The 1153433-nt window shown below is 43.5% G+C and overlaps 1 long non-coding RNA gene, 2 other non-coding genes and 1 pseudogene across 3 annotated transcripts; 3 read left to right on the plus strand and 1 right to left on the minus strand.

Moving 5' to 3' along the window:
- Positions 1–39207: 39207 nt before the first annotated feature.
- On the plus strand, positions 39208–892123 carry LOC124805286. The gene is made up of 3 exons (XR_007017430.1): positions 39208–39442; positions 630712–630767; positions 892011–892123. It is a non-coding gene; the product is annotated as an uncharacterized LOC124805286 (long non-coding RNA).
- On the minus strand, positions 537628–537744 carry LOC124709327 (annotated as a pseudogene).
- A 154278-nt stretch (positions 892124–1046401) lies between the features above and the next one.
- Positions 1046402–1046473, plus strand: Trnat-agu. Its single transcript has one exon. It is a non-coding gene; the product is annotated as a tRNA-Thr (tRNA).
- A 90700-nt stretch (positions 1046474–1137173) lies between these two features.
- On the plus strand, positions 1137174–1137248 carry Trnat-ugu. The gene has a single exon. It is a non-coding gene; the product is annotated as a tRNA-Thr (tRNA).
- Positions 1137249–1153433: the final 16185 nt, after the last annotated feature.

Genomic DNA, 1153433 nt, shown 5'->3' on the forward strand with positions numbered 1-1153433 from the left:
CAGCAAAGGCGGACACGACCGCCGCCTGTGTTGTGTGGTGAACACCATCGGAGGTCGTGATGTTGGGGACGAAAAGCCGACGTCGACGACTATGGTCGGATGCGGCATGGATTGTGGATGGGGTTTCGTCGTGGAGGAGGTCTTGTCGTCGGGAACGCACCACGACACCATGCAGTCGTGCACGTTGAAGAGAGAGGAGACGAGCTTTAGTACGTTGTCGTTCCCTGTGGGTGTCAGGTGATGGAGGGAGCGCATCGACCTCACAGAGGACGGCGTAGTGAAAATTTGTGGTGTCTCGATGCCATGCTGCTGCTTCCTTGCCACATTGTATGAAGGCCTTTCTGATTGCAGGTTTGGCACATTGGAGCCACCAATGGAACGTGGATGTGTACTGCGGAAGGTGTCTTTCGCAAGACGCCCATGTAGTGGCAATACATTGTCGGCAGTATGGATCATTAAGGAGGGAGGTATTAAGCTTCCAGTAACCTCTGCTGCGCCACACTGACTGAGGTGGCAGAGCCAGGGAGCAAATGACGGCGCAATGGTCCGAAAATACAAGGGGCCATCGTTCAGCTTGGGCGACTTCATTGCCGAGGTGAGCAGAGACATAAAACCGGTCCAGTCTGCTCGCAGAATGTGCTGTATAATGGGTAAAACCGGGGGTATTGCCATGAACTTTCTCCCAAACGTCCACTAGATGAAAATCTTCGATTAAGGTGAGCAGCGCCGGGCATGGCGAATAACCAGGTACTTGGCCCTGTGGATGAAGGACACAGTTGAAATCGCCTCCCATGATAAGGCGATCATAGCGTCCAGAAAACAGGGGCGCCACGTCATGTCCGAAGAAAGTGGACCGCTGCCGACGGTTGGTGGAGCCAGACGGAGCGTAGATATTGATGACGCGCGTGTCGAAGATGGTAACAGCCATGCCTCTTCCACAGGGAAGGATTGTCGTGTCCGTGAGTGGGATTCCTTCGCGTATGTAGAAAGCCACTCCACGCCCTGATTGATCACATGTGGACGTGTATGACTCGTAGCCGTAGACTGGTGGTAGTGTGGCAACGCGTACTTCCTGAAGAAGGGCGACGTCGACGTCAGAGGCCCGAAGCATGTCACATAGGAGTTGCAGCTTGGGTGCAGTGCCGATCATGTTGATGTTCAGTGTGGCAAACCGGTACGTTTGTTTCAGTGGTGGTGGACGCGCATCTACCATCACCAAGGGAAGTAAGAGGAGGGCACCGACAGGAAGTCCCGTCCCATCAGCTGCAATGCCTCGCTTTTGATGTTAACAGGTAGCCTCGTCCGGCGGAGGTAACTCATCCGGAGGAGGGGGCGTACCTTCCTCAATGTCGTCGGCCCATGCTCCTGTGCCGTGGGTCTGCCCAATGTCCATGGGAATTGCGTCGTGGTGAGAGAGATCTGGAGTTGTCGGCGGGGAGACAGACGTCTCAACCGGCGCACCGATCGTTACATTGTGCGTGGCGACCTCCATAGTGGTCCCGTCCTGCGAAACGTCTTGTTCATCGTGAAAGTTGTCCGCCGACCTCTGCGTGGAAATGTCGGCTGCTTGGGTGTCGTCTTCGTCGTCGCGGGTGGCAACGCTCTGAGAGCCCGTGGGTGAGCGGCGATGGCGTTTGCGCCTACGTGGCGAGCGCTGTTTGCGCACGTGTTCCTCAGCGTCGACCTGGTTCGAAGGCGTCGGTGGGTACAATGAAATTGTCAAACCGGTGTTGTGAAGATGTACTGGTCTCCTCAGCGTCCGGTGCGGGAGCCTGTTCGGCGGCAAGGTTGTCAGATGGGACGTCTGTACCGTCCGTTGGTGACTGGGACGGTGGGACGTGCCGATCGGAAGGACCGGGCGACGGACTGGACGAAACTGTAGACGTGGCAAGAGCCGCTGCGTAAGTGACCGGTAGGGCGGTCATCGTGGGTGTGACGGACGCTTCCGACAACGGGAGCTGCGCGACACGTCGTTGAATGCATTCAGACCGTAGGTGACCTTCTTTCCCGCAACCGGAACAGGTCCGAGGTTGGCCGTCGTACATTATAATGGCACGGCAGCTTCCGATACGTAGATAGGAAGGCACGTGTTTCTGCAACTCGATGCGGACCTGTCTAACACCGTTTAAAACTGGATAGGTCTGAAATTGGACCCATCGTTCGGCAACATGTTCCAGAACGTTGCCATAGGGACGGAGCGCCTCGATGACGGCGTCTGCAGGTAGTTCGAACGGCAGTTCGAAGATCCTTATCGTCCGTGTGCCGAGACCTGCGTGATCGACGGTAACGTGTCCGACGTTGCCGTCGGAATGACAGAAGCGCAGTCCACGTTTTGCCTCTTGAAGCACCTTGTCGCACGCCGCATCGTTGATCATTTTGACGTAGACGGTACTGCTAACTATGGACAAGTGGATACCAATTAGATCCGTTGGTGGTATTTTAACTTCATCGCGTATAAATCGTTCTACCTCCAGGGCCTTGGGTCGGGCGAAGTCGGAACAAAAGTTGAAACGTAATGTCTTCTTCCGATAGTTGTGCGCCATGGTGGTCTAGAAGGAAAACGGCACTTACAGCGGCCGAAGTAAACACAAACACACCGTGCGCGCCTCGCCCGCAGCACTCTGGCGCGTGACCGCCTCGCAGCACTGCCGGCGGCAGACTGACCGCTCGGCTAATCTGGCGGGCCATCACAGGCGTAAGTGTCAAGATGATCCTACTCCCCTGGCAGTACTGTTGAAACTGCACACTGCAATGTATCGAGGCAAACGTATACCGAGGTGACGGATGTCATGGGATAGCGATAGTCACATATACAGATGGCGATAGTACCGCGTACACAAGGTATAAAAGCAGACTAAATTGGCGGAGCTGTCATTCGCATTCAGCTCTTTCATGTGAAAACGTTTCCGGCGTGATAGAGGCAGCAACGGAAATTAACAAACTTTGAACGCGGAACTTACGGAAGTCACTGTTCCGAGATCCACAGTGTAAAGAGTATGCCGAGAATACCAGCTTTCAGGCCTGACCTCTCACCACGGACAACGCAGTGGCCGATGGCCTTCACTTAAGACCAGGAGCAGCGGCGTTTGCTTAGAGTTGTCAGTGCTAACAGACGAACAACACCTCTTGAGATAATAGCGGATATCCATGTGGGACGTATGACGAACGTATCGTTAGGACAGTGCGGCGAAACCTGGGGTTAACGGGGTACGGCAGCAGACGATCGACGCCAGTGCCTTTGCTAACAGCACGGCATCGCCTGCAGCACCTCTCCTGGGCTCTTGACCATATCGTATGGACCCTAGACAACTGCAAAACCGTGGCCTGGTCAGATTAGTCCGTTTCAGTTGGTAAGAGCTGATGGCAGAGTTCGAGTGTGGCGCAGATCTCACGAAGCCATGGACCCAAGTTGTAAACAAGACACTGTGCAAGTTGGCGGTGACTACATAATGGTGTGGGCTGTGTTCACGTGGAATGGACTGGGTCCTCTGAACCGACCAAGGACTTGGAATGACTATGTTCGCCTCCTTGGAGATCATTTACAGCCACTCATGAACTTCGTGTTCCCAAACAACGGTGCAATTCTTATAGACGACAATCCACCAAGCCATCGGTTTGAAGAACATTGTGAACTATTCGAGCGAATGATCTGGCGACCCGTTCACCCGGCATGAGTCCCGTCGAACATTTATGGGACATAATCGAGAAGTCAGTTTGTGCACAATATCCTGTATCGGCAACACTTTCGCAATTATGGACGGCTGTAGGGGCAGCGTGGCTCAGTATTTCTGCTGCCGACCTCCGATGACTTGTTGAGTCCACGCCACGTCGAGTTGCTGCACTACACGTATGTCGGGCAAAATGAGGTCCGACACGATATTAGGAGGTATCCCATGACATCTGTCACCTCAGTGTATATTATGTACCTTTCGATACCGGTATCGTTCACTTCATTTTTCGTAAATCGATTTCTATGTAAGCGACATACTACTACAGCTTTCATTTCATGTGAATTGATGATTTTTTCCCGTAGTCAACAACAAGGTGTTACTCTTATAAAATTATCCACAATAATTTTCCTCTACATTATGTAACGACAAAAATATTTTGTAGTAATTAGGCAAAGCTTCGTGTAAAATAAATTTAAATACTTCCGTTGCCAGTTATGTAAATGATTAGATTGTTTGCTTAGCCATTGTACTACGTCTGTTTTCCTCTTCGCGCGTGGCGGGACAAGATGTAGTTTTTATGTTAGTGAGTGACATGGAGTTGGTTGAGAGACAAGGACACTTGTAGGGACTTATATATTTCTGACATCTCGTTTATCGTGGTGTAATAGTTTTCACGTTCGCTCGAAAAAAAATACAGAAGGCAAAACCTATCGATCTCTTATTATTCACGAGCAGAACGTGAGTCAGATTAAACTTCGCTGGTAATTTCTCAGAAATGACAAAGCCTATGCCAACAGGCATACCCCAAAGAACACAACGAAGCCAAGATAAAACCAGTTAAGTACCAGATATATAATTTATCAGTGTGGGAAAGACTACTTCCAGTTTTATACAAATATCTGTGAAGTTGATTTGATATACAGTTCTTATTGAAACAGTACGTCAGAACGGTCCCCCCCCCCCCCCCATGTCCTCCCGTACAACTACGACCCTGCATTTATTTCTGGACAGATTTAGCAATTTTGTAATTCTGCAAATAAGTTTAATAAAAAGTAATCACTATTACAAAATATTGCTTAAGAGATCTACATTGATGAGAAGTATTGTGCAAAGAAAATTCAATGCATCTTTCTAATAAATAAATGATAAACTGTATAAACCTTCTAAAAAAATTAAAGTAAAAAAATATAATATTATACTGTTTATAGCAGTTACTCTACATTCGTTATAGTGTGATGTACAATAAAAACATATTTTATTTGCTCATCGTAATTGATTAATAATGCATAAAGCATCAATTAGAAATAAATGCAAAGGCTGTTATTACGAAATGAGAAAATATCCCCTTCCGGTAATTACGTTTTTATTTCTTTGTAACAATTTTTGTTGATCATTTCATTGAAGTCAACTTTATCAGTCTGAGCATCACAGTTGACAATCAGTGGCAGAACACACCACTGGTTACACGAGGGTTCAACTTAGATGACGGGAGAACAGCTGTCAATAGGCAAAACGATGAACAATTCCCATAACATTATTAATAGGCCACGGAGAGAATAATTAGTCTTGAAGTCTCTTTTATTCACACGGCAATTCGCACGAGCCGAAAACTGGGAGCAGCAAAAGTACTGGCAAATAAATAACATGTCTTCTACAAATATTTTGCTTGCCATCTCCACCGTTATGTCTCGCTCCAGTCAATCTACAGGAATCGGAAGCCCTCTGTCACATGGTGTATTTGCTCGAGCATCCACTCGCTAATGGTTTAGAACGATTGTACAACATTGTAGCGAAGTAGCAGCAAGAACTCCATTGTTGGTGATGAGCGAGCCGTGTAGGCGGTGACTGTGTGACGCAAGTGCGCCATCGCGGCATAAACCATTCTCTCGTTGGTCGTCTTTGCAGCAGTGGTAGTTTCTTTGTGATGTTACTTGGAACAAGTGACCAGCACGCTCTGAATATCGCAACAAAATTATGCCATTTCTCTTCGAATGCGAGCCGGAAATCGCACAAAAGTTACACCATTTCTCTTCGAAAGAATGATGATATGTAAATAAAACGGGCGAAAACACGTTTTTTAGTGCTCTCTCTGCGATAACTAGAAACCAGTGTCGAGTGCTGAAATGATGGTCAACCGCATTATGGTCGACTCAGACAAGGGATGTACCTGTCTATTTTCGACTGCGCCTGCTCTAATGTGACTTCCATCTCTTCCGTCAGTACGAGTGCCGCGATGCTCACAAAACCAGGCCAGTACTTTTCTTTGAAGTTCTTTGTAATGTACTGTGAAATTGCAGAGTATTGGGGGTTTTTGAGAGGTGGTTACAGTAATGGCTTCATGGGCGCGTAGTCAGCTGAACTGACTGGTAATTTGTTGGCCGTGGTTCGAATTTTGCTGCTGGCAACTTTTTCTTCTATTTTACGTTATTCGTCTCAATGTTAAACAATTGATTCCAAAATTCAGATATATTTAAACAGTTCAACTTATATAATTTTCAATTTAGTTACGAGCAGTACCCTTGCAAGTCAAAAGGCTATGTGCCACCACATTGCAGCCCCCTGGTAAAATTTTGCACGAGTCGTCACTGCAAATGACACTGTAGAGATGCCATTATGATGACAGAGTGCTTTTACAGCTACAGATCGAAGGAAAGACTTTTTCTCGTAAGCGGAAGATGTGTACAAGAGGGGTACAAGAACTTGCGTACCTAACGTGGTTAATCCTCAAACCGCATTTCTTTCTTCTTTTTTTTTTTTTTTTTTTTTTTTTTTTTTTTTTTTTTTTTTTTTTTTTTTTTTTTTTTGCCCAATCTGTGGCTTTGCCTTGGCAGAGGGCTCTCTCGCCACCTCTTCGGTGGTACCCTGCTTGGCGCCCAGCTGCATCTATGTCCATATACATACATACTCTGGAAACTGTGAAGTACGTAGCAGGAGGTACTTTGCATGGGAGAGCTCTCGTAAAATAAAGTGGCTCCGATGCAAAGACGCATTCTCGTCCTGAGGACCGGGCGAGTCCACTCCCCTGTTGTGAAGGGGTGGCTGCCTCACTTGTCTGTAGTGTGCCGACCTGCGGGTTCACCTTCTCATTGCTGACTCTTTGCTACATAGCATGACACCAAAGTCTTTGTACATGGTAGGTACAGCGAAAGTTCTTCATAATTAAGCACATGTGATTGTATGCACTGCCACTAAATTTATGGTGAAACAGCCAGACGAGAAAGCAAAAATATCATTAAGAAGATTTGAGAAGCCGTTAGTTATTCCAGTCGCATTATAAAGACAACAAAGGACGAGAGGGAAAACTAGCTACAAGTGCTTCCAGAGTCTTCACTACTTCATAAAAGCCAAGGAAGAAGACGAAAATTTTATATTTAGGTAATATTAGAGGACCGGACTCAATTTCCTCGTGTCATCTGTTTTTCTTTTTTTTTTAATTTTATTTTACATGTCACATTAAACGACGTTGTCCACCATGCTACATTTTTATACCCATTCTTGTATTACGAGACGTTTATCTGGCTGTGCATCGCTGTACTCGTTTTGCTTTGGTTGATTCTTTTTTTTATGCGACTACGAAATTACTACGTCCGTGGAAAGCCGCCTTCATAAACAGTGCGTCGTAATTCTCGATACATATACATAGTCCAACTACTTAATAGGTCTGCAATCTGCAACCCACTGCAGTGTGATTGATGATGGCTACAGCTAACCTTCTTACAGTTACTGGCAACTTTCCACTACAAAAACACTACACACATAAAATTATTGCTTTAACAGAGTAATATCACAACATTTTTGAAACTGACTGCCAACAGCAGTCAAATATTTTATTAAATACATGACTCGCAATCGTTTGTGTGTTTTTTACTACATTTAACGGTTTCAATTAATAACAGTCGTCACAGTGTGAAAGTTTATTTGTTAATTACGTATCATGTCATGTCATGTTATATTAACAAGGCAAGCTGTTGACAGAGCCGCGTCAAAACCGCTCAACATCAATAGAACTAACAGGTATTCGCACTCAGGAAATGCCGTGTCACATGTGAGAGCACAGTGTGTCCTGTTCATTCTTCTTTCAACACACCTTGAAGAGCAATTTCAGTCTTAGATAGTGCGTTTATTGTTAATTAATGGCAAGGAGGGTTGCCAGTATGGCATTAGCCCACCTAAGAGAGGTGTGTCACTGCGGCGTCATACCAACAGTCATCATCTGTCTTGCAACACAAAACATTGGATGTCTACCTCATAGTGGTAGCCCGCTGTCAATAACACTAGCTGACGATCGCTACATATATACTTATCATTTATTTATTTATTAACATTACGGAGTGACCCAGCACCTTGGTAATTATGGTGAGTTGTTTTTTGCTAGCCCGCATCTCGTGGTCGTGCGGTAGCGTTCTCGCTTCCCACGCCCGGGTTCCCGGGTTCGATTCCCGGCGGGGTCTGGGATTTTCTCTGCCTCGTGATGGCTGGGTGTTGTGTGATGTCCTTTGGTTAGTTAGGTTTAAGTAGTTCTAAGTTCTAGGGGACTGATGACCATAGATGTTAAGTCCCATAGTGCTCAGAGCCATTTGAACCATTTTTTGTTTTTGCTAGTAAAAGCTAGTAACAAGTCTTTTTCTGCAGCTTCTCTCAGTGCTGTTATTTTTCTTGCCTTTAACATAATTACATTGTAAATTTTAAAAAAATCAGGTGAGACATAAAGCACATTTTTCAGTGAAGAAAACAATTTCTACTATATTCTTAAGAACAATATTAGACGAAAGGAAATTTGGGGATAATAAGAGGTCACTTTTGCTGGATAATTCAAGTGGGGTGGCACGTCTGGTAGTTATGTCACCTATCGGCTTCAGGTATGGGGTGCTGTGCGTGCTGCGGTGCCACGTGCCAGGTGCGCAGTTGTTGGGTGAGTACGCCACAGCTGTGGTCACTTGTCTACGATAGGCTGGCGTGAGGAGAGACGGTAGCATGGCACAGTCAGATCTCAGTTCCTCGGGAGCCGCACCGACTCGCTACCGAAATGCTTACGAAACTGCATGGCGGAAATAACGCTACCATTCAGTCCGCTTGCCTACCGACCCAATGGGGATGCAGGCTTCGACGACATCCTCCGTGATGGCGTTCTGAACTGTTCCACTGCGGTAACGACGCCACCTCCCCTGGACCATCTCCAAGTCGACTGGTGCAGATAGTAAATCCCTTCCCCCTGAATAAACCACATAGGGACGTAAACAACCTGGTTTGGGCCGTGGCCTCTGTCACAAAACTGGAGAGAGCACGAATTTATCTGGCAGCAGATTGATCACAGAAGGAGACAACGCCGACTCTGCTTGTTCAGCTGGAGAGAAGGGTGACTGCAGAGGCTGGGATAATGGATGGTCCGCCAGCCTAAGTGGAGCCAAATATTCTGCCCCTGGCAAGCCAGGAAAGACAGCACCGATTCAATTTCAGTGGGTTCAGTAAAGGCAGTAGGTGCAGGAGCAACCCTTGGTGGCCCTGGTCTGCAGTCAGAGGTAGAACATTGGAGAGAAGATGGGTGCAGTAGCAGATCAGCACACTGTCACCATTGCGACCGTCTTCCCAAATCAACTCGGGAACCAACTCCATCGCCCAACTGCTCTTGGAGGCGGCGGTGTGGTGGTCCAACAGGTGGTGGTCACAGCCAGCAACAACTCTCCTGTCAGTCAGGAAATCGGCCCCAAACTGTAGGCCACTGATGAGGCAGACACAGACTTCATTTGGGCCTTGAATGTACAGTCCTCCAAGTTAGATGGTGGATGAAACAGGGCAGTAGTCATATACTGGATACTGCTGCATATACAGAAGTCCACAAACTCCTGTGGCACAAATTGCTGGCTGTTTTAGATTCGAGGATCCATGGGGAGTTCTCAATTGCAAAAATGATCGATGACATGAGAACAGCTCCCATCAACGTCTGAGAGGACAGCTTAGTGACATTTGGGACATTTGGCAATGCATCAACCACGAACAACCCCGTCCTTCCCATGTGCATCCGCCCCCGGACTCTTTGAGACTGGCCATAAGGGAAAATTATGTGGCAGCACAGTGTGATTTTGTGCACAGGCTGGGCAAGTCCATTATTAAGATCGATCGCCGACCAGTAGATGTGACGACATGCCAAAGCGTTCATGCAAGTCATATCTTAGTGCAATGCATACAGAGCCTGGCGTATGCAAAAATGTAACGCCAGAGGGACGATAACTCCATAGTGTTGCTCATTAGCCCCAAGCATGAGGACCTCCTGAACAATGCTGAATTCATGACTTAGGAGAAAAAAATCTGCTCCCAAAGTGACATACTCTTGCCAGCCCACCTCGAGAATGGAAACGATTTTCCAGAAAAGTGGGTTGGCGGCCGTGACAGCCGTGATCTTCCGCACCATCAAAGGAAATTCTAGCAAAATTTGCTGCAACACACCTTCCAAGACGAATTCTAGATCCGATCCCACTGGCAGTCACGATAATACATTCATATTTCTTGCTGGGTGGTGAACTGGTACCGAACGTCGTAACAATAATTGCTGAGGAAGAATGCCCACCTCTAAAGTTGGTTGACAGTCTGATCTGTCAGCTTGGAATGAGAGCAAACTAAGGAAACTACTGGCTTGTGGTCGGTGATCAATAGGAACATTGTCCCAAATAAGAAAACATGCAATTTTTTAATTTCGACGATGACAGACACTTGTGAGTAATTGCACTGCATCGCGGAAAGTGTCTTTGATGCATAAGCTATGTCCAGGATTCATAGCTACAGGACCAAATTAATGCCTTACTGGGACGCATCACGTGCCAGTGTTAAAGTCTTACCCGCGTAAAAGAAACCAAACAGGGAGGGATCGCAAGCGCTGCGTGAGAGAGTGAAAAGCCCATTGGCAATGCAGATGTCATCTTGGTAGTTTATACAACAAGGGAAGTCCTGACTCAGCTGCTCCAAATTTCGTTGATAAGTTACAGATGTATGCAAGTTTCCAAAAGGGAAGCAATTAAACTCATAATACCCAAAGGGGTTGTTGAGCACTTAGAAACTTGGAGATTGGCAACTGCATGCACGTTTCACCCAAATTGATGGATGAAAACTAGTGTCACCCCCCCCCCCGCCCCCCCCACCTCCTGACAGCTTTGCCAACAACTCCTCCAGTCATAAAATCGGATACAACACACTGCACACTGACTATTCAAAATCGATGCAAACGCGCACAGTGCCATCTGGCTTCTGAATCATTATCAAAGGAGTGGCTCGTTGACTTGATGTAATAGGAGAAACAAGGCTGAGGTCCTGCCAATGCTGTAAATTGGCCCTGACCTTGTCGTGCATGGTGAAGGGAATGATGTGAAGTCAGTTAAATTTGGGTATTGCAAATGGTTTAAGGGAGATATAGGCCTCGAAGTTTTCTTTCTGTCCCTAGGTGTTCTCAAACAGCTACTCATACAATTGTAGTAAAGAGCCCAAATCGTGGAATGTGACAGGCAGAGACACTAAATGTTCTTTGTCAATTATCTGGAAACCAAAAACAGAAAAAACGTCTAACCCAAAGATATTTTGCGCCAACTGTGAATTAACTATTAACAAAGTGAGTTGATATTCCACATTCTCATAACGAGCTGAAACAGATAATAGTCCACTCAAAGGAATACGGTGTTTGCTATAAGACATAAAGTGATGTGGGCGTTACAACACAGTGGAAACCCAAGAGCCAGTGTGGATCTAAGTTAATGAGGCAGATCGTAACTCCTGTGTCTACCTGAAACTCGACTGGTTGCCTATCCACTACCAAATTCAGTAGAATATGCTTGTGGGGCATCGGAGACCAGCTCTGAGTGATGGGAAAAAACTTGGTCCACCGATGACTGCCATGGGTCTCTCCTGCCATCACAAATCGTTGCCAAATGGCTTTTGCTGCTGCATACCCTACACAAGGCGTCTGCGTATGGACAGATCCATCGAATATGCACCAAATGATAACTGGGACAGGACCGTTTACCTGCGCATTGGGTGGAAACAGGAACAGAAGGGGAGCGCTGCCGAGAATCCAGAAAACGTCATCAGCTGTTACAAAACTTTGTTTTACCCACCTAGCCCAACGCACGTAAAGACGGGCAGCGCCATGATGTCACTACACTCTAAGCAGTGCTTCGTTGGCTGTCGAGGAGGGCACCCCTGTTGCTGGTGGTTGTCGTTCCACCACTTCTGGTGTTAGTCCTACGCCCACATACGTTTGTTTGGCATGGATGTGACCCCTCTTGACCGACCACCAGACTGATATACATTTATGTTTCCATAAATATTTGGTTGCACATGAAGATGAAACTTCGGGCTTAATTATCCTCTAGCGATGGCAGCAACCGCTGCGACACTTGCCTACAGCTAGGTGCAGACCACAATAGTACAAAGTGGCCAACGGCCTCACTTCCGTGAAACTACCCGTCTCCCTTGTGCAGTCTCGCTTCTAAAGACGTTCACTGACTGCCTTCTGCGAACAGTAGCATGCAGAGACCACACCTGCAGTCCACCTCAATGCAACGCTTTCCTCCCTGGTTCACGTGTCCAGTAGATACAACATAATAATCACGAAATAGTGTCTAAAAATAGACATCATCACAATGTTAATAAAGGCAATAAATTCATCGAATTCATCTGCAAACATTATCAATTTTTACGATTAATAAAACGAGATCCTCCAAGCGGTGAAGACCCAAGAGGTATCTACCTGCTGCCGCATCACCCTCTGAATCGTGTGGGTGCAGTGTGGAGGGGCATGTGGTCAGAACACACCGCTCTCCTGGCTGCTCTCCCGACCGTTCTGCAGACTTTCCAGACCGTAGAACGGCTACTGCTCAGTCAAATAGCTCTTCGATTAGGATCACGAGACTGGATGCACAATGTAGCCGTCCTCCCACCACGGAAAAGTCTTTGATGGTACTGGGAATCAAAGCTGTGTCCTTTTGACAGCCATCTACACTGACCGCTCAGCTACGGAGGAAAACCTACGGTTAATAATATGTAGATAATTATGTATTTTGACATGGTATTTTCATGAGATAGAATTTTCATTTATTGTGACTTTTCCGTTACTGCTGTCATCAAACCAAAACTTAGAACTTGTTAAACCAAGTTCAGTGCTAGATACAATTAAACATACGTGATTATTCGTAAAAATCCCTTTAATCAAACGTCTGAGGATACGCACGGTAACTTCCACCAACGTAAAATTGGTAAGAAGTGTTATGATCCTCCATTCGAATGCTGACAGTCTTACTGTTTCTTTTAATTATACTATGTAAATGAAATGGTCTTTCGGAACCTAAAATACATGGGCTTTTGCGTGGCAGTTTCATTGTTGTTTACGCTCTGTTTCTACCACAGACAACCCCCCCCCCCCCCCCCCCGGCAACATCTGTTTTAGAACTGATGGAGGTAACTTGTAGTTCCTCAACATTAATTTTCATTTCCTAAGGCTTACACAGTCGCGAAAGATGCTCACGGTGTATTTGAAGGTTACTGCGATTCATATGCCTCGGATAAATAATGCTATTGAACACAAAAAATAAGATGAATGTGTATATAATTAGTAGAGCCTCAAACTAAGAACATGCCCTACACAAAGTTGTGCTAATATCCTTCCGGAATTCCTACGCTTAGAATATCGTAATGTTTATATTTCTCTGGCCCCTTTTCTTGAGATACGATTGCAGCGTGTTCGGAGTCTCTCGTACCGGAAACAGTCACTCATCTTTTTTACGTCTAAAAATATCAAAACATCCTACTCTCTTCGTTGCCTCCACGGTGTTGTGATCATTTGTATGAGCCTGAAATGTCACACGACTGGTCTGGCGAACGCCACGAAAGCTAAACTATTCGCATTTTATTTTAGTAAAGTCGAGTAGAGCAGATAACAAACGGCGTTTCACGATTTAGCTCTGACAATAACTCATCTTTCAATGGCCTTTTGCTCTCAACAGTGTTATATGACTAAAATAAAAAGAGTTAAAGCTGTTCATTACTCGAATGCAGGCTTGAACACCACAGTGCGTTACTAGGCGTGGTCCCACTGGGGTGGCACGCACTGCAAACTGACTTACCAGACAGCTATAGGACACCGAACTACAGTCCAACCTCCCACTTTTTGTTATACTCTAACCATTGTCAGAAGGGAAAGACGGGATAAGTGACGGCAAGATAACAGAGCTACAGGGTTCTGCGCACCGAATCTTTCAGTTTGTATTCTGACTCTTAGCCAGCGAGCCACTAAGACATAGCGAGTTGAAAATACAACCGGTGTTGGCTCATTGGTTGTCCCCATATAAGGTCGCGTAATACGAGAACAAAGCTCCCTGAACCTTTGTGACAACCTTCTCTCCGTCCTGTCTAAGGTTTTAAAAGGCAGTATGAATGTGTCTCAAACTATCTAGCACGTACTTACTAGACTGGCGATCAGCTAGTCACTTGTAACAGTTGTACTAAGCAAAGTGTCCGCCCGCGGTAGCTGAGTGGTGCCGGCACGGTAGCTCAGTGTGCTCGGTCAGAGGGTTAGCAGCCCTCTGTAATAAAAAAACTGAATTAACCGATCAAAGACGAACTTCAACGGATGTCTTACGACGTCCGCCCCGAGCACATACAACGAACGAAAACGAACAAAATGAGAATTAAAAAAAAAAAAGTGGTCAGAGCGACGGAATGTCAATCCTAAGGGCCCGGGTTCGATTCCCGGCTGGGTCGGAGATTTTCTCCGCTCAGGGACTGGGTATTGTGTTGTCCTAATCATCATCATTTCATCCCCATCGCTGAAGTGGCTTCAAATCGAAAGACTTGCACCAGGCGACGGGAGGCCCTCGTCACACGACATTATTATTATTTTACTAAACAAAGTGGTGCAGACTATAAGACACAGTAGAACAATTTGTTCCTCGTCTCTTATCTGCTCGAAGTCTCTAGAGCGTTGCCCGCCCCCCTTCCTCTCCCCCGTGTACATCCATCCGATCACTGCGGCTGGCGCGATCACTCTACGTGACGTAAATGCATCACAGCGAACTCATAATAGACAACCTCGTATCAACACTCGGCACTTTACCGTAGCAGTGTTCCGCGAGACAAGGTTAAGAAGCCGACACATACATACTTACACAGCTCTGACGCTACTGCATCACAGCATTGCTGTAATTTGGTTACACTGAGAAAAATTCCAAGATCTAACCAACGGATTGGAAGAAAACCATACTTCAGTTTAACTTTCAAAGGTTCTTCGGAATATTCTCGCCAATTTCAGAAGAGAAAAAGTCTCACGCTAAGGGTTCAAAGATATCAAGATCGGACAGCAGCATCAAATTCATAAAACGTTGTTTCCACGGAAACAGTAAATTTTACCCCAACTTTAATCATTTTCATGGCATCTTTTTCCTTGGTCAGCACTTCATTCACTTATTAGCGTCTCAATTAAACACAAATCTGGAGCCGATGCATTGAATTTAGAAGTCGCAATTGTCGATCAGTTAACACTATACCAAAGCTACTCTCATTAAATGAGAAAAGAATGTGGTTAAATGGCAATGATCATCTACGATACTGAGAATTGCTCATAAAACTCCTCCGTCACCGGATACCTTTGGGCCTGTCTTCTGCCATCTACCTGTGCTCACGCCTGCATACTCTTACCTTCAGAGTCCAGAACAGCTATAAATCTATTTTATACTTGTAACGTTCTTAGCCAGTCAGCTCAGTGGGAACTGACAAGTGGCTCATTTTTCACCCATGTGCTTTCTTACTGGTTCGACCCTTGTACAACTAGAATCATCCATTTTCTCCTTAAGCTGCCACCTGGTACAGCTCGTAGCCTCAATTGGAAAATAATGTCCAGAGATACTCCTGTGGCATGATAATCTAGCCAAGGGATAGAACCTAAACTCGAAATAAGTACTGTCACGAGTGTCACACTGAAGTTGGATCGGTACGAAGCTGCAGACAAAGGGTGTGTCTCAGCACTCATACATTTTGGTTTGTTCCTCGAAAACTCTGAGGAAACTAGAGGTTTCTCAGAGGCTGCGACCTACTGTCGAATAAATACTTTCTCGACGACCTGTCCCTACAATCTTGGAAACGATATTTTGCAGTCAGAGTCGCATTTGAAAGCAACAGGGTTCGTTCACTAGTCCAGTCATCCTTAATTAGGGCTCCTGTGGCTTACGGTTAAAGATGCGGTCGACTCTTTACTACAACTTTGTCTGATTATAGATTTTGCTCCATCCTTAATAACTCGGTGTGGTTGGGGCGTCAAACTGAAACCTTCCTTCCTTCTTACAACCAGGTTAGTATCTTATTTTGTCTTCATTTGCCGTTCTTTTACAGTAAATTTTAAAAAAGAACAGCATGTTTGCATGTGTGTGTGTGTGTGTGTGTGTGTGTGTGTGTGTGTGTGTGTGTGTGTAAGAGAGAGAGGTTTCCGGAATTGGTTTCATACAGGATACATTAAAATTTTAAAACGTTTTCATGGATTTTAGGCACATTTTAGGCTACGTGCTAGTATCATGATGTGGGATGACATAGTCACCTAGAAGATAACAGTTCGCAAATATGGAAAAACGAAAACAGTCAGTGATCACAAGTATCTTGTTTTATTCAATGATGCTTATTAATTGTAATTATCATCTTCAGACTGATCTAAAAAAGAATGTGAATACGAGCATCATGATAAGTTATCAACATTGTAAGCAGTACCGTAATTAACACTGTCTGAGAAGCAACTAACATTCTTACGTGTTTCCTTCAAGTTAACAAAAGAGGAAAAGGAACAAAAATTTACCATAAATTTTATTTGCCTCGTTTGTTAACTTCAAGGAAACAGGTATGTTTGTTAGTTTCTTCTCGGGCAATGTGACTCACGCTATTACTTATAATAGAGATAACTTATCTTCTTTTTTAACACAATCTGATGATGATCATTACGATTGAAACTGATCATTGAATAAAACAAATACTTGCGATCACAAACTGTTTTGGCTTTTACATATTGAAACCACTGTCAAATGCACTACCAAAATAAGTCAACCAGTCTCGCAGGCATGTTCCGTTTACCTTCCTCCTGGGCAATGACACACTAAGCCCTGCAGACAGAAGTAGGGACAGCTGGTGTTGACGTAGGACTCCTGTGACCTTAGGCAAAACTAGCAACATTGAAACGTTCTGTGAAGGGTGAATGAATTTCAAATCGCGATTGCGCCAGTGCATTGTAGTCGCGGAGGGGCTCCCCTAGGCCGTACGGTATGAATCATCTGTATACACACAGCGCTCGTCCCCCGTGTGGCTTCGATGTGAGGCAACAAGTTAGCGTCGAGCATGCCATTGTCATCGTAATTGTCATACAGAGGAGCAAGAACCGAGGACCCTTACCGTCTGAATCAGAACAACATTCTGGCGCACCCACTTTACGGTCCCACCGTGTGCTCTGGTTGATGTTGCTCACCACATATTCTCCCTCTGCACTACGTTTCCGTGGACTACAGACAGGATCTTGCGACTTAAAGAACGGCATCATGGAACCGAAAAAAACTTTTGCTAAGAGCATCTATTCACAGCAACTATTTTTGATGAAGCGATCATCTTCAAGTCACCAAGAGCAAAAGTCGACACTCTCTTATAGAGTGTATACGTTTACGATAAGACTTTGGCCAGACAGTATATGTAAGCCTGCGACGGCGTGCAGCTTTTTGCTCTTGCTGACTGGTGGGAAATGTAACAGATAATAGACGCTTGTGTGTGTGCTGCAACTAAAAACAGTTATACATTTGATGAGTGGTGATCTTACTTAAATTTGATGTCGTCTTGATCTGTGACTTTAAGATGGTTCCTTGACCAAAATTAGTTGTCTGTGAATAAACACTCTTTATAAAAGCTTTTGTTGGTTCCACGATGCCACTCTTTACAAACGTACAATGCATCTGTGCAGTACAGCCTACAGAAAAGTATTATAATTAACACAACTGAAGCTTTTCATTCGTCACGGAAAAAGCTAATATGAACAGTTTAGCTCATGCTGATGCCAAAATAATAATCCTTACGCTGCAAGTTAGACCAGACGCAAACATATAACTTTCAATCGAAAAACGTTTTAGTAGTTACATCTACATCAAATTCCACAGCCACCTAATAGTAAGTGGCGGAGGGTACTTTCGGTAGCACTATCTGATCCCTCCAACCCTGTTCCATTCGCGAATAGTGCATGGGAAGAATGCTTGTCGGTAAGCCTCTGTATTGGCTCTAATTTCTCGAATTTTCTCCTCGTGGTCAATATGCGAGGTGTATGTGGGGGGAAGTAATATGTTGTCCGATTCCTCCTGAAAAGTGCTGTCCCGAAATTTCCATAGTAACTCTCTCAGTGATACACAACGCCTCTCTTGTAACGTCTGCCAGTGGAGTTTGTTTAGCATCTCCGTAACGCTCTCTCGCCACCTAACGATACCATAGCGAAACAAGCCGCTCTTCGTTGGATCTTGTCTATCTCCTCTATCAGTCCTGCCTGACTGGGATCCCAGATAGATGAACAATACTCAAGAATCAGGCGAACAAGCGCCTTATAAGCCGCTTCTTTCGTGGATGAGCTACATTTCCTTAAGATTCTTCCGATGAATCTGAGCTTGGTCGCAGCTTTTCCCATTATCTGTTTAATATGGTCATTCCACTTAAGATCGCTCTGGATACTTACGCCTAGATATTTTAAGGCATACGCTGCCTCCAGCTGTTTGTCATCAATATGTAGCAGTACAGTAGTGGATTTCTTTTCCTATGTATGCGCAATATGTAACATTTATTTACGTCCAGGGTCAACTGCCAGAGCCTGCACCAATCATCAATTCTCTACAGGTCGTTCAGCAAATTCTTACAATCTTCTGGCGTTGCTACTTTGGGATAGATAACTGCATCATCTGCGAATAACCTTAAAGAGCACCCGACGCTTTCTACTAGATCATTTATATATATTGTAGACAGCAACGGTTCTATCACACTTCCCTGTGATACTCCGGATATTACCTTTACATCTGTCGATTTAGTTCCGCTAAGAGCGACGTATTGAGTTCTGTCTGCAAGAAAGTCTTGAATCCAGTCGCAAATCTGCTCCGATACTTCGTAAGCTCGTATGGTTTCACTAAACAGTAATGCTGGACGGTGTCAAATGGCTTCCTGAAGTCAATGAATACGGCATCAACCTGAGCACCGTTCCCTACGGCGCTGCGGATCTCATGGAGGAAAAGAGAGAGCTGAGTTTCACAGAACATCTGTTTCCAGAATCCATGTTGATTTTTATAGAGGAGATTTTCATTCTCCAAGAACTTCATAATTCTTGACCATAAAACATATACCATAATTCCACAAGAGATTGACGTCAACGACATATGTCTATAATTGTGTGGATCTGTCTTGCGGCCTTTATTAAAAACGGGAAAGACTTGCGCTTTTTTTCCAGTCTTTAGGTACCTTTCGTTGCTCAAGCGATCTACGATAAGTTACTGCTAGAAGGGGAGCAAGTTCTTTCGCATAATCTTTACAGAACGTTATAGGTATATCATCTGGTCCTGACGCCTTTCTGCTCCTAAGCGATTGTAGCTGCTTTTCAGTTCCGCGATCGGTTATCTCAATATATGCCATTTCAACGTTCGCACGACGATTGAAAGGAGGAACAGTGTTTTACGATCTTCCGAGGTGAAGCAACTTCGGAAGACCGAATTCAATATTTCGGCCTTCTCTCTGTTATCTTCCGTTTCGCTGCCGGTGTGGTCGCTGAAATAATGAACAGATGATTTTGACCCACTAAGCGATTTTACATACGACCAAAATCTCGTAGGGTTTTTACTCAAGTCGGTTGACAACCTCTTAGTTTCAGAATCATTGAACTCTTCTCTCATTGCTCTCCTTACGCTCATTTTCACTTCGTTCAGCTTTTGTTTGTCAACTAGGTTTCTACTTCTCTTGAATCTGAGTGAAAGGTTAATGGAGCTCTATGGAAGTGGTACAGTCGACGCAATAGTCGCTCAATGGTATGTCGTGTAGCCCCACGAAAGAATATAAGACCCCAATGACCGTATTTTGTGTATAATGCCGCCAAATACACTGTTGATCAAAAAGTGGACGTTAATATGGGGCGTGTCCACCCTGCCGGCCAGAATTCTACTAGTGACAATTTCAATGAGGTGTCTGAATGTCTGTGGAGGAATAGCAACACATTCTTCCTCAAGGTGGAAACCAGAGAAGATAGTGATTCTGCATAATGGGGTCTGAAGCGACGCCTGCGTTCTAACTCATCGTAAAGATATCTCACTGGATTCAGAAAATTGATCGTCAGTGTTATTGCTGGTCTCAAAAATTGTACATTTGTGGTAAGGTCTTATGGGACCAAACTGCTGAGGTCATCGATCCCTAAGCCTACACACTACTTAATCTAACTTAAACTAACTTACGGTATGGACAACACACACACCCATGCCCGAGGGAGGACTCGAACCTCCGACGGGGGCAGCCGCACGGACCGTGACAAAGAGCCCAAGACCACGCGACTCCCCCGCGTGGCCTTGGATTCAGACTGGTATTCTGAACAGGCCAGTCCAGTTCATGAATGTTATTCGCGCAATCCATTGCCTCACTGACTTTTTATGACAGGGTACATCGTCATGCTGACATAAACAATAATCATATCCGAACTGTTCTTCTATCATATGCAATGCACATTGCTGTAAAAAGTTTGCATATTCTTCCGCATTTTGTGTTTTCTTAAGCGAAATAATGGGACTGCACCCCAACTACGAAAAACACTGCCATACCGTATCGCCATCTTGTCCGTACTTCACAGTTGGCACTACACATGAACGCAAATAACATTCACCAGGCATTCACCATATCCAAACCATTCCATCGAATTGAGAAAGGCTATGGCATGATTAATTGCAGCAAATCACTCATTTTCTGTCATCCACTGCCCAGTAGCCTCGCTCTTTACGCAACCTAAAGTGCCATTTAACACTGATTACAAAAATATGTGCCTTATGTGGAGTCAGGGACAGCAAAGAACTTGGAAGAGCAGTTGAACGGAATGGACAGTGTCTTGAAAGGAGGATATAAGATGAACATCAACAAAAGGAAAACGAGGATAATGGAATGTAGTCGAGTTAACTCGGGTGATGCCGAGGGAATTAGATTAGGAAATGAGACACTTAAAGTAGTAAAGGAGTTTTGCTATTTGGGGACCAAAATAACTGATGATGGTCGAAGTAGAGTGGATATAAAATGTAGACTGGCAATGGCAAGTAAAGTGTTTCTGAAGAAGAGAAATTTGTTAACATCTAGCATTGATTTAAGTGACAGGAAGTCGTTTCTGAAAGTATTTGTATGGAGTGTAGCCATGTATGGAAGTGAAACATGGACGATAAATGGTTTGGACAAGAAGAGAATTGAAGCTTTCGAAATGTGGTGCTACAGAAGAATGCTGAAGATTAGATGGGTAGATCACATAACGAATGAGGAGGTATTGAATAGAATTGGGGAGAAGAGGAGTTTGTAGCACAACTTGACTAGAAGAAGGGATCGGTTGGTAGGACATGTTCTGAGGCACCAAGGGACCGCCAATTTAGTATTGGAGGGTAAAAATCGTAGAGGGAGACCAAGAGATGAATACACTAGGCAGATTCAAAAGATGTAGGCTGCAGTACGTACTGGGAGATGAAGCAGCTTGGACAGGATAGAGTAGCATGGAGAGCTGCATCAAACCAGTCTCAGGACTGAAGACCACAACAACAACAACAACATGTGGAGTTCCTCCGCCATTGTACGCCATTCTATTTAACTCCCAACGTACTTTGGGATGTCGCGCGGATTTTTACACCCTCCGCAATGCTGGACGGCCCCTGCCCATCAGTTCATGAAGTCTGTATTGTCTTGGTTTACCTGTGTTTGTTCCGTCGCGTTTCCATTTTACAATCACAACACCAACAGGCGACTTGAGTTGTTGTAGAAGGATTGAAATGTCCCTGATGGATCTGTCACTCAGATTGACGGTCCTGCCCACTCGTCGCGCATATTGTGCCTAAAGGATGCTCCGTTCTCGGAATGCTATACAACAATTCAAGCAAATAACATTAATAGTTTTTATTACAAATAAAAGGATCGACAAAACTTAACTTTGAATTTTTAATGGTGTCGCAAGTGAAGGGCGACATGCAACATAAATGCGAGTCCTTTGCTCTACAATTCATGCAAGTTTGACACACAGTTCGCGGATCACTAATAACAGCTATCGTAGCGTTCTCTGCTAGGCCTGTTCGTCTACTGCCCGAATACTGAGCCGATACTGAGCGGCAGAGGCTGGCAGGTGCGGCGCTTATACTCTCTTCTAGAGGCCGCTCCTGTCGTGGTGCGGTCCTAGTCAGCGCACCAATGGCCGCCGCCGTCTCATCGCCTTCTCTTTTCTTGCATTCTTCATCTACGTTCGGGCGCTTGGGGTTACGCAGAGCTCAGATGACATCCAGTGACTAGTGCACGTTGCAATTCACTGAGAGCACACTGACTTGGAACGTGACCGACTCATTCTGCTGTTAGTGCTGCTCTGCAGTCAACATACTAACCCCCGCCGATACTGAGCGGCAGAGGCTGGCAGGTGCGGCGCTTATACTCTCTTCTAGAGGCCGCTCCTGTCGTGGCGCGGTCCTAGTCAGCGCACCATTGGCCGCCGCCGTCTCATCGCCTTCTCTTTTCTTGCATTCTTCATCTTCGTTCGGGCGCTTGGGGTTACGCAGAGCTCAGATGACATCCAGTGACTAGTGCACGTTGCAAGTCACTGAGAGCACACTGACTTGGAACGTGACCGACTCATTCTGCTGTTAGTGCTGCTCTGCAGTCAACATACTAACCCCCGCCCCCTTTTATGCTGGCGGCTCCGCCTCTTGTGACATGTGAATGAAAGTAATCCTGGCATGGGACACCACAACTTAAGTTAACCCGTGGTGCTGACTATACAGGGTGATTCAAAAAGAATACCACAACTTTAGGAATTTAAAACTCTGCAACGACAAAAGGCAGAGCTAAGCACTATCTGTCGGCGAATTAAGGGAGCTATAAAGTTTCATTTAGTTGTACATTGGTTCGCTTGAGGCGCTGTTGACTAGGCGTCAGCGTCAGTTGATGCTAAGATGGCAACCGCACAACAGAAAGCTTTTTGTGTTATTGAGTACGGCAGAAGTGAATCGACGACAGTTGTTCAGCGTGCATTTCGAACGAAGTATGGTGTTAAACCTCCTGATAGGTGGTGCATTAAACGTTGGTATAAACAGTTTACAGAGAATGGGTGTTTGTGCAAAGGGAAAAGTTCTGGACGGCCGAGAACGAGTGATGAAAATGTAGCACGCATCCAGCAAGCATTTGTTCGCAGCCCAGGAAAATCGACTCGCAGAGCTAGCAGGGAGCTGCAAATTCCACAATCAACTGTATGGAGAGTCCTACGAAAAAGGTTAGTTATGAAACCTTATCGTCTGAAATTGGTTCAAGCACTGTCTGCAGCTGATAAGATTAAAAGAATCGATTTCTGTGATTTTATCCTTGCTCAAATGGAAACAGATGAATCTTTCGTTTCAAAGATTGTGTTTAGTGATGAAGCAACTTTCCACACTAACGGGAAAGTCAACCGTCACAATGTCTGTATATGGGGCACTGAGAATCCGCGGGAAACAACTCAGTATGAACGTGACTCACCTAAAGTGAACGTTTTCTGTACCATTTCAGCCAATAAAGTTTTTGGTCCCTTTTTCATCGAAGGTGCTACTGTAACTGGACTACAGTATCTGGAGATGTTAGAGAATTTGCTGTTCCCTCAGCTCGAACAAGAAGCACAACAATTCATATTTCAGCAGGATGGAGCGCCACCACATTGGCACTTATCTGTCCGTAACTACCTGAACGTCAACTACCCGAGGCGATGGATCGGCCGCCAGGCAGCCCGTGACAGAGCACTTCATCACTGGCCTCCAAGAAGCCCTGATCTTACCCCCTGCGATTTTTTCTTATGGTCGTATGTTAAGGATATGGTGTTTCGGCCACCTCTCCCAGCCACCATTGAAGATTTGAATCGAGAAATAACAGCAGCTATCCAAACTGTTACGCCTGATATGCTACAGAGAGTGTGGAACGAGTTGTAGTATCGGGTTGATATTGCTCGTGTGTCTGGAGGGGGCCATATTGAACATCTCTGAACTTGTTTTTGAGTGAAAAAAAAACCTTTTTAAATACTCTTTGTAATGATGTATAACAGAAGGTTATATTATGTTTCTTTCATTAAATACACATTTTTAAAGTTGTGGTATTCTTTTTGAATCACTCTGTATAAAATGATTGAGAATGTAGTAAAATTTACCAACAACATTTATTTTTTAAAAGAAAAACAGGTCTAAATTATAGTTATTGATTGAATACAGTATACAACTAACAGTTGGGTTAAGAGAACAATGGACAAGAATCCTGGGTAGCAAAGTGAGTCAAGTACTCTGGCCCTAAAAATGACGCTGAGCAGACTTTGAATGATAATCTACAGAAGTCTATATAGGTGCAGCTGAGAGAAAGTGGCGATTGAGATCTTTACAACCTGACAAGGCCGGAGCAGCATCACATTACCCTGTTTGCTTCGTGCAGCGATGTAATTTGCAGCTGGCGAGATGTCTGCGGTGGAGTCGAGGCGTAAGGCAACACCTTGAATCGATCGCAGCCGTGAAAGAAATGGAAAATCTCACGGTCTAGCGATCAGGCAGATGGATCGCAATTTACTGTCTACCAGAGCCTTGGAATCACGTTAGAGTTCAGTGTGTGACACACCCGTTCGCTGGTCATAGCAAGGACCAATTGGGCTCACTTATACGACAGAGCACACAAGGATACCAAACGTCAAGACTGGTAAAACCTCAAACGAATAAGTGTGCCCTCGGCAAATGAATAGCCCGAGACGTTTGAAGTCACACTGTCAGCACAGTAAGAACTTCACCAAAGGCTCTCCAGTCTAACTACTTGCAAGTGAAGTCAGTCTCAGGACAGGTCCCAAGCACCAACCACACATGCCAGAGCTTGGAACAGAGAATCCATTCCAGACCGAAGTCCAGAACCCGAGTGCCTCTCACTTATCCAGATAAAAAGATTCCGTTTTCCCGCGAAGTGCACGAACGACACCGCCTTCACCCCGTCTTGAGCCAATCGCCTCTCCTACACAACAGTACAAACTCATGTCCAACCAGGGCAAGAGCTCAAAAACCTGCGTCTCTGGAAAAAAAAGGAACCGCCAATTTCTGGCTTTTTTAAGTTTTCGTGGAGGGAGAAGATGTTTTTCTCTGAAGTTGCATCACTTCCCATGGCAACAAGTAAACAGATACAATCTTAAAGATCTTTATCTAAATCTCCTGTGCCTTGGAGCAGTCCTAGCTATGGGGTGTAATAAAGATTCTATCTCTAAATGTTTCTTAGATGCCGGAGTTTCTTATACAACCGAGGTGGCCGATGAAGTGAGTCACAGACCTATTTGGAGTGCCGCCGAACAAGAAACCTTGTGAATTTTTATTACACGTGACTCTGCACATTATGCCTGGTTTACGAATCCACTGTGTAGAAGCGTCCCTTCAGTCCGTTGCCCCCTGCCCAGCCTTCGGCTGGCACCAATGCAGGTACAGCGGCATTGTCCTGCTGGAGACCTGTCTCAAGTATGGGCTGCTCTGTCTGCCCTGTACAGCTGTGGGCCTGTCTGGCAAGATTTAGTGAGAGATGGGCTAGCCACCAACTGCATTCAACTTCCAACATGCCGTTCTATGAACTAAGAACCATAAAAATACCTCATGCTTTTAGTGCCCTACTAGGCTCCATCAACATCTGCTCAGGCCGTTAACTTTCTAGAGTCTCGCTGAAGGTGCATAAGGTTGTAACAAAATCTTTAATAATTTTCCATATACGAAAATAGGCGAGAGAGTAACTTGTCCTCTCTCATGGTGACGAATTCCGCGTTACAAAGAGTGTCCAGAGGCTTTAGATCAGATAGTGCAGTTGAACAGCTAGCAGCCGAGTACAGGCGATCGCATATACTGCACAAAAAAGTCGGTCACCGAGCTTTCAGACGCATTTTAGTAATCAGAACGGAAGGTCCTATTCTCTATTAAAGCTGTGAAAATGGTGAGAACTGTCATTCATAATGCTGAGTATTTTATTGAGTACAGTAATGGCTCGCATTGTACATAAAGGAAGATCTCTACTAAGATACAAATTTTGCTCCTACATTAAAATTTATTACTGAGAACCAGAAGTTTCAATCTTTAAGCGATATTCTTAATGTACAGGGCGGATAGAAACAGTCTGAGAGCTTTTAAGGGTGTTGCAGGATAGGTTGTTCTGAGAAACAACTGTTATGAAGAAAGAAATTGATGCGTTGCTCTATTTCCGAGTAGCTGGCGTTTAAGTTAGTCAATCAGGGCGTTGCACGGGCAAATTCAAGCGGCCCGCCAGATATAATAAGTGTTAGCAAGGTATTTAGAAAAGGATGTCGGCCATTCCAAAAAGAGGAGGTAGGCCTTCCCGGCTGCCGCGAGACTAGCCGACCAGGGCCTTGCATGAGGAATCAGGGATCCCCATGGTAAGGGGTCGCATAAAACAAACTGCCCGACGGTTCTGTGAAACGTCGCGACAGTCTAACAATCGGCTAGTTTCAAGTCTTGGAAACCAGCAGCACTGGCGACGGACCACCAGCTGGCCTGACCTGTTTCGGCAGTGAGCTGGGCTCGAAACACACGAGTCAATGCTCACGACGCAGAGACGACAAGTAAAACAGCTAGGTGAACACAAATACTTCCGCGCCTTCACATCACTTCGAGGACTCTCATCGCTGTGCATTGGACGCAATACGGAAGTCGTAGTGGGCATGTAAATAAAATAACTTTTTTCGCGTCAATCAAGAGCAAGGGTCGCCGTAGTTACGCTGTGGTACAAAATATTAATATTGTTAGAAATACGACAACTTTATTTAATACGGTTTTCTCAAAGATGAGGACTTGCAACGTGAATCGATAGTTCGATGCAACAAGCAGAGGGAGTGAATATGAAAATTGCACGTGTGTCTTCAGTTTATTTTTGGTCTGAAAATTATGAACGAGATTTCAGAACCGAACTTTCAGGGTTACCTTCAAGGAAGAAGCTACCACCCACAGCATTCCCCAGCGCAGACATTCCAAACTGGAATGGAGAAGAGATTACAGAAAGCACAGATGAAAACGGAAAGATAAGAAGTCAGCGCATAAATAATACTCAAAATAGTTTTGACTCAAAAATTACCTTAAAATAAATTGATTCACATAAATTTAATGCTCTTTTCACGTGGTGTGAATTACTCTACAGCAGTCAGTGACTTGCTATATAGTGCAAGAAATAAATAAACTATGTTGCTCTGGTTTATTAGCTTTTGCTCCCGGATACTTTTCGCGTCCTGCTCTAAGACCTTAATAATAGCAACATCAGTGGCACTGGCTGTGCCGCTAAGTTGATAAGGTCTGTGCCTCACATGCCAACAGTTGAGAGACCGATACCAGCCGAGCACCTGATATTTTATCTTTAAATTCTATGGAAGTAAGCTATTGCTTTTGTCTATTATTTATTTGCTTAACAATGCGAAATAACGTATTTGTACAGTACTTAGTAAATAATTCCAGGAATAATAAAAGTAAAGTCATTCCTTAGAGATCTAGAAGTCGTACACGACACTGCGAAGCCAGAAGCTTGCAAAAATGAGCTTTGACGACTTTAGAAACAGTGTCATCGAAAAAGAAGGAAGTCGGCCGGAACCCAGCTAGAGATCCCGCTCATGAGGTCAGTGAAGCAGTGAATAAGGATCTAGAAATTAAGGAACTGAGGGCCAAGACTGAACTTTTAATAAAATTAAATGCAAAGACAGATGCAGCATCAAAGGAATGTGATGTAGTTTTGTAAAATAAAACAAATGGTCTCAACCGCCTTCTTTCGTTAAAGCGGACAAAAAGGTTGTGTGGCACAAAATAAAAAACTAAATTACGCAGAAGTATGAGCAATGCGTTGTCAAAATATTTTACACCGCCGCAAGTACTTTGTCTGTTGCACGAAAGCAGTAAAGTGGAATTCAGAGGACATTGTCCATGCACAGACTTCAACAGCTCAATCGCAAAAGCATATGCTTGTTTGCGAAAGCCTGGCCTGGGCGGAAATTTCAGGGGGCGCCAAATTCATGTTCTTGAAGAAAAAAAACTTGTTTCACAAAGGGCCTAGCATCCAACGCATGGTGGTCTACCGATTATTCACACGAATATTTTTGAACACATTCTAAGTTGATTTCTGAACGAATCATAAGTTGATGTTTGAATGCGAGCGTAGTGTACGTGACGTCTCTCCCAGGAGAATCCCCGTCAGATCTAGAAATAATAGACTTTCCCACAGTCAAAAGGGGACGTGGTTATAAGATCTGAGTCGAATAAACCCGAACGGGTGAATGCCAATCGCTGTTTATTTATGTGTTTGACGGGGTGTGCGAATGATCAGCTTTGTTATAACTGTTAGCGAATTCCATAGATTCAGACTATCAAGTTTTTGCCCCGGTGCGGAAATATATATATCGTTGATCCGGGCCTGTGGAGTAGTAGTTGTAGTGCAGTTGTAAGGAATGTGTCAGAACTCTCCTTTACATTGCAAACAATGTAGCCTACTTAACGCCATTCTTTGCATTGTGTAAGCACTCAGATACTGATAGTGACAATCTGAGGACGAAACATGAGAGTGCGATTCTAAGCATTTTTTGTGAGACGAGGTCTGTCTGCGAGAATGTAAGGAATGTGTCACAACCCTCCATTACATTGAAAACAGTATCGCCAACTTAACGCTATTCTTTGTATTGTGTAAGCACTCACATATCGATAGTAACAATCTGAGGGCACAACATGAGAGCGCGATTCTAGACATAGTATGACACGTCTTCTGTCTCCGAGCCCTCGACCGACATTACCACTTCCACTCTCGCAGACAGACCTCGTTATCTTTCTGCAAAACGTCTTGAGAACCCCATTCTTTGTGTTTTGGTGCTTTAACTGTTCATATGTTGTGTTGTTGAAATAGGGATGAAGAATCCATAACGAGTTTGTGAAAGGAACGTGGAGGACCACCTCAAAGCTAGAACCAGACTGGTCTGAGTGCCAGACAGGTAGTGGTTAACACGACTATGAATTCGGTCAATGTTTGATGGATACTGATTGGCTTGTTATTATGTATTTCAGCTTTCCTCGCACATGATCAGGGGCTAGGTATTATCTTCTGCGTATTGTGGTGGAAGATATTCTGATTTGATATGGCTTGATTTGTTAATTTTTCCTAGAAATGCCTGCACTCTTATTCACACTCTTTAAAATAAAATAAGAAGTCAAAAGTAAAGCGGAACAAAGACTTCTTTTAATCGAGGTTTTATGTTCGGGGACCCAAACATAACGAAAATAATTCAGATTTTTCCTTCCGATATGCTAACTTTGGCATCCGTGGATGTGGTAACTAAATGCAGTTGATATAGATTTCAGAAGTGAGTTTACTCTAACATAAACGGCAATAGGTTAAATAGTTTTGGTTAGTCCCTCTACTACGAATCACTGAAGCCTCAATTTATAATTACATTTTTGTACATTTCTGTCAGAATTGATTAAGAGTTATGCCGTTCTAGTTACCTGTTTCTGTTTATTAAATACTTCGCTATTCTAGGATTTTATTTCGGCAGCTGGGACGCACAATATCTGTGGAGTAATGTTTTCCTTTTGAAAATAGTATGAAGAAACATGGCGGTATCTGTTACATTGGTGTGTGTGTGTGTGTGTATGTGTGTGTGTGTGTGATATCAAACACTGGATCTCTCACCGAAGAACGTGTCTGTGATAAGTGGATTTATATAACAGTGCATCACCCAAAGGGCTTGCAAGAAAACTGGTAGTCTTTTATCAAGGTGAAAATTCTTTTTGAAAGGATGAATTACACTTCCTTGGATCAATCTTTCTATTGTATTCAAGAAGACTCTACGTAAACGGAAGCTGTATATCAGCTCCTATACTCCGCAAATCATTATAAGGAGTGACCCATAGGGTGTTTGTTCACATAATGTAGAGCAAAGGTTTGTTTCTGTTCCAGACGAAAATATAAGATTTCTTTCGCGTGATATGTGCACCTGTCTTCAATAGTAAAAAGTTTCCCACTGGTTGAAAATTTGGTAACGCTATCAGAAATGCATTTTAGTACACTTCATGTGTATTAACTTAAACATTTTGTCTCGTAAATAAGAGTAAAATGAATGCATAACACACTCCTTTTGCAGCTCACTGACGCCGGTACCAACTTTGCACACTGAACAGCTTGCGAATTTGCACGAGATGAATGACGTACAAGATTACGCGAGTTTTCTCGTGGCATGTGGCAGCTCTTTTCGGCGCCTCCGCGTGTTCCTGTCGAAGTGTCAATCCTAAAGTTATTTTGAATAGAAATAGGAAAATTCAGAAAGAATATAGCGAGTACAAAAGACTACCACTATTTAAAACGTAGTGATACATCGACATAAAAGAAAGAAAAAAGTTTCCATTGTTGCGCAAGCGCAGTGAATCGGAAGATACACAGATTTTTAAGTCAACGTCTTCCAAACAGTTGGTTCCATATTACTGGAAATCATGATGGTGTGTTCCACTCTTGGTCATCTTCGTCTCCGGACTTAACACCGATGGATTTATGTTTATGGTTTACGTGAAAGATCCTGTGTATGCGCCGCTTTTGCTGAAGAGAATTCCAGAACTGAAAATGCGCAGTTCCAATGCGCTCACGGTCGTTAACTCCACACTTGCTTCAGAATGTGTGACGCTAAGGGGAATGTCTATTAGATGATGTCCGAGCGACCAAGGAGATTCATACACATGGTCTAGTCTGCGACGGTACCTAACGGTTACTGCTGAGTGGTTGCTCTTCCCAAACAACAGTCCATACCTGCAAACTAGCTGCGCCTTTACCTACAGTTACTCGTACTTTTTAGGTACATGGACTATGCACGGCTCTGTTTAAAAATACGAGTAATAGCTCGATGTAGTCATAGGGAGGAGCCACGTACGTCAGCTCTCATGCCCTGCAGCTAATTCAGCGCAAATAATAACCTGTATCTGTCTGTGACGCTGTAGTCAAATAGTCTATGCACTGGCTAGAATGGGGAGTTAATAAAAACGACATAAATACAAAATAAAGTTAAATGAATAATTTAATAAAAATAGTTCTGTTCTAAAGTCTATAACTGCTGTAGACAATAAAGAACTATGTTGAATAATGTTTATTCGATATAGGACATCTGAAATAAACGAGAAGTGGTCCTACGGTATTCTGTTAAAATACAGACAGAAATACCCTTACCAAATGCAGTAAAGTTACGTTGAGAGCATTATGAGAGTGGCAGCAAAATCCCCAAAGCAAATGGTCACCAAAGAGATATAAAAACTAAATCACATTTATGTGACCATCGTCTGTGTACGACGTCAGGGTATATAAACCGCGAGGGAAGGCGGAGGGGGGGGGGGGGGGGGGGACCGGGAAACAGTGAAGTCTAAAATGTTCACGTGCCGCTGTGATTAAAGTACACTCCTGGAAATTGAAATAAGAACACCGTGAATTCATTGTCCCAGGAAGGGGAAACTTTATTGACACATTCCTGGGGTCAGATACATCACATGATCACACTGACAGAACCACAGGCACATAGACACAGGCAACAGAGCATGCACAATGTCGGCACTAGTACAGTGTATATCCACCTTTCGCAGCAATGCAGGCTGCTATTCTCCCATGGAGACGATCGTAGAGATGCTGGATGTAGTCCTGTGGAACGGCTTGCCATGCCATTTCCACCTGGCGCCTCAGTTGGACCAGCCTTCGTGCTGGACGTGCAGACCGCGTGAGACGACGCTTCATCCAGTCCCAAACATGCTCAGTGGGGGACAGATCCGGAGATCTTGCTGGCCAGGGTAGTTGATTTACACCTTCTAGAGCACGTTGGGTGGCACGGGATACATGCGGACGTGCATTGTCCTGTTGGAACAGCAAGTTCCCTTGCCGGTCTAGGAATGGTAGAACGATGGGTTCGATGACGGTTTGGATGTACCGTGCACTATTCAGTGTCCCCTCGACGATCACCAGTGGTGTACGGCCAGTGTAGGAGATCGCTCCCCACACCATGATGCCGGGTGTTGGCCCCGAGTGCCTCGGTCGTATGCAGTCCTGATTGTGGCGCTCACCTGCACGGCGCCAAACACGCATACGACCATCACTGGCACCAAGGCAGAAGCGACTCTCATCGCTGAAGACGACACGTCTCCATTCGTCCCTCCATTCACGCCTGTCGCGACACCACTGGAGGCGGGCTGCACGATGTTGGGGCGTGAGCGGAAGACGGCCTAACGGTGTGCGGGACCGTAGCCCAGCTTCATGGAGACGGTTGCGAATGGTCCTCGCCGATACCCCAGGAGCAACAGTGTCCCTAATTTGCTGGGAAGTGGCGGTGCGGTCCCCTACGGCACTGCGTAGGATCCTACGGTCTTGGCGTGCATCCGTGCGTCGCTGCGGTCCGGTCCCAGGTCGACGGGCACGTGCAGCTTCCGCCGACCACTGGCGACAACATCGATGTACTGTGGAGACCTCACGCCCCACGTGTTGAGCAATTCGGCGGTACGTCCACCCGGCCTCCCGCATGCCCACTATACGCCCTCGCTCAAAGTCCGTCAACTGCACATACGGTTCACGTCCACGCTGTCGCGGCATGCTACCAGTGTTAAAGACTGCGATGGAGCTCCGTATGCCACGGCAAACTGGCTGACACTGACGGTGGCGGTGCGCAAATGCTGCGCAGCTAGCGCCATTCGACGGCCAACACCGCGGTTCCTGGTGTGTCCGCTGTGCCGTGCGTGTGATCATTGCTTGTACAGCCCTCTCGCAGTGTCCGGAGCAAGTATGGTGGGTCTGACACACCGGTGTCAATGTGTTCTTTTTTCCATTTCCAGGAGTGTATACCGCGAATGGCAGAACGACGCTACCCAAAACTGGCGCTGAGGCAACTGTGAAACACCACGGGCCATAATGAACGACGGCTGCGGAGATATGTGAGAGCGATTGTACGTGTAACTTTTGAGCAACTGACCGCCCAGGTGAACCATCGGGCTACCAACAGTGTCTCATCAACTACCGTTCAGCGAGCGTTGCTGCGTATGGGCCTCCACAGCAGGCGCATGGTTCATGCAGTCACGCTGACAGCTGTTCATCGGCGACGAAGGCTGGGATTTGTACGCCAGTGCCTCAAATTTGCGTCCACTGAGTGGCACCATGCGGTCTTTTCAGACGAAACACGTGTTATGCTCCATCGGACAAATGGCCGTTGGCATGTACTGCGTGAAATGTCTGAAAGCAAACAACCTGTGACAGTCATCTAGAGGGTCCAGGCCTGAGAGTATTCCCTGGGTGAACTGGTCATTGCGAAAGGCACAATGGATCAACACAAGTATGCGTCTGTCCTTGGGGACCATCTCCACCCCCCCCTCCCCCTCCCCACTACCACATGCATTTAGTTTTTCCTCGACACGATGGCATCTACAGGCAGGACAATGTAACGTGACACACAGTTCGCAGTGTACGTGAGTGGTTCGAAGAGCACCAGGATTGGTTCACCGTACTCCCCTGGCCACCAAACCCGATTTAAATCCAATCGAGAACCTGTGGGACCATCTCAGTCGGGCTATTCGCGCCATGGATACACAACCGAGAAGCCTAGCGCAGCTGGACAGATAACTGAAGTTGGTATGGATCCACATCCCTGTCGATACCTTCCAGAACCTCTCTGACTCTCTTCTTGAACGTCTCGCAGCAGTCCGCGCTTTTGACAGGTAGCCACATTAATGTGACTGAACAGTGCAGAACACCCACAAAGCACGTCAAAAAATTGTGTTTTTAACTTTGACTTGCTATGGCATTCATATCGGTGTATAGCTATGCATAAATAGTTATCGAGCAAGGTGGTGCAGTGGTTAGCACACTGGATTCGCATTTGGGAGGACGACGGTCCAAACCCTCATCCGGCCATCCTGATTTAGGTTTTCCGTGATTTTCCTAAATTGCTTCAGAAAACGCCGGGATGGTTCCAGTGAAAGGGAACGGCCGACTTCCATCCTATCATTCAGTAATCCAGTGGGACCGATAACCTCACTGTTTGGTCCCCTCCGCCAAAACAACCAACGAACCATAAACAGTTACAGCCGTTTGTAATCGGTTTATTATTTTTGAATTGGCCCGTACAGTTGCAGAGTTATTATTATTATTATTTTATTATTATTGTTATACTCCTTTAACTTCCACCATAGAGCCAGTTTTTGTGTGCATGTGCACTCACATGAACACACACACACACACACACACACACACACACACACATACACAAAGACAAACGCACGTGCGAGTGTTGTAGACAGAATATACAGTACGATCATTCTAAATGCAAAGCTTATAGAACACTTCCATCTAGTCCACTGTCTATAAATTAGACTTAGCTGCGGATACCAGCGACAACAATGAACTTGTACATTGCGTTGAAAATTCTGTGAGAATGTGTCATTTACCAAGCATCACACCGGTTGGCAAGGGTTGACCGATTTTCACAAGTTCTTGTAAAGAGATTGTGGTACTTTCATGTAGATTGGGATACCCAAAGAAAATGTAATATTTATTCTCTTCTTCTCCATAGGAACACAATGTTGTCTTCTTTACGATGTACGGCTGTGGAAATGTTTGCACAGACATAACTTGGTTAGATTTGAGTCTGTCCATTAGAGAGGCGAGGTACCCATCGTTGAATTTGTATGGAGTTCGTAGAATAGGTACCGACTCGTGGATTATTAGGTACTCCTCGCGGTTTCTGTTTTCTTGTTTCTTATTTCCAGTCTTCTATCATCACTCTGTATAGTCAGTATCATCACCATCTTGAATAGTTTCCAGCTAAAGGCTGCCTCTTTTTGGAACATACTGTTCGCCATCTAGTCCTGTTTTCCCACTACCTTTATGTCTTCAGTCTGGTCCAGTCCTCGCCTTTTTTTCAACAAACTCCTCCACACATTTCTGCCATCCATTCCTTGGTCTACTTCTTGGTCGTTTCCTCCGCATCTCCATTTCATTTATCTTCTTCGATTGCAGATTGTTGGATGCATATTGGTTCCTTTTCCTTTTCTCTGTTTTATTTTGTTTATTATCAGCCATTCAATAGGTTTCGATGCAACAGGTCCTGTCGACATGTAATGTATAGTTAATAGTACAGCTTTATGAGTACTTAAAAGTTCGATTAAGTCGAGAACAATGCAAATTACTAGTACAATTTTTAACACCTATATGTAGGTTACTGGGACACTCGTTTACACACAGATTAATGCATAATTACAATGGTATACTAGTTACATATATTTACTAAGTAGTGTAGAATACTAGTACGCTTATTTATATGTATATACATGCATAGTAATAATTTCATGATTATTAGATACGATTTCACTGGTAAGTACAATTACTCAAACCACAATTCCTGAAAATCACTCTCCATAAATTCATCAGTTGAGTAAAAGTTTCTAAAACGTATACTTGTGTAAGGGAGTCAAGTGGGCTGTTTTTTGGCAATTTGTTTAACAATTTGACGCTCATGTGTTTATGGATGTTGCGTTTGTGTGTGTGTTTGTGTGAGAAAATCTCAAGTATCATAAAGGTATCATGTGGCTATTTGTCGTATTGTGCAAATGAACATTATTTTTTAGCGTAATTTTGGTCAAAGTTTCTTTGTCATAAATTAGAGAGCTATAGATGTAAAGGTTGGAGAATGTCTTTTTGTTTCGTGATCTGAACTGAGTTCTGAAAGTATCTCTGGAATGCAAACCTATAAGACATCTAACTGCTTTCTTCTCCCATTGAGAAATGTACGAGTGAGTTGACTCTGAAGAATTTCCCCCATAACAGTGTTCCACATTGCAGATGTGAGTGGAAGAATGTATAACCAGAACATAATAGCAGATAATTACTAACATATTGTTTTAATTTGCGTAACAAGAGTAATCCAACTACTAGTTTGCTGATTATTTGTCCACTCCACGACAGTCTTTCAGCCTTCACAAGTCCAAGTACTTCCACATTCATATTCTCAGACTTCATTACTCTGAGACTGAAACAAAGTTCTATCGTTTTTATTTTGTTGACAGACAGCTGGTTTATCAGACATCGTTAATATCTCCTCTCAGTTGTTACTCTTCTGTAGTTTCGAACACTTCGTAAGCTTCGCCTGTTTTTCAAAATGGTTCAAATGGCTCTGAGCAATATGGGACTTAACTTCTGTGTTCATCAGTCCCCTAGAACTTAGAACTACTTAAACCGAACTAACCTAAGGACATCACACACACCCATGCCCGAGGCAGGATTCGAACCTGCGACCGTAGCGGTCGCGCGGTTCCAGACTGAAGCGCCTAGAACCGCTCGGCCACCCCTGCCGGCTCGCCTGTTTTTATCAGTGTGTTATTATCGTCGTAGAGTACATTCTCACCTCGTATATGACTTGAGAAACCTTTTGTATAAACAATGAAGAGATAGAGTCCTGTGGTACTCCACGTTTTATTTTCAGCATTTGTGATTCTGACTATTTGCATACACTTACTGTAGGCTGTCAGTGCCTACAGTACAGGGAGCGAAAGGCTATTTACAATTTGTACAGAAACCAGATGGCAGTTATAAGAGTCGAGGGACATGAAAGGGAAGCAGTGGTTGGGAAAGGAGTGAGACAGGGTTGTAGCCTCTCCCCGATGTTATTCAATCTGTATATTGAGCAAGCAGTAAAGGAAACAAAAGAAAAATTCGGAGTAGGTATTAAAATTCTTGGAGAAGAAATAAAAACTTTGAGGTTCGCCGATGACATTTTAATTCTGTCAGAGACAGCAAAGGACTTGGAAGAGCAGTTGAACGGAATGGACAGTGTCTTGAAAGGAGAATATAAGATGAACATCAACAAAAGCAAAACTAAGATAATGGAATGTAGTCAAATTAAGTCAGTGATGCTGAGGGGATTAGATTAGGAAATGAGACACTTAAAGTAGTAAAGGAGTTTTGCTATTTAGGGAGTAAAATAACTGATGATGTAAAATGTAGACTAGCAATGGCAAGGAAATCGTTTCTGAAGAAGAAAAATTTGTTAACATCGAGTATAGATTTAAGTGTAAGGAAATGGTTTCTGGAAGTATTTGTATGGAGTGTAGCCATGTATGGAAGTGAAACATGGACGATAACCAGTTTGGACAAGAAGAGAATAGAAGCTTTCGAAATGTGGTGCTACAGAAGAACTTCAAGGTTAGGTGGGTAGATCACGTAACTAATGAGGAGGTATTGAATAGGGTTGGGGAGAAGAGAAGTTTGTGGCACAACTTGACTAGAAAAAGGGATAGGTTGGTAGGACATGTTTTGAGGCATCAAGGGATCACAAATTTAATATTGGAGGGCAGCGTGGAGGGTAAAAATCGTAGAGGGAGACCAAGAGATCAATACACTAAGCAGATTCAGAAGGATGTAGGTTGTAGTAGGTACTGGGAGATGAAGAAGCTTGCACAGGATAGAGTAGCATGGAGAGCTGCATCAAACCAGTCTCAGGACTGAAGACCACAACAACAAACAACTGTAGGCTGTCAGACATATGTTCTAAATAAGCGTAATGACTTATCTTTTATTCCACAGTGACCTAATTTTATTAAAACAATATTTATGGAATTCTCCGTCAGTTCTTGGAGGAACATAGAAATATTAAAAACTTGAACACACAGTTTTCATGTTCCACAATAAAATCTGTTCGTAACGAACTATTAAATAAACATATTGTGGAACTTTAATACTTTATTAATATAACAGCATGTGGCACCGAGTGAAAGGATTTGCTCAAGTGTGTAAGCGTAGCATTTATAGTTAACTCACTTCAACTCCAGACATACATAATATCTATCAGAGTTTCTATTTCAAACATCACTCATTTATTTTTCACTCTGAGCTGCTCATTTTTTAAATACACGACTTGTTTCGATCTCTGTGTATCATCTTTAGATCTATGTAGTTGCGTTAGCAACACGTCGTGTATGTGTCAACAGCTCATATCAGAGTACAGTACTCTGACACGAGGTTTGATCCAGACATGACGTGTCGCTGCCGGCCGGAGTGGCCGAGCGGTTCTAGGCGCTTCAGTCTGGAACCGCGCGACCGCTACGGTCGCAGGTTCGAATCGTGCCTCGGGCATGGATGTGTGTGATGTCCTTAGGATAGTTAGGTTTAAGTAGTTCTAAGTTCTAGGGGACTGATCACCTCAGAATTCCCATAGTCCTAAGAGCCATTTTTTTGTTAAGTCCCATAGTGCTCAGAGTCATTTGAACCATCATTGCCCGTCGACGCGCATCAATTATATGAATGCGTAGTGTCTATTCTTTCGGACATATCCGGAAAAACACACACCACGCATTCATATAAGTCATATATTTGGTTGTGCATAGAGATTTGTATTTTTTTTTTTTTTTTATAGAATTTGAACATTTGAGATCGACCTGTAGCTACTAGGAAGGTATATTTCTCGTTTCTTTAACAGCTTGTACTTGGTGTAGAGATAGCGACAGCATACATGGATTGGAGGTTAATGTGCTTGCGGAAAGAGTGGGCCGGTGGGCGTGGAGCGCATTGCTCTCGAGCAGGTAAAAGTTGGGAAGTTCGTGGGAGCCGGGTGTGATGACCGCAGCGTTGCAGGCGGCCAGCTGTGCCATTCAGTGGTTTCCGAACCGGGGCAGCTATTCCCCCAGCGCCGCTCGCTCCCCCACTCCACGCGCCACCGGCGCCGCCGCTTCCCCCCTATCGGCGTCCCATTACCTCCGCGGTTGCGGTCGCGAATCGCGGTGTCATCCATCTCCGGTAGCTCGCGGCAGTGTAAATAAGTGGTAGAGGTAGTGAGAGGAGGGGGCAGCGAGAGAGAGAGAGAGGAAGCGGCTGCGGAGGCAGGGGGAGGGGGTCGGCGCGTCTCGCACAATGGCAGGCGGCCGCTACGTCACACACGCGGCGGCCAGGTAAACCTTGCCTCCGAGACTGGTTTCAGTGCGCGAGCCGCTGCCGGCCGAGCGAGAGCGAGCTAGCGAACGAGCGAGCGAGCGGCGCGCGAACGACACAGGCGAGCCGCGACTGCGAGCGCGAGTGACGCCGCCGGCACCGCGACGGCGACGGCGACGCCGAGGACGCGCGCCAGCGAGTGGGGGTGTGACGTCACGCCGGCGGCTGCGCCCCTGCCGGCGATGTTCGCGCGCGCGACAGTGCCGCGTCCCCGGTGAACCTGTTGCACTTTCCGCTGCGCTAGTGGGGGAGAATAGGGGGAGGAGGAGGAGGAGGGGGAGGAGGAAGAAGAAGAAGAAGAGTCGGCGGCCCAGTCGACGCCGCGTTGCTCTCGGCTATCGCTGAAGCTCTGATAACGGGACCGGAGCGTTCGCGTGATGTGCACCTGTGGCAGGAATGTGGCGCGGCGCCGGTGCGGTGCGATGTGAGTGCTTCTGCGACGCGACAACGACGGCGGAGATGGCGACGGCGGCGCGCGTGGCGTGATAGCGCGAGCCTGCAGGGCGCCGGGGCGCCTGCGCAGAGCCGGCCTCACGGTAAGCGTCGCGGCGCCCACATAATTGGTTCCGGAGGGTGGGGAGGGGCGGCCGCAGGTGGGAGTGGTCACCGGCGTGCCCGAGCCGCGGCCCTGCCAAGTGCCATTTGTCGCCACTCTCGATGCACTCGACCGTCCTCCGCACCATTATGCAACGCCTCGCTGCTCGCCGATTTTTGCCGCTAAAGTGACCAGCAACCACAATGATAAATGTGCTGCTCCGATTCCCCCACTATTCACAACCCTGATACATGACGAGAATATTTCGTACCGACCAATAAAAAGTGAACCGCGGGACGCCGTCGCTGGAAGCCTTCTGACATTGTGTACCGCAGTAATTAAACTTTTGGAGGATGAATATAAATACAGATAACTGCTACTAGTCAGTTTTGAAACATTTCTTTATTTCCGTAAACTACTGCAAAAGTGTATATTTTTGTCTACAGCCGCAATTATTTTTTGCCTACTGGTTTCGGTACACAGTATCATCCTCAGGGCATCCTATGATTAAAAAGTACAATTACATAGTTGGGACAGTAGCGCAAGAGCCGTTTACAAAAATATTAATCTTTATGACAGCAAACGCATGTTGTCTGGTGAACAGGTAGCCTCTTACCGCTGGCACGCAGTCATCACGATTGCTTCCCAAATAGGTGTGTTAAACACTAAAAGAAAAGGCCATCGTTAAGCTTTAAATAAATCTAAACTGCGGCCAGCAGTGATAAGAGAGCCCCTATGAACAAAGTTTATTTTATCTATTATTATTTTTTTACCTCATAAAAACAGTTACAATGTAAAAAGTACCTAAAAATAGCATAAAATTTGAAAATAACAAATTACATAACAAAATAGTCCCCACTGTAATAAAAGATTAAAAGAAAAATCGCAGATATGCTAAGTCAAGTTTACATTATATTGAGTTTTCGAGCCTTTTTACCACCATACACAGTTTATGAGTCTTTTCAGCCTCATATTCACACGAGGCTGCATACTAATTTCCGCAGTGTGAAACTGACTACTGGCTTGCGGTTCTGTGGATGGTACAGTAAATAACCACATGGCAGCTGCCATTCTCGTTGTCTGTTGGCTGTAAACATCATTTGTGCTGCACATTCCGAACACTCGCGGTTTTATGGTAACTATCAATGTTTATAGTGAAAAGTGATTCATTTTGTTGCAAACAGCCAATAAAATGGAAACTACCAGGTGGATATTAACTACACTACTGCCCATGCTGCAGTATGCCAGCACCCAGCTTCACACTTTGGAAATTAATATGCAACCCCATCTAAAGATGAGACTGCAAAGACTCAAAAACCAGTTTAGGAAAACAAACAAATATTTCAAAAGTGATTAGTAGCGGTCTTCTGTATTTATAGTCAATTAATACACAGCCACGTGGTCTACGATGTCCATCTTTTCAAAATGAACTCTTTCGTATTTCTAAGTGCAAATTTCAGTAATTAATGACAATGACCTTCGCACTGCACTTTTCGGAGAATCACACACCACCTGCAGGTGGACTGTTTTAAATTAATAAACAAAGAAGAGAGGGAGATTAAGGTTCAACTTTCCGTCCATTACGAGGTCGTTAGAGACGAAGCACAAGCACTGTTTTGAAAGGATATCGATCCTGTCTTCTCCAAGGAACCATCCGGCACTAGCTTTAAGAGATTGGGCAAACATACTAATTCTGGGTGACAAAAACTTTTCGTCCTCGGACTACCGGGTTCGGTCAGCAATGACCATATTTAGATCTGTCTTATAACATGTAATAATGTAATAAAGGCATAGTGGCATCGTCACAAAATATGTACAAAATCAGCTTAGCATCGTCGTACATATTTAGAGTATGGTGTAAACTTGGCTGCAGAGCCGACGGAGTCTCACCGCCAATAGCGCCATTGTTCGTAACAAATTAATCATACTTTAAATACGTGCGACAATGCTAAGCTGATTTTGTGCATATTTTGTGACGATACCACTAAGCCTTTATTATATTAGGACATGTTATAAAACAGATCTGAAGATGGTCGTTGCCGACAGATACCGGTAGTCTAAGGACCAAATGTTTTTGTGGTAATTGTGGTAATTGATGGAAATAAAAGAAATCTATTCTACACTTCCTAGATCAGTACTTTAACTCGCGAAAATGCCTAGGCAGGGCTAATAACCGCTGTCCTCACAAATATGAGCCCGGCGTCTTTAACTACTCCGCCATCTGGTTCAGTTCAGATTCTTAAGACGGCCGGAACATATTACTTTTCTGGCCGTCCAATGGCACGACCTTTAACGATCACAGGCTGCTATTCGAGTACTGTTTTCATTATACACCAATGCATTTTTAGCCCCTAATACACAATCTTTGCTTCATTTAATTTAGGGAATGTTTATATGACGTAAATAAGACGCGGAAAGTAACCTGCGACCACTAAAGCCACTGCCACATGTTGCCAACAAACGTCATATGTACAATTCATTTACGTCTTATTAATTTAAATAAAATCACATGGTAATGAAATATATTTCCTCGACACGCACAATACAAAGCTCAATAAACGCGTCTGTTTATATTTCGTATTTTGAACTGATATTCATAGCAGTCACACAAACTTAAATTTTCGCATTTAAATTTCTGTACTACGGTCGCAGGTTCGAATCCTGCCTCGGGCATGGATGTGTGTGATGTCCTTAGGTTAGTTAGGTTTAATTAGTTCTAAGTTCTAGGCGACTGATGACCTCAGAAGTTAAGTCGCATAGTGCTCAGAGCCATTTGAAATTTCTGTATTAGTCAATGCACTAACTTGATTACCAGCTGAAGTGTGGGTAAGGCTCTGCATTCTCAGTTGCCTTATTTCTTCTCTCTGTTCTCCATTTTTATCAACGCGATAGTAAACACACAACGTAATATCATTACGACGTATCAAGTGTCTGTGCGGCATATAAATATATTCGCAGCACATAGACAAAACAAAATTACCCCAAACATATTTTGGATGTGTCGCTCCGATCACAGCAATCACCTTTGTAGTAATCTATCAAGTAAAACAGCGATTTAAATAAATAAATGTGATCAATGGCGCGGTCTACAAAAATAGGTTCACCTAACTTGATTCAGTCTTGTCACTGAGAAAGGCAAAGGGAAATTCTTACACTAATTTCCATCTAATGTCAACGTGTCGCATTACTTCACGCATACCCCCGCGGCACAATTTAGTATTTCACTTTTTAAAAAAAATCGTAATTAAGTAGAGCTCTTAGAAAAATGACAGGAACATCTTCGTATTTAATACTGGTGCCCGGTCAATCCTCAGCTCCTAGAAAAATTTTATTAACGATCTTGAAGTTATGTCTACCTGGAACTGTACAAATGCAGTATATCTTTTACCACAGGCGGTTCGCCTCTATTTATTAAGCAGAATCTTCAGTGCGAGTGTGTGTTTGTGGACTAACTATGGGCTTGATTTTCTGCTGGGGAAACGGTTCTTCTACTTAGTTATTCTGATCAATAACTGTGTATGGATCTTTCTAGTGCCAAGTGGATGTAACGCAAATTGTCACTAGTCGCGGCACATTCATTACATTGCAGGTTTACACTGCTAAATAGATTTCACTGATATCACTTAATATCACTGCATTTCGTTGATTTCTTCCTCATGATTCCGGGCTCTTAATACAATGAATTTTATCCAGCTGTGGCAGGTAGAGTTAAGTCACTACACTTGATTACCACATGAGGTTGACCTTATTTGTTGTCCCTGTTTTCCATTTCCTATCCTGTGCTAAATCCCTTCCAGCTAGTGATGGAATGTTTGCGACAGTGAAAATGTGATAACGGTAGACAGAAAATTGTTGTAGAAATCGGTAACCATGACGAATCATTTATAAAAGTCAAAGTCCTTGAATCTGGCTTGGAGGCGTTCTAGGATAGCATTAAGGTTAAGGTAACTGCTAGCAAATGCAAGACACTACGGTTCGTGTCCCGGTCTCGCATAAATTATCGTTTCCCACGAGAAATTAGGTTGTTGGAGCGCTGGAAGTAGAACAGTTTCAAGAGCAGGAAATGTAACATAAACGCCCCAGTACCGGAGATGCTTCTGAATAAATTTCGTAGCACACTGGACTCGCATTCGGGAGGACGACGGTTCAATCCCGCGTCCGGCCATTCCGTGATTTCCCTAAATCGCTCCAGGCAAATGCCGGGAAGGTTCATGTGAAAGGGCACGGCCGACTTCCTTCCCCGTCCTTCCTTAATTCGATGCGACTGATGACCTCGCAGTCTGGTCTCCTTCCCCAAACAACCAAACCAATAAATTTCGTCAAAATATCTACAACAAAATGCAAATTGCACTTATTCGGTTAGCCACGGACGTAATATCAAAACTAGTTACATAATAATATTTACTTGCGAAAATGTTCTACTCCTCACCGTTGTAATTCTTACTACTGCGATAAAAACTTTGGGAATCCTCGATCTGAGATGCCCTTCATATTCAAAGTGCTTATCACGATAAGATTAATTTTTTGTTTTTATTTTTATTACTGAGACCGTCGTGATGGAAGGAACATAGTGGCGCAGATCAGGATACAGACTGCCTCATACCACTATTGGAAACAGGACAGCGACACACTGGCCCCGAACTGTCATTCCTTGAGCAATTAAGCTAACTCTAGTCACCAGTTCGCAACTCGTTTCCTTCACTAGATCCCCGTAAGTCAATGTGCAAGAATACTGATTGTCTGCAAGGTAAACGTAGCCTATAAACAGTAATTTGTTCGATCGAGGGGCAATGCGGGACCAAAAAAAGTTAGAATGGCTTACTACGGCGTATGGATTTCTTGTAATACCACGATCGTACACAGACAATACGTGTACTGTCGTGGTATCACGAGAAATCCGAGGAGCCGCCAGCACCAGCCATAGGGGGCCAAAAACTCTGAAGATGGCTTGACATAAGCCGAAACCGGTAAATAGACAAATCTTATTTCTATCTCAACTGTTCATTTCACCCTAAATATAGGACCAGGTCTCTGCTCTCCATAGACAATGTTATCCAAATTTATGCAGAAAAGATGGCAAGTGAGACGCTCGTGTAGGTGAACTCTAAGACTGCATTGCATTTATGAAGTAAAAGTTGTTTTTCACGAATTCGACGTGCATTTCGTTCAAATCACCATTTACTTCGGAATACGAGCTCCATTGTGATCCGTTCTTGGTTTTCCAGTTTCGTTCCATCATATTTTTCTTGGTGAACTTAGAATAGGAAACGTTTTACATAAACGCCTGAATCTGCTTACTCCTTTAGAAACGATGAAATTAAGATTTTTTGAAATGACCGAAAGTAATTTGTTCACATCATCTGCTAACAAGTTTTCCGTTGAGCCCCGAAAACCATAAGCACGTACTGTCAAATCATCACTCTTCAACATAGATTGTCACTGTTTGAAGAACCTGGAAGTATTAGACGTGTAATACGATCACATTGTACAGTTTCTAAGTGAAATAACGTCAATATATGCCATAAGAAAAATTCCTACATCAGTAAAAGAATTCTGTAGTCAGAGTCCGGATATAATAAATTTCACTGTATGCGTGACCACATTAGCAATGACTTTTGTCGTACAAGCACGTGAATATTATTCAGAAAAAAATCGCACTGGGTGAGAACTGCTGCCGATGTGTAGACGTGTGTAGTGAGCTAAACTTGGTTATTGTCGGTGCATGAATGTATGTCGTCGGATTGTGTGTGCGATAGTAAAAGAAATTACGTTCTCCTCATTTTAATATATTACAAAAACTTTTCCCCCACATTCTATTTGCGACAGCGGATACTATAATGTTTCAATAAAATATAACACCGGTGAACGTTAGTAATATTCAGCTATGTTTCTCTGGATTGTAATTTCATAAACAGTATCATCAGTGAAGAACATTTCTTTATTGTAAGGAATATTCCGCAAACAGAAAAGAAATTAATACTGCTTTGCTTTAACTGAGTTACCTACAGATTCGTGCTGCAACTGTTTGGAACCAGGCGCATATTTATCCAGTGTTGTCTTTCGGTGTTCTCGAAATTATTACGAGAACTCTGCAGGAGGCCACATTAACGGAAGACTAAGTGACTGTATTTATTTAATCCAATTTATTTCCTTCTGTGAAAGAAGTAAAATGAACGGAAATGTAGCTGCATCAGACACACCACCGCCATGAACTGGAATTAGTTTTACGAAAGCGAAAAAAATAGCTAAAAACAGGATGACACAAATTTTACGCGAACCATTATAGAAAGAAGTGAGCGGTTTAGATACGTAGTGGTCAACAAATAGAAATAAATGTGAGCGTTACATGTGAAGGTAGGACGTTGAAAATTTATAAAATCTCGTAAAGAATGTTTTAGGGGGATGATATTGTTTTCAAAGCAATACAGTGCACAACTATGTACAGCATTTATGGCGATGTCAACGATATTAACAGTTAGGCCATACGATTCTCAATAACATTTTATCATATTCCATTACTGATTGTTTTAACTGTTTTATTCCTACACATTTTACTGCAGGAAAATAAACGAAAAGTGAAGGACTATTTTAGATTTACTAGCCTACTATTAAGGTATTTCATTCAGTAGATCTTATCTGTATATATTCGTGTACTCGCAATACAAACGGTGCGAAATAAGAGTAGGATATAAAATTACTGCCATCATTGTTATGAATGAAACATATATACAGGTACATTGTGTAAGTGAAACAGAATGGTACTGGCCAAATACGCGCGTTAATAAACATAGCATTACCATTAAGCGTAAAGCAGCGTCAGTAAGCAATATCGTATCTCCTACATATTTCTGATATTCGGAGATTAAAGTGCTTCGCGAGTGCGAGAATTCAGGAAGCGGTAGGCAAAGCGGCCGAGACATTACGAGATAAATTTAAAATTTGCCCTTGCGCCAGAAATAGGCTGTTTTCCTACGTCGCAGAACTAATAAGCGTCGAAATGTTTCCGCCCGGCGAAACAAAATTTATTTTCGGATGGCGCACGGGCACTGGAGTTGTGCCGCGAAGCACACCTCTTTCCCTAAAACGAACAGAGGGGAGTTGACGTGTTCAGCTCAGAGTTCGACAAGGTTTTGCTTCTGCTCTCATCCAGTGTTCCCGCACGCAGGCAGAGGCCTACGCCGTTCGACAGCCGAGAGAATCGGTGTGGAGCGGGGTGCGATTTCGGCGGGTCGCGCGCCGGGTCTTAATCGGCATAGTTCCGCCGAGATGGCTGTCGAAACTAGTAATTGTGTTGCACAACAGCGGGGCCGCCGTTCGCGAATGTGTTTTGCGAAATTGGATTCTGCCCTCCGCCCCCGCCGCCGCCCCCATCCGCTCGAAGCGGCTGCCTAATTCAATGGCACCGCGAATAAACTTATCAGGCGGTGGGTCGCCGCCCAAGATTTGTAGCTGTTCTCACGACAGAGGTGATCGCGGCTGGGTACACGTTATGCTCCAGCCGGAGATTTGTCCCACGGGCCACACCGCATTCCTCCAAGTGAACTGTGCCCATGCAAGGTGCCACACCGTACGTCATATTTGGCGCATTCCTTCCGCAAAAATCGAAATAAATAAGTACGGAAACATACACCAAAGAGGCTTTTTATCGCGCAACGAAGGAGAACTCCAGTTCCTTGGCTTAAATCTCCTTCTTCCTTGTCGACTCAGCGAATAGGAAGTGGTCCTTTTTGATTTCTTGTGTCCTCGGCACTGTCGTCGTTCCGAAAAGCGGAGACGGAGTTCGAAGCGATCCAGAACATGGACGGAAATTTTAAATGCACCGTTACTGAGTGTGTTCCGCGGTAATGACAAAATGATTACATATTGGTATTGTGTGTGTGTGTGTGTGTGTGTGTGTGTGTGTGTGTGTGTGTGTGTTGGTGGATGAAAGGAGAAATGCGTGTCACGAACACGTAACATGTTATAGCAAAAAGAACTGAATTGGCTATACGGCCTCGTAATTCGACGTCAATTGAAAAATGAATTTTTTTTCGTACATATTCGCAGTGTTTCGTGTAAATTCTCTGTTCTAGTAGGATTATATTCTGACACCTGATTTGATAACGTCCTCCAAAACACTTGCTCGATGTCTGTGTGTCCGTTTCTACCATGTATAGATCAATGTTCAATTCATTTCACTAGTTGAACGTTTTTATTCTGTTTTCCGGGGCCAAATTTTAAAAAAATGATGACTACTGGCATAATGATTTTTATTACTTTCTTTCCTCTGTCTAAAACACAAATAAGATAGTGTTGTGTACTGAAAATAAAATTCTGCATCTTTTCGTAATTTCTTATGCCAACTTAATTTGTGTCACTTTTCTCGGTCCTCTTTTGTTGGTGGGTTTTCATACACGCTCTTTCGTCTTCTTGACAGGAAACTGTAGTCGTGTCAGCTACACACGTAACGCATACTCTTTCGTTGGTGTTGCCACTGTCGGAACTGTGAATGGATATTTTACACAAGACTGTTGAAAGTTGGTATTTGTGTGTTATCAATATATCTAGTTAACATTAGAAATTTAGATTAACTTTTGCCTTTCCTTCCCCTATCGATTTTTCGTGTTTTATCCTTATTTTAGGTGCCTGGTTATTTTATCTACAAGTTTACATCAATTTCACACCCTCCGTATGTTAGTTGATGAGGTTGTTTCGAAATTGTTTTCTCTACTCCATACTAGACAAATAAGAATCGAATACTGTGTCTACTAATGAAGCGCCTCGTTTGAGTTGAGGGTTAATGACACGAAACTAAAGACGGCACGTGAGGCAACAAACGGAGTTGATACCTTTACACGGAGCCTTGGCACAAACTGTGAATTCTGATACATCTGAGAAATTCGCCCGCGCTGTTCTGTTTCTGTATTCGTAAAAGTATAGAGGCTTCCTTAAAATGTTCGTAAATATTATTATTCTCGGGTAATGTTGATACGAAGGTCAGGAAATAAATAAACGACTGCAAAACCGCATGCTGGTGATGCATTGAAACAATGAAAGCCAGTAATTAGTCATGAGGGCGGACACTCAATTGCAGGTTCTGTACAAAAACCAGCGTGATTGATTTTTGTGAATGGGTGGGGCTTACAGTCTTTCTACTAAAATAAAACCAATAATTTTGCCTAACAAACATCTGTGTTTGGAAAATTTCGTATTTCATCAAATTAAAAGTGTTCTTTAGATTAACAATAAAATTTCGTTAACCCCAAACAGGGTGTTAATTATTTCAGAAGTCAGTAATAGGTGTTCCGAATCACTTCTCAAAACTTGTTTCTTTAGAAAGAATGTCAGTGCAAACTGAGAAATAAAAGATTTACATCAATGTCGTATACCTTCAAACGCAGTAGTGCCTATGTGTACTATTCAGATGAGGTTAAAATTTTTGTAACACAGAGGTCTTTTAGTCATATGAATGAATTACGTGTGCACTACACAACACACAGAAAACAACAATTTTACATACAGTTCTCGTGTCGTACTGAAAATCGAAATAAAAGAAACTTCTTTGACACTGAAACTCCATCGAAGATTATTAGCTATTAATGACGTTTGTATTCAACCTGGAATATATGCAAGTATTGATTATACATCCTCTAATCTGAAAAATATTTTAATCATTGTTACGACATGTAAGCGCACGTCGTTGAACCTACACGGTAACAATTGGTTCAAATGGCTCTGAGCACTATGGGACTTAACGTCTGAGGTCATCAGTCCCCTAGAACTTAGAACTACTTAAACCTAACTAACCTAAGGACAACACACACACCTACACCCGAGGTAGGATTCGAACCTACGACCGTAGCGGTCCCGCGGTTCCAGACTGAAGCGCCTAGAACCGCTTGGCCACAACGGCCGGCCACGGTAACAGCTGCCCTATGTTAGAACATTAGGTTTTTCATTTCTCTCCCAAATGTCTCTCCTAATAACTCCAGTCCGTATGTCATTTTCTTTAAAAAGAATAAACCACCTAAACGATATTTTTACAGAACTCTAGAACAATTCAAATGTTCAAATGTGTGTGAAATCTTATGGGACTTAACTGCTAAGGTCATCAGTCCCTAAGCTTACACACTACTTAACCTAAATTATCCTAAGGACAAACACACACACTCATGCCCGAGGGAGGACTCGAACCTCCGCCAGGACCAGCCGCACAGTCCATGACTACAGCACCTAAGACCGCTCGGCTAATCCCGCGTGGCTCTAGAACAATTGCACCTGTGATTATTATCATATTTATAGCAATTAATATGAAGAATTTTCATAATTATAGGTACAATTTACAGATTGGGAACATGATCATTTTCATTATTTAACGTGGTTCTGAAATTGTATTTTTATATCAGAACTGGCTACTCAATCTTGCAAACACACACAAACGCACGCACGAAGTCATGAACGCAAAACATAAGTGTAAAATTAATCCTTTTACTACCTTCAAAATAAATTGCTTGTACATTTTACACAAATGTGTCACTCACTAGCATTCTTTTAGAACATATAACATATCGGTTTAACTATAACGCAAAATATGACTATATTTAATATGACTGGGTCAAGTGACGGCTAGAATCTAGAGCTTCCAACACCAAAATTAATCTTTAGGCGAAGTGTTATCGGCTGTTCCGTACGAAAGACTCAACATACAATTATTTTGGGTTTTAAAAACTTGTGAATGTTCTTACAGGAAACAGAATTATTTCGACGGCAAAGAAGTCCTGAATATCTGAGAATTTACAATAGCCTTAACGCCAGATACGTATTTCTAATGGGTAATTCTCCGTTGCGTGACGTTTTAGGACAAATAAGTTTTCTTCGCCTGTGAGTCTTTATCGACGTTCGTACTGACAGCGTGTAGTGAGGCGGTTCATTTACATTGAACATGAACAGAAGCGGACTGAACTCTTGTCTGTGTTCAGCGACGATAACATTAGTAGATTTTCTGGTAAACACTTTTCTTCTCTGTTGAAAATAAGTGTTCTTCAATAAACAAAGTATGTTCTCATTTTAAAAAATCATAAATTTCCATGTCTTTTGTATGATTTCTTTTTGTTATATTATCTATTGCCCAAATTTCCACAGAGATAGTGTTTCAAACGCGTCATAATCTACCTTTTTCTTAACATTCTGGAAACTTCGTTTGGGCAGTGATACGCTCTAGTGCAGGGATTACGGGAAATATGCATGAATTATTTTAAGAGAAAAGGTGTATGGTAATCGTAAAGCGTTGATTGCATTTAATGAATGGTCTTTCTCTACACTATCCTTCGTCAAGAAAGAATGTCGCGCCAATCTTTCAGACTCAGTAATATCTGTACCCATAAAAAATGCAACTGGATATTGTCCGCATTCGTAAATCTTCATAAGTAGAATTCTAACGTCGTCTTCATAAATACCAAGTCTATATTTATTTCCTCCATTTCCCGCCCCAAAAACCGAATAAGGTTCCAATGTTTTATTCGGTGGAATTTCAATAGTTACATTGTTTGCATTCTTCTATTTTCATTGATCAAGTGAAAAACTGTCCGTGATGTCGATAGCCATAGGCAAACCACTACGGCTTACTGAAGGGAATAACAACTTACCGACTGTCACGAAACAGTTGCCCATGCTCTGTACACCAATACTCTTTCTTTCCTCGTACCACAGTAAATGGTACGATATTGTTCGTTCTGATAAATTGTTCTTCTGCTAAACTGTGTAAATTTCGTGGACTTGTTAGGTTTACTTTGGTCAACACGCTCGACAGCAAACGCCGGGAGGCCAACTGATGGAATCGTATTGGTATCTTCGGGCTTATCTCGGTGAATTTGGCCCTTGACCGCCAAATCAGTTTGCTTCAAACCCCCAGTAAGTATAGTAAGATTAAATATAACTGAACTTGCTTGTAATTTTTGCAGGAATACGAAGCAAATTCTATCTTATATCTTTCCATTATGTAGCACCAATTAGTTTAATGACGATAGAAATATTCAGTATCTTATATATAAACCCCTTTTACCCTTTAAAATTCTGTGAACTAAGCCATGCTTCGCTTCAGGAAGTCTAGACGGCCCCTTCCCCTCTTTTGTAAGACCTATGAGAGTTAATTCCTCGTTATCTTAAGTCTTCCGTGTGAATAACGGTATGCTAGGTGTTAAATTTTCTTTTCGAAATCGACCAACTTTTGATATATTGATGCTGTCCAACTCTGTCTTCACCTCGGTTTGCAAGATGATGCAGCATTTTCAGTAATTTATACTAGCTGTTACAGAAGATTTGTCCTTTCTGTGGATAGCAGGCCAACTGTTGTTGCTTTCATAAGTACCAACTTCGCCACCTCTGAGTGTATTGAAGCGAGTAACCAACGCGAGTGACCAACACGTTTCTTTTCCAATTATTGCTTCATAAATCGACTTAACTTTTCAATTCATTCTGAGCAACCGCACCTTAAAAACCTAGCAAAGTTTTTCACTATGCTTGCGACGCTGTACTCAACTTGATATTTTACCTATTTCTAGATAAATATATAAACTTCTCCTGCTGACAAGAAAAATTCGTTTGTTGGGTTAAGTTATTTCTACTTCTACTTTATAGAAAAATTTCATTTTTAAGAGTGCAGAAAAAACTTTTTTATATTCAATCAGTGCGAATATATGTCATGCAAAGAGGAAATTCTTGTCTCAGTGAGCCCCATCCATAGACTGAAAACATCACTTTTTGTTCAGTTATTTACATTTTCTCACATAATTCTGTTTACGTGAATGACATCCCTTTCAGCATTGATTGCATCTTACATGTGAGACGATCGATAGTCTACGTAGAAATAGTATGTAACAGAGTTTAATCAATTAAATTTGGTAGCTGCAGAACTTAAGTTTAATTACGTTCGATACTTGATAGTCTAAGAAACCTAATCTATAGTGGCAAACGTGAATTCTTGTTGCGTCACTTGCCAGGTTGACAGCTTTATATAAATTAATATCAGCCGTCTTCGTAGCATAGGTCGCTAACGCAAGCCACAGTAGTAGAATTCGGTCCTGAAGTATCTGGCTCGGGACTCTGGTAGTGTAAGGAGTTTTCATCGCTGTTATTGTATTCGGCGTCATTGGGAAGTGGTGGCGTTCCTAGTTACCAGACTGAGCCAATATCTGGAGTTACTCCCTAATCCTGTCCGCATTCTTTCATGCAATAAGGCAAGTGATACTATTTGTGATCCGTCCGCCGGGCGGGGACGTCAGTTTCGACGACCTCTTTGGTTTTATTCGAGCGGATCAAGATACTTACCAACAGCAGTAGTATTGTATCACTTCATACCCGTCAACAAGCACACGAACTCTACACAAGTCACAGGATACAGGTACACAAATGACATACGTACATTTCCCTCGAATTCTGAAGTTATCGGGGATAAAATAAAGCGAGTTCTCTATAGCTCGAACACATGACAGTTTTATGAGTGAAAGGACATAAAAATGAAACAGTGATGAAGAAAGGAGTGAAACAGATATGTAGCTTGTTCCAATTTTATCCAGTTTGTACACTGAGCAAGAAGTAGACAAACGCAAGAAAAAATTCAGAAAGGAAATTAAAAATCTGGGAGAAGAAATAAAGATTCTTAGGTTGGCCGATGACAATGTAATTCTGTCAGAGATAGCAGAGGACTTGGATGATAAACTGAACGGAATGGATAGTGTCTTGAAGAGACGTTATTAAATGATCGTCATCACAAACCTAGGATAATAGCATTTTGTCGAAGGTGAGATAATGATTACGGAATTACATTAGGATGAGACACTAAAAGTAGTAGACGTGTTTTAGTATTTGGACAGCAAAATAACTGACAATAGTAGAATTAATTAGGATGAAAAATGCGTAATGGCAATAGCAAGAAATGCTTTTTTGGAAAAGAGAAGTATGCTAACATCGAATATAAATTTAAGCGTCAGTCTTTTCTGAAGGTATATGTCTGGAGTGTGTCAACATATAGCAGCGAAAGGCTGATTGTGAACAATACAGATAAAAAGGAATCAGAGGCTTTTGATATGTTGTGCTACTGGAGAATGCTGAGGATTTGATTATTATATTGAGGAACTAATGACACGGCACTGAATTAGATTTGGAATGAAATAAATGTGTGGCATAAATTTATTGAAATAAGAGATAGTTTGTTATGGCACATCTTAAGGCATCAGGGAAACGTTAATTTGGTTTTGGACGGAAAGGTGGGGGACACAAAAATTGAAGAGGGAGAGCAGGGCTTGATTACAGTAAATAGGTTCAAATGGGTGTAGCCTACGGTAGTGATGGGGAGATGAAGGGTTTTGACCAGGACAGACTAGTACGGAGGGCAACAGGAAACCAGTTTTCATACTGAAGGTCGCAGCGGTAGCAACTTATAATAATAGGTCATCAATGGCAAACTGTCTCCATAAGCACCTTGTCCAGTGCAACAATGGAGGACTGGCAAACTTACTGCGATCAGTCGTTGACCAGCCCACATCCACATGACTGCTCTGGAATTCACAATTAGGTGCTTGGCAGAGGGTTCACAGTGCCACTTTCACACTATTTCTCTATCGTTCCACTGTCGAACACCGCCCATGTTTTTCCGTGCGAGCTCTGATTTGTCTTACTTTATTACAGTGGTCATTTCTGCCTACGTAGGTGGGAGCCAACGAAATATTTTAGTACTCGGAGGTAAACATTGGAGATTGAAATTTTGTGAAAAGATCTCGCCGTAGCAAAAACTTCTATGTTTCAATCATTGCCAGTCCGGCTAGCGTATCATATCCGTGACAATCGCTCTCATATTTTGCGACAACTCAAAACGAGCTGCCAGCTCGAAGTCCTTCGTCAGTCCTATCTGGTAAGGATCCCGTACCGAGCGACAATTAAAAGAAGACGAGCAAGAACAGTGTAGGCACTCTCTTTGGTAGATCTGCAGCATCTTCTAAGTGTTCTGCCAATAAAACCGTAGTTTTGGTTCGCATTCGCCACAACATTTCTGTTTGACGGTTCCAATCAGAGTTGTAAGTAACTGCAATCCCTATGTTATTCCGTTGAATCAATAACCTTTAAATTTGTATTAATTATCGTGTAACAGGAATTTAGCGAACTGTTTTTAGTAGTCGGTAGTCGTACGGAGGGCAAGACTTTTAGACTTTTTTTTTTTACGTACCACTGCACCATACAGATATGTTGACTAAATCATTTTGTAATTTGTATTGATCTCCCGACGACTTTACTAGACGGTCAACGATAGCGTCATCTGCTAACAATCCAAGGGGGTTGTTCACATTCTCTCCCAGTATTAGACAGGCTTCAGTTTTGGAACAAATGAGTGAAGAAATTATCCAAGAATATCCAAGAGAGAGGAGTCGTTCAGGTAACCAGCTGTGCTATTTTGGGTGGCATGTGAGAGAATAGAATGGAGTCTTTGGCCGCACTGTGCGTCTTTGGCCGTAGATGGCGGCAGTCGAAGCCGGGACGCCCGGGGAGCGCGGCGCGGGCGGGTGCGGTGTGGCTCCCGGAATAGAGCACCAATAGAGTGCAGGAGATTTGCGCAACGAGACGAGCGCTCATGCGCGCGCGGCCCGCATGGCGGTGGCGGCTGCCGTTGCGAGTGGTCGCTATTCCGGGATTTGAGCCCCGGCGGGGTCGCTGAGGCTGCCCACACGGGGAGGCCCTGGCCCAGGAGAAAGCGAAAGGGAAAGGGAAAGGGCAGGCAAAGGGAGAGGGACGGCGGCAGGGCGCCCGCCGCTGTGTCAACACCGGGCCTCTGAAGGGCTTCCCCTGCAGCGGGGCTGTCAGTGGCCGCACACCTCACTGAACACGGCCACAACTCGGGCTGGTGCCTAAGGCCGGTATTACACTATCAAATTTCTTTGTCAAATATCTTTGTCCAATATCTTTGTCAAAGGTATTTAATGGTGTAATAAGAAACTTTGTCAAATGTCGTCCAATATTTGATCAAATCTAGGGCGTCGCTGTAGATTTGATCAAAGAAGTCACTTCTCTTCTGTTCACTGCAACGTGACATGTTACCATATGGAGCGCTAGCATCGCTGCATTCTGTCGTCTGTAGTGTTTTTATAAACATTGCGGGTAAATGCAATTGGTGTGTGCCGACGACTACAAAATTAATATAGATGTATGAAGCTGATGAGTCGCTTTACAACGTGAGGCACGCTGAATACAAAAATAGACTACGAAGGTTGGAGACCTGACCTAACCTAACCTAACCTCTCCTGTAGCAAGGAATCGGAGTGTTACAGTGAGCCTGTCTTCTGCAGAGGTAGCAGTTCTTAAGTGAATATTGTGCTTTGTGATATGAGGATACACTTCATTGAGCACATACAGAAACGTATGCTCATCCATTCTTAAGTAACTGATGTACGACTTGACGTCCTCCACTATAAGCTCACGTAACAAGTTTTGTTGAATGCTTTTATCGTGTCGTCGTAAAACCCACGGCTTCATCCAGGTTCCTTTCCTTTTTTCCCCCCGCTTCTCTTCCGCATATGCACACAGTACAATTGTGGCACATGCAACTGCTGCGGTTAATTATAAGTTGTTGTTGTCCGCCATCTTGAACTTTGACGAAAAATATGATGACAGAGTAATACCCCTTCTAGCGCTACGTCAAAGATCTTTGTCAAATATATTTGACGGAATATTTGATCACATCTTTGATCAAATCTTTGACAAAGAAATTTGATAGTGTAATACCTGCCTAACGGCCTGCGTGTGGTGCTACAGATTAAGAGTTCGCGATTAAGGCTACACAAAGACCGGGAGAAAAATAATGCAACACCCTTAGCGTAGTACATGTCGAAAGCTGCTTACTGTTACTCTTTTTGTCACCAAATCCTTGTAGGGATCGTCGAAAGAAAGTGGGGTATTAACGGCCTTGGCGAGTGTAACTGTTCCACACCGAGCAGCAATACTCTAGAAGAGGACGAACACGTGCAACGTAAGCAGTCTCTTTGATGGATGTGCTGCATCTCCTAAGGGTTCTACAAATAAGACGCCGTCTTTGGTTCGCCTTCCTCACAAATTTTCTATGAGACGGCTCCAACCTAAATTGGTTGTAATTATAAACCCTAAGTAGTGCGACAAAATGAAATACTGGTTCCTCAAAGGCCAGTTTGTTTTTAGAAAACCTTTCAGATACAATAATCACATCATTATCACTGCAGAAAAGACCCATAATCGAACTGAGGTAAAATTTTTGTTAATAGTTTCAACTGCTCTTCAGCTCTGTAATATCAGCCTCTCCAAACTGACAGTTTCTTATTCATTTTCTGAAATATGGGCTAGAAACTCACATACATAGTAAGATAACTAAGGTTATAGACAATGAGCGTAATCACTTGAAAGTTTGGAAAGATACCGTTCTGCTGGCGTAAAAAGGAATTACTCTTCGATATTGCAGTGGCTGTTTTATTCCGAATTACGGTGCAATGCCCCTTCAGACAAGCTTGCATGTCCGAAGGAACAGTCACTGCGGAAATTACGGCCGTTATGAAATACGTGAAATGTATTCGCAGTTGCGTATATGGACAACCATTATCCGTATAATGGAATGACGACAGTTAAAATTTGTGCTGGACCGGGACTTCAACCGAATTTGCTGCTTAGCGCGAGCGGTCGCGTTACCATTGGATAATCCGAGCACGAATATGTCAGACTCAAACTTCCATACGCCGTCAACCAAGTGTCTACAACCTGTGCGGGTACATCCATTACGTATATTCTCCTACAGGTGAGACATTTTACTTGAAAATCGCTTGTCCAGTGTCGGCGCATAAATACGAGATTGCAGTGCCTGTGTTTTTCCGGTTGACGACATGTGGAAGTTTGGCTCTGGATGTGAGTCCTGCTTGGATAGGTTAATGACGCCGGCACGGTAGCTCAGCGTGTTCGGTCAGAGAGATTGCAACCCTCTGCAAACAAAAAAAGAAACAAAAAAAAAAAACTGAGTGAACGGATCATCGATGAACTGGATCGGGTGTCATGTCGCCCGCCCCGAAAAAATACAACGAACAATATCGAACAAAATGAGATTAAAAAAAAAAAAACAACAAGACGACCGCTCGCGGCAAGCAGAAATCCGGGTTCGAGCCTCGGTCCGGCACAAATTTTCACTTTCGTCATTTCATTATACAGCTGATGGTTGTCCATATTCGCAACTGCGAATACATTTTACTAATTAGCTTTCTCTTCTTTGCCATTAAAGTAAGAAAATGACATAGTCAACAACTGTTGAGAGACAGTAATCAAAATGGGTGACAACGGCAGCTGAACGAACACAGGAATAATCCCTGAATTAAACTAAATAAACTATCCATATGGATGAAAATTGCTGAACCATTATCAGGCTTGGCAAGGCTCCTAGCAATTCGTATTTGTAGCCAGGATCGCGTGTTATCAAAAAAAAAAAAAAAGGCTCTGAGCACTATGGGACTCAACTGCTGAGGTCATTAGTCCCCTAGAACTTAGAACTAGTTAAACCTAACTAACCTAAGGACATCACAAACATCCATGCCCGAGGCAGGATTCGAACCTGCGACCGTAGCGGTCTTGCGGTTCCAGACTGCAGCGCCTTTAACCGCACGGCCGCTTCGGCTGGCCCGCGTGTTATCAAAACACGTAGTACCCACGTACTCTTTAGTGGTGCGGATTGAGAAAGAGCGTAAAAGCCGGCCGCTGTGGCCGAGCGGTCCTAGGTGCTTCAGTTCGGAACGACGCTGCTGCTACGGTCGCAGGTTCGAATCCTGCCTCGGTCATGGATGTGTGTGATGTCCTTAGGTTAGTTAGGTTTAAGTAGCTCTAAGTCTAGGGGACTGATGACATCAGATGTTAAGTCCCATAGTGCTTAGAGCCGTTTGAACCGTCATCGTAAAATTAGCTCATTATCGCTCGAGTACAAATGCGTTAAGCTTCATTTGCAATATCACGTATTTGATCTGGATGCAAACAGAGTACCTGTGTGAAGTGCAACGTGAAGCCAACTACAAGAACCTTGGAAGAAGTCACGAGCAAATGACACGTATCGTATTTCGTGCAAATCTCTTTGTTTCGCGGGCGGAACTCTCGAGACAGCGTAACCAACGATCAAAGGGTTGGCCAATTCTTTTTGTGTACTATAAGCTTTGCAAAAGCATCTGTCCATGCTGCGGGAGTCGTTCTCTCGGCAGACGAGTGGCAGAGACATACGCGCGGAAGACCAGCGGACCACAGCTTGCTGGAGGACGAACGAAATAATGAAAGGCAGCGGAGTGTACAGCCACCTTCCAAAGTTTTCTTATTAATACGGAGCTGCACATCGCTTCAAACAAAAGCGTGGATCCATTTCAACATCTTGCCAATAGAGAGGTCAACGACCATACACATTGTTTAACCCTAGAGTACTAAAGGGAGGAAAATATTACATTGTTACTAAACCATGGTACATTTCACTACCCCAAAATTTATTGAAATAAATTCGTATTTTACAGATTACGCACTAGTCAATTACAAGTACTAGATCTTCATTGGTACGTTACGTATCAAATAAATACAAAATGTTCTTTTCATGCCCTATAATGAAAACTTTTACTACTCAAAATGTTATCGAAAAAAAAGTCAGAATTTATGTTATGCACTAGCCCCAAGAGTTTATACACACAAAATGAATAGAGAGTCTTCTGCTTTAGATACTATTATTACAGTCTAAGCAAGGCCTAGCTCGGTGTTCTGCACACCTCTTTTGCAGTGGTTAAAAACGGTCTTCGCGATTCTTCGTTCGATCGAAGGACAAAATGAACATACTCCCTTGAGGTTGTTGTTGTCTTCACTAAATGCTCCATTGTCTATGTCTTCATCAGACGCTTCAACCAAATCACCCTGCATTTTAGTGAGAAAATCGAAGTCTGTTAATTACAGTAGTACACGACGAGATTAGCATTACAAATATGATATAAACTACCACTCATCTAATTGTGGCTTCTTTATATTTCATCTAATATGCCACACTAACACAAATTCTCAGCAATAAAAACAAATATGCCGATTATTACAAAACAGGCACAACATTACGAAACATTCGTAATATTTACAAGAAGAGCGCCAGCACTAGCAAATCGCTGGAGTCAGGCAATAAATAGTTGAACCTTTGTTAATAACGAGGTACCCAGGAGTATGTGTCGTTCATGTGTCAATACTGGCGGGATCAACAGAGAGATACCAAGTGCAATCGTAAATTTTAGAAAAGTCTAGTAATCTTGGGTTAAGCTGGAGCTGCGTGGCCTTGTAGAAAGAAACATCTTGTCTGAACACCATAATGCGCGTTTTAAGCTGTTATATATTTTAATCTTAACTGTTATTGGCGGATGGTTTTAAATTTCCAGGTGGTATAATGAATGGCAGCTTTCTTTAAATGTGGATAAATGCAAGACAGTGCCCCAATGGCGACTATCCGCACCATATCACATGCTTTAAATATTCAAGGGTTATACGAGTAGGCGATATGCAATCGGACAACCGTGTAAAAACAGTATTACGAAACGTCAATGGCAGATATGTTGGAAGGATTCTTAGAAAACGCAGTACACCTGTAAATGAATGTGCATTAGAGAAACAAATTCTACAGGGTGAGCACGTACCAGACCGACCGTATTTCGGAGGTCTTTCACGGATATTTTCTGAGCATTTTGGTATCACGCACCCGTGGTCGCCAGTGGCTCTTTGCAGAGTGATAATTTGTTTATGGTTTATTCTGTTATCCAAATTGCCTATATGTCTCTTAAAATCATCACAACAATGGAAAACCCTATAATATGCAATTGCTTCACAACAGTGAAAAATTCTATAATACCCAATCGCAAAAAACTAAAACACAGAACTCGAAGTAACGCAACAATCATCAGATGGATGAAACAGTGATGCAATATGGTCGCTGTCGTTGCAGGAACAACTCAACATAGCGTCGTTGCACTGCTGTTACATTGCATTCGGGGAACCTTTACTCGAGATGCATATCGGCCAACTCTCCATTAGTACACCTGTCCACATTGCTGTTTATCACTATTAACGTTCAACTAACACTGCCGGAAAAACAAACCCAAGAGAGAACGGAGCAGTACTGAATGCAGGCGCGAGCGCGAAGAGTATAGTCGGCATTAGTGCTGTCAACAGCAAGTACCGTGAATGAATAGCACAAGTTTGTTTCCAAATACGACACGCAGCGCATACCGTCGATATTTGCACTGTCGTGCAGATATTTTCTCTGCAATACAGATAAGTGGAGAGCAATAAATCAAATGTAATGTAATTACTCTGTGACCAGCCTTCGGAGACTACGGGACACTCATACCAAAGCACTCAGAAAACATATGCCCTACAACGTCCGAAAAGTTTTCTGTGGACTTCGGATTCACGAGTCAGGAAGACAGATACATGTTTCGAGGAGTGATAGTATATGTTATTCTGAACAAAAAACTTCAAATGAATATGTGCCCTTTTCTTAACCGCATCCGACAGAGAGAGATTTGAAAATTACGAGTGTCAGTCACGTATCCTTCTTCACCAGCACTCACATACGAATATAACCAAAGCGACATTAGGATACGTAGGTAACTCCTCTGAAACCACGCGTTTTTCCCACATTCATATTGACATAGTGAACCCGCTGCTTCCAGCAGTAGGGTTCCAATATATTTTCACGGTAATTGTCTTGTGCACCAGTTGAGCTGATGCTATTCCAATTATGGACATTTTGACGCAAACATCAGCCAAAACGTTCATTACTATATGAAACTTCTCGCTCGCAATTTAAGGTGACAACTATTGAACTGTATGAAGAGAAATATAAATTAGTTACAAACTACGGCGTGCACACACTTATTCGTCATGTAAACCTCACTACAGATATTCTGATTTAGGTTATGACATGTTCGATATGCCTGCCATCAATGGCAACTATGTGGCGCACACAAATAGCTAAATTTGCGTGACCCGCTGAAGTGTCGGAACATCGATGTTGTCGATGATATTCTGATTGCCTGCTTTCAGCTCAGTGGTGGTTTTGGGGTTATTACTGTGCACATAGTTTTAATATAGTCCCACAAAAAGGAGTCGCATGTGTTCAGATCCGGAGAATATGGCAGGCAATCGAGGCCCATGCCAGTGACCTCTGGGTACCCCAGAGCCAGAATGTGGTCCCCAAAGTGCTCCTTCAGGACATCAAACACTCTCCTGCTTCGGTGGGGTGGAGCTCCGTCTTGCATGAACCACATCTTGTCGAAATAAAGGTCACTTTGGATAATGGGAATGAAATCATCTTCCAAAACTTTCACGTACTGTTCGTTAGTCGCTGTGCCATAAAGGAATAACACACCGATGATTCTGTGACTGGACGTTGCACACCTCACAGACATCCATTGACGGTGAAGAGTCTTATCGACTGCGAAATGTGGATTCTCAGTCGCCCAAATGCGCCAGTTTTGCTATTGACGAACTCATCCAAATGAAAGTGGGCTTCGTCGCTAAACCAAACCGTACTTGCGCATACTAATTTTCATATGCCCCGCGGCCAGCCACGTAGTTTGAACGTCCTAACGCAAACTGTTTAGAAGTTATGACGATTTTATTTCATATAATTCAATAATTGTCACCCTGTACGTACGTGTGTTCCAGTAACGCACCGTACGTATGAGCTCAGATGAGCAGCACAACAGCTGTCTACAAGAGCTGCAGAATGCATTGCAGTTGTCAGTGGACTTTCTGAACATACTGTATGAGGAAATATACAAAATTAAGCCAAACATTACATCACAATGTTGCATTTATCCTGTACCCCTTTGTTTTCATCAGTTTTCATATCACGTTTCTTCTTCAGAATCACGATACTACCGTCCCTCACAGCGTGTAACCTTCTGTCTTATTTACCTCGTATTTTTTTTTTATCATTATGCACTGAGGTGACAAAAGCGCATATAAGATGACGCTAGCATCGTGAGGACGGTGGACTAGCGGAGCCGTGATTTTCCCTCAGGTGATTCATGTGAAATGGTTTCCGACGTGATTATGGCCGCAGAACAGGAATTAAAAGATTTTGAACGCGTGGGAAACTCCATTCCGGTAATCGTTGGAGAATTCAGTGTTCCGAGGTCCATAGTATCGAAAGTGTGCCGAGAATACCAAATGTCAGGCATTATCTCTCACCACGGACAACGCAGTAGCCGACGGCCTTCACTTAACAACCGAGAGCAGCGGCGTTTCTGTAGAGTTGTCAGTGCTAATAGACAAGCAACATTACTTGAAATAACCGCAGAAATCAATTTGGACGTTCGACGAACGTATCCGTTACGACATTTCGGCGAAATCTGGCGTTAATAGCGTACCAGCAGACGACCGACGCGTGCGAGTTGGTTAAACTGCATGACATCGCCTGCAGAGCCTCTCCTGGACTCGTGACCATATCGGTAGGAGCCTTGGTGACTGGGGCTCACGACTATATCGGTTGGAGCCTTGACAACTGGTAAATCGTGGCTTGGTCAGATGAGTCTCGATTTCAGTTGGTAAGAGCCGATGCCAGGGTTCGAGTGTGGCACAGACCTCACGAAGCTATGGACGCAAGTTGTCAACAAGGCACTGTACAAGCTGGCGGTGGCTCCGTAACGGTGTGGGCTGTGTTTACATGGAATAGACTGGGTTCTCCGGTCTGTTCAGCTACTTGAAGTTCATCTGCAGCCATTCATGGACTTCATGTTACCAAACAACGATGGAATTTTTGTGGATGACAATGTGCCATGTCATCGGTCCACAAATGTTCGACATTGGTTTGAAGACCATTCTGGATAGTGCGAGCGAATGATTTGGCCACGCATATCAACCGGCATGAATTCCATCAAACATTTATAGGACGTAATCGAGAGGTCAGTATGTGCACAAAGTCCTGCACCAGCAACACTTTAACAGTTATGAACGGCTATAGAGACAGCATGGCTTAATATTTCTGCAGGGGACTTCCAACAACTTGTTCTCTCCAAGTCAGTTCGAGTTGCTGCACTACACCTCGGAAATGAAGACGCGACACGATATTAGGAGGTATTTCACGACTTTTTTCACCTAAATATAATGTGCCTGGAAGCGTATGCTTTTTATAGTGCTGTACATTTTTATCTCTTCTCTTCTTGACGGACGGTATTAAATTTCCACTCAGTAAAATCATGGCAGCTGTCTTTAAATATAGATAAATGTAAGACAATGCCCTCAGGCCTAATGGCCAACTTCCAGAGGACATAACATTGTTTAAATATTTCAAAGTACTACTGAGATGTGATATGTAATGGAAGGAACACCTCAAAATCAAGTTCGCTAAGGTGAATTGCAGATTTAGATACGCTGGAGGAGTTCTCACAGAGTGCAGTTCATCTGTAAAGGAAATAGACTAAAAAGCGGTAGTATGGTCAATTCCAGAGCATAGTTCCAGTCTTTGTAGTCCTTATCGAGTTGGCGTGACAAAAGACGTCGAAAGGATTCAAAAGCGTGCTGCCAGGCCCGTGACGGGTCTGTAACGTCCATGAGAAAGTGTAACAAATGTGCTCGGGGAAATTAAACTGGAATCTTTTGACAAACTGCGACGTTATTATCGTGAAACCAAGTTGGGTAAATGCAAAGAACTGGTATTTGACGAAAACTGCGTGACAGTTCTGCCGCCACTATCGAGTATCTCGCATACTGGTTACGAGAAAAAAAAGTAAGGACGCCTACAGACGCACACCTACTCCTTACGTATCTGGGATGAGATAGAAAATCGCTAATAATGGTAGGAAGTACCGTCCGCGGAGCACTACAGTGACTTGCAGGGCATGTGCCTAGATTTAGATCTAGATAACTGAAAAATATACATCTACTCTACTCTGAATATCGGTTCTCGGGACTTTCTTGCTAGATTTTCCTAAGATATTAGGCAACTCCCTTTTGAGCGGTTGTCAGTGCAGATTCTTCAGCTTTGAGCGACACTCTTTCGTGAGGCACAAAGTCCTAAACACATCAGCGCTGCCCCTTTGTGGATACTCCAGATAACACCTGCTAGTGCAACTAGCTATTGATCCGACACTGGTGTGGATCTCACAGCTCTACAGGCTACTTCGGATATTTACGAAGCAGTACTTTTCTGAAGCAATATTATTTGTAAGAAGATAGTCCCTCGCTATGGATATAAGCGTTGCGGATGGATGCGGGAATACTGCCTTGTCGTCCTGGGCATGGTCTAGCGCAAGTGGTTTGCCATTTCCTTCCTCCGACCTGGTATAAGCTATCAGGTTTGTATTCGTGTTTTGTGAATAACGGATGACTGCTATCACATTGGATTAGTGCAACGAAGAAAGTAATACCCGGTGCCGCCAAGTAACCTGCTCCTTTCCAGTAGCGCCGGCCGGGGTGGCCGAGTGGTTCTAGGCGCTACAGTCTGGAACCGCGCGACCGCTACGGTCGCAGGTTCGAATCCTGCCTCGGGTATGGATGTGTGTGATGTCCGTAGGTTAGTTAGGTTTAAGTAGTTCTAAGTTCTAGGGGAAGGAAGACCTCAGCAGTTAAGTCCCGTAGTGCTCAGAGCCATTTGAACCATTTGAACCTTTCCAGTAGCGCCAAAGGGTTCGCCTACATTTCCCCATTTGACACAATCATCTCTAACCGTGCAGTTACCATGATTTCACGAGCCACCATTCAGAAGTTTGTATTGTAACTCAGGATGTTGCTGCAAAAACTGGTGATCAGAAAGTAGACGCCACCACCTCTCTTGTCCTCCCCTTGCCTGCCATCACTGACAGTGAATATTTATTCGGTCAGCAGAATTCAATCGGGCTACTTCCGATTGGAATGCTACTTCACAAGCGAGCGCCAACGAACGTCACTGTGGAGATGGGTTCTACTAAATAAATTACGCTTCCAGTGATGCAAAAACACTTGAAGAACGTTAAATGGGATGACCGCACACCCGTTCAAGCGACGTTTCTTTCCTGATGCAACTCACAAATCTTCTCGAGGAAATCAACTTTGAAAATTTCCGCGTGTCAGTATCATTGTAAAGTAAGGTCCGTTTTTCAACAGGCTGTTTCGCTCTGCGGTAGGATGCTTGTCTGCCAAGTGGGGAGAATGAGTTCGAATCATGGCCAATTCAAATTTTTAAGCAAAGTTGCACGTTCTGCGATCATTTCTGTACATAGTAAAATACATGAATACGAAAGAAATTACTTTATAACGTCTTTTCTATTAATTTTAACAATCTTTTACAAAAGATCGATAGTTAAGAATTTATGATTGCAGTGAATACTAGATTTTTATGTGATGTATAATTATAAATAATAAGATGTGAGTCTTTCATAAAAATGACGATATGTTTGATTAATTTTATGTTCAAATGACGTAGGTATTCGAACTGAAGTAAAAAACAAAAAAAAAAAATAATGGCCAAAATGTGACTGGAACCAATGATCCAGCTATTACCAGTCTCGAACGCTACCGATTTTTTTCCAACTTTTTGTATTTTCGCTTCACGGTAATGCTCGTAAAACACGAGCCTTTGTTTCAAAATTCACATTGGCCGAGAATAGAACACAGGCTGCCCTCTTGGCAGGCAAGCGTCTGCCGTCAAAAAAATCAATCACACTTAACAATGTTAAACACGCACAGAAAATTTAAAAATCGAATTTCTCGAGAATTTTTGAGAGTTGGTTTGAACAGCTGTATGAGATTGGTGTTCGAAATCCGGACTTCACGTACCATAAATAAAAAAAATTCCATTGCCATATTGTCTCCTTGTCAGTCAAACTGTGATAAGTGTTGCTGGGATATGATCGAGAACATTGGCGCTTGGCTCTTACAAAAATAAGTAATACTTGAGCAGTTAAAAAATGTCGTCGCAACAGTAGTAGACAAGTCTCCATCCCTTACAACAAAGAAAAACAATCCGTTTTCTGCATACGTGAACCATTCTTATTATTGACGGTAAGGTGGGACAGCTAACCACACCATTTCTTTTGTAATCATTAACAGTACGTATTTCATTCTCCATGCAAAATTTCTTTTGCCCAAGAAGGCAGAAACTCTACACTGAGATGCCTGTATTTTTCAGTCCTGTCCTAGGTTTTGCTCTCCTCTCGTTGTCTCGAGAAACCTAGCGGAGCTCCACTGGCATTGTACTGTTTATCATTTGTTGTGCTTATTGTCTCAAAATTTGGCGATAAATCTCCCATAAGTATTTCATGTAGCGTAAATTACCAGTCCGTAGCGTTCTGTTACTCGTATAACGTAAGGCATTGTGTCTTGGTGCACTGAAGAGTTTTCCGGTATTTGTAACGAAAATTCCAATTAGACGCATCAGGTTATGTGAAGTTTCACGTTACACAATGACCTCAAAGGATGTGCTCCACACTATAGCTACAAATTCATTGTATAGAGCAGTAAATATCTGACTAAACATTTTTAACAGTTTATGTTATTCTATAATATTAAGCAATGGATACAGTATTCTACTAAACATGTGAATTGCATTGCTGAGTTTTTTCTAGATACATTACCGTCAAATAAATGGGATTCAAACAATTCATTTTTAGGAAATTTGATCAATTCAATAGTGTAAGAGTAAGAGTGTGATATCAATGATTGTTTACGGACCGGTCGCGATACTGTAGGGCAGAACGCCGGTTTCGTCACTGAGAGGAGAACGTCATGTTTTACGTAAACGGTTGTTTCGTTAAATCTCTTAAACCGAATTCTGGAATGTTTCAGAGGACACTGCCACGCTTTATTCTTTCCCTTTCCTTCACGTAGCAGTGCTGCGTGAATACATTCCTTACACTTTCATAACTGCGAGTGACTTAGAGCCATTAAAAAAAATTAACGTTTATTAATGATACTGTTTTATCTAGCGCGTATGGTGGTGTTCGCCAGTACTGAAAATTTTATACAGTATTCAGTTAAAAGCTTTGTTTAGTCAGCTGGCTAAATGGCCAATGCCATTAATCGCACAGTCTTTCATAAAAGATATCATTATTTCCAACTAGGTGTCATTATCATCATTGCCGGCTTCGTATCCTCTGTATGCTGCACTTCCATTTGCGAAATTTCTTTTGTCATTTCCTACGAAACACGATACTTCTCTATATGTCAGGCCTTCGAATTCAGCAAAGCAAAGAAAACTTTAATTTAGCTGCATTTGTTGCAATCAGATATGTACGCGCAACAAATTTGATTGATGACACACTGTAAATAGTTTTTTCTCATTCAATCCGACACCACAAAGGTCACCACGTGTCATTAAAGGCCACCTGGCTAATTGCGTACTTTCTAACTACGAATGACCAGAAAGATGGCACAAAGTGTTTGCTTGCTGCCTGTTATCTAGATTTTCTTGTAACAATGTCTGTAGCTACAAGTGTTGAAGTTTTCGAAGATTCCAGTGTTATCGTTAAATGAAGTAATATTATTGTCAACAGGTAGTCAATTTTCAGAATGAAAATTTCAATTTTAGGGACGAAAACTTTCTTAATTCTGTCGTACGCAAACGAATGTAACTAAACAGAACATTATCTAAAAATACAGAAGCGTGGGAATTAAACTTATTTATCGTTAATAAATCATTCAGCATGTGTAGCAAAATGAGTAACGCAATTTAAAACATACGCAAAGCAGATCTAAATTCAGAAGAATTCCTATGATGTTAAACAAGCAGGAACGAAACCATACTTTGAAACCGTACTGTGGCGTTCTTTTTCACAGTTAGGTTTTCGCGACTGTGGGCCACTACGATACTGCTGCATCAAATATATTTCGCAGTGTTTGAAAACTATATTGTATTACAGCATCAGAAAATCGAGTACCTAGACATTATTTTTTCCGCATTTAAAAAGCACTACCTTCTGTTGTTCGCTTTAGTGCTAGTAGACACAAGAAACTGCAGACAAGGTTACAAAATTATTCTAAATTTTGTTCCACTGCACCACTGGAGGACCATAAAATTAAAATTGAATGATGTACTACATCTTGATTATCGTTATGTCATTGATCATCTATAGCTCTCGTTTCATCCACATTTTATTCGTATAAACGTGAATTGTTACAAGAGCAAGGAGGATATTTTTCAATATAAAGAGCAGAGTCTGGTTCCACTCAACACCGAATAAGCATTCTTCCAAAATAGCTCTCCGGGAGCGGTTTGCAGGTCTATATCATTTCCAACGCGAATACAAGGCACTCCATTTTATCCAGACATATTATGACAGCTACACAATTAGAAGCGTCCAGCAACTGCTTTATTACTGTCTCGGTTACCGTGTACTACACCTATAAATATATCCACATATTTCGTCGTCAGTTAAAGTCTAGCAACTAGTGCTGAAAATCTCTTTTCTTGAATGAATTTACTTCGCTTCCGCTTGAAAATGACCTCTCGCAGCAACAGATGTTCTTCAGAAAAAGCTTCAAGGACTATCACGAACATACGCCGTTGTTCTAATTGCTAATTACTGTACGCAAGAAAAGATAACTCACACCAGCTGCACGTAGTTTTATACATTAATCACCCATTTTTTTGAATGACACACAAAGAATGAAAGTGGCGAAAGTAATTAATACAAGAGAGTTAAGTGGTCAATCTAAAGCTCATACAAAATTAATATTAATGACAATAATGTTTTTTTAGTACGTATGCTGGACTGTTTCGACACCTTGTCAACGACTACACAATAACATTATCATCAATCCCTTCTTTTTTCCTTTTGTCTCTGCGTTAGCAGACCGATAGTACTTATATTCGTGTCGAGGCACATGTTATTCCATGCTTGATACAATTTCGCATTCATTTTTCTCAATAGTTAGCGCTCACCAAGATGTTTAGCAGCATAGATGATATTTCTGTTTCCGTAGTCACAAGATGAACTATAAAAGACCCCGACAGAGCGCACTGGGAGTGTGAATACGTCTTTTTTTTCAAAATAGTAAAAAATACTATAATCCGATACGTATATTCGACAGCTTTCACTCTACTTCCTCAGTTTCTGATCAAATTTCGTTTTCTCTGCCTGCTTGGTACATGTCCGTATCCTAGTCATGTCATCAGACAACACCACTGCCTAGACAACAGGGTTCCTCAGAACACCATATTTCGTCTCTTCATACACTATAGACTATTTTTCTCGTTTATCATGTTGTAGGCCCGCTTAGTTTTTAACAACCATCAGTGACTTGGCATTTCAGATACATCTCGCCTCTCACCTTGCGTTACTGATAGTTAAGATTTGATTGTCGTACGACTCTAAGAAAGAGCTATACAAACAAGTTGTTTAATGCTGACCATGTCATGAATTTTTAGAATGAAGGCTGCCATCAGTTGTTTAGAAGTTATCTACTGAGTATTTATTTGCAAATAGCAGATTTCTAGTAGAGTTAATGCTGTGTTACCTCAGGCTTTAATCGTTATCTGCGTACCATTCTTATTTATATCGCTCGTAGAGACATTGCCCCTGCAGCGAATTGTTATCTAAGTAACACGTTCAAAGCACGAACCATTTTGTCAAGAAAATGTGCACAGTTCTCTGAAAACGAACAAACTTTCTATGTACGTCGCTCCAAAGTGTGTCTTTCATTCCTCATTTTAATCCCTGAGTGTATAAATTAAAGAGGGGAGCAAGTAACTTACAGTCTTGTTTAACTTCGCATTCATATATAACTAAAAGAATATTTGTAATCGCTGCAAGAGAATCATATACAGGGTGAGTCACCTAACGTTACCGCTGGATATATTTCATAAACCACATCAAATACTGACGAACCGATTCCACAGACCGAACGCGAGGAGAGGGGCTAGTGTAACTGTTTAATACAAACCATACAAAAATGCACGGAAGTATGTTTTTTAAGACAAACCTACGTTTTTTTAAATGGAACCATGTTAGTTTTGTTAGCACATCTGAACATATAAACAAATACGTAATCAGTGCCGTATGTTGCATTGTGAAATGTTAATTACATCTGGAGATATTGTAACTTAAAGTTGATGCTTGAAACCTCCGACGTTCAGTTGCGTGTTGTAACAAACACGGGCCACGGTCGGCGAGCAGCATCTGCAGGGACATGTTTACGATGACGACCGTGTTTACGAGTGTGGCTGTAGTGCACTGTTGTGGTTTCGTCTAGCTGTCGCAGTGTCCGCATGTAGCGCTTGCTGCTATTGTTATTCTGCATTCGTCTCCGCACGCAGACCAACTGTAGTACACCGTGTTACCAGACGTCTGTGATAGTGTAGTGTTGTAGGAACTGTGACCATGGTGTATTCGAACTCTGAAAAGGCGGAGATGATACTCATCTATGGCGAGTGTCGACGAAATGCAGCTGAAGCCTGCAGGGTGTATGCAGAACGGTACCCGGACGGAGAGAATCCAACGTGCCGCACATTGCAAAACATCTACAACCAACTGTACGCAACAGGTATGGTCGTAGCACGCAAACGGGTCCGTAACAGGCCCGTCACAGGAGAAGCGGGTGCAGTTGGTGTGGTAGCTGCTGTTGCCATGAACCCACACATGAGTACACGGGACATTGCGAGAGCCAGTGGACTGAGTCAAAGTAGTGTCATGCTCATACTGCATCGTCACCGCTTTCACCCGTTTCACGTGTCGCTACATCAGCAATTACATGGTGATGACTTTAATCATCGAGTGCAATTCTGTCAATGGGCATTAACAGAGAATGCGTTGCAGTTCTACCTGTTTACCGATGAAGCGGGTTTCACAAACCACGGGGCAGTGAATCTACGGAACATGCATTACTGGTCCGTGGACAATCCTCGCTGGCTCAGACAGGTAGAGCGACAGCGACCGTGGACTGTAAATGTATGGTGTGGAATCACTGGCGACCACCTCATTGGTCCTCACTTCATTGCAGGGGCACAAACAGCTGCAACATACATCGCGTTTCTACCGAATGATCTGTCAACGTTGCTCGATAATGTCCCACTGGAAACGCGTCGACGTATGTGGTATCAGCATGATGGTGCACCTGCACATTCCTCAATTAACACTAGGCTGACCCTTGACAAGATGTTCGACGGGCGTTTCATAGAACGTGGAGGACGCATAAATTGGCCAGCCCGTTCTCCTGATCTTACACCTCTGGACTTCTTTCTGTGGGGTACGTTAAAGGAGAATGTGTACCGTGATGTGCCTACAACCCCAGAGGATACGAAACAACGTATTGTGGCAGCCTGCGGCGACATTACACCAGATGTACTGCGGCGTGTACGACATTCATTACGCCAGAGATTGCAATTGTGTGCAGCAAATGATGGCCACCACATTGAACATCATTGGCCTGATATGTTGGGACACACTCTATTCCACTCCGTAATTGAAAACGGAAACCACGTGTGTACGTGTACCTCACCCCTCATGGCAATGTACATGTGCGTCAGTGAAAAAGACCAATAAAAAGGTGTTAGCATGTGGACGTAATGTGCTGTTCCAGTCTCTTCTGTACCTAAGGTCCATCACCGTTCCCTTTGGATCCCTACGTAATTCGGTGCTCTCCGATACACACGATCGAACAGCGGAGGAGTGGTACTAAAGCGTCAACTTTAGGTTACAATATCTCCGGATATAATTAACATTTTACAATGCAACAAACGGCACTGATTACGTATTTGTTTATATGTTCAGATGTGCTAACAAAACTAACGGGGTTCCATTTAAAACAACGTAGGTTTGTGTTAAAAAATATACTTCCGTGCGTTTTTCTATGGTTTGTATTAGCCAATTACACTAGCCCCTCTCCTCACGTTCGGTCTGTGGAATCGATTCGTCAGTATTTGATGTGGTTTACGAAATATATCCAGCGGTAATGTTAGGTGACTCACCCTGTATACTGGCCATAATGTACAATGTCACCAGACGTAATAACATGTTAAGCGTTAACAAATCAAAATCTCAATTATTTTACCCTGAACATTTATATCCTTAAAATAACGTCGGAGCTATTTACGTGAAATTCCTCTGTGTCATTTATCGACGCACTGACTTAGCTAAAATTGAGGACGAAGAGTAACTACGTGAGAACCGTATGATCACCTGAGTAAATTTGTTTACTCGGTCCTAGCAGCAGCTGTCATTGTTTGATGATATATGGGTAACCTAGTAATTATATAAATATAATGTGAGATAATAGCAAAGCAGTACCCCGAACGACAGAACATGTGCTAGGGATCGTATGTTGAGTAGTATTTCAACCGAGACGGTTCTTACAGCCGTTAAGACGTTTAAACCCCGTTAGCCTATCCTGTGTTGGGTTATCCGTGGTTTCCGTAAATCAGGTGAGCTCGAAAGATTCTTGCAACAAAACGTCGAGCCGCTAACCTACATCAGCTTGTTATAATTTAGATTCCTCGTAGACTTGATAACCAACTTTAGGCGAATAACAGGAAGGAGCCGTAATCGAGGCCACAGTCTATGCGACCACGACACGTACCGGCTCTAAGGTCCCGTCTCCAGTGACCTCGCTACCGACACGAAAACAAGGAAGCGATGACCACCAGGCATTTCGTTAACGTTTACATGACCGAAATCCTGAGATATAACTATTATTGGTACAGCCGAAAGGGACCACTAGAGGTCAATAAACCAAGCAACAAGTAAATAATTCTAATAAGCGTAAGCCCGGAAACCAGTGGTTTCCCCAGTACGTCTCATTACGATTTTATGTAAATAGGCGAAGTGGCAAGTGAAAACTTGTACAAAGGCTGGGAATCGAACCAGTGTTTCCTGCTTAATACGCAGGTACAAGTTTTCACTCGCCGTTTCAGTCTGTATACATAAAATCATATCTGTGTGAGATTAATGAAGTCTCTGAAATTGTGTCATTTAATTTGCATAAGTATCTGCATCTGGGTTTCATGTTGGATCCCCCATTTATGTTCGATGCTGAGGTGCTATTCCAGAGCATGGAGAGTCTCGGCAATTCTGTTCGTGTGTAAGGGAGAATTTAGACTGGGGCGGTAGTGAGAATTTGGACCGAGGACGGAGGTGTGCCAGGTAATCCGTGCAGTTCTGTGAACCGCTGAGCCAAGGTGACTTAGTGACTGACGCACGTGCCCACTAACCAGGAGACCCGGGTTCGATTCCCAGCCTTGGTAAAAATATCCACTTTCCACTTCAGTCTATATACATAAAATCATATCCGCATGTGACCAGTAGAGTATCTGAAATTGTGTCATTTGACATATTACGACGTAAGTACATGTTCCCATTATAACAGACTCCCCGAGTATCATAACTGCACCTGAGGATTCAAACTGCAAGTGTTCCACATGACCACGTTCATATGAGGCAGGCTGCAGCACCGTCTGCTCGTCGATGCTCGTACACGCTCAAAAATCCCAGGAGTCAAATGGCTCTGAGCACCATGGGACTTAACATCGGACGTCATCAGTCCCCTAGAACTTAGAACTACTTAAACCTAACTAAACTAAGAACTTCACACACATCCATGCCCGAGGCAGAAATCGAGCCTGCGACCGCAGCGGTCGCGCGGTTCCAGACTGAAGCGCCTATAACCGCTCGCCCACAGCGGCCGGCTCCCAGGAATCTTCCAAACGCTTTGACTGCCATCGACAAGGCGTTCTCAGAGTTCATCGCCACTATCAATAGGTCTTGAGTGCACAAAAGCTTCTAAATATCCCCCCCACACAAAAACCCCTGGGGTTCATGTCGGGTGATTGGAGGCTACGGTATTGGTGAACCGCGACAGGTACACTTGTTATCGAAACACCGTTAACTAGTATTTGGGTATCCAGAATGATGATAAAATCAAACAAGGACTATTTATCACATTGTAAGTTCCACCTGACTTGCGGTGTTTCGAAACAAACCTAGCCCATCTCAGCCTAGCCTTTACAGGGTTGTAGCACAGGGGTGTCTGAACTTGTGTATACGTCGTATTGGGGGGACCATTGGATTCCGGGTCTATATTTATCAGGATTATTTGCTTGTTTGCTGCTGCTGAGTAAGCGTTTAAGGAGACCAAACAGCTAAGGTCGTCAGTCTCCTGTTCACCCCCTGGAATGAAGCAGTGTACCCACTCTGTCTGCGTATGGAGTAAATTCTGTGTGCAAGTGGGAGAAAGTATATTAAATATTTGGGTAACGTATATCCGAGACGGAATATGGGAACCAGCCCAGTATTTACCTAGTGAGTTGTTCGATACTGTCTAAAAATTACATCGACGCTGGCCGGCGTACGGGACGCCGGGCAAGTTCGATCCCCGTCCCGGAAGCGGTCGCGTTAACGCGCGCAGCTACTCGGGCGGGCATTTGCCTATTTTATTGGCCTCTGCTCCTCCCCCCCCCCCTCCCCTCTTTCCATTTGTACCTGTGACAGTCAGCCATCCTGTGCACAGGCTGTACTCTGTCACTCTGATACTTACAAGAATTAAGTTAATTTTAATATTACACGACGATGTCTGATTTCAAAACCCCTGTCTGTTTACGGTTTTGAAAACCACTGCATAGACATTCTGAAATGTAAAACGATCACTAGCATTTTTGAAGTGTTTTGTGACAACGTTACGGCTGTCTAAACGGCTTACCGCCCGAAAGTCTTCTCAACCTACCAAAGAAATATTTGCCTCCATGGCAAGCTATACGTCTTGTTTACGTTGCTCTCTACGGGGAATGGAGTTCACGGCTAGGCTGGGACACTATATGTTTTGAAAAAGGGATTGATGTATGTTTTTCCATCAACCAGTGATTTTGCACAAGAGCCTTGGCTACCTAATTTTTCGATTGTAAGAAATACGAATATTCGTCAAACATAACATTTACATTAGCTGCCCTTAACTTTTTAAAGAATACGTCAGCGCAGCCTTAGATCCATAGCTGAAATCTCTACTTTTAATTTTTATTAAGATTGATATTTATAACACTGTAATTGATGTTTGAGGAGGAAACTGAAATGCAAAGGTGACAGTACAGAGTTTGAACGGGAAACATAATACAAACAATTTATTTTGTTGCTTACGGCCGGCGCTCCACGCCGAAGTTGTCAGCGCATATTACAAATTTTGCCCACCTTCGTAGCCGATGGCGCTAACGCACGATTGTAGAATGGTGCTGTATCAGAAGAGTGCCGAATCGCATCCAGTAAGTGGAAGAACTTTTCATTTTAAATATTGTATGAGTGGTGGAAGGAAAATGGGATGACGTGAAGTTCCTGATCGCCAAAATATACAGCCAAATGCACGATTAAATCATAAACCTATCCGTATTGTCTCATAGAGCTATCTGACGTTTCTGTTAATCACCCGGGCGTTGAATATGACGTTTGTCTCAGCAGTTCACTTGGAGCTGTTTTACTCTTTGGTGGCATTAATGAAGAAATGTGACCAACATATTATGAATGTGAATGTTACAAATATGAAGTCAATCTTGATTGTCAAGGAAATGAAGGTGAATGTAAGAACTGAGAAAGAGACTGTTTTCGGCGTTGGATGAGAAAAGGCAGTACAATATAGGATCCTCAGGAGAAGCGATCAACAGATGGAAAGTAAACGGACAGAAAGAATACCAGGTAACAGACGACATTGGAATAAATGCTAGTACTAAAGGACTAAAAAAGAATGGCACAAAAATTGTTTCGGCAGAGAGCGTACGATGATTTTATTTATCGCTATATCGCTTCACTTATTCGGTCATTTCTACCATCGTCAACAGCAACACAAACACCACAGTACACTCCAATTCATCACAGTTACGTACATTAAACAGTTATACTTCACGGAAGGAGAGGGATATAGGGATATCAGTGGTGATGACCGTAAGAGGGATCTCTAGAGAACGGTGAGAGCGTGTAGACGGCTTTTGCGGCTGGAGGCGCCAATGACGAGCGCCTAAAGGTTCCGGCACGGGAGAAATACTGGAACTCAATTTGCTGCTAACTAGCAGAGGCCGCGGGACGGATGAAATCAGCGCGCCCTTCTGACAATTCCGGGCGCCATCTCTTTAAGCTAATACGCCGTTCATCTTCGGTTCGCCGCGGCCGCAGTATTGCCGACTTGTGCCCGGTAACTGGAACGTAATATCTTTTAATTGGAAACGGTAACGACCGCGGTATTTCACGTCTGCATAAATGGGCCAGAACCTCCTGCTCTCCCTCTTTCTTTATTTTGTGGGAGCGGGAATAATGTCGGCGGCGCCAGGTCGGCAGACGCCGGCGTCGCCGCAGCTTCCGGCGCCGGTCGCCCGCTTCCCAGAAACGCGATCGGGCCGGCCCGCGGTCCACGCTAATGCGCCCTAATTAATAAGCTAATTAATCCGTTAATGAGACGCAATCAGGAAATTGAATCTTTGTGTGTATCCGCGGTCCCCCCCGCTCGCTCTATCTCGGGCACGGGGCGAGACGTGTCCGCGATAGCATCGCTTTCTTTCCAAACACACGGCTAATAAGTTGCGCGGGCAGAGGGGCGTCCGCGGCGGCGGCGGTAGGGCCCGTAACGAGGGCGGCGATAGCGGCGCTAGTTTCACGCCGGATTGCGGCCTCCGTGTTTCCGAAAAAGATGCTGCGCCGCGTAATGGCGCGTGGCTAAGCGGGGCTCGCTTTCATTCCGGCCGCAGAGCTGGCCGCGTCGCGATTGCCGTTAAGATTGGCCTGCCGGCGCCCCTGCAGTCTTCGCCGGTCTGCCGTGCGTGCCCGGCCAGCGGGGCAGACGCCTGCTCCCGGCAGCACGCGATGCGCTCCCCGCCTCGCTACCGTGCCCCGAGACAGCCACTGGTCCGGCGGTCGACTCCCCCCCCCATCCCTACAGCTCCCACTTGTCGACTCCTACCTTCCCCCTGCTACGTACTCACAAATGATATGCGAGGTACGTCAATCTAAAGCCGTCGTTATTCGAACGTCAGCGTTGAACGGGAACGTACAGAGTCCACTGTACTGCTGAACGATCAGAACCGATGCCGATACTTGCGCCTCAACGAGGTATACGGTCAACCGAAGGGTTCCGTGTTGGATTAGCCGAGCGGTCTGAGGCGCTGCAGTGATGCACTGTGCGGCGGAGGTTCGAGTCCTCCCTCGGGCATAGGTGTATTTGTTCTTAGGATAAATTTAGGTTAAGTAGTGTGTAAGCTTAGGGATGATGACCTTAGCAGTTAAATCCCATAAGATTTCACACACATTTGAACTTTTTTTATTGGTTCCGTGTTTGATTCCCGGTTGGATCAAGTTTTGTCCGCTCGGGGACTAAGTGTTGTGTTGTCCTTACGTAACTAACAAGGAAATCGTCTCCAATGCGCTATCGTATCGTTACTGAGATGGCTAAATGGGTATGACGCGAAAGACAATACACTCAAATTGGAATAAAAACGTGATATACCTGATCACAGCACGCTCCAGTCGCAGCTGTCGGCTGTATATAGGGTTGTCAGGTCCAACAGAGAAAATCCGGACTCAGCGCTATGTTTAGCCGGACATATTACCCTAAAACCCGGACTACCAATTTTAAATAGAAATACAGTTAGTTCGGTACTCCCAGTCGTTTATTAATAATCAATTGCAGTCAATATTTTGCTGGAGATCAACCTTAAACGTGCTTAAACTAGAAAACAATCAGTAAACGGATTTACAATATGTCAGTAACGATACCGACTATGTCTTCTTTCTAAGATACCCTTGCCGGCCGCGGCGGCCGAGAGGTTCTAGGCGATTCAGTCCGGAACCGCGCGACTGCTACGGTCGCAGGTTCGAATCCTGCCTCGGGCATGGATGTGTGTGATGTCCTTAGGTTAGTTAGGTTTAAGTAGTTCTAAGTTCTAGGGGACTGATGACCTCAGAAGTTAAGTCCCATAGTGCTCAGAGCCATTTTTTTGTGCCGTCGTATTGAAACGGCATACTTTCACAATACGCAACTTACAATAATCCTTTAACCACCGATATGACGTTTCCCATCATTTTATTACAGCGAATCAGACAATTAACAATGGGTTTTCGAGATACCCTCAATTTGCTGACGCTTAGAAACGTCATATGTACATATGGAATTCAACTGAAAGCCAATATGGCGTACCGCGACACTGTACTGAAGAGAGATCACACATAGGCCTATGTGGTGTAGGTGGCGATCTTCTACCTCAGTAGTCAGCGGTGAAATGCATGTTCAGAATACCTGTCATGCTAGATATTGCTTTTTTCACACTGTGACGTCAGAAACTTGGTACGCTAAGTACTCAGTGTTTGAATGCACGGCCCGTGTGCCGACACCTCGGCTTTATTTCTCTCGCAAAACACACAGTTTGTTTTCTGAAGTGGACGAACGTAAAATTTCTACGTTACTTCTATTACAACGCACATTTCCTCCCTTGTCGAAGTGCTAGTAACGTTGTCCTATCTGTAGCACACATAAATAAAAACGTCAGTATCCGTGAACATGTAGTAAGACAAAATGGGAAGATACATGTCCGTTCAGTAAGGACATCATTTATTAAATGTTCTTAAAATCGAAAAAACTGACTCCTGAAAGAAAGCGCACTTATTTTTACATAACATCACATACTATAGACGTTATTTCAACTAACTTAATAAAAGAGTCTCACAACCTTTTATAAAACGTGACAGTGAAAAAAAGTCTAGATATGGTGGGACATGAACTCGTTTTTCGGGACTTCGTAACATCGCACCCTTCCAATTACTCTATGCTGGAGTTCTGCAAAGAGCGATCTTGTGTTTCATATTACGGTCTTCTGAAGGCTGATACGCTATTAATTGACTTTTAATTACAACAAATCTTGCTAGGACCACACGTTCTTGACAGTCTTCAATGTGCTATCGCTTTAAAACGGCGAACTTTCACAATGCGCAAGCTATAACACGAAAAGAACTAAATCAGAAAATTTTTTAACCACTCATATGACGTTTCCCGTCATTTTATTACAGCAAATGGTACTAATTACACACGACCTCGACAGATTCAGTGTGCTAGTGCTTCGAAACAGCATATATTTATAGGGTGCAAGCTATAACATAAAACCCGCTAAATATGGGCTTCAACTGACCACGACAAATAGAATATGGAGTTTCGAAAGTCCTGCATGTGAGGCGGAGGGCGTTCTTGCTTCTTATTGTTTCTCCTTTACGTAGAGCGTTGCCGAAATATCACAGAACTTATTTTGTGTTTTACGTGCCGAAATGGCTCCTCAACGTGAAGCAGCAGAAAGCGACGTCACAAAACTCGTAAAGCGCCACGTCAACGTTAGCTAACTCATGCAGTGGACAAAGTCTTAAGGACGCAGAATTGTTCGCAGAACTTGACACGTGCGGTGCCAGCTTGACGGGTACAGAGGCTTAAACCGTCATCGACATGCGCAACGTACCTGGACGAGGAGCTAGTGACGTCACAGCGTGCATTTACACGATCCACTACATGGCGTAGCATCAAATGAAGGCTCTTCCATGTAAGACTTTTACCTCGTGGAGAGGAACGTGGCCAGTGAGATGTGGCATCGGTTTTACGCTATACTTTACTCCATCCGAAAAGGTCATGAAGGCCCAACGGTACCGACCGGCCGCCGTGCCATCCTCAGCCCACAGGCATCACTGCGGATATGGAGGGGCATGTGGTCAGCACACCGCTCTCCCGGCCATACTTTAACTATATTCAATTTAAAACCGAAATGAGATGGAGACTCAGTCGAGTTAACGAATAACTTCTCCTAGTGTGTGTTTCAGATCGTTGTGCAATATTATGTATTGTTCTTCTGCCAGCAATTTGCTGTTCAAGCCATTGACGAATCCTGAATTTCTTCGCGATTTTCTGCGCTCTTCTTCGACGATCGTTAGCAGAGTGAACACAGTTATTTTACTTGCGAACATTTTCGTAAAGAAGCTCTGCGATTTTCAGGGGAGATGCAGCCGAGAACCAGCAGCCACGCCGGACACCACGTCTGGCTTGCTCCGCGATGATAACCACGTCTCGTGTGAGGACGGTTTTAGACATATGCAGTCTCACTTACGACGTGAGAACGTCTATTCATCGTCGGTCGGACAGTCTTGTGTGACAAAGTACCGTCAGATTTGAATCCCTAATAACTACGAGACTAGCAATCCGTAAACAGTGATTGAGTCGACAAAGGTAGATCACGTCTGTACGTGCTCCTCAAAATGGCAAATGGCTCTGAGCACTATGGGACTTAATATCTGTGGTCATCAGTCCCCTAGAACTTAGAACTACTCAAACCTAACTAACCTAAGGACATCACACACATTCATGCCCGAGGCAGGATTCGAACCTGCGACCGTAGCAGTCGCGCGGTTCCGGACTGAGCGCCTAGAACCGCTAGACCACCGCGGCCGGCTACGTGCTCCTCGAGCACTATTTGTTTTGCCTCTGACGTCATCGTACCAGTGTATACGCATGCTCTTGATGGTTACGGAATAGTTTTGTGTAACGTTATAAACTGGTGTAGCGTGGAAATGAGTCTTTCTTGGACAATGATTCGGATCTCGTTGTGAACAGATACCGAAGAACTACCAGGGCCGAAAAATGAGAAGATAAGAATGTTCTCCAGAATATGAGTGAAAATGGGAATTACATAGAAAATTATGGAAAATGAAAGATAACGTCTCGTATGACCACTAAATATCCTCGGAACTACAGAGAACGCAACACAAAGGGGAACTCGCACCAAAAGGAATCTACAAGGTCTAAAAAGTCCAGTGTCGAGAGAATGTGAGAGCTATGAAAACGTCCTGATCCATCGGGCGTATGAGTGCGCATTACGCCTATTGCAACGAGCCCACACAAGCTCATGACAAATGCGTCTGTAATCCGCTTCAGGTGCTTGTCCATTTCATGAAAGACGAATGTGCTGACCATACCGTCTTCGTCGATGATACTGTGCGCCGCTAAACGCCCCTCAATACACTGGTTCAACTTCACGAGCCCACAACCCTTGTTACATGCGATTGAGTAGAGATACCACTAGAGGCAGTATTCTCCTTAACCACTGTATTAAATATATTGATAATTAAATTACATATTAATGCGAAACACTTGTTATGATTTCACTCCGATTGGAACGCGAACTGCGCATACAGAATTTTGGCACTTCTCTCCTCTGAGGTGGGAAGAGCGGACTGTTGCTATTCTATAGTCTGTTTTGTTCCTTTTAGGCACTGGGTTACATTTAACATTTATTTAATGTTTATTGGAATTTTATTTTTATTGTGATTGCATACAGTCCTAATGTACTCACTTTAAGGTAATACAATATAACCACTTTATATAAAGAGATTATGAGGAAGATAAGGGAATAACAAAATGTTGTTACAGAGCTAAACAATTACAAATAAACATAAGTTACAAATTGATAAATATACTTTATACTTATATTATCTGTTGGAAGTACTTCAGTCTCTGTCTTCCCTTATAGTTTTTACTCTGTACAGTTCCCTCTAGAGCACATCGCTCACAGATTGGGTACACAGTATTCCACCGCCTAGATAAAGTGACGCTCTGATGTTAGACGGAGCTTGTGGCTCTGAAACATGGACCGTATCAGTGGTCAGTAGAGCCCCTGCAGTTGACAGGATAGCGTCTAGAAAAAAGGTGGAAGAAAAAACGCACGAAGAATTGTAAGCGCTCGTATAGAATAGTCCCAAATAATGTCGACACACAATTTTTTATAAACAGCGAATATACCAAACTAATTTTTTCCAGTAGATGAGGGTGTGCTTAACGTTTTTCTGTTATGCTGGTGTACTGCAGTTTTTTATCTGCCAGTATACTGAAGCTATTAACAGTCTACTAAAATAAACGTGTAGCAAGTTTTCTTGATATTGAGAGTTTTATGATGTAAAATGTGCAGCTGTCCTAGTAGAGGTTATATGCCCCTGTTTTCCTCCGACCCTTTAACATACTTACCCATCCAGTTATGGGAGGGACTTACAGTTTAACGAGAACACCGAAGCACAGTGTATCTTAGTATTTTTCACGCACGACACCTTCGTTAAGGATGAAAAAAGCAACAAGTAAAGAAAAATGTACCTGGACCTGCTTAGGATTGTGGTCGGACAGTTTTTCACTTAGCCACCGTGCAGCATATTGTGAAACAATGTTTGTAGTGACACTTTTAGCCATTAATGATGGAATTTACTAAATCCTAAAATCAAGAATGGTGTCCTGGAAGTGTGATTCTTCTAGTTTATACCACAATGTGATAAGTTTCACTGGTAACATTGCCATGCGTTATATTTCTGCGGAGCTCTCAAATGCTGTTGAATTAGTTCATAGTTCATTCTAAACAAACCATAGTTGCCCCAATACCTTTCTAGGAAAAACGTTAGGAGTAACACGTACACATTAAAATAGTCAAAAAATTTTAATCCATGTGTTCAACCCTTTATGATATGTGGAAAATGTTCTAATTTTTTCAGACAACACTCACTTTAAGAAATGAATAGATCTTTAAATACACGACCAGTGAAGTACATGGGTAACTTGAGGTGTTGACACATTGATGAAGTTTCTAGAACATCATAATTATTCCGCTTAAACTAGAGAAGGTTATGTTCACCTCCGCGTAATGGTAGTTTAATAATGAATCAGTAAAAGTGGGGTAGTTATTCGGTGGTCCGAGTCGGTTATCTATATTTAAATTGCGCTTCGAATTTTCTGGTTACTGAAGCCGATAATTCAATATGTCTGGTCTACATTCCTCAGAAAATTCACGTTTTTCGTGCTCTGCTAGAAAATATTAACTCGTTACTGGTTTTCATGCTACTATACTTGTCTCTAAAGTAAGTGTTAAACCTACATTACAGTAACGAGTTTGTTTGCGTGGCCATATTCCTCAGCAAGTACAGAAATATTCGTTTTGTAAACAAAAAAGCCTTTGCTTGCTGTCTTTCTACAGCAAGAAAAAGTGGTTTTAATTTACAAAACAAGTACTACTTTACAGAGCCTGCTTTATAACACCAAACTTTTTTTAGCGTCCCTCCTATCAAGTAGTCCGAAAACAAACAGATGCAAAAGTGGCAGCAACAATGATTGCCTCATTTTGCATATGTACGTTGTTATCCAGTTTTTCAGTAAACCAATACTCTGTTTACAAAAGTAATTACACCAAAATTTTAACGTTACTTACTATGTCTTAACTAGACAAATTAAATAAACCATACTTACGTACAATTTCTATATAGTCATAGGTAATACGTGATCGGTCCCAGGCTGTTAAACCGTACTTGTTTCCTACCAAATGTACGCAATCAATTTACAGACCAGTGTATCGATAGCATCGACTAATATGTTCAAACCGTACCATACAAATAAAAAATAAAAACAAAAAAATCTTTTAAATCTGGATCTGAATGCCAGAAGAAGATCGTCATAAAAGTTGCAAAGCGTTAGCAGAAATGAGCATCAGTACCACAGAGAAATCCCTTTAGATGAAGCTTCTGGACGGTCCTTTTGAAAACTTGAGCACTACCCTAAAATAATCAGGGTTGTTTCTCGGTCGCAAATCACTACACTCGGCCATATTTCTGAAGAACATGCTTCGTTATAGTCACAAGGACGACTTGTCAGTTGATATAAACTGCTTTGTCTATTAAACTATAACTATAGATGAAACGCTTGAAGAAATGGGATATCAGGTCATGGTATACGAGTATGTTCGTGTCAGTAGATCACAGTGCAGGAGAAGTCATGTGACACTGCAAATATCTTAAAATTCTCGTTATTCTGGAGTACATCACTGAATGTGCCTTTAAACCCACATGAGGAATACTGTTCGGTTAATATCTTACTAATTTGCTAATGGAGCATTATGCTATGATAAACAGTACTACGACCACTGATTGTATTCCATTGGATCACTAGGATTATGACCTAGTGACCGCAATATCATTTTTTCCTGTGAGATGTTTTTATGACATTAGATAACAGGCACGAGAAGTACGGTCCATTCCCCATGCGTAATATGGTAATGAGTGAGAATCAGAAGGATTATAGTTTAACATCCTATAGACAACTATTAATTTGAAACTGTAAACGCGTAACACAATCTGAACTGGAGACAGATGCGGCCGTAGGAAACATCCAGGTGTTATTTAAATAATTTAAGGGAAAACACGGAAAATGAAGATGTGGATGGTTAGACGGATATTCCAGTGCAGTAAGGTGACGGAAGAAATCCAGAAGGGCGACTAATGGGAGATGCAGGTGGTTCAGTATTCATGCTTAATATCTTAGTGATCATAAATTATCGGAAAATTAACATACATTTTTAAAGCACTTATATTAGGTATCTGAGGCTATTGGAGTTACAATTAAGAAAAATGGAAAATATGTGTCGGGTTTACACTTAAATCGAAGCAGGAAGGTAAATTACATAATCAACTGTCCGAACGCACAGGGCATAGCGGCAAAATGTAACCAATTAGATTCTAAAATATCACAGTTGCAATCCAGCATTAGTAATTGTTTAAACCAAGTACTCTGATACATTCTGCTTTAGAACTGTTTCATAATACCTGCTCGGGGCAACACTTTTCCGTTATATTCTATAAATTTTTGAAAGCTGTAAATACATATATTTACAACGTAACGTAAAACAGTTCACATAGCATACGTCAGCTCCACGTGTACGTTCCATTGCGCGGCCATTTTTAATTTTAGCGAAGCCGCTACCACGACGATGATTTTTTTATCATGTTTCTGATTATATGGGAATAGCAGGTGAAACACTGTTCCAGTAATGACCGGTGAACAATCATACAGGAAACTTTAATCGTATTAACAATATCAGCAAATAAGGCGAAATGTTTAGGAAATATACCACTCATTTAGTGTTTCTGTGAAGGCGAGGACGACAAAATAGCATTTAAGTGGAATTTAACATTGCAGTTCAGACTTACTTAAAAGAATGTGCATCAGTTTACTCCCTTTCTGTAAAAAAATCAAGTCTTTCTTTTTTGTTACTTTGTTTCTTCCGTAGTCCTTATGAATATGAGTTTTTGTAAATGGGTAGATTCCTGCAACTGGCCACAGAGTTTTTAATACTTCGCCAAAACTTTCGAAGTTGCCCTATTTTTCTGTAATATATTATGGAATTCATTTGCGCTCAGCAGGTGAAAAATGTATCAATGCAGTTACAGCCACAATTATGGAAAACTGTTTCTCGCGATACACTAAAAGATGGACTCAGTAAATAGATTGCAAATTGGTTAGAAATGTAGAGAAATTTCGTTTAAAAGATTAAGAAAATTACTAAACAAGGGCGCGGTCATATTAGCCTCTGCGTAAAGCTGTGTAGAGTGCATGGAGCCTATCAATGCAGCTTAATACGCATGTGAAAATAAAATGTATTGGCGATGAATAAAAATGTAGAATTTTGTTAAACGTGCTGATGTAAGACGATAATACTAACAACGCTGTAAATGTATGTTTAGCGCCCTACATAATTTCAAAGCAAAGTGACAAGCTCGTGACATAACCTTTGTGAAAGCTGTTAAATAATTTTCCTCTGCCTATTAATTTGGATTACGAAAGAAACAATGTTTTACGAATTACTTTATTATACAAACGTCAAAATAAGTGATTGTTTTAATGGCATCAGAATTGCAGTCCAGTCTGAATCGCGTGTCGCGAACCTATCACGGTAAGAACCAGGTAGATGCTGACCCATTAGTAGCCGTGTAGCTTGAATTCCCAGGAGCTGCTCCATCTCTTCTTCACTAATGACCTCTCGTTAATATTCAGACGAGATTCTGATTTTAAAACTATTTATTCTTCCAATTTAAATTTCCGGCAATTCTTGTTTTTCCGTGGCTCCACTAAGGACACTGCTTAGACGAGCTTTTGTCTTATCTGGAGCAGTGTATCTCCTGAGACATGCGACTGGTTTAGGACTGTCATTAAACAAACTGACGCAACACTATTCGTCAGACTAAGGTGTGGACGCATTTAGACCGGCGTTTCCACTGCTCGAAAGATCGTCGTAGTTAGATTTCTGCTGGCTGTGTAACAACGTGAACAAGAATATCTTTCATTACCAGATCACAAATAAGGGTACAGAAAAAGTAGAATCAGCATTCGTTATACTTCAGTGTCTAACATTAAACTAATAGTTAAATATTATTGTATCCTTCAGTATCTCATTCAATGAAGATTTTTTTGCAAGATAGAATAAATAGTGGTATAATGACACCATCTACGTATTATGACACGTACATTCCCTGCTAATTTGGTCAGACGCGTTAATTTATCACGAAAACTATCTACGGCAAATGTGTTGTGATATATCGGTGGATTTTACCGGGTTTATTTTCTTGAAATGGATTGTACTGCCTATAAGTTGCGACAACTGCTATTTGCTCATACGCTCACGACATCTGAACATGACATGGACACGCTGCTTCAGTGCCATGGCGTAAGACATCTAGATACTGGCTGTACATTACACTCTGTTTGTCACGACCAGAGAACATGCTGCTTGTCATTAGCCCAATGCTTAGACCAATAGTTGAACGTCGTAAGTAAACTCAATAGCGAACCGCAAGAAGCACAACACAAAACGTCGTTCTTGTACCCGAATAGCACTGGATACCAATACGAGTCTTGCCACTTTTATCGAGACTTCACGTGAGGTACCCAAATCATTTTACTCAAATACTGCCATGATTCCTTGAACTAACGTATATTTCTTTCTCAATTCGACCTTGTCCAGTTCGGTAACTGCCACGTTTTAACGGGCCCAGACTACACGGAATGTCTAACAGAAAGAAAGATCAGTTTTATATTGAAGGAGACAGAAGTTATATTTAAAATTTAATTTAAATTGTGAACCGCAACGGCTGGGTTCTCAGAGTCATTTTGAACAATACTTTATATCACAGACCTCTATCCCAGTAATCTCACCATAAACTTCAGGAACTTGATCGCCTTCACTTGTTCGGGGTCGGCCGCGGTGGTCTAGCGGTTCTAGGCGCGCAGTCCGGAACCGCGCGACTGCTACGGTCGCAGGTTCGAATCCTGCCTCGGGCATGGATGTGTGTGATGTCCTTAGGTTAGTTAGGTTTAAGTAGTTCTAAGTTCTAGGGGACTGATGACCACAGATGTTAAGTCCCATAGTGCTCAGAGCCATTTGAACCATTTTTTTAACTTGTTCGGGGAAATGTGAGAATTTTAAAATGATGGTGTAAAAATATAATGAACTCATCAGTGGCAGTTTCTTACGCTTAGTCCTCGAACAGGTGTGTTCTTAACATATGAAAAGTTTACCTAGACAAGTACTTCGGGACACAGGTTTTAGTGTCAACTAAGGTATTTACTTTTATATTTTGTTCTTTCTTGATTTCCATACCTTTACCATAAATAATGCACCTTGCAAAGAATTTACGTCTTTGCTGAAACTGGTGTGTCACTTTCCTATAGTTATTTCTACAAATTATCTCAGGCGCGATCAGATAGTCTCCACTGGTAGGCCGTATAGTCCACAGTCCGTACGCCAATCAGGTACTGAGGCTACCATCCCATCGACTCACCAGGGTGAAGATACCCGCTTGGTAAAACACCGTGTGTTAAATGGCCGCTTCTGGGGCGGGCGATGTGCCAGCCTAAATCGAATCCACCTGGCAGGTGAAGGGCGAGCCTAGATTTGGTTTTTAGACATTTTTTACATTCCTCGAGGTGAATTTTGGGCTGGTGCCCTAGCTCCGCCTCAATTCCACGGTTCGCAAATATTTAGAAAAGGCCGTAACTGCCTGCTACACATCGTCATCCGACAGGAGTCGTTGACCCATGAAGGCTTTTTTTAAGGGACCGAAGGTGTGATAATCGCAAGGGGCGGAGATCAGGATTATAGGGCGGGTACTCGAGTGTCTCTCACAGGAGGTGGCATAAATTATGCTTTACAACATTTGCAATATGGGGACGTGTGTTGCAACAAATTCGGCGCACCGTTCCACAACGGTTGTTTTCCAATGGATGTCTACCGGTGTTTGTCCTCCGGCAGCCAAGAAAGGAATAGCAACACGTTGGTCCCATTTGGACGCGTTTGATAATAACTCGCTCCCACGTCGGACAGACACGGGTGCCACATTAATCGCTTGCTTACATTTTGGTGCTTATATACCCCCATCGGAGTCGCGTTCACTGCATATACATTGCAGCAACGACCCCAAAGGAAAACCTTTTGATTGCCTCTTATAGTTACTGGAGAGCAGCACAAAATACACGACAGTAATCGGTCCTCGACTTCTAAATCGGCTTCTTCAACATTAGTTTACTGGCAAGTTTCCAAATGTTCGGAATAGCACGACGTTAGATTTGCATTACTACTGGTTCATGAATTATGTGGAATGGACTACATACCGCAGTCTTTGATAATATCCGCAATGCAGTACTAATTTCACATTCTATCAGAGAAACATTAAAAAGTTCTTTTTTAGATGTAACAGTTCCTTTTCTAATAATATGTTCGGTTGCAATCGTTTAAACGTATAGGGGTATAATTTTCCGTAAAATAAAAACATTAATTATTGCTCTTTTTGCTCTGGATTAGCGCGCTACTTTTGATAGCTGCTATACAACTTCGCCTACCTTACATACTGTTAGTACTGTCCTACACGAAGAGAATACACCGCGCGCGCGCGTGTGTGTGTGTGTGTGTGTGTGTGTGTGTGTGTGTGTGTGTCTGTACACAGGCAGTCAAATCGTTGTGCTAAGTTTGTGAATTTGTGGCGTTGTACGCTTACGCTGCTCGTAAAGTGATAATGCATGTTGCAGTACTTGCGAGAAAGATGATCTCAGTCTTTCCGTCCTGCAGCCCATAAATCCCTCTTCCTCTCTGACAAGATGGCTGGGCTTCTGGCGTCAGATCTTTTACGGGGCGAGCGCTTGAGCTGTGACACAAACATATCAAAGAAACACTGTTTTGCTAGATTGATGCGATTGCCAATCCCTGACAGGGTCATATGAAAAGAGCGAGTAATATAAATGACGTCATGAGAGCAGATGCATACATAAAAACCCTGATGAAAGTTTTACTGACTACGGCAGGAGAAGATATCGTAAGGTACTTGAGACCTCAACAAAAAGAAAAATTCACGTAGTGGCAACGTCATTCCTTCGACGGGAAGTGTGTGTCTTATGCCGTAAAAGTCTTTGTTGAATGTAATCTAGGCGGCTGTGATGGGTGCGTGAGAAGTTTTACGCCCGTGTCTGTGCTGAGTTTTTGTTTCAGTTAGTAGGCTGTACGGGAGGATTTTAAAATAAAAAATGGAGAAGATTGTAAATGAAGTGGAAGAACAGAGAGGTAATGCTAAGACAGATCATGAAGAAGAGACTGGAAAGAAACTTGATGTTCATAGATCTTGAAAAAGCATATGACACAGTGCTAACACAGCTATTGTTAGCGGCGCTGTGATTAGAGGAACTGCCAAAAATTTATGTAAGAAGTATCGTAAATCTCTGCAAGTCGCCAGAATGCGTCATTATAGTTAGGAACCAAATTTCTAGAGAGCCCTTCAGAATAATTATTGAGCTGACGCAAGGATGCTGTCTGTCTTCCACTCTCTTTAAGATGTACACCCATCAAAAAATGTTTTGCATCACCCCAGTTCCCAGAACTCCTGAAGATAGACGTTGACTGTGGATACTGTATCACAGACACAGACCCTTCGGCTGTTAAGATATGTCACTAAACCCGCCCAAGACGGCCGCTGTGGCAGAGCGGTTTTAGACGCTTCAATCCGGAACCGCGCTGCTGCTACGGTCACAAGTTCGAATCCTGCCTCGGGCATGGATGTGTGTGATGTCCTTAGGTTAGTTAGGTTTAAGTAGTTCTGAACAGTCAAAGGGTCTGTGTCTGTGATACAGTATCCACAGTCAAAGTCTGTCTTCAGGAGTTCTGGGAACTGGGGTGATGCAAAACATTTTTTGATGTGTGTACATCTTAAAGAGAGTGGAAGATAGACAGCATCCTTGCTTCAGCTCAATAATTATTCTGAAGGGCTCTCTAGAAGAAAGGATCGGTTGGTAGGGCATATTCTGAGGCATCACCAATTTAGTATTGGAGGGCATCGTGGAGGGTAAAAATTGTAGAGGGAGACCAAGAGATGAATACACTAAACAGGTTCAGAAGGATGTAGGCTGCAGTAGGTACTGGGAGATCAAGAAGCTTGTACAGGATAGAGTAGCATGGAGAGCTGCATCAAACCAGTCTCTGGACTGAAGACCATAACAACAACAACAACAACAACGAGTCTAGGGGACTGATGACCTCAGATGTTCAGTCCCATAGTGCTTAGAGCCATCTGAACCATTTGAAAACCGCCCAAAGATGTAAACAACCATGCATGTCCAGCACCTATCAGATGGAGGGGGTCCGACAGCCGATCAGTTCCACTCATTCCACCAGGAAGGAGGTACACAGCTCGTGTTGTCTGTAGTTCAACCATGCCTAGACGGTCAATACCACGGTTCGATCGCGTCCTCATTGTCACTTTGTGCCAGGAAGGGCTCTCAACAAGGGAAGTGTCCAGGAGTCTCAGAGTCAACCAAAGCGATGTTGTTCGGATATGAAGGAGAGACAGGAACTGTCGATGACATGCCTCGCTCAAGCCGCCCAAAGGCTTGGATGACCGCTAGCTACGGATTATGGCCTGGAGGAACCCTGACAGCAACGCCACCACGGTGACTAATGCTTTTCGTGCAGCCACAGGACGTCGTGCTACGACTCTGTGCGCAATAGGCTGCAGGATACGTAACTTCACTCCCGATGTCCATGGCGAGATCCATCTTTGCAACTATGACACCATGCAGCGCGGTAAAGATGGGTCCAACAACATACCGAATGGACCGCTCAGTACTGGCATCACCTTCTCTTCAGCGATAAGTGTCGCATATGCCTTCAACCAGACAATTGTCGGAACCGTGTTTGGACGCAACCCGGTCGAGCTGAACGCCTTAGACACACCGTCCAGCGCGTGCAGCAAGGTGGAGGTTCCCTGCTGTTTTGGGTTTGCATTATATGGGGCCGACGTACCCCGCTGGTGGTCATGGGAGGCTCCGTAACGGCTGTACGACACGAGAATGCCATCCTCCGACCGATAGTGCAACGATATCGGCAGCATATTGGCGAGGCATTCGTCTTCATGGACGACAATTCGCGCCCCCATCGTGCACATCTCGTGAATGACTTCCTTCAGGATATCATCGCTCGGATAGAGTGGCCAGCATGCTCTCCAGACATGAACCCTGTCGAACATGCCTGGGATAGGGCTGTTTAAGGACGACGTGGCGCACCAACCACTCTGAAGGATCTACGTCGAATCGCCGTTAAGGAGTGAGACAAACTGTACCAACAGTAGCTTGATGAACTTGTAGAAAGTATGCGACGACGAATAGAGGCATGTATCAATGCAAGAGGTCGTGCTACTGGGTATTAGAGGTACTGGTGCATACAACAACAATGGACCACCACATCTGAAGGTCTCGCTGTGTGGTGGTACAACGTGCAATGTGTGGTTTTCATGAGCAATAAAAAGGGCTGAAATGATGCTTATGTTGAGCTCTATTCTAATTTTCTGTACAGGTGCAGGAACTCTCGGAACCGAAGTGATGCAAAAGTTTTTTGATGTGTGTATGTGCAGAAGGTAAAGAGCTTACGTACGTGGTTAGTATCCTATGACACCTTCCAAGATGTGATTGAGATTTACAACAACGGGCAAGGCAGAGAAGGGCAGTTTCCAAAAATTAAATCCTGTACATTGGTCCTCATACATGAGTTTAAACGTTAAAATACATTTGCAAAAGTCGAGCGTGGATGCAATAACAAGGTATGGGAGCGAGTGCTGTGAACTCACAGAAAGAAATGGTAAGAAACTTTGAACTTTAGAAATGGACCACCTCGAAGAGGATGTAGAATTCACCGACACGACCACGTAAGAAATGAGGAAATAAGGGAATTGACACAGATTGATAATATAATTACGTATAGAGTAAAAGAAAGACAGCTAGGGTGGCATGGGCATTGCCAAAAGAAGGAATGAAGGCAGGTGGTCCAAGAGTGTGTTTTCCTGGCAACCTCCTGGAAGGAGAGGAAGAGGAAGACCGTGGACAGTGTGGGTAAGTGGTATCCAAGAAAGCAACGGAGAGAAGGGGAACAGAAGAGGATGAGGAAGCATGGCAAGATCGAGGCGTCTGGAGATCGAGATGCGGAACGCGGCGGTAGCTGTTAAGACCCTCGCAACAACAGGTGGTAGTTTGCGTTGTAGGTGAAAGAGACTGGAGAGGATGAAACCCAATGGCGGCACATAATACGCTCCTTTCGAATAGCGTCAAGAAAGTCTGACATACGGATCGTCATCAACAGTATCATGTATCCTTAATGCAAGAGAAACTGCTGAGGGATCTGGAATTTTATATAGCGGACTGGCGCTAATAAAGGATGACATGGAACAAAAAATATCTTATGTGGACATATGGCGAGAATTGCGTTCTTAGGTAGGTACACCCACCTGAAGATAGAGATCAAACATCTTTGACAGTGTATGTTTGACTGACTGAAAGCACACGTGAGAACAAACCGAGGACGTGGAATTATTCTGCCTGTTCTAGTGTTTTAGCTCCACATTCAAAAGCGCAGGCATGGTGCATACTCTATAGGGTCGCCGTACGGGGGCGAGTATGTGTGAGGGAAGGTCAATAAGTAATGCAATACATTTTTTCTCGGCCAATTTCGGTTGGAAAAATGCGGAATTTGCTGTGGGATATCGTGGAATATTCTTGTTTCAGTGACTGTAGCCTACAAAACGGCGTCTGTAACGGTGGTGGTTCCAAGCAGAGAGCTGTCATTGACTGCCTTTCGATGGAAAACGAGAGCATCACAGATATTCAGAGCCGCTTGCAGAAAGTCTACGAAGAACTGGCAGTGAACACAGTGAGTCGTTGGGTGTGGCGTCTGTCATCATCGCAAGAACGTCGCGGAAATCTGAACTCCAGCGCGCTGGTCGGCCAAACACAGTTGTGACTCCTGCAATACTGAAAAGTGTAGATGCACTCATTCGAGTAGTGTGACACACTCGTACACCAGTTGTGGTGTGTGTATTGTGTACTGAACCGGGGACCTGGAAACGACGGAGAGGCTTCGTCACGCTGTAGCCCTCAGTGGTTCACAACCCCACAACAGTCCGCCCACCTCACCGCCACCCTACACAACCCAGGGTTATTGTGCGGTTCGGCCTCCAGTGGTCTGCTTCCCCCCCCCCCTGCCCCCATCCCCCGCTGCCCCCCCCCCCCCCCCCCCCCCGCCCGGGGAACGTGTCATACCAGATCTGCGCAACCCCAAATGTTTCCGTCGTAGAGTAATTATGGTGTACGCGTACGTGGAGACAGTGTTTGCGCAGTAATCACCGACATTGTGTAACTGCGTAACCGGACTTTGACAGTAATCCGCCTGGCGGATTCGTGCCGTGGACCGGCACACCTTCCCGATAGGGAAGCAGCGCGTTAGATCGCGCGGATAGCCGGGCGGGCCCAGTTGTGGTACTCAAAGCTGTGTGCCCGCTGGTTTCCTTGCCGCCCTAAATAATAAACAGCAACAAAGGACCATCGTGGCGGAATCACTTGCGCGTTACAAGGCTGATCGTGACAATTTTTTGCTGATCATCGTCACAGGCGATGAACCATGCGTTCATCACTTCGAACCGGAAACAAAACAGCAATCCAGGCAGTGCCTTCAGAGCAGTTCACGTGGTGAAAAATGGAGTTTTGTGGCCAAAAGAGTGGACAATAATACGGTGCTTTGGAATCCTGAATAAAACCAACTAGCTTTCAGAAAAAAAGTGTTGCATTAATTTGAACACCACTCGTAGGTAATAAGGCCTGCATGCGTTGTGATATGGAGAGCGGCAGTTGTCATAGACAACATCACTGCTGAGAGTGAAGCTAAAAGTCTAGTGTAGACAGAAATTCCCACTTGTCTAGTGAGTTCTCAGGCGTGCCCCCAATCATTGAAATCTACAATGTCAAAGCTCGCTTATCCCCGCAAGTCGGTGTACTTCCCTTGGAACGGATTCCCAGCCATGTGTCCACATGAAAACTTTTTTGCTCCTTATCTTGTCAGAGATGGTTCCTGCAGTTTGTCCCGTGTTAGGCTAGGTGCTTCAGTCCGGAACCAAGCGGCTGCTACGGTTGCAGGTTCGAATCCTGCCTCGGACATGAATGTGTGTGATGTCCTTAGATTGGTTAGGTTTAAGTAATTCTAAGTCTAGGGGACTGATGACCTCAGATGTTAAGTCCCATAGTGCTTAGAGCCATTTGAACCCGTGTTAGGAAAATCAGCCCGTATAATCACAATGTAATACTGTCTAACCAGTGTCCGTGTTCATTCCTGATATCTACTAGGTTATAAGACATTTAACAGTACCGTTAACAGAAAGTGGAGTATTTTCTTTGAGACATCGGCTCGTATATGGCACTACACAATTTGCAATTTTCTGTAGATTTTCTCTAAATAGCACTGTCCTTTTTTTATGTATTGATTACTTCACTGCCATCGCCGCTTCGCACTGACTGGTTCGGGTTAATGGCAGTTACAAGACGTTTATAAATTAGTTACACAAAAGTAACCTTTAATTCTTATAAGGGCAAATAACTGACAGAAATGTTTGATAGAACGTTGAAGCAGCGTACCTTCTAGTTTTATTCCCGCCTAACACTGGTAATTCCCGACGTTCCCGCTAGGTGAGATGCGCGAATGACTTACAACAACAGTCATCAGGAAGTCACATAACGGTACAGAGCGTGAGCAGTGTTGTTTACGGTTTCGTGAAGGCAAATCCGCTACTACAGTTCAGACATAATTCATTACTAAGTATCGCAAGCCACCACCTCAAAAACATAATCTAATGCCTCCACTGCAACAGATATGCGCACAGAACTTACAATGGTGTGCCACCACATTATCATCGTGAAGTTGTCTCGTATCTCTGTCGGAGTGTGCCGACTTGGAATAATATACTTGTGACCACGATCAGCTGATTTAACCCCAATGGACATCTGTGCATAGGGTTACATTAAAGACAGAGTACTGGTTTCTCCGCTTCCGGGAAACGTCGACGAACTGCGACAACAGATAACACAAGCAGCTGCCACCATACATAAAAACTTGCCTCAGAGGATTTGGTAGGAAATTAATTACAGGTGGGACACTTGTCGTGTTGCAAAAGATAGCTGCATTGAATATTTATAAATAAAACTTGAAGGTATACGGCATATATCGCTGAATCAAACATTTCTGTGAGTTATTTACCTTTTTCCCAATTTAAGGTTACTGTGGTATAACTGACTTATAGACACCCTGTATATTGCTCTTCATTAGTGTAATGTAATTTAAAATACTGTTAATAAGCATGAACGGTAATTTCTGTTGATGACATTTCGATAAAAAGCGTAGACAGCGATGACGTGGCTGGTGCTGTGATATCGATGTAACAGATGGCTGTTGTTACACTTGATGGTCGAATCCCGGCAAGGGTAACGGTGGTGGGGGAGAGTTAGGGAGAGGGAGGGATGAAGAACCAAATGAATGGCACTCACACCGAGTAAAATTAATAGCAGATATAGTCAAGATCCTTCGAAGAGTGGTGCGTTAATTCACTGTATCGTTTATATTGTGCTCAACAAAATCCAGCGGCAGACGCTACAAGTGAGGCGTTGAGCGTCAGATAGCAGTAACTCCGAGGGAATGCGACCTGAAAAGAGTCGGACAACATATTACTTCCTCCCACACACGTCTAGCGGAGTAGCGACAACGAAAAAATACGAAAAATTAGAGCTAATACGGCTGTTTACCGACCACCGTTCTTCCGCCCGCTAATTGAACAAGTAAGGTGGCGGTACAAGATGTATCCTCCGTCACACACTGTCGGGCGGCTTGCGGAATATAAATGTAGACGTAGACACTGTGCCAGTGGGTGGAGGTGGCTTTTGAATATTAGGGAATGTGCGAGAAGAAGGAGGGAGCTTCAATAGAGAGGCGTCAGGATCATGCTTTCTTTATGGAAGGGTGGGTAGGACATTGGAAGAGAGTAAAGGACAAAGGTTTTCCAGTGGAAAAACGCTCCTATCGGGGTACAAAAAGGCAAATATGCTCTTGTTTATTACAAGAATGACTGAAAAGTTGGGTAGCAGCTGCCTCATACTACCTTCCTCAGTACCTTTAAGATTTTTCCCAAACATTTTGGCATGCGGACGTATTCGCGGTCTTTTTAACATGCAGCTCACCTCTCACTGCCACAAGCTCCCCTAACTGTAACTCACTTAACACTCACTAGTTCACCGCTGTAAGCTGCTCATACTCATTCGCTTCCACTAGTCCATTCTCACTCACTCGTTCAGCCTAACTCATTGGCATTGTTTCTCTGCGTGTCTCTGACTGTCACTGTTCTCTGTTTCACAGTAACAGTCGTTCTGACATACAAATGCTCTCTCCTCTGCCGGCCGGAGTCGCCGAGCGGTTCTAGGCGCTACAGTCTGGAACCGCGCGACCGCTAAGGTCGCAGGTTCGAATCCTGCCTCGGGCATGGGTGTGTGTGATGTCCTTAGGTTAGTTAGGTTTAAGTAGGTCTAAGTTCTAGGGGACTGATGACCACAGCAGTTGAGTCCCATAGTGCTCAGAGCCATTTGAACCATTTTTTTTTTTTTGCTCTCTCCTCTCACTGTCACTGTCTGCCTCTTCCTCTCTCTTACTGCTACTGTCTCATTCATCCTTTACCGTTGCTGTTTTCTCATCTCGCTGTCACTATCTCGCTTTTCCTCATTTTCAAAGACTGTCTCTCATTATCACTGTCTCTTACCCATTTCCATCTTCTCCTTCTCCTGTTTATTCCTCTCACTAGCAATGTCTCCTTCACTCTTTCCTAACACTGTTCTGTCACTGTAAACTATGTTCCATTGTCACTGTGTCCACCTACTGTCTTCCAGTATTTACTACTCTTCCATCTCTCCCATTGCCTCTGCCTTCTTCTGTCTCAGCATAAAAAGTGCGAATATATTTTGCATGGCAAAATTTTTAATGGTGCTGAGGAAGGTAGAACGAAGCAGCTGGTAACCCCACTTCTCAGTCAGAGTCTTTTACTAAATAGAAGCATATTCGCGTTTTTTGTATTCCGATATGAGTATTTTTCCGCTGGTTTCCTTCTTTTCCTTGCTACAGCTCGCCATGTTACTCATATGAAAAGAACTTTGTGGGACGGTAAAATTTTGACAGTTTATTTATGTGAAATTGAAATAACGCAGCGCCGGCCGCGGTGGCCGTGCGGTTCTAGGCGCTCCAGTCCGGAGCCGCGCTGCTGCTACGGTCGCAGATTCGAATCCTGCCTCGGGCATGGGTGTGTGTGATGTCCTTAGGGTTAGTTAGGTTTAAGTAGTTCTAAGTTCTAGGGGACTGATGACCACAGCAGTTGAGTCCCATAGTGCTCAGAGCCATTTGAACAATTTTTTTTAAAATAACGCAGCGCTATATAATTTTACACTTCAGATCGGATTTTATTTGCATAAAAATTTTGCATGTGCCTCGGTAGTACAAAACATGGAGTTCTCAGAACACTTCTGGTGATAATGGAGACACACAGCATATTCCTTCGTGGCGTATTGCGTACTTATTTTACGTGTACAAGCAGGGTAAATTGGAACCTCTTTATCTCGTAAACTGATAATGATGTCAAGAAAATGTTCAGGTTTGTTCGATATTGCGATCTTGGGGACATATCTAAAACATTTCAGCCATTTGCTGTGCGTAGGTGTCTTAGAATCCGCGGCTCGGTTTAGGTGCCCGAAAACCTATCTTTTTTGGCTTTTCTCACAACCGTCAACGGCCTAGCCGCAGTGGATTAACCGGTTCCCGTGAGATCACCGAAGTTAAGCGCTGTCGGGCGTGGTCGGCACTTGGATGGGTGACCATCCGGGCCGCCATGCGCTGTTGCTATTATTCGGGGTGCACTCAGCCTCGTGATTCCAATTGAGGAGTTACTCGACAGAATAGTAGCGGCTTCGGTGAAGAATACCATCATAACGACCGGGAGAGCGTTGTGCAGACCCCACGCCCGTCCTATCCGCATCCTCCACTGAGGACGACGCGGCGATCGGATGGTCCCGGTAGGCCATTCGTGGCCTGAAGACGGAGTGCTTTTTTTCTCACAACTACCCATGAACTACGTGGTGCCTCCATAAGCCCCTTAAGGCGAATCGTAAATCACATCTAATGTAAAAAGAATCAACTGAGTTGCTGCATTTCTCTAAGCTGGAGGTAGCATGTAGTATTCAGACTTTTACCCTATACTGAAGGATACTTGCAGTAAAACGATCCTTCCGTTGGGTATACGAATGATCTCTAGCTGTCCATCATACTTGAACCATACGTTTCTGTCGCCAGTAGAACCCGAGATATGTTCTAGGGCTGTTAATATTTTTAAAAATATCGGGAATCCGATATATCGATATTCAAAGAAACATTAATATCGGCTCTAGATATATCGAAAAAAGTACCGAAAGATCGATATATCACCGAATAAAATATCGACGTACCAACCTATAAAAATATAGGCGGCACATTGTAAATATACTGCCAGTTTCAGAGCTGTGTATTTAAGTATAGATTTATTGTTAGATATTTCGTACATCAACAAGCTAGCTGCCTGCTTATCCCTTTTAGAGCAAGAATTGAAAGGAAAACGTACACGTTCACGATTGGCGATTACACTTTGCTAACAATGGTTACTGCATGTAAGTGGCACAATAAAAGGTGTCCGATGGGTCCGTCGTTCGGTTTCGTCATACATCGAATTCGACCAGAGCATCTCATGTCGACTTCCCTGTTTTTTGTTTTTTTTTTTTCATTTCTGGAAACCCCAGGAATCTAGCAATTGTGTCAAAATTGCGTGGTGAAGTTAAACGTTGCAGTTTTTGTTAGTAGCGCCGAGCGCCGATTATGTCATTTCCCCTTTCACGTCTCCACCCACCGCAGAGACCAGTCTTGTCATTTAGATTTTGGTTCATCATTTCCAGCAACTGTTTTCGAAGAACGCCGATGTGAAAAAATAGCACATTAGTTGCGTTAATTTTTTTTTTTTTTACACAAATGGTGTGGCATTTCTTCACATCGGAAATCCTGTTACTCCATTCACACCTCCATTCCCCAGTGCAATCGGTCTTCTTCTTTGTGTCACCTGCACTTGCTTCAGACAGTCAAAGAGAAAGACTGGAAGTGATGAAAGCTCAAAAAGTATTATGACTCCTTCACACAACAAAAGTAAAATTATGTTTTACTGCAATTTCAAAACAACAATTTGAAATATTTACCGAAAATTGAGAAGAAAAGTATAATATAAAATAAAAACGTCAGCACTCGACATTGCCATTTCGATATCGATATATTGATATTTGCGAAACCCGTCAGGGTAGCCGCGAGCGCTAACGCGCTGCTTCCTGGACTCGGGTAGGCGCGCCGGCCCCGGATCGAATCCGCCCGGCGGATTAACGACGGGGGCCGATGTGCCGGCCAGCCTGGATGTGGTTTTTAGGCGGTTTTCCATATCCCGCTAGGTGAATACCGAGCTGGTCCCCGTGTTCCGCCTCAGGCGCGCAGACATCTGAACACATTCGCACAATTCCATGGATTACACTCGACGCAGACAGTTGGGGTACACTAATTCCGTCCCGGGGGGTGCGGGGTGGCGGCAGGAAGGGCATCAGGCCAGCCCTTAGCCATTAACATGCCAAATCTGATTAACGATGGCTGACCCTACGTAACTGTGGGAGAAGGCTCAAGTTATAGAGATAGAATAGAGAATATTGATATTTGTGAGGAAACGAATCCCCGATACATATCGATGTTTTTCGGAAAATATCGATAGAAGACACATTTTATCAACAGTCGTACTATGGGCCCCGAAAAAATACCCGTTTTTTTATGTGTCGCTTACCGATAGTTGGTAGGATGGATAGACACCAGTACAGAATACTGAGTCAGGAAGGACAAGCCTTTAAAAGTTTCCTTGACACAGATGGCAGACGGCAGAGGGTCTGCAGGTGGATGGAGACGCTGATTGTAAACTAGTGACGGAACAGTGGTGTTTTAGTTTCGAATTCCCGAGATGTGTAAGGTTTAAGGAGATGTTGCTGGAAATAAAGGAGTGGAAGGAATCTAATCAGTAGGCAGTTTTGTTTTTTTCAGCCGATTTGCGAAACTGCCGAGGAAAAACCATTGGGTAGAGCACCACCGAGCTGTGGTGCCTCCTTTTTAAGTGTTTGCTTCTGTCTGATCTTTTGCGGAGAGGAGAGGCTGCCGCTGCGGGCAGACAGGCAGACTTTGCAGCTGAGGGAGGAGTAATTAGGAACAGCAGACGTGGCTGAACGGGCGCTGCGGCCGGCAGCGTGCCATGCAGTGTCTGGTGGCTGGTGGTGGCGTGCGGCAGACAAAGGCGGCGGGCGGACCTGTGGGTGAGAGAGAGGCCGGCGGCTGGCGGCTGGTGGCTGGCGTCGCGCTGCCGGTGTTGCGGGTCGCCGTAATAAATACTAATTAGAAGGGCAGCGGCGGCCGCGCCGGTAGCCGTGAGGGAGGTGGCGGGGGCGGGGGCGGCGGAGGGTCACGTGCTTTGCCGCCGGGGACGGGGCACCGGCCGTAACTCGTCCGCCGCCGGCCGATGCCTCCAGCTCCGCCGCTGTGGGTGCCGGGGGCGCCCATCCAGTCGGAAGCTCACATTTCCATTTCCCTGTAGCGACTCCAACAAGAGTAAAACACTATATGAAGACTTTTCGGAACATCCATAACTGCTGCAAAAATTTTTCATTATGAATAAATCCGCCGCAGTTGTAATTGACTAATCATTTATTTGGATAAAATCGTACCCACGATCGGGGTCTCAAGATGTAAATCCCATCTTCAGGCGTAATCAAGTGCCTGAAGAGGGATTTCCATCATGAAACCCGCGTCGTGTGGACGATTTTAACCAAATAAATGCGATTTTATCCAAATTAATCATTAGTCAAATAAATGATTAATCAAGTACATCTGGAGCAGATTTATTGACCATGAACGGTATGAAGACTTATCTCATTTAAATAAGCGCCTGAAGATGGGATTTACATCCTGAAACCCGTGTCGTGTGTACGATTTTATCCAAATAAACACGATTTTATTTAAATAAATGATTAGTCAGGTGCCAGCCGCGGTGGCCGAGCGATTCTAGGCGCTTCAAACCCGGAACCGTGCGACTGCTACGGTCGCAGGTTCGAATCCTGCCTCGGGCAAGGATGTGTCTGATGTCCTTAGGTTAGTTAGGTTTAAGTAGTTCTACGTTCTAGGGGACTGATGGACTCAGATGTCAAGTCCCATAGTGCTCAGAGCCATTTGAACCATTTTCTTTAAACTTCCTGGCAGATTACAACTATATGCCAGACCGAGACTCGAACTTGGGACTTTTGCCTTCGCGGGCAAGTACTCTAGAGCAAGTGGTAGAGGACTTTCTCGCGAAAGGCAAAGGTCCCGAGTTCTTCGAGTCTCGGTCCGGCACACAGTTTTAAGCTGCCAGGAAGTTTCATATCAGCACACACTCCGCTGCAGAGTGAAAATTTCAGTCTGCTTTTTGTTATTATCATTATTAGTCGGGTACAGCTGGAACGGATTTATTCATCATGAACAGCATGAAGACATAGTTAAATCTTCCTGATAACAATAAAAACCCCGGTGAGATATAAATTACGCAAGACAGCAGACTTCGAACAAATTTGACATACCAATGCTAACAAGGGAACCTCACATATTGGCTCCATTCCATTTCCTTCATACTTACACAACCTGAAGGTCAGTTCCCAAACATCAATTTTGTAAAGCAGTAAGATGCAATTTAGAAAACAAAGCGCCTTTGAAGGTTACAATACTTCCGAACGCCATCGACTAACAACATTTCTACCGCGAACATTCTTAGAAGAGTGAACCAATGCATTGCTTCCTCCTACGAATATCTCGCGAAAACAACATGAACAGAAAGTTAGAGAGATTCCAGCTGAGACGGCGGCTTGCCAAGAATCGTTATCCCCGTGGGTAATTCACGACTGGAACAGGAAAGGCTCGAAGTGACAGTAGTACACAAAGGACCCTCTGCCATACACCACAGTGCAACTTGCGAAGTACAGATGTAGAGGATATTCCGAAGTAAGCAATTTTTCTGCCCGAAGTTTCACATCGACTCTCCACTTTCAAAAATGGTTCAAATGGCTCAGAGCACTAGGGGACTTAACTTCTAAGGTCATCAGTCCCCTAGAACTTAGAACTAACTAAACCTAACTAACCTAAGGACATCAAACACATCCATGCCCGAGGCAGGATTCGAACCTGCGACCGTAGCGGTCGCACGGTTCCAGACTGCAGCGCCGAGAACCGCACGGCCACACCAGCCAGCGACTCTCCACTTTACTTACTCCGTTTAATGTATTTGTGCCTTCCTGTCCAAATCTCAATAAAGGAATGAATTTTATGATGTCACTGTTGTCGTGCTTAACAGTGCTGAAGAAACAAAAGCAAGGCAAGTGAAATTCAGTCCCATACTCAGGAAATGATTGTTGGGGACAGAGGTGGAAATTCCGCACTGCCAACCAGGCAAACATCCCAGTAGAAGTAGCTTGCAGTTCCCTTCCTCCGACTTGTTATGAAGTGTCGTGTGTATCTCGTGTAGTGTAGATGACTGTGACAGCCGTAACTGTATTTACAGCACAGCGTTGTGTCTTACCTTACGCAGCCTACTGCTCTCGAATAGTAGAAAGGGAGCCGCCGAACCGAGCGTCCGTCTGTCGGACGGATCACCGTCAACATGTCATATGCCATGAGACCATGAGATTGAGTGCAGCCGTTAGAAATTTAGTCCAGTAATTGGATGCAGAAAATGATGACTAGTATCCCGACGCATCCAACTCTTCTCCTGCAGGTCAAATAATGGCAGTGGAAATTGTTCGACTACAAGGTCAGAAACCTGCTACCCCGAAATCGATCGCCGCTACATAGACGTGCGTTTACTCCCTGGGCTACACTTATTCATGTTATTTTTGGTTTTTAGTGCCTCCTATCTTTCCTACAGTTGTGCCTCGCGCTCGTCATAATCACGCCTTCGCCGAACTAAGGGCGTTCAAAAAATGGTTCAAATGGATCTGAGCACTATGCGACTTAACTTCGGAGGTCATCAGTTGCCTAGAACTTAGAACTAATTAAACCTAACTAACATCCATGCCCGAGGCAGGATTCGAACCTGCGACCTTAGCAGTCTCTCGGTTCCAGACTTTAGCGCCTAGAACCGCACAGCCACTCCGGCCGGCGAACTAAGAGTGTACTTGTGAAAATTTTCCTTGCGGCAATTCTCCAAAACCGTCGTACGCACTAAGCTACATATTCGAAAACTCGACTTCGTCGTGAAAAGAAAGCAACTTCTTCAATCATAGAATATTTTTCTTGAAAAAGTAATGGTCTTGTTGGAGAACAATAAAACTGTTCATTGATAGACAATGAATCCGATCGTGGACCAATAAATAAATAAAAAATAAACCTATTCTTAAGAAAGGTTATATATACAGTTGTACAGTGACAGAAAACATGTATATGATCTATTGCTGAAGATGACTAGAAATTAACACTAAATTCTCTTCTTTGATAGAGCAAAACAAGTTTCTAGTCACGGCTGTCACTTAAGTCATCCTAATTTGAATTTCCTTCGGTTTGATTTTTCAAGGAAAGTCACCTCTCCGATTCTGAAAAATTCCATGTACGTAGAGGTGAGCAAGGAAGAATGTTATATTCATTACTTGGCACAAGAAAAACCAGTGTTACGTAATCTCTCGAAGACGTCCCGTTTGTGTTGTTTATTTGCATGTTATGATGCCGATTTTTAACTGTCAATTTTTACTGCTGTAGACACAAATAGAAGTTATCCTCACAGACGTCAGACGACTCCTTCCTCTAACTCACTTCTTGCAATACACTCGACTATCCTGTGCTCAGTCAAAACGCTTCGTTGTTCCACTCCGCAGAACGCGGCAGAAATGGTCATTCCTTTCTTAATTTCCACGGGAGAAGCGCTGACTGATCGACGTGGTCGAGCTAGCTTACACACTAAAGCGTTAGCATAATATTTGGTTTTAAACTATACTGCGAGGTCAACCTAGTGTAATGCTGAGTACTTGCGCTATTTTATGCAGCAGCTAATAATCAGAAGACGAAGGCAGTTTAAGACTGCTCTCTTTGGGCTGTATATGTCACTGTTTTCATTCCCACCGGAGTATATTTGCAACGGGGGGTGAGCGTTTACGACTGATAGTGACGATGTATTCAAAATCTAATCCCACTGCGTGCACCGTGACATGGAAGAAATTTTATGAAAACTTGACAGATAGGAGGAGAAAAATCCGCGAGAACTGAATTATTATTCTAATATTTTTATTTTAAATTATTAGAGCTATTTGATAACCTGTTTCATTCATATTCCGATCCGGTAAAAAAAATAAAAGATATGCTAAGTCTGATGGAACAGAACTCAAAATAACTCTGAGCACTATGGTACTTAGCTTCTGACGTGATCAGTCCCCTAGAACTTAGAACTACTTAAACCTAACTAACCTAAGGACATCACACACATCCATGCCCGAGGCAGGATTTGAACCTGCGACCGCAGCGGTCGCGCGGTTCCAGACTGTAGCGCCTAGAAAAGCTCGTCCACTCCGGCCGGCGATACAGAACTAATTTTAAACAAATATAATAATGCATACAATATCCACTGCAGTTGTAGACAATCCGTCAGTCTTATGTGCTGTGCGCAGCGTCCACAGGTCATTAATATGCATCATTTATGATGTCAGGGCTATAAAGGAGAGTGGGACAGCATATTAGGAGATGACGCCCTTTATGTGTATGTGGTGCATCAAACTTATAGAGTCATTTTGTTAAAGCAAACAAGTTACAAAGATAAAATTATGTTCAGTATATAAAGGTAAAACTAGAAAGAAAGATAATTTCGCAGTTCACAGCTCACACACATTTTCTTGAGTCATACCTCTCTAGTGTGCTTCCTTTTGCGGGAGTTCCACCAGAAAGCGTTGTGTTCCGTAGCTCCGTAGCTTCAAATCTGCCGCTGGGCTAGTTTCATCAGAGTCGGGCTAGTCCCATCGGTCGGTGCAAACATAGTAGCGGCGTAACTGTTTCAGCGCGTAAATATGGCTGTATGTGTCTATAAAATGTCTTTATGAAACTCAAAACAGCTGTGCATCTGAAAATCGATTTACTCAAGGAGCAGTTTGTGTGGTTCCTTAAATTCATTCGTGAAACTTTAAGTTCCCCATTACGTTAATGAAACGACTCTTTGGGGTTGCGTGCAGTACGTCTCAGAGATTTAATACGTAAATATGCCCTTTGTGGTGAAAACACCTTCCGAAAAACGTTACAGCTTGTTCCTAGCCTATAGTAAGTAGGCCCCGAAGCTGCCACTATTTCAGAATTCCATCTTCGGAAATGGTTTATGTATATGCTACCTCACACATGATGAGTAGCTCTTTGTTCGGTGAATTGTTCTGTCACTCAACCAACACTCTGTTAGGTCAGTCCGACAAGCACAGCTGATTTTCTTCTAACGGTGATACAAATATCCTTCCTTTGTGTAAAGGGTAATTATCAATCTGATACAAAAAAATGTCTCATTCTTAACTGTTGAACTCATGTGCGAAGCGTACTATTTACTACAATTATTTCGTAAATCCTAACGTTTACTGTGTAATAGATAAAAGCTGGTGATCTTGACTCAAACCAGATTTTTTTAAAAAAAGTGCTGCAAGGTATTCGGAAGGTATTCCGAACTTCAGCCGGCCGGTGTGGCCGTGTGGTTCTAGGCGCTTCAGTCTGGAGCCGCGTGACCGCTACGGTCGTAGGTTCGAATCCTGCCTCGGGCATAGATGTGTGTGATGTCCTTAGGTTAGTTAGGTTTAATTAGTTCTAAGTTCTAGGCGACTGATGACCTCAGAAGTTAAGTCGCATAGTGCTCAGAGCCATTTGAACCATTTTTTGACAGTCCGTCAAAAACGAAACATATATCAAGCATGACAACAGGAAGAAGATGTATTGAACTGTGTAAAAAGAAACAGTGTAAAATAAAAACAGAGAACGGTCCAAGATCAAGATGTGCAACATCGATCGAATTTAAATATCCATTTTACTTCTTAATCTAAGAGGGGGGGGGGGGGGTGATGGGTAGTTTCCCTTGTTGGTGCTACCAGTGCGATGTCAGGTCGTGTCACTAGTTATTCAGAATTATTCTAAATGTAACTGTAACTCTTGTTTTAAGCTAAGTTTCCTTTGTCTTTGTGGTCATAAGATGTAACTGACCACATGATTATGGCCTAGAGACCAAAAATTGGAAATTTGTGGTAAGATCTTATGGGACCAAACTGCTGAGGTCGTCGGTCCCTAAGCTTACGCACTACTTAATCTAACTTAGAGTAACTTACGCTAAGGACAACACACAAGGGAGGACTCGAACCTCCGACGGGGGGAGCCGAGCGAACCGTGACAAGACCAAAAACTGCCGTGGAAATAAATATCTTTTAATGTAGCTGGAACCGCTATTTAATCAAACTGATAACTATACCTGCGGATGGCCAAAACAAATAAGAGGTGACTTATCCACTGCTTGGATCTTAAAATGGGTACACTATGGTCTATGTTTATGGGCTGTGGTGAGTTCTGTTGGAGTTGTAGAATCACCCTTGTCTAGATGTTTAAGGCAGGGCTGACGGCTATTATCAAAAATTAGTTCATTAATACACCACTGCGGATAATTCACCCGAGTCAGTTTTTACTTTTTTATTTTATTATTTTTTTCCACCCAAAGTAGTGCAATGACATCGACATCGCGTAGCGGGATGGCGTCACTCGCAGGAGGACGTGGAACGCGGCACGTACCAACCTGCCTGACATCACTGCTCACTCTTCAGAAAGCGCCGTGAATGCCTCAATAAACATGCTCAAAACCGCGTTATGGGGATTGATGTTTCTTGTTGTGTTCATCGCTCTGAAAACTTCACTGATACAGTTCCCCACGCTAATCTGTGTTGTGTAATTTTTTCCATACCTGCATAATTACTGTTACTCTGTGGCATAACGGGTAGTTGCAGATTACAATTTCAAAGTCGTAGGGTTCGATCCGCAATGCAACCTAGAATTTGTGTCTGTCAATCATCATTGACTTCAGCTCTAGCAACGATTTAATAATGTGAAAAATTGCTAAGCTATACCATGATTCGGAGTCTGCGTTAATCTATAGATCCCTCTGCTGGTGTAAGGTAGGTCGGAGGAAAGAAAAGCCTTACTTCCTCCAATGGGACAACGCCCAGCAGCAAAGCGCTCTGGTCTTCAAACCAACCTGTGGGTTGAGAGCAGATTCACTTTTTTCGTGTAACTACTGCACCCTACATCCATTTCAACCTGCTGACTCTATTCAAGCCTCAGTCTATCTTCAAATTTTTACCCCTCAACGTTTTCCTCCATTACTAATTTAACTGCTCCCTTACGTACCAGGTTGAGCGATATGGTTCAAATGGCTCTGAGCACTATGGGACTTAACATCTATGGTCATCAGTCCCCTAGAACTTAGAACTACTTAAACCTAACTAACCTAAGGACATCACACAACACCCAGTCATCACGAGGCAGAGAAAACCCCTGACTCCGCCGGAAATCGAACCCGGGAACCCGGAACGCTACCGCACGACCACGAGCTGCAGACTCGAGTGATATCAAGTGGACCCTCCTTATAGTCAAGTTGTGTCACAAATCTCTTTCTACCCATTTAGATACTTTAACTTTTCATTAGCTACTCGATCTACCCACCTAATCTTCGGCTTTCTTCCATAACACAACATTTCAAGAGGTTCTATAAGATGTACATATAGTTCCGCTATCATATCAATAAAATCAAAACCTTGAAACTATTACAACTGTGCTTCGTGGTATTATAAAACGTTTAGCACCTCTCAAAGAGTTTTTAGTTAAGCCAGAACGTCAGTTCGTGTCCCATTCTTCGCTCTTAGAACACCATGTACATGTCTGAGCTCTGCCCAGCATTTCAGCATCAACAGTTCTGATTGCTTCATTGATTCGTGCACGAAGCGTGGCAATGTCATTAACTGATGTTGTGTACACGCGATACTTGACGCGATCCCACAAAAAGAAGTCTAATGGCGTGACTTCTGGAGAGCGCGGGGCCATGCGATGGGACATCACGACACAGCTACTTCCGAGAAAATGCGTCATTCAGCACAGCTTGTACTTAGGAACACCAATTCGGAGTGCACCATCAGGCTGTGAGGTGATGGACGGCTACAGCACGTCGACCTGTGCCAGCTGGAACAGTTCGGGCATGTCCAGGTAAACAATACCCGGTACGGAAAATTGCTTCATGTGAAAACAGGCACTTTGTCAGCTTAGCCGGCCGCTGTGGCCGAGCGTTTCTAGGCGCTTCAGTCTGGAACCGCGCGACCGCTACGGTCGCAGGTTCGAATCCTGCCTCTGGCATGGATGTGTGTGGTGTTCTTAGGTTAATTAGGTTTAAGTAGTTCTAAGTTCTAGGGGACTGATGACCTCAGAAGTTAAGTCCCATAGTGCTCAGAGCCATTTTTGAACATTTTCAGCTTGTATGGAACACGCGAATGCGTACCGCAGAGGACGATCTTTTGGCTTGAGTGCATGGACCACTCGCACTTCATACTCAAAAAGGCGTAACTGCTTAAATAACATTTTACGGACAGTTTGTCTTGCTTCCTGCAATTCGCTTGATGCGTAACGAATTGACTTCTGGGAGCAGTAGCTTGCAGTCTGTCAACACGTGCCTGTGGCCCGAGAGGACGCCCATTTCGAGGAAGGTTTTTGACACTGTCTGTGGCTTTAAAGTTTTTGAACCACCTCGTTAAATTTTGTTTTTGCTGGTGGTACCTTCCCATACTGCCGATAATTTCGCAGTACCGTTGTCATAAATTTGAGTCCTCCATAGCAGATTATACATTAGGCTTCTGGTCCTTTCCCAATTTGATGCACTCGAAGTCAAATCTATAACAAAAGACAAGGGATATAACGATTTGAGAGATGTTAAACGTTTTGTAACAAACCACGATGCTCTCTTTGTAACCGGTTTAAATTATCATTTTTTTGAAATCGTAGCTGGACTTTACGGACGCACTGTATTTTCACCTCGTTTGTTCATCATACGTGTTTTACTTCCACAGGAAGCTACATTGTACATAAATACTTCCAGAAGTGAATACTTCCTAACACTTAAATTTATACTTTATATTAATGTATTTCTCTCTATCAAAGGAGCTTTCGATGCTATTTATGGTCTGCATATCATACCCTCTTTACTCCTGACATCTTCCATTATCTGGCTGCTCAATAGAAAACTCTTCTACTACTTTCAGTGTCTCAATTCCTATTCTAACTGGCACGACTTGATCTGACTTAATTCAGTTACACTCCATTACCCTTACTTTACTTTTATTAATGTGCATCATATAATGTCTTTCTGAGACACTATCCATATCATTCAACTAATTCTCGTTTGGCACCAATAAAAGAATTTCAGTTTCATCAGCAAACTCTGAAATTTCTATTTCTTCATTCTGAACTTAAATTGTCTTACTGGATTACTTCTCAGTTTCCTTTACTTTTTGTTGAATGAACAGACTGAATAACAAGTGAATCAGCTACAACACTGTTTGGATCCCTTCTCAATAATAAAAATAATCTGTCATACATTTAAAGCACAATGGATATTTGTATGTCTGGAATCTTGGCCCAAATCTCTAGATCTATTTGAACCAAATTTGGTACAGAGACAAGAGGCCTCACGAGTATCAGCACCATGATGTTTATAACCTCTTAGTTCAAATAGGAGCAGATATATGGGGGGATATATGGTTTTTTTTCTAAGGCCTGGCGTATAGGCTGCCTTGCATGACAGACATCTTGTGGGAGTAGTATCAGCCTGCTTTTTTGAACTATATTGCCTGGGCTACACATGTCAATGGGTATGACTGCGGATGGGTCAAGATGGATAGAGGGGATGATGAACAGAGTGAGGGGAGGAAGAAACGGACAGAGAGAGAGGGCAGTAGGGGAGATGCATGAGGTAGTTGAAAGGTATAGAGAGGTAGTGGGCAGGTGGAGAAGAAAATGGAGGAGGTGGAGATGGAAAAAGAGAGGAGAAGGCGATATGGGCAGAGGGATGGGAAGACGATATGGTCAGAGAGAGAGATGGAGGGGGGATGGAGGGAATGAACAGTGAGAGGGGGAGGAGGAGATGAAGTGACAGGGAGAGCGGGGAGACGGAGATAAACGGATGAGCTCGGAGAATGAAGTGGACAGACAGAGGGAGAAAGAGGTGGACACAAAGAGGGGGAGGAGAAGGAAGTGTGTTCAATACATGTAGAACACATATGTGGGCGCAGGCAAGGAGAAAGGCCTAGTAAGCCGGCCGGAGTGGCCGTGCGGTTCTAGGAGCTACATTCTGGAACCGAGCGACCGCTGCGGTCGCAGGTTCGAATCTTGCCTCGGGCATGGATGTGTGTGATGTCCTTAGGTTAGTTAGGTTTAATTAGTTCTAAGTTCTAGGCGACTGGTGACCTCCGAAGTTAAGTCGCATAGTGTTCAGAGCCAAAGGCCTAGTAATAATAATAATAATAATAATAATAAATGCGCGTGAGTCAATGGAGTGGTGCATGTCTTTCAATTTGACGACACTTCGGCAACATGTGCTTCCCTAACATACCACAGTAATCCAACAAGGGAAAGGGGACCTCCAGTTGAATACAGACCCTGATCCGCACATCGTTCCTGGCGACTCCTCACATCGTTGAGAGATGGTTAGATTAGACGCAGACTAAAAATTTCTGTAGTCCGACCAGAATTCGATCCCACGATCTCTCTGTTTCCCGACTGTGCTTCACCACTACAGCACCATGCCGAACACTCGCTTCTGAATTACTGGTTCCGTTTCAAGTCTTTCAACTCTTTGAGACGTGGTCTAGTTTCTGTACAAATTTAAGACACAATCTCGAGCCCTCTATTTTATGCCCGTTAGCTTTAAAATTCTAAATAGTATATTCCCGTCGACATATTTAAAAGTTTTTTTTTTTAATGTCTACATGTGCTATTTTGCCCAAACCCAGACTGGTCTTTCCCCAAACTATTTTCTACCAGCTTTCCCATCCTCGTGTAGATAATTCGTGTTAGCATTTTCAGTCGTTAGCCGCTAAACTGATGCATTGGTAACATTTGCATCTGTCGGCTCCCAGCTTTACTGGTAGTGGGAACATTACATTTGTTTTAGAGTTTGAAGGTATTTGCCTGTGGTACAAGTGGCATTTCTGGAAGGTGCCGAGTTCTGCACTAGAAGTCGGTTCTCGTGGTGACTCGCAGACAGAGAGCAGAGATTATCTCGTGATTGGAAGGTGTTGTCGTAGGCTCGTTGTGTGCAGCCGGCGTGCGCACAACATTGGCCCCCTCCCTTCACTCCACCGGCACGCGTACGAGGCGGCTCCGCTCCCACCCTCGGCGCGCGCCAGCGGCCGCTTAATGACGTGACAGACGCAGGCGGGCAGACACGGCTAAGAAAGCGGCGAGGTCTGCCCCGACAGGCCGCTTTCTCGCGGGCGACGTACCGTAGGCAGGCGGGCGATCTGAGCCGGCCATCCCTTCACCGCGGGACCGCCGCCGCTGGCTCTGGCGCTCTTACGTGATCGCCGTTTTTGCATTCAGCCGGTCTGGTCGCGAACAATCGCGAGCGCCGTCACTGTCGCCCCGGTGAACGCTAGAAAGGTAGGAATGCGGGCACTCGGCAGCGCCGTCCCACGCTCTTCACAGCGGTCTCGACTCCGGCAGTATTCCTCGCTGCCCCTTCCTCCGCTCGTTCCAATTTGATTCGTCTTATTTAGTGTCCGACAGCGACTCGGATTTCCCGCCCAGCCCTCCTATTTTTACGGAGGAAATGTCACATATACTGTGGCTTTAATACGACGGCCGCAGCTTGCTCCAATGTAGAACGCTGCTGCAGTCGCGGGCATTTAACTTGGGCACGTCCGCTGGGAAGAGAGTGTGGTCCCAACTTGTTCGCCAGTTGTCGGTGTTCTCTGAAGTATTCAATGGGGGCCACTGATATTAGAGCGATTGACCCTGCCTTTTTTTACGTTTTTCGATTCGGATTGCTTTCTGTACCGTTTGTGCACGCTTTTGACGACTTTCACTGTGCTCTGGACTTCATTTCTGGATATACGTTCCCTTCGTGAGCCGGCCGGTGTGGCCGTGCGGTCTAGGCGCTTCAGTCTGGAACCGCGTGACCGCTCCGGTCGCAGGTTCGAATCCTGCCTCGGGCATGGATGTGTGTGATGTCCTTAGGTTAGTTAGGTTTAAGTAGTTCTAAGTTCTAGGGGACTGATGACCACAGATGTTAAGTCCCATAGTGCTCAGAGCCATTTGAACCATCCCTTCGTGATTTCCGCCGTCATCGACCGCAGGAACTGCCTGTTTGTTCCTTTGGCCTCACCGCCACTTCGAGTGATCGTAAATTAACTTCTACTTACTTAGAATAGGATCGAAAATGTTACATCTCCCACCTTCGTATAAGAAATTGCAACTTTGAGGTGAAATACAATTATTGTGGAGAATAATGAACTACTAACAGGGCGTGCACAAAAATATGGAAACACACAGCACATTACCATGCCTAATATCGTGCAGGGAACCGTTGGCATTCAAAAAACCTTCCAGTCATGGTTCAAATGGCTCTGAGCGCTATGGAACTTAACCACTGAGGTCATCAGTCCCCTAGAACTTAGAGCTAATTAAACCTAACTAACCCAAGGACATCACACACATCCATGCCCGAAGCAGGATTCGAACCTGCGACCGTAGCGGTCGCGTGCCTCCAGACTGTAGCGCCTAGAACCGCTCGGCAGCTTCCAGTCATCTCGGAATGGATAAGTATAGGTGCTGTATGGTTTTCAAAGGACTCTTGTGCCATTCTTCCTGCAACCTCATGGCAAGTTCAAGCAATGATGATGGGTGTGGATATCTACCACGCACCCTTCCTTCCCATGTAGACCATAAAGGCTCCATAATATTAAGATCTGTTGACTGTAGTGGCCAACGAAGAAGCAACAATTCATTATTATGCTTACAAAACAAGCCATGGACGGTGTGTGCTATGAGATAGGAAACATTTTTCCTTGGACCACAGCATCACCATTGGGGTCCAACATTTTACCATGGAATCGACCTGATCAGCCACAATGGCTGCAAAATCCTTGGCAGAAATGCGACCTTGCAAAAGAACCATGGTGCCTACGCAATAAAGCGAATGGCTGCCCAAATCATCACCTAACCCCTGCCACATTTCGCTCTTTGGAATGTGAACTCGGCCGGAAGTTGGAAACATTGTGAAACAAGACTCATCCGATCAAACGACTTTCGTCCATTGCTCCATACTCCAGGTTTGATGGTTTCGGTATCACGTTTTCCTTTTACGGGCTGTTGCATCAGTGATGAGTGGTTTTGGAATTCCAGCTCGCCTGCAGTTACCTGCTTATGGAGTTGCTTTCGTGTTGACTTAGTGCTAACTAACAGAGTTCGCGAGTGCGACATTCAGTTCTGTAGCAACTTTTGCAGTTGTCGTCCTTTTAATTTGCGTCATAATCCTCTTCAATGACCGTCTGTCACCGTCATTCAACCCAGTTTCGTCCGAGTTGTGATTTAGCGGATGACGTTACTCGTCTTTCCCTGTACGGGGTACAAACCTTCGATATGTTGCCTCTTGAAACACCAAACAGTTCGGTTCCCTTAGCGGCGGAAGCACCCACTATGCGACCACTAACAGTTTGCCCACGTTCTAATTGACTAAGCTCCAACATAATGCAGTTACAACTATGCAGAACGCTGTTCTTACCTCGACTGATACTAGCAACGTATTGAGGACGTTGCACAGGTGCCGTTCGTGGTCTAATAACACAGCGCAACCTGTAGGCGTGGTTAGCATCTACATTTATATTCAAGTATGCATTTCTCGTCTCGTTTCCATATTTGTGTCCAACCCCTGAATTTTCTGTGTTAGGATGCACATTTCGTGCAGTTAATGTTATTTATTAATCGCAGTCGATTTCGAAGCGCTGAGTCCTTCATCATGGCGCACACATGGTAACCATCGGGCGTACTGAGTATCCGCAAATTACTTTACTTCATAATCATGTATTATTATCAAGTACGGTCCCACTTAAAAAGATGCCAAACTTGATCACGTGAAGAAATGTACTTTGCACTTGGTCAGTATGTTGATGGTGACCACTATACGTGTGCGTGATGATGAAGTCTTGAGAGCTAAGAAACCGAAGGCGATTAGTATACGTCCTCAGACACAGCTTGGTGAAACGCGTATCATAATAAAGAGCACAAATAGTTCATTGTTCTTTCCAACAAATAATTTGATTCACTGCTGTGTGTTAGCTGACCACCATCTCCGTTTACCTGACGTCTGTCGCCGATTTGTATCATACAAGAAGGACAAGTATGGGGTCTCTAAAGCGTATGGTAAGAATAATGACGACGATAAGAAACCCTAATGGAAGTGAAATGTGAGGGATGAACAATACAGACAAGAGGGGAAGAGAGGCTAATGAAATGTGTTGTTACAGAAGAATGGTGACGATTAAGTAGATTGATAAGTAACTAATGAAGAAATTAATGATTCGTATTGTGGATAAAAGAACTTTGTGGCAAAACTAAAATAATAAAATAAGGGATACATCAATTGGACACGAGTTGAGACATCAAGGAATTGCGAATTTGATAATGGAGGGAGCTGCGGAGCGTAAGAATGGTAAAGAAAGAACAAAACCAGACAACAGTAAGCGTAATTAAAAGGATGCAGGCTGCAGCAGTTACACAGAGATGAAGAGACTCGCACAGGACAGCCTAGCGTGGAGAGCTGCATCCAACTAATCTTCGGACTGAAGACCGCAAAAACAGCAACAGAAAACCCTAAACTGTGTGTTGTGAGGCGAGGAGCTAATGGTCGGAAACGAATATCTAGTTCTTCCCTGACAGAAATAAAACGTATAGACCAAGCTAAGCTCATACCAGTAATTTACAACGACGACGGTCATCCTCAGTGCATGCATTACAACGTAGTCCACTAATGCAACTGATACTTTAGAACTGACAATTACGAAGTAAGTAGTGGTGTGTGGATCACAAGGAAGGTACGATTCGCGTTCAGAGCCGTGCAGCAGCAACAAACACTCGCTGTTCCCATAGTTTCACCCCCACCACTACAGTTATGGTGTAACTGCGAGCGGCTTGTTTTCCGGTGGGATCGTTTTTTGCGCCCTGGGATTTTTTTTTTCATTTTCTACAGTTACAGGTTTCAGATTTTATCTGTAACAAGCGTTATTTGATGTGTGTTGTGTGACTCCGAACAAACTCAGAAGCAAGTAGCAAAAAGTAGGTGATTGACTTCAACGTCGAAGTAAGTCATAATCTTAAAAAGGTGGAGCTTGTGGAACTAATATCTGTGTATAAACTACGACTCCTCAAGTACGAAATCGACGAGTTGGCAAAAACATAACGGCATAAACTCATTCAGCTGTCGCACTGTTACTGTGATTTCAACCCAGTAGTACTGACATGGACCCGAATTAAAGTTTACGATGCCAGCAATAAAAATAAATAAAAAAAATCGCTGTACGCAGTCGAGACACTCAGCAACGAAGCTCTTAGGAAACTTAAGTCTGAAATCTGTAAATAATCCGTGTAACACACGCAGCACATTCTTTTTCACTATTTGTAATGTCTATTACGTATCTGTATGTGTACCATCTCTGTAATTCTTTGACTTAAGTTCCTCGAACACAGCCTCTGTTTTCCAGTGTAAACATGTTGGAACGTTGTGGGCGCATGAGCTTCTAAAGTGCCACTACTCTATCAAACAAATAATATTGAAACACTGATAATTAACACAATGACTAATGTACAGTTAATGTGTTCAAAACGAAATATTTTTCCAAAGAATGTGATAAACGCCATGTAAAGTGATCCATACACCAGCTATATGTAATTACTATAATATTTTACAACAAATGTTGCTTAGCCACTTCCAAATGTTTCATTTTTGTCAATTCAATCTTCATCATATTATTTGTTTGTGATTTAAACAGTTATCTCCAACACTGAGTATCGAAACATATAGACTGAAGAGCAAAGAAACTGGTACACCTGCCTAATATCGTGTACGGCCCCCGTTAGCACACAGTAGTGCCGCAACACGACGTGGCATGGATTCGACTAATGTCTGAAGTAGTGCTGGAAGGAACTGACACCATGACTCCTGCAGGGCTGTCCATAAATCCGTAAGAGAACAAAGGGGAGAAGATCTCTTCTGAACAGCACGTTGCAAGGCATCCCAGATACGCTCAATAACGTTCATGTCTGGCGAGTTTGGTGGTCAGCGGAGATGTTTAAGCTCAGAAGAGTGTTCCTGGAGCCTCTCTGTAGCAATTCAGGACGTGTGGGGTGTCGTATTGTCCTGTTGGAATTACCCAAGTCCGTCGGAACGCACAATGGACATGAATGGATGCAGGTGATCAGACAAGATGCTTACGTATGTGTCACCTGTCAGAGTCGTATCTAGACGTATCAGGGATCCCGTATATCTCCAACTGCACACGGCCCATACCATTACAGAGCCTCTACCAGCTTGAACGGTTCCCGTCTGACACGGAGGATCCATGGATATATGAGGTTGTCTCCATACCAGTACATGTTCATGCGCTCGATACAATTTGAAACGAGACTCGTCCGACCAGGCAACATGTTTCCAATGAACAGTCCAATGTCGGTGTTGATGGGCCCAGGTGAGGCGTAACGCTTTGTTTCATGTAGTCATCAAGAGTACACGAGTGAATCTCGGCTCCGAAAGCCCATATCGATGATTTTTCGTTGAATGCTTCACACGCTGACACTTGTTGATGGCCAAGCATTGAAATCTGCAGCAATTTGCGGAAGGGTTGCACTTCTGTCACGTCGAACGATTCTCTTCAGTTGTCGTTGGCCCCTTTCTTATAGGATTTTTTTCTAGCCGTAGCGATGTCTGAGATGTGATGTTTTACGGGATTCCTGACATTCACGATACACTCGTGAAATGGTCGTACGGAAAAATCCCAACTTCATTGCTACCTCGGATATGCTGTGTCCCATGTCTCGTGCGACGACTATAACACCACGTTCAAACTCATTTAAATCTTGATAACTTGCCATTGTAGCAGCAGCAACCGATCTAACAACTGCGCTAGACCTTGTTGTCTTATATAGGTGTGGCCGACCGCAGCGCCGTATTCTGCCTGTTTACATATCTCAGTATTTGAATACGCATGCCTATACCAGTTTCTTTGGCGCTTCAGTGTACATGACTGAAAACCAACTGAAGATGGGCACAAGCTCGAAACTGGTTGTAGCTGTTGTTATTCTACACCCTATCCATTATGGATAAAATACATTAACAGCTGAATTTCTCGTACTGGCAACCTTCGCAGTGGCAGTTTTAAGTGAACCACGAGTGCATTAGCGGTGACAGCAGAAAACCCACCACGAGGAATTGGCGCGTGGGGGTAGGTAACGTGCCACCGACGAACTGAGCCGTCCAGAGCGGTGTGCGTGCGGCCACTGAGCTGCGCGTGGCAGCAGCGGACACGGGGCACCGCTAGCCGCGCCTACGTCACCCGGCGGCCGGGAGCTGTGTGCCGACACGCACAATTACTGTGCTCGTCACCGTGGCGGCGAGAACAGCTGTAGATGCTCGCCGCGATACGTACGATTCGCAGTCTGCCTTATCAAAGGAGCCTTCTCAGCTAGTTTGGTAATGAGGTTGTACCCACAGAACAGCTGCAAGCTTCGTATTTCCCCACTGCGCAAATCGTAACCATCAGGTACAGAGTAAAAAGAAAAAAAGGAAGTGAACTTTTGTCTCCCAATGTAATTTGTCAAGGCAGTCCCACATCTGATGTGTTAGGCTGTTGTCTCCCCACTTGGTCTTTTCACTGCGTCTTTGACTTCTTTTGCAAAAAATCGGAATGTTATTTATAGAAATACATAAAGGGGATGCTACGGAATAGCCCTCTTCGACTGTCTCCACAGTTATGGGATTTATTCGGAAAAATCCTCTTTAAAGATTAGAAGATTCAAAAATGGTTCAAATGGCTCTGAGCACTATGGGACTCAACTGCTGTGGTCATCAGTCCCCTAGAACTTAGAACTACTTAAACCTAACTAACCTAAGGACATCACACACATCCATGCCTGAGGCAGGATTCGAACCTGCGACCGTAGCAGCCGCACGGTTCCGGACTGCGCGCCTAGAACCGCGAGACCACCGCGGCCGGCGATTAGAAGATTTCCAAGCGCTGTTAAGTACGAAGCCTTTCTACTTTATTCACATAGTGGCCGGCAGCTGAGTATGAAGAACAACTTTTGTAATCGTAAAGTCAAAGAATTAAATCTCACTAGCACATTTTTTTCATATTTTGTAGTTAAATTCTATATTTGTTAACAAATCTAAATGTTATGTGACAAATATAAAACCATAATTTTTAACAGACGTGACATGTTACTAATATTAGTCACTAACAGCCAGAAATTATAGGCATTCACAAGACATCAAAATTTCGTACAAAAATGTAAAATATAAGCTAAAAACTAAAATACTTTTTTCTGAAGAATTATGTATTTCACATGTCAGTACCAAGTTTTGCTTTCGCACTACCAATAATGAAATATACAAATATTTGATCAAAAAATTATGATTCACTATTGTTAATGAACAAGTATGGAATTTAAACAGAAGTGAAAAAATTGCCGCGCTGGATTAGCCGAGCGGTCTGAGTCGCTGCAGTCGTGGACTGTGCGGCTGGTCCCGACGGAGGCTCGAGTCCTCCCCCGGGCATGGGTATGTGTGTTTGTCCTTAGGATAATTTAGGTTGAGTAGTGCGTAAGCTTAGGGACTGATGACCTTAGCAATTAAGTCCCATAGGATTTCACACACATTTGAACATTTTTTTTGTAAAAAAGTTGCTACTAGTGAGATTCGAACCTGCAACTTCACGATTACGAACCTCTTCTTCTACGCACTCATTTACCGGCAGCATATACTCGAAATGTTTTTTATGCTTAACAGCGCATACATTATTGTAATTGTGCGTATGATGTCTTGCCACTGGTATTCTGTAAGTATGAAGAAAATCGTAGAAGATCCAGTCCTTTAGGTCCCCTTGTTTTTATGAACCTCCTACTTGTTTTACGAAATCTGGTATAAACTACTTGCGGAAAAGCTACTGGTCAGCAAACCCGTACATCATCCTTTTATACTGTCGTTTTTCCTTTTTCCGTTGTTGTTTCAGCCTAATTAAGTGTGTATCTCTATCAGCCACCGAAAACATGAAATGTTAAAAACAGAAATAAAGAAGAATTAAAAATGAAGTGCTTTTGAACTGAGAGGGTTCTTCTACGAGATTTGACAAAATAATTACACCTCTGGGCATAACGTTAGTAACTATCCTGATAAAAGGTGAGGGTATGCCGGGTTTAAATTCTCCAGCAACCACCCACATTTAGATGTTCCCTAGTTTACTAATATCCATTTAGGCACTAAATTAAATGCCGCGAAGGTACGTTTGCAAAGGAGACGGCCGGTTTCTTTTCCCAGACTGGCCCTCTACCAGCACTGCTCCAACTCTAATGACCTCGTCATGGGCAGAACGTTAAACGCTTGGATTCCTTTTTCCCTTGATCAGAAGAGACGGCACACCTGTGTTTACGTCGAGTGACATCTCATAATTATTCTGATTCTTACGAAATCTACCGTATTCAACCGTTTCAGACACGCGTTTCTCAACACAAATACAGTAGTCAAAATAAATGTTGCATATTGCTTTATTGTCAAAACTGGACATAATAGGAAACAAAATGAATTTTTTCTGTCACATACAGTCATAACAAAACAAAAATAAAACAGGTAAACTCATTTTCACTTAATAAACACAAGTATGAAGGACAAAGGTTCCCTCTGTTTGGCTGTGAAAGAACTAAGGCGATATCTTTCACCATCTGTGTCTAAGGCAGACCACGCTCTTGCTTAACGGACTGTATGCACTTTGGGGTTATGTTTAGAACTACAATGTTTTTGTTTTCAAAGGAACCACCCGATTTTACAGGGGTATATCTTTGGTATGTACGAGGTGCATTCAAGTTCTAAGGCCTCCGATTTTTTTTCTAATTAACTACTCACCCGAAATCGATGAAACTGGCGTTACTTCTCGACGTAATCGCCCTGTAGACGTACACATTTTTCACAACGCTGACGCCATGATTCCATGGCAGCGCCGAAGGCTTCTTTAGGAGTCTGTTTTGACCACTGGAAAATCGCTGAGGCAATAGCAGCATGGCTGGTGAATGTGCGGCCACAGAGAGTGTCTTTCATTGTTGGAAAAAGCCAAAAGTCACTAGGAGCCAGGTCAGGTGAATAGGGGGCATGAGGAATCACTTCAAAGTTGTTATCACGAAGAAACTGTAGCGTAACGTTAGCTCGATGTGCGGGTGCGTTGTCTTGGTGAAACAGCACACGCGCAGCCCTTCCCGCACGTTTTTGTTGCAGTGCAGGAAGGAATTTGTTCTTCAAAACATTTTCGTAGGATGCATCTGTTACCGTAGTGCCCTTTGGAACGCAATGGGTAAGGATTATGCCCTCGCTGTCCCAGAACATGGACACCATCATTTTTTCAGCACTGGCGGTTACCCGAAATTTTTTTGGTGGCACTGAATCTGTGTGCTTCCATTGAGCTGACTGGCGCTTTGTTTCTGGATTGAAAAATGGCAGCCACGTATCATCCATTGTCACAACCGCCGAAAAGAAAGTCCCATTCATGCTGTCATTGCGCGTCAACATTGCTTGGCAACATGCCACACGGGCAGCCATGTGGTCGTCCGTCAGCATTCGTGGCACCCACCTGGATGACACTTTTCTCATTTTCAGGTCGTCATGCAGGATTGTGTGCACAGAACCCACAGAAATGCCAACTGTGGAGGCGATCTGTTCAACAGTCATTCGGCGATCCCCCAAAACAATTCTCTCCACTTTCTCGATCATGTCGTCAGACCGGCTTGTGCGAGCCCGAGGTTGTTTCGGTTTGTTGTCAGACGATGTTCTGCCTTCATTAAACTGTCGCACCCACGAACGCACTTTCGACACATCCATAACTCCATCACCACATGTCTCCTTCAACTGTCGATGAATTTCAGTTGGTTTCACACCACGTAAATTCAGAAAACGAATGATTGCACGCTGTTCAAGTAAGGAAAACGTCGCCACTTTAAGTATTTAAAACTGTTCTCATTCTCGCCTCTGACGGTAAAATTCCATCTGCCGTACGGTGCTGCCATCTCTGGGACGTATTGACAATGAACGCGGCCTCATTTTAAAACAATGCGCATGTTTCTATCTCTTTCCAGTCCGGAGAAACAAAATCGGAGGCCTTAGAACTTGAATGCACCTCGTAAGCACAGACAACTTTGGGGTATTAACTACAATTACATTTACGACCAAAGTTTTGATTTACCTTTCATAAACGTTCAATGCTCCATCCACTAGACGCACGACGAACTTTCAGGCGATAGACAAACTCATCCCAAACAGCACAAAAGTGTGCAGACTCGTATTGGTGGACATTAGTATGAGACGTGTCCACACTTCGCCTTTATAACGGCTTCAATTAGATGTTGAATGACTGTGGGGAAACGGCAGCTCATTATTCCTCAACAGACGAAACCAGAAGAGGTAGTGATGTTGGGCACTGTGGTATGGATCGAAGTCGACGTTGTAGCTCCTCTCAGTGGTGTTCACTGAGTTCAGGTAGGGACTGGCAATACATTTCGGACAAATGCTGCTTTATGACACGGTGCAATGTCATACAGTCACCATTTTCGGAACTGCTTCTCTACTGTACGGAGTACACAGTGGTCTAAAATGTCTTCATATCCATCCGCATTTAGCGCTTTCCTAAACGCAATAAAGGGATCACTCCCTATCCACGAAAAACAACACGTGATAGCAAGTAACGTTCTCCAGGCATTGCCCAAATCCTAACCTTTCCATCGGACTGGCACGCGGTGTAGCATGATTCAACGCTCAAAATCACACGTTAACAGCCATCAACTGACCAGTGGCGTCGGTCCTTACTCCAACTGAGGCGTCACTTAGCCAGTCGGTGTGGCCGAGTGGTTCTAGACGCTTCAGTCTGGAACCGCGAGACCGCTACGGTGGCAGGTTCGAATCCTGCCTCAGTCATGGATGTGTGTGATGTCCTTAGGTTAGTTAGGTTTAAGTAGTTCTAAGTTCTAGGGACAGTTGGTCGCGCCGCTAACTCACCTCTTCAATGAATGCCTCCGACAAAGAAGGTTTCCCAAGAAGTGGAAAACCGCAAACGTAATTATAATTAAAAAAGGACCAGAGAAAGATCCAACTGAAGTCAAATCTTACAGGCCAATCTGTCTATTAGACCTATTTGGGAAGCTCTTGGAGAAACTGCTGGCTGACAGATTGACGGCTCACCGGATACTGTGGGGGATGAGCAGCAGGCAGTTCGGCTTCAGGCCGGGGCGGTCGGCATCTGATGCCATCGCTCTGGCGGCCGAGGTCTGCGGCTCGACCCCGCATAAGTATGTCGTCGGCATCATGGTGGACATCAGTGGCGCCTTTGACAACCTGTGGTGGCCTTCGCTCTTCTCCTGTTTACGGGAGAAAGAGTGTCCAGGGCCGCTATATGGGTGTCTGAGGAGCTATTGTAAGGATAGGGAGATTTGGCTATCATCCCCTAGCGGGAAAATTGGAAAAATAATCACTAAGGGATGTCCCCAAGGTTCTGTATTGGGGCCCCTGTTTTGGGACATGCACATGGAACCCTTATTAGACGAACTGCAACAAAGTGAAGAAGTGCTAGAGGTGATGGCCTACGCAGATGACCTCCTCCTGCTGGTCGGTGGTCGTAGCCGAGAGGACATAGAACCGAAAATCGAAAGGGCCATTGACAGACTGCACCAATGGTGCCTCAAAACGAAAATGAAAGTTTCCCCGACTAAGTCTACTTATCTATTACTAAAAGGTCAGCTTATTAGAAATCCCACTGTGAGAATAAATGGCTCACCGGTTCTTCGGCGACGTGAGGCGCGATATTTGGGAGTCATAATTGACGAGAGATGGAACTTTGGAAAGCACATAGAAACCGTAACACAGAAAGCCTTACAGTTATTAAATAATCTCATTTCCATTGTACATAAATGATTTCATCTCCCCCCTCATCTCATCAAACTTTATCATAATAGCATCCTGACATCAGTAGTGGGTTACGGCTCGGGAGTCTGGGCGCACAGGCTCACGCGGGTCGTGCCCGCCATGATAGTGAGAAGAGTCCAGAGAAATATGATATTAAGATCAGTAGGGGCCTACAGGACATCACCAGGGGGAGCTCTGTTAGTTATAATGGGGCTCTGCCCGTTAGATATTAAAATAAGAGAACAAGCCGCATGGTATTGGGCGAAAAAGGGAGATGGGGGAAAAATAACAGATATCATGGGTGTGAGAGTAGAGGATAAGAGGGAGATAAGAAACAGAGGGGAGGAACTGTGGCAGAGGAATAGGGAGGAAGATGAAACGGGGAGAAGAACATTCCAGTTCCTACCTAATGTTAAAGAACGCGGGACCATGAATTATTTCAAACCCACACGAGGACTCATCCACTTTCTCACTGGTCATGGACCCTATCCGACATACTTATGTCGGTTTGGGAAAAGGGCAACCCCCGAGTGTGACTGTGGCGCAGCGGAAGGAACTCCCGAACATGTGGTTTTCGAGTGCCCTCTCTTCAACGACGTGGCGACAACATATAGAGATAGACTTCCACACAACGAGACATACGACCTTCTAAGACAGGAAGACACTTTTCATACCTTGAATGCTCTGGCAGAAGAGGTATCACGAAAAGTTCTAATAGAGTACCTAAGGGATCAAGAGTAAATACCAAATTTTCAACCAAGCAACCGATTAAGACCTGATCCCAATCCCATACCGCCTGTGCGTGGAATGGCCGACTTCCATCAGTTGGAAACCGCCACGTACGGGATTAGGGGGATGGGATCAATCACACCGACCATGACAAAGCACCAACTATGACGTAGGTTAAGTTAGTAGAGTAGGACGTAGATTAGAATACTAACATAGGAAACTGCAGCGATTACTAACCTTGGCCGGCCCAGTGCCAGGGGCACGCTCCTCGGGGTTAGCTCGGGGAGCCTGGCCATTCCAAGTAGGTTTGTACTTACTGGCACACCTGTGACGCTGCAGTTAGTAGTCATTCTTAGTTTAGAAGTAGGTAAAATTAACTGCCCATTGCTACCGTAGGAAATTAACACTAGATCAGGAACTTAACAAGTAGTAGTTCACTAATACAAATTGTAGGTAAATTAAAGTGTCCATAGTTACTGTAGGAATTCAACACTAGCTTAAGAACTTAAATTTAGCTCACTAACACAAATTGTAATATTAGCTGCAAAAATATTCTTCAGATTCATGTAACAATTATGGCCCACTAATCATATCAGGAGGTGGGCTAAATATGTATAATTAATATTGTTGTTAATAAAGAAATTTTTTTAAAAAAAAAAAAATCTAAAAAAAAATAAAAGTTCTAGGGGACTGATCACCTCAGGTGTTAAGTTCCAAGGCGTCACTTAGTATTTATTACAGAAATGTGTAGCTTATGAGGAACTGCTCTATCACTGTACCCCACTATTTTAACTCCCTATGGACAGTCATTGTGCTATTGGACTGCTGGTAGCACTTTACAACTCACAAGTGGTTCCTTCCTCTGATTTCATGCAGTTTATTACAACCACGGCGTTCAGATTTGATTTCTTTCTCAGATATTCTCATTTTTATAGCGCAATACGTATTCGTATGTGTGCCACTTGGAGTTCGGAATTTTATTTAGTCAATTTTGGTACGTAAATTTACAGGGCAATTTTGACAGAAGCAATTTGGATAATTATTCTTTCAAAGTTTCGTTTGCAATTTGTATTTTTTCTGTCAGTTCAGTGCGTTGGAACTGTAAGACAAGCACAGTGATGTCATGCATTACTATTCACTGCACTGCACGATACTGAGTTTGACAGGGTAGCTTATATAGTATAAATTCTTACGTATTCTAATAATTTTTGTAAAAGTTGAGAGCAGTGCAGTTATACTGTTTCAGATGGATTTGGCAACTCTATTCACCACATAGCGTTTACATGATCACATCATTTGCATTGTTCAGGTTCGCGTTCCAACACAAAAAAATGGTTCAAATGGCTCTGAGCACTATGGGGCTTAACTTGTGAGGTCATCAGTCCCCTAGAACTTAGAACTACTTAAACCTAAGTAACCTAAGGACATCACACACATCCATGCCCGAGGCAGCATTTGAACCTGCGACCGTAGCGGTCGCGCTGTTCCAGACTGAAGCTCCTAGAACCACTCGGCCACTCCGACCGGCACAACACACACACACACACACACACAAATACAAAGATTAAGAAACCAGTTCTCGTACATAAAAAAACAGTTACAAAATGTTTGCGAATCGTGTAACTGAGGCGGAAGTTGGGTACCGACCCGGAATTCAGCTAGTCGGATGTGAGAACCCGTGAAAAAACCAGAGCCAGGGTGGCCGGCGCCCTGACCCTCGTTGTTAATCCACCGGATTGATTCGATCCGGGCCAGCGCACCTCCCCGTCCGTGAAGCTGCGCTTTAACACGGACGGCTGTTCGGGCGGGTATCCGTCAAGATAATGTAGTCTTGTAAAGACGGAAGAATCTCTCAAACGCCCTGTAAATCTAGAAACTAATATAGTTTCTCTTTAGTTAATACTAATAAAAATCGGATACACGTCGTAGTTCCTTTCCTGCAAATAGATTAGATGTTCCACGGACGTGTACAAGAAGTGACCCTCCTTAAGTATTTCCTATGCACCTGACTTCCACTCCCCATATAATCGTTATAATCGTCGTAGTGCGGTGCAGACGTCGGTCGGCGCTCGGTCCCACGACCGCATCCTCCAGGCATTTTACGAGGCGTAAAACTGGAGACCTTTTACCTCGGCCTACCTGTTCCCGCTGTCCATCGCGCGTCCGCCACGATGGCGGAGCGATAAGCAACAGGATCCGGCAGCTCGCACACATTCACTCCGATACTCTTTTCTTTCTCCGGCGGCCGCTGTGATGCAGTTCTTCGACAATGGCCTTTCATTTGTGAGGATCCGGCTCGGGCGCCCGCTCTTTTCCCCACGGGCCACCTGTATGGCGAGTGGTGGAGGGTGCTGTGTACCGGCGGTAGAGGCTTTTCTCCTCGTCCCTTTTATGCGTAAGGCATGAGGGGAAACGTTTGTCTACATGCGTCGCTGCTGTCCGTAATTACCCTTATACAGCACGAGACCGCTGCTCTGCTCGTGTCCTTGCACCGACGCGCCACAGTTCTGCGATTGTCTCCGACAGACAAGAGAGGATCATTGTCTTTCTAGGAATTATACTGCTGCCCTGTGATACCCGTTACCTTTGTCGTTACAGCAGAGCCCCACCGATGTTATCTGCTAACGTTCAAATACTTTCTGTTATTCGTACACTGCTTTCAACGCATTATCACCAACACTTACTAATAAGAACAGCTTCATGTATGCTACAGCATTCACGTACTTAGTGATCTAGTTGCTGTCTTTTATCTACTTGGTAGCCACTGTCACAGCTTTCATAAAGCATGCAAAAATAGTTTCGAAAGTCCTAGAAGACACATTTATGCAACGGATCATATGGCCCAGAGAATTCAAATGCATCACATTTCCTACTAAGGAGGAGTCAAAGATGCTTAATTTTCACACAGAAACCAATTTGTTATGTGTCGCGATAACATACGGAATCTTAAGTTCAAATGGTTCAACTGGCTCTAAGCACCATGGGACTTAACATCTGAGGTCATCAGTCCCCTGGACTTAGAACTACGTAAAACTAACTAACTTAAGGACATCACACACATCCATGCCCGAGGCAGGATTCGAACCTGCGACCGTAGCAGCCGCGTTATTCCGGTCTGAAGCGCCTAGAACCGCTTGGCCACCGCGGCCGGCGGAATCTTAAGATGTATGTGTAATATGTTGTGTTTGTGCTTGTGTGAATACTTATTGTATTTTATGAACATCCTGGATGCCTAGGGTAAGTGGACGGGTTCGTCAAAAACATTAGTAAAATTTTAGATCGTTTACTGTCGTCAGACTGATTTTATTGACCATTGTACTTTAGAAGACCTTCAGATTTTTTCGTTTCTTCTTTCTAGACTTTCATTGTCTTCTACCCCTTCTCCTTCCTGTTTCTTTCTTCCTTTTCTTCATAATATGAACAGTTTCTAGTAGTTCTGTACTCTAAAAAGAAAGTCAGTAATACTTCAGACACAATCTCGCATTTTTTTCTCTTGATAGAGTGACGAACCGGCCGATTACTCAAAACAAAAAGTACAGTAACTGGAAGATGACAGAAAAGGTCAACAGGCTGCCAAAGATCTCTCATGTCGCTTCATGGTGGATTGAGACGGTAAAACATATTCTTCTATGTGTCAATTTTCAGATGCATCGCATTCCCACTGGAGGTCCTTAAAATGCGATATTTTCCACAATCATTTGAATGGGAGGCCTTCACGAGTACCGTCGGTACCAAAATACCTCAACTGACGGCTAACCTTCGTAGACAGTGTCTCAGTCGAAGGCCGGAGTTGTGTGGCTTAGCCCAGGGTAGTAGGTTTGAATCGTGTGGTGGAAGAAATATTCACCATCAGTAAACGGCAGACAATAGAGAAACATGTATTGGCGTAGAGTTCATGATCATCAAACTATGTGGTACAATTTTGCATTGGCCGGGAGGCCCCTTGCGGGGCAGGTCCGGACGCCGTGGTGCAGGTCCTATTACATTCGAAGCCACATTGGGCGACCTTCGCGCCGGATGGGGATGAAATGATGATGAAGACAGCACAACAAGTGGAGAAAATCCCCGACCCAGCCGGGAATCGAACCCGGGCCCGTAGGACGGCAATCCGTCACGCTGACCACTCAGCTATCGGGGCGGACTATTGTGCATTACATACGTCTCTGTATTGTGCTAAAGAAGCTACTTGCTGGCTCCAGCAGTCACCTTATCCCTAGCCTTCATTTCCACACAGAGCGAAATAATGCAGTGGTAAGGTACTGCTCTCGTATCTGGATAAATGCGGTTCAAATCTCTCTTCGAACCACCCGTCCAAATTTTGGTTCCGTAGTTTCGTTAAATGACTTGCGATGAATTGTGAGGTACTAATAAAGACAAGGACAAATTCCATCCTCATTCCTAAGATGTTACCTGTCTTTAGTGTCCTAGACGTCGAGGCCGTGTCAAACTCTAATATTCATCATTCGTTTGGACAATGACCTGATTGCAACATAACATTTCTTGGCCAAGCGAGTGTTTGTGTTGTTCGGTATTATGGATGCCAAGACGAATTTTCGGTATCCGGGAATGGGATGTTCTCCAGTCTGCAGGTAATGGGTTGGTCTTTCCCTAATCTTCCTAAATGGGTTGTGGCTGGAGCCTATGTTGTTGCCTTAAAGGCATTTGACTTTCCATGGTGGCACCTATTTTTCGGAACCCTTGGGAAGGAAACTTCTAAAGTCCTATCAGGGAGCGGCACATAGTGCTTTTAATGGGAGAAGGAAATCGCCAATTTGAAATGCTTACACTCTGTTGCTGAGACTGATTGGTTGAAATCGCCAAGAGTTAAATAATGTTGTGGAGCATTTAGGAACTGGAGAATTTGGGGAATAGGCCGGCGGCCCTCGTGAGGTTGAAGCGGTAAGCCGCGGGCCCTGTACGGTGGAGCAGGTTTTTTTTTAACAATGTTTAACTGATCTCAGGAGATAGTCATAGTGACCAGCAAAGTTTCCTTTCAAGCATGAAGAGATGACAAGTATCGGAAATGCGTTCCTGTGTGCGGACATGCATTTCTGCCTCGGAAGTGCTCGACAGGAATAAGCAACTTATATCAGAAGCTCAAGCAGTTTGCTAGCTGGAGGTAGTGTCCACTGGCCGAAGCGGACTGGGTTAGGCTTAATTAAAACAAATAAATTGTACCTGTTCCCACGAAAATACCAATGTAGGTTTTGGAATGTCTTTCGATCTGTTAACGCTGAGTTGTATCCCTTATTAATTGTTGTGGAGATGGACGGCGGAAGTTTCTAGGAAATAGTTGGATGCGTTGTATGAACTGTTAATAAAATACATATTCAAAATCAGTGGTCAGATTTCGGAATCTTCCTGAGACTAGTTACACTGTTGCAGGATTTTTAATTACTGACTTTCGATTAGTGAGAAGTTGAACCCTCACCCGCAGGTGAAAGCGAGGTTAGCTATCATTATTTAGACTCATTTAACAGTGCAGTAGTGCAGAGAATTAATGCTGCTTCGCCAAGAAAAGGACTTCGAGTAAATCTACGGCACAGTATGCCGCGTAAATACACTCTAAGAAAAAAGAAAGGAATTACTCGAATGGGGGCGGAAATTGGGAGATGCGAAATACATGTACAGATAAACAATTGATTACATTTTCAGAAAAACTGAGTAATTTATTCAAGAGAAAGAGCTTCACAAACTGAGCAAGTCAGTAACACGTTGGTCCACATCTGGCCCTCATGCAAGGAGTTATTCGGCTTGGCATTGATTGACAGATCTGTTGGATGTCCTCCAGAGGGATATAGTTCCAAATTCTCTCCACGTGACGCATTAGATCGTAAAAACCACGAGCTAGTTGGAGGATCCTGCCCATAATGACCCAAACATTTTCAGTTAGTGAGAGATCCAACGGTCCACACACGGCGACATCTTCTACTGCTTCGTTTCGTGTTTGCTAAATCCTACTTTGCCTGTAAGGTCGGCCTCTCTCTCTCTCCAATTGAAAATGGAAACGTTCGGAGCATTACGGGCGAGGTCCTCCAAACACTTCGGAATTTTGACGATCTAACGCGTCAGATGTATAGAATTTGGTACTATATCCCTCGGTATGACATCAGCAACACTATCAATAAATTCCAAGCAGAATAACAGCTTCCATAAGGACCAGAGATGGACCAACGCGTTATTCAGTTGCTCAACATGTGAATCTGTTTCTCTTGGAAAGCCAGGCGGTCTGAGGCGCCTTGCCACGGTTCGCGCGGCTGGTCCTGTCGGAGATTCGAGTCCTCCCTCGCGCAAGGGTGTGTGTGTTCCCCGTAGAGTAAGTTAGTTTAAATTAGATTAAGTAGTGTGTAAGCCAAGGGACCGATGACCTCAGCAGTTTGGTTCCATAGGAACTTACCACTATACTTTCCCTTGAAAAAAAACACCCATTTTTTCCGAAATTGTAGTAATTTGTGTGCCTGTACATGTACATCACATCTACCGATTTCTGTCCAATTCGGAAATTCTTTCGTGGTGCATTATTATTTTCTTTTTAGTGTACATGTAGTTTTGCGTGCCGCACACCGCTGTAGTACTGTTCAAGTAAGAGGGCATGTGCGCGTTGCGTTCTGCGCAGACACACAGACTTTATGGCGTCGTCATTGTCTCTGTCCCACACAATACGCTCCAGCCGTCGCCTACCGTAGTACCTGGAAATACTGGGATAACTGCCACATTTGGCCACTGTTTGTGTTTCTGACTCTCCGTAGATAAATCTGTATGCTAGGAAAATCTTTCTTAAGGGAATGCTTGTCGTGTATGATTTATGGTACTCATAATGAACACTATAGTGGCTAAGTACCTTCACCATACCTGAACTAACATGAAGACCACCTCTTAATTACCTACACACACACACACCCAGGAACACATGACTCGCCACTTAAAGACACGGCAAAACGGACGTCTTTGGCGGGCGCCTCGTAAAGTACAGTGCCGCTTGCTTCTGCGCATCACCCCATCACGGGCACACCGCTACGAGATTGTGTGGGTTTGTTACCACGGCAGCGAGTGGGATATTACTTGACGCCACTGAAGCTCCGAGGATGGGTGAAATGAACGTTTCACGACGTAACTCTTGAAAAGTGTCTGGTATTAAGTAATATATATCCCAGCAGGATGAGCTAAATGAAACGTGTCTGTTAATACGGATAAACAAACCAGGCAGGATGACATAAATGTACCCGTAAAGTATCTGTTAATGTGGGTACAATATAAAAGAGAAATATCCTTCATATGAAAGGATAGTTATCATTTGGATAAGTGTTTGCACGACGGAATTCTGAAAGAAACATGTCCCTCATACATTGTAACATAAAGATAACTGCGTTCAGAAAGAATTCGTCCGAATATGATGGGAATAGTTATGTCTGACTTACATGTACAGTAAAACAAATAATTACAGTTTCACAAGAAATGATGATGATGATGATTGGTTTGTGGGGTGCTCAACTACGCAGTCATCAGCGCCCGGGCAAAATCCCAATTTTTACACAGTCCAACTTTTTTACACAGTCCAATCTAGCAACTAGCACGAATGATGATGATGATGATGAAATTATGAGGACAACACAAACACCCAGTCCTCGGGCAGAAAAAAATCCCCAACCCAGCCGGGAATGAACCCAGGATCCCATGATCCAGAGGCAGCAACGTTAGCCAATAGACCACGAGCTGCGGACTTCACAAGAAATGGATGATTTATTCAAGGGAATGAACTGCACAGACTGAGCAAGTCAGTAACGAATTGATTCACCTCTGGCCCTTATGCAAGCTGTTATTCGGCTTAGTAATAACTGATACTGTTGTTGGATGTCCTCCTGAGGGATACCTCGCCAAATTCTGTCCTATAGGCGCGTTAGATCGTCAAAATCCCGAGCTGGTTGGAGGGCCCCACCCATAGTGCTCCAAAGTTTCTTAACTGGGGAGAGATCCGGTGACCCTGCTAGCCAAGGTAGGATTTGGCAAACACGAAGACAAGCAGCAGAATCTCTCACCGTGAGCGAGAGGGCACTACCTTGCTGAAATGTAAGCCCAGTATGGCTTGTTACGATAGACAACTAAACGGGGCGTAGAATATCGTCGATGTACCACTGTGCAGTAAGTCCTCCTGGATGACAACCAAAGGTTGTCGAGCCGTATGCCGGGTGACAATCAGACTGACTCCCATCGCTATCCGGCGCATGTCTAGACACGTCTGTGCTGGTCATCAGCGCAGAATTCAAAGAGGAACTCATCACTGAATACACTCTTACTCCAGTCTGGAGGCGCCCCAGGCAGTGGTTGGAGACCAGCCTGACTGTTGCCCATCACACGGCGCGGCGACCAGAAGTGAAGGTCTGCGGTGCCGTTTCTTTTCGAAGCAGGACTCCATTGCTAGCCCCATCGGCACCCTTACAGCGCAGCGACAATATTCTACACTCTGTTTTGTTGTTCTTCAAGGCAAGCCATCTTGAGCTTACATTTCAGCAAGATAATGACCGCCCGAACATGGCGAGAGGTTTTACTGTCTGTTTTTGCGCTTTTGAAACCCTACCTTGGTCAGCAAGGTCGCCGGATCGCTCACCAATCGAAAAAATTTGGAGCATTACGCGCAAGGCACTCCAACCAGATGGGGATTTTTACGCTCTAACACGGCAGTTGGGCAGAATTTGGCGTAATATCCATCACGAGGTCATCCAACAACTTATTCAGTCAATGCCAAGCCGAATCACTGCTTATGTAAGAACCAGAGATGGGCCAACAGGTTATTGACTTGCTCAATTTGTGAAGCTCTTTCTGTTGAATAAACCATCCAACTTTTATGAAATTATATATATATATATATATATATATATATATATATATATATTTGCTTGTATATCACATCTACCGATTTACATCCCAATCGGATAATCCTTTCGTGATGCGTCATTTTTTTCTTTCTTTTTCGTCTTCAAGTGTATATGAGCATGGCTGATGGCCCTTTTTAAACTATAATCAAAGTGACAGAGGCTGGTAACTACCGAAATGATAGTAAAAGATCAATTACTGCACATTTGCTTCACAATAATTTATGCACACGGGGATAACGAAATACAAAGAACATCTTCTTTCAAAGTAGATACGATGCACATGAAGCGTTAAATTGTCTCAGTTAATCATAATAAACACACGCCTGGACCCCAAGGTACTGGGAAACATAGCACAAAAGAGATGTTACTTTCAGAGATCGCGACTGAATCGACTTTAAACGATATGGCAGAAATAATTTCTTTACCCGTGGTAAAAGCAGATATGATATTCATACATACACAAATCTAATACGTGCACGTTGGAATTTAACAAGCAAGATACGGTAACATAAGAACAACTCTCATAAACATCAGCTACCGAGTGGCGAAATAACTGAAATAACTAAAATAAAAGTCATGGCTTCAACTAACATCCTCCGCTACAAACTTCACGTGGATCGCGTAGTATGTATGTAGATGTATATCGTGGCGTTCGTAAAATTCACACGATGCCAGTCTCCGTTAAATACAGTCGTCGAAGCGAGAGCACTTACCGGCCTTAACAGCATCAAAATCGGAACCCCATTGCCCCGAAAGACTCTGCACCTCTAAGCAGGCTGCAACTCGCCAAAGATGGAGCCTCAATCGTCAGTCTCGGACTCTGAATGCTTTTTACCCCAATATCGAAACCTGAATGTCTGCTTCACCAGTATCAGACACAAAATGCTTTCTGAACTTGTCGTCTCTTTAATTCTGACGTCCCACCGAAAAAAGAGACTGCCAAAACACATATTAGCCAACCAGGGCCCATGGTGCTTATTGACACCTCAGAGAAAGGAAAATTGTTGTCGGAAATCCCCTCCTCTCTTCCGAAGAGTAGCAGAGATCTAGTCTCGTCGTTAACCTCTCAATAAAGAGGGAAACCTCCCGCCTTCCCCGTAGATTCGGAATATTTTCGAAAAGTCTGAGCTAGAGCCCGAAAATGCGTTGGCTTTCGCAAGGTTCACAAGTAACCACCGCTGACGCCGCCGAGGCGATACTCCATTGTCAGTTACAAGCATGTCCTTTCCAGAGCATTCCAGTGGAATTCTAGCTTGACGGACCACTGGCTTGCTGGAAAAGCGTGCGCAAGCGACCGTAGGACACGGTGCCGCCTATATACACTCCTGGAAATGGAAAAAAGAACACATTGACACCGGTGTGTCAGACCCACCATACTTGCTCCGGACACTGCGAGAGGGCTGTACAAGCAATGATCACACGCACGGCACAGCGGACACACCAGGAACCGCGGTGTTGGCCGTCGAATGGCGCTAGCTGCGCAGCATTTGTGCACCGCCGCCGTCAGTGTCAGCCAGTTTGCCGTGGCATACGGAGCTCCATCGCAGTCTTTAACACTGGTAGCATGCCGCGACAGCGTGGACGTGAACCGTATGTGCAGTTGACGGACTTTGAGCGAGGGCGTATAGTGGGCATGCGGGAGGCCGGGTGGACGTACCGCCGAATTGCTCAACACGTGGGGCGTGAGGTCTCCACAGTACATCGATGTTGTCGCCAGTGGTCGGCGGAAGGTGCACGTGCCTGTCGACCTGGGACCGGACCGCAGCGACGCACGGATGCACGCCAAGACCGTAGGATCCTACGCAGTGCCGTAGGGGACCGCACCGCCACTTCCCAGCAAATTAGGGACACTGTTGCTCCTGGGGTATCGGCGAGGACCATTCGCAACCGTCTCCATGAAGCTGGGCTACGGTCCCGCACACCGTTAAGCCGTCTTCCGCTCACGCCCCAACATCGTGCAGCCCGCCTCCAGTGGTGTCGCGACAGGCGTGAATGGAGGGACGAATGGAGACGTGTCGTCTTCAGCGATGAGAGTCGCTTCTGCCTTGGTGCCAATGATGGTCGTATGCGTGTTTGGCGCCGTGCAGGTGAGCGCCACAATCAGGACTGCATACGACCGAGGCACACAGGGCCAACACCCGGCATCATGGTGTGGGGAGCGATCTCCTACACTGGCCGTACACCACTGGTGATCGTCGAGGGGACACTGAATAGTGCACGGTACATCCAAACCGTCATCGAACCCATCGTTCTACCATTCCTAGACCGGCAAGGGAACTTGCTGTTCCAACAGGACAATGCACGTCCGCATGTATCCCGTGCCACCCAACGTGCTCTAGAAAGTGTAAGTCAACTACCCTGGCCAGCAAGATCTCCGGATATGTCCCCCATTGAGCAAGTTTGGGACTGGATGAAGCGTCGTCTCACGCGGTCTGCACGTCCAGCACGAACGCTGGTCCAACTGAGGCGCCAGGTGGAAATGGCATGGCAAGCCGTTCCACAGGACTGCATCCAGCATCTCTACGATCGTCTCCATGGGAGAATAGCAGCCTGCATTGCTGCGAAAGGTGGATATACACTGTACTAGTGCCGACATTGTGCATGCTCTGTTGCCTGTGTCTATGTGTCTGTGGATCTGTCAGTGTGATCATGTGATGTATCTGACCCCAGGAATGTGTCAATAAAGTTTCCCCTTCCTGGGACAATGAATTCACGGTGTTCTTATTTCAATTTCCAGGAGTGTATATACGGTCCGGCCACAATGATGATACCACCTGTCAAGATCCTGACTAACCTTTTTCTGCAGCGCGGACGTGCAGGAAGAGAGCGAGTGAGGTTCTGCAGATACCGACAGGCGTGTGGAGTCATGCCGGCTCCCGTGCCATGGCCAGCTGTGTTAGGCTTCTCGGTTGAGGATTCATGGCGGCCGCGCTGAGTGGCCGCGCGCTTTGAGGCGCCATGTCGAGCATTGGTGCGTGTGTTGTTCTTAGCATAAGTTACTTTAAGTAATGTGTAAGTTTAGGGACCGATGACCTCAGCAGTTTGGTCCCCTAGCAATTCACACACACACACACACACACACACACATTTTGAGATATATGGCGCAAATGGCCCGATCGAGTGGTACCACGGATTCTCGATTGTGTTTGAATCCGGGAAGTTTGGTGGCGAGGGGAGTACGGCAAATTGATCTTGATGTTCTTCGAACCATGCACGACACTGCGAGTGTGTGTAACACGTTGCATTCTCATGCTTGTAGATGTCATGGTGCTGAGGATAAAGCAGACTGCATCTAGGGGTGGACATGGTTCCCAAGAACAGACACCTGCTTGTGTTGATCCATTGTGCCTTCATGAACGACAGTATCACCCAGACAATGCCACGGAAACGTTCCCCAGACCATAAAGCTCCCTCCTCCAGCCTGGACCATCCCGACGATTATTGCAGGGCCGTACACGCCAACGATGGAGCATAAAACTTGATTCATCTGAAAAGGCCGCATGACGCCATTAGGTGGACGTCCAGTTTCTCTATTGACGTGCAAATTCCACGGCGGTCTGCGAATAGTTTACAGACTTGGCCGTTTCGAAAATGCTTGCTTTCTTGAGCCGAATCCCAAGGATCATGTCTCCCTGGACGTCACATAAAGCACTCCATTTCCTCATTAGGACAACTACTGCACTGTTTTCCACATTCCCCGAGCCCCTGCCGCTCTCCCTTCCTCCCCCCCCCCCCCCCCGACGCTCTTTTCATACCATCCACTGCTAGTGCTGCCACCTCTGTGAGTGGTTATTGCGCGTTGGCATAGAACTTAGGCGGTGATCACATTAATGTAATTGGACCGTATATTAAGCGAGTGGGACACCTTGAAGTAACTGCCCAGCAGACTCACGATTCCAGTGAGAATTCTATTATGCTCAATGCTACTCTAGAGGAAAAATAGTATTATTTTAATAAAATACGAATTGCTCATTCGTTGTTACGTTAAGAGTTGCAGACAATTATATATATATATATATATATATATATATATATATATATATATATATGTGTGTGTTATATATATATATATATATATATATATATATATGTGTGTGTGTGTGTGTGGGTGTGTGTGTGTATTACTCAAAAGAGGCCTAGCTATTAGGTTGATTGCAATTACTTCAGCTCTGCTTATGCTTACCTTGAAGTAACTGGTGGAAATTAATCTTAAACGAGTCTTCATCACAGCAGGGAGTTCTCTTACTCAATGTGCAAATAGTGAGACATGCGCCATCATCTTCATATGTTCCCTTTATTAATTTATCTCTTCGTTCTCCGTTGTGAGACTGAATTTCCATATTAACTGGTTTGGGAAAAATAATAAAACCTACGAATGAAGTGACACTTCTCTCCGAGAGGCTGATAACACCCGCAGACAGGTACCAAGCGGCGAAAGCCCTGAACGGTGAAGAAAGGCATGGAGATATGAGAGTTATCTGACAGATTTCACTTCATCTCCAAATAACTACTGCAAACTACAATCATTCGAACTTGCTTACTGCAAACTGCCTTTACAATTTTTACCTCTTGTAATCCATTGCCAAATCGACTATTCATTGATGTCTCAGGTTGTGTCCTAACAAGCGATCCCTTCTCTTAGTCGCCGGCCGGTGTGGTCGTGTGGTTCTAGGCGCTTCAGTCTGGAACCGCGTGACCGCTACGGTCGCAGGTTCGAATCCTGCCTCGGACATGGATGTGTGTGATGTCCTTAGGTTAGTTAGGTTTAAGTACTTCAAAGTTCTAGGGGACTGATGACCACAAATGTTAAGTCCTATAGTGTTCAGAGCCATTTTGAACCTTCTTTTACTCAAGTAGTGCCGTAACTTTGTTTTCAGTGGCTCCCCATAAGTTTCTTGGTTTACCCATCTAATCTTCAGTATTCTTCCGTAGCACCACATTTCAGAAGCTTCTGTTCTCCTCTTGTCCAAACCACATATCGTCCACGTTTCATTTCCGAACAAGGCTACATTCCACGCAAATATCCATATAAAATACATCTCAACGTGTAATTTATACTAAATGCTAACAAATTCCTCTTTTTCAGAAATGCTTTTCTTGGTGTTGCCAGTCTACATTTTATATCCTCTCTACTTCGGCCATCGTTAATTATTTTACTGTCCAAATAGCGAAACACATCTACTAATTTTAGTGTCTCATTTTCTGATTTAATTCGTCTGAATGCCATTATCCTTGTTTTACTATTGTTGCTGTTGTTCATAAGATATTTTTTCGAGGCACTATCGATTCCTTTCAACTGCTTTTCCAAGTAGTTTTCTGTCTCTAAGAGAGTTATAGAGTCATTGGCAAGCATCAAAATTTTTATTTCTTCTCCCTGAATCTTAGTTCCTACCTCAAGTTTTTCTTTGACTTCCCCTTACTACTTGTACAGATTGAATAACATCGGAGACAGGGTACAACCCTGTCTCACTTGCCTCTCAACCAATGCTTCTCTTTCGTCCCTGTCGTCTCATAACTGCCGTCGGGTTTCTGTACAAGTTATAAATAGCAGTTCGCTCCCTGTATTTGACCCCTGCTTCCTGTATTTTATTCCTGTATTTCAGTCAACATCTCAAACTCTCTCTCTAAGTTTAGAAATGCTATAAACATAAGTTTGCCTTTCTAAGATAAGACATAGTATCGCTTCAGTATTGCCTTCAGTATGAATGTATTTCATTTGTCCCATATAACTTGCAACAAGCTTGTTTAGTTCTGTCATAGCTTGCTTTCCCAAGGATTTCACAAATTTTCGCCTACTCCAGGGGCCTTGTTTTAATTTAGGTCTTTTCGTGCTCTGTCTGATTATTCTCGCAGTAGCATTTCTCCTGTCTCATTTTCATGTATTTACATTTCTCTTTCTATATTGTCTTATATTATCCCTTACACGTTTCTGCTTTCTGTTTTTTGCTTAGTACTGGTTTCCATTTGAGCTCTCGATATTCATACAGCTGCTTCTGTTATCTCCAGAAGCCTCCTTAAGTGTCCCATACGTGGCATCTACCTTTGCCCTACTGATGCATGTTGCATCAGCGTTGCGTTTGTCCCATAGCCACTGGGACTTAGCTATTCTTATTTCCCGTCAATTTCATTTTTAGACGCCTATATTTTGGTTGCTTCTTTTGCTGTATTTTTAAAGTTTAACCTTTGATCATTAAAGTCAATATCTCCTGTTTTATCCAAGAAATTCCACTAGGCCATATCTTTTTATCTGTGTCGTCATTAGCTGCTTTAGTATTTCATCTTTGAAAGCTACCCATTCGTCTTCCAGTCCACCGTAGCGTAGTATTCCCTCTGAAACTCTCAGCAGCTTCTCGTTCTTTCAGTTGATCCAGGAACCATATCCTTAAATTCCTATTGTTTATTTCAGTTTCTTCCGTTTCACTCTACAGTTCATAACTTATAAATTACGGTCAGAGCCCACAATTGCCTCTGGCAATGTCTTGCAGTTTAAAATCTCTTACTTCTATATAATCAATATGAAATCTCCCAGTGTTCCCAGGTCTCTTTCACGAGTTTTGAACCAATTGTTAGCCATGATTAAATTATATTCTGTGCAAAATTCTACCACATGGCCCCGTTCTTCTATTACTTTTCCGACTGTTGAACTTCATCATCCATCGCAATTACATTTCCGTCTCCCTTAACTCTCTGAATAACTCGTGTTATCTCATCACACATTATTTCAATCTCTTCATCTGCGGAACTAGCTGACATAGAAACATGTACTACAGTGGTTGGCGTTGACTTTGTATCCATCTTGTTTACGATACTGTGTTTACTACGATGTTCATAGTCGCTAATCTCAATCCCTATCTTCTTATTCATTCCTAGGCCTACTCCCTCATTACGCCTGATTTTGTGTCGATGACTCTGTAGTGACCTGACCATAAGTCCTGTTCCTCCTGCCACTGCATTCACTAATTTCCACTATGTCTAACTTCATCCTATCCATTTCCTATTTTAAATTCTTTAATATGCCTACCCGAGTAAAGGATTTTTTATTTAACCCTCCGACGCTTAGAATGCCATTTTTTTCTGATAACAACACCCTCCTCGTCCCCGCTCGGAGATCCGAATTGTGAACTGTTTCAGCCCCGGAATATTCTGCCCAAGGCTTGCCATTGTCATTTAACCATACAGTAGATCTGCATATACTCAGGAAAAATAGCTGCTATGGTTTCCCTATTGCTTTCAGACGTTTGCAGTACCAGCATAGCATGGCCAAATTGGCTAATGTTACAAGACCAGATCAGTCAACCGTCTAGATTGTCGGCCCTGCAGCTAATGAAAAGACAGCTGCCCCTCTTCAGGGCCACGGGTTAGTTTCGCCTCTCCACATATACTATAGATCATACTCGCTTTAAATTCGCCAGCGATTCCTGTGACATCCTCTCCGAACTCGCCGTCTGCGTAAACCCGTAGACTCGCCCGCGAGTCTCCGCCGCAGCCCACTCTTTACTTGGGTCTGCTGTCGGGTACAAGTCGACTCGACTCGATCAGAAAGAAAGCCACTACACGAGTTCGTCAGTATAACCGCGGAATCGCGACGCTCCAGCTACATACGCAACCGATTTGAAAGAAATTTTCACCATTAAACTCTAAATTATTATTCATTTATTTCACACAGTCATGATTTCGGCCTTATAGCCATTCTCAAGCGCAAGTCCAAATGTCACAAAATGCCCGCTCTGCCTAAATGAGAAAGCAAGTTGTACAGGGTGGGGCAAATAACAGTCGCCCGGAGAACAGAGTTCCACGGGACAAAGAAACACAGTAGGAAAGGAAATACAGTACCAACCTGACTACAGCAGATGTTGAAGTGACCACCATTCATCTATTAGTATTTTTGGGCCGTGGTCAGCAAGTTGCTGGAGGTCAGCAAGTTGCTGAAGGCGGACCGAAGCTGGACTGCTGGAATTGCTGCAGTCTCATGGAGATGTTCTGTTGCAGTTCTTGAAGACTATGAGGGTTATTGCGATACACCTTAGCTTGAGGGCTCCCCACGGAAAGTAATCTCACACTGACAGATCAGGTGGCCAGCTGGGGCTGCGACCAGACTGACCTCTGGTAACAGATCTGTCAGGCGTGAAGATTTTGTAAAAGTGTTCACAGGTTTGGCTCCATTCTGTTGGACGTAACTGTAGGTCTTTTGCTCCTCCATTAGTGCTGCCACAAATGGCTTCAAAATGTTGGTAGTGTAACACGCCGAAGTCAGCGACTGATGGTAGTAGATGGGACCAACAATGCGGGATGCAGACACTGTACACCAAACCCCAACCTTCTGATCATGTAATGGTGTTTCGTGGAAGTGACGCGGGTTCTCCGTAGCCCAGAACCTGTGATTCTGTGAGTTGACATAACCGCAGGCGAAACCAGGCTTCAGCAGACATAAAGAACAGATCCATGCCCAAGCCATTCGTTGTTATCTCAGTGAACAGCCATTCTCAAAACTGAAGGCATTAAGGAGCATCTGCTGGTTTCAACGTATTACTAACAGTCACTCAATTGGGATGCATGTGGAAGGCCAGGCGAAGTATTCGTCTGCATGATCGTTGTGATACGCTGGTCTCTTGCGACAGGCTTGGAGTTGATCTGGTAGGACTCTGAAGCATTTTCTGGTGAACTGCAGCCATTGCGGACTAAGCGTTGGATGTCACTCTTTGCTGGCGCTCTGGCACCATTAAACTTTTCAATAAACAACTGACCACACCGTTTCCACGACTTGTAGTCACCTAACTTTCCACAACAAACAGCCGCTGCTCCACTGTGATTTCCATCGTCCCCTTCCCACTGTTCCACTCACACTGACACAGCCCGCACTACGTTCTGAAGCTATGTGGATCACGTGGCTGGTGTACACGTGGTATGCGCGTCACGGCGTGTGTTTGTGTGCATATTTTCACGTCCAATCGTTTCCACTCGTCCAGTCCACTTTTATGTGCCTCACCCTGTGTAACAATATGACTGCTCAGTCAGCAGTGAATATTGTTCTGTTTATACATACATTTATATAGATAAAATTTTTCGAAGACTGCTGAACATTTACTTTAATTTTTAACATCTGTTCAGAGCATGCTTAGCAATTACGTTGATGTACACACATTTTCGAAACGTTACCGAGTCTATAACGACATGACATGAGGATGAAGTGCAATCTCTCAACGGTGATTGATTACTAAAATAAATTACAGAAAAGAATGAAAAGTTGGATGAGGAATTCCGCCTTACGCAAGACACCTTTGGAGCTTCGTTTTAACCAGACATGTTTCAATAATTTTTGTGCTACCTCCCGTGGGTTACTTTATTTCCTTTCTTACATGAAGCTGTTGCATGTTTCAATTGGCAGCTGCAAGTTTGCTACACAATCCCCAACTTGTCGTGGTTTTGATGTCTAGGTGTTTGTCTCCATTGTTTGTGGTGTGGTAACACTCTGATTCCTACCACTTTTGTCGTTTCACAGGCTTTTTCTTCCATTACGTGTTGTTGTCCAATGGCGACGAAAAAGCCGTGCAAGTTCGAAAAATCACAGAAAATGCCTGTGAAACGACAAAATTGGTAGAAATCAGCATGTTACCACACTACAAACAAAGGAGACAAATACCACAGCTTCAAAGCATTGACAAATTGTCGATTGTTTAGCAGACTTACAGCTACCAACATAAACATTCAATAGCCTCATGCAAGAAAGGAAATTAAGTAACCCACTGAAGTTCACACAAAATGTGCTGAAACATGTATGGCTAAAACAAAACTGCAAAGATGTCTTGCATAGGGCGGAATACGCCGTCCAATTTTCTTAGCAAGCAGGGAAATAAGAAGAACTGTAACACCACAAAATGATTAAGAATGATAAGCTACACAACTCGCCGTGAGCCTTTAATTGCAAGTAGCCATGATCAAATGAATACAGAAAAAGCGCGCGTTTTTGTTGCAGGGATGTAACAGTGACGTTGTTCTATACCAAGTTTTTGTTTGACGCAGAATATATATTTTCTCTTGGTGGAGGTGGAATACACAAGAATACAGCCTTATTGATTGCATTGCATGGAATTTGTATGTTTTTCGTCTGAAGCGTGAACAGTAGTGTAAACTTAATCCAGATGTCGCTCCTCCTCAAATTGAACAGATCTGCAATTGTGTACTACAATTTAATTTCGTCTTACGCTCTCCACAGCCTCACAAAATGCAGGTTCGTTAAAGATCATCAGATTCCGACAATCGGTGATTTCGCTTTGTCGGTGCTACTTTACAGCAGTAAAATCGTGTACTCGTCTACCGTGCTAGCAATAAGTCACGCTGCTGCGGGCTTCAGTAAGAGAGAACAAGTCGACATGTATGAAGTGACCGCAGCGCCACAGTTCACACACTCGTCGTACTTGTGGAACTACAGCAACGAAGGAAGCCCTTAGTACTAATGTCAGCAGTGGCGCCTTGAATTGTGAAGTATGCAACCCACAACATTAAACTAGTAATCGCATCGTTTCTTAACAGATACCGCTCCGTTGTGGTTGCACCCTAATTCGGCAACGTCCTTGGTTCATGGGAGGACATCATCCTAGCAGTACCGCTCGGGAAGAGGCATAGAGACACCAGCGACACCTTAATCGCTCGGCGCAAGGATAATAGAATCTGCCCAGTACGTTGTCTTCGGTGGCGAGTATTTACCAGAGACGAAGGTACCGTCAAAAAAATGGTTCAAATGTCCCTGAGCACTATGCGACTTAACTTCTGAGGTCATCAGTCGCCTAGAACTTAGAACTAATTAAATCTAACCAACCTAAGGACATCACACACATCCATGCCCGAGGCAGGATTCGAACCTGCGACCGTAGCGGTCGCTCGGTTCCAAACTGTAGCGTCTAGAACCGCACGGCCACTCCGGCCGGCCAAAGATACCGTCAGGACTGCCCTTGGGAAATATAACAGAACCGCTGTTGTTCTGTATATACAAAAATGATTTGGCGGTTGGGGTGGGCAGCAATCTGCAATTGTTTGTTGGTGATGCTGTGGTTTTCGGGTAGCAGTTAGCACTAAATGTAGAAAAATGTAAGTTAATGCGGATAAGTAGGACGATCAGATCTGTGATGTTCGGATACAATATCCTGCTTCACACAGTCAAGTGTTTTAAATATCTGGACGTAACGTTGCAAAGCGACATGAGATAGAATGGGCGTCTGAGAACTGTGCTAGGTACGCGAATGGTCGACTTCGGTTTATTGGGTGACTTTCAGAAAAGAGTTGTTCACCCGTAAATGAGACCGCATTTAGGAAACTGGTGTGACCTATTCTTGAGTACTGCTCGAGTGTTTGGGGTCAGTAACAGATCGGATTTAAGGAAGACATCGAAGCAATTCAGAGGTAGGTTGCTAGATTAGTTACTGGTAGGTTCGAACAACACATAAGCGTTACCTAGATGCTTCGGGAATAAAAGTGGGAATCCCTGGAGGGAAGGCAACCTTCTTTTGGAAAAATACTATTGAGAAAATTTAGAGAACCGGCATTTGTAGCTGACTGCCAACATGCATTGCGCTTAAGGACCACGAAGATAACGTACGATCAAAATGGCTCTGAGCACTATGGGACTCAACTTCTGAGGTCATTAGTCCCCTAGAACTTAGAACTAGTTAAACCTAACTAATCTAAGGACATCACAAACATCCATGCCCGAGGCAGGATTCGAACCTGCGACCGTAGCGGTCTTGCGGTTCCAGACTGCAGCGCCTTTAACCGCACGGCCACTTCGGCCGGCTAACGTACGATCAATTAGGGCTTATACAGAAGCATATAGATAGTCGTTTTCCCCTCGCTCTGTTTGCGGGTGGTTCAGGGAAGGAAATGACAAGTAGTGATATAGGCCACCCTCAGCCACGCACCATACGGTGGCTTGCGGAGTCTCTCTGTTGATGTAGATACCTGCAGACTCGACTCGAGGCTGAGTGCGGCAGTGCCCCTTGGCGAACAGGAGCGATCGGCTGTCGGAAGGCGCATGTTGCGGCGAGACCACAGCGCGGTCGGCGGCGGCAAGTGGAGCACGGAGCTGCGGCACCGCGCCGTGGCGGCCGGAAAGTTCTCACCGGCAGGCAGATCCTGCCTCAGCGGCGCCGCGGCCCACTTCTCGCCTCGCAAAAACGGCTGCTGCGCTGGCCCGCCTGGACAAATTGGATGCCCGCCTGGCGCTTCCTGCTGGTCGCCGATGGGAGGCAGGAAGCCCACGTTGGCGTCGTACCGCTGCTCATCACTTGGGACGGCAGCGCCTCCGCGGTTGCGACGCAGAGCGCCTAATGTCGACCCAGATATTACGCAAGCTTGACCAGGAGCCCGCCAAAATAACTGCACCAGTGCACAACTTGTGGGATCTACATCTAGCCAACACTGAGGTGATAAAAGTCTTGGGATAGCGGCATGCTCATATACGGACGGCGGTAGTATTGCGTACATAAGATATAAAAGGGCAGTGCATTGGCGGGACTGTCATTCCTCCTCAGATGGGAATACCAAGTTCGGGCATTACCTCTCACCATGGACAACACAGTGGCTGATGGCTTCCAATTAAAGACCGAGCGCAGCGGTGTTTGCGTAGAGTTGTCAGCACTTCGTGAGAAAATAACAGAAATGAGTGTGCGACCTGCAACGAACGCATCCGTTATGACAGTGCGGCAAAATCTGGCGTTCATGGGCTATGGCAGCAGACGACCTACGCGACTGCCTTTTCTAACAGGACGACATCGCCTGCAGCGCCTCTCCTGGGCTCGTAACCATATCGGTTGAACCCTGGACGACCGGAAAACCGTGGCCTTATCAGATAAGTCCCAATTTCAGTTGGTAAGAGCTGACGGTAAGGTTCGAGTGAAGCGCAGACCCCACAAGCCGTGGACCCCAGTTGTCGATGAGACACTGTGCAACCTGTTAGTGGCTTCATAATAGTGTTGGCTGTGTTTACATGGAATGGACAGGATCCTCTAGTCGCAGGTTCGAATCCTGCCTCGGGCATGGATGTTTGTGATGTCCTTAGGCTAGTTAGGCTTAAGTAGTTCTAAGTTCTAGGGGACTGATGACCTCGGCAGTTGAGTCCCATAGTGCTCAGAGCCATTTGAACCATTTGAACAGGATCCTCTGGTCCAAATTGAACCGGTCATTGACTGGAAATAGTTCCGTTCGGCTATTTGGAGACCATCTGCAGGCATTCACGGACATGATGCTCCCAAACGACGATGAAATTTCTGTCGATGACATTGCGCCATGTTGCCGGGCCACAATTCTTCGCGACTGGTTTGACGAAGATTTTAAGCGATTCCAGCGAATGCTTACATGAACATTTAGGGGACATAATAGAGAGGTCAGTTCGTGCACAGAACCCTGCACCGACAAGACTTTCGCATTTATGGAAGGTCATAGCATGGCTCAGTATTTCTGCACGGACTTCCAACGACATTTTCAGTCCATGGCACGCTGAGTTGGTGCACTACGCCGGGCAAAAGGAGATACTGGGATGTATCCCACGACTTTTGTCACCTCACTGTATACTGAAAGTCAAACACCAGTCCCTGCATCAAGCGTCTATCTTGTGCAAATCTTCCTCGATTTCGCTACAATTTCCGAGCGTCCCGATTTCTCTGTATATTGAAAACTCATCAGCCGCGAAAAGTTTCGTGAAATATATATATATATAGTTTGTGAAAGTGATGGTTCTACAGTACAACGCCCTCATAAGGTTCGCCTGAAATTACTTTTCGTTTTTGGGTATCTCTTCATTAAAAGTGAATATGCCGTGTTCTGTGTACTGGAGACGTTTCAGTCCAATCTCGCAGCTGGCCTGATACTCCGTTTTTGTTTATTAGGCTGCACTGCGGAACAGTATTGATCGCCTTCTGGAAGTCAAGGACCACAGCGTCAACCTGACCGCCGGTGTCCACTGTTCTCTGGTCCTCGAGGAGCCCCAGAGATAGGTCGGTTTCAGAAGATCGTTGTTCCCGGAATTTATTACTATTTCACTATAAAAGTATGTATGAAGTGTGAAATATCTATTACAGGCAAAAGTAAAGCCGGCCGGAGTGGCCGAGCGGTTCTAGGCGCTGCAGTCTGGAGCCACGCGACCGCTACGGTCGCAGGTTCGAATCCTGCCTCGGGCATGGATTAGTGTGATGTCCTTAGGTTAGTTAGGTTTATGTAGTTCTAAGTTCTAGGGGACTGATGACCTCAGAAGTTAAGTCCCATAGTGCTCAGAGCCATTTGAACCATTTGAAGGCAAAAGTAAACAAAATAAAGAAAGCATCAAACTAGATTTGAGCGTACCGTTTATGGCCGCTATTTCTTCATATCTAATGGTCATCCTTTTGGAATGGATAAATGTAATACTATTTTATCGTTGTAATCTGAGAAATCTATACTATCTATTGAAGACGCTATTTGCAGATGACCAGGTAATTATTACTAAGAGTGAGAATAAAGTACTAAAAGCAGTATATCAACAACAAAGAATGCATGTCTCGGTCATCTTGCAAATATCTAACAATAAAACAAAAGGTGGTACCGTTTCATGGGAGAAACAAAATTGATCCAAAATGGTAATAAACTATAGTGAGTTGGAGCAAGTAAATAATTTTAAATGGTATGCAGTGCACCACATGGGGAAGAAATTGATTTTAAACATAATATACAAAATACACATAAATTTAAAATATACAGAGAATCCACTAGAACATATGTCACCCACTAGAACAGATGTCACCCTGAGCAATACAAAATGGGGTATTACAGGGCAATGCTCAACAGAATGGAAAAAATCCGTTTGGGCATCACAGATAAACTACAAGAACTAAGACCAGTCAGACTAATAGTCCACAATCATGGTTACAGCTCTCACTTCGTCACTAAACTTCTTAACAGAACTGAAAACAAATACAGTAACAAAGTCCAAATTAAACAGACTTACTTTTACGCAAACAGCTCCTCAGAATTCTACAAAGTATGCCTGCTTAACAGTCATTGGTAAAGTGTAATATTGGATTGCTAACTTATTCCATGGCAAAAATATCAAAATTAGTTTTTACACAGAAAATAAAATAATAGAAAAAATCCAGAAGCGTGCCTTATCTGTATACATATCACGTTCTTCGGCACATAACATCAGCAGCCTATGTAAACAAATATTTTGTGTATTGCACAATCACAAAAACTTTTTTATACTTTAGGACACAAACGTAAAACTTACAAAGAAGTAAACGCTACCAACTGACGATGGGCTCGGGCATGAAACTAGAACGGTACGATAAAGTCGTTCCAAGAAAGATTGTGGCTGGTTGTAGTATTTTCTACAGTGTAATACACGAAACAACTGCTGTGGTGGCTACAGCCTGGAACCGCGCGACCGCCTCGGGCATGGATGTGTGTGATGTCCTTAGGTTAGGTAGATTTAAGTAGTTCTAAGTTCTAGGGGACTGATGACCTCAGATGTTAAGTCCCATAGTGCTCAGAGCCATTTGAACCATTTTTTTATTATAGAAGTACAAAACAAGAGAACGACGAAGCATAGTTCGTGAAGATCCAAATCCAGATGGAACGACTTAAACTAATTTCTGTAAGTAGGCGTAATAGGCAAAGCCTAAAAAGTGAAGATTATCATAATAGAGGATGATGATTAAAGTCATAAGGCAGTATCGATTAGTTCTCTGAAATGAATTTCACTCAAGCAATTGAAGAAGTATTGCTTTTTTCGCATTCACTGACACGTTTAACGAATCTTCAGTTTATCTGAGCCATTTGCTTTTCTTCTGCTAAAGGCTAGAATCTCCAACCAAGGCAAAGCTGCTTCGACGAGGATATTTCATTTTTATTTAATGTTTTGTGATGTTTTCAATAATCCACTTGATATAATAATTTATTTTACTGATTTACATATTTATTTATGTAATTCACTCAGAATTGAAACATTTTAACGTTACTAGTGACAGTTAAACACGTCGATTCTGATTTTATGCGAAGCAGATCCGTTAAGAAATGACAAAATGTATGCATTCCCACAAAAGTGAATTGGTCTCATTTTGACCTATTTCCTTTTGTGTGGTGCCCGATGCGATAGTCAAAAATTAGTTTCTTGAATTAAATATCTAAATTGCATGGAAAGATTGCCGTATTTCTTCCAAAGATGCCTACGTAACATAAGTGACCATCTTTGTAACAGTGTCGAACCAATTTTGAGGGTCACTTACCAGATTGTCTCATTATGCAAAGTTTACCATCGGTATTCCTTGCACGTACTGAAATATTGAGATGATTTCCTTCTTACGTCATGGAGTTGTGAGTCATGGGTATATCTGGGTCGTATGAATAGTTGTGACGTTCAACTGTGACGCTCAGTATGACTATGGAAATATACGGAGGAGATAAGTTGCCTAGTTGACCACACAAAGTCGGTGAAGTCCAGACCCGGTATTGGATGGATGTAGGGCACCGGAAGATGTGTATATTTTCATTCAATAATGTCGTACGAAATAATATTCTGCGGCAACTTATTGTCACGGAAGGAAGTTTCCGTTGCTCAAAAACACGCATTAAGAATAAGATGTGGTGCTCATCCATTATCATTGTCTCTTGAGGCGTTAGGCATTCTGACTATAGCGTCACGTCATATTCTCTCATAAAGTTTGTTGTCAGTAACACACTACAGTTAAGAAGGAACAATGACGTATATAATTAAGAGGGTAGTTTGATAAGTTTGGTAAATAAACAAGAAAAAATTTGTTTCGTAAACAACTCACCTTACTTCTCGACACTGTCTCCTTTGAAGAATATACAGTTGGTCCAGCGATCCTCCAGCTGGTGAAAGTACAAAGAAGAAGGCAGAGATCATTTTGTCATCGGGTAAGGTGACGGCCACTGATTTTTGGGAGTCCCAAGGAATAATTCTCAAAGATTACCTGAGAAAGGTAGAACCATCACTGGACCCTAGTTCACCACACGAAGTCCCAAGGAATAATTCTCAAAGATTACCTGAGAAAGGTAGAACCATCACTGGACCCTAGTTCACCACACAAAGTCGGTGAAGTCCAGACCCGGGATTGGATGGATGTAGGGCACCGGAAGATGTGTATATTTTCATTCAACAATGTCGTACGAAATAATATTCTGCGGCAACTTATTGTCACGGAAGGAAGTTTCCGTTGCTCAAAAACATACATTAAGAATAAGACGTGGTACTCATCCATTATCATTGTCTCTTCCATAAGAAAAATAGATTCTTTCAAACTCTGCAAAATACTTGATACTGCAACAACCACTTCCTCATTTGCTGAAAATTTCTTCCCAGAGAGAGAAAAAAAAGCCAGAGTTTCAAGTTAGGAACAGAAAAAAATCACTTGGGATTAAGTCTAGTAAATAGGCTGGATGATGAAACAATTCTGAGCAAGTACTTTCCTGCGTGCCAGCCTTGGTCTCTTTTTAGTCAATGCAAATTTCAAACGAGCCAACAATGAAGCCTCATAGGGTCCAGTGATGGTTCTACCTTTCTCAGGTAATCTTTAAGAATTATTCCTTGGGACTCTCAAAAATCAGTGGCCGTCACCTTACCAGATGACAAAATGATCTTTGCCTTCTTCTTTGTACTTTCACCAGCCTTTTTCCATTGCTTTGACTGCCGTTTTGACTCTGGTGTGTAATGATAGATCCTGATTTCATCAACAGTCACAATCGGCGCAGAAAGTCTTGCAGATTGCGATTAAACATCACCAGACATTGTGTTGAAATGCTGTGCCGGATGCGCGTTTGGTCGACTGTCTCCAAACGCGGCACCCACTCGCTCACAGCTTCTTCGTAGACAGTTCTCCGTGCAGGATATTATGCACTCATTGAGTTGAAATGCATGTAGTCTCAGCAATCTCACGATTTTTTACGCGACGGTCTTGCATTAGCGTATCATAAATTTTGTGAATGGTTTCCTTTGAGGTGATCCCAGTTGCACAGCCGGAGCCCACTTCGTCATGGTGCTTGTCCGATCACGTTTAAATTTATTAATCCAAAAATAAATAGTCTTCAATGATGGCGCAGAGCCCGCGTAAACTTCATCAAGTTCTGTTTTGATTTGTATGGCTGTGCAACCCTTCAAATGAGAACGTTTAGTAACAGCACGAAACTCGGTTTTCTCCATTTTCACTCGCGGTCAACACAATGACCAATTCAGGTGGCTGTCCACAATGGACATAGTTGAAATTCTTTATACGATCCTTGGAATAATCAAGCTTACCAAACACGAAGGCGCAAAAAAATTGTTCCATTCTTTCATGGAAATTCACCAGTCTTGTCGAGCCACCCTCATACAATACCAGAAAAAGTGGCGGGCAGTATTCCACAATGAGATAGACATTAGCCGGAAAAGGGGTGCAAAATATTGCAACCGGAATTTTTTACTGCCTACCAAATGATATAAAATGTGTGGTAGACACTAAAGGGAAATTTGAAAACAAACTGTGAAAGTTTAACATTTGCAACTGCTTCCATTCCGTGAACTAAGGTCTATTTAGGTAATACGTAAAAGATGATTTTTAGGCAGTACTAACTCACACATTTTAAAATAAAACATAAAAACAAAAACCACTTCCAAATGGTCAACATGTAGCCATTTTTACATGAATTTATAATATGAATATAAAATTATTCCTTCTACACCATTTTAGTTCATCGTACAAATGATTCATGGAGCATGAAACTAAGCTCAGAGAAACGAAGGTTCTTTCTGTTTAGGTCAGTTACATAACTTGCTGCTGCTGAAACTCGGAAAGCACAGTGGATGACAATACTGCGGACAAATGCACACAACAGCATTTTGTGAGGTAACATTAGAGTCCACATCCATAAGTTTATTTTCGGAAGAACACATTAGCCCAAAGTACCTCTTCGCGTTCCTCGGACACTTCTGTTGGCGGGTGGGCGTACTTCGCACCGGGGGTCAGGTTTCCGAGTTTGCGTCACATGGCGGCCGCTGAATACTCAATTCTTCATATAAGTGCCTCGCCGAGAATAGTCCTGGCAGCAGATGCAAGCAACAAGCGTGCGTCCGCTGCAGGCCGCACGCTGCTAACGGCCTGTAATAAGCGCTCACCCCCACACAAAGTAATAAATATTTCAGGCATTTACTTCTTCACGTTAATACGCCGACTTCGGCCGTGTCCGGCATTTGTTCAGTCTCTGTACAGTCGTTATCTCCCACCGTCCGTCTGCCTAAAGCCAAAATAATAGCCAACCAACTGCACCACTTGCAATATTTTTTACTGCTGCCGCTATTTTTGAATTTCCACGTAACAAATTACGGTCAAGCCCATTTTTTAAATTTCCTGTTTCTGACTTTTCACGTATCTTTATCATCATCAGCCATTTCATATCTACGTCTAAATAAAGACCTCCAGATTCATCCATGTACACTGCATTGACAATTGCTAAGGACCAAAGACATTGTTGAACAGGAATAATCACAGGCAGTGACGGACGACTTGAAATACAGTACATACGTTATAGAAGTGGGCTGTTATAATTAGAACGAAAAATGGTACAGATTTCTCCAGTTGGGAAAGCAGGATAACGGATATAAATAACGTTCGTTTTTGACACACGTCAGACCCTAAACGTAAAGGTCGATATCGCACTCTCAGTAAGGAACATGTCCTCCTCAGGCACTAACCTGCACCTGTAATTCATGTTGGCTACCAAACTGATGAGGATAGGGACGCCCGTACGATAGCTTGGCAGCGATGGCCCTCGCAGTCTGGTCCCTTCATTCCCACAAACCGACCAACCAACCAACGATAGCGTGTGGGGTGGAGGGGGAGGGGGTGAATGGGGCAGACCTGGAGGTGTGGAGTATTTGTAATGTTTTGGAAAACGAATGTCGACTTGTAAGTAGCCATAAAACAGTTCCACTTTGCAACCTGCTAAAAACCTATGTTTTATTGAGTTTTAAATCATTTTGTTGAAACGAAGATATCTGACTAAACTATACTTTTTCCTTTGTGTGAGAGCTTTTGGGGCCGCCCCCACCCCCACTCGCTCCCTTGGCCACAGGTATGGGCGCCTTGCTTGAGGAACCCTAGGGGGTGGGGAGGGGGGAGGGGATATTGTCCCACTCATCACTCAAGACGTTTTTCAGTTTTAGCACGGTTCGGGGAAGGGATGTTCGTTGAGAAAAACGTCTATCAAGAGCATATCGGCCATTCTCTATGGTTTAGGTCCGAGAAGTAAGCAGGCCATTCCATACGTTCAATATCTTCATTTTCCAATATATCGTACACCTCAGTAGTCCTTTGCGGGTGGGAACTGTCGATCATAAACAGAAAGCCGGGACCTACTGCATCCATAACCAGATGGACGTGGTCTACAATAACCTCTCTGTAATACCATAGTGCTGTTACGATATGTCATGTAAAGATATGCTGCGGTGTTCGGCCACTGTACATGATTCCCGCCCACATCGTAAGGCCTAGGCTGTTCGATGATGATCAAGGGCGCTTCTGTGGAGCGTATTGTTTTCCCCACCCTCTCTACATTAACTGGTGAGCAAATCACTTACTACAGTGAAGCAAAATTCGTCAGAGAAAATCACTCTGGACCACTGTTGCTCACGCCAAGCAACATGCTCCTTACACCAACGAACTCTTTTTCGACGATGGCGTGGATGAATTGGGATGTATTTAACAGGCTTCCGAGCATAAAAACCAGCCTGATTTAATCGCCGCGAAGTAGTTCTGGCAGCGACACGTGTACGGGTATCGGTTGAATGTTTGCCGCTATCTAGGGGTGAGACGTCTGCCCCTTTTCGCCATTAGGGCTACCTATCGATCCTCTTGCGGTGTGATGGTCCGTCTACAATCACCGACACGCTTTCCCATAGCATTTTTACCTCCAGCGGCCTTATTTTTAATGGCGAGATGTCGCATTTGTACTGTGGCCGCAGTAGTGGCCCCTCTGACCGGCTTCGAGCCGTCCGACTACTTGTCCACGAACGTAAGCACTCAAATGCTGACTTGCAAACATGTTGCCCTACCACAAGGAATGTCGCACTAATCGGTTCCATAACGACTTTCGTCAAACTCTGCACTGCGTGAACTGTTGAATGCTTACAGAGCGTTCGTGCACAGGCTTTGCTGCAGTTAACACTTCCTACCCTCTACATTTCCTTTTATTATCATTGGTCGAGATTCTGTACCAATTGTCGGTTGTTCCGTAGTAACTGGCAGTTGTTCCTTAGCAAGTGTGACTGTTCGCTAGCAATTGCGAAGCAGTGCATTGCAGTCTTCAGCTGTAAGCTAACAAATATATATGGTGCTCTTGATTTCCGAGAACAAAATTCCGGAGGTTGTTCAGAGATGTTTCCCGAGAGTTCTGGAGAAAGAGACCCTTAATCTCCTGCAGCGGCTTGTTACAGAGTAATTGCATTTTGTTTGATAAGTCACCATGTCATAAGTCCATGGTGACAAATCACCATTTACCTTTATATCTACACTGCAGCGAATATATCTATGCAACACATTAAGTATCGACGGTATGCGCTGTGTGTCTTGGGAAACCAACTTGTTCCATTTAGCCACGGCACTGTCTGACAATAGTAATATCCATACACGGCCTCAATAAGTTTCGGTATTTCAAAAAAATCATAATTTGAAGGCTATTAGAGATAGAGCATCGTGGTTTGTTATAAAACGTTTAGCAGCTGTCAAAGTTTTTTCTGTTGTGCATCCTTTCAGTTTGTGTCCCATCCGTCCCTCGTAGTACATCAAGGCGATATGAAGATTCTGCCCATGTACGAATCAGCATTGAAGTGTCAACCGTTTCGTTTCATTGATTCATGCACGAAGAGTAACAATGTCAGTGACTGATGTGTTCACGCGATACTTGACGTAACACTACAAAAAGAAGTCTAACTGCGTGACATCGGGAAAGTGCGGGGATCATGAGATGGGACCATTACGACCTGTCTACCCTTGAGGAAGTGTGTCATTTGCAGTGAATGATAGGAAATCAAACTGCAGTGTGGGTGCACCATAGTGCTGCAAGATGATGGAGTGTTACAGCTCTTCGATCTGCAATATCAGCAACTGTTCGAGGGTGAGCTGCGTTTCCTCACGCGTGTGTGCGGCAACTTGGCTGTAACACCGCGAGTAGGGAACACTGCATGACGGATCTCTCAGTGTGATGTGGTCTAAGTTACCTTTGACTGTTCTTCTTTCAATACGGTCGCCTTTTAATTTGGTCTCGTGTTGCGGCTGCTCCGTATCACGTCAGAGCGCGAACTTAGTCTTCTTAACTTCGTATCAAGGCAGGATGATTCTGTAAGAGTGTGTCCCACTGCTTCCAACTACTGAATGACAAATACGTCTTGAACGATAATCTTTTGTATCGTTCCAACTATTTACGTCAGTTGTGAAGACAGATTCAATTGCCAATAGCTCATAACTCCAAATACATCATTCAATATATCAGACCACACCGAATTCAACTTAAGATCTAAGATTAATCTTCATTTTTGCCTTTAGCGTTTACATTTCAGTATGTCCATTTTCTCTGAGATGTTCACGACACCTTCAAGAGGAGTCACCAAGGCAGAAATGTCCACGTCCGGGAAGTGCTACGGCGCTCACCACGTCGCGACTTGCCCCAGTTGTGTTACGACACCGCCTACGCACCATCTGCACAGATCACAACTCGGGGTGATCGCAGTCGACTGTTCCCACTACATAAAATGTTTATAGGAGACACAGCCATCTTTCGCCAGCTAGAGCGTCCTGAGTGGGAAATAGGTAATTTACACGAATAACACATGTTGAACTGCAAATGTCCAGGTGAATATTTCCCGTTGTGGTTTTCTCTTCGAAGAAAAATGGTCCTATCACCCTGTCGTTCATTAGGCTACATCAAACATTAAGCTTCGGGCTATCACGGATGCGTTCGCGTGTGTTGTGCGGATTTTCAGAGCTCCAAATGCTAATGTAATGACGATTCACAAGTCCGTAATGTGAAATGTTCCTTCATCTGAAAATGGGCACGTCATCAAATGGTCATTGTCAGCATATATGGACGCCAAAATGGAACACGTGATACATACCTCAGAGGACGACCGTATTGGTGCAATATGTGGACCATTTGCGCTTTGCACACAAAATGGTGTAACCGCTTAGGCAACACTTTATGGACAGCTGATCTTGCTTCCTGCGGTCTGCATTGAGATGCAGCATGCACCCTGTCAACACGCGCTTGAGAAACAGGGGAAGTCCACTTCGAGAAATGCCTTTGACACTACCTGTTTCTTTAAACCTTTGGAAGCACCTCATTATGCGTATTTTTCCCTGTGGTGCTCTCCCATTACGGCGTTGATAATTCCGCAGTACCATAGTCATAGTGTTGGATGCTACGTACCAGAGGACACATTGCGCCTTCTCCTGATCTGCTGCCCTTTTGAAGCACCCAAAGTCAAATCTGCAACAAATGAAAGACGAAAAAAAAAACTTTGAGAGCTGCTAAATGTCTTACAACAAACCACTATTCTCTGTCTCCAATAGTTTCCACGTTATGATTTCTTGAAATGATAGCGGGACTTTATGGACAGCCTGTATTACTCCTCGTTCTCTGCCTCGTGATGACTGGATGTTGTGTGATGTCCTTAGGTTAGTTAGGTTTAAGTAGTTCTAAGTTCTAGGGGACTGATGACCATAGATGTTAAGTCCCATAGTGCTCAGAGCCATTTGAACCATTTTTTTGTATTACTCCTCGCCCTGAAGCTAGCGTTCATTACGGTTTCGGGTTTGTTTTTCCGGCAGTGTAGGATTTACGTTAGCAGCAACACACACCAGCGCGGATACCCTTTACTGACGAAGAGCTGGTCGATATGCACCTCGTGTATGGGTTCACTGAATGCAATGGAAGAGCGATTACGCCGAGACGTTCCCGTGGCGCCGGCAATTACACCAGAGTAGTTTTGCACCTGTACATAGACGACTACGACAAACCAGATCCTTTAGAGTTATGACGATCGTGTATTACACACTTTCTCACCGTTTTGTGTTTGTTTTCACAGCAGAAACGACAACTGTGGTAACAAACGGAATAGATAATAGTCGCTACAGCTCGCAAGCGCTCTAACAAAATACGTATGAAAAGGCTGCGCGCAAAATCGCTGCTCGGGATGACTTGGTGCTGTTTGAGCTAGAAAGATGGGATAAAAAGATTTTGGGTTAGCCCGGACCATCGGCCATTTGTATAGTCATCCGAACTTCTGTCTTACTGTACCTGTGTGACAGCATGTTAGGCAAGGTTTCAACCACGAACCGTAGTTGGCATTCAGGCAAATTGTGCAAATCGATTAATTCCTTTTGCAAAAAATTTTAATTCTGCTGAAATTAATGCTCAGCTAATGGCACTATTGATCACCCTCGTTCGGATTTTACGTACAAATAAACCTTCAAATAAGTCCGGACTAATGGCTTAAAATTGGTCCACCAGTACATCGGTGATCTGAGATAAGTTTTAACTGTCCGCAAAAAATCTTGCTTAATTCGGGTTTTATGAACAAAAACCACGATAAACAGCAGCTCCACTTTCCCCGATTGGATAACTGGTGTAGCTGAGGCACAGGTAAGTCGCCGAAATGGCGTCCAAAGAAAGATTGTACCAGGCCATCGCGCCACACGACGTTATTATTCTTATTATTATTATTATTACGTATCTTGAATCGCTTTGAAGTGTAGGGCAACCTTCAGTAGAAGTTACTTGGCCTGCCATAATAATTATTTTTTGAAGTCCTCTCGTACATTATTTCACTCTAATTGCAGTTGATTTTCAAGCCTGTATACAAACTCGTGCTACCAAGTTCCTCAGTTCGTTGCTAAAGTTTATTTGCGCTAGGGGAAAAGAAATAATATTTTAACATTTTCCTAAGCATCTGAAAACTACCTGGGGATGCTGAAAATATTTTTACTGGTGTTGAAGATATTTGCTGGACATTTATTTCAGTTCTGAGTTTCTCACTCTCCTAAAGAAGTCTAACGGAAGGTTTGGCACTCACGTACGTGTTCTTCAGTATACTAACTTAGGTGAAACAAGAGCTATTACTACAGAGTTATTAGTACAGATTCGGTTGAAACTGAATAAAAAGTTTTCTCAAAATGTAAAACTCCGAGGAGAAGTGGTCAGTGATACTCATTTCTCCATTTCATAGTTCCGTTCAAGGTTCTCAAATAGCCTCCTGTGCCATATCCGCTTCAAAAAACCAGCTTGTTCCCCCGCCTCTTTCAAATCCAAAATTTTTTATATGGTATTAGTGAAAATTTTAGCGAATATCATGCATACTACAGAGACGGGACTGATGTCTGCATAGTTTTTCGTCTTATCTGATTCCAACTACATTTTATTCTGTGTTCTCAGTACATTCTCTATACACTACAATAATTACTAAAAATGTCTTTTCGCTCCAGTCTGAAGGAAAAGTAAGTGATGTTGTCAGGTTCAGTGGGAGATCACGGACTAACATAATATTTAGATTTTGTTGAAATGCAAAAGGAAAAGCCCTCTCAGTGATCAGGTAGGCAGTGCTTTCGATGTTGATCGACCACCGCCGCTTAGGAATCGAACACGTATGTTTGATATTCTCTGACCGCTCATCTAAAAAGGCGGACTCGGGTGAAATAAGGTTTCTCAAAACGCTGATTTTAGAACTCATCGCAAGATCTAGTTACTAGACCTTTGGAAGAGTTAATTACTTCGAGGACACTACGGGATTATTCCTTTTGAAAGACCAACTACTATCCTTTCGCTACACTGATCCTACTTAATGCTCAAGGACTGCCGAATAGTCTGCAGGAATTCCGTTCATATGGATTCATTTATCGACGTGTTACTTAGCTGCGAAGAGTATGTGATGAATGTGTGCTTCATTTTTAAATATTTCCAGTAGCAGCTAGTGTATGTGATGAATGCGAACTTCTTTTTCTAATATCCTCGGTAGCAGCAGTTCTGAATGCTTAATGAAGTTTGTCGTTTTTCCTGTGACAACGCAGCTGATTATATGCCTCTCTCCAATTATCAGAGCACGTCATTTCACTAACAGATCATCGACCTTGACGCAAATAAACAATAGCTGAAGATTATACTAGGGAAAGAAAATAAATGAACAATAATGAAAATATTTACACAATTCTGCTGAGAATTACACGACCCAGTCACATTATTGTGACCGCCGCCTGTCAACGAGCAATAAGCAGTCACAGATGGCAGCTGTTAGCACTAGCAGTGGAGGGTATATAAATCGTATCGGGGGGACGCGGAAAACAGTGCAGCCATTATCAAATGGTTCAAATGGCTCTGAGCACTATGGGACTTAACATCTGAGGTCATCAGTCCCCTAGAACTTAGAATTAGTTAAACGTAACTAGCCTAAGGACACCACACACACATCCATGCTCGAGGTAGGGTTCGAACCTGCGGCCGTAGCGATCGCGCGGTTCCAGACTGAATCGCCTAGAACCGCTCGGCCACAGCGGCCGGCCAGTCATTATCGTTATGCGGAAACTGAGCGATTTATTTGACGTCCGAGGCTTTCGGGCCAAGGTTGGAAGCATTTCCGAAACGGTAAGGATTGTAAACTGATGGCCAGCCACCGTGATTAAAGTATACTGTGTGCCGGCCGCGGTGGCCGAGGGGTTCCAGGCTCTTCAGTCGGGAACCGCGTGGCTGCTTCGGTCACAGGTTCGAATCCTGCATCGCGCACGGATGTGTGTGATGTCCTTAGTTTAGTTAGGTTTACGTAGTTCTAAGTCTAGGGGACTGATGACCTCAGATGTTAAGTCCCATAGTGCTTAGAGCCATTTGAACCATTTAAAGTATGCTGTGCACGGAGAAATTGGGCTATCCAAAACTGGCGCCGAGGTAACTGTTGTGCATCATGGGCCATAGGGTGACAAGGGTGAACGATGGCTTCGGAGATTTGCACGGGCGACTAGATGTGCAACTGTTGAGCAACTGACCTTCCAGATGAATCGAGGGGCTACCAACAGTGACTCCTCAACGACCGTTCAGCCAATGTTGCTGCATATGCCCCTCCGCAGCTGGCGCCTGGTTAATGCATCCATGCTGTCTGCAGTTTATCGGGAACGAAGACTGTAATTTGCATGTCGATACCATGTTTTATGTTCCAACGCCGTAGCATTATCGTGTTGGAAATGTTTACCTGGATGATCTCGTCATCCTGGAAAGCACAATGAGTAAATAAAAGCATGCATCTATCCTTGAAGAACATGTTCACCTCTACATGCCGTTTGTTTTTCCTTGGCACAGTGGCATCTACCAGAAGGACGATGCAACGTGTCGTACATATGGCAGGGTACATGAGTGGTTCGAAGAGCACCAGGCTGCGTTTACCGTACTCTCCTGGCCACCAAACTCCTCGAATTTAAATCCAGTCTGGAATCCGTGAGGCCACCTCAATCGGGCTGTGGATGCCATGACTCTTCAACCGAGAAACCTAGCGCACTGAAGTCAGTATGGTTTCAGATCCCTGACGATACCTTCCAGAACCACATTAACTCTCTCCCTACACATGTCGCAGCGGGCAGCGCTGCAGAAGGTGGTTATTCAGGCTTTTGACCGGTGGTCACATTAATGTGATGGGCAGAGAATATGACAAGACAAAACATGGAATTATGTTACTAAGTGGTACTCTTTATCATTTAGAAAGTATTAAGATATCTGCACCATAACTATAGATGGAAATGCGGTGTGGCCAGGGCCTCCCGTCGGGCAGACCGGCCGCCTGGTGCAAGTCTTTCGAGTTGACGCCACTTCGGCAACTTGCTTGTCCATGGGGACGAAATGATGATGATAAGGACAACACAACACCCAGTCCCTGAGCGGAGAAAATCTCCGACCCAACCGGGAATCGAACCCGGGCCGTTAGGTACGACATTCCGTCGCGCTAACTACTCAGCTACCAGGGGCGGACTATAACTGTTGATAAACAACAGCGAGAATGCTCGAAATGGACGTGTACATGTGTTAAATAATATCAAATAGTGGGGTTTAAATTTGCTACGTATCGTAACATATGTAGCATTTGGATGTATGGGGGCCGAACTGCAAATTCGGGGGTTGTGCACTCATGAGTTTCACATTGATAGTACTCGACGCATGCAACAAATCAAGTTACGGCGTTGTTCGTATTGCAAGTTAAACTGTTTGGATCTTGTGTAAGTGGCTAGAGAGACATAAAGGCAAGAGCATACGCCCCTCAATAGTATCACGATTAACACACCACAGTGATATTTTTATGAACCATCTGGTAGATGACTGACTTACTTTTTACGATTTCTGTATACGTAGATGAACAATAAAATATTGTCGCGAATGTGAGGGTTCACACCGTCAGCTGCAAATAATGAAGGCGAACAATTTGCTTCTCAGACAAATGGAATCGTAGAGCCCCGAAAACTGCTGCTGTTTCAAAAAATGGTGATGAGGTGCTGGCGAAAAACTGTTTCGACGTGTTTGGTACGTAACACCCCACTGTGATCAGAAACTTAACTCAACGAAAGACTTACGCGACCTTCATTAAGAAATGATTCCACAACCCTCTCTGACTTAATCTAAGAAATTAACCGCTATACTATATCTGCATAGGCAGAAGGGATTTGAATAGGTGCCTTACTAATCAGGGGAGTAGAATAAAATGGAAATTTGATGAAGTGAAAGAAGGAAGCGAGAAAGTAACCGAAAAATATTGCGGACACTGAAATCCATATGGAGTGTTGAAGATCGTGGAATTTATCTCCTAATGGAAATAACGTTTTCCACTTTTCAGTCTTCGCAGTACTTTTGTTTCATTCAACCACGTGACTGAGCAAAGAACAGTTGAAAAACCTCATCGCACTGTTCAGAAAACATTTGACGAATTTCTGCAAAAGATACTCCGTAATGTATCGCACATTAATGTAGAGGGCGCTACATACGACTTACAGTTTTAAGAAATGAGCAAGTTTCTAATTATTAGTACCCAATGGCGCCTTACATTGTACGCCCATGATATCATAAGGCATGTTTCCGATTCGCTAATACGGTTGTCACGGAGACATTAAGTAGCACAGAGTTATGGAATACGCGCTCCAGATGTTCAGAAAGAGATTGCATGATTGACAGCGTCGGAGAAAATCATTTTCATAGCTTCCAGGTTTACACGGACAATTAAAAAAACTAAACACAATTTTCCTTTTTTAATACTAGCTACTTTTGTTTCATAACAAATTATGCAAATGAGTCGAACGTCAAGCGTAATATTATTTTGCCCAGTATTACTTGCAGATATATTGGCGGTGTATTCTGTTACTGTCATATTTATGTGGAGCTGTGATATACGCAAGAGCTGACAATGATTTCCTCCCCTCCTGCCCTTCCCTTCTTTAATTAACACCAAAATCACCGTCATTATAACGTCGGCAATAGTTAATAAGAAAAGGTTAAACTGATTAAACTATCTTTCTGGTTCTAAAATACCTCTCAAAACCAATTGCCAGTACCTCATTTTCTCTTATTTAGACTAATAAAAAATCTGCTTTGATTCAGTGAGATACGCATAATTCTATATTGCTGCCTCATCAGCGACTGAGGCAATTCTAGCATACCGTATTTGCTCCAGCAACGCGGGACTTTTGTGAAATATGTCAGACGAAGAGAAATTCTACCATTAAGTGCTCCCGACAGCATCAATTTGTTTGCTACTGGAAATCAATAATTACAATTTTTCAATAAAAGAAAAAATGATAGAAGTACTTCAAACCTGAACGGATCTAGCTGTAACAACATTAGCAGTAAACTTGTCTTCTAGACATCGTCTAACGTCCTATCAGTTAATGGGAACTAAATATCTCCAAGAGTAAGATTTATTTCACACTACTGAGTTTCTACCAGCAGTCAATTTATTTTAATATGCGCTTAATCCAATCATCTTCTGAAAGTCGGAGCTATAAACAGTTAAGATTTCACATTCCAGTTAGCCAAGGTCAAAACATATTTCTTACCGCAAATAAACTTTCTCCGACATGACGTAATGCTCTGAAGACTCGCGTACGCTGAAAGAATAGCGACGAATGTTTTTACAGTAAGTTCTGTGGTCGAAATTCTATCAGTCTACATCTTCATCTCCATGACCACTCTGGAATTCACACTGAAGTGCCAGGCAGAGGATTCTTCCAACCACCTTCAGACTATGTCTCAACCGTTCCGCTCTCTAACAGCGCGCGAGAAAAAAGAACACTTAAATCTTTCTGTACGAGCTTTGGTTTCTCTTATTTTATTATCATAATCATTTCTCCCTTTGTAGGCTGGCGACAATAAAGTATTTTCGCATTCAGAGAAGAAAGTTGGTGATTGAAATTTCGCCGCAACAAAACACGCCTTTCTTTTAATGATTGCCATCCCAACTCGCTTAACAGGTCCGTGACACTCTGTCCCCTGTTTCTGATAATAGGAAACGAGGTGCTATTTTTTCATCTTTTTCGATGTACTGCGTCAATACTCTCTAGTAAGGATCCCTTATAGCATAGCAGTACTCTAGCAGAGGACGAACAAGCATAGTATAGGCAGTCTCTTTAGTTGACCTGTTGCCTTTTCTAAGTGTTGTGCAGATAAAAGATAACCTTTGGTTTACCTTCCCCACATTGTTTACGTGATCTTTCCAACTTAAGCTGTTGGCAGTGTCTAATTTTGTGCGATTCATCGTGTAATCGAAATTCAATGGATTTAATGTGGATCACCTCACACTTTTCCTTATTGACGTAGAACTGCCACTTTTCGCACAATCAGATTCGTATCTAAGTCGTTTTGCAATTGGTTTTGTTCATCTTTATTAGACGGTAAATAACAGCATCATCTGCAAAAAAATCTAAGAGGGCTGCTCAAACTGTCTTTTAAATCGTTTATGTAGATTAGAAACAGCAATGATCCTATAACTCTTCCTCGAGAAACGCCGGACAGCACAACTGTTTCACTCGATGATCTTCCGTCGAATACTATGTACCACAACCTCTCTGAGCAGAAATCTCGGATTCAGTCGCACAGCTGAATCGATATTCCTTAGGCGCACAATTTGGTTAGAAGTTTCTTGTGAGAACTGTGTCAAAAGGCTTGTGTAAATCTAGAAATATGGCATCAATTATACACCCCCTGTCGATAGCATTTATTTCTTCGTGTGAATAATGAGCTAGTTTTGTTTCACAAATCCGTGCTACCAGTGTCAGTAGATAAGTTCCTTCGATATAATTCATAAAGTTCGAACACAGTGTATGTCACAAAATTCTACTGCAAATCGACGTTAGTCCAGAGTGGTTATCTTCTCCTATTCATTTCAGGTCCCATATTGACACTGCTTTTGAAAATGTGAAAACAAAATTCATTTTATGGTCACATAATATGCAATATGTTTATTGCTCAAAGAACAAAAGCATTCTGGAACGAAATAGAAAGCAATAGCGGAGTGAAGGGAAAAATATTCACACGATTCTTCGCAAATAACCCTGAAAATTTTAATGCTTTAAATTGGTAATCATTTTATATAACGTAGGCAACTGTCAAATACCTATTAAAATCATATAAAAATTACCTCTGACACAAAGAAACGCCCTTGCGCCTGGGTTTATGTATTCATCGTCCAAAAAATTATTACTGAGATTATGAAATCAAAACTTAAGTGGTTAAAAGCCATTTCGAAGCATATCATTTTTTAAAAATGCATCACACATTACGGGAATTGCATCAACGAAGGGGAGACACGAGAAAGGAAATGTAGGTTCTTGAAGGAACTCAGAAACGGGTCGCTACTTCTAAAGCCTAATAAGTGAATGGTAATGCTGAGGCGTTTATTCCTTCATCGGTGTCTGATGCCGTAGTGGAGCGTGCATCTCAAGGGCGTGCATGGACGGAAAGTATAGTTCTTTTAGCGATGCGCAGTGCGCGATTCAAATTATTAGACATATTGCTCGACTGATTAGCAAGAAGACGTTTGTCTGCCGACCCGGATCATTCCCCGCAGCTGCTACCCCTGCGAAACAGTCTAGATAACGACTGCTAGCCTCGCTTTGACCTGCGAAACAATATTAAAACAGCCATCGCTTCTTTGTCAGTGAAGTAAGCCCTGAAGCAATCTAACTGCTGTTAGAAAGATGCGAAGGTCCAGCCTATAGACGGGAACATGAAACGGCTAACAGTTTAAAACTCGACAAGAATTCAAAGCTACATAGGTTAAGAGTCATACCAAAGCAGCTCTACCTCTCAGGAAACAAAAACAGCTTACTAGCTCTAATTAAACCTCCTCAGGTAAGTGTTTTCAGTCGATCTCATATTCAGCTATCTAACGGCTTACAGTAAAATTTTCATTTAGTGTTTTAACTTCGCTTAGTGTTACAGTGGTCGTTTTAATTTTTTGGTTTTAGCAAATAATTTTGTGAAGTTTTGCTGGTATTGGTATCGGCTGTGTTGTAGTAGTATTAATAGAAGTAGCTGCTTTCTTAGTAGGCAGAGAATTTCGAGACCATTATTGTTAGTTCTTAAATAGTTCTACTGGTGTAACTGAACTTAGGTAACGTAGACGTATAGTTTTTTTCAGTAACTGTAAAATTTTACCATGAGTAAAAAGTGTGGGCTCTGTCGTAGGTTTGTGAGTAGTGGATTACGGTGTGGGATTTGTTCAAAGTATTTTCATTGGGGGGAATGCAGTGGGGAAGCCAGTGGTCATTTTAGGGAGATCCTCTCCTGGGAATGTAGAATCTGTAGTAGAAACAAGTTAATAGAGGAGCAGGAGCGTAAGATCTGTGCCCTTCAGGTGCAGTTACAATGCGCAAAGGAGGGACTAGATAGGTTGAGGAGGGTGAAGGGTGGTGGGGAATGGGAACTGGCAGTTGGCGAGAAGGTAGCTAGGAAGAGGAGGTATTCAGACAGTTTCACTTTGCATACATGCAATAGATACGACCAACTGTCAGAGTTGAGTGGAGAGCAGCCTCGTGTAGCCGTAGATGTAGGTAACTTGCAGCAGTCCTCAGCAATTAGGAGGCCTAGGTTAGTTGCGAAGTCTAGCAGAAAGAAGGTTCTGCTGCTACGTAGTTCCCAGTAGAGCTGTGGGCCAGCAGTTGCAGGAAGTGTTGGGGAGTGAGTACCAGGTCACCAGCATTGTGAAGCCTAGTGCAGGGTTGGCTCAGGTGACTGAAAGCATAGGGGAGTTATGTAAGAATTTTACGAAAGAGGATCAGGTAGTGATAGTGAGTGGAGCAGGGAACAGTCTCGATAGGGACGGGGAATATGATGTCAGTGGTGACTTGGTTAAGATAGCTACTCAAACTGGTGGCACTAATGTGCATTTCGTGCAGCTGTTTCAGCCTCATGATCGGCCTCACCTTAATGCGGCTGTTAGGCGCGTTAATGTGGGGCTGGGGAGGGCACTGATGGCGGAGGGTGTGGATCACATCTCAGTGGTGCCAGTTGGGTCTATCAGTAGATGGGGTTTCACTAGGCATGGCCTGCACCTCAATAGGTATGGGAAGGGGAGGCTGGCTAAGCTTATAGGTGACAGTGTAGTGGGTGGTGGTGGTGGTAGTGGTATCACTCATGGAAAAATTCCTGTAGTAGTTGGTGTTAGAGCTGCACCTTTTTTAGACTGAAGTCAGCTGATAGGTATACCAGCTTAAAGGAAGTGCCTCTAACTAAGGGCTCACCTCCAGAGGATGTAATGTTTCCAAGTAGAGAAGGAATTAGCATATTTCATCAAAATATAAGAGGTATTAGAGATAAAGTTAGTGAACTGCTACTACATTTTAACTCTGAAATTACTGGTATATCAGAGCACCACTTAAATAATTTGATAATTCAGAGGCTTCCTCTACCAGGCTACAGATTAGCTGGCTGTTTCTCAAGGAGTTCCTTGCGGAGTGGGGGAGTGGCTCTGTACGTAAAAAACAGTATTACATTTGAGTCCATAGACGTATCACGACACTGCACTGAACAGATATTTGAAAGTTGTGCAGCATTAGTTGAATTTAGTGAAACTAAACTTCTAATTGCTGTTGATTATAGGTCCCCTAACTCCGACTTCAGAGCATTTTTGCTTAAGCTAGAGAGGGTTCTTGATCCACTTTGTAGGAAGTACCAGAAAGTAGTTATATGTGGTGACTTCAATATTAATTTTGTACATTATTGTGCAAGAAAAAGGATGTTGGTAGATCTCCTAAATTCATATGATCTGATGCAAACTGTGTTTTTCCAACTAGGGTGCAGGGGAACAGTAGCACAGTCATAGACAATATTTTTATTCATTCTTCATTACTAGATGGGCATTCTGTTAGTAAAAGGGTGAATGGCCTTTCAGACCATGATGCATAAATCTTAACACTAAAAGGTTTTTGTACTCAAACCAATGTCGTATTTAATTACAAACTACGTAGGAAAGTTAATCCAACAGCAATAGAGAGTTTTTCAAAACTTGTCAAGGAACAAGAGTGGCAAGATGTTTATAGTGCCGATAATACAGATGATAAATACAATGCTTTCCATAACACATTTCTCATGCTCTTTGAGAGTTGCTTTCCATTAGAACATTCTAAACGGGGTACTAGCAGTAGTGGACAGCCCCCACTAGTCAAGTGGGATAAGGATACCATGTAGAACAAAGTGGGAATTATATCAAAATGTTAGAAGTAGTCACAATCAAGCTACAGTAGCCCATTAAAAACAGTATTGTAAGGTGCTTAAAAATGTTATTAGCAAGGCAAAAAGTATGTGGTATGCAAACAGAATAGCTAATTCACAGGATAAAATTAAAGACATATGGTCAGTTGTGAAGGAAGTGTCTGGTCAGCAGCACAAGGTTGATGATATAAAGTCAGTTCGCAGTAATACTATTTCTGTTACTGATAAATCAGATATATTCACAGTATTTAACAACCATTTTCTGAGCATTGCTGGTGAATTAAATAAAAACTTAGTTTCTACAGGATATCATATAAATTTCTTAGCAAATGCCTTTCCGAGATTGACGTCTGAAATACTCCTCTGTGATACAGACAAGAGGGAGATTGAGTCAATAATTAAATCACTGAAGACTAAGGACTCTCATAGTTATGATGGAGTGTCTAGTACATTATTAAAGTACTGTGCTGCACATGTTAGCCCTGTATTTAGCCATATTTGTAACTTTTCCTTTAGGAATGGTCAGTTTCCTGAGCGATTAAAGTACTCAATAGTAAAGCCGCTTTATAAAAAGGGAGAAAGGGATAATGTAGATAATTTTAGACCTATTTCTATGCCATCAGTGTTTGCAAAAGTTATCGAAAAGGCTGTGTATATAAGGTTAATTGATCATTTTATATCACACGATTTGCTATCAAATGTACAGTTCGGCTTTAGAAGTCGTTTGACAACTGAAAATGCTATATTCTCTTTTCTCTGTGAGGTACTGGATGGGCTAAACAAAAAGTTTCGAACGCTTGGCGTATTTTTTGATTTAACAAAGGCATTTGACTGTGTTGATCTCACAATATTGTTCCAGAAGTTGGACCATTACGGAATAAGGGTAGTAGCTCACAATTGGTTCACCTCTTACTTTAGCAACAAGCAGCAAAAGGTCATTATTCACAATGTTGACAACGGCTGTGATGTAGGATCTGAGTGGGGTACTGTCAAGTGGGGGGTGCCCCAGGGATCAGTGTTAGGACCGCTCCTGTTCCTTATTTATATAAATGATATGCCCTCTAGTATTATGGGTACCTCTAAAATATTTCTGTTTGCTGATGACACTAGCGTGGTAGTAAAGGATGTTGTGTGCAACATTGACTCGGTTTCAAGTAGTACAGTACATGACCTCAGTTCATGGCTTGTAAAAAATAAACTAACGTTAAATCACAGTAAGACTCAGTTTTTACAGTTTCTAACACACAATTCAACAAAACCCGACGTTTTAATCTCACAGAACGGGCATATGATTAGTGAAACTGAACAGTTCAAATTCCTAGGTGTTCAGATAGATAGTAAGCCGTCGTGGAATGCCCACGTTCAGGATCTTGTTCAAAGACTTAATACTGCCATTTTCACTATTCGAACGGTATCGAAAGTGAGTGATACTTCGACACGTAAATTAGTCTACTTTGCTTATTTTCATTCACTTATGTCGTATGGTATTATGTTTTGGAGTAACGCTTCCCATTCTAGAAGGATATTTTTGGCTCAGAAACGGGTGGTTCCGGCAATAAGTGGTGTGAGTTCACGAACCTCTTGTCGACCTCTGTTCACGAGTCTGGGTATTTTGACATTGGCCTCTCAATATGTATATTCCTTATTGTCGTTTCTTGTTACCAATATTAGTTTATTTCCAACAATAAGCAGCTTTCACTCGGTTAATACTCGGCAGAAATAAAACCTCCATTTGGATCGGACTTCCTTAACTCTTTTGCAAAAAGGTGTGCAGTATACTGCTGCATCCATTTTCAATAAGCCGCCACTCGAATTCAAAAATCTTAGCAGTAATCCACGCGCTTTCAAATCGAAACTGAAGAGTTTCCTCATGGGTCACTCCTTCTATTCTGTCGAGGAGTTCCTTGAAAAATTAAGCTGATTCTCATTGTATTGCTGATAGCGTTTGCTTAAACTTATGGACTGATTTTCTTTCAGGTTCATGAACATTTATTTTTATCTGTTATTACTTTTATGTTGTAAGTTCATATACTGACACGTTCCATGACCTTGGAGATTTGCTCCTCAATTTGGTCGTACAGAACTTGACATGTAAATAAATAAAAACAGTAAAAATATAATACGGGGGATGACGTTGGCGGGAGGACGATAGCGTCGTCTGTTAACATAGGAAATTAAGCCGTCCCTAGTGCGCTCGCTTACGTTTCAGGAGCGAACTTCCTAATTTTGTGCCATCTTACTCTTTAGGCCATCTGTCGTGTCAGACGCAATTTAGTGACAAATCGTTTCACCAAATCAGTCTCAAACCAGGTAGTTACTTTTCTGAGCCCCCCCAACTCAACTGACCAGTGAAATATATGCTGTATAGCGATCAGTCGCATTAACCTGAATAGCCACCATTTGCAGAGCGAGACGTGTAGCAAGAGAGTCAGTGAGGCTACGGAAGTTGCCGACAGGGATGTGGAGCCATGCTGATTCCAGTGCCGTGGCAATCTGCGCTAGGTTTCTCGGTTGAGGATCGACGGCACGAGCTGCCCGATCGAGGTGTTCCCACAGATTATCGACTGGGTTTAAAAACGGGAAGTTTGGTGGCCCGGGCAGTACGGTAGACTCATCCTGGTGCTCTTTGAACTATATACGTTTCTTGTCACGGTTCGCACGGCTCCCCCCGTCAGAGGTTCGAGTCCTCCCTCGGGCATGGGTGTATGTATTGTCCTTAGCGTAAGTTAGTTTAAGTTAGATTAAGTAGTGCGTAAGCCTAGGGACCGATGACCTCAGCAGTTTGGTCCCCCATAGTCCTTAGCACAAATTTCCAATTTTTTTTCCATATACGTACACTGCGAGTTGTGTGACATGTTGCGTTGTCCTGCTGGTAGAAACCATTGTTCCGAAGAAAAACATATTGCATGCAGGAGTAGTCATAGGCCCCATGGATATATGTATACTTGTGTGGATCCACTGTATCTGCCAGAATGACGAGATCACCTAGAGAACTTCATGAAAACACTCCACAGACCATAACACTCCCTCCTCCGGCCTGGACCCCATGGTTTTCGCACTTTCACGCCGTACACAAAATGGTTGAAATGGAAGCACCATGGGACTTAACATCTGAGGTCATCAGTCTCCTACACTTACAACTACTTAAACCTAACTAACCTAAGGACATCACACACATCCATGCCCGAGGCAGGATTCAAACCTGCGACCGTAGCAGCAGCGCGGTTGTGAACTTAGCGTCTAGAACCGCTCGGCGACAAGGGCCGGCTCACGCCGTACACACCAAGGGTCGTCTGTCCAATGGAGCGTAAAACGTCATTCATCTTAATGTGCCACATGTCACCCCTCAATGGACGTTCAGTTGCGGTGTCGGTGTACACATTCCAGTCTTCGTCGCTGACGAACAGGAGTCAGCGTGGGTTCGTGAACCAGATACTTTCTGATGTAAGCGTCGGCCGGAGTGGCCGTGCGGTTCTAGGCGCTACAGTCTGGAGCCGAGTGACCGCTACGGTCGCAGGTTCGAATCCTGCCTCTGGCATGGTTGTGTGTGCTGTCCTTAGGTGAGTTAGGTTTAATTAGTTCTACGTTCTAGGCGACTGATGACCTCAGAAGTTAAGTCGCATAGTGCTCAGAGCCATTTGAACCAATCTGATGTGAGAAAGACCTACGTCGAAAAGTGTGTAAATATTTCAAATCCATCGATATTAATACAAATTTCTTTTTCTAGGACGATTACGCATTTTCTTATTTTCTTTAATCTCTACTGAAAAACGCGGGTCACATTAATTGTTAATATAGCAGCCGTTGACTTATGATAATCTGTTTAATTTAAACAACGTCTCCATCTCATTTGACACTTTAACTTCTCTGTTAATAGGATTGAGACAGTCGAGTAACAGCAACAAAAACGCCTGAACAAAAGTACAGGGAGGGGAAAACAGAGTTCCAGGTAAGAAGAAACAGCAGAGAAAAAGAACTATAGTATAACCTGACAAAAGCAGATGTTGAAACTGACCACTTTTGGGTCCTGGTCAGCAAGTTGCTGAAGGCGGATCGAAGCTGGACCGGTGGAGTTGCTGCAATCTCATCCGAAATGTTCTGCTGCAGTTTTTTAAAACTATGACGGTTGTTGCGATACAGCTTAGACTTGAGGCCCCCCCCCCCCCCCTTACAAAGTAGTCGCATACTGACAGTTCAGGTGACCTGGGTGGCCAGCTAGCGCCGCGACCAGCCTGACCTCTTCTAACAATTCTGTCAGGCGTGAAGATTGTGTAAATGTGCTGCAAGGTTCGGCCGGCTCTATGGGTTGTTGCTTCATCCTGTTGGAAGTAACTGTTGGTCTATTCCTCTTCCGTTAATGCTGTGACAAGTTCTCGTCCAGTCGTATCCTCTCGTCCGTGCCACTTTTATTTGCCCGACTCTGTATATCCATTCGCACAACGTACATGTTTATTCCGCAAATTATGCACGATAGCGCTGATGACCTCTCCGTTGAGCGCCCATAAGATCCAAACACACTTGTACGATATGTGGCGAAGTTGCTAGCATTATTTACCGCTCCCCCTTGCTACAAGTACTTTAAGTGGGAAAAAGCACTTTCAGTCTGCAAGAGCACTTAAGAAAGATAGCTACATTTAGGCAATTGAGAAATGAGAATTTAAATAGGAGCAGCATTAAAAATGATAAAACGCACGTGTTATTTCCAAGAAAATTACTGTAATTTGCAGTGTCGTACCATAAACTTCAGCAGACTAGTGCAGGACAGTTGAAGGAAGAATTAGACCTCAGCCCTAAAAGAAGATTACAACTTAAAGTGGCACTAACGTAGAAGTGTTTATAAACGTTGTGCTAATTCAGTTGGACAGTGATCAGCGAGGGAATGTACTTGGCTGTCTTAGAGAAACCATTCCCCTAAGTGACTCTCGAGTAAGAGGCCAGTATCTTCTAATTACTGTTCCAGACAGGTCCGTGTTCTCACTCTACATGGAAAAAGAAGATGCAGGAAAAATTTGCGGTACGGAATAGTAAACTTCAGTAGGTCTTTACAGAAAGAAATAGCAATTAAACTTCTCCATACGCTATTCAATGGAGAAAGAAGTTTAAAAGTAAATAATCCCTGTGGGAAAGAAATAGTCGAGTGACGTGGCACATATTTTTCCGTCACATCCATTTTGACAACGTCGACCAAAGCACGTACATGATATTCTTCAAATGACCCAAAATTTATTATGTGTTTTAGGCAACTGACGTTCCGTAAAGTTCATTATAAAATCGTTAACAGTTAACGCGAGAATGTTTGCGAGTACTCTTGAAGCTCAAGTAATTTTTCCCGTCTGTGACACCCAGACCACCGCAGACAACAGCATCTAGGTTGATGCAGTGTTCTTTTCCTTCCGGTAGGCATTCGACACACATCCGCCCAGTGAACAAAATACTAGCTTACGGTGTATCGGACCAACTCTGTGACTCTATTCAGAGTTATCTATAGTATAAAACTGGGGAACTCAATCTTAAAGACGCTAAATTGTCAGACGTAAAGGCAACTTCAGAAGTAGCCTCAGCTCACTGATTGTTATATACAGGGTTCTCCAAATAACGTGTTGTTCTCTGTAACTTACAGAATAATAAGTGAAAGGAATGTTTATTTAGACACGTCAACGTGAGAGAGATTAGTCTTTCTGCGCTGTTATGAACATAGGTTACTTAGTTATTTTTCATAAAAGTACCTCTACGGGTAGCTGATGTGTCTATCCTAACTGTGTATAAATCAATTTAAATCAAATTTCTTTCAGTTTTAGTTAAGGAGCAAGTAATGTCGAAAATTTCAGGGATGAATGCAATAGGTTGTGTATAACTGGATGTGCCTAGATGGGTGATCGTGTGGCGAAATGTTCATTGAAGTGAATTTTCAAACGAGTGCTCATCTATATGCGCCTTCTAAACGACCTGTCGACGAGTGTAAGGTTGCTGGAGTCACGGAGCGCCAAGCCTCCACGATGCGCTGTTTAAAGTCATGTTCGATTAGACTGTACAATGTGTCATTACACAGCCGTATACAACGCCGGTCGGAACGCACGAACAAATGAGGTTCGGTCTGCCGCGGATGCTGACGTGGATTAAATATGCGTTGCACACACAACGAGTATGTTCACGTGTAGCTCGGCAAAAATCGACACGTAGCCAAAGAAGCATTCACGGCTTATGCCGTAAGGCGGGGCTTCCATCTGCCAATACGTTCTTAGGTGCTGAACGGCGACTTTGATAAACTATTATTTTGTGAAAGCGCGGCGGTAAAAGACGAAGACATGCAAATAGTAAGGCTATAGAAGAGTTTGCTATAGCTGTAGCACACCACGATCCTTACGAGAATCTGTTTCGGTCACTGGTATCAGTTCTAAATCTGTGTGGCGAATAGTACACGGTCACAAGTTTTACCCGTACCACCTGTGACTGACACAGGAGCTGCGTGGGAACGATTTCAGTCGGGGAGTTACTTTCTGTTGCCCACTCGGAAAGCCGAGCGTGTTGAAGTGCCCGTTTCCGGGATGCGGAGAGGCGCGCCAGCTACGCATCCAATCCACCATGCGGATGAACGACGAGAACCAGTGTGCCGACTAGCCTGGATGTGTTTAAGTGGTTTCCCAAATTTAACTAGGGGAATGCTGAGCTGGTACCCATGTCCTGCGTCAGTTACATGCTACTTGAAAGTGAGATTTACATCTACATCTACATGGATACTCTGCAAATCACATTTAAGTGCCTGGCAGAGGGTTCATCGAACCATCTTCACAATCCTCTATTATTCCAATCTCGTATAGCGCGGAAAGAACGAACACCTATACCTTTGCGTACGAGCTCTGATTTCCCTTATTTGATCGTGGTGATCATTTCTCCTTATGTAGATCGGTGTCAGCAAAATATTTTCGCATTCGGAGGAGAAAGTTGGTGATTGGAATTGTTGTGGACTGGCAAGACAGCCAATCCACAGTGATGGGTAACCGAAAGGCACGCGCTTAAACTCACGCAGGCTGGCGTGAGGTCTGAAACAGGATACGTAATGAATGCTATAAAGAAAAGTACGTAGCTGCTGGAATACTTAACTTTAATCCACAACTGGGGAACATTGGTCTTGTTGATACAGTATTATCATTTCAATATAACTTGGTGATGGCGCCTTGCTAGGTCGTAGCAATTGACTTAGCTGAAGGCTATGCTATCTTCTCGGCAAATGAGAGAGTCTTCGTCAGTGTCTGTTGCTAGCTACGTCGGCTGTACAACTGGGGCGAGTGCTAGTACGTCTCTCTAGACCTGCCGTGTGGTGGCGCTCGGTCTGCGATCACTGATAGTGGCGACACGCGGGTCCGACGTATACTACCGGACCGCGGCCGATTTAAAAGCTACCATCTAGCAAGTGTGGTGTCTGGCGGTGACACCACAGGAATTTCGTGAGAAGATTCCGTCGCAACGAAAAACGCCTTTCTTTTAATTATATCCAGCCTAACTCTAGACTCAGACAGAACTACCACTAACAATGGCAAAACTAACGTAACATGTCGACCCCGTAGAGACACGAAACAAAAAAGAACAACAAAACTTACTGTTATTGGCCAGAATTAATTTCACTCTAAACGTCTTACAAAGTGTCATGTTATGAAACCTGGTGCACAAATTGTGGTGCGACGTACTATCATAATATGCACTGCTGGGCCCCAGAATATCACATCGCTCCAAAAAAGGAGGTGGTCCAATTGTGTGCAATCAGTGAAATGAAATCCTCGCTCCACACTTCTCCGCGGGTCTCTGACAGGTTATCAGCTTCGATTCCATGTGGAACGGGTGTGCTCAGCGACTGTGTTTATTTAGAGTTGAGAAAACGTACAGCAGTCAGACCCTAATGAGCTGTTCATTGCAGATGCAGATTTCGACCGCTATGTGGCTGTCATCGATGCTAAAAACATATAAGAATACATTTCAGTAAGTCACATGGTTGAATTAAAACTAAATATAGTTGTATTAACTTTGTACAAGGGTAGGTGATACTCTGGTAGAAAGATTATACAACTATATTACGCTTTTATTCGTGCATGTGTCTTATTGTAATATATTCTTGTATGTTTTTAGCACTGAAGAGAGCCACACAGTGGTTGAAATCTACATCTGCAATAAACAGATTATTAGCGAATGATTTTCGTAAATTTTCTCAACTCTGACAGGGGATGTGTATCAAGCTTTTATCGTGGGTAACTGAGAAGTTCTCCTTGAAAATGGCGGTCTAAACATTAGAGGCCATATGTGGATGTATCGCGATGGTGACCCAGCCCATCTTCTGCGTGAACTGAACCATAGCTTTCCTGAAAGACTGATAGGATGCGTGGTGCTCACGAATGGTCCGCACTGTCGCCCGGTTTAACGCTAAAAGCTTTCTTTTTGTGGAAATACCTAAAGTATCGCATTTGACATTGAAGCCAAAATCCCAGATGACTTGAAAAAACACATTCAGGAAGCTTCACGCTCCATGATACTATCAACCTTACACCTCCTCCACTGGTTGTTTAGAAGACACACTGAGTTGTGTGTTCAGGAAAATGGGCCCTCGCCTGAACACCTCACTTAAATAAACATTTTGCCAGCAGAAGATCTGTCTGAACACAGTCAGTTATGTACAGCATGCTGCATCCGATCCTCAAAGCTTCGATGTTTCTAGCTCTCTAACTACAATTGATAGAAATCTGATTTGAATTGATTTGTAGACATCTGGTTTAAATATATCAGCTTTACATAATGGAAAAAGATATTGTATTTAAAAAATGTAACTCGTTTCTGCATCTCTCTAGAAAAAACACTCTAAATAAACTACTCAGGAAGAAAAACATTTCTTACCTTTATACATCTGAATAAATATTTCCTTCAGATATTAATTTGTAAATTCCAGATAACAGCACTTTATCTCAAAAGCCATATGTACAAGGCGTTTTTAACGTCTAACAACTTCGAAAACTACGCGTCGTAAGGAACAAATGTGCCAGATGAAAAGTTAATATTGTCATTTGTCATGGGGGACATTTATCTATGCTGGAACTGATCTCCACCCCCTCCTCCCACGGGGGTCAACTTTTTTATTTTCATATGGGAATCTCTCATTTTTATTGCAGATTCGAATTCTACTCCGAAAAATAGTTTTGTTTAAAAATTTACTTTAATATTACAAATTTGATTGTACAGTAAAACTTTTACTTTTAGACGTTTAAAATTCAGGCAAAGAAGTTACATTTGACGTAACGAAGTTTATGGTTCCCTTCGGGGTTGATTTCGTTGAATCACCACACCACCAGGATGCCCGATTTCGGTGAGTCCCTTCGAATCCCACCACCAAGATGACTGATTTCGTTGTGCTCTTCCGTCCAAGCGCCTCATCTCACACGCCGATTACAGCGCCATCAATACGAATGAAAAAATTGTTTCAGATAAACATAGGTATTTTTTGCAATAGAATCCAAATCTACATTAAAAAATTGAGTATTCCCATTTGCAAATAAAAAGTTCATCCCGATGAGGAGTGCAGGGGTTAGGGGGTGGTTTTTTTCATATGATGAGTATTTTTCGAGATATTTAGCTGTTCAGGCTTTAAACAAACACCGTGTATACAGAATGAGATTTTCGCTCTGCAGCGGAGTGTGCGCTGCTACGAAACTTCCTGGCAGATTAAAACTGTGTGCCGGACCGAGACTCGAACTCGGGACTTTTGCCTTTCGTGGGCAAGTGCTCTACCATCTGAGCTACCCAGGCACGACTCACGCCCCGTCCTCACAGCTTTACTTCTGCCAGTACCTGGCCTCCTACCTTCCAGACTCCTTCTTTCAGGAGTGCTAGTTCTGCGAGGTTCGGAGGAGAGCTTCTGTAGAGTCTGGAAGGTAGGAGACGAGGTACTGGCAGAAGTAAAGCTGTGAGGACGGGGTGTGAATCGTGCTTGGGTAGCTCAGTTGGTAGAGCACTTACCCACAAAAGGCAAAGGTCCCGAGTTCGAGTCTCGGTCCGGCACGCAGTTTTAATCTGCCAGGAAGTTTCACCCTATATACAGTGTGAACGTTAATAAAACCGACAAACGCAGGGACGACTTCCTTACTGGAAATGGGGGAAAGAGGCCCCATGAACATGTGTCCGGAAAAGCATAGTTGCCATGGTAGATGGCACTAAGGACTGACAGTTCCTCTGACCACGTGCCGTGTGTTCCTCGTGTGTTTCAGGCTGTGATACTGGTGCACCGTACTGTAAGCAGCAGGATGGTCCGGTATTCGTGTCGGGGACAAGCTGAGATGGTGTTTGTGTACGGCCAAGCGGATGGAAACGGGCGAGAGGCAGCACGGCTATACCAAAGTGCCCTCACAAACACCAGCCACATGACACAACACTTCAAATCCATCTTGTGAGTTTGTGTTATCGTGGGTCCTTTCAGACAGACGAATGAGCATGGAGGTGGCGGACTGTGCTTACACCAGATTTGGAAGATCCTACTACAAGCTCCAGGCAAGTGGCCCGCCAACGTGAAGTAGGCCAAAGTACAATTATCTGTGTCCCGCGTGACAGCCGCTACTGTCCCCATTAGCAGCAACGAGGCCACTTTGAACATCTGCCTTGACGTGGATGCTGTTCAGCTCTGCACTGTGTTTGGGATGATTTGTTTTCGTTGTACGCAGAGAGTCCAATTTTGGACTCAAGTTCATCGGACCTTATTTCCTACATTTCCAGTCATGAACAGTCCCTGCAGTTTGTCAGTTTTATTAATGTTCATCCTATATAAATGATCTGTGGATAGCTTAGGAATCATTGTGAGGCAGTTTACGGATAAGGCTGTGGTATACAGGAAATTTTCAACGTAAGAAAACTGAATCGAAACCCAGGAAGACATATAGAGGGTCGACGCTTGGGAGAGGGAAAGGCAGTTCACCCTCAACGTAATCAAATGTGACGTGTGGCGCATAAAGCTACGGAAAGACCCATTACTGTTCGAATACACTATTGCTATAAATAACTGAAAACAACCGTAAAGTGTCTGCTCAAGTACCCATCAGGAGAGATGTAAAGCATAACGACCGCGTAAGGCTTGTGTAAACACCTCACGACAGACGGAGATTCATTGTAACAGTCTTAACAAAATGTAATTCACTCACGGAAGAAGTGGCCTGCAAAACACTCGTTCGATCTGTTCGCGAGTACTTTTTGTCAGTTTAGGATGTTGCCAGGAAGGAGATCGAGACGATACAAAGAGAGGCGCATTTCGCCACGGGGTAGTCCAGTCGACGCGAGAGCGTTACGCAGATGCTGAACAAATTCCGATCGCAGACGCTACTGGAGAGGCGTTGTGTAGATGTAAACATTTATTGCTGAAATTTACGAGGACGGACATTCCACTAAGAGCCAGGCAGCATATCACTTCTTCCCATGTACATTTGGCGGCATGACCATCGTGGGAAGAATCATAGAAATTCGAGATGGGACGGAGGCTTACGCGCACATTTCGCGAATCGAACAAGAAAGAGAAAATGTTTGTGGCAGGGAAGTGCCTGTCCCCTACCCGCCTAGTACCGAAAGGCGCCCCGAGCATTACAAAGCGTGATTCTTATTAACGTTTAAAAACTCGCGAAGCAACGTAGATGACGCTAAGACAAGTAATTTAATATGAGACACTTGGGGCCGCAAATGTCGGGAAACACCCCAAAAATGGATGAGAAGTATCGAACACGTTACGCCACCAGATGTACCTCGCCGCACGTGCAGCGGTTGGGCTTCGGCGTGACTGAGTGATGGATACGTGCATTCGAACAGTCAATGCAAATTTGGAATATATTTTGTAAATGTGATATTTTGCAAACATAGAAGTTACCCCCATTACTGTACTCGCCCTAACCGTGTAAAAGCTGTTCTTTTTTGTGTTTCTTCATTTTGAGCCTTTTTTTTGTTTACAGGCATTATTTAGTAAAGAAAACGCAGGTCATTTGCTGGCATCAACGCAGTTTGAAAACTTACCCTTTTTTACTTGTGACGCAATACGGTAGGTTTTTGCTGTACCGCATTTTGCAATAACCAGCGGAGGCTGCGAGGTTAGTAAATAAAATTATAAATATCACCTCAATCTAAACACATAATTGTCTGATGTAGTGAAAAAAATACTGCCTGCGAGACGCAAGACTCGAACCCTGATCTCCACGCGCAACAGTTGCGCACACAGGCCCAGAACCACGCCGACGTGAATACTTCACTTGCGTTGAAATTATCAGGCCCGACAGACCGATAGGCTAAACAGCTGCACGTGCGGCGAGGTAGGTCATCTGGCAACGTTACTTGTTCATCTTTCATCTGCTTTTGGAGTATTTCCCAACATATGCACGATATTAAATGACTTGTCTCAGCGTCATCTAATTCGCTGCGGAGGTTTTTAAACCTTCATAAGAATCACCCTATAGTGTAAAGGTGGATGTACGCGCGCCGAAAACTTCTCCACCTTATCATCCTCGAAGAAAGTAAACTGCAACAGTTGTCCCTTCTGGTCTCACATGCTGTCCTGCAATAACGCTTCTAAGATGATTCACGCCATGGCTGAAATTTGTATGGGTGGTTACTTGGTGGCACCTACGTAGGTATACACAAATACACACACACTCCATACATCATAAAGTATTATTGATCAAATTAAAATCGTAATTTTTTTTTGCACAAAAAACAAAATGTCATCACCATCGTTTTCAAGGATTAGGTCCTTTGGCCTGGTCCACCTCAGAATTTTTCACGCAGTCTCTTTAAGGAACTTCCAATTTCCATTCTTTTCTTTCCTATTGGGTTGCATAGTGCTGCAGTTTTAGTTATCCTGTTTTAGACATACGTTGGACATTGTCTTCGCTCCTCAGTCCGTATTTCTCAATTATAGTTTTAATGGGTTCTACATTTAGTTCTTGTCTAATATCGCTGTTTCTTTTATGGTCCAGTGACGAATATTCCTCTACAAAGTGAAGGAACTTCATCTCTGATTCAAGTCGTCGTAATTGATCTGATGTTAGGATCCAACATTCACTACCATATAGTAACAAAGGCAAGGCTATTGTTTCGTAATGTTTAATTAATATTACTTTCCATGCATTATATTTTAGTGTACGTTGTATTGTCCCACAGAAATTTCTGAATGTGGTCGATTTCTCGCTCTGGATCATGTGAGTTGGGAAATTTAAAATGCACCTTAAACATATAGACTCTCTTACTTGTTTAATTATTTGTCCGTCTCCAGTCATTTTGGCTGTAGGGGTTGCAATCGATAAAATTCCATCACTTTTGTTTTCTCTGTCGATATTCTCATTCCCAGCTGCAATTTAACTCATGTGCTGAAATTTGAATTTTTCTTCATATTTTCTATTGTAAGCTGATCGTCAGCAAACAGCAGCGTCATAAAATTAAAATTATTGCTCCTTAATGTGTCGTTTAATACAACCAATCATTTATGAGTGATATCGTCAATATAAACAATGAAAATGGTGGCGGTCAATGGACCAATTCCTTACAATGCGGTTATAGCATTTTCCGTTTTAACTTGTAAAACGGCATTTTCATTAGCAATAAAAAGAAAAAAATGTAAACATAATATAGTGTGAATACATTCAAATGAAATGAAGTTGGTATAGAAGCACCAACAACTAACGATAAGAAACCAGATGTGGATATTGTAACCTCCCCACCGAAATTTTTTAAAGAAAATATAGCAATACTTAATAGAAATGGGAGCCAAGCGTAACCTCCCCACAAAAATTTGAAAGAAAGAAACACGACAATATTTAATTATGAATGCTAATGGACACTGCTCTAAGCGTAACCTGCCCACAATCAAATGTACTGACAATGGCAACAAAAATGTGAAATTCGCAATCTGACTCAAATATAAATCCTTCAAAAAATTAAAGTCCATTCAGTGACAAGAAAATTCAATTAAACCGAAATATCGGTCTTTGGCCCTGTGTAAAACAATCAGAATTAAAGTCTTACCTCAGAATAAATGGATGTCACATATCTGCTCTTGTTGTTGCGCACCGCTTGGAGGAACTGCATTGCAAATAATAATATTCTCTTTTTTTGTGATTTTACTAAAAATTTTCTTTTAAAGAAGTGGAGTGAAATGGGAAATGCAACGAAATCTTTAGTTCAATAAAAATTAAATTTTTTGAAAAAAATGCTTTTGAAATAAAAATTATTATTGGGGTCTTGTTGGAGAATAGTTACAATAAATAAAATTTTTCATTATCTAATAACTATATTAATTAACAGTATACCTTATTCCTCATCTTGACCAGTGTTGCCGACCGCCTACATCACACAACCGCACTGGGCTGCTACTACTGACCGACCGCTCTGCATGACGACTATAAGCGTACTGCACGCGACGACTACTACTGACAGACTCGCCACGACAGACTAACTGCTACTGACTCGCAAAGACTCCTACTGACAGAGAACCGCTCGCAACACTCGCGCGGTCAAGCGCATACTCTCTGGTCACAGATGCTACAATGCCTCGCCATCGCTGCTATGTTACATACGTGTTTCATAACCCTCCACTGGGGGGGCAAAAATTTGGCAGCGATGGTGAGTCATTTGGACTTGCCAAGCGCGGCAAAATTTTTCTTTAATTAACAAAATTCTACAACTTACAGAGTATTTAAATGTTGTGCACACGCACTAAGTACAAAATATATCAGACAAAGACAAAATGTGAGTACAAAACATAGTAGCAAATCAGAAAAATGTATATACAAATAAAGTGCACAGGCACTGAAAAAATTCTTTAGCATATTCAGAACAAATAAACAGACTGGCAAGAATAATTAGATGTAATACATAAAGTATATGTTGTGCACACGCACTAAGTACAAAATATATCAGACAAAGACAAAATGTGAGTACAAAACATAGTAGCAAATCAGAAAAGTATATACAAATTTTTTTGACAGATAAAGTGCACAGGCACTGAAAAAATTCTTTAGCATATTCAGAACAAATAAACAGACTGGCAAAAAATATTATGTTGACAAGTGACATAAGTGTACTCGCATTGGAGTTCAGCGGATCGAAAAATGTATAACCTATGAACATAAATGATGTTACCAAAAAAATTTTTTTTTTTTTATGTGACAAGAATCAGGATAGGAAAGGGAAGGATTGCATCATGGTTGTAGCACTTTAGATTGCACACAGCTGCTCTGAAAGTCCATATCTTTCCACAGGAGTACAACACCAAGTGACACAACTTGAAGATCTTTTCCCATCAGAATTTATCAGTGTAGCCAAGACACTGAACTGTCGTAGTAATGTTCCATGTTTTCATTTTGGCAGTACATTACGTACACCAAACAGTGGGACCATAATAATGTCTTCATCGCTCACGGTGGTGGACAGCATGTCGTGTCAACACCACACTCTTACAAGGCACACCAACGTAGAATTAGTGCAAAACCAAAGATAGTGCTCCATGATCACTAGGATAAACAGGACAAATGGACATTGCAGTAATTCAGGGTAGTCAGCTTATGAGGTGAAGGACATCAAGTCACATAATATTGACAATTACAGACTTAATTAGTAGTTTGTGGCATTCATAGCCCAGTTATTGAACATTTCTGTACCAAGTATGTAGTATTACAGAAAAATGTTCATTAATTGTTGTACATAGAATCAGTAGCCTTCTTTTCCTGGTTACAAAGCATTATGAAATAATCGCATTCTTTTCAGTTACAGAGTATAATTAAGAATCATTAACCTTCTCCTAATTACAGTTAATTAATCATTTGTCATTCCAATAATCATTAGCCTTTTCCTAATTACAGTTAATTAATCATTTGTCATTAATTAATCATTTGTCTAATTACCGTTAATTAATCATTTGTATAATTCCAGTTAATTGATCATATTAATCATTTGTCTAATTACAGTTAATTAATCATTTGTCGTTAATTAATCATTTGTCTAATTACAGTTAATTAATTGATCATTTGTCATTTCAATATAGTAAGAATTATTAGCCTTAATTAATTACAAAGCATTATTAAACAGTACCATAGTTAATTAATTATGTGTCATTCCAATCTATTAAGAATCATTAGTCTTTTCCTAATTACAAAGCATTATGAAACAGTCACATTCATTTCCAACAACAAAGTATCAACATTGGAAACAAGAGCTAATCAATGGCATAATTAATAACAATTCGTGGAGTGACATTAATTATTGGCACTCAGTGGCCAGCAAGTATTGAATAAAATCATCATTCAGTATTATTCAGATTATTACGAAGTCATTATTAAAAATCAGTTAATTACAGTCATAGCATTAATAATCATGGGCATTACAAGTACTCATTACAATAAACAGTGTTCCTCATTCAGTAGTATTCAGATCATCACAAAGGCATTATTAAAATCAGTTAATTACAGTCAAATCATTAGTAATCACAAGCATTATAAGTGGTAACATTACAATAAACAGTGTTCCTCCTTCAGTAGTATTCAGACCATTACAAAGTCATTATTAAAATCAGTTAATTACAGTCAAATCATTAGTAATCACAAGCATTATAAGTGGTATCATTACAATAAACAGTGGCAGTTATTAGCTAGTGACAAAGCATCATTTTGAATATAGTCTCATTAAGAGGTCATTAATCAAGTGACATGCTATTCAGAGTTGATCAGTATTATTCAGAATTTTCTCAAACTGGTATCACTATTTGGGACTGTTAATACATTTTATATTTTTTTTTTTTTTTTTTGTTAGCAATGCATTGCGTTGGGATCGATAATTAATTGCTGAAACATAACACTATTTGCTTTTGACCTATTGCAGCAAATGAGGATAGGTAACGTCATTCGTCATGAGTCAGCTGTAGCAAGATTATGTAACAAGGCAGTACATGTGATCACATTTAGAAGTGATAAACACAAATGGGTAAAAAATAAAAATGCAAGTTCTAGAACAGGTATAATAACTAACAGGTTTAGTAAGTGTCATGAAAAACTTCTCCTGGAAAAAATACAAAAACGGATTATTGACCTGAAAGAAGAAACGCACACTATGCTGAAAAGTAGTGAACTTCGAATTAACAGGTAGTGAAATGTGTATAAAAATGTGTTTCATAGCTGTCCTTTCCAAAACTTTCAGTCATCCTACTATGCAATGTAACACCTGCTGTCAAAGCAAACTGCAACAAATACTTAAATAACTACGTAGCATAAATACATTACTTCAACATTATCCTCATCTGTAAAGAAAAAAAAAACTTCATTATCCATATCATCATAACCTCACCATTATCATCACCTGTAAAGAAAAACTTCACTATTCATAATACAATTTCCTTCATCATTATTCATCAGTATTCATTATCATCTGCAAAAAATCACTTCATTACTCATTTCATAACTATTCCTTATCTCTAGCATATTTCATCACTAAAACTAAGATGTGTAGTTCTCTCTGACAGCCTGCATCAATCACCTTGTATTCTGAAAGAAAAAATTAGTTAAGACTGCTATTCTGTGATGAGTATAGTATAGTCTTGTTAATGCTTGTTAATCCTGATCCATTTACTCTTCCTCATAAAGTTATTGCATCTCCTTTCGTTTATTCCGTAGGTGAAATTCCATTTATGTTAAATTTATTTCTTAGAATCATCATTCCTTTCTGAAATTGATGAACAAAGATTAATGTCCTGCATTTAAATCATATACCCACTAGATAATGACTGGTTTATGGTAACATAATTAACCCTACAGCATAACATGACAGAAAACGTAATATGTCAAAAACATTGACAGTGTTCAAAAACAAAGATATACACAGAATAATACAATGCAGCAGCAAAAAAATGTGAAACAGTCATGATGTTGAGATGTCATAAGGCAAAAAAAATGTCAAAGTCGACTGGTGTGTGTTATATCTTAACTATTTCATAGTCCATACAAACAAAACTGGAGAACAGTCACATACACAAAAAAATGGAAAATGTGCACGGTCTGATGTGTAACGACAAGAAAAGCGACCTGCTAACCTTACCTTGCCGGGCACTTGCCAAGAAAAAATACGATAATCATCAATAAGTAGTCACATAAATATAATTGCAGAAATAGTCATAAATGTGTAAATTCATCTGGAAAAATATGTACGGTCTGATGTGTAACGACAAGAGAAGCGACCTGCTAACCTTACCTTGCCGGGCACTTGCCAAGAAAAAATACGATAATCATCAGTAATTAGTCAGGTGAATTAATTGCATTAGTAAATGGCATCATAGTGTGTTGAATCATACAGTGGTTTCACTCAATAAACGGTTTAATGTTTGAGATATGGTGATTGCCTTTCGATTTTCTGGTTCTCAAAGTTTCGACGTGTACAACATTGGGGTGAGGGATGCTGCGAATCCGATATGGACCTGCGTATAGAAGTTCAAATTTACTGCACTTACCTTTTAATTTACTGGATAAATAGTGTGTACGTATCAATATCTTCTGTCCAACGTGAAAGTCGCGGCGTGTACAAACCTGTTTTTGCTGTCTTCTCCGGCGCTCTGCGGCACGTTTGATGTTGTTCAGCGCAATGTCAATTATTTCGTGGTGTCGTAGGCGACGACTTTTGGGAAATTCTATTAATTCTTTAATTTTGTTCGGTGGTTCAACGTTTTTCAGTATAACAGTCGGAGATAGCATAGTGGATTCATTTGGAATGGAATTAATTACATCTTGGAATGAGAGTATGTGTGTATCCCAATCAATATGTCTTTTGTGGCAGTATATTCGGCACAGCTTACCAATTTCTTTCATTAATCTTTCACAAGGGTTCGAAGAAGCGTGGTACTTGGATATATAAATCGGAGAAATGTTTCTGGCTCGTAACATGCGTGTCCATACGCTACTACGAAATTGAGATCCATTGTCAGAAATTACTTTCATTACATGCCCTACATGAGATAGAAAATGTTTTACAAATGCTTTCGAAACAGTTTTAGCAGTAGCTTTGCGTAATGGAGTGAAAGTAACAAATTTTGAAGTGAGCTCAACAGCGACAAAGATGTAGCAAAAACCTCTGTTAGTTCTCGGAATCGGACCAAAAATGTCTACAGCGGCCATGTGTCTTAATTTAACAGGTATAATGGGATATAAAGGAGGAATATGTGAAGTGGTGTCTGATTTAGCTTTCTGGCAAATTTTACAAGACGCTAACACTCGTCGTATACGTTTCTCCATGTTAGAAAAATAACAATTCTGTCTCAGTATAAGAAAACATTTTCGTGCTCCGTAATGTGCGTAACATAAATGAGTGTACCAGATTAATTTGTTGACCAGTTCGTCAGGTATGCATAATAACCAATTGTTGCTGTCAGGATGAGAGCGGCGAAACAGAATGTCATTGCGTACAGTGTAGTGGTTCCTAATCGTAACATTATTCCTATCTTGCCAAAGGTGTTTAATTTCTTTCCACACATTGTCTTTATTTTGCTCCTTTGCTATGTCCTGTAATGACGATGAAATAAAGTTTTCAAATGCAACTTGCTGAATGTACATGACACTGAAATTTGCTTTGCAGAAGTGGGTTGCTACGTCTTGCTGATTGTTGCTGAGAGAACGCGATAGTGCGTCTGCTACAACATTTTGTGTGCCGGGAATGTGAACAATCGTAAAATTAAATTCCTGTAAATACAGCTTCCATCTACTTAATCTATCGTGAGTGAATTTGGCTGAAAGCAAAAATTGTATGGCTCTATGGTCAGTGTAAACGGTGGTGTGTCTGCCATAAAGAAAATGCCTAAATCTCGTGAAAGCCCATACAACACATAATGTTTCAAGTTCTGTAACAGAATAATTTCGCTCAGCAGGTGACAAAATGCGGCTTGCAAATGCGATGTTTTTAATAACTGTTGAACCATCTTCTTCTATTTCCTGGAAAATATGTACGCCTAAAGCGGTGTTGGAACTGTCGGTAGCAATGGAAAAATTTCTAGTAAGATCTGGGTGCGATAAAAGTGGAGCATTCAACAAAGCATGTTTCAAATAACATTCTCGTGAACAAAATTCTGCGTGTCAAAAGTAATGTTTGCGTTACTGTAATATGCAATCTGTGCTGTATCTGGTTAAAATCTATCGTACGTGTTATAATTTACGGGAGAATGTTGTGGCATATCCATTATATGAACTGTTCTGTTATTTCTTACTGACGTGTTACGCTATAGATGACACCTATTGTCTGTTTCATTCATCATAATATGTTGTTGCTGATGTTCTTGCTGCTGAAAAGATCGACTGCTATTAAATGTACGCTGAAAATTGTGCTCGTTATTTTTACGTCTGTCATGATAGTAATTTCTATACGGCGCATTGCGATAGGAATTGAAATGGTCTGTTGTCTGTACGTAGTTATTTTTGCTGCCATGCGTTACTATTTGTTATACCAGGGACTATACGTGCACGCGGCGAAACATTAAAGTTTGGTTGACCTTGTAGACTGCATTGTTGGTTACGTATGCTAAGCGGCTGACTTTCATGCTGTTGCGGTGAAAAACATCTATTGTTACAAAAATATGGTTGCGACTGCTGAAAATTTTGTACATACTGATGATTACGATTTTATCTGTAATTAAAATTACGGCGGTAGTTGTCATTACGGGAGTGCCTACTGAATATTGTCACATTCGGTAAAAATTTGTCATATCCGGTTTTCATTACATATTCTTAATCCTAGGTAGAGCAATAGTTAAAGAGCAGTTTGGATAGATATAAAGGATAGTAGAAGAAAAGGCAGCAGTGCAGAAAACTAAAGATGAAACAGCACTACTACAGCTCGGGGCCCTATGCTCGCTACGGCACATATTCATTAAAGCGTAATGAATCCCCTGAGGTCTATTACGCACTGCAAATAAATTTTGGCTTTTGCGTTACAGGCAATTGCGGTATAAATTCAAAAGTAAATCGCTGTATTCTTGCTAATTCCAGTTTCTGCATAATACGTAATGCTGATGAAAATACAATAGCAAATTGTCGCCTCTGGTTCAAAGCTAGTTTCTGCATTACAGGTAATAGCGGTGAATGTGCAAAGATAAATTGTCGTATACAGTGCAAAGCGTGTACCTGTACGCTGTCATTATTAAATTCTTTACATTTTCTGGCGGATAAAATTTGCTCGTAATCTACATTCTCGTCATTGAATTTGAAAACACGTTCGGGTTTGTGTGTGAATCTGTTTGTCTGTGTCATTTCGGATTTCAAGTTGCGTAGCTTTTCAGATTTTAATTCGCGTAGTCTCTGTAAATTGCTCACATTATACACGCTGCGTGACTCTGATAAATGCTCGCAACGTGGCGGATTCTGTGACGTATTGGTGACTGAAATAATTGTTAATTCTGTTACTTTAATACTTTCGTCAATCTGGTTATTGTGTCGTTCACTTTTCTCGTCAACTTCCGTATTCGGAGTGTATGAAACTTCCACTGACTCTAAATTAACTTCGTCGCGAATCTGTACTTCGTTTTTAGGACATTCTTCAGTGACTGCATTAATTTCGTGTATCAGTGTTTCGTTTGCTGAACATTGTTCAGTGACTGCAATAATCTCGTCTTTATGTGATTCGGTTGTGCCTACACGTGTGCTACTGAATTCTTGTGCAACAGTGCCAACCTTTTCATTACTGTTATTAGCACAAGTCTTAGTATCATCACGTAGTTGTTCCTTACTGTCCTGACATTGCACGGTAACAGCTGTAATCTGCTCACTAACTTGTTTGTTCTGTTCTTTACGGTCGTCTTGTTTTTTGTTTGTGAGATCGACACTTTTATCAATTGTTTCGCTAAGTTGTTTGTAATGGTTGTCAAAAATTTCATCAAGTTGTTGTCTGAGTTTTTTGTTATCTTGTTTGATATCTTCCCTAAGTTGTCTAAAATTTTCATTTTGTTGTTTGAACATTTTATTTAGTTCTTCACTGAGTTGTAGTAAAAATGCGATAGCTTGAGCCTCAGTAACATTACCCATTTGTTGTGCCAATACTCTAATTTCATTCTTAGTAACATCACCTACTATATTCTCTGTGCTGTTTAGTGGTGGATCTGGAACTTTCTCGCTTACTGTAACCATTTGGTTATTCTGAGATTTAGAAAAAGGTGTGCCAGTCGAATGTACACTGTCGGTCATTATTTCTGAATTAAATAAATCCGTCGTACTTTCAGTACACTGACCATTTTCATTCGAAAAATTTGTCTGTACATTACTTAGATTTTCTAAATCGGGTGTGTTAACCTCGGCAGCGCTCATTACTATAGAGCGTTCCGCGTCATCAATTGTCGTCAAATTAACAGACGAGACAATTGAGTTCGTTTGTTCATCATTAAGGTAAAAGTCATCATTAGTGGTTGGAATGCACTGATTGTTAGTGAACGCAGGATTGTCATCATTACGCTGCGTATCACAATTACTATCGGTCACGTTGTTTAAGTCGGTAATTTCATTCACAATACTTCGCGATACACTATTCACAGTCTTTCGCGGCATTTTTACAATAGTCAAAATTTTTCACAAAACAAATCAACACAATGCAAAAGCAACACACAAATACAACAAAGCAACAAATTGCCGTTGACCTGTAGAGAGAAAGTCACAATATTATTAAAAGCGTTGCGCTAAATCCTAATTATATCTAAGCAAACAAGAGCAGATATCTGACTGTCGCTCAAAAGACTCTCAACGAAATTCGATCCTGGACTGGGTGTCGCCAAGTGTAACCTCCCCACCGAAATTTTTTAAAGAAAATATAGCAATACTTAATAGAAATGGGAGCCAAGCGTAACCTCCCCACAAAAATTTGAAAGAAAGAAACACGACAATATTTAATTATGAATGCTAATGGACACTGCTCTAAGCGTAACCTGCCCACAATCAAATGTACTGACAATGGCAACAAAAATGTGAAATTCGCAATCTGACTCAAATATAAATCCTTCAAAAAATTAAAGTCCATTCAGTGACAAGAAAATTCAATTAAACCGAAATATCGGTCTTTGGCCCTGTGTAAAACAATCAGAATTAAAGTCTTACCTCAGAATAAATGGATGTCACATATCTGCTCTTGTTGTTGCGCACCGCTTGGAGGAACTGCATTGCAAATAATAATATTCTCTTTTTTTGTGATTTTACTAAAAATTTTCTTTTAAAGAAGTGGAGTGAAATGGGAAATGCAACGAAATCTTTAGTTCAATAAAAATTAAATTTTTTGAAAAAAATGCTTTTGAAATAAAAATTATTATTGGGGACTTGTTGGAGAATAGTTACAATAAATAAAATTTTTCATTATCTAATAACTATATTAATTAACAGTATACCTTATTCCTCATCTTGACCAGTGTTGCCGACCGCCTACATCACACAACCGCACTGGGCTGCTACTACTGACCGACCGCTCTGCATGACGACTATAAGCGTACTGCACGCGACGACTACTACTGACAGACTCGCCACGACAGACTAACTGCTACTGACTCGCAAAGACTCCTACTGACAGAGAACCGCTCGCAACACTCGCGCGGTCAAGCGCATACTCTCTGGTCACAGATGCTACAATGCCTCGCCATCGCTGCTATGTTACATACGTGTTTCAATATACTTATGAGGCTTCATTGTTTCTGTTCCTAAGTAAAGTACACTGTATCTGATGTAACCTGTACAGTACAGCTGTTGCGTGTCTCGACATTACTCAAATGTCTGGAAGTCCTTATCGACTGTTGGGCATTTAAACTTAAATTAGCTTTTATCACTAGGAAGACATCAGTCAAGAAAGTTATGAAAATCCACTTTCGATACTTTGCCAATAATTGAAAACCAATATAAAAATCCTTTACTATTCCTTAATGAGGCAGGAAGTTTAAAATTCTTCTGTTATCAGCGACGACTGAAAATCGTCTCAAATTCAGACAATAATAAACCCGTCTCCGATGAAAAATAGCCAACTCAGTTGTACACGACTTAGAAAAAAATATTTTCTTTCTTCAAGCAAGGATACGGCGCGTTTTCTATCCATTTTGCGGCCTTGCAGTAATACAACCAGAGCGGAAGTGAGTCCTTTGTTTTCTTTTTAAATTTTTAAGATCAATAGTATTTTTTGATCTCTCATGTGTGCTGGCTACACTGATAAAATTCAATATTGCTAATTGATAAATTGATAGAGCAAAAATGTACGAAACTAAGCTGGTTGCCTACCCCCCTCCAACCCCCATGGCCCTCCCATGTTCAAATGTGTGTGAAATCTTATGGGACTTAACTGCTAAGGTCATCAGTCCCTAAGCTTACACACTACTTAACCTAAATTATCCTAAGGACAAACACACACACCCATGCCCGAGGGAGGACTCAAACGTCTGCCGGGACCAGCCGCACAGTCCGTGACTGAAGAGCCTTAGACCGCTTTTTTTTTCGGTATTGTTCGTTGCGTTGGGTCTGGTCGGACGTCACAAGACATCCGTTCAAGTTGTTCGTTGTTTTCTTGACTCAGTTCTTTTTATTACAGAGAGCACGCAGCCCCCTGACCGAACACGCTGAGCTACCGTGCCGGCTTCCGCTCGGCTAATCCCGCGCGGCCCCCTCCCATGCCACCCTCTGTTGGTGGTGATTATTACTGAAGATCGTAGCCCTGGGACTCTGAGAGGTTACACAAATTTTCTGAAGAAATTTATTCCCTAACGTCTACCATTAAGTCGGCTAAGTAAAATACTAGTTGCAGTCACAGTATTTTAATTGTCATCTTGAAAAAAATTAAGTTCGTTTGAACTGCTGCGGAAAAGGAATTACCGCACAGTATTCCACGTTACCAACAGGTCGCACCATTTTGTTTTGGCGCCTCTAGCAGCGCACTACGGTACTGTGGCGCAGGACTGAAGACATGAACCAAAAAAACAACCAATGAATGAATTACAAAACTTTATTTTATCGAGGTGATAATTAAAACTTTATGACCAACCTCGTACTAGCTGTGTAGTCTCGATCTGCCAGATTAGAGATTAGATTAGATTAGTACTTGCTCCATAGATCATGAATACGACACTTCGTAGTGATGTGGAACCTGTCAGGTTAATAAAAGGTGTCTATACAAGACATTACACTACATAAAATATTACATGACACTTAATATTTTTAATTTTTTGTGGGGGAAATTACCCACTTACTACATCCAAAAATTCATCTAATGAGTAGAAGGAGTTGCCATTAAGAAATTCTTTTAATTTCCTTTTAAATGCTGTATGGCTATCTGTCAGACTTTCGATGCTATTAGGTAAGTGACCAAAGACTTTTGTGGCAGCATAATTTACCCCCTTGTGAGCCAAAGTTAGATTTAACCTTGAGTAGTGAAGATCATCCTTTCTCCTAGTGTTGTAGTCATGTACACTGCTATTACTTTTGAATTCGTTCGGATTGCTAATAACAAATTTCATAAGTGAATATATATATTGTGAGGTTTCAGTGAAGATGTCTAGCTCTTTAAATAAGTGTCTGCAGGATGATCTTGGATGAGCTCCAGCAATTATTCTGATTACACGCTTTTGTGCAATGAACACTCTTTTACTCAATGATGAGTTACCCCAGAATATGATGCCATACGAAAGCAGAGAATGAAAATAGGCGTGGTAAGCTAATTTACTCAGATGTATATCGCCAAAATTTGCAATGACCCTAATAGCATAAGTAGCTGAACTCAAACGTTTCAGCAGATCCTCAGTGTGTTTTTTCCAGCTCAACGCCTTGGCTACCGATTTCTGATCGAAGTCTATATTTAATTAATGGTGTCATTCCATTTACTGTGTGGAACTGTATATACTGTGTTTTGTCAAAGTTTAATGAGAGCCCATTTGCAGAGAACCACTTAATGATTTTCTGAAAAACATCGTTTACAATTTCACCAGTTAATTCTTGTCTGTTGGGTGTGATAGCTATACTTGTATCATCGGCAAAAAGTACCAGCTTTGCATCTTCGTGAATGCAGAAATAGCGGTTAAAGGCGCTACAGTCTGGAACCGCACGACTGCTACGGTCGCAGGTTCGAATCCTGCCTCGGGCATGGATGTGTGTGATGTCCTTAGGTTAGTTAGGTTTAAGTAGTTCTAAGTTCTAGGGGACTTATGACCACAGCAGTTGAGTCCCATAGTGCTCAGAGCCATTTGAACCATTTTTGAATGCAGAAGTCAGCGACGCGTGAAGAGTGTCCGCAGCCGACTCTCGCGACCGGCTGTGCGGCGTGTGGGAACGGGAACTGGACATATCGCACGGCTGTAGGAAGCCTCCGGTCGGCCGCGCCGCACCCAGATGGCCCGCGGGGACGTGGGCCGCAGAGGCGCGAAAGAAGCGGCCAGCCGTGTGTGTGTGTGTGTGTGTGTGTGTGTGTGTGTGTGTGGAGGTGAAATGAGCGGCGGGCAGCAGCGGCGGCCGGCGGCGGAGCGGTCGCTGACCGGCTCGCCGCTCTCACACGGCCCACGCCGGCCGCGGCGCAGCACACACCGGGGAACACAACACAACAGAACAGAACAGGTCCGCTAGCGGGACGCGCCGCTGCTCTTCCCCCTGACGAGGCACACGTGGACAGTGACGACCAGCCCGAGCACGCAGCTCTGCACGTGCGCTCCCCAAAACTTGTCCAGAGTACTGTCACGCTGGACCGCCTGACCCACAGCTTGGACGGAGATCGACACTTTTGGTACAAAGTCAATAATATGATTTCTCTATCGTACTACATGGGTTTCATTTCTAATAATATCTATATCGTATGTAATTCTGCAGGCTTTCGTGGCCGTTGTCACTGTAGTTAAAATCTTCTGGGTTATTAGGCTCAGTTTGCCTCACAACTGCTGAGTGCACCCCGCTTGCCAACAGCGCTCGGGAGACCGGATGGTCACCCATCCAAGTACTAGCCCAGCCCAACAGCCCTTAATTTCGGTATGTGACGGGAAACGGTTTTACCACTGCTGCAAGCCCGTGGTGCTTTAACATGCGTGCCTGAAATGCCATACCGTAACACCACCCCTTCCGTACCTGTCTTTTTGCGATACCCATGATGGCTAGTAATGTTCTCCAGGCATTCGCCAAACCCAAACCTTTCCGTCGGACTGCCACAGGGTATAACGCGATTCTTCACTCAAAATCACTGATTTCCAGTCATCTGCTGTCCAGTGCCGTCGCTCTTTGCCCCACCTTAAGCGCTGCTTAGCATTCACCACAGAAATATGTGGCTTAGGAGGAACTGCTCGGCTGCTGTACTCCATTATTTTTAACTCTTTAACCACACTCATACTGATAGCTGGACTGCTGGTAGCGCTCTGGCACTCAAGAGTGATTCCTTTCGGTGGTTTCATGCGGTTTTTAGACCACTCTCCACAATGCTCGATCACCCCTGTCCGTCACTACATGAAAGTTGCTCGGTTTTGGTTTGTTGCTTCACGTTTCCACTTAAAAACCACATCACCAAGAGTCGACTTCGGGAGCTTTAGAAGAGTTGATACGTCCCTGATGTATTTGTTACTCAAGTGACATCCAATGACTACTTCCCTAGCCGTGAGGAGTGGCCGCGCGGTTAGAGGCGCCATGTGACGAATCGCGCTGCCCCTTCCACCGGAGGTTCGAGTCCTCCGTCGGGCATGGGTGTGTGTGTGTGTGTGTGTGTGTGTGTGTGTGTGTGTGTGTGTGTTTGTGTTGTTCTTAGCATAAGTTAGTTTACGTAGTGTGTAAGTCTAGGGACCGATGACCTCAGCAGATTGGTTCCATAGTAATTCACACACATTTGAAAGTTTGAACTACTCACCTCACTGAGACACTGGGCTCTCTTGACCGACGCATTCCGCTGTTAATGCTTCTCTGTTGTCAGCACAATACTGCTCGCTTCCTTTTATACTGAGAGAGTGAGGGGGGGGGGGGGGGCGTGTCTGCTTCTTGTGATCAACTCATTCAGTTGTAGTTTTACGTGTCGGTGGAATTGTTGCTTCATTCCTTTGAATGAAATCGTCTATGGGAGCAACCGAATGAAAACAGTCATCGCATTATGACGTATTGAGTTCTGAGAGGAAACATTCGATCGTTTCGCCATTGTTAAATCATTTGTTGACAGCACTCTGTTACCGCCGATCGTCAGTGTTATTGCTGGTCTGAAAAATCGTAAATTTGTGGTAAGTTCTTATGGGACCAAACTGCTTAGGCCATCGGTCCCTAAGCTTACACACTACTTAATATTACTTAAACTAACTTACGCTAGGGACAGCACACACACCCATGCCCGAGGGAGGACTCGAACCTCCGACGGGGCGGAACCGCGCTGCGGGTCTGATATTTGCATTTTATTGAGTGCCAACAAGTAGCTTCAAGTTCGTAGTGTACTTTGCATCTGGGTCATACGCAGAAACGCTCAGTGGCGTGAGAATCGTTTCTCGTGATAAATTCAATACGATATACAGTATCTGGAAGGATGATTCATATTATGAAACTATATTAATTAAACAAATTAAAAGAAAATCATCGAATGAAGATAAATATTTTTTGCAAAAAAATACTGCCAAAACGCAGCAGTATATGCTTGAAAAGCAATTAAGTCACCAGGCAATTAAAAAAAATTGTATCCTATTTGCTTGCTGTAACAGAAGAAGTTTTTCATTTATTTTAACATAAATTTCTGATCTTGAACCAATTATTAGTTTTTTAAAACCAACCAAAACTCCATATTAAGTATGAAAAATTCGTGTTAAATAAATAAATGCAAGAATTTTGAAAATACTTCCGTTTTAGAAATATATTTCTTATACATCTCTTCTTCAAATACGACGCGTTATTTGTCTCTTAACATGTTGGGACTCCTAATCATGGTTCTTGTATAACTGAAAAAGCTGAAAAAGAAGCATGTAAATGAAATCAGTCAACTCTAGAGACTGCATGGAAACATTCACGTAGCTCACACGGCTGGAGAGCCTGGCTTCATTCGGTTGTTTCATTCGACTAAAAAAACCGTCTGAACTAAAAAACAATCTAATGTTCAGTGGGTTGTTAAAACCAGTGGGTTGACTCTTTACTAATCTATTGATCAGATCTGCAGTACTTAAGCAGCCCAGATACTTTTTATCACATCGTCTATACTCAACAAGCTATCTTGCTGTGAGTGGTGGTGGGTACATTTGGTTTCATTCCGTGTGTCTTAAGAACAACTGCCTATAAACTTCCGAATGAGCTCTTAATTTTTCTATTGTTTTCGTCGTGGTCTTTTGCGAGACACGTATGGGAGCAAGCAATATTTCACAAGTCCGGGTAGCCGCGCGCGTTAACGCGACCGCTTCGCGGACAGGGAGAGACAACAGCCCCGGATCAAGTATGCCCGGCGAATTAAAGATAGGGAGTCGGAGTGCCCGCCAACCTGGATGTGGTTTTTAGGCGATTTCCCACATCCCACTAGGTAAATACTGGGCTGGTTTCCATTTTCTCCCTCAGATACACGCTTCACACACATTCCGAACACATTCTCTCACTTGTGCACAGAATGTACTCTATACACGGACTTAATGGGGAACACTGCTTCTGTCCTGGGGGCAGTACAGGAGAATAGAAGACTGACGACCTTAGCTCTTTGGTCTCCTTAAAGGCTTAACCAACATAGTGCAATAATATGTTCTCAAATTATTCTTCGATCGTACGCTCGCGGAATTTCACCAGTAAACATCTCCGTGATACAAAACGCTTCTGTTGTGAGACTACCAGTGGAGTTTGTTGAGCATCTCCGTAAAACTACGCGTTTACTAGGCTCTCTCTCTCTCTCTCTCTCTCTCTCTCCCTCAGTCTATCTATCTATCTGTCTATCTATCCGCTGTTAATCCTTCTTGATAAAGGTCGCAGACTCATGAAAAAACTGCAGAATCGGTAGAATAAGTGTGTTGCAAGCCACTCTTTCGTGAGTGTATTACACTCCCTTAAAATTATCCGATGATTCACGTGGCATCTTCTTCTCCTATGTTTATTTTACTTGCTCATTCCAGTTTAGGTCACTCTAGGGAGGAACTGGGGAACGAGGAGAAACAAACTACATCAAAATTGCTTAGTTTTCTACATAAAAAATTTGAGAATATCATAATTTTACTATTTTAAATTAACATTCTACAGATTCTGTTTTAACGAAACTGAAAGCCGACTGCTCCACATTTCTTCTGAATGGAGGATGAAATTCATTCTACATACGAAGTTACGTTAGGGATTCTTGCAATACTCCCAAGATCATGCTGATCGGTTACAACACTCAGTTTTCAGGCGAATTAAGAACCACAATACCATACTTTTCCACTTAACTGCCTCCCCTCTAAGTTTTAGATCGCCGGTGGCTGTACGACACGCGCGGTGGACATGGATATCAGCAGTAACAACATTCTCAGCTTGAAAGTAGCGTCGCTTTGACGGTGTGATCCTCGTTTATGGCGTACTTGTCCTGATGGAAAAATGTAGGGTGCGATTACCTTTGAAGAGCCACTCTACATTATAGCGCTACCATTTATGAAAAAAACAGGAAATTTTTACTGCCATGGTAGGTGCTCTGAAGAAGACAAAATACACAGCCATTTGAACTCCGTACCGAAGAATCAGATGTGCCTAATATGAGTACTTACACAACGCCACCAGTCCAATAACAAGTCCCACAAATGTATCTAAGAAAACAGCCTGGTATCATTTGCTGTGTGAAACTCTGTAATTTCTCCTTTCACTTAATAGCAACTTGTCGATCGTCAAAGAATGTTCATTAAGTCACTGTCTCTAATATTTCCAAAAGAGGATCCAATTAACCTTAATCTTCGGCAGTGTGGGCAACCACTCTCCAGAAAGTGTAGCAAATGGCCGAAACGCGGTAGCTTTCTACTAATGCCTAAGGGCAGACAAGAACAGCAGAAGGGCTGGCTGCACTGCGATTACCTCAGTACAACGCGTTATGTAGCCCGCGCACGCGAAAGCCAGCCGTGTTCCACGAGAAAGCCTTGTTCTCGTGAGAAACAGGAAACAGAACCATTCAGCTGTTCCAAATGCTGCGGTTTAATGTTGCGAAAAGCTGCTAAGGAAGCACTCGTTTTTCGTTAGTGAAATTTTCTGCTGTTCACTGACCACGTTTAGACTGTTTAGAATTTTTTCTAGATTTATTTAGACGAAATGCTCTCTTGCACTTAATTTCATTTGGAGCTTTTGCCAACTGAGCTTTATGTATGTGTAGTATTAAGAACCACCCTAATAACGCAGTAGGTCTTTAATCGGTAGTGGGTGCATCTGAAAGTATTTGGTGCGGTAAGAGACCGAAAAAGAGGAAGGACAAGCATAATTTGTCGAACTTTTAGAAATCTCGGGGCTCCCTAGTTCGTAATTGGCAAAAGTCGATAGTTGTCGGAAGACGACGAGGCATCAGAGTTTCGTGTCTGCCGGCCAGAGTGGCCGAGCGGTTCTAGGTGCTACAGTCTGGAACCGCGCGACCGCTACGGTCGCAGGTTCGAATCCTGCGTCGGGCATGGATGTGTGTGATGTCCGTAGGTTAGTTAGGTTTAAGTAGTTCTAAGTTCTAGGGGACTGGTGACCTCAGCAGTTAAGTCCCATAGTGCTCAGAGCCATTTTGTTTGGTGTCTGGCTGCCACCAACGTTATAGGCCTGACGGTAACAACGCTGTTTACGTTGTAATAGCCATTACAGTATGTAGTGAATGTCGTGTTGAGTTAACGGGTCTGCTTGCTTCAAAAAGTCTGAAAAAGCACTTCCAGGTTCATTGTGGCAGCTACCTACGACTCATCAGAGAGGGATTGTTAGAACATGGAGTCAGACATGGAACGTAATTAACAATTTGTTAACTGAAAATTCATTTTCGAAACTTTTTTATTTGTTCTTCATTTATATCCCCTCCAATTGGGATCGTGTTGGAAGCAGCTGTGTTGTTGCTTTTTTGGGTTTACTTAACAAAAATGCAAGTAATATAACCAAAAATTTTATTCATGTGAAACAGGGATGAATTCATAATATACACTCCTGGAAATTGAAATAAGAACACCGTGAATTCATTGTCCCAGGAAGGGGAAACTTTATTGACACATTCCTGGGGTCAGATACATCACATGATCACACTGACAGAACCACAGGCACATAGACACAGGCAACAGAGCATGCACAATGTCGGCACTAGTACAGTGTATATCCACCTTTCGCAGCAATGCAGGCTGCTATTCTCCCATGGAGACGATCGTAGAGATGCTGGATGTAGTCCTGTGGAACGGCTTGCCATGCCATTTCCACCTGGCGCCTCAGTTGGACCAGCGTTCGTGCTGGACGTGCAGACCGCGTGAGACGACGCTTCATCCAGTCCAAAACATGCTCAATGGGGGACAGATCCGGAGATCTTGCTGGCCAGGGTAGTTGACTTACACCTTCTAGAGCGCGTTGGGTGGCACGGGATACATGCAGACGTGCATTGTCCTGTTGGAACAGCAAGTTCCCTTGCCGGTCTAGGAATGGTAGAACGGTGGGTTCGATGACGGTTTGGATGTACCGTGCACTATTCAGTGTCCCCTCGACGATCACCAGTGGTGTACGGCCAGTGTAGGAGATCGCTCCCCACACCATGATGCCGGGTGTTGGCCCTGTGTGCCTCGGTCGTATGCAGTCCTGATTGTGGCGCCCACCTGCACGGCGCCAAACACGCATACGACCATCATTGGCACCAAGGCAGAAGCGACTCTCATCGCTGAAGACGACACGTCTCCATTCGTCCCTCCATTCACGCCTGTCGCGACACCACTGGAGGCGGGCTGCACGATGTTGGGGCGTGAGCGGAAGACGGCCTAACGGTGTGCGGGACCGTAGCCCAGCTTCATGGAGACGGTTGCGAATGGTCCTCGCCGATACCCCAGGAGCAACAGTGTCCCTAATTTGCTGGGAAGTGGCGGTGCGGTCCCCTACGGCACTGCATAGGATCCTACGGTCTTGGCGTGCATCCGTGCGTCGCTGCGGTCCGGTCCCAGGTCGACGGGCACGTGCACCTTCCGCCGACCACTGGCGACAACATCGATGTACTGTGGAGACCTCACGCCCCACGTGTTGAGCAATTCGGCGGTACGTCCACCCGGCCTCCCGCATGCCCACTATACGCCCTCGCTCAAAGTCCGTCAACTGCACATACGGTTCACGTCCACGCTGTCGCGGCATGCTACCAGTGTTAAAGACTGCGATGGAGCTCCGTATGCCACGGCAAACTGGCTGACACTGACGGCGGCGGTGCACAAATGCTGCGCAGCTAGCGCCATTCGACGGCCAACACCGCGGTTCCTGGTGTGTCCGCTGCGCCGTGCGTGTGATCATAGCTTGTACAGCCCTCTCGCAGTGTCCGGAGCAAGTATGGTGGGTCTGACACACCGGTGTCAATGTGTTCTTTTTTCCATTTCCAGGAGTGTATATTGCCGATAATTAGTTATTTGTATTATACGGAGTTAATGATGGTGGGAGCTCCTTGTAATATAAGGTAAGAGGTTGACGGTTGTTTGATTGGAAAGAAAATAAGAAAGATATTGAAGGTGTATAAGGGAAAGAATTAATGGGTAGGATGCAGGTATTCACAGGCTAGAAGGATTCCAACTTTGTGAGGAAACCACGAACTGTGACCATTTGGGCGGACTGAGTAGGATGTATTATAGCTGATAGGAATGTACATTGTAAGTTATAGCGAAATACTGATGATATAAAATGTGTACAAAAACAAAAGGAAACAGTAAGTCAAAAATTAAGAAAGTAGTGTTTGGATTAAAAAGAGCGTAAAGCAAGAACGCAATCTTCCTCTTCTAATGTTCAAGCTGTACGTCGTAGAAGCAGGGACGGAAATAAAACAAATGTTCAGGAGTGGGTTAAAATACTTAGTAAAGGACTGTCAGTACTGATAATGTTGAATCGAATGACGTTTAATTAGTACAGAATATGGACTGAGAGTAAACCACAGAAAGACAAAAGCAGCGAGTGATAGAGGTGATATTAACGATACGTTTGACAAAAAAACAGGGGACCGTGTAGTAGACGAAGTAAAGAAATTCTGTTATTGGATAATCTGCAATTATTTATTGACAGTTTTTAGCTCACACGATTTATTTCGAAATTACACTACTTCATCTTCAGAAGTGATTGTGGCAGTCCAACTCAACCGAAAGCTTGAAGCGCATAAAGGGATTCAAAATGAAGCCTTATCGAAAATCAGCAGCATACAATATGACAGTTCTAGCGTGCACACAGTAAGAAGGGCAAACGCACCGTAGCAGAAGTTTCATGGCTGCCCAAACATATTGGGTGCGCAAGAACTGGCATGTGATTTTAAGAGGCAGTAGTGAACGTGTATCTCTCACACCAGTGACAGGGGGTAAGTTGGTGGCGGGGGGAGGAGCAATAGGCTCTTAATTTTCAACTTTTATTGCATTTTAAACTGAAAGAAACGAAACGCAACAAGTAGATATCGATAAATAACGTTTACCTCATGAGTTATGGCCAAGTGAAGGGTATACTAGTGGAAATGGGAGCTTTTCTTCCCTTCAGCTGTCTACTACCAATTACAGTACTTCCCAGAATGTAAGTTACCAATAATTATTATTATTTGCTTCGTCAAACGGATAAGCTTAGAGTTGTTCTGATTCAATTAATTATTCTCTTTTTGCATATAATTAACTTTTTTCTCGCTGAAACGAATTTGCAGATGCCTCGAATGATCTATTTTTAGGGTTCCATATTTCAACTGGTAAAGGCGGAACTTCATAGGATCACTTTGTTGTCTGTATGTCTGACTGTTAAAAACCCTTTTTCTCAGGAACGAATGGACTTATCAAGTTGAAATTTATGTCACATGTTAGCGTCTACGGTATTTTGGCGGTGTTAGAAATTAAAGATTCTAAGTCGAAGAAATTAAGAGATACGGCCATTTATTTTGATCCTCGCAAACTTATTCATTAAAACCACGACCTAAAAATCACTAAATTGGAGAAGCGAAGTTATACAGAATGTAAAAAGGAAAAAAATCAAAAAATCGTTAATTTGTAATTATGTCACACGAAAAAATATTTCTTTTTTCGTTTGTTATCTGACTTCAAACTTAAAATTAAAATATTTTCGAAAGTCTCGGAATTTCGGAGATATCTTTCGAGTATCAGAGCAGACAATAGGCAAAAATCATCGACATTCTCGATTCCTAGGATGTATGAAGCGTCTAGATATATAATTCAATTTGTATGAAACCTACACAGTGCGAGTCCAGCTAGCACCTAGCCAGTTTTTTCGCCTTCTCCAGCCTATGGGAAACACACTTTTTTTTCGGAGATTGTTGTGAGACAGTAGTTAATGAAGACCTGTGCATGGCTTTTTGGTAGATACTGAACACATCCACACACATTCTGTTCAAAAAATGTTCAAATGTGTCTGAAATCTTATGGGACTTTACTGCTAAGGTCATCAGTTCCTAAGTTTACACACTACTTAACCTAAATTATCCTAAGGACAAACACACACACCTATACCCGAGGGAGGACTCGAACCTCCGCCGGGACCAGCCGCACCACACATTCTGGTAGCGTTTCCTATATCTCGCATATCACTCTTTGCCATTTGATTTCTGTAACCTTTTAAACTTCTTAGTGCCGCTTGAAAATATTTCATGATTTAATCACATCGCGTAGTTTAGAGAGATTGGCTAAATGCCCAGCGATGTGTTTCCACGGATAATTTAGACAGATTTGCTGCCCTTCTCAGAGAGTAGATAGCACGTGTCGAGTTATCGTTCAAATGTTTCTCGTCAATCTTAGTTTGGTACAGCTTCCCGCATTCGGCGAGGAACGTTATGGAGAAGCTCAGAATGAAACTTTAGCGCATTAGTGGACAGTTCGCGGTAACTAACCTCAGTGCCTGATCACTACTGTAGAACGGCCGGGCCTCGGACGTGCGTCATTGACTTAATACTAGGATTACCAAATCATATTCATGAAATTCAAGGGACGGTGCGAAGCGACATAGAGGTAAGACACTTGACACATATTTAGGAGGACAGCAGTTCAAATCCCCCGTTCGGCCATGCGGCTTTAGGTTTTCCGTGGATTCCGTAAATCTACTCTATGTCTCACCAATTCCGAGAAAACTGATCATGTAGCGCACTCATTAACGATCGCGCGCCAGCGATAAAGCCAGAATGAAACTTCCATCACATTCTTCATATCTCATAAATGGTTTGAGATATCAAAATAAGATTTAGCCAAACGACAACACGCGAAGAGGAGAGTATTTTTCCATAAAGTTATTATGCGAAACTTCATTATCTACTGTGTTATTCCACTAACTACGGACTTTCTCGGTGAAAGAATGTAATTTAAAGGGCCATCGATAGCTGTTGAAATGATAAATGCTGTGAGTTTCAGAAAAAAACATAAATGCAGACATCACACTTCTGTTTTTGTACCGAAGTCGTGAATTTTCAAAAGCTATTGATCTCATTTTTCCTTGGTTTCTCACTTAATAAACCACTGTTTAAGTATTCTCTCGCAATTGCAGTTATACAACATGTTAGCGAGGTGACATCGTGTGAACTCCACTGTGTTTTGACAAAAGAAGCAAATTTTAACATGGTAACCAGAGAAATGAAAGTTTTACTCAAAATTCGCCACTCATGATCCTTTTCTGAAAGTTGTAAATGGTTAGCAAATGAGGCGAAAATAAATGGCTGCTTTCATTGCGTTTTTACCGGAATGCTTTTTAGATACTAACCGAAGCACAGGTGACAGTAGATCTTTTTGGATGGTCGCCATGTAAGTGTGGGCATGGAGGGGTTCCACTTAATATTTATAGAAAGTGGTGAGTAGGCTTCAGTTGACAACGGCACTTCCCCTACAGCGCCGGCATTCCCCCTGCAGTAGGTTGACCGCCTGCCCGCAACCACCACCAACACCGATCTCCCCAATACTTACAGCTGCCAACCACTTTATTCTGAGCCCACTAACTAACTAATAAGTGAGAACATTTATTCAAAGTACATCGTTTATTAGTAAACACAGTTCACAGCAACAACAATCGGCCATGTATTTTCATTGTTGCCATCTTAATTTTGGCGGGACTTCACAAAAACAAAGTAGAACTGCCTGTGGCATCTTTTAAAAGTTCATTTATACCCATGCCTTTCCCCAGCAAGCTAAGGGTTGGGAGGACATAAAACCGAAGTCTCAATGGAAAGTACCACAGCCAACCGGTTGCAAATAATTTAATACAGTGACCAAGGTTCCGACACCTCTAAGGGTATCTTCATCAGAAGGAAATTTTAACAACTCTATAAAATAAATAGAAAAATAAGTTTGAACAGGAACATTAACAAAACCGAAGTGTAAATACATGTTTTGTAGAAGAATTAAGTTACCTACTGGCAAGCACTATTTTAATATATAATGTTTTAACATAAAACACATAGTTATTTCTATATTAAATTAGCCAGAATGTACAAAAATGTGGTAGCACCAATATTTGAGTCAATTATTCCTTCCACGACTCATTCTGCAATCTTACTGAAGAAAATAAATGTATTTTTCACGAACTGTAGAATGGAGGTGAAACGATGTGAGAAATATCTCATCTTAAAGCAACTGCTACTCTGATTCCAAAACTGGTCTTAGATTTTCCAAGACATCCAAATTTTTTGATTCAGTTGTACTCTATGTGATAAAAAGCATCCGGACACCCCTCCCCCCCCCCCCAAAAAAAACATACGTTTTTCATATTAGGTGCATTTTGCTGCATGCTACTGCCAGGTACTCCGTAACAGCGACCTCAGAATGGGGCACCCCGCGGAAATCACTTACTTCGAACGTGGTCAGGTGATTGGGTGTCACTTGTGCCATACGTCTGTGCGCAAGATTTCCACACTCCTAAACATCCCTAGGTCCACCGTTTCCGACGTGATAGTGAACTGGAAATGTGAAGGGACACGTACAGCACAAAAAGCCTACAGGCCGACCTCGTCTGTTGACTGCAGAGACCGTCGACCGTTGAAGAGGGTCGTAATGTATAACAGACAAACATCTATCCAGACCATCACACAGGAATTCCAAACTGCATCAGAATCCACCGCAAGTACTACGATAATTAGGCTGGAGGTGGGAAAACTTGGATTTCATGGTCGAGTGGCTGCTCATAAGCCACACATCACGCCGGTAAATGCCAAACGACACTTCGCTTGGTGTAAGGAGCGTAAACATTAGCCGATTAAGCAGTGGAAAAACGTTGTGTGGAGTGATGGATCACGGTACACAGTGTGGCGATCCGATGACAATGTGTGGGTATGGCGAATTCCCGGTGAACGTTCATTTACCAGCGTGTGTAGTGCCAACAGTAAAATTCGGAGGCGGTGGTGTTATGGTGTGGTCGTGTTTTTCATGGAGGGGTTTCCACCCATTGCTGTTTTGCGTGGCAACATCACAGCACAGGCGTACATTGATGTTTTAAGCGCCTTCTTGCTTCCCACTGTTGAAGAGCAATTCGGGGATGGCGATTGCATCTTTCAACACGATCGAGCACCTGTTCATAATGCACGGCCTGTGCCGGAGTGGTTACACGACAATAACATCCCTGTAATGGACTAGCCTGCACAGAGTCCTGACGTGAATCCTACAGAACACCTTTGGGATGTTTTGGAACACCGTCTTCGTGCCGGGCCTCACCTACCGACATCGATCTCTCTCCTCAGTGCAGCACTCCGCGAAGAATGGTCCGCCATTCCCCAAGAAACCTTCCAGCTCCTGACTGAACTTATGCCTGCGAGAGTAGAAGCTGTCATCAAGTCTAAGGGTGGGCCAACACCGTACTGAATTCCAGGATTACCGATGGAGGGCGCCACGAACTTATAGGTCAGTTTCAACCAGGCGTCCGGATACTTTTGATCACATAGTGTAAGTGTAAAATATTGTCTTTTATCCTCTAACACTAGTTGAGTGAACTTTATTTTTGAAAACAGTTTGTAATTGACTTTTGATATTGCATAACAGGTTTCTCTTCCAATAAATGAAACAGTTTTGTAGTTAAGCAAAAGGGTAGTTCCTCCATGAAACCTAACATCTTGTCGTGATTTTTAGTTGTTATAGAGCTTCAGTTCATGGTAGCAAAATATTGGGAAATAAATTTATCTTGTTTCAATATTCGAAATATGGATTTCTTACAGGAATCTGAAAAAAAACAATTTCATAAGGATTGTATGTTATCTGCGAAATCAGCAAAGTTGTGTAGTTGTTACAAATGTCTAGCATAAAATAAAAGTAGAATTTACATAACGCCAAGTTAGATTAGGATCAAAACGTCTGTTGCACGGTGTTGCGATGTAATTTGCAACGATACTCGATAATCAATTACTTAAATTATACCTCAACGTAAATCATTGGATTATGAAAGTGATTTATCCAGGTGTTCGCTGATGCAATAATCTCAGAAGAACAATCAGAGAGGGATGTTCGTGTAATGATAATATATTTATAAGACAAATTATTGAATAACGTCGGAAATTTGGCTAAGGAACGCATTTAACATTTATTTACTTTGAGAAAGCCTTTGATATGGCAAAAAGACCCCTTTTGTGGAAAACATTGGAAATAGAATATTTGTCCAAAACACATTCGTACCACAAAAAGTCTATGTGTAAATAAAAATAGTTCACGTTCGAAAATGTCAGCTGAAATGTTAATATATCAAGATATTCGACAAGGGTGCTGTCTATCGCCCACTTGATTTAATTTTCTATATTGACGACTTATTTATGAAGTGGAAAGATGAAGTACACTTAGGAATTAAAATAGGATCTAGCGTACCACTAAATACTCTGTTATATGCTGATGACCAGGAACCAGAAGATAATTTACAAAGCCTAATATATAGATTGAACCAAAATGCAACTTATTACGGGGGTAATCCAAAAAGTAAGGTCTCCTATATTTTTTGAGCACGTAGATGTGTTTATTTCTACAATGGTTTTCATCAGCTTATGGCTTGAACATTTACCTGTTTTTCGACATAATCACGATTTCTGTCGATGCATTTTTGTAGACGTTGTGGCAGTTTTTGTATGCCCATGTCATACCAGCACGCCGCCATGCTGTTCAGAAAGTTATGAACCTCCTCTTTCACCTCGTCGTCGGAGCTGAATCGCTTTCCGGCCAAATGTTCTTTTAACCAGTCCAGAAAGTTGTCCTGTTCGGCTGCAGTGCGGTGAAGAAATGCGCGGGAAGCATCAACTCGTTGCCACATATGGTCTTCAGTCACTATATGTGGCACCCATCTTGCGCACGCCTCCCGGTAGTTCAATGTTCCAGTTAAAATTCTGTGAGCGGTGCTTCGGGAAACCTCAGGAACCAACGTGCAGAGATCATCCAGGATGATCCGCCAATCTTCACGCATGCTTTGCTCAACCTTCAACACTGTCTCCTCGGAAACTGACGGCCTCACGTTTCTTTCTTCGTCGTGAATTGCGGTCCGACCAGCCGCAAACTCTCTACACCACTTACGAACATTTTTGACATCCATGCACGACTCACCATACACTTACGTCAACTGGCGATGGATTTCAATCGGCGCAGTGCCCTTTGCGTTCAAAAACCGAACAACAGCGCGCAATTCACACTCGGCGGTAACATCCAACGGAAGCTCCATTCTCAACGGCTGCCAAGACAAGACTGAGCGCCTGAGCGCGGCGTGCGAATGTTTACACACAGCGCGTGAAGCACTCTTCATAACAGTGTGACCAACTGCCACACAAACAAAGTTCTGTACCTATAAAAAAAATAGGAGACCTTACTTTTGGGATTACCCACGTACAACTGTATCAACAATAAGACAAAGATAATGGCTTTCAAAGGAGAGAATGCAGTCAGATCGAAAATAATAAGAAATGAGAAAATTTTAGAACAAGTATCCCACTTTAGTTATCTAGGATGTGATTAGTTTTAACTATGGCAAAGACATTGAGAAAAGGCTAATAAAAATCAAGCTGTCTGCTGAACAGTTGAAAGAAATTTAGGACGAGAACCAAGTAAAGAAACACAAATGGAACTACATAAAGTTTGGCTGTACCTACTGTTGCATATACTTGAATTATGGACAGTAAAGAGAAAAAAAAGTCACCATACAAGCAGCACAGATGAAATTGATGCGATACGTAACAGGCTGTAATGAAATGACTAGAATAAGAAATGAAGCAATATGAAGAGATTTAAAAATCTTTTCATTTAATGAGAAGATAGAAGAGAACAGAATGAAATGGAAGGATCGTGTTGATAGAATGACAGAAAATACACTACTGTGCCATTAAAGTTGATACACGAAGAAGAAATGCAGATGATAAACGGGTATTCATTGGACAAATATATTATACTAGAACTGACATGTGATTACATTTTCACGCAATTTGGGTGCATAGATCCTGAGAAATCAGTACCCAGAACAACCACCTCTGGCCGTGACAACGGCCTTGATACGCCTGGCATTGAGTCAGAGCTTAGCCGGCCAGATGGCCGTGCGTTTCTAGGCGCTACAGTCTGGAACCGGGCTCCCGCTACGGTCGCAGGTTCGAATCCTGCCTCAGGCATGGATGTGTGGTATGTCCTTAGGTTAGTTAGGTTTAATTAGTTCGAAGTTCTAGGCGACTGATGACCTCAGAAGTTAAGTCGCGTAGTGCTCAGAGCCATTTGAGTCAGAGCTTGGATGGCGTGTACAGGTACAGCTTCCCATGTAGCTTCAACACGATACCACAGTTCATCAACAGTATTGACTGGAGTTTTGTGACGAGCCAGTTGCTCGGCCACCATTGATCAGACGTTTTCATTTGGTGAGAGATCTTGAGAATGTGCTGGCCAGGGCAGCAGTCGAACATTTTCTGTATCCAGAGAGGCCCGTACAGGACCTGCAACATGCGGTCGTACATTATCCTGCTGAAATGTAGAGTTTCACAGAGATCGAATGGAGCGTAGAGCCACGGGTCGTAACACATTTGAAATGTAACGACCACTGTTCAAAGTGCCGTCCATGCGAACAAGAGGTGACCGAGACGTGTAACCAATGGCACCCTATACCATCACGCTGGATGATACGCCAGTATGACGATGACGAATACACGCTTCCAATGTGCGTTCACCGCGATGTCGCCAAACACGGATGCGACCATCATGATGCTGTAAACAAAACATGGATTCATCCGAAAAAATGACGTTTTGCCATTCGTACACCCAGGTTCGTCGTTGAGTACACCACCGCAGGCGCTCCTGTCTGTGATGCAGCGTCAAGGGTAACCGCAGCCATGGTCTCCAATCTGATAGTCCACGCTGCTGCAAACGTCATCGAACTGTTGGTGCAGATGGTTGTTGTCTTGTAAACGTCTCCATGTGGTGACTCAGGGATCGAGACGTGGCTGCACGATCCGTTACAGCCATGCGGATAATATGCCTGTCATCTCGACTGCTAGTGATACGAGGCCGTTGGGATCCAGCATGGAGTTCCGTATTACCCTCCTGAACCCACTGATTCCGTATTCTGCTAACAGTCATTGGATCTCGACCAATGCGAGCAGCAATGTCGCGATACGATAAACCGCGATAGGCTACAATCCGATCTTTATCAAAGTCGGAAACGTGATGAAACGCATTTCTCCTCCTTACAGAAGGCATCACAACAACGTTTCAGCAGGCAACGCCGGTCAACTGCTGTTTGTGTATGAGAAATCGGTTGGAAACTTTCCGCATGTCAGCACGTTGTAGGTGTCGCCACCGGCGCCCACCTTGTGTGAATGCTCTGAAAGCTAATCATTTGCAATTCACAGCATCTTCTTCCTGTCGGCTAAATTTCGCGTCTGTAGCACGTTATCTTCGTGGTGTAGCAATTTTAATGGCCAGTAGTGTAGATTGCCAAAAAAGATAATGAAATATCGGCCGACTGGGAAGAGACAACTAGGTAAAGAGACGGGTGGATGGATGATAGAGACCGGACAGGTGATTACAACATCTAATCCTTGGAATGAGATAAAGTTTCCGTAGTAAAGTTGGGAGGAACCAACCTTGATGAACTTGACGATTATCGGTTAAAAGCACCTGCACGAGGGCCTCTGGTCTCTAGGGTCGGCAAACACCACAGTGAGGTTGTACCTGGCGTCAGATGTGTCTGGCAGGCGTGACGGCAGGGCGATTGCGGACCACGCCCCGCTACTCCACTCGAAGCAGTATGAGCGGCGCAACATAGCCGACACGGAGCTACCTCTGGCGAACAGCATCGGCGCCGAGGACAGGTAATGCCGGTGTCTGATTACGCTCACATCAGCAGGACGGACGGACAAGCGACCACCTGCGGGTGCGCGGCCCAGGTGTGGGGCGCGGCGCGTGGCGTGATTTACGCGCGGGCTCACCTGCTCTTCCGCCTCAAGCGACTTCCGCCGGCTGACCGCTAAATCTGGCGCCGGTAGCCGCTGGCCGCCGCCCGGAATACCCGCGCCCACCGCCCTGCCCTGCGATTAGTAGCCCCGCGTTTCTGTTTTAAATAAATCTCCATAGCTCCAGCGCGCTGTTATTTATTCTTAATCTTCCGTGCGCGCTTTCGGACTTCCTGTGCCGGGGCGCGCACATGTTGGCCGCCGAGGCCGCTCCGAGGCCCCTGACCCCAATTATACGCCTCGTGTTTTCCGTACCGCGACTCGGGACTGTGAAAGTGACACTGTCGGTCCGCGGTTTCCCAGATTCTGTGTAGCAGCCGACCAGGTTACAGATCCTACGTTCAGTCCTTCTCATTTATTTGTTCCAACACCTGTGTCATTACACATTCCTCCTCTACACGCTATCAACTTTGGCCAACAATGGGCCGTGTGGAATTTAAGACTTTCTTATCAATATCTTCTCTTTCTGACCCTACGAGGAAAGGCAAGCCTACGTTTCTAGCATTAGTAGACTTAGAGCAAGCTTTTGACAATATTGATTGGAATACTCTCTTTCAAATCCTGAAGGTGGCAGGGGTAAAATACAGGGAGCGAAAGGTTATTTACAATTTGTACAGAAACCAAATGGCAGTTATAAGAGTTGAGAGGCATGAAAGGGAAGCAGTGGTTGGGAAGGGAGTGAGACAGGGTTGTAGCCTCTCCCCAATGTTATTCAATCTGTATATTGAGCAAGCAGTAAAGGAAACAAAAGAAAAATTCGGAATAGGTATTAAAATCCATGGAGAAGAAATAAAAACGTTGAGGTTCGCCGATGACATTGTAATTCTGTCAGAGACAGCAAAGGACTTGGAAGAGCAGTTGAACGGAATGGACAATGTCTTGAAATGAGGGTGTAAGACGAACTTCAACAAAAGCAAAACGAGGATAATGTAATGTAGTCGAATTAAGTCGGGTGATGCTGAGGGAATTAGATTAGGAAATGAGACACTTAAAGTAGTAAAGGAGTTTTGCTCTTTGGGGAGCAAAATAACTGATGATGGTCGAAGTAGAGAAGATATAAAATGTAGACTGGCAATGGTAAGGAAAACGTTTCTGATGAAGAGAAATTTGTTAACATCGAGGATAGATTTACGTGTCAGGAAGTCATTTCTGAAAGTATTTGTATGGAGTGTAGCCATGTATGGAAGTGAAACATGGACGATAAATAGTTTGGACAAGAAGAGAATAGAAGCTTTCGAAATGTGGTGCTACAGAAGAATGCTGAAGATTAGATGGGTAGAACACATAACTAATGAGAAGGTATTGAATAGAACTGGGGAGAAGAGGAGTTTGTGGCACAACTTGACTAGAAGAAGGGCTCGTTTGGTAGGACATGTTCTGGGGCATCAAGGGATCGCCAATTTAGTATTGGAGGGCAGCGTGGAGGGTAAAAATCGTAGAGGGAGACCAAGAGATGAATACACAAAGCAAATTCAGAAGAATGTAGGTTGCAGTAGATACTGGGAGATGAAGAAGCTTGCACAGGATAGAGTAGCATGTAGAGCTGCATCAAACCAGTCTCAGGACTGAAGACCACGACAACAACAACATCTTCTCTTTTTCACATAGCTTCTTCATTCTTTCATTGTTTATCTTCCTCTGCTGCTCCGTCTGTAAAAGCTTACAAGGGATGGACAAAAATATGGAACCACTAGACACACAACACATTATCATGCCTAGTACGCTGTAGGAAACCTATTGGTATTCAAACCAGTTTCCAGTCGTCTAGGGAAAGCATAAATACAGGTCCTGTAGGGTTTTCAACGGAATTCTATTCCATTTTTCCTGCAAAATAGTGGCGAGTTCAGGTAAGGACCGTCGGGGTGGACAGCGACCGCGCAGCCTTCTCTGCAAACTAGACAACAAAGCCTCAATAACATTGAGACCTGGTGATTTTGGTAGCCAGGAGAGTTGCAACAATTCATTCTCATGCTAAAAGCCAGTCCTGGACCATAAGAACTGTGTGAACCGCGACTCTGTCGGCTTGGAAAACGACACCACCATTGGGGAACAAACATTGTATCATGGGGTGGACCTTATCAACCAAAATGGTCATAAAATTCTTGACAGTAATAATATCTTGCAGAGTAAACCATGGGGACCTTGGAATACCACGACATAGCTGACAAAATCCTCAACGAAAACCCACCATGATTCACTCTTGCGACTTAAACCAGTCCAGAAGTTGTAATCAGTGTTAAAATGACTATACCAATGAGTTTACTAATAGGTGACAACAGCGAACATTTCATAGATTTTGTAATCCGGGGGGAGGGAGGGGGGAGGAGGTGGGAGAGTGGTGGCGTAAGTGTCAGGAAATGAATGTGGCCCCTGAATGACACTAACACTAGCAAATGTGATATACGACAATGTCGATTTCGTAGGGAAGTGCGAAAAGGCAACAGGAAAAGAAGAAGACGAAGATTACCTTCTTCAAGACCTGAATACAAACTCTTTTCTACCACGTCCAGCCTCGTATTGACATCGAAAAACTTCAGTGAAGCATAGCTCATTTTATACTATCGCGGAATAGGACAGACAGTATCACAGATATGATGAACGATTTTGGTGGCAAAAATTAAAATAAAAGCATTTTTCGTAACTGCGAGATAATTTCACGAAATTTCAATCACCAATTTTCTCCTCCGAATGTTAAAATATTTTATTGTCTTCCGTCTACATAGGGGCAAACGCCCATTGTAATAAAATAAGAGAAATGAGAGCTCACACGGGAGGACTTCGGCGCTCATTTTTCTAACATCCTATTCCAGATAGAAACGATCGAGAATGGTTTGAAAGCAGTTCTATGAACTCTCTGCCAAATACTTTATTGTGCATTGTAGAGTAATCACGTACATATAGATGTAAGTGTACCTGACCTGATATGATAGAAAACAGTTTGTATTCAGGTCTTGAAGATGATCATCATAGACCGAAATTAATTACCTATTGTGAAATATTGCGGTCGGTAACTGGAATAAAAACATAAACGCTTTCCTGGATCACTGTGAATTTTGCTGAAACTATGCAGCAACGCATGACAGTTCTTTTATATGTGTGGCCTGACCTGCTCTACCCATTTTGAAGACGTTCTCAATCCGGTTCGATGTGAGAAAGGGCCTGATGGTTCTAATTTTGCAAGTTTAAATAGATCAATGAATACATTAAACAACCAATGCACTGGAAAAATCTTCTGGTCTTTTTGTTTGCGTCCGTTCTCGAAAGATCTTCATAGTATTTGGGCACCTGAGTCATGAGATTATGCCATTTTCCTCTTCTACTCGTACTTCAGCTCGACGCTTCTGACAACGAAAACAGATAACTGATTATATTTCCCAAGCACACTCAACATACAGTGACACCGAAAAGGTGGCTCAGTGAATGAGACGTCAGACTCTTAACCTAAAGACAGCATCCTACCATCTAAGTTTAGGTTTCCTATGATTTCCCCAACTCTCTTAAGGCATATTCTCGAATGGTCCCATTGAAAGGACACAGCCGGTTTTTTCCCTATTTGCTCCAGCTCCCATCGTCGAAGGGAGGTAAAAATTCTAATTTTACCTTTCGTTTAAATACAAACGATATGTTCTACGGTCGACGAAAAAGAGAGTATGTAGCTGTATAAGATCTATAAGTCCGTAAGTTATATAACCAGGAACTTCCCTCGCTCAGAACTCTTAACCATTGCTGCCAGTTAGCAATAGGGTTGAAGAAGAAAAAGAGACAGCATTGTCTCCCTGTTTCTGAGCGAAGTTTTCGGAAAGTTTTCCTCGGTTGTCAGCCGAATGCCGGAACTGTAAATCTCATCCCAAATATTCCCAATTTAGAAACACTGTTCCCCATTCCAACCGAAAATCACGACATTCTACAACCACCCACCCAGCTCCCATGAACACAGAATGCAAGATTTAAGACATACATTTTAAAAATAATTTGTGCTGTTATTCTAGTCATTACATCTAAGCTGAGGCGAGAGATTTGGAGCACTGACTTTTCAACATATAATACAACCGTTTGTCTTCGTATGACATAGGTACCAGAATTGTCAACCTAGTTGATGAGCTTACACGAGGAGCAGAGTTGAAATCCGTGACCAAACTATCTTTAACTAACTAATACTTAATAATTATTGTTTAATAATTATTATTCTCTACATTAAAACATGTCAACAAAATAATTACAACATAGAGGAGGAGCCAGTTCTGGACAGTACAGCCACTAGTCCGTGTGATGCTAGCAAAAGGTGATTTTCATATAAGGAATTCCTCTAAGAAAGGAATCCGGTGCATAATACCTAAATCAAGGGCTGTCAATGACATGATTGTATTGTCCAGTTAGGTGTTTTTATTGGTTATTCTTCTGAAGCAACTGCAGCTGTAAATAAAGCAAAAATCAAGAGTACATCCCCAAGAACTTAAACTCTCAGATCAGTATCAGTTATCGTTGGCTTGTCAGATAGGTAGCTAGCAGCAATGAATGAAAAACATGCAGCATGAAATACGTAGAGTTTTATTTCTTTTCCTTAGAGGAGGAAGGAAGTATAGCTTTAATGTCCCGTCAAAGACTGAGTCATTGGAGACAGAGCAAAACTCGGACTGACGATTTAAGAAAATAATGAAACATGTAAATCTGGGTGGCCAGCGGGGATTTGAACGCCAGTCCTTCCAAATGAAAGTCTAGTGTACCAACCACTGCGCCACGTCTCTCGTTGTTTCTTCTTCTTAAAAACCGACGTCTGTTGTAGAACAAGTAGAGCGAAAAGTACATCTACTAATTTCCCCCTAGGATTATATTCGCAAATGGTGCTTCGGAGCCCGCATCTCGTGGTCGTGCGGTAGCGTTCTCGCTTCCCACGCCCGGGTTCCCGGGTTCGATTACCGGCGGGGCCAGGGATTTTCTCTGCCTCGTGATGGCTGGGTGTTGTGTGCTGTCCTTAGGTTAGTTAGGTCTAAGTAGTTCTAAGTTCTAGGGGACTGATGACCATAGATGTTAAGTCCCATAGTGCTCAGAGCCATTTTTTGAACCTTCATTATCAGACAACAAACGCTTTGGGTGTAAGAACCACCTACCTATTATTGTTCAGAATATTTGAAGTCATAAACAGTAAGATGTGTCAAAAACTGAGACATACTTTATGACGTTCAAATTTTTCACTTCTTCGCTACTGACACTATTCGTGACATATTACGCTGAATGTACATACAAAAATATATGATTGTACGACACAGTTCAAGAGGTATAACGTGATAAGCACTGAGATATGTGTAAAAACGCCGCATCACGCCTACTTCTATACTGTACTACTAAAGCACAGCTGCAATCGAGGAAACTTACTGATGCCTGGCAGTGCCTTTGACAGCTTTCACCTGTGAAGCGGAAATGGCTGTACACGCAAATGATAGCCGTATACAGAGCTGTTGTGCATTAAGCAAATTTCTTTGAACCATTGTTTGATAATTTCAGGGGTGTTTTCATGAATAAAAAAGAGGGAGGACCCAGAAGGAGAGCAGGAAACAAAACGGAACTTCCCGGTTTGAGAGGGCATGTGACGTTAGTTCAGTGATCACAGAATCGAGTCAAATTTACTGTCCCCCAACTCGGTCGTCCATCTTCCAAAACGGCGGCCCAGGTCAGCGTGTACGATCGCGGTTCGCGTCCGGGCTCTTCAATCTGGGCTTGACTTTTTCCCTCTCCAACCTCTTTTCCGGGTCCATATACGTATACGGCCGTGGTGTGTGCCCTGCCCACGCCTTCGGCTAGATTTGGCACAGGACCCGAAGACCTCAGTCCCTCCTGAGGCCCTCCGCCGACGCTTTCTTTCCATCCATGTCGCGTTTCACACCTCTGACGTGGCCTATACCGATGGTTCGATGGTTGCTGGTCCAGTTGGTTATGCTATTACTCTTGGAGATCATTCTGAAAAACGCTCATTGCCGACTGACTGCAGTATTTTCACTGCAGAGCTTGTCGCCATCTCTCGCGCCCTAGAGTATACCCGCTCCTGCTCGGGTGAGTCCTTCGCTATCTGTAGTGACTCCCCGAGTGGTTAACGAGCAATCGACCAGTATTTCCCTTGCTCTCGTTTTGTGATGGCTATCCAGGAGTCCATCCATACTCTTTCCCGTTGCGGCCGCTCCGTGGTCTTTGTGTGGACCCCGCGTCATGTCGGCAACCGGGTAACGAACGTGTTGACACGCTGGCCGAACAGGCTGTCGGTGAACCGGCCTTGGGGATTGGGCTTTCGCAGTGTGATCTCTAATCAGTTTTGCGGCAGAAGGTCCTTGGTACCTGGGTTGATGAAAGGTGCACCCTGCCTTCACCCAACAAACTTCGGGTCGTCAAGGAGACTACAGGTGTGTGTCGCTCCTCCTTGCGAGCCTCCCGCAAGGACTCAGTTGTTCTCTGCCGGCTACGCATTGGCCACACCTGGCTGACGCACGGTCATCTCTTGCGCCGCGAGGACCCACCTCTCTGTCACTGTGGATCAGTGTTGACAGTGGTCCACATCTTGTTGGCCTGTCCGCTTTCAACTGCGCTCAGGCAGACGTTTGCGCTGCCTTATTCGCTCCCTGCACTTTAACTTTTCTTGGACTTAGGTTTGAGTTTTATTCGTGCAGGGGGCTTTTATCGCTCGATCCAAATGTTTGTCTTTTTTTTTGTGCCGAGTCTGGCTTTTGGCCTACGGTTTTAGATTGGGGTTTTTAGTGTGTCTCTTGGTGGTTGCTTTTCCTTTTCTTGTTTCCTTGGTCAGCCAACCACTGTCACACTCTGTATGCTTTTAACTCCTTTTGTCTAGTCTTTGTCTGTGTCTTTCTTGTTCTGTGTCATCCCTTGTTATCTCCGTTGCTTGTTTTTTGTGGGTGCTTCATGGTCGTGGAAAAAGGGACCGATGACCTTTGCAGTCTGGTCCCTTCAACCCCAACAAAGCAACCAACCAACCATCCATCAAACTTACAAAGAAGTTGGCAGTATGAGCCCTTTTATCAGCGTGTCGTTGCACTACCTCTGGTCTTGATATGTGTACTGATACGGTTAGGTAATCATGGTACCCACTCCTGAGGCAAACTGCCCCACAATTGTTTCAAGTGGTTCCTGATATCCTGGGTACTTGTACTGTGACAGACCTGATCCTACACATATTCTGTCGGGAACAGATCTCGGAATCTCGTCATCCCTGTGTATACCTCAGTATTACGCAGACACGTCCATGTGTGGACGAGCACTCCCAACCAACGGAGCGGGATGGCTCAGAATGGTGCAGGGGGTCCATTACTTTTTCTTGGACAGCAGATGCAGATGTGATGAGGTTAGTTGTGCTTGGTGCACCATGATAGCGTTGGATGAGGGGTAACAAATAAGAGCGCTTCAAGTCTAAGATATCAAATTATATAGGACTTTTTGATAGTTTATCGACGTCCATTCCCTTATGTTGAGTGTGAATTCCAGGTCTTTGTACCAAGAACCTGAAGGATTCTCATTGCTTACTGCCGAGTTACAGTTCTTATCTTCCTCATAAATTCTTTCGACAACCACTCTTCAGAGTGCTTGCATGGTTCATCCAAACCTGCTTCAGACGTCACTACACGAGGCACCTCCATGAGCTAGTTCAGTTGGTTCAAATGGCTCTAAGCACTATGGGACTTAACATCTGAGGTCATCAGTCCCCTAGACTTAGAACTACTTAAACCTAACTAACCTAAGGACATCACACACATCCATGCCCGAGGCAGGATTCGAACTTGCGACCGTAGCAGCAGCGCGGTTCCAGACTGAAGCGCCTAGAACCGCTCCGCCACAGCGGCCGACCCATGAGCTGGTATTTTATACTTTCTGACTGTATCAATGTGCCTCTTAGTCATGATATGTAACAAATCACATACAATCTAACACATTGTTGGAAGAGAGACGGTGATTCAAAACTGCGTTCGAGCGTACTCCAGTCAGTACGTTGACAGTGTGTGTTGCGCGATTCTACTTCGCCGCTGTAGCTGCGCGCGGTACGGGTTGTAACCAAAATGACCATCTTTGCTGCTCCGAAACGCTGTTTACTCCATTTGTGTTCGAGATTTCTGCAGTACGATAGCACTGAAAAGTTGAAAAATGCAACCAGTTGGTACGGAAACTGCCGCTAGAGTTCTGTAGAGATGTGCTTGCCAGGCACTCAAATACATTACATCAAACTTTTTAGTTTTCGCCGATAGGAAGGTGTTGGCTGTTCTATCTTCTCATACCTCTAATTTGGCATCTTGTTAAGTACACCACTGTGCTGCGTCGTAAAAAATAGCGATAAAATGTAATGGTTAACAAGATACGACTTCCTGAATCCTGCACTTTGCCATTGTGTAACCACTTGCTTACATCACAATGGGGCGGTGAGTTATGACAACTGATAGTCGTTATTACGCGTGATTAGGCATTCGATGGTTCATTAGGCGCTGGATGGTTGCATTACCCGACGCCGGAACGTCAGCAAATTGCGATGGTGCGATGTGTTTTGCGGGATGTGCAAATGCGGCGCTATCCCTCCGTCTTCCAATCCGCATCTAATGGCAGCAGCGTGATTAGGCCCGTCAAAACGACGGCAGGAGCCTCATTATCGCACAGAGGCGAAACCTGCCACAGCGCTGCGCACCTTACAGAGATCGTCACGACCAGATTCCGTCCCATCACATTCAAGAAAAGCTGCTTCCGCGTGAGAAGAGCACTTATCTCTATGTACTGGAGTGACAAATGTCATGGGATAGCGATATCCACATATACAGATGACGGTAGTATCACGTACACAAGGTATAAAAGTGCAGTGCATTGCCGGAGCTGTCATTTGTACTCGGGTGATTTATGTGAAAGGGTTTCCGTCGTGATAAAGACCGCACGACCGGAATTAACAGATTTCGAACATGAAATGGTAGTTGCAGCTAGACACAGAGGACATTCTTCCGGTTATTCTGCCCTGTCCAGTCTTTATCTCGTAATACGCACATCTGGCGTTTTCTGTCTAATTTATTCTGATATCATCCTCTACTGAGAAGCATTTCTTCCTCTTTTCTGGTCAGTGCCTTTCTGCGTTTCTATTTTCATACTTTTTTTTACCTTTAATTGTGTCCTTATACTGTGACAAGTTTCAGCGAAATCAGTGAGACTGAACGAGCCGTTTGCTACGGCTGTGATCTTACTCTTCGCCAGAAGGAATAATACGGCGCAGCTCCTGCAAAGCTGAACGGAAACCGAAATGTCTAAAAGTTTTGAGGAGTGAGAGGAACGCTTGCAGACGAATGTACTCTGAAATATATCCCACTGTCAAAGCGATTATCGCCAACAGTACATACTTGATGGGTATACAAAATCAATAGCCTCCTTTTGTGTGAGACTTCCTCCATGAATTTTTTCGGCCGGCTACAAAAGGCGCCTTCGGTAATATCCTCGTGCACTGGAACTGAATTCATTGATTTTCATGAAAAGCTTTGGCACCTAAAGCAAGGTTAGGAAACACTCACTAACTAATACGACACAGAAAATGTTGCCTTAGTTTCGTGTCTCGTTCCTTGCTGGCAGTCTTCATAATATCTCATTTGTTCTCTAGTTGTTAGGCACAATGCATTCCCAGGGTACGTCTGCTACCTACAGTGGCCTTACTTTACATTTTTTTTATAGATGTGACTAAAAGCAGAACGTGAAGTAAGCAGGATCACGAGCCACAACCTATTGTACATTCAGAATAGACTTACGAACATTTAAACTGATAATAGATGTTAACAAAATCCTCCTTTTCAGAAATATTTTTTTTGCTACTGCCCGTCGGCATTTTATATCATTTCTATTTCCCCCGTCGGCAGTTACTTTACTGCCAAAGTAGCAAAACTCAACTCCTGCTTTAGTTTCTCATTTCCTAATCAATTCTCCTCAGCATCGCCTGATGTAAGTCGACTACTTTCCATTACCCTTGCTTTGCTTTTGGTAATGTTCACCTTATCTCCTATCAAGACACTGTCCATTCCGTTCATCTCGTCTTCCAAGTCCTTTGCTGTTCTGGCATAATTACAATGTCATCGGAAAACCTTAAACTTATTTTATTTTATTTTTTTATCAATGAACTTTAATTTCTTTTTGAAATTTCCTCTTGCTTTGCTTTACTTTCCTCTATGTACGGACCGAATAACAGCGGGCATAGGCTAAAACTTTGTCTCACTCCCTTCTCAGCTACTGCCTCCCTTTCACGTCCTTCAGACTTATAACTTCAATCTGGCTCCTACACAAGTTGTACATGACATTTCGGTCTCTGTATTTTATCCCTGCAAAATTTTGAAGGATGTAGTCCAGTCAAAGTTGTCACAATATTTTTCTGAATCTAAAATTGTTATAAACGTACACTATGTGATCAAAAGTATCCCGACACCCTCAAAAACAAACGTTTTTTTTTATATTAGTTGCATTGTGCTGTCATCTACTGCCAGGTACTCTGTTTCAGCGACCTCAGTAGTCATTAGACATCGTGAGAGAGCACAATGGGGCGTTCCGTGGAACTCACGGACTTCGAATGTGGTCAGGTGATTGGGTGTCAAACGCCTGTACACGAGATTTCCACACTCATAAACATCCATAGGTCCACTGTTTCCGATGTGATAGTGAAGTGGAAACGTGAAGGGACACGTGCAGCACAAAAACGCACAGGCCGACCTCGTCTGTTGACCGCCGACAGTTGAAGAGGTTCGTAATGTGTAATAAGCAGACATCTATCCTGACCATCACACAGGATTTCCAAACTGTATCAGGATACACTACAAGTACTATGACAGTTAGGCGGGAGGTGAGAAAACTTGGATTTCATGGTCGAGCGGCTGCTCATAAGCCGCACATCACGCCGGTAAATGTTAAACGACACCTCACTTGGTGTAAGGAAAGTAAACACTGGACGACTTAACTGTGGATAAACGTTGAGTGGAGTGACGTATCACGGTACACAATGTGACGATCCGATGGCAGGGTGTGGGTATGGCGAATGCCCGGTGAACGTCATCTGCCAGCGTGTGTAGTGCCTACGTAAAATTCGGAAGCGGTGGTGTTATGGCGTGGTCGTGTTTTTCATGGGGGCACCTGTTCATAATGCACGGCTTGTGGCGGAGTGGTTACACAACATTAACATCCCTGTAATGGACTGGCCTGCATGGAGTCCTGACGTGAATCCTATATAACACCTTTGGGATGTTTTGCAATGCCGACTTCGTGCCAGGCCTAACCGACCGACAGCAGTACCCCTCCTCAGTGCAGCTCTCCGTGAAGAATGGACTCCAATTCCCCAAGAAACCTTCAAACACCTGACTGAAGGTATGCCTGTGAGAGTGAAAGCTGTCATCAGGGCTAAGGATGGGCCAACACCATATTGAATTCCAGCATTACCGATGGGCGGCGCCTCGAACTTGTAAGTAATTTTCAGACAGGTGTGCGGATACTATTGATCACATAATGTAGGTTTGCCTTTCTTGAACCCTTTTAGTAAGATAAGTCGTGGGGTCAGTACTGTCTGACGTGTTCCTACGTTTCTACAAAACTAAAATTGATCTTCGCCGAAGTCGGCTTCAACTACTTTTTCCCATTATTCTATAAATAATTCGTGTCAGTGCTTTGCAGCTGTGACTTACTAAACAAATAGTCCGTTAGCATCTATTCCTATCAACATTTGTCTTCTTTGGGATCGTAATTATTACATTGTTCCTGAGGATTGATAAATGCACTACACTTTACAAAACAACATTTAAAAGAGAGTCCCACTGTGCTCCATTTCGTTTTCTGCATTCAGAACCGGTTTTCTCGTGGTTTCTTGTCATGAAAAGTGTGAAGTTTAGACAGACAGATAACGCCAAACACTAAATTCTATCCGGTAACAAAAGCTGATATAGTCCATCTACCTCGTGGGGATAGGCTGCAAAGTAATTTTTCTGTGACAGAGCTTGGTAATGCTCCAAGGAGCGAAAATAGCTAATCGCAAATGAAATGTTTATGTAAAATAAAGACATCTTCCAAGTGGTCTATGATATATCAAAAGTCTAAAGGAGACCTATGTCCAGAATTGCATGTCGAAACGGAGAGATTCATCGGAGGAAACCTCAGAAATTGTAGTCTATCCAAACCCTTGTTCCACCAATACTTGGACTCTACTCATCAGTCCGTGATCCGTACCAGACAGGGTTGACGGAGGAAATAGAGAAGATCCGTATCAGAGCACCCTGCTTCTCCACAGATTAATTTAGTGGCCGTGAAAACGTCACGGAGACGCTCTTCAGACACTAATGGTAGAAAGTTCCTAGAATGGCCACTCGATATACTGCTTCCTATTACGCAAATTCCGCGAAAAGACCGTGAAACTAAAATCAGCTACATTCAAGCCTACACAGAGCCTTACCAACAATCACTCTTCCTGCACATCAAACGCAAGGGGAACAGCGAAGGGGGACGTGATACCGGATACACAAAGTACCCTTCACCACACATCGTATAGTGGATTGCGAAGAATAGATGAGGATGGAGATGGAGGTGAAGAAACTGAATAAAGCCAGAAAAAATAGGCGACTGTTTTTAATAAGTCAAAAGTTCAGTGTTAAAAACAATCAAGCAGGGAGTTTTTCATCTAAGTTTCGATCGCTTCCTGTATTTATCACATTTGAAAAACATGTCGTGCGTTTTTCTTTACAATGTGTGGCTCCTCTTATTTCAGATACCACTTATTTGCTTTTTTTAAAATAAGTTGCTTTCTTACGATGTGATACGGATCACTGTAGGGACGAGTACGAAGGGTTGGAACGCAGTCAGCGAGGCTGGTAATGCCTATATTTACGCTAGTGGGATGTGGGAACGAGCAAGTATCGAGAGCGTTGCTGAGTTAATAATCTTGAACGACGGGGACCTCAGGACATTTAGGCCCAAAACTACGACCTTTAATATATCAAATGTCAATTGTTGGAATCCACTTTTAACATAATAAATGCTTGGGTCTAAGTCTAAGATTCATTAATGCTTCTATCAGTATGCTACAGAATTAATTAATTGCAACATGAAACAAACAATGGTATGCTACTAACAATTCAGGAATATTTCCGATGATACACCAAGTTTGTCACAGATTTCTGTTTTGCGCCAAGGAATTCAGTCGGCGTTAGATTGTATTACAAGACCGATAGTCGTGTCAACCACACTCTTAATTTTCCGTATTCTGTCAACTTAACTGTGTCGGTCTGAGTGCCACTTAATTATTTTACGATGTTTCTCAGTAAATGCACCGTAATGTCAACCTCGAGTATTATTTAAAGTAGATTAGCTACGCACACATCCAGTCATAGCCACGTAGTTAAGACAGCTTGTAGCTTCCAAATACACCGACGGAAAAAAATCGTAACACCAAAAAAGAACTTCTGTAGAGTAATGAAATTCCAGCAATGCATATGTCTAGGTAGCATATGTAGGTGATTAACATTGCAAGATAACAGTTTAAGCCACTGCAAATGTGAAATGCTTAGATTAGATTAGATTAAATTAGTTTTTCGTTCCATAGATCCATGCTGAGGAGATCCTCGTGGATGTGGAACATGTCAACTTTTCTTTTTTAGCTGAAATAACGATACTAATAGGATGAATATGTACTCGTATATCATCTGTTTATATTAAAAAATTCGTCAATGGAGTAGAAGGAGTTGGCCACTAGTAAGTCTTTCAGGCTCCTTTTGAATTGAGCTTTATTTGTAACTAAATTTTTTATGTTTGCTGGCAAATTATTGAAGATGAGTGTTCCTGAGTAGTGGACCCCTTTTTGAACTAAAGTCAGTGCTTTTAAGTCTCTGTGCAGATCATTTTTGCTCCTGGTATTGTATGCATGAACTGAGCTGTTTGTTGGAAAAAGAGATATATTATTTAGGACAAATTTCATTAAGGAGTAAATATACTGAGAGGCAGTGGTTAGTATACCCAGTTCTTTGAAGAGGTTTCTACATGACGTCCGTGAATTTACTCCAAAAATAATACGTATTACACGCCTTTGGACTCTGAAAACTTTTGTTTGACTTGAAGTGTTACCCCAAAATATTATACCATATGACATTATGGAATGAAAGTAGGCAAAGTAAGCAAGCTTTTTTTATGTCGCCTATGTCTGCTAACACTCGAATTGCAAATACAGATTTGCTAAGGCGTTTCTGCAGTTCTGTGGTGTGCTCCTCCCAACTGAATTTATTATCAAGTTGTAATCCCAGGAATTTTGTCAACCTCTTCTATCTGCTCTTCTTCATACTTTACGCATATGCTGGGTGGAAACCTCTTACAGGTTCTGAATTGCATGTAGTTAGTCTTTTCAAAGTTAATGTCAATGAGTTGGCTTTAAACCATTTATTAAGATAATTAATAACAGCTGTAACCGCCAGAATGTTGAATAAGCATGCAAACGTGCAAACATTTTGCTGTACAGGTTTCGGATTTCGGTTCGTGGGATGGAGTTCCATGCCTGTTGCACTTGGTAGGTCAATAAAGGGACGGTTAATGCTGATTGTGGATTACGCTGGAACCGTCGTCTGATGATGTCCCATATGTGATCGACTGGAGACGGATCTGATGATCGAGCAGGCCAGTACAACATTTAGATACTCTGCAGAGCAATTTGGGTCACAACAGCAGTATGTGGGTGAAATTTATCCTATTGGAAAACACCCTCAGGAAAGTTGTACATGTATGGCACCACAACAGGTCGAATCACAGAGTGGTCTACACATTTGCAGGCATGGTGTATGGGATAACAACGAGAGTGCTCCTGCTGCTATATGAATTCGCACCGCAGAGCATAACTCCTGGAGTAGATCTAGTGTGTTTAGCACGCAGACAAGTTGTTTCAGGCCCTCAGTTGGCCTCCTAACCAACACTCGCTCATCACTGGCACCGAGGCAGGACACACTGTCATCAGAAAACGCAACAAATCTTCACTCTGGCCTCCAGTCAGCTCTCGCTTGACACCACTGAAGTCGCAATGCCGGTGGTTTTGGGTCATTGGAATGCACGCTACAGGGCGTCTGGCTCGAAGCAGACTTGTAACAGTTCGTTTTGTCACAGTGGTGCCAACTGTTGCTCAGATCGCTGCTGCACATGCAGTACGATGCGCCAGAACCGTACCCCGAACACGACAGTCTTCCTTCTCGTTAGTGCCGTACAGAGCCCAGTCTTCTTGCAACCGTACAGTCTCGTGACCAGCTCTGCCAGCAATCATGTAATCTGTCTATATACTTGCCGAGTCTTTGTGCAATAGCGCAGAAGCAACATCCAGCTTCTCGTAGCCCTATCACACGACCTCATTCAAACTCAGCGAGGAGTTGACAATGGCGCCTTTGTCACCTTAAAGGTATTCTTGATTAACAACAACTCGCCCAATCTCAAAGTTAACTGACATTCAGGACCGTTACAGCGTATATTTATAGCAAACCTGATCTGCATCCTCATAGTTGAGGTACTAGTGTCACTTTTATGGGAGTGACTTGAAAGCTGAAGAGACATCATTTTTGAGATGTAGAAACACGCCTCCCAACTTTCGTATATGTCGCACAATTCTTTCTTGATGTTGCTACATTTTTTTATTATTTATTTATTTTGAGGCAGTGAATTTCAATATTCTACGACATATGTTGTCAGGGACTACATCAGCGACAACACTGCACGGAACAGTTAGGGGCCGGCCGGTGTGGCCCTATGGTTCTAGGCGCTTCAGTCTGGAACCGCGTGACCGCCACGGTCATAGGTTCGAATCCTGCCTCGGGCATGGATGTGTGTGATGTCCTTAGGTTTGTAAGGTTTAAGTAGTTCTAAGTTCTAGGGGACTGATGACCACAGATGTGAACTCCCATAGTGCTCAGAGCCATTTGAACCATTTGAACAGTTAGGGAAAGTTCTAATCACCGATTCACAGAATTAACTCAACGACTGCTTGTCTTTAATTTTGCACTGTTAGGCGGAAAGGATCAACCAGTACGTCGCTTGTATCAGCTTCTACAAACCTTTAGGTAGAATGAGAATGTGCTGTGAAGTTTTAGTGCATGAGAGGATTTTGCACCAGTTTGTTTGTGTTTTAACGACTGTGGGTGGTCATCGTAATCCGCGACTCGTTACGCGCGCCAGCACGTCTCAGAATGGGAATCCGGCGCTATAAACGCAGCCGTCGAGCAGGTGAACGACCTCGGGAGACCCGCCGAGGCGCGCCCGCTAGCTCACCCCGCGGCCTCCCAATTAGCTTAATTGATGCGCGGAGACCGGCTTCTTTACGCATCTCGCACGACAACAAACAACCCTGCCGCGCCGCTGCCCCCAATACCTGCGAAAAACTAGCACTCGGAATGCCGCAAACGGCGCAATTAAACGTCTCGGAACAAGGAAACGCCGCGGTCGCCGCGGTCTGGCAGATTTCCCAATTCGGCGGCGAGGAATTGAGATGGTAATTAACGCCGAGACCGAGGGGACGGGGGGAGGGGGGTAGACGAAAAAAGAGTGGAGGAGTCGAGTCGACGCGAGCACGAAAGGCGGCGCTGCGGAATGGCGGGAATAAACTGCGGGCGACAGCGTGATAACGGTGCTGGGGCACCTGGCCGGCCGGGGCTGAGGTCCGCGCAACCGGCCGTGCGTGCCCCGCGTCCCGACCCGCCTGCTCCTTATATGTCGGCCGCGTCGCCGCCGCTGACCGCCGCCGCCGCCACCGCCACCTTCTGGGCGGGTCGCCGGGAGCCCAGCCGCAGGGAGGCCGCCGTCCGGCCCCCATCTTCTAGACGTGAACTCCCCTCCTCCTGGTTATCGGTGAGGCTTAACTTTGGGGGCTGTCCCTTCAGTTGGTCGACGTCCACTTCTACAATGACGGAAAAAAATCGCAACACCAAGAAGGAGCAAAACACAGTTTTTCTCAGTACCCAAACATGTTTCGACACCACTGTGGCATCATCAGTGGGTTTTCGTTTTTATTTATTCTGCAATGTGAACATTTTTGTTATACGATTATAAAATTATGTGTATTTTTAGTTCAAACAACAGATTGTTTCTTTTTGTAGATACCTTTGCATTTGGTGAGCATGAATTTTCTGGACCACTTTTGTGTTAATTATTACAGGTAGCTTGTCATCTGCAACCAAACGATGTTGATGAGGAACTTTTTTTTTGCTCAGAGTTAACCTATCTTCTAGAGTGTAATTTAGTTTTTCACGATGTTTTCACGCCTATTTTCGTATTTACTTACGTTTTCGCGTGGCAAGCACTTCCATTCTCCGCATCATGCTGAGAAGTTGCCAGAATGAGATTTTCACTCTGCAGCGGAGTGTGCGCTGATATGAAACTTCCTGGCTGATTAAAACTGTGTGCCGGACCGAGACTCCAACTCGGGACCTTTGCCTTTCGCGGGCAAGTGCTCTACCATCTGAGCTACCCAAGCACGACTCACGCCCCGTCCTCACAGCTTTACTTCTGCCAGTACCTCGCCTCCTACCATCCAGACTCCTTCTTTCAGGAGTGCTAGTTCTGCGAGGTTCGCAGGAGAGCTTTTGTAAAGTCTGGAAGGTAGGAGACGAGGTACTGGCAGAAGTAAAGCTGTGAGTACAGGGCGTGAGTCGTGCTTGGGTAGCTCAGTTGGTAGAGCACTTGCCCGCGAAAGTCAAAGGTCCCGAGTTGGAGTCTCGGTCCGGCACACAGTTTTAATCTACCAGGAAGTTTCATGCTGAGATGTTGTGATGCATACGTAGTTATAACAAGTATTTTCCACAAATAACATCTCAGCATGATGCGGAAAATGGAAGTGCTTGCCACGTAAGTAAATGCGAATACAGCCGCGAAAACATCGGGAAAAACTAAATTACACTCTAGAAGATAGGTTAACTCTGAGCAAAAAAAAAAATTTCTCATCAACATCATTTGGTTGCAGATGACAAGCTACCTGTAATAATTAACACAAAAGTGGTCCAGAAAATTCATGCTCACCAAATGTAAAGGTATTTACAAAAAGAAACGATCTGTTATTTGAACTAAAAATGCACATAATTTTATAACTATGTAACAAAAATGTTCACATTGCAGAATAAATAAAAACGAAAACCCACTGATGATGCCACAGTGGTGTCGAAACATGTTTGGGTACTGAGAAAAACTGTGTTTTGCGTAACTGGTGGGCCACAAATCCCAAAATTTTAACTGCAAACACGGCCAATACAAGGAGCTGAAAATCAAAAGATGGATACCAAGAAGGAGTTATGTAACATAAACGAAGTTTGGTAAGCGTGTTTCTGCATCTGAAAGACGATATCTATTCAAATTTCGCGCCAGTTGCATACGAGTGGCGCTAGTAGTGCCACTATGAGGATGCAAATCAGGTTTGCTTTCAATAAACGCCGTCACGGTCATGAGGGTTAGACGTAGTGAGTTGATGTTACTCAAAAATGCCTTCATGGCGATAAAGACGCCTTTATCGACAACACCTCACTGAGTTTCAACCCGATCGTGAAATAGGGCTAGAAAATCTGGACGTTACTTCTGTGATATGGGAGAAAGACTTGGCGGGAATGTAGCCCACCATACATGACAGCTGGCATCAGTGGTGACGAGAATGTACGGATGCCAGATGATCGGGCTCCGGACGGTGAAGTGACACTACCGACAGGAAAGACCACGGTGTGCGGTGTGTGGTATCTGCAACTGCAGCAGCACTTTGAGTGCGGTCGGCAACCACAGTGACACCACGAACTGTTACAAATCAGTTGCTTCGAGGACAACTCCGAGTGAGAAGCCCTGTAGATTGCATTCCACTGTTATTGGTGCCTGCAGTAACGTCAAGTGAGAGCGTATTGGAAATCAGGGTGTAGGTCTGTTGTGTTTTCTGCTTAAAGCTGGTTCTGCCTCGGTGCGAGTGACGGCCGTGTTTTGGTTAGCAGGCCAACTGAGAGCCTGCAGCCAACTTGTCTGCGTGCTAGACACACTGAGTCTACAGCTGGAGTTATGATCTGGGGTTCAATTTCGTATGACAGCAGGAGCACTCCCGTGGTTACCCACAAATCATGACTGCAAAACTGTACGTCAGTCTGATGATTCGACCTGCTGTGCTGCGATTCATGAACAGCATTCCAAGTGATGTTTTCCTGCAGGATAACGTTCGCCCACATGCCGCTGCTGTAACCCAATATACTTTACAGAGTGTCAACATGTTTCCTCAGCTTTCTCCATCAGCCGATCTGTCTCAAATCGAACACATATGAAACATCATCGGACGAAAACTCCAGCGTCATCCTAAAACAGCATTAACCGCCCCTGTACTGACCGACCAAGCGCAACGGCACGAAACTCCATCCCGACACCTGTACAGCACAGTCCACGCACATTTGCATGCTTGCATTCAGTGTTCTGACAATTACACCGGTTATTAATGCACCAGCATTTCACATTCGTAATGACTTATCTCGCACTTACATTAACCTATGGTCTTGCAAAGTTAATCACTTTAATATGTTATGCAGACAAATGTATTCCAGAAATTTCCGACTGCTGCTGTGAGCATGCAATGAAGTAAGAGAAATTCACTCTAAATATTTCCATTGCTGGTGCTGCGAGATGCTCACCATACGCGTGTAGAAATCTCGAGATGCAGCGCCCAATGCGTCAGGCCAAACGGCAGATCTCTGTCTCCTTCTCTCGTGCTGATCCACCTTTGCTCCCAGGCTCCGAGTCCAAAACTTAGTCCCTCCTACAAGACCAGATAGACTACTCTCCTCCACAGTTCCCCTTTTGGTTTCCACACACATTACATCCAAGTCCGCCAAAAGCTCCAAGTAGGGTCTGCGCCAAAAAAACGGGTAAAACACTACTGCGCCAATCGCATATCACTTAGTGTACCGTGCAGCCTGCCTCCGTAAGACGGCAGAAATTATTCCTCTGATCATAAAACGTCTCGAGTCATCTAACAAGTGTCCGCTGTTATGTTTTCTGATGACAAGGTCCACTGTTATTTTGCGCACGCAGGAAACGGCGCTGCTGGTGTGTCTATCTGACCTCAAAAAAATGCCACTGCTCTCTCGGCCACCCAGTGTCGCCCCATATCGCCCATTCCGGCGAAACGTTTTTGCCAGCCTAGCTGATACCGATCTTACAGGAAGCTTCCCAGGAAATAACACGAGGACCTCTGCCGAATCGGCGGAATGCGGTTCGCCTCAGCTGGGAACAATTGCCACACCGTAACTCAACGAAAGCAATCGCAAGAAGTTTTGCCTCTGGCCTCGGGGCAATACGCTGTGGTCCCGCTCAGGCACTCTGCTCCCTACGGCCAGTGACACCCCACGGCTTAGACCAAGTCCTCTGCAGCCGCTTCTACTGTGCGAAGACGCCGGCCCAGGTCTTCCATCACTCTCTCTCTCTCTATTTATGACCTCCTGTATTTTCGAAACTGGCATCATTAAGCCTCACTTGCCACAGCCGAAACAAATACTCGGCTCCTCCACCTCTAATTACTATATGCATCTAGCTATCATTAAATTCAGCATCACCACCGCTGTCAACCCTCTCTAATAGTCTCATTGTGTCAAAAGTGACTGTTGTCTTTCAATGTTATTTTGTCAGCAAGTGTGGCTACATGACGGCCCAGCCGGAAACTATACCCGCCGTAATACCGTATAATTATCGAAACACGCTGCTGCTGCCACTCACGGAGAGGACCGCAGGCGAAACAAAACCACAGGACTGCAACCAAGGTTTAGCCCAAGACATGACTCGAGCCAGCCACGGCTCATGCCTTGTGCCCAAAAGGACCAACCTCCTGGTGCAAATACACCGTGCTCTAGCAGCTGGCGAACAGTACAGTCATAGGTACTCATTGCCTGGTGAAGTGTGCAATGTAATAAAGCCAAGTTTTATAAGTTTAACTGATGAAAACCTGTTGCGTGGAGAAACACAGAACCTAAATGAATCATTTAACAGTGTCATGTGATCTAGAATTCCTGAAACAGTATTTGTAGGTACAGATACATTGAATTTGGGTGTTTATGATGCAGTTCTTTCATTTAATGGTGGCAATGTGGGGAGAGTTAGGTTGCTTCAGAAGTTAGTCATACAACCTGGGGAAAATATGGTGACGGCATGTTCCGAATTGGATGCTGTCCGTGTGAAGAAAGCAGATTATGAAGTAACTATGATAGCTAGGAAGGCAAGAATGTACCCAAGGACTGCTAAGAAAGCCGGGGAGGTTGAAGAAAATGCAGATGACCCAGGATGTGATGCAGGAATGTTCTAAGGTCAATAACAAACTATATTCATCTTTAAATCCGGATTCCTGAGATTTTATTTTTTTAATGATTAGATATATTTTTTTCAGGAACGGTGAAACTTTCACAGCTTATAGAAACTGGTCTGAATACCAATGAACAATTTTTAAAAAGAGTTCAGTTTAATATTGTAGAAATTATAAATTAATAAAGCTTAAATATGTGAAAAAATTTTTAGAACTTGCAAAAAATTTCTTTAAAAAATAAATTATGCAAGCGACTTATTTACAAAAATAGGTCAATGGAGAGAGACTCTTCCTCCACCAGCCATTAAAATTTTATATTATCACGAACCATTCAGGAGATAAATGTACCTAAAATTGCACCCTGGTGATTAGGTTGCGGATATATCAGTTCTGTGACCTATATTTCCCACGCTGGCTGTTGCAGAAACGTTTCTTAATGTCCTGTCAAGAGACGGTACCTGACGGAAGTGTTGTAAGCAGGGGCAGGAAACGGCCGATGACAATGCCTACATTCTGCTGCTGATTCTGATTTCCCTAAAGGTCTGGATGTTCATTAATTTTGTGGAGCGTTTTTGTGCTCGCGATTGGGAGAAGACGGCCGGCAGCCCCCGTATGGTTGAAGTGAAAAGCGATGAGACCACTCCAGCAGAGTTTGCGTTTTAACGTTTTCATCATTTCGGAGTTTTAGAGTTAGTGATCCTCCGTGATCAACTACATTCCTTTCATGGTACTGAAAGCCTACAAAGCGTACGGAAGTGCATTCCCGTGCATGGGTGTCGAATGTTGCTTTGCCACTTTCCTACTTTTCCTAGCAAGTCTTGTGGTTTAGTGAGCGTCGACGTTTTCGTTAAAAACGGGCCTCAGAGCAGACAGCGCAGCCATTAACTAGAGGGTACTGGATGAAAGTGGTGGAATTGTCTGGGGTTAATTATTACCAATAAACTTCGTTGGTTTCCGTAGAAATTTGAGACTTTGTCCGTATTGACTTTTAACTGTGTTCCTGTTTTGTTGTTGTGATTAACGGCCGGACTCGCTAATAACCAGTTGGAGGCGGTGAATGTATTCCGGCCAGCTGGTTGGAACGAGGAATCAGCTGAAAGCAGATAGCTGCAAGGCTTTAATTGTTGATCTTGGGGCTGTGAGAAATGTAACCCCGTCACGCGGGTCATAGCGAGACTGGCGATCATTATTTAAAGGTTTCGCATATGCAGCGGTGCAAAAAATAAATCCCAGTCCTCCAAGAAACGTTTCCCAATAAATATACATTGCAGTACTTCGCATAATTTGTCTGGCACGCTGCACATGGATTCCGACCATGGCAGCTGGCGTGATTTCTCGCGGAGCCACGGACGCTTAGATGCGCGGACGACAGGGGCGTCACGAAGGAGTGTGGCTGTCGGCCTTAGCAGCGGTCATAGCTGGCGCCACCTCCCTAATTGCTTTTCCTCTCACTTCTTCGACATGTTGCCGCCACGTAAGCGGGCTATCGAAAGTGCCACCCAAAAACGAGGCCGTGGTTCCTCATTGCACAACTCCAGTCAATATGTCTCTCTCCCCTTAAGGGGGGTAGGACGTCAAACAGGCCGACTTGGAGCAGGAGAGGCATCACGGGACATTTTAATTTCCAGTGCCTACACTTTTACAAATAAATTCATAAAACATTCTCAGCATCACCAGGAAGGATTCAGGATTCACACTCATTGCAGTGGAACTTCGAAAACATAACAAAATAATTTTTTTTTGTAAGTGTGAAATTTCATCATTTTTTCACTTACTAATGGCTGCATTTGTTGCTACAGGTACACTTTTCTTCATAAGTTACAGAAATTCGTCGATGAATTTTTCACAGCATACATACCATACTTCCAGGTGTATGAAACTCTAAAATTTATTTAATTTATGAAAAAACGAATGATCTGTTGTATTTTAAACTTCATGTTTAGAAAAATACAAATTTTGTAGTTAATTACCTTAATTTTTACCACAGTTTTTAATAGATTTGGAAAATTCTAGAGTTTCATACACCTTTAAGTATGGTTTGTATGCTGTGCAAAATTCATCGAACCATCTCTCTTACTTATGAAGAAAAGTGTACCTATAGCAACAAATGCTGCCATTAGTAAGTGAAAAGAATGATGAAATTTTACATGTAAAAAAATTACTTCATTATGTTTTCGAACTTCCACTTCTATGAGTGTGAATTCTGAATCCTTCCTGGTCATGCTGATGAAGTTTTATGAATTTGTTTGTAAAAGTATAGACAGTGGAAATTAAAATGTCCTGTGGTGCCTCTTCTGCTCCAAGTCGGCCCGTTTGACGTCCTACCCCCCTTAACTCCATGTGGATGGGTGAGCCTTGCTACGGCTTCTTCGGTCTTCGTTGCATTGGAGGCCTACCTCCATTTCGGTTCCCATAATTCTGGGCCGTCGTAAGCGGTCTAGGTCTGTGCTGCTTACCCTCATGCTGCGCGTATATGGCGCCGTGTCGTTGGCGTAGAGTGAGGGTATGCGTAGACACGATGGAACGGATAGCAGGGGTCCGAGCCATGATACCGGGAACATTTGCTTCATTGAAGAAGATGCAGTTTTGAACGTTTAGATATCAGGAACCAATAGCCGGAAATGTGAAATTAAGCTTATACAGCCACCACTGGGCTGCTGAAAATTGAAAACACGCTCTCTACCTGTACGAAAAGGTACCAGGCGAGATTCTCTGTGAACATTTAAGCTGGAAGTCCAGGAGATCGCCTTACAGGATCACATATCATACTAGATCGTTTGAATAGTGGATGGTATTCGAACTTTCTGGACAATGCCTTGCTTTAACGTCTGTAGGACGTTCCCTTGCAACTTCACACTAGTTTTTTGTTTCAGAAAAATGATACTCGAGTGCAGTTCGCTGGTCGGGGCAGATCCTTCAGGCAGAGAGTAATTGGAAGGAATGTCCACTCCGTTGGCCTGTGCACTCCGCTGACCTCACCGCTCTTGACTTTTTCCTATGGGGTTACGTACAGTCCCTTGTGTACTCAACACCAGTAGGAACAATACGTACTTGAGCTTATCGAGCACATCTTTACAACGTTTGATACGCTCACAGTGGAGCGCAGAATTTTACAGAAAATCAGACAAAACATACTTCGTCGTTGGGCATTATGTAACAATGTTGATGGACGTCTAACTGAGCATAGTACAGCCACATATCTGGTTCACAGAATTTGATTGTACTCTACTGTCAATAAACGTTGTCCCAACTAAGGTATTCTGGTGTTTCATTTAGCCTACGGTATGCGTCGAAAGTGCATAATTCTGTAGAAACTTTCTTTCACATTTCCAGTTATAGACACCTAACAAATTTCGTCCTCTACGATCTCCCAAACTTTTAAAAAATGATTCAAATGGCTCCGAGCACTATGCGACTTAACTTCTGAGGTCATCAGTCGCCTAGAACTTAAAACTAATTAAACCTAACTAACCTAAGGACATCACACACATCCATGCCCGAGGCAGGATTCGAACCTGCGACCGTAACGGTTGCTCGGTTCCAGACTGTAGCGCCTAGAACCGCACGGCCACTCTGGGCGGCCCCAAACTTTTAAAACGTCATTCTGTTTCACCCTGTGTAACGCATTGTTGTCGGCGTACGGAGCGAGATGCAAGAGTGGACACGGTGGCAAATCCAGTGTGTACAGAATGGACAGCAGAGGACCAAGTACTGAAACCTGCGGAACCGGTGGGATCCGGCGCTCTGAGGAAAGGCCACCTTGTGCCCTGCACGTGCCTTCTAAGTAGGATTTCAAGACGTGCACTTGCGGCTGTTTGCCGTGCACAAAGAATTTCTACAAGAGATCTTCTTGTCACACAGAGTTGAATGTACGAGGGTTGCCCAGAAAGTAATGCACCGCATTTATTTTCTTCAACAATTTTTTATCGAACATAATGAAAATTACACACACGAAAGAATTATGTTTTATTTACACACCCTATTTTTCCACGTAATCTCCATCCCGTTCTATGGCCTTCCTCCAGCTTGAAACAAGGGCGTGTGTGCCCTCTCGGTACCAATTCTTTCTTGTCCAGGTGGCGGAGCCAGTGCTTCACTGTGGGAATCAGCTCCACATCGTCCTCAAAATGTCTTCCACGAATAGCATCCTTTAATAGACCAGACAAACAAGTGGAAGGCCGAGGAGGGTAGATCAGGTGCGTCAGGCGTGGATGGTCTCCCCGAGCACAGCAAATCGTGGATCCCCGCCGAACCGCCTTCTCATGACGTCACCCCCCGTGCCCAGCAACTAACTGTACTTCTGTCGACAGGAGATATACCACAGAGTTTGCTCAAGCGTTTGTGATTATACCCCACAGTTTCTTTCTCTGCAGTGAGAAATTTAATGACGGCACGTTGCTTGTAACATTCATCACCTACAGACGCCATTTCGAAACCGTTTTGCTGCTATGCTATCTGTCGCAAGTGACGGAAACTTGGTTCGCTCCCTCAGGAGACTTCAAAAAATACATACGTAACGTTTCGTATTCGTATCATTGTTTTCGGCCCATGAAAAAAACGCGGTACTTTCTGGGCAACCCTCGTAGGTGAAACGTGCAGGAAAATCGGCCCTGAAGTATTCCCGTCGCTTCTTCGACAAAGTGGGTGGTGGCAGTTGGTTAGTAGTGGCGTGTCCTTTCCCGAAGCCAAGCTTCTCCTCGAGGAGCAGACGGCAAACTCTCTAGCAGTCTTTCGTTTGCTGGCGGCATATTTCGGCTCGCCTGAAACGGCTCGCGCGAGCGCTCAGCCGCGGCCTTCGCGTGTCCATTGAACGTGCCACTCATGACGGAGAGAAAGTCGTAGGCATTGTTACAAGGCAGGCTGGGCAACTCGTCCTCAGCGCTGCATTTTTTCCGTGCATTCTATAGGACACAGATAGGGATTGGTGATCTCAGAAGTATCTGAACACCACGCAGACTATTCTCAGAGATACGTGCCATTTGTGATCGACGTCTTGATGAAAAATGTCATCAGAGGAGTAACACATGAGGACGCAGGATGTGTGTGATATACCGTTGTGCCATATGAGTTCCTTCAGTCACTGCCAGCTGTGACCTAGAGTCATACCACATGGCCACCACACAATGACGATAGGAATAATACTACTGAGCCTCTCCAAAACTTTAAAGGAATGGGATCTGTCCTCAGGTCGCCGCAGTACTCCCCGACAATCGTCATCTGAGGCAGCGCAGAGCCGCCATTCATCGCTGAACACAATGCGGCGTCATTCATCGACAAACCGTGCTTCCAGGTCGCGGCACCACTCCAAGTGCTAGCGTTAGTGTTGTGTTAACGGCAGTCTACGCACGGGACGGTAATTCCCTAGTCCGGCAGCTGATGTTTTCCAAGAAATGGTGCAGGACGACTCAGAATGTCGCAGGGAGCTCGTTACTTGTTCTCGGAGGGCAATCGCAGATGTGAAGGGATTACGACGTGCTTGGTTCACAGCAGGGCGATCTTCCCTGGTAGTGGCAGGCGTCATCGACAGGAACCTTGACGACCAGTATGCCTGCCCTCACGTTCCCACGCGGTCCTACACACTGGGCTACTGCTACATACGAATGCTTCACATATCTGGATATCGCACGATTGAATCAGCTGGCCAAATGGAGATCTACAGCGAGGCCCCTTTCAAAGTGTCAGCTTCTGATAACGCTGTCTCACACGAGTACGGGCAACTGCATGTCCTCCATAGTGATTGCTCGACATCTGACACTGTTTACAACCCTTACGTAACCTGTACTCCAAAAGAGGAGACAAGCGTATTATAGGCATCTTTTAAGTGTTCTGCCAATAAAATGCAGTCTTTGATTCGCCTTCCCCACAACATTTTCTACATTTTCTTTCCAATTTTAGTTGTTTGTAACTGTAATTCCTAGATATTTAGTTGAATTTATGATCTTTGGATTTGACTGATTTGTCATGTAACTGAAGTTTAACAGGCTTTTTGTAGCACTAATTTGAATGACCTCACACTTGTCGTTATTTACGATCAACTGCCATTTTCACACCATACAGATATCTTATCTAAATCGTTTTGCAATTGATTTTAATCTTGTGATGACTATACTAGATGATAAACTACAGCATCATCTGCAAACAACCTAAGATGGCTGCTCAGATCGTCTTCTAAATCGTTTATATAGATAAGGAACAACAGAGGGCCCATAACACTACCTTGGGGAACGCTAGAAATCACTTATGTTTTAATCGAAGACCTTTCGTCAATTGTTACCTCTCTGACAGGAAATCACGAATCCAGTGGCGTGCTACGTGGATGGTTTCCACTATCAAGTTTACTCTCTCATAGAGAACTCAGTGCAAATCTAGTGTTTCTGCTTGGAGTATACTACCCCTGCGGCTCCTACATCATGATCATCGTGGTTGTGACCCTCATCATTAAAATCATCATCATCATCGCCGCTGGCATCTCACCAGTCAGAGCCACCGGCTGTTCCGGTTGCCTGGCCGAGGAGGCGCGGGGTGGTGTGGAAGTGATGTACTGCGTAATGAGAACGCGGCCGCCGTGGGCCCCGCGTGAATTATAGGGTCGTTGCATCTTTACTCGACCATCTCCTTATGCGGCCTAACAAGAATGACTGGAACCCGTTTCAGACCTGTCCACGCCGCAAAAATCGAGAGAAGTAACGGTATTCAAACCCGCTTCCTCCGCGTCTCAAGACTCACCAGCACTAGACTGCAGAGGTAGCTCGTTGAGAGCCTTACACCCAACAGCTGGACGCGTAGGTCGAGCAGCAACTGCCAACCTGTCATATTCGTCGAAAACCCTAGGTTCGGTACAAAATTTCTGATCAGTCTGAAAACCAAGTATTCAGAATCTTTTTATACTTCTGCTAGGTTTTACAGAACGGACGACCTTTGAAAGCAATTCCGAAATGTTCCTTGAAATGAAAATGTCTCTCATGTACAATGTTTAGCCCCGTTAATTGACTAGTAACCCAAACTGACCGCAAAAGTTATAGAAAATCACCTAGACAGAGAAGGCTGAACTCGCTGAACGATTTACAAAGGACATAGCAAAAAGAAACTAAACTTAAGTGAATCAGAGTAGTCGTAATAAACATCTGACTTTGTGTCAAAAGCGTGTAAGCAATTAAAGTACCATGGCGTGCAATGAACATGTAGACCCAAACTGTTAATACAGCACAAAAATGAGAGACATCAAATAACCACACTTCGTATCTAACGAAGAAACTACGACTCTGCCACTTGTGTCAGACTCCGTCACCCACCTTTGTGATGAAAAATCATGCACAGGAAAGGGACGTACGTTCACAGTGTTAGGTTTTAATGTTAAGATAAACCATCGGAAAGATTCTAGAAAGCTATTGTCATTGTTGAAGGCAAATGGCACACCCTGCATTGAGTGAAACTGAGCTGACTGCTGAGGTGTCAATTCGTCAAGCAGGAAAGTGCTGACAGGGAAAAATAACTCATTTGAAAGATAGTTGAATATAAATCCATATAATTGTCTGGAGAAGTAGGTAAAACGCAGAATACGTGCAACAGCAGTGATGATATAACACTTGGTACACATGAAAAAAGAGAACAAAACAAAAGGTACACGAAGTGGAAAACTTTGAACGTATCTCATTACTACAGGGTGCAACAAATTTAAAAGTACTACCATGTACATGGCTTGCCAGCAACAGATTCTGTATCTTGCATCGAAATGTACTTGGCTCACAAACACAATGTCTCCACATGGAAACTACGCTTTAAAGTCATAAAACTTTCCACCTTGATTTATAGATGTTGCCCATTGTGTGACACAACAACGTTGACACACTACGCCGGCATCTCGAACACTTAAAACGGCCTGGTCACAAGTGATTGATCGAATACACTTCTGTTGTTCACAGTTTTTAGTTTCAGGTGCCACCGTAGCCGCTGCGCTGGTGTCGTTTATGCAGTGAGGTGACAAAAGCTATGGGATAACAACATGTACGTACACAGATGGTGATAGTACTGCGTACGCGAGGTATAAAAAGGTAGTGTATTGACAGAGCTGTCGTTTGCATCAGGTGACTCGTGTGGAAAGGTTTCCCACGCGAGTGTGGACGCACGACGGGAATTATCAGACTTTTAACGCAGAATGGTAGTTGGATCTAGACGCATGGGACATTCCACTTCGGGCCGGCCGGAGTGGCCGAGCGATTCTAGGCGCTTCAGTCTGAAACCGCGAGACCGCTACTGTCACAGGTTCGAATCCTGCCTCGGGCGTGGGTGTGTGTGATGTCCTTAGGTTAGTTAGGTTTAAGTAGTTCTAACTTCTAGGGGACTGATGACCTCAGATGTTAAGTCCCATAGTGCTCAGAGCCATTTAAACCATTCCACTTCGGAATCGTTGGGGAATTGAATATTCCAAGATCCACAGTATCAAGAGTGTGCCGAGAATACCCAGTTGCTGCCATTACCTCTCACCACGGACAACGCAGTGGCCGACGGCCATCACTTAATGACCGAAAACAGCGCCGTTTGCGTAGAGTTGCCAGTGCTAAGAGACATGCAACCCTGCGAGAAATAACAGCAGAAACAATGAAGGGCGTACGACGAACGTATCCATCAGGACAGTGCGGTGATATTTGACCTTGGTGGGTTATCGCAGCAGAGGACCGACGCGAGTACCTTTGATAACAGTTACAGCGCCTCTGCTGCGCTCGTGCCATATCACATGGACCCTAGACACCTGGTAAACCGTGGCCTGGTCGGATGAGTCCCGATTTCAGTTGGCAAGAGCTGATGGTAGGGTTCGAGTTTGGGGCAGACACCACGACGCCAGGGAGCCAAGCTGTCAACGGGGCACTGGGCAAGCTGATAGTTGCTTCGTAATGGTGTGAGCTGTAGTTACATGGAATGGACTGGTTCCCTGGTCCAAATGAACCGATCATTGACTGGAAATGGTTACGCCTGTCTACTTGGAGACCATTTGCAGCCATTCGAGGACATCAAGTTGCCAAATAACGATGGAATTTTTATGGATGACAATGCACCATTTCACCGGGCCACAGTTGTTAGCCCTTGGTTTGAAAAACATTCAAGACAATTGGAGCGAATGACTTGGACACCCAAATCGTCCGACATGAATCCCATCGAACATTTATGGCGCGTAATCAAAAGGTCAGCTCGTGCACTAAATCCTGAATTGGCAACACTCTCGCGGTAATGGACGGCTATAGAGGCAACGTGGCTCAGTATTTCTGTAGGGGACTTCCAACGATTTGTCGAGTCCACGACACATCGAGCTGCTGCACTACGCCAGCAAAAAATGAGGTCCGACACGATGTTCAGAGGTATTCCATGAGTTTTGTCATCTCAATGTATGCTAGGAACAAAATGAGCTCGGAACATTGTGAACTGACAGTGCAGAACGCCTCATTTTCCCGAAGTATAATTTCCGTGCAGGTACCTGTAAGGACACCTGTAGCGACATCTACTTTCCCCAGGCCACCTTGCGGTGGGTGGTGGAAGCTACCTCTATCGTCTACCCCTCTTCTCTGTTCCAGTGGCAAGCGGGACATGGGAAGGATGATTGTCGCTAAATCTCCGTATGAGCTGTAATTTACCGTTTTCTCTCGTCGTGATTATTTCGCGAGACGTATGTGGGAGGAAGTAATATCTTGACAGACTCTCCTTGGAACGTACGCTCTCAGAATTTAAACATTGAAGCTATTCCAAGGCCACTAGTGGTGGCTGCCGCAGAAGTCTGTTGAGCATCTCCATAATGCTGTCATGCGGGCTAGACGATGCCGTTATGAAACATGTCATTCTTTGTTGGATTTTTCCTATCTCTTATATTAATCCAGTTTGGCCTACACTGATGAGCAGTACCAGACAATCGGCAAAACAATATTTTGTACATTAAGATGGGAGGGTAAGATGTGAAATAAAAATTCTGAAGCATTAAGGACAATGCAAGAAGGTATACATGAAACAGTCTGCAGCGGCCTAACATGCTTTTATCGACGGTGATTAGATTTATCAGTTTCAATGACATGCAGTTACAGCTCTCATTTATTTATAGAAACTATCGAAAAATGAAATTCCTCACATGCCAATAACTTAAACGGGAAAGATGATATCTTCTGTGTTACCGTTATAGAAATTCTCTGCCGCAGGTTTACTTCGAAGATACGCTTCTGTACTTAGTAATCGGTTACTACCGACATGGTTTGTTCTTGAAACAGCCTGTAGGGTGTTTAATGTGTTTAGGAAGAAAGAGATGCGGTTTGGCGGTCCATTCAGGTCACAGCCCGCCTCGTGACGATCAACGGATGGCGTGTCTGAAGACACAATATTTCCGGAGAGTCTGGTGCTGCGGTTCGACGTTTGCGGCGCGAGTGTGTGGCACGGTGTAGTTTGCTTGTGTGTAAGGTTGAGAACATTTGCAATAGGACCCTGCTAATCATTTACACGCTACGGTCGCAGGTTCGAATCCTGCCTCGGGCATGGATGTGTGTGATGTCCTTAGGTTAGTTAGGTTTAATTAGTTCTAAGTTATAGGCGACTGATGACCTCAGAAGTTAAGTCGCATAGTGCTCAGAGCCATTAATCCTTTACAGAGATAGTGTAGCTCACGAATAAGGTTCCAAACATTCTCTACAATGTTTTGAAGAAGAGAAAAGTGTGTGCAAAGTTTGTTCTGCACACCATGACTTCCGAACAAAAACATCAATACACGGGCGCCTGTCGCGACTTGACTGAAATGCAAAACAAGGGTAGTTTTTTTCTATTAATAAAAAAAAACAGTTGCGGGGAACTCCACTTGGCGGTATCATTACGAACGCACCACCAATTGATGATATCCAGAAATTCACATGAAGAGTCAAGTCAACGCTTTGACGACATAGCCCGCATCCAAGTCAATGTGATTCTCGAGTTGAACCACATCTTAAAGAAGGATATTGCTGAAGATCTCACTTCTTTGTATGAACTGTACGTCGTACCTAGATGGGGTGTGATTATGTCGAGCACGTGAAGCATTAAAACCACCAGCTTTTCTCTGTTTTTTAGTAGTCTACTCTCGAAACTTTATGGACTAATGGACAACAGGCACTAGAATTGTGGATCATAAAGACCAGTGGTGTGGCCCGCTGGGTTAGTGCAAAAGGGATGGACTAGTAATTTTAACGCCTGGCTTCCAATCCCCAGTCCGACTTCGGATTTCTTCTACCACTTGCCGCCTCTTTAATTTCTGTCAGCGGTTTCTACATGTGAAAAGTACTGAGTTATGTCGTGGTTCGTTGTCCACGTTGAACCGTAGATACCCCTGTAACTGGCTGGGAAACACTGTTCAAAGCTCTGAGAAAGGCGAGTGTGCACCACCTGCAGTAGGACCCTGCTTAGTAAAGCTTTGTCGTATTCAAACCAGCTGTCGGGCTGCAGTTAGCTTTACGGTATCTTAAGGGCAGTACAGACGGGCAAATACAAAAAAGGACACCAGTGCGTCTAACCACTTAACGAAATGTAAACACAATAACGGTTAACACTCCCTCATTGTGCCAACATAATTTCCATCCGCGGAGGTGTCCTCATCTCACATCAGCTGTACCTCATTAGCTTTTGACAATGCTCAATCACCGAACACCATCTGAACTTTTTTGATATGAGTTTTGTTAGCACCTGGTCTGGTAAGAATTTTTACCTGTTTCTTAACGCAAAAACTGATAAAAGCAATATACCTTAAAAGCAAACAATAGTACACTGAGGTGACGAAAGTCATAGGATAGCGGTATGCACATCTACAGATGGTGGTAGTATTGCCTTCACAAGGTATAAAAGGGCAGCAGTGCATTGGCGGAGCTGTCATTTGTACCAGGTGATTCATGCGAAAAGGTGTCCGACGTGATTATGACCGCATGATGAGAATTAACAGACTTTGAACGCGGAATGGTAGTTCGCGCTAGACGCATGGGACATTCCATTTCGGAAATCTTAGGGAATTCAGTATTGCGAGATCCACAGAGTCAAGAGGGTGCCGAGAATATAAATTTCAGGCATTGCACCTCACTCCGGACAATGCAGTGGCCGACGGCCTTCACTCAACGACTGAGAGCATAGGCGTTTGCGTAGAGTTGTAATGCTAATAGACAAGCAACATTACGTGAAATAACCGCGGAAATTATATGGGACGTACGACGAGTGTATCCATTAGGACAGTGCGATGAAATTTTGTGTTAATGAGCATTGCCAGCAGACGACCGACGAAAGTGCCTTTGCTAACAGCATGGCATCGCTTTCACCGCCTCTTCTGGGGTTGGACCCTATACTCTAGATGACTAGAAAACTGTGACCTGGTCAGATGAGTCCCGATTTCAGTTGGTAAGAGCTTATGATCTGGTTCGAGTGTGGTACAGACACCACGACGCGATGGAACCAAGTTGTCAACGGGGCACTGGCCAAGATGGTGGTTGCTTCGTGATGGTGTGAGCTGTAGTTACATGGAGTGGACTGGGTCCTCTGATCCAACTGAACCGATCATTGAGTGAAAATGGTTATGCCTGTCTACTTGGAGACCATTTGCAGTCATTCATGGACTTCATGTTCCCAAGGAACGGCGGAATTTTTATGGATGATAATGCGCCATGTCATTGGGCCACAATTGTTCGCGTTTGGTTTGAAGAACATTGTGGACAGTCCGAGCGAATTATTTGCCACCCAAATCGCCCGAAATGAATCCCATCGGACATTTATGGAATGTAATCGAGATGTCAGTTTATGGACAAAACCCTGCACTGACAATACTTCCGTAGCTGTGGATAGCTACAGAGGCCCCGTGGCTCAGTACTTGTTGAGTCCAAGCACATCGAGTTGCTGCCCCGCTCAAAAGGAGGGCCGACACGATATCAGGAGGTATCCCGTAACTTTGGACATCTCAGTATGGCGTTTCTTTAAGAAATTAGAAGAAACCTAATGCTTTTCGGCCCAAGACATAACACAAACGGTTCGTGCGGTTGTGCCTGTCGGAGGTTCGAGTCCTCCCTCGGGCGTGTGTGTGTGTGTGTGTGTGTGTGTGTGTGTGTTTGTGTTGTCCTTAGAGTAAGTTAGTTTAAATTAGATTAAGTACTGTGTAGGCCTAGGGACCGATGACCTCAGCAGTTTGGTCCCATAGAACTTAACACAAATTTCCAATTTCCATAATACAAAAACTACTCTCAAAATGTGATCAAAAACCATCAAACTGGCCATTATCATTTTCTCTATTTTCAAAAACTCTGTGGGTGACGAGATGGCGCAGGGTTTACGGCTCTGGCCTAAAATTCGGGATGAGCCTCTTTTAATTCCCCGTCCGACGAACTAGATTTAGCTTGTCCTTGTTTTCCTTTGCCTATTAAGGCTGAAGCCGGAATCGTTCTTCTTAGAAGGACTCGCCAGTTTTCACTCCCGCTCTTGCTCCATAAATGTCTAATCACCTCAACGTCGCCAGTAGGTTAAGCACTAATCTTAATTTTCTCTTCAGAGTTCCTCGATTCATTACGACAAATGAAGCAAAGAAACAACGTACCTGTCCTTGTGAGTATGCACAGACAGTTATTAAAAGGGGAATATTTTATTTAAAGTGAAAAGGGGTACGCTTCAGTGTCTTTCTAGAATACAGAAACTTTGGAGGGATGAAGAACTTTTAACCAGTTGCGCGGAAAACTTAATACAACCTTTGAAACACAATTCGATTGATAGCACTTTCATTGAAGAGGTTCTACCTTCAGTCTCAAATCTGATGGTACGTAGTTAGCGCTACCTACCGTCTCAAAGAATTTTAATTTTCACATGAATATTCCACTGAACATGAGTCATGGAAGACTGCTCAAGTGAAATCTACTACCCGTGTCGTCAGGAGAGGCCGAGGGAAGTGTAAGAAGACCGCTCTCACTGTCTGCATAAATAAATGACCTGACGCGCAGGGTGAGCATTAGTCTGCGACTTTTTGCTAACGGCGCTGCTGTGCACGTCACACTGTCGCCGTTGAGCGCCTGTAGGCTATTTGGTGTGGAAAGTAAAACGTGTTTCTTTCAATGGTTTGTTCGTTATTTCTATTGTGCATATCCTTACAAATGTTTCAACAAAGTTTCATCGTCCTAAGATCTCTTTTTTTTTTTTTTTTTAGTGGGGGTCCTCTCAAACAGCGAAAGCGAAAGTTTAATTACAGCCACCACAAGTCCGAAACTCTCCTGCCTGCACCAGCACTCGACCTCCAGATCTGCCCCAGTGGCGAGGCACGATAGTCCAGCATCCTTTCGCCTACCCGTGTTCCCGCAGTCGTTCAACCATTTTTAATAAATGCTCACGATAGCAGCACGCGAACAGAGAAATGCTTCATCATTTCCGAGATTTTCGCTCCCAGGCGTAGGGCCGTAACAGCCCGTCCTTTGTCAACGTCGCTTATGCCAGTGGACTTCCCCATTTACGGCCCGTAGCGTCGCTAGAACGTTGTTGCATTCGTCCCTGCTCGTACTATACAGGGTGGTCAGAAACATCCTAAAGGCACGTTAGCGTATTGCAAGGTACGCTGTGCTGAGAAATAATTTTTAAGCAAAAAATTCGATACACTGCACCCTTTCCGAGTTAATTAGCATTGAAGTTAGCCAATCAGGTCGTTGCTCGTAGATTCGAGCGGCGCTTCAAAAACAATTGCGACAGTTGTTCTCATAGCGTAGATGATAGCGCACGAGACTGCTCAGCCTTTGGTTCGATCCTTACTGCCGTCCCACGTCCAATTACTGTATCGCTCTCTTGCTCGGTTTTAGGAAATCAAACGAAGATCGCGTTTGGAGACACCATCTCTGCTGGGCCGCTTGAATGTGTGCGCGCAACGGCCTGATTGGCTAATTTCAATGCTCATTAACTCGAAGACAGCGCAACGTGTAGAATTTTTTTTTCTTAACAATGATTTCTGAGCCGGCCGGTGTGGCCGTGCGGTTAAAGGCGCTTCAGTCTGGAACCGCGTGACCGCTACGGTCGCAGGTTCGAATCCTGCCTCGGGCATGGATGTGTGTGATGTCATTAGGTTAGTTAGGTTTAATTAGTTCTAAGTTCTAGGCGACTCATGACCTCAGAAGTTAAGTCGCATAGTGCTCAGAGCCAATTATTTCTGAGCACAACCTTTCCTATAACACCCTTACAAACTTTCAGACTGTTTCTGACCACCCTGCACACTTCCTTTATTGCATCACGTGTCCACAACAGGCGACATTGAATCTCGGGACTGGCACTGGTAAAGATTTTTCGACTAATCAGCGTATACCGTGCACAAACGATTCACGTTTACTTGGCATAACCGACAAATATTTTCACTGCAATCAAAGGAACAGAGCGTACTGCGACTGATGATCGGATTTCGCAAGTTGATAGAAAATATCAGTCTAGTAAAAATGACGAAATCAATGTCTTCCGACACTGAGAAAGGTTCTTAGGATTGAGACGAGCGGTAGAGATGGGGAGCGCCAGATGACGTGCTGCTTGTGTGGAAGAATGTTTCCGAACCAGAACTGCATATGTGTAGTGCTTATTTTTATAGAGCTGTTGGTAATTAGTCTGGAGAAACCGATGTAGCCACTAAGAAATTTCATTAGCATAGCCTGAAATAAAGTCTAGTGCAATGTGTTCACAGACGAGTTCAGCCAAGAAAATGACAAATATGGATCAATAATACACTCATGCTCATAAATTATGGATAATTGCAAAATGAGGTGCCACACAACGTGGCACTATACAAAACTGGCATTAATAGCATAGGCACATAGGGAACACACACGACACAGATCTGTAAGTCCACGGTATTGGTGATAAGTTGAGAAACCATCCCGAACCACAGGGTACTGACGTGCAAATTCCAGCCTTCGTCGCCGATGAACAGCAGTCGGCATGGCTGCACGAACCAGGCGCTCGCTGCTAAGGTCCATATGCAACAACGTCGATAGGCCCTTGGTTCATTAGCGCGATCAGTTGATCAGCAGTTGCACGTCCAGTCGCCCGTACGTATCTCCGCAGCCGTTGTTCACCCCTGTGATCTACGGCCCGTGGTGCACCGCAGATGCCTCGGTGTTGGTTCTGGTGGCACCATTTCGCCATGCGCCGTATACTTTAACCACAGAGGCAAGCGAACTTGGCAGTTTCGGAAATGCTTCCATCCTACGCCAGAAGGCCAATGATCATGCCCTTTTAGGCTACAGATAAATTGTTTCGTTTCCGCATTACGACAACGACTGCACTGTTTTCCACGTTCCTTGCCAAGTTTTATATACCCTCCACTGCTAGTGCTGCCACCTGCCGTCTTTGAGTGGTTACTGCATGCTGCCGTCGAACATGGACAGTTGTCACATTAATGTGAGTGCACCACGTATAAAGGGGCTGGGAAAGGATTCGAGCACAAATTTGTTCATTAGAGCCGTGCGTCTTCCATATCCGTCTCCTCGCAAGGTTCAGATTATGACAGAGATGGTATTGTGTAGCAGTACGGTAGTAACATTTCAGTGGGTTAAAAAGATATTTATGAATAAGGTGATGTAGTCATAGCGCTAGAACGACGTTTGGAACGGCACGAGAGAGTGGGAGTCGCTGAGTAGGCTACGGATGCTGGACACAAAAGCGTGTTTAACCAGCTTTCTGGGAGGTGACGTCCGATGGGCGACGCAAGCCGCACTGGCAGAGTGTTTCGCTGCGTCACGGAAGGAGCGCCGCCTCGGCCGTGGTGTCGTCAGCGCAGCGCGAGCTGGGCTGGCCGATGCACAAAAGGCGGCGGCGGCGGCGGCGGCGGCGGCAGCGGCCAGCACACGGCAGCCTTTCGCCTCCCCGGCCTCCAGTACTTTCGCCAGCCATTCGCGGAAGGCAGGCCTCGCAGCCTCTGTTTGCCGCTGCCGAGCTCTACTATTCACTCCGGCACAGCTGCCGACAGTCCCCAACTTGTCCACTCCTCGTGAAGCACCGCTACGCTCTATTCTTCTCTAATTCACCAGAGTCGTGCGCTTTAGTTGTCTGGTTTACTTGAAGGTGACAACTCGCCTGACAGGCAACTCTGTTTGTTTCCTCCTGGAGCCAAGGTGCGCTCTTGAATTCACTTTGCTCATTGTGGAACTAGCGGTTCTTTTTCTTTTTTATGTCGTCGGGTGTCCTTCCCCTAACAACATTGTCGTCTTTATCTAAAGGCAAGTGACATCACGTACACTACCCGTCGCGAATCTCGCAAAGTCTTTTCTATCTGTGTTCTTGCTTCTAACTGTTTGTGCCGGCCGGAGTGGCCGAGCGGTTCTAGGCGCTTCAGCCTGGAACTGCGCGACAGCTACGGTCGAAGGTTCGAATCCTGCCTCGGGCATGGATGTGTGTGCCGCAATTAGGTTAGTTAGGTTTAAGTAGTTCTAAGTTCTAGGGGACTAATGACCTCAGATGTTAAGTCCCATAGTGCTCAGAGCCATTTGAACCGTTTTCTAACTGTTTGTTTGTACTTTCGCGCGGAGACTGGGCATTTGCCGAAAGCAATGTGGCACACTACTTCCTAAAACATAGATCGTGCGAAACCCAACTCGCACTTTTCTCACATAATTTATTGCAAGTAATGAATCATGGTAGTCAGGTAGATATAGTATTCCTCGACACAAGTACCACATCACCGCTCATCATCAAAAGTACGATCATAAAAGGTTTTACTGAAATTTGTGCCTGAATTGAGCATTTTTTGGTAGGGAGGACGCAGCAAGTTATCTTCGGAGGAGTGCCATCGAGAAATGTAGAAATAACTTCGGTTATGCCCCATGGATGTGTGTTGGGACCATTGCTGTCCATGTTATATATTAATGACTTTACGAACAATATTAACAATAACTTCAGACGTTTCTAAGATGATGCAGTTCTGTATAATGAAGTACCGTCTGAAAGATGCTGTGCAAGTATTCAGTCAGATCTCGAACGACTTTAAAGTGGTGCCAAGATTAAAAACTTGCTTTAAGCCTTCAGCAATGGTAGACTGTGCACTTCACAAAACGAAAAAACGTGATGCCTTACAGTAACAATGAGCCAGAGTTGGAATCTGTCAACTCATACATCTGTGTGGCTGTAAAAAGTTGTATGGATGCGAAATGGAACGACCAGATAGTCTCAGTCGAACGTGAGGGAAGTGGCAGACTGTGGTTCGTTACTAGACTGCTAGGAAAATGCAGTCAGTCCACAAAAAAGACTGCATACGAAACACCCGTGCGATACGTCTTGGAGTATGGCTCAAGTGGTTGGGATCCGTGCAAAATAGTGCTAACACGAGATTTTGAACTCATCCAAAGAAGGGCAGCACGAATGGTCACAGGTTTTTTCGACCCGTACGAGAGTGTCACAGAGATACTGAAAGAACTGAATTGGCAAACACTTGAAGATAGAGCAAGCTATCCCGTAAAAGACTACTTAGAATGTTTCTAGAACCAACTTTAATTGATGAATACATAAATGTATTAAAACCCACACACCCACATGGATCGCGAAGAGTCTAGACTACTTACAGCACACAGAGAGGCATTTAAGCAATCATTCCTCCCAAGCTTCATACGGAATGGAAATGAGAGAAAGTTCTAATAAGTGATATTCGGTACAATGCGTCTTACCTGCTACCATGCACTTCACAGTTTGCGGAGTATACGAGTACAAAAAATGGTTCAAATGGCTCTCAGCTCTATGGGACCTAACATCTGAGGTCATCAGTCCCCTAGAACCTAGAGCTACTTAAACCTAACTAACCTAAGGACATCACACACATCCATGCCCGAGGCAGCATTCGAACCTGCGACGGTAGCGGTCGCGCGGTTCCTATACGAGTACATGTAGATTGCGATATAGATACGGATGTACATTACAATGGATTATTTTGACCCATTACGGATACTATGCACAACCAGCATCTTGTATGGTGTTCTCGTTGACTGAAGACATTTTCCTGTTTGTGACGGCTGGGTATCTTGCTGATAGAAATCACAGAGTTTTACGGAAACATTCGGCTAAACGAATTTTTAAAATGTTTGTGTCCGTGACAAGACAACTGCGAAAATTACGCACTGATAAAATCTAGCCACTGTACTTCAAAATCTTCTGCATATACATTACCGCTTATGAAAAATTTAAGTTCAAAAATGTTCAAATGTGTGTGAAATCTTATGAGACTTAACTGCTAAGATCATCAGTCCCTAAGCTTACACATCCTAAGGACAAACACGTACACCCATGCCCGAGGGAGGACTCGAGCCTCCGCCGGGGTCAGCCGAACAGTCCATGACTGCAGCGCCTTAGACCGCTAGGCTAAGCCCACGCGGCAAAAATTTAAGTCGCAGAAGAAAAATCATATGTAAATCCAGCACTGAAGGACATGCAGAATGCTGAAGCCCAGCTTCTGTTCGCCTCGTATGGCAGGCACTAGCCCGGACATACAAAAAGAAGCGAACAGGGCACGCAGACATACAAAAAGAAGCGAATAAGGCACTTCAATTTACGTATCTAGAGAGAAAAGATGTAACAAAACATTAATTTACTAAAACAAGACTACAGTAGTGTTCGTCTATTATGCTTTTGACGCTTGATGAATGCTACATATTTTCAAATGGCAAAAAGATATTTTCATGTGATATAATTACAGTTAAACAAGTTCAGATTTTTTACTTTACTTGTACTGTGAAACCTTATTTCCATCTGAATTTCATGACTGTAGGTCAACAGGATTTACCCTATAGGTTTTGATGAGTGAATTTGTGATTATCAAAATATGTGACACAAATGGCCGTATCTTATGATTGATTTGATTTAGAAGCTTAAAATTTTTACACCATCAAGAGCCCATAGACTTTAATATGTGACACAAATTTAAAAGTGATAAGTTCCTGAGAAAAGCGGTTCTTAACAGAGAGACAGATGAACAGCAAATTGATCCTAAAGGGTTCCGTTTCTACGGATTGAGGCACGGAATTCTAAAAACAGCAATAACCAAAATGAAGGCAGTCTGTTCCATAGTACACATCTGCGTAAACCACGTCCACAAGTCCTGGCGGGCCCGTCTGAACCGACCGACCGCCGTGACATCCTGAGGCGCGTGGGGTCAGCTCACTGCTCTCCCTGACGTTGTCAGTTTTCGTGATCTGGAGCCGCTACTGCTCGGTCAAGTAGCTTCTCAGTTGACATCACGAGGTTAAGTGCACCCTGTCCCACTCGTCTCACCGTGAACAACACTCTGGCAGTGCAGGGTTGGTTCAAATGGCTCTGAGCACTATGGGACTTAACGTCTATGGTCATCAGTCCCCTAGAACTTAGAACTACTTAAACCTAACGAACCTAAGGACATCACACAACACCCAGTCATCACCAGGCAGAGAAAGGCAGTGCAGGGAATCGAACCTGGGGGACCTCACCACTTGGCAGTCAGCCGCGCTGACCACTCAACTATGGAAGCGTAATATGCTTGAATTCTCCTTGACACGCTTCCCACAAGACGTTCGAGACGAGACTTTGTTGCTCAAACCTTTCCTACTCTTCACAGTTCATCCTATTTAGTCAGTGATGTGTGTGAGTAGGTTTCCTGTGACAACTCGATCTAGACATTCAGCAAGCCATTCCTAGTAGTTCATTCCTGCCTCGTGCAGGAAGATGCTAACCAGCTACGAGCGGTATGCTCGTGCATCATCTTTTTTAAAGACGAGCCTATTACGGATATGTTGACTGTAAAGCTGGACAATATGTTAGCTATACTGCATATTAGTGCGTTTCGTTTTTGCAAAGATATGATTTTCATGTGACCTTGCTTACGCCCGCCTCGAGCCTCAGGGATGTAAAAAATATATAAGCCACATTTCAAAAACATTGGATAATATGTAACTGTTGCACGCAATAATCAATTTTATCTCGAACTAGTAAATTTCTGATATTGAAGTACTTTGCTCTAATGGGATTCTAATGTATTTCTTTCATCTTTTTCAGGTAAATGAACTTTAAAATGGGAACCTAAAGAAGGATTTAGCTGCTAGAAAAGGTGCCTAGTGGTGAGTTTTTACGAGCTCGAATCCCTTCTAAGGAACAAGTATTTTTAGACACAAGTGAATCATTGACATTTAGTTGCTAGCATTGATTTACGTCAATGACGAAAGTTAAAAATATGTGCCCGGCTGAGATCCAGACCCGGGCCTCCTGCTCAGTTTCTTTTATTCCCTTTCCGTATCTGCCTAAAAGCTCTAGCACTTTTTTTTCATTGTTAATGCTCCTACCTCCTTATCTAACTAAGTTTAATCTACAAAAAAATCAAACCTACCCCTACTTGGCACCGCCATTTTTACCCTACCATAAAAACATGAACTGTCCTTCTTCAGGCGTTGCCCTTAACTACCACTCCCAAAAATTCTCCCAGGGCAATAGGATCCACGGAGCTATAATTTATTTATTTATTTATTTATTTTTATTGCATGATTATTATTAGTAAATGTGTACAAATGAAAATTCTATAAAACAGACTATTACAAAAGTGTGATTCAAAGGATACACTAAAATAATTTTTTATATTACTTGTGCTACTTCAGCTAAAAGAATCTTTCTTCAAGAAATGGTGCAACTGGAGTTTTCTTGTCCAACGTCATTAGCGTTTGCTATCTCCAACAGTGCCGTCTAAATTATCTACAACAGACTCATTCTGCTTGCTAACGCCTCAATGAAATGAGCTTCCCATGAATCAGCCAGTCTCTTTCCTTCCCCAGCGCTTACAATTCAGGTCATTCTGTCTCCGAATTGATGATGCGCAGAACGTCACACTGAGCCTGGAACTACGCAACGAGAGAGCGGTTTACAAAAAATTTGCAGAGAGCGTGCGCTACCTCGGTGTCTGTTCAAGAGCATTGTGAGCGTTTTGCAGGAACCACCAGTAATCAGGCGCCATTTTCTCCCCTTCACCGAAGGTGTAGTCGATGGTCATTCCCTTGACCCATGTAAGCGCATGATATTTTGCGAGGCGAAAGTAATAGTCATCCGGACACAGGAGGGCCCGAGGTTCAATCACGTTGGGTGTGACACGGAGGTAACAAGCTAAGACCTTCTGTGTCGGTCGCCAAACGCTGGATGACGACACGCGCTTGTAGCGATGTTCATCGGTGACCAGGAGGCTACGGTCAGGGCAAAGTGGGGAGTCTGTTAATCCGACAGCGTGGAGTCGGTGTCTCGTCGCATCTTTTTTGGTGGTGACTTGATACCACATCGCGTGCACGATGGTTGGCAGAAAGTGATGGTGCATCTTTTTCCACACTCGTGGCCAGTTGACAATCGGATACTTATTTATTTCAAATTTCTCCTAGCAGTCACTTTTTATTTTATGCTTAATCTAACGTAATTAACGCGTTTTAAACATGTTCTGTTCATCTTCAAGCGTTTATACAAACATACATATATAGAGAAATGTTACTTAAAAGTAAACAGTCTTAAACTAGATTAATCTGGAACACTTTTTCCATTGTATTTTACTGTAGCTGCTGGTGTGGCATTTGGGGTGAAGGAGGGGGGGCAGTATATATCTAGAAATCGAAATCAGTGATGTCTTCTGCTGGTTTTCTTCTTTGTTGTTGACTATGTACAACACAGCAATTTCATGATCTTGCTGCTTCACTTGCATCACTGGTGTAATGGCGGAGCTGTTGATTGACATTACACTATTGCATATTATATTTTGTCACTGATTGCCACTGCACAAATTGCTTCGATGTATAAATACACCAGCAGAAGACATCACTGCTTTAGATTTCTAGATATACACTGCCCCCGTCCTTCCCTCCAAATGCCACACCAGCAGCTACAGTAAAAAACAATGGACAAAGTGTTCTAGATTAATCTAGTTTAAGACTGTTTATTTTTAAGTAACATTTCTCAATGTATGTATGTATGTATAAACGCTTGAAGATGAACATAACAACTTCGAAACGCGTTGCATTACATTAGATTAAGCATAAAATAAAAAGTGACTGGTAGCAGAAACTTCAAATAAATAATTATCCCACACAGTCACGGTTCACAAACATAGCCATTATGGCTGAAAATAATCGGATACTTGGTTTCTACCACGTTGCGTGGAACAGCCCACGGAAGGGTGGTATAAAAAAATTTTGCCTTCGGCGGGCGCGTTGCGGTGTGATCCGAAGTCACATAGCTGCATTCGAGAATGAATGTCGATACATGGGACGGATGGGTCGCGACGTGCGCCACTGGTTCCGGCGGACGTGAGAGGCCGGCATCAGGACCTCGAATAGACGATCCTTGAAGGAGGCACGTTGACTGGCCCATCCTTCCCACATATTGCTCGTGTAAAGGGCAGCTGCCTGTTCCCGGACTTTGTCCTGTGGATAGGAAATAAGGGAAGGCCGCCTCAAGCCTGCAACCCATCACCGCCAGCAGCTGGATGACCTGTGCCACGTGATTGAGTTTTGACGCCATGTTGACGTCCGGGTATTCCACACGTTGCAGCTAGTTGAAATCCCAGAGCAAGTTCTGGCACGCCATCGCGCGTTCATTCGCAAATGTGGCTCCCAGATATATCAGTTCAGTAGCTGGTAGGAGGCGGCCACAGCGTCTGGCCCGAGTCCGAGCCCGATTTCCAGCGCTGCCGACTTGTTGATGTCCGGAAGAGTGCCCGCATCTTGTTCATATCGCTCGATCCAGTTTAGTACGCTGCATACTTCATTGGTGGAACAAATCAGCAGTAGCAACTCGTCGGCATACGCCCTATAGTAGAGGGCTGATGTCAGATAGCCTGTGGTTGAGGCTCCCGAGGAGTGGCTCGAGCGCGATTGCATAAAGGTAGGAATAAAGCAGGCAGCCTTGTGGCAGAGACCTCGTATTGCTATTGTGCCCACCTTCCGTCCGTTTACATGGACGAGAAGGTGCCGCAGGGTGTCGATGAACCTCGGGGTTGACCCACGCCGTCCGTCGCCTGTAGTACGAAGTTAGGGTGCACTCTATCGAAGGCCAGATTCAAATTGATGGGGACGATCACCTCTTGGGCGGCACACCGAGGTGATCGCTATTAATGCCCTGCAGTCGCCGGTAGTAATTTGTATGTTGGTATCTCCGCCCTGCGAAATCTGTTCTGTGGCAAGAATCATTGGCAAAATCTTCTTAATGCGGCCTGTCAGAAGCCTGGAGAAGATCTTGTAGTCGGCGTTCAACAATGTAAGTGTGCGATAGCCATGGACCGATTGCCCTCCAGCCGGCTTGTGAACCGGTATCATTTGCAGCCTCGCTTTAATAATATGTGGTGTCTGTTCTTTCGTGCATGTCAGAATGAACAGACACCACATGCGAGGGCTGGAACTTAAATAGTGGCAACTGTTTATTCATAACCGATACAAAAGAGTTACATGTTTTCACCTGTTACTGTCGTTCAAAGTAGTCACCAGCGTTGTGTAGAACCCGTTGCCAGCGATGTGGAAGGCGTAGTATACCGTTAGCAGAGCCTGTTCTGTTGATGGTGCGGGTGGAGCGGAGTGCTGTCTGTCGAATCTCTGGAACAGTTCTGAAGCGAATGCCACGAAGTGGTTTCTTCATCTTAGGAATCAAATCAAAGTCACAAAGACTTAAGTCCGAGGTGTATTGTGGATGGAACAGTACTTCTCAGTCCCATCGACCGAACAGAGCAGTCACAGCTTCCACTGTGTGCGCCCGCGCATTGTCGTGCAAAATGACGGGTGGGTTGCGCAGAAAGTGTTGCCGCTTCTTTCGCAAAGCTGGTCGCAGGTGATGCCCCAAAAACGAACAGTAGTACTGTGCCTTGACGGTCTGCCGTGGAGAAACGTAATGCGTTAAGAAACACCATCACAGTCGCACACGAGAATCACCATAACTGAGGCACTTTCGACTGTCTCGGCGACCCATAATGACGCCATTCGTTGGATTGGCGTTTCAGTTTTGGCTCGCACGATGTGGCACATGTCTCATGTCATGCAATACGGCGTAAGAAAGCCTCTCCTTCGCGCTCATAGTGCTCCAAGTAAGTCTGAGCAGCGTCGTAACGCATCCATTTCTGCATTTCCGTCAAGTCATGCGGAACCCACCGTGATTCAATTTTTCGCATGCCCAGGCGTTTCTTCAGGATGCGAAGCACAGTCGTATGCGCCAATCCGGTTTCATGGGCGAGCTCACGAATCGCATGGCGTCGATCACTGTCCACTAACGCGGCAACAGCATGCACTTCTTCTTCAGAGACGCTAGGACGACATGCCTCATGTATGTCTGCCACAGTTTGCCGACCTTCGTTGAAGACTTTTACCCAACGTGCCACTGTTCTCTACGGCAATGCCGTTTCCCCGCAAGCCTCTTGTAGACCTTGATGACACTGTCGTGCTATACGACCTCTGGCACATTCAATCTTAATTCAGCTCCGTTGTTCCTGTTCTGAAAACATAGTGACACCGTTACGTTAGACCGCTCGCTCACAAGTGACTGTGTTTCCCTAAATTGTGCGCACGCCAGTGAAGTGAGACGGGCGAGTCCATTTGCTCGGAGATAAGGTAGGTATGTCAACAACGTGTGCTGTCAGCAACAATAGTAGATTCCATTGCATAGCGTCTCCACAACAGTGTTGCCACTATTTAAGTTCCAGCCTACGTATATACAAACGGAGACGAGGACGAACAATGATCTCTTCAGCGCAGATGCACATCAGACTCGAACTTTTACAGAAGTCGGCGAAACGCCGCGAGTAATGGGGCATTATAGTAGTAGTGAGTGGAAAAGCTGAGAATATGGGTCTCACGGAAGACGTGCTAGGATAGTCCGTGCTTTTGTGGTGATCACTGTACCTGGTAGGCGAGGCAGTCAGCGCGTCAGCCTAAAAAGCAGGAAACCGAGGTTCGAATCCCGGTCTGGCATAACTTTCCCCATTGATTTAAATTAATGCCCACTAGCAGCCAATATCTATAATTCCTTTGGGCCTAAAAGTGTAATTAAAATACAGTTTTCAAGTTCAAATTTTCAATTGGCACCTCATTTACTGTACATGATTTCGAAGACATTTCAAAGGCGCGTTGAATGTTTCTCCAATCTATAAGGGTGCGATCAAAAAGTTTCCGTTTGAGTCCGTTGCTCAAAAAAATGGTTCAAATGGCTCTGAGCACTATGGGACTCAACTGCTGTGGTCATCAGTCCCCTAGAACTTAAAACTACTTAAACCTAACTAACCTAAGGACATCACACACATCCATGCCCGAGGCAGGATTCGAACCTGCGACCGTAGCAGTCGCACGGTTCCGGACTGCGCGCCTAGAATCGCGAGACCACCGCGGCCGGCAGTCCGTTGCTCCAGCGAGCATGAAGAGTAACGCGATACCGAACAAGATACACGAGCAACGACATGTTAAAGGTTTAGTTTGATATTCGTGTATTTCCGACAGGCATGTGGTAAATGCGCAAGCGTGAACTATGGCGACGCTATTACCAAATGTGTCCAGACAAGCCAAAGTGCTGTTATTCTTGTCTTGGCTGCCGAAGGACAAACACAGGTAGACATTAACTGGAGAATGAAACAGTAGGTCTGTCAAAACGACTGTTGTGGGATGGTGCGACCAAGTTCCATGCTGGTCGCGGTCCGACAAGAGACGCCGGTCGGTTTGGGAGGGCAGCGTCGACCACTACGGACAAGTGGGAGACACGCGAGCACGCCCCTATTGCCCTTATCTCTCGCCATTTGATTACCATGCATTCGGTCCATTAAAAAAGTTCTTGAAGAGTCGACAGTTGCTGTCTGACGATGACGTGCAGCAGACAGTTGCGGACGTCTTCACGCAGCAGGGAGTGGTGTTTTCACTAAACAGTATCTTCAACCTGCTGCGTCGGCAGGATGAGTGTCTCAATGCACACGACGACTTTGTTCAAATGGTTCAAATGGCTCTGATCACTATGGGACTTAATATCTGAGGTCATCAGGCCCCTAAACTTAGAACTACTTAAACCTAACTAACCGAAGAACATCATAGACATCCATGCCCGAGGCACGATTCCAACCTGCGACCGTAGCAGCAGCGCGGTCCTGGACTGAAGCGCCTAGAACCGCTCGGCCACAGCCGCCGGCGACGATTTTGTCTGAGTGGCATACCGGTTCTGGACTCTACGACCTTCGAACGGAAACTTTTTGATCGTCCTTTATATTTTAATCCTCACTTCTAGGCAAATCAGTTCTCAAAACAGTGGTTTATTTTCAAGTTTTGCTCAGAAAGCATGGAACATAATACATTTAAATGCCGATCGGTATTCTATCAACGATGAATATATAAATCATGAGAAAGCAGCAAGGTTCACATTACGTTGTGATCTTAGGTCTTTTGACACTTCATTTATTTAGCTAGCAGCAACTGACAATGATCTTTTTTACCGTGATTTTTTTTTCCAAAGCTAGATCTCACTCTGGTCAATCTGATACCCCATTTGTCTATCTCCTGTTCTTCGTTTGGCTGTGGAAATTCGGACAAAAATTCATTGTGTAATTTGTAGGGAATCTTGTTGTCACTCCGTTTAAACGTTTGATCGAAAAACAGAACCTATGCAAGTCATGGGATAGTGAAAAATTTATTTTGAGCAGTTTATGTCACTGAAGCCCGTTATGGTCATTCGCCCTCCACGACGTGGGTTGTAATGAATGCGCGAATAACGAATGCGTAAACAAATGAAACACATCGCCCACTATTCTACCTTCTTTTACTTTTAGTGAATGAAGTGAAAGTCTACGTGGCGTAGAGTATTTATCGGTAGGTAGCTTGAGACTTAGGTTACATTTACAGTAATGACTGCTGATAAATCATTTGTGTGTACGTTTTTAAGGACTTTAATATCCTTAGCTTACCCGTGCCCTAAAGTTGCTAATTACAACTACCTAGCTAAGTCCGCCCCAATAGCTTAAGGGTTTGCCGGCACGGTAGCTCAGCGTCTTCGGTCAGAGGGCTGCTTGCCCTCTGTAACAAAAAGACTGAGTAAAGGAATCAACAATCAACTTGAACGGATGTCTTGTAACGTCCGCCCAGACCAAACGCAACGAAGTATATCGAGCAAAATGAAAATAAATAAATAAAATAAAATAAACGGTCAGCGCGTTGGAGTGCGACGCACGGGGGCCCGGGTTCGATTCCCGGCTGGGGTGGGAGATTTTCTTCCCTCAGGGATTGGGAGTTGTGCTGCCCTCATCATCATTTCATCCCCACTGTCGACGCGCAAGTCACCCAATGTGGCGTCGCACTCAATAAGACCTGCACTTGGCGGTCGACCTTCCCGCCTGGGAACTCCCGGCCACTGATGCTATACGATCATTTCCATTTTTACAACCAGCTCAGACACAGCCGTATTGCCTATTTTACGATTACCGCTATTGCTGGATACCACACACCAGTGATGAACCGCAGCAAAGAGGTATTCATGAGGAGTGGCGTTCAAATCGCCGTCTGCTCATGTTCATTTAGTTTTCTTATGGTATCCTAAATCACTTGATGGGAATGACAGGATGGCTCCTTCAGTAAGGTTGCAGTCTATTTTCCCCTCATCCTCGTCCGTCAAACTTGGCACACCCTTTCTAACATCAGCTAAATCGACGAAATGTTAAGCTTTAACACTGCCATTTTCCGTCATTTCTATTCAGTGTGAACTCAATATATTCAATGAACTTACACGTGGTTTTCTCAATTCCTGTCGTTTGAAAGGAGAATAGACTTCTGCCTTCATTGTCCTAAAACAATACGTTCGCGCTGGTCGTTTGTGAATAACAGTTCCGAAGCATCCTGCTTTAGCCTTCAAGTACTTCCCCAGACGAGCACACTTGGATGACGACAAACACATTAGGAAGGCGGAACGCCAGCCGCAGTGGAATGCTCAACAATAGGTCTGTTGTCGTCTTCTGCGACTCCTTTACTCGCATGGCGACATCACGGATACTGGCGAAGAGACGAGCTCCGAGTTTTGGACCCCACTTAGCCGTGCGGCTGGAACTGATAATATAACGCCGTATGGCCACCCGGCCTGGTGCATGTCTTTCAGTTGGACGTCGCTTTGCCGAATGATCCAACGACACACAGCGTGCCCTGCTGGTCACCCAGCCAAGTAGTAACAGCAGCCGACGCTGTTTAATTTGTTGATCGGGTGGGAATCTGTGTGTCCAATGTGACAAGGGTGTTGGCTCTAGATATGATGAAAGATATCAATAATTAAGGCCAATAACTAAATTTCTTCCTCTTTCAAGCGTTTATTCGGCTCAGTCAGTTCAGTTAGAAGGACTTTAAGGTTTTCTCAGAATGATTGCTGAATGTATGTTTTCCTGAGCCTGAAGAAGGGAGTTCAGTCAGTTATCGAAGCTTTGTGCATAAAATGGAATCCTCAACTCTCGTCGAAAGCCGAAAACAAAACAGCAAAGTGTTTGGTATCCTGCGGCCGTAACAACGAAAGAAAATGTTTCTTTTTACAACCGATGCTCAAACACACTGTCCTATTGCTGTTAGAGAACAAGTAATAATTCGCATCTAAGAAATAGTTTACTTGTCATATACAATGAACCATCGAAAAAAATATAAATAATGTACTACACTTCTAGATGTAGTCAGGGCAACTTTTCTCCGGAGATTGTAACATTACCCTATTTATCTGTGTTAACATATCTCTGGTGGCTGCGCCTCAGTCGAATCCAGCTGAAATGTGGCTGCAAAAATTTTACAGTCCAAAACACTTAAACTGCACTTTGACATTAAATAACCTACCGTTTATGGACAGATCGAGTCTCATTTACTATTATTTATCCACAGATAATGGGTAATCCACAGAGTCCATGCGACTGATGTCCCATTATGGTGGGAGTGCAGTACCCTAACATAAACGAAGGTTCACAGTAATTAACGTGTGGCAAATGAATCACTTACACATTCGCTAATAACACTGTCCTTCCAAGTTCATGGTCATATCAAAACAAAAACGACGTGCACAGTAAGCATAATTCGGAAGTAGCACAATTCACAGTTCAATACTATTGTTACTGTTGGCAGAATGCGTTATCGAAGTTTAGCACAGTTCTTGAGATTAACTGCAAGTTTCCACTCAATCACTCAAAACAGTCGCTAGATTTTAGTAAGATCTCCCGGATCTGAAATGTACGTAAAACTCGGCACATTGTACGAGTTGTAATGAGTGCTAATTCGTCTGCAGTGCATTGTGCAATAAGTTCGGTCACAGATCTTGCTCACGTTATACTCTTCCGCAGACGGACTGAAATGGCTTCCAGCAACCTCTCTTTTATAATATTATAATAATCAGCAATACATTCAGCTATTGTTGCTTGCTGTCTTTTTACAAATTACAATTACAGATTTACATTTCTGATTAACAGAATAGTGGGGAGAGGTTCTTCTGAATGTCAACATTTGGTTGCAACAATAAGTGTTATTGAATTATGTTGTCTAGTTAGTCAAAACGCGGTATTATGTTTCAGTAACAATGTTTTAACTATAAATGCTGATTACTGTGGAACTAAATGAGTGCAGAAGTTACTACCACGTCTCCAACACTAGCTGTATGTACTGTATAATTATTCACATATACTTTTGATGTACTTCATCCAAAAGTTAGTAATGAGATATATGTTTACATATGAGCATTCATAACGAAGTTTTCAATTACTGGTATTTGCCATTAGCAAAGTTTTTAGGTAAATTAATTACACAAACAGACTCTGATTAACTAAACGATTGTACTGGAAAATAAAGTTAAGTTCGCTAGGCACTGAGCTAATTTTTGAGATTTTTGGTATTTTGCACATGCCGTACAAGTGATAGCTCGAAAGTATTTGAAAATAAGGGGTATTGTGCATATGCCATTCAAGTGTTAATCTCGAAGATATTTGCCAAAAAATGGGGGTGGGGGTAGGGCGAAAAACGTAACAGGGTTAAAGAATCCACCTGCCTTACGACATGGTACAGTTGCAGTCTGAGGAGTCTTTAGTTATTCCTTGTCGCCATTGCAGAAAGTATGGAGACTGAGACGCCCTATTTAATTATCTGCTTTCTTTGAATTCTTAGGATTTATCATTTTCATAGCGTAAACATCGTGTCTCAAATGTAATGGTGTCCTGAATCCAAACGTTGGTTTGGACGCTTTGCTAGGCAGCGTACTATTTGGAGGCGGTAAGCCTTTGCCATCTTCCGACTCTTGTCAATCATAGGAGGACATAATGTTTGAAGTGGACTACGGACCAGAGATGAAAGAAACCGAAAGTCGCATAGAAAAGTTCTACGTCACACTAAGGAATGAACTGTGAACCATTAGATATGTAGTCTCACACTTAACCACCGAGCCACAGTGGCAAATAAAAATAGCAGTTGAACGTGAGGACTGGGAAATTCAGCATTACTACTACGTAGATAAGCCTCTTTTCCAAAACATTATTCTATTAGGATGAAAATGTTAAGCATGTGGCACACCATAAATTTTGTAATGCCATCTCATTTCACTGCTAGAAACTACCATAACTACATACGGAACGTTTGTTTGACTTTCTTACTGTTGAAACATCTAGCTAACAGGTTGAGAGATATTATTACTTTGCTATTAAATACTGACACCCGATAAGTAGTTACATTCTCACACTGGATATTTACTAGTTGCATTTTGGGCACTCAGTAGCTGTTAGCCGTCCAGTTACCAATCACAATACGGAGTTTCTTCTCGCAAAGCCAAGCCGATTCGGCTGGGGCTATGATGAAAGAGGATCCATATTGTACGTTTCTTCTTAATGTACCTCTAATGTGTGTCAGTTTAAAAGGAAAAACCAACAGTTCGTTTATAAATGGTGTCTATAAGTAAAATAAGGTACTTAAGTGTGGTTTAATTTCTATCGTGGAATTAGCAAAAATGTTATTGAGAATAAAATGAGTTGGGCTAACTCTTCATTCGCAAAGGAAGGCAAGCCAGCAAGGAATTTATTAAACAATATTAATTCTGAGCAAAATTCTCCATATCCCAACACATGAAGAGAAAAAGTAAGATTAAAACTTATTTGTTCTGTATTTAAAATAGTAGTAATGTATTCTGTTTTGCTGTAATTATCTATGTAAATGGTAAAGCTGGGATAAAGTCAGACTTCTATCCCGGGTCTCCGAAATTTCAACGCTATAAACGATTTGCTGAAGAAACAGTTACTGAGAAAACCGCGACTTGTAGATTCTCAATTAAACAAGAGGCGACTCAGCAAAGTCTGTCCCAGTATTTTTCTGAACGATTTCCTAGTCGGTTACCAACATTTTCACTGTAAATTTCTATCGATATATTCCTGATACACATCCACAGACATTAAATTGTGCGAACCACTTTAATTCGTTCGGTATGCTGGAAATCCTACGACAGGCTTACGCAAAGCTTTGATCACGTAAAATTCGTACACTCGCTTCTAAAGCATTATTGTTAATTAAAGACTGGACGTTCCTGAAGGTCAAATTTGAACCTTTTATTTGTTGTTTCTAACAGCGAACAAAACTTTTGTATTTACTAGGATTTAAGACATTATGGGGAGAAGCAATATCGTATCCGATTTTGTACGTACCGTGGACAGAGCTAGTAATTTACATTTCGACTAATAAGAACATACACACTGATCATGACTAACTTTTCATGCAGCAGAGATTTTCTCCTTCCCATTAAAGTATTTACGCCAAATAGTCGATTTTGTTCTGGTTTTTCCTTTTTGCATATATGTCTTGTCGTACGAAATTTGTTCCATTTTTAATGTTATTGATACCCTCTCAGTAATATGCACTCCGATGCTCACTTAAGCCTGCCTCTCAAGCACCAAAACGCATCATCTGAGTGTAGCAGGAACTTTCCAGTTCATATATCCTAGGTAGCTGATGGCTACGAATATCTTCGGTAGCTTGCTTCACAGACTGCACAAAAAATTTGGTCTTGGCACAAAAAAATTAGCTTTCGCAGGAAACGTGACCGTAAATAGATGGTAACAATACAGGCCATCTTTCCCTTACACCTGGGCCTTACAAGTATTCCGAGAACACCCGCAGACTGCAAGTTTTCAGCTAACCCTACGACTTGGCGCAACTTCATGGCGTCCTGTGCATCCTTCGCGTGCGGTATAAGCCAGTACAATTAGTTTCATATTAGTACTGTCGTTGAAATTTAGCACAAAGCAATTATTACTGCGAATGCCCACGTATGGGGAAGTTTCTTAATGACATTATCCGCGTAAATACCCCGTCAGTCCAAAACGTTTGTAGACTAAGTAATTAATACACGCCGCGCGGGATTAGCCGAGCGGTCTAGCCGCTGCAGTCGTGGACTGTGCTGCTGGTCACGGCGGAGGTTAGAGTCCTCCCTCGGGCATGGGTGTGTGTGTTTGTCCTTAGGATAATTTAGGTTACGTAGTGTTTAAGCTTAGGGACTGATGACCTTAGCCGTTAAGTCCCATAAGATTTCACACACATTTGAACATTATTAATACTCAAAGAAACGTCAATATGGCGGTTTTAATGTTTCAGATGTTTTACAGTCTCCGCTCACTTGAGTACAATGCGCAGAACGTTCTCACCATGAGAAACTGTCAGAAAGGACTTTCTTTGGATGTTGTTCTACTCGGGTGTCAACGTGGCTTGAATGTCGGTTATATCGCCGAAGCATTGACCTTTGATGTGAGTTTCTGCACTTCGTCGTGATGCGATATGTTTCAGTTAGTAACACCAAATATCTCCATCAGAGATGATTTCTTTTTTCAGAAAAAAACTGTACGCTCTTCTCATTCGGCAAGCATCTAAGCGTCGTCGTTTTTCTTCGTAAGTTAAGGTGTGCAGGACGAACTTTGCACACACTTTTCTCTTTTTTCAAAACGTACTGGAGAATGTCTAACACTCAATTTAGAGATGTTGCTCCACTGAGGTTTGTGACACGACACTGCTGACACACTATGGCCGCTCGTCAACTATTTAACACTGCCTGCTCACAACTGACTGATCGAATGCACATCTCTTGTTTACATTTGTTGGTTCAAACAGCCACCGTAGGTACGGCGCTGACGTCGTTTATATGTCAGAAATGAAATGAGTCCCGGCACGTTTTGGACGGACGGTGTCCGCCAGGTTACCAGCTAGTCTGTGCAGGGGCTGTCTGGGGCGCAGTCTTTTGATTTGAACAGCAGGTATATTCTCATGAATTGGCAGCTGCTGGTTATTGCAGATTTCTTTATTCCCTGAGAAGCTCATTCTTTCTTTTCGGGTTAGGAGGTGGACTGCGGCTCAAAGCAGGTGCCCAGAATAGTGAGTGCACTTGATTGTGCCAGTAACAGCTCGCATTGTTTGATTTAGTAGCGTATCTACCAGCTTTATGTGGCTGCCGTTTACCCACACAGGGCTGCAATACTCCTGAGTAGATAAGGCCGAGGGCGAATGATCCTAAGGTCGAAGCTGCTGAACCCAATATTGCAGCACATAATTTTTGCTGAATATTTCTTGGCCTCAATTTAGCTACAGTCTTTTTTAGATGCTAGTTAAATGACACCGTTCTGCCAACCATAATTCTGTGGTACCGTGTACATTTTTTATGGCCAGGTGGCTACCCTCGAAAAATATGTCCAGTTCTCCGTTGGCTGGTATGTTATTCAGATGAGAGTATGCGGATGAAGTTTCATTAGGTTTCGATTCAAGCCCCCATTTTACGAAAGTATTGTCCGATTTTACTTATGTGTTTTATTACCATATCTTCGGTCACTTCGATTTGTTTGTGTTGTGTTGTTATCACTCAGTCATCGCTATAGACAAACTTCTTGGACTAAATGGCTAGCGTATCTGCAATGTACAAACTAAATAGTAGCGGAGCTAGCACAGAGCCTTGAGGTAGGCCATTGTTGAGGGCCTTTTTGTCACTAGCGGTGTTGCCTGTAATTACCTGAAATGGTCTGTCAGTTAGCATATAGTTAAGAAACTGTGCCACTCTTCTACAGGGTATTATACTGAGCAGCTATAATAATTTTAGCGTACACTTTATACGGTACCGTTAATAGATTTATGCACCAATGATTACCACCATTCATTCCTGTTACCCTTCTTGTAGATGTGTATCGTAAGTGCTATTTCCCAGTCTTCTGTTACTGTCTTCATACTCTGGCATATATTAAGGACACTTCCAACTGCATTTGAGGCATACTTAACGAGCTCTGTAATAAGTCTAATGCAATCAGGGGCTTTCTTATTTTTCATACATTGTAACGCTTTTATATCAAGATTAAATTATTCAGATCATTTATTTTCCTAATTTTATGGAGATAGTCTCGTAAATTGCGCCGTTTCTGCGCTGATTTCATTATACTGAATGTCCTATACAAAACGAAAACTTAAGAAAAATTCTATACTCGACAGGCAATACATTACAAAACAAAACAGTATACGAAGCGTAACATAAAATTTTAATTATCACCTCGGAAAAATAAAGAATTATACACTTATTTCTGGCACACGTCCGTAGTCATGATACATACTGAAACGATACGCTGCAGTACCGTAGAAGGCCGCTACAGGAGGCCAAATGAAATGTCACTCTGTCAGTGAGCTGTGCCATTTTGTTTGTCTCCTCTAGCGGCCTGCTGCTATACTGTTGGGCGAGGTCTCAGTATATATTAGCACTGCAGAGATGTACCAGCTCTAAAAAAGGTTAACTGAGCAATTTTATTTTTTGAGCGGATAGTTAAAACATTACGAGTAGACCTCGTATTTACACTGCAGTCTATACTTCACGTCGACTGTTTTTCGCAGACAATTGCTTCTACATAAAAGAAAGCTCGTATCTTCATACCGGTAGGTCGTTAGTTACGTATGTCAATGTCATCATCCACTACTTATTCATCGAAGTATGTAAGAGAAAGCAGAATTTTTGAAGTTTTTGAGGTAGTACTTTTATTCTAGCAGTTGAAATGAGCCCTGAGATGTTAAGAGTACTGAGATTTTGGTGTTAATCACGACTACCAAATATTCAAGAACCTTTATGTGTGTGTGTGTGTGTGTGTGTCTGTGTGTGTGTTTGTGTTTGTGTGTTTGAAAAGGGAAAGTAATTTTTTTAGATTTGTATATCCTGTAACGTAAATGCGCTAAAGATTCAATAGCTTCAGCGTTTACGTAATTTTTATACGCCGGCGTGCAAAACTTGAGGACGAAAGTAACTTTCGAATGATATGTCACAACAAAGTAACATAACTAGCCGAAACTTGGACCATACGTAGAAATAAATTCTACAATGTTCTGCAGAAGGTATCTGAAAGAAATACGCAATGAGACGAACAGAAATGACACTTTAATTCAAAGACAATAATTATCCTGAAGTCACCGCGATTCACTATGCTTCCCCGGACATTACAAAAGGCTGGACATGCTTTTTGATATCGTGTGTGATGCCCATGGACGGAAGTGCATCCTCTGCAACGTGCCCCCATTCCTCCACCAGCGCTGTTGACAGCTGTTGTATGGTCGTTGCTGTGTGTGGACGCCCTGCAGTACGTCTACCTCAACGCATCCCACACGTGCTCGTTGGGATTTAAGTTCGGGGGAACGGGCAAGCCATTCCATTCGACAAATGTCTTCTCCTTCCAAGAACTCCTCCACCTGCGCTGCTCGATGCGTCCAGCACTGTCATCCATAAAAATGAAGTAAGACACAAATGCAGCCCTGAAAAGAGGCACTTGGGGAACGAGCACAGTGTTGCAGTGACGTTGACAGGTGGATGTACCTTGTTCAAAGATCTGGAGGTCAGTACGCCGGTGCAAGTTATTATACCTCCTTACACTATAGCACCTGGACCACCAAAAGGATCATATTCGAAGGTATTCCTTGGTGCATTACGTGTTCGTAACTCTCGTCACATGAGCATACGTCCAGAGTCACTAGTCAGACTGTATCTACTCTCATCCTAGAAGACCACGCGACACTACTCCTGCTGTCCTTTCTGGCCGAGCGGTTCTAGGCGCTTCGAATTCTGCCTCGGGCATGGATGTGTGTGACGTCCTTAGATTAGTTAGGTTTAAGTAATTCTAAGTTCTAGGGGAGTGATGACCTCAGATGTTAAGTGCCATGCTGCTCAGAGCCATTGGAACCATTTTTTGACACTACTCTTGGGTGGTTCAGTCGCTATGCTCTCGGCATCCATGTGCGTGCGTCATCGAAACACAACGCACTGCTCAAAGTGCAAAGAGACCACCCCAACGCAGTCACAGTGCCACTGTAGATTGTGAGATTGCGTGCCTTGCAGTCCTGTTAAATATGGTTGCAACTGCACTCACTGTTTGACTTGGGCCCTTTTCGCCTGCCACGTTACAGATTATTATTCCCCGTGTGTAATCATCCGAATGCTGTCTCCGGCCCATGATGCTATAAAGAACATCACCGCAGTGCACCGTGTGCTGACTGACTGGCACACAGTGTCTTTTTCCTGTTCCTTCAACTGCTGCCTGTTGCGGGGCGAGCCCCATTTTGCACTATAGTCACGCTGTCCTCATGCCGTGTGACGTCCAACTTCCTGTGTACGAATGGCAACATCCTCGTGCACTTTGATTCATTGCCACTGAGTTGTTACTATGTTATGTACTTCATCTATCTCGTCCTTGTGTTTTGTACACCAGTATACATATGAGGGAATAGCTATGACCAAGCTCGGCATAAGCCTACTAAAGCGACGGGAAATACCAGAAAGCATAAGAGAGATGATCTTACTAGGATGACAAACAAGCTTCCAAAAGCGTTTTGACACAAATACTAGGAGGAAGTGTTAGGTTCACGCACAAGTTCTTAGCGTTTTTCCATATCAGATACACAAAAAAAAAGACTTTAGTCATCAATAATATAATCTGCTTCACTATTTACAACAATCTGCCGATCTTGGGTAGCTTTTCGACTCTGTGACAATAGAAATCAAGTGGTTTTGAGACGAAGAACTGGTCAAGCCACGTTCGGAGCGCATTTTGATCCGGAAAGGAAGTTCGTTGAAGGTAGTTCGATAGAGAGCGAGAAACGCGAAAATCTGTGGGCGCAAAATCATGTGAATAAGGTGACTTCTCAACCGCAACCCTTATAGTGTTTTTTGTCAGTCTAGCAGAACGCGGGCATACTTTATCGTGGTGTTCCGTCCTTTCACGCAGTCTTGCTTCTCGTTGTTCTTGGACTGCATCTGCAAGATGTCTCAATTGTTGACAAAAAATCTCATCAGAGACGGTTATACCCCGGGGTAGCAATTCTTAGTACACCACACAGTCGCTGATCTGCAGGTGCGTAACATTATGTTCCGTGGTTGCGAGCAGCTCTTTGTACGGGGAGTTGCTGCTTTGTTTGGCTCAACGATTTCGTTCTTTTCCTTACATTAGCATAAAGACACCACTCCTCATCGCCAGTAACGATATAGGACAGGAATGGTCGGTGTTGTTCACAAGGCAGTTGATGATGAGCAAGCAGATATGCACATATGGCCACCGCTGATTTTTGTGGTTTTGTCTCAGAGCGTGCAGTAGCCATATACCCAGTTTTTAAAACTTCCCCATTGCATGTAAATGTCACACGACGGTGGAATGATCGTAGTTCATCACATTTGCCAGTTCTCGAGTACACTGACGTGGATAATTGTGGATTAACGCTTTTAAACGATCTTCATCAAACCGCGAAGGTCTTCCTGAACGCTTCCCACGCCCGGGTTCGATTCCCGGCGGGGTCAGGGATTTTCTCTGCCTCGTGATGGCTGGGTGTTGTGTGCTGTCCTTAGGTTAGTTAAGTTTAAGTAGTTCTAAGTTCTAGGGGACTGATGACCATAGATGTTAAGTCCCATAGTGCTCAGAGCCATTTTCTTCCTGAACGTGCAGAGTCACTAATGTCAATACGATCCTCCTTAAAACGGGAAAACCATTTTCTTGCCTTACTCTGCCCAGCGGCATTATCCCCATACACGTTGCAAATGTTTGTGGCTGTCTCCGCTGCTGTCATCCCTCTACTGAACTCAAATAGAAGAATACGTCGCAAATGTTCAAATTTCTTCACTCGGCACTCCATTTTCCAACGTACACAGCCCCACTCACTATCTCCAAATGACAAAATGACAATAGCAACAGTGAGCTACAAATAAAATAATGACGGTCTGTAAATAGACCCATAGCAGCTGGAATACCGACATGCAAAACAAAAACCCTACCGGCTTGTGCACCAACCTTGTATTTAGGGAGGAATTAGTGGGAATTTACTGTGCAGAATTGTCTTCTTTTGCAACAACTCATGTTTTACGAGGAGCGTGACGGGCTCGATGTGTGGAGCTGCAAGTGATGAGTGGAGGCGCTGGTATCGTCGCCGGTGACCGCAGCTGTGGCGCGCGCGCGTCTCCGGCCGCATGCCGGGCCGTCCAGCCGTCCAGCCGTCCACCTGCCGGGCCGCGCGGCGCCAACCGGCTCCAGAGGATGGTCAGCGGCGGCGGCGGCGGCGGCGGCGGCAGGTTGATTGGCCTCGCCGGCCGGCCGCAAGAACGCGCCAGCTGCGCCGGCCCGGCGAGTCCAGTCTCGGCAGCCCGTTACCGCCGCTGACCTCGTGAGGCCATTGGTCGTCCTGCCCGCACCGCGTGACGTCACAGCCACCTTCCGGGGTCGCTGCGGGGTGAAGGTCAGCCGCCGGCAGGGGCGCTAGGTCCCCGGAGGGTGGAGAATCGCGTGCCGCGCCACTCGTCACGTGGCTCCCCACTCACCTCCCCCCCCCCCCTCCCCTCCCTTCCCCTCTCGCCGGCCCACCTTCAGCCCCCAGCCCCGCAGCTCGCGTGGGATGACGACTGCGAGGGAACTTAATCACTAAATTTGTTTCAGTGTCAGTCAGTGTTCTGGAAAGGAAGGTTATCATTACCATAAGCATTCGTTTACTCGGAACTCTTTTCTGTTCACCAAGACTGCACGAGATATACTTGATAAATATGAACCAGAAAAACTCCGCTGCATATTCAGTGTTAACTTTTCCAAGTCGTCCTTCAGCGGCTGGTGCCTTGTTCAGGAGGAGAACACGGCAAGTGCCATCACCTGATTTCCCAGAAACTTTGCTCAGTGGAAGAGGAGTCAAAATGAGCGAACACGTGTCTCGGCTTTTCCGTAGATACTCGACCGTTTGCGAAAAAAAAGACGGTCATAGTTTTAAAAGTATTTTGAAGTACTTTATGTGCATTTTACCGCGCGATATCCTCAGACCTAATGATGGGGCAGTGGTTGTCGCCGGGGCTTTTTAATTTTCCGCATCGTGTTCGAATCTCGAATATTATTTTTATTTTTGTTTTTCATTTCTACAGCCATATCTGTAGAAGATTACTACACTATGTTTTCCAGTGTATACTGAAATAACATCAACATTATGCGTCTACTAATTGTATGTCTCCAGAATGATTTTTTTAAAAAAAGGATGAAAAATTATTTCAAATTGTTTTCGGTGGAATTCCTATAGCGTAACTTAATTCATAATCGGTTGCAAGTGCCAGTTTTCGGGGAAGTGATACGTTGGCCGCGAAATTCTTGTCAACGCCTGAGAACTTCACCAATGTTAACGACGATTCTCTCCCGAGAGATAATTCGTACGGAGAAATGTCACTGTAGCAAACCTGCCGTCGCTCGATGCTTGTCGTGTTCGGAGTATCTGTGATTCGAATGTTTCTAAGATCGGTATCATCCAAGAGCAAGAAACAAATCTTCCTGAAGACTGAACAAATGAATAAAATATACAGGTAAGAACTGATACAAGAATTGATACGAGAACGGAATGTCCTAATATGAGAATGTAAGAAGATTGTAATCCCTCAACACACCATACACACATCTATTATATATCAGATGTGTGATACTTATTGTGAAGTCCACTTGTAATTTTGTAGTTAATATAACAGTCTTGTATTCCCTAATTTGGTAAGAAACATTCGTATAGTATCATTCTACGGACATGGGTAGTTAAATGAAAACAATAAAAATAAAATATAAATAAATTATCGGGTTGCGAAGCAGGGGCACAAAATTTAGATGCCACGACGCTAACCACTGAGCCACCTATTCGTTTGCGGGTATTGCGAGGTAAGAGACACATAAAGTGGCTCAAAAACTTTGGCCGTCGTTTTTTCAGAAACGGTTGAGTATGTACGCATAAACCGAGGGAGGTGTTCGCTTATTTTCACTCCCCTTTCACTGAGTGAAATTCCTGGGAAATCGGATGATGGCACTTGGTGTGTTCTCCTCATCAGTTGGTTTTCAATACCGATGGCGCTTAATTCTATACCTCTAATTTGGAAAGAGTGTAGAAGTTGCAGTTATTTAGAGTACGACCAAGAGACACAATAGCCAGTGCTCTTTCTGTAGCATAGCAGGGGTCCGAGCAGGTCAGTCAAGAATCTGCGCAATACAACTTTTATTTGTTTAGGTTGCGGTTTAATAAAATAAGATGGGTGTCGATTGTGCTAGCAATTATCTCCAAATCTAAAACAGACAGAAATAATATTATTCATAGAAGGTGCTACCTACTTATAATATATTCAACATAAAGAAATGGTATGTTAAATTTTTGTAAAATCTTTATTAGCCAAGTTCGCATATAGGAAAACAGATAATTAGTTTCGACCGTTTCCGGTCAGCTTCAGATCGGAATATAAGATAAGAGGACATTTTGCCAGTTGGCCGTTAACAACGTAAGGGATGCACGAGCTCTAAGTTGACTTTCCCTTTCGTTGTTAACAGTCAACTGCAAAGTGTCTTTTTATCTTAGAGACGGCATGTTATATTTCGATCTGAAGACAACGCGAAACTGTCGAAACTATTTACGTGTTTTCCTATGTGCGATCTTGGCTACTAAAAAGTTTACAAAAACTCAACATTCATTCAAATTATAGATCGTTGTCTCTGTACTGACAGTGTCAGGTAACTATAAAAAGAAAAAACCAAACAACATACCATAAAACCATAAAACACGTCACATGTTGTACAATTAAGTACTGAGTCAATAAAGCTACTGTCGTTTTCGTGATACTGCTGTTGAAGATAAAGGAAAAAAGTTCATCTACTAGAAGGCACCACTATATGCGGAATTACGTAATAAAATTTACCATATCAAAAAGATTAAATAATATACAAAAGAATGGTGGCAGGTTAACTTACGGTATTAAAAGAGGTCAGTAACTGAAAATAATAAGATGTAGGTAGATTATTTGAGAAGACAAAACAATAATTCTAATGAGTAGGCTGCTCAGTGATGTGCTCCTTAGTAAATTACAAAGTAATTCAACAAGTAAAATAGAAAGGTACAAAATAAGAATGTTCTTCTATCAAGAGGTTCATTGCACATCAGCATATTAGGAAATAATTTAACAAACAAAATTAAGAATAGAGAAGGTCAGAGAGAGAACTTTGTGCTACCAATGATTTCATTGCAACCACCGGGGTTTGCTTCCTTCGGGAGCGCTATGTGATGTTGTTGGCTCCAGTCGCCGATGTACCGTGAACGAGTGCAGGAGGACCGATGCGAAAGCAGTCTCCACCGTCTTCAAACGAGGCGGTAGGCGTCGTAATCACTCCTGTTTCCGCATATCATTATATCACGTTTTAACATACGACGTTAGAATCAGATCACTAGAGCAGTTGCTCAAAATTGTACATTAGTCAAGACATTTTTAGTGTGAAATGGAGTGTGTAGTCTTGGATTACGTGGTTTTGACGTCCCATTTGCTACCATGGTCATGAAGAGTACGACGACAGCTTGTACTATTCTCGCCACAAACTGGCGAGCATTCGGCCTCCGTTCAAAAATTACCGAATTAGTGCTGTTGTCATATCCAGTAACCTGGGACAGGAGAATTTCGCGCAAAAACGATAAAGCAAAAAATAACGCGAAATTAGCAGTTTTTAATGAAAAACGAGAAATGTGCGATTTTTAGAGATGTAGCGAAATTGGTGATTTTTGCCGTTTAAAAATGTTTTAAAAATTAAAACAGCATTTTATTAATATCCGTAACTGGTAGTTATTGATTGTTAAAACAGTAATTTGACTTCTAGTCCTCTCAAGGCTGAGGTTCGTTTATAACCTTAAACAGATAGTTGATATACCGCGTAACGAACTATGATATGCCGACAATACCAGCACCGAAATTAGCAAAAATAATACAAAATTTGAGAAAAAACAACACCGAATTTGGCAAACTGAAAACACCGAATTTGTCAAAAAAATAGGAGTTTCGCCAAAAATACCGGACATGGCAAAAACACATACTTTGTACAAAAATAAACACCGAATTCGGTTAAAAAATAAGACAAAAAACACCGACTTGTGAAAGAAATAACGCCTTAATTGGCAAAAAACACCAAAAACGACACTGAATTAGACAAAAAAAATTTGGTTAATAATAACACCAAATTTGGCTCAAAATACCATAAAATTCGGCTTAAAAAGCATAGAATATTTCAAGAAATTAACAACACATTTGGCAGAAAGTTATAGAATTTAGCTACAAGATACACTGCATTTGGAAAAAAACAAACACCAACTTTAGCAGTAAATTATACTAAAAGTGGCTAAAATAGACCGAATTTGGCAAAAAATACACCAAATTTGGCAAATAAATAATAACGCTTTTGGAAAAACTTTAATTCATTTCCAAAAAGTAATATCTTGTCATCTGTCTGTGCGTCGGAGCCAGCCATGTAAAGACCCATGCCCAATCTTGTTGACTGACTGTTGTCATGAGTCAATCTCGTCATCACTTTCCACTTTTTCTGTAGTCATTGCACTATAGCCAGCTGTCTCTGCGATCTGTTGCTATGATGCTCCCCTGACCCTCACGCCAATGATTCGTTGTCAGACGCCGAAATATGACTTTAAGGTGTACTTGCGCGTCCTCTGGCCAGGCTGTGTCTCATCCACGCCTGGAAAGTTCCAGTCATGTCAGACACGCCCAGTGTACATCATGCACTAAAGCCATTGTCCATCCGAGGAAAAGGCTCTTTTCCGTATTGAAAATAAGCTCACATAAAATGAAATTTCGGTCAAAATATCACAGGCATGCAATTACTGGAGCATATGGTTGGTAGTGCTCGCTCACGGTGTTCATTGTGTATTACTTTAAACTACCGTCTGGCACGATTTAATTATAGCTGAGAATCACTTGATGTAAAGGTGGCCCCTGTCCTTTGTAGGAGATCTCAAATGTTTCCACCGCGCGCCGAACTCGCGTCGGCAGCAGGAACGTGTGTGTGAGCTGCTCTCAGAAGCTGTTTGCCCGGAACCGCGGGCTCGCGTGTTTGCGCTCTTAACGGACGCCGGGCCGCCGCTGCCGGCGCTCGGTGTTCGGGTTGAGAAACCCCCGCGCCCGTCCGGCCACGGGTCATTCGGGACAGCCCCAGAGTCAGATGACTAACGGCCTTCGCCAGAAACACGCCCAGGCGTGTCTACCGTTCCGTACGCGTCAATGGCCTGCGGCAAATTTCCATATCGCCATTGTGCATTTATTTTATTTATGAATTCCCATTGTTTAAGGCCGTAAGCTGATACTTTTGCAATATTTCGCAACTAAATACACTCTAAGATAAAAAACGACGCTTCACGAAGGAATGATGCGAATGGTATGTAAATCGGTAGTACATGTACAGACAAACGATTACAACTTCAGGAAGACTGGACGATTTATTCAAAGCAAGTCAGTAACGCGTTGGTCCTCCTCTGGCCCCTATACTAGCAGGTCGGTGTCGTCCTGAGAGATATCGTGCGAATTTCTGTCCAACTGGCGCGTTAGATCGTCAAACTCCCGAGAGGTTTTGAGGGCCCTGCCCGTAATGCTCCAAACGTTCTCGGTTGGAAACAGATCTGGCAACCTTGCTGGCCAAGGCAGGGTTCGGCAAGAACGAAGACAAGCAGTAGAAACCCTCCCCGTGTGTGGGCGGCCATTATCTTGGTGAAATGCAAGCCCAGGATGGTATCCCAGACCCTCAATCCTGGTTGTCGTGCCGTGTGGCAGACGACAGTCACGTTCATGTCCAACCGCTGCCTGGAGCGTCTCCAGACACGTCGTCGCTGGTCGTAAGGGTTCAGCAGCTCGAAGCGGGATTCACCAATGACGACAGTTTCAATCCAGTCAATGAGAGTCCAGGGCGAAGATGTCCGACACCACTGCAGACGACCTTGATGGTGTACAGAGGTCAATGGCAGTCAGCTCAAGGGGTGCCGCGAGCTCAGCCTCCTTTCTATGAGCTGACTATTAATCGTCCCAGTTATCACTGAAGCACCAGTTGCGGTCGGATCGGTGATAAGGATGAATCAGGGGCTCTGAGTTCCTCTCTAACGATTGCTGGATCCTCGCGCTCTGTCGTCCCTCTAGGTCGCCGCTTCCTTCTTGTCGCTGTGTTCGGCCGTGGTTCATCCGTTCCTGCCACCATCGCCGAATAGTGACATCACCCATATTAAAATATGGAGTGATTCGCCAACACCCAATCCGGCTTCTTTGAGTCCAACTACACATCCTCTCTCAAATGCTGACATCTTCGTGTGCTGTTCACACGCCTTTCTGCGGGGCACTGTTACTGTCCAACTGAGTACACGGAATGAAACTCACAAGGACTTTATGTCCTGGCATCGACATGTCTCTGTTCATTATCTTTGTAAGATGCTCGGTGAAACTGCGATGCAGCGTCACGCATTCACCCATCGGGTGCCAAAGTTTACAGTTTTGCATTTTCGGTCGATATCTGTGTGAATAAAAACTTGTGACCAATGTGCATATCTCCTTCACGATGCGTCGTAATTTTTCTTCTTCTTTTTGTTTTTGTTTTTTGTTAGAGTGTCTTTTAAACAGTACACCCTTCCGAGATACTTTTCTCACGATATCTGATCAATCAGATCTACGAGCCCATGCAAAAGATCGGAAATAAAAGATGTAAGGACATTGGCGTGCAAAACGTAAGGATGAAAGTAACTCTCGCATGATGTGTCACAACCACATAACATAGCTCCATGAAATTTGGACCTTACATAGAAAATCTCCTACAGTGTTTTGTATAGTACAATACGGTACAATACAGTCAAGTAGGTAACTCAAAGAGTTACGCAATGAGACGAACAGAAATGAACTTTAATTCAAAGACAATAATTACACTGAAGTCACGGCGATTCGTGGACATGGTTCTTAACAGGATATGTGAGCACCTCGGACAGCAATCAATGCCTCCAGGCTGGCCACGAGATTGGGCAGGCCAGTCCAGTAGCAGAGTATCTTCTCGTTTCAAGAGCCCCTCCAAAATGAAACAAGATCCACAGGCACTTCTAAAAAGACGCACATGGGGAAGGAGTATAGTGTCACGTTGACCCGTGGGTGTACCACGTTCAAAGATTTGGATGTCGGAACGTCCAAGTAATATTTTGCCTCTCCACACAATAACATCTGGCGCACCGAAACGATCATGTTCGACAATGGTGGGTGTACCCTCGTATGACGAGATGCGGGATCAAGTTATGCACCCAGGAATCCCTTCCTCCTCCCTCTCCTTCTCACCCTCCCCCTGCTCCTCATTCTCCTCCTCCTCCTCCTCCTCCTCCTCCTCCTTCTCCTCCTCACCCACACCTCTAGAAACTCCTATCGCCGATACAAGTATACCTTTGATATCAATTTTACCGACTAGTTAAAATTTAATCGATCAATTAATTAAACCCTCCCCCTCTGGGAAACCCCACAGCTCTGCCCCTCCCCTCCCCCACCTGAACGTTGGCAGGAGAAAGACTCAGTTTATTGACCATTTGACGAGAAATCGAGTGTAGTGTATGGAATACTGTTTAAAAAATTTTTGGCAGACAAGGCAAGGTACAGAATATTGTTTATTTAAAAAATTTATGGGATACAAAGCTGTGTATGGAATATTTATTTATTTAAAGAATTTGGTGGGAAATTGATTGCAATATATGGAATACTGTGTAAACAATTTCTAGTAGACAAGGCAATGTGTGTAGAACACATGCGTCTTAGCTGACCACCAGTACCTCCCATTAAGCGAAACGGCTACCCATTAGTGTAAACAGGGAAAAAAGTTCCGATTTGTCAGGCTCGAATTTGAAATTTTTACAAGAAACATGGAACAAATTTTAGTTGGTCGCCTTTTAAATGTTTAACGTCTCAGTAATTATCTGAAATTACAGTTTTATTTCATCATAGCAGATGTGAAGGTTGATGATTAAGCGTGTCTACCACGGCAGTCGCTAAGACCAACATTTTTTCTCCTTCAGTCCAAGGAAACATATAACTAAACTTTTCCCTTCAGTTTTAACCAACTAAACACCACCTCACAATTTCTGTTCCTTCACATTTCTCTTCCCTTTAACTTCAATATGCTTTCATGGTTTCTCTGAGGCTCTTTTTTCTTTCTTCAGACAATTTCACACGTGTTTTCTTATTGCTTCGGCCTCGGTAGACTTTTAAATTTAACATACTTATCTTGATACTTTTCTATTGTGTATTTCTAAATCTTTTTTAACTTCTTGATTATATTTTGCCAAAGATAATTGACATTTTTTCAGCCTAATATCATTTATAACGTAAAAATGTCCAAAAAAACCATGAGTCTTCTTTTTCTTACTGTTTGTTATTTTTTGTGTATTTTCATATAATTCTTCATTCTTCGTAATTTCCATACTTATCAAGCTTTTATTCTGATTATTCTCACTAATATTCCTGCTTCTTCTTCTTTACTGCTACTTCTTCTTCTGCTAATACAAGATTAGGCCTTCTGGCCTCATCATCTCTTCCTCGGCCTTCCCAAACTCCGTCTTCAAATAGCGTTGTGTTCCACCGCTTTTGAAGGATTTGTCTGCGGTGACGTACGTAATACATGCTCTTTCCAATCCTTCTTTCGTTTGATTAGTTTTACAGTTAATAGTTGCATCTTCAGTTCTTTTCTTATTTCTCAATTCTTATTTTGTCTTCTCTTGGCAGACTTTTAAATGGTTCAAATGGCTCTGAGCACTATGGGACTTAACTGCAGTCGTCATCAGTCCCCTAGAACTTAGAACTACTTAAACCTAACTAACCTAAGGACATCACACACATCCATGCCCAAGGCACGATTCGAACCTGCGACCGTAGCGGTCGCGCGGTTCCAGACTGTAGCGCCTAGAACCGCTTGGCCACTCCGGCCGGTCGGCAGACTTTCACAGATCTAACAAATTTTGTTTTGGGTGTTTCAAATTGTCTTTAGTTCTCTTGATCTGAATGTCCAGTTCTATGCTCCACATAGTAATGTGGGTAACACCTTGACTTTTAAAAAAATACTTTTGCGTTTCTCTTCCCGTTTTATCCTTCAATGTTTTTATCGTGCCACATATATGTTGATGGGAGCTCATTTTTTTTATTTATGTCGTTTTTCTTCTTCAAATGTTATACGACACCGTAGATATTGGATATGGGACAAATGTGCTATTATTATGTTGCTGGTGATTGTTGGCTCAGTAGCAAACGTTCCTACAACAGCAGTTGTTTCTGTTGTTAATGTCTTGGGCTATAATTTAGGCTTATATAGTTTAATCTATATATTACTGTTTGTAACTTGTCTTCATTGTCCTGCGTAACTATCTGATCGTCAGTTGAAAGCATCTTATATAGAAATTTATCGGCTTCAATTCTTACACCTTGAGATATTCTGTCCTGCACCCATTCCCCGACAACATCGTCGACGTTGATGTTGTGAATAGTCTAGGAGACGTACTACAGCCTTCCCTTAGTCTCTGATTTAGCTCTATTTCTTGTGCAAGCTTGGCCAGTATCTATTCTTATTTCAGCATTTTTTAAATAATTATTGTCATTTATTGATCAGGTGTATGGTGAAACCTCATTTCTCCACTGCTGATAAAAGTTTTTTTTTTTTATATGGATGCGGTAAAATGCAATTTCACGGTCGATAAATGGTAGGAGTATTTCCCAGCTAAATTCTCGTCTTTTTCGTATAATTTATTTCAGAACGAAAGCAACCTCGGCCCAGGGTCGTCCTTTACGGGAGCCTGCTTGCTGTTCTAATAAAATTTAATCAGAAATGTTTCGAAGCCTTTCATTAATTATTTTAACGCAGATTTTAAGAGAAGCTTTAAGAAGAGTGATTGTTCTGTAATTCGTTTTTACTTCTCTCTCCTCCTTCGAATAGTGAAATAACTTTAGCGCCTCTCCATTCGCCTGGTTTTTCAACAGTAAACCGACACATGTTATAGAGCTGAGACACACTAAATTCTAGAAATTTTGCACCACGTTATATTCCTAGTTCATCTACAGTGATTGAAAAAATTCGAACACCAAGAAATAATCAGCATAGACTACTGACATTTCGGGAATACAATTGTCTGGGTAATATATTCAAGTGATTAACTTTGCAAGTTCACAGGTTAATGCAAGCTCGAGAAAAGCCTACGCAAGAATGTTGAATGCAAGCATGCAGACGTGCATGCATTGTGCCGTACAGTTGCCGGACGGCAGTATGTGGGATGGAGTTCCATGCCTGTTGTACTTGGTCAGTCAATACAGGGAGCGTTATTGCTGGTTGTGGATGACGCTGGAGTTGTCGTCCGATTACGTCTCATATATGCTCGATTGGAGACAGATCTACTGATCAAGGCGGCCAAGGCAACATGTTGACACTCTGTAGAGCATTTGGGTTACAACAGCGGTATGTAGGCGAACGTTATCCTGTTAGAAAACACCCTCTGGAATGCTGTTCATGAATGGCTCTACAACAGGTCGAATCACCAGACTGATGTACAAACTGACAGTCAGGATGTGTGGATGATAATCACGAGAGTTCTCCTGCAGTCATACGAAATCGCACCACAGACCATAGTTCCAGGTGTAGGGACATTGTGTCTAGGCCAAGCACAGGTTGGTTGCAGGCGCTCACCTGGCCTCATTCCATCCAACAATCGGGCATCACTGGCACTGAGGCAGAACCGACCTTCCAATGAGCTCTGGCCTCACACCACTGAAGTCGCAAACGTCGATGGTTTGGAGTCAGTGGAATACGCACAACAAGGCGTCTGGGCCGTAGCTGTCCATGAAGTGACCGGTTTCTAACAGTTAGTTGTATCACTGTGGTGCCTAAACTGCTGCTCGAATTGTTGCTGCAGACGCAGTACGACGCTCACCGCCATACGCCAAACACGATGGTCTTTCCTCTCGGTAGTACTACATGGCCATCCGAGCCTGGTTTTCTTGCGACTGTACCGCCACTGCCAGTCACTTACAGTGGCTACATTCCTGCCGAGTCTTCCGGCAATATCGTGGAAGAAACATCCAGTTTCTCATAGCCATATTACAGGACCTCGTTCAACCTGGCGAGCTTTTAATAATGGCGGCTTCGTCGTCTTAAAGGCATTCTTGCTTACATTAACGCACCACGTCCAATGTCAAAGGCAACTATCGCCAACGATCGCTACGGCCCGAATTTAAAGCAAACTTGATTTGCATTCCCATGCTGGCGCTACTAAAGTCACTTTTATCCAGCTGGCGCGAAATTTGAGTAGACATCTCTTCCTTGGTGCCGTGATATTTTTCTATCGTTGTAATTTCGATTCTATGTTAGATATTCAGCAGTAAGACTGTTGGTATTTTTTTAAAAAAATGGGAATCCATTATATGGATATTTAAAAAATATCGTTATCGTCTCTTGTTATCTCGAAAAGAACGATAGATATGTTGATATATAGTAGGAAAAAACATCGATGTACCGGTCAAAAAAATATGGGTTGCGCATTGTAAAAATACTGCAAGTTTTAGAACCATATATTTAGGTATTGATTTACTATTATATATTCTGTATACCAACAAGCTAACAGCCTGCTTGTCCTCCTTAGAGGAAGACTTGAGAGGAAATCGACGAATGTCGACGCTTCGAGATAACCACTTTGCTAACAATGGTAACTGGAGGTAGGTGGCACAATAAAAGATGTCCGATGGGTCCGTAGCTCGGTTACGTCACATAACGGATTGTTCTGGAACACTCCATGTCGACTTCACTGTTTTTGTCATTTCAGTAAACGCCAACGACGTAGCAGTTGTAGTGTCAAAATTGCGCGGTGAAGCTAAACGTTGCAATTTCTTGGTAACACCGAGCGCCGATTATGTCGGCATTTATCCTCACACGTTCCTCCTCCCCCCCACCCTCCTCACCACAAAGACCAATCTACTCATTAAAATTTTTGTTCATCAGTTTGAGCAACCGTTTTTGAAGAATGCCGGTGTGAAGAAGTAGCACACTAGTTGCATTAAAAATTGTTTTTCAATACAATTGATGTGTCATTTCTTCATGTCGGATATCTTGTTATTCCGTTCATACCGCCACCCCTCCAGTGCAATCGGACTTCTTTGTGCCATTATACTCGCTTCACACAGTCGAAGAGAAAGACTGGACGCAATGAAAGTTCAAAAAGTAGTAAGACTCCTTCGCACAGTCAAAGTAAAATCATGTTCTACCACAGAACGACTTCAAATATTTATTGAAAATTGCGAAAAGAATAAAAAATAAAAAATTCGGCACTTGATAAAGCTATTTCCATATCGATGTTTATATTAAACATACAATCGATACATATCGATCTTTTTAACAGAGTCTACCTTTTGATATATCGATATTATTTCAGCAGTCCTATACAGCAGTGTAGTGCCGTCCTCGTTTCACTGCCATACGAAGCTGCACTACTCTTGCATTTCTTGACACGCACTGCGTACAGTAAATATTTTCATTATTAGAGAAAAAGTTCGTGCGAAGCATTTGACTAGGCTGAGTTTACATTTCTTCCAGGAATGAAGTATTCTACGACTGTACGCACGCACCTCACGTTCCCAAGCAACTAAACGAGACAAGCGGCTTTTCTACTCGGTAACCACTTGAGGAGAAACCAGTTCGGTGGCTGTGCTTCCAGACTTGCGTCATACGCTGCCGAAAGCCTTTATTTCCCCTCGGCGGCCAGCGCGCCGGGCTTTCTACGTGTAGCGCGCAGGCCGGCCGGCAGTGGACAGGTGCGTGTGGGCGCTAAGTAGGCTAGAGAGGGACGACGGAGGCAGCGCAGCACGAGACGGGACAGGGCAGAGCAGACCGGCGCGGCGTGGCGGGCCGCCGCAACCGGGTCACGAGTTCACGTCCCGCTGCGGTCCGGCCGGCTGCTGTGTGCCGGCTCTCTCCGTGCGCCCGCGGCTGCTGCCCGCGCAGCGCCACGTGGTCGCTGCGGCGCCGGAAACGCCTGCCGAGGCGTCGCGGTGACCTTGAAATAATCTCCCTCTTCGCTCTTCTCATCGGAAGAGAGCGAGGCTGGATTTCAACGCCAAGTCAGTGATGAGGGCACCAAAGGTCGGCCCCGGCCTTACTGTCCCTGACATGGGGATAGAGAAGGGAAGGGAATAATAATAATAATAATTGCTGTTGTTATTATTATTACTATTATTACTTATTTGCCATCGTAAGTAAGGTTTGACGTTTAGCGACTCTGGCAAACCATGCTTTCTACTATATAAAAAAGACAAACCATAGTTTACAGCTTAATATATTGCGCACAAACTACCCTGTTACCTATCTTGCATCTATCGTGAATCTCTTGTCCAGCACAAAGTTCCAAGCGACTGGAGAACAGCGAAGGTGACTCCTGTACATTGTTGTTGTTGTGGTCTTCAGTCCAGAGACTGGTTTGATGCAGCTCTCCATGTTATTCTATCCTGTCCAAGCTTCTTCATCTCCCAGTACCTACTGCAGCCTACATCCTTCTGAATCTGCTTAGTGTATTCATCTCTTGGTCTCCCTCTACGATTTATTCCCTCCACGCTGCCCTCCAGTACTAAATTGGTGATCCCTTGATGCCTCAGAACATGTCTTACCAATCGATCCCTTCTTCTACTCAAGTTGTACCACAAACTCCTCTTCTCCCCAATTTTATTCAATACCTCCTCATTAGTTATGTGATCTACCCATCTAATCTTCAGCATTCCTCTGTAGCACCACATTCCGAAAGCTTCTATTCTCTACTTGTCTAAAGTATCTATCGTCCACGTCTCACTTCCATACACGGCTACACTCCATACAAATACTTTCAGAAGCGACTTCAAATGGTTCAAATGGCTCTGAGCACTATGGGACTTAACTTCTAAGGCCATCAGTCCCCTAGAACTTAGAACTACTTAAACCTAACTAACCTAAGGACGTCACACACATCCATGCCCGAGGCAGGATTCGAACCTGCGACCGTATCGGTAGCGCGGTTCCAGACTGTAGCGCCTAGAACCGCTCGGCCACTCCGGCCGGCAGAAACGACTTCCTGACACTTAAATCTATATTCGATGTTAACAAATTTCTCTTCTTCAGAAACGCTTACCTTGCCAATGTCAGTCTACATTTTATATCCTCTCTACTTTGATCTTATACCCTCCTTTCAAGACACTGTCCATTCCGTTCAGCTGCTCTTCCATGTCCTTTGCTGTCTCTGACAGAATTACAATGTCATCGGCGAACCTCAAAGTTTTTATTTCTTCTCCTGTACATTCTAAGGGTAAAAGAACGAACCCGCAAAATTAATGATCAGCTTCGGTTTGCTGCAGAATTCTTGAACACATTCTCAGTTCGAATATAATAAAGTTTCTTGAGGCTGAGACCCTAATGTCCATGAATCAGCATGGTTTTAGATAGCTCACTCTTTTCTCGCATGATATACTGCGAACTGTGGATGAAGGGCAACAGGCAGATTCCATATTTTTAGATTTCTGGAAAGCATCTGACACGGTGCCCCATTGCAGGCTGTTAAACAAGGTGCGAGCATACGGAGTAACTTCACAGACGTGTGGATGGCTCGAAGACTTCTGAAGTAATAGAACCCAGTATTTTTCCTCGACGGTGAGTGTTCGTCAGCGACAACGGTATGGCCAGGAGTGCCCCAAGGAAGTGTGATGCGACCACCGTTGTTCTCTATTTGCATAAATGATTTGGTGGGCGGCAATCTGCGATTGTTCGCTGATGGTCTTGTGGTGTACGGTAAGGTGTCGAAGTTGAATGACTGTAGGAAGATACAAGAAGACTTAGACGACATTTCTGACTGGTGTGATGAATGGCCGCTAGCTCTAAATGTGGAAAAATGTAAGTTAATGCAGATGGGTAAGAAGAACAAACCTGTAATGTTGGAATGCAGTATTAGTACTGCCCTGCTTGACACAGTCAAGTCGTATAAACATCTGGTCGTAACGTTGCAAAGCCATATGAAATGGAACGAGCATGTGATAACTGTGTTAGGGAAGGCGAATGGTCGACTTCGGTTTATTAGGAGAATTTTAGGAAAGAGTGGATCATCTGTAAAGGAGACCGCGTATAGAGCGCTGGTGCGGCCTATTCTTGAGTACTGCTCGAGTGTTTGGAATCCGTACCAGGTCGGATTGAAGTAGATATCGAGCAGTTCAGAAACAAGCTGCTAGATTTGTTACTGGCAGGTTCGAACAACATGTAAGTGCTACGGAGATGTTTCGGTTCGGTAGCTCAAATGGGAACCCCTGGAAGGTAGACGGTGTTTTCTTTATTTCTTCTTTTTTTTTTCGAAGGGCACTATTGAGAAAATTTAGAAAACCGGCATCTGACTCTGACTGCCGAACGATTCTACTGCCGCCAACATACATTACCCGGAAGTACCGAGAAGATATGATACGTGAAATCAGGACTCATACGGAGGCATATAGATAGTCGTTTCTCGATCGCTCTGTTTGCGAGTGGAACAGGGGAGGGGATGACTGGTAGTGGTACATGGTACCCTGCGCCATGCGCCGTAGGGTGGCTTGCGGAGTATCTATGTACATGTAGATATACTGCACAGACAGAACAAAACCCAACTCAAGACAACTGCAAAAATGAATTACAGACAATAAACAAACAGGTATAGAGAATGGGTGCGATTCTAACATTATATAGAAACTGAATTACAAATTAAAACAACGAAAAAGGGGCACCTAGCGCACAAAAGCAAACTACCTGTCACCAACTTACAAACAAACACACAGAACATAAACACATAGAATACAAACACACAGAACACATACACAAGCACACAAACAAAAAATGATACAGTCTCACTTATAACAAACGAAAAAAACAGCCCATAGAATAGGCAATGTACTAAAAAAACTAGGGCTAAAAATAACTACAGGACAACAAAGAGAAAATGAAAGTCAACCAATACAAACGTAACATCTGGTGTTTACCAACTGACAAATAGGATAGACATATAGAATAGATAGGCAGAAACTTTAAAACCAGATACACAGAACACAAGAGCATTAAAAATAATACCTGTCATTCTACATTTGCTGTATGTCTTCCGGACATGAAACACAGTCCAACATACATCAACACTGACTTTAAAATTCTCAAACGAAGCAATAGCCCCCCACAAAAACTAATAATTGAAGAAAACTGTCAAACATAAAAAGCCATAACTGAAGGAAAACAAGTGATAAATGAATACACAGTTCTCTGCAACGGAGATCTATACGCTGCCCTCAAACTACTATTAGACAACCCCCAACCCATAAACACCCGAACCCCCCTTTACACACACACACACACACACACACACACACACACACACACACACACAAGCGGGAACAAGAGCGCACACACGCAGAATAAAGAAAATTAAATAAAAAATTAACATGAAAAATAAAAAAATTGTAATTAAAAAACCCATTACATCACTAAACATAAGATCACTTCACAATGTTTTACAAAAGGTATTTCTTTACAAAACAATGTGTAACAGATCTTTTTAGCGGTCGAAAATAATACAACGCAAGAACGCGCTGACTGGCGCTGGGGCCAACTATCTCTTAACTAGTAATTTTTTTTCCACAACTTACAATACTTAAAGCACTAGAACAGTGCAGTATGGTACACTGGCAATTTGTGCTGCCCTACATAATTTGTTTCCCTTTTACTCATGTTACATGTCGTAAGTTGCTGGTTTCTTTTTTTCTCAGTGAATCAAAGAAAACTATTACAGAAATAGGTATAAATATATCACAAACATAAGCTATGATTATACGGAAGATAACTGAAAAATTAAAAAAATTAAAAATATCAGAGATTACTAGAGTGTGGGAAGGGAACTAGTTAGAACTGGCACACTTGAAATAACGTACATGAGATCTTCTGTGGTTCTACGAACGTAAAACTGTTTTCGTTGAATAACAAGCACTGTAACACGCCACGACAAAATTAAATAAAGGTAGAGAGGAGGATAAAGGAGTACACAACATTAATCTTGAAATACTAAAAAATCCCATAAAACAGTTTGTAATACTGTGACTAAAAATGACAACTTTCAATATACAAAGCGAAAGCGTTGTGGAATATCTATAGGAACGCTATTGTCAAGAGTTTTCAACTTGGGCCATGCGCTGAGCAACCGCTCTATCTGCCTATGACCAATACAGGCAAAAAGTGCACAGTCTTGGGGGTAAAATACAGAATGGTACGTCTTTTATCATAAAAAGAATAATGTGTAGCGTCGAACTGTAGAGCGTCGCCATCTACCGAGGCCCCAGGATGGTGGCAGTACTGTAAGTGCTCCGTAAATAGATTTAAAAACCAGTTCTTGATGACAGCTATTTGTTCGTTTAGTATTTCTGACGAAAATTTTGTTTTACTCTGAAAATCTCCAGTTCCTCAAGAGTATATAACAGCACAGTGTCCCAAAGGGGCTTTTATTGCATTTTATTTGTATCGTTTTTTTTTTTAAATTGATTGCATCACTTGGCTGAAGAGCGGAGGATTGTGCCGCTACCAGCCCATATGGGGCAGGGGTATTAAATCACAATAAAGAGAGAGAAAAGAAAAAAAATGGTTCAAATGGATCTGAGCACTATGGGACTCAACTGCTGTGGTCATCAGTCCCCTAGAACTTAGAACTAATTAAACCTAACTAACCTAAGGACATCACACACAGCCATGCCCGAGGCAGGATTCGAACCTGCGACCGTAGCAGCAGCGCGGCTCCGGACTGGAGCGCCTAGAACCGCACGACCACCGCGGCCGGCGAGAAAAGAAAAGCTCAGCGCTTGACGCTTGCGCTTCTCAAATTGTTTGATTTTTGTCTGTAGACATGCATTTGCTCCCATTGGCGGAAATAACAACGCATGGGCACTACCTGTTCCTCGTAAGTGAATGCTTCATGCCTCAGATGGTATTAAAACACATTGTAAATTCTTATAACTGTGATATTTATGAACTTTTAGCGATTCTAGTAATTTATGTATTGTAAGTTGTGAAAAAAATTAGCTACGAGACAGTTGGCCCCAGCGCCAGTCAGAGCGTTCTTGCACTGTATTATTTTCGACCACTAAAAAGATCTGTTACACATTGTTTTGTAAAAAAAAAATACATTTTGTAAAACATTGTGAAGTGATTTGCATGTTTACTCATGAAACTGTTTTATACGATGTAACGATGAAAATCGTTGTTGTAAACGAGACAAAATGCAGTGTGTACCAAGTATCCAGCGCCGCCGGGCGGTTTAGTCCCATTGGTTCCCAAATTTTCAAAAAAGTGTTCAAATGTGTGTGAAATCTTATGAGATTTAACTGCTAAGGTCATCAGTCCCTAAGCTTACACACTACTTAACCTAAATTATCCTAAGGACAAACACACACACCCATGCCCGAGGGAGGACTCGAACCTCCTCCGGGACCAGCCGCACAGTCCATGACTGCAGCGCCTAAGACCGCTCGGCTAATCCCGCGCGGCTCAAAATTTTTCCTCGGTAGCAGCTTCCACTTGTCTCGTGACTGAGAATGTTGACGTGATACAATGTATCTAAAGAATAATTTTATATGACTGACATAACATTGTTAACCTAGAAAGCCACATGCGAGTCGTTGTAGTTTGTCTCTTACCAACGGTGAAATATAACATTTTCATGTCTTCTGATACCAGTTTTGTGTTGTATTTTGTAGCCTTTGAAAACGATGGACTGTCGAAACGAATAAGGAGTTTCTGAAAATAATAAAATTGTGGTCAAGACATACGAAAATTTATTGTTATAGTGCATTCAAGTGGCCGCTTCGTCTCACAGCATTTTCATGCAAAGTGCAGTCCAGGCAGTTCAGTGCCCGTCGAAACGGCCCGTCTCCAGATTGTCTTCTTGCCTGCAACGGTCCGCATTCCCGGTAAAGGGCGATTAATCTCGTTATTGCTGAATTCTTCGGCACTCGAGCATATGGATATTTTGCACAAAATGTGTCTACAACAAACAGGCAGAATACTGTGCAACAGTGAAAACTAGTGGCTCTTGGGAAAACGAAATGTTTATCAAGAGATGGGCTGTGGTGTTATCTTACAGCATCTGATCGAACGAGTGCAGTGCAACTCTTATTTACGGACGCATTTATTTTCATGTGCTCGACTTTTCTATGGCACTGTAATTAATAAACAGATTCGACCCAGCTGTCGTGTACTAACTGTACTTTTTGAATAGCGTCGTGCTTCAGAGGCGATCATCTTCAGATAGTCATTGTATGGGTCGCAATATGTTAGAGGTTTGAAGCACCGTTCGGTACGATCGTCAACACAAAGTGGATCTCCAATGTTTATTGCTAAGGTCATTGGCTGGGTGAATAACGCAAAACATTAGTTAGGACTGGTCCCTGCGTTGGAGACTGCAATGTGAAAGTGACAGTTCATGCAGACAATTTCCCACTGCTGTGGCCACTCACGGTTTTCTTCAGTACACGAAATTCAAACCTGTGTAAGAAAGCGCGGTAGTCGCTACACCGCAAGTTGTAGACTCTGTCGCTGCCCTCTCGTATGTATTCCTTAGCGCCTGTCGCTGTACGGTGGTAATGATGAAATGTGTAAGCCGGGATGAGGACACTGTTTATGAGGTTGTGGCGCGGTTCCGAGCAGTCTGTGCTATCGCAAATCCGGCTGCAGGACAGCCATCTGCGTGGGAACGCAGCCGCCACTGCCCTATTGTGCAGGTCCCTCACCTGCTCCCCCTGTGCTCTCTGCCGCTTTGTGCGGGGGTGGGTCGGGCTATTTCCACGAGCTTTTGTGCCCGCCAGCGGCCGCGGCGCGGTATTAAGCGCGAGCCCTCCTTACGCTGACCCTGGGCGGTGCCCGGCTGTGGCCGCCATCCGAACGACACCGCCAGCGATAAGCGACGGCGCGGCGATATCGTCCGGAGAACTTGCTTACTGGCCCTACACTAGCGGCCCCTCCCGAGGCCTGCGCGAAAGGAGGCCTGCGTCTGCCTGTAGTGACGTCACAGCCTGAGTGCTACGTACAGGCACAGGCGATGGCGCTAGCAGTTCAAGGTACGATTTTCAGTATCAAATTTCGGTGCAGACGTACAAACCGTCATGCATTGTGCGTTTCACGTAGATAACACTGGAGTGACAAAAGTCATGGATGGCGATATGCACATACACAGATGGCGGCAATACCTCTTATAAAAAAACATTAAAGGGCAGTGCAGCTGTCATTTGTAGCCCGGTGATTCGTGTGTGAATGTTTCCCATTTGATTCTGGCCGCACAGTGGGAATTAACAGACTTAGAACGCGGAATGGTAGTTACAGGTAGAGGCATGGGACATTCCATTTCGGAAATGGTTAGGAAATTCAATATTCCGAGATCCACTGTTTCAAGAGTGTCTCGAGAATACCACATTTCAGGTGTTACCTGCAGTGGCCGACGACATTCATATAACGACCGAGAACAGCGGCGTTTGAGTAGAATTGTCAGTGCTAACAGATAAGCAACACTGCGTGAAACCTGGTAGTCGAGGAAGACAGGATTCTGTCACGATTTTGGACGGGGCCGTAATCAGTTATTGTTGATTTCCTTTCGCAATTACACCCATTTATTTTAAAATGGTAATTCCAGACTCAGCAACAAATAAAGATATCACACGTTATTAATGAAGGAATAAACAACTGTGTGATTAATAGTGTTTTCAGTGCGATACAATTTACCAAATGAGCATAAAATACAGACACAGCAAATAATGTTTTAAAAACAAGCCAATGTGATCCTAATTAGAATTTTAAGGCAAGTAACCACAGTCACGGCTGAAGGCCTTTAACGCCAAAAACGGCAAATATAAAAAAAATTTAACAAACATGCCGTAAAACAGCAATTCAATAGCAAGATTAATTTACAAAGGCACGCAACTGATCACCAAACGGGTGAGACAAAATGATGGTAAACTTGGTAGTACACTCATTTAAACCCGCTGTAGTGCCAAGAACGGCAATTATATAAAAATTTGAAAAAACATACAGTAAAACAGCAAATACAATAGCAAAGGTTAATTTAAAAGGACAAGCAAGTTATCACCAAACAGGTGAGACAAAATGATGGTAATTTTGGTAGCACAATCATTTGAAGCTGCTGTAACGCCAAGAATGGCAATTATATAAAAAATTTAGAAACATACAATAAAACAGCAAATACAGTAATAAAACACAAGGGTCAGTCACAGACGGTGCACCAGAAATCGACCTCTGAGTAGGTCCGACCAAAAAAAGCGCTTTCGCGAGCGATGAGATAGTATGGCAAGAGTTACATTCACTTCACAAGATGGTAACTCAGACTACGGGCAGTCTAACGAACGACTAATGATAATCTTGCTGAGATTACCTGAGATCCAATAAACCAAATGCAAAGATGTAAAAATACGCCAAAGCCGGAACCGGCAGTCTGGACTCCGCCCACAGAATACTGTGCTTAAAGCACTCGGAACGAGAAAGGAATCATACCTCCAGAATAGAAAAATTGCCAACCAAACTACAATCAAGAAAGCTGTCAAAACTACACACCTCACCGGACAGCAGCGGCAAGGCGAGGAAACGTACAGTGTCGTTACATACACTAACCCTCAGGGCAGGTAACTGTGGCGTTAGCAGTCACGGGGCAGGAAAAATACCGCTGCTTGAACTTAACAAATAGTAACAAACTGAACGCAATAAATAGTAATTAGAAGTCCAGGAAAGCTAATCAGATCCGCCATCCCCAAGCACTCCACTCGCTGCTCTTCGCCTCAGCAATACTACGAGCAGCAATGTGAACCCAAGTCACTGGAGAATCGGAAGGTCTCACAATGGTGGAGGTTTCTCTACTTGAATCCAAATGCAATCAACTCAAAACTTGCAGGATCCAGCTTACGACGAGGGCTGCACCCTCGTGACCACAGGCCTTCGATCCGGCAGTCCATGTGCGCTGCCAGCAGTCCAGGCACGTTCTCACATTGCGCGGACCTGGTTCCTCTTGAGTCCCCAACCGAACTGCACCCTGACACGACCTGGAAGAGCTACGACGTCGCTCCAAAGATACCGCCACAGTTACTACATATCGATAACCGCCGCTGCTGTCACTAACGGACAGGCAACGCTTGTGAAACTAAGTGGCGCCAGTCAACACGAGAAGAAGACAAACAACCGCAACCATGTCAACTAAACGATACGGTCTGGCCTCCAGCAGGGGACAGAAACCTACAAACAGCCCCAACGCGAGCCGCAGCACGGCTCACTGCGTCAAAAAACCGTCGAAATAAATGTGGGACGTACGACGAACGTATCCGTTAGGGACAGTGCGACGATATCTGGCGTTAATGGGCTGTGGCAGCAGACGTTCGACACGAGTGCATTTGTTAAAAGCACTTCATTGGCTGCAGCGCCTCTCTTGGGCTCCTGACCGTAACGACTGTACCCTAGGTGACTGGGAAACCGTGACTCATCAGATGAATTCCGATTTCATTTAGTAACAGCTGTTGGTAGGGCACGAGTGTGGTGAAAACTCCATGAAGCTATTGAGCCACGATGGCAACAAAGCACTGTGCAAGCTCATGATGGCTCCATGGTGGTGAGGGCAATGTTTACATGGGGTTGGATCCTCTGGATATTCGGCTTCTTGGAGACTATATGCAGCCATTTACGAACTTCATGCTTCCAAAAAACGATGGCATTTTTATGGATGACAATCCACCATGTCACCAGGCTCCAATCGTTCGGGACTTATTTGAAGAACATTCTGGACAATTCGAGCGAGTGATTTGGCCACTCATCGAAAATTTATGGGACGTGATCGAGAGGTGAGTTTGTGCACAAAATCCTGCACCGGCAGCATTTTCCCAATTATGGACGACTAAAGAGGTGGCATTGCTCAGTATTTCTGAAGGGGACTTCGAACGACTTCTTGAGTCCATGCCGCGTCCACTTGCTTCCTACACCGGGCAAAATGAGGTGCGACACGACGTTAGGAGGTATCGCATGACTTTTGTCACCTGAGCGATCACTATCGTGTGAAGGATATGAGAACAGGCGCCACGTATTCATATAATTTGTTTGCCTCGATGGGCAGTGGTCCTACCATATTCAGTGCGGATGGACAATTACGTCCGACATTCTGCGGGTATCTCAGTGTAGCGAGCATGGAGGACATGGACAGGGGACACGTGGCGCTAGTTGGAAGTGTGGGTCGGCCGAGAGGCTTGCTGAGGCAGTCCGCACAGTTGTAAAAATTCAAATGGCTCTGAGCACTATGGGACTTAACATCGGAGGTCATCAGTCCCATAGACTTAGAACTACTAACACCTAACTAACCTAAGAACATCACACACATCCATGCTCGAGGCAGGATTCGAACCTGCGACAGTAGCAGCAACACTGTTCCGGACTGAAGCGCCCAGAAGCGCTCGGCCACAGCGGCCGGCTCGCGCAGTTCCGAAAACACTGCATCCGAGTGGCGAAGTAGTTAACGCAACTGCCTAGCGAGCAGGAGATCTCAGGTTCGAATCCCGGTCCCGCACAGATTTTCTCTCGTCACCGCTGATGCCGCACGAAGTCCTGGCGCAGATGATATCAACAGTGCCTTTCGTTTCCTTTCCGCCCCCTCCGTCAAATGTCACAGTAGGCCGCGACGGCAGGCTATCGTTGTGGTTTGCATCAAGTTGGCTGGATACGGGTTTTGAAGTCAGCAAGTAGGTAACGGCCGCAGCACCATTGTTCATCTTGTCGTGGTTTCATTGAAACTCAATAGACCGTCATTCTCTCTGTGTCTAGTGACACAGAATGGCGACGCGGCTGGATATGACTCTGAGTTCCGAAAGCCTCGTTATTTAAAGAGCCGAGCCTGCGTATACGATGCAGTGGCTCTGGGTGCATGATCGAATTCGCCCTCTTTATTGGTGCTGTCAGCGCTCCTTACCTCGCTGTGGTGATTCAGTAATTATGCTAGGTCCCAGAGCTTGGGTGTTTCTGCAACGTTTGACTATTGCAGTGAAGTTACCGAGTGTAACTTCATACTGCCCTCTCATGTAGCACTGCGGCGATTGCGCTTCTGCTTCTTTCGCTGTGTGGCAGTGTCTCCCGCATGCCCCGCCATTCGCTACATCGGCGGTAGCCCTTGTTGAAATTCCGACTGGCATACCGGCCCCTAACTAGCTTCCTCGGCTCTGAGCTCTCCAGACAGACCTTTAAAAAATTTAAATATATACAACGAAACTATTTCCCGGCATAACAGTACAGGCATCTGTAATTTCAAATAGTCTAGGAATCCTTCAATGAAATTTTGAAATATTAATAAAATTGTGAAGCTGCTCCAAGTCGGATACGAACTTCTTTTATATTCTTTAACAGCCAGTGGCTACACGTTAGTAGTAACTGGCTGCGTACAGCGCTTGCGTCACACACGCTCCCTGTTTCAGACGTCGGCGTTGTACACGACAGATACATAGGCTATAAACATTGCAATATTTGCAACGCACAAACACTGACAAGCGTCGAAAATTCTCAAAAATATAGCTTTTTTCGCGTAAACATAAAATGGAAATTATGGAACGATTGGTTTTTAAAGCGAATTCTATTGCTAAAAATTACTAAAAAGAACAAATTATATTTACAAATGGCGATATAGTACGTGATTTTTGGGGGACTCGCAGATGTTCGAAAACACACTATGAACGACTGGCACAATCAATGAAAGAGTGTATGAATACGAGACTAATAGTAAAATATTAGAATCTAGAATTTCGAATCGCAGCTATTTCGCATACGCTGTTACACACGAAGGAAAATTCGCGAGTCGGGTTACATACCCATATGTAAGTCCGAATGGCACGGTTTTTTTATGAAGCTGAATTTGTGACACCTTCTTATATGCTGGTGTGCCAAAGATAAACACTACAGTGTTAAAAAATCAGAGTCAGAATTGTGAAAATTGTGGAGCACCAACAAAGTACTTCTTCCGCTTGGGGCAGCTAATAATGCAATGCAGATCTGCGTCGCTAGGTTGAAACGTGAAGTCAATGAGACTCATCACAAACCTGGTCGACGTAGACAGTGGTACCATTGTAGTTCAATCAAATCCTCTAAAGGGCGAACACCTGTAGTTGACTGGACGGTGCACATTTCTATCGCGAGTGGTGTAAACATCATGTAACGCCTGCCTCTGTGGGCACTAATTTCCGTGGAGAGTGGAACAAGCTTCTGGGTGGTACGCCCCTCAAACGGCAGCAACAGCACAAAATTCTTATATTCAACATACTTTTATTCGGTAATTGCTTGTCGGGCTTGTAAAAAAGGTGTATCTGCCTCGCTCTGAGCTGCTGTCCTGACCAAAGAAAATCTGTCCCTTTGTTAGTTAACACGTAGTTCTTCATTTTCTTAGCTCGTAGTCACTAACTGCTTAGGTGAAAGGAGAATATAAAGCTTATATCTGGAACAAGTCAAAAGTTACTTGAACTGAAGAAAATTGTTTGTAAAGGAAGCATAATTCACCAATAAAAGAAGGATGTCGCTTACAAAAAGGGCGTCCGTCAAATTTTTTAGTACTGACGGTCAGTCTGAAACTCTTGGTACAAAAAAAATGGTTCAAATGGCTCTGAGCACTATGGGACTCAACTGCTGTGGTCATAAGTCCCCTAGAACTTAGAACTACTTAAACCTACCTAACCTAAGGACAGCACACAACACCCAGCCATCACGAGGCAGAGAAAATCCCTGACCCCGCCGGGAATCGAACCCGGGAACCCGGGCGTGGGAAGCGAGAACGCTACCGCACGACCACGAGATGCGGGCACTCTTGGTACACTGGGTTAATGCAAGAAGCAGAGAAAATTCTGAGCCCTCTCCATGGTTTTCTTGAGGCAACGTGGCAGCGTCAGAGACATGTTAACGAATTGCAGTGAGTGACTCTGCAAAAAAAACTTTTTAAATCACGAAGAGAGCTAGTCATCAAATTCTGAGAGCATACGTTCCAAGACTCTCCATCTCACACACAAGCCACACAAATTTCACGACAAAATTAGGAAGATATATGCTTTAAGTGCGAATACAACAGGATTAGAAAAAATTATTCTGGTGCCCTTTGATGTGTACCGTTTGATAATGAAATATTGATAATAACAGTGATGCAGCTATGAAAATCTGTTTTGTTGTAGCACATGAACAATGGTAGGCTGAGATGAACGTAGATAAATGATTTGTATCTGTGTTAAAACCAGTCAAAAATAGACAATTCTCTGTTTAACTGTACTCAGAAACTACTTTAAATCTTATGTTGTTGTACCAGAACCTTTTTAAGTATCTGCACCAAGCATTTTTCAGTTCTTATTTATCACTCCGTATATTCTCTGAAACTCTGAAGGTAGCGAGAAAAAATATATGGAACGAAACGTTATCTTCAGATTATGCAGGAATCAGGCTGCAGTTGCAAAAATCGAAGGACATAGAATAGGATCAGTAATACAGAAGAGAGTAAGACGAAGTTGTAGTGTATCCTCGGTGCTATTTAATTTGTATATTAAGTGAGCAATAAAGAAAACCAAGTAGGATTTCGAAAGGGATCTAAAGTTCAGGAAGAACGAATAAGAATTTTGAGGTTGACTGATGACTTTACAATTCTGTCGGAGATGGCCAAAAGCTTACAAAACCAGGTTCAGGCGTGTGGATGTGTCTTGGTTCAAATGGCTCTAAGCGCTTTGGGGCTTAACATCTGAGGTCATCAGTGTCCTAGACTTAGAACTACTTAAACCTGACTAACCTAAGGACATCACACACATCCATGCCCGAGGCAGGATTCGAACCTGCGACCGTCGCAGCAGTACGATTCCGGACTGAAGCGCCTAGAACCGCTCGGCCACAACGGCCGGCTGGATGTGTCTTGATAAGTGGTTATGAATATCAGAAAAAGTACAAGGGACGTTCAATAAGTAATGCAATATATTGTTTTCCAGAATCGGCTTAGTTTTTTCGGGATTTTAATGCACTATATTATTCCCCACTCATTTGGCTGCGAAGCCATATTTTTCAGCATAATCTCCGTTCAGTGCGACGGCCTTACGCAAGGCCGGCATGGCTGCGTGCTACCACTGTACCAGTGGACGCCGACGTCGGGGCCGAAGTCTTGCTGCGTCAAAAACGTCCCCATCCCCGTACTGATTCCCTCAGAGTGTGTCCTTCATTGGGCCAAACAGGTGGAAGTCGGAAGATGGTAATTCCTAGCTGTGGAATGAATGATGGAGAACAGTCCACTAGAGTTTTCTGAGCTTCTCTCGGGTGCGCAGACTTGTGTGAAACGTTGCGTTGTCATGGAGAAGACAGTTAGCGTTTTTCTGGCGACGAACACATTGAAAAATTTCTTTATTTTCCTGAGGGCAGCACAGTACTCTTCTGAGTTCATCATTACAAGATGACGGAAGACATCAAACGGAATAATCCCTTGAGAGTCCCAGAAGCCCGTCGCCATGCCTTTACCGGTTGAGGGCGCGGCTTTGAACATTTTCTTCGATGGAGAGGTGGCATGGCGCCACTCCGTGAATTGCCGCTTTTTTTCCGGTTCGAAGTGATGAACCGACCTTTTATCGCCTTTGACGATGTTCAGTAAAAAAAATTGACACGATCAGCCTCGTAACCCGCAAGCAAATCCGCACAGACTGTCCTTCGTTGCTCGTTATTGTCTTTTGTTACGTGGCGATGAACCAGTTGACATACCTCTGTGTACCCCAACTGGTGGACGAGTGCAGCAGTACGAACAGAGACGTGCTGTCCAGCAGCGAGGTGTTCGATTGACATCCGTGGATCACCTCGAATGAGTGTTTCCGCAGGTTGTAACACTGCACGAGTCACCGATATGTCTGGCCGGCCGGCACGCAGGAGGTCGGATAAGTTTGAGCGACTTTGTTGCGATGATGACAGACGTCTCGCCCAACGACTCAGCGTGCATTTGTTCACTGCCAGGTTCCCAGAGACATTTTGCAAGCGCCTATGAAAATCTGTGTTCCTCTGGTTCTCCGCCAAAGAAACGCAATGAGAGCTCTATGATTGGCAATGCACCTCCATTACAGAAGCGATTTTGAAAGTTACCTATAGCGCCGCCACCTATCGGAACTTCATGAAACTACGGGGGTCCCAAGTTCGAGTCTCGGTCCGGCACACAGTTTTAATCTGCCAGAAAGTTTCACATCAGCGCACACTCCACTGCAGAGTGAAAATCTCATTCTGGAAACTACAGGGGCTTAAACGGGAATATTCCACGATGACTCATAACAAATAACGCATTTCTTTCAAACGAAATCGGCCGAAAATATGTGCTGTATTACTTATTAAACGCTCCTCATAAAACAAAGATAATAGAATGCAAGTGAATGAAATATTCAGGAGGAATTCGATTAGGAATTAGACACTAAAAATATTTGATGAGTTTTGTTATTTGTGCAGCAAAATAACTGACGATGGCCGAAGTACAGGCGTTAAAAAATGTTGAATATCAAGAGCGAGAAACGCAATTCAGAAAACGAAGAATTTGTTTGAATTACAAATTTAAATGTCAGGAAAGTCTTTTCAGAAGCTGTCTAGAGTGTAGCCTTGCAAGGAAGCAAAACGAGAACAATCAGCATAAAGACTATTAGCAAACTCAAGTTTTGAAATGCATTTCGACGGAGGAAGGCTGAAAATTGAATGGGTAGACTGAATAACTGATGAGTAGGTACTGAATGTAAATAGGTACAAAAGAGATTAATGGCACAACTTGAGTACAAGAAGGCATCGGTTGATGGGAAACACCCTGAAGCATCAAGAAATAGCCGATCTAGTAATGGAGGAAAGAGTAGGAGGTGAAAATTTCAGAGGGAGGCCATGGCTTAATTACAGTAAGCAGAGTGAAAATGACGTAGGTTTCAGTAGTTACGTAGAGATGAAGAGGCTTGCACTGTTACACAGGACTAACTAGAGCTGCATCAGAATATTCTTTGGGCTGAAGACCGCAATAACAATATACGTAAAAATACACGTCTATTACCTAAAAACACTACTGGAATGCACTGAGGCGACAAAAGTGAGGGATACCTTCTAATAACGTGTCGGACTACGTTTTGCCGCAGTGGTGCTGCAATTCGGCGTGGCATGGACTCAAAAAGTCGTTGGAAGAAATACTGATCATTCGCTCGAATTGTCCAAAATGTTCTTCAAACCAATCGCGAACAATTGTGGTCGGATGACATCCATAAAAAATCCATCGGTATATGATGCAAATGTTCTCCAAGTAGCTGAACATAACCATTTCCTGTCAATGATCGGTTCAGTTGGACCAGCGGACCCAGCCAATTTCATGTAAACACAACCCACACCATTTTGGAGGCACCACCAGCTTGTGCAGTGCCTTGTTTACAATTTGGGTCCATGGCCTCGTGGGGTCTGCACCACACTCGAACGCTACCACGAGATCTTACAAACTGAAACGGGAAGTCATCTTACAATATCACGGTTTTCCAGTCGTCTAGAGTCCAACCGATATGGTCACGAGCCCAAGAGAGGAGCTGCAGGCGATGTGGTGCTGCTAGCAAAGGCACTCGCGTCGATCGTCTGCTGCCATAGCCCATTCACGCCAAAATTCGCCGAAGTGTCTTACGGATATGTTCGTCGTACGCTCCACTTTGATTTCTGCGGTTATATCGCACTGTGTTGCTTGTATGTTAGCGCTCAACTACGTAAATGCAGCGGCTTTCGATCGTTAAGTGAAGGCCGTCGGCCACTGCGTTGTCCGTTGTGAGAGGTAATGCCTGAAATTTGCTGTTGTCTTGACTCTGTGGATCTCGGAATACAGAATTCCCTAACGATATCCGAAATGGAATGTCCAATGCGTCTAGGTCCATCTACAGTTCCGCGTTGGAAGTCTGTTAATTCCTGTCGTGGGGCCACAAACACGTCGGAAACTTTTTTCACATGATTCACCTGAGCACAAATGACAGCTCCGCCAGAGCACTGCCCTTTTGTACCTTGTGTACGCGTACTACCGCCATCTGTATATCTGCATATCTCTATCCCACGATTTCACGATTTGTCACGTCAGTATAAGTGAAAAGCTATGTATATCGACAATATGTTGTAGATTCTAAGTAACCATTAAGCTAAAACAAAATTTTTCAGCCGTTGTTCGGCTTTGGTTCTCCGCTGCTGGCCAGTTTGAAGAAGGGCCGCTGTTACACGTGTTATACTTCCAAAGAGGGCGGCAACTCTCTCAAGAAGCAGATGCCGTCTTTCTACATGGGCGGTCAAACAGTAGCCGACCGAGATGGATATCAATCAGAGAGGAGGCGCTCGTAAAAATGAATGAACGCTCTATGCATTAGCTGTCGGTGCATTTATTACGACGCCCATAGTTATTGTTTATTACGGATGCAAATGAGCGGGCCGTATAATTATCGTCCGGGCGCCGTCGCTCATCTGGGGTCTGGTATGCGGCCGCGTGGGCGCTGCAAGTAGCCAGCGACCCCAAAACAGCCCAGGGCGGTCTGTGCGTGGGCGGCGGGCGGCGGAGGTCTGCGTCCGGCGTGTCGCCCGCGCCGCCGCCCCGCTACCAGGTGGCAGCACTGGCCGCCCCGGCTCACATGTCCTAACTCATCTTCTCGTGACTAGGAAGGGAGCAACACATAAGGGACCCGCACGCCATAACACAGCCACAAACAACACAACTGGCAGTAACAATCCCAAAAGCAACAAAGCACCGCACAAGCAGTGACTTCACACGCTAAGACTGTAGTGGCAAGGTAAACGTCGCTTGGGAGGACAAAGCTCGAGGAACTTTTATTCCGGGGCTCCTCCTCCCCAAAGACACATTACATTGTAGTACACTGCACACAAGCAGTAATGTATTATTCGTCTTATTATATGTAGGAAGAAGTATATCCTTTTCTTTATGTAAAGCTACAATCAGTGTATTTTATATATCAAATGTATTTTCTGTATAAATCATGTGTAAAACTAAAAATTTAATGTATTAAGTTATTTAAGGAGTACTTCACTCAGGTAGCAATGAGCTACATTCTATTTCTACTGATAAATTTACAACCAAAAGTTTATTCTTCCTGTAAAGAAAAAATTCATGTATTGCATGTATCAAATGCGCAGTCACTGCATAATCTGTATAAGACTATGTGTGTATGTACGAGAGTAATCCCAAAAGTAAGGTCTCCTATTGTTATTAATACATAGACCTGTTTATTTCTACAGTGGTTTACATCAGTATACAGCTTGAACATTTAGCTATTTTTCGACATAATCACCATTGCTGTCGATGCATTTTTGTAGACGCTGTGGCGGTTTTTGTATGCCCATGTCATACCAGCTCGCCGCCATGCTATTCAGAAAGTTATTAACCTCTTCTTTCACCTCGTCGTCGGAGCTGAATCGCTTTCCGGCCAAATGTTCTTTTAACTTAGGGAACAGGTGATAGTCACTGTGCACCAAGTCAGGACTATAGGGTGGGTAGGGGGTTACGTTCCACTGAAACTGTTTGCCGAGCGATGTGTGGGCGAGCGTTGTCATGGAGAATGTGTACGCCCTTGCTCAACAATCCTCTTCTCCGGTTCTGAATCACCCTTTTGAATTTTTTCACAGTCTCACAGTACCTGTCAGCGTTAATTGTGGTCCCAGTGGGCATAACGTCGACCAACAATACCCCTTTCCGATCCCAAAAAACGGTTGTCATGACTTTACCGGCAGACTGTGTTTTTTTTTAATTTCAGCGGCTTTGGCGAAGAAGGATGCCGCCAGTGACGTGATTGTTGCTTGGTCTCAGGTGTAAAGTGGTATGCCCAGGTTTCGTCACCCGTGACGAGTCCAGAAAGTTGTCCTGTTCGGCTGCAAGACGGTGAAGAAATGCGCGGGAAGCATCAACTCGTTGCCCCATGTGGTCCTCAGTCAGCATGCGTGGCACCCATCTTGCGCACACCTTCCGGTAGTTCAATGTTTCCGTTAAAAATTCTGTGAGCGGTGCTTCGGGAAACCTCAGGAACCAACGTGCAGAGATCATCGATGGTGATCCGCCGATCTTCACGCATGCTTTGCTCAACCTTCAACAATGTCTCCTCAGAAATTGACGGTCTCCCGCTCCTTTGATCGTCGTGAATTTCGGTTCCGACAAGCTGCAAACTCTCTACACCACTTACGAACATTTTTGACATCCATGCACGACTCACCATACACTTCCGTCAACTGACGATGGATTTCAATCGGCGCAGTGCCCTTTGCGCAGTTCGCACTTGGCGGTAACATCCGACGATAGCTCCATTCTCAACGGCTGCCGAGCCAAGACTGAGCGCCTCAGCGCGGCGTGCACATGTTCAAACACAGCGCGTGAAGCACTCTTCATAACAGTGTGACCAACTGCCACACAAACAGCGTTCTGTACTTATAAAAAAAATAGGAGACCTTGCTTTTGGGATTACCCTCGAATCAAAGACATCACATAGAATACACCATGACTACTGAATATCGTGTAGTGCTCTGACACGCAACACTCCATGTAATATATCAATACACATAAACGCAACAAACCTGCATAAACACACAATATTTCCGGTGAGAATAGATCGAAATTCTACCGAGACCTTCTTATCTGAAATACACTCCTGGAAATGGAAAAAAGAACACATTGACACCGGTGTGTCAGACCCACCATACTTGCTCCGGACACTGCGAGAGGGCTGTACAAGCAATGATCACACGCACGGCACAGCGGACACACCAGGAACCGCGGTGTTGGCCGTCGAATGGCGCTAGCTGCGCAGCATTTGTGCACCGACGCCGTCAGTGTCAGCCAGTTTTCCGTGGCATACGGAGCTCCATCGCAGTCTTTAACACTGGTAGCATGCCGCGACAGCGTGGACGTGAACCGTATGTGCAGTTGACGGACTTTGAGCGAGGGCGTACAGTGGGCATGCGGGAGGCCGAGTGGACGTACCGCCGAATTGCTCAACACGTGGGGCGTGAGGTCTCCACAGTACATCGATGTTGTCGCCAGTGGTCGGCGGAAGGTGCACGTGCCCGTCGACCTGGGACCGGACCGCAGCGACGCACGGATGCACGCCAAGACCGTAGGATCCTACGCAGTGCCGTAGGGGACCGCACCGCCAATTCCCAGCAAATTTGGGACACTGTTGCTCCTGGGGTATCGGCGAGGACCATTCGCAACCGTCTCCATGAAGCTGGGCTACGGTCCCGCACACCGTTAGGCCGTCTTCCGCTCACGCCCCAACATCGTGCAGCCCGCCTCCAGTGGTGTCGCGACAGGCGTGAATGGAGGGACGAATGGAGACGTGTCGTCTTCAGCGATGAGAGTCGCTTCTGCCTTGGTGCCAATGATGGTCGTATGCGTGTTTGGCGCCGTGCAGGTGAGCGCCACAATCAGGACTGCATACGACCGAGGCACACAGGGCCAACACCTGGCATCATGGTGTGGGGAGCGATCTCCTACACTGGTCGTACACCACTGGTGATCGTCGAGGGGACACTGAATAGTGCACGGTACATCCAAACCGTCATCGAACCCATCGTTCTACCATTCCTAGACCGGCAAGGGAACTTGCTGTTCCAACAGGACAATGCACGTCCGCATGTATCCCGTGCCACCCAACGTGCTCTAGAAGGTGTAAGTCAACTACCCTGGCCAGCAAGATCTCCGGATCTGTCCCCCATTGAGCATGTTTGGGACTGGATGAAGCGTCGTCTCACGCGGTCTGCACGTCCAGCACGAACGCTGGTCCAACTGAGGCGCCAGGTGGAAATGGCATGGCAAGCCGTTCCACAGGACTACATCCAGCATCTCTACGATCGTCTCCATGGGAGAATAGCAGCCTGCATTGCTGCGAAAGGTGGATATACACTGTACTAGTGCCGACATTGTGCATGCTCTGTTGCCTGTGTCTATGTGCCTGTGGTTCTGTCAGTGTGATCATGTGATGTATCTGACCCCAGGAATGTGTCAATAAAGTTTCCCCTTCCTGGGACAATGAATTCACGGTGTTCTTATTTCAATTTCCGGGAGTGTATAAATAGGCTACTATCAACCAATAAGCTAGTTAGGCTATATTACACATCTATCACTACCCTTTACATTTTGCAGCTTATTTCTACAACACTTCTTGTACTACATTATTTAACATTTGCATTATATGAATAACATTCTCCTCAATCACTTTAACAATAGTAAAGCGTTAAATTCTCTGTAATCTTAGAGAAATTTTTATATATTGTGCACTTCGTATATTTAAAATAACATTAACAATTGCATACCAGTAAGACTGTAACAATAAGAAGTCTCTGCCATTAGATTTAGGAGCATCCACCCACCTTATATTTCAAAGTGGTGTGCTACTCCGTACTGTTAATGAAATACGAGTAAATAAATAACTCGTCTTCACCATCATCATGTCCAGTGACTCAGCTGTCTGGTACTTTCTCCTCAAGCATCGCGATAGGTGTCTGTGTTTCTTAAAATGAATTACCGGGGAGAACAGGGCAAGTTCCAGAAACCGATTTCCCAGAAATTGCGCTCAATTTAAGACAGGTCAAAATAGGCCAACACCTGTCTCAGCTTATCCGTAGACACTCGAATGTTTCTGACAAAAAGACGGTCCGAGTTTTCGAAGTACTTTATGTGCCTTTTAAGCGAGGAAACGATTCGTTCGAAGCGGTGGCACAGTGGCTAGCGTCGGGGGTTAACGGTTCTGAGTCCCTTGTCCGAAAACCGATTATAATTTTTGTTTTTCATTTATCTACCCATGTCTGTAGAAGATTACTACACAACTATTACCAATGAAAATTGAAATAACGTTGTCCTTTTTTGTCTGCTAGTTGTATGTCTGGCGAATAAATTTTTAAAAAAATTTATGGAAAATTATTCGAAATTGTTTTCGATGAAATTCCTATAGTTTATCTTGGTTCTTAATCAGTTGCAAGCGGCAGTTTTTGGTAAGTGATCCGTTATGCGTGGTCTATAGAGAAATTATTGCCAATGACTGAAATCATCAGCAGTGTTAACTACGTTTCTTTTCCGAGAGAGATTCATACGAAGAAATGTGACCGTGGTAAACCTGCTGTCGCGCGACGCTCGTGGTGTTCGTAATTTCTGTGTTTTCAAGGTTTCTACGATCTGTATCATCCAAAGGAATGCGCCAAAGCGTCCTGAAAAATAACGATAAGAATAAAAATAAGAAGTGAGAACGAAATTTAAGAAAATGAGAATTTAAAAAGATTGTAATCTCCAGAATTACATACACACATTGAAACGTCCCCTTTTGAAAAATTATACATGACTGTGCTTAAGCTGACACACAATATTTTTTTAGCGCAACGCAATCTGACTTTCAGAAATCCCTACAAAAGAAAGGCCCTGACTAACATTAACCTATACCTTTCACAAATCACTTACCTCACAAAAATCTTCGTTACTCAAGCTACTGCAATACAGCGAGCGCCACTACTGTCAGCTAAATAAAAGATTCAAACTACGGAAGGCACTAACTACTGATAGGCATAGTTAGCAAATGAAATATTTTGATAGAGAAGAAACGATGTATTTACCTTAATAGTGTTCAAAGGTCATAATATATATAGCAGTTCATGACATCCAGTCTTACAAATTTCAAAACTCCGCCATTTCTCTCCCCACATCCACCACTGCTGGCGGCTCACCTCCAACTGCGCAACGCTACGCGCTGTTCACATCCAGCTGCCCAACACTACAATGGCAGACAACAATGCAAACCAGCCACAGACTGCACACAGCACAGCCAGTGATTTGCATACAGAGCGCTACGGAACGTTGCCAATAAGAAAACATAAACAGCCTACTTACATAATACAGAGCGCTACGTAACGTTGCCAATAAGAAAACATAAACAGCCTACTTACAACATATATACTGTGTAATAAATGATATGACACTTATTGTGAAAACAAGTTGCAATTTTACAACTAATATAACACCGTTGTCTCCCCTAACTTGATATGAAACATGCGTGCAGTAACCTTGTAGGGACATTAGTGGATGAATTTAAAAAATAAATAGAATAAAACAAATAATAACCGGATTTCGAACACGGGGCGCAACACTGAGAGACAGAGACGCTAACCACTGTGCCACCAATTCTGCTGACATTAGCGCGCACTGAAAGGCACGTAAAGCACCTCGAAAACTTCGACCGTCGTATTCTCAGAAATGGTCGAATACTTACTGATAAGCCGAGACACATGTTCGCTTATTTTGTTTGACTCTTCTTCCACTGTGCGAAGCTTCTGGTAAATCGATTTATGGTACTCACCGTGTTCTCTTCGTGAGTAGGCCTACATAACCCTACAAAATCTTACCGTCAGGAAAACGCCCTCTTTTTGTCCAAGTATGTTTACACACAAAATTGTTTTACTGCACAATCTGGCTTCAGAAATGATCTTACCACAGGGAATTTTACATAGCACAACGGATAATTTGACATTATTTGTTACTAAATAATGTACAAGTACAGTATCGCAGAAACCAACGCGTGATCCTCTAAACATTTCTTACACTACACCTCACATGGAAAGCAAGTGTAATGAGCATGCTTAGCTCTTACGCATAAGAGAGTACATCCTTTTACAGCATACCTGGGAATATAAAATTTTTACAAAACAGTCCATCGAACATTACAACACCGCTGTTGATCCGAAGTTCTCGACGTAAAATTATCTTCTGGAATCTGAAATAAATCTGCTAGAACACTGTAAATAATCTTTCGCTTGTGAAAAATCTAGGTAGTGTTAGAATCGTTCTCATGGTGGCACAAAATCGTAACTAGTTATCGATACTCCTCGATGCAAGTGCATTTATCCACATGTCTTTCAAAAGCATTTTTTTAATGTGCTTTCGTAATTAAATTACTGAGAGAACGACGTGTAACTGAATAATGACTGATTATTGAAAACCCACAACATACACATATGATACTTCACAAGTAACACTGTAGTGACAACACAAAAGCCACTTGGTATCCATAGCCACTATCAGCCAGTGACTTCACTCACTGAGTAGTTGCAAAACAAATAAAAAGCAAGAAAACCTTGGTGAATGAAATACCTATTTGTTCAACTCGATTACGAATCAAATACCACAATGTAAAGAGAACTTAATTACCCTGCATTATTCGGAACTTTTAGTTCCGCACTGTTATTCATACTTCTTCAATAGTAAAGGAAATTCCTTTTCCAGTATGGCTCGGTAAGTTCGTAATTGTAGAAAGCTACCACCTTGTCATTCAGAGCAGACGCATGGAGGTATACTGTATGCAGTTCTCAGCATAAATTCATATATATAACCCCAGGGCTGCGTACATACATCACTCTTCTTCTTTCTCAGTATAATTCAAAGCAGCCACGCTCATTACCATACAGTATACAAACAAGCAAAATGCACACCACTGACCGCCAGAAAAGCATCGAATAGAACAGGACGAAGAAAGCCTTATTTCCACTGAAGCTGCAAGCCATGCTGACAGTAACCGCGCCTTCAGTTCCCATTGGCCTAGCCATCCTTCGTCTCAGAGATCTTAATCAAGACAAACTGGCGAAACAGAAGCGGGACCGATAAACGCGCAATCGACTAGTGGTGACAGGAACAATAGCAGAGATTGCTCACGAGTAACAGACGCGTAAAACATGATACATGGAAGTTGGAAAATCATAACACACAACTTTCAATTAGTTATCTATTTAACAGCGACGAGCAGCCCTCTTTAGTTGCTCCAAGGACTTTGTTCCTGTATCCTTTGTCGAATTGTTGATTAATGTAAATTTTAATGATACAATTCTTCCATGCAGCTATTAATGTTATTAAAAAATAAATTAAGGACGCTAGGCTGGGCCGGAAGGGTGGTGAAAGTGACTCGCGATGGGTGTGGGTGGTCTTCTGCAAGGACACCTAACAGTGGCTGTCAAAGCTGCGTACCATATACAAGAATAGCAAGTCAGAAAACAGACACAGAGTAAAATAACAACAATTCAAACTGAAAGTTGTAAGACAGGAATATTAGCTTGAGATCTAGACAAGACTGACTGATACAGGAAAACAATATTTTAAAATGAGTAAATGTTAAAATAATGTCAAAACTAGGCAGCTCACTTGGATGGCCGCCAAGTGAACGGTTTGCGCCCTTTTGTATTTCTGTTATAGGTATGAGATGTTTGTGCGTGGACTTTCTATGAGATAAATATTGTGTCAGCTATGTACGATTTCAAATATCTGCGTAACCATACTGGTTTAAGTCTTTCACGACCCTTCAGTAGCAGATGAGGGGGAGAGAGAAAGATAAAAACTGGTATATTCCTTAAAAAAACCTCACGGCTCATATCCTTTTTTTCTCCCCGTCCACCACGATTTTGTGCTCCGTCTCTAATGACGTCAAAGTGGACAAACGTGAAACTATGCTTCCTCCTCTCCATTCTTCGATGTTGCTTTCCTCCCGACCAACCCTGCACAGCGGCATGCAGAAAGCCTCGCTTTCACAGTGTCTACCCAGTCCAGGAGAGTCCTCCTAGAGTGAATTTTCATATAGTCCTCTTTTTCTCCAACGCTACGGCGAAGTTCCACAGTTGACAATGCTGTCACATTCCAATAATTTGGACGTAGTTTGCAAATTTCATTCTCTGTTAACATCTTTCCCTGTCCAGGCAGCTACTTAGACTGAACTTTTCTTAGTTCGAGGCTCAGTGCACCATTTATAGTTATCTTATTATATTTGCGAAATATTGTTGTCGGCAAACCAAATTGTCCAGCATCCTACTGAGAGTACGTAGCTTCTGCTATGGCTTTGCCAAAGTGTTTCAAATGTTTATGTGCTACCTCTATATCTTCTAGTTACCTCATTAAAGCTAGACGTTACATTTTTTCAGGAGTTGCCAAATGTGTATTTTCGGCTTCGCCTCAGTTATCTTCATTCTATATTTCCAGGAACGTCACATATATTGTGTGTCATCTGCAAACGCGAGGTTGGGTTGCAGACTCCGTTTTCTCTATCGATGTACATGGTTCTATAATATTCTCGATTTATAAGTTTAATCCTTACAATAAGTATGTCGACGAACTGCTGATTATATTGTCTCCGTATCGTACATTCATTTTACTGTAAGTGAAGGACATCGGTGCCCGTTGCTCTCGCCTTTCGATGAATTTCACATCTGCTTCCCCACAATATATCTTGTCTGCTGTTGCAATGTGTTCCCATTCAGTTCCGCTCTGGTAAAGAACTGCCATATCTGTTCTTCCTCTTCTTCTGGCTTTTCAACTGCCTACGTTTCGTCTCATGTGCAAACCCTCGATTTCAGAAGTATTTATAAATAAAAATGTAAATGTTAGTTTGTTTAAAATCTTAAATCGCCCAAGTTCTTCGCCGACGGCTTTGAATTTTTGACACAACGCTGCATTCCAATACGCGCGTGTTATATATTTACTGTAGCGTCTTATGGTACACATAAATGTACTTATGGTACATATTAAATCTCCGAATGTCCTTCACTGATTTCTTTGAAATTTTGACTCAATGATGCTTACGAATATATATTACGTAGATACCGTATGGCGCTCCCGTAGATATATAAAAATACGCGCGTGTTCGTATGTAACATTGAGTCAAAATTTTAAAGAAGTCAGTGAAGGACTTTCAGAGAGTTCAGATTCTGAACAAGGAGACATTTACGTCTACAGTGTATAAAAAAAGAAGGTAAAAGTTCGTTTGTTCAAATCGTGATCTCCGAAGGTTCTTCATCGGTTGCTTTTGAATTTTTACGCAACGTCGCATTCGAATACGTTACTGTAATAAACGTTCGGACACGTATATGCCATATATATATATATATATATATATATATATATATATATATATATATATATATATATTAGAGAGAGAGAGAGAGAGAGAGAGAGAGAGAGAGAGAGGAAATTGAGTCAGAAAGCAGGAAGTTGTAGATGGACAGAAAGAGGAGCATGAGAAGATGGACAGAGAAAAAGAGGAGGCGATGGGCAAAGAGAGGGGCAGGGACAGGAGCAGGAGGAGATAGAGAGAGATGAGGGAGAGGAAGATAACTCGAGAGATGAGGGAGAAAGTGATGGACAGAGAGAAGGGGAAGGAGGAGGAGGTGGACAAAGAGAGAGGCAGTGACAGGGGAGAGAAGGAGATTAGTACGTATATCCAGTTTCCATGTATATGATTATTAGAAACATTTTTAATGAATGCAGATTCTTTGTTGTCCGCTTAACCGGACTTACTCACAGCAACGCGTGGCCGGAAACAGATATTTTCTTAATAAATCATAAGCCAATGGTTTTTCCCTAATTCCCCTGTTTTATGGATTTGGAAATTCTCCACTTGAAAGAGAACATCCGCAGAACATTATACTGGAACTTTTTCGCTCAGAGCGATCACTCCAAAGAGCTGTGAAAAAGCAAGTGAAAATTTCAAACGTTAGAGATCTCGCCTTCTAACTATAGTGTACTCGTACTGCCATAATAATTAATAACTTCTATTGAATAGCATGTTGATCTTCGGTAGATGAATTTCGTAGACCTTTGTCAAATATGGAGGTAGCAAGCCGACATCATCTTTGAAACAATGTAGAGAATATGTCAAAAGTTAAATACAATGTTTTGAGGGCTAGTACGACAGCCCTTACGATTTTGTAATAAAAACCTTTCAACCGAATAAGAGTATACGCAATTCATGCATGCTTTAGAATGCATTCTCACAGTCACTTACATGTCACGTAGTATGTATGAATTATTAGCACAAGTGCCTCATTCTAAAACCTAGATCTGAATTTATAATAGTAGCATTAAGCTTCACATGGATAATCAGCCAATTATTATGTAAATTAATGGTGGAGAAAGATTTCAAACAGCAGTGTTAAGCATCATATAGACAATCAGCTAATTATAATGGAAATTGAAGGTGGAGAGGGGAGAAAGGAAAGAGAAGGAACTGTTGTCAGCTGCATCGGGAATTGGAACAAGCTGTTGTTGTCAGCTGCATTGGGAATTGGAAAGAAATGTTGATGTCAGCTGCATCGGAAATTTACGAAGAATCAGCGGCGCCGGATGAAAATACGTGCCGGACCGGGATTCGAACCCGAGATCGCCTACTTATTCGGCAGTTGCGTTAAATACTGCGCCATCTGGACATATTCTTTACCGTTATTTCGTGGACTGTATCGGCACGCCTCTCGGCCGACGCATGCTCCCATCTAGCATCATCCTACGACAGTCCCCGTCATGTCCGCCATGCTCGCTACTTCTAGATTCCCAAAATAGGTCGAACGTAATTGTACATCCGCACTGATCGTGGTGGATTCATTGCACATCGAGGCGAATCAGTTATATGAATGCGTGGTGTCTGTTCTTTCGGACATGTCCGAAATCAGATAAGCTTCTAACATAAAAAGTAAAGAAATAATTCCTTCACAATTTAAGAAGAAGGTCGGACAACATCTGTAATTCCGAAACGGTTATAACGCTCGTCTCTTCATTACCTGCAGCAGACTACATGTAGTTAGTTACATGTTCCACAAACCATTTGAACGATTCTTTTATCGATGATGTGGAACTACCAGTTTACAGGTATACATGATACGTGTCAACATTAATGAATGCATGTATTTTAGTCCTACTCATGGCACTACACTTAGTACTAGTTTGAATTTTTTTTACAGACTACCAATTTTTAAACAGAAATTCCTTCATGCAATGGAAGGAGCTCTCCAGGAGAAATGGTTTTAGGTTAGATTCAGAACTTGCTTTGCAACATGTCAGACATTTTATGGTATTGGTCGAATGATCAGAAATTTTTGTGTCTGTGTACCGAATTTCTTTCCGAGCCGGTGATTCCTTTACGATACGCGGTTGAACACCACATACTATTCCTACTGCTCGCTTTTGCGCAATTAGTCCTTTTTTTTCTAAGCGATGAGTTACCCCAGAAAATTTTTCCGCAAGACACTACTGAGCAGAAATATGACTAAAACGTTTAAGCAATATCGGTTAAATTTAATTACACTGGCACTTGTCGTCCCCTAGTGTGTCGTAGTGATGGGACCTCTCGCCGCAGTAGGAACACACACGTCATAGACCACACGACTGTGCGATGGCAGGTTTGGCCAGTTGGTGCGACACAGGCGTCGGAAGGATGTAGTCTACAATTGAACTAAACTCAGCCAGTTTTCACTACCCTACCGACAATCTCCAGCGAAGAGACGGCATTGTGCTGTTACGTGTGCCTGTCGGTTTTGTTAACTGAGTTCTATGATTTCGACGTACTCTGATACATACCAGAATGACAGATCATTCTCCTGCATCTGCTGTTGGAAAAAAGGATCGTGTGGATATTCGGAACTTGTTACTCCGCTAGGAACCTGTTTTGAACACCTCGAAGGGCGCTGTGGGAGTCAGGCAAGAAGATAACATCTGTGGATGTGCCCTCAAGGTTGCATGTAACTTGCCATTAAATACAGAGAAATCAATTACACTCCTGGAAATGGAAAAAAGAACACATTGACACCGGTGTGTCAGACCCACCATACTTGCTCCGGACACTGCGAGAGGGCTGTACAAGCAATGATCACACGCACGGCACAGCGGAGACACCAGGAACCGCGGTGTTGGCCGTCGAATGGCGCTAGCTGCGCAGCATTTGTGCACCGCCGCCGTCAGTGTCAGCCAGTTTGCCGTGGCATACGGAGCTCCATCGCAGTCTTTAACACTGGTAGCATGCCGCGACAGCGTGGACGTGAACCGTATGTGCAGTTGACGGACTTTGAGCGAGGGCGTATAGTGGGCATGCGGGAGGCCGGGTGGACGTACCGCCGAATTGCTCAACACGTGGGGCGTGAGGTCTCCACAGTACATCGATGTCGTCGCCAATGGTCGGCGGAAGGTGCACGTGCCCGTCGACCTGGGACCGGACCGCAGCGACGCACGGATGCACGCCAAGACCGTAGGATCCTACGCAGTGCCGTAAGGGACCGCACCGCCACTTCCCAGCAAATTAGGGACACTGTTGCTCCTGGGGTATCGGCGAGGACCATTCGCAACCGTCTCCATGAAGCTGGGCTACGGTCCCGCACACCATTAGGCCGTCTTCCGCTCACGCCCCAATATCGTGCAGCCCGCCTCCAGTGGTGTCGCGACAGGCGTGAATGGAGGGACGAATGGAGACGTGTCGTCTTCAGCGATGAGAGTCGCTTCTGCCTTGGTGCCAATGATGGTCGTATGCGTGTTTGGCGCCGTGCAGGTGAGCGCCACAATCAGGACTGCATACGACCGAGGCACACAGGGCCAACACCCAGCATCATGGTGTGGGGAGCGATCTCCTACACTGGCCGTACACCACTGGTGATCGTCGAGGGGACACTGAATAGTGCACGGTACATCCAAACTGTCATCGAACCCATCGTTCTACCATTCCTAGACCGGCAGCCCGCCTCCAGTGGTGTCGCGACAGGCGTGAATGGAGGGACGAATGGAGACGTGTCGTCTTCAGCGATGAGAGTCGCTTCTGCCTTGGTGCCAATGATGGTCGTATGCGTGTTTGGCGCCGTGCAGGTGAGCGCCACAATCAGGACTGCATACGACCGAGGCACACAGGGCCAACACCCAGCATCATGGTGTGGGGAGCGATCTCCTACACTGGCCGTACACCACTGGTGATCGTCGAGGGGACACTGAATAGTGCACGGTACATCCAAACTGTCATCGAACCCATCGTTCTACCATTCCTAGACCGGCAAGGGAACTTGCTGTTCCAACAGGACGATGCACGTCCGCATGTATCCCGTGCCACCCAACGTGCTCTAGAAGGTGTAAGTCAACTACCCTGGCCAGCAAGATCTCCGGATCTGTCCCCCATTGAGCATGTTTGGGACTGGATGAAGCGTCGTCTCACGCGGTCTGCACGTCCAGCACGAACGCTGGTCCAACTGAGGCGCCAGGTGGAAATGGCATGGCAAGCCGTTCCACAGGACTACATCCAGCATCTCTACGATCGTCTCCATGGGAGAATAGCAGCCTGCATTGCTGCGAAAGGTGGATATACACTGTACTAGTGCCGACATTGTGCATGCTCTGTTGCCTGTGTCTATGTGCCTGTGGTTCTGTCAGTGTGATCATGTGATGTATCTGACCCCAGGAATGTGTCAATAAAGTTTCCCCTTCCTGGGACAATGAATTCACGGTGTTCTTATTTCAATTTCCAGGAGTGTATTTTGTCGGGGAATCGACATATGAAGGCACGATGAAGGAAGAATATGCAGCAAGAAATGTAGTTCGCTGCTTAGACCCTGCCGTACCTTGCGTTACAGTAGTCCCATAAAAAGTCTTCAATAGGCTAAATAAATACACGCACTGTTTTGTTCAACAATTTAAAGCTGTTTTTAATATTCCAGTCGCTTTCGAGCAGGAAATCGAGAATTTGTTGCAGTAAATTCCTAAATATCAGAAGCAGCCGAGCAGTGAACAATGTTCTGTTAGACGTTATTGGAAAGCACAGTGTACATTAGTTAAAAAGTTGTCCAGTTATTCAGATATATATATATCTCTAGTCGAGGATACCTGGTACTATCATTAGTATTTTTTATCCTGTTATATTTGTGCATTGAGCGAGGAATAAACAACTGTCTGTATACCTGTTTGTTACCATATTATCTCGATCGCCATGCGAGACGTACAGCGGTGACAATATAACTGTACAGTCATCCACAAATAACGGTTCTCAAAACGTAAACGACGTGGTTTCACGGGAACAACGTCACCATTTCACAAATATAACACATTAAACTGATAGAGCCGCACTGTTACTTTTCAGTGGACTGTATCTATCTGTTAAGATCCTAGCACCACGATTCAGAATCAGTTCGATGTCTGCCGTTATGGGTGCTTGATTACTGGAACAGTAGTCTACAATTATTCACGCTAGTGTCTCATGTACGAATTCCGTTAGAGGTGCACTACAAATTCCTATGATTCGTCTTTTCTGCCACTGATGTTACGAGTTAGACTTGTTTCATGTTGCTTCCTAGTGATACCCCTGAATATTTCAACAGAGTGATACGCTCCAGATATCCGCCATTAATCCCTTAACTGGATATTGTCACGTTCGTTCTGTTTGTTATGGGAATTACCTTGTATTTATACGCATTTGGAGAAAACTGCCATTGAGTGTATCAAGCTATTCTTTCCCTCCAGCCTTTCTCGGTTTCGTCACAATCGCCCCACTACCATACTTTCCTATGGATAACACTGCATGGGGGCTTACTTAAATATAATGCTAATAGTTTTAATTTAGTAGCTGTATGTCCGATTACGTAGTGTCGTAAACGGTTGGCCCTGACTAGTTTTTGTACGCAATCTGACTGCATAGAACAACAACAAAGAATGAAATGAAATTTTTCGTTAACGCAATTAATTAATTAAGTCCCCAGCAACTATAAAACCAACGCAACAACAAGCAGAAGTGTAACTGTTCTGTGTGTGGAAGTGTGATTCAACGTACACATCTGGCACGGTTCTTCTTCAATAAGACAAGAAATTTTAAATACCATTTATACTGAAGTAATTAAAAAAAATAGAAATACTGTAATTGCGTAAGGTAACCAGAATTACACTCTAATACAAGAACACAAGCCAGATGCTTTGTTGACTGAACCTGTAATGACGCATTATTCAGGACACTGAAATAATGAGAGAGAAAAGAAAATTTTTTTTTACCTTCATTTATATTGGTGAAAAGCACTCTAATCATTACAATATCTCCACACCGACTCGCTACTATCACATCTCAACAAGAACTCCTTACTACGACCTCTCGACAAGAACTCTTCACTACGACATCTCAGCAAGCACTCTCTACTACGAGTTCTCAACCAGCACTGCACTCCACTACTTCTTAATCATCACTGCCTACCATGAGTTCTCCACAAGCACTGCCCTCCGCTACTTCTCAATCATCACTGCCAGTGGAGGCGGCGAAACAAAACTCTCTGGCGCTGTGGCTCAGTGTAGCCACCTTTCAACACTAGACTATGATAAATTGCTTTACATACGTATACTGTGGCCTTTAGTATTGCGGTAAAGTGTATTTTATTAAAAGACATTTTACTCTTTTTTTTTTATTAAGGAACTTTCCAATAGCAAAAAGTCTTGTGTCGCTAGTAATATATATAATGTCAGGCTACTTCACAGACGTCAATGAAAAATTGAAAGACTATATTACGAAACGTAAAAAGGAAACCTCTGTAAGAAAAACTAAGTTCATTATTCCAAAGAAACAAATAAGTTGGTAAGGAAGTGCACACGTCCTTGTCTTGTGATTGACTTCTGTTTAGACATTCGATGACTAAGAGGTATTTTGTCGAAATCCTTGAGTTATAGATTTTATTATAGAATAATAATATTTTTAGTCATACATATCGGTGTCTGCAATTATTGTAGCGAAACTGTTAATATCACCTTATTGAATTTCGTTAATGATTTTACATTTTTCGGGTAGATGTATCACGAAACTGCGCTCACATTCTTTGAAGGCAAAGGGACCGATTGCTTACAGCGTCGTGTTGTTTAAGTATTTTATACTCCACAAGTGGAACAAGCAGATATATTTTTATGAAGTCCGATCGAATACTACTATCACATTTGCGTGAAAGTCATGGTATTTTACGGTCAATGAGCCTTCGAACAGTGACCGAGCTCAATGACGACCAGAATCTGACACGTCGAAAGAATATAACAGCGGTGACCTAAAAGCTTCAAAAATAGTGATGGTCCAGTATTCTAAACGGATTAATTTACGTACATTACAAGCCAAAAAAACCGACGCACCACGACTGAATTATCCGAATTGGACGAAAATGGGTAGATATGACAACAAAATTGGAAAAAAATAGGTGTTTGACTCAAGAGAAAGAGCTTTGTAAACTGAGCGAGTCAATAACGCTTTGGTGCACTTCAGCCCTTACGTAAGAAGTTATTCAGTTTGGTATTTGTTAATAGAGTTGTTAGATGCCGTTTAGATTTAGATTATATTTACTTTCATTCCAATTGATACGTGGTGAGGAGGTCCACCAGGATGTAGAACATGTCAGAAAAACAATAATACATGACAAATATTTACAATTGAAACAAATAAGCTAATGTATCTTCCACAGGTCCCAAGTGGAATGATCGTCATTTTTTTTAATGAACACTATATGAAAGAAACATTTTACAGACACTAATAAACTGAATTTAAAATAAAAAAGTTTTTATTTATTTATAAGGTAATAAACATGTAATAGAACTACTGTAATACTTATTTACAATGAACACATTATACATACAGGGTGAGTCACCTAACGTTACCGCTGGATATATTTCGTAAACCACATCAAATACTGTCGAACCGACTCCACAGACCGAACGTGAGGAGAGGGGCTAGTGTAATTGTTTAATACAAACCGTACAAAAATGCACGGAAGTATGTTTTTTAACACAAACCTAGGTTTTTTAAATGGAACCACGTTAGTTTTGTTAGCACATCTGAACATATAAACAAATACGTAATCAGTGCCGTTTGTTGCATTGTAAAATGTTAATTACATCCGGAGATATTGTAACCTAAAGTTGACGCTTGAAACCTCCGACGTTCAGTTGTGTGTTGTAACAAACAGCTGCAACATACATCGCGTTTATACAGAATGATCTGCCAACGTTGCTCGAAATTGTCCCACTGGAAACGCGTCGACGTATGTGGTATCAGCATGATAGTGCACCTGCACATTCCGCAATTAACACTAGGCTGACCCTTGACAGGATGTTCGACGGGCGTTTCATAGGACGTGGAGGACGCATAAATTGGCCAGCCCGTTCTCCTGATCTTACACCTCAGGACTTCTTTCTGTGGGGTACGTTAAAGGAGAATGTGTGCCGTGATGTGCCTACAACCCCAGAGGATATGAAACAACGTATTGTGGCAGCCTGCGGCGACATTACATCAGATGTACTGCGGCGTGTACGACATTCATTACGCCAGAGATTGCAATTGTGTGCAGCAAATGATGGCCACAACATTGAACATCTATTGGCCTGACATGTCGGGACACACTCTATTCCACTCCGTAATTGAAAACGGAAACCACGTGTGTACGTGTACCTGACCCCTCATGGTAATGTACATGTGCGTCAGTGAAAAAGACCAATAAAAAGGTGTTAGCATGTGGATGTAATGTGCTGTTCCAGTCTCTTCTGTACCTAAGGTCCATCACTGTTCCCTTTGGATCCCTACGTAATTCGGTGCTCTCCGATACACACGATCGAATAGTGGAGGAGTGGTACTCAAGCGTCAACTTTAGGTTACAATATCTCCGGATGTAATTAACATTTTGCAATGCAACAAACGGCACTGATTACGTATTTGTTTATATGTTCAGATGTGCTAACAAAACCAACGGGGTTCAATTTAAAAAAACGTAGGTTTATGTTAAAAAACATATTTCCGTGTATTTTTTTATGGTTTGTATTAACCAATTACACTAGCCCCTCTCCTCACGTTCGGTCTGTGTAATCGATTCGTTAGTATTTGATGTGGTTTACGAAATATATCCAGCGGTAATGTTAGGTGACTCACCCTGTATATATACAAAAAACAGTTGGTTCTACTGAGAAATTCATCAATGGAGTAGAAGGAGTTGGCCACCAAAAATCCTTTAGGCTTCTCTTAAACTGAATTTCATTGGTTGTTAAATTTTTTATGGTTGCTGGCAAGTTATTGAAAATGTGTGTTCCTGAATAATGCACGCCTTTTTGTGCAAGAGTAAGTGAATTTAAATTATTGTGGAGATTATTCTTATTTCTAGTATTGATTCCATGAATTGAGCTTTGTGCGGGCAGAAATGTAATTCGAGGATGGCTTGCCATGAAGGGCAACAGAACAGGGCGTAGAATATCGTCGCCGTACTGTTGTGCTGTAAGGGTGCCGAGGATGACGATAACAGGGGTGCTGCTGTGAAAAGAAGTGACACCTCAGACTATGACCCCTGCTTGTCGGGCCGTATGGCGGGCGACAGTCAGGTTAGTGTTCGACCGTTGTGTAAGCCGTGTCCAAACCTAACCCAGTACTTAGAGTGATCGTATGTTGCCCTGGCCAGCGTGTTCTCCAAATCTCCACACTTTGAAACACCCGGTCATATGAGAGGCGTTTAATAAGCAATGAAACACACATTTTTATAGCCGGTTGCTTTTATGCAGGACACCAGCACATCATATTATTCCCCATTCTTTTGGCTACAAAACCCTGTTTTTCAACGTAAAGTCCGTTCAACGTGGTGGCCCTTACGCCACCTTACCGGGAGGGCCTGTATGTCCGCATGGTACCACGATAGTGGTCGACACCGGAACCAACGAAAGTCTTGCTGCATCAGTAACCTCCTCACCATCCACGTACTGCTTCCCGCGGAGTGCACTGGGCCAAACAGAAGGAAGTAGGAACTTGGGAGACCTGGGCTGCAAGATGGGATGAGGAAGAACAGTTCAATGAAGTTTTGTGAGCTCCGCTCGGATGCGCAGACTTGTGTCAAGTCCTGCGTTGTCATGGAGAAACAGAAGTTCATCTCCATATTTGTGGCGACCAACACGCTAAAGTCGTTTCTTCAGTATCCTGAGAGAGAACAAAACGTTTCATAGTTGATCGTTGCACCATGAGGGAGGACATCGAACAGAATAATTCATTTAGAGTCCCAGAAGAAGGTCGCCATTACTTTACCGGCTAAGGGTACGGCTTTGAACTATTTGTATGGAGGAGAGCTGGTGTGGCGCCACTATACGATTGCCGCTTTGTTTCTGGTTCGAAGCGATTAACCCATGTTTCATCGCCTGTGACGATGTTCGAGGAAAAATTGTCACGATCAACCCCGTAATGCGCAAGCAATTCCACCCACATGGTCCTTAGTTGCTCTTTATAGTCTTATCTTAGAAATCGAGGAACGCAGCGGGCATACACCTTTGTCTACCCCAACTGATGGACGAGTGTGTCAGCATTACCATCAGAGACGTCCAGTTGTGCAGCGAGGAGTTTGATTGTGGTCCAGGGATCACATCGAATGAGAGTGTCCGCGCGTTCCAACACTGCAGGAGTCACAGCTGTGAGCGGCCAGCCGGCAGGCCGGGGATCGAACAGGTTTGCGCGTCCTCGCGGCGATGATGCAGACACTTCGCCCAACGACTCACCTTGCTTTTGTTCACTTCTAGGTGTCCGTAGAACTTCTGCAAGCGCCTATGAATATCTGCGATGGTCTGATTTTGCGACAAAATAATCTCGATGACAGCTCTCTGCTTGAACGCATCTACGTTACAAGCTCCATTTCTTAGGCGATGTATAGCGCCGCCATGTATTGGATCTCAAAGAAACTATAGAGGCAGAGCAGGAATACTGCACGATCTCCCACAACAGATTCTGCATTTTTTTCTGAAATTTTCCGAGAGTAAAACAGTGTTGCATTTGTTACCGAACTCCACTCCTAATTCCCAAGAGATACTCGCTGCATTCACCAGCCGCAAAGAACTACTGACTCTGCCATAGAGTTGAATCAACGTCGAACTACGTATCGTTGTCTGCAATCGAAACTTAGTTCGACTCGATATCTAGCCGCGTCAAAGACACTATTGCTTCCAAACGTGGCGGATTTGTGCTGTAAATTTCGTACCATGTACACTGAGGTCAGGAACGTCAAGGGATAGCGATCTGCACATGTAGAGATGGCGGTAGCATCGCCTACACAAGGAGTAAAACGGCAGGTCATTGGCGGAGCTGTCATTTGTACTCATGTGATTCATGTGGAAAGGTTTCCCAAGTGTTTAAGGGCCCCACGAAGAGAATTAACAGATTTTGGACGCGAAATGGTAGTTGGAGCTACATGAACGTGAAATTTCATTTCGGAATCGTTAGGTAATTCAGTACTCCGAGATACATAGTGTGAAGAGGGTGCCGAGAATGGCAAATTTCGGGCATTACCTCTCACCGCAGGTAACCGACGGCCTTTGCTTAACGATGGACAGCAGTGGCGTTTGCACAGAGTTGTCAGTGCTAACAGGCAAACAGCACCTCGTGAAATAACCACGGAAATCAATGTACGACCTACGACGAACGTATCCGTTAGGGCAGTAAAGCGAAATTTGCCGTTAATGGGCTGTGTCAGCACACTACCGACGTGAGAGCCTTTGCTAACAGCACGATATCGCCAGCAGCGCTTTTGCTGGGCTCGTGGCCATATCGGTTAAACCATAGATGACTGGAGAACAGTGCATTGGTGAGATAAGTCCCGATTTCAGTTGGTAAGAGCTGATTGTGGCATTCCAGATGGGCCTAAGTTGTCAACGAGGCACTGTGCAACCTGTTGGTGGCTCTGTAATGGCGTTCGGCTGTGTTTACATGGAATGTACTAGATACTCTGGTCCAAATGAACCGGTCATTGACTGGAAATGGTTATTTTCGGCTACATGGAGACCATTTGCAGCCATTCACGGACGTCAAGTTCCAAAGCAACGATGGAATTTTTATAGATGACTACGTGCTATGTCACGAGGCCACGGGGTTGAAGAACATTCTGGACAAGTCCAGCCAACGATTTGGCCACCCATCGAACATTTATGAGACAGAATCGAGAGGTCAGTTCGTGCTCAAAAGCCTGCACTGACAGCACTTTTGCAGCTATGGACGGCTATGGACGCCGCATGGCTCAGTGTTTCTTCAGGGGAGTTGTTGAGTCTATGACACGTCGAGCTGCTGCATTACGCCGGGCAAAATGAGGTCGAACAGTGTATTGGAAGCTGTCCCATCACCTTTTTCTTCTCAGTGTATAGCCGCAAGTAAGTTACAAATTTAACCACGTATTCTCCCCGCTAAATTGTGTAGGCTTGCGCACAGTAAGCACGATTTAGTTATTTTGTATCCTTCGTAGTGTTGCAATTTTAATGGCCAGTAATGTACAGTGAGAAAATTATTGGTCCAACTAGCCTTGGAGTGCAGCCAATATTATTTTTGCTACTACTAAACATTCTACGTCTATTCTCCGCACACAGAGCGCCGCAATTACGTCATCAGCGCGAGCAGAACAAGAGGAAGCCACTCGCGATGAAGTGAGGAGTCGGTGACCAGAAACACGGAATCCGATCTGGCCGGGCGCAACCCGAGCCTGGGCGCGCAGCGGCGGCGGCGGCAGCGGCAGCGGCAGACGCTGACGGGTATCGCTGTTTGAGATAATCACCGGTCCCCGGTCCTGGTGCCGGGCCGAGCCGGGCCGGGCCGGGCCGCGGTACATTCTTGTCCCCGGAATGTGGCCCTCTCACAATCAACGCCAGCATCGCCGGGCCGACCACTTGCCCCTGCCGCTGCTGCCGCCACCAGCTCCGCCGGACATCGTTAGCAGTCCTGCGGCAGAGGCCTGAGGCCGGCTCACTGCACCCAAGCACAAGTAGGCCGCACGCCGCTCCCAGATCCACTTCGACATCCACACACTTCAAGCCACTGTGAAGCTCATCGCAGAGGGTACTTCCTACTGTACCATGTGTTACGGCTTTTTAGGACTCCATACATCAGTAGGTGAGAACGGAACACTGATAGGATCACGCTGTTGCCCGTCTATCTACACTACTGACCATTAAAATTCATACACCACGAACATGACGTGCTACAGGCGCGAAATTTAACCGACAGGAAGAAGATGCTGTGATATGCAAATGATTAGCTTTTCAGAGCATTCACACTAGGTTGGCACCGGTGGCGACACCTACAACGTACTGACATGAGGAAAGTTTCCAACCGATTTCTCATACACAAACAGCACTTGACCGGTGAAACGTTGTTGTGATGCCTCGTGTAAGGAGGAGAAATGGATACCATCACGTTTCAGACTTTGATAAAGGTCGGATTCTAGCCTACCGCGATTGCGGTTTGTCGTATCGCGACACTGCTGCTCGCGTTGGTCGAGATCCAATGACTGTTAGCAGAATATGGAATCGCTGGGTTCAGGAGGGTAATACGGAACGCCGTGCTGGATCCCAACGGCCACGTATCACTAGCAGTCGAGATGATAGGCATCTGATCCGCATGGCTGTAACGGATCGTGCAGCCACGTCTCGATCCCTGAGTCAACGGATGGGGACGTTTGCAAGACAACAACCATCTGCATGAACAGTTCGACGACGTTTGCAGCAGCATGGACTACCAGCTCGGAGACCACGGCTGCGGTTACCCTTGACGCTGCATCACAGACAGGAGCACCTGCGATGCTCTACTCAACGACGAACCTGGGTGCACGAATGGCAAAACGTCATTTTTTCGGATGAATCCAGGTTCTGTTTACAGAATCATGATGGTCGCATCCGTGTTTGGCGACATCGCGGTGAACGCACATTGGAAGCGTGTATTCGTCATCGCCACATTGGCGTATCACCCGGCGTGATGGTATGGGGTGCCATTGGTTACACGTCTCGGTCACCTCTTGTTCGCATTGACGACACTTCGAACAGTGGACGTTACATTTCAGATGTGTTACGACCCGTGGCTCTACCCTTCATTCGATCCCTGCGAAACGCTACATTTCAGCAGGATAATGCACGACCGCATGTTGCAGGTGCTGTACGGGCCTTTCTGGATACAGAAAATGTTCGACTGCTGCCCTGGCCAGCACATTCTCCAGATCTCTCACCAATTGAAAACGTCTGGTCAATGGTGTCCGAGCAACTGGCTCGCCACAATACGCCAGTCCCTACTCTTGATGAACTGTGGTATCGTGTTGAAGCTGCATGGGCAGCTGTAGCTGTACACGCCATCCAAGGTTTGTTTGACTCAATGCCCAGGCGTATGAAGGCCGTTATTACGGCCAGAGGTGGTTGTTCTGGGTACTGATTTCTCAGGATCTATGCACCCAAATTGCGTGAAAATGTAATCACATGTCAGTTCTAGCATAATATATTTGTCCAATGAGTACCCGTTTATCATCTGCATTTCTTCTTGATGTAGTAATTTCTGTCCGGCTGTCTGTCTGCTTGCCTGTCCGTCTGAGTGTCAAACACCGTTTTTCTCAGCAACGGGTAGACGCATCAAGTTGAAATTTACGAGAAAGTCACTTACTAAGATCTACGATCCCTTGACAGTGTGACACACTGAAGCTTCAAAATCAGTGCACTCAAGAGATCCGGCCATTTAAGACACATATTTTGACACTTGCCAACTTACTCAACAAAACCTGAGAGGTACTTCCCATTGAGCTACAATCATGAAACTTGGAAAGAAGCAAGCTTCCACAGTACAACCAAAGGAGAAAGATAAAAACCGAAAAATTTTGATTTGTAATTATATCACACGAAAAAAAAGTTTGTTATTTGTTGTCGGACTGTCTGTCCGTATGTCTGATAAAACCCCTTTTTCTCATGAACGGGTAGACCTATAAAGTTGAAAATTGTGTCTCATATTAAGATCTATGGTCCCTTGGTGGGATAATTAACCTCAGCTTCTAAGTCAATGCAGTCAAAAGGTACGGCCATTTATGACACTTATTTTGATACTCGCAAACTCACTGATCAAACCATATAGGTTTTGATCAGTGGTCCACAACACACTGAGGTGACAAAAGTCATGGGATAGCGAAATGGACATGTACAGAGATATCACGTACACAAGCTATAAAAGGGCAGTGCATTAGCGGAGCTGTCAATTGTACTCAGGTGATTCATGTGAAAAGCTTTGTGATGAGATTATCATCTGTGTGGTGGATTTCATGTTTACTAAATGAAACTGTAACGAAATGCACTGCTCTTCTTTGGATCTCGATGCCCTAGAGTAATGAAATTTGGAAAAAAAGCAAGATCTCCCAGTACAAATAAAGGGAAAATGAGAAAATCGTTAATTTTTATTTATATAACGCGAAAAAATTGTTATTTGTTATCTGACTGTCCGTCTGTCCATCTGCTACGCGCCGTTTTCTTCAGGAACGGGTATACGTATCAAGTTAAGATTTATGTCACACACTGAGGTCTATAGTCCCTTGGCGGTGAAATCAATGTAAGTTTCTAAGTCAATGTAGTCGAATGATACAGCCATATATGTCACATATTTTGATACTCGCAAACTCACTCATTAAAAAATGTAGAGTACATCCCGTTGACGTAGAATTATCTAATTCGGCAAGAAGCAACGCTTGACAGTACAAGTGAAGGAAGGAACTCAGAAAATTGTTAATATGTAATGACATCATGCTAAAAACATATTTCTTTTGTCATTTAGTATCTGACTTCAAATTCGAAATTGAATCCCTGGGACCGATATCTTGCGAATGGCAATGTCGATAGCCCTCAAAAATCGTGATTCACAATTCCCGGAATGGATGAACTGTCTGTACACGTAATTAAGCTTATGCAGAACCCTTAGTGCGCGAGACCTACTCGCACATTATCAATTTTTATTCCTCTTCCATTCGTTTACGATTTGCGACAAGAATGATTCCTGAAACGCCTATGTGCGTGTGGTCTTTCTGGCCTTTGTGGATGTGGAACGTACTTGTTGTACGTTCCTAGATTCCCCACTTAATCTAGGAGTGTGCGTACAGAGCGATCTGAAATGGAATGATCACAAATAAGTGCGGGTGAGGCATATACCACACTGAGATTCACTTCGAGAATCCTCAGGAAATATAGTCCATCGACGAAGGTAGCAGTTTACAAAACACATGTTCGACCGATGCTTGAATATCGCTTGTCAGTATGGGGTCCATACCAGACGAGACTGATAGAGCAAATAGAGGAGATCCAAAGAAGAGCAGTACATTTCGTTACAGGTTCATTTAGTAAACATGAAAGCGCCACAGAGATGATAATCTCATCGGAAAGCTTTTCACACGAATTACCTGAGTACAAATGACAGCTCCGCTAATGCGCTGCCCTTTTATAGCTTGTGCACGTGACTGTATATGTCCATTTCGCTATCCCATGACTTTTGTAACCTCACTTGCATACCTTCATGCTTGATACTGTCTCCCCTGACGGTGAGGATCTCCCAGTAGGATAACTGTTTACGTTACAAGGCCATAATCGTGTTTCAGTGGTTTGAGGAACGTACCAGTGAACTTGAACTCACGTCGGTGCCCTGCCCACCAAATTCGCCTAATCTTAGTCCGATGGAAGACTGTATCTGGGACACTATGGGGCGACATTTCCACGCCCACAAACCACCCTTAATTTATGGGAAATGCGTGACTTACGCGCAGACATCTGGTGCCATATTCTTACAGAAACGCACCAGTGACTTGACGAATCCATTCCACATAGAAATGCTGCTGTTTTGCGTTTCGGAGGTGAGCCAACAAGCTATTAAGCGGGTGATCGTAGTGTTTTGGCCCAGCAGCGCGTACACAGGAAGGCAGTAAAGTGAATGTCCACCTGCTGCTCGCCAGAATCGTGCCCGAGTACAAAACTCTTATGCAACGTTACAACCTGTGTGAGAGGTACTGAAAAATGCAAATACCTACCTATCAAACGACTTGAAAATCGAAAAATGATTAGTGATCCGAAAGCTTCTTTACCGCCACTGATGTTACAGAAAGCATTATAAGATTAAAATAAGTTATGGAAACCTTGGCAGCCCAAGGAACTGGAAACTTTGTTGTATGATAATATCATGTCGCATGAAACACCAAGTGTCTTGTCGTATTTTCAAAATAAAAAAGCGAGCGGCCAGGTGATAGATTCGCACACAGAGGGTTCAGTACACACTTACGTACACAGACAGCTCATCCCTTCCCAGAATCGAGGATCTCGACGATTTTTGCCTGTTATACTGGCAAGATATCGGTCCCAGGGATTCCAGGACTTAAGAAAATGTTTTAATGTCAAGTCTGAAGTCGGATAACAAATGACAAAGGAAATACTTTTTTCACCTGACATAATTATAAATTAACAATTCTCTGATGTTTTCCCTTTAGCTGTACTGTGAAACCTTTCCTCTCAGCAAAATTTCACGATTCTAGGTCACAGGAAAGTGCCGTACGCGTATGACGTGTGGGTTTGAGAGTATCAAAATATGTGACACAAATAGCTGTATCTTTTAATTAGAAGCTAAAGTTCGTTATACCGCCACGAAACCATAGACCTTAGTACGTCACATAAACTTCAACTTGATACGTCTACTGGTTCATAAGAAAAAACGGGTTGTAACAGACAAACGGTCAGACTGACTGTCTGATAACAAAAGACGAAAAATATTTTCCATGTGATATAATTACAAATTAACAATTTTCAGATTTTTTCCTTTGGTTGCACTGTTAAACCTTGCTTCTTGGCAAATTCTAGATCGAAGGGAAGGACCATGTGAGTATCAAAATATATGACATAAATAGCCGTATCCTGTGACTGCACTGACTTAGAAGCTACAATCTTTTCCAATGTCAATGGACGGTAGATGCAAATACGTGACATAAATTTCAACTTGATACGTCAAGCCGTTTCTGGGAAAACCGGTTTTGAACAGTAGGACAGACAGACAGACAGAGGGACAGCAAAGTGAAACTTACAGGATTCTCATAGTGTTCCGTTTTTACCAGTTGAGGTACGGAACCCAAAAAATCGGCACCCGAAACATTACTACCGTCGATTATTTAAGCTGATATAGATTAAATGCGTAGTAAACTAAACGAATGATTGTGTTTGTGTCGGAAGAAATTTCATTTTACCAGAATTTCTCTCTCTCGAAAAGGAAAGCAAATGGCGTGGATTTCCTCATCTAGAGATGGTGCCTCTGTACTTGAATTCCAAACATGTATAATGAATCAGAGATGCAAGAGAATATTGCTGATTATTTGTCCGGTGTATGATAACGCCCAGCAGTCAGTGACGTTCTTGCTAACTTAGGGCAGTAGCCTAGCTACCAGCACAAGATTTCACCTTCTCCACAACACTGTACTTCAAAAGTTACTTAATTATGATTCTGACGCGTCTTTCTACGAGTGGTATCCCACCTCAAATCTGTTCTTTGCAAGAAAAGAATGTGGCAGCTCACATTGCTCTTGAAGCTCTTCTCCTTCACTGTCTTTCCAAACACTGCACCGAGTGAAATTCTATCACACAGAAAAAAAATGTCGCAATCTCTATTGTTTATGTAATACCCTCTTTTCTCTGTTCTTTACTTGCAGTCTAATGTCATACTTTTGCACGAACTTGTACAGCTTTTCTTACATGCGCTATCGTTCGGTACACGGTGAATTAATACGGTCTGTTACCGAGTAAGTGTTGTCTTGTGAAGCTAAATTCCTTCGAGAGGTTCTCGTTGTGAGTAGTTAGTACTATTAGCGCTCTGAAACACGGAGAAAATTTATGATGAACTTGTGGAATGAACGTTCAACTACATCCGGTAGAAACAAGGAACGTTGTCAAATGGTTCAAATGCCTCTGAGCACTATGGGACTTAACTGCTGAGGTCATCAGTCCCCTAGAACTTAGAACTACTTAAACCTAACTAACCTAAGGACATCGCACACATCCATGCCCGAGGCAGGATTCGAACCTGCGACCGCAGCGGTCGCGCGGTTCCAGGCTGAAGCGCCTAGAACCGCTCGGCCACTCTGGCCGGCGGAACGTTGTCGCAGTTGCGTTTGTTGAGGACTTAACGGTGCTCACAGGCAGTACGGTAACTGATGCACCACAATCACGTGAGAGTGTAAGCGAGTACAACCTTAGCGGGCTTGTTATTCACACTTGCATCCATTCCACCGATTCCTAACACGCTTTCTCGAGAACGAAGGAGTGGCATCGCCAGTTGTAAATTACTTGATTATTTGCCAACGCCGTCCGCGCTGCGGAATGTGGAAGCTCTTTACTGCAATCAATGAAAAAGTGTTCCCTTAACACGGCAAAAAGGCAAAGGCAGATTGAAGCTGTTTCCAACCGAGACTGTCGCGGCTTCTGGCACCTGGAACGCTATAGGATAAAGATTCAAAAAATGGTTCAAATGGCTCTGAGCACTATGGTCATCAGTCCCCTAGAACTCAGAACTACTTAAACCTAACTAACCTAAGGACATCACACACATCCACGCCCGAGGCAGGATTCGAACCTGCGACCGTAGCAGTCGCGCGGCTCCGGACTGAGCACCTAGAACCGCTAGACCACCGCGGCCGGCGATAAAGATTACTTTTATTTTGCTGCACTTGCTAAAATAGGAAACTGGCTATAACACAGCAGCAGTTTACCATCGTTTACTTTGGTACGACTGCTGTTGCGGCGCGAGTTGTGTGTACTTGCAAGTTGCATCGCGGCACGGATATTTTTTGCATCTTAGGCTGACGTTACGTCCTTCCAGGGTTACGTCCTTCTACAGTGAAGTGGTGTGTTCGAGCTGTCCAGTAACTGTGCAATTAGTATCAATCTTACAGCACACTTCAGAGCAGAAAATAATCGTTCAGTGCTCCAAAGACACTACAAGGCTACTTTGCTATCGTTTAGTGCTCTGAAGACATTACAAGGTTACTTCGATAATTAGAAAACAAATGCTTATCGTCCAACAGCAACAAAAAACTTGTCCATTGAAAATATGTTTACTCGGGCTTATTCCTCGTAAAAAACCTCCAGCTACCACGGGAAGAAAACGTTATGAAAGTAAACCTGCAGAGGCAGGCAAGGTACGCTCTCGGTCGCAGTTAACGATATCGAGTAGCTCAAGATGAAATTCTCGGCTCGACAGTAGTCAGCAAGTGTCTCTGTACAAACAGCAAAATTTATTTAATTAGAAAGTGAAAAAAGTATGATTTGCATACAACTCGTTCATCCGCATTTCAATTAAACATGTCGTTTCAATAGGATCACGACATTAGCGGAATACATTCAGTTCATTAGAAGCTTATGACTAGGGGTGAACGATGGAATTTAGAAGTGACATGGAAGTTAATTATGTGAAGAAAGTGAGCGATGCGGCGTGTGTTAGCAGTGCTTATTGAATATGGTTTAGCATGTATGCAGGCTTGTCCGAACTATCTGCAATCAAACAAAATCTTAAATATTAGAATCAAATTTATAATTTGTATCTGATTGTTGATTAAGAATACTGCACAGCTTTTACGATTAACTACTAAGTGACCAAACATTGCAGAATATATATCCAGGCTATTACAATAAAAAAGTATATATCAGTCTTTTTTATTTCTGAAGAAAAGAATTTCATTTATGTGTAATGAACCTACAAGTTCCTTCCCAATTCACAAAATGAAGACACATTCTTGCTGTGGGCTGTGGCCTATTATGTATTTTGAAATATCACGATAGTTGACCTGAGAGGTAAGCGTAATTGTAGTAATGAAGTTATGAATAAACACAAGTGTACTGGTTTTTTCACTTTGAAATCTGGTCAGCCTGTGCACGATTAACAAGTTAAAGTGATTATTCACTGACATAAACACCGAGAAACAGTGTGGAAACGATAGGATAAGCTTGCATATCAGATTTGGGCTTCATAAAAATTAAATTATCGATCAACTGTGCCGTGAATTTTATCACCAGTGCATAACAATGTAACCGCAAAAACAACATCGGTATTCGACCAGATTAAATTTATTTCTTCCAAATTCAAAGCATAGTAGCATAGATATGAACTACAGCAGCACCACAAAACAGGATTGCCTTTTTGGCATAACATACATGAAAGAAGCACTGTGAACTGCGAATCAGTGGCTGCAAGATGATATGAAAAGTAATCGAGTTATTTGTACTCTCGTCCGCTAAAACGAGAAACAGGCTCAAAGTCGTTCAACGTCTCGCATAACGATATAGAGTTTCACCAGATTCCAGACCAAGCGACGCAGTTGACGCGTGCTTCCTCATGTGTTCAGGTAGGGCAGGCAGTCACTCTTCCGCCAAGACGCTGCAACAAGTGTCTGCTTACACAAACACATACACCTGCTTTGCGTTGGGAGGAAAGCGACGTCACGTCAGCTGACCACTCTTACAGACAGAGAGCAACCTAACACGTGCATGTCTCAGTGTGCTCAATACTGATCTGGACTGACTACTCAAAGGCGTCACACTGGATTCGCATAAGGTAGGGCGACGGTTCAAACCTACGTCCAGCCATCCTGTTTTAGGTTTTCCGTGATTCCCTAAATCGCTTCAGCCAAATGCCGGAATGGTTCCTTTGAAAGGCTCGGCCGACTTTCTTCCCCATCCTTCCCTAATCTGATCTCGCTGTCTGGTCCCCTCCCCCAGATCATCCAACCAACCATCAAAGACGTCTTCGCATAGAGAACTGGATCCGCAGTTCGTAGTCTAGTGGGTAGCGTTGCTGCCTCTGGATCACGGGCTTCCGGGTTCGATTCCCGCCAGGGTTGGGGATTTCCCCTGCCTGGGGACTGCGTGTTTGTGTTGTCATCATTCGTGACAGTGTCTAGATTGGATTGTGATAAAAACTGGACTGAGTCAAAATTGGGACTTTGTACGGGCGCTGATGACCGCGCAGTTGTGTGCCCCACAAGCCAAACAGCATCATCATCACAGAAAACGGGATGTCGTTTGGCGGGTACGCTATATTGGCGAAGAGCATTTTGAGTTGTTAGTAACCTTGTGCTTACGGATTCCAAGTGATTCATTCAGCGAACTACAAACTCAACCCAGATAGCGTTGCGCATTATCAGTAAAGAGTGAGTTTAATTTTCCTGCGTAGCAAAACGATTTGACAGCTCGTTCCGACATAAGATGGCGGCTGTGAGGTCTTGCGTCATGCCTGTACTTCGTGCTCTAGTCTATCCGCTTTATTATTGAGCTCATTGACTTCCCTTGACCGAGGTCCAGAGATGTTCCTGCTTTGACAAGCGCGTCTCTAGGGTTCGGTACTGGCGGTGGGGGGTCACAGTGCGTTAATGTTACTGTCCCCCTCTCCCCACTCCGAAATACAATTTGCCGCCCACGTTTAACGTGCTCTAATAACACACGACGCAGTCACATTAATGAAACCACCGACTATGTTAGGCGCCAACGTGCGATAACGACTCACAGGCGGCAGCTGGCAACACTAACAGAACGGGGTATATGAAGTGTGTTAGAGGACACGGAAATCATTGCAGTCATTGTAATGCAGAAAAGGAGTAATTTAGCTGACATCCAAAAAGGCATGATCATTGGCTTTCGGGCCAAGGGCGGAAGCATTTCAGAAACTGCTAAGTTTGTAAACTGTTGACGAGACGTCGTGGTTAACGTATACCACGCATGGGAAGATGGCGCGACCAAAAACTGGCGCAGAGGCAAGTGAGTGCACCACGGGTCGTAGATGACAGGGGTGAATGACGGCAACGGAGATGTGTACGGGCAAGTAGTGCAACTACTGAGCAACCGACCGCCCAGATGAATCAAGGGATTACCAACAGAGTCGCCAGAACGACTGCCCTGCAAACGTTGCTGCGTTTAGGCCTCCGCAGCCGGCGGCTTGTTCATGCACCCATACTAACTGCTGCCCAGCGGCCACGAAGGCTGGTATTTGCACGCCCAGTACCACAACTGGGCGTCCACACAGTGGCGACAGGTGTCCTTTTCAGATGAATCACCTTTTATGCTCCATAGGACAGAAGCGTCTGAAAGCAGAGGGTCCAGGCCGGACGAGGGAGCTCTGTGGTCTCAGGAACGTTTCGTGGCGTTCACTGGGCTACCTCGTCCTTCTGAAAGGTACAGTGGATCAACACATCTATGTACCTACCTTTGGGGACCATATCCACCCCTACATGCAGTCTGTTTTTCCTCGACATTATGACATCTGTTAGCAGGACAATGCAACGTGTCACACAGTTTGTTCAGCGTGGTTCGAAAAGCACCAGGACGAGTTTACCGCACGCCTCTGACCCCCAAGCTCTCCGGATTTAAACACACTCGAGAATCTGCGAGACCACATGGATCGGGCTATGCGCGCCATGGATCCTCAACCGAGAAACGTAGAGCAGCTGCCTGCGGCGCCTGAGTCGGCAGGCTATCCATCCCTGTCCGTACCTTCCAGAACCTCGCTGACCCTCTTCCTGCACGTCGCGTAGCGGCCTGAGATGCAAATCCTGGCTACTCAGGCTTTCGACAGGTGGTCACATTAGCGTGACTGTACAGTGTATTATAACAATAAAATGTTTAACTGCCGTAAAATACATATAATATTTTAATTTAATAACAATAATTTGTTTACATTCAAGAAATTGTCTTTTGAAAAAATACGTCTGAGAATTTGGCGAGGCCACGAGTCAGACATTTAATTTAAGACCGTCCGCAGCTCGTGGTCGTGCGGTAGCGTTCTCGCTTCCCACGCCCGGGTTTCCGGGTTCGATTCCCGGCGGGGTCAGGGATTTTCTCTGCCTCGTGATGGCTGGGTGTAGTGTGATGTCCTTAGGTTAGTTAGTTTTAAGTAGTTCTAAGTTCTAGGGGACTGATGACCATAGATGTTAAGTCCCATAGTGCTCAGAGCCATTTGAACCCAATTTAATTTAAGAACTGCCTTCCCGTTCTTCTTCCTTGCCTCGTACCGTTCGACTACGGTGTCGGCATTTTTATCATGGGTTGAGGCAATGTTAGTGACAATAGGGGGCTGGATGTCCTTCCTGAAGCCACCCCTTCGCGCGAGATGGAATTCGTGTCAGTGTTTAGAGTAAAGCTCACGTTCAAGTGTGAGATAGGTTCCTATATGTTTGCGCACCGTGTATTTGAGGCGGCACGTGGGAAACCAGTCCGATAATTACCTAGCTGGGTGACGAAAACCGCGTCCTAGCTCGCCGACACATTGACCCTCGTCGTTAATCCACCAGGCGGATTCGATTCGAGATCGACGCGCCGACGCGAATCGTGGAAGCGGCGCGTTAACACACTCGCCTATCCGGATCAGTAATTAATTTAAGAACTAAAAGAGCAACAGAATCTCATATCTTTGACAACGTCGTAATGTAAGCATTTTAAAACTTGAGTTTGAACTCGCAATCACCCCTACTTCACGAGTCACTACGACTATGAATGCTAGTTTGCAGACTACGGCTACACAAATAAATGAGGGCAATGTTGGTCTTTCGCTTATCTCTGCCTACGTGTAAAGACCTTAAATAATTTTAACCTATAATGCTGCTATAATAGTATTTGATTTTTCTCAAGAATAGTGCTTAGCCACTGCAAAGTAACAAAACGCCATCAACTGATTAACATCTAACTAATTCCGACAGCACCAGCGATAACGATGTGCCAAGGACGTAAGTGCTACTAAACGAAACAATTATAAAGTAATTTATAACTAATGGAAACGTACAAAAAGTATTTACCAACATCTCATATGTTTTGCAGATACCTTGGAAGTGACCGTGGGTCCGAAAGGAGCTCATAACCATAACAACAGCTCAAAAAACTACTATTATAGCTGCTTTACTGGTTGCAACTGAAATTATTTTATGTTTTTCAAGAAATTACAGCGCTACAGACCCACGAGAAACAAAAATTTTGTGGCTACGTTCGAGAAGTGGGAGTCGTTTTATTGGGAGGGGTGAAGGGGAGGGAGGTAGGTTGCCATTCCCCTCTTGTCTTGCCTTCCTCATCGTACTGTGGTTTGTCGGGTCTACCTGTGGATCAACGAACCGTGTCGGATTTGTTGTTGGCAGTAGCTGCGGCCAATCTGTGGATGTCCGCCTTTACCTAAATGGAATGTTACCAGTCGAGCCACAAGAGCATCCACGTGAGCAGACTCTCGCGCAAGCAACTGGAAAGTACCCTCAGCTAAAGTAGCTTGTAAGTTCTAGAATTCCTTCCCATTTACGATACTGTTAGATTCCACGCCTCTTTATTATTCGAGAGTTGGCTATCAAACTTGGATATTTAAACGAGGGGGCTTCGAAATGTAAGTTGCACATGTCGTCCCACACTGAGATAGTTTCGCAAGAAGAGTTGCGCATTGTCAGAAGAGACTACACGTTCTGGCTCTCCTGCAGATACCGTTCTGCTGCGGTACGGATAACAGGTGCGTCACAGTGTGGGAGCGGCAACTGGAAGTGTGCTCCAAAGTTGAAGTATGCGGGATAGTACGATTCCTGTGGGTAAAATGTCTAAATTGAATACAGATGCACCCCGAAATTCTGGAGGCAAATGGAGCAGATGCAGTACTGCGTCGAGGCGTAATGAAATGAGGCCGTCAGTTTGACCAGACTACACGGACGTTGGCGAAGCTGATCTTGCACCGGGCAATTTCCATCTTTTCGGCAAGCTTACAGAACATCTGGAAGGGAAAGCGATTTTCCAACGCCGAGGATGTTCACACAGCATTTCTCCGTGACCAAGAAGCGGATTTCTGCCGTCGAGGAATTGAATGACCGATAGGACGTTCGGGTTGTGCATTTCAACAATCATTCTTCCCGCGTTCCGTATGTGAATGCAACGGGAAAAAAGCCCTAATGACTACAACAGTGAGACGTAGTTTCTGCTGTGCACTTCACAGCCGTTCGCAGAGTATAGATGTAGATGTAGACGGTTGTTTACAGAGATGTGGTAACTACGTTGAAAAATAGTGTCATGTATCTGTTTACTTTGAAGTGTAAAGCAACATTCAATAGATATGTCAAAGCGTTAATGCAGATCCGGTTTACGCTGGAAAAAGATTAGTTCCGATTTCGTCCATCAGAAACAAATCTGGCACTGTAAAGCATCTCCTCGACATGTCCGGTGCTCATTCTTTTTTTTTTTTTTTTTTTTTTCGCCAGTCTACTGACTGGTTTGATGGGGCCCGCCACGAATTCCTTTCCTGTGCTAACCTCTTCATCTCAGAGCAACCTACGTCCTCAATTATTTGCTTGACGTATTCCAATCTCTGTCTTCCTCTACAGTTTTTGCCCTCTACAGCTCCCTCTAGTACCATGGAAGTCATTCCCTCATGTCTTAGCAGATGTCCTATCATCCTGTCCCTTCTCCTTATCAGTGTTTTCCACATATTCCTTTCCTCTCCCATTCTGCGTAGAACCTCCTCATTCCTTACCTTATCAGTCCACCTAATTTTCAACATTCGTCTATAGCACCACATCTCAAATGCTTCGATTCTCTTCTGTTCCGGTTTTCCCACAGTCCATGTTTCACTACCATATAATGCTGTACTCCAGACGTACATCCTCAGAAATTTCTTCCTCAAATTAAGGCCGGTATTTGATATTAGTAGACTTCTCTTGGCCAGAAATGCCTTTTTTGCCATAGCGAGTCTGCTTTTGATGTCCTCCTTGCTCCGTCCATCATTGGTTATTTTACTGCCTAGGTAGCAGAATTCCTTAACTTCACTGACTTCGTGACCATCAATCCTGATGTTAAGTTTCTCGCTGTTCTCATTTCTACTACATCTCATTACCTTCGTCTTTCTCCGATTTACTCTCAAACCATACTGTGTACTCATTAGACTGTTCATTCCGTTCAGCAGATCATTTAATTCTTCTTCACTTTCACTCAGGATAGCAATGTCATCAGCGAATACTGAACAAATTGTGTAAGCAGCGGTTAATAAAAAATCGACATTATGCCTTTCTCAACTGATTGAACTTTCCTGCCCATGTCTCATTTCTAATCCATTACATATGGGAACGCTTTTCTACTCTTTTCTTGCATTTACAGCCCCAGATTTGCAACTGGTGGTCAAATTGGACTAATTTTTTCCAGCGTAAATCGATTTCGCATTAACGCATTACAGTATCTATAAAAGTTTGCTGTCATACGATAATTGCAGCCCACACTAGACCTCTGTGAGCATCTGAACTTTAATTATAACGACCTGGTTCTAATTCTTTTTTATGAAGGAGCCAAGGGGTGGACGGGCGTAATGGCCGCCGTTAGATCAACGCCTGTGTTTTTAGGACATCGATACTGGCAGAAGATCTGCCCATACATACACATCAATGTGTTACAGTTCGAGGAGCAACGATATGTCCACGTAGATGCTGCCTATGTTTTAATTCAGGACAAATACACGAAGAACCAAAGGAACTGGTACAGCTGCCTAGTAACGTGTGCGTCCCCCGCGAGCATGCAGAAGTGCCGCAACACGATGTGGCATGGACCCGACTAATGTCTGAAGTAGTGCTGGAACAAGCTGACCCCATGACTTCTGCAGAGCAGTCCATAAATCCGTAAGACTACGAGATCACTTCTGAACAGCACGTTCCAAGACATCCCAGATATGCTCAATAATGTTCATGTCTGGAGAGTTTGGTGGCGACGGAAGTGTTTCACTCAGAAGAGAGTTCCTCGAGCCACTCTTTAGCAATTCTGGACGTGTGGGGTGTCACATTGTCCTACTAAAATTGCTCAACTCCGTCGGAATGCACAATGGACATGAATGGATGCAGGTGGTCAGACAGGGTGCATACGTACGTGTCACCCGTCAGAATCGTATCTAGACGTATCAGGGGTACCATATCACTCCAAGTGTACACACCCCACACCATTACAGGGCCTCCACAAGCTTGAACAGTCCCCCGTTGGCATGCAGGGTCCATGGATTCATGGGTTGTCTCCACACCCGTAGTCCTTTCGCTCGATACAATTTGAAACGAGATTTGTCCGACGAGGCAACATGTTTCTCGTCCTCAACAGTACAATACCGGTGTTGACGGGCTAGGCGAGGCGTAAAGCTTTGTGTCGTGCAGTCATCAACGGTACACAAGTGGACCTTCAGCTCCAAAAGCCTACATGATGTTTCGTTGAATGGTTCGCAAGCTGATACTTCATTATGGCACAGCATTGAAATCTGCAGCAATTTGCGGAAGAGTGCACTTCTGTCACGTTGAACGATTCTCTTCAGTCGTCGTTGGTCCCGTTCTTGCACGATCCTTTTCCAACCGCAGAGATGCCGGAGATTTTATGTTTTACCGGATTCCTGATATTCACGGTATACTCGTGAAATTGTCGTAAGGGGAAAATCCCCACTTCATCGCTACCTCGGAGATACTGTGTCCCATCGCTCGTGCGCCGACTATAACACCACGTTCGAACTGACTTAAATCTTAATAAACCATCATTGTAGCAGCAGTAACCGATCTAAAAACTGCGCCAGACACTTGTTGTTTTATGTAGGCGTTGTCGACGGCAGCGCCGTATTCTGCCTGTTTACATATCTCTGTATTTGAATACTCATTCATGTCTATTACCAGTTTCTTTGGCGCTTCAATGTATTAGGATGATGAGAGGTTGTGAACGTTCAGCCACTATCCACGCTGAGTACACATGCGCGCCCTGTGAACGGAAGTGACATCGTCTGTGAAGAAACGGAGTGAAAACTTTTTCGGGAAGGGATCGGTGAGAGGCGTGTATCCTGAGGAAGAGACGGCAGCGTCCATCCTGCGTGAGCGTGGGAGCGCAGCGGGCAGCGGCAGTGGTGTGGGCCTGGCTGGAGCCTGCAGCCTGGAGCCGCAACCTGTTCTCCGGTGGCAGAGGCGGCATTCTGGTCACAGCCCGGCCGTCCAGTCCCACCGCACCGCCGCTTGCGTCAGCGGGCCGAGCCTCGCCTCGCATCGCCTCGCCTCCTGGGGTGGCGTCCATCGTCTGCCTCCCGGTCCTTCATCCCTGTGCGGACCGTAGTTTCTACCCCAGCTGTTCGCAGCCAAAGCGTTATCGAGCACTTCTTGGCTAGAATCATCCCGAAGGTAAACACTTTCAGGGTCGCCATACAACAGCAAATAACGGTTTAATAACAAGACGTAACACCGATGTAGACATCAGTCCGAAGACTGCCTTGATACAGCTCTCCGTGATACTGTTACGCGATGAATCAGTAAGGAAACGGGGACAGTAAAATTTAAGTTCGAACTGGTGGCATTCCTCAATCACGCGGAAGTATCAACAGCTGCCAGCCGGGAAGCGTAAACATTTCAGGCGCTGAGAACCACAACGGACGAAAGAAAACCGTCACTGATTTTGAGAGTGTAGCGTGTTTGCATGCTCCTGGTATCTGTTAACCTTATGGTAAACCAGCTTTATCTGTATCTGTAGGCCCACGTTGTATACCTGAACATTCACGAAAAGCTGTTTCACCGAGTTCTCGGATATTTATTTCCATATGTGCCCAAAGCACAAAGCGTAATTTAGTTGCTCTGCTCTGCTCAGTTGTTATCTAGTAGTTGCCAACATAATTTAGTGTCTACAACATTAACGTAGGAGGTATAACGGCAGTTTTATCTGTACCTCAAGCCGCAGAATGTGCTTGATGAAAGTGATGTTAACGAGAATCATCAGCTGTTGGCATAGCTTACAATTGTGTGTTTGGTGCACTTAGTATCTGTTCTTGACCTTCTCATTCTAGTTGCAAAATGTTTGTGAAATCTTATGGGACTTAACTGCTAAGGTCATCAGTCTCTAAGCTTACACACTACTTAACCTAAATTATTGTACGGACAAACACACACACCCATGCCCGAGGGAGGACTCGAACCTCCGCCGGGACCAGCCGCACAGGCCATGACTGCAACGCCTTAGACCGCTCGGCAAATCCCGCGCGGCTTCTAGTTGCATATCAATAACAAAATATAAAACTGTCAAAAACACGATATATGGAAATTTTGTAAATTAACATTAATAATAAATTTAATCTTAAATAATCTTGATTAATTTTTCATAGCATAAAGTGTATACATGATTATTCGCGGGAAACATAGAATGTTGATGCCTGGTTACAAAAAAAATTAGACCTATCAGACGGGTGCTTTGCCTACAAAATTGATTTTCACAGACGTTTATCCTTACAGTTCTCAGTGCCTCATTTAAATACCATTACTCGGTCAGGAAGACAGCAACATCGACACTCTTGAGCGAGACTGCGAGGGAGCTGAGCGGAAAAGTGTGAGAAGCCTACAGACCGAACTGCTTTCGTAACGATACGTAAGAGACACTAGCCAGGACGCAACATCGCCTTGCAGGGGCTTGACTAAACTTTAAAGACACTGTAACAAACTCCTTAAGCAAATGTAGCGAAACTGAAGACCGCTGACGAAAAGGGCAGGACCGATTCATTCATTGCGAATGTCGTCATAGAGCGGAGTCTGTCCTCGACAACATAAATACTCCAACGCTACTAGCCTAGAGTACTCGATCAGTAGGATGGAAGGCGTTCATGTCCTTGGCGCTCGATTCTCTGTTTATGGTATGGTAAGAATTTATGTGTGCGATTATTCTGGAGTTGGTCTTACAGTTGCTGCCTTACGAGAACACTAGTGATCATTAGCGACAGATAATGGTGTCCAGAATCCAGGAGTGAAGTCAGCACAGCAGCCAGCACAGATGGGCAGTCCAGGGGTTTACCAACACGGTTCTGGTCCAGGACAGAAGCTGCCCTAAAACTCCAGCATCACACGAGTCTGACTATCTACCACAGCGGCGGGCCAGGTTCAGCATTCAGCACGACGTCACGGTATCCGACATCGCAGTCCACCTGATGGGACAACGCGGGAAGTGATTTGGGAGGAATTGAGTACTCCGCGAAAGGCCGTGTGAATCAAACATCCGCGATCACCGTCTCTAAGCAGGGCTAGCAAGGAGGCGTGCCTACCTCGCCAGCGGGCGGCAAACTGCCGCACCAGGGTGTAATCGACTTCCACTCCAAGGTGATGCTGCGTCTTCGTCAGTGTGGAGTCCACTGCTGGATTCAGCGGATTGCTCTCCGGATTACGCACACACCAGCGTCGCAACAGACACGGCAACGACTTGTATTCTGAGTAACAAATGGTATAATCTTGAATGCTGTATTATTGTGTCTAACGACGTCACACAATTCCTCGTTCTGCATCCTGCCAAAAGAGAAGAGGTTTCCAGCCCAGCAGTGCGCGATCTCTGCACTGCTCTATCTTGGGCAGGTCGCTTCATGTCTGTATGGCTACTGCAACCTACATTCACTTGAACCTTTTTCGCGTAGCTGATCCTTGGTCTATATCTACAATTTTTACCCCCCACACTTCCCTCCTTCACCAACGTGAGAGGGACAGTGAAAAGTTTTACTAACATCTCGAAAAGATAAAATTACGTAGTTAATTTTGTGTTTACAACATATTTATTCCAACAATGTTATTTTACCCACACTGGTTCTCCTGAACTCCGCAGCCGTTAAGGATTGTTGGTGAATAAGGCAACCGTCCACAACTACTTTTGAAATGCTTTATTTCAATGCTATAACCCGTTTCGGGCTATCATGCCTATCTTTAAATGGATAACGTTTCGAATTGCTTGATTCTTTTCGTCAGCAACATGTTATTGCACTACAGAAAAATATTTGAATATTTAGCGCCACTTTATACGTTGTTTCTATAGTAGAGACATGCCAGCATACCTGTATTTGATCAGATTTCAGGCGGAACAGTTGTATACGCTTACATATGTTCCAGTGGATGATGATTTGAGTTGCTATGGTCCTTGTGATTTTTCAGTGAAAACAACACATATTTTGTAAATAAATCACAGTGGCACACCACACTTCATAACAGTCAGGCAGTTTCAGGCTCAGAAATGTTCTTTAAGTTCGAGGTTTTTGTTTGCAACGCAAAGAGCATCCAGTAATCAAAGATATCATTCATTTTCTTTTGAGCAAAGATCTAAATGCAACAAAGAAACACCACTGATCGTCGTTAAAAGACCACTGTACAGCTCTCATTTTGCAGCTTATAACGGACTTTTGATTAACTGGCAAAAGTTTAACATTTTTAAATATTTTCAATGTACTTGAAAAGATACATAAGAATATTTAATTTTTATTTATAGATATGAAGAGCATTCCTAAATGATTGTGTACTTTATCACATACACACTCTAAGACTCACCATGAAGATATTATCCGAATGGGACCGAAATCGGTAGATGTGATGTAATGTACAGACATACAAATGATAACAATTTTGGAGAAATTGGATGATTTATTCAAAAGAAAGACCATCACAAGTTCTGAAAATCAGAAACGCGTTGGTCCACCTCTCGCCCTTATGCAAGGAATTATTCGGCTTGATTGATCAAGTTGTTGGATGTCCTCCTGAGAGCTGTCGTACCAAATTCTGTCCAATTGGCGCATTAGATGGTCAAAATCCCGAGATGGTTGGAGGGCCCTGCTCAGAATGCTCCAAAAGTTTTCAGTTGGCAAGAGCCCCGGCGACCTTGCAAAGTAGGGTTTGGCAACCAATGTCACAAGCAGTAGAAACTCTCACCATGTGCGGGCGGGTATTATCTTGCTGAAGTTCAAGTCCAGGATGGCTTGCCATGAAGGGCAACAAAATGCGGCGTCGCATATCGTCGACCTACCACTACGCTGTAAGGACGCCGCGGATGACATCCAAAAGGGTTCTGCTATGAAATGCTCCTAATTGTCGGGTCGTATAGAGGACGACTGTGAGGCTGCCAGCCCACCACTATCCAAGGCGTCTATGGTGACAAACGACGAGTGTTCAATAAGTAACGCAAGCCATTTTTTTTCTCGGCCAACTTCCATTTGTCACCATTTATTAATTTTTGTTTGTTTGCAGGTACATGTCTGCACTCGTGGTACCCACAGAAATCTCCTAGTAATAATACCGGATCACCTCACTATAAGAGCCAAAAGAAACTGGGGTAGCCCATTGATTAAGTAGAGTATCGTGAAATATTTCCTTTTCGGCAGGAGCGCGAGCATTACAGCTGTGCCAGGCTCATCCGCGTGGTTTAAGAAGTGACGTGGGTGAGCCTGATACAGTGGCGACATTCCTGTTGCTACTAAAAACGAATTACCGAACGATACTCCAACGTATCTATGAGCTGCACCCTTTCGTTTTGGCTCCTGTAGCGGCGTACAATGTTTGATTCCTTATCGTCATTTATCTTTGTATCTCTATCGCTCTAAAAATATTCGAACAGCAGTTCGAATACTTACGGTCTGCGTTATGTGTCTTGTTTTGGAATAAACTTGCTCCATTCACTCACGCTGCCTGTTGCTGGCAACAGTAACGTCCACTTTATTCTTTGCGATCATGCACGCATCCAGCATCAGGCGGTTTCGTACTGTGTTAGCTTTTCCGGCATTATGTATGTTGACAGTCATACACAAAGAATGCATAGGTTTACTGATGACCTGACGATAAGAGCCTCGTGAATGACTTCACTGAATGCAGTGCAAGAACGGCGCGACGACGCTATGCCCCAACTGTTCCCGCAGTGGCGTCAGACACATTATAGAATTTACGCATCGGTACATACCCCAATCTTAGCATGAAACAAATCAAGCTTTTTTACAACTGTAAATGTTCCTCTTCAGAAACGAAAGTATTTGAATGGAATTGGAATAAATCGGGAGCCACCTGAGACCAGCGTTCCCTTGTACCAAAACACTCAACAAATCCCTGAAATGTTATAAGTGGGGCTCCCGTTGGCCCAATACAATTCCATGAAGGCCATGAATTATGTTGACGGAAGAAGCAGCCATATTTACCAGAACGATTTAGGGGGACTCAAGATGGTAGACCCCACTGACACTGTACTTCAAGTTAAGAGATACTCGTTGCACAACACTTGTCGTTTTCTGGGCATCGGTGAATCGGTTACCTGGAGTCGTTCCGTTTTGCACGGAAATGAGGCCTGTGTGTGGTCCCGGCCATACATATGCAGATGAAAGCATTGGAACTGCTATAGAGAGCCCGTCCAACCTACCTTGGCCTTTATAAGCCGTAACGCTATGGTACAGTACTCCAACCGCGACATTCTATTCACGTTGTGAAACCGAACTTTATGAAATCATTACGGATAATGTCACAGGCGTAAGCAGAAACGATTGCTATAGACACTCAAGCAGTAAACAAAACAAGATCGTGGGAGATGTTACCACAGTCTCAATCTATATGGTCAACTGAACGTGTACAGAAACAGAATTTCGTGTCCAAGTGTATTATGCTAAGATAGTGTTTGACGATACTTGTTTTTCACACATTTCTGTCAGTCTCTATATAAAAATAAACAATCTTCTGGCATATTATACCAGGCTACAGATTTACCGACTATTATAATTCATTTTCGATCTGATTGTATTAAAATATCTTGAGCACAAGTTTCCATAAAATGTATACAATTTTATGAGTAAATATAATTTAATTGTGTATTAAACTCTACTCGGCGTTACTTCTTTGATAAAAACTCCGTCCACAGGCTCTGGCGGCCCGTCGGCACCGACCGACCACCGTGTCATACCTGGCAATGGCGTCGTTGGATTCGATATGGAGGAATGTGGGGTCAGCACACCACTCTCCCCTCCGTTGTCAGTTTCTTGACCCTGAGTTGCTATTGTTCGGTCCAGGAGCTCATCATTGGCAGTCATTGGCATCAAGAGGCAAAGTGCACCCCGTTCCTGAATTCGAACACGAGTCGTCCGCATGGCAGTCAGTCGAGCTGACCACTCAGCTTTGGAAGCGAACAACTTCTTTGATAGTTGCTTTTCTGCCGAAGACATTGGTGGTTGTTGTCAAGAGCACAAATCTTCGGAGAGAACTGAAGCGAAAGATGCACCGAGAACTGTTTGTACAGCAAATCCGTCGCGAAAGACTTCGTGGCTATAGTGTACAACATTTTTTTTTCCTGCGCCAGTTAGATTTACTCCCTTAGCCCTGTTACATATGCAATTACGTCTTCGAGGGCTGTTCAATAAGTAATGCAACACACTTTTTTTGGCCAATTTGGGGGGAAAAATGCGGAATTTGTTATGGGACATCATGGAACATTTCCGTTTCAGTCCTTATAGTTTCATGAAGATCAGACAGATGGCGACGTTATATGTGGCTTTCAGATGGGCGTCTATAACGGAAGTGTGTTCCAAGCAGAGAGTCGTAACCGAGTTTGGCTGGTTCATATGGCTCTGAGCACTATGGGACTTAACTTCTGAGGTCATCAGTCGCCTAGACTTAGAACTACTTAAACCTAACCTAACATCACACACATCCATGACCGAGGCAGGATTCAAACCTGCGACCATACCAGCAGCGCGGATCCAGACTGAAGCGCCTAGAACCGCTCGGCTACAACGCCCGGCTAACTGAGTTTCTTTTAGGGAAAAACCAGACCATCGTAGATATTCATAGGCGCATCCAGAATGTCTACGGCGACCTGGCAGTGGAAAATAAAGCATGGTGAGTCGTTGACTAAGGCGTTTGTCGTCATCACAACAAGGTCGCGCAAATCTGTCCGATGTCCCGGTTACCAGCCGGTCGCATGCAGCTCTGTCTCCTGTTACGTTGGAATGTGCGGACACACTCGACGGAACACGATCAAACACCTCGCTGCACAAATGGACGTCTCTGCAGGTAGTGCTGACACACTTGTCCAATATTTGGGGTACTCAAATGTGTGTGCCCGCTTGGTTTCTCACCGCCTAACAGAAGATCATAAACAGCCAGGGTACATAGACTATAAAGGTAGGCAATGCCGGCGAGTATGCTCTGATTGCTAGCGACACGTTACATCACTTGGCAGTCATAGCTAGCGCTGTCGCTGATGGGAGTCTCATACAGTGAAACAACTTTTCGCATACTACGGTATATTGATAAATTTCACTTATGGACCGTCTGACAGCAACTGAATAAAACACAATTTTAGTGCCATACGCGTTTCGCCTTTATTTTCTGCAAGGCATCATCAGTGGCCTGGAATATGTACATATGTTAGCTATTTTATTTACATTTTTTTCACTGTGCCTATAGGTTATAAACAGTTCTGGTGGTTGGTATTTCCTATTAAGTAGTAATGTTTTGAACTGTACTTACAGGTTGCGTAGAGAGTTTCTTACGTATTACGCTCCTGTTGCATTTTTGGTGTTGTTCTTCTTCTTATGAGCGCTAATTTGCTGTTTTTCCACATTCCACAGCACTATGCACTGAACGTTTGTTTTTATGCAATGTTTGGTTTCTGTTGCCGACTGTCAAATGTTTTTGTCAAAGATCGAATATTACTGCCAAACTTATGAGTGTAACTATTGAAGTATCTGTGGTCTGTTCGTGTATGCATTTGTGTGTGCGTTTGTGTGTGTGTGTGAGTGTTTTTTGGTGTGGTATTAATTTAATTTAATTTAATTTTATTGTATTTATTTATTTTATTTATTTTTTTTGGGGGGGGGGGGCGGGGTCTGTGTATGTGTGTGTGTGTGTGTGTGTGTGTCTGTCTGTCTGTATTTTGGTGTTATATATATATATATATATATATATATATATATATATATATATATATATATAACACCAAAATACAGACAGACACACACACACACACACACATACACAGACCCCCCCCCAAAAAAAAATAAATAAAATAAATAAATAAATAAATACAATAAAATAAAATTAAATTAAATTAATACCACACCAAAAAACACTCACACACACACAAACGCACACACAAATGCATACACGAACAGACCACAGATACTTCAATAGTTACACTCATAAGTTTGGCAGTAATATTCGATCTTTGACAAAAACATTTGACAGTCGGCAACAGAAACCAAACATTGCATAAAAACAAACGTTCAGTGCATAGTGCTGTGGAATGTGGAAAAACAGCAAATTAGCGCTCATAGGAAGAAGAACAACACCAAAAATGCAACAGGAGCGTAATACGTAAGAAACTCTCTACGCAACCTGTAAGTACAGTTCAAAACATTACTACTTAATAGGAAATACCAACCATCAGAACTGTTTATAACCTATAGGCACAGTGACAAAAATGTAAATAAAATAGCTAACATATGTACATATTCCAGGCCACTGATGATGCCTTGCAGAAAATAAAGGCGAAACGCGTATGGCACTAAAATTGTGTTTTATTCAGTTGCTGTCAGACGGTCCATAAGTGAAATTTATCAATATACCGTAGTATTACGCGCAACTGAGGAGGACAGGACCACAAAAGTTGAAGATGTCAACTTTTCGCATCTCTGTTCATTCGATTTTGAGCTTATGGAGTTCAAGATGATTCGAAAGAATTAGTTTTTGAAATATTCGAAATGAAATATTAAGCGGTGAAAACACTGATGGCAATACTCCAATACTTGTTAATAACCAAAGCTAGCTGTAGATGATCGTCACTAAAACTTACGACTTAAGAACGTGACCACATAGAATATTTTACAATTTTAAGTGTTACTTTAGTTCAGACAATTGAGAGAATATTATGATGGAGATGACGAAACTTACCTGATGATGCTGTCGCGGAAAATTTAATTCGAAGTTACTGAAGAAGACGCATTCAGCGAAGATTTCTTCACGCCGACGCCCACTTCATTTTATCAAGTTTGCCTCTTTTATTCAAAAGTCGAATGCGGTTGTAAGTTTTCGTTCATACATACAAATCTTCGAAAGTACACTTATCCAGTTTTGTTTCGTTCTTAATTTTGCATCGACATGGCATTTTGATGCTGCAATTTCTAGTGAACTTTCGATGTTTCTGCTTCTGTAATGCTATGTATCCTGCCACGTATTTTGAGGCATCATGAGTAACGTCTTCACTGGAGCTCGCCGAATCACTGAGCTCGCAATCTCAAATCAAGTCTCCGTCACAAGAACTATCGTGAGGTGACATGTCAGCTACTTTGTTGCACAACTCGCAGGAAGTAAAATTCTCAAATTCGCCCACTGTTTCCTCTGCAGATGTCTGATTTGCGTCCTCTTCAGTGGGAGCACCAAAGGACAAAGGCATACTTGTCGCATTGCCCGTCAGTGTTACCAGGCGGATTTCGTTTTTAACGCCGAGGGGTGAAGGATTATTGTAAAATGCGCCAAGACCACGAGTTCAGGAAAAGAAATTTTCGAGAAAATCTTGATTCAGTCTGACAGTCAGAATGTAGGTCACCGTAGCATTATTCAGGCCTGTGAAAAGTCCAAAAAGTGAATTTATCGATATAAAAAATCCTTTTTGAAACGGGATGGGACTGTTTCTTTTCCCTACTCGCATATCCGTGCAAATTTCCTAAAATCTCTTCAGGGAAATATGTTGATTTCTAAGTTTGAAACCATAACCACTTCTAAGAGGTGCTTTCTGATGTTAGGTGTACATCGAGTTCAGCACACCGAGAACGTCGTTTAACGATTCAGTGCAACTTCATTCGCCATCCTTGTGGAGCACGTATCTCACAACTTGGTCAGCGCGAAGTGAAAATAGCTGTGCAATTATTCAACATACTGACGTGCACGTCCATTCATATCCATGTGAGCTTCCGATATGTGACAGGCGATCAAAAAATAATTTGAGTGAAGCTGCAGAAAATCTTCGGGTGTTACAGTTTTTGTGAATACGGTACCGACAGGAAAGGTGATTCAGCCGTCAAGAAGTTGATTTCTTAAGAATTTAAGCAAATCCATATTTTACCTGTATTATCCACAAGGTTCGAAAAATACGTCTTACTTGTGGACACATCAAGCTGTTTCCACATTTTCGAATTTTTCACTACCTTACCCCGATACAAACGAACCTCTACCGCTTAAAGTTCTGTAATGATTGCAAAAAATTGCTTGTCATTGTTACATCACTTTCGTAATATACTGGCTATTTCCACTGTGAAAATAATCTTTTTATCATGACTACTTGAACTTCCTTGTGCGGTCCAAGTATGGCATCGTCATATGAATCGTAGTTCACACGACTGTCAAAGTTAATTCCATCATAGCTTAGGACCGTCATGGCCTCAAATGGTGCAACATTGCTAATCTAACCTTAATTAAATCTAGCGCTTCCTGTAAAATGCCTGATTGTCACTTAAACTGCTTTGTCCATTTTTGGAGACTTGATCGACATGGCGAAGAGTTAGAGAAGCACATTCGTTTGGAGACAAAGCTCTCAAAGTCAGAGCTTTTGCAGTGTCTTCCAAACTCCACTTTACAATTCTTTTGCCCTCATCCGACACCGAATTTGACTGAAAGGCTGAGACAGTGTAGTTGTAACTTCCTTACTTTCTCTTCCCGTTTCTTTCTAGCTGGAACAGATGTTTTGAGAGGTACACCTTGTTTCTTAGCTTTCTTCATAGCTGCAACTTTTTTCTACAGTAAAGCTCTTCTGCTTTTTACAATAGCCAATTCTTTTTTCAGGTCCTTAATTTCGTGGTGTTTGCTTATAACGATCGGATCAGAAGGAATTTCTGTGTTAACTGCTTGTCTAGTTTTGTTTTCTTGGCAGAGAAGACTTCCAATGTTTTGAGAGCCCACTTCTGCAGTGCTCTGATGTTACTACGACGTTCTATTTCTGTTACGTTGTCTTCTGTTTAGGCATAAATTGCCTCACCAGTTTTATTTTCAATCCAGTTTGGTGTTGTCTTGGTTGGAACTACATCTGACATCAGAAAATTTTTGTAGGTAAATTCAACAACTCATTTTGCGTGTCCCGTTTATCTTATGCACGAAAATTTTCTTAACATATCCTTTCATTCTGAAAATTGATCTTATCATCAGGTTTACACCGAGGCAACCATTCACGTTCTCGGAAACAGGTGGTAAAGAACATCCTGGGTTCTACGTCCAGAGGTACTGCACCTAGTAACAGCACCGTACGAGGTGTTTTCGCTCATTTCACTCGAAAAGTACTGCGAAAAACTCGAAGGAGTACAAAATGGTTCATATGGCTCTGAGCACTATGGGACTTAACATCTGTGGTCATCAGTCCCCTAGTACTTAGAACTACTTAAACCTAACTAACCTAAGGACATCACACACATCCATGCCCGAGGCAGGATTCGAACCTGCGACCGTAGCAGTCGCGCGGTTCCGGACTGAGCGCCTAGAACCGCTGGACCACCGCGGCCGGCCGAAGGAGTACAAAAGATACCACTTCGTACCGGAATACGCCACAGGTTACGGACTATACTCGAAGAAGCGAGGACACAGCTCTACCACAACCTCGCGAGTCCCGTAAACACTGTGTAACAGCTGCTCAGTGACGTCACGCCGAGCCAGGCCGGGTGAACAGCAGACGCGGGGGGAGGTTGTATGATGGGGAGGTTATTCATGCAGCGACGTCCACCCAAGGAGAGGTACCTTGCGGTCATACAGGCCCTCACAGCAAGGCGGTGTGATCCCGTCGCAATGAACGGAGGTTATGTTGAAAAACAGGTTAAAATGGCTCTAAGCACTATGGGACTTAACTTCTGAGGTCATCAATCACCTAGAACGTAGAACTACTTAAACCTAACTAACCTAAGGACATCACACACATCCACGCCCGAGGCAGGATTCAAACCTGCGACCGCAGTTCCGGACTGTAGCGCCTAGAACCGCTCGGCCACTCCGGCCGGATGGAAAACAGGATTTTGAAGCCAGGAGAGTGGGGAATAATATGGTCTACTTGAATTCTGAATAAAATCAACCTGCTGTCAGAAAAAAAACGGTATTGCATTACTTATTGAATTTTCCTCGTATTTCTGAACTGTCACAATTTCTACAGAACAGTGGAGAGTACCTACGTTCCTTCGCTTTCACAGTGAGTAATCTGAACATCCGTGTCTCATCCAGGTTCTGCGCTGTTATATGGAAAGCCCGGTAGCGAAACGTGGTCAGATTTGCGACTCCTAATTGGTGGTCTGCGACTGTCGATTCTAATGGTGCGTTTCGCTGCAGGAGCACAGAGAAAGCGCTGCAGGCGTCTTACGGACTCGTTCCTCCTCGACTCCTCTGGACGCGAAAGCGACGCGGCTGCAAAGCCCGTCCGCGTTCGCGCTCTGGAGCGGCCTTGTTCTTGTCCCGCTCACAGACACTCTGTGTGTCTCGCGTAGCACCCGCTCGAGAAAAGCGTCGTAACGTACGACGTGCCCGGGATGGAGTTATTGTCCCGCGAGGAGCGTAAACGAAAAAAAGAAGGCGGCTTCCGGCAGAGTGATAGCTGAATCTAGCCGGCGCGGCGAGGTGCGGCGCCTTATATAAGAGCGGTTCTGCGTCGGGCTGACGCCGCGCGGCTAGGAACATGATTTATGTAACGTCTCCGCGTGCTCAGCTTGCAAGGGGCTGGTGTTTGTCCAACTACTCACTGCACAGCACACTAACGGCCATCTGCCAAGGGGAAAAGCCGCTACGGCCTTCCGAGGAAATTATTTGCTGTCGTTTAGTCATTTCTTTTCTTAAAAGGTTTGTAAGAAAAGAACGCAAAAGACATTTTTATTGTCAGACAGCGGGTAAGTCATTATGACTAAAGTGTTAACAACATTGACTCGAGCTACGATGACGTCAGATGTGCGAACCTGCTAAGTCAAACACACGTGTAGTGACATAGCACTCGTGGGACGTAGCGATTTGATTAGGATGGCTCCGAGGGTAACTTGTACTACAGTGTTATACGGTATACGCTGATGGTGACTGCTATGAAAGTGAAGCCATCCACATTTACATCTACTGTATTTCTGCACCCCGCAAACCAACGTACTGCGTGTGGTAGAGGGCAGCTCCAGTGCGACTTTAATTCAGCCCCTATCCAATCCACTCGCGAATGGTGCTTAGACGCTAGACCTCGGTATAAGAAACAAATTCTTCGATTTTTGAGTCATTGCCTATCCGTGGGATGTATGTGGGAAGAAATAAGCTGTTGCCCAACTCCATACCTCTTCGAAACTTCTCTACTAATCCTGCATGGTAAATGGTCCAGATTGAGGAGAAATACTACAGAACGTGACGAACGAGAATTTGGTAGGCCACTTGTTTCGCCAATGAATCGTATTCCCTCTGGTTTGTGTCAGCGAATTTCGGCCTGTTCTTAAAACTTGCGTGGTCTTTTCGCTTTATGTTGCCTGACAGTTACTCCCAGATACTTTATGGTTGTTATTGTTCTCAAATGATTTATTGCCAAAAGTGTCACCGAACATCAATGGGTCTTTCTGCACGTGCGGTGTTAGAAGCTGAGCCGGGAACAGTTACCTTGTACAAGGTGTACCAAACTGGTCTTATGGAGAAGGTACTGATTTAGGAAAGTCACGAATGCCTAAATTAGGATGGTTAACAGAGAGTAGTCAAATTATGTGGATCGCTGTATCAAATGAAGTAGATCTAAGGTCTCTCGTAATGATAATGAGAGTAAAATTAGATAAAATCCCGTACTCCATCTACGTATGGAACAGGAAAGGAGGAAAATTATTTCGGCATATAATACAGATGTATGTGATACCTGTGCGGGGAGATGTGTGAAGGATGGAGGTGTAGTACCAGGATTGGCAGTTCCTCCTCGACTGGGCAGCAACGGCTCCGTAGCGTTAGCTGATGTACTCCCGAAATTATCAGTTATCTTTACATCTTAAGATCGTGCCCCTTTAGGAACGACGAATTGAGCTCTGTTTGTTGTACTTTCTGAATACAGTCGCGAAATTGGCCTGCTTTTGAGAAATAAGTCGAGAAAAAATTCTAACAGCGTGAATAAGAAGAATTACTTTGCATTACGATCAGTCAGCATGCTTCCCAAAATTTGAGATTTGTGTTATAGAATAAGTTTGTAAGTAAGTGGTATATCGGCCGTAACTTCCTGTCAGACTGTTATTAAAAGTCCCAGGGAGTCACAGATGAAAGTTACACGTAATACAATGCTACTACGCTACTGATATGGGTGGGAGATACACGCGGTACTTTCGTCGAGTAGTCTGTCTGTGGTAAACAATGTATCGTGAGACAACCATTCCTGCAATAGATCCTCTCTTCTAACTAAACAATTAGTTTCCTCCAATCTTTAGTACAATCACAATGTTCCCGTGGCCACTGCATCTACATGTATATCGTGTAAGCAATCATATATGATGTAGCGGAGGGCATATCATACGCCAAAATAATTTTCCTCTTTTCTTGTTCAGTTCGTGGATGGTGTACGGAAAGAACGGCTATCGTATCCCTCTCTTATTTAAGTCTCATTACCATTACGTGAGACCTTACATTAACTTTATTTAAAAGAGCAATCCGAACAATCTGAAGGCTCTCTGTTAACCATTCTAATTTGGTCATTCGTGGCTTTCCTAAATCAGTACCTTCTCCATAAGACCAGTTTGGTACACCGTGTGCAAGGCAACTGTTCAGGCTTGTAACACCGCACGAGCAGCACGCAGTTTGTGTTCTACTGGTTAACGTAGCCTCTAGATCGCGGGGTCCTGGGTTCGGTTACAGGCCCGGGTCGGAGATACTCTTTGCTCGGGTGTGTATGTTGTCCTCATCTCATATAAACATCTACGCTCAACTTACGGGGGTGATGTCAAATGGTAAGACTTGCACCAGGCGGCCAATAATGCCGTACGATCATTTCATTTCACCGCACGAGCGTAGCCGACGTTACAAAACCCGGGGTCGTGAGAAATGGCGAAGTTGTGAAAACGGCCTACTATCGATGCAGTACTGGGTCAAAGAAAATATGAGCTGGGAACGTTTTGACTTTGATTGTCGTGATGAAGTATTGTAATTTATTTCCCTAGACGTTCACACATCGCTGGTCTGCTGTAAAGGTGAGAAGTCTTTCTGATTTGTTATCGTCGGAACATTATTTAACGATAGCGTTAAGTGTTTCAAGCCTAATAATAAACTGCATCGACGTAACACGTTAGTAAAAATTGGTGTGTCATTTGTAATAAACATGTATTGTAGTTAATTAAATAACATTTTTCAGATGCTGGCCAAATATTGCAACCCAGATTACGTAATCAGTTATCGTTATAGCGGTGGTAAGAGCTTCAACGTGGTTTTCCTGTTCCCGGCAGATACGGATACACACAGAGCAATTCCGAGGAAAGATTGGATAATTTGCTATAGATCTATGCTCTGTGCGAAGCGTTTTCAAGAAGGAGCTATAATAACAGTTGATATTTCCAAAGATTTGCAAGGAAATGAGCAGAAATATCCACGAGTTCGACCTGAATTACATGAATGTGCGATTCCAAGAATTTGCCCCAATCTGGCACATTACTTAACTAAAACAACTAAATTTAAGCCTGAGAAAGATGCAAATGAAAGAAGACTGAAGCGAGAAGAAAAAGAGAAATGAAGACTGGCTTACAGAAAATGTGACTAAAAGCATAACTGATATGTCTGAAAAATGTAGGTAGAACTGTAGCAAGTGAGAAATGGTACCGTACTGTAATACGCGATCCATTCATTTCTGTAGTTTCTCTGTGGAAGATATTCCGAAAATTCAAAGTAGTCTGCAGTTTGGCAGCCACAAACATGTTGCTTACTGTACTCATTTCGGCTGAAAATAGTCACATAGACCTTATCCAAGTTATCTCGTACTTTGCTTTCATATCTTTGGTCGTAGATTTTACATGTTGGTTTCTCTGAGCAAGAAGAAGAGGCGATAAACCAACATAAAATAAGGACTGTACCAATTTCAAAAACATGATACAAAGCATTATCTGAACACAAAACTTTTTAAAAGTTGCTTAAGTGGGGGATGGATTTATTATTTGTATTTTTCTGATACCAGACACATTAATTTGGTTTATGCTTAATTTAACACACTGTAGCGTAATTCGAGTATGTTTTTCTAATCATCAGGAGTTTGTGCATAAATGACTGAATATGAGCAAGTCTTGCTCGAAACGTATTTCAGTGTGTTAAATTAAACATGAGATAAATAAATGTGACTGTTAGCAGAAAGAAACAGTTATTGCACGCAGTCACGGTTCCTAAACTTAGCCAGCATAGCCACAGTTGATTAAAAAGTTGAATTCACATAGCGCATTTTTCGTGCAGTCTCTAATATTAGAAGCCGGCCTCTGTGGCCGAGCGGTTCTAGGCGCTTCAGTCCGGAACCGCACAGCTGCTACGGTCGCAGGTTCGAATCCTGCCTCGGGTATGGATGTATGTGATGTCCTTAGGTTAGTTAGGTTTAAGTAGTTCTAAGTCTAGCGGACTGATGATCTCAGATGTTAAGTCCCATACTGCTTAGAGTCATTTGAACCATTTGAGCAATGTTTAGTTTACGTTTCTCAATTTTCGACATTTGTTCAAAGTCTATTTCTAGCTATTTAAAGGCGGATACATCAGTGCATCACTGTTTCGTTCTTGTGTGTGTGTGTGTGTGTGCTGTGAACATACAACTGGGCTTACTACAGAGTAAAGCAGTTTTGTTTTTAACATGCAACGAGACATCCCCCCTCCAAATTCGGCCGTGTCTTTGAGAGCTGCGCTACCTTGTCACACTGAAGGCTGCAAGCGCTCACACGAGGCGCCGGCGCGGTCTGTGGCTGACTGCGCCTGCCGGTGAGCCCGGCGGTGTCACGGTGGTTAACAAGGCGCTGCGCCGGCCGCGCAGTCCGGATTAATACGTGGCAGCGGCACTGCCGGCCTGAATTACGGAGCTGGCCGGCCACGGCGCGCCGATGTTGCCGTGCTAATGAAACAGGTTGCCGCGTCCCGCCGGCACCCAGCGGCCCTCGTCCTCCACGGCTCGGACACCGGGCTCCAGGCTCCAGGCGTCTACTGCACACCTGCTAAATGTCTGCTTCCGTGCAGCGCGCTGCTAACGAAACAAACTGTGGGATCGGCGCGATCTGAATCGACCACGAGTACGGTCCCCGTTGGCGAGGAATGCAACCAAACAAGGCAATTTCTTATTCGGATGACGAAGTACATTTGTCAGCAAGTTAATACTAAAGCGCTTTATTAACCACGTATGTATTACATACTGTCTAGCGAGTCGTCGACTTTATTTTGCATATTCAAATACAAACACGGGGTGATTCAGGGCCAATGCCACATAATTTGTGAGATAATTCTACATGTGAAAATAAACCGAAAAAGTCAAATGGCTCAAATGGCTCTGAGCACTATGGGACTCAACATCTGTGGTCATAAATCCCCTAGAACTTAGAACTACTTAAACCTAACTAACCTAAGGACATCACACACATCCATGCCGGAGGCAGGATTCGAACCTGCGACCGTAGCGGTCGCGCGGTTCCGGACTGAGCGCCTAGAACCGCTAGACCACCGCGGCCGGCCCGAAAAAGTCCTATGAACATATGTCCGACTGTCCATTGTTATGGAACTGGAGCTGGTTGAAGACTACACACATCCATGAATGATTATTAAAACAAGTGTGAATATCGCTTACCGAAATTTTGTGTAGGCGCTGTGGTGGACAGAGTAATGGCGTGGCAGATGACTGATCCATCCTACAAGATATGGTTCAAGGAGTCACCCACCCTTCTCAGAGCACTTGTCACCACGTTGGAGAATGTGTTGTGTTGCACATCGGATATCATCTCGTCGGGCCTTAATGCGAATAACAGCGTCGGTTTTTCACGTGTTTTCACCTTCGTAGCATACACATCCCCCTGTCACCAGCCCCATAAACAGAAGTCTAATGGGGTTAGGTCGGGTGATCTGGCAGGCCAGTTAATGTGTCCGCCACGGCCAGACCACCGTTGAGAAAACGTGCAGTGAATCGGTGATCCATGTATGTGGGGCATGGTGGTATTCACGGACACAATTGACTTGCTCAATTAAACAACACTCAAGCACGACATCCACGCTTGCAGCTGCTGCCTCAGTGCGACATCATAGTGCTGCCATCTGTTGGAGAGCCATCACATCTCTTGTAGGATGGATCAGCCATCTGTCACACCATTATTCTGTCCAACGCTGCACCTATACAGTACTTCGGTAAGTAATATTTACACTTGTTTTCATATTTATTCGGGATGCGTGTAGTCCTCAACCCTCCCCTGTTCTGTAACAATTGAAAATCGGACACATGTTCAGAGGACTTTTTCGGTTTATGTGGAATAACCTCACTAATTGTGTGACATTCCTCTTGAATCACCCTGCATACTGTCACATACAATTCCTCTATTTCTTCTATTCCTTTTGTGTTTTTCCTGTTTCCTGTCGAGGTAGGCATTGTTATACACAGTTTTGGCAGTGCTGGTGGCATTTGGTGACTGGGTACCCATCATGACGCCACTGTTCCCAGTTGGGAAGGAATTACTGTACCCCATTTGTCAGCGCCTAGCATAGATCCATTGATAAACAGTGATAACATGTTCTAAGTGTTTTAATAGCGTGTACATGACGCGGGACGTGGATAACAGCCCCGTATTTACCAAGCTAGATGCGGAAAACCTCCCAAAAACCCACATCCAGCCTGTCTGGTCCAACAGCCCTCGTCGTTAATCCACGAGGCGGGTTCAATCTCGTATTGGCTCGTCTCACCATGCTTTGGAAGCGCGCGCGTTAGCGATCCCGACTTTCCGGGTGGGTCGCACTATGACACACGCTAGGCTCTCAAATTTTTAGTCTGGGGCTCATCGACCCGAAATAAAATTAAAAATAGTTCCCGTCTCCCAGGTCTGGCTAAGGCTTGGCGAGGTTTCCTTTGATTCTAAACCAAATGCTGGAACTGGAATTTCCTTCCAAACTGGAACTCCTTCTTCCCTACTGTCTGTTCGTCTGGCATTTGGCTGAAAAGACTGGTTCTACCACGGGCCATTACTTGAGCAGCCGAACAGCAGCATCTGCCGAATAAGTAGGAGACCCAGGTTTTATTTGTCGCTTCAATCTGCTTTACACTTAAGTTTGATTATGTTGGGTGTTAATACATTTCCAGCCATAGTCACTCATTTTTGTGCCTGAATAGCAAAAGTCGGTTAACTGCCTTTAGTGTCTCATTTCCTAATCTAACTGGCTCAGCGTCATCTGATTTAATACGATTACACCCCATACCACTGTTTAACTACTGTTGACATTCACATTATTACTTCTTGTCGAGACACCGTCCCTTTAGCGCAACTGATCTTGCCAGCCCTTTGCTGTCTGTGAGAAAATTACAGTTCGATCTGATTTTTCATGGCGTATTTGTAAGGCACGGTTCTCACTGAAGTAACACAATATGCGGTACGACAATGAAGGTAGTGCGACACGCTGGTTATGTATGCTACACTGATGTTCTCACAGAAGCATTATGACAAGCAACAAGATACAGCAGATGGCAACAGCCTTGCATGTAGCGTGTCGCTGCTACTCTTGTCGACGACAACTTCCAAATACGTCGCGTATTTACTCGAGATTAAAAAGGGGTATGGCTCCTTTTACAGAGTTAAAAACAGTTTCAATATGTTACCTACAGTTTGGTACACAGCCCATAAACTGGACAGCGACGACACTTTTTTTAATGCAAACTTTTCAAAATGTACGCGATATTGTATCTAATTTCAAAGTATCACAATAACTGTAGGTAAGAGCGAAAGGAAAACCAGTTCCACAACAACTGTGGGTAAGAACGAAAGGAAAACCAGCTCATTATCAAACTGTGCTATCAGACGATAATATAAAAAAATTCCATGTTTTCATCCAATTGTTTCCTGAAAGTCGAAAGAGAGAAACTGCATAGCGGAGAACACACGCAAATCCCAAAACTTTGGTTTTTAATTTTTATACGAGAAACTTAAAAGTTTTTCTGAGGAACTAACTATAGATGCGGATCTAGCATTGCTTCATCTACATAAAACAATTTTTTAAGGCACATCAGAAGACTTTAAACGTCTCTCCTGTGTATCATACGACACAGATGCATGAAGCAAGTAGGACACCGTGTCGTGCCTGGCGATAAGGCAGAGAATCGTGTCGAGGTTGTATCGCTGTCGTCGCAGTGTGAACCGGTTAAGTCGCTGCAACTACGTTTCTATGAGCTCCACCAATACTGGTTGCTTCTATGTCGAATCGCGAGTTCCACTGCTTGACTTACCGTATCGCCTCAGTAAGATCCGCGCCTAACTTGTGGAATTCTCGGAAATTAGGGTCTAAGACAGTCTAATTAACAAAGACAGCGACCTACCTGACGTGGGACCCCTGAACTAGCCAACATGAAGCGTAGCGTTCGCCAGCAGAGAGGTCCGCCCCCGACTCTGGTAGCGCAGAGACGCAGGTTTGTAGGCGCACCCCTACCATTGCCACCACCCACCGCTCTGGCTGGGACAGGGACAAGAGAAGAAAAATGGAGGGCCAACTTATATAGGGCGCCTACACGATAGAGCTAAATATCCCCAGAACGCCGTTTCCATCAAAAATTATCTGAGCAGGAGATGGAGAGTCATTGGCACACTATTTGTTCTAAGATACTAAAGGTTTTTAAATCAAGCCAGTTAGACAGCGTGTTTGAGCAGCAGTCATCAGACATCAACTGATCGTGATGACTGGGCGTTATGTGATGTCCTTCGGTTAGTTAGGTTTAAGTAGTTCTAAGTTCTAGGGGACTGATGACCATAGCTGTTAAGTCCCATAGTGCTCAGAGCCGTTTGAACCATTTTTGAACATCAACTGAAGAAGGCAACAAGTCTGTTTGCTAAAATATCCTGCAGAATCCGGGCGGACCCCCGTGAACTGGACAAAAATTAGAATGTTATTGGGTAACATCATCTTTTTTTACTTTTGGGTTCCCCAAATTTCCTTTCCAAATTTCTCCTTGTTTTCGTTACTGCTTATTCACTGTGCGGATTAAATACACGACTGGCCATTAAAATTGCTACACCAAGAAGAAATGCAGATGATAAACGGGTATTTATTGGACAAGTATATTATACTAGAGCTGACATGTGATTACATTTTCACGCACAGTACCCAGAATAATCACCTCTGGCCGTAATAACGGCCATGATACGCCTGGGCATTGAGTCAAACAGAGCTTGGATGGCGTGTGCAGGTACAGCTGTCCATGCAGCTTCAACACGATACCACAGTTCATCAAGAATAGTGACTGGCGTATTCTGACGAGCCAGTTGCTCGGCTAACATTGACCAGACGTCAGCAGTTGGTGAGAGATCTGGAGAATGTGCTGGTCAGGGCAGCAGTCGAACATTTTCTGTATCCAGAAAGGCCCATACAGGACCTGCAACATGCGGTCGTGCATTATCCTGCTGAAATGTAGGGTTTCGCAGGGAACGAGTCACGGGTCGTAACACATCTGAAATGTAACGTCAACTGTTCAAAGTGCCGACAATTTGAAGAAGAGGTGACCGAGACGTGTAACCAATGGCATCCCATACCATCTTGCCGGATGATACGCCAGTATGGCGATGATGAATACACGCTTCCAATGTGCGTTCACAGCGATGTCGCCAAACACGGATGCGACCATCATGATTCTGTAAACAGAACCTGGATTCATCCGAAAAAATGACGTTTTGCCATTCGTGCACCCAGGTTCGTCGTTGAGTACACCATCGCAGGCGCTCCTGTCTGTGATGCAGCGTCAAGGGTAACCGCAGCCATGGTCTCCGAGCTGATAGTCCATGCTGCTGCCAACGTTGTCGAACTGTTCGTGCAGATGGTTGTTGTCTTGCAAACGTCCACATCTGTTGACTTAGGGATCGAGACGTGGCTGCACGATCCGTTACAGCCATGCGGATAAGATTCCTGTCATCTCGACTGCTAGTCATACGAAGCTGTTGGGATCCAGCACGGCGTTCCGTATTACCCTCCTGAACCCACCGATTCCACATTCTGTTAACAGTCATTGGATGTCGACCAAAGCGAGCAGCAACGTCGCGATGCGATAAACCGCAATCGCGATAAGCTACAATCCGACCTTTCTCAAAGTAGGAATGGTGAAGGTACGCATTTCTCCTCCTTACGCGAGGCATCACAGCAACGTTTCAGCAGGCAACGCCGGTCAGCTGCTGTTTGTGTATGAGGAATCGGTTGGAAAATTTTCCTCATGTCAGCACGTTGTAGGTGTCGCCACCGGCGCCAACTTTGTGTGAATGCTCTGATAATCTAATCATTTGCATATCACATCATCTTCTTCCTGTCGGTTAAATTTCGCGTCTGTAGCACGTCATCTTCGTGGTGTAGCAATTTTAATGGCCAGTAGTGTAACATAACCGAATACTAGGAAACGAATACTCAACATATTATTGAAATAAATAAATTTTACCCAATAGCAACAGCTAAATTTCATAGTATCTGTTCAAAGTGAAAACCACCACTCCCAACGCAAGCCTTATCACATTATACTTTGAAATGAACTCTGCGATCCACACCATTTGGCACAACTGCTTGTACATTTTGCTTATCATGGGGATGTAATTGCTGTTCTTCCGGCACTGTCCACTCTATAGTCTTCGAAGGGTGCATATCATGGGCAAATTAACGTGAGCTTCCGCAAAATTAATTAATGTCCTGGCTTTCGACCTATCAATAGCTGCATGGAGGCAATTTCATTGGCCGTTCCCCCTTGCTCTAATGACTCCTCTGCAAAATACCGCCAGCTGCCAGAGCTTTACAAACGTTTATTGCCCAGCAGGTGCTCGGGAACATCTACCATCTGGTAAAATCACTCGCCCTTGAACCAGCATCGTAGGTTTCATCCGCAACCCATTTAGGAGGGTTCGGGAAACAGCGACTCATCACCTGGGTGGCCGGCTCGTCACCTCCAGACTGGAGAAACTTTCTTCCCCGTATAGCCCCGTACAGCTACAGGAGGAGCAAACAGTATCGGTTAGAAATGATGAGTTTATTATTGTGAAACTTGGTACACATATCACTTACTATCTGGAAAGAAATACTGTGGGGGTAAGAACCATCTATCTGTCAAAAGGGTGGAGGTGGGAGTTAAAAAATATCGTAATTTACGACATGCAAATAGCAAGACTATATTCATCCACGATACGATACTGCCGTGCCTGTGTTATTAAGAGGCACTACGGGAAGTTCGTTCGGACGCGCGTGCAGCTTGTCTTCGTGTGTGAATTCACCGACCAACATGGCGTTTTCCTATCGACAAACCACGATTAAATTAACGTTTCCTTGGGCTCATGAACGACCAAAATCCTATGAAGCTGAACAGTTTATACGGGACGAAATGTGTCTTCCGCCGCAAGATGTTCTCGGAATTCATTTTTCGATCCTTCGTACCACTGCGTACATCAAGGTGGCGAACGAAGAGCTGTGCGCCGGAGTTGTACGGCGCTATGCTAACGATCTAAGTTCGGATACTCTGACGGCCATATAGGAGATGCCGTAGTTGATCACGCTGGTTTTGACCACAGAGAGTTTAGGGTTTTCGAACTCCCGTTTGAGATGCCGTCGGACTTTGTGATGGCAGTCTTTAAACCCTACGGCAACGTAGTCAGTCACGTTGCTGAAACGTGGAAGACGTCGAAACGTACCCTGTCCTCTCAGCATCTATTCAGCTTTCGGACGTCCCGCCGGCCTTCTTTTACTTCCGCCAGTTTTTTCTCGAACTGAGCTACGTCCGTACTGAGACAATAGCCACGCGCTTGGCATCCACGAGGGCGATTTACGGCATTCTTCAGCAACGGAGGTTACCGAATGTGGTTAAGAGGAAGCATCTGAAATAAGCAATTCTCGGTTTTTTATTCGTGTTATATCCTGTAATGGACGTAGAAACCGAACCAAGATTGAAAAATTTTGACTCCCTCACTTTCAAAATTTATAGAATCAGAATATTAAATTAAATAGACAGAAAAAAGAAAACTGGGGCCATCCACTATTTCCTGCATTTCTCGAAAAGTGATAACTGGTTGAACACTACAAAAAATCGTCAGCAGTCTCCTACTGATTCTAATGTTTTGAAATTCTACTCAAAACCCATGTTGTAATCGAGGATCATACCACTATTTGGGCATTACGAAGAGTCAGGGCTAAAGGGTAAAAACTGACGTTGGTAAACTCCACTTTTCGTGTAAATTTGTCCGTTTTTAAGGGCTACAAGCAAATAAAGGCATATAGTGTAGACACAGTCAACAGATCAGTTACTTCCTATTTTTATTCTAAACTGTAAATGAACTGTTAATCTTTTAGTTATCTCCCTTGATGATGCCGCAAGTTATTGTGGCTCCCCCTGCTCATAATCTTTTAAAGCAAACTGAGCGTTGTACTTCACTGGTACGGCTCTTCCTAAAATACTTTCCAGACAATGGATGGTGCAATTCCGTAATACAACTAATGTTCGACAACGAAGCGTGAAACTACCATATAGACCAGATGGGGCAAGTCTCGCACACTTGTACACTCGTACCATCCAATAGGCTATGCCACGTGGTAACAGGTACATTATTGACTCAGCAATGTTGTACTAACTCTTGAGTTGTTGTGGTCTTCATTCCAAAGACTTGATTTGATGCAGCTCTCCATGCTGCTGTATCCTGTCTGGGCTTCTTCATTTCCGAACAGCTACTGCAATACACATCCTTCTCACTCTGCTTGCTGTATTCATCTCTTGGCCTCCCTCTACGATTTTTAACCCCCACGCTTCCCTCCAATACTAAACTGGTGATCCTTTGACGTCTCAGAATGTGTCCTATTAACCGATCCCTTCTTTTGATCAAGTTGTGTCACAAATTTCTTTTCTCCGCAATTCCGTTCAGTACTTCCTCATTAGTTACGTGATCCACCCATCTAATCTTCAGCATTCTTCCGTAGCACCACATTTCGAAAGCTTCTATTCTACTTTTGTATAAACTGTTCATCGTCCATGTTTCACTTCCATATATGGCTCCACTCCAGACAAATACCTTCAGAAAAGACTTTCTAACACTTAAATCTATATTCGGAGTTAACAAATTTCTTTTCTTCACAATGCTTTTATTGCCATTGCCAATCTACATTTTATATCCTCTCTACACCGGCCATCATCAGATATTTTGTTATCCAAATAGCAAAACTCATCTACTGCTTTGTCTCATTTCCTAAGTTCACTCTGTTAGCATCACCTACACTCCATTCTCCTTGTATTGATATTGTTGATTTCGATCTTGTATCCTCCTTTCAAGACACTTTGCATTCCGTTCAACTGCTTTTTCAAGACCATTGCTATCTCTGGTAAAACTACGTCATCAGAAAACACAAAACTTTCATTTCTTCGCCCTGAACTTTAACTCTTACTCCAAATTTTTCTTTTGTTTTCTTTACAGCTTGCTTCCCTTTCATGCCCCTCGAATCTTGCCTTTCCTTAACCTATCTTCTGCGATACGTCCTAGGGTCAATAATAGATGAATATGATTGGGGGGAAAGGAATGAAGGAGGACGCCGCCTGGTAGAATTTTGCACAGATTTAATTGTACCAATTCTTATGTCAAGTGTTCCTTCTACATCTACATCTACATCTACATGATTACTCTGCTATTCACAATATAGAGGGTTCAATGAACCACCTTCATGTTGTCTCTCCACCGTTCCACTCTCGAACGACACGCGGGAAAAACGAGCACTTAAATTTTTGCGTGCGAGCCCTGATTTCTCTTATTTTATCGTGATGATCATTTCTCCCTATGTAGGTTGGTGCCAACAGAATGTTTTCGCAATCGGAGGAGAAAACTGGTGATTGAAATTTCATGAGAAGATCCCGTCGCAACGAAAAACGCCTTTGTTTTAATGATTGCCACTCCAATTCACGTATCATGTCTGTGACACTATCTCCCCTATTTCGCGATAATCCAAAACGAGCTGCCCTTGTTTGTACTTTTTCGATGTTATCCGTCAGTCCCACCTGATGCGGATCCCACACCGCACAGCAGTACTCCAGAATAGGGCGGACAAGCGTAGTGTAAGCAGTCTCTTTGGTAGACCTGTTGCACCTTCTAAGTGTTCTGCCAATGAATCGCAGTCTTTGGTTTGCTCTACCCACAATATTATCTATGTGATCGTTCCAATTTAGGTTATTTGCAATTGTAATCCCCAAGTATTTAGTTGAATTTACAGCCCTCAGATTTGTGTGACTTATCGCGTAATCGAAATTTAGCTGATTTCTTTTAGTACTCATGTGAATAACTTCGCACTTTTCATTATTCAGGGTCAATTGCCACTTTTCGCACCATACAGATATCTTACTATTACTTCTGTTTTACTCGATGACATTCCGTCCATTACTACGAACTGTAACTTTTCTGACAGGAAATCACGAATCCAGTCGCACAACTGAGGCGATACTCCGTAAGCACGCAGTTTGATTAGAAGACGCTTGTGAGGAACGGTGTCGAAAGCTTTCTGGAAATCTAAAAATATGGAATCCTTGGCCGTTATTAAACTAACACTAATAGCTTTTCCTATTTTCTGTAATAACGCAACATTTCAAAGCAACGAAAATTTTACGAATAAAAATTACTAGTTTTAAAAAAAAGGTTCATTTAAAAGCCAAAAAATTTGGCACAGCTGCAATGGCTAATTGATGTTTCGTTTTTTTTTTCACCTGCTTATTAGCAAAAGATTAAAAAAACGCTTGCTACAATCGAGACCAAACAAATACCGAAAAATACCGGTTGTTCAGAACTAAAACACCGGTAACGGATTTAACCTGTTGTTTTATCCCATGCCTATAGAGAAGGAGTTGGACAGGGGGAGGGGGTAGGAGGACTTAGACAGAGAGGAGGAGGAGTAGGAGACGGACTTGGAGGAACCGGAGGATATGTACAGAGTGGAAATGAGCGAACTGACGGAGGAGGAGCAGACAGAATAACAGAGGGGGAGAGGAGAAGATGGTCAGAGAAAGGAGGGGAGGCAGATGGACGACGAAAGTGCAGGAGGAGATGGGCAGACACTGAGGGAGCGGAGGAGGTGGCCAGAGAGAGGAGGGGGAGGAGGAAACGGACAGAGAGAGAGAGAGAGAGAGGAAAGGAAAAGTAACACACTACTAGCCATTAAAATAGATACACCACGAAGATGACGTGCTACAGACTCGAAATTTAACCGACAGGAAGAAGATGCTGTGATATGCAAATGATTAGCTTTTCAGAGGATTCACGCAACGTTGGCGCCGGTGGCGACACCTACATCGTGCTGACATGAAGGAAGTTTCCAACCGATTTCTCATATACACAAACAGCAGTTGACCGGCGTTGCGTGGTGAAACGTTGTTGTGATGCCTCGTGTAAGGAGGAGAGATGCGTTTATCGTATCGCGACATTGCTGCTCGCGTTGCTCGAGACCCAATGACTGTTAGCAGAATATGGAATCCCTGGGTTCAGGAGCGTAATACGGAATGCCGTGCTCGATCCCAACGGCCTCGTATCACTAGAAGTCGAGATGACAGGCATCATATGCGAATGGCTGTAACGGATCGTGCAGCCACGTCTCGATCCCTGAGTCAACGGATGGGGACGTTTGCAAGACAACAACCATCTGCACGAACAGTTCGACGACGTTTGCAGCAGCATGGACTATCAGCTCGGAGACCATGGCTGAGGTTACGCTTGACGCCCCATCACAGACAGGACGACTGCGATGGTGTACTCAACAACGAACCTAGGTGCACGAATGGCAAAACGTCATTTTTTCGGATGAATCCAGGTTCTGTTTACAGCATCATGATGGTCGCATTCGTGTTTGGCGACATCGCGGTGAACGCACATTGAAAGCGTGTATTGGCCATCGCCATACTGGCGTATCACCCGGCGTGATGGAATGGGGTGCCATTGGTTACACGTCTCGGTCACCTCTTGTTCGCATTGACGACACTTTGAACAGTGGACGTTACATTTCAGACGTGTTACGAACCGTGACTCGTTCCCTGCGAAACCCTACATTTCAGCAGGATAATGCACGACCGCATGCTGCAGGTCTTGTATGGGCCTTTCTGGATACAGAAAATGTTCGATTGCTGCCCTGGCCAGCACATTCTCCAGATCTCTCACCAATTGAAAACGTCTGGTCAATGGTGGCCGAGCAACTGGCTCGTCACAATACGCCAGTCACTACTCTTGATGAACTGTGGTATCGTGTTGAAGCTGCATGGGCAGCTGTACCTGTACACGCCAGCCAAGCTCTGTTTGACTCAATGTCCAGTCCTATCAAGTCCGTTATTACGGCCAGAGGTGGTTGTTCTAGGTACTGATTTCTCAGGGTCTATGCACCGAAATGGCGTGAAAATGTAATAAAAAAATGGTTCAAATGGCTCTGAGCACTATGCGACTTAACCTCTGAGGCCATCAGTCACCTAGAACTTAGAACTAATTAAACCTAACTAACCTAAGGACATCACACACATCCATGCCCGAGTCAGGATTCGAACCTGCGACCGTAGCGGTCGCTCGGCTCCAGACTGTAGCGCCTAGAAACGCACGGCCACTCCGGCCGTCAAAATGTAATCACATGTCAGTTCTAGTGTAATATATTTGTCCAATGAATACCCATTTATCATCTACATTTCTTCTTGGTGTAGCAATTTTAATGGCCAGAAGTGTAGAAAATCGGAACAGATACATACCCGGGCAACGCTGGGTACTTAACCAGTTTGTAAATATTTCCATTCCTTCTAAGATATGAGCTGTGTTCTCATTTGAAAGACTTCGTTTCTTCACGCAAGTGCGTGGACACTCAAGGCAGTGGGCGTCAGTGCTGCGCCGTGCAGAGATCGTCCCCGGCAGCAGGTGCAGCGGCTGCATGAATGGGCTGCGTGGGTCTGGAGCGGTCGCGGCACTCCGCGCCCTGCCTTGGCGACAGCAGGCGGCGGACAGCCTGCCGCTGGCGTGGAGGGGGTCGGCCGGGGGCCGGGGGGCCGCGACCGGCGATGTGGCCGCCCGTCCAGACCACAATCGAGTTACCGCCGCCAATAAGAGCACCAAGCCGACAGACCACAATAGCGAGCCTCTTCAATTGCCCCAGGAAACGCCGAGCAGCAAAAAAGGCCTCCACAAAAAAAAAAAAAAAAATCTGCGGCAATGTTCGCTTAACGGGACACGGGCGGGGTATTATTCGTCCGTGCGAACTTCCAACAATCCCCGAGTGCGGCATTCTCTGTTTCTTCTACGATGCTGCTGCAACGCTTGTTCTCGCAACTCTCGGAATCTGCTAACCCCCTGTGGCTCAAAGGGGCATATGTGCTGCTTCAGCTGAATACAATTCGAGAAATTTATCTATGGGAATATTTCAGTGATTCCCCCTCCTGAACAATGGAATACTTTCCATACAAGCCTTTTCGTTGTTAGGTCTCGTTTCCGCAGCCGCAGCTGTTTAGTGAAGGTAGTAAAAGTCTCTTTTTACAGACCATACACGATTCTATTCATTTCAACATATCTTCAGTGGTGAACGTGACAAGGTGGTTTTTCTTACTTACTTACTTACACACTCACGCACTAGTCAAAAACAATAAACACAAACACAGAGGAATAGCATACAACTACCACAACCACAAAATAAAAAATAAAAAAAAATCGGCTCCCGCAACATCAAAACGAAGCACACGAGAAGTGCATCTACACAACATGAGAACGAAAGGGGCTTATAGTGTGCTTGTTTCACCGTTTCTTGAGTAGTGTTCATCAATATGGGATCTTTATCAGGTAGGACTGATAGAAGAGATACGTCAGATCCAACGAAGATCGGCGCATTTCATCACAGGATTGGTTAGTCGGCGCGCGATAGCGTTACCGAGATGTTCAGCAAACTCCACTGGTAACCGTTACAAGAGAGGCGTTATGCATCACAAATAGATTTACTATTTAAATTTCGAAAGAGGGCTTTCCAGGAAGAATCGGACAACTATTACTTCCTACTACATACGTCTCGCGTAAAGATCATGACGAGAAAATTCAAGAAATTCGAGGCAATACATAGATTTACAGATAATCATTCTTCCCACACGCCATTCTCGAGTCGTCCAGGGTGTGGAGGATTAGTTAGTGTCACCAGACGTACCCTCCGCCACACACCATTAGGTGGCTTACATAACGTGATGTACATGTACAGTATTTAGTGTCAACGAAAGTGCACTGTACTAAAATCGAGCTCCTATGTGTAGAAGAACATTAGGAATGAAGTAAGAAACAAAATATTGTGAGTAGTAATTGCAATTTCATATTGATTAATGGTAGCAGCTTAAAACACCAGAACTGTTTACGATCTTGGAAAACAGATTTGTAAGACAAACCACATCGTTACAGAGACCAGTGAAGATCCTTTGAAATGCAACAATCAAGCGAATGGTCCTTATAAGACTTTTATTACTGTCGCAAAACACGATATAATTTACAGTCTATATTATTAGAATAGTTTCTACTTAACACTTCTCTATTTTTCTTTGCTGTTTTTTCCGTTTCAACGTACATTAACTATTCGACTCGAATGTCACAATTTTCGAAACAAATGTTCTATTTTCATCATCGGATGCAAACTACTTTCTGTCGCCAGATTGGCCTAAAATGACATCCTACATAGAACTACACACGCAAAACTCTTCTGCGTGGTATTCAGGGCACATAAAACTGTCGAAATATTCTCTGTCTCCAAGAATAATGATACAATCCTGACACCAAAGAAGGCAGATACTAAAATACTGACACAAATTATCTACAGAAGAATGACTCGTACCTGGCGGAAGATTACTTTGTTATTTTCATTATAAAAGATATTTCTCAGAACAGTCGCTGATTTTGTTAAAACAACACAACTCAGTGTTTTAGGAACATTTTCGAAGCCCCCTGTCATTCCAGCTTGCCCAGTGACCTACTTGTTGCTGGCGTTCTGGCATTGGGCGTGCATACTGTATTGGGGGGCTGTGCTTCTTAGTTTGGCTGTCTTTTCCTCTGGTACTAGTTTTCGAAAAAAAATGTGTAGCAAAGTTTATTTTACCCCAATTGTAAAAAGTTGTAATTTCACAAATGACTAATCAGTCATTACATTAAAACGATCGTATCTGATGACTTTTAACACTTTGAAATCTGCACAGATGTGAAGTCCCTTCCAAAACCAGTGACGAATACTCATTACAGAGCCACCTGCTTTCGTTTGCGGGAGTTATTGCCGGCAAAGAGAATGGCAGAACTTCTCAGCACAGGGAACTAAACGCCAAAAGATTTAAGGCTAAACAAATATAAAGATTCAAAATTACAGCTGAATGGTACTAACGTCTTTATCCTATGACTTGCAATGGTGGGTAAACGAATAAAACTAACCTATAAAAATATCTGCATGACCTAAGTAAATGAAATTATTGTTCGCTGAATTTATTGTACATCTGCATCTTCGTACGCCACACTACACATTCAAAGAAAGATAAGCCTCTATGGAGTTGCGCTCCGCATTCTGTATGACAGCAGAGAGATTAAAGACAAAAAGATTGAAATACAAGCCTAAGCATGCAGCAATATTCTAGAGCAAAAACTTTTGAGTAATGGTATGAATTTAGGTTTCAAACTCACAGAATTCTCAAAGATTTTTCATTAAGATATGTTTATCTTTCGGCTCATTATTTGAACTCATGCTCTAATAATTGAAGGGTTACCGTGCAGTGTAGGTTAGGGTTTACAGGAGACAAATAAGGTCAGCATGTTTACAAAATATTTATTTCGTATATGCATTTTCCAAATTTGAATAAAGGGTTTATCTGTCTTGCATCAGTTCTTCCCCAGAGTACTTTTTAATGAGTTACAAATTACAATTTGACATGTCTTACAAGACATAGTGAAACAGGTTCCGTATTTAGTCGTCAAGCATTCTTATTGACTCTTTACAGAGGTATTCATAGAAACCATTCCAAATCTGATCACATTCATGCCATTGTTCAGCGAAGCATTCTCCTGAGCATTCGGGACTGTGCAAACTAAAGATAAAAATCTGTTAAAAACAAAAGAATGTGCTTCTGTGGACAGACTGAAAGAATATCGTAAGAAATAACGATCAGGGAAGCATAGGGTCACATGGAGAACATGAGAACACAAACTATCTAGTTACAGAGAGCCAAAGAGGACAATGAATAAAATAAGGTACTATAGGACCAAGTCTAAACACACAGTGTTATAGTAAGACCATCAATGAAAATGAGATATTCCGAAATAATATGTGCAGAAAGCAGAGAAGTTGCAGTTATATTCTGAGGAAGAGGAACATGTTGATTTACTGACTAATTTTTTGAGATGAGGGAAGAGACTGAAGTAATTTGAGAAGACTATTTTATTATGCTTATTTTGATGAGCAAAAGAAGAGGGTTTAATTTAAGGTAACTGATTCCAGATTTTGTGCTTTCTTGCGACAGCTTGTGGATTGGTTCACACACTCAGACTAGAGTATAGCGAAAGATAAACAACCATGCATAACTGTCAGTTTGAATTTGTGGATAGGAATAACTGTTGAATATTTAATGTCATCTTCAACTTTTGTATATTGTTATTTTTTTTACTTGTTGACTGTCTAACTTCAAGTAAATGAAACACAATTTTTGTGCCATACGCGTTCTGCCATTATTCTCTGCAAGGCATCTTTAGTGGCAAGTTCCGTGGATGAGTTTCATCTTGCACATTCAGCTTCTCTCTCTCTCTCTCTCTCTCTCTCTCTCTCTCTTTCTCTCTCTGCCCACTTTCCCCCTTTTGGTCACCTACATACAAGAAAAAAATTACACTCGAAAGTTGGCAATAACATTCGATCTTTGGCAATAACATCCAACAGTCGGCGACACAAACCAAAACATAGCATCAAAATAAGTGTTTTCCTAGCGCTGTGAAGCGTAGAAGAGAAAAACCCAAATGGCAATTTTAAGAAGAAGAACAGCGCCAAAAACGGAACTAAAAAACAACATGTAGAAAATTATACACGGAACCTACCACTGAAGATGCCTTGCAAAGAATAAAGGCGAAACGCGTATGGAACGGAAATAGTGTTTCATTTAGTTGTAGTTAGACGATCAACAAGTAAAAATTAACAATATACTGTAATTTAATGTTATTGCATTTTTGAAAAGATCTCGTTTGATATTAAAGGCTTCTTACGTTTATCCACTCAAGAACCGTAATTTTCTGAGTATGTGAGTATGTTAATGTTTGTGAAGCAAAGAAAGAGATAATTTTTCAATACAGAGCTTTTCTAATCAGGGAACTAATGACGTTTGATGTTATAATTTATCTCAAGTCATTGTCCGCATCCACAGTCCATGCCAAAGTACGATTTATCATTTTTACTTATTCAGATTTCTTATTAACCAAGTATGCTTCACTTCTTTTCTTAAAGAGAGCGCATTGCACTTGACGCATCTCAGTAGTTAGCTGTAGCTCAGTAAATGCGACGCGCACTCAATACAAGAGTAGGGCGAAATTACAATGAAACGAATACCCTTAGCTGCATACAGGCGTTGATATAAGTCAACGGGGACAGTTCAAAATGTGTGCCCCGACAGGGACAAGAACCCGGAATTCGTGACGGACGTCCGATGACACTCATTCAGGTTGTTCGTTGATCCGTTCACTCAGTTTTTTTATTACAGAGGGTAGCTAAACCCTCTGACGCTGAGCTACCGTGCCGCCAGTCCATCTGAGCCACCGAGGACACAGAGGATAGTACGACTGCAAGGACTTCTCTGGCACGCCTCCCGCGAGACCCACATTCGCAACTTATTGTCCCGCACTATATTCATAATGCCCGTGCCCATCAAACTCATTGCTCGTGCCTTTACTGCCGATTCCCGTAAGAATTCGGGCACTGTTTGTGCATCCGCATAGAAGAAGATGGTCAAATGGCCAGTGAGCCTTATATATGAAGATGGTATCTGTTCCTTCGGACATGTCCGAAAGAACAAATACCATCTTCAAAAATTTAGTTAAGGCTCATCGGCCATTTGACCATTTCAGCCGGCACGGTAGCTCAGCGTGTTCGGTCAGAGGGCTGCTCGCCCTCTGTAATAAAAAAACTGAGTAAAGGAATCAACGATCAACTTGAACGAATGTCTTGTGACGTACGCCCAGACCAAAAAAGAAAAAAAAAGATGGATAGAGCGTCTGCCATGTAAGCACGAGATCCCGGGTTCGAGTCTCGGTCAGGGCACACATTTTCAACTGTCACCGTTGACTTATATTAAAGCCTGTGTGCAGCTAAGGGTATTCATTTCATTGTAATTTCATTCTAACGAGCTGCATTGTCGCCGATGGTATCTGTTCTTTGGGACATGTCCGAAGAACAGGTACCATCTTCATATATACAAGAGTAGTGCCACGGTGTTTCCATTGTGCAGTAAGTAAGCCAAAATTAAATAATAAAAGAAGGGAACATTGAGTTTCTGCAGGGCCAGTTTATCGGTTTAAAAGTTTAGTGACTCACAGTGTTGAATTCAGACAGTATTCTCGCCATTGTGAATGTTTAAACACACAGGGAACTACATAGGCACTTTCAAGTTACTTTCTCGCAGTCAGATTTTTCAGTACATTATCGCAGTCGAATTCTTATGTTCAGATTCTACGGATTTTTATGTAAGTTTACAGACAGCTTACATAGCCAGCAAGCAAATCTTTTACATGACTCATATTATTTTCATTAATACAACTTCCAAGGCAGTTCAAATGTAAGCAACGGTATACCACCTTCAACAGGGCCATGCCTAGTACTGAGGAAGCTCCACACCAAGATTTTGGTTCATGACAGGTTAATTTTTTTATCTCGAATTGCTCTGTTTGGGATCCTGTGTCATACGTATTGCGTCGATCGTCGAGGTTCCGGCAACCGTGTGTCGCCAGCTCACGGAGCAGACACTTCTCAGCCTTGCTCTCCTCCGCTGGAAGCGCGGCGCAGCGGCGGACAGCGTGGTGGCCCTGTGCTCGGTTTGGCTCCGCGCGGCGGGGCGCCGAAGCGACGAGAGGACAATTACTGCGTAGCCCGCGGCCGGCGTCACGTGACCGGTGTTTTTCGACGTAACGGTGAAACGGGCGGCCGCCGCAGAGGTCAGCCCAGCCCGCACCTGTTACGGGCATTCGCCGCCGCCGCGGCCAGCAGCCTACCCCGCATTAGGACAACACTAGCTCCAAAACGGTCCGTCGTCCGCCAGCGTTCGTCGTCAACGAATGTTAATAAGCCTCGGAAACCAATTACTGCGCTTCCGATCACAGCAGTACAGTAGAGCCTCTGTAGGCAAGTATGCAGCCCACATGTCTGGCAAAATCGTTTCTGTTGTGAGACTGACTGAGCTTCACGGTTAGAAAGGGAAGTTGGAAGACAGCTACCAGCTTCTAAACAGATGGAGCAGTTGAACAGCGTTATTCTCGGTTAATTGGTTGAGACATAGTACGTGTGGCATCTTTCCTGAAAACAAATAATATAAGGACGTGCTGTTTGATTACATGCACGCGTTACTTCGTCTACAGCACCCCGTTGGATTATGTCAGATCTACAGTAGAGATTAACATAAATGCTGAAATCTGTTCCGAAAAAATTTTATGGATCGTGGACCGTCATTGATTGGTTAAATGTGAACCCAGAGTATTCTACATTATGTGGCTTGACGAGTCGTTTCTGCCATAAACATGAATGAGAACGATACACACAACTTAGGGGTGTCTCACATGTAACTGCTTATCGCGTTACATCGTTTCTGTAGTACTGCTGTTTCACCTATTCTGCAAATGCTTCAAATTCCACGGGAATTGGAGAATCAAATACATTCGAGTCGTACTCTTTTCATGCAGTCTGCCTGAATGCATTTTCATCAGTGCACCCGAATATACGAGGCGTGTTTTCTAAGTAAGATCCGTTTGAACATAAATACGCAACGAAAGGTTATTTCAAAAAAGTAAATTTATTTTCAGGAAGTACATACTTCACTCTATTTTTCGACACAGCTGCCAAGTTTGTTGAAACACGTTTCGTACCTCTCAACCAATTTTAAAATCCCCTCTTCATAAAAACTTGCAGCCCGCATCTCGTGGTCGTGCGGTAGCGTTCTCGCTTCCCACGCCCGGGTTCCCGGGTTCGATTCCCGGCGGGGTCAGGGATTTTCTCTGCCTCGTGATGGCTGGGTGTTGTGTGATGTCCTTAGGTTAGTTAGGTTTAAGTAGTTCTAAGTTCTAGGGGACTGATGACCATAGATGTTAAGTCCCATAGTGCTCAGAGCCATTTGAACCATTTGAACCATAAAAACCTGCCGCCTTCTCCGATAACCAAGAGTTTACTGCCGTTTTCTCGTCGTCGTCATCATTGTAACGGTTGCCACCGACGTGTTGTTTGAGGTGGAGGAACAGATGCTAATTTATTTATTTATTTATTGATTTATTTAACCTGGTAATCGCTCGGCGCAAGATCAGGACTGAAGGGTGGTCTAAAACTTCCCAGCCAAAACAGTCCAATAAATCGCGGCTCTGACCTGCAGTGTGACGTCTTGCATTGTCATGGAGAAGGACAATTCCTTTTGTCAGCATGCCGCGTCTTTTGTTTTGAATCTCTCTGCGTACCTTTCTCAGGGTTTGCAGTATGCTTCTGCATTGATAGTGGTTCCTCGTTGCATGAAGTCGACCAACAAAACACCATGCCTATCCCAAAACACCGACGCCATGATTTTGCGCTGGGACAGAATCTGTTTGGCCTTCACCTTTACAGGCGAGTGTGTGTGTGTCTCCATTCCATGCTCTGTTGCTTCGATTCGGGCGTGATATGCGAAACCCATGTTTCGTCTCCACTTACGATCTGACTCAAGTAGCCGTCACCTTCTTCGTGATAACGAGTCAAGAACTACATCGCACACTCAAATCTTTGGTTTTTGTGGTCCTCTCTTAGGAGTTTCGGGACCCAATGGGAGCACAGTTTCTTAAACTTTAGGTGTTCAGAGACAATGTTGTAAAGCACTGATCTCGACACGTCAGGAAATTCGTTTGAGAGACCTGTTATTGTGAAGCGCCTGTGCTCACGAATCCTCACTTCCGCTGAAGCCACCGAATCGTCTGTAATCAAAGAAGGGCGACCGTAGCGGTCCTCATCATGGACGTTGTCACGGCCATCTTTGAATTCTCGTACCCACTTACGCACTTTGCTTTCACTCATAACAGTATCACCGTGCACTTTGCAAATCTGTCGATGAATTTCTGCAGCAGACAGGTTCCTTGCTGACAAAAACCCTATCACTGAGAGAATCTCACACGCGGCGGGCGAGTTGATAGTCTTAAACTTTTTGAAAGCACAGAACAGAACCGTACAGGTTAGCTACAGACCTGAAACTGAGCACAGTTGTTCCTGAGGCACGCCGGTACACGACGCACGCGCTCGTTGCGGTATGCGCGCGAACTGCTAGTGTCTATAACAAATCGGACCTTACATAAAAAAACACGCCCCGTATTTCTACAAACCATACTTTTACTTCGACTGTCTAACTGTTTTGTTGAGGGTAGTCCACATTATCAATGAACATTCCAGGCATCAAACCGTATTGAAAGTAATAACATCCATAAATATGAATATGATGTTTATTAACTATACCATTGTACAAAATAATTACATTTCCACTTTTTTAAATAAAGTGAGGCTGGTTAACTTTCTTCTTTACTGTATTGGTACCTTTTTCCGTGAGCTGCTACTTTAGCGATGATACAGTATCCACAGCTGTTTGGTGGTTTAGGTGACGCTGATATATTTTTTTCTCAAGCACCGCTATTACAGTTCTATCTGTTACTATTTTCTTAAAACTCAGAAGAGAATGCTCCAATCTGACATGTCGTAACATGCACTGAATTCTTTTTTCCACAGGAAGAATACACCGAAAGAAAGACTGTCAAAATTACGGCTGCTTAGGCGCACTGCAGGTACTTGTTTAAAATGTTGAAAATTGCCTGCGGCGGAATAAACGTACTTTCCTACCTGAGCTGCAGCGGACTGTGCATATGCTTGATTGACGGCGCCTTGATAAACAGATATCAAGACTCGGTGCGATTGTAATTTCTAAAGCGAATTTCACTTTTAGTTGATAGTTTCTCTGCAACAGTTGTCCGCAGCTACTGTTCACTCAAATTTGTATTTCATTTGATATCCAAAGTAATTACCAGTAGCTTTTGCTTGCATAAATGTCAACAATGCAGATATAATTCAGTTAACATTCGTTGTGTTGAACGCTTAATGTTAAGTAGTGTGCAAACCCGGTTTTGGTTCGTAAAATCTAACCGTGAACTGTATAAACGGAAGAAAGATTTACTCGTATTAATAAATACGTGCCAAAATGAATCTCGTAAGAGTATGACAGAAAAAATTGTCGAAAAGTTTCACTGTGCAGGGTGACAACATAGCTTCGTCACCTCCTTTAATAACCAACATAAACTCCTAAACTTAAACGAGTAACATGAACGGCATTTCTTTAGAGGAGTTTTCCTGAGATATGAATCATGTAGAGCCACTCGGAAGAGGCAGTACACCGTTACAGAAGGACATGTACGAGACTAATGTAATCTCTCTGAATCGTCACTGAGATAACATTGCTGATTGCAAGGATGCTTCGACCCAGTTAAGCAATTTAAAGAAATCATACAACGTAGCAAATCACAAACAATAAAGTTTACTTCAAGTGAAGGTGTAGAGGAGGTGCCATAAATTGTTGGCTAAGTTGAAGACGAAGCTTGCCGTTGTCACCACATCTGTTGTGCCCAACGCCGATCAGTCTGGTTTCGTAAAATAGCTGTGAGAAAACCGCACTTTTGTCTTTTTAAAGTAAAAAGAGTATGTAGTGCACTCGATTAAAGCTATGACAGATTCGTGTAAACAGTGCCAGTCTTAAGCGTGAGTGGATTACTGTTTCCGCAGCTTTCTATCTGTCTTCATCGACCTCAAGGCGTATTAAGACTAAAAATAAAAAAAGGATCGCTTAGTGGCAAAAAATCTTGTAATCGACCTGTCAGTATTCAACATTTTATTCGAAACAGTTTCAAACAAATTGCAGAAATTAATTTGGACTCTTGGCATGGACATAACGACGCCTCCGTCTTTGAGGACGACGACTGAAAGACTATAAATATACTTAAGACTCCATATAGGACAACCAATGTGACTTTTGATAAAGAATTTTTTTTCAAAAGGGGAGAATATTACTAAGGTTTTTTTACGGAAGCTCTGTATAATTTGAAATTTATCGTAAATTTCAGTCATTATTGCATTATCAGTTTGATAGACACGTTTTACGAATTGCTTTAAGGAAGTCAGGTATGCAGCACAATAAGAAGAGCAAAAGCCAGGAAGCGTTATAAAATGATGTACGTGTAAAAAAAAAATTATTTCAGCAAATTAAATACATCGTTAAATGGAAGTTGTCTGTAATGTAACGCCAAACACTGTCTTGCTTTATTTTCCTCTGCTAGTCACCTTTGTATGAATTACATCTGCAACAGTTTAGCTGTCGGTATGAACTGCCTCTTATTCAAGAAATTAATGATATGTAACTTTTTTTGTATGGTTTAGGTGCTTCAGATTCGCGTGTGTCACTCTGGATATTTGAACTAAGCGGCTCTACATTCTCTTGTCACGGCCGATCACGCACTAGGCAGGAAGGGCAGTACAAACCGCTGCCATAAGCGGTTCTTTATACGAAAAAAAAAAACCAGTAACTTCAACAAGTTTTAAAAATATTTGCAGTGCGTTTTAGAAGCTAAAATTTTTGAAGTGAATTTCTTTTGTTGTATTCTTCCTGCATAGAAAATATCAGGGTAGGTTTCGGATTGGACCATCGCCTTGTTAGTACATCTCTTTTTCATGTATCATGCGATGTCCAATTTAACGTTTTAAATGTTAAATAGCAAACTGTTACTATGAATAAACAGTTGTACGAACAGCAGGAAAAAATATATCGATGAAACCGTAAAATATTCCAAAAGTAAGGCCTGGAACAACTGACTTATATCCTACCCAAATCCTCATGGAAATCATTAAAAAGTCTGTTCCATTGTATTGTATTGTATGTTAACTGGGGGGCCTAGAAACGACCGAGAGGCTCCGTCCTCGCCGCAGCCGCAGTGGTCCACAGCCCCACGACGACTACCGCAGTCCACTTCACCCCTCCGCCGCCCCACACCGAACCCAAGGTTACTGTGCAATTCGGCCCCCGGTGGACCCCCAGGGAACGCCTCACACCAGACGAGTGCAACCCCTATGTTTGCGTGGTACAGTAATGGTGGTGTACGCGTACGTGGAGAACTTGTTTGTAGCTGAGTTGGAATAAGGGGAACCAGCCCGCATTCGCCATGGCAGATGGAAAACCGCCTAAAAACCGCACGGCTAACCAGGTGGGCTTTGTTCCATTACAATGCAAACTGCACATGTACAGGTGGTGGACAAAAATTTAGAAACTCCAAAAGCACAACACATTACTCTGCTTAACGTGGTGCAGGAAAACAGTTTCCAGATGCCACGGCATAGATAAATACGGGGATCCTGTATGGCTTTAAAGGCAGTCTTATACCATTTTTTCTGCAAAACAAGGAAAAGTTCAGGTAACAGTAACATAGGTGCATAGCGATCACGCATCCTCCTGTTCAAAGTAGACCACAAAGGCTGGCTAACGTTGAGATCTGATGACGGTGGTGGCTACGGCAGTGCGACACTTCAAACTTGTGCTCACAAAACCAGTCCTGGAAGATGCGAGCTATGTGAACAGGAGCCCTATCTTCTTGGAACACAGCATCACCATAGGATGGGCCTGATCAGCTCAAACGTTCAAATGTATGTGAAATCTTATGGGACTTAACTGCTAAGGTCATCAGTCACTAAGCTGACACACTACTTAACCTATATTATCCTAAGGACAAACACACACACCCATGCCCGAGGGAGGACTCGAACCTCCGCCGGGACCAGCCGCACAGCCCATGACTGCAGCGCCCTAGACCGCTGGCTAATCCCACGCGGCGCCTGATCAGCCAAAATGGTCACGTAGTCCTTGGCAGTAATGTGACCTTGCAAAGTAATCATGGGGCCCATGGAGTACCACATATATCATCACCGAATCCCCGCCATGTTTCATTCTTGCGACATAAACTCGGGCAGAAGTTGGAAACAGAGTAAAACAAGACTGATCCGATCAAAAGACTTTCGTTCGTTGCTGCACAGTCCAGGTGTTGTGGCTTCGGCATGACGTTTTTTTGTTACGGGCATTTGAATCACTGCCGTGGATTTTGGAAGTCGCCCTGCAATTCTCTGGCTATGGAGTTCCCTTTGTGTTGTTTTTGTGGAGACAGGATTCGCGAGTGCGGCATTCAGCTCTGCAGTACCTTTTGCAGCTGTCGTCCTCTTACTTTTCGTCATAGTCGTCCTCAATGGCAGACTATCACGATCACTCAAAACACACTTTCGTCCGCGCCGCGTCTGTTTTTCCCCCCCTTCCCTTCATGCGGTGTAAGCCTTCGATACGGTGCCTCTTGAAACAGCAAACACGTCGCCTCCTGTGGTTACGGACGCACCCACAATACGGGCACCAACAATTCGCCCACTTTCGAGTTCACTTGGTTCCGACAGAATGCGCTGACGCGACAGAATGCGCTGACGACTGCTCAGAACACTGTTCTGACCACGAGTGACACTTGCAGCGTGTTGACTTCGCGTAGCTGCCGTCCGTGGTCAGACAGAACAGCGCAACCTGCAGGCTTGACCAACGCCTGCCCTTATCTTCAGACATGTATTTCTATCGGTGTTTCCGTATTTTTGCCTAAATGCAATATATTTGTCTAGTCTGACTACATCTGTTTCAACATCAGCCACCCTCGTGTAGCAGCGTAACACAACTGCACTATTTTGTGCTTCACACTTTTCTGAGAACTCAGGCTATTGTTCCTGCTTCTTCTTAAAAATCAGATGTGTGTTCACGATTGTTGTTTAAATGATTCTTAAGTATGTTGCTGCAAGACGTGTGGCAAGACACAGCAGGTTCCGTTGTGAGCAAGCACTGCATCATTTATGCATTCCGTCCGCTAGGAAAGATGTGGATAAGGAAGGAATATTAATGACTAGAGAAAATATAATAGCAATCGATGCCGGGTAGCGATTTTTCCAATTATTCGACTGCTTGTTAACTCCACGGTGCGAGGAAACCTTTTATCTAGACTGCAAACTTAGCCGCCGTTTGACATTGAGGAATCGCTTATAATGGCGGTGTTATCCTAAGCCTGAAATTACGCTCCACAACAACGTCAGTCATTGCAGAGCAAAGACAGCAGTGATTGCAGCTTTAGTTTTCTCGCAACACGCTGCAGCATGAGGTGATCCATTATTCACAGTCCGCAGCTGACAGCAAGCGTGTTTCGTGACTTGTGCGCTGTCGAAGTAAAAATGCAGAAAGAACGCAGTGTCGAATATGGAGAAGGCTGCCCTGCGGGTAATGTTTGTTATATTTACGCAGCTGCTATACGGAGGTTGTATTTGAAATGTCTGCATGTGAAGGGCGACAATATTAGGTCTCAAGGTGAGTACAAAAGGTGATGTAGGTGTAAAATGTTGTCTTTTATTTGCTGTCAAAAATACAACAGAAGCGGCAGGATCTCTCACACGCAGAAAGAGACTACGTCTAAAGATACAAAGCTGCAGAATTTTAGGCTCTCTCCTTATTCAATATTGAGTTTGCCTTTACTTCAGCTTTCAAGTGCGATTTCTGAAAAACTACTTATTTTTCAAATGTTTTCCATTATCTCAGAAACTACTTAAGCTAAGGATCTGATATTTTTACAAATTTGTTATCTTTATGTGGATCTACAATGCTAGAGACAGCATTCATAGTTTCAGCACATTTTTTTAAAAAAATTGCATAAATTTTTAAAGAAGGCATTTTCAACTTTTAGCGGCGTCATGAATAGTCCACTACATTTGGGGCATGCAGCCACGCAAATAAAATTTTTTCCACTGATATTTCGGCCGCGTATCGTCCGGCCATCCTTAGAATAAGTCGGAAGGCTGACGACAATGTGCCAAGCGCGACCTTATATGCTGCAGCGCGGCGGCGCAGTTCGGCTCTTGGCATAATTAAACTGCAGAGAAGTCGTCATGGTGTCATCGCCACCGAACATACATCGATAAGCGAATCGGATGTCTGTACGCCTTCGCCAACCACCGCGGTGGAGGATATAACGCCGCGCCTCTCATCTTACGCATTGGTTCGCGTCGTTACCTGTGGATTACATGGCGATAAGCGACGGAAATGCCTGTGGGGATATATATTTCATTTTGCAGCTGCATGCCAGATATTCTGTGGAGTTCGATACTTGATTGTAAATCAGTGAAAGGATAAGAAATTTTGTATATCCAGCAAAGTTTTATTTTGTGTAACTAGAAATAAATATGTTAAATTCAACATTATCAGGCTAGGATATTGATACACCCCGTAACCTCCCGTCGATGATATTAGAAACGGATTAAGGCGGATAATGTATTCCCTTGCGCATGACGCGGCAGCAGACACATAAAATCTCCACACTTTGAGACAAGATAATGGATAGATGATCGATACTACTGCGCCCAAACGGAGGACATGTTATTGCTATCTTCATATTGTTACATCATAAAATCTAAGAAAACCTTTTGGCAATAGTGGAGTTCGTCGTTGAGTACACCACTGCAGGCGCTCCTATCTGTGATGCAGCGTCAAGGGTAACCGCAGCCATGGTCTCCGAGGTGATAGTCCATGCTGCTGCAAACGTCGTCGAACTGTTCGTGCAGATGGTTGTTGTCTTGCAAACGTCCCCATCTGTTGACTCAGGGATCGAGACGTCGCTGCACGATCCGTTACAGCCATGCGGATAAGATGCCTGTCATCTCGCCTGATAGTGATACGAAGCCGTTGGGATCCAGCACGCCGTTCCGTATTACCCTCCTGAACACACCGATTCCGTATTCTGCTAACAGTAATTGGATCTCGACCAACGCGAGCAGCAATGTAGCGATAAGATAAACCGCAATCGCGATAGGCTACAATCCGACCTTTATCAAAGTCGGAAACGTGATGGTACGCATTTCTCCTCCTTACACGAGGCATCACAACAACTTTTCACCAGGCAACGCCAGTCAACTGCTGTTTGTGTATGAGAAATCGGAGTGTACCCTGTTTGTGATTGTACATTTGTGGGCTGTATACTTCAGTCCTCAGGCGTTCTTGAATAGCCTTAGACCAGTATCTGTCTAGAAAAGATTTTTCAAATTGTGCCAGGCTATGGCAATTTTCTATGACTTCATTTGCCCATAAAGCAGCGTCGCCTTGTTCCCTATGACCACGCGCAGGAGGAAGAGACCAACTCCTCTTGCTTTGGTATCTGCATTTCTATAACTCGCGGTTGCGAGGAAAAAGTTGACGCATGTGATACTCTACTCATACCCTTGCGTGACGTAGGCAGTCCGCCCAGGCTACGGCAAAACCGGAATGCTCCTCGTAGCATACGCATCAAATTGACTTAGTCAACGTTCCTCTTTTGTCGTTGCTGTAGTGACCACTGCTCATAACTCCCGCCACCACAGTCGCAGTTACGTGGTCGATTCAGAATCGCACGTTCGATATGTATCATTTGGGGCCCATGCGGAAATAACAACTTAATATGCACAAATGCACATCAGAAAACAACTAGTCTGCGCTACTACTCAAAAGTACATTTCATGTGGTGCGATTCTGAGTGTATCAAGGATTTGTAAATATAGAGACAACTGCATCTCTGGATCATCAATATAAGATGGTGCTCCTTCAAGTTCATTAAATTATGACCTGATCATGAAACAAATGCAATAAACAGAATCATGTGGGGAAAATCCCATCCTTTCTAATGTCCAAAAAAGGAGTTTTGATTCATAGGACATGCGACTATGTTTGTCGAGCTCTGAAACTTAAAGACGTGTTCTCCATTTTAAAGGATTTTATCTTGCTTTTAGTGTTATAATTTTATTTTGCTATTGAGATTTAAGTATTAAGTCATTTTCAAGCATCTACAAAACAGAATACAACGTACTGAGAACAATTTACAGTGGAATTAACAGTAAGTACAACCAATTTTGCACTTTTTTGACATTCATACACAGAACTTGTAAGATTTTTGATTTACAGTTAGAGATAACAACGTAATACGCACAACTGCACGTCAAAGAACAACTAGTCATCGTTACTAGTCAATATTCAATTATATGTGCTGCGATACTGAATGGATTATGTATATAAATATATATATATATATATATATATATACATCAAAAAAGTATTGCATCACCTCGGTTCCGAGAGTTCCGGAACGTATACAGAAAATTGGAGTACAGATCAACATAAACATCATTTCCGCCCTTTTTATTGCTCACGAAAACCACACATTGCATATTGTACCACCATATAACGACACCTTTAGAAGTGGTGGTCCAAATCGTTGTACACATCGGTACCTCTAATACCCAGTAGCACGCCCTCTTGCATTGATACATGCCTGTATTCGTCGTGCATACTATCCACAAGTTCAGCAAGGCACTGTTGGTCAAGATTGTCCCACTCCTCAACGGCGATTCGGCGCAGATCCCTCTGGGCGGTTGGTGGGTCACGTCGTCCGTAAACAGCCCTTTTCAATCTATCCCAGGCATGTTCGATAGTGTTCATATCTGGAGAACATGCGGCCACTCTAGTCGAGCGATGTCGTTATCCTGAAGAAAGTCATTCACAAGATGTATACGATGGGGGTGCGAATTGTGTCCATGAAGACGAATGCCTCGCCAATATGCTGCCGATATGGTTGCACTGTCGGTTGGAGGATGACATTCACGTGTCGTAAAGTCGTTACGGCGCCTTCCATGACCGCCAGCGGCGTACGTCGGCCTCACATAATGCCACCCCAAAACATAGGGAACCTCCACCTTGCTGCACTCGCTGGACAGTGTGTCTAAGGCATTCAGCCTGACCGGGTTGCCTCCAAACACGTCTCTGACGATTGTCTGGTTGAAGGCATGCGACATTCATCGGTGAAGAGAACGTGATGCCAATCCTGAGCGGTCCATTCTGCATGTTGTTGGGCCTATCTGTACCGCGCTGCATGGTGTCGTGGTTGCAAAGATGACCTCGCCATGGACGTCGGGAGTGAAGCTGCTCGTCATACAGCCTATTGCGTGCAGTTTGAGTCGTAACACGACGTCCTGTGGCTGCACGAAAAGCATTATCCAACTTGGTGGCGTTGCTGTCAGGGTTCCTCCAGCCATTGTCCGTAGGTATCGGTTATCCACTACAGTAGTAGCCCTTGGGCGGCCTGAGCGAGGCATGTCGTCGACAGTTCCTGTCTCTTTGTATCTCTCCATGCCCGAACAACAAGGCTGTGGTTCACTCCGAGACCCCTGGACACTTCCCTTGTTGTGAGCTCTTCCTGGCACAAAGTAACAATACGGACGCGATTGAACCGCAGTATTGACCGTCTAGGTATGATTGAACTACAGACAACACGAGCCATGTACCTCCTTCCTGGTGAAGTGACGAACTGATCGGCTGTCGGACCCCCACCGTCTAATAGGCGCTGCTCATGCATGGTTGTTTACATGTTTTGGAGGGTTTAGTGACATCTGTGAATGTTCAAAGGGATTGTGTCTGTGATACAATTTCCACAGTCAACGACTGTCTTCAGGAGTTCTGGGAACCGGGATGATTCAAAACTTTTTTCTATGTGTGAATATATAATCCATTCAATATCGCAGCACATATAATGGAATATTGACTAGTATCGCCGACTGGTTGTTCTTTGATGTGCAGTTGTGCGTATTACGTTGTTATCTCTAACTGTAAATCAAAAACCTTACAAGTTCTGTATATGAATGTCAGAAAAGTGCAAAATTGGTTGTGCTTATTGTTAATTCCACTGTAAATTGTTCTAAGTAATTGTATTGTGTTTTGTAGATGCTTGAAAATGGCTTAATACTTAAATTTCAACAGCAAAATAAAAATTATAACACTAAAAGCGAGATAAAATCCTTTAAAAATCGAGAACATGGCTTTAACTTTCGGAGCTCGACAAGCATAGTGGCAGAGTCTGCGAACCAAAACTCCTTCCTTTGCCTAACAGAGAGGCTATTAGAACAGGCCAATTAGATTAGATTAGATTAGATTAGATTAGATTAATACTAGTTCCATGGATCATGAATATGATATTTCGTAATGATGTGGAACGAGTCAAATTTTCTAATACATGACATAATTAGGTTAATTTAACAACATACTTAAGTTAATATAACAACTTTATTTTTTGTGTTTTTTGTTTTTCTTTATTTTTTATTTTTATTTTTTTTAATTTCTAAATATTTTTTTCTCTTTTTTTCTTAATTTATATCTAAAAATTCCTCTATGGAGTAGAAGGAGTTGTCATTCAGAAATTCTTTTAATTTCTTCTTAAATACTTGTTGGTTATCTGTCAGACTTTTGATACTATTTGGTAAGTGACCAAAGACTTTAGTGCCAGTATAATTCACCCCTTTCTGTGCCAAAGTTAGATTTAATCTTGAATAGTGAAGATCATCCTTTCTCCTAGTATTGTAGTTATGCACACTGCTATTACTTTTGAATTGGGTTTGGTTGTTAAGAACAAATTTCATAAGAGAGTATATATACTGAGAAGCTACTGTGAATATCCCTAGATCCTTAAATAAATGTCTGCAGTATGATCTTGGGTGGACTCCAGCTATTATTCTGATTACACGCTTTTGTGCAATAAATACTTTATTCCTCAGTGATGAATTCCCCCAAAATATGATGCCATATGAAAGCAATGAGTGAAAATAGGTGTAGTAAGTTAATTTACTAAGATGTTTATCACCAAAATTTGTAATGACCCTTATTGCATAAGTAGCTGAACTCAAACGTTTCAGCAGATCATCAATGTGTTTCTTCCAATTTAATCTCTCATCAATGGACACACCTAAAAATTTGGAATATTCTACCTTAGCTATATGCTTCTGATTAAGGTCTATATTTATTAATGGCGTCATACCATTCCCTGTACGGAACTGTATGTACTGTGTCTTATCAAAATTCAGTGAGAGTCCGTTTACAAGGAACCACTTAGTAATTTTCTGAAAGACAGTATTGACAATTTCATCAGTTAATTCTTGTTTGTCAGGTGTGATTACTATACTTGTATCATCAGCAAAGAGAACTAACTTTGCCTCTTCATGAATATAGAATGGCAAGTCATTAATATATAATAAGAACAACAAAGGACCCAAGACTGACCCTTGTGGAACCCCATTCTTGATAGTTCCCCAGTTTGAGGAATGTGCTGATCTTTGCATGTTACGAGAACTACTTATTTCAACTTTCTGCACCCCTCCAGTTAGGTACGAATTAAACCATTTGTGCACTGTCCCACTCATGCCACAATACTTGAGCTTGTCTAGCAGAATTTCATGATTTACACAATCAAAAGCCTTTGAGAGATCACAAAAAATCCCAATGGGTGGTGTTCGGTTATTCAGATCATTCAAAATTTGACTGGTGAAAGCATATATGGCATTTTCTGTTGAAAAACCTTTCTGGAAACCAAACTGACATTTTGTTAGTACTTCATTTTTACAGATATGTGAAGCTACTCTTGAATACATTACTTTCTCAAAAATTTTGGATAAAGCTGTTAGAAGGGAGATTGGATGGTAATTGTTGACATCAGATCTATCCCCCTTTTTATGCAAAGGTATAACAATAGCATATTTCAGTCTATCAGGGAAAATGCCCTGTTCCAGAGAGCTATTACACAGGTGGCTGAGAATCTTACTTATCTGTTGAGAACAAGCTTTTAGTATTTTGCTGGAAATGCCATCAATTCCATGTGAGTTTTTGCTTTTAAGCAAGTTTATTATTTTCCTAATTTCAGAGCGAGAAGTGGGTGAGATTTCAATTGTGTCAAATTGCATAGGTATGGCCTCTTCCATTAACAGCCTAGCATCTTCTAATGAACACCTGGATCCTACTATATCCACAACATTTAGAAAATGATTATTAAAAATATTTTCAACTTCTGACTTTTTGTTCGTAAAGTTTTCATTCAATTTGATGGTAATACTGTCTTCCTCTGCTCTTGGTTGACCTGTTTCTCTTTTAATAATATTCCAAATTGTTTTAATTTTATTATCAGAGTTGCTGATTTCAGACATGATACACATACTTCTGGATTTTTTAATAACTTTTCTTAATATAACACAGTAGTTTTTATAATTTCTGATAGTTTCTGGGTCACTACTCTTTCTTGCTGTCAGATACATTTCCCTTTTCCGGTTACAAGATATTTTTATACCCTTAGTAAGCCATGGTTTGTTACAAGGTTTCTTACGAGTATATTTAACTATTTTCTTGGGGAAGCAGTTTTCAAATGCATTTACAAAAATGTCATGAAATAAATTATATTTTAAATTGGCATCAGGTTCACGGTACACCTCATTCCAGTCTAACTGCTGTAGGCTTTCCCTGAAATTTGCAATTGTTAAATCGTTGACTGAACGTACTACTTTGGAGGACTGTTTAGTATTGCTGAATGGAGCTATGTCATATATTGTAACTAGCTGTGCACCATGATCAGAAAGACCATTCTCAACAGGCTGAGCATTTATCTGGTTAAACTTATCTTGGTCTATAAAGAAGTTATCTATCAGTGAGCTGCTATCCTTTACCACCCGAGTAGGAAAATCAATAACGGGTGTCAAATTGAAAGAATCGAGTAATACTTCGAGGTCATTTTTCCCATTACCCTCTTTCAGAGAATCTACATTGAAGTCCCCACAAATAATAATTTGCTTCCCCCTATCTGACAGATAGCACAACAAGGAGTCCAAATTTTTCAGAAATAGATGAAAATTTCCTGATGGGGACCTATATACAGTTACAATTATAAATGTGCCTTTATTTAATTTAAGCTCACAGGCACATGCTTCTATATGTTTCTCTACACAAAACTTTTTTGTTTCTATACTTTTTGCACAATGATAACTTTTGACATATATGGCAACTCCTCCTTTCTCCATATTTTCTGTCATTACATGTGCAGAGAGCTTATATCCACTTACATTTACCTTATCCATATCAGTAACAATGTGATGCTCAGACAGGCATAGTATATCTATTTCATTCTCAGCTTCTAAATCTTCTAAACAAACCAGAAGCTCATCTACTTTATTCTTTAAACTCCCAATATTTTGATGAAATATACTTACATTATTTTTAATTATACTTTTATGAGAACCTTTCCTTATTCTAACATTTGCAGTACTCTCCTGTCTGAGTTTCTCATTGTGCTTAGGCCTAGTTCCTATACCAGTGGTCACATGGTGTTCAGAGAGGCAGATTATGTCAACTGGGTCGGGTGACTTTAATTCATCAATGCAATTACCTAGGACTGAGATACAACTTGGTGGAGATAAAATTTCTGGTGATTGGTGAAAATTTATAATTGATAGCTGTGATTGGTGATCAAATGTGCTAGAATTGTGCTGTTTAATTTCTTTCCTAAACTGAAGATTTGTTTCAATCCTGACCTCTCGTAGAACTTGACATCTTTCTGTCTTACCTATCCTGAAAAAGGTGCTGCTCCAACACCTGTAACCACTGGTATTTTACCATTCATGGCAGTGCCTCCCCCCCTTAAATTTCCTGCTATTACCCCAGCCAGTTTCCCCTTCCCCTTCCTGTTGAGATGTAGGCCGTGCCTGGTATAGTCCCACCTACTGAGATAATCAACAGGAACCACACCAATATGAGCCCCCGCACCCGACCCAAGCAGCTGTTCCAACTCCAAATTAACTCTCCCAACAGAAGAGTTCAAATGATGCCGGTCATGGCGTCTCAGGACAGATACAAATTCAACATTGGTGTGTCTCGATGCCGACGCAATCTTTACCAGGTCACACTCTATACTGTACCCAGGATCTCTGTCGATGCTGTTCCCTGGCCCTCCCACAATAACCACGGTGTCTTCCCTGGTAAATCCTTTACAGAGTGAACCTAAATCCTCTGTCGCCTGATCCAGACTAGCACTTGGTTTGAAAAAGTTTGTGACCTGGTATTCTGGTCCTAATTCCTCCTGCAGAAGTTGGCCTACACCTCTGGCATGAGAACTGCCTAACAACAAAACTTTCTTCCTTTTTGATGACTTTCCTACATTCTTTTTCAATTTCCTATTGAAAGTTTGTTGTGTCCTGTCTACACCTACCTCTGCTTGAGGCTCATCAGTTTCTAACTGAAGCAACAGGTCAAACTTATTTTTGACATCCACCACAAAACTGTCAGACTTAGTTCTAGGCCTGTTCCTTCTGCTACCTGTTGCCACTTCCCACCTCTCTTTGCCCTTCTCCCTCCTTAAGCTGTCCAGATCTTCCCTAGCCCGATCTAGCTCAGCCTGAAGGGCAGCAATTTTCCCCTCCTGTTCCACTATCTTCCTATCTCTGCTGCAAATCCTACATAACCACTGATGAGCCTGATCCACTTTCCCAACACCCACGCCACTGCAGTCCCCCCAGTGAAAAAAACTACTACATCCATCACACCAAACCCCGGAACTAACAATTCTACGGCAAGTCAAGCACTTCTCAGTCATGGCAAAAATAATACTTTAGCTAGAATAAATCAATTAAATTGCCGAAAATCAAAAAAGACGTTACAAGAATTAAGCCTATTCACAAATGTATATAAGCAAGTTTCTGATTTAAAATTCCGCTGTTTTTCTGAGATCTGTATTAAAACAATGAAGGTATACGCTATTTATTATATATTTCACTCGATAGAATGAAAAAAAAGGATAATTAAACGAGATACTTTAACTTTGATTCTCCAAAAACGTTACGAGAATTAGGCCTATAAACAAATGTATATAGGCAAGTTTCTGATATAATGTTACGCTGTTTTTCTGAAATCTGTATTAAAACAATGAAGTTATACGCTATTTACGGTAGTTTACTTATTTGTTTCCGAGAGACTAGTTAAATTACCGTGAAACAAGAAACAAACACGTTTACAAAATTTAAGCCTAAGCGCGACTTCGCGAAGTTACGATCTTTTCGTGTTTTCTGAAAAAATACGCAAAGAAAAGTCAAACCTTTAATGGCAAGACTAAACGATACACTAATGCACGTATTTAATTTGTTGTCGGCGTTAAACTAAATAATTTTCCTGTCTAAATCACTTAACTTTCTGGAAATGGTTTCTGGCGTCACTTACTCGGCGGCCATCTTGGCTTCTCTGGGACTTTCCCCACCTAATCCTGTTTTTTACATTTATTTCATAAGTAGGTTATAATTTAATGAAACTGAAGGAGCACTAATTTATACTGAGGATCCAGAGACGCTGGAGTCATATCTTTCCATCCATTATATTTACAAATCCTTACAGTCATATCTTACTATAAAAATTTATTTGCAGAATTTTAACAATAAGAATAACGGTTTCTAATTGGTGTTTCAAAATCTGGTAGCGAATAGTGCCGCGACACTTAAATAATGAGAAACTTGCTGTCTCGTTTTTGTTATTTCTACAATTTATTGTGTTACATACCCTTCTTTTTGTAGGAACCATGTTACAAATCGATGTAAACGACACCATTCCCATCGATTGGATATCGTATTCAACACTGTAGCTTACAGTCCGCTTGGCGCGCTACTGTCGCAGTGCACAGCAAAAATATACAGGAGTGTCGAGACTACGAGCGTAATCATAAAGTTCTAATTATCACCTCGCAAATATAAAGTTACGTAATTAATTTTTTGTCGGTTGGGGGTACAAGTTTACTGCTTCAGTACTGATTGAAAGCCCTGTGCCACAGAACCGTAGCACGACCCTAGAGGAGACAAAACATAATGACGGGGCCCACTGGAAAAGCGTAATATGGTGCAGTATCTGTTCTTCTTTTTTTTAGGTTGGTGCATAAGTTCGTAGCCTTTTTCCGTAAGTTTACTAAACACAATAGATACACATAACAGTGACTTCAGTCATAAATTATATGTTCTGCTTCACTATCTACAGCAGTCTGCCAACGTTGGGGTAAATTTCATTCCGCGACCGTAAAAATCACTTGGTTTTCTGGCGAAGAACTCATTGAGCTATGTTCGGAGCACATTTCCATCCGGAAAGGAAGTTCCTTGAAGGTTGTTCGGTAGAGAGCGAAGGTGAAAATCTGAGCGCACAAGATCAGGTGAATAAGGTGTGTGCGGAATTACTTGCCAACCCAATTCCTGTATAGTGTTCTTTGTCAGTCCAACACAATGCGGACGAGCGTTGTCGTGGAGTAGCATCACTTCACGCAGTCTTGCTGGACGCTGTTCTTGGACTGAGTCTGTGAGACGTCTCATTTGTTGACAATAAATGTGAGCAGTGATGGTAACACCTCGGGGCAGAAATTCGCAGTACACCACACCGTCACTGTCCCAACGCGTGTGTTACATTGTCTTTTGTGGACGCGCGTAGGTCTTTGTACGGTGAGGACTGCTTTGTTTGGACTCAACGATTCCCTTCTTTTCCTAATGTTAGCATAAAGACACCTTTTCTCGTCACCATTAACGATACAGGATAGGAATGGTCGGTGTTGTTCACGAGCCAGTTGATGACGAGCAAGCAGATATGTACGTATGTTCACTCGCCGACTTTTGTGATTTTGGCTTAGAGCACTCAGTACCCATACACCCGATTTTTGAACCTTCCCCATTGCATGCAAACGTTGCACGTGGTATAATAATCACAGTTCAGCACATTTGCCATGTCTCGAACATATTGACATGGATCATTGAGGATTAATGCGTTTAAAGGATCTTTATCAAGCCCCGAAGGTCTTTCTGAATGTGGAGAGCCACAAATGTCAAAACAATCCTCGTTAAAACGAGAAAACCATTTCCTTGCCGTGCACTAACCAATGCCATTATCCTCATACGCGGCGCAAATGTTTCTGGCTGCCTTCGCTGCTGTCACCCCTCTACTGGACTCAAACAGAAGAATGTGTCGGAAACGTTCCGATTTCTCCACTTGGCACTCCATTTTCTAGCGTCCACAGCTCCACTCGCTATCTCCAAATGACAAAATGACAATATGTATACTCAAATAGCAACAGTGAGCTACAAATAAAAAATGACAATCGATAAATAAACCCATGGCATTTTCAACTTTTTGCGGCCTAATGAATAACTCATTAAATTTCGGGCATGCAACAGCGCAAATATCAATGTAAGAAATTTTATTTGCGCGGATGCATGCCCGAAATTTAACGACTAAGCCCTTAGCAACCTGAATACCAATACGCAACACAAAAATGCTACAAACCTACGCATCCACCTAATAAAACTTCATGACTACCGCTGTGGTATTACAGTAGAACCTCGTTTACGCAGCATTCATTATTCTGGATCTCCGGTTCACCTGAATTTTTTTAACACAGTAATTGTACATCATTTGACACGGGGGAAGTAGTAGCATCGACAGTCAACGAGGATAATAATTAAATTCAACCAACTGCCATAATCGTATCTTGGCATGGTGTCAGTTAACAAGGTGATGTTGCGTTGTACAGTGCATTGCCCCAGAGCAAAGAGGAAGAATAAGACAGGAACATGGACAAAATGTTTGGTGCACTATAAAGAATTGTAGAAAAACTTTGCTACTGAATTTCGAGTCAAAGCATTTGCAGAGATTCCACGAAGCTCAGACATATGTATCGCTGACTTAAATGACTGGTAAAAAATGTAAATGTCATACGCGACTGTTGGATGAGATATCACAAGGGGTGGATTCAGCTGCCTGTCGGACAAGCTGTTCTTCGTCCTCGCACACTGGCCCCTTTCCTTGCGGATATGTGAGAGATGCGTCAAATGTCTATTTGTAGAATGTTTGCGAGTGTAATTGTTGAGTGTATAGTGTAGTTTTATGTTTGTGTCTCGCGAGTTTGGTGACATTTTTTGAACTAATTTTACATTTGTAGCAGTGCAAAAAAATTAATCCGGGACTATATCTGTGGAGCAATATGTCACGTATTCTATGTCGTGCGCCTAGCATCTCCAAGCGTAAGTGTATTCTTCAGGCCGGCTGGTGTGGCCGAGCGGTTCTAGGCGCGTCAGTCTGGAACCGCGCGACCGCAACGGTCGCAGGTTCGAATCCTGCCTCGGGCATGGATGTGTGTGATGTCCTTAGGATAGTTAGATTTAAGTAGTTCTAAGTTCTAGGGGACTTATGACCTAAGATGTTGAGTCCCATAGTGCTCAGAGCCATTTGAACCATTTTTGATGACCTCAGATGTTAAGTCCCATAGTGCTCAGAGCCATTTGAACCATTTTTTGTATTCTTCACCACGGCCGCGAGTGAAATTTAGCGCGACACCACGGAGGCTTCGAGAAACAGATGGAAGGAACGTTTTCAAGGAAGCAATGGTTCCAAATGAGCATTTCAAATGGTATGAGGTCTTGAATGAGCAATGCGTATGAGGCACGCTTTTTCAAGGTGCTCGTTTTCCGTAAGATACAACTGCCTGCTGCTTCGACGTTGGAGGCAGGTGGCACTGCCTTGATAAACAGCAGACTACCAACCGAACACTGCTTCTCTCGCAGCACAAAAAGCGAAGTAAAGTATTAAAATTTCACTGACCCATAAAACAATGTTTGCTGTAGCAGGGGGATAAAAGAAAACTCGATCACGAAAGTGAGGTACCAGCCACGCACCCTTACAAGTATTCTGTGAAAGAAAACTCGGTCACAAAAGTGAGGTACCAGCCACCCTGCTCCACGCTTCTCAGCACCCTTACAAGTATTCCGAAAAATGTTTGCATGCGATTATTTCACGCTCCTTTCAACATGGAACTTTACACATCTCTCACTCCCACAATCTCCCGCAAATGCAACTCGCTCACACCCACCTGTCAGTCGCTCATACGCATCCACTCCCACTTGCCCATTCTCATTCACTCTTTCGACCCAACTCATTATCATTTGTCTCTTTGTGTCTCTCTAAATGTCTGTTTCCTCTGTTTCACAACAACAGTCTCCTTCACGCTATCCTACTAACACGGTCTCCTCTGCTGTCACTGTCTCTCTCTTACTCCTGATATCTCATTCATTCCTTCCCACTGCCGCTCTCTCTTCTCACTGCCTCTATCTCTCTCTTCCTCCTCATCATACATCTGTCTGTCATTATCTCTGGCTCTCACCCACATTCTCTTTCTCTTTATTCTTCTCTCATTGACTCTGTCTCCTGTACTCTTTTCCTAGCACTTTTCTGTCACTATCAACTATGTGTTACTGCCACTAAGTCTCTCTCTCTCATACTGCCTTTATCTCCTTCGCACTTTCTATACCACAACCGCTGTCTACTATATTTAAGTATTTATTACCTTTCCGTCTCTTTGCGAATGTCACTGTCTCCTCCTCTCTCCTTCCGTTCGCAGCCCAAAATTCTTGGGAAAATTTGTAAAGATGCTGCGGAAGGTAGATTGAGGTAGTCTTTTAATTAACAGGAGCATATTCGCCTTTTTTGTGTTCCGATAGGAGCATTCTTCCGCTGGTTCCCTTCTTTTCCCTGCTACAGTAGAGCATGTCACTCATACGAAGGGTATCTAAAATTTTTATGGTTCACTTGTATGCAATTGAAATAACGCGAAACTGCTAAATTTTACAAATCATCCTGATTTTACGCGCATAGAAACGTTGCATGTGCTTCTGGATTACAAGAACATGGGGTGCCCTGAACCCTTCTGGTTATAATGGATACAGTTTATCACATACTTCTTCGTGCTATGTCACTTTATAAACTATGTTTGCCTCACGCCGGATTTTACGTGAACATATAAGGTCACTTTGAACCTGTGTGTCTCGGTAACGGATAAAGACATCAAGTAAACTTTCAAGTTTGTTCGACATCGGGAACTAGGAAAATATCGAAAAAAATTCAATTTGCTGTGCATAGGGTTTTGGTACGCAAAGGCATGTTTCTCGTGTTTTCTCAGGAACTGCCCATGAACTAACTGGTGCCTCCATAAGCTCCTTAAGGCGCACCATAGACCACATCTAAATCAAAAAGAACCAACCGACTTGCTCCATTTGCCTAAGCTGGAGAAAGTGTGTGACATTCAAACTTTGACACTGGACTGTAGGATAGTTACAGTAAGACGATGGTTCTCTTGGGTATACAAATGGTCCTTAGCCCACGGACTACCCAAAACACTTGATCGTACGTTTCACTGCCTATAGAACTCGAGGTATGAGCCCCGGCAAAATCCCGTTTTTTGCGCGCGTTTTGGGCGCCATTTCGGGGACTTGCTTCTGCCTAATTTATCCCAACTATCCAACTAACGAAAGGCGACCTACAGTTTAACACAGAATCCGAACCATGTGGCGTTTCTGGACAACCTCCGCACCTTTGAGAGGTGAATGCTAGGTTAAAGGAAGACTGAAAAAATCCGTAATCCGACCAGGAATCGATCTCAAGACTTTTTACTGCAAAACCCCAGGCTCGACGCAAAGAATAGTGATCAGGAATTTTACCTTTCCTCCTCTTCCCGGTCAAATATTGGCAGTGATAATTTCATCCACCACCAGGATTCGAGCCGGTTTGCATCCGATTCGAGCGCCAACGCATATGCATACGCTAGTGACCTCGAGAATACGGAGGTGGGTTTAATGACTGGTTGCTGAATAACAATGATAACATTAATTTTCTATTTAGGGAAATGCGTCTCACCTGGTGCAATGAGTTCCATGTAGAGAGGTATCTCCCGCCATTTCTTCATAGAAGTGCTATCCGTTCCTTATTAATATTCCAATATTGCTTCAACCCCTGCGTATAAATCGATGTATTAAAGAATCCACAAATCAACATAGACATGTAAATTAAATCGGTCTGTCATATGACATTTTACGTCCATTTGTAGGTATAATACTAGTGGACTTCAAAAAGGAAGATACTGATGTCGCCGCACGCAAAGACCATTAGGCCGCAGTGGCGGATTGTGAGAAGATAGCACATTTTCTGAGTTTCCTGCAGACACCATTCTACTGCAATACGTTTCACAGGTACATCACAATGTGGGAGTGAAATGGCGCGGCAACGTACCCAAAGTTGAAGTACGCGGGACAGCGCCGTTTTTGCGGACAAAACTTATAATTTACACACAGAGTCACCGTGAAAGTTTGGCGGTATGCGGACCAAATGCAATACCGCGTCCAGCCGTGTTGAACAGCTGCCAACAATTGAACCAAGGCCTTACAGTCGCTGGTGATGACCGTCGGGAAGCCCAGATCTTGCACCAAGAGATTTCCAACTTTTCGGCAAGCTAAAAGAACTTTTCGGGTGAAGAGATTTTCCAACAGATTGGACGTACACGCAGCGGTTCTCGAATGGCTCCGTGACCAAAGAGCGCATTTCTACCGTCGAGGAACTGAACGACTGGTAGAATGTTCCGGCCATTAATCAAAGAGATTTAGTGACTACGATGAAAAATAGTATGTGTTTTTGTGTCACCTTGACTGGTGGTGCAGCATTCAATAAAAGTTGCTTGGCCAGACGTAATACACTGAGGTGGCAAAACTCATACAATAACGATATGCACGTATACCGATGGCGGTAGTATCGCGCACGCAAGGTTAAAAAGGGCAGTGCATTGGCAGAGCTGGTTTGTTTTCAGGTGATTCATGTGAACAGTTTACGATATCACTGTGGCCGCACGGTGGGAATTAAGACTCTGAACGAGGGTGGTAGTTGGAACTAGACGCATGGGACATTCCATTTCGGAAACGTTAATGAATTCAATATTCCGAGATCCACAGTATCAAGAATGTACAGATAATACCAAATTTCAGGCATTATCTCTCACCATGGGCAACGCAGTGGTCGACGGCCTTCACTTAAAGACCGACAGCAGCAGCGTTTGCGTAGAATTGTCAGTGCTGACAGACGAGCAACACTGCGTGAAATAACCGTAGAAAGCAATGTGTGACGTACAACAAGCGTATCGGTTAGGACAGTGCGGCGAAATTTGGCGTTAATGAGCTGTGGCAGCAGGCGACTAAGACGAGTTCCTTCGCTAACAGCACGACATCGCCCGCAGCGCCTCTCCTGGGCTGTGACCATGCCGGTTGGACCCTAGGGAAAACCCTTACCTGGCCAGACGAGTCCCTATTTCAATTGTTAAGTACTGTTTAAGACTTCGTACACATCTCTTTGCAGAGGCGGGGGGCTACATAGTGGTGCGGCAACCGTCGTCGTAGGAACGCTACAGGCAGAAATGATCAGTGAACAAGCAAGACAGCAAACAAGATTTGCTTACCATGTATTTCTCCAAACGTACAAAGACTCGTTACAAATGAGGCAGCAAGACACAGAGTCCAGCTATCACAACGTCCACAAGGAAAAATCTCTCTGTACTACAGCACAGACGATGGAGACGGAGCCGCCACCAGGCAGCATCTAGGTAGCGTCCCAAAATGCAATGTGGCTGTGGACGCGAGTGGACTGAGCTTGTGCCACCAGCCCTCCTATACTGCAGCGGCAGAGGCCGCTACAGACGTGGCTCAGTGGGCGTGCTCAGTTGGGTCATAGATATCCCCTACGACTGATATTGGTGTGTCATGTAAACTCAGAGTTCCGTTGCAATGACGCCCGTGGGATGGTACATCTACATCTACGTGAGTACTCTGCTATCCACAATAAAGTGCCTGACAGAGCTCTCTCTCCACCGTTCCACTCTCGAACGGCGCGCGGAAAAAACAAGCACTTAAATTTTTCTGTGCGAGCCCAGACTTCTCTTACTTTATCGTGATGATCATTTCTCCCTATCTAGGTGGGTGCCAACAGAACGTGTTCGCAATCGGAAGAGAAAACTGGAGATTGAAATTTCATGAGAAGATCCCGTAGAAACGAAAAACGCCTTTGTTTTAATGATTGCCACTCCAATCACGTATCATGTCTGTGGCACTATCTCCCTTATTTCGCGATAATACAAAACGAGCCGCCCTCCTTTGAACTTCTTCGATGTCATCCGTCAGTCCTACCTGATGCGGATCCCACACCGCACAGCAATACTCCAGAATAGGGCGGTCAAGTGTAGTGTAAGTAGTCTCTTTAGTAGATCTGTTGCACCTTCTAAGTGTCCTGCCAATGAATAGCAGTCTTTGGTTTGCTCTACCCACAACATTATCTATGTGATTGTCCCAATTCAGGTTATTTGTAATTGTAATGCCTAAGTATTTAGTTGAGTTCTCAGCCTTCAAATTTGTGTGACTTATCGCGTAATCGAAATTTAGCAGATTTCTTTTAGTACTCATGTGAATAACATCACACTTTTTTTTCAGGGTCGATTGCCACTTTTCGCGCCACACAGATATATTATCAAGATCATTTTCCAATTCGTTTCGGACATCTGATGACTGTACAAGACGGTAAATGACAGCATCATCTGAAAATAAGCTAAGGGGGCTATTCAGATATTCTGCTATGTCGTTTATATAGATCAGGAACAATAGAGGGCCTATAACACTTCCTTGGGGTACGCCGGATATTACTTCTGTTTTACTCGATGACTTTCCGTCTATTACTACGAAATGTGACCTTTCTGACAGGAAATTACGAATCCATTCGCAAGACGCTTGTGAGGAACGGTGTCGAAAGCCTTCTGGAAAACTAAAAATATGGAATCAATTTGACATCCCCTGTCAATAGCATTCATTACTTCACGAGTATAAAGACTTAGTTGTGTTCCGCAAGAATGATGTTTTCTGAATCCGTGCTGTCAATAAATCGTTTTCTTCGAGGTACTTCGTAACGTTCGAATACAGTATATGTTCCAAAACCCTACTGCAAATCGACGTTAGTGATATGGGCCTGCAATTCAGCATTACTCCTAGTTCCCTTTTTGGATATTGGTGTGACCTGAGCAATTTTCCAGTCTTTAGGTACGGAAATTTCTGTGAGCAAGTGGTTGTATACAATTGCTAAATATGGAGCCGTTTCATGAGCATACTCTTAAAGGAACCTGACTGGTATGCAATCTGTACCGGAAGTCTTGCCATTATTAAGCTTTGCTACACCGAGGATATCTACATCTATGTTTCTCATGTTCGCAGTTGTTCTTGATTGGAATTCAGGAATATTTACTTCGTCTTGCTAGTCTTGGGGATTTTGCGTTCTTTTAAATTTGGCGTGCTTTTTTCGTTGATTCTGCAACAGCGATCTGACCCGTTTTGTGTACCATGGGGGATCAGTACCATCACTTATTAAGTGTTACTGATACATGGAAGCACAGTAAGAGCTGGTGGTGAGATTCAAGTGCAGCGCAGACCCAAGTTGTCGACATGGCACTGTGCAAGCTGATGCTGGCTCCATAATGGTGTGGGCTGTGTTTACATAGAATGCACTCGGTCCTCTGGTCCAACTGAACCGATCATTAACTGGAGACGATCACGTTCGGCTGCTTGGAGACAGTTTGGAGCCAGTCATGGACTTCAAAAAATCAAATGTGTGTGAAATCTTTGGGACTTAACTGCTAAGGTCATCAGTCCCTAAGCTTACATACTACTTAATCGAAATTATCCTAAGCACAAACACACACACCCATGCCCGAGGGAGGATTCGAACCTCCGCCGGGACCAGCCGCACAGTCCATGACTGCAGCGCCTGAGACCGCTCGGCTAATCCCGCGCGGCATGGACTTCATGTTACCAAACAACAACGTGCCAAGTCACCAGGCTACAGGTGTTCGCGATTGTTCTGAAAAAAAGTTCTGAACAATTCGGGCGATTGATTTGGCCATCGATATCGCCTGACATGAATCCTATAGGACATTTATGAGGCGTAATCCTGCACTGGCAACACTTTCGCAATTGTGGACGGCTATAGAGGCAAAGTGGCTCAGTATCTGTGCAGGGGACTTCCGACTTGATGAGTCCAAGCCACATCGATCTGCTGGATTACGCTGCACAAGTGAAATCTGACACGATATTAGGAGATATCCCGTGACTTCTGTGACCTCATTGTTACGTGAAACTTACTTTTTGAAGTCCCTTCGTACCACTGATTCGTCTGTTCCAAGCAGACCATTTTTACGGTTCTGGCAAGCGACGTTCCACTGGGTCTGACCGCACCTTTCCCGGTTGCTGACACAACGGAGACCACCGTGGCTAGGGACGCAGCGGAGACAGAAGTGGGGCGGTAAGAGGGCCCGCCAGACAGCTCCCCGCGGAATTTAATGGAATTTTAAATGCAGCCGCGATCATTAAAAGGCCCCGGAGCGCTGCGGTGCGGACCCTGGCGGTGGCGCTGCCGCCGCGTGTCCGGCGCCGTCGTGCCGTGCCCCGGCCGGCTAACGCCCTGCACTCGGACGCGCCAAATAAATTAAACACCCTCGCCAAACACAACAATCGGCCACCTGCTCCTTGCGCGAGCGGCCGTCGCGGCTCGAGCGTAAGGGGGTGTGGCGTCGCGGCGACCAAATGGAATTTTCTATTTCGCCATTGACGCTAATTATCAATTCCGTTTTTTCCCGCGAGGGCACGCCGTCGCCGGATTGACGTTTGAATAAGATGAGCGCCAGATTCAGAGGGGAAGGTAGCGTAAATGGCTTTGCCTGCGGCGAAAGGTGCTTTGGGGGAGGTGTGCTCGCCGCGGCGCGCAGGCAAAAGGCTGACGCCGGGACCCGGCCGCCGGCCGGAGTCAAAGGGTTGTGTATAAACTGCTGATCTAGAAAATTGCGAGCGGGCTCGACGAGTGAATGAAAGCGCGCGCGGCTGAAAAGGGACAGAGAGAGATGGAGAGGGGGGGGGGGGGGGGGCAGAGAGGGAGCGAGAAAGAGCGGCGCAAAGGAGAAGACTTCCGAGCGCGACACGGCTCCGTCCTCTCTTTTTCGCCACCCCGTCCCCTCTTTCCGTCAAACAATTTTAAATTCATTCCGAGATATGCAAGTGTTAATTAATTTTGCAGTATGTTTTTGCGACACAGAAATATTCATGAATCGGCGCGAACGCCACACGTGTTTAGCGCGTATAGGCACGCCGTCGGCTTTTTTTTTTTTTTTCCACCGCTGCGGCGGATCTTAGCAGTCATTTCAAACGGGATATTCTCCGGCCGGGCAAAGTCGGCAGAAAGCAAATTTCACGAGGCGGGGCGTCAAAGGCCAGCGTGACCTGGCCCGCCGCCGAGCGCTAAACAAATTTGAATCGGACCGCACGCAGCCCGCCAGCCGGCCGCTCGTGAAATAATAAAATTACAGCTGTTGTGTGTTTACTTTGAGACGATCATCTTTATTCCTCGCGGGACACGTTTTTAATTACGTAAAACTGCCAACGGCCCGCTCCGGCGAACGCGCGGGGATGGAATTTAATGCTGCCGGTCCAGTCACTGGCTGCAAGCTCTTTGTGCAACTCTGGCTACATTGTTATCACAACGACAGCAAATTTGTACTACAAACACAGCGCGCCGGCTTTGCAGTCCGTTTGAAATGTTACTGTCGCGTATTCTCCTCGTCCTGCATGCTAACAGTTTTCCACTCGAATAAATATTCATAGCTCCCGACACGAACTAAACCCTACTGTGAAGTTTATTGCACCGCAGGATTGTTCTGAATCGCAGTCATTGCTTCTGTCGCGTATAGGTTACCTTGCCTGTGATCCAGTGTGTCAATTTTTTGTGGACTCGTCGAAGAGCTCCAGCGACGTGGCGCGGCGGTTAGCACAATGGACTCGCATTCCAGAGGACGACGGTTCAAATTCCCGTCAGGTTATCCAGGTTTAGGATTATCAGATTTCCGTAAATCTCTTAAGACAAATTCTGGGATCGTACCTTTGAAAGAATGCAGCTGATTTCCCTGATCCGAATTTGTGCTCCTTCTCTAATGACCTCGTTGTCAAAGAGATGTTATATTCTAATCTTCGTTCCCTTCTTCATGTGAAAGAAATCATACTGCACATTCTTGCCTAGCTATGATTAGAACCTGTGCGAACAGGATGTTGCGTACGACGTATGAATGGGATTAATTGTTTTTCTTAAAGAATCTTTATTTCTTCATCACCAACATCAACTTTGTCCCCTTCAAAGTAATCTCCCTAGACATAATACAGCAGTGCCAGAGCTTTTTCCAATCTTCGAGGCACTTCCGGTACTCACTTTTCGTTATGATGTTCAGCTCCTTTAGCGGTTCTGTTTTTATCTCATCAATGGTGGCAAAACGACGTCCTTTCGTGGTTCTTTTCAGCCTTGGGAATAGATAGAAGTCGCATGGGGCCAAGTCCGGCGAATACGATGGCTGAGACAACACAACAGGTTTTTTTTTTTTTTTGCCAAAAAAATCACGGTCAAGTATTGAGGTATGAGCGGGAGCGTTATCGTGATACAATTTCAACGAGCGGTTTTGTCACAATTCTGGTTATTTTCTTCGGATTGCTTCACTCAAGCGGCGCATAACTTCCACCTACTATTCCTTCTTGACTGAACGACCGTAAGGAAGGAACTCACAAAGCACTATCCCATTGTAATCGAAGAAATCAGTGAGAAGAACCTTCACATGTGATTGAACTTGTCGACTTTATTCGGTCTGGTTATTCAGGCAGTTTCCATTGAGACAATAGAGACTTAGTTTCGACATCATACCCTATACGCATGTTCCTTCACCTGTTGTAACCTTCTTTCGAAGTTCTGCATCATTCATCAATTACCGAGCTATGTCTACGCGACGTCGTTTTTGGTAGAAATTCAACAGTTTAGGAACCAACTTTGCCGTTGCACGTGTCATGCCAAAAAATCTGAAAAAATTGCTTGGCATGAGCCAAAGGATATACGAACATTGTCAGCAACCTCTCTGATAGTGATTCGGCGATTTTCCAGAACCATTTTCTTTGCTGATTCCTCAGTGCCGTCAGCAACTGATGCGCCAGGGCGCCCTGGGTGGACGGCATCTTCAACTCTTCTCGACCCTCTGTGAAACATTAACGCCACGCGTTAACTGTTGTCTTACTCGTAGTAGATTTGTCAAAAGCCACAGATAACATTTCCAGTTCAGTGCTGCAGTTTATTCCATTTTTCAAGCATAATTTTATGCGAATTCTTTGATCCATAGAAGTAAAAATTCGCCGACCACTGGAAAATACATATCAGCTTTCCGATAGTCAACAATAAACTATATATTCGGAACAGCTGAAAATGCAAACGTACATCAGGAACCTTTGTACAGCAAGACAAGAAAATTTGAAAATTCAATGTATAAAGTCCGCGAAATTAAAAAAATTCCCGTTACTTTTTGATCATACCTCGTATGTATGATCCATTATGTCCTGTATAAATGGTGTTGTTCCTACCAGAAAGGAAATTCTACTAACTGCTACGGTAATTACAATGGTATCTTGTGGTGAATTTTTGCAGAAAATTAAATACACTGTCAGTCCGTCGACTGGCTGTATTTCGATTTTAGATTTTTATTTCCAATACGTGTTTCGGACCGAAACTCTACCATCAGGACTCTCAGAACTCACATAAGGCTTTCCGTCTTGAACTGGTCAAGCATCGCACCTACATGTTATAAGAAACTGCTTCAGTTGAAACTTTTTTAATTTTTGTTTCTGTATTTGGCCCTCAGCGTCAGAACACTATTTCGCCATTAAGAGCTACAAACGGTTGAAATTTCAACGTATTTCTTTAAAATAACTAAGCATTGTTTCGCCACTACTGGGTACACAAAGACAAGCTTAATTTCTGAACATAGAGGTATTAATTAAATTTTTCTATTTAAAAAAGTCAAATTTGTAAAGATACGACTGTATCAGATATAATCGATTTTATTAGTTACACCTAAAATTGTAATTGTATCCCGTTTATAATTCTGTGGTCAGATTTGTAAAATGCTCTATCGTTCTTTATCAAAAGACTAGTAATGCTTGTTGGCAATGGACACCTAAGATTTCTAAGGTCTTAGAGGAATTGTTTATATTAAGGGCACCTGGGATAGGCAAAGAGTAAATGATTGATGTTCCCAGCATCTGCATCTGCAGTCAAATGCTTATGAATTCCTAAATTATAAAAGAAAGAAATGAGAAGGAAAGCTTCCCTGATTAAATCTCATCCTCGTGATGGTAGAAAGAGGTCTGCGATGTAGACATGTTGCGGAACTGCGGTAAGCTGCATATGTGAGGTTGTATCCAATCGTAATATTTTCCTTTAGTTACAGATGATGTTTCACATTCCTCTTTCCATTTGAATTTTGTAACCTCCCCACAATAATAAAAAATAATATAAATAATATTCACATTTAGTGTAACCTCAAAACAGAAAAATTCCTAAACCTCTCAACAGTAAAAAATATAATTATGTCGTTCACATTCAGTATAACCTACCAACAGGAAAATTGCGTAACCTATCAATAATAAAATGTGACTAAACTCTCAATTAAATTGCGACTCACTTAAATAACCTTTCGATAATTGACTGTCAATTTAACCTGGTAAATTTTGGACGTCAGCAGTGCTGCGTCATGCCCCTGAAAGATCATACTGAATAAAAAAATGAAAATTCTTACCTCAATAAGGTCGCCGGATAACGCGTATATATCTGCTCCTATAAGAAATTTTTTCTGGCACAGCCCTGTGCAATGCTGGCCAATAGATTTGTCATGTATAAAAAGAACAACTGATTTTTCTTTGCAATAATCGGGATGACCAAGGATTGGAGAAATTAGTAAATTCTTTAAATTGAAATGAATTATTGTCAAAAGTTACTTTTTATGAGAAAGATTATTATTGAGAGATTTTTTTAAACATTTACTTGGGACTTGATACAACAATACTACATATGCGCGAGGCTGCTTTTACCTTATATTATACCGCTCAGGAACCGCCATCGCTGCACACGACCGGCCCAGCCAACACGATACACCAGACTGTTCGGTAGCAACTACTACTACAACTGCTACACAGTTCGTACTGCAGTCAACACTGCTCTTTGGTCTCAGATTCTCTTATAGCTTACATATCGCAGGCAGCGCATGAGCAATCCATCGAAATTACATCTGCTCGAGTGCACTAGCAACAAATTCCTTAATCATGGACCTCTTACAATCCGTCTTTCATTTTTACTCGATGTAAGAAAGCGGTGAAATGTAACTGGCCGCGCGGGGTAGCCGCGCGGTCTGGGGCGCCTTGTCACAGTCCGCGCGGCTCCCCCCGTAGGATGTTCGAGTCCTCCCTCGGGCATGGGTGTGTGTGTTGTCCCTAGCGTAAGTTAGATTCAGTAGTGTGTAAGCTTAGGGACCGATGACCTCAGCAGCTTGGTCCCATAAGAACTTACCACAAATTAAAAAAAAAAAAAAAAAGTAACTGGATATCTGGATAGACTCCCGATACAGCAGCTGTTTGGCAAATTGTTCATAATACCTGCGTGAACTTTAATCCAAAGAAAATAAATATATTTATTTCTTCGAGAGCAATCAGTTATTTCATGAGCTATGTCAATGATAAGTTTACTGCTGTATGTACACCAGTTCCTTCCCTCTGTGGCACTAAAAACGCTTTTTGAACAGATCTTTGGTGAAATTCCTCGGGACTGTTTGCTTTTTATTGCACACATAGTTTTCTTCCTACGTTTGCGACTGTATATGTGCAATAAAACACGATCAGTCTTAAAGAATTTCGCCAAGGGGCACTTCTGAAACAGTTTCTCGGAACATGCAAGTGTGACTGCTTCCCCAGTCCAAGACGTAAAGCGTCATGTTGATGTTTAAAACCTTGATGATGGAGATTTTGCTCCGAAATATGAGTCGAAAAGAAAAATAGGAAAACTAAATACAGCCGACAGACGTTTATTCATGTTTTACTGACTGTGAACGTACCACGTGAAACAATCTCGGTTTCGTTAAAATAAATGCATTTAATCTCCACAAATTGAAAGATGAACTAATTCCCGTAACACTATTGTGAATCAGTTGTTCTCTTAGAATATTTATCGTCAGAGACTAAGGCCATCTTTACAATCTAATATGTTACGTTATTATCATGGAGTAAGAATATCTATGGAATAAAAATATATATGGAATAAACATTCATGTGGGCAGATCAGGATTTTTGTCACCAGTATACATTGTCCCAATAGTCACGTGACTGTGGTATTTCCCTAAGAAAAGTATCTGTTACTCCTTTCTCAAGTATTTCGAAGCAACAACAGTTTTCCACGGTCGTTGGCGCTAATAGACAAATGTCTTAAAAGGACAAATACGTCGTAAATTAAGTTTCGGTCTTTTTCTCAAAATGTAAACTGTTAAGTCACGGGGCATTTAACGTTTGATACCGGTTACATGAGCAGTACCCTATGCACCCGACATAGACACTCCTGTTGGTGACGAAAATCCTGTTCTATGCATCTGAATGCTCATTCCATAGATATTCCTAATCTATGGGTACCGCCCAGCGCTTACGTCATTGCTAAGAAATTGTTTTTGAAACATGATACATTTGGCATAGTCTCTCAAGGGTAGTGCCATGCTGCGTCTCGCAAAATTTTATGCTGCATTAGTACGTACAGTCTTCTCCATTGCAAGATCAGGAAAACGGCAACGAGAAACTCAGTTCCGCTGGCAATCAGTGTCGATTAATGAAACTAATGAGGTAAGATTATCTTTGACTTTGGTCATTTTTAAAATAAACTGTTCTACACGTGTTTTTATTTTATTACGTTGGAAGCATACGTAATATATGTAGCAATCTTCAGATCAATTAGCTTTTGGTTCACTAAGTTTTTAAAAATATAGCGTTTTAAAATCAGACAATTATTAACTTACGGATGACAGTACGAAGTCTGTCATGTTAACTTTATTTTCTGCAAAACACCTTATAAGGAGCTTGGAGTACGTAATTAAATATGAAATCGCTGAAGGAAATAGGCTGCACATTAAGGTTAAAATAAAAGCAATTCGCTTTACTGTGTTTAATTTTCTGATAAGGACAAAGAGTTTCCACATTCAGAGCAAACTGAAGGTGTTCCACGACCCAATCTGCGGGTGCTCTGTGTACTTACAGAACACTAGTATTTTTTTCTTGTATAATAAATTATAGTTTATGCCCATTAAATGCCTAGGAATGCTTAAAACGAAATTTTCCGCAGATATAATATGTATTTGTAACATGTTGTTGTTGTGGTCTTCTTTCCGAAGACTGGTTTGATGCCGTTGTCCATGGTATTCTATTTTGTGAGAGCCTCTTCATCTCCGAGTGCCTACTGCGATCTACGTCCGTCTGCATCTGCTTACTGTGTTCATCTATTGCTCTCTCTCTACGATTTTTGCCTTCCACACTTCCCTGCAGTACTAAATTGGTGATCCTTTGAGGTCTCAGAATGTGACCTACCAACCGATCCCTTCTTCTAGTCAGGTTGTACCACTATTTTCTTTGCTCCCCAATACTACTCAGTACCTCGTTAGTTACATAATCTACCCATCCAATCTTCAGCATTCTTCTGTAGCACCACATTTCATAAGCTGCTATTCTCTTCTAGTCTAAAATATTTATCGTCCATGTTTCACTTCCATAGATGGCTACACTCCATACAAATACAACAGACTTCTGACACTTAAATCTATACTCGACGTTAACAAATTTCGTTTCTTCAGAAACACTTTTCTTGCATTGCCATGCTACGTTTTACATCCTCTCTACTTCGGCCATCATCAGTTATTTTCTGCCCAAATAGCAAAACTCATCTTTACTACTTTAAGTGTCTTGTTTCCTAATCTAACTCCTTCAGCATCACATTCCCTTATCCTCGTTTTGCTTTTGTTGATGTTTGTCTCATATCCTCATTTCAAGACATAAACTAAATATTTAATTTGATATACAGGAACTGCTCAACCGCTCTTCCAAGTCCTTTGCTGTCTCTCTACAGGATTACAATGTCATCTCTAATTACTATTCCAAATATTTCTTTTTGTTCATTTATTGCTTCCTCAGTGTACAGACTGAATAACATCGATGATAAGCTACAATTCTGACTCACTCCCTTCTCAAACACTGCTTCCCTTTCATGCCCTCGACTCTTACAACTCCCGTGTGGTTTCCGTACAAGTTGTAGATAGCCTTTCCCTTCCTGTATTTTACCACTGCTGCCCTCAGAATTTCAAAGAGAATATTCCAATCAACATTGTCAAAAGCTAAGTCTATAAATGCTATAAACGTAGTTTTGTCTTTCCGTAACCTGTCTCATAAGAGAAGTCGTTGGGTCAGTATTGCCTCGCGTGTTCCTACATTTTTCCAGAATCCAAACTGGTCTTCCCCGAGGTCGCCTTCTATCAGTTTTCCCGTTCTTCTGTACGGAATTCGTGTCAGTATTATGTATCCCATGATTTATTCAACTGATCGTTCGATAATATTCACACCGTCCTCACCAGCTTTCTTTGGAATTGGAATTATTATATGCCTCTTGAAGTCTGACGTTATTTCGCCTGTCTCACATCCTGCTCACCAGACGGAAGTGTTTTGTCATGGCTGACTCTCCCAAGGTCATCAGTAGTTGTAACGGAATATCGTCTACTCCTGGAGACTTGTTTCCACTTAGGTCTTTCAGGGCTGTGTCAAATTCTTCTCGCAGTATAATATCTCTCGTCTCATCTACGTCGCCTTTCATTTCTATAGTATTGTCCTGAAGTACATATTCCTTTTGTACTCCTTCCACCTTTCTGCATTCCCTTCTTTTATTATGACTCGTTTCCCATTTGAGCTCTTTATATTCATACAGGTGGTTCTCTTTCTCCGAAGGCCTCTTCAGTTTTCCTGTAGGTATTGTCTATCTTTCCCCAAGTGATATATGCTTCTAAATGCTTACATTCGTTCCCTAGCTATTCGTGCTTACCCATTTTGCATTTTCAGTCAATCTAATTTTTTAGACTCTTGTATTCCTTTTCGCCTGCTTCATTTCCTGCATTTTTATATTTTCTCCTTTCATCAGTTAAATTAAATATCTCTAGTATTTCTACTAGTCCTCGTCTTTTTACCTACTTTACCCTCTGCTGCCTTTACTATTTCATCTCTCAAAGCTACTGTATTCCTTTCCTCTGTTCTTTTCAGTCGTTTCCTAATGCAAGAAACTCTACCTGGACATAGGGCTACGCATGTGGTTGCAGCATGATGGAGCGGCCGCACTTAACAGTCGTGCTGTGCGCGGTTATTTCAATGAACTCTACGACGGCCGGCTAACTGGCAGAGGTACTCGTAGGACATGACCTCCGCATCACCAGACCTCACGCCACCGGACATTTTCCTGTGAGGATTCTTCAAGCTTCTAGTTCACCTACCCAGACGTGACCCACCTAGAAACGAAGAGGAATTAATGGACCGTATTCAACATGCCACCAATCACATCAGTGCAATGCCAGGAATCTTCGAAAGAGTTCGGCAAGATACCGTTCGACGTTACCAAGCTTGTGCCGCGTCAGAGGGTCGCCAATTCGAGCACCTGCTTCAAGTAAATAATGTCCTAGCTACAGAAAAGGTCCTTTTCAAAAAATGGCTCAGAGCACTATGCGACTTAACTTCTGAGGTCATCAGTCGCCTAGAACTTAGAACTAATTAAACCTAACTAACCTAAGGACATCACACACATCCATGCCCGAGGCAGGATTCGAACCTGCGGCCGTAGCGGTCGCTCGGCTCCAGACTGTAGCGCCTAGAACCGGACGGCCACTCCGGCCGGCGGTGCTTTTCAGGGCCGACACAATTTGTAAAAGACTTACTGTAGGCGGAGTAACAGCTGTTGAAAGGTCTGTTCCCGGTACGTCGTATCATCAAACTACAATGGGTGTGTCGGAATCCCAGCGGATTCGCCCCTTCAAGGCTGGCGCGCTACCACCGAGCACGTGGGCTGCCTTGGATACATCTTGATCTGCGGCAGGCAAATCATTCGCGGTCATGCGTTGTCCAGAGCATCCGGCAACAGGGCAATACCGCGACCAATCGGAGCGCGTGGCGCCAAGTTTCCATAGTTTAATAATTGTGCGAAGTCGACCTACACAGCATTAGTAATTTTGGTTCCTACTGGCATCAGGTATCCAGGGTTAAAATTTCGTGACACAATGTTCCTCCACCCTGTATAAGAAATGGTGGTATTCACTGGGTACGATTTACAAATCTTATGAAGTATACTCAGAATTTCCTTTAAAATAGTCTCGATATGTGGGCAATAATATACGAAGGCATATTAATTTGAACAATAATAAATCTTAACGGATGACTATGATGTACAGTCTGTGTGGTTTAATTATGGGACGGGGGCCGTTGTTCCAGTCTGAACAGTGTCGACCAAAGAAAGAAGCTTTTCTTTATGATAGGCTAGAACCTCAGTTGTGATTATGAATAAAGTTGGACCTGAAACTTGCATCACCTCTACGAAAAAAGTAATCTTAGTGCGATACTTTCAGCGCGATTGTCTTCCTGGTGGCTTGGCTTCCACTTCTGTCATGATAACGTGTATCGTAAGTGCTTTCGCGGAACTCAAAACAGTCATACAACATGTTTTGAACCTAGCAACTGGCGATAATGTTTATGTTCACACTTCGTATAGCTCGCCAACGAACTAATAGAACGACAATAGCCTAGTGACAATTTGAAGTTTACGTAACATAAGGGCAATAAGATGCCATTTCACGCGTCTGACTGTCTTAATGTACTTAGGGGGATTTTTAGATTCACACTTATCTGAATCAGTAGGTCTTCGCCGGCCGCGGTGGTCTAGCGGTTCTAGGCGCTTCAGTCCGGAACCGCGCGACTTCTACGGTCGCAGGTTCGAATCCTGCCTCGGGCATGGATGTGTGTGATGTCCTTAGGTTAGTTAGGTTTAAGTAGTTCTAAGTTCTAGGGGTCTGATGACCACAGATGTTAAGTCCCATAGTGCTCAGAGCCAGTAGGTCTTCGCGTTCCATCTCGTATGCAGCAACCTCTAACGGTTTCAGAAACGGTAAGCATTTATATACAGTATCCAACAGCTCCACGAATTCAGTGAAATCGCAGTTGCGAGTGATGTGTAACGTGTATAGTTGCACATGGGTGACTCCCGATAATTGATTTGCAGTGTATTGTTACGGGCGTGCTGTCATAAGTAATGACAGAATGAGAAGTAGAAACAAAGTAAAATGAAGTCTCAGCAGCGAGTGTTTCAACGAACGTAATTCCCACATCAGACTGCCAGTTCACCACCTCTTACGATAGGGGATTGTAACGCAGGATATTATGTCATTGTTGCATGCGACTTCTTGATCTACTGCTACATAGGCACTCTCCATGAAAATTAGTTTCGATGAAGGAATTAGTATGGGCAACCCGCCAAATGGGCATTAATTCAATTAATGCGACTTATTACTTAAATGTGGAAATTGGTTTCACTACGTGTGGTGACTGTAATCAATTTATGGTTACCCACCTGCTGTTGAATGCTATATTTTTCTGTCTCTTGGTCGCCACTGCGATTTTCGAACTGCTTTATCAGATAAGGCAGGCATAGGCAACCTTTGGCGATCCACGGACCTCATACACCCATTTGCGAAAGCTCGCGGGCCTGGTCGTCAGGTGACGTGACAGCAGCACTCCTAACGCACAAAATCAAAGCTATAACACACGGTTCGTCAATGTTTATGGGACCATGCCGATATGAATGGTACCCCTTTCATGACACGCTACGCTAGCAAATTATGTCTCAAGACTCACGTTTTTTAGAGAAAATTCAGTTTATGTTCATCTCTTCTTCAGACGTTTACATTCGTCTACGTGTAGTGAACATTGTGTTTTTTACTTACGACGTATTACAGTAGATGTCTTAAAGACTTCCATATCAAAATTCTACAACGCCGTTAGTAAGGGAAACAATGTTAACGATGTGTAAATAAATGTAAACGTTTATTTATTAACGTTAATACGAGTAAGAACATGAAAACAAAATTCGGTGATGAGCCAGGCACTATCAGTCGACAAGCAATTAGGAGTAACTTCGCAATTTTTGGCCACAGGTTGGTTGTACAGCGGTTGAAATTTGGTTTGTTAATATCCACCAACGTTATTAGCGTGCATTTTCTGAAATATTTCTCAAAAAATGCTTCTGGCGACTGATGACATAGGCATGGATTGTTTCTCTAGCAGCCAAAATTTCTTAGTTCATTTTAAAAAGTTTAAAAGTCTAAACCACTTGAACTTATCATATATCAACTGTATTATACAGAAGCCAAACGGAAGACGAGTACCCTAAAATGCGACATTGGTGGAGTTCAAGGTGAACGCCTCGCTCTCTCCCGCGAATTTCTTCCACAGGCCGGATTGAAATCAATTGCGGACCGGGCATGCGTACGCTATCCCAAAGGAATTGTAACTGCTTTCAGCGTATCCACCCACTCCTCACCCGTTTCCTTAAATAGCTGATTGTTTGTTGCTGTTATCTTGTTACTTGGACTGGTTTCATTTCCAGTAACAATTTTTTTTATTAATGTACTGTTTATACCAATATTTTATATGTGATATTCCTTTAACTTGTACTTTCTTATTGCAGGTAATTTCACGTCATGACTGGTTCTGTTTACTGCTATGAATCTACGCCACTTCGAACGAAGGTTTGTACTGATCTTCGTCCTCTTTCGTTAGGTTTTATGTTTTTTATTTGCTTGAACGATCTTTTGAGAGATGCTTACTTTGATCGACAAATATTCTGAAAATAATTTTGCACAAAATGAGTTCAGCAGCTTCGTCCTATGAAATGACTTATCGAGAAATATAGAGACTAGCACGCGATGTCTTGAAACATGTAATTCAGGAGAGCCGTAAACCACTTAATTTTCAGTTACGGTTATTAGTGAATTGTTCGTGTGTGATCATTAAAGTCTCTCCGACGATTGTACTGCTTAGGAGAGAGCGTTCGATCTTGGATCACTTTTCAAACTTTCGCCTCTTGCCAGCCTGTAACATTAAGTTTAATATATTTTCTTATTCCATTTTGAAATGATAGCGTTTCCTTAATAAGTGCTGGAGTCTTTTGCTGATATTACAATAATTACTCCGGAGAAGAACGTTTTTTTTTCCAAATTTGAAAAACTGTTCGAAGGCACAACACCGTCATGTACCTAGGAACAGACATACTATTCAAATTTTAAAGTGTTTCAATCGAAAATGTCTTGTCAATGTTGTATTAAATAGTCTGTATCTTACATTATTACTCTACTACATACCAATAATCAGCAAGTGAAATAAATTAAGAAGAATTATTTTCGAAAATCAATTATAAGTTAAAAACATTTTGAAATAGAAGCTATAGGGAACTACCACAAATTTCCATTTTCGAGAGAGGGAAAACTGTTCAGACATTAAAGAAGCTTAGTTCCTTTGTAAATATCACATGATCCAAGACAAAACGACCTTCTGTTTCAATGTATAAGATGGTGTTCGACTAACGATGCATGGATTAAGCGTCCACGCGTAATGTTACTAGTTTTAAAACTCTGTAACTGAAGAATTAACAATATTTTCAAACTGCTTTCATGTATTATAAGGTACGTAAATACGTAGAACTCGTAATAGTCACGAACACTGCACAAAACATGATCGCATGTCCCACAATAGAAGCAACAGAAAATTCTGTGGTTCTAAAGCCAGTCACTAGATTGAAGCACTGATCAGGTAACGTCAGATGTTCCTACGTACACTGTCCATCGGGTACAACACTCTCCTCTACTTAAAACCAGTAGTGGTTTTAGCAATACAGTGCTTCCCGATCGCTTTCATAATATTCTGTACAAAAAATGTAAAGCAAGTATACGTATTCCCGATCGCTTTCATAATATTCTGTACAAAAAATGTAAAGCAAGTATACGTATTATAATTACTGATTCTACCCCAATGTTTGACCGAAGTCGGCTGAAACATGCTGATATAATACTCAATTTGTTAAACGTGCTGTTATGAGATTCCGAATCGAGAATACACTTTTAATACCCTCCGCGTTGTCATGACAGTTGTGCTAAAAAGGTATACATGTATTATCAATTTGTGTGCCCGTGCAACCACAAGAAAGTAGCTATTTTGGTCACCTATCGTGTATCGTTTTATTGATAAAAACATCGTCAGTGATTCGTAATGAAACGTATTTATGATTTTGCTTGCTGTCTGGATCTAAAAACAGTCCGTTATAGAAGGTGTTGAGATGTGATTATAGTTACGAAATTTATTTCCGATTCTCGCTGACATCAGGAAGTGTCGTCTATGCGCACATTTTTGATGTATCCCCTCATTTGGCACTTATTTTTTGCCTAATCTTGCACCCGTTTGCAGAACTACACATTTCTTGATATGAAATTCGTCACAATACAGCATCCCTTCTGTTCCTTTGCATGCTTCTGGGTAAACGTGCCCCTGACCACACAAAAACACACAGCGTTGCCAACGTAACCGCTATTTTTGGCTATCAATCTGAAACTTTTCCCTTCGTCTATGGTTTGTCGTTAAGTGTATTGTGTCTTTTAATTATGTTAATATGTATTTATTTAATATGTACTTGAAATGAAGGATCAATGATGAAGATGTATTGTCGAGTAGGTAAGGAGGGGGGGGGGGGGGCGCTGGGGAGGGAGAGAGATGAGTGAAGATAGTGAAAAGTGAGTGAAGAGTAGAGGATCTTGGAAACCCATCTGGCACAGAGTTTGTGGAATTGAAGAAGTCTCTCACTCCAATGCAATAGAGATCTGACCACGAAATTTCGAGAAACGAATCACTCTACACAGAAACTGTGAACCGACGATTTTCTCGAATCACCTGATCCACTAGGTCAACAAGATCATCGGTTGACACTCGCTTTCTATCCTGCCAGCCTGCTTCATGAACGTCTGTAAGCCCTTCTTCAAAGTACCTGTACCATCACCGCACTTTACTGTCACTCATCAAAGTTTCACCGTATACATTACTCATTCGTCGACGAATTTAGGCTGCATTGCTCTCCTCAGCATGAAGAACGACATCACGCACTTCAAACTTGGCCGGAGAATCTATTGTTCTAGGCATGTTTACGTGCTCTCTGCGTGCTTAGAACTGACAAGTGCGACGTGACGCGAGCGACTGGCATACTAGAGAACACTGCGCAACACATCTGCCTAAAGCTTCGCAGGATGTCCACTGTGATTTTAATTTCGCGACTGATCAGACTTTGGAGAAGAAAATAAGAGCCCTCGCATTTTTTTATGTTATTTGTTCAATGATATTGTACAGTGTTGGCTTACAATATTTGTCTTTTCGTTAAGTAACTACTTATTGTGTGTTCGTTGCTTTCATGTGTGAAAGTCTTTGAGTCGCTTCACTGAGCAAAAGAATTTGTCATTTTAGAGGTGTTGCTCTACATTGTTCTAAGCTATCGGTATGCGGCCTATACCTCTATCTCTTTTCTATGTATTTTGCATTTTAATACACTCCTGGAAATTGAAATAAGAACACCGTGAATTCATTGTCCCAGGAAGGGGAAACATTATTGACACATTCCTGGGGTCAGATACATCACATGATCACACTGACAGAACCACAGGCACGTAGACACAGGCAACAGAGCATGCACAATGTCGGCACTAGTACAGTGTATATCCACCTTTCGCAGCAATGCAGGCTGCTATTCTCCCATGGAGACGATCGTAGAGATGCTGGATGTAGTCCAGTGGAACGGCTTGCCATGCCATTTCCACCTGGCGCCTCAGTTGGACCAGCGTTCGTGCTGGACGTGCAGACCGCGTGAGACGACGCTTCATCCAGTCCCAAACATGCTCAATGGGGGACAGATCCGGAGATCTTGCTGGCCAGGGTAGTTGACTTACACCTTCTAGAGCACGTTGGGTGGCACGGGATACATGCGGACGTGCATTGTCCTGTTGGAACAGCAAGTTCCCTTGCCGGTCTAGGAATGGTAGAACGATGGGTTCGATGACGGTTTGGATGTACCGTGCACTATTCAGTGTCCCCTCGACGATCACCAGTGGTGTACGGCCAGTGTAGGAGATCGCTCCCCACACCATGATGCCGGGTGTTGGCCCTGTGTGCCTCGGTCGTATGCAGTCCTGATTGTGGCGCTCACCTGCACGGTGCCAAACACGCATACGACCATCATTGGCACCAAGGCAGAAGCGACTCTCATCGCTGAAGACGACACGTCTCCATTCGTCCCTCCATTCACGCCTGTCGCGACACCACTGGAGGCGGGCTGCACGATGTTGGGGCGTGAGCGGAAGACGGCCTAACGGTGTGCGGGACCGTAGCCCAGCTTCATGGAAACGGTTGCGAATGGTCCTCGCCGATACCCCAGGAGCAACAGTGTCCCTAATTTGCTGGGAAGTGGCGGTGCGGTCACCTACGGCACTGCGTAGGATCCTACGGTCTTGGCGTGCATCTGTGCGTCGCTGCAGTCCGGTCCCAGGTCGACGGGCACGTGCACCTTCCGCCGACCACTGGCGACAACATCGATGTACTGTGGAGACCTCACGCCCCACGTGTTGAGCAATTCGGCGGTACGTCCACCCGGCCTCCCGCATGCCCACTATACGCCCTCGCTCAAAGTCCGTCAACTGCACATACGGTTCACGTCCACGCTGTCGCGGCATGCTACCAGTGTTAAAGACTGCGATGGAGGTCCGTATGCCACGGCAAACTGGCTGACACTGACGGCGGCGGTGCACAAATGCTCTGCAGCTAGCGCCATTCGACGGCCAACACCGCGGTTCCTGGTGTGTCCGCTGTGCCGTGCGTGTGATCATTGCTTGTACAGCACTCTCGCAGTGTCCGGAGCAAGTATGGTGGGTCTGACACACCGGTGTCAATGTGTTCTTTTTTCCATTTCCAGGAGTGTAGTTTGTTTTGCCATTCCAACGGCAACAACCAGCTCGTTGTCACATTGACAACCATAAGGACAGCAATTGCCTGTGCCATCTCAGTAGGAGCTGACCAACGTGAGAGAAAACATACAAAAATTTGACCTGTTATAGCGACACCTAGAACGTCACTCTGCTCTCTGAAAACTCGATCGCAATTTCTGCTGCTGCATGAAACTGTCAGATATTCTTTCCACATCAACTGAAAAATAAAAATTTGAAACATCCTTCTTAGTTGTTCCCTTCCATTTCACTTATCTGTACTGTACAATAACAAAGACTGGGCTACTAAAGCAATGGAAGCATCTGATGAAGAAGAAGTGGAGAGATGATGGAGAAAGAAAGAAATATGGTGGTTTAATGTCTGGCCAACGTCGAGACCAGTAAAGGTGGAGTACGAACTCGGAATGGACAAGAACCTGAGAGGAACTCGGCCGTATTCTTTTCAAGGACTCAATAATACACGGATTTTTAGGGAGACAACGAAAAATATAATTCGCATGGTTGGACGGTGATTTGAACTCCAACGGCAAATTATTTAGCTGTGGTCGCTGCTTATTACGAATATGTTCATATTCGAGGTTTCCCCACTCATTTGGCCTCCACATGTATAATATGAGCATTAACAAAACGTTACGTTCAGAGCTAAGGAAAATACGAGGGCTATTCTGAAGTAAGTTCCGATCGCCTGCGAAATGGAAATCACTGTGAAAATCCGATGAAGTTTGGCACAGATGTGTTGGGTAGTGTCTCCAGTATTCCCGTCGATAGGATCAAGGCGCTCTTTTCAATTCTGAGCGTACAATGAGCACTTAGAGATGCCTAGAAAATAGTGTCTCCCACCAAGTACGAGGGCCTGGTGAGAGATTTCGCCTGATGTCGTGCAGCCCATATAACATAACTGTCATGCATTTCTTTCTTCATGACAATTCTCGACAGCACACTGCAAGGGCAACGGAGACACTCCTGCAGTGTTTTCTGTGGGAAGTGTTTGATCATCGACAACACAGCTCGTAACTGTCTTGTCCTGAGTTTTATTTCTGCTCATATGAACCGCTGGCTATGAAGACAACGTTTTGACACTGACAGCGAGCTGCAGACGAGCGTAGAGATTTGGCGGAAAGCACAGGAGCCTGCCTTCTATGACGAGGATATTGAAAAGTTGGTACAACGCTACGACAGATATTTAAGTCGGAGCGGCGACTATGTAGAAAAGTAGCTGGTAGGTGTAGCTAACTATTGCAAATAAAACTTTTTGATTTTTACAGTGGTTTCCATTTCACGACCGATCGGAAGTTACTTTCCGAATAGCTCTCGTAGTTCTATATTCATGAAAAAATCAGTAATGATAACAACAACTTAATTAAAATACAGGCAAATTTCACGTCGTATTGTTAGTAACGTAATTAAGTAAAGTTTTTTGGGTATCCTTCAAATATGGTATTCGAGGAGTTTTCCCCTTCCTATAGCCACCCTTACAGCAGAAGTTTCAGTTTCTGTTCAACACATTATGCAATAAATTGACCTGTATTTTGGTGAACCTGAGTACATTGTTTTTGGCGATGTTCGTCAATCTAAGGCTATTTTCTTTCGCTTTCGACGAACGTTTTCGCCGTATCATAGCACATTTGCAGTAGTAAGTGACTTGCTGAAACAGGTAAAATGGACGTTTTTGTAACAATTATCCATCGTGAGTGAACAAAATTTTTACTGAAAACGAAGTGCGTGATTTCTGATACTATGTTAATCCTTACGATGAGTTGAATAGCTCTCTTCCCGGACGTAAATGTAGGACATACTCACTGCAGGAAGTCGCTGAGTGATCTGAGTTCGATGATTCTTTTTGCAGAAGCCTCTCTGAAGCACGCCATCGCAATATGTTTTATTACTTGAAAGATTATAGAGTAGGCCTACCTCAGGCTGCACTTCAGTGGTTTTCATTATTCATACAATGTACACGACCTATTTAGGAATGATGGAATGTATCTTATACCCTACCTGAAGAGCGTGGAAGACATGGTCTGATATCAGTCTACCTTCGTACACATACGCTCCGCCCCTGGGTATGTAGACGTACACATACGCTCCGCCCCTGGGTATGTAGAGCGCAGTTTCTCTGTCAGGTGGAACAGCCACCAGACTGTGTTAGCATCTATGTATCAGATACCGTTATCAGCAACTGACAAAGTTTGAAAAGGGCCTCGTTGCGCGTCTCCATTTAGCAGGCTGCTGAATGGTGCAGTATCCACATTTATCGAACACAGTCGACCACAGCACGGGAGGTTTGCCGTATTGTGCACCAAGCGCAACCTAAAGCTTGACATCTGCGTCTGATGTCGGACGGCAAATAACGGACTACCTGCAACATTCTGCGCCATTCCGCACCATTGGTCGTAGACCAGCAGCTGGCGGCCTAGGAAATTACTGTCCCACGGGTAGGTTGCCGTTAACACCACAACACAAACAGCTGCGGCTGATTGATGCCGTGACCTGGAAGCATGGACTGTTGATTAATGGCAGTGTGCTCGCAATCAGTGACGAATCACGGTTTCGCACTACCTTGGATGACCATTAACGGCAAGTATTTAGGCGACGTAAGGAGAGGCCCAGTTCCTCCAAGGTTTTGGAGAGTATCGGCAGTATTACTCCCGACGTCATGGTGTGGGAAGCCATCGAGTATGGCTGTAACGGATTGAGGGAATTCTGGCGGCACAATGATACGTCACGGACATCTGCGTCCTCATGTGTTATCTCTCATGTGGCAGTATGGAGGTGGATTTTTGAACAGAACAGTGCTCCTGTCTGTATGGAGTTACTGAGTGATGTTGAGGTACTCCCATAGCCAGCAAGAGCCTCAGATCTGTTCCCGATAGAACATTTCGGACGTCAATTCTGTCCCTGTGCCAGTATCAAGGATACCAAGAACCAATTACAACATTTATGGGCCAGCTTATCTCAAGACACCCTTCCCAGCTGTACTAGTGCATGCATCCTGACCGGAAGGGGTGAAACGTCATACTGATAAGGGTTCTCAAACTGCCAAGTTCCTAATAGATTTGAATCGATTTTGCTATCACTGCAGTAACGTCACATGCCCTCTCAACACGTGAAGTTTCATTTAGTTTCCTTCTCCCCTTCTGGTTCAAATGGCTCTGAGCACTATGAGACTTAACTTCTGAGGTCATCAGTCCCCTAGAACTTAGAACTACTTAAAGTTAACTAACCTAAGGACATCACACACATCCATGCCCGAGGCAGGATTCGAACCTGCGACCGTACCGATCTCGCGGTTCCAGACTGTAGCGCCTAGAACCGCACGGCCACTAGAGGCCGGCAAGCGCGTAGATCCCCTTCTTAGTCTTCAGCTGTTTCGTCAAACAGAGAAGATTGTAAGAATAATCAATACCAATAAAGTTCAGCCTGGGGAAGTCTGAAACGTTTCATATAATAAGATGATAACGGATTTGTCTTACTCATACACACTCCCTCCCTCCGACAAACACACAAAGAAATACTACAGTAATAGTTCCCAAGAACTGGGACACTGTAATTATTAAACTTCACACTGATTGAGACCTAAAAGGATTTTAAGTTACCCTTCTCAAAAATCTGGAGACGAAGAAAAATGATCCTGACTTAGAGCTCACTACAGTTGACAGCTGATTACTTCCATCCGGAACTACGCGGCTGCTACGGTCGCAGGTTCGAATCTTGCCTCGGGCATGGATGTGTGTGATGTCCTTAGGTCAGTTAGGTTTAAGTAGTTCTAAATCTAGGGGACTGATGACCTCAGATGTTAAGTCCCATTGTGAAAAAAAAAAGACAGCTGATTACGTAGGAAAGTAGTGGAATATTTTCTCTCTGAACTTTTTTCTCTTTATGTTTTAGTTGTGGAACAATATTGGTGTTGAAACAGTACCACGTAACCAACTACAACGATTTGCATTGTAAAGGCAAAAAAACCGCACAGAACCACGCCACACAGTTATTGCTTGTTACGTATCTCTTAGTGTTAGAAGGCAGTTCTTGAGTTAAGATGTGAGTTGATAGCAATGGACAGCGTTTCACAAAGCATTATTTTCACTGAGGGGAAGTGGAAGTGGATACTTGGTTTTGGAAAGATTGACAGCTGCCAGGTATTGCTATATTTGTCGATGCTCTGCAGCTCTTCCTGCATGTCGCTAGTCTTCTGGCGTTGTTGTGACTTCCCTACAGACAATGTCATCATCAGCGAATATCCTCGCGGACGTGCTGATGCCGCAGTTATTTTGTAGTTACATGGGATGTACAGTTAAACAATGACAAGAGTTAAAGTGAGAGAAAAATAGATCAGTCTGGTTAACACAAAAGTAATGATTAAATAGGAAGCGAGGTTACCCCTAGTATTTTCGTTGACAAAACTAAAACAAAGTTGTAAAATGACATCTATTTTGATTAACATTCATTTGCAACAGGCGCTGAATGGCTTTACAGAAAATGCTCAGGTGTGGGAATAAAGACTGGTAAAGATACTGTTCACTCTCCTTTATTTGCAAATGACCAGGTAATATTTTGTCAAGATGAAGAGGATATGAAACACATGCTGAGGATGCTTAAAGAGGAGCACAGCAAATTGAGTTTGGGAATAAATCTGGGCAAACGAAGTATGTGTATGGTACAAGGTTTGCGGAAAACTAGCACATAAGAAGCAGAAGTATAATTCTGACGAAGTTACAAATGTTTGAGAAAAATGCTAGACAACAGACAGCATCATCGTCAGCGAATACCTTCGCGGACCTGCTGGCGCCCCATTAATTGTGTAGTTACACGGAATTTACAGTTTTCGTTTAGCGTATTAAAATGCCCTAGAATACAATTATGAGAAGCAATGACAAGAGTTGAAGTGAGAGAAAAATATATTAGCCTGGTAAGTACAAAAGTAATGATTAAATGGGAAACATGGTTATTAGTTCCAGAGTAGTAATGGGGAACAGGGTTACTAAGGCTTTGCATGGGATAATGTGGAATAATATTATTCGGCAGGACACTACAAAAAATGTGTCTTAATGTGTTGGAGTACACATTTTTGAATGGAGCTGAGCTGTGGCCTGAAACAAGGGAAGGGGGAGAAAATTACGAAAGTGGAAATGAATTACGAGGCGCATTTGGAAAGTAAGGTCCAATTTGGCGCGAAATCGAAACGACTGGGGAAATCCGATGAAGCTCTGCATAGACGGGTTGGGCAGTGTTTCTAGTATGCCCACCGATCGCGTCACGTCACTCTTTTCAGTTCTGAGAGCACTGTGAGCACGTAGAGATACCTACACCAACAGTGTCTCCCGCCAAGTACGAGAGGCTGGTGAGAGATTTCGCCTGAATCTATGCAGCCCACATAACATAAATGTCATGCATTTCTTTCTTCAAGGCAGTTCTCAGCCGCGTTCTCCAGGGGCAGTGAAGACACTCCTGAAGTGTTTCCGATGGGAAGTGTTTGATCACCGAGAATAGAGCTCTTAATTGCCTCCCTCCGATGTTCATCTCTGCTCACATAAACCACTGGCTACGAAGACGACATTTTGGTACAAACAACGAAAGGCTTACCAGTGTACTGAATTGGCGGAAAGCAAAGGCGGCTGCTTTTTGTGACGAGGGTACTGGAAAGTACAACGCCATGACAAATGTCACTGGAAAGTTTGTACAACGACAAATTTCTAAGTAGGAGCGGAGACTATTTATAGGTAGCTGGAAGTTGTGGCTAACTGTTGCGAACAAAAAATTTTTGATTTTCGTAGTTGTTTCCGTTTCGTGGCTGATCGGGCTTACATTCCCAACAACCCTCGTATAAGACAGGCGAAGTAGAATACTCTAGCGCCTGAGGGCTAGGCAACTTCTTCGACAAGTTTTGGATGTGAATTGCCTACCTTCAGGTCGCAGAGCGTCGAAATTTCTGAAGGTACTTTTCTAATGTGCTCAAGAAAGGTGCGTGGCCGGCACTGAGGGTGTTGCCGAACTGCGGGTCAAGGAGGAACCCCTTGCCATTTCTTTCACACACAAGTTGATGTTAAAATACCGCGTGATCACGCCACAGGAGGGCAGAAAATAGAAGGGCTGAAAAAGTGTAGGTACCCTTCACTGCTTCAGATCAGGTTCAGATTTTGTTGAATGGTTTTGAATGGTCCCTAGTGGTTCCATTCTGCACACGAGAGTAAAAATTGCGGTCACGCTGCACTCCAAAGCTGTGCGATCACGTTCAATGGGGATGCAGCCCCACAATGTCCTTAGAAAAGAGTTGAAATTTCCGAGGTTGTCAGCAGTGTCAGAGTTGTCAAGAGCACCTTCCCGTAACGTGCCCACGGAAGCACTGAACAGAAATGTGGTGAAATTTCGTGCCAATGTGACATCGTTAAATCACGTTACAGCTTACATGAACTTCTGTGCCGTGGCCTTTCTTCCGCATATCTCGATACCTTGCTGTTTGAAGCGTCTCTGAGCCCGAGAGTGACGTCACATGGCGCCAGGGAGGGGAAGATTGTAGGCAATTTTGAGCCAAATTTGAAACTTAGGCGCCGCAATAGAAGGCAATTACGGGGTTTCGAAAAAGTGATCCATAAATTGTGCTGCGCAGTGTACTGTGCACACTCTCGTCGTGTCTAGAAAACTACAGCATAAAACACAAGTGCTTGTATACCGACCAGGCTCCAGTGTGTAATTCGTTGTATCGTGACGTAATAGCGGTCTCCCTAATACTGACTGACAAACCGACGGGCGCGGGTGGTTGCACGGCCGCAGCGCAGTGTGGCAGGAGGAGGCGGGCGGCGCCGCCGGGCCGGCGAGGCGACCGCGACGCGCCCTGCGAGCGGCCCGTCCCCAGGGGCCGCCTTCTAACTCGCTTTGTAGCCCGCGCAATAAATGCAGCTCAGCATAAATATTTGAGCGCGCGGCTTGGCCCGGAGGGCCGCATTAAAAGAATGGCCCTTTGCGGACACGGCCGGCCTGGCCGCCGCCCCCCAGCCTTCGGGGACGCCGCCTGGCCTATATTTTTAACGCGTTTTCTGTTTTCCCTAAAGAAGAATTCGTTTGCGACCGGCGTCTGCTTTTATTGTGCGAACGCGCCCTCAGGCGTCTTCTGCTGAAAGTTTGATGAGCCGGGATGGAACTCGGCAACCGCGGCCCGCCTCTGCGTCACATGCAGCGTTGCCTAATCCAGTAAAAATTCATCCTTGCGTGGCACTTCTCGCAACCTTATCGCTCTGTAACTGAGTTAAATTTTACGTAAGAATGTGATCTGTACGCTATCGAAAAAATAAATAAAAATAGAAAAACAAATTGGATGATTCGGATACTAACCAGCAACCTCCTCATTACAGACTCTTTAAAGAAACGAACTCCCAATATAAAACATACGTTTTACGCACCTCAGCGTTTATGACATTCTGTAGCTCATTCATGATGTGTCGTACAGTGATATAATTTTGATCGTACGTGCAGTAGCATATAGAGCTGCTGTCTACTAAATACATTGCGAATGAAATGAGTACTAGAGAAATAATAAATTTAAGCGAAAATGTAGTAATCGATAACCTTTTCTTCCTTTCTTGTAGGAGTTGTCAGCGAGAAAAAGTTTCGAACAGGTTGGAGATTTAAGGCAAAGACTGTTGGAAAGCGCTAAGTGCTCGCATTCTCAAAATTTCCGAGCTGTGAGTTACTTTACCTGAAGATATGTATACAGTTTCGAACGTTTAGTACTTGACTTACTGTATCAAGCCTTTAAGGTGAGATTATAACTCTTAATGAGTATAATATTACAGCATTTTAAATTGATTTTAAACGGTTGATCCACCCGAAATTGCCGGCCGGTGTGGCCGAGCGGTTCTATGCGTTTCAGTCTGGAACCGCGCGACCGCTACGATCGCAGGATCGAATCCTGCCGCGGGCATGGATGTATGTGATGTCCTTAGGTTAGTTAGGTTTAAGTAGTTCTAAGTTCTAGGGGACCGATGGCCTCAGATGTTAAGTCCCATAGTGCTCACAGCCATTTGAACCATTTTGAACCACCTGTAATTGGGTGGATGAGCCACTTCACTCTTCGGAGGAGGCTGAGGGCATACAATCTCCAATATGATTGTTTTTGTCAGAAGACTAGTTTGACGCAGTTCTTCTCGCTAGTCTGTCCCATGCAAGTGACTTCATCTCAGCACATCTATTGCAACCTACATCCGTTTGAATATACTTACTGCATTCAAGCCTTGCTAATCCCTTGCACTACCCTCCATTCGCCAATTCACACTGTTCCTTGATGCCTCGGAACCAATTAAGTCAACAACCTATCCCTTATTTTAGTCAAATTGTGCCAAACAGTTTTTTCTCCCTAATCCGAGGCAGTACCTCTTCATCAGTTCCTCGCTTTACCTATCTCATCTTCAGCGACTGGTAGCGACTGTAACAACTCGCTTCAAAGGCTTCTGTTCTCCTTTTGTGTGGACTTATTATCGTAACTTTTCACTTCCATATGAGGCCACACTCCAGAATAATACTTGCAAGAAAAGAGTTCCTAATACTTAAATTTTCAGTAAAGTTTTCCTGCTATTGCCGGTCTGTATTTTATATCTACTTTACTTTTGCCTTGGACACTTATTTTATTGGTCGCCTAGTACATTCAGTCTTTTCCAAGTCTAATTCCCTTAGGATCACATGAATTAATTCGACTGTCCTTCATTATCTTTGTTATTATTTATCTTACAACAGTTTTACAAATCACAAATCACTCCTTTCAACTGACCTTTCAAGTCTTTTGGGATCTCCTCCAGAATTACAGTGCCACTGGCAAGCCTTGAAATCTTTATTTTGCTCCCTGTAGTTTAATTTCTTTTCCAAATTTCTCCTTAACAAACCTTGCTCAATGTACAGATTGCCTCCCTTTCATGTCCTTCGGTTCTCGTAACCTTAGTGTGTAGAAGCTGAAGGTAGCCCGTCGCTTGCCGTATTTTATCGCTGATAATTTGGGAATGTCAAAGAGCGTATTCCAGATAGAATTATCAAATGACTTTTGTAAATCTACAAATACATTATTCAGCTTAAAGCGAAAATATCTTCTAAAATATCTCCAGAACGCAAACTAATCGTCCTCGCATCAACTTTTACTGGTAGCCCCATTCTTCTGTACATAATTCATGTTAGTATTTTGTGAATGTGACATATTAACCTACAGGATTAAGCCTAACAAAGCATTGTGGAGCTATAATCATCTTCTCTGTTGATGTCAGCTTTATCCTTTTCTTTTTATGTCAGACTTTAGCATATGGTGCACGTGATTCCAATGTGACTGCCTACTGTCTCGGCTAGAGCACGGTACGTTATGTTAGTTATTTATGGCCTTGATGGGCAGATTTTAAGATTACGCCAGGCTTTCGAAGAAAAAAATGCATTAATACAAGAAGAAAAAGAATCAGAAATCAATGCAAATGAATCTGTAAAGATATCTCCAAAGGACATGCAATAGCGATAAACGAGAACTGCACGGAGAATAGCATTGTAATGACATAGCTAACAGCCGCACCCACGAATGATTAAAGAGAAATGCGTGTAATACCATGAAATTATACACACTAGACACTGCAAATTACGTAGCATAGACGGCATCCCTTCGTGACTTGCCCCTGCCAATCCTAAACAGGACACAGAAGCATATCGCTACTTCGCCGACGCTTTATGTTCAAGAAAAGATATTCCAAGTACATTTTTTTGATATATTGGTACACCCTATGCAAACAATAATCATATCCGTCTCAGTTAGAAGGCTGTGGCATCGAATTGTTGACTACAATAAATCGACCAAGCTCCATGTCAGGAAATATTCAGAACGTTCTCTTTCATAAGGAGGTAATGTCAGTGTGTAGTGGAAGATGAAATAGACACATCAGATAAAAAGTTAACCTGTACGATATATATTTATGCATTGGAGCACGAACATCATTAGGTAATCCATCATCATTGTTGTCATCGTCGGATTTTGGACCAGATACTGTGTTCTAACGTAATGAAATATCTTGAAGAACACAATCTGTTGACATGCTACCAGCAGGATTCAGAAAACAGAGTTATGGTGAAACATAACTGGCTCTTTATTCGTACGATGCAATGAGGTCTATCAAAAAGGGATTTCAAGTTGATTCCATATTTTTAGATTTCCAGAGGGGTTTTGACACCCTTCCTCACAAGCGTGTTCTAATCAGATTGCGTGCCAATGGAGAATCGTCTCAACTGTGCGACTAAATTTGTGATTTCTTGTCAGAAAGGTCACAGCTCGTAGTAGCAGACGGGAAGCCATCGGAGAAACGAAGATTGGCTTTAATATCCCTTCGACATCGAGGTAGAAACGGAGCACAAGCTCGGATTGTGTCAAGGACGGGGAAAAATCGGTTGTGCCCTTTCAAAGGAACCATCCGGCATGTGCTTGGATCGATTTAGGGAAATCCCGGGAAACCTAAATCTAGATGGCCGGAGACGGATTTGAACCGTCGTCCTCCCGAATGCGAGTCCAGTGTGCTAACCGTTGCGCCACCTCGCTCGCAGTGAAACAGAAATATCAGTGGTTCCCCGAGGAAGTGTTATATAAACGACTTCGGAAACGACGTGAGTAGCCTTCTTAGATTGTTGGGATGATGCTGTCCTTTACCGTCTACTATAACCGCCAGAAGACCAATACGAATTACAAAATGCTTTACTCAAAATATCTGAATATTGCGAAAAGCGGCGATTGACACTGGACAATAAAAAATGTGAAGTCCTCGACAGGAGTACTAAAAAATTCTGTTAAATTTCGGTTACACATTCCATCACAGATATTTAAGGGTTGTCGATTCAACTAAGAACCTAGGGATTACAATTACGAACAACTTACATGGAATATTTCGTGACGAAAACGAACCAAAGATTGCATTTTATTGGTATAATACTCAGAAGATGCAAGATGCCTACAATAGACTTGCCCGTCGTCTTTTGCAGTAGTGCTGCACAGTCTGGGATCCCAGCCAGATAGGACTGACGGAGGACATCGTAAAAACTCAAGAAAGGGCAGCTCATTTCATATTATCCTGAAGTAGTATAGAGAGGGAGACGAATGTGATATGCGAGTTGGGATGGCAATCATAAAAACGATGCTGTTTCCCTTTGAGGCAAGATCGTTTTATTAAATTTCAGTGCCGAAGTGTCTCCTCCCACTGTGATAATATTTTGTTGACTCCTACCTACATCGTAATAAAATAAGAGGAGTAAGAGCTCGCACGGAAAGATTTTAGTATTCATTTTTCCCACTTGCTAGACGACAATGGAACGGACGAGCACAGTGTGAAGGTGGTTCTGTGAGCCGACTGCCAAACGCTGAAGTGTGAATTGCAAAGGAGTCGCGTAGATGTAGTGTAAAGGAGGAGATTAGTGTTTAACGTCGACGACGACGTCATTAGAGACGGAGCACACGCTCGTATTAGAGATGATGGGGAAGGAAATCGGCCGTGCCCTTTCAAAGGAACCATACCGGCATTTGCCTGAAAAGATCCAGGGAAATCGCGGAAAACCTAAATCAGGATGGCCGGACACGGGACTGAACCGTCGTCGTCCCGAATGCGAGTGCAGTGTGCTAACCACTGTGCCACCTCAATCGGTGTGTAGTGTAGACAGACACACAATATTTTTTGACAAGGCATTTTCTGCCATAAGACCTAATAGATTCTGTAATCAAGGAGGCAGTGGAGAGCCCTTTGCGCCCTGGAAATTTTAATAGACATAGCGGATGTACCGAGGTACTTAAAGTGCACCGTGGAACAGTACAACGTTAACACCGTATTGGCGCTGCACTTAATACATACCCAGAGCCGGAGGAAGTTGCTGCAGTCATCCATGAGAAGGCGCAGCTGATTCGTAAGACCTTGAAAACACCTAGTAGCGGTAGCAAATACACCAACGGGGGAAAAAAATACGTAAACGGAAGTTGAAATGCCGGTTTCTACATCTGAAATGTAATGTTTGTTCACATTTCAAGCCAGTCGCATAAGGGTGGCGTTTGGAGCGCCACTATGAGGGTATAAATCAGGTTTGCTTTAAATACACGCTGTAACGGTCGTGAGGCTTAGTTACCTTTGATATTGGGCGTGGTGAGTTGATGTTAGTCAAGTATGCATTTAAGGCAACAAAGACGCCATTATCGACACGTCACTGAGTTTAAACGAGGTCCTATAATACGGTTACAAGAATCTGGATGTTCCTTCTGCGACACTGCAGAAAGACTTGGCAGGAATGTAACCACTGTATTTTATTCCTGCCAGTGGTGCTCACGAGAGCGTACGGTCGCAAGAAGACCGGGCTCTGGACGGCAACGTGGCACTATCGAGAAGAAAGGCCATCGCATTCGGCGTACGATTGTGACGCATGGTACTGCATCTGCGGCAGCAATGTGAGTACCAGTTGCTACCACAGTGACACAATGTATTGTTACAAATCGGTTACTTCAAGGACAGCTCCGAGCCAGAACCCATGTAGCGTGCATTCCACTGGCCCCAGTCCACCATTTGCGACTTCAGTGTCCTCCAGCGAGAGCTTATTGGAGGCAAAGGTGGAGGACTGTCGTGTTTTCTGATAAAAGCTGGTTCTGCTTCGGTGCCAGTGATGGCCGTGCGATGTTTAGGAGGAGTCCAGTTGAGGGCCTGCAACCAACCTGTCTGCGTGCTGGACACACTGGACCTACACCTGGAACTATGGCCTATGGTGCGATTTCGTATGGCAGCAGGATTTCGTATGACAGCAGGAGCACTGTCATGGTTATCTCGCGAACCCTGACTGCAAATTTGTACGTCAATCTGCTGATTCGACCTTTTGTGCTACCATTCACGAACAGCATTCCTTGGGGCGTTTTTCAACAGGATAACACTCACCCGCACACCGTTGTTGAAACCCTACATGCTGTACAGGATGTCGACTCGTTACCTTGTCTGCTCGATCACCAGACGTGTCTCCAATAGAGCACAAACGGGACATCATCCGACGCCAACTCCAGAGTCATCCAGAAACAGCGTTAACAGTTTGCATTTTTATCAACATTCTGGTGGTTACAACGGTTATTAATCTACCAGATATTTTCAATGTTTTATCTCGCGCTTACGTTATCCTGTAATACTTGAATCACTTAAATACGTTACGTAGGCAGATGCATCACGAAATTTCATTACTTCACATTAGCTATTTTTTATGTTGTAATTTTTTCCCGTCAGTTTATACATTTTGTGATTTTTAGGGGGCGTGAATTAACAGAATAGGGGCGATGGCGCCAGTAGTGGAGTTTCTCGAAACCTGAAATAATAATTAATTTCTACTTGACACAGCAAGAACCGAAACCTTTTTGTTCATGCTTTCCATCTCCAAAATCTCCTCTGCCAAATCATATTTTTGACTGAAACGCCATTCCAGTGTGGCTCTAGAACTTCTCTCGCCGTTACAGATTGGTTCCAAGGAGTCCCCGTGGAGTTCATTTGTCTAGAAGCGATTGTGTGAGGTGTGGTGGCAACCGGCGGCGCCCCCATGCCACGCCGCCGTCAGAAGTGGCGCGGGAAACGTGATATGTGCTGGCGTCGACGTCCGTTGGGAGCGGCTGCAGAATAGCCTGATTGCATTGTCACTTCCCGTTCGTCACGCCGCGGCCTTCCCCCGGGCGAGGGTTGGAGGGGAGGGGCCGCTGCTGTCTTCTGACTACAAGTGTCTGTCGTAGTCCTGGTTTCTGTCACCAGCAAGTAGCACAGTCTAAGGACCGTTGCAGCCACCACCGATCACCGTTACAGCGAATTACGGAAGAGGCGGTTTGTGTGTGTATAGTACGCAACCAGTTGCATTTTTAATTTCATACGATTTATTGTATCGTTAAATAGGTTTCGAGCCGCGGTATGCTCATCAACAGATGGAGGTATTACCGAGGTATTATCTTCTGAACCACGTGCAACTTGGCGCTTGGGCAGTGTTACTGGCGAGAATAACGGAAATTTAGACGTAAGTTAACGAAATGTGTTTTAGGATACTTACATCGAGCAAAGTGGCGCAGTGGTTAGCTCTCAGTGCTCGCATTCGGGATGGCGACGGTTCAAACCCTCGTTCGGCCATCCAGATTTCGCTAAATCCAAACTTCCTTTCTTCCTTAGGGTACTTAATTTCATTGCATCTTGGTACCCATGACAAACTGTTGTGAGCCCTCTGGGTCGGAGTTAGTGCTTTAAAGTACTTGTTATTTCAAAAGTATGGAGCTGACGATCCTTCGTGATTAACGGGACTAATTTTCTGCTACTGAAAACCTACAAAGCGTTCGAAAGTGCGTTCCTGGGCGCGGGCGTCGAATTCTGTTCATGCGCTATCCTGTACTCCCCCCCCCCCCCCCCCCCCCTGCGAGTGTTGCGGGTTAGTGATGACTTCTTCAGTTAAATGTTTCAGCAGAGCATAACGCGTAGTCATCAGCTAGCTGGAGGTGATGTTGGATACTTGCGGTGGACGTGGCTACTTCTAAATGAATCCAATAAATTTCATTCATTTCCTTGCAAATTAAGTGTAGTGTACTTGTGTGGCTTTTCCTCTATCGGTTTTGAAGTGTACTCCTCTTCTGTCGTTATGGTGATCATCAGTGGGAATTGATACACTCCTGGAAATGGAAAAAAGAACACATTGACACCGGTGTGTCAGACCCACCATACTTGCTCCGGACACTGCGAGAGGGCTGTACAAGCAATGATCACACGCACGGCACAGCGGACACACCAGGAACCGCGGTGTTGGCCGTCGAATGGCGCTAGCTGCGCAGCATTTGTGCACCGCCGCCGTCAGTGTCAGCCAGTTTGCCGTGGCATACGGAGCTCCATCGTAGTCTTTAACACTGGTAGCATGCCGCGACAGCGTGGACGTGAACCGTATATGCAGTTGACGGACTTTGAGCGAGGGCGTATAGTGGGCATGCGGGACGCCGGGTGGACGTACCGCCGAATTGCTCAACACGTGGGGCGTGAGGTCTCCACAGTACATCGATGTTGTCGCCAGTGGTCGGCGGAAGGTGCACGTGCCCGTCGACCTGGGACCGGACCGCAGCGACGCACGGATGCACGCCAAGACCGTAGGATCCTACGCAGTGCCGTAGGGGACCGCACCGCCACTTCCCAGCAAATTAGGGACACTGTTGCTCCTGGGGTATCGGCGAGGACCATTCGCAACCGTCTCCATGAAGCTGGGCTACGGTCCCGCACACCGTTAGGCCGTCTTCGGCTCACGCCCCAACATCGTGCAGCCCGCCTCCAGTGGTGTCGCGACAGGCGTGAATGGAGGGACGAATGGAGACGTGTCGTCTTCAGCGATGAGAGTCGCTTCTGCCTTGGTGCCAATGATGGTCGTATGCGTGTTTGGCGCCGTGCAGGTGAGCGCCACAATCAGGACTGCATACGACCGAGGCACACAGGGCCAACACCCGGCATCATGGTGTGGGGAGCGATCTCCTACACTGGCCGTACACCACTGGTGATCGTCGAGGGGACACTGAATAGTGCACGGTACATCCAAACCGTCATCGAACCCATCGTTCTACCATTCCTAGACCGGCAAGGGAACTTGCTGTTCCAACAGGACAATGCACGTCCGCATGTATCCCGTGCCACCCAACGTGCTCTAGAAGGTGTAAGTCAACTACCCTGGCCAGCAAGATCTCCGGATCTGTCCCCCATTGAGCATGTTTGGGACTGGATGAAGCGTCGTCTCACGCGGTCTGCACGTCCAGCACGAACGCTGGTCCAACTGAGGCGCCAGGTGGAAATGGCATGGCAAGCCGTTCCACTGGACTACATCCAGCATCTCTACGATCGTCTCCATGGGAGAATAGCAGCCTGCATTGCTGCGAAAGGTGGATATACACTGTACTAGTGCCGACATTGTGCATGCTCTGTTGCCTGTGTCTATGTGCCTGTGGTTCTGTCAGTGTGATCATGTGATGTATCTGACCCCAGGAATGTGTCAATAAAGTTTCGCCTTCCTGGGACAATGAATTCACGGTGTTCTTATTTCAATTTCCAGGAGTGTAATATCATTTGGATAGAGTATATAGAACTGTTAGTGGTGTACATATTCTACTCCAGTGGTCAGTCTCTGAATCTTTCATTCTGGTAGTAGTTGGACTGCTACACGGCTTTTATTGTTGACATTGGAGTAGTGAGAATTCAATACTGTCTGGCAGGTCAAAGAGAGGCTGGTGACCTTTATTTATATTGACTTGGTAACGTAGCAGTGCAGAGACTTACTCCAGCTCCATCAATAAACATTTCCAATTAAATTTATTCAGAAGTACCTCCCAGTAATTTGTCTCGCACACCGCACAGCGCCAAGAGGACCCGGAGTTTGGATGCTGTGACTTGTATCATACCAGAATTATATTGATAGAGAGGAAGAAAGTGCTATGTGGTCGTTTTTTCGGAAGCCATCCGGTAACGTAAGTAAAATCATAATGCAAAGACCCACTTGATTGGAATAATTAATCAGCAGGGAGATCGTGATGTGTAATAGTACTGGTGATGGTCGGTAGCTGACTACTGTAATTTACTCTTTTATTGTAATTTGCGTGCTTATATAAATGAGAGGGCGCTGAAATCATAGTGAGCCAAGGCGACAGCGCTGTGGCATGACGTAGGCCCCCGGCCTGAGGATGGGGTGCCGGGAGGCGGCCAGGTCAGTGGCTTGCAGGCCGCTGGACAGATTTTTGTTATTGCCACTGCTGGGCATCCGAAGCATTGCAGCAAAGTCAGATAAGATATCCTGTGCATAAGGACCCTGAAGCGAGCATTTTTGCAACCCAGAAGTGTAATGAGAAGGACCACTGTTTTTACTGACTGATTCCGGCGGAGTTTCGAGTCCTCCCTCGGGCATGGGTGTGTGTGTTTGTCCTTAGGATAATTTAGGTTAAGTAGTGTATAAGCTTAGGGACTGATGACTGCAGCAGTTAAGTCCCATAAGATTTCACACACATTTGAACATTTGTTTTTAGTGAAGTCCAAAATGGCGCTATTGTAAAGCGGAGAAAGCTGTATTTCCTCCGGAAAGAGAGATACTGTAGAAGGTACCTCAAAATTGGAGTGGGGATCTGCAGTTTTGGGACGCTTTGAAAGCATGAAACTCAGCGACGAACGCTGACTTCACAAAAACCAAATGTTTATGCTACATAAGAACTTCCAGATTAAAAAGAGAAATTCGATTGTGCAGTCTTAAATGGTAGGACGCGTGTTACTGGTTAAGTGCCTAAAGAGTAACCCAGGGAAGGGGACAGCGTTTTCTAAGGAGCATTTTTACCAGTCGGCATTCTGAAGATTTATAGCCCAGCCAATACAAACACACTAAACAGCGAAAATGCGGAAATGCTAGTTTTCCTTTTAGCGAAGACTTCGTACAAAATTACTTTTCTGTAGGTATCTCATGTCGCTTCTTCGCCTAGAGCCTCCACCGCTTAACTTCGTCTCTGCTAGGCCAAAATGGCCAAAGAAGATGTATCGAGGGGCTTAGAGAGATTTCAGGCTGATCTGCACTTAGCCATTGGCGACGGTCGTTGGTGTGCTGCCAATGACTGATTCTGCATCCACTTCATCCACCAGCTACAATTTACCATGGTGAAATTGATCTGCAACCGTGAGAAGATGATTAGGCACATTAAAGCCATTTTATAGAATGTTATGGCTTCAAGCGTCACTTTGAAGACTGCATTCAGATTCAATGACCAGCTTGCTTTCAGTTCCAACCACAGGTTCAACTCACTCCCTTCTTTGCTACTATCAATTGTGACTGTCACACACCAACTTCACGACTGCAATTGTTTCATTTACTTGGGTAGTAGCTTCTTACACCAGACACTTTTATCAGATTTGCAAAGATTTTACTGAGATAAGATTATCATTGTTTGTCAAATTTTCTCTTTAATGGAATAAATCGAATTCATTATGAGTTTTGTCACGTTTAATTCCTAATTCGTTATTTTGAACGATGAATAATCAAGAAATGGTAGATACAAGGCCCAATTTCCACATCTCCAGCTCAAATCACGCTGCTGTAAACTAGCAAAAGCTTTCTTCAATGAAAGACCTCTCCTGTTGTCAGATATCGATGTGGAACTGAAGAAGAGGCCCTTCGAACTGCGTTTGAAATATGGTGTTACCGAAAAATGTTACAAATTATGTGAACAGATAAAAGTACGAATAAAAAGAATAAGTGAGGAAAGAAGCCTATGGAAGATGCTGAGCAGAAGAAGGGACAGGTTAGTGGAAGATATGGTACGCACCCAAGAATGAGCATTTGAGGGAGAAGTATGTAGTAGGAGTGCATCAGAACTAGAATATACAAAACAGATTGCAGAGGATGTTTTGCACAGTAGTTACGTAGAGGTGTAAAGATTAGCACCATATAGCAAGAAATGGAGAGCATCGTCAAACTTTACTTATCTTACTTTTTTACTTGACCTTCGGCTTGAGTACACAATTAAGCTATCGAAAATTACAATATTCCATGAATTTTCGAGAGAACTGCCGTATGTCAATAAACTGCTGCCACGGTATTTCGGCACGTAGTGTTTTGGCGATATTCAGCTGCTTACTGGTTACACAATTACGCTATGCAACCTTAAACTATCACACTATTTAGCTATTAACAATTACAAAAAGACTGAATATATTTTTAAACATAGAAGTGAACATAATACTTTTAAGTAACCAAACAATATTCCTCCACTTTTGGCAGAAAAGGAAAAGTTTTTTAATTTACAACCACAGATGTACTAATTAAATATTTTTCTACAAAAAGTGATCACAAACAGGTTCGTGAAGTCACTACTCTGAAACGCAAACAGTTTTATAATTAATGGTCATGTCGTAGTCATATTTCAAAAATGCTAACTAAAACTTGTCAGACACGTAAGAATTGTCTTAACATTCTTTTATTAGAAGACCAGCAGTCCTTGTAGGGAATGATACTGTTGCCTTCATTTTCTATTTCATGTGGCTATGATGGATAGGTTACGCATCCCTCTACCACCACACAATCTAATGATGTCCCAAGAGGGTAAAGTGCGTCATTGATATTAAATAATTTCTTAACCAAGATTGTTTTTATTCTGAAATAATTCGAAACTGGTTGCTGTAGTACTCTTCCACACTGGACTGCACTAATTTTAATGCCCTAAGCTTTTTCAGTTCTGAGAAGACTTGATCTGTAGGTCGCTGGCACTCAGAACAAGCGGAGATAAAATGATTAATATCTTCAACGTCTGAATTTCTGTAATCATAAGTGTTTGAAGTTTTTAGTATTGAGCGAGCAGGGAAGCGGCCGCGATTAGCTCTCAGCCCAGTGAGCGTAGAGATAGCTCTGCAGTGTAAGATTTACTTTCGGTTGGTTTTGATTTGTCCACGGAGTTGTATACTGAGCATTTTCGGCTTCGACTCTAAAATTGTTTTCTTTTGTAATCCCTTTTCCAATAACAGAAGCAGCCAAAAGGAAACAAAATCGAGGGCGCTATTTTCGCCAGCGGCGGACAACGAGTGCGCAGGAAGCTGCATCAGCCGTCAGATAGGCTGGGCCGGCGAGCGTGGAGCTCGTAAATTGGAAGGATTTCCTCCGCTCACTTCAGTTTTCGCTTCCCCCAAACCCCTGGCCGAGCGCCCTCGATCTTTTTCGCCGCCCGTCCTGAGAACAGCCATCAGGTATCAATTAGTGATTGTCATTTTCCTGCGCATTTCCGATTCGTATTTCGTTTTCATATCAGTTTTTAGATGGGGTTAGGCTTTTGCCTAATTTTCTCGTCTGCGACGCACGGCGTGCGAGGCAGGGGAGAGGAGGGAAAAAAAAGAGAGTGCGAGCCAGGGGGATTGCGAGAGAGGGCAGACAGGGAGCGGCGCTGCGACAGAAAAGAGTTCCCCTCATATCAGGAGCGCCAGAAAGAACGGCTGATTGTTGCTGGTGATGAATCAGAATTGAATATCCTTCGCCGGACGGAAATGAGCGCTATACAGAGGACGTTGCCGCCGAGCTCCTGGGCCCGTATTTAACCGGCGGCAGGGGGGCTGCCGAGCAAGGACACTGCGCTGATATTTTTGCGCGCCCCAGACCTAAGAACGAAATTGCCCCGACGCAGAGAGGGTGCCCGCCGCTGAGGGGCGTTGCTGCATTCCCGGAAACGACGATAATGTTTCATTACGGGGCCTCCCCAACGGCCGCATGGCCGCTCTGAAGGGGGTCACTGATTGTTTCCTTGGGGTTGGCTCGCGCGAATTTGTCGTGGCGCAGTACTTCATCGCTTGCACCGTCATACAACAGCGCCTAAGCTTCAAGTATTACAGTGTCGGCAAAAAAGATGAATCACCCATTAGACACGGTCGGATGTTAACGTAACATCTTACACGTTCACACCATCGGCGGGGATCTAAATGATATGAGTTTGTAGTTTTCTGTGACGGATAGAACGGGAACCGGAGTGCGCTACTGTTCGTCTTTGGTGCTGTTACCAGGCCTGGTTGGGTATACAGGAGGAGTCAGGAGGAAACGTACACACTGGGTGATGATGGTACTGGTGATTCTGAAGACTAAGAGCTTCAAATGAACGAACGCCCTTATCTTAACCGTACCAGACATATAGCTGTTTGAAAATCATGGGAGTCAGTCGTGCTGAAAGTACATACGACGTCGTATTGCCAGAGCAATATCCTCTCGGTATTGTGGTATCACATTTTGATACCATACTCCCTTAAGACGGTTATCTGGAGCAACTACACCGATGAGTTGGTCATCAACTATACCGCACTACACGTTCACTGAGAAACGTCGGTGAAAATTTGTTCCCACAGTAACGTGCATTTTCAGTTGCCCATACGTGAGAGTTGTGCGTGTTATTGATGCCGTTGCGCGTAGATGTTGACCCGTCAGTAAACAGAATACGTGGAATACAGCGTTCCATGCGACTGAGATCAGCTACACAGTAGCTGTCTGCAAGAGCTGCAAAATGCATTGCAGTTGACGGTGGAATTTTGGAAGATTTTTGTGAGGAAATACACACAATTTAACAGTGTTAGATCACGGTCATTGCATTTGTGGAGGAGGAGGAGGAGATTAGTGTTTAACATCTCGTATTCAGCGAAATCATTGTAGACGCAGCTCAGTCTCGGGATAGGAAAGGATGGAGAAAGAAAGGGGTCGTGGCCCTTCGAAGGAACCATCGCGGTATTTGCCTTAGGCAATTCAGGGAAATTATCGAATACCTACATCGGGATGGCCGGACGCGAGTCTGAAACGTCGTCCTTCCGAATGAAAATCACTGTGCTAATCACTGAGCTACCCCACTCGGTCAACATTTGCCCTGTTCCCCACCGCTTTCATTATTTTCCTCTGAACCTGTTAAGAACGGGACAGACGTTCATACGACTTTTTTGTTCAGAATCGCTAAAATTATCACCCCTCGAAGTATGTATGTACCCTTTCTTCCTGACTCACCCTGTATAAGGGACGCGAACAACGTTATATGATGAGTGATCACTTTGAACGACACGTAGATGCCGCTCACTTGGGTGAGACACTGACATGACCAACTGACAGAGTCTGAAAGAGACCTCCTTTGGTTCGACTGGTCGAATCTTGCAGTAATCAGACATACGGAGCATTCGGTTGTGACAGTGGCCCAATATTGGACTGCAGGGTAAGGTGAGGTCAGACGTACTCTTCGTTAAGGTTCCGGTCGACCACATCTGACCACCACAAGAGAGAATCGCCACACTGTGCACAAAGCAATGTCTTCATAACTGCGCCTGCCATCTGAGAAAATGTACTGGATTCACTGCAACATCCTGTGGCGTACTACCATCATTGGTCAGAGGCTAGTAGTAGCTGGGCTATGGAATAGCCGTCCCATGCGTAACCTCCTGTTAACACCAAACGCAGACAGGTACCTTCAGAGTGGTGGCGTGACAGGGAAGCATGGACTATTGATGAATGGCGTCGCATTGTGTTCGGCGATGTGTGGCGGTTCTGCACAACTCCAGATGACGACCGTCGACTTGTATGGCGATGACCAGTGGAGAGGTCCCGCACTTCCAACGTTTTTTAGGGGCACGACGGTGCCGCTCCTTACGTCGTGAAGTGGTGAGCAGTATACCTCCAGCACAGGGTTGGTAGTGACTGAGGAAACTCTGTCGGCACACTTGTACGTGACTCGACATCCAGTGTTAGCTCTCACGCGACAGCATCGTAATAGCATTTTTCAGTAGTACGGTACTCGTCCGCACATGTCACGTGCCTCTATGAACTGTCTGCGTGATGTTGAGGTACTCCCGTGACCAGCGAGATCTCCAAACCTGTCACCGGTAGCTCATGTGTCCGTCCAGCTCGCACGTTATTGCGAAACATCAGATACCCTATCAACCCGTGAAGCTTCATTTCGTTTCCTCCCCCACTTTTAGGTTCTTCACTTTTTTGTCAGGCAGGATATTTCTCAAACGGTATATCGAGGGCGTTAGACAACAATGTAAGGCCTAGTCATGAAACAATGGGCTTACAAGTGTGTCCACTACAAGTGCGGGAAACGAAAGGGAACAGTTAAAGAAAATGAAAGAGAAATGCAAAATGCTTGTCCACAACAACAAAACAACGAAGAGAGTGGCAGTCGATCAGACACTGAAGGTCACACCCGCAGCATGCAGCCCACAGGCGCTAAGCGTTGTGATTCGACCGCCTCATAGCTTTGTTGCCACACTGCTGGGCGAGCTGCGCCAGCTGAATGTTCAGTGTGTGTAACCTTGCGGTATTTCGGAATCGACTTTATTCCATACAAAGAGTGCAATTACGTCTGCAAAATCTCTAGACCTGAGCATCTGTTTTGATTCTCGAAGAAAGGGTGTAAATGAAAACTGAAGTCTGCGGAATTTGACGATTTTAACAAAAATTTTGTGCTTAGAACTGTACTTAGACACAACGACCGATGAGAGTATCCGACGGCTAGAAAAATAGAGGGTGATATCGGTGAACAAATTAATTCTTTTCCTCCATTCCTCCGGTCTTTCTCGTCTCTGCTCATGTGGTTTTTAATTCAGAAAACATAATGGTGGACAAAAAATTTTAATGGGTTAATGGAATGCAGAGACATAGCAGGTGCAGATACGACGTTTCTTGTGTAATTCACGTTTTGCTTGCTGAGGACAACAGTCTAGTTGTATACTTCGATAAAAGTTGGGTTTCACAGACCATAGCCGCCGGCCGGGGTGGCCGAGCGGTTCTTGGGGCTACAGTCTGGAACCGCGCGGCCGCTCCGTCGCAGGTTCGAATCCTGCCTCGGGCATGGATGTGTGTGACGTCCTTAGGTTAGTTAGGTTTAAGTAGTTCTAAGTTCTAAGTTAAGTCCCATAGTGATCAGAACCATTTGAACTATTTTTGGAGAACCATAGCCAAAAACATATTTTTTGCGACTTCAACGGAAGTAGTGGTCTTAAAAGTATCTACAGTTACATTTATGTGGTGTATATTGGCAATTTTGGAATTAATTGCCTTGGCGAGGTGTCAGTAAGAAAAGCAAATAAAAAATTTCGGGAGGTAGGAAATATTCTCGGTCGCATTAAGAGGAGCCGTCGGAACATAAATTCTGGCGGCGGCACGCAAGCACTTGCGCACGGAGCCTCTCGCAGATAAAATGCATTCACGGGAGACAAGAATGATGTTTCAGATGTTACCAAAATTAATTTTGTACTTTTATTAACAACTTTCTCGCTGACATTTTTCGTTACACAGGAGGAAGAGTTTCACGCCATATAATATTCCACTTTTTATCTCGAAACAATTTTATGTTTCCACAAGAAAATATGTATCAGATGCATATATAAACTTTCGAAATGTTCGTATATTTTTTTCGATCGAAATATGTCAGTGGTTATGTTTTATCAACAGATTGAAAATTTCTTCGAAATTTCTTGTAACGTTAGTTTCTACTTTTTTCTGGTTGTAGCTGGCAAAAATACTGGCTACTGGAAAGTACAGCGTTAAATTCCGGGCTAAAAACAGTGATTTATACTATTTTTTTTTTTTGAATAATCACAAACCGGCAATGTCCTAAGACAGTGAGATGACCTTGAGCTGCCTCTTTTCGTGACAGCCTTTTACAGCAGTCGCAATTCATACTGAATAATAATCCGGAAATTTTAGATTAAACAGCAGTTAATTCCATGTGCTTGATAGCAACACGATATCCTAGGCCTAAGGGCAGAAAGATATATTGCCGTGGATGGACGTTACTTTTACTTTTCCTATGAACAAGCTGTCCAAATTTCAGAAAGTATGCGTTTCCGAACTGTTGTTTATTGGCCCTTTTTATCTTGTTTCGATTAGTAGCAACATACTTCAAATTATTGGACACTTTTTAACACCTTGTATATGCACCAACGGGAAAAGCGTCATAACATGTTACCTCATGGCAATACGTATTCGCGAAAGAGTCCTCGGTTAACAAAATTTGCGTACCGCTAGCGCGGCAGCTGTGTATGTTCGTGACGTCAGAGAATAAACAGAGGGGAAGTGTGAGCAATTTTCGCAGCCTATAAGCCACGCTGTGCTAACGCCCCCGCCTCTCGTCTTGGGAAAAGGAAACACAAGCCAGGACGCCAACGACAGCGCCACTTGGCGAGAAACGCCCGCGAGGACAAGGAGAATAATAGCGACGAAAGGGGCGGGCTCTTTCGGCGCCGGAGGAAAGAATGCCGGCAACAGTTTAGACGTTTAGAACAACAAAGGCGGCCGTGCGGGTGACAGGCCGCAAATTAAAACAGCGGCGCCGGGGCCCTAATCTTTTCCCCGCGGCCCCCGCCCCCGCCGTCAGAGCCGGTTCATTGTTACCGTGGCGAGTCTTTTGTCGCGGTCTGCGAGACGCCATTGTGCACGCTGATTGCCGCGGTCACCGCAAATTGTCCTCCGTGCCTCCTGCGTGCCGCCTGCGCTGGCCCGGGTCTGCAAGTAGCTCCCGGTGCTCCTCGGTCGTATAAAGGAGCGCATGTATCTGCCATCTACACAGATACTCCGCAAGCCACCGCACGGTGCATGGCGGAGAGTACCCTGATACCTCCTGCCACACAGCTCGCTGGAGACTGATATGTGTAGGACTGGCAGGCCCGGATCAGGGGGAGAGGGAGGGGGGCAAACCGGGGTATCTGCGCGAATGCGGGACATTTGCCACCCCGGACATTTGCCGCGCCAGACATTTGCCACACTTGCCCCTTCGCCAGGTAGCTTGAGTAGCGATCCCTCAGGTAAGGGACGCCCTTCCCCGCACTACCTCTGTCCGCTTTCAAACCGCCGTCTCCACATCTTACTCGATACAACCAGTACGTAAGGGACCTTCTTCTTCGACATCTTGGTCTAATACAGAGCTTCTTTTCCGAAATCGAAATATTTATAACTTTTGGGAAACGAAAGCAATACCGCCAAGAATAAATATAGATTCCTCTGTCTGTTCGGTAGCTTCCTTTCACGCTTACTGACTGCGATAGAAACAGTCCATCGGCATGGGAGCAACAAGAAAGGAACGATGAAACGAGAATGCAAATGTACGTTAATCATTTCTTTTTTATCACTGCATTTGTGCCTACTTTAATTACTACAACTGCATACCCAAAAGACACTAGGGAAAGAATAAATGGGTTTGTGAATGTTTGAAAAGAAGAACGACATACTCCATATTAATTTACTCTCTAAAAACATTAGTTAATAAAGTGTAGTGGGACAATGTTCAAAACAACTGAAAACACGTTCACTAAATAGAGGTAAGAACGTCTATGATTGACATGTCATCTAAAGTCGACTTACAATTTTAAAATGTTAGAAATAAGGAAATGAGGTAATACAGAATGCTATGCTTTGTAATGTACGTTGTTGTTCTACATTGTTTAGCTCTGGTATTTACAGGGTCACAGAGAAAGCATCTTAGGTTCTGGAGGGAAAAGCCGTAATTGTAATTATCTGCGCTACAGCAGAAACAAGAAGGACAACTTAAGGAAAAATAACGTGAGCTCACTATCGACTTTGAAGCAGATAGTTCCCATACTAAGCCTAGTATGGGCAGAGGCTATACTCGACAACCGGAATAAATTAATAACTGGCTCCTTTTACCGACCCCCTGTCTCAGATGAAACCGTTGCTGAACAGTTCAAAGAAAAGAAAACTTGAGTCTCGTCACAAATAGGTACCCTACTCATACAATTATAGTTGGCAGTTACTTCAATATACATTCCCCATGATGACAAAAATACATTTTCATTCCCTATTGCAAATAGAAAACAACTTCCGTAATTGTTCTAAATGCTTTTTTAAAAATTATTTTTAACAATTAGTTGATGAGGTCATTCAAATTGTAAATGGTTACGAAAACACACTTGACCTCTTAGCCACAAATAATCCTGAGCATCACGACGGATACAGGGATTAGTGAACACGCAGTCGTAGAGAGGCTCACTTCCGTAACAAAGAAATTCACGAAAACTAAACGCGAAATATATCTATTTATAAAAGCAGCTAAAAATTCAGCTGACGTCTTTCTAAGAGATAGTCTCCAATCCTTCCAAACTATGTAAATGAAATCGAAATATCCACGGGTATGCTGCCGGTCTATAGTGTCCAACGGGCCCGTTGGACACTGTAGACCGGCAGCATACCCGTGGATATTTTGATTATCAAATACGCCGGGAGAAACTCAAGAATAATATGTAAATGAAGACTATATGTGGCTTAAGTTCAAAGAAATAGTATCAACAGCACTCGAGATATTCATACCAAATAAATTAATAAGAGACGGAATTGATCCCCCATGGTACACAAAACACGACAGAAAGCTGTTGCAGGAACACCGCAAAAGGCACGTATAATTTAGACGAACGCAAAATCTCCAAGACTGGTGAAGTTTTACTGAGGCTCGAAGTTTGGTGCGGATTTCAATGCGAGATGCATTTAATAGTTTCCACAACGAAACTCGCTCTAGAAATGTGGCGGAAAATCCAAAGAGATACTGGTCCCATGTTAAGCAAACCAGTGGAAAGGCTCAATAACCTACCTTTACTGCGCGACAGGGACGGTAATGTTACTGCTGACAGTGCCATTAAAGTGTAGTTAGTAAATGCATTTTCCGAAGTTCCTTCCGAAGTTCCTTCACCAAAGAAGACGAAGTAAATGTTCCAGAATTCGAAATGAGAACAGCTGCAAACATAATTTAGAAGTAGATATCCCTGATGTTGCAAAGCAACTGAAATTACACTGTCAGTGACAGAGGAAATGATCAAATATCTTTTCAAAAAGTCTCTAATGTATAAGAAAAGTAGGTCTAATACTTTTGTTTCTGATGTTCTTTAGTAACAATTAATTTTCAGAAGTAAGCTCCTTGTTTTTACTGACCTGTTTATAGATAATCAACAATTTAATCAAGAAATTTTAATTTTTAAAGGACCATATCTAAATGTACTTAAGTAGATTTACATCTACTATAAATGTTTGCAGCTAAACTTAAATAAAAAATATTTGAGGTGCCAAAATGTCTACCTTAGCATCAGATCAGTTTTGGGATGTCAATTTTAGGGGCAATTCAAAGGTTCAGTTCCCATTTTCTTTTACGAAGGCGTATACTATCAGTTTAACAAACCATGATATTTTAGGTGATAGTTGCGATTCTGAAGCTTCAGAAAATTATTTTAGAACTCACAATTATTTAATAGTATGGCCATAATATTGGAAGGCAGAAAAAAGTTATCTTAACGTGACAACAATAGGGATACTTTTGTGAGGCTTGAAACACTTCTTAATTTTTACATTAAAGGCTGATTCGCATCACACTTTGCACAGGCTTTGGACAGTGAAAATGATAAATGACCCTCTACCATTCTCGCGTGTAAAATCAGCCTAAACACGCTGAACTAATGTACAGTCTATTTACAATTACAACTTAATATTAGCTCCGATAATGCTGCTTCAATGTTTTAATAATTTTATGTCAGTAACCTGCGAGGACTCGGTGGTCTTCATAGTTTTTAATACATTATTTTCAACGTATTTTAGTCCAGTTTCTGAATATGGGCAATGGCTTTCAAGCAAGGCCTAATGTTGCCAGTCTCTTCATAATTCTTTATGATTCTCTCTATCCTGTCGTCCAGCTTCAAGTACTTCTTCTTTCTCTTCTTACCTTCAAGATTCATTTCCAATTTCATGTACATACAGTCTGTGAGCTGTGCTTCCTTTTTCAAGCACTCCACCAAATAGTTGATTTTAGGGTGAGGGTTTCCAATAATACTATTTATTTTGTTGTGCCGCCCTTCAACAGCATTCGTCGTTCGGTGCCTTTTTCCGTAACAGTCCCACATTTCTATAGCGATATCCTCATTCTCTAGCCAGTTATCCACAAAGTAGTCAAAAAATTGAGAGAACCTTCCGTTATCAGGAGCTTCTGCATGAATCTCAATCCATCCATTGCTTACGTCCTCCAGTTTTACAACTGCCAGCGCTGCACCACACATGCTGACGTGATGTCTTAAATCCTCGTTCTAGCGGTACTGCTCAGTTAGACCGAGAACTCGAGTTCTTCTCCATAAACTCTTCTTCATATGGAAATAGAAGCCATTTATTTCAGTTGTGGGAAAAACTTGACGAATGGCCGATATCGCAGCTGCCTCAAAGTCCATCTTTACTTGTTTAGGACACCACTCAGAGACTGCCTGTTTTATCAAACGAAACAGACTAACATATATTGTCTTTCTTCTTATTAGGGAGCAGTGCAAATACAGTAGGAAGAATGTCTGTTTCTTTAATCGGGCCTCCTAAGTCTACGTGTATGGTGTAGATCTGTGCAAACTACTTGCTGCATCTCTTAAATGTTCCATTCATAAAAAAATGGGAACATGTTTTTAACCTTTCTTTTCCTTTGCTTCCACTAAAAATCATTATTCTCACCTCTAATCTATCGTCTTCCAGAAGAAAACTACTTCCATCTCCCCTTTTTAATAGATCGTCATGAAGATCCATTTCATAAGAGTTCTTAGGCTCTTGTTGGTTCCCCCACTCTTCAGTCCATTGACGACGCACGGTTCTCTTCATAGATTCTGAATAAGGCATCACTGTAACAATGTCATAAACTTTATTATGTAGATTTCCCATTTCATCCGCGTATATCTCCGATAACTGTGTACTTTCTTCTCGAGACCTTCTCTTCGCTCTTTCCACTTGCTTTCTCACTTTCAGAGCCGCATTGTCAGGTGGTCCACAGAGATGTTTACTAATACGTTCAACACTTCTCCGTTGCTCGAAAGCAGCTTTCCCTTGCAATGATCCGCTTTTCGGCGTGAGCACATCCATGTAACAGCGCCTTCTTTAGATTCCCTCTGTTTAAGACACATGTAACCTTTGTAATGAGCAGGAGGCCTGCCCTTGTTCGTTGTAATAACTTCCGTACTGATGGTCACGTTAGGAACTTCGAAAGCAAACTGGGCGGGCGGGTGAGGAGGAGGAGGAGGAGAAGGAGGGGGAGGGGAGACAAGCGACCGAACCCTTCGGAGCAGGTAAAACCGTGGCAAATGTCCGGCGTGGCAAATGTCCGGACACCATCTGCGCCGGGCGGCAATTTCAGGGGCGCCAAATTCATATTCTTGAAGGAAAAAACCTTTTTTTTTCAAAAGCGCCTAGCATCCAGCGCACGTTGGTCTATCAGTTATTCATATGATGTTGTTTTAGAACATTTATGAACGCATCCTAAGTTAATTTCTGAACGAATCTTAAATTGATTTTTGAATGTGTGCATGGTGTACGTGATGTGTCTGCCAGGGCAAGCTCTGTCGCATCAAGAAATAAAAAACTTTCCCGCAGACAAAAGGGAACGGGATCTATACGAGCTGAGCCGAATAAACCCGAACAGGTGAATATCAATCGCTGTTTCTTTATGTGGTTGATTGGGTGTGCAAACGAAGAGATGTTACGATTATTAGCGAAATCCGTAGATTTAGACTGATACAGTGGAAATAAACGACTAAAAGGATTAACAGGTACTTGTAAGGAAGATTACAAATTATCTTCCAGGTGTATTCAAGAAAATGAAATTTTGACAGCCAATTTTTGCCAGATCGCTACACTACTAAGGGCCAGTTGTACAGTCCCCTGTTAGCAGCCGCTTAATTTCTATTCTCGGAATAGCACGGAAAACGCGTTGTACGAACACGTAATAACGCCTAACCGGAGAATAAACGAGGGATAACTGAAACGGTGATTATGGCAGGGCTCGCGACCCTTTTCAACCCCCTGGGGTATATAACATTGCGCGCAGTTCTCGTAACGTTTATATTGGGACAAAGAAAAGAAGTGTTAATACCCGCCTAACTGAACACAAACGGACACACCGACAAATCGGCTGTGGCGGAACATATTTTTGAAGACGGTGATCAGGAAATAAAATTTATTGAGACAAGCGTGCTAGCCAAGGTACCGCATTATTATGCACTTATGCACAGAGAAGCCATACAGATTTATAAACACCACAATAATTTTAACATAAAAGAAGTCTTTAAGTTAGATAAGATATGGCAGTCGACTTCGTACCAACGATGTGACAATCGATTACCTTTTATGAAGAGTAATGATGTTAGTCAGAGGTAGTTTTACTGTCGACTGCACGTGACGAGCTTGAGTTTCGTTCTTTGTAGTAGTTTTTTCGTTCGACGCTTATTTCGTGAGATATTTGGCCCGGTTAGTATCAATGGAGCACCCTGTATATAAACGGGACCTTCACGGCTCAGCAGCAAGTCGTTGATTCACCTCGGAAGATGTTACTAGCAGTTGGCAACGAAACGTCAGGAGGAAGAATTTCTACTGTTCGACCACGGCCTCTTAGCCCGGAATTTTAATTAATCTAGCGGATAATGTTTTCTTGCTTTCCCTGTATGCGGTGTAAATCTTCAATATGGTACCTCTTCAAACACAAACACTTCGGCCACCTTGGTTACGGAAGCACGACCTTACGTGCACCAGCAGTTTGCCACGTTCAAACAAATTATCTCCGACATAATGCACTCACGACTGTGCAGAACGCAATTCTGACCCGGACTGACACTTGCAACTTATTGAGGACGTTTCACAGGTGCCTTTGATGGTATAATTCACAACGCAACGTGCAGAATTGACTAGCGTGCATTTCTCACGGTATTTCCACATTTTAGTCCAAAATGGAGGCTAGCTCTTCTAGGCTTGGTGATGCTGTTAGACACCGGTGTCTCCTCAAGTGGTTAAGTCCTAACAATAAATCTCTTTCTAGATTTCACTCGACAGTCTATGAGTACAGATTGACGCTCGTACAGGGAATTTTATTTTATTTAGCCTATGGCTACATCACAAACAAATAATATTACTATTGTCTCAAACTACAAACTAATATCCAGGTCACCAATATAGTCTACTGGTCTCTCTGTAATCAACAGGAACTCTGTTGGGTAGCCAGGGAAAGCCCTCAGAGGACATTCTTGAATTACATGATGAATAGTCTGCTTTTCAGCACCACAGCCACAACGTTTTTTCTTCCACTTTTGGAAAGGGGCTGCACACCTTCCAGCATTGATTCTCATTCGGTTAAGAACCTTCCGGATCTTTCGTGGCAATTGAAACCCAGGTGGCTTGGTCGGTATGCACGGCATCTTAAGTTGTTCTGTCGTAGCTTTAATCGGAACCAACTCCCTTGCGGTTTCCGTGGAACATGGATGGGGGGGGGGGGCAGGAGCAAAGTCTACATTTGCTCATCTTGGCAACTGTTCTTAATAGATTTCGTTTGTAACCGGGCAATCAGACAACTCTGGAGATCTCTTCGTAAATATTACATCACATGTGAGAACATGAATGAGTATAGTGCATGACGGGGCATCGGCAGCAACGGCCCTCTACACCTTGGTGGTAGCTAATCCAACAATTGGGTAGAGTTTGTCGGCGGGAGTTGGCTTCACACATCCCCGATAGGATTCTTTGACTGTTGTATCAACTTGGTTTGTGTGAGCAGATGCAAGCCGCACAGGTGGGCCTGACACTTGATAATACGTGTAGTAAGTGTTTACGTGTACACTGCAGGAAACTACACTTCTCATTTGTTAGTGAATGCAGTACTCTTCTATAAAAATACTTTCGTCCTGTTCGGAATATTAAAAGCACATTGCACCAAGCACTAGCAGAAGCATTACTATGTTCCACATAACGCTATTTACATTGCGATACGGCATTGTTTTACTACTTAGCCGTTCCCGGCAAGCGCTGACTGTCTCATATCCTTGCTGGTGAAATTGACCAGCTCGAATAAAATTATAATCGCTGGGCGCGCTACTTAAATTTTGAATACCGCGTAAACAGGATGACAGTACGCTCACAAAGTGACTGACATAAACGTCTTCGGCAGAGTCTGCAAGCACATGTAACACAGGGATAAAATGTTCTCGGTTAACTTGATGCGTAAAATCCTGATAAAATCCGATGCTTTCGAAGACTGTCTCCACTGTCGTCTTCTGGGACAAAGCCTGTCTGTCGTGAAATCCGTGAGAGGCTCGTTCTTATGCTCAGAGGGCTGGTACATACGGAAACAAAAGTAGCAGAAGAAGCCTTCACACAGTTTGATCGCCTGTTACGAGTGATAGCGCTGCACGTCTTTCTGGACGCTACAATAATCGTAAACTATGGCAGCAGAGGACCGTGCTCGTCCAGTCGGATGCCGTCCTCTGGGCATAAAACAACGTTCCACTTCATGTAATAATTATTATCTCTATGATTACAGTCCGATTCACGAACGCTGGTGGTTTGCGCAGGCCAGAGCACGGGCGGAGCTGTTGTCGGTTTCAAGTGACAGTTAGCTACACGCATACACGTGCTTTACGCCTGAAGAAAGCGTTTATCCTGCAAATTATTTCTCTCGCTGGTTTATTGCAGAATGTCTCGCTCTCCACCACCGTCAGCGGTGACAACTCGCAACAAAGGGAATAAAAACTATCTAAATAACTCGTACTGCCTACGATGTTCGCAGAAGAGCTCTCAGAACACAACTGAAAGCTCATTGGCTATTGGAGAAAACGACGTGCGCGAAACAACGTTAAACTCGACCGCCATCGTTCGTGACTTCCATTATAGGCGACTGTGGCGGGGCACGGTTGACTATGTAATGGCTTGGAGGGACATCAAAACTTGATTTTCAGTGTTCACATAAACAGTGACCGAATTTAAAAATCTAAAATGCTGACATAATATACTCATTTAGAGGTACAATCTTATGTGGAAGGTGTAACACAGTAAACAAGTATTACACTTAAAAACTGTGTATAATTCTACATCTACGTCTACATGGGTACTCTGCAAATCACGTTTAAATGCCTGGCAGAAGGTTCATCGAAACACCTTCACAATTTTCTATTACTCCAATCTCGTATAGCGCGCTGAAAGAACGAACACCTATATCTTTCCGTACAAGCTCTGATTCCCGTTACTTTATCGTGGTGATCGTTTCTCGCTATGTAGGTCGGTGTCAACAAAATATTTTCGCATTCGGAGGAGAAAGTTGGTGATTGGAATTTCGTGAGAAGATTCCGTCTCAACGAAAAACGCCTTTCTTTTAATGATGTCCAGCCCAAACCCTGTATCATTTCAATGACCCTCTGTCCCATATTTCACGATAATACAAAACGCGCTGCCGTTCTTTGAACTTATTCGATGTACTCCGACAGTCCTATCTGGTAAGTATCCCACAACGCGCAGCAGTATTCTAAAAGAGGACGACAAGCGTAGCGTAGGCAGTCTCCTTAGTAGATCTGTTACATTTTATAAGTGTCCTGCCAATAAAACGCAGCCTTTGGTTAGCCTTCCCCACAGCATTTTCTATGTGTTCCTTCTAATTTAAGTTGTTCGTAACTGTAATCCCTAGGTATTTAGTTGAATTTACGGGCTTTAGATTTGACTGATTTATTGCATAACCGAAGTTTAACCAATGCCTTTTAGCACTCATGTGGATGACCTCATACGTTTCGTTATTTAGTGTCAACTGCCAATTTTCGCACCATTCACATATCTTTTCTAAATCCTTTTGCAATTTGTTTTGATCTTCTGATGGCTTTATTAGTCGATAAACGACAGAGTCATCTGTAAACAACCTAAGACGGGTGTTCAGATTGTCTCCCAAATCGTTAATATAGATAAGGAAAAGCAAAGGGCCTACAACACTACCTTCGGGAACGCCAGAATCACTTCTGTTTTACTCGATGACTTTCCGTCAGTTACTACGAACTGTGACCTCTCTGACAGGAAATCACAAATCTAGTTACATAACTGAGGCGATATTCCATAAGCACGCAATTTCACTACAAGCCGCTTTAGTGGTACAGTGTCAAAAGCCTTCCGGAAATCCAGAAATACGGAATCGATTTGAAATCCCTTGTCAGTAGCACTCAACATTTCATGCGAATAAAGAGCTGGTTGTGTTTCACAAGAACGATGTTTTCTAAACCCATGTTGACTGTGTGTCAATAGACAGTTTCTTCGAGGCAACTCATAATGTTCGAACACAATATGTGTTCCAAAATCCCGCTGCATATCGACGTTAATGATATAGTTCTGTAACTAAGTGGATTACTCCTACTACCTTTCTTGAATACTGGTGTGACCTGTGCAACTTTCCAGTCTTTGGATACGGATCTTTGTGGAGCGAATGGTTGTATATGATTGTTAAGTATGCAGCTAATGCATCAGCATACTCTGAAAGAAACCTAATTGGTATACAGTCTGGATCAGAAGACTTGCTTTTATTAAGTGATTTAAGTTGCTTCAGTACTCCGAGGATATTTCCTTCTACGTTACTCATGTTAGCTGCTGTTCTTGATTCGAATTCTGGAATATTTACTTCGTCTTCTTTTGTGAAGACATTTTGGAAGGCTGTGTTTAGTAACCCTGCTTTGGCAGCACTGTCTTCGATAGTATCTCCATTGCTGTCTCGCAGAGAAGGCATTGATTGTTTCTTGCCGTTAACATATTTCACATATAACCAGAATCTCTTTGGATTTTCTGCTAGATTTCGAGACAAAGTTTTGTTGTGGAAACTGTTATAAGCATCTCGCATTGTAGTCCGCGATAAATTTCGATCTTCTGTAAAAGATAGCCAATCTTGGGGATTTTGCGTCGGTTTAAATTTGGCATGTTTGTTTCGTTGTTTCTGCAACAGTGTTCGGACCCGTTTTGTGTACAAAGGAGGTTCAGCCCCGTCGTTTGTTAATTTATTTTATATAAATCTCTCATTTGCTGCCGATACCATTTCTTTGAATTCAAGCCACATCTGGTCTACACTTATATTATTAATTTGGAAGCAGATAGTCTCTGAGGAAGGCGTCAAGTGAATTTTTATCTGATGTTTTGAATAGGTATATTTTTCGTTTATTTTTGGAGGATTTGGGGGTTACAATATTCAGTCTCGCTGCGACAACCCTGTGTTCACTAATCCTTGTATCCGTTTTGATGCTCGTTATAACTCAGGATTATTTGTTGCTAAGAGGTCAAGTGTGTTTTCACAACCGTTTACTATTCGCTTGGGCTCATGTACTAGCTGCTCGAAATAATTTTCAGAGAATGCGTTTAGCACAATTTCGGATGATGTTTTATGGGTACCTCCGGAATTAAACATGTCGTTTCGCCAACATATCGAGGATAAATTAAAGTCACCCCCTACTATAATCGTATGAGTCGGGTACGTGTTTGAAATCAGACTCAAGTTTTCTTTGAACCTTTCAGCAACTGTATCATCTGAATTTGGAGTTCGGTAAAAGGATCCAATTATTATTTTATTCCGGTTGCCAACAATGACATCTGCCCATAGTAACTCACAGAAACTATCTACTTCAATTTCGCGACATGATAAACTACTTCTAACAGCAACACACAACCGCCAACCGTGTGTAGCCTATCCTTTCGCACCACCGTTAGGTTCTTCGCAAAAGTTTTGGTTGAGCTTATATCCGGCTTTAGCCAGCTTTCAGTGCCTATAACGATTTGAGCATCAGTGCTTTCTATTAGCGCTTGGAGCTCTGGTACTTTCCCAAGACAGCTGCGACAATTTATAACTGCTATACCAATGGTTCCTGTATCTACGTTCTTCCTGTGTTCAGCCTGCACCCTTTGTGACTGAAGCCCTTCTTGTGTTTTTCCGAGACCCTCTAAACTAAAAAACTGACCAGTCCACGCCACACAGCCCCTGCTACCCGTGTAGCCTCCTCCTGCTTATAGTGGACAACTGACCTATTCAGCGGAACCCGAAATCCAACCACCCCTTGGCGCAAGTCGAGGAATTACAGCCTGCACGGTCGTAGAACCGTCTGAGCCTCTGATTCAGACCCTCAACTCGGCTCGGTACCAGAGATCCGCAATCGGTCCTGGACTATGCTGCAAATGGTCAGCTCTGCTTTCATCTTACAAACAAGACTGTCAGCCTTTACCACTACTGTTAACCGCTCGAAACCAGGGAGAATCTTTTCTGATCCAAAGTGACACACATCATTGGTACTGACGTGAGCAACCACCTGCAATTTACTGCCCCCTGTGCTCTTCATGGCATCTAGGAGGACCCGTTCCACGCCTGGTATTCACAAGGAGTGCACATTGGATTTCTTTCCCTTCTTGGTAGCCATGTCCCTAAGGGGCCCCATAACGCGCCTAACGCTGGAGCTCCCAACTATCAATAATCCCACTCTCTGTGATTGTCCGGATCTTGCACGCTGAGTGGTTTCCTCTGAAACAGGACAGGCGACAGCGTCTGGCTCAGCGACAGTGTCAGCCACAGAGAGCACCTGGAACCTGTTTGTCAGACAAGCCGGGGAGGCCTTACGTGCGGCCGTCTGGGAAGTCTATCGCCGCCTGCTACGCGCCAGGGCGACCTCCCACTCGACCACAGGTGATGGGTCAGTGCGAGCAGTAACTGGGATGGCCACGGCTGAGGACCGATCGGAGGACTCGGACGTGCTGAACGTCCGTTGGATCCCCACGGCCGGCCCACAACAGGGTACCCATCCACTGCAGCCTCAAGCCATCACAGCCTGAAGCTGAGAGCGAAGTTTCACCAACTCGGCTCGCATCCGCACACAACAATCGCAGTCCCTGTCCATAATAAAGACCGTGGAAAACTAAACAATGCAGATAAACGGACTATCGGCACGTGCTGCGCAACTCTACTGTAGACCCTGACGAAAGTCTAATAAATTTTTGGATACCCAGACTACATTCATTCAGTCACACTTGGTGACTTGCAACAGACTTTACACATAACTGCAAGTCTTCATGAAACATTCTCTTGCTGACACTGCCTCCCCTTCCCCCCCCCCCCCCCCCACACACACACACACTGTTCATGTAGTAAAACTACCACATCAGGCATGACGTTGTAATTTGTTACTTCTTTACCAATAACTCTATTACCAACGCATTTTGTAGACAGTATCTACATATACCAGTGAATGAAACTGCAAAATTATTTCATTCTACGATATATAATTTAGCAGATGTATTATTATGGTTTTTCAGTCCGAAGACTGGTTTGACGGAGCTCTTCATGCAGTTCTATCCTGTGCAATCCTCTTCAGCTTCGAATAACTATTGCCACGGACATCTTTCTCAATCTGCTTAATGCATTCATCTCTTGATCCCCGTCTACAATTTTTACCCCCACACTTCCCTCCAGTACTAAACTGGTGAGCCCTTGATGTCTCAGAATGCAGCGTACCCACCGATCCCTTCCTGTAGTCGTTTTGCGTCACAAATTTCCTTTCTCCTCAATTCTATTCAATATTTCCTCATCACTGCAGTTACGTGATCTAAGCATCAACTCTTCAGCATTCTTCTGTAGCACCACAGTTCAAAAGCTTCTGTTCTCTTGTTGTCTAAACTGTTTATTGTCCATGTTTCAATTCCATACTTACCACACACCATACAAATACCTTCAGAAAAGATTTCCCAACATTCGATATTAACAAATTTCAGAAACGCTTTTCTTGCCATTGCCAGTCTACATTTTATATCATCTTTACTTCGACCGACATCAGTTACTTCGCTGCCCAAATAACAAATCTCATCTATTGCCCGGTTCCCTAATCTAGTCCCCTCAGCATCACATGATGAAATTCTACCATACATCTTAAACACTGAAATGGCTGCTTCTGCTTGAAACGTAGCGCAAATTACCTAGACTATACTCACCCTGTGTTTGATAGTAAGAACACTTAGCGATTTCCAACAAACTTTAAGCAAAGTTTCAAACCTTGTGGTTCCTTCTTTCATAGGTGAATTGAAGTATTTCTTCTATTACTCAAAGCTTCTTCGCAGTTACCTTTCTTGCACATGTATCGATATCTACATCTATAAACAAGTTCTGCAAGAAACCGTACGGTGCGTGGCGGAGGGTACCCAGTACCACTGCTAATTGTTTCCTTTCCTGTTCCAGTCGCAAATACAGCGAGGGTACGATATTGCAGTGCCTATGTTATTCCGAATGCGATGCAAAGTTCCTTTGGAAGAACTTTGCATCGTTTTCGGTATAATACAGGTACTGCAATATCGTATTTATTCTCCGACACAGGGTGAGCGGCATTGAAGTAAAATGTCTCACCTGTACGGGAATATACATGATGGATGTTCGAGTACCGGTTGCCGACACATGGTTGACGACATATGGAATTTTGCGTCTGGCCGTCAGTCGTGCACAGATAGCTAAATGGTAAGGTGAACCTATCGCGATTAGCGGGAAGTCCGGCTTCGACTCCCTGTCCCCCACAAATTTTCGGTCTCCGTTACAGATGAACCACGCTTTCCTAAAATCCTCCCAATAAGTCGACCATCAGCCTTCTCTACCACAATCCTCACATGATCTTTCAATTTCACATCGGTTTGCAACCTTACGCCCACATATTTAAACAACGTGACTGTGCCAAGCAGGACACTACCAAAGCTGGTCTACGAACATTACAGTTTGTTTTTCCTACTCACAGGCAATAACTTACGTTTCTTCTACATTAACAGCCAGCTGCCATTCATCTCACCAACTAGAAATTTTGTGTAAGTCATGTAGTATCGTCCTACAGTCACTCATCTTCGACACCTTCCCATACATCACAGCATCATCAGCAAGTAACCGCAGATTACTACCCACCCATCCTGTCTGCCAGATCATTTGTGTGTATAGAAAATGATAGCGGTTCTGTCACACTTCCCTGGGACACTCCTGACGACACCCTTTTCTCTGATGAACACTCGCCATCGAGGACAACATTCTGGGTTCTGAAGTGTGCGAGCCACTCACATTTCATACCTTTGTTAACAATTTGCACTGTGTCAAATGCTTTTCAGAAATCCAGAAATATGGAATCTGCCTGTTGCCCTTCATCCATAGTTCGCAGTGTATCACGTGAGAAAAGGGCAAGCTGAGTGCCACAGGATGCTTTCTAAAACCGTGCTGATTCGTGGACATAAGCTTTTCGGTCTATAGAAAATTTATTATAATCGAACTCAGAATATGTTCTAGTATTCTGCTGCCAAACGAAGCCAGGAATATTCGTCTGTAATTTTGTGGGTCCGTTCTTTTACCCTTCTTATACACAGGAGTCATTTCCGCTTTTTTCTAATCGCGTGGGGCTTTGCACTGGGCAAGGTATTCGTGATAACTGCAGGCTAAATAAGAGAACAATGCCGCAGAGGCCGCACAGTACTCTTTGTAAAACCGAGCTGGGATACTATTCGGACCTGGCGACTTGTTTGTTTTTAACTGTTTCTGTTGTTTCTCCAGGCCAGAGATGCTTAATATGTCGTCCATGCGGGACTCTATGCGATGATTAAACGACCCAATGTTTGCACGTCTGTCCTGCATGAACGATTTCTTAAATGCGAAGTTTAAAACTACTTCAACTTCCTCACCAGACTGGTCAACGAGTGACTGGATCGAAGCGTTCGACCGGCTTAGGGACCAAAACTTTCTCAGGTTCTCTGACACATCTTTCGCTAAGATATGATGATGGTAGGAGTGGTGTGCTTCGCGTATAGAACTTCTGACAGATCTCTATTAAGCTTTGCTTGTCGTAATTTGCGCATTGTCTTTTGAGCCGAGAGTGCAACAGCCTTTGCTTGCTCAGCATTTTCCGAATCACGGTCTTTTCCGTCCTTAACGCACTTACTAGGCACATACTTGTCCAGAGCGCTATTTACAATCTGTTTAAACTTCGCCCATAATTCCTCTATATCCATGATACTGCAACTAAATGATTGCAGTTCATTGTCTAAGTGAGATGCTAACAGCTGCTCATCTGCTTTTTGTTGCAGAAACAATCTCCTAGCTTTCTTGACCAATTTGCTAACTTTCATTACAATAGAAGCTACTAATATCATCATCACTAATCGTCGTCTCTACACTGATTCCATCGATGAGAGTCGGGCTGTTTGTAGCTATAAGGTCTAAGACACTTCCATTGCGTGTAGGCTGGCTGCTAGCTGCTCAACACAGTTCTCGGAAAGCTTATTCAAAAGCACTTCGCAAGAGTGTCTGTCTGCACCCCCTGCAATGAATCCTTAAGCGTCCCACTGTAAACTCCGTATTTGTCAGTCCAACTTCTGTGAGCGCCCTTTTCAGAGATTTCCACGCTCTTCAACTGAACTGCCCATTGTGGTATCCATTACCACAGTCCCTACTGTAACGCTATGGGAAATCTAAATCTGCCTAACGGGACTGGTATTTGAGAACGTGTCTTTCCAAGAGTCCAGAGTCGCCTCTACGCATCGTTACAATCAAAATAGTTTCTTTGCCTACTGAATGCCGACGGATATCACGTTTAGGCTAACACGTCAAGGGAGTGCCGTCCCGGATTGCGACGGCAGCCATCCGGGGAGATTATTACGGCAGAATAAGATTTGCAGCCGGAGCGGGGGGTCTCCGCTTTGCCAAGTTCCGGAGTGCGGCGTGGCGACTTGCGTACGGGACGGGACAGGACGGCCTTCCGGACAGCCACAACCGCCTCCTCCTCCCTTCCCCGCCCCCTCCCCCTCCCCCACCCCCAGCCACCTCCTTTGCCCGGCCCCCATCACTCACGCCCACGCAGACACTCGACGTCATCGCGCGCGCCAACTTGGCGCAGCCAATTTCCCTGCCACAGTGGCAGCTGTCACGGGCAAGCCATGCAACTTGCCTCCCCTTCCCTCGGCCCGCGCCGCCTTCCCTTCTCTTCTGCGTCTCGAGACTCCCTCTGGCGCGCGTCTCGGCTGTGCAACTCCGCAGACGCCGTACTTCTTGTTCGACTTGTTCAATGGCGCGCCGGCCCGGGCCGCCTGGGGCGGGCACATTGTACGCTCAAAGTCCCGCACCCCCTCCGGCCGTGTTTAGCCTCACATTCATAGAAAGCCAGCCGCGATAATTAACTGCTGTTTTGCCCCTCCTTCCGCTGTTTAATTCTCCCAATTATTGTTGCGACCTTTTCTGTTCCCTCCATTCACGAGAGTTATTTAAGATTACGCAACTTTCGCGGGAATTACTTCCTCATTTGAGACTACTGTTCTCCGGGCAGTTCTCCGGAGAGATTGCTTGGAAATTTCTTGCCCTGTCTTCATTACTTGTGTCATATCTCACTGTAATTTTTATGTTGCATCTAGAAGAAACTCCAGGTGTGCCCCAGGGAAGTGTGTTAGGAACGCGCTGTTCATGTTTATATTAATTACTTTGCAGACAATATCAATAGTAATCTCGAATTTTTCTGTTTGTGAAAAGGTGAACAAATATTCTATTAGATTGGATTGGATTGTTTTTGGGGAAGGAGACCAGACAGCGAGGTCATCGGTCTCATCCGATTAGGGAAGGACGGGGAAGGAAGTCGGCCGTGCCCTTTGAAAGGAACCATCCCGGCATTTGCCTGGAGCGATTTAGGGAAATCACGGAAAACCTAAATAAGGATGGCCGGACGCGGGATTGAACCGTCGTCCTCCCGAATGCGAGTCCAGTGTTTAACCACTGCGCCACCTCGCTCGGTATTCTATTAGAACTTAGTCGGATTTCAAAGTAGTGTAAAGATTGGCAACTTGGTTTCAATGTACATAAATGTATAATTGTGCGCGTTATAAAACGAAAATTATGTTGTGTTGTATATTACATTCAGGTGCATAATTGGAACTGGTCAGTCTCGATGTAAGTATTTATGGCGATATGGAATGGGTACAATCGCCTAGGTTTACATGTAGGTAATGCAGGTGGCAGACTTCGATAAAACACTCAGGAAATGCAATCGGTCCACAAAAGATTTCTTGCAAAATATTTGTGCCAACCATCCAGAATAATGGTGAAGTGTGTGAGACTAACAGGAGATCAAATGAACTATATGGTTTCAGAGACCTTCTCAGGTCTCAACGATCTATGATGTGTATATGCAGACTGAAGCGATAAATGAAAATTTGTACCGAGGCCGGTATTCCGATGCAAGTCGTCTGCTCACTAGACAGATGCGCTGACTGCTATGCCACCCTGGTACAATGGCTTTCCACAACTGCGTAGACTACCCTAGCATGCGTCCCTCCTCAATCCAGATTCCCATTCACGCCTCAGCCCACCAACTCGAACAGCACTGCAAAGACTTTGCAACTGTTTTGATGAATAGCACCTATGCCCGGGTTTCAGACACAATCCCCAGTTTCGTTCGATGCTGAGGTGCTATTCCAGTACAGTAGAGAGCCTCTGCAATTCTATTAGAGTTTAGGGGGAATACCACACGAGCTGAGGCGTAAATGGGAATTTCGATTGAGGAGGCAGGCGTGCTAGGGTAGTCCGTGCAGTCGTGTAAAGCCACTGTGCCAGGGAGATTTACTATAGGAGAAACGTCCGAAGAACTTAATCAATTCGCTATCCAGCTTGTAACTGAGAATTTTTGTCTTAACTTTTCGTGATGTGCGGCAATTTCTAACTCCTCCATTAAATGCATATCTGGAAGGACGGATCATCTTCCTCTATATTTCTGAGTGACTGTCCAATGTTTTTAAATGTGTTGCTATGGCTGATTTTGTGAACTGATTATATCTGCAGTACTTAATGTGCATCTGGTACGAAAATCGATTCGTGTCTCTCCTATGACTCTTCTTGACCAAGTTTTATATGTGATTGTATATGCTACTGAATCTAATCATGTATGTTTAATTGCTTAAGGTGTGATTTAATATCAGTCATTATATGTAAAACATAATTTTCATTTATAAGCTGTGAAATCTGTAAAGTCTGTGAGAATAAGGATTGTTTATTTGTCTCTGAGCCCAAGTTGTTGTTTGTCCTACTTCATGTTCATCGTCTCTAAAACGTCCACAAGTAGAGAATTGTAATCATATTTTCTGCCACGAAAGCACGGTTTCCTCTAAGCCAGGATCACAAGAGATGCAGTGTGTGCCTTTCTTACAGTGGTGGCACGTTAAGATTTGCCAACATCTCTGTTATACACTCTCGCAAATCACGAACTTGTGTGGCCATTCACGCCACTCTTGTATGTATCACACGGATTTTGTAGGTAATACTGTTGTATGAAAAAAAGTCAGAATGGCATAAAACCGTGAATGCAGTAAGCATCAGAGAGGATCGATGCTTGGTGCAGCGACTGGTAGATAACCCTCACCATAAATAGGTGAAAGATGTTGTACAGAAACAGGAGGAAAATTATTGTTAGACTGGAAGCTGATAATCAGAAATTGGCAACAATAACACCCGTAAAATATCTGGTAGTAACCATCCGGACAAACTTAAAAGTGCATTGACAACATAAAATTAGATGTAAGGAAGGCAGACGCCAGGATGAGATTCGATAAAAAATTTTAAGGAAACATAATGTGCTTACGAAAGAGATTGCTTACAAACAAATCGTTCTACGACTGGAACCGTTAGCATTAGCACCGGAGATCAATCCAGGGAATAGGTGCGGCCTTCGTCATGCATTCGTTATGACAAGCGACAGAGCCTTACGAAGACGATCATGAAACAGCTGTGACACACGGTGTAAGAGAGGCGTTGTTCATCGTGCAGGAGTGTATTGCTAATATTCCGAAGCGTACGTTTGAGAAAGAGGCAGACATGATATTATGTCCAGTTACTTACATTTCGCGAGATGGCTATGACGGGGAAATCACAGAAATCCAAGCTGATATGGAGGCGTCCTCCAGTTTTTGTTCTTGTGGTGTGGCTTGCAAAATATACACAGATGGGCGAATACATCATGACGACTTCACATCGCGAGACTGAATGCCGCCTTATCAAATGCGGGCACGTGATGTCGAAGGAAAGTGTATAAGAGGAACAGAGAGGAATAGCGACGGGCGAAGATACGGGCCGCTAAACGAGATATACGCTAACATAAACAATTTTGCCATTAGCAGACTGTCATAGCTAGCCGCCTGGGAACGAAGATTTCGGAAACGTCAAAGCTGGTATCTGTTCGTAAGCTGCTGTCGCCAGCATCTATGGAAACGGTCGAAGGACGCTGAAACGACGAGTAGGCGACGAAGTATTGGACGTCGACGCCTTATCACAGAACTTGGAGAACCGCTCTGTAGAATAGGACAGGCAGCGATTCGTGGCAGGTCCGACTACAGTGCACAACACTGCTGCAGGCATAAATATTTCCGAACACGCTGTTCGGCGCACTTTGTTGATGCTCCCCAGCAGACGATCCGTACGTGTCCGAACGTTGCCTCGACTCAATTACGATTGCAGTTATCATTGGATGGCGTCATCCAGGTGAACGGCTGCTGTTCGATACATGCACCGCGCCACATACGCACAAAAGCGAGGGCAGTGTTATGCTGTGGGGTACACTCACCTGGGTCGCCATGGAAGGCGCAGCGACAGCAGTGGGCTACGTCAACATTATTGCGGACCACCTGCAAACCTTCATGCTAGATGACTTCCCCGACGGCGTTTATATCTTCCAGCAGGATAACTGTCCTCGACTTAAGGACAGAATCGTTTTATTCTGGTTTCAGGAGAATAATGGTGGAACACGTCTGGGACGCTATCAGTGCCACTTCCGTGCCCTCAAACCAACGACCCGTAATTTACGAGAACTGCGTAACCTCTGTGTGGACATCTGGTGCCACATACCTCTGGGGACCTACCAAGGACTTGTCGAATCCACGTATAATATCCAAAAGGACTCAGTAGCTTATTTAAGGAATTGTTTCTCGCATTTTGCGCGAGGTCAAGGTAAGAGTTTATTCTCAGTGACAGAGACGCTATTGGCGCCAAGTTTTTGCACGGCTGCTGTTTAGCTGTCCACTACTTTCTCGTAAGAGAATGTTATCGATAAAAAAGAGCTCTTGCTGATCTGGAGGCGAAACTGGAGAAAGGGAGACGTTTTGTTCTTGAGTTCACGGCCTTGTATCGTACGAGAAATCCACAACTGTCACCATCTTTTAAAAAGGTGACCTATGTAATAACGGGTGGCTGGTAAAATTTTGCTAGAATTCTGTTCACACTCTTTCCGAGACTGTACTTCCTGAATCTCAGTGCAGATTTCGCCCCTCCAGAGGAACTATTTATATACGGTAATCTTCCGTGCACGACAGCTGAAGGAGGAGTGCAGAAACAACAAAAGCCACTACTATTTGTGTTCTCTAACCTAGTAAAGGGCTTCGATACAGTGCCCAGAGACGCTGGTGGAAGACCTTAAAATGTTTTGACTACCCTGAACACTGTGGTCAACTGATTCAAGCTTTCTATGATGACATATATAAGCAAGTGCTGTACCAGAATGAAATATCTGACAAATTCCTTATTACTAATGGACAAATGGTGTTTGTTTACTCTATTTTCTCTATCCCTAACAACCATGCTTCATGAGACATCGACTGTAAACAATGCGGGAGTGGACCTTAAATCCAAAATTGAAGGAGGGCTATTTAATTAGTCCAGGCTACATGCTAAAAGGTCCATAAATCTAATTTAGGTAAATGAACTGGTGTTTGCTGACGACAATGCTTCTCCAGTTCACACACTGTCTGTATATTTTTTCGGTATAGCATGTAAACGGTTTGGCCTGACCGTCAACATCCAAAAAACAAAGGTACTAGCACAGCCATCTCCTGCAACAGGATGCATGCCACACATGTCGCTTTTGAACGTCTTCTACATCGGATCTTCCTGCATAAAGATCTGACACTATGCAGCAGACTGATGGTGTATCGAGCAGTTGTTCTATCTACTCTGCTCTATGGTTACGAAACCTGGACACTGTATTGCCGTTATCTTAAGAAACTAGAACGTTTCAACCAACACGAGCTTAGATACAATACGAACTTCAAATGGGATGACTTCATATCAAATACTGCTGTTCTTGAGATGGCAAAGACGTGCAGTACAGAAGCTACCGCCATTGATCATTAAGTCAGATAGACTGGGCATGTCCAGCGGATGAGGAAGAACAGACTTCCTTGACAAATTTTGTGTAGTGAAGTCAGGAAAGGTAGAGGGCCCCGTAGTGCTCCTCTGAATCGCTATAAGGATTAATTCCAGAAGAACCTAAAAAGTATAAACATTGACCCAAGTAATTTGTGCGCCGCATCAGAAGACCGTAAACATTGGTGCACAACAACCTCAGCGGCTGTCTTACATTTTCAGGAGGCACGCCGGAGACTTGAAAATCATCAGAGAAGCAAACTTCGCCAGGCCCAGCCACTCCCTCCACGCTCTGTTATGTCTAATGCATGTGGCTACATGTTTCATGCCAGAACTGGTCTTATAAGCCATCGAAGCCACGTTCATACCAGTACTGCGATGGAAGAATGGAAATGCGGGATTTTAAATGAAACCTCGGATACGAGTATCGGCTGTCGACGACGACAATCGTTACGGGACCTGCAGCTAAAGGTGTGAGAATCTTTGTAATTTACTCTTCTCATTACGTAGTTAGAAGTGGTCGTACTTAATTACTGATAAGCGTATCTCTGTAGGTTTCACATTTGGTGGGGTGTAAAATGTTTAGTGAATTGTTTGTTGTGCGCTTCGTGCCTGCAGTCTTCGTGTGATTGCTTTTTCACAGAGTAATTAAAAATAAATAACGGTACTAACAGTCAATCCGATAAATAGTATACCGCATTGCAAATCGCTGTAATATGTAACCAAACACAATAAGAAGGCAGGTAAATAACTAAAAAGATAATACGAAAGAAATATCCAACACTACTGCCACAAATACAATATCTAAATTCGTAACTTACGATACTGTCCGCTAACATATCATGCCGCAGCGCTGCTGCGTTACGTTCCAAAGGCGGACCAGTACTATTAACGAGGTGGTGACAATATTTGGGATAATCAGCGAAGATGCAGATGCAGGCGTAAATTTTTGCCTTCGAGTACAGCTCCCATCCCAGTGCAACGTAGCCAGCTCCCGTAGCGATATTATTGAGAACAGGTAGTTGATCAAGGCATTTTAGAGCAAAAATCATCTATCTTGCATTACGAACTAATTTGGAGAGGAGTAGATCCTACATTAAATTAATATATACTTAGACAGCGTTATCTCGACGATAGCATCGCCTGTTGACCTGGTGTTGGTAATGGTTTGGGTTTTTATCATTCGCCTGAATAAAACACAAGCTTTCTTTGGCTCTTTATTCAATCCAAGAAAAATATGTTGCTGTACTGTTGACATAGACGATACATTCCATTCTCATCATAATAACAGTAAAACCAAGATAGGCTTCCCAGAAGTTACAGTGATACGGAAATATAAATTTTTGTACATCAGAAGGTAGTAGCTCATGCGGCAATTCAAAATATGATGTGTTAATACGAAGGGCGTTCAACTAGTACTGGAACACATTATTTTCTCGACCAATTTCGCTTGAAAAATGCGGAACTTGTTGTCGTACATCGTGGAATATTCCCGCTTCAGCCCCTGCAGTTTCATGAAGTTCCGATAAGTGGCGGCGTTATAAGCAGCCTTCAAAATGGCCTCTGTAGCGGAGGTGTATTCCAAGCAGAGAGTCGTCATTGAGTTTCTTCTGTCGGCACACCAGAGCATTATAGATATCCATAGGCGCTTGCAGAAAGTCTACGGAGACCTGGCAGTGAACAATAGCACGGTGAGTCGTTGGGCGAGGCGTCTGTCATCATCGCAGCAAAGTCGTGCAGACCTGTCACATCCCCGCGTGCCGGACGACCACACACAGCTGTGACTCCTGCAATGTTCGAATGTGCGGGCAAACTCAATCGACGTGGTCGACGGATCACAATCAGACACATCGCTGCACAGCTTGAAGTCTCTTTTGGTAGTGCTGACACACTCGTCCACCATTTGGGGTACTCAAGGGTGTGTCCCATTGGGTTCCTCGCCGCCTAAGAGAAGATGTTAATGAGCAACGAAGGAGCATATGTGCGGAACTACTTGCGCGTTATGATGGGGAGATTGTCGATGGAGCCACGCACTGGTTCCGGCGTCGATCAGTAGAATGGTACCATGCGGCTATACCGGCCGTCGCTGTAAAGTTCCTGGATGATTACTCTTTTTCTGAACGTATTAAAAAAATAATCAGATAAATTTTAAATAAAAAACGAGCCTGCAAATAACCGAAAGCTAAGCATAAATAATAAGCTCCCGTGCCAAAGCCGAAAGAAGGGCAAGTTCACATGAAAACGGTACCATAATATTCGCTTTAGGAGTAGAGGTACTGACATGTTCGATAATGGGCAGAAAGCATCAGCTTTTGATCGTTGTAATAGGCAATAAGGATGACATTTTATTTTGGTAAAAACGTCAAGAACATAAACAACTGTTTCACAATACCTATTGCTTACCTTCAGCATGTTACAATTTTTTCACTTGAATCTCATCTTGCTACAGCTGAACAGGAAAAAGGTTTCGCGCAGAAGAGACAACCGCTTTCTCCCGCCGGCTTTGTGTAGTCAGGACACGACATGGTCGCGTCTAATGACCTGGTTGCCACAGGAGACGCAGGTTGGAAGGCAGTGCAGTGCAGTGCGGCGAGGCGGTCGGTGATTTACGAGAGGAGAGAGAGACCAGGCCGCGCCGGCCTGGGAGCGCAGCGGCGGAGCTTGGAGCCAGGGGCGCTGCTCGCAGGCGCACACTTGTCCTCGGCGCGGGACACAATGCTAACAAGTGTCGAACAATGGCGACGACAAGTGTTCGCTTCCCTTTGTCTCCTCCGCGCTACCTGCAGCGCTCACGATCGGCGTTCCAGTCCGACGCCGCCTTTGTTGAAAGACAGCCGTGCACTTCAACGCCCGCCCTTAACTGCATCCGTTCCGGTCTACCGCGATACGACGCACTGGGTGGCTGTTAGGAGTCATATCGAGTTACGTAGCACTCCAGACATCCATTGAAAAGGTTTGAACAAAATACCATTATTTATATATTCAGCATAACGAATTTTAAGCTCTGTTCCAGTGCTCCCGGAAAATAATAGCGAGTAAATTAATTACAACAAAAGGTGAATTTATTCAACCTCTGACCATGCATTCGACGGACGTAAACTCTTATTCTGCAGAAATACAAGTAACTAAAATTTCCTATTGGAAAAACACCAAATAATGAAGCGGTCTGACATTTTTCCAATGAAAACATATGCTGTCAGCGCACATATCGTGTACATTATTAAATGTACTGGCTGCTATGATCAGGTTTTGTCAAAAAAGTATAGTTAAATTTCAAAAATAAAACCAATCAAATAGAATGTCACGTCATGTTACGACTTACGGCGTGCAGTTCGTAACATGAGGTGACATTTTATTTGATTGGTTTTATTTCTGGAATTTAATTATTCTTACTTGACAAAACCTGATCATAGCAGCCAGCATATTTAATAATGTACAAGATGATATGCGCTCACAGCATATGTTTTCATTGGAAAAATGTCAGCCGGCCGCTGTGGCCGAGAGGTTCTAGCCACTTCAGTCCGGAACCGCGCTGCTGCTACGGTCGCAAGTTCGAATCTTGCCTCGAGTGTGGATGTGTTTGATGTCCTTAGTTTAGTTACGTTGAAGTAGTTCCACGTCTAGGGGACTGATGACCTCAGATATTAAGTCCCATAGTACGTAGAGCCATTTGAACCATTTTTGAAAAATGTCAGACCGGTTCATTAGTTGGTCTTTTTCCAATGGGAAACCTTAGTACTTGTACTTCTCAAGAATAAGGATCTACATCCGTCGAAACCATGGTCACAGGTTGAATAAAACCACCTTTTGTTGCAACAAGTTGGCTGCTTTGGATTCATTCATGATTTCTAACCGTTGCTGAAACGCAGCAACGTTCAAAATATTGAAAAAAAAAATACTGAATTGAAAGGTCCGTCTTCTTGCAAAAACACCATTTTGTTTGGTTCCCCAAATTCCTTTCACCGCAGTCGTGCAGCTTTAGTAGGTGTATCTTTTATTGTTTCTGGAAGATAACACACATCATTTTGTCCATGTTATGAATTCTTTTCTTTTTTCCATTACATGGATCAGTTAGATTTTACTTTTTCGTGCATTATATGTCCCGTGCGGCTGTGACACGAAATCAGCCACAAGTCAATGAATATCAACATAGTATGTCATGTGGATCACAGGGATGTTAAGGCAACGTCTGTATTTAATTTTTGCATAGAACATAACCTCAAAAACTCGTTGGAGAATTCTGGTTGCAAGCCACAGCACTAAAATAACAATCAGAATTCGGCAATGACTGCAAAAAAAAAAAAAAAAAAAAGTAGTAAACTCTGCTAGGAATCACACTATAGTCGATAAATAACGTATCGTACCAAACAGTTCTTCAAATTCAAAACTCACGATATTTTACTGACACCCACAGGTCACTGTGAGCACAAAAGAAACAACAGCAGTTTGTTTAGCAGCCAAATACTAATCAAGTGAAGCTCACAATAGATCACCTGTACGAGTGGTAAGCATCAAGTTGTCCAACTTTTCTACCTGAACACACAGATTTTGAGGTTATGCTCTTCTTTTTCCTTCTTTTGCTGGTGCCTTTGTCCCGCACCGGTGTAGGATCCGCATTATTACTAACGGATTTGGCGTGTTTAGTTTAAGGAGGTGCCAGGTAACCTTCCCATCGGCACCTCGCTGCCTCTTGGGTGGAAATATTTGTACCCAAATTTCTGCATCAGCGTTATTCACGTGAAAGTGAGCGAGAGTTTGCTAAACGTTTGCGAATCGTTTAACTGAGGTGGGACTTGGGTACAATCCCGCTGTTCACATAGTGGGATGTGGGAAACCGCATAAAAGCCGCATCCGGCTGGTTGTCACACCGTTCCTCGTCGTTAATCCACCAGGCGGATTAGACCCGGGGCTGGGGCCCTTCCGCGGAACGGCGCCTTAACAAGCAGGGCCCACCTAGCGGGTATGGAAGTGTAGTCTCCTCTTAAGAGAAAGTTATGTTTTGAATTGTGGAAACTTGAATACTAAATCGAGTTGGAAAGCAAATGGAAAATACGAAATTGTAAAAGAGACGTTCCTCAAAGGTAGTAGAATTGATTCCAAAGAATATAAAGATGTGTAACTGTAACATCGAATAATACAACACTTCATCACGACACTTCATCTTTCGCAGAGACCTGTACACACACGCACGTGCGCACGTACACACTAACTAACTAACCATATATAGGGTGAACCTGAACTCCACCTACAAATGTTCAGAGGTTGTTCAGGAAAACCCTCTGAGTATTTTGGTATAAGGGAGGCACGGTCTCGGACAGTTCGTTAAAGAGTAATGATGTAATTATAATGTATTAAATATGTTACCCAGATTACATTCGTTTCCGTGGAAATAGTATCGCAACAATGAAAAAGACTGTAATATGCAACCACCAAACCATACAACTCATCCAGCACCTCGTGGAAGTCTGTGTACAGGAGCAAAAGGACTGCGGTGTGCTCGTCGTCGCTGCGGGAACAGCTCAGCACAGACGTTCAGTGAAACCATACACCAAGTGTTCACTGCCGGTCAAAAGTTTTCCGCCATTCACGATTAAAAACTGTATACTTTATTTTAGTATTCAAACACACTGTACAAATTAAGTAGACCAACAAAATAAGTGTTGTTTCTCTCTGTCATCAAGTACAGCACCATATGGTTTAGATTTTAGCAGTAGAACAACTGCACAAATTATTAGCAGTCTAGAGATAAGATTTCGAAGTGTTTCTGCATATATTGCAGTCCAAAACGTGTACAAATTAATCAATAGATGTCCTCACTTTCCTGACTTCCCTATCAAGTTCATCCCGTAAGAGTTTAATGAGATTAAAGTCAGGTGACTGACTTCATCAGTTGCCCACATTTTTCTGTTTACATGCGCTCTGCATGATTTAGGAGCGTGTATGGATCATTTTCCTGCTGCAGAACACACCCATGACTACTAAGTCTGCTGCCAGATGGAACTGCATTATTGATCAGTATCCTGTGATATTCTACCTTCTGTAAAGTTCCGCGAATTCTCACTAGATCGCCGACTTTATCACCCGCAAGTACATCCTCACACTATGACCGAAAGTCCATCACGCTTCACCGCTGGCGTCACACACTGACTCTTCATACCGTCTCTACGAACTCGACGCAAAACATTCGACGATGGCTTGCAAATACGTCGAACTTAGATTCGTCCGTGAATAACGTCTTGGACCATTACTGCACGCTCCAGCTTTTATGTCGCAATTGTTTCACCTTATTTTATTTCCATAATAAAGGTTTTTTGACCGCTATGCAGCCCTTTATACCTTGTTCAGGATGACGGCGTTGCACTCTTGAAACAGATGTTGGAGCTGCTCCCATACTGTTCTCGCGAATTTCAGGCACAGTGCGAGTTCTCTGACGTTTACTCTCTGCACATATGAACTAATCTTGTCTGTATGATGTTACTCAGCGTCTTCCAGTTTGTGAAACACTTGTAATGGTACCAATCTGTTTGAACAGCTATAATGGATTCACCACTATAGCTTTCGTTGTTATTATCCTACTAGAATAGCCTTCCTGTCGCAGAGCTACAACTACAGCAAGTTTTTCAGTTCCAGTCTCCTGCTTCCGTCCCATTGGGAGGTAATATGTTATGAACTTGATCACGTATACAAACACACTGCTAGACCCACACGATGTATTGTAAACTAATGCGAACTGATTACTATACAGACAGCTGAAGGAATGAGGCCTCTTAGAACGGAACCGTCTTAAGTAAAGGATAATCATCGCCCTCCCCCCCCCTCCCCCCCTCCCCCCCTATGCTGACAAACAGGCAAATAGCCAGCAGAGAAGCTTAGTCTTTACATACCTGTACTTTCTTTATTATCAGAGAGAGAATATGATGGAATATTCAAAACGAAATCTCTGTTTTAATCACAAATCCATAGTTGTGTTAGATGAACGAAAGCTTTTGACCGGTAGTGTATATCAGCCAACTGTTCATCAGTACTGCTGGATTCAAATGGTTCAAATGGCTCTGAGCACTATGGGACTTAACATCTGTGGTCATCAGTCCCCTAGAACTTAGAACTACTTAAATCTAACTAACCCAAGGACATCACACACATCCATGCTCGAGGCAGGATTCGAACCTGCGACTGTAGCAGTCGCGCCGTTCCGGACCGAGCGCCTAGAACCGCTCGGCCACCGCGGCCGGCATCAGTACTGCTGTGTATCACTGTGGACGTAAAAGTAATACTGGCGGAAAAACAAATGTCCAAATGTGTGTGAAATCTTATGGGACTTAACTGCTAAGGTCATCAGTCCCTAAGCTTACACACTACTTAACCCTAAATTATCCTAAGGACAAACACACACACTCATGCCCGACGGAGGACTCGAACCTCCGCAGGGACCAGCCGCCAAAAACAAATCCGAGACAGAACAGTTCAGTACTTAATGCAAGCTTGAGGGCGAAGAATAAGGTGGACATCGTTGTTCTGCCGTGGAGTGAATAGAACAAGTTTGTTTCCAAAAGATACACGCAGCACATACCGTCGACATTAGCGTTGTTGTGCACTATTTTCAGGCAAATACAGATTCGAAGCTAACTGGGGTAAAGAACCAAACGCAATGCAATAACTATGTAACGCACTGCTAACATATATAGAATACAAAGACCCAAATACAGACATTAGACCATTCTTGCATAGACCACCAAATAACCCACAAATCGAAACAACAATAACAACTACCAACAGAATCGTACACAACAAAATAAACCCCGGCGGGGTCACGGATTTTCTCTGCCTCGTGATGACTGGGTGTTGTGTGATGTCCTTAGGTTAGTTAGGTTTAAGTAGTTCTAAGTTCTAGGGGACTGATGACCATAGATGTTAAGTCCCATAGTGCTCAGAGCCAACAAAATAAATGAAAATACAACTATGGAAGAGTTACAACTACTGGTTTATATAGGAGCGCTCACTACACTAAATATACACACTAGGCAGAGATCAGAACAAACCAACACATAGAAGAAACCCACAAAACCAGCATGGCAACACAGGCTACAGATCAGAATAGAAAAACTGAAAAAAGACATCGGACAGCTAACACAATTTATAAGAAATGAAATCTCAGACAAAAAACGAAAAGGGTTAGGTAAAACATCATAACAAGAAGCAATAGCGCAATTAGATGAAAAGAAGTAGAAAATACAAGCATTGGCCAAAAAAAGTGAAAATAGAAGGAAACAAAACCAAACATTCAACACAAACCAAAACTAATTTTATCAGACAATAGATAACACACACACTAAAATAGACAACCCACCAAACATAACAGACATGGAACACTTCTGGAGCAACATATGGTCAAACCCGGTACAACATAACAGGCATGCACGGTGGATACAAGCAGAAACAGACACATACAAGAAGATACCACAAATGCCTGAAGTGATAATTTTGCAACATGAAGTCACCCGAGCAACTAATTCTACGCACAATTGGAGAGCACCTGGAAAAGATAAAATAGCAAATTTCTGTCTAAAGAAGTTCACCTCAACACATTCACATCTAGCTAAATTATTTAACAGTTACGTTGCAGACCCATACACATTCCCTGATACACCTACACATGGAATAACTTATCTGAAACTTAAAGATTAAGCAGACACAGAAAACCAAGCAAAATATAGCCCCATAACATGCCTACCAACAATATACAAAATATTAACTTCAGTCATTACACAGAAATTAATGACACATACAACACAGAACAAAATTATAAATGAAGAACAAAAAGCTGTTGCAAAGGAGCACGAGGATGTAAAGAGCAACTGATATTAGATGCAGAGGTGACATATCAAGCTAAAACTAAACAAAGGTCGCTACACTACGCATACATTGATTACCGAAAAGCTTTTGATAGTGTACCCCACTCATGATTACTACAAATATTGGAAATATACAAAGCAGATCCTAAACATAGTAATGAAAAATTGGAAAACCACACTTAATATCCAAATAAATTCAAATAATATCACATCACAGTCAATACAGATTAAGCGTGGAATATACCAAGGAGACTCATTAAGTCCTTTCTGGTTCTGCCTTGCTCTGAATCCACTATCCAACATGCTAAATAATACAAATTATGGATACAATATTACTGGAACATACCAACACAAAATCACACATTTGCTTTACATGGATGATCTAAAACTACTGGCAGCAACAAATCAACAACTCAACCAATTACTAAAGATAACAGAATAAATATGGCTTTTGGAACAGACAAATGTAAGAAAAATAGCATGGTCAAGGGAAAACACACTAAACAAGAAGATAACATATTGGATAACCACAGCGACTGCATAGAAGCAATGGAAAAAACAGATGCCTATAAATATCTAGGATACAGACAAAAAATAGGAATAGATAATACAAATATTAAAGAAGAACTAAAAGAAAAATATAGACAAAGACTAACAAAAATACTGGAAACGGAATTGACAGCAAGAAACAAGACAAATGCTATAAATACCTATGCTATACCAATATTACCTACTCATTTGGAGTAGTGAAATGGAGTAACACAGACCTAGAAGCACTCAATACACTTACACGATCACAATGCCACAAATATAGAATACATCACATACATTCAGCAACAGAAAGATTCACATTAAGCAGAAAGGAAGGAGGAAGGGGATTTATCGACATAAAAAACCTACATTATGGACAGGTAGACAATTTAAGAAAATTCTTTATAGATCGAGCAGAAAATAGCAAAATACGCAAAGCAATCACTCATATAAATACATCGGCTACACCATTGCAATTTTATAACCACTTCTACAACCCTTTAGATCACATAACGTCAACAGATACGAAGAAAGTAAATTGGAAAAAGAAAACACTAACTACATGGCAAGCACCCGTATCATCTAACACAGCCACACATCGATCAAGACGCATCCAACACATAGCTAACGAAAGGCAATATATACAGTGGGACGGAAGGATTCATGATTGCAATACAGGATCAAACAATAAACGCCAGATATTACAGCAAGCATATTATTAAAGATCCCAATACCACAACAGATAAATGCAGACTTTGCAAACAACAAATAGAAACAGTAGATCACATCACAAGCGGATGTACAATACTAGCAAATACAGAATACCCCAGAAGACATGACAATGTAGCAAAAATAATACATCAGCAACTTGCCATACAACATAAACTAATAAAACAACACGTTCCCACATGCAAGTATGAACCACAAAATGTACTGGAGAATGATGAATACAAATTATACTGGAACAGAACGATTATAACAGATAAAAGACCACCACATAACAAACCTGACATCATACTCACCAATAAAAAGAAGAAATTAACACAACCTATCGAAATTTCCATAACCAATTCAACAAATATACAGAAGAAAACAGGAGAAAAAATTGAAAAATACATCCAACTGGCTGAGGAAGTCAAAGACATGTGGCATCAGGATAAAGTTGATATCATACCAATTATACTATCAACTACAGGAGTCATACCACACAATATCCACCAGTACATCAACGCAATACAGCTACATCCAAACGTATATATACAACTACAGAAATCTGTAATTATTGATACATGTTCAATTACCCGAAAGTTCCTAAATGCAACGTAACATATACCGTACAGTTAAAAGGAAGTCACGCTTGATCAAGGTTCGCGTCACTTTCCATTTTCAACCAGACATAACGTCTGAGACAGGAAAGAGAAATAATAATAATAATAATAACAATAAACGAAGAGAGAAGGAATTAAATTTGTATTTATGGCTGTACAAAAGGATGATATTAATGACAGAGAGATTCCGAAGTGAGAGTGGTCAGATAGTCTGCTCTAGACACGGATTCAGGGTTAGTTTCTGGGGAGGTGGACTCATAGGTCTCTAATTTTTGTGCTGTTGCGTTGTTCTGACATCATATCGGGCTTTAAACTTCAAAAGAGGGCAAATTTTCGGTCCCACCGCAGCTTTTGCACCCGTGCCATTAAGCAAAAATGTACTACTGGGATCTGGAGCTATTGTGTTTACTGCATCAGACTTCATAGAAAAGGTTCATTTAGCAAACCCATCAATGGAAGAACCAAATAACTGAGGCAAGATACATTAAAGAGATTTGTTATTATCAATAATTATTGGTTTCTCCTTCTTATTGCTTATAATAAAAACTAAGTCAAGGAAAACAGTACGACTTTAGTGCACAAATCGCTTCTAAACAAGCTCAATATAGAAAATAACCTTCAGTGGTGAAGTGTATACACTGCTCCGTATTGCAAGACCCGTTCACGCATGGAGAACACCGGTGGAAGCATTCTTGCAGCTAGGAAGTGAAGCGAAGTTTTTAGACATGGTTTGCCTGACATTTCATTGTTTTCAGAGAATATTATGGTGGCAATGCAAATTATGGAAACTGCAAAGATTTATGAAAACACTTACTAGGACTTGTTCATTTTTTTAGAATAAGTATTGGCTCCACAAAGAGATTGCTTCTTATAGGCTAACGGTGCCCCATTCCGATGGTTATAGATGTGGTCAATTGAAATGACCACAACCGTCGTATCTGCATATTATCGAACCATTGTTGTCTCTACTGCAAAATCTATTAGTCGTTTTTTACCCATGTCGAGCATCTCTAAAGAAATCCTTTTCTAGGGGACTTCTTTTGTAGGGTTTACATGAAATTCCATTGAGTTCCAGTTAAGATTTACATCTTCGGTCGTGAGGAAGGACGTCAACGTTGTACATCTTTATAACAGCAATGCAGTGAAATTATCAAAGACTCAGAAATATCATTGTACTAAAACACTAATGGTAATTAGAAAATATAAAATTTAATTTTAAGATGATCTGTGGAAATATTAATGGAGCAAAAGAAGTTACTTAACAGAATTATCTTTAATTCATTCTTAAACTTCGCCGCATTACCACAAGCCTTATAATGTGTTCTGGCAGTTTGTTCAATATCTGGAAGGTTGTTAAATACATGTGTACCCATGTACCTGCCACATTTCTGTGTTAGCGTTAAAGGGTGCTTTTGGTCTCTCGGTTAGATTAATACCTTGCACTATTTTGGTAAAAGTGGAAATCTTGGCAACGACAAAAACACGTTATGTATATATATTAAGTGAATCGGTAGTCAAAACACCATAAAAAATGAAGAAGATTGCTCCAGACTCGCAGTACCTATTGCTATCTGATTGCCAGGCAACTGGTACGCTCTTCTTTCTATCATGCTGTTTTCAATATTCCGAAACATGCCTCCATTTACTTATCATTGAATTTTCCCCAATGCCTGTGAAAGACAGACATCGGGATTCCATTTCGGATCGTCCATATAGTCATGGCTTGTCACACACACTTGAAAGTACTGAAGGATATTTACTTTCATAAGACACCAAGAAAATTCCTATGTCTGGAGAACAGAGGGGGATGGGAGGTTGACCAACGATCGTCTAAATGCAGGCCGCGAATAATTAATAATTTATTTCGTGTTATTTATTCGCATGAGATACTGTTAAGTGCTACACGATTATTCACGCCTGTCGCAAACAGGAATAAAAGCTCACGTTCGCTTCATACATCAGATAACGTCTGATTGTGGAGAAGGAGAACTTGCCGCGACAAATGTAAAATTTTTGGCATGTTTTCAGAAATGTAGTGCAATGGAACGAGGTGACTTTTGTGGCCTTATCAAAACGGAAAGCTACCGAAAATAGTATAATCTGTTACAGTGTGTTGCGCGGAGTTACAATCGAGTGAAACTATGACTCTGTATGGGAAAGGACGGAAAATAAACGGCACTGACTAAAAAGAAAGCTAGAGTTTAGCGTTCTATCGTCAATACAAAATATTGTCACACTGAGTAATAGCTCGCATTTGAGATAATTTATATTGAATGCACGAATTACCCATATGTCCACATTTCCCAACGGCAACCTTTAGGTACAATGGTTACATATCATCCGTAGTGTGGCTGTTCTGTGTTTCTAGTGAATCTCAATTCTGAGGAGTTATTGGCAGACATTAGTATCTGCGTAGTTTGTCTGTAGCTATTTGCCATTTGTAATTATATGAAAATATTGTGTTCAAAGTGGTGACAGTTGTTTTTTTACCCCCATAACGGTTCACTGAACCATTTAAGTGCAATGTACATGTTGGTATACTTTGTCGATTACAGGCAACATTGGTAATAGCAGAACTAGTAAGAGAGATAAAAAAGTTTTTACTACTTTGGTAGTTTTATTACGCTTGTACACACATCAAAAAAAGTTTTACATCACCCCGGTTCCTAGAACTCCTGAAGATAGAGGTTGACTGTAGAGATTGTATAACACAGTCCCGTGGGTGTATGGTTAGTTGGCATACCCCAGGATGAGTTGGAATAACCTGATCTAGATAAGAGTACTTAGGCAGAACACAGCAATATTCGAGATAAACCATTTTATCAAAACTCCAGGTAATTTACTTTTCGGAAAATAAACTGTTCAAAAAATAAATTCCCCATGGAAATACTTACACAAAACTATATTCTGCTTAAAAGTATACATAACAGTAAGAAATTAAATGTAAGAACAAACAATGAGTATTTCAAGTAAATTAAGTCCTGTTTATTATTATGGCTATGGGTATTATTTATTCAAACAGAATTCATTCAGTGTTTTAAATCAACAACAAACGCAAGAGGTGGACGCTCGTTTATTTGAATAGGTGGGTTCTACTTCTAGAACAATTTTACTTTGGTCGTAGCAAACCGAGTCATCCTCGTCAAGCCATCTCCAGTTTTCCCCTTTCTGACCATCAGGAACAAGTGAATCTCGTTGTCATCGTTTTCGACAGTTTCCCAGGGTAGTGACGGGCATAGTACTTCACCAAAACAAGGTCATTTGAATATATTCAGGATGATCAGTCAGCCCTTGACATTATGGGTGGTATGCCTTTTGATCTTCATCGCGTGGCCTGTTGGTATATCCAAGCCAGAAGGCACCATATCTAACTACGCCAACTAGCTGAAAAGGGATATCAGAAACTAAAGGGATACAGTCCAATCTCATACATCGAAAATAAAAGATTATGATACATGCATGTAACTACAGCTAACCACTCTTTCGAGAAAATGCCATCAGCAGCGTCTCAATTCGATCTGCTGCTTCACCAGAACAAAAAAAGTTACGATCGAAAAATTTGCTCATTAGTCAGGAAAAGGTTGAACAGAGATCCTTACTTCGTGACGTTTTCGAGCAGACTGAAATTACGGTGGATGGTGCACCTTCACATACACTCGCTACTAGCACGTCGCTCTAGCTTTGCGGTGGCAGGGAAAAAAAAAGAATGAAATGAGCGTATGGCATTGTTGGCCGGGAGGCCCCATCCGCGTAAATTCGGCCGCCAAATGCAAATTATTTCAGTCGACGCCACATTGGGCGACTTTTGTGCCGTTTATGAGGATGAAATGATGATGGGGACAACACAACACCCATTCCACGAGCGGAGAAAATCTCCAGCCCGGTGGGGAATCGAACCCGGGCCCGCTTGCATGGGAGGCGAGCACATTACCACCCAGCTCAGCGGGCGGACGCGGTGGTAAGAAATAGTAGCCGTATAGTAAGGAACCCCTTAAGTCAAGTAAGCTCGGTCTACCCTACACGGTGTAGATCACCATGTCTCTCTCTGTAAAACTCAGCAATTTAAGAAACGCCACTCTAGATCAGCCGCAACCGACTTTATTCACAATATCTACATCTACATACATGCTCCGCGAGCCACCATATGATGTGTGCCGGAGGGTACCCTGTAGCACTACTAGTCATTTCCTATTCTGTTCCACTTGTAAACAGAGTGAGGGAGAAACGACTGTTATATACCTCCGTACGAGCCGTAATCTCTCTAATTTTATCTTCATGGTCCTTATCCGGAATGTACGTTAGCGGCAGTAGAATCGCTGTGCAGTCAGCCTCAACTAGAAATTTTGTCTAAGTCATTCCGTACACGCCTCCTTCGGGAAGCAAATCAAAAGTGTTCACATTACGCTGTAGCGGCAGAGGGAAATTCACGATGGGAAGGATCTACGACGAAACGGCTGCCGGGTGGTCGTGGTGGGGGGGGGGGGGGAGGGGGGGGAGGAGCGTGAGGTGGGAAAGGGGGGGGGGAGGGGGAAGGCGGCGGGTCAAGAATTAAAGCAGAATACGAATGTATTAGATGTGCGTCAGGACACGGTCGTTGAGTTACGTTCCGAGGAGATTAGCCTACGTTACCTACGCGCAGCCGTAACAAATTAGTTTCTTTATAGCTTTGGCAATCCTGGTGGTATCAAGAAGGAAGTCGAGAACTTGGCACCGAGGAAAGAAAGCGCCTACCCGACAGGCGCCAGCGAACCCATTCAGCATGCCGGAACGCGGGCGTGAGAAACAAGAGGTTAGCGAAGAGAGTGCTCGGGGCAGCAATCATAGCCGCTGGCAGGTCGGCCCCGGCCGACAAGTTCGCGACTGAAAACCGAGCGACGCCGCATTAAGGGAGAAGCGGCCTGCGAGGACGTGGTCCGAGTACTAAAGCAGCGGCGGCGGCGGCCGTGGCGGGGCTGCGGGCTGTTGTTTTTTGTCCGCCGATAGAGTCTTAATTCGCCGAGATGCTGTCACTGGTCGGAGATTAGCTGCTTCTGCCGCTGCGGCATCGCTCATTTGCATTGCTAATTCGCGGCTAATTATGTCCGGCGAGCAGGGTTAGCCAACACAACAGGTTTGCCCGGCCGCCCGAGATGCCGCGCTCTCCAGCAGAGTGACGTCACGCCGGTCTCCGGCGCCGGGTAGCGCTCTCGGCGCAGACAGCCTTCACTGCGGACGATCCCTCAGTCCGCTGACAGACGGAACGTTGCTTCTAAAGGTTTGCAACTACTGACACGTATCTCTGGCGCCACAGAACTTGCCCTCTACCACGAGAAAGCGCCTCCGGAAGATGAAACCTTCTACTCGTGTGATCAGTTTTGCTTCTGAGTTGCGTCACTTCTAATTCATCAACATCACTTACATAATAGTTTCATTAAAATTAACGCTATTAAATGTTACTACAAAATTCAAGCAGCATACAGCTAAGCTATTGACATGATTTCTCTGCTCAGACAATACTAATGTAGATAAATTCAAGCGATGCCTAGCACATTAACAGTACGAAAATGTCTGCTAAAATTACGTCACGTGCACATTTTCCGTAGAAAATGGAAGTCAAAGAAATACAATTTCGCAACACTGAAATCACACGTGTGACAAATATCATCGTTCAGTACTTTATAACTGTGCTACACAGTTAATGCAATGGGCATAGTTTTCTGTTAGAATACTTGAGTTAGAATACTATTTGTTATTTGTTTTATTTTCCAATTTTACACTGGCTCCTTTTTTGTTACACAGCTTCTTCTTCTTCCTCTTTTTCGTGTGCCTTTGTACGGCTTACGGTTGGCATGATTTATTTGTTTATTTATTTTATATTTTTATTGGTTTTCGGAACGTGGCCATACAACCATCTAAACACTGGAATGATACACAACAGTTGTTTTTGACAATAAATAGTATATGTAAGTTTATGGCGTATCCTGGTACGTAGTTACATAGGCTTAACAAGGGACAGATTCCGAAATAAAACAAATTTTAGATCCTTGTATATGGAAACGAGTAAATAAGACGAAAATGTAGCCCCGGATACGCAGAGGTAATATGCTACAAGAACCCTACTGGTAACACAACTGGTAACACAAAAATAAATGAAAAATCGTCGTTGGTACACATCTGGGATATTCCCATTTCAATCCATATTAATGGCTATTTATATAAATTAACAATAAAATGTTCTTTTGTACGCCCTGCAAGAACTGCTTCAAAATATACTGATAGAGAATTGAATATTTGTGTGTGTCTTTTAAGTACCATGCAGACAGAACATGAGAATAGTATACAAGAAACAGATTCGAGGATTACAGCCATACGTATAGTTATACCAGGTTTCAGACACTTACATATAGGAGGTACTTAGTGATGTATATTTATAGAGTCAACGTTCCACACACTGCTGAGTGGAACGTGGGAATACAGTCAATTAATTGTTCGCCATGGTTATTAACGGATGTTACATGGTTAATTCAAGGGATGGCCGGGTGCCTTCCTGTTGTCACCCCGTTAACATGTCCCCCCGCCCCCCTCCCCTTCCTCCTTCACGGGGCGGAATATGTGTAACCCAACTGTCTGTCTATTCATATGAAAGTGAGCGACAGTTCGCTAAATGTTTACGAGTCGTTTAAGTGAGGTGGGACTTGGGTACTAGCCCGTTATTCACCCAGGGGTACGAGAGAAACCGCTTAAAAACCACATCCAGTCGGACCGGCACATCGACGCTTGCCCTTATGGGCCAAGTGGACTCGAACGGGGGACGGCGCACCTACCCGTCCCGGAAGCGACGCTTTATCACGCACGGCTATCTCGGCGGGTAACTGTTACACGGCAACTGCAGCAAGTCTTATACAAAAATCTACTATTATTTAATAGCAACATAGAAATTAGAATAAAATCGTTTATATCATTCCACTTATAAAGAAATATTCTGCTTTTAAATGTTTACTGTGTTCTCTTCCACACTCCACATTCCTCCATGTTTTCCGGTCCATTGATATTCTGTTACTGATAGTGTGTTTAAAATGTTACAACTTACCCCTTACTGAATGTAGTAGGTATGTTTAACGTATCGACATTAGTAAGCTTTTTAGTTATTTCCGTCCTAATGCACGTAATTTACTCCTTATGGCTATTTCTGGTATTTTTTGACCAATGATTGTTAAGTTCAGCGATAAAAAATTATAGTTGCAGGATCTGTATAGTTTAAGAAGCAGATTGTATACTACATCAATACTGAGTAGTCAAAATTACAAATACACCATACTCGGAATCGAGTTCGAGCAATTCTAACGCAAAACTCACGCACTAAATGCGTAGTACAGCTATTCAGTACTCAAATATGCGGGTGAAGTACGGGTCTGAATGTCGAACTGCCTATGAGGTGCACTTCTGAGCCGCGCGGGATTAGCCGAACGGTCTCAGGCGCTGCAGTCATGGACTGTGCGGCTCGTCCCGGTGGAGGTTCGAGTATTCCCTAGGGCATGGGTGTGTGTGTTTGTCCGTAGAATAATTTAGGTTAAGTAGTGTTTAAGCTTAGGGACTGATGACCTTAGCAGTTAAGTCGCATAAGATTTCACACACTTTTTTTTTGTGGACTTCTGAGATGAGCAACTATCGCCCAAGCAGAGAAGCAGAGAATCCCCCCCTCCCCCCTCCGCGCGCGTTTTTAATGCTCTCAGCATTAGTGGTCGTTTGGTCTTTTACGTTATGACTGGGCGTTAAGAATGAGAGAAGTTAATTCAATACGAAATACGCATTTGCATCTAAATCTGTGCTGACAACCAACTGCGTGCATTATTTTGTTGTATATATACTGTAATGTGTTGTCCTGCTTGATCGTTAATTGGTAACCCAAAAATTCAGGTAATTCCCATATCGTCCCATCACAATTGTGTTTGTATATTTGTCAGTATAGGCAACCAAGTAACCAAAGCGTTTAATGTTATAATATGTTATGCACTTGGCAGAGTACAATGATCTCTGATTTTAAACAGCACACAGGTGATCGACAGATCTATGATGACATAAAAATTTGCTGTAAATTGCCCGGTATTATCTATTTAGTTGAAGCCAGTCTCATACTAAGGAAACTAACGTTAGGCGCAGATGCAAGAATAACACAATGCCGTCCTTGGCATGGTCCCAGTGAGGTGTTATGCCCTTACCTGCATGGTATGAAATGTCGAGTGCCTATCTTTGATCTGTGGCGTGTGGATGTCTGTGATCACTGCTTGTACTGTGCTGTGTTGTTTGCCTTTATTGCGGATGAACGGAATGTAGAGGAGTGAAACTCGGACGTGACGCATTGCCTACTCCACTCGAATAACAGCAAGCGTCGAGCTTAACTAGCCGTTCAACGGACGAGTCGTCGTGAACAGTGTCGCATACCCTCACTCTGTGAGAAACTCCGAAGGGATTTGGAATGTAGTCGTGGACACTGGTGAGAAGTATGGTGACCTGTAATTTGACGCCACAACCTCTCCTCGTCTTTCCGGCTGAACAAAGACGACGAAACCGAGTTTTCTGAGCCACTAAAAGTAGCAGAGAGCACATGCGGATGTGTTTCCACCATGCATCCCTTTCATGTCAGCATCGCTACAGGAACAGTAGATGCAAGGCAGATACTATATTTTCTTTCATTACGTTGGAAGGAAACGTTCGAGAGTCTGTGGGCATGTTTTATTTGCTTTCCTGTTGTCAAAACAAATAAACGAAATACAAGAAAAATGATCTTAACCTCATTAGTTTCGACCTTGCCACTGATGAAGAATTAGTATTTGTAAGCTACGTAACGTAGTGAGTTAATCTGATCTTACCAGGTGTTTTAACTTATTCCTTTTTAATTAATTAAAAGAGGCCTCAGGCAACCTAGTCCAAGCGCAAATTTATTATGTGACGCCTAGTTTCTATGCAACCTGTTACAATGTAATGACCAACGGGAGGTATGAAATGGGCGTTAGTAAGGTAGTTTCTTCTCGTTTTGTTATGTGAATTAGAGCTCGGCTCAATCAGAGGGCTGGTTTGAACACAGGAATGTCTCGCAGGGACGGCATGGTCCTGTCCTCCTATCTTTACAATGACATATGCAGGCAGTTGTAGAAAGACCAGGGCACCGAACAAGTGCAATTCGGGAAAAAATAGTGCATCCACCCTTGAACTGAACACCGTGTTTGTGTGGAAAGAAAAATAGTGGACCCAGCCGATAATTAAATTCCGTGAGTGTTCGTGTGTGTGTGTGTGTGTGTGTGTGTGTGTGTGTGTGTGTGTGTGTGTGTGTTTGTGTGTGTGTGTGTGTGTGTGTGTGTGTGTGTGTTTTGCGCTGAGTGCTTCCAGGCTGACATTTAGGAAGAACAATGTAAGAGAAAATCTGAGCAGCCCTCTTAAATTGTTTGTCGTCTAACGCCTAATTAATTCATCAAAAGATCAGATCGTTTTGAAAAATGGTTTAGACAAGATATCTGTATATTGCTTAAAGTGGACATTAATCGTAAACAATAAAAAGTGCAAATGGCTCTGAGCACTACGAGACTTAACATCTGAGGTCATCAGTCCCCTAGACTTAGAACTACTTAAACCTAACTAATCTAAGGACATCACACACATCCATGCCCGAGGCAGGATTCGAACCTGCGACCGTAGCAGTCGCACGGTTCCAGACTGAAGCGCCTAGAACCGCTCGGCCACTCCGGCCGGCAATAAAAAGTGTAAGATCTACCACATGAATACTAAAAGTTCCGTTAAATTTCGGTTACACGATAAATCGCATAATTTAACGGTTGTCGATTCAGTTACATACCAAGGGATCACATCACGAAGAAGATATTGTGGGGAAGGCGAACCACAGACGGAGTTTTGTTGGCAGAACACTTATAAGATGGAACAAATTTATTAGACTGCCTACACTACAGTTGTCCATCGTCTTCTGGAATATTGCTGCGCGGTGAGAGATGCTTACTAAAAAGGATTGACGAGACTTTGAAACAGTTCAAAGACGGGTGTTTCGTGTTATCGCAAAATAGGGGAGAGAGTGTCATGGATCTGATAAGCGACTTGAGATGGCAGTCATTAAAACAAAGCGTTTTTTGTTGCGATAAGATCTTTTCACGAAATTACAATCACCAGCTTTCTCCTCCGAATGCCTAGACAACGTGTTGACTCCCAGCTAGAGAGAGAGAAACGATTGTCGTGTTAAAATACGAGGACGTAGAGCTCGCAGGGAAACACGTGCTGTTCGAGAATGGAACAATAGAGAAGTAATCGGGAAGTGGTCCTGTGACTCTGCTTCGTGCTGATACAGCGGGATCTCGTGGAACAGGGGATCAACGTTGCAATTATCGCTCTCGGAACGTTTTCAGTGAGTTTGACGTCATGTGACCTTGGAGACAAAAGCGAATATCCACAAGTATAGGCTCCAAAAACCATTTTGACACATTGTTGTAAATATCAATGCTGAACTTCGATTTGCAGTTAGGACTACTGCATACAATCGGATGCACGTGTTGTCCTGTTTAGCAGACGATGTGCAGAAATCAACGGAAACTTGTCAGAGCTGAACGCTTCTAATAATGACAAAATTCTGACAGAACAAAGATCGTGGAATGTCTCAACACAAATTGCTGTATATTGAGTTTCTTCCAGGAACGTGGTTGAGTGATTGTATGTTTCCAAGTTTCTAGCCTAGTTCACCATTCCAATTTGCGAATAAGGTTTCGAAGGTAGACCTGTTTGACATAAAAAAGCGCTGAATCCGGAGGTTACATGGAAGCATTATTTTCTTAAAGTACTAAAACAGCTGCTAAACCAAGCATCATCAAGACAGTGTTGAATGTCAGATGGATTTATACTGAAAATAAAAGACAAAGCTGTTGGCTAACCATAAGACCAATCTCTACTAGCTACAATGCGCACTCGGCCACGTTTCTTTAAAGCCGCCAACACTCTCCGTGATGGCGAAAATGGGGTGCAGTCAGCTGTGGACTGCGGCAGTGCCATCTCCCTACCATACTCCAGGCTAAACGGGTAAAAATGTAACTTAATCCCTGTGTTGCTATTCTGCAGTCAGTATATATCTCGGTCATACGTGTCAATGAATTTTTCTACCGTTTCCACCCACTTTGCTTTCTGCTTGCATGTCAGTCTGAGAAGCTTAAATTGAAAACATACTTTTGCTTCCTCACTTTAGATTTAAAAGTCAAAATGGCTGTGAGTAGAGTCATTTTCGAACAAACGAAAAATACATGAAAACTCGAAATTCGATGTTAGTGGCGAAATAAATGTAGAGACATAAGCTAGCCACCCTACAACAGCCAATGTCACAGTGCAATCCATTCACGTAACTGAAGTGGAAAACTCTCTGACTGGTCCTTTTCGATCATAGTTACAGGATTTGAAGCTCAGTATCGTGACATCAATTTCCTAAAGCAGTAATGTTCAATTCTCATAAAAATTCGATAAAAGTACAAAATGCTTCGAGCCTATTGACATAGTCACTGGTGGCTGAATGTATAGTGTAAAAGTCCAATTATCGTGATTTCGAACCTCGCTACCGAGCGTGGTGGCGAGATAGTTAGCACATTGGACTCAAGTTCGTAAGGACGACGGTTCAAATATGTGTCCGGCCACCAGACTTTCCGTGATTTCTCTAAATCGCTTCAGGCAAATGCTTGAATGTTTCCTTTGAAAGGCACGGCCGACTTCCGTCCCCATCCTTCCCAAATCCGACGGGACCGATAACCTTGGTGTTTCATCCCCTCCCCCAAATCAACAAACCAAACCACCAGATATAGGTTTCCCGTGATTTCCCTACTTTGTTCCAGGCAGATGCCGCGGAAGTTCTTTTGAAAGGGCACGGCCGAATACATTCCCTATCCTTGAAACATTCCTAGCTTGTTGCCCCGTTTCCGATGACCTCGATATCGACGGGAGGTTAAATCGTAACACTTCCGAATCTCGTTATTAGCAATTTTTATTACCAAATTATGTTACGGAATTCGTTAATTAACATTTCCATTTAAGTATAAAAAGTTTCTGCCTCAGATATTCGAACCAGCAGCTTTACGATCTAAAAACAAACAAAAACTTGTTCGTTGTGCAGTCAGTTACTGGCGATTATGATAAGTGGAAGCTCGCATGTTTTGTACTTAACAAGGTCTTGGAATTCTTCTAATCTTGAATCGTGATTTTTTTGAATTTCTTTTCTGTGTATTCTCTTTTTTTTTTTTAAAAAAAAAAGGAGAATTGCATCGCTCTCATTTAGGAAATTTATGTTGGGCCACAGAGATTCAAATTCAATAAGTATGAAAAAAATCTAGGATGTTTCAAAACTTCCAAAAACTGCTTTCCGGGAGGGGTGGTATATCTTTCGGTCTCTTAGATTTCAATCCCGTAAAGGTTTGTGAGGACAAAATTAGAGTAGTATTAGCTTGCATAGATACGCAGAAACAGTTTTTCTTCCCAGGCGGCGTCCACTCAAAGAGCGGGAATAAAGCAAATATGCTGAAATAAAGGGAATCCTCTTAACAAACTTCGTGGTGTTTCGCACAGTAAGTTGTGTCGAGTCGTCGCTCGGTGATTAAGTTGCCAGACTACGGTTCCAAAGCTCTATGGTCCGACCTCCGGTCAGTCACAAGATTTTTGCCATCTTATCCCTTCTGTCATTTCTCGAAATGTTTGTGAGACACAGGAAATTGTGGCATACTGTTCGATTGCGTTATCAGTAGTGCTGACCAAGAGCTGATAGGAAAAAATTCGACACTCTACGAGTTCTCCATGCGTTCGGAGGCACGCCTCGTTTCAGTGCCTCAACGACCGGAATACGATTCGCGAACCGTCTCATTACGGATCCGGTGAATTGCCGCCCACTCATTGGGTGCAGCAGCGCGAGAACGTAGGTGACTGACTGCCCTGGCCCCACTGCCTCACGCTTTGTGCCTTAAAGAATTGTTAGCGCCTCCCCGCAAGAGAGATAATTGTGGCGGCTATAAAGCCGTGTTACTACCGCGGGTGTTATTTATACGAGCCCTGGCCCAGGCGCGGTATTCGTTCAACACGAAATGAAATGTTTGTATTGGTAAGTGGCACACAATTGTTACCTGAGCACCGTTGCCTCGAATCCCACTTCGGCGCTTTTGATCCCCTCCGCTCCTTTTCGTCTTGTTTCTTCGTTTCCTCCGAGGGCTCCAAAATTTTCACGCGTCTTCCTCGGCCCTGCGCGTTGCGGCAGCAAATTGCGCCGCAATTAAAACAGTTCGTGGCCACAGTGCTCGGTTTATGGCAGTCGTTAATGGCAGCTTTCACTCACGGAACAGCTGTTTACAACCAGGCGATGATTTACGGCCGCGGGCGGCGAGCCGTCGGCGCAATGGGCAGGAGGAGTGGGCCATCAAACTGCCCGCGCCTAACGTCAACACCGCCCCTCCACGTCAGGTGGCTCATCGCACTGTTTCCCGGCGCTTGTCATCCCGCAGCCATTCGCTCCCGTCGTCTCTGAGTGGCAGAAACGGACGCCCAAGTGATATCATCGCTATACACACGGCGCAGCGCGCCTTTGGGCAGAAGTTCAAAGCGCCGGATTTATCAATGAGCAGGAAACGCGCAAGAATGGTACACACGCTTGTTTTCTCGGCGTTTAAATATTTGTCGCCGAGCCACTGTTTCGTTACGAGAAACGTTAGCCGCTAGTACGCGAGCATGTGCACGGGACTGGTGTCATGTTTATGACACAGTCGGTGTCTGACGGGAAATATTGCCTCCGAGACGTCCCGGTCCAGCAACAAAGCGGTGGGCGCTGCTCTTCACAAAGACGGCGTTATGCTACACAGGAGTTACTGGTCTACAATGTGGACAGCGGACCATGCACAGCTGGTGCCCAGACTAAACACGGGCGTGCTAGTAACAGAAGGAGGCCCCATAACCACGTACCCGTTTGGTCGAAACATACCCACTATCTGATCAAAAGTATCCGGACCTCTGTTAGTGGACATTAATAAGTGGTGCGTCTAACCTTCTCCTTTATGACGGCTTGAACTTTACTGGACTACTTTATGAATGGATGCACTACCATGCTGATACAAACAATAAGTAAGTTACGAGTGATTCCTTACGGTGATTTCATACTTTTATTTCTTTCTTTCTTTTTTCAACCTCCCTCTACAATAAAGACGGCCCCTGTCCGTCAGAATATGAGCTCTGCCTAATCTCGGTTTAAATGTGTTTGTTTAACTGTGGTTGTTCTTTCCCGTTTCCACTTCACAATCAACATCTATTTCTACGTGCATACTACGCAAGCCACCGTACGGTGCGTGGCGGAAGATACCCTGTATCATTACTTGTCATTTCCTTTCCTGTTCCACTCGACTCGCAGATAGAGCGAGGGAAAAAAGAATGTCCGTCTGCCTCCGTATGAGCCCCAACTTATCGTATCGTATCTACGTGGTCCTTACGCACTGTGTATGTTGGCCGCAGTAGAATCGTTCGGCAGTCAGCCTCAAGTGCCGGTTCTGTAAATTTTCTCAGTAGTGTTCTCGAAAAGAAAGTCGCCTTCCCTCCAGGGATTCCCATTTGAGTTCCCCAAGTTTCTCCGTAACACTTAAGGGTTGTTCGAACCCACCGGCAACAAAACTAGCAGCCCGCCTCTGAATTGCTGCGATGTTTTCCTTCAGTCCGACCTATTAGTAGTACTCAAGAATTAGGTCGCACCAACGTCCTACACGTGGTGTCCTTTACATAAGAATCACACTTTGGTAAAATTCTCCCAATAAACCGAAGTCAACGAAGAGCCTGTTCTACCACAGTTCTCCCACGCTCGTTCGACCTAATATCGCTTTGCTACGTTATTTAATCGACTTGACCGTGTCAAGCAGGACACTAATAATACTGTATCTGAACATTACAGGTTCGATCTTCCTACTCATCCGCATCAACTTACATTTTTCAACATTTAAAGCTACCTGTCATTCATTATACCAACTGGAAGTTTTGTGTAAGTCGTCTTGTACCTTCCTACAGTCACTCAACTTCGACACCTTGCCGTACACCACGGCATCATCAGCAGTCATTGCAGATTGCTGCCCACCCTGTCCGCCAAATAGTTTATGTATAGAGAGAACCACAGCGGTCCTATCACACTTCCTGGGGCACTCCTGACGATACCCCTGTCTCCGATGACCACTCGCCGTCGAGCTCAGCATACTGCGTTCTGTTATTTAAGAAGTCTTTGAGACACACATCTGTGAACTTATTCCATATGCTCGTACCATCTTTAGGAGCCTGCAACGGGGCACCGTGTCAAATGTTTTCCGGGAATCTAGAAATATTAACTCTGCCAGGTGCCTTTCATCCATAGTTCTCAGTACATTATGTGAGAAAAGGGTAAGCTGCGTTTTGCACGAGCGATGCTTTTTAAAACCATGCTCATTCGTGGACATAAGCTGCTCAGTCTCAAGAACGTTTATTGTATTCGAACTGAGAATGAGTTCAAGAATTCTGCGGCAAACAGAAGTTAGAAATGTTGGTCTGTAACTTTCCGGGTCCGTTCTTTTACGCGTCTTAGATACTGGAGTCTCGTGCGCTTTTCTCCAGTAGCTTTTTTTCCATCATCAACAGTCCGCTTGTGCAGCGTTAGAAGGGTTGAAATGTCCCTGATGGAGTTGTTACTCAGTTGTCATCCAATGATTGGTCCACATTCGAAATCAGTGAGCTCTCCTGATTGAGCCAGTCCGCTGTTACTGCTGCTCTACTGACAACACAACAAAGCACTCCTCGCCTTCTTTTATACGGGCGGGTCCACTTCTCGTGATATCCAGTGGTCGATTCCGCATTACATAGGAGCAGCCGCATATTTATGATCACGCTCCGTTGTAATTTACACCAAATAGAAAAGGGGAACGGACTGGAGTATCTGAATTTGGACAGAATTCGTCAAGATAACGAAGGATGGCATCTAATTGCTAATAGGATATCAAAAGCAGAACTGTATTAGTTTTACAATACGGAACATAGGGATATCGTGAGAAAAAGATTGAATAATCAACGAAAGGATGTTCTACGAGTCGGGGCGTGGAATGTCAGAAGCTTGAACGTGGTAGGGAAACTAGAAAATCTGAAAAGGGAAATGCAAAGGCTCAATCTAGATATAGTAGGGGTCAGTGAAGTGAAGTGGAAGGAAGACAAGGATTTCTGGTCAAATGGGTATCGGGTAATATCAACAGCAGCAGGAAATGGTATAACAGGTGTAGGATTCGTTATGAATAGGAAGGTAGGGCAGAGGGTGTGTTACTGTGAACAGTTCAGTGACCGGGTTGTTCTAATCAGAATCGACAGCAGACCAACACCGACAACGATAGTTCAGATATACATGCCGACGTCGCAAGCTGAAGATGAACAGATAGAGAAAGTGTATGAGGATATTGAAAGGGTAATGCAGTATGTAAAGGGGGACGAAAATCTAATAGTCATGGGCAACTGGAATGCAGTTGTAGGTGAAGGAGTAGAAGAAAAGGTAACAGGAGAATATGGGCTTGGGACGAGGAATGAAAGAGGAGGAAGACTAATTGAGTTCTGTAACAAGTTTCAGCTAGTAATAGCAAATACCCTGTTCAAGAATCACAAGAGGAGGAGGTATACTTGGAAAAGGCCGGGAGATACGGGAAGATTTCAATTAGATTACATCATGGTCAGACAGAGATTCCGAAATCAGATACTGGATTGTAAGGCGTACCCAGGAGCAGATATAGACTCAGATCACAATATAGTAGTGATGAAGAGTAGGCTGAAGTTCAAGACATTAGTCAGGAAGAATCAATACGCAAAGAAGTGGGATACGGAAGTACTAAGGAATGACGAGATACTTTTGAAGTTCTCTAACGCTATAGATACAGCAATAAGGAATAGCGCAGTAGGTAGTACAGTTGAAGAGGAATGGACATCTCTAAAAAGGGCCATCACAGAAGTTGGGAAGGAAAACATAGATACAAAGAAGGTAGCTGCGAAGAAACCATGGGTAACAGAAGAAATACTTCAGTTGATTGATGAAAGGAGGAAGTACAAACATGTTCCGGGAAAATCAGGAATACAGAAATACAAGTCGCTGAGGAATGAAATAAATAGGAAGTGCAGGGAAGCTAAGACGAAATGGCTGCAGGAAAAATGTGAAGACATCGAAAAAGATATGAGTGTCGGAAGGACAGACTCAGCATACAGGAAAGTCAAAACAACCTTTGGTGACATTAAAAGCAACGGTGGTAACATTAAGAGTGCAACGGGAATTCCACTGTTAAATGCAGAGGAGAGAGCAGATAGGTGGAAAGAATACATAGAAAGCCTCTATGAGGGTGAAGATTTGTCTGATGTGATAGAAGAAGAAACAGGAGTCGATTTAGATGAGATAGGGGATCCAGTATTAGAATCGGAATTTAAAAGAGCTTTGGAGGACTTAAGGTCAAATAAGGCAGAAGGGATAGATAACATTCCATCAGAATTTCTAAAATCATTGGGGGAAGTGGCAACAAAACGACTATTCACGTTGGTGTGTAGAATATATGAGTCTGGCGACATACCATCTGACTTTCGGAAAAGCATCATCCACACAATTCCGAAGACGGCAAGAGCTGACAAATGCGAGAATTATCGCACAATCAGCTTAACAGCTCATGCCTCGAAGCTGCTTACAAGAATAATACACAGAAGGATGGAAAAGAAAATTGAGAATGCGCTAGGTGACGATCAGTTTGGCTTTAGGAAAAGTAAAGGGACGAGAGAGGCAATTCTGACGTTACGGCTAATAATGGAAGCAAGGCTAAAGAAAAATCAAGACACTTTCATAGGATTTGTCGACCTGGAAAAAGCGTTCGACAATATAAAATGGTGCAAGCTGTTCGAGATTCTGAAAAAAGTAGGGGTAAGCTATAGGGAGAGACGGGTCATATACAATATGTACAACAACCAAGAGGGAATAATAAGAGTGGACGATCAAGAACGAAGTGCTCGTATTAAGAAGGGTGTAAGACAAGGCTGTAGCCTTTCGCCCCTACTCTTCAATCTGTATATCGAGGAAGCAATGATGGAAATAAAAGAAAGGCTCAGGAGTGGAATTAAAATACAAGGTGAAAGGATATCAATGATACGATTCGCTGATGACATTGCTATCCTGAGTGAAAGTGAAGAAGAATTAAATGATCTGCTGAACGGAATGAACAGTCTAATGAGTACACAGTATGGTTTGAGAGTAAATCGGAGAAAGACGAAGGTAATGAGAAGTAGTAGAAATGCGAACAGCGGCAAACTGAACATCAGGATTGATGGTCACGAAGTCAATGAAGTTAAGGAATTCTGCTACCTAGGCAGTAAAATAACCAATGACGGACGGAGCAAGGAGGACATCAAAAGCAGACTCGCTATGGCAAAAAAGGCATTTCTGGCCAAGAGAAGTCTACTAATATCAAATACCGGCCTTAATTTGAGGAAGAAATTTCTGAGGATGTACGTCTGGAGTACAGCATTGTATGGTAGTGAAACATGGACTGTGGGAAAACCAGAACAGAAGAGAATCGAAGCATTTGAGATGTGGTGCTATAGACGAATGTTGAAAATTAGGTGGACTGATAAGGTAAGGAATGAGGAGGTTCTACGCAGAATCGGAGAGGAAAGGAATATGTGGAAAACACTGATAAGGAGAAGGGACAGGATGATAGGACATCTGCTAAGACATGAGGGAATGACTTCCATGGTACTAGAGGGAGCTGTAGAGGGCAAAAACTGTAGAGGAAGACAGAGATTAAAATACGTCAAGCAAATAATTGAGGACGTAGGTTGCAAGTGCTACTCTGAGATGAAGAGGTTAGCACAGGAAAGGAATTCGTGGCGGGCCGCATCAAACCAGTCAGTAGACTGATGACCAAAAAAAGGGATATCGTGCCGAAGCAGAAGGCAATACACCTGGTAAGAAAATGGGTCAAAGTCAGACTTCGGTGCGTATACGCACTAGAAGAACAGCAGCAGCAAAACCACCAGTAGAAGCTCAACAAGAGAACAATGAGGAGGAAAGCTCATCGGGCATTCTATGTTCAAATTGTGATGATGATGATGTTGATGACGTCTTATAATGAGTTACTGATGTTTGGGCTAGTTACTGATGTAATTTGTTGATTTCAGTTACACATTTGTTTAAATTGCACGTTAAAAAGTTAATATGTACGAACCCAAATGGTAAAGCGAAGGCTCGGCTATTGCTGAGCGACACAGAATCATTTATTTGGCAGTAGCTTAGTATAGATATAAACATATGTGTAGAGAACCGTATGACCAGCAGTCTTGAGCAGTTCGAAGACGGCTGATTACCACTTACAGAGAATCCTGTGGTGGTGTGCTTTTCGATCTCTTCCACTTGCTTTCTTTCAGTTCTACATTTTTTTCCGTTAATAAGACTGTAGCATTTACGTGTAGGTGCGTAATGTTACATATTAAATGTCGTATTGAAATAAGTATAGAATGTACAGAAATTATATGATACTTCAACACAAAAATCAATCTACTTCTCATATTTTTATTCGCTTATGACTCTTCTGACTCACTAAGGGTATTTTTGGCTCACAAACGGCCAGTTCGAGTGATTTGTGATGTAAGTTCACGAACAACTTGCCGAGCCCTAATCAGGAGTCTGGAAATTCTGACGTGGACCTCTCAATATTTGTTTTGGTTAATGTCGTTTGCTGTTAACAGTATGAGCTTATTGCCAATAATTAGAGGCTTTCACTTAGTTAATGTTAAACAGATATCTGTTCTGCGTTTGGATCGCATCAGCGTGACTCTTGTGCAGAAAGGCTTGCAGTATTCTGCAGCATCCGTTTTCAGTATCCTACGATAATAATTAAAAAATCTTGGCAATAATCCTAGCACTTTCGAGTCCAAACTGAAGAATTTCCTCACCGCTCACTCTTTCTGAACCTGTCAGGTAGTTCCTAGAAAAAAATTCAGATTATTCTTTTGTTTTATTTTGATTATGCCAACACATACTCTCAGCATGTCATCTGCATAGGATTCGTGTACATTATATTTGATCTGTTATTATTTTTCTGACGTTAATTTCATGTACTGACTCACTCGCTCCATGACCATGCAGATTTGCTCCTAAATACGGTCGTACGGAACTAGACGTGGCGTCTTAGAATCACAGGACAGTAGAGTCAGTTGTAAAAGCAATAAATAAACAAATAAACATATACAGGGTGAGTCAAAAAAGACTTTACTACCTTGGAACGATACATAAATTTATTGAGATAACTTACAGAATCGGTAGGTGTATCATTTCGTAGCAAACAACCTCAAATTTCACATGAAAGTTCTAAGTGTCACTTTGGTTCGATTTGGCTATCATTTGTGATGTGAGTAATATGCCATCAGTAAACCTTTTCTCTCCACATGGGTTGCAGCAAATCGGTCGTAACTTGTGCAACGGCAGCGTAGATTAGATTTTTCAGTTCGGCTAAACTGTTTGATAGAAGACGAACGTACACACGGTCTTCAATAAAACCCCACAGAAAGAGATCCAGTAGCGTCAAGTCTGTAGAGCGAGGCAGCTATAGGATTGGTCCTTCATGACCAGTCCATCCATCTGGGAAGCGATTATCGAGGAACTTTCAATTTACGTGAGGAAGTGAGGTGGTGCACGGTCTTGCTGGTAGTAAACCATACAGTCTCTGTCATCTTCATCGATCTGAACCGTTGTTGCAGAGTTCGCTTCAACAAACCAAAACACACAGTGGAAGCAACCTTTTTAACTGTGCAATAGGCCGGCGCTCCTGGTGGCGGAATGCGATACAATTCCATTATGTGAGTCAAATTTGAGGTTATTGGCTACAAAATGACGTATCTACCGGTTCTGTAAGTTATCTATAAATTTATATGTTCCAAAGTTGTGAAGTTATTTTTGACTCATGCTGTAGTTTTGGAACTGAAAGGTAAAGCTGTCGTACACCTGGAGATTAATTTGAACACCACAGTACGTTACTAAGGCTGGTGTATTGGAGAAGATATGCCCTTTCCTTAGTCTTGCGTATCAGTTGCCTTACCCGCACTATTATAAAAAGTCCTACGGTTTAACATTGGCTCCGAATCACAGAACACCTAGCACTTTCGACAGTAGCAAGCATTTACAGACATGAAAAAAGTGACAAGCGACTCATAAGAGTTCTTGTACTGACCAGCGATCAGACCTAAAACTTTAGAACCGTAATCCATTGGCGGGCCGTGCGAGTGAGGCGTTTCCCATATACACTCCTGGAAATGGAAAAAAGAACACATTGACACCGGTGTGTCAGACCCACCATACTTGCTCCGGACACTGCGAGAGGGCTGTACAAGCAATGATCACACGCACGGCACAGCGGACACACCAGGAACCGCGGTGTTGGCCGTCGAATGGCGCTAGCTGCGCAGCATTTGTGCACCGCCGCCGTCAGTGTCAGCCAGTTTGCCGTGGCATACGGAGCTCCATCGCAGTCTTTAACACTGGTAGCATGCCGCGACAGCGTGGACGTGAACCGTATGTGCAGTTGACGGACTTTGAGCGAGGGCGTATAGTGGGCATGCGGGAGGTCGGGTGGACGTACCGCCGAATTGCTCAACACGTGGGGCGTGAGGTCTCCACAGTACATCGATGTTGTCGCCAGTGGTCGGCGGAAGGTGCACGTGTCCGTCGACCTGGGAACGGACCGCAGCGACGCACGGATGCACGCCAAGACCGTAGGATCCTACGCAGTGCCGTAGGGGACCGCACCGCCACTTCCCAGCAAATTAGGGACACTGTTGCTCCTGGGGTATCGGCGAGGACCATTCGCAACCGTCTCCATGAAGCTGGGCTACGGTCCCGCACACCGTTAGGCCGTCTTCCGCTCACGCCCCAACATCGTGCAGCCCGCCTCCAGTGGTGTCGCGACAGGCGTGAATGGAGGGACGAATGGAGACGTGTCGTCTTCAGCGATGAGAGTCGCTTCTGCCTGGGTGCCAATGATGGTCGTATGCGTGTTTGGCGCTGTGCAGGTGAGCGCCACAATCAGGACTGCATACGACCGAGGCACACAGGGCCAACACCCGGCATCGTGGTGTGGGGAGCGATCTCCTACACTGGCCGTACACCACTGGTGATCGTCGAGGGGACACTGAATAGTGCACGGTACATCCACACCGTCATCGAACCCATCGTTCTACCATTCCTAGACCGGCAAGGGAACTTGCTGTTCCAACAGGACAATGCACGTTCGCATGTATCCCGTGCCACCCAACGTGCTCTAGAAGGTGTAAGTCAACTACCCTGGCCAGCAAGATCTCCGGATCTGTCCCCCATTGAGCATGTTTGGGACTGGATGAAGCGTCGTCTCACGCGGTCTGCACGTCCAGCACGAACGCTGGTCCAACTGAGGCGCTAGGTGGAAATGGCATGGCAAGCCGTTCCACAGGACTACATCCAGCATCTCTACGATCGTCTCCATGGGAGAATAGCAGCCTGCATTGCTGCGAAAGGTGGATATACACTGTACTAGTGCCGACATTGTGCATGCTCTGTTGCCTGTGTGTATGTGCCTGTGGTTCTGTCAGTGTGATCATGTGATGTATCTGACCCCAGGAATGTGTCATTAAAGTTTCCCCTTCCTGGGACAATGAATTCACGGTGTTCTTATTTCAATTTCCAGGAGTGTACTTCCAGCGAAATGATCACAGCGAGAAAATCGGAGAAATTATAGCTCACACGGAGCTTTACTGACAATCATTTTACGCACACACTATTTGCGTATTTGCGAATGGAACAGGTAGGGGGCGGAGGGAAAGACAGTGGTGCCAACACTACCCCTCCCCGCGCCACACAGCATGAGGTGACTTTGGGAGTAGGTAGGTGCAGAACTGGGCTGTTCTGGATAGAATAACGACGGACTATGCTTCATCTGAACTTTGTTTGTGGACGCTCCGCGGAGTCTTACTGTGTTTGCTACTTACAAAAGCTCACTACAGTGAAATATTCGTTACTGAGGAAGGTTACACTGATAAATAGGAATTAAACCCCAAAATTAACGCAAAACACAGTATGACACTGTTAAGAAAATATGCATTATTATAATCCTCCTGTTTCATCATCCATCATTAATCTCGTTACGTCCCTTCTAAAATTATTTTGCAGCGTTTGCTTAAAACGATTTGAACGAACACAATTAAAGGCCTTCAGTCCTTTATGTCGTTACAGTATGTAGTAGACACAGTTAAATATATCTACTGCAGTTTAATCTTCATAACGTTATATGTCTGTACATCAGTGCCACATGAAATGAAAATTTTTGGCTGCATAAATCGATGTTCTCGTGTATCCGTCTATTTCATGTTAAAAATGAATAGAAAAACACAGTAGTGTAATTTATTTATCATTTAGTTTTAGATTTAATTCTAGTAATTTATCACATGTCTTTACTTACAAAATAACTGCCCCACAAGTTTACAACAGAATTCCTTCAAAACAGCTCCGAAAATAGAACTTCTATTGTGGAATACTCACAGTTTCAGTAAACAGAGATTTCACAATATCAGTTGAAACCAATATAGGTTTATTAAAATTTTGTCGTGAGTACTTGATCGTCAGGTTACAAACACTTACAAATAATTGAACTGAGCACCTAAATCTACACTGAAGAGCCAAAGAAACTGGTACACCTGGCTAATATCGCGTGGGCCCCCGCGACCACGCAGAAGTGCCCTAACACGACGTGGCATGGACTTGACTAATGTCTGGAGTAGTGCTGGAAGGAAATGACACCATGAATCCTGCAGGGATGTCCATAAATCCATAAGAGTACGAGGGGGTGGAGATCTCTTCTGAACAGCACGTTGCAAGGCATCCCAGATATGCTCAATACTTTTCATGTCTGGGGAGTTTGGTAGCCAGCGGGAGTGTTTAAGCTCAGACGAGTGTTCCTGGACCCACTCTGTAGCAATTCTGGACGTATGGGATATCTCATCGTCCCGCTGGAATTGTGCAAGTCCGTCGAAATGCACCATGGACATGAATGGTTGCAGGTGATCATACAGGATGCTTACGTACGTGTAATCAGTCAGAGTAGTATCTAAACGTAACAAGAGTTCCATATCACTCCAACTGCACACTCCCCACACCATTACAGATCCTCCACCAGCTTGAACAGTCCCCTGCTGACATACAGGGTCCATGGATTCATGAGGTCTCCATACCCGTACCCGTACACGTCCATCTGCTAGGTACAATTTGAAACGAGACTTGTCCGACCAGACAACATGTTTCCAGTCATTAACAGTCCAATGTCGGTATTGACGGGCCCAGGCGAGGCGTAAAGGTTTGTGTCGTGTAGTCATCAAAGGTACACGAGTGTGCTTTGTAGTATTACCCTCTCACACATCACTAGTAAAATTCTCTGTCTCTGCACAAGTTTTGAAAGCTTCGTGAGGCGTAAGATATACAAAAGAAAAACTTTTCACTTATCTTCATTTTCTCTAGTTATTGGCTCCAGTTCTTGCGTCTAGGAGTACATTCTTGCGGCTGAAATTTTGATTTTGTAGGTTCTCGATGAACTGAGTAACTGATGGAATTCTTTCTGTTGCTATGCATATGTTTTTATTTTATCCCGTTCTTCTATATCACACTGACATCACAATCGCCATTTTCATAAAATCAACAATTACATTGTTGTAGACAATTAAAAAAAACACGCGCGCATCCATCAGAGGCATGCCCAGTACTCCTAACTATCTGCGGTACTCACAATATTCCAGAGAGTTTGCAAAACAAGAGAGTTAACAAACTTTCTTGACAAAAGAAGAATCTTCGCTAAAATACATCATTATTTTGTAAATGAATCCAGAAATAAATTTAATAATTAGCGTTAGATTATGCAATTAATAATATGAATTTTAAGTATCCCAGATTTTTCGTAATTTCAAATATTTCTACAAGAAGAACAATTTTAGCTGTATCGATTGTAACAACTTAATTTCTTTTTATACATACATAGTTATAAATAACTTTTTATACATCGTATGCAAAATTCTTTCAGGGAAACAGCAGAGAATGTTCACCTAGACTAGATTCGGGATTAATCCTGGTATCAGCTACTTCTATAAAAAAGATAATGTTAGAAAAGGGTGTCCTGTTACAGCCTTCGGTTCCGAAAGCCCATATCGATGATGTTTCGTTGAATGGTTCGCTCGCTGGTAGTTGCTGATGGCCCAGCAATTAAATATGCAACAGTTCGCGAACGGTTGCGCTCCTGACACGTCGAACGATTCTCTTCAGTCGTCGTTGGTCCCTTTCTTGCAGGATCTTTTACCGGACGCAATGATGTCGGAGATATGATGTTTTACCGTATTCCTGATATTCACGATACACTCTTGAAATGGTCGTACGGAAAAATCCTCACGTCATCGCTACGTCGTCCCATCGCTCATGCGCCGACTATAATACCACGTTCACACTCTCTTAAAACCTTGATAACATGCCATTGTAGCAGCAGTAACCAATCTAACAAGTGTGCCAGACACTTGCTGTCTTACATAGGCGTTGCCGACCGCAGCACCGTATTCTGCCTGTTTACATATCTCTGTATTTGAAAACGCATGGTTATACCAGTTTGTCTGGCGCTTCTGTGTGTGTTGAGACCACAAACTGTGTAGTCTTCCTGAGTGAAAACCTCTGTCTGTGGATTCCAACGCTAATCTCATCGACTTTCTTGGTTCTGATATGGCTGCCTGCAACAGCAGCTGAAACGTTGGTAGCTTAGCACATGCGACATGCTCACACATCTATACTCCTGGAAATGGAAAAAAGAACACATTGACACCGGTGTGTCAGACCCACCATACTTGCTCCGGACACTGCGAGAGGGCTGTACAAGCAATGATCACACGCACGGCACAGCGGACACACCAGGAACCGCGGTGTTGGCCGTCGAATGGCGCTAGCTGCGCAGCATTTGTGCACCGCCGCCGTCAGTGTCAGCCAGTTTGCCGTGGCATACGGAGCTCCATCGCAGTCTTTAATACTGGTAGCATGCCGCGACAGCGTGGACGTGAACCGTATGTGCAGTTGACGGACTTTGAGCAAGGGCGTATAGTGGGCATACGGGAGGCCGGGTGGACGTACCGCCGAATTGCTCAACACGTGGGGCGTGAGGTCTCCACAGTACATCGATGTTGTCGCCAGTGGTCGGCGGAAGGTGCACGTGCCCGTCGACCCGGGACCGGACCGCAGCGACGCACGGATTCACGCCAAGACCGTAGGATCCTACGCAGTGCCGTAGGGGACCGCACCGCCACTTCCCAGCAAATTAGGGACACTGTTGCTCCTGGGGTATCGGCGAGGACCATTCGCAACCGTCTCCATGAAGCTGGGCTACGGTCCCGCACACCGTTAGGCCGTCTTCCGCTCACGCCCCAACATCGTGCAGCCCGCCTCCAGTGGTGTCGCGACAGGCGTGAATAGAGGGACGAATGGAGACGTGTCGTCTTCAGCGATGAGAGTCGCTTCTGCCTGGGTGCCAATGATGGTCGTATGCGTGTTTGGCGCTGTGCAGGTGAGCGCCACAATCAGGACTGCATACGACCGAGGCACACAGGGCCAACACCCGGCATCGTGGTGTGGGGAGCGATCTCCTACACTGGCCGTACACCACTGGTGATCGTCGAGGGGACACTGAATAGTGCACGGTACATCCAAACCGTCATCGAACCCATCGTTCTACCATTCCTAGACCGGCAAGGGAACTTGCTGTTCCAACAGGACAATGCACGTCCGCATGTATCCCGTGCCACCCAACGTGCTCTAGAAGGTGTAAGTCAACTACCCTGGCCAGCAAGATCTCCGGATCTGTCCCCCATTGAGCATGTTTGGGACTGGATGAAGCGTCGTCTCACGCGGTCTGCACGTCCAGCACGAACGCTGGTCCAACTGAGGCGCCAGGTGGAAATGGCATGGCAAGCCGTTCCACAGAACTACATCCAGCATCTCTACGATCGTCTCCATGGGAGAATAGCAGCCTACATTGCTGCGAAAGGTGGATATACACTGTACTAGTGCCGACATTGTGCATGCTCTGTTGCCTGTGTGTATGTGCCTGTGGTTCTGTCAATGTGATCATGTGATGTATCTGACCCCTTCCTGGGACAATGAATTCACGGTGTTCTTATTTCAATTTCCAGGAGTGTATAAGGGTTTTATTGAAATGGACTGGGGTTGCGAAAACTTCCGCTTTTATAATCCTTGGAGAAGCCATAGTCGCGTTTCGCCATTTTTATCACTCGTACGAAGCACAGTACTCTGTTTAGAGTCCAGGAGTTATGTAAAATACATTATTGCAGGTGCCGTGGAGAATGCGTAGCTCAGTCGATAAATGCGGTAGCGCACCACGCGATACCTCAGAGAAGGTTTTCTGTATAGTTCTGTCACCTACGATCACAGCCGGACTACATAATCGATGAAAGGAGTAGGTGACGCGCAGTTTGGAATTAAGCTAATATAATCGTGTAAAATCGTGGAGGTGCGTTGAGGTTAAATCCGCGGTTCTAGTGGCGGCGCTTTCATTGCTGTAGGCATTCGAGGTAATTTACGATGCACCTGCCCTATTCGACAGATGGCAACTCGATCCGGATACGCACTTTAGCAGACATTTGTATGTTGCGAAAGACTTTTACCTGCATTTAATCTTCTAACTTACGCTCCTCAACAGGTTGTAGAAAACAAGTATAGTTCGTTGTCAGATATCATTAAACTTCGCGTTACCTCCTTCCCGGTCTCCCCGTCTTTTCTCGTAGGAGTTCGCCTTTTCCTCCTCCTCCTCCTCCTCCTATTAATCAACTCGAGGTCCGTAGGCTCGCTTGTTCTCTGTCGCTACTCATAGCTAGTGTCTTAATGTTGTCCTATTTTCTACCTCGTCCATGAATTCCCGTCCAAGCCGTTCTCTGACGTCTTCTCTCCCCATTCACTCGATGAGAATAGTTGAATGGCTCTGAGCACTATGGGACTTAACTTCTGTGGTCATAAGTCCCCTAGAACTTAGGACTACTTAAACCTAACTAACCTAAGGACATCACACACATCCATGCCCGAGGCAGGATTCAAACCTGCGACCGTAGCAGTCGCGCGGTTCCGGACTGAGCGCCTTAACCGCGAGACCGCCGCGGCCGGCACGATGAGAATAGTGAAATGATGTCAATAGCTAGGTAGGTGACTAACCACATTGTATCTTCTGTGGATGACGCTCTCTCCTATTTTTCTCAGTACTTCTTTCCTAGAGACCCTGTGTAACGGTATCTTCTACATTCTCCGCGAGTGCCAATTCCCCGTGCCCAAGTGATATAAGCAAATGCACAAAAATTAAAAAAAAATGTTTTCCTAGGATCTATAGAGACATTTATGTCAGTGGCGATCTTAACTGTAATCGTGATTCTTTTACCAGTGCTCTTTATACTTTCATTCATGTTGCACTGCCAGCGTCCTAGGCACTTGGGCGCACTTATACGTGTTAAGAGTATCACATTCAAGCTAGACAGCCGAATTTTCTCCATCTCTTGCGCACTTCATAATTTTTATTTTGCTTCTATTGATCTTAATATCGAAAAAATTGGTCAAATGGCTCTAAGCACCATGGGACTTAACATCTGCCATCAGTCCCCTAGACTTAGAACTACTTAATCCTAACTAACCTAAGGACATCACACACATCCATGCCAGAGGCAGGATTCGAACCTGCGGCCGTAGCAGCAGCGCAGTTCCGGACTAAAAGGCCTAGAACCGCTCGGCCACAGCGGCCGGCATCTTCATATCTATCTTTATAGTTATAAGCATCAAAGTGAATAAACCATTAGGTCAGAAGTCATAAAACCCAAATACTGTCATTCGCATCTCCTGAACGAAGCAAGGTTTTACTTCCGTAAGACGAGTTTACGATACGCAAATAGATCTCACATCAGTTGCACAGTCAGAAATCGTGGAAGAGTTCCTCAAGGTCGAACGACTAAAGAAACGTTTCTTGTAGTGTTTTCCTGCAATTCCTTTTACGTGCAAGATACAGGGTCCAGAGGAGTGCTATTCTATATTGTTAGGCAGCTGTCGGATGGGACTGGAATGAGGCATTTCCAGAAATGCAGCAAGGGCTTTCCAGTTCATTTGCTACCCTTTATGAGCGTCAAATTTCTATCTTGTTTCGGAAAATCATAAATGTAGCTTGATGCATTTTCAAAATTAGTACACAAAGTCAACAAAGTAGCTCTTACAAGATAATTTCCTGAAAACTGGTGAAGTAGAGCGTGTAAGTGTCATCAGTATTTCTCGAAAAATATTTATAGAGGTCCACAGGCTAGGGGCACGTGGTGAACGCCTGACGGCGCACAACGGTTCCAGCCTTCCGCAAATAAATCCTAGAGTCCCAGAGACAATGAAGTGAAGCGTTCATTAGTAGGCTTAGCGTCAGCAGATCATCTAAAACCAATCCTTTAAAAAGCATAGCATCAAGGTAAAATCACCAAGATGTTGTTTCAAATGTCATCAACCAGATCAGTCTAATTCTGGCATATTACTTTTATTAGACAGCACATGACAATTTTCCGTGTTTTAGCCCAATCTGTCTGAGGATGACACGGCGGCAGGTCGGTACCGTTGGACCTTCCAAGGCTTGTTCGGACGGAGTTTGGTTTAGAAGTAATCTGTATCTTCGTTCACAGATGAGCTATGAAGCCAAAAACTAGTAACGATATTTTCAGCCGAACAATGTGCCGTTTTCCATGTCTGCCATAGACAGTAATGACGTGGGAAATATTCTTTTCCAGGGTGCACCCGGTTGTAACGGAGACACTTTTCTCCCTAGACTTGACACAACCAAGCACCAAGGCAGAGTATGCTGTGCAACCAGCGATAACAGTACCGTAGCCGAAAGGCGGTAAAACTACTCCGCCGATGTTGAAGATTTCCATCGGAGCATAGAAAACTGATCATTAAATATGCGATATGTCAGGATCCTACCTCGGGCATGGATGTGTGGGATGTCCTTAGGTTAGTTAGGTTTAAATAGTTTTAAGTTCTACGGTACTGATGACCTCAGACGTTAAGTTCCATAGTGCTCAGATCCATTTGAACCGTTTTTTTGATGCTACATAAATACGTAAATGTAGCCGACAAAACCTGAAGTAAATAAGTGCTGGTGTTCGCAAAAATACGTTTTCCGCGTCAGAAGGAGGAAAAAGATAAGGCGAAAACTTGGCTAAAGAGATATGTACCACCGCTGCTTCTAAATACTTCTTTTAGTCAGTAACGGAACACGTTTGGGTATATTCGAAGAACGTGATATTAGAAGAGTTAATCGTATTTATTTGTCATTGTAGCACTGTGAGACGGTTCCATACGAAGACAACACACGTGTTAATGTCTCTATTCCATTTACAGACTACACTATTGTACAACAGGTAATTCATTTCGGTATGCGATGACCACCTTCAAGAGCCGAGTACAAACGCTTTTCTACCAAATCCAAGCAGCGTATGTAAGTATGGCACAGTCATACGCCATAAAAGCTGCATCGTTTCATGTAAAAGTGTGAATACCATACGCAACATATTCGAACAGGCATGTTCACTTTACACGACATCTCTTAGCAGGCTGTGTGTGGTACTCTCATTTTTACATGAAGCGGCGAAGCTTTTCTGGTTTATTAGAAACTGCCTGTACCATGCTTACTTATGTTGACTGGATACGGCAGAAAAACGTTCTTACTCAGGTCTTGAAGACGGTCATCATAGACAGAAATTAGTTACCTGATTTAAGACTGGGACTCTAACTGAAAGGAAGACATAAACGCTTTCCTGGACAACTGTGAATTTCGTTGCGACTGCGTCGCAATTCGTGACATATGTTAACTGTACTGTACACGAAGAGATGTTTTAAAAACAGAAACTGCCGACCTACACTTCCGAAAAAATAGAACACTCTTTGGATATTTATGTGACGACTGAATATTGTGTTGATGTGAACAAATTGTTGGATTTATTGAGCAGTAAATTCTGATCTTCGATGACACAGCTCCGTCTGAAGTACATTTCCTACTTCACGAATTCTTAGCATGCTCTACTTCAAAGCTAAATAATTTGTACTGCCACTGGTCATTAACCCGAAATATTCGCAAAGAGCGAAAAAATATGCAAATACCGTCGAAAGTGGGACTGATTTTCTATATCTTTCCTTTTTTTCTCAGGAGATTAGTTCGGATTCAGGAGAAAATTAGGAAGATGACAGAAGTTTTTGTCACTGAGGTTTCTACCAGAGAAATAACTGTACAAAAATAAACCAACTTTGTCGGTATTGTAGATCTGGAAAGGCATTTGATAATGTTAACTGGCAAAAGATGTTCAAAGTGCTAATGAAAGCAGGTCTAAAATACAAATACATGCAGTGTGATACTCATCTTCTATAATAACAAAGTGTCTGTGATTGCAAATTTTCGTAAGAATCAAAAAGCAAAAATTAGAAAAGACGTGAGACACGGATGTGCTCTCTCTCTCTCTCTCTCTCTCTCTCTTCTTACTTTCAACGCTTACATGTAGGATGCTGTAGAACAAGTTAGCTGACAAAGTAATCAACAGAAAACAGACATGCTCCGATATACCGGTGATATTGCTGTGCTCATTGAGACGAAAGAATATCCAGACAAGGTCATCAAACAATGGAAACGATTTTCTACAGCCAATATTGTAAGAGACTAAACGGTCTAAAGACAGAAGCGATGGTATGCAGTACTAAAAAAGAATATGACCATATAAGAATGAGAACTGGAAGAGAGGAGATAGAAGTAATAGAGAAAGTTTACCTATTTGGGAAGAAGGATCACAAGGCATGGTAGAAGCCGGAAAGAAACTGATCAGAATAGAGCAAGTCAAATTTAGATTTAATTTGAGAGAGAACAGTCTGGAAATAAGGAAACGGATAATGAAACTATTTGTCTGGGCGGGAGCCTCATACGGTTGTGAAACTTGGATAAGAGGAAAGCAAGAGAGATGAGAACTAGAATCTCGGGAGATTTAGTGCTACAAAGACTGTTGAACATCGGCTGAAGAGATAGAGTTCCCAACGAAGGGGTGCTGAGGAGATTATGGGAAACCGGATCTGTCATTTTGTAATGGGTGGGCACCACAGCCTCGCTAAATTTGGAGAAAGACGTTATTCCAACTGGCTGTAACTTAAAATACATTACTGCGCACTACTATTTTTGGAATGACCCATTCGCAAGTGCATCTGTAGCAACAGACGTTGGGCGTGCGATTTATTGACGAGACGAGGTGTATGTATCCACGTCTGTTGCCAGATGTTCTAGAGAATGGGCCGTGCCAAAATCCTTGGTGCATAATAGAGTATTTTAAAATATAGCCCGGTGGAGTAATGTGTTTCTTCTCGAAACCAAATCTCTCTGGAGGAACAGCCCGACAGGAAGACACAGACACGTAGTACACATTTCAGGACACATTAACAGCACTGGAGCAATAGCAGAAAAGGAGCTACTGAGGGAAGGAATCGCTGGGGACGACCAAAGACCCACCAAATTATGAGTGATGTAGGATGTGCTACTTACTGGCAAATAAGAGACAGACAGACGAGTGGAGTGGTGTACTATTGCAAAGCAACCTCGTGGCTGAACACTGAGGAAGAAGAGAGATTGAAAGTGGAGACGGCAGTAGTGATTGGGTCCTTGAGGTAAGAGGAGAATGAGAGAAGAGTAAACAGAGTGACAGCCAGCCAGCCAGCCTGCTGGTGTTTGGCCACTGTGTAGTAGTCGCTCCCGCAGCATCGGCCGATGCCGCCAGAGCGCTGAGGTGTGAGCGGGCGCGACCGCAAGCCGTGGCCGCACCGCCGCGAAAATGGACTCGTGCCGGGGACAATGGGCCGCCTGCATGTTTCATGCGCAGCCATTACGGCGACAATGCGCCTGCGCAAACACCACCTGCTCGTTGTCTCGCGCGCTCTCGGCTCGCTTATTAATTATTGTGCAGCAGCGTCGTGTTTGCTAGCCCTCGTGTTCCCGGCGGCCCAACGGCAGATCAGAATGGGGGCGTCTACCCGGTGTGGCGACGGCTCCGTTCTAATCCGAGGGCAGCGCACCAGCCCAACCCCAGTGTAGACTGCGCTCTTTCCCAGCGTTATCGCCAGCTCGAAGCGCTGATCTATCTGAGCGGTATGTAACGAATATTAGTGTCGGTGGTGAAACGTAGTCTCACAGAACCGCGAATTTGACCCCATTAGCTACACAGTGGGTTGCAATACATGAAACTTTCCACCTTAAAGATGTGCCGAGATTCACCACCAGGGTGGATTTTAGCAAGAAATATCTGCGATCACTTTCCCTAGCGCAACAGGAGGCAAATTGCTTACCTCGCGTCTTCTAAAACATCCCGTAGCCGTTGTCCCGCTTAGTTTCTTCTCCGCCGGTCGCGAACTCTAACCCTTGTGCCACAAACTGTGCTTAATAATGTGGCAAGTTGGTAGGTTTGAATGCTAAGCGTAATAAGAATCGTAAAATGTTAGCATACCAACTAATTTTGTTTTATTTCATTAATCGAAACAGTAGTAAAGCGAAACTTCCTGGCATATTAAAACTGTGTGCCGGACAGAGACTCGAACTTGGGACCTTTGCCTTTCGCGGGCAAATGCTCTACCAACTGAGCTACCCAAGCACGACTCACGCCCCGTCCTCACAGCTTTACTTCGGCCAGTACCTCGTAGTAAAAAGATTTCTAAAGCCAGTCTATCACTAATATTCATAACAAGATTCCCGGTCATTAATCAGTAGTTTAAGAGCACCGCAAAAATCACAGAAATGTTTCACACGATCTTAGAATCAACAGAGATCGCACAAATGCGTTTTCCGAGGCAACTTTAAAAATTAATTCCGTCTTTATGCGGAGTTGCACTTCACACACTATTTCACTTGTTGCCACCTCGAATACTGAACGCAGATTGGTTTGAGTTAACAACATCGCACAAGAACATCCGAGGCAATTTCCTAACAAACTGTTCCGTCATCACATGACAGATTTCATACACGGATTCATGTATAACCTCCTCGGAAACCGAGCATAGACTAGTAGTCAGCTATCTTAGCAGTTTGGCGCCTGGCCTCTGAGGGCGCGCTTGTGATTTGTCCATCCTTTTCATCAATAAGCACTGACAACAACTAAAATTTTTAATGTGCAATTCTTGATGAACTGAGTGGCATTGAAAATATTGCTAAAAATATCTTAGTGAAAGTAACGTCATCATCACTGTTGGAGATGTACGTTAATATTTAAACAGTAAATATAAATAATAAATGATGTGCTTCTTGGCGTCCAGCGTGGTAGGTGAATCGCCACCGTCTCTTTCTGCTCAAGTGCGATAAGACATTGCTCGCCCGACCCTTCTCGCGCTGTATGATCATCTGGCGCGTCGCTCGATGACTCTGCCGTGTGGTCCTACCTACATCTACATCTACATCTACATCTACGTGATTCCCCTGCTATTCACAATTAAGTGACTGGCAGAGGGTTCAATGAACCACCTTTAAGCTGTCTCTCTATCGTTCCACTGTCGAACGGCACGCGGGAAAAACGACCACTTAAATTTTTCTATGCGAGACCTGACCTCTCTTATTTTATCGTGATGACCATTTCTCCCTATCTAGGTGGGTGCCAACAGAATGTTTTCGCAATCGGAGGAGAAAACTGGTGATTGAAATTTCATGAGAACATCCCACCGCAACGAAAAACGCCTTTGTTTTAATGACTGCCACTCCAACTCACGTATTTTGTCTGTGACGCTATCTCCCCTATTTCGCGACAATACAAAACGACCTACCCTTCTTTGTACTTTTTCGATGTCATCCGTCAGTCCCACCTAATGCGGATCCCACCCCGCACAGCAATACTCCAGAATAGGGCGCACAAGCGTGGTGTAAGCAGTCTCTTTAGTAGACCTGCTGCACCTTGTAGGTGTTCTGCCAGTGAATCGTGGTCTTTGGTTTGCTCTATCCACAATATTATCTATGTGACTGCTCCAATTTAGGTTATTTGTGATTGTAATCCGTAAGTATTTAGTTGAATTTACAGCCTTCAGATTTATGTGACTTATCGCGTAATCGAAATTTAACTGATTTTTTTTAGTACTCATGTGAATAACTTCACACTTTTCCTTATTCAGGGTCAATTGCCACTTTTCGAACCATACAGATATCTTATCTGAATCATATTGCAAGTCGTTTTGATTATCTGATGACTTTACAAGACGGTAAATGACATCAGCATCTGCAAACAATCTAAGACGGCTACTCAGATTGTCTCCTAAGTCGTTAACATAGATCAGGAACAATAGAGGGCCTATAACACTTCCTAGGGGAAAGCCGGATATTACTTCTGTTTTACTCGATGACTTTCCATCAATTACTACGAACTTTGACCTTTCTGACAGGAAATCACGAATCCACTCGCACAACTGAGGCGATATTCTGTAGGCACCTACTCGCTAGCCTCCCGTGGAATGCAGCTACAGGAAACAACCACAGTTGAAACTGAGTCAACTAATGTGCCGCAAGTACGATTATGAAGATGAATGGACCATACATTACTTCTGTACACAGTACCTGTGCAATGTGTCTTTCAGGCGTGCTCAATTCACTTACAGATTGAAATACTGTTTTCAGAAGACGGTTCAAACCAGCGTCTCTTTCCATAATCCGAGCTTCAGCTTCGTCTCTAATGGCCTCGTTGTCGATTGGACGTTGAACACTAATTTCCTCTTCCTCGTCCCTCCTCCTCCTCCTTCTTCGCTTCAGAACCCAGAGTCCAAAATCACTACCTTATCTGGTTTCAGCCCTTGATGAGAAATGGCTTGCCCTTCCTCTACAAACATTCAGATACCTCACTAAAAATATCACCAACAGAGTTCAAGCTATCGTACCGCGCGGGGTAGCCGTGCGATCTAGGGCCCCTTGCCACGGTTCGCGCTGCTACCCCCATCGGAGGTTTGAGTCCTCCCTCGGGCATGGGAGTGTGTGTTGTCCATAGCCTAAGTTAGATTAAGTTGTGTGTAAGCCTAGGGACCGATGACCTTAGCAGTTGGGTCCCATAGGAACTTACCACCACAAATTCTCAAGCCACCGTGAAGGCGTAGCGAGCTAAACCCTATGTTAATGTCGACTAATAGGTGGCCATATAATTTTGGTCAGATAGTGTAATTTGCTGTAAGACTCTCAGTTGGGCTTCGGGAAGGGAGTATCCACAGAAAACGTTATTTATTATTTTGTGTGCGAGGTACTAGCGAGACTGAATGGTTGAGGACGGTAGTATTTTCTTTCATTTAATAAAAGAATTTCATTGTGTGGACCATTACTTTTACACGAGTTGGAATATTAACGGATGAGAAAAAAATCACAGGTATGGTTTACTTCGTATCTGGAGAGCAGAAAGCATAGGGTTGTCCTCCAGTGTCAACAAACAGGGCTGAGGTTTGAATCTGACTGGGGTCATGTAGGTGCTACAGGATTCTGTTCCAGGTTCATTGCTTTTATTGATGTATATAAATGATCTGCCTCTAAAGATGACAGATGACATAAAAATTGTTATCTTTGCAGACGAAGCAAGTATTATTGTAAAAATATTGTACGCAATTACACGATGTATCTCATAGGATGGGCAGAAAAGCCAGCGCTTGGCTTTTTGAGAGCAGAATTATGCTTAATTTCAACAAAATGCAACGCACAGATCATCTGACAAGGAACTCTTGTAAAAACAATGTTTTATCATCCGAAAGTAGTCAAACAGTCAGTAAATTAGACCATTTTAAATTCTTGGGATTGATCGTAGGTTAAATGATTTCTTGGAATCGTCACTTTCATGATCTTGCGAAGAAACTGAATGCTGCTATCTTCACCATAAAAATAATTTTGACTCTCTCTGGAACTGAAACACGAAGGCTTGCTTACTTGCTTCCTTCCACTATGTTATCTATTTGGACTGTATTATATTTTGGGGCGGTTTGTTCTCTCACCAAGAATATTCTCAGCCCAGAAGCGGACGGTCAGGCTGATCTGAGGTCAGAGTTTGTGATCTTCGCGTATGCCGTTGTTCAGGTGTCTTGGAATTCTAAATCTGCTGTCCTTGTACATGTACTTCATTACCGTACCTGTTGTTGACAAAAGCTACTCATTCAGAAGAAACTGCAACATTTATTTCGTGGACACCAGATGGAAAAAGCTATACAAGTGGATAACACTTCCTTAAGTATTTTACAAAAAAATAGCTTACCATTAAGCGGGTTTTATTTGTTTCCTTTTCAATAGGCTTCCAGAAAAACTGAAAAAATTAAGTGACAAATCCAAGTTGAAAGGTTTCGTTGCGGCACACTCCTATTACGTACAGAAATTCGTCGCAGTAGTTGAGAACTTTTCTCCGTACGTTTCTGTGGCCATTCTTATGTCCTGCCACTCAGTTATGTTGATTGTATCCTCCAGAAAATAGCAAGCTGGAAAAAGGTTAGGTAATACTGGAAATGTACTTCAAACGAAGGTGTCCCCTGTGAGGTTCGAGGCTACTACTTATTAAGTGGCACATTTCGCCCATCGCAACACTATATTTCAACAACATTTATAGCTGCAACACATGTGTTATCTGTTTGTAAAGCCATTTCACAGTGTTGTAATGACGAAGCAATGCAGTGCACGGAAGTCCTGCTTGCTTGCGACCAACTGAACCGCTTAGAAGTGGCTGTGGTACACATCTTTTTGACCAAACGTTTGGCTTTTCTAGTAGGGACGTGGATATTCTTTCAGAGCTATGGTTTTGTTTGCAACGAAAACAGTACTTTCCTTTCAGACAGTCAGCAAAACTACTTAAGACATTTTGAAGAAGAGTCTGTGTGATTACTAAATTTTATTGCTGATACAGTCGTTAAAACAAGTTTGCGCGTATGAACTCCGTCCGGTGATGACAATTTCGTATTTTGGCGCTGTAAAAAAGAAAAAAATATATAGTCTGCAACCAATAATTTATGAAAACATTTTTTCGGTAAAAATAAAGTGTTTTAAATCTTAAACTTGTACACAATGTCTCATGTTATGAATCCATCTGATGCTGTCTCTAAGATCCATGTTTACGATTGGGACGTTAGCTCTTCTGCGTCGTTGGTGTTATTCGAGACCACGCGACCTCTACGGTCGCAGGTTCAAATCCTGCCCCGGGCATGGATGTGTGTGATGTCCTTAAGTTAGTTAGGTTTAATTAGTACTAAGTTCTAGAGGACTGAGACATTAGCTCCTCTACGTCGTTGGTGTTATTCGAGACCAAGCGACTGCTACGGTCGCAGGTTCGAATCCTGCCACGGGCGTGGATATGTGTGATGTCCTTAGGTTAGTTAGGTTTAATTAGTTCTAAGTTCTAGAGGACTGATGACCTCAGATGTTAAGTCCCATAGTGCTCAGAGCCATTTGAACCTTTTGTTATTCGAGAAAAGTTGGCCATACGTCAGCACCGAGTGTCAGCCTCTACCTTCATTTCATATCCATCACAATAGAAACACATCGCAATATTATCTCGTGAAGACACTCAGCACGTATGTGCGACTGCAAACTTTGCCGAGGTACGCTACTGATGGAAAGCTCTCGGCTCTCCAGCCGCGTGACAGTGTTGAGCTACTGCTATGTTTCGACGAGTGTCATTTACATTATCTTCTGAGGTATATTGACATCCGCAAAGCACACAGTACAGAAGGATAATACAAGTCGCAAGAAGTTAGTAGTGAATCACCTCCGCTATGAAGCTGCTCGGGATTCTATAGGGTTGTCGTGTTGCGGGCAAAGCCGGTGGTTACCTTAGAAATTGAATCGACTCTTTATTGCAGACAAATATTTCACAAATAGATTGACACGACACACTTTTTCTGATCTGAAATCTGATGTGAGGCCAATGTACTCATTTACAGAGCTGATGCGTCAACAGCCCGCTGAAATTGTACTACCTACCCATTTTGTAAATGGGGTAATGATAAAAAAAATCAGTTTATTTTGAGACTATCCACTCATGAAGACAGTTTTCGAGATCGTTAAAAAGTGGATTGTTCAAAAAGGCTGTACTGCATGGACCGAAACAAATGGTAATCGGAAGAGTCGATGTCTAGTGAACATGGTGGGTGGGGTAAGGCATCCTTTCGAAGCCCATTCAAGGTTTATTTCATTCGTTTTGCAACATATTATTTGGCACTGACATGAATTGGAATGGCTTTTTCATGTCTTTGAGCATGTTGGGGGCGTTTATCTTTAATTGCGCTATTCAAATTGAGTAATAGTGCTTCACACTGTTCAGCATTCACCTTTCGACCGGCTGCAGCAGCTCATTGTGTTAGGTGGCTATAATTTCGCACCTTACAAGCACCCTCCACATACTTTGCCGTGACCTACAAACAGAATTAGGTATCATATGACAGGTTGTACATAGTATATATGAATATATAAAGAAGACTGACATTGTCACGTACGCCTTGTAAATAATTGTTAACGCTTATTGCATGAAAGGTGACGGAGTGTCTTTCTTATCATATTAGTATAGGTTGGAACGACAGTGGAAATGAAACGGCAGGCGGAACTCAAGCCCTGGGTGGAAATCCCACACAGGTCTGTTGGTCCTGCTTAAACACAGGAAGTCACAGGGAGTAACAAGACGGACGTTCGGACACCTGAGCGCTGGGGCCTAATAGAGTCGCGACCAGCCGGTTGTGTAGCCGGACGGGAAGGATTATACTTCGGAAACTACGAAAATCTTGGACGCAGCTGAGAGGAACGAGGAAGTGTCACCTCGGAAACCACGCAGACTGGGCTGTTCCCAAGGGTTTTTACTTTTACGAGTATAGGTTTTTTCCTCACAAATTTTCCGCGCTGGCCGACTAACCATCATCATCACTTCGACGCACCGGACGTAGTACATACGGTGATATCGCAAATTGCTTCGGCTCATTAGGGCTATAAAAGCTAAACAGCTGTAATCACGTTAGTTTATTTCCACTGAGGTTCCACACCACCGTAGATCATCTTTGAAAGTTGTGTATTCTAGTGTTTGGTACGTAGATGATGTTAGTCATTTCGCGTTATTGATATTAGATCGCGCAGTCATAATAAGGGGCCGGCCCGAGTGGCCAAGCGGTTCTAGGCGCTACAGTCTGGAACCGCGCGACCGCTACGGTCGCAGGTTCGAATCCTGCCTCGGGCATGGATGTGTGTGCTGTCCTTAGGTTAGTTAGGTTTAAGTAGTTCTAAGTTCTAGGGGACTGATGACCTCAGAAGTTAAGTCCCATAGTTATCAGAGCCATTTGAACCATTTGAACCATAATAAGGGGCAGAGTTGGACAACTGATTAGTAATTTTACTTAGGAAATGTAAACTTTTTAATGTAAAAGGTTTTGTTTAATCTACAATAAATATTTAAGCAGGAACAACATTTATCATTTGGTAGGATAGTAGTCTCCTTCATCAATCATTTATGTTTAGATTGTAATTTATAGAATTAACAGATCCTAAGATCTGCTTCAGGGGTAGTCAGACAGGGCCAAATCTTCATTTTAGCGTTTATTATTTTCCGTTGCGCACATTCATCTTACACCCGCCTGGAGCAGCATCTTGGAATTGCACACCATATCGACCCGGACACATTTTGTAACTCAATACAAGATCGTTGTCTTTGAATCGTCGAAACCGATTTCTGCAAGTTGTTTCCGTCAAAGCATGTCCTCCGAACGCTTCCACTGGCAAACGATAACTTTTTGCAGCAGATTTCTTAATATAAAAGCAGAAGAGTAGCACTTCAGCCAAACGCTGTTTTGTAGGGATACATTCTTTTCATTCCAGTCGGAAGTTACACACAGTTCAGAAAGCCTAAAAAGGTCTCGCGTCGCTGTCTGCTATGCTGCACATGTGCAACTGCTGCTTCTCCTCGACAACAGCGAGATCTAATTACAGCTCCCAATAGATAAAATAGTTCTGGCTCAGCTGAAACGTCCATCAAACAGGGAACTAACAGAAAATCCCTGATAATTGCTACACATAATTGCTTACAAATCTTTTTGGTGGCCCTAATGATCATCTGACTGTGTACAGAACGTAATACTTTCCGTCGTAAAAACTTCATTAGTCAATGAGTTTACAGCTTTTTTTCAGAATGAACGAATCTCTCCACTACTTAATATTCTCCAAATGAATTACTATACTGTACTGCATGTAATAAACTGGACGTTCTCACAGGCACTCGTACCTTCTCACAATATCAAGAAAAACGACAAACTACTGGAATGACACAACTTCAGCGAATGTTCTGAAAAACGTCTGTACACTTTCTGCGCCTCGTAATTCCCTAAGTATCTTTCTTTAATTCGGGTCCAGTTAATAACGATTCCATCAAATGATCTGTCCTGATGCAACCAACATCATTACGGCAGCCATAAATGGATACAATTTAAAGACTGACGTGTACATAGTTTGAATCAAAAGTTCTTTAAACTGCATTGGCTCCCGGAAGTTCCTTGGCTGTTTTTCGACTATCAGGTTACCACTACTCTCACGCTGCTTACCACCAGGTGCTACGTTCCCCGGAGAGTCCAATTACTGCCTGGCGGCCCCTAACGACACTAGAACACTTCTTCAAACAATTTAACACAACAATAATACCCCACTTGCAGCCTTAACTCGTTCGCTTACCAAACCTTTTTTCTTTCTTTTCCCTTTTTTTTAACATCGCCTGAGCCTTATAACTTTGCATGACAAATTAAAAATAGCGCATAGACAGTCGATGTAGTCCGACCGTCTCAGTTCCTTTGAAAAGGAGATGTGTTAATTCCATCTGCATCGTTCCTCGTGTCTTCTGAAACGTAAGTGGGACATTACACCCTAATCTGCCTCGCTTTAGAATATTCTTGAAGAAGGCAAAATATAGCATCTAATTCCTGATAGTTGCGCTGTAACATCTGAAATTCCGAGGAAATGGGCTCAGTCTTCACATAGAGTTGACCTGGAAGAAAATATTATTTCAGGAGGAGGAAGTTGCTTTTCGGTGACAGTATCCGTTCGACGCCGGCCTGTGCCTGACATTAAAGCCTTCACCTCCCGGCGTCGCCGTTTGATACACTGGAAATCAGACGGCTGTGCGCGCAGTTAATGACTCAACAAGCGGGGAGCAGTGTTGCTCGCCGACGGCTCACCGACCGCCGCCGCGCTGCACGGGAATTTTTCTGTAGGCAATTTCCGGGCGCGGCCCGCTAGCCGCCAGGCGGATAACGGCACGAGCTTCTTTCTTGTGCTAGGAAATTGCTAAGAGATTGGCTGCTGCTCTGCGAGTGACAGTAAATGAGGGGCCGCATCCTGCCCCGCCAACTTCCTCCAGTTTACACCTCGCGACCGGAAACTGGCCCGTCCGAGAGCTGGGCGCCGCCACTGCCGCCGGCCGGCGCTCCGCGTGGCCGCTGTCAGCCGCGGCGCGCGTCAGACAACTACAATGCGCGATCGATGGCGACACCTGTAAACCGACAGGGCCGGCCGTATCAGAAGCCTTAATCTGCCATTAAGCCAATACACTTCCTGACCAACCGCTACGGTCGCAGGTTCGAATCCTGCCTCGGGAATGGATGTGGGTGATGTCCTTGAGGTTTAAGTAGTTCTAAGTTCTAGGGGACTGATGACCTCCGAAGTTAAGTCCCATAGTGCTCAGAGCCATTTGAACCAAGAAGGGGAAGAGGAAACAAGACGTAAATTCCATAGTTGAAGAGGGTATCTGATGTTATTTCAGTTATTAAAAAATCGTGTCATATTTGCGAAGAACTTGGCAGTATATGACCATTTACCAGTATGACGTTTCACTCCCTCTGGTCTGGATGGGTATACTGATTCGATTGGGAAGAGTGTCATAAAGCTGTTGTAGTATGACCTCACGCTAGCTGACTCACAACTGGTTCTTGACATACTGGATACTAGCACTGAGACGGAGTTTACGTCCGAGGTGGGTTCGCAAATGTCTTATCGGGGGCAGATTTGGGGATCTGGCAGGCCACGGAAGTACATGATGACAATTATTGAACTATATGAAAAAAAATGGAAATTAGTTACAAGCTACGGCGTGCACACACTTTATTCACTATGTGACCCACTAAAAATGTTCAAATTTAGGTTATGACATTTTCGCTAGACCCGCCACACTGGCGATGATGTGGCGCAGACGAATAGCGAAATTCTGCATGATCCGCTGAAGAGTCGGAACATCGATGCTATGGATGACTTCCTGAATAGCTGTTTGCAGCTCAGCAATGGTTTTGGGGTTATTGCTGTACGCCTTGTCTTTAATATGGCCCCACAAAAAGGAGTGGCATGTGTTCATATCCGGAGACCCATGCCAGTGGCCTCTGGGTACCCCAGAGCCCGAATGCGGTCCCTGAAGTGCTCCTCCAGGACATCAAACACCCTCCTGCTTCGATGGGGTCGAGCTCCATCTTGCATGAACCACATCTTGTCGAAAGCAGGGTCACTTTAGATAACGGGGATAAAATCATCTTCCAAAACATTCACGCACTGCTCTGTAATCACCTTGCCACCAAGGAATATCGCACCGATCATTCCGTGACTGGACGTTGCCCACCAGACAGTCACCTTCTGAGGGCGAACAGACTTCTCAGTCGCGAAATGCGTATTCTCAGTCCCCCAAATGCCCTTTAGTTCAGTAACTGTCATCCTGTATCTCAGACTGTTCATAGGGACACGTGTCGTGATTTGTGGACGAGCACTGCCCTGCTCAAAAATGGCATCGAGCTACTGTCGCGTGAGACGTAACAGTTAAGGACGCAGGATGTGCTTATGTCCGCGGCGTAGCGTTGAGCTGTCAGAGTTCCCTCAGCAACTTCCATCCAGAATCTGAAGTCACACCCGAAGCCTTCCCACACCATTGCACCAGGAGTAACTCAGCTGCACCCGTCCATTGCAAGAAAGAGACAGCTCCCCAAGTCGCCGACATACTCGAGGACGCTGGTCATCCGGGTTGGTTCACAACCGCGATTCTTCAAATGTGTGTGAATTTCTAAGGGACCAAACTGCTGAGGTCATCGGTCCCAAGTCTTACACACTACTTTAACTTATGCTAAGAACAAAACACACACACACACACACACACACACACACACACACACACACACATGCCCGAGGAAGGACTCGAACTCCGGCGGGAGGAGCCACGAAGCCCGTGATATGGCGCCTTAGACCGCTCGGCCACTCCGCGCGGCTCCGCGATTCTTCGCTGAACGCAATATTGACTATGATGTCATTCAGACAGAGCAGTAGAGTAGATGTGGAATTGAATGAATGTCGAAACTGATCAAAATCATTATTTGAATAAGGCGACAATGCTAACCGCTCAGACCTGAAACAAATACGTAGAGGGTGTTCTTTGGTCTAGATGTCTTCAAGTTGGAAAGAACGAAATACCGTATAGAATAGAAACAACAGATGAATGTGTCTGTTGCTACAGGAGTACGAGAGTGAATCAAAAGGAAGAGCAAATCTATTTTAGCGTTGTATCTGGTCAATATCTGATTAAATATGTTACCGTTCCATACAACTCATTCCGATAGAAGAAACTTGTAATGACCAACGAATTCCAGCAAATTTCTACACGTGTTTCTTGCATTCACAGCGCCAGATTTGCACCTGGTGGTGAAAATTGGAACTAATTTTTTTCAGTGTCAATCGGTTCAGCAATAACGCATTAGACTATCTACCAAGTTTCGGTGCCATACGATAATTACAGCCCACACTGGAGCTCTGTGAGTAGCTGCAATTTGACTGTAACTATTCGGTACTTGGGATAGGACTTGTCAAGGACGACATTTCGGGACTCCCACACCGCCACCTTCCACCCCCCACCCCACCCACGCCACCGACGCTCTTATCCTGAGTATGGGAGTGCCTTTGACTTTGGCTACGCCTTGTTCTATTAATTTGCTCCTGCGTACGCCATGTTGATGCGACCACGACACCTTTAATCTGCCTCAGGTTTTCTTCCTACGTAAACTATTCGAGTGGCACGTATACCTCCAACTGATTCATCGTGGTGACTTAATATTGCTTCGCCAACCGCCGCTTTCACTCTGTCTGCCCACAGAAACAGCAAGACAGCACGTCGCCCGCAGAGAGTGCGCTCTCGCAACGGAACATCCGTGTTTGCGTTGCTATATGTGCCACTCTTGTACAAACCGAGTATTCCACTGTCCGCCAGAGCGCTACAACCGCCACTATAGTTACGTACTCTCACCGTGGTTCAACCGATAACATTTAGGATTCTCCTTATTTACAGTCTGTGATGATTAAATTGGAGAGCACGTAGGAGACGATGTGAAGATTGTTGCTACCTAGGGAGCCAAATAGCTCATTGTTGTTGTTGTTGTGGTCTTCAGTCCTGAGACTGGTTTGATGCAGCTCTCCATGCTACTCTATCCTGTGCAAGCTTCTTCATCTCCCAGTACCTACTGCAACCTACATCCTTCTGAATCTGCTTAGTGTATTGATCTCTTGGTCTCCCTCTACGATTTTTACTCCCCACGCTGCCCTCCAATGCTAAATTTGTGATCCCTTGATGCCTCAAAACATGTCCTACCAACCGATCCCTTCTTCTAGTCAAGTTGTGCCACAAACTTCTCTTCTCCCCAATCCTATTCAATACCTCCTCATTAGTTACGTGATCTACCCACCTTATCTTCAGCATTCTTCTGTAGCACCACATTTCGAAAGCTTCTATTCTCTTCTTGTCCAAACTGGTTATCGTCCATGTTTCACTTCCATACATGGCTACACTCCATACAAATACTTTCAGAAACGACTTCCTGACACTTAAATCTATACTCGATGTTAACAAATTTCTCTTCTTCAGAAACGATTTCCTTGCCATTGCCAGTCTACATTTTATATCCTCTCTACTTCGACCATCATCAGTTATTTTACTCCCTAAATAGCAAAACTCCTTTACTACTTTAAGTGTCTCATTTCCTAATCTAATCCCCTCAGCATCACCCGATTTAATTTGACTACATTCCATTATCCTCGTTTTGCTTTTGTTGATGTTCATCTTATATCCTCCTTTCAAGACACTGTCCATTCCGTTCAATTGCTCTTCCAAGCCCTTTGCTGTCTCTGACAGAATTACAATGTCATCGGCGAACCTCAAAGTTTTTACTTCTTCTCCATGAATTTTAATACCTACTCCGAATTTTTCTTTTGTTTCCTTTACTGCTTGCTCAATATACAGATTGAATAACATCGGGGAGAGGCTACAACCCTGTCTCACTCCTTTCCCAACCACTGCTTCCCTTTCATGCCCCTCGACTCTTATAACTGCCATCTGCTCATAACGGACGAAATAAGGCGAATACAAGAAGCAGCTTAGCACAGGCAAAGAGAAATTCCTCGATAAAAGGAATGTACTAGTATCAGAAAAAGACTTTAATTCGAGTAAGAAATTTCTGAGACTGTAAGTCTGTAGCACAGCGTTAAATGGAAGTGAATCATGGACTGTGGGAAATCCAGAACACTAAGGAATCAAAGCTGTTGAGACTTGGCGTCACAAATGGAGACGTAGAATAAAGTGCACCGATAAGATAAAAAATGAAGAGAGGCTGCGCAAAATCTACAAGTAAGGGAATATGTGGAAAAAATCGACTAGAAAGAGGAACTGGGTTATAGGAAAAGTAGTAAGACATCGCGGAACAACCTCTATGGTACTCGAGGGAGCTGCGGAGAGCAAAAACTGTCGGGCAAGACAGAGATTGGATTATATCAAACAAACATGCGAGGACGTTGTGTGTAGGTGCTACTCTGAGATGGCACAGGAGAGGAAGTACCGGCAGGATGCGTCAAACTACTCATAAAACTAAAATATTGCTTACATGTGATCGATTTCAGTCAATATTGCCCCCCCTCCCTACCCAAAAAAAGATAAAGAAGGAAAAAATTTGGATATCAATGTAAATTTCAAAAAGGCAAACAAGTTACTTAATACACAAGAGCTGTCTTTGATAAATATTAAAACAGAGGCCCAGAATCATGAAGAGTTATATGAATACACAAAAATGGAGCAGTTTTTAAAGAAAGTCCTTAACCTATCCAAAGTTCCATCGTCATCAAAAAATGTGCACTGTCAGAATCACATCACCGAAGAACTTGACAAATACGCTGCAACTCCAAGAAAATGAATAGATTGGAACTGAAGCCCATTACTACATAAGCAAGTTATCATAATAACACAGAAATAAATACCTTACAGAAATATTAAGAACAATGACAGTTTGTGATATCAAGTACGACACAACTGGCAAGTGTAAATAACTGGAACAACATACCTACCCATAATACACACACTAAGCGGACGGTTGCCAAGACCTACATGAAAACAATAGCCATTAAAGAGTGAACACCAGTGAGACATCGTGAGAGAGGGTGAAGATTTCGATTTCTGAAGGCGTTAACAGCCAAATTGCGGTGTATGAACGTTTATTGAAGTGGCATCCTGCCACTGCTAGAGAGCTCAACCAGCCCCGAAAGAGAGCAGAACACGGGAATAAGACCGTAATCTGATAGCCTAAACAATAAAGGACAGGTACGGGAGAACAGTCCAAACAGTAACTAGAGACAACATCCATGTGGTGTGATCAGATGTGGAATACCAGTATAATATAAAAATCATTAACAGGAGGGCCGTTACCGTTTGTGATACAACAACGCGCAGACTGCAGTTACTGCGCCCTCCTGTCTCACTAGAAGCCGCACAAAGCTAAAACTTCTTTTTAACGACTTGAGAATGAATAAACTGGCATACGAACGAAAGGAAGGTCGTCGTCGTTATACACACGCTTGCCCTGCTGCTTCTAGTCTTATAAGTTTCTATTTCTTCTGATACGCTGAGAGGGCGTCCTTTGTACTCGATGTAGAGATTTCTCATGCTGTCCTCAGTGCTCCCTATCGAATGCTTACTACCGGCTAAATTGATTCCATCGTAACTGGTACATAATAAAACAGAAACACAAAATCCTCGTAGTACATGTCGAAGCCAATATTCAACAAAAGGCAGCTTACAACTACGAACAATACCACATTCTATGGAAGCACTAATTACAGCAAATGCAACAAAATATCTGGCATCGACAGAGAAGGTGAAGTCAATAAACATGTTTTACCGTCAAAATCTTGGAGTATGCACCAACTTCTAAACATAATCAAAGGAATGAGACGAACTAAAGTATAAATGGTCTCCTGGCTACGTGGAGACCTATTTAAGGTTGCATACACCACAGAAGAAGGAGGCCTCGGGCTAATCGACTTAATGCCAAAGTGCGCTGCTCTGCTGATACACAGGACATCCGAAATCGTAGAAAACAACCCGGGCAGTCCGATAGCGGCCTTGTTCAACAAATACCGACCATAATCAGCAACAGCGCCCATGGACCACACACACTCGGCTACAAGTGACAATAATACATGCGGAAGAGCAAATAACAGGAGCCGCCCTCAGAGAAAAAGCTGCAAGAAAGCTATACAGCGCTATTTGAGGCAACCCACTCAACACCACCACTGAGTTCAAAATGGTTCAAATGGCTCTGAGCACTATGGGACTTAACTTCTGAGATCATCAGTCCCCTAGAACTTAGAACTACTTTAACCTAACTAATCTAAGGACATCACACACATCCATGCCAGAGGCAGGATTCGAACCTGCGACCGTAGCGGTACCGCGATTCCAAACTATAGCGCCTAGAATCGCTCGGCCACCCCGGCCGGCCCACACCTGAGTCTGTATTTCCGTAGTATCGGTGGAATATCGCATAAAAAAAAAAAATGAGACGGCGCATCTATTACCACCAGAAGTCCGCAGAACGTGGTGCGAGGTTGCTAACAGGACGATACGGACAAGTGTAAAATTGGCAGCCATGCACCTTATCCGGACAAACGCATGCGACATGCGCAGTGAATAGACACTCTGGAGGACATGATTTTGTGTCGAACGGTTGCAGACGTTGTTAAACTAGTAAACAATTACTCACACTGATCGACAGAACAGCCATTTCTACACAACAACCATCACGGCACGATACTCGAGGTCATTTCCCGTATGCAAGAGATCAGTCATCAGTTAGGTAGTCACCCAGTCAGCGCACTTCGTCTTCCACACTGAGAAATTACATTTCTAACTTACCTATGAGAGCAAAATGTAAAACAAGGAAGATACCAAACTATAAAGAAATCTTTTAAGAACTTTTTAATCGTTTCATTACACACAGCTTTCAAAAAATTTGTATTGCTTCTCTATGATGCCATTGACTGGATTTATTTGTGCAGACATCGACATGTTTTTCAAATGTAACACAAAAGTTTTATATTAATTATGAGACTGAGAGAGATTTTGAAATCATGGTGGATACTTGGCGGTAGGAACATTACATCTCCAAATTTGTGTCTACTGGTTGCTCGTCGACTTGCACGCTTCGAATACTGCTTTAAAGTGACAACAATCAACCAGCGGCAGCGTAAAAGGTAGTAACGTTTACTTCAAAATCGTAACGTCTAGTAAGATGGTTCAAATGGCTCTGAGCAGTATGGGACTTAACATCTATGGTCATTAGTCCCCTAGAACTTAGAACTACTTAAACCTAACTAACCTAAGGACATCACACAACACCCAGTGTCTAGTAAGAATTGCCCAAAGCTAAATGCAAGCATTTTGTGGTAAGGATATATCACAATCTAATGTAGGAATTAATGCATGCATATCTGACACTGCAGTGAGGCAAACGTTTGCTCTCACCTGATACGCAAACAGTAGGCCCCCTAATGTGTCCTTTTAAAGCTACAGAAAAGTATGCCGCGTCTTGTTGAACCACAGAAGACTATAAACATACGATTTATGAAATGAATTACTATAAACATTGCTTAAAGCTGGTGATCGGATTCAGGTGTGTTGTCGTGCTGCGTCCGTAAGGCACTGTGGTTTCTAATAATTCACGAGTCAGTAAAATTTCCATATATAGTTTCCAGTACGATTTTAATGTTTGGTCCATTAAAAACCTAATTATTGCCTCAATTATAGAAGATTTTAATATAATCTTTTAAATACAAAACTTTTCTGGCAACTTTTACTTTATTTCCTTATTAGTGTTCTCCCATTACTCAGCTTTACTTGGATGGCAAAATTGCGGCCGAAACAAACATATTAACATTCAGATATATGATATCGACCATTGTAGAATTATCTAAGTTTTGTTCTGCTAGTTGACGTCCTAAACGTCATAAATGTGTTTATTATTCGCTACAAAGTTTCTTTATTAACCTACAGCCAAGACAGTTTCTATGATCTGTAGACCGTCATGCAAAACACATTAATTATAAGAACTGTTCAAGTACCTTACTGTCGTCTGCAAAAATGTTTAAAAGCTGATGGATTCATTACTTATGAGAGGGAAGCCCTTAATCTGTACAGGGCTGCTATAGTTAAACTTTCGCTACTTGAGCCTGTGTAGACGGAAAGCTATTTACCGTATGGATACTCAATTTTATAGGAATGATGTTCAGGCTGTGCGCTGCAGGATTTGCGTTGTTAGTAGAGTTGGTGTCATGACTTGCCATTACACGGGTCTTAACAATGTGAGCAAGGCTTTGCTAGTAAAGCTGTTTTATCAAAACATCAGCAATAGTGCTGCTCCTGTTCACGAGTATCGAAGCATTACAGTAATACGGAGGCGTCCTCTTTCCGCACCTGGCCTGAAGGACATAGTTCGGAAGTTCGAATTAATTACCGATTTGGGATTTGCTCTTGGAGAAGCCGGGGGCCAATTGCGCCACAAATTGTTGAAGGATTTAAAGTTATCGTGGTTGAGAATGCTGGACGCAATGTGCGATCTTCAAGCAGTGCAAGGGCTGTGTCACTACAACTGAACATTCCCTAATCCACCGTTCAAAAAGTGCTACGAAAAACTGCAAAATGGTATGTCTAGTGCGGTTCCAGGCTGTCATGGATTCAGTTGGTAGTCGCACTAAGCAACGCTTGTAACCCGAAACGTAAACATGGTACGCAATTAACAAATGTTACTCTCTCACGTGGAAAATAAAGTGTGTTTCTTCGGTGATTTAATCGTTGTTTCTCTCCCGCATGTCCTTACAGCTGTTCCCATGAAGTTGTATTGTCCAGAGATCACTAGTTTTTCATGGAGCCCCCTCAAGTAACGAAAGTCTAATTATAACTATATTGTACATTGGTTCACAATATAAATTCTTGTTACACTTTGAGCGCACTGTGACTCTGTATATTTTTGATTCACTTCTGCTCAACATTTTCTGTGGTCAAAGATGTATGCAAGTAAGCTGTGTCCACCTAGAATAGTGATGTTGCAACTCTGAAGCTATATCCAGTATGGCGACTCATCTTTCTTGAATATTACATAATTCGTCGTTTAAGTTACTGATAAAGCTAAATGACTCATGGATCGCTGTATTATAGCTTTTTATTGAAATAAAATGCACGTGGAACAGCTTATGGGAGGTTGTGCGGATGTGATGGAGATTAGATGCACGCAGATAGGATCCCAAACTCCGTTTTCATTTAAGCAAACTGACTATCGTTTGTTGTGTATTAACCACGAGTAATTAGCTTTACTGTGCCCACACTGTTTACGCAGAAGACATTCCAGACCGTATCATACCTTCTCTGAATAGGTCCAGCCAACTGTAAAGCACGGTCTGTAGCACCTACTTATAAACGTTAAAACTTAACCTCCGGCAGTCTGTTATACCATTTTCCACACCGATAATCAATTCTTAGTCTCCTCTGATGGACCTTTTTTTTGTTTCTCGCACATCGTACGGCCAACTACCGCCATTACGTGTCTCTCTCTATTCAGTTGTCCTTCAGCTGTCTCCCTATTCCTCTGAAATACATTCATTTCAATTTATCTGGGCACAGTACTCATACAAGAGAAAAAGCTTGTATAGTATTTTTATATGCAAGTTCACATGTGGTACTTAAAGTAGATGGCAAAAATGAAACAAAGAGAACAAATAATAAATCATTAATCAAAGAAAATTCGGTCACAGTGCTCTGTCTCATTTTCATGTAGTAGTACCGCTTTTTGTACATCACAAAACATTAAACAGTGCGTCTTTTACCACTGTTTAGAGCTTTTCGAAGTAAACTAGTATTCGTCCATCCTATTTATATCTTTATAAGAAATGGAGGAAAGGTTGGCAGTTACAGAAGTTGCTTATTTCTCCATTTGTGCCTGCTCGTCTTCAGGACACGAGTCGTTCGTTTAAAGTGAAAATGCGAAGAAATCAGCTACCGGTTACTTACTTTTTCCTTTCTTTTTTTTTTTTTTAGTAAATAATGGTCACCTATTCGGAGGTATGTCTGCTTTCACGTTGGGTGCATGCACATTTGGAGTTTTTTGTAGACCATGACGTATTCAACGAAGTCTTATCTTTTATGCTTTGCCTGAAATACTAGCTTATATCTGGTCTTCTTTTTGGATGCCTGGTGTTTCGAGAACTTAGAAAAGTGCAACTTCCGCATTGCAGTCGTTCATGCAGAATGAAGGCAGGTATAAGTCGTGGTCAGTGGAAGGGTCGAAAAGCACGAGACGTGACGAAACCTCTCCTCGTTAAAGGAGCCCTGTTGAACGTTCGGAAATGTTCCCAAACGTTTACAGTGCACTAAAGTTGTGAGTTATTTCATAATTAAATTTGAGAATTTCGCCGACGCCGTCTCGGGGGAGGAAGAATCCGCGGTACTGCGAAAGCGGAATGCCGGGTTCGTTTGGCAGCAGCAGAAGTCGTGAAGCGCTGCCGAGACAACTCGCTCGGCCTAATAGGACAAAAAATATGGCGGAATAAAAGGGAGGACGCGGCCGCAGTCCGCTGTTAATGAGGCGAACCTCTTGCATTAAATATCGCTGTTAAGTGCGTCACAGGTTAATCAAACAAAAGGATTTCCCCCGTGTCCAGGACTTGTTTACGGTGATTATTAAGAGAGCGCCGGAGATACGGCGACGTCGGTCATTAAGTCTCGGATTTAGGTTATGGCAGCCCGGAGAAGGCAGTTGCACGGTGGCACGATTTGCTGTTACGACTCGAGTTGTACGCCATCCCACCTTTATAGTTTCTTCCATTGCGTCGTGGTTTACGATAGGTGGCCAGCTTTTATGTGAAACCAGATCAGATCTTGGAATGTCGGGCTGGCCGTTCCGAGGCTGACGCTGCGGCGTTGTGCCCCGCTCCGGTCGCTTAACATTTACACTTCCGTGAGTGTGGACAGCTACAGTCTTCTCGGCGATGGCTCTAATGGAACTGCCGCTTAATGCTGAGCCGGTGTCGAAACCTTTAGAGGCGATTTACAATTAGGTGGTAGCGAACAAAAGTTTCACGACACGTCTCCGTATTTAATTAGAGGAAACTGGCTCGAAAGTCGCTACATTGGTCTGTAATATTGTGGAGAACAAGGATCGTAGTTCTGACTCCCCAACAGGGTATCTCAGACAAGCCCTCAAGCGTTTGTCTCGGGTTGTGAACATCCACAATATTTGTAAACGTTGTAAGATACAGCAGCCGGATTTTCCAAATGTGATGAAACGCAAAGAAAGAACTATTTTTCCTTTAATCGCCCGGTACAAAAACTTAGCCATCTCTATGGAAAATGTAGAGAATATCGTGTAATATAGCGTCGATAATGGTGTGATTTTGCCGAGTGATACAGACGATAAATTTCTTCAGCTATCCCCTATCCAAATGCAGCGACTCAGTGATGATTAGCACTCCAAAGCCGCCAAACTGCGATGTTGTTGACTGCTACGTTTCACCCGCTGCTCCAAATAGTGGAATACGGTTTTTATAGGATAAGGATCGGCCGATTTAGCTGCTAGCCCAGGTCCGATGGCGAGCCTGAGTGTTCGTCAGACGAGGAACGTATCCGTGCAGCAATACGAACACATTTTTTTCTCGTCTTGGAAGACGGGGTGTCCACAGCGTATCTGTCATGAAGATGTGGAGAAAACGGTAATACGTGCTCGCGAAAATTCAGAAATTAAAATCTTGGTTCATGTTCACGGTAATATCAATGAGTTGGCTAAAGTCAAGGTACGATAAACGCGCCCAAAACATTACAGAATTATCTCCGGCCTCAACTATACCTTCTGAAACACTGCGAGCTAAAGGCCTGATTGTGCCGTCGCATTAGCGCACAGTATTCCGCCAGTCAGCCATATCATCTCTGAGAATTTACGCCTGCCAGTAATCTTGTAGTTGATGAACACCATATCAAACTTCCACTAAAATTAAAATAAAACATCGTGTAGCATTGTCGGCTGGGATATTCAAATGGCTCTAAGCACTATGGGACTTAACAGCTGAGGTCATCAGTCCCCTAGACTTAGAACTAATTAAACCTAAGTAATCTAAGGACATCACACAAATCTATGTCCGAGGCAAGATTCGAACCTGCGACCGCAACAGCAGCGAGGTTCCGGACTGAAGCGCCTAGAACCGCTCGGCCACAACGGCCGGCGGCTGGGATATTCGACCGGGTGTACAGTATTCAGCCGCATAGCATAAAAGGTGTTTTTCCTCCTCGCACATTGGTCCTTTTCCTTGAGGATACGTGAGAGTTAGCCGGCCGGTGTGGCCGAGCGGTTCTAGGCGTTTGTCTGGAACTGCGCGACCCCTACGGTCGCAGGTTCGAATCCTACCTCGGGCATGGATGTGTTTGATGTCCTTAGGTTAGGTTTAAGTAGTTCTACGTTCTAGGGGACTGATGACCTGATATGTTAAGTCCCTTAGTGCTCAGAGCCATTTGAACCATTTTTTTTACGTGAGAGTTACATCATTTGTATATTTGTGGAGTGTAGGTGATTGTAATAAATACGTGTGTAGTGTAACGTTATGTTTGTGTTGATGATTGTGAAAGAAGGGTGACGGTGAATTCAGAGTTTGCACATAGCTTCTCCTCTCGAAGAGCACAAACGGACCGCCATCAACTGTGTCCCATGCCCTCACTTCATGAGACACTGCGCACAAGTTTGGAATTCAATCCAGGACATTCACACAGAACCTCTTTTCTCATTGCCGGTCATATACTGGCAGCAAAAGTTTCATCCATCACCGGGATTCGAACGTACTTGACTCCGCAAAGGCGTATGTTAGCAGCCGCGGCTACGGAGTCGGCTAGCTTGCAGCTGTTATGATCCAATAAGCCTTACACAAAGTATGCGCCAAAGGCAAGTCAGAATGAAAACCATCACGACCACGAGCTTTCTTATAGGATGCCCGAAACATAGCATTTTTCTAGACGAAGTCATTATCTACGCATTTTTGCATTAACATTTGATGCACAAATTTGTCACCATGTATACTTTCCCTTATCTAAAAGGAACGGAACCACCCGTGGGTTTAGATATGAGTTCTTAGAAGCATTTGTGTGGTGCGGGAACAGGAGTTTTGTGGGGCCCTTCCTACGTGATTTGAAAAGTTGCAACAGTGCCTGCATCTTGGAGAGTAGTGTCAGACGAAGTGAAGATAATTTTTGGGGAAAAACTAATATAATTTATTTTTAAGCAACATTCACAGCAAACCCCCCGTCAACACTTCCGCTGAAGTTTTAGCAGTACTTGTTATTGTTGCGCTAAGAGCAACATTGCTGCTCAAAATCACTCGCACGTCGTCGTCACAAACCGAAGGCCTATGGCAAAGATTTTTCTGTAACAGGTTTTTCAATTATGACCTTTTTCGAATCATTATTTTGCCTGACATTCCTCACTATTACGTGCTCATCTTCTCGCCATTAGCGTCCCGCACTCAGTTACCACATTTACCACATACCAAGCTTCACATCTACGTGTTGCACTTAATTGCATACAATTTTCTGCAAGTTATGTGGTCTGGCAATCTTCTCAAGTCGCTTTGATCGTTTGTGCCTCCTGTTAGTCTATTCCTATCATTTGTTTTCGGTACACTGGACGGACGAACGCCCGACTACGAACTCACGTGGCGTCTCGGATACTGCAGTTAACTGTCCGTCAAGTGACATACTTGTCACAGCTTTCTCCATGCCGTACTCTCGAAGAGCTGTTCACGTCGAATACAGCGTAACATGCACAACTGATTCTCCAGAACCTACTCTACTCACACCTCTCACCTAGTGACTTTGTCTCGTACTACGAGCGTGCTGCACTTCGACATAGTACTTTTGTTACGAAATTCGCCTCGAAGTACGACGGTCTTAACAAATTTTGGAGTCGTACATCCTAAAGTGATCACAATAGTCTAGAGGAATAGCGGAACAGTCCTTCCGACTTCAAAATTAGGTTGTAGTATGTGAATCTGCGTTGTGCGCCTCGCCGGAGCACTTGTGTGTGTGTGTGTGTGTGTGTATGTGTGTGTGTGCCTGTATGACGTGAAGGGGCGAGGGGCGGCGGGGGGCAGGGGTCAAGGGCCGGGGGGGGGGGGGGGAGGGTGGTATTAATGGGCTGTAAACACGTTGAAAGTATCACCCTCACATTTAACATAACGTTTAAGTCTTATACACAGGGGAATAAGTGATGGGGAGAAGATGGAGGAAACATACATCACCGTTCTGGGCATGGTACTAGTGCAGATGGTTTGCCATTGCCTTCCTCGAACGTGCAATGAAGTATCAAATCTGTATTTGTGTCGCGTAGATGACTATGATGAGTGTAGTGAAATGTTGCTCTCCTGTTGTTTATGAATAAGGGAAGGGTGCCGGCACACAGACTACTCCTTTGAATAGCACAAAGCGGACCACCGATGTCAACGTCCCCATCCGACGGACAGATCACTTCATGGGAATTCAGTCGGACATTGGCACAAAAACATATCATCAGGAAATTTACGCCAGAACCTTCCTTCACTTTGCTGTGCACGTAGCGGGAGTGAAAATGTTCCACCGCCAGGATTCAAACCAGCCTACCTCCGAGCCAAGCGACACCGCACAAGCGTGCGTTAGCGACCGCCGCTGCGGAGGTGGGTCATCCTGATATTTGTCCGAAGTAATTTAGAAAAACTGCTAATAGCCTAAATGGGATCTTCCCCGCAGGACGAAAAGGAGTACATAAAGAATTGTGAATGACCCGTAGCTCGCGTTTTCTCAGGCGTTTGTTGGAGCTTATAGGCAACTTAGCTTTGTGGAATCGTGGCAGTGGAATTATTTCCACCGTAGTTACTTGGCCCGTAGACCAAAATGCTTTTCATCGCCGAATTTTGAGCCAGAAATCAAGATAAACTTCCGAATCTCCACGCTATGCTACAATGTCAAAACCTTAATTTTATACATATGTATGGCGATTTGAGGTAACAAAGTCCGGTCACTCTCTGCTCTCCCGACGAATTAGGGCTACGCGCTGGTCCTTCTCATACCCAGTGTCCCTTTCACTCCATCACTGCGCAGTAAATACGAATGTAATACCACAGTATTTATTTCATAGACTTTGGGAATTATCCATTGTTTATAAATCGATGAAATGCTGAGCACCAAAGCGAAAAATGCTCTACGATTCAGTACCTAAAAGTAAAAAAAGAAGTTATAGATAAGCCAACCCTGCTCCATCAACCAATACAGCGCATTCCACATTGACATCCACGCTCGCAAACTAGGACAATAAATTATTTATTTATTCGTCTATGTTTACCTTGTAGATAACAAATCAGTCTTACGCATCTGAACGTCGTATTTCGTTTTTGGTCCTTCTCATACCCAGTGTCCCTTTCACTCCATCACTGCGCAGTAAATACGAATGTAATACCACAGTATTTATTTCATAGACTTTGGGAATTATCCATTGTTTATAAATCGATGAAATGCTGAGCACCAAAGCGAAAAATGCTCTACGATTCAGTACCTAAAAGTAGAAAAAGAAGTTATAGATAAGCCAACCCTGCTCCATCAACCAATACAGCGCATTCCACATTGACATCCACGCTCGCAAACTAGGACAATAAATTATTTATTTATTCGTTTATGTTTACCTTGTAGATAACAAATCAGTCTTACGCATCTGAACGTCGTATTTCGTTTTTGGTGAGAAAGTTTGGTGAAGATGATTGCAGTGGGAGAATATAGGGTGCAACTTTGCATTTTATGTTATTGAAGGGAAGATCGCATGATTCGAGTTTAAGGTCCCGACGAAGAGGCGGTCATTAGAGACGGTGCACTAACTCGGTCTGGGGAAGGAAGAGGCACGGAAATAGAACTCGTTATTCTCAAAGGAGGCCTCCCGGACTTTGGTTTAAGCAGTTTAAGGAAACCACGGAAAACCTAAATATGGATGGCCGGACGGGGATTTGCATTTGTGTAGTCCGGAATGCGAGTTCGGTATCTCACAACAGCGCCACATCACGTGTTTTCTATTGGTGACGATGACGGAGAGGGAAGAGGACGAAACCCGTTGCCGGTCCATACCTCACTGCTTTCGAATATCAGCGAAGGGGTTGTTGAACTTAGTGTCGAAAGTCGACATTTATGAAGAACGCATATTTCACACATTGTGTATACCGATAAAGCATTGGTAAACAAGCAGTTGATACCCCAGTTTGTCGTTTGGAAGTACAGGGGACTCGACATAAATAGAATCTTCTTTTCATTTTTTATTTATAAGTTACGTGAACAGTCGCTACATGTAAATGAATAGCCACATTACTATAGAAGCAGTTCGTTCGTAGAACTGCAAGCTAGATTCGTTCACTTGTATTGATCTATTCAACAAATGAAAAGTTTATGAAACTGAAAGGCAAACGAAGAATTTGTATCGCTCTCACATTGATTGCCAGAGGGACATGAACTCCACCAAGATACTCGTACAGCGTTAAAAAAATTTATAATCTGAATCTGCAACTGCATCTTCTTCCAGAGCTAAGTCAGAAAAGTGTGAAATTAGTGATTACGAAACCGTTTAATGTCTAGAAGGAAATAATGTGTAGGCAATGTATGACGCAGATAAAAAATACTGACTATTATGACGGTGCCTGAAATTAACTTCATGTTGTCTTCGAAGAAGAAAAAGCAATGAGAAAAGCACGAATAATATTCGCAAACCAATTACTGTGTCAAAGTGTCTCGTAAACTTAACCCGCCAGCTGCTTGCGATTACTGTGGTATTGCCTAAGAGATTCACATTCCTTACGACACTCAACTAATAAAACAATTGAAAATTTCCTTTCCCCTGCACAGCTTCTTCCCAGTCGATGCATTAACGTTCTCGTTGACATCGGTCTAGGGACTACACAGCACTCCATCCCGTCCCTCTTCGGTTGTTTCAACGTCAGAATCCGTTAAGTAAGCTACTTGTCATGGGACACATGCCAATTAGCCTAGTATCATTTACTTGTGGTATCTCAGCTCTTTCGTTCTGTCTGTATGCTGTTTCCAATTCTCTACGATATTTGTAATCTCATTATTTATAAATTAAGCATTCAACTCACGCCAGTCTTCGTTTCTGACATTCACTCTGAGCACCCCTAAAGAATTTCCTGGAAATCTCATCTCGGATGACTGGATCTTTGATTGATCTGTTGCTGAGAGAGTCCAGTTCATACATCCGTAGAGTAGGGCAGGATCTGCCATCACCAAATAAAATTTAATTTTCATCTCTCTGTACGTCACATTTTTCACAGAATACAGATTGTGCCACGTATATGTTGAAATATATTGGGATTTGGGGTGAAGTCTTCTTCACGTTGGTTTGTAATGTCAGATTCAAAATATCTGAAATGTGATACTTCCACCCAAATTAACCATTTATTGCAATTTTACAGCTGAATGGTACTTCCCCTTTGAAAACAATGCCTTTCATCTTTCTGACTCCATTTTCTACATAACTTAGATTTGTGCTGAGGTAGGGCCTTGCAGCTGTCAGATAATTGTGAAACTTCATTGTACATTACCGTCAGCTATTTATTTTTATGCTCAGTGCTACCGGTTTCGATCTGTAGACCATTATCAGGCCAAAGCACATAATGAATCTAAATTGATGTTAGTTATTGCAGTTTACCTTCATCACCCTGGATAACCGTTATGTCATCTTCGTTTCAGTGTCATTCCTGAACGGACGTAGTTATGCCATTCCCAAATCACGAGAACAAAGTTGATAATAAGTGTTATAGGTATCAAACTTCACCCATGTCTCACTTCTTACACTGTCTGGATAAATTCTGTTAATTCTCAGTCAGTATTTACTACCACAACTGCGTTGTTTTAGAGACTGCGCTATGCTGACGAAAACACCGTCCGATCAGGTCTTAGGCCCAACGGTACCGACCGGCCGCCGTGTCATCCTCAACCCACAGGCGTCACTGGATGCGGAGGTGGAGAGGCATGTGATCAGCACAACGCTCTCCTGGCCGGATGTCAGTTTACGAAACCGGAGCCGGTACTTCTCAATCAAGTAGCTCCTCCGTTTGCCTCCCAAGGGCTGAGTGCACCCCGCTTGCCAACAGCGCTCGGCAGACCGGATGGTCACCCAACCAAGTGCTAGCCCAGCCCGACAGCGCTTAACTTCGGTGATCTGACGGAACCGGTGTTACCACTGCGGCAAGGCCGTTGGCAAATTTTGTGCTTACTAGGCAGGTGCGTTAACCAATGCGCCATCCGGGACACTACGCTGATGAGATGCTGACAATACCTAGCTGCGTCCAGAGTATTCGGTAGGAACTCTCTACCAGTCGTGTAGAAAAGTCATTTAAATTTTCTAAAGCAACGTAAGTCTTTCGACTGAATTCTCTGCGTTTGTCTATTAATCGCCTAAGAGTGAAGACGCCACCAGATGCAATTCTCCTTTTCCGAAACCGCTTTTGTCTTTGGGGAGGGTTAAGGTCACCTTTTAAAAATCTGTTCTTGATTATTGTATTGTCTCTCTTGTGACCTCACTCAAATAAACTAATACAGCGGTAGGTTTTGCACCTATTTATCTTCTATTATTAAAATAGTTTGTTAGTTGCTAATTTGAAACTTTTAAGTACGCATCTAGTAATGAGCAAAACATTATGACTACCTGCATAATAGCACGTTGGTCCATCTTTTTAAAGCAATACAGTTGCGATTTTGAGTGACATGGATCTGACAAGTCCTTGTTAGGTTCTCGGAGGTTTGTGCCACCGGATGTCTCCCGTAAATTACGGGACGGTGATTTCTGGATGAGGAGCTGGTTCTCGATAGCGTCCTAGATGTGTTGCATCGGGTTCACATCAGCCGAATCTCGAGGCCGCGACATCACCGTGACATGCTCCTCAAATTACTGTAGCATACTTCTGGCCTTGTGACACGGGCAGCCGCGCGGAGTGGCCGCGCGGTTTGAGGCGCCATGTCACGGATTGCGCGGCCCCTCCCGCTGGAGGTTCGAGTCCTCCGTCGGGCATGGATGTGTGTGTGTGCTGTTTTTAGCATAAGTTAGTATAACAGGTGTGTAAGTCTAGAGACCGATGACCTCAACAGTTTGATCCCTTAGGAATTCACACAATGGACACGGGCAGTTATCCTGCTGGAAGATCTCATCGTCACTGGTTAAGACATGAAGCACGAAGGACGATGCGCAACAATGGTCATGAAGTCAACAGCTGTCGTGGTGTCTCGGATCAGTACTACAGGTTCCAAGGAAGCCCTCTGTAGCATAATACTGGTCCCACCAGGCTACGTCCATGGCGCGATGCACATTTTGGGCTGCCATTTGCCTCGATAACAGGGTATCCGCACACGACCATCAACCCGGTGTAGCAATGAACGTGCTTCAATCCGACCAGGCGACGCGTTTCCACTGATCGCCGGTCCAGTCTCGATATAAGGAGGAGATGAACTAATAGATGATTGGAATAAATACGTGCTCGGGTAATGCCGGATACTCAGCTGGGAGAATCATATTGTAGCCTATCGTCTGTCATGTCGTCCTTTTTCTAATCGTCCACCAGGCGTTGTTATGTGTGTGGGGCAGCACAAGCGCATTTGAGCGTTGGCCGACAACCACCAGCCGCGGGTCCTAGGTGGGACCAGTTCGCGCTGGCCCCATGTTGGCGGCCGCGCCGTCTTTTACGGTTGGCAACATAAAAGAGGTGGTGCGGCAATTACGGCGCCGGTTGGCCAAGACGCAGTAGCGGCGCGACGCGCGGCCGTTCCGCGTTTATCGCAGCTGACCGGCAGGGCGGCCGCAGACGACCGCTGCGCTGCGCTGGGACATCTCCAGGGGGAGGCGCGTGACCGCCGTCCAGCTCCAGGGAAAGGCGCCACTGCTCTGCGCAACACATGTGTGACTCTGTTTAGGTTATACACGCCACACAAGCAAGTGCCATCGATGTGCATTATCGTGACGTTCATCCGTACTAGAACCAGTAAGCCAATGATCCTTTGCTTAAGCTCCCTATTGACTGATGTTGCGGTGGCGACCGCTAGAAAACATTCTATACAAATCTCCCATGTATCTTGACCACCCCAAACAATTTTTTATTCAGAGGCGAAGTAAAAAAAAAAATGTATCAAGGAAATGTTGTTTAGCTGCCAGAGAATATCAACCAGCGTGATTCCATTTCTATAGTGATTGAAATTGCTTGTTAGCCGAAGTGTCACTTGCCGCTACAGTGTTGCCACATCGGCTGCCACTCGGTTGAAGGCGATTCGCAAACACCACGGGCCACTTCACAAGTGCTGAAGTGGTGTCCTCAGGTATGACGGGAGCGCGAGATGTTCTGTCCGCAGCCGATTTATGTTACCAGTGACTGAACTGCAGCAGACGACGCATTTTGTAGCTCCGAATTTACACTCATGTCCTAATTTAAGCACAACCTAACCTGAGGCACAACTACTGATCACGCTCACTTTGTTCACGGCGATTAAAGCTGACCGCTACGAGAAAACTCAAGAAAGAAAAGATTCAGTTCTAGCACTAAAAGCGAACTGTAATTTTTCACTCTCAGTGGTTACCTCAAACTATCTTCACACTGGTTACACGAGCAGACGCGATACCAAGCGATGAGCAGACCTGTTTGGCACTCGGTTACAGGTATATGCGACCCAGGCAGATTCCAAAAGAGAAAAGTATGATAGGAAGAAAGTGAAAGAGCAAATAGAAAAAGTCAATAAGATTAAAATGACGCAACGAAATACTAAAAATAAAAAATACATGTAAATCAATTAACTGAATAAAAATGGTAATCAAAGTCATATTGATAGAGAGTTAAAAACAAAAAACTGTATTACTTGGCGAGATTCGAATCCACGACCTTTAGATACGAAGAGTAAATTAAAGTCGTATGGCATGAATTGCACCTTTCCTTCGAGAAGTATGGGGGCTTTGTGCTTAAGTGTTTCTGTGAAGTGTAGATGACCTATGGTGTGTATGGGTCCAATGCAGGGTACTGTTCGTGTTGGAGATGGTATGAGAAGGGAGAGGGTGTAAGCCTATGCCGGCACATAGCCTGCTCCTCTCGAAGAGCACCAATTAGGCTGCCGAGCTTGACGTCCCCATCCGACGGACGGATCACTACAGCGTCGCATGCTTTCACTTATTTGACACTGCGAAGAGGTCTGGCGCGAAGGTGACCACGGACTTCACGCCATTATCCACAGTGTTCAGAAATGGCTCTGAGCACTATGGGACTTAACTTCTAAGGTCATCAGTCCCCTAGAACTTAGAACCACTTAAACCTCGCTAACCTAAGGACACCACACACATCCATGCCCGAGGCTCCACATTGTTCCCTCTGCCGTAAAGGCAAAGGAAAAATTGTCAGTAGCATGTGGCGTACCCGGACGGTTACTCATCCAAGAAACGCCCACGCCAGATGGTGCTTAACTTTGGTGATTGGACGCAACCTGGTGTGTCAACCTTGGTACAACAATACCTAATTTTAAATTGTACCCTACATTTTTTATTCGTCAGTCCACTTCCTCTCTTCAAGACCTGTTCAAAATCGCTTCACCAGTGTGCCACTGCTATAAACACAACGCTACTAAAAACGTCACACAAAACTGACTGACTATACTGTATTAGTACACTGTGCAAACACTGTGGGTAATGTATGATGTGCACAAGCTGGAGTTAACAGTAAACTAGTGGAAACTCAAGAAAAATGGACAGTGTTCACCATGTTAAGATGAAAGTTTATATGAGTACAACATATACAAACGAAGAAAAAGCACACATGGTACTCACCTGTGGAGAATGTAAGTTACCAGAGAAGATGGTTGACTGAATGCTTAGTGTTCGTTTCTGTGCGTTTTCTTTTGGCTACTGTCGACTCCAACATGTGGACCTGCGACTACCTGCACTGTGCACTAGTTCAGGACAGTCAGTCTTCTCTTACGCTTCTAATAATTTAGTAAATGGTCCACTGTGCTAAGTTTTTGAACTGGTCTTGAGGAAAGGAAGTGGATTACCGAATAAGAAATAATGTGTGATATTTAAAAAAGACGATCTGGTATTCTCATCATCATAACTAACACAGTCACAAGCAAGGCAGTCGTATTAGTTAATGTCCCTTTGGTAGCTAAACAATATTTGCTTGATACATTTTTAATTTTGCTTCTAAACATAAAGCTATTTGCAGTAGTTATGATAAACAGAACACTGTGTGTTCAAATGTGTGTGAATTCCTACGGGACCAAACTGCTTAGGTCTTCGGTCCCTAGACTTACACACTACTTAAAGTAACTTAAACTAACTTATGCTAAGAACAACATGCCCAAGGGAGGACTCGAACCTCTGACGGGAGGTGCCAGCAGTGTGTGACATGCCTCCTCAAACCGCACAGCCACTCCGTGCAGCACTGTGTGTGTATCAGCAGTTCAGCACAGGCTATGTAGGCCATGTAGGCAACGTACATGACGTTTTCATATATTTTCTCGACATTATGCCAGTGATACCACAGTATCACACACTTTTAGTTTGTTTATAAATTTTAAAGTTGTAAAAAGTTTCTAGATCCTTGTTTTAATCTTTTATTTGTAATGGTTAAGTCTTGTTAAACTAACTTACATTCCCTGTAAGGTATAGGGAGTGTAGCTAGGCCTTTACAGCTGCCAGACCTCTGCTATTTATTCAGGAGGCTGCTCAGCTCGTAACTGATACAATTCAGTATGACAATTCACTGCTGCCTCAAATGTTACACAGATTCAAGTTCTTTATCACTTCTTATTGTATTGTGCCATTATTATTCTGTTAATTTGTTTCTGAAGATCAGTTTTTATATTCAAAAGTTGTCTATTGGTGGTCTGCTGATCGAAAGCGCAAAAAATTTGTTACATAAAGCAGAGAGTGTGTATAAAACAGTCTGGGATATCCTCTCAAACGCCTGGATCAATTTTAACCAAACTTGGCATAAAAGCAACAGGCCTTCCAAGTATCAAAACTGTGAATTTTATAAGCTCCTGGCTCCGACAGGAGTGGCGGCATGGACAAAAAATGTTTTTCCAGCCCCTGACATACAGGCTGCTCTGCACAACACATATGTTATGTGGGAACAGTGAATACCTGCCAAGTCAACCTACCTTGATGGGGGGCCTGCCTCCCAGGGGCAAGAAAGTTTTCTTGCCCCCAACATATAGGCTGCCCTGCATGACAGTTGAATTTGAGTAGTATCGGCCTGATTTATCGGTTTGCTTTGCATGACAACCTTTATGTAAGGTGCAATTAAACGATTTTCAAGCCTTGATCTGCAGCCTGCCCCACAAGACAAGTGTATTGTATGAGTAGTATTGTACTGCAGGGGCTCTACGTGCTGATGAGCATGATGGGGGACAGGTTGAGATGGAGAGAGGAAGTGATGAATAGAGTATGGGGGAGGAAGAAATTGACAGGGAGAGAGTTGGAGGGGGAGATGCATGAGGCATGTGGGAGTTGTAGTGGGATAGTGGGCGGGTGGAAAAGGGAGAGTGGGTGTCAGAAATGGAAAAAGAAATGGAGAGGAGGATATAGTCAGAGGGAGGGGGAGAAAGATATAGCCAGAGAGAGGGGGTGAAGATAATGGACAAAGAGAGATGAAGAGACAGAGAGCCACAGAGGAGACAGAGAGAAAGAGGTGGGAGGATGAGACTGACAGACAGAGGGAGGAAGAGTTGGAACAGAGAAGGAGAGGAGGAGGTGTATTTAATATATGTTTCGAATGCACACACGGGAGAAGCCACGGGGAAAAGGCTAGTATTAGATAAACATGACTGAGATTGCTTTTCACAAACCAGGGAAAGAGCTGAGAATCTGCCCACAGCCTCACTTTGTAATGCCATTTCCTTTATAGAATATCTATCATTTCTAGAGAGTGAAGAAAACTAAGGTACTGCTGGCAGGTCTAAGGCGCAATGAACTCAGGAATGCTATGGCGCGGACGACAAGTAGCGACGGTGTGGCCAAACAACAGTATGAATAGTGTCAAATGCACTGACGAGACAAAATATTCACTGCCCTCCGAGGTCTGGTGGCGCTGCAGTCACGTGGCATGGCAAGGAAACCAGGAAAGTACATAAGTGGAGCAGAGACGAATCGGAAATCATTCTAGCGACAATACGAGCCCTAGATAGGGGGATCCACTGACGTAAACGACTTTGATAAACCGTAGACCGTTATGGCTCAGAGCCTGGGGATTAGTATCTCGGAGACGGCGAAGCTGCTCGGCTTTTCGCATGCTATTGCCATGAGCATCTACAGAAAGTGATTGAAGGACGGTGAAACAACGAGTAGATGACAATGTATTGGACGTCCACGTCTCATCATAGGACATGGACGTTAAAGGGTGACTCTCTCTGTAAAGAGACATAAGAGGCGACTTGTATGCTCGAAACATGCACCGCGCCGGGAACGCAGGCCGCTGGAGTCTATATAGTGCTATGAGAGACATTCACCTGGACTTCCTAGGGACCTGTGATAGTAATCTAACGCACCACGACAACTGTGTACTACTGGGACATTATTCCAGATTACCGCATCATTCCATACTTGATGTGTTCCATGACCAGAATAGTGCTACAGTGGTTTGGACAGGAGGGCAGTGAACTCACGTTGATACTATGGGCATCAAATTCATCTGATCTGAACCTGTTGGAGACGCTGTCGGGTGCAAGCTTCATGGCCACGTACCACCGGTCTGTAAATTGAGGAAACGCGTGAGTTTTTCGTAGACATCTGGTGCCATATATCTCTGGAAATCTACCAAGGATCTGACGAATCCATGCAATGCAAAATCGCGGCTTCGTTGTGTTCCACAGGTGCCATATGGAGATCCACATTGCGGCCCCTTTCAGAAATTTTGTGATTTGGTGATGACGGTGTCTCACACAAAGGCGCAGCATCTCCGTGCACTTCACAGTGGTCACTCAACATCTGCGCTCTTCACGCTCCTCATATACCTTACCATGCCGTATAGAAAACACTAAACACGAACAACAGTAATGCATCCTGGTGTCCACTTTATCTGTCACAGAGTATTTCAACTACAATCATTTACATATCCGACAATGGTAGTACGAAGTCGCAGAGTCGTCTGACCATGTCTTCCGGATACTTCACTTTTATGTCAGGCAGTGTATAGAAAAAACTTAGCACTTCATGTAATAATAACTATCGAATCAATGTCATCTGCGCACGTAATTTCCACTGTACGTCCATCAGGTGTGATATTTGTGAAATGCACTGGCACTGGAGGTGAAACTGCTGCTCCACCAGGCCACTACACACTCTGTCTGTAGGAGAGTGCACTTCATGATCATGTTGATGGGTGTTTATTGAAGAATCATCTTCTAAACGATCCCACACCATCTCTTAAAGTTCCAGTGTGCGAACAATTCCTTGTCAAGAACAGCTACCTGCTCACAGTCATTTGAATGATCAAATTTCACGTAACTTCTGAAATTTTCCCGGCATATTTCTTCTACTAATAATTTACGGGTATGCAGCCGGATCCCGTCGACATTCTGCCACGATATTTCGGCCCAGAGACGTCCGGCCATCATCAGGTGAGTACACAACTACTGAAGAGCACAGGTGCAGTCGCGATATTTATGCCGAATCTCGCGCATGCGAAATGTACTGCCATCCTACAGCGCATGCGTCAGGTGTTGACATGCGCGGCATAGCCGAGTTGTACGTGCTGCCCTCGGTGGTGAAAATAAAAGATCATCTAGTCATTGAGTATCGAATGACGCTGACGATTCCGCTGTGATTGTATAATTTTAATCATAGGATTCTAACTTTTATCCAGCTGAAAGCCGTTATCACGATTTATAAGATTATCGGCAAGACGTATTTCCACTGATTCTTTGACTACGGAATCCCAAAATCCGGAAACCGGAGCTAAAATTTTTGTTCCATTGTATTGCATTGAATGTCCCAATGAAATACAGTACTCTGCTCTTGCTGATTTTGACGGTTGCCGCAGACGGGTGTATCTTTCATATTCTGTACATCGTTCATGGACAGTTCTTGTCGTCTGTCCAATATATGCAGAGCCACATTCACAGGGAATTTTGTAGACGCCTGCTTTCTTCAGTTGTAAATCGTCTTTAACGGATCCAGTAGTTGTGTACTCACCTGATGATGGACGGACGTCTCTGGGCTGAAATATCGTGGCAGAATGTCGACGGGATCCGGCTGCATACCCGGAAATTATTTGAAGAAATTTCACGTAATTTTCTAAACACAACGATAATTATTGTTTCCAATTAGGATGTCCTCTGAGGCTAAAATTTTCTCTGTATATTCGATCGGCTTTCTAGATACCACAATCTGCTGCACCGTACATTAAATGCGTGTATGCAAGTGCTGTAAAAACAAATGCTCCATCTTCGACAAGCAGTCGTGAACTACAAACAATGATGAAATCCATCCTGGAAATTCGTAGTGCATTGTTTTCCAAGGTATCGCCTCTAATTTCAATGCAGAATGACTTTCTTTTGGTAACGAAACATGGGGCTTTCACGCATTAGTCATACAACAACTTCCACCGTCTGAAAGATGCATTTATGGACAATGCTTCCTTACATCATAGTACTTTGTGTGTGATCCATCACATTCTTCATAATTGTATCTAGTAGTTTGTGATACTCTGTAAAACATGAACTTAATGCTTCAGCACTGATATGCCGGTTGTCGGCATTCGTTATAAAGAATTTCTCCATATTCTCTTAATTACCTGAGCCACTTTAAGTACTCCTGGATTATGTAAGTGCAGCAAACAGCGTTTATTCTGTATGCATCAGCTGGTGTTAATTAGAGCCTTGAAAGTAATGACTAAATTTTCTACTCTATGTATTCGGTATTGTCGATATATGTATCCAGTACTAAATATTCCTTATTCATAATTTTCTCTACTGAATGTTATTATTTATAAATATTTGTTGTGAATATTCTCTGCATGAATATGATTGCGTGCAGCAATCACACATTGAGTTATTTCTGGCTGTTCCCTGGAAAAAGGCTGCACCATTTGCTTCTTTTCCGCTACATGATGATTGCACTAAACAATGAGAAAAATACTAAATGATCGTTAACAGGAACTCGTGTGAATCGTAGACATCCGAGTCGTTGTAAAATAGAAGTAATCCCTCCATCAAATAAGATCACAGTTTAATTTTACAATCTCTCTGAAAACTTTGTAGGCGCTACACTCTGGAACCGAGCGACCGCTACGGTCGCAGGTTCGAATCCTGCTTCGGGCATGGATGTGTGTGATGTCCTTAGGTTAGTTAGGTTTAATTAGTTCTAAGTTCTAGGCGACTGATGACCTCAGAAGTTAAGTCGCATAGTGCTCAGAGCCATTTGAACCATTTGAACACTTTGTAAGGAACATATACAGGTCGAACTAATTTACTCGTAGACATACCCTAAAGTTCTCTCACAAACCACTCACGCCACAGATTGCTTGTTCACGGATTTCGAATTCACGAGACTAATGAAACCTTCCTGAGAATAAGGAATTAGAGGCTTTCGAACTCTACTGACACGAACGAAGCTGGACGTGAACAGCATGCGGGAAAGAAAACATGTAACAAAATACATTCAGCACTTCGTGTCACTGCCGAAAAGGTTCACTGAGAAAATGAAATAGGAAGAATTCGACAACTGCAGAGTCTGAAAGAACTATGTGCGGCGAAGAAGACACGAGGTCAACGATAGGTTTGCCTCACTATGAATCCGCTGAGAATAACGAATCGGATACGGAAACTACCGATTCGGCCTGATTTGAACACGAATTGTGTGCGAGGAAGAAAACATGCGAGGAACAACATTCCAGGCACTAACGAAAAGGTACTCAGAGTGTAGTGACATATCCACAACTCAGTAATGAATTCATGCGATATGCAATAGCTCTGATCAGAATGACGTAATCCGACCATTCTGTAGCGCCGGTAGCTGCAGGTTCCACGCACCGGCCGTAGATGGAAGCACTTGCCCAGGTACTTCCTACAAATGGGAGTGAATTTGCTTCTTTTTGTTAATGGTGAAACGACACGACAACGTTACATCGCTGTTTTGGAATTTAAAAACTGGCGTTGTTCATTAGTGACTTTTCGCCCCCCTGTGAATCCAGAGATCCGAAGAATCTGGGTTGAATTCTCAGTTGGATGTAGAAGTTTTGCGAAACTTGAGGTGACTCGCTTTCATCAATGATTTAGTTCGTAAAAAATGACCTGTTGTAGTTCGCTCGAAAGTGTCCATTTGGAACTATGTTAGAGGACAAACTGTTCATCACAGGTGTTTTGGGCAAGAAAAAGAGCGGTGGCGATGTGCAGCCTTTGTACCGGTATTACAAGTTAATGTCCTGAGTTAAATTTTCAAACCTCTTCGGCGACGTCTTGAAAAGCATTTTCAGTGTGTAGAAGTGCAACCAGAAGTACAAGGGTTGGTTATAAAGTTTTCATTATCACCTCGAAAAAAATCCACCTGATCCCCTGAATTTTCGTAATGGTGTTAGTCCTTCCGTACATATTCACCACTAAACGCGACACACATTTCCCAACGATAGATGGATAGCAAAGATGTTGGATGTAAAAGTTTGCATTTCGGATTTTCAGGAAGTGTTCCGCCTTGAAATTCACCTCATGGTTACTCAGGAAATGCTTGCCACGCACTGAACGCCGTATCAGAAGAATAAATGGTCAGGCAAAATTACATAGCCAAAAGAAGCGTTGTCCTCTGCAGACTGAGCTCGGGCGTTGTCATGGAGTAAAATCACCACTTTGGACAACTAGCCGCAATCCTTGGTCTTCACAGCCCCCGTAACCTCGTCAGGATATTTCGGTAGCATGCTGCTGTGACCGTTTACCTTCTATGAGGCTAATCTGTTAGCACAACACCGTGTCAATCCCAAAAAAAAAAAACATTCAGCATCGCTTTGCCCGATGATGGTACGGTCTTCGCTGGTGAATCCACCTATTTCCATTGCTTGCTTCACTCCTTTGTTTCGGAGTCATAATGCTACACTCATCACTCGTTCATTGTCATTAGACGGCAAAAAAAGTCAGGCAACGACTTTTGTCATGTTCTAAATGTCGTGCAAGATGTTGAAAACTGATCCTTCACTGATTTTCATATTTTACATTATGACCTCGATTGTGACACGCCAGTCTTAGAGCACCACGGGCTCCACTTCCCTCATCGTATCTGGTTCTTCACAGAGGGATGGTCTACAAATTGGTTGTTCCTCTTGCAGATTGTGTTAAGCCCGATGACCGTGCCATATCTTCGAGATCTCTGTGATATTCTCTTCCAACAGTGTCCACATTCTGGCCCTAATAGGCCAGTCGGGACTGACCGACCGCCGTGTCATCCTCTGCCAATGGCGTCATTCAATGCGGTATTGAGAGGCATGGGGTCAGCCCATCGTTCTCCCAACAGTCGACGACTTTCTTCACCTTGGAGACGCTGCTTATCATTCAGGTAGCTCCTCAATTGGCATCAGTAAGCTGAGTGCACCCCGTACGAGCCCTCCCACAAAGAGAATATCCCTGGCAGTACCGGAAAGCGAAGCCGGACCCTCCGTATGGCAGCGGAACACACTGATCTCTGAGTTACGGAGGTGGCATTTTAATGGCGAACCTCAGACTCCAACACAGTTAGATGGTTCATGTTCCACAGTTCATTTGAAGGATTTTTTTTTGTCAAAATTATGTGGAACTACTCAGTTTATAGGATATGTACACATGGTTAGCTTCAGTAGATGGTTACATGCCACCATTTACAAGTCTCTAAATGGCACAATGGCCTAAATTTAAGATTTACCACCAACATTAACCCATTTATTTTTCAGTGCTATCCATTCATCTACATTTAAAACTAGGATATCCTTTCTGTGCATCATTCTTTAAATAAAACTTTGCCTGTGAAATAGAAGGAATGGCGAGAAGATATGATTTCAGTTTAGAATCAAAACTTGCTTCTTTGAGTGTCTGACATTTCACGTTATTGGGGAAATCATCAAAATAAAATTTTTTAATGCGTCTTTAACTGCTTTATGAGTTGCTGAAAGTTTTAGTAATCAGTAATAAAGATCTTTTTTTTTTCTAGTGTTGTAGTTATGAACATCGCTATTCTTCTCAAATTCTGATGGATTATTTATGATGAATTTCATTAGCAAACGTATGTAATTGTAACTGTGCAGTGAAAATGACAAACTCGTTAGAGAGAAAACTTAAAGACGACTTGGAGTGAACATCACATGATATTCTTAATTCTCGCTTTTGCTATACGAATACTCTATTTCTAAGTGATGGGGTACCACAGAAAATTATTCCATAAGACATTCCTGAGTGGAAACATACTGAATACCTTAGAAGACTAATACATTTGTTTAAAAGAATAGCAATTATACGAAGAGCGACGTAGCTGAACTTTGTAATATTATTCTTGTAGCTCAAGTTTTGACAATATGTACACTCAAAAATTTGATACCTTGTGTCCTACTTACTGATTCCTGTTCATGTGCTGCATCAATTGCTGGTACGACTATTTTTTGTATAGACCTAAACGTTCTGTTTGCTCAAAATTAAGAGACAGTTTTCAGAGAACGATTCAATAATTTTCTGAAAAACATCGTTGATAATTTCCTTCGTTACTTTCCCTCTACTGGGATTTATGACTACACTGAAAACATACACAATCTGTTTGATGAATGTTAAGTGAAGGTCTTTCACATATACAAATAGTAAGAGTAGATCCAAAATTGAACCCTGTGGGACACCTTTCGTGATTTTCTCGCCTTTCAGTAGTGTCTAGATTCTTCAGTACAACTTGTTGCATCCTGGAAACTTTTGAAAAATTGTGGTAAGTTCCTATGGGACCAAACTGCTGATATCATCGGTCCCTAGGCTTACACACTACTTAGTCTAACTTAAACTAATTTACGCTGAGGACAACACACACACCCATGTCCGATGGAGGACTCGGACCTCCGACGGGGGGTTTGCATCCTGTTTGCTAAGCATGATTCCAATCAGTTGCTTGTAAAGCCGCCAATTTCATTAAACTTAAATTTTTCTTAGTGGAGATTTACGCAGTCAAATACCTTGGGCAGATCACAAAAAATACCGTTTGGCGATATTTTAATATTTAAAGTTTATAATACGTGGTGAATGAATTTATAAACGCAATTATCAGTCGAACAACCCTTCTGGAATGCCAACTGTGATGTACTAAGTAAATTGTTTCTACTTGAGTACGTTAGTAAGAAAACTGCAGGATAATTATTTAACTTGATTTTTCCAGACGGTTATACTTGTTCCTTTACGCCGATGAGGTCATTGTCCCGTTTTCTGTACCTTTCTGCGAAGGTCGAGCGGAACTGCTAGCTCAACAGATCCCCGCTAAGAACACTGGCAAGTTTCGGGCGCAGTGGCGCCAGCGCGCGGTGCGCGGCAGCGGCGGCGGCGGCGGCGGCGGCAGGTGGGACGGAGCCGGAGCGCTTGCAGGCAGGCGCAGCCGCGGTACTGTTATGCAGTCGCCTGTCTTTTTGTCCGGACTGGAATTTTCAGCTGGTTTTTTGTGTGCGCCGCGACGCGGCCTATAAATAATACCCGCAGGCGCCCAGGGGTGGGAGGCCAACAAGTGGGCATTCAGGATTATACGCCGCACAACCTGTTGTCCGGTCTGGCCGCCCGGCACCGAAAATTAATGACATCCATCTTGGACGTCCAATTTCGGAACGCGCCACTTATTCCGTGTCTGTCGAGACGCGGACGCATTAAACGGCGGCGAGCAGCGACACGTCTCCGCCGAGCTGTCTCCACCCCAGATGGTGAGTGACGGCGCCAATTCCGCTGTGCTGTGGACCCGACGGGAGCCCGCGTCCTCTGAACTGCCGTACAGAAGCACGCAGGAGCCCACACCCGCTAGATGTGCGCGCAAACAGCGTTTCCCCTCTGCAACACTCTGAGTTGTGGCGTGTTTAACTGGGGAATGCTTCTGGTTTCTTTCTCGTAATTGCTGTCACCTCAAGAAAAATTCTGGCAAGGTACCTCGTTTATAAAGCAGGCAAGGGAAGGAATGTTTTGCTGAGTGTTGGGAAGTTTGTGGCCAGTTTCTTTAGTGAAAAAAAAGCTATCCTTTTATGGCTGTACACGTTTTTATTGATAAGGTGGAGGGATATTGGCGAAATGCCGAATTGCAGTGCTTCAGTCTATAACAAGAGAGAAGAAATAGGTTTACATTTAATAGAGCAAATAAATCCTTTTCCTTTCTTATGGATTTTCTTTTATTTCATGGCTTTATTTGTGAGCTCAATACGACGTAATACATTCGTGTAGCCCATCCTAACTGTCATAGAAATGCTGGGGAACTTGAATCGGAGTTTTAAAAAAAGGCGGCATAGTACTCGAACAACCCTGGCGGGTAGATTTAGAAAACCGGTATTTGGGGAAGATTGTGTGACCTTCCTATTGCCTACCGCCTCCACAGCACAACTCGTATCGTGAGAATAAGGTAGATTAGGGTACATATAGAGGCATGCACACAATCGTCTTTCTCTAGTTTGTTTTACCAATGAAATATGACAAAAACTGAAAATCTTGCCATGTTCTACCTCCACCATCATTCCACAGTACACGGTACTTACAGGGGTTGGACAAAAATATGGGAACACAAAAAGCACGACACATTACCACATTGTCATGCCTAATAAGGTGGAGGAATACCGTTGGCTTCCATAACAACTAGTTGTCTCGAAATGGGTTTGAACGGTTTTGAAGACACTTACACCATCCTTCCTGCTAAACAGTGGCAAGTTCAGGTATCGATGATGGAGGTGGATAGCTATCACACACCCGTGTCTCCATCGTAGACCACAAACATTGAGATTTGTTGACTGTGATGGACACGAGAGGTGCGACAGTTCATCCTTGTGCTCACAGAACGAGTCCTACACGATGCAAGCTGTGTAAACAGGAGCCCTCTGGCCTTGGAAGAGAGCATCATCATTGGGGCATAAACCTTGCACCATGTAATTGACCTGATCAACCAAAATGGTCACATAATCCATATCAGTAACGTGGCGATGCTGAGTAATCATTGGGCCCATGGATACCAAGATGTGGCTTCCCAAATTATCACCAAACCCCTGCCATGTTTCACTATTGGTACGTAAATTCGGTCAGAAGTCGGAAGCAGTGTAAACCAAGGCCCACTTGGTCAAATAACTTTTTTCCATGGTCCCACAGTCCAGTTTTTATGGCACCATGTTTTCCTGTTACTGGCATTTGATCACTTATGAGTGGTTTTTTGAATTCCAACTAGCCTGCGATTATCTGCTTCTGGGCGTCCCTTTGTGTTGTTTTGGTGGTGACAGGATTCGCGTTAAAATACTCTTCACTCCCTTCCGTTATAATCACTCAGCACACACTTTCGTCCGCGTTGTGACTTAGTGGATGATGTCTTCCCGCTTTTCCTGTGTGCAGTATAAATCTTCGATATGGTTCCTCTTGAAACATCTAACACTTCGGTTCCCTTGGTTACACAAGCACCCTCCATAAGAGCACCAATCATTTGACAATGTTTGAATTCAGTTAGCTCCGACGCAATGCTCTCACAGCTACACAGAACACTGTTCTGACCATGACTGACACTTTAAACGAATTGAAGACACTACACACGTGCCGTTTGTAGTCAAATACATCAATACAACCTGCAGGCTTGGTTACCATTTGTTTCTTTGTTCAAACATGCATTTCTTGCGGTATTTCCATATTTTGTCCAACCCTGGTATGTAGATATAGATAGAAATGACGCAGATAATATGTAACACAGGTTTTTAAATCTGAAATTATTTTATTTATTCAGTAATTTAATGCTTCAGTCGACGTGTCTAACAGATTCGATTATGTGCCTCTTAATGTATCCGCGGCATAGTAATTGATCTATAAAGTTTCGGAAATGCAGTCGCATAAGTTCTGTTTCTTCTCTTTCTAACATCTCGGCCCTCTTCACAGTGAGCGGACTGATTGAAGTTGCAGTAGGCCTACTCGTTCCGTCGTTTTATACAACAGATACACAAGCGCCAGAGATATTAATCGGCAGAAAAGAATAAGCATAATTATTGTATCTGAGGTTACGTGGTCGATCCATGCTGAGATATCGATGTATCATTATTAGTTGCGCTGTAGTGATGCCTTTGCGATTTTATTACGCTAGATTCCATGAGTTGTCCTTGTTGAAACCACTGTCTCTGTTAATTAAATTCCCCGCAAAATGAATTTCAACTGCTTCTTCCAATACTGAGTTCCAAAGAGATGAAGTCAACGCTAGAATTTCGACATTTTCATAAAGCATGGAACGATCGGTGCTAATGCAACAGTCAATTTGTTGGGCTGTAAGAACCGGTTATATCTACGGTGTGTCTTCCATGAACCATCGAATCGTCTGTTCGATGCACGAAAGGCCAGTTCTCAGGGAATCTTGTAAACTTGAGCCTTGCGGAGCGTCAAGCCCTCTTTACCGGATCCCAAAGCTGTAGCCGTCGGTGGTAGAGAGCGAAAAATTTTGTTAGGTGATGGTCCGACCTACTTTTAACGTCAGGTTTTCAACATACGGCAGGAAAGCCATGCATTTAAATATCTCAATGTTCTCTCCCCATTCCTTAAGCTCATCTTATATTTCATTCGTAGCGACTTATGTATTTGCTGTGGTAAGCACCCGCTGGCTTCAGAAATTCTTAAATATAGAAGCCCATCCTGCAGAGTTCTCTCGCTAGCGATGATGTGTTTTCTGCGAACTTAATTTCTGAGAACAATCCTCGTTTGGGAAGCATGGTGGCAGCTATTTGCACATAAATACAAATGCGTATGCGTCGGCTTTCGATAAACTGCATGTCCCAAGGAGCCATCATCATTGTAACGAACCAAACAACCAAAAAAGGACAGCTTCCTTCCTGTTCGATTCCAATTATAAACTGGATTTGTCTGTGGATGGAATTTAGGGGTTTAAAGTTCTTGTGATTTATCCTTACCATGAAACTACGCTACAAATGTGTCGTCAGTACATTTCAAAAATACTGTAAGATTCAAACTAGCAGATTTTAAATTTTTTTCTTTGAAGTACTCCATAAAAAAATTGGTCACCACGAGCGACAAGAGACTGCTCATGGCGACACCATCAGGCCCACTCATCATTAAATAAAAATAACGTCGAGGTCAGGACATATTAGAACAAAACTGAACCTTTTTATCAAAACTTTTTCCAATAACATCCTGGCACTTGTGTTTCTGTGTGTGATAATGACGGAAAGAGTACTGTGGCGCGAGTCTGTCGGCTCACTCTGAAACTGTAAATCTGAAATATTAGGAAAAGAAGAAATAGAACTTATGCAGCTGGATTCCCGAAATTTAATGGATCAGATTCAATCATACTTATACAGCCTCTTTTCACAACATTATCCATTTCGTTTACCTAGCATTGTGAACGAATAGCCAAAAAGAAATTACTTTCTTTTTGCGAGTCATGAAATGGCACACCGCATTTTAACAATAATAATGATATCTTGTCTGTTTTCTGTATTTATGTACAGATTACGATTACACTGAAATGCGGAATCTTCTCACAATGTCGCTCACCTAAGCAGGAGCGGATCCAGTGTCACGTTTAGGAGGGAGCGAGGAAGAAGACTGTTACTAAAATATTTAATACAGTAATAGTAATAATAAAAACAATAATAATAATTTGTTCAGATCAGTGCTTAGAACATTCCTTTAAAGTAACTAAAAAAATCGAAAAGACCTGTCGAATGTTTTGTGAAATTATTTTCCCAAAAATAACAAATAAAATAAATTATAGAAACATCTGGCGTGCCTTTTAATGATAGTCGAAATCATGTACAGCGGATGAGGTGCGTCAGATGTTTCTCTAATCTATGTAATTTTTTACTTTTAGACAAATCATTTCACAAAACATTTGACATTTTTTATTTTCAGGTGTTGTACAGAAAGCGTTAAAATGATGCATTTAAATACCGATCAGTATTATATTTTTATTAGGAGCATATAGACCAGGAAAAAGCAAAGAAGTTTCGATTTAGGCTGTAATTTGCTGTTTACTTTTTTTAACACGGGAGAAGGAATTGCGCAATAACTACACGAACGTAACTTCTTGTGCGGAAAAGGACTTCAAGAGATGAACTTACTGTCATTTTATTTCCATAGCATAGCACTTGCTCGCGAAATATTTCAGTTCTCCTTTACATCACTAGTTGTTTCTTAATCAAGCTGATTACTTTCAAACAATTAAATCTTTTTCTTCTGTGTTTGCAAAATTTGACTTCATGCTTCCTGGCTATGAAAATTCGGTCAAAAATTTTCCCTCAAAGCACTAATTAACTCTTTCTAAATTACCTTGACCACTTTCAAGCTGTATACCTTTTTCTGCAAAACAAGACCGCACACTGGTCTGCTTGATATCCCATTTATCCATTTTACATTCTGCGTTTGACTATGAAAATTCGGACAAAAGTCAATTGTGTAATTTCTATAGAGTGCTCAAACATTTGACTAAGAAATTGCAGTTCAGATATACACTCAATTTGAAACGGATTCACCCAAAAAATTGAAATTTTCACGCATCATACAATTGATTTAAGAACTGTATTAGTCACAAACTCATACAACTTTGACAGTACCGCGATCAGACGGTATGAAATCGACGTGTGTACTCGCCGTTGTCAGCTTTTCAATAACCATCGTGACAGTAAACACAGGTCTGTAGATTGTTATTAAGCGAACCTGTAACTTAGGGAAATGCTGTTTCTTTCAGTTGGTTCTGCCTTCGTTCGGGAAAGCCAGTCTATGTTATTTTTTTCATAGGGGAGTGTCTTTCCCTTTTTTCTGGCCTTACTCAGCCCGCTGTAGATGGCCGGTTCCACCTATCGACTCTAGCAGGGTCACGGGTTTGTTGTTGAAAGCAGCTGTTGCCAACCTATGAATGTTCTCCTTTACCTGGCTAGAATGATCTCTGCAGGTAGTCAGGTCGCAAGCGCATGCACGTGAGGAGGTCCTCAGGCCAGCAACAGGGAAGCAGCTAGTAATTTTCTACAATCCATGCTATTTTCGAGTGTCCTAGTTTCCATTCTACTTGATTCTCCGACAAATTTGGACATCGATACACATGAAAATATGAATGCTTACTGCAGAATTTTCTTTGGGAGTATAGGAGGGAGTTTATGGCATAATGGACTTCCTTGTCCCTTCCTCCTTCCCACTGGATCCGCGCTTGCACATACGATATGAAACGCAAAATAGAGTTTCGCGTCTACGAAGTCCTTCGCAGCGGCATCCTTGGGTAACTAGTTCTCGGTTTACTTGTCGCGTCAAATTCGGATAAAATCCCAAGCTTTTGACGATTTCCTCCATGATGGTTGTCAGGAGCTAAGTCAGACTGTCTTGAAGCTATCGAGACTTCCACTTTAATGCCCACAGGACGGCTTCTTACTGACTTCGTTACATCGTGGACACGGCACAATGCTGAAGTGGCGCCATCTGAGTCTACAGATTGTGTTTGTTCTTGCTGCACAGCGTCGCTTAAATCAGGCGGTGAACTCTGAAAAGTTTTCTCCTTTGCTCTTTTTTAACAAGTGCAGGATTCCATGGATTGTTGCATAGACGGTGTCCTGTCATTTTCAAGGCACTAATTCAGCAAGAATACGCTGTGCAAGGGAATTTAAAAGCTCGATATGCAGAGTACTTTCAGGTTCAAAAATGGTTCAAATGGTTCTGAGCACTATGGGACTTAACTTCTGACGTCATCAGTCCCCTAGAACTTAGAACTACTTAAACCAAACTAACCTGCGACCGTAGCGGTCGCGCGGTTCCAGACTGTAGCGCCTAGAACCGCTCGGCCACTCCGGCCGGCAGTACTTTCAAGAAGATAACACACAAACTGTAAACACTAGTGTCACCACACAACCAAAGATGACCGACGTCAGAAGTTGTCGACAGCGAATATTAACAACAAATAGGTTTGGTAGCATTAATGCTTCCCATCGCAACTCCATCTGTCTGCTCACAGTACTGGTCACTAAATGAAAAGCAAGTGGAAGTCAACACATGTCGAAATATGTCAGTCAGTTCAACAACAAACCCAACCTTAATTAACCGTGACGAACCAGACAGAGGAGCGCGAGTGGAAGAGGAGAGACCAGTCAAAACTTAATAAAATAGCAGAGTTATTCAAATTCAAACGCATTCCCTTTAATCGAAGTCAGAAATCCGCCGAGTTGTTAATGTGATGCTCACACAGACCTACTAATGGGTTCAACAGAGTTGCAAAATATTTTACTACACGATACGTCGGAGCACCAAGCTTACTCACTATCGGCTTAAGTGGAAAGCCTTTCTTGTGGATCTTCGGAAGAGAATGTACACTTTGGTGACAATAGTCGTAGGATAGCGATATGTACAAATATAAATGGCTGTAGCATGGCGCACACACGATAGAAAAGAGCGGTGCATTGGCAGAGCCGTCATTTGTACCCATTGATTATGGCCGCACGGCAGGAGTTAACAGACTCTGAACGAGGAATGGTAGTTGCAGCTACACCCATGGAAATTCAGTATTGCGAGATCCACAGTCTCAAGAGTGTGCCGAGAATAGCAAATTTCAGGTATTACTTCTCATCATGGATAACGCAGTGGCCGGAGACCTTCACTTAACGACTGAGGGCAGCGGTGTTTGCGTAGTGTTGGCAGACAAGAAACACTGCGTGAAGTAACCACAGAAATCAACCGTTAGGACAATGCGGCGAAATTTTTCGTTACTGGTCTATGGCAGTAGATGATCGACGTGAGGGCCTTTGTTAATAGCACAACATTGCTCGCATCGCCCCTCTTGGACTCGTGACCATGTCGGTTGGACCCTAGGCGAATGAAAAACCGTAGCCTGGTCAGATGAGTACCGCTTACAGACAGTAAGAGCCGATGGTAGGGTTCGAGTGTGGCGCAGACCCCACAAAGCCATGAATCCAAGTTGTCAACAAGTCACTGTGCAAGCTGATGGTGACTCCATAATGATGTGGGCTGTGTTTATATATAATGGACTGGATCCTCTTGTCAAAGTGAACCGATCGTTGACTGGGAACGGTTATGTTCGGCTACTTGGAGACCGTTTGCAGGCATTCATTTTCTCAAACAACGACGGAATTTTTATGGATGGCCAGGCGCCATGTCACCGTGCCACAACTGTTCGAGACTCTCTTGAAGAACATTCTGGACAGTTCGAGCGAATGATTTGGCCACCCACAACTGTTCAAATGAGTGTGAATTTCTAAGGGACCAAACTGCTCAGGTCATCGGTCCGTAGACTTACACACTACTTACACTAACGTATGCTAAGAACAACACACACACTCATGCTTGAGGGAGGACTCGAACCTCCGGCGGGAGAGGCCGCGCAGTCCGCGCATGGCGCCTCAAACCACCCGGCTACTCCACGCCGCTGGCCACCCACATCGCGAGACGTGAATCGCATCAAACATTTATGGGACATAATTGAGATGCCTGTTCGTGCACAAAATCCTGCACCGGCAACACTTTCGCAGTTATGGGCGGCTGTAAAATCAGCATGGCTCAGTATTTCTGTAGAGATCTCCGAAGGACTTGTTGGGCCCATGCCACGTCCAGTTGCTGCACTACGCCGGGAAAAAGGAAGTCCGACAAGATAGCTGGAGGCATCCCATGTCTTTTGTCACCTCGTTGTCATCTAGAGGGGCAGCAGAATTACGTTTAAGACCCTTGGAGTCTCCTGCGACAAGGAACTTTTCTTCGGGATGCTGTTAGTCTTTCTCCCAACACTTTTTTGTGGGGCCAGCATTGATCCTGCGATACTCTGAATCACGCGCGGTCTGAGGAGTCTTGTCACTATCCGTGCGGCTCCCTCCGTCGGGAGTTCGAGTCCTCCCTAGGGCACGGGTGTGTGTGTGTGTGTTATCCTTAACGTAAGTTAGTTTAAGTTAGATTAAGTAGCGTGTAAGCTTAGGGACCGATGACCTAAGCAGTTTGGTCCATAAGATCTTACCACAAATTTTTTTTTACTCTGAATTAGAAGCGAGAGCTTTCTATTCTAGTGTATCGTTTTTAACTGACAGTTCGCTTGCATGTGACTTCCCCTGTTTCTCTGCGAGTGATTGTTGAAGGAATCGAGTGTACCTGTTTTTTAGTGCGCCCTTGTAACAACAGAGCGGAATCCTTTCTTGTGGGCCGCAGAGCTGCCCGGCGGGACCGACCGCATGTCAGCCATCAAAGCGAAGCGACCTGCGCCGTAGGCCGGCTCCCGGCGGCCGCAGTTATTGGGTCGCTCGCTGTGCGCTGTTTATAATGCACCCGGTATGAATTTGCTGAAATATGGCGCCGGCGATGCGGCGCTGTTTGCGCGCGGCCCGGAACGCAAACACGGCGGTACGTGTGGAACAACAAGTTTAATTTCGACAACCGGCGCTGCATTATTTGCAGATTCACAATGGCCTTTGATGTGGCGCGCCCCGTGATTGTAGTCAGCAAATAATAAAAGAGATGAACTGGAAATGTAATCGTCGCCGTTTGCTCTGGCTGTTTGCCTCTGCGGGCGCCCCGCAAATGTTCCCCGGCGTGTAATTAGTGCCGACATTATTGCCGCTCCGCCGTGTTCGGCACGCCCGCCTCCTCGAGCCCATTACACCCACCACTGTGCGGAGCTCGCCTTGCTGCCTTCCGCGTCGCAGCCGCGCCCCTTCACTCAGCGTGTAGCGATATTCTCTAGAGGCGTTCGTGCGCATAGCGAACATTGAAAAAGAAAGGAAGGTTAGGATTCAATGCCTCATCTACTGCGAGGTCATGAAGACCCTTTTCACACTAGCGATTCATTTGTCTCGTGCTCATGCTAAACAAATCCGACACATTTGTAAAACTCTTCGTTGCCCGAAGTGTTTCACGACAACAGTTGGTATAAGCTACTATTATTTCGGGGTCTTAGCCTCGTAACGGCACGGGTGTCACAGGCTCTCTGTATTAGCCGTTGAGTTCAGATACATCTGATGATGGGGCTAAGACCCCGTAACCGTGGTAGTGTATAGCAATTTCTGTCGTGCAACACATTGGTCAATAACAAATTTAACAACTGTAGCGACTCTGTTTACCATGTCCATGTTGCAGAAGAATTGTGGGTATCCCAACAGAGAATTTTACAACTGTAGCGGACCTGTTTACAATGAACATATTACAGAACAAAAAAAAAACTGTTCAAATGTGTGTGAAATCTTATGGGACTTAACTGCTAAGTCATCAGTCCCTAAGCTTACACACTACTTAACCTAAATTATCCTAAGGACAAACACACACACCCATGCCCAAGGGAGGACTCGAACCTCCGCAGGGACCAGCCGCACAGCCCATGACTGCAGCGCCTAGACCGCTCGGCTAATCCCGCGCGGCTATTACAGATCAAAAATGGCTCTGAGCATTAAGGGACTTAACAGCTGAGGTCATAAGTCCCCTATAACTTAGAACTATTTAAACCTAACTACCCTAAGGACATCACACACATCCATGCCCGAGGCAGGACTCGAACGTGCGACCGTAACGGTCGCGCGGTTCCAGACTGAAGCGCCTAGAAGCGCTCGGCCACTCTGGCCGGCTTTTGCAGAACGGTCGTGGATGTCACACGTAAAAATTTCGCTTTTGTCCGAATCTAGGACCTGTGACAAATAAGTCTACTGCTGCGCACCTGGGGTTTTATTACCTTACTGTCTCGCCTGTCGCGAGAAGTCGTGTTGGTTGTGTACGACTTTGTACACAACGATAGGGAGAGGTGGGCTACGGAGTGGTATGGTAACTGTACGAAAGCTGCGCAGGAGCAGAAATGATTAGTAAAGAAGAACGCATCAAACAAAAGATTTACTTAAAATGTATTTGCCCAAGTGTGTGAAGACTCATTACAAATAATGCAGTAAGAAATAAAGTTCAGCCATCACAGTGTCAACAAGGAAGATACTCCCTGCACGAGGCACGAACGATGGTGTCATAGCGATGAGGCTCCAAGTGCAAGTGAGTCGCTGCCGTCAGCCATCCTATATCGCGGTTGCAGACCGCGCTTCAAGTCCAGAGCCGCTGGAGGCTTGGCTCAGCAGGCCGCTGTCAGCGTCTAACGGAATCTTACAATTTCCTTACCAACTTCACCCCTGTGGTGTGCTATCGACATGTGATATTACAGTTTTGGTTTACATGTACATGTAAACACCACTCACAGGTTAGGCCTCAGGCCTGTTCTAGCTGGCTGACTGCTGTCTACAGTGCAGCACAAAAATCTATGGTTGTCAGACATGTGATCAGCACGTGGCCCATCCCTCCAGCCTTTCGTGGCAGAAGATGAATCCTATACATGTCACTGCTTCTTTTTTCAAGCAGCTTCCCATCTGGGCTCACCAGTGTTGAGTGGTTACATCGACATCCGATCACGTTCTGGGTGCTTCACATTTTTTTTTCAAGCAGTGTATTACTAAAGTTCCCCGCCTCGTTTTTTCTGTCTGTGTGTTTGGGATGAGCTCAGAAAAGACTGTAGGGGGCTGATAAGGTTTTCACTAATGGATAGACTGGCTCGCAAGGAATGTTTATCGTTATGGCAGACAAGTCGCCGGGCTGTAGATCATTTTTGATATCCTTTCGAGGCCGAGGCGGGTCGCTAGAATCTTAACATATTAAAGTGAATCCAAAATCACACTTCAGAACGTTCCACGTTGCCCTTACGAACCAAAGTCGGAGCAACAGAAGGGTCGTCTTGCAAGGGCGGCGTAGCGTCAGTTTTCAGTTAGACCTAGAGATGGTGGTAGTCAGTCTAGGAAATACATCTTCTGCAGTGACACAAGAAATAACGATGATGATGATGTTTGGTTTATGGGACACACAACTGCGCGGTCATCAGTGCCCGGACAAAGTCCCAATTTTTACACAGTCCAATTTTTTTTATACAACCCAATCTAGCCATAGTCAAGAAACGATGATGTGCAATGATGAGGACAACACAAACACCCAGTCCCCAGGCAGAGGAAATTCCCAAGCCGGTCGGGAATCTAATCCGGGCCCCCGTGATCCACAGGCAGCAACGCTAGCCACTATACCACGAGCTGCGGACGGGAAATAACTATGGTTTGTGTTTAATATTACTCTGAAATTGATAATCTTGGTGGAAAGAGTTAGGTTGTGTGTGACCATCATCCATAGCAAGATTTAGCAGTTGAAACTGCACAAAAAATTCTTGAGCTTTAAAGCGAAGGAAGATTACGGTTTGGCGTCACGTCGCCAATGTAGTTGTCGAAGACACAGTACTAGATAATAACGGGAAAGGGGAAAGAAACCGCCCATGTCCTTTCCACATTAACTCCGCCGCTATTCGCTTTAAATTATTGGCAGAAACCACTTCTGGATGGCCATAGAAAAATAACTGACTGAAATTTATCAACTGAATAAGAATTACGAGTAATATCAGCTCTACATTTATATGACGTATGTGGTGGATTGTTATTTGAACGACAAACTATCGCGTCCGTATTTAGTCACGCACAGGATCTAGGAATACGTACAGCGTGACAATGTGTAACGTGAAGAATTATTTAACTTTCAAAACAACTGCCGTAGCAGCGACTTGGTGGTGATCTCATATAAATTAAATGCGCTTACATTTGCTTTAATGTACGTTACATAACCTGTCACAGTGGAGCGCACGTAAGTAATTGACAGAAAAACTTGAAATTGATGTTATATGTGACAGAAAAACGAATTAAGATCATACAGTATTTCTGAATCGGATCCCTTGAAGGACTGTTCGGTTTCTTAATCCTTTTGTTCAGAAAACCTATGAGTGGTACATTCAGGTAACGATACGACAGAATCACTCTTGCTCAAGGGGAAAGAAAACCTCTGAAATAGTGCTAAATATTAAGTACACTATTTGTATTTTTTATTTCCCACACTGAATTATTAATATCGTGAGACAGAAGCTTCCCATGTAATGGCATTCAGATGTCTTTACAACCTTCTGAGGATGAACAACGTAACTCACCACTGTTTGTGTCCGCTGTAAGCATACCGAACCTGGAGGCGCGCACCCTGTTTCTATGCAACCTAACTGAGAGCGTCAGGGAGCGGGGTGCCTAACCACCAGGCTTCGCCCCGGAGGGCGGGGACAACGTTGCAAGTACATAACCTCCGTCACAGCGTCCACGACGCTCCGTTTTATAGACCAGTGTACTGCAAAGCAAGTCAAGTAGAGTCAGTATCTTACCAGTCAAACTGAATAAATCGTCGTAAAATTATGGGTCGTCAGATTAATATGCAGGGAATCTGAATCGCTGAGACAAGGTGCCCCGCAAACTAGCTTGCCGAAGATGCTCTGCTCTGTTCTACATGTTTACCGATAAACCTACACAGATGTTATTAGTATCTTTACCTTATCTTTTTTTCTAGTGGTATTTCAATTGGTTCTCAAGGGGCATTGTAAGATAAAAGTTCTGAGATATAGCATGTGTTGTGTGATTGTACAGCTCAACTGGAAGAGTACTTCCCGTGAAAGGGAGCGGTCGAGATTGGGACTCGTTACTGCTCCGCAGTTGTAACCACTTGCTTACGTAAGACTTAGAGAATTCATAGCCGTAGGAAGAAATTTTATGCCAATGCTATTCTATCTGATTTGCTCGAATTACGGAAAGGGCTGTATTTATGTACTTGGAATAAGATCGAATTTTGTAGAAGGTATCCACTGCAAAATATCTTTCTTTTTACTATTATATGGAGGTAAAAAAAGTGAAGTTTTCTCCTAGAGAATGCAGAAAACCTCCAAAGCAAAATTAGCTAGAACACATTAGCACTACCGCGCACAATTTGTCTACAAAGCACTCTTAAAATTGTGAGGTACGTCAGTGGTTCAGTGCATACTTTTTCAGAAGAAATGTAGCAAGAGAACTATGTGAAGCTAAATTATTATTTCATAACTGAGAGTTCTGAAAAAGAAAGGACGGTGATTAGAGTTTAACGGCCCATCGACATGACGTTCGCATTAGAAACGGAGCGCAAGCTCACATTATGAAAGGATGGGGAAGGAAATCTTCTGTGCCCTTTTCACAGGAATCATATCGGCATTTGCCTGTAACAGTTTCGTGAAATCACTGAAAACCTAAATGGTGAGCGTTCTATCGAGTATTTTAACTTTGTGCAATTCGGCAAAAAAAAAAAAGATACACTGCGTCAAGGGTTACATATAAAAGTAGATCTTAAAAACATTGAACAATTTTATTTCGTCTGCCTCTCTCTCTCTCCCTCTCCCTCCCTCTCTCTCTCTCTCTCTCCCTCTCTCCCCCCCTCTCTCTCTCTCTCTCTCTCTCTCTCTCTCTCTCTCTCTCTCCCTCTTTGTTTTTCTCTTCCTCACGATAGTAAAAGAAAAGAATCTGACATGGCTATGTTTATGACCGTCTCGTCTGTATCTACACGGTGCAGCAAAGCAAGTATACCCCTATTTTGATGGATACTAATCATCGCTATAGTCAAGTCCCAAAATTTTCACTACGTTTTAATTGGATAAGCTATAACATGACTATTATCACATACACATTGAGTAAGCAGCCACATGCGAAAGAAAGTTAAGTTATTTGGTATGCGGCCTTCATTTTCATCTTCAAGCAGCAACATTTTTGCTCTGTCATAAGTGATGGAAGGTAATGGACGTCGATATACCAGTACTTCTTCTGTATTGGTTAAAGCTAAAGTGTCGTATGTGCTTCCTGACTTCGGCTCTCCTAAATTTTTCGATAGTTGTCAAAGGAAAACTCGACAAGATGTAGTGGAGATGTTAGTATAAACTGATGAATCTTTAAGCGGCTGGAGTTCACAGCCATTTAAAATTTGTTAAACAACGTCATGGTCGTCTTTGACTGTAAAATTATTTATTCATAAATTACACTGTTGCGGTTTCGGCAGCCTGACCATTATCAAATGGAATACAGCGAAAATTTTCCTTCAGCACATGTGAAAATTTTCCAAATTTGTGACATGTGAATGTCATCGTCACAACCACATACTTAGTTTTTAATGTTATCGTCATCCTTTACGTAATTAACATTAAACCAGTACACATTTTCGCTGTTTCCATTAATACTGAGTGAAAAGGTGACAACAACGACAAATAATAACCATCATATACAAATGTTAGATATTTTTTATAAAGTTTTCACTTGTGCCGATCCACAGTTTTCACAGTACTGCACTTGATAATGGCTACACGGCTGAAATACCAATAATGGCTTTTACCAATAATAACTTTACAATCGAAGGCAAACATGTTGTGCTTTAAGAAAGTACTAGAAAGTTTTCGAACATCACGGAAACGCTTACTCTTAGGATTCCGAAATAGTACGCTCCAGAAAGAGTTGAGAAATCACCAAAATCATTCCATATGCAACTCACGTAACATGATCATAGCAAAACTAGAGAAACTAAGCGGTCTGTTTTGGGGAGGAGACGAGACAGCGAGGTCATCGGTCTCATCGAAGGGCGGGGAAAGAAGTTAGCCGTGTCCTTTCAAAGGAACCATCCCGGCATTCGTCTGGAGCGATTTAGGGGAATCACGGAAAACCTAAATCAGGATGGCCGGACGCGGGCTTGAACCGTCGTCTTCCCGAATGTGAATCCATTGTGCTAGCCACTGCGCCACTTCGCTCGGTAGAGAAACGGATGTTAATACGGAGGCATACGGACAATAGATTTTCACGCACACTATCCGTACATAGACGGGGAAGGACGAAAGTTGCACCAGTGTGGTACGTGGACTTCACGACAAGAACAACACGGGAGCATGTATAGAGAGGATACTTTTGATTGTACGTGAATGAGGACAATGTCCATTACGAGGCCTCATTCGATGACAGTGGTTCTCGATAACGGCTGACACTTGCCAAGACGGAAGCGGCGGGGCCACGCGGTAGAGACAGATAAGACTGGGCGTCGCCGAATCGTCGCTGACTGGCGCAACTCGCCCTGTGTTGACTGCGGGCAAACAATCCGCGCTATCGGCAGCCGACACAATGCCTTACGTAACGACCAGGCGTGCCTTGCGTAAGCCGGCTGACTTTTGGCACACGAGTATCACCTGCAGATACAGCCGGAATCGGTATCGCAGAGAATACTGGTACCAGTACCACTCACCTCTCTTGTAACGCCCACAGCAAAATTTCGTTTGTTTTGCTTCACCAGTTACGTTACGTGTTATTATACATAATGAACCTGAAACAGACCAACAAGATTAGAGAGTTTGTTCAGAGCTATTTTCTGAGTATTTTACTGTTAGCGGCCTGTGGTCTCCGGTGGCTCGTTACAGAGGAACAGCATTTCCTTCGATTTCTTACCATCATAGACTTGTGTATCTATATCCATAAGACGGATAGGGGGAGCAGTAATCTCCGACTGCTTGCTGATGGCGTTGTCGTTTACGTAAAAGTCTCGTCTTTATGTGACTATAGGATGATTTGGATAGAATTTCTGTTTGCTGTGATGAATGGCAGTTTGATCGAAGTACAGCAAAATGTAAGATAATGCATATGAGTAGAAAAAACAATCATGTAGTGTTCGAATACAGTACTAGCAGTGAGCTGCTTTGCACCGTCACGTCGACTAGACATCTAGGTTGCAAAACAAGATGAAATAGAACGAGCAGGTTCGGTCGGTTGTAACGAAGGCGAATGGTCGACTTCGGTTTACTAGGAGAACTGAAGGAGAGTTGAGCTCGTCTCCACAGTAGAGCGCGTGCGCAACACTTGTACGACACATTCTTGAGTACTGATGGGGTGCTCGACTGTTTGGAATATGTCCCCATCTTGTCTGATTAAAGAACGACATCGAAGCAATTGAGAGGCGTGCTGTTAAATTTGTTACCGATAGGTTTGATCAATAAGCGAGTGTTACGGAAATGTTAAGTGAACTCAAATATAAATCACTGGAGGGCAGAAGACATTTGGTTCAAATGGCTCTGAGCACTATGGGACTCAACTGCTGTGGTCATCAGTCCCCTAGAACTTAGAACTACTTAAACCTAACTAACCTAAGGACATCACACACATCCATGCCCGAGGCAGGATTCGAACCTGCGACCGTAGCAGTCGCACGGTTCCGGACTGCGCGCCTAGAACCGCGAGACCACCGCGGCCGGCTAGAAGACATTTCTTCATGAAATGCTATTGAGAAAGTTTGGAGAACGGGCATTTATGGTTCAAATGGCTCTGAGCACTATGGGACTCAACATCTGAGGTCATCAGTCCCCTAGAACTTAGAACTACTTAAACCTAACTAACCTAAGGACATCACACACATCCATGCCCGAGGCAGGATTCGAACCTGCGACCGTAGCGGTCGCGCGGTTCCAGACTGTAGCGCCTAGAAGCGCTCGGCCACCTCGGCCGGCGGGCATTTATGACTGCAGGACGATCGTTCTACCACCAACACACATTTCATGTAATCACCGGGTGCTCAAGTTATGGCTCGTGCCGAACCATATTGCACCCCGTCAAGAAAAATTACACAACTAAAAAGTGCAGTACTTGAAAAAACTCGACGTAAAGAATTAATTCTATAAAATTTATATTGAAGTAGTATAGGCTTCCATTAAACTTCAAGTAAATATTATCGGCAGTAAATTCCATTATATTTTTCGTGCACGTTGGGGCACTTCACAGATATTTTTCAGTGACATAAACTACAGACTTGTCACTTTTCTTGCCGGGGTGCGATATAAGCAGTCGTGGAAGAGGAGATGGCGTGTCCAGCAGTGATAAAGGCGACTTGTCAGGTTTCGTGCGGCTCCTCTCGTCGGAGGTTCGAGTCCTCCCTCGGGCATGGGTGTGTGTGTTGTCCTTCGCGTAAGTTAGTTTAAGTTAGATTAAATAGTGCGTAAGCTTAGGGACCGATGACTTCAGCAGTTTGGTCCCATCAGACGTTACCACAAATTTCCAACCTTACATGCAGTACCGCTCGGGTACAATTTCAGTTGTACGTTAACAGCGATACACAGCAGTATGGATAGTTTCACTGATGAAGAGTTGGCCGATTGGTTTTGATGTATGGTAATAGAGGTTAATAACGGTGCGCGTAGAATCAATGGAAGGACGGGGTTTTGAGAAGTCCATGCATAATTAAAAAATTAGTTTTCCCCTACACTTGCTACAGGAGGCAAACTGGTATCAGATTGTTGAGGTTAACGGGAAAGCACATTAATAAGACTTCAGGTAAGCACCCTTGGAAGCATGTAGCATCTACTCAACATTCAAGTTACGTCCATGAATTAGCCAAGATAACAAGTGGTGCAGCTACTGTCGATAACATTTTTTTAAACTTGCATTTAGTAGAATTCTCTTAGATACTACTATAAAGGGAAGCTACCTAATGCCTCTATGTCAAGAGAACTTGGCAGTCATGGTGGGGGCTCATAACGACTCATACGTTGTCCAGAAAAATATCGAGGTAGAGACACATATTTACGTATATTCCAACAAAAGGGTACACATTACTTGTTAGAAATAACATCTGGGTAATACCATGGTAATTTACCAAAAGCAAATAATTTAAACATTTCAAGATGCACTGGAAATATCCTCGGAGGAAAAGTACAACGGGTACAACAATTTTTCCTGATAATTCGAGCATCAATCGTGCACCTTTCCGCAGCCTCTGGTGCAGTCTATAACTTCATAACACTAAACTCTAAATGCGCGAGCTATGCCGATACATCACATGCCTAAATTAAAAGACTGTCTTTCAAAGAAGAGCTAAAACTCTGAGATACCCATTATCATCGTCCATACGTGGTAACATTTCGAACGACAGCGTCACTGCACAAAAAGGCTGGTCACTGCAGGTTTTGTATGCCGCGAAACCACAAAATTTTGTGTGAGATATGGGACGCAGAAGTTTTTAAAATCTAGTTCACGCGAGTAGCTAAGAACTTGTGTTTTGAGACGGCGATTTTTATTCTTTCTATAGAACTGTGACGACCGGCTGGTCCCCGGCAAGTCAGTGACTAAATGAGCATTTCTGAGCTTCTTAGGCCACGATTTAATAAACTAGACATCTGCTGTCGTACTTCCCTTACCAGTATTATTAGTAACCAGGTCTGGTGCCACCTCAGGAAACACAGGGGATTTTCTCTGAATTGGTATTGTTTTTGGTTTCCTGAAGACTATAGTGATAATGACACCTTTGTACTCCAATAGTTTGACACTAGCTTCTCAGGTTTATTTTAAATATTGCTTGCAGTGTATCGTAAATCTTTCAGCATTAAATTATGTACATGGTAGAAAACTCTGAAGACAGTCAGGTGACAGTAAAGTAATATTAAAGGTAGTGAGACGTCTGTAATGGGATATGCGTTCAGCGTTGGTTTTGGCGTCGTATCTTGGAAGGCAATACATAATCGTCAGTGATGTGTAGGTAGTGGGAATTATCGGTGTTTGCAGTTCATGACTAATTACTGAAGACAGGGCACTATTCGTTACAAGAATATGAAGCCACGCATATACAGTGCTCCGAAAGCCGAGACAGCGGACACAGAGAAGTTTCGCTACAAGCGTTGTCTTAATTGGAAGAAATTTATTACCACTGGTACACTTACTTGACAGCGATTCAAGCATTAGAGAGCTGGTCTCTCGCTGAAGAATTGTTCGGACAGTACAATTCGAGCAAACTGCATTGGACGTGTCATAAACGACATGTTCAAGCAATTAGGCCCAACGGTTTTGAACCCAAGTTCAGTTTTGCTAATATATTACGTTGTATTGGAAGGTGTGAGACTGCCGGTCGTCACTTCGGACAGTTGTTATGACGAAAAGCTTCTGTCGTAAGGTCTCAGTTGTGTAGGACATTAAACAACTAAAAATCCGCGTCCGGCCACTATTCCATAGCCTCATACTACTCACAAGCACAATGGGTGACCTCGAACGCTCAGAATCGCAGGAAAATGTAGTTAGAATATAAATGACTCATCCGAAAAGCTATGGTATGCGTCATTCGCATGAAAAACTGCGCGTTTTATCTCCAGAGCCATTTCAGTGTTCAGGTGTTCAAAGTTTAATGAGTGGAACTTTGATAACGCGAATAAACAGAATACTGATATAACAGAACCAAAAAACACACATATTTCAATATCGTCGGTTATTGCAATAGCTTCATCTGATTAAAATAATTGTTATATCTCAACAAAAACTTTTTCTACTGATCTGGTAGTGTTGCAAAGTTATTCATTTTCAAAGAGCAGGTGTGAGATTTCAATGGAGTAGCCAAGGCAAAGTGGAACAGAACAGTATGCACATCTGACTAAAGCCACTTTTTACATTGAGCATCACTTCTGCAATCAAGCAGTCCAATATCAAACGCCAAACTAATTACGTTTTCAGATGGTGGTATTAGTAGCTTTTTGTCAGAACCTGTCTTTCGCTAAGCATATTGTAACACAGGCTTGTACTTCGGTGCAGAAAGCTCTGGCGTGTGTGTCTTCGTAATTCTTCTCCTCGTAAATGACTTGCTCGATTATTATTATCATTATTATTATTATTATTGTCATTATTATTATTGTTATGCTTATGGGGTTATTTGCATAGTTCTTAGTTATAGCTGGACACTGTAGGTTGCGCCGATGTCGAGATTCAGCATTCTTTTAATTTTCAGACCAATTTTTTTTAGCTATACTTTGGATTTTTTACATACGACAACATATAATCCCAAATTGTTAGTCTCCCAGCACATCTCAGTATTGACCATTGTATCATAGCTTGACATTGTTTTGACATTTCGATTTCGGATTGTTAGGTTATGATATATTTCGTGTATTTTAATTGCGTGCGTACTTAGTGAATTATTTATCGATTAATTCGACATTGCTATAACAAAGGAAGTGTATTTGGAATAATATTTTGTGAAAATTTGAAAGGTGTACCAATTCAGTTCAAGCGCTTACAATTTCCTTTCGTTTGACCTTTGCAATGACCATAAATAAGGCGCAGGGCCAAACATTGGCCACGTGTGGACTGAATCTGCAAAACCCATGTTTTCACGGGCACAACTTTACGTTGCGTGTTCATGGGTCGGCAAACCGTCAGACTGTACATTTAAACACCCGAAGAAGGAATAACCAAAAGTATTGTACACACATTAGCATTAATATAAATTCATTTCAACACATATTATTACTTACATTATATTTTATAGATCAACAACACTCGCTATTTAGATTTAAGAGAACGATTTTTCTTAATTTTGTTCTTCGTTACCTAATTACGTTAATATATTTGAGGTATTTCAGTTACGCTGCGACGTCTGTGGCAGAACCACGTCTGCCTACCAGATCCTCTATATACCTTCGTGGTTTTCCACAGTGTAGCACATCTTCGCTATTGTGACCTACATCTCTTCGACTGAGAGCTCTTTGCTTTCCTTATTTCTAAAGGTGGTAGTATGGGCCAAAACAAGAAAAAATGCCAACAAATTTTCAGAGGTGACAGTATGGACCAAAACAAGAAAAAAAGTAAACATGGCCTCATTAATGGTTACGTTAAGAGCTGTTAGCACTTATTCGGTAGAGGAGATGTGTTTCAAACTTTCGGCATCGAAGTACAAGCCTTGGTTACAACGTGTTTGGCAAAAGACAGGTTACGGTAGTGACATACTATTGAAAACTGAATTAGTGCAGCGTTTGATACCGGACTACTTGAATGCAGATGCGGTGCTGAATGTGAAGAAGTGACTTTAGTCAGGTGCACGTATTATTCTGTTCCGCTTTGCTTTGTCCACTTCACTGAAATCCCGCAGCTGTACTTTGAACACTGAATAACTGTGCAGCAGTATCAGGTCAGTAAAAAATAGTTTGTTCTTCAGTATAGTAACTGTTTTAAGCAGGGAAAAATATTGCAGCAAGATTTTTGGCCCTATTATACCGATGTTTTGTTAACTCGCGTTGTAATGTTCCTGGGTTAGATCTGGAATAGGTGATTAACAAATATCTCCCATGATAAAACGAGAAGTTTTGCCTGTAAATGGCTCATACCATTGTTTTCGGGATGAATTACAAAACTTCCTTTCTTATAAGGCAATTGTCCATTCCGACATACTGAAACGGGCCCTGACATTTTTTATACAGGAAAAATACACCGTAAGAAACACAGTATCAAAATTTTAGCTGATAAGAAAAGCTGCAAGTATTTTTTTTTATGTTAAAATTCGCCAAATTCCTAGCTCGCCAGGCGGCTGAAGAATTGTACACCACTACCATAGCTGTAGCCGACAGCGCATGCGCAACACGGCGGGCACGTATCCATGACTGACGGCACATCGGTAAACACGTAACACGGCACAGCGCGATAGTAACTTGTAAAGGGAATGTCCCATACCGCTGTTTTTGGGGTGAGCAATTTGCATTCTAAGCACATATTCGTTAGGTTTTGAGTGTTTGAGGCAACGCACTTACCTAGCCAGTTTAGAATCCTTCAGTTTGCGCCTTATGATGCGGGAGACGCTGTGTGTTAATGAAGTTTCTAATCGAAGAAAGGCTTTTGGCAGACCCTAAAAAATGTTTTCGACATAGCGGCAATATAGAGATTTAAATTTAGTGGTGACAGGACAGTGTCTTGCGGAGCACCACTCATCGGTATTGGAAATTTTCTTCTGTCATTGCCTAGTGTTACATTACATGTGCTCCTCTAATATTGAGCAGTGAAATGGAGCAAGCGTGTGAGGAGAGTCTTTGATTATAAAGATTGCAGAGGGCGGAGCAGGACCTCCTGAGGGATGGCGGCAAATTACGAGCAGAGGCTCCCCGGGTTCGCCGCCCCCCGTGACCGGCGATCCATACGGAGTGGCCGGCACCGGCGCGGGGCCGCGGCAGTTATTTTAAAACGGAAGCGGGGGCCCCGGCCCGCGTGTCCGGCCGTGAGTTATCGCGCCTCGGACGCCCTAATGTCTTCTCGGCCGGCAGCGCCGATAAACTGCAGTGCGGGCCGCCGGGCGCGCGTAAATAAAGCACGCATTCGCGCGCTTCCTCTTTTCTGTTGCTCCAGATCTTTCTCTCGTAAATTTGGAGCAGTTCTCGGGGAGATGCGGCGAGCAAAAAGGGCCCGCTCGGGATAGAGAGGTGGGCCCGGCGATAGCGGCCGCGAGGCGGAAGGCGAGATACTGCGGGAAGGAAAGGGGCTAAAAAAAAGGGAAAAAATACGTGGGAGGAGGGGGAGAACTCTGGGGAGGCGAGAGAGAGCGTGGACGACCCCATGTATAATGTATGGATTCCCTGACGACATAAACCAGGCGCGCTGTATAGCGAGGAATTTGACACGGATAATATGGGCAGTGGCCGGGAGGTCGCCAGCTCCGTCCCCCCGCCCACACACTTGGCTCGCCTCCCTCCCCCCCCCCCCCCCCGCCCCTCCACAACCCGAGTCCACGCTGGCCCGGCTCGGCCCGTGCATCTTACATGACTCCGGTAAGGGGCCGCCATCCCCTCGGTTTTACTCCTATATACATGTATGCTATAAAATATAACGTGATACATTCTTGTGGAGCAGAAGGCGTGCCACCCCTGCTCTATTCCCTCGCAGACTGTAATTCATTTTTCAACCGGACTCCGGTCAATTATTCAAAAAATTGCCTGCCCCTCGATACGTTGTATATAGATAGGCCGACGCGTGGCACTTCTTCGCTTTATCTGCTCTCCTTCGACCCTCTCTCGTTAGTCTCCTTCTTTCTCTCTCTCTCTCTCTCTTTCCCTCACTCTCTCACTCTCTCTCTCTCCCGGTCCTTCTCCGAGGGTTGAAAGCACGCAGCGTGACTTGATCCTCGTCATTCGAGCCGAAGACGTATATGTCACTCGATTGTGCCAGAATTCACATGTGACATCTCCTGTCACATCAACATCTCAGCTATAATACAGTATGTTCCCTGATAAAAAAAATACTCTAAAATATCGAATTAAGGCGCTTAATGATTTTGCTTCCGGGCAGAATCCATGCGTACATAAAGAAGCATACGACAATAAATTTTCAACCTTTGCAACACACTGTAACGGAAAGCTGGAGCACCGTTTAACTGTACTTAACGATACAAACTACTCCAGTTTATATATATATATATATATATATATATATATATATATATATATATATATATATATAAACTTTGCTTTGGTTATTTCACGCCAGTATTTGAATGTGTACACAGCATAGTTGAAATTTCAATCTTAATGACTGTAAATAAAGCTAACAGTCAAACGCAAAAATTTTGTCCTTGAAAAGAAAGGAAAGTATCCATCTTCTTTCTGAATATCTTCTACATTTATTGATTAGGGAGCACTAAAGGCTAAATAGCGAAGAATATAAGTGGAGATGACGGATCCCACCTTGACGAGGGATTCGTCCAGTCTGTTTAATTGATTTCGGGTGCAGCTTTGAAGATACGTCAAAATCGTTGAAGGGTCTACTCTGCCTAAAGAGAGTGGCGTTCGCTGTTCTTACTTTTAGTTGGAAATTCTGTGACAAGAAGAAACGTTTTGCTTATACACTACGTTTATACAGTGTGTAACGTCGACGGTAGCACACGAAAATGATACTAATGTTTTGAAGATGATAGAAGAACATTGCTAAAATTTCTGACTAAAGGTGACATTACGAGTAGAGAATGATAAAAGGAAACAATAACAAATATGAGTATGTATTCGGAAGGATGCACGAGAGGCAACTAACTTATTGGAAGAGGTTATGACGACTAACTATATGTTGGCCAGAACATAACTGTATATAAAAGGAATTTTCTGTCAAAAAATCAGTGTGAGTTAAGGAAACAATTCGCGTGAAAGATCGGATGATTTTTTCACACGCTCATCTTGTAAACAATACACACAGGTGAATGTGCAGATTTCATCTTCCTAGATTTCCGAAAGGCTTTCAGCATGGTACCTCAATCGTCGGATACTAATGAAGATACGATTATATGTAGTGTGTTCTTAGTTATATGTTGGTCGCATAGGATTTTCGACTGGTAACACCCAGTGCAATATACTATATGGCGACTGTTCGCTAGAAACGAAGAAAATGTAGTGCGTGTTCCAGGGAAGCAAAATTAGACTTCTAATGTTCTCACTATGCATAAACGATTTATTAGATACTATTAGTGGTAATCTCAAATTGTTAACAGATGTTGCCGATGCATACAGCAAAATATTGCAGCTGAATAATTGTAAGAAAATAGTTTTTGACTTGACAATATGTCAGTTTTGTAAAGGGAATGGTAGCTTTCTTTCGAGACAGAGAAATCCCCAATTATGTCCTAAACAAGAGAACGACCCAATTATATTCCAGGTGCAAGTTAAGTGGTAAACTGGAACTATTCACATGGTTTAATAAAGTAGAGGGGACATTAGCAGCCAATGTGAAACGAGACAAACACGTGAAACCTGTAATATACAAAACGCTCAGCGAAAGTGCGGTGCTTCTGTGAATAACATACCGGATTAAGACGTTGCTGGAATCAGTTCTTGACAGAGAAAGAAGGATGAGTATTTAATGTCACGTCTACGTTGAGGTCATTAGAGACGGAAATCGGTTTGAGAAAGAATAGGGATGGAACAGCCATGTCCTTTCCAAAGGAACTATCCCAGCATTCACAGTAAGCGATTTAGGGAAATCACAGAAAATCTCAAACTGGTTAGTCGGACGGGGATTTGAACCATCGTCTTCCCGAATGAGAGTCCAGTGTTTTACCAGTGCGCCATCTCGCTCGATTTTAACTGCTGAGAACTGCTCCAGCAATTGGAGTCCTTATCAAGTACATCTACATCTATATGATGAGTCCGCTATTCACAGTGAAGTGCCTCATCGAACCACCTTCAGTCTACTTATCTACCGTTCCACTCTCGAACAAAGCGCGGGGAAAAAGAACACTTAAGTCCTTCCACGCTATCTCTGATTTATCTTATTTTATTATGATGATCATTTCTCCATACGTAGGCTGGCGTGAACCAAATATTTTCTCATTCGGAAGAGAGAGTTGGTTTGTTGATTGATTATGGGGAGGGAACCAAACAGTGAGGTCATCGGTCCCATCGGATTACGGAAGGATGGGGAAGAAAGTCGGCCGTGCCCTTTCAAAGGAACCGTCCCGGAATTTGCCTGAAACGATTTAGGGAAATCACGGAAAACCTAAATCAGGTTGGCCGGACGCGTGTTAGAACTGTCGTCCTCCCGAATGCGAGTCCGATGTGCTAACCACAGTTCCGTGGAATGATCTCGCCGCAACGAAAAATGACTTTCCTTTAATGATTGTCACCCAAACTCGCCTATCATTCCGTGACACTCTCCCCCCTATTACGCGATAACAAAAACGAGATGCACTTCTTTGAACTTTTTTGATGTTCTTCATCAATCCTGTCCGGTAAGGATCCCATACCAAGCAGTAAAAATGCAGAAGAGAATGGACAAGCGTAATGTAGGAAGTGTCTTCAGTAGATCTATTGCGCCTTCTGAGTGTTCTGTCAGTGATACGCAGTCTTTGGCTCCGCTCCGCCAGGCATAAGAATGTGTATCCATGTACATGTAGAGTATCCATGTACATGTAGATGTAGAGCAGTATTCATGTGACCGTTCCTGATCAAGTTGTTCGTAATTGTTATCCGTTGGTGTTTAGTGGAGTTCAGCAGCAGATGCCGGAGGAATTCACAAATGGATAGATACGATCGTAGCTGGTGTAGCTGTCGGAAAAAATGCCATTAGAAATTAGAGCAGAGATGTTCAGGATAATGAAAATGTGGGTAGAAAGTTGGCGTTGCTTTGAGAAAATCTACTTGTTAAATGCAGACCCTTGGTATCCAAAGCAGGCTGTGGAATATCTATGGCGTACGATTCGTATATACTGCGAAGGAATGACTATAACAAGACAAAATACGAGGACATTCTGAATAGTAATGTGTTCGAATTTTTATGTGAAAACTCTAGATGTGTTTCAAATAAATTTCTCCAAACGAGAGACTAGTTTGTTGATACCGTCACTGTATAATGTTTGACGTTGTTGATGGAGCCACAATCTCACTTCTGGTTGCATCGATTCATCACTGTCAAAGTGAAGTCCTAGAAGGTATTCCGTAAGTTTTGGAAGCAGATGAAAATCGGATGGGTCCAAGTCGGAACTGTGTGGAGGATGATCGATGACAGAAAGATGTCGCAGTGCTCGTGTGTGACCTGGCGTTGTCATACTGAATCGGATGGTGCTCCATGTGTGGAGAGTCAGGAACTCGTTTACAGTCCTCTGTTTCTAACGCAGCAACATAGTTACGTCACAAACTGCCATGTTACATTCAGAACCCTCTAGCGACGGAGGTTGCAACTTGCATCAACGAAGGGCGAATGGCGACAGAGTAATGTGCATGACATGTAATATCCAATATTGGGAACAAAATAAACAGTTCCGAGACGCCCATGTATTTACTTAAGTAAAATATTCTACAATTCGTTAATTTCCTGTTGATTTCAGTACCAATCTATCACTAGAAAAAAAGAAAAAGTTGTAAAATAATTACTGACATTTTAAGCTGTAATCTACACACACACACACACACACACAAACACACAAACACACACTCACACACATCAGGGTGTATCATAATTAGTAGCAAAAACTTACTCTGGTAATATTACCAGATAACAGAAGCAAAAACGTCCCTGTAAACATGTGCTCGCTAACGAGCTGTTTGTGAGATAACTGTGAATGTATGGTTATGAGCCGCCTCTGTCTTCAATATCAATTTTTTCCTAATTACTACGAATCTATTTGGAATTGGCTTACACCATGTTGGCGGGCCACTTGCCTGGCGTTTGTACTAGGGTTCGTCTCAATATCCAGTGGAACCTGATCCTCCAAATCATGTGTACGCACAGTCCACAGCCTCCGTACACATTCGTCTGTCTGAAAGGACCCATGATAAGACAAACGCCAAAAAAGGGCTTGAAATGTTGTGTGATGTGCTTGGTGTCTGTGAAGGTACTTGTTTTGGTCTAAGCACGCTGCTTCTCGACCGTTCCCATCTGTTTGGCTGTACACAGATACCATCTCGGCTTGTTTCTGCTGCTTACAGACGCCGCGTCACTCACACAGCCTGCAACACACAACACACTGTACGTCGTACGAGGGACTTTATTCCTCAGCGCCATCTACCGTGGCAACGATGCGTTTCCGAATACATGTTTATAAGACCTTTCTTCCTCCATTCCCAGTCAGGAATCCGTCCCTGGAGTTTGTTGGTTTTATTAATGTGCACCATCTATAAGCACCGACATGTAGGCAAGATCTAAGTGTGACCTTCGAATGGAAACCGTTTGATCGTCTCTCATACGTTGTGCCAAGTATATCAATTTTTCATACTGAAGTCTGTGGCGGCTTACAACCATACATTCGCAAATATCTCGCAAACAGATCATTTGCGATCCATGTTTACTCGAAATCTTTAATTCTGTTATGGTGTACTTCCACCCGTAACAGTTTTTGCTATTAAACGTTATGCACCCTGTATAATAACACTGACTCGTCAAACCATTTTGACCACTGCCCAGGGCGAGGTTGAATGCCTGGTGACTTTGCGGCCACTTGAAGCGGTAAAGAGCAGAGGCGAATGGGAAATCATTCTAAGGACGAAATGGGTCGCAAATGGGGCAGTCTACTGACCTAAGTGACTTTGGCAAAGGGCAGAATGTTATGACCCGGCACCTGGGTAAGAGCGTCTCATGAGCGATGAAGTTGGTCAACCATTCGTATGCTACTGCTATGAGTGGAAACCAGTTAAAGGACGTTGAAACTCTGAATAGGCGACAGGGTTTGGACGTCCAAACACCATCATAGAACGTGGAGTCAGAGGCTTGCTCGCTCTGTAAAACAGGAACTGCGACTATCTGTATCATATTTGATGACGGAGTACAACGCTAGTGCAGGCACATGTGTTTCGAAGCATACTTCTCAGCACGCGTTGTTGAGCATGGGGCTCCGCAACAGAGGGCCCGTGCGCGTTCCCATTTTAAGTCAGCGACACCGGCAGTTGCGACTGCGTTGGGCACGACATCATCAAAATTGTGCTTTGCTCAATGGAAACGTGTCGTTTGCTTGGGTGAATCACGTTTCTTGCTACGCCATGTCGTTGGCCGAGTCGGGATAAGCCGTCATCTAATTCGTGTACTGCGTCACGGACGCAGGCTGGCATAGGCAATATTATGCTATGGAGGACATTCGTCTGCGCTTCCGTGGAAACTGTAGTAGTAACCTAAGGCACCTTGACAGCTGTAGGCTATGTGAATATCATTGCTGACCACCTGCATCCTTTCATGCTTGATGTCTTCCCCGGCTGCGATAGGGTCTTTCAACAGGATAACTGTCAACGCCACAAACCCAGAATAATACTACAGTAGTGCATGATAATGACCTCAGTTGATGTCTTGGCCACCAAATTCACCTGATTAGAATGCGATGGAGACGCTTCCGGCTGCCAGCTCCAAACCCAAAATTACTGGCCCGTAATTTATGGAATGTGTAAATTTCTGATGCCACACACCTCAGTAAAACTACAAAGGACTTGGCTAATCTATGCCACGCAGAACTGCTGCTGTATTTCGCTCCAAAGGTGGACCAAGACTTGAAATTGCTCGTCATTATCGGTTCCCGACCAGATAGGACTGATAGAGCTAATAGAAAGGATCCAGAGGGGAGGAGCACGTTTCGTTTCAGATTCATTTAATAAGCGTGAAAGCGTCATGGATGAGCTGTCAGCTGCGGTGGTAGACGCTGCAAGAGAGACATTCTGCAACACGATGTGCTTTACTGTTCAGATTCCGAGAGCGTACGTTCGTAGAATAATTAACCAAGATACAGCTTTCTCCTTTGCATATCTCTCGAAACGAAAGTATAAAATTACAGAGGGCGAGCCCACAAGGAGGCTTACCAACAGCCGTACTTCCCACGACTAGCTCAGGAAGAGAGGGAGCTGACACTGGTACACGAAGTACCCTCCGCTACCCACCATATGGTGGCTAGTGGAATATAAATGTCGATTAAATAGGTGATCATATTGATTTGCAGACACCCTTGTTAGGTCCGAGCGGTCGCGAATTGGAAATCACCGTAAAAATCAATAATGTTTTTTTTGGAACAGCTGGCTACTCGTTCCGGCTACTTCTCTACATAGTCGCCGCTCCGGCTTCGACATATGACGTAGCGTTGTACTAACTTTCTAATATCCTCGTTATAGAATGCAGCCGCCTGTGGTTTCCGCCACTTCTCTACGCTGGTCTGCAACTCGTTGTCTGTGCAGAATGTTGTCTTCATGGCTAGCGCTTCATGTGAGCAGAGATGAAACTCAGAGGGAGCCACGTCAGAGCTGTATGGTGGGCTATCAGACACTTCCCATCGAAAAACGCTGCAAGAGTGTCTTCGTTGCTCTTGCAGTGTGTTGCCGATAATTGTCATGAAGAAGGAAATATGACAGTTACGTTCTGTGGGATGCATGAAATCAAGTGAAATCTCACAAGAGACACTCATACTTGCCAGGAGACACTGTTTTCTAGATATTTTCACGTGCTCCTTGTGCGCTCAGAACTGAAAAGCGCAACGTGACACGATCGACGGGCATGGTAGAGATGCTACCCAAAACAGCTGTGCAAAGATTCATCGGATTTTCACTGTGGTTTCCATTTCGCGCACAGTCGGACGTACTTTCAGAATAGCTTTCGTAGATAGGGTAACAAAAGATATGAGTAATCAAACTGGGTATTAATAAACCGCTTCAGCTATATTTTGTTGCCGGCCGCTGTGGCCGAGCGATTCTAGGCGCTTCAGTCCGGAACCGCGCTACTGCTACGGTCGCAAGTTCGAATCCTGCCTAGGGCATGGATGTGTGTGATGTCCTTAGGTTAGTTAGGTTTAAGTAGTTCTATATCTGGGGGACTGATGACCTCACATGTTAAGTCCCATAGTCCTTAGAGTCATTTAAACTATATATTTAGTCCTTTATTTTTAGATCACTACCGGTTAAATGGTACTAAGAGCCACATCTTCAGATGAAATCCTTAACTCCGTCCGAACAGGCTTCGGAAGGCCCATCGATACCAACCAACCGCCGTGTCTTCTTCAGCCGATATCCGTCATTGGATGCGCATAGGAAAGGAATGTGGTCAGCACGCCGCTCTCCTAGACGTAGTCAGTTTTGATGACCGGGGCTGCTACTTCTCAGTCAACTAGCTCCTCAATTGGGCTCACAAGGACAGAGTGCACCCCCCTTGCCGACAGCGCTCGGCAGACCCGAAAGGTCACCCATCAAAGTGCTAACCAGCCTCGACAGCGCTTAACTTACGTGATTTGACGGTATCCGGTTTTACCACTGCGGCAAAGCCCTTGGCAGTTGCAAATCTGCATAACAATGAGGCAAGACGGAATAACAGCCCTGAGACGTCCACTGATATCATAACTTCCTAACATTTATTTAAGCTTTTTTTGAGTTTTTGTACTTGTTATGCCAATATTTCTCGTTCTCACCCACTATTAGTGAGTTCCCCAAAAGATCAATCATCATTTGATTGTGCCCGCGCATCATCAGGCAGGAGCGGACCGTCTATATAAACTGCTTACCTCCATGCCGCCTGTAAGAGACAACACACACTCGTGCCCTCTGTTACGCTATTGTATATAGACCGGAGAAGCGTTTTTCAGCTTCTACTTTTGTGAGTAGCTATATACTTCACGAATTTTATCCGAGTTACTTAGAATATCCCTCCATTTAGCAGCAACCATTCTTGATTTTTCATGCTAGCCGCAAATCAGATGTTAATATGGAATGGTTCTCGGGATGCGCCGTCTAAAAGCCGCGATATTTTGGCAGGCCGACTTCTTGCCCTCTTTAGGGGTTACTAATGACTGAGTGAACGTCTGAAGATGGCAAGAAGTCGGCTTGCCGAAATATCGCATTTTTGAGACGACGCCATAAGGCTGAATACCCGAGAACTATTCACGATTTTCCTATCTAATCTCACATACGTGTCAATAGTTTTCGATATATTTTCACCTGACCAGTGGATCATTATGGTATGATTTGTTTGAACCTCAACCACCATATGCGACTGGAATCCATGCATCCGACTGTCATTCAATGACATGACGCCTTTTAGCGCTGTTTTGTTCTGACTGACAACGAATCTAGCATACAAAGATCCGAGACTTTTAGCTCTAATGTTTAAGGCACAAATATCATAATACTCTTCTCTAAAAAATTTTAAAGTTTTTTTAATTTTTAAAAAATCTGAAAATAATTTTAGAAAATTATCATATCAGTGGATGTCCCAAGGATTTTATTGCTTCTTGATTTATTGTTGCACAGATTTTCACCTGAAGATGTGGCTCTTAGTGTCATGAAATCGGTAGTGAAGTAAAAATGAAGGTCAATGTACGGCTGAAGCGGTTTTTTAATACTCAAGATGACATAATGATTTGGCATAATAGTGCAGATTTACACTGAGCTGTCAGAAGTAATAGAACAGCGATATCCAAATATACAAATGGCGGTAGTATCGCCGCGTACACAAAAGACTTCCGACGTGATTATGGTCGCACGACGGGAATTAACGGTCTCTGAACGTGGAATGGTAGTTGGAACTAGACGCATTGGATATTCCATTTCGGAAATCGTTAGTAAATTCAGTATTTCGAGATCCACAGAGTCAAGAGTGTGCCGAAAATACCACATTTCAACCATTATCTGTCACGATGTACAACACAGTAGCCGACGACCTTCACTTAACGACCAATAGCAGAGGCAATTGCGTAGATTTTCCAGTGCCAACAGACAAGCAGCATTGCGTGAATAACCACAAAAATCAATTCGGGACGTACGACGAACGTATCCACCAGGACAGCGTGGCAAATTTTGCTTTAATGAGCTGTGGCAGCGGACGACCGACACGGGTGCCTTTGCTGACACCATGGCATCGTCTGTAGCACCTATCTTGGGATCGTGGTCGTACCGGTTGTATTCTAGACGACTGGTAAACGGTTGGCTGGTCACATCAATCCCTACTTTAGTTGATAGGAGCTGAAGTTAGGGTTCAAGTGTAGCGCAGACCTCAGGAAGGCATGGACCCAAGTTGTCGCTAAGGCACTGTATAGGCTGATGGTGGCTCCACGAGGGTGTGATCTGTGTTTACACGGGATGGACTGGGGCTTTTGCTTCAACTGAACTGAAAGTTGACGAGAAATGATTATGTTCCGCTGCTTGGAATCGATTTGCAGTTGTTAATGAACTTGTCACCGGGCCATAATTGTTCGCGATTGTCTTGAAGAACATTCTGGAGTATTCGAACGAATGATTTGGCCACCCACATCGCCCGACATAAATCCCTTCGATCATTTATGGGACACAATCGAGAGGTCAATTCCTTATACAAAGCTCTGCACCGGCAACATTTTCGCAATCACGAAGAGCGATAGAGGGAACATAGATCAATATTTCTCTAGGGCACTTCCAACAACTTGTTACGTCCATGTCATGTAGAGTTGCTACACTACGCGAGGCAAAAGAAGGTCCGACACAATATTGGGAGGTATCCCTTGACTTTTGTCACCTTAGTGTGTATCTAGCGAAAAGACCACCAGGATAAAATGTGACAGATCCGAGACCATACGGAAGCTTACCAGCAATCGTGCTTCCCGCGACTTGCGCAGGAACATGGGGAAGTGAGTCTGATACACAAAGTACGCTCTGCCACACACCGTGAGGTGGCTGCCGGAGTACAGATGTAGATTAAGTAGGTGGTCATAATGATTTGGCCTAGCAGTGTAGATTCACATGTACCCTATGTCGTGTGGCGGAGGTTAATTGTGGTACCCCTACATTATTCGCAGTGAACGGAGAGGCAGACTATTAGGGTAGAGGTAGAAAACGTTGTCTGTGGGTATAAACCAGAGGAAGCAGCTTCTGGAGGTAGACGATGCGCTGAAGAGTGCGGCTGAGTCGCGACGCGTCGCGTGCCACTCGGGGGCGTCGCGGGCCCTTAATTTGATCTGCCGCCGCGGCGAGGATTCCGCCGGCCATCCGCTCTCGCCGCCTGGCCGCGCCGCAGCACACCGCGCCACGCCACGCAATGCCTTCATTAAATATCGTAACTGGACCGCGTGATTCATGTCCTCACCTGGCATGAAAAGCTAGCCCGACTTTTACTAACACTTATTCCTACTTATGAGAGTTTTATGACGCCATAAATTATGTTTATAAAATACGCCGGGACCTCGCGGGGCGGCCGCCCTTTCGTCGTTAATTTTAAAGTCTTTATTAAGCCCGGTCCTTACAGCACCTTTTTCTTCTTTTATTTCCGTTTTTGTTTCTTCTTTTTTTCTGCGCTGTTCTCCAGCAGTTAACGACTCCTTCTCCGAGAACCGAATGAAGACGCGCCAAATGGTCTAATGAGGCAAGAGTTTTCGTTTGGAAAGGAACATTTAATTATGGCAGAAGCTCACCGATTCTGACATCGTTCACACACCTCACTGATACCGCATTTTTAGCGTATTATAAAAGAATTTAACTTCAATTTGACATAAGTAAGAAGTTAGTAAGTGTTACACTTACCGTCACATGGTATTTCTATGACGGAAAACAGAGTTGGATATTTATAAGGAACAGAATAGTCCATCACATTGTAAAAGAAATGACTCTAGCGATGATTTAGGGAAATCGCAGAAAACTTGATTACAGACTGACGCGGGGATTGGAGGGGTGGACGGAGGAGGCGGAACTGGAACCTTGCGCCACCCAAAAACATGTCCTTTATCTTAAGCTCCTATTACAATGTAAATTTCTTTGAAAATTTTTTTATGTCTCATGAAAGTAATAACTACCCTCTACATCATGAAAGATTTTACAAAACTTCTTTTGTGAAATATTTTTAACAAATTTATCTTGCAACATAATACGGACATGAAGTGTGAAAGTGATTCCCTCTCTTGCCTGTATTTGTTTTCCTTAGTGGTGAGAGTGACTTTCGCCTCATGCCGAGGACTTTTGTAGCTGAGAGCTTTCGGTTGCACAAATAGCCTACTCAACATTGTCTACCTGGCCCTGAATGCCAGATAGTCTGAAGTTTCGTGAATATTAATTATTAGCCCTAGTCTCTAACCTAGGGGGAAAACTGTGCGACGGAAATTTAATTAGTGAACTCCAAAACGATCGATATGGGTTTAAACTATTTCAAGTACTAATTTTCTCTCACTGGTTACATGAGGTTAGATATTACAGGTGGAGGAAAAGCGTGCTGTTGTACACTTTGTGGCAAAGTTTAACGAACTAAGTAGCTGCACAATGAACACTTATTTAACAATGTAAAAAAACTCCCAAAACAGAAGTTACATTATCCAGATCACAGTTGATATACGTCCTGACAACTAGTATCAGCAAAGTTCTATTGCCATCTTCAGTTCATTGGATGCGTCAATTACAAAGTCCCTATGCGTGGCCATCTGGCCATCTGGCCATCGAAAACTGGAGTTAAACTCACAGGAAACACCCTCACATCCAACACTAAGTACACTAAAATAAAAGACATAACTGTATCAGCAAGGCAAAAAGTTGTCAAATACACCATGTAGAGCACATACACTGTTGTCATACGTGTGTATGTTGATAACGGGCTTCGGCAACATACACACATCTGACAGCGTTGTATGCGCTCCACATGTTGTATTTGAGACCTATTTGCCCTGCTGATACAGTTAGATCTTTTATTTTTCACACATAGGGATTTTATAATTCACGTATCCGATGAACTGAAGACAACTTTGCTGAAACTAGTATTCAGGACATGTATCAACTGCGATCTGGGGAATAAAACTATTTTGGAAGCTTTTTTACACTGATATAGAGATCGCTCGCCTTCGGACAGTGACAGACAATAACATTTATTTAATAGGTACAGCGTACTCCTGAATCCGCATTTGCATGGAACACTGAACCTATGGCTCCGTGTGAGCTACCGACAGTAACGTGCTGATCATTATCAGTTCAAAATGGTTCAAATGGCTCTGAGCACTATGGGACTCAACTTCTAAGGTCATCAGTCTCCTAGAACTTAGAACTACTTTAACCTAACTAACCTAAGGACATCACACACATCCATGCCCGAGGGAGGATTCGAACCTGCAACCGTAGCGGTCGCAGACTGTAGCCCCTATAACCGCTTGGTCACACCGGCCGGCCATTGTGAGTCAGCAATGATTTGTGGATTAAGGAAATGCAACATGGGCGCACAGTTATTCACGCACAAAGATTCAACTCACCGATTAATCGAAAGCAAAGTTCACTACTTTCCATTAATAAATGACTCGTCAAAGCCGGTTCGTGACTCACAGTGGAAACAACTTCCAAAGTTAACTGTGCACACGATACATGTAGTGAATCGTGACCTTTTAAGGACAAAATTGGGTTCGATCTGAATTTATTTTATTTAGGTATTCCTCATTTAGCCTATCAGATGAGGGGCTTAGGGGCCGCTCTTACATCTGTCCAGGAACAACACAAACAAACAAAAATTACATAACAATCACAATAATGTTAATTTGCATTATTAATAAAAATAATAATTGGCGGTAATAATAACAGTAATGATAAAATAACGAAGGAATTAAGAATCATACTGATTAGTTATTACTCAATAATAATAATTTACATTATTAATTAAAAGCAATAATTTGCAACAGTAATAATAAAATAGAAGCATTAAGAATGATATTCATTAGTTTATCCCTTTTGAAGCCTTGTTTGGTATTAAAAGAATTGGAAAAGATAATGAAAGAGGAGAAAATTGAAATGAAAGTGACAATGGCTCGGCTGATCCCGGCGGAGGTTCGAGTCCTCCCTCGGGCATGGGTGTGTGTGTTTGTCCTTAGGATAATTTAGGTTAAGTAGTGTGTAAGCTTAGGGACTGATGACCTTAGCAGTTAAGTCCCATAGGATTTCACATACATTTGAATTGGCAATGGCTACTCGGAAAAAAGAGAATTTTATACAGAACTCCGTATTCAAGGGGAGGGAAAAGTGGTAGGGAAGGGAGAGTTAACGAGAGTGAGTTGTAGAAAAAATAGCAATTGTGGCAGAAGGTGGGCCAGTAGCTGTCATCACAAGTTTAAAACGATTTTAATTTCTCAGATATTTTTGAGGAAGATTGTTCCGAAGTCGGGTTCCTGATACACAAAATTATTTAGAGAAGGTAGCTGCGTTGTGTAGTAGTATATAGAGGGTTTTACTTTTCTGAGAACGAGTATTTCTGCTGTGTTGTTCATATGGTGATATGAGGGTTGGAGACAACTAGAAAGGAGTGCTGTGAGTAAGAAGACGATACAGCAAACGCAGAGTATGATAATCTCTACGCTTTTCGGCAAGTAGCCACGATAATTGTTCATAGGAAGTAGCGATATAGTCTAACTAGCTTACATCACAAATGTCTCGCACACAAGCACTGTCGCCAGTTCCAGTCGACGTGAGCTCTCATACGAAAGTCGCGGGAGAATAGGATCACCATCATCATGGATGGGGAGCATTAATGACTCTACGAGTTTCTTCTTAAGCTCGAAAGGAAACACATTTTTGTATTTCTGCAGTGGAAGAAGTTATGCTGACACCTTCTTACAGACGCCAGTTGTGTGTTGAATCTAGTCTAAGTGATGGCCCAGACTTATCCATTAATTTCTTACAGAAGAAGATGCGTTATTTCTGTGGTCTTTAGGATTAAGGATGTGAGATTCTGTAACCTATGGAGTAACAGTTCTTTTGTGAGCGACTAAGGTTTCTTGCGTTTTAGATGGGTTAAGTTTCCAACCTAAGTCCTGCGCCCATTATGGTAAAGTAAGTTAGTATTTACCTTCTGGATGGCTGTGCGCAGATTCGTTGGGCCTCCACTTAGGTATAACTGAAGGTCATCACCTTATAAATAATATTTGCAACGGAAGATAATGGTCGACGCATCATTAATGTATAATGAGAGCAGTAATGGGCCGAATACTGATCCTTGTAGGACCAGTGATACTACATTCTTCCAATGTGACCCGCTTGTTCTGATCTTTACACATTGTTGGCGGAATGCATGGCATGAGTGGAACCATTGTACAGCACTTGAAGAAAAGCACATAGTGGTCGCCTCTTAGTTGTTATAGATTTTTACAGTTTGTCATTTACTTTTGTAAGAGCAGTAGTCGTACTGCATTTTATCGGGATTGGTTTTCATCCACAAGATTATTTGATGTTACGTAACTGGTAAGCTTATCGTGAACTATATATTCTAAAGGCTTAGAAAGTGCTGATAGAATGCAAATGGGCATGTAGTCAGAAGGTTCTTTGGCATATTCCTTTCTGTGTAGAGGTTTTGTGAGTCCCTTTCCCAGACTATTGGGAACATACTGGAAGTCAGAGAATAGTTTAAAATGTCCGTCATTATGGGCAGTAATGGATGGACGAGGAACTTGATCATTTGCATTGTAATATTGTCGTGCTCTGCAGCTGCCGAAAGAATTTGCGCAATTAACTTCTGATTATACTAACGCTTACCGTCTGCAGAAAAAAGTTTTCGTTTGCTTCGAGGGAATCGTTGGTTTGCGGCCTTGTGTGGTGTGCTCAATTAGAGACTGGTTTAGACCTTCAGCAGGAACTAGAGGTTCAGCTGCAGGTTGAGGTTTAATTCCTAGACCACGCAGATTTTTCCAAAAGACGGAGGACCTGCGAAAGTCATCAGTTAACGAGTGGTCATACCTGAATTTTGCATTTCTCACATATTGCCTACTCAGTTTCGTAATCGTTTGTAAGCTAGTTGTTTCTCAGTGGTCGGGTGCCGTTTGTACCAGCAACATTGATTGGGAGGGCGCACTGACCAATCACCAAGATGAGTTTGACAGTAAGAGCAGGCGCCTCCTCCAATCAGAAGATACGAGAGACCACGCCCGGTTCATTAGGCCTAGAAGTTTCCACTCCTGAAATTCTGAAGACGGCGTCCCAAAGCTGGATTCTAAAGGTCCACTCGCTTGGCCGCACGTCTAGGGACGCGCTGCCGAATATGGCCACAGAGCTTAGCGACAGACTGTCGACATCGCAGCTATTTTCGATGATTACATTCAACTACCGTTCCACACTACAATTGAAAAGCTAAACCGAAAACTTCCACCTGAATTTAACTAGTTGGTTGCATTTGTAGTTACACTTACATTCATTCAAAACGGGCAATGATCCCTGTAGGTAAATATTGTAGTGACTACCAGTTGTAGTTAAGACGAGAATAAAAATACACAGTTTAGGTTCCCAGCGTCATCTTCCTCTCTGGCACGGAAATAATGAGCATGGAAAACATGAACAAATGCAGTCAGGAAAAAGATCTCTGTCGAACTTGATAAATCAAAACTATAAAAGTATGTGAGAGGCGAACTGATTGACGCCTTTGAAGCGATGCAGCTCTTTCTCGGTGCTCTAACGTCAGTGTGTTTCTAACCGACACACGGCAATCACTGTTACCGAATCAGAACCAGCTTTCATGAGAAAACACAACAAACTTCCACCCTGGCCACCAATAACCTCTCCTTCACATCACTGTCGCAAATGGGCGGTGGTCTGGGGTCATTGGAATGCACGCTACAGGGCATGTGGCTCGGAGCTGTCCTCGAAGTAACAGATTTGTAACACTTCGTTGTGTCACTGTGGTGCCAACTGCTGCTTAAATTGCTACTGCAGATGCAGTACCATCAGCGAGAGCCATATGCCGAAGACGATGGTCTTCCCTCTAGTTAGCGCGACATGGCCGTCCGGAGCGCTGTCTTCTGGCGACCGTACATTCTCGTGACTCCTGCTGCTAGCGGTCACGGACAGTGGCTACATACCTGCCAAATCTTTCTACAATACTGCAGAAGGAACATCCAACTTTTTGTACGCCTATTACACGACCTCGTTCTAAATCAGTGAGGTGTTGATAATGGCATCTTTGTCGCCTTAAAGGCATTCTTGAGTAGCATCAACTCACCACGTCCAGTCTCAAAGGTAATTAATACTCACGGGCGTCATAATGCGTATTTACGGCGATCCCATAGAGGCGTTACTAGCGCCGCTTCTTTGCGACTGGCGCGAAATTTTACTAGACATAATCTTTCAGATGTAGAAACACGCCTACCAACTTTCGCTTATGTCCCACGAGTCCTTTGTGTTCCACTGTTACTGGTATGAGTGCAGATATTTTTATATATGGTACCTTCATATGTACACATCAGTGTGCTGGTTGCTTTTTCTCTGCGTCTAACAATCTTCCCACAAACACGCTAGATAATTTATTACCTGATGTTTTCCATACAACTGCACTGTACCACCAAGTGGACTACACCTGTCGCTATAGACTAACCGTTTTGCGCCCACGTATCCACAGTTCAACACCTGACCTGCTGCCCAAGGGGAAAAAGCGTTAACGGCTTGCTCTTGCCACGTACTAACGAACCTAAAAATATTCGACTCGAATGGCTATAATTATTCTTCAGGTTAGGAATGATGATGAAATGTGTGTATGTGTTTGTGTGTGTGTGTGTGTGTGTGTGTGTGTGTGTGTGTTTGTATTTGTGTATATGATTGTTTATGTGTGTATGTATGTATATCTCTGTTAAGTTTGTATAACTGTATGACTATGCAGGTATGTGTGTATATATTTATGTATATTTATTTATAAGTGACTATACATGCATAAAAATATTTTGAAGACTGTTATAAATTTGTTTTGATATTTAATCTCTAGTGGGAGAACATCTAACAATCACATTGTTAAACACAAACTTTTGACACTTTATCGAGTCTGTGACGTCAGTAGATGAAAACAGGACATGAGGTTGCAGCGTATTCTCTAAATGGTGTTTATTAACATAAATTTACAGAAATGAATGATGAGCTACAAATTCGCTATTAACCCACAAAGGCAAGTCACCATGACTACGCATATAGCGTGCCTTCTGGTCGCAGGGACTGTGGTTTTATTTAATGGAGGAGTTATGCTTTCTCATGGGGGAGATGGTATAAACAAGAACAGAACCATTTTCTTTGCACAATTTTGGTAAACATTTTTGGAATACAGTGATCAATAGATTATTATATTTTGACTAAAGTTCAGTCTTGATCACACCATTTATGTTTCAATGATATATCACTGAAACATAAATGGTGTGATCAAGACTGAACTTTAGTCAAAACATTTTCTTTGCGTTGGACGAGCTTTATATGTTTTCCTTCTGAAGGACGGGCTACATCTTCGATTTTTTTCCCAGGCATCACTCTTCCTCTTATGGAGCACATTTGCCATTGTATGCGCTGCATCACTTAATTTTCGTCTTTGCTAGAGGCCATCTGATCGCTCAAAAGAGGAAAGGCCGCTGGACCTGATGGGATACAAGTTCGATTTTACACAGAGTAACCGAAGGAACTTACCCTCCTCCTTGCAGCGGTGTACCTTAGGTCTCTAGACGAGCGTAGCGTTCCAAAAGATTGGAAAAGGGCACAGGTCATCCCCGTTTTCAAGAAGGGACGTTGAACAGATGTGCAGAACTATCGACCTGTAACTCTAACGTCAATCAGTTGTAGAATTTTGGAACACGTACTATGTTCGAGTATAATGACTTTTCTGGATTCTAGAAATCTACTCTGTAGGAATCAGCATGGGTTTCGAAAAAGACGATCTTGTGAAACTCAGCTCGCGCTGTTCGTCCACGAGACTCAGAGGGCCATAGACACGGGTTCCCAGGTAGATGCCGTGTTTCTTGACTTCCGCAAGGCGTTTGATACAGTTCCCCACAGTCGTTTAATGAACAAAGTAAGAGCATACGGACTATCAGACCAATTGTGTGATTGGGTTGAAGAGTTCCGAGATAACAGAACGCAGCATGTCATTCTCAATGGAGAGAAGTCTTCCGAAGTAAGAGTGATATCAGGTGTGCCGCAGGGGAGTGTCATAGGACCATTTCTATTGACAATATATATAAATGACCTTGTGGATAACATCCGAAGCTCACTGAGGCTTTTTGCGGATGGTGCTGTAGTATATCGAGAGGTTGTAACAATGGAAAATTGTACTGAAATGCAGGAGGATCTGCTACGAATTGACGCATGGTGCAGGGAATGGCAATTGGATCTCAATGAAGACAAGTGTAATGTGCTGTGAATACATAGGAAGAAAGATCCTTTATCATTTAGATACAATATAGCAGGTCAGCAAATGGAAGCAGTTAATTCCATAAGTTATCTTGGAGTAGGCATTAGGAGTGATTTAAAATGGAATGATCATATATAAAGTTGATCGTCGGTAAAGCAGATGCCAGACTGAGATTCATTGGAAGAATCCTAAGGAAATGCAATCCGAAAACAAAGGAAGTAGGTTACAGTATACTTGTTCGCCCACTGCTTGAATAGTGCTCACCAGTGTGGGAGTACCAGATAGGGTTGATAGAAGAGATAGTGAAGATCCAACAGAGAGCAGCATGCTTAGTTACGGGATCATTTAGTAATCGCGAAAGCGTTACGGAGAGATAAACTCCAGTCGAAGACTCTGCAAGAGAGACGCTCAGTAGCTCGGTACGGGCTTTTGTTGAACTTTCGAGAGCATACGTTCACCGAGGAGTGAAGCAGTATATTGGTCCCCCCTACGTATATCTCGCTAAGAAACCATGAGGATAAAATCAGAGAGATTAGAGCCCACACAGAGGCATACCGACAATCTTTCTGTCCACGAAGAATACGAGACTGGAATAGAAGGGAGAACCGATAGAGGTACTCGAGGTACCCTCCACCACACACCGTCAGGTGGCTTGCAGAGTATGGATGTAGATATAGATGTAGACATTCAGTCACTTCGCCATATCGGCCGTACATCACAGCAGCACGACAGTGCAGCCAACTTCCGTGCTAAGTCACGACTTGCCTTATACCCCTGCATGCTTCAGTAAGAGAGAACCAGTCGACGGATATGAAGCGATCGCAGTGGCGCCGTTCTCAGCCTCGTCATACTCGCAGAACCGTAGTGGGGAAGAAGGAATCCAGTATGGCACTGACTAACAGTGGCTTTTTCATTTGTAAGATATGCCACCCTCAACACTGATCTTGAATTCACTCCGTTTCTGATCTGTAGTTCGTAACCCTCAGGTGTATGCGGCGTCTCTATCTTCCACATTTGTCGCGCTGGACGTCCGTATCTTCTGGTGGGTAGGCGGTCTGCAACGGATAATACAGAGAGACGCGCTGGGCCGGGTCGGGACGGGAGTGTGTTACAGCGCCCTCGGGACCTCTGCCGCTGGCGGCCTGTCTTCCGCCGTTTTGTTCCAACAATCCAGCGCGCCCGTACGTCTTCCTTCGGCGGCCGGAGCCCCCAGAGCCAGAAGCCCGCCTTTCCGCATCGCCACTCTCATCCGAGTCCGATAGCCCTCCCCCCCCCCCCCCCTCCCGGCCTTCTCCTCACCGCTACCAACGACCACGGCCATTTTTCCCTTCGCGCGTGGCATTCTTTCCGATGCAGTAAATTCTACAGTTTCATGGCCAGCCCCCGCAGGCGGGAAGGCGCCAGGGAACGTGCGCCTCGCGGCGCCAACTTCTGCGGGAACAGAAAGAGGGACGGGAAATACGCGCACCGGCGGAACGGGACTGCGAGGAGGAGCTCTTATATTTTTCAGGGGGAATTATTTGGAAAATGGAAGGCGTTTTGCGAGCAGCGGCGCTGGTGCGAGAGTCCATCTCTTGGGGATCGGCTGCGCCGCAAGAGACAGCGGCCACGCTGGCTGGCGTCTCCACACCACCACCTCACACCGCTAAGAGATTGCTTCCCGCTAGCCACTTGCGGCGCACCAAGTTGTTGTACCAGAGTATAAATCACAGAGCTCCTTTTGCGCTGCAGCTATCTCAAGTAAGAGCACAGAATCCCTCATTCTCTCTCCGTGCATTACTACATATTAGTTTGATGCATGAGTTCGGAACTTTTTGTTTTCCATGTTGATATAAAGGTCCTATGGGTTTATTTATCGACTGTCATTTTATATTTGTAGTTTACTGCTTCTGTTTGTGTTTACATATTGACATTTTGTCATTTGGAGATAGTGAATGGAGCTGTGGACGCTAGAAAATGGAAAGCTAACTGGAGAAATAGGAACATTTCCGTCATATTCCTCTGTCTGAGTTCAGTAGAGGGGTGACAGCAGCGATGGCGACCAGGAACATCTGGGAATAATACCACTGGACAGAGAACACTCGTTTTAAAGAGGATCATTTTGACATTAGTGACTCTCCACGTCGAAGAATATCTTCGGGGCTTGATAAAGAACGTTTAAACGCATTAATCCACAATGAGCCACATCAGACTACTCGAGAACTGCAGATGTGATGAACTGTGATCCTTCCACCAACGTGCGATATTTGCGTGCAATGGGGAAGGTTCAAAAATCGGGTGTCGTCATACTTGCATTTCTGCTTGCTCATCGTGAACTGACTCGTGAACAACGCAGATCGACCATTCCTATCCTGTATCGTTACTGGTGACAAAAAACGGTGTCTTTATGCTAACATAAAGAAAAGAAAGGAATCACTGAGTCCAAAAACAGCAGCAATTCCCCCTACAAAAAGCTCGGCGCATCGATAAAAGATGTTATGCATCTGGTGTAACAGCGACAGCGTGGTGTACTACGAATTGCTTGCCAGAGATGCTGACATTTATTGTCAACAACTGAGAAGTCTAGTAGACGCAGCCCAAGAACAACGACCAGGAAGACTGTGTGAGGTGATACAATTCCACAATAACGGCAGCTTACATTCAGGTAGTCACAAAAACACTATAAGAGGAGTTGGTTTAGGAAGTCGTTCCGCACCCACCTTATTCACCTGATCTTGCACTGTCTCTGTCGAACACCCTTCAAGAAACTTCCTTTCTGGATGAAAATGCGCTCCGAACACAGCTCGACGAGTTCTTCGCCTCAAAACCACGTTATTTCTAGAGCCACGGAATCGAAAAGTTACCCCAACGTTGGAAGATTGTTGTAAATAGTGAAGTAGAATATATTACCGGTGACTAAAGTCTCCGTTAAGTGTGTTGCGTTTATTAAACTTATGGAAAAACGCTACGAACTTCTGCACTAACCCGGTATGAATCTACATCCATATACACACTCTGCAAACCACCGTGAAGTGCATGACAAAGGATATTTCACATGTTACCACATTTTAAGGTTCCTTCTATTCCAGTAGTGTACAGAGAGTGGTAAGAATGACTGCTTAAATACGTATGTGCGTCCTGTAATCAGTATAATCTTGGCTTCGCGGTTCCATGCGGGGGTGATAGATAGGGGCCTGAAAAAAATTTCTATATTCTTCACCAAATACTGATTTTTTAAAGTTTGTAATTAGGCTTTTGCGCGATTATTGATGAGTTGAAGTGGGAAAGGTTCTAAGTGCAAAATGTCACATTTGTCAAACAGAACCAAAAAGTAATGTATCTCTATTTGTACATAAACCATTTGTATCCAAAAAATTGAGACGGGATTCTGACACACAGAATTATGCTGTCCACCTCAGCAATGCAAAAAATAATGAGACATATTACAGAATGAAAATTTATTAAGAACGTCCTAAGCCCCATACCGCGAAATTGACTGGCTTTTAATGACAGTACGATAGTTTTTATTCCATGTGCCATTAATACAGAGACACTAGGCTATATTTGTGATATTACATGTACAGATAGACCTTTTGTCATTTCTTCTTCATTTTTTACAAGAGAATAACAAAATTAAATTCATGAGAAACGTCTCTCAGAAAAATTTTGGTTTTTGTATAAGTCCATGGGTTCTTAATATTTTACGAATGAAAATGTGGCTCTTTGTAGGCTCTGTGTTGTTGTTCTTTATTTACTTTGTGGGACTAGCTAATTTCGACTTTGCGTCATTTTCAAGCTTATGCGTGACATCAGCTTATGTAGGCCTACTTCACGTTTTATATTGTTTAACTATCGAATTCATGTATGATCATACATGTATGACCGAACCCCATAATCCATAAATACATGTGGACGGAATTCAGAACTAAATAAAGATCATTAACGTACAGCCTACAACGGACCGTGTTGCCGTTTGTAAATTTTTTCTATGTTGACATCTATTTCTTACACAATTCCAGTCTTGGGATTAGATGTTGCAAAGTTTACCTCAAAACTCGCTGTGCTGCTGAGGACAAATGGCAACATCGTCAACAGGTCTCTCTGTTTTGCAAGCTATAAACCTGGCTGGTCTTTCAGGTGAAGTACTGCATAGGATCTACGTCTTTCCTCTTCTGAACACAATGAGATTTTTCCATACTGCAGATCCAAAGTAAGAATTTTTCATGACTGTTTCAGATGGATGAGTATGAGATACTTCGCTCATACTGCATTTAGAGACTTAACACGCCTGCATTGACAACGCTGTTCCAGCAGTATATTCAAAATCAAAGAAGTCAGTTGTAGGCATTGGCATTACATGGAAATGGTTCATAGTTTAGGCGATTCAATACTCTTGTGTAAATCTTGCGGCGCGTAGACTCTGAAGCATGGTACATGGAACTCCAGAGGGAAGCAGTGTTTGGCACGAAGACCATGCACCATCTGGTAATGAATGTTTAAAGCATTTTATACGTGACTTGGCCCTTGGAACAAAGGTAGGAAGATGTAACAGAGTGCTGAGAACACAATATCACTTGTAAAGTTTTCCATTTTCTCTCTACAATTGGCGTCTATCTTCACACGATTGCCAATTCAGGTTTTGAGCAATTCCGTGCGGCGCTCTCGTGAGTCAAACAAACCGGTGACCAATTTGTGCCACCCTTCTTTGCATACGTTAAATATTCCCGGTTAATCTTAATTGGTATGAGACCCACACACTTGAGCAACATTCTAAGATGGGACGCACAAGTATTACTAAACAGTCTCCTTTCTAGACTTTTTCCAGGATGCTGCCAATTTTTTGCACGGATTTTTAATCGTATCAAAATCTGTTTGGATGTTTGTGGAGCTTTTTTCAGATAGTATTTCACTGTAGATCACTGCCTTCTGTGAAAAAAGTGTGAGGTTACTATGAATACCGTCTGCCAGTTCGTAAAGATGCAACGCAAACAAGAGTGGAGCCAAGATACTTCCCTGGAACACTTCCTCAGGGAGTCCCTGACAATAACAGAAACCAGAAATCTGTAACGAACAAAAGCAGCTTAAACAGGAACAAAAACACATTCAATCATTTTATATCGGATTTGGACAAAGTTACGTGAACACCTGTGCAATTACAATACTCACAAGGGAAGGCCACACGCTAGGATCACGGATTTACTTCAAACTTCGTACAGCTTTTAATAGGCCATTAAAACAACAACATGTGCAAGTAGTAAGGTGCACTACTCGGGCAATTCCAAGAAAGTCGCAAGACAAGTTTTACGCGTCTCTTATGTAACTGATGTATGTGTGCGTAGGTGCCGAACGTTAGAGTTCATGATGGTCAAGTAGTCAGCGTTCGAGCTTCGTAAGGCGAACATTTATGAGGCGACAGTTCGACTTCTGCTCAAACCCTCATTTCTGTACTAAAACTGTAAATTGTGTGATATTCAAAAAATTTGCACCTACACTAGTCATTCTCACCGCTACGCCGGTTAACAGCCAAATGGGGCCTGCCTTCGTGTCTGCAGCTCGAAGCGTCGAGGTGCAAAGTAGTTCCGGCTACCTTACCAGACTGCATGTTAAGGGATTTCGCAATTCACAACAGGCAGACATTTTCAGGAAAACTCTGTGCGTTTCTTCATTTACTTGTCGATGTTTATAAATATGTTTGTTTTAATAATAAAACTTAATTAAAAATAGTAAGCAGTCAAATAACATGAAACTCACTAAAACTTCAGGCAAATACATGTGGTTTTTTTAAAAATTATGTTATGTCTCAAACGTCATATAAATTAAATAACATGACCAATGATGGGAAAAATATAGATTAAAAATTAAGTTTGAGCAAGAGTCTAACCGTCGGCTCATACACAGTAAATTTACACAGCTCGAACGCTAACCACTTTTTTTTTATTTCCAGTATCGTCGCAGTGAATTCTGCAGTTAACCTCGAAATCGCTCTTGTAGTGAGCCACATATTAGGTAGTAGAGGGAGTAAAACAAGTATAATGATCCCTGTTCCTGAAGGCACTGTTGCCAGCACTTCCATTATTAGCTGAACTCGATACTCTGACTGCACACTTGTTTAGAACAAAAAAATTAAAAAGAGAACCTTGATTAATGTGTGCATTTCTTATGCACCTGACACGTTGCACATCGTAACGGTTACCGTGAGATAGATTAATGGAACACGTAACTAACTAGTGCCCACCTCTTTATACACTGTCACATAAAATTATGACACAGGACAGTATTGGGTGAAAGTATATAAGCAATCCCCCGGCGCCAGACGCCGCTCTTAATTTTTCACAAAGATGTACGACTCCTATACATTTCGACGAGTTTGGCAATGAATTCTCTTAAGCGTTGATGTGTATCCGCCATAATACAATTCACGGTGCGGACACAGATTAGAAACACTACACTCAGCAAACAGCCGACTCAAGATTCGCGCGCCCGATTTGTGGTGATCTCCTGTTCACACGCTCCAACTTGATGGACTTGATCGCCATGAACTGCAACCTACGCACAGATACATCAGTTACGTAGTAGACGCGTAAAACTTCTCTTGCGATTTTATGGGAGTTTCCAGCGTAGTGCACTTTACTACTTGCACATGATGTACCTTCTAAAGGTGCACAAAGTTTGAAGTAAATCTTTGATCCCAAAGTCGTGGCCTCCACTTGTTAGAGGAAACCTAACGAATAATCCCTCCCTGTAGTGATGAAATGTGTCACGTAGCTGGCGAGTATGTATACATCAAACTCGTTCATTAGTACTCATCTATGTATTGACTGGAAGAAACACGGATGACTTCTACTCATATACCAAACATTACACGAAATCTCTTTTCTTATCTACAAAAATGGAAATGTGCGTATGGCATCGTTGGCCGGGAGGCCCCTTCCGGATAAGATCGGCCGTCAAGTGCAAGTTTTATTTCATTCGACGCCACATTGGGCGACTTGTGCGCTGTTGATGAGGAGGAAACGATGATGAGGACAACACAACATCCTGTCCCCGAGCGGAGAAAATCTCCAACTCGGCCGGGAATCGAACCCGGGCTCGCTTGCATGGAAGTCGAGCACGTTACTAAATGGTACAAATGGCTCTGAGCACTATGGGACTTAACATCTGAGGTCATCAGTCCCCTAGAACTTAGAACTACTTAAACCTAACTAACCTAAGGACATCACACACATCCATGCCCGAGGCAGGATTCGAACCTGCGACCGTATCGGTCGCGCGGTTCCGGACTGAAACGCCTAGAACCGCTCGGCCACCTCGGCCGGCAGCACTTTACCACGCAGCTAAGCAGGTGGACTGGTTATCTATAATCCTTTGCTTTCTTTCAAATGAAACGCTATATTTTATTGCATTTCAATATTGGAATCTCATCAGCGGAATGAGGATGAAACAGTTAGGCTAAACTGGTGGATGGCAGTTTCGGTTTTCTCAAGCGCAAGAAAAAGACCAAAATCTAAGCAGCGTAAAAGCGCTCATGTCGTAACAACATCTCCTCGATAAACCACTGTTGGTACTACGCATGATGGCAAGTGACGTTCTCCAGGAATTCACCAAACCCAAACTCTTGCATCGGGTTGCCATAGGGTGTACCGTGATTCATCACTCCAAATCACACGTTTCCAGTATTCCACAATCCAGAGGCGTCTCTCTTTACATCACCTCAACTCTCAGTTGGCACTGACCACAGAAATGTGTGTCTTATGAGGTGGTGGCCGCCAATGTACCGCACAGTGGGTCTGCTAGCCGTAGTGCCGGCAGCCCGCGAGTGCTCCCTTCTGCTGATTTTACGTGATTTTTTACGACCACCTTCCGCAATGCTCGATGGCCCCTGTCCGCCATTATGTGAGGTCTGAATGGTTTGGTTTAGCTGTGGTTGTTCCTTCGCCTTTTCTCGTTACAATCACGTGTCAAGCAGTCGACTTGAGCAATTTTATAAGTGTTGAAATGTCCGTGATGGATTTGTTGCTCTGGTGACGTCCAATGGCTAGTTCACTGGACTCTCCTGGCCCTTCGCTCCTGACAACATTATCCTCTTCGTCCCTTTTTTATACTGGTGGGTCCATCTCTCGTAACATCTACTGGTCACATCCATATTACACGGCGGTGTTCAAATACTTTTGATCAGGCAGTGCACATTCCTGAACGCGTGTCGTGTCTGCCACTCCTGCTGGCACCATTCAGTCTTGTGGTGAGCAGTTGCCATAACGTTTTCGTTTGTCAGTGTATGTATTCAGGCTGGCAGCCGTTACATTGGACACCTGCTATGAACTTAAATTAGAGTTATAAGATGTATGTTGTAAAATGTGGCAATAAAACTAAATATTCATCTGCAGTCACTAGTTCCCTAGTTAAAAAAAATCATTTTAGTATCCTCTATCGTCTGCACGATTTTCACCCAAAATTTTTGGGACACTCAGCGTTTGGAGCGAAAGAAACAGGAACATAAGCTACACAAATATGGTAATTAAAGGCAGCTTCACTGTAGCCAAAATCCAAAAACATTTTTTATCAAAACTAGCTAGTCTGTAATTATTTGCTATAAAATCTCTAAAAATTGCAGTCAAGAGGAATTTTATTTTATTAGTATACGCATATATGTCACCACTCGTAGTATATACACCCTTGAACATTGCAGAAATATGACATCTCATTACCGTACCAAACGACAGCTTCTGTGTTACGTTACTGCAGACACCAGAACACACCCATGTCAGTCGAGTCACTGTAGCGGAATGCGAAACGGTGCGCTCGCCTGTCACCTGTCACATGGCCAGCCACTGTCTTACTTCTTGGCTCATTACGAATTCACTTATAATGGCTACGTGTTTCCACTTAACTACAGCAGGTGAGCAGAAAATCGATTTACTGTTGTCACTGACCTCCAGTGCTCTAAGCTCTTGCACAGAGGCACAGAGCAACTGGCGTCGTCTCTTACTCTCTTATTGAACGGTTACGCGTTTGCTAATAACTTTTGCAGGAAACAAAGAAACAGTGCGTAGAGTAAAAGGAAATGACCACTCTATTTCCTAGCGTTTTTTTCCCATTGTGCGGGTGCGCTGTTTTCATTATTTGGAAAATTTATTTTAGTTTTAACTTTCTACTCTTCTTTTAACTTGTGCATCGTGCTTTTTGGGGCGGAGATTTGGAATCAGCCTAGTGTTTGCTTAAATAAGCGTGGAAAACTGCTTAAAAAGCACACTCAGGTTGGCCAGGGTACCAGCTTAGTGGTGGTTGATCCGCCGCGTGAATTCAATCCGGTTCTGGCTCACATCATCGTCTTGCAACCTAGCGCGCCGAGTATTGCGAGTCGGAAGCAAAAAAAAACTACCGCACAGTGTGGAACTATTGTTAATTCTCCTTATGGCAAGTGGCATTTGGCACGAAAGCAGTGATCACAATAGTCGATATGCAATACCGCAGTTTCGTTATTGCATCTGACAAATAATTCAACTTTCTTTGTGCCTGCATCAGATGTGCTGCTTCACTTGTGGTCCAATTTCCAGAGAAAATGGCTGAATTCGTAACTCATAACTGCCTTAAGAAGATTTCAACCGATCTCTCCAAAATGCAGTTTGTTTGTCCTATACCAGAACGGCACTTTACCTGATCCCTACACCCCTATGAAGGAGGAGGAGGAGATTAGTGTTTAACGTCCCGTCGACAACGAGGTCATTAGAGACGGAGCGCAAGCTCGGTTGAGGGAAGGAAGGGGAAGGAAATCGGCCGTGCCCTTTCAAAGGAACCATCCCGGCATTTGCCTGAAGCGATTTAGGGAAATCACGGAAAACCTAAATCAGGATGGCCGGAGACGGGATTGAACCGTCGTCCTCCCGAATGCGAGTCCAGTGTGCTAACCACTGCGCCACCTCGCTCGGTACCCCCTATGAAGTGACTTCTAACAGAATGAGGTACATTATTGCTCACATATATAATCCAGCAGCGTTGTCCTGGTGCTAAATTTTTCACTCAATAAATATACTGACGCAAAAAAAAAAAAAATCGCAACATCGAGAAGATGTGCGACATTTACAAAAGTTGGTTGGCGTGTTCCTACTTCTGAAACATGACGTCTTTTCACATTTCGTGCTAGTCACATTAGAGCAGTGTTTGTAAAGACACTATGAGGGCGAAAATCAGGTTTGCTTTGAACACTCTCTGTAACAGCCGCGAGAGTTAGTTACCATTGAGTTTGGACGTGGTGAGTTGATGCTACTCAAGAACGCCTTTAAGGCTAAAAAGACGCCATTATCAGTACCTCACTGAGTTTTAATAAGGTCGCGTAAAAGGGCTACGAGAAACTGGATATTCCTTCTTCGATATTGTAGAAAAACCTGGCAGGAATCTAGCCACTGTACATGATTTCTGGCAGTGGTTTTAACGGGTCTGTACGGTCGCAAGAAGACCAGGCTCCGTACGGCCACGTGGCACACCTAGAGGGAAGACCATCGTGTTCGGTGTATGGCTCTGGCGCATCGTACTGCATCTGCAGCAGCAATTTGAACAGCAGCTGGCACCACAGTGACACGACAAACTGTTAAAAATCGGTTACTTCAAGGACAGGTCCGAGCCAGACGCCCTGTAGCATGCATTCCACTGACCACAAACGACCAATTGCAACTTCAGTGGTCTCCAACGAAAGTTTATTGAGGGCAAGGGAGGAGGGAGGTTTGTTTTGTTTTCTGATGAAAGTCGGTTCTGCCTCGGTGCCAGTCATGGCCGTATATTGGTTAGAAGGTGGTCAGTTGCGAGCCTGCACCAACCACTCTGTGTGCTAGACATATTGGACCTTCACCTGAATAGTCGGGATGCGATTTCGTACGACAGCAGGAGCGCTCTTGTGCGTATCCCACGCAACCTGAATGCAAATTTGTACGTCAGTCTGTTGATTCGATCTGCTGTACTACCATTCAAAAAATGGTTCAAATGGCTCTGAGCACTATGGGACTCAACTGCTGAGGTCATTAGTCCCCTAGAACTTAGAACTAGTTAAACCTAACTAACCTAAGGACATCACAAACATCCATGCCCGAGGCAGGATTCGAACCTGCGACCGTAGCGGTCTTGCGGTTCCAGACTGTAGCGCCTTTAACCGCACGGCCACTTCGGCCGGCTACTACCATTCATTAACAGCATTCCATTGGATATTTTCCAACAGGATAACCCTCGCCCAACATGGTCTATAGAGTGTCGACATGCTGCCTTGGGCTGCTCGGTCACTAGACTTGTCTCCAGTTGAGAACATACGGGGCATCATCGGACGACAACTCCAGCTTATCCACAGCCAGCATTAACCGTCTCTGTATTGCCCGACCAAAGGCAACAAGCATGGAACTCCATCCCACAAACAGACATCCGATACCTGTACAACTCAATGCATACAAGTTTGCATGCTTGCATTCAACATTCTGGCAGATACGCCAGTTATTAATGTACCAGCATTTCACATTTGCGGTAGCGTACCTCGCGCTTACATTAACCCCCGATCTTGCAATGTTAATCACTTAAATATGTTTCAAAGAGAAATGTATTTCCGAAATTTCGTTACTCTGCATTAATTATTTTTTGGTGTTGTGGTTTTTCTTCGTCAGTGTACTATTTTTCTTATGGTCGAGTTTCCAGAGAAAATTACTGAACTCATAATTAATGGCCGCCGTAAGAAGATTTCAACCCACCTCTCGAAAATGCAATTTGTTTATTTTGACTGAACGACACCACACTTAATCCCTACACCTCTGTAATGACATCCATCACTGCTCACACATATAATTCATCAGCGTTAACATGTTGATAAATTTTTCAATCAATAAATATATCAGAAGTGATTGGATCCTTATGACTTTGCAAGAAATATTACAGGAAACAAAAATTCCTTTATTTTCGAAAAGAGTACAGTGGAACTTTATTTCAGCTGCGTTGTTGACTCTCCTAACCTTATACTGACGTGTGTATGAATTTCAGCCGCATTTCCACTTTTGGGCAACATGTCATAGAGAAGAGTGAAATCATGGAAGCTATTGAATATTTTAGTACTCAGTTCTCTGAAATTACTTCATGATTTGATTTACAGTCACAACCTTTAAAGCTTTCAGATCATGTCAAGAACGTAAATCACTAATACTTTCTGTTAAATTTTTCATTAAAAAGGCAACAGATATCGGCTATAATTTGCAAAGCTTGCTGAAGCGGCAGTGACACTGATATCATTTCAGTATTTACTTTGAAGGAAAGACGGTTTTAATATCACGACGTCGATTTCACTAGAGTCGGAGCGTGAACTTGGACTGGAGAAGGATGGAGAAGAAAATCAGCCCGACGTTCACCTGCAGCAATCTAAGCAAACCATGGAAAACTTAATTGTGAATGCCGGTCGGTGTGGCCGTGCGGTTAAAGGCGCTTCAGTCTGGAACTGCGTGACCGCTACGGTCGCAGGTTCGAATCCTGCCTCGGGCATGGATGTGTGTGATGTCCTTAGGTTAGTTAGGTTTAATTAGTTCTAAGTTCTAGGCGACTGATGACCTCAGAAGTTAAGTCGCATAGTGCTCAGAGCCATTTGAACCTTAATTGTGAGTGATTGCACGGGGATTTAAATCCCGCCTCTCCCAAATACGAGTTCAGCGTGTTAACCGTTTCGCCTTTTGGAACTGGGTATGGATACAGTCACAGTCTATGGACTACTGTCGCCAGTGAAACATTTTACTGTAAAACCGTGCCTACTCCTTGCATTGTTTTCTGCTATACGCCGGAAGTATAGCTTTGTGATCAGCCCTCTACATGACGAAGGTTACCTGTGATATTTACATGAGTAAACTGTTAGCGTGTTGCTGTTTAATTTGAAAGTAGCTAACTTCTTCTGAAAACGTGTCCAAGACCTACAAGATTGCGAATGGAGGAAGATATTCGTTAACCTTCTAATCCAGTTCGGCTGCCTTTCCTGCAGGCAGTACGTAAACAAGCGAGCAATTCACACAGAGCGTAAAAGAATTACATATTCCAGAGGGTCCCCACGACAAGGCGAGTTGAGAATGTAATGCCTTACATTTTCGGAACATCTCGCACGCGTTTCTCTTACAAGCGCGGGAGAGGACAGTTCTCGCTACGCACGAAAGCTAAGGCTACTTTACTAGCGCTACAAATTGATGCCTTGTAGATGACGCTACAGATACGAAATAATTTAAAACTACGCGCGTATTGAAGCTCGGCGTAATATTTTCACGTGCCTCTCTCAAACAGTGCTGCCCATTAGTCTTGGCGGCACAAAAACCTCGACGGAGATTATATTGAAAACTGGTTTGGGCATGTAACCGTCTGACAAAGTTCTCGGACAACAGGCCATGAGGTTTTCTTCTTTTTCACAAAATAAACCGGGAATTATTCGAGTGAGGGCTTGTTGCTTTTCACTTATAGTCTACTACGCGACTCGCATAAGGCATGTCCATTACAGATTAAAGACCGAAGCTCACGAAAGCTATTTATTCGCTCGCTAATAGCGGCGAGCTGCTGCAGTCCTGAAACGCTTTCATTATACCGTGTGAACGGCGGGGTGCCTCCGACGCGGTAAATGTGTGACGGCCTGTTCCTCTGACCGCGAGTTTTAGTGTAAAACTGGACACCGTACTACTATACTGCATGCGAAACTCGCGAATTATTGTACACCGCGTTTTTACCATTGATATGTGCGATAGTTTATAATATTTTAACTGAGAGACATCCACCACGCTCACGTAAAAGAGAAGCTCGATCATAGGCACCTGTCCAGTAGTGTCTTGCTCCCCATTTCACTACAGTGAATCCGGAGATCGTCGTGACGTGGACGGCAAAGGATTAAGGAAGTGTCGGTGATACATGTCGATATGCGAACACAATAAGAGCAGAAGAGTGAGGTGCTTGGATTAAATAGCGTATAGGGCAGGGACACAATCTTTCTCTCTTTCTGTTTCATTGTGCATCGAAGAACCAATGATTGAAATGACAGACAGGTTCTGAAGTGGCACTGAAACACGGGGTGAAAGGATATCTGTGGTAAGATTTGATGATGACACTGCTATCCTCAGTGAAAGTGAACAAAAATTACGAGACCTGAGGAATGAAATGAACAGTCTAATGAGTACAGAATGTGGATTGAGAGTAAACCGTAGGAAGATCAAAGTAATGAGGAGTAGAAGAAATGGGGCAAGCGACAAAATTTAACTGTGGAGTTGGGGAGCACGAAGTGGACAAAGTGAAGGAATTACCTTGGAAGTAAAACAATACAGGACGGACGAAACAAGGAGGAAATAAAAAGCAGACTAGTACAGGCAAAGAGTTCATAGGGCCAAAAGATGTCCGCTAGCCTCTTTGCCTTTAATCCGAAGAAGAAATTTCTGAGACTGTGTGTTTGGAGGGCAGAGTTGTGTTGAAGTAAATCAAGGACAACGAGAACACTGGAAAAGAAGGGAATCGAATTGTTTGAGTCGTTTTGTTGTAGAAGGATGTCGAAAATTAAGTGGAATCAAAACGAACAAGGAGGTTCTCTGCAGAATCGGAGAGGAATACGTGGAATACACTTCCTCCAGCAAGGGACGGAATGGCAGGATGTGTGTTAAGACATCAGGGAGTAGTACTCATGGTGCTATACGGACCTGTGGAGGTTAACAGCTGCAGGAAATGACGTAAACTGTAATATATCCTACAAGTAATTGAGAATGCTGGATGTGAGTGCAACTCAGAGATGAACAGATGGCGTAAGTGAGGAGAAGAAGTAGTGGCAGCTGCATAAAGCCAATTAGAAGACTGATGACAAAAAATAAATGCATAAAGTTTCCAAAAACTCGATGTGATTCATCGAAACAGGATTTAAAGTGTCCAGACATTTCTAGAGGGCTTAACAGCTAGGTGCTCAACTGGGTCATAGCCAGCTGACGTTGAATCCAGGAAAATCGCCATACATTAATATAGTGTTCATGTAACTGCCCTAACAGTATTTGGGAGCGCTCAAACCGTGTAGTGCTTTGTCTAACATAAGGATTCTCAGTAGAAGCTGTAGGAGACCTGGCGCATGGAAATGTTCAGCTGATAGCTCCCTGAATGACAACATCAGCACCCCGTTTGAAAATTCTTCTCGGCTTGAAATGTATCCTCAGTTTCGACATGGTTGAGACACTGGACATGCGTCCAGGAGAATCGGGAGTTAATAAGCGCATTTGACAATCCAGATTAATGTTTCCCGCGTTTTCCCTGAAATATTTCAGACGATTGCTTAGCTGATTCCGGTAAGGTGTTCAGAGCGGAATTTCTGATTTATCATGTTCCAGGTCAGCGGCTGCTCCAGCTGAAATGCATAGACGAGAAGGAAAGAAACGCTAATGTGCCACTCCTCATTCATATTCGGTGATACACAGTTACCCAGTCATGGGCCTCTACCAAATGATTCATACCTCATCTGACCTTTTCCAACTTATATCGTGCTTCGGGCTCCAATGGCAGTGTTATTGCACCTATGCTCCCATGTTGTTTCATTAGCAAAGATACCTTTGTGATAAGGTGGCATTGTTCCCATAATGACGAGATGGTAGAGTTGATCAGAAGCGAAAGGAGTAGGTGCTGCCAAAGCGAGTGGTGCAGCAGTAAAATATAACTACAGGTCAGAGGAAACTCAGCAAATGGTTGGCATTTCCCACAAAGTATTCTGACTACCGTGGACCACGACACAATTCAGAGCCTGCGCCCAGAGAAGACTTTCTGCGAGGCAGGGAGTTGCATGTGGACTGTGTACACGTGTTACTCCGTGCCTGTTCGCTAGTGCCGACTGCGAAGCTTCGTCCCTCGCGGTCCTGTCCGCGTTCGTACAGTCGCGAGCGGCACTGTTTTGTGCAGATTAGTTCCCAGTTAATTACTGCGCTTTGCATTCTTAGCAGCCAATAAGCAGCTGCAGCCCCCGACACGACTCGGTGCCGCTGCCGAGTTTTGATCTTTTCCGACTCGACGAACGTTTTGTCGGAACGCTCGAAGAGCGAAAGAATGGACCGAAAACAAACAAAAAACGCGGGGAAAAAATGGAACGCCGGGGAAAAGGGTGGAAGCGAAGGACGGGGAGAAGTTTGAGAGAAAGAAGCTGAAACAGACAGTCCCAAACGAGCGCCCCGGAATTGAAAAGCAGTTAGCCCGTGCAGATGAGAACGGAGCCACCGGTCCGCGCGTGCTCTCGACGAAAAGGGGTTATGAGCAAAAGCCGACAAATTGGTGAAGTTGGTAATTAAGGAACGGGGACTGCAGGGAGAAGACGTGCGAGACAGTGGCGGCACAATAATGAGGGGAGTCTTTCCTGACGGCGCCTAATGAACCGCACTGCCGTAATAATAGCGGGCGTGACGCCCCCCGCCCTGATTGCAGCGAGAGCGACTTGGCATTCTTGGCGGGTGTCCCGTGACGGGACAGGACGGCACGTGACGTGGCGTGACTTGACGCGACGTAACGCGTTTGTGGGAACCCGGCGTCCAAACAGGAACTGGACCGTGCTGCGGCGTTTTGCACGACTCACGCGGAGGTAGCCCAACAGTGGACGTGAAACTCGACCCAGGTGGCAGTACAAACCTCACTGTTTACCTCTCGTGAGACAGATTTGTTCAACACATGCTTTTTGTAGGCCCTGTAACATCCTCAGACATGGGCCCCATTCGAGAAACTTATTCACGAAATAGAATCGCTTTATTTTTAAATGTGAAAAGCGGCTTTCCCTAAGAATTATTGAGATCTGAGATCCTTGGGAGAGGCATCCATACGTGCGGTTCTAGGCGCTCCAGTCCGGAGCCGCGCTGCTGCTACGGTCGCAGGTTCGAATCCTGCCTCGGGCATGGGTGTGTGTGATGTCCTTAGGTTAGTTAGGTTTGTGTAGTTCTAAGTTCTAGGGGACTGATGACCACAGCAGTTGAGTCCCATAGTGCTCAGAGCCATTTGAACCATTTTTAGAGGCATCCATAGCAGAAATATTCCACCTTGTGTGCAAGATGTATAAGACAGGCGAAATAAGCTCAGATCCGCCTCCGTAGCTGAATTGTCTGCGTAAGTGGCTACGATTTGAAGGACCCAAGTCGATTCCCGGTGCTGCCAACGACTTTTCCTTGCTGAGTGAATGGTACGGACTGCACACAGCCTCTTGATGCCTACTGAGGAGCTACTTGACCAAACAGTATCTGCTCCCCGGCGCTAACCACAAGCCCCTCCGTACTGTGTTCGCGCGACGCGGCAAGACAGACACAGCGATACGACTGCCGGACGACCTCCCTTGGCCCTTCACGGCCTGAGCGAGGAGCTCGTGAAAGGAAACTCATTCAGGAAGGATGTAATAATTCCAAGTACAAAGAAACCGTTGGAATGACAGGTGTGATTACTACTGAACTTCAGTGTAATAAGTCATGGTTACGAAGTAATGAAATGATTATTTACAAAAGAGTGGAAAAACTGGTAGATGCCGACCTCGGAGAAGATCAGATTGGATTCTGGAGAAATGTAGGAACGCGCGAGTCAATGCTAACCCTAAGACTTATAATATAGGTTAAAGAAAGACAAACCTACGTTTATAGCATTTGTTGATTTGAAGGAAGTTTACGACATTGTTGGCTGGAATGCGCTTTTCAAATGGATGTAAGTTGCAGTAATTATGCACAAATGAAGAGGCTCGCACAGGACAGACTATCGTGGGGAGAGGCGTGAAATCAGTCGTCAAACTGACGAACACGTGAACGACTATTCGCACACTACGAGGTGTATGCGAAAAGCATGGGTCGGTTGCTTATATTTAATATTGGCAGCCCAGAAAAAATGTACCAATGCAGTGCATTGTTGTTTATGGATTTACAGAAGTCATTATTTTCATAAAGTAGCCTTTTGTCTGAGTGTTAAAATGAACAACAACCGCCACGAAAATCATTGCACCAGCCAGTTGCGAAGAGCTTACTGTAATTTGATTATTGTGCGCAAAATGATATACAGCTGCTCAGATTCACAAGGAGTTGTGCCTAGTTTATTGACAGACAGTTCTGAGTGTAAGAAGGATTAGACGATGCTGTCAGGACTTAAAAAGTGGCCTTACAAATGTGGATGATGGGCAGTAAAGTGTTAGGACTACTCACTATACATACCGACGAAATCCTGCAAGTTGAGTCAGAGCTGTGGTCTGATCGACAGTTTACGATTGGTGTTCTGATGAATACGCGAATGGCGAGTTGATCTAATTAAATTGTAGTAGGCTTGTAAAAATAAACAGCACCATAAAACATTTTTCTAACGATTTTATAGGGTGTAACTAAATTCGCGCAAATGGACGCCACAGCGTGATTCTTTGAGTACTGACCACAAAAAAAGGTTTGTAACAAAATTCCTTTCTGCAGAAAATGAATGTCGAGAAAAGGCAATCTGGTAATACTGTAAACATGTTTACGAGAAGTATCTTCGTTCAGTATTGTGCAACAATCGTTCTTAATTAGTACAAAAAAATGGCTCTGAGCACAATGGGACTTAACATCTGAGGTCATCAGTCCCCTAGAACTTAGAACTACTTAAACCTAACTAACCTAAGGACATCACACACATCCATGCCCGAGGCAGGATTCGAACCTCCGACCATAGCGGTCGCGCGGTTCCATACCGAAGCGCCTAGAACCGCTCGGCCACTCCAGCCGGCTTAATTAGTACAGTGGATGCAGTTTTGAGAGTTCGATTCTGGATCCAGGCGTATCTTTTTTTATTTTCTGATTTTATACTGGGTGACATGGTATCTGGCTTCTTAACTGTCACGCACCAATTGCAGCAGATCTCTTTTTTAAAGATGTATTTTGCTTTTAAACGTTCACTATGTTTCCATGCACTACTTCCCTCCATGCTTTCCCGTCTGTTGTCAGCACTACTTCCCTTTTCTACAGTTGTACTCCCTACCCCCAAAATAAAACACCACCGACTCCATCCCTCTCCTTCTTGATCTATTATTGCTTCTGTTACTCTAGATAGGTTCCCTGCAACCATGAAACGTCGTTTACGCGTATTGCTTCGCACTACTTCATCAACAACATTCTAGCCCAATTATCACGCTTACTATTTTGACGTCCATTACATTTCTTTAGGACATTAGTTCACCAGTAGGTCTAGCAACCTTCTTCACAGGTAATATCCGAACTCTGTTGCATTTATTGTACTCCGCAAATGGTTTTGCAAGAGTTGATAGCACGCTTCTTTGTTGTTCTTATTAACTATGGATGCAGCTGTGCTACAAAGAAATCAGAGAAATACGATCCCAGTGAGTCGCTAAATGTTGATGACGCAAGGATGCGTGTGATAATCTACTCTGCAGACTGTATTTTTTGTCACTGGCACTGCATTTAAAACTTTACAGACGGCCACTCTTATTGAATGTAGCATTTATGTTTAATACCTGCATGTCATAAATTTCTGTCCCTTGGCAGGTAATTTATCTTTAAGTAATTGTTATTCTTCATAAACATTTCTGACATATCTGACGAATAATTGTTACGTTCAGTGGACAAAAGTACGGCAACATAAAAATCACATTACCGTGCCTAAAACTTCGTAGGAAAACAGTTGCCATTCAAAATAGCTTCCAGCCGTCTAGGAATGGTGTAACGTATTACTATCTTTACGACGTTGCTCATCGAGCCATATACGTTATCTCGCATTTCTAGCTGCTTCTCTCACACAAATAATGATAAAAATTCAGGAATTCAGGATCGCCACCAGCCCAAGCCCTTCCTAACCATTTATAAAAAACGGAGCTGGAACATTATTAGCTTAATTACTTTAATAATTTAATTACAAGTACGCAAATTTCTTTAAGCAGCCAGATAAATAGCACTCCATGTCGTGCATGAAAAATGGTTCAAATGGCTCTGAGCACTATGGGACTCAACTGCTGAGGTCATTAGTCCCCTACAACTTTGAACTAGTTAAACCTAACTGACCTAAGGACATCACAAACATCCATGCCCGAGGCAGGATTCGAACCTGCGACCGTAGCGGTCGCGCGGTTCCAGACTGCAGCGCCTTTAACCGCACGGCCACTGCGGCCGGCTGTCGTGCATGAAGCAACTTGATTAATTCAGGAATGGAAATCAGAGTAAGGGGGTAAGATCGACACCAAAGGATTTATCTTTCACGTAAATTATTTATTGTAACTAAATATTTGGTTGCACATCATAACTACACATAACTGGTGCCTGATTCGAAATATTTAAGTAAGAATTACATCAGAATGAAACGGAGCACACTTTAACTACAGCAAGAAGAAATACAGAAGACGGAGGTGGGAGACAACTGTACTACCATCTCCTTTGCACTAATACCATAAAAATATCTAAGTGAGATTTGCATTACGATTCTACGCATGCTCTATTCTGGACAGAGGTTTAACCAATACACAAGGCTGTGCGATAGTTATTTAACATACTAACTGCGTCTGCTGCTTGCAAACGGCCGAACTAGAGCTCGTGGTGCATTATGACTCAAACTGTTGTGCTGCTTTGTAGAAAGAGCACGAAAGAACAGATATTCTTGCAGAAATTGTAGCTCATTAAACAAGCAAACTGTTAAAAAAAAGCCTATTGCGGTGCCGTGGTGAACCAGAAGGGTCCAAACACGTGGCACAAAATCGACACACAAACACAAAAGCAATTTCCACAAAATAAAAGATTAAAAATCATTAAAAAAATAGCTCGCTTCACACTCTTCAGATAAGCTAAAGTTCTTAGTATTTCACCAGTTAAAAATTACGAAGTCCTAACTCAACCTGATTCCTAACACCTGAAACCACCCTTAAGAGCTACGATCCGTACTCACCAAGCGTTCACCGAAGAGTGCCCCTTTCTCCTTCCAGATTACCTAGCTCCCCGTGCAGCGGAAGCTACCAGAGGGGTAGCCGTCCGTCACCAACCTCATACACAAAAATAGCCTTCGACTAAGATGGATAAACCTCTCTGTTCAGGTATTGGAAACCTAAGTTGGCCATCCTGTGCTTTCCTTCGAACGAAAAGCAACATCGTCTGCTCCCAGCAGACGATGACCAACTCAGCGTTTCCCACAAAACAAAACCGAAACCCCACATTAAACACACATAATATTCAATAGGCCGTATTTGAGTACTCAGTCTTTCTGGAAGAGTTCATGAATTGAGCTAAAATCAGGTAGTAAAGTAAATAAGTTGTACCGAATTCGACAAGCGTCTTACGAAACGACTTGACAGAGACGTTTCAATGGATAGAAAGCGGCTCTGTGTGGTTTTCAATACAATCTTACACCATCCTTCCTGCAAAATAACGCCAAATTCAAGTAACGATGATGGAAGTGCATAACGATCACACACTTATCTCTCAAAAGCAGACCACAGAGGCTCAATAACAGCGACATGTGGTGACTTGTGGCAACTTGCGGTGTTCACAAAGCCTATCCTGGATGATAGCTCTGTGAACAGGGCTCCGCGTCTTGGAACACATCACCACCATTGTAGAACAAACGGTGTATCATGGCGTGGGCTAGATCCAAAGTGGTCCCATAATCTTTGGCAGTAATGTGACCTTGCAGAATAACCATGGGGTCCATGGAATGCCACGATAAGGCTGCCCAAATCATTACCGAACCCACGCCACGTCTCACTCTTGGGCCGTAAACTAGTACATAAATTGGAAACAGTGTAAAACAAGATTTATACGACCAAATGACCTCCTTCTATTGTCCCATCATACAGGCTTTGTACGAGTGGTTTTGGAATTGCAGCTTGTTCTGTGGTTCCCTACTTAGGAAGCTGCCTTCGTGTTGTTTTGGTGCTGACAGGGTTCGCGAGAGCGGCATTCATTTCTGCAGTGACATTTACCGCCGCCGGCTCCTTAGCTTTCGCCACAACCCTCTTTCAACGACTACCTATCACAATCAGTCAATATAATGTTTGTGCGCGTTGTGACTTAGCAGATGACATTTTTCCACTTTCGCTGTATGTGGTATAAATCTTCGATGCGGCGCCTCTTGAAACATCAAGCACCGGCTGCCTTGGTTACCGAAGCACCTACCATACGAGACCAAAAATCTGGCCACGTTCGAATATATTTACCTCCGATATAACGCATCCACAACTACGCAGAATTTAACTCAGGACAATGGCGCCAATTCTGGTAACCAGGAAACGTACACCACCGCCTCTCTTGCTCGTGTCCGCCAAATACGGCGGTGAAAATCGCTTCCACCTCCGGGATTGAAACCAGATAACTTCCACTTTGGCTACGCAGGTGGTTTCTTTGCATGTACGAGACGTTTTCGAAATCTAAGCGTTGTTTTGTCGTAAGAAACATACAGGGTGAATTAAAATTGGTGCTGTGGAACGCCAGAACAAGATTCCCTGCATACTAAAAGTGCACAAATGCCTGTTAAAAAATTTCGTTCCGTGCATATTTTCGGTCAGAGTAAGACATTCTGACAACAGTAAAACTACGTGTACTAAAAGTAACTCCATTCAATACCACACACCTGCGCTGCGCAGTGATGGGTGAAGTTTCGCGTCAGAGCAGTCGAGTTCAAGAGTTCTATTCTGGATCTAGCTCTAATTTTTTAATATCTTTATCTTGTATTTTAATCTGCGCAGTAATGCAGTAGAATACACTGTCTCTTAAACGATACATACAGGGACTGAACAAAAATATGGAAACACCGCGAGAAATGGACAACTCAACGTAAATGAAGATTCTGGGCAAGCCCGCAGGTCGCGCTGTTGCATTTGATAACGAATGACACTTGCGTATTGTCCTCAATACGTTGCAAGTGTCAGCCATGGTCACTGAGGACATGTGATCGATAGCCCCCTTGGTACCGTTCGGGAGGTGCAGGATGTGTGCCAGCTGTACATGGTAACGGGTAAAAATGGTAAAAACTTTTAATGGATTCTACTGCCATTATTTAAACTTAGCCTCAGGCAGCGACGTGAGCAGTTACGTAAAACTACTCCGCAGTACTTGTGGTTGGTGGCCGAGCGTTTCTAGGCGCTTCAGTCTGGAACCGCGCGACCGCTACGATCGCAGTTTCGAAACGTGCGTCGGGCATGAATGTGTGTGATGTCCTTTGGTTAGTTAGATTTAAGTAGTTCTAAGTTCTAAGTTCTTGGGGACTGATGACCTCAGAAGTTGTCCCATAGTGCTCAGAGCCATTTGAACCTTTTCTTTTTTTTTTTTTTTTTTTTTTTTACTCGCTATGAATAGAAAGGTAGTGAAGAGTGCAATTTACTGTGAACAGTTCAGCGATAGGGTTGTTCTCGCCAGAAGGGATGAAGAGAGGAACGTATAAAAAACACTGACACGAAGAAGGACCAGGATTATAGGACATGTGTTAAAACTTCCACTTTATTAGAGGGTGCTGCAGATCGTAAAAACTATAGGAGAAGACAGACATAGAATACACTCAACGTACGGCGGGACATACGGCGTCATAGCTTCTCTGAGATGGAGAAGTTGGCACAAGAGAGGATTCGTCGTGGGCGACATCAAACTAAAAATCAAAAATTAATGACAAAAAGAAAAGACCTTTCTCAAATGTTTAGTCAAACTCTCCCATACCTTTGCCAGCATACCTGGAGGTAGTATAAAGGACGATCAAAACGTTTCCGTTTGAGGGCGTTGTTGCAGTGTGGCAACTGTGTCTTTCCGACTTGAGGTAGTTCGGAAACGTGAACCATGGAGACTTTATTACCAAACCCCTCCAAATGGAAAGGTGCTTCAAGTTCCGTGCTGATCGCGGTTCGTCACAAGACGCCGACGTAAAGCGGAAGTTAGGCTCAGGCGAAAACCACTCTAACAACCGCCCTACGGTTAGGGATTTCTTCACGCAGCAGGACACGGTGTTTTAACAAAAGGGTATCTTTAACATGGTGCGTCGGTCATATAATTGCCTCATTGCTAGCGGCGATTTTGCCTGCAGCCTTCGAACGGAAACTTTTTGATCGCCCCTTATAAATTCAGTATTGTATTAAGCAAAAATTATGACTTCAGCCGCCGACAGGCATTGACATAAATCAGTGGTGAAGGCTGAAACTTTGCGCTGGGCCGAGACTCGAACCTGGATGCTCCGCTCTTCTAGAACGGCATTAATTGCCTTGGCCATCCGCACACGCTTCCGGTCCAACCCAAATTTTCAACCTGTTACGCACAATTAGCGCCGCCATCCATTGGCCCCACTTCTCGTACTGTACATTCAGTGCTGCTACTAAGCAGTGTCGCAGTTCACCCAAAGTCGTTGAAAGGGAAGCGACATAGACAGTCTTCCGCACAGTCCCACAACAAAATCACATAGCGTGTGCTCAGGTGACCCTGAATGAAATGGTGCAATGCTAGATTAGTACACCTCTTACGGCCTATCCATCTTCGAAGCGGTTCACTTTAAAGATAAACTCTTGTAGGCAGATTCCAGGACTGTGACGTTTCCTCCTGGTGACAAAAGGAAATTTTCGACTTATTCTCGCAGTTGTCATCCCCATGTCTAATCGGCGCACATTGCGTGATGAACGAGTGAGCTTGCTAGATGCACGAAGGAGATCTGCACCAGCCACCACATGAGTCGGTAACTGACAACTGACGCCAACGTAAGCGTTAACTTTCCATACATATGTTAAAATTCATCCCAAGTTCTTATGATTATTCTTGTACATGGTATAATCTTACCAAATCGGAAAATCTTTTTGAAGCACCCTTCACTAAGTCTTCCCCTGTCACAGATCGTTCGCCTCCGTAGCCGCGAGGTCAGCGAGTCTGACTGCCATGTGGAGGGTCATGTTCAATTCCCGAAACTGCCAGGGATTTTTCCTTAGTCGAAGGACTGGACCGGGATGCACTCAAGCTCGTGATGCCAGTTGAGGAGCTAACTGAGTGAGGAGTAGTGGCAACAAGGTCTGCAAATCCGACAACGGCGTGCTGACTACTATGCCCCTCCATACGGCACCCGCGTGACGCAATTGGCTGAGGATGACACGGCGGTCGATCGGTTCCGAATGACCCGCCTGTGCCCTGAACAGCAGTGCTTTCCATTTCTCCTTTACCACCATAGATCCATTCATTTTGTTGCCCCTTCGCTTCGTGATATTTCGCAGAATTCGTTTCACTATTTCTCATTGTGCAACACCCTAGTCTTGAATATCATTTAGATGGAAACATACCGGCTTAAGATTTGTCAGCAAGCTTTCTGTTGACTTGCTGATGTGGTAACTTATACCTCAAACGATATCAAACATATTTAAAGATGACGCTTATAACCAGAAGTAAGCTGTTTCCCCTACTGTCGGAAAAACTAGCGCTATCGTGGTACTACTCCTCCTTGTGGGGGTCGGTTGATCGTAGCGATGCAAGGTGGCGTCTTTGATCTGTGACGTAATGATTTTGTTGGATGTCACATCAAACTTGCGCAAACGGAAATAAAGTAGGACACTGAAAATATTTATTTGTTCCTGTATCAGTTTTTGAAATATAGGTTGTAGTGACTGATTTGTGGTGTGTCCCGAGATTTAGCTTAGGTTGGAAGGTGACGATTTGGTTGTAAGTGAAGGCAAAGAAACTATAATTCTTATTGTGGCGCGCGTATTTCAAATGTTGGATGTCAGTTGTTTTATGGTCGTGATTTTCATGAAGACTGATATCTGTGACTTCAATATTTCCTCCTTGCTTCAGTGATGGGATTAGACAACCTTTTAATCGTGATACGTTTGATTTGGTGGTGGAAAGGAATCTCGGCCATTTAGAGCAGGACCGAACTCCTTAACGACGGCACTGCATCACAAGAAAAACAATTCGTCCGAACGAGGTGGCTCGAGGAGGCAGCACGCCAGCTCCGGCGACACCTAAACTGTTTGGCGGCGCGACCTGCGCCGCCGAGACCTTTGTGGAATCCTGACCGGAGGCTGTAGGCACAGCCTGGAGCTGGACCTGGTCGCTGGAGGCTGGCATTCCAGTCACGTAGGCCGCCCGGCCGCCGGCCTCTCCCTAGTAATGGCCTCCTGCCATCTGCCGCACACGCGCCCAACTACATACACTAGGAGTCGCGTACCTCACCCCACCGACTCCGAGCACCACTGTCCACTTGGATTAACTTCGTCTAAGCTTTCGAATCATTTACGGTAGGTGGACCGCACCATTCAATCATCACATACACTAATTCGTTTAGATGCTGATGTGGGACTTCGCGTGTATTAAAAATTGCGACTGTAGGGTTGTACCGGCTCTCAAAAGGAAGTTTGATATTAGCTTGAGGCACCAAGAAAAAGTTTGTTGTTCTGTCACTTGTCAATAACACTGGTCAGCAAATTTTTTCGAACTCTCAGTTGCATGAGATTTTTTTTACTGATTCGTGACTTTTTTTGATTTGCTGATTTATAATCTAAAATCGGTTTTGCTCTCCATGCTCTAGTTTTCATATAATTATAACTTTTGCCTTCAGATAAATTACTTACGTGTTTATGTTATTGACAGCGTTATAATATTGCACCTTCTTTCTCTCATATGTGATGTCATTTCATCATAGAGACGTCAATGTAACAGTCTTCCAAAGAGTTTCTGTTACTTTATAGATACTACTCCCTTATTCGTCAAAGACGCAATATAACGCCCGTTGTGAGGCAAAATTATGAAGCATACTTCGAATTTACTCTTGGCGACCAAGACGAAGCATGGGCCCCACATACTGTATGTTAAAACTGTGAGGAAATCCTACGTGACTGGACGAAACGAAACCATAAGGATTCGCCTTTCGCAATTTCCATGTCCTGGCCAGAATCAGTACATCACACATGTGATAGCAATTTTTTGTATCGTCAATACAAAGGGAATTGGTACGAAAAACATATGTAAAATATCGTATCTAATATTCCTGATTTATCACAAAAATGAACATCAAGGAAAGAGCTGCACAGATGTTATTCGTGGCGGTTATGGAAAGCTTCCTTGGTATTAAAAAAAAAGGGCTGACTGTGAAAGTCTCATAGCAGATACGTTGTCAGCATTTCATATCCTGGGTGTAAGATAAGTTTGAAACTCCATTTCCTATGTAGTCATCTTGATAAATTCTCTGAAAAATTAGCAGAGGGCAGTGACCAGCAAGGCGAACGGTTCCATCAGGACCTCAAGACTATGGAAGAGCGCTATCAAGGGAAGTGGGATAAATATATGATGGCAGATATTGCTGGGGTATTTTACGAGATCTCCTTCAAGTAGTCTACAAACGAATGCGGCTGGTCCCGGCGGAGGTTCGAGTCGTCCCTCGGACATGGGCGTGTGTGTTCGTCCTTAGGATAATTTAGGTTAAGTAGTGTGTAAGCTTAGGGATTGGTGACCTTAGCAGTTAAGTCCCATAAGATTTCACACACGTTTGAACATTTTCTGCAAACGAAAGAGACCGAAACGAAAATTTCTGCCTGAGAGAAAGTGTTAGTTACAACTCAACTGTATCGAAATATACTCTTCTTGATGGCGTAATGTATTTCAATCACTACCACTGAATAGATTTACACCGTGTTTCTGCTTGATTTTAATTTAATTTAATTTGCTTTACCATTTAAGTTCAAGAGACTTAAATATTTGTCCACCTACATTATGATTTAATGATAAAAACATGACATACTGTTGTTTTGCAACTGCAAAAAAACTAGAGCTTTCAGCAAAAAACCGACCTCACATCTGAAATCAGCACCCTTAAATTTGATAAGAACAACTGCTGACAGCAATGCAACAAAAATGTTGCTGACCAATGTATTTGTGGGACGAATCATCTGCAGTTTCCGCCCCTCTGACTTCACGATTTATAACCGTTCTAACCAATTAACTAACACCTATTTACATATTACGCAAGTCACGTTACGGTGTGAAGCGGAGGGTGTTTCCAGAACCACTATCTTCTCTGTCTTTCACTTTTCCATCCGCGAATGGCGCTTGGGAAGACTGACTGTCGGTAAACTACTTTCACTGATTTTTCTCCGTTATGGCCATTTCGTAATGCGACTGTTAGTGTTAGTAATATTCTGCCGCACTCTTCCTTGGAAGTACGCTCTCGGAATTTCAACAGTCAACATCTCTTTTTGTTTTTGGATAGGTTCCGTATTAAGCAAACACATTATTTCTTCCGTTCTCCAAGATCTGTTACGGTGAAGTTACAGCATCGTTAATGGGTTATTTATTTCCTTTCTGTTAAATAACGGGAACTTGCTGCTTTCCTATTTGTGCTTACAGAAATTTCAGTTTATAAAGAGTATTCACAAATTTTATGTGTGGTGGATTTGCCTTACTTTGAGGGCGATCTAAAAGTTTTCCAAGATCGCTAGCAATTCTTTTTATTACTATGACCGGTTTCGACAGATTTTCGCCGTCATCATCCGATCTTGTGACATCATTTCTACATGCTTGTTACTATACTGAAGTCATATAGTGATGTCGAGTCAAATAAAACGTGACAGGGAACATCAGCATGTCATCGCTTAACATCACAATGGCAATTTTCACATACAAGAGGAGGGAGTTGGTGATTGAATTTCGTGAAAACGTCTCGCCGCAACGAAAAGCGCCTTTGTTTTAATGATTACCATCCCAGCACGCTTGCCACATCCGTGACACTCTCTCCCGTATTCGCGATAATATCAAACGGGACCTTCTTTGAAGTTTCCGATGTCCTCCATGAATCCTATCTACTTAGGATCTCATAAAGTAGAGCAGTACTGTAGCAGAAGATGAACAACCGTAGTGTAGGCAGCCTCTTTAGTAAACCGGTTGCATCTTCTAACTGTTCTGCCAGTTAAACGTAGTGTTTGGTTAGCTTTCCCCACAACATTCTTTACGTGATAATTTCAATTTATGTTATTTGTATTTGTAATTCCTAGGTATTTAGTCGACCTGACAGTCTTTAAATTAGTGTCATTTATAGCGTAATCGAAATGTAATGGATGTCTTTTCGTACTCATGTGGATGACCTCGCACTTTTCCTTATCGAGAGACAATTGCCACTTGTCACACTTTTCAGATATCGTGTGCAAGTCATTTTGCAGTTGGTTTTGACATTCTGATAGCGTTACTATACGATAAATGACAGTATCATCTGCATCGAAGAGGGCTGTTCAGATTATCTCCTAAATCGTTAATGTAAATTAGGAACAGCAGAGGGCATGTAATAATGGCGTACAGAAAGAAGTACACGAATATTAGAAGCACAAAAGTCTCAGTAAATATGGGCTCTAAAACGCATACCCTAAGAGCTATGAGCATTTGTTCAGTAGAAGAGATGCGTTTCACAGTAGCGAAGGTGAAGAAGTCGTCATATTTCTTAACGCATGCACTTTACAGCCCATGTTGTTGCTAAGACCTTTTTGCTTCTAGTATCGTGTACATTCAACTGCATACGTATGCGCCATTGATTATGATACTCCCCGTTCATATACTACGTACGGCGCTTTTTGTAGCTTTCTGTATTATGCGTTATTGGTGTTATTTTGCGATGTAACTGTTTTTCTTTAACCGTTTGTCTTTTGCAACAACAGAGAACTTAACGTAGAAAGTTACTTACATCGAAAATTTGCGTCTAGGAATATTAGTCTTCTGTTGTTAACAATATAATGGTCAATCAAATGAGAACTAGATACATAGAAAAAAAATTATGTAAAATGCTCATCATTTGAAAAGTAATCTCAATAAGTACATGTATCCCGCTGAGAGATAAGACGGTCAGTGCCTTGATGGAAAAATGTCTGCGGTTACCTATGGAATCATGACTGTATCCAAGCGTGCGCCTCGTCCTCCGAAACAAATCAACGGCCACGGCTATCTTTCTTCAGGGCTCCAAAAATGTGGAAATCGCATGGGGAGAAGTCACGACTGTTCGGAGGATGTGTAAGGGCTTCCCGGCGAAACGTCTGCAGCGTTACAGAAAGAACAGGCACGCCAGCTACGAAAAGTCATGATGGTCTTTTTCTTTGACTGCGAGGTCCCGCTGCTCCTGACTTTTTTTTATAACATGGCACCACAATTAACGCACAACAACACGTGAAAACGCCGCGAAAACTGAAGCGCACCAACAAGTCCAAACGCCCAGGAATGTTGACGGAATGCGTGATTCTGTGGCAAGATAGTTCAAAAATGGCTCTAAGCACTATGGGACTCAACTGCTGAGGTCATTAGTCCCCTAGAACTTAGAACTAGTTAAACCTAACTAACCTAAGGACATCACAAACATCCATGCCCGAGGCAGGATTCGAACCTGCGACCGTAGCGGTCTTGCGGTTCCAGACTGCAGCGCCTTTAACCGCACGGCCACTTCGGCCGGCGGCAAGATAGTGCTCGACCACATTTTGCCAATGTTGTTTTGATAGTGCCGCAGAAGTATCGTTGGCAGGCCCTCACACATCCTCCATACAGTCCCAATATCTCGTCACGTGATCTCTGTATTTGTGGAGTCCTGAAGAAACACGTTCGTTGCGGTCGATTTCCTTCGAAGAAGGGGTGCACGTCAGGGTACAACCACAGTTCCGTATGCAACCACACACATTTTCCATGAAGGCATTTAATAATTGCCACCCCAACTCGCTTATCATATCTGTCTCACAGAGGTATAAATGTAGTAACAGTTATGGCGATTACTTTTACATACTATTTTTTTGTATATCTCTGTCCTCATTTGGTTGCCACTTACTCGTATATTTTCTCTATGTGGAAGTTTCTCTCTGTCTCTCTCTATCTATCTCTTGGTGTGTGTGTGTGTGTGTGTGTGTGTGTGTGTGTCTGCGTGTGTGTGTGTGTGTGTGTGTGTGTGTGTGTGTGTGTGTAATACGTTTGACGCGCAACTATTTTTTAGTGTCCGCAAACAACAGTTCATTGAGCGTTTCGATAACGATCTCGCGATTATTAAACGATCCACTTACGCTCTTCGTTGGACCTTCTGTATCTCTTCTATCAACTAAACCTGGCAAGGGTCTCGGCTACTGAATATTAATATCCGAAAGAAAAGAAAGTTTTGTAATCCACTTCTTTCGTGCTAGAATTACATTTTCTCCAGAGCCTTCCAAAGAATCTCACGCTGGCATCTGCGTTTTCTACATTACTCTTCCGTGGCCATGTCACTTTAGACCTCTCCATATACAGTGGTTGGCCAAGAATAAAAATTCGACATAAAAGTAGACGCTATTCAAGGCAGCAGATTGAGCTGATTTATTTAACCACTAACGGCATCTGTGAAATGTCCTAAACGCGTTGTGAGTGCAGTACGTCGGAACTAAGAAAATTCGAACCTGGCCAAATTATTGGTGCTCGTATTGTAGGTGCCGAAGGTAGCCGAAGTGTTTGATGTTTCAAGAGACTTCGTATCGAAGATTTATACCGCAAATAGGGAAAGCGAAAAAACATCGACTGCTAAGTCACAACACTGACGAAATTTTGAGTTGAGTGTTCATGAAGGACAGTTATTGAAGAGGATTGCCACGAAAAATAAGAGGACGACAGCTGCAAAAGTCAGTGCAGATCTGCATGTGGCGCTCGCGAACTCTGTCATCACCAAAACAAAACCAAGTCAGCTCCATAAGCTGGGAATTTCAGGGCAAGCTGGGGTTTCAAAATCACTCATCAGTGATGCAAATGCCCGTAAGCCGGAAATGTGGCGCCGAAACCATAAAACATCGGTTTTGGAGCAATGGAAGAATGTTATTGGGTCGGGTGGGTCTTGTCTCTCACTGTTTCCAACTTCTGGTCGAGCTTACGTCCCAAGAGTGAAGTACGGCGTGGGTTCGGTGGTGATTTTTGCTGCCACATCGTGGTATTCCGTGGACCCTATGGTTACTGTGCGAGGTCGCTTTACTGCCAAGGGTTACGTGACCATTCTGGATGATCAGGTCCATCACACTATACAACGTTTATTCCAGAATGGTGATGACGTGTTCGAAGAAAACCTGAGCCTCTGCTCACACACGTTACATCGTACTGAACTGGTTTTGTAAACAGGAGGATGAATTGTCACGTCTCACCTGGCAACTAGTCAACAGATCCCAGTATTATTGAGTCTTTGTTGTCTCCTTTGGGCAAAAGTGTGCGTGATCGCTATCCACCCCCACCATCGTTACCCGAACTTGGCACTATTTTGCAGGAAGTGTGCTGTAATGTACCTACATGTTTAGTTTGACGTTCATACTACATCACAATATTTTATGATCTGAAGATGGCAGTAGCCGAAACCGGTCATAGTGAAATGTAAAAATTTATGTGATCAAGACGGACCTGTAAAATAAAGTGCCAAAAATATGACCACGGACTCATTTTCAGACTTTATGTCTTGAATTGATATGATATAATATTCGCTTGAAAAGCGTACAGGACGTTTATTTATCAATTCCGAGACAACTGGAAGTGTTTTCGAATGCCAACGGGTTTCCTACGCCGTATTAGGCATGGTAATGTGTTATGTTTTTGGTGTTTCCTTATATATGTACAAACGGTGTAACTAACCAGTAGTTGTTGTCTGCAGTCTTCTGTCGCCGATAGTATAACGAATAACTACGGATTTCTTCGCCTGTTTCTGCGCCATACTTTACATATACATTTACACTCAGGAAGAACTGCCAATCCTTGCCCCAATTGTCGAGCCACAGCAGGTATTCCTGCATTTCGCTACATTCATCTTTCGTTGCAACGGTAGCGTCTGCCAACAGTCTCGTGGAGCTTCTTGCTTTATTTACTTTCAAGTATATTGCGAATACTAAAGGCCCTATCACACCCCTTCTGGTACTCTTGATATTACCTTTACACCTGTAGATTTTGTGCCGTTAAGAGCATCGGATTGAGTTCTGAAGTGTAAGTAGGCTGTTTATGTTTTCTCTATGTAAGTAGGCTGTTTATGTTTTCTTATTGGCAACGTTACGTAGCGCTCAATATGAAAATCACTGGCTGTGCTGTGTGCAGTCTGTGGCTGCTTTGCATTGTTGTAATACTCGCCATTGTAGTGTTAGGCAGCTGGCTGTGAACAGCGCGTAGCGTTGCGCAGTTGGAGGTGAGCCGCCAGCAGTGGTGGATGTGGGGAGAGAGATGGCGGAGGTTTGTAATTTGTCATGAACTGATATATATATTATGACTTGTGATGATATCAAGGTAAATACATTGTTCGTTCTCTATTAATATCTTTCATTTGCTAACTATCCCTATCAGTAGTTAGTGCCTTCCATAGTTTGAATCTTTTATTTAGCTGGCAGTAGTGGCGCTCGCTGTATTGCAGTAGCTTGAGCAGCGAAGATTTTTGTGAGGTAAGTGATTTGTGAAAGGTATAGTTAAATGTTAGTCAGGGCCATTGTTTTGTACGAATTATTGAAAGTCAGATTGCGTTGCGCTAACAAAATATTGTGTGTCAGGTTAAGCACAGTCCTGTATAAATTGTTCAAAGGGGACGTTTCAGAAGTTCTGAAGCCAATTACTACTACCGGCCGACACTTAATACTAAAATACTTCGGTTTAACTCTCGGCCGTAACCTATCACAGGAATAGTTCTTACTAACCACACAATAAAAAGCCTACAATAGCCTAACACTATTAACTGGCCTGACGTGGGTATACTCGACATCTACAAAGCGTTAGGGGACTAATCCAACCAGTCCTCTCTGTGGCCAATGTCGCCTTGACTTCCGTTCCATAAAATTGTTACCACACCCTCCAAACTCCAGCGTCCATGCACTCCTTCCCACCTTCTGTATCCATCAACTCACATCTACTCGAATTCTCTACGATTAATTTCTCCCCTGTCCTCTCGCACACTGAACATCTTGCAATTTCCTGCACTTCTTGCAAATTTGACGCCAACACAAGCTATTGTTTCATCCACGATTATCAAATTTCGTGTTCATTATTGTACGACGTGGAGCTTGTTATTAATATTCAGGACGGACAAAATGAAAGTGACCCAGAAAATATTTCGTGCGCTTTAAGATATGCACCTTTATCCAAAGCGGATGATGTAAGGTGGCTTGCCTATTGAAGGTGCAAGAAATATTCCCCGGACCACTCTCATTTTGGCCACCCTGTACAAACGGTTGCAGCACCATCATGACATGTTTAACTGACACAAAACTTCATAGCACATATTAGATTCATGAAATACGCAGATGTTTGAGATTAAAGACTTTTATATGATTTATGACTTTGAAGATTCAGCTCTTCTAAATAGCGGATGGAATGACAAGGGCAAGAGTGAGTTTCTGCGTAATCTCTCTTTCGCGCCTTCCCTCCCACTCCCGCCCCCTGCCCCCCGCCAAAAACACTCACAAACACGCACAGTCTGAGTGAAAGTCTACAAAGCACCTACAATCAGCTACAGTGGTTGCTTCAGTATTGCACTGGTCAAGTAACAGATGAACCACATTCCAAACTTATTCAGTGGGTAAAATGTCGGGCGAAAGCGCACCTGTATCATCTTCGTTTTTTGGACGAAGATTGTAAGTCTGTGCGACATTTTTCCTGTTGAAATATGGCATGCGGGATTGCCAGACTGGGGTGGATCCAAGGGGAGGAGTGTGCGGGTTGTGAAGTTCACGGACATCCCCTTCGCCCACCAAAAACGTTTGTAGAAGCATTTATATTTTCAGACAGATCAATTTTCAAATTTCATAGAATTCTTTCGAAGAATGGAGTAGCATGAAACTTAAGTGTCTTGAAATTTGCAAGGAATAATAGAATTTACAAGGCACGTTTAACGCAAGGCACTTTTCAGTTGCTTGCTTGACAACGTGCTCACGTGGATGGGCTTTCGAGCTAATTGGTAACATTACAGCCAGGTAAAACATACCTGACGTCAGCAACGAACTCTATGCGGGTTGTATGCCCTCATGTTGAACCACAGGAAGTTGAATAAGGCAAGACAGAAAGAGAACGACCAAGAAAAATAAGAAAAGAAGTAAAAGAAAGGCTGCCTTCCCGAAACTAGGTAGAAACTACTGAAACAAACATTCTCCTCATTCCCATTGTCGTATAGCTGTTGTCTGCAGGTAAGGGTTCACAGTCATAGTGCGTGCTGAAACACTGATGGTTGAAATGGCTCTGAGCACTATGGGACTTAACACCGGAGGTCATCAGTCCCCTAGAACCCAGAACTACTTAAACCCATCTAACCTACGGACATCACATACATCCATGCCCGAGGCAGGATTCGAAGCTGCGACCGTAGCAGTCACGCGGTTCCGGACTGAAGCGCCTAGAAGCGCTCTGCCACCGCGGCCGGCAAACATTAAAGGATGTAGCTGCGCTTCTACATCTGTGTCTACATAAATACTCTGCAAACCACACTTAAGTGCCTGGCAGAGGGTTCATCGAACCACATTCACAGTAATTCTCTGTTATGCCACTCTCCAACTGCGCGCGGGGAAAACTCACACTTATTATTATCTGATTTCCTTTATTTTATTATGATGATCGTTTCTCCCCATGTAGGTCGTCTTCAACAACATATTTTGGCGTTTGAGGGAGAACGTTGGTGATTGAAATTTCGTGAGAAGATTTCGCCGAAACGAGAAACGACTTTTTTTTAAAGATTTCCGCCCAAATTCTGTATCATGTCAGTGACCTATCTCACATGTTTCTCGATAGCACAAAATGTGCTGCTCTTCTTTGAACTTTCTCGATGTAAGGATCCCAGATAGTGCAGCAGTACTCCGAAACAGAACGGACAGGCGTAGTGTAGGCGGTCTCTTTAGTAGATCTGTTCATCTACTAAGTGTTCTGCCAATAAAACGCAGTCCTGTATTCGCCTTCCTCACCACATTTTCTGTGTGTTTTTTTCCATTTAAGTTGTTCATAATTGTAAGTCCTAGATATTTTATATGAATTTACGGACTTTAGATTTGACTGATTTATCGTATAACTGATGTTTAATGGATTACTTTTAGCACTCATCTGGATGACCTCACACTTTTCATTATTTAGAGTCAATTGCCAGTTTTCACACCATACACGTATCTTTCCTAAATCGGTTTGCAATTTTTTTTTTAAATGTTCTGATGACTACCAGACGATGAACGACAGCATCATCTGTTAACGCCCTAAGACAGCTGCTCCGATTGTCTCCTAAATCATTTATATAGATAAGGAACAAAAGAGGGCCTATATAACTATATTCAGTTTCAAATAGTGTATCTATTAATGATATCAATGTTGAAAGAATTTCTTATTATTCTTTCTCCTTTCTTCGTTATTCCCAGTTAAAGAGCGCGTTTGGACTTGGTAGCTTCCTTTCCTTCTTCTCCTTGCAAAATCTCTTCATGAACTCGCTATGTGATTTCTTGCTTACCAGCGTCCATTGTTTTCAAGTGGTCTTTTTAGATTTCTGTGGGAATGTATGATTTGGAACTTCGATTCCACAGCCTTTTGCGTTCTCTGATGGTATTTTCAGTGACGTTCATTTCTCGTAAGTGCTGCTTATTTCTTTTAACCAAACAGTTTTTACCTGAATAATAAGATTTCCACTCTGCAGCGGAGTGTGCACTGATATGAAACTTCCTGGCAGATTAAAACTGTGTGCCGGACCCAGACTCGAACTCGGGACCTTTGCCATTCGCGGGCAAGTGCTCTACCAACTGAGCTACCCAAGCTTGGGTAGCTTGGGAAGCTCAGTTGGTAGAGCACTTGCCCGCGAAAGGCAAAGGTCCCGAGTTCGAGTCTCGGTCCGGCACACAGTTTTAGTCTGCCAGGAAGTTTTTACCTGTTTTGAATTCATGATATTAAGTAGCTTTTTCGTTGCTCTAGATGCGATCATAGAACTTCAAGCGTCAGCGATGTATTTTCAATGAAGTTGACCATTGGTGTGTAGGTTTGTAGTTTTGCGTTTAATCTATTTACCATTCATAATAGCGGGCCCGTAAGTTTTCTGAGACTTTTTCGCTGTTTCCCTTGTCGTTTTTATTGTTTTTAAATTAATTATATAATACTAGCACTTATCAAATTTTTGGACATTTGCTTCACAAAGCCTACATTTTTCTGACTCGCAGTTTCCTGGACCTTACGGTAAATCAGTGTACTGTATAATGATCTAAACAAATTATTGTTAGAAAAGCATAGTTGGTGTATTTTATGGTAACTAAACAATTTGTTAGTATTATATTAAATATTTTATATATTTTATTGTTGTTATTAAAATCATACACATCTGGGGTACGTTACAGGTGAAGTTGACATACTACATATGAGGAGGAAGTGGAGGAGACAGACAAGGGAGAGATCCTTGGATCTGTGCCTGGACGACAAAGCATTTAACCCTTCACCGATAGCGCATTGCATTCGGTACAACAACCAGGCATGTACTGACTAAATTGTTTATGTACCCAGCAACCAAGGCGTGGGGAGAGGAATGTAGCAAGAGAATTGATATTATGAATAGCTAACGTAGTATCCCGAGAAGCTGGCCAGAAAAGATGGGTAGTTAAAATAAGCCAGAGTTTGTATAATATACAACGGTGTGACCGGTGGTAGGTTAATGTAATACTGCATTGCCATGTCGAAGAATTCTAAATACGATAATGCTATCTATCCATTATATTATGGTGATAAAATATTAGATACACATTTCTGATGACCGTCTAAAACTCTTCGTTTAAAGTACAGAGGCAAGCTTTCCTGTAATAGCTTGCCGGTATCGTCAAGTCTGCAGACATGCGAGCAAAACAAAGCAGAGAGGTTGCACGTTCTGTGAAAGACCGCTAGAAGGCGTGCAGCGGTGTTAAAAAAGTATAGCGTTGCCCGCTGCCTGCGCTCTCGCGACAACCAGCGCCTGGCGCAACGCCACCACGAGACGCCGTGTGCTCAAAACATTGTTGTTGCTTTGTTGCAGGGAGTGCGAGCGGTAGACGGCATGCAGCCAGCCGCGCGTGCCCACACGTTGCACAGGTAAGAGCCGCCGCCCCTCAGCAGCGTTCTGTGTATGTGTGTGTGTGAGGGAGGGAGGTGAGTCCCGTGTGCCACCCTCCCAGCGGCTCACAAGTGTCTGCCCGACTGCTCTCCCGTATGTACACTAGAAAGGGAGAAGGCGCGCAGCCACACGTGAAGTCTCACGCTCTTCAGTCGTCATCCTACGACAGCCCAGCTTATGAAAAAATTTTTACTTTGTTTTCCTCCTTGGCACCGTGGATTTCCGCGTTTCAGTGTATTGCTGGCTTCCACGGGGCGCTTACAGTTAAAAAAAAATGGCTCTGAGCACTATGGGACTTAACATCTGAGGTCATCAGTCCCCTAGAACTTAGAACTACTTAAACCCAGCTAACCTAAGGACATCACACACATCCATGCCCGAGGCAGGATTCGAACCTGCGACCGTAGCAGTCTCGCGGTGCCGGACTGAAGCGCCTAGAACCGCTCGGCCACTGCGGCCGGTTGCTTACAGTTGATCGGCCTTTTAGCAATACCGCGGAGGTACGCACGTAGTAGAACTGTCTTCAGAGATGAGCCCCAGTGACCAGCTCAGACACGTCTGGAGACGCCCCAGACTGAACTGGGATAGAAATCTCAACTGTCGCCCGCCGTACGGCCCGACAACCAAGAGCTATGTTTTTGGTTGCCGTTTCTTTTGGTAGCAGGATCCCGTTAATTGTCATCAGTGGCAGCATTACACGATATTCTATGTACTGTTTTGGTGCCCTCCATGGCAAGTCATCCTGGACTTACATTTCAGCAATACAATGCCCACCCGCACACGGCGAGAGTTTCTGCTGCTTCGCCAGTAGCCAATCCGTTACTGCCTTGCTCAAATTATGAAGCTCATCCTCTTGAATAAATTATCCAGTCTTCCTGTACATGTGCATCACATGTATCAGTTTCCATCCCTTTCGGATAAGTGCTTCAAAAAATGTTCAAATGTGTGTTAAATCTTATGGGACTTAACTGCTAAGGTCATCACTTCCTAAGCTTACACACTACTTAACTTAAATTATCCTAAGGACAAACACACACACCCATGCCCGAGGGAGGACTCGAACCTCCGCCGGGACCAGCCGCACAGTCCATGACTGCAGCGCTTAAGACCGCTCGGCTAATCCCGCGCGGCGATAAGTGCTTCGTGTTGCATCGTTTTTCCCCTTAGAGTGTAATAATGTGAAGAATGAGTCACCATCAGGACAGAAATCGCTGTAGCCCTTTGTGAATCTGAACAGGGTTTTGGTGGCAGTCCAGCAATGAGCGTAAGTAGTGTTATCGAGTGTATTGACTGGAGGGATGCCGGACACGCCCTCTCGTCAGATGAGTGAATCAGTTGTGCGCTCTCCCCACCCCCAGCCCCCGAAACGGCAGCCGTCCGCGGGGCAATATTTGTAATGAGACGCGGCGGCGGCGTCCCCAGCTGGCGCGCATTATCCCCGTGACCCCGCCGGTCCGTGCGGCGGCCTCTTTGATCTCGCGGCTATTCTCATGGCGGGTTCCTCCGTGCCGGTAAGCACATAATGCCGGCCGGAGCAGGCTGCTTAATTACTGCCCACTGCCGCTGAGAGCCGCCCCCGCCTCGCACACAACCTGTCCCTTCTTGACTGCTCTGTCGGTCTGTGCCCTACGCCGAAAGAGACCTCCCGGGCGGCCGTCGTGCTCTGTTAGGCTGATGGACGTTCGCCCTCTGAACTATCTCTTGGGATGGAAGCGACATATGCTGCTGATATGTCCTTCAGAATAGGGAGCAGCGGCAGATAGTAATGCAATGCACGCGTCTCTCGTAGAAGAACGACGGGTACAATACTACTCACGACCCAGTGCCCAGTCAGACAGATGGGGATACAGGCAGCTCCAAATATCGTGTCGTAGATTCTTTTACCCGGCGTAGTGCAGCAGCTAGATGTGGCACGGACTCATTAAGTCGCCGGAAGTCCCCTGCATAAATACCGAGCCATGCTACCTCTACAGCCGTCCATAACTGCGAAAGAGTTGCCGATGCAGAATGTTGTGCACGAATGGATCTGCCGATTATGTCCCATAAATGTTCGATTCGACTCACGTCAAGCGACTGGGTGGTTAAAGCATTCGCTCGAACTGTCCAAAATGTTCTTGAAACCAATCTCGAACAATTGTGGTCCAACGCAATGACATCCATAAAAATTCCATTGTTGTTTGGGAACATGTAGTCCATGAATGGATGCAAATGGCCTCCAAGTAGCCGATTACAGCCGTTTTCAGTCAACAATTGGTTCACTTCGACCACAGAGCCCAGTCCATTCCTTGTAAACACAGCCCACACCTTTATGAAGCCACCATCAACTTGCACAGTGCCTTGACAACACGGCCGGTCTTAGATGGCGCGGGGCCATGTGCAAAACTTCCGTTCGCCGCTCTACCGCATCCCCAACCCCCTCCCCGCCCCTCTCCAGCACAGGTTCTACACCTTCATCAAACTCAAAAAAATTCTAAGATTCGTTATCGACATACCACCATTATATCAAAAGACTTACTTCAGCAGACCTACAGTTGTGATAGGAAAATAATTAGTCGCGTAAGGAATCTTAATAGGCATGGTAATTGCTAAAATGTTTATAATAAAAAGTAACTTAGCTTTGGGAATCCTTCCAGTGTAATGAAATTCCAAATCAAATTAGGTTCGAAAGTGTTGTTCAGGATATACACTTAAATGTTTTCATCACTTGACTATGCTCTATATTTACAAGAAATCAAATGAGTTGTAGGTTATAAACACTAAGGATGTGGGAAACACCTGCTGGCGGAAGAATGTACTGCTTGACTGGTAGCCACAACAATGAGTAGAAAGGGTGCGAAGATACGCTCTTAATTTACGCATGAACACTAATCGTGTCGACATTGGAAATTACTGTAGCGCGTTAGTATTATAGTCCCTCGTTCCTTCGACTCTGATGAAGGCATAATTTTCTGAAACGTACTCAGTGGCCATAGTCGTGTCACAAAGTGTATATAATTGAATTACATTAGATAAAATGTCGTGTGGCTAGGGCCTCCCGTCGGGTACACCGTTTGCCTGGTGCAGGTCTTTCGATTTGACGCCCCTTCGGCGACCTGCGCGTCGATGGGGAAGAAATGATGATGATTAGGACAACACAATACCCAGTCCCTGAGCAGAGAAAATCTCCGACCCAGCCGGGAATCGAACCCGGGCCCTTAGGATTGACAGTCTGTCACGCTGACCACACAGCTACCGGGGGCGGACATTACATTAGATAAAAAGTAGTTTTAGAAACACCTCACTTTATTTTTTTAAATTTATCTGTAATAACAAAATTACGGGTGACAGTTTGCAAATTACCTTCTAATGTTTTGCACGCGGCCACTAGAAGCTGGGGACCTGTGCGGTTGCACCGTTTACACATACCTAAGGCCGGTCCTGGTTGGCAGCTTGGGTCCATGCCTTCATGGAGTCCACCATCATCTCCCATGGGTCTACCATCAGCTCTTACCAACTGAAGTTGGGACTCGTCAGACCAGGACACAGTTTTCCAGTCGCCTAGCGTCCAATTGAAATGATCACGAGCCCAGGAGAGATGCTGCAGGCGATGTCGTGCTGCCGTATCCCATTAACACCAAATATCGCCGCATTTTACTAACGGATACGTTCGTCGTACATCCCACATCGATTTCTGTGGTTGCTTGTCTGTTAGCAGTGAAAACTTTACCCAAGCGCCGTTGCTCTCGGTCAAAAGTAATGACCGTAGGTCACTGCGTTGCCCTTGGTGAGAGATAATGCCTGACGTTTGGCATTCTCAGCACACTCTTGACACTGAGGATGTCTCAATATTGAATTTCGAAACAGAATTTCCCGTGCGTCTATCTCCAACTACCATTCCGCGTTCCGAGTCTGTTAATTCCCACGTCCGGCCATAATCACATGGGAAAACGTTTCTTGTGTGAGCGATAAAAAAAATTGTTCAAATGGCTCTAAGCACTTAACATCTGAGGTCATCAGTCCCCTAGACTTTAGAACTACTTAAACCTAAGGACATCACACACATCCATGCCCGAGGCAGGATTCGAACCTGTGACCGTAGCAACAGCGGGGTTCCAGACTGAAGCGCCTAGAACCGCTCGGCCACAACGGCCGGCTGTGTGAGCGATAGTACCGCCACCTGTGTATGTGTATATCGCTATCCCATGACTTCTGTAGATGGAACTGTATATGTCTCTTCATATGAGAGACGCAGAACTTCGTCTTCGGCTCACTATGGCGGCAGTGTAGCCTGTCAAGTGAACCACCGCTACTCGCTTTACTGTTTCACTGAAGAAGATCGTACTTTAGTTTTATTTATTTATTGCATGTCACATTCTCTACTCCAAGAAGCAGAGCGGGCTGTTTGAAATCGACCCGTTAAAGAGTCGCGCATCTTTTCAACCAAATATTCCATCAGGCTGGATGTGGGGCACAGAGGTTCCTGACAGTAAAAATGTTATGTTGTGATTTGAGAAGCGAAAAGGGGCAGGGTCAAATGCAAGCATGTCCCGTAAGCCTGGCGTTCTCCTTTCTCGTAGACATCAGGCACTCCATTACTCATACACGAGAAAAAGATTTACACAGGGAAATTATAAAGAGCAAAAATGTCCCTCATATACACAGCCGCAAAAAATTAGTACTCCACTTCCAATTCACTCAAGATTTATCCAACAGTGTGACTAGGGCCTCCCGTCGGGTGCACCGTTCGCCGGATGCAAGTCTTTCGATTTTAGTGGCAACGTGATCGAGGGATACCTGCTGTATACAATCAGCATAACGTGACGTGTAAGCTACAAATTTCTAGACTTCGCCTCTGTGCGCCGAAGGCCGACTGCAGCAAGCGGAGAAGTACATCCAGATGTAAGACCTACCGTGCGAAAGGGACCTTATATGAACTGATCGGTAAAAAATACGTCAAAAAATGCTGCTCCTCAAATGAGAACGCCTTGTCTACAATTCGTCGGCTAGGGTTACGCACCAAGGAAATTGTCATGTCGCTCAGTGTGGTGCTGAGATCTTTAGTCCGTTTGCCGTTTGATGCAACTCTCCACGCTAGCTATCCAGTGTAAGACTCTTCATCCCTGCACAGGAGCTGTAGCCCCCATCCGTTTGAACCCGTCTGCTGTATTCAGCCTTGGTTCCCCAATACAATGTTGAACCCCTAACCTTCCTTACATCACCAAGTTGCACTTCCCTGATGTCTCAGGATGTGTGGTAGCAACCGACTCCTTCTTTTGGTCAAGTTGTGCTATAAATTTCTATTTTTGCTATTCGATTAGTTACTCGACCTTAGACTTCGTAAACCGTTACGACTAGATGGACAAAGAAATACACGATGAGATCATTCGAGAATCTGTAACCAAAAACAAGTTTATGGTTTTAAGCAACGTCCACTGAGAAGTTTCTGGAAGAAATCTCCCGATGTTTGATATTTAAGAGAGGACTCAGACGACGTGAACGGTTTATGCCATTACTATTCAGCTGCGTCCTACGAAAGATTGTGAGAATCAGGAATTCAGAGTGTCATCCTGAGAGAACGACATCTGCTTAGCAAAAAAGAGTCAATAGAGATAAGAGTCGGATTCATGGCTTTTTCTGGTGAGTCTGTCGTATTACGATGGAACGCCGAGGAAGCAAGTATACAAATGAACTTGTATGGAGAACTCGCCACACTGACAGAGTTTAGAATTTCTTCAGTATACGACACACTTATTTGGTTTAAAGAGATTGACTACTGCCAACCAGGGTACGGTCTGATAATACTATTGGTACCGAAACTCGTGGTTAGTACAGAGAATAAAAGTACGACTGCAGACTAAAGGAAATAATTTTTCTTCAGAAAAGATCGAATTCACGGGGAACTAGAAACATGGATCAAAATTCCTTGAGAACGTAAGACAGACCGAAACTCTTAAGAAATTCAGATCCCTTTAACTGACTATACAGGACATTGCCCTTAAAAAACCCTCTCTCAAACACAAAAATAGCATATGTCGAACAAAAACTGCTTTTAACAAAAAGTCAAATTATGCACAGTTCAAAAAATGGTTCAAATGGCTCTGAGCACTATGGGACTTAACATCTGTGGTCATCAGTCCCCTAGAACTTAGAACTACTTAAACCTAACTAACGTAAGGACATCACACACATACATGCCCGAGGCAGGATTCGAACCTGCGACCGTAGCGGTCACGCAGTTCCAGACTGAAGCGCCAGAACCGCACGGCCACACCGGCCGGTCTATGCACAGTTATTCAGAGTTGAAAACAGAATACATCTTCGACTGCAGCTTGAAGGAGTTAAGAGTTCTTGAATATGACTATCCCATAAAAATTATGGGTGCAATCCCAATAATACCTGATGTAAACTTTCAAGCAATAGAGAAATTCTCCAGAATGTAGAGAGAAAGACCGTAAGGGGAACAAGACTCACGATCCTGGCATACTTGTAAGGATTCATGGAAGTAGGTCAACACCAAACATTTTAGCTCAAGAGTCAATGTTGAATTGGGGGGGGGGGGGGGGAGGGGAGAGGCGGGGGCGGGACCTCGGGCAGTAGAAAAACCAATCTTATTATTAACTGGTCGCCTACCTAAATTAGTATGTTCAGAGTACCCAACAGACCATATGTAATAACGATGTGATAACCAACAGAACGAAAAACGAATCCAAGTGGCAAATATTTTATTTTTCATTCGATGACTAGTTTCGGGCTAAGACCCATTTTCAAATCAACATAACAAAGTCGAAAATGGCACTTCCTAAGATGTCGAAAAATGTGTAATGTACATTACCGTGCAGTGCGATGTTATCTGTATGCACTGTGATGTACATTACACATTTTTCGACATCTTAGGAAGTGCCATTTTAGACTTTGTTATGTCGACTTGAAAATGGGTCTCAGCCCGAAATTAGTAATCGAATGAAAAATAAAATATCTGCAACTTGGACTGGTTTTTCGTTCTACTGATTAACAGAAGCTGCTGACCCAAGTTACTCCAGCATGCCGGAAGTTCGTAAACGGTGTGATATGTTAGCCGCCTGGCCTCCAAGTACTGATCTTCAAAAGTTGTCACCATTCGGAACACTCCGTGTTCACAGTTCTCTGTTTCAAACCGCTGCCCTCCGCGACCCCAAATTTGTGACACTATAATTGCCTGACGAAGGGTTGTTGTGTTGTCTATGTGAGCAGATGATTAACTGATTAACAACAGTAATTGTACTTGTATTGAAATGCATTTTGCAATAGGAGATACGATCTCAGATGTTTATTAAATGTTCTGAACGGCATTTCTATTCTACTTGTTGCATTGCATTGCAACAGCCTTAATTAATTTTACGTTCCTTGGAACAAATGTGTACCGCATTTGCAGAGGACCATCGCTATAATGCGCATTCACTAACCCATGTTGCTCCCACGTCAAAATTTGTCCCATAGCAGGTGATCGGTACCGAGCCACGCACTCCCGTGAGTCGGCAGTACTAGAAGACAAAGAATTAAACATCCCTTCTCTCACGTGCTCTAACACCGCAACACCGCAGTGGTCGCCTTACTTACCTCTCCATCCCTGAGGTAAGCTGGCAGCTTTACTTAGCTCACAGCAGAATCCATGAATGTCAGTTAAAACTAAGCTCATATTACGTAAGCCGGCCGGAGTGGGCGTGCGGTTCTAGGCGCTACAGTCTGGAGCCAAGCGCCCGCTACGGTCGCAGGTTCGAATCCTGCCTCGGGCATGGATGTGTGTGATGTCCTTAGGTTAGTTAGGTTTAATTAGTTCTAAGTTCTAGGCGACTGATGCCCTCAGAAGTTAAGTCGCATAGTGCTCAGAGCTATTTGAACCATTTGAACCATATTACGTAAAATATTACTGTCTCTCTATTTTTGTTTCTTACTAAGAAGGAAAACTACCCTCTTATGAAATTCTTAACGTTATTCGACTTTTCTGGAGTCGGGTGTTAATTTGCTAGATGCATACTATAGAATACGGCTGAGAACCGCGGGCCGCACGAATTCTTAGTACCCGGACGCATACGACTGGGGCCAAGTCTGACGGCCACTGGCTAAACTAACAGATATTTGACTATTTCTTGAAGGAGCATAAAACTGCACTGTTATATAAAACTGGTTTACATATGAGCAATATTTCACAGTCGGAAATATTAGGAGGAGTTTCAAACTGAGGGAGAAACCACGAAGCTACGGACGAGCATGGACAAAGCAAGCAGGCCAGAGAAGGCATGGGGTGCCGCCGACAGGAAACTGTGGGCGAGGGAAAAAGACTTTGAGCTGTCGCGTGACTCTAGGTGGATGCGCTGAAACAGAAAAAGAGGAACTTCCATTTCCTGGAATCTCTGCAGTGCGTTTCGCTTTCGGCAATATGAATGTGATTAGAAACTGAGCGTAAGCTCAGTTGAACATTTCAGCCGGCCGGAGTGGCCGTGCGGTTCTAGGCGCTACAGTCTGGAGCCAAGCGACCGCTCCGGTCGCAGGTTCGAATCCTGCCTCGGGCATGGATGTGTGTGATGTCCTTAGGTTAGCTATGTTTAATTAGTTCTAAGTTCTAGGCGACTGATGACCTCAGAAGTTAAGTCGCATAGTGCTCAGAGCCATTTGAACCATTTTGAACTCCCCCTTTTCGCGGATTGCAACACTCACAACGTGAACGAAAACAAACGAACAGAGAGAAACACTGTTACAGCGCAGAGTGAGAAACACGTGTAACTTCAGTTCAGTTTACAAAATTGAAGTATAAATAATGCAGCGCAAGAAATACTGCACAATGGCAAAAATTGCCTTGTGCATATGTGAATCGAAGTCTGTCGATGTCAACCGCGGCTAGAAAGGATGAAGACGCATTGGTTTGGAGAATACGCAAAGAAACACCGTAAGTAACATGCACACCAGTTTAATAAACAAAACACTGTTTTTAACCTAAGACAACCAAAAATGTACAGACGTATGTATCTAATTCACAGAACCACTACGGAAGACGCTTTATAAATAAAAGCGAAAAGCGTCTGATGTTATTCTCTTTAATTAAATTGCAGTAAGGTCAAGATGGAAAATCAATAATAACTGAGTTATAGGTAAGACTTCCTCCAGTGTACAGTGAACTTCTTATAACGTCTCACACCGCAGTTTGTTGAACTTATTTGCTATTTAAACTCGCATCTGGCGTTCCTGAAATAAATACAGCACCGAACATGATCCAGCATTCCTATTTCTCTGCGGCCACACTCACCGTTAAGACGACGTTCTGTTCACTTCAGATACCAGGGATAAAGATCCAGGCCCTGTAAGAAAACAAATCGTACCCTTTGAGAGTAGACTTTTCTTCTCCCGCTCAGAGGGGAGAGAAGTTAAAGACGCGCCGTCCTGTCCTTCCAGCTGCCAATCCTCCTGGAATTTTCCCGACTTGTAAACAAAGTGATTTCCTGGTTGATGTTTGCTTTTTGCCACAAGATCTACGTCTTTTTCTGGCTGAGATCTTCTAAACCAGTATTGTACTTTCTTACTTTAAATATCTTTTTTTTACGAAATGATCTATCACTTGACACAATAAAGAAAAAAACATTTATGAGAGTTCTTTCAATTTTCCATGTTCATTATCCTTGTCTGTCCATTGTGGTTGTGTGATTCTGGGATACATCTCTCGTCCGGCTGCTGTAGCTTTCTCCAAGCTCTCGACGCGCTGCGTATTGACGTTGATAGGAGCCCGCCAGTTTTGTTGTTATTGTTGAGCAGTTTTTTGGCCACCTTGGTCTTCTAAAGGCTGAGTCTAATGCAAAGATTAAGAGGTTCAAAAAGGCTTCTTTATATTTTGGTATTTTCCTTATTTTTAGGTTCCGTAGCACCTCGATCGGTAAAAACGGAACCCATATGGGATCACTTTATAGTCTGTTCGCCTGTCTGTCTCTCGGTCCGTTTGTTTGTCTGTGCGCCTGTTAAGACCTCTTTTCTCACGATAGGGTATAGGTATGAAGTTGAAATTTATGTCAGGTAGTAAGGTCCAGGCATCTTAGCGGTGTGAAATATTAAGCATCTGTGTCAATGTAATAAAAAGATGCAGTCATTTACGTCACTTATTTTGATCCTCATCAAAACCAGTAGCTGAACTGTTTATATACGTACATGTCGGACCTTGTGGTTTAGCGATTAAGCGCGTGCCTGGAAACTGAGAGGACTTGGTATAAAATCTCGGTCGGACCTACGGGTTTTACAGTCTTCGTTCTAACCCAGTTTTCATCTCTTAACGATGTGAAGGGCCCTCAGAAACAATGTGATTCGAGTTCTAAGATGAACTGTAGATACCCTCTCCCCGGTTGATTAACTGGGTCGCAAGTCGCCGAAGTGGCGTCCAACATTAAGTCTTGCACCAGGCTATTGAGCCATGCGAAATTATTGTTATTATTATTATTATTATTATTATTATTTCTTTCCTTTCTCAGACGTTATGTCTGGTTAAAAATGGAAAGTGACGCGGACCTTGATCAAGGGTGACTTCCTTTTAACTGTACGGTATATGTTACGTTGCAGTTAGGAACTTTCGGGTAATTGAACATGTATCAATAATTACAGATTTCTGTAGTTGTATATATACGTTTGGATGTAGCTGTATTGCGTTGATGTACTGATGGATATTGTGTGGTATGACTCCTGTAGTTGATAGTATAATTGGTATAATGTCAACTTTATCCTGATGCCACATGTCCTTGACTTCCTCAGCTAGTTGGATGTATTTTTCAATTTTTTTCTCCTGTTTCCTTCTGTATATTTGTTGTATTGGGTATTGATATTTCGATTAGTTGTGTTAATTTCTTCTTTTTATTGATGACTATGATGTCAGGTTTGTTATGTGGTGTTGTTTTATCTGTTATAATCGTTCTGTTGCAGTATATTACTATTATTATTATCTTGGTTTGGATCTGAGCACTATGGGACTTAACATTTTTGGTCATCAGTCCCCTAGAACTTAGAACTACTTAAACATAACTAACATAAGGACATCACACACATCCATGCCCGAGGCAGGATTCGAACCTGCGACCGTAGCGGTCACGCGGTTCCAGACTGAAGCGCCTAGAACCGCACCTCCACACCGACCGGCTATTATTATCTGTGCACGTAATTAATCACGTATGGGCGGAACATTCAGAGCGCAAGTCGTCCTCGCACTTGTCGGTATTTTGTTCTTTTGGTTTTGTTTTTTCTTTTCACGTTGGTCCCATATTAAGCTGGAAGCTGCAGGCGTGCAGGTGCACTGCTTGGGCGACTGTACGCATGATAGCTGATCTGTTGAATGCAGGGAATGGCTTAAAGTCTAGTAATGCGCGGTTGTGTTGATGAGGGTTGAGTATTTGTTCACAAAAAGACGACTGCGATCGTTCACTGCATGTGCCGCAGGCGTCTGTCCTTAGAAGTGGTCTTGTAAGTCTAAGTTATATGCTCCTCCGTCGACGGCAACAACAGTAGAGACGCAGAACGAGCTCTGACAGGTGATGGATGAGTAAGGAAACTAGAGAAGTCATCTATAAAAAAGCCTGCTCCACTATTTGCCACATCTGATGTACGGAAACAACGGAAGAACTGGAGGAAGATTCGGATCAGGTGCAAGAACCTGGCATTAGAATGAAGCCGACAACAGCCTAGTGTGCTCGTACGGCGCCTTTGTTCCCGTATTCAGACATCCCCCGGACGTCTTCCCCCTCCGCTGTGGGCGCAGCCATAATCTGCTTAAGACTGGGTCCCGGCTGTCACTGGCCGCTCCGACCTGCCGCCGAGCTCGCGCGGAAACTATAAATTCATGGCAGCGGGATCGTCGCCGCTGTTTGGACCGGAGGTAGCGCGGCGGTAACAATGGGCCCGCAGCCATCCATCAATGTGGCGCGCGCACAAAGGGAGCCGCCTTGTAGCCAAACTTTGCGGTCATCTCTGCGCTGCCATTCTTTACCCCCATTCCGTTCCGACAGCCGGCCGCAGGGGCGCTGGCGGCGTTTAAAAATCGTCCGCAGCTGCTCGGCGCGGCGCGATCGCCGGGGTAGATATTTATTTAGAGATGGCTGCACGTGGGGTTCATCCCGCAGCCGGCCGCCGCCTCAACCCTTTCTTTCCCTTCCGCTCACGGCGAGTAATGCGCGCCGCTCCTTTTGTTTGCATATTTTAACAGCAACTTTTCCCACGCTTCCGTACCATTATTCTTGCTCTCTTCTTATTCTCGCCTTGTGTGCCTGTGTGTTCAGCGTGCGGTTGTTGTCGAGGAGGCCTCCTTGTCCGCCGGGACGCCTTCCCCCCTCCCCCCTCCCTTTTGTGTTTAAATGCAGGGCTCCGTAGCGCACAATGGCGTCCGGTTTCTGACAAGAATGGTGCGAGCATTTAGGTAAGAATAAAAAAGGGAGACGCGCCTGTGCGCCAGGGTACGAGCGCCTTGTGTGGGGCGAGGTGGTATCTCCAGCAATAATAAAAGTAATAATACAACACCGGGGGCAGCCGCGCGCACGGGGGGAGACGGGAGACGGGCCCGAGCTCGGCCGGACGGGATTGTATCCCCGCGGCATCGATAATAAATTAGTGATACTTAATCTTGCTCCGCGGTGACAATGCGGACTGGTTTCTTGCGGCCCGGACTGGCCATTGTGCGCGCAATCATTGTCACCTGCGCGCATTCTCGACGGGTCCCGGTCGCGCCGTAATTGATGGCAGCGCATTGTTGCCGACCCGGGCCCGGGAGGCAACAAATTGTGGATCCTGCCGGGGAGGCGTGGAAGGACATGCACAAGACTCGCTTGGGGGGGGGGGGGGGGGGGGGGGGCGCTCGGCGGACAGCACAACGGACCCGGGCGGCTGTCCATTGGCCGCGCGAGCTGTCGCCGCGGATGAGATTGTCATTTCTCTTGTTGCAGGAGCCGGCTCCCAGCGGAGCTTGATGACTTCCCGGGGCAACTTTAACGCCTCTGCGCTTCAGAGTTCGGGGATCCCCTCTGTCGTTGCTGGGACCACTCCTCCAAGTACCCAAACCTGCACGAGGCGTTCGAGATTGTGGCGCCGATTCTAACGGTTGCTGCTGAGAAAAAAATAATAAATAAAACCGTCGCCTTGTTGTCCAGCATCGCCTGCGGTGTGAAGGTGTAGCAAAATGTAACCATTCATATCAGAACAGCTGGAAACTAACCCTCCAACAAAACAAAGGGAAATGTACAGTCACCAGTTGAGAAATTTTTAAAGTACAATTTTTATTAATAAACAGGAGAAAAATTAAAAAAAAATATGCACGTATTAAATATACGAGGGCACTCAATAAGTAATGCAACACACTTTTTTCCTCTGCCAATTTCGGTTGAAAAAATGAGGAATTTGTTGTGGCACATTGTGGAAAACCCACTTTAGTTTCATGAAGTTCCTACAGGAGGCGGCGCTATATGTCTTCAAAAAGACTTCTGTAACGGAGGTGAGTCCCAGGCAGAGAATGCTATGAATGAGTTTCTTTTGGCGAAATCCAGAGCATCGCAGATTTTCATAGGCGCTTACAGATATCTACGAAGACTTCACACTGAGCAAAAGCAATGTTAGTGGCTGGCGAGGCGTCTGTCGTCATCGCAACAACGTCGCACATGCCTGTCCGATCTTCCGTGTCCCAGCCGGTTGCATATAACTGTTATGGACGTGCTGACACTGTCTTTCGAAGTGATCGACGTATCACAAATACGTCTCAATCCGTCACACCTATCTGCACGCCCGAGAGTAGTTCACAAAACATCATTGGAATGTTCTTTATCATCCATCCTACCGCCCACATCTCGCACATTCTGACTTTCATCTGTTCGGCTTCTTTCTTTAATCTACTGAGACATTATTAAGAAAAAAACTTTTTCAGTGTTCACACTGTGTTCTGAAATGGAAAAATAGGACAATCGGATGATATGACTTCGTTAAGACATCTTTGAAGAACTTCCACGAGACCTGAGGGAGCTGCAGACTGCAAAAACTGTAGGGGAATACAGAGATTGGAATACATTCGACAAATAGTTGAGGATGATGAGTAAAATTGCTACTATGGGATGCAGAGATTAACACAAGAGAGGGAATCGTGGCGGGCCTCATCAAATCATTCACAAGAATAGCTAGAAAAACACCAGCTGTATAATTTTGACCCTACATGTTTGGGATACAGTGTGTGTGTGTCTCACAGACAGAACAACGAAACAGAGATAGCACTCTGGTCGTTCAGTACAGATGGATTTGGTCTTGTATCGTCTGGTGCCAGGAAACGGAAACGAGGCATGTGATGGCCCCCATGGTGGACGCAGTGCGGGAAGCTGAGAACTCCAGCGGCATGGCGGGCGCAGGGCAGCGCTCCGCGGCCAATTAAGCCGGCGAGCAGCTAATGAGCGCTGGCCGGGTTCCTTATCGGGCGCGGTCCCTTGTCTTATGAATATTCCCGGCGCGCCGCCTGACGACTCACTCGCCCCCAGCAGTAATTGCCCCATTGTCGCCGGACGCTGTACCGCTGCTCCTGCGCTCAAATCCCCGACTTCACAGGACCTAACGTCCACTCCTCCGGGGACAGCCAAAGTCCATCTACCGCAATAAAGACAGAGTCCTTAGATCTGTTAAGGATGTTATTCTTTCTTCTCTTTACTCCAGTGCTGGCTACAGTGACAACAGTAGCGTCATCAGCACAGTCAAAGGCGTGTTCGTGTACCTGACGTTTCCTGTCCTAATTCTGGAGGCATCCTCGTAGGCTATAAGGACTTCACAGAGACGTCATAGGAACTGAAAAACTAAAAAACCACTTTAACAGAAAAGATTAAGGATTGAAATTAGAGAATTTGTGAGCCTCAGTGCCATATGTAGCCAACAGCACCAAATGTTCTGCTGGACATTGCGATCAGGACACAACGGCGGTGGTGGAATTGAACCACGTCATACTGGCGTGTATCAAGTACTGGACGCACACGCGGTCTTACAAAAAATTTGTTGCGGGGGCCTCCTCTTTGCAAATGCAACTGCCTTACTTCACTGGTTCGATGTATACCGCACAGGTATTATTTGCTCACGAACTATTTGAAAGACACCAGTATCCAGCTTTGACCCAGTTGTGTGGAAACAGGGACGTTTGCTTGTATCTTCACATTGCATTATGAACTTATGTTTTTAAAGTACACCATTGTCCAGTTTTTAATTATAATTTGGTGTGTATGTCATTCTCGAAGCGGCCCGGTTTGAACCTGGGTCGTAATTTTGTGTTTTTCAATGTAGATAACTGACTTATCTTTATACTTCATACTCTTATCATTGTTCTATTGCATTGTTGTAACTCCTGATGCCAATCTGGTGACTATCTTTCTGTGTTTTTATTTTACATTAAAAATATATTTGTACAGGAACTATTTTTACTGTTCTATTGCGGAAATTGCAGTTGTGTTAACATGGAATTTTGTAGCTGCTGTTGGCTGTATGGCCTTTGCTGTCCAAAGCCACACATAAATAAATTAAAAAAGAATTTATGCTGTACATGCCCCATAACACACATCGGTGCGACTCATCGATCTTTGACAACTGTCGAATGAAGCCATCACCCACTGTTGCACAGTTACGTATAAACTGTTCGGCTTGCTGACCTTATTTCAGTTCGAAAATAAAAGTCTTCTTAGCCTTTAAGGATGTCTCCAACATCAGGAGACGGAACGTCAAGGTACTTCCACAGTGTCCATAATAAATTCACATTGCCGATAATATAGCCCAGTAATGTTGTCCGGCAACATTTCTGCCCACACGAAATGCAGCCACATGTTCCATAAAGTTGCCTATCACTGTTGCTCGGCAAAGTTTGCGGCAGTACACTTTCTGCCCAGACTTGTTTATACGGCCTAAACGATGGCCGCGAAGTGGATGCAAGCGAGGTAGTGGAAGTGAGTGCGTCTCTCCTGCAATTCCATTCCACAAAGAAAAAAGTTACCATGAAAAAGAGAGATTGAGTTATGTAGCAATATTCTTTTTTTGAATAAGTGAACTTCTTCCGAAACTTCAACTCGCCAACTGATTTTGCATCATATCATTCTCGGAATGCTGAAACACGATTTTGAATGTACGAGTATGCCTTAGACCATGACCTAATGTCCATATAACTAAAATCGCCACCAGTACTGTCAGTTTGGTCTCATCTTGTCAACCGCTTTAGGCATTAATGAAGGGCTACCATTTTCGGGCGTCCATCATTTTCTTGGTCTTCACAGGCCTTTCTGTTCCACAGTCAACTAAATAACACAAGCTTGAGTTAAATGGTTACCCAACTTTTTGTTTCATCTATTGCTTTCCCAAATACACCGTACGTATTTAAATCAGTCCGCACGTCTTCGTACGTTATTTCACGTCATAGAACACCTCTTAACAGCTCGACGATACCTTATTTTAATCACCTGCACTCTCGAAAGTTGTCTTTACGTTACAATTATCATTATCCATTTCACATTCAATCCTCTAGACCTGTCCATGCATCATAATCTGCAGCTATACGCACCCCTCCCGGGGATCCGCGCGCGTTAACGCGACCGCTTCCGGAAAGGGGAGGTACGCCAGCCACGGATCGAATCCGCGCGGTGGATTTACGGTGAGGGGTCGATGTGCTGGCCAGCATGGTTATGGTTTTTAGAGATATCCCACTAAGTGAATACCGGGCTGGGCCTCGGTGGCCGAGCGGTTCTAGGCGCTTCAGTCCGGAACTGCGCGACTGCTACGGTCGCAGGTTCGAATCCTGCCTCGGGCATGGATGTGTGTGATGTCGTTAGGTTAGTTAGGTTTAAGTAGTTCTAAGTTGTAGGGGCGTGATGACCTCAGATGTTAAGTCCCGTAGTGCTCAGAGCCATTTTTTACCGGGCTGGTTCCCACGTCCCGCCTCAGATAAGGATGCGTAAACCTTCAGAACACTTTCTTCCACTTACACACTGAATTTACTCTTTACGCAGGCAGATTGGGTACACTGCTTCTGGAGGGTGAACAGAAGACTGACGACCTTCGCTGTTTGGTCGCCTTAAACACTTACTCAGCATCAGATACACGGATGCACATTTATCTTGCATATTTCGCAATGTCATCTACCCACCTGCCGTTTGGTCTTCGTCTTGGTCTTTGCACTGCTCCAGCAAAACACCTCCCTGGCCCATCTATCATCCGCCCGTCCACTTCCGTTTCAGTTTCATTGTGGTCAGAATCACGTCTTCAACTATATTCTGTCCCCTGAGCCACATGTTTGGTTTCTTGTCTCTTCTTGTTATTCTCAACATACATCTCGAAACTGATTCGTAATTATTATTATTTTAACTTATTGTTTATTCTGCTGAAAGACGAACGGAAATATGTGACGTTGCATCTCTGACAATAATAGAATTCTGACTGAGAACAAAACGAAACAGAAATTAATCACTCCTCCAAGTCACAAAGAAACCAACTGTCAAATATCTGACTGCGAGTTTTAAAATGTTCTCTAACACCTCCTAACAACTGTTCTGCAATGCTCCTGTACGCAATGGTCAACTTACCTCATCTTGCCGCTGCAACTGCGTGATCAGCAACATCTTAAAAATATGTCAAAAGAAATTCTGCAATCCATGAAGAGTGCAGTGCATGGTCATAATAATTACAACAACTACTGCCATTCTTTTTTTAGTATAGAGAAACTAAATGATCGGGAGGGGTTTGGTCAACTAGCCTTAGCCGGGGGGTAGCCGCGCGGTCTAGGGCGTCTTGTCACAGTCCGCGCGGCTGCCCCCTGTCGGAGGTTCGAGTCCTCCCTCGGGCGTGGGTGTGTGTGTGTGTCGTCGCTAGCGCAAGTTTATTTAAGCTAGATTAAGTAGTGTGTAAGCTTAGGGACCGATGACCTCAGCAGTTTGGTCCCATAAGACCTTACCACAAATTTCCAAACTAGCCCTAAACGGAGTAAAGAAAATGAAAGAAACCAATAAAAACTTTAAATACTATATTCGCAAAATAGATCATTTAAACACTGACAAACTTTACCCTGACTTTACCACAATGTCCATACTCAACAGACACGTCTTCTCAATTAGTACCCAAGTCTCCTCCGGCGCTACTAGCACGGTCACGGCAGGCTGTGACCTCTCATGTCGCGCAGCTTCTCTCGACAGCAGGCTGCGTCCGACCACTTCCGACACCTCACAACAACTGTTCGCTCGCTACTACTCGCGATAACAATATCTGAAATTCAGAGTTTGTATATGCACAGCACACCAGAATCATTGGTCACTTTGCAAAGAAGAATTTAAATTCAACATTCAATCTTTCTAGTGCAGTCGAGCAAAGTTCATATTTTGAATGGTTGTCGCATTAAAAGCCCATATGGGTCCGAAGACCGCCGAAGTTTTTCTACAAGAGTGGAGAGTCATTTTTCGTGGTTGCTTGACGTACTGTACGATGCTATTAAATTGTCGGCAACTGGGAAAATAATGTGCGTAAAAATGGATAACAGCAGCTTACGTAGAGACAGGTGCTCTCTATGTAGGCAAATATTTCTGTACTACAATCAGAGCATAAAAACAATTTAAAAAGTATTTGCACATAGTTGAAGTGTACACTTCTCTAATGTTTAAGCTTTTAGATTAACAAAACAGCTGCTTGCTATTTCAGTAAGGAAAACCGTATCACTGCTGAAAGAAATTCATCTTTTGAGTGGTTGTCGTTACTGCTATAGGAGAAGAGTGGCTGCTTTGCTCCATCGTTTGCTGGACAAAAAGCGAATAAAATAACTTTGTTGTTGACGGATTGCATTGCCGACGGGCAGTATTCCGAGCTACGCTTGAGAAGGCCCAGGTCAGGCAACACGGCTAGCACATGGCCAAAGAGGAACTGCCTGGCGTCTGGCCGCTACCACTCGAGGCGTTGAAAAGTTGATCACAAACTTATTTTAATAGAAGCGAAACTCAGTTTTACGCGAATGAGAGAAGGTGGCATACTTCTATATCTAAGGAAGCTTTCTGGCATTTGCCTGAGATGATTCGGGGAAACTGCATAAAAGATAAATCAAGCTTCCAGAACACGGTATGAACCCTGCACCACATTAATGGGTGCAAATATATGAGTTCAATATGAGAGTGAAGAATGGTGGGGCTGTATAGCTAGAAGCAGATAACGCATCTCTGAAGGCGTCATATGCATCGTCACACTTCTTCAAGCGCAGCACTTAAAACTTTAGAAGGCTGGCAATAATTAGTTCGGATTAGTATTAACGCCAATTGTTTCCCCAGGTCTCCCACCAGCTTCCTCTGTATAAAGGAGAGACAGCAATCACAAATGAGATATATGTTGTGCAGTGCTGATATCAGCACTTCAGATATGACAGGGATAGCTTGATTTTTTTCCTGTGACAACCAAAGATCCCCAGTCCCAGATCTCTGCTCCGAATCGAAGAAAGATCGATGATGTGGTCATTTGACACTGAGTGCAAGCGCGAGTTGTGTAAGGCGATTGGACTACCTCGTTTTGATGACACATCATGTCAGAAGAACCATCAATTTTTTCTGCCTGACACATAAAAAGCCATGGTTTTAAACTGTTCATTTTATTATTTTACTTCATTAATTAACCACCTGGGGAACAAGATATGCTTACAACCAATATGACAATTTTTCTCAGTTTTCCTTTATTCTGTATCTGCAGCCACATAATCAGCCCGTAAGACATCGTACAATGCTTGACAGAGGGTACTCCGTACCACTACTAGTCACTTCCTTTACTGTTCCACTCGCAAAAAGACCGAGGGAAGAACGACTGTGTATATGTCTCCATATGAGCCCTAATTTCTCGTATCTTGTCTGCGTGGTTCTTACGTGAAATGTACGTTGGCGGCAGCAGTCGTTTTTCAGTCACCTTCAAATGCTGGTTCTCTAAATTTTCGCAGTAGTGTTCCTCGAAAATAACATCGCCTTCCCTCCAGGGATTCCCACTTGAGTTCCCGAAGCATCTCCGTAATACTTGTCTGTTTTTCTAACCTACCGGTAACAGATCTAGCAGCCCGCCTCGGAATTGATTTGATATCTTCGTCAATCGAACGTGGTGCGAGTCCCAAACACTCGAACAGTACTCAACAACGGGTCACACTAATATCCTGTATGCAGTCTCCGTTGCAGATGAGCCATATTTTCGTAAGCTTCACCTAATAAACCAAAGTCGACCATTCATCTTCTTTACCACAGTCCTTACACGTTTTTTGGCTCTGCAACATTATACACAAAATATTTAATCGACCTGACTGTGTCAAGTGGCACGATACTAATACTGTGATCGAACATGATGTTTTGTTTCATTTTTCCCTACTCATCTGCATTAAATGACATTTTTTTGCATTTAGAGCTAGCTGCCATTCGTCACGACCGCTCGAAATTTTGTCAAGTTATTGCATTATGTAAGATATTCCTCTCTTTTCCTTTTAATTCTGCTAGTACACTTTTCTTAGAGACAATAAGGCACCTGGGTGCATATAGACACAATCGCTTTATGACAGAGTTGTAATGATGAATTCATTTGCTAATGGAAAAGCAGTTTTTGTACTACGTATATCGTGTGATTTGGGAAACTGTTTGTCTGGTTCTTGCTTTCGATACTTCGCCGTGTAGTCCATGGCTGTAATGAAATCGCCAAGGAATATAAAGCTATTTACGCATGTTATTGTTCAGTACTGGTGTTTAAATGGGTTTTTTACCATTTTCATTTTTGACATTACTCCTGTTTTTTTTTTAAATTTGCAAACCAGTTTGTTGTCTCTTTCAGTAGATCAATTTGTTCTACTGTTGTTTCAAAATCTTCTGTCATTATATCACCATGTGGCCGAGCGGTTCTAGGCGCTTCAGTTCGGAACCACGCGCCTGCTACGGTCGCAGGTTCGAATCCTGCCTCGGGCATGGGTGTGTTTAATGTCCTTAGGTTACTTATGTTTAAGTAGTTCTAAGTCTAGGGGACTGATAAACTCAGATGTTAAGTCCCGTAGCGCTTAGAGCCATTTGAACCATCATTATATCATGCGCTAGTGGTAAACAGTTGTAACCTCCCCACCGTAATTTTTAAAAGGAAAAAAAAAGACAATACTTAATACAAATGGGAGCCGAGTGTAACCTCCCCACAATGAAATGTACTGACAATGGCAACAAAAATGTGAAATTCGCAATCTGACTCAAATATAAATTCTTCACCAAAAAATTAAAGTCCATTCAGTGATAAGAAAATTCAATTAAACCGAAATATCGGTCTTTGGCCCTGTGCAAAACAATCAGAATTAAAGTCTTACCCCAGAATAAATGGATGTCACATTTCTGCTCTTATCTTTCCGCACGGCTTGGAGGAACTGCATTGCAAATAATAATATTCTTTTTTTTTGTGATTTTAGTGAAATTTTTTTTCAAAAGAAGTGGAATGAATAATAACAATAATAATAATAATAATAACGATGATGACGATTGCACATCTGATAGCGACTAGTCTGCTATATCTGGTGCCCGATATACAAAAAGGAAAAAAATATGAAAAATTATCCATTCTCGTTAGTTTGTGAACAGGCATGGCAATGCTTTTGCACCTACTCAGATATTAACCAGGCAGGTATAGAGCATAGTAAAGTGATCTGCTCGGTCGTTCACTCTACCGCCCGTCGCCCGATTCGCGCGTACGTTCTCGGCAAAACCACTTTTCGGATGGGCCGAATTCTCCCCCCGCGCAGTGAGCAGGGAAAGTGGCGGCCGAGCGCGTGGCGCCCGCGACCGGACTGTACCCGCAGCTAATTACCGCGCATACCAGCGTGTAGCGGCGCGACGGGGCCGCGTCGCCGGGCCCGGAGCATTTGTTGCGAGCCGAGTGTAGGAATGCAGGTGTACGAGTATCTGGTGAGTATCGCGAGCTACCAGTGGCCGCATAAATAATTTATAGGCGCTCGCATCGCAGCGTTTAAATAAATTGAAGTCGAATTACGAAGGGCGTTCACGTCGACGAGTCCAATTAAGAGTGGTACAGTGGCGCGCAGCCGAGGCCGGAGACAAAGGGAGGACGCGCAATCAGGCTCGTACATTCAAGAGTGCAGCCCTGCTGCGCTGCCGTACATTTTTCGTCGTCACACGCAATCTGGCCAGACATTTTTTAAGCGAGAGATTTCCTTAGTACAATGTTACGAATCTTTTTAATGTGTTTCTTAGCGCTGCACAGTTTTTCCGTCTCTTTACCTCGATAACAAGACAAAACACACTTTTTTATCCACCAGCTGCGACATAGTCGCGAATATGAACAGTGATCCAATACTGTCAAATGTTATTTATTCCAGTCTTTAATCGCAATATCAATTCTTTTGACGATGACCGGTTTCAGTCCGTAATGACCATCCTCAGATCTGCTCTACACAATGTCCTAATGTGATAAGGCCGTAATGGCATCATCAAAACATATAAATATACTCAACACAGCTTCGTCACATAGATCTAAAATAAGGTGTAGAGTAGGCCACATCGTCCACACAGTCATTTTTGCAACTGGCTACACTTTTCGATGCCCCACTTTTCATCAGTACTTTTCACTCTTAGACAGGTATAACTTTCAACAAAGTTTCGCTGCCTGTACCTACAGAATTACAAGTCTCCTTATATACAAGACGAATCCCCTAGAACTTCCAACGCAAATATTGCGGTAATGGAAAGTGCAGTTCATGTGCGGTTTTCACAGAACGGGTTGTTAGTCAGGGGCTCATATTGTTAGCCAATAAACAGATTGTAATAATACTTAGAAAGCGTATTTCTTGTGCAAACATACAGTTCTTTAAATGGAACAATGCCTATTGACGTTAACAGACTGAAAGTAGTGTAAATTAGAATGTCAGTGGTGTATATTGCAGGACTATAGTGAGAGTCACTTACGAGATACCGTATTTGGGAAAGATCCCACACCAACACTTGTGCAATACCTGTGATAGCACACATTAAACAACAACACAAGTGCATACACTAGTTATATCGATTCTGACCAGTAACGAGACAATTCACCACAACAGGTTGTGTTCAAAATGACTACTGGCAGCGGCGATACACGCTTCCAGTCTGATATAGAACGACAGATGCACCCGTGCTAGCGTTTCATCGGACATGTCCGAGCAAGCTGCAGTAATACGTCGTTGCATATCATCGAGTGTAGCTGGTATGTCCTAGATAGCGTCTTTCAGCTTTTCCCACAAAAAATAACTACAGCCGTCAAATCTGAGGAACAGGCTGGCCAAGCCACAGGTTCTCTGCGTCCAATCCAGCTATCTGAAAGCAATTCGTGAAGACATGCTGTAGTACTGCGTGCACTATGGGCTGGACAGCCATCATTTTTGTACCACAGGCTCCTCCTAGTCTGCAGAGGAACGTCTTCCAGCATCCGTGGAAGATGGTCTGTTAGGAGGCTGCATACTCGTGCGTGTTCAGCGTTCCGTCTACGAAACTCGGGCCTACAGTGGCTGATGGTTCACTGTTCCACACAACACTGTTACACCTCTACGGATGCTGATCTTCCACCTGACGAAGCCAACGGGAACTGTCAACAGACCAATAGCGCTTGCTTCGCCGATTTACCTGGCAACGATTGATAAATGTGGCTTCATCACTAAACAAGATACATGATACATCTAGAGTATCCTGTCTTAATGGCCATTTACAGAAGTTAATACGATTCTCTTAATCATTTCAATGCAACTCTTGATGGAGATCCCTATGTCGGTGGAGAATGCGTAGGAGACTTGTAAGACTTCTGCCACTTCCTCGTGTGACTGTACGAGAGCTAACGTACGGATCAACTGCAACAACAGCAAGAACATTAATTTCCTCGTCTTCTGTCGTCGCTTGTTTTCTTCTCTTACGTTGTCTGGTTGTTAGACTACCACTTCACGTAACTAGTTGAAGAGGTTGGTAAATAACTGCCGAGGCGATTGACGTCTACTGGGGTATCTTTCCACGTACATCGTACAAGAACATACTGCATTCTTCCTGCCTCCCCACACATCGTGAGCTTGTCAGCTATTTCTGTATTGGTAAATCGCATCGTCCACTCACAACCTACTGCTTGGACTGCCACGCACTAACTGACTAACAAGTCGCAATGCACTCAAGGAAAACACAAGCATACGGTAAGCAAACACAACAACATCTTACCTAGAAACTACGCAGGTTGAATTGTACAGACAAGTGTCGGTGTGGAAACTTTTTAAAATACGATATCTCGTAAACGACTCGCACTAGACTCCTGCAACAGACACCATGACATTCTGATTTACCATACTTTTAGTTTGTTAGTGTCAATAGGCATTGTTCCATTTTAAAAATGTATCTTTGCACAAAAAATACACTTTTGAAGTATTATTACAAACTGTTGATTGGCTGACAATATGAGCCCCTGACTACCACTTCATACTGTGGAAACCTCACTTCTGCAGCACGTCCCATTTCCGCAAAATTTACGGTGCAAGTTTTAGGTGATTCACACTGTATACACGGTCTAATATAAAGTGTTCTGACACCACTGCGTATTGCGGAATTGACACCAGACGGCACGAGAGCCGTCCTCCAGTGTAAAAGGAGGTGGGGAGTAGACCGCCATTGTGTTGCCAACTGAGAAGTAGTGACAGAACAACGGGTGGGCCAGCAGAACTCAGTGACTTCAAACGTGGGCTAGTCGCTGGATATCACCTGAGTAACAAATCCATCACGGGCATTTCAACTTTTTGAAGCTGCCCAAATCGACTGTTGGTGATGTAACTGTGAAGCGGAAACATGAAGAACAACCAAGACCAAGCAAATGTCCTGTACTGGCGCACAGCGACCGTCAAGGGCTGCACACGCTGGTTGTGAAAAATCGCATGGAAACGGAAGGAATCACTCAAAAGTTGCAATGTGCTACCAGCAGCCTAGCTACAACAGTGACCGTGCGTAAGGAGTTAAAAAGAATGTGGTGCAACGGTCGAGCAGCATGTCACATTTTTGTACTCAGTGCTGACACTGAGTGCAGACGCTAGGTGTAATGTGAAGAGTGGTACCACTGGACAGTGGATGACTGAGTGACTTGGCGTGATGAATCGCGCCATACTCAGTAGCAATGTCTGGAGAGTGTCTGGAGAACATTATCTGCTTTATGTGTACTGTCAACAGTGAAGTACAGAGGAGGTGCTGTTACGGTATGGAAGTCTTTTTCGTGGTGAGGACGTGGTTCCCTTATTGAGCTTAAGACAACGCTAAATGAGTAGTGATATGAAAACATTTTACTGCATTCTATACTGCGTACAGTAGAGCAACAGTTCGGAGACGATGATTATTCATGTCAACATGACAACGTACCCTTTAATAAAGCAGCATCTTTGGGCAATGATTTGTGTACAATAACATTCCTGAAATGGCCTGGTCTGGCTAGAGTCCCAACCTGACCCCAACGGAACACCTTTGCGAAAAGTTCGAACGCCGACTTCGTTCCAGATCGCAGCATCCTACACGACTACCTTCTCTGGTTTCAGCTCTTGAGGATGAATGGATTATCAATCATAGACCTGCAGACGCCTTAGTAAAAATGTCCCCAGCGGAGTTTAAGCTATCATAAAGCCGAATGGTGGACACAACCAACATTCACTAATAGCTGTCCAGATACTTTCGATCGGCTAATTTATTCCGGAACCTCCCCTACAGTCCATAGCGAATGGTATGCTAGTGGAAGCCCTCATTCATTGACTGGGTACTGGAAAACACTTTGCGGCAAACGAGACTGATTCAAAACCTTTGCTCAGCCCATACTTGAATACCGCTCAAGGTTACTGCGTGCATAGCCGAAGGAATTAACAGGGGGCACACGGAAAGATGATGCGAAGGACGCTGGTTTGAAGGGCGAGAGAGTGTAGAAGAAAAGATACATCTCTCTAGTATCTGCTTAGAAAACTTCAAGTACAATCTTTGATTGCATAAATTAGTAACATTCTTCTAATCCCTATTTGTACCACAAAGATTGTGCAGGTAAAATTAGTCAATTTGCAACTCGCACAGATGTGTAAAAGTGGTAATTCTTCTCACAGTCAATCCGCGGATAGAACGATAACAAATTTAAATATATTGAGCAATTAAACGTACCCTTCGCCACACATTTCACTGAGTATAGCTGCAGATGTTGATGTATCATGCTCAGCAATAAGCGCCAGTATCATAGCTAGAATGATTCAGTATTCGTTTCCGCTCCTTTGATACACAATATAACTAAATTCTCTTTACAGTCTTCGAGTTCAGGTTCCACACATCAAAACATGAAAAAAATATCCAGAATAAGAGATGTGTTTCATGGAAGCGAAGATGAACAAACGCTCAAAGCTCTTACGACATGCATTTTAGAGCCTATGCTTACTGGACACATTTTTCTTATCTTGGCGTAAGGAACCGGTACTCAAAGTCTGTAAGGGGACTTTACAGTGAACTGACAAAAGTTATGGGATACCTTCTGATATCGTGTCGGACCTCCGTTTGCTCGAAGTAGTGCAGCAATTCAGCGTGGCGTGGCGTCGACAAGTCGTTCGAAGTTCCCTGCAGAAATATTTGGCCATGCTGCCTCTGGAGCCGTCCATAAATACGAAAGTGTTGCCGGTGTAGGATCTTGTGCACCAACTGACATCTCGATTATGTCCCATAACTAATCGATGGGATTCATGTCGAGCTATCTGGATGGCCAAATCATTCGCTTGAATTGTCCAAGAAGATCTTCAAACCAATGGCGAGCAATTCTACCCTGATGACATAGCGCATTGTTCTTTGGGAACATGATGTTCACAAATGGCTGAAAATAGTTTTCAAGTGGCCAATATAACCATTTCCAGTGAGTTATCAGTTCATTTGAATCAGAGAACCCAGTCCGTTCCATGTAAACAAAGTCCACACGATTATGGTGTCTTGTTGACAACTTGGGTCCGTGGCTTCTTGGGGTTTGCGCCACACTAGGACGCTACCATCAGCTCTTTCCAACTGTAATCGGAACTCATATGACCAGGCAACGGTTTTTCCGTCGTCTAGAGTGCAACCGATATGATGACGAGCGGAAATCCGCCTACTTAAGCGACTTTCACAAAAGCCAGATGTTGTGCCCCAATGCCTGGGAGCGGGCACCTCAGAAACGGCGAAGCTTGTCGGCTGTGCGCGTGCTGTCGTGAGCACCTATGGAAAGTGGCTGAAGAATGCTGAAACCGCCATTATGTGACAAGAAGTTGGACGCCCATACCTCATTACAGAACATAGGGATCGGAGCCTTGCTCGCTCTCTAAAGCAAGACAGGCGGCTATCTGTGGCAGATCTGGCGACAGAGTACAGTGCCGGCGCAGGCACAAGTGTTTTGAAACACACCGCTCAGCGCACCGTGTTGGACATGTTGTTCTGCAGCAGAGAACCCTACGTGTTCCCATGTTGACCCTAAAATATCGTCAGTTGTGATTACAGTGAGCACAGGGTCATCGCGATTGTACGGCGGACCAATGGAATCATGTCATCTGGTCGGATGAACCCCATTTATTGTTAAACCAATTCGATGGTCGTGACCAGATACTCCATCATTCAGGTGAACGGCTGCTCGAAACATGCAGCGTGCCACCGACGCAGCCCGATGGGAGAGATATTGTTATGGGGGAAATTCACCTGGGCTTCCATGGGACCTCCGGTAGCAGTCGAAGGCACCATGGCCGCCACTATGGACTACGTGAACAGTGTTAGGGACCACCTGTAACTCCTTATACTTGATGTCTTCCTAATCAGCGATGACATCTTCCAGCACGATAACTGTCCGTGTCGCAAGGCCAGAACCGTGCTGCAGTGGTTTAAGGAGCATTATAGTGAACTCACGTTGATGTCTTGGCCATCAAATTCGACTTATCTGAATGCGTTGAAACCCAACTGGGGCGCTGTTGGGCGCCACCTCCGCGCCCACAAACCAACCGCCGTAAATTACGGGCAGTGTGTGGCCTGTGCGTAGGTATCCGGCGCCGCAAACCACTCGAAACCTATCAAGTACTTGTCGAATTCATGGCAAGCAGAATCACTGCTAAATTGCGTCCTAGAAGTAGACCAATACGTTTTTAAGTAGGTGGTCATGATGTTTTGGCTCATCAGTGTATGTATGTTGGATCTTGTCCCATGATTAATATCTTTATGTCTCCGTCAAATATTAGACTTTTGAATGATCGTTTCAAATGTTTGGAATGTCAGTGTTTAAGTAGGCCAAGAAAAGCGAAACCTTTTGGGCCTGTACGTTTTATGTCAGTCCATTATGAGTTTTTATTTTTACAGTGCCATATGCCAGTATGACCCTCTGCTTTCTATTACGAGGATAAGACTTCGTCAGTGCAAAACGAAATCAGTAGACCCACGCAATCGAAGCCTTTGGTAAAGTCATAGAAAATACCATCATTTTCTTAATTCTTGGAAGGATTTGTGTTGTACGAATACGAATTCGATTTGTAATATGCATCTAAAAAACCGTATATTACCATCTAAGACAGGAGAAAAGAAAAATTCTTTGTTCATACCAAATAGTGATTACCCAAGATTTATCTTATCGAATTGTGGAAATGTTTGTGTTTCGGCCCTGTTGGCTATGATGCAATAAGCTAATGCAGACTCCGTAACATTTCAGCTGAGATTGGAGAAAGTGAAAAGGAATGCGAAGTAATGTGCTGACGACAAGCAGCATAGTCTCTGGAAACGTAATGTTTACTAAGCACGCAACTGTGTTCGTCTTCCCGCCTGAGCGGCAGTACTGCCTGTTTAATATCGCGGCGATAGCGAAGGACTGCTCTCGTACCTGGGCTGGATACATCGCCGCTCCGTGTGTTGTTCTTCCTTTGTGGAGAGCTCAGATTGATGGCTCCACTACAGAGAAACAGCAAGCCACGCAAGAAGTAAAAATAAAGCCACTTGCGCGCAGTGCTGGCACAACTCTGTTTCAACATTAGCGCCCCTGCGGCCACCACAGACAATGCAGTCTAAAATCAGCAACGTGTCGACTTCAGTAACTGCGCTAAAATGTTCATTTACTTTTAAGCACTCCATAAATAAGATAAAGTCCTATTCTAATCTTCCTCCACATTTATTTCTGCACCATTTTCGTCTTTGTACCAGATAATAATTTATGTTAGGCTAAAGAATAATGTACTATATACACTACTGCCCATCAAAATTGCTACACCAAGAAGAAATGCAGATGATAAACGAGTGTTCTATTGGACAAATATATTATACCAGAACGGACATGTTATTCCATTTTCACGCAATTTGGGTGCATAGATCCTGAGAAATCAGTACCCAGAACAACCACCTCTGGCCGTAATAACGGCCTTGATACGCCTGGGCATTGAGTCAAACAGAGCTTGGATGGCGTGTACAGGTACAGCTGCCCATGCAGCTTCAACACGATACCACAGTTCACCAAGAGTAGTGACTGGCGTATTGTGACGAGCCAGTTGGTCGGCCACCATTGACCAGACGTTTTCAATTGGTGAGAGATCTGTAGAATGTGCTGGCCAGGGCAGCAGTTGCACATTTTCTGTATCCAGAAAGGCCCGTAGAGGACCTGCAACATGCGGTCGTGCATTATCCTGTTGAAATGTAGGATTCCGCAGGGATCGAATGAAGGGTAGAGGCACGGGTCGTAACACATCTGAAATGTAACGTCCACTGTTCAACGTGTCGTCAGTGCGAACAAGAGGTGACCGAGACGAGTAACCAATGGCACCCCATACCGGCACGCCGGGTGATACGCCAGTATGGCGATGACGAATACACGCTTCCAATGTGCGTTAACCGTGATGTCGTCAAACACGGATGTGACCATCATGATGCTGTAAACAGAACCTGGATTCATCCAAAAAAATGACGTTTCGCCATTCATGCACCCAGGTTCGTCGTTGAGTACACCATCGAAGGCGCTCCTGTCTGTGATGCAGCGTCAAGGTAAGGTCTCCGAGCTGATAGTCCATGCTGTTGCACACGTTGTCGAACTGTTCGTGCGGATGGTTGTTGTATTGCAAACGTCCCCATCTGTTGACTCAGGGATCGAGATGTGGCTGCACGATCCGTTACAGCCATGCGGATAAGATGCCTGTCATCCTGACTGCTAGTGATACGAGGCCGTTGGGATCCAGCACGGCGTTCCGTATTACCCTCCAGAACCCACCGATTCCATATTCTGCTAACAGTCATTGGATCTCGACCAACGCGAGCAGCAATGTCGCGATACGATAAACCGCAATCGCGATAGGTTACAATCCGACCTTTATCAAAGTCTGAAACGTGATGGTACGCACTTCTCCTCCTTACACGAGGCATCACAACAACGTTTCACCACGCAACGCCGGTCAACTGCTGTTTGCGTATGAGAAATCGGTTGGAAACGTTCCTCATGTCAGCACGTTGTAGGTGTCGCCACAGGCGCCAACCTTGTGTGAATGCTCTGAAAAGCTAATCATTTGCATATCACAGCATCTTCTTCCTGTCCGTTAAATTTCGTGTCTGTAGCACGTCATCTTCGTGGTATAGCAGTTTTAATGGCCCGTAGTGTACTTTATTTCAGTGAATGCTCACACAAACTTTATAAGGAGAAGCATTGTGTTTACTGATGCTTTCAACCACTATCTTGGCAGATATGAAGGGAGGAATGACTTCTCTATTGTAGTGATGCAGTGGTAACACACTGGAATCGTATTCGTGAGGACTGGGTAGTTTCCTTAAATCGTCTAAGAAAAAAATCAGGGTGCTTCCTTGTAAAAGGACAGGGCCGTCTAATGACATCGTCGTCGACGGGACATAAAACCCTAATTGTTTCTTATTCCTTTGAATCGGAATTCTGCTTGCTGACCTCTCTTAAGTACGAACTTCATAATCTAACGGTGGCCCGCAGCTTTCTGTCGCTACCAACTCCTGCAACAGTTGGTTCATACCTTCAACACTACTATTACATTGAATAAACTCCTCTCAGCATGACGTGATGTCAGGGCAGCTTCACACCTATGTGTATTAAATTAGTGAGTAGTTTGAGGAAGCAGTGTTCTTGTCGCTGCAAGAACACACTTCAGTTGTAACCGACTAGTCTACGTGTTTCTCAGTTCTTTCACTAGTATAATATATCGCGCTAGAATAATATTTTCTGGCCTATCTTCGCTGGCATATCTTTTGCACGGGTACCCGAAACCACTCCTCGAAATCGATCCATCCAGCCACCCTGTATCACTAACATTGCCGTATCCAGATTAACATGCAGACACCGTGAAGAAACGCGATAAAGTCCAGAAAAGAGAAGATCTGATAACTACTACGTATTTTCTTTGTATCTCGCTTGAATATCATTGTACTGTGTGATGTTTTCTTAACCCAAGTCACTTAAACAAGACATTGTAACCTAATCGTACGACAAAAAATTCAGAAAAAAACGAGGCTACGATTGTCGTTGCAACTGCGTACAAAAAAGCAATTGACATTACCAGCAAGAAATGGGAACGCAATAGTGCAGTAATGTGAGTTTTTCACACAGGTACGCTGTTTTGTGTTGTTTTATAATATGAACCGCACCAGTTGAGCGTAATTTTCATTCATAATGTTTGACCCCTGCACTGACATTACAGTATGTATATAGGTTTGCAATTATCAATGCGCTTTCAAATTGAAGCTTTCGGCGTTTCAGTCAGACAGATGAAGTGAATTTTCATCTTGTTATTTGTAACGTGCTTCTGCTGTTAATATGAGGTCTTTAGGAGAAGAACTTAGTAATCTCATAGGACAAAATGTTACAAAGGACTTCTTTTTTAAGTAAGGCCTGCTTTCTTTTATAATCCCATACTTAGAGCGAAGGCTGCAGCAAGCGCGCATGATATTCTTTCGAACAAGCAGGCGTTAGTTGCAGCTGTGTAGCTACCCTACAATCTGAACCGAGCATCTTTAAAATGTTTCAGATTATTGAACCGCTCGCTGCGTATGCGATAGGGGCTCTGATAAGGTGTTCTGAGTGCAAAGAACGTCTCGGATGCTGACATTCATCAGCTTTGTGAAGCGTACGGTGAAAATGCAGTGAGCGAAGGTAAAGAGAGAAAATGGGTAGAGCTGTTAAAAGTGGCCGTGAAAATACGCACGACGGCGAAGGCTCAGGTCGACCATCTGTGATCACAGAACATTTGGTGACCACAATTGACACGAAAATTCTTGAGGGCACAAGATCCACAATAATCAGTCTCTCAGTGGATTTTCATCAAGTGTCTAGGTCTGTGCTGTATAAAATTGTGTCTGAAAACCCAAACTTTAGCAAATTGTGCTCTCAATGTGTACCCGAAGTCTTCACAGAAAACCACAAATGAAAGAGATTGGCCAGTACTGTCACCTTTTTGACTAGTTATGTGGAGGAAGCGGATGACATTGAGTCGAACAGTCACAGAAGATGTAGCATGGGTATCCAGTTTCAATCCTGAATCCCAGTAACAGTCAACGGAATAGCGGCACTCAACCTCTCCTGTGAAGGTAAAACCCAAACAAAGGCTGTCACAACGCAAGGTCGAGGCAACTGTTTCCTGGGACAGGTGTGGTGTTTTTCTGGTAGACTTTATGCCACAAGGAACGACGGTCAGCACATAAGCCTACTGCTCAATGCTGACCAGAACAAAAGCTACGGCAGATTGGCAAAGGGAATTATGCCGCTTTGCAACAACGCAAGGCCTCACATTGCAGTCCAGACTCGGGAACTGAAAGACTATTTCTTGTGGGAACTTTTGGTTTACCCACTGTATAGCCCTGACCTTGCTCCGAGCGATTTCAACTTTTTTTTTTCGTAGGTGAAACATGTTGGCGGGAAGGGCTTCAACGACGATGAAGAAGTGCCAGCGGCCGTGAACTCTTGGCTCCCAGAGCAGGCGACAAACTTCTTTGAAGAGAGATTTCAGAACTTGGTTTTAAGGTGACAAGTGCCTAAATAAAAAAGGCAACTATGTAGGAAACTAAAGAAACCTATTGTAATGCCTGAAAACAAATATGGTTTGAAAATAACATGTTTTCATATTTTCATAAAAAAAGGCCCTTACTTAAGGAAGCATCCCTCGTAGTCCCCCCCTTAAAAGAGCACAGTACTGGTTTTGGAATGCTGTAGATGGCATGGAACTGATACCTGGCTGTCACGTGACACTCCAACGCTGACGTAAGCCAAGGCAGTGAAATGGTGTGTGCGTGCCCGTCGGTTGCATAGAATCAACGTAGGATGTGGGTCGACATGGAGAGCTGACGGAATGGCGGATCTTATCCATGCCCAGATTGCACATGATTTTGCCCGATTTGTTGGTGTATCAACACGGACTGTGCAACGTGCCTACGACGTATATTGTACCGCTCGCAGTCGTTAAGACAGCATAAGAGCGACTAGCCGACAGGGACCAGAGGCAAGTGCAACTCCTTGCCAGTGACAATCGGTTTCAAACGCAACAGAAACTGTTGTTTTCAATGAATGAAGATCCATCTCGATTCCCGAGCGAACATAGCGGAGAGAGCTACATGCAATGGTCATTTGGAGTCGGGCACCTGGGAAAAGGCCATTGTTCACAGCGGTACGTTAAGCTCTACATCTACAACGGGCCAAACAACAGTGGGACTAGACAGCAGCTGCGTGGTCCGACGATTCCAAGTTTTACCTCTTTCCTAATGATGCAAGGGTTCGAGTGCACCGACTGCAGAATGATGCATATAATGCGTGTAGAGTGTAGTTCAGAGCAGAAGTAGTTCTGTGATGTTTTGGGAGTGTTTTTCGTTGGGTCCACTCATTCAGATTTCCGTGAAAATGAACCAGGATGTTCATTTCATCATTCTCAGTGACTAACTGTTGCGTTTTCTTCTAGACCCTTAAGATAAATATGCATTGGACCTTCCCATCCTACAAGATGGCAACAGCTGTGTTCATGGGACTGCACGTACGCGTTCCTTATTTGATAAACACTCAGGTACCCCATCGCACATCGACTTCCCCGCTAAATCACATAGAAAATGTGTGGGATTCTTTAGAACAGAGAGTGAAACGTAGTAAGATCTTTGCAATTTGGTAGCCTAGCGGGATCTATCATCAATGAATGTCTTCATTTTGACACAACAAATATGAAGAAACTTTCTCAGCAAAGTGATGACATAATCAGTTGTATAAGTGGAGCTACACGGTTTTAACGTGATGCCTCAGGAACATTCACTGTGTATCATTAATATATCACCTGCGCCTGAGGTACAGGCAGCACTGATCGACATTTTGCTCATTTTTAAGGTGCTATTCCAATATCAGAGAGTCTAAGCATCACTGATGCAAGTTTACAAGGGGAACAGCAGTGGGCCGAGGCGTGAATTAGATTTGTATCAATGAGGGAGAGGCCGGCCGGTGTGGCCGTGCGGTTCTAGGCACTTCAGTCTGGATCCGCGTGACCGCTACGGTCGCAGGTTCGAATCCTGCCTCGGGCATGGATGTGTGTGATGTCCTTAGGTTAGTTAGGTTTAAGTAGTTCTAAGTTCTAGGGGACTGATGGCCACAGATGTTAAGTCCCATAGTGCTCAGAGCCATTTGAACCAATGAGGGAGACTTACTAGGATAGTCCGTGCAACTGTAGAAAGTGGAGTGCCTGTGTGATGCAACGGGTAGTGTGTCTGCTCAGTACGCAGGAAACCTGTGTTCGAACCCTGGCACTGATAAAAAAATTTTAATGCAGTGCTTCAGCCTACATCGTTATCGTAAAGATGAGACTCGATACACCTCAGCAACTGTATAATTACGATTAACAAATTTCCTTTGTTCAGTGTACATAAATATTACAGAATTGGTGAAAAACTATCTCCTTCACTTGTAAGGTGAAGCGGATATTGGCCTTTGTTTGGAAGGGCCTGTCCGTCTATCTGACCTATGATTAAGGCCTAGTTGTTTGTTTTGCTTCCGTCTTTTTTTTTTCCTAGTGGCGGTTTATGGTATATTTTGGTCGTTGCATAGACATACCTTCAGATCCATGAAAGGTAAAACATCTGGCGAGTAAACATGTCGTTTTACAACGAAGTATTGAGTACTGCGGAATAAGGGAGTAATTAAGGCCTTCGCTACCTCTTCGCCAACTCATAGCCAAACTATCGCTATTCAGCATAACGTAGACATCGGGTACGCCGCAGATCATTATGCCACCACAAAAGGCATCCCAAAAACATGGTACAGGCGGAAAACAAATGTTGTCAAGTGTTCTACTTTCTTTCAGTTTGCGCACGTATGACGGCACACGTCACAGCATCATTACGCCACGCCTCAAAAGCAGCCGACGCGTACCCGAACGTGGGGCAGGGACGCCGGACGCCGAGGCGGTGAGCAGCGTTTCCCCAGCAGAGCGCGAGCCCGCTCGCGGCGCCCGCCACCTGTGCCGGCAGAAGCGGCCAGCTGCTCCGCGGTACGGTTGTCTCCTTCTCCAGCAGCGGGCGTCCGCTATTCATAGCGACAAACTGCGACCGCTGGACGGAAATAGGCGCGCCTTAGTCAGTGCGTATTACCAGTGTATCTGCATTTCTGACGCTCGCGGCGCGGGCATTAATCTGCGAAGAACTGGAGGCGGTGGCGGCGGGGGCGGCGGCGGCGGCGGGCCCGTGCGTAGTTTGGCTGACACGCCGACACGGAAATACATGCGCGCCCCTCTACCGCTGCGCATCGCGGAGCAGCAGCCTTTATCAGCTGCTCATGAAGACCCTTCCAGTAATAATCACGTGTTACCTGGTGTACATTCCTTTCTTTTTTATTTTGCGTAATTGGATAGTAAAACTGAACTCGTTCGACCGGTTATTAGGCACTACTCGTCAGTCTGAGAACTTCACCAGATAGCACAGTAGACGAGATACGGAAGACGGAAAGAAGAGCGGCGCATTTCGTCACGGGTTAGTTGGGAAGTGCAAGAGCATTCGCGAGATGCTCATTAAACGTCACTTGCTGGTCCTACACGAGAGGCCTTGTGCCTCACGGAGATATTTACTGTTGAAATTTCGAGAGCATACGTTCCAAGAAGGGTCAATCACAGTACTACTTGAAAAATAAAAAGTAGCATTCGAGATCGCAGATTTAGCTTATATCTGATGTTGGTCATTACAGCCATCTTCAGACCAAGGCTCTGAAATGTATAACGTTACAATGTCTCATATATGTACATATTCATAGCAGCGTTAAATTTTTTATGTCAAAATTTAAGGTTGCTATGAGTTTTTTTGTATATTACCCAATGTAATTCATACTATTATTATTGTGGTCTTGAATCCGAAGACTAGTTTGCTACATCGGTCCATGATACTCTGTCCTGTGCAAACCTTTCCATTTCCGAACAACTACTGTAACATACATCCTTCTCAATCTGCTTACTGTATTCATCACTTGCTCTCCCTCTATGATTCAACCTCTCCTCCTCCCCCAATTCGCCCTCCCCTATACTCCCCTCCAGCACTAAACTGGTGATCCCTTGATGTCTCAGAATGCGTTCTGTCAACGTATCCTTTCTTCTGGTTAGACTGTGCTACAAATTTCTTTTCTCCACAGTTCTATTCAGTACCTCCTCATTAATTACGTGATCTACGCACTAATCTTCAGCATTCTTCCGTATCATCACATTTCAAAAGCTTCTACTCTCATCTAGTCTAAACTGTTTATCGTCCATGTTTCACTTCCATACATGGTTACACAGAAATACTTTCAGAAAAGTGTTCCTGACATTTAAATATATGATATTACGAATGCGAAAGCAGTGCTGTCCGTTACGCTTTCACGACTAAGTCGCTGAACCGATTCTGATTAAATTTGTTATGAAGATAGTTTGAACGCTGAGGAAGAACACAGGTTATTGTAGAAAGAGTGCAGTGCAAGATATTTGTTGATTTGAAGAATATAACGCGAAATATGCAATGATAATCACTCTTTGAAAAAGCTATTTACTCTCTAATTTTCGAACTTTAAAATGCTTTTATTGTTTAATATGTTCTGCATAATACGATTCGCTGTACTGAATACAATCCGTACACAGTCTTCAACATGGTTACTCCATTCTGTCATACTAATGTCGGTCACAAGCCAGTCGGTTTTTAGTCGCTGAGCGTCACGCATCTCTTATAGCTTCTGAGATGCTTGAAGACTTACAACGATGGCGCCATTTAAACGCTGCACGACGGACAGATGTCGAGCCTTTACATGTAGAACGTGGGAGGCTTTTAGTGAGGCTGCATTTGATATGCGAGCGCAGCTGTGGGTAACACTGGCAGACACGAGAAGAGAGCTGACGTACTTGCACGCACAAATATTATAAAATTTTCGCTGCATCGAACGACAAATTATTTATTTTCTTTCTGTGTCAGTTTGACGCTCTTTAACGGTTTTAGAAAGTCCACGCTTTATGTTAGTACCGACTCGATCATTATCATTCATTATAACAAAATTGCTGATATGCGTCAACTCCTCGTAGTTGTGTTCTTAGCGTTCCTGATCCTTGAGAGGTAACTTCTTTTTGAAAATTATTAGAAGTGAGATGATATACGCTAGTTGCAAATAAGTAACGTCCAAATTATTCAGTTCAGATGGGTAGTGTAAAACAGACACTTCACTTCTTCTTTTTAGATGTTCTGGTGATCCTTACAAGAACAGGACCGGTAGCACTACCATCAGCGTATAATGTGATTTGAAATAACAGGTACACTTTTACACCTTTTTAAGTCACTTTATTAGTCAGAGCGACACACTTGGTCCGCCGCAAATAACTGCTCAACACTGAACCTCCAACTCCACAACCCATATCCTTATATACACTTTCACACAAGCACGCCATTTTTGTTTTTACATGGCTCAGTAATTAGGACTTAAAAGTATTTTATCAAGTCAGTTTCTTTCACAGATTTAAATTAGCCAGAAAACAATGATAACATTTGAATTCACATCAGTTACCCGGAATAAATATTATATTTACAGTTTCATTAATTGCACAGTAGCAGAATTACGTTCAGTACTCGTATCATGTTTTCGACAATCATTTTAACAGAGTTTCAGGTAACATTCAAAATAATTTTGTATTTTACACAGAAAGTATCTTTTGACGATTTGTTGGGTCTCGTTATTTCATTAAGCTCATCTGATTCCTTCCAATATCTGTAATGTTTGATACATATATTGCTGATAAAGATGTATAACAGCAGTTCTTATATTATTCTGAACACTGATTTATGTATACTGGCCGATAAGCAAAAATGGGCAACTTGTTATAACATATTTTCATTGTACAGTATGTTGATTAAAACAGAATACGACAGTTTCACATGTCCCTGGCAATTGACCGAGTTTCGTGGGTTTCATATGTTAGCACTTCATAATCATTTATACAGGGTGTCCCAGCTATCTTGTCCACCCAAAATATCTCTGGAACAATAACAGCTATTGGAAAACGACTTTCACCGGTATCAATGTAGGGCTGGGGCCCATGAATGTACATATTTAGAAACATTCTAAAACGAAAGCATATGTGTTTTTTAACACAAACTTATGTTTTTTTTTAAATGGATCTTCTATATTTTTTCTTCAGCGATCCATAGCATGACAAAGCACATACACAATGGCGTTGATTGCATCGCAATATTCCCATTACATCCCGAGATATTAAGACGCGAAGTTGACGTTTGGAACACCCGACATGCACTGCTAGCGCACGTCCAGAAGCTCAGGCGTGAACCCCATGCTGCCCGTAATCGCAGCAGACCGTATTATTCGTTTCGGACGTCTTGATAAGTATGGAGGTGTGATTACACATATCAATCACATCGCGATTACGGGCAGCGTGGGATTCACGCCTGAGCCTCAGGACGTGCGGTAGCAGCGCATTTCGGGTGTTTCAAGCGTCAACTTCGCGTCTCAATATCTCGGGATGTAATGGGAATATTGCGATGCAATCAACGCCATTGTGTATGTGCTTTGTCATGCTATGGATTGCTGAAGAAAAAACATAGGAGGTCCATTTAAAAAAACGTAAGTTTGTGTTAAAAAACACATATGCTTTCGTTTTAGAATGTTTCCAAATATGTACATTCATGGGCCCCAGCCCTACATTGATACCGGTGAAAGTCGTTTTCCAATAGCTGTTATTGTTCCAGAGATATTTTTGGTGGACAAGATAGCTGGGACACCCTGTATATTACATTATCCACTAGGTGAAGATTACTACTTTGTTTACGTTTCTGATTATGACTATCTACTTTGGAGCGGCTGCATGTGATATAATTAGTGTATTAAGGTCATATACAAAATACATCCATTACACACTTATAACAGTATTGGAATCTGACCGGCGGTTAGTCCTCAATGAATTAAGAGTTATGGTAACGGTCTACTCAGTTTGCTTTTCATTCTGGTCTGTTGTGTTTCTTCCTCGATCAAGGGTTTCCGGATTCGATTCCTGGCCGGGACTGGGTGTGTGTGTACATGTGTGTTGTCCTCATCATTATTTTATCATCATCGACGTGTAAATCGTCACAGTGGAGTCAAATAAAAGAACTTGCACCAAGCGGCCGAACATCGCGAACAGTGCCACCCGACCAATAAAGCAATACGCACGTTTCATTTCATTTCATTTTACTGACATGCCAGCGCAGCCGTGGATGATAGCTAGTACTATATATTTCAGAGCATGGTCTGAAAATGGTTTTAATGGTTGAAACCGGTTATCAACATCACATATTAAATAAATTTAGGATTACGACTGGTAGTTCTTATTATTATTTTAAGCACCAATACTCAGTTGCTTCATAATGTCAAAAATTCTTCCGTATTACATCCTCATCAGGCATTTTAGCTGTTATTGTCCTGAAGGTACGTCTATCAAACGGCCGAAATAAACCGAAAGCGGTCTCTGCAAAAAGAAGACAACATTAAAACAAACAACTACACACTTTAACTCACAGTCGGTATGACATACGACAAAAAGAGAAATGTAAGAGCTCATACGCGCCACTTGCCAATGGAAGATGATAGTGATACCAGATGTACCCTCCACCAAATGCTGTAAGGGGCCATGCGAGATATAAATGTAGATGCAGGACGTTGTTATTGCTCTTGCTGAAGATATATCAAGTTGCTACAAATGTACAGGTTTTAACAGTAATTTAAAAACTATCTACCCAAAGTAAAAGAAAATAACTGCACAGATGCTGCCAGTTTCCATCACGTAACTTTTACTACACAAAACAACTGCACGTACATGTAGGCCGTACTTACACCGCCATTAACTCCTTCCAGGCGGACTTTATCTCGGGTAGATAACATAGTCTGCATGCTGGTGCTAGGCATATTTTGGTCCTCTCCTTACTTACGTTTTTCTTCTTTGTCCCAGTAGATAAAGGCGCTATTTGGAAGTCACCTCTCCTTTTTTTATCTTTTTCTTCTTTGTCCCTATAGATAGAGGGCTATTTGAAAGTCACAACAAGGACAGGTGGCTTGTCTCTGTGCAGCTAATCTCATAGACTTGTGGAATTAGAAGACTGGGACAACATTTCAAAAATTCATTCGGAGTAACACACTGAAATTACAGGAATGGGTTCTGCAGCTTGTACTGCTATACACATTATCAATAAAATACTTGAGACAATTTCCCTGGCGACACGACGTGAAACTGACCTGGATGCCGACTGTTCTGAAACAGCAGGCGAGCTCAAGCCAAGTAAGTTCATCCTCGGACACTTTCTGCAGTTTTCGGGTAACTCCAAACAACAATTCGAATGTCGTTTCATAGTTCAGGAAGATCAGCGCTTTAGTGCGCCGTCTCCGTTCTGGTTCCCGCTTGAAATCACTTACATTTCATACACGATTCGCACGCTACTCCTTATAGAGTTCGTTAAAAAGTGAGTGTATGTGATTTGAAAAGTGGATATGCCGTTTATTGATGATTACGCAGAGAGACGGTATTGTGGAAAATGGACTTGTAGGTAGTAAGAACGAACGGAAACTTAGGCAACTTAGAGCTGAATTGATATAATCAATATATAAATGAAAATTAACTCGGACAATGGATGACTTTTGAAGATGGCCATTTGTTTTTATTAAGGCAAAGCTAAGTGAGTTTGTCAAATCACATTGGGCAGTAATTCAGTAACCGCGAGCAGATAATGGACAAAACCTAACCAAAAATTGCATCTAAGTGATAAGTTAAATTACGTGAGACAATCCATAAAATTCGAGTACACTGATGAGACAAAAGTTCATGACCATTGCCCACGGTGAGGTTCAATAGCGCCCGATGTGTTGCAGGTACTTAACGCAGTGAGGGACGCATGTAGGCGAATGAGAGACAGCCGAGGAATTATTCTAGCATCGATAAATGCCACAAACGAGAAAATTTTCTGACAAAAGCGACTCTGACAAAGGAAATATTCTTACGGCCCGCTACGTGGGAACGGATATCCCAGAAACAGTGATAGGTGTCGGACGTCTACGCCTCATCACATAATGTGCAAGTCGGAACCTTGCCCACTCGGTAAAGCACGACAGGCCGTGATCTGTGGCAGATCCGACGATGTAGTACAGTGATGGTGGAGGCACTAGTTTCTCGAGCACACCGTTCAGTGCACATTGTTGAACATGGGTCTCCACAGCAGAGGAGACGTTTCCTACATGTTCCCTTGTTGAACACGACATCGTTAATTGTTACTGCAGTGGACAGAGCATCATGGAGACTGGACCGCGGATCAATGGAAACGTGTCATATGGTGGGATAAATCACGTTCCTTGTTACACTAGGTCAATGTTCGTGTCCGTTGATGTCGTCATCCAAGCGAATGGCTATTCGATCAAAACACCGTGCCACGGAACGAGGCGGTAGGGGCAGTATTATATTACGGGGAACATTCGCCTGAGTTTCCGTGGGACCTTAGGTAGTAACCGAAGAACCCATGACAGCCGTATGAAATTTTAACATTGTTGTCGATCATGCTTGGCGTCTTACGCGACTGTAGTGGCATCTTCCAGCAGGATAATTGTCCGTATCACAAGGCCAGAATCGCGGTACGGTTTCTTGAGGAGCACGATAGTGAACTCACGTTGACGACTTGACCAACAGATTCTCCTAATTTGAAACCGATGGAACACATCTGGGAGGCTATCGAGCGCCATCTCCGCTACCACAAACCACCGAGCCCTAATTTACGGGAACTGTGTAAACTGTGCGTGGACTTCTGATGCCACGTATCTCCAGAAAACTACCAAGCAAGGACTTACAGAATCCGTGTCACGCAGAATCGCTGCTTTATTGCTTTCCAAAGGTGAATCAATACATTATTAAGCTGATAGGTGTCGTGTATAATTTTGGAGCTTAGTATTTGATAACTGAAACGATTGTGAGCGAGCAGCGATGTTGTAAGCTGTATCGCAGAAGTTAAGCTAACATCGCTGATGTGCGCGAGGGCGCAGTGAAAGTAGTCAATGTTAAGCTTTGGTAGCGTGAGGCGGTGTTAGAGTTAGGCTGGTAATGTTGAGCAGTGTTAGAGTGACGGAGCTAAGGCAATATTATGATTCAAATTTAATGTCTCAATTTATCATTTTGTTCAATCAACATGACTATGAAACTGATATGTGAATGAAGAAATCGGTGAATACAATAATGATGTTACTTTTTTTTTGCTATTGCTGCGCCATCGAACTAACTTGGTTATTGTGCTGAATGTTGTTGGATTTGAGAGATAGGAAAGTGCATTGTTTGGATGTTGAGAAGGTCATTAAATTTAAAATCTGCCTTGAGCACTTTTTCTCAATATATATGTATATAAAAACGTAGTGTCGTCATTTTTGCGCAATTTCATTTTCTTACCAACCTTTCCCTTACAATTCTTTTTAATGGATCATCCAAGCAAGTGTGTTCGATAAACTGTTCGATTTGCAATTAACAGAGAACTCACTGCACCTCTCGAGTGTCTCTGTGCAGATACAGTAATTTGCAGCAAGACAGAGCAGCACTGCAACGCATTATCCAGATTTGCGCAGAATGGAGGTAAGGAGAAAAGATTAGGATTTTTTTAAATTTTATTTATTCAATCAGGGCCAACTTATGTTACTCAGACACAGTTACTGTAATAAAATTTTGCACAGCCAATTACTCTAGGTTTCATGTCCAAGTTAATTATTCATGCACTTTATACTGTTCAAAATTCTTGTAGTCAGATTACTAACTTTTACAGTATGACACACTTCCCTTTTCATTACGACAATTAATTAATATTATATTGCACCTTTGCTTTCACAATTCGACTGTTCATTTATTATCGCAGGTCAGGCTTACAATCAGAGACATGGAGTACTTCACTCCATATTTTTATTTATTTAGAAAAACTTTCAAAGCCTGTATTCCTTATGTCTTGGCCCATCAGAGCATATGTTAAAGCAGGATTACTAGGCGCCAACGAAAAGCAGCTGAATATCACGGAAAACAGTTTACATCACGACCTTTAACTTATGAAATGGGGTACTTTCTAGAAAACAGTCAGCTTGCAATACAACACACAGAAAGATGAAACATACATGTTAGTAATATGGCAACTGAACTGTCTCGAAACCAGTCTAAAGAGACGGCCGAAGGGCAAAAAAAAATGTAATGTTTTCCTGAGCTAATTAGTGCAATCATTTGTAGCTACGCTAATTGGATAATGTAAAAAGTACTGCCGGTTAGCTTCGTGCAAATTACTGACTTTTCTGGTCTCCACTCAGAGACAAAATCTGTAGGAGATGTGGAAACATCCTGGGCAATCGAAAGAGCAAAAATTCAAGGGGTGTCGCAGCTTCTCGTTAAAGCACCTCCCTGCATCACTGTTGACAAAATCTTGCTACATGCCTCGTACCACTCCAGTAACACGCGGTTTCTAGCGAATGAAAGTGCTGTTCCAGTATGCGCTAGTCACTGTTATTTATTCCTGTTATTACCCACAATACTCCACCAAACTACTAGTGACAAGGAATGGCCTGTGTGTGTGTGTGTGTGTGTGTGTGTGTTTTTTTTTTTTTTTTTTCTCTCTGAGTGAGTCACTGATAAGAAACAAATTTTGTGCAGTAAATGTTAAAGAATAACTGCAAGTTTGCGAGTGCGTAGGATTCTGATCAACTTTACGAAGACCCACAATGTCCTCAGTCTATTCAAAAGTGTTGCATTTGTCGACGCACTTCCTCGACGGATTGTGAACGTCAATTTTCATTCTTCCCACAGGGAAGGTGAGGTGCACGAAACAGGACCTATACATCAATGCTAGTCATTTATATTATGACCTGCTGAGAGATGAGAGGAATAGCACAAATGGAGTAAGACTTGTAAAAATCTGTCAGAGCTTTGGTGTTCAGATAATGTCACCGTTTTACAAACTTTCAAAAGAAATGGTAGTCAGCAGATTAGAAGAGTGAATAGAAAGAGGCATGTTAGAATATCTCGACAACATAAAGGTAGCTACGAAGGTAAGGGTGCCGGAAAGAGTCGTTGGTGACTAGGATCTCTTCGCACTTTTCTCTTCGAGATAACGACGCAGTTTCTCCTTATGAGGAACGCTCAGTAGACCAATAACGTGTTTTGTAAATGACCTATTTTTCAGTGTTCAAGCTGAGGAATTAACGATAGATGGACTCGATAGAAAACACAAAAAGTTCTAGAGTATGCATTCCGTTTTGTTATCAGCTTCATTGAACCCATGCTATAACCCATAATGTCAAAAACATTTAAAAGGTAAAATAAAAATTGCGGTATTGCAGGGGAAATTATTTGTCGAAGTTGGAACAAGTTTCTGGCCATTGAACATAAGCAGATACGAGGGTTCGAACTTAAATAGTGGCAACTACTTATTCACAACCGATACAAAAGAGTTACACGTTTCCGCCTGTTACTGTCGTTCAAAGTAGGCACCAGCGTTGTGTAGAACCCGTTGCCAGCGAGACGTGGAAGGCGCAGTATGCCGTTAGCAGAGCCTGTTCTGTTGGTGCGAATGGAGCGGTCTATTGCCTGTCGAATCTCTGGAACAGTTCTGAAGCGAATGCCACGAAATGGATCCTTCATCTTCGGGATTAAATCAAAGTCACAAGGACTTAAGTCGGGGGAGTATGGTGGATGGCACAGTACTTCCCAGTCCCATCGACCGAATACAGTAGTCACAGCTTGCGCTGTATGCGCCCGAGCATTGTCGTGCAAAATGATGGGTGGGTTGCGCAGAAAGTGTCGCCGCTTCTTTCGCAAAGCTGGTCGCAGGTGATGCTCCAAAAACGAATAGTAATACTGCGCATTGACGGTCTGCCGTGGAGGAAATTAATGCGTTAGGATAACACCATCACAGTCGTACCCGAGAATCACCATAACTTTAGACCGCTCCATTCGCACCATCAACAGAACAGGCTCTGCTAACGGTATACTACGCCTTCCACATCGCTGGCAACGGGCTCTGCACAACGCTGGTGACTACTTTGAACGACAGTAACAGGTGCAAACATGAAACTCTTTTGTATCGGTTGTGAATAAATAGTTGCCACTATTTAAGTTTCAACCCTCGTAAGTCCACAATTTACGGCAATATGAAAGCATTTAAGTTCTTTGTGATAAAACACTTCTCCAAAGCCCACGCTGACAGTAATCGGAACTGATTTATAATTCTTCCAACTAACAAATAACCGAAGTGGCCTACTGGTTAAGACACTGAATATAAGATAATTTTTTATTGTTCATCTTGATTTATTTACCTTTTTAAAGTCGTATTTGTCAGAAGAATTTTATGCTTCGTCATAGGTATTTTTACCCTGAGACGTAGTACGTAAATTTTGCTGATAAGCCGGACGGGTTGCTCTTGCAACCGATACAACCAGATCTGAGGATAGTTCGTGCTGAACTGAAACCCTTCACTTTCAAAAAGTAAATCAATCAAGACGGACAGTAAAAAACATTGTATTACAATCAATAATTGCGGATTTTTTTCCATCGATATTATATCAATTTCGCAAAGCCACTTTAATCATCCCCTGGAGCGGCAAGTTCACATCCCGCCGGCCGTTGGTGGCCGAGCGGTTCTAGGCGCTTCAGCTTGGAACCGCGCGACCGCTACGGTCGCAGGTTCGAATCCTGCCTCGGGCATGGATGTGTGTCATGTCCTTAGGTTAGTTAGGTTTAAGTAGTTCTAAGTTCGAGGGGACTGATGACCTGAGGTGTTAAGTCCCATAGTGCTCAGAGCCATTTCAAAAGTTCACATCCCCTTAAGGCCATCTTAATTTTTGGATCTCCGTGGCTTTCCGAATCGTTACAGTTGAATGACAGGGCGGTTCTTTCAACAAATTATAGTGGAATGCAGGCGAACCTGCATATGGTCGACTATTGATACAGGGAATAGCAATCGAAAAATTTAATGCACTCTCCATAAGCAGGAAAAACGCTTCGTTATTATTTGAAGAGATTATTGCCGAACAATCACTATAAAAATTCATATCCATTAAACATCTGATAGTATGCACAGGGCTTGATATACAAGTAAAAAGGCCAAAAAAAAATCCTAATCGTAGAGATGGCAGTTCAGACAAATTCAATAGAAGAATCAACAGGAAGTTTTGTACAGCCACGAGGGAAGTAGCTTACTAAAATCTTGTTTGATCGAAATTTGAGCACTGGTGCTCTATTTGGGACCATTACCAGGTAGGACTGATCTAGGAAACGGAGAAAATCCAAAGAAGAGCATGGCGTTTCGTCTTCGAATAATTTAGGAAGCGCGAAAGCGTTACGGAGATGCTCATCCACCTCCAGTGGCAGACGCTACAAGAGAGGCACTGTGCATCACGGTACATTCATAGAGGAGTCAGCTGATACGTATCTCGCGAAAAGACTGTCACAACAATGGTGCTTCCCGGGCATCATTCGCGACTGGAACAGGAGAAGAGGGCAAGCGACAGAGGTCTTGCGAAATAGTAGATGATATTTAAACCATCCTTGTCCATTTGTATCGGTATCCCATCTTTGGTGATTTCAGTGGGTATGGAAATAACCTTAATTCCTGCCATTGATGTTCATCCAGACGTTGCAATAGCTTACAGCGTGGTGGAGCGTCCAACAAATAATCGTTTATGCGATGAGCTGGCATTTTTTATGGTTCCATAGTCTGGTATGCTTTTCAAACGCGTGACTGAGCATATGCCCATATCTCATGCTTCCCCCTCAGAAAGAAATCAAATAAATTTTTAAGAGTTTGGCGAATAGCAACGCTGCTAAGAAAGAATGAATTGTGACAAAGATTTTAGATGCTGTACTTCAGTGCCTGTGTTGTTAAGAAGAACGATGCAATGTTCCTTCGGGCATGCATGCATGTTTGGAGGAACAAGCGTTGTGGCAATTATAGCCGTTAGGAAATACATGAACTGTGCACGGGAACAGGCACTGCAGTATCACATTTATCCACCGATGTCATCAGCGACTTTCAGTTAATACATGAAATGTATTCGCAGTTGCGAATATGGAGGACAGTCAGCTGCATAACGGAATAACGACAATGCATGTCCGAAAGAACTTTGGATCGTACTTCTGAACAGCGCAGGCACTGCAATATCGTATTTCGATTAATATGTCCTCCGCTGTATGGGAATTACATAATGTGTACAGAGGAACGACGACGTATGGAAGTATGGGTCTGCCCATGAGCCGTGCACGGTAGCCAAAGCGGTTAAGACGATCGCTCGCGTAAAGCAGGAAATCCGGGTTCGAGTCCCAGTCCCATACAAATTTTCATTGTCGTCATGCCCTTCTACAGCTGATGGTGTTCGTATTCGCAACTGCGGAAAGATGTCATGTACAAAATTTTGGACTTATCGTAAATTTGCAGTTACGATTATAAAAACAACAATACGTGTCGCCTCTCCTTTCGGTGTTTGTGGTCACGTCCACATAGAAAGTTTAGACAGCCTTGCAATGCATCGACTGGTACAGCTGCTATCTGCAGACGTGTTAATATTGACACGCTCACCTGTTCTTTGCAAAGGCTGCTGGCCGCCCGGCGTGTGGCGGCATGACGTCAGTCCGGGGCTAGTGGCGAGTGTCGATTGTCTAGTTAGGGCACGGCCCCGGGGAACAGCCGTGATTGGTGACGCCGTTAAACTGTCCGCAACGCGACGCCCGAACTCCCGCTCTTCCTCCCTTCACCCCAGGGTCTCACAATTTGCCTCTGCTAACCGAGATACAGCAGTCTGAGATCGCGGAAGTGCTGGCCGTATCTCGTGGTTGTTATCCACATCGCGCGGATGAAACAGTGGTTTATCCGTAGCGTGGAAAATTATATAATGTTTCAAAACGCATTACTGAGAACATTAGTTACTAGTTAAAAGCTACAGATAAAGCATGTCAGCTGGCCCTGTCGGGCCATTCAATAACGTGTCAACGTCGTGTCATTTTCTGCCAGTGGTGTCATTCGGATTCGGCATGGAGGAGCATGATGTCGATACACCGCTCAGCCGTTGACAACGTACGACAAAAGAAGGGAAAACGTTCTAGTAAACATACGTAGGTCCGCTAAGGAGCCTTTTGCGAGATAGATGCGAATATGTGGTTACTAGCTGCCATTGACTTCAGTATGAAGTATTGATCTCGTTTGTATACAAATGTAATTTAGATCTAAGGTTTTCTAGTAAGTCACCATCTAATAGAGCTCAAATTTCACACACGACGAACCTCAACACCGCTTCAGCACATACAGCCACTGTTCAAAAACTTTCCGACTTTTATTTATAAAATCAGTCTTTATTCAGATACAATTATTTGACACTAGTCATCTTCAAAGTAATCCTCTTCAGCTTGTCCACACCTCTCCCAACGCTGCTGCCACTAGTGGAAGCATTACTGGAAAGCCTTTTTTGGTATGGCGCATAGCTGCTCCGTCGAATTCTGCATAATGTCTTCTCTGATCTGATATCGGGTCCCTTTCAGAGTCTTTTTCAGTTTAGGGAAAAGTCAGAAGTCACTAAGCTAGGTCAGGGGAATAGGGAGACTGGCAAACCACAAAAGTTTTGTGCTGGCCAAAAAACTCTGAATTAATTAAGAACGATGGGCGGGTGCGTTATAGTGTTATCGAGGTGAAAGTGCCAAGTATCCACTGCCAGCAGGTTCGGCCGTTGGCGTCTGCTTAACAAAGGCGACGCAGAATCTCTAGGTAGGACTCTTTACTACCATTGGTACCTTCTGAGGCCTAATCGTGCTCACAGGAGAAATGGCTCAAATAGCTCTAAGCACTATGGGACTTAACATCTGAGGTCATCAGTCCCCTAGACCTAACTAACCTAAGGACATCACACTCATCCATGCCCGAGGCAGGATTCGTACCTGCGACCGTAGCAGTCGCGTGGTTCCGGACTGAAGCGCCTAGAACCGCATGGCCACCGCGGCCAGCCTCACAGGAGATGGTCAATATGACTTTCACATTACTGTAGACCTGCCACGGTTTGATGGGTCTCGAGGATGATGGATGCTTTCACTACAATGACTGAAACCGTTTTTCTGGGTCGTACCCACAAATTCAGGACTCATCATCAGTAATGAGTGTATTAAGAAAGTTAGGATTACTGCTCACAGTATCCAGCATGTCCTGTGCAATCTCCGAACGAAGCTTCTTCCTTTCAGTTGCTACCATCTGTGGCAAAAGCTGAGATCCCTCTGTCCAAATGTTCCGTTAAAATGGAATGAATGGACCCAGTACTAATTTTTACCTCGTCTGCAAGTTGTCTAATCGTGATTCTTCCAGCCTCCATCACCAGGATCCTTACGTTATCGCCGGCCGGGGTGGCCGAGCGGTTCTAGGCACTTCAGTCTGGAACCGCACGACCGCTACGGTCGCAGGTTCGAATCCTGCCTCGGGATGGATTGTGTGTGATGTCCTTAGGTTATTTAGGTTTAAGTACTTCTACGTTCTAGGGGACTGATGACCTCAGTTGTTAAGTCCCATAGTCCTCAGAGCCATTTGAACCTTACGCTATCAATAAGAACCTCATTTGCGGAAGGTGAGGGCCTACCTGAACGAGCTTCTCTCTTCACTGATGAGCGGCCATTCCTTTATCCGTGTGGCACATATTGCTTCATCTCCAAACACTTGTTAAATCTTGTTGATTGTTTCAACTTGGTAATAGCCAAGCTTACAACAAAATATGATGCAATAACGTTGTTCTACTTTTTTCTGTCTTGCCGACAACAGAAAATCCGACGATTACGTTTTCACTTTCAACGGCTAGCCAGCGACCGGTTGTTTCCGCAATCGTGAAAAAATCAAGCATGCGCACTATGTATACCTACAAACAAAGAGAGCGCGCGCATCCCGACACCACTGTTGCTTTCAACAACAGAAAATAAGGTCGGAACCTTTTCGGACTGTCCTGGTACACAGCGATCTCACAAGTAAGTTACACAAGTCGTCCAGCGCTTAAGACCACTATGAAACAAGAGTGGCGCGTTGTCAGGGTACATGTTCAGGGTTTCCTGCAGACAGTGTTCTGCTGTGCTAAGGACAATAAGTTCAAAAACTGTTCAAATATGTGTGAATTTCTAAGGGACCAAACTTCTGAGGTCATCGGTCCCTGGACTAACACACTACTTAAACTAGCTTACACCAAGAGCAACACACACACCCATGCCCGAGGGAGGACTCGAACCTCCGACGGCGAGAGCCGCGCAATCCGTGACATGCCGCCTAAAACCGCGCGGCTACTCCAACGGCGGACAACAAGTCCCTCGCAGTGTGGGAATGAAATGGCGTACCAACTGGAAACTTACTCCAAAGTTGAAGTGCTCGAGACAGCACGATTTTTGTGGGCGAAACGTCCAAATTGCACACAGATTCACCGTGAAATTCTGGCGATATTTGGATCAAATGCAATGACTTATCCAACCGTAAGAAATGTTGCCAACAATTTGACCACGGTGGCATAGACGTGGTTGATGATCATCAGGGCGTCCAGATCTTCCACCGTGCGATTTCCATTTTTTCTTCAAGATGAAAGCACTCTGCGGGGTGTGGAGGAGGTTTTCCAACGACAAGGACGTTTACGCGGTGGTTCTCGAATGGCTTCGTGATCAAGGAGCCGAATTCTATAACGTTCCGGCCGTTATTTACAGAGAATTAGTGACTATGTTGAAAAACAGTGTTACATACGTGTGTCACTTTTAACTGTAGTGCAGCATTAAATAAAAGTTACTACGCCTGCCATAATAATGTATAACTTACTTTTTAAGTTTCCTCAAACATGGTACAATTTACTTTATACGCGTACCTGTTGAAGGAAGTGTTCGGCGTATCCTCCACACGTTTTGGGGGAATACTGCACTCATCTCTCCGAAGCATCTCGTCAATCTTGAGAAGGCTGTACAATGCAATTTGCGAGATGATTCGGAGACATGGGCGCAGCATTCCACGAAATGTGTGGGCGACACATGGAACATTTTCTTCAACAGGCACACGTATACAGTAATTATGTAACGTGTACGAGGAAGCTTAAAACAGTAAGTTACACATTATTTTGGCAGACGAAGAAACTTATTTGATGCTGCAGTTGAAAGCTAAGTATAGGCCGCAATGATCTGTCCATCTTGGATCATACTGGTTTGTCAGATGGCGTCTTACAACAGCTTCGATAGAAATGGAACTTCAACATAAGCTTTATTGAAGGATGTAAGATTAGAATTTAATGTTCTATCGACAGCGTGCTCATCGGAGACGGGTAACTATGGATGCTTCGAAATATCTTAATACGGAGTTTCCTACAGTTCCTGTTACAGGGGTCTATGGTTTGTGGACGGGATTTAGTAGATAAGTTTTGATGAGAAACCCATCTCTGGGGATGTACCGGCCGGATATAGGATAAGTTTGAAGATCGGATGACTTTAATTCTTCCGCTTCACGGTCCGCACACAAGGTGAGGGGCCGTCGTCAGTCCCTGTTGTAATTATGACATCACATGCAGCTTTCGTTGGACTGCAAAAAACGGTTGCGAGAAACTGGCACGTTTGCATCTAGGAAGTCTGTGGTGCTCCGCGGACGCACCGCACTCTCGACTTGACGAAGTCCGTCGTCACGTAGAAGAGACCCAGAGCACACGGATCTGAGTTCATTGTCACTGCTGTATGCGTACCGTGAACCCGGTTATTTGAAAGTGATCCGATCTTGAAACTTATGTTATATCCAAACTGTACATTTCCAGGCATGGGCTCCTTATCAGAACACTATTTACTAAGATCGCTCTACAACTCCTAAAAGTCTATTACAGGAATAGTGATGTTTCACTATTCCTGTAATAGACTTTCAGAAAACTTGTGTGAATGATGTATAGACGAACCACTGCAGTGGCGTATTACTTGATTTATTTGCCTAGTATCGCTCATCATATGCGAGCACTCTCAGATCTGTGAGAATTACAGTATGTAACAAAAGCATCAGATAAATTCAGTCACAAAAAATGTTATAATTTGTAAGTAGGCTGTTTGGGTTTTTATGTTGGTAACGCCATGTAACACTCTATATGAAAATCACTGACTGTGCTGTGTGCAGTCTGTGGCTGGTTTGCATTGTTGGAATTTGCTATTGTAGTGTTGGGCAGTTGGCTGTTAACAGCGCGTAGTGTTGCGCAGTTGGAGGTGAGCCGCCAGCAGTGGTGGATGTGGGGAGAGAGATGGCGGAGTTTTGAGAGCGGATGATCTGGACGTGTGTCCATCAGAGACAGTAAATTTGTAAGACTGGATGTCATGAACTGATATATATATGTATATATATATATATATATATATATATATATATATATATATATATATAATGACTTTTGAACACTATTAAGGTAAATACATTGTTTGTTCTTTATCAAAATCTTTCATTTGCTAACTATGCCTATCAGTAGTTAGAATCTTTTATTTAGCTGACAGTATTGGCGCTCGCTGTATTGCAGTAGTTCAAGTAATGAAGATTTTTGTGAGGTAAGTGATTCATCAAAGGTATAGGTTATTGTTAGTCAGGGCCATTCTTTTGTAGGGATTATTAAAATTCAGATTGCGTTGCGCTAAAAATATTGTGTGTCAGTTGAGTGATGATCAGAATAAGTAAAGAGAGAAATGTCTGAGAATGTTCAGTTTTGCTCCGCTGTTTGAGAATCAAATAACGTAAGGGGTTTACCAGCACAATCATTCATAAATTTTTCGAAGGGGACGTTTCAAACTTAAATTCATTGCCGTGGTGGCAATATATTAGACGTTTAAAGTGCGGTACTTTTTATTAATAAGTCACTTCCCCTTGAAATAATTAGGTAAAAGAATATAACCGACTACTCAAGGACCCTCGCAAAAGATGTAATTATAATTGCGCTAGCTTGTAAAAGAGATATTTTTTTTCATGGAATGATCGGTTTCGAAATGGAAACCATAGTGAAAATCAAAAATGTTTTATTTGCAACATGTAGCTACACTTTCCAACTACTTCTCTAATAGTCGACGGTCCGACTTCGACATTTTTTGTAGCGTGGTACTAACTTTCTAATACCCTCGTCGTAGAAGGCAACCGGCTATACTTTCAGCCAGTTCTCTACTCTGGTCTGCGACTCGTTGTCTGCGACAAAATGCTGTCCTTCTAGACAGCTTTTCATGTGAACAAAGAGATGAAAATCTGATGGAGCCAAGTCCGGGCTGTATGATGGGTGATCAAACACGTCTCATCGAAAACTCTGCAGAAACTTTTTATTTTTATTTTTTATTTATTTATTTATTTTGAAATCTGAAACGAAACACTGTCATGGAGAAGGACAATGCCGGAGGGAAACGTTCATCTTCGATTTTTTGAGTTGTCTTCGTAGAAGTTGAAGAGTCACGCCGTATAACGTCGCAGTCATGATCGTGCCATATTCCATGAATTCCACCAATAAAACTCCTTTTAGATCCTGGAATATAGTCATACACTATTTGATGGAGAAGGTTCACTTGCACTTCTTTGGTTTATACCGGGATGCTCTTTTGTTTCTTCATTTTCGACGTGGACCCATGTCTCCTCGGTTATGAAAATTTTGTTCAATTAAGGCGGCCCTTATTCGCTGTGTTTTGTGATAGTCGGACCCTCGCACGGTCTGGAGTCTGTCTCTCACAATGACACTGTTAACCTTGAAATTTCTGGAAACGACCTGATGATTTTCTCCAATCACTTGAGCCACTCGCCGGACTAGATCATCGGTTGAAACTCACTTCCTTCCCTGACCACATTCATCATGAACGTCTTTTATGTCCTACATCGAAGTTGCCGCTACAGGTTTCTGTCACACAGGACATTTGTGTCATGTGGACTACATGAAATCAGGCGGAACCCCTTCGCATGAAGAAATCAAATGACAGCACGCACTTCACTCTTGGTGTCATTCTTCATTATTCTAGGCATGTTTACGTGCGTTCAGAACTGACAAGTGCAACGCGACGCGATCGACGTCCATACTAGAGACACAGAGCAACACATCTGCGCAAAGCTTCATCGGATTTTCACTGTGGCTTTAACTCAGCGAACAATCGGACCTTGAAAAAAAGTAGCCCTCGTACATCTACAGTTTATATCCCAGTATGAACGCAGTTCATGAGATGTAATAACTTTCACGTTGTACATATCGATATGGTTCTTACTGTTCCAGATAGATGTAATAACTTTCGTAGTCGTTCTTTGTATCAAACACAGCTTGCAAAAAACATTGCAGTTCCAGCTCACACCACTTTGTATTGACGATGGTGGCTAGCGGTGCTTTAAAATTCTTACATGTCGCTAACATGGCAATGAATGTAATTGGTCAAGTTGGTGTAGAGATCAGCTTTATATGGTGCTGTTGTCATGTACCGTAATTTTCGCAGATCTGAGTATGCTCGCATCAGATGAGGTAAACTTTATTTTTTTAAAGTCATGGTTTGATGCTGCCTGCCATGGATTCCTGTCTTCTGCCAATAACCTCTTCATTTCAGAATGTCACTTGCACCTACCTCCTCCATTATTTGTCGCACATATCCCAATCTCTAGTCTTCACCATTTTTATCCTATACACTACAGCTTCATGCAGTACTGTGGACGTTATTCCTCGATCTCTCAACACATGTCCTATCATCCTATTCTTGCTTCTTTTCAATGTTTTCCACGGGTCCCTCTCCTCGCCGCTTCTGTGACGGACCTCCTCATTCCTTACCTTATCAATCCATCTTATTTTTCAACTTTCTTCTGTAACACCCCATCTTAAACTCTTCGATTTTCTCCTTTTTCGGTTTTTCGCAGTCCATGATTCACTACAATCTCACATATGCATTTCTTAAATTAAGGCCTATGCTTTATACCAGCAGACATCTTTTGGCCAGTAATGTCCTCTTCGCCTGTCTACATCAAGATCCACAATTTTGATGTTAAGTTTTATTGCTGAACTCATGTCTGCTACTCTTCATTATTTTAGTCTTTCGTTTGTCTGCTTTCAATCCATATGATTCGCTCATTTGGCTTTTGATTCCATTTAGCAAGTTCTGTAGTTATTCCTCACATTCAGTTAGGGTAGCGATATAATCAACGAATCTTACAATTTATGATTTTTCCTGGGTGGTCATCACACTTGCCTCGCATTCGGGACGAAGGGGGTTCAAATCCCCGCTTGGCTATCTATATTTAGGTTCCCGTGATTTCCATAAATCGCTCCAGGGAAATGATGGGATGGTACCTTTGAAAAAGGCACGGCCAATTTTATTCCCCATCCCATCATAATCCGAGCTTTTTGTCCATCTCTAATGACCAAGCTATCGACGGGACGCTAAATTCTAATATTCCTTCCTTTTTCTTCTGGCTTTCAATTCCACTCCCGAAACTCTATTTATTTTTACCATTGATTCTCCAACGTACAGATTCAACAGATGGGGCAAAAAAGTACGCCTCTATCTTACACCCTTTCTAATCGGATCATTTCGTTCTTGGTCTTAGAGTCTTATTTTTTCCCTTTTGTTCTTTATACATATTGTATATCACCAGCCTACCCGTATAGCTTGCTCCTATTTTTCTGATAATTTCGAGCTTCTTGCACGATCTTACATCGTCGAACGTTTTGTGTAGATAGACAAATCTTATGAACGTGTCTTGATTTTATTTACGTCTTGTTTCCATTATGAAGCGCAGTCTCAGAACTTTACCTTTGCTAAATCCAAACTGATCGTCACCCTACAGATCCTCAGTTTTTTTCGTTCTTCTGTACATCGGTTTTCTCAGCCACTTGGCTGATTGTGCCATAGTACTCTGCCCTTGCTAACTTCGGGTATGTATAGATGATATTTTCCAAAAGCGTGACGGTGTAAATCCATTGTCATAGATTCTCGAAACCAACTTTAATAGTGAAGAGATTGAAAAATCAGCCAACCAGTTGTAAATAAAGGTTTATTAGCCGTTGACCATGGTTTCGATATTTTTAAAATATCTTCTTCAGAAGTAGTGGCCTTATTACGTCACATGATGGCACAATAGATTAAATAAAACCCAGTGGCTCTTGTCATAGACAAAATTGATAGAACAAGAGTTATTGAACTTGAGATAGCGCCAGATATATCGTACTTGAGAATGAATACTCAGTAGTAAATGCCCACAGGTATAATGAGCATTCATTCTGAAGTACGATATATGTAATCTGGCGCTATCTAAAGCCATGGCTTGCATTAATTCTTGTTTTATCAATTTTGTTTATGACAAGAGCCACTCGGTTTCATCTAATCTATTGTGCCATCATGTGGTGTAATAAGGCCATTACTTCTGAAGAAGACATTTTTAAAAATATGAAACCACGGTCAAGGGCTAATAAACCTTTATTTGCAACTGGTTGCCTGATGTTTCAGTCTCTTCAGATTTTCACTGTTGCTGTTTCGCAGCCATTTACAAGATCTTGAACTTGAATAATCTTCTGGTTGCCACATCAACCAATGATTTTAGAAATTCCGAAAGTATATCATCTATGCCTTCCGCCTTATTTCATCGCAAGTTTTTGATATGTCTGTTAAACTGACTTTAATACTGGATCCCCTATGTCTTCCATGTAGAAGCACATTTCTTTTTCTGTCAGCAGACAATTGATGGTTTCGGTGAAAAGAGGGGATAACACACATTTTACAAATCTGACGGCGAACATAGACGGTGGTCTCATTATTGTGACTGGACCACGTATGTTCAGTGCACAATAAGGATATCTCCAGTATTTATCGTTTTCTTCCACCGAAGCGACAAAAAGATAAGATTCTTAAACTTATAGGGATTGGTATACGTTGCGGGAAAAAGAGGAATTATCCCCTCCTTGCACCAAGATCTTCAGTTCCTCCCTCTCGTAGAGGCCTTCAGTGAACTCTTTGCATCCACCCGCTTTCTCGTCAGCAGTTAACAATGGACCTCTTCTTTCGCTCTCGGTATTGATGAGTCTGTTTTTAATTGCGCCGGAGTTCAAATACATCAAATGACACGCGACCTGAAGCGGTTTATTTAGACATTAATTGCAACAGTCGCTTTTACCTATTCAGGCGATGCTTGCGTTTGGTAAATACACAGGATGATACTTATTAACGTTTAAAAAGCCCTGAAGCGCTGTAAAAGACGCTAAGACAAGTAACTTAATGTAAGACAGATTGGGCCACAAATGTCGGAAAATACCCCAAAAGTGGTTGACAAGTGTTCGACATGCGACGTCACCAGATGACGTACCTCGCCACAAGTGCAGCGGCTGGTCTTGTCGATCCTACACTCACAGGTAGGGTGCAGTGCTGCACATAGTTCTGCTAGGCTACTCTTTTTTCCAACACCTTTCGCAAATATGATCTGTGGACCTCACTGCAACCAAGCAAGAGCTGTTCTTATTTTGTGTTTCTTTCCTTTTGTTGTTTTTTTGCTCGCAGACTTCCTTTAGTAAAGAAAAAGTTGGCCATTTACTGGAGGCTCATACTCATTTACTTGTGACCCAGTACTGTAGGTTTTTGTTGTACGGTACTTTACAATGAAATACTAAATCTTATTTCAACGTAAACACCTAATTGTCTGACGTAATGAAAGAAAATACTGCCTGCCAGACGCAAGACTAGAACCCTGAGCCCCACGTACTAAAGTCGTGCACGTAGGCCGGGACTCACACCGACATGATTATTTGATTTGGATCGGGATGATTAGATGCAACAGACCGATGGGCTCAACCGCTGCATATGCGGCGACGTAAGTCATCTGGTGATGTCAGATGTTCAACATTTGTCATCTACTTTTGGGGTTTTTCCCGACATTTGCGACTCCCGTGTGTATTTTATTAAATTACTTTTCTCTGTATCATCTACTTGACTTCAGATTTTTTTAAAAAGAAATTAGGAATCACCCTGTAGATATGTGAATTAGTTCCCCAGTAGAGATAAGGATTCGGATACGTCCTAGTATAAGTTGGTACGAAGACGTACTTTAAGGCGTCAAAATTGTGAATATTACAAGACTCCACCATTAATTTCACCTTGTTTGTAAGAGGCAAGGACACAAAAAACTCGTTGACATTTGTGTTACGTGTTGCCTTGACAGTAAGAAGATTCTTCGAAAGGAGTTAGCAACTCAAGGGCATAAGAAATTCGGAGTGCCGCGCACAAGTATGTAGCAGTTTCACGATCTTATAGGAGCACGAGGCGAAAGAAACCCCAGGACCACCCCTGTGCGCCTACCGAGTGTTGTCAGACTAGTATGACGGCAGTATTTTTGGGGAGGAGATACGAGGAAAGATAAGATCCAGCTCCCCGCGCGTGTGCACGGACAGGGCAGGAGGTTAATGGAGCAGAATCGCGTAAGGCTAGGAGGACGAAGAAAGAGACGCGCACATTATTAAGCAACGGATCGGCGGGAACGGGTTCCGGCGCAGCTTTCTGCAGGCGCGTCCGTTGCGCCGAGCTGGTGACATCCAGCAGATACCCTTCTCGCGTTACACTCGCCTGGGGGACAGATAGCATCTCCGGAACAGAGCCGTCAACCGCATGGGCGGGGCTGCGGCCGGCTCAGCTGCTCGCGTTTACAAACACTGCAGCCTGCACACAGCTCCAGTCGGCGCAGGGGACGGGCAGGGGCACTCCGCCCACTTCCACGTCCCTCACATTCTTCTGCATCCAAATTCCTCTGGACGCTCCCGCACATCAGAATGACCACTCGAGTACACGCCTCTGCACTAGGGTCTGGGAAATCCCTGGAGTCACTAAACTTGCACGCATTATTTCCACTGAGTTATACAGACAGCGTGATACCGTGATGGCGCTACAAACCTAAAGTGAATGTGTCAATCTGAGGTAAGGTAGTCCCGTGCGGAAAAGACAGAGTCGAATCATATAAGCGAAAATCTATTCAACCTCCGCACTCAGATACGAGTAGCACTCAAACTAAGAGCCCCAACTTCCGAAAACTGATCATGACATACAGAATTCCCCAATACCCTCAGATAAATACCCCTGTTGATGGACTAGTAACGTGGAACCCAACTTGATGACAGAGAGACCGAAAATCCTAAAGCCGTCGGCACACGGACCTTGCTGTCGAACGCCAACGTCGAGCGTGCCGAGTTCAAAGTTGCGCTGAACGCTCAAGAACGAGGCGACTTGTGCACACAGTACGTGTTCTAAGCGCGGTACATGCTATCGCAGCCCGCTCAAGCGGCTATTGTCGGCTGTATCTGGCTCCACACATCACACCGTTTACGAAACGGGCTGGCGTAAGATTCCTTCGTTTGCTCTATTAAAACGCGTATTTGCTCCCTAGTCCATATGTTAAATAAAAACTCCGATATACATAGACATATCATAAGGGAGAAAGAAAAGTATAATGTCCAGTCAACAAGGACACGGCTTCTAAAAGTTCCAATACAAATCGTGCGATACAAATTCATAATAGTTCTCCGCATAACATTAAAAATGATTTTGGTCATTCTCACTTTTTACTAAAATCATAAGGTTATTTATTTGATCACTGTTCCTACTCGGTAGCAGAATATTTACAACATGTGAAATATAAAACTTAAAACAAGAAAGTGCAAAATATCGGCCGGCCGGAGTGGCCGAGCGGTTCTAGGCGCTACAGTCTGGAACCGCGCGACTGCTACGGTCGTAGGTTCGAATCCTGCCTCCGGCATGGCTGTGTGTGATGTCCTTAGGTTAGTTAGGTTTAAGTAGTGCTAAGTTCTAGGGGATTGATGACATCAGAAGTTAAGTCCCATAGTGCTCAGAGCTATTTGAACCATTTTTTTGCAAAATATCTTACTGCAAGTAGTGCAAGCTCCCTTGTAGATTAAGCCAATCGAACCAACTCACTCCTCACAAAAAGTACACTTGTTTTTGCCTAACGTCGAAGAAATTAGAAGAATCCGTTAGAAAACATATAGCAAAAAAAGTTTGAATTCAGAAAGACACTAATCAGCAACATACCAGCCATGCAACACAATTCTTTCACGTTACTCATTACATTATACCGACCATGAGAGTTGTGCGGCCATAGTTTGCGTCCTACCATGACCTGAAAGCTTTATTTCTAGATTTATTATTAAATGACATTTAATTATAACAAATCATACCAGCAAAATCCCATTTCTTATGGGTCCTCAGTGTGCTGTTACCTTGAAAAGACATATTTCCATAATATCAAAGTTACAATAATCCTCTAAGGACCAATATGATGTTTCCCGTAATTTTATTACAACATATCATACAATTAACGACGTATTTTCGAGACATCCTCAGTTTGCTGATGCTTAGAAACGGCATGTACGCTAACGGGCTTCAACTGAAAGCCAGTATGGCGTCTTGCGACTTCGTACTGAAGAGAGATGGCATACACGTGACGTAGGTGGCGTTCTTCCGTCTCACTGGTCAACTTTTTAAAGCACATTCAGAATATCTTTCACGCTTGATATTGCTCTGTGTGTTCCGAAAGACTCCCCAGAATGCTTTTCCACGCTGTGATTTCAGAAATTCGGCACAGGTAACCTCAGCGGGCCGTGTGGCGACAGCTGTAGTCTGCTGTAAAGTAACAATGAATTCCGTTTACCTGCCCAAGTTTCACGAGCTGCTACTCTTACTTCAGTTGTTAAAAATGGCGTCCCCCAGTGTCAAAGCAGGCGTGGAATCGTCGCACAAGGTTCTGTCTTGCCCGCTTTAATAACTCCGGTGCCGTTTGAACAGTGTCGCAACCAGCGAGAATTATTGTAAGGAGATCCCTTTCAGTCTCCACAGGCGTTTCGTACACAAGACATTTAGCGTGGCCCACAACAAGGAAAGAAGCGAGATATGTTCCAGAACATGGGTAGTATGTCTCTGATAAACACCGAGAGGAAGAAGAAACTGGCCTAGTATGTGATCACTATCCCATAGTGCCATTTTGGAATCACTGACTACGCCTGCCCTCGCGTTGACTGATTATCTGTGTTGATAGCTCTTCATAATGTAGTGTGGGGATTCTTATTGGCCTAATTGTGACTATTGCGACTATTATCGTTTCGTCTCTGGTGCAACAGGCAACACCCATGAAAAGCTCATACCCAGGGGAGTGCGGGTCGAGTGTAAGGCGATGCAAGAACAGTTGGCTGAACATGACGCGAGGTCTGAAGTCAGTAGGAGTCAAAGGATGCACTTTCTGTGGATAGTAGGGGTTTAGCTGCTTTACCCTTACTCTGTGAAACATTCATTTCACGTGCAACTGATCCGAGTGCTGATTGCGGGCGCCTCATCAACTCGAGCAAGCACCGCATAGACTACGTCGGGAGTCCGCGTAGTTCGTCGTCCTCCTCGGTCGTTGCTCTGTGGTACCAATTACCATGCTCCACTTAATTTTTGGAACAGTCTAGGAAACATGGCGTGAGCGGGATGTCTTACACGCGAATATCTGGTCCTCTACAATCTCTCCGCTTCTCTGTCACTTGCACTTGCTTACCCATACATGAAAATCATGTCTGAAGGTTCCGTCACCGGATACAACTACATTTGTTTACGGCTGATCGACGTTAGTGCTTCAACTTGCCAGGAGCTGTGGCCGAGCGGTTCTAGGCGCTTCAGTCCGGAACCGCGCGACTGCTATGGTCGCAGGTTCGAACCTGCCTCGGGCATTGATGTGTGTGATGTCCTTATGTTAGTTAGGTTTAAGTAGTTCTAAGTTCTAGGGGACTGATAACCTCAGATGATCAGTCACATAGTGCTCAGAGCCATTTCAACCATTTTGCTTCAACTTGAAGACACAGACTGCAGTCTACTACAGCACAGATATTGCACATCGAGACTAGTCATGCCAGTACATAGCACGTCATCTGCAGAGGATTAGTTGAGCCATTATTTCAACCTCTACACCTAAGTGCTCCTTGGGATTGCTTATCCTGTAGTCCTAGCGACAACAGTGCAGCTAAAACTGTACAACACTGAAAATGTCGACGGTTTGCACTGTGTGTCTTGTCTGTTGACAACAGTAAGGCCTGAACTCTAGGTTCTCAAGCTTGCTTTCAGTAGTGGTCGACTCGGTCTCGGGTTTGTTGTTCCAGCAGCGTTGGCTGCACGTCAACAGCGATGCGCGGCAGTATGGGCAGATTTAATGATGAAGAATTGTCCGATATTAATCTCGTCTGTAGGTTCACTGAGAGGAATTCAAAAGCAGCATGACGACGCTATATTCAGCTATTCCCGCAGCGATGGCAACCATACCACAATAGTTTTACATCTGCTCAAAGGCGCCCATGAATAACAGATTCTTTAGTGTTAGTACGATTTCATTGCGTATTACAGGCTTCCTCAATGTTATCAAAGCATTCTCACTTCAACACACATAATACTAGTAACAAAGACGAATAGGTTATAAGTACATTATGCTCTGTAACAAACCACCGGAGACCATAAGTTCTTTGGACCAAAATACTCAGAAAATATTCCTGCACAACCTCCGAAATTTCGCCGGTGGAGTTCTCGTTCACGCTGTAGACGTGTAGAGTACACAATTGACAGCCCGCGTGACGTCACGAAGCTGGTGCCGCACCAGGGCGGGTCTGTTGTAATCTAGGAAACCCTATGTGTTACAGCCGAGACTTCAAATGTCCGTTCTTCTAAAGGCCCCTTTTCGATCGAACACAAGCGATCGTGCAACAGCGAACGAGAATTCTCTCCGGTGTAAATGCGCAAGTAGAAAAAACGCATTCGGTTGAGTTCGGTTCGCATTCGCTACTGTTAGTTTGTGTTCTGCTGATTGTCGGTCTTCTAGCGAACCATCAAAGGAAGTTCGGTCTGCTCCGCTTCGGCGCTAGGATTACAGAAAGATTTCTTCTGCCATCTTGTCTGCTTCTGTTGTTGACACGAGTCGCGTGAGCGATGGAGTGGTCCGAAGAGAATGTAATGTCGCTGATAGAAGAATATAGATATCATACGTTCTTCTGGCACACAAGAGATCCACAGCACAAAAGCCGAAGGAAAAGAAATGTGGCTGGCAGAAAATTTCCGAATGACGCATAGGTCCTACTGCGAACTTGAAAAAGACAGTAAATTCATTAGATGCTTGCATCAGCCGGGAACGGACTGAAAAAGCATAAGCTTTGTAATTTATTAAAAGTGCAAATATGTACCTATTATGCTGATTAAAATAAAAATTCTCCTTGCTTACGTTTATGGTAGCTAACTACGTGGCTGATGTATAACTATTACGTTATAAATTTTTGATGATGAATTAAAATGGTTACCGGGCATCACACTGTCTGCCCTCTAACATACAGAATATTTTATAAAGTGGTCTATGTAATTTAATAAAATCGTTGAAGTGCTTCGCATATGTCACTGCAAACATCAGGAACTATATGATCTATAGCAACTGTTGAAATGTGAATCAGTGACGTAAATGTATCGGATTATTAATAACCAGACTGTAAATGCTAGTCCTCTTTCAGTTTATTTTCGTTATCGGTAATTGTGTTCTGCTTTCAAGTTTGTTCTTCAGGTGTAACAGGTGTAATTAGAATGTAGTGAAAAGTGTCGAACTACCTACGTGCGAAGTTTTGGACTAATGTTAAGGAAAGCTGGAGCTGCAGTTCACTGTTAAGTGCACGCCCTCCCCGAATTTAACCATTACATACAAACTGAGACACCTAAATTTTTCCTCTCCTACCCCATTTTGCTCACTTCGTCGAAAACGGTGTGCTCGCCATGCACAATAATTCTCTCTGAATATCAAAGTTTTAGGTCGTGACTCAGCTTTATAGTGTTGTATTCTGTGTGTCGATTAAAAGAGCCAAAATACAATAACGCAGCGTTCATAGGTTATGCTCGTTATATAGTGCTTTCTTCCATTCCTTCTAGTGTAAACGCTTGTTCACAGATACAAGCTAAAGATAGCGAACACTGGCGAATTGTCTTCGAAAGCGCTTTCGCTGATGTTTACTTTATACTGAGTTGACGAAAATCGTGAGATGCCTCCTAATAGCGTGTCGGACTCCTTTGCCCTGCATAGTGCAGCAACACAATGTGGTATGGAGTCGAAAAGTCGTTGGGAGCCCCTGCATAAATATAGAGCCATTCTGACTCTATAGCCATCCATAATTGCGGAAGTGTTACCGGTGCAGGATTTTGTGCACGCACTTACCTCTCGATTATGTCCCATAAATGTTCGATGGGATTCATCTCGGGCGATACAGGTGGCCAAATCATTCCCTCGAACTGTCCAGAATGCTCTTCAAATCAATCGCGAACAACTGTGGCCCGGTCACATGGCGCATTGTCATCCATAAGAATTCTGTCGTTGCTTGGGATCATAAAGTCCATGAATGGCTGGAAATGGTCTTCAAGCAACCGAACACAACAACATAACCATTTCCAGTCAATGATCAGTTTCATTCTATGTAAACACGGACCACACCATAAGGAGTCAGCACCAGCATGCACAGTGCCTTATTGACAATCTGCGTTCACGATTTCGTGGGATCAGAGGTGCACTCGAACCCAACCAGCAGCTACTACCAGCTGAAATCTGGAGTCATGTGACCAAGCCACAGTTTTCCAGTCGTCCATGGTCCAATCGGTATAGTCTAGAACCCAGGAGAAGCGCCACAGGCGATGACGTGTTGTTAGCAAGGGCATTCGCGTCGGCAGTTGCTACCGTAGCCTATTAACGCCAAATTTCGCCGCATTGTCCTAACGAATATGTTCGTCGTACGTTCCACATTGATATGTGCGGTTTTTTCACACAGCGTTGCTCGCCTGTTAGCACTGTTAGTCTGTTAGCACTGGTAGTATCCAAACGCCGCTGTTCACGGTCGTTAAATAAAGGCCGTCGACCACTGCGTTGTCATATTTTTGACACTATGGATCTGTGAATGTTGAATTCCCCAACGATATAAGAAATGGAATGTTCCATGCTGATAGCTCCAACTACCACTCCGCTTTGAATGTCTGATAACCACCGCTGTGCGGCCATAACCTCGTCGGAAACCTTTTCATATCAATCACCTGAGTACAAATGACAGTTCCGCCAGCGCACTGCCGTTTTATAGTCCATATATATGTACATATCGGTACCCCATAACTTTTGTACCACAGTGTTGCAAAGTGGCCTTAAGACTGGTTGTTGCCTCTGAGATCCGCTGCATAAACTAATACGCAGTGATAATGCTAGTATTCACCTCTTGAGATATTTTCCAAGTTCTTAATGAGCTGGGAAACGTTACTGTTACCTGTAATTTCCTCTACATATGCTAGAAAACTTACGCGTGCTACATCTTCCCCTCGTTACAATCACAATTATTTAGTTGGATGTGTTTTCAGTGCTTTTAGAGGCTTCAAGTATTTGTTGTTGTCTACGGTTCAGACAAATCCTCCAGATATATAAAGTAAGTTGGTCGCCACGTATGTGGTACTTATTACCACCTGCCACTTTAACAGGTCTTAGATTTTAAAATAATGAAAATAATGAGTGTACTAAAAATGGGATATCCGTTATTTAGGGACGTGTGTGTGAAAAGTTTGATATTGCATTCTGCAGAATTGCCTGTTAAGCCAGTATCTATTAGGTAATTAGAGAACAGAACATGCAAGTGAAACAGGTATCAGAATGGCTTAAGTGTACTGCTTCACACAAGTGATTTTATAAAAATTGTAAATGGTTGCAATAAATGTAAAGCGTTTGTCACCGGTGCCAGTACTAGTTGTAAGCGTGATAAAGGGTGGCATTAACTCATATTTACTCGCTCTGTTAAGAGGCACCTTAAACAACCTGATTTCGTCCTCCAAATTGTTACTGAAGGATACCAATATTTTGAAACAATTGTATCTAATAATTTTGAAAATTCTTTTTTAAGCAGAGAAAATCATAGAGAAGTGTTTAAACCTCTCATGAAAATGACTATACGTCGCCTATATTCACTTTCCTGATAAATGTGAGTTACTTCAAAAACATGTCACATTTTAGGAAATATTTCCACAAACGTTTACTTTAAGTAAGAAAAAAATGCCTTGTAAACAACTGTAGCTGGATGCTACATACATTTTGAAAATGAATGTCGATTATGTGTTGTGGTGTGTCTTTTCCTTACTAGTATCCCCTCGTGAATGTTTTTCAGGGCCTCGTGATGTGAAAATCATATTTTTGATATCAAATGTAGCCCCAAGGCCCACAATTTCATAAAAGTGCGAACATGAAGCAAGTAATCGCATTGAAGGTAAGTTGGGTTTAACGTTTTTTTTTTTTTTTAATCATGATACGCCTTTGATTTGAAGTTCCACAGGACAATCTGTCTTTTGTAAGTGCTAATAAAATCTTCCAGCAATTCGCAGTTGATGTGTTTTAGATCGTTCGACATGATCGCTACGAAAACTCACCACTGACGTCTCAATTTTGAGCACACAAACTCAAGCAGGCACACGTCAGAATGCCTGCACAAACTTGCATAGATTTCTCGTATACATGCTCGACAATTCTTTGTCGAGAACATTCATCAGTTCTTTAAACTTCAAACGACCCAGTTTCTGGGAAGCTTCAACCCAAGCCGTTAAATTTCCTTCGCTTAGCGTCACACCATTGCGCTATCTTTCCCTGTCCATTCGTTCACCTGCCCGGCCACGGCATCCCGCCGCACCATAATTTTAATGACTGCAAGTTCCTGTTACGAGTAATTCTCCAACTTCGATAACCAGTCGTGATCTGTAGATAGTGTTTAACTTCGCCCTGGACGCACCACAGATGCGTATGTTCATTTTTTTCCTGGTAGCGCCACCAGCGTCGATGCCACAGGCAGTTGTTTTTTAGGAAACGTAAGCAGCTTACGGACGCGTGTCTCACACGCGTCGTGCATTCTAGACCACCTGAAACATTCATTTTTAGAAACTGGTTCCTTATCACGTAATACTCATGCTAACTGAGTCTTCCGTCGCTGCAAAGTAGAACAATTTTCGTAATCACAAATGAAACGCACAGAACTGTGGCTGTTCTAAGACATTAATTTATTTTGTTAACTAGTATCATCGTAAAAAAAAAAAAAAAATATTACAGATGGAGAGTGGAGCTCAAACACTGAAATCAATAAATATCTGACCCACAGTTCTCCTTTAATATTAAATGACCAAAAATGATTCAATATTTCTCCTCACCTAAACTTCACTTGAACCCCACATTTCTCAAGACATCCCACACTGTTCCATTCTATTCTTCCATATTTTTCCTTTGTATTTATTTATTTCAATGTAAGTGTCTATGTACTCCATGTATTATGTTTTATTATATATACATTTTCCCAAGAGTAAAAGTCGTTCATCATATCACTGAGACCGGCCGCGGTGGCCGAGCGGTTCTAGGCGCTTACGTCCGGAACCGCGCGACTGCTACGGTCGCAGGTTCGAATCCTGCCTCGGACATGGATGTGTGTGATGTCATTAGGATGGTTAGGTTTAAGTAGTTCTAAGTTCTAGGGGACTGATGACCTCAGATGTTAAGTCCCATAGTGCTCAGAGCCATTTGAACCATCATACCACTGATATGTAGTTTAGCTTACGTATTTCCTGTTACCACCGTCAGTTCCGTCTATTTCTGCATGACCCTCCATACGTTGTATCTCTTCGAGCTATCCTTCAGTACTCTTGTATTACACTTATGTTATTGTATTGTGACTTAATTTAATTTAAATTCCTGTATAGGCTATTATATTTAAGATTGTATAACACATACACTAGTTTTGTTCTACTGATTTTTGTTTATTTCGAACTAGTTTTCGCCTTTATTAGGCCATTCTCAGGAAACAACTGACTAGCGTCTGGATGGGACACTGGTTCTTTGGTAACCACACATTTTAGTCGAAGATACAATCACTTTCATCGTGTGTTGTGCATCAAACTAGTGTCATAATGTTGAAATTACACTTTACACGATGGACAATGTTAAGTGCAATAAATAATTAAACTACACAATATTACACGTTAAATCGATTTTTTCTGAGATACTGTTGAACCGAGTACTTTTCATTTTTGTGTTGTGCAACAAAACATGTTTTTTTTCACTGTAAAGTAAACTCTAGGCAATAGACAGCATTATACACAGTAATTAGAATACATAACCTTACAAAATTAAACCTAACAGACTTTCCTATTTCGTACCCCACAAACTTTAACAGCACCACTTCTCATACTTTAATATTGTTTATTTTAACCACACCATGTCTATGTTCGATATTACCCATTGCATAAAAATGTTATTTACAATGTAAAACATGTTCGTTTCTCAATATAAGTTTCTAGTGCTCAGTTATGGCATCATGAGCATATATCCTGTAATAATGTAAGGTTATGTATTCTAATTACTTGTATAATACTGTCCATTGCGTAGAGTTTAGTTTAAAATGAAAAAAAAAACATGTTTGTTGCAAAACATAAATGGAAAGTACTCAGTTTAACAGTACATCAGGGAAAAAAGTCCATTTAACTTGTAATATATGAAGTTGAATTTTTTATTGCGCTTAACACTATCCATTGTCTAAAGTGCAATTTCAGCATTAGGAAACAAGTTTGAAGCACAAAACACTATGTAAGTGATTGTATTTTCGCCTATAATGTTTGTTTACCGAAGAACCAAGGCCCTTTCCAGACGCTAGTCACTTGTTTCCTCAAGATGGCCTAATAAGCCGAAAATTAGTCCGAAGTAAACAAAAATCACTAGAAGAAAAACAGTGTACTTGGTATTCAACCTTAAATATGCGATTCTTCCACCAAGAAGTAACGGAAGAATCCATAAATATTACGTCATGTACATCTTCCCTCCTGTTGAGTGTAATTTTGTGCTGCCCTTCTTACGCCACATCTTCGCATCTTTGCACGCACGCACACACACACACACACACACACACACACACACACACACACACAACGTTCTTCTGATTTCTTCCTTTACATTTTTTCATTGTTTAAGCTTATAACAGTCAATAACGTTACTAATGCAATGTCAAAGATTACATTGATTGTGTTTTTGTACCTCACACTCCATGTGTTAATTCCTTACTCAATGCTGGTCATCAGTACCGCACCCTCTTTGACGGCGACTCAGTTAATCTGATGATAGTCTTGTAAGCCGAAATCCTGGTAACGAAATAATTCTATGCTGTAGAACTTGCGACATTTTATGCAATTATTTAAAAAGAAGTCAATACTAAGCTACTGCATTTTTGAAACCCCACTACGATATGTGATATATTATACCAAAATCGAAGAGATTGTCCTCTCTAAAAATACTTATCATCTTCAACGCTGATAAACGACGTTGCTTAAATATTGCATCACCTTTATTCACATCATAGTGAACACCAATGATTCTTGAAATTTCAATACTTTAGCAATGGTCTACGTATTAGTTACTTGTTTAACTTCCAAATCTCGTTTAGTGGAATGGCGGTTTTGCTCTTCCTGTATTGATCTGCAATACTTCAGGCATTGCTAAACACAGGATTCTTGCCAAAGTGTTAAGGAAAAACTGAGATTAAAGCAACAGACCCGCTTTTAGAAGGTTGAGGCTCAAATCACCGTCCTGTAATTTGAGTTCTACACATTTAAGTGCTGTACCCATAACAATATTATAAATGCGGAAGTAATTCTGTCTCTATGCTTTCACGACTAAACCGCTGAACCGGTTTTGAAGGAATTTGGTACAGAGATAGCTTGAACGCTGAGGAAAAACATGGACTACTTCAGAAAAGTGTAGTATATCTATCGTTTTGAAGAATATAACGTGGAATATGGAACAATATAACTATCTACTCCTTAACTTTTGAACTTTATCGTATTTGCGAAAACGCTTTGTTGTTTTATACGTTCTACATAATACGATTCAGCGTAATGAATACAATGCTTATATAATCCTCAAAATGCTTAATTCATACTAATGTTAGTTATAAGCCCGTCGCATTTTCTTTGCTGAGCACATGTGTCTCTTATACCTTTTCAGATGCTTGAAGACTTACAACGATGACGGCATTTAAATGCTGTGCGACAAACAGAGAGACGACATGTCTTTACATGTAGAACGTGGGAGGCTTTTAGTGGGGCCGCACTTGCTTATGATATGCGAGCGCAGCTCCGGGTAACAGTCGGACACGAGAGGATAGCTGACTTAATTGCACGCACCAATGTTATAAAATTTGCGCTGCACCGAACAATAAATTATTTATCTCCTTTCTTCGCCAGTCTAGCGCTCTTTACTAATTTTAGAAAGTCCCCATTTTATTTTAGCACCGTCACCATTAATCATCGTGACAAAATTGCTGATATACGTTAAAAGTTGGTGGTTTTGTGTTTAGCGTTGCTAATCTTCGATCAAGGAGTTCCGGGTTGGATTCCTGGTCGGATCTGGTGTGTGTGTGTGTGTGTGTGTGTGTGTGTGTGTGTGTGTGTGTGTGTGTTGTCCTCATCATCAATTTATCGTCACCGACGCGCAAGGCACCAAAGTGGCACAAATAAAACGACTTGTGCCAACCAGCCGAACATTCCCAACGAGATCTCCCGCCCAATAAAGCCATAAGCACATTTCACTTCATTTTCCTGACATGCGAGCGCAGACGCTTGTAACAAATAGTACGGGGGTGGTCTCTCTGCCTGATGACCAATGTTTCGCGCTGACCCGAACATGGGCGGAACCATCTGCCATTGAGCCAAGAGATTAGGGCTGCACCAAAGAGAGATGATGTCGCTTGCTCTTCTCGGATGAAAGGAGGTAGTCTGAGGTGGCGAGAGGTGGGAACTCCTATAATGCTCCCAGAAAAATCGTCGAACAGACTCGTTTTGGTGGTCCAGATGGTATGGTGTGGGGAGGCATAATGTTGCATGGGCTTACTGACTTCCAAATCTTTGAACATGGTCAACATTATTGTGACACTGTACTCCTTCCCCATGGCGTCTTTTCAGGACGCATTCGACCCTGACTTCATTTTTATGGGTGACGAAGGGTGGCCGTATCGAACAGCGCAGATGGAGGAGTTCTTGGAACGAGAGGATATTTGGCGAAGGGACTTGTCTGCACATTCCCAGACATAAATCCAAGGTAATGGTTGGGATCCGTTGAGGAGACGTACTGCAGCGCGTGCATGTGCACCGACGGCCGTCCAGCAGCTGTCAGGAGTGCTAGTCGAGGGATGCAACCCCTACCACAAGACCGTCTTACCGATCTTGTGACCAGCATGGGAGCACGTTGCACAGCGTGCATTGACGTCCGTGGTGATCACACACTGTACAAAGAATCGTGCCGCGCCTTTTCTAATGCCCAGTGGACCGTAATAAATCACGGTGCTTTCAGTGTTACTGAACGAAAAGTCACTTCTGTTCGTCCCACTGCGTATTTCTGTCAGTTACTTTCTGTACTATACTGTAACAGTTCTTTCTGTTTGTGTGTGCATGTTGATGGGGAAAGTCAGCTGTAAAATAATCGGTGAAATTCATGGTGAAAACTTTTTTCTGTCTTTTATTTAGCGAAGTGCTACTAGTTTTGGTCATAAACCATTTTCAAGCTTGAAAATGGTCTATGACTGAAACAAGTAGCACTGTGCAAAGTAAAACACACCCGAAGGTTTTCACCACAAATTTCAGTCAGTTCTTTCTATTATGGTCTTAGTTTCCGCGAGTGTGTGTCACTTGGCAGTGATACATCATGCGTAACTTACTTTCATCCTTAAGTTTTGCACTTGAAATATTTCCCCCCTCCATACAAAATCTTTGCTCATGAACGAGTGATAACGCGATCTGACTTCAGCTGATGATATGCTCAGAAGTAGGAAGAACCTTCGTAGCGCAATGGCAAAGATAAGGGAATCCTGAACATACACTGCTAGATAGTAAAATGTATCTGAAATATAAATTTTCGATTAAATCCCTACCGACTTCGCCTCAGATTTCGCCCTTAGCCTTGCTTAATAAGTGATACAACATCACTTCAGAACGTTGTGTGTTAAAATGTGCTGTTCACTTGTACGTCTTAAACAAGGTGTTCCAAGTGTCGCCTCCCGTTTGGAAGCAATACTGCATTCGTCTGTACAATGAGTTTCGAACTGTTTCATCATCCTGAAAGTCTAGACAAGACTGTACAATTCATTGCTGCAGTTCTTTATCCTTATCAATGGGAGTGCTGGATACTTCACTTCTGAGATGAGTAGGATAGAAAAATCCAGAAGATTGTGAGGACATATGACCTTGGAGAGCAAGGTACAGGTACTGCTGTGCCTATCCACCTTGGACTATATTGGCGCCCTAGACGTCGTTTTACATCATCTGCAAAATGTGCCGGTACCCCAACATGCATGTAACATATCTCTTAGCATACAACTTGAGTGAAAAATGAGGCCAGTCGAACGAGGACTTAATCAAAGAATTAGCAGTTAAAATATATTTGTAGTAACTAGGACAATAGCTCTGTACAGAAGTCTGTGGTGGCTCTTGCGCTAACATTCGGATATATCCCGTAAAAAGGCTCGTTTGTGGCCCTATGTTTACTGGAACCCTTTTTGTTCTATTATAGTAAACTGTCAACTATGTCGACTTTCGGTATTAATTATAATACACACTGGAATATTTTTTCCTTCTGTTATAATACAGGGTGTTTAAAAGTCATTGCGTCAAACGTCTAGGGGCGATGGATCACGACAAGGGAAACAGCTTTAGTTGGAGACAATATGTTCGCTAATGCTGCCCAACGACTCTAGACTCTTTATTATAGGTTATTCCCCTGAGAGGCGGTAGGGCGTAACCACTCTGTGGCGTGCGTTGTATGTTGCGTATAAGCCAGTCATCTGTTCGGTTTGAAAGTGGGTAGGTCCAGCGAAATAAAAGTTCCTGTTTCGGTTCTAAAACGTCTTTTTCCTCTTAGAGAGACTAATTCTTAAGGTTTTCCTGTTGAAAATCGCTCCTATCAATTTACTGGGGTAGGCACTATGCTGCACACCTGATTAGTAGAACCTGCTAGTTCGGTGTGATCTCGTTACCTCGTGGCCGGCGAATACTGAAGGACGCCTTGTCACTGGGAAGCGTCAGCAAGGATTTTTCTATAGGAAAAGGCGTTGCCCATGACTTAATCTATTCCTCTTGACGTTTATTCAAAGACTTCGGAACACTATGTACACTATCACCCATGTCAGTTTTAGCTATTAATTATGATACACCCTGGAACATTTTTTCATCTATTATACTACACATTCATCCGTTTTTCCTATTGATTATGATACAACTTGTACAGTCAGGTGACAAAAGGCATGGAATAGCGATATGCACATGTACGTGTTGCAGTATATCGCGTACACAAGGTATAAAAGGACAGTCTATTGGCGCAGGAGTCATTTGTATTCAGGTGAGTCATGCGAAAAGGTGGCCGACGTGATTATGGCAGCACGACGGAAATCAACAGACGTTGAACTCGGCATTGTACTTGGAGCTAGATGCAAGGTACATTCCATTTCTGAAATAGTTAGGGAATTCAATATTCCGAGATCCACAGTGTCAAGAGTGTGCCGACAATAACAAATTTCAGGCATTATCTCTCGTCACGGACAAAGCAGTAGCCGAAGGCCTTCACTTAACGACACAGACCAGCGGCGTTTCCACGACGTTGTCAATGCTAACGAAAAATCAACACTTTGAAATAACCTCACAAATCAATGTGGGACGTACGACGAACGTATCCGTTCGCACACTGCGGCGAAATTTCAAGTAAATGGGGTATGGTAGGCATGGTAACAGACGACCGACACGAATGCCTTTGTTCATAGCATGACATCGCCTGCAGCGCCTCTCCTGGGGTCGTGACCCTAGACTACTGGAAAACTGTGGCCTCGTCAGATGAGTCCCGATTTCAGCTAGTAAGAGCTGATGATAGGGTTCGAGTCTGGCGCAGAGTCCCACGAAGCCGTGGACGCAGGTTGTGAACAAGGCACTGTGCATCTAGTGGTGACTCCAGAATAGTGTGTGCTGTGTTTACATGGAATGGAGCCGATCGTTGACTGGAAATGGCTATCTTCGGTTACTGGAGACCATTTACAATCATTCATTGACTTCATGTTCCCAAACAACGATGGAATTTTTATGGAAGACAATGCGCTATGTGAGCAGGCCACAATATTGTTCGCGATTGATTTGAAGAACATTCTGGACAGTCCGAGCGAATGATTTGGCCACCAGATCACCCGGTATGAATCTCTTCGAGTATTTATGGGATATAATTGAGGGGTCAGTTCGTGCATAGAACTCTGCACCGGCAATACTTTCGCAATTATGGGCAGCTATAGAGGCAGCAAGGCTCTATATTTCTGCAGGGGACTTCCGACGACGTGCTGAGGACTTCGACGTGTTGAGTCCATGCCACGTCGAGTTGCACTAGCACGCCGTCCTAATGGAGGTCCGACACATTAGGAGATATCCCATGACTTTCATCATCTCACTGTATAAGTGAGAATATTTCTTCTGTACCGTGTGCGTCGTATGTCCTTCCACAGTTTTTATGTTGATCATTGATGTACTACTTTCATAATATGCTGCTGATCGCGCGGCATATAAACCTAGCTTCAATAATAAATTCTTTCTCCTTTAATATTTCATTGTTTTCATTTTGTTTTGATTTGAAGAACATCCTGGACACTTCGAGCGAATGATTTGGCCATCCAGATCGCCCGACATGAATCCCGTGGAATGTTAAGGAAAGTAATGCTGTTATGCTGAATGATTACCAAGAATTTCTGACGGCTACTGAAGTCTTTCATAAACGTCAATAATCTCGTAAGAGAAGAAAATTTGCCGATTTATTAGGAAGTTTGAATAAGAAGGGATGGCTGGCAGGAAGAGAAGGGACGAGATGTCTGACACAGAGTCCAGTGGTGAATGTAGTGCAAGTCGGTGGCAGAGAGGAGGGCAGGGCAGAGGCGGCTCGGCCGGCGACACGTGTCGCGGTCCACCACTTTGCTCCCCTAATCCCGGGCTTAGGGCAGCGCGGCCACTGCCCGTAGCGGCAGCTCCACAAATTACTCGGCTTCCCTCCTCTGCGGCTTCCTTTTCTGCCGCGCGGGATTCGCCGGCGCGGAAGACATTCAGGAATTACTTTTTATCTCGCAGCTTCCGAGGAAGCAGGGACTCGCAGACTACAGGTGAAAACAAGCAGTCTCCCACCTTACTGAGTTCCCGAAGTATTTACTCTTCCACAAGTCTCCAGGGCTGTTCTGCAAGGTTTCGTATAGCGGAAGAAAACCAGCGAAAGTGAAGGGTGTTTCCTGAGTTATAAAATTACCTTTTGTTTCGCTTGACTTAGAACTGTAGCTTTTGTTCTGTATACTTTTCAGTTCTTCATAACTGAGACCAGAGCTATAAAACACTGGTTAAATGAAGACATGTTTCCGCTCATGCTGTTAACTTCATGTAATACGTTATGTAATTGGCCAGTAGCAAATAAAAGTGTTACGTAAAGTTACAGCTTCAGAGGAAACATGTCTTCGTTTGATTTTATAAAAGTGTCCAGAGAGAAACTGAAATGCGAGGAATCACTGCAGGGCCGGCACTTTTATATGGTATAAAATGCATTTTTATCATGAGCTGTTTATTTGTTCCATTAGTCATCTACCTGTTTCGGTATAACCTTCATCCAGGAAGTAGGGTACAACGAATTAGTTAAAAACATCCCATATTCCTTTGAAGCTGAACAATATCGAAATTATCCAGTGAAATTGTATAAACATCTGACATAATTTGTCTTAGAATACTGAAAGTCATATGACTGTCAGTATTCTAAGACAAATTATGTCAGATGTTTGTACAGTTTCACTGGATAATTTCGATATTGTTCAGCTTCAAAGGAATATGGGATGCTCTTACCTAATTTACTGTACCCTACATCTCGGCAAGGACGTTGGCCAACATATCAGACTATGCCTACGTATTCTGCTGCGCAATCCGTACTGACAGAGCAGCAGTACCAAGCGTGGGACGGTGAGCGCCCCAAGTTGTGCTAGATGCTTTTAGGAGATTACTGGGTGTAGCAGTATTTGTCTGATGTTCTGGCAATGTCACTTGAGAGATGGGATACTCTCTAGGCAAACTCCTAAATAGCAAAGACTGTTCCATGGCTCCTGGTCTACTTTATCCAGACTGAGATTCAGCTGAATAGTAAACGAACGCAAGGACATTTTCTATGTAGACTACAGATTATAAAGGGCTCTGCTTAACGTCCAGTGCCAATGAAGACTGAAACCCTCCATCTATACGAATTCGCTATCAGTTGTTGGCCTTCTTAAACTATAAATTGCTCGCTGTTCCACGAATACGACTAGTATTGATCTTTATCGAAGGCCAAACACTGCTCCCTAGTCGAGTCTGACAACTTTCTAACGTACCGACGACTGGTCACTTTTTCGTGCCCAGTAGCTGCGACATGGACATCTCCCCGCTACGATCCAGAGATTGCTGCAAAATTTACGGCAGTCTGGAACGATCTGATGGCCGACCTCGAGGTGAAATATTCCACGGCTCCGACCGGCGCAGTAGCGGCGTCGACAACGGCATTAGCAGCGGAGCCGTGCTGCCGGCTTGTCGGCGCCACTAACGCTGACCAAACAATGCTATAAACAGGCGCGCCGGCCCGCTCGCTCCCAAACTGGTTCTCCGTTTTATGGTTCAATTACTCGCCCAGTTTACGGCGCAGCGGTGTCGAAACGCTGCCCGGTGCAGCAGATGCGGACGTGGCTGCCCCTGCGGCCGTAGGCACACCCGCGGTGCGCGTTACCTGCTGATGGTCTGTGCCGGCATCGTTCAGTCACGGTTCGCCGCTTCTGCTACCGCGCTTCAACCTGTAGGCTACACGTACGTCTACAGCATATCATAGAAAAGTCGCGACAAACTTCGAGGGGTTGCAGAAGATGTCTTGAGGAAAAAACTGAGTGTAGGAACCCATGTCCAGAAACATCATCCAACGACGCTACATGGCGTCGAAGTTACAGGCGCCGACGGCTGCCACTAGGTCATCCCTTCGCCAGCAAACATGAATTCGTATGCTGATGGACCGTAGGCGGAACGTCTCGCTGTGTCGTTTGTTATCCAGTAATTGGGACTGATTGCCTTTATCGCCAGTGGAGGAGATGGAGCTAGCTACTGCTTACAAGGGAACCTCCCCATCGCACCCCCACCAGGTTTAGTTATAAGTTGGCACAGTGGATAGGCCTTGAAAAACTGAACACAGATCAATCTAGAAAACAGGAAGAAGTTGTATGGAACTATGAAAAAAATAAGCAAAATATACAAACTGAATAGTCCATGCGTAAGGTAGGCAACATAAAGGAGAGTGAGAACGAAGGAGCGCCGTGGTCTCGGGGTTGGCGTGAGCAGCTGCGGAACGGGAGGTCCTTGGTTCAAGTCTTCCCTCGAGTGAAAAGTTTAATTTTTTATTTTCAGTTTATGTAACAAAGTCTTATTTTTCATCACTTTTTTGGGAGTGATTATCACATCCACGAGAAAACATAAATCTGGCAAGGTAGAAGAATCTTTTTACCCATTCGCCAAGTGTACAAGTTAGGTGGGTCGACAACATATTCCTGTCATGTGACGCACATGCCGTCACCAGTGTCGTATAGAATATATCAGACGTGTTTTCCTGTGGAGGAATCGGTTGACCTATGACCTTGCGATCAAATGTTTTCGGTTGCCATTGGAGAGGCACGTCCTTTCGTCTACTAATCGCACGGTTTTGCGGTGCGGTCGCAAACCACAGACACTAAATTTATTGCAGTGAACGGAGACGTCAATGAACGAACGGACAGATCATAACTTTGCGAAAATAAAATTTTCGCTCAAGGTAAGACTTGAACCAAGGACCCCACATTCCGCAGCTGCTCACGCTAACCACGGGACCACGGCGCTCTTGTATTCACTCTATCCTTGATTTTGCATATCTTGCGCATGGACTACTCAGTTTGTATATTTTGCTTATTTTTTTCATAGCTCCACACAACTTCTTCCTGTTTTCGCGATTGATCTGTGTTCACTTTTTCAAGGCCTATCCACTGTGCCAACTTATAACTAAATCTGAGGGGGGTGCGATGGGGAGGTTCCCTTGTTAGAAAGGCCTTGACTCCTATGAATGCGATATGCGATGCTTTCTGCCACGGTGGATGACGGTTTCGGATACAGTTTTTCATGCGCAATTTATTTTTCTCCTGGAATCCTCTGAAATCGCCTATGTTGTTCAGTATACAGGAGAAAAATAAACTGAAAATGGAAACCCCTGTCCGAGATCGTCATCGACCAAGGCAACAGAGCATCACATTCATACGAAACAAGGCCAGTCTACGCAGCAGCTAGCCGCATCTCCTCCACTGGCGATCGTGACAATCAGTCGCGGTCACTGAATAACAAACAACATTGGGAGACGACCCGCCTACAGTCCATCAGCGTACAAAGTCACGTGTGCTGCCGAAGATATGGTGGCCTATAACTTCGACGCTTTGTAGCGCCTTGGATGACTTTCCCGGACACGGATTCCTGCCCTGATACATGCTTTACAACCCCTCGATGTTTGTCACATTTCTGGGACACCCTGTAGAGTAAATCACATTTTCAAGTGATCAGAGTTCTCTAAACGTTTGCATAGCGTCTGTCTGAGGCAGTAAGGGGGTAACAACTTGGTATTTACCTAATTGGAAGTGGGAAGCCGTCTAAGAACTACATTCAGGCTGGCTGGCTCACCAACCCTAGCCGTTAATCCACGAGGTGGATCCGATCCGGGGCAGGCTCGTCTTTCCAAATTCTGGAAGCTGTGAGTTAACGCCCTTGACTATCCAGAAGGGTTTGCTCACTCCAGATACCAGACATAAAAGGTGCGGTCACGCTATGCCACAAACTGCCGCATGTCCAGTCCATATAGAAAGGCTGATCGATAAATCCCCGACGTGCCATCATGTCCACGCCAAATAAGCTCGTGAAAACTTCCTTTTAGTGGCTGCTGCTGTAGTAATCGTATATGAAAATAAACCGCTTCGTAAATGGCGAAATGGCGCAAAATCAGGTAATCCACAAGTCGAGCAAGTCACCGATTTTCCTGCGTACACACAAAAAATGCATTTTCAAAAATACTAGAATTTCACAGTCTTCTCTGGGACATACAGTTCTAGAATTAAATCGAAAATAGTTCATATTAAAAGAGAAAACATCTTAATATTCTGCAAAATTATATTTATTTGGTTACGAACCGACTTTCGCATTCAGGCATTCTTCAGGTGAGAACTGAATGTTGCAAACACAGATAAATATGATGTGCAAGTTACACAGATGCTACCTCCACAGAAGATATAAAAATGACAGAGTGTTTACATAGGAAAACATCATTTTTTGTCACATAGAAATAATTATGTTAACTAAAATGAGTAACAAAGCTTTTACGTAAAGGTACATTTTACAATGAATGAGAAATAAGATGAATTTACATTTTGATTCTAGTATTTGTAACGAAAACTTACTTCAGCGAAGTGGAAAATGAAAACTAAGTCTGACCATTTAATACTAGGCTCGCATTCTGTGTCACTTATTTGTCGATTTCGAATATTTCCAGAACAGTCATCTTTCTGATATTTTTTAACAGAACGTAGACTTCGTTTCATATGCATGGCTTTAGCAAAATACCATCCATATGATGTAGAATGTGCAATTTTACAGTCTGTTTAAAAAAATCAGAAAGCTGATCCTTCGTGAAATACTCGAAATCAACAAACAAGTGACACAGAATGTGAGCCTAGTATTAAATGATCAGATTTAGTTTCTAATTTCCCCTTTGTTAAGTTACGTTTTCGTTACAAGTACTAGATTCAAACTGTAAATTCATCTGATTTCTCATCCGCTGTAAAATGTATCTCTACATAAAAACTTTGTTACCCACTTTTTAGTTAATATAATTATTTCTATGTGACAAAAAATGTGATGTTTTCCTATGTAAACACACTGTTATTTTTGAATCTTCTGAGGGGATAATATCTGTATAAGCCGCTCATCGTGTTTATCTGTATCTGCGGCATTCAGTTGTCACCCGAAGATGGACTCAGAAGCCGGATGCTGGTTTGTGACCAAATAAATATAATTTTGCAGAACATGGGGAACTGTTTCCCTTTTTAATATTATTGTCTTATTCTGCCAATCACCGATGGAAAATTCAGGTAATGTTAAAAGTGGTTCCCAGCACCCGGTTTTCACCGAGGTTCTCTGGAGGTTTCCCTTAGTTGTAGGGCAAATGTCGAATCTGGAAATCACTTGCGCCATTGCTTGCCTGGTGTCTGGCTGAGACTTCTCCCTCTCCATAAATGGGTCATTACTCGAACAGCCCACTGTACTTCTACAGGGTGTATCATAACTAATAGCGACAACTGAAACGGGTGAAAGAATACGATAAAGAAATGTGAAAACGTTCCAGTAAGCATGCGTCTGCAAACAAGCGATTATCTCGCAGATGTATGCTTACGAGCCGTCACCGACTTCACTATGAAATACTGTCCTAGTCAGTACCAATGTATTTACAAAGTAAACTTTTCGATTAAGTCCCCGAATACAGGAGCTGCACAAGAACATGGAAACAACGAAAACACAACACATTTCCACAGCTAATACGGTGTAGGAAACCGGGTGGCGTTCAAAACAACTTCCATTCGTCTCTAAATCTATAATTACAGGATCTGTATGGTTTTCAAATGAATTTTACATCATTCTTACAGAAAAATAGTGGCAAGTTTAGGTAATAACGATGGAGGTGGACAGCGATTCTCCAAAGTAGACCACAAATGCTCAATAATACTGACGTCGAGTGATTATGGTGGGCGGGAGAGATGCGAAAAATCATCTTCGTGCTGAAAAAGCCAGTCCTGGACGATACGAGTTGTGTGAATAGAGACCCTGTCCTCTTGGAACACAGCATCACCACTGGGGGACACACACTGTATCATGGGATGAATTCGATCAGTCAAAATAGTCACACAGCCATTGACAGTAATGCGACCTTGCCAAGTAACCGTGGGATCCTTGGAATACTTCGATATGGCTCCCCAAATCATCACTGAACTCCCTTTCTGTTTTACTGTTGGAACGTAAACTCCGCCAGAAGTTTAAAACAGTATGAAAGAACACTCATCCGACCAAATGACTTTCTTCCATTGCTCAATAGCCCACATTATATGGCTTTGACACCACGTTTTCCTATTATGGGCATTAGCATCACTAATGAGTGGTTTTGGAATTCCAGATCGCCCTGCAGTTCCCTGCTTATCGAACTCCTCCGTTTGTTTTGGTGCTGACGGATTTAACGCACCCGAAAAAAGAAAAGAAAAGTCAAAATTGAGAAAACTGCTGTTGGTGCTTTTTCGGGGTTTAACTATTCGGAAGTCGGGGTGCGTCACAGTGACCACCTCAGGAATTAAATAAGAAAATCATAACCGAACCAAGTAATGCCGACGTATTATAAATTTACTAGGCCTACATATATTACATATTAAATACAATGCAACGAATAATTTCACATGACATTGAATAACATTGATCGGACTTCATGTAGTAAATGTAGTTTGGAAGTGTTCGATTTTTCTGTGGTGTGCAAATCGGCACGTAATGGGGCTTGGCGTGGTTGGCGCGTAAATAGACACGTCACCAAACTGACCTCCTTCCATCATCAGTTACACTAAAATACAGAAACTTTTTATAGCATTAAAGACTGTTAAACACTGTTCTTCAAATGAAATAAGGAGAGAAGTAGAGGTCATAAGTATAATTATCCAGTTCCGTAAATGTAATTACAATGATGCTTACATGCTAAGCTGCTGTAAGAGAGAAGACCAAAGGACAAGACGTGACAAAAGATACAGCTCGAATCGTGCCTCTTTTATTTACAAAATAATATCGTAATTCACATCAGAGATTGCTATGGAATGTAATAGCAACACCTTAGATCAAACTGGTATTGAAATATTTGCTTACACAGGGTTAGCGAGTATGACATTCAGTTCTGCAGTGACTTGTGTAGCTGTCGTCCTCTGACTTCTCGTCCCAATCCTCTTCAGTGACCGGCTGTCGCGATCACTTAACATAAGCTTTTGTCCGCATAGTGAATTACAGGATGACGTTTCCTCGCTTTACCTGTATGCGGTATAAATCTTCGATATCGTGCCTCTTGAAACGCCAAACACTTCGACTACCATGGTTACGGAAGCACCCACCACGTGAGCACCAACAATTTGCCCGTGTTCGGATTCACTGAGCTCCCACGTAATACATTCAGTACTACACAGAACACTCTTCTGACCACGACTGACACTTGGAACTGAGGCCACTGCACAGGTGCCGTTCGTGGTCAAATATAACTGCACAAACTGTTGCTTGGCTGGCATCGTCATTTGTGTTAAATGCACTTGCTGTTATCAGTCATCGAAGCATGGTCTTCCAACTAATACTCCGAATGTCTGTGATGCTCTAGTCAACGTTCCCCGGGATCAAAGTAAGGTATGTAAATTAATATTTTAGAATTCGAATACCGGCATAGTTCTGCATGAACTGAGGCGGGAAACCTCAGGAAGTCACTGGCACGTAATCAGTACCTTAGAAAATGTGGCCTGCTTTGATGCGGGTCGTCATTGTCAGTCTTCCATTGGCATGTCGATCGACAGAGTGGTGTCAAGAGGATCAGGCCAATTAACACTCCACACCGTCCTCCAGTATGCGAACGGCAAGTGCTGTTGGTAAAGTGCGAACTAGTATGGACGCGCCATAGCTTGTTGCACACACAAGTCGCAGTTAACATTCACTTTTTCAGACTAAAGACCGAAATGAACTGCCGTTAGTCAAGACTTAACATAGTCTCTTAGTACACCCACATTTTCAGTTCGCATAACTGCTGCGGACACCAATGTATCGTACACATAAATATCTCAAGGTGGCTTTGATAGCATGTGATAAGCGGTGCAGAGGCGACAATACGTGCTGCACATGGTGAAATCCACTGACATACCGATTGTGACAAAAGGCAGATTATTATCATCAGGCCTGGAAACGAGCACCTCGAAAACGGCGGACGTGGTCGGTTGTTAGCGTGTTACTTTCCTGAGCATCTGTGTAAATTGGTCGAAGGACAGAGAAAACGCCAAGTGTCCGACGAGCTGTTGGACCTCAACGCCTCATCATATAACATGGAGGGCGGAGGCTTGCCTGATTTGAAAACAGAATGGCGGCGATCTGTGGCAGATCTGTACAACGTTGGCGCAGGCAAAAGTGTTTCCTAGCACACCGTTCAGCGCACACTGTAGAACGTATAGTTCCGTAGCAGACGACTCCTAGGTGTTTCGTGCTGACCCAACGACATCGTCCATTACGACTGCAGTGGGTACGGAATCATCGTGATGGACCGTAGATCAATGGAAAACATACACCGCACCACAGATGAAGACCAGTGAGGCTGGGGATACATTCACGAGGGCTTCCCTTGTACCAATGGTAGTTATCGAAGTTACCCAGACAGCTGTGGATTGCTTGAAAATTATTGTGGATCACTTGCGTCCCTTCAGGTTTGCTATCTTCCTCGACTGCGATGGCATCTTCCAGCAGTATAACTGCCCGTTTCCCAAGTCCAGAATCGTGCTACAGCGGTTTATGAAAGATTATAGTGCACTCACTTTGATGTCTTGGCCGCCACATTTGTCTTGTGTGAACCTGATGGAACATATCTGAGACACTATGTGCGGCAAGCCCCGTGCCCGCAAAACCGATTCGTATTTATGGGAATTACGTAACACGTGCGCAAACCTCCAGAAATCTTGTCTAATAAATGACACATAGAATCGCTGTTGTACTGCGTTCGAAGGCTGATTAACCCGGTATGGAGTAGTGTTTGGCTCATAAGTGTATTCCAGATGGATAAAATGTACGATTTCGTCAATTGTCTGTGCGTCAATTTTTTAACTTTTATTGGTGAGTGGCTCGGTTGTTCAGTGGGTCTGAAATACTGAAGCCTAAAATCACTTCCATCGCAAAAGAAACCGACGCCGATGCGCGTGTTTTTCGAATCAAAGGATGGTCTGTGAAAAAAAAAACAGAAAATAAAAAAAGCGTCTGTCAGTGCTAGGGTTTCATTTGTCACAAAAAAATAAATAAAAAATGGTAGGGTGCCAGGCTACGGATCTAAAGGTCATGGCTTCGATCGCTGTCAGTCCTAGCATTTTTACCTGAAACTTGTCACTTCTTCCCCATCTGGCTGTGTTTCATAACGTGAAAGTGTGCACCGTGTTTCGGAGTACACATTAAACTGCTTATAACTGAGCAGCTGCCTATGTAAGTCGTTTCAAAGGTCAGAGGAAGACAAAAGGCATTCCACTTGCGTGAGGATCATGTCTAGTAAAACACTAGGGTACTGAAACCAACTTTCAGGTTGACGTCAGCTTTCCCTTGTTTACCTTTCTTATATTTATTTACGTTTCATCAGCCTTGTGAAAGGACTGCTGCTGTCCGCCACGGTTTCCTCTCCGGTGCCAGCCTCTACGTCTCAGAGGAGCACTTCGACGTTTCATCTTTATCACTAAGTGAATGTCCCGGAGCCTGGTACCAGTTGCAGGTTACCTATCGAACGTCTTCCAAGGACAACAACAATTTTATTTTCCGTATTTGCGTAATTTTAAAACACTGTCATTATCTACTCATTAAGAGGTATAATCTTACGTTAAAAGTTTAACCGAATAAAACAAGTATTACTGTTAGAACTGCGCTCTTAAGTTAGTGTAACTCACCGCGCAAATACCCCGACTTTATTCATCCACATAATGCCGAACCTACACCCCCCCCCCCTCACCGCAGTATGATGAAAAGAAGCGATTTTGCAGACACGTCCACATATACCACTGAATGTCCTTGCAAATTTACATCATCGTACGACACTTTGTTCAAGAGATATGATGCCATTAACACTGCGATGCGTGAAAAACTTGCTTTTGCTTAAAATGGACCGCCAGGTATCCTATATTGATGCAGTGGTTCGTAATGAGAGCGCTTAGCGACTTCCAAGAAACTTAATACGTAACTAGCTTAGTGCGCGCTGCTTCTCTCTCGTAGTCTGTATGGTCTGCACAGACATTTTTGTTTCACTGTAATTAAATTTTCAGCTGCTATTTCACCCCCTTAAGGATTGAATTTCGGAAAACACTGAAACACATTTTTTATAGGTAACCGAGAAGTCAAATACCAATTTTAATAGATGTAGCTATAAAGATATTTCAATAGTTCTTTAATAATGATTTATTTTCAAAAAACTTTCACCCACTATTTCACCTCTATAGAGGTTAAATTTCCAAAAATAGTGAAACTGGTATTTGTTTATTTGTGACCGAGAAACGAGGTACTAATTTTCGTAGGTCTGCTTCAATATTGCCTTAAAAGCGACATATTTTCCAAAAACAGTTCATCCCCTTTTTCACCTCCTTAGGGGTTGAATTTCGAAAAATCCCTTGTTAAGGGGCTCCGGAAAGGTTCAAAATCATGAAATCGTCAATTTTTACTTTTTTTATATTTTAAAAATCTACCGACTTTTCCCTTTTAATTGATATTTAATTTATTCAGTTCAGAAGACTACAACTACTTTTAAAATATTTTTGAAATACGTTCCACATGGGCGTGGCCCAATGTGGTGCTGTTAAACAGTTGTTAAATGTTATACTCATGAGTCTACATGCTCATCATTTACGTTTTAGTGATGTGAGAGAAAATAAGTGTTATAAAATTACTGTTGTGGCTAACCTGTGATAGTTCGATTTATATCGTGCGCTTGATTGTCGTGTGTTTCATGTTCATTTACTCTTTCGTAATCACGAAAATATTCGTAGTGAATTCTGTTCATTGAAGTCTCTGTTTTAGTGAAGAATAATCGTGGGTAAACGTAAAGTGACTAGAAATCCCCTGAAGTGTTTTAAGAAAAGGAGAAATGTCGGAAAGCCGAAGGTAAGTGTTATTACCTTAGACAATAAAGACGATAACCAAGTGTGTGAACCTAACCTTGTTGGTACACCTGCCCATTGCAGTGAAAGTGAGAAGAAAGTACTTCGCAGAGGAAGCTTGGTTCAGTTAGTGAAAAGTATGAATGTTTTACCGGCGAATCGGATGTGAATGAAATATTTGATATGTCAGTTCTCAAAGGAATTTTTGCGAACTGTGTAAGATGTATTCAGTGTAGTGAAGTCGGCCTGGAACTCTCTATAAAAAATCACGTAGGACTTGCCAGTGAAATGGAACTGAAGTGTAGTAAGTGTTCATACATGACCAACTTCTGTAGCATGATGAGTCTTCCAATTCCCCCAAACAAGTTTACGAACTATAATAGATTTATAGGATCTAAAGTAGAAGATGTCTGTATAGAATCTGTGAAGAAAGCTGTGCTAGAAGCGGTAATAGCAAACAGTGGTAATAGAGACTTGACTGCAGCATTCGGTGGTACCTGTCATAAACGGGGACACAGATCTCCTCGTCGTGTAGTATGTGCCATCAGTATGTATACAGGGAAAGTTTTGGGTGTAGAAGTAGCATCTAAATATTGTAGGTGTCCAAAAAAGATAAAGGTACACATGAAAATAATTACACAGCTAACCGTAGTGGCAGTAGTGAAGGAATGGAAGTGGCTCATGTTGCTAGTATATTTCAACGTTCTATTGAGTGCGATAAAGTGCGATATGTGAATTACCTTGGTGACTGTGTTTCTAAAAGTTTCAAACATTTTCAAGAACTGAAGCCATATGGTGATGATGTAGAGCAAAAATTTGAGTGTATTGGACACGTACAGAAACGAATGGAATAAAGACTTCGGGGACTGAAAGATTCGCACAAAAAAACCTCAGTGATGGTAGAGGGTTGGATGGGAAGGGAAGGTTGATCGACAGTGTAACTGACAAAATGCAGAACTATTACGGAATGGCTATTAGGCAAAACACACCGAGTGTCGATTAAATGAAGAAGGCTGTTAGGGCTCTTTTTTTTCATACTTTTTCAACCGATGAATGTCCCCATTATTACTTGTGCCCCAAAGTAAAGAACAGTTGGTGCAAGTACAACAAGGGATTGCTAACTGGTCAAGTGTATACCCATCAACATAGTCCGCCTGATGCGGTAATGGAGATGATAAAACCTATTTTCAGAGACTTAGCAGCACCTGAACTGTTGAAAATGTGTGTTCGTGGAAAAAACTCAAAACCCCAATGCAAGTGTAAATAGTCTTAGATGGTCAAGAATTCCCAAGAATGTGGTTGTGGGAATAGAAACACGTCACTTTGGTGTGTATGATGCTGTTACTACTTTCAATTACGGCAACGTTGTAAGGAGCAAAGTATTTCGAAATATTGGAACGAACGATGTTTGTTTTAGACAAGGAACGTCTTCGGGCTGCTGACAGGGCTGTAAATAGCCCAGACGTACAAGCCAGAGTAAATAGGAGGAGTACAAAGAGGAAGCTGGAGGAAGAGTTTGCAGAAGATGAAGATAAGGATCCTACGGATCTGGAATGCACTAGAAAGGTAATGCAAACTTTGTCGCTCGATTACCAAAAGTTTCATTTTTTCATACAAATTACAAGTTTTCTCAGGATCTACCAAACCAATTTGCTTCAAATTTTAGGGTGTTACACAGCTCTTTCTCTGTAACTTAACTCAGCCTTTTTCCAAAAACCTGTATATTTATAAACAAAAAATGGGACAAAAAAGAAGTGAATTTTCGATGCATTAGAAAAAAATAATCTGTAAATACTGAATTCAATTTTCTAAAAATCTCTGTGTTAAGTTGTACCAAATAATCCAATAAATACCCTGTAAAAATTTCAGCTTACAAGCTTAAATACTTTTTGAGAAAACATGTAATTGATAAGCGCTATTTTAACATTGGAAAGATAGGGCTTTCCGGAGCCCCCTAAACAACGTCTACAGTATAACATCAACACCCTCTTCAAATTTCAAGTTTCTATCCTTAGCGGTCTGGGCTGGGCGACGATGAGTTAGTGATCAGTCAGTCGGGAAGTTGCCTTTGATGTACAGAAATTTCAAATCTTATCTAAACTTTTTCACATTTACGTGCTTAACGTCAAATAGTTAACACATTATCTTATTTGTAAAATAATCAGACGTCTGAAGCCGTTTTACACATGGGGGTTCGGTTCTTTAAAGAATGGGCGTTTACTGGTACTTTCTAAATGGCGATCCCGGCTACACATCGCAGTTATGAAAGTGTGTGGCGCCAACTCGAACGCTCTGGTCCGTTGCGTCCCGGTTGTGTAGCGCCGGGGCAGGTGGAGACTGGCCTTTTGCGCAACGAAGACGGCTCCCGCTTGTTGCGGCGGGACAGGTTCCGCGCCTTAGCCTTCGTTATTGTGGGGGCCCCAATCTCGCGCGCTTGCGAAACTGAGACGTCGGCGTAAACACATCGGACCGCGCCGCTGCCTTTCACAGGAGCTCCGCCGGGCTTTAAACTTTCAGCTTTCTACGCCACGGCACTCAGCGTATGCTTCTGACAGCCTCGTACTGTACTACTCTGTATTCTTTTCCCCTCCACAATAAACGCGGAAACACTGGGGCGCGTGACGTGATTAACGAGCGAACTGTAAGCTCCGGCGCAGAGACGTGTTCTCTTCCAACCGGCGAACGGGCTACGTTACTACATAATTCTCACACCTGTAGTTGTTCGATACCTCCAGTACAATGTACGTTTATGCTTGGAAAGAATTACCAGCTGCCATTTACGTCTCTTCGAGAGTAATGAGTCTGGATCTAGTCCAACGTTTGTAAAGAACAGTAGTATGTTAAAATGGCTCGTTACATTTGCACACGATTCAGGTCGTGATGAATGGAATCCAGCGGTACAGCTCTCTGAAGTAAGAGCTGATAAGATAGAAAATGCGTTCCCACTTGCACTGTGATATGATCCGATCCTCTGTGTATGAGGAGCCAAAATTCTCCATACGGTTACCGTTTCACAGTGAGTAAATGCGATTTAGAACGACTGTGAAATCAAACATTCCCGCCGTGTGCAAATTAGGATCAGTGATTAGATTTCTCGGTGTGAAATGCATTCCCATTATGAATAAATATGCATTTTGTTACTTAAAGATGTACTGATGCATTTTGTTTACGCCCCGAATTGCGAACTGATCAATGTTGATCACATTTGTTATTAATAATTAAACACTGATGATGTTCGAAATTATGTTAAATTTTAATGTCATATACCACACAGACCGGAGCACAGTGATGATCGAACGTTCTACAAGGTTAGGCGCTTTCACAGGCACACTTGATGTCGTGTTTGATTGATCTACGCCAAATCTCAGGGTCGTTTTTTCTGGTTTTTAGTTATTACTCGCGTCGCGACAAACAAAACATTGCCATTAGCGAATGCACTGTTGCAGGAGCTCTTATTGAAAGGCGTTACCACGCGATGGTTTGTCTGTCTATGGCATCAGCTGAATGTGGATGAGAGTTAGCAGACATTCCTGGGTGGCGGCGTGGAGGCAGTGGGCAGCGGGCCTTGCTGCTGGACGTGACCAGCCCACACTGTAACACTGAGGTTCAAAATGACATTTGTTCTATGTTTCTTGGTATTGAGATTACGCATAGCGAGTTTATTCTTGCTTATTACTTGTTGCTTGAGAACTAGACAGAGCTGTGATGCTAAGTTCTGATCGCCATTTAGAATTATAGTTTTATAGAGTTTGTAAATGGCATACGCCAGTTTTGTAATATGAATTTAATTTTAACCCGTATACGTATTTACTATCATTCAGGATCAATTGAAGCCTTCTAAAATGCGAGTGTAGATCAAGAAAACGCCTGCTCCAACGTAAAATCTTTAAACGTTAGCTTAAGTCACACTCTTTGGTTTCCTTGTATTATGTAAAGCACGCGAGAATCGTTGCCTGTGGCAAAGTTTGCGTAATGCTGTGTAATTAACGTAACTGCTAAAAGTGATGTTCGCACCACGATTGAACCCATGGATGCAAATAACTGTAAGTAATACCATTTAGTGAACTTCATGACGCAAATAATCCTAGATACTTCCCCACATTCAATGCTTGCTTGTTTAGATCTTTTTATGCCCTCCCAAAACTACACAACGGACGCCCAAAATACTGTAAACAGTCACGAAGAACTGTACACCATCTGATGATGAGTTGTTAGGCGACTTGAAACCAGCAATGGTATCAGGAAGTTTCCCTCTAATTTTGTTCTTGTATGGGATCCAATCATGAGTGAGTGGCTTCAGTTGGGTATGCACACCTGAAAAATTTGTAGCTTCTCTTCCTCTCGGAGTTCAGGCCATTATCAAGGTCAGAGGTAGTGTTGAACCGTATTTGCGTGCTATTTCCAGCAAGAATACAATTTTTGTATGGTGTGCATATTATGACAGAAAAAAAGGTGACTGGATAGTTTATGGTGCTTAGTGGACGAGGAGAGAGAAGAGATAAGTGTTTAACGTCTCGTCGACAATAAGGTCATTAGAGACGGAGTACAAGCTCAGATTAGAGAAGAGAGATGGGGAAGAAAATCGGTCATGCCCTTTCAGAGGAACCATCCCAGCATTTGCCTGAAGCGATTTACGAAAATCACAGAAAACCTAAACCAGGACGGCCGGACACGCATTTGAACCGTCGTCCTCTCGAATATGCGCCGAATGTGCTAACCACCGCGCCACCTCGCTCGGTTCTGGTTCTTGGGGCCTCACAGTCAAAACGAATGGTTGCGATAACACATAGACATCCATTTGAGAGGATTTTTATTCAATGGTCAAATTACGATGCCACTCAGGCTTTCTTGAAAACGGCCTCAAATATCTCGACGTTTTTATAAGTACCAGATATTTTTTGACGAATGCTAATGCACTGTGTTAAGCACTTGAGAATGGCTGTCTATTACCATGAAAGCTTGGCCGGCCGCGGTGGTCTAGCGGTTCTAGGCGCGCAGTCCGGAACCGCGCGACTGCTACGGTCGCAGGTTCGAATCCTGCCTCGGGCATGGATTTGTGTGATGTCATTAGGTTAGTTAGGTTTAAGTAGTTCTAAGTTCTAGGGGACTGATGACCACAGATGTTAAGTCCCATAGTGCTCAGAGCCATTTGAACCATTTTTGAACCATAATGTCTTAACGGTAAGCTATCGTTCTGTCCCCGGCGTTTTCCGTACATTCCTTTCCTCGCCGACTCTCTTGCGAATCTCCTCATTCCTTACCTTATCAGTCCACCTAATTTTCAACATTCGTCTCTAGCACAACATCTCAAATGCCTCGATTCTCGTCTATTCAGTTTTTCCCACGTCACGTCTTATTGTGTGAGGATTGAAGACAATGTTTATTCTCGTTTATACAGTGATGTGACTAAAGTCATTGGATAGTGATATGCACATAAATAGATAGCGATAGTGTCGCTTACACAAAGTATTAAAGGACATGCTGCATTGGTGGAGGCGTCATTTGTAGTCAGGTGACTCATGTGAAAAGGTTTCCGCACGACGGGAATCAACAGACTATGAAGGCGGAATAGTATTTAGAACTAGAAGCATGGGACATTCCATTTCTTAAACCGGTAATGATTTCAATATTTAGAGAGCCACACTGTCAAGAGTGTGCTGACAATAATAAATTTTAGGCATTATCTCTCGCCACGGACAACGCAGAAGCCGACGGCCTTCATTTGACAACAGAGACCAGCGGCGTATGCGTGGAGTTGTCAGTGCTAACAAACAACCAACATGATGTGAAATAACCGCACACAACAACGTGGGGCGTACGACTAACGCGTCCATTCGGACAGCGCAGCGAAATTTAACGTCAGTGGGCTATAACAGCAACGACCGACGCGAGTACCCCTGGCAACAGCACGACATCGCCAGCAGCGTCTCTCCTGGGCTCGCGACCAAATTGGTTGAACCTTAGGCGACTGGAAAACTGTGGTCTGGTCAGAAGGGTCCCGATTTCAGTTGGAAAGAGCTGATGGCAGGGTTCGATCGTGGCGCAGGCCCGAGGAAGCCGTGGGCTCAAGTTGCGAACAAGGCTCTGTGCAGGCAGGTGGTGGCTTCATAGTGGTGTGACCTGTGCTTGCATGGAATGGACTGGATCCTCAGGTCCAACTGAAAATCATTGTCTGGAAAGTTGCTACTTGGAGATCATCTGCAGCCATTCATGGACTTCATGTACCCAAACAACGATGGAATTTTTATGGACGACATTGCGCCACCTCATCTGGCCACAATTGTTCACAGTTGGCTTGAAGAACGTTCTGGACAATTCTACAGAATGATTTGGCTACCCATATCACTCGACATAAATCCCATCGAACATTTATGGGACATAATTAAGATGTCAGTTCGTACACAAAATCATGCACTGGTAACACTTTCGCAGTTGTGGATGGCTACAGAAGCTGAGACCATGCCACGTCGATTTGCTGCAATACACCGAAAAGAGGAGGTCCAACATGATATTGGGAGATATTCCATGACTTTTGTCACCTCAGTGTACAACATTACAAAAATTACGACTTCGTATATGCCTAATCAGAAAATATTTGTGGACAAGTTCCAAAATTCTGTAGATGGAGTTTCGGTCCACTCTGTATGTCAACACTCTACACTCCGTACTGGTTCCCCGGCCGCCTCCTTCACGGCGACACTCCTTGCTTGGCCAGTAATCGGCTGCCGCCTCCCTGAGTAATAATCTGGGTTTTGTGTGCTACCGCTACTTTTCGTGGCGCTGATATTGTCCCTCGCCTGATGAACAGGGGCCAGCTAAGCCGCCATAATGAAACGATACATAAACCGAGCGCGGCGACGGGGAGATGGGGGCTGGGAGTGGAAGGCGCCGAGTGGACCCAGCCGGTCCGTGCCACGGTGCTCAGGGAGTCCCGCGCTGCCAAAGCCGCATTTATAAGAGCGGGCGCGCCGGCGAGAGAAGCTGGAGGCGTGGGTGGAGGCGGCGCCCGATATTGGTGCCGGTGTCTCCGGGACGGCCGACAAGGGAAGTCTTAGGCGCCGCCACGGCGCCTGAAAGACGCGCTTCCCAAAGCTGGCAATATTGCCGCCCGCTTGCCGAGGGTCCTTATATAAAAGCCCGGCTGGCGGGGCGTGATTACCGCAAGTTACACAACGGCGGCGCTAATCTGCGCGCCCGTTCACGCCCCGCGCTTATTATTATTGGCTGAGACGCGGTATTAGCCGCGCCGACAATGCGCCTTGTCGCGGGCGGACGCCTCACAAAGCACGCCTCCTCCCCTCCCCTCCGCCGCCTCGCAACCAGCCTCGGCGCTCAATCCGCAGGCCTCCGCCCCAAAAGTCTCGCGTCAGCCGCGTAATATTCTTGTAACCACTCCCGCGCAGCGGGAATGGGAGCTCCAATGTTAAACATCTCCTCTGTTTAAATATCGTCGGTGGAGAAGAAAATCTATGCTGAAGTATCGCTGTGAAATTGGCAGTAGATGGCACTAGCTTACCTAGTATCTCAACAGGAGGGCGAGGGGGGAGGGGGGTGGCCGGGGGTAGAAATTGATGTTACTGTCAGTAACATTCCTCAGGGTACGTGAGCACATTGTCAATATTTAAAATTTTCCAACGTTCCTCAGCGTATTAACTCATCACAACACCCTGAGGAGGACCATTTGCACGAGTGGCCGAAACTTTGGAAAATTTTACATATTGACAATGCGGTGACACTTACTGACACTGCCCAAAAAGAAAAAAGGCGTTTTCGAACTCCTAAAAAAGTTCCGCCACATTTGTTGCACTTCGAAACATTGCAAATCTTGGGGACAGACTATTCAATAAGTTAACATATTTTACGAATTTTCATTCAGTAATGTCATATGGAATAATACGTATTCTGGGGCAACTCGCTCTTAACAAAGAAAGTTTTGATAGCTCAAAAATGTGCTGTAATAATAATATGTAGTGTTCACCAACGATCATTTCGTGTACATGTTTCGGGAGTAAGGCATTCTGACTACTGCTTCACAGGATATTTATTCCCTCAGGGAGATTGCTGTAAATAATCCTCTACTGTTCAAAAGAAACAATTTTGCACGTAATTACAATTCCATATTAAAGTTGTCCTTAGCAGAAAAAGGGATGTACAAAGCTGCCACCAAATTTTTGATCACTTACCCATGATATAAAATGTTTGACAGCCACTTTACAACTTTGACAACTCCTTCTTTTCTATTTACATTTTTAACAATCTCTATTTGTGTGTTTGAAAAATCCTTGTAAATGGTCATCATATAGCTATATTTACACATGAATGTGTAATGTCAATGGAATAAAACTCATTCGACATTATTACGATTAATCGTACAAATAAAGTATTTCCACTTCGTGGCCTATTGGTACGGCAACCAGTCCAGAATGTGGCGAAAGCAACATGAAATCAAATCTGCACCCAAGACTGTTGTCTTCACCACAATTGTATAAACGATCCATGGAACATAAAACTAAGTTCTACGAATAAAGACGCCTATATCGCTTGATATATTTTCATTGATTATGACGTTTCGGCTACTACCATCATCAGGGTAAACTTGGAATTCATACAACAAAATTCATTGTGAGTTGCAATAAAATATATGCGTATTCTCATTTTTTTACATAAACAGTGATCAAAACAGTGAAAAACACATTCATAAAATATGAAATTAAAAAAAATTTTAATTTTCGGCACTAATTCTAAGAGATTCAGAGCTAATAATCTAATCAGCCGGAATAAACAGGAACACGTAAATGTACGAAGTTTTTAAAGTTATTATCGCAAATTTCCAGTGCTTATAAAATATTTACTTTGTCTTACACGTAATAGCCAGATGAAAATTATAAACCATTCGAAATATTATGAAATATAAGAGGTAAATAATTAAAAACTGAAAAAGTACTTTTGAATTTTTCAAGCCGTAAAAATGTTTCTGGCTGCGGGCTGGAGGGCGTTGTGATCAATACGCTACCCAGATGTCACATTACCTGTGGCAGACGCATGGGGTACATAATCACCGACTGATGTCACGTAGCAGCAGCAGCATCAAGTTCAACAGCAGAAATACTTATGCAGATGGTGGAAGGACAAAACGTAAACGTTTTCGACGCATGGGTACCAATAATTGCCAAAACCATAAACTAACTGCCACGATAGATTCAGCCTTTCATGTATGCAACCGCTAATGTTTGTGAAACTATCACATTCTCAATTGTTCACGTGATCTTTTTCCAAGTCCCAAGCGTTTAATGGTTTTGTGTACTATATGCTACCCTCTTTGTCCTGTGGCGCGTGGTTAGCAAGTAGCAGTCCGCCCCCGGTAGCTGAGTGGTAGTGATGGAGGCCAAACATCCCTCCATCCAGTGGCCCATAGTGTGGACTACCGTCCACCAGCCCTTCCTCCCTACGAACGTTCGGGCACTGTGGTATCACATAGTCAACAGGAAATTTGCCACGAAGCAGCGACTGCACAACATTGGCTTGTCAGAATCCCCTCTTTGTCTCCTTTGCCAGCAACTGGACACTGATGAACACCGTCTGACATGCGCCTCATCGCAAGATGTATGGCGCTTCGTGCAGCAAATCATTGCCTGCTATCTCTGGGTGCCACCAGACACAATCGAACCTCGAATGTTTCTATACCCGGAGGACAGACATTTTCCCGCCGTCAAATGTCATGCTATTACGTGGGTCAAAGGGTGGGCGGTCTCTTATCTCTTTCATGAGGGACCTAAATCCCGCCTCGACTTCTGGACCTATTTACGAACAGCCCATGCAGATCTCGAAAACACGCCACGTTACCGAACATTATTTGCTAACTATCTTCGAGCGGTCTTTGTTAGACCTCCACTGAGTTGGGGGGTGCCTGGCTCACAGGGCACCTACCCCTCCTCCCCCGGCGGTGCCTGAGTTTCAATCGCCTACGATCTATTTCTACTTCTGACCTCCGCGGATGGGAGAGCGCGTCGCAGATTGCGCGGATTTTATTTCTTTTTGCTTTTCCTTTTTCATTTCTTTTTCTTTAACCAGAATTTATATTTCTTTTCTCTTTCGCCGATGTGTTCACATAATTTCATGATATTAGTGGGAAAAAAAGTGGTCATCGCGACGGACTGTCGATCCTAAGGGCCCGGGTTCGATTCCCGGCTGGGTCGGAGATTTTCTCCGCTCAGGGACTGGGTGTTGTGTTGTCCTAATCATCATCATTTCATCCCCATCGAGGTGCAAGTCGCCGAAGTGGCGTCAAATCGAAAGACTTGCACCAGGCGAGCGGTCTACCCGACGGGAGGCCCTCGTCACACGCCATTATTATTAGCAAGTAGCGGGGATGAGGCGACTCGTGAAAGATCGCAGTAAGCTTTCCAGTGCCTAAATGGCGAATTATTATCTCCATATTTGATCGTCTCTTCATTTCAATAAAGCTTGCAACTCCCTGTCACTCAATCGTTGATACGAATATGATTCACTCGGTGCCTGGACTCTTATCGAGGCTTGTAAAAAGACCATTAAGTGCCTTTACAACAACAAAGATGTCCCACAAGGAACCATTCTGAAACTGATGCCATTATACTACGACGATAGTTAACAGTGAGCTCACAATTATAGCCTGTGTAACATATGAAAAGGAAACATGAGCTCGAAGCGCCGTTTATGTGAACGTCAACTGTTAGAACTGTCCAAAGATAGTTAGCAGAGAAGTCTGGAGAAAGGCTGTCGCATGGTTATCGAAAGCAACAGCTCACTGAGTCTTAGTCCGTGTGGAACTCGGAACTAACAAATAAGCACTGCAGATGCACTAAAGAAAGTTTATGTACCGGAAAAGATATCATTTTGCATACTAGTACCACAATTTTGTCTCAGTTTTCCAAATTTGTCTTCCCCTTGGGACCTATTTTTACTCCACTGAACGGATGCCAGGCGGCAACAGAGTTCAAATGGTCTGAATCCCATTCTGGAAGAACAAAGTTTGGCAGTCTCGTACTTGCAGGAAAGTAATGAGTTTTTTGGTGTTACCTGAAATCACTTGGTTGCACCGTTTTTTAATCAATCCATACACGTGTCGTTCTTGCTTGGGTCGAGTAAGTCTTTCATTAACCCGGTACAAACACTCACATGATCAGAATGCCTTAACAAATGCAAGAGATCGATCAAGGCCTCGGACAACGTCTTGATTTCTCGGGTTTGAATTGACAAGAGGGATTGCAGCGCTACAAAGATCGCCGATCTCTCATTACTATATCTCTGCCATGCACGTTTTAGCATCACAGAACGGTAATGCAGGAACCGTGAATCGCAATTCTTGTAAGTACTTAGTAGACTCCGGGTCGCAGAGATCTGGCGCGATATGAAACTGAGATCTCGCGTCTTTATGGTAGTTTTTTAGGTAGACAGTGAGTATTTAACTCTAAAATCATCACATTCACGTATCGTAATCGCACTATTCGTGATCACACTATTCTGTTAGTGAGGGTACAGAAGTTGCAACTTCCCATCTGGGTGTCTAGTCCTATTTTAATCGTTCAACAGTGCATACAAGGCAGGTTTCGACATTTCACAACCCTTAATGTTAACCAATGGTTATATATATATCCTCAGCATTTCTTTCACCTCTTCCTCAAGGATACGTTTTTAAATATCCCAGATTTTGTTTCTTTTAATTACTTAAGAAGTCCGTCACCTGTGCGTTTATGAGTTTTAATTTTTTTCGCAAGAATAGACACATGTAAAAATGCTAAACGTACTTTTTCTGAAGCTGGCAGCGTTTTTAGAAGTGTGCTTACTTGCAGTCAAGAGACATACTATATCATTATGCTCTAAGTGTAACATTTTTCCTCTTTTATGGACTCGGGCTATTTGCACAATGCCGTCCTGTGACTGTTAACTGCATGAATTCCTGAAGCGAAAAATTCCTGAGCGTAATCACCAAGGGACGCTGAGTGCAAAAGCAGTTCGGTGTGTGATGACAGTTCGCGGTCGACTCCATCTAGACATACAAAGGCCCGTCTTTTAAACAGGGGGAAATCAAGGTAGAAAACTTTTACGGTTGAGCGTAAGTATCTTCGCAGTAAAGACTACAAGTGTGACCTTTGGCAGAGGAGAGGAAATCGTACCCAAGAGCTTAAATTACTGACGCGCGAGAAAGTCAACGGGACTCAGGGATATAAACCAGAAGCAAGTGGCTTTTATAAGGCGAGCTGCGCCGACAGGGCATCTTAATTCCGGCCACGGGCGTCGCAATATAAATGCAAATCACACGCGTAGATCGCAAGATTACAAAAAAAAGGACACCACTGTGAAACAGAATCTGCGAGGATGCGTATCGTCGCTTTACAGAGTGATTTACGTCAATTAAGTACGGTAGTAAAATTACCTTTCAGAATGCGGACACCACTTTCTACGAGATTAACACCTTTGGGGCATTCAGCCCATATTTTTACACAGGACAGTGGCAGCTATCGTACCGTCTTCTCCCGCGATGAGTGTGTGAACCTCCGGATGATTTCATTTTGGAATTTAAGATTCACCGGATGATTATAGGTATGTATGACAACCAGAAGCATTTCCTCTCATTACATTTGAGACTTCTGGTTTTAAACCGCGTTCATAACATATTTTATTTGAATTATGATGTACTCACCTCTTCATCGAAAGGCGTATGCCCTCTAAAAACGACTATAGAGGCCTTTAACAAATGTTCATGGATAACCAATTTTTCATCAAATTTCATAAGTAAAAATCGCAAACAAAAAACGACCTGTATTCTGACAGTCGAAGGAAGGAAGGGATCAACGTCCCATCGACGAGGATCTCAGCAGATACAGGTCTCTAGCTCGGATTGGGGAACGATGGGAAAGTATATCGGCTATGTCATTTCAAAGAAACCACACCAGCATTCACCTTAAGGCCTTAGAGAACATCAAATGTTCTTGACCGGGCGGGGATTTCAACTCAAATCCTCCCAAATACTAGGCCTGCTGGCAACTGAGAAATGCCATCGGATGTAAGGATAAAAATTAAGTAACTTAAATACAGTTCAACATCTTCGAAGCAAATTAATTACAGTCAGAAATAGAATGATCTTTTGCAACATACATAGTCAATATCAGCCCTATATCTATGGTATCTGCATAACAGACGGTATACAGAAGTAAAAGAGGTCATGAGTAAGACGCCACTAGGATAACGCAGGTAGATGCGACTACATGGCGTTTCACAGATTTTGGTGCGTGGGAAATGGACGAATAACGAACTGAACTAGCGATGTCGTCCAAATGTAGAGAACTGTAATGAGACTATGTACTTATGTGTGTTTTTGTGACGAGGTCCAAACCTGGCGTACAGAAACATGCTGTACATACACGGCCTACATCAAAACAAGGTTTTTTTCTGCAATAAATTTACCAACTACTCACTATGAAAAATTGCTTTTCTCGTGTCGACACAGTCTTTGGTGATGAGCAACAAATTGGTTGACAGAGTGTCCTCGGAATCTACTATCGCGATATTTCCACACAGTGCAAAAAAAGCGCGGAGTCATCTCCTAAAAACATACGATGTCTATCGCGTGGTCCTGTATCGTTTCCTGTTGATGCCACTTCATGTTGGTTATAGGAGGGGCTCAACACTAGTACTGGTCGCAGGCTGACCGTCTTGGGAAGTCTCACCGAGGGCGCCCGGCTTAACGTCCTCATTTTTCCTCTTTTATGAACTCACGCTATTTGCACAATGCCGTCCTGTGACTGCTATCTGCAAGAAACGCTGCAGCGTGATCGCCGAAGAACGCCGCGTGCAAAAAGAGTTCGATGTGTGACGACAGTTCGTGGTCGACTCCATCATTACGTCTTACGGATTGCATAATCCTATGGAAACAGCGTGAGAAATGCATGCTTGAACGTAAATTCAGATACTAGCCAAGCCTGCAAGTTGCACTGTTGCACCTGACCGCGAGTGCCAACAGTGCAGTGTCCTCAAGTGTCTGTCGTGGTCAGAACTGTGTCCTGTGTTGTTGCGAGTGCATTGTGCCGGAGACACGTGAATTCGAACGTCAGCAAACTGTTGGTGCTCGTACGGTGGATGCTTCCGTAACCAAGCTAGCCGACGTCTTTGATGTTTCAAGAGGCACCATACTGAAGATTTATCCCGCATCTGGGGAAAGCGGAAAAACATCATCCGCAAAGTCACAACGGCGGCTAAAATATGTGCTGAGTGCTCGTGTCATTGAAGAAGATTGTGATGAAATGTGAGAGGAAGACAGCGCAAAAGTCACTGCAGAACTGAATGACATACTCCCAAACTTCACCAGCACCAAAACAACACGGAGGGAGCTCCAGAAGCGAGCAATTTTTGGAAGCACTGGAATTCCAAATCACTCATCATCGAGGCATATGCCCGTAAAAGGAAAACATGGCGCCCAAACCACGAAACCTAGTCTATGGCCGGCTGAGGTGGCCGAGCGGTTCTAGGCGCTACAGTCTGGAACCACGCGACCGCTACGGACGCAGGTTAGAATCCTGCCTCGGGCATGGATGTGTGTGATGTCCTTAGCTTAGTTAGGTTTAAGTAGTTCTAAGTTCTAGGGGAGTGATGACCTTACAAGTTAAGTCTCATAGTGCTCAGAGCCATTTGAACCATTTGAACATAATCCATGGAGCAATGGAAGAAATTAATTTAGTCAGATGAGCCTTGTTGCACAGTGTATCCAACTTGTGGTCGAGTTTACGTCCCAAGAGTGAAACACGGCAGGGTTTCGGCTTCGGTTTGGGCAGCCATTCCAAGGCCTCCATGAATTCAATCTGTATATTGAGCAAGCAGTGAAGGAAACAAAAAATTTCGGAGTAGGTATTAAAATCCATGGAGAAGAAATAAAAACTTTGAGGTTCGTCGATGACATTGTAATTCTGTCAGAGACAGCAAAGGACTTGGAAAAGCAGTTGAACGGAATGGATAGTGTCTTGAGAGGAGGATATAAGATGAACATCAACAAAAGCAAAACAACGCTGGAATGTAGTTGAATTAAGTCGGGTGATGCTGAGGGAATTAGATTAGGAAATGAGACACTTAAAGTAGTAAAGGAGTTTTGCTATTTGGGGAGCAAAATAACTGATGATGGTCGAAGTAGAGAGGATATAAAATGTAGACTGGCAATGGCAAGGAAAGCGTTTCTGAGGAAGAGAAATTTGTTAACATCGAGTATAGATTTAAGTGTCAGGAAGTCGTTTCTGAAAGTATTTGTATGGAGTGTAGCCATGTATGGAAGTGAAACATGGACGATAAATAGTTTGGACAAGAAGAGAATAGAAGCTTTCGAAATGTGGTGCTACAGAAGAATGCTGAGGATTAGATGGGTAGATCACATAATTAATGAGGAGGTATTGAATAGGATTGGCGAGAAGAGAAGTTTGTGGCACAACTTGACTAGAAGAAGGGATCGGTTGGTAGGACATGTTCTGAGGCATCAAGGGATCACTTATTTAGTATTGGAGGGAAGCGTGGAGGGTAAAAATCGTAGAAGGAGACCAAGAGATGAATACACTAAGTAGATTCAGAAGGATGTAGGTTGCAGTAGGCACTGGGAGATGAAGAAGCTCGCACAGGATAGAGTAGCATGGAGAGCTGCATCAAACCAGTCTCAGGACTGAAGATCACAACAACAACAACCATGAATACTCTGCAAGGTAGCATTACTATCAAATATTATGTGACCATTTGGCTGATCTGATCCATCCCGTAGTACAATTTTTGTTCCCCACCGACGGTGCTGTGTTCCAAAACGACAGGGTCACTGTCCACACAGCTCGGATCGTCCAGAACTGGTTTTGAGAGCACGAGGATGATTTTTCGCATTCCTCCTCGGCATCACAATCACCAGACCTCAATATTATCGTGCCTTTGCGGTCTACTTTGGAGAGATGGGAACTTGATCGCTATCTACCTCCATCATTGTTACGTGAATTTACCACTATTTTGCGGGAAGAACGGTATAAGATTCCCTTGAAAACAATACATGACCTGTATTTATCCATTCCGAGACGAGTGGAAGGTGTTTTGAGTGCCAAGGGTTTTCTCACATCCTATTAGTCTTGGCACCGTGTTATGGTTTTGCTGTTTCCATGTTTTTGTCCGCCGCCTGTACGTCTTGATATAAGACAGTTACGGAAGTATGAAATGTAATCTAGTACAATGACCCAATCTCTACAAAGATCAGGAACAGGAGACATCTACATCCACAGTCTGCAAGCCACTGTATGTTATGTGACGAGGGTTCTTCCTGCTCACTTCCCCTCACCCCTCTCTCCTGTTCCAGTCGCAAATGGTACGCGGGAAGAACGATTGCTGTTAAGCCTCCGTGCGAGTTCGTTTCTTTCTAAACTTGTGTTCATGGTTTCTTCGCGAAGTATGCTTAAGATGAAGCAATATATTGGTTGACTCTTCTAGGGAGAGTCACGATAAACCATACCGAGATGGGCAGCCTTTGCCACCGGAGTTGGGTGAGCATATCCGTGACACTGTCGCGCTTGCTAAACGAACCTATGACGGAACGCACTAGTCTTCTTTAGATCTTCTCTATTCCATACAAGTTGATCCACTTTTATGTTCCCATTTTTATTTCGTTATAGGTACATCATTAAGTCTGTTCCATGATTAACTTCATGAGAAGGTAGGAACGGGAGGGGAGTAGTAAGCTGCCATGTCACTTTACAAACATACCTTAATAACAGATATATTGTTAGTCTCTGCAACATTTTTAAACAAATGGTCTGTTTAGAAAACTTTAAACTCTGATAACCAGCGTTAAAGAACATTATTAACTTAACACATCTCCGATTGCTGACAGTAAAATAATATTGACAACAGATGATGTGTGTAAAGAATTCCAAGAATCTTCAAGTATGACTTTTCTCCTTAAAACAAATAATTAAAACTCATAATTTCACAAACGGCTGGCTCGAGAAATCACTCAAGACAATCAGTTAAGCAACAGATACAATCCTTGCGAATCCATTGACAATCAAGGGATAAACAACAGTACTTAACTTGTGTGTGTGTGTGTGTGTGTGTGTGTGTGTGTGTGTGTGTGTGTGTGTGTGTGTGTGTGTGTGTGTGTCGGAGGGAGGGGGGGGGGGTTACGTGCCACAATATTGGTATTAGTGCTACAAATGGTACGTGCACTTGCTGTCCTTCCTCTTTACTTTCTAGCTTAGAATAACTTACGATTCCTGTAACATAAACCTACAAGTACCAGTCATAGACAAGAAGCGACAGTGTTTAATTAAGACCTTTAATAATTGCAATAAACATACGTAACCCTTCCCACTCCCCCTCCCCCTCCCCCCTTTCCCCCTCACACGCGCACACACACATAAAAAGAGAGAGAGAGAGAGAGATAGATAGAAAATTTGCAATGAAATGCAATACACGTATTAGAATTATCCCTTGGGGTTAAACATCACAAACCCATTTAATTTTAACCTTTTAATTTAGCCGTCTGTGAATTAAGCCAATAGATTGTTGCACTCTCATACCAACTTAATAAAACAACAATTTGAATGACTTCCAGACACTTCAAGCAAGGTGTAACTATTTGACCAATGCAAACAAGAACACGGTTGACTTGATGAAACAATTCCAGATTAACTTGCAGTGCAAACAGTTTAAGCCAGTTATTCGTATTCCGCACGCACTTAGTAAGTCAACAGCTAGTTTACAAACACTTCCTCGGTTTACGAGAAGCAACAGAGTCAGCCAACTTAATCGTATTAGATTTATAAACAATCTTATCCAGCCAGCTAATCTTTACATAATGGTTGAGAAAAAGGAACTACCTTTAAGGTACAAAATATCTATACGGTAAAACAACAACGACCGCACATGATAGTTCTTTAAATATGAATACCGTACAGCCATCTGAACTTAAGACATTTCTTAAGGCGCGAAAGGAACTTGAACAGTACAACTTGGGCAAAATACTAATATCAAATCACTTAGAGCAACCAGCTGTTTCACAACATACCCTCAGTAGTGCAACCCTGTCACAGAATAGTATATAATAGCGTAACTGTACTCGTACTTCTACTGTAACCAGGCTGTGGGACACACTATTGCTTTAAACAGCCTTTTAGCCACCAAAACAACCAAACCAAGGAACGATCACTGCTGTTTGTGAACGCCAGGGCAAACTGGCCTCTCAGACTCGAGTAGAGTGCCCTCGTCGGTCTCGAACTCAGCGACCGCACAATGACAGAGGACATCTCGCCACTTACTGCAGCGCGCACTCGCTTTCACACTCTGCCAGCAACCGCGTGACCCGCCACCTGGCGGAGTATTCTCGCACCACCGCGGAAAATCATTGGCTGTGCTGTGTGCAGTCTGTGGCTGGCTGGCATTGTTGTAATATTCGCTATTGCAGTGTTGGGCAGTTGGATGTGAACAGCGCGTAGCGTTGCGCAGTTGGAGGTGAGCCGCCAGCAGTGGTAGATGTGGGGAGAGAGATGGCAGAGTTTTGAGAGCGGATGATCTGGACGTGTGTCCATCAGAGACAGTAAATTTGTAAGCCTGGATGTCATGAACTGATATATATATATTATGACTTTTGAACACTATTAAGGTAAATACATTGTTTGTTCTCTATCAAAATCTTTCATTTGCTAACTATGCCTATCAGTAGTTAGTGCCTTCAGTAGTTAGAATCTTTTACTCAGCTGGCAGTATTGGCGCACGTTGTATTGCAGTAGTTTGAGAAACGAAGATGTTTGTGAGGTAAGTTATTGTTAGTCAGGGCCATTCTTTTGTAGGGATTATTGAAAGTCACATTGCGTTGTGCTAAAAATATTGTGTGTCAGTTTATTGATGATCTGAATAAGTAAAGTGAGAAATGTCTGTGCACGTTCAGTTTTGCTCAGCTGTTTGAAAATCAAATAACGTAAGGGGTTTATCAGCACAATCATTCATAAATTTTTCTAAGGGGAGGTTTGAATATTTAAGTGATAAACGTTGCAAGATCTCAGCTTAATGTCGGCGCGAGATAAGCCATTGGAAATGTGAAATGCTGGTACACTGATAACCGGTGTAACCGCCAGAATGTTGAATGCAAGCATGCAAACGTTCATGCATTGCGTTGTACAGGTGCCGGATGTCACTACGTTGGATGGAGTTCCATGCCTCTTGCACTTGGTCCGTCAATACAGGGACGGTTGGTGCTGTTTGTGAATGACGCTGGAGTTGTCCCGTGAAGTACCGTTTGTGCTCGACTGACTACAGATCTGGTGCTCGACTGAATACAGATCTTGTGATCGAGCAGACCAAGGCAACATATCGATGCTCTGCGAAGCATGTTGGATTAGAAAAGCGGTATACTTCTGCAATGTTGTTCACGAATGGCAGAACAACAGGTCGAACCACCAGATTAACGTACAGATTTGCAGTCAGGGAGCTTGGGATGACAACGAAAGTGCTCCTGCTGTCCCAGACCATAACTGGAGGTGTAGGGCCAGCATGTCTAGGACGCAGGCAGGTTGATCGCAGGCCCTCAGCTGACCTCCTCCTAATCAACACACGGCCATCACTGGCACCGAGACAGAACCAGCTTTCGTCAGAAAACAGAACAAACCTCCACCGTGACCTCCAATGAGCTCTCGCTTGACACCGCTAAAGTCGCAAATGGTGGTGGTTTGAGGTCAGTGGAAGGCGCACTGCAGGGCGTCTGGCTCGGAGCTCTCCTTGAAGTAACCAATTTGTCACTGTGGTTGCCAACTGCTGCTCAGTTTGCTGCTACAGATGCAGTACGATGCGCCATAGGCATACGCCGAACACGATGATCTTCCCTCTCGGTTGTGCCATGCGGATTTCCGGAGCCCGTTCTCCTTGTAGCCTTATATTCTCGTGACCACCACTGCCAGGAGTCACGTACTGCCAAGTCTTTCTGCAATGCCGCAGAAGGGACATGCTGCTTCTTGTAGCCATCTTAAAGGACCTCGTTCAAACTCAGTGAGATGTTGATAATGGCGCTTTTGTCGACTTATTGACTAACATCTACTTTCCACGTCCAGCCTCAAAAATAACTAACTCTCACGACAGTCAGAGCGTTTATTTAAGGCAAACCTGATTTGCATCCTCATAGTGGCGGTACTAGCGTCACTCTTACTCGACTGGCGCGAAATCTGAATAGACATAATGTTTCGGGTATAGAAACGAGCCATCAGCATCTTTTTATGTAGCACAACTGCTTCTCGAAGTTGCGATGTTTTTCCTTCAGCGTATTTCTGATCAACGCCTGGAAAGCGCTACAGTACATGCTAGTTCCCAAAACCTTGCCGGCTGGTGTGGCTGAGCGGTTCTAGGCGCTTCAGTCTGAAACCGCGCGACCGCTACGGTCGTAGGTTCGAATTCTGCCTCAGGCATGGATGTGTGTGATGTCCTTAGTTAGTTTGGTTTAAGCAGTTCTAAGTTATAGGGGACTGATGACCTCAGACGTTAAGTCCCATAGTGCTCAGAGCCATTTGAACCCAAAACCTTCTGAAGATGTGCCACATTATGAAGAGTTAACAGTTTTGATCGCATCCAGTTCGGGAGTAGATAGGAGTGGCCAAGAAAGAAGGCTCCCATATTGGAAGGCTACAGTTCCGAACATCATCCAACCATTTATATTTTGTCATACGTGCTTTCACCGAATAACGTGAGGCGAATGCCACGATGAGTAGTTTCTCCCAATAAGCCGAAGTCATCTATTCGCCTTTCCTTCGACAATCGCCAGATACTGGTTCCATTTCCTGTAGCTTTGCAACGTTACGCCCAGATATTTGAACGATGTGACTGTGTCAAGCAATACACTACTAATGTTGTCTCCGAACATTACAAGTCTGTTTTTCGTGCTCATTCCCTTTAAATTACAGGTTTATACATTTAGAACCAGCTGCCATTTATCGCACCAACTAGAAGTTTTGTCTAAGTCATCTTGTATCAGCGGGCCGGAGTGGCCGAGCCTACAGTCTGGAACCGCGTGACCGCTATGGTCGCAGGTTCGATTCCTGCCTCGGGCATGGATGTGTGTGATGTCCTTAGGTTAGTTAGGTTTAAGTAGTTCTAAGTTCTATGGGACTGATGACCTCAGAAGTTAAGTCCCATAGTGCTCAGAGCCATTTGAACCATCTTGTATCTTCCTACAGTCACTCAACTACGACACCTTACCGTAAACAACAGCATCGTCAAGGAACAGTCGCAGATTGCTGCCAATTCCGTCCACCAGATCAGTTACGTACACAAAAAATAATAGCGGCCTTATCACACTTTCCTAGGGCACTCCTGACCATACCTGAACACTCGCCGTCGAAGATCGCATACCGTGTTCTTTTGCTTAAGAAGTCTTCGAGCCATTCACATATCTAGGAACCTATTCCATACGCTCTTACCTTCGTTAACATCCTTTTGTGCTGTTGACATCAACTGTGAGAGACTCTAGGTTTTCGTACCACGTCGTTCTTAAAAATGGTTCAAATGGCTCTGAGCACTATAAGACTTAACATCTGAGGTCATCAATCCCCTAGAACTTAGAACTACTTAAACCCGACTAACCTAAGGACAGCACACACATACATATCCGTAGCAGTTGCGCGGTTCCGGACTGAAGCGCCTAGAACCGCTCGGTCACAGAGGCCGGCTCAGTATCCCACAGCTAGTCTCTTCCTCATCGTTATTCGCCTGAGCAAGAGCTCTGATGACATTGATATTGACAGGATCTTAAAGTCATCCACAGTGCAACATGGAAATAGTTTGGGGTGGAATGATAGGAGGGCCATGTCCTCTCGTCGGAAAGAAGCTGGAATGCTCCAGCCCGGTGGTGAAGGCTGCGTGGGCTCAGTTACTGCGCCTACAGGCGGCTTTAATGCGACAGGGATAACCAGTCAGAGATAATAATGACGCTATAGAAACAAACGACAAAGAAGGAGTGCAGGCTGAAGACATAATGAGGCAGCTGACGTTGGGTGAATACGTCAGAGCTCGTTAGGGGAACAAGTCCCGGGTACCGATGCAGCGGGCTCTGTCGGCCGGTAATAGGGCTGGTAGTCAGGTACTTGCAAATTGCGCGCGGCCCTTGTCGCTGTCCGCCCACGCAGCACGAGTATATTGCGGCGGGTCCGCGGCCGGCGGGACGAGCGGCTGGCCAGCGGCCGATTGTCCGGCCGATAGCGCAGCAGCGCCTCCTGTGATCACCGGTCGTTACCGCGGCCGGCCGCGCTCTGCCCACGCAGGGGCGCCACTGACAGGCCCGGACCCGGCCCGCCGCGACAACTACTGTAGGCGTGCCAACCGTGGACGCCACGACCGTCGTGAATACCATTACCGTTGACATTATTGACGAAGGGCAGGTCGTTACCGGCTCGACGTGTCGACATGTCGTTCGCATCAACTCCTTCCACCTTACCCGAAAGACCGTACATATACACCTATGAGCCAAAACATTGTGATCACTGCCTTCCGCGAGACTGAAAATAGTCTGATGGCGTTGCGGGCACGTGACGAAGTACACAAGCGGAGCACAGACGTTTGGGGAATTGTTCTACGGGCCACACGGATAAGGGTAAATTAACTGACATAAGCGACGTTGACAAATTGTTGTAACTCAGATCGTGGGAACAAGCCTCGCGGAAACGGTGAAGTTGTACGTTCTTTGCATGCTACTTTCGTAAACATCTATGGAAAGTAAATGGGACTTCATCTTGGGTTCAGGAGCGGGGGACAGCAGCTGGTCAATGAAGTGTACCAACAGCAGTTTTTTGAAATTGTTTTACTAGGCAACCAGTTTCGACGTCCCAATCACGTCGTCTTCAGGCCTGGCGCATGAATGACGTCAAGTACCACTCTTGCATGTGTAAGACAATGCATCAATAACTGTATCTGGTTCTACAGAAACCCGAACTTCTTGAGCGTGTATGCTCTTTACACATGTGACAGGGACAGTTGCTGTCACATGTGTGAAGAGCACACAAGCTCAAGAAGTTACGGTTTCTACGGAACCGGACATAATTATTGATGTCTTGTCCCACACATGCACGAGTGGCGTTTGGTGTCATTCATGCTACAGGCCTAAAGATGACGTGATTGGGACGTCGAAACTGGTTGCCTCATAAAACAATATCAAAATAACGACTGTTGGACAGTTTTAGTACATTTCTGTTGAAAGTGGTTAAGAGACGATGAAATCACGTGCAGGAGTTGGACGTCCACGCGTCACCACGAGCGTCGGAGGTTTGCCAGCACCGACAACAGGGTTCCATTCTGGTGCGGGAACAAGTGTTTCACAGCACACCGTTCAGCGAGCGTTGTTGAACATGTAGCTCCGCAGTAGACGACCACTATGTGTTACCTTGTTGATCCAATGAAATCGTTCAATTACGATTGTACTAGATCATCAGGACTGGACACTGCATCAAAGAAAACGAGTCGCTTGATCGGATGAAATACGTTTCTTGTTATGCCAGATCGATGCTGGTGTCTGGATACGCCGTCATCCAGACAAACAGCTGCTCGAAACATCCTCTCCGACACAGACGCTGGCTATAGTGAACATTCAGTTTATTGCGGGCCACCTGCACCCTCTCATGCTTGATGTCTTCCCCGACGGCGATGGCACCTTCGAGCAGGATAACTGTCGGTGTAACGAAGCTAGAATCAGGCTGCAACAGTTTGAGGAGCAGGATAGTGAACTCAAGTTGATGTCTTGGCCACCATCTTCGCCTAATATGAAACTGATGGAACATATCTGGGATGTTATCGGGCGGCGCCAGCTCTACTATTACTAACGAGCACCACAAAATTACGGGGATTGCCTGACCTGTGCGTAGACATCTGTTTTCATATACCTCCGGGAAGCTACCAAGGACTTTTCTAATACATGTTACGCAGAAACACTGTTACCTTACCTTACAGTGGTGGAGTAACAGGCTATTAAGCAGATGATCATAATGTTTTTGCTCGTCAGTGTATAACGAACTATAATTTCTGAATGTATCAGTCACGTACGGAAATTCTCCTTGAGAACACTGCCGCTGTCGAATCACGTTAACAATCACATGCAGTGAATATTGAGGTAGCAAGTTGAGACGAACAGTTTGATACGGGACACTTGTGGTGTATCAAGTCGAGAAACTACCTCAAATTGGCCTACAAAAACTACGTAAGCTACAGCGCATACGAGTCGAGCGAGTTTTTCAACATTCTCGCGCTCTCTTCGCACAAACCAATAGTTCTAGAGACAAAATGAATACGACCTTTTTTGTAGGAAATTTAATGTAGTTTAATTCTGTACAGCGACACGTTTTCGCTAGAGGGTGCGGTTTCGATTTATTCGAGAAAATCGTACAAAAGTGATTTTAAATGTGTTCTATCTCGGAAACCATTCGGAATAGGGCCTACGTCCATATGAAGTTTTTGTTCAGAATCACTGATACTATCACCCCCCCCCCCCCCCCCAGTACCTTTCCTCCTGATTCTATATATATATTGCAACAGTACTTACGTTCCCTTTATTGCCGCAAAAACTCTAGTTTAAAGTTTGGCAGAACTTCGCATAAGACAAACTTTTGGCTGGCTGTGCTTATGCAAAGAACGAACACTTTAAAATACTGCAAGTCCGGGAATAAGAGCAAGTCTATCGTACTACAGTGAGAAATCCAGTCGGATTAAAACACCAAACATAGGCGAAGCTCGCAGCGTAGTTCATCAATAAGTGGATAGCCAGCGTGTATGTTTTCAGCATTTAGATTGTATACAACACCGGATTCCTGATGCTACCGGCTTTATCGTACTCTGCAGACTGCAGGATCGCATAGGAATGCGTTTCTGCGGCCAGTTCTTGTGTACTCGCTGATTGCTTCAACCATGTGGCGCCGCCAGTTGTGGGAGCGAGTAAATAGCCCCATCCCTGGGTACAACTACAATGACGGAAAAAAAATCACAACGCGAAGAAGGAGTTGTGCGATATTCACGGAAGTCGCTAGGCGTGTTTCTACATTTGAGAGATGATGTCTATTCAAATTTCGCGCCAGTCACGAAAGAGTAGCGCTAGTAGCGCCATTTTTTAATACACGCAGTAACGGTCGTGAGCGTTAGTTATCTTTGAGATTGGACTTGGCGAGTTGAAGTTAGTCAAGAGTGGCTTAGAAAGACGTCTTTAGCAACGCCTCACTGAATTTGAACGAGGTCGTGTGATAGGACTACGAGAAGCTGGATGTTGCTTCCGCGATATTGCACAAAGACTTGACAGCAGTGTAGCCACTGTGCATGACTGATGGCAGCGGTGGTCACGAGAATGTACGACCGCAAGGAGACTGGGCTCCAGGCGGCCACGTGACACTTCTGAGCCCGCATCTCGTAGTCGTGCGGTAGCGTTCTCGCTTCCCACGCCCGGGTTCCCGGGTTCGATTCCCGACGGGGTCAGGGATTTTCTCTGCCTCGTGATGGCTGGGTGTTGTGTGATGTCCTTAGGTTAGTTAGGTTTAAGTAGTTCTAAGTTCTAGGGGACTGATGACCATAGATGTTAAGTCCCATAGTGCTCAGAGCCATTTTTGACACTTCTGACAGGAAAGAGCATCGTGTTCGGTGTACGGCATCTGCAGCAGCACTTTGAACAGCAGTAGGGAACCACAGTGACACAACTAACTGTTACAAATCGATCACATCAAGGACAGCTCCGAGCCAGACGCCCTGTAGCGTACGTTTCGCTGCTTCCAAATGAGGGCTATTTGTTACTTCAGTGGATTGGGTTGGGTTGTTTCGGGGAGAAGACCAGACAGCGAGGTCATCGGTCTCATCGGATTAGGGAAGGACGGGGAAGAAAGTCGGCCGTCCCCTTTCAAAGGAACCATCCCGGCATTTACCTAGAGCGATTTAGGGAAATCACGGAAAACCTAAATCAGGATGGCCGGACGCGGGATTGAACCGTCGTCCTCCCGAATGTGAGTCCAGTGTGCTAGCTACTGCGCCACCTCTTACTTGAGCGGTCTCATGCGAAAGCTCATTGGAGGGCACGGCGGAGGTCTGTTGTGTTTCGTTACGAAATCCCGCTCCGTCTCGGTACCAATGATGGCCCCGTGTTGGTTAGAAGGAGGCCAACTGAGGGCCTACAACCAACCCGTCTGCGTGCTAGACGCACTGGACCTGCACCTGGACTTATGGCCTGAAATGTGATTTCGTGTAACAGTAGGAGCACTTTCGTGGCTATCCCACGCACCCTGACTGCTAAACTGTATGTCAATCTTGTGACTGAGCTGTTGTGCTACTGTTCATGAACAGCATTCCAGAAGGTGTTTTCCAACAGGATACAGACCTCTGTTGTAACCCAACATGCTCTACAGAGTGTCGTAACTTATCGTGCTCGATCACCAGATCTGTCTCCAATCAAGCGCACGTGGGACGTCATCTGAGCACAACTCGACCGTCGCCCACAGACAGCATTAACCGTCCCTGTATTGACCGACCAAGTGTAACATGCACGAAATTACATCGCATAAACTGATATCCGGAATCTGTTCAACACAATGCATTAACGTTTGCATGCTTGCACTCAACATTGCGGTTACACCGGTTATTAATGTAACAGCATTTCACATTTGCAACGGCTTATCCCGCGCTTAGAATAACGTACGATCTTGCAGTGTTAATTACTTACATATGGTATCTAGACAAATTATTCCCGAAATTTCATTACTCTAAGTTAATTAAATTTTGGTGCTGCGATTTTTATGCCGTAAGTGTACGACGTTATACTTGTCTGACATCTCAAATATATAACCGTAGTCTCCCTCCGTGGATACAATAATATAAGTAGGAAGAAATATACTCGCTGCTCTTCTACAAACGTAGCCTACGATCTCGAAATTTTAACTGCTAACAACACTGTGATACACACATTCTTCTCTTGTAGCTTCTGTCATTGCAGTTGGACGAATCTCTGAGTGACACAGAAGGAGAAGTGGAGATAACAATTTCAATATGTTACAGATTATTTGTAAGCTTTTAGAAGATCGAGGCTCGCCTGTTAGAAGCGCTGCCGTTTTGCAGCAGACGTAGGAGAGCAACGGCCGCGGACGTTGTTGCCAGTGCTCTCGTGACGTCACTGCCACGGCGTGGCGCGCAGAGCTGGCGGAGAGCGGGGCTCGGTCACAATCAGGGCGCGGATTATCTCGGCCGGCCGTAATCCGGCGGGAGAGCGCCGCGGCTCCTGCGGGCCGGCTTTTACGGCGCGGACGTGTGCACTCCGCCGAGACACTGTTTATGGGCTCAGCTGCCGCCCACCAAATTACTGCTGCTCCTTCAAGGAGGCGCTTCTGCTCTGCTGTCAGAGGCGAGCTGAATTGTAAGGCTGCTGACGGCGTGGACCACAACCGTACTGATCCACGCTCGCTAACTGGGAAGGAGGGAAGATTAGGGTAACGTTCCGTCGACGACGACGTCATTAGTGACGGAGCACAAACTTGGACTGGTGGAGGATGGGGAATGAGATCGTGAGGCGCATCAGATGAACATCAATAGCTTGGAATGTTGTGTAGTCAAACCAGATGAGGCTGAGGAAATTACACTGCCAGAAAAAAAATCAGCACCCGCAAGGACTGTTTTCGGTGGCACCAGGATGCAAAATGTGCATACTGAGGGGTTATAGTGTAAGTTCAAATGGTTCAAATGGCTCTAAGCACTACGGGAGTTAACATCTGAGGTCATCAGTCCTCTAGACTTACAAACTACTTAAACCTAACTAACCTAAGGACATCACACACATCCATGCCTGAGGCAGGATTCGAACCTGCGACCGTAGTAGCCGCGTGGTTCCGGACTGAAGCGCCTAGAACCACTCGACCACATAGGCCGCCGTAGTGAAGTGATTCATTTGTCACAGTCACTGGCGAGCAAATGGCGCCCAGGAGGCCTGTCTGTGTACTCTTTGTTTTGACTCTGCAGGAAGTAATTGCGCTGAGTTTAGAGGTGAAAAGTGATGGCAACATTCATTTCAGGGTACAGCCGTGCCCCACCGACGAGTACGCACTCCTGCTGAACAGCTTCAGCCGGGGTCGCATTGTGGTTCTGAGGGAGGCCGGATGGACGCCTCGACTGACTGCTGCACATGTTGGGCGCCATGTACCGGTGGTGCGGCGCTGTTTTCAACACTGATCTACGTAACATTCCCTCCCCTGTAGATCAGACGCGTAGAACTGATGCACGTCAAGATCGACTCACTGTGCAAGCAGCGGTGCCACGCTGAACATCATCCATAAACGGAATCCGCTCACATGATGCACCTGCTGTCTTATGCTTGTAGCTGCACTAAGAACGCGAGTGAATCTGGCCATGTTACCACTGACACCTCGACATCACTCCGGTGTTGTGAAAGAGTTGACTGGAAAGTGGACGCCACTCTGTTGTTTTCAGTGAGAAGAGTAGACAGTCTGTACGCGGAGACGGACTTACACCTGTGTGGCATGGACCTGGTGAGCTGGTTGTTCCAGACTGAATTCACCCACTACACACAGATCCCATCCCAGGTTTCATGGTGTGTGTGTGTGTGTGTGTGTGTCTGTTAGCGTGTGTGGGGGGGGGGGGGGGGGAGAGGGAGGGGGTAATCAGTCGCAAATCGCAGTCACATTCGGTATTTCTTCAGGGTAATATAACCAGCGCCCGCTATATTGCACATGCTGTTATGCCCACGCTCCATGACATGATACAGCGGGAACTTACTCCTTTTTCTCTCTTATGTTGTTTATGCACTGAAGCTTTTATGCCTATTGCCCATAAAATGTACATAAATGTGAAAGAGGAGTATTTGAATTTTAAGAAAAAAATTACAAGGTGACAGTGAAATAAATCAATTGAAAATCAACCAGGCCAAAACATAAATGAATGAAAGTAATAAACTGATGAAAAATATTTATAAGCTAAGAAATATGTAAATAACAATTATAGAGTGTAAGAAAAGTGTTAAGAAAAATGTTTTGTAAAATTTATTTAGGTTCTCTGCATATCGATGGTGACAGTGAAGTATCCGTACCAAGCTCTTTGTTGGGGGGAGAGCCCGCGCACTGATACATAGGGAGCGCGGCGAGAAGCGCGCAGCATTGCCGATAGAACACTCTTGAGTCAACCTTTGTGCAGTGATGTTGTGTGTAGAGACAGAGCGGTGTGCCTGTGCGCCACCAGCTATTTATTACTTCAAGAATACTATAATTATATAATTGGTAATTATTTATGAATTATTAAAAATCGACGTCATGAAGACACCAAAGGTATTTAAGCGCTAACTGGATATTGTAAGTTCGTTGCTACATCTTTAATCTATTTTATGTAAACGATCTCCAAAGTAAGGTTTTATAAACTGAATCATTATAAAGAGTTAAAAATTTATAATTAATCATTTTCAGAATAGATCAGTTTATCTCAGTCAACATCGTATTATTTTTCACTGAACCCAGTAACCACAAGATTTAACTTTTGCTGAGTTTTCTCAATTTTTTTTAAAATTTAATAATGACATTGAATTTTGCATCAGTAACTTCAATCAAAAAAGCAAATGAATAATAAGTACAGTTTTAGGTCACATAATTGCAATCCTAGTAAATGATTGCCAACCCAAATAATCATCAACAATAGATCAGACTGAGTATATTCAGACATGCAGTCAGATGACGTTATCCAGAGGCGACGCAGTAACATAAAAGATAAGGAAAATGTATATGTATGTTTGCAGGTTCACTGCATAGACAAGCAATACTAAGGGCAACAGCGTAAGCTTATGTGTTTACGTCGAAGTAATCTTCATCAGTCACATTAATATTGTTACCAATAAAGGCACAAGGCGTACAACATTGAGTACGCTAAAGACTATCAGATGAGACACGTTGTCGTTGTCAAAAGCAAGTCCAACCAGGAAAGCTGTAAGGCACAAAAAATTCAGTTCTCTTTCTATCTTTCATTAGACGGAAAGTAAGTTAAATTATTTTATTCTACACAGGGAGGTAATCGTCTAAACGCATTAAGTTCAATCATTATTTCTTTTATTTATTCGACCGGAAGGTTTCAACAGGATAGAGCAGTGAGGAAATGATTGACTCACAACCTTAGGAGTCCGGGGCGAAAGTCTCGATATGGTTCCTCGAGCCGTTGACTTCTGGGTGCCTTTAATATTCTTAATTTTTATAACTCCAACGTTCAATTTGCACTTAGGCTTGATTTCAGTAAGTTGCGTGGTTTGTGTGTTAAGTGTATGATCTATTGTAATTATTGTAAAACTATTTATCTTCGAACAGATTTAACGTGACACCTTCCGGCGCAGTCACCGCTCACTACCTAATCCTCCCATTCACGCCTCTTTGTATATTTCAGCCTGTTATCAGATTTATTTTCTAGTCGCTTAATACATGTAAGCTTTGTAGATTGGTAGTCTGTATTTGCTTTCATGCATTACGTTTCATGTTCGTCCTAATTTTTGTGCGTTCTCCTTACGTCATTGTTCGTCTACACTTTGGAAATTGTCCTAGTGCTGCACATTTTGTAGCCGGCGGCTCGGTGTGTAGTGCTGAAGAAACTGTCCCGGCTAAAGTGTTAAATGTGTCGGCCCACGCATCTTCGTTTCGCACTATGTTGTATATGGTGTCCTGTGAGCCGTAGTTTACTGAGCACCCTACAGGTCAGGACCATGTGCTGCGGGGATCCAATTACCCCGCTTGTACAGTCTGAGTAGGTAGTCAGCGTCACGCATTGTTAAGTGCTTGGGATTGAAGGGCCATGTCCGGTCAAACTGTGAACCACGCCACGGCTGGGATTGGCGTAGTTCGTCTTCAACCGCTCCCGTATGTCAGGGAATACGTTGTGTACATAGCGCCCCTTATCACTGACCTCCCATTCTTATTGCCACGTCTTCACCCGCCAGATTTTAAGTTGGCGCTAGTTGCGAGTTGGTATTCCAGTGACTTACTCACTCCTGAGGGAGCTTGTACAGGACAGACTAGCATGAAAAGCTGTATCAAACCAGTATTCCAAATGAAGACCGCAACGACAAGAACGAAATTTGATTAGCGGCCGCCAGACTGGTCATCGTGGTACAAGTTACTGCTTCCCACACACCTTCTGGTAGCGTATTACAACGCAGGGTGATTAATGTGGAGATATTACTGCAGCAGGTTGAACAAGAGCATTTTCGCTCTGTTTTGTGTGTGGTTGAAAAATGGTTAAATACTCTTTAGAAAGTGCTACTTGAATTTATGTAGAATATTTATGTTTTCATAATGATATTTTATGTTGGTTCAAAATGGTTCAAATGGTTCTGAGCACTATGGGACTTAACTACTGAGGTCATCAGTCCCCTAGAACTTAGAACTACTTAAACCTAACTAACCTAAGGACATCACACACATCCATGCCCGAGGCAGGATTCGAACCTGCGACCGTAGCGGTCACGCGGTTCCAAACTGACGCGCTTAGAACCGCACGGCCACACCGGCCGGCTTTTATGTTGCCGAAAACATTTAAGAATGACAAATTGCTATTCAAAAATTGGATATGTTTCAATCGGTCATGTCTTTCCAATTTAACCATCGCGGAATTTGTCTTCGGCGGTTTACGGCAACTACAGTAAACCTAAATGTGGATTGTCGGACGGAGATTTGAAACACCCGTCGTTCACCCCATTGCGAGTCCAGTAGCACACTCCGCCCGGTGCTCCGAAACTATGTCTTAACGTGGTCAGTTGGAGACAATCGTTAAGAGAAAATGAATTAAGTAAGGGCTAGCGGTGTGACTCGGGTGTTAAGTGGGTAGATACCACAGAACAAATCCACTGTTCCTGGTTTCCCTCTTTAGAAGATCCAAGGAGGAAACCTGGACACCGTCATTTTGTTTCTGCTTCTCTAACGGCGTGCTTCGGTACTGTGGCGCAGGAATGTAAATGTATTCTCTTTATATGAAGAAACGTTTCTGACTCCGTGGATGACAGTCTGCCACAGAAACAGCTACAAGATCTACGAGACGGAATGAGATGGAGCAATGCTGATAAACTGGACTCGTAATTGGCAGGATCGAGGTCCAATTCCCAGTTCAGACTTTTCCTAAATTGGCTAAGACTAATGCAGGGAGAGTTCCCTAGAAAAGGACGCACTTGATTTCCTGTCGTATCTTTGCACTTGTCGATGAGTGTTGATCAGAGACAAGGGTCTCATCAGGAGGAAGTGTGGCAGGCCCGCTGTTTTTTCTGTGTACATAAATGATTTGATGGACAGGGTAAGCAAAAGCCTGCGGCTGTTTGCTGATGACGATGTGGTGTATGGGTAGGTATCGTCGTTGAGTGATTGTAGGAGGATACAGTAAGACTTAGACAAAATTTGTATTTGGTTTGATGAATGGTAGCTACCTCTAAACTTAGAAAAATGTTAGTTACTGCAGAGGACTAGGAAAAACAAAACCTGTATTGTCGTATTCAGCACAATGCATGCTGCTTGACGTAGTCACGTAGACTGAATATCCAGGCGTAACGGTGCAAAGAAATAAGAAATGGAAAGAGCACGTAAGGATTTTAGTAGGGAAGGCGAATGGTCGACTTCGGTTTACTGGGAGAACTTTAGGGAAGTGTGGTTCATCTGTAGAGGAGACCATATATAGGACACTAGTGCGACCCATTGTTGAGTACTTTTCGGATGTTTGGAATCTCCACCCGGTCGGTTTAAAGGAAAACATCGAAGCAATTCAGAGGCGGGCTGTTACATTTGTTTCCGTAGGTTCGATCAAGACGTGAATGTTACGGAGATGCTTGGGGAACTAAGATGGGAATCCCTAGAGGAAAGCTGACGTCCTCTTCCAGGAACACTATTGACAACATTTTGAGAATCGGCATTTGAGGCGGATTGCAGCTCAATTCTGCTGCCACCAACGTACATTTCGCGTAAGGACAATGAAAATAAGTTTAGAAAGATTAGGGTTCGTACGGAAGGCATATAGATAGTCGTTTTGCTCTCGCTCTATTTGCGAGTGGAACAGGAAAGGAAATGGCAAATAATGGTACAGGATACACTCCGCCACGCACCACACGGTGGCTTGCGGAGTATGTATGCAAATGTAGATACAGATGCAGATTGTGCTCCGTCTCTACTCGTCTCGCCGTCAACGGGATGTGTTAGACACCAATGTTGCGGATCTGCGATGAAAAAAGATTCATCAGATGTGCATCCTGTAAAGAGTAATATCTCAATAAAAAAATAAAATTACAATATGTGTAGGGTAATATTTTTTACAGTGCTCCTTCTTAGACAATCTTGTTTCAGATGCCTTGTGTATTGCGACCTGAATGGTAAGAAAAAACGTTTGCATAAGATTACGCAGGCGCATATTTGGTGGATCGAAAGAAGAACAAAGGTAGCCGATGCTGGGAACTGACAGAATGCTCATTGCACCATCGTCTGTAGAGCAGGAGCATGTGACTTGAAGATAGTCACGACTCATTTATTATGCAGTCGCTGTCCAGGAGCAACTGTATTTGTCGTTGCTGACATTGCGTCTAATTTTCCGTACGGAGAAACCACATCATGTTCCGTTCTTTTACCCATTGACTCACAGTACTAACTAAATATACAGTGCAGAAATCGCTTTAGCATTAGAAAATCTGATAACAAGTGTGAATTCTTCAACATGCATTCAGAAGGGTCGTGTCCCACCTACCGATCTCGTGTAACACACAGAATTCGAGTAAATCCTGTAAGATGAGAACGGAAATGCGTTTCACGTGTACGTCAAAAAGGTGGTAATAGCTTTGTTCCCCACGGTACTGTGAAAAACGTCTCTGATGTCGTGATGCGAACTTGTGAAGAAGCGACCAAGCACTTAGCAGCGCCCTGCGCGAGCATACCTAATAAGGCAAGCACGCCCGGTGTTTGGAAAGCGCAAGTTGTCGCAGACGCGCTAACACGACGACCAAGAGGTCGCCCGATAAACGTGCACGGTTACCTTCCCTTGTTTAATTTGACATCCGTATCCATCGTGTGTCGTTCGTATTGACTTTTACCATTTCCAAGCTTTCTTAGACCGCCGTTACACGCTCTACAAGCACGCAATAATTCACTTCCATTTTCATGCTTTCTTATACCGTCGTCAGACGCTCTACATGCACGCAATAATTCGCCAATCATGAGTTATATCATCGTGAGTGCGTGCGGCGTGTGCATGTGGTGGTGTGTGTGTATGTGTGTGTGTGTGTGTGTGTGTGTGAGAGAGAGAGAGAGAGAGAGAGATAGAGAGAGAATTTTCCTTTTTCATTGTCGATTTTATATCCCCCGTATGGGGAGCAGGCTGGCTACTCTTCAGACAAATCACGTTAAAATAAATACATATAGTGTTTTTTACGGTTAAAAGATGAAAATACAATAAAATGATTTCATATGATGATTTACTATGAAAGATATATGGTGATGGTGTGACTAAGACGAAGACAGTGTCGCAGATACATCCAGCAAGCCCCTGGAGGTCAACTTCCAATAGATACTGTGTAGGCAAGAAGGAAGGGAGGAATGAAGGACCGAAGGACGGAGCTATGTGGATAACAGGACAATATAAATCAATCAGTCGCTATGTTTGCGAGGGACGCCGTAACGGAGAAGAGTGAGAGTGGGTCAGGAGACTGGGAGAAGTATTCTTAATATAAGGAAAGGATATGGTGACATAACCTATACCCCGTAGGATGTATAGACTTCAGGGAGGATTTTAGGGTCAAGAAGAGGGAGTGTGTTGAAGTTATCTTAGGATTACATACGGTGGATGTAGAAGTACAAAGAAAGTGGGACTATTGGAAACAACACGTGTCAGCAGCTCGGAATTCGAGATTATATAGACAGTTCGCGGAATGTTTAGAAATTCCAAAAATGTACTACGAATTTGAGGGAGAGGAAATTTTATTAACTGGTGGAGGATATGTGTAGGAGAAGGAAGGTGGGTGTACGAAACGCGAATCGCAAAATTTCGGAAGTACTTCCACAGGTCTCATGCAAACGAAGGAGAACGTCTCTCAGAGCATAATACTGCTCCCAGCAGCCTAAGTTGGCGGCGCGCTGCACGTTTGAGCTGCAGTTCACCTCGATGACGGCATTAGTGGAGACGACCATCGACCTGGTGTACCAAAAATGTCATTGCCCCGCAGAACCGACACGTTTCCTACTTTGGCAAAGGCGACGATGTGTCGTACAAGGCTTTTGTAGGTGTAGAGCCCTGCGGAAGAATGTAATCCACATATACTGTCTGTTAATAGTTTCAGCAATTTTAGTTTAAGATGGATTTTTTTAGTGAAGGGGGGCTTCATGTTAGATTCCGATTGAGGGCTAGTAAGATAGATGAGATGATTATGGTTGGTGATGCGCTGGAATCAGGGAGATGAAGGCGACTGGAAGTACGTTCCATACTTACGATTGTGTTTTGACAGGAGTGGTTTTGAGCGGTAGTAGGCTCCTCTAGGAGGACGAGGGTCTGAGGAGATCGGTTAGAAGCTTGAAGGAATGAATGGAACAAACAGATAAGAGCGAGAGAGAGATGGGAATAGACACAGAGAGAAAGAGAGAGTGATTGGAGGAAATAGGAAAATTAACTTACTATTATGTCATATGCGAATGCTAGATTCAAAGTTAACCATATTAATTGTGTTTTTAGAAAACGATAACTTACAAACATCTGTCGCCGTCATACATACAGAAATAGTGAAGGTATTTCTGAAGGCAAGTGTGCGCACAAAGTACTGCACAGACACATAAAAGATTGTAAATAAAGAATTGCTGGATCATGTTTGTTTTCTGTATTTTGTCTTTTATGTACTCCTTCAGCGACGGTGTGAAACAGTTATTTACCGCCTGCTGCAGCTTTCTGACGGTATACACGCTTTGTCGTTAATATCTGGTACAATCAATGTGGGGTCCTAACCAAATAAATAATTCCTTCTTAATCAGAAGTGTGTACAGCTTCGGAGTTTACTGGTATTGAAACAGGCGAGTTTCGTGCAGTTTGCCAGTGTGCAGCGGTTCTTCGTCTCCAAACAGTTAAATATATTTTCGGTTCTTTTGATTCGTCACTATTGACTCAAATAAGTTAAAAGTTTGGGAACGGTAATAAGACGGGTATAAAAACATTTTCCTGCGCCAATAATGAGGTAACAGGTGCTGCCACGGTTTCCGGGAAAGTTTCTCGCTAAGACTGCTTGTTCGAGACGGTGCTAAGTTTTCATTTGTTATGTGGAATTTTGAAATGCTAAAGAAAGCACATAATTCAAAAAGTGGGAAGATAAGCGAAAGGTCTCTTCTGGAGGTCATAAAATAAATTTAATTGATCAAACAGTATGATAATTTCATCAAACAATGATGTAATAGTTTTCATCGTAATAAATATTTTCAGAATACACACAGAAAACCAAAGTGCTGACAACGTCCAATAAGTGGCGAAACATACTTGGGTACCGGCAGAAACATGCGTTTTGTGTGAGAGGGTTCTTAATATTAAATTTATTTGCAGAATTCGTATATGATGCTAGTGGAAGGATCAGTAACTGGAACTGACTATCCTTTTTTAAATTTTCTTTCGTAATTATGTTCACACTCACGTTTATTCGTGACTATTTTGGGATTCACTGTTCGTTTTCACACTATTACCTGAGTCGTGATGACGTTAGTGTCGCGAAGAAATTTAATGGAACAGTTCGCATTTATGCATTTCATATGCATTTCACATGTTTAGCTCGCGTGGTGGTTTAAAAATGAGAACTCTGTTCGAAACTAGTCACCAATAAACTTAGGTGCAAACGCAACTACGACCCAAAACGAAACTGTGTCTAAGGGTAAACGTAATGGCCGTAGAAGGATACAGCTACTGTTGCTTAAGTTGCGACTGATTATTTGTTAATCACATTTGCCATCTAATCTAGGCAATTACCGATTTTGGCCATTATGGATCATCTTAACATATTTTCAGCTTAGTTACAGTGAATCACGTGGTCTTCTATGTCGTACATAGCTGTCTCAATATTAAAATATTAATGCTCGCCGGCCGCGGTGGTCTAGCGGTTCTAGGCGCGCAGTCCGGAACCGCGCGACTGCTACGGTCGCAGGTTCGAATCCTGCCTCGGGCATGGATGTGTGTGATGTCCTTAGGTTAGTTAGGTTTAAGTAGGTCTAAGTTCTAGGGGACTGCTGACCTCAGATGTTAAGTCCCATAGTGCTCAGAGCCATCTGAATTTTTATTAATGCTCCACACGAATCTCTCTGGATAGCTCCACATACAAAAGACATCTGTAAACCAAAGATAACAATCTATGAACATTGATAAGCCAGAACATTATGACCACTGACCACAGAGGCGTCGGATGCCGCGTTATGGCGTTGCGCGCACGTGACGCGATAAGAAAAGCATGTGTGCGGAGCAGAAACGGACCGGGAACCAGACTAGCGAAGGTAAGGGCTGCAAATGGGGAAATCCGTTGATGTAAGTGACTTTGACAAAGGGCAGATTATTATTACGGAGAACCTGTTAACGAATATCTGGAAAATGGCGAAGCTGGTCAACTGTTCACATGCCACTGTCACGAGCATCTACGGAAAGAGGTAGGACAGTGAAAAAACCACTAGGAGCTAAATGGTTGGACGTCCACGACTCTTCACAGAACGTTCGGTTCTGGTGCGGAGGCTTGCCTGCTCTGTAAACTAGAATACATGGTGATCTGTGGCATCTCTGCCGAAAGAGCAAATAGTTCAAATAGCTCTAAGCACTATGTTACTTAACATCTGAGGTCATCAGTCCCCTAGACTTAGAACTACTTAAACCTAACTAACCTAAGGATATCGCACATATCCATGCCCAAGGCAGGATTCGAACCTGCGACCGTAGCAGCAGCGCCATTCCGGACTGAAGCGCCTAGTACTGCTCGACCACAGCGGTCGGCCCGAAAGAGCACAATGCTGGTGCACGCACAAGTGTTTCGGAGCACAACTTTCATCGAACATTGTTGCTGCGTGTTCACATGTTGACCCAATGGTTTCGTCAATTACAGCTGTAGTGGGCATGGGACCATCGGGTTTCGATCGCCGAACAATGGAAACGTGTTGGCTCTTCGCGTGAATCACATTTCTGCTACACTAGGTCGATGGTCGTCTCCACAAACGCCGTCATCGAGATGAAGGGCTGCTCGAAACGTGCAGCCCGCCACAGACGCAGGCTGGTGGGAGCAGTATTATGGTGGCAGGCCACGGTGGCCGAGCGATTCTAGGCGCTTCAGTCCGGAACCGCGCGGCTGCTACGGTCGCAGGTTCGAATCCTGCCTCGGGCATGGATGTGTATGATGTCCTTAGGTTAGTTAGGTTTAAGTAGGTCTAAGTACAAGGGGACTGATGACCTGAGATGGTAGGTCCCATAGTGCTCAGAGCCATTTGAACCATTTTTAGGTGTTATGGTATGGGACAAGTTCTCCTTCCCTGGCATGGGATCTGTGGTAGTACTCGAAGACAAGCTGAGAACTGCGAACCACCTGCATCTTATCATGCTTGATGTCTTCCCCGACGGCGATGTCATCTTTCAGCAGTACAATTGTCCGTGCCTCGGGGCCATAACCGTGCTACAGTGGTTTCCGGAGCATTACAGTGATCTCGCGTCGATGTCTCGGCGACCAGGTTCCCCTGATATAAATCCTGTTAAATCCATTTGGATCACTATCGGACATCATCACCGCGAATACTAATCAGCGGCCCGTTACTTATATGAACTGCATGACCTGTGCGTACACATCTAATGCCACAAACCTCCACAAACCTATCAACAATCCATCGGATTCCTGATACGCAGATCAGTGGTTTATTTCGTTCCAATGCCAGACAAACAGGCTATTAAGCAGGTAGTCATAATGTTTTGGCTCAACAGCATATAGGGTGTCTCCTCAACTGATTACACAGAATTCGTTGTCTTACCAGGAACCCCACTGAGTGCGAGGTCGCAGGTTCAGTCTTTAGAATGGCTCATTTGAAAATATTGTGTTAACAATTATGACAGGAAAAACATTAGCTGGTGATAACTCACCATTCCATCAGGAGGGCGACAGAAAATGAGTGTTCCGGAGATGAAGAGATCAACCTTCTACGGACTGTATGTATTATACTCCACAAAATAGACATTGTCAATATTCAAGAAACGTTGAAAACAAAAACCATTAACTTGCACCATGAACACCGAATCAAAAATGGCGTGCCATAATGATCACAAAGGTTCACACCATCAAGATCGAAGACAAGCTCCTTGGGAGTTACAAACCATGCAGGACGTTCAGTTAGGTATCCACTCCTAAAGAACGCATATTGAATTCTATCAGTGTAACGGGGTGATGAGAACTGATGGAATGTGCTGGCATGCAACCGAATGCGAAACAGTCTGCCGTGGAGTTTATCGTGAAACTGTCTGTCCTTTAAGGCCCCGCTGCAGACAGTGCGACAATATGTTTTATGGACACAGAAAAAAACATAGGTCCAGGGGCTGAATTTGAAAAGTGGTTTCAGGTGGTATGAACTGCAAAGTCAGGCACTTTCCAGGAGGGATATTTTGCTCTAAAGGGGGATGATTTATTATATGCCAACCATGAATCAAGCAAAAGTAAGCTATTTTGACCAGCTATTGGCGAAAGGTAGTGTTCACACCATAAATGTAGTTCTCTTATGCCCATTTACCCATTCCTCCTTACTGTGAGGTAAATTTTGTGTATTGCCCTTGCAAGATCACGCACACTAGAAAGAATCGTAAGGGGGACAGCGCCTCCAACTTCTCCCAGCACAATAAGTAACTTTCCAGCCAACTCACCATCCAGATTAACAGTCGGCGTAATTGTATACGAAGGCGTTAAGGCACTGATATTAGTTGATCTTGATACAAATCTCTTAGTACATCTCGCTTCCAACGTTCCTTTCATATGCATTTCTTCTTCAAATCCCGACTGGTCGGAATTGAAAACAAATTCCTTCTGAACGATGGGATAAGTTTGTTTATCTCATCTACATATTTTCCGGCTGATTCTGCTGTTTCCTGTGCATCGTCAAGTTGACGCTTTGTTTGATATTTCGTTATCTTACGTCTTCCAATTACGTAGCAATGTATGAAGTTATGCAATCATCCACTGTTTCCCTCGGAATCACTGTAATCTATGTCGTGCGCAGTTTGATGTGCGTAACGTAGTAGGTCACTATTATGCACATACTGTAAATTATATCGAGCAGCCTAGAAACCTTGAAATATACAAACACCACTTATTGTAAGAAGTGCACCTTATCCTCCCTGGAATATCCACAATTTTTCTTACGCGCTACACGGTCATATTGCTCCGGTCTTACTTGAAATCTGCTGGTAATTGTTTTTTTAATGCGCTGCGTATGATCTTATTTTTAGTTAACTTTATGTTTAGTATCCGCTCCTTGGACAACGACTGTCCTTCAGTACATTTCACTGGAGACGGTATTCGTGGCACTCTGTCCGACAAGTATGATGAACTGCATGGCCCGACACCTGTTTAAATATCGCTTTCACTTGTTAAGCACGTATCGTCATCACTGTACTCCTCACGGTAGTTGTCAGCACAGTCGAGCGTATCCGACAATATACATTCCACTGAATCATTTTGCTGGAACGCTAATATTCCATCTGCCACTTCCTTCTCACTTTGCTAAATTCCTTGGTTTCCTATCTAACGAAATCCAACTTCGGCAACTCTTGTTGTAGATATAATGCCCTGTTTGCTTTGTTTATCGTTGGCATTGGTCTACTTTGTATCAACACCAGCAGCACTGTAGTACTGTTGTGAATTACTCGTCAATTAAGCGGTTGAACTGCGCTCCGTTGCCTCATGCTGTGCTCACCATTAAGTACCTCCAGTCCCGCCCCTTGTTGCCATTAGCAGTAAATTTTGTGGTTGCATGGTAGACAATACGCGGGGGTCGAATGTCGTAAACATCATTGGCCTATTGTGGCCTCCCACTCAAGAGGTTCCTTGTTACTACTGGTGACAGTGCGAACTATGACGCATTATACAAACTGTTTACTATTCCTAGGAAAGATATCTTGTGATCTTTTCAGAATAGTTACAGCGTGTCATGATGAACAAATTTCCGTCTGACAATGTGAATAAGCTGAAAATATTGCAAGGTAACTCATAAAGGCAGAAACCGGTAATTACCTGGATTAAATTGCAACTGAGACTGTAATAAATAATCAGTAGTAAGAATCACCGCAGCTGTACTTGCCATTATATGCTTACAGAGAAACATGTACTGTATGAGTGTTACAGGTTTTCAGGTTATAAGTTCTTGCTGGTTTAATGGTGGAGTTAAGAAGCTCACTAGAGAACTTTCACGTGAATGGTGCACAATTAGTGCCCTTTACAGGTAGTGCTGTCGCCAATATCGAGACAATTATCTGCCGTCGGTCGAAGAGGCATGGCTCAAAATATTATCGCCTTCAGTTTACAGGCGTTTTTTGTATGCGTATCTAGCGAGAATTAATCTTATAGAAGGTTTCGTTTACCACATTTTTACCTATGAGTAACACAGCTGTTCCAATATTCGTTTGTATCAATGTATCGTCAGTTCAATAACGGAGGAAAGTGTGAAGCATAACAACCGTAGCAGAAGACCAAAGTATGAACACAGCAAGCAGGTTCAAATGAATGTAGGTTACAGTAGTTATTGGGAGACGAAGATGTTGGCGCGGGATTGACTCGCTTGGAGAGCTGCATCAAACGAGTACGGACTGAAGACCACAGCTACAACAACAATAACAACACAACATTCAAGCGCCTTTTTCTTCGTGCTACGTAATATCTAACTTCCAAACGGGTTCCGCCTTTTACACAGAGCCTCAGAAAAGAGAGAAGCACCCAGAAGACGTGGTAGGACCTCAATGCAACTTAGTACACTTACGCATCATCGGCGTGTTTGTAAATTATTAGAGTTGCGACTCTCTGACAGGCAGAACTTCCTCCAGACTTGTTTGTGTTTAGTATTGTTACCAGGCCTGGTAGCGTTTGCAAGGGACGTGAACAGCGTCAGCTGTTGAGTGGTCACTGTAAAGGGTACGGAGTTGCAGCGTTCTCGTTTGAGACGGCGTTATCAGTACCTCAAAGGGGGCTTCACCGTGAGTTTCCATTTGGCCGGCTCGTGGAATCGTGCAATATCTAGATTACTGGGGCGTTTCGATGTGACAGTGGCCAGATGTTGGACTGCATGGGAACGGGAGGACAACCATACAACCATACTGGTCGTCGAGGTTACAGTCGATCACGTATCACCACCACGAGCGAGGATCGCCGCATTATGTACCAAGCACATCGTAACCCCATTCTGCCTCATTCCGCACCATTAGTGTAGCAATAGCCGGAGTAAGGAATTACCGCCCTACGCGTAGGCTGTCGTTAATACGACGACACAAATGGTCGCGTCTGGCGTGGTGCCGTGACTGGGATGCATGGACCGTTAATAAATAGTGCCGCATTGTGTTCATAATGACTCGCGGTCCTACACTAGCGTCGACGAGTCTGGCAACGACCTGGGGAGACGCTGAATTCTTCCGCTGTTTCTGAGAGGCACAACGCTGTTACGCCTGACGTCATGATGTGCGGGTCAGAGCTGGTAGTACGTATTGGAGGAAACTCTAATAGCACAATGGCAGCTCAAGACATCCTGCTTCCTCATGTGTTACCTCTCACGTGACAATATCATGGTGCTATTTTTCAACAGGACAATGCTCGTACACACATGTAAGCAATCTTTATGGACTTACTGCGTGATTTCACATAAAAGTTTACTGGGTATCGTACCACGTCAAAACGTATAAACCTAAAGCTTCGGCCACGGTTATACTGGTCTTCTGGGTCTACTGGACACTAGTCGACCCGGAAGAAGGCAATTGTAATCATGGTCGAAACGATGGTTTCTCCAGAGTAGTTTTATTCGTGCGACACGGTATGATACTCAGAAAGCTTTTATGTCAACTGGCTGGACATGGAAGCTTTCGCAGTTATATGTCTGCGTGATGTTGAGGTTCTCCAGTGGCGAGCTAGATCCCCAGCAGAACACGTGAGGGACCAGTTACAATAGTTCTGTGCCAGCTTGCCTAAGGAGAGGATGCAACGGTTTTACGGCACCGTTCCCAACCAAATTAGTGCAGGCATCCAGGCCAGAGAGAGAGCGCAGCGTCACACTGATAAGTCGCCTCATACTGCAGAGTTCTTTGTACATTTGACTCAATTTTTTAATCACTTCGATGTCATCACTTACCGTCTGAACTCGAAAAGTTTCATTTTGTTTCGTCCTCCACTTCTGAATGGTTCACTTTCTTCTCATGCAAAGTGTATTAAAGTATTTTTTTAATTACTTGTCTGTCCTACCAAAATCTGTTAGAGGGCCCAGTTCCAATTCACTTACGAAATTTCGGCTCGTGCTAGCGTAGAGATCTTTTGGTTTTCCTATTTTCACACTCTTTTTCCGTAGGTAGATGATGTGAAACATTTCATTGTCGATCTCGCAAGAACTGCAGACTTGTAAAAGACAAAAGTCGTCGTAGTTCTCGCACTATACCTCTAAAGTTCTTGCCAGATCGGTGGTGAAGTTTTCACATTATTTAGTTAATGAACAACCACGTGTGGAAACAAGAAAACAAAAACATTGCAGTGCGAATATGTGCCTAATTTTCGTAAGTCAAGAGAAGTGTGTTCTCTAATCTATGACTAGATGAGTGGAAACGGAGATTTGGGCAGAAATGACAAGTAACTAGAACAAAATTACTAGAGTTGCATCGTTTTCTATCGTATTTTATCTGTGAACATCACTATACCGTCCCACTGAAGTTGCCATAAACCAAACAGCTCAGTTCTTATTACGTTGACCTCGCAGTGCAATAATTTTTTCTATGTTTACGAGTATGTTAGTCTATACTAGTTTTGCATAGGGAATATTTTTATAAAATTCATACCAAAATAAAGTTGTACATAAAATGTTTCTGAAAATCCTTGTTAATGAACGATCCTCTAGTCATTACACTTGACATAAAACGAAATTAGTAAAGGATTTCATTGTATGTTGCGACAGGGAAATGCATGAACATTAGCCTCATCGTGAAATGGATTAACTAGCCGACTGCTCTGCTTAGTTAATCGCCAAATGCTGTGTTGATTTCTGCATGCTACCTTGGATCTAACATTCCGGAGTTTGTTTGTTAATTAGAGCTCATGAGAGTAGATCACTTTTAAGCGAAAGTTAGGTCTGAAAACCTTGTTGGTGCCATGCTGGCATGGGGTTAATTTCGCATTTAGATACTATTCTTAAACATTCAATACGGTGAATAACTCAACACAACCCGCTTGATACAGAGGATTGAACGAAGAAAAGAGACCCTAGTTATGTTATTCAGTGAGTCCCATGAACACTTACGAAAATCTGCCACAATGGCTTAATGAACAAGTAGCGAGTTTATCCAAAAGAAAAACGTACCCACTTGGACGTGCTTGTTTTATACAAAATGAACAGTTTTCTTGTATGTGAGCGCTATTTCTTTAGCTGAACTAGATTAACAAAAGAATATATCCATTAGCACATATAATAAGGAAACCTTCTTTCAGTCATCACAGCATTCAATCTTAAACTAATAACCTCAGTGTTATCTAGCTACAAACGTGAATCGCCACTCGCGAAACGGCTGCGTTTATTTGTGGTTGCCGAAGTAATAAGATTTTGTGGACCATTCTCAGTCTTTCCATTTAAGAATAATTCAGTTGCTACCGTATTCTCAATTAGCAGACACGTTCTGACACCAACTGCGCTTTCTCCTCACCAGAAGACTTGCGTAATACGTTTGTCTCGTTTCTTTCCCCTTCCTGCTACGGCCAATTATCAAGCGTTGATGCAGTGCATTTCTTTTCAGTGCCAAAAAAACCTGTCTCTCATACATTCATAACGCAACCCGTGCAGCAAGCTTCCTAGTCTTCGGTTAATTAACGACCCACGGAATACCAGTAGAACGTTCTCCGTCTAATGCATCAGGACAGTAAATCAGAGTATGAACGGCTCCGACTGAACCTGTGGTAGCTTACGTATGCTGATGCTGTTATTTGTGGCTTTTCGTTTTATGGAGTGTCAGCTTGTAATAAGTTAATCGCTTTTTATCTATTTAATTCGTGCTCCTCCCAGCCAGCCCTTATTTATATAACTACTTCATAACAGGTTTGACTTTTCTTTTATGAAAACTTCACAAAATAATTACAACGAACAATTTAGTGTTAGTGGTACGATTATTAACGTGCGGGAATTGTAGGACCAATATATTCCACAAACCCAAACAACTAAGCTGCCAACATGAACAAATCAACGGAAAAATTCATACAGGTGGTTTTATATCTGGTGCCGCCGCTGTGCTTTTCATTGATACAATCCAGCTCAGATTACCAGAGAAGCTAACCAGAAGATGTCGATCATTTTCTGTCTCTGCACATGTGTTTCAATCTCCGTAGTTGGTTGTTACGCTTGAATGCAGATTCCCCTTCACGAAGTTCAGCATGAATTTATGAAAGTAGAAGAACACAAATTCGCATTCCCAAATATCACTCGTGTAAATTATGTGCTCTATATGTTATAGACATTTTTGTATGCTTCTGAAAGATCTATTCAGTCACTACAAAGTCAGAATTTTGAGTTTAAGACACTTTCCTTGTTAGATGCTGGCATACTGGTTAATCAGTGGGCTAAGGAAGCTGTGAGTGAACACAGAGCAGGGAGTTAAGTTTTAGCTGTGGGCATAATTGTGAATTTTAATCTTATATCATCTCTAGTGTTGCATTTCGTCGGTGACTATGCTGGATGCAAAGCACATAACCCAAACCTCTCTCCGTTTTACTACCTACTTCAAAAGTATTTATGTGTTGTTTCCGTGATGGTGATCGGGCTTCAGACATAATGAAAAGTAATACCCGGAACAGAATAATGTGCCGTACATCGTTATTTATTTTACCATTATTTATTTTATAAACTTCGTTATTTCCAATACATTAATGTCCAACGTATAAGTTCTAGGAGGACAAAAATTTTCTTGCGATCAACAATTACGTTTAATGCTTGTGTATTGTTCCTTTTGATTCACACTGAAATTATTTGACATTTTCAGTTTGTTTATTTTCTTCTTCCTCTTCCCGAAACGTTCCCGTTCACAGAGCCTCTTTCTATTTCCCCACACAGTCTATCATTAGCATCTCCTCCCACTGCAGTCGTCTTCGGTTCACGTCATCCTTCACCTGGTCTATCCGTTATGTTCGTGGTCTTCCGATTGGTCTTCGTCCAGATTATGCCCGTTCTTGGGCTGTTCTTGGAAGTCTTTCTGGTCCTATTCTTTTAATGTGGCCAAACCATTCCAGCCTATTACTCGCCATATCTTCTTTTAGGGGCTTGAGCTGCAGGGTGTTTCATATTATTTCATTCCTTCTCCTGCCCCTTCTCATCTTATGCAGGATCCTTCGTAGAAAGGACATTTTCGTCACTTGTGTGTGCTCAGATCTTTCTTTGCCCAAGTCCAACATTCTGATCCGTTGGTCAAAATTGGCAGATAAGAGTGATTTGTATATCATGACCTAGGTTTTGGCAGGGATCCTCCAATTTCTAGTTACGGCCGACACGCGAATAAAATTTCGAACAAATTTCTACTCCTACTACATTTAATCCTTGATGTTTACTTTCTTGTTTGATTTACTTCCTAGATACATGAGAGCATCTACTTCTTTAATAATTTTTTTCATTGCAACTTAGATTCTTCATTTCTTCATTTTTCCTGCTGAGGTTCATTACTTAATTTCTTTTTACTCTTATTTCCATGCCTGCTTCTTCCAATTACTCTCTGCCCAGTATTTAGTTGTTGTTCCAATTTCTGATTATTGTCTTTCTAAATCACCATATCTTCTGCCATGCTATGATTTTTATATCATGCTACTCTACGTATTAATATTACTCAATACCACTCTCATGTAAGAATACGAATTTGCTATCAGTATGTGAATATATAAGAATAAAGTAAGTTATTTCATTACTTATTTATTCCATTTTTCCGTAATTTTCGACCAACATTATCAACCTTTTGTCAAATGATTTATTCTAACAGATGCAGAGATTTTGGGCACCTGCAAAGTCAGAGATTACTTTCAGATTTACATTTATGTAGCAATACATAACGTTTTAATGTTAGGTTAAGGCCTAGTATGCATATTTTTGCCTCCACAGATGAAGGTGTTTCTTCAGTTTGTCTCATGTTCGTCAGAATTACATTTTAATGCTCCGGTGCTTTGGGAGGCCTTGCAACATGTGCTTGGAGTGAACTAATGTATTCAGTTAGCAGAAGTGTCTTTTACCGAGGCTCAGAATGCCGAAATTTTTCCCATTTGATTGCTGGTCACTGCTCGCATGTCACGTCAAGGAACTCAAGCGTATATAGATAAACACTGGACGTATATATGACACTCACTACGGTTCTCTGATGACTTTGGCCTGAAGTGAGTACACCAAAGACTAGATACGGAAACACCCCTTTCGTCCATGTCTCAGAGTTTTCTATCCTGCTCTACGTAGGTAGTGGCCGAGCGGTTCTAGGCGCTTCAGTCCGGAACCACGCTACTGCTACGGCCACAGGTTCGAATCCTGCCACGGGCATGGGTGTGTGTGATGTCCTTAAGTTAGTTAGGGCTAGGTAGTTCTAAGTCTAGGGGACTAACGACCTCAGATGTTAAGTCCCATAGTGCTTGGAGCCATTTTTTTTTCTACGTATGTAGAATATGGTTCATTATAACTCACGCTGGTGGAAAGGTAGAGACCGGTGGGGCGAAGCAGGCGGTTCCTGAGATAAATGACAGCTGAGATCACGAAGTGAACGAATAACCAAAACAAGTCCAGAGTAGCAAAGCCGTCTTCAACGTATACAAGAATCCAGCAAACAATGTAAATCACAAACGCACATAAGGCTAGGTCAAACTCATCTTTTCACTGGCGCTTAACTAAAGGCTTCATAGACTAGCTGTGGTATGTAGCGGCGACTCCTCGTGTGCTTGCCGCGGCTATCGCCTGAAGACCGAGCACGTCTGACGTGTTCTTCCTATCGATGTTGGGGTTCGGCGTGGAATCCGAATCACCGACAGATACTGAGGCTACCTAACAGCTCCGCGTTCTGCTCTGAGGTCTCTACCGAACAAGTCCACGCTCACTAATCCGCAACAGCAGCACGAAAAACGGGGGAGTACCTGAGCAGCACTCCACACCGGCGCACTTCGGACTGTCTCTGTCTCGCGTACTGCACTGATTAACTTGACTGATCACGAAGGACCACCTATTCCCATCTTCAGAAATAAGAACGAAAACACGATCTCCGCTCCAGAGAAGGGACTTCTAGGTGCCATGAAGGCTGCCAACCGACTCCAGACAGAAAACCAACTCCCCCATTTACATGTCCACATAGTCGCAGCGTGCAGAGCAGTGCTCACAGCTTTAGATCTAAGTGAACTACCGATAATAGTGATTGCACATTTCGATTTTATTCCGTATAAATTACGAAGCTCTCAAAGCTGTGAAAGTTTGTTACTATTGTAGTTCTTAAAACAATTGCTTAAAGTAGGTACTTATCAAATCTTTTTACACACACTTTCCAGATGATGTATTTATCTGAATTTCAATTTCTTTTAAGTTACCCTGAACCGATGCCATGTGTGCTGGTGAAAACAAATTATACAATTTAATACTATGGCAGTATATTATTATTAGGGTTGGTATACAAGTTCATAGCAATTGTTTTGCTTGTTGCTACTCCCGTTGCTGTGGGTTTATTAATCGATTGTCTTTTTTTATTTGTAGTTCACTGTTGCTATTTGAGTTTACATATTGTCATTTTGTCATTTGGAGATGGCGAATGGAACTGTGGACGCTATAAAATTTTGTGGCAAGTGGAGAAATCGGAACATTTCCGACATATTCTCCTGTTTGAGTTCAATGGTAGGGTGACAGCAGCAGAGCAGCCAGAAATATTTGCGTCGTGTATGGTGACAATGCCACTGGACAGAGCACAGCAAGAAAATGTTTTTCTCGTTTTAACGAGGATGCTTTTGATATTAGTGACTCTCCACGTTCAGGAAGATCTTCAAGGTTTGATAAAGATCGTTTAAACGCATTAATCCACAGTGATCCCCGTCAGTGTACTCGAGAATTGGCAAATGTGATGATCTGTAATAATTTCACCATCGTGCGACATTTACACGCAATGACGAAGGTTCGAAAATCGGGTATATGGGAAACGTATGCTCTAAGACAATATCACAAAAATCAGCGGGTGGCCGTTTGTGCATCTCTGCTTGCTCGTCATCAATTGGCTCGTGAACGACACCGACCATTCCTATCCTCTATCGTTAGTGGTGACGAGAAAAGGTGTCTTTATGCTAACGTACGGAAAAGAAGGGAATAATTGACCCCAAACAAAGCAGCAGCTCCCCGTAGAAAGACCTGCGCGCAACCACAAAGATAATGTTATGCATCCCGTGGAACAGCGACGGTGTAGTGTGATACGAATTGCTTCCCCGAGGTACAACCACCACTGCTTACACTTCTCACGAGAACGACGACCATGAAGACTGAGTGAAGTGATGCTACTCCAGCACAACGCTCGCCCGCATTATGCTAGACTGACAAAAAACACTATACAGGAATTGAGTTGGGAAATACCGCACGCACCTTATTCACCCGATCCTGCGCCCTCAGATTTTCAAGCGTTCCGCTCTCTATCGAACAACCTTCAAGGGCTTCCTTTTCCGGATGAAAATGCGCTCCGAACATGGTTTGACGAGTTCTTCGCCTCAAAACCACGTGATTTCCATAGTCACGGAATCGAAAATTTACCTTAGCCTCAAAACCACGTGATTTCTATAGTAACGGAATCGAAATGTTGCCCCAGCGTTGGCAAACTGTTATAGATACAGAAGAAGAATTCGTTATTGATGACTAAAGTCTATGTTATGTGTATCTGTTGTGTTCATTAAATTTATGGAAAAACGCTAAGAACCCTTATGCACCAGCCTAATATGTTTTAAGGCTTAGCCATCCTTGGCTCGTTAACAATGAGGATAACAACAAGTTATATTTGTACGAGTGGCCAGTTATATTTGTACGAGTGGCCGTCTCTAACGACCTCGCTCTAGACGGGACGTTAAACTCCAATCTTTCTTCCTTCGCCGGCCGCGGTGGCCGTGCGGTTGTAGGCGCTTCAGTCCTGAAACGCGAGACTGCTACTGTCGCAGGTTCGAATCCTTCCTCGGCCATGGATGTGTGTGCCGTCGTTAGGTTAGTTAGCTTTAAGTAGTTCTAAGTTCTACGAGACTGATGACCTCAGATGTTAAATCCCATAGTGCTCAGAGCCATTTTTTCTTCCTTCTTCGAATGGGGAAAGGGAGGAGGGGGACACACTAACAAACTGCGAAAAACATCCCACCCGCTCCTCGGAAGACAACTTAGAATCGCGGTTGTCGGACAGATGTAGTGGCTTGTCAACACACAAGGTCTTCCTACAAAGAAGAAAAGGCTTTGTAAGTAGGCTGTTTATGTTTTCTCTATGTAAGTAGGCTGTTTATGTTTTCTCTATGTAAGTAGGCTGTTTAGGTTTTTTATTGGTAACGCCACCTCTGTATGACAATCACTGGCTGTGCTGTGTGCAGTCTGTGGCTGCTTTGCATTGTTGTAATACTTGCCATTGTAGTGTTGGGCAGCGGCAGCTGGCTGTGAACAGCGCGTAGCGTTGCTCAGTTGGAGGTGAGCCGCCAGCAGTGGTGGATGTGGGGAGAGAGATGGCGGAGGTTTCTAATTTGTCATGAACTGATATATATATTATGACTTGTGATGATATTAAGGTAAATACATTGTTTGCTCTCTATTAATATCTTTCATTTGCTAACTATCCCTATCAGTAGTTAGTGCCTTCAGTAGTTTGAATCTTCTATTTAGCTGGCAGTAGTGGCGCTCGCTGTACTACAGTAGCTTGAGCAGCGAAGATTTTTGTGAGGTAAGTGATTTGTGAAAGGTATAGCTTAATGTTTGTCAGGGCCATTCTTTAGTAGGGAATTTTGAAAGTCAGATTGCGTTGCGCTAAAAATATTGTGTGTCAGTTTAAGCCCAGTCACGTGTATAATTGTTCAAAGGGGACGTTTCAGCTTAAACGAAGCGGAATGTAAGATTACTTGAACTCGAATTTCCCGTTGCAAATTTTGGTTTGGCTCTTGGCCGTTTGTGTGTGGAATGCGCTGCTTAGCAAGTGCTGAAACCCTCGTGCCTCTAAGCGGACGCTGCAGCTGTCTGTAAACGTGATCGAGGAGCTGGGCGGCCGCCGCCAGATGACTTGGCCGGTCCGTCAGGGAGTGAGAGCGGGACTGCGGCGACCTTTGCGTCACGCCGGTCCCTGGGGTGCAGGGGACGGGGCCGCCGCTTCTCGTTATTAGCGCTCACTCCCTCCCACCCTGCAGCTACCGCTGTCCGCCAGGATTACCACCAGCTCCTGTGCTCACCACAAATCCCCTGCCCGTCATCGAAAGCTCCTTCGACCCTCGACCCGCGCGCGGGGTCGATTATCTTCTCTCGGCACAACAGCACACCGCGGGACGTGCGTAACCGTGTGAATTGCGTCAGCTAGAACTGCCTCACGAGGACTGACGCCAAAGTGTGGAGACTGAGTCCCTCTCCAAATGTGATTAAAACATTTTGCCGTTTTTAGAAGAACATCGAATATGTTAGGGAATTGTACGCATGTACCTTTTTTATTATACAGGTTCCTCAGAAATCTAACGAAAAACTTGTAGAGCTGCTGTAAGGCTGACTGTGGTGAAGAATATTTGTGAATAAGGAAATTCGATGCGTTGCGCTGTTTCCGAGTTAATTAGCATTGAAGTTAGCCATCAGACGGAGGCGCGCGCAAATCCAAGCGGCGCGCCAAATACTGTTAGTGTCCGTTGTCCTCATAGCGTAGATGACAGCGTACGAGACTGCTCAGGCTTTGTCTCGGATTCGATCCTTACTATCGTTCCACGTTCACTTTTTGTATCTCTCTCTTGATAAATTTTAGGAAACCAAACGAAGAGCACGTTTGGCGAACCGTATCTGGCGGGCTGGGTCAAGTAGCTCGCTCAACCGTCTGATTGGAGAACTTCAACGCTAATTTACTCGGAAACAGCGCAACGTATTGCATGTTTTTCTTTTCAATTATTTCTCAGCACAACCTACCCTTCAACATCCTTACAAGGTTTTCAGACTGTTTCTGACCACCCTGTATATTGCATATACCCCACACAGATCTACTTGGGAAAGTAAACACTAATGATGATAATGTAAAAGTAAAAGTAAAAATAACTTGAAATATCATACGGAGATTACGAAAAATTATTGGTTTACGTCAGTTAGTACATGACAGTGAACGCCGAGACTTAAAAGAATCTAACTTCCATGATAGAACAGCTTCAAATGTCTGATTACCTTACAAATAAGTTAACACGATAAGATTTCACGTTGAGCATGTGAGCGAGAAAAAGTGTGGAAAAGGCTTGACGTTTGTTGGAAGGTGCTAAGTGTTCTCATTATCGAACACTGGATGGGTATAGTCTGAGTAATTTTCTCTACGTCTTAAGCAAAAATTAGTTCTTTTAGGCATTTCACGTTTATTAAGTCTCCTCAACTGTGAATCGTATAATGATATAATTTAGCAGTTGCATTCAGTAGTATACATCGGTATATCGGTATTGTCTGCAAGATGTGCCACCAATAGAGTTAGTAGTAAAGAAGTAATAAACTGAAACGTCGGGCCAGATTCTGAAGTTTCACTGCATGAACAGAGAACATGTAGTACGCGATTTTTTTCCCCCTTTCATCATTTTCAGTGTATCAGCAACAGAAAGTTTCCTACAGGTTTTAAATTATATATAAAGTTTTTTTGAAGTCGCTAAGTACTTTCATTCTCAAATAAAGAATAAATATTATCTGGGTATTTGCGCACCGTGAGTTATACTGCCTCAACACAAATACAGTTTGTATCTGTAATTCTTGTCTTATTGTGTAAAATATTCAACATAAGATTATAACATTTTAAATTTATAAATTCGGCTAATAATTATACGAATGCTGAAAATAAATGTTTTGTTGCGCCTGGAAGCCCTTAGATAGGGAGCCTCCAACAGGCGTGGTGCATCATGAAACCATTATCCGAGTTAACCGTTTAGCAACACGGATCCCTCGTTACGCTTCCTTTAAGATGGAGTAAAGGTCTTTATAAACTACATAGTCTGTGGCTGCTAGTAATGTGGCCACAGATGTTGCTAACGTATTTTTCACTCAAAGGTATTCCTTAGCTGCTTTGACATGAAGACCAACCGGTTAATGTGAGTTATACCTTTCACTCCACTACCGTCACAAAAAGGAGATACTGGTACGCTTATACGGTGTAGGTGTTGTGCAAACTGGCAGTGGTTGAACCACAGCCGTGCCATGGTAACGGAATACTTCCACCTACAGACACGTCCATGAGGTCAAGCTCTCGTTGGTAGTACTGGTGTTATTTGCACGTAGTTTTTTCCCTTAACTGCCTGAGAAGCTTTTTGTTCTCTGTCCCATTCATTCCGAAGCCTCTTACTGTAAAAATTGGTAATAGATCATGCGATGGAAAGCAAGAAAAGTGGTTATTAAATTACTCATATTAAGGGATTTCTTTATTTCCAGTCTATGACTACCAAATATCCGGCCGGTGTGGCCGAGCGGTTCTAGGCGCTTCAGTCTGGAACCGCACGACCGCTACGGTCGCAGGTTCGAATCCTTCATCGGGCATGGATGTGTGTGATGTCCTCAGGTTAGTTAGGTTGAAGTAGTCCTAAGTTCTAGGGGACTTAGTGCTCAGAGCCATTTGAACCATCTGAACTACAAAATATTCTCTTCGGACTATCGATTGTAGTCAATAATGTCCGAGAAAAGGAGAATAACTTTTAAACCAAATTCTGACTTTAAAAAGTGGCATCGCCATAAACAATACGCAAGACCAGCAGATGGGCATTGTATTATTTTGCAGAAATGCTATTTCGTCGAGACGATCAAATGCGCATAGTAGGCGGGAATAAAATTTGGATTGACATTCACAGATTTGAGAATATCCCGTTCTTGTCGTTTGTCACGTCTGTTTTAGAAACAATTTGATTGTTACAGAAAACTTAACAGAAATGATCCTTTACAAAATCTCAGGTTTTAAGTCACTGAAAAAAAGTCTAATTTGCAGCCTTAAAAAGGTGTGCTGACAATAGTGCTGCTTAAACTCTTTAAAAAAAATTATGTTTCTTTATTGTTCACAGCACTTTCAATAAAACTGAAATTTCTTGCCACAGAACTTTTCATTGTACAAAAATATACATATTTGAAGAGTATTTTCTTATCATTGTCGGACGTAGTGAACAGAGAAAAAGAAAAACAAGCATGAACGGAAACTTCTGCAGGAAACACAGCAGACGTAATCTGCGTAATCCATCCGGATCCACATTTCTCATGTAACTACTCTTCCCTTCTGTAATCGCCCCTAAATACTCATCCTGACAATAGATAAGTCTCTTATCTTCTTTTATAGGTTTGACTAGAACTAGAAAAGAGACGCAGAAATGAATGTATTTCAAAAAGATTTATCATGCCAGGGTTCGTTTATCTTTCGCTTTATATTCACGTTCTTGAGGAAGTCAAAGACAATATTGACCACGTAAGGCACAGCTGATATCTTTTGCTGCACTCATTCCTCACTGAGACGTGAGGCCTAGTTCTTGGTAATGAACTGTAAGTTGATGCACTTAATGACATATTTAATTTTACCCAAAATTTCTTAGAAACCATGTCGTATGTTCTGTAAACTCATGAACTTAACGCTACTCATAATGCACTGATGGCATCATATTTGCAATTTTCGCAGAGACGGGCATAGTTTACCTGCAAACAGCGAAAACCCATTTACACCAACGATGTTTTTTTCGTTAGAAAGTCTCTAGTTTACTTATATAGTTGGTTGCTTGGTTCATGAATGATAAGCGTGACATGACATTGTGATGTGAAATACGTCTGGCAAATATGTCTTTCAATCAGTCTTACAACCAGGCCATTTATCTGGCTAAGCATGTCCTCCACGGTTTCATTTCGGGTAGTGGACGTACAAATTTTTCCGAAACTTGTTTCTTCTTGGGAACAACTTATTGGCTAAAATTTCTTTTCCATCCCTAAATAACTGAGCCGAAAAGAAAGAAACCGGTAAACGAATGAAATAGTTTGAACAATACACAGAATAAATTTCAAACGTTTATTAATATCATTTTACTGCTTTTAAGACGCGTGTGGATTGAGCTACCAAGTCAGATTTTCTACAGTCATGTATTCTCCATACTTTGAGTTAAGCGATTATCGGTAACCGTCAATCATATCCTGCAATCAAGAGCCATATTATTAACCGGAGCTCTTGTCTTAAAGCGAAGTACAGGGTTATTACAAATGATTGAAGCGATTTCACAGCTCTACAATAACTTTATTATTTGTGATATTTTCACAATGCTTTGCACACACATACAAAAACTCAAAAATTTTTTTTAGGTATTCACAAATGTTCGATATGTGCCCCTTTAGTGAATCGGCAGACATCAAGCCGATAATCAAGTTCCTCCCACACTCGGCGCAGCATGTCCCCATCAATGAGTTCGAAAGCATCGTTGATGCGAGCTCGCAGTTCTGGCACGTTTCATGGTAGAGGAGGTTTAAACACTGAATCTTTCACATAACCCCACAGAAAGAAATCTCATGGGGTAAGTCGGGAGAGCGTGGAGGCCATGACATGAATTGCTGATCATGATCTCCACCACGACCGAGCCATCGGTTTTCCAATCTCCTGTTTAAGAAATGCCGAACATCATGATGGAAGTGCGGTGGAGCACCATCATGTTGAAAGATGAAGTCGGCGCTGTCGGTCTCCAGTTGTGGCATGAGCCAATTTTCCAGCATGTCCAGATATACGTGTCCTGTAACGTTTTTTTCACAGAAGAAAAAGGGGCCGTAAACTTTAAACCGTGAGATTGCACAAAACACGTTAACTTTTGGTGAACTGCGAATTTGCTGCACGAATGCGTGAGGATTCTCTACCGCCCAGATTCGCACATTGTGTCTGTTCACTTCACCATTAAAAAAAAATGTTGCTTCATCACTGAAAACAAGTTTCGCACTGAACGCATCCTCTTCCATGAGCTGTTGCAACCGCGCCGAAAATTCAAAGCGTTTGACTTTGTCATCGGGTGTCAGGGCTTGTAGCAATTGTAAACGGTAAGGCTTCTGCTTTAGCCTTTTCCGTAAGATTTTCCAAACGTCGGCTGTGGTACGTTTAGCTCCCTGCTTGCTTTATTCGTCGACTTCCGGGGGCTACGCGTGAAACTTGCCCGCACGCGTTCAACTGTTTCTTCACTCACTGCAGGCCGACCCGTTGATTTCCCCTTACAAAGGCATCCAGAAGCTTTAAACTGCGCATACCATCGCCGAATGGAGTTAGCAGTTGGTGGATCTTTGTTGAACTTCGTCCTGAAGTGTCGTTGCACTGTTATGACTGACTGATGTGAGTGCATTTCAAGCACGACATACGCTTTCTCGGCTCCTGTCGCCATTTTGTCTCACTGCGCTCTCGAGCGCTATGGTGGCAGAAACCTGAAGTGCGGCTTCAGCCGATCAAAATTTTATGAGTTTTTCTACGTATCTGTAGTGTGTCGTGACCATATGTCAATGAATGGAGCTACAGTGAATTTATGAAATCGCTTCAATCATTTGTAATAGCCCTGTATATGTACCACTGCGACTCAGTGTAGCACCCACCTGGGCCATCACACACACGACGCTCTTGCCAGGCATATACGAATAAACCTATTTTCTGATACTGCTAAAAACTATATAGACCATCCTGAGCGACATCACATCTGCGTGGGTTTCGTCAGGGTGAATGCACTCGCTTCACACAGTCTTTCCTGCTAGATTCATTCTCACTTCTCAGTAGACCACACGATGTTGCTGTACAGATGGTACAGTGAGTGAGAGTGTGCTTTCTACTTGCGTAGCCTGTACTTAACACACAACCGGATACGTGAAAATCACCACTGTAATTTACTGAGTGTAGACAAACTGAATTTAACACAGCAAGTCAATAAGGCTATCTTGTGCTTACAAGGAACAAACTGCAAATGGTATGAGCGTACTTACGTGACAGAAAAATAGTAATAGCTGGAACCTGTAGGGGCGCAGACGCGCTACAGTCGCGCTACTGGTTCATCACTGCATCACTGCATTAAGAAATTAATGGGTTAATGCTAACCGCAAGTAAAATAGTAGCTGAATATCTTTCCATTCATCTGTATTAGAGTCATCGTAGAAAACCGAATCGTTTGCCCAGATTTATAACGAGTAACGACAAACGAAAGCTGAGAGCGTATTTCTGTGTCGTTGAGACTGTATTAAGATGACGCATCGTCTTCGCCACAACTTACTACACCCCTCCACTGGCGAATGTTAACCTCTACTTTTAGTCGTCGAATAAAAGTACGGTAAAATATGACGTTAATTTCAAAGATTTGTTCTGCTCCAAGTTAATGGCTGTTTCACTTTCAGCTGGATTAGTTATTAATATTGCTACGATTCAAGCTAGGCATTACTTACAGCCAGCGAATGAAAATGATAACATCAGAAAATGTTGCCAAGATAGTATCTTCTCGTTTTCAGTTCATCTTAAACAACTCAGGCACTGCACAGTAGGCACCAACTTGGCCAACGAGATAGAGCGAAGTTCGTTATCCGCTAATCATTTGGTGTTCACAAAGCAGTGAGGCCTTGTTTGTTGGAAAAACACCTTTCCCATCCGACATCATGTTACTCTATCGTAATTTATAGCTCTCGCTGATTCTTGAATTAAGTCCTAGCAATGTGGCGCACTAGCTAAAACTCTTGACTAGCCTTGGATAAGACGGCGGTTCAAGTCTCAGTTCACTATTTCAGATTTAGATTTCCCGAGGGCTCCCTAAACTACTCAAAACAAAAGCCTGAACAGTTCGTTTGAAAAGAACATGGCCAATCCACTTCCTCATCCTTTCCTAATCCGAGCTTGTTCTCTATCTCTAACGGTCGCGTCATAGACGGGCGTTAAACCTTAATCTTCCTTCCATCCTCCGTCTACGTTTAACCCAATATCTGCACTATCATGCCAGTGTGAAGTCCATGCCAGAGGATACTTCCGATTATACCGGCTATTAAGGCTTCTTTCTGTTTCGTTCACGTATGGAGGGGGGAAAGAATGACAGTTTAAATGTCTCTGTACGCGCAGTAAACATGGGTCGCACGTGTGTTCTGCTTTACCTACGACCGAGCCTGTGTGATCATTTCGTTCCATGTCCCTAGAAACTGTTTTTTTGTGCGAACTGAGCGATGCCAAATCATACTCATTAATACTGCAGCCAAGGGATACTATAGTCTTTCTATTTTTGAACAGTTTGACATTTCCGGATATTTAAAGTACGTTGCCAATGTTTGTACTACTTTGCAATCTTATCAAGATATTACTGAATATTTGTGCAGCTTTTATCAGACAGTACTTCGTTCAACATCACAGTACCATCTACGACAAGTCTGAGATTATTATTAATATTCTCTGCACGATCAGTAACATATTACGTGAACAACAACGGTCTAACACATTTACCTAGGGCATATCTGAAGTTACTTCTACATCTGTCGATGAGTCTCCATGTTACACGACACACTGTGTCTTCCCTACCAAGAATCCTCAGTCCAGTTACAAATTTTATTTTATACGGCATGTAACCGTACTTTTATTAATGAATGACTCAGCTGCTTTTCAGAAGTGAAGAAATACTGCATCCTACCTGCCGTCATCCAGAGCCTTCAGGATGTAGAGAGAGAAAAGCGCAACTTGTCTTTTGCATCATCCATGTTTTCGGAACCCATGTTGGCATCAAAGAGGTCATCCTAATAGAGATCTTAATATGTTCTAGTATTTTACAGAAGACTAATGTCAATGAGATAGTAGTCTAGTTCTGTTACTCTTCTGTTCTGTTCTGTTACTGTGTGACATGTGCTTTCTTCTATCACTGGCCAAAGAGGGGCCAGCTCAGCAACAAATACGACAGGATTACTGTCGGTTTCTGAAGCTTTTCTTCCGTTTTAAGATTTCAGCTCTTTCCCAGCGCGACTGACATTTATACCTTCACCACTTATCTTTGCAGTAACGTAGGGATTAAATTGGGGCAATATTCCTGATTTTCCTTTGTAAAGAAACATTTGAAAATGTAACCCAGCATGTCTGTTTCTTCTTCGCTACCCTCAATTTCAGTTCCTGTGTCATCCTTGAGAACCTGCAAAGTACACTAGCATACGGCCAACATTATTGAGTAATTTCAACTAAAAGCAAGATGACAGTTGTTCCCCACCCGCCGTACTCATCAGACTTAGCCCGTAATTTCTTCCTCTTCCCCCAACATGAAGATCAAGTTAAAGGGGAAAACGTGTGAAAAAATGAAGGAGTTTCAAGCGGAAACGCAGAGTATAGTAAACACTCTAACAAAGACAGATTTTCAGAATACATATCGGTATATTCGCTACCAAAGGGACTAATTTGAAGGTGACGACGCAGAATATTGTTGTTGTTGTTGCAGCTAAGGATAGGACTTTAGAGGATGTACAGCGGAGGGTGGAGAAAGCGCTCAGTCTTGTCGGAATATTATCAAAAGAACTCCCTTAAATCGAATCCTTCGAAGACTGTAGTAAGCGCATTCCACCTTCGATCTGGGCAAGCAAAGCGAAAGCTCAATGTTTTCTGGACTAATACCACACTGTAACGCACAGATAAACCAACGTATCTGGGTGTGACGTTGGTTAGATCTCTGACATATAGACACCATTGTAAAAGATCTGTCACAAGGTGGTCTCCAGAAGCAATATTTTGCGGAAACTCGTAAACAGAAAATGGTGAGAAAACCTACTATCCTGAGAGCCACTGCTCAAGCACTGTGCTTCTCTACAGCCGAATATGCCTGCCCGGCATGGACCAGATCAATTAGTCGACATAAGCCTTAATGAAACAAGTCGAATAAAAGCGAGGTTTATGAAACCCTTGCTTATACCAAAGCTTTACAGGACTACTGGTCTTGCGAGTCCTAGATCCAGAATAACATCTCAAGAATTCACAGAGAGGCTCAGACAAATCGTCGATGCTCGACTTTCTCTCTTTGGCACTGAGTGCAAGCCCGGACGACTGAGATCTTGTAAAAGGTTCTTAAGCTCGGTCATTGAAGAACCACCACCAGCACAAGTTGTGCCTGGCGGCTCCACAACTAATTGGAAAAAAGGAGGATCCTGAACCACATAAGGACAGAGTTGGCCCCACAAAAGACAAACGTGATCAAGTGGAGTCATGGTAATGTGGACGACCACAAGTGCGACTGCGGTGCTGATGAAGACGTGCAACACCTCCTGGCCTGTTCAGACTGTTCCTACGTATGCAACTTCGACGATTTGTGGCTGGACAAGAAAGAAGCCCCGGATGTGGTCCAAAAAATAGTTCAAATGGCTCTGAGCACTATGGGACTCAACTGCTGTGGTTATCAGTCCCCTAGAACTCAGAACTACTTAAACCTAACTAACCTAAGGACATCACACACATCCATGCCCGAAGCAGGATGCGAACCTGCGACCGTAGCAGTCGCACGGCTCCGGACTGCGCGCCTAGAACCGCGAGACCACCGCGGCCGGCGATGTGGTCCAATACGGGGCTGAAAGACTATGACGAGTCTCTAATCCGCACACGTCCCTCCACTCCAAAACTGACGATTCCTGGATACATCACGATGTCTCCTGTCAAAAGATCTCTTCTTTTAGTCAATTTATGACACAAATTTGTTTTTTCCCCAATTCAGTTCTGTACCTCATCTATAGTTATTCGATCTACCCATCTAATTTCCTGCGTTCTTCTGTAGCACCACATTTCAAAAACTTCTTGCTTATGATCCACGTTTCACACCCATGCTAGATTCTCTGCACACAAATTCTTTCAGAAAAAGAGTTCCTAACATCTAAATTTCTATACAATGTTAACAAATTTCTCTTTTTTAAGAAAAGCCTTTCTTGTTGTTGCCAATCTGTATTATACAGGGTGATTCAAAAAGAATACCACAACTTTAAAAATGTGTATTTAATGAAAGAAACATAATATAACCTTCTGTTATACATCATTACAAAGAGTATTTAAAAAGTTTTTTTTCACTCAAAAACAAGTTCAGAGATGTTCAATATGGCCCCCTCCAGACACTCGAGCAATATCAACCCGATACTCCAACTCGTTCCACACTCTCTGGAGATGTTAGAGAATTGGCTGTTCCCTCAGCTCGAACAAGAAGCACAACAATTCATATTTCAGCAGGATGGAGCGCCACCACATTGGCATTTGTCTGTCCGTAACTACCTGAACGTCAACTACCCGAGGCGATGGATCGGCCGCCAGGCACCTCGTGACAGAGCACTTCATCACTGGCCTCCAAGAAGCCCTGATCTTACCCCCTGCGATTTTTTCTTATGGGGTATGTTAAGGATATGGTGTTTCGGCCACCTCTCCCAGCCACCATTGATGATTTGAAACGAGAAATAACAGCAGCTATCCAAACTGTTACGCCTGATATGCTACAGAGAGTGTGGAACGAGTTGGAGTATCGGGTTGATGTTGCTCGAGTGTCTGGAGGGGACCATATTGAACATCTCTGAACTTGTTTTTGAGTGAAAAAAAACCTTTTTAAATACTCTTTGTAATGATGTATAACAGAAGGTTATATTATGTTTCTTTCATTAAATACACATTTTTAAAGTTGTGGTATTCTTTTTGAATCACCCTGTATATGCTCCCTATTTCGGACTGCGCCAGTTGTTTTCATGCCTAAAAAGCAAAGCTCTTAGACTGCCTTTAATGTTTCATTTTGTTTTGTACTGCTTCGTACACAACGGTAAGGGGAGCTAAGTTACGTAGTGTCGTCGTACGGGAGTTGGACAGGAGCGTAAATGATTAGCGAACACGTAAATACAGTAAACAGAAGTTTTACTTAACTTGTGGCTTTCTCCAAGTGTTGCGAAAAATGTTTACAAAAGAAAACAGCAATAAAGTCCAGCTATTACAAGAAGCAAACTGAAGCGTCGCGCAGTATTAGGAGTGTTAAGCTCCTTTTAATAACGCACTAGCGAACTGTTGAATGGTGCCTAAGACAGATAACTGTCCAAGACTGTGACTGAGACTGGGCGTGTAGCTGCCGCCGGCCATCCTATATCGAGGAGGCAGAGAGCGCTCAGCTCCAGGTTCCCTTGCAACTCCACTGGCGTCCGTCGGGAAAGTGCGCTTCCGTTGCCAGTTGTGAGACGCCAGTGAGGGTAGTATCCATCTATGATAGCACACATTTTCTAGCCAAATTCTATCAGCATCACCTGATTATTTCCGACTACAGTTCATTAACCTTGTTTTATTTTTGTTGATATTTAATTTATAACCTCTTTTCGAGACACCATCCATTCCGTTCAACTGCTCTTCGAAGTCCTTCGCTGTCTCTGTCAAAATTACAATGTAATCAGGAAACAGCATTTCTTAAAAATTTCTCCTCCTTCAGCATTAATTCCCTTTCCAAATTTCCCTTGGTTTCTTTGATTTCTTGATCAATGTATAGACTGAATAACATCGAGAAGAGGCTACAATCCTCTACTACACCCTTCTAAGTTACTGCAGCCCCTTTCATGTTCTTCGACTCTTACAATTGCAGCCTGGTTTATGTACTGGTTGTAGATAACTTTTCGTTCCACGTGTTTTATCCCTGCTATCTTCAGAATTCCAAGGAGTGAGTTGCAATCAACTTTGCCGAAAGCTTTCTCTAGGTCTACAAACGTTATAAACCTAAGTTTATCTTTCTTCAGTTTGTAAGATAGCCGAGCGGTTCTCGGCACTACAGACTGAAACCGCGCGACCGCTACGGTCGCAGGTTCGAATCCTGCCTCGGGCATGGATGTGTGTGATGTCCTTAGGTTAGTTAGGTTTAAGTAGTTCTACGTTCTAGGGGACTGATGACCTCAGAAGTTAAGTCCCATAGTGCTCAGAGCCATTTGAACCATTTTCTGTAAGATAAATCTTAGAACCAGTATTGTCTCAAGTGTTCTTACATATCTCCGAACTCAAACTGGTCTCCTTCGAGGTCGGCTTCTACCACCTTTTCCACTCTGCTGTAAATAATTACAATCATGACTTATTATTATACTGATAGTTCGGTAATATTCAGACCTGCGAGCATGTGCCTTCGTTGGAAATGGAATTATTACATTGTTCTTGAGATATGAGGGTATTTCGCATGTCTCATATATCTTGCACATCAGGTGAAATAGTTTTGTCATGGCTGAGCCTCCAAGGATCACAGTAATACCGAGTGAATGCCGTCTACTCCATGGGGACTTGTTTCGACTTAGGTTTTTCAGTGCTGTCACTTTCTTCTCGTAGTATTGTATCTCCCATCTCATCGTCATTTACTTACTCCTCTCATTCTGTTATATTGTCTTGGGGTATATTTCTCTTGTATAGCACTTGTAAATACTCCTTCCACCTTACCCTTTTTCGCTTAGTTTCACTAGTTACGCAAGCTTCTGCAGCCTTGGATTTGCTGCCATTTTTCACTTCCTATGACTATCATTTTTTAGATGTCTCTATTATCTTTTGTTGCATTATTAAATTTTTTCCTCTCGTCAACTAGATTCAGTACCTCGCGCGTCACCCGAAATTCGAAATTTGTGGTAAGGTTTGTGGGACCAACTGCTGAGGTCCCACCTGTTTAATTCCCTACCTTTCTTCAATTTCTTGACTTTTAAGCTGCATTTCATAACCAATAAATTATGGTAAGGGCCTACATCTGCCCCTGGAAAGATTCTGCAGTTCAAAACCTGGTTTCTAAATCTCTGTCTTACTATTATGCAATCCCTTTGAAACCTTCTAGGCGTTCTTAGTCTCTTCCATGTATACAATAAACTTTAATGATTCTTAGACCAAGTATTAGCAATGAATAAACTATGTTCTCTGCAGTATTCGACCAGGCAGCAAGCTTTTTCATTTCTTTCGCACAGACCATGTTCTCCTAGTATTTTGCTTTCCTTTCTTTTTCCTACTGTCAAAGTCCGTTTCTCTTAACTATTCGAATAATATATTTTATGTCATAATACGTGTTTATCATTTACGGAGTCAGTTGGCTATCTTGCCTACGATAATGCATTCACTACACTGTTCGTAATGGCTTACCTGTATTCCTATTTTCTTGTTCATTTCTAGATATACGGCTGCATCACCCATATTTGATTTCGTATTTATAACCCTGTACTCACCAGACCAGAAGTTCTGCCACGGCACTTCACTAATTCCCACTATATTTAACTGCAGCCCGCATCTCGTGGTCGTGCGGTAGCGTTCTCGCTTCCCACGCCCGGGTTCCCGAGTTCGATTCCCGGCGGGGTCAGGGACTTTCTCTGCCTCGTGATGGCTGGGTGTTGTGTGATGTCCTTAGGTTAGTTAGGTTTAAGTAGTTCTAAGTTCTAGGGAACTGATAACCATAGATGTTAAGTCCCATAGTACTCAGAGCCATTTGAACCATTTAACTGCACCCTAATCATTCACCTTTTCAAATTCCCTAGTCTCCTTGCCCTTTTAAGGGATCTAGCATTCACGCTTTCCGTAACTGCCAGTATTATTTTTCCCGATGACATCGTCCTCAGTAGACCCCATTCGGAGATCCGTAATAGCGACTATTTTACCTCTGGGATATTTTACTCAAGAGGACACCATCGTTAGTTAATCATACAGTAGAACTGCTCGCCCTCGGGAAAAATAATGATGCAGAAGTGCACTTGCCCGCAAAAATCAAAGGTTCCGGGTTCGAGTCTCCATCCGGCACAGGAAGTTTCATATCGGCGCACAATCCGCTGCAGTATAAAAAATTCATCTTGATAATGGCTGTCGTTTACCCTCGCTTTCAGTCGCTCGCAGTACGAGCATAGCGAGGTCATGTTGGCTAACGTTACAAGACCAGATCAGTCAACAATCCAGATTGTTTTCGCTGCAGCAAATAAAAAAGGCTGCTGTCCCTCCTCAGGAACCATAGGTTAGTCTGGCCTCTCCAAAGATAACCCTCCGTTTTGGTTGCACATACGGTGCATCTGTATCGTTAAGGCACGCACGCCATCCTAGCCCAGTAAGGTCCACGGTTCATGGGAGAACTTTTAGATACAACCCCGTATTGAGGTTTATAGCGTATCATTGCGTCGCAGAATGAACACCCAAATCTGTAACGTTCAAACAGTTAATGGGAAGTACGCACAAGCGAGGGGACTTTGAACAGGGGCCAACTGGTTGTGTTCTGTGCAGAAAGTACCATCATTAATGGCGAGCCGTCGAAGCCAGCGCCGGCTAGACGATAATAACGCGGTGCCGCCGCATCGGTTTGATTCCTGCGGCAGCTGGGCCGTCCGGGCGGCCCTTGAAAGGCCCGCAGCGGCGTCATCAGGGCCGGCGCGCGCCGCCATACATTTCAATCAGGCGGCCTCCTTTTACTGGCTTTTGACGTGGACACTGCCGTCATTAACACACGGCAGCGCGCGCCACTATTGGCTGTGTACCGCCGATTACGCGCGATCATCTCCTCTTTATTGACATTATGGCGGGTGGGACGTCCGGTCCGCGGTTACGAGCAATCAGCCTGACCTGCGAGGACCTGCCCTCCGCCGCTTCTCTCCCTTAACGACTATTCCCGTCAAATACCTGACATTTCCTCCGACATATCAACGTAAAATCCGATATTTCCCGAGTAACGAACGGCGCGCACATTACGCAAATTTTCCGCGTGTGCTGTGAGGCTGCAATTTGCACTACCCCGTAGGGACAACAGTGTTTGCCATACCGAGAAACCAATAACCGAAGTTATGTTAGTTCCAAGATCTCTAATAGGTGATTCTATGATTTACACTAACGTATGTTGTCTATTTGATGTCGTGCATTTACCAGTGGTTATTTTGTTTTACTTACACAGAAACTTCTGGTGCTTGGGGTCCACAGTCAGAAAGGTTTTTTTTTTTCCAGGGATCCCGTACTTTCACAATTGGATGTAAGATCTCATTTTTCAATTCACAACTGCAGTTTCCATACTTAGGCCATCGTCGAAGTGCTTAAAACTTAAGATGAGGCATCATTTTAAGCATCTGAAAATTTCCTAAATACGGAAATTGCAACAGCGAATTTATAAATGAAACATTACAGTCAGTGGCAGAGAGATAACGTCCTTCAAAAGATTTCACTTGCATCGCTAAACGTATAAATGGCTTACTGTGTTAAGAAGTGGACTACAAAGATAAGTAATTAGACTAAGCCTTGACTCGTTGATGTTATCCCTTGTTTTAAATATATATTCATAACCTAATACTCAGTTCGCTAACTAAATTTGTCTTCTAAAATAAGAAAAAAATTACAGTAAACAGCGCAACTGGTCATCGGCAGGCATAGCTTGCATAACTGAACATCCTACAGCGTGACAAATCACTACTTGAAACCTATCAAAACTTTAGAGTGTAAATGTTGTCAGCTTATAGCCAAAAATACGAGTAGTGCGAAGGGTCATTCACTTGGATTATAATCAATACCTCAGTCTGGAAACGGTTCATTACTGCTAATAATTCACCAAAGCAATTGAATAACGATATGGATCAGAAGATAAACTCTACATGTAGTACTAAGAACTGCAAATGGCATAAATGTTATACTTTGCAGTTTGGAGTCATGCAAAGACATTATTATTATTATTTTGAGCTTTTCCTCATTACAAACAATAAACGTTCTTAAACTATATTCTCAAAATATTTCTCCAGGTGTTTCGATCTTGTGTGTCCTCTTCCTCTGCGCCCATTCTCCTCATTGTGTGCTGTACATTTTGGAGCCTGGTGGTCACAGGTCGTCCTCTTCTTCTCCTCCCCTCCAGTTCCCACTCCAGTACCAATTTTAGTATTCTGGTTTTCTCCATTCGTCGTACATGCCCGTACCACTGTAATTTCTTCCTATCCATTACGTCATATATTCTTTCTCTTATTTCCATTTTCCTTATTATTTCGGTGTTCCTTATCTTTTCTTTCCTGGAGATTCTTACCGATCTTCTCCAGTAGTCCATCTCTAGAGTTTGTAATTTTTTAATGTGTTTCAGGTTAATTGTCCAGGTCTCCGTTCCAGACAGAACCACACTCTCTAATATGGATTTGTATATTAATTTTTTAGTTCTGCTCATTACATTCCTGCTCCATAAGACTGAGTTAAGCATCCCAATGACCCTCCGTCCGCTACTCTTTTATTGATTTCTGACTCTGATTTTCCATCGATTTCTAAAATGGATCCCAAATAACAGAAAGTGTTTATCTTTTTGATTTTCTCTCCTTCAATGTATAGCTCATCTGAATCATCAGTCAAGTATTCTGTTTTTTGGTAATTAATCTTCAAACCCCAAGTTTTGTATGCTACTGCTAGTTGATTGCACATATTGTTAGCATCCTCCCCATCTTGTGCTACGACTACTTGATCATCCGCAAATAATAAATGATGTAGGTAAACTCCATCTCTTATTTCTAATCCCATACTATTACATTTACGAGACCATATTCTAAGGCTAATATCTATATAGATTTTAAATAATGATGGTGACATGGGACAGCCCTGTAAAAGGCCTTTGCTTGTTCTAAATTTCTGTGAAAGTTTATTACCAACTTTCACTTGGCAAATGTTATCTTTTTACATCTTTTGTATTATTTTAAACAAGGAAGGGTTTATGTTTGCCATATGTAGTTCTCTCCAAAGTAATTTTCTTGGAACAGTATCATACGCTTTTTCTAGATCTATGAAAATTAATCCTATATTTTTTGATTTTTCCCTATGTTTCTCCAAAATCTGTCGTAATGTGAAAATATGGTCTACACATGATCTCCCAGCCGTGAATCCACATTGTTCTTCTTGGGTTCTAAAATTTTTTTCCAGTTTGTTTTTAATTACTTTCGCAAAAATTCTCATTAATGTGTTTTTAACACAAATTCCTCGATAGTATGAACAAATTTTGCGATCCCCTTTCTTAAATATTGTATTAATGTAACCTAGCTTCATCTCGTTGGGTATTGAATCTCCATGTATCATTTTGTTGAAGAGCTGTGTTATCAGTTTCACAGTTTTGTCACCACCACATTTCAGACACTCCAGATTGATATTGCCTGGTCCCGGTGATGCACAGACATACACTGTAGAAAATCTGCTAAAGCAACACAGCAATCTGGAATCAGCGACAAAACATTGCTTTCCCAACTTGAAACTTGCGCATCACTATCACTGTGGGGAAACTTTATGAACTGAGCTATTTCATGGCCTACGTAACTTGCAGTCATTAGCTATACAGAAGGATCTGCTAATCACAGGTGTGGAGAAGATGGCGTAATATAAAAAATACGTCAGGGCTACGAACGAGAAGTTAAATAAATGATTTAAGACAGTAGAAATGCGTTACAGGAAATTTCAGTTGATACTCTGTATTGCTTCCGAGTGGATTCACAACACAATACATGAGTCGAACTTCTAGTAATCACAGAAATACAAGTTTTCTGCACACGACTTCCCGCAAAGCACTAATTCCAAAGTACAAGAGCGTATGTCAGAAATGAGTCGTAATATTTTTTTTACTGAATGACTATGACATGATTCTGTAAGCAGCTTCCAACTTACGAAGAAAACAGGGTCCCTGTGCTTAGGTAGTATCTCCTGAGTAAATACCAGATCCGTTCGCAATTAATCGCAAATTCAGCATGCAAAATGCCTGAAAAATAGCTATGCAAATACGATCACAGCGGACAGATACCAACCTGACTCGCCGCTATACGGTCTGACAACCAGGAGTAATGTTCTAGAGTGCCATTCTTTTCATAGCAGGACCCTTTACGTAGTCATCGGAAGCACCCTTACAGAAAAGCACGGCACAGCACGTCGACGATATTCTACGCCCCGGTTTGCTACCCTTCATGGAAGGTCATCCTGGGGTTTCATTTCAGCGGGATAACACCCGCCCGCACAAGGAAAAAAGTTTCTACTTCTTGTCTTCGTGCTTGCCAAACTCTACGTTGTCAGCGAGGTCGCCGGGTCCCTTCCCAACTGAGAGTGCTTAGAGCATTATGGGCAGGGTCGACAACCATCTCGAGATTTTGACAGTCTAACGAGCTAATTGAACAGAATTTGGCACGGTATCCGTCAGGAAAGTATTCAACAACTCTGTCAATCAATGCCATGCCGAATAACTGCTTGCGTAAGGGCGACAGGTGGACTAACCAGTTATCGACTTGCTCAATTTGTGAAGCTAAATCACTTCTTCCCATTTCCGTCCCATTGGATAATTCCTTCGTGGCGCGTAGTCTTTTTTGTTTTTTTTGTTTTTTGTTTTTTGTTTTGTTTTTGAGTATATTTATAGGATGTGGCATGTTCTAAATGTTCACCGTGTATTTAATAGAAGAAAAGACAACGAAGAACTTTTCTTAGCGTCAGAGCAAAAATTAGTGTATCAGTTGCAAATACGGTTTTAAGACAGGTGTTCAGTGTTACAGGACCTCTGCACCCAGAAGACATGGTCGGTTGTAATGCAACTTATTACACTTACGTACCATCAGCTGGTATGTAAATGGCTAGAGTTTCAGTTCTCTGACAGGTAGAATGGTCACCAGAGTAAATTAGTGTTGTTTGTGTTTATTGATGTTACCAACCCTGGTATGGTTTATAATAGGCATAAACAGCGTCAGATGAGGGACACAGAAATGTGGCGTATTAGTCTGAGACAGCGTTATCAGCACTTGAAAGTGTTTTAATTGGGCCTCATTATGGGTTGCCATGTTGCCAGCTGGTCTAATCGCGCAATATCCACGTTTGTGGGACATTTAGATTTGATAATGGCCCGATGTTAGAAAGGATGCGAACATGAGCGCAGGCATACTGGTCGTGAAGATTCTGATCAACCACGTCTGACCACGACAAGGAAGGATCAGCGTATTGAGCACCAAGCACGTTGAAACCCTTTCATATCTGCGCCTGCCATCCAACAAGTAACGCACTCGCCGCAGCATCCTGTGTCATGCCGCACCATTGGTCGGAGATCAGCAGCAGCCCGACTAGGGAATTACCGTCCCGTGTGTAAGCTGCTCTTGGCGCCACAACACAAATGGCTGCGTTTGGAGTAGTGCCACGAGCGGGAAGCACGATTTGCTCATGAATGGCGTCTCATTATGTTCAGCAATGAGTCTGGATTCAGCACTACCCCTGATGTCGATTGTCGGCGAGTATGGCAGGGACGTGGGAAGAGGTCCCATTCTTTCAAGGTTTTGGAGAGGCACACTGTTACTCCAGGCTTTATGGTGAGTGGGGCCACTGGGTATGACTTCAAGTAACGGCTGGTAGTAAGATCTCTGACACCACAATGGAACACCGCGAGCACCTGCGTCCTTGTGTGCTACCTCTCATGCGACAGTATTGTGGTGCAATTTTTCAACAGGACAATGCTCGTACACTATGCTGAGGTACATCTGTGGTCAGCAAGAGCCCAAGAGCTGTCCCCGACAGAACGTATCTGGGATCAGCTCGGGCGAGAACTCCGTCTCAGTGCCAGTATCCAAGATATCGACAGCCAGTTACAATATTTGGGGGCGAGCTCTTCACAAAAGAGGATACGAAGGCCTTATGAAACCCTTCCCAAGCGGACTGTGCGTACATCTAGGCCAGTGGGGAGTGAAACGTTACAGTAATAACTGGGCTCATACTACCGAGTTCATTGTAAGTTTGACTAGGTTCTTTAATCGTTGAAATAACATCAACACTCTCAACCCTCATGTTTCATTTCACTTCCTCCCCCCTTCTCGTTTTTTCATCCTTTTTTTAAGGCAGTCTAAAAGTAACCTGCCAAAATCATGAAAACAGCGGACACTGTATGACGAGAAAGACTCTAAAACAGAATATATAACCGAATTTGCAAGCCTTTACTGTGTCCTATAAGTATTGTATCTACATTTAGACGAAGCAGGTAGTTTTTGTTGTAACTGAACCCTTTGGTTCAGCTAGTTGACATGTGATGATCGTACTGTAGAGTCTTCTTGGATATAGTGTTGTGATTTGTAGTAATTTTTACTCTTTTTCACCAATTATTCTTTGGTTGTCTTCGCTACTTAATAAAGAATGCTGATTTTGTTAACACACACTTATATTCATCTAACTTGTAGTCATGTGAACCTTGGTGACAACAGACATAAATAAGCACATAAAACGTAGCATGTAGATGCTGTAGACAGCGGAGTACCTGAAAGTAGGTTGACAGGGTGCGAAATGGAATCAAGGAGGATTTAAAACAAAACTGTTTGGAAAGTGGAATTTATTTGCGCATTCATATGAAGTCAAACTGCATGGTACTTGCATATACTATGTACTGTTTCACAGCATGTTGTTGTGGTTGTGGTCTTCAGTCCAGAGACTGGTTTCATGCAGCTCTCCGCCGGCCGGAGTGGCCGTGCGGTTCTAGGCGCTACAGTCTGGAACCGAGCGACCGCTACGGTCGCAGGTTCGAATCCTGCCTCGGGCATGGATGTGTGTGATGTTCTTAGGTTAGTTAGGTTTAATTAGTTCTAAGTTCTAGGCGATTGATGACCTCAGAAGTTAAGTCGCATAGTGCTCAGAGCCATTTGAACCATTTTCATGCAGCTCTCCATGCTACTCTATCCTGTGCAAGCTTCTTCATCTCCCAGTACCTACTGCAACCTACATCCTTCTGAATCTGCTTAATGTTTTCATCTCTTGGTCTCCCTCTGCGATTTTTACCCTCCACGCTGCCCTCCAATACTAAATTGATGATCCCTTGATGCCTCAGAACATGTCCTACAAACCAATCCCTTCTTCTAGTCAAGGTGTGCCACAAATTGCTCTTCTCCCTAATTCTATTCAATACCTCCTCATTAGTTGTGTGATCTACCCATCTAATCTTCAGAATTCTTCTGTAGCACCACATTTAGAAAGCTTCTATTCTCTTCTTGGCCAAACTATTTACCGCCCACGTTTCACTTCCATACACGGCCACACTCCATACAAATACTTTAAGAAACGACTTCCTGACACTCAAATCTATACTCGATGTTCCTCCTGAGTAGTCCCCGCCCGGAGATCCGAATGGGGGACTATTTTACCTCCAGAATATTTTACCCAAGAGGACGCCATCATCATTTAACCATATAGTAAAGCTGCGTGCCCTCGGGAAAAATTACGGCTGTAGTTTCCCCTTGCTTTCAGTCGTTCTCAGTACCAGCACAGAAAGGCCGTTTTGGTTAGTGTTACAAGGCCAGATCAGTCAATCATCCAGACTGTTGCCCCTGCAACTACTGAAAAGACTGCTGCCCCTCGTCAGGAACCACACGTTTGTCTGGCCTCTCAACAGATCCCCCTCAACAGATACCCCTCCGTTGTGGTTGCACCTACGCTACAGCTATCTGTATCGCTGAGGCACGCAAGCTTCCCCACCAGCGGCAATGTCCATGGTTCATCGAGGGGGGGGGGGGGGGGAGGGTGGAGGGGGGGTGTTACAGCATCAGTTCTTCAAAATGGGCCCCTCTAGGACTCTAGGATTAAGTATGTGTTTCTATTTTAGGCAATTTTTACGTTTCGAGTTGGAAGTGATCCAGCAGAAAATAAGCCTACATGTCATTACACAGACTATAAAGAATGCTGTTTGCTGATGCCTTTGTAGTCCATGTACCTGATCTGACACAACACACTGTACCTCACGCTCATGTTCCTCCAACAACATGTATTTCCGTAAGTAACTAATTTCCAGAAGGTTGGGGAAAATACACAGTTTTAAATCACTCACACTAAGCTCTCGTAAAATTGTTCTTCTACTGAGACTGGAAAACTATGCAGAAATGTCGATTTTCGTTGTGAAAAGACATGGTGCGTCGGAGGAAATAAGTTGCACGGAGACGACTGTAAAGTACAACAACACTGCACATGAGCTATCATGGCAGGGACGTAAAAAAGACGTCCATGTCGCTCAACTGCCGAAGGCAGACTGGGATTCGGCTACGGAGGTGGTCTCATTTCTTAGTATTACCCCTAAATAGTTATATGATGTGACACACTCATTATGTTCACCACTAATATAAGAAAAGAATGTGAAGAACTTTTCCTAATACTACTGCAAATAATATTGTATTAAGAGAGATGTTCAGTGTTATAGGAGATCATGTATGTTCAACCCGCCACGCTAGCCGCACCGTCTAATGCACTGCTTCCCGAGCGGGAAGGCGTGCCGGTCCCCTGCACGATTAGTGTCGAGGTCCGGTGTGCCGGCCAGCCTGTGGATGGTTTTAAGGCGGTTTTCCATCTAACTCGGTTCCCCTTATTCCGCCTCAGTTACACTGTGTCGGCGATTGCTGCGCGAACACCGTTTCCACGTACGCGTACACCATAGTCATTCTACCACGCAAACATCTGGGGTTACACTCGTCTGGTATGAGACGTTCCCGGGGCGGGAGGGGAGGGAGAGGGGTCCACTGGGGGCCGAACCGTACAATAACCCTGGGCCCTGGGTTGGGTGTGGAGTGGCAGTGGGGTTTGTGCACTGCTGTGGCCTGTTGTGGGGTTGTGAACCGCTGATGGCTACTGCGGGACGAAGCCTCTGCCCACATACATATATACACACATGAGGGATGTCGAAAATATCATGCCAAAAGAGACTAGAACCTAACAAAAGTTTCGCAAAAAGTGAACCACATATTTTTTAAGGACTTAACCGTTTCTGTACATCAGTTTTCAAACAAAGGAGTGCAGTAAAATCGTCAGTCATGTTCAGTCGCTACGGACTGGTTGCACGCATTCCAATGGCTCTGTCAGAATTCAGTGTCCAGACATTCGCCAGTCATTGCCATTTTCCGCGTAAATTATGCGGAGGGTGATATAAGCGTGAGAGAGCGGCAGCAGACGCCGCCGGCCGCAGAGCGGGGGTGTCGGTGCTGGAGCGGGCGGGCCGCCTCCTCAGATTTACGGCCGCCCCTGGGCGCCTGCCACGGGCCCCGGCGTGCCTGCTAAATTGCGCGCACTCCGGAATCTGGGGCATTCGCCACGGCATCTTCACGTCGCCTTCCACTACCCGCACGAATAAATAACGCCTCGTTAAACGCTCGGCCGTTCGGCCCAGCTAGGCACTTTATTCTACCCATATCTGGCAGGTGCACTCGCCAGAACGATACGCCTCGCGACGTGGAAAATTCTTGTTCAGGTAATCCGGGTTTTCAGTTCTGTCACTTTTGTGTGCATACCGCTGTCGAAAAGCACAGGTTACCTTAGAGAAGGGGTCGTTACAGTCAGTTCAACTTCAACGTATTTAGACTGCTGGTGATTAATCCCAGATTACTAAACATTCGCAAAATTTATGCTTGCAGTAGGTACCAATACTCGGATCCCGTAAGTCTGGTATTGTCAGTATAGGGCATTAGACAGGACATTTTGTACTTATTTTGTATGTGACATACCACTGGAGACCCTATAATTGTAATTAATTAGCGCACAAACAATAAATTATGACACCCTTTCAATAAAATATGGAGTAGTAAAATTTATGATGATATAGTAGCAATGTAACATTTCCCTTCTTTAGTTAAGGTTCAAATCTCAGCACAACGAAATTTTAATTTTGTGAGAGTGCAGTATAGTAGGAATAATCAATTATTAATTTGTAAGCGGTATTGTGCATTATGGTGCAAATTGATTTTACTTGTTGTCCATACATTAAAAAAACACAATTACTACACTGTAATAACTGTCTCATAGTTTAAACAACGTTAAAATATGTAGTAAGAGCAAATACGCTATATTTGCAGACAAATAGTACTGATCTTGCGAAGTTGCTCTCGGTGTCATAGCTTGTTGCTTTGTTCCTGTATAGCCTATTGAAAATATTTTGTCCAGGGTCGTTTAAATGACAAGTCGCAGGAACATCATGCTGCTTTTGATCATTTTCTTCTTTTGTTTCCAAATTCTTGAAACATAATTAACCATCACATATTTGACACTTTTCAAATATACATTGCACAACTTGCTTGAACCATACAAAGAATACAATCGATCAGAAAACAATATTTACCAACCTCAGTAAATGCTAAACCCACTCTGACGGGCTTGGCGCCAAAAATTTGTATATATGTTACGAATCCAGCTTCCAGTACCTTCTAGTCCAAATTAGTATTATCATGACTGTCTTTAATGAAATTTTCAGATTTAATTTATATCTTATTTTCTGAAAATAATTATTTAAGTGAAGATTTACAGTCTTAATGGTTAATAACAAAGGCTGAAAATTTTGAGAGTAGGAAAAATAGTACAGTAGTTGCCTGTTATTTTATAAAATCGATTCATTGTCGATAATAAAATTAGAAGAATAATGAATTAAGTTCGAAATTTTGTTTGTATGAATACTGAAGTATATTAATATTATATTTGCTATAAATTTATGTTTGATCATTTTAGTTGACAATTTTCATTACTGTGTTTCACGTTAAAAGATCGATGATACGAAATGAATTGACGTGGATAATAAAAATACATTATCAGAAAAATAGGTTTTTAGCAATTAAACTTGTTCAGAAATATGATAAATATATAATGTAAGTAATAAAATTAACTCAAGTCTGGCCAAAATTTATACGGAATCGAACATTTCGGTTAATGCGTGAATGTTCCGAAGAGGCTAAGTTCACTGCAGAGGCGCGAAATTACGAAGAGCAACAGAGTGCCTTATCCAATTGCGCATCGAAGTGAAATGAGCTCGGATGACAGATACGGGTAATTCACTCAGTGTCCCTCACGTTTACGCTACAACTCAGCAGTCGTGGTATCCGGCGAGTGGTGATACGCCAGTCTTTCGGCAACCGATGGCTGGATGTTGGCTGAGAGGTCAAAAAAATGTTCTGGAGAAGGCAACTGTCGCACCCTCTGTTCGCTTTAGGTTAGTACAGTACTACAACATGTGGTCTTGTATTATTTTATTGAAAGGTAATGACAGTGAGACATCGAAAATAAGAGTACGGCCACTGACCTTAACGCGTCACAAGTGTCTCGCAGTCTGTCCATATTACCACTATGTGGACGAGAGCTGGTCACGTTGTGTACTCAATGTCTCCCCATCTTATTACACCAAGTACTGCGCAGGCATGACAGTGACGAATGCAATATGAGAACGTCTGACATCCTCGCAGCCTCCACACACGGATATGTCCATCGTGATGCTGTACTCAGGATCGAGACTCTTCTGAAAAGATAAAGTTGTACAACTGGTCAATATGTCACAAAATTACTTCGAAAGTAAAGACTAATCTCATGATTTCAGGGAAAAATAACACTATTATATTAAATGTAGATGGAAGATTTACAGGGTGTCCCAGGAAGAAGGGTCATTATTCCAGGATATGACACGAACGATCATGCGAAGCAAAAAGTCTACTAAGCATGTGCTTTAAAGTACACGCCTTAGGAGCCATGTGCAGTTGTTCATTAGAAGAGATGTGTTCCACAGTACAGAATATGAAGACGTGCCCAAACTCTTAAGGTCTACACTGCAGAGCCCAATTTCCTTGCTTTGGGCCGTACTACTACCTCCCACAATATGGAATGCAAAGAGCTTGCAGTAGATGAGATTCTTTTCACAGTATCGAAGATGATGAAGCGATAAAGGGCTCATAGCTCTCATGGTACGTATTTTAGAAGCGTTGTTTACCAGGGTTTTTTTTCGAGTAATAGTTCCTGTTATATCCCCGAATATTGACCATTCCGTTTGGTACACCCTGCAGAGACTGTGTAATTAACGCAAAATTTCTAGAAATGAATACTGAGTATTAATTAAAGTGGTGTGAACATACAAAAATATCTGCAAACAGAATGTCATCCGTACGTTACGTCTTTGAAGTTTATAACAACCGGCGTGTTTTAGTTACAGTACACACTATAGACTCATACTCTCAATTTTTAGCTATGATGTTCTTTCCTGGGAAATAAATGCACAAAATGTGATCACAGTTTTCAAATTACAGTAACGGGCCATAAGAATAAAACCAAGAAATGCTAGTCCAACTCACTGTAAAAATCTGTTCACATCGGCGATTTTAACTACACCACGTGAGTAAATTCAGTAGTCAGAAATTCACGCCAAAAATATTACTGATAATTATCGCACAAACAGTTGTGTCCATCACCAGGGAACAAGATCTAGATAGAACTTGTATATATACTCAGAATTTTCTACCAGAGGTTGCCAAAGGAGATTAAAGAGTTTACTAAAATGACTTATTGGAGAAGGTAGTTAAAAAGTATCTGTTAAACAATACATTCTGTACAGTGAAGGATCGAATAGGTAACGTAAAGTATGATTTTGTTGAAAAACAATCATTACATCAAAATATCCATCACTTCACATAAACTTTCCCTTATTATTTCTACTCTTGTAAACATTATTGCCAAAGCTGAGCATTGTATAATGATAACATCTTATCTTTTTTCTGAGTTCAGCATCTCTCTCATTACATAGGGATACTTATTCATTCTTTCTGGCTGGAAAATCGGTAGTTGCAGTACACGAAGTGGAAAGCAAATATCGTCGTTGTGGTCCTGATGTCAGCTGATAGTATGTATAACGTTACATTACGAAGTAATGTGTGTATAATGTGTGCAGTGCGTACAGAGCCTGACACTGTGAACTGGATGAGGAGTGTAGCGCTAACCTTTCCCATTATTAACTAACCTCTTTGTAAAACGGTATTGTACACCAGGGACAAACCAAAAGAGTAGCATTGTTTTAAACAGACTGGTCATGTATTTAGGAGGATGGACATTCCAGTCCTCATCCGGCCATCCTGATTTGGGGTTTCCGTGGTTTCCCTAAATTACTTCAGACAAATGTCGGAATGATTTCTGCTACAAGATCATAGCCAACTGCCAACCCCAGCTTTGTCAGACTAGATGGTAAGCATGCAGCTGTTCATATATATGAATTATTTTTGTCATTCTTAAATTGTAATACCAAGACATGTTCAGTATCTTGGTAAAGGTTATGTACGGAAGGATCAAATAACGACGACAACAACAACAACAACTACTACTACTACTACTGTGACTCATATGTCCAGAATCATTGGGCCGCGAAGGGTAGCCGCGCGGTCTGAGGCGCCTTATCACGGTCCGTGCGGCTCCCCCACGTCGGAGGTTCGAGTCCTCCCTCGGGCATGGGTGTATGTGTTGTCTATAGCGTAAGTTAGTTTAAGTTAGATTTAGCGGCGTGTAGACTTAGGGACCGATGACCTCAGTAGTATGGTCACATAAGACCTTACCACAAATTTCCAGTTTTTTACAGAATCACTGGAAGCTGGAATAAGGGTCACCGTGTCGACAGTCGCTGTAGCTACAGAGTCCGCATGAATACATCGTGCTGCAAACAAGCTCACTTCTCGGGACTCAGCGCATCTTAAGTGGCAGCACGATCCTGAACGCTCGAGCGAACAATATGAATGATGTCTCAGCCACCGCTGGTGTCCTGCATGTCGCTGAGTGAGGACTTTGTGAATCCATCGAGCCCATATTTGCATGACAGCCGTGAATTCTGGGCCATGGCGGCCAGCAATACCACGGAATGATAAACCACTGTCAAATGCCGACTTACGTTATTGGACGCTTCGCCTTTCACAACCCGGTATAGCTCGATCTTCTTACAGACAACAGTCTAATGAGATTTCTTAATGAGAGGTCTACTGTTTAATCTTCTATACTTTGTGCAGTCGCGCTGGAATACTAATTATCTACATATGCAAGCAAGTAATATGTCAGTTTGTCGTTTATTGCATGCCATTTTCGTGGTGTTGCAATTTTAGCGGCCAGTGGTATCGTGGTAGCACCTTTGATTATTAGTCACGAATCTCAGAACTGTCATTAGATGGGCTTTTCATAGGACTATCGTATTTTACACGATGCTTTGTCAGGAAGGATTTTGCTTACTTGTAATTCATGTGTATCATAATTGCTTACCTTCTGCATTTGTGAGTAAAAACTAATAAAATGACGCTATAAAATCAGCACCAATTTAACTTACTGCGCATGCGCTGACTTATAAAACTTAGTCACCTGTGTTAGAATGAACTTTCGAACTGTTAACTGCTCTTTTCAGAGCAACAGATGCTTCATGTTGAAAAAGAACGTTGCATTGCCTAAGAGGTAAGTACAGTCGAAAGCGGTTATAACGAAGTGGAATGGACCGACGGTTTACAGTTGCTATAGCTGATAGTCGCGCGAACAGGGTCTTTGTTTTGTTTTTTGATAAAAAATTCATAGCTATAAATTTTAGGCTGCCCATAGAGTCAACACTTGAAAGAGTAGCAGAAATATAGTACATCTGCATTATTTACATAACAGTATTTGTGGAGAAGAACTGAAGAGGAGTTTTTGTTATGTTTATGTAATACGTACAGAATAAAATATCAGCAAAATGTAACAACCTTTAATAAGTGAAGAAAGAGGAAGCAATAACGTCGAACACGTCTTGGATAATTAATGAGTTAAAATGTTGAGCACATTAAAACGTACTGTAAGTGCTGTACAGTATAACACTCATGAATGGCACAAATTCGTTCCAGTAGCTGTATTACAAAAATTAATCAACAGCAGCAAAATGCCGGCCAGTGTGGCCGAGCGGTTCTAGGCGCTTCAGTCTGGAACCGCGCGACCGCTACGGTCGCAGGTTGAATTCTGCCTCGGTCATGATGTGTGTGATGTCCTTACGTTAGCTACGTTTAAGTAGTTCTAAGTTCTAGGGGACTGATGAACTCAAATGTTAAGTCCCATAGTGCTCAAAGCCATTTGAACCATTTGAGCAGCAAAATGAAAAGACATTATTCTCTACATAAATTACACGAAAGCCTACACTTGCTCCTATGTTTCTCTTTAAAATGTTGTACAAATGTGATGTACTGTACCTAACACACTGAAAATATCCAACAGACAAAACCATTACGAATAGGTTATGACATTATGATTCAATTTCTGTACTTCCAAAAAAAATATATATATATATATCACAACAAAGACAGTGTTGCTTAGATATTTAACCACTTGCTGTAACTTTTAAAGTGCAGTACAGTAATGCGCTCTACGGTATAACGTCCTACTTAAAGTAATCTGTTAACTTTGTTTACTTTTGCAGAAAACAACAGTTTGAAAATAAGCGTTAGATTGTTGTTAGTAATCCCCAAATACGTAATAAACAAAAATAAACAATGAACGCTATAGCCGATATTTCTCCGAGAATGTAATAAAAAATGCGTCTTTTTATTCGACAAGTCCCATAAGCGATGTCGTACTACGCGTTTTTTTACATATATGGTTTACACAGAATTTGGACGGGACCGTTAGATTTCGCTCTTACAGAGAATTCGTCGTTAAAAGTCATGTCACTACAAACGGTGTCGGTTGTAGATTGTTGTTGTTGTTGTGGTCTTCAGTCCTGAGACTGGTTTGATGCAGCTCTCCATGCTACTCTATCCTGTGCAAGCTTCTTCATCTCCCAGTACCTACTGCAACCTACATTCTTCTGAATCTGCTTAGTGTATTCATCCCTTGGTCTCCCCCTACGATTTTTACCCTCCACGCTGCCCTCCAATACTAAATTGGTGATCCCTTGATGCCTCAGAACATGTCCTACCAACCGATCCCTTCTTCTCGTCAAGTTGTGCCACAAACTTCTCTTCTCCCCAATCCTATTCAATACTTTCTCATTATTTATGTGATCTACCCATCTAATCTTCAGCATTCTTCTGTAGCACCACATTTCGAAAGCTTCTATTCTCTTCTTGTCCAAACTATTTACCTTCCATGTTTCACTTCCATACATGGCTACACTCCATACAAATACTTTAAGAAATGACTTCCTGACACTTAAATCTATACTCGATGTTAACAAATTTCTCTTCTTCAGAAACGCTTTCCTTGCCATTGCCAGTCTACATTTGATATCCTCTCTACTTCGACCATCATCAGTTATTTTGCTCCCCAAATAGTAAAACTCCTTTACTACTTTAAGTGTCTCATTTCCTAATCTAATACCCTCAACATCACCCGACTTAATTCGACTACATTCCATTATCCTCGTTTTGCTTTTGTTGATGTTCATCTTATATGCTCCCTTCAAGACACCATCCATTCCATTCAACTGCTCTTCCAAGTCCTTTGCTCTCTCTTACAGAATTACAATGTCATCGGCGAACCTCAAAGTTTTTATTTCTTCTCCATGGATTTTAATACCTACTCCGAATTTTTCTTTTGTTTCCTTTACTGCTTGTTCAATATACAGATTGAATAACATCGGGGATAGGCTACAACCCTGTCTTACTCCCTTCCCAACCACTGCTTCCCTTTCATGTCCCTCGACTCTTATAACTGCCACCTGGTTTCTGTACAAATTGTAAATAGCCTTTCGCTCCCTGTATTTTACCCCTGTCACCTTTAGAATTTGAAAGAGAGTTTTCCAGTTAACATTGTCAGAAGCTTTCTCTAAGTCTACAAATGCTACAAATGCTGAAAGACCTGAGTCGAAACAAGGCCCCCGGAGTAGACAACATTCCATTGGAACTACTGACGGCCTTGGGAGAGCCAGTCCTGACAAAACCCTACCATCTGGTGAGCAAGATGTATGAAACAGCCGAAATACCCTCAGACTTCAAGAAGAATATAATAATTCCAATCCCAAAGAAAGCAGGTGCTGACAGATGGGAAAATTACCGAACAATCAGTTTAATAAGCCACAGCTGCAAAATACTAACACGGTTGTAGATAATAAACTGAATACCGTCGCTTTAAGGAACTTTAGCCGCTACAGCAGTCTGAACATGTCGTTAAGTGCTTCCTTTTTTCGTTTCTTTTGGTGTTGTGCATCGTTCACAGTAAACTGATACCCGGACGTAGGTGGCGACTGAGCTCCGCTTTGTGCCGCCGGCGTATGTTAATGGCGGCCCTCCTGTTTATTAGGAACAAAGAGCAGGCTCGATCGCCGTCCACTAGGGGGTCGCCGGCGCATATGCCTCGGCGCGTTTATTGGTTTATATTCGCGAGGTCGGCGCTTTGTTGTCGGACAGCGGGGTGCATTTTTTATCGGCCGAAGCTAATGTCGCAAACGAACCGGCGGACGACTAACTACCCCATTAAGGTGCGTTTTGTTTGGGCAGGGGGCAGCGACGGCCCGTGGAGGCAGCGAGGAGGAAGCAGGGAGCAGCAGACAGCAGACAGAGGCGGGCGTGTCGTGTCGCCCCCGGGCTCTGAATTATTCCGTGCACTTGGCGGCGCCCGCAAAGTGCGCATCGCGGTGCGCTGTCGCCTGGTTTGCGGCACCGTAGCCACAGAGTGGTCCGGCAGAATTTTTTTGATGTTCACCGAGTACGTAAACGACTAGCGTCGAATCAAAGTCGCTTGTGATCAGTTTCGACCTATTCTTCCCTTCTTCCCCCTTTTTCATCATTTTTCAGGTTCTACAGTGTTTAATCTTTCTAGCGACACATAACAAATGATTTGTTTTCCAAAAGAGGTTTCTCAGCTACCGTTTTGTTCTTAATTTATTGACTTATTTGCTATTAGTTTCGCGGCCGCAGACCATTTTTGGACGCTTTTGAACAAAAAAAAAGTGAGTTAGTCTCACACTGAAGATACAAGTTTTGATAAAATGCATTTTGTTATTATTAATATTCTGGCAATAATTTATGTAATATGCGATAGAAAAGTAATCTCTGTAATTCAAAAAATTTAGAGTAGGATACAAATAGCCACAAGTAAACGCCTTTACTTCGTAATGGAAATAAAACTGGTATGATGTACGTCATGGAAGTGGAAATGACAAGAAGCAAAAGTAATTGTTAAACTTCAACCTAAAAATAAAACTAACATTTGTTGTTTTAGAGCAGAACTTTTCATGGACATCTGATGGAATGTTGCTCCCTGAAGTTGAATTTCAATTTCCTTCCTGTCAACACCCCTTACCCACCGGGACCGAATATGTGTACCCCAACTGTTTGCGTGTAGTGTTATTCATTTGAAAGTGGGCGATAGTTCCCTAAACGTTTGCAAATCGCGTAACTGAAGCGGGACTTGGGTACCAGTCAGCTATTCACCAACTGCAATGTGCTAAACTGCCTGTAAAACCACATCCAGGCTGATCGTCACACCAGTCTTCGTCGTTAATTCGCCAGGTGGGTCAGATCCGGGACCGGCGCACCTCCCCATTCAGAAAGGGGTGCTTAAACATACGCAGCTATGCGGGCGGGTATGGAACTGTTCTCTCTTTTAACAAAAAAATATATTTCCAATTGTGAAAATTTGAACATTGCATCAAGCTGGAAATGGAATGAAAAATACGAAGCTGTGAAAGATACTTGCCTCAGAGGTAACAGAACTGCTTCCTAGGAACTGAAATATTACAAACTATAATATGAAATAATACAACGCTTTATCACGACACTTCGTCTTAACTTGTTCAAAACTGATCAGACTGACTCTTTTGGTAAGATGAACCTACTGTTTCACAAGCTTGACTCTCTCTGGAGCCGATTAATCTGAAGATGGACTGACAGCTGAAGATGGGGTCACAAGAACAGAACTGCATCGGGTACAGGTGATTACACAATTGCCAATCGTATAGAAGCACTGTCACTTTCAGTTACACGCACACACGAAATTATATCTAGGAATACGATATCAAAATCGACGAAGTCCTGTAATACATCTATAGTTAAAGGCAGTTTATTTATTTCATTTTCTGTATAATAAAGTATTTCAGGAAATATTATTGGATAGGTATTCGTATTTGCTTGTTTACAATTTAGTTAAAATTTTCGTTGAAGAAAATGGTTCATATGGCTCTGAGCACTATGGGACTTAACAGCTGTGGTCATCAGTCCCCTAGAACTTAGAACTACTTAAGCCTAACTAACCTAAGGACATCACACACATCCATGCCCGAGACAGGATTCGAACCTGCGACCGTAGCAGTCGCACGGTTCCGGACTGCGTGCCTAGAACCGCGAGACCACCGCGGCCGGCCGTTGAAGAATTCCGTAGACCTTTCCTAAGGATAATTTGTGGCAATTTCTTTTCACCTTTCTACTCCTGTTCACTACTTTCAATGTCATGTGCTCTTGTGGAGCATACTGTGTAAACTAGAGTTATCACACAGAGATATGCACTACATTCTTTCTAATTATTGGTTGATCACACATCACTTCGAGCGATTGATGACACGTACACACTTCTTGTACCTTTGTTTATGTTTTACACATTAACTAACGAGATTTATTTGCTTCAATTAAATCTCACAATGTCTGTTTCGTTCATCTACTCACGGGAATGCTCTTTTCCGATGCCCTCAAACCTTTTTTGGGGACAGCGAAGTGTCCTGGATTTTCGCCTTACGCAGCGTGCCTTTTTTTTCTTTCCAAATTAATCGGACGTCCTGATCCAACTCTTTTTTTTCGGCTCAAGTTTTGGAACGCTTCCTGCTCACTAATACATAGAACTGTTTTGATTGTCAAGATCGACATACTACATCGCTCGATTGTACCGCGATCTTGTAAACAATTTCACGGGTTTTACCTTCGGCATGTTGTACTGCCGCAAGGCAGCTGAACGTTTCCAGTGCTTGCGGCAGTAACTTTGGCAAACTTATCTTAATATTACCTGTGTTAATCAGGGAAAACGCAAGTACAAACTAAACAGTACGGCGCTGCGGAACTTTCCATTTATTAAAGGACATGGTGAGAATGCTAAGTGTACAGTTTGTAGTGCGAAATTTAGCACTGGACACTGGCGTCTATATTTAAAGCAACAAACTGCTATTTCCCCGTTATGTGTCTAATTCATGATATAATCACACGAATTGTCAACAAACGTCGGTACGATCGTGTTCTGCTCGCAATATGACATTCCGGTAAACGGACAACCATGTCAACGATGACGTCAGAGTCCCTATCAAACAGGGTAGTGTTTACCGGGTAGTCTCACATCCGCAATCGCTGTGTATACAGTCACAGGCGGTGCAATATGTGGTGGAAGGCCATAGGAAGAATGAAAACACGATAGTCGCAAACTAACGTGGCCCACTGGCTTCATGTGAATCGTTCCGCTGTTTCTCAGAGGTGGCGACATGTTATGAAGACCGAAGGTGTAACTCGGAGACCAGGACAGAGCCCACCACGTGTAACATCAGAAAGAGAGGACCGTCCTTTGGTCGTAAGGCCACTGGCCTTAATACTGCAAGGCAACTGGCATGTGACCGCAGCATCCACTGGACGTGTTGTATCGAGGCACATGGTGTGCAGAAGGCTTCGACAGAATGACCTTTATTGTCGGTGACCTGCTGTATGTGTGCCTCTGATGACTCTTCACAGAAGGGAACGTCTACAGTGGAGTCGTCAACATGGCACCTGGACGGTCGAACAGTGAGATAATTTTATTTTCACAGATGAGTCCCGATTTTGTCTGGAGAGCCATTCTCGACGGATTCGCATCTGAAAGAACACGATTTCGGGACCCAAACACTGTGAAAAGAGGCCGATATCGAGGAGGGTCCCTAATGGTTTTGACAGGAATTACGTTGGCAGCTTGAAAAACTGCTATCAGATATTGAGAGATCTTCGGATCTCGTGTGCGGTTGTCACGAGCTGCTGTAGTCCCAGACTTCTTATTGATAGACGGTAATGCTCGCCCCCATAGACAATAGGTGGTCGATGCTTTGTTGAAAAAGAAAGATGCTGCAAACATGGCGTGGCCTGCACGCCCTCCAAATTTGAATCCCCATAGAGCATGTCTGGGATGCACTAAGGAGGCGCTTTCCATCATATCATCATTCACCAACCATTCTGTAATACTTGCCAGCAGTTCTGCAGGAAGAATGGGAGTTATTGCCGCAACATGACATTGATGACATCATTCACAGAATGCCCCGTCGGTGTCAAGCCTGGATTGCTGTCAGAGGTGGTCACTACCCATACTGAGCACAATAAAAAGTTGTCAGAATTTGTGTACAAATCCATTAAGTTGGAGAAAAACAATGAACGTTTTTGTCTACCGTTATGCATGTTGCATTTGCTTACATTCTGTTTTCCTTACATTGTTTCTACTTTATTATAACATGTTTATATTTTTTTTGGGGGGGGGGGAGGAATAAACGCAACCTTGCAAAATTTCCGATTGCTGCTTCGATTTTGGTCACCAGTGTAATACTCTCATATGAAGTATAACGCTGACGGCTGGCTCAGTGATGTACAGCTCATAATTTGGAAAAATCTAACAACATTACCATATTTATGCTGCACGTATTGAAAAATTAATATCATTCTGTGAGCTCTCTGAAGCAGAATACAGGAAACTTTTAATTCATAGTAAAACTGGATGGTTATCTCTCCCATGAGCTTTTGGAAGGACCAGTGATGTTTCCCAAGCATTAAAGTCCTACTTCCTGTCCCTTGGCAAGTATCCTGTCACCCTGAAGATTTTTTTCCAGAATCAGTTCTCATAGGCCTTCAGTTTCAAGACAGTTAAGTATTTTATCCAACAGTATTCAGTACACTGAAAAAGAAAATGTACCTATAATTGAAGTTGCAAACAAAGTAAATATATTGCTCAACATATTATAAGCCAGAAAATTTGAAAGATTTTTGACATCTGCAGCAAAACAACAGTTACACGAGTTGGAAAATAAGGGGCTAATGACACTTGCTGAGTTTCACGATATCTCCACAGCTTCTTCCGATATCTTCATTCGATGTATTCGTGAATGGTGTGAACGTCTTCAGCCACTGGAGTCGATCAGCCTAAACAAAGCCATCGTCTGGGTTATTGTTCAGTAAAATCTAGTGTCATGAACTTCACTGTGGCTGATGTAGAGCTGTTTGAAGAGTGCTGTAGTGCAAGTAGATACCGTGGATGTAAACTGTGGCAGCAGAATCTGAACTCAAATATTCCTACCAGTGAAAAACGGGAAGAAATTTATACTCTTTTTCACAACGAGCGAATGTGTCTAAACCGTTTCGGAAACTTGACTGAATTTTCAGTGCCTGTTTCGGGTTCTAAGGCATCTATCAAAAGAGTGTCTTCAGTAATTAAAGCTTTGTGGACAGATGAAAAAGAAACAGACTCAAGTTAGAAACAGTAAAAGCTCTTCATCTTGAATAATAACCGATTGGTTGCTCTTGTAAATTACAGTTGTAATTAACAGTGATGGAAAAACATTGCAATGTACGAAGGAGTTGTGCGACAAAAACGGTAGTTGGTAGGCGTGTTTCTATATCTCAGAGATGATGTCTATTCTAATTCTGCAGCGTTCGAATAAGAGTGGTGCTCGTAGCGCCACTATGAGGATATAAATCGGGTTCGCTGTAACGATCGTGAGCGTTAGTTACCTTTGAGATTGGATGTGGTTAATTGATGTTAATTAAGAATGCCTTTAAAGGGACAAATACCCCATTATCAGCACCTCAGCTAGTTTGAACGACGTCGTCTAATAGGGCTACGAGAAACTGGATGTTCTTTCTGTGACATTGTAGAAAGCCTTGGCAGGAATACATCCACTGTACATGATTGCTGGCACTGGTGGGCATGAGAATGTTCGTTCGGAAGAATGATGATGATGATATTTGGTTTGTGGGGCGCTCAACTGCTTTGTCATCGGCGCCCGTACGAAGTCCCAATTTTCACACAGTCAAGTTTTTCACGCAGTCCAATCGAGCCACTGTCATGAATGATGATGACGATGAAAAGATGAGGACAAAACAAACACCCCGTCCCCCGACAGAGAAAATCCCCAACCCGTTTTGTTCGTTGCGTTTGGTCTGGGCGGACTTCACAAGACATCAATTCAAGTTGATCGTTGATTCCTTTACTCAGTTTTTTTTTATTACAGAGGGCGAGCAGCCCTCTGACCGAACACGCTGAGCTACCACGCTACTGAGCTAGACCACGAGCTGCGGACTGTTCGCAAGAAGACCGGGCTCCAGATGGCCACATGGCACTGCCGATAGGAAAGACCACTGTGTTCAGCGTATGGCTCTGGCGCATAGTGCTGCATTTGAAACAGCAATTTGAGCAGTAATTGCCACCACAGTGACACAACGAACTATTGCAAATAGGTTACCTCAAGGACAGCTTCAGACCAACGTGCATTCCACTGAGTCCAAACCACCGCCAGTTGCGACCTCGGCGATGTCACGCGAGACCTCATTGGAGGGCGGAGTGGAGGTCTGTTGCGTTTCTTGATGAAGTCTGGTTCTGCCTGGGTGCTAGTGATGTAAGTGTGTTGGTTTGGAGGAGGCTAGTCAAAGGCTTGCAATCAGTCTGTCAGCGTGCTAGATACACTGAACCTACACCTGGAGCTACTGTCTAGGGTGCGATTTCGAACGACAGCAGAAGTACTCTCGTGGTTATACCGCGCACCCTGACTGACAATCTGTACGTCAGTGTGGTGATTCGATCTGCTATGCTGCTATGCATAAACAGCATTCCAGGGTGTGTTTTCCAACTGGATAAGGCTCGCCCAAATACTGCTGTTGTAACTCAACATGCTCTACAACATGTCCACATGTTGCCTTGGCCTGCTCGATCAGCAGGTCTGTCTACAATCGAATACATATGGGACATCATCGGAGGTCAACTGCAGCGATATTCAGAAACAGCATTAACCGTTCCTGTACTGACCGACCAGATGCAACAGACTTGGAACTCCATCCCACAAACTGATATCCAGCACGTGTTGAACACAATGAATGCATGTTTGCATGTTTGCATTCAGGTGGATACACCGGATATTAATGTACCAGCATTTCACAATTGCAATGGCTTAACTGCAACCTACATTAACCTGTGATCATGTCATGTTAATCACTTAAATATGTCACCCAGACAAACGTTTTCCCGAAATTCCACTACTCTACATTAATTATTCTTTTGTGTCGTGATTTTTTCCGTCAATGTATTTAACGACCAGTTTAGTAGTCTTGAAGCCACGTCATTAGGTAAATCTTGACATTAAAGTTGCAACATGGACATGTTTGTGAAAAACGACGCAGTTAGCGGATTGTCAGGTAAGGGTAAAGTATGGCCCCGCGGTTCCTCAAGAGTGACTAAAAAATTTGTTAAAAACTGTAAGAACCGTCAAGAATCATCTTCCCAACCTAATGTGATGAAAGACCACTAATGGGTTAGAACGGCCAGTCAAAAATTAAAAACTAGAAACACCTACCATGAATCCAAACGGACGACAGTAGACCGAACATAACAGGTTAACCGTTAGATATAGGGGCACAATCCATCCATATTGCCTCAAAATTAATGAAATGTTGGAAGTACCAACAAAAACCCGCTTAGTAATGAAAGTAGTATAAAGACGATAATTGATGGGGAAATTTGTATGAAAATGACATAATATATATACAGCAGATCGCAATGCATGGAAACAGAGGCGGGAAGGTGGACAGCTTTGGACTGAGCTATAAGCCGTTTGGGTGTCGGAAATCGGGTCTAGGCGTGCGCAGTGGGGCAATATGACCTGTAGAAGTTCGCGTGGCGTGTTCACATTCGTAGACAAAAATGTTAGGATCCAGCACCGAATAACGTAATAGGTCAATTAGAGGTAACAAACAACTATGAGCAGAAAATAATTCTTTTTGTCGTATGTTAAATAAGCACCTACTGAGAATAACACAGGCAAAAATCATTATCAGAATACAAACATATAAATTACTATTGGAGGCATGCTTACCTAAGCATATTGCAGAAATAAGCGGTAAGTAAACAAAGCATGTTACTGAAGATTTTAAATAATACAGAGCTGGCTAAAAATCTTTATGCTATAAAATCTTTGCAGAAATCCAAACCATAAGCTATAAAGCAAGGTATACTGAAGCCATAAAAATACGGAGTCATTGGTCCAGTACCAAAGAAACCATTAAGCACAGGTTCAGACTAGCTTAACTGATACTGTTATTTAAAAAATATTAAAGTTATCGAGAATGTTACGATGGCGTAGTTCCAGTTGTCCGTTTAGTGTTTGCTCGGAAATTGCTCAGTGGACCTCATACTTTCAATTTCTCAAGGGCGTTAAGTGTGTTTCCTTATTTTTTCGATGTAAAATGCGCAAGAGCAGCCAAGTGGCTGTTACTCGAGATGTCTACTTTTGCTGAGGTTGTCCTTCATACAAGATAGTGTATGGTAAAAGCTCCGACAATCATAAAACCAAATGTGTTAGCTTCCCTTGTAAGCTTCTGTAGCAAATACACACTAACAAAAAGGACTACTTAAGTACCAGTGCTCTGTACCGTCGTCTTCTATGCAAAATTTGTGAAATTCGTGTTTGTATTTCTATCTAAACTGTATATGCAGCACTATTGTTAACTCCTCGTCAGCGATGTGATGGAGTACATGATTATAAATTATTATGAAGTCTATATTTCGCTAATTCTAAAGTGGCCCGATTTTTACTCACTTGTCATGAATTTTTGTGCGTTATATTGAAAAGACTTGAATTTGATTAGAAGTAATATGGGGAGCCGCCGTTAAAATCAGACTAGTCTGCTCTGACCACCACGTATTTAAGAGGATTAGGGAAAAACCGCCCCGTCATTTTCAGACCTAACAAAAACCCGTTCGCTCTGTAACCGCAAGCTGGTAAGAAGACTACAATAGCGAACACGGCTAGCACACGTGACCCAGAAATGGTGTAACTCAGTAAATTAGTTTGAAGTAAATTATCTATAGGCGTTGGACGAAGGGAGGTGCCAAGCGGCATTCTTTACGCGGAATGCTGCTGTTAAAAACTGACAGCACCGTGACGGGGTGAGCAGACGTTTTCCATAGGGCTCGCCACCTTGCATGAAAGCCCGGGCTGTCCCGATCTGCGCCCCCATTGGTGACGGGACGACGCCGTAGACAATGGTCGCCGGTGGCGGCGATAGCGGCGTGCTAATGGATATTGTGCGGTCGGCGCGCGCTATTGGTTAATGTAGTGTGATCATCATCGGCGACAGTAGCGAAGGGGGGAGGGGCTTTAAACAGGGCGCAAACGCGCAGCGCAGCGACAGCCCGTTCGCTGAGCTCCGCTGAAAAGGAGAAGATAAAAGCTCATTGACGGCCGGGCGGCTGGGACGCGTGTATAGCCGGTGCCGCGCTCGCCTGCGCCTGTCTTTCTCTCCTTCCTCCTCCGCCTCTCTCTCTCCCTGTGTCCGTGTATCGCACGGTAGCGCCATTAATGCGGCGCCACTGCGACCGAACGCGCACGAGATAATTCCCGCGCCGGCGACAGCGGTGGGCGGGGGCAATTATTGTAAAGTTGCGGATAATGGCGCGAGAGACGCTTGTCACGGGCGCGGTGATTGATGAGGAAGCTATAGCTAATACCGCGCCGCGCCGCGCTGCAAACTCGCTGCAGTAAATAGAGGCGGCGGCCGGCCCGGCCCACAGCACGCAGCGTTCCACCGCACAGCACACTGCCGGCCGTTCAGGGCGGCCGCAACTTGCTCTGTGCGTCTGTCGCCGGCATACACAAGTCTAAATCCGACCCCCTCCTGCAAGGCAGGCACCGTGACGTTCGACTCATATCATCACTTTTCATATACGAGGGTGGCTCGAACTTCAACAGCGGCAAGTGCTTATTTACAACCCATACAAAATATTACTCATGAAAACAACCTTTCGGTCACATTTACAGACCTTCTCCTGAGGCACCTTTACTTCTACTTACGTTCATTACTACAGTGGATTCGCAGACCTCCTTTGTGCCACTAGTTGCTTTGTTCTACAGTTCTTCAGTATTGTAGACAACTGAAGCATAAAGGGAGAAGATTCGTGTTTAATCCTCTATTTACTGTAATTGCATTGCATCAAAACAAGTGCTCAGTTTCTAGTGCTGTCAAGTCTAGAAAACAAAAACTCAAATGGCAATTACAGTAAGAAGAACAGGGCCAAAAATGGAACAAGAACACAAAATGTAGCACATCGCCCACGGATACTGCCACTGAAGATGCCTTGCATAGGATAAAGGCGAAACTCGTGTGGCACGATAATTGTACTTCACTCAGTTGTAATTACACGATCCAAAAGTAAAAATTATCAACATACCTTAATATTACACGCAACTAGGATGACAGGATGGCAAAAGTTGAAGATTTTATGATCTACTTTACTTTGTATCGTAATCCATCGCACTTTCTTCTTCACGTAGGATCGATGCTCTACGAGATATAGTACCTTGCTGTTGGTTACAGTAGAATAAAAAGGTTTCCCATCTGTGTACCTTATTAATATTTGAATTGAAACTGACAGATGTTCCACAAACGTTTATTTCCAATCATAATTCACACGTGAAACAAGAAAGTGGTACTTCTCACAACAGATCAGTATAGCGCCCGGACTATTCACCAACATTAACTCTCGCCAACGAACCAACTAACTCCAATATAAAGTAACCGTCGATGCTCACATCGCATCGCAACTCAAACATATTACAATTACATATCGATTGTTTACATCGAAAGATACAATTTATAAGTTAGTAATACTTGATGACATTTACATTTCTGTAAGGCTTCAAATTAGAATCTAATATTTAAATAAATAGTAGTCAGTTTTTTCAAAATTAAAATAAGCAAAATCTTTCACTTTTTGAAATATTTTCTTATACTACATTTTAGTATTTTTGTACCTAAATGAAATAAGTTTCTATAATTCATTTAGTCATACAAAGAAATGGTTTAGAAGGGAGCGAGACAGGGTTCTTGCCTATCCCCGGAGTTATTCAATCTGTACATTGAACAAGCAGTAAAGGAAACCAAAGAAAAATTTGGCGTAGGTATTAAAATCCACGGAGAAGAAATGAAAACCTTGAGGTTTGCCGGTGACAATGTAATTCTGCCGGAGACAGGAAAGGACTTGGAAGAACAGTTGAACGAAATGGACAGTTCCTTGAAAGGAAGATATAAGATAAACATCGACTAAAGCAAAACGATGATGATTGAATGTAGTCGAATTAAATCAGGTGATGCTGAGGAAATTAGATTAGGAAATGAGACACCTAAAGTAGTAGATGAATTTTCTGTTTGGACAGCAAAATAACTAAGGATGGCCGAACCAGAGAGGATGTAACATGTAGACTGGCGATGGCAAGAAAAGAGTTTCTGAAGAAGAAAAATTTGTTAACATAGGATATAGATTTAAGTGTCAGGAAGACTTTTTTGAACGTATTTGTGTGGAGTGTAGCCATGTATTGATGTGAAACATGGACGATAACCAGAGGAGACAAGAAGAGAATAAAAGCTTTCGAAATGTGGTGCTACAGAAGAGTCTTGAAGATTAATTAGATGGGTAGTCATGTGACTAATGAGGAGATACTGAATAGAACTGAGGAGAAGAGGTGTTTGTGGCAAAACTTGACTAGAAGAAGGGATTGGTTGGTAGGACACGTTCTGGTGCATCAAGGGATCACCAATTTAGTATTGGAGGACAGCGTGGAGCATAAAATTCGCAGAGGGAGACCAAGAGATGAATACACTAAGCAGAGTCAGATGGATGTAGGTTGTAGTAGTTATTCGGAGATGAAGAGGCTTCCACAGGATAGAGTTGCATGGAAAGTTACATCAAACCAGTCTTTAGACTGAAGACCACAGCAAAAACAACAAAGAAAACAAAAATTTATACGATTTTTGTGCATCGGATAGTCAGGTTGTCCTAGTGCGTCGGGTAGTCCAAGTGTTTGTGTGTGTCGGGAACTCCGATTGGTTGTGTCTGTCGCGTGTTCAGGTTTGTGTTGAATATAGAGTCTTTGACCGGTACCATTAGATACTCTACAGAGAATGACATTACGTCATAATTTTAAAAACGTTGATGTAATTGGTCTGTTGTGAACTCCATTGTAATACATTATTGTGGTGCAGGGAGTTTGTATCTGTTGCGTTGTATTGCTTCTTACATTGTGTGCCACGACTAGTAGTCATCGGCCAATGGAGTGTTGACTCTTTGTTTTCCTCATGCTGGACATACGCGGCGGCAGTTACTCGCCGATAACGCTCGCGTCTTATGTTGTTGGTGCGGCATGTTTCTGATGGATAGCAGCCAGGACGGCGCAAACTTGAGTCCATCCTCTCTGTTCATGGTAGCGGTAAGTTGTATGGGACCAAACTGCTGAAGTCATCGGTTCCTAGGCTAACACACTACTTAATCTAACTTAAACTAACTTACGCTAAAGAGGGAGGGAGGGAGGACTCGAACCTCCGACGGGGGGGCAACCAAGCGAACCGTGGCAAGGAGCCGTAGACCCCGCTGCTACCCCGCGCGGCTCTCTCTTCATGTTGTTGGGGCGTTATAATACAGGGTGATTCAAAAAGAATGCCACAACTTTAAAAATGTGTATTTAATGAAAGAAACATAATATAACCTTCTGTTATACATCATTACAAAGAGTATTTAAAAAGGTTTTTTTTCACTCAAAAACAAGTTCAGAGATGTTCAATATGGCCCCCTCCAGACACACGAGCAATATCAACCCGATACTCCAACTCGTTCCACACTCTCTGTAGCATATCAGGCGTAACAGTTTGGATAGCTGCTGTTATTTCTCGTTTCAAATCATCAATGGTGGCTGGGAGAGCTGGCCGAAACACCATATCCTTAACATACCCCCATAAGAAAAAATCGCAGGGGGTAAGATCAGGGCTTCTTGGAGGCCAGTGATGAAGCCAGGTTTCATAACTAACCTTTTTCGTAGGACTCTCCATACAGTTGGTTGTGGAATTTGCAGCTCTCTGCTAGCTCTGCGAGTCGATTTTCCTGGGCTGCGAACAAATGCTTGCTGGATGCGTGCTACATTTTCATCACTCGTTCTCGGCCGTCCAGAACTTTTCCCTTTGCACAAACACCCATTCTCTGTAAACTGTTTATACCAACGTTTAATACACCACCTATCAGGAGGTTTAACACCATACTGCGTTCGAAATGCACGCTGAACAACTGTCGTCGATTCGCTTCTGCCGTACTCAATAACACAAAAAGCTTTCTGTTGAGCGGTCGCCATCTTAGCATCAACTGACGCTGACGCCTAGTCAACAACGCCTCAAGCGAACAAATGTACAACTAAATGAAACTTTATAGCTTGGCTCCGTAATCGAAGTAAATCCAGTAAACAACAGACTAATGACAATTTCCATGAAATGTGCAAATAAAATGTACTGTTTAATTAACGCACACATGCCTATCAACCAGGAGAATAAAACAAATCCAGAAAAAGTAAATAAGTCATGGGAAGTGTTAGAGAATACAGTCTCCAAAATTCCTCAAAATTATGTAAAGATTTTAATGGGTGATTTTAATGCACAGTTAGGGAAAGAGAGAAAATTTAGAAAAACGGTCGGTGAATTCCCTGCACATAAATGGACCAATCAAAATGGAAAGAGGCTGGTAGAATTTTGCAGAAATTTCAATCTCAAAATTATGTCAAGTCATTTTAAGAAAAAACCTTCAAAACAAAAGACATGGCGATCACCTAACAAGGACATAGGTGAATTCCAAATTGACCATATTGCAATCTCGTATCCATGTCACAAAGAAATTTTAAATGTTCAAGTTCGTAAAGGCGCCAATATTGACTCAGACCATTACTTAACCCGTGTGAAACTAAAGCTAAAACCCCAAAAGTTCAACAAAAGGACACCATTAATCCCCAAATTTGACACCAGTAAAATCCAACCATCATTATTAGCAGACGAATTTGACAAAACAAGTGCACAAAATTGGGAACAACTCAAACACAAGATTATCAAAACAGCTCAAGATCAAATTCCTTTACGAAAACACAAGAAACATGCTTGGTGGAATGAAAACTGTGATCATGCAATCAAAGCCAGACAAGAGACATTTAAAGCATGGAATAGCAACAAGACAGAAGACACATATGATACATTCCTGACAACTAGAAAAGACACTTCAAAACTAATTAGACAAACAAAAAGACAATATGAGAATAGTCAACTCTTAGAAATTGAAGAAGATTTTCAGAAATACAATACCAGAAATTTTTATAAAACTTTTAAAACCAAAATAAAGGGGTACCAACCCCAGAATCTTTGCTTCAAGAAGGAAAATGGACAGTTGGCTCTTAACAACCAAGAAAATTGCAAAGAACTTTCTAAATATTTTAAGAATCTTCTAAATTGCCCCGAGCCCACAGAAAGATTTCCACCAAAAATTCCCCAACAATGCAATCCAGTTTCACTTGCACCAAATGAAGAGGAAATCATTAAAGAAATTCATAGGTTGAAAAACAACAAAGCATCTGGTGAAGATGGAATTGTTGCAGAACTTTTAAAGGCAGCTGGTCCAAAAACCGTTAAAGAAATTACTTCAATCATGCAAAACATTTGGCAAACAGAAAAAATTCCTGATGAATGGAAAACCGCCTTGATTCACCCACTTCATAAGAAGGGAGACAAAACTGATGTTAATAATTACAGAGGAATTTCTCTTCTTCCAGTCACATACAAAATCCTCTCTCAATGTCTTCTGAACCGAGCACAACAACAACTTGAATGGAAAATTGGCGAATATCAAGCAGGTTTCAGGCCAAGTAGATCTTGCCCAGAACAGATTTTAGTCCTCAAACTAATTCTCAGACATCAAAAAATTTACAATAAAAAACTAGTTTGTACCTTTGTAGATTTTAGAAAGGCGTATGACTCAGTGGATCGTGAATCTCTTTTCCAAATTGTGAAAGAACAAGGCCTGGATCCTAAAACCACGGCAATTATCAGAGACACGCTAACTGGTACAAAATCAAAAGTAAAGTTCAGAGGAGAAATTTCAGAATCCTTTGAAATAAAAACAGGCGTGAGGCAAGGTGATGGACTCTCTCCGTTGCTATTTAACTGCGTTCTAGAAAAAGTAATACAAGAGTGGCGCGAACGAAAATTGGAGTTCAAAATTGACCAACCAGTGAAATTAGGACGAACAAATATTCGAATAGACTGTTTGGCCTTTGCAGACGACTTGGTTATTCTAACGCAGGACATCCAAATTGCTCAGAAACAAATAGAAGTTCTTAAAGAAACAGCAGAAAGAGTAGGTCTCCAAATCTCATTTGAAAAAACACAGTATATGACTAGCAACAAACTGGCACCCAAACTTTTGGAAACTAAGTATGGAAAAATCAAAAGAGTTTCGCAATTCAAATTTTTAGGTGAAACAATCTCAGAGACTGGTCTAGAAAAAATTGGAAATGAAATTCGTTGTCAAAAGATGGAGACAGCTTTTAGACTTACAAAAGACATCTACAACAAAAAATGTCTCTCGAGGTACTCTAAATTGAGACATTACAACACGGTCATAAAACCAGAGTGCCTTTATGGGGCTGAAACGCTAATTTTAAACAGAAAAAAGGACATTCAAGAAATCCAAAAAAGAGAAAGAAAAGTAATCAGAAAAATTCTAGGTCCAAAATATACTGAAGAAGGAACATACAGGCTAAGAGCAAATAGTGAAATTCAACAATACACCAGCATATATTCGGATATGAAAAAACGCAGATTAAAATTTTATGGGTATATTAAAAGAATGGATGCTACCAGACTAACTAAACAAGTAGTGGACTTCTACGAAAATCGAAGTAAAGCTAAATTTGAGACAATAAAATGGATTGCTGCTATAAAAGAGGACATGAAAGAGGCAGATATAAAACAAGATGAAATTCAAGACAGAAAATTATTTAGGCAAAAAATTCATGACTGGGTAGTTGGTAAAGCTGAAAAACCAAAGAAAACTGGAACCACATGGTCTGATGAAAGGAAAAGAGCTCATTCCGAGAGAATGAAAACAATTTGGGCAGAGAGAAAGTCTAAAAGAAAATAACTGAATGCCCCGTGATTGTACTTCGCGTGGTCCAGTAGGGCCCAAACGTGAATAATAAATAAATGAAACTTTATAGCTTCCTTAATTCGCCGACAGATAGTGCTTAGCTCTGCCTTTTGTCGTTGCAGAGTTTTAAATTCCTAAAGTTGTGGTATTCTTTTTGAATCACCCTGTATTTCGACGGCCTCCCTCATCTTGCGTGCCACCATCCGCTGTTGCTTGGTAAGTGCCCAAGTTTCATTGAATGTTATTACCTTGCCGCAGTCTCTCTGGGTTCGGCCACTGCAGATTTGTTGTGCTGCCCAAGTTGAATGTAGCGTTCGTGCTCCCGTTGCTACTGGCCTGCCGGTCTCGTCGATGTATACTTCTCCACACTCACATTCCACCCTGTACATGCCTGCAGTGAGCCGAGCATCTTCCTTGTTCTTGGTGGAACCTAGCACATACTGAACGTTGCGGCTGCCGTAGAAGACGGGCTGGACACCATCCTGGCGAGGGTGTTTACCAATCCAGTCCGCGATATTCGCCGTCCGCGGTGGCCGAGCGGTTCTAGGCGCTTCAGTCAGGAACCGCGCGACTGCTACGGTCGCAGGTTCGAATTCTGCCTCGGTCATGGATGTGTGTGATGTCCTTAGGTTAGTTAGGTTTAAGTAGTTCTAAGAGTAGGGACTGATGACCCATAGTGCTTAGAGCCATTTGATTGTGTATTCGTTTATGCTACCAAAAGAGCAAACAACTTTTGGTGTTTGCAGTATTATTGCTATGCTATCTCGCAAACCACTTACACTATACATCTGCAAAAAACACCTCTGACATTCTGTTTTACTCTGCTTTGCTTGTGGCTGTCAGTAGGCATTGTTCCATCGGAGTATTTTTACCCTCTGTAAATAAATACGCATTAGAAACCGATAACATTGTGGAGGGGTTGCGAAGGCGGGCCGCTGCCTACGATTCCAATCTGTGAAATCCACATATCATCGGCGCCTTCCATTCCCGCAATATTTGCGGTGCAAGTTTTAGGTGATTCGCCGTGTATATTGTAATTATAAAAATACCATACAAAAAAGAAAACAATGGCCTTTAAAGATAAATATAATTGTACTTGAAAAAATAATTAGTGATACTTTATTAGAACAAGTCTAAGATCGTCCGAACAGGCCTCGAAAGACCGACGGTACCGAGCGACCGCATTGTCACCTTCAGCCGATAGGCGTCACTGGCTGGGGATATGGAGGGTCATGTGGTCAGCACACCGCTCTCCCGGCCGTTGTCTCTTTTCGTGACCGGAGCCGCTACTTCCCGATCAAGTAGCTCCTCAATTGGCCTCACAAGGGCTGAGTGCACGCCGCTTTCCAGCAGCGCTTGGCAGACCGAGACGGTGACCATCCAGCTGCTAGCCAAACCCGACAACGCGTAACTCTGATGATCTGACAGAAACCTGTGTTACCACTGCAGAAAGGCCGTTGATACCAGGTATTATAACAACTCACGGGTTTTAATTGCTTAGGAAAGTATGTTATAAATGTGCAGGTGATTTTAAAAATAAATTACCAGCATCTTGTTATGTCTCCTCTCACAGCGTGCTACGGTACTGTGCCGTCGGGATGTCGGTGTGTATGAGGCTTGCAAACATGTACATACAAACTAACTAGACAATAACTATGTAACTTTATTTCTTCACCGTGTCAATAAAACTTAATGACTGTTGTTAAAACGCTATTGATTGGGATTCGTCAAGGTAGGTGGACCCCGTACAGCTTCACCTGCCTAGTAAAGGTCTGATAAGCTCAAGTTAAATTCCGGTGAACAAAAGGATTCGTCGCTGTCGTGGGGTTTAGAGACTAAAAGAATGGGAACTGTTGAGTGACTATGGTTTGTTGCATTCCGTTACCAACACACTTCATTCATGCGTGTTGCACCTTTCTTTTTATCTGTTTTCTGACTGCTTTGTGCGACCCAACACGACTTCCCCGCCTGTGCCAACCTCTTCATTTCAGATTAGTACTTACACCCAACGTCCCCAATTATTTATAGGGTATCTTCTCCTACAGTTTCCACCCTCTGCAGCTCCCTCGAACACAACAGAAATTATTCCGTGACATCTGAACACATGTCCCTTTATCCCGTCTAATCATCCTGTCCTTTCTTCTTGTCAGTATTTTCCACTTGTACATGTACATACTGCAGAGAACCTCCTTACTTCTTATCCTAAAAGTCCACTTAATTTTCAATCTCGTTCTATAGGGACACATCTCAAATGCTTCGGGTCTCTTCCTTTCTGATTTCCCACACAGTCCATAATTCACTTCCATACAACGCTATTCTCCAGAAGTACATTCTAAGAAACTTCTTCTTCAGATTAATGACATTTCTGTTACTAGCAGATTTCTTTTAGTACTTTTTGCCTGTGTTTGACTGTTCTTATATCCTCATTGCTTCATCTGTCGTGTCTGTGCAACCTTTATCGAACTTCAAAATTTGTAGATGACTTCCTGGAACAATTGTAGATTTACTCCAGTCGCTGACTCACTGTCTGCGCCTCTCACTTCAAAAAGCCAATGGTCTTGATCCCTAAATGCTACCACACTGTGTGTGGCCGGTGCTTGGATGGGTAACTTTCCGGTACGCCAAACGCTGTAGGCAGATTTCCAAATGCTTTTACGGCAAAGACGAGGAGAGGAGGTAGCGCTGAGCTCCTGATCACAAGCCTGTATTAAATTGCAAACCTCTGTGCAGCATCACAAGAAGTGAGGACACGTGACATCCGCCCTTCCGTCGGATGGGAACGTTAAGCTCGTCGGGCCCTTTTCGGCTATTCGAGAGGAGTGAGCTATGTGCTGGCACAAGGTTTCACCCTCTCCCCTGTGTCATCATCAGCCAACACAAACATGACACTACACTACACATACACCTATTACTGTCACCTGCACTTCTCAGATACATTTAAACAGAAAACTCTCAGACTTCTTGAAGTGGAGGTACCGTTGTGTGCGAAGGAAGCGAAAAGCCTTTCCCATTAGGCGGATGCACCTGCCCTTCGGGGTCTCCCAGCCAACCCTGCCATACAGCTTTGCTTTGACCACGTGTAAACCGGAGAGCGTGCACTCCTCGACACACAGCTGCAGTGTCGAGAGGCAGCCAGCAGCCGTGACGCAGGTCGGCGGCGGCGAGTTGCGTCGCCCGCGGAGACGGAACTGCAGCGGCGTTTTTAGGAGAGCGGCCAGCGCAGCCCCGGCGCCGGTGACGTCTGAGCGCGTCGCGTCATTAGCATCGGCGCACTGCACGACTACGTACGCACGCTGGCACCAGCAGTGTCACAGTCACTCCTATAAATACGGCGCATTTTTTGCGGTGCCCGCGTTGCAGCCGCCGCTGTGCACTTGCTCCCAAACAGTTGATTCGCTCCGCCTCATGAGGCAGCTCGCCGCGATCGAACGCTAACCGCTTCTCGTGGCCAACGAAACAGTGGGATGCGAAAAACGGGTCTAACACACAGGGCGCAAAACAAACCATCTGTGAGATTCAGGACCAAAAGGGATGAGTACATCTTTTTATTGCTTAAAGTCTGCCGGGTGCACCGTTTGTCCGCATGTTCATGTTCTGGTTTTCAGTCTAATGTCCGATGTGAAGCAGATACCCGCGCTAATCTATCTCGCACAAGTTTCCTTGTCAGCCTTCCTCTACAATAATTACGCCCCCCACCTAGCCATCCACACACTCACACACACAAACACACACACACACAAACCCTACCCTCCATTAACAAACTGACGAATCGTTTGGTGCCTCAGAATGCGTGCTGACAACCAATCCCTTATTTTAACCAATTTGTGCAATTCAATTCAGTACCGTACGATAATGAGTACATTCGTATAGGACGACACACAGGGAATATGTTCGCTCTTAATTGCCTAAATCACGATGAGAGGTCGAAGACGAACAGAGCTCCAAATACCTGGGGGAACAACAAAAGAATTTTTCCGAAACAGATACAGCAAAAACGCAGCAGCGAATAACGTTCATCGTTTAAGAACTAACAAAGGTGACCTACAACAAAAAGGTGCTATTATACAGTGATAAATCAATACTTATGGAATAATATTCGTGGTACAAGTAGTAACAAAGGTGACTCATAACAAAAAGCTGGTGATAGATTAATACCTATACTAGTTCTCATAAACACATGCCCAAATACAGCAGAAACACTAACATAATTGAAAAAAATTAACTGCTTGACATGGAAAAGAGTATGTGTGTGTGTGTGTGTGTGTGTGTGTGTGTGTGTGTGTGTGTGTGTGTGAGAGAGAGAGAGAGAGAGAGAGAGAGAGAGAGAGAGAAGAAATAGTTCGGAAAGGTTCGGGCCCACGAACAACCTAATACGGCGAGAAGATTCAGATAACAGAAGTAGTTGTATCGCGACAGGGCCTAACTTAAAGAAATTTCTCCGGTCATAGTTTTTGTAGCACAACGCGACAAACAGTAAATGGTAACTTTCGAAGAGAACCTGGCTCAAACTATAAAAGTTGTAGCGCTTGCAGTGTTGTTGCACGGAAGCATAAGCTGGACTCTGACTTAGTACCGTATAATGTAAACTGAATCGCTTGAAAAAAAGTGTCTCCGCTGTGTAATGGGATAATCTATCCTAGATCGTAAGAAGAATTTTGATATTAGACAGGAATCAAGTATGGAAGCTGTTACAGGTCTTGTAAAGAGATACGGAATAAACAGGAGCGATCATATTCAGCGTATGGAACAAAGCAGAATCACAGTGATTGCTTTGCAATATAATTCCAGAGGAGTACGAAATATTTATCTTTTTCTCCCCCAGCCTTTGGCCCTCTGTCTCCACTTGGCGCAGTCTTGTGCTTGATCTGTGTGCAGATCTGCTATTTTGAGGACTTGTGGAGAATACCTAGCCAATGTTGCCTCCGTCTCCCAATAGATCGTTTAACATCGAGTTTCAAAAAAAAAAAAAAATCCACGTTTTGCTAATATTTCTTGTTCTACTCGAAGAAAGTGTCAATACCAAAGTAGACGGCTTTCCCTCATCTTCTCTCAACGATAGTTGCTACTCCGTACTGCCTGCGAATTTCAGCATTTGTCACATGTTTGTGAAGAGTCAGACCAATTGTCCGCCGAAGCATTTTGGTTTCCTCTGCAGCAAGTCATTGATCTGCGTTTTTGTTATGAGTTAACATTCCACAACGTAAACGGCAATTAACGGCAATTAGGTGGACTGCAAAGCGCGATATTTTCGGTTTGGATCGGTCCGGGAACTTATTGCAAAGCACACCAGTCGTTGCCCGCCATTCAGATCACGCATTACTAAAGCGGTTTGCGATTTTGGAAACGAATGGGCCGACAACAGCGAGTTTTGAGCCATGATTCTTCAAGTTACACTCCCTGAAAAAAAAAAAAAATTGCCAGGAGACATGGTCGAACATCAATGTAATTTCGTACACAATCGCCCCGCACGGGGCTCCCTTCTTGGGAGTATCAACCACACGGGCCCTTAGCTAAGTCTGGCACTGCTTCCACTTACTTGTGTCAGACTTCTGCTTTCTTCGTTCCCGTCGGCCTCTCTTGGTGAACTCTTGATGCTTCGACCCCGACGGTATTAGGTCGCGAGGCCCGAGAGTGTCTTTCATTTTCATTTTCTTTTCTAACCCATGGCTGTTAACCGAATAGCTCCCGGTATAAGGAGACCAACCTTACCAAGTGCCAACGGCCGGTAAGGGGCGGATGTGTGGGTAAGGAAGTGGCACCCCCTTGTCCCAGGGATGAGAAATTGTCCTTAAAGGCGGAGGAACCATTAACATGGTCAACGGCAGAAGGATGCAGAAGGTAACGGGAAACCACTGCATTAACGATCCCATACAGGATTCCCAAATAGAAAAATACACAATCGGCGGGTATATAAATGATTAGAGTTTCATTTCACTATAACAGTATAACGACCATTAGAATGCATTAGTTATGTTTGTGTTTAGTGTTGTTACCGGGCCTCGTAGGGTACATAAGGAGTGTGAACAGCGTCAGATGTTGAGCGATCACTGTAAGGTCACGGAGATGACACGTACTCCTGCTGCGTTATCAGCACCTGACAGAGTTCCAGTAGGGTGTCTTTGTGGGTCTTCATTTGGCCGGCTGGTCGAATAATGCAGTATCCAGGATTGTGGGGCATTAATGTGACAGGGGCCCGACGCTGGACTGCATGCGAACGCGAGGGCAGGAGCAGTCATGGTCAAGGCTCCAAGGAAGGATAGTCCTATTGTTCAGCACGTACATTTGCACATCTGCACCTGCCGTTCGAGAACGAGTGATAGACTCCCTGTAAAGTTATGTGTCACGCCACACCGCTGATTAAAGACAAACTGCGGCCGGAATTGGGAAATGTCGTCCCTTATGTACTTTGCAGTTAACATCACAACACAAATATGGCTGCGTTTGGAATGGTGCAGTGACCGGCAAACATGGATTGCTGATGAATGGCGCCACATTGTGTTCAGTGATGAATTGCGTTCCGCAGTGCCCCGCATGACATTTGTCGGCGAGTATGACCGAGACCTGGGCAGAAGTCCCATTCTTCCAATGTTTTGCTGAGACGGAGAGGTATTACTCCTGGCGTCACTGTGTGTGGAGCCGTCGGGTGTGACTTCAGGTCATAGACAGCCTGCATCCTCACGTGTTACCTCTCATGTGACAGTATTGTGTTGCCTTTTTTCAACAGGACGAAGGTCCCCCACACATTGCACGTGTCTCTATGACCTGTCTGCGTGATGTACTCGTGATACCCAGATCTGTTCCTGATAGAATATATGTAGGCCCATCTCCAGGACCAATTACAACAATTGTGGGCCAGCTTGCCTCAGCAGAGGATACAACGGCCCCATGATACCCATCACAAACGAATCAGAGCATGTATCCAGGTCATACTGATAAGTGGGTCCATATTGTCAAGTTCTTTGTTAATTTGACTCGAATTTGTAATTACTGGAATAACATCACATGCTATTTCAACCAGTGAAATTTCATCTCGTTTGCTCCTCCCCTCTTGTGTGCTTCACTTCTCTTGACAGGCTGTGTATTTGTCTTTCACAGATCTGTATCGTCGATCTTGATCGTGTCCATAGTAATTTCATCTGTTGGGAAGCACGTGAGGCGTTCAGTAAGTAACGCAACACTTTCTTTTCCGAAAGCGGATTGGTTTCATTACTGATTGCAGTACACCCTACTACTCTACATTCTTCTGGCTACATAACCTTATTTTTCAACATAATATCCGTTCTGTGCGAAGACCTTATGCCACATTTCTAGGAGGGCTTGTATGGCCGAATGGTACCACTCCACTGCTCGACGTCGAAGCCATCGTCTTACTGCAGCAATAACTTCTCCATTATCCACGTACTGCTTCCCGCGAAGTGCATCCTTCATTGGGATGGAAGCCTGGAGGAGCGAGGTCCTGGCTGTAAGATGGGTTAGGAAGAACAGTCCAATGAAGTTTTGTGAGCTCCTCTCTGGTGCGCACACTTGTGTGGGGCGTAGTGTTGTCATGAAGCAGGAGTTCGTTTGCATTCTTGTGGCGGCGAACACGCTGACCTGAAGTCGTTCCTTCAGTTTCTTGAGGGTAGCACAATACACTTCAGAGTTGATCGTTGCACCATGAGGATCGACATCAAACGGAATAACTCCTTCAGAGTCCCAGAAGCCCGTCGCCGTGACCTCACCGGCTGAGGGTGCGTCTTTGGACATTTTCTTCGGGGAAGAGCTGGTGTGGCGCCACTCCACGGATTGCCGTTTTGTTTCCGGTTTGAACTGACGAACCCATGTTGCACCAACTGTAAAGATGTTCGACAAATAACTTTCACGATTTTTGGCAAGATCATCTTCATATCGCGAATGAAATTCCGCACAGATGGTCGTCGTTAGTTGGTCTTTATGGTCTTCTCTTAGTGGTGATGAACCCAGTGGGCAGACACCTTTGAGTATCCGAACTGTGGACAAGTCCGTAAGCGCTACCACCAGAAACGTCCATTTGAACAAGGAGGAGTTTCATTGTGATCCGTCCATCACTTCTAATGAGAGTGTCCGCACGTTCGAACAACGTAGCAGTCACAGCTGCGTGCGGCCGCCGGCACACGGGAAATCGGACAGAATTGCGCGACCTCTTTGCGATGATCACAGACGCCTTACCCAACGACACACCGTTCTTTTGTTCACTGTCAGGCCTCCGTAGGTATTCTGCAAGAGCCTACGAATATCTGAGATGCTCTGGTTTTCCGCCAAAAGAAATTCAGTGACAGCTCTCAGCTTGGAACGCGTCTCCGTTAAGACGCCGTTTTGAACGCTACGTATAGCGCTGCCACCTATACCATGTTCATGAAACTGTGGGGCTGCAGCGAGTATATTCCACTATGTTCCGCAACAAATTCCGCATTATTTCACCTGAAACTGTACGAGGAAAAAAAATGTGTTGTATTAGTTATTGAACTGTCCTCGTATTAAGTCTTTTTATCGTGAGGTGTATTCCGGACTGTTCAAGGCGGCTGTGCTTGGACTTGTTGAAGGATGTTCTTGCAACACCAACAGCACACATCTGCGTCCACGTCGACAATTTCTGAAGGCAGCGGTGCAGGCCAATATTTTAAATGTATGTAGTCATTGATGATAATGATGATGTCGTTTCAATGAGATTCTGTATCGCTGGAGAACAACAGGAGAGTGTCGAACCCAGTTGATTGCCGACCGTTTGCAAGTGTTTGGAGAACAGTGGGGGCAAGTCGTGGGACCAGACAGGAGGCGGGCCCAAATAGCAGTCCGGCCAGGGCGGTCGGTAGTGAGAGCGCGACACGTGCTGGATTGATTGCGGAGGAACAACGCCGACAGCGGCAAGATGGATGGCCGCAATTTGCGGACTATGACGGCTGCGCCGGGGAACCCGTCCGCGCTCGCATTCCGCGCCTCCGGGGGACCGACCATTCAGCGCCTGTCCGCTGCCCGGCGTCAAGGGAAGGGGCTCCTGGAAAAAAAAAAAGTGGAAACACACGGAGTCCAAAATGCAAAGGGGGTCCCTGACATTCTTTAGGTTCTCGAGCGTGTCACAAATTTTAAGACTCAGAACTATATAGACAGTAGAGCATCGTGAACTATGGCTGTTAATATTCGGAGCCAACGCTGGGAACGGATATCTAACTGGGAGCGGATCCAAGGAAAAGGTCGTGGGGGCCATGTCACCCAACAAGCAAATATTTAGCTATTTATTTTTGCAGTCTCCAAACGTTCTACCCAGCTTACCTACATTACTAAACGGCAAACCCAGTGCACAGTGCAAATTTCAGATGTTGGTTGCCTATCTAACGGGTTCCAGGAACAACAAAAACTTGATTTTCAATACTTCGTAAAATTATTGATCGAATCTAAAAATTTAAAATGCTATCATAATCTGCTTATTAAAAGGTGTACGCTTAGGTTTAAGGTTTAAGACAGCAGGAAAAATATTACACTTAGAACCTGTGTAAATGTCTTGAGGGAGCGTAACTCACGGCGCGTAAATTACCCAGACTATATTCATCCACTATTTGAGAATGAGAGCACGTAGAGACTTCCAACGACCTTTACACACAATTTCAGATATTTACTGAGCTTTTTCTCGGTGACATCTTCTACAAAATGATGAAAGGAAAAATGGTTATCGCTTACGACATTTTCGCTGTTCATGCAATAAAATTGCAAATGAAGCATTGCGTTTTAATTTATTACTTCTGCCATTTATACCACAAAATGTACCTGCAGAATTATACCATTGTAGGACACGCAGTTCAGGAGATATACCACCATAAACATCGAGATGCGTGATAAAGTAGCTTTTGCTAGAACGAAGTGCAAATTATCCAGATTATATTCCTCCAGTATGTGATAATGAGAGCATTTACTGACTTCCAACAAACTTTAAACATAATTTAAAACTTTTTACTAACTTTTTTCGCTTTTTCGTCTTCATACATAAAGATTTTACATGGTCAACGTCAAATATTTCACACGTTACTCATTGGTAAAGTAATCAGAAGTTTGAAGCTGTTTTGTACGTAGGAGCTAGATTCTTTAAACAATCGAGGGTGGGGAGCTACTAGTAGAGATTAATGTACCGTGAAAACTAAGTGGCTTGATAATGCAAGAAATTTAGCTGGATATGTTGCCGTCTAGAACATCGTCCAGGATCTCAAATCTCTTCCTTCTTCGCCTCCTCATCCTTTCCATATACTCTTTGAATGGAGTCTACTGGGGTACACTTGTATGTGGAACCCGAATACTGTAATGATATTTATGTAAAAAAAAAAAAGGTTCAAATGGCTCTGAGCACTATGGGACTCAACTTCTGAGGTCGTAAGTCCCCTAGAACTTAGAACAACTTAAACCTTACTAACCTAAGGACATCACACACATCCATGCCCGAGGCAGGGTTCGAACCTGCGACCTTAGCGGTCTCGCGGTTCCAGACTGTAGCGCCTAGAACCGCACGTCCATTACGGCCGGCGATATTTATGTAAACTAAAACGGAACTATTGCAGTGTAAACAACGTATGTCTCTGATGGTCCCTATAAATCGGATCGCTGACGTCTCTATAAAACGGATCGCTGACTTTGCACGACCGCGGAGCCAAAGATAGTGCTTCTGGTCTGAGATTGTAGTGTTGGAGTAAGAGAGCGCTTGGCGCTCAGCAGTGAGTGTATGTCAGTTGGTGAGCGAAAGAGGATGCAGTAGGCAGTTGTTGTGGTGTTCTCTGTAAAGTGTTAGTTTAAAATGTAGGAGTTTTCTCATATCATTATTTTCTGTTACACCGCGCGTAAAATTGGTAGTTAAAAATGTTAAGTGATTTTATAATGGAATTTAAAGTGAAATGATGAAATGTAAATTTAATTATGACAAGAAAGGATTACTGGATTGATATTGCAAAGAAGTTTTACGAGTGCATGTATTATTGGAAATATAAATGAGGAAGCAGAAGTCTTCTCGCAGTTAAAGTAAAGAAGTTAATGAACTGACTGATAATCGCCGGCCGAAGTGGCCGTGAGGTTCTAGGCGGTACAGTCTGGAGCCGTGCGACCGCTACGGTCGCAGGTTCGAATCCTGCCTCGGGCATGGATGTGTGTGATGTCCTTAGGTTAGTTAGATTTAATTAGTTCTAAGTTGTAGGCGACTGATGACCTCAGAAGTTAAGTCGCATAGTGCTCAGAGCCATTTGACTGATAATTGGTTCAATATGGCTCTGAGCACTATGGGACTTAACTACTGTGGTCATCAGTCCCCTAGAACTTAGAACTACTTAAACCTAACTAACCTAAGGACATCACACACATCCATGCCCGAGGCAGGATTCGAACCTGCGACCGTAGCAGTCGCGCGGTTCCGGACTGTGCGCCTAGAACCGCTAGACCACCGCGGTCGGCTGATAATTGGTAACGGTGATTTCTATGTTGAGTAACCCCAGAATGTACGGAAACACATTTGATGTATAGGCTAATTAGACATTTCCCTCTTGTAATGTTTCTAATATTTGTTAACACAGGTGCACGTAATTTGATGATTTGCCTTTATGCTTTTTAGTGATGTTAGATAATACTTGCCGTACAAATCTCATTGTTTGTGAGTACGTCAGCAAAGGAAGTTTTTCATTTAGTAAAAAGGGTGTAATTTTCTGAGTAATGTAATTTCAATTGTCAGATGTTTTGAAAAGCCAAACTTAATTTCGAATACAACTTCACTACTGAAAGAGTCAGTGTTAGCAATTCATCTAAATCACTGCCGTCTCCCTGTTCAGGTCATTTTTTAAAGACATTGAATTTTCATTAATCAACCAAAAGAATTTCATGTATATTTCAAAGTACTATCGCCAGCATTGCTCACTGCTGAGCCTGTAACTAGTATATTTTATTTTTCTTCACGAGAGAGCAGAATATAACGCGATCCACGGTTCCTGCTTTATAGGTAAGACAATTTTATTTATTTGTTATGTGCACAGGGATTAAAGTTATCAGTTTTCAACAGGGCCAGGGGATTCAGTACCTAAGGTGCTGAATGTATTTTGCAGTGACTGTATTTCTTTATTGGTGTTAGGAGTTGGTTTGCCCAATCAGTTCGTATAAAGTTTTGCCAACAACAGAGAGTAAGCACATCACTTGCAGTCACAACACGCTACACGATAACTCGAGTTTTGCATGCATTCCCAGTTCAGGCATTCATTTAAGTATTTCATTAAATATAAAGAACGTTACACCGTCTAAGACTGTTTTTATAAGTTCCACTTCTTTTTCAATAAACGCCCTAAACAGTTTCTTCTTTTTCTTTTCATTACAGTCAATACCTGTCTCTGCTCTCCTCTTCTCTTAGCATCTCTTCATTTTTCACGCTATCATTTGAACTATTTTTGTTTCATTTCTCACCACTTCCGCCAAGTATCTGAAGCTAATAACTGACTTTCCCTGTAGATGCCAATCAGCCTCCCACCTCTACTATACCTCTTTTCAACACCTTATCTGCCTACTATGGTCCCTCCCTCCTTACCCCACGACGGCATTCCAATCACTAGTTGCTGTTTGGCGGCACCCTAGATTATCTTCCATGATTTCCTATACAGCGTTGTATGCTTCCTCCAATAGCTCGTCACTATTCGTGAAATTGGCCCGTAACTTACATCCGTATACTTCTTTCAGCCTAACGCCGATAACCCTGTCACTTCCATAGTCTACATCTGCCAGACATTATTCTACTCTAAATAATGGTATGTGTAATAATTCGTATAAACGACATAATTGTAAAAGAAAATCCTGACTTACCTTCGGCAGCTCGAAAGCGAACATGAATGACATAAGCTGTTATAATAGACAAGACGCAGAACTAGAAAAGTAGTGAAATGCGAGAAGACCTGTAGACGATAGACACTTGAAGCAAAGGTTGGCAGTTGACCATCATACAATCACATGTAACGCAGTGCGGATGTATATACGGAAACACTCCTTCCTTTCTGTTTACACTTTTCCCGAGCAATCATTTGAAAGAGTCGCATCCATTAAACATCTGGAAGTATGTTTACAGTGTAATTTAAAGTAATACGAACAACTGAAAAACATAATACGAAACCCAAATGAAAGACTGAGATTCATTGGATTAGTCCTGAGGAAATGTGGTCTACCTATGAAAAAAGTAGTTAAAAACTAGTAGTTTGACCAATACTTGAGTATTCTCATCAGTTCGAGGACCTCGCTCGGTGCGACACTCTGGGAACTTCACCCGTTATGACTGAATGTTTGAGAAAATAGAGGAGATTCAAAGAAGTGTGGCGCATTTCGTCAGAGGTTCATTTAGTAAGCGCTAAAGCCTTACGGCCACGCTTGTACAAGTCTTGTGACAAACGATGCAAGAGAAGCGTTGTGCTTTATGGCTTGGTTTATTTTCAAATTCCGAGAACGTGCATACCTCGACGAGTCAACAATTTATTGCTTCCTCCTACACATATGCCCCCCCCCCCCCATGAACCATGGACCTGGCCGTACCGTAGGTGCAACCACAACGGAGGGGTATCTGTTGAGAGGCCAGACAAACATGTGGTTCCTGAAGAGGGGCAGCAGCCTTTTCAGTAGTTGCAGGGACAACAGTCTGGATGATTGACTGATCTGGATTTGTAACATTAACCAAAACGGCCTTGCTGTGCTGGTACTGCGAACGGCTGAAAGCAAGGGGAAACCACAGCCGTAATTTTTCCCGAGGACATGCAGCTTTACTGTATAATTAAATGATGATGGCGTCCTCTTGGGTAAAATATTACGGAGGTAAAATAGTCCCCCATTCGGATCTCCGGGCGGGGACTGCTCAAGAGGACGTCGTTATCAGGAGAAAGAAAACTGGCGTTCTACGGATCGGAGCGTGGAATGTCAGATCCCTTAATCGGGCAGGTAGGTTAGAAAATTTAAAAAGGGAAATGGATAGGTTAAAGTTAGATATAGCGGGAATTAGTGACGTTCGGTGGCAGGAGGAACAAGACTTTTCGTCAGGTGATTACAGGGTTATAAATACAAAATCAAATAGGGGTAATGCAGGAGTAGGTTTAATAATGAATTAAAAAAATAGGAGTGCGGGTTAGCTACTACAAACAGCATAGTGAACGCATTATTGTGGCCAAGATAGACACAAAGCCCATGCCTACTACAGTAGTACAGGTTTATATGCCAACTAGCTCTGCAGATGATGAAGAAATAGATGAAATGTATGACGAGATAAAAGAAATTATTCAGGTAGTGAAGGGAGACGAAAATTTAATAGTCATGGGTGACTGGAATTCGTCAGTAGGAAAAGGGAGAGAAGGAAACATAGTAGGTGAATATGGATTGGGGGGAAGAAATGAAAGAGGAAGCCGCCTTGTAGAATTTTGCACAGAGCATAGCTTAATCATAGCTAACACTTGGTTCAAGAATCATAAAAGAAGGTTGTATACCTGGAAGAATCCTGGAGATACTAGTAGGTATCAGACAGATTATATAATGGTAAGACAGAGATTTAGGAACCAGGTTTTAAATTGTAAGACATTTCCAGGGGCAGATGTGGATTCTGACCACAATCTATTGGTTATGAACTGCAGATTGAAACTGAAGAAACTGCAAAAAGGTGGGAATCTAAGGAGATGGGACCTGGATAAACTGAAAGAACCAGAAGTTGTAGAGAGTTTCAGGGAGAGCATAAGGGAACAATTGACAGGAATGGGGGAAAGAAATACAGTAGAAGAAGAATGGGTAGCTCTGAGAGATGAAGTAGTGAAGGCAGCAGACGATCAAGTAGGTAAAAAGGCGAGGGCTAATAGAAATCCTTGGGTAACAGAAGAAATATTGAATTTAATTGATGAAAGGAGAAAATATAAAAATGCAGTAAATGAAGCAGGCAAAAAGGAATACAAACGTCTCAAAAATGAGATCGACAGGAAGTGCAAAATGGGTAAGCAGGGATGGCTAGAGGACAAATGTAAGGATGTAGAGGCTTGTCTCACTAGGGGTAAGATAGATACTGCTTACAGGAAAATTAAAGAGACCTTTGGAGAGAAGAGAACCACTTGTATGAATATCAAGAGCTCAAAAGGGAACCCAGTTCTAAGCAAAGAAGGGAAGGCAGAAAGGTGGAAGGAGTATATAGAGGGCTTATACAAGGGCGATGTACTTGAGGACAATATTATGGAAATGGAAGAGGATGTAGATGAAGACGAAATGGGAGATAAGATACTGCGTGAAGAGTTTGACAGAGCACTGAAAGACCTGAGTCGAAACAAGGCCCCGGGAGTAGACAACATTCCATTAGAACTACTGATGGCCTTGGGAGAGCCAGTCATGACAAAACTCTACCATCTGGTGAGCAAGATGTATGAGACAGGCGAAATACCCTCAGACTTCAAGAAGAATATAATAATTCCAATCCCAAAGAAAGCAGGTGTTGACAGATGTGAAAATTACCGAACTATCAGTTTAATAAGTCACAGCTGCAAAATACTAACGCGAATTCTTTACAGACGAATGGAAAAACTGGTAGAAACGTACCTCGGGGAAGATCAGTTTGGATTCCGTAGAAATGTTGGAACACGTGAGGCAATACTAACCTTACGACTTATCTTAGAAGAAAGATTAAGAAAAGGCAAACCTACGTTTCTAGCATTTGTAGACTTAGAGAAAGCTTTTGACAATGTTAACTGGAATACTCTCTTTCAAATTCTGAAGGTGGCAGGTATAAAATACAGGGAGCGAAAGGCTATTTACAATTTGTACAGAAATCAGATGGCAGTTATAAGAGTCGAGGGGCATGAAAGGGAAGCAGTGATTGGGAAAGGAGTGAGACAGGGTTGTAGCCTCTCCCCGATGTTATTCAATCTGTATATTGAGCAAGCAGTAAAGGAAACAAAAGAAAATTTCGGAGTAGGTATTAAAATTCATGGAGAAGAAGTAAAAACTTTGAGGTTCGCCGATGACATTGTAATTCTGTCAGAGACAGCGAAGGACTTGGAAGAGCAGTTGAACGGAATGGACAGTGTCTTGAAAGGAGGATATAAGATGAACATCAACAAAAGCAAAACGAGGATAATGGAATGTAGTCAAATTAAATCGGGTGATGCTGAGGGAATTAGATTAGGAAATGAGACACTTAAAGTAGTAAAGGATTTTTGCTATTTAGGGAGTAAAATAACTGATGATGGTCGAAGTAGAGAGGATATAAAATGTAGACTGGCAATGGCAAGGAAATCGTTTCTGAAGAAGAGAAATTTGTTAACATCGAGTATAGATTTAAGTGTCAGGAAGTCGTTTCTTAAAGTATTTGTATGGAGTGTAGCCATGTATGGAAGTGAAACATGGACGATAACTAGTTTGGAAAAGAAGAGAATAGAAGCTTTCGAAATGTGGTGCTACAGAAGAATGCTGAAGATAAGGTGGGTAGATCACGTAACTAATGAGGAGGTATTGAATGAGATTGGTGAGAAGAGAAGTTTGTGGCACAGTTTGACTAGAAGAAAGGATCGGTTGGTAGGACATGTTTTGAGGCATCAAGGGATCACAAATTTAGCATTGGAGGGGAGCGTGGAGGGTAAAAGTCGTAGAGGGAGACCAAGAGATGAATACACTAAGCAGATTCAGAAGGATGTAGGTTGCAGTAGGTACTGGGAGATGAAGAAGCTTGCACAGGATAGAGTAGCATGGAGAGCTGCATCAAACCAGTCTCAGGACTGAAGACCACAACAACAACACATATGCCGCGAAAGAATCCATTACAGTAAAATTAGACGGCTAGCCAACAATCGTTCTTCAAGTGCAACATTCGCAAGGGGAACGTGAAGGAGCTATATGGACACTGGTACACGAAGTACCCCGGTGCTACCGGAAGATGGCTTGCGCATTGTAGATATAGATGTGGATTCGGGAGGTGTGAACCGAATTCCGGAGGCATCATTCAAATCCCTGCGGAACAGACCGTAATGAGTATTTCACAGTTCCGTGCGAAAATGTTTTGCCAGAAGCATTTATATGTTTCTTTCACAGGAGTCCAAATTGCTTGTCAAGAAAACCGAAAACATAAGATAGTATCACGATAACGTATCAAAGCCCAGTGAAAAAGTTGGGTGTGACTTCGGATGATGCCCTCAACTGGACAGAAGATGTTGTCACCACATGCAGGAAGACTTCCAATTGCCCCCAGGCCGTTCAGAAATTTTAGGGACTTACCGTAACTTTAGCGAACATACTTCCTGCAGAACCTCCACTATTGGGGTGAAAACTATAGGCATTCATAAATAACAATCCCAGATTTTCTCCATCGGGTTCAGACTGGTGGCCAAAACACTAGCTTCAGTTCTTTATCATGTTCCTCAAATCACTGCGACACGATTGTGGCCTTGTGCCACGAACAGTCATCCTGCTTGAAGATGCCATCGACGTCAGGGAAGATATCAAGCATGAAGAGATGAAGGTGGTCCACAGTAAAATCTAGCTGTCTTGGTGCCTTCAGTTACCACGTCTGTCTATTTGAGCACGTCAGCGTTTCATACTTCCAGTTAGTATGGTTGCGCTGACACACGTTATGTGACTGCTATATGGTTTACTTCATCGGCTTCCCAACGCCCATAAACATCAATATCTTGAGTAGAGATCAAGTACCTGTCATCTCACCATAACAGAAACACAAGGTCTCGCTTATTCAGTACCCCAGCTGAGTCCACTCACGGAAAAAAAGATGCCAAATCCTTCTCTAATGTTGCCGTCCGTCCCCGGAACAAGTTACCCTACAACCTGTGCAGGATTCAGTGCCCTTGCGTTTTTAAGAAGTTGCTGAAACACTTCCTTCTGTCGACCTCATAATCGATCTCATAATGTTTCCTCAAGATTTAACGTGCTTGGTGAGTTTCCTCTCTGTCAATTGTAAAACAAATGCTTCCATCTCCCATCAGTGACACTGCTTTCTTTCTCAGTTCCTTAATCAGTCACGCTACTTTCGTTTCCACTACCTAAAATTCGATGTATTCTATCACGGTCTTCTTTCCATCCCTCTCTCTGCCTTACTCTCATGTCCAATACATATATATTAAGTATATCTGCCTTTAATTTGGTTTTATTCCTGTACCTGTCATGAACGAATATACGAGGGTGCACTGAAAAGTAATGCCTCCGTACTTTTTATTCTGTTCTCAGTATCGGATGACATGTTACATATTGTCATACGTAGTACTCGGTCGACTTTCCTGCTTCGTTGACGCTAGTTGCAACGCTCTGCCAATAGAGGGCTCCAAATTGTAGCGTGTAACATTGCGGTGTGTAAGGCAAGTATGTCTGTGCGTGAGAAACAGTGTGCTGTAATCGAGTTTCGAATTGGAAGAGTTCGTTCACACGTGGAGCATCCTCTGATTCAGCATGACAATGCCAGACTACACACGTGCGTTCCGATATCTCCAACAATCTGACGGCTCTGATTCACTGTCATCGATCATCCACCGTACTGTCCCGAGCTGCCCCCATCCGATTTTCATCTGTTTCCAAAACTTAAAGAACGCAAGCATAAGTCCCATAGAAGCACAGGTGTGTGTCCTCCGTAGTATAATATGTACTGTCCCCACCAGTCTGCGTCCCTGGTGCGGTCCATATTTCAAACAGCTTTTCGCCTGGATGATTCTGCATCGACTCACGGTCACCTACTTGGTGTCACAGGACAGGTGTCCACCGATCCTCGGTCCAGTCTCGACGATCCTGTATCCGCAGCAATTGTAATAGACGATATCGTTGGTTTTAAGTGCGAAAACGTAGGCGTCGTCTGCGTGTAGACTTACGTTCAGCACTGTACTCTAAACGGTGCTCTGAAGCAACTGTAGATATCACCAGCACTGTACGCTAGGAGCAGATCTGTGACAGATCGCTGCCTATCCTGCTTTACAGAGTGGACTAGACTCCCGTTGTGTGATGAAGCAGCCGGCCGCGGTGGCCGAGCGGTTCTAGGCGCTTCAGTCGCAGGTTCGAATCCTGCCTCGGGCATGGATGTGTGTGATGTCCTCAGGTTAGTTAGGTTTTAGTAGTTCTAAGTTCTAGGGGTCTGATGACCTCAGATGTTAAGTCCCATAGTGCTCAGAGCCATTTTATTTTGTGATGAGGCGTGGACGTCCAATACCCTGTCGCCTTTTATTGCATAGATACTCAAGACATTAGCACGTGAACACCCGACTGACTACCTTCGCCGTTTCCAAGATGCTGGGCCGTAACAATCTGCCCTTTGTCAAAGTCACTTATGTCAATGGTTTTACCCATTTGCGTCCCATATCTTCGATAGAATGATCCCCCATTCGTCTCTGTTCCGCTTATCTACTTCCTTAACGCATTACGTGTGCGCAGTGCCACCATAGGACATTCAGCAGAGCTGAAAGTGTTTTCGCTCATCACTGTATGTACTATTCCTGGACAGATGTAAGACAGTGCCTGATGACCACAATCTTCCAGATCAAATAAGTACGCATATAAGTAGCAAAATTGCACAAGTTTTGGCACGTACAACATCCGCAACTAAGAGGCATGATACACTACTGGCCATTAAAATTGCTATACCACGAAGATGTGCTGCAGACGCGAAATTTAACCGACAGAAAGAAGATGCTGTGATATACAAATGATTAGCTTTTCAGAGCATTCACACAAGGTTGGCGCCGGTGGCGACACCTACAACGTGCTGAGATGAGGAAAGTTTCCATCCGATTTCTCATACACAAACAGCAGTTGACCGGCATTGCCTAGTGAATCGTTGTTGTGATGCCTCGTGTAAGGAGGAGAAATGCGTACCATCACGTTTCCAACTTTGATAAAGGTCGGATTGTAGCCTATCGCGATTGCGGTTTCTCATATCGTGACATTGCTGCTCGCGTTGGTCGAGATCCAATGACTGTTAGCAGAATATGGAATCGGTGGGTTCAGGAGGGTAATACGGAACGCCGTGCTGGATCCCAACGGCCTCGTATCACTAGCAGTCGAGATGACAGGCATCTTATCCTCATGGATGTAACGGATCGTGCAGACACGTCTCGATCCCTCAGTCAATAGATGGGGACGTTTGCAGGACAACACCCATCTGTACGAACAGTTCGACGACGTTTGCAGCAGCATGGACTATCAGCTCGGAGACCATGGCTGCGGTTACCCTTGACGCTGCATCACAGACAGGAGCGCCTGCGATGATGTACTCAACGACGAACCTGGTTGCAAGAATGGCAATAAGTCATTTCTTCGTATGAATTCAGGTTCTGTTTACAGCATCGTGATGGTAGCATCCGTATTTGGCGACATCGCGGTGAACGCACGTTGCAAGCGTGTATTCATCATCGCCATACTGGCGTATCACCGGGCGTGATGGTATGGGGTGCCATTGGTTACACGTCTCGGTCACCTCTTGTTCGCATTGACGGCACTTTGAACAGTGGACGTTACATTTGAGATGTCTTACGACCCGTGGCTCTACCCTTCATTCGATCCCTGCGAAACCCTACATTTCAGCAGGATAATGCACGACCTCATGTTGCAGGTTCTGTACGGGCCTTCCTGGATACAGAAAATGTTCGACTGCTGCCCTGGCCAGCACATTCTCCAGATCTCGCACCAATTGAAAACGTTTGGTAAATGGTGGCCAAGCAACTGGCTCGTCACAATACGCCAGTCACTACTCTTGATGAACTGTGGTATCGTGTTGAAGCTGCATGGGCAGCTGTACCTGTACACTCCATCCAAGCACTGTTTGACTCAATGCCCAGGCGTATCAAGGCCGTTATTACGGCCAGAGGTGGTTGTTCTGGGTACTGATTTCTTCTTGGTGTAGAAATGTTAATGGCCTGAAGTGTAATTTGTTTACAGAAATTCGCCTTAGTTGTATTAATTATTTACTCAACCCACGATCGGTTCTGGGGTTTTAAACTCGCATGTTCAGGAGTATGAAATCATTGTATTTGGTAATAGATAACGTGCGGTCGGGCCAGTCAGTGCAAGAGCAAAATGGTGAAGAGGAAACACCAAATGTAAATGTGTGCGAATGTTACTCGACTTGCGAGTGCTCAGGAAATCGTCAGCGTTCAGTTACCGTCTCCTGTTAGAGCGACGGACGCGTCTAAACCGGGACGGAAACGGAATCGCGCCGGAGGACGCTCCCCTTGTGCCGGGCCTCTGCCTATCGCTGGCCGCTGCCTTTGTGACGCCCTCATCAATCCTGACCGCCGGCATTCTGCCGCCACCGCCGCCGCTGCGACACCTTTTTTTCGCGATCGCTGTCGCCGTCACTTCCCTCGTCCTTCCCGCCACCCAGTCCGCTTCCTCGGCGCCCTTCCTTGTTATTTGCCCTCGCCCTGCACCCCGGAACCAACCGCTTATACATTCTCGTCCGCAGGCGCCTTAACTACTTTTCGATTTTCCGATTTCTCATTATCTTTTTGCTGCCCGTGCGTCGCTGTTGGGCCTTTGCTGCGCTCGGCTGATGTGATGGTTTGGCTTCTTGCAGCAGCGTCCTTCCGCTGAGCGATAGGCGTTTCGGCGCTCGCACCCCTATTCCCAACTAGCGCCAAAGCCATCGGGATTTGCCGAGCGGCTGCGTGCCGAGTAAATGACGACAGGCGGCCAACGCTGGGAACCACCGCTGGCCTGTCCGCCCATCCCATCTGATGAGCAATCTCTGATGCTACACGCTCATTTAACTCGAAAAGCATTCACTCCAAGAAACAGTCACTATCGTGTAGCGAAAAAACATCGTCAAACTGCGGCCCATAGACCGCTTCTGGCACTGATCAAGTATTCGTGTGGCCCGAGGTTCTCAAGAATATTTTATAATAACATGCATCTAGTAAATAACAGCTAAATGCAAGAACTTCAATGAACGTTACGAACTTTTAAAAGACTGTAGTTATCGTGGTCACTGTTGCTGTTGTGGTCTTCAGTCCAGAGACTGGTTCGATGCAGCTCTCCATGCTACTCTATCCTGTGCAATCTTCTTCATCTCCCAGTACCGACTGCAACCTACATCCTTCTGAATCTGCTTGGTGTATTCATCTCTTGGTCTCCTTCTACGATTTTTACCCTCCAAGGTGCCCTCCAATGCCAAATTGGTGATCCCTTGATGCCTCAGAATATGCCCTACCAACCGATCCCTTCTTCTAGTCAAGGCGTGCCTCAAACTCCTCTTCTCCCCAATTCTGTTCAATACCTCCTCATTAGTTATGTGATCTACCCATATCATCTTCAGTATTCTTCTGTAGCACCACATTTCGAAAGCTTCTATTCTCTTTTTGTCTAAACTATTTCTCGTCCACGTTTCACTTCCATACATGGCTACACTCCATACAAATACTTTAAGAAACGACTTCCTGACACTTAAATCTATACTCGATGTTAACAAATTTCCCTTCTTCAGAAACGCTTTCCTTGCCATTGCCAGTCTACATTTTATATCCCCTCTACTTCGACCATCATCAGTTATTTTGCTCCCCAAATAGCAAAACTCATTTACTACTTTAAGTGTTTCATTTCCTAATTTAATTCCCGCAGCATTACCCGATTTCATTCGACTACATTCCATTATCCTCGTTTTGCTTTTGTTGATGTTCATCTTATATCCTCCTTTCAAGACATTGTCCATTCGGTTCAGCTGCTCTTCCAAGTTCTTTGCTGTCCCTGACAGGTTTTTTCAATGTCATCGGCGAACCTTAAAGTTTTTATTTCTTCTCCATGAATTTTAATACCTACTCCGAATTTTTCTTGATTTGTTTGTTATACAGATTGAATAACATCGGGGATAGGCTACAACCCTGTCTCACTCCCTTCCCAACCACTGCTTCCCTTTCATGCCCCTCGACTCTTATAACTGCCATCTGGTTTCTCTACAAATTGTAAATAGCCTTTCGCTCCCCGTATTTTACTCCTGCCACCTTCAGAATTTGAAAGAGAGTATTCCAGTCAACATTGTCAAAAGCTTTCTCTAAGCCTACAAGTGCGAGAAACGTAGGTTTGCCTTTCCTTAATCTATTTTCTAAGATAAGTCGTAGGGTCAGTATTGCCTCACGTGTTCCAACATTTCTACGGAATCCAAACTGATCACTAACAAATAAAAATGATTAGCGATAGTAGTGTCTGAAAATGAACTTAGCTTTAATTCGCATTGGTGAGTTCGCCTATGAGGTAAGTAAAGTTGGCCACTTATCTCATGGACAGAGGGGAAAGTAGCACAGCCACCCCGGCGTTAGAGGGTGGAGAGGGGGCCGATGTTCTGTGGTTTGTCTTCCAGTACTGACAACTCACTGGCATTCGAGACTCCTACCGTTCAGCTGCTACTGTGTAAACTTCAACGCGGAAGTAAGATGGATTCACGAATGCGCATTACAGAGACGGTCATCTTCAGACGCGGTGCACATTTATACCAAGAAATATGAAATTAAATTAAAGCTGTGGTAATACAACGCAATGAGTGGAAGAAAAATATTTAGTAAACATTTGTTATCGTATCTTATATTACATGATTTTTTAAATATGCGCTTAGGTTCAGTTACTATTGAAAATCAGTTAATCACCCGCTCAGACAGACAACACAACACTTCGTCGGGCACCTACAGTGTCACAACATTGAGCTCGCTGAAGGTGAAGGTGGCAGCAACGTGAAACAGTGAACAGTCAACACGGAGTGTTACAAATGGTGCCGACTTTTTAAGATCAATATTTGGGACCGGCGGCCAACTTATCGCGTCGTTACTGTCGCTAGTGTATTGGATGCTTGTAACATACTAAGTTATGTTGGTTACAAATTACTAATGAGATCGGAACTTATGCGGCCGGAAGTGTCGCCCCAAAATGTCACTATCTGCTAGTGGGCACGAAAGTTTGACGACCCCTGCTCTAAACCGAGACCCACTGCACTGGGCAATGACAACCGACGACGTTCGCTAAGATCGTTGAATTATCTACCCCTGAAACTCAGTGAGCACTGAAAGGATCCAAACTGTTATGTTACAGATTGATCCAATAAAAGCTTTCGGCAGTTCTAGAGGTCTTTTTCCTATAGTATGAATATGAAATATATCACCAGACACTCCACCATAATCTGATATGAAAAAATCTATTTTGATCTGATGCATCATAAACGATATTTTTTTTGTACATCCGCCATTTGTGTCAGTAATTATTTAATTAATATGTTACTTCACTACGTAAGTTTTTTCATGGGTACCGCGACGCATTTCGGGAGTATATTCCCATTTTAAAGTGCTTTGAGATTTCACATAAGTATTGTAGGTTATGACTCCATGTGTGTTACTCTGTTTCTTTTTGCCTGCAATTGTTTACTTGTGTTCTCCCCACAGTTAAAATACCGAAAAATAGAAGTCTTGGAATTTTAGATGCTGGTGTTATAGAATAGCAGTTAAAATTCCAAGATTTATATTGTTTCATGTTCCGATTGAGTTCAGGGAAAAAGAAAGAAGATTCAGCAGAAAGAGAGGCAGAACAACACCCACGCAGACATAACATCCAAAATTTATATGAACTCCCACAGCACTTGATAATGGGAATAAATCCCTGAAAGAGGTGTTTATTAATAAGCTTAATTGGTGGGCAAAATTTATTATTTTAAAAATTACCTTGGTTTAACAACTAGTCCCGATCCTTATATTACAGTAACTGATGCTTACCAGAGTATCCTCATGACAGTCAGGGTATGATCATGAAACTTTACTTCTCCAATTGAAATGACTCTTGTGTCGAACACATGCGTGACAACACATGCGTGATTTTCCAAATTATATCCGAATACAATGAAGTTACTCTCGTAAGCAAATGCTATATAATGCACCATGATGAATAGGCGCTTCAACTGTATGATAAATCTTTATTTCTGATCCAACTAGCTTCGCGGCTTTAGAGCCACATCTTCAGGGATTATTTATTCCCAACTATAAGCAGTAGCTGACCCAACATTCTTTGCCCGTTGTGTCGCAGACAAACTGAAGTTCGTCTAGGCGGTCACTGCGGACGTTATGTCGTCTCGACGATGATAAGACTGAGTTTTCCTGTATCGGGATGATGTTCGTTACATTCTGTTTTATTTTAAATTGGTCTACTGATCTCTTGACAATTAAACAGTTTCATCACAATGGAACAAAGAATGTTGGGTGATATATCGCTTATCATTTGGAATAAATTATAAAGCTGTAATCCTGAAGATCTGGCTCTAACGCCGTGAAACTACTTGGGTAAGAAATAAAGATTTATCATACTGCTGAAGCAGCAGTGGAATTCCACAATACAAAATTTTCTGTTATGTAATGTTCTTGAAGGCCAGATGATATTTAGAACAGATCGCAACTAGCTGTCTTATTTGAGGAGATTTTTGCATAGGAGGTAAGAATACACTTAGCAAGATAGTCTTTAAAGTTGTGGAACCTATGGGACACTGATTTTGCCAGATATACTGTATGTATTTCAGTGGACGCGTCTAAATCACGCTTTCTCCAGTATAACGGAGTATAGCATACCTACATCATTCACAGCTTGTATGTCGACTTTACCATAGTCGAACACAGAGAATTATCGAGCGTGCCACAGAAAGGAAGACATCTGAAGATTGGACAGCACGTGATAGACATTGCGCTCTGCTGGTTGCATCCTTTCTAAAGAGCACATCAGTTACCTCCTCGTTCAGATAAATTAAATGTTGTGATTATGAGTCTAGTTTGCGTAAATATTCTCAATTATTTCAAGACTTTCAACACTCAAGCCCTGTTCAATCACACCATGCAGACGAATGTTTACTATTTTTAATAACTGGAATAGCGTGCAACGAAAATCTGCTTCTAAATATTCCCAAAGCGTAGACGCAATAAGACGTTCTCCAGTATCCAGTATTTAGCCAACTTACTATAAAAAACCAAAAGTCTTTTGGCACTCTTCCTGATTGTTCGAACGTGTTCAGCTTCCTTTTCTCACTATTAAACCTATTAATTTCATGCAGGTCAGTTAGTTGTGAAGCAACGAAAACGGACCTTCATAACATATTAAAAGTATATGTCGGAACACCCAAAACTGTTCCTTTCTTATTAACTCAATTATCCAGGCCTGGTCCGGTACATGATTTTCATTTATCAGGAAGCTTCAAAATAACACACAGTCCGCTGCAGAGTGCAATATTCAGTACAGAATGGAGAATGAACTGTTTTCCGTTCTTCCTTGCATGGTGATATCTGACGTCAGATTTTGGGACAGTTGGCTTTACTCGCACAAGACGCTTTATTACATGCCAGAGGCATTAAATAGTGCTCAGTCGGGAATTTATTTAGACCTGTTCAGAAAATTAACTTAATTTTAATCGTGTATTGGGTATATTTCCATTCATATGTCCCTTCTTTAAGCTATATCACATTACAGATTTCGTAATTACGCAGTCCCATCGTCAGATATCCATATGGCTGTTGTCATTAATCCAAATCCGCACAAGTCACCCTAACCAAATTGGCAGTCACACATTTCAAAAATCCCATAAGCTCCATGGATATCATAGGCAACTAGTAAGTCCGTTAGTAAGTATTCAACATCGGTGTCTATAGCTCCCATGATTGCCTAGCTTATACGATTAGATATTACACAGTTTTTAAAATTTATGAAGCTATTTTGGTTATGATGGTGTATAGGGATTAAGGTTACTCGGGAGAACTATATGGGCATCTTCAGGTGGAGTAGTATAATCTTGAGAACGGAGATAGTGTGGCTCATGTGAGTTTAAGACAAATTTGACTCAATTAGATGGGAACTTAATCTAAAAATTTAACTTTTAAATTTATTTATACTAAGTAGGTCAATATATCTCATACTGAAGTAAGTGGTCACTCGTAATCGCACATTCGCAATTACACTCCTGGAAATGGAAAAAAGAACACATTTACACCGGTGTGTCAGACCCACCATACTTGCTCCGGACACTGCGAGAGGGCTGTACAAGCAATGATCACACGCACGGCACAGCGGACACACCAGGAACCGCGGTGTTGGCCGCCGAACGGCGCTAGCTGCGCAGCATTTGTGCACCGCCGCCGTCAGTGTCAGCCAGTTTGCCGTGGCATACGGAGCTCCATCGCAGTCTTTAACACTGGTAGCATGCCGCGACAGCGTGGACGTGAACCGTATGTGCAGTTGACGGACTTTGAGCGAGGGCGTATAGTGGGCATGCGGGAGGCCGGGTGGACGTACCGCCGAATTGCTCAACACGTGGGGCGTGAGGTCTCCACAGTACATCGATGTTGTCGCCAGTGGTCGGCGGAAGGTGCACGTGCCCGTCGACCTGGGACCGGACCGCAGCGACGCACGGATGCACGCCAAGACCGTAGGATCCTACGCAGTGCCGTAGGGGACCGCACCGCCACTTCCCAGCAAATTAGGGACACTGTTGCTCCTGGGGTATCGGCGAGGACCATACGCAACCGTCTCCATGAAGCTGGGCTACGGTCCCGCACACCGTTAGGCCGTCTTCCGCTCACGCCCCAACATCGTGCAGCCCGCCTCCAGTGGTGTCGCGACAGGCGTGAATGGAGGGACGAATGGAGACGTGTCGTCTTCAGCGATGAGAGTCGCTTCTGCCTTGGTGCCAATGATGGTCGTATGCGTGTTTGGCGCCGTGCAGGTGAGCGCCACAATCAGGACTGCATACGACCAAGGCACACAGGGCCAACACCCGGCATCATGGTGTGGGGAGCGATCTCCTACACTGGCCGTACACCACTGGTGATCGTCGAGGGGACACTGAATAGTGTACGGTACATCCAAACCGTCATCGAACCCATCGTTCTACCATTCCTAGACCGGCAAGGGAACTTGCTGTTCCAACAGGACAATGCACGTCCGCATGTATCCCGTGCCACCCAACGTGCTCTAGAAGGTGTAAGTCAACTACCCTGGCCAGCAAGATCTCCGGATCTGTCCCCCATTGAGCATGTTTGGGACTGGATGAAACGTCGTCTCACGCGGTCTGCACGTCCAGCACGAACGCTGGTCCAACTGAGGCGCCAGGTGGAAATGGCATGGCAAGCCGTTCCACAGGACTACATCCAGCATCTCTACGATCGTCTCCATGGGAGAATAGCAGCCTGCATTGCTGCGAAAGGTGGATATACACTGTACTAGTGCCGACATTGTGCATGCTCTGTTGCCTGTGTCTATGTGCCTGTGGTTCTGTCAGTGTGATCATGTGATGTATCTGACCCCAGGAATGTATCAATAAAGTTTCCCCTTCCTGGGACAATGAATTCACGGTGTTCTTATTTCAATTTCCAGGAGTGTATTTCACAAACGGCACGTTTTCGTATTCATGTGTATTAGAACGCTTTGGCTGTGTGATAGCATGCTTTCACCTGTGTTCTTTTTTGCTATTAGTTATGCTACACTTTATAAACATGTCGGATTTCGACTTCATTTCACTTCCTTACTAATGTTTCCTCATTACTTACGTTTACTTCGACGGCAAAATTGCACTAAAAACACACATATAAATATTCATATACACAACATCGACGCTTGTAAAATTTACATAATTTTAAACATCTAGTAGTAGAATTGGAAAACCACAAGTGATTTATGAACTAATATCTCACTACAGGAAACTGGCGTATAGCCAGCAATTATTTCGACTATAAATTGTGCCCTTCTTACATACATTTGCTATCGACATAGTATTAAAACATAACAACTGTTCAGGTACCCTCCCGCGAGAATGCTTCTAAAATTATTGGTTTCACTAAATATGAGAGGAAAGTTTTTAATCTGCATATTGGTTCAAAATACAAATTAGTGCTACACATTGAATGCAGACGTGCACAAATTATTTGTGGTTCTCCTTTTCTGTCAATGTTTTTCAATGCCCAAAGATATTTTCAAAGAAGTCTCTCCTACCTTCTGACATTTGAAGAAGGCGATTGATGCCACAGTCTCTGGCTCCACTGATTTTACTAACAATGGCAGGCCACGACGTTGGGATCACGGATTTACTTCAAGCTTTGATCAGCTATAACAGGTCTTTAAAACAACGTAATGTGCAAGCGGTAAGGTGCAATACTCTGACAGTTGTGAGAAAGTCGCAAGAGAAGTTTCACGCGTCTGTTATGTGGCTTATATACCTGTGCGTAGGAGCCACGCTTTCGAGTTCATCGTGGGCAAGTGGTTAGCGATCGAGCTTTCTGAGACGAACGGGTAAGAGGCAACGGTTCGCCTCCCACACCAACTTAATTTTTGTAGTACGGGTGTAAATTCAGTGATATTTAAAAAATTTGCACCCACACTATTCGTTTTTGCTACATTAGCAACGCCACACCGCTCGCAGGTTAACTGCAAATAGGACCTGCTTCTGTGTTTCGAGCTCGAAGTGTCGATGTGCAAAGTAGTTCCAGGGTACCTTACCAGATTGCGTGTAGAAGGGGTTTCGCAAATTTCACATACATTTTCATGAAAGCTCTACGCGTTTTTTAGTTCACTTGTTGATAGCTATAAATATGTTCGCTGTCATAATTAAATTTAAAAATAGTACGTAGTCAAAAAACATAAAATTCACTAAAACGCCATGCAAATACACGTGGTTTCTTAAAATTGTATTACCTCTCAAATGTCATAAAAATTAAATAACATGACCAGCGATGAAAAAAATATAGATTAAAAATTGAGTTTCAGCGGGCGTCCAAACGTTCCTCATACACATTTTGTCTTACATAGCTCGTACTCTAACCACTTGACCACCATAAACTCTAACGGCCGTCACAGAGCACAGATAAATAAGCCACGTAATTGACGCGTGAAACATCTCTTGCGATTTTCTCGGTATTGCCAGAGTAGTACACATTGCTGCTTGCATATTATGTTGTTTTAACTGTCTACTAAAGGTGTACAACGTTTGAACTAAATCTGTGATCCCGATGTCGTGGCCTCCCCTTTTAACGCGGCGTGGTTTCTAAAAAGTCCAAATAAATTCGGAACAGTATATGAGAGAATGTCAAGGTGGGGCTAATGTTTTCAATTTACTCACAATCGCCGGCTTTAAGTCATATTTGATCGCAGCGCTCGGTACACTGGTATAATCGTAGGGGCGTGATCCTTTTCTTAAGCAGAAAAGACATATAAATCAATCAGAAGTAATATGTCGCTGCAAAATTGTTGTTTACTAATCAATCGTTCCTCACTGTGATTCAGAAAAATCCACATTCTCCTGAAATTTATGGCACACACACATCCTCTATGCTCATAAAACGAATGCGGAATCTCAACAGTTTTAATCACTGGCAATCATGCGTTCTTTACGACAGCTTTAAACACCTCTTTTACCAACTGTTAGTCCACGGGTCGTTCAAATCCTCATTTTTTATACATTGAGCTTCAAACGTCTGATTCCTTCACATACTTAACATCAAGGATTTAAGAGCGAAAAAGTTTAGAAAAGGTATAAAATTGTGTTTACAAAAATTGTTCAAATGGCTCTGAGCACTATGGGACTTAACTTCTGAGGTCATCAGTCCCCTAGAACTTAGAACTACTTAAACGTAACTAACCTAAGGACATCACACACGTCCATGCCCGAGGCAGGACTCGAACCTGCAACCGTAGCGCCTAGAACCGCTCGGACACTCCGGCCGGCTTGTGTTTTCAGTTTGGTGTAAGTTAGTAAGGGCTCTCGCTATCTGACACTGAATAAATATAGTCTGAGTAATACGCAGTCCGTTTTAAGCAAAAGCTAGCCTAGTTTTTCATGCACTCACTTTGTATGACGTCTTATCTGCGCAACTACATATCTTACAACGATATAGATTTGTAGATAAATTCAGAGGTAGATGTGGATGCTGTCGGCAAGTGTGTTGGAAATAGAGTGAATAGTAAAGTAGTAATAAATTAAAACGTCGTGCGTACCTAATGCTGAAATTTTACTGTATGAAGGACTAAAACGTAGCACGTGACAAACTTTTTCCCTTTCATTATTTTTTGGGGGTGTTCGGCTAGAAACAGTTTCGTAAACGTTTGAATTTGTGTGTGAAGTTTCTTGGGAGTCGTTAAGTGCTCTCTTTCTCAATTACTGGATAATAAAGTCTGGATAATATGTGTGCATGAGTTGCGGTGCCTGAAGACATACAAACAGATTCTAACTGTAACACGTGCTTTAATAAATGGATTATGACAGCGTTTTACGTTTTTTAATTCGGTCACGAATTATATGAAGTACTGAAAATCAATTCCTTGTTGCCGCTGGAGGCTGCTAGATAGGCAATCTGTGACTGGGACCGCGCACTGTGCACCGCGTTATCCGGTTAGTACTCTATATACATGGACGATAATTACTTACATGCCAATTTTCATATTATATATAATATGTATAAATAATATTAACTGAAGAAAAAGAAAGATAAAATATATTTAAAAATGAGGCAGTAAAATTCCGTCGCGACTGTGTGTGAAGAAATGGACAGTATCAGAAAAATAGCAAGACAGATGACTGTGTCGAAGCACTGGTGTGGTGAAGGCACACTCAGCATTACACAACATAAGCAATTGCTTATGTTGTGTACGCTTTACTATATTGTTTTCGCGCATTTATGCTTTTGCAGAGATTCGTCCGCACTGTTTTGCAGGGCTGCGTACCGGCGTCCGCCCGGCAGGAAGTGTCACCTCTTGTTTTCGCTGTCCGCGGCGGCGCGCCCGGTCGTCGCGGGGACAAAGGCGCCGCCACCTGGCACCCATTGTGGTATTTTTAGCGGCGTATTGTTCGCCGGCTGGAAGGTGCGACCGCCCCCCTCGGCCGCTCTATTTCCATCATCACGCGCCTCATATTTGTTCCCGGGCTGCGCGACGAGCCAACGAGAATAGCCTCTCGCGCTGGAGCACGCCGCTCGCTTTGTCCTTTTTTCGCCCAGCGCACCGCGCCTCCAGCGCTGGAGACAAAACAACGGAGTGGCGACGCGCGGTGACAACAGCATACCTTCCGTGCTGCCGTGACCGCGAGAGCTGCTCCGCATTGTCCCCGTCGCTCGTGCCAACAGCTCTTTCATTCTTCCTTTGGCTCGGAGAAGACAATGTTTCACGCCCTGGCGTATTCCGTCTCCCCGTTATTTACTGCTGCAGTACACGAGAATTCGCGAAACAAATAATGTGTTTTGGGACATCTGTATCACTGTGTGCGACGAATGGCCTGATTCCGTTTCGCTCATTCCATTTTATTTGCACATCATGTCAGCATTAAACGATTCGCATCACACATCCGTCCAAGCAATTACATTCGCACTGAGGCGACAAAAATCATGGGATAGCGACATGCACATATACAGATGTCGGTAGTATCGCGTACACGAGGGCCCTCAAGTGATTCATGCGAAACAATTTCCAACGTGATAATAGCCGCATGACGGGAATTAACAGATCTTGAGCGCGGAATGGAAGTTAGAGCTAGACGCATAGGACACTCCATATCGGAAATCGTTAGCGAATTCAATATTTGGAGATCCACAGATCAAGAGCGTGTCGAGAATACAAATTTCAGGCATTACGTCTGCCGACGGACAACGCAGTGATGGACGGCCATCACTTTAAGCAAACGCCGCTGCTCTCGTTCGTTGAGTTGTCACTGTTAACAGACAAGCAACACTGCGTTAAGTAACTGCAGAAACCAATGTGGGATGTACGACGAACGTATCCGTTCGGACAGTGTGGCGAAATTTGGAGTAAATGGACTATGGGAACAGAGGACCGACGTGAGTGCCTTTGCTAACATCACTACATCGCCTGCAGCGCCTCTTCTGGGCTCGTGACCATATCGATTGGATCCTAGACGATTGGAAAACCGTGGCCTGGTCAAATGGGTCCCGATTTCAGTTGGTAAGAGCTGGTGGTAGGTTTCGAGTGTGGCGTAGACCCTTCGAAGCCATGGACCCAAGCTGTCAACGAGGCAAAATGTAAGCTGATGGTGGCTCCATAATGGTTTGGAGTGTGTTTACTTGGAATGGACTGGATCGTCTGGTCCAAATAAACTGACCATTGACTGGAAATGGGTATGTTCGGCTACTTCTAGCTCATCTACAGCCATTCATTGACTTCATGTTACCAAACATGTCACCAGGCTACAATCTTTCGCTACTGGTTGAAGAACATTCTGGACAGTTCGAGTGAATGATTTGGCTACCAAAATCGCCCGACATGAATACCATCGAAAATTTGTGGGACAAAATCGAGAGGTCAGTTCGTGTACAAAATCCTGCACTGGCGACACTTTCGTAAATATAAACGACTGTAAAGGCAGCATGGCTCAATATTTCTGCAGGAGACTTCGACTTGTTGGGTCCATGTAACATAGAGTTTCTGCACTACACAGGGCAAAAGGAGTTCCGACACGATATTAGGAAGTATCCCACGACTTTTGTCTCCTCAGTATACTTCTTTTCTACAGCTGAAAATTCTCGGATTATCAGCCGAGTAGTCGCGGCGAGTTGTCGCAACATTTCGAGCGGCGAGTTGTCGCAACATTTCGACGAGTTTCCTACTCACCATCTTCAGGCCAAGAGTCGTGTTCGGTGGGGTTGGGGAGGGGGCGGGGGGGGGGGGGGGGTGATGAGGCGTCGTGACGTCGAGTGCTGCTGCTGCCTGTCTCTTTCGACCGCTGACCCCGCCGTTTTCACATCAGAACGTTCCCGACGTTTCTGCACGACAAAACGGCCAACCCGGTTCATAGTTCGTGGTGCACAATGTTAGTTGCAGGGTGCCTATCTAACGGATTCAAGGGGCAACGAAATTTTTTTTCAATATTTCATATAACTGCTGACCGAATTTAATAATTTAAAATACTGCAATACTCTAACAGTTAAGAGGTATGTTCTTACGTTAAAGGCTTAACACAAATGAAATGATCGTATGGCATTGTTGGCCGGGAGGCCCCATGCGGGGAAGTTCGGTCGCCGTATTGCAAGTCCTTTCTAGTTGACGCCACTTCGGCGACTTGCGAGTCAATGATGATAAAGAACACACAACACCCAGTCATCACGAGGCAGAGAAAATCCCTGACTCACCGGGAATCGAGCCCGGGACCCTCTGCGCGGGAAGCGAGAACGCTACCGCAAGATCACGAGCTGCGGAGCTGAGAGGTACGTTCTTACGTTAAAGGCTTAACACAATAAAATGGCTATTAGAGTTAGAAACTGCGTACGTGTACTGAGGCAATGTAACTCACGGCGCGCATTTTACTCGTACTTCGTTCTTCCTGTGCTTGAGAATGAGAGCACTTGAATACTTCCAACAAAAATTAGACATAATTTCTTTCTTTTTTTTAACTTTTTCTCGATGACCGTCCCCTCCCAACATAATGATGTTTTATCCAAGTGAGTTCGGTGGTTTAAAGAATCGGGCTCACTGGTTTCGCTAAAGCAACAGCCCTTCCGGAGCTCAGTTAAAAATTGCTGACAAGATCGTCATGTACTCTTTTTCCACTGCTTCTTTGATGACGGAATCCCAGAACCCGTTGTCGGGCCACAGCACCTTTGTCTGCTCACAAACAAATATGTGCCCTTCGTTTAAGCTGTGTCCTAACACTGCAGAATTGTTGGTTTGGCCGAAGCTTCTCATGTCTACTGAACAGCGCTGCGAGGTGCATTGCTAAGTGAAGCATTGCTGCATCTGGCCGAACATACTGTATACCAGACTCCGCCGGCCCAAGTGGCCGTGCGGTTAAAGGCGCTGCAGTCTGGAACCGCAAGACCGCTACGGTCGCAGGTTCGAATCCTGCCTCGGGCATGGATGTTTGTGATGTCCTTAGGTTAGTTAGGTTTAACTAGTTCTAAGTTCTAGGGGACTAATGACCTCAGCAGTTGAGTCCCATAGTGCTCAGAGCCATTTTATACCAGACTCTCAGTTGATGCTGTAGATGCCAGATGTTTGTTGATGTGAAAGAGTCTATTAGCCCGTCAGTCAATCTTTCTCGTGTGACAAAACACCGTCAGATTTATATCGGCAGTAACTACGAGACTAATAATGCGTGATCTACGGTCGAGCCCACAACGGATATCACATGTCTGAACGTTTGTCGCGCAATATTTGTTGTGCCTGTAATGTCATCGCTTCAGAGTAACCGCATGCGCGTGGTTATTACGAATTAACCTTGTGTACAGTCATAAATTCGTGTAGCGTGAAAATGTGTTTAGCTGGGCATTGATTCGAGTGTCATTGTGAAGAGCTTGCAGGACGCTATAAGGACCCAAAAGTGAAAATTGTTATTAAACTGACGATTGCAAAATAATGGAAGACGTCGTGTCATATGACTGGTAAATATGTTTGGAATTACAGAAAACGCCAGACAGAGAAAATCTCGCGTCGCAAGGAATCTGAAAAGCCTAAAACGTGCAGTGCCGGGCGAATGCGAGAGCTACGGCAGACTCGAAAAGGAATTGAAAAAACGGTGCAAAGTGATTATGTAGCTGTCCCGTCGGACGTGAACAGTAGCGAACTACAGTCCAAAATTTTTATTTATCTTCCCTGTAACCCTTATACTATTCTGCATAACTATTGTATTAAATAAATTAGTAGTAATTCATTTACATATTGATACAAAACACTTGTTGTAATTCTGTCTCGACGTTTTCATGAAAAATCTACTCAAATTGTCTACATAGAAGTTTGTTTTCTATTTTAACGATCTCAGTTAAGAATAAGCCGAGCAAACGCGAATTTGAAGAAGGGTTCTGGAAATGAGAATATGTATTGTTTGACATTAAATTTGTGAACGACAGAGTGATGGAAAAAATGAAACAATTGTCTTGTCTAAAATGCAAGATTACGCAGGATGGCCGAAGTAAAGAAATAGACTGGCTCAGATGAAGACAGCTTTCTTCAGTTAAACAGCTCTACTGTTTCAGACAAATAAAAAACAAATAATGTTTGATAGTTTTGCTTTTAACTGTGTATGTGAAAAAGACAGCTCCCAAAAACTTTAACAACGCTGAATTTATTATACTTCACAAGTAGGGGAACAGACAACACAGCGAATCCTGTTCCTACAGCGCAAGATTTGGTTAAATTAAAATTAACTGAATAAAAAAGCATTGGATGTCAATTACATAAAGCAACATGCCGTCTCTAAAGCTGGTTATAGCGCAATGGACCACTTGTATATCGTGGAAGAATTTGTAGGACGGAGAAATGAGTATGAATTACCACTTTGTCTCGGATGCATACGTTTTAATAATCTGACGACTCGCTTTCAACAAAACCTGCATCTGCAGCCTTAGAGAGTCAATGTTTGGATTTAATCTATGTTAATATAATACTGAAGAATATTGCGTTATGGAAATCTGCTGAACACCGTGTTGGTCCACGTGTGGTACGCAATCCAGCAGCGATTCTGCGTGACATGGATTCTACAAGTCCTCGGTACGTTTCCGGAGGTGCGTGGTGCCAGATGTCTACGCACACACCACGCAGTTACAGCGAATTCTCTTGGCGTGGCAATTAATACTGTACCAATAAACCCCCGATTCTTTAAATAATAGAACTCCCGTGAATGGAATAGCTTCAGACGTCTGATTAAAGCAGTTAATGTATTAAATATTAACTTTAAGTATGTAAGTGAGAAAAAACCGACAAAAAATTTGAAATTATGTTGAAAGTTTGCTGGAAGTTATCCACATGCTCTCATTATCAACCACTGAATGATTATTCTGGGTAATTTGATTCCCGTTTTAAGCAAAATCTAATTTTTCACGCAGTTCAATGTTTATAGCATCGTATAACCTAATTTGCAAACTGTGTTGCGAATAAAGACGTTAGTAAAGAAGCAATAAATTAAGACATCATGCTTGATGCTGAAGTCTGTCTGCAACAACAGAAAAAAAATGTAGTAAGTGATAAGTTTTTTCTCTTCCGTTACCTTGTGATGGATGTCAGTGAAGTAAGTTCGTAAAGGTTTGAAATTGTATGTAAAATTTGTTGGAAGTCGTTAAGTACTAATGGTTCAAATGGCTCTGAGCGCTATGGGGCTTAACTTCTGAGGTCATCAGTCCCCTAGAACTTGGAACTACTTAAACCTAACTAACCTAAGGACAGCACACACATTCAAGCCCGAGGCAGGATTCGAACCGGCGACCGTAGCGGTCGCGCGGTTCCAGACTGTAGCGCCTTGAACCGCTCGACCACGCCGGCCGGCCGTTAAGTGCTCTTAGTCTCAAATACTGGGTGAATACTATTCGGGTATTTGCACGCGATGAGTTAAGCTGGCTCAAGAGCAATACAGTTTCTAACCGTAATACTTGTCTTATTGTGTATTAGGCGTTGATTTAAATCAATGGGCAAAGTTGAAAATATGTGCCGGAGCAGGATTCGAATCTGTGGTCTTCTGCCTACTAGGCAGATGCGCTGACCGCAGCGCCATCCAGCACAGCTGCAAACACTATCCTTGCACGCCTCCTGTCAGACCCAAATTCTCAACTTGACCACACATTGCTGATGTAGTGGCCCTTGCCCATTATCATCATTACTCGCAGCAGTTCGCCAATTACCGTAAGGAATTATTATTAAATCAAGACCCTAAGCTGTCGACAGGCGTTGAAATACATCATCTCCTGCTTGCATGGCCGACGCTCTATCCATCTGAGCCACCGAGGGCACAGAGGATAGTGCGACTGCAGGGATTTATCCCTTGCACGCTCCCCGTGAGACCCACATTCCCAACTCAATGTCCACACACTACATTCGTAGTGCACCTGCCCATTACACTCACTACTCGCGGCAGAAAATCTTGCCGAGTCCCGTAAGAGCTCGGGCAATGCGTGTGCATGCAGCACAGAAGAAGAAGGTCAATGGCCGGTTAACCTTAACTCTATGAAGATGGTATCTGTTCTTTCGGATACGTCCGAAAGAACAGACTTCAGGGACGGATTCCTTACTGGAAATGGAGGAAAAAAGTCCTATGAACATGTGCCCGGAAATGCATCATTGTCACGGTAGATGGCGCTGACGAATGACAGTTCCTCTGACCTATTGCCATATGTTCCTTGAGTGTTGCAGGCTGTGTGACTGACGTAGCGTACCGTAAGCAGTAGAATGGTCTGATATTCATGTCAAGAAGCCTCGCAGAGTGGCCGCACGGTTTGAGGCGCCATGTCTCGGATTTCGCGGCCCCTCCCGCTGGAAGTTCGAGTCCTCCCTCGGGCATGGGTGTGTGTGTTGTTCTTAGCATAGGTTAATATAAGTAGCGTGTCAGTCTAGGGACCGATGACCTCAGCAGTTTGGTCCCTTGGGTATTCACATACATTTGAACTTTTGAACATGTCGAGAACACGCCGAGACGGTGTTTGTGTACGGCCAAGCATACAGAATCCGTCGAGAAGTAGCACTTCTATACCAAAACAAGTACGCTCACAGACGCCAACTACGTCACATAACATTTCAAAGGCCATTTTGGGCGTTTATGTGATCACGGGTCCTTTTAGGCTGACTGCAGGGAGGCGGCGGACTGTGTGTACACCAGATTTGGAGAACTGGGTTTTACAGGGTATTGAGACGAACCCTAGTATAAGTTCCAGGCAAGTGGCCCGTCAACATGGTGTAAGGCAAAGTATGATTATGTGTGTCCTGCATGACAACCGCTAATATCCCTATCACCTGCAGTCCCATGGAGGCCACTTCGAACATCTGTTGTGACATGGATGCGATGCAACTCTATACTGTGTCCTGGAACTACTTGTTGTCGTTGCACGCACACCGTCCATTTCAGAACACATTTTCATTGACCTTTGTTCCTCCATTTCCAGTTAGGAATTCGTCCCTACATTTCCTGACTGGAAAAGGCGTATGAACAAGTGTCCTGAAATGGACGGTGTGCCTGCAACGACTACAAATCGTCCCGGAACACAGTACGGAGTTGCATCGCGCCCACGTCAACTTATGCTCAAAGTGAGTTCCACGGGATTGCGAATGAGATATACAGGGTGATTTTTTCCCACATTGTACAAACTCTAGGGACTGATCGATGAGAGGATACGGAACAAAAAAGGTCTAATTAACTTACGTCCGGAAATGCATGGTCCTCATCTTAAAGACTATTTATTCAATTATACTTCGTTACAGAGACTGCGGTTTCTAATACGCGCTGTATCATGCAGCCACATTTACAGTATGTGTTGAAAATGGTTTCCATGTGCCACAACACATGCGGGTACGCGTCGTAGCATATTCTGTTTCATACGTTCACATCGGCCAGGCTGCATCCGAACAGTGTCAAAGGCAGTGAATATGCTGCTCCAGTGTCTCCACATCTGGAATGGGCTCTGCATACACGATACTTTTGAGATGGCCCCATAACAAGGAATCGCACGTGTTGAGATCCGGTGAACGAGCAGGCCATGCAACTGGACCCTCTCGTCGGATCCAACGACCAGGAAAGACACGATGGAGATGAGTCCGCACGTTACCGGCGAAATGGGTTGGAGCACCATCCTGTAGCAGCCACATAACGCTTCGAATCATCAATGGCACTTCTTTCAGCAGGAGAGGCAAAGTCGTCCGGAAGAATCGGCGATAGTTCCGGCCTGTTAGGCGACGTGGAAGGAAAACTGGTCCCATAATACGGTCGCTAATTATTCCGGCCCACACATTCCGCCTGCACCGATGCCAGTGATTCGCTGTCACCATGCCATGGTGGTTCTGCAAACTTTCCCACAAATGACTGTTATGAAAATTGAAGATATCACTTCTTGTAAAGGTGGCCTCATCTATGAAAAGGATGGATGGCGCAAATCCCAGAATCATGGTTGCCTGGTGAAGAAACCAGTGACACAACTGACCCCGAGGTGGAAAGTCTGTGACTAGTAAGCCCAGCACACACTGTAAGTGATAAGGGTAGCAACAGTTGTCATGGAAAACGTTCCACGCGGTGTCTACCTTACCCTGTACTGGCGGGCCAATTGCCTTGCACGGTGTTACATTTTCCTCCAAGTCTGGTGTCCGAACATTTCGGGTACGTCCTCCATGATTTCCTGCTTCTTGAAACGACCCTGTCTTAGACAAACGGCGAAACACTGTTGCAAACAGTGAATGCTGTGGTTGTTGTCGGAGGGGATAGGTCTCCTGAAAAAACGCTGCTTCGCGCCGCCCGTTGCCTTTCCCCTTTGCATAAGTGAACACCGTATCGACAAGGTCTCAATTCGAATGCGGAACCATTGTGTACAATGCTGTATCACATCCAGTACTAGGTGAGAAGCAGAAGTGATTACGACACAATATTCCCAGTTACTATGGCAGGAGAGGATGCTAGGGCATGACGTGTGAGGATCAGTACCATCCACTAGGAGGAAACCATGCATACTGTTACCTGTGGCTGCATCGTACAGCGCGTATTAGACCGTAGTCTCTGTAACAAAGTATGACTGAATAAATGGTCTCCAGCAAGGAAACCTTGCCTTTCTGGACATAAGTTTTTTCCGTATCCTCTCGATCAGTCCCTAGAGTTTGCACAAGGTGGTAAAAAATCACTATATATATATATATATATATATATATATATATATATATATATATGGTGATTATAATTATAAACCACTGTAGAAATAACACCACTGGTCAGACTGACGTCAAGTTGGAACGGAATATTATCGGAGAAGGGAGAAAACGTATGGCAGAAGAAAAAAAAATAGGTACAAAATGTAGCAATAGATGGCGCTGTAAGCATCATAATTTAATAGTGGTCGACTTCAAATGACAAATGAATCATACAACAATGCCTAAGGTGTACGTTTGACGTTAAACAAAGTGTACTACTCAGTGTGTATGGATGTACAGGTGTGATACTGTTATTTACGTAAGACCATCTACCTCGGCAAGGTCATATCACATCGGATGGGAAAAATCGGTTTTTAATTGTCCTGAGGCCAAAAACCGCATAAAAAGCATGAATCAAAATCAGATTGGATTATTAATTTCCGTGTGACTGGCGCAAAAAATGTTCAATATGCTGTCCACCGTTTTCTGTAAGAAGTTGAAATAGAGCAAACGCATGTTCCACAACTGATCGAAGTGTTTCCGGAGTCACGTTCAGAATGTATTGCACAATGCATGCCTTCAATGCAGCTACGTTTGCAATCGGAACACTGAAAAGAACATCTTTCACATAGCCCCACAGTCAGAAGTCACATGGATTAAGATCAGGTGATCGGGACGACCAGGCTGTTGGGAAATGTGGTTGATAATTCTAGAATTTCTGAAATGTCGCTTCAGCAGCTGCTTTACTGTATTTGCAATGTGCAGAGGTGCGCCATCTTGCATTAAAATGATCCCATCCACATATCCACGCTGTTGGAGAGCTGGAATGACGTGTTTGCGCAAAAGACACTCATAGCGCTAACCATTGACGGTACAGGTAACGGGATCAGAAGCACCTGTGTCTTCGAAAAAATATTGTCCAATGATAAATGATGCCGTAAACCCGCATCACACAGTGACCTTTTAGGATGAAGTGGTTCTGGTTGATTTGCGTGTGGATTTTCCGTTGCCCATATTTGACTATTCTGTGTATTGACATATCCTGTCAGATAGAAGTGGGCTTCGTCTGTCAACAAATTCTTCCACGGCCAATCATTGTCCACTTCCATGTGACCAAGAAATGCACATGGGTAATTTTGAATGGATAGCAATGAACGATGATTCGTATGATTTCACGCACCGTGCTGAAGGTTAAGTCCAATATTCGGGCAATTCTCCACACGCTACACGTTTGCACACCACCACTCGTCTCTTCCTGCATTGCTGTGGTCACTGCTTCCACTGACGTCGAATCAATTCATTTCCTCCCTCTACCAGGTTGCACACCAAAAGAACCCGTCTTTTCAAATTTCCGAATCCTTTTTTTCCAGACCCATGACAGTCATCAACCAACAACTTTTTTGAAATGCTTCAGTATCCGGAACTTCTGCAGAGCGATGTGTGCACAGTCATCATTCCTGTAACACAGCTTTACAAGAAGAGCGCGAACTTGCATTGAGACAGTCATGGCGAATGTCGCAGACGCGAAAGGAGGAAAAGTCGTATACCCGGCGTGTTTATACCAACTTCAATGGGTCGTACACATGACAGGTGTTTTCATTTAAGTATTCTGACACATACAGCGCCATCTACTGATCAATTTTCACACTGTTTTTGTTTTCTTCTGCCACACGTTTTCCCCCTTCTCCGATAATATTCTGTTGCAATTTGACACCATTCTGGCCAGTGGTGTTACTTCTACAGCGTTCTGAAAGTTTAATTATAATCACCCTATATATACAGGGTGTTTCAAAAATGACCGGTATATTTGAAACGGCAATAAAAACTAAACGAGCAGCGATAGAAATACACCGTTTGTTGCAATATGCTTGGGACAACAGTACATTTTCAGGCGGACAAACTTTCGAAATTACAGTAGTTACAATTTTCAACAACAGACGGCGCTGCAAGTGATGTGAAAGATATAGAAGACAACGCAGTCTAAGGGTGCGCCATTCTGTACGTCATCTTTCTGCTGTAAGCGTGTACTGTTCACAACGTGCAAGTGTGCTGTGGACAACATGGTTTATTCCTTAGAACAGAGGATTTTTCTGGTGTTGGAATTCCACCGCCTAGAACACAGTGTTGTTGCAACAAGACGAAGTTTTCAACGGAGGTTTAATGTAACCAAAGGACCGAAAAGCGATACAATAAAGGATCTGTTTGAAAAATTTCAACGGACTGGGAACGTGACGGATGAACGTGATGGAAAGGTAGGGCGACCGCGTACGGCAACCACAGAGGGCAACGTGCAGCTAGTGCAGCAGGTGATCCAACAGCGGCCTCGGGTTTCCGTTCGCCGTGTTGCAGCTGCGGTCCAAATGACGCCAACGTCCACGTATCGTCTCATGCGCCAGAGTTTACACCTCTATCCATACAAAATTCAAACGCGGCAACCCCTCAGCGCCGCTACCATTGCTGCACGAGAGACATTCGCTAACGATATAGTGCACAGGATTGATGACGGCGATATGCATGTGGGCAGCATTTGGTTTACTGACGAAACTTATTTTTACCTGGACGGCTTCGTCAATAAACAGAACTGGCGCATATGGGGAACCGAAAAGCCCCATGTTGCAGTCCCATCGTCCCTGTATCCTCAAAAAGTACTGGTCTGGGCCGCCATTTCTTCCAAAGGAATCATTGGCCCATTTTTCAGATCCGAAACGATTACTGCATCACGCTATCTGGACATTCTTCGTGAATTTGTGGCGGTACAAACTGCCTTAGACGACACTGCGAACACCTCGTGGTTTATGCAAGATGGTGCCCGGCCACATCGCACGGCCGACGTCTTTAATTTCCTGAATGAATATTTCGATGATCGTGTGATTGCTTTGGGCTATCCGAAACATACAGGAGGCGGCGTGTATTGGCCTCCCTATTCGCCAGACATGAATCCCTGTGACTTCTTTCTGTGGGGACACTTGAAAGACCAGCTGTACCGCCAGAATCCAGAAACAATTGAACAGCTGAAGCAGTACATCTCATCTGCATGTGAAGCCATTCCGCCAGACACGTTGTCAAAGGTTTCGGGTAATTTCATTCAGAGACTACGCCATATTATTGCTACGCATGGTGGATATGTGGAAAATATCGTACTATAGAGTTTCCAAGACCGTAGCGCCATCTGTCGTTGAAAATTGTAACTACTGTAATTTCGAAAGTTTGTCTGCCTGAAAATGTACGGTTGTCCCAAGCATATTGCAACAAACGGTGTATTTCTATCGCTGCTCGTTTAGTTTTTATTGCCGTTTCAAATATACCGGTCATTTTTGAAACACCCTATATATATATATATATATATATATATAGAATCACAATAGCAACATGCGTTACATCACTATACGCGTCTTTTCCAGAGTGTTCGGATGATGGTAAAAAAAGTACAGCGTCCCATTTAAAAAACATGTACTTGCCTCATTATCTCGGTCAATATAAACGTTGTGATTATTGTACATGTACCAAAGTATGTGCCCCAAAGTCCGCTATGATTCGCCGAAAACCGCATGCCGATACGTGCAATCGCCTCTGGAATAAAGGGGTGTTACGTCTTACGCGACTCACCCTATATATATATATATATATATATATATATATATATATATATATATATATAGGGTGTTACAAAAGGTACGGCCAAACTTCCAGGAAACATTCCTCACACACGAAGAAAGAAAATATGTTATGTGGACATGTGTCCGGAAACACTTACTTTCCATGTTAGAGCTCATGTTATTACTTCTCTTCAAATCACATTAATCATGGAATGGAAACACACAGCAACAGAACGTACCAGCGTTTCAAACACTTTGTTACAGGAAATGTTCAAAATGTCCTCCGTTAGCGAGGATACATGCATCCACCCTCCGTCGCATGGAATCCCTGATGCGCTGATGCAGCCCTGGAGAATGGCGTATTGTATCACAGCCGTCCACAATACGAGCACGAAGAGTCTCTACATTTGGTACCGGGGTTACATAGACAAGAGCTTTCAAAAGCTCCCATAAATGAAAGTCAAGAGGGTTGAGGTCAGGAGAGCGTGGAGGCCATGGAATTGGTCCGCCTCTACCAACCCATCGGTCACCGAATCTGTTGTTGAGGAGCGTACGAACACTTCGACTGAAATGTGTAGGAGCTCCATCGTGCATGAACCACATGTTGTGTCGTACTTGTAAAGGCACATGTTCTAGCAGCACAGGTAGAGTATCCCGTATGAAATCATGATAACGTGCTCCATTGAGCGTAGGTGGAAGAACATGGGAACCAATCAAGACATCACCAACAATGCCTGCCCAAACGTTCACAGAAAATCTGTGTTGATGACGTGATTGCACAATTGCGTGCGGATTCTCGTCAGCCCACACATGTTGATTGTGAAAATTTACAATTTGATCACGTTGGAATGAAGCCTCATCCGTAAAGAGAACATTTGCACTGAAATGAGGATTGACACATTGTTGGATGAACTATTCGCAGAAGTGTACCCGTGGAGGCCAATCAGCTGCTGATAGTGCCTGCACACGCTGTACATGGTACGGAAACAACTGGTTCTCCCGTAGCACTCTCCATACAGTGACGTGGTCAACGTTACCTTGTACAGCAGCAACTTCTTTGACGCTGACATTAGGGTTATCGTCAACTGCACGAAGAATTGCCTCGTCCATTGCAGGTGTCCTCGTCGTTCTAGGTCTTCCCCAGTCGCGAGTCATGGGCTGGAATGTTCCGTGCACCCTAAGACGCCGATCAATTGCTTCGAACGTCTTCCTTCGTTCTGGAAATCTGTCCCGATACAAACTTACCGTGCCACGGCTATTGCCCCGTGCTAATCCACACATCAAATGGGCATCTGCCAACTCCGCATTTGTAAACATTGCACTGACTGCAAAACCACATTCTTGATGAACACTAACCTGTTGATGCTACGTACTGATGTGCTTGATGCTATTACTGTAGAGCAATGAGTCGCATGTCAACACAAGCACCGAAGTAAACATTACCTTCCGCCAACTGGCGGTGAATCGAGGAAGTACAGTACATACTGACGAAATTAAAATGAGCTCTAACATGGAAATTAAGCGTTTCCTGACACATGTCCACATAACATCTTTTCTTTATTTGTGTGTGAGGAATGTTTCCTGAAAGTTTGGCAGTACCTTTTTGTAACACCACATATATATATATATATATATATATATATATATATATATATATATATATATATATATATGTGTGTGTGTGTCTGTGTCCTGAGTTCCAGGCCCTTGTCCCAGTGATTTTGCGTAGCTCAGCTCCGTTTTTCTACGAACTGGATCTGGCAGCACTAGTGCAGCTACCCCTGTGTCGTGATATCCCGGAACGTACGCGAGCGCCGCCGGTTAGCTACGTTACAGGCAACAAAGCGTCCAGTGGTTGACGGCAGGCGGTAGCGTGGGCGTGGTAGCGGTGTCGCCGCGGGTTAACGAGCGACGGCAGGCAACCGGTGGTCGTTTTCTTTCCGCGGACCGCCCCAGCCCGCGGCGGGACCACCGTGCCGCGTCGCACGCCTTCAATTAATCTCAATTTGGGCGGGGAGGTCGGCGCGGCATTCCTGAGGCAGGGGCGTCCGCGCGCCGGAATGCCGCCAGCGCTGTCACCGGCCGGTGATTGGTCGTCGCGCGCTGCCCCCTCCGCCGTCCCATTCACGTCAGCGCCGGCGGCGGAGAACAATAGCCGCGATGTCGTCATTAAGTCCCGACAAGTCGGCGGCGGCGGCGGCGCGCGCTCATTCTCGTCGGCCGCGGCCGGTGATGAATGAAACAATGGCCGCGCGCTGGCAGCGCGTCAACTGCTCGCCCCGGCGCTCCGCCGCGGCAACCCGATCCACCGGCCGGCCTCCTCTATATAAATGAAGTCAATCAAGACGTAAGCCGAGACAAAAGGAAAATAAATCGCCGCGCCCGTGACGGTGAGAGGCGGCAGACACAGGGGCGCCCTGTGGCCCGCGCCGTCCGTCTATTTGTCGGTGCCTTCCTTGTGTTCTGACACCGCCAGCGCCGGGGCCGGTGCCGCCTCCCCACGCGGCGCGCGGCCACCTCCTCCAGTTTACTTTCGGAACGGAAGTAAAGTATATAAAAAAGGAGGGCCGAGGAGAAACAAAGCTTGTAGCCGGGCAACGTCAAACAGCGTCTCGTTTCCGAACAGGAGCGGCGTGTGCGTGTGCACGGCATCTGCGCGTGTGATCTCTGGCCTGTGTATCGTGGCACTCGGCCGCCCGTGACGCTGGCAGGAATACGTCACTCCGCGACGCCCGGCTGCCACAAACAGCCGGCCGCCTCCGCCCCCGCCACTCGCTGCCGAGCCGCTTCCGGCGGGCCGCGCCGCCTCGCTCGCTGCGACCGAGCACCGAGATCGAGTCCCAGCTCTGCTTCTGTATTGCCCCTGTGCGAATATCACCGGGCTTCAGCTTATCGAAACATTCTATCGCCATTTTAGACAATCACGTTCGCAACCCGCAACTCTGGGCATGACGTATAAGGGGCAACATTTTTTTTTTTTCTGAAAGCAGGTTGGTTTCATTCAGTATTCCAGTACGTCACATTACTCCCCACTCTTTTGACTGCAAAACCCTATTTCTCATCATGATTTCTGTTCAATGCGACTGCCCTACGCCACCTTACTGGGAATGCCCGTATGGTACCACTCTACCGTTCCACGACGGAACCAACGTCTTGCTGCATTACTAACCTCCCCATCATTCACGGAGTGCACCCTTCATTGGGCCAAACAGATGAAAGTCGGAATGTGCGTGATCCGGGCTACACGGTGGACGAGGATGAACAGTCCAATGAAGTTTTCTTAGCTCCTCCTGGTTTGCAGACTTATGTGAGGCCAGTTGAGCAGCGCAATGTTCGATTGCGATCCATCGATCACCAGAAATGAGAGTGTACAAATGGTTCAAATGGCTCTAAGCACTATGGGACTTAACATCTGAGGTCATCAGTCCCCTAGTACTTAGAACTACTTAAACCTAACTAACCTAAGGACATCACACACATCCATGCCCGAGGCAGGATTCGAACCTGCGACCATAGCGGTCGCGTGGTTCCGGACTGAAGCGCCTAGAACCGCTCGACCACACCGGCCGGCTGAATGAGAGTGTCCGCACGTTCCAACATTGAAGGAGTCACAGCGACGCGCAGTCGGTCGACACGCGGAAAATCGGACAGGTTTGCGTGACGTTATTCCAACCATGACAGACGCCTCACACAACGACTCGCCTTGCTTTTGTTCACTGTCAAGTCTCCGTAGACATTTGCAATCGTCTGTGAATCTCTGCGATGCTCTGGTTTTTCGCCAAAAGAAACTCAATGGCAGCTCTCTCCTTGCAACGCAACTCCGCTGCAGAGACCATTCTGAAGCCTACGTGTAGCGCCACTTTTCAGAACTTCATGAAATTATATGAGCGGAAGCGGGAATATTCCACAATGTCCCACAACAAATTCTGCATTTTTTCAGCCGAAAATCGTCGAGAAAAAACTGTGTTGCGTTACTTATTGAGCGCCCCTCGTATACCTTTGCGTACCTTCTTACCTGTATTATTGAGCCATCTACTTTCATCTCATTCCGTATATTTGTATTACTAAACGGTCAACCAATCCTTCTTGCAGACTGCCCATCTAACGGCTTTAAGAGACAACAAAAATTTGATTTTCAGTATTTCATATAATTAATGACCGGGTTAAAAAATTTAAAATGCTGTCACAATCTAGTAATTACGAGCTAGAATCTAACGTTGATGGTTTAACAGAGTAGGTAAAGTATTAAACTTCGAAACTGTGTATATTTCTTGAGGCAGTGTAACTCACAGTGCAAAAATTGCCCGGACTGTATTCGTCCAGTACTTCAGAATGAAAGCGCTTAGCAACTTCCGACAGACTTTAAAAATAATTTCAAACCTTTTTGAAACTTTTTCTCGCTGACAATTCACCATAAAATGATAAAAGGAAAAAAAGGTTATGCTTACTATGCATTCGCTGTTCATGCAATAAAACTTTTGTATCAGGAATGACGTTTTAATTTATTACTTCCTTACTCCTAACTCCATTCGCGACACATTTTCCACATAGTATTCACTTACACCTCTGAATGTACATGCAAAATTATATCATTCTACTAGACATATTTCAGAAGATATGACATCAACACTGAGATGCGTGAGAAACTAGGTTTTCTTAAAACAGAACGCAAATTCTCCACACTATACTCATCCACTGTCTAATAATGACAGCACTTAGCGACTCCCAAAAAACTTTAAACATAATTTCATACCTTTCCTAACATTTGCATTAGTCTATGGGTGAATAATCAGAAACTTATAAAGCATACATACTTAGGGTTTTGCATCTTCAATCATAAAGGTTTTACACGTTTTACATAAAATACTTAACACAGTAACTCACTTGTAAACTAATTATACGTTTCAAGGTGCTTTATACATCGAAGTTCGATTCTTTAAAGAATCGGAGGTGGATACTAAATGAAAGAAACCTATTGCACGTATGCTCTATTTTTATCAGCACGATTTCCCTGCGATAGCTTAAGAGCGAGAGTAGTTCGTTCGTAGTATCTCTTGTGATGACACCATTACGCTAGCTGCTTCTTGAAAACTATGCAGTGTTCATGTAGACAAAAGAAACCGGGCGAGTCGAGTAGGACTCGCACTGTGAGGATTCCGTACAGACTTAATTATGTATACAGATAGATCATGTGTAGGTTTTGATAAGTTCGCAGGTATCAAAATACGTGACATAAAGGGCCGTATCTTTCGACTGCATTCACTTAGAAGCTTACATTTCTTACACCGCTTAGCATTTGACATAAATTTTAAGTTGATACGTCTAACCGTTCATTAAAAAAAGAGGGTCCTAACAGACGGACAGACAGACGAACAACAAATGGATCGTATGAGGGATCCGATTTTACAGATTAAGGTACGGAAGACTAAAAATGAATGTCACGGTTCACTAGCTCAAATTCATGTTGTCTAGATAATCTAACGTTCGATACTTTGCCGCTCGATAATGCCGGTTGTCAAGCTAATCCCCTCTTATTTGGGTGAAAAGAAATTCACAGTTAATACAACCAGTTCATCGTATTGGAGTCATGACTGCGCTCTACAACTGCTGCAAGCGAAATAGACCAGCAGCAAGCAGCCTTTGCCTGTCCTCCTCCGAAACCGCGCTGCTTTCACCACATTTCCAATACAGATAGAAGTTTCTTTCAAAATTACAATAAATATGCGGTTTTCCCATATTCTGGCGATATTAGACATTCTTAAATGCTAAACTGACCGGCGATATTAATATTTACGACTTCACACTCTGCGTGGGTGTTGTCTGGTAGAAGATAAGGATATTACTGTAACGATATCCTACGTCGTTGATAATTTCAAGAACAGTCGTTCGCGTGCATCATGACTCCTTTCTCGTATGGTATTAGTTTACTGAGCACGTATGTAATAACATCGTGCCGACTAAACAATCTTGCCGAGCGGTTCTAGGCGCTTTAGTCTGGAACCGCGCGACCGCTACGGTCGCAGGTTCGAATCTTGTCTCGGGAACGGATGTGTGTGATGTCTTTAGGTTAGTTAGGTTTAAGTAGTTCTAAGTTCTAGGGGACTGATGACCTCAGATGTTAAGTCCTATAGTGCTCAGAGCCATTTTTGAACTAAACAATCTCACAGTTTTTTCCCTTTCCTTTATCAATTTAACTAGTACGCTGAAATGACGATCAATATTCAAACGTTTTGTAAGCAACTTGCTTGCTATAGTAGCTTACCGATAGCTCGAACACTGTATCGTTAATATCACTGTCAACAGCGGACGTCGTTCAGTTGTACGCTGTCTCTGCATTTTTCTATTTTTATAGATGTCAACCAGCCACTGCATATTCCAGCTACTTCCAAAAATCCTCTTGAACGTTACTACAATTTTTCGAGATAAATCACTCGCCATGAACCGACAGGAAAACATAGAGCTCCGTAAATAATCTTAGAATTTACCGCGATACATCGTTGCCTTCTACGCTCTGCTAATAGATCTCTGGATGCTTCTGTACTCCCACACACACAGTGTGTCCCTCCTAAGAGTCCCTAGGCATATTATCTGCAATTTCGTTTTCACAACGTGTAGCTCGAGTTACCCTAAACAAATACTGTACATCACGTCTTTCATGCGGCGCCGAGTGACGACGGAAAGAGTCTATTTGTTTCTGTAACAAACAAAATGGATTTTAAAGGGGCATTTTACGTTCCCATACGATAGACCGGCGCCAGATCAGTCTAGTGCGATATTTGTTTCATCGATATATATATTAACAGAGACAGTAAAACAGGAAGAATAACCAGTACTGCAGCAGTGACAGCACTGCCCGGGCCCACGCTGACCGCTACCACAGGCTAACACACTCCTACTCTTTGTTATTCACAGCCGGCCGCGGTGGCCGAGCGGTTCTAGGCGCTTCAGTCCGGAACCACGCGGCTGCTACGGTCGCAGGTTCGCATCCTGCTTCGGGCATGGATGTGTGTGATGTCCTTAGGTTAGTTAGGTTTAAGTAGTTGTAAGTTCTAGGGGACTGATGACCTTAGATGTTAAGTCCCATAGTGCTCAGAGCCATTTGAACCATTTTTTGTTATTCACAGCGATAGTAGCGCCCCAAGTCGACAGCAAGCTACACTTCTAAATACGAGATTGGATAAGTGTCAAGAGTATCGTTTACATTGGTTTTTAACGTAGTTTTTACAGTCGAGAAAACATGTAGTGCCATAAAAATAGACAATAAGAAAAAAGTGACACAACATTTGTTTTTATTTAGTTTCCTAAGGTCCCTGGGACATATTGAACGACACATTATAGGACACTTTACTTATTATTCTGTCTGCCTCCGTAGCTGAGTGGTCAGCGTAAATGGCTGCCATGCGGAGGACTGGGTTCGATTCCCGGTACTGCCATGGACTTTTCTTTGGTGGGAAGACCGGTACGGGGGGCAGTCAGCCTCGTGATGGCAATTTAGAAGCTGCTCCATGGTCAGGAAAGTCTGCAAAACGGCCAGGAGAGCGGTGTGGTGGCACATGCACATGCCCCTCCGTACCACATCCACATGACGCTGCAAGGCAGAAGTCGACACGGCGCCCGGTAGACATCCCTTGGACAATCACGCCCTCGCGAGGAGCTCGTTTTATTTACTATTCTCCTAAGCACAATTCCACCCAGCACACAAGAACGCACTTTGGCTTTGTAGGCTTTCCATACCAGAAAGGTAACCTTCTTGATCACGAAAGATGACTAACTCTAGACTTCTGAAGTGATAACCACTTCAACACCCAAACTCCACCCCAGAGAGCCCGCGGCTTGCCACCTCATACTAACGATGGCTGGCAGCCGGCTCTTCGATTTCACGAGCTCTCAAAACGCTCCGCGTAATTTTTTAACCCTGAAGACCTGCAGCCATTGTTAATCAGGATCAGACTGTAGGCTTCTCATTGGCGATTTCCTACTTCTGTGTGACGTTAGGGGCTTTTTGCAATGGCTGTTGGAAAACACGTCTTGGAAATTACTCACCCCTTAGGTCAGCCTAGTCGGGTCGGACCGACACGCACTTAGGATGATTCTACAGAATGAAACGAAAACGAGTCCCCCTGCAGCCGGAAAGAGGTTGAGGCGACTACAAAGCGAACAGGCCTAGTACAAGGGGGCGGCTAGGAAATCATATGAGTACGAGACGTCACTGGATGTACAGGAAAATGGGTTCAGAACAGCCGTTATCCTTGCAGCGGTTACATCCCTTTCAGAGGTAAAGCTATCCACAACCCGAAGCCTGGTTTGAGCACCACAGTGCTTTACTAGCAATTATCCTCACCTTCCTCTGACACATCTAGTCAGAAATAGTCCACCTACAGTTTAACGTGAACTGTTTTCGTTCAGGTAATTTCTCCACTGCCTACACGAGGCCGAGTGTATCTTTCCGCAGTCCTTCCACCAAGGAAAAATTCCTAGCAGCACTGGAAACTGAATTCGAGTCGTCCTATGGTAATCAGACACGCTGACACAGGCATGGAGGAGGATGCAATAGTAGGGGTATGTTATTCAAAAAATGTGTGTGTGAAATCTTATAGGACTTAACTGCTAAGGTCATCAGTCCCTAAGCTTACACACTACTTAACCAAAATTATCCTAAAGACAAACACACACACCCATACCCGAGGGAGGACTCGAACCTCCGCCGGGACCAGCCGCAAGGTCCATGAGTGCAGCGCCTTAGACCGCTCGGCTAATCCCAAGCGGCGGGGTATGTTGCAAATGGGATATCCGGCAGTGAACTTTCGGGAGCGTGGTCCATGGGGCAAGTAGTTCACTCTCAGGCTCTTTTTATTGCATTACTTCGTGTCTGTACCTACCTTCGAATTACCGTACACAGACGGATCAGGGTAAAATGTTACAGGCCGTTGACTGATGTAGACTTTCAGCACACTAGGGGACGGCAGTTAGACAGTTATTAGCGGCTGGCGGTGCTGTGAGGAGTGCGGTGTAGCGGGATGGAGCGGCACGGCGCGGCGCCCCTCTTGCCGGCCGCTTGGTCTCTCCCTGGCTGGCAAGGCGCGGGCCTTTGTCTGCCGTCAGCGGAGCGCGCATCTCCTGCTCATCTGTCCGCTGCGGGGCCTGGCCTGCCAGCGGGCACTGCCCACGTCGTGGCAGCGGCCGATAGCTCTTCTGCTCACTTCAGTGCCGCTGCTATTACCACATCTTTCAACGCATATCCGCGAGGAAGAAAACTGCGACCTGCCCCATTGTTTTTAAAACAACGATTTATTTCCCTTCAACTAATCACGAGGCTAGGTCCATTGTCAGGAGGTATCGAGGATTTCTTGTACAATTCTGCACTCTTTTATCCTATAACAGAAAGACTATACCACAGAACCCCGCTAATCTGTCCCCCGAGCAACCGGGAGCATAGTCGGAACGCAAAAAGGGTCGGTTTATCAGGAGAATACTTTAATTGACCCGTAAAATAACAGTCCAGTAGTTTGTGACTGCCTCTACCGTTACTGCAGACAGTAATAGTTATTCTACACTACAGGCCATTAAAATTGCTACACCAAGAAGAAATGCAGATGATAAACGGGTATTCATAGGACAAATACACTCCTGGAAATTGAAATAAGAACACCGTGAATTCATTGTCCCAGGAAGGGGAAACTTTATTGACACATTCCTGGGGTCAGATACATCACATGATCACACTGACAGAACCACAGGCACCTAGACACAGGCAACAGAGCATGCACAATGTCGGCACTAGTACAGTGTATATCCACCTTTCGCAGCAATGCAGGCTGCTATTCTCCCATGGAGACGATCGTAGAGATGCTGGATGTAGTCCTGTGGAACGGCTTGCCATGCCATTTCCACCTGGCGCTTCAGTTGGACCAGCGTTCGTGCTGGACGTGCAGACCGCGTGAGACGACGCTTCATCCAGTCCCAAACATGCTCAATGGGGGACAGATCCGGAGATCTTGCTGGCCAGGGTAGTTGACTTACACCTTCTAGAGCACGTTGGGTGGCACGGGATACATGCGGACGTGCATTGTCCTGTTGGAACAGCAAGTTCCCTTGCCGGTCTAGGAATGGTAGAACGATGGGTTCGATGACGGTTTGGATGTACCGTGCACTATTCAGTGTCCCCTCGACGATCACCAGTGGTGTACGGCCAGTGTAGGAGATCGCTCCCCACACCATGATGCCGGGTGTTGGCCCTGTGTGCCTCGGTCGTATGCAGTCCTGATTGTGGCGCTCACCTGCACGGCGCCAAACACGCAGACGACCATCATTGGCACCAAGGCAGAAGCGACTCTCATCGCTGAAGACGACACGTCTCCATTCGTCCCTCCATTCACGCCTGTCGCGACACCACTGGAGGCGGGCTGCACGATGTTGGGGCGTGAGCGGAAGACGGCGTAACGGTGTGCGGGACCGTAGCCCAGCTTCATGGAGACGGTTGCGAATGGTCCTCGCCGATACCCCAGGAACAACAGTGTCCCTAATTTGCTGGGAAGTGGCGGTGCGGTCCCCTACGGCACTGCGTAGGATCCTACGGTCTTGGCGTGCATCCGTGCGTCGCTGCGGTCCGGTCCCAGGTCGACGGGCACGTGCACCTTCCGCCGACCACTGGCGACAACATCGATGTACTGTGGAGACCTCACGCCCCACGTGTTGAGCAATTCGGCGGTACGTCCACCCGGCCTCCCGCATGCCCACTATACGCCCTCGCTCAAAGTCCGTCAACTGCACATACGGTTCACGTCCACGCTGTCGCGGCATGCTACCAGTGTTAAAGACTGCGATGGAGCTCCGTATGCCACGGCAAACTGGCTGACACTGACGGCGGCGGTGCACAAATGCTGTGCAGCTAGCGCCATTCGACGGCCAACACCGCGGTTCCTGGTGTGTCCGCTGTGCCGTGCGTGTGATCATTGCTTGTACAGCCCTCTCGCAGTGTCCGGAGCAAGTATGGTGGGTCTGACACACCGGTGTCAATGTGTTCTTTTTTCCTTTTCCAGGAGTGTATATTATACTAGAACTGACATGTGATTACATTTTCACGCAATTTGGGTGCATAGATCCTGAGAAATCAGTACCCAGAACAACCACCTCTGGCCGTAATAGCGGCATTGATACGCCTGGGCATTGAGTCAAAAAGAGCTTGGATGGCCTGTACAGATACAGCTTCCCATGCAGCTTCAACACCATACCACAGTTCATCAAGAGTAGTGACTGGCGTATTGTGACGAGCCAGTTGCTCGGCCACCATTGACCAGACGTTTTCAATTGGTGAGAGATCTGGAGAATGTGCTGGCCTGGGCAGCAGTCGAACATTTTCTGTATCCAGAAAGGGGCGTACAGGACCCGCAACATGCGATCATGCATTATCCTGCTGAAATGTAGGGTTTCGCAGGGATCGAATGAAGGGTAGAGCCACGGGCCGTAAAACATCTGAAATATAATTTCCACTGTTCAAAGTGCCGTCAATGCGAACAAGAGGTGACCGAGACGTGTAACCAATGGCACCCCATACCATCCATACCATTACGCCGGGTAATACGCCAGTATGGCGATGACGAGTACACGCTTCCAATGTGCGTTCACCGCGATGTCGCCAAACACGGATACGACCATCATGATGCTGTAAACAGAACCTGGATTCATCCGAAAAAATGACGTTTTGCCATTCGTGCACCCAGGTTCGTCGTTGAGTACACGATCGCCGGCGCTCCTGTCTGTTCAAACGGTTCAAATGGCTCTGAGCACTATGGGACTTAACATCTGTGGTCATCAGTCCCCTAGAACTTAGAACTACTTAAACCTAACTAACCTAAGGACATCACACATAGCCATGCCCGAGGCAGGATTCGAACCTGCGACCGTAGCGGTCACGCGGTTCCAGACTGAAGCGCCTAGAAGCGCACGGTCACACCGGCCGGCGCTCCTGTCTGTGATGCAGCGTCAACGGTAACCGCAGCCATGGCCTCCGAGCTGATAATCCATGCTGCTGCAAACGTCGTCGAACTGTTCGTGCAGATGGTTGTTGTCTTGCAAACGTCCCCATCTGTTGACTGAGGGATCGAGACGCGGCTGCACGATCCGTTACAGCCATGCGGATAAGATGCCTGTCATCTCGACTGCTAGTGATACGAGGCCGTTGGGATTCAGCATGGCGTTTCTTATTACCCTCCTGAACCCATCGATTCCATATTCTGTTAACAGTCATTGGATCTCGACCAACGCGAGCAGCAATGTCGCCATACGATAAACCGCAATCGTGGTTTGCTACAATCCGACCTTTATCAAAGTCGGAAACGTGATGGTACGCATTTCTCCTCCTTACACGAGGCAACACAAAAACGTTTCACCAGGCAACGCCGGTCAACAATGTTAGTGTATGAGAAATCGGATGGAAACTTTCCTCATGTCAGCTCGTTGTAGGTGTCGCCACCGGCGCCCATCTCGTATGAATTCTCTGAAAAGCTAATCATTTGCATATCACAGCATCTTCTTCCTGTCGGTTAAATTTCGCGTCTGTAGCACGTCATCTTCGTGGTGTAGCAATTTTAATAGCCAGTAGTGTATCTTTGGCAAGTTTTGTACCTGTTACGGACTCACTTTACGCGGCAAGAGTTCTTGTAGAGAGCATTTTGTAGTTTAAGCAGACAGATCAATGTTGTACACCTGATCTGGGGTCAGATTAAGTTCTTTAACTAAGTTTTCAAAGTCTGGAACTAATTCTTTGGCAGATGTTTCGTCAGTAGACACCTTATCGACGGAAATAATTAAATTTAGATTGCCATGTCGTTTTTCCACCAATATAGCCAGTCTTCGCTCGCCGTAAGCTTTTCGATCTAATTTTCCATACAAAATCAGTATCTTATCTTTTCTGATTGGTCCAGACAACGGAGTTCCTTTCCTTGTCTCCCGCTCAAACCATCCCCACAAGGCACTGTCTAGAATTTCGCTTTTAGACTTATTTAAACTCTTTCGTATTTCCACTCCTTTCTCATCGTCAATCGTCACTGTATGAGTTTCAAGAGTTTTCCTATTTTTCTTTTTTTTCAGTCTTGAACAGTTGTTATGTCAACCCGTACCTCACTTGCAATGCTTCGAAGAGACTTGTCTTTGTCAAACCCTTGAAACACTTTTAGATTCTCCGGTAAAGGCAGCGTCACATGTTCACGTTTGATTGATCCCATTATTTAGTTTTACACATTTTATATGAAGAAAGAACACAGTCCTAATTTATAAAACAAATGCGTGCCCCTAGTATTTATTGATCAAGTTAGAAACAACCTATTTCATATTAAAACTGATCGAACTATTGCACCTATCAACGATCAGCTGTCTCCTGATCCGTTTCGCAGACGATGAGTCACCTAAATGAATACTGCAAATGGGATGGTTTGACTACGCGGGAGTCGGAACCATTCGAGGTCGGATCAGTGAGGTTCTTCTATAAGTTTCTTTGTGGCTTACAAAAACGTCTACTTTTATTGCGATGAAACCAAACCGATATTTCTTAGGAACACAACCTCTAGCAACAGTCCACATTCTACGGTAACTAATCTAATTGTTAATAATGTTTATCTTTTTAAAATACTTCGCAGTTACCCTTGTTGTCAATACAATTCGCGTTATCGACGTATCGTTATAACGAAGTAAATGTGCTGTTTTCTTTGCTGAACAGAATTATGTATCAGGCTAGATAACTATAATAAGCCTTTTTTTCGGACAGCCTTATTCTCTTTTCGGAAGTACTGTATTTCTACCTACGAGTCTGTGCACTAAGAACCTGTAAATTGCGCCCAGTGAAATTTGGGCCCAGAAAGGATCCACTAATCCCCCTGTCTGGACTCACAACGTACCTGACAGCTAGAAGAAGAGCGAAGGCGTCTTATGTGATGCCCTGATGAAGAGGACTGGTGATACTCTCACAAAAACTGTAATGTCAAAGTTTGTACAATCGAAAGTGATCATAATTTACCATCATTTCCGTCGGATCCAGTCACAAAAGCTATACTTGTGAACGGCTTTCAGACTACAATGGAAAATATAAAAGCAAATTACAAACACGGAATTTCAAATTCGTATCTCTTCTACTTGACAAAACACCCTTTAAAATAAGTAAGTAATAAAATATGGTACAGACCTGGGTACCAGCAAGTGGTACATTCAGTGTACATAAGATGCGCTGTCACGTTAACTAAAAGTGAGCACTATGTACGTATGTGGGTGAGACAAGTGCATAGATTCTCGTCCCATTCCTAGCGTTACATGCGCGCATCGTCTACATCATATATATATGACTTCCAAACATGAAAACAATATTCTTTACAGTCTTACATTTTTTATGAATCTGAGTATCATTTTATTATTGCCCAGTAGAATACACATGAACATCATAAAACTGTATATTAACTAAGAAATGGTTTAAGGAAACACACAGACGACACCGAACTTTACTGCAGGCATATGGAGCGTTTCCGATGACTCTCGGAGTGCAGTTAGGCCGTGACTTGGTGAGCACTTGGTGTTCAGGAAAACTGGGCGCAAATTTCATACATTTTCCTATGGGTGCGAATTTAATTGGTTGCAGATTTTTAGCCCTAAATCCGTCCACTGGGAAAAACGTATGGGGTTTAAAGCGTCCATTAGCCCTCATTTCAGACCGAAACATTTTCTGATTTATCTTACAGAACTTTACTAAAGTTTTCCATTGGCATGAAATGGCTCAAATGGCTCTGAGCACCATGGGACTTAACTTCTGAGGTCATAAGTCCCCTAGAACTTAGAACTACCTAAACCTAACTAACCTAAGGACATCACACACATCATGCCCGAGGCAGCATTCGAACCTGCGAACGTAGCGGTCGCGCGGTTCCAGACTGTAGCGCCTAGAACCGCTCGGCCACACCAACCGGCCCATTGGCATCGATTACGTGTGGTGCAACGTCGCAACTGAACTATAATTAGTGCATTCTTCGTGACAGCAGAATTATTTGCCAGTGAGCAATTTCTCATTTAATGCCAATAAGTGCTGTTTTATGTGACAGCGGCAAGGAAACAAAAGTGGACTGAAGAAAAGGGGACACGCGAGATGAACTATCAGGAAGGATATGTTCTGTTCAAGTCATCCTGTATCGCCTCCTGTCTCTGAACGGTGTGAGTCGCCTGTTCAGAACGCCGTTATCAGCAAATAGTCTCGTATTGCTATTCACCTTGTATACAACTGTTTGCACACTGAGAGGGAACGCTTACTAGGTCTAACTAACTATCACATTGCCTGAGGAGACTGGGTCGGTCTAAAAGACGCAAGAGGCTTCCGAGTGTCCAAGTAATTTACTAGCTGCGGTACAGGAGTAAGACCATGCGCTGTGATATGAAAACATGCCAAGTTTTTAACATCACATCTACATCTACATCTACATCTACATCGATACTCCGCAAGCCACCCAACGGTGTGTGGCGGAGGGCACTTTACGTGCCACTGTCATTACCTCCCTTTCCTGTTCCAGTCGCGTATGGTTCGCGGGAAGAACGACTGTCTGAAAGCCTCCGTGCGCGCTCTAATCTCTCTAATTTTACATTCGTGATCTCCTCGGGAAGTATAAGTAGGGGGAAGCAATATATTCGATACCTCATCCAGAAACGCACCCTGTCGAAACCTGGCGAGCAAGCTACACCGCGATGCAGAGCGCCTCTCTTGCAGAGTCTGCCACTTGAGTTTATTAAACATCTCCGTAACGCTATCACGGTTACCAAATAACCCTGTGACGAAACGCGCCGCTCTTCTTTGGATCTTCTCTATCTCTTCCGTCAGACCGATCTGGTACGGATCCCACACTGATGAGCAATACTCAAGTATAGGTCGAACGAGTGTTTTGTAAGCCACCTCCTTTGTTGATGGACTACATTTTCTAAGCACACTCCCAATGAATCTCAACCTGGTACCCGCCTTACCAACAATTAGTTTTATATGATCATTCCACTTCAAATCGTTCCGCACGCATACTCCCAGATATTTTACAGAAGTAACTGCTACCAGTGTTTGTTCCGCTATCATATAATCATACAATAAAGGATCCCTCTTTCTATGTATTCGCAATACATTACATTTGTCTATGTTAAGGGTCAGTTGCCACTCCCTGCACCAAGTGCCTATCCGCTGCAGATCTTCCTGTATTTCGCTACAATTTTCTAATGCAGCAACTTCTCTGTATACTACAGCATCATCCGCGAAAAGCCGCATGGAACTTCCGACACTATCTACTAGGTCATTTATATATATTGTGAAAAGCAATGGTCCCATAACGCTCCCCTGTGGCACGCCAGAGGTTACTTTAACATCTGTAGACGTCTCTCCATTGATAACAACATGCTGTGTTCTGTTTGCTAAAAACTCTTCAATCCAGCCACACAGCTGGTCTGATATTCCGTAGGCTCTTACTTTGTTTATCAGGCGACAGTGCGGAACTGTATCGAACGCCTTCCGGAAGTCAAGAAAAATAGCATCTACCTGGGAGCCTGTATCTAATATTTTCTGGGTCTCATGAACAAATAAGGCGAGTTGGGTCTCACACGATCGCTGTTTCCGGAATCCATGTTGATTCCTACATAGTAGATTCTGGGTTTCCAGAAATGACATGATACGCGAGCAAAAAACATGTTCTAAAATTCTACAAGAGATCGACGTAAGAGATATAGGTCTATAGTTTTGCGCATCTGCTCGACGACCCTTCTTGAAGACTGGGACTATCTGTGCTCTTTTCCAATCATTTGGAACCCTCCGTTCCTCTAGAGACTTGCGGTACACGGCTGTTAGAAGGGGGGCAAGTTCTTTCGCGTACTCTGTGTAGAATCGAATTGGTATCCCGTCAGGTCCAGTGGACTTTCCTCTATTGAGTGATTCCAGTTGCTTTTCTATTCCTTGGACACTTATTTCGATGTCAGCCATTTTTTCGTTTGTGCGAGGATTTAGAGAAGGAACTGCAGTGCGGTCTTCCTCTGTGAAACAGCTTTGGAAAAAGGTGTTTAGTATTTCAGCTTTACGCGTGTCATCCTCTGTTTCAATGCCATCATCATCCCGTAGTGTCTGGATATGCTGTTTCGAGCCACTTACTGATTTAATGTAAGACCAGAACTTCCTAGGATTTTCTGTCAAGTCGGTACATAGAATTTTACTTTCGAATTCAATGAACGCTTCACGCATAGCCCTCCTTACGCTAACTTTGACATCGTTTAGCTTCAGTTTGTCTGAGAGGTTTTGGCTGCGTTTAAACTTGGAGTGGAGCTCTCTTTGCTTTCGCAGTAGTTTCCTAACTTTGTTGTTGTACCACGGTGGGTTTTTCCCGTCCCTCACAGTTTTACTCGGCACGTACCTGTCTAAAACGCATTTTACGATTGCCTTGAACTTTTTCCATAAACACTCAACATTGTCAGTGTCGGAACAGAAATTTTCGTTTTGATCTGTTAGGTAGTCTGAAATCTGCCTTCTATTACTCTTGCTAAACAGATAAACCTTCCTCCCTTTTTTTATATTCCTATTAACTTCCATATTCAGGGATGCTGCAACGGCCTTATGATCACTGATTCCCTGTTCTGTACATACAGATTCGAAAAGTTCGGGTCTGTTTGTTATCAGTAGGTCCAATATGTTATCTCCACGAGTCGGTTCTCTGTTTAATTGCTCGAGGTAATTTTCGGATAGTGCACTCAGTATAATGTCACTCGATGCTCTGTCCCTACCACCCGTCCTAAACATCTGAGTGTCCCAGTCTATATCTGGTAAATTGAAATCTCCACCTAAGACTATAACATGCTGAGAAAATTTATGTGAAATGTATTCCAAATTTTCTCTCAGTTGTTCTGCCACTAATGCTGCTGAGTCGGGAGGTCGGTAAAAGGAGCCAATTATTAACCTAGTTCGGTTGTTTAGTGTAACCTCCACCCATAATAATTCACAGGAACTATCCACTTCTACTTCACTACAGGATAAACTACTACTAACAGTGATGAACACTCCACCACCGGTTGCATGCAATCTATCCTTTCTAAACACCGTCTGTACCTCTGTAAAAATTTCGGCAGAATTTATCTCTGGCTTAAGCCAGCTTTCTGTACCTATAACGATTTCGGCTTCGGTGCTTTCTATCAGCGCTTGAAGTTCCGGTACTTTACCAACGCAGCTTCGACAGTTGACAATTACAATACCGATTGCTGCTTGGTCCCCGCATGTCCTGACTTTGCCCCGCACCCGTTGAGGCTGTTGCCCTTTCTGTACTTGCCCAAGGCCATCTAACCTAAAAAACCGCCCAGCCCACGCCACGCAACCCCTGCTACCCGTGTAGCCGCTTGTTGCGTGTAGTGGACTCCTGACCTATCCAGCGGAACCCGAAACCCCACCACCCTATGGCGCAAGTCGAGGAATCTGCAGCCCACACGGCCGCAGAACCGTCTCAGCCTCTGATTCAGACCCTCCACTCGGCTCTGTACCAAAGGTCCGCAGTCAGTCCTGTCGACGATGCTGCAGATGGTGAGCTCTGCTTTCATCCCGCTAGCGAGACTGGCAGTCTTCACCAAATCAGATAGCCGCCGGAAGCCAGAGAGGATTTCCTCCGATCCATAGCGACACACATCATTAGTGCCGACATGAGCGACCACCTGCAGATGGGTGCACCCTGTACCCTTCATGGCATCCGGAAGGACCCTTTCCACATCTGGAATGACTCCCCCCGGTATGCACACGGAGTGCACATTGGTTTTCTTCCCCTCTCTTGCTGCCATTTCCCTAAGGGGCCCCATTACGCGCCTGACGTTGGAGCTCCCAACTACCAGTAAGCCCACCCTCTGCGACTGCCCGGATCTCGCAGACTGAGGGGCAACCTCTGGAACAGGACAAGCAGCCATGTCAGGCCGAAGATCAGTATCAGCCTGAGACAGAGCCTGAAACCGGTTCGTCAGACAAACTGGAGAGGCTTTCCGTTCAGCTCTCCGGAATGTCTTTCGCCCCCTGCCACACCTTGAAACGACCTCCCACTCTACCACAGGTGAGGGATCAGCCTCAATGCGGGCAGTATCCCGGGCAACCACAGTCGTAGTCCGATCAGGGGATGCGTGGGACGAGCTGGCCGTCCCCGACAAACCCCCATCCCGACCCCCACAGTGATGCCCATTGGCAACAGCCTCAAGCTGTGTGACCGAAGCCAACACTGCCTGAAGCTGGGAGCGAAGGGATGCCAACTCAGCCTGCATCCGAACACAGCAGTTGCAGTCCCTATCCATGCTAAAAACTGTTTTGCTAAGAACGTCTGAACTAATCTACAGAGAGCGCAAACAAATCGACAAAATTTAAACGGTTATTAAAATACAAGATTGCCTAGTAAATGCAGTAATGCTGCTACTTACGCACTGCTGACACTGCTCGGCGGCGGAAGGAGACTAAGCGAAATTACACTATTCAGGTACTAAAACACGATGCTACAATCTCAAATACTATAATACGCCCGAAATTTATGAATTAAACAATGCAAGAACCAAAAACACGCAAAGAAATTAAGAATTAAACTATGTAACAAATGAGTGAGCTAGGAGTATACGACTTGCTGCTGCAGCTGCTTATCCAACGGCGGCAGGGAGCACACTGACTGCGACCAACCGACACTGGCCGTTCAAAACAAAACAGTAGACAAACGACTACGCGAATTTACACTATTCAGGTACTAAAACGCGATGCTACAACTCTCAAATACTATAATACGCTCGAAATTTATGAATTAAACAATGCAAGAACCAAAAACACGCAAAGAAATTAAGAATTAAACTATGTAACAAATGAGTGAGCTAGGAGTATACGACTTGCTGCTGCAGCTGCTTATCCAACGGCTCGTCCCACTGCGCTCAGACGATCAAAGCACGCGAACTCTGTGGGAATCACAGTCCTCTATTATCGAATTTTGAACGACCGTCACAGATCTAGCCCGGATATTGACCAAAACAAATTTACTTTCTACAAGGGGCAGGGAACGTTCGTAGCCCACGAAGCTCCCTCACTTACGGAAAGAGACGTTTTGCAATTAGTCGTAGATACTAAAGTGCGTGGTTGGTAGATTTGGGACAGGAGTGTTACAAAATACAACTGTTTGCTAGCTCGATGTCTACGAAAGGGCATCATCAATGATTGTACACAGCCTGACATAGAAAGCGAAGCACCTTGAATGGTAGCGGGAAACGAAATGAAACTTCACGCGTTGAGAGTGTCTGTGATATTGTAATGACTACAAAATCGAGTCAAATTTACGAAGAGCTTGCCAGTGGCATCCCACTTATCAGTATGACATTGCACTGCCTGTGGCCTGGATGCACGCACTGACTCGTTTGAGAACGGTGTCATAAAGCCGTTGTGCCCTGTCACGAGGCAAGCTGGCCTACGGCTGTTTTAACTCGTCCTTGATATCCTGAACATCGGCACTGGGACGGAGTTGACGTCCAAGTGCTCCCACACATGTTACATCGGGAACAGATCTGGAGTTCTTGCTGGCCACGGGAGTACCTCAACACCAGGCAGACAGTTCATAGCGACAGGTCCCACGTGTGGACAAGCACTGTCCTCTTTTAAAGGTGGCAGCACAGTACCGTCACACAACAGATCCAAGACGTGAAAGGATTCCGTCACTCAGTGTCAGCCGTGATCTGGAGTCGTACCGCACCGTAACGCCAGGGGTGACAGCGCGCCGTGCTTCTCCAAAACGCCGGCGGCCTCGTAGCAATCAACTTGTTAAAACACAAAGCAACCATTGCTTTACTCGGTAACACGATAAAAAAAGTTACAGAGCATATCTTTCTGCTCACGTTTGTCTTTGAATCAGTCATCTACGAGATACTGCTGTCATCGTTCAGTATACCCTTACGCTTGTGATTACATTGTGTAACTATTGTTTTCGTAACAGTCGGCGTCATGTCTGTAATTCTAAAGCCGAATAACGTAATTAAGTATTTTGTTGCGTGATATCCTCCCTTTCTGTATGCTTCCCATTTTCATCTTTACTTAATTCGTGTTTATTTTATTGTGTGTCAGGCCTGCTCTGCTTCTAAAGCTGTGTGAAGTAGAGAAATACGCTGACTGTAACCGGAGTATGCTCGTTTAAAGTGTTATAATGGCTCTGAGCACTATGGCACTCAACTGCTGTGGTCATCAGTCCCCTAGAACTTAGAACTACTTAAACCTAACTAACCTAGGGACATCACACACACATCCATGCCCGAGGCAGGATTCGAACCTGCGACCGTAGCAGTCGCACGGTTCCGGACTGCGCGCCTAGAACCGCGAGACCACCGCGGCCGGCAAAGTGTTATACTCTACAGTTTCTATTCTGTCGACTAAACCACCAATACTTACTTTATGCTTAATCTCATCAACTCTTAAAAAGCCGGTGAAGAAAAGGGAGCAAACTGGGTGGGACATATATGCAAGCAGAAGGTATTCTAACAGCAGCTATCGCAGGACAGTGGTGGGACAAAAGGAAACGGGAAAGAGATGAACAAAAATTCTGGATGAAAAATAGGAAGCTAACGTAAGAAGAGGTTGCCCTGGAACAGGACCAGATGGAGACAGCAGTAGCGTCAGGAACCTGCCAATAACTGGAACACCTTACGACCATCGTCATCATTCGCGTAGAATATTAAGATTCTAAAAAGGCTTCCAACTAGTGAGCTATATAACAACTCATTTAATATGCTGTTGTCCTTACAGCTTAGTGTACCTAAATCCCGGTACAGATACCAGGCTAAACACGAATTAACGCAAATGTGCCCAGTTCCCCGCAATTTTCCGCGGTGCTCATTAAGAGCTCAAGCAGAAGACGTCAGCAGCCAGGCACTTGCCGGCGTGGCGAGGGCGCCGCCTCGGCTCGCCAGCAGGCGACAGCGCAGCGCCGCTCGGCCGCTCGGCCGCTGCACGTGGCGCCCCGCGGGCAGATATTTACGCAGCCGAGGATTAAACAGAAAATTTCACGAGTCTGTTTTAGAGCGCGCGCACGCCACCCGCCGCCACAATCCACATGTTTAAACTGCCGGCTCGTAAAGTCGCGCCGGGAAGGCCGCTTGCTTTTGTATGACAGGGAGCGAGCGGCCGCGCGCCTCGGCCGTCCTCTTGCTCGTCTCCTCGACGCACCGCCACCGCACCCCGCCCCGGCGCGTGCCCGGAAAAAGAATTTAAACTGTTCCGTTGTCACCGGCGACAAGTATAGATGGGCCTGTCGGCGATTTAGTCGCCGCGCTGCGCCTTTTGTCTAACCGATGCTCGGCTGCGAAGAGGCGGTAATGTTCGTGCCGTCGCGTCGCCACGTCTGCCCGGTTCTGCGTCCACCCCTTTGTGGAGCGCCTGTCTGTCTGCCTGTGTGTGTGTGTGTGTGTGTGTGTGTGTGTGTGTGTTTGCCCGGAGAGACCGCAACGTGGCCGCAGCGCCGACACGGCTTCTTAAATTTTCGATGTTTGCGAGTGGGGGAGGAGCCGAGCGTATTTGTTATTCCCTGTGTGTGTGTCGGCGGCTTTTGTGCGCGCTGGAGCTGTGGCGTCTCCTGTCTCGTGGCCGAGTACTCTTCGCTTCTGCCAGACTGACGCGCCGCACTCACCTTGAGTCCTTACGCTGCCCCACGACCTGGCACATTTACATAATACGCTCTGGAAGAAAATCGTCGTCCGACTATGGCAATCGAACAGTAGAACGTACCTAAAGCGGATTGATTCTTCCAGTGCAGAAAACAGCGACCAGTCATTTTTAGTAGCACCATTGTCGGTTTCGAACTGTTTGCAACGCTTCTTCTTTGCAAACTCTTTGGTTTTAAATTTCTTTGGTGAAAAATCTATATTCCCCGATTTTCAGCAGAAAAATGCGTGACAAACACTGATTTACTTACACTAAAGCATCTGCTGTATTACATATGCATGTTTTGTGGTTCATTCGCTCAATTATCGTCAGTGCAAATCGCATCATAACCTCTTGGCCGCCTCCCATGCTCTGCACAAAATCACCAATGCTTTCCACTAAAAGCAACCATGTAGAATACGCCTTCCTTCGAAACGAGCAGTGGATAAAACAAACCTTAGTGACTGACCCAATTTTTTTTTTCTACATCTACATCTACATGCATACTCTGCAAGCCACCGTCTAAGGCAATCGAACAGTCTAACGTGCCTAAACCAGACTGATTCTTCAAACCAGACTGATTCTCCCTGTGAAGAAAACAGTGACCAGTGCTTGCGGAGGATACCTTGTTGTCATACAGGGTACGAATACTAATTATTTCCTTTTCCGTTCCACTCGCAAAAAGAGCGAGGGAGAAAAGACTATCTGTATGTCTCCGTACGAGCCCCAATCTCTCTAATCTTATCCTCATGGTCCTTACGCGAAATGTATGTTGGCAGCAGTAGAATCGCTCTGCAGTCAGCCTCAAATGCCGCTTCACTAAATTTTCGCAGTAGTGTCCTCGAAAAGAAGGTCGCGTTGCTTCCAGGGATCCCCATTCGTGTTCCCGAAGCACCTCCGTAATACTTGCAAGTTGTTCGAACTTACCATTAACAAATCTGGCAGCTCGCCTCTGAATTGCTTTGATGCCTTCCTTTAATCCGACAAAGCGCGTACCCGAAACATTCGAACAGCACTCAACCATGGGTCGCACTAGTGCGCTTTACAGGTGAACTAAACTTCCCTAAAATTCTCGCAACAAACCGAAGTCGTCGACCACTCACCTTCAATCTACAAGTCGTTACATGCTCATTCCATTTCGTATTGCTTTGCTAGGTTACGCCTAGATATTTAATCGACTTAATCGGTGTGACAGTGTCACACTAGACACCACTGGTACTGCATTCGAACATTACAGGTTTGTTTTTCCTATTCATTTGCATTAACTTACATTTTTTCTACACTTAAAGCTAGTTATCATTCATCACACCACCCAGAAATTTTGCATTTAATTGAGATTCACAATACTCAATATTTAATCAATAATAAACATAATTTGTAATTTTGGTGTTTACGCCATTTTATATTGCTTCTTAGTGTTACTCCTAAATTTTTAAATTGTGTGTTCAGAATATCAGCCACTAGTCTTGTTACCAAATTAGCTTCTTTCCGTTGGCATTACCGGTGATTATTCACATTTAAAGAGAGCTGTCATTCATTACACCACGAGGAAATTTTGTTCAAATACTTCTAATGATCATCCACCGACCATACATTCCTCTAGGCAACACGATACTCAGTGAAGAATGTGACAGAGCTGTTGACGCTATCAGATGAATCATTTGTGCAGGTTAGTTGTCACAGTAAGGTAAAAAAAAGCAACCAAATACTGTTAATAACGCTATTTCTTTGGAACAGATAGCCCCGTTACCGGTTTAGAATCGAAAGTTCATCGTCAGACGGGTGTTCCCATTAAAATTACATTATGCTGAACGTATGATGGTCATTGATTCTGGCGAAAATTTTTGGGGTGGTGGTGCCTTACAGAAAAATACAATATGATGAAAATTGAAAGACTATTTTATAGCGAACTGATCTAACAACAAGTTGTAACTACGTTAACATCTTTCTATGATAAAGACTGATTTACTTCAGTCTGACAGACAATAGTACAATAAAAAGACGCAGGATATTTTACGTAAGTAACAAAAAACCAAATCGGTTCCTATCTTAGGAAATGGTTTACCTTATTTTAATTCATCGTTCGCTACATTTGCAATAAAATTGTCATTTGACTAACATCGTTTTTGCTGTAGGGCACCGCCACCCATAGGAAATTTTACCACAATCAGCGATTATAACTTGTACAACAAAATGTAATTTTAATGTGAATAGCCGGGTGAGGATGAAGCTATCGGTTCGATTCCGGCAACGGCGCTATTTGTTCCAAATAATTGGCATTATTAACAGTGGCTGGTTACTTGTTTTACTTTATTATAAGAATTAACCGGTGTTCGCACACAGCCAGTTTTCAACAAAACAGTGTTAATCGTTTGTGTGTACTGAGTACGTTAGAGATCTACTCCTCTTCTCTGGGTCACGCATGAGCTTATTTTCGTTTCTATTGAACACTCGCCGTCCAGTATATTTATAAAGTAGTGGGTTGAATTAGACAAGATATTAAACTTTCATGAAATGTTTTAGTTGTGACATACCACATATAAAAATTACGGTGGCTTTTCTGACACCATATTTTTCCGACGATACGCTACCGTAAATTCAATTAAACTTCGCTTTTGTGGGTAGAGCGCTGTCCCCTGCGCATCACTCTCAGTTGTTGCGGTGCGTGCTGATGGCGGGAAAGACGGGAAAGGCGCTGATGTGACAGCGAGGTCTCGACCGGCCGGAGTCAACAGCTGGGGGGAATCCCCGCGCCGATTACGCCGCAGGAGGGCGCTCGCCGCGCGCCCTGCCGGCTTTTTTCGCCGCTTCCCCGTGTTTCCACCGCCCTCACCCCGCCCGCCCCCACTCCCCAGCGACCCACTGACTGGCAATGATTAATGCGCGCGGGCATTAACGCCCTATTGACAAACACGTCGCATTGTCGACTGCGAGATTGATGAAAAGCGTCGCGCCCGCAGCGCGCAGGCGGGCCGCCGTCTGAAAAGCCGCACCCACCGCCGATCGGAACGACCTCTGCCGCCCAGCGCGGAGGTCAGGCCACAGGCTCGGCTCCACACCGGTCTCTCCTGTGCCAGGCGGGAGCAGAGGGGATCACTGCTGCTGTTACATCGGCGTTCCTGGTGCACTGCGTTCTAATAGGATGTTATTTAACCTTTTGCAAGGCGAGAAACGACATGTAAATACGGTCGATATAGCACAGATCGATTTGCATGCTGCTCGAGATATAAAGAGAGAATAATACCAATGTGCAAGACATCACATGACTGAAAAAATACGTTTTCGTAACTAATTTTTTATGGTGGCTTCAAAACTGTTCTTAGTTTTCGTCTACCATGGCTAATTTAATCTTTTTTTTTTTTTTTTTTTTTTTAGTTTGCGAATTTTATCAGGACAGCAAGCTGGGAACAAGAAAATGCCCTGATTTTTATGTGGGTAAGGGAGGTGGGCAAAGTAAAAGCATTGGAGTGCAAAGGTTTGGCCAAATGGGAGACATTTTGTGCTTCAGGCTAAAATCGTCTTCCACGACCAATTAAAAGGTTATGCCGCATTGGAGCTTTGAAATGAATCAATAGCAACAGGAGAAAAGATGTGCCGGGCTCGAACCCGTATCTCCTACTTAACGCGAACCGTCACCTTAACCGCCACGGCCATCTGAGCACGCGACTAAAGTCATTGAAAACTTTTGAATAGTATTTGTACGCCCGTTGGATCACATAATTTGTATGTTCTTTCGGGCAAGTGCGGAAGAACAGACATCACGTGCATATGTATTCAATGACCCACTCGTAGGCCGCAGAAAATATCGCTCCCACCATAGCATTTCAAACTGGGCTCGATGAAAATGTCTGTATTGACTCTGGCTACCGTCCTATGAAAATTCCCTTCCTCTGTCGAGAAATACTGAACAAAAGATTTTTTTTTTGCTCAAATCCACAAACATGTGAAGGATCACAAATTTCAAGATATAATAAACGTTCGAGAGAAAGATGCACTCACTGCCTTAAGGTCTGTTACTAAAAAAATTCTAGTGAATAAAAGGTGTTCAAATTAAATGAACAGAATTCCACTCCACACATTAACGTATTAACCACCGCACTGAAAATTTGAGGCATTACCGTGAAGAGCAGGCAGAACGCATCCACCAGGATATTAAGGAAATTGAGAAGAGTGAAAATAACTCCCAGAATCAGCTTTACAAATTGATTCTAAACACCTATTTTTGAGAAATAATTTACAAACATTTTTATATGCAGACTTGTGTAATCAAATACCTGTGCGTAACTTAAATTTGGAAACGCACTTTTAATTGATAAACTGAAAAATCTTTTACGTGGCAAGGTTGCATCACTGCGTTAAAGGTATAGAAGTGTTTGGTATGCGAACTTGTGAGGCTGTATCCATCTAGATATTTTTAATCCAGCCAAAGCTTCCTAAAACAATATTTAACTCCCACATCCTCAGCACACTTCGAGCTACATCTACAGCTACATCCTCAAGACTACTCGGCAATTTACATTGAAGGTTTCGCAGAGGATTCACCATACAACCACTTTCGAACTATTTCTCGATCTTTCCACTCTCGAACAGCGCGTGAGAAAAATGCGCACCCAAAATTTTCCGTGGCCTCTCTGTTTTCTCACGATGGTCGTTTCTCCCTGTGTAGATGGAAGTCAAAATATTTGGTGACCGAAATTTCGTGAAAGATGTCGCTGCCAAGAAAAACTCTCTTGTTTTAATGATTAACACTCCAACTCCCTTATCATATTCTTGAAACTCACTCCCTATTTCGCGAGCAGTGATAAATAGGAGGTATGTAGACAGGTTTTGACACCACATCTTTCTGGTTTCTGTATTTTTTTTTAATATTCTGCTGAATGTCATTGACCCAGATCAGTGGCAGTAAGAAATACCGATTTTGTTTCTGTTAATTTTACAGAAAACCCAGTCCATCTTTCCTCGAACACATTTTCAAAATTTGCAACCAAAATAAGTTAACCTACATTTTGCAACTGATAAAACTTCATGGCTAACAAGATCATACTGCTGACTCTGTGAAATACGCTACATGAAAAGTCACTTCTTCCGTAAATACAATGATCCGACGACTTATCGCTCTTAAAAACATCACAGCAAAGTGATTTATATCAACAGAGAACAAATTATGAATATCCATACCAAAGCTCTCTGTCGTCTCTATGGCCGGTAGCACGAATGTTGCAGCATTCCAACATTCTATATTCCGCGCTCCAAGAGTAAACAAGAATCTTACATGGAGAGAAAAAAGAATGTTTCAGAACTTTAGGAATTGGTAATTGTTGAGGGGGAGACGCTTCTGTCTTGCTTCAACAGAAGACCCACTCTCTCTGTACAAGATGTAGCGCCAATAAAAGCTAATCACTATTTCACTCTGTGTTCGCGGCATTTCCGCCGGAGGTGTGAGATTCCATGTCGAGTATTGTTATCGACTTTCGATGAAAGACAGTCTTTTCTTTACTGGACAATTGAAGTTCGGTGTAAAAAATATGAGTACAGTTCCTAAAATCTTTACCGGGACTTTTAATAGCAACTGTTCGTCGATTAGCAGCTCGTCGCTCGGCCGAAATAATCATCATCAACATCAAATTTTTGCAAAAATATTGAGAGTATTTTCCTCTTAATTCTATAAACGTGGCCACTCACGAATTTGATTTCATTATATATACACATGCGCCTGAGCAAAGGACAAGCTTAGGTTGCATGCCCTGAGAGAAGCGATGTGATTACTAACACTATAACGCTCAATTCGAAACGCTGTGTCTTTAGGCGATAGCGGTTTGCACACCTCATGCTCCCGATATTTACGTAGGAGAATGTTTTTCGTTTTGTGTCTCATTTTAATAGTCAAAATATTTTAACAACTTTCAAAACCTAAGGTACTTTTACAAGTAGCTAATAAGAATCTGCAAGTTGTCTTGTGCCTCAATCGTATATCATTTGTAATGTCCACCAGACCTCCCAGAACTTCGACAGGAATATTCCCGTTCAGATATGCATTTTAAATTATTTTTATTTTATTCGTACATCGACTAGGGAACCTATTAAAAAGCTTATGTCTTTGCTGCGACATTCAACTGCTACACGAAAAGAGATGAATCAAAGACAGTACATATTCCATTCACTTTTTGCCTGTTCATCGTTGGTGCTAAGACGCGTGCGGTAATTACTACCGTTTTGTGCTTGTTTCGTTTTCATCTTAATAAAACAGATGAGCTTTTATAATTAAAATGTTCCTAGTGTTATTTCAACTTTTTAACACAAGGTTTATTAGTGTTGTCTTAGCTTCTTTCGTACGTCGAAAATAGTCGAAGCCAGCTACATTATTAAGAAAAAAGGATTTTGTAATTATATGGGGGCGGGAACACAAATTTATGGAACTGAAGACGATATTAGATACACTTCACTGAAGGAAGGCAGCTGGAAATCAAACAGCTTCATTCCATTACTCTATAAAGTAGGAAGTTTATCTTCCTACAAACTTGTGGCAGTACCAGATCCAGAGTCAAGTAGTATCATCAATCATCTGACTAGTTTGATGCGGCCCGCCACGAATTCCTCCCTGTGTCAACCTTATCATCTCAGAGTAGCACTTGTAACCTCCGTCCTCAGTTATTTGCTGGATGTATTACAGTCTCTGTTTTCCTCTAGTTTTTACCCTCTGCGGTTCCGTGCAGTACCATGAAGTTATTCCATTACGTCTTAAAAGATGTCCTGTCATGCTGCCCCTCCTACTTCTCAGTATTTTCCATATATCCCGTTTTCTCCGATTCCGTGCAGAACCTCCTCATTCCTTACCTCATCAGTCCACTTAATTTTCAACATTCGGCTGTAGCACCACATCTCAAATGCTTCGATTCTCTTCTGTTCCGGTTTTCCTGCAGTCCATGTTTCACTACCATACAATTCTGTGTTCCAAACGTGAATTCTTAGAAGTTTCTTCCTCAAATTAAGGCCTATGTTTGATTCTAGTAGACTTCTCTTGTCCAAGAATGCCCTTTTTGCCAGTGCTCGTCTCCTTTTTATGTCCTCATTGCTCCGTCCGTCATGTGTTATTTTGCTGCCTCGATAGCAGAACTCCTTAACTTCATCTACCTCGAGACCATCAAAAAAATGGTTCAGATGGCTCTGAGCACTATGGGACTTAACATCTATGGTCATCAGTCCCCTAGAACTTAGAACTACTTAAACCTAACTAACCTAAGGACATCACACACATCCATGCCCGAGGCAGGATTCGAACCTGCGACCGTAGCGGACACGCGGTTCCAGACTGAAGCGCCTAGAATCGCTCGGCCACTGCGGCCGGCTTCGAGACCATCAATCTTGATGTTAAGTTTCTCTCTGTGGTCATTTTGCTACTTCTCATTCCTTTCGTTTTTCTTCGATTCCCTCTCAATACATATTCTGTACTCATTAGACTGTTCATTCCATTCAGCAAATCCTGTAACTCTTCTTCACATTCACGGATAGCAATGTCATCAGCGAATCTTATAATTGATATCCTTTCACCTTGTTTTTTAATTCCACTAGTGAACCTTCCTTTTATTTCCTTCATTGCTTTTTCGATGTATAAAGTGAACAGTAAGAGGAGAAAGACTACGTCCCCCTCTTACACCCTTTTTAATCCGGGCACTTCGTTCTTGACCGTCCACTGTTATTATTTCCTTTTGGTTCTTGTACATGTGGTATAATATCCGTCTCTCCCTATTGCTTACCGCTATTTTCTTCAGAATTTCGAACATCTTGCATCATTTGATATTGTCGAACGCTTTTTCCAGGTCGACAAATTCTCGTCTTGTTTTTTCTTTAGTCCTATTTCCGTTATCAACCGCAACGTCAGAAAGGCCTCTTTGGTGCCTTATCTTTCGTAAAGGCAAACTGATCGTCATATAACATATTTTCTTTCCCATCCTTCTGCATATTATTCCCGTCAGCAATTGTGCGATATTTCTCACACTTGTCAGCTCCTGCAGTCTTCGGAATAGTATGGATGATATTTTTCCAAAAGTATGATGGTATATCTCCAGACCCCATACATTCTACACACCAGCTGGAATAGTCGTTTTGTTGCCACTTCCCTCATGATTTTAGAAATTCTGATGGGATGTTATGTATACCTTCTGTTTTATTTGATCCTAAGTCTTGCAAAGCTCTTTTAAATTTTGATGCTAATTCTGGATCCCCTGTCTCATCTCCATCGACTCCTATTCCTTCTTCTGTCACGTCAGACAAATCTTCCCCATTATAGAGGCCTTCAATGTATTTGCATGTAACAGTAAAATTCCATTGCTCTCTTAATGTTACTAGTCCTGCTTTTAACTTCACCGAAGGTAGTTTTGACTTTTCTACAGGCTGAGTCAGGCCTTCCGACAATCATATCTTTTTCGATTTTTTGCAGAATCCATTTAGTGTTTCTCCTCTCGCAAGCCCATATTCTCTCATAACCTTTTCCTGCACTCCTTCCCCTACAACCGCATCACATTTACATATTACATGCGAAGTCTGATACGGTATGCGTTCAACGGATTTCACGGAGAATTAACTTATTTCTGTTGGAGGGTACTGAGATACTGATTAATTTTTTCAAATATATTGGATTGTACCCTCACACTAGCAAAATCTCTCAGTGTCAACTGTATAACGCTAAGTCTAAGCTGTAGGATCGCCAAACAGTATTAAATTAGGAATACAACAGCTCTATAAAGCATGAACAGGTCTTTGCGTCCGTTTCGGAGTCGGGTCGTCAACCACCACAGGGGGCGTGTCGTGTGACACTGGTACCCCAAGACACGTCGTCAGATCCGTCTCACTATGAAAAATATCTATGTGATATCTCTGCTGAAGATATCCTAATCAAATTGTTCTCGACAACAGAGATGAGAAGTTTACCCGCTTCCTTACGCAGGATTAGAGGTAATTAACCAATATTTTTCAAACGATCTTTGTGTCTGATTTATCAGTATGTTTTAATTTTTTTTTCAATTCATTGTGTAAGTTGTGGTTTCTGTTTCTGTGGGTAGATGAAAATACTAGCAACTGAACACTTCGAAATTGAGTTCTGTGGCAATAAAGTCGACTACGTCTGCAGTTATGGTTCGAAACTGCTGTAAGATCACTAACGAGAGAAAGTACGGCGCGAAGAAGGAATACGACTAGAATTTCTAATTGATTATGTGTTTTGTCAACTGTTTGACTTTCAGGTAATCTAAAGTTCCAGTAGTGACCACTATGACCACACTGAAGTACCCATTCAAGCCGACTTACTTGCTGTACTAGATCTCAAAACAGAAGTATTGATTTGACATAAGTCGCTAATATGTGAAGATAACTGTAGTACAGCTATTAGAGAATAAACATAGTTCTTGATGAGAATACAGAAGTTTCACACTTGAACAATTGTTATATCGTCATAGACACAGCTTCCAGTCACTTCTGTGTGGCACAGTACAGGTAACATTATGCCCGAATGTATTGTAGGCGGCGCAATATAACTGATTTGCAATATAAATTCAGATAATGAATTTTAAACGTCGAGAATTTTTGTATTAAGACCATGAGTTGTTTTAAAATTCGTAGTCCTGTATTTGTTTTGGCTGCGATTACAATTCCTGTTTCGTTTTTGGTTGCAGTTCGCACTGAGTCCGTGCACCGTGAAGCATGCTATACGAGACGAAAGCCATAAACTCTGTGGGAACGTGCTACTCAACAGTGCCAGCTGTCTCTCAACACGGACCTGCGTCACTCAGGTAAGGGATTATCATATCCGAAACCTTAATTACAATACCGGCCGTTGTGGCCGAGCGGTTCTAGGCGCTTCAGTCCGGAACCGCGCTGCTGCTACGGCCGCACGTTCGAATCCTGCCTCAGGCACGGATGTGTGTGCTGTCCTTACGTTAGTTAGGTTTAAGTAGTTCTAAGTCTAGGGGACTGATGACCTCAGATGTTAAGTCCTATAGTGCTCAAGGCCATTTGAACCATTAATTACAACAAACAATTCTCAGATCAGCGTCATCATCATACAAATATCCCGGGAATCAAAAGGAAAATAACTTGACGTATTGAAATCAATTTTTATGGACAAGGTGGGAAGAAAAAGTACGTAAGTTGAACAAAATACAATGATTGGGAGAACACCTCCAAACTTCTCTTATAAGGAAGGTGTGCGGAATTCAACTCTAATCGTATGGCCTCTAAGATACATGCGCATTTTTACTTGCCAATATTTACGTATAAAGAACAGAAAAATTTTGTATTTTAAATAAGGAAAGTAACTATAACAGTTGTTCTAAAGCAGTGTGTCTGTTAATAGCACCTTTAGCTGAAATAATTAATATTTTGCGCCACTATTAATCAAACTCTAGCCACATACGTCAGGACAACTCATCAGCTATGGGAATAAATGTGATGGATGCCTGTCGCTCTTTTGTCCATGTCTTTCCAACTGCGTTCGTGGAACCAACCCGATATTCATTTGCAGTTAATTAGTTATTTTCATTTGCTGAACCTAACACGTAACATTCCTTTCAGCTAATAAAAGGTATTCGTGAGTTTGTTACAGTATAGTATTATCTGTTACCAGATTTAAGTCAATGCAACAAAAGATACGGCCATTTAAGTCCGAATTTCGATACTCACAAACTCACTCATCAGAAGCTATAGGGTACGTTCCGTTGGCCTACAATTATTAAATTTGACAAGAATCAAGCTTTCACAATACAAGAGAAGAAAAATTCCTAAAATTGTTAATTCATAATTATATCACAAAGTAAAACAAATATTTTAATCCCATTTGCTGAGCTTCTGTCTGTCAGTACGTTTGTTAAAATCCGTTTTTCTCAGGAAGAAGTAGAGGTATCAAGTTGAAATTTATTTCAAGTACTAAAGTCTACGGTTCCTTCGAGGTTTAAATAATCTAAGCTTCTAAGTCAATGCAATCAAAAGACACAACCGTATATGTTATATATTTTGGTACTCACAAACTCACTCGTCAAAATCTACAGATGAACGATCTACATATGTGACTGATTAGGCAGTTTAGCGGTAAAGCATGGAAATCAGAATGCCACAGGATCGCAACTAGGCCAAACCCCAGGTTTTCCAGTCTTCATTCTAATCTAGCCTTCACCTCCCAACGATGTGAGGATCCGACATAAAAGTGCAGGTCCCCTTTTCCGGATTGCATAACTGGCGTAGATTAGGGACACCTAAGCGCCTTTCTCTGTTTTTTTCTTTTCTTTTCCCTCTAACTGTGTCACGAGTGAGGTTTAAGTGTTTTCGTTATGCGTATGACGAAGTGGCTCACCACGCACGAGACTTTCAGCCGTGTACCACCCACTCCTACCCCCTACCCACCACGCCATCGCGTCGCGTGAGGTTGCGCACTGATTAAGGCAATGAACTCTCATTTTGTAGAAGCAGGTTTCTGCAGTTTTTGAATAAGTGATTAGTCGCCAACAGCGGGAAGGTTACCTTGGAAAGGTAAAAGCCATTTCCCTCCTCCAGATATTATCAAGTATAATGACGTCACTATCGACGGGACGTTACACTCATATTTCTCTACCTTCAAATAAGCCTCCAAGTTAATACCAATGGCATTAAGACCAGTGGATTTCCAGGCTCTGCAATCAGGATTTTCTCTTTCTACCCTTTGTTCTGAGAAGGATGCTGGACAACGATAATATGTCAGAGAACTGGAAAAAAATCGTGCAGCAGCTACATGAAGTGTCATTTCAGGAATGTCATGTCCTCAAACACGAAGTGCAGTCTCTTATACAGGAATTACAAATACATTTGTCTTTCCTCTGTTAAGTTGGTCTGTACAATAATTACTCTAACCACTCGGTCGCCTACAATATCTGCCCACGCACTGGCAGTGATCTGCTTCGGATTTGATGTTTCGACTGCTGTGTGGAGATGTGGCGTTGGTCAGAGGTGACTGTTGCGCAGGTTCGTTAATTCTACATTTACCATAGGTCACCTCATCACTGATTGTGATGCGAAAAAGAACCCAGAGATGCCGTGAAGTGTAGCAGAAACTACCATAAAACTCATGTCGAAGGAGAAATTCAGCTTGCGATAGTCCTTGTACTATTTCAAATGATGGTGGTTCTTGTGGTTATCATATAGGATATGCAACGTAATTCCTTTATCTCACAGCACGATGTCCGGTTACTTGCGTTAAGCTTAAACTGGAATTATTTGGTTGGTGCATAAGGATGTCACTTTCTTTAATAAGTTTTAATAAACACGACAGATATTCATAAGAGAGACTTTAGTCAAGAATAATATACTCTCCTTCACTACTTACAACACTCCACTAACGCTGGGGTATCTTTTCGAATCAGCGACAGTGAAAACCATGTTGTTTGGAAGCGAAGAACTCGTCGAGCCATGTCCGGAGCGCATTTTCGTCCGGAAAGGATGTTCCTTGAACGTTATTAGATACAGAGCGGAAAAGGCTAAAATCTGAGGGCGCAAGATCAGGTGAAATACGTACGTGAGAAATCGAACCACATTTAAGCTATATCTCTACCGTTCCACTCTTGAACAGTGCGCGGGGAAAACGAACACACTATTCTTTCCGTGACAGCTCTGAGTTATTTTATTATGATGATCATTTCTGCCTATGTAGGTGACTACGACAAATTATTTTCACACACTTAGGAGAATGTCGGCGATTCAAATTTCATGAGCAGGTCCTGCCGCAGCGAAAAACGTCTTTGTTTTCATGACTGCTACCTCAATTCGTGTATCATATCCATGACAATCTCTCCCCTATCTCGTGATGATACAAAACGAGCAGCCGTTCTTTGAAATTTTTCGATATCCTCCGTCAATCCTATCTGATGCGGATGACACACCGCAGTGTAATATTCCAGGAGAGGGTGGACAAGCGAAGTGTAAGCAGTCTCTTTAGTAAACCCGGTTGTTGTTCTTAGATTGCGTCTGCAAGACGTCTCAGTTGTTGACAGGAAATGTCAGCAGAGATGGTTAAACCTCGGGCGAAGCAATTCGTAGTAGACCACATTGTCGCTGATCCACCAGATGCGTAACATTATCTTTTGTGGATGCGCACAGGTCTTTGTACGGGAAGTTGCTGCTGCTTTGTTTGAGCTCAATCATTCCCTTCTTTTCATTACTTTAGTATAAAGACATCATTCCTCGCCACCAGTAACGAAACAGGATAGAAAAGGTCGTTGTAAGCCAGTTGTGACGAGCAAGCAGAGGTGCTCAAATGGCCACCTGCTGATTTTTGTGATTTTGACTTAGAGCATGCGGTACCCATATACACGCTTTTTCAACCTTCTCCTTTGCATGCAAATACTGCACAATCGTGGAATGATCATAATTCATCACATTTGCAACTTCTCGAATACTATGACGTGGATAATGGTGGATTACTACATTTAAACGACCTTCATGAAATCTCGAAGGTCTTCCTGAACGTGAAGAGTCACTAATGTCAAAACGATCCTTCTTAAAACCGGAAAAACATATTCTTGCCTTGTTCTGTCCAGTGGCATTATTCCTATACAATGTACAAATATTTCTCGCTGTCTCCGCTAGAGTCACCCGCCTATTGAACTGAAACGGAAGAATTTGTCGGAAATGTTCCGATTGCTCCACTTGGCACTACCATTTTCTACCGTCCACAACTTCACTCAGTATCTCCAAATGACAAAATGACAATATGCAAGCTCAAACAGCACCGATGTACTACAAATAAAAAATGACAATTAACAAATAAGACAATATAAACCGGAATACCAACATGCAAATCAAAAACGCTACGAACTCATGCACCAACCTACACTACTGGCCATTACAATTGCTACACCAAGAAGAAATGCAGATGATAAACGGTTATTCATTGGACAAATATATTATACTAGAACTGACATGTGATTACATTTTCACGCAATTTGGGTGCATAGATCCTCAGAAATCAGTACCCAGAACAACCACCTCTGGCCGTAATAACGGCCTTGATACGCCTGGGCATTAAGCCAAACAGAGCTTGGATGGCGTGTACATGTACAGCTGCCCATGCAGCTTCAACACCATACCACAGTTCATCAAGAGTAGTGACTTGCGTATTGTGACGAGCCAGTTGCTCGGCCACCATTGACCAGACGTTTTCAATTGGTGAGAGATCTGGAGAATGTGCTGGCCTGGGCAGCAGTCGAACATTTTCTGTATCCAGAAAGGGGCGTACAGGACCCGCAACATGCGGTCGTGCATTATCCTGCTGAAATGTAGGGTTTCGCAGGGATCGAATGAAGGGTAGAGCCACGGGTCGTAACACATCTCAAATGTAACGTCCATTGTTCAAAGTGCCGTCAGTGCGAACAACAGGTGACCGAGACGTGTAACCAATGGCACCCCATACCATCACGCCGGGTGATACGCCAGTATGGCGATGACGAATACACGCTTCCAACGTGCGTTCACCGTGATGTCGCCAAACACTGATGCGACCATCACGATGCTGTAAACAGAACCTGGATTCATCCGAAAAAAGGACATTTTGCCATTCGTGCACCCAGGTTCGTCGTTGAGTACACCATCGCAGGCGCTCCTGTCTGTGATGCAGCGTCAAGGATAACCGTAGCCATGGTCTCCGACCTGATAGTCCATGCTGCTGCAAACGTCGTCGAACTGTTCGTGCATATGGTTGTTGTCTTGCAAACGTCCCTATCTGTTGACTCAGGGATCGAGACGTGGCTGCACAATCCATTACAGCCATGCGGATAAGATGCCTGTCATCTGGACTGCTAGTGATACGAGGCCGTTGGGATCCAGCACGGCGTTCCTTATTACCCTCCTGAACCCATCGATTCCATATTCTGCTAACAGTCGTTGGATCTCGACCAACGCGGGCAGCAATGTCGCGATACGATAAACCGCAATCGTGGTAGGCTACAATCCGATCTTTATCAAAGTCGGAAACGTGATGGTACGCATTTCTCCTCCTTACACGAGGCATCACAACAACGTTTCACCAGGCAACGCCGGTCAACTGCTGTTTGTGTATGAGAAATCGGTTGGAAATTTTTCTCATGTCAGCACGTTGTAGGTGTCGCCACCGGCGCCAACCTTGTGTGAATGCTCTGAAAAGCTAATCATTTGCGTATCACAGAATCTTCTTCCTGTCAGTTAAATTTCGCGTCTGTGGCTCGTCATCTTCGTGGTGTAGCAAGTTTAATGGCCAGTAGTGTAATACAATGAATATTTTGTATACATTGTTTCGCTAGTTCCGACTGTCGTCTTGTCATGTCCAGCTTGGATTTCGACTCTGTTACACACATAAAACTGGATGCGGAATGTCTACATGAGCACGTATATTCCAAAGTCACCTTACGCTGTGCAGTCGAGGGTAATTTGCGGACCGCTGTCAGTTGTCCGCTTTCCTGTTACAGTCACGAACGGTGCTCGGTGTAACCTCCCCACAAAATATTAACATAAATAATATTCACGTTTAGTGTAACCTCCCCACAAAATTTCTTTCTCCAGTGTAACCTCAAAACAGAAAAATTCCTGAACCTCTCAACAGTAAAAATTATAATTATGTCGTTCACATTCAGTGTAACGTCCCAACAAAAAGTAAATTCAGTAACCTGGTGATAATACAATGTAACTAACCTCTCAATTAAATTGTCGCTCACTTATAACTTTTCAATAATTGACTGTGAATTTAACCTGATAAATTTTGGACGTCACCAGTGCTGCGTCATGGCCCTGAAAGATCATTCTGAATAAAAAAGAGAAAAATTCTTACCTCAATGAAGACGCCGGGTAACGTATATATATCTGCTCTTAAAATAATGTTTTCTGGCACAGCCCTGTGCAATGCTGGCCGATAGATTTGTCATTTATGAAAGGAAGCAACTGATTTTTCTTTTGCAACAATCGGGATGATCATGGATGGGAGAAATTAGTAAATTCTTTAAATTGAAATGTATGGTTGTTAAAAATTACTTTATATGAGAAAGATTATTATTTGGACATTTTTAAAACATTTACATGGGACTTGAGATAACATTACTACATATGCGCGAGGCTGCTTTTTACCTTATACAATAATACTCAGGCTCCGACATTGCTGCACCGCGACCGGCCAGCGAACACGATACACCAGACCAGACCAGAGCAGACTAGCAACAACTTACTGCTACAGCTACACAGTTCCTACTGCAGTCAACACTGCTCTCTGGCCAGAGACCTTGCATATCGCAGGCAGCGCATGAGGAATACATCGAAATTACATCTGCTCGGACCTCTTACATCGGGAGAAACGATTGTTGGTAAGCCCCCGTGCGAGCTCAAATTTCTCTAATCTTGCCTTCATGGTCTTTTCAAGAAATGTACGTAGCAGGAAGCAAAACATTGGTTGACTCCTTGACTCCTTTAGGGACGTACTCTCTTGGAATTTTGACAGTAAACCACAACATGATAACATATATTCTCATTTGTGGCGTCTGCCACATGAGTGATCTTCCCGGTGACGCTTTCGCACCGACTAAACGAACTTGTCGCGAAACGCGTCTCCTATTCTTTGGATGTCCTCTGTTCCTCTGTTTAACCTGTTAATCCTATCTGGTAAGAGTACCAGACTGACGAGAAATACTCAAGTTTTGGTCGAACGAGGGCTTTGTACGACACCTTCTTCGTGAGTGGCGTACACTACCTGCGGATTCTTCCTATGAGTCTGTCTGTCGACTCGCTACGATTATATTTATGTGGTCACTCCGCTCTACATCGCTGCGTACGCTTACTCGGAGATATTTAACCTACGAGATTGCTTTCAGGTTCGGGAATCATATAATCATATAATAACAGATGTTTCCAGCTGTTTATGTGCAATACTCTTAGAACGTCTGTTTTTCTTCTCTTGATCCCCATAAACAGCCCTGGTCTTGAACCATAAATTCCTTAGTCTTGTCGATAAAGTTCTTAAACGAGAAATATATAGGAAGCAATACAACTTCCCTTGCCACTTCCTGTAATGTCCCTCCTGGTTATTTTGTGAGTAAGCCACTTCACGACGCACAACATTTTGTAGTGTTTTGCTTTGAAAACTGATGAGACTGCTGTGACAACCTCGCGTCGACTGAACACGCCCGTGACAAATCGCGGCGACAATGTCAAATTGTTTTCTATTTCTTAGTTTCGTTTTACGCTGTAAGAGCCGCATATTTCACCTACCCTCAAGAATCGGCCGAGCACGTGTTTTACGACGGGCCTCTTTCGTGGTTGAATTATACGCCCTGGCATCTGTCTCGTCTACAGTAAAATTTGTGCTGATGTTCCGACTTTAATTACTCAACTTTACTTCATTCACTGCACGGCGATGGCGTAATGAAACAGTACCAGAACCTGTTTAGGTGCATTACGTTATATAATCAAGGTTATGTTGAGGATCAGCTGCCAATCTGCATCACTGTTCTTGATTACATGCAGAACTTCCTACATTCCACTACAACTTCATAAAAAGTTGATATAACTGATTACAAATACGTCAGTGCATAAAGCATCGGAGAGCCATTAACGCTTCCTAAGCATTTACATACATTTTGGGTGAAAATTACACAAACTGCTGATGGCTGGACCTTAATTAACAATTCAGGTGCGAGCCTGTTGCCTGGTCGGATGAATCACGTTCCCTGTTACATTAGGTGGATGGTGTTGTCTGGATACGCCGTCATTCTGGCGAACGGCTGCTCGGCACATGCACTGTGCCACGAATGTGGGCAAATGGGGACTGTATTATGCTATGGGGAGACATTCACCTGGGCTTCCATGGGATGTGTGGTAGTAACAAAATGCACCATCAGAGCTGCGGGCTTAGTGAACGTAAATGGCATAGTAAATGGTAGGAATATCGGTAGCATTGGTAGGGAAAAAACATAAATAAATGTGTAAGGGAGTAGCTGGGAACCGACAACTTTTCCTTGTTCTTTTATTTGTTTGGCTCTTTGTTTTGCACATAATTAGAACCACACATCATTCAGTGTTAGTCCATTATGCATTTTATATCTTTACAGAACATAAATTGCATTTTATAAGTAACAAAAAGTAGCTCATCGCGTAACCTCTGAACTTTTATGTAAGAAAAGCAATTACTTTTGATGCAGGTACAATGTAATGCCGAATCACAAGAAATCATATAAGTATTGTTGTTATCTTTTACTCTACAGAACGTTCTTCTTCATGATCAAAGGCAAGAGTTTTCTGTTATTACTGATAAATTCGAAACGTTGTTTATGAATATCGGAAACGTGTTTTGTATATGCTCGACCAAGTGTTGAAGCTATATGTGATACATTTTTGATCAGAGTTTTTTTATTAATTTTATCTCTTTTCTAGAGAACTGTATTTCATGGCGCTGTATAATAAATCTGTATTGTTTTTGTTTTAATTTTACGACATCATCCCTCTGTTTCACACCACAAATCATCAATTTTCAAATAAAAATTGAATTAAACATTGATAATTTTAATTTTGGTATAAATAGCGTCTGTTTGCAAATAAGAAACATGAGGATAAGTACGTAAGACAAAGATGTTCCGTAGGTTACGCGGCGCCTTATATGAAGGGCTTATTACAAAAGTGGTACAAGTCCATTACCTCCACTTTTCTGCCTATAATGCTTCTGAAATTAATGATCCAAACAAACCGAAAGAAAGGTCATCTCTAGCAAGAAGTCATATGCTTGAATATTTCAGGTATCTCAACTGCAGATTTTTCAGCGCTCAGTTAACTTTAGGAATCTGTATCTCAAAATGAACAAAAATGGACTTGTAACACTATTGAAATAAGCCCTTCAAATGTCCTAACTCGATTTCTAGACGGTTTACAACTTCCGCTTTCTAAGTGAATCTAGTAAAACACTGGCCGCATGCACAAACAAAGCGATCGAGCTGAGGTAAAGCCCGATAAGCACGCAACACAGGTGACGCGGGTAAGAGCGTAACTGGCCACAGCTACTAGGAAAACTACCGATTCTGCGCTTGCTTATGATAGTCTACGACAGCCTACGGTAGATTTACAACTCTATCCGCCACATATGTGGCGATAGTGCAGGCGACACAAGGGCGGAGAGAGGCGCCCCGATAGGGATCGGCAGATTTCAGCCCCCCGGTGGCCTGAATGGCGCGCCGTCGCTTGATTGGCATTGCCGAAAAATCTGTGGCGCGTTGAATGCGCGGCGCCGGCGCCTTTGTGTCCACCCGCACAGAGGTAGAGGTCCCGGCGCTAATCTTCGGGCCAGGTAGGAGGCGCGGATTACGGCTCAATACCTGCCGGCGGCTAATGAAGCCTGTCGCCGCGTCCGCGCCCGTACCCGCGTCCGATCGCCCGCAGCGCCGCCGGTCGCCGGCCGCCCCCACACCCAATCTGCGGCGCGGCCGCGTTTTAAGCCCGCCGGCTTTTGGCTTCAGCCGCAGATATTGCTACTACACTTGTTACCCATTGAGCCGGGCCTTACCCCGCAGGGTGGCTGGGGGGCGCACGCGTCGCTCGCAACCGCAGCACCACCCCCAAACACACACACACACACACACACACACACACACACCCCTGTTCGTCCCTAGTAACGAGTTTAACGAGTCCACTGAAGCGGCGACGCCTGCTATTGCATTTCCGTTAGGGCTAAGTGCGGGTTAATGCGGCGGCCGCCGGCTCCAGAGGACACAGTATGTGTCCGCGTTATTACTTGCGCTTCCGGCGGTCACCGGGGTCCGGTTAATTGCCGCCTCGCCTCGGCTCTGCTCTCCCCCATCGGCAGCGGTCGCCAAATACTGGGCCGCGTGCGGCGCGCACACCGCCGATGCCCTTTTGTGCCCGCTGAAAACACGCGCCACGTATCCCTGCGGCAGCGGGAGGGGCTCCTTTCTGGCGTATTGACTCCCTATCGAGCGGCCGTTGGCCGACTCTAGTGGACTCGACTCGGTGCATTGCCGCAGCCTGTCGAAGTGGTTCCACTGTGTGAAATACGAACCGGGTGACACAGGCGGATGACACACAACTTGAAACACTGCTCTCATATGCGGGACTGCCGGGTTCGAAATTGATCCACCAGTGCTGAATAACTTCCCGTGACATATAACTGGAGAAGGATCACAAACAGGGTTCCACAGGGTTCAATTTTGGATCCACTCCTATTCTTTATATATATGTGAACGACTTGCCACTTAACAAACAACAAGCAGGAATGGTGCTTTCTGCAGACGTTACTAGTGTTATAATCCAATTAGAGAGAATGCAAGAACAGAGATAGTTAATGACTTTTCCAAAGATTTATTAAGTGGATTATGCAATTACAATTCCATAAACGCTGCTAAGTCAGATCGTTTTATTCGTTACAACAGGCATATTTTGGCAAAACGCCATCCTCATGTTATCTGTAAGTAAATGATACATAATTTTGGTACAATATTTCTAACATTATAGGTAAACATTAATTAGAGAACACTGTTATACAACTTGTTACATGTCAGATAGGTTCTGTCGCTGTCTCTTTGTTTCAATTATACTCCATTAGTGTTCTTGGAGTAATAAAGGTTGGTTATATTAGATATGAGTTGTTATCTGATATAATTTTCGTTTTGTCTTCCTTTTCTTTATACCAAAAGACTACAAATTGCCGGCCGCTGTGGCTGCGCAGTTCTAGGCGCTTCAGTCTGGAACGGCGTGACCGCTACGGTCGCAGGTTCGAATCCTGCCTCGGGCATGGATGTGTGTGATGTCCTTAGGTTGGTTAGGTTTAAGTAGTTCTAAGTTCTAGGGGACTGATGACCACAGATGTTAAGTCCCATAGTGCTCAGAGCCATTTGAACCATTTGACTACAAATTATTAAGTGGTTTTCCGAAAATGGACTCACCCTAAAGTTTGAGAAACAAACAGACACACCAATAATTGATGTAGCATACGAACAGCAGACAGTAAATAGGATAGAATGCTCCAAATTCTTCGGTGTATATGTTGATGAAAATTTGTGAACTGGAGGCAACATGTTACTGAGCTTCTCAAACAATTATGTTTACCTACTTTTGCTCTTCATATAATTGCTAGTCTTCGACCAAAACAAACAACCTCCTGACATATTTTGCATATTTCCAAATCCCTATTGTCTTATGGTATAATATTCTGCGGTAATTCACCACTTAGAAAGAAAACGTTGAGTAAACAAAAGCAAGCAGTAAGAATAATATGTGCTGTTCAACCGCAGTCGTCATGTAGGTATCTATTCAAGGAGTTAGGCATTTTAACTGCACCGTCACAGTAATGAAACTCTTCATAAATAATCCATAACGATTTCAGAACAGTGATATGCATACCCGCAGCACGAGAGGGAAGAACGACCGTTGTTTCCCGTTACTAAAGTTGTCAGTGACTCAGAAAATTTTTAATCATTTGTCCAATAAGACAAATTGTCTTGCAGGTAGCAAAGCAAGTTTCAATCTAACCTAAAATCACTTATCCTGGACAAATCCTTCTATTCCATGGACGAATTTCTATCTTAAAACTGGTTTCCTGTAAAATAAATGAACTTGTTTTTAAGTAGTTACATGAGCAGCACTAAAAGTATTGTGTTCATTAATTTTAACACTAATCATATACACATACTCTGTAAACCGACTCGTTCCGTATCACTTCGATAAAAGAACCTTAAAATGGTCTATGAAAACATGTAAGTAACTAACTATGAATTTCCGCTTAAATCTGTTATTATGCTGCTCTTTCAATTCCGGCGTTACTTACATCTGTGCAGTAACATGGCACTGAATATTTATGCTTGTAAATGATATAATGCACAGATCGCAGTTTCAGGGTAAAAAATTCTACAGTGGCAAATGATGTTCCTTAATAAATGTCGAGTGCTTCCCTTCGTGGTCTCCCTAAATCACCCTATTACACAGTTAAAATTGGTGTATTCAGTGACAGATTTCCTTAAAGTGGATAAATATAACAAATATCGACAAACAAGAGAAACAGCCCAATATGATAAGATCACAACATTATCAGCAAATAATTAGCAATGTATATAGATAATTATTAACACCTATACACAGAACCTGCTCGTATAGCATAGCGCGCAGCGCGCAGCGCGCTAGCATGTGAGATAGATAGGTGGGTCAGACGCAGATCGAATCCGGGTGGTGGAATAACGATCAGGATGGCTGCACAGGCCAGCCGTTGTGTGGCTTTTAGCTTGTTTTCCATGCTCATTCAGACAATTTCTGGGCTAGTCCCCAATTTGCACCTGAGAACATGCAATACATAATCACACACAGACCATAGTTTGCACAGTCCACAGAAAGGATGCGGACAAGAGTTCCGTCCCTCTATCAGGTTGCGGCGACAGTAAGGGAATCCGAGCGTAAAGGTAAATAGCTTAAATTTGCCAAAACTTGAGTACAGTCGAACCCTACCAGAGGCGACTAACGCTCAGCAAAATAAAGAAAAAGAATAATGGTACACAGAACTTACGGAATTACAGCAACTGATTATCAACTCTGAACTTGACAGAGGCCAAGCATTTTTTATTTATACTTGGCCGTCGGGTTTGGCTACACCATGTTCAGATAACATGTTATATAGCAGAATAAAATTGGACTACATATATTTCGTGTCTGGTTAAAGATATAAAACTAGGTTTCTAGCAGATTATAATGGTAGAGGAGTGTATAATTTTGTTGTATGGGAATGGGTAATACTCTTAACTCTCCTATCAACTGAGACATTGTAGGAACTATAAGTGTTTTTAATGGAGATGTGTAACGGCATTCGATAGCTCTTAAAACATAATCTAATATAACGCTTATAGTGGTAGCGTTGAAACGTTGCACGAAACTACCTGAGAAATATGCTAAAATTTAAAGGCAAAGCGGCCGGAAGCGGTTTTTAACATTTAAACATTGCAAAATGGCGTGTTTACAGTTGAGTGGATTTTGTATACTAGAAGAAAACGACTGACTTTGTCACAACAAAATCCGAGTAAAATGGGAGACATATGTTGCACCAACATTCCTTCAAATATTTATTTATTTCACCGGATAAGATTGACACCTTCAGACCCTCTCCTACATCGCAGGAGATAGTTACAGGAAAATGCAAATACTAAAAATTGTGCGTTCTCTATGAAGTTTCCGTGTCAAAGTGATCTCTGTATTCGCTCGTATGGGTCACCGTAGTACCTTGAAGCACACTTTCTTCATGTGTATACAAGAATGAATACATTTTTACGAGAATTTCTAACGATTATGGATGAATTCCGAACTTTAACATGTATCTATGTCTGGAAACTAATTTGCCATTTAAATCATAGGCCTCTAACAAACGGAATCAAGTGTCTTTTAAAATAGTCGTTTCTACTTACGTATAACGAAATACCTTCATCGTAATTTTGTGCCAGTGCAGTTCTTATCCTCATAGCCCCAACATTTTTTTTTTTTCTACTTTTCTTCTCCCTAGTTCTGAACTGGTGGACACGCATGGAATTCGAGCTGCTACAATGTTGATTCTTCTCGCTGCCAATTTTGGCGATCATATGGTGTCGTGTGCAATACACCTGACACTACAGTAATAATTGTTTAATGCTCCGTTTCATTTTGCACATAACAAATTTACAGCAGTGAGTATCATTTGAACATGACCTCATATGCCATTGGATACCCACTTATCTCACGCACCACGTATTAATCGTTCTCTTTGAGAAGACTCTCGGAGCAGTGGCTGATGGTAGCAGATGTTTCGATAGAAGTTAAAAGACTGAGTGCGACTTCGGACAGATATTCACTTGTTTCCAGTTGCTAGCAAACTTATTTTCAATATTATGTGCAAAGAGTCTTCATTGAACGTGTTAATTTCAAATTCAATTACATATAACATTTCTGTGATCCTTAACGCAGCTTGCTACGTCTACTTTCGCGTACACATACATAAATGCACTTAACACTGCATAGTCATCTGGATGAAGTTGACTAAATGATCCGCGTATCTTTCGTGCGAACGATTTCAAAACCAACTTCGATAATTTTGATATGAGGAATGACTTGAGTTGGCTGATCGATTTTACTGATTTTTCCATTTCAGTTTTTCCCTGTTTTCATGTTGTTCCTTTCTTACGGGCGACAGGGCTCTCTCGTCACCGCGGGCTCCGGGGCAGGGCCGGCTTGCCCCAGCCCAGGTACAGTCCCAGGAGGCAGCAGGTTTCAGCGTCCAGGTTGAAGCTGTGTTCCCTGACACAGTCCTGCATTGTCGCCTAATGAACAGATGACGTGCGTCAGAATTATCAGACGTGCTGTGTGACTGCATTGAAGAGCTGCTAACAAATAGAACACAACATTCGCTCTTAAGGGGCAGAGACGTAAAGGTGACTTTGTGCGACTCCCTTGAAGTATAATAGGATCATTTCTGTTCACAATATATATTAAGTGACGTAGTGGACAATGTAGGAAGCTCCGCGAGTCTGTGTGTAGAGAACTTACAATGCTAGAAAACTGAAACGCAGTGCAGGAAGGCCTGCAGAGGATTGACACGCGATTCCGGGATTGGCAGTTGACAATATAAACAAATGCAACGTATTGCCCATAAATTGGAGAAGAAAGGGGCAGCCTTTAAAAATCCTCGTTCGACCGATTCCTAAATATTGTTCATCTGTATGGGATCCTACCCAGGTAGAAATGACAGATGAAATAGAATAGATCCAAAGATGAGCAATGTGTTTCGTTACAGATTCACTCAGTAAGCACAAAATCTTCATGGAGACACTCATCCAACTCCTATGGCAGATGCTACAAAAGAAGCATTGTGCATTACAGTGTGGTTTACTGTTAAAATTCCGAAAGCATATCTTTCTAAATGAGGTAACCGATATATTGCTTCCACATATGCATGTCCCATGTTTCCGGAAACAGGCACTTATGGTATGTAAATTCATAATGAAAGTCCGATTTGATAGTAACATTTAATCGACATCGACCATTTGATCGGAATGTGTAATCGACATCGAGGAATACCACTGTCCGCAATTGACTAACGTTAGTTTACTCTTTAATTATTCTTGATTCAAATACGGATGCCTTACATAAATGAGAGACCATTGAAAGCATTCTGGAAGGTGCAGAGGTACTTGGACTGCCAGGGGAATAAAAGTAGGCCACATCTCTCCGAGCCATTTCGTGGGAGGACTCCTGAGGGAGGTGAAGGTCAATAGCCCACAGGCTGGACAGCTCTTTATATTTGCCACACCGGGGCATCCAAACGTTGTGGACGAACACAGATAGCATCTCCTGTGGATCAGGAGCCCCTGCCACAGAACAGTTTACAACCCTGGAAAGTGGAAGGAGGAGAATCGTTTTAGCAGAAGGCACTATTGTGACACAAAAGTAGAAAGCTACGTTTTTCTATGTAAAATGACCGGAGGCCACAGATAGAAATCTCGAAAATGGAATGGGGGCCCACAGTTTGGGGCCTATGAAAGCGTGAGGCGCCACTAGACATGTTGGGTTAACAAAAGCTAAACGTTTACTCGATGCAATAATCACACGGATTGGCTCACGCAAATAAACAAGAAATTAGACTGAGAAGTTCAGCTCTGTTGATTCAAAAATGGCTCAAATGGCGCTGAGAACTATGGGACTTAACATCAGTCCCCTAGAACTTAGAACTACTTAAACTTAACTAACCTGAGGACATCACACATATCCATGCCCGAGGCAGGATTCGAACCTGCGACCGTAGCGGTCACGCGGTTCCAGACTGAAGCGCCTAGAACCGCACGGCCACAACGGCCGGCTCAGCTCTGTTGACCTCATTGAACAAAGAGAGAGAGATATGGAGAGAGAGTGAGATGGAGAGAGAGGCAGATGACTTTTTTTCTGTGTAAAATGCTAGAGCACATCGTACTAGTTAACAAAAGAGAGGATAGCTAGAGCGGGGAAGGGGACTAGCATGTTTGGACATTTCCTTGTAGAAAACATTCGATCAAAAATTGCTTCACTGGGAACTTCGTCTTTAACTTCTTCGTTGGGGTCTTCTCCAGCAACGGCTGCTGAGACATGTCACCAACCTGCTGCGCCAACTTGAACTTTGCCATTGGCTAGGATTGTTGGTACTGCCAGTGGTTGATTTCGCAGCCAGTTCAGACTCCACCTGTAGCATTATGGTGAGACCGAGCTTCAACGTGTGGGGAAATTAAAGTCACTTTGTATCTTTTCGGCCACTTCACTTTCACTTCGAAGACTTGAATTTTTAGCTTAATGAAAAGTCTGCATTTAATTTCGACCATAGGTACGACGTATTCCCTTCTGTTGTACTATTTGCCTTTGAATTAACATCACGACAATCAAAGGGCGCCCCTTTATCAGAGATGCCAAGGTGTATAGTAATACTGTCACTGTTTGACAATTGCTTATACATAACTTTATCAAAATAAATCAAAGTATTTGCAAGTTTTTCTCATGTAGTAGTCGCAGCCATCATTTTGGAGGGTGTTTAATTTAAGTATGTTAGAGAGAGGGCCTGCTTTCATATTGTTACATGAGTTTAACAACAACATCCGAGCGACATGCAGGAAGTGGCTATGTACAAAAAATACTATCCGCCGCACATCATAAGGTGGCTTGTGAAGTACCGATGACCGATGTAGATGCACGTGAGGTTTCTCCCCATGAAGCGAATTTGTTTCCAGCTTCCCCGACGAGTGACCTATTTTTCTACTCATTGAATAAGACGGTGTGAATGATGCTACATTATTTAAAGCGATTCTGTTTGCAGCTGTCCCGCCCATTGAACGGGCCCGTGTGAATGACGCGGCATTATTTACAGCGCTGACTGCCGGCCACAGTGGGAGCGCGCCGGCCAGGCCCGTCATTGTTTACGCGCCGGGGAAACAGACGCGACAGGCGACGCGACGCGCGCAAACAGCGGGGCAGATTTCCGCAGCCGCGCCGCGCCGCGCCGTCACCGCGTGTTTACTCCCGTCTCCAGCGCCGGCCTCGGACATTTTCTCTTTCGTTTTTTCGCGTGTGGCACGCTGTGGACAGATACGGCCAGATCCCCCTCTCCTGTCACTGTAGCACACCGAGTCCGTTTTTCCCTGGCACTGAGCGTAGTCCACGTGACAACGTTACACTGTTTTGTGCACACCACTCCTGCATGCTCAACGAGACGCCAGTACACACAATTTCTTTCCAGATTGCCGCAACTATTTCGTGACAATTATTCTCTCCCAATGACAAATCTGTATTACGAAACAACTAAACCGGTGTATGCAGCCCCTTCCAAGTTGCCTCTACAACGGTTTCCAGGGGTAACGAAAATTCGATTTTCGTAGCTTCATGTAATTGTTGACCTGATATAAAAATTTAAAATGCTGTCATAATCTACTCGATAAGGGGTATAATCTTACGTTATAGGCTTAACACAATAAGTCAAGTATTCAAATTAGAAACTCTTTATGAGGCAGCGTAACGTTTGGCGGGTAAATTACCCAGACTATACTCATTCAATATTTGAAATGATAGTACTTAGCGACTTTCAACAAACTTAACACACCATTTCAAACCTTTCAAAAACTGTTTTCTGCTGACAGCCCTCAAAAAATAATGAAAGGAAAAAAGTCTACGCCTTACTACATTTTCGCTGTTCTTGCAGTAGAACTTCAGCATCCGGTGCAACGTTTCAGTTATTTCTTTCTAGGAAATCTATTTTCACCACGTTCGGCGGATATAACGTTATAAACCAGCTTTTCTTAAAACGAAGCGTAAATTAACCTGACGTTTGAAGTTGTTTTATACATGGTAATTCGATTTTTTTTAAGAATCGGGTGTGGCGGGCTTACTGGTTTCATGCTAAGTTGCATAGTTTTCAGACCACAAATCTAAGGGTAAGAGGGCAGTTTGTTTTCAGTTGCACGTCTGCAGTCTGCACGTCTGCAGTGTTAGTACACATTGAAACCCCGCGCCACAGTACCCTTGATGAACGCCGCTCGACGATCCATAACGAAACGGCGCAGCTCATTCGTAAACGGCGTGCTGTGCGGCAGTTCGTTTTCGTTACTGTCGGAAATTCTGTAGCTGTGTCAAGCCAATCCAGTGATCTAAGGAAGTCACCTGGAGTGGCTTGAAACAACTGCAAAATTACCGCCACCAACGAAAACGAATTGCGTCATAGCACTACAATTTCGAATGCGCTGCGCCATTTCGTTACGGATTCTTTAGGTCTGCTGCGGTACTATGGCGCTGGGATTTCAGTGTTTAGCAGGACTATTCCTGAAAACAATTGAAAACATGTTACGAAACTTTAATTTCTCGAGATAACAATCAAGACTTCGGCCTACCCCTGGTTTATGATTTTGCCGTCTGATAATTTTCTTGTGGCAGTCAACGATTTTTCATCTCTGGCTATGTTTTGCGTATATATTTAAGTAAAACTTTACTTATATTCGGATTCCACACTCTATTGCAGCTGGCTGGATGAGTCAGTACTCCGACTGGAGGTGGTAAAAAACAATGGTTCAAATGGCTCTGAGCACTATGGGACTCAACATCTGTGGTCATAAGTCCCCTAGAACTTAGAACTACTTAAACCTAACTAACCTAAGGACATCACACACATCCATGCCCGAGGCAGGATTCGAACGTGCGACCGTAGCGGTCACGCGGTTCCAGACTGAAGCGCCTTTAACCGCACGGCGGAGGTGGTAAAAGCATGCTGCCTAGACCAAGGCAATGCTTGGTAAAGCACGATGGAATGCTAACCAACCTTTCTGATGCACAAATTAAATATGGCTCTCAATAATACTAGTCCATTGAGACACACAAAAAGCCGCTAGTGAGGACGGAAGGCAGAAAAAGAGGAAGAGAAAGAAGAAGAGCGTACTACTAGAATGAAGCTGCAAGGTGGGCCCTGAGATGTGCCAGATGTCTTTGCTGATAAAACAGTTACCTTTTAAACATAAGGGTCTGGGTCTAAATTTCATTTGCGGCCATAGTTTCAAGTTGTCAGAAAATTTTGACAAATCGCTATCATCTTTGCCAAGGTGATACGTATGCACATTATCCCATAAATAACATCAAATGGTAGCGTGCAAACATATTTATTTCTGACGGTGCTCACCATATTTGAAAAATGCCAAGCTAAAGCATGACTCGATACTCATGTTTGGGGGAGATCCCCTTTATATTACTGTGAGATCGAGTTGTAAGGTTGGAAGAAGGTACGGACTTGCCACCTTCAGCAGAAGCATGCGTAGAAGGCACTGCGGCGTTCAGTGTTACCTTCCGAGTTAAAAACACGTTAAGACGTCTATTTAAACTTATTTAAATTGTTCCAGTTCTACATTGAGGAAGCAATATAGGTAATAACATAGAAAATTCGGAACAGGAATAGAAGTTTAAGGCCAACACAGGCCAACATATCAATCCTACGGCATGGCAGAATAAAATGAGCACATGGTAAACTTGATGAAAGGAAAAGCCAGCACGCTTAACGTGCAGTATGGCTTTAGGCTAAAAGAAACCAAAGATGAAAGTGATAAAGAGTTCTAAAACTGAGAACAATGACTACTTAGTCTCAAAACTGGGAACGACACGTTACTGGATCGAGTGGATAAATTACTTTATCTACGAACAAAGACTACACAGAAAGTCCGAAACAAGGAAGATGTCAGAAGTAGACTGCCTCAGGCGAAGAAAGCTTCCTTCAACAAAAGATCTCTCCTGGTATCAGACATTGATTTGTAGATAAAGATCATGAAAATATACAGCATTGTACGTATATGTGGAAGTGGAACGTAGATTGTGTCACATCTAGAAAAGAAAGAAATGGAAACACTCAAAATGTGATGATGCCGAGGGGAATAAAAATTAAGTGACCAAATAAAAAACTAAATGAACCCTAAAAGGCGGTCACGAGATTTCCTGTGATACTATGACCCCGCTTTTATTGCCCTGAAACATTCCTCTTTAAATGAAATCCGACCCATAAGTGTACAGCAATGCAGTATTACTCCTTTTACCTTTTATGCTGTAATGACCATAAAATTTCTCATGGCGCAACGGAATAATGAAAAGGAATTTAACATAAGTTGAACCGAGATAACTTGAAACCATTACATTTTCAACAAATCCAATCTAATTCCTCGCTACACCTTATTGTTGTAATTCGTTCAACGCACTTGTCTATGCACTCTGTATCCTGCAACACCTAATAAACTGAAATGAGCTCTTACGGCCGGCTGCTGTGGCCGAGCGGTACTAGGCGCTTCAGCTCGGAACCGCGCTGCTGCTAAGGTCGCAGGTTCGAATCCTGCCTCGGGCATGGATATGTGTGATGTCCTTAGGTTAGTTTGGTTTAAGTAGTTCTTAAGTCTAGGGGACTGATGACCTCAGATGTTAAGTCCCATAGTGCTTAGAGCCATTTGAACCATTTTTTTGAGCTCTTGCGGTAGCTAAACATCGACATCTTCGACACAGCAAACACATGCGCTGAAGTTTCACTGCAACACATATTTACCTTGTTAGCTGAAAACTGGACTGAAAAATAAAACAATCACTCTGTTGCAGTCAGATCATTCGGCTTTTTCGTGAAATATAATAATAGTCAATCTGAATGTCTCGTAAAGATGGGTCTTCAGGGAGCATTTGTAAGTACTTAAACAAAGCTCGAAGGAGTAGAATAAGACTTCGTAAGACTCGCGAGTTATGTGAAAGCAAAATAATCATTCACATACGGTGCAGAAAAATAATACAAAGTTTGAAGCCTGACACACAAATGCCCTTCAATGGACCCCCATACATTTGTAAAAACCACACTATCTGTGCTATATTCATAGTAATGTCTTTAATTATACTTAATTAGTGAAACGCTAAGTGATAAAGGGAAGTGTCCCTTTGTCACTCATGCCATGAGGGGCCCAGGTAACTGATCTCTGCGCCAAGCAGTACGGTTGCGCCGGCCGGTGTGACCAAGCGGTTCTAGGCGCTTCAGTCTGGAACCGCGCGACAGCTACGGTCACAGGTTCGAATCCTGCCTCGGGCATGGATGTGTGTGATGTCCTTAGGTTAGATAGGTTTAAGTAGCTCTAAGTTCTAGGGGACTGATGACCTCAGATGTTAAGTCCCATAGTGCAGAGAGCTATTTGAACCATTTGAAGTACTGTTGCCTGGCTGGACGCAGAGTTTAAGTAGCGTGCTTAAGACACGCCCTTGCTATTCTCAGCCGAAGATGAAGCTACTCCAGCAGACGGAAGGCTGATTATATGTTCTTTGAGACGTGCAAGTATATATCTACATGGGTGAGAATAAATAAGATTAAAGGCGACTATAGCAGATGGCTTTCAAGATGTAGAAAGCACTTACCAGAAAAAGAACGAGGTTGCTGAAATATCTGCTAAAGCAGCTAGGAATTGAAAACCAAGCGCTGCGACGAGCTATAGAGAAGATGAGTGAGGTAGGTGATCATGACTAGAATTTTTGTTCAAAAGTTACGTGGAGATGGTAAGATTAGCACAGTATATGGAAGTACGGAGGACAGCACCAAACCAACAGGAACACTTACGTGTTACAATTTAAAATAGCCATCAGTACAAGTAACATATTCGAAAAGAAAATACATCTTCTGCTCGACAAGCTTCGAGATATCCCTGGGCAGCCTGTACCAGAAGCAGGTATACACAAAGACTTCGAAGTGCTGGTAACGCCTGTATGTTCTTCGATAGCTGCTAAATGGCTCTCTGCGCCCACCCTGCAGTACCGCAAGCACACGAAATTACAAATGGCAGTGATAGATAAAGTTATAATTATCATCTAAAAAAAATCAAGCTGCGACATGGAACTAGGTGATTCACTATTCACTGTGACACATTTTCCCATCGATGTATGATATGGCGGATACTGATTGTAGAAGTCTGCATGTATGCTGATCAGGAAACGTTCCACCTCGAAAATCACTTTTTCGTCCTTCTGGAAATGCCTGCCACACAGTTGTTTCTTCGCCCTAGGAAATAGCCAGTAGTCACTGAGTGACAAGTCAGTAGAATATTGCAGGTAAGGTAAAATTTGGTAGTACAAAGAAGCAGCATTAAAACTGAGCTGAGGCGTTGTCATGGAGCAAGAACATCCCCTTCGTCAGCTTCCCGAAACGCACGTCTCGTCAACATCCCGTAACCTCGTCAGGAGTTACCGACAACGGGATTTAGCCATTTTTTCAGCGGAGGCGAGCCCGCTTTTATACATGGCTTGATTCGCCCCTATGTGTCGACGTCATAGCGTTACACCCAGCACTCGTCCATGGTGATTAGGCGGCTAAAGATGTCATCTGGACTAGCCTGACACAACAGCAATATTTCGGTTGCTGAGTCACTTCGGCTGGCTTTTTAAATGGCGTGAGCAGTCACGGAATCCAGCGAGCAGTGACCTTTTTTACTTTCCGAATGTTGTGCAAGGTGTTGAAAACTGATCCACGGCTGCTTTTCACTGTTTCCACTATCGCCTCGATTGTGATACGCCGTGTTGGAGCCCCAGGGCCTTCACTGCTGATACGATTCCCGGCTCTTCACTGAGAAATTGTCTGCCTCGTCATTCTACACTTGACCACACAGGAAACGTCTGCGACACCTATCCACTGTCTCATACGATGGCTCATTGCAGCCGTACATATCCACTAATTCAGCATTGTTTATTGTAGTGTTATTCCTCTTCAAGTAACGAACTACCACACGACTGGAGAAAAAAAAACTACAGGCGAAAAGATAATTTCCGGAATACCTGAATGAAATGTGACAGGACCGTTACTGTTTATGTTGTTGTTGTTGTTGTGGTCTTCAGTCCTGAGACTGGTTTGATGCAGCTCTCCATGCTACTCTATCCTGTGCCAGCTTCTTCATCTCCCAGTACCTACTGCAACCTACATCCTTCTGAATCTGCTTAGTGTATTCATCTCTTGGTCTCCCTCTACGATTTTTACCCTCCACGCTGCCCTCCAATACTAAATTGGTGATCCCTTGATGCCTCAGAACATGTCCTACCAACCGATCCCTTCTTCTGGTCAAGTTGTGCCACAAACTTCTCTTCTCCCCAATCCTATTCAACACCTCCTCATTAGTCATGTGATCTACCCATCTAATCTTCAGCATTCTTCTGTAGCACCACATTTCGAAAGCTTCTATTCTCTTCTTGTTCAAACTATTTATCGTCCATGTTTCACTTCCATACATGGCTACACTCCATACAAATACTTTCAGAAACGACTTCCTGACACTTAAATCTATACTCGATGTTAACAAATTTCTCTTCTTCAGAAACACTTTCCTTGCCATAGCCAGTCTACATTTTATATACTCTCTACTTCGACCGTCATCAGTTATTTTGCTCCCCAAATAGCAAAACTCCTTTACTACTTTAAGTGTCTCATTTCCTAATCTAATTCCCTCAGCATCACGCGACTTAATTCGACAACATTCCATTATCCTCGTTTTGCTTTTGTTGATGTTCATCTTATATCCTCCTTTCAAGACGCTATCCATTCCATTCAACGGCTCTTCCAAGTCCTTTGCTGTCTCTGACAGAATTACAATGTCATCGGCGAACCTCAAAGTTTTTATTTCTTCTCCATGGATTTTAATACCTACTCCGAATTTTTCTGTTTATAGTGTATATAAACGATCTAGTAGAAAACGCCGGAAGGTCTTTCAGACTGTTCGCAGAAGATGCGGTTGTCTATAAAAAAGTACCAACATCAGAAGACAGTATCGATTTGCAAAGTGGCCTACAGAAGGTTGGTGATTGCTGCCTCTGCCATTCGACCCTGAACATAAATAATTGTAACTTATTACGCATACGTAAGGAAAGAAATCCACTACTGCACAACTACACTATTGATGACAAATTACTGGAAACAGTATACACCATAAAATGTCTAGGAGTAACTTCCCACAGCAACCTTAAGTGCAATGAGCACAGAAAAGAAACAGTAGGAAAAGCAGACGCTAGACTGAGATTCATAAGAAGGCTCTTAAAGAAATCTAACTCACTCAGGAAAGAAGTGGCTTACAAGGCGCTTGTTCGACTGATTCTTGACTACTGTTCATAATTTTGGGGCCCTTACCAGGTAGGTTTGATGGAAGAAATGGAGAAGATCCGACGAAGAGTGGGGTATTTCGTCACGGAATCGTTTAGTCGGCGTGAGAGCGTTACAGATATGCTCAACAAACTCCAGTGGCAGACGGTACAAGAGAGGTGTTGTGCGTCAAGGAGAGGTTTACCGTTGAAATTCGAGAGAGTACTTTCCAGGAAGAGTCGGACAACATATTACTTCCTCGCACATACATCTCGCCAAACGATCACCATGAAAAACTTCGAGAAATTAGAGCGAATAGAGAGGCTTACCGAAAATCATTCACGTGTGGAACAGGCTACTTAGTGGTACCAGAAGTACCCTTCGTGTTGCCGGCCGAAGTGGCCGTGCGGTTCTAGGCGCTGCAGTCTGGAACCGCGAGACCGCTGCGGTCGCAGGTTCGAATCCTGCCTCGGGCATGAATGTGTGTGATGTCCTTAGGTTAGTTAGGTTTAACTAGTTCTAAGTTCTAGGGGACTAATGACCTCAGAAATTGAGTCCCATAGTGCTCAGAGCCATTTGAACCATTTGAACCCTTCGTCTTACAGTAAGGTGGCTTGCGGAGTGTTGACGTAGATGTAAATGTAGACACTCCAACTTAGCAACGGACTGTGACATTTTGATTTGGCGTAGTATGGTACTGTGGTGAGGGGATTTTAACGTCTACCAGGATTACACACGTGTACCAGCATATAAGCAAAAAATTTATAGCGTTCCTTTATTTTTTTCGAGGTGCTAAGTAAACTTTTATGACTCCCCCTCATATCTCTCCCACAGACGCTACTAATGCAGTTTCTATAAATATTCATTAATTGTTTTGTTTTATTTTTTCTGTCTGCACTATTATAATTATTGAAAGTTTTTTCTCATTTCCTGGTCTTTTGCTTTTTCGCTACGACGTGAAATCGACCTCTCTTTTCATTCTCTCCCTGCTTCTGGCCGTGGACATCAGAAACTCCCTCGAGAAAGCCTCCCTCCCGAGTTTTCCGTCAGAATATTGTCATTACTAGTATTGTTTATTATTCTGTGGCTGGTGGACAGGAAGGGCGGAATGGAAGCAGTTGGAGTGGCGCTACGGTCGATCTCGGGTCCTCATTAGGGCGTGCGGCGATAGCGTCTGCGGGCCATTGTCGTGATCGAGTGGCCGGGGGCACGAGCAGCAGCGCCGGAGTCGAGTGCGCCGCGCCGACCACGTGATCGCAGCGGGCCGAGCTGTGGGCCGGCAATCGAGGCGCCGCCTCATCCACCCGCTTCCTTAGTCCTCGCTCATCTTTACCTTCCGACGCTTGGAAGACCATTTCACATTCATTTTGTCAGTCCCCATAACGCCGCAAATAAAAACAGCTTGACACCAGTACGTTATTTACATCAACATCTACGTTGACTACAATTCACGCTCAAGTGCTTGGCAGTATGTTCATAGAACCACTTTGAATATTTCGACTATTCGATTGTCGAATAACAAGTGAGAGAAATGAACACCTAAATCTTTCCGTGCTAGCTTTGGGTTCTCTTACTTTATTACAATGATCATTTCTCACAAAATATTTCCGTAATTCGAGGAGGAAGGTGCTTATTGGAATTTCGCGAACCGATCCGACCACGACGATATCGTGAAGAGACCTCACCGCAACAAAAATCGTCTAGTTCTAGTGATTGCTGCCCCAAACACTCTGAGAGGGCTACTCATATGGACTGGTAATTCGTTTATATCTCGTAGATCACTTCTGATTGAGTAGATAACGTCTCGTCAGTTACTCCAAACTGTGGCCTTTCTGACAGGAAAACACGAATGCACTCGCACGACTGAGACAGTACTCCGTAGGCAAAGAATTTAATCTAAAGTCTTTTGAGATAAACGGTGTCTAAAGCCCACTGCAAATCTTAGAAAAATGGAATCAACTTGAAACCCCTTTTCACTTTTCAATAACACTCGTTATTCAGTGTCAAGGTGTTCTTCGTCATTCGAGCCTGAACTATGAACTGTCCTGACAGTCATCCAGACTCAACAACTATTACATTAGTTAGCCAACGTTGCCTATGTCCACCCCTGTCAAGACACTACGTATTTTGAATAATTTTTATTAATGATTTCTCACAGTGTTGCCCGTCTTATTTGTTATAGTATTAATCGCCCTGTGAAGACTCCATAGTGGCCGTCACCAAAATAGACGCAGCAATGTCATCTCACCTTCTTACAGTATTGCCAGTTAGTGCTAATTTCAAGTGTTTGTTGAATTCCGAGAAAAGTATTTGACAGCTCTATTTTTAGTATACAATACGATGGAGTATTTCACACAAGAAAATTCCTGCCAATCGTTAATATGAGAATAAAAATTAACGTTACGAGACGTTTTCAAGAAAAGTGTTGTTTTACTTCAACGTGTTGGAAAAAAAGACAAACGCTAACGACTTTCGGACTGAATAAATATGTGAAAATTCTCTAAGTTTATACATGCTTGTGATACGTATTTCATCGTGAAAACATAAAAGTATTCAGAGATTAAAAAATAAAATACCGTAAGAGATGTGAAACTCTTTCGCCCGCGTGACCAAAAATGTCGTCACTGATGAATTTGCGTTCTGTTGGACCTTGTAGAAATGTCCATGGAAAAAGTTATTCGGTAAACTATCAAATTAATTTTGGTGACACCTGAGATTTCTTTATTGTATCGCGCCATCTTTGAATGCAATTTACTTACGAGAGACAACGTGCGCGGCAGCGCGCGAGTGCTTGCATGCCGCCGCCAGCGCCTCCAGGATTATTGTTCCGACGGCTAGTCTTAATAGGACAAGGAATATTATCCACCTCCCGAAAATTTTTTATTTGCAGCTGTTTCAGACTCTTCATCATCAGGCCACTATTTTCGCTTAAGATGAGCAAACATATTTGTTCGTATGGTTTTGTGAAACACAAGTCGTATCGAAATGTACTACAGGACTACACTCCTCAGCACGCAAGAAGTGCTGCGATGACTCTGAATTCTATTAAAAATTTCTATACGTCGTTACACTTTCTGAATCGAAAAAGAAGTGAGCGAAGAAGACGAAGAACGGAGGTCTCTGAGGGAGAATAATTATTTTTTATTATTTTTTCATGGAGATCAATCTGTAGTTTTGTTGCAGTTGGATACTCTCCTCTGTCTCAGTAACCAAGTACAGTTCTAAGCACTATCTACACCGTCCAGTCACATTAATGCGACCGCCGCCTGAGTTTAAAACAACCTACAATAACCACTCACAATTGCAAGTGGCAGCACTAGTAGTGGAGTGTATATGAAGCTTGTTGGGGAGGGAAGGGGGTGGGGGACGGAAAATAGTGCAGCAGTTGTCCTAATGCGGAAACGGAGCGATTTATCTGACGTCCAAAAGGGCATGATCAATGGCTTTCGGGCCAATGGAAGCACTCCCGAGACGGCTAAGTTTGTAAACTGTTCGCATGCCGCCGTTGTTAAAGGCAAAAAGGCGCTATCTAAAATCGAAGCCGAGGTAATTGTGATGCACCACGGACCATAGATGATAGGCCCGAACGACGGCTGCGGCGATATGTACGGGCAAGTAGAGTGCAACTATTGAGCAGCCGACCGTCCAGATGAACGAAGGTGCTACCAACAGTGTCTTCTCAACGACCGTCCAGCGAACGTTGCTGCGGATGAGCTTCCGCAGCAGACGCATGGTTCCTGCTGTTCATCGGCGACAAAGGCTGGTTAGCACACCAACACCGGAACTCGACGTCCACTCAGTGGCGACAGGTGGGCTTTTCAGATGAGTCACGTTTTATGCTTCGTTGGACGTGAAACGTCTGAAAGCAAACACCCTGTCGGAAGGGTCCAGGCCGAAGAAGAAAGCGTTACGGTCTGAGGAATGAGTTCGTGACATTCCCTGGATGAACTTTCCATTCTAGAAGGTACAATGGGTTAATAGAAATATTCGTCTATCCTTGGGAACCATGTCCACTCTACATACAGTTTGTTTTTCCGCGGCACACAGCTAGCAGTCGACGTGTGACGTTCAAAGAGCACCAAGTTGAGGCTATCATTTTCTCCTGGCCACCAAACTACCAGGATTTCAATGTAGTAGAGAATCTATAGGACCTCCTCAATCTGGCTGCTCGTGCCATGATTCCTCAATCGAGTAACCTAGCCCAGCTGGCCACCGCACTGGACTCGGCATGGCTCGACATCCTTATCGGTACCTTCCAGAAGCCCATTCACTCTCTTTCTGCACGTCTCGCAGAGGTCCACGCTGCAAACGTTGGTAAATAAATGTCGTGTGACTAGGGCCTCCCGTCGGGTAGACCGTTCGCCGGGTGCAAGTCTTTCGATTTGACGCCACTTCGGCGACTTGCGCGTCGATTGGCATGACACAACACCCAGTCCCTGAGCGGAGAAAATCTCCGACCCTGTCGGGAATCGAACCCGGGCCCTTAGGATTGACATTCTGTCGCGCTGACCACTGCAAACGTTGGTTATTCAGGCTTTGGACAGGCGGTCACATTAGTATGACAGAACAGTGTATTTGTTAATATCGTCAAATTCTATAGCTTTCTATTCTTATTTATATGACTCTCTTCAGTGCTCGGATCTGGAGATTCAAGAGAAGTTGCAGCACCGTTAATACGAAATACAGTCGATTCGGAAATACTGCAGGCTTTTGGTGTCAGTTACGAATTCTGCAAAATTTATGTTGATCCTAGTTTCTTCAGTGTTGGACATCAGTAAAAATAAAAGGTTCAGTATGTTCCACACGACAATTTTAGTTCGTTTTCGCCTGTCTAGTTACACACCGACAGGAGTAGGCCTTTTCCCTACATTACGCTCACTAAAAAACACAAGTCAGTGGTGGTGATAAGTCCCTATGGGACCAAACTGCTGAGGTCATCGGCCGCTGGGCTTACACAGTACTTAATCTAAGTTAAACTAACTTACAGCAAGGTCAACACATACACCCATGTCCGAGGGAGGACTTGAACCTCCGGCGGTGGGAGCCGCTCGAGCCGTGGCAAGGCGCCCTAGACCCTACCCCGCGGGGCCACAAGTCAGGATGACATTTCTACGGAAGACTGAAACCACACGTGAACACACGATATCGAAGGGGAACAATGAACATATAGCTGGGGCTGACCTCCAACGCTTTTACAGTGTGTACTTAGTACCAAAGCTGTGAATCGGACAAATCACAGCGCTTCGCGCCTGGCGACGTCCCGCAGAGGGTATGGCCTTGACCTGTCAGTTGTGGTGACGGCGACTATAGTTGCAAGCGTGCAAGCACACCACCTAAATACAGCAACTATCCTTGTGTAGTACGAGGATCACTTCCTGTTACCCCTTTATGATGGCTGCCAAAACTTTTTTGGTGAGAAGGTGAATACAGCACCAAATGGTAGAAATGGAACCCTTGCATGATAGCTTTGTTGTTCGTCTGTCTGTGCGACTGTTAAGACACTTTTTTCTCAGAAACGGGTGGACGTGTGAAGTTGAAATTTGTGTAACACCCTGATGTCCATTGTCCCTTGGCGGTGTAAAAGATTTCAACTGCTGCGTCAATGGAATGAAAAGATACGGCCGTTTACGTCACTTTCTCGATTTCCGGGGGTGGAAGAGATGTCTGCAACATTGGTAAGTTTGTACGGAACCCTCGGTGCGCGACTCTTAATCGCACTTTCCAGATTATCTTCTTTTGGTGTGACAGAAATGTTTTTTTTCTTTCTCTGCCGGAGAGCTATAGTTTTGCAGTCATTGAGACAAGAGGTGCCGGTACGGTGAGTCACGGGCGTGAGCCCTCGTTCCGCCGACAGTAGCCAGTGCAGAGTGCAGAGCAGAGTGTGGCTGGGGACGGACGGGGTGGGGCGGTGGGGCGGCGGCACGCGCGCCTTGGAGTGCGGGCCCTGCCACGCCACGCCACGGCGGCGGCTGCGCTGGTCGCACACGGGCCGCTGCCCACCAATGACGGCCATTCTCCGCCAGATCCGGCGCCGCCGCGGAATTCTCACAAGAGGCTGGCTGGCCCGGCCACCGCCGCTCGAGGTCTCCATTATGCAGCCTGACAATGGCCGCTGCTGCTGCTGCTGCTGCTGACGCTGCGATTGCGAACCCGCCCAGTTGGCTCGCCGCTCTGAGTTGATTAATTAGTTTTTATTCGCTCTCCGATGCTCTTTCTCTTGCTCGCCAAAGTCCAACTTAAATTATTAAACTCGTTGAGATAATATTCGTTGCTTAAGAACGAGGCAGTATTATTAGCCGGATAAGTATTTCACCGGTTTTTCAGGTACTGTTTAGAATGAAAGCAGTACTTATCATTCAAAAAGACTCCCTTTTCCCCTTCCTTTCAGCCAGTACTCGCCATATTACTATCGACAATAGCCATACTCAAAGTTTTCAGTAACCATTTGTTATTACCGTGATTCCAACAATGCTATAACAGCATATCGGAATCTACAGACCTTAAGGTGAGCTCCCACGGGTCGTGACACGCTAATGTGAGAAATGTTTTCATTCACTACCAAGCATGTGAACGAAGGGGTCGTGGCAAATCGTCTCCTTCACTCTTTTCCTAGCACTGTTCTGTCACTCAACTATGTTCCACTGCCACTGCATCCGTCACCTTTTCTCACACTACCATTGTCTCCTTCGCTCTTCCCGTCTCACAACCACTGTCTACTGTCTTCTAGTGCTTATCACTACTCCGTCCCTTGTTCACTACCACAGTCTCCTTCTCTCTCAGCATAAAAAAGGGCGAATATGTTTGCGTGCCAAAATTTTTGGGAATATTTTTAAAGGTGCTGTAAAAAGTTGAATGAAGCACCTGGTACCTCACTTTTCAATCAGTCTGTTTACTCTAGTCACACGTTCTTGCAAACGTGCCTGCTTCACTCAACCAAGGTCTTAAACTGTTCACGATACATTGCAGCCAGTGAAGATGGTTTTCTACGGCTGCCTCACGCCCATTGCAGGTCCATCTTGTTGAACCATTCCCTATTCGAACACGGCGTCTTCATCCAACACATATGCCCACATTAGGACAATTGGGAACAGCAGCGGAGGAGACAAACAGTAATCTGGACACGAGAATGTGGTGAAGGTGCTATGTCGTGAAGGACTGTCACTTCCAGATAACGATTGGTTCCTCGATGTTGTCGTCGATAATCCTTACCCTTATGGTAAGACAGAACAGGTGCTGATGTTTCGTGACTAGTATGCCACACGCGAATATTCTGATCGTTGACAGTACTGTTTCCACAAAGTTTAATAAATATAGGAATGGTGTGCCGTGGATTAACACTTCCCATTGCTGTCAGTGCAATAATGAAAAAGCTATATTCGAACAGCATCAAAGTCACGCTTTGTTCGACTCTATTGGGTTCAATGTGCGCAACACTTTCCACATCCTTCGCAGACGGAAGTCCAAATGGCTGGGATGCAACTATACAGAGGGTAATATATCTGGACCACCTCGTCTAATCTATCGACCGGGGAAGACGCGAAAGTTTCTTGGTGTACTACTATGTAGCAACAAAAACACGCATCGTACAGCTACAGGCATTTCTTTCATAAAATAAGGACGCGTCGATAATCCCTTTTCATACATTAAGCATGAACAAGTAGTGACGGTTCGTGACCAGCATGCCAAAGATACTGCTTAGCTCATACATGAGAGAATGAGGTTCCTCCTGCTTCGGACAGAATTTTATTTTCCAGTTTTTGCGTTTTATTGGATCGCTCCAGCTAGCAGAAGTTACTCGCTGCCATTTTAAGCAACGAGTGAGGCGCTATTTTCTATGCAGGCAACGTTAACGGATGGACTGTATGGTGCAATTGTGAATCAATGGAGTGGGGAAAAGTATACGAGTGTTGAAAACGAATCTTGCTTGGCGGTCAATATGCAGATAGGTGACTCACGAGAGTTCTGATGCGAAACTCGGTATTTTCTTTATTATCAAAGTCCACTTTTGGCATAGCAAACGCTAGCAACCTATGGGTCATCAGAGCTTAAACACAACAATACTACTATTCAGTAAATATGTTAAATCAACATACATACCAATATAATTGTGCTGCCGACGATGTACTAATAGCTGCAAGGTTTCACGAAGTATGCAAGAGATTTCGGCTGCGTGCCAATGTCGCCAGTTGGTGACAGGGTGTATTCAGAGTCCGTTCTTATGTGGTAGTCGGGTTTTCGATGCTATAAAATTTCATCAACTTTTTGAGATGAATTGTTTCAGACTATCTTATTGTTTTACGGTGTTTGCTAATAAACACATCGTAATGACAACTCAGGAGTTATTCCAAGCAAGTTAGCTACCCGCACACCGCGCATCCACTTATCACCACTAGCGCAGTCTCGGATGCGAAGGTATAACCAGTAATACTGTACATCATCTACACTCCCTGCTCTTAATTTCCTTCCCCTAGGAATTACCAGTCTCCATAGTAGGTAAAAATGTTTAACTGTGCGTACATGCGTGACCTCACTCCATACTTTTGTTGAGAGTGTCTGCTTCCGTATACGAGGGAATTCTTTTTACACTCAGATGAATTAGTGCAGCAGCCAAATAAACAGCCTGCTATTCCTGGGGTGAGCAACGGCTTGTGTTCAAATATTGAGTTTCATTTCGATCGTGTATTGTAGTTCCTGACATATAATCTCTATTGTCAACGGTTTGGCCTATCTTGCTGTAGTGGCCATTATTATAAATCTGATAATATTTGTAATTTCGCCTCCCTTGCGGTTCCTATTTTCGCCCAGTGAATGAAATTTGGAACTGTTATTAAAAACTTATTTTATTTGTTATTTACAGAGATTATTATACTTTTAGCTACTGAAAAATGCAAGCGGAGAGAAATGGATTAGTTGCACAGACGGTTTTTTATCACGAAACATGCTCTTCATCTACGCAAACATTCAAATACATATGTGACACCTCTTTAGAAGGTTGAAAATAAATTGAAAACATTGTTCATTCATGGTCTTCAAGTGATTTATAATACTCACAGTTGACAGAAGCTGAAGAAATGAATTAAGATTTGTGCCACGGCCGGGACTTGAACCCGGGCCTCCTGCTTATTAGGCAACTCTATCATCAGCGTAGAGGCTCATACGTCTCAAGGAAAATTTAATTCCTACAGTCAAAGTGTTTGGGAATGTTTTAACGAAAATATATACTTAAATTAATTGTATTTTTAGAATTTTTATGGGGCGAATTGCGAATATTTTTTTGTATTTCTGTTTTTGGAGTTTTATCAAATACTGGCTTCCGTGTGTTATAACAATTTAATTGTAAGTTGCCTACAAGTGTAGAATAAATTCAGGAACATATATACCAAGCTGCAGCCTTTTCTATAAACTTTCAGGGCTTCTACAGGTTCTAACCTACTAAGGTGACGAAATTTGGGTCCCGTAACTTATACTTTTTATTTCTGTTAACATTATAATGTACCAGCTACATTCGAATGGCATCAAAGTCGGTGGGGATGTCTTTTTACATTGTCTGTTCGAGTCGTTTGGGCTCCGCATGCACATCATCTGCCACATTCCTCGCAGATAGAAGTCCGAATAGCTGATGTGCAAGTACAGTAATGATCAAACGTCCGGAACACTTCTTTCAATCCATCGCAGCGGAAGACGCGTAAGGTATCTGGAGCGCTTTCATGAAGAAACGAAAACACACACCTTATGGTACGTTTACATCTGGGATTTGCATCGGTAGAAGTACGAGCGACATGCATACACGTCTCCGGAACATGTATCGCGTCTTGTATGAGCGAGCTACTTGCAAGCCGTATGTGTATAACCATTTGCATCAGTGTGTTCGGTGGTGCATAGCTGTTCGGAATTCGCGATGGCTTCCCAAAACTATGTGGAAGACTTTACATTTTTATGTGCTGGTGCACTTGCCCTTTTCGATGAAGAAAGGAAAACGTAATGAATACAACAACAGACTCCATAGAAAACGCAATATTCGTTAGTAATTTGTAAGCAAACATGGCGAAACACAGCCGAGGAAGTCTGGTGTAACGCATGCGCAACTTCTGCGACTTGTCGAATATACCGCGAAAAAGCTACACACAAAATGTATATGTTGTGGATTGGCAAGAGAGCCAACCCACTATGAGAGGAAGCCGAAAGGCACGCGTTTTAGCTCACGCAGGCTGACGTGAGGTCTGGAACAGGTCAAGGAAATGAGACTAGCAAAAAAAGGACGTAGCTGTGGAATACTTAACTTTAATCCATAAATGGTGAACATCGCTCTTGACTGTACATGTTTTACTGCATCAATAGTAACTGGTAATGGCGCCTTGCTAGGTCGTAGCAAATGACGTAGCTGAAGGCTATGCTAACTATCGTCTCGGCAAATGAGAGCGTATTTTGTCAGTGAACCATCGCTAGCAAAGTCGGCTGTACAACTGGGGCGAGTGCTAGGAAGTCTCTCTAGACCTGCCGTGTGGCGGCGCTCGGTCTGCAATCACTGATAGTGGCGACACGCGGGTCCGACGTATACTAACGGACCGCGGCCGATTTAAAGGCTACCACCTAGCAAGTGTGGTGTCTGGCGGTGACACCACAGTATATGCGACTTGTATACACATGAAAGTCCGCATACTAGTTGGGTGAACTGTTGTACCAGATGAAATGAAATGTCGTGTGGCTAGGGCCTCCCGTCGGGTAGACCGTTCGCCTGGTGCAGGTCTTTCGATTTGACGCCACTTCGGCGACCTGCGCGTCGATGGGGATGAAATAATGATGATTAGGACAACACAACACCCAGTCCCTGAGCGGAGAAAATCTCCGACCCAGCCGGGAATCGAACCCGGGCCCTTAGGATTGACAGTCTGTCACGCTGACCACTCAGCTACTGGGGCCGGACTTGTACCAGATGACGTATCGCGACATGTCAAACTAATATGACGCACATACAACTTCCGATACATGTATCTCAGTTGCCTTTACTGCTACAGGAGTTCCCAGTAGCGTTTACGGCTACAGGAGTTCCACAGAAGGAGACAGTATGTCCCACAGTGAGTGGAGATGCCCACTGGTGACGAGTTGTTGCGGAAGGACGGCTGGTCTTCGGTGCGATCGACAATAATCCATGCCCATACATTAGGCCTGAACAGTTACTGAGGTTTCGTGACCGGTTTGTCACTGGGCTTCACGCAGCTCACGCGTGAGTGTGCTGGACGTTGACTACATCCTCTCCATAAAGTTTGACAAATTTAGAGCCGGTGCTTTATAGTGTAACGCTCTCCATTTCCGAGAGTATATTTTGGGTCGAGGATCTCGAGTAGGAGCAAGAGGTCTCCTTTAAGAGAATAACAGCGACGACGCAGTAAATATCGACCAACAGTGGGGCCCAAATGCGACGGGCTCTACCGAGTCCAGTACGAGGGTCGAACGCCAGGCTGGAGTGTTCGGTGCCGAGCCGGTAGGTGTCTGGGAGGCGGACGAGAGCTTCAGAGGACGCCGCTGTCGTTAGCACGCGCTATTGGCGTCCTCTCAGGACAATGGTGGCGCCGCGTCGAGGAGACGGCGGGCGGACGCCGCCTCGGCAGCGTCGGTGGCGTCGGCGGCGGCGGCGTCGGGCGGGCCAACCGCGCAGCCCTCGCCGCGGAGAGGCGCGGATCGGTCGCGTTAATTAATGCGCGCATTGTTGCGGGCAGGCAGGCGCGGTCCTTCAATTATCCCGCACTTGAAGAGTCGAGCCGAGCCGAGCCGAGGCGAGTCCGCGCTGCTACTCTCAGCAGCCGCAGCCGCTCCCGCGCCCTCGCAAATCCAATTCCCGCTTTCTTCAGCTCTTGTTTCACACAATCCCTCGAGCCACAATGCGGGGTCATCACGGGAAAAACTGGTTTTGTTCCTCGGAAACGCGCGCGCCAGGGGTCGGGGGTGGCAGCTAGCGGGAGAGCCGCCGCAGACGCCGGCGCTGGCCCACTGGAGGAAGGGATAAATGAAAGTTGTCGAGTGCCCGTGCTTGTTCATTGGGGAATATGTCTCTATTCTCTGCGATTTAATGAGGCATTGCAGCCGGCGCTTGTGAGAAGGTAGGCGGGCGGAGCTGCTGCGGGTATTTTTCTCTCCTTCCTTTCTCTCTCTCTCTCTCCCTCTCTCTCTCTGTCTACTCCCCCTTCCCCTCGTCTTTCCCTCCCGCCCTCACACCGTGGCACTCCATCCGCCGCGAATAGGTTTCACGTCACTCGCGGAACGACCGAGGAGGAGGTCAGAATATCTGCGTGGGCAATGAAAAAAAAAAATTATATTTAGACAAGCATTTCATTTTAGCCGTGCGGCCACTGAGGGGTTCATTGTTCTTTGAGGCTTATCCTCCCGGTACACCGCTCGCCCGGACCTGCCGCGCGGTCGCTCTACAAAGCATTTCCATTACAAACGCTGTGGCCCACTGGGGGAGACTAAACGCGGGATTCCGTTGCATAAACACTGCGCAGGGAAAAAGAGACGCGCATTTTGTTCTGGAAAGCTGACTAGTATATGCTCGTTTTCGCATGATGTTCTCAAACGAGTATTCGGACGACCCAGCGAGAAGGATAAAAACTAAATGATATATTGTTTGCAAGGCAAGTCATATCAGATCGCCACATCCTACAAAACGCAACGGCTAGTCATGACCAAAACAACGAAACAGCGCTCTGTGGACAAAACATCTGTATCAGGATTACAATGCTTTTCAAAAGAAGTCGTTTTTCATTGTGGGCTTTGAAGCGAATGCTGGAAATAGCCATATCAATTAAAGATCTTGGAGGATGCTGACGTAGTCATTTGAAGTGTAATGCCCACATAAAACTAATCGTAGGAAACGCAGATACCACTCTGAGATTTATTGGAAAAATTCTCACAGAGACAGTCTACTCTCGAAAATATTAGCTTATAAAAGCCTCATGTGACAGATACTTCAGAATTGCTCCTCAGTCCCGGATCCTTACCAGGTGTGCTTATGATTCAAAGAAAATCTGCGGCTTTCGTCACGCCTTCGTGCAGTAAGCAGAAAAGCATCACGGACGTGTTCACCCAAATCCATGGCAGGTCCTATAAGGTAGCAGTTGTGCATCACCGTGTGATTTACTGATAAAATTCCGAGAGCCTACATCCCTAGCAGAGTCAGTCAGCATATTGCTATTTCCTTCGCACACTCTAAGACAAAAAACGATGCACAACGAAGGAATTATTCGAATGGGACGGAAATCGGTACTTGTGATGAACATGCGCAGAAAAATAAATGATCACAATTTCAGAAAAATTGGATGACTTAGTCAAGAGAAAGAGCTTCTCAAACTGGACAAGTCAGTAACGAATTGGTCCCTATGGAAGCAGTTACACGGTTTGGCACTAATAGATAGAGTTACTGGATATCCTCCCGAGGGATATCGTGACAAATTCTGCCCAATTCGTGCGTCAAATCGTCAAAATCCCGAGCGGGTTGCAGAGCTCTTACCAAAGCGCTGCAAATTTTCTCAGTTGGGGAGAGATCCAGCGACCTCTCTTGCCAAACTAGGGTTTCGCAAGCAAGAAGACAAGCAGTAGGAATTCTTGCCGTGTGCTGTTGGGAATTATGTTGCTGAAATCTAAGCCCAGACTGGCTTCTCATGAACGGCAATAAAACGGGCGTAGAAAACTGTCGATGTACCGCTTTGCTGTAAGGGTGTTGCGGACGACAACCGAAGGAATCCTGCTATGAAATGAAATGGCACCCCGAATCATCATTCCTGCCTATAACGCAGTATGGCGGGCGACAGCCAAGCTCATCTCACTGTTGACAGGCATCTCCAGACATGTCTTCGGCGTGGAATTTCATTGATTGGAGTAGAACTGTCTTCAGTCCCGTTTCGAACTGCACCCCGATAACTAACGAAGACATGTCTGGAGACACACCAGATAGTGGTGGGATACCAATCTGACAGTCACCCCCATAGGGCCTGAAAGCAAGAAGTGATGGTCTGGGGTGCCATTTCTTTTCATAGCAGGACGTGTTTGTTTGTCATCCGTGGCACCTTTACAGCACAGACGCTATTCTACGCCTCCTTTTGTTTCCCTTCATGGCAAGCCATTCTGGACTCACATTTCATTAGGATAACACCCGCCTCCACATTGCGATAGTTTCTACTGCTTGTCTTCGTGCTTGTGAAACTCTGTCTTGGCCTGCAAGGTCGGCAGATATCTTTCCACTTGGGAACGTTTGGAGCATTATGGACATGGCCCTCCAACCGTTCGAGAGTTTGACGATCTAACGCGCCAATTGGATAGAATTATCTATGAGTGTGATGCCGAATAAGTGATTGAATATGGGGCAGAGGAATAGTTAACGTGCTGAATTTGTGAACCTCTTTCCCTTGAACAAATTATCCAATTTTTCTGAAATGATAATCATTTGTTTGTCTTACAAATACATCACATCTACAGATTTTTGTCCCATTCGGATAATTCCTTCATGGTGAGATTTTTTTTTCTTTTAGTTTATTGATGCTTGGCAACAGTCATTCCTCACGCGTACCATCGCGACTAAAACAGGAAAGGGGAGGGGGAAAATGATAGTGGTACACGAAGTACACCGTCAGCTGTCATGCGGTGTACATACACTGATCGCCAAAACATTATGAGCAACTGCTTACTAGCGCAATACAGCAACAGTTCCACGTGTTAAGGAGCCGACAAGTCCTCGGTAGGTTTCCATAGATATGTGGCACCACATATCTACACACAGATCACGCAATTCCCACAAATTAAGGGCCGTTGGTTTGTGGGTGCTGTACTGGCGCCCAATAGTGCCCCAAATGTGTTCATATCAGGCGAATTTGGTGGCTAAGATGCGAACGCGATTAGTAATGCGTTGGAGACTTTGGATGAAATATGACCTTCACCTGGTTCCTCCTCCGATTCACGCTAGGTACAGAAACTTCCTGGCAGATTCCGGACCGAGACTCCAACTCAGGATCTTTGCCTTTCACGGGCAAGTGCTCTATTGACTGAGCTACCCAAACTCTCCTGCTTCTGTGAAGTCTGGAAGGTATGAGACGAGGTACTGACGGAATTAAAGCTTTGAGGACGGGTTGTGAGTCGTGCTTGGGTAGCTCAGTCAGTAGAGCACTTGCCTGCGAAAGCCGAAGGTCTCGAGTTTGAGTCTCGGTCCGGCACACGGTTTTAATCTGCCAGGATGTCTCAAATCAGCGCACACTCAGCTGCAGAGTGAAAATTTCATTCCACGCTACATACAGTTTTCAGTATAAAATATTGGTAACTGGTATTGTCGACAAAATATGTTAAATGCTTCATTCTGGATGATAAATTGAGCACTATAGTGTGGGATCATTTTCTAGAAGACAGGTTTAATCAGCAGCTCTGCGCGCAACAGGGGGCAATTTAAAAGTGGCTTAGCAGTAAAATACTGGTTTTGAAGAGAATGTACTGAAATTGTAACCTACTTGTTGTAGAAAAGATGTAAACTGAAACTGTAACATGCACGTATTGTTAAAGTTATATAATGAAACTGTAACCTGTATGTTGTGGATATTGAAAAGATGTGGTGTTAATAGTAACTGAAACTGTAACTTAGTTGTATAATAATGATAAACCTTTAACAGACTGGTCCGTAGATGTATCATGAAAACATGTAACACACTGTTATGGATGTAGAAGAGATGTGGTTCATGTGTTATGAAGCGAAACACTTTAATAATATACACTCCTGGAAATGGAAAAAAGAACACATTGACACCGGTGTGTCAGACCCACCATACTTGCTCCGGACACTGCGAGAGGGCTGTACAAGCAATGATCACACGCACGGCACAGCGGACACACCAGGAACCGCGGTGTTGGCCGTCGAATGGCGCTAGCTGCACAGCATTTGTGCACCGCCGCCGTCAGTGTCAGCCAGTTTGCCGTGGCATACGGAGCTCCATCGCAGTCTTTAACACTGGTAGCATGCCGCGACAGCGTGGACGTGAACCGTATGTGCAGTTGACGGACTTTGAGCGAGGGCGTATAGTGGGCATGCGGGAGGCCGGGTGGACGTACCGCCGAATTGCTCAACACGTGGGGCGTGAGGTCTCCACAGTACATCGATGTTGTCGCCAGTGGTCGGCGGAAGGTGCACGTGCCCGTCGACCTGGGACCGGACCGCAGCGACGCACGGATGCACGCCAAGACCGTAGGATCCTACGCAGTGCCGTAGGGGACCGCAGCGCCACTTCCCAGCAAATTAGGGACACTGTTGCTCCTGGGGTATCGGCGAGGACCATTCGCAATCGTCTCCATGAAGCTGGGCTACGGTCCCGCACACCGTTAGGCCGTCTTCCGCTCACGCCCCAACATCATGCAGCCCGCCTCCAGTGCTGTCGCGACAGGCGTGAATGGAGGGACGAATGGAGACGTGTCGTCTTCAGCGATGAGAGTCGCTTCTGCCTTGGTGCCAATGATGGTCGTATGCGTGTTTGGCGCCGTGCAGGTGAGCGCCACGATCAGGACTGCATACGACCGAGGCACACAGGGCCAACACCCGGCATCATGGTGTGGGGAGCGATCTCCTACACTGGCCGTACACCACTGGTGATCGTCGAGGGGACACTGAATAGTGCACGGTACATCCAAACCGTCATCGAACCCATCGTTCTACCATTCCTAGACCGGCAAGGGAACTTGCTGTTCCAACAGGACAATGCACGTCCGCATGTATCCCGTGCCACCCAACGTGCTCTAGAAGGTGTAAGTCAACTACCCTGGCCAGCAAGATCTCCGGATCTGTCCCCCATTGAGCATGTTTGGGACTGGATGAAGCGTCGTCTCACGCGGTCTGCACGTCCAGCACGAACGCTGGTCCAACTGAGGCGCCAGGTGGAAATGGCATGGCAAGCCGTTCCACAGGACTACATCCAGCATCTCTACGATCGTCTCCATGGGAGAATAGCAGCCTGCATTGCTGCGAAAGGTGGATATACACTGTACTAGTGCCGACATTGTGCATGCTCTGTTGCCTGTGTCTATGTGCCTGTGGTTCTGTCAGTGTGATCATGTGATGTATCTGACCCCAGGAATGTGTCAATAAAGTTTCCCCTTCCTGGGACAATGAATTCACGGTGTTCTTATTTCAATTTCCAGGAGTGTAGATCACAAGGAAAACACTGTCATATTTGTAGCTCATAATACACTCCTGGAAATTGAAATAAGAACACCGTGAATTCATTGTCCCAGGAAGGGGAAACTTTATTGACACATTCCTGGGGTCAGATACATCACATGATCACACTGACAGAACCACAGGCACATAGACACAGGCAACAGAGCATGCACAATGTCGGCACTAGTACAGTGTATATCCACCTTTCGCAGCAATGCAGGCTGCTATTCTCCCATGGAGACGATCGTAGAGATGCTGGATGTAGTCCTGTGGAACGGCTTGCCATGCCATTTCCACCTGGCGCCTCAGTTGGACCAGCGTTCGTGCTGGACGTGCAGACCACGTGAGACGACGCTTCATCCAGTCCCAAACATGCTCAATGGGGGACAGATCCGGAGATCTTGCTGGCCAGGGTAGTTGACTTACACCTTCTAGAGCACGTTGGGTGGCACGGGATACATGCGGACGTGCATTGTCCTGTTGGAACAGCAAGTTCCCTTGCCGGTCTAGGAATGGTAGAACGATGGGTTCGATGACGGTTTGGATGTACCGTGCACTATTCAGTGTCCCCTCGACGATCACCAGTGGTGTACGGCCAGTGTAGGAGATCGCTCCCCACACCATGATGCCGGGTGTTGGCCCTGTGTGCCTCGGTCGTATGCAGTCCTTATTGTGGCGCTCACCTGCACGGCGCCAAACACGCATACGACCATCATTGGCACCAAGGCAGAAGCGACTCTCATCGCTGAAGACGACACGTCTCCATTCGTCCCTCCATTCACGCCTGTCGCGACACCACTGGAGGCGGGCTGCACGATGTTGGGGCGTGAGCGGAAGACGGCCTAACGGTGTGCGGGACCGTAGCCCAGCTTCATGGAGACGGTTGCGAATGGTCCTCGCCGATACCCCAGGAGCAACAGTGTCCCTAATTTGCTGGGAAGTGGCGCTGCGGTCCCCTACGGCACTGCGTAGGATCCTACGGTCTTGGCGTGCATCCGTGCGTCGCTGCGGTCCGGTCCCAGGTCGACGGGCACGTGCACCTTCCGCCGACCACTGGCGACAACATCGATGTACTGTGGAGACCTCACGCCCCACGTGTTGAGCAATTCGGCGGTACGTCCACCCGGCCTCCCGCATGCCCACTATACGCCCTCGCTCAAAGTCCGTCAACTGCACATACGGTTCACGTCCACGCTGTCGCGGCATGCTACCAGTGTTAAAGACTGCGATGGAGCTCCGTATGCCACGGCAAACTGGCTGACACTGACGGCGGCGGTGCACAAATGCTGTGCAGCTAGCGCCATTCGACGGCCAACACCGCGGTTCCTGGTGTGTCCGCTGTGCCGTGCGTGTGATCATTGCTTGTACAGCCCTCTCGCAGTGTCCGGAGCAAGTATGGTGGGTCTGACACACCGGTGTCAATGTGTTCTTTTTTCCATTTCCAGGAGTGTATACCTACATTGCCCTACATGGTAGACAGGCAGGAGGTGTATATGAATGTTCCAACATGCAAAGTAGACAATTACACAGTTATTATCACCACCGCATGAGTATGATGTCATTTCCTCCGCCCGTTCTTGTCACAGGAAGCTATCTGATTGGCTGTTTCATTTTAGTGGTTGGAAATTACTAAGCTTTGATTGGGGGATGTAAATATGTGGAACACAATTGGATTAGAGATTCGGATTCATTTATTTCCGAAAAAGGGGCGTGACTTAGGAAGGAGTTGAGAAATTTTATTGGCTGTTTTCGATTTATGGCAAGTTGAGCTCTTATTGGGAAAGCTAAAAATGTACGTTGGCTTAGAAGCTCTACGACTGTCCTATTTCCAAGCAATGTGTGTGAAGCTTAAAAAGCAATTCTGAAATGTAATTGGTTGTTTCCTTTTTATGACATAAATTACTGGGATCTGATTGGGAAAGCTCAATATCTGCAAAACAGTTGGTTTACAAGCTCTCTGAGTGGTCTATTGCCAGAAAAGAGATGTCGTTGACGCATGGTGGCGAGAGGATGGAAAGGAGGGGAGGCGAGAGAAAAGATGCAGGGAGAGGGAGGAGAGGGAGGAGGGAAGAGGGGTTCAAAGTAATATTTCGTTGAAAGTCGTCACTATATTCCTACGCGTACTAACATGAGTTCATTATCATACTTGTTGAACCACTGCAGCATGATTCTGAGCTTCGAGGAGGCCAGTTATCCCGCTTCGTCGTGGTGGCTTCATTTACTGTCACTGTCCTATGGAAGCGCAGGCGAATGCCCTGCATGGCATGATACTGCCCCAGTCGAGCTTCGTCTGCGGCTCAGTGCATGTTTCGGGTAGCCATTCGCGTGCATGACAGCATATCCAGACACGACCATCGACCTGGTATAACAAGAATCGCGTGATTCATCCGGCCAAGAGTCACATTTGCATTGATCCACGGTTCAAACTGCAGTCGTAACTGACTATGTCATTGAGTTAGCAGGAAAACAAGTGGGGGTCGTCCGCTGCAGAGCCACATGTTCAACCATGTACAATGACTGGTGTGCTCCGATACACTTGTTTCTGTACCAGGGTACCACTCTGCCGACAGATGTGCCACAGATCACCGCCTACCCTGCTTCAGAGAGAGCGTTAGACTTCGATCTCCACGTTCGGCGATGAGGCGGGCACGTCCAATATCTTGTCACCTGTTCGCGGTTTCATCGTCCTTTAACCACTTTCCATACATGCTCACGACAGCAGCAGGCGATAGCCGACTAGCTTCGCTATTTCTGAGATGTTTATTCCAAGGCGCCACGCCATAACAATTAGCCTTTGTCAAAGAGGGCTATGTGAGTGGATTTCCTCATTTTAGGTCCGTATCATCGCTATACCACTTTCTCATTCTCCTCTACCCCACTGATATATTTTCCTTGCCCCACCGCGCGCCGTAACCAAGCCAGGTGTTAATCAGTCTCACCGTGGCCTGTGGCCATACATTCTTGGCTCATATGTATGTAGGTGTAACCCTGAACGTAAATGTAAATGCGTCTACTCGGGACTTCATAAGCTGTCAGTGAGTTTGTCCCTACCAAACAAAATGCTCCAAATTATCACTAATGACCTGGCACTAATTTCGTTAAGGCGCCAGTGTGACTCCCATCCACCATGCACCGAAGTTGGATATTTTAACCGCCTCTCTATATGTACGCTCAACCGAATCGTTTTCCTATAAAGAACCAAGTCAATAGCGCCGCGCTCCATAACGAGGAATACTAAGCCTAGCCGCGTTGTACGACTGCAGGGAGGTCCGGAGAGTGTCACAGATTGTGTAGAAATGTTAACAAAGATGGCCGCCGGACAGATTCTCAGAACCACGAGCCAGATAATACTACTGTTAAGTGGATTTCATCAAGTTATTTAATTTTCGAATTCCGTAAAAAATTAAACTGTAACATCCGTTTTACTCTGCAGACATGAGGGCATTATCTTAATAACAAAACAAGTTACGAAATCATATAATATGTAGCACGGGAGATTAACAACTAATTTTGTGAAGACAGCGGACCTTTCGTCCACGATGGGACAGCAGTTTGCAGTGAGTTGCTTCCATACGTCATGCAGGCGCTTTGGCTGCTATCTGATCTGAAAGTTGAACGACACTCTGTAACTAATCCGAGAAAGGTTCAATCAGTTCACATCTGGCCTCTGGGCGTGCTGTATTGTTTTACTTATCCTCATATCACGATACTCGCTCTACAGGGGGACAACATTGTGATTTTGATATTTTAATGGGCCCGTTTAGGAAAACAGTGCACTTCCCGCTTTTTATGCAAATAAGTGATTACATACGGTTCTTCCTGTTTTTAGTTGGCGTCGGTGTTTCCTCTCATATGGTTACATGGAGGTCGCACTACCGCTCTATTTACGAAACATAAGCATGTTGTTTTGGGTTTCGAACATTTTTCCCACTTTTCATCGGAACAACAAGTGCAAACAAAATGAAAAGCGGGAAAAAATGTTTGAAACATCTGGCCAGGTGAGAGGAAACACCGTCCCCAACTAAAAACACGAAGAACCATAAGTAATCACTTATTTACACAAAAAGCGGGAAGTGAACTGTTTTATAATCTATGAATAATACATATAAAAACAAAAGTGTAGCATAACCCTATCATTATACCATAGATCCCCCTTAAAACGAGGAAAGGCAAACGTGACTGGGAAAATAAAATACAGTGCGACAAGAGAAGGCGTTTTTATTTATAAAATAAGTAATCCTTTCGTTTAACGAATTCCTCCTTGATTATGCTTCGTAGTATTTGTCTTCTGCGTTGCAGCACATGCAACCAAGGCCGAACAACTCTGTATGTGTGGTACGACTTCCAACATAACATCGAGATGGCAGTCGAAACTTCATTCTTAAGTTTTCCATCGATACTCGCTCGTCTCGGTTGAACATTCAGCGATTACGTCAGTCGATTCTAACAGCAAATATCTGTGATTTTTGCGCTCCGGACTTCGGTTTTATAGTTAACAGGAATTTTCATTTCCTCGCTGCATCGGATGGTATGAATGGATTCTGCGCAACACACCCACATGTGATTGACACAAACACCGAATTAGTGTCTTGGACGCCAGTAAACATGCAACTTAACTCATTTCTTGTAGTTCACTCAATTCGACCATAGCGGCCAATAAATATTTTTAATTTTTACAACTATTTGCAAGAAATGCTCACCTGTATTAGTTAATATTCCTAAATATTATTATCGAAGAACAGTTCTCCTCTCCCTCCCCACCCCCCCCTCTCTCTCTCTCCCCCCCTCTCACCCTCTCTGTGTGTGTGTGTGTGTGTGTGTGTGTGTGTGTGTGTGTGTGTCTGTGTGTGTGTGTGTGTGTGTGTGTGTGTGTATGTATGTATTTATGTATGTCTTTACCACTTTAGGATGGATATGAGTTGTCCACTGGTGCCTAATCGGTCCAAAAAAAAAATGGTTCAAATGGCTCTGAGCACTATGGGACTCAACATCTTAGGGCATAAGTCCCCTAGAACTTAGAACTACTTAAACCTAACTAAGCTAAGGACATCACACACACCCATGCCCGAGGCAGGATTCGAACCTGCGACCGTAGCAGTCCCGCGGTTCCGGACTGCAGCGCCAGAACCGCTAGACCACCGCGGCCGGCCTAATCGGACCAATTAATCTCTGTGTTGCTCGGCTCTTTTTTGGTACCGTAATTTGTTACTGCTGCATCGACCTATCAAACTATACAGTCCTATCACATTAAGTAACCATCGCCTACGTTCGATGCATACGTGCGATAACCACACAGGGCGGCAGGTGGCAGCACTAGCAGTGGAGGGTATGTAAAGTGTGTCGGAGGAACGCGGAAAGCAGTGCAGTCTTTGAAACTTTCTGGCACATTAAAACTTTGTGACGGACCGAGACTCGAACTCGGGACCTTTGCCTTTCACGAACAAGTGCTCTACCAACTGATTTACCCAAGCACGACCAAGCCCCGTCCTCAGAAGTGAAGCTGTGAGGACAGGGCGTGAGTCGTGCTTGGGTAGCTCAGTTGGTAGAGCACTTGCCCGCCAAAGGCAAAGGTCCCGAGTTCGACTCTTGGTCCGCCACACATTTTAATCTGTCAGGAAGTTTCATATCAGCGCACACTCCGCTGCAGAGTGAAAAATCTCATTCTAGTGCAGTCGTTGTCATAATGCGGAAACGGAGCGCTTTATCTGAGGTACAAATGGGCATCATCACTGGCTTTCGAGCCAAGGCTGGAAGCATTTCCGAAACGGCTAAGTTAGCGGTTAAAATATACCGTGTATGGCAAAATGATGCAGTACAAAACCGGCTCTGAGGCAACTCTGGTTCAACATGCACCATAGATAACGGGGGTGAGCGACGGCTGCGGAGATGTAGTCGGGATAATAGCCGGGTAACTGTTGTGGAACTGATTGTACCGATGAACCTTGGGACTGCCAACAGTATCTCCTCGACGACCAGTCAGCGAACGTTGCTGCGTGTGGGCCTCGGCAGCAGGCTCCAGGTTCATGTACCCATGATGACTGCTGATCATTGGTGACGAAAGCTGGAATTAGCACACCAATACCGTAACTGGACGTCCACTGAGTGGGCGTTTTATACTCCATCTGAGAGGTGACCGTCGGCGTGTACAGAGTGAAACGTCTGAAAGCCAGCACCCTGCAACAGTCGTCGGCGGTTTTATGGTCTGGGGAATGTTTCTGAGGAATTCCCTAGATGATCTCGTCATTTTGAAGGGCACAATGAATCACCACAACTATGTGTCTACCCTTGGCGACCATGTCCACCCCTACACGCAGTATTTTTATACTCGGCGCGATGACATCTACCAGTAGGACAGTGTACGCTCGTGGCTCGAAGAACATCAGGATGAGTTTACCGCACTCCCCTTGACACCAAACTCCCCGCATTTCAACCCACTCGAGAATCTGTCGGACCACCGCGATCGAGCTGTTCGCGCCATGGATACTCAACCTAGAAAGCTAGCACGACTGGCCACGGCAGTGGATTTGGCATCGCTCCACATCCCTGTCGCTACCTTCCAGAACCTCACTAACTCTCCTCCTGCATGTCTCAAACCGGTCCGCGGTGCTAAAAGTGGCTATTCAGGATTTTGAGTGGTGGATATATGAATGAGACTGGACAGCGTATACTCACTCTATGAAAAAAAAAGGAAAAGACCACGCATCACCAAAGAACTATCCGAATGGGATGGAAATTGGTAAATGTGATGTACACACAAACAAATCATAACAATTTCAGAAAAACTGGATGATTTATTCAAGAGAAACAGCTTCACAAATAGAGCAAGTCAGCCGGCCAGTGTGGCCGAGCGGTTCTAGGCGCTACAGTCTGGAACCGCGCGACTGCTACGGTCGCAGGTTCGAATCCTGCCTCTGGGATGGATGTGTGTGATGTCCTTAGGTTAGTTAGGTTTAAGTAGTTCTAAGTTCTAGGGGACTGATGATCTCAGCAGTTAAGTCCCATAGTGCTCAGAGCCATTTGAACCATTTGAGCACGTCAATAATGCGTTGGTCCACCTCTGGCCCTTATGTAAGCAGTTATTCGGCTTGCCAGTGATTGATAGAGTTGTTGGATGTCCTCCTGAGGGATAGTGTGCCAAATTCTGTCCACCTGGCTCTTTACATCGCCAAAATTCCGAAATGGTGAGGAGGTTCTGCCCATAATGCTCCAAACGTTCTCAAATGGGGAGAGATCCAGCGACCTTGCTGGCCAGGGTAGGGATCAGCAAGCTCGAGGAGGTACTGACTGAATAGACGAAATTTATGGCAAAACTTGACTAAAAGAAGGGATCGGTTGATAGGACAAATCCTGAGCCATCAAGGCATCGTTAATTTGGTAATGGAGCGAGGAGTGTGTGTGTGTGTGTGTGTGTGGGTGGGTGGGTGGTTCGGTGGGTGGTTGGTTGGTTGAGTATGAGAAGCTAAACATTGTCGAGGCAGACTTAGACATGAGTAAAGTAAGCAAGTTCAAATGGATGTAGGTTGCAATAGTTATTCGGAGATGGTTAGCGACATCAAACCAATCTTCGGAAAGTTTAAATCTCGACTGCTGCTCGTACGTGAGCAAACTGATAGTCTACACTATCTATTTCGGAGTCGCGACTTGACCGCAGTCACATATTTATCAGAGCCGTTTTGCAATTTCAGAAGAGCAATGTGCGCCGTATGTGGTGTAACTGGTGAGGTGACAGGTGGCGGTCTCGTGGCCGCGGGGGCGCGCGCACCGTGTCCACCTGAATGGACCTGTCGGGCGCGCCCTGGCGCTGGCACACCTCGCCGGGCCGCAACATTTTTTTATTAATATCCCGCGCGGGGCGGCCCATCTCGCGGAGAGGGGGAGGTCGCCCCGCGCCCCCTCTTCCCCCCTCCCCCTCCCCCTCCAGCCCCCTGGCCTCCGTCTCCATATGAATGGAGCCCGGCGGGCGCGGTTTATTTTAGAAGCGCGTGCTCCAGTTGCCCGCATAGCTGCGCCCGCCCCGGTGTCCGTGTCCGAATTATAGCGCAGCACCTTACCGCCCGACTTCGCATCGGCGATTCTGCCCTCCGTCTGCACTCGCACCTGTGCCTCGTATCCAAGACACGGCCCCCTGTGCGGAACAATGACAAATACGAAGACGAGAACAGCGTGTTACACAGATAGTACCTCTTTCTGTAGCATCTAACTGTTCAGATAGCCCTCCCTAAAGGTGCAGCACATGCCGCGAAGACGCTAATCTCCAGAAGATGAAGAAACAAAACAAGAGAAACAGAAACAAGAGGGTGACTGCGATGTGTTGACATGGCTTCAATAGCAACATAATAACAGCTTGTCGTTCAGCGATTGTGGCTTCGCCGAAGGCATTAGCACGTATGGGTAAGTCAACAGCTAGGTGTAACGGAGTGGACTTCCAGCTTACATTCATAAAAATGCCAATGACATAAAACATTCCCCTCATTTTTCTCATCAATATTACACTATTTCAGCTTTCAAGCATTTGTCAATGTTACAGCACTAAATTTTTATGAGTAGGCGCCGCTAATTTATCGGGGTCCTCTTCATAATATTCTAAATGCTCTTAGATGATATTTTTCACGCCAAAAAATAGTCTACACGTTTGGTACGATAGGCCCTACACATTTTTGCTTATCTAAAGACTAATTCTAATTTTTCTCTGGCAGGTGGTTTTCCTTCCCTTTTCCAAACGTTTGTTTACTCAACATTCTACTCTACCACAATACCTTCCTCTCTCTTCAGGTTTACAAAGTACATACTTCTTACCCCTTTACTTAGAAGTAAACTTCGCAGTGCCCGCATCTCGTGGTCGTGCGGTAGCGTTCTCGCTTCCCACGCCCGGGTTCCCGGGTTCGATTCCCGGCGGGGTCAGGGATTTTCTCTGCCTCGTGATGGCTGGGTGTTGTGTGCTGTCCTTAGGTTAGTTAGGTTTAAGTAGTTCTAAGTTCTAGGGGACTGATGACCATAGATGTTAAGTCCCATAGTGCTCAGAGCCATTTGAACCAAACTTCGCAGTGATTTCTATACCCTGTACGAATTATTAAAATACCGTTATTTTCCTGACAGCTATTCACCAGTATCTCTTGTACACAACTAAAACATAAGTTTTTATCAGCACCCTCACCTTTTACTGTCCTGTAACAAAAATTGAATATTAGAGGAACATACATATCCAGAAGACAAAGAACTAGCACTGTATCTGCACGCTGAAAGCACTCTCACAAGGCATGTTAAGCACTGATCTCTCCAATAATGCGTGGTTAACGCCAAATTTTGACCAACATATAATCGTCCCCTCACGTATTCTTACATCAGTTTGCTTGTTCCCCGTTTAATATCTTATAGAAGGAAAGAAAGGAAAGAAACCACAAGTAGCCTCCGCTGCACACAACCAACCAGTAAAGTTTGAATTTTCAAAGAATTTTTCCCATTATAATAGGAAACAAAATAAATTCACTGCTTTTAATGAATAGAGAAGTTTTAACTACCGGGTATTAATTACATTGGCTACTTTAATATATTAAAAGAGACATCCCTTGCGTCTCTCTTTTCGAGCTCAACATTATGAAAGTTGTTAGCAACTGCCTATATTGTAATTTGAATCCCTAAATAGGCAAGTCCTATTTGAATGATTGTGCCAACGATTTCTACAGTCATCGAAAGTTTGCGCGGTTTAGGTTATTAAAATGCGCTAGGGCTGCGGCATTAATTCATGAAAGTACTAGGCCTATAATTAAAGCGCCAAAAATGCTTGTGAAACTAGGCGAAATGTTAGTAACAAATCAGTTACCGAAGTTCTAATTCTGCGCTTCTGCTCACGCTGAAGCCTTCAATGACTTCTTTTTTAACTCTTTTTCCCAGACTGACACTAGTCTTCAGTTTGAAAATAGGTTAATGTCAGCCGACTTGGCTATCCATACTCGTTACGGAGGTATCCAAAGCAAGGCGGGTGCGGGTGGGGCGAGATATATTAACTGTCTATAAAATCAGCATCTCATATAAAACTTCAGCGAACTGCAGATTTAACAGCTTGCTATATTATTGAAATACCAGTTTCGTTGCTATATTATTGAAATACCAGTTTCGTTCGTTCTGAAGACAGTCTTGAAACAGACCGACAGCTGCTACAGAATGATATTTTACACAAAAACGCACAAGTAAATTGTTGGTGTGCAGCAATCAGTCGCTATTTCAGCCGATATTTATATATGTAATCTAAGACTCGACTAAATACCATCTGATTCAGAGGCGTCCTTGGGGGAAAAACGGGGCCGCAAATACCCTCATAAATAACTTCATTTTCGACCCGAAATCGTGTTAACGAAAGATCTCATTGCACCTTGCTATGGTGGCTTCGGCGGGTAATAATTAATGTTGTTGTCTGCCGAAAATTAATTACATACCACATCGAACAGCTAGTCAAATAAAACGAAGCAAGGCCGCAAAGAGAACCTAGATTCACAACTAAAGACAAACTTTCTAATTAACTGGAATTCAGCTAGGAATGTTGTACCAAGAATACTGATATCCCGGTGCCCAGATTGTCCTGATACCTGTTACAGTCGTGAGCTCCTAATAACTTTTCGCTGGATACCTACGTCAGCAAACAAGTGTCAACTGGACTGCTGTCACATGAAAACTAATGAAGGTCGGAGACAGACTGAATTACACTACCGCGTCTTATTGCAAAAATGCAATTGTTAGATGTATGAAAACTATTCAGTAAGACAATAATACTATAAAACGTTTGAGACACTACAATATATCGCCAGAACGACAGCAAGCAGCCATAGTTCTATGAATGAAATTTGCTAACGTTAAATATGCATATAAATGTAAGGTGATATGCCCATACATTTTAGCAGCCGTCTCAGAATGTAGCATAAACAGTTACGTTTTACACTCTATTATGTCACGGCTAGCTACTGTAAACCTAAAATCGTTTAACAGGGCCGAATTAAGGGGGGACGGAGTCAGGGAGGCTGCAGACTTGGGTCTCTAGGCGGAAAGGGGTCTCCAGTCTGATCAACACCTCAACAGGCCAAAATTCATCATCATAAGAAATCATAACAAAAAACATGAGACAAATTTCTTCGTTTGTTACATCCATCGTCTTAACAAATTAGAATAAACCAGTTTTAAACAAGAAGGTCGAACATAGTGCACGAGAATCGTGATTCATATTTTTCCCTTTGAATAGAAGTGCTCTGCTGTCTCATGTAATTCTACAGTACCCATTTCCATTGATTCAGTTTTTCGGCATTATTAGGGAAAATTTTGATGAACATGAAAACCAGACTAGGAGTTTAAGTAAGCAAGTGTATCAAATTTAGCTACAAAAGGAAATGCAAAATAAGAAGAACATGGAGAAACATCAGAAGATTCGAATGGACGTTATAAATTTCGATGTGTCATTTATTACAGTTGTTGAAAACCTACAAGCAGCTAGAAATTTTGATTGAACCATTTACCACTGATAGTAAAGAAATTTGAATTCCTTTTGCAAATATCACATAAATTCATAATAAACAACTATTATGGACGTTTCGTAACAATGCGCACGAATTAAGTGCCTAGAAAACAACGCAGTTTCTGCGGAATTCAAATGTTCTCTTATGTAATGATGCACATAAGATCTTATTAATACTTTCTACGGTTCACTTTCTTTTCTTCTGTAAGGCTTTTTCTGCAGTCCGATTTTTCTGATTCATTTTTATAGCTCAGAAACGTAAGTTCTGCTTCATTAATTTCATGGAAAAGAAATGGACATTAATCCAGGCGAATGGGCCGTAGGGAGATAAATGAGGCACTTTACTGGATCTCAAGACACGAGAAAATGCAGAGGCTGCTACCCTGCTGAACGTATGTGGATACTAGAAATACGCAGGAGTAACGTGAATGTGAACAATTCGAGAGCAGAGTGCATGAAGGAGTCTAGAGTAGGCCTTTATCCAGCGCAGCGAATGTTAAATGAATGCTACTGATGATGATTATATTAAAATTAGGTAACAGGCGACAGTTTGGTGACTTTTGACCATTTACACTTGTTGACATTCATCAGTTTAGAATATTTGTGCTAACTAATGTCTACAGTAACTGATCGCAACAAGAAGCTCCACGACAAACGCAAAGGTTCCCTCTGGAGTATGGATCTAACTATCTGATTTTATGGAAGTCTCAAAACATTTATGGTGTTGCCTTAGATTTCATGATCCTTTCTCACTGATGCTTCTTTCAACCTCCTCAGCCCTTATGCAGCATATAGTCAACATCGAACTTTTATTTTTTTCTAGGTCCGGCAGTTAACTAAACTTGCTGTGCACGACTGTAGCATATACTTTAAACCATGTGCTTTCTGTACGTCACTTGTTTTCGTTTTTAGTTGTTCTCAGTAGATGGCAGCACCTGCCTGAAAAAAGCTGTGCTTGCTTATTTTATCGAAACAAAACAGCGGTATATTTTTTCATTTGAGCACTAGGACCTACATTTGGCAATGATTTATACATACTTTCACATTCCAGTGGCATTGTTTTCATCATTTTTAATTGTCTGAAATTATGTTTCCTGAATAATGCACATATTTCATTTATTTTCTAACACAGATAGCATTCACTTTGAACATGTCCTAAAATTTTGGTAAATTATGCCAGTTTCTAAATTTCGTATTTTGATGTTGTTTTGTCCCGGAACAATGCATTGACCTTTTATTAATAAATTCTAAGCTCAAGACTGAGGAAGATAATCGAGAAGACGTAATCAGAGCTATCTTCTGAAAAAAAAAACTTAAATTCTGTAAGGAAAGAATATCTCAGAGCTATCTTCTGAAAAAAAACTTAAATTCTGTAAGGAAAGAATATCATAATCCTCTTTCTACTGGTAGTCGTCACCACCACCAACAACACCACCACCACCACCATAATAATCATCATGAAGGAACAAACACCATCTCAAAGTGCTTAAAACTTTACTGAAAAGGTATTATTTTGTGGTTGTCTACCATAGTTATTTGTCCAAGATTTTCAAACAGATATTAGAAGCGAAACCTAGATCCAACTGCGAAATTGGCTGTTTGTCATGTGCCATCAATAAAATCAATATTTGATACAACACAATAATTAATTTTAATATTATAAGAGCTGTGGAGTAGTCTTTCGATCATTCTGGAAGTTACATCAAGCCAGACCTAGCAAGTAATAACTGCTTCTCTTACGTACTCAAGAGTAATAATCAGGTGATTTAATATATCTCCGTTAGTCATCGATGGAAGGTGCCACAGTTATAGAACACTCAATAATACTGGTGAACGTCGTGCATACAGCTTAAACGACGCCTACCTCCAACATCATTGACCTCTACTGGTAGCACAAAGTCTGTAATGAAAGCGTACTCACAATGACATAAAATCGCACCAATAGCAAACAATAAAAGACAAGAGAAAAAAGAGTTAGAGCGGCCAGTTGACAGGTAACTTATAACGTTCGAGGTCTCAACATTCAGCATTTCAGAATAAAACAATAAAATTACTTGAATTGCATTTTGAGATATTAATGAAACTGAGCATTTTCGTATCTGTCTGTGGTGGTGTGGAGGTTTTTGAATACAAGTAATAGCGGGCTCGGTAGACCAGTAAATGTGTCCTTTGTAGCAACTAAAATTCCTGTGTGCGTTTTCTTTCGGACCTCGCGGCTAACAGAATAAATGTTCCAAGAGAATAGCTACAACGGCAGCCTGTGAACTTTGTTATTAGTTTGGGAAGCAGATCAGGTGCTATGCTGTAATGAATGCATTTAGTTCCTTCAGCCTATATTTAACAACGTTGAATACGTCTTACAGCTAAATAGGTGCACCAATCAACTGCTATGTGCATGGTTAGTAAATATAGCACCAGGCACGTTTTGAACTGAGGTCTTATGAAGAGTTTGGTTTAAAGAATCTAGTCGATAGCTCCCATGTTTCCGGTTACTGGTAACTAGAATTATAGTCTCTGGTGGTTGTGTACTTAATTCTTAGGATACAAGAATGCAATTTATAACTCATAATGTGAAACATTCTACAATGACTACGACAGTATCTGAAAAAAGAACAGAACATATTGAACAGTTACATAGGAGCTAGTATGAGTTTTGACCTGATGGTGTTGCGTTAGTTACCCTTAGTTCATTTTTTGATAAGTGATCTTATAGTAAGTCTCTCGGATGATGGACCTGATGAATCAAACTTTCTAAGTAGCCTACCAGGGCATATTTATGGGTTAAGGAAGCGGTACATACCAAGCACAAAAGCATTAAATATATGGCTATAAAATTTTCGAGGGTACAGTTCCCCTGTATAAACGGTCAAGTAGTATTCTCGCACAATATATAGGTACAAATAGCCTTTATCTCTTATCTTCTTTGTACTTTGACACGAAAACGAAAAATTCTGAAACCATTAAAGTGAATTGAAGAAACTCGAGTAAGGTTCATTGAGTTATCGGCAAGGAGCCACTGAATATGGCTAACCATTGTCCTATGACCGGTGGATGATAAACCAGCGTGGTGAAAACAAATGAGTGCTTGTGTAGTGTAGTCAACAAACGAAAGAAAAAATAAAGTAAAATACTATGTCTGTCTCTATGCCTTCCTACGTCCTGAAGTAGAACATTGGCTGCATTAATTTTTTTTTTCTTTCTTAAAGATTCATATTGTAGTACTTTAACAAAGAAAATCGGACGTAGTTTTCCTGAAAGATTAGCTCTTCGACATGTATTACTTTTGTCATCTGTTGTTCGCTATCGTTGTTGTTGTTGTGGTCTTCAGTCCTGAGACTGGTTTGATGCAGCTCTCCATGCTACTCTATCCTGTGCAAGCTTTTTCATCTCCCAGTACCTACTGCAACCTACATCCTTCTGAATCTGCTTAGCGTATTCATCTCTTGGTCTTCCTCTACGATTTTTACCCTCCACACTGCCCTCCAATACTAAATTGGTGATCCCTTGATGCCTCAGAACATGTCCTACCAACCGATCCCTTCTTCTGGTCAAGTTGTGCCACAAACTTCTCTTCTCCCCAATCCTATTCAATACTTCCTCATTAGTTATGTGATCTACCCATCTAATCTTCAGCATTCTTCTGTAGCACCACATTTCGAAAGCTTCTATTCTCTTCTTGTCCAAACTACTTATCGTCCATGTTTCACTTCCATACATGGCTACACTCCATACGAATACTTTCAGAAATGACTTCCTGACACTTAAATCAATACTGGATGTTAACAAATTTCTCTTCTTCAGAAACGCTTTCCTTGCCATTGCCAGCCTACATTTTATATCCTCTCTACTTCGACCATCATCAGTTATTTTGCTCCCCAAATAGCAAAACTCCTTTACTACTTTAAGTGCCTCATTTCCTAATCTAATTCCCTCAGCATCACCCGACTTAATTAGACTACATTCCATTATCCTTGTTTTGCTTTTGTTGATGTTCATCTTATATCCTCCTTTCAAGACACTGTCCATTCCATTCAACTGCTCTTCCAAGTCCATTGCTGTCTCTGACAGAATTACAATGTCATCGGCGAACCTCACAGTTTTTATTTCTTCTCCATGAATTTTAATACCTACTCCGAATTTTTCTTTTGTTTCAACCCTGTCTTACTCCCTTCCCAACCACTGCTTCCCTTTCATGTCCCTCGACTCTTATAACTGCCATCTGGTTTCTGTACAAATTGTAAATAGCATTTCGCTCCCTGTATTTTACCCCTGCCACCTTTAGAATTTGAAAGAGAGTATTCCAGTCAACATTGTCAAAAGCTTTCTCTAAGTCTACAAATGCTAGAAACGTAGGTTTGCCTTTCCTTAATCTTTCTTCTAAGATAAGTCGCAAGGTCAGTATTGCCTCACGTGTTCCAGTGTTTCTACGGAATCCAAACTGATCTTCCCCGAGGTTGGCTTCTACTAGTTTTTCCATTCGTCTGTAAAGAATTCGTGTTAGTATTTTGCAGCTGTGACTTATTAAGCTGATAGTTCGGTAATGTTCACATCTGTCAACACCTGCTTTCTTTGGGATTGGAATTATTATATTCTTCTTGAAGTCTGAGGGTATTTCGCCTGTTTCATACATCTTGCTCACCAGATGGTAGAGTTTTGTCAGGACTGGCTCTCCCACGGCCGTCAGTAGTTCCAATGGAATATTGTCTACTCCGGGGGCCTTGTTTCGACTCAGGTCTTTCAGTGCTCTGTCAAACTCTTCACGCAGTATCATATCTCCCATTTCATCTTCATCTACATCCTCTTCCATTTCCATAATATTGTCCTCAAGTACATCGCCCTTGTATAGACCCTCTATATACTCCTTCCACCTTTCTGCTTTCCCTTCTTTGCTTAGAACTGGGTTTCCATCTGAGCTCTTGATATTCATACAAGTCGTTCTCTTATCTCCAAAGGTCTCTTTAATTTTCCTGTAGGCGGTATCTATCTTACCCCTAGTGAGATAGGCCCCTACATCCTTACATTTGTCCTCTAGCCATCCCTGCTTAGCCATTTTGCACTTCCTGTCAATCTCATTTTTGAGACGTTTGTATTCCTTTTTGCCTGTTTCACTTACTGCATTTTTATATTTTCTCCTTTCATCAATTAAATTCAATATTTCTTCCGTTACCCAAGGATTTCTACTAGCCCTCGTCTTTTTACCTACTTGATCCTCTGCTGCCTTCACTACTTCATCCCTCAATGCTACCCATTCTTCTTCTACTGTATTTATTTCCCCCATTCCTGTCAATTGCTCCCTTATGCTCTCCCTGAATCTCTGTACAACCTCTGGTTCTTTTAGTTTATCCAGGTCCCATCTCCTTAAATTCCCACCTTTTTGCAGTTTCTTCAGTTTTAATCTACAGGTCATAACCAATAGATTGTGGTCAGAGTCCACATCTGCCCCTGGAAATGTCTTACAATTTAAAACCTGGTTCCTAAATCTCTGTCTTACCATTATATAATCTATCTGATACCCTTTAGTATCTCCAGGGTTCTTCCATGTATACAACCTTCTTTCATGATTCTTAAACCAAGTGTTAGTTATGATTATGTTGTGCTCTGTGCAAAATTCGACCAGGCGGCTTCTTCTTTCATTTCTGTCCCCCACTCCATATTCACCTACTATGTTTCCTTCTCTCCCTTTTCCTACACTCGAATTCCAGTCACCCATGACTATTAAATTTTCGTCTCCCTTCACAATCTGAATAATTTCTTTTATTTCATCATACATTTCTTCAATTTCTTCGTCATCTGCAGAGCTAGTTGGCATATAAACTTGTACTACTGTAGTAGGCGTGGGCTTCGTATCTATCTTGGCCACAATAATGCGTTCACTATGCTGTTTGTAGTAGCTTACCCGCATTCCTATTTTCCTATTCATTATTAAACCTACTCCTGCATTACCCCTATTTGATTTTGTGTTTATAACCCTGTAGTCATCTGACCAGAAGTCTTGTTCCTCCTGCCACCGAACTTCTCTAATTCCCACTGTATCTAACTTCAACCTATCCATTTCCCTTTTTAAATTTTCTAACCTACCTGCCCGATTAAGGGATCTGACATTCCACGCTCCGATCCGTAGAACGCCAGTTTTCTTTCTCCTGATAACGACATCCTCTTGAGTAGTCCCCGCCCGGAGATCCGAATGGGGGACTATTTTACCTCCGGAATATTTTACCCAAGAGGACGCCATCATCATGTAATCATACAGTAAAGCTGCATGCCCTCGGGAAAAATTACGGCTGTAGTTTCCCCTTGCTTTCAGCCGTTCGCAGTACCAGCACAGCAAGGCCGTTTTGGTTATTGTTACAAGGCCAGATCAGTCAATCATCCAGACTGTTGCCCTTGCAACTACTGAAAAGGCTGCTGCCCCTCTTCAGGAACCACACGTTTGTCTGGCCTCTCAACAGATACCCCTCCGTTGTGTTCGCTATCAACGACTAGAAAAGTTAACTTTGAGTCTTTGTTCGAAATTAAGACAGTCACAATTGCAGCAAACCTCTCAATATCTCTTTCATGATATTATTTACAATTTTTTTCCGTTCATAGAAACCCCTGAAGATTATTTACAATACTCGAGCCTTCCATAAAAATAATTAATTCGAGCATTTGTGTATTAAGCGTAAAGTCATTGCCATGTATAGTGGACCTAATATTGAACATTATGGAACTGAATGGTTTCTCTTTAGCTACGAGAATGGGCGCTGTCTGCATTAAACTGTGTGGGCCCTAGAAACGGCTCCACACAGAGCAATGAGCAGTGAAGTGCGGACCACGTCCAGCGGTCGGCGCCGGTGGGCAGCGCGACTGCAGCGGGATCGCGCGGTGCGCTGCCAAGGCGCAAGGCGGCGCGGCGGCCAGTGGGAATGAATGAATGAATCCCACGGCTCCAGGCGGCCAGAATTAGCCGCGGCCTGCAGCAGCGCCGCGCGCGGGCTATTCCTGCGGCCGGCCGATCAGCTTTCACAGCTGCCGGCACACCTAGACACTTGTTACCGCCGCTCGCCAACCGCTGGGCCACCACGTGTACCGCAGCTCGGCGCCGGTTCCGAGGACTCAGAACGGCTGCCAGTCGTCAGGACGCAAACCACACACCTCAGGCGTCACTAATACCGCGAGACTTGCGACTCTACCTGTACGCCACAACTAACTGTATGCTGGATGGCGAAAGTTACGTAGAGTGTCGAGAACATATTGTTATGGCCACCTCCTCGCGTAATTCAATGACTTCATCGTTGTGGGCACCACAGCCATAAATTTGTTGAATGGATGCAACATTTTTCCATGTAGGCCACAATATTTGTGACGACTCTTCTTAGTCACGTCGTAGACTGACTGATGACGCAAAATATTATGATCACAGCCCAATGGGAGGTTCAATGCCACCTTGTGGCGTTGTGAGAACGAGACGTGGTAAGGGAAGTATGATCAAAAGTATTCGGATACAGTGGACATTAATATGGGGAGTGTCCATCCTTCGCCATTACGACGGCTTGAACTCTGCTGGGGACACTTTCAGTGAGGTGCCTGAATGTATTGGGCGGATGACATCCCACACTTCCTAAATAGCAGAAAGCGTAGAAGGTAGTCATGTTGGATGCTGGGGCCTGGGGCGAAATCAACATTCTAACTCATCCCAAAGGTGTTCCATTGGGTTCAGGCCGGGGCCCTGGGAAGGCCAGTCCATTTTAGGAATGTTATTGCCCACAAACCATGTGTCACAGATGCCTCTATATGAGAGGATGTACTATATCGATACATTCATCGTCCCTGAATTGTTCCTCTATTATATGCAATACACAATGCTGTAAAATATTTTCATATCCTTCCGCATTTAGCGTTTTCTCAAGCGTTATGGGATCACGCCCTAACCATCTGTCAATAGAAGTGTCGATTATAAAAGGCGGTATATGTAATACACCTTGGTTGGAAGGGGATAATGAAATATTAACTGATACGCATATTCTAATTACTTCGGTGGTTTCCATATCAAAAGTTAAACGGTTAGTAATCAAGGTTAAATGATATTCTGCTACTCCAATTGACAATTATTATTCTAAACGCAATAATGGCAACTTGTGCCAACTTCATAATAACTGTTTGATAAAAGCAACCTGTGCGAACACAAATCTGACGAATCTAACATGAAATTATAGGGGTGGGGGTTTGGGGGGTGGGGGTTGGGGGGGTGGGGGGGGGGGGGGGGAAACAACTGGGTATAATCGCTCAAGTACTGAATGATCGTCGTGAAATTGGTTAACATAGAATAGAACTACTGAAAGTAAAAGATAGAACTATTGAAGGTAATACGTCACACCTGTTGTGTATTTTGGAGGCAAACTGTTCATCGCTCCTCAAGCCAAATCGTCAGTGTGAAACTCTAAGACTGTAAAATTATGAATTGACTTGAAGCTATCTAAGTCTCAGACAGCAGCGGCCCAGTCTCATCATACTGTATCTGCCAGTTTTAAAGTACTATGACTTCAGTCAGTGGCAGCATCAGTGGCCCCATCCTGTAACTTTGTACTGGATGTCCGAAAACTTTTATAAGCCCGCCAGATACATCAGATCAGCTGTTGGCTGAAGCTAGCGCAGATAGCGGAGTAGTAACAGCAGTGTTCCTAGACAAGACCCTCATTGAAGCAGGTGACGAGATGAGATGAGAGGCGAGGCAAGACAAGACGAGTGAGTCAAATGATCTCTGTGTGAAAGCATCTGACGAGGAACCTTCACTTCGCCACGTTTTGCGTTATGTTCTTAGTGTGACTGGCAGGGCTCTGTATCTTCTGAGCTCTGACCGATCGTAATACTCCTTAGAGAGCGCAGGTCCCCTTCTAGGGGTTATACACTCCTGGAAATGGAAAAAAGAACACATTGACACCGGTGTGTCAGACCCACCATACTTGCTCCGGACACTGCGAGAGGGCTGTACAAGCAATGATCACACGCACGGCACAGCGGACACACCAGGAACCGCGGTGTTGGCCGTCGGATGTCGCTAGCTGCGCAGCATTTGTGCACCGCCGCCGTCAGTGTCAGCCAGTTTGCCGTGGCATACGGAGCTCCATCGCAGTCTTTAACACTGGTAGCATGCCGCGATAGCGTGGACGTGAACCGTATGGGCAGTTGACGGACTTTGAGCGAGGGCGTATAGTGGGCATGCGGGAGGCCGGGTGGACGTACCGCCGAATTGCTCAACACGTGGGGCGTGAGGTCTCCACAGTACATCGATGTTGTCGCCAGTGGTCGGCGGAAGGTGCACGTGCCCGTCGACCTGGGACTAGACCGCAGCGACGCACGGATGCACTCCAAGACCGTAGGATCCTACGCAGTGCCGTAGGGGACCGCACCGCCACTTCCCGGCAAATTAGGGACACTGTTGCTCCTGGGGTATCGGCGAGGACCATTCGCAACCGTCTCCATGAAGCTGGGCTACGGTCCCGCACACCGTTAGGCCGTCTTCCGTTCACGCCCCAACATCGTGCAGCCCGCCTCCAGTGGTGTCGCGACAGGCGTGAATGGAGGGACGAATGGAGACGTGTCGTCTTCAGCGATGAGAGTCGCTTCTGCCTTGGTGCCAATGATGGTCGTATGCGTGTTTGGCGCCGTGCAGGTGAGCGCCACAATCAGGACTGCATACGACCGAGGCACACAGGGCCAACACCCGGCATCATGGTGTGGGGAGCGATCTCCTACACTGGCCGTACACCACTGGTGATCGTCGAGGGGACACTGAATAGTGCACGGTACATCCAAACCGTCATCGAACCCATCGTTCTACCGTTCCTAGACCGGCAAGGGAACTTGCTGTTCCAACAGGACAATGCACGTCCGCATGTATCCCGTGCCACCCAACGTGCTCTAGAAGGTGTAAGTCAACTACCCTGGCCAGCAAGATCTCCGGATCTGTCCCCCATTGAGCATGTTTGGGACTGGATGAAGCGTCGTCTCACGCGGTCTGCACGTCCAGCACGAACGCTGGTCCAACTGAGGCGCCAGGTGGAAATGGCATGGCAAGCCGTTCCACAGGACTACATCCAGCATCTCTACGATCGTCTCCATGGGAGAATAGCAGCCTGCATTGCTGCGAAAGGTGGATATACACTGTACTAGTGCCGACATTGTGCATGCTCTGTTGCCTGTGTCTATGTGCCTGTGGTTCTGTCAGTGTGATCATGTGATGTATCTGACCCCAGGAATGTGTCAATAAAGTTTCCCCTTCCTGGGACAATGAATTCACGGTGTTCTTATTTCAATTTCCAGGAGTGTATTTTACTTGGTTAACCAGTGATCTCCGTTCTACCACTCTCCTCTGAAAAAAGTCGTTCCTTGCTAATTCTGTCTCCCTCCTCGACCAGTCAGCCAGATTGCCATTGTCACTGTTCTCTTCTCTGTCTTTCTGGAAAAGTTTAGATGAACCAGTGTCCACGGGTCTTACGTCCTTAAACAATGTTTCTCGTAAGAGTTATACGTTCGGCGGCGTCTCACTGTTTTCAAAAGCTTAGCTTGGAGCTCTTTTCCACATGCAAGATACCGATCTCCAGCATCTCTCCCGAAAGTCAGGTTTCTGCGTTCGGCTAATAATAGCGCCTTATGCTAAAAATTCGTCGTCACTCCACTTCGTAAACGTATTTGCTCGAGCGGCTACTACAGGATGTGCTAACTGTTGTCCATCAGCAAAGCGACACCATGGGTTGTGACAAGGATGCGCACGAGATCCGTCAGTGGCGATGATCACTTCCCCTCGCTAGCCTTCCAAGAAGAGCTCAGCAGGGTCCCTGACTGTTCCAGTGTTTGTCTCTGCAACGTGTCTGCCAGTGTGCGTCCAAAACATACCATTATTTTCCAGTTAGCATGCAATTCTGTTTTAGATTACTACGGAAGCTGACAATCACTAGTACATTTAACATCAATTCATTTCTTTGATTGCAATTATTCAGGTTAAGGATGAATCTCTAATATGAATTTCTATGAATTTACGGATGTCGCGAAACTTCCAAAAAACCGTCCCATAACACATTCTCTTAGCATTACTTTTCAACAAGTATTATGAAGAAATTTTCCAAGATGCTCTTGATGAAAAGTATCAAGATGCGGCGGTTAATGATCATCAGTAACATCAGATATCCTGATGACACTATCTCACTCACAGCCAGGCTGGAAGATCTCCAAAAAATAGTAAACACTATTACCAGGAATTCAATACCATGGGATTACGTTTAAATGTCAAGAAGACAAAATGGATGTTTTAAAATTGAATTAAAAACATTCTTGACTGCAAAAGTTTTTATTGGAAATGGCAACCGGTTTCGGTCAAAATGTGACCATCTTCAAAACATATTACACCATGATGGATGGCGGTGGCGCTGAACGGAGCAGGTATTGTGGATCTACAAACCAACTGCTCACAAAATGGATGGTTGTCAGCAGAAACCAAGCTGAAATTCAGGGCACTCTTGAACTCGGTAATGATAAGATCGAAGGGGTTTCATCATATAAATTACTGGGATGTCAAATCAACGATAACTGGAACTTCTCTCAAGAAATTCACTGCAAAATTCAGGGTGCTCTTGCACTCGGTAATGGCAAGATGGAAAAGGTTTCATCATATGAGTTACTGAGGTGTCAAATCAATGATAACTGGGACTTTCGTCAAGAAATTCGCTGCAGAAGTCCTGACTAGCTGTGACATAAGTGTTACATATTGCAGTCGACTGCTTCGATGCTACGTGCTCAGTATGCTACTCTAAGGAGTTGAGTCAGCGTGTCGAAGCGTTTTAAGAATAATGGTTCAAATGGATCTAAGCACTATGGGACTTAACATCTGAGGTTAACAATCCCTTAGACTTAGAACTACTTAAACCTAACTAACCTGAGGACACCACATACATCCATGCCCGAGACAGGATTCGAACCTGCGACCGTAGCAGCCGCGTGGTTCCGTACTGAGCGCCTAGAACCGCTAGATCTTTTAAGAATACCATTCACTGATTAAGCTACAAATGTGGCAGCACAGCGGAGTATGAAGAAAAGTCTAGAAATTCTCAGCATCATCAAGAGAGCAAAACTCGAATAATTTGGCTATATAATGGGAGAAACAAATGCAATAAGTTGCAGCTGAGGATACAGCACAGTATCGTTGTTCAGAAAAATGATGGACAAACAGCAACTAATGCTACTGATCGTCAATGTTCTTGGAGGACGAGGAACTTGCAGAAGAAAGTATTTAATGATTTTGGTGTATGCTGCTGCCACATAGGACCGAGAAGTCATCATAACGAAGTGAGGTTGTTGTAACCCTACGAGACCACGACAGCCGTCAGCGCAGCGGAACGGAAAAAGAGGAATGACAGAGCAGTGAAAGCAGCGCGCGAACAACCGTCAGCATCGGTGCCGGGGTCTGCGTCGGCGACGTCGGAGCCGTGTACGGACCGACAGGCGTCGCCGCTGGCCAGCTTTGACTAGCGGCCATGAAATATTTAGCGAGAGATAATATCTGTCCAGAGGGGCTTGCATAAGCTAATGAAGTTTCCTTTGAGCTGGCGGTGGTTAGGCCGAAGGCGCCGCGGCGCGGGGAGGAGAGGCAGCGGTCGGCTGAGGGGTCGGGAAGCGACACGGGGCGACCGGGGGTTCCGTGGGGACCCTCGGCTGCGGCCGCCGAGTTCCCTCGCTCTCTCCTCGGCCCTGACTCCGCCGCCGAGACGGAGGAACGTCCAACATACACGGAGGTGACAAAAGTTATGGGCTATCTGCTAATATAGTGTCGGACGTCTTTTTGTCCGGCGTAGTGCAATAACTTGACGTTACATGGTGTGAAAAAGTCGTTGGAAATCCCGCACAGAAATACTGAGACATGCTGCCTCTAAAGCCGTCCATAATAGCGAGAGCGTTGCCGATGCAGGATTTTATGCACGAACTGGCCTCTCTGTTATGACTTACAAATGTTCGTTGGGATACACGTTGGGCGACGAGGGTAGCCAAATCATTCGCTCAAATTGTCCAGATGTTCTTCAAACCAATAGAGAACAACTGTGGCCCGGTGACATGGCGTATTGTCATCCATAAAAATTCCATTGCTATTGGCTGCAGACGGTCTCCAAGAAACAGAACATATCCATTTGCTGTCAATGATAGGTTCATCTGGACCAGATAAGCCAGTCCATTCCATGTAATCACAGCCCACACGATTATGGAGCCACCACCGGCTAGCAGAGTGACAACTTAGGTCCGGGATTTCGTGGCGTCAGCGCCATGTTCGAACACTGCCATCAGCTGTCACCGTCTGAAAGCGGGACTCATTTGATCAGACCACGGTTTTCCAGCTGTCTAGTGTCCAACCGATATGATCACGAGCCCAGGAGACGCGATGCAGGCGATATCGCGCTGTTAGCAAAAGCACTCGCGTCGGTCGTCTGCTGCCACAGCCAATTAACGCAAAATTTGGCCACACAATCGTAACGGATACGTTCGTAGTACGTCCCACATTGATTTCCACGGTTATTTCACGCAGTGTTGATCGTCTGTTTGCACTGACTACTCTACACAAACCCGCTGCTCTCGGACGTAAAGTGGAGGCCGACGGCCACTGCGTTGTCAGTGGTGAGAGGTAACGCCTGAAATTTGGTGTTTCCGGCACACTATTGATACTGCGGATCTGGAATATTGAATTTCCTAACTATTTCCAAAATGGAATGTCACATGTGTCTAGCTCCAACTACCACTCCGCCTTCAAAGTCTGTTAATTCTCGCAGTACGGTCGTAGTCACGTCCAGAACCTTGTCACATGAATCACCTGAGTACAAATGACAGCTCCGCCAATGCACCTCCCTTTTATAGCTCGTCTACGCCATTCTACCGACATCTATATATGTGCATATCGCTATTCCATGATTTTTGTCAGCTCATTGTATATTGTACTCGCGTGTGACGGCTTTTCTGCACACCGAACAACTGCTACATTAGGAATCAACATGCTTTCTGCAAGTACCGATTCTGTTCGTGGGTGAGATTAATACTTACGTTAATTCTTCGTGTGCGGAGATCTAAGACAGGGCAACGTCCACTTTTTCGTAGTTCCCTGCCATAATCCATAGAGGATACACATTCTGGGACAGGAGGGGTCAGCGGAGGAGGCGGGGAGTATTGAGCTGTCAGTAGTGAAGTAGTAACAGCAGAATGGATTGGCCAGGTGAGCTCAGTAACGTGGAATGTGGACTAGTCGTTCGATTTCGCCTGAATAACAGTCCATCAGAGGCATTTCAAACCTTGTACAGCTGCACAGACTGGCTGTTGGTGATAAACTGTGAAATCCAAACGCCTTGGTATAATCACAGCTCAACCAAGATCAGGCAGACCTCATGTACTGACGGACAGGGTTCAAAATGGTTCAAATGGCTCTGAGCACTATGAGACTTAACAGCGGAGGTCATCAGTCCCCTAGAATTTAAAATTACCTAAACCTAACTAACCTAAGGACATCACACACATCTATGCCCGAGGCAGGATTCGAACCTGCGACCGTACCGGTCGCGCGGTTCCAGACTGAAGCGCCTAGAACCGGTCGGCCGGCCTGACGGACCGGGGCCATAGAGCATTGCGGGGGATGGTTGTAAAAATCACATAAAATCAGCGGAAGCAATCACTCCTCATTTTCGAAGTGTTAGCAACAGTCCAGCGAGTGCAATGACTGTACCCAGGGGGTTAAATAGAGTGTCGTAGAATGATCGAGCAGATTATTTAAGCAACTGGACACTGGATGACTGTAAATGACTAGTTATGGAATGATGAATTACACTGCACCCTGTAGCAAACCGATGGAGGGGTTTGGGTTTGAAGAATTTCTGGAGAACGTTACTTGCCATCATGTGTACTGCCAACAGTGAAGTACAGACGAGGTGGTGTTACGGATAGGGGGTGTTACTTGTGGTTATAGTGTGGTTTCCATACTGTACTCCACGAAGCGCTTAATGTGGAATGATATCAACACATTCTATAGCATTATGTACTACGTACGATAGAGGTACGTACATTCTGGAGACGATGAATGTTTGTACTAACAAGACAGTGCACCTTTCATAAAGCATCACATTATCTGTGGTCAATAATATTCCTGAAATGGACTGGCCTGCCCTGAGTCCCGACCAGAACCCACTGAAACATCTTGTGGATGAGTCATAACGTCAACTTCCCTCGAGATCCCAGCGTCCAACATCATTACAGTCAACTGTTTCGGTTCTTCAGGAAGAATGGGCTGCCGTTCCTCCACAGACATTCAGATAACTAATTGAAAATGTCCCCAGCAGACTTCAGGCCGTCATAAAAGCGGAAGGTGGTCGCATCGTATATTAATGTCCACTAATAGGTATCTAGATACTTTTGATCACCTAGTGTACCTGTACATTCCAAGATGATTTCCTTCCCGGGTACATTCAGCTTTCAGTTTAATTATAGAACAGTCTTGATCGCAAAGACATGTTTATTAAAAGGTGACTGGTTTCGATCATCTTCAGACCTTCAATTGTAATATAATACACGATATAAATTAGAGGGGTACGTAAAAAAAACTTAAAATTAGCTATAAAATTACAAAACATAGACGTATCCATATTGTTGAACTATGGCTGGGCTTGGAGCAGGAACCACTGAATGACGAAAGTCAACTGCTGGAGAGAGCAGTACAGCTGTTTCTTAAATATTGGAGGCTCTGTCTACAGCTGACAGCATGATGACAGTGTTAGCCACTCAGGTAAAAGTCGAAAACATTGTGTGCAAAAGGATATACTTATTAGTAAAGAAGACATCAGAATTACGTAGAATAAATTTTATAATAAAGGAGAAGCAGCTTGTTAATACAGCTGTTGTAAAATAAATATACTACGAACTTTAAAAGGGAAATAAATATACATCACATACATTGTGCAAAAAAAATTACGACATTGTTGGTTTCTCTGGAAAAGCGTCCACCTTCTCCATAGAAACTAACAACATCGTAATTTTTTTTACAGGCATGCCCCTAGAGAGGAACCTATACACAACGAATGTGATATTTATTTGTTCCCCTTTTAAAGTTCTTACTATATTTATTTTACAACTGCTATATTAACAACCTGTTTCTTCTTTACTATAAAATTATCCTACATAATTCTGGCATTCTATTTACTAGTAAGTACAACTTTATGTACATAATTCTTTCGACTTTGGCCTCACTGACTAACGCTGACATAATGCTGTCAGCTCCAGAGGAAGCCTCCAGTATTTAAGAAATAGCTGTACTGCGCTCCAGCAGTTGATTATCGTCATTCAGCTGTTCCTGCTCCATGCACAGCCATTATCCAACAGTATGTATATATCTGTCTTTTGTAATTTTATAGCAATTTTAAGTTCTTTTTACGTATCCCTCTACGTTATATCCAGTATTATATTAAAGCTGAACTTCTGAAGATGATCATGTGATGATCGAAACCGGTCACCATTTAATAAACGTGCCTTTGCGATTGAAATGTTTTATAATTAATTTCAACTACTGCAATGTGTTCGCTGACTTTCTCCAGTTATGTTTACAAAAATAAATAATTTAGCTTTTAGTTTGCTTGTTTTGGGCGAAGATGGAAGGAGCTGACTTTTGTCTTCGAACTACTTGATTCAACGGATTTTTTCTTGTTGTATACTGAAGCGGTGCTTAGAGCAGGTTCCAGGTTATGTTCTATCTCTTTAAAACTCTTTGCCTGAACTATGATGGCGAAATCTTCGGCGTACAGGATGTGGGCCGCGTAATTTGGTCTTGATTGGTCACTGGTATACAGGTTGAATGGCACGGGTTCAGGACGCCACTGTCGGCGAGATGAAGAAGCAGCAGGTAACAGAGGTCAGGTTGATTCCGTGTTTCTTGCCTTCCGGGAGCGAAATTAACCAAAAGTCACGCGTGCAGAGATGACTAATTGTGTCACGCTAGGACGCATGATCTCCATATAACCTCGCTCCAAATGCCTGAGAACAGTCTTTTGTTTGACTTAAATTTGTAGTGTGTCAGTAAAGACATGACGTACAACTATTCTGCAAATCATGATGTTTTGATAAGCCCAATAGTTTTCCAGTTCAGTAGATCGTAGAAAAGATTTTATTTTATTTTCGTGTTCATAAGGCCGATCTTGGATATTTCCTGTGATCTCAGGAAGCAAATTTAACACCTTAGTATATAAATTCACATCTCGAAGAGATGAAGAGTAAAAGTGTTTCACAGTAGCGCTCATACCTCTTAAGATATGCTTTTTAGAAACCATGGTTAGTAGACTTTTTTGCTTCGAATGATCGTTCCTGTCGTATTCCTGAATATTGACCATTCCTCCTCAGACTCCCTGTGTAGGGCCTACATCTGAAATAATTCGCTACATTACTCTTAAATGACATTTTTTAAATGAGCGTCTAAACGCTTTTCAGCTTTCATGCATAACATCAACAAATCATTTTCATAAAAATCTAATACTTTCCTTTATTAGCAGTAACTACAATTCTGCACGACAGAGTACAACTAGGATAAGAAGACGGAGAACGAAAGTTTGTTTTTTTGAGTAGGTTTGGCATTTTACGCCGTTCATCCACAGAAGCTGTGAGTAAGTGGCAGAGGTAAAATTTTTAATGTAATCATTCATATCGTACTTCATTGACCCTATCCTTAAATTGCCCTAGAAATAATGACTTTTTAAAAAATAAGCTGAAGATTGTACAGAACAAACCTCATCGAATAAGTTGTCACTTCATACGCAAGGCTGTTTCGAGTATAATTGTAGCCTCCGACTTGCGGTAAGTATTATAACAATGCATTCCAGAGACACTTTAAGAGCGTCACTCTATTTACTACCCACAAATCGACACAAAAAACGCTCTTCAATATATTCTGGAGCCTACCTTACTATATGTGATAACTGCGATGTTACGTTAATCAGAAGCATATTTTCTAATATAGAGCTGTGACCCTGCTGTTCTCGACTCCTATTTCTATGTTGTTAAGATAAGTGTAATTAAGCAAGGCGGCCGGAGCCACGACTTGACTTACATTTAGATTTTACGAACTTTCCTTAAATCACTTAAGTCAGTTATCGATATGGTTTCTTTGAATGGGCCACGGCCGATTTACTGGGCCATTCATTTGCATTTCGAGCATTTTTCTCCGCCTCTAATAACTTTGTTATTGACGGGACGATGAATTCTAATCTACGGTCCTTACAAAGATGCGATCCGGAAGGAATGCAAAAATACCGACTGTGTGGTTTTGATAGTCCACCATTGGTTCTTCTGATGCCGAAAACTACTACATAATTACGATAACCGCGAGAAACATACAGGGTTTCCTCTTACATAACTCTTGAACAACACTTCTCTGTACGCTCGAGTGTCAGTATTGCTGAAACACCTGTATGTGTAGCAAGACAGACCACTGGTTGTTAACGGAATGCAGAGGTTACAGCTAAGATTGCTTCATGATGATCTTGACAGCATATTAGTATGTAAGCTTCTGATTTATAGGCATAAGCCTCCTTAAAGTTCTGCTAATACGGACAGCTGTAAATAAGATTAGGTGACAGAGCATAACACAGAAATTACGACCGCGTCCGAACAAGTCCTTATACCAGTGTTCCTTTGACTCATTTTAGGATTACTAAGTAACACGTTATGCGAGATGTCATATTCTCATACTTCTAACATCTTGTTACGAACAGATTATTTTCAACAGGATCCTGCAGGATAAAAAACTGTGTGTCACACTTCATGTCTAAGTAATGTTGCAATACAGATTTTAAAATCAAATAAATAAATTATTAGCATCATTTTACATATCTTCTATGGTTCATTAGTCGCTAAATTGATAACTAGTAATGTGGTCCGTTTCTGTTGGCAAATAAAAGGCTGTTTCCTTGATTGACATCTTTTCGCGTCTTTTATTGTGAAACATTCTTTAGTGTCGATCTTCTGTGGTCCTTCCTTCACACATGTTCCGCAAAGGTTCTGTGTTCGGTTACCTAATTATTCATCAGCTTTCGTGTGACAATGCGAGTCAAAGCTAACTGGCAGTGGGAGGAGTCAGTTCGTGCGAGGAGCGTTCAATAAAAAATCCAACGCCTCTTTTTTCCTGAAAGCAGGTTGATTTTATTCAGTATCCAATACACCACATTATTCTCCACTCTTTTGGCTACAAAGCATAATCTCAGTTGTTTATGCTCTACACGGGTATGCTGCCCGATATGATCGTCTTCACTACACGATATTTCGGCGATCCAACTGGTCATTATTTTCAGGTGCGATCGCGGAGTACTCAATGACATCGGAACTGCATAAACATCATCAGAAACGGAGGCTCCTTTATACCCCGGGTCCAGGCCTCTGCGCCTGCGTGAGAAGCGGAGGAGCTGCCCCTGCGAAGCGGAGAATTGCAGCGCTGCCGGCGGTAGAAACTGGCGAAAGTGGTAAATCGCAAATTAAGATGTAGTGGGTCGAAAGCCAGACCGATGTTGCTTTATATAAAATAAAATAGGGTTCCATATCTCGTTTGCTTTATCTCTATTAATAATGCCATCAGATAATCGTATTTCGATGGATTCCTTGAGCACACAATCCCAGTAACGAAAAGCCGGAGCAATAATTTGCATCTATTTAAGAGACATGTCATGCACTTCATTGATACAATGTTCGGCGACGGCAGATTTTTCAGGCTGGAGCAAACGTATGTGACGCTGACGTTCCACACATCGTTTATGAACAGTGCAAATAGTCTGTCCAATATAGGCCTTTCCACAATGACAGGAATTTTATAAACTCCAGGCTTTCTCAATCCCAAATCATCTTTAACGGATCCAAACACGGCTCTAGTCTTGGTCAAAGGCAAGAGAACACTTTTAATACCATATTTCCTGGGAATTCTAGAAACTTTTGAAGAAATACTTCCAGCCAAGGGTAGAAAAGCAACTGATTTACTAGTATCCGGCGCTGGTTCACTTGATGGACCAAACTGAAAACACCATTAATCTGATGATCGATATATTCGTTGAGCTTGAAGACAGCCTTACGATGATACAGTTCCTGTGTCAAATTTTCGGAGTCAGTACTACGGTCTGGTTTTGGACCCACTACATCTTAACTTGCGATTTATCACTTGCGCCAGTTTCTATAGCCGGCGGGGATGCAATGCTTCGCTTCGCAGGGGGCAGCTCTTCCACTTCTAGCGCAGGCGCAGTGGCATGGACACGGGCTATAAACGAGCCGCCGTTTCTGCTGTTCATTGTGACTCGTACGCCACTCTACTGTGAAGGCCTGTGTGCCCGCATGGTGTCATTCGTCTGGCCGACGTCGGATCCAACCTCTTGGGGAATCAATAACCTCCATATCACCTACATACTGCTTCCCGGGGAGTGCATCCTTCATTGGGCCAAGCAGATGGAAATCGAAAGGTGCGAAATTCGGTCTGTAGGGTGGATGAGGAAGAACAGTCCAACGAATTTTTGTGAGCTCCTCTCGCGAGCACAGACTTGTGTGAGGAATTGCGTTGTCATGAAGAAGAAGAATGTCGTTTGCATTTTTGTGGCGACGACCACGATGAAGTCGTTTCTTCAATTTCCTGAGGATAGCACAACTGTGTGCGGCCAGCCGGCAGGTGGAGATCGGACAGGTCTGTATGACCTTGGTGTATTGATGACAGACGCTTCGCCCAAGGATTCACCGTGATTTTGTTCACTGCCATGTCTCCAAAGACTTTCTGCAAACGCCTATGAGTATCTGTGATGCTCTGGTTTTCCGCCAGAATAAACTCAATGATAACACTCAGCTTGGAAAGCACCTGCTTTACAGACGCCATTTTTAAGGTTACGTATTGTGTCGCCACCTATCGGAACTTCATTAAATTATGGAGACGTAACCAGCAATATTCCACGATGCCACAACATATTCCGCATTTTTCGACAGAAATTGGCCCAGAAAAAATGTGTTGCGTTACTTATTAAGCCCTCCTTGTAGTTTACAAAATACTGATTACAAATTTATAAGCAAAAGAAATTAAAGAAATAATAAAACACCAAAAAATTGCGGGATTATACTAATAGATAACACATTACAGAGAGAAGTTTTAAACTACTGATAGGAATTCTTTCACAGAACAGAAGGAATACGCCACAAGGAAACCTTTAGATTAAGATTTGAATAGTTAGGGTTCACCATACTTTTTTTCGATTCTGCTGGAAGACTATTGAAACTGAACCTACCGGAACAGTGCATACCTTCCTGTATAATGCCTGAGAAACTATTATCCAAGTGCTTACTTTTTTTTCATCTAGTGCTCACTGAATGAATGTAGCACTTTCTTCTGAATGCCTCAATATTACGAACAATATAACCCATGACGGAATATATCTAGAGGGACGGCAGACTTACAGTTCCGAGACACCTGGAGTACGGCTTGCACGGAGTTCACGCTTGACACAATAGATCAGTGTTACCGCCGTTTTCTAGGCTGAGAACATTCTTGGTGAGGGCACGGAGTTGCCCCCTTATGCAACACCATACAAGATAACTGAGTGACAGTAAGCAAAGTAGACAAGCCTTCGCGTTTCAGTATGAGAGAGAGTCGAGATTATTCTCATAATGATGTTAGCAGCATTCAGTTTCTGCACGACATCTTAAATGTGATAGTTCCAAGAAAGCTTTCTATTTACTCTTAGACCTACGAATTTAAAATGGCGAGCTTCACTGACTGACTGACCACCTTGGAAGAGTAAAATTTCGCTTTTAGACAAATAGTACAAACAACCAGAAATTACACGCTTTTAAAGACAGAATGTAAAGGCGCAGTGTGTAATCGAGCTACCTTGTGAACAGAAGTGATCGAGAATCTCATTCGTGCAATTCTGTTTCAGATACCTATGTGATACAATCTCCTCCGTTTGTGAAGTCGGAAAAGAGTTGAAAAATACTAGTGTACAGTCTTGCAGCAATTCGTATCTCGTAGGGAAAGAGCGGTACTATTCCATTTCATATTCAGGATACATGTGACAGACGAAATACTCTCATACTTTAAAGAGTGTTTAATAATCCGAATAAAGAATAAGCCAGTTGTTAACGGGTGTGAACATCACCGAACGTCCAGTTTAATATGTCATTATTGTAAAATGGCCGGCCAGGGTGACCGAGCGGTTCTAGGGGCTACAGTCTGGAACCGCGCGACCGCTACGGTCGCAGGTTCGAATCCTGCCTCGGGCATGGATGTGTGTGATGTCCTTAGGTTAGTTAGGTTTAAGTGGTTCTAAGTTCTAGGGGATTGATGACCTCAGATGTTAAGTCCCGTAGTGCTTAGAGCTATTTGAACCATTTGAAAAGCAGTGACAGGTAGATGGGACAAGCCCTGAGACAATAAGGAATACTTAATTTGATATTGAAGGGAAGTAATGCGGACAGTAGAAACATATGGATTTCAGTAGCTATACAAAGATTTGAAAAACAACCGAAAAGGGTAGGTAGACTAGCTACATCAAACCTGTCCTCGGACTGAAGATCTCGACAGCAATAACAGGGGAGAAATTTTGATTAGAAGTCGACATGACCGTAAGGCGCCCTTCATTCTGTCATGAAACTATAGTAGACTGGGCTGTTTGACACTTCCTCTATATGTGTCACGATGTCTTGAGACGGAGCTACAATTTCGTCAGCTAGCCCACCATCACCACCGCTATTGACTGCAGACGAATAGGCGGGAATAATTTCGTCAGCACACCGTAGCCAGCGTCTTGTCATTTCGCAGCCAGTCATTTACGTCTATAACACCTAAACGATTTGATCAAAAGTATCCGGACGCCTATTAGTGGAAATAAATACGACAAGAGCCCACCCTTCGCTTCGCCTTTGTGAAGGTTCGAACTCTGCTGGAGTTTGGATGTCTGTGGAGGAATGGAAGCCCATTCTTCCTCACGAGTGGAAAGCAGAAAAGGTAGTGACGACTTTATGTCTCCCTGATGCAATCAGCGTCTGCGAACTGTTCTTCTAGTGTGGCAGTACATAGGGGTGGGTGTAAAATGTGTTCACGTACTTCTGAATTTAGCGTTTTCTTAAGCGCAACAAGGGGAACGGACACTGACGCCAACATTGTAACACCACCTCTTCCGTACTCCTACTGCCGGAACTACAGATGATGACAGGTAACGTTCTCCATGCATTCGCCAAACCCAAACCACAGGGTATAACGTGATTCCTCATTCCAAATCATTCGCATCCAGTCATTCACAGTCCAGTGGCGTCGCCCTTTATACCAAATCAAGCGTCGCACAGCACAAACTACAGAAACATGTGGCTTATGGGGAACTGTTCGGCCATTGTATACCATTCTTTTTAACTCCTTGCTCATAGCACATTGGGGCTAAAGAGTGAATCCTTCCGCTGATCTCCGCAATGCTCTATTGTTCCTCTCCCTCAGTACTTGAGGTATTCCTGGTCTTGGTTTAGTTGTGGTTGCTGCTTCGTGTTTACATTTCATAATAACATCACCACCACTTGACATGGACAGCTTCAGAAGGTATGAAATGTCCCTGACAGATCTGTCACTCACGTGACACCCAGTGATTGCGATAGAACCTCTGAGCTCTCCTGAAGGATCCATTTTGCTGTTACTGGGAAGCAGTGGTTGGAAAGGGGGTGAGATAGGGTTGTAACGTCTCCCCGATGTTATTCAACCTGTATATTGAGCTAGCAGTAAAGGAAACAAAAGAAAAATTCGGAGTAAGTATTAAAATCCATGGAGAAGAAACAAAAACTTTGAGGTTCGCCGATGACATTGTAATTCTGTCAGAGACAGCAAAGGAGTTGGAAGAGCAGTTGAACGGAATGGACAGCGTCTTGAAAGGAGGATATAAGATGAACATCTTGCGTAGGGAATTAGATTAGGAAATGAGACACTTACGGTAGTAAAGGAGTTTTGCTATTTGGCGAGCAAAGTAACTGATGATGGTCGAAGTAGAGAGGATATAAAATGTAGACTGGCAATGGCAAGGAAAGCGTTTCTGAAGAAGAGAAATTTGTTAACATCGAGTATAGGTTTAAGTGTCAGGAAGTCGTTACTGATAGTATTTGTGTGGAGTGTAGCCGTGTATGGAAGTGAGACATGGACGATAGATAGTTTGGACAAGAAGAGAATAGAGGCTTTCAAAATGTGGTGCTACAGAAGAATGCTGAAGATGATATGGGTAGATCACATAACTAATGAGGAGGTATTGAATAGAGTTGGGGGGATGAGGCGTTATGAATACACTAAGCAGATTCAGAAGGATGCAGGTTGCCGTAGCTAGTGGGAGATCAAGAAGCTTGTACAGGATAGAGTAGCATGGAGAGCTGCATCAAACTAGTCTCAGGACTGAAGACCACAACAACAACAACAACAACAACTTCTCTACTGACAGTACAACAATCTCTGCCTCGCTTTGTACTGGCGGGTCCGCCTCTCGTCACATCTAGTGGTCAAGTCCGCGTTACATAGGGGCGTCCAGATACTTTTGATCTGATGGTGTATGTCTGAGCACATTGAAATCTTAGCAAATGTGATAACATTAAATTCAGCATCTATGTTTTTTTTGGTTATTTTTTAATTCTCTTTTTTTGTTCATGGGCATATCCACGTTCTTTCTCTTTGATGTAATTTTACACTCACAACTGTACAGCTTAAAGTCAACTCACCAACTAAACTGACACCTTGTCAGGATGTGTTTGCCGCGCGGGATTAGCCGAGCGGTCTAGGGCGCTGCAGTCATAGCCTATGCGGCTGGTCCCGACGGAGGTTCGAGTCCTCGCTCGGGCATGGGTGCGTGTGTTTGTCCTTAGGATAATTTAAGTTAAGTAGTGTGTGACCTTAGGGACTGATGACCTTAGCAGTTAAGTCCCATAAGATTTCACACACATTGAACATTTGAACAGGATGTGTTTGGTGGCTGTTGCCAGGTGGCTCAATTTAAGTTTAACGTGTTTCGTCGTAGATAGCCGCTCCTATTGCATCCGGAGAATCAAATAATGTAGAGTTACTGTACGTAAAGAACGATCCAGATTATATGGAGATCCGGAGGTAAACGAGGTTCTGCTTTATTTGCATTCATGCCTATGTTGAGCTTATGGAAGACTACACCGGACAGTGAGAGGACGAGTTTCATACTTCATTTTCATGCCACGGAGGGTAACTTCCTGAACGCTTCCCCCGTGTTTTCACGGTAACTTGTCAGTAGTGTTGATCTGGATTTTGGCCTCAGTTTCTGCTAGGCGGGACTGTTGCTCCCCGCCAGTAGCGTGGCCGTTGCCAGGTGACGGGGAGGAACTCGGGGAGGTACGGCGACGCAGGTTAGCCGCAAGCCTGTGCCCCAGCGAGTCGGAGGCTGGCCCGGCAACCGGGTAACGCGATTAGGCGCGCACAGACAACGGCGGGGCCTGCATATTGCATGCGGCCGCCTAAGTGCTCGCTTACACCCAACTTCTTGCCCGCGCCGCCCGCTCCTCACCTGCCGGCGGCCATTAATATTTCACGCGCCCCGTCTTGCTCGTAATTATAAACTGGCGTTGCCTCCGGAGGAGCCGCCGCTGCTTCCAGAGGTGCATCCCACCCCCCTTCGGACTCCAGCGGGATGCTGCCTGACGTTGAGCATACCAAGTTCTGGCGTCAATGGGCAGAAACCTTGAATTTAACAAATATCAGTTAACCGGGAGGCAGAAAAAATTGCGACTCTGATGTTTACGATCAGCATGTAGTGATACCCAAGTGTTCCCAAACGGCCCAGGTAAAAATTATGCAGGCGAGAGATATCGTAAACTGAGTATTTCGATGACATAATGTCCAAAGGGCGCCGTGCCAACTCCCACCCTATAAAAAGACAAGCACTGTCAAGGTCACTTTCTTATTTTATTCTAGTTTCGACACTTTCTTAGTTAGACTAATCTTCAGATCCACTAATCACTAAAAAGGAAAGAAAAGAGGTTACGATAGTACAAGGAAAGTCGTAAACGGACATAAAAATACAGTATGCAAAATAAAATAAAACTACATTAAGTAAATCACACCGAATTACTTCGGAGCGCAGTGCGTCGGTTGGCAAAGATTCAGTTAAAACACTAAATTTACAGAACTTGAGGTACTATGAAATTTGCACACATATTGTCACGCACCTGACAACAGACTTCATCGCCCTTGTATAATACAAGCCACGTTCGTAATAACTTAACATTTCAAAGTAAGAAATATTAATCTCTAAGTATATGTATTTTTTTAATGTCACTTTACCTAGGATTTCTTCCTTTGCTTCAAGTGTTTTATTTCTTTTCTATTCAATTGCTGAAACCAGGATAACATCACGATCTAAGAAAGTTAAATTCTTCAGTCTTATTAATTGAGTCATAGTTCCTTACGCTTAACAGGGGATGGACAAAAATATGGAAACGCGATAAATGCATGCTTGAACACAAATGTAGATTAGCTAAACGTTCAAATTGTGCTGTTGTATTTGCCCACGGACGGCACCTCTGCAATGACCTCAGTACGTTCAAATGTCAGTCTGTTTAGAACAGTGTTCTGTGTAGTAGTGAGAGCATTATGTCGGATCTAAGTCAATTCGAATGTGGACAAATTGTTAATGCTCCTATGGTGGATGAATCCGCAACCAACGTAGCCCGTGTCGAAGCCGTAAAACCCGGACTATGGACCAATGGAAGGGGGCCTTTCGTCGAATGAGTCTTGTTTGACAATTTTTCCAACTTCTGGCAGAGTTTACGTCCGAGTGTCAAACACGGCGGTGTTTGGAAATGACCTGGGCAGTCACATCGCGGTATTCCGTGGTAGAGTCCTGCATGACCGAGTAAGCGAGCACAAAATACGAGATGGGGCGAGCACACCCTAACTGGATAGGCTGCCCGTACTAGTTCTAGTGACTGAGCATAGAAGCCGTGACCGAATACGTGGCACGTAACTTCAAACACATTACACGTGTCATTATCCGTGTGAGACCGCAGCCAGTACGGGCTTCTCATTTGTGGTGTGTCTCTCTCTGTAATCATGCAGTGCGGGGAAGCCAGTGCAGTAAGACGTAAGATTGAAACCAATGTTTACACATTGAAGAGACGGGAAGGTCTAAAAAGCGAAATATGGAGCATATTTTTGTTGGTTGTAGACGAAAACAGTGCGTCTACTGGGTACGTATCGTGCATAAACTGCTCCACATTATTGTGTATCTAATCGGGAACCACTCATTTAAAGAAACACAGTTGCAAGAAACCTCACAAAGATACAGCTCCTTCAGGAATGCCGGCAATAATAAAAATAGTATTACAGCAAAGCGTGTTGCAATGTGTGCTAAAGATATGAGACCTTTTAATGCTGTTTCTGGTGGTTTCAGAGAAATAGGCCAAGAATTAATACATCTGGGTGCTCATTATGGAGAAGTTAACGTGGCAGATGTCATGCCACATCCCTCTACTATAAGCAGACATGTCAAAGAACAAGCTGATGCAATACGAAACAACATAACGCCTTCTGTTATTGCGGAAGTTATTAAATGGTTCAAATGGCTCTAAGCACTATGGGATTTAACCTCTAAGGTCATCAGTCCCCTAGAACTTAGAACTACTTAAACCTAACCAACCTAAGGACATCACACACATCCATGCCCGGGGCAGGATTCGAACCTGCGACCGTAACGGTCGCACGGTTCCAGACTGTAGCGCCTAGAACCGCTCGGCCACACCGGCCGGCGGAAGTTATTAATAAAACATTTGCTGCGAGAGTTGATATGTGGACTGATTCGCATAATCAGATGCACTATATGACGCTTACAACACATTACATTAATACAGATTGGTCTCTTGTGATCAATGTTTTATTTACAACAAAATTCCCGGACGTTAGGTTGGTTGGTTGTTTTGGGGAAGGAGACCAGACAACGAGGTCATCGGTCTCATCGGATTAGGGACGGACGGGGAAGGAAGTCGGCCGTGCCCTTTGAAAGGAACCATCCCGGCATTTGCCTGGAGCGATTTAAGTAAATCACGGAAAACCTAAATCAAGATGGCCGGACGTTAGGAAGACGAGAGTAAATATTATAAAAGAAAGTGCTCTATGAATTTAGCTGTGTTACGTACCCGTTCTTGGAAACGTTACTTTTGTATTAAAAGAGAGAGAGAGAGACAGAGATAAATATATTGTGTGTGTGTGAGAGAGAGAGAGAGAGAGAGAGAAAGAGAAAGAGAGAGAGAGAAAGAGAAAGAGAGAGAGAGAGGCGTTGGATTTGTACAGTACAGTGCAGCGAGCCGGGGCGAGGCGAGGTGAGACGTCAGCGGTGACCGGTCATGCTCGGTTATCCGCGTGTCCGGAATCCGGACAACAGACATGGGGCGAGTGCGTGACCGAGCCGAGTCGTGTGGGCCGGACACGAGCGGCTCGGTCCCCCTGTCAACAGGCGAGCCGTGACCGGTCAAACATTGAGCGTTGCAGCACCCTATTCCGTGGCTCCACGATTACTTTGCAGGGTTGCTTTACTGCCACGGATTATGTGACCACTCTGACTTGTCAGCTCTATCCAATGGTAAAGTATTTGTTCTGCAATGGTGGTATTGTTTTCGAAGACGACAAGCCCCTGTTTACACAGTCGCATCGTCCAGTACTGGTTTTGTGAGCACGAGAATGAATTGTTCCAACTCCCCTGGCCACCACGATGACCAGATTTCAACATTATTGAACCTTTGTGTTCTACTTTGGAGAGAAGGGCGAGTGATCGCTATCTACCTCCACCATCTTTATCTGAAGTTGGCACTATTTTGCAGGAAGAGTGTTATAAGGTTCCCTTGAAAACCATACGGGAACGAGACGACTGGAAGCTGTTATAAATGCCAATGGCTTTCCTACACCGTATTAGGCATGGTAATGTGTTGTGTTTGAGGTGTTTCCATATTTTTGTCCAACTGCTGTCTCCATTCCACCCCTCGACAAAAGCTCGCTAGTAATTCTCCTGTCTTCAACAGCGGGGACATAGAATTGAGATGGTTAGTACGTATAACACTTTGATGTACGAAATGCGAGGATTGTTCTTCATCGTCTTTTGTTTCCTGTCTGTGTCTTTGGATTTTCTAAATTATGTGGAAGAATCACATAAGCTTGATTATAATAAAAATAGATGCCAGGCTAAGATTCATTGGGAGAATCTTAAGGAACTGTAATCATGTACGAAAGAAGTGGCTCACAAAACACTCGTTTTACCGATTCTTTAAGGGCAACTCACGAGTTTGCGACCCGTACTAGGCGCGGTTCATAGGTGAGACAGAGAAGATTCATCGAAGAGCGCTGCGTTTCGTCGCGGGTCGTTTACTCGGCGCAGTACTATTACAGAGTTACTCAACAAACTGCAGCGGAAGACGCTACAAGAGAGGCGTTGTGTATCACAGAGAGGTTTATTAATGAAATTCCGAGAGTTACCGTTCCAGGAAGAATCTTACAACATATTGCTTCCTGCAGTATAAGTTCCGCAAAATCAACAGGACGAGAAAATCATAGAAATTAGAGCTGATGGAGTTGTTTACTGACAATCATTCTTCCCGCGCGCCATCTGCGAATGGATCAGGGATGGGGAATTAATGGCAACAAAAGTACCTACACATCTTAAGGTAGCTTGAGGAGTATAGATGTACGAGGGGTCTTCAAAAAGTAGCTTATTATTATGCCAGGCCAAGTAACTCTTCTTGAATTCTACAGTACAAACTGACACAGATACATGACACTATTTTTCATCTTAGCCTCCAAGTCTCTGTGAATAATGGAATATTCTACCAATACTTGTTCGAATGTTCTATCAATACTTCAGTTCCTCGAGGACAGAAATCTGCTCCTTAGCCACAAAGCCATTCACAGAACAGCTGTCTGAACGTCCTCACCATTGTAACAACTCTTTTCCCACTAGATGTTCTCTCCGCTTGCCGAAAAGATGGAAAGTGCATGGTGTAAGATGTGGACTTTGCGGATCAGCATCACCCAGTTCTGTGCAGCCTTAGTCGGGTTGTTGGTCCATAAACCGTCAGAACTTCACGCCGAATCCGTGTGCAACTTAGACGTTTTGTCCAGAAGAATCGTAATGTCCTGAGTATTTCGACTTTGGAGAATGTTTCCATTTGCCAAGCCATATCAATGGTACACAGTAGAACTGAATCTGCTGGAAACCCGGAGCACGTACTCTCTTGTGACAACGCTCTACTCTTCTTGAGCGGTGGTCTGAAAGTGTGGTACGACATGCGTAACTTACTTTCTGAATTCCCTACGTAGATGTAGAAGGTACGGGTGTCGGCCTGATTTCTTACTCGTCGACAAAGGGAGTTAATTAGTTAACTAATTTCTTGTTTCATTTCCCTCTCCTTTCTTTATAAGATCTTTTTATTGAGGTACGCCTGTGTGTCATTAGATAAACTAAGTGCTACCCTGTGGCGCAAAGAATTTACCGAAATTAGGTCGTTTTCGGCGCATACGAATCGCATAATGCAGTAAATGTTTAGCTTAGCTTCGAACTTCGAGTGAAATTAGCGTTGATGCCATCGCTTCGCGCCGTTAGAATGTTTGAGTGTTCCACAGTTCTCGTAGGGAATACACCGCCAGTGAGATCCGCTCAGTCGAGTTGTGCTTTCCTGTCGGTAAACATAGCGGAGGACCTGTTTGCTCTCTGCCGGCATCGATTCTGCTTCACAGCGCCGCGCAGTCGAGTGGCGCAAATGTGGAGAGCTCCACAGCCGTCTTGACACACAACATGATTCGCGTAATTCGTTTACCTCCATCTGCAAGTTATATCCCTTTCATTAATTTTCGTCGCCATAAACTTTGCATATTCGTTCTGCCGCGCAGGTCGGTGCGGATTTCGTGGGAGGGGCTCGTCTGCTCGCGCGAGCCGGCAGCGTTCGTGGGGCGCCTTTGGTGTCTACCTTTGTGAAATGGAATGGCACCCGCGAAACAAGAGGAGCACGCACCTCGCGAAATCCTCCGCCGTGCTTCTTGAATAAATTTTCGGTTTGCGCCGCGACAGTCGCGAGAGAGGCATTCAGAAGCTAAACACGCGAGAAAAAAGCGCAGTGCGCTATTTAAGACGCGTCAGACTTTGATAAATGTGCAGGTATTTACAATTCTCATCCCTCCCCCTTTTTTTTTTTTTTTTTTTTTTTTTTTACAGGATGAAAATTCCCCGCGAGATGTAACTGTCTGCGTACACTTTCTTTGCTCTAAAAATACGCCTCGCCGCGTGCCGCCCCAGCGACGCGAAGTATTTCCTCGCGGCTGACATTTAACGCTTCAGGTATCTAACAACTTTTACGATGCCTCCGTTGATCTCTTTATCGCACGTCCGCCGCAGCGCACCGCGCTCCTGTTACGCCGTTCCGTGCCCCCTACTCCGCTCGCTCCCGCATCCGTTTTTCTTTGAAAAGGATCGGCGCGGGAGGGGGCCAAGTAACCCGCTTCTTTTAATTAGAAGGCGGCGCGGCTTGCCGACGGCGCGACACCGCGCGATATATCGCTTGTAATTGGAACCGATTGTAGGAGGCGCGAACGTGTCATCCGACAAAAGGCGGCAGCCCTCGGCGCCTCGATACCCGGCGCGCGCACGCACCGCCGGCCCAGCCGCGCGGGCAGCCGAGCCCGGGCGGACGCGCGGGGGGCCTCGGCCTTTGCTGCCGCTCGCTACATTATTATTATTCTCGTCGCCAGCATTTTCCTGCCCCCAGCTCTCCCGCCTCTGCGAATGCGAGTCAGTTTTATGCTCTCCCTCCCCCACTCGCTCTATCACCCTGCTCTCTCTCTCTCTCTCTCTCTCTCTATCTCTATCTCACTGTCACTCGCCATTACTGTAGGTCCCTTTGAAATAGCTCCGTCGCGCAGAAAGCGCGAGGTACGGAGAAAGAGAGTGACGGCCCTAGAGATACAGGGGCGCGACGGAGAAGATGTAGCTCCTGTGCGCGTACGCTGGCGTCCCAGAGGACGCGGCGACAAGAACATTAGCGTGTGCCGCATCACCAGACCCCGAGAGCCCAGCGCCCTCGCAGTCCCGCGATAATTAAACTGGAGCGCGCGCGTCCTGGGTGAAGAGAGTGAGTGAGAAAGAGAGAGAGAGAGAGAGAGAGAGAACGCGTTTGTGTCGTGTGGTGGAGGGTGTGGCTGCCACAGAAGGAACCTGAGCATAAAGCCCGGCGAACCGGGTACTGGCGCTCACGGAGGTACGGCGAGGGCATCGTGTGCGCATCGGTGTAAAGGGTCTCCGTTTACCACGTAATCTAACAGTGCATCCGTGCGCTGCAGCTGTTTTGTTCATTCCTGTAAGCATACGGAAGGCTGACTACAACTGATACAGGACAGTGATCAGTTGCGCAACGATAAATAGTGTTGCGGTACGGACTTCAACCGCGACGCCAGGGAATTTCTCGACAATCACCGTCCAAAGGGTCGAGACTGACGCCAGAGCCGACGTACGAGGAGCCCCACACGTTATGTCAACGAGTTGCAAGACACTCGTCACGACTCTTCGATGCAGTATTACGCCAATTGACAGTTCATAGCTTCACTGCCAGGAAGCCACCCCCAAACAGTGTAACTTTCCTATGTTTAATATTGTGAACTGACACTCGAATAAAGTGAACTGCTACTGTTTATAGCTCGTTTATCTGTATTGTTGTTGTAAGCAATTCATGTGGTTCAGTCCGGAACGGCGCTGCTGCTACGGTCGCAAGTTAATCCTGCCTCAGGCATGGACGTGTGTTATGTCCTTACGTTGGTCAGGTTTAAGTAGTTCTAAGTCTAGGGGACTGATGACCTCAGATGTTAAGTCCCATAGTCCTCAGAGTCATTTGAACCATTTTTTGAATTCATATGGTGCAATTATGGAAACGCTATCTGAGAAAAAGATTCGCCGAAACTGATATTGTACAACTGTATTTTTAATTACTCGTAACTTCCCCAAACTGATTACAAAATTAACTGTATGTTACACAAGCTGTTCTGTAAAAGTCTGCAGTGAAATGCTACAGTGCATGACCTCAGAATACATGATTCGCAATTCCAACACACAAAGTTAACAGAACGAAAATGTTACATAAAGTTACTAATCAAATTTTTAAAGAATAATGCATCAAAATGTTTCTCTAAAAAGTCCTGTAAATCTTCTACTCAAAACTGACTAACGAATTTCTAATCACTGAATAACACACACACACGTTCCTAACACATCCTAGCCGAAATTTAACAATATTGAACGTGATAACAATTTCTAAAAGCAGTGCTTAACACTGAATAATCTCACTGTATCCTGACTGTAATGTAACTGGCCCCAACAAATTTTTATGGCTTACCTGTGGCAACGGAAGCTTAGTACCGCTCGAAGTTATGAACATAAAATATGCAGCGTAACAGCAAGCAAGCTAAATAGGAAAGAAAAGCTTTGTGCAGTGCAGTGCAAGGACATGCACCAATTCTAAGCACATAACGCTACTGTCTTAGTACTTTCGGCGAAGTGCAATGCGGCGACTCAGATAATCAGAACATGTGAAATTCTTTCGTGAGAGGACGGTGATGGCGCTTGAACTTACTAAATGATTAAAGGAAAATTGATCTTTAAAAAACTGAATTGCTAAAACTGAAACTCATTATCTATTAAAATCGTATTTGTAAAAATGATCTTTTATAGCAAATACTTCTCTGCTAAGTAATTAATTTCTGGAAATGTTAAAGGAGTGATAAAATCTATATCTTCAGAGTGCAAAACTTGAGAACAGGAAACTTAAATTATTCTCGTCCCAACAGTCAAACCAACCAACCTAAACCTATACAGAAAAACTTCCACTAAAACTTTCCGTTTTCTAACACATCCCAATTAGGCACAAACACGTAATGCAGCAACTGTACCTGGACATCTTCCCTTGCGAAATTACTCTTCACCAAACCATAATTCAAAATTCATCCTCTGTATCTTTATCTCTGTGATCTGCAAAATGTTTCCACCTGCTCAGCAGCATAGTGAACATCCGACTCTATCATTAGCTTAGCTTAGATTGCTCACTGCAGCGACAATGCTACTGATAACTAAAACTCACAGTGCGTGTACCCATAATCTCTGTGCCCTAACATTGCTGGATGTATTCCAGTCTCTGTCTTCCTCTACAGTATTTGCCCTTTAAACCTCCCCTAGTACCATGGAAGTCGTTCTCTGATGTCTTGACAGATGTCCTAGAGTCTTGTGCCTTCTCCTTGTCAGTGTTTTCCACATACTCCTTTCGTCTCCGATTCTGCGCAGAACCACCTCAGTCCTTACCTTATCAGACCACCTAATTTTCAACATTCTTCTGAAGCACAACATCTCTTAATTGCTTAGATTCTTTCGTGTTCCGGTTTTCCTACAGTCCATGTTTCGTTACCATACAACACTGTGCAACAAACGTACATTCTCAGAAATTTCTTTCTCAAATTGAGGCCTATGTTTGATGCTAGTAGACTTCTCTTGGCCAGGAATGGCCTTTTTGCCAATGCTACTCTGCTTTTGATGTCCTCCTTGCTCCGTCCGTCATTGGTTATTTTGCTGCCTAGGTACTAGAATTCCTTAACTTCATCTACTCAGTGACCATCAATTTTGATGCTAAGTTACTCGTTGTTCTCATTTCTGCTACTTCTCATTACTCTCGCCTTTCTTCGTTTACTCTCAATCCATATTCTGTACTCATTAGACTGTTCACTACATTCAGCATATCATGTAATTCTTCTTCACTTTCACTCAGAATAGCAATGTCATCAAAGAATCGTATCATTGATGTCCTTTCACCGTGAATTTTAATACCACTCATGAACCTTTCTTCGATTTCCATCAATGCTTCTTCGATGTACAGATTGAACAGATGGGATGAAAGGGTACATCCCTGTCTTAAATACTTTTTAATCCGAGCATTTCGTTCTTGGTCGTACATTCTTATGATTCCCTCTTGGCTCTTGTACATACGGTCTATCCCTATAGCTTATCCCTATTTTTCTCAGAATTTCGAACATCTTGCGCCATTTTACATTGTCGAACGCTTTTTCCAAGTCGACAAATCATATGAACCTGTTTTGATTTTTCTTTAGTCGTGCTTCCAATATCAACTGCAACGTCAGAATTGCCTCTCTGGTGCCTTTCCTTACATACCAAAAATAAACTAGACACTTTACAACAGTCCCTGTGGCGTTATTTATAAGCTCCGATCCAGCCGCCATAAAAGTTCGAGCCGGCGATCGTGACGAAACGGCCGCCTTTCTGCTGGACAGTCCAGTATCAGCTGGACAGCCGTCATCGTCATCAGCCCGCCCCTCAAACGCTTAGGTAGGGAGTGCGAGTCGCAGTCTCTACGGCCTGCAGAAATGCTGCGCTAGCTCAGCCGCCGCCGATGCCACTCAGCATCTTGTCAACGCACTGCCTCCCCGCAGCGTGTGCAACTTTTCGGGCGTCCGCCGCCTCTACTGTACCAGTATGGAGACATTGGTCGACGCCAGGTTGCGCCACCGGAGGAAGGCGCAAACCTGTGTGTGCTGTAGCTTGTGGGAAAAATAAAGTTTCCTGAGCGCCGTCTGTCTTGCTGCAGCCACTGTCAACTCTGACGGATTTCTGTAGTCCCTACCAGCCCATCGAACCCACAACACCCAGGTGACAGAGCCGAACGCCGTCTTGACAGACATCAACGACGGCATGGTGCCTACGACCTAAATTATAGACCGAAACCGTTTGCCAACCAAACATCTGTTGCGATCAAGACTGTTTTACGGAATTTTAATGCCTGAAAGTGTTCTATTAAGAGCGAGCTGCGCATTGTCGTGGAGGAAAAAATACCCCATTGGATAGTCTCCCATGACGCTTCATCTTGATAGGCTCCCATCACCAGGTTAAAAGGTTTTGGTAGTAATCTCCAGTGATGGTTTGCTCTTTACGAGCATAATCTGCTAGCAGCACACCCCCGGCAGTCCCAAAAAACAGACAGCGTCACTTTGCCCGATGATCGGTGGGTCTTCGCCTTTGCCGGCGGTGCTCAATTCACATGTTTCCATTGCTTATTTTTTTCCTTGGTGTCTTGGACACGGTGATACACACAGCAGTCGTCTGTGGTGGCTAAGTGGCTAAAGAAGTCATCTGGACTGGAATTTCAATATGTGCCGGGATTTCAGACATGTACAAGCAAACAAACAAAAATTAATTGCGTAATTTTGTTTTAGTTGATAGTAAAAACTTTAAGATTACCTTTCGTTTATCATAATCACAGAATTTGTGTGAACATAGAAAAAATTCGTCATTCATACTGAAACCAGTTCCTTTAGGGGTAGGTTGCCACGAAATAATGTCCCTGGTTTCCCAGGTTATGATTTTTGTGGTGAATTGGTACCAATTTGAGACAGTTTTCCGACACGATAGACCACAGACTTCCTGTATCAAATTGTTCGTTTCAATTTCATCTACACTATTTGGTCATCAAATAGACTTAAGTCACAAATAACATTCGTTATAAAATCAATGAATCTATCATCGTTCCTCTTCAACGCATTTGCATCTACATCCGTACTCCGCAAAACACTCAGTGGTGTGTCGTGGAGGAAACTTCTGCTATTATGCCACTAACATTTTCCCCCTTCCCTATTCCATTCCCGAATGGAACGTGGAAAGAATGATTTTCAATAAACCTCTGTATGAGCTCTAATTTCTCCGAGTCCCTTGTTGCGGCCATTTTGGGGAACGTATGTGAGAGAAAGTGATACTTAGCCAGACTCTTCCCGAAACGTACTCTCTGTGAATTTCAACAGTAAGCCTCTTCGTGATGCATAACTCCTCTCTTGTAGCGTCTCCCACCAGAGTTTACTGATGGCCTTAATAACGATCCCGTTACGAAACGCACCGCTTTTGTATCTCTTCTATTAATCCAATCTGGTAAGAGTCTCATACGGATGAATAATACCCAAGAATCTGTCCAATAAGCTGTAAATTTACTAGTACAGAATGCAACGCTTATTGCATTGACAAGTGTAGCAAGTTAACATGTACCCCTTAATGTACATTAGATAAACTGATTAAATCACTAATTTTAAACAATATGGAAAACGTGACAACTTGTAACACGACTTCATTTGAAGAATAGAAGTGGAAAAGTTCTACATACCAAATCTCACATTTGTCAGGAGAAGCAATAAAAGCCGGCCGCGGTGGTCTCGCGGTTCTAGGCGCGCAGTCCGGAACCGTGCGACTGCTACGGTCGCAGGTTCGAATCCTGCCTCGGGCATGGATGTGTGTGATGTCCTTAGGTTAGTTAGGTTCAAGTAGTTCTAAGTTCTAGGGGACTGATGACCACAGCAGTTGAGTCCCATAGTGCTCAGAGCCATTTGAACCATTTGAGCCAAGCAATAAAACATATATCTCTTTATGTACATAACTTGTATGTAACCATAAAACTGAAAAGCTTTGCTGATGCAACACAACGATGCTGTCCAGCTCATCACTAGAAAAAATAATGAAGCAAATTAGAAAATAAATAATTTATTAAGAACATTCTAAAGTGCCATACCAGGAAACTGACCAGTTCTACACTGTGTGATCAAAAGTGTCCGGAAACCGCCAAAAACATACGTTTTTCATATTAGGTGCTTTGTGTTGCCATCTACTGCCAGGTAATCCATATCAGCGACATTAGTAGTCATTAGACATCGTCAGAGAGCAGAATGGGGCGCTCCGCGAAACTCACGGACTTCGATCGTGGTCGGGTGATTGGGTGTCACTTGTGTCATGCGTCCATACGCGAGAATTCTACACTCCTAAAAATCCTTAGGTCCACTGTTTCCAATGTGATAGTGAAGTGGAAACATGAAAGGGCACGTAGAGCACAAAAGCGTACAGGCCGACCTCGTCTGTTGACTGACAGAGACCACCGACCGTTGAAGAGGTTCGTAATATGTAATACGCAAACATCTATCTAGACCATCACACAAGAATTCGAAACTGCATCAGGATCTACTGCAAGTACTATGACAGTTAGGTGGAAGGTGAGAAAACTTGGATTTGATGGCCGAGCGGCTGCTCATAAGCAACACATCACGCCGGTAAATGCCAAACGACGCCTCGCTTGGTGTAAGGAGCGTAAACACTGGACGATTGAACAGTTGAAACACGTTGTGTGGAGTGACGAATCACGGTACACAATGTGGCGGTCCGATGGCAGTGTGTGGGCATGACGAATGCCGGGTGAACGTCATCTTCCAGCGTGTGTAGTGCCTACAGTAAAATTCGGAGGCGGCGGTGTTATGGTGTTGCCGTGTTTTTCATGGAGGGGGCTTGCACCCCTTGTTGTTTTGCGTGGTACTATCACAGCACAGGCGTACATTGATGTTTTAAGCACCTTCTTGCTTCCCACTGTTGAAGACCAATTCAGGGATGGCGATTGCATCTTTCAACACGATCGAGCACCTGTTCTTAATGCACGGGCTGTGGCGGAGTGGTTACACGACAACAACATCCCTTTAATGGACTGGCCTGCACGGAGTCCTGACCTGAATCCTATAGAACGCCTCAGGGGTGTTTTGGAACGCCGACTTCGTGCCAGGACTCACCGACCGACATCGATACCTCTCCTCAGTGCAGCACTCCGTGAAGAATGGGCTGCCATTCCCCAAGACACCTTCCAGCACCTGACTGAACGTATGCCTGCGAGTGTGGAAGCTGTCACCAAAGCTACGGGTATGCCAACACCATATTGAATTCCAGCATTACCGATGGAGGGCGCCACGAACTTGTAAGTCATTTTCAGGCAGGTGTCCGGATACTTTTGATCACATAGTGTAAGTGACAATACGAAAGTTTTTATTCCATGTGCGAATTAATACAAGGGACCTACATTTTATTTATGATAATACAGGTACACAAATACAGAAGAACCCTAAATAGTGGAACTGTACTCGAAAAAAGCCATGTCCCATTTCTTTTAAATTTCCTTTAGAAGAGAGAAGCAAAATGAAACGCACGAAAAAAAATCTTTCGTAGTTGACTTCTGTTTCTTACACAACTCCATTCTTTGGATCAATTGTAGTAGAATTTACTGGAAAACTCCTTTTACTGTTGAAAGAAACTGGCTACATCGTTAACAGTCATTCTGTTTTGCAACTGATAAACATGTCTGGTCTTTCAGATGGATTACGGCATGGCGTATACAGTATCAGCCAGTGTCTTCGCTCTTTTGAATACGTTGACACTTTCCCGTTCTTCTGTTGTAGAATATGAATTTTTAATAGCTGTTTGAGATGGATGAGTATGAGATACTTCGATCATATTGCATTTGTGATCTCACACATCTACATTGACAACGTTTCAACAGCGTCTTTAGAATCAGACAAGTCAGTTGTATGCATTTTAATTACATGGGATAGGTTCATAGCTTTAGCTGACTCCACAATCTTGCGTAAATTTTGTGGAACAGGGTCCATTTTTCTTTTTTTCCTTTTTTCTTTTCTCTGTAACTTCAAAATATCTTTCGAAGCTCAAAACACTGTGCTGACTAGCCAAAAACTTCTCTTCAACTCATCCTATGCTAAATGGAGGTGACTTAGACTCGTGGCGGCTGCAACTCCAGAGGGAAACACTGCTGGGCACAAGGAGCATGCGCCGTCCAGTAACGAATGTCTGAAACATTTTCTCCCTGATCTGGTACTTGTTACAAGTCTAAGGACAGAAAACAGGGTACCGAGAACGCAGCAGCACTTAAAACGCGATTTGTGAAAAAAATGGCACTTAGAATGTTCGACATTTCCACTCGTCATTTGACTTCTCAATGTTGCAGAAATGTTCCGTAAAAAAATTCACAAAATCTGTTACCGTAATCCCGACTAAAATTTTTAAGTTACGAAACATGTCAAAATTATATTAGGCTATGCTGTATTCAAATGTGGTCATGATCATTTACTTTCTAAGTCTAAGTCACGAGGACCGAGTTTAGCAGAGGTAGATGTAGACCGTAGGCAAACCTGCTGTCACAGTTCCTACGTATCATTTACAAAATTTCAGTATCCACAGATGCTGATGAAAGGCTTGTGGGTGTCGGTGCGGATAAGGGACGTGCAGATGCTGTGAGGATCTCATTTGTCTTACCCGCGCACATCTTAGAGAGCAGACCTGTAAAAAGCGGTTCATGTGTACAGTGCGTGGGGCGAATGATTGGTATGGACAGATCACGCAGACAGATGACAGTGTTGCCGGATGTGGCGTACTGCACCGCTGTCGACATGACTCACATATTCTATCGAAAAGAAAAAAGCGACAGCATGCAGGTCATATCTGTAAGCCTAAATTTATTTACAGTAACTATTTCAAATATATGAAATCGAAAAATTGAGAGAAGCTGGTATCAAGTATGCTGAAATATCTTAAATTTGTTATAACTCACAACATGAATGTAAATTATTTGCTCAGTATTATCAAACAGCTTTTCTTTTCGATCTTACGTGTTTTCATTATTAAGTTACTCTTCATCGAGTGTCAAAATTTTTATGGGTGTGATGATAGTTGTAATCTGTAGAAGTCACTACCAGGTCGATAATCTCTTGAATTCCAGAGCGTGCTGCAGTTACGTTAATGGAAAAACTCCACTCACATTGACGTCAAAATCTAATTTCAAACGGTTTTCTTCTGCAATTCTTGGGCTATCACGGGCATTTATCCAAGTTTCATCAAAACAGACAAAACTTCCTTGGAAATCTGCACCGTCATGCAACAACATCTGTCCTTTCCGCTAATATTTTAGGCCCATTAGTAACTCAACAGCTGAAGCTTATGTCTTTGAGTGCTGTACGTAATGAAAATTTGCTGCCTTAAAAGCTTTGAGAAGCAAGACAAGCAGTTTCGAAAGTGTGAGATACTTCCTTTTGTTATATATTGGATGACGAGCAGCGTATTTTTGAAAAACATTCAAATATCACTTGCTTCTTCCTCAGCAGATTTTTCGTATTATCTGCATCCGTAGTGTGCCAGTCTCATCACAGTCTTTATTCAGCTGTTCATTACCTCTGTTTTAGTTCACTTGTTAAACTTAAAATGACATGTAGGTGAATAAACTAAAATATCAGAAACGAAAAAAAATGCGAACAACCTTCTAGTTAGCATAAGCGAAACGACAGCACCGGTTACACGGAAGAAACTCACAATTATGCTTAACACACGTGTGCGTTTGTTTTCTAGTGCGGCAAAGTGGCTCGTGCTACCTGCTAAAACATCGTCCCTTCCTGTTATCGCTAGGCAACGAAACGACGCTCTAAGCTGAGCTGACGGTACCAAAGTATTTGCCTTTCGTCACTTGTGCTCAAGTTCGAACCGACGCGTGTGGAAAGTAGCGGCGATCCTTTGTCATCCGCAGCTCGCAAGGGTTCGGTCGGAGGAGCCGGTGCTGTCCCACTGGAGAAGCCGGCAGGAAAGCAGGGGGTGACGGGGACGGACACAGGACGGCTGGGGACCGCGGCTTAAAGGCCGTTATTCCGCTTAAACGAGCCGCCCCGCGCCGCCCTGCCTCGCGCGGCCTCTGTCTCTCGCGTCTGTTGGTTTTACTCATCTGGTAATTCCTCTGCCGCCGCCGCCGCCGCTGCTGCTAAGGTCCTCCTCTGGCAAATAAGGCCTTAATTATAGAGGTTAATTGGTAGGGACTTGTATAATGTAACGTTGTTAGCAACGAGCTCCGAGTGACGTACCGTCAGGGCTTTCCTGGGGGAGGGGAAAGGGTTAGTGGTAGTAGTTTGGGAATCTCTCTGAGGAAAACCGAATTAGAGGCGCTGCCGGAGAAACCTCCATTAGCCGCTCCTTGCTCGGCGGACTGCGTCGGCGGCGCGTCGGCGTCGATGCCGCCCGCACACAGGCGGGCAGGCGGGCGGGCTCTGGAGGCGCGCCGCGGCGGCGCTGCTAGCCGGGCGGGCCCGCGCCCGCCGCAGCGCCGCACGACACAAGCCGCGCAGACTCCGGCGCCCGCCACCACAGGGCTACGGCTGCGGCCCGCACCTCCACAACTGTCAGCCAGACAAACGTCTCCTGCAAATCTCTTATGAGAGCTCTCCTAAAGTGATTAGAAAACAAGCTAATTTGTTGATTGGACTGCACCAACCGGTCTGCGCCAAAAGCCGACGAATACGGGATAGAGTTCGAATCTCATTTTAAGGATCCCACGATATACCACTGAGATCGACACCTTCGTGGAGTTAAAGGCGTTCTGCCGCAACGACTGAGGGCATCAGGCGCGAAAATACCCGCGTCGAGCAATTTTACACAGTACAGTCACTATGTAATTTAGTCTTGTGTTATTCACTACTGGCCATTAAAATTGCTACACCACGAAGATGACGTGCTACAGACGCGAAATTTAACCGACAGGAAGAAGATGCTGTGATATGCAAATGATTAGCTTTTCAGAGCCTTCACGCGAGGTTGGCGCCGGTGGCGACACCTACAACGTGCTGACATGAGGAAAGTTTCCAACCGATTTCTCATACACAAACAGCAGTTGACCGGCGTTGCCTGGTGAATCGTTGTTGTGATGCCTCGTGTTTAAGGAGGAGAAATGCGTACCATCACGTTTCCGACTTCGATAAAGGTCAGATTGTAGCCTATCGCGATTGCGATTTATTGTATCGCTACATTGCTGTTCGCGTTGATCGAGATCCAATGACTGTTAGCAGAATATGGAATCGGTGGGTTCAGGAGGGTAATACGGAACGCCGTGCTGGATCCCAATGGCCTCGTATCACTAGCAGTCGAGATGACAGGCGTCTTATCCGCATGGCTGTAACGGATCGTGCAGCTGCGTCTCGATCCCTGAGTCAACAGATGGGGACGTTTGCCAGACAACCACCATCTGCACGAACAGTTCGACGACGTTTGCAGCAGCATGGACTATCAGCTCAGACACCATGGCTGCGGTTACCCTTGATGTTGCATCACACACACGAGCGCCTGCGATGGTGTACTCAACGACGAACCTGGGTGCGGTGAACGCACATTGGAAGCGTGTATTCGTCATCGCCATACTGGCGTATCACCCGGCGTGATGGTATGCGGTGCGATTAGTTACACGTCTCGTTCTGCTCTTGTTCGCATTGACGGCAGTTTGAATAGTGGACGTTACATTTCAGATGTGTTACGACCCGTACCTCTACCCTTCATTCGATCCCTGCGAAACGCTACATTTCAGCGGGCTAATGCACGACCGCATGTTGCAGGTCCTGTATGGGCCTTTCTGGATACAGAAAATGTTCAACTGCTGCCCTGGCCAGCACATTCTCCAGATCTCTCACCAATTGAAGACGTCTGGTCAATGGTAGCCGAGCAACTGGCTCGTCACAATACGCCAGTCACTACTCTTGATGAACTGTGGTATCCTGTTGAAGCTGCATGGGCAGCTGTACCTGTACACGGCATCCAAGCTCTGTTTGACCCAATGCCCAGGCGTATCAAGGACGTTATTACGGCCAGAGGTGGTTGTTCTGGGTACTGATTTATCAGGATCTATGCACCCTAATTGCGTGAAAATGTAATCACATGTCAGTTCTAGTATAATATATTTGTCCAATGAATACCCGTTTATCATCTGCATTTCTTGTCGGTGTAGTAATTTTAATGGCCATTAGTGTAGTTTTCGCGATGTTTCTATGCCACCATCGTGTAACTTTCAACAGACAATATATTCATAAAGGCGTGCATTAATCGTTTTGATAGACTTACATCTGAAAGCAACCTAGACGACGAAGCCACGAAAATGAAAGAAAAGCACGGAAATGGAATACCGTGACTAGTTCATACACCGCCATTCTACGAGCACGCCCGTCACATTAGACAATTAGACATACGATTTTTTATGACTGTGAGCAGTCAGACTGTCTACAACACGTCATTTTTATGATGTCCGTTATAGTTAGGTTCGCATCTGTTTTACTAAATGACTAAACTGGTTCATGGTGCACGTCCCCAGTTGCAGGTTGCGTATCTAAAGCCTTCCAGGGGAAACTAGAATTTGATTTCCAGTGTTTCATGTAATTACACATCGAATTTAAAAAATTAATATGCTATAATAATCTACTGATTAAGAGGTTCACTCTTACGTTAAATGTCTAAAACAGTAAGTCAAATATTAAAATTAGAAACTCTATGTCTCGAGGCACTGTGACTCACGGCCGGCAAATTACCTAGACTACATTCACCCAGTATTTGAGAATGAGAGCGCTGAGCGACTTCCAATAAACTTTACACGTTATTTAAATTATTTAAAACCTTTCCGACACTTTTTATGGCTGAGTTTCTCCAAAAAATAATGAAAAGGAAAAAGTTTATGCTTAACTTCATTTTGTTGTTCTTGCAGCATAACTTCAGCATCAGACGTGACATTTTAATTTATTACTTCTTTACTACCAACTCAATTCGTAGCACGTTTTGCAGATAGTACACCTGAATTTACATGCAGAATTGTACCACTGCACGATACATATTTCAGGAGATATCACGTCAGAAACATTGAGATGCGTGTAAAACTAGCTTTATAAATAAATTATGAGAATAAAAGGTGGAGGGTGGAGAAAGGAAAGAAAAGGGAAGGCACTGCTAATATCAGATGCATTGGGACATTATTCAGCTGCCATCAATAGTTCTTTCCCTTTCCTTCCCTTCTCCCCTCTCCACCTTTTATTTACATAATACAAGGTGACAATTATTGAACTATATGAAAAAAAACGCAAATTAGTTACAAACTACGGCAGATACACCCTCCATTCAACATGTAAAGGACACTACAGATATTCGGATTTAAGTTATGACATGTTTGATATGTCTGTCATCATTGGCGATGATGTGGGGCAGACGAACACCAAAATTCTGCATGACCCGCTCAAATGTCGGAACATCGATGCTGTCGATGACGTCCTGAATTGCTGTTTTCTGCTCAGCAATGGTTTTTGGGGTTATTGCTGTACACCTTGTCTTTAATATACCAGCCCCACAAAAATGAGTCCGGAGAATATGGCAGCCAAACGAGGTCCCTTCAGCGGTCTCTGGGTACCCCAGAGTCAGAATGCGATCCCCAAAGTACTCCTCCAGGACATCAAACACTCTTCTGCTTCGATGGGGTCGAGCTCCGTCCTACACGAACCACATCTTGTCGAAATCAGGGTCTCTTTGGATAATGGGGAGGAAATCATCCTCCAAAACCTTCGCGTATCGTTCGGTAGGCATCGTGCCATCAAGAAATATCGCACCGCTTATTCCGTGACTGGACATTGCACACCACACAGTCACCCGTTGAGGGCGAAGAGACTTCTCAATCGCGGAATGCGGGTTCTCAGTCCCCCAATTGCGCCAATTTTGCCTATTGACGAACTCATCCAAATGAAAGTGGGCCTCTCCGCTAAATCAAACCATATCGCGCACACAAATTCCCATCATGCCCCGCGGTCAACCGTGCAGTTTGAACGCTCTAACGGCAACCGTTCAGAAGTTATGACGATTTCATTTCATATAGTACAATAATTGTCAACCTGTATGTATCACAGCTGCGGATTCTTCGTGGTACCTGTTCTTTCGGACAGGATACCTCGCACTCATATAACTGAAACTAAATATTCCACAACTCGTATTATTGATTTTACTTGGTCAGATTACTTCCTTCAGGGTCTCCCTTACGTCGGACCACAGTTTGAAGCATGCAGTCTTTTCAAATGTCAGTTTAACTAAATAATAATAGTAATATAGATAAAACGATAGTTCCAAATGTGGCACGTTACTTTAAACAGGATAAGGAATTATTTGAAAGGCCATTTTGGGAAAACAGCATGAACTACCAATTCACAAAAATAGCAATATTGATATTAGTAATAGTAATAATAGTAATTGTCACAGTTGAAAAGGCAATTGTATACATGAGTAAGGATAAAGAAGAATGACACAGTGAATTCTAAAAGAGAGAAGTTTAGGTAAGATGCCCCAGCTAGGGACCTTGGGAAATGAGAAAGTCTGCTGGAAACGAAGAGTATTTAGTTGTAATTGGGTAAAGGCTGTGCTCAAAAACCGGAACTGACGTCATTCTTGTTTTAAGAGATAGATCACTATTTGTAATTTGCAGATAGAGAGGTGTTTCAGTTCTTTAATCTGCTGTTTGGTCACGTGAACAGAAAATATATTGAAATATATTGTTCTGACGCCAAAACGTTATCCTTCTGTGCTTTTCAGATAATAGTGTTGAGGCTGAGGAGAGAATGAGGGATTGTGCAAATTTATCAGATGGTAGAGCAGACAGAATATATGAAACTATGTGCACTTGGCTGTACATTGTCAGGGTAAAAGATGGTGGAATATGATGAAAACGACTACCTTCACAGGCTTAGAAAACCAGGCTACTTCGAAGCGCCTTCGTTTTCCTGGGAAGAAAGTTTTAGTCCTGATCTCTGAATAAAATGGCAAATTACTATCTAAAGGAGAATGCGCTTTAAACTTTTCCAGCGTTCTCCTACCTTACCAGTACTTTAGCGTAAGTGTCTTCTCTCACTGCTCTTTTCTATTTGTCATAATTATGAACATGCGCCACTGACAGCCAATACGTCTTGATCTTTTTTGTCTCCTCCGCTTCACTGTAATGATTTAGCATTTCTGTCGACAACTGTTTCGTCGTCTTATACTTCTGACGCTCGTAGTGCACTGCAGGTACACTAGGTCATTAGGTCTGATACATCTTGTTTCGATTCTTATTTCCGTTTTACCATTTTATAACCGATTTTAACACCAAGCTTTTATCTTCATAAAATACCAAGTTTCCTTAAGTATCTGGATAACTTTGCTTGTCTTGCTTTATCAAAATTAGGCGCTGATTGGTTCTATTTATCAATTGCTTGTACGACATTCTCATTTTACCACGTTTTGGTTGCTCGAGTAACAATAAGTTGCAAACATATAGCAGCATTCAGAGATGTTAAGCAGTATTTATTTCTGAGCCCTTGGCTTTGTTTCATTTTCCTTTTCATTCTCTACCGCACTTCTAGACTGTGCTAGGCTGTCATGTCTCTTAGTTGGAGTTTACATCCTTGAGTTATATGTACATAGTGCCGATTTCTTTTATATTTTATCTGCAACAGGCAATAACTCAGCGTACATAAAAGATCTACGAAGACAGTGTCGTAGGCAGACCTCTAGATACCGCATTACATGAAAATCTGCGCATATACTGCAGGAACGTCTACAGATGGAACTTGGGGCGATATTATAGCTGTGGTCGTTCATATATTGCCACGAGGATTGAACGGCTTTCCAAAGAACCAACAAACTTCAAAAGCATAGCATCTTGGAACCACTACAACGAAGCTTCTGTTTCGGCGCGATCTCTATACGCATAAAACACATCTGTCGGAGATCATTCTAAATACGAGGAAATTAACAAACAAGAGAGGAAAATTCCTATCAAACTTCCCGGCCATCGCTAGATGTAATCTGGACATGAAGAACAGCAGGCCTCTCCAACTTAAAAGACAAATTCATTGACGTTTAGCACAGGAGGCGTTTGAAACTCAGTGGAAATGTTTACAAAAACGGCAAAGCAATACTCAGAAGCACCACTTCAGGATATCAGTTGCAGGAAAGTCAATGTTAACTTGATAGAAAATATTACGGAATGCCTATAAGATCTAGAAAGCATTAAAATTACTGCTTACGCACGGTAACGATTTGATAGAGAACAAATATAATTTTCATGACGGAAAAATGTCCTGTTTATTCCCTTTTTATTTACATATCCAACAAGCTATATTTACTACTTTTGAATTAAATTCGTTATCGATTTCGAAGCCAAAAGACTCCTCCTGTAGGCACAAAATGCAGGTTTCGATGTACAGGATATTCGGAAGTGTACAATCATGAGAAAAATTCTCATCCATCTTTCAGTAGGAAGAAGAACCTAATCCAGTTAGGTAGATGAGCCGTTTCCTCGTGTACAGAAGATACACTTGCGGATGTACAGTATAACGAGTACCTCATTTTTGCCTGAAGATGGACACTAGTAGGTTCGAAATCGATAGCAGCGAATCATATATAATTTCTTTTTCGTCGTGAAAGTCCTAGTAGTTACTGTTCCAACCATTTTTCAGTGCTATCTAAATTACAGGCTTAACAAATTATGAAGTGTGCGGGGCACGTATCGTTCTTCTCGCTTTGTTGCACAGGTATTAGCTTACCTAATGTGTCAGGTAGGTTCCATAACTACAGAGTGAAGATAGGCGCAGATCCAGAGGAAAGGGATTTATGTGGGCCATGACACTCTCCCCCCCCCCCCCCCCCCACCAAAAAAAATTGCAAAATCGTTCATATTTTTACATATATATATATTTGTAAATTTTTCTGTTAATTTCCGCAGAATAAAGCAATATCAAAACCTAGAGCCTTGAAAATGGCAAGGACTTCAGTTGCTTGCATGCAGCCGACCGGATTGGCCGTGCAGTTCTAGGCGCTACAAGCTGGAGCAAGCGACCGCTACGGTCGCAGGTTCGAATCCTGCCTCGGGCATGGATGTGTAAGATGTCCTTAGGTTAGTTAGGTTTAAGTAGTTCTAAGTTCTAGGGGACTGATGACCTCAGAAGTTAAGTCCCACAGTGCTCAGAGCCATTGAACCATTTTTTTTTCCCTTGCATGCAGGCCAGCTCACATGGGTGGCCAGTGGCCTGACGGGCTGCACAGAACACTCCAGCCAGCAAGAGGCGTCCAGTCACAAGCAGGTCGATCCTGCTGTGACCAACAAATCCCACGAGGCTCACACTATAACGTTCTCTGTAAATTTGACCTCCATTTTGCAATTATGAACTCACATGATAGATTACGTAAGCTAGTACCTGCGCAACAAAGCGAGAAGACCGATACATGCCGCAAACTTCATAATTTGACTGAAATAACAACATATACTCTCCCAACCCGTGAAGTTTCGTTTCACTTCTTCCTCACCATCTGGGTACTTTACTATCTATTTTCAAGCACTGCATTAAAACCTTTTATGTATTTCATTGTAACCAAACTATTATTATTATTATTATTCAGTTGCATTCTGAAATTTCCGTCTGAGTGAAGGATGCAGTTTTAGCAACAGCAGCTTTTTCGTAGCAAGTTTTGGGACACTTCCAATGTCCAGTATTACTACAGGGACGATGTCTACAGACTTCTGTTTCCACATATGTTTTCTTCTCTCTGCAAGTGGTTTGCAAATTATGGGTTAAGAGTACAACGAAGTCTATACTGAAAATGGGTTGCTTTATTGATCATTGATATGTCAAAACCATTATAACGGACTGTTTTATCGGTTATTGTGCTGCGAAATTTTGAAATTTTCGTTTCCTAAAACGATGAGAGTCCGCAGCTCGTGGTCTCGCGGTAGCGTTCTCGCTTCCCGAGCACAGGGTCCAGGGTTCGGTTCCCTGCGGGGTCAGGGATTTTCACCTGCCCCTAGATGACTCGGTGTTGTTGTATCGTCTTCATCATCATCATCATCATCATCATTCATCCCCATTGCGGTCGGAGGAAGGCAACGGCAAACCACCTCCATAAGGACCTTGCCTAGCACGTCGGTGTGGGTCTCCCGCATCGTTCCCCTCCGCTCTGTCAAGTAGCGTGGGATTTCACTTCTATTTCCAAAACGATGAGAGGATGGTATCATGGAACAAAATCTTTCGTCACTTGATACTGCTGTCCCAACTTACAGATGGATTATATTGGCGAACTCATAACGCCCTTTCAGATATTCCGTTGGGACGAGGATTTTACATCCAGATGCATGTGTCATACGGTCTCTGTTTATCACCACACTTCTTGCAACCATCATCTATTCTTTACGCTTGCAGAATATGCGTTCGTTAGTTCCTCGTCGCAATGTCCCGCTCTCGCATCGCTGTCACAAATCCTTCAGATACTGCGTGCAAACCTGCGTGCATCAGTCAGCTGTTCAGCGCCTGCAAATCGACGTCATCTTGGCTGCAGTCATTCGGATAGTTGCCGCGCAGTTCTTTTTCAATCCAGTCTATTGTATTTATAGTGTTAAAAGATTTTATATACTTCACTGTTTACGCTTGTGTCCTACCGGACCACGACATGTACAACGAACGGTGTTTTCAGAAAAATTGGAGAAATAGAAGTTTGTTAGTTTTTCTTTATCCCAGCGAGTGTTTTTTTAGTGTTAAGACTTACATGAAGCCAACAGATTATTTTTACGTTGGTAGCTTTACAACCACTACACTTTTTTTACAGCCTGTCATGATTTTTGCTTTTGTGACTTTCATTCCTGTTATCTCCGATGTGTTAAGACACTTAGTGTATTTCCTTTTTCGACGGAAGCTTAGAGGTTCAACGCACATTTTTATTTATTTTGTCACAAACATACGAGGTTTCGCTCGGCATATGAAACGTGTTTGGGTATACAGAAACAAACACAAATTGTCTTGCATAAGGCGGAGTATCCCACCAATTATTCTTAGCAAGTATGAAAAGAAGAGCATGAACATACAGAATGATGATCATTCTCACAGGTTTATTTTATCTTCTCCTTGTGCCGACGTTACTTTTTCTCTGAGAATGGGCCTTTTTACTATCGACAGACCACGTTGTTCCGATCGTCTTAGGTTTCTTTGCCATGCCAGCTCTCCAGTCGTGAATTTAAGGCCTCAAATTTTTCTATCTGGCATATCAAGCTGTGCCATTCCAGGTTCCACCAGGTCTTGTTTTACTGTTTCAATTTTAGCTTGATTATTGTTGTTGTTGTGGTCTTCAGTCTAAAGACCGGATTGATGCAGCTCTCCATGCTAGTCTAGCCCGTGCAAACCTCTTCACCTCCAAATAACTACTCGAACTTACATCCTTCTGAATCTGCTTACTGCATTCATCTGTTTCATCTGTTGCTCTCCCTCTACAATTTTCACCCCCCCCTCCCCCCCCCCCCCCCCCACACACAAACTTCCCTCCAGTGCTAAAGTGCTGATCTATTAATGTCTCAGAAAGTGTCCTATCAACCGATCCCTTCTTATAGTCAGGTTGTGCCACAAATTTCTTTTCTTCCCAGTTCTGTTCGGTACCTTCTCATTAGTTAAGTGATCTACCTATCTAATCTTCAGTATTCTTCTGCAGCACGACATTACAAAGTTTCTGTCCTCTTCTCTTATAAACTGTTTACCATCCATATTTCACTTCCAGGCATGGCTACACTCTGTACAAATACTTTCAAAAAAGACTTCCTAATACTTAAATCTATATTCCAAGTCAATAAATTTCTCTTCTTCAAAAACTTTATTGCCAGTCTATATTTTATACCCTCTCTACTTCGGCTGCCATCGGTTATTTTGGTGCCCAATTAACAAAACTCATCTACTACTTTAAGTGTATCCTTTCCTAAGATAATTCCCTCAGCATCGCTTGATTTAATTCGATTACATTTTATCATCCTTGTTCTGCTTTTGTAAATGTTCATCTTATATACTGCTTTCAAGACACTGTCCATTCCGTTCAACTGTTTTTCCAAGTCCTTTGCTATCTCTGACAGAATTACAATGTCGTCGGCAAAACCTTAAAGCTTTTATTTCTTCTCACTGGTCTTTGATTCCTACTCCAAATTTTTCTTTTGTTTATGTAGCTACAGCACTGTCTCACTTCCTTCTCAACCACTGCTTCCCTTTCATGCCCCACAACTCTTGTAACTGCCGTCTAGCTACTCTGTAATTTACCCTTGCTACCTTCGCAATTTCAAAGAGAGTATTCCAGTCAACGTTGTCAGAAAATTTCTCTAAATGTACAAATACTATTATGTAGCTTTGCCTTTCCTTAACCCACCCTCTAACATAAGTCGCTGGGTCAGTACTGTCTCACGCGTTCGTACATTTCTCCAGAATCCAAACTGATCTTCCACGAGGTCGGTTTCTATCAGTTTTTCCGTTCTTCTATACATAATTCGTTTTAGCACTTTGCTAGCATGAGTTATTAAACTAATAGTTCGGTAACATTCACACCTGTCAGCACCTGTTTTCTTTGGAAGTGTTTATAGCTATTATTATCATTAAAATCGTAGGCACATCTGGAACGTTAAGGGTGAGTACGACAGCAAGTTATATTCGGAGTTGGGGGAAGGGATGAAGGAGAGTCAGTAACTAATTGTGACACCCTCCCCCCACCTCCGGCCCAGATCTGAAACCAAAAACGTTTGCATCTGAGTGGAGGGAGCGACTGAGAAAACAGTGAAAAATTACAATAACGGAAATATGTGCACAAGGACGTTGTGAGGTTCTGCTCGGAACCTCAGTCGCTCGCTGTGAAGGAGCGAACAGTGCACCGGCGGAGGGTGGGGTGCGCGCAGCCTCGGTGTTAATGTAGTTGTTGACGTGCGTATCGGCAGGCAGAGGCCCGGCCTCCACGCGGGGGGACCTGTTCTTCCGGCTGACACCTCGGCTCCGCGGCGCGACCTGCACAGCATCCCCGGTGGGAAACACAGGCGCGGAGCCGCCCCGTTCCAAGGCAGAGCGCTCAGCCGGCAGGTTTTGGCTCGCTCGTTCATCAGGCTGTCTGTAATGAGCCAAACAATCAGCTTTCAGAAGCCGCCACAGACTGGGAAGATTCCACGGCAATGTGCGCGCACAGCTGCTGAGACCGGATTTTTCCATGCCCATTGGCATAACGAGGAAAATGTAAATCGAACAAAAGGGTCTATGAGAATAGCTTACCCGTTTCGAAAATGGTAAACGGTCGCTTGCATTCGTCAAATTAAACAAGAACAATTGCATGTCGTTCGTAAATACTGTCAAGATTTCATAAAAAAAGTGAAAACTAATAAAGATGAAAGCCGACCGGGGTGGCCGAGCGGTTCTAGACGCTACAGTGTGGATCCGCGCGACTGTTATGTCGCAGGTTCGAATCCTGCCTCGGGCGTGGATGTGTATGATGTCCTTAGGTTAGTTAGGTTTAAGTAGTTCTAAGTTCTAGGGGACTGATGACCTCAGAAGTTAAGTCCCACAGTACTCAGAGCTATTTGAATCATTTTTAATAAAGATGAAAACAACGTAATGCTTAAGGCTTTCGTGAAAATCCATTTTACGTTACCGAACAACACGAAGCAATATGGGAATGAAATACACAGCGATTCTGCGTAGCTTGTATCCGACAAGCCATTGGTAGGTTTCCAGAGGTACGTGGTACAAGATGTCCGAGCAAAGGTATCTCATTCCCCATAAATTACGGGTTGGTGGTATGTGGACACGGTGCAATCGCCTTACTGGAGTCTCCCATATGTGCTCCATTGAGTACAGACCAGTCGAATTTCTTGGCCAAGACATCAACGTGACTTGACTGTCATGCTACCAGGCCTTGTAACATCGTCAGTATCCTGCTGGGAGATATCACCGTCGGGGAAGACATCAAGCATGAAGAGAAACAGATGGTCCATAATATTGTCCATATAGTTCACAGATCCCATGGAAACTCAGTTGAGTTGAAGTTCAAGGGATCTAACAAAAAGTTAGAGTAATTGAGAGATCGATTTAATGAAAGTTTGATCACTGTGGAATCAGGAGTAAGTAGGTATAAGAATATAAATTTAAAAATACTGTTGTAGCTTCGATAATGTACACACCCGTATTAATTTTCAAGGGGAAGCAGGAAGTAACAACTAGAACTAAAATAAAAGAAATTTGACTTTTAGCTACTTAATTATTTTTTATTTACGTTAAAACTATCGATCTGTCCCTGTCTCGCACGTGTAGCACTAACAATATGTATCTATGGCCGGATGACTTGTTTGGCGTAGAGACAACAAATTACATACACAAATCTTCCTTGTGTTTATTAGCAGAAACCGTATTAAAAACATGGATCATATAACAATACGTATAGCACATGCTCATGATTACTGTAAACAGTAAATTACACGTAGAGATCTTCCTCGTGAACCAGACTATCAGTGAAAACCGTATCAGAATACCTGCAGTAGTTCCTGAGATTATACTTAACACACAGACAGAAAAACGCGGCAGGGGGCTTTAATTTATAATGCGTACACCGGGTAGATGCGAAAGCTCACAGGATTTCTTGAACTAATCGGGATGTTTTCAAGGGACGTCATAAGATTCAAATGGTTCAAATGGCTCTGAGCACTATGGGACTTAACATCTGAGATCATCAGTCCCCTGAAACTTAGACCTACTTAAACCTAACTAACCTAAGGACATCACACACGTCCATGCCCGAGGCAGGATTCGAACCTGCGACCGTAGCGGTCGCGCGGTTCCAACTTCATAAGAAATTCGATTTATTGAAAAATAGAGTCTATCGAGGTTCGAATTAGCAGGAGTTGGAAATCGGACTAACAGGGAATACTGAACGTGTGCGGAGAAGGCCAGCACGAATGTTCATAGGTTTAATCCATTAAATTTCGGGCATGCAGCCGCGCAAATAAAATTTCTTCTACTGATATTTCGGCCGCGTATCGTCCGGCCATCTTCAGAGCGAGTCACAAGACTGATGACAAGGTGCCAAGCGCGGCCTTATATGCTCCACCGCGGCGGTACTGCGCATGCGGGTCACAGATGCTGCGCCGCCTGTGGCGAAAGCGTACGGACGTTCGATGTGCTTATCGATGTTTGATCGGCGGCGATGACACGGTGACGACTTCTCTGCAATTTAATTAGTCCAAGAGCCGGATTCCATGCTTTGTCCAAATTGAAACCTTTATCTCTGTTTATTAAATTGTTGGCTAATCGAATTTCTATGGCTTCCTTGAATACAGAATCCCAAAAAGAAGAGGTGGATGTTAAAATCTTCACATCACTGTAATTCATCGAATGACCCGTATCAATACAATGTTCGGCCACAGCTGACTTGTCTGGTTGTAATAGGCGTGTGTATCTTCGGTGCTCCACACACCTTTCATGAACGGTGCGTGTTGTTTGACCTATGTATGACTGCTCACAATTTCCGCAAGGAATCTGGTACACACCCGCCTTACGAAGCAATAAATCGTCCTTTACAGAGCCGAGTAAAGCCGCAATCTTCGTGGGGGGCCGGAAGATCACCTTAACACTGTGTTTTTCTAGAATACGGCCTATCTTTGAAGAAAGAGCACCCACATAAGGCAGAAACGCCCTAGATCTGAAGAAATTACTATCTTCTTCCGCATCGTATACCTTCTTTTTAGGTTTTACATCGAATGCTCTACGAATTTGTTGCGGAGAATATCCATTCGATTTAAAAATACTCTTGAGGTATGTTAGCTCTCCTTGTAAATTGTCTTCATCGGATACACAGTGCGCCCGATGCAGTAGAAGAAATTTTATTTGCGCGGCTGCATGCCCGAAATTTAATGGATTATTCATTACGCCGCGAGAAGTTGAAAATTCACGTTCATAGGTTTGTTTGAGCCATGGCAAAGTGTTACAGAGATGTTGAGGAAACGGCACTGACAGTCAGCTGAAGTCAGATGTAAAGTATCCCGAGAAAGCCTACTTGCAAAGTTTCAACAACGAGCTTAAAATGATGAATTTACTACAGCTCCCTGTGAATCGCCCCCGTTGTGCTCGCGAGTACAAGATTAGATTAATTACAGCGCTCATAGAGGCATTTACACTGTCATTCTTCCTGTGCTACATGCCTGCATGGAATGCGAAGGAGCTCTAATAACTGGTCCAGTGGGAAGTACCCTTTGCCATACGCCGGTTTGCAGAGTATGGATGTAGTTGTTGATGCTGGTGGTGGTGATTAGTGTTTAACGTCCCGTCGACAACGAGGTCATTAGAGACGGAGCGCAAGCTCGGGTTAGGGAAGGATTGGGAAGGAAATCGGCCGTGCCCTTTCAAAGGAACCATCCCGGCATTTGCCTGAAACGATTTAGGGAAATCACGGAAAACCTAAATCAGGATGGCTGGAGACGGGATTGAACCGTCGTCCTCCCGAATGCGAGTCCAGTGTGCTAACCGCTGCGCCACAGTTGTTGATGGTCTGCTGTATTCTGTTGCGAGCCGGTCTGCACCGTCTACCTCAGTAAAGAACGGGTACGGAGGTGTGATGGAAGATCAACACGGGCAGTGGCCTGCTCGCAGCTTCCTGCCTGACCAGCGTGCCCGTGTAGAAGGAGGAGGAGCAGGGACCAATCCGGGCGCGTGTAACAATGGCAGCCGGAGCCGTGTAGCCGGGCGCCAGGCGTGGCCGCCTGCCATTGTGCGCGAGCACGCAGCCCGCGCGCTTTTAATGATGGCGTCCGCGTTAAATGTTGCACCTCGGCCTGGGGTCGGCCCTTTGTGTATCCTTTCGCAGCTTTGTTCCCCTCGCTCGCAATTATACGGGCTCGGCTCTCCCCCGTGCTCGGCGCTTTCCGCCTCTTCCTCGCATTGTGGCGCGCCATCCAGCCGCCGCTGCCGGCGATGCTTCTTCCACCGCGCTAACTCGCGTCCGTCCCACCGGCCACGCTATTCACCAGCAGCCTGCACGCTGATTCCACACAAACAATTATACCGCTTCTCTCTCGCAAATGCGACTCCTTCCAATAAGCGCGACGCGGCGAGAACGGCACTGTTTTCAATAGAATTGAAATTATAAGTGCGCCACAAATGCTGTTGCTCTTCGATGTATTCCATTGTTTACTCCCATACAATGTTGACTCAATGCTCTCTCCGAATTTCTGAAATAAGTTGGGATAAAATACAGAGAGCAAAAAGTAATCTACTATATGTACAGAACCTAGACTCTAGTTCTAAGAATCGAACAACATGAAATGGAAAAAGTAGTTAAAAAGGGAGTGAGGCAGGTCTGAACAACTGAGCAAGTAGTAAGAAACTGAGGAGAAATTTGGAAACTGAATTAAAGGCAATACTGATCCTTCGATTTATCTTAGAAGATAGGTAGAAGAAAGGCAAACCTCTAAGGGGCAGTCAGATGAAAACGAGACAGATGGAAAAAGCAAGTAAACTGTTTATTATTTCAAAAGTAATCGCCATATTGTTAGCACATTTGTCCCATTGTGAGACAAGACGATCAATGCCTTTACGTAAAAATGTTTGTGGTTGCCTACGGAACTACGATCGTACCCAGGTGCGCACCTCTTCGCCGGCCGCCACGAATTATTTTTCTTCAGGGCTCTAAAATACGTAAAATCGCTCACCCACATGCTTCCATTGTTGCTCAGGGTTCATTGCAGTAGTGTCGCTTGGCAATCCTTACACATCCTCCATACAACCCGATGCCTCGCCATGCGATTTCCGTATTTCTGGAGACCAGAAGAAAGACATTTGTGGCCGTCGATTTGTTTCGGGCGGGAAGGTGCACGCTTGGGTACAGCTTTGGTTCCGTAGGGAACGGCGAACACTTTTCCGTGAGAGCATTGACCGTCTTGTCTCACAGTGGGGTAAAGAATCAACAATTTGGGCGATTAATTTCGAAATAATAAGCAGTTTCTTACTTCTTTACACCCGTCTCATTTCTCTTTGCCTGCCCCTTACACGTTTACAGCATCTGTTGATTTAGGAGAATCTTTCGATCATGTTGACTGGATTACACTCTTTGAAATTCTGAAAGCAGAACGGGTTTCACACGCTCTACTTACTTAATCGCTTTCTTAATCGATGGTGCGCTCAATACCTTTCCTAATGTATCAGATAACAATCATCTTGCCGCAGTTCGGATATGCCCATCCTCTTGGCCATACCACTGCAAAATATTAATTTTGTAAAATGCATTTTAACCATCAGCTGTTTATTTGTACCACTAATCGCCTACCGGTTTCGATTATTAACCATCATCCAGAACGGTAATGATGATGGTTAATAACCGAAACCGGTAGATGATTAATGGAAAAAAGAAGTAGTTGATGGTTAAAATGCATTTTATAAAATACTTTGCGGTTGTTGAAGCTCACCTTATGGAAACATTTCAAATCCATAACATTTAAGCTTTTCCCAAGTCCATTTCCGTCATACGACAGTGGAAAAACTACCCTGTAACCTGCGTCTTATCCAAAACCATTCTGCAATTAAGAGCAGATTAAAGCTCCATCTGTTATCATCTCCCTAGCCGCCATCTCAGCACATCTCGGCTGTTTCTCTTCTGTCCACCAAGTAACCAGTATCTCATCTCATCTGTTAATCTATTATATCTCGACCTTCCTCTGAGCAGTCAACTTCTTTAAAAACTCATTCTTTCTGTACTATTGTCACATATATTTGTTAGATGTCGTTCTCACTCTGTTTTGTAATCACTTCAATAAAATCACATATCCTCTCAACCAGCGAAGTTTCATTTCGTGTCCTTCTTCCCTTCGGAGTGGTCCACTGTTCTTGGGAGGCATTGTAGTTTTCAGAAACGACTCATGATATACGTGCCTAACTTATTTTTGTTCTTCGTTAGGCAGTTTTCTCGTTGACTCGTTGCAGGATCTCTTCACACGTCATTCTCGATCAATCCATCTTAGCTCACCATTCTCCAGCAACGCCATAATTCGAAGGCTTGTAATCCTTCGATTTCTATGTACATTACCCACGTTTCGCAACCCTAAGGATCTGTGCTCCTCCATAGCTATCAGTTAATTTTTTCGACCTTTGCATTTATATTTTATATGCTGACATGTGTTTCATTTTATGGGAAGGTCTCCTACTGTGTCTTTCTTTCATATTTATTTTTTCGCTGTTCCGCTATCGAGTTAGTAAAATTCATCCACATCTTCAGAAACCTCTTGCCCAGATATATGACCTAACGATCCATAATGTCCACCTAATAGATACCCCATTAACTTCTTTTCATATTACCTGCTGGGTGACGATATTTCATCAACCCATCAGCGAATCGTATCACACTAATTTCCTCTCCGTGACTATCAACGCCTACATCAAGATAGTGCTTTATTTCCATAAATTCCTCTTACATTGAATAATAGTCGTGTCAATGAACAATCCTAATTCACACCTTTGCTCATTTTTGGCTTTTCTACGATTCCATCGTTGTTGAGAAATCAAGTCTACTTCTCATAAAGGGATTTCTTTATAAAAGTGCATCCTAATGGTCTTCAGTCCTTTAATTGACTTACAATGCACGTTGGCAATAGTATTTCCACAGAAAGCGTGAGTCATTTAACAGCAGTCATGTTTCCATAATCTATACGTATTGTAAATTAAAATGTGTGTGTGTGTCTCCGCCACCCGGCATCGTTTTTCTGTCGTCCTCGGCTCATAGGGATCTCGGGTTCGATTCCCGGCCGGGTCGTGGATTTTCTCTGCCCTGGGATTGGGTGTTTATGTTGCCCTTATCATTTCATCATCATTCGGGAAAGTGGCGAGACTGGACAGTGAAAAGACTGGGAATTTTTACGGGCGCTGATAACCGTGGAGCTGAACGCCCCACAAACCAAATATCATCACCATCGTTTTTCTGCCGTTACGTGAAGGCTAAACTCATGAACTACTACGGGGATTTTGATACGATTTCACTGACAGATAGAGCTATTCACAAGGAAGGTTTGCATGTATAATCTATTACCGCTACACCAGACAAGTCGTCCGGTCGTAGATACTTGGTGATACCCGTGCGAAGGCGGGACAGGTTGCCAGTATGTTATACCTTTACTGAAAAACTACCTGTTTGGAAGTAGACAGAATACGTAACCAGTGATATGAATAAACAAGACGGCTGCGACTATTAGAATTCTTTATTGGAGAGCACGACAGGTTTCGTAAATTAAATTTGCACCTTGAGATGCTTTACTATATACAAAGGGATAAAAGAGCTTACCAGAAATTTAGCCATACCAAAAAACGTACAAATCAAAGCGATTAAGGTCTATGACTACTTACAGTCAGAAGATTAAAGGTTCTATTTAAACCGGATAAAGTCATTCCCAACATTTATTTCCAGGTATTTAATACTTCTGACTCACGAATGTGCGAGCGTCTATAATAAATTGTATTGGGTGCTAAGGCCACCCCAACCTAAGGAGGAATCCACTCAAACGTCAAAGTAAGAACGTAATAGCTATTAAATCAATTTATGATAAATATAATTAAAATACTTAGTAAAAACGCCACCCTTGTAACATTAAAAGAGAAACAGTTATCAATACTGTCAACTTTACCTCCATTATAGGGAGCATGGGTAGGAAGCGTTGCTGTTGCCGGCGCCAACTAACCGCTCCGAAGCGAGACCTACGCGGAAGGCCGCGCATGCGCAGTGTCGCAGACATTAAGACTGGGTTCCTTCTTAGGTTAAATACTTGGATATAAATGTTGGGAATTGCTTTATCCGGTTTAAATAGGACCTTTAGTCTTTTGACTGTAAATAGATACAGACGTTATCACTTTTATTTGTGCGTTTCTTGGAATGGCTAAATTTCTAGTAAGTTCTTTTATCTCTTTGTGCACAGTGAAGCACCTGAAGACGCAAATTTAATTTTCGAAATAGGTCGTGTTCTCACAACCAGACTCATCCAACATCAGAAATAATGCAGAAGGCACAGGAAAAACCTTAGAAACTAACTCAGGTTGCTGTGAGTATAAACGGTGGGTCAAGAGGAGACAACGAAGAGGAGATTCATCGTGGACAAATAGCGAAACACATCTCCGAAAAATATAAGTCTTCAGAAATAGTGTGGTTGTTTTTTTGTATCAAAGTTCATTCCGTCTTCTCATTTATTTCGCAATATAACCTCTGTCCGCTACGACTATTTTATCAGGTCATTATGGGGTACTTAGTGGCAAGAGGCAACCAATAACGATACCTGAAGCGAAATTCCTTTTTAGCACTGACTTCCCTGTGTGTTCCATGTCTTACGATGTAGAGTGAAACGTGATGGGTACGATCCATTGAACCCAGTCAAGAAGCGACTTTTTTTCCCCGTTTTGTCGGGAACTACAGACACGGGACATTATTCAGCTACTTCAGCGACAGTTTGCGGCGGCCCAGGTATGTGGACGCCAACTTCCACCTCGTTGTTCCCTACCGCCATAAGAGTCGTCCGTGTTATCGTTCTTCAAGCTGACTACTAACTGACATGCCGTGCCCAGTTGGCGTGCACATTCCCCCATGACGCTGACGTTTAAAGAATGGAATGGCCTGTGATGTCTCCTGTCAAGAGCGCAATTGAGCATGCAAGAGACCTTTTGAAACGTGCAGTGACGCCGCGGAAACTCACCTCGCAGCCTATACAGCTACGAGAGCCGCTGTAGACAGACAGCATACCTTGACCACTCGAGGACAGCAGAGCAAGAAGGGTCCAGGCATACCCCAACGCAAGGGGTGAAGTAACACGGTTTAAGCCTCCGGACCACTTAACCAACCAAAACATACACTCACACGCATACGCACGCACAGCCGTCGCCAACTACACACACATACACACCACACACGCACACGTACATAGACACATACACTCATTTCAACCAGAAAGACCAGTGTCTTTCCAATGCATTTCGTGACATCGTTACTGAATATTCGACGATCTAAAATCCTTATTTATTGACAGTACATCAACTCATTATGCGGGCTAATAGTAAGCTGTGCTTTCAACCAGAGCTCTTCAACACGAGATGTATTCTTCCGTTGACCTGGTTACCTTTTTGTAGCGTGTAATACATAGTCTGATATAGTGAAATGTGCGCTTGTCCCAAAACTGCACGAAATTCAGATAATCCACAAAAAAAGTTTGAAGAATTTATTAACCGATCACAGGGCAAGCTTATGGTTAGTAGCTACTGTTAATGTGATTCGTCATGAGACATTCAGACATGTAGCGTACGGCTTAGGTGAATGTGGCTTGTCGAAGATTTCAGTATCACCTCCAGCAGCTATTTGCCATCCACTGTTGGCGAAAGGCTTCCTGTATACCACTGGTCGTCAAACCGCGGGCCGCATGCGGTCTGAATCAAGTATTCGCGCGGCCCACGGTTCTCAAACGTATTTTATAACCACAGTGAAAACTGCTCCTATCGTAGCACAAAAAAGGCTAATATGTCTTAGGCAGAGTTGTGGGTGTAAACGAAGGAAACTAGCTTTTCGACTTACCTGCCAGTACCAATTAAATCAAAACATCTTGACATAATGGCGCTTTTTACTTGATGGTACTATTACTCGTTTCATGCAATATAAAGGATCGTGTCAGGTAAGCTAACATGATACATGATGCCATGTCGCATAACATGACACATGTCATAATCTAACCGAACATGCATTCCTTATATCGTGTCGTACGACACAACATGTCATTAAAGTCTAGGACACATGGATCCCTACTCTGGGATATTTCCTATGATAGATACACCGCCACTCTCGGATACTTCCTTTTGTAAATGCACCCCACTCTCTAGAAGCACATAAATTTCCGTCTAATTGTTCTTACACTCCTTACCATACATGTAACAGGCGGTGGATCTAAGAGAGCCCACTGCGCTGGGAAAATAGGGTTAACTGGGGAAAAAAAGTCAAGATGTTTTGATTTAAATATCTTTGAAGATGACAGGTAAGTCTAACAGTTAATACCCTTCTTTTACACTCCCATCTCTGCCCAGAACACATTCGCCGTTTTTGTGCTATGATAGGAGCATTTGTCATTCTGGTTTCCAACTTTTACTCTACCATAATTCTGACATTAGACAGGCATAGCTTGACAATCGATGTACTTTTTTGTTGACTCGGGCGACGACTGATCCACTATATGTTTTTTATTGTCTTTCGAACCATGTTGCTTATATCGTGTTGCCGGTAAAACTTTCACTGCACAAGACGACCGTTAATTACAGATATTTGTCTACCTTATTACAAAACTTGAACCTATTCGCACATGTTTGAAACATAGAAGTAGCGCACGTAAAAAAACTCAAAAACCGTTTTTTGGACATAAAATCCGACTGAAGCTTGCTTTTCGAAAGCGAGCTTCAAATTTTATCGTAAGAATGCGTTTTTGATTTATTTAATTCACTTTAAACAGTTTCTGCGCATTCAGTTCACATAATAACGAATTTTACGTGCTACATTTAGCTCGACTCTAAACTATCGTATCTCGACAACGGATAAACATTAATGGATTAAAAAAATCTTTTTGTCTTTATCCATTTATCTACCTTCGTGCAAAGTTTGAAACGATTCGTACAAGTTTAAAGTATAGTTCCCAGGAAAAGTGTTTTTTTTTAATTTTTTGCACTTAAAATCCAAAAGAAACAATTTTTTTTTCAAACGGTTAAAACTTATCTCAGACCAAGGCCCCGTACACCAGTAGATCAAATTTGAACCATCAGTCTCGCTCCAGTCCGGAGTTACTTAAGGGTTCAAAATGGTTGAAATGGCTCTGAACACTATGGGACTTAATTTCTGAGGTCATCAGTCCCCAAGAACTTAGAACTACTTAAATCTAACTAACCTAAGGACAGCACACACGTCCATGCCCGAGGCAGGATTCGAACCTGCGACCGTAGCGGTCACGCGGTTCCAGACTGTAGCGCCTAGAACCGCACGGCCACCCCGGCCGGCTTACTTAAGGGTGACTGTTTTTGCACGTAAATCTGCTGAACGCTGCACATACAAATTGTGCCATTTGTTGAGCATCAGTTTCACCCCAATTAAAATGTTTTGCAAAAGGAATTAAATAATTGGCACAATTTGCCTGAGAACTAGCTCGGCTTCGTCGTTCAAACCTTGCTTAATGTACTGGAACACTGTTACACTAAGATACATGTTCGAATGACTGGTCTTAGCTCAAGTAGCAACCGAGCACGAAGACCTCCCGCCGCCCAAACCCGCTGTTCGGAGAGTAGCCTTTTCAGATACATTTGTTACGGCTCATTCACGCTCTAACGATAAAGTGCTTCTAGCGACTGACAACCGAATCGAAAAGCATCAACTAATCTTAAGAGTGCGGTTTTCTTGCTGAGTAACAAACAAAAACACTTACAGAGATTTTAAGATGAGTTTAATTAGTGAATTCACTCTCGGCTGACAAGGGGAGGCCGCCAATTGTGAAATTCAGATTCAATTCATACTGCGCATAATAAAAGCTCATGGCCAGAGGTGTAATGTGGCAAAGCACCAAGATGCACTTCTCAGCCGTTGTCGAGAAAATCGACAGTTAAAAGAAACCGTTGCGGTGAAATACTCTCGACGATTAGTAATTTTCTACAGCGTCGTGGCGCAGCGGTAAGCGCTCCGGTTCGTAATCCGAAGGTCGCCGGATCGAATCTCGCGCCATGCAATTTTCTTTATTATTAGTTTTTTGTAATTCATATATATATATATATATATATATATATATATATATATATATATATATATATATAAAGTATTAATGAATTGCTTATGCATGTTGGTGAAGGCGGATCGCTCTCCAATTGTACCGCCTCCATTTGTCCGTTTTTTTTTTAACAGGGTGTACCAAAGCTCTCCCGTCCGCACTGATTTTCGACAATGTTATAAGTTGCGCTAGGGACCGCATCTACCTTCTTTCGAAGTTAGCAGGCAACTACGCTGTTATGCGGCGGCTCGTTTCGGCCCATTCAACATCTGTCATTCAAGTGTAACGAGCGAGTAACGGAGTTTGTATTTCATACCTGCCACTGCAAATTTGTGTTCGTGGGGTCTCTATTCTAATTCGAACGTTTGACTTACGCTATACGTATTCGTTTCGGAATATCGTTTCTACGTCTTCCGTTAACTATGCGTGGTTAACATTATGAAGACAATTAATGACATTTGTGAAATACAACTTTGTTTGCGGAAAACATAATGATGATCGAAGTCGCCAGCTTTTCCACGACAAACGACTTTCAACAACTTATTATATGCATAATTGTTGCAACTGATTGCCGGGAATTATATATATATATATATATATATATATATATATATATATATATATATATATTGAATTATAAAAAAATTATAAAAAACAAATACTAAAAAAAAAAGTTGCATAGCGCGAGATTCGATCCGGCGACCTTCGAATTACGAACTAGAGCGCTTACCGCTGCGCCACGACGCTGTAGAGAATTATTAATCGTAGAGAGTATTTCACTGCAACGGTTTCTTTTAACTGTCGATTTTCTCGACAACGGCTGAGAAGTGCATCTTGGTGCTTTGCCACATTACACCTCTGGCCATGAGCTTTTATTATGCGCAGTATGAATCGAATCTGAATTTCGCAATTGGCGGCCTCCCCTTGTGAGTAAATCTGGCTGCTTACCTCAGGAGCAGAGTACGAAGCCATTGCGGGGTCAGAGAATGCGAGAGGGAGAACGTTTTATTGTTTGCCTTCCAGAACTGACAACTCATAGGTAGGTGTGCCTCTTATTAATCAGTTGCTACGGTATAATTTTTGACACGGAAGCAGCGTGGATTCATGAATGCGCGTTATAGAGACGGTCATCTTCAATCGTGGTACATATTTGTAGCAAGGAATATGAGACTAAATTAAGGCAGTTGTAATAGAATGCTATGGGTAGAAGAAAAATAAGATTCAAACCATTTAGTAAGCATTTGTCATCGTGTCTTATATGCACAATGCACTGAAGTATATGTACAATTATTGTTATTATTCAATTAATCGCGAGCCACTGTGGCCGAGCGGTTCTAGGCGCTTCAGTTTGGAACCGCGCGATCGCTACGGTCGCAGGTTCGAATCCTGCCTCGGGCATGGATGTGTGTGATGTCCTTAGGTTAGTTAGGCTGAAGTATTTCTACGTTCTAGGGGACTGATGACCTCCGATGTTAAGTCCCATAGTGCTCAGAGCCATTTGCACCATTTTATTGTTATTAACCATTTAACCATTCGCTCACACAGTCTACACAACAACAGTTTGTGAGGCAATTACAGTGTCACAACTTTCAGGTCGCTGAGGGTGGTAGCAATTTGAAAGGAAGAACAGTCGACACGAAGTTTTCCGCATGGTGCCTGCTTTTAACGATCAGTGCTTGAGACCGGTGGCCAACTTATCATGCCCTTACTATAGCTAGTATATTGGGGGCTCATAAGGTACTAATTTTTGTAGATTACCAATTAATAATAAGACGGGTACACAGGCGGTCCGAGGTGCTGGCCCACAACGTCGGTGTTGGCTTTCGAGCAAAAAGGTTTGACGACCATTGTTACAGACTTTCCCACGCTTTCGGTTTTCACCTGAAACTGCAACGAAGAGCCAAAACGTTGTGACCACCAGCTTAATAGCGTGTTGGTCCACCTTTTAACGTATTACACCAGAGATTCTGCGTGACATGGATTCCTGAAGTCCTAGGGAGGTTTTCGGAGGTACGTAGCATCAGATGTCTATGCAGAGGGTTTCGCAACTCCCGGAAAATTAAGGAGAGGTGGTTTGGGGACGCGGAGCTGGCACCTGATAGCATCTCTGTTGCTTTCCATCAGGCGAATTTTGACGCCAAGGCATCAACGTGAGTTGTCTATCAAGTACCTCAGGTCACTGAAGGACGTTCTGGCCTTGGGACAAGATGCCACCGTCGTCGAGGAAGACATCAAGTCTGAAGGGATGCAGGTAAATGGAAACGAGCGTATGGCATGATAGACCGGGAGGCCCCATCCGGGGATGTTCGGCCGCCAAGTGCAAGTCTTATATCAATCGACGCCACATTTGGCGACTTGCGCGCCGGTGATGAGAATGAAATGATGATGAGGACGACACAACACCAAAGTCTCCGAGGGGAAAATCTCCAACCCGGCCGGGAATCGATCCCGGGCCCGCTTGCATGGGAGACGAGCACGTTACAACCCAGCTAAGCAGGCGGACGAGATGCAGGTGGCCCACATTAGTACTCACGCTTTCTACAGCTACCGGTCTGCGTCCGTGGGCGCTGCTCTTTCGAGCAGCCGATCGCCCGGACGACGGAGTATCCGGACACGACCGGCGTCAAGGTGTACAAGAAACGATTCATCCGAGTAGGTGGCACGTTTCCATGGATGAGGCTCAGTTTCGATGATTCTGTGCCCACTGCAATCTTAATTGACGGCGTAGTTGGGTCAACATGAGAACTGACAGGAGTCGTCTGTTGCTCCAGAGCACTTGCGCCTGCGCCAGCATTGCACTGTCAGATCTGTCACGTACCGGTTTCAGAGCGGACTACTCTCCGACGTCGGCTCTCTGTCATGAGAGGTGCACGTCCAACACTTTGTCGCCTGCTCATGGTTTCACCATCCTTCAGCCACTTTCTGTCGATGCTACGGCAGTAGTGCGCTTCCAGGCTCCGGGCGCTAACAATCTGTCCTAAGTCAACGTTGCTTATGTCCACGTTTACGCCAATTTGAGGCGGCCCTTATCGTCGCTAGATTGATTCACCATACATCTCTGCTTCGCGTAGAAACTTACCTTACCGCGTGACGTGCTCGCAACGCCACCAGGGAGCATTCAATACCGCAGTGGGCAGTAGCCATTCTGTTTTGGTTTATCAGTGTATGTCGGTCCTAAATGTTTCGTTATGTCACAAACCAACCTTCAATTATGCTGACTATAGGTATTCTGTAACCTCTACTGATCCACCAAAGAATTTATTTTGATATTCCTAAAGCAATTTCGAACTGACACGACAGACACCGGACAAATATATCTAAACCTGTCGTCTTATTTTTTATTTACTTCTCAAGTTCCGTAGGACCAAATTGAGGAGCAAATCTCCAATGTCATGGAACATGTCAGTACATGAAATTACAACATAAAAGTAATAACAGATAAAAATATAATGGTTTTGAACCCGAAAAAAGTCAAGCCGTAAGTTTAAGAAAACGCAATCAACAATAAAACAAGAATCAGTTTAATTTTCAAGGATCTCTTCGACAGAATAGAAGGAGAGGCTCATGAGGAAACTATTCAGTTTCGATTTCAAAGCGCGTGGATTACCACTAAGAGTTTTGAAGTCGAGCGGTAGCTTATTGAAAATGGTTGCAGCAGTATACTGCACACCTTTCTGCACAAGAGTTAAAGAAGTCCGATGCAAATGCAAGTTTGATTTCTGCCGAGTATTAACTGAGTGAAAGCTGCTTATTCTTGGGAATAAGCTAATATTGTCAACAAGAAATGACAGTAAGGAATATGTATATTGAGAGAGGCCACTCTCAAAATACCCAGACTCGTGAACACGGGTCGACAAGAGGTTCGTGAACTTACACCACTTATTGCCCGAACCGCCCGTTTCTGAGCCAAAAATATCCTTTTAGAAAGGGAAGAGTTATCCCAAAATATAATACCATACGACATAAGCGAATGAAAATAAGCAAAGTAGACTAATTATCGTGTCGAACGATCACTCACTTCAGATACCGTTCGAATAGTAAAAATGGCAGCATTAAATCTTTGAAAAAGATCCTGGTCGTGTGCTTTCCACGACAGTTTACTATCTATCTGAACACCTAGAATGTTGAACTGTTCAGTTTCGCTAATCATATGCCCATTCTGTGAAATTGAAACGTCAGGTTTTGTTGAATTGTGTGCTAGAAACTGTAAAAACTGAGTCTTACTGTGATTTAGCGTTAGTTTATTTTCTACAGGCCATGAGCTTAGGTCATGAACTGCACTACTTGAAACCGGGCCAGTGTTGCACACAACATCCTTTACTACCAAGCTAGTGTCACCAGCAAATAGAAATATTTTAGAGTTACCCGTAATACTCTAGGGCATATCATTTATATAAATAAGGAACAGGAGTGGTCCCAAAACTGATCCCTGGGGCACCCCCTCAACCCTTGACTGAACCCCTCTCTAAAATGGTCGTGACTACCTCGCCTACTGACAGACAGATTAACCACCAGGACTGCATTGAAACAGGTTAAGACGTTTTTATAAAGTTGAAGACGTGTTTATAAAGTTGGTGAAGATCGCGACTAGTTGACATCCTCTACAGCAGTTACGACTGCAAGTAACAAGTAAGAGTAAAATCAATAGACTATCCTCCCCAAGCCGTATATTTTAACTATGATAGCACGAGTATCCCATGCTGTTGTGAATACATAATGACTCCGTATAGAACATGTTCACCGCAACACATTACTAATCAAACGTTACTTGAGATACCCCGCCCCTACAGTCAAATTTCGATTTAATGCGGAAAGCCACCAACCTGAACAAATTTATTTAAGCAAATAATTGTCAGCTAGCTTTTTTTCCTTACATCCGACTGAAATGACCAATGCGATACGCGGGCACACTCACAGATTCACTTACAAAATAATGAATACAATAAAACACATAAACAGGTAAAAATACACAAGATATTGTAGGTGTTGCTGTAGTGATAATTGCCGTCAGTTAACTATATAGTACGAAAAGTAGATCTGTGGGCCATTCCTGCAAGTACGTTTTCCAAAATAATTATGCACAGAGTTAAGTGAGCAGGCTTGCTGACGTGTGTTAATGGAAATTGTAGCAAGCGTTCAGATCGATCACGATAGCCAAATTTATGGTCTCTCAGCAAAAGCGATGTGAAATGGTTGTAAACATGACCATTACTTACATGTAATGCTTATTAATTAAAACCCACAATTGAAGGTAGCAGGGAGCAATTACATAACCAACTCTGTTCATGCTCGTAAGTTAATTTTGCAAGCCTTTCCATTCAGATGGGAATCAGTAATAATGCATTTGAGACGTTCTAACCGGTGGTTTATGTTGACTGTTTGTAAAGTTCTAGCAGCGAGAGAAATCTGGGTGCTGCAAATGTATGAGGGTTGGAACTGTAATAGTGGCAACTATTTATTTACAGCTCGTACAAAATAGATGCGTATTTCAAAGTTTTACTGACTTTCAAAGTAGTCACCAGCACTGTGTATGACCCGAAGCATTGTGTATAAACCGTTGCCAGGGATGTGGGAGTCGTAGGGTACTCTTAGCCGTGCGTTGACAGTTCGAGCGGCGCGGTCTATTGCCCGACGAATTTGTAGAAGTTCTGAAGCGAATGCCGTGATGTGTTTCCTTCAGTTTAGAAATCGAGTTGAACTCACAAGGGCTTAAGTCAGGGGACTGCAGTAGGTGTACAACACTTACCAGCACCATCAGTCAAACAAATCAGTGACAGCTTGCACTGTACGTGCTTGAGCATTGTCCTGCAGAAAGTGTCATCACTTCTGTCTCTAAGCTGGTCGTAGGTTGTGTTCCAAAAATGAACGGTTCGCGAGTGTGACATTCAGTACTGCAGTGACTTTTGCAGCTGTTGTCCTCCTACTTTTCGTCAAAATACTCTTCAATGACCGTCCGTTACGATGACTCAACACACTTTTTCGTTCGCGTTGTGAGTTAGCGGCTGATGTTTTTTCCCTTTGCCTGTATGCGGTATAAATTTTCGACACGGTAACGCTTGAAACATACAACACATCGGCCACCTTGGTTACGGAAGCACCCACTATAAGAAAATCAACCATTTTCCCACGTTTGCATTCACTTAGTTCCGACTCACAACTACACAGAACACTATTCTGACCACGACTGGCGCTTCCAACGTATTTAGGACATTGCACACGAGCCGTTCGTGGTCTGCAGTACAACAACGCCTACTGCAGGCTTCGCTAGTGTCAGTATTTATGTTCAAACATACATTTCTCGCGGTGTTTCCACATTTTTGTCCACCCCTGTACAGCACTGCGGCGCTGTCTGCCCAGCATGGATTGACGACCACAAACGGCCAAAATTAATGCCCAAGACATCCGTTATTCCCAAATATGCACAGTTCTAGTTACGACGAGAGGAATAACACGGAGCGCTTGGCCTCTGCCCACACCTGGAAATTTAGCATTTCCACTTACGTTAGTCAGCGGCGGTCTGTCACGAGTAGGGATGTGAAATTAACAAACCATAGATGGTTTAAAACCGCTCATCGAGGAAGCTTATCGCTCCGTAACACAAGAGCAACATTACATTTTTTCCGCAGGGCGTAGAAAAAGTGCATTGAATTCTGTATTCAGGAAAACGGGCACTCGATTGAACGCATCACTTAAATGAATATTCCCCCACCAGAACATCCACCTGAACAGAGTCAATTAGGTTGCACCCACTCCTAAAACACTGAACGTTTCTTGCCCCCCAAGCAAAATAAGTAGAAAATTTAAGCATTTCTTATGTGTACCTATCTTACGTGTACCTATCTTCCCCCCATGAACCATGGACCTTGCCGTTGGTGGGGAGGCTTGCGTGCCTCAGCGATACAGACAGCCGTACCGTAGGTGCAACCACAACGGAGGGGTATCTGTTGAGAGGCCAGACAAACGTGTGGTTCCTGAAGAGGAGCAGCAGCCTTTTCAGTAGTTGCAAGGGTAACAGTCTGGATGATTGACTGATCTGGCCTTGTAACAATAACCAAAACGGCCTTGCTGTGCTGGTACTGCGAACGGCTGAAAGCAAGGGGAAACTACAGCCGTAATTTTTCCCGAGGGCATGCAGCTTTACTGTATGATTAAATGATGATGGCGTCCTCTTGGGTAAAATATTCCGGAGGTAAAATAGTCCCCCATTCGGATCTCCGGGCGGGGACTACTCAAGAGGATGTCGTTATCAGGAGAAAGAAAACTGGCGTTCTACGGATCGGAGCGTGGAATGTCAGATCCCTTAATCGGGCAGGTAGGTTAGAAAACTTAAAAAGGGAAATGGATAGGTTGAAGTTAGATATAGTGGGAATTAGTGAAGTTCGGTGGCAGGAGGAACAAGACTTCTGGTCAGGTGACTACAGGGTTATAAACACAAAATCAAATAGGGATAGTGCAGGAGTAGGTTTAATAATGAATAGGAAAATAGGAATGCGGGTAAGCTACTACAAACAGCACAGTGAACGCATTATTGTGGCCAAGATAGATACGAAGCCCACACCTACTACAGTAGTACAAGTTTATATGCCAACTAGCTCCGCAGATGACGAAGAAATTGAAGAAATGTATGATGAAATAAAAGAAATTATTCGGATAGTGAAGGGAGACGAAAATTTAATAGTCATGGGTGACTGGAATTCGAGTGTAGGAAAAGGGAGAGAAGGAAACATAGTCGGTGAATTTGGATTGGGGCTAAGAAATGAAAGAGGAAGCCGCCTGGTAGAATTTTGCACAGAACACAACATAATCATAGCCAACACTTGGTTTAAGAATCATGAAAGAAGGTTGTATACATGGCAGAACCCTGGAGATACTAAAAGGTATCAGATAGATTATATAATGGTAAGACAGAGATTTAGGAACCAGGTTTTAAATTGTAAGACATTTCCAGGGGCAGATGTGGACTCTGACCACAATCTATTGGTTATGACCTGTAGATTAAAACTGAAGAAACTGCAAAAAGGTGGGAATTTAAGGAGATGGGACCTGGAAAAACTGAAAGAACCAGGGGTTGTACAGAGTTTCAGGGAGAGCATAAGGGAGCAATTGACAGGAATGGGGTAAAGAAACACAGTAGAAGAAGAATGGGTAGCTTTGAGGGATGAAGTAGTGAAGGCATCAGAGGATCAAGTAGGTAAAAAGACGAGGGCTAGTAGAAATCCTTGGGTAACAGAAGAAATATTGAATTTAATTGATGAAAGGAGAAAATATAAAAATGCAGTAAATGAAGCAGGCAAAAAGGAATACAAACGTCTCAAAAATGAGATCGACAGGAAGTGCAAAATGGCTAAGCAGGGATGGCTAGAGGACAAATGTAAGGATGTAGAGGCTTATCTCACTAGGGGTAATATAGATACTGCCTACAGAAAAATTAAAGAGACCTTTGGAGATAAGAGAACGACTTGTATGAATATCAAGAGCTCAGATGGAAACCCAGTTCTAAGCAAAGAAGGGAAAGCGGAAAGGTGGAAGGAGTATATAGAGGGTCTATACAAGGGCGATGTGCTTGAGGACAATATTATGGAAATGGAAGAGGATGTAGATGAAGATGAAATGGGAGATACGATACTGCGTGAAGAGTTTGCAGGGCACTGAAAGACCTGAGTCGAAACAAGGCCCCCGGAGTAGACAACATTCCATTGGAACTACTGACGGCCTTGGGAGAGCCAGTCCTGACAAAACTCTACCATCTGGTGAGCAAGATGTATGAGACAGGCGAAATACCCTCAGACTTCAAGAAGAATATAATAATTCCAATCCCAAAGAAAGCAGGTGTTGACAGATGTGAAAATTACCGAACTATCAGTTTAATAAGTCACAGCTGCAAAATACTAACACGAATTCTTTACAGACGAATGGAAAAACTAGTAGAAGCCAACCTCGGGGAAGATCAGTTTGGATTCCGTAGAAACACTGGAACACGTGAGGCAATACTGACCTTACGACTTAAGTGTCTGGAAGTCGTTTCTGAAAGTATTTGTATGGAGTGTAGCCATGTATGGAAGTGAAACATGGACGATAAATAGTTTGGACAAGAAGAGAATAGAAGCATTCGAAATGTGGTGCTACAGAAGAATGCTGAAGATTAGATGGGTAGATCACATAACTAATGAGGAGGTATTCAATAGAATAGGGGAGAAGAGAAGTTTGTGGCACAACTTGACTAGAAGAGGGGATCGGTTGGTAGGACGTGTTCTGAGACATCGATTGATCACCAGTTTAGTATTGGAGGGCAGCGGGGAGGGTAAAAATCGTAGAGGGAGACCAAGAGATGAATACACTAAGCAGATTCAGAAGGATGTAGATTGCAGTAGGTACTGGGAGATGAAGAAGCTTGCACAGGATAGAGTAGCATGGAGAGCTGCATCAAACCAGTCTCAGGACTGAAGACCACAACAACAACAACAACATGTGTACCTATATGAATAAACATTCCCTTCACTTATTTTTAAGTTACAGAGAATAACACCTCACCTGGAACACTCCAAATATTAAACTTCCTGGGAGATTAAAACTGTGTGCCAGGCCGGGACTCAAATCTGCGTCTTTTTGCCCTTCGTGGGCAAGTTTCAAAGGTCGGAGATGAGGTACTGGAGAAAGTAAAGCTGTGAGGAGGGGTCGTGAGCCGTACTTGGGTAGCTCAGACGGTAGGGCATTTGCCTGCGAAAGGCCAAAAGGTTCGTTCGAGTCCCGATCCGGCACACAGTTCTAATCTTACAGAAAATTTCATATCAGCACACACTCCGCTGCAGTGTGACCCCATACATTTTTCAGTACACTAACATATATTTATTCTCGAACTCCCTCAGTATTGATTTTGCAAGGCATGGTTCAAAAATGGTTCAAATGGCTCTGAGCACTGTGGGGCTTAACTGCTGAGGTCATTAGTCCCCTAGAACTTAGAACTACTTAAACCTAACTAACCTAAGGACATCACACACATCCATGCTCGAGGGAGGATTCGAACTTGCGACCGTAGCAGTCGCGCGGTTCCAAACTGTAGCGCCTAGAACTGCTCGGCGACCCCGGCCGGCGCAAGGACAGGGTCACAAGCTTTCTTAAAGTCTTTGAGTAGCAGACAAAGTGGTAATTCACAGTCATTGGTCCGTTCTATTTTCACTTTCGCTTTTCAAAATAGTTCGTTGCGGTCCGGTTCTCTATTGATTGATTAAACTCTAATATTATTTCTGGGGTAAATCTGGGATAGATAGGCATGATGTTTTCAAAAGCCAGTTTCGCGACCTAATACACATCCTGTTTCATACTACCTAAAAATTCTTGTAAATATGTAAGATTTGGCGATCTTATCCGACAATCAGGGTTAGATAGCCAGACGTGCAAGGAATAGATGGCCATCGGACAGAGTATTTTAAAATCAAAGAGAATGTTATAAACACGTTTTATTGAATCTCTTGATGTTAAAATAATACTGTATAAAGATATTAATTGTAGATAACTGATTACTTAAACAGGACCTCATTTGTAAAATACATTTTTCACATCTTTAGATTTTTTTAACTTTTTTATTAAATCGTTGAAACATACTAGTTTTATATACAAAATAATGAGAAGTCTTCTCAGTTATGCAGCTAGTTGAATCTGGAACTAAGCCTAATTTACGAAAAAGATTTACTTCATAGGCTTAGATTCATTATTTTTAAACTGCATTACGACACCGATGGCACACATCAAAATATGATGTGCAGGATTCATGCAACCAACGCTTACACCTGACACACGGAATCCAATCACAGGTTTTATCTGTTTTTGAGTAGTCTTCCCCGCATCCAACGCACTAGTAGTCTTCATCATGAAGTTCGTCAGTCGACTCTTCCTGTTATGAACGTTACCTGGCGTGTCTAAACTGTCTGAGATACCTTTAAGCTTCCTGATCGGAGACTTTTTCACTAGTCTGTTTTTCCAGAAGGCATATTTTCTTTTTCATTTTGCATCAAGATAAATTTTATCTTTTTAATATTTTCTTTCAAGTCAAGCTTGTAGCTTTAATTTTTTAGGTCTACGTGTGTTTGTTTGAGGCTGGGGTCTAGCTGGCAAAAGTGAAATATTTTTCAGAATTTTTGTAGGGATGGCTTGGTTCGTTTCATTTGAAATCACAGGCCAAATAGCCCTATCGTCTGGTCTTGTAGAAGGTCCTGGTAGAGGCGACGTTGCTCTTCTCTCAGAGGATTTTTGGCTACATTTGTATGATGAAGGAGAGTCGGTGGATCAAGTGGTAAGTTGCGGCTTGAGTAGCAGAGCTCTCTCGGTGGATTTGTGGCTAGATGACTCGACGATATCTACTATCTTCAGAAAACATGGCAAGGGTGACGAGGTTCTTTCGTGCAGCGTTTGGCCACGTATTTTCATGTAAGTCTATCTGCATCATTTCTAATAGCTTCATCCGGAATTGCAACGGGATTAAACGAGTAGATTTCTGTGACTTTGAATCCAGAGACGGCGCTCCCTGGTGCTGCAGCTTTTCCCCATCAGTCTTGCAGTATCTCGCCAAATTGCAATCTTCCTAGCTTCCGACGCAGGTGATTCGTTTGCCATTTTTCAAAGGCACTGTAAAAATGAAGCTTTAAAGATTTCAAGACAGATCGGTCCAACGGCTGCAGATCGTAGGTAGTATGGGCTGGAGAGGCACATTAAAATGATGCTACTCCTCTCGCAAACTCCAGCATCCGTACCGAGCTAGAGTGTGAAGTATGGCCATCCAGAATCAACATAATTGCCCGAAGGGGTTTGTGTGGCACGGAATGATACCTTAGTCATTCCGAAAGATCTCAGTATTCACATAGGCAGATTTTTTTGACATGATAACTTTACTTCCCGGTGGCATGTTGTCGCCTCATTCCTTTTTTTTTTACTCCATTTGCGAAAACAAATTTTTTAACTCCCTTTGAGACAACATTTTTTTAAACTCCTTCGTGACAACAAAAGGAAGAAGATATATCCCTTCAGCATTGCAGCATTCAATTACTGTAATAGGGTCTCCTTTTTCTGACGAGGTAACCACAGGAACTGTTTTTGACGCTTTTTAAACTACAACAGCAACTGGTCGGCTATTTAACTGAACACCTGTCTCATCCATGTTAAATACACTTCACGGTTTATTGAGCAAACTATTTTCTTCCTCTAAGGTTGAGAATAAGTTGAAATATTCCTTGACCTCATCACAATTCACTCCCTGGACTCTGGCCAAAGATACGCCTTCGAGATTTTCGCACATTTAAATCTGGATGTCGAGATAAGACCAGCTTTAACCAATCGTAATGTGCTTTTCCTTTTTCATTATTAAATTTATGTTTTAGGCCAAGCTGCACAGCAAAATCATAAGCTAGACTTCATACACATTTCCTCGTTAAGGAAAACCACGAACGTACATTTATTTATGTGGTGGACAAGTCGTAACTCATTTGCTCAAGCCAAACTAGAGGACCCTTTGGAATTTTTGAATCACAGCCGGTCTTTAATTTAATCTCAACAGTTTTTCTGGGAATATTAAATTCCAGAAAAGCTTTTCTCACAGAATAACCAACGTTGTTTACTTTATTAGTAGCATTATTACGGCCTTCTTTCTATAATCTCCTAGAACAGCCGGTCTTTCTAATGTACTTATTTGGCATCTGCAAAAAAATAAGGATGTCATCAAAATTTAATACATAACACGTTTATGGGATGGCCATCTATCCCGATAATGGTATGGCCGCCTCTCCCGATCAGCCTGGAGAGGCGACCATAGAGCGTCATCAAACATGGTGGACGCAAACTCAAACAAAACCTACGTACCGGTATGCAGTGAGACCTAAAAAACTCTAATACTAATGCTTCCGTCGCTACTCACAGCCTAAGTTACGTTTCAAGCGAAACGTTATGATATATTACATAATTTCATGAAATAGTGAAAACTAAAATCATTGAAATTACTTGCTTTTAGTTGAAACAAAGAGTCCTCCGGAGCAGTAACAATCACTCACGTTACTAACTACCAAATGACCGGCAGCGATGTACAGCGGATCGTGGAAGAACTTCAGGCGTTGGCCATCTCGCCCGTAAATCCGTCTATCGTGGGTTTACCCCACGCGATTGGTGACAATTTTAGTTAATATCTTGCCCATTTTCGAGAGGAAGCTGGTAGAATTATATTTTTTTAGCTGGTGCCTGTCTCGTCGCTTAAAAATTGCTTTAGTGGGAGCACAGTGAGGTGGTGGCCATAAGACTTCATCTTAAATTTCATTCCCATCCCACTAACTCTTACATTGTTGAGTTTTCGAAGATAGAAATGTATCAGCGATTTCAGAGAGAGCTGTGCTGTATTTTCATTTCAGTTTTATTTTCGGTAGTGATATTGTAGACGGTGGGGAGATATTTGTTACATGGTAAAGTCTGCCACGAGAAGTGACTAACATACTACTGTTGCAAATTGAGCATGTGCTCAATAATCAAAATAACTGCGGTGAATAAGCAACCGCGAAGGACTTCCAATGCGGCCTGCAACTGAGCATTACGGCAGTTGAGAAGTATTGCAGTTAGTGTCAGTCATTCGTCCACATACCTGGATTGTTCGGCTCGATTTTTCCGTATTTTACTTATGTATTTTTGCGTTCGACATAATATTAAATACGATAGCGCGCAAGTTAGCTGTGTCGCAAAACCAAAAAAATTTCCTTGTTCAATGACAACGGTCTGTCTCATCCGGAAGGGCAAGAACTTGTGAGTGAGGAAAATCAAGGTTAAATATCTTCGACAGACTGTATCCACAATAGTGCCTTCATGTGGCATCGGACTAAGAAAACAGTAATGGATTTAGAAATTGTTGCACCATGCACGTCTACGTGGCAGGAAGTGAACAACAATAAGGAAGTGGACGGGAATGGAACGTTCTATCGCGGCGACATCAAATGAGGCACGCGTCTAACCCGCATCACGTCATACAACATCCTGGAGCGCCTAACGGGACTTTTCATTATAAGCGGATGCGCGATTATGTGCTGTGAGATGCCATATCTGTTCGAATCTCAGATCAGTAGACAAATTCTTTGCTAAAAATCTCTAGCAAATAAGAAAGTTATACAGTTATTGCTTTCTAATGTATGTACGAGGGGCGTTCAACAAGTAATGCAACACTTTTTTCTGAAAGCAGGTTGGTTTTATTCAGGGTTCCAATACATCATATTATTCCCCGCTCTTTCGGCTAAAAAACCCTACTTTTCAACATGATCTCCGTTCAATGCGACGGTCTTACGCTACGTTGCTGGGAAGGCCTGTGTGCCCGCAAGGTACCGCTATAATGGTCGACGTACGAGCCAACGTCTTGCTGCATCAATAACTTCCTCGTCTTCTACGTACTGCTTTCCGTGGAGTTCAACCGTCATTGGACCAATCATATGAGCGTCGGAAGGTGCGATATGCCATTTGATACCTTGATCATGAAGGGTAAGGTATACCATTCATGACACATATAAGCAAGCCTTCAGCCTTTATTCAACAATTACATCAGTCCTGTCGACATATCCAACAATTCATCACACCATGATTCGAGGAGATGGTGAGGTGTGGGCTCAATAATAGCTGCTTCCTCTGTTCTTTCTGCAAGTTGTCTACCGTCGCGTTGACCTCGATTTTTCCGTCACAAACAAAAGGAAAAAAATGAAATGATCGTATGGCATTACTGGCAGAGATACTCTGTCTGCAGGTATTCGGTGCAAGCCCTTACATTAAACCACTTTGGCGATTTGGGCGTCTTTATGATGAAGATGAGATGAAATGACTAGAACAGCACAAACACTTAGTCCCCGAAAGAACGAAATCTCTGACCCGGCTGGGAATCGAACCCGGAGCCCACGATTTACAAGCAGCAACGCTAACAACTAGACGACGAGCTGCAGACCAGCTCAGACACAGCGAGACTCATCGCTGCGCCACAGAATGCCACTTAATGTCCCAGCTGACTCTGGGTTTAATTGCCCGTATTTCATCTGTTGTCGTCTGTCTACTCATCAAAGCCAGTCGAAGAAACCTAATATCTTCTCGTGGTGTATTCCTTTTGCAAGCACCCGTGCCTCCTCTTCTTGCCAGATTGTTATCGTGAGCCCATCTCTTCACCGCTCGTGCAGCAATCACTTCACTACAGCCAGTTGTCAGTGCGATCAGTAGGGATGATCCTCCCTTGTCCCTCATGCCAATGATGGGCGTCTTTTCTCCTGGGTATACTGTTAAAAGCTGGGCGGCTTTTCTCCTGGGTATACTGTGTTGTGATGTCCAACAACGTTAAGACATACCCAAGCCATAGTGTACCCTCACCATTCTTCATCTGTAAATGGTAAGATAAAGTCTTGGAGCAAGTCTGTGACCGGACTATCGGTTTGACTGCAGGTAGAGAGCAGAGCTAGGAGGCACTAGGAGGGGGGAAGCCCTTCGCCCGACCCCCTTTTATCCCACCCACCCTCTTCACGAAAAAGATCTCTAGTGCTTATTTTGTCAGCAGGAGTAGAGGACGTGGGGTCGTTCTGGAGGGACTGGAAAAGGAAAAATCCTCGCCTCCACCTGGGATTGAACCCAAGACTGGAGCCTCGTGCTGTACGCTCTAGACCAACACGGTCTAACATTTTTCATCTCTCAGACTGGATTTATTCTGTGCTGAATATACTGTACATAATCTGCGATAAGAATGATTATTTTGAGCATCATATCCTATAGGCTTGGAAATATTGTAGTATCAGTTAGTCGCGTTCTGACGTGTGCTGGTGGCGTAACATTTACTATTTCCGCCACTGCATATGTCATTTCCAATCAGAATAAACAGGAAGTTTTCTCATTGGATTTCAGATGTAACAATTCACTTCAGCGCTCGCTTAGACCAACTAGAGGTAGGCAGTATTGGAATTATCTTGAGGGTGGAGATCTGGAAAACGTGGATGGTTTCTTTGGCTAAAGTCGCCTTGCGGACTGGACATCAGAGACAGCGCCGTCGACACACGGAGGATCCGCTTAGCGTGCCATCAAGCGGCCGTTGTCGGCTTTATGTGATTCGCAAAGTGCACAGTTTCTTTACGAAAATGGACGCACATAAAATAGCTATGTTAGCTCTGTCAGCGATTGTCGAGGAACAGTGGAGAAAATCGCGAAGAAGATTCTAGACTCGCCGATGGCTTGAACAGCAAATTGCTAGCACAGGTACACTACATAACGCTGTACAACGATCTGAGACACATGCCAGTAGAAATTACCCGTTAACTCAATTGAATTTTCATCCCATTTTCGGTTTCAAATTGAATGTAGTTATGGTTAGTGTCTAACGTCAGTTTGCGCACACATAATATCCATAATCTTGATGTTCCATTGACTGCCAACACTCTGAAATAACGCACTTCATTACATAGCTTTCAACAATGAAATTCTTTTCGTAAATTCACTAGAAGATATTTTTTTCGAAGCTGCTCACCGTCATTGAAAAAGATATTTACCGGCAGGACTCAAATACTAGCCAATCCGTAAACGCAGAGGTAGTTATATATGTTTTACAGAAAGATTCAAAATAGCAAAAACTTTTACTGTGTAACTTGTGTTTACTTTCAGACATAGACTGTCCACTGGGGAAACATACAAGTCGTTGACCTTTGTAACAAGAATTGCAGCAAATACGTTATTTATAATAAATTACCTCGACTTTCGAGGTAATACGTCTATTACAAATAAGAACGACCCAGAATCTTTTAGAAAACAAAAGATGAAAACAAATTCGGAAAGCGATGGACGCGAACCTGCTACACATCTCTTCATAACTCATCACCTCATCTACTGTACTACAGCTTCTAGATAGCAGCTGGACCTCCGCATATGGCATAGAATGTAAAGAGACTGTATCTAGAAATGTAATTATTTGATATTTAATATGTGACTTGCGCCAAAAACATGTGCCTTTGATACATCACGATTGTACCGTAGCACTGAAACTGTATACTTCCGTAGCACACATATTAGAACACTAAGAACATCAATTACAGGGAACCTTTACCTACCGATGTGTAGTTTCTTGCCGTTTTATTATAACAAGTTGTAGCTAAAACGACCCGTTTTCGAGAGATCACAATTGGCTGATGCTTTGGAACAGCTTATATTAGTGCCACGTAAGCCTACTTTATGTGAAAGAAAACCCACTAATTACGATGTTTACCGCCATACAATATGCCGGTTCCTATGTCCTGCTTGTGACATAAGACCATGTCGTATCTCACTGGTCACATGTCTCTCAGCGAGGCAAAAATCTAACAAGCCAGATTCTTTACTTCACGCTCTAGAGTATAATGGAACGTCGAATCCCACCGGGACCAACGAGAAATACGGGCCCCACAACGAATGTGTGAGGTCACACAAGTCGACTTGTCCGCCGTACCTCGCAGTCAATAGTTACTCGCTCCTCGCCGGAGACGGCTACTGGCACTCGTAAGACTTGCAGTGCCACGGCCTGTCTATCTCGTGGGCCTCGAATTCCACGCTTTGACGTCACCAGCTCCTAGCCCACGAGTATTTTTCACGTCCCTTGAGAGGACGCCTTAAGACGCCCCTGAGAATGGCTGAATTGATGACGCGACCCGCGCGTGAATCCCACATAGCTACTGTCTTCTTGGATTCCAGTCTAATGTTATTTTGAGCTGATGGTCTTACTGGCGTGTAGAGAATGCGAAAACAACGCATTATGAAATTCTCCAAAGGCTGCGTACAGAGCTGCTACACGTGACGTTGAAGACGCTGCGACTCGGTACGCTGTCTCTGAGCCCGAGGCGAGAGGAGGCGCTTTTGATCGCCGCGTCCCAGCATAATGACGGCGCCCGGGGCGCACACAGTGGCGGCTAAAGGCGCTTTGTGGAGCCGCGCACCCTCGCAACTGTTTATGTCTAATGATATCAGCCGGAGGAAGAGGAGGAGGAGCAGGAGCATGAGGCGGCGGTGCCGGCGGAAGGAGTAGCGCCGGCGAGGCGAGGGCGCCGCCGAGTCCGCAACAAGCGACCCGCGCCCACGCCTCGCGCGGATGGGGTCGGCGGAGGGGCGGAGGCGCCGCGTCGCGATGTCGCTCTCGCAATTAGGGGGCGGCGGGGGCGGCCGGCGAGCGACAATGAGTCGCTCCCCCAATTACGAGCGACCTGGTCGCCGGTGATGCGCTCGCGTTCGTTGTCGTTGCCACTCGAGCGACGCCGGCGTCGCGACGCTAAGCGCCTGTTAACGCGCGCATAATGCGACTCCTAGCGCCTACGTCGCCGACGACATTGTAGTCTTCCCGCCCCCGGCACATCTTCTGAAACGGCCTTTCTCCCCGCTCGCACCCTTCCTTTTTCTTCGTCTCCTTCCCCTGTCATCGCTGCGCTTTTTCCCCCCACCCTCACACCCCGCTCCCTCCCCTACCACCTACTGACGCCGCCCCTCGCGCCCTCCTTACCTTTCTTTTCCTCGCGCACGCTCAGAAAGGAAGTTTAACTATTGCAGCTTAGTACACCGCCAGTCGTCGCTCAGTGTAGGAAGAGTTTCCAGCCCGCCGTGTTGTCACGGCGTCCCACTCACATAATTGGTGGCAGGATGCAAGTTCGGTGTTGACTGCAGGTAGGGGACGGGAAAAAAAAGAAGAAGGAGGAGGTGGAAAAGAAAGAGGTAGAATAGCGGGGCTCTCGTAAGCCGCGGCGCCGAATGCAGTCAAAAAGGCTGAAGTAATTCTTGTGGCGCTGAATGTGGCCGGACGCGAGTGCGCGCCCATTACTCGGGCTGCGTTGTTGCCATTGTGCTGCTTTCACAGCGGTTAGCGACATGTGTCGTGTTCGTGCACACTCGAGGATGCGCACATTAGGACGGGCGCTCTCAGCGGCTCCTGCAGGTACCATCCACAGAGGCTGCAAATTCTACAGCAGACTCAAACGCCATCCAGACTTTCCCACAACGGTGAACGATAGTGGGAGTTTGACTCTCCTGCAATACACTTCTGCAGTTGTTCGGGTACAACTTGGGAATATAATCAACCTACCGATACCACCTGTCTGTTTTGATCAACGGTGTTATATTGAAGAAATATAATTCATTCGTGAAGAATTGACTTAAAAAAGCACTTGTTCGACTGACTGCTCACTAGACTGGGACACTTACCAGGTTGGATTAGTGCAAGGGATGGAGAGGAGCCAACAAAGAATGGCGCCTTTCGTCATGGGATCGTTTAATCGGCGCGATAGGGATAAAGGAGATTCTCAACAAACTTCTTTGGCAGACGGCACAAGAGAGGATGCGTTGTGCATCACAGAGAGGTTTACCGTTGAAATTCCAATACAAGAAGAGTCGGGCAATATGTTACACCGGTGTGTAAAACTTAAGGACGAAAGTAACATAGCTCGATGAATCTTGGACCATACATAAAAACAACTGCTAAAATATAGTACGGATAGTAAACGAAAGGAATACGCAACAGAAATGACACTTTTATTGAGAGACGATAATTACAGTGAAGTCGTCGTGATTTGTAATGGCTCCCTTGGCATTACAAAAGGCAGGACTTGGTTGTTAATAGTGTGTGTGATCACCACGGACGTCAGAGCATTCTCCGCAAAGTGCTCCCATGCTGGCCACAAAGTTGGTAAGGAGTTCTTGTGGCAGGGCCTTCCATTTCCCTGCCAGCGCGGCTTACAACTCCTGGATGGTCGCCGTTGCTTGTGGACGTGCTGCAGAATGTGTCCCCATCGCTTCTCACTCGTGCTCGATTCGAAACGGGCGAACGGGCAGGTTATTCCAGTCGCCGAATGTCCCCTCGTTCCAAGAGTGCCTCCGACTTTATTGTTTCGATGCGGCCGCGCATTATCATCCATAAAAATGAAGTCAGGGCTGAATGCACCCCTGAAGAGGCGCACATGTGGAAGGAGCACAGGGTCACAATATCGTTGATCACGGTTGTACTTTGTTCAAAGATTTGGAGGCCAGTACGCCCACGCAATATTTTTGCTTCCCCACACCATAACACTTGGACCACGAAAACGATCGGAACGACAATGCTGTACGTGATGCATCCAGGAACGTTGTCGAACATGATCGTTTTAATGGTTCAGGTGCTATGGTGTTGGGAGGCAATATGCTGCGCGGCCATACTGATCTCCCGATCCTTGAACAGGATACACTTACCGATCAACGTTACAGTGACACTGTGCTCCAACCCCATATGCCTCTTTCTGGGAGTGCACACGGCTCCGACTTCATTTTTATGGATGAAATGCGCGATCGCAGCGAACGGCTCCAGTGGAGGAGTCCTTAGAACGAGAGGATGTTCGTTTAATGGACTGCCCTGCCCGTTCCCCCAACCTAAATCCTATCGTGCACGACGGGGATGCGTTTGGGAGACGTACTCGTATTGCAAACCTTCCATATCCTCCAACGACCATCCAGGGGGTTCAACCATTCTGTGGGAGGAATGGAACGCGTTGCCAGAAGAACTTCTTAACAGCCTTGTGGCAAGAATGGGAGCACGTTGCAGAGCATGCATTGCCCCCGTGGTGATATCACACTTTATTAAGAACCACGTCCTCCTTCTGTAATGTTCAAGGGACCATCACAAATCGTGGTGACTTCAGTGTAGTTATTGTCTCTGAATAAAAGTGTCATTTCGGTTCTTCTCATTGCGTACTTCTTTCCCTTACCCTCTGTACTGTACTGCACTGGACTACAACAATTATTTCTACTTATGGTCCAGGTTTCATCGAATTATGTTACTTGGCACTGACACACCTTCGTCCTTAAGCCTTGCTGACCAGGTTACTTCGTCCCAAATCACTGCCAATTTAATGTGCAGGCAACCCAAGCGGTTGACAGGAGGACGAAGCTGAGAGGGGTACCAGAGGCGCTCAACTGCAATTTTTGTATTTAATATGTTCAGCGTGTATCATTATTAGTAGAAAAACTAACACGGGTGGAAGTACATGATAACAGAAGCTAAAACGTTCCAGTAATCAAGGGTCCATAAATAAGCCGTTGGCGAAATAACTACGAATACGTATGTGATTCCTAACCACTACTGCCTTCAGTGTCAAATATTACGCTAATTAGTATAAATGTATTTGAAATACACATCTAATTGGGTTCAAATTTCACACAAGGCCTAACTTAGGAAGTAATGCGATACTGTTAAGCATGTGTTATAATTTACCGTACACTTGTAGCGTCCCACGTGTCGTCTTCGCATTCGGATGCGATACTGCACACGTCTCTGCCATGCTGCGAGTTACGAATTCTTTCAGACACCCTCGATCGTCTCGTTAATCTTGACAAGACTCCTCAGTTCGCTGCTTCAGTTCACCCTGTCAACAAGAGTGCTGTAAGTTTTTGTGATGGCCCCACACAGAAAAATCCAGAGACTGAGATCAGTTGACCTTAAGAGGCCAATGTGCTGGCTGCGCTAGGGCTATCCATCTCGGAGCATACTGGCGTGTTAGATGTCGTCTTATGTTGGGAGTAAAATGATCCTGCGCACCATCATGCAAATACCATACACCCCAAAGTTCCGCAAGATGACGTACGACACTGGTGAAATTTAGGCCCAGTTAGGTCGGGGCTTAATCGGAAAGTTTACATCTAAAATACCTCCGTATTACCTAAGACAATATTTGAGGTAGTAGCCAGTGGCGGTTCATTGCAATACTATCGCACTTATCTTGCAAACGGCACCTCTGCGGACCCATGCTTTCTGGAACGTTTTTGCTTCTGTTATCGTTTTCTTTCGCCCATGTCACTTTTCGCTATTACTTATGCTCCACCATGTATACTGGGTTGGTGCATAACTACGTAGCGTTTTTCCATAAGTTTCATAAACACTACTGATACACATAATAGAGACTTCAGTCACCAGTAATTTATTCCCCTTCACTACTTAAAACAGTCTGGCAACGCTGGGGTAACTTTTCGAAAAAATGGCTTTGAGCACTATGCGACTTAACTTCTGAGGTCATCAGTCGCCTAGAACTTAGAACTAATTAAACCTAACTAACCTAAGGACATCACACACATCCAAGCCCGAGTAACTTTTCGATTCCGCGACTGTAGAAATCACGTTGTTTTGAGACGAAGAACTCGTAGAGCCATTTTCAGCGCATTTTCATCTGGAAAGGAAGTTCCTTGAAGGTTGTTCGATAGAGAGCGGCAAAGGCGAAAATCTGAGGGCGCAAGAGCAGGTGAACAAGGTGGGTGCAGAATGACTTCCCTACTCAACTCCTGTGAAGTGTTTTTTATCAGTCTAGCAGAATGCCTGCGGGCGTTATCGTGGAGTAGCATCCCTTCACACAGTCTTCCCTGTCGTTGTTCTTATATTGCGTCTGCAAGACGTCTCAGTTGTTGACAATAAATGCCAGCAGTGATGGTTACACCTTTGGGAAGCAGTTCGTAGTACACCACACTGTAGCTCTTCCACCAGATGCGTAACATTTTCTTTCATGGATGCGCGCTGGTCTTTGTACTGGGAGCTGCGCCTTTGTTTGGGATCAACGATTCCTTTCTTTTCCTTATGTTAGCATAAAGACATCATTTCTCGTCACCAGTAACGATACAGTATAGGAACGGTCGGCGTTGCTGCCGAGCAAATTCATGACTACCAAACAGAGCTGCACATATGGCCACCCGCTGATTTGTGTGATTTTGGCTTAGAGCATGTGGTACCCATACACCCGACTTTTGGACCTTCCCCATTCCTTGCAAATGTCGCACGATGGTGGAATGATCACAGTTCATCACTTTTGCCAGTTCTCGGGTACACTGACGTGGAACATTGTGATTAAAGCGTTTAAATGATGTTCATCAAACCCCGAAGGTCTTCCAGAACGTGAAGGGTCACTAATGTCAAAACGATCGTTCTTAATATGAGAAGATCATTTCCTTGACGTGCTCTGTCCAATGGCACTATCCCCATACACGGCGCTAATGTTTGTGGCTTCCTCCGCTGCTGTCACCCCACGCTCAAACAGAAGAAAATGTAGGAAATATTCTGATTTCTGCACTTGGCACTCCATTTTCTAGCGTCCACAGCTCCACTCACCATCTCCAGATGACAAAATAACAATACGTAAACATAGATAGCATCAGTGTCCTACAAATAAAAAATGACTATCGGTGGATAAACCCATAGCTGTCAGAATATTAACACGCAAAGCCAAAACGTCGCGAGCTTACAGACCAGTCTGATATATAATAATAAATATTTTACTGTCATGTTTATAGATAAATAAAGAGTAAGCTGTGTCGATTTCGGTGCAAATATTTTCATCTAGTGCATTTCAGTGACGGGCGTGTCAGATTAAATTTGAATTGTCACCAGAGATCGGACCCAGGCCCACAGCGTGAGATGCACGAACGGTACTATTCAATTATGGGCGGGATTATTATATTTGTGGTTTGAGTAAAATGATTTGAGCAAAATGAGTAAAACCCGAAGTACAGACACTGAATGACTGAGGGAGTTGTGCCAAATGATACGTCTCGCGAAATGATCACTACGAGAAAAATCTCTGAAATTAGATCTGATAATGAGATTTATCGAATGACAATGGCGGAGGTAATCGACTCATCGTGATTCAGTACCCTTAAAACAGTTACCACAACAGCATTATAATTATCCTCATAACAGCACATTCTCCGTCTTCGACAGCTCAGAACCAAAGTGGTACCCTCCATCCTAACCTAGAACTCTCGCTTTGCTACAGAAAAGTGCGTCACTACAAGTAAGATTTCGTATTGAAATTCGTCGACTTCTCCAGCTTACAACCAAACTGTCAGCTTACAATCCAGCCTAGACCTGAGGCTACGCTACACATCAGTCTGTCACCACAAACAATATTCGAAAAAAATAATATACAAACAAAATGAATATTGTCTGTGCTCTAATCTCTGTTTATGCACATCTGATGTCACAGGTCACAACACCATTACGTGACTGGTAAAAAAAGTCGATCTCCGGCATCGATATGTTCAAAACCGACGCAAAGATTGTATTGAAGTGCGCATTTCTATGAGACACGGCCGCCGCGCGGTCTGGTTCTCCTCGCCACGGTTCGCGCGGCTCGCCCCTTCGGGGGTTCGAGTCTCCTTCGGGCATGGGTGTGTTGTCCTTAGCGTAAGTTAGATTAAGTAGTGTGTAAGCGGAGGGACCGATGACCTCAGCAGTTTGGTCCCATAGGAACTTACCACCACAAATATCACACAGCAACTTTAAAAAAAAAAAAAAAAAAAAAAAAAAAAAAAAAAAAAAAAAAAAAAAAAAAAAAACTAACGCAATCGACACACACGTTTTCCGTTCATTCTTCTAACAGGTGTTCAAAAAGTTACTCCGCAGTGCCGTATGATTGTTAGCCGCGCGTGCCGTAGGCCGTAATGAATATACCGAAATGAAACCCAGTAAAATACAAGTTATTAATTTATCGAATATTCATTTTTACTAAGATAAGCGAAACAGTGGAATGTTGGGAGAGTCCACTTGAAGGGAAGTAACCCAGGCCAGCGAACAATCGTACGGTACACGCAGCTAACAATCATACGGCACTGCGGAGAGACTTTTTGAACACTCCGTATGTAGCCACTATCATTCTCCGAGTACTGAATCAATATAAATATTTTTATGTACAAATGGCTACTTTACTTACTCTTTCCCTAGAGTACGAACAGTTTCAAAATATTTTATTTGGGGTGTAGGCCACTCTTCTGGCTACGGTAAATGCATGATGACGAGAACCTGAAAATGAACTTACGTATTTCGAAAACAGTTGTGCTTTAAGAAAAGAAAACCTACAGAACATTTTTCAGCTGCGCATTCAGCATCCGATCTTCACCAAACTATACAACTTAAACATCTCCAAGCACTTTAGATACCATGACACAATTTTTTTAGACCTCAACAAATATCTCTGCTATCTGGAATCCTAGATAATTCAAAACTTAAGTTTTTAGTTTATTACTCTCTTCACGGTCAGAAAGAGAATCAACGTTTAGGTTCGATCCAAGTACAATTACAGCGGCTTAATGTTACAAGAATCTTAATGTCGTTGTATATAACGGCAGAACGGCTTTCGTCCCTTTCCACACACGCAAATGCTTTGCGAAACTCTTGTCATATTCCTCTCCTGAAACAGGTGGTCATAACAAGCGAAACGAGTTGCACTGACGCTCCCATGCCAACACATTTCTACAACTACGCATCGCAGCGAGTATTTCTTATTATGGTTTGCAAGTAGCTCTCACTGGTCGGCATCCATATAACCTGTCGGATTAACTAGTTATAAACTACTGTCCAGGAGGGACGTTTAGTTACACACATTAAGAAACTTGAAGAGCTACTCGAAGTATGTGCGAGAGGAACTGAAAGCCTCGCGGTCGTTTTCGTGCTTCGCGGAGAACGTCGTATAAGCTTCCTTACACTCAGACTGTAAGCATATTAAATTGTCCTTGAGGAACGCGAATACCACAATTCACACGTCCTACACAGAGCTCTGCATGCATGCTCAAATGACTTCTCCACAAGTTCACGACACACTTATCTACAGAATGAAGGATTTTAAAACTGCTGACGCCTTTTATTGTAGCAAGATAATTTTCAGCCATAGGACACTCTAATGGTCGCGCGTAAAGCAGGCAGGTAAGTCAAGTGAGACTTTGCTCAGCGGAGTAAAATATACTCTTCTCTTTCTCTCAGTGATTCCCTCAGACTGGTATAGGCTATCTTGTGCGACAGTGTACTGGAATTGATCTTCCATCCCCTTTATTCGATCCAAAACAATAGCTACAAGTTCGGCACAGGTTGAGAGTTCGACGCTGGCTCGCTGCGGTTACGAAAAGAATGGGCACTGTGAGATCTGCAAACCCGCTAATAACGCTCACGTCCGTTGTAATAATGTGCGAAATCCAGCCAAACAATAAACACAGTCCAAGCTCGCAGCGCAAGTCATCAACAAGAAGGAAACCAGCGCGTATGTTTCTTTGTATTTTTGATTTACTGGCTTTCAGAAAGTGCCTGTACAGCCATCTCAACCCTAGAAATGATTTATTGCAAATCATAGTTTGTTTTGGCAATTCAAAGTCGACATTAGTTTAAGTCGTACCTGCTATGAAGTTGCATATGCTAAATAAAGGACCGATTCTGACATAAAGCAGGTTTTATAATCACAGTATAATGAATCGAGCAAACAAGATGAAAGCGTAACACAAGATAGACACAGGTAGTCTGCTATAAAAATCATGCTGGCAGCACAATAAGAAATGATAATCGCCGTTGGCGCACACTAAGGATATTCCTAGTTCAATCCATATTAATGACTTAATCTAAATTAACAATAACATGTTCTTTTGTATGTCCTGCAACAAGTTTTTCAAAAACTGCGGATAGTGGACTGAATATTTCCGCAGTTGTGTAAGTATCATCTAGACAGAACAGAAGAACAGTTAAAAAGAACCAGATTTGAGTACTACAGCTATTGCCGTAGTTACATCAGTTCACATATACACTGGTGCCTAAAATTACAGCACCAAAAGGAAATTTTGCAAGGTTGCGTTTATTTTGCCGCAAAACAGTATGAATCGGTGATAGTAAAGCAAAAACAATGTAATGAACACAGAACACAACCAAGTGCAAACATGCATAACGGTAGACAAAAATGTTTTTCGTTTTTTTTCCAATTTAACGGGTTTGCACACACATTTCAACAATTGGTTAATATGCCCAGTATGGGGTGTGCCCACCTCTGGCAGCAATACAGGACTGACAACGACGGAGCATGCTGTGAATGATGTCATCAGTCTCTTGTTGAGGCAGTAACGCCCAGTCATCTGCAGAGCTGCTCGCAGTCTAGGAGAGTAGTTGGTGGATGATGACGTTCTGAAAGCAGTCCCCCTAGTGCATCCCAGACATGCTGTATGGGATTCAAATCAGGAGAACAAGCAGGCAACGCCATGCCTGCAATATCTTCCGATTCCAAGAGAACATCAACCACCCGTGCTCTGTCAGGTCGAGCATTACCATCCATCAAAACAACGTGTGGGTCCCCAGCATCTCGCAACAATCCCAAACGAGGTCCCAATATCTCGTCACGATAACTGACAAAACATTGCCGATTCACCTGTACGATTTCATGAAGAGGGGTTCGTGTGGTAAACCTAATCCCTGCCCACACCGTTAGGGATCCTCCTCGATCTCGGTCTCTTTCTACAATGGTTGGGTCTCGAAATCGTGTTCCACGTTCCCTCCAGAGGCGACTCTATCAAGAATCACTCTCCAGACTAAATCGGGACTCATCTATGAAAACAACATTGGCCCACTGTTCGGCCGTCCAGGTGCTATATTGATGACTCCACCATAGAAGTTCCCTTAAGTGAAGACGCGTCAGAGGTAGATATACAGCATGTCTCAGACAATAAAGACCACTCTGCTGAAGCCTTCTGTACACCGCTTGCCTCGATACAACACATCCAGTGGATGCTGCGAGTTCACATGCCAGTTGCCGTGCCGTACAAAGGCGGTAATGTTGTACCCTGACAGCCAAATGACGGTCCTCTCTTCTGAAGTCACACGTGGTCGGCCCCACCCTGGTCTTCGGAATACAGTTTTGCTCTCTATAAACTGTCGCCACATCTGAGAAACAACGGAACGATTCACATAAGTCATCGGGCCAAATCTGTTTGCGACTGTCCTGCTTCCTTTCTTTCTATGGCCCTCCACCGCAGAGAGTCAGGTGTGCATCTTCTCTGTGCCATACTGCACTGTCTGTGACTGTGTACACAATGACTGTGTACACAATGACTGTGGTTGTGGAGCTAGCCGGCAAACACTACCTCGTTTCATATGTGCGCTGACGTCATCGTTGGCATGGTTATGCCTTGACTGGAATGCCATCTTCCGTGCAAAACTCGACCGTACGGACAGCTGGTTGACAGTTAATACGATTACATCGTGGATTCCACAGGGAAATAGCGGTTTGTGGCTTTAATTTTGGTCACCAGTGTATATAGAAAGTACATAGTGACATACATTTAGAGGCTGTATTCTGTTGAGTAGCACGTAGGAAAATATCCAGTTATATGAAATTTAGTCATTCCCAAGAGCATTAGATTTACAGCGCAGGGAACTATATCGAGACGTGTCACTGTTGACGAACTTGTACACTATTTAATAGGTTGCAACATCGTTGGATGCTAACAAGGTTTGGAGGCTGCTTGGGAACTCACGACAAGAAGCCCTAAGATTACTGGCAAGTACGATTATGTGATTCGTGTTCCGAGGACATTTTAGAAATATATAGTTTGTATCTTCTTCCTCTCCGCAAACACGTAGAGGGTTGGCGATTAGGTTGAGCCGATAGAGGTGTTTGTTGAAATCCCAATGATTAAACTTCAGCTGTTCTATAACTGTCGCGAAGCTCCTTTTGATGTTTGTGCCTTGTTACACCATGATACTCTTGAAATCGTGGGATGAATTAGTGCGTAGTTTGTAGACTGTAGATGTCCGCGACCGTTTCTCCTGCCAGTCCGAGGACAACTGCTATCTGAGAGCAGGCATCATACCTGTGAGAGGGAGTTTATCATATTTAATAGCTCTGTGTAGAGATGCCTGTTTCGCCAGGGCATCAACTTGTTTATTTCCAGGTGTCCCAGAGTGGCCTTTCATCCATATTCGTACAATCACAATGTTCCGATAGTTTCGCTGTACTCGAAACACAGCGTCGATAGTTGCTGAAACTGAGGAATTGGTACAACTGTTATGGTGGTTTATTATCAGTTGTATGGCTGACATACTATCAGCGATGATGACTATTGTGTCTGCTGTGCTGGTCTGTGCGAATAGTAGGGCTTCCAAAATAGCAATCAGCTCGGCTGTCAGTGGAGTATGGATCCAGCTTACTTAGGCCTTATTGTTTGCTTCGGGGCACCCAATAAGCACTACCAGCCCCTTCACTAGGTTTAGACTCATGTGGATATACCATGCACGCATCGGGATAGTGAGACAGGAATTCCATTGGCCTGGCGTTAGTTGGGTCCTAGTACTGAAATGTTAAATTGGTCCTGGCATCAATCTGCAGAGACGACATTTCGTATGGCCTTATGTAACGTGGAAAAAGTGGGTTTTTCCATATCTGGTGCTTTTATGTCAGCACTTCCATATGCTCAGCCGCGACGCGTGAAAGTTCCTTATTTATTCAATATCTTTCGCACACGCAGGTAGGATGTTAATTTCCGAGGCTCATATTCGTCAGAATCGCGTCACAAGAGGAATTTCATGCAGAGGAATATTCGTCGCAACTTTAACAGCGGTTCATTCGCTTCACCAACTAATGCATTGGTTGGTGTTGAAATGAACGCCCAGTAACTATACGCAAGGCTTTGTACGGCATAGTGTCAAGTCTTTGGAGCGTGCTGTTTAATGCTGATCCGTAACACAGGTGAACGTAATCACAGTGTGATCGTAATTAGAGACCGGTATAATGTTATCGCTGTCCGTCAATCACAGCCCCATCATACTCCAGTCGCAACTGTGATGAGACTGCAGGTTTTTTCACATCTGGCAATGACATGTCGGATATGAGGAGTTGAACTTAATTTATCATCGATATCATCCTAAGACACTGAGTTGTTTTCGCATCTGGAAAAGTATTTTGTCCCAGTTACACTGTCAGTGGAAGTGGAATCCCATGGCGAGTGAAGATCGTGAGAGTAGACATGCTAACAGAGATTTCTAAGCCTCTTTCTGTACGCCACCCGTGCAGGCGTACGACAGCGCATATGCTGTAAGAATGGGCACCGATTACGACACCTACTTTATCCCACCGCAGAGACCTTTCTTTATTTACTTATTTATATATTTATTTATATACTTATTTATTTATTTCATTGCTTCCTTTGGACGTACTCTCCCTTTTATATAATTGATCGTGTTTTTTAAGTCTTTTGAAGTTGTTGCATATTTTGACTGATTACGAGTTATGTTTTAGCGTAATAATAGAAATATTTATAATAATAATAATTTTGACTGGTTCCAAAGTTACCTCTCCGCGTAATAATAGAAATGGTAATAACAATAATAATAATAATAATAATAATAAACTAACGTGCAGAAAAAGTAGGGTTACAAACTTCATTCGAGAAAACTGAATGTTGTAGGAAGGAAAATTACAATTTAAGATCCCGTTGTCGACGTGATCAGCGAAGACGGTGCTCCAAATCTGAGTCTCATAGGAGAAGTTGGAAATGGGTGGCCTGTTAGAACACTGCTTTTCCTCAGCACGAGTTCAGTGTAATATGAACCACTGCGTACCTTACCTCCACCCCTCCCTCATCACCATCTCCGCCTTTCCCTCTGGTGATTTCTAAGGCTTGAGGTACAGGATGATGTGAGGAAGCGACGTTGTTATCTTTCCAATGAATACCAAGCTTTCTTGCGAACGAATTTCTTAATGACGAAGAACGTTTTAATGGAGGAAAATACTTTTGGCTGCTAAAGATTCTATCTTAGCATCACGAACTGTCGTACGCAAAACATTCTTATAATAAATCACTACTAAATCCCGAGAAAGATGACTGTTTTTCACAATATGTGCCCTTTCAGCTTGCAAATAATGCTTCGTCATACCATAAACTCTTCCTTGTGACAGTGTTTGTGCTGAGATATGTTTAAATGTAATTATTGGCCTATGCCAGTGGCAGTCCCCTTTTCTGAGTGTCTGCTTTGTGGAACTATCGTCATTGGCTCTGGACAAGCAACCGGTGTTGCCAGTTACGTTGCATATCAATGTGAATTCATTAGTTGAAGTAAAAAATACATTTATTTCTACAATATTAGTTCTAACTTATTTTCTTTCTTTTTCAGGTGAGTCGGGCGAGAGCGTCCGGTTTTCTGTTTTATTTGCTGTGGGTAAGTTGAAAACTGGAAGTGATTTGTGTTTGTGGCTTACCCATAAGCTGCCTGTTATGAATAATTTACGTCTACGCTCGATCACCGTACACGTGATTAGATACAACGTATGGCAGTAGAATTGCGAAAAGAAATATCATATAACAAAATGGACTTTGTAGTGGAGAGTTCAAGGCTTATATTTAGCACGCAGAAAGGAAATAAAAACAAATGACACTAAGCTGAAGACGACATAAGTAAAAAAATACTGATTAATTTCTATTGCTAAAATGCTTAATGATGTATTGATAAGATTTTCAGGTAGATTCCGCTGAATTGTCCGTAGATTTCTTCTGTATAGTCAGTTTTCTCTTAATGTAAACAATCCCGCGTCTAACAGCCTATTTTCATAACAGTCAAATGACAAAAATAATTAACAGCACAGAAAACGCTTCTCTTTCTTTGAGTTCTTAACTTATTCAAGTCTGAGTAGAGTTGTGCTCAAAATCAAGTGTGTCCTGGGAATGGTCGATTAAAAGAGTGTCAATAGTTTCAATACGCCTTACGACATTCCAGAAGTTACAGCATAAATCCATATTCTTGATAACACCTACGAATTCAAGCTCAGCAATAGATTCTGAAAATTGTCTTTTTTGTACGTCAGCGATACGTATTCTGAGTATGCATAACAGATAATACAATACCCCTGCAGCGGTCAACATCAAAGTTAACTGCTTACCTAAGAGCCGTGGAACATAAATTACTAGTTCGATCACAACGCCTCCTAGTGACTCATCAGTGATTTGCTCTAATTACTCATGATCAGTTTTGAGTACACCAAAGGTTGCATTAATATGCTCTCATATGTCGACCATATGCATGCTATCTGCTGACCGAGTATTAACCACTGGTTTCGCTACTGTCAAGTATTATGCTACTGTTGTTACGGCAGTGATGAATAAGAATTTTGAAACCTCAGTATACAGATGGTATGCTAAATTTTTTAGGAAGCAGCATCTCTAAATAGCTTGACTGATCTGTACTTTGATAATCTCGGGGTAAATTCGTGTGAAGGCTTTCGAATGCTTTAGTATTTTCAGAGAAACTAGTCTCGCATTCGTCAAAGGTAGGAAACGAAATTGTTGAGAGAAGTTTCCTGTATAGTACCATTCGTTTCTAATTTGTGGAAATTTTATGCACCTTTGAATAGATTAATTTTAGGACGTGAGCAAGTGTAAAATTTGTTTGCACTATCATCAAAGTGTTTGGCAGGTGATGTGTGGAGAAACAACTCGTTTGTTCGTAAGATAATACAGTTACCAAAAAGGAGTGAGAATTTACGATGCACAATGCCTGTTGCATGACATATAGAGTGCATATGTTGACTATGAGACACCATGTTTCTTTTTACCAGTACTCACTCTACACATATTGCAATTCTTTTTTCTCCTACGACGGTGTGTAGCGAGCACTGGCATCATACTTAGGTCGACTGACTTTTCTGTTTGATCAGTGACACTGCCACCTCACTTGCGCGCTATTTTATGAATATTTACCTTTCTGGAAATTTCAGTTTTAACTCATCGCTTTGGTGTCACTCTGAAAAGTCACTATATTTTTAATAATCATTGTACAGCGTTATCAATAATCGATAAATCGTCTGCCTGCATTTTTCACTGAATTTCTTGAAGATACTACTTTGGCATAGTTTTCTCTAGAGTTTTAAGCAAGTCATTACCTTCAGCTGAACGTAAAAGCTCGTCTGTCAAGTCCATTCTTCCTTCATTTTGTTCATTTTCTGTTTCGTATGTTTCACTGCATGAAATTTACCTGAGTCCACCATATTTAGTTTTAGTTACTGTATCTACTTACCAATACTAATCCCCACATAAGAATTTTAGCACAAAACACAGATTTGCATTGCAGATCCCACTAAGGAGAAAGGCTCAATGCTTCTTATCCATCGACTTAAGTTACCTTTAATGAAGATGTAAGTCTTCTAAAAACGACTGTGCCGTCGTTTGAATATTATGTTATGGTTGCAAGAAAAGTAAGATGAAAGGGAAATCATAGGTGGTTTTAAATTATTAGCACTCTTTTTATCAAACTGTAAAATTCTTATGAAGTACTCTCCAGAAATTTAAACGAGCAATTATTTGAAAATTTTACGGCCATATGGGTCATTTTAACTTATGCATTCCTCCACATGACAATTTTCAACGTGTTTCTGTCGCACGTTCAATTGCGTCTATTTTGGACCACTGTCTTGCTATTACACTTGTTAATCGTGTGAAACTTTTTCCCTCCTGTTGCGTTTTCTAACGCATATGAAGGACCTGACGTTTGCAAACTTGTTTCTCTACTCAGTCACATTTTTTGGCCAGTTTCAACTGTTTAATTTATTATCGTTAACTGATCAACTGTCTAATGGCTACGAAGGATAAATACGGGTAATTAATTACGGTTTCGACCTTAAGTAACTATAAGAAGAACCCTTATAAAGCTCAACCTTTTATTTCTCTCTATATGACGGACGGATGAATTAACATAAGCGCATGTAGGTGAGTGTGTGGCGATTAAGTGTTGTAATCGTTATGTTGTTGGTTAGAATCTCGCTAAAAGCAATATTTTATTTTTATTTTTATAGAAATCCATATTTATTAGCAAATGGAATTGTTAAATAAGCAATACTGAATCGTAATATTTCATTAAAATAACATCTTCAATTTTTGTTACTGGTCATACGAAAATAAATTAAAATTTCGTAGATACATGGTAAATGTCTGTTTTAGACAAAAATCTATATACCTCAACAATCCTGCTCGATCTGTAGGAAGAAAAAAGGTTTTATTTTGTATCTGATATTTCGCATTTTTGTACCAAATTTCAATCTGTTGTAAATATTCTCATTTTCAAGCGAATCATAATTAAAAATAAAACAGCGTCTTTTAAATTAAGAATTATTATTTTCTTTCTATAAATCAGCATTTCCATTTGCCACAAATAGGAAATGATAGTTAAAAATGTTAGCAGCGAGATTCGAACCAGCGACTGTACAATTGCAAATTTTTCACGCTATACATTCAGCTACTGGTGAACAGGTCAGGTGAATATAAATGTCTGGTATTGGAGTTTTTTGAGAATTGTTTCGTATGCCTTAGGGAACTGACGCCTGGGCAAAGACCTTCAAGTACTGTAAATATGAAGAAAATCGAAGAGGGTGCAGTCCACAAGGTCCCCCCTCGTTAGTCTACTCTTGCTGACTGTGAGCTGCCCTCTTAGACGACTAGAGTGCCTAAATACCGCAAACATTACCGACAAACACCCAGCGAGTGGGGGCTGCGGCAGGGGAGCGGTGCGGCACGGCACGAACCTGCGGCCGCTGGCAGTTGTGTCTTATTGGATTTGAATTAAATGCCTCGCGGACAGTGTGATATTCAAATGGAGTGTTTAATTTGGGAGTGGCGCTGGCCATCGGGAGGTGGGGATAGTCGCGTATTTATAAGCAATGAACCGGACGGAGCCGGTCGGACGCAGCCACTGTTGGACGGTAGCATCGAGGGGCAGGAAGGGGATCGGGGGCCCTGTGCAAGGGTTGGTCCCGGCGGCGCTGCGCAGCCATTCAGGAGCCGGGGGATTAGTGTGTATATAACGGACACCGCGGGGACGGGCAACGGTTCTTCCTCGGCGCGAGCTGTCGGGGTGTTTGCTTTGTCGCCTGCAAGTCAAGTGCTCACACCCCTTTCGCTCTCGCTTTGCCGTTCCCGCCGGCGCGCTACGTCTCAATTAAACCCTCGGGGGACAGGCCAGGTGACACACGCGCTCGGCCGCGGACAACGGCGCCCGGATTAGCGGACCCCGCCGCTCCTGGAGGAGCCGCTCCGGATTTGCGGTAGACCGAGGCGCTCGGCCTGCGTCGGAGTTCCGCCGCTCTCGCCCACCTCAGGCTCCGATTTGGGAGGGGTCCTCCTTAAGAAGGGCAGTGGAGCGGCACAAGTATCCTGTGGCCGCCCAGCTGGCTTTTAGAAAAGGCGGGTTGCCTCGTGGTCCGAAGCTCATTTCTTATGTCGGATCTCCGGAGACAGTCGCCGCCCACCCATTCTGGACTGGTAAGGTGCGGTCGTTTTCCTCTCCTCCGAAGGTGGCTTCCTCTCAAGGCAGCGCTTACGCCTACTGTCCCCCGAACATGTTTTGTGTATATTCCAATCTCTGCCACGAAAATATTTCAACGAGGAGAAGGTATCTATCCACAGGCTGACTATAACTGCTGCCAGCCTCTTCATCTCAGAATAGCACTTACATCAACGCTCCTAACGCACTCAAACATCGGACCACTGTCACGTACGAATGCCTCAGACATCTGGATATTGCACGATTCGACCAGCTGGCGAAACTGACGCCTATAATGAGGTCCCATTCCAACTCTGTCTGGTACTGATATCGCTGTATCATAGGGGAATACAGCATCTCCGTGTCCTTCAGACTGATCACTCAAGATTTTGGCACAGTTCATGCCCCGTAGACATCCGACCAAGCCTCGTGGTATCAGTAAACGCGAATAACACTGATGCACTCTGGTAACCTCACTACCTGTTACAGTGAATTGCAACTCTAATAATTTATATACACGTCGATGGTGTGCATGAGTGAGAAGTTACATTGACATTCGACCTTGCCTTCTAGGTGGTTCACTTTTTTTGTTAGGCAGTGTAAAATGTACTTTGGAGAAAGGAGGGGCATGCACCCCCCCTCCAAGACAAGCCGTCCCAACCCCCCTCCCCCTGGCACTGAGCTGCCCACAGAGCGAAAATTGTGGGGGGGGGGGGGGGGGGGGGAGGCAGAGACTGGAAAACATATAGCAAATGATTGTCGACGTTGCGCTTAAGTACTACTCTCAGAGGAACACGTTAGCACACGAGAAGACACCGTGGCCGACTGCATCAAACCAATCAAAAGTGGGTGGGCGAGGATTCTCACTCAAGCTCCAACACAGGAAACGAGCTTCGTATTATGAGGCAACCCTCGCTTGCAAAAAGACGAACGTGGACGCCAGTTACGATACCATGGAATATTTGGTGACGCTCTGCTGCATTCCTACTGCCTTTATCTGGTTAGTTGCCTAGTGACCCTAGCTCACTTTCTGATGGAGTTTCGGTGGCAACGTCTTTCTTCCAATGTTAGAGTTCGGATCAGGATTGTATTCGTAAACATTGGGCATTGCTCTTTTTACGGTAACCATAAAGAGCCAGTACACATTTTGAAACACAGCTTCATCTTCAGGGCTTCATTTCACTACTCAAGGGCTACTGCGATATCAACACGGCACAGCTGCTTGGCTTGAATGTGACACTGCAATGAAGTTTCTTGTCGATACTGTTTACGCTCTAGACCTACTCCTCCTGTGTGATTTGGGTCGACGACCATATATCAGTTGGAAAACGGAAGAATGGCAGACATAAATATTGGAAACATTCAAAAGTGTAGCGCATCCGGAAAGGAACAGCATCTCGCATCACTTACAGAACTGCTGCTAATTCTCGTCTGGTCAGTTTACGCTCAACGATATGCTGCGGAGATGCCTAGGGAATATAAACGGAAATTTTTGCAAGAATGCTGACATCGCGTTTCGAACAGTTTTATTGAATGTGACGTACATTGCCCTTACAGGCGGAAAAAGCCAGGATTAAGAAATCAGCTTGAGTATGGAGTTTAAGATAGTAATGTATCATCGCTCCCGCTTCATGCATGGTTGGAATAGGAAAGAGTGCATCTGATAAGACTTCAAAGTGCCTACATCATGCGCTGTAGACTGAGTTAGATATTGTTAATCATATGAAAAAAGTGTAGCGCGTCCGGAAAGGAACATCATCTCAAGTCTCAAACAAGATAGCAACGCATGAAAATTTGTACTGGGGCTGGGATTCTAATATGGGTGTTCTGCTGACTAGGCAGATGCACTAACCACTACGCCATCATGGCACAGGGGGATTTGCACAACTGCATGGACTGTCGTATCGCAACAGGGTGGTGTAGTGGGCAGCGCATTTGCCTAGTGAGCAGGAGACCTGGGTTCGAATCCCAGCCTTGGTAGAAAGTTTCATTCGTCATTTCGGTCTACATATATATACGCCATAGATGTTTGAGACTTGAAAAGGTCGCTGCAGCCATATAGTTTCATTTGATGAAACCACCTATGCCTGGGGTTCAAGCTGGATACCCCATTTCGTTCGATATTGAGGTGTTACTCTAATACAGACGGAGAGCCTTTGCAATACTGTTCAAGTTTGGAGGAAATAGTAAGTGGGCTGGGGCGTGAATAGGGAATTTGGATTGAGGAGGGAGGCGTGCTAGGGTAGTTCGTGCATCCACATCCACATGGATACTCTGCAAATCACATTTAAGTGCCTGGCAGAGGGTTCATCGAACCACCTTCACAATTCTCTATTATTCCACTCTCGCATAGCGCGCGGAAAGAATGAACACCTATATCTTTCCGTACGAGCTCTGATTTCCCTTATTTTATCGTGGTGATCGTTCCTCCCTATGTAGGTCGGTGTCAACAAAATATTTTCGCATTCGGAGGAGAAAGTTGGTAATTGGAATTTCGTGAGAAGATTCCGTCGCAACGAAAAACGTCTTTCTTTTAATGATTTCCAGCGCAAATCCTGTATCATTTCTGTGACACTCTCTCCCATATTTCGCGATAATACAAAACGTAGTGCCTTTCTCTGAACTTTTTCGATGTACTCCGTCACTCCTATCTGGTAAAGATCCCGCACCGCGCAGCAGTATTCTAAAACAGGACGGACAAGCGTAGTGTAGGCAGTCTCCTTAGTAGACCTGTTACATTTTCTAAGTGTCCTGTCAATAAAACGCAGCCTTTGGTTAGCCTTCCCCACAACATTTTCTATGTGTTCTTTCCAATTTAAGTTGTTCGTAATTGTAATACCTAGGTATTTAGTTGAATTTACGGCTTTTAGATTAGACTGATTTATCGTGTAACAGAAGTTTAAAGAGTTCCTTTTAGCACTCACGTGCATTATTTAGGGTCAACTGCCACTTTTCGCACCATTCAGATATTTTTTCTAAATCTTTTTCCAGTTTGTTTTGATCTTCTGATGACTTTCTTAGTCGATAAACGACAGCGTCATCTGCAAACAACCGAAGACAGCTGCTCAGATTGTCTCCCAAATCGTTTATATAGATAAGGAACAATAAAGGGCCTATAACACTACCTTGGGGGACGCCTGAAATCACTTCTGTTTTACTCGATGACTTTCCGTCAATTACTGCAAACTGTGATCTCTCTGACAGGAAATCGCAAATCTAGTCACATAAATGAGACGATATTCCATAAGCACGCAATTTCACTACGAGCCGATTGTGTGGTACAGTGTCAAAAGCCTTCCGGAAATCAAGGAATACGGAATCGATCTGAAATCCCTTGTCAATAGCACTCAGCACTTCATGGTTGCAGTTGTGCAAAGCCATTCCGCTGGATTGGCGTAGTGACCAGCGCATGTACCTAGTGAGCAGGAGACCACGTTCGAATCCCAGCCTTGGTACAAATTTTCATTCGTCGCTTCAGTCTGTAAACATACATCTTAATTGTTGTTACTGTAACCCCACTCACTTTCGTCAAACTGCCGGTTTCCATTTCATGCTTCCGCGATTCATGTTTATCCCATACGTACAGTGGTAATGCTAGTAAACAAAGGCCTTGGATTCTGATGGTGAGTGTATAATTACAACTATTAGCTCGTAGGTACGCCTGCAAGACGCTCCAAAGCAGTAGCTGCTTTTAACCGTGAGCAGTGAGGTCATTTTCATTCCAGCGCCGACAAAAACATCAAGACGTAAATGTTTGAAGCAATATTACTACTGCTATCCCTATGGACATATTACATGAAATATTTTCCTTGTGTTGCCCATCATCAGGGATAATGTTCCAATATTAATATTGTAGTTTAAGCTTAGCTTGAGAGGACGATAAAGTGCTGTTCAGAAATATGAGTGTTCGTATCATGAGCTCTTTTCGTGCTGTGTCGAAACATAAAATGTGCAAAATTACAGTCACTACCGAAATGTGTTTCAATTTCCAATACATCAAAAAAGAAAGACTTGCGATAAGCAAATCGTGCAAAAAGCTTCGCATGCGCAATCAGAGAAAAGAAATGGCTTAAAGAAGGCAGCAGGATCATTTTCTGTGCCTGGAACAGCCCTAAAACGGGTGTTTCGTCTTGACATGCCTTTAGAGGAATAAATTTCAGTATGGAGTCGGTATTCATGAAGTTTTCTACATTCTACAATCTTATGACTATATTTAAATTAATAAAAGTATCTTTCTCGTAAGTTCCGTAGGTGAATCTTTTTAACTATACCGTCGGGCTTTTCGCACTTTTGGTACGGTTTTGCAAAACAAATTATGTTTTTTAACTCATGCTTAACGCATCAAAATCTGTATGAGAACTAAATGAATGAACTATATGAATGACATGTCGTAGTATCGCTCAGTAAGCTCTAAGCTGACAGAAAAGAGAATGTGTCAGTAAGGTAAGAAACAAAATATGGGATCATTATTCATCTCGTCCCCAGTATCAGCATCAGCAGTGGTCTAACTGAAACTGAAAACTTCCCGCATGGATCCTTCAGTGAGCGCGCACGCGGGTGTGTGTGCGTGTGTGTGTGTGTGTGTGTGTGTGTGTGTGTATACGTGTACTAATGGCACGCCACAATTCACGTGGCGGTCTCTCTCGGTGTGGTCGGACGCCGTCAGTGTAGTGCTCCAATTATCTGTTACATAACAGGTGACTCATAAACGAGTAGTAGGTCACTGCTAACCTCATCATCTCTTATCACTACAAGGAACCAGTTATCTTCCCTATAACAGAAGTAGCGGTTGCGCCGAATGCAGCGAACCGATACGCGTCGATAAGAAGGTGCCACTGGTTGTTCATAATGCTACTACCGCTTCATTCTGACAGTCTAAAACTCACTCGACGTTTAAGCCCGAAGATTATACTTCAAGATACGCTTACATCTATATTTTGCAAATCACTACGAAGTGCATGGCAGATGGTTCTTCTCACGATACCCGCTTTTTCCCGTTCCGTTCACCTATGGAGCAATGAAAGAATGAACCCCAAAATCCTCGGTGCGCGATCCCTACTGCAGCGATACGTAAGAGGTTCATAGTACGTTCCTTGATTCGTCGCTTAAAGCTGGTGTTTGAAACTTACTAACCAGAAGTTTGTGTTTATCTTCTAGCGTCTACCAGTGTAGTTTTTTCAGCATCTGCGAGACCCTCTCATGGTTCAAGTAAACCTATGACCATTCGTGGTGCTCTTCTTTGCATACGTTCAATATCCATTGTCCATCCTATCTGGTACTGTGCCAAACATATGAGCAATAATCTACGATGGGTCGCAAGAGTATTTTGTAAGCTATCTCCTTTGTGGACTGATTGCATTCCTCTAATATTTTACCAATGAACCGAAATATGTCACCTGCGTAACCTACAACCGAGTCTTTGTGATCCTTCCATCTCATATCCTTACAAACTGTTACCACCTAGGTATTTGTAGGAGTTGCCCGATTCCAATTGTCATGCATTAATATTATATTCATACGATAACCTACGTTTCTTCGCTTTTTGAAGTGCACTATTTTACATCTGTTAACATTCAAAACAAGTTGCCAATTGTTGCACGACTTTAAATTTTATCAAGATCCTTCTGAGCACTGTGCAGCTTTTTGTACGTCATTACAGATAATTACATCGCCTGCGAAAAATCTGAGGTTACTACTAACATTGTCTGCAAGGTCATTAACGTACAATATGAGCAGCAAAGGACCCAACATACTTCCTTAGGATACACCTGAAGTAATTTCTATATCTGTCGGTGACTCACCATCCAAGACAACATGCTGCGTTCTCCCTTCGAAGAAATTCTCAAAACCATTTACAAATTTCGCTTGATACCATATACGATCTTTCTTTCGGTAATACGCTTATGTGAAGTGCTGAGTCAAATGCTTTTCGGAAGTCAAGAAATACTGCATCTACCCTGACTGCCTGCATCCATGGTGTGAGAAGGATGTCACGTTAGAAAATCAAGTACGGTTTCACATTATGGATGTTTTCAGAAACCATGCTGATTGGCACGGAGGAGGTCATTCCGTTCGAGATACCTCACTACATCCTCAGAGTATGTTCTAGAATTCGAGAAGAAGTGGATGTCAATGAGGGTGTATGGTAGTTTTATGGATCAATTCTGCTGCTCTTCGTGTAGACTGTGCTTTCTTCCAACCACTGGGCACGGTGTTTGGTTAGCGGGATCTACCGTATACAGGGTCTTCCGAAACTATTCGTTCAAATTAGTACAGTAGGTAGAGGACAACAAAAATACAGTATGTACAGAATAACAAAACAAATATATTTACGGTCCCCGACTGCAATATCTGATTCTAGGGACGATTTGCACAGAAGGTAGTTTAGCTTGCTAATTACAGCTGTGGAATGTGGAGGAACTGCTCAAATGCGCGGCCATTTGATCTGTATGCATGCTGAACATCGTCGGACCATTGATTGTCGTGTCCGTTCCAAGAATCCTGGAGTGTCCGCAGTGGAAACAGCAGCGACGGCAGTTCTGGCGACGAGGTCTTCTTCTGTTTCCATAACGGTTTCACACAACAGCTGCTTCATATGCCCCCAGAGGATGAAATCCAGACACGTGAGGTCTGATGACCCGGGTGGCAGGCGATAGGGCCACTTCGGCCGATCCATCTAGTCTTGACGGTAGCTTTTAGATGATCCCCTATAGCAGTGCTGAAATAGGCTGGCGCCCCATCGTGCTGGAAGCACCTACTTTCGAATCAGTCCTTGTGTTCCCAAGTAGACCTCAGAGCCAATCAACTATAAACAGAGCAGTTTTGAATGTCAATAGACATTCCAAGTCAGCGACACCGAAACAACAGCTTACGTTGGCACTACTACCAAAATGCTCCCTAACATTCTAAGTTGACTTTAGAGTCTATGTGTTCCTTATCTAAATACTCGTACATTTGTTTTGATGTTCTCTACCTCCTGTATTAATTGAAAGAATAGTTTTGGAACACTCTGTATTATAGTTAACCGCAAATTTGATACAGAAGTGCAGATACTGCAAGTATTTTTGAAGCAAAGCGTTTATCATTGTGAAGAATTACATGAACACCAAAATAACTTTGCCAGGGATTATCCTATTGGAGATGGTATGTGTTTGCATTCACCGAACTGAGAACCGGTTAACGCAACCAGTTTTAGGGGAACTACAGTCTGACGAGGAATCTGCGCCACGTTACAGCTTGACACTTTTCACATACACAACGCGTTGCAGAAGTTCTTCTCAAATTAAGCGCCAGAAAAGTCGGAGCCTGGCTGTTGATTGACCCCAAATCTGTGGACCATGAGATGGAAAACGGAAATTTCCCTTGACTACTGCAATCCAAGGAGACGTTACTGATCTAGCCATTACAACTGAATATGAAAGAAAATGAGCTGTAAGTTGACATACATGTGTGAATATGCCACTAACATTCTGACATAATAACTGCATGTACAGACGCACATCTGAACGCTCCACACCACTATTTGACAACAGGTCTCCAGTCCTTGATTAGTCATTGCACTGTTTAAATTGTTTTCCATTGACGCTGCCGGACATGGCAGTCGAAACAAAACAACAGCCGTGGAAAGCTGAGCAATGGAATTATTTTCGTACACATAGTGAAACGCAAAGAATACGTACGATGCGTCAGAATATTTTATTACAAGTCCCGATCTTCCACACGGCAAACGATTTTACGACGAAGACGACTTGAATTCGATAAACAGGTAGATTTTCACCGTCAGAGAGTCAAAATGCTCGTGAATGGATCAAATATGTTTTCGTAGAGACAATGAAATTAAGTCGAAAACTAGATAACCTGTACTTCCAAATTCACGTGCTCCAATGTTTCTTCTTATTACGACTAGTATCTGTTTGTGTATATGTGCATGTGAGCGTTTCTGAGTTTGTATGTGTATACATGTGGGCGAGCATGCGCGCGCACCTGTGTGTGTGTGTGTGTGTGTGTGTGTGTGTGTGTGTGTGTGTGTGTGTATCTATTTCAGTGAGTGAGACAGACAGGGAGAGAATGTTTCATTCTGAACTACGTTTAATATAGTCTATAGTTCTCGCGTCTGGAGTCTCTATTGTTTTTTGTAGGGTAACTCGTTCAGCATTCAATGGAATTTAGTAGTTACTATATATGGACAAGAGGTTGTTTAACTTTATCAAAAATCTCGAAATATTCATTTTCAAATTTTTACACTATACTGTAACAAACATTCGGACGGACATAGGTAATACCTTTTTAAATATATAGAATGTATAAATATAATATGTAATATATGAGCAGGAAATACTGTTACCAAAAATTTCGGAAAAATTTTTGTTAAAACCGACTGCGACAAACAAAATGCTGTGAAACAAAATGCCGTGTTATGCTCTGATGTGAAAACGTGTGATTTTGTTTCTTTCCCGCAGTAATTTTGAACCATGATAGCACCAAATATTTCTCCGATGTATATTATTTCTCATTACATATATTTTTTAAACAAAGAATTCTACGCACGACAATGTGATGTTTTGTTTTCTTCCTCGCAGTCCGTTTTCATAGAGAACATGATAGTTATATTTATGGCTTGTCTGCTTATTTTTTGAGTACTATTATCAAATCCGAATTTGCAATATAAAACGCGAGTTTTCAATTTTATCAGAAACCTGGAAAGTAGCACTTGAATCTATTTAAAATAGGATGTTGCTGACCAGAAGAAGGAGGGGCATTTGCTAAATCCTCAGTGCAGTTAATCTGCTATTGTGGCAACTATTACCATATAAAAGTTGTAAGTGAATATATGGCACGTAATATTGTAGTCGGTATGTGTGTCATGCAGGGAGTGGACAGAAATATGGGAACACCTTAAGAACAACACTTTACAGTGACTAATGTGGTGATATGGTGTTGGAAACCCGCTGGCATTCACAACAGCTTTCAGTCGTCTCAGAAGGAATAAATACATGTCCTGTATGGTTTTCAAGGGAATCTTATACCATTTTTCTTGCAAAACAGTGTCACGCTCAGACTTGCAAAGTAGACCACAACGGCTCAATAATATTGAGGTCTGGCGACTGTGGTGGCCAGGAAACATGCGATAATTCATCCTGGTGCCCATGAAATCAGCACTGGACAATGCGAGATGTTTGAACACGGGCCCTTTCGTCTTGCAACACGACATCACCATTGGGGAACAAACGTTGTACCATAACACATGAGCTAGACCTGATCAGCCAAAATGGTCACATAACCCTTGAAAATAATGCGACCTCGAAGAGTAACCATGGGCCCTATGGAATACCATAATATGCCTGCCCAAATCATCGCTAAATTCTCGCCTTGTTACACTTTTGGGAGTAAACTCGACCAGAAGATGGAAACAGTGTGAGACAAGACTCATACGACTAAATTACGTTCTTCCATTGCTCTAAAGTTCAGATTTTATGGTTTCGACACCACTCGGGTACATGTAGCACTGATGTAGGATTTCAAACTCCAACCCGCCCTGCAACTCCCAGATTCGGATTGTTTTGGCGCTGACAGGGTTGGCAAGTGCGACATACAGTTCTGCAGTGATATTTGCAGGTGCTGTCCTCTTATTTTTCGTCACAGTTCTCTTCAATGACAGTCTTTCACGATCACTCAACATACACTTTCGTCTGTATTGTGACTTAGTGGATGATATTTTTCCGCTTTTCGTGTAAAATGGTTCAAATGGCTCTGAGCACTATGGGACTTAATATCTTTGGTCATCAGTCCCCTAGAACTTAGAACTACTTAAACCTAACTAACCTAAGGACATCACACACATCCATACCCGAGGCAGGATTCGAACCTGCGACCGTAGCAGTCGTGCGGTTCCGGTTTTCGTGTATGCGATATTTATCTCTGATACAGTGCATTTAAAACACCAAACATCGGCTACCTTGGTTACGGAGACGCCCATCATACGAGTACCAAGAGAAGTCAATTAGCTCCGGCACAATGTACTCACAAGTACACAATCACTGTTCTGACGACGACCGACATTTGCAATGTATGGAGGACAATCTTTTCATACTTTTGACCTACAGTCATGTAAAAATGTTTGAATGATATTTCCGCCATTTAACTGTACAAACTTCTTTATCTTATATTACTATCATAAATTTGGCGTTAAGCCATTATCAAGTGTAACACTGAAACAAATGTGTTGGGTATAATTAGACTTAGTTAAATGAAGTCATCATCAAGAAGATGTACTGAAACTGGGTGTCGCAGCGTGTAGATTAGCATAAAATCACCGAAATGTATGGCAGACAGGTAGCAAATGTGTTTTCCAGCCATCAAACAACTGAGCCACAGAATGAACATCAATATAGTAGTTAACATGTGCAGTGAACATTACTTTTAGACAACGTTCACTGCACATGTAACTACTGTATTGACGTCTATTCTGTGGCTCAGTTGTTTGATGGCTGGAAAACATGTTTACTACCCGTCTGCCACACATTTCGGTGATTTTGTGCTTATCTAAACGTTGGGACATCCAGTTCACAGATCTTGGAGATGACTTCACTTAAGTATGTCTAATTATACCCAACACATGTGTTTCAGTGTTACACTTGATAATGGCTTACGGTTGAGGTCATAGTAGTAACCCAGGATAAAGAAATCTTTAAAGTCAAATGGCATAAATATCATTCAAACACTACTGAGGACATTTCACAGGTGCCGTTCGTGGTTAAATACAAAAGCGCAGGATTGGCCACCATTTGCGTTTATGTTCAATCATGCTTTTTTTCGCGGTGTTTTTATAGTCCCTGTACATGCAAGCATACAGTACATAAAATAACTTGTCGTAGGGCAGAAGAAACAGAATGGCAATAGTGAGGTTAGGCGTGCAGAAAAAATAGGAATAGTATTTTAACATTCCACAGTTATAGATGCAGCTGTCTGGGACATTCATTCAACGGAAGAAATGAGTAAGAAAAGAGAAGGACAACTTTTTTGTTTAATCGGCTCTTTGACGTCACGGAAACTCTTAACTCATGTGGGAGACGCTGTAAGAAAGCGTTATTATCATGAAATTACTTTTTACTAAAATTCCGAGAGCAGGTTTTGCATGCCGAGTCAAGAATCTTACTGCTACATTCTCCCACATAATGAATATGACTGTTACATTAGAGGGATGCGGAGAGCGCAAATAGAAATACATGTGCTTAGCGAAGACCTGATGAAATTTATAATGAAAATACATAAATTTCTTCAGCTAAATTACAAATCCAATCAATGTACTGAAGAATTCAATATTTTGCATGATTTCTCTCGTAAGTATAAATGAGAAACCTAATTATCGCATTGCCACAGCAAGGGTTATCCAAAAGCTTTGACCTAAAAGTCAGGTGGCACAGAGAATGCGAAACAGTTTCTGTTAATGAATCCTAAATAGCTGCTCACTCGTTGGCGTGCAGGTGTGGCTACTAGGGTCTAGAATGCCCTGGTTAAGTGACAAGAATAAGAACACCGAATTCAGAATATCTGAATACTCGGTACATTCACGTCATTTAACTTCCTGTTACACGATATTTATTCTTGCTTATCTCTCACACGACTTTCTTCGTGCAGATGCGAAAATGAAGTTAACATGTGTTCGCGATAACACCCCCCTTAACCGGAGATTTACTTGACTGTAAATGTTTATTGGCCGCGAGTAACTTTATAGGCTTGAATCGGCGTTGTCAGATAGCAAGTTGAGACTGAGGTTATTATTTGCATATTTATCTGGAAACCTGTTCTGGAACGCAAGATTAACTTGGGTCCTTAAACCCCACTAATTTTATGCCAGTCCCATCTGTCACGTGACATCCGACGCGTCGATATTCATGAAGCGGGACGGCAAATAGCAGGCTACCCCACCCTTCTTGTTTCTCTGCTCTACAGCAAGCCTGAGCTTTCTTTCTCCTCGTTTACGCCTCGCTGTACTTGGCTACTGTAATGCAATAAATAACAGATACAAGCCATTAAATGCGATTAATGAATAACTCCCGCAACGGATGACCAATTTCACCTCTATCGCGCAGCATGTGAGTAATGTGGAGAGTTGATAGAGATTCAACGCACTGAGTTTTCAAAGAAATTTGTCTCGTACACTTACTTTATTTCGATATCACTCACAGCTAGTTTCTAGAGCTGATGGTTATTTTGAGTCGCTTTTCGGGTTCCGTATCTCAGTCGGTAAAAACGCAGCCCTTTGTTGTCCGCCTGTCTGACTGTCCGACTGATAAAAACCTTTTTTCTCAGGAACGGGTAGACTTATCAGGCTGAAACTTATGTCACATACTGAGACCTATGGTCCCTTGGCGATGTAAGACATTGAAAATTCAAAGTCAATGCAATAAGAAGATACGGCCATTTATGTCTCATATACTCGCAAACTCACTCATCAAAACCTATAGGATTCTTCTCATCGTCCTTGAATCATGAAATTTGGCAAAAACATGTTTTCACAGTATAATTAAAGCTAAATTTGAAAACTGAAAATTTGTAATTATATCACACACAAAAATTTGTTTGTTCTTTGTTATCTGCCTGTCTGTCCGTCCGTATGTTAAGGCACCTTTTTCTCAGGAACGGGTAGACATATCACGTTGAAATTTATGGCCGGCAGCAGTGACCGAGCGGTTCTAGGTTCTTCAGTCTGAAACCGCGCGACCGCTACGGTCGCAGGTTCGAATCCTGCCTCGGTCATGGATGTGTGTGATGCCCTAAGGTTAGTTAGGTTTAAGTAGTTCTAAGTTCTAGGGGACTGATGACCTCAGATATTAAGCCCCATAGTGCTCAGAGCCAATTGAACCATTGTGAAATTCATGTCACATGCTAAGTTCTATGGTTCCTTGGCGGTGTAAGAAATTGAAGTTTATTTTTGTAACATATTTTGGTACTCGCAAACTTGCTCATGAAAACCTATAAGATATTTCCCGTTGTACTACAGTCAAGTAATTTGTAAAGACGCGAAGTTTCACGATAAAAGTAAAGCAAAAAATCTTAAAATCATTAATCTGTAATTATATCACACGAAGGAACTATTTCTTATGTCATATGTTATCCTACGCCAAATTTGAAATTATTTATCAGCTGAAGTCCCTCGTCCAAGCAGTAAGATGGACATCCAAAAATTGAAATTAAAACAGTCAGTAGTTTTGCGTTCAGGCTGACGGGGTCGCACTGGTAAATGTCATATATCAGGCAAGGAATGACTGCGAATGTTTGTTCCACATACAACTTGAAACGCTGTATCTACGTGCAGTAATCGCTCCCGGATATCTTACGATGGATAAATTCCGAAACGCGTCATGTGAGCAAGAAAGTCATTCCTTGCCTGGTGTTTGACTTTTACCATTGTGACGCAGTCAGCCTGAATGGAGAACTACTGATAATTATAATAATGATCGCCTGCCTACAACAAGACTTTACATCGCATTTATATTATTTAAATTAAAACATTCTCGAAAATCTTGGAATCCCTGGTACCTATATCTTTCCAGTATCAATGTCAACAACTGGAATGGATGAACCGTCCATATACACGATTAAGTTTGTACGTAACTCTAAGGTCACGAGTCCTACTCGCGCCTTGTCACTTTTTCTCTGTATACGTAGCGGGGTAGTAGCTGAAATGCGTTTCATTTTTTTCTCTGCAAGTGGAAATGTGGGAGACCTTCACAACAAAGGGGAATAATTAGCTGTTAGTGAAATGAGAAGGAACTCAGAATTCCGCACGTGTCACGTAACCACATTTTACATATTTCAGCTTCTCGACTGACCTTCCAAAATAGACTAGTAAAAGTCTTGCGTTGCTTGTATTACAACAAAAAACAGCTTTACACTAACAATATGCAGACACACATATTCACGAAGATATTTCCGGTTTAAAGTAAATATACGCCAGAGAAAAAAAAATTAAAAATACTGCGGATGCGAATCAATGTACGAAACGCGTAACGGGGCACACTGAAATGGAATTTACGAGAGTTTGGTCATCACGCTGAAAAACTTTTGTTGAAGTTCAAGATTATCAATTCGCATGCATGAATTGCTAGGTCGAGTAATGAACTGGTCGAACCATCTGTTTAAAATTGCACTATTAACTGCATAAAATGATTTAGTTGCGATATTTCTTGTCTTCATGTGGCGCCAAAATCTGTCTTCCTTTAGTATTCGCCATTACATTGTGGGTTCACAGTATTTGAGAAACGTAATACGCAATCGTCATTTTGATCAAAATGCGGCAAATGATGTTTTATGTTTTAGTAATACTATTACAGACGCCTGAATGAATCATTTAGATAAAATTCTATGAGATTTCGTGTACTTCTTTCATTGCAATATCACACACGTACCATTACATAATGAGGTAAACGTAGATATGCAGTTCCATGTATATTTACACGCGATTCATTCTTTAAAATTGAGGTAAACGTAGATCTGCAGTTCCATGTATATTTACACTCGATTCATTCTTTAAAATTGAATGGGCGCTATTTCTTAATGTTTTACCGCGATTTACTGCACATCAGTAAGTATTGTCTGAATCGCATCGAATTCTGAATCACCACGAAAATCTGAAGATTACAGAAACACGATGCTCTGCGTTTACGTACACCGGTGAAGATGTCCCTCCCAAAAGTTTAGATTAATCATTCACATTCAGAGCGCACATACCAAATTTCCTCTAACATTTTTATAGCACTAAAGTTTAGTTTACTGTCACATTTTTTTGTGGTCTCTACTTCTGTATAAAGTTGTATCGTTACCCGATTAAAATGTTCATCAGGCATATGTTTATAATTGTTGCAAACATTTTATTATGTACTTATTGAAAAAAAATGATGCACTTTGGCTTTGCTGTTTCGTTTTCGAATAGTACTTTCCATGTAGACCTACAATTAAAGTTTATGCTTGTTCTGTAGCAACAGCATAGCATTGTTGCACAGGATTTCTCTCACAGTTATACATTGAACATATCTTCTTCATATCTAGATGCATATAATATTTATAGTAGTTTTTTTTAATTAATCTTCTCCTTTGACTTCGTTTCATTTGTTATTCGCATTATTCAATTATCACTTTTCCTGTTGTGATACATTAAGTCTAAACTTGCTACTGCTCTCTTCTGCTGTTTAGACATATATTACGAATAACTGCGTGGGAAACTTCAGCTAGTTCACAGACGTGTGGAGACACTTTGAAGCAATATTCCGTCTCTTGGCACCATCAGGTAGACACAATAAATTATACCTGACCTCATGCGTGAAATGCAGATAGTTAGCTTCATTAAACATTAAAATTAATAACATTTGATTACGGTGTCGATGAGCCTCTAATGGCAGCTGGCACGTTATTCAAATATTTCAGAGCTACAAGACTGAGAACACGAAATTGGCTGGTCACGTAAGCATAATTCCGTATATAATAGATGAAATGCATCGTCATTAACTGAAAAATTGCTGTCCTTTCGCCAAATCTGTAGCTTTTTTCACATTATATATGTCAATTTGGAAAAAAACTCCTTGATTCTATTGCAGCCATTGACATCTGCATTAATCATTGTAGTTTTCTGCCTGCGAAATTTACTCAAATAACGTACCTGTTAGTGACCAAAGACTCCAATGATATCTGTTAGCAGCAAATTATATATATACTCCTTCTTTCTTAATTGCTAACTGTTTCATTTCGTTGACTTAAAAGGGACTGGAGTGCAGAAAAAAAAGCAAAACTAGTGGACAACGAAACAGGAATTCCTCTTACCAAACGTGAAACTTACAAACAAGGTTAGAGATCACTTCTCATTGGTCTACAAGCTGTTCACTAAGGGACAGCGACGGCAAATTTATGTTCACTGCAACATATCAACATCACGCATTTCCATGTTCCGTGATAGAAAACAAATAGAACAATTTCGATGGCACGCAGTCAATGGGAACCACGACCCGCCACGGTAGCCGAGAGCGCTAACGCGCTGCTTCCTGGACCTGGGGCCCCGGATCGAATACGCCCGGCGGATTAACGACGAGGGCCGGTATGCTGGGCAGCCTGGATGTGGTTTTTAGGCGGTTTTTCACATCCTGCTAGGTGAGTATCGGGCTGGTCCCCACGTTCCGCCTTAGTTACATGACCCGCAGACATTTGAAACACGTTCGCACTATTCCGTGGGTTACACTAGACGCAAACAGTTGGGGTCCACTAATTCCATCCCGGGGAGCTCAGCGTGGCGGCAGGAAGGGCATCCGGCCACCTTCTTCAACTAACACTGTCAAATCAATAGTAACAAGGTCGGCCCCGCATTGCCGCGGGAATACGGCCTCGAGCGAAAGAAAGAAAGCAGTGAGTGGAAACTACATTCCTCCACTCACTTCACAATGATCACAGAATGCAGTCTAATATAAAAATACCGTAGCTTTGTTTGTCGACGAGCCATGAAAATTAGGCCTTCAGATTTTTACCCTTCATTGTAAAATATCTATCAAAATTAATCTCTTGAGCAACTTAGCACTTTCCTCCACTACTGCCATTCAGAAGCGCCAGTCGATCTTAGAAACATCTCTCAACCATTAAATTACTGCAGTAGACGTAGTTTCATTTCCGCTCATTACTGGAGGTCGATGAAGTGTGATCATGGAAACGCAGATCAGTTTTATTCTGGCACATTCAACGGTATGTACGAATATTTCACACTTAACTATGAGTTTTCTTTCTAATTCTATTAGAGTCTCCCCGTTGTCATAGTAATAAATGCCACAATGTTCTTTTGGCAACTGTTTTAGAACCGTCATTTGACCCTTGTAAGCTGGTTGCTCAGCTATACTAACACTTTTGTAGTTTTAGCTTTTCCCACAGTGATTATTCCCTTCTTTTATCATCATTAACACCTCTGCGAGAGTGTCCCCGGGCTACCGCACGGAACGTGTTGCGGAAAGGAATATGTTAGTCATCAAACGGAACGAAGATAAATTGGCCCGGAAACTGATTTCGGCATTTCGTGAGAAACATGATTTCGTCATTTCGTGAAAAACATAATTTGAGCACGAAAGAGAGCGTTATAGGTAGAGACAGCTGAACATTTTCAGCAGGGCGGTTACGACACAGCGCACATGCAACCCTAGCACGATGTCATGAGGCGTTCAGTCAGAAGAAGACAGAAAAAAAGTGAAATCTCCAAGAATGAAAGACTGACTGATCTCTCTTCCAGCGATTGTTACACGTAGTGTAACTTCAAGACCCGTGTGTATTCAGGTACATCACACACACTGGAAGAGTTACAGCAGGCCACTGAAAAGGCAGTTGATACCATCCCTTAGTCAGAGATGGAACGAGGTTTGATGAATCGTTCACAGCGCTGCATCGGTGATAATAAGGACCGTTTCCAGTATTTTATGTAAAGATCAGGTCCCTCTCTTCATTAACTAGCAAACATTTTTCGGATCGGTTTTACTTTCCCCACTATATATTCAGCTGAAGAATGTTTTCATCAGACCAGATAAACACTTGAAATATTTCTTTCTCTCGTCAACAGTTTCTTCTTTGTTCACACATTTTTCATTTCGTTTCGGTGATTCCATCTTCGGCTCCATTTCAATTTACCCGCGTTGATTCCCGTTAACTTCATTTGAAAGAAGGTTTCTTGAAATTCCTGCAGGCGACTGCCTGCAGTAATTTCAAGAAACCTTTATTGATCACAGTCGCAGTGACCTTCATCCTTAATGGATAAAAGTTTCATTTGAAAGGTCTTAACTTTGAAGAGCGTTATCTGTTCCTAGATACAAAATTTATTTCGGCTTTATCTCAGTAAATAATTTTGCTTCAAAATAAATTGTTAGCAGTACCTGTTATTGACACTCCAAACACCTTGCGCTGGTATGCAATCACCGGCTACATGTCAACATTATCAAAAGAGATACTATCTACATCTGAATCTACATACGAGGGAGTGCTGAAAAGTAACGACCGCTAATTTAATATGCGAAAACTCTTAAAGAGTTTTTAGAAAATGAAATAGACTTTATTAATATTCTACAGCTTCATTCTTCATACTTGCTTGTTTATTTCTCAACGTAATCACGCTGACAACAAACACATGTCTCCCAACGATAAACCAGTTTCCCGATATTGTCACTGTAGAATGTTTGACTTTTCGACGGAGCCACATCCTCACCCGTGCTTCACCGCTTCATCAATATCAATAAGGAGTCCTCGTAGGTATTCCTTAAGTTTTGGAAGCAGATGAAAATCGGATGGGGCCAAGTCGAACAGTACGGAGGATGATCCACGACAGGGAAACCAAGGCGTCGGATTTTTGCAGATGTCACAGCGCTCATTTGTGACCTAGCATTGTCATGCTCAAGGAGAGGGCGCTCCATGTGTGGACGTACTGTTCAAATTCGTGCTTTCAGTTTTCAGAGTTACTATTACTCACACACCGACATCGTTACGTCACACACCGCCATGCTACACGCTACAATTCGGAGCCCTCTATCGACAAAGGGTTGCAACTTACGTCAGCGAAATGGGGAAGTCGACCGAATAATATGCAGGACATGTAATATCTTACCCAATATTGTGAACAAAATAAAACTTCGGAGGCATTACTTTTCAGCACGCCCTCGTACTTCACGTATACAAATCCATAACGGGAGCTAGCAGCTATATATATTTTGGGACAAGAAGACGTTGGAAAACGGTGCGAGTGACGTGGCACAGTGGTTAAGACATTAGACAACTAGACTCACATTCAAGGGGACCGGTGCTCAAATCCCCGTCTGGCCAACCAGATTTTCGTATTCAATGGTTCCCCTAATTAGACAGAGGTGAAAGAGGAGATAGTTCTTTTGATAAGGACGCCGCTGATTTCATTCCCCATTCTTGACCAGTCCATCTCTAACGACCTCGTCGCAGAAACAACGTTAACCCTTGTTGTTTCCTTTTGAACAATGCGTCTCTATGGGATAGTATCCCGAAAACTTGCAGATTATGCTGCTAACACTATGATGTTTTCTGTCTTCTTTGGACGTTCGTACGACACTTCACGAACCATTTTTCACGTTTCTGGCGTATTTCTTTCTTTCTGATGATCCTTTATAGAAAAGAACGTTTCCTCCACTTTTCTTATCAATTTCTATTCGGCTCCTACTAAAAAAACTTTTTACGTACGGAGAACGTCAGTGTCAGAAATACATCAACCGAAACAAATTTGGTAACATGTAGTAGTCCTCGTAGAATTCCACATATACAGTTCACGTATTTCTCCCTCCTCCAGTACCCATCTTTCCTGAAGTGACAATCCATTTACCTTGAAAAAAATTACTACGGTTTCAGAAGTAATATTGTGGATTACATAAGCACTTTATACGGCTGTTTTTCTTGTAAGCACTACTCACGTTCACTAAAGAAACGATTAGATAGCGAAGGATTATGAATAAAGTTTATGGCATATTCCATTGCTTAATGTCGAGAAGTGTAATTCAGTCGATTTCTGTTGACGGAGACAAACAAGTTTCATTCTCTTTGGCAAGCACCGCGTTATTGCGTCACATCGTGCTGCAGCACAAAGTTAAAATTGTTTCTGCCTAGAGGCAACGGATGAACCTTAAAAGTATCTCCACTCTACTCTAAGCATGAGACGAAGAACCCGTTCTACACGTAGTCAGGTAACGATGAATCCGCAAGAGAAACAGACAGATGTCAAAAAGTTCTGATTTATCAGTGTAAGACGATCATTTGTATATACCAAGTATAGGATACTGACCACTGTCAAATATCAGTGGCAGTCTGTCTCACTTGGAAGGAGATTCATCACGAAAACTGCGTGAGCTACCTGACACGATCCTTTGCTTCCTATCATTTAGACCTGAAGTAAACCACTTGGTCATAAAATTTTGCCAATAATACATGGGCGGTAAAATAGTAGATTACGCGTTCAGTTCAGTAACCATTCTGGAATACAAATGGTGACTGATTCAGTCTCTCATATTTGCGTTAAGTACTTAATGGTTTCCAAAACTTCTGAGAAGGAAGTTAATAGTTTAACTGGCCGATGGTTATTGATGACAGCCCTAATCTCTTTCTTAAATAGGGGTTCAACGATGTCATTCTTTAGGATGTCTGGAAAAATGCAATGAGAAAGTGGTGCATTAACAGTAAAATAGCTATACCAGAAGAACAGCCTTTTAATACTTTGCTTTAAGTGTTATAAATTTTTTGATTTTAACAAAGTTACTTATTTTCCTCATTTCTCTGGAAGACGTTAGAGCAGTATCAAATTGTTTTAATGTTTCAGGAGCAGATTTTCGCACGTAAAGCAGTGCTTTTTCTTTTGATATGACCATACCGACCATCGATAATTAATATGGTAACGACGACCAAGGGATGACAGTACTTATATTAGTGATTCCAGACGCGGAAGAAGGCACTCTGAGAATACAGCGAATACAATACGTTTTGTTTGCACGTCAGCTTAGTTAACACATTAACTAGTTGGCTACAAGTGTAGTAATTACCAGACACACAGCAAAGTACTAGCGTCTTTTTCGCATTAGATATGAGAGAGACGGGTCACTGTTTACTTTTTCGTTCCTGTCCATCTCATGTCACGGGTTCGTGCTCAAACTATTATCGACCCAGTTCTCTCTGTACGTCATAAGAACTTCCAAGGGTATTTTAGAAACATTGTGCTTGCTACAGGAGTCACCATTATCTCAGAATATTATTTTCGGCTCCTTACCAAAACATACTACGTAAATGTCCTGCACAAGAGTAAATGTGAGCGTTAGGCTTCCGGTTTTCAACCATAAGGTGGAAAGCTACCTTTGCGCGTCTTTTTACTTAAAACGGGAGCCACTAACAGTATTTAGTAGTATATCTCATCAAGCTCTTCCTTGTAAACATAGACTATTCTAACAGGACTCGAAATGCAGCAGCCAGAAAAGATTTCGTCCTCAAATTTAGCACATTTTCCGGCTCTTTTTCGTACAATGCCTTTACGAACACCGGCAAGTATTATCTCTTTACTCCTGTCACCAGACACCGAATGCCCTACAGAAAAAAGCCAATTCCATTAAAACCAGATTATTTTATTTTATTTATTTATTTATTGTAACATTGATATATAACAATCAGCTTTCTGGCTTCGCAATACAACATTGCAATTGATGACGTTTGTATTTCTATAAATTTTCACTCGTTAGCAGACGTTAAAGAGTTCGTAACATCATCTTCTTTATTACATTTACATATTTGGGCGATAAATAGGCCACACACCAATTCGAAGTAAATGCTCAACGAGGTAAGCATGCCCCCGTAATTACTACCTGTATCGCCACTGTTTCGTTTAGTAAATATTGTGCGATAATTTTTCTGTTGTGTAACAGTTCTTTCCATTTCTTATTTTTTGTCTGCGTGGTAACTTACTCTACACAATATTAAGAAAATTTTCATGGTTTTAATAAATATGTGAAAGTGTGCATTTTGAGGCTTTGCCGACGTCCCGACGTAATAACTGCTTCAGTGGGTCACGGGCGTCGCGTCGGATAATGCTGTGAAAGCTGTATAATGTTTCAGCGAGACAGCTCCTCGTCATTTTCAGGAGCTTATTGAGCGAGACAGCGCATATACGGAAGAGTGACTGACTCTGAGCACTATGGGACTTAACTTCTAAGGTCATCAGTCCCCATATACGGAAGTGTTGTAGGTTTTGTTTGTTGAACTGAAATACTTTCCTCGTAAGTTCGTCTGCCATCTCATTACCATTAATTCCAGCATAGGAATGGTAGTAATTGAAGATAACTTCTTTTTCTTCCTTTAATAGTAAGTTTACACCAGATGTAACGTTGACGCCAGCAAACATTTTTGGAACTTCGTATGTAACATTAAGGGCTGATGTTGAATGATTCTTTGTTGCTGCTTTCCGAAATTCGTTTGTTTGGTGCAGTGCAACGGTCGTGGCCTGAATGTCACTGCCGAAGTTGCTTTAATATGTGCTAAAGCTATGTAGGAAGAAAAGAGTTGCCTCCATACTCCTGCAGGGGCAGTTACAATTCTTCAAATTATAGACCGATCTATATAAACATGTTGCCAGCCTCCTGTAGGTAACCGGATTATAATTGCATCTTTGGAAATGGCTTTTAAATTATCTATACTGGCATCGCGTTTTCTTCGTGTTCTCCCATTAAATTGAGTTTAACGGCGGTTTCAGTCTGTATAAGTGGACGAAGTGGCGGTATAAGTTTTCTTGCTTACAGATGGGCAATTACCTCTTGTGTACTCTCTGAACAAATCTAGTTTGTGTTCTCAGGTGACTTATGTGGTTTACGTACCGCGGCCACTAGCTGTCCATTAAAAAGGATAGTCGCTGCAACATCGGAATATACACGAGGGGAAGGAGGAGATTAGTGTTTAGCGTCCCGTCGACAACGAGGTCAGTGGAGACGGAGCACAAGCTCGAGTAAGGAAGGGTGGGGAAGGAAACCGACCGACCCTTTTCAAGGAACTATCCCGGCATTTGCCTGAAGCGATCTAGGGAAATCACGGAAATCCTAAATCAGTATGGCAGGAATCGGGGTTAAAGCGTCGCCCTAGTCCAGTGAGCTAACCACTGCGCCACCTCTTTCAGTCCGGTAGATACGAAGAGCTGTGAGTATTGACTAAATATAAAAAAATCGTCCTTTGTACACTATCATTTACTGAAAATCTTATCTTAACTTTTTAAACCGATTGTTAAGAATGAGAGTTAATACGACACAGGTGATCCGTGTAAGATACACGCAACACCCATTTTATATTGTGAACGGTTGATTGTATCGAAACAAGGTTTCTAGAAAACAATACTATGCAGAGAGACCACACTTTTCGTTGTGTGTTTAATAGAGGAGAATTGGGGGTTATGGGAAACCATTTATATTTGTCAGCATAATTTACTTCAGCAATGATTGAAACGCTCAAAACCAAAACGAACAGAGACTGTAATTTATCTTGTTCGGTTATTTTGGAGAATATAATTTTCAAAATTTCTTCTTATTAAAAATAAATAAGTCTGAAAAGTGTCAAATGGAGGATAATGTGAAATAGTTAAACATATGGAATAGAGGTTGGAAAATAGATAAACTGCATTTATCGGAAATAAAGATATGCTGATAATCAGACTTAGAAAACACATTACAGAAAACCTAATACAGTTTTGCAGTGTAGTGAGCACCTTAGCTTCTTTTACCTGCAGAAATCATAAACATAATTTTCTTTGTCTGTGGCAGCACAATCGAGGTGGGCCCAAGAGAGAATGCCAAGCATTGCAGCACCCATATCATTCGTTGTTTATCTCAGGAAAATTTTACGTTGCAGAAGAGATACTCAGAGTTATTATTTTCTGGTACAGATGGTACATAGTCCACTTCAGACGACGCGTCACAACGGAAATTTTCGCCATAGATACGTGAACCATTTTTCAAAGTAAACTGTAATTTCCTGAACACTTCCTCTATCTTCTTTATCGGGGAGGTTTCTGGTCTCTCGCGTTTTAGATTTTCGCGTTTAGGAATTTCCTTGCCTTTGGACTGATGCTTAGCTCTTGGTTTGATCTCCAACTGATTTCTTTTTGGAGACTAGGTCAGTTTAGATGGTGTTCCAGTTTTTGGACTTCTGTTTCACGCTGCATTTTAGGTATGATGACGTCTCAAAGGGTGGAACCAAAGATTTCGATGAAGAAGGAGCGAGTGCATAAGAACACTTACAATAACAAGGAACAGCGGCATCAGAACTTTTAGATCCTTCATACAATGTGACACGCCAACATGGAAACATATCCTTTCTGCCGCTAAAGAAAAAGTCGATTCCTAATATCCTTTCTGCCGCTAAAGAAAAAGTCGATTCCTAAAAAATAGCCATTCATAAAAAGTAATATTCTTTGAATGTGTGTTACACTTACGCTAATCTAAATGTCTAAAACGCATTCTAATAGTCGGCACAAATCTATGAAAATATACCTGCAGAAATTTCACAAAATTGAAATACAAACTTTCGTGAACATCAAAGAAAGCAATGTCGGCAAGCGGTCAAAAGTCACTACAGACTATCATCGGAGTTCTCAAAATTAGTGTGCGATATTTGCACGAGGCATCAGCACCTGACAGGTGAAACGTCGGAATTCCATGCTGTCCGACTATTCCATAATACCCGAAACTCCTCTACTCGTAATTCTTACATCAATCAAGAGAATGAAGCAAGTATGGCCGTTTTTAACGGAACGATGTATATATATTTTTAACAGCGTTAGAAAGCTGTTGAAAAGCACACTACAGTGCTATAACACTTGTTTAGTTAATGTTGGCCTCGAGGCTGTTCGTAAAATATACCAGGAATGTGTTAATGTTGAAAAGTAATTCTGTCGGAATGGATTATTGCGGCTGGACCCCGACGCCAGGCTCCGTCGTTACGTGCCGCTAAGATAAAATGTACAAGTATTTAGCCTTCACACTAATATATATGACATAGATACAGGTCAGCTACGACTTTTTCTAAATTTAACTACACACTAACTTGTTGCGTATCAGAAGATACTTCACAAACGATTATTTTCAGAAAACAGCTGCCCGCGTTTTTCATTTGTATCAAGTCGTGGCAGGCGCCCATGCTTTGTTTAAGTTCGGGAGTGAAGGTGTGCGGGACAAACTTTCCACACACTTTTCTTTTCTTCTTCAAAACATGCTCGAGAACGCCTTGAACACTTGATTAACGTATGTTCAGTTCGTTGCTCCATTGCTATTTGTGACACAACGTTGTCACACTATTGTCACACGTCCACTATTTGCTGCTACCTGCTCACAACTGACTGACAAGTTGTTTACTGATGTTAGTTCAAACTGCCACCGTAATTACTACGCTGACGTCGCTTGTACGCCAGGAATAAAATCAGTCTCGGAAGTTTTTGGACGGACAGTTTACCGTGCAAACATCTCCTTAATGGTATTTGGTTTTCATCAGTATTCTTTGAAAAAGTTGGGGGAAGGGGACAATAACTTATATTAGTTTCAGCACAAAAATGCTTCTCGTTACACTTGCTCTTTCCAGAGGGAGGGACTACTTAGCCCCCTTCTGTCCCCCCCCCCCTTCCCGCCCCACCCCTTCCGTAGTCCTACATCTAATGGCCTCGTATTGAGAAGTAGTTTCCTTCTCTTTTTGCAGAAGCTTAGATTTGACACGGTCATTCGGTGTGTGCTTTTCTTCGTTTCTATTCTGGAGGGTGTGGCGCGAGAGTCGCGCGAACACTAGAGAGCGATGCGCGCGACCCTGCAGCAGACGCATGGCCTGCGCACGTCGTCTGCTGCGCGGCGCGCAGAAGAATGAGCTGCCAGCGGCGAGCGCCAGCGCCACGCTTTCGAGCCGCGCGCGCGCACAGGTGGTCGGCGGGCTCGGGGCGGCCGGCGGCGCACCATTGGTCGGCACGGACTCCCCCCACTCCGCCTACCTGCCGCAGGCCACGCCCCCAGGGGGAGCGGGCGGCCGGCCCCGCGCCGAGCGTGGCGACCTGCCGCTAGTTGTGTGGCAGACAGAGCCGCGCCAACAGCTGACGCCGGCCCATTGTTGCGGTGCATTGTTCCCTGCGGCAGCATGTCCAGCGCCGCGGCGGCCGTGATCTCAGCGTCCGCCGGCGCCGCCGCCAGCCTGCAGCCGGGGGCGACCTTTAGGTGCTTACCATAGTCTTTCTTAGAACGGTGTAAGAGCGCGCCGCCCGTCTCGCCGGTGAGTGCCCCAGCCGTTGCCGCGGTGCGCTGCATGCACTCCTGCTACCAGCTGCGCTTCGCTTCAAGGTCGTCGTGCTTGCCCCCGCCGTCACCGCACCGCCTTCCATTCCTAGCCTTTTTCCCCTCTTTTTTTTGCCAGCTACGAGACTCGCACACTCTAGTGTTTTCGTCCTATTTTTTATTTTCGCTTCGTGTGACGGAATTAATGCCACTAAACGGGTTGCCTTCTGTGGGCCATTCACTTGCATCGGTATTTTGCGTGAAACGCACGCTGCTACTGTGATATTAACTGAAGAGAATGCTACAAGCATGAGCAAACATTACAAGCAAACTTGTGAAGACTGTGTCCGTACTTCTCGAATATTATCTTGAGCTAGTAAGAGATCACGAAGATTCCACAGTGAGTCATTAAAATTGATAGGATACCTGTCACGGCGCGTTACGAATGTAGTGTCGTTTCCTACACGAGCACCTACACACTGCAAACTATGACGTGCGTGATAGAAGACAACAAAATGCCAGCATGAAGATTTTTAATTATGCATTTTCTGTTTACAACGCGATCCATATACTCCTCTAGAGTCTTTTCGCTCTAGTTTCATTTTCTCTCCGTGTGACATAATTAATTCCACTAAAAACGGTTGCCCTCTGTGGGCCATCCTGGCATCTGTGCGGCGTTCCGATCCAAAACATAGGATTTTTTTTTTTTACTTAGTAGACCCTGTAGGACACTGACTGTGGTGCTAACTGAGGACAAATCTAGAAGAATCAGCAACAAAAGACTCCATTACTAGTCACAAAAATTTAATTTTTTTCGCCTCGGAGCATTAAAAATACTTGGTCCCGTATTTCCAACATATCCCCATCTTATATGCCTGTATCAATATCCTGCAAACTTTTGTGAAGAGCATGTCAGAGGGTAAAAAAGTGCAAGCACAGAGACTTGAACTCTGCATTTCCATATTACCGCTCCACGCCCTTAGCCATTACGCCATAAGAAACATCTTCAGGTGACATACTTCGATCTTTGAAAATTCCTAAGTGTAGCTCTCAGAAAAGCAATACCCTCACATGTGCCGTAGTTCTGTGTCGTTTGAGTTGTGTGTTTAACCTGGTGATGTCAGGGCATTTCGGCTGCAGAGCTCAACACTAAATAGAACAAGACTGTAGGACATCTAAATACGGTCCATTTCTGAGAGTTCTGCTATGGTATAAAGATCCAAGATTTTGCCCTTAAGATGCACCTAATCGTGTGGAAAGCGCTATGAACAATACATATACAATTACACTTTACTGAGTGTTTTTGTATCTGCAACTGCATCAGCATCCAGTCACGACGTTTAACTTGGTTTTCGTCGAACATTTGAATTTCCTATTGTGACAATGACAGTCGGTTACTTCGTAAACAGTAGTATTTCGCTATTGGGTTCAATTTCAATAAAATTCTGAAGTTTGTGAGACACGTTATGATATAAACTAATACAGTGCTTCATATAGCTGGAATCTGACGCTACGACAAGCAAGAAAAATACGGGAACTGAATCGTTATGGACATTTTTAAATGCCGTGGAAACGAGAACGATAAGCGTGACTTTTTGAAGGCTTAAAATATTGCTTTATTGGTTATAAAAGAAGAGGAATGAGACGGTATGACTGTCAGTTACGCACAAACGGACTGAAAATTATGAGATTTTCTCACATTGTCATATGGTCTTGCAAATAGATAGGACACTTTGTTAATTCTCAATCTTTGATGCGTATTTCTTGCTGTCGAAAGATGCAACATATTATTTCCTTAAAATTTATTGTGTTGAACAACACAAAAGTGCACCAAATGCACGCAGGGGAGTAAGTGAGTGGACATACTATTTAATTTTTCCTTGTCCTCCCTGTGATCGTCTTCCCAAGTATTTTGTTTTCCTTCACAACGAGCCTGCAGATTAACCCGAGCAAAGAGCAAAACCTAACAGAATTGCAGCTTGTGTTTTGCGTTACTAAAGCAGTGGCGTGTGAGTGCAGCATTAGTGTAAGTACTTGCGAATAATACATTTCTTCCCAGAAGATATACCTAGAGTAGTTTCTCAATCTTAACCCAGACTTTTTAGAAGCACACTATTAAAATAGTATTTGATGTCACTTGTTGCATGAGTAGCGCTCGCTAGGAAATGTTAGGCCTAACTTGATGTTTATGTAGCTGTGATTTAGAAGTTTTTCAGAGCAAACCATCGTTTATTGTTTTGGCGTTTCGACCATTAGTGTCACGTTATCACAACGCTACAACGAAAATTAGTGACTGTTGTTACTGCAACCTCCATTCCCTTGTACAGCTGATGGCGTTGTTACGCGCAGACAACAGCCACACTTCGCATGTCGATAACTTTGCGGGCTAGAGACCTCTTTCCTAGAGGTTGGCACTTTCGTGATCGTCACGTTAAGCAGTTGCATCTGACGGTTCACCGTGCGTAGCTTGACCGCGGCACCTGTCGCAGCGGGAAGCACCAGAAGTGCTTGTCCAGCGATAACTAAAGTAAATATTGCCTTTCGCACCCATGAGAAACGCGCGATATGATACGCGGCAGGCGTATCAGCGTTGTGCGAACACTGGCTGCTTGACACAGCGGCGTGGTCTGGCGAATTGAGGGACTCACTTCACGCGTAAAACATGCATAGTAACGCGTTCCTCGACGCAGATAATTTTAATGTATGTACTAATTACAAAAAAATAGTAGCGAAAAGCTACAACTGTACAATAGAATATGTGTGTTTTATCCTTCTAATAATCTTTTGCTACCTTTATCTACTTTCTTCCCCAACATAACATCTGAATTCAAGACCCTTCCTTTAGGGAGTAATATTTAAATAAGAATTATCTGATGGAAGGACTGGCTCACTCATTGAAGACGCTAACAGACTGATATAAAAGGCGTAAAATAAAAAAAAATAAAAAAATGTGATACATTATCCGCGAAAGCTTTGACTGTGTGGAAGACTTCATTGGACATTTGTGCCACACTCAGCAGGACTGTAGAAACATCGTGCTACTATATTATTATTATTATATAATTACTTTCTGAAATGTTTCCTTAACAATAAAATGGTTCAAATAGGTCTGAGCACTATCCGACTTAACTTCTGAGGTCATCAGTCGCCTAGAACTTAGAACTAATTAAACCTAACTAACCTAAGGACACCACACACATCCACGCCCGAGGCAGGATTCGAACCTGCAACCGTAGCGGTCACGCGGTTCCAGACTGAAGCGCCTAGAACCGCACGGCCACACAGGCCGGCCTTAACAATAACCTATGACAATTTCGCGAAGTGTCAGAATTTCACTTTTGAATTTCCTATGCTGAAATGTGGCAGAAGGATGTCAGTGAGTCATATTATTTCATGGCAAATATTTTAGTGTGATAAAAGAAGTCCATTCATACCGGAATATCATCCCTTTTTTGTGTGTAATTCGTGAAGATGGTTTGCTATGCTTCCTGTAGTTACTTCAATGTTTGGAAGTAGTGTATCACATACGAAATGCCAAGCAACATTACGCCTAAATGATTCCATGCACTACGTCTCAGACATTCTTTAAATGGTTGGTGAGTGGCAATCCAGATTAAAAGCTTCAAAGAGGCCTCTATCGTGTCCTGAGTTTATGAAGAATTTCAGTGTCAAAAAAAACCAATCATTTCGAGTCCGTACGACGGTGAATATCAAAGAAATGTGGACGTCGTGAAATACAAAATATAAACTTAGGGTCTCTATAGAGAGTACCACTTAATGAAGTAAATTCCCTCTCTACGTGCAGACTACATTTCAGCCACTACATATAAACGACACTAATAAGGTTGGAATGTTTTATATGGAGCGAGGTCTACATCCACGACAAATTCGTCTGTTCGTTGAAGGTGTTTATGCAGAAATCTGTGAGGAGCAGCACCTCACTGGCAAATGGGTACACTATCACCCAATCTCCCTTTCCTTAATCGCTCACCTCGTAACCTGTCTAGCCATAGACACTGAAGCAACTACAGCGACAAACTGTGCATTTTGCTAAGGTTAGAAGTAGGCAACACTACTTTTGATTACACAGCTTACGAAATATTCACGTATTTTCGCTGGTGCAGCATGCTTGTTAATTACATACAAATGCTAACTAGAACTAAACGTTAAGAGTTCGTTACATAGAGTCGCAGTAGCAGTTAATTGTACTGTTCCGAAAACAAAAAATATTATTTTGCAATTACAAACCTGTCTAGAAACCTTGCGCGTTCACTCGGACACGACGTTTTGTAAAAATATTTTTAAATGAGGCATTGGGAGCTTTTGTACAAGACTGTTTATCTAGAAAAAGCAATCGTTAATTTTTGTTCGCGAAACACTATTCTTGCTCTTGCAAACAGGTAAAAACTGATGGTTGTCACGTGGATGTCAATCGTTTCGCTTTTTACAAAAATGAGCTCATAAAAACGCATAATACATTGGCGGCGTTTATATGTCACAGATTTCACAAACATGCCTGCTCATATTTATTGAATCGTTGCTTTCAACACTTTGTGGCTACCCGCATCGGTCGAATTCTAGGATCATCGTCAGCGAGTAGACTTGTGTTTTACCACCATTCACAGACATTAAAATCGAATCGACCAGTTTTACTCGCAAGGAAGGTAGACTATTTGCAACAACTGTGATCCAGGACTAAGAAAGACTGCATTTATAAGAGTGCACTTCGCGTGCTCACACGTAATTTGCTCTTCAGATTGTGTTCCCCAGATATTGCAAAATACTTTTTATTTAAAGTACCACAGAGCTACTAAAATCTTGATTATCGTGCAAACTAGGTTCGATTATATGGCACCATCTGGTAGACTCCTGCGTTTAAAATCGTTTATACCACGTGTCTACTATTTTAAAATATGTTTTATATTTGGAGTGTGCTGTGAAAGTAAGTGGGCCTGCAATATGGCACGTCTCTAGTTCTGGGCTAGATGATGCCGTGCCGTACTCAAGGCCTATTCACTTTCATAGCACAGACTAGATGTATAACGTATTTTATAATAATGGACATGTGGTACGCATCATTTAAAATTCTAATGCCTAGGCGTACTAAATGCTGACATTTTGTGGATGCAAACTGCAGCATAATAAATAGTTTGGAAGCTTTGTGGAGGTATACAGAAAAATTATAAAATCTATAAGAAAAATATATTTTAGGATTTTTTTTACTTCTGCAGTACATCGTAACTGTTTCTGTCCAGCTTGTATTATACATGTGAAGAAAACCACAACCACACCCCTCAGTTTGCGTGCGATTTATTTGAGGTATCTACCAGGTAATTAGCGTCAGATTCAGAATAAGTGCTGACGAGTGTTATTGGTCCTTGTGGGTTTGGCTGCGACCCCGGGCAAGCTCGCTGATCTTCCGGTTAGGCACGACAATCCCTGCGCACTATCAGCGCTGATAGCGATTGTCAGGGATGAGCTGGAATCCGCGCCAAATTCCCGAACGCGGCACGCGGCTGATAATGGGCCATGATAGCCTATCACGACACCATTGTTGATTGTGCATCGCGTCTCCCGGGCGCATGTTTGGCTCACACTAGTGTCTCGCGGCGCGACGGCATGGAGCCAGGAGCCGGCAGCATCACCTGGACCGGGACGTCAGCCTCTCCATCGCTCAGGTACTTTCGTTTCGCACTACCCAGCACCGCCTACATCGCCCTTCCACGACATTCTCTACTAATACTTTGTTCCTCGGGGTTTGCATCTTCTTCTCTCATTCTCGTTTTCTCTTGTAATTTTTGCTCTATAATTTAATAAACTGTAAGCGAACTTCATTGCGGAAACTCTTGCTGGAACTAGCATCTAAAACTCGATACCTGTCGAAGAACGAGACCTAAACTCGCATAATTTTTTTGCAGAAAAATAATTACTCATTATTTTTCCCACGGTGGTATTATCACACTTCATATTGCATTGTCACTGTTGAAGCTCGAAATACGTAACACAAAAATCAGTCACGGTAAGGTTTGCAGAACACTAGTTCTGAAACGTGAGAACTGCGCGTGGGTACGTAGTACTCAGCTGTCGTTCTTCGGGTGTTTCAGCTGGAAAGCAACTTCAGTAGTTGAAGTAGCGCAGAAAAAGAATTGTCCATGCACGTTTGAGATGCACTGTGTTCACTTGTAGCTAAGTATTACATATCTTACGGAAAAATTTCTACAAAATACAAATAACATGTTTTCGATCTTTTTCATTATTATTAATATACTCTGTATTTCATGGCAATTTCCGGCGTTTCCATTTTTAATTCTTCACATTACGCTATCCGTCAACCCTAAACGTAGGCCACGCATCTGCTGAATTCGATTACTTAAAAAAGTATAGTCAATATAAATAATGAATCACCATCTAGTTTTTGCTTTCATACACGTACTTTGAAACAATTAGAACATGAGAGCCATGTAAGTAACGTGTGTGACTTATCAGTCGCGGCCAAAACAAAAATAATTAAGCCTACTTGGAAAAACAAGAGCTTTATTATTACAATAGTACAATGACAAAGGAACTCCCGCAGCAGAAGGGAGCAGTGTGATATTACAAAATTATTGTGAAATTTCTGATGAGGAAATAGGAAAGCAATACGACACACAATTTTATCGTTTTTCAACGTTTTAACTGTGTTTACTATTTCGTATAATTTTGTCACTAAAACTTACCACTACCGTCCCCTGCTGATATGAGCGTTCGGTTTTGTTAGGATTTCTTTGTATTTGCATTCCTAATGTTCCATTATCATTTACTTACCAGGGCACACAGTCATGCACTGCAGGCGCCTCTGCTTTCTGCATCGGATTTACAGTAAAAGATTCCTTCTCTTCTTAAGTCCCAGGTATTTATTGTGTGTGTACTGCTTTGTAAGATAGATGACACTACACAGCTGTCGTCCTTCCTTGTTTAGCCGTCGAGGGCTGTTTTTAGTTTTTTTCCCCGCATCCACATAAAAGAATAACTGCGAGCAATTGAGGAGATTAACTTCTTAGTATCGACGCTACAAGTGGAACTTGTGTGAGTCTGCGATTGTAGGTACCGAATTCCACTACATCAGTACGTTACTATCTACATCTGTACTCCGCAAGCCAACTTATAGTGTAGTGTAAGGTACTTCGTGCTCCAGTATCACATCTTGCTTCAGTCATGTAATTTTGTTCCAAGTAAATATGACATTTCATTTTAGCAGTGTCATGCCATATTCAGGCGGCCACAGTAATAATGTACATGGAATGAAAGATATTTTCTTCCGTTTATTTGAGTCCACAGTTCTGTAATATATTAGAAAGTGCAACGTTTCCTAACTGGACTGTTGTTAAATGTATTTATCCCACACGACTGCTATAGTTCATTTTTCTATGTAAATGGTGAAGACTCTTCTCTTATTATATTCATGGAATATGTAAACAAGGTTGACGTGAGGATTTAATAGCGAGCTTTCACTTAAGAACGGCATCATACGCTGAAATCGCGATCGTAGTGATTAAATACATTTTATGACATTCCAGACGGTAAATGATATTCGTTCTAAGAGAATAAAATATAGTTCACTGGTTTCAATCATGGCATGGTTTGACGATATATTTAGGAAAACATTTAATAAATTGATATTTGAAAAAATTAAAAACAACTTATAATATGTAAGTTATTTTGCTTGATCACGTGTGTTTTTAAAAGGAATCTTCTAATAAAACACACTTGAAGTGTATTATTATGTCATATAATGTAGGTGACATATTTAGCAAGAACATTCTGAATAAAATCAGAATATAGGCACTTAAAAAGGCAGCGTGCCGGAAACGCATTCTGTCCACTTCGTTCGGTAAAAAAAGATATATTATTATTGTAGAAAGCGTTGTGATGATTTAGAGAAATCCGTAATAGTTTAGTGACCGACGGTTCATTACGCTTGCATTGCATCCGTACACAGGAGTGAAGCAGCACTATAGTAACACTTGTTCGATTTCAGGCGCCTCACGCACGGCCTTATCAGAACGAGAAGTTGTCTTGTGTGTACACACAGCTATCTCTTGCAAGTGCCTTGTGATACAGCCATTTATCTTGCATCCTGACAAGCAGCTGAATTAGACTAGAGAAAAGAATCTCGCAGCCAATTAACGTCGTTGACGAACAATTGCGAGCGTCGCTTTGCGCGTTACTTCTCCTTTTTTTTTTATTCTCCGTCTCGCGGCTCGCGCACACTTGGCCCATCTCGGTGAAACCGAAGCCGCTGTCGGCGGGCAGCCTTGAACTGAGTTGCGGCGGGACAGCGCACGCTGGTCGCTGCTCCGGAAGGTTAGGAGCCGTAAATATAGCCCCTCCCACATATAAATACCGCTGCCTAACCGTACTAAATAATTCCCCGTGTCGCGCGCTACCTGCTTCTCGTCGGGCGATCGTTCCTTGCCAGTTGCGATGTCGCGAATGCAGTTCTAAACTGTGCTTTCTCGTGCCTGGTGGTGTAGTGGCAAACTGGCGTGCCTGAAACAAAGGTCGCGCGATCGAATACCGGTCGGACCAAGGAAATTTTCAATCTGCATTTAGCTTAACCTTCAGGTCTCGATGTGATGGGTCCCCAGGAACGACACGTGGTTCGGATTCCACGTTAAACTGTAGGTCCCCTGTCCCCTGTTGGATAACTGGGGTAGATAAAGGACACGCAAGTCCCTCACGTAACGTCCACTTGAAAGACTTGCACCCGGCAGTTGAGCCACACGAAGCTATTATCGCGCTTTCGCGCCGTGCGACCTTTTACAGTAGAATCAGTCCGCCACATAAACAGCTGGGTGTAATAATTTTCAGGGCTACAAAATGGAGTGATCACGTAGTGTCAGTCGTGAGAACGTCACGTGGCAGACTTCCGTTCATTGGCAGGTTGCTGAGAAAATACAAACACTCTACAAATGAGACTGCTTACAAATCACTCGAGCGTCTCATCCTTGAGTATTGCTCAAGTGAGTGGGACCCATACCAGATGCCTCTAACAGGGGATATCGAATGGATTCAAAGACGGGCGGCATATGTTTGCTTCACGAGAGACCGACACGGAAGTGATGAAAATCGTAAATTGGCAGATTCTTGAAAATAGACCCTCCGCCACACACCGTCGGGTAGTCTGCGCAGTATTGATGCATATGTAGTCGCAAAATGTCAAGGATAAGTCTCAATAGAACAATCGAAAGATATTCTTCAGCCTGCCTAGGTATCCTTCCCGTACGGACCGAAAGATTAGATTGGACACGTTACAGCGCACACTGAGTAATTTTAAGCAATAACTCTTCCAGCGCTTCACAGGAATGCGATTATAAAACGGGAAGAAACCTTAAGATTTTCTGTACCATACTAGGTACCCCCTTCCATGTGCTTAACAGTGATTTGAAGAGCATGCGTGTAGATGGAAATGTGGATGCAGAAGATCTGAAGCAGGTGTGCGTCAAACCTTACCTTCTTTGGCAGTAGATGTCCAAGTTATCCGTTATGATCTTACGTACAACCGAAAAACTGATAACAGTTTCTCGGGACCAATGTTAGAATTGTTTTGGCAGTCTGCAAAAATTTAGACAGTGTTTCCTTGAAGCACGTACTTTCGTAAATAATTCAATGTAACAGACAAGAAAGAAGTCCGATTTCCGTTCATCTGTAGTTTCTCATCTTTTTTATCCTTGTTTGTTCAAAAAGTTAGTCCGAAACACAAATGTGACATCCAACAAAATACATATGGAAACGCAATATGTTTATGAAAATGAGTTTCGCTGTAGTGAAAAGCTATGTTTTATATTTAAGCTTGCGACAGATAACACAAAAGCTGAGCACCTCGCCAATTTACGAACAAGCGACTTTTCCAAGAGTTCGTGTTTTAGGCATTACTAGACGAATCCGTTTTCCTCGAGCAGCAATTTTTTCATGTGTAAAAACGGTGTAATGAAACTGAATCGGCAAACAGAAAGTAGAAGTTAAACTTTTTGTTTAATTCTGTGGTTACTGGGAAGTCAAATCCGAGGGTACCAGCACATGTACGAAGGTGGTTACGTGTAAAAGCACATAATACCTACAGAAATTGAATGTGAGACACACCAGTTCTTAAAGCAGTCTCGTGTTTCTCTTTGCATTAAAAGAAACGCACCCAGATTTGCTTTTCTTTACCTGTGCAACTCAGCAAGTGAGGTAAATGAGAAGATGTTGTCCCAGAAACTAGTAAGAATATTCCTATTATAAGACCATGCAAGACCTCAAGTGAACGAGTTACTTATATAAAGCAGCACTTACTGTACTAAAGTCCTTCTTTACATAAAACTTTGTTTGCAACACAGAGGAACATCCCTTTGTTGTTTAATTTTGAAGCTAATGAGCATATTGTTGACGAGCGCACTTGCTTTTCGATGTTTGTTGGGAACTGAACTCAGAGCATAGTTTGCGTGACATTCTATGTATTACTGGCGTTTTAAAACGAGAATGAATTCAGAAGCAGCGGGTACAGAGCTGTATCTTTGTTGGTAATATCGTATGCTGCACACTTTTCATCTAGTCTTCTTAGTTTTAAGCCACATGACTGCAAATGACCTCTAGCAGTCATAAATAATTTTACTGTACAAAGGCTTGTCGATCCATTTCCGAGGAGCTGTCATCTATTTTGTTTATATATATATATTTTTAATTGTGCATTTTCGTTGATAGTTTTATGTTATGCTGTTCGTTACTACCGGAAACAAGAAATTGCGTGAAACGGTGCATGCGCATTGTGTTATTTAAAAGTGCACTCTTAATTATAGCACATATTATTAAGATTTTTCTGACAATTTTGGGTAGCAAAGCGAGTTCACTGGACAACGCCGATGTAAGATGAACAGTGGATACTACTGGTATAGAAGGCCTATTCGCTCGTTTGGCACTCGCGTCAGCATCCCAACTACATGGCCAGCCCTGTATAGCTTTCTCTTGTGCATCATTTGCGCCACCGTTTCGTTCACCACGTTAGATAACATTCTTCAGTAAAGGGTCTGAGAATATTTGTGCTATTTTCTTTCAAATGCCATTAGCAAACTAAAGATAAGTACGAACCATCAAACTAAGCACTAGGCTTGGCTAATTCTCTAATTTTGAAGAAGGTACTATGTGAATTCATGGAGAACTATTTAGTATTCGAGTAAATCAGCGGCAGATCATCGTAGACCATAACAGCCTGCCATAAGCCGGAGCGTTATGCAACTAGGAGCGCAATAAGCGACTGAAAAATATATAATGTCGCTGAAAATCCACATTGATTCCTCTCTCGCGGTAACATTATTTCGTTACACTTACACATTGCGCTGACAGTATCACGTAACACGCCGCGGAAGAACAGCTCGAGAATTGTGCGAGACTACACTCGTATTCGGGAAGACGGTGGTTCTTAGCTCAGTCCAACCAACCAAGCGTAGATCTACCGTGACTCTCTTACGGGTGCAACCGACTAATGACCTCGTCGTCGATGGCACGTTAGACCACAAGTTTCCTCTCTTTCTTTCGAGCAAGCCATTGGCTGTGCTTCCTTGTACTTTCTGTAGGCTTTCGTTGTTTTTTCTGGTGCACATTGTCCCGGAAATATATTTAAAATAGTAATAAGGCTTCATGAGTAAATGAATCAGTCAACTGGCCTTAGATATAAATCCGTTCAGGAATGTTCCCATATAGGATCTCTTCCTCTCCACTTGCACCTGGTTGGAGTTGGGCTAAAAGGAACCGAGCTTTTGAGTGGTCTGGGTCTCAAATTGTGTGTCCTGACCAGTCGGTCAAGGAGTATAAAAAACAAGAATTAAACGTATTTTCTGTCACGTTTCTCTTTGGTATAGCCAGCAACATGGAACTGCAAATGGAGACTACAACTGTTAAAGAGTAAAATGGTGTATCGACCAAAAGCCTTTTTTCTCGTACACGCGACGTCAAATTTCACTTGACTTCAGAGACTTTCTGCAAAAGCGGTCAAATATTAAACAGCTGAAAGTTTCAGAGGCAGCTAGGCTAGGAAGGGGGCTAAACACATTTGCCGGAACTGCTGATTGTTCCCCCGCCTTTATTTCTCAATATTTCTATCTTCTACATAGATATAGACATTGTTGTTGTTGTTGTGGTCTTCAGTCCTGAGACTGGTTTGATGCAGCTTTCCATGCTACTCTATCCTGTGCAAGCTTTTTCATCTCCCAGTACCTACTGCAACCTACATCCTTCTGAATCTGCTTAGTGTATTCATCTCTTGGTCTCCCTCTACGATATTTACCCTCCACGCTGCCCTCCAATACTAAATTGGTGATCCCTTGATGCCTCAGAACATGTCCTACCAACCGATCCCTTCTTCTGGTCAAGTTGTGCCACAAACTTCTCTTCTCCCCAATCCTATTCAATACTTCCTCATTAGTTATGTGATCTACCCATCTAATCTTCAGCATTCTTCTGTAGCACCACATTTCGAAAGCTTCTACTCTCTTCTTGTCCAAACTATTTATCGTCCATGTTTCACTTCCATACATGGCTACACTCCATACGAATACTTTCAGAGATGACTTCCTGACACTTAAATCTATACTCGATGTTAACAAATTTCTCTTCTTCAGAAACGCTTTCCTTGCCATTGCCAGCCTACATTTTATATCCTCTCTACTTCGACCATCATCAGTTATTTTGCTCCCCAAATAGCGAAACTCCTTTACTACTTTAAGTGCCTCATTTCCTAATCTAATTCCCTCAGCATCACCCGACTTAATTAGACTACATTCCATTATCCTTGTTTTGCTTTTGTTGATGTTCATCTTATATCCTCCTTTCAAGACACTGTCCATTCCATTCAACTGCTCTTCCAAGTCCTTTGCTGTCTCTGACAGAATTACAATGTCATCGGCGAACCTCAAAGTTTTTATTTCTTCTCCATGAATTTTAATACCTACTCCTAATTTTTCTTTTGTTTCCTTTACTTCTTGCTCAATATACAGATTGAACAACATCGGAGAGAGGCTACAACCCTGTCTTACTCCCTTCCCAACCACTGCTTCCCTTTCATGTCCCTCGACTCTTATAACTGCCATCTGGTTTCTGTACAAATTGTAAATAGCCTTTCGCTCCCTGTATTTTACCCCTGCCACCTTCAGAATTTGAAAGAGAGTATTCCAGTCAACACTGTCAATATAGACATACACACTTAAAATAATTACCTACGTATAGCGGTGTTGCAATGCACTCTTATTTAAAAGTTTATCCGCAACCGTGAGCTGAAATTGTAACACTTCATACGTTGTAATAAATACTCTGAATACTAGCAAAAGCAAGGAAAGTGCAAAATGCACGATATTCGAAGATCGCGGATGCGGATACGTTTCATCTCCCTTCACAGGAAACTACAGTCATAACGACTAATTCCATCCTCTTATCCAGTGGGATCTCATAAATAAACGATTTTATATACATCTTGGCAAAGTGGTTCCGAAGACAGAGGTTATATGACCTTGTGGTCAAGGGTATACAGTTCCTTGTTTCAATATTGCGTCCAAGGAACGTAGCACTAGAACGTCATTCCGAAAATAAATTATAGGGACTGCCAAAAAACTTAGGCAAAACACTTTACAAATGTAGTTAATACGTGGACTACCATGTGACTAACACATGAATAAAATGAGAAAAATAAATTAAATAATATAGATGTAGCCAACACATTGCAGTTCCGACAGGGAGGTTTAGACCCATGTCTTCTGAAACTGAAACTGCAAATCTTACATTAGTTGCTGGTAAACTTTTTCTACTCATTTCTTCCGTTTTTGTTAAGAATATGCTGTGGGTGGGAAAGCAAACAACTTAAATATTCGAAAGTTAAAAATGGTTCAAATGGCTCTGAGCACTATGGGACTTAACTGCTGAGGTCATCAGTCGCCTAGAACTTAGAACTACTTAAACCTAACTAACCTAAGGACATCACACACATCCATGCCCGAGGCAGGATTCGAACCTGCGACCGTAGCGCTCGCGCGGTTCCAGACTGTAGCGCCTAGAACCGCTCGGCCACTACGGCCGCCATTCGAAAGTTAATTAGCAATGTGCTCTTCACTGCAACACCGTTATTTCGTGAAGCCAATAGAAGCCTATATTCTTTGCGCCCTTGTGAAAGAATCGCAATGAATGTTTACAGTGTAATTTCCTAGTGTCTTTGCAAATGCAGGCGTCTACGAAAAATATGTTTGCATGCTACGTCCATTTTTGCAGTTTTCATTTACTTCATCACTGTCTATCGAGAAGCAGAGTACGATTAGGAGAAAGTAGCTTAATCTGTAACCTGTTCGCTTCATAAGTCCACATAGCGTAGAAAGTTAGGTCCTTCTTGTTCCCTTGTAGAGTGCCATGGTCTCTGGAGATAATAGTGCTTTTATTTTTTACTTCGTTTGATGCAGTGGTCCGTCAAGATGAAACCGCAGTAAGGAACTGATTCTGCCATTAAATAAGTAATATCGGACAGTCATCATGGGAGTAGCACATGAGAATATCTGATCTGGGATTCGAATCCGGGTCCACATGACTGTGATCGCAAGGTTACCTGCTGAGTAGCACTATTCACATCTTATTTATGTTAGCGATTGTTTGGTAAATATTACGCTAATTAGGTGTACGAAAACTGTGTCTACAATCTTTCTAGGGGAAGAAAGCTTGGAGTATTGCTATGGTTTGAGACTGAAAAAAATCGTTGTGGTTAAATTATGATTATTATGACATTAAGTAATTGTTCTTTTTTATCACTATCTTCATGGGGCCACTTTTGAAGGAACTATTTCTCTAAGCTCAATTCAGCGCTACATAGAACGCACACAGACATTTTGGCACGACGAACAGGAAGGGAGTCACGCTAATACCAACTTTATTTTGAATCACATGCCATATTCCAGCTTTTTGTTTGCTATTAGGTTCTTACCGACTGATAAGTTCATATTCACGAATAATAATATCGAAGCGAAACATGATTCCGCGTTCACGAGCATTAATCCTTTGTCTCCGTGTTGGGTGCTAGTAGCATATTGGTCTACTAATTGTAGGTGGACTAATATTTCTTAGCACAAATCTTCGTAAAAAAGTAGCTATATTCTGACTGTTATGCAAGATGCATGTAATAGTGAAAGTGGGTTGTTTCGATGTCATAGCCATTTAGCATAGTGTATTGTGACACAGACAGTGTCGCCTACTGTATTGCTCTGCAAATGCCTGTAACAAAGGTGTCATAAGAAGAGGTGTACGACACAGAATAGAAGCACCGATATATGATACCCCATCAGGAAATTTAAGGACGACAGATATTCCTACTCACATTTACACTTAGTTCAGATTGGCAGTTCTTAATCGATGTATGAAAATTGCGAAGCAGCAAACTGAAACAAACAGTCGCATGCTGTAGAGCAAGCTCCTGCTCGTGAAGCTTTTGTTGTAGAAATAGAATTTTTTCTGTATGTTATGAGGTTAATCTCAAGAAAATTCTTATCGTCGAACGAAACTTACAAGTATCCTTGGAAACATGTGCCTTCTTGACCCCACTAAGCTGCATAAGCTCGTCATTCATTAGTGGGTTCCGACGCCTAATAAATTCTAACATGTCAACACTCGCCTAATTAAATTATTCCAATTAATGACGGGATTGAAAATTAATAGATCAAGGCCATATCTTTATGCAGATTGTTTTCTTTAGAGCTTAATAGGGTGGCAAGCTATTATAATTAGCTGCGTAAGACAATTTCAGGGTAACATCAACAGACTGAATGCACAAAATGTTTGATATCCTGAAGTGACTTAGCTGAAGATTATCTGACAAAATTATTTGTTAGTTCCTGTTTTATGCGGTACTGCTATTTTCAACGTACGCATGAGAATCAAAACAGGAAATGTCTTCGATAAAGTAAGGTGCAGTTAATACTCGACAACAACGCTCTTTTTTAGGCTCCTGGGCTTCAAGATCACCACAATAACTTATTTGCCAACTTTATTAACGTAAACGTTGCAAAGTTTCACATGATTTTCATCACTAACAAGGTTATTAATGGCTGCAGTCCAGACGTAAAACTTTTCCTGTGCATTTTTCTCCAGGCCCCAACAACAAGGAACCCTCTGAGACGTGTTGGCCATTTGGAGTGCATTAATAAGTACTAAGAGAAAATCGTTTACACTGAAAGATTAGTCTTTATATTTATATCGATGTCACTGTAATTTCATCTTAGTCGTGTATGTGGTAAAACTGCGCCTTTATGGTAATGCTTAGACTCGATTAGTGCCGCGCAGTACTTGTTGCAGTCCTTTGGTCACTAGCTGCCACAATCAGTGGGCAATGTGTATAGATTGCAGATGCATGAAGAGTTGCTGTACCCTTTTTCAGACTCGAATGTGATAAACCAACACAGTGTTTCGACTGAGAGTGAGTGCACCTTCAGTCATTAATACACTTTCATAGGCGCAAGTTTTTGATAGTCGTAATTGTAAAATGATGTGCTATAAAATGGTTCAAATGGCTCTAAGCATTATGGGACTTAACATCTGAGGTCATCAGTGCCCTAGACTTAGAACTACTTAAACCTAACTAACCTAAGGACATCAAACACAGCCATGCTCGAGGCAGAACTCGAACCTGCGACTGTAGCAGCAGCGCGTTTCCGGACTGAAGCGACTAGAACCGCTCAGTCACAGCGGCCGGCTGATGTGTTATCAAGTACAGTATATATTTCCATTGATGATCATTTCCATTTTTTATTTAGGCTGTGTAACGGAGTTTCTAATTGACTGACGAAGTAATGTTGCATAGTGCTGAGGATTACGAGAGATGACTGCAGTGGATAATAGCACATTTCGCTTATACTCAAACCCGCAAAATTATATATTTCCGTTATTGCTATTGCAAGAACTGTTTGGTCTCTCCTCTCACACTGCGATTTGCTATTGTGTGTGAAAACATAAAAGCTTATGTCACAAATGGGTTTAAATTGAGATTCAGAATTTACTCCCAGTTTTCACTTTCAAATATCAAAATACCCTACAATATTCGAGAAATACATTTGTGTTCTAAATATACATCTATATCCACACCTTCCAGTATATGGCAGAGGGTACTTCCCCTTGTAACAGTTATTGGGGCTCTTCCCTGTTTCATTCGCGTTTGTAGCGCGGGAAAAATCATTGCTTAAACGCCTCTGTGTGCGCTGTATTACTTTAATCTAATCTTCTTCGTGATCCCTACGGGAGTGATACGTAGATGTGTGTAGTATATTCCCAGATACGTCACTTAAAACTGGTTATTGAAATTTCTTCAGAAGATTTTCACGCAATAGTTTGTGTCTATCTTGAAGTATTACACATCTACTTGACACTGGTTAAACAAATCTGTGACTGTCCATGCTACCACTGTTAGTATACTTCAATATCCTCTATTACTCCTTTGTAGTATAGGTCCCTCAGACTTGAGCAGTAGCTTAGGATAGGGCGCACGAGTGTTTCGTAAAAGATCTCCTTTGTACTTTGATTGGGTTTACCTAATACCCTATCAATGAACCGATGTCCGCCAACTGCTTGACTTACGTCTGGGCCTAAGAGATAGTTCCATTTCACATTCCAACAAATTATTACACCAGGTATTTGAATGAGATGACTGATTCCAGCTGTGACTCGTTAATCTTCCAGTCACAAGATACTAAGTGTTTTCGTTTCGCAAAGAACACAGTTTCAAATTTCTGTGCATTTAAAGTAAGCTGCCTATTTTTGTACTATTCTGAAATCTTATCAAGATTTGATTGAATATTTGTGAAGTTTTTTTCAGACAATATTTTATTATGGATAACTGTGACATCTGCTAAAAGTCTGAGATAAACAAGTAGAAGCCAGGCAGACAGTTACAAACCTGTCCTTCAGTCTCGTTGGCTGTCGTATATCCTGCGACACAGATCACCTGCGGCTAAAAACAAAGATGCGTCCCTGACGCTTCTACGAGTGCGTAACACAGCGGGCAGCGCCTGCACACAAAATCCACCGTGTAAGTGAAGCCCAAGCCCGCACAAAGAGCCTGCCGCATTTTTATGGCGCATGCAGTGCTCCCACTAACGACTCGGCCCGTCATGCGACACCGAGCGTTCCGCGAAGAAATGCAGCAAGTGCCCCTCTTTTTGCTGGGCTCTGCATTTCTCATTCCGTTGAGTCATCACTCAAGCGAGCCATGTGCGGCTCCGCCCGCTGCAACAATAGGCAGATGGCAAGCCAACAGATAACGCCCAGCGAGCATCCCTTTGTTGAATTCTTTCGCGTTCCTCATCAGCATTCAGCTACTGTTGCCTGATCGGCCGTACATCTGGACCATTGTTGTCTCTCAACAACGACGAGGATAATTAACTGGTCTTAGGAACACGCGAGGTAATGCTGGCTGTATAACTTATATTATCTTAGAAGACAGATTAAACAAAGGCAAACCTACCTTCATAGGATTTTCAGATCTGGAGAATGCTTCTCATAAATATGAGTGGATTACACTCTTCGAAATTCTTAAGACAGCAGGCTGTAAAAATAGGAAGCGTGATATTATTTACAACTTGTACAGGAATCAGACTGTAGTATAAGAATCGATGGTCATGAGCCGGCCGGAGTGGCCGTGCGGTTCTAGGCGCTACAGTCTGGTGCCGAGCGACCGCTACGGTCGCAGGTTCGAATCCTGCCTCGGGCACGGAGGTGTGTGATGTCCTTAGGTTAGTTAGGTTTAATTAGTTCTAAGTTCTAGGCGACTGATGACCTCAGAAGTTAAGTCGTATAGTGCTCAGAGCCATTTGAACCATTTTGATGGTCATGAAAGGGAAGAAATAATTGCGAAGGGAGTGAAGTTGGGTTGCACCTTTCGCCTATGGCATTCGATCTGTACATTGAGCAAGCAATAAACGAAACCAAGAAGAAATTTGGAAACGGAATTATAGTTCGAGGGGCAAAAAAATAAAAATCAAGAACACCGTAATTCTGTCAGAGACGGCACAGAGCTTGGAAAAGCAGTTGAATGGAATTGACTGTGTTCTGAAAAGAGGTTATTAAATGAACATCAACAAAAGTAAACACAATGCTAATGGAATAAGTCGAATTAAATCAGGCGATGGTGAGAGAATTAGCTTAAGAAAAAAGACTCTAAAAGTAGTCAACGAGATTTACTAAGACGAAGTACAGAGGATATAAAACGTAGACAGCCAGTGAAAAGAAAATAGTTCCTGAAAAAGAGAAAATTGTTAAAAAAATGTAGATTTAAATGTTGGGATGTCTTTTCTGAAGGTTGTCTGGAGTGTGGCTTCGTACGGCAGTTATAAATGGACAATAAACAGGTCAGATAAGAAGAGAAAGGAGAGCTTTGAAATGTGGTGCTACATAAGAATTGTGAAAATTAGAAGCTTCATCTTATAACCAATGACGGAGTACGTAACGAAGTTGGGGAATAAATGAATTTATAGCATAACCTGACTAAAAGAAGGGATCGGCTGACAGGGCACAATATGAGGCATCAAGAAATTGTCGATTTAGTAATAGAAGGAAGTGTGGGTTAAGCACGATGAAAAGGCTGTAGGTTGCAGTAGTTACGAGAGATGCAGAGGCTCGTACAGGACTCACTAGCATGGCGAGCTGCGTCAAACCAGTCTTCGGGCTGAAGACCAAAACACTATCTACATCTCTACTTTGCAAGAGGTTGGATTCCATTGGAACCGTTGAGATCAGCGACTGCGCTGTAATTCAAACAGGAAGTAAGTCCGTAATCAGTCGCGATTCTATCTGTATTTTATTGCAAATCTAGATTTCAGCTGCAGTATAGCTATCATCAGTGCGTATGAAGTGAATCGAACAGGCTCAACAGACTTGTAAATGCACATGTTGTTACACGACCTTAGCACTATTCACAAAAATCGAGAACTGCTGTATATTATTTATGTATTATTTAGCTGTTATATTCATCATCGCTATCTCCATCACAGGCTCACATTAATCTTTGTCGCTTCATACTTTTTTTCTTCTCTATGAGTAGCCCATAGGAGCTAGCTTTGGCAAAAGATGGTCTTATATCCATAAGACCAGATGATGCGATAAATGCTTGTAGACTCCCATTTTCTTACTGAGAACATTTCTTCTCGAACTGTGATATTTTTCTCTCTGTCTGGACTCCTAAACCCGTTAAGGCCTCTCAGAAATTTCATTTTAGTCGCTGTGATTCTACTTCCGTCACACACTTTTACGAGAGTAGCCGCCGCTCTGGTTCAACCAGTCAGATTTAGACTTCCAGATGTTAAACGTGATCACGACAGGAAATCTGTACGTTTTATTCAAGAAGAGGTGGGCAACATTCTTCACCATTCTTGTTCAATCCGATTTTCTGCTCAAGCATCTGCTTTCTCATCAAAGTTTCGGTACGATATAAATGTTCTCATATGGTCACAATTTTATAGTATATCACTACTGAATTTCGTCTATAGCCGAGTGATTTTTCACACCTCTTCTTGCTGTCACGTTATTGTGAGACAATATCCAGCCACTATACTCACGAAAATTTTAAATCGTTTTATTATTTACTAACGTGACCGTTCTCAAATGGCCAGTTCATCTTCATGCCGATATAATATGCCATACATGTTCTTGGAATGTCTATATATTATGTGACACAAATTATTGAACGCATGGACGAGATTCTTTGAAGTGTAGTGCAGAAGATTCGTTATGGACGCATATTACGTTAAAAATGTTATATAGATATCTCACATTCAGATTTTGTGCTTACTCGGTCTATGCTTTATAGATCCGAAGATTTGAACGTAGTTTGTCGAAACCGGTAATCTGAATAAACGATCTACTAAAGCTATCGTGGCATTTCGAAGCTTGTTACTTCCATTTTCAGCTCAACTTCAGATGGCTGCCGTGTAGTTACGAAAGGTAACGTTATTCTGTTACGTAACTTTCGTGTCATTGTGCAGTGTAGCTAATAATATTTCAAATGAAGAACATTGGAAATGATACTGAAGCACCAGACTGAATACCGGGTGATCACAAAGTCAGTATAAATTTGAAAACTGAATAAATCACGGAATAATGTAGATAGAGAGGTACGAATTGACACACATGCTAGGAATGACAAACCGACACTCAAAATTTTTCTCTTACGACGAGCGGCTGTATGTTAAACGTTTTCTGGAAATAGGCGGAAACTGAAAATCTTCTAAAATTCAGTTAATAAAATAATAATATTTGACAGACTATCGACAGAACTACAGTGACTGTTATGTCTCGAGTGTGAAAAAACAGTCCCAATCGCGTTTATCTGGTGTCTCCTGTAGACGTCTGCTGAGTAAGCGACTGATACCATCCGGTGTTACATTGAAGTCTACATTGCTTTTGTCTCTAATATCAGACTTATTCAAGTTCTTTTTCACATTTTACTATATTATGCTGTTATTATGCTATTATTTAATATTTTATGACTCTTTTTTTCTGTAACAGTTGTCTAATACTGGTCTACTAACCGAAAGCGCTAATAACATTAACATTAAATAAACAAGATTGAGATTTTTTTACAATCAAAAGTAAAACCATAATGGTACTTGGATAAAAACCAGCACGTCCACCATATAACTCAACAAGATAATTTATTCTTCTACCTTGGACTTGGCAGTACATGAATCAATTATACATGTCGGGAACAGAAATGGCGCCTTTTCTATACGACGCGAGTAGCTGATATCTTTCGTGTTTACGCCCCTGAAGTTCGTCAGAGAAGAAGTAAGTTGATCCTTATTTCTCCTACGCTTCCCAATCGAAAATATTTTATAATCTCTGAGAGTACATGTATAAAATTCGACAGAGCTACCTAATCTATCGGAACAGCAAAAACAGAAAAGCAGAGAGACATTACTGACTGCCTGCCTTACCCCCAGTCCCACTCCCAAAGGTGGTGATATCACAAAACGCAACAGGCGACCAATGGTGGCTCTCATAAATGTGCTGCTACAGCCGCAGTTGAACCAGCTGTGCAATATCAGTTATGGAAATAAACAATGAAGTGTTCTGCGTACACGGAAAACTTAATAATGATATCCGTCTACTGTCTTATCAATAGCGCTTTTGTTTCGCTAGCTCAACATTGGCACTCGTGACTACCTACAGTTTTTTCAATAGTCTTTTTACTTCGCAAAACGATTGATATTGAAAATACAGTAGTGGACATTACTATCCAGTTTCTCATTCACTGCATTATCTTCGTTTCGCCAGAAATGGTCAATACGGCTACCAAGAGAAGTGTTTCACATTATTTCATCAATTATTTGACAGGTAACTGTTTTACAATAACTTTCCTTACCACAAACCATATTTATCGTCAACAAGTCACCAGTCAACAAAATATTTTGTGTTCCAATTGTGAAGCGTATTCTTGAAAAGAATGATACTCATCACATTTGTGCGCTGGATGGTGACAGAGGTATCTGAAATTTTGCTGTTTGCTCTAGAGTGCTGTAGGTATTGTTCCTGTAATTTGAAGTGAGCTTTCTCGGTAGTTGAAAGTATTTTTAGAGGAAGCTAGCGTGATGTGATCATTATTGAAGACTGGAGTAGTGTGTTATATGTCATTGTACCTCACCGTTGTTATATATATATTTTTTAAATTAGCTTATTGGCCTTCGGCTGATCCCCTTAGGCACCTAGATATAGTTTCCAACAATAAAATCATTCCTTTTTATTTCACAAATATCTCATATACGATTATGTGTCCTTCAACCAAAGCAAGACTTTATTCTTCTCTGTTGTTTCTTCTCCTCAGTGCTATCGACGTGAAGATGATGCTGCCCATTTTGTTGTGATACTGATTTAACTTACTCCCTCCTCTAGCCCCCCTCCCCCCCCCCCCCCACACACACATGTGTGTGGTTCTTCAGCGGCCGTAATCGTAGCACTGCATGGAAGCGCTTAAAAAAAGAAATCATCGCAATACCTCCATCATGGCTTATTCCATTTATATAATAATGTTTCGTGCAAGATAACTGTGCGTATAGGCCTAGTAGGCTAAGGTTAGAAATTTGTAAGGAATGGAGAGGTTTGTTTGTTCTCATCAGTTTGCATACGGCAAAGGCATATCGCATCTTGCGCTGCCTCGTAAAATAGGGAAGGTGAGCCAAAAGCGAATGGAATCTATACGCATAAATAGGGGTCGTTGTATGGTACACCGACCAGCACTGTTATAGTAATTAGGCGATTTCCTTTGTATATGTAGGCGGACGCTGGGCTGTTTCCTCGGACTTATAAGATACTCGAATAGTTAAAACACATACTTAAATCTTGTATACGCGATTCTCAGACATTGTTCTTATCAGAATAAGAGGGTGATCTTGCATCAGGGAGGACAGTCGGTCAAAAACGGGAGTGGAACTGGAACAAACCTGAACACATGGTGCACAAACCTGAATACACGGTGCAGAGTCTGCAAATACGCGACTCTTTACGAATACGCCAACCCGTGAGCTGCCGAGAATGGAAGGAAACGCGAAGATATGAAACACGTACACCTTGAGACATGTAGCGATGTACATTGCAGTAAGCTATTTCGATCCATATAATAGCAAGTAAATAAATGAAAAATACAAACTAAAATCTCTTACGATGAAATTCGTACGCCCCACGCTCTGCATAACGTAACATGCACTATGAAAAAAATTCAAATTTCTTGCATTACACATTTCGCAAGGCGGACACCGTGTTCTTGGTAGAGTGTCGTAAAATATGATCGGTTTGCGTCTGTGTCTACGTCGATGTGGTACTGAATATTTCTTTTTACTTTCAGACCCGGAGTACTTGTTTTTTGAACACTTAAATGGAACTTCATGGTCTTGGGTAAGTCGCTAGATGACGCAGAGTCAATTTCACAACTCAGGAATCACCTTTTCTAGTGCATGATAGCTGGTATGAATTAATTCTCCGCACAGATACGTGTGACGAGGAACACCTGAACACTGCGGCAGTTGAGTTGACTTGGGATAGCGGACTTCGATTACAAAAATTTCGCCTATCACTTGTAGCCACAAACAAAAATGTTTAGCCATCTGTAGTCTGTTGAGACTTCGTTAGACATGGCCTGGTAAAGATGACAACTGAACATCGTTTGACTGCCAGACAGTAATTATTGACTGATTAACTGATAGAATGGGATCATACCTTATTATTTAGGATCGACACTACTACCTGGGACTTGCTGTCAAGGCAAAACGCTGCTCTGCTCTTGATATCTCGAAACGACAAGCTGGTGTGAGAAATAGCAAGTAACCTTAATATTACCAAAATATTTGGCCTAATCTTAAAAGGCACAAAATACGTGATAACTATTGTAAGCAATCATTATGAGGCTCAAAAAACAAGTAGAAATTCTGTGGGACTATAACACGACAAAGACGCTTAATTTCTAGCATTAGCATTATTTAACCGTATCCTTATGTGATACAATTTCCTTTTATGGTAATATACTGTGCCGTCAGTTGGTGTCGAATTGCTAATAACAAGTGTTACTGAAGTTTCACAATTCCGTAAAGAATCTGCTTAAACTTTTGATTGCGTAACGATAACTACGGTATGTAAAGAACTTCAGTGTCACGTCTCTGACACGGAAAACGGAAGCTATTTTTTCTTACGAACATTTCGCAAAGCTTCACATGGAACACATACTGATTTCGTATCTGCTTTTACGTTGATGTTTTTAAGACTCGTGAATGGTTACCTTAAAATGTATCCGCTTTCCTTAAGCACGGTAAGATACTTCACGGCAAAACTGTGAGTTTAACTGAACACTTTGACATGAAATTAAGTAGGGTGTAAAGGAAACACTTAAAAGTTTCATTGTATGTAGTTGGTGAATTGATCCATTAGCTATTTTATCTCAAGAGTAATAACAAGTGGTACTAAATACGGTGCAAAATTGAATTTTTGAGTACACTTAAAATCAGTTCTGAATGGTTGAAAAATCTGAACTCGACAACGTCGCTGAAGGTAATATTTCACTCCGCTATTCTTAGAACTTTTATTATAATAGGTGATGGAATTTTGAATATACAGAAACTTTCAGAAGGTATATTCATTAATTTTATTAATCAGGAATAATAATTTTTGAAAGTTTATGGCTAAGTAACAACAGGTACAAAATAAGACAATTTATAGCACTCTATATATATTTTTATAGAAAGCGTGGAGCTTTTCTATAAGCTGTTCCGATCCTCACGTTCTGTAGCATCTATATATGCGCGAATACGATGATTTCACAAGTCAATTGCAATGGTTAGTGCAGTCGCCATTCAAATTCGCGCCATACTTAAAACAAGCTTTGGGCAACCTGGTAGAGTTAGAAACTAACTCTATAATCCTGTGACAATTTAAGCCTACTTACAATTCATAGACTTATTTTCTGAACACACACACACACACACACACACACACACACACACACACACAAATATATCAGTTATTGATTATTTTCTCACAAGATAATTTATACAATGTATAGAAGTCGCGAAGCTCATTACAGAGAAGTTACGAGTTTGTGTTTGTTTCAGTGATCGTCTTATATGATATCTTTGTTTTGTGTATATTAACTGATTTAAAAAATTCTAAATTGTACGTTTTATGACTTACAAAGGAACCGTTCACAAATATTGCTTTTATTTCGGTGACGCCAGTTACGTCAACAAACATTCAGTATTGACGGATTTTGGTCAATATAATGGCTGAAGCTGTCGTCTGAATTTCTAAGATTAATTTTTGAAGTCCCATAAGCGGTGAAAATCCATTACTCTTAACAACACACAGGAAAAGACTGCTGTAGAATTTTTGTATGCTTTCTTTTGTACATACTCTTAGGAATCGCATCATTCCATTGCCTATAGAACACACGTTTATATCATTTTCCTCTTCATTTCCTCCGAACATTGTTTTTATTTCTTGTGGTGGAACGTCAGAAGTAGCTCAGAAAGGGCCCTCAGACTATTTAATTCAATTTTTATGTCTGTACTTTATTAGACCTTGGTGAACTTTTTATATGATTCACACTCTTCCTTTCTTTATCGAAAATAATTAAAAACGCGCGGGGGGCCAATGCACAAGCAAGCACCGCCGTTCCGACCACAGGTGGGTCGATCGGTCCCGACCGACCGCCGTGTCATCCGTCAGCAAATGTCGTCACTTGATGCGATATGGAAGGATGGGGGTCAGAATGCCGATCTGCCGGCCGTTGTTGGCTTAGCAGACCTGGTGCCGTTATCACTCGATCAAGCAGCTGCTCAGTTGGCAACCACTGGCAATACCGGGAATCGAATCCATGTCCTCTGTTTGGCAGTCGGTCTCACTGATCGCTAAACTAAGGCGTCGGATGGTGTCACTGTCCGCTTTCTGTTTGATAAATGTTATGATGTAGCATGATTCAGGTTCTACGTTAAACTGATGGATCTCCCATAATTGTCTGAGTATGGCTGTAATTGTCGGTGTCAGATGGGGGTACACCTCCTCCAATAGAATCATGCCCGATAAAGAAACACTGTCGTATACATACCAAAGATCAGCCCGATGATCACTTTGCTTCAATCCTATATTTACAAATTTTCATGTATTGCAGAAAGTGCCAGTTGTAGAGAGAGAAATGGTAAAGCTATGTGAACGGATTCGTTTTTTCGGCGTGATCCGTCCATGAAACTGGAAACAAATACATTTCATGTTACCAAAGATCGGAAACGGTCTTCTAACTTATGTGTGAGATGATCTCGGCTTTGAGAATTACACGTAGTCCTGTAGTGATCGCCAACATATTACTGAGAGGAGTTGTTTCTTATTTCGAACCAGTATCTCTGAGTCGAAAAGTAAGGCAACGAAAGCTTTCATGAAAAGCCAGTATGTCTTGGCAACTATATAGGTGCACCTACCCATTTCGCACTGGCCTTATTGTCGATCCTGAAATAGAAAAAAAATCATCTTCACACGCATACATTATGGCCGTAACGCCGCTTTCAACATTACCGCTTGTAAAGCCCCTTTCATCGCAGTTTCTACTTTTGAACCATGATTTTCTGCCAGACAGGGACTGTATAGAGGGCAGTCTAGTGCCTCCAATTGAAATGTCTTGTCAGTTCTGGTGTGGTGGAGAGTGGGTGTGGTTCGGCGTTATCGAGGAGCAAGACGACGTCCGTTGAGATAAGTTAGAATTTTTTTTCATTTATACGAAGTGTCCACAATAACACATCGTTTGTGTTGCGATAATTGGCACATTCGTCCGCGCTTCACTCACCGATGTCATCGGTGAAAAGTTAGATGTAATCTCCCTTTCTTCCTTCGACCACTGATCAGGTTAGAGGGAATTAACACAGTGGTTATATTGTTTTTGGACCCGAATTCGAAAAGAGCAGCATGCCAATCCGACGATCCTGATTTGATATCCGTGGTTTCCCTAAATCACCTTAAACGAATGTTGAGATGGTCGCTTGGTCCCTGCCCCATTCCTGCCTAATCCGAAATGGCATTACTTCTCTAATATGCTGCCCACTGATATTTTTGGGTTTTAAAATCCGCGTGCTGTAGAACATGTTGTTTTTTACGCTTTGCCCAATTACGTTTCGACATCTGTATGTTATCTTCAGTGCATATTGATAATTTCATTAAAATTTAATACAAAGCTATCGGTTGTTTCTCCATTTTAGGGCTGAAACTGAAACCTGTATATTTTTCTTTTTTTGTCATCGCTTAGTTGAAATTATATTAATATTAATGATCGGTTCAAATGGCTCTGAGCACTATGGGACTCAACTACTGAGGTCATAAGTCCCCTAGAACTTAGAACTACTTAAACCTAACTAACCTAAGGACATCACACACATCCATGCCCGAGGCAGGATTCGAACCTGCGACCGTAGCGGTCACGCGGTTCCAAACGGAAGCGCTTAGAACCGCACGGCCACACCGGCCGGCTTAATGATCGGATTTAGGCTTAGATATAGGTCTCATTTTCTGGCTTGTCAGTACCTCATCTGCAAAGGTTTCAGAAGAACATGTTTCTTCACTCAAAGAGTAATTACGAGTATCTTTTATTTCTCCCGAGAGTAGCAGATGTGGATGTTCAGAAGTTAAGTTTTCCGTCATACTGTGCATGCTTTGTGTGTACGATTATGAGTTGCAACTACGTACACCTTTTCCACTTACCTCTCACTAGGTACAGCAAATTTCCACACACAAAAATACCATTTGGCAAAAACGTGTCATCACACTCTCGAGAGATGTTATATTAATGTCGCTCCTTACTTGTTCATCTTGTTTTTGTCCAGTGTCGCGCTAATTTTGAATGAGCTGGAGAAATATTTTATTTCTATGTGAGTGGGGGGGGGGGGGGGAGAGAGAAGGAAGGAGCGTGAGAGAAGAGGGTGAAAGTGTTGAAAATAGTGTTCTTTCAGAGGGTAATAGAGCCTAATTTTTAGTCATTATTCCTGTGATCTGGAACTGAAGCATAAGGTTGCCCTTAGGCGGCCTCTCTGTCTATCTTCATGTATAAAATTATTCTGAATTTGTTGAGTGGTAGGAACAACATACGTCTCTGTATCGTGGATGCTTTCTACGTCTGCCGTATAATGTGATGCACTAATCTCATCGCTTGCAAAGATGCGCGCTGGAACCGCACTCCTACCTAATGGAAGACTAAGGAGGTGTTCAGTTCACTAGCTAACGTCTGAACAGAATATCAATACTTCGTATTCTTGAACTAGACCTAAAGCATATGGTCGCCCTTAGGGTTCGCTACGTCTTTCTTCATGGACACAGCCATTCTGAATTTCTTGAATCGTAGGAACAACATACTTTTCTGTGTCGTGGATGCTTGCTTCGTCTGTGGTATCATCTGATGCATTAATATCTCATCCCTTGCAAAGATGCATGTTGGAACGGCATTTCCGACACAATGTTATTTGCGGCTAACTGACCGACCAGAACATCTGTCCTGTAATTATGGCGAGGCGCCCTTTAAGATGTAAACGTCAAATTTATGGCGTACATCAACATTCGACCATGTTTTGACACATAGAGATTAAATATATTGAGAGGAGACAGGTTTTGTAATGCTCTCATATTTTTTAATAGATAGCTACTATTTTTTAAATATTTTTGATTCTCTAGGTAGGAGGAGCTCTTCGCGTAATGGTGCACTGCAGCGTCAGTGAGCTTTCAGCCAAATAGCTAACGATCTAGTAGTGGAATGGAGGGAGTCCCAATTCCAGACTTTAAGTTACAACCAAGAGAAACCCTCACGCCATACCTTCTTTTTTCCCCTTCTCTACTGCAAGAAGTAGAGCGGGCATTTTGAGATCTGGCTCACTGTGCAAATATCCCAGCAGCATGGGAATGGGGAACAGGGTATCCAAATTGGGAATATCTGGAAATGGACTCTCATTCGCCCATTCAAAGCATGAACGTAAGTGCTGTCAGAGGGAAACCAGAAACTTTTCCTCAATCTACAGGTAGAACCGGCCAACCACAGGAAGTCAAGTAAGGGAAGACACGAAGGGAAAGACCTTCCACTCAGAAAGACTCACTTTCCAGAACGTGTGTGGAAACGACCGACGTAACCAGGGCAGTATTTCTGCGCAGAATAACTTGCAACCCACTGCATTACAAAAATTGAAATTGAGAAAAAGTCTTTGTTTTAATTCTGCTGTGAGGGTGCTCTTAAACCACAAAATGCGAAAAATTTGATTATTTTGTATTGGCTTTTTCGGATGAATTTTTCAGCGGACTGCTGATACGAATGAAGCCATCATTCAACTATCAAACCTTGAGCTACCTCACATCAAATTCGCAGTGGCGGGCGGCTAAACATGTGGCACTTCGCTTCGAAAAATCGCATAGACGTTTTAAAACAAAGGCTAACAGAATTGTGGCAGTCTGAAGTAAGTTGAAAGCCGATTCTCACATGCCTCATTTCATTGAAACCAGGACCTGTATTTTTTTTCCTTCCAGTAGCCAGTGTTGGATTCTCGAGTTCCTAAAGCCGGGTAAAATTACTTTCAGATAACTTTGTTTCGTTAGTAAGATGTTGAGGGAAATATAAAAGAAGGCTTACGATCCGCATTATATGACAAGACAGCATACTGGTTCAGGGTGTCTTAGATATATCACGCGACCGCCGTGAACGCTTTAGCGAGAAATTCAAAAGTGAAATAGACAATCGCGTTTTCAAGATATAAATGTGCTAGCTGACAAACCCGCATTGCCCGCGTATCCATTTTTATTTGTTTGTAGGAGTACCGCAGCTCCTGTAGATGCTGTCATTGAACCTGTAATGTCGCCAAAATACGCATACAACACGGTAGATCAAGCTGTAAAACACAGTGAAATACTGCAATATTTTTGTTTCGGACTGTTGTGGGATATTTTTTTGTCCACCTTTTTCATCCGTGCATTGAACGTTTCACCTGTTGGTCATTCGGGACCCTGGGCAACAATGTTTGTGTCAAATCAAAATTCACGAAAGGTCATCTTTATATTCGTATACTAATACGTAAACATCACTTATTTAGTATAGCATGTCTACAAAAGAGAAACATGACTGACCTGTGATAAAGAGGAACATCTTCCCTTCGTTTATTCTTAACTTACACTGCATGTACTGCTGCAGTAGACTCGGTGTGAGGTGATCCTGGACAGTTTCTGTATGCTGAGCGCGGTTGCTTAGTGTGCCTAAAACGCGATTTTGTAAACGTTTCTATGGCAACGCTTCTTCGTAGCTCTATAGATGGCAACTGTTTTCGATTACAATCATTTGCGCTTCGCAGTTTACAGCCGTCAAAAGCGCCGCCAGGTGCCAGGGATTTCCTTAAGCTGACACGACTGTGGGAGTGTCTCAGTGGTAAAAAATAAGCGTACTAAAACCTCAGGCACGATGCCGCCTTTTTTCACGCATCTCAGTCCTTACGACGTCATATCTCCTGATCTATTAGTCGTACAATGATATATTTGTGTAGATGCAATCAGCGGTATATGTGGATACTGTCGGCGAAATAGAATTACTAGCAAAGAAGTAATAAATTTAAAAGTCATGCACGATGTGGCAGTTTTCACGCATGACGTCATATCTCCTGAACTATGTATCGTACCATGATACAAGTTTGAATGTGCACTTAGCGGTATATGTGGATACCATCTGCGAAATTTGTTGCGAATAGAATTAGCACCACTTTAGCATGATAAAGGCGTCGTGGGCATACCTCAGTCCTCATAACGGCTGAATCAGTAGTTAATCTATAGATGTCTCTCACACAACGGCCTCCCTGTAGCTTGGATTACAGGAGTGCGCCACTACTCCCGGCTGTGGGAGTAGTGTCGAGTAACAACGATGTAGCACCAAAGAAAAGGATCACTGTAGTAAGATGGTGTCTCTTTTATATTTTTGCGTGTACACTACTATCGTTTTTTTTAAACTTAAAATGTTATACAGCTAAACATTAATTAATCTTAAGAGCTGTATTATTGGCTTTTAATTCGAAAATTGCTCTAGAATGGTATTTTTGTGGGTTGATTATCACAAAATTTGTCCAGTAGGACATGCAACACATGTTGAGCCTTGTTTCTAACTTTTCAATTTATATTCGTTGTTAAATTTTTTTCTTCAGCTCATAAATTACTACCATGATCGTTTCTCGTACTTGTCAAATTTTCATACGAATTCTTTTAAAACGGTGTATTTCTCTGAACTACAATTTTTTCGAAGTTATGGTAGAATGATGTACTAAGCATTGTGATAATCGAATTATTATTGTTATGGGCTATTAATATACGAGGGCAGTTCAATAAGTAATGCAACACATTTTTTTTTCTCGGCCAATTTTGGTTGAAAAAACCGGAAATTTCTTGTGGAATATTTTCAAACATTCCCGCTTCGTCTCGTATAGTTTCATTGACTTCCGACTGGTGGAAGCGCTGTACGGAGCTGTTAAAATGGCGTCTGTAACGGATGTGCGTTGCAAACAACGGGCACTGATCGAGTTTCTTTTGGCGGAAAACCAGGGCATCTCAGATATTCATAGGCGTTTGCAGAATGTCTACGGTGATCTGGCAGTGGACAAAAGCACAGTGAGTCGTTGGGCAAAGCGTGTGTCATCATCGCCGCAAGGTCAAGCAAGACTGTCTGATCTCCCGCTTGCGGGCCGGCCGTGCACAGCCGTGACTCCTGCAATGGCGGAGCGAAGGGGTTATTCCGTTCGATGTCCTTCCCCATGGTCAAACGATCAACTCTGAAGTGTATTGTGCTACTCTTCAGAAATTGAAGAAACGACTTCAGCGTGTTCGTAGGCACAAAAATCAGAACGAACTTCTCCTTCTTCATGACAACGCAAGACCTCACACAAGTCTTCGCACCCGAGAGGAGCTCACAAAACTTCAGTGGACTGTTCTTCCTCATGCACCCTACAGCCCCGATCTCGCACCGTCGGATTTCCATATGTTTGGCCCAATAAAGGACGCAATCCGTGGGACGCACTACGCGGATGATGAAGAAGTTATTGATGCAGTACGACGTTGGCTCCGACATCGACCAGTGGAATGGTACCATGCAGGCATACAGGCCCTCATTTCAAGGTGGCGTAAGGCCGTAGCATTGAATGGAGATTTCGTTGAAAAATAGTGTTGTGTAGCTAAAAGATTGGGGAATAACCTGGTGTATTTCAATGCTGAATAAAAAACCCCTGTTTCAGAAAAAAAATGTGTTGCATTACTTATTGGACTGCCCTCGTATATATATATATATATATATATATATATATATCAGTGACAAGTGAAAATTTGGGCTGATGGCAATATAACAGGGCGTTTGAAAAATAGTGTCACAGTTTCCCACAGGATGTAGTATTGGTCAAAATTAGAAAGAATGTTCCTGTAAACACATGTCCGGAAACCAATACTTGTTGAGATATGAGCCAATCTGTAATCTCATTCCAAACAGTCTGTTACATAGAAGCAGACAATAGGGGGTGCTCCATGTGCTTATCATGCAACCTGTCACATCTTTCAGCCCTTCTTCGCAGTGAATCACACATTCCTTCAAATACATCTGGCTCCATTAGGATCGCGTCAAGTGCATTGCTCACAAGCTCACATTGTCGATCGGTTAGGTATACACCAATGCCTTTAAATTTCCCCATAGCCAGAAATCCAACGGATTTAGGTCTGGTGACTGGGGAGACCATGCTACCGGACCGCCTCGACCAGTCCATCCGCCCATGTAACGTTGTGATGATACTGCAGCGATCATGGTTCCTCATCTCCAAGCTCGATCGAGGATTTGCACTTGACCCAGACGTTCGTATTGTAATTTATGCCATCCCTTGTGAACACTGAATACTGCAGGTTACTCGTCACAAATAAAGCGGCCTATTTCTCAAGAGGTAATGACTTCTGGATATATAACTGAATCATGACTTGTTAGAAAGGCCTAAGTACAATTTTACTTTTTTTAGTGAAGTATGTTGTCGGCATCTTACACATAAATACATAAAAGGACTTCACTCCTACCAATCCTTGACCAAACACTGAAGATTCAATCTTTTCGTGTAGGGTCAGTATGACCTGAGTCCTTTTAACACTGAACTCGGTGTGTGAACAGAATAAAAGCTATTACACATGGAAATAATATACTGACCTCTGACCACAAAGAAATAGAGAAGAAGCTGCAATTTTCTTGATTTTATTGTTCATGATTATTTTAGAGGTTTAAGATGGTTGGGAAATCGTTAATGAAGCAATGAGAAAAGATAAAAGAAGAAGGGTTTGAGAAATCACATCTTATTTTCAAGAAACGTAATGAAACAGGTTCGTGCAAAAGGACAAGAATGCATAAACAGTCGAAAGAAAGTGTGAAATCTATTGAATCATGTGATACATTGACTGTGCATACTTGGCGGCTAGAATACTATAAGAAAACAACATTACCAATGGAAACAATGAAACGTCCTGTGTCCCGGTCTGAAGAAGTTACATTTAAGCCTCTTGACTATATGAAATTTAAGAACTCATCAGATCTGAAATGACGTGTAGTGACTTCACCTTAAATACGCAACTCTGTACGTCATAAATTTAAGCCCGCGAGGCCTAAGAATATGAGCAGTGTAGCTTTCCCTAGCATCTCAGCTTATCGAGACGGCAGTGCCCCGTCAAAATCAAGAAAGCTGTGGACACTCAGCAAGTACTCTCATATATTCCCTATGGAGGAGAAGAAAAGATTTTCTACCAGTATTTGTTAGCTGGAACAACATGGCCGGAGATGGATGGTAGTGAAGAAGACTGTAAGATGATTGTTAAATCAGTATTTGTAAAATCATTGCCTTCGTGCCAAGCTTAAAAACCACAGTTTATGTTTTGCTTATTATGTGTTTGATTGTTCTAAAAGTAGTAAATAATATTAGTTCTAGGATATTGTTAGATACTTGCAATGTAAGAGATAAATTGTTTTACATGAATTTAGTGGTCATTCAGGAAAAAAATATTAAGCCGCCATCGAGTTAAAGAATAATGCTCTCAGATCAAAAATTATGACTTTAGTTGAAATCAACAATATCAAGAACAATGGGAAATAGTATTTTTTGAATGTTTTTACTAATGAATTGTTAAATGGACTTATGTTCATGCACTAAAAACGCTTTAAAGTTCGTACGACTAAATTGCCTCTGAAGTGAAAAGTGTTGTAATAAATATGTCCAAAAATAACAGTAGCAGCAGTTACAGTAGTATAAACTGAAGTCACGCGATTGAACCAGAAGGCACACAGTTTTCTTTTTCTTTTTTTTTTTAATTTTCTCGGAAGTAGAGTCAGTGGACTTAAGCCCTTTTAACAAAACATGATCCAATTATAGGAACTTTCTTCTAGTTTTGACCATTACTACTTCCTGTAGGAATATATGCACTTTTTTTAAAACTCCCACTATTTGAGGGAAGGGGAGACAGTAACAAACTACTCCCCTCTACACACACACAAACACAAACACACACACACACACACACACACACACACACACATAAAGAGAGAGAGAGAGAGAGAGAGCTGAACCCTTAAAGCCCACCTGAGTCAGCGTGCGTTCTGAACTGTGCTGTTAAAATGTTACGCACGGAGCCGCCTGCGTGGTGAGCAGGGCAGAACAAAACCAACAAGCAACGGGCGACAAAGGCTCCGGCGTGGTGCGCCGGGGAGCGGGAGCGAGCCCCTGCACTCCGCAGACTGCCGTCCCACGCCGAGTCCGGGCCCCCTCTGCAGCGGCTGTCAGCGCGTGAGGAATGGTCCCTGACCGATTTAAAGCGCTAAACGGCGCGACACGCACCACGCTCCACCTGCTCGCGAAGCGCTCCTCCCTCACCTGACGTCACTGTGTCCCAGCTCAACCTGCCTGTGCTACCAAACATTTGTCAGAACCAACTCGCTGCTTGACAGGTGTTCATACCAGTAACGCGGTGACTAGTCGTGGTTACCTGGCTGCACTGGTAATTATGATTACGTCTCTATAGATCTGATGTTCGATCCCCAACTGAACCTATAATTTTTTCCCACAATTTAGCGTCACTTTTACCTTTGGCAACGCTTCGTGTATGCAAAAACAACAAAAATAAAGTGTACCGTTAAAGTCCCCCTACAGCTGGCCTCATAGCCGATTCTCATATACGAGGAAGGCGCCTTCTACTTCTGCATTACATCCTCCTCAAACAATCGCATGGTGCGTGGCGGAGGGTACTCTGTGCCACTGCTAGACATTTCGTCCCCTGTTCCACTCGCAGTCAGCGCGAGGAAAAAACGACAGTCTGTCTGCCACCGTACGAGCCGTAATGTCTCTAATCTTATCCTCATGGTCCTTACGTGATATGTATGTTGGCGAGAACAGAATTGTTCTGCAGTCAGCCTCACATGCCGGTTCTCTAAATTTTCTCAATAGTGCTTCTTGAAAATAATATCACCTGCTCTCCAGTAATTCCCATTTGAATTACCGAAGCATGTCCGTAATATTTGCGTGTTGTTAAAACCTACCGGTAACAAATCTAGCAGCCCGCCTCTGAATTGCTTAGATTTCTTCCTTAAATCCGACTTGATGCGGATCCCAAACACTCGAACAGTGCTCAACAGTGGGTCGCACTTGTGTCCTGTATGTGGTCTCCTTTCCAGAAAACCACACTTTCCCACAATTCTCCCAATAAATCGAAGTCTTCCCTACTAGATGGTCATTCCATTTCATATCGCTTTCCAACGTTACGCACAAAAATGGTTCAAATGGCTCTGAGCACTATGGGACGTAACATCGCAGGTCATCAGTCCACTAGCCTTAAAACTACTTAAACCTAACTAACCTAAGGACGTCACACACATCCATACCCGAGGCAGGATTCGAACCTGCGACCGTAACAGCAGCGTGGTTCCGGGTGAAGTGCCTAGAACCGCTCGGCCAACGTTACGCCTACATATTTAATCGACGTGACTGTGTCAAGCAGCACACTACTAATACTGTACTCCAACATCATGGGTTTGTTCTTCCTACTCAACTACATTAACTTACATTTTTCTACATTTAGAGCTAGTTGCCATTTATCGCACCAACTGGAACAGTGCTTGAGACACTGTACTCGTAGCCGAGAGAGGGAGGTTCAGATGCTCGTGAGACTAACCAAAAAGCTTCAAGAGTCATACCCAAATTTAGCTTTCCCGTAGTTCTCCTAAGTCACATAAGGTGTATGTTGGGCATAATCCTGTTAAATGTCGACTTCTGATGTTCTGCGCCAACCTTGTCGCCTATACCGCGGGGTTGGAATGTGCGGAGTGGCACTTCTGAAGAAAGAGGTTTCTGCGGAGCCTGGGGCTCTTGCTGGGATTAACGGCTTTTCGCAGGCAGCATACAGCTACACTTAGAAAACCTGTTTTTGGTGATTTTTAGCTTTGCCCTATGTCTAAGTTGTCGAAAATGTGACAATTTGGCCGTGAATAGGCGAAAAAACTACCGCCCGCATCTCGTGGTCGTGCGGTAGCGTTCTCGCTTCCCACGCCCGGGTTCCCGGGTTCGATTCCCGGCGGGGTCAGGGATTTTCTCTACCTCGTGATGGCTGGGTGTTGTGTGCTGTCCTTAGGTTAGTTAGGTTTAAGTAGTTCGAAGTTCTAGGGGACTTATGACCACAGCAGTTGAGTCCCATAGTGCTCAGAGCCATTTTTGAAATAACTACCTAAGAGTCTTGGGCTTCGCAGAAACGTCAGCACATTCCATTTCCGCACTAGTGTCTCCCCGAAAAAAGAAAGAAGGAAGATTGCGGTTCAACTTCCCGTCGACATCGAAGTCATTAGAGACGGAGCACAAGTTCGGAATGTTTCAAGGAAGGGAAAGGAAATCGGCCATGCCCTTTTAAAGGAACATTCCAAGAACTTGCCTGAAGCGATTTACGAAAATTGCAGTAAACATAAAAGTGGATCGGACGCGGAATTGAACTGTCGTCCTCCGATATGCGAGTCCAGACTGTCAACTACTGCGCTACCTCGCTCTTTTTTATGATTCCATACAACAGTCACAAACTCAATACAACCTTGTACTCCTTGTCTAAGTACCTAGACGTCCACAGACGCTAGTCTTCCTTGTTTTTAACAGGACTATGTGCCTATCTGTAACTAGAACAATCCGTTGAAGAATGGTAATGAGTATCAGAGACCAGAAGGAGGGAAGGTTCATCAAAGTTATCTATGAAAATGGAATGGCCAAGACTAAGAATGCATTTTGGCGGAAGAGTTGAACACTGGTCTACAACTTTTCAGAAACTGTATACTGGTAAATATGTACCCGTAGAAAATCGGGAAAGAATAAATTGCTAAATATGGTATGCGAAGGCGCAGAGTTTCGTGAAACGTTAAGTTGGTAAACTATGAAACGAAGAAGTATTGACAAATAATTTATTCTACTTTACATTTTAGAGTGTGGGTTGTGCTAAGGGATTTACGCGTAGCGTAGCTCAAAGACTTGATTAGGTTGGAAGTTGTTAGTTTGATGGCGATTTGGAGACGCCAAGGAAAATTATGTCGTAATACTAATTATTGTTATGGCGCACCTTGTCCACATATTACTTTACGCTGAGTGGCGTACAGCTGCCGTTTTGAGAGGGTCGTGTGTGAAAACAGGCGGGTGGGATCACGTTCAATATTTTCCCCTAAGAGAAGGGAATTCATCTACGAAAGAGGTGGCCTCCAAAACCGACATTCGTCCAACTATTGACTGTTAAGTCATCATCCACATCTACAGCTGTACTCCCTAGCCGCCTTACAGCGTGTAGCGGAGGGTATTTCTCGTGCCACTATGTTTCTCGCCTTTTACTGTTTCATTCGCAATGGCGTTTGGGAAGAACGATTATCGGTAAAACACCTTATGACATTTAATTTCTCTGATTTTCTCGTCGTGATAATTTCGTGAGTAGTATATGGTAGGAAATAATATATTACCTGGCGCTTCTCGGAACGTACGCTGTCAAAATTTCAATAGTAAGCCTCTCCGTGATGCACAACGCCTCTCTTGTAGCGTCTGCCACTGGAGTTCGTTGAGCATCTCCATCAGGCTCTCCTGCCGAATAAACGATTCTGTGACGAAACGCACCGCTCTTCGTTGGGTCTTCCCAATCTATTTTATTAATCTCACATTGATGAACAATACTCATGAGTCGGTCGAACGAGTGGTTTCGAAACCACTTCTTTCATGGATGAATTACATTTCCTTATGAGTCTCCCAGTGAATCTGAGCCCGGTATCTGCTTTGTATATGGTTTCTTTCAAATGGTTTATACTTTAGGTCGCTCTTGATGGTTACTCCTCGGTATTTTACGGTAGTTATTGTTTCCAGCGAGTTGTCGACAATAGTATAATGGAACAGTAGTGGATTTCTTCGTCTTTTTATGCGCGTTAACATACATTAATTTACGTTCGGGGTTAAAAGTCAATGCCTGCACCAATCGTCGATCCTCCGCACGTCCTCCTGCATGTCACTAGTCTTCTGGCATTGCGACCTCCCAATGCAGAGTGTCGCAGGGGGAATGGTCAGTATTACCGGACATAATAGGAAGACGCCCACCTGAAGCAAAAAACTTCGTATGGACTTATGCACTATTCCGAATGGTTACCATAAATAGAACACATTTAATGTAACCTACATTGCTATTTATGGAACTGATGGCTTTACACGCAACTGGTTTGACTCATACTTAAACAAACAGAATGCGAAGAGTTGTGCTGAATAATTAAGACAACGTTGAAAAAGAAGAAAGATTCAGTGACGCGGGAGAAATCACGAGGGGAGCTCCACAGGGTTCAATGTTGTGTTCTATTTCTATGTCAGAGAAAGACATCCCGAGCAAAGTGATTAAAAGCAACGAAGTGGGATGGGCTATAGGTTTGGCAAAACACATATGCGCGTGTCAATAGCCATTAAATATGTTCTATCACGGAAACTATTCGGAACAGAGCATATCTCCGTATGAAGTTTTTTGCTTCAAATGAACGATGTTGTCATATCCCTGAATATCGACTATTCTTCCTGGGGTACAATGTAGACAACATACCAAGCTCAAAAAAGGTCAAGAATAGAGCAGTTGCATGATACATCACGTGTTTATTGAGTCTGATTGAGGTCGTCTTAACTAGAAGACGCTGTAGAGAAAAAGTGGTGTGTTACGTTGTAAGGATTACTCTTATAAATCTGAGAGTGTATCTTCAACACGAGCCGAAAACATAGTATCTCCCGCCACATATATATCGCACTATGATAAATATGGTAGAGGATTCTGGCTCAGGGTTCGCACCGCGCACTGAGTACATATGAAGCTGCATTTGATTTTCTTGAGCTGCCTTGGGTTCTGCATCCGTTGTTCCCTTCTTTTTTAACGCAATACCCAATGTATAGTGGTGTCGTGGAGAGAAACGCCCAGGCAGCAGGTGAGGGCGACGGGCGCGGCGTCCGCAGATGGGCGCAGCGCGTGTTTCAACGCGTGGCGACTGGCGCCTCGCCTGCCCCCGGCCCCGGCCCCGGCGGCAGACGCGGTAAACATCTGCGAGCAGCGCGGCTCAGTCAGGGTTTTTTGCCGCCGGCCACTGAGTCACGGGCCCGGAATGGAAATCTCTGTCGCTCAGCTGGCCAGGAGCCGCGCCGCGAACGTTCGCCCGTTAATTGGGCTTCCAGCGCGCCCCACCAGGTCGTGTCTTTTTCCGCTAGGGGCACGGTCCTTGCACTCTGGTGGTTGCAGCCCTGTCAGTTCATATTTTGTTCGCAACGCTTTTCCGGTTTTTTACTTCCCTCGGTGCGGAAACCCCATCCTCATGATTATAAATTTCTATTGAGATTTTTCGTCACAGCGTAGCAGTAGCATTTGATTACTGCAAAAATCTACTTCTCTGCTAGTCCTGGTGAAATTCTTGTATGTTGTCTGGATTTCATTATAAACAAATCATGTGAGCAGTTGTTCCGTAAACTACATTGTTGTCTGCCACCTTTGCAATGAAATTCAAACGACATTCAGCAACTTCACCGTAGATTAACACAGAACCGTCTCCTCACAATATTCAGGTATTCATTTATTGATCGGTGTAGCACTAACCACCTAGCATCTACTCTGTTTCATTCTTCCTAAAAACGAACCACTTCATTTATATTTCCTTTTAATATTTATGTTCATTTATTCACTATCAAAAATATTATAGACAAAAACAATAAAAACAAAAAGAGATATTAAAAGAGGCCCGCCTCCACATAGCGAGAAAGGGGCAGCGCTATGATCGGATGTGGCTGTTTGAGGGAGCTGTAACCAGTTCCCCTCAGACCCCACACGCCGTTCACAGCAACTAAGTCGCCAATTAAAGACCTACGTAAGAAATCAGATTGTGAGTTATGTGTAAAAATAAAAATCAGTTGCCGCATCTGTGAAAGATCATCACTTGAGAACGGCTTCACCGCTTTGGCTGGTTTTTCTTTTTGCGTGTGTGTGTGTGTGTGTGTGTGTGTTCGTAATTGTCAGGACAAGGTTTGTATGAAAGAAAATTTTTGGAGAATCCACCGGAGAAGCCGGAAACTGAGATGGTATTTTTTTATCAAAATGTCAATGAAAGAAATATGAAGGTCGGTTTGACAGTTCTGCTGTCACGTGTTTCCATTAAAAAAAGTGACGTTCAGTTTGACGGTTCTACTGTCGCATGTTTTCATAACAACAAATTCCACATTGAATACTGATATTTTGGGAAAAGGAATACTACTCAAAACGACATGATCACATCTTTGGTGTATTGCAAAGATTGAACGGATATCAGGTGTGGTGTGGTGTGTTGCGAACACCCAACTTATTTCAGTTCGTAGTTTATTTCTTTGTATAAAATGCCACCAGTGAGGCGTCGGTATCGCTCGGCGTACGTGCAACGCAGGTCAACTAAGTGATTGTCGAATTAACGAGACTGACGGAGAGCGTAGACAGCGTTTGGTCGCAAATCGAATAAGAATTATACAATAAATACACTCTATTAACCCGGCTGCGAGAAAGAGCATGCTAAGCTGTGCTGTGAAAATGTGCTGTTTTGTTTTCCTTTTCGCAGTCATTTTTAACAAACAACAAAAAAGTTGGGTTTGTACCTAAGGAGAATATGGATAGAGAGATGAGGGATGAGGAGATGGATAGAGAGGGTGTGACGTAAGGGATGTACAGCGAGAGGGGGGAGATGATGGACAGTGACGAAGGGGAGAAGGAGGAGACGTATAAAGCGAGGGGGGAGAAGGGGATGGATACAGAGACGGGGAAGAAGGAGATTAGGGCATATATCCAATTCGCATACATATTTTGCAATTGTGAGGCATTCCTGGTTTCGCTGGTTACAAATAAAACAGCAATAACAAAAAGTATTCAGGTGCCAGTTCCCATTAGGCCGTGACAAAACCCTCGATTCAAACTTGTAAATCTTGGAGATTGAGCTTTCTTTCCTAAATACCTATTGATAAAGAAAAAAAAAAAACGACATGAAGACTGACAGGGCAAGTGACGTAATTTTTTCTTGACATCTCCTTCCCCAACGTAAAAGAATATCTTAATAGATAATACTCCGAAGTATTTAAAGGTGTACTAGGATGGCAATTATGCAGCTACATCTTAACTGAGAAAATGTAGATCATTATGCATGCAAGACATTTGACAAAATCCCTGTCACCACGAGATATTGCACATGTGCTCAATAGAACTTCCAAATGACTGACAAATTCGTTATGCCACTGTGCCAGTGATCCATCTCGAATGAATTCGATGCCGATGAAGCGTAAAGCCTTGCTCTCAATTCACTCAAGACTATGGCTGTTTTGTTTCTGTCTTTCTATAAATCACAAGAGGAGTTACAGCTGCAAACGCAAGATGTCTCACCTCTATATTTTACAAGTAAATTACCTGGTAAGCCGTAAAAGACGACTGCGTTTTTTTTTAGTCTAGGAATATAATAACAAGGGTGTGACTTACACAGCAGTAAATCTACGAATCAGATTACTGTTTTTTTTTCAAATCGATCTCTAATCTACAGTAAGATCTACGTACTGGTTACTAAACACGAACCACAGAATATAAAGATTTGTGGGGGAAAAAGCATACCAATTCTGTATATTTTCTGGTCTTCTTTCTTCAGTGTTTTGAAACTACAGACTGCACTTTTTGAAAATGTAGACTGACAACACTCATGGTAACGTAGCTGTGTTTCTGAGCACATATGTGTGAACCCAAATCTGTTGAGGAGTAGCTTGATTCCTTGAAAGAAAAATGTCTCGCAGAGAAATTCATATAAGGGATATTACGTGAGATGATAAACGCAGATGCGAGAAGAATAGCAAGCTGGGGACCCAAGTCAATAACTAACGTACCTACACTAGAAACCCTTACAAAAATAAGAACTTGTAACGCATGTGGGCAGTAGTCAATATCTCCGCTCTTCGTACCCAATTTGTTTTTCTCTCTCTCTAATTTATTCATCAACATCATTAGTAAGACAATATAATTCCTCAGGAGTTCTAAAGCATCAATTTAAATTTGACCGTCATTGCCCGATACAGAAACTGATAACAATAGCCTTCAGCAGAATCCGCTACACTTACAAATTCAGCAGTATTGGCCAAAAGAATGACATTATTTTCCTTTTACATAAATATTATAGAAGAATTAGAAGCGGAGATGTTACCAATAACGTCCATGTATAGGTTAATACATTTCTTTTGGTCACATGATTGCAAGAACTCGTAACACAGGCTCTCAGTTGCATCTTAATCGCAGCTGCTGATCGGAATATTAAATCACCGGAATGAATTAATCAAAAGTATTAAATGAGACCTTACTGCATAATGTATTTCGAAATCCTGATTTTATACCAAAACTTAAAAGTGTATTTTTATGTTCTATCAGCAAGTAGATAAGACGCATTAGTCAAGGCCGTTTGGAGAAACACTCATGTTGTCTACAATTTTACAGTGCCAGAATGAGATTTTCACTCTGCAGCGGAGTGTGCGCTGATATGAAACTTCCTGGCAGATTAAAACTGTGTGCCCGACCGAGACTCGAACTCGGGACCTTTGCCTTTCGCGGGCAAGTGCTCTACCGTCTGAGCTACCGAAGCACGACTCACGTCCGGTACTCACAGCTTTACTTCTGCCAGTACCTCGTCTCCTACCTTCCAAACTTTACAGAAGCTCTCCTGCGAACCTTGCAGAACTAGCACTCCTGAAAGAAAGGATATTGCGGAGACATGGCTTAGCCACAGCCTGGGGGATGTTTCCAGAATGAGATTTTCACTCTGCAGCGGAGTGTGCGCTGATATGAAACTTCCTGGCAGATTAAAACTGTGTGCCCGACCGAGACTCGAACTCGGGACCTTTGCCTTTCGCGGGCAAGTCTGCCAGGAAGTTTCAATTTTACAGTGCTTTGATTTTTATTTTGCATGTACACTTTTTGTTCTGAGTCTTATGCTGAGCCACTACATCAAGACAGAAGTTAAGAAATTTACTTAATGGTTTTATTGTCCAAAATTGAGGCACTGATGATTTAAATTGCATTACAACATTTTCCACATTATTGTTTTCTTACATGTAAAAATACTTAAAACCACGGGGCGCGTTGTAAAACTGAGAAAATCCGAAAGAGCAACTGGGCACCAAGATTTTACATTAATTTCTATACTCAAACGTATTAGAGATAATAGCCATTTCGTATGCAATATCTTTGTTTACAGTTTCTAATTGACATTTTCTGGATTTTATAAAGTGTACAGTTCCTGAAAATATTACTGTATGTAAAAAAGACAGTAATGTGCAAAAAAATTAAATTAAATGTGAACAATCTGTGTTTTAATTTGTGCAAATGAAATTTATATATCTATTTCTTTATTTAACCTAAACATTTTAGGGGCTTCAGTTCCTCTCTTTCGTGAGACCAGGGTCATCGTAACGTACGATATATATCGTCCTGAAATTAGTATGTTTGCATGTTGCAGGACCAGAGAAAATTGCAATATATCGTAACGAAATCCCATGTTAGTGTATAAAGACGAGTCCTCGGGACGCTAAAGGAATTTCGAATAGTACTTCTCGATACAGTACGCGGACTTTCGTTAGTATAATTAGCTAACATTTGAAAACTGTTTGAATTATGACTCTTAATCATAAACGAGCATAATGAAATTGTATTTTTTGATTCAAAGATATCACAAAAATCAGACCCAGGATGTCGGTCTTACGGAAAATCTGTCATTAACAAAATTACATTGTTGCAGGCGGAGTTGTTACATTTTCCCAAATAAGAACTAGTTACTATGCCCTCTACTCTTTTTTAATTTTAAGAATTAGAGTGTAGTGACCGTGTAAACTGTTAGCGAAATTTGAATGATGTCATTCAGGCATAAATTTCTTCAGGAAAAATATGGACATATTACGACAGAAACAGTAATGGTATTCGAATTGCAAGCTATCAGTTTCTATGTGCTCTGCTACTCATTGTTGTATCGGTATTGTTTACAAGGTAAGTGTTCCAAGTTATCCACGTAACTATTAATGACATAAATTTGAAGTTACTATCACTGGTGTAACATTCGACCTACACGTGTGTTCTTCCCCATGGTGCACAGTATTGAATATTTTCACCCGTAATTAGAAGTCTCTGCGTATTTCAGAAATTTTCAGGAGATGCGTTGCACGAACATTCACTTTTTTCGATGACCCATTGTACGTAATAAGAAAATGTCATTGACTTAATTTCATACTATGATGCTGATTTGTGTTAATTATTACAAAAGTTTAACGTTTGGTATTCAGCTGCACCGCACACTGCTTATTCTCCATACACAGGATTAATTTCACAGCTTTGGGGCGACACCAGCGCGATTTTGTTCAAGTTTTTCCCCTCTTAATCCGCGCGTATCATTCGACCGGACCTGCAGAATTCATGATGAACAATGAAAATCACATTCCTGTGGTGCATCCAGAAATACAAACGTAGAGCGTTTGAGAGAATTTTCCATCGCGCTTTCTAAGGTTTATAAGATGTATTCATTGTTTCGCTGTGTTGGTTGTTCACACCAAACTGAAAGATTATGCTGGATATCCGATTTCAGTTTTGATTAATCGATTTTCATGACACATCAGAGAATAGTTTGGACACTGTCCAGTGGAATACACGAATTTGTATTTCTCCGTGAATACTGTGTTTAATAACTCAGTAATATTCTTGTATTTTATCCTATTTCATATTAAACATTTTTTTCCTGGTTCCGAAAGCCCACTTTATTTTGCGATCCTAGTAAGAAGATCAGATTCTTAACCGATAGTCTAATTCTCTGGTTGTTTCTAGAAGTGTGACTCGGCAGAATAATACGCCGAAAGAGGTGGAAATTATAATAGCAAGATAGAATAGGTCAAAACGGGCTTGTTACGTCTGGTTGTGACGTGGACGGCATGCTGCTGGTGACAAATCATAATTCCGTTTGAACAATATACAATAGATACTGATACTACAAGGCATTTGTTAATGTTACAAGCGACGTCAAACAATGTAACAAGTGCAAGTTCACAATATAATATCAAAGTTTTAGGGCTTAAGTGTTTTCTGATGGCGTTAACGAACGTCGAAAGCATGTCGACTTTCGCATTGTATTGAGAGCACAGATCATGGAGTCTGTTGCCTGTTCCGGTCAATATCTCATCACTGAAATACTTGTCTAGTAATGCGTACGTAATTTTTTCTCTAAATGTCTTCATAAATTCATCAGCTTTTCTTAGAACGTGGGTTAGTACATCCTTGGTTCCAGTTACAAACTTGTCTGCAATATACAATTGAAATGTATTTTGTTTGTGCAAGTTAAATTTAAGTTAAACCTCAGCCATAAGTACTAAAAAACATGAAATATAAAAATAACATGAGATAGGGGTGGGGTGGAGGATGCTAGACGAGGAGATATTTATGTTAAATGTGAATGCATAAGCTACAATCACATCCCATGATCTATTTGACAGTACTCATACATTTAAAAACGAGTAAGAAATAAGAGCCCCTATATGCAATTTCAAATTTTTATTTAATACTTCAGGTCCAGTTGTCAGCTTTACACACGTTCAAAGAAAATATAATTAATCTGAAGGTGAAGTTAGGAGCAACTGAAATGCGTTCTGAGGATGTGAATTGTACTTTGATTGCACCGTATGCATTCCAATGGTTTAGAAATGTAAATGGAACGGATAAGAGATTGCGTGAACTGTGCTGTCAATGCAGTGCGAAAGTCGAGTTATTTTCTATCTTAGACAATGTGTTTTGTTTAAATTAGAGTAACTTAAAATAAAACCAAAATCCGTAGAAAAGAGAGCCTCTCTCCCTTTCGTTTCACGCTGTTCTAGCGACTTGCGCGTAATAATGAATAAACATACTACATCGTTAACACATTCCACCTGTGGCACAGATAATGAATCTGGCCACGTGTAAGGGTGCTCTTGGTAGCTACACAACAAAATGACAGCCTAAATTAAGAATTTTTAAAAAGATTATTTACACAGTGCGTGGAAAACGTTCAGAGAGTGATTTCATTTCTGACCTACAAGCGACGTTAGCGCGATAACTACGGTGGTAGCTTGAACTAACAACTGTAAACAACAGATGTGCATTCCATCAGTCAGTTTTGAGAATGCAGTGTTAAGTAGTGGAAGTGCGGCCGTAGTGTGTCAAAATTATTGAATCACAAATCGCAATGGAGTCACTTCTCTAAATCAAGTGTTCAAGAGATCCTCCAGAATTTTTTGAAGAAGAGAAAATTGTGTGCAAAGTTTGTCCCACACAACTTTATTACCGAACAAAACCAAAGACGCGTGGACAACTGCGGCGACTTGATTGAAATGTAAATCGCGGACATATGCTGTCTGGAAATAAATCCAAAGGTGATGAGACCACGAGACCTGGGGTTATCATTACGAGCCTGAACCTGTCACAAAGTGACAAAGTGCCGAATGGATCTCTGATGGTTCGTCAAGACCGAAGAATGTGCGAATGTGACGCCCAAGTTGAATGACACCTCAAAGAAAGACTTAACAGTTTCCTGTGGCTGTATGAACGTTCTGTGCGTTGTACACAAGTGAGGGGAGACTATGTAGAACATCTGATGCATCAAAACCACCATCTTAACTATTCTCTATTTTTTTTATTAATCCAACCCCGGAACTTTTTGGGCTGACAGGGTTATTCCTTCGCCGTCGACCGATGTGCATTTGGGCCTATATAGATTCAGACAGTATCACAAGTGATGTATTTTACTCTTAATACATAGGCGCCTCATGACGCACCTGGAATGTCCCCATAAAACGTTTGGGGCGTTAACAAAGCGCCGCCTAGAGACGAACCAGTTTCGATAATACAAGCAGTTCTGAGGTTCGTCAAGCAGAAGGAAACGGCGGCAAGGGACGGACTCGTTCTTGTTGCGGCGGCATTAGAGACCGCGCTGAGGCTGATCGCACTTGACAGCTATGTGCTGCGTATGTACGCTGCGGCGGGGATTACTGCAGGGGTCCCTCAGGGCTCAGGGGTAGCACCGCCGCTGCCGACCGCTCCCTACCTGTTGAGCGGCGCTGCGGCCGTTCCATCGCCTGTCTTCCACTCTCAGCTGGCAGCAAAGAGATGAAGTTCCGCAAACAGGCAACGCCGGGACGACTGTGAAGCAAAAACAACCCTCCGCCATATTTTACGTCGTCAAAACAAATGGCAGTGATGTAGGATAGCAGTAGATAATGTGTCAAATGACTGTGAACCAAAATGAAATTGTTAATGTTCTGAATTTACAGTTAGAAACGAAATTACCGATGTTTACAGGGGACGAACAGTTGATATACTGTACTTCACATTTAGGCAGCGACCGTAACGTATACACATAAACACTGCAGTCCCAGGCTATCGGTTGTGTGCCATTCGAAATGAGAAGGCGTGGTCTGGAAAATTCAGTTTAGGATCGGTCTTCGTGTGGTTTAATACACGCTTTACTACGTAAAAGAAATGTATAATCCACAGCTTTCAATAAATATAAGCATCAGAGGGAAACGTTCTAGAGAAAATATTTTTTTATTGATTGTGTCCCACAGCTTTGATAAACTTTAGTAAAAAACTCATTTACTTGCTGTTTAAATCATTCCTTCCTGTGCTGCCGGTTTCAGTCAGAGATCATTATCCACTACCCGTTGAACAAACGGTATGAGTAGAGAAACACTGGAACACCAACAAAAACAGTCCGTCCACTGTTTACGAGATGAAAAGCAATATAGTAGATAAAATTAAAAATAACATTACTGTTTCCTATAAGGCGGAGAGACCAAATCCTGAAAATTTCGGGATAGCTTGTTACAAAGCTAATGTTAGTCACGAGGGCCAGCTGACTCGAACTACGTCTATAGCATTCACCGGTTGGCGATGGTTTACGCTAATGGTTGTCCGTGTTTCTTTAGCGTTTTATTTTGTGTCTTCCTTGGATGACTGTCTATAATTGACATTCCGTGCATCTGCTTTTGCATGGCAAAGCATCATTTATAAATGTAATATTTTTCACATTGTGTTCTTTATTTATATATATAAATAATTCTGCCGTTAACTCAAACTGCAAGTATTGCTTTTATTGTTAGTACAGTTTGGAAACGTTCTTCGTATTTATGACGTTTGTATAACACTTACTGGTCTTTGATCATTACTGGTCAGACATTAAAGAATACTTTCAACGATAGCTTGTGGTGTTACTTATCGATATTTTGAAAGTTCTAGAGAAAGTTTACTTTCATATAAATTGTATGTAGCGTGTGGTTAAATTTTCATTTGAATTTTAAATAAGTGAAATAAACTGTTACCTGAGTCAAATACGAAAATTCCAACTTAACGCATTAGGCAAAAACGGCCTAACCCACCCAGCCATTCGGAAATGCAGAGAAGGTTGTTGGCTGATCATAAGTTTGTGAAACTAACATTTAAAACTCTATTCAGATAAACTGTCTTCTCTTGAATCAGTTTATCATGTGTTCATTATATACTTACAAATTTTGCAGAATGACTATCAGTACACAAAAGGATACCAATATAGTTTCACAGAAAAATTAACTTTTCGCATTTTTTGCTTTCCTTGAAAAACGCTTCCGTTATAATCTGAAGTTACGATTTAAAACTAGTAACTATCTCTTTACAGCAGATTACAGGCCATTCCGTCTGTAACACATGTTTCCAAATGTGAAAGCGAGATTCATTTAAAATTTAACAGAGAACAGCAAAAAGAATTGTGGGAGTAATGCCTACTGCAATTGTCAAAAACTGATTCAATTACTTTAGAATACTCGCACAAGATATACGTAAATCACATACCTTCCATTCAGCAACGAGATTTAAATCGTTGTTAGCTGTGTTCAAATTTGTGCCTGTGTCGTGGTGTAACGTCCGTTTGCAACAGCAAGGCGTAAGGAAGTGACCTTTAATGACAGCTGATTCTGCACAACTACTTTTACCAACCGAATGGAAGTGGCTTTCGAATGGCAATCGCAAATGTTTGGTGACAAGGCGACAAGTCAACCGAATCCTCCACGGGAAAACACGTCTGGTGTGTCATACACGGCGTTAGTGACAGTACGTGTGTTAACTGATTGGAACCTCTTACCGAAGCACATAATCTGTACGCCTAGTGAATGAGATATGCGTCCTTGCCCAGTTTAGGTGTTCGTATGAATGTGGTCACTCACAAGACAATGATGAAAACATAATAGTTTGTCACATAAGCTGCAACAAATGAAGGCAACAGTTTCACAATCATACAGTTTCTCTGTGCTCTGTCAAAATATACGTTCTTAACGTTTTTGAAGTTGCGTTCCGTTTTGGAAGTTCTGACTCTTGAGTTTCTTTGTATTAATACAGTTTCACACCCGTTTATTTAGTGTTCTCATTTCTGTGGCACATTATATGGTCTCTCCACTGCTCTCATTTTTCACCACGTTTACTTTCGACGGTAAAGTATTCTTACCATACGACTCACATTCTACCAGCGTACAGTATTACAACTGCCAAGACTACAGAATGAGAACAAACATATCAATCACTGGACGGACAGTCCATAAACTTATGTAAAAATAGGAAATAAAAATAATTGACACGGGAGAGATTTGAACTCGGCTCATCCGCGTCACAGACCAACACCATGACCACTTAATCACAACGTCGCGGCTATTTACCTTCCATTAGTATTGAACTTGTCGATCTTGGACCGCTAACTGTTTCTATTTCGCCTGTTTTTCACAGTTCGGTACACCTTCTTCCCGTCTTCATGCATGGTCTGTGTTCAGTTTCTGGCGGGCTATCCACTGGGCCATCTTACCACTAAACCTGAGGGAGGTTCGATGGAGAGTTTCCCTTCTAAGGAAAAATTCCTGGTAGTACCGGGAATCGAACTCGGGTCCTCCGCATGGTACACCACTTACTTCTGCCTCTTTGTTTCTTCGTCATTTGTCGTCATTAGATCTGTGCAGATGTCGCATGACGCTTCTTCAGATTCATCGATGAAAACTTCACTCAGTTTTTTTTTTCCTTATATTACAGAGGGTGGCCAGTCCCTGACCGAATATGCTTAGCTACCGTGCCAGCACCACTCAGCTGGGGAGACGGACTAAAAATATGCACACCAGTTTTCAATCTTTTGTCCGGACATATGCGTGCATTTATACGCTGAACACACCGCGGGAGTAACTCCGAAATTAAATTAAGCAGTACCGTAAATTACAAAACTAAACACCAACTTTTTCGCTTTGAGAACAACTGCAGAATGACCACATAAAGTAATGGGGCTAATTGAACGGCAAGGACCGCTAAATAACGTCCTACAACCTTTCTCTGTATTCTGTACATGCTTGGCTAAGAGGCGAAGCTCTGACATCTACACCGGAGATAAACAGTCCGAAACTCGAGGCTAGCAGCAATTACATATCTTCAGATCCCATGGAACAGATTTGAGTCCAACAAGCGCCCAGCTGGCCTACATTTGCCTTGCAATCTGAGGGAACCTGACGGGAAACATGGAAGAGTTCTTCCATGAGTGCGGCTTTGACTAGCGTTTAGGAATTCAGCTAGAATGTGAAGCTGTATCCTGTTGCCTTGAATCGATTATAATTACTTGTTTTATGACTACATAGATACACCCGGCGCCTGCCGTATAAAGACGACCTTTCTCAGACACAGCTTACGGGTAGTTTGCGCACGTTACTCATGTGAATATTCGTACATTTCCACTGCCTACTTTTCTTTCCTCCGTCTTTTTTGGTGTTATCTATTTTCAGGAACCATTTTATGTGTTGGTTTTCTTCTGTGTGTTGTGTGCTATAACATGACACATGAAGTTCGACTTCTTCAATAGCTACGTAGAAAATTCTCATTCCAAACATGCTTATCTGCTCGAATAGCTTCTGTTGTTGTGAACTACCCTGAGTATAGTATCGCAAACACGCTTAACACGTACCTCAATTATAGGGAAACACTTGTATATTATACCTACTCAGGTACCAGATCAAAAATGGTTCAAATGGCTCTGAGCACTATGGGACTCAACATCTATGGTCATCAGTCCCCTAGAACTTAGAACTACTGAAACCTAACTAACCTAAGGACATCACACAACACCCAGTCATCACGAGGCAGAGAAAATCCCTGACCCGGTACCAGATCCTTCTATAAATATAAACGGTGAAGTTGCTCCATTGCAGAATAACGCAAAAAAGGATTTGTAATCTACAGGTTATTTATTTATTTATTTCATTTATGTATCAGGATAAGTAACACCATGTGAGGCATAGTTAGATGGTCATGGAACGATTAGGTACATAGTTTAAAGAAAACTGATTATTTATAAATTTTCTATAGGCCCAAAGAATTAGTGGAACACAAAAGATTCCAAAAGAGTATACGAGTAAATAATAGATAACAGAAAAAAAGTTCTCACCCCCGAGGAATTCCTGTACAAAACAGGAATGTGCCAGAACGAGTAATGGGTTCAACAATGGTTCAAATGGCTCTGAGCACTATGAGACTTAACTTCTGAGGTCATCAGTCCCCTAGAACTTAGAACTACTTAAACCCAACTAACCTAAGGACATCACACACATCCATGCCAGAGACAGGGTTCGAACCGGCGACCGTAGCGGAGTAAGTGGGATTGATCAGCCAGTTTTATCAGTTTTTCTCGAAATCTGCTGAATAGAGTTCACCTTTCCGTATAATCCTTAACAAAGTGTTTTGCAAGTGCATATCATTTTAGTCTAGTTTTCACTGGATGCATATTATAGTTTATTCGGAATGAATCAGTATTGTAAACAATAAATCTTATGATGGAATATACAGGGTGTTCCGAAACTATTGGTTCAAATTAATACAAGCGATAGAGAACATCAAAAAAATGTATTTAGTTAAGGAACGTATGATCCCTGACGGTAGTCTCTGATGCTAACAAGGGAACCTCCCCATCGCACACCCCTCAGATTTCGTTATAAGTTGGCACAGTGGATAGGCCTTGAAAACCTGAACACAGATCAATCGAGAAAACAGGAAGAAGTTGTGTGGAACTATGAAAAAATAAGCAAAATATACAAACTGAGTAGTCCATGCGAAGATAGCCAACATCAAGCATAATCTGATCGCAGGAGCGCCGTGGTCCCGTGGTTAGCGTGAGCAACTGCGGAACGAGGGGTCCTTGGTTCAAGTCTCCCTCGAGCGAAAAATTTTTCTTTATTTTCGCAAAGTTATGATCTGTCCATTCGTTCATTGACGTCTCTGTTCACTGTAATAAGTTTAGTGTCTGCGTTTTTCGACCGCACCGCAAAACCGTGCGATTAGTAGACGAAAGGACGTGACTCTTCAATGAGAACCGAAAACATTTGATCGCAAGGTCATAGGTCAACAGATTCCTCCACAGGAAAACACGTCTGATATATTCTATACGACACTGGTGACGGCATGTGCGTCACATGACAGGAATATGTTGTCGACCCACATAACTTTTACACTTGGCGAATGGGTAAAAACATTCTTCTAAGTTGCCCGATTTAGGTTTTCTTGTGGATGTGATAATTACTCCCAAAAAAGTGATGAAAACATAAGAGTTTGTCACATAAACTGCAATAAATGAATCCAACACTTTTCCTTGTGCTCTGTTAAAACATATGTTTTTAACGTTTTCAAATTTTTCCGTGTGTAGACCGTCAAATCCTGCATATGTCCAAGCAAATCTGAACATGTCCTGGAATTTTGGAGAGCGAAGTTGATTATGTGTGAGTGCCTGAACTTTGATAATTGTCCGAAAATAAAAAATTAAAATTTTCGCTCGAAGGAAGATTTGAACTAAGGACCTCTCGCTCCGCAGTTGCTCACGCTAACCACGGGACCACGGCGCTCCTGAGTGGAGTCTATCCCAGATGATATTCCCCATCATTCGCATGAATTACTCAGTTTGTATATTTTGCTTAATTTTTCAGAGTTCCACACAACTTCTTTCTGTTTTCTCGATTGATCTGTGTTCAGTTTTTCAACGCCTATCCACTGTGCCAACTTATAACTGAATCTGAGGGGGGTGCGATGGGGAGGTTCCCTTGTAAGGACGATTTACGCAGAAGGTAGTTTTACAGAGGTGGCATTTGTAGGAAATTCTCAAATGGCCGACCAATCGCCTGTATACACACAGCACATCGTCAGGCCACTGACTGTTGTACATAAAATGTATTCGCAGTTGTGGACATGGTCAACCATCAACTGTGTACTGGAATGACGCCAGTGAAAATTTGTGCCGGACCAGGACTCGAACCCAGATTTTCTGTTTTTATCGCTAGCGGTTGTCTTACTTTTAGGCCATCCAAACACGTTTCACGGCCAGACCCAGACTTCCATTTGTCGTCAACCGTATGTCTGCATCCTGTACTCGTACATCCAGAATGTATATCCCCGTACAAGAGAGAGATTTTAGTTGAAAGTCGCTTGCCCGGTGTCGGTGAATAAACACGATACTGCAGTGCCCGTCTTGTTCAGAACAACGATGCAATGTACCTTCGAACAGGCATTGAAATACTGTATTGATTGTTGTGTCCGTTCGAAGATTCCTGGCATAATCGCAATGCTACCAGCAACGACGGCAATTCTCGCGACGAGGTCTTCTTCCGTTTCCACAATGATTTAATACACCAGCTGCTTCATATAAACCCAGAAGAAATCCAGGCACTTGGGGTCACAGAACCACTTCGACTGATCCATCGGTTACCGAAGTTGGCTCTCAAACAGATGATTCCTCACAGCAAAGCTAAAATGGGCTGGCGGCACATCGCGCTGGAAGTACATCCTTTGTCTAACATTCAGAGATACGTCCAACCAGCAGAGCAAAAGAGACCGATACAACAACTTACGCCAGCACCACTATCAAAATGTTCCCTAGCGCTACAAGCTGCCTTCGTAGATCATATGTTCCGTATCGAAATATATTTGATTTGATATTCTCTACCACCTTCATTAAACTGAACTAATATTTGCAACACCCTGCATGTACAGGGATGGCAATGTTAGAATTCCGAGACAAAAGAACAACCACCTATACCTATACGTGAACTGACAGTGAAGATCAGTCAGACCGCCCTTTTCTGAGTTAAGAATATTCTTGGTGAGGGCACAGAGTTACCACAAAGTATAACATCTTACGAGGTAATAGTGACAGCAAAGTAGACAAGCCTCCGCGAATCAATGTCAGAGACGGACGAGATCATTGTTACAGTGAAGATAGTAGCATCCATTTTCTGCACGAGATCTTCAAAGTGATACTTCCAAAAAAGCCTTCCACATAATCTCAATATTAAGAAATAAAATGGTCGACTTTACTGACTGTCTGACCACCTTCGGCAGATAAAATTTCGTTTTGTGAGGAACTGTAGCACTGAGTTTTCTTATAGGTAACCGTAAATCTGATCTCTCAAGGCCATGTGCTTATGTTACTGACTATCCCAATAGCTACATCATTTAGGAGTATATTACCTTTCACGTCTTTCATAGTGGCACTTGTGTCGTCCGCATAGAGAACAATTCTTGTGTCATATGTAATGTTTAGTGGCAGATCACTGAAATATACCGAGAAAAGCAGTGGCTTCAGAACAGGACCTTGTAGCACACTCTACAACACCCCAGTTGGACTCAAGCCTCTTCCATATTTGGTGAACTTTTTATCCAAGCGATTAACGTTTTTTTGTAGGATTTTAACAGGATGCACATGACAAACACAATGTTCTTAATGGATGTTAACAAACACATAGTTTTCTTTTTTACCACGTACATACGTAGGTACTGGGAGATGAAGAAGCTTGCACAGGATAGAGTAGCATGGAGAGCTGCATCAAACCAGTCTCAGGACTGAAGACCACAACAACAAACAACAACATAAAAAAAATCGGAAACACATTGGGCCACATTCAGAAATTAACAATAACAATAAGGTATAGTTACAAATCATTATTTCTTTTCGAACAGTCTTTTCTATACCCTAGCCTCCGCCCCGTTATTTTCTTCCCTAAAGATGATCGCTTTGCTTATTATGAAGGAACGAACTCTTCTGAAAGCTAACATCCATCATCTTTGTAGCTGGAACTAAAATATCAAAATTACGATTATTCGAAGAAAGAAAAAGGTTGATAAATTCTTTCTTCTTTCTATAATCGCATCCACCATCTTTATTAGGGTTTTACGTCATTCCAGCAAAGAGTACAGTTTATATCATTGTTGAAAATCTTTTGGACATGGGTAGGAGCGTTTTCGCATATAACTCTGTCCTTCCGACGATGTTAAAAATTCAACACATGAAAATTATATTTTAGACGAGTTAAATCTCGAACCTGTTGCACTAGAATATAAATTATGATAGACCTTGTGTAAATTTTATGTAATGTAATCAGCGACGTAAAATATCTTCAGCTGCTAAAGAGTGATAGGTTACTGTATAAATATGTTAATGAGTGTGGTGAAAAATGGGTCGCAGATCGCTGCCTCTAGGACTGCATTTCCATCCTGTGTCATGGGACTGATTTACTACCGCACAACCGTTTACTCTGGTCTTATTTCCGCGCTGTCCTCACTATTCGCTGCCTTGTGAACAACTTTTTGCAGTTATTCAGCCACATTTACACTGCAATTCCTTAAATTTCAGGGTTACGCCCACTGTAATATTTTACATGTTTTATATAACAGTGGATGTACTTTTTATGCTTTAGAAAATATTTTTGTCCATTTATATAAAAGTATGTGAAAATACCAAGATTCACTGAGGTTAGGATTTCACACTACACGGATGGTATCCTCCTAGAAATGGCTTAATGAGCTGGTTGCGGGTCGGAATAAGGATAAGGCACGACAGGGCCAATAAGATATGGCTGGGAGAGAATTGTGCGGCGCAAGCCAACCTCTCGGTTGATCTCTGCTTTGGTTTACGAAATAGAGAACGAAATTAATGTCGCCATAACCAGCACTTTCATTTACCATTCGCTGCTAACGTCCTAAACGGATAACTGTGAGATTATGCTAAGAACACCTGTCCACAGAATAAGAATCAATCCTTATGTACTGGTGACAGGTAATTAAATCTCCACTGGAAGTAGCGTGCTATTCCTGTCTTGCGGCCAAGACAATTACGTACTTGTATAGCAGTCAAAGGTGTGTGACGAACGCTACAGTAAACAATGTCTCCTCCTGCACCTTTTTTATGTGTGCAATTTATATATTCGATTTTACCCACTCTGAAAAAAAAAAACAAGATCCTGAACGCCCAGTTTAAGGCATTGCGTTCACAGTTAAAGGATAACAGTAAGGTCACTTGGCGGTGAAGCATTTGCACACTGTGAGAACAATTTCGTCGAACATCTTATTAGTAGTATGCCATCCAGTATAAGGTTAATTACAGCTAACAGAGAGAAACAAAATACAAGTATTAATCAGTACTTGCGTATGTCCGCTGTTCTAAGCATGATGTCACATAGCAAAATCATTTAGAAGCTTCTTTCTACCGTCTTTTACCATTCCACTCACCAACTAAGAAAAAATCTCAAATCCAATGCTGTTCACTGAAGACTACGTTTATATAATCGAAAGTAATGGCATTTTCCAGACTAATAACATCTCCCTACGACACATGCTACCATTTGGAGGATATATCATTATTAATATGAAGCAGTTTTATAAGGAGCTCTTTCTTCGGATAGGTCACAGCTGGCGAACTTTGTCACAATGTCACATGGTTTGTTATGAAACTTTCAATTAAAGCCCCTTAAGTTAAGTATTATTTCTTTCTGAACTGTTATTGCTCAAGTTAAGCCAATCTATATCACTAAACGACTAACCCGGTGCACGATTCCAGTTGCAAGTTGCGTATCTAATGGCTTCCAGGGGCAACAAAAATTTGTTTTTCAAAACTGCATCCAATAATCGACCGAATTGAAAAACTTAAAATGCTATAGTACGCTATTCATTAATAAGTATAATTTTCCCCACGCACCTTACTCGGCCGACCTGGCTCTGTGCGACTTTTTCGTATTTCTACGCATGAAAAGGGGCACGAAAGGACACCGACCGGACAATAATAAAGAAGTCAAGAAAAAAACCAGGATGGAGTTGTCAACCATTTCTAAAGACGACTACAAGAAATGTTTCGAACTATGGAAGCACCGGTGGGACAAATATATTAGTTGTAATGGAGAGTATTTTGAAAGGGATGAGGTTGTTTTGCAGATAATTTGAAAATATATAGTTTTTAATAAATAATTCCGCTTTTTTGGATACCTCCTCGTATTTGAGCAAATTTAATATACAAAGTGAACATTGTTATAAGTTTTAAAATAACGCTAGCCATCAGGCAACTTAATAGTAGTATGAAGTACATATTTATACTCGGTTTTTGTGATCTCACGTCGATTAAACTGGTGGGAAGAGGGATGTCTATAAATACATTTTAGGACGACTCGAAAAGTCAATTCAGGGTGTATCGATGTGGTAAGTCGTGTAGATCCGTAACACTTTTGTTTTTGAACGTGATACAAATGTAGGTTGGCAGCAGTGCAATAACATGGCCGATGTCTCGTCACTGTGAGATTATTTTGAGTATTGTGTTTATGTAACAAATGTTGTGATACAGAGACGTGTTTTGACTTACTAGTATTTACGTGGCACTTAGCACATCTAGAATCAGGCAGTTTAATTCATCATATTTACTGATGAAACTCTCAAGCTAGATTTGTGGTATCAATGAATGGGAGCTCAGAATTTATTTTTATCCGATCCAAACATAGCAAACGTCACATGCTCCTCTCGATCGACCTCGCCGTTGGCGACACATTAATCCCTATCTTTCGCCTTTTTGTCTTTTCTTAGCGTCGGGGACAAAGTAACCACGTTACCAACTGTGACCTGTTTAATTTTTACGCTGTATGTAGTCTCCTTCCCTGAAGTATCTCTTATAAAACAGAAAACGTTAGCACAGTCGACGTAATTGTTTTGTACGTAACCGACTGGGGCCCTTGTGCTGCCTCCGGGAAAAGGAGACACGTCCATTAAATACATGGTAGGTTACTCCAGCACTGAGAGAACACGGGACCGTTGCTGTGGGCAGCACTTCATCGCGTCTAGTGTTGGCTGGCGCCAGTGTGAAACGTGCGCGAGTTCACTTGCGTCTGACGACTACGCGCTGGCTCACGGTAAAATTCTGCTCGACTTTATTTGCTGAACGAACAATTTCTTTTTTAAAGTGCAAAGTGTTCTCGACCAACACGCATCTCTTAGTTCTCATATTTGTACTGCGACGTATCCAGCACCCTCAGAATATAGCTGCGCATCCAGCTGCGCACAATACCATGCTTCGCGCGACTTCGGGCTTTTTGTACGTGTGATGCGGGTGTACACGAGGCGATATCTGGTTTCTTTGAAGTCAGTGCGTTTAAATTCGGTCGCAGAAGAGTTCACGTGGCGGAGGTAAACGGGATACGCCTTTGTTCCGTGCGTGCAAGGTAGCGCGTTTGTATCAGGGGACTTCCCGAGTGTGAGTTCTTGTCGCGCTCACCACAGATTCCTGGATAATGTGAATACTAAGTGCCTTCAAAACCACGAAAACAGTTTTTCTTTCCTTTTTATTGTTGTTTCTCTCTCTGCTTCTATTTTTATTGTCGTTCTGTCAAAGTTTCGGTAATAATTCTCTACCTTAGTATATATGTAACACATACGCACGAAATTCTAATACAAAACAGAGCTCGCTCAGTAAAGAGTAATTCTTTTTTTGGACGAATAATATTTTCTGCGGAGCTTAATTTCTAATAATAATTTTTGGCGCCCTACGGTTTAGTATCTTTGTATGCCCCACACCTGTTATGTATACGTCACACATCACCACTCCCCTTGCAAATGAGCTAGTGTGCTCGTTTTCGATGTAGATGAGTTCTGGCTGTCACTCTAGAAGAAAAAAAAGGAAAATATAATGTTCAAAATCAACAAATGTTTCCTGTGTAGATGCATTGATGGTCTTTTTTAAGAACATGCTTCGCGACAGTCACTTTCAGACAGTAATAGAGCATAGAACTTGGATAACAGGTTATCATTCAAACAGCCCTAGCGAGCTGGTGCATGTAAACTACCGGAGTTGTACACGGGAAGACGACGGTTCAAAATCCCCGTCTAATCCATCCAGGTTTAGCTCTACATTGCTTTCCCTAAATCAGTTGGATCGATAGAACTGGGAAAGTAGTTAGAATGATGAAATCGTCTGCAGCAGAACAGCTGTTAGCCTCAAAGCCCAGCAATCCAGATGACCCACTATTTGTCCTAAATTGAGTAAGGCAGATGCAGCCGATTATCTTTCTAAAGGAGACAGCCGATTTCCTTCCACGGCCTTTCTCAATGGACGCTAGTCTTTCGTGCGTAATTACCTCATCGTTTACATGATATTCAATGCTAGTTTTCCTTTCCTATCTTCCTAAATCGATTAAGGCAAACGAAGGGATGCTTTCTTTGAAAAGATCACTGCTCTTTTCCTTACCTGTCCTTCAGCAGTCCAAGATGGGGTTCCGTCTGTGAAGACCTCCTCGTCGTCGAGGAGGCGTTAAAATACTAACCGTCCTTCTATGCTTAAGATTTGTATGAAAGGTACGAGGGGCGTTCAGTAAGCGATAAAAAACTCATTTTTTTCTGAAAGCAGGTTGGGTTTATTCAGGATTCCAGTATACTATATTATTCCGCACTCTTTTGACTACAGAGCCCTATTTTTCAACATAATTTCAGTTCAGAGCGACGGCCTTCCGCCACCTTACTGGCAGGTTCTGTATGGTACCAATATACTGGTCGACGTCGGTGCCAAAATCTTGCTGCATCAATAACCTTCCTTTCATATACGTACTGCGGAGTGCATTCTTCATTGAGCCACACAGGTGCACATCGGAAGGTGTGTGGGGTGGATGAGGGAGAACAGACCAATTAAGTTTTTTGAACTCCTCACTGGTGCACAGACTTGTGTGAGCCGTTGAGTTGTCATGGAGAAGAATTCGTTTGCATTTCTGTGGCAGCGAAAACGCTGAAGCCGTTTCTTCAATCTCGTGAGGTAGCACAATGCACTTCAGAGTTGATCGTTGCTCCATGAGGAACAAGCCCTTCAGAGTCCCAGAAGGCCGTCGCCATGACTTCACTGGGTGAGAGTGTGGGTTTGAACTCTTTCTGCAGAGGAGAGGTGGTGTGGCGCCACTCCTTGGTTTACCGGTTTGTCTCCGGTTCGAAATGATTATCCCATGTTTCATGGCCTGTGATGATGTTCGACAAAAAACTGTCACGGTCAGCCTCGTAATGCGCAAGCAATTCCGCACAGATAGTCCTTTCTTGCTCTTTGTGGTCTCTGTTACGCAGCGAGGAGCCCTGCAGGCACACGCCTTTGAGTATCCCAACTAGTGGACGAATGTGTCAGCACTATCAACAGAGACGTCCAGTTGAGCAGCGAAGTTTTTGATTCTGATCCATCGGCCACCTCGCATGAGAGTGTCCGCACGTTTCAACATTGCAGGCGTCACAGCTGTATGCGGGCGAATAGGTCTGCTCGACCTTGTTGCGATAATGACAGACGTCTCGCCTAACGATTCACAGTACTTTTGATCACTGCCAAGTCTCCATAGACATTCTACAAATGCCTATGAATATCTGCGATGCTCTGGTTTTCCGCCAAAAGAAACTCAATGACAGCTCTCTCCTTGGAACGGACTTCCGTTACGTACGCTATTTTGAAGGCTACACATAGCGCCGCTACCTAACGAAACTTGATGAAACAACAGGTGCTGAAGCGGGAATATTCCACGATGTCCCACAGGAAATTCCACATTTTTTCAACCGAAAATGGTGGGAAAAATGTGTTCCACGTGTTCCATTATCTATTGAACGTCCCTCGTATTTCGCTCAGTACTCGTAACCCACGTTTTATTCTCTATTAATATCTGAAGATGTCTGCGCCATAGGATGTTTTCAATAACTATAAATCATGCGATCTAGACTGAAAATATTTACTGAAGTGTAATGAAGTTACAGATCCACATTTTCAATATCATGAAATATAAGAGAAATGTTCGTGAACGTAAATGGGAAAGCTTGGGAGAAAGACGACGTAGTTTTTGAGAAATCCTGTTGGGCAAATTTAGAGAAGTTGTGTTCGAAGAAGACTGAGAGACCATAATGCAGCCTCCAACGTATATCTCGTGTGGGGATGGTGCGAATAAGATAAAAGGCCGCGTAGAGAGGCGTATAGACAGTCACCTTTAACTCGCTCAATACGCGAATGAATAGCACAGAAAATCGCTAATATTGGTACGATACTCCCTCCACCACGTTCTAACCCCGTACTCCCTCCACCACGTTCTAACCCCGCCTGGAGTTATTTGGCTGTCTGGTGCAAAACTTTCTATCTGTTGCTACTTTGCCGACTTGCGCGTCGATGAGAATGAGAGGAAATGATAGTATTACAGAAACACCCAGTCCCCGAGCGAAGACACTCTCCGACCCGACTGGGGATCGAACCCACGAACCTCGAGATAATGGTGCTAACCACTAGACAACGATCTGCGGACCACCATGCACTATACCCGTATACTGTGTATATGTACATCTGCAGCCGGATACTTCAAGCTGAGAAGACATAATATTTCGGCGATCTACTTGATCGTCACGGTCAGGTGAGACGCTGTTGTTGCTGCGTGTCGACGAACTGGTGTTACTGTGGAGCTGGTGCCTTCGTATAGACCAGCAGAGAGCTACTCAGCACGCGTGCTAGGTGCCGTGAATGCTGTCCCCACCACAAAAGGTACTAGCGGCACCCGGCGGTGGTGAACGCAGAATAAAACGATGTACTTCTATCGTAACTAATCCTCAAAATGACTTCTTAGGTCCGTGTAGGTTTCCACAATTCACTCAGAGGAAAGCACTTCTCCCTATTAGTAACAGTATTAGCCAGCCTGGTTTCAATGGGTCCTTCTCAACACAGTTCCAGTAAAAAGAGATGCATCAGCAACCACCTGTATCTCATTATACACACATCCAAAAAAGTTTTGCATCACCCCGGTTCCCAGAACTCCTGAAGAAAGACATTGACTGTGGATACTGTATCACGGACACAGTCCCTTTGATTGTTCAGAGCTGTCACTAAACCCGCCCAAAGCTATAAACAACCATGCATGAGCAGCGGCTATCATACGAAGGGGTGCGGCAGCCGATCAGTTCCAGTCATTTCACCAGGAAGGAGGTACACGGCTCGTGTTATCTGTAGTTCAACCATGCCTAGACGGTAAATATCACGGTTCGATCGCGTCCGCGTTGTTATTTTGTGCCAGGAAGGGCTCTCAACAAGGGAAGTGTCATGACATGCCTCGCTCAGGCCACCCAAGGGCCACTACTGCAGTGGATGACCGCTACCTACGGATTATGGCTCGGAAGAACCCTGACAGCAACGTCACCATGTTGAATAATGCTTTTCGTGCAACCACAGGACGTTGTGTTATGATTCAAACTGTGCGCAACAGGCTGCATGTTGCCTCAATCCCGACGTCCATGGCGAGGTCCATCTTAACAACTACGACACCATGCAGCACGGTACAGATGGGTCCAACAACATGCCGAATGAACCGCTCAGGATTGGCATCACGTTCTCTTCGCCGATAAGTGTCGCATATGCCTTCAACCATACAATCGTCGGAGACGTGTTTGGAGACAACCCGGTCAGGCTGAATGCCTTAGACACACTGTCCAGCGAGTGCAGCAAGGTGGAGGCTCCCTGCTGTTTTCGGGTGGCATTACGTGGGGCCGACGTACGTCGCTGGTGGTCATGGAAGGCGCCGTAACGCCTGTACGATACGTGAATGCCATCCTCCAACCGATAGTGCAACCATATCGGCAGCATATTGGCTAGGCATTCGTCTTCATGGACGACAGTTCGCGCCCCCATCATGCACATCTTGTGAATGACTTCCTTCAGGATAAGAGATATCGCTCGACTAGAGTGGCCAACATGTTCTCCAGACATAAACCCTATCGACATGCCTGGGATAGACTGAAAAGGGCTGTTTATGGACGACGTAACCCACCAACTACTCTGAGTGATCTGTGCCGAGTCGCCATTGAGGAGTGGGACAATCTGGACCAACAGTGCCTTGATGAAATTGTGGATAGTATGCCACGACGAATACAAGCATGCATCAATGCAAGAGGACGTTCTGCTGGGTATTGGAGGTACCGGTGTGTACAGCAAACTGGACCACCATCTCTGAAGGTCTCGCTGTATGGTGGTAGAACATGCAATGTGTGGTTTTCCTGAGTAGTAGAAAGGGCGGAAATGATGTTTATGTTGATCTCTACTCCAATTTTCTGTTCAGGTTCCGGAACTCTCGGAACCGAGGTGATGCAAAACTGTATTTGATGTGTTTAGTTCATTTCCTGTCCATCAAGAATTAATGCCCTGTAATCGCGGAGTTTTCGGGTTGTTAAGAACTTTGTGTGGTGACGATGTTCCAGACACCAACCCTCAGCAATACGAATATTCTTGTCCATGTATACTTATGTCTTGAAAGCTTATAAACACCGGGCATTCTCAACCCAAGAAACAAAAAGAGCGCTAATCCTAACAGGTGGGCGAGATACAGTCTTGACTTTAAAATTTCGTAAATTTTCCATGTTTCAACTGATATGATCCCAGGATATGGGAGAAACTGATGTAAATTCATCTTGCTCCACTTTCGGCGATGATCTATACCCCAAGATACGATGGATCTGCATCTCAGAGATTCCGTTCTGTTTCATTGCAGATCTCTACTCCCATTGTGAACTTAATGCTGCGATGAAGGAAATTAAAATGTTCAAAGAAAGTTAGCGAAGCTCCCCCTTCTGGCCCCGATTGGTCAATCGGGACCAACTGCCAGTGGCGTCACTGGATACTGTACGGAGGGGCAATGGGGTCAGCAAACCGTTGTTGGCTTTCTCGACCGTGGGGCAGCTGCCCCTAACTCATGTAGCTCCTCAGTTGACATCATGAGGCTGAGTGCATCCCGTTCCAGTCCTCCCAGCAAGGAAAAATGCCTGGCAGTACTAGAAACAGAACCCAGGTCTTTTGCATAGCACCCAGAGGCGCTGACAAACAAGATACAGAATTCGGAATACTGTCTTCATGTCAAAAGGACATCGCAGAAAATCGTTCGGGGTTGCGGTAACGGAACGGAACGCAATGGTGCCCGGCCCGCCGTGTCGCTACCCCCCTGAGCTCAGCTGAACAGAGGCTGGCTGCCGTGCACTTGGCGGCGGTTGTGTTGCGAGCCCGCAGCTGTATCGTCCTGCGGCCGTGGCACGTCCAGCTGTTACTGGTGTGTAATATACAGGCGGCAAGTTATTTGAGTAGTTAAAAGGGACGTTCCTGGCCTTTTTTTGCGCCCTTTGTTATCCTGCCCCTCGGCCGAGCGGGACGAGGCGACACCTGGGATAATGGGCCGGCCCTATGACAGTAATGATGCCAACTCCATTACATTTGCGCCGCCGGGCCGGCCGGGGGTCCATTGTGATGCTAACGGGATGCAACCGGTCGGTCGACGCCAGAGGTCTCCCGGGTAGAGGGGGAACCCCCCGGCCGGCGGCGGCAGTTAGGTGCCCTGGGGGAGGCGATTGTCTGCAGGGGTGGCGGACGGGTTGGCAGGCGAGGGGTGTCCGTGTTTGGCAAACGTTTAGCGCGCTAATAGCTCTGTGTGTTTATTAGCTGATTGGTCGGCAATCTGTGGCTTTGTGACCGCAGCACTGCCCTGCGCTGCACCTAGCGGAAGCAGCGATGACACTTTACTCATCGTGGGTGGCCACCGGGTGGGAGCAACTGTGATTTCACCCACACCTGCATTCACCATCAGCCTACGGGCTTGATGGGTGATTTCACTACTCCTGCAAAGCCTACCCTGCATTATTTCTGTTCAATGTCACCCATATCCAAAAACATAAAGTAGTGAAAAATTATCAGCACCACATCTCAGATGCTTCGATGTCATTCTGTTCCACTTTTCAAATAGACCATGATTCACCACCAGACAATGCTGTGCTCCAAACGCACATTCCCAGAAATTTGTCCCTCAAATTAAGGCCTATATTTGATGCTAGCAGACTTCTGTTGGCCAGGAATGATCTCTTTGCCCGTGCTAGTCTGCTTCTTAGGACCTCCTTAATCCATCTATCAACGGTTATTCAGCTTCCGAGGTAGCAGTATTCCTTAACTTCATCTACTTCGTGATAATCATTTTTGACGAAAGAACAGACACCATATCCATATAAGTATATAAAATGGTTCAAATGGCTCTGAGCACTATGGGACTTAACATCTGAGGTCATCAGTCTCCTAGACTTAGAACTACTTAAACCTAACTAACCTAAGGACATCACACACATCCATGCCCGAGGCAGGATTCGAACTTGCGACTGTAGCAGCAATGCGGTTCCGGACTGAAGCGCCTAGAACCGCACAGCCACAACTGCCGGCTATAAGTATATAGTTCTGGCAATACCGGCCATGACCTCCTTCTTCTGTGCGGATGCACACATATTACCCGAACTCTTACGGGACTTGGTAAGAATGTCTTCCACGAGTAATGAGTGCGTTGGGTAGGGACACTACGAATGTAGTGTGTGGACATATAAGGTGAGAATGTGGGTCTCGCGGGAGGCGTGCTCGAGATAGAACCTGCAGTTGCACTATGCTCTGTGCCCTCGGTGGCTCAGATGGATAGAGCTTCTGCTATGTAAGCAGGCGATCCCGGGTTCAAGTCCCGGTCGGGGCACACATTTTCACCTGTCCCCGTTGATATATATCCACGCCCGTCAGCAGCTGGAGGTATTAATATATAATTCGGAAGTAAAAGAAGTTCTGAGCTCTTTTAGTTTCCAAGTTTCGAGTTTTTGAAATGAGAGGACCTCCTTTTGTACCGGGAGGTCTATCTCTCGTGACATCCCGCGGTCAGCGCGCATTGTATAGGAGTGTCCTGATACTTCTGATCGAAAAGTGTATATGGATGTACTCACAGAATGGGATTCGAGTCTATCGGCTGCAAGTGAAGCGTCAACACCTCCCCTGATTCCATGACCAACGAGGTACTCGACGGCCGTCGAGGCTCACGAGGAAAACAGGCCTTGGCGCGTACATCACAGCACGTGACACTGCAGGTCTTACGAGTGCCAGCAGCCGTCTCCGGCGAGCAGCGAGTAACTATTTCAGACGAGTTTAATAACCCTCAACTGCGCGTTTAAATGCGTACAAGCTCTCGACAGCAAACGACAAAGTTAAGACCTTCAGTGGCTGTCTTTTCAATTACATATTGATTTTCCGTGGGCCGTGGACGGAGCCGAGCGTTCGTGAAGTATGTGGGACAAGCTGACTAGAGCGACGTCACAAGCTCGTTGCGGTGCCTGTCTTTCTCGTGCGCCTCGACGACCGTGCAGTGATGTCACGGGAGGAGGCCGAACGGAGGCCAAGGGCCAGTAATCGCTGACGGAGTGCGGTGTCGCGGCCACAATGCGGCCGCCGATCTGCAACAGCGGGCGCATGCGCGCGTGCCGCCGCCGGCCGCTTGTAAATGAGGCCCGCTCTTGTCGGCCGTGCGAGTAAACAACGCCGTTGTCTGCCCCTCTCGCTCCGAGAACAACGGGCGGCCTCACTTATGCGAAACGGCGTCGAGCGAGCAGCTACCTGCGTGGGATTCTGATCAGTGCGCGCCGTTGTAGACGCTGACGGGCCGTCGCCACAAAAGCCACAGGTCTGCTCCACCTGTCTGGACGCAGGAGGCCTCCGTCATACCACATGGCGGAATGATCTGCTGGAACACCGCTTCAGTTGTTACTCTCGCTTCCAGTACGCACGCACCTCGAGTAGAGTAGGAGGTACGTGGTTTGAAACTTAAATCTCAACCCACCACTGTCCCTCTATTTTTCTTTCTTTTTTTTTCCTTCAATTATAGTTCATTCGATTACAGTGCTGTTCCCCCAACTTTGGCCACTGTCCTCCGGGTTTCATTTTTGTTTTCAAATGGTTCAAATGGCTCTGAGCACTATGGGACTTAACATCTGTGGTCATCAGTCCCCTAGAACTTAGAACTATTTAAACCTAACTAACCTAAGGACATCACACACATCCATGCCCGAGGCAGGATTCGAACCTGCGACCGTAGCAGTCGCGCGGTTCCGGACTGAGCGCCTAGAACCGCAAGACCACCACGGCCGGCCATTTTTTGTTTTGTCTGGAGATGGGTATCTATAATCTTCTAATGAAACGTATTTCTGTTCATAATTCCATGTTCTTCAAACATCTCTTTCAGATCACTTCTGATTCTTGCAGGGTTTTTTCCGGTCGAGACGTATAGAAATAACCTTATTTCGTCCATGTTCGACTGTGGTTTAGAAACTGCGACTGTGTATCACGTAGTAAATAAATTAAAACAGTTATCTCTGTCAGTCACTTTTATTTTCTTCCATGACGCGTTTCGAAGGCTTACACCCTCATCTTCACGTGGATCACTGGATTATACTGCATTTTTATTTGCTCGATACAAGCAGTTGTCAGTTGTAAACTTCATTTCGCTACAAACAATGCATAATTTGCATTTGTTATCATAATATGGCACCGGTATTATACATATTAAATAATAATAAAACTACTTACAAGATATTCCAGCATAAGGAATCCACAGGTTTGTTATTAACATTACTTAGCACACACACACACACACACACACACACACACACACACAGAGAGAGAGAGAGAGAGAGAGAGAGAGAGAGAGAGACTGACGAAACAATACCACGCTGTCCAGAGACGTAGAAATGTAATATAACCTATTAATCCACCTAAAGATGAATGTGTAAGCCCTCAAAATGCATCGTGGAAGAAAATAAAAGTTGGTGACACAGATAATTGTTTTATTTTAACATGTATGTTGAAGACTTCTCTTGCCTATCCTATTTTCCCTCATTCGAATCAGATGGTCATAAAACATCATTCTACATTTTAGCACAGTATTGCAATGTTTTTGCACGGATGTTCATTACTTGTTCCCGTATTCACTGGTCTGCTTTAATGGCCACAACATTTTTCTCAGGAGTTTCCTCTCTTTCTTTTCCCTGTTTTCTATCTGTACTGTCTTTTTCAAATCTAGGCATTCACAGTGTTACTTGTTCCCTCCTCATCTTTTATCTCTCCTTCCACAATGCGTTTTGAGTCATGACAGTATGTACTATATACTCACATAATGTTACATTATATACACAAGCGTTTTCTCTGTGGCTTTGCCCATGTATGCACTTGACACATATAGTGAACAAACCTCCTTCACCCTCTCTCTTTATCGACCTCTTCCAGCCTCCGTCCATCCACCTCATCCTCCCCTCACCTTCTATATGTCTATCTCCTTCTCCCCACTTCTCTCTTCATATTCTCCCCTCACCCCTCTCTTTGTCCATTTCCTCCAACCCCTCTCCGTAACCATATCTTCCTTCCCTCTCCCTCTGATCATCCTCCCCCAGTCCCTCACTCTTTCCATCTCTGCCTCCCCTCTTCCTTTTCCACTTGCCCACCATTTCTCTACATCTTCCACCTGCCTCATGTATCTCCCTCTCCTCCCTGTCACTTTTCTCCTGCCCCTCACTTTGCCCATCCCTCGTCTAACTATCTCAACCTGTCCTCAGACATGCTCATGGGCACTTAAAGCCCCTGCAATACATTTCAATAAAGCAGGCTCATAATACTTCCACAACACATGTGTCATATAGGTCAGACCATACATCCTGCCCTGGAAAACCATTTCTTGCACCTGACATGCAGGCTGCCATGCCAAGCAGGTTGATTTAGCAGGTCAATACTGTTCCAACACAACATGCCTGTCATGCAAGGCAGCCTGTATGCCAAGGTATGAAAAAAACACTTTTTCCCGTATCTCCACTCATATTGGAGCTATAAGATTATAAATCCAACAGTGCTGATACTCATGAGGCCCGATATTTCTGTGCCAGATTTGGGTGAAATTGATTGAGGAGTTTTAGAGTAGATCCTGGACATTCTCACATGTAATCTGCTTTAGATTATAATACTTATTTTTCACTGGTTATCGGAAATACATACACAATCACATCAATGTAGAGAATTCCCATAACTTTTCTGAAAATACATATACTGTCAATGAGACATTGAAATTAAGTGTAGAGTAGTGTAATAGTAATTCATTTAGCCATATTTTGTAAGTAGTATTTTTTGAACTAGCTCATAATTTCTGTCCTATGAAATCTCATAGCGACTGATAAGATCATCACAAATAGAACAAAAATTCATTTTAGTTAGGATGAGCCAATCTGGAAGTCGCATCTCTGTAAAACTGATGTCCTTCAAGTCAACAGACATCAGTCAAAGATGCCTTACCAGACCTTTATTTGTACATCAGAGTCTACTATTTGTTTGTCTAATGTCTAAACAATACATATGTATGGAAACAGGGATGATTCTATAATTACAAAATGGCCATTTTAACTTGTAGAAACACTCTTAGAGGATTCGACGAAGCTGCCAAAGCAAATAATGAATTGTTCACATTGCACTTATATGTCACATTCGCAAACATACACAGTAAGCAAGGGTTGTAGAGCTTCTGAAATGCTTCTGTACAGAAATATTTATGTTCATATCATATGTTGATATTGCCAGGCCAACGTTGCCTTAAGTATTCGCAGAGTGACTCAGTCAACATGGGCTAGTAAAACGATGTTATCCCACGAAGGCATCACGAGATGCGACCTCGTTTACAGTGGCCAGATGATTCAATATGTTACTCTGACCTCAACAAAGCGCGTCCTAACCACTTCGTCGTATATTCTGGATTCTAACAGACTTAACTTGCTGTTATGGTACAGGGATTTAATATGTAAAAGAAACGTAATCTGCGTATTTTTTCCGAAATGGGAAACAATGACAACTATCAGAAACATTGTAATGCGCGAATTCATACTGAATTACGAACTTTTGCATACGTAATCCTACACTTACTAAGCCAACATGTCATACTATTTAACGATTATAAGGAGCACATTATTTTATGTAAAATTCGGATGGACTGTATTAGATCGAGTTTTGAAATCCATCTGAAGGTAGTTTTGGAACAAAGCATTATCCCATATTCGTTTAAATCATGAGACTATTATATAAGTGGTTAATTACTATTTTGTTTTTTCGTCATAACACAAAAAAGAAAGGGGTGTAACGAAAGTGTGGCATCGTGTAAAGTTAAAGTAAACTTTGGAATGGACTCATGTGCTCCGTGTTGCAGAATCGACTGGGAACCACAAAGCTCCACTTCACTGTCACCAACAGGACTGATACTTACAACAACAACTCGTTTTTTTGGACCTAATAAATAGAGGAATTATGGGGGTCATAACAACAGAAAATCAGATATAATGCACAATTTACAGACTATTCAGAACTGAAGGAAAAACCGGGAGGTTGGCGACTGTGACACAATTAAGGCACATGGAAGAATACTTGCAAGGATTTCACTGCATTTCAGTCGTATATCGTACCTTGACTTCGAACGTTGGTCGGTACTGCACATTTCCGTTACACTCAAAGTTGAACGCAATAGTTTCATGAAAAGGAGGCAGTTGCACTGGTATCTACGTAATGAATACGACGAATCGTTTATGTCGTCTTTCTTCACAGAAAAAGTATCGAATTTGCAGCATCTCTGTGGCGTCTCTTCTGCGGTTTCGATACAAGTCTGACAATCAGTAATTACTGAAAGCTGAAGTTGATAGTTATCTAATCAGCGGCCGATGAAGTGGCAACCCAAACCGTGTTATCGTTAATATTAATAACGCAGGGCAACTGGCGCCTACGTATCGGCATTCATATCGTGGCGCTATCACTACATAATAAATAGTTCTCTGATCGTCGCGAGACATCTATTATAACGGAATCTGACTACCACCTCCCACCTAAAAACGTGTTATCTGTACACAGCAATGTTAGAAATTCTTCTTTTCCACAGTTTTTACAATTTCCTGTTCAGCTTAAAACTTATATCCAGGAGCTGATGGTAGACATGCCATCGTAACATTCACCACGAAAGGTACATGCCACTTTCATCACCGGAGGTAGCAAACAAAAGTCTGTATTGCTTAAAAGTTACTCAGTTTACTTTGATTTCATTTTTTATTTTATTCATAAATGGTATGAGATTGTGGTCGTAAAAATAAATGTTAAAATGTCAGCTCAACCACCAATTTACAATTTTAAAAGAAAACGACTAGAATTTATGTGTTTCGAAGATGAAGCTTTCATCTTTAGAATAATCGTACAAGAATCTGTAAAAGCGACCACTATAAAACGTAAACAGGAACAATAAAAATAATAAAAAAATAAGACCAACTATACACTGCGATTTAAGCTAAAGAAGAACTTGAAACATGAAGTCGACAGATGCGAGAGGGATGGTATGTACAAAATTCAATGTAACACCTGTAGTGCGAACTATGTAGGCCAAACTGCTAAGTGCCTTTTTAAGTTAAGGTACAAAGAACATATGGACACTTTCAGGCTTAGCAGTTTGGCGAAGTCAGCCGTAGCCACGCATATTTGCTAAACTGGCCACCCCATCTTGCGACTTGATGAGGATTTCGCAATTTGGCACGTACAAGATAAAGGCAAGAAACTGGATCTCTTAGAACAACTGGAGATTACTATACGTCCGAGCGAGGTGGCGCAGTGGTTAGCACACTGGACTCGCATTCGGGAGGACGACGGTTCAATCCCGCGTCCGGCCATCCTGATTTAGGTTTTCCGTGATTTCCATAAATCGCTTCAGGCAAATGCTGGGATGGTTCCTTTGAAAGGGCACGGCCGACTTCCTTCCCCATCTTTCCCTAATCCAATGAGACCGATGACCTCGCTGTTTGGTCTCTTCCACCAAATCAACCCAACCCAACCCAATTACTATACGTCGCGTGGGAAGTCATAACACATTAGACGAACAGCTTACAGATGACATAAATAACTTTTTCAGAAACTTTTTAGATCTTTTTTAATGTCTGTTATTTATGGACTTTAGAGCTTTCGTTGATGACGAGATTCGACTTTCCGGGCTACCAGGCATAATTATATATCTTTGTATCTTCGTTATTCTCTTTAGATTTCATGTGCGTATTCAAAAAGTTTTCGCTCGCGTTAGTTCTGTGTTTACCGCCAGATGTGTCTTTCAAGAAGATACAAGGACTGTGTACGCATATAGTTGTTATTGTGACTCTGCCAGTACCCAGTGCAACATATGGAATTCCATTTTACTCTATTTTATTAGTTGACGGTATTAAGAGAACACGGCTGCAAGGGAAGTAGCCGCGTTGTTTGATTATTATTTTTATTGTTCTTGTATATGTTTTATATTGGTCGCTTTTAGGGAGTCTTGTACTGTTATTTTGGTGATGAAGGCTTTACCTTCGAGACGCGTAAATTGTAGTGTATTTTTTACACTGTAAATAGGAAGTTACGCCGACATTCGCATTACCTGGCCCATTAAATCTGCGCGAAATGTCCAGCACTCGACGAAATCCTCCATAGCCTTCGTCAGGAACAACAGACTGCCACGACTATTGTTGTGATGACCTTTTACAGCCCGTAGATGGCTCGTGATTGGTCGGCGTACATCAGTACGTCTTGTTGACAGCGAATGTGCCCAACGCAGTTTTCATCTGATGTGTGTCCAACTGAGCAGTAACTCTAGTAGAAATCAGCAAAATGTCGCCGCAGTTTCCACGCACGCCGTACAGGTAGTGCGGCCCTTCGGTAGAGCAGTGCACTTTCCACGATGTGAGCCGGTCGGCGGACCAGATGAAGATACCGGCGTGCCAGCGGTGCTGTTTTTGCCGCGGCAGAGCACCGTCTGAGCTGCCGATAGCGCACTCTGCTCTGCTCTGTGTCGCAGCAGACAGATAGCGGGCAGCAGCCTTCCGCTCTTCCTTGTTCCACCCGCATCTGCTCTCTCTCCGTGCTCTCTCCGCCACCCTTTTGTTGCGAGAGTTCTCCTTTCTCGAACCTTCCGTGAACTGTTTGCCTTGTCCCCTCACATTTTTTTCCCTCGCCTGCTTTTTTTCGGGCATTTATTGTTCATGGGTGTTCTTAGAGATAAGCAGGCCTGCAACTCAACAGTCGCTCCTTTGTTGTGCTCGTACGTACTCTCGTCTGTTACAGCCAGAGCGACTCTCGATATAGCACCGCGAGCAGTGAACCAAGCGGTGCGGCGATAATACACGGGAGGTGTATCTAAGACTTCGAGTTCATTTTAAGCAGACTGTGAGTTTCCTAGTGTTTCAAACGAATCGCCGGTGGGCCTTCCAGGTACACAATGGGCTTCCTATCCGCCACCATAGCCGAGGCAACTTATGCACACCTGTGCCGTGGCCCTTGACTCCCAGATAAGCCGGTTCAAAATCCTGGAGGTGGATGAAATTTTCGACGTCAGCATTGGGCCAGCAAGGGGAGGAGAAGTAAAGTCCCTGATCAACAGACTTTACGCGAATATCCTGGACAAAATTCCAAGGAAACAGGCCAATGAGTGCAGAGGAGCAACACACTTTCCGTCAGGCGCTGGACACATCCCGTGGGATATCCCGGCCAACATTGCTACATGACATTTTTATGACGCTCCTTCTTAAAACTAATCTATAGCTCCCTTAGATTCACCTTGTTGTCCACGAACAAGGGTTGCTGCTTGTAGCACTTGATGAAATGAAAAAATTGCACCTACAATTACCATAACGCCAAACGTTTTTCATTCGCTGTTCTCTTGCTAGGACTGGCAAAACACCTTTTCTCCACGAGCGTTTGATCACCAGTGCACTGAGTGCAGTGGTAACACGCTGGACTCGTGTGCGGGACAACAGCAGTTCAAATATCCGTCCGGCCATCCATGTTTTCTGTGATGTCTACAAATCGTTTAGGGTAAAAAGCATGAATGGTTTCTTTGATAGGCCGCGGCCAGTTTCCTCCCGTATTCTTCCCCATTCCGAGCTTGCGCTCCGTCTCAAGTGACCTCGTCGTTGACCATAATCATGCTTCCTTCGTTTCACTTGTCCTAGCACCGATACAAAGTAATGAACCGATGAGTAGCTACTGTTTCATCAATAGGTTCTCAATGTTGCATTACTAATTTGTATATTGGTGTAGGTCAATTCATTACTGGGTACGTAGACGCTTCCATTAGTGAAAAATCGAGTCTCATTTGTCCGCAAAACATTCATAACAGCCAACCTGCAATATTTTCCATTTGTACTAGCCGACATACCAGTGTAGCCGTGTAGCAACTACGTGACCATTACTCCGACATGCGTTGCTGAAAAATGTAACTATTCTAAGAGCAAACCCTTTTCTACATTAAAGAAAGCTCTCACATCATTATAAAATGTCATATATATTTCTGTACAAGCTGCTTTATGTTACCTACCGGCAGTACTGTGTGCCCAATGAAAAGTACAGTACCACATTAAGCATGAAGATACGCGAAATAGACTCATCAGCACGGTGGACACACGCGGCTAATGTAATCTTTCTTCCCTCTACAAATTGCAGGGCCCTCTGCCTTATGCATTTGGCGTACCGTCAAGTTGTGTCGGCTATTTTACGTGCATAAAAACTGATGTGCTCTTACACGGATTATGTTTTCTACTTGCGTTTCGCTGTGAGGTTCCAAGAAAAGGCTAGTGGTGATCTACATTGTTTACTGATTTATGGTAATAATTTAATTATAGTCATTATCACATCTGATGGAAGCTAGTCTTCTGAAACATGAAGTGTGAGGAATAAATTAATTCGGTAGCAGATGTTAAACATTACATTTATCACTGCTTATCAGCAGGCTACCACAGTTGTCATCACTCCACCTTCTCAAGGTAAGGTAAGTTCTACATGTACATCTATATCTATGCTTCGCAAACTACCTTATGGAGCGTGGTGCAGGGTGCTTGTGCTTTTGACCCCACTATAAAATTCCCCGTCACCTTCCATGTTCCGTTTGCGATTGATGCATGAGAAGAATGAATGTCGGTAAATATCTGTATTAGCTCTAATGTCTCCGATTATCTCCTTGTGGCCTTTTTTTTCACGAAACGTACGTATGTGCGAGGAGGTGATACGTTGCCCAACTCTTACCTGGAAGTACTCTGCCGGAATTTCAATACTAAACCTCTATATCACAGACAACGCCACTCTTTAGCGTCTGCCACTAGAGTTTGTTAAACATCTCTGTCATGTCCTCGCTCCGAATAAACGTTTCCGAGACTAAACGCGCCGCCGCTTTTCGTTGGATCTCCTCTCTCTCTTCTAGTAATCAACTTGGAAACGTAGCTCTTAAGGTATGCATTTTAGAGCCCTTGTTGACTGAGCAATTTTCCTGTCATATCCCTGAATATGGCACATTCCTCCTAGGACACCCCGTCTGTGTAAATGGGAAGTGTTGACAACGTACTACAGTGACGTAGGGGAAAACCAAACGAACAATTTCACTTAGAACAGTTGTGGTCATGAAATCGGGAAATAACCTAAAATAGTTCTACATAGTTCATCTAATGTACAGCGCATGCGCGCCGTGCGACATTTTAAACATTCCCTCATCCTTTTACGCAAGTCGGTCTTAACTGTTTGAAGCTTATTTCTTTTTCTCGCTAAAATCGTCCTTGGATGTTAAACCCACCTTATTCTTCTACTTACTAATTGCAAAATTAGCTGTTTGTGTAAATTTTACCTCAGAATTTTGTGAGTTTTAACAGCGTAAAAATACCAATTAAATCGTATTGTTTCTCTGGCCTTTCGACTACGAGACTACTGTGCTCCGGTTTACTTTTAGATTGAATTGTATATAAACTTAGCTACTTGTTGGATGACGTCCACAAAAGTCCTTTTTATCTCATTATTCTCACGTGAGAGTTTAATGTGTGTGTCAAATCTTATGGGACTTAACTGCTAAGGTCATCAGTCCCTAAGCTTACACACTACTTAACCTAAATTATCCTAAGGACAAACACACACACCCATGCCCGAGGGAGGACTCGAACCTCCGCTGGGACCAGCCGCACAGTCCATGACTGCAGCGCCTTAGCCCGCTCGACTAATCCCACGCGGCTGAGAGTTTAATAACAAATCTTATATATGTAAGAAATTTCAATAATCTGTCCGACGAAGTCGGTGGTTTAGGAGGGCGAGAAGGTATACAGAATCTCGAGCGATGTTGCATCTCCTTTAGCTTAGGTAGCTTTTGTAGGCATATCTGAAGTTGTTTCTCGCCATGATGGAACGCAAGTGTCCTACATCAAATTGTTCGCCTCGACGTCCCCTACGACACAGTTATACTTTTCTCCTTATACTGTAGCCGGCCGCCGTGGCAGAGCGGCTCTAGCCGCTACGGTCGCAGGTTCGAATCCTGCTTCGAGCATGAGTGTGTGTGATGTCCTTAGGTTAGTTAGGTTTAAGTAGTTCTAAGTTCTAGGGGACTGATGACCTCAGTTGTCAAGTCCCATAGCGCTCATAGCCATTTGAACCATTTGAACCTTATACTGTAAACAGTAATGGGCTTATCACTCCTTTTTGTGGTACTCGTGAAGTTACCTTTGCACCTGTCGATTATGATAATAAATTTATTACCAAAAGATTACTCGTCATTCTTGTGGAATTTTGAAACGTATCTTAGCTCTGTATGAGCACTGGACAGACCAGAGTCACGGAACGATAAATTAAGATTGCAAGCTAGTGGGAACCCGTTGTAATGCTGAAGGGGGGCTGCAGCGAACGCTATAAGAAGCTTTGTTTGCTGCTAACGATCTCGAGCGATGCGCAAAAGCGGATTTCCCACGAGGTCGCTGGGAAGTAGCTAACGAAGCAACAGGGTGTGAAGAAAGGTGACGCTTTGAGCTGCTGTGTCGGAATGAAAATATCCTTGAGGGATGAATGATTACTGGGCCACGAGAAGAAAGGCAGGAGGGAGGGGTGCCCGGCGGTGGCGAGGCGGTTTTCTTTCGGCGCAGGACGGTTCCTTTATTCGCGCAACCCTCGCGGCTTGAGTGATGGCGTCACTCTGTCACCGTCACTCGAGGCCCTTCCCCCACCGCTGCAGACGCGGGAACAATACACCGGCGTCGTCGCCGCTGCTGCTGGCTGCTTCTTCAGAGGAACTGGCTCTCAGCGCTGGACTGGCCCACTTACGAGGCTCGCAACAGAAATGTGTCTCAGCAGAACGTACCGGCCCTCTGGTCTCGTGGAAGCTTTCAACCTGATGCTTCTGCTGGCCGATTTCCGCATAAATTTACCGCTGGACATTGATGTCCCGTCGCAGAGGGCAGCCCAAGTGAAGAAGCACTCGACGCAGCTGGTTATTGAGGAGCTGTCTGGAGGGACAACACTCGGGAGGTAACGGACGGCTCGCGGGCAGGCGAGGCGAGGAACGCGGCAGCCGGAGGGCGTGGAGAGGTCTGGAGAACAAATGTTTACGGTTCCAGGCGCTGTGTAAACGGCGCCGAGCCGCGCCAAGCCGCCAGCATGCGCGCTGCCATTGTGCAGGCGTGGCGCGGGTGGTGGGGGGGGGGGGGGGGGCAAGCTCCGCGCCGGCCTCTTAGTTGTTCGCCTCGCCTAGCGCCGTCCTCGCTCCCTGTCTATTTTTGCGGAAGACGAGCTGGGCACCACACAGCCATATAACATATCTGAGTAGGGTTGGGGTACGTAGACGCTAGCTCATTCCAGGGCCATACTATTCAGGAGGATTTCGTGATGATGATAATGATGTTTGGTATGTGGGGCGCTCAACTGCACGGTTATCAGCGCCCGTACAAATTCCCAACCATTGCTCAGCCCAATTTCGCCACTTTCATGAATGATGATGAAATGATGAGGACAACACAAATACCCAGTCATCTCGAGCCAGGGCAAAAATCCCTGAGCCCGCCTGGAATCGAAACCGGGACCCCGTGCTCGGGAAGCGAAAACGCTACCCCGAGATCACTAGCTGCGGACAGGAGGATTTCGTGATATTACGTGTACAGTGAGATGACAAAAGTCATGGGACAGCGATATGCACATATACAGATGGAGGTAAGATCGCGTATACAACGTATAAAAGGTCGGTGCATTGGCGGAGCTGTCATTTGTACACATGTGAGTCAGGTGTAAGGGTTTCCGATGTGATTATGGCAGCACGACAGGAATTAGCAGAGTTTGAATGCCTATTGGTAGTTTGAGTTGGACGCTGGTGCTGGATGCGTGGGACATTCCCTTTCGGAAATCGTTAGGGTATTCAGTATTCCGAGATCCACAGCGTTCAGAATGTGCCGAAAATACCAAATTTCAGGCGTTATCTCTCACTACGGCTAAAAGCAGTGACCCACGATCTTCACTTGACGACCGGGAGCAGGGGCGTTTGCGTAGAGTTGTCAGTGCTAACAGACGAGAAACTCTGCGCGAAATAACTGTAGAGACCAATGTGGGACGTACGACGAACGTAATTTGGCGTTAATGGCCTATGGCAGCAGACTACTACCGTAGTGAGTGCCTTTGCTAACACCACGACTTCGCCTGCTACGCCTCTCCTGAACCATATTGGTTGGACCGTAGGCGACTGGACAACTGTGACCTTGTCTCATGAGTCCAGATTTCATTTGGTAAGAACTGATGTTTGACTGTGGCGTAGACTCCACGAGACCATGGACCCAGGTTGTCAAAGAGGCGCTGTGCAAGCTGGTGGTGGCTCCATAACGGTGTGGGCTGTGTTTACGTGGAATGGACTAGATCCACTGGTCCAACTGAACCGATGATTGACTGGAAATGGATATGTTCGGCTTCATGGAGATCATTTACAGCCATTTATGAACTTCATGTTCCCAAACAACGATGGAATTTTTATGGATTAGAATGCTCCATGTCATCGGGCCACTGCTGTTTACGATTGGTTTGAAGAAATTCTGGACAATTAGAGCGAATGATTTGGCCACCCGGACCGCCCGACTTTTACGGGACATAATCTGCAAGTCAGTTCGGGCACAAAATCCTACACAGACAACACTTTTGCAATTACCGACGGCTTTAGAGGAAGCATGACTCAGTTTTTCTGCAAGGGACTTTCAACGACTTGTTGAGTCCGTGCCACGTCAAGCTGCTTCACTACGCCGTGAAGGAAGTCTGGCACATATTAGGAGGCATCCCATGACTTTTCTCGCCTCATTGTATGATAGGGTGTTACAGAGTCGGGACTGCTACGGTCGCAGGTTCGAATCCTGCCTCGGGCATGGATGTGTGTGATGTCCTTAGGTTAATTTGGTTTAAGTAGTTCTAAGTTCTAGGGGACTGATGACCTCAGAAGTTAAGTCCCATAGTGCTCAGAGCCATTTTTTGAATTGTAGACACAAACGAAAGGGGTGAGTAGAGAACAATGGAACAAGCAAATAGTCCCAGTAAACATCGGTCCGGAAAACAAAGGTTTCGTCGGTACAACGTATTACAATTGAATCTGTGAACACCTTGGAACAGATTCTACAAGGATCGAAACAGCATATATGCATTTGACGAGAAGCATATTACAAGTGTCCCACCTGACCATCATTCATGCGAAGGCAGGCTTCAACATGTCTTTTCATCAATCCCTGTACAGGTTCAAAAATGCAAGGTATGTTACTAATGCATTGTGGGCCATCAACAGTGCGTTCCCGCAGTTTCCGACACTATTAAGGAGGTTGGAATACTGCGAAGTTTTCAAATATTCCCACATAGAAAAATCTAACAGGTTAATTTTTGGGGAGCTGGGAAGCTTATTCTTAGGTATCCGGAATTACGACAAAATGAAAGGAAGGAAGTTAAGCCACTTTGCGATTTTCGCCTCATTTGCAGTATTTCGAAATGGTTCAAATGGCTCTGAGCACTATGGGACTTAACTGCTGTGGTCATCAGTCCCCTAGAACTTAGAACTACTTAAACCTAATTAAACTAAGGACATCACACACATCCATGCCCGAGGCAGGATTCGAACCTGCAATCGTAGCGGTCACTCGGTTCCAGACTGTAGCGCCTAGAATCGAACGGCCACTCCGGCCGGCGACGCTATTTCGAAATAAACGTAGCCTTAGACAAAAATGTGTTGTAACGTTGGCATGACCGCAGTTGTGCATACGTCATATCGGGGGAAATCATTGGTTTTCGGGCGTATGTGTACAGGATTATCAGTTTGTTTCAGTGTTCTCTACACGCCCTTTGAGACTGTAGCTATAGGCCTAACAGTAAAAGAGAATGTCGCCTGACTGGTGTGCCCATTTAGACTGAATAGTTGATAATAGAAGGCCAAAAATGCTATAGAGATAGATCCAAAAAGAAAAATGTAAGCGAGGTCCTCCGCCTAGTAGACGGGTGATAGGTGTCAAGAAAGCTATGGACTCCAGGAATATCAAACAGGAGGAATGGAAAGACAGTAAAATATGGAGGCCGACGCACAGCGGCGATGCAACAAGTGAAATGTTGCGTGTCGTACGTGAAAATGTCGGACCCCAGGCAGAAAACAGTTTGCATCAACAAAGTTATTTTGGATATGGTTGACCAGTAGTTGATGTCGCAGGTTGATAAGGATTCCATGCACAGCACAATGGAGCACCCCTCCTCCTTTCCCTACCTCCCCAAATTCGGGTATCGAGGACTGCTTACTTTTAAATCATCTTCAGAACAGTTGTATCGCTCGTACTGGACGTGACGACCCTATGGTATGTTCTACTCCCCTGTATCTTCACACCTGTCACCCATTGATGTCTTTTTATTAGGTAATATGAAATACCCTGTCAGAGTGCCTATTTTGCCGAAAACCGTTCCAAAACCGAAAGTACGTGCTTCGCAATATATGGCATGAAATGGACTATCGCTTACGAGGAGAACTCGGCAAGTGCCATAAACCAATTTTCCAGAAACTTCGCTCAGTGGAACGGGGTTCAAAATAAGAGAACACGGTCTCGCCTAATAAGCAGATATTCGACCGTTTGTGAGAAAATGACGGTCAGAGTTTTCGAAGTAGTTTAAGTTCCTTGTAGGGAGTAAATAGTTAGCCGAAGCGGTGGCGGAGTGACTCCCATCGCGGATTTACACTTTTGCTCCCCATATTTTTATTTTTGTTTTTTAGTTGTCTCCCATGTCCGTAGAACATTACTACACGAATGTTTTCTAATGTAAATTGAAACAGCGTTGTCCTTATACGTCCAATAACTATGTCTGGTAAATGAATTTTTAAAAAATAATTAAATGAGAAAATTATTTGAAACTGTTTTAAGTGAAATTCCTGTAACATATCTCGATTTATAATTAATTGCAAACGGCTTTTTGGAAAAGTGATCCGTTATGCGTGGTTTGCCGATAAATTATTGCCAACATGTGAAATCTTCGACACCATTCATGACATTTCTTCCCCAACTGAGGTTCGTACGGGAGAAATGTCACTAAGGCATTCCTGCCTTCACGTGTTGCTCGTGGCGTTCGGAACTTCTGTGTTTCGATTGTCTGTACAATCGTTGTCATCCAAGGGAATACACCAAATCTCCTCGAAGAATGAACATAAGTATAAAATATAAAAATTAATATAAGAATTATTATAAGAATGAAATGTAATAACATGAGGACTTAAAAACATTGTAGCTCCTGAAAATACCGTCCACCTATATATTATAAATAAATAAATGACATTGTGAAAGCCATGGCCGGCCGGAGTGTACGTGCGGTTCTGGGCGCTACAGTCTGGAACCGAGCGACCGCTACGGTCGCAGGTTCGAATCCTGCCTCGGGCATGGATGTGTGTGGTGTCCTTAGGTTAGTTAGGTTTAATTAGTTCTAAGTTCTAGGCGACTGATGACCTCAGAAGTTAAGTCGCGTAGTGCTCAGAACCATTTGAACCATTTGAAAGCCAGTCGTAATTTTACAATGTATATAACAC

This window comes from Schistocerca piceifrons, chromosome 7, assembly GCF_021461385.2.
Source record: "Schistocerca piceifrons isolate TAMUIC-IGC-003096 chromosome 7, iqSchPice1.1, whole genome shotgun sequence".
In the NCBI taxonomy this organism is placed as follows: Eukaryota; Metazoa; Arthropoda; class Insecta; order Orthoptera; family Acrididae; genus Schistocerca; species Schistocerca piceifrons.